At 35.6% G+C, this 1,153,433-nt stretch overlaps 1 protein-coding gene, 2 non-coding genes and 1 pseudogene across 14 annotated transcripts; 2 read left to right on the top strand and 2 right to left on the bottom strand.

The window, feature by feature from the left end:
- Nucleotides 1-45,729: 45,729 nt before the first annotated feature.
- LOC128568248 (U6 spliceosomal RNA) lies at nucleotides 45,730-45,834 on the bottom strand. The gene has a single exon (XR_008375068.1). It is a non-coding gene; the product is annotated as a U6 spliceosomal RNA (small nuclear RNA).
- A 348,592-nt stretch (nucleotides 45,835-394,426) lies between these two features.
- On the top strand, nucleotides 394,427-394,884 carry LOC128568042 (prefoldin subunit 5-like; annotated as a pseudogene).
- Nucleotides 394,885-451,180: 56,296 nt separating this feature from the next.
- Nucleotides 451,181-1,081,966, bottom strand: ROBO2 (roundabout guidance receptor 2). Of its 12 annotated transcripts, XM_053565141.1 has the most exons (31): nucleotides 1,081,059-1,081,966; nucleotides 1,017,074-1,017,400; nucleotides 654,811-654,968; nucleotides 651,994-652,114; nucleotides 635,852-635,990; nucleotides 599,255-599,382; nucleotides 594,545-594,556; nucleotides 569,294-569,418; nucleotides 564,756-564,927; nucleotides 557,083-557,288; nucleotides 552,630-552,711; nucleotides 552,028-552,190; nucleotides 550,311-550,477; nucleotides 549,870-549,920; nucleotides 547,238-547,359; nucleotides 537,271-537,502; nucleotides 534,116-534,240; nucleotides 531,109-531,280; nucleotides 519,698-519,880; nucleotides 502,046-502,088; nucleotides 500,502-500,629; nucleotides 497,657-497,938; nucleotides 497,143-497,268; nucleotides 492,454-492,610; nucleotides 479,469-479,729; nucleotides 474,754-474,959; nucleotides 465,350-465,532; nucleotides 462,952-463,125; nucleotides 456,073-456,345; nucleotides 454,151-454,342; nucleotides 451,181-452,649 (listed from the first exon to the last, which is right to left on the bottom strand). In XM_053565141.1, exons 1-31 carry the CDS (start codon nucleotides 1,081,117-1,081,119, stop codon nucleotides 452,645-452,647), a joined length of 4,776 nt encoding a protein of 1,591 aa, XP_053421116.1. In that variant the 5' UTR covers nucleotides 1,081,120-1,081,966; the 3' UTR covers nucleotides 451,181-452,644. The 12 variants fall into 12 exon arrangements, with proteins under 12 accessions (XP_053421116.1, XP_053421117.1, XP_053421121.1 ...); XM_053565142.1 differs by lacking the exons at nucleotides 465,350-465,532; nucleotides 549,870-549,920 and having other exon boundaries at nucleotides 454,142-454,342; nucleotides 1,081,059-1,081,965; XM_053565146.1 differs by lacking the exons at nucleotides 456,073-456,345; nucleotides 497,143-497,268; nucleotides 549,870-549,920 and having other exon boundaries at nucleotides 454,142-454,342.
- LOC128568231 (U6 spliceosomal RNA) lies at nucleotides 481,136-481,239 on the top strand. The gene has a single exon (XR_008375052.1). It is a non-coding gene; the product is annotated as a U6 spliceosomal RNA (small nuclear RNA).
- Nucleotides 1,081,967-1,153,433: the final 71,467 nt, after the last annotated feature.

Genomic DNA, 1,153,433 nt, shown 5'->3' with positions numbered 1-1,153,433 from the left:
CAACCAAACAAACACACACACACATTGAAACATTAGGATTTTTCTTTCTTTTAAGTTTATATTGGTCTTTGCATTCAACCATATGTTCTTTACGTTTTCAATTCAGTACAGGAAGTTTTTTCCCCTGTTCAAGAGTATCACAGAGACATAAATGACACTTCATCGTCAAGCAAGTTTGGCTGGCTAGTCCAGACTATAAATGGTGTGGGATACTGCTAACCCTGCTCTCTGGACCTGGGAAAATAGCTTCAATCTAGAAGCATCTGATGAATACAATTCTGAATCATTTTTGAGGTCAGAGTTCTAATCAGTTTCTGTTATTCCCTCATGAAAGTACATAGGATAGAGTGAAGTATGGATAACAGAAGAAAATATAGTTTTAACTTTAAATTATATTAGAAAGAGAATGCCTCCCATTTTTGTTTAGTGCTCACAAGCATTAGTTACATTATGAATGTAAGTATGTGTATACCCAAGATTTTAGTAAGCAATTTGACCCAGCCATTAGTTTTCACCTGAAATTTTCCTTCCTGGAAAACAATTGTTTCAAAGGGCTCTATTAATAAGTCATGTATTTTATGTAAAATTAGCATTGTGTTTCCTTATCTTCATTGATATTAGAATTTGAGAAATTATATAAAGTAGTTAAACAGATTGGATACTTTTGTAATTACTAGAAATGGGAGAAAAATGTACGTTAAAAACAAGGAATGATATTTGAGGTTTTTTTGTAAAAATTAATCTTTCAATACACTCACGGAAGGTAAAAGTTGGCATGACCAAGAATTAGGGTATAGAAAAGGATATATTTCTTGGAAATAAACCCTTTGCCTCACTGTAGAACAGTTTTACAGCACCAAATCATTTTCTGAAAGCAAATGAGTCATATTGAGTGATAGGCTTATACAACGATGCTCACATGGAGAGAAATCCTTCTCTGCAGAAGAACCGACTGAGGCACTAAAACCTTCAAATACTCTTAGTCTCAAAGATTTCCTTAGTATTCAGTTCCAAAGTGATTCTTTTTCTTTTCCTTTTTTTTTTTTTTTTTTTTTTTGAGGGAGAGTCTCACTATGTTGCCCTCAGAAGAGTGCCCTGGTGTCATAACCCACAGCAACCTCAAACTCCTGGGCTCAAGGGTTCCCCTTGTCTCAGCCTCCCAAGTATCTGGGACTACAGGTACCTGCCACAACTCCAAGCTATTTTTAGACATGGAGTCTTGCTCTTACTCAGATTGGTCAAAGTCATTCTTCAAATAAAAGGTGAATATTAAACCAGTTTATGTTTCACCTTACATTTCTGCTATCCTATACATGAATTTAGTCATTTCAGAATGTCAGATCTGCTTCAGGCATAGAAACTTTAATTGGGACTCTCTCAGTCGGTCTCCTTAAACTCTTACTATTGTATTTATTTATTTTTACTCTTCTACCTAAAGGATCTAGACTAGGGGAGAAAAAAAAAAAAGAAAAAATACCGGAGAAGTGAACATTGACCTTAAAATTTTAGTTAAAGAGCTTGTCTCATTCAGACTCATATATTTATAAAGAAAAAAGAAAATAATAAATCTGCTTTCCTTTTTGTAACATTAATAGGTGTTAACTCTCAAATACAGGAGATAAACAAAATGGCTTCAAATTTTGAATTTCTCTTGATAGATATACTGTGTTATGTGGACATTTGTTAATTTATCTGTAACGTATACCACATTGTCAATTTATGGTTGTTTGAAAGAAGGTCAATGAATGACTGGGAACACGGATTGTAATTAAGAAATCTTTTCTCTACTGTGTGTCTCTTCAAGCTGGAGAAGAGTTCTGAATGCTGATCAGACAACATCAATTACTAAGCCATCTGTCAGAGTTAGGTAATTAACTCAGAATGAAACAAACAACAAAATATCTTTACTAGAGGCAGAAGTCGATGGAAGATCAGGTAGCAATGAGCAGAACTGAGTGTCACAATTATGGTAAAGATTATCATGGGCCCAGTTCTTTATCGATCCAAGATTAAAAACAAAAACATTGTCTAAGAATAGATTGTTCTACATCTGACTAGTGTTAGTTCTCCATATGCATCAGGAACAACCATCTTTCTTTAGCCAGTGAACTGATGTGCTCATAAACGAATATTTTAAAGAAACAATTGCTTATCCATGAAAACTTTGGCATCAGTTATACTTTTTAAAGGCCAAATTTTTATATCCCCTGAAGATGAGTATGAACTGAGTGTTTGTAGAACATTTTGCAAATTGCTGTTCTACTTTAAGCTCTCTCCTGAGAAGAATGTATAACAGAATTAACACTGGACCTATTTTCCTTAACTCAGCATTTTAGCTATAATAAACAAGTTTATCTCCCCTCTGTATTTACATGTCACTCAATAATTTGAATCACTTCTGAACCTGCAATAGCTTTAAAAAAACTGTATAAAAATCAATGGAGTGCTTATTAAATATGCAAATGTGGTGTTTCTTTCACAGACCTACTGAATCTTTGATACAGGTCAAGGAAATCTTACTTTTTAACAAGCAGTGATTCGCTTACTCATAAACATTTAAAAAACACTGGCCTGTAGATTTTTAAGACTCTCAGAGCTTCTTGAGCTATTTGAGTCATGATGTTTATATGTGGAACTGAATGGAGTAAGATGGGTCTCTTATTTTTCTTTTCAGTAACAAACACTGAATAGTACCAAACAAAAGTCAGGTACTATTTTAAAATTTGCTATTCACTCTCCATTCAATAGGTCATTCATCAAACTATCTATCCAATGCATACACTGTGCTTCTAGTGATAGGGATAACACGGCCAAAAAATACAAAAGTATTTGTATACTTTTGTATACAAAAGTATTGCTGGAGCCTTGCTGGAGCCTTTATTTATGGTGGGGAAGATAGACAAGAAAGCAACTAAATAAATATACATAGTAGGACGTTAAAGTAGAGAAGAATTTGACCAGAAGAAGAGTATTAAAATATCAAATAGGATGACCAGAGAAAGATATAATTAAAAGTAAATTTTGAATGAAGATCTGGTGGAGGGAGAAAACTAGCCACGTAGGCATCTGGAGGACGCCATTCATCAGAGAAAAATGAATGTGATGGTCTAGAAACAATAAGAGAGTCTGGCATGTTCAAGGGAGGATACCAGGGCTGCTGGACTGAGATGAATGGGAAAAGCTGGGGAGTGAGGGCTGGGTGGTAGGGATGGACTAATGGACCATGTAGGGTTAGCAGATGATGTCAAAATTTGAGTTTTATACTAGGTACCTTGGGAAGTTAATCAGGTATTTTGAACAGGTTATCTTAAGACTATTTTGAAAGGGTTAAGAATAAGAAACAAAGAATTCATTTAGGGCTCTTTTGCTAATATTTGGGCAAAAAATGGTGTGTAGGGCCTCAGAAGTTAAAGACAGTGATGATGGGAAGGAAAGAAATAGCCATTCTCTGTCTAGAAGAGGAATAAAAGAAAGAGGAAACCCGAGCAGGACTCTACGTCTTCAAACCTGAACGCCTGAAAGAATAATGTTGCCATTAATTAAGGGAAAATTGAGGGAAGAGGAAGTGAAATGTCAAAGTTTATTCTAAACATATTCTATTTCAGATTCCTCTTGGATGTTCAAGTGGGGTGTCAAGTAGATTTTTTGACACATAAGGAAAAAGGGAAACATGTAGGGAAAAAGTGAACTGGAATTATCTGTATATGGATACTTTTTAAAATCATGTAATCCATGAGATAATTCAGGGAATTAGTGAAGATAGAGCACAAAGACCAAAAATGGAGCCCTGGAATCCTTCCCCATTTAAAGTCTGGTGACATGATAAAATGCCAGCAGTTAAGGCTAAGAGGGAATAACAGGGGAGGTGTAAGGAAAGCCAGGCTAGTGGGGTACAACGGAGGATGAATAGAATCAACACTTCAGGAAGAATGGAGTGGTCAGTTTTGTCAAATGGTGCTACTGCCCCCAAACTGAAACCAGCTCTTGCAGGTACTTAGATCAAGTTCAGTGAAATATTTAGTGGCGAAAGTCTTATTAGAGTAGATATAAGAAAGATCGAGAAGAGAGAAATGGTAGGTAGTGAATAAAAATAGTTATTCTGTTTAAAAAGAGAAATGGGTAGAATCTCAACTGGTGGAGTAGAAAGGAGGTTAAAAGAATGTTGCTTTATTTTGTTTTATTGTATTAAGAAAAAAATAAGTATATATCTAAATCGGCCTGGAAAGGATCTACTATAGAGAGGAAAAGACATAGCTGTGAGTACAGTAAAGAAAATTACCAAAGCAATATCTTCCAGAAGACAAGGGTAGATGAGATTTATTTTATAATTGCAATGGTATCCTTAGCTTGTAGCACACGTAACACACAAAAATGACAGGGTAAGACAGGTATTGAGGCACAGTGGGTGTGCATGGATGTCCCAGGGAAGTTTGTAAGTATTCTCTTCTGACTGCTTCTGTTTTCTCAGTAAAGAAGGAAAAAATGTTGTGAGGTTAAAAGTATGTGTCAATTTGACTGGGACGCATGGTGCTCAGACATTGTGTCTGCCTGTGTCTATGAGACAGTTTCCGGATGAGATTAACTTTCTGAATTGGTAGACTGAGTAAAGCAGATCGCCCTTCCCAGTGTGGGTCTGCATTGTTCATCTGCTGATGGCTCGAGGAGAATAAAATGCAGAGAAAGAAAGAAAGAAATCTCTCCCTCTGTTGGGAGAGTCTGTGCTGCAACATTAATATTTGTCTGCCCTTGAACTTGAACTTGAAATGGAACTTATACCATTGGTGGCCTCCTTGTTCTCAGACCTTTATATGAGTTGGAATTATATCCTTGCTTTTCCTGGGTCTCTCATTTGCCAACTACAGATGTTAGACTTCTCAGCCTCTATAATCATGTGAGTCAATTTATATATACCAGTATACCAATAATGTTTGTTATCTTGCATATTGTATCTTGTATCTCTTATAATTGCAGAAGTAAATATTACTTGGATATTATAATTTTAACATAGTTTTTTCCCTTCTTAAAACGTGTCTACATCTTCTTGGCACTGTGTGTGTGTGTGTGTGTAGGACTAATACAAAAGGTCAATAGCTGAAAGTGATAAAAGAGAATTATTGTAAGTTTGAATGAATAATCTCTAAAATAGCTGGCAGAGATGAGGGAACAGACTAGGAATATATCCTATGATTTACTGAAAGTATTAATGACAAGTAACTATATATTTAAACTAACACTATTTTTCAAGTATGACTTACGCATACTTTGATTTTTTTTTTATTTTTTGTTTGGCTTTGTTTAATTTTTTCTATTATGTTCACCAGCATAAGTTCAGGCATATAAGGTACGGCGTGTGGGATTTAACCATGGCTATGGTTAGCGCAACCACTAAGAAAAAGAGCAGAAGGAAAATGAAATTAAGAGTATAGTCAAAAGATATTTATGATTGGCAATCTGATTAAAGCTCTGGAAAGGAGATAAGATGGATATGAAGATAGTGAATAGTTGGTGGTAACCAAAGACTAGAGATCCTGGTACAATAAAAGAAACACCATGTATCATAGTTGGGGTATAGCACATGAAAGGCTTAGTTGAAATATTGAGTGTATTAGTATGGTGTTTGAGATTGAGATTATCAAGCAATTTCAGTTATTAAACATGACAGGTCCAAATTAATGACCCCCCCCCCCGCCCGATGATTGGCTAAGGCAGGGTGGAGAACATTTTAGGTGAAAAAAAATTAAAGAAGTGAGTGTTCAGGATATTGCACGAACCATTCCATCAATTTGAATTCAATAAGAATTATGAAAGGACAATGGAATGAGTGGCAGTGAGTCAAAGTTCCACAATTCAAAGAATAATTTCAGAGTCTGATTTGGTTGGTGAAGTAGATTATGTAACAAAGTAGCACACAGTTTAATGACATGAAATCAAAACCTGGGATTGTAAAGAGCAATGTGGGGGACACCTCTGCAAACTTTGTGTCCAATGCTGCAAAGGGCGTTGGAGAGAAACAGCTCCCACTTGGGAGGACAAGAAAATCAATGTCCTCAGTGGGCACAGATGTTTTCCCTAAAGCATGAAGGAAAAGAGACAGTTTAGAGGAGAGGGAGGGGAGAGGGGAGAATGGGTGGAGGGAGGGTGGTAGTCCGTGGGACCACACCTATGGTGCATGTCAGGAGGGTACATGTTAAATTTACTAAGTGTGGAATATAAACGTCTTAACACAGTAACTAAGAAAATGCCGTGAAGGCTATGTTAACCGGTTTGATGAAAATATTTCAAATGGTATTTAAAACCAGCACATTGTACCCCATGATTGCATTAATGTACACAGCTATGATTTAATTAAAAAAAAAAAGACAGTTTAGAGAAGAATTGAGATGATTTAGCTAAGATTTGATCTTGAGTTCCAGAAGGCATAGCAAATGGGTCTAAGTAACTGGAGAAGAGTAAGATGTTGAATCTGAATAGATGATAGAGTCGTATATGGGCTAAAATCTAGTGGATCAGGGCTGACTCAGTTGTCTGGGTACTTTCCCGGTGATTGTCATGAACAAGTGTGAGAGCTTAGTGAGATGAGTTGCGATGGCCTCTGGCATGAAATGATAGACAAGGTGTGGGTAAGAAAAGGGAGTTGTGCAGGCATGTCTCATCAGCAGTACACAAGGCCAGGGACTCCCACGGGTCTCCTGCTGATGGAAGAATGGCCTTTTGCCAAGAAATGGTTTTACTGCAAGACCTAAAGAAAGATGGGTTTATTCAATACAATAACTGTTCACTTCAGTGTGCCATTTATTGATATGTGAAAAATTAGCTTTATTATTGATGGTTATATAATATAGCACACATCAATTTGACAGTCTATGCTTTGAGCTAAAATTATGACTGACAAATTTAAAACACCATGAGTTGGGAGAACCAATACGAATTGAAACAACTTTTATTCTTTCTTTTATTGTTTCTTGCATTCGATAATTATTTAACGTCTTCCTTGTTCCGGGGGTCATCCTACACATTACAGACACAATCGTAGTTACAATTATGGTCTCTGTCCTAATGCATCTAGACAAGAAAAAAGAAGAACAAAGAAGAGCAGCGCCTGTGGCTCACTGAGTAGGGTGCTGGCCCCATACGCCGAGGGTGGCTGGTTTGAACCTGGCCGCTAAGCTAGAACAGCAGTGGCAACTTCAACAAAAAATAGCCAGGCATTGTGGGGGGCACCTGTAGTTCCGGCTACTCAGGAGGCTGAGGCAAGAGAATAGCTTAAGCCCAAGAATTGGAGGTTGCTGTGAGCTGTGACGCCACAGCACTCTACAGAGGGCAACAGAGTGAGACTCTGTCTCTCACAAACACACACACACACACACACACACACACACACACACACACAAAGAAGGGGCAACGCCTGTGGCTCAAAGGAGTAGGGTGCTGGCCCCATACGGCAGAGGTGGTGGGTTCAAACCCAGCCTTGGCCAAAATCTGCAAAAAAAAAAAAAGAAAGAAAGAAAAAGAAAAACAAAGAAGCAGTTACAATACTGAGTGGAATTATAGAGACAGTATAGGATCTGGCACCTAGAAAATTAGATTAATCCAAACTGAGCAGTATAGAAGACTTCATAAATGAATGGTCATTGAAGCTAAAATTTAGAGGGTAAAAGGGAATTACACTGACAAAACAGCAAGGAAATTCTTTCCAGCAGAGAATATCACTTTTATGATTATTTGACTGGAAGTGACAGAAAGGCACCTTAAATACATTTTGGGGGATAAAAATAATTTATTTCCTGATGGAATCCAGGAAAACTAACAGAAAGCAACTGAACTTCAGAAAGTGGAGGGATGTGGTTGAGACTAAGAAATGGGGACCCAGAGAGAACTAGCCCTTTTTCTTCTTTCTTCTCTGAATAATTTGGCTTCATTCTCTTTCACTGCAAATTGACTTTTATTTCAAATGGCAGTGAAAAGCCCACTTGACTTTGGCTCTATAAATTTAACGTTCTGAAATCTGGAGATAGATTAATTGGTTCAATCTGTATCTGGTTCCCTTCTCTAAATGAATGAACTGAGCCAAAGTGGAAGGATCACATAAAAATTTTCAAACTCCTCAGTGGAGAGGAGCTATAGTCCCTTTGGGAAATAGTTTTGGGGTGGCAATGCTATAAATGTTTATGATTTGCCATTTCAATTACTAGAAGCTTTCTGATAATACTTCAAATATTCTAATTGCTATTATATTTACTATTTCACTCCAGGCATTAATACGAATGATTAAATGGAATACTATTTTCTTATTTGATATGCAAAATCTCTATTCTAAAAACATACCTATCCTACTATACAAACACATATATCTGCACAGAAACACACACACATATATCGTGACAACATATATTTAAAAATATAAAGATAAATGCGTACATATAGTAAGACCTATTGTTCAGGTAAATTTAAAAGATAAGCTAATATTGTTTCATGATAAAAAATTAAATAACCAATAAAAATAGATAAGCTAAAACCATAGCAAGAGAGTTTTTTTAAATATTTCTTTTCTTCTTTTAAAATGTATTACTGTTTTTCAGACCACCATTCAGCAATAAAAAGAAAAAAAAAATCAGCATAGGCTCGGTGCCCCGTACCTCAGTGGTTAGGGGCGCCACACACACTGGGGCTGGTGGGTTCTAACCCGGCCCGGGCCTGCTAAACAACAATGACAACAACACCAAAAAAATAGCCGGGTATTGTGGTGGGCACCTGTAGTCCCAGCTACTTGGGAGACTGAGGCAAGAGAATCGCTTAAGCCCAAGAGTTTGAGGTTGCTGTGAGCTGTGATGCCTCAGCACTCTACTGAGGGTAACATAGTTAGAGTCTGTCTCAAAAAAAAATCAGCACATATATATGCCCACACATACACATACATGGCTGTCCAGAAAGTATCCAGCCATTGTCAATACAATTTTTCATATTACATGGTTGGATACTTTCTGATAGTCCTTGTAAACGTGCGTGTGTGTGTGTGTGTGACAGTCCTATGTAAACGTGCGTGTGCATGTGGCTGTGTTTTCCATCACCTCTTTTCTAATTGATTTCTATTTAACTGGATATGTCTTCATTATAGGAAGTCAGTATGCTCCAGAGCATACTACACTGAGTACCTGGATGGGGCCACTCCTCGGTACACATACCACTGGCTTTTTGCCCTCATTTTGCTTGGAGGTAGGTGTGAAATTAATTTGGATATAAACCAAATAAGCTAAGAAGTATAATGTTTTTCATGTTCCCTGGTTGATTATATTTTACTAGTCGGGGTCCAAAGTATCCTACTACATTAAAAAGACAGTCATACATAAAGTTAACCTAGAGTTCTACTACATTAAAAAAGGTAGTTATACAGAAAGTTGTTAGCTTTAAAGAGCTTTAATTCATAACTTCAGACTATTGGAATTCAGGTTTCAGGTTAATGGATTTTTTTTTTCAGAATGCCTCACCACATGTGTTCTAAGATTTTGGTATGAAGGTAATGAATAAGAGCTGTAAATTAAACCAGATGGTCACGTAGCTTCTGCCTTCTTTCAAGTGGCTATTTCCTTGGTTCTTTTATCATTGGACAATAAAATAAAATATTCAGACTGAATGTAGAAGAGAGTTTCTAAATGTAGAATTTAAGTAACCCAAATTAAAAACATACCACATGAAACTTTTTGCTTTCAACACACACAAAAGTGTTAAAAATGGAAATTTCAAGTTTTGATCCTCACACATTTTATTCCTATGTTTTGTTAATATTATTTCTTCAAGTCTCAGATGTTTCAAAGAGTTTCCCCATTCTGAGAAAAAAATATATATGTTAAAATATTAATAATAACATTTGTGTAGTATTACATATACATTATTTTATATAAACTGATGGATGAGTTTGAATTTAATATTAAGCCCATTTTTTCATTTTAAACCTTGTAGCCCTATGATCTGGAGCTAGATGTATATATAAGTGGGAAAATCATTTTTTTTTTTTTGTTTTATTTTTTATTTTTTATTTTTATTTTTTTTTTTAATTTTTTTATTAAATCATAACTGTATACAATGATATGATTATGGGGCATCATACACTCACTTCGTAAACCATTTGACACATTTTTATCACAGTGGTTAACATAGCCTTTCCGGCGTTATCTCAGTTACTGTGCCAAAACATTTACATTCTACATTTACCAAGTTTCACAAATACCCCTGTAATATGCACCACAGGTGTGATCCCACCGATTCCCCTCCCTCTACCCACCCCCCCCTTTCCCACTTCCCCCTATTGTTAAGTTGTAGCTGGGTTATAGCTTTCATGTGAGAGCCCCAAATTAGTTTCATAGTAGGGCTGTGTACATTGGGTATTTTTTCTTCCATTCTTGGGATACTTTACTAAGAAGAATATGTTCCAGCTCCATCCATGTAAACATGAAAGAGGTAAAGTCTCCATCTTTCTTTAAGGCTGCATAGTATTCCATGGTATACATATACCACAATTTATTAATCCATTTGTGGATCGATGGGCACTTGGGCTTTTTCCATGACTTAGCTATTATGAACTGGGCTGCAATAAACATTCTGGTACAAATATCTTTGTTATGTTGTGATTTTTGGTCTTCTGGGTATATGCCCAGCAGAGGAATTACAGGATTGAATGGCAGATCTATTTTTAGATCTCTGAGTGTTCTCCATATATCTTTCCAAAAGGAATGTATTAATTTGCATTCCCACCAGCAGTGCAGAAGTGTTCCCTTTTCTCCGCATCCACGCCAACATCTCTGGTCTTGAGATTTTGTGATATAGGCTAGTCTCATTGGAGTTAGATGATATCTCAAAGTAGTTTTGATTTGCATTTCTCTGATGATTAAAGATGATGAGCATTTTTTCATATGTCTGAAGGCCGTGCGCCTGTCTTCTTCAGAGAAGTTTCTCTTCAAATCCCTTGCCCAGCCTGCGATGGGATCCCTTGTTTTTTTCTTGCTGATGCGTTTGAGTTCTCTGTGGATTCTGGTTATTAAACCTTTGTCAGAGTTATACCCTGCAAATATCTTCTCCCATTCTGAGGGCTGTCTGCTTGCTCTGCTTACTGTGTTCTTAGCTGTGCAGAAGCTTTTTAGTTTGATCAAGTCCCAGTAGTGTATTTTTGAAGCTGCTTCAATTGCCCGGGGGGTTCTCCTCATGAAATGCTCACCCAGACCAATTTCTTCAAGGGTTTTCCCTGCATTCTCCTCTAGTATTTTTATAGTTTCATGTCTTAAGTTTAAATCTTTAATCCAATGAGAGTCTATCTTAGTTAATGGTGAAAGGTGTGGGTCCAATTTCAGTCTTCTGCAGGTTGCCAGCCACTAGGGACTCTACTACAAAACTCCTAGAAGTGATCAAGGAATACAGCAGTGTCTCAGGTTACAAAATCAACATCCATAAATCGGTAGCCTTTATATACACCAACAACAGTCAAATTGAAAAAACAGTTAAGGACTCTATCCCATTCACAGTAGTGCCAAAGAAGATGAAATATTTGGGAATTTACCTAACAAAAGACGTGAAAGATCTCTATAAAGAGAACTATGAAACTCTAAGAAAAGAAGTAGCTGAAAATGTTAACAAATGGAAAAACATACCATGCTCATGGCTAGGAAGAATCAACATTATCAAAATGTCCATACTACCCAAAGCAATATATAATTTCAACGCACTCCCTATTAAAGCTCCACTGTCATATTTTAAAGATCTTGAAAAAACATTACTTCGTTTTATATGGAATCAGAAAAAACCTCGAATAGCCAAGACATTACTCAGAAATAAAAACAAAACAGGAGGAATCACACTACCAGACCTCAGACTTTACTACAAATCGATAGTGATCAAAACAGCATGGTATTGGCACAAAAACAGAGAAGTAGATATCTGGAATAGAATAGAGAACCAAGAGATGAATCCAGCTACTTACCGCTATTTGATTTTTGACAAGCCAATTAAAAACATTCAGTGGGGAAAAGATTCCCTATTTAACAAATGGTGCTGGGTGAACTGGCTGGAAAATCATTTAAAATTTATTTGAAATTAGATAAGGCAAATCATCATCAAATATAGAAAACATACTTTTTTCAAGAAAAAAATTGGTACATTCTTCTGCCAAACTAATTTTATTTTGCAACTTGTGCTTTTATTTATGAAAAGGGTATTAAATGAATAAAAACTAAGTTGTATTTATATTTCCATTAAAATAACCATATTTATTGGAAAAACACAGGACACTTTAATAAAATCCAGAAGCATAGAACTGTCTCTAAACCCAGATGAATGCCAGGAATTCAAATATTCCTAGTACAAGTGGATTGTTTTGGTAGCAAAAATGGACTCAAATAAAACTAGGTGTTTATAACATTGTCAAGGGTGGGAGGACAAGTGGGAAAAAAAAACATGGAAAAAGAGAATAATTGCTATATTAATAGCCAAAGAAATAAGGCTCCAGTAAAGAAAATACTGATTTTTCCAGGAAAGCTGAGCCCTCCTACATTTAATTGCATATATCTGACAACCAACAAATGATGCTTAGTTGGCGATCATGATTCTCATGAGATTAAGAAATTAGTACTTCCTCATGAAGTTTTAAAATTTATCCTCATTCCTAACTCTGCTCCTTGCCATGCATTTTGGATACTAAAATGAAGCTATTGAACATTTATGGATATTCAGTACTGATCTAAAATATTACACCTCCTTCTGTTACTAAAATTATTCACACACAAAATGCTAACATGCCAAATCCTGACCATTTCTAGGGAAGGGACTTACAGAATTCACAGTGCCTTTAAGATAGGAAGTTATTCCTTGCAAGGAGCCTATAACTCAATGAGCCCAGATGCAAAATTTAATAAAAATGTACATAGTGGGATTATTTACCATAAGTTACTACTTTCTTCACTGTTCTGAGATTTCCAATACCACAAAAGTTGTATGGTATATTTTGTGGGGACAATGTAGACCTCTGAGTTTATATTTTTCCCACAATTCTTCCTCCTCCTCCTCCTTTGTTTTTTCTTTTTAAAGTCCTCAAAAATGATTGAGTACATAATTGTTATACACATTTATAGGACACAAATGTGATGTTTTGATATAGTCATCCAATGTGAATTAATTAAAATGGGGTAATTGGGGTTTTATCACCTAAGGCATTTATTATTTCTTTGTTTTAGGAACATTCAAATTGCACTCCTTCAGTTACTTTAAAATATACGCTAACTTTTGTTGATTATAGTCACTTTGCTGTGCTATCCAATATTATTTATTCATTCTGTCTGACTATGTAACTATATTTTTGCACCCATTAATCATCCCTACTTTATCCTTCTCTCCCCACTACCCTTCCCAGCCTCTGGTAACCATACTTTTAGTCTCTCTGCCTGAGAGCAGTTGTTCTTAATATTTAGCTCCCACATATGAATGAAAACATGTGAGATTTGTCTTTCTGTGCTTGGCTTATTTCACTTAACATAATGTTCTCCAGTTCTATCCTTGTGGATGCAAATTACAGGATTTTGTTCTTTTTATGGCTGTATAATATACCATTATGTATATTCACCACAATTTCTTTATCCGCTTATAAACTGATGGACACATAGGTTGATTCCAAATATTCACTATTATTAATAGTACTGTAATAAACATGTGAGTGTTGATATCTTTTTGATATATTGATTTCCCCTCCCTTGGATATATACCCAGCCATGAGATTGTTGAGTCATATGGAAGTTTTTGGTTCTCTCCTGTGACTTTCTTATATATCATAGAAAGGTAGCAGGATGCATGTGATTACATATATGGGATTACATGAAACGTAAGATTCTGCCATCTCTCTTGGAGAGTCACTCACTTCCTGCTTGTTTTGTAGAAGTAAGATGTTTTGTTGAGGGTTGACCATGAAGGGCTGCCATGTGACAAGGAACTGCAACATTCTAGAGGCAAAAACAGCCTCTAGCTGGTAGGCAGCAAGGAACTAAAACCTTTAGCCATAAAGCAACAAGGAACATCTGTGCCAACAAAAAGCACATTCTTTCCCAGTCGAGCCTCAGATAAGCAGCAGACCCAGCTGACATCTTAAATGCAGCCTTAGAGGAACTTATTAGAGAATTCAGCGAAGTCATATCCAGACTCCTGACCACAAAAACTATAATAATAAACATGTTTTCTTTTAAGCTCCATACCTATGGTAATTCATTACACAATAATTCATAACTAATACAGACTAATTCTTTAGTGTTGGATGGGGAGAATGAATTTAAAAAGAAGCTCTATCAAGCTTATTGGAATATGCTATGGTTATAGCACAAATTACTCTTCCACCTCCTCATCATCCTCAAAACATTGTCCTAAAAGTATCCAAAGTTGGACAGAAGGCTGGTTTGAGCAGGGAGGGTATTTCATAACGTGGCTGTAAAAGTGAGTCTCATAAATATTGGCTTGACAATAGAGAGACCGCAAGATAAGAATCTGAAAGGGATATATTGATGGTTAAAATTTGCCACACTAAATTTGTCCATACATTTTAAATCTGTGAGCCTATTGATGTGTTTCCTTCATAAGATAACATTAAGCAAAAATAGATATTTAATGGAATATTTAAAGGTAGAAAATGGAAAAAAAAACCCACAATGTCATGTTTGTGCCTCAGTGTGGTCAGACTGCACTGTGAACTAATGATTCTCTCTATGTTGCAAGGCTCATAGACTGTGAGCAAAAGACTACAGCTCTCACCCCTGTAATGTACAATAGTCATAACCCTGGTAAAGCTATTTAGCCAAATTGTGTTCTTCCTATACACCAGACATTAAGTGGGATACTTTACATCTGTTATACTATGCATTTCTTGTAATAACTCCATAAATTATTATTGTTGGCTTCATTTTATTTATATATTTAGTTCTGAATTTGAATGTTTATTTTTTAATTTTGAAAATTATTTCAAAATATTACAGGACTATAAATGTTTTGGTTATATAATTCGCTTTTGTTATGCTTCAGTCAGGGATGTAAGTGTACCCATAATCCATATATAATTGGTTCATTATAACCATTAACCTAATGGTTATAATGAACCATCCCTTTTTCCCTCTCTTCCCCCTACTTGATTTCTACTGAATTTTATCTCCCTTTGTGCACTCATGTGTCCATCCCTTCACCTTGAGTCTGTTTGCTCCTTCTGGTTTAGGTGGGTTTCCTGGAGACAGTAGACATTGAGGCTGTAATTTCTCATCCATTCATCCAGTCTATTTCTCGTGAGTAGGGCATTCAGACCATTCACTTTTTTTTTTTTTTTATAGAATTGATATGTGGTATGCTGATGCCCCCAGCTTTATTTTTATTACTAAGAAGTGCCTTAGCTATACAGGTTTTTTTCCGGTTCCATACAAAACGCAGAATCATTTTTTCCAAATCTTGAAAGTACGATGTTGGTATTTTGATAGGAATGGAATTGAATAGGTAGATTACTTTGGGAAGTATAGACATTTTAACAATGTTGATTCTTCCCATCCATGAGCATGGTATGTTTTTCCACTTGTTAATATCCTCTGCTATTTCCTTTCTGAGGATTTCATAGTTTTCTTTATAGAGGTCCTTCACCTCCTTCGTTAGGTATATTCCTAGGTATTTCATTTTCTTTGAAACTATGGTGAAGGGAGTTGTGTCCTTAATTAGCTTCTCATCTTGACTGTTATTGGTGTATACAAAGGCTACTGACTTGTGAACATTGATTTTATATCCTGAAACATTACTGTATTTTTTGATGACTTCTAGGAGTCTTGTGGTTGAGTCTTTGGGGTTCTCTAAGTATAAGATCATGTCGTCAGCAAAGAGGGAGAGTTTGACCTCCTCTGCTCCCATTTGGATTCCCTTTATTTCCTTGTCTTGCCTAATTGTATTGGCTAGAACTTCCAGCACTATGTTGAATAGTAAAGGTGACAGAGGACAACCTTGTCTGGTTCCAGTTCTAAGAGGAAAAGCTTTCAGTTTTATTCCATTCAGTAAAATATTGGCTGTGAGTTTGTCATAGATAGCTTCAATCAGTTTTAGAAATGTGCCACCTATGCCTATACTCTTCAGTGTTATAATTAGAAAAGGATGCTGGATTTTATCAAATGCTTTTTCTGCATCTATTGAGAGGATCATGTGATCTTTATTTTTGCCTCTGTTAATATGGTGGATAACGTTTATGGACTTGCGTATGTTAAACCAGCCTTGCATCCCTGGGATGAAGCCTACTTGATCATGATGAATGACTTTTTTGATGATAAGCTGTAATCTATTGGCTAGGATTTTGTTGAGAATTTTTGCATCTATATTCATGAGTGAGATTGGTCTGAAATTCTCCTTTTTGTTTGGGTCTTTTCCTGGTTTTGGTATCAGGTTGATGTTTGCTTCATAGAATGTGTTGGGGAAGATTCCTTCTTCCTCAATTTTTTGGAATAATTTCTGCAGTACAGGAATAAGCTCTTCCTCGAAGGTTTGATAGAATTCTGGAGTGAAGCCATCTGGACCAGGGCATTTTTTGGTTGGAAGATTTTTTATTGTTTCTTTGATCTCAGTGCTTGAAATTGGTCTGTTCAGGAGCTCTATTTCTTCCTGGCTGAGTCTAGGGAGAGGGTGGATTCCAAATATTGATCCATTTCCTTCACATTGTCAAATTTCTGGGCATAGAGTTTCTGGTAGTATTCAGAGATGATCTCTTGTATCTCTGTGGGATCAGTTGTTATTTCCCCTTTATCATTTCTGATTGAGGTTACTAGAGATTTTACTTTTCTATTCCTCATTAGTCTGGCCAATGGTTTATCTATTTTATTAATTTTTTCAAAAATCCAACTCCTTGTTTCATTAATTTTCTGAATGATTCTTCTGTTTTCAATTTCATTGATCTCTGATTTGATTTTGGATATTTCTTTTCTTCTACTGAGTTTAGGCTTAGATTGTTCATCTTTTTCCAATTCCATAAGATCTCTTGTGAGATTGTTGATGTGCTCTCTTTCTGTTTTTCGAATGTAAGCATCTAAAGCGATGAATTTTCCTCTCAAAACTGCTTTTGCAGTATCCCACAGGTTTTGGTAGCTTGTGTCTTCATTGTTATTATGCTCAAGGAAGTTAATGATTTCCTGTTTTATTTCTTCCTGCACCCATCTGTTATTCAACAGAAGATTGTTTAATTTCCATGCCTTTGGGTGGGGTCGAGCATTTTTGTTAGAGTTGAGTTCCACCTTTGGTGCCTTATAGTCTGAGAAGATACAAGGTAAAATTTCAATTCTTTTGATTCTGTTGATATTTGTTTAGTGTCCCAGGATATGATCAATTTTGGAGAATGTTCCATGGGGTGATGAGAAGAATGTATATTCTTTATCTTTGGGGTGGAGTGTTCTATATGCGTCTATAAAGCACAGTTGTTCTAGGGTCTCATAAAGCTGGGGGCATCAGCATACCAGATTTTAGTCTGTACTACAAAGCCATAGTGCTCAAGACAGCATGGTACTGGCACAAAAACAGAGACATAGACACTTGGAATCGAATTGAAAACCAAGAAATGAAACTAACATCTTACAACCACCTAATCTTCGATAAACCAAACAAGAACATACCTTGGGGGAAAGACTCCCTATTCAATAAATGGTGTTGGGAGAACTGGATGTCTACATGTAAAAAACTGAAACTGGACCCACACCTTTCCCCACTCACAAAAATTGATTCAAGATGGCTAAAGGACTTAAATTTAAGGCATGAAACAATAAAAACGCTCAAAGAAAGCATAGAAAAACACTGGAAGATATTGGCCTGGGGAAAGGCTTCATGAAGAAGACTGCCATGGCAATTGCAACAACAACAAAAATAAACAAATGGGACTTCATTAAACTGAAAGCTTCTGTACAGCTAAGGAGACAACAACCAAAGCAAAGAGACAACCTACACAGTGGGAAAGGATATTTGCATATTTTCAATCAGACAAAAGCTTGATAACTAAGATCTATAGAGAACTCAAATTAATCCACATGCAAAAAGCCAACAATCCCATATATCAATGGGCAAGAGACATGAATAGAACCTTCTCTAAAGATGACAGACGAATGGCTAACAAACACATGAAAAAATGTTCATCGTCTCTATATATTAGAGAAATGCAAATCAAAACAACCCTGAGATATCATCTAACCCCAGTGAGAATGGCCCACATCACAAAATCTCAAAACTGCAGATGCTGGCGTGGATGTGGAGAGAAGGGAACACTTTTACACTGCTGATGGGACTGCAAACTAGTACAACCTTTCTGGAAGGAAGTATGGAGAAACCTCAAAGCACTCAAGCTAGACCTCCCATTTGATCCTGAAATCCCATTACTGGGCATCTACCCAGAAGGAAAAAAAATCCTTTTATCATAAGGACACTTGTACTAGACTGTTTATTGCAGCTCAATTTACAATCGCCAAAATGTGGAAACAGCCTAAATGCCCACCAACCCAGGAATGGATTAACAAGCTGTGGTATGTGTATACCATGGAATACTATTCAGCCATTAACAAAAGATGGAGACTTTACATCCTTCCTATTAACCTGGATGGAAGTGGAAGACATTATTCTTAGTAAAGCATCACAAGAATGGAGAAGCATGAATCCTATGTACTCAATTTTGATATGAGGACAATTAATGACAATTAAGGTTATGGGGGGGAGGAAAAGCAGAAAGTGGGACAGAGGGAGGGGGGTGGAGCCTTGGTGTGTGTCACACTTTATGGGGGCAAGACGTGATTACAGAGGGACTTTACCTAACAATTGCAATAGTGTAACCTGGCTTATTGTACCCTCAATGAATCCCCAACAATAAAAAAAAAAAAAAAAGAAAAGAAAAGAAAAAGAAAAGTCAGTGGGAAAAAAAAAATAGAATTGGTATGTGGATGGTGTTCTGTTTATCCTGTTTGGTGTCTTATTGTCCCTTAGGTATCTTATTGCCCCCCCCCTTTTACCTCTTGTGTTTTTGTTTTATATATGCTTTGAGATTTAGCTTTTTGGTGGTTTTAAGTCTATTGTGCTGATATATGTATAATGTGGTTTTGAATATTTCCTGCAGGGAAGGTCTAGTCTTATCAAATTCCCTCAGTGTTAGTTTGTCTGGAAAAGTCTTTCCTTTTTTATATATGAACCTCAGTTTTCAGGACACAAAATTGTAGACTGGCAGTAGTTCTGTTTAAGAAGACTGAAGATAGGGCCCCATTTTTATTATTATTATTTTTGTCTTATAAAGTCTCAATTGAGCAGTTAAACTAATGAGTTTATATTTGTAAATTGCTTATGAGTTTGCCTCATGGCTTGCAGGAGTTTCCCCTTTGTGTTGACATTGGCCAGTCTGATGACTATTTGTCTAGGTGTTTGTTTGTTTGCAATGAATTTTCCAGGTGTTTGTTCAGCTTCCTATACATGGATGTCTAAATATCTAGAAAGAAAAAAATAAATGAATAAATATTTAGAAAGACCAGGGAATTTTTCCTCAATTATTCCCTCAGGAAGGTATTCCAGCTCATGTGTAATTTCTTCTTTACCCTCAGGGATGCCTATGATTCTTATATTTGACTTTTTTTTTATTATAGGCTTTGTTCAGTCCTTTTATTTCTCTGTTCTTTATTTTTGACTAATTGAGTTAATTTAAAAGGGTTGCCTTCAAACTCTGCCGTTCTTTCTTCTGCCTGGCCTACTCTATTCTTAAAACTTTTCACAGTGTTTTCTATATCCCTAAATTGATTTTTCACTTCCAGAATTTCATTTGTTTTTTCTTTTTAGTATTTTGATATATTTAGTGAATTTTTTATTCATTTCCTGCATGGTTTTTCTGACTTCCCTGACTTGGCTTTGATTTTCTCTTAGATTTCATTGAACACCCTCACAATCTACTTCTGGAATTCTTTATCTGCATTTTAATATTTTTATCTTGGTTGGTATCCATTGCTAGAGAGCTGGTCTTCTCATTTGGGGGTCTTTTTGTCTTAATTGTTCATACTTCTGAAGTTCTTTCACTGATTCCTTCTCATCTGGGGCAGCTGTCACTTCTTATTTATGGATTTTCTTTTGTTTCAATGTGGGTTTTCTTCTCCCCCTCACTCATACAGGTGTATTTGTAGCATATATTGAGTAATAAAATTTGTCTTTGCTTGTGGGTGCTCTGATAGTGATTTAGGTTCTGTATGAATGCCTTGATTATAGATACCCTTGGTGTGGTGGGTTTTCTCAGTTTCTAGTTGTTTGTAGGCTATAGTAGCAGGAGCTATGTGTGTGGGCAGATTCCCTATTTCTTTTTGATGAGGGAGAATAGAGCTCTTTGAAATCTTTTCTCTTTTTCCAGCCCTGTGGTGGCTTCTAACAGCGGAGATGGCATTGACATGGCCCAGGTTAGTCTCTGAAGAAAGTAGGTTGTGCTTGTGGGTAATAATCAACACACTTTATATGACTGAGTCAGTAAAAGCTGATAAGGGCTATGTAAATTGACCTTCCTGCCAGTAGGTGGCACTGGCCAGAAGGAATAAGTTTCAATGTTGTTTGGGAGACCTGTGACCAGCTCTAGCCCTTAATGAGAAGCGCTCAAATGTCCCAGGTGGTGTTTGGGGCCTTGGAAATTCCAGGTGAGTTCATATTCTCTGCTACAGCATAGAAGGGTAGAATGGTGAGGCTGGGCAGAGTTGGCTGGGTTGAGTCTGACCTCATTATTCACCATAGCTGGTCAAAGGTCTGCTCCAACCTTTTTGGGAAAGCCACCAGAGAGGGGTTTAGGTGGCCCCACTCAGTGAGAAAGTCTGTTTGCAAAGGCAGGGCTGTCTGAGATTTACAATCTGTCAGGAGCAAGCTTTGGTCTTCTTCCTCACCCGGCCCTGAACTCTCCCCCTGTTGTCTGCCAGCAAGTAGAACCTCAAACTAGCTGATCTCCCCCATGATTGCATTGTGGGCTAAGAGCTTCCCTGTCCAGGAATCCCACTCTGGGCTGAAAGCACAGCCTTCCCGTGAAGGGAGGGGTGCTTCATGAGTGTAGTGCAGCTGGAAGCCACTCCACACTGTACTGTACTTTTAGTTCTGACCACATGGGCTCCCTTGCCTCCCAATATTAGCTCACAAATCTCTCCTCTTTGCTCCCAAGCAACACAATTATGTCTTGAGGATACAGGCTCTGGCTGATGGGTCTATTCCTGTCTCCCCCCAAATCAATCTCTGATCATGCTAGGGAGAAGAGTGCTGGGCCTGAGTTGCCTATGGGATCCTCAACCAGGTTGGATGTCCCTCTGTTTTGCAGTGTGCCCTGATCCAGTGGGGCAATCTGACAAGCAACACTGGGGAGCAATAGTAATCAGGGTAGCTCAGAATCTGAACACTCATTAGTCCATAGCAGGTGTTTAAGAGGAAAGTTTGAGCCCAATTTTCTGTGGAAGGTTTATGCACCAACATGCATGAAGCTGCAGCTCTTAGGAGCCCCAGCAAAATTGTCTGTCTTGGCAGCTACAGGTAGTGGAGGGGAAGAGGAGGAAAGAGCCTGGATGGAGGAAAGCAACCCTCTGGTCATCTCTGTCCCTCTCTACAGAATGCAGCCAGCCCATCCAGAATGCCCAGGCTCTGGAGTCATGCAAATCTTTCAGGACCCACCAGTCCCCATGGAGCCCATAGTCTGGCCTGATTTAGGGAAGTTTGTGTGGGAATAAGCTAAATAAAAACACAGGTACTGAAGTCGCCTAGGGAGGGCAAAGGCTCACGGTGGGTAGAGAAGCAACATGTTGCCTGTCATCCTGGTTTTGTCTATTGTGATATGAAGTGCCCCAGCAGGGCTAGAAGCACAGTGCTTTGTCCTTAGGAAGCTACATTCCACTGGTGGTAGCAGCTGTTGAGCTACTAGGGTAGAAAGTTTCTCCAGCATCTCGGGAGCCTATTGATAGACAGAAATGTAAAGGAGGGAGAAACAATCCACTCCACCTCCACTCTTTGCTAGACTCTCAGCCTCTTAGGGTTGTCCTCTGCTGGGATCTCCTTCCTTCTTGTTCTGTTTTGCTACTTTTCCCCATGAAATCTCCTGTAGGTTCTGGCACTTTTTTCTTGGAATTACAACCAATCTCTGTTTGTTTTTTCTTTTTCATCTAAAGCCTTTCCTTCATTCTGAGATGATCTGGCAGCTGGTTTCTCTGGTCTGCCTTCTTGTCTCCAAATTTTGGCTTCATTGCGTAAGTGAGGAGAAACTTAAACCAGATGCCCATAGCCATTGAGCTAGGATTTGTGTTCACATTTGTCAGATGCCAAAATATCTATTATTTCAATTATTTTATACTACTACTTTAAGCTGCAGTACTTTTTCTTTTCAAAATGCAATAGTTACGAGTTTTGGGTAAAATACATGAGGAAACAGCTTTGCATATAATATGTACTCAGAAATTTACAGCTTGGTTATCATTGACATCCTATTCCCACCCATATTATAATGTGTCCAGTAAAATCAGGTTGCAGTGACTCTCAATGGCATTCTTCAATGTGAGAAGAAATCAGAAAATAATAGCATTTATCTTATTAAAGGCAGAATAATTAATCTGAATGTCTCTAAATCTTGGATATTTAAAACATTTTTTTTGTATTGACAAACTGCTTCTCTGTAAGCCTGTTAAATCACAGAGGATAGAGATAAAATGAGATTCCCAAAAAGGACATAGGGCAAATTATCTAAATCTCTAAATTTTACAGATATCTCAGGGATTTTCCTCCTTTAAGGTCTGTAGCTTTGATTATATAATAGGAGATCCCAGAAGCTTCATCCCTCCCTCCTTAAAAGAAAAATGTGACAGTATTCCATTTCAGGGATCAGAGAAATTAAAAAATAAGTTTGAAAACTGATAGATTTACTAAGCAAAGAACAATATCTATGATAGCGTATAAACTTATAACTTATAAAATCTACCATTTATTGTCACTATACTTCCCTAAAATAAAAAAATTAAATGTTTTAATTTTAAAAAGTAGGAGAAAACAGAATAAAGGAGAGTTTTTTAAAAATCAATAAATTTGGCTTTATAAAAAACACACCCTCTTTGTTTTTTTGGTACTTTTGGTCATCTAAAGCCAATTTGTGAAAACTTTGACATAAATGGGTATAAGTACTCAAACTGGCCTTTAGGGACCATAGACCAGAGGACTCCTAAGACCACCCTGGAGAGGACAGTGAGGTTGCTGCTTCTAGTGCCTGCACTGACTAAGCTGCATACTGTAATCCTTCTTGTTAGTCAGCTCCTGGCCAACCACACTGTGGTGAAAGGCTTCAAGTGGACACCATGTTGTGGTTTGCTGTTTTACAAACCCTGGAGTCCTGTGTGGTCCAAATTGACATTCTCCTGTGGCCCCCAAAGGCCTGAAAATCGCACAGTTCCAATGTTACATTATTTATTTATGGAGTTATCCATCATCCTCTCTGTGAGGTGTAGAACAGAGTGGCCACTGATACTGTTTGTGTAACACTCCATCCTTTGGGATCTGGGGGTTTGAAACAAATGAATACCAACTGTGGAGGCAAACCAAAGTCAGGAAGGGATCAGCTCTTGGTTTTCCACACTTCTCCCCTACCGTGCTTTTACCTTTCTGTTAGTTCCAGCTCCTTTACTTCTCATGGGTCTGAGACAGAACACTCTCAAGAACATCAGCATATGAAACAACATAGACTTCTGAGATTTCCTGGTCAACCCCATCAATATATACAATGAAGACACAAGTCACACTGCAGGTTAGTGGCAGAGACCACCATAAGACTGAGTAACAGTCCACTATTTCTATTGAGAAAGGAAATGCTTCTTTCCTTTCTTTAGTGGAAGTAAGGTATAGCATTGCCTTGGGGGGTGGGGGGGGAAGGAAGAAATGAGTTTGTAGAAAGCTCATATGTCATTTACCTTCCTGACATTGAAAGGCAACAGTGCTTGCTTAAAACAGTATGAAATTTGGAAATAGGGCTGAATTCCACCTTTGCCCTTTATAAATGATGAGATTCAGGGAAAATTAACAAATATGTTTATATTTCCATGTTATCAAATATAAAATGAGGATAAGAAAACCAATCTTCTAGGATTGTAGTAAGGCATGAAAAAAGCACAGTGTACATAAACCATTGGCCTAGCCCAAAATAGCACTATTGTGGAAGCATTATGATGAAAGATCATCGCTGCCCCCACTGTTTTTGCTAACATAATTAATGTACTCTGGCAGCTCAGCACTCCATGCCTAGGTCTTTCCTTTCCCTTCAAATTGCTTTAGAGATCCTTTAAAAGACTATTTTCAGTTTTAGGACATTTTTTTCACCTACTATGTTATTTTCCCTTTCCTGCTCTTTGTCTGCATCTTCTGGCTGGTTGGAGTTAAATCCTCCCTCATTGGCCCAATAGAGAAATGTACTCAATGACTAAGGTTTCACTCATGGAACAAGAAAAGTCCATGCTCTTCAAGTATCCAATAAAATATCATGGATATCGAATTTTTCTAACACTTGCTTATTCTTAAATATAACGTAAAAATACTATATTTTTAGAAGGTTGGACTGTAAGTAATGATGCAAAAATAAATCTATGGGTGTGTGCATGTATTTGGTAGGAGGGAAATGGTGTCCTTAGGAAATGGGAACTAAGCGACACTAAAGTTATCAATTATTGCCACCTTTGCCATGGAGAGAAGGGAAAGAATATATATATATATATTTTTTTGAGACAGAGTCTCACTATGTCACCCCTCATAGAGTGCAGTGGTGTCACAGCTCACAGCAACCTCAAACTCTTGGGCTTCAGTGATTCTCTTGCTTTAGACTCCCAAGTAGCTGGGACTAAAGGTGCCCACCACAAGGCCTAGCTAGTTTTTTGTTGCAGTTATCATTGCTGTTCAACAGGCCTGGGCCAGGTTTTGAACACACCATATGTGGCTAGTGCCCTAACCACTTAGCTTCGGGCACGGAGCCTATTTTTATGCTTGTAGAGAAAAACATATTAGCACACACCTAGATACTGAACATTGTCTTTGCTGAAAGAATTTTTATTTATTTATTTATTTTTATTGTTAAATCATAGCTGTGTACATTAGTGCAATCAAGGGGTACAATGTGCTGGTTTCATATACAATCAGAAATATTCTCATCAAACTGTTCAATGTAGCCTTCATGGCATTTTCTTAGTTATTGTATGTAAACATTTGTATTCTGCATTTAGTAGGTTTCACCTGTACCCATTCTAAGATGCACCGTAGGTGTGGCCCCACCGCTGAAAGAATTTTTATAGGCAAAAAATAATTATTTCTTTGTAAATTTCACTGGTTCCATATGTCTAAATATAAATAAGCAAAGATGCTTCCAAAAGTTCATTTTGTGATTTAGGTAAATCTCTGTCAGAATGTCTATACATAAATCTCCCTGAATGATCATTACCAATATCTTCTTGATGTTAATAACTTTCTTTTGAATCTCCTGTGAAACAAGGAGAGAAATTATGAAATATATCAGCTATAATAATTTAAACATTACTGAAATCTTCAGTTGGAACTGGTTGAAAAGGAGTGGAATACATGATTTGAAGTCTAATTACTAATAATTTTAATACAGAAAAGAAAAAGGAAACAAATGGAGACAGGTGTTATTGAAATCTCTTCTCTCTCGCAGCACTCCAGCATGACCTTCACAGCGTGGTTTCATTGTAATCATGTTTCCTTACTGACAATGTGGTTTCCAAAAATAATGAAGTGTGCATAGGAGAAACCATATACTACTAGTGAAAAGTGGCTGGTGATATTGACAGGCAAATCTCAAATAAGGAGAGATAAATTCTCATCCTTAATGATCTCTATTTATTTAATAATTAACTTGCAAACAAAATAAGGGGGTTGAAGACTTAATAGTATAAGTGCTAGGGCAGAAAATTTCAGGCATATACACGTAAATATTATCTTCGTGGAGTCCTAAGTAAAAGATTATTCCAGAAATGATGCAGAGAGGATAGATTTATCATTAAATATGGAGAAATGTTTTTCAGTAAAGGCTAGCTTTTTATTTCACAGGCCCTCTGCTTTCATTCTGGGTATATACGTAAAAGACAATTAGCTGTTTATGTAGGAGGAAAATGATGGTCATAGCTTCCATGAGGCCCCAAAAGGGGTAGTTTTAGGAAAAAGAAATTTGGCAGATGAATAAGAGAACTTGTGCATTTTAATGGAAAAAAGATTTGATCAATGACTAATTAATAAGAAAATATGATAAGGTATTTTAGAACTAAAGTATAGACAGGTAATATGAAGAATGTTGGATAGAGATAATTTTATGGAATTCCTGAGCTTGACGCCAGAGCCACAGACCATTGAGTGTAGTAAGAAAAATGGGCAAAGAAACCATTTAATTCATGAAGCAGGCCTTTCCTGAGTGCCTCCGCACTCAGCGCCTTCTCTCCGCAAGAGGACAGAAGTATACTTTATTCACTCTTTCAGAGGTATCTGTTCTTTTTTCAAGAAACATTTAAAATGAGTAATTTGGCCTTGCACGCAGAATCCCTTACCACAGAAGCCATTTCCCCAAATGCCAAGACTCAGTGGAAAACTGAAGAACAGAGTGAAGTTGTGATGCAGAAGTCCTGGCGCTGTCAAGCCACAACCGCAGCTAATGGAAGGAATAATTAGAAGCCTTTATTGGTAAAGAACCTTAGACAGCATCAGGCAACCACAACATACTCCAGTAGGGAAAAGCAGCAGCTATAGGTTGAAGTGAGTCCAGACCCCCAGTACCAAAGGTGGTGCCTGGGCCTGCAGAGGGGAATTGCCCTGAGGCCCACGTGAAAGTTTACTTGAAAATAGTGGCTCCTGGTGCCGAACGCTCATTAATATCACCTGGGGAGCTTTAAAACCAACCTGGCTCCCAAGGTTCCACCAGAGAGCAATTAAGCCCAGATTTTCTGAGGGCCCAAGCAGCAGTCTAGTTTAAAATGTCCCCAGATGCTTATAATGTGCTAGTAGCACTGAGACACATTGCCTTAAAACTGCTGACCTTGAAGACTTCTGGAAAATGCCAAGGAGAGAGATCACTGTTTAAAACCCTGGGCAGAGTTGCTGGTCTTGGGGGGCTCAAAAATCTTTGCCATCAAATTTTGACCAGAGGTAAAAATCTTATATTTTTAATTTGTACTTTAATCTCTTGTTCTCTCAATGTTTATTTGCTCATTTGCTGGATGATCAAGAATTTTTTTGAAAAGCTAATGTTTTTCTGTTGTTGGTATGATCTGGAGAAAACAGGTCTAACTAAAAGGAATTATAGGAAAGAGCCCTGGCTGGAGTGAGTTTGTGATGTCAGCCTCTGCCCGGTAGTTAGATTGCCTGAGTGACTGGATTTTATGCCAAAATGAGTTTTACGAAACTAAGTAGTGATTAGATAACTAGAAAAAACATACCAGGAAAACATTTCTTGTTCTGCTTTTCTTTGTATTTCTATATTTCTGTGACCTTTCACTACTCCTGAAGATACTAGCTACCATTTACTAAGCAGCTACTGTTATTAAATGGGCATTACCATATTTTAATTGATATAATCTCTAATATTCATAATGGTCCTGCTAAATAAACACTGCTATCCTTTTTATGATGTTAAAAAAATAAGGCTTAGTGAAATTAGGTAGCATTTTTTAAGTGTCAAACATGTATAAAACGTGAGCAAGAAGTTAAATTCAAACTTTTGTTTGAATTCAAAGCCATTTATCATTTCATTAAATTTGCTAAGCAACTTTTCCTGTGTAATGACTTTGCTAATGCTGAATTGGAAGGGCACTAACTATTGATTTGACTCTAGCAAATAATCTCTTGTATCTTTCACTTCTTTTGAGGAAGAGAGTGGTGAATGGAGAGCCAATTAGTAAGAGACAACCTAAAACAAATAGAAAGAATGTTTGGGACAGTTCTTTTTATTGCATTTTTGTTTATTTTGGGTTTTTCTAAAGCTTAAATATGGTATGGTATCTATCCTGCTTGGTGCTCTCTCATTATTTCTTCAAACATTGCTTCTGTTCCTCTCTTTTCTTCTCCTCTGCTATTCCCACTACGTGGACATCACACTTTAGTAGTTATCCCACAGGTTTGGATATTCTATTGTGGTTTTTCTCTTTGCCCCCCTGCCTCCCTTGGATTGTCATTTTTAGAACTTTTTAGGGACCTACCCTCAAGCTCAGAGATTCTTTCCTTAGCAATAATGAGCTCGTCAAGGGCATTTTTTATTTCTGTTACAGCTTTGTGTGTGTGTTTTTTTTTTTTGTGTGTGTGTGTGTATATTTTTAAATTTCTTGTATTTTTTTTTTTTTTTTTTTTTTTTTGTAGAGACAGAGTCTCACTGTACTGCCCTTGGGTAGAGTGCCGTGGCCTCACACAGCTCACAGCAACCTCTAACTCCTGGGCTTACGCGATTCTCTTGCCTCAGACTCCCGAGTAGCTGGGACTACAGGCGCCCGCCACAACGCCCGGCTATTTTTTTGTTGCAGTTTGGCCGGGGCTGGGTTTGAACCCGCCACCCTCGGCATATGGGGCCGGCGCCCTTCTTGTATTTTTAATTCTTTTTTAGAATTTTCGTCTCTCCGCTTACTTTATCCGTCTGTTCTGTTGTGTTGTTTACTTTTTCCACTAGAACTCTTAACGTGTTAATCATAGTTGTTTTAAGTTCACTGTCAGAATTCCAATATCCTTGCCATATCTGAGCCTTGTTCTAATGCTTGCTGCAGCTCTTAAAACTGTTTGCCTTTTAGTACGCCTTGTATTTTTTGTGGAAAGAAATGATATGCTGGTTGTTGAAGCAGTCTAGCATAGAAATGCAGTAAATGGGCCTTTCGTGATGTGGTGGTGAAGTGTGGGGAAGGGGAAATGTTGTACTAAGTCTTATGATTAGGTCTCAGTCCTCTAGTGAGTCTGAGCCCCTGGGCTGTGAACTTCACTATTGGCTTTCAGTTTTTTCTTTGCTCCTTCCTCTTAGGGTGAGACTGGATGGCCAGGAGCCTGGGTATTTCCTTTTGCCTCAGGATGTTAGGCTCTAGTTAAACCCCAATAGTTTAGGGTCTGGTTAGATATTTTTTCCCTGGGGCAGGCTTTGTTAGGAACAGAATGCTCTAGTGTATTTAAAAAAGGGTTACTTTTTCCCTTTAAATGCTGGAAATATAAGGGGATTTTTCTATGGCATGTGAGAACTTTGTAGAGCTTCTGGAGGTAAAACTCACCACAGTTTGTGTGTAGGCCCCTGAGGACTAGCTTCTCCTTCAGTTTTTAGCTCTCAGGCTTCTACACCGAGCCTCCAGCAACTGGTCAATTGCAGTTCAGATTTTCCTTGCCTAGAAGGGGTTCCTGCAAGGTTTCTCTTATGTAAATTGTGGTTATCTCTATATCTGCCTGTTTTCAAATTTGGGGTCCGCTGTTTGCCCTATGGCCTCAATTGTCTGACAGATTTAAGAAGAGTTGTTGATTTTTTGATTTGTTTAGTTTTTTAGCTGTTGTTAGGATGGAGAAGTGACTTCTAAGCTCCTTATAAACTAGACCAGAAAATGGACATCTCTTTAGTATATTCTTGTGTTAATTTCTTCATTTCAGCAAAAAAAATAATACATATATATGAACTAAAATATTAAATAATAGCTCAACTAAAAATATTAGGGAACAAGCTTCTTTAATTTCCTACCAAGTTTGGAAGAAGTCATGCCATCTCGCACCGTTTGTGCTGTCTGCACTTTCGTCCCATTCTTCTTGCTCCCTGGCATGATAAGTCCCAAAGCCTACAGGTCACAGGTGATCTCATTTCTCTTATGTCAGCCTCATATCCCAGCTTAGCTGCACTTCAGAATGAAATCTTGCTTTAAAGTCTATTGAATCACATTAGACCTGGGAATCTGTATTAAGCAGTTTGCCATGCACTGAACTTGCGAAGAGGTTCATCTCAGTAATAAAGGGCTTCATTGTATCAAAGTTTTACCTCTGGCTTGTCAATGTGCACATTTCTCCTAATTGATTAGTCTGTTAACTTTAACTGTTTGCTCTGCTCGTTGACACTTATGACTTGCAATTCTTAAGTATTCTATAATTAATGATTCATTACTTTCACTAACCTTGGATATTTTTATTGTCTCTTTAATTTTCTAAACTTGCTTATGTTCTGACATTTTATTGTGACAATTTATTGGATCTATTCTGGTTAAAACAGCAATAATCCTGTTTTTAACCATATCTGACTTAAGCTCCAAACACTAACATCCACGTTTATATAATTAATAATTCTAATTCCTTTTTCTGGCTCTGTCAATGGACAAGGTGCTGAGAAGTGTCCTATGTGATGAGACTGACAATTGGGCTGACTCCCTATGCCACCCTAGCTGATGTGCCTAAAACAAAGTCAGACCATTCTCCTTGTCAATGATTAATTCAAGGTGAATAGGCCTAGGTTATTTGAAATAAAGAGCTCATAAGTTATTGGCTGGAAAATTTGGAGAAAAGTTTCCCTACTCATAAGAGAATCATTGGAAGACAATGTTTGCTCATTTTTAAGTTGACTCCTAGGAAGCACGTATTCCGCATGGCTACTGGAAGCCCTGATAACAGTAATGGTAAGCCGAGATTGGGGAGGGAAAGCGCTCTCAGAGATGAAACGAACCTGTATCTTTGACACTGTTGAACCACAATATCATCCAAATCACGACCCCTTCATCTGTGTCTTTTTTTTGTGTATGAACTTCTTTTTCATTGCATAAGACTGTAAGAAATAGATAACACACATCCGAGTGAGATAATGTGGTAAGCAGAATAATAGTTCTCCAAAGATGTCCACATTCTAATGTGGACAGAACCTAGGGGTATTTGCCTTACATGACAATGAGGACTTTGAAGATATGTTTACTGTTGAGGATCTTGGTATGGGCAGATTATCCTGTATTATCTGAGGTGAGCTTGATGTCATCACAAATGTCCTTAAAGTGGAAAGAGTCAGAAGAGGGGATCTGACTGATGGATATGTGAAGGACTTGACTTGCCGTTACTGGCTCTGAAGATGGAGGAACGGAACCATGACACCAGAAATGCAGCTGACATCTAGAAGCTAGGAGAGGCTTTTCATTCATCAGTAATATCAAATATTCGTAGTTTTAAGAAAGTATGCAATACTCAAAAATAGAGATTTTTTTTTTTTTTTTTTTTTTTTTTTTTGGTAGAGACAGAGTCTCACATACCACCCTCAGGTAGAGTGCCGTGGAACCACACAGCTCACAGCAACCTCTAACTCTCGGGCTTACGCGATTCTCTTGCCTCAGCCTCCCGAGCAGCTGGGACTACAGGCGCCCGCCACAACGCCCGGCTATTTTTTGTTGCAGTTTGGCCGGGGCTGGGTTTGAACCCGCCACCCTCGGCATATGGGGCCGGCGCCTTACTCACTGAGCCACAGGCGCCGCCCAAAAATAGAGATTTTAATTCAGATATTTTACAGGGAAAAGATCAAGAATAGATAAATATTATGAATTAGTAATTTAATTCAGTAGTAATCAAAGACAAAGGTATGTGAGTGGTCAGAAGAAGTATTTTTATTATTTCTATTATGTAGAAACTCAGTACCTGATAAAAGAAAGATTGGAATTTAATCCACTTTACTGTTTTAAAATTCTCTAGACAAACCTATAAAACTCCTTTGTTCCTACACTGGGCAGACTGAACCCCTTGTTTCCTTCTCAGTATCTCATCGCAGTGTTACAGAGTAGAACTAAAGTAAGTGGACCAAGTTTGTAGAAGACTGGCTCCATTCAAGGACCACATCTCCATTCAAGGACCTGATCTACACTCATAGAGTTGCTTCTCCTTCCCTTTGGGCATTGTCTTCATCTGCAAAATGTCTTATATACATCATAGGTAGGAATGTAAAATGTAACTGCTTTGGAAGTTGCTTAGGCAATTTCTAATATAGTTAAACATACTTTTCCTATAGCCCAGCAATTCTAGGTATTTATTTGAGAAAAGTGAAAACATACATTTACCCAAAAAATTTAACAAGAATATTGAGAGCAGTTCTTTTCATTACAGCCATAAAGTAGAAATGACTCAAAATCCCTTCAATAGGAAAATGGATAAAAATATTGATACAAGGGAATACTACCTAACAATGAAAAATAATGATCTATTGCTACATGCAATAACATGATTGGAAAAGTGGGCTATGCATTTTACTACATGTAAACATACCTCAAAAAGTCAAAGCAAGATCACAGGCATATCACTGTTCTATTCTGTGTGTACTGTAGAATGCAGGCAAGACAGAGCAACTTATTTTCACTGATATTTAATTAAGAGAATGAAATTATGAAGTCACATTTAGCCAATATATGTTTATATATGTATAGACTCATAGACTCCTCTACAAACAATTCTTGCTAAAATAGAGGTAATTTCTTCTAAGAGAACAACAGAGGCTCATTTCATCCCAAATAATATCTGATGTGCTGATCGTAACATCTTACACTGATTTATTTTAAAAAAAATAAAAATGCCTCGGCTTGGCACCTGTGACTCAAGCAGCTAAAGCTCCAGCCACATACATCTGAGCTGGCGGGGTCGAATCCAGCCCGGTCCCACCAAACAACAATGGCAGCTGCAACCAAAAAATAGCCAGGTGTTGTGGTGTGTGCCTGTGGTCCCAGCTACTTGGGAAGCGGAGGCGGGAGAATCACTTGAGCCCAGGAGTTGGAGGTTGCTGTGAGCTGTGATGCCACAGCACTCTACCCAGGGCAATAGCTTGAGGCTCTGTCTCAAAAAACAAAAACAGGGGAGGTGGAGCAAGATGGTGGCTGAGTAACAGCTTCCTTGCATCTGGGCACTGTGAGTCTGGGGAGATAGGACTCTAGACATCTCTGGCCTGTGGGATCTGCCTGTCATCACCCCTGTGAGGATACAGGGAGTCAGCGAGAGACTTCTGGACCCCAAGAGGAGGACTAAAACAGTGGAAAAATGGCAAGTGGTCGCGTGTGTTCAATCCATCTAAACCCTCCCGCAACTGTAAGTTCAGTAGCAGCGAGACTGCAAACCAGAAAGGGCTTACCTGTGAACTGTTCTGGTGTCTTTGGACTGGGTACTCATTTGAACTGCCTTGGGGAGAGCCTGAGCGGGAGTGCGGAGAACTTTGGCCATTGTCTAGGGCCCCAGTCTGAGCCGCTGAGCCAGATGGAGCTAATAGTGTTTGGCTGTGGGTCACAGGGAGCCACTGTGAGCAATCTGCCCCAGCAAGCTCCGCCCTCAGGGTTGCAGAGCTAGAATTGGGTGGGAGCTGGTAACCTAGCGACCAAGTAGCCTAAGGGTGGGGTCTGAGCCACCTTGCAGCCCTAACCCTCAGGGGCAGAGTGAGACCAGTTTTGGCACCCTGGGTAAGTGGATAGCCACTTCAGCAGTGATTCCAGTGACAAGCACTTTCCTGGGAAAGCTTCTGCTCAGCAAGTTTATAAGTTCAAAGTGCGTTTTAAGTGTGCTGAAGAGAGATTTAGGGTGTCTACCTGCTGGGGTTTGAGAAATCAGCAGCCTCCAGTAGTATCAGAACTGTGATTAACATCTCATACCCCAGAAGACCACGGGTTGCCCAGACAATATTCAATAACATATACATACTGCTTTGTTTTTGGTTGTGTGTTTTTTGTTTTTTTTTTGGTTTGGTTGTTGTTTTTTTTGTTTATTTTGATGTTGTTGATGTTGTTTTGTTTTTTAATTTCAACCTTTTCCATACATATCCTTTTTCTTTCTCAATTTTTCTAGTTTAATTATAATTTCCGATTGCTGCCTTTTTCAATAACTAGAACTTCATTTTTGCTAGTGTTCCTACCGCTATTATTTGGTTTTTCACCCAATTTTATCCCATAAAGTTTTCTGTTTGCTTGTTTTGGTTTGATTTATAGCATTTTTGTCTTTCCTCTCTACTTGGTGGAGGTGGGGTACTGTGTCTGATCAGGTTAGCAAAGAGCTGCTGACCTCAAGGGAACCACCCAACTGGGCACCCCCAGAAGGTGGGTTTTTTTTTAAGGTTGTGTCAAAGTACCCTACTGTACACCTATATTGATCTGTCTCCCTCTTTCTGTGCCTCTCTTCTTTTTGTCAATATTCCTTTTACCCACCCCCTCTCCTTTCTCTATTTTTCTTTGTTTTTCTTATCACTTGGTCCTCCTTTCTTTCATCCCTTTTTTGCTCTTCATCCTTTCACCCTTCTGGTCCTGTAACCCTTAGTTCATAGGCATGAGAACTTAAAGAGCAAGAGGAAGTGAAAGGAAAATTAGTGCAAGGAAACAGATAAAACAAATCAATCATGAGGAAGGATCAGCAGAAAACTCCAGGCAACATGAAGAACCAGTCCAGAACAACCCCGCCAAGGGACCATGAAGTAGGTACTGCAGATGACTCCACCTATAAAGAAATGTTAGGAATGACAGAAAGGGAATTTAGAATACACATGTTGAAAACAATGAAAGAAATGATGAAAACAATGAAGGAAACTGCTAATAAAGTGGAAAATAACCAAAAGGACATCCCAAAACAGAATAAAATAAGAGATGAACAATATGAAGAATATAAAAAGGATATAGCAGAGCTGAAGGAACTGAAACAGTCAATTAGGGAACTTAAAGATGCAATGGAAAGTATCAGCAATAGGTTAGACCTTGCAGAAGAAAGAATTTCAGAGGTAGAAGACAAAGTTCTTGAGCTAACTCAGATAGTAAAAGAGGCAGAAAAGAAGAGAGAGAAAGCAGAAGGTTCACTGTCAGAATTATGGGACTTTATGAAGCGTTCCAACATACAAGTTATAGGAATTCCAGAAGGGGAAGAAGAATGCCCCAGAGGAATGGAAGCCATACTAGAGAATATTATAAAAGAAAATTTCCCAAATATCACCAAAGATTCTGACACACTGCTTTCAGAGGGATATCGGACCCCAGGTCGCCTCAACTCTAACCGAGCTTCTGCAAGACACATTGTGATGAACCTGTCCAAAGTCAAGACAAAAGAAAGGATTCTGCAAGCTGCCAGGAGTAAGCCCCAGTTGACCTACAGGGGCAAATCCATCAGAGTGACCGCAGACTTCTCTAATGAAACTTTCCAAGCAAGAAGACAATGGTCATCCACCTTTAGTCTACTTAAACAGAACAATTTCCAGCCCAGAATTCTGTACCCTGCTAAGCTAAGCTTCAAAATTGACGGAGAAATCAAATCATTTACGGATATACAAACATTGAGGAAATTCGCCACAACAAGACCAGCTCTACAGGAAATACTTCAACCTGTTCTGCACACTGACCACCACATGGATCAGCAGCAAAGTAAGAACTCAGAAAGTAAAGGACAGAACCTAACCTCCACACTGATGCAAAAGATAAAACAAAGCAATGGACTCTCACAAAATAAGATGAATAGAATACTACCACGCTTATCAATTATCTCAATAAATGTTAATGGCTTGAATTCCCCACTGAAGAGACATAGATTGGCTGACTGGATTAAAAAACACAAGCCATCCATTTGCTGTCTGCAAGAAACACACCTGGCTTCAAAAGACAAATTAAAGCTCCAAGTCAAGGGTTGGAAGACAATTTTTTTGGCAAATGGAATTCAGAAGAAAAGAGGAGTTGCAATCTTATTTTCAGATACATGTGGATTTAAAGCAACTAAAGTCAAAAAAGACTAAGATGGTCACTTTATATTGATCAAGGGAAAAATACAACAAGAAGACATTTCAATTCTAAATATTTATGCACCCAATTTAAATGCTCCCAGATTCTTGAAACAGACCTTACTCAGTCTGAGCAATATGATATCTGATAATACCATCATAACAGGGGACTTTAACACTCCTCTTACAGAGCTGGACAGATCCTCTAAACAGAAATTAAACAAAGATATAAGAGATTTAAATGAGACTCTAGAACAACTGTGCTTGATAGATGCATATAGAACACTCCATCCCAAAGATAAAGAATATACATTCTTCTCATCACCCCATGGAACATTCTCCAAAATTGATCATATCCTGGGACACAAAACAAATATCAACAGAATCAAAAGAATTGAAATTTTACCTTGTATCTTCTCAGACCATAAGGCACTAAAGGTGGAACTCAACTCTAACAAAAATGCTCGACCCCACCCAAAGGCATGGAAATTAAACAATCTTCTGTTGAATAACAGATGGGTGCAGGAAGAAATAAAACAGGAAATCGTTAACTTCCTTGAGCATAACAACAATGAAGACACAAACTACCAAAACCTGTGGGATACTGCAAAAGCAGTTTTGAGAGGAAAATTCCTCGCTTTCGAATGATGCCTACATTCGAAAAACAGAAAAACAGCGCATCAACAATCTCACAAGAGATCTTATGGAATTGGAAAAAGAAGAACAATCTAAGCCTAAACTCAGTAGAAGAAAACAAATATCCAAAATCAAATCAGAGATCAATGAAATTGAAAACAAAAGAATCATTCAGAAAATTAATGAAACAAGGAGTTGGTTTTTTGAAAAAATAAATAAGGGCGGCGCCTGTGGCTCAGTTGGTAAGGCGCCAGCCCCATATACCGAGGGTGGCAGGTTCAAACCCGGCCTTGGCTGAACTGCAAAACAAAAAGTAGCTGGGCGTTGTGGCAGGCGCCTGTAGTCCCAGCTCCTTGGGAGACTGAGGCAAGAAGAATTGCTTAAGCCCAGGAGTTGGAGGTTGCTGTGAGCTGTGTGATGCCATGGCATGCTACCGAGGGCCATAAAGTGAGACGCTGTCTCTACAAAAAAAAAAAAAAGAAAAAAGAAATAAAATAGATAAACCATTGGCCAGACTAATGAGGAGTAGAAAAGTAAAATCTCTAGTAACCTCAATCAGAAATGATAAAGGGGAAATAACAACTGATCCCACAGAGATACAAGAGATCATCTCTGAATACTACCAGAAACTCTATGCCCAGAAATTTGACAATGTGAAGGAAATGGATACATATTTGGAATCACACCCTCTCCCTAGACTCAGCCAGGAAGAAATAGAGCTCCTGAACAGACCAATTTCAAGCACTGACATCAATAAAAATTCTTCCAACCAAAAAATGCCCTGGTCCAGATGGCTTCACTCCCGAATTCTATCAAACCTTCGAGGAAGAGCTTATTCCTGTACTGCAGAAATTATTCCAAAAAATTGAGGAAGAAGGAATCTTCCCCAACACATTCTATGAAGGAAACATCAACCTGATACCAAAACCAGGAAAAGACCCAAACAAAAAGGAGAATTTCAGACCAATCTCACTCATGAATATAGATGCCAAAATTCTCAACAAAATCCTAGCCAATAGATTACAGCTTATCATCAAAAAAGTCATTCATCATGATCAAGTAGGCTTCATCCCAGGGATGCAAGGCTGGTTTAACATACACAAGTCCATAAACATTATCCACTATATTAACAGAGGCAAAAATAAAGATCACATGATCCTCTCAATAGATGCAGAAAAAGCATTTGATAAAATCCAGCATCTTTTTCTAATTAGAACACTGAAGAGTATAGGCATAGGTGGCACATTTCTAAAACTGATTGAAGCTATCTATGACAAACCCACAGCCAATATTTTACTGAATGGAGTAAAACTGAAAGATTGTCCTCTTAGAACTGGAACCAGACAAGGTTGTCCTCTGTCACCTTTACTATTCAACATAGTGCTGGAAGTTCCAGCCAATACAATTAGGCAAGACAAGGAAATCAAGGGAATCCAAATGGGAGCAGAGGAGGTCAAACTCTCCCTCTTTGCTGATAACGTGATCTCATACTTAGAGAACCCCAAAGACTCAACCACAAGACTCCTAGAAGTCATCAAAAAATACAGTAATGTTTCAGGATATAAAATCAATGTCCACAAGTCAGTAGCCCCTGTATACACCAATAACAGTCAAGATGAGAAGCTAATTAAGGACACAATTCCCTTCACCATAGTTTCAAAGAAAATGAAATACCTAGGAATATACCTAATGAAGGAGGTGAAGGACCTCTATAAAGAAAACTATGAAATCCTCAGAAAGGAAATAGCAGAGGATATTAACAAATGGAAGAACAAAGCATGCTCATGGATGGGAAGAGTCAACATTGTTAAAATGTCTATACTTCCGAAAGCAATCTACCTATTCAATGCCATTCCTATCAAAATACCAACATCATACTTTCAAGATTTGGAAAAAATAATTCTGCGTTTTGTATGGAACCCCATATAACTAAGGCACTTCTTAGTAATAAAAATAATGCTGGGGACATCAGCATACCAGATTTTAGTCTGTACTACAAAGCCATAGTGCTCAAGACAGCATGGTACTGGCACAAAAACAGAGCCATAGACACTTGAAATCAAAATGAAAACCAAGAAATGAAACTAACATCTTACAACCACCTAATCTTCAATAAACCAAACAAGAACATACCTTGGGGGATAGACTCCCTATTCAATAAATGGTGTTGGGAGAACTGGATGTCTACATGTAAAAGACTCAAACTGGACCCACACCTTTCCCCACTCACAAAAATTGATTCAAGATGGATAAAGGACTTAAATTTAAGGCATGAAACAATAAAAACCCTCAAAGAAAGTATAGGATAAACACTGGAAGATATTGGCCTGGGGAAAGACTTCATGAAGAAGACTGCCATGGCAATTGCAACAACAACAAAAATAAAGAAATGGGACTTCATTAAACTGAAAAGCTTCTGTACAGCTAAGGAGACAACAACCAAAGCAAAGAGACAACCTACACAATGGGAAAGGATATTTGCATATTTTCAATCAGACAAAAGCTTGATAATTAAGAACTATAGAGAACTCAAATTAATCCACATGAAGAAAGCCAACAATCCCATATATCAATGGGAGGAGACATGAATAGAACTTTCTCTAAAGATGACAGACGAATGGCTAACAAACACATGAAAAAAATGTTCATCATCTCTGTATATTAGAGAAATGCAAATCAAAACAACCCTGAGATATCATCTAACCTCAGTGAGAATGGCCCACATCACAAAATCTCAAAACTGCAGATGCTGGCGTGGATGTGGAGAGAAGGGAACACTTTTACACTGCTGGTGGGACTGCAAACTAGTACAACCTTTCTGGAAGGAAGTATGGAGAAACCTCAAAGCACTCAAGCTAGACCTCCCATTTGATCGTGCAATCCCATTACTGGGCATCTACCCAGAAGGAAAAAAATCCTTTTATCATAAGGACACTTGTACTAGACTGTTTATTGCAGCTCAATTTATAATCACCAAAATATGGAAACAGCCTAAATTCCCACCAACCCAGGAATGGATTAACAAGCTGTGGTATATGTATACCATGGAATACTATTCAGCCATTAAAACAAATGGAGACTTTACATCCTTCGTATTAACCTGGATGGAAGTGGAAGACATTATTCTTAGTAAAGCATCGCAAGAATGGAGAAACATGAATCCTATGTACTCAATTTTGATATGAGGACAATTAATGACAATTAAGGTTATGGAGGGGAGGAAAAGCAGAAAGAGGGATAGAGGGAGGGGGCTGGGGCCTTGGTGTGTGTCACACTTTATGGGGGCAAGACATGATTGCAAGAGGGACTTTACCTAATAATTGCAATCAGTGTAACCTGGCTTATTGTACCCTCAATGAATCCCCAACAATAAAACAAACAAACAAAAAAAAAAAACAGAAAAAAAAATAAATAAACATGCCTCATAATTTAACCCCTTACTCCCAGAGATATTATTATAATGTCTATTTAAACTTTAGCTCGTTCCGATAGCTTTAATTAGTATTGTTTTAATAGATAGATCTATTAATACCTTCTTTTATATCAGTGTTGGAATTTTGATATTTGCTACTTTTCCAAAGACTATGCACATAATACTTGCAGTGATTTTAATTTAAATATATTTTCTTTCCTATCTTGAAAGGAACTAAGTTTAATCTTTGAAATTGGCAAGCTAAGTAAGTATATGTAGGTGTAGATTTTCTTCTGCACAGTGGGGATTTCTTTTATAATCCCAGGCTCTACTGATTTCATAATATTTATAGAAAATATGAAGTAGGAAGAAAAACAGATTGTTTTGATAATTATGACTTTTATTTTTTTGCTTTCGATTTATTCTTCGAATAACCTCATTTTTATTTCACAGCAATGAATATTCATCCTGTGTTGCCTTTTGGGTTAGCTTATTGAAAGATTAGTCTCCTGGGAGTTCTCTACTTCCTTGCCTCCCGTCCATTCCCCAGTGCCCTGTAATCTGACTTCTGTTTCCATCCCTTTAAATAAACAATTCTCTTCAAGTTGCCTGGAGAAACCTTTTTAAATGAATCCAAAGCATGCTTTTTAGTAATCTTACTTAATTGAATTTGGCAGCATTTTACATTTTGGAGAAGGGAAAAAAACCAAGTCTTTTCAGCTTTTTTCCTTCCCTTCCTCCCGCCTATCAGAATGCTTCTGCAGATCCTTCCTTTGGCTCTCCCTTCACTCTTTAATTGTTGTGATTCTTCAAGTTGTTCTTCTTGGCTATAGCCTTCTCACATCACTCTCCATGCCCATGACTTTGTTTCTCGGCAGAACACTGTCAACCCCCACTTGCCATCCTTGACCTTTCCCAAGTTACCAACTCTGTACCTCCATCACCCAATATAGATGTTTCAAAGTACCCTAAGCTCATTTTAAAATTAAACATACATTCTTTATGAACTGATTTTCTTTATGTATATTATCCATGCTAATTATATTATTTTCCATTCCCTCAACTAGAAATATCATCCTTTATCTTATAATAATATCTAAAAACTGACTTTTTTTAGCTGCTCAGTGCTTTCATTGCCTTTATACTCTTAGAGGCCCTGTTCCTTTGTTTAGATTATTGCAGCAGGAGCCTAATTTATCTTTGTTTCTATCCTTCCCAATTCATCTCCCAAACTGTTAGTTATCTTCCTGAAACACAAATACAATTTATCACAATCTTGAAAGATACTAGTCAGAGATCATACATTTTTTCTTTAAACTATAAACATATAGCCATATCTATTTAAGATTTTTTTAAAGGAATGGGTCAAAATGATGACCCTCATGACATAAGATTCCCGTATCTGTGTTGCTGGTCACACTCCAGCCTCCTTCTTTCTGGCTGCCGACTGCATCATCAACCACGCAGACACTGACAGGCAATGTGCGCTTGACCCTGCGTCAGAGTGCTCTGCAGCCTGCCAGATAAGAGAAAAATACAGAGATCAGCAGCAAAACTTCTGAACTGTGTTTATTGGATTTATAAAGCATTCAACATCAGTAAACCTGTAACTCGTAAGTAAATGTTTCTTTCTGAAGAAGATAGCAAAACTCTGAGGTTAGGTCAGAGAGGAGCTGAGGCCAGCAAGAGCTGATGTGGTATCAAGTATTTTTCTTAACAATCATATTTCAGAACACCTAATCCAGTGACTGACGCATGGTGGGCTCTCAGGAAATACTTGTAGATCTGAATCTGCACAAGGAAGTGAAGAGTGGTGAACAGGAAATCTACTTCCATTTCATTTTGTGCAGCCATGTGTGGAAAGGATCTCTGTAACTCATTTCAGAAAAGAATTCCAGCTTTAGGAATTCCAGCTTGAGTCATTGGGTTATAATTGCATTTAGAAGCCTGTGAAGACGAGCCAGAAACCACTGCGTTCTGGTGAGTCACTTTTTTACCAGGCACTTAGGAAGATGTGTATGAAACTATGAACTAATGTGTAGGGTCAGCTAAATGCTATAAATGCAACATCGTCTGAGCATCAAGTATGAAAGAGCTCTAGGACAAGCAGCGTCACATGTAGAAAGCACATTTCACCAGGATAAAGAACTGTTTTTGCCTCCTGACTCTGATGCTTTCTAACCTTGTAACCATAGGCACATCAGGTGTGTTCACTGGCTCTCACTTTTCCCATCATGAAATGAGGATAGATGTAGAGTTGCTGTGACGATCAGATGACATGTTTTGTAAAGCTTCGAAATGAGTTAGTATGTTGCTATGAACAAGTCCCATCTTTGATAGTAAAGCTTACCTGTCTTCTAGGTAACTGGTAATGCAGAGATGGAAGTTGCTATGGCATTTTGCTCTTTAAACAGAAGACACTCTATGCTCAAGTAACAAAGAATTAAAATCCTAGCATTAGCACTTCCATCCGCAGGCAGGGAGGGAGAGGGCAGTCTTCACTAAACTAACAACAGGACCAAAGGAAAACCCAGAAAGCAAGGACTGTATTTTCAACCTATGTTGGTCCTTTGAAAGTGGCTGCTTGAAGTTTCATAAGTAGATAATTAATGTTTCCTTCAAATGTTATGTTACTACCTACAGTTACAATGACTTGAAATCCTAAAACACAGCTAGATCATGATGAGCAGAGAAGGGAAGACTGAAGTTCTCCAGGCAATATCTGCCACTGCATGTGTTTGGAGTCTTGACAGCAAGCTGAAGGGTGGAAGTGTGCTGAGGCCCAGGAGAACAGTCGCAGCACCAGAGGGCTGTGCAGTGTACAGATGAATCTCATGAGAGGCAGATGGCAATAAAACTCTTCAACAAGAAAGGCAGTGACTACGGGCATGCCCCCAACAACTAGCGAATTCACTGGAGATTTGAAATATACCCATTGTGCTCTGTTGGGTTCACGTAAGAGAAGAACCATTCTGTTTTTGCCTACACTATTAACAGCTATGTAATTTTTTATACAAAAATAGAATGGTCTTATTTTTGTTTTTTTCTTTTGTTTTACCACTTATGTCCCCACGTGGGTATCCCTTATCTATCATCAAACATAAATATCTTCTAATCTTACATATTGAAATGAGCGGGCAATCTTAAATCTCGCTCAACAGAGAATTGCGTCAGGGTCTGGTTAGTAATAAGAATCGAATTGAGATTTTGGCTGTATTAATGTTTTCTTCATGCAAATGAAATCTGAGAAAAATGCTGGAAAACCTAGCATTAAAATATATCTCATGAAGATATGTCACAGGATATGTCCAGATGGGTGTCTGAAAAATTTGGAACGTATACTGGAAACCTGTGCAAAGTTACGGATCAGTGGTTCTCTTTGAGACAAGAATTAACGTGGCTCCAAACTTTTGAACCACGTAAAAATGTATTAACAAAATACTAAGATTCTACCATTCATGGGTTTCAGATTGTGTCTAAACCTCACGTACCTCTAAGGTTCCTGTCATGATGTAAATAATATTTAAAAACTTTTTTCCCAGCTATTTAGTAGTGAATGTCCTGCGGGAGAAACAAAGCATTGTAAAAACCCTGGAATCCCTGTTATCCATACTTCTTAACTGATTTCAATTATTTTCAGCTTTCCTCTAAAGCAGGCCATTTCCTGCTCTGTAGATAGTTTACCATCCCACTCTGGAACTCTAGCCTCACCCTAAATTGTGTTATACTACTCTAAAATAAACTTTTCATGTCATGAGGCTTTTTATTAATAACACTTCAATTTAAATTGCATTTAAAACTAAGTGCTACAGCAATTTCCTGAGCAATAACCAGAATTTACTGCAGCTTTTTCTCATTCATTGACCTTTCATCAGGTGCAGTAGATAGATGGCAAATTTAGCCAATTAAAATTTAGACAATATCTTTTGCATTTTTTAATAACCAAAGTTTACTTTGCTTGAAGGAGGCTGGCTATCCTTAATTACTGTCATTGTTTACTTAGGACACAGTAGCAAGTCACATTTCAAAGGAGAAGAATATATTATAGTGAGAGTTTTGAGTTTTCCATTTGCACTAACACCTTCTATGTGCAGGTGGGACTACATATGGGGGTTCTTAAAGCAGACTGTATTTCCACAGCTGCTGGTCTTTCACACCTGTCAAATGGTTCTGGTATCACTAAAGTTTGTCCTTAAAGAATAAATAAATACAATGATCAAATATCACCTCTCACAGAAATCTTTTCATATTCATTCTCACTGTGGTGTTAATAAGTTAAAAATTCTTTTGGGGAGTTAATTCCCAAGCAGAAAATCTTGGGTGTGAGAATTATCTTCCTTGTTAAAAACACACTTAAAAATTTTTTTTTTTTTTTTGGTATTATCATCTTTTTGGTCAAAGTTAAAGAAATTTATAGAACCAGTTTGCCAGGTTATTCATATTTGTGTACTAGACAAGGCATATAAGGAAGTCCCCTAATTAAAAATTATCCCCTCCCCTATGTAAAAAAAATCAGAGTATATTGACATTTTTCAGAATGGAACATTTCTCATTCAAACTTGTCTTTTCAAAAATAATAAAAATGAATCCTGGTTAGAATGAGTGACACGGTCAGTTTCACACAGACAGAGCTTAGACGGAAACTTTGTCCTATATGCCAGCTGCTTCTCTAATGAGTGTAATTTAGGTTAATAATCTCCTTGTTTTAAAATAAAAATAATTATAGGGGCGGGTGAGCCTATCAACCAGTCATTCTTTAATATGAATGAATTTAAATTGTTTTCTTCTCAAATCATATCAGTTGCAGAAATTAGGGAACTAATAAGCATTTTTAGTGTAGAGAGAGGGTTGTTGGATTTTCAACAGAGAAAATACAGTGTCAAAAGTTGGAAGAAGGAGAAAATGAAGTTGTAGTTAAAAAAAATAATGCACCACACACACATATTTTTTGTTTGGTATCTAAAGATCCAAAAAAGAAGGGCAGGCACCAGACATCCAGTAATACAATCTATTTTGCAGTTTTGCTAAAGGCTCTTATGGCAAACTTATTTTCTATTGAAATATATATTCCAAGTAGCTTTAAGTACATGCTTGCCTTATAAAAATACTATAACACTAAAACAAAGCTTTTTCCTTCTTAGGAAAGGATTGGGGGAAAGAGGTGTGGAAAAAGGAAAAATAAGAGCTTATGGTGGCTTTGCCTTGACGGGTTGGGAAGATCGCCAATACCAGTGTAGGAGTAACATGTACATGTTGGGGCTTAGAACATGACACCCCAAATTTGGCACTTTGGCATACTGACTGCTTTTTGTTGTTGTTGTTAATTTCAATGTATTGTAGGGGTACAAATATTTTTGGTTCCTTGGATCAGTGTTATAATGCTTGAGTCAAGGTTGTAAGTGTGCCAGTCACCCAGATAGTACCTTTTAGGTAGGTTTTTGCCCCATACCCCATACCTACATCCTTGCCTCCCACTTGATTTGCGTGAAATTTTTATTTCTTTGTGCATGATGTCTGTTCCTCAGTTAATAGTGGGCACAAGCAGTGCTTGTTTTTCCATTCTTGTGATACTTCACTAAGGATAATGGCCTCCAGTTGCATCCAAATTGTTGCAGAAGGCAATAAGTCATCCTTCCCGGGTGAGTAGTAGTCATAGTTCATTACAGAAGTGTTGAGTCAGTCTGTGCTATGGCCCACTATTTCACTTCTAGCACACACAGTCAACAGTGTTTTGACTGTGTTTTCTGACTAACTGCAGGTTTCAACTTAGTCGGCTTGTCCGTGCTGTGGTGAGGGCTGCATTGGTTTCGGTCCATGTAGATTTTACCTATCTTGATTTTTCTGTATCTCAAAACTTTGGTAATGTCTCCTCTCTCTCTCTCTCTCTCTCTCTATATATATATATATGTATATATACACACCACATTTTGTTAATCTATTCATGCTCTGATGAGCACTTGGGGAAAATATGGAATGCTTCATGAATTTGTGTCTCATCATTACCCAGGGGCCGCGTGAATATTTTCTCTATCGTTCTAATTTTAGTATATGGCCTGCTGAGGCGAGCATGTGCTCAGTACTTTTTTTTTTTTTTTTTAATGTTGGGGATTCATCGAGGGTACAATAAGCCAGGTTACACTGATTGCAATTGTCAGGTAAAGTCCCTCTTGCAATCATGTCTTGCCCCCATAAAGTGTGACACACACCAAGGCCCCACCCCACCCTCCATCCCTCTTTCTGCTCCCCCCATAACCTTAATTGTCATTAATTGTCCTCATATCAAAATTGAGTACATAGGATTCATGCTTCTCCATTCTTGTGATGCTTTACTAAGAATAATGTCTTCCACTTCCATCCAGGTTAATACGAAGGATGTAAAGTCTCCATTTGTTTTTAATGACTGAATAGTATTCCATGGTATACATATACCACAGCTTGTTAATCCATTCCTGGGTTGGTGGGCATTTAGGCTGTTTCCACATTTTGGCGATTGTAAATTGAGCTACAATAAACAGTCTAGTACAAGTGTCCTTATGATAAAAGGATTTTTTTCCTTCAGGGTAGATGCCCAGTAATGGGATTGCAGGATCAAATGGGAGGTCTAGCTTGAGTGCTTTGAGGTTTCTCCATACTTCCTTCCAGAAAGGTTGTACTAGTTTGCAGTCCCACCAGCAGTGTAAAAGTGTTCCCTTCTCTCCACATCCACGCCAGCATCTGCAGTTTTGAGATTTTGTGATGTGGGCCATTCTCACTGGGGTTAGATGATATCTCAGGGTTGTTTTGATTTGCTTTTCTCTAATATATAGAGATGATGAACATTTTTTCATGTGTTTGTTAGCCATTCGTCTGTCATCTTTACAGAAGGTTCTATTCATGTCTCTTGCCCATTGATATATGGGATTGTTGGCTTTTTTCATGTGGATTAATTTGAGTTCTCTATAGATCTTAGTTATCAAGCTTTTGTCTGATTGAAAATATGCAAATATCCTTTCCCATTGTGTAGGTTGTCTCTTTTCTTTGGTTATTGTCTCCTCAGCTGTTCAGAAGCTTTTCAGTTTAATGAAGTCCCATTTGTTTATTTTTGTTGTTGTTGCAATTGTCATGGCAAAAACTTCATGAAGTCTTTCCCCAGGCCAATATCTTCCAGTGTTTTTCCTATGCTTTCTTGGAGGATTTTTATTGTTTCATGCCTTAAATTTAAGTCCTTTAGCCATCTTGAATCAGTTTTTGTGAGTGGGGAAAGGTGTGGGTCCAGTTTGAGTCTTTTACATGTAGACATCCAGTTCTCCCAACACCATTTATTGAATAGGGAGTCTATCCCCCAAGGTATGTTCTTGTTTGGTTTATCGAAGATTAGGTGGTTGTAAGATGTTAGTTTCATTTCTTGGTTTTCAATTCGATTCCAAGTGTCTATGTCTCTGTTTTTGTGCCAGTACCATGCTGTCTTGCGGACGATGGCTTTGTAGTACAGACTAAAATCTGGTATACTGATTTCCCCAGCTTTATTTTTGTTACAAAGAACTGCCTTAGCTATACGGGTTTTTTTCCAGTTCCATACAAAACGCAGAATTATTTTTTCCAAATCTTGAAAGTACGATGTTGCTATTTTGATAGGAATGGCATTGAATAGGTAGATTGCTTTGGGAAATATAGACATTTTAACACTGTTGATTCTTCCCGTCCATGAGCATGGTATGTTTTTCCATTTGTTAATATCCTCTGCTATTTCCTTTCTGAGGATTTCATAGTTTTCTTTATAGAGGTCCTTCACCTCCTTCGTTAGGTATATTCCTAGGTATTTCATTTTCTTTGAAACTATGGTGAAGGGAATTGTGTCCTTAATCAGCTTCTCATCTTGACTATTATTGGTGTATACAAAGGGTACTGACTTGTGGACATTGATTTTATATCCTGAAACATTACTGTATTTTTTGATGACTTCTAGGAGTCTTGTGGTTGAGTCTTTGGGGTTCTCTAAGTATGAGATCATGTTGTCAGCAAAGAGGGAGAGTTTGACCTCCTCTGCTCCCATTTGGATTCCCTTTATTTCCTTGTCTTGCCTAATTGTATTGGCTAGAACTTCCAGCACTATGTTGAATAGTAAAGGTGACAGAGGACAACCTTGTCTGGTTCCAGTTCTAAGAGGAAAAGCTTTGAGTTTTACTCCATTCAGTAAAATGTTGGCTGTGGGTTTGTCATAGATAGCTTCAATCAGTTTTAGAAATGTTCCACCTATGCCTATACTCTTCAGTGTTCCAATTAGAAAAGGATGCTGGATTTTATCAAATGCTTTTTCTGCATCTATTGAGAGGATCATGTGATCTTTATTTTTGCCTCTGTTAATATGGTGGATAACGTTTATGGACTTGCGTATGTTAAACCAGCCTTGCATCCCTGGATGAAGCCTACTTGATCATGGTGAATGACTTTTTTGATGATAAGCTGTAATCTGTTGGCTAGGATTTTGTTGAGAATTTTTGCATCTATATTCATGAGTGAGATTGGTCTGAAATTCTCCTTTTTGTTTGGGTCTTTTCCTGGTTTTGGTATTAGGTTGATGTTTGCTTCATAGAATGTGTTGGGGAAGATTCCTTCTTCCTCAATTTTTTGGAATAATTTCTGCAGTACAGGAATGAGCTCTTCCTTGAAGGTTTGATAGAATTCTGGAGTGATGCCATCTGGACCAGGGCATTTTTTGGTTGGAAGATTTTTTATTGTTTCTTGATCTCAGTGCTTGAAATTGGTCTGTTCAGGAGCTCTATTTCTTCCTGGCTGAGTCTAGGAAGAGGGTGTGATTCCAAATATTGATCCATTTCCTTCACATTGTCAAATTTCTGGGCATAGAGTTTCTGGTAGTATTCAGAGATGATCTCTTGTATCTCTGTGGGATCAGTTGTTATTTCCCCTTTATCATTTCTGATTGAGGTTACTAGAGATTTTACTTTTCTATTCCCCGTTAGTCTGGCCAATGGTTTATCTATTTTATTAATTTTTTCAAAAATCCAACTCCTTGTTTCATTAATTTTCTGAATGATTCTTTTGTTTTCAATTTCATTGATCTCTGATTTGATTTTGGATATTTCTTTTCTTCTACTGAGTTTAGGCTTAGATTGTTCTTCTTTTTCCAATTCCATAAGATCTCTTGTGAGATTATTGATGTGCTCTCTTTCTGTTTTTCGAATGTAGGTATCTAAAGCGATGAATTTTCCTCTCAAAACTGCTTTTGCAGTATCCCACAGGTTTTGGTAGCTTGTGTCTTCATTGTTGTTATGCTCAAGGAAGTTAATGATTTCCTGTTTTATTTCTTCCTATACCCATCTGTTATTCAACAGAAGATTGTTTAATTTCCATGCCTTTGGGTGGGGTCGAGCGTTTTGTTAGAGTTGAGTTCTTAGTGCCTTATGGTCTGAGAAGATACAAGGTAAAATTTCAATTCTTTTGATTCTGTTGATATTTGTTTTGTGTCCCAGGATATGATCAATTTTGGAGAATGTTCCATGGGGTGATGAGAAGAATGTATATTCTTTATCTTTGGGATGGAGTGTTCTTTATGCATCTATCAAGCATAGTTGTCTAGAGTCTCATTTAAATCTCTTATATCCTTGTTTAATTTCTGTTTAGAGGATCCGTCCAGCTCTTTAAGAGGAGTGTTAAAGTCCCCTGTTATGGTGGTATTATCAGATATCATATTGCTCAGTCTGAGGAAGGTCTGTTTCAAGAATCTGGGAGCATTTAAATTGGGTACATAAATATTTAGAATTGAAATGTCTTCTTGTTGTATTTTTCCCTTGACTAATATAAAGTGACCATCTTTGTCTTTTTTGACTTTAGTTGCTTTAAATCCACATGTATCTGAAAATAAGATTGCAACTCCTCTTTTCTTCTGAATTCCATTTGCCTGAAAAATTGTCTTCCAACTCTTGACTCGGAGCTTTTATTTGTCTTTTGAAGCCAGGTGTTTCTTGCAGACAGCAAATGGATGGCTTGTGTTTTTTAATCTAGTCAACCAATCTATGTTTCTTCAGTGGGGAATTCAAGCCATTAACATTTATTGAGATAATAGATAAGTGTGGTAGTATTCTATTCATCTTATTTTGTGAGAGTCCATTGCTTAGTTTTATCTTTTGCATCAGTGTGGAGGTTAGGTTCTGTCCTTTAATTTCTGAGTTCTTATTTTGCTGCTGATCCATTGTCGTGGTCAGTGTGCAGAACAGGTTGAAGTATTTCCTGTAGAGCTGGTCTTGTTGTGGCGAATTTCCTCAATGTTTGTATATCCGTAAATGATTTGATTTCTCTGTCAATTTTGAAGCTTAGCTTAGCAGGGTACAGAATTCTGGGCTGGAAATTGTTCTGTTTAAGTAGATGAAAGGTGGATGACCATTGTCTTCTTGCTTGGAAAGTTTCATTAGAGAAGTCTGCGGTCACTCTGATGGATTTGCCCCTGTAGGTCAACTGGCGCTTACTCCTGGCAGCTTGCAGAATCCTTTCTTTTGTCTTGACTTTGGACAGGTTCATCACAATGTGTCTTGCAGAAGCTCGGTTAGAGTTGAGGCGACCTGGGGTCCGATATCCCTCTGAAAGCAGTGTGTCAGAATCTTTGGTGATATTTGGGAAATATTCTTTTATAATATTCTCTAGTATGGCTTCCATTCCTCTGGGGCATTCTTCTTCCCCTTCTGGAATTCCTATAACTCGTATCTTGGAACGCCTCATAAAGTCCCATAATTCTGACAGTGAACTTTCTGCTTTCTCTCTCTTCTTTTCTGCCTCTTTTACTATCTGAGTTATCTCAAGAATTTTGTCTTCTACCTCTGATATTCTTTCTTCTGTATGGTTTAACCTGTTGCTGATACTTTCCATTGCATCTTTAAGTTCCCTAATTGACTGTTTCAGTTCCTTCAGCTCTGCTATATCCTTTTTATATTCTTCAAATCGTTCATCTCTTATTTGATTCTGTTTTTGGATTTCCTTTTGGTTATTTTCCACTTTATTAGCAGTTTCCTTCATTGTTTCCATCATTTCTTTCATTGTTTTCAACCTGTGTATTCTAAATTTCCTTTCTGTCATTCCTACCATTTCTTTATAGGTGGAATCATCTGCAGTAGCTACCTCATGGTCCCTTGGCGGGGTTGTTCTGGACTGGTTCTTCATGTTGCCTGGAGTTTTCTGCTGATTCTTCCTCATGAGTGATTTGTTTTATCTGTTTCCTTGCCCTAATTTTCCTCTCACTTCCTCTTGCTCTTTAAGTTCTCGTGCCTGTGGAAGTTGCGGGCAGGTTTAGATGGATTGAACACACGCGACCACTTGCCGGTTTTCCACTGTTTTCGTCCTCCTCTTGGGGTCCAGAAGTCTCTTGCTGACTCCCTGTATCCTCGCAGGGATGATGATAGGCAGATCCCACCAGCCAGAGATGCCTGGAGTCCTATCACCCCAGACTCACGGTGCCCCAATGCAAGGAAGCTGTTACTCGGCCACCATCTTGCTCAGGACCCTGCTCAGTACTTTGAACTGAAGGAGATTAGAAAGGCTCAGAGCAAGAAGTTCTCTGACTTTAGTCTATCCTCCTTTGTACTTCCTCCATTTCTCCAAGTAGGTCACAGAAACTAGAATTCCTTTTCCTCAAGGTGGATCATAGAAACTAGAACTTTTCCCTCTCCCCAAAAGCCATAAAACCTGGAAGTACAGGCCGCAAGACCCTCATGTCAGTAGAATGTTGCCCCATACCTGGAGGTGGGGTTAGGGGATTCAAGGCAGATAGGCAAAAACAAACAAACAAACAAACAAAGAAACAACAACAAAAAAAACTGAACAGACAGGTCTTGCTTAATCCCCCCAGTTTATTATTATTAGATTATGCCCTTTTTGTACAATCACATTTCTACAAGTTTCTTCATGGAACATAAACATAAAAATAGAGTTTTTCCTGGGTCTTTGGGAGTCTTCCTTGTGAAGACTCCTGTCATGTGCAAAACTTGTTAAGTAAATTTGTTACATTTTAACTTGCTAACTTGTCTTTTATTATAGGAATGTCCACCATGACCCTTGGAATGGGGAAAAGGGTGATATTTTTATTTCATACATACATAAGGTAGCAGACTCTAAATTTTATCAGGTGTATATCTCATAAAAATGTTTACTCAAAAAATAATTGAGCAGAGCAATTTTGAACAGTAATTTTCTTTACATGACTATATTGGTCAATTGGTACTAACCACTAGGCAGTTAGTAAGTAACACTGAATAAACTATAAAAGTTGAAAGAAAATTCATAAAATGGGTTTGGGTCAAACATTCCTGTAGTGGAGAAAATTTTTTTTGAGAACTCCAAATTTTTACAAGCCATGATGTGTTTGTTTGCTTTAACTTTCAAAACTTACTTAGAAAAAAAAAAAAAAAACTTATTTAGGCTCCAGTATTGATATAAACACAGATCAGAGTAATTTTAAATCGGAGCTTTGTTTATGATTACTTGTATTTATTTTGGTGTCTAAAGATGTATCTTTTCACCTATATCAGTAAACATATATTTGGCTATAAGCAGCAGAAAACAAGATGAATGGTAACTTATGTAATAAAAAACTTTTAACTTCTTCAAAATAAACGTTTAATTACTTTATGAATAAGAGCACGGTAGGCAGTGCCAAGAAGATGTCTTTATCCTTCTACTCTGCTATGCTTGTCATCTAGGCTTTTTGTGTTTGTGCCGCTCTGTCTCCTTATAGCTGAAAGACAGCCATGGTGGCTCCTGACATCAACACTTCATCTAAATGTGAACAGAAGGATACAAAACTCATGGAAATACCCCCCCCCCCAAAAAAAAGATATCCTCTTGATTATTGTTTGTCACAACTAGCCATATATCTGACTCTAGACCCATAATAGGCAAGAATAGGGCCACAGGCACAGTGGCTTTAGTCTTATTATTAATCATCCTCTGAAACTGGTAGGAGGTAGACTCTGCCTGCTTCAAGATTGGGCTGTTAATACAGAACACAGTCATAATATGACTATTTAGCAATGACAGTATCTGCCATATTACCACTAGAAACATAAAAGATAATGGTAGGAAGTCATGGAGGAAAGTGTACTATGCTGTACAACTGTTATTTGGAACAACACAATTAAAATACATTTATTAGTATATGCAGTTTAAATAATTATAGATGAAATAGCCATAAATATTAAGTCACCAACAGATTGGCTTTAACATATCTATGTCTAATTATTAGAATATATAAAAATAAAGTACTTTGAATGTTGACACTGCCTACATATTTAATACACCTTAAATATTTGGTTGGTTGGTTATAGCATTTTGTATGAATAATATTAATGTAAAATGCTTAACATTTACTAAGAATTACTTAGAAGACAGAGCCATGTGTTAGCTTTCTATAGCTGTTGTAATGAGTCACCTCAATGAAACTGGGGGAGGGAGAAAAAATTACTACAGACTTAGTAATTCAAACAACAGAAGTCTATTGTCTTCTGGTTTTGTAGGTCAGAAATCTCATACGGATCTCACTGGGTTAAAATCGAGATGCTGACAGGGTTGTGTTCCATTCTGGAGGTTCCAGGGGAAAATCTGTTTTCCTGCCTCCTTCAGCTTCTAGGGGTTGTGTTCTTGGTTGGTGTCCCTTTCCTCTACCTTCAAAGCCAGCTATGTATGGAAGGCTCAGTCATTTTCATATGAAAATGACTTTTTCAGACATTTCCACTACTCTTCTTTCATGCCCTCATCCATGTCTTTGGCCACAGCTTGGAATGGTTCTACAGTTTTAGAGACTGATGTGATGAGACTGGGTCCATGAAGCTAATCCTGCACAATCTTCCCTTTCTCATGATGTTTTAATTTCTTCTACAAAGTCCCCCCTATGTAAGTAAATATGTCCACAGATTCCAGGGATGAAGGCATGACTATATTAAGGAGTTTGGTGGGGTACTATTCTGTATACCACAGTCTTTTTTTCTAATCTCAATTGCATGATACTTTAAAAGTGCACTTTGTTAGTTTGTACTTTATTATAATACCTTATAAATGATACCATAAAAATGTACTTTATTATTGTGTCTTCAGAATCTAGGAATACTCACAATTAATTCATAAATAACTCTTATTAGATGCAAATGATTTTTTAAGAAAAACGATTCCTTGCAAATATACTGGTATTTTATTTGCATACACATAATATATATACACCACATAAACATACTCCACAGACACATCCTCTGCACACACACCCCACCTCCTGCTCACGTCTCCCCACATAAAATCTAATAGCGTTAATCAGCTTTATCTTTATTTCTAAAAGATTAAATATGTTTTATGTCTTGTAAGTATTCTGCATATTAAGTCTAAAATTCCATTGTTGCCCAAGTCAACAGGAGTGGCTATTCTAACAGAAGAAGGTGAGCAGGAGTGGGATCAAATAAAACATTAACCATAAATCACCTCTGCCTTGGCAGATCAGGCTGCTTGAAACTTTCCAGCAGATGATAACACGTCACGCCCCACTGTGTGAATTTACTTTGTCATTTGGACACACAGGAATTTCCTCACTTCTTTCCTCAGACAGTTTGTCTACCGAATTTGTTTCTTTGATAGATGCTAGCCTTGTTAACATCTTGAAGAAAAAAAGAAAACTTTTTTTTTTCAAATAATACAACATCAGAATAAGAAACATCATTGTGATTTTCACCATATTTATTTTTAGTAAGTTTTATTTTGAAAAGTAGAATATTATTGAAATAATGTTTCCATTAAGAATGTTTCAGAAATAAGACATGTTGATTATATTTTCACATGAGTGATGCTAATTGATTATACTCTGTAATTATTTGCTACATATAATTGTATAATTCATATAGGATCCAATATAGACGGAATTCAATATTTTCACTAGTAACTTCAAATAAATATTCTTCATGCTTACCAAATACAATAAGGTAATAAGTTTTTTTGCTTTTCCATGTTAGTCAAAAAACTACCTTTTTTCCCCCAGAGTAGTCACTTTTCAAAAAATGAGAAGTTGAGACAATGGCTAAAGTAAGTATCAGACTAACCTAGTGGCTCAGAAGATAGGATTTATTTCATGCTTGAGAGAAGAGGATTGGGGTAACTTTTACATAGCATTAAACAATTTATGTGAGGTTTACTAGGAGGGAAAGTTTGTTAAGCATCTAGTATGTTTTTTGCCTCTCTGATTTCAATATGCTTAGTTGTGCAGCCTTTGCCCTCTAGTGAGAGTTCCATGTTAGAAAGAGGCCCCACATGAGTGGTAGATTTTCTTCAAAAGTCAATGTCCAAAATTACAGCCCTCCCTACATAGCTATGCCTCTCTTTTCACTAAATGCTGGACAGTGCTTCCACTTGGCTAGAGTCTGGATTGGTCCTGGGACTTGCTTTCACCAATACAACTTGATGAAATTGGTTCTGTGCCAGTTTCTGAATCTAAGCTTTCAAGATGACTGCTGGCTTTGCTTTCATTGTGTTGAAGTCCAGGCATCATGCTGTGAAGGAAAGGCCTAGACTTTCCTAGGAGGGAGTGAGGTCACATGGAGGTCAACCAAGTGCCCAGCTGACAGCCAACACCAGCTGTCAGACCTGGGAATGAGGACTTCTCGGACACCCAGCCTTGCTGTGCTGGGTTATGCCCAGCTAAAGGCAGCCACAAGAATAATTCCAGCTAACACCACAGAGAGAAAAGCACTAGGCAGCTGGTCCTAGTCAACCACAAAATCACGAAGGAAAACAAAAGCAGAAAACATTGTTTTAGGGGACTATGGTTTTGAACTGGTTAGTTACAAAGTAGTATCAAACTGAAGTACATAGTGAAGCCAAACTCCATTCTCAGAACTAACCCCTCTACCAAAAGTAGATAAAAATATTTTAAAAAATCAAAAACTTATTGATAAGTTTGAGTTCTCTGTGGATTCTGGTTATCAAATCTTTGTCAGAACAAACTGTGTAAAAAAAATCAACACATTGTACCCAACATATGCATAAATGTATTCATGATCTATGTCTATATGACTTAATAAAAAAATAAAAATAAAAGAAATCAAAACCTTAAAGATTCCTAGGATGTATAGCCAAATTATCTAATAAGACCGAAAATAAGACCTACTTACAGGAAAGATAAGACGTCCCCTGAAAATAAGACCTAGCGCATCTTTGGGAGCATACCTTAAAATAAGACACTGTCTTATTTTCGGGGAAACAGGGTATGTTATTTTCTTCATCACTTTTTATACATATCAAACCCACTTCTTGTTTTCTAAAGATTAACAATGCTGGTAGATTAGTAAAATTGATTTTTGTTCTGTGAAGTGCTTATATTATTCAAAGACAGAATAAATTGAAATACTGAAGTCAGTTTTCTCTAAAACTGCATTTGCTACCTAGTAGCTGTGATAGGAGGCCTAAGAATTTGACAATAAAATGTTTCTGTGAGACTGAAACAGGAAAAAAGAAATCAAGCAATTTGTACTTATAAAAAGGGGATGGGGAAGCTGAAGTTAGCCCATTTCCTAAGACATGATTTATAAACGGGTTTATATAGGGGCCTGGGATATGCCTGTGCCTGATCAAGGTGACCAGGCTGTAGCCTCAAGTAGTCATGTCTGGAATGTGATTGATGTAAAAGAAAATTGCGGGCTGTTCAATCGTGTCGTACCTTGCTTGACTTGACATAATGGTGCTTGTGGCCACTCAAAAAGAAAAAGAATACTGCAAAGCTTGAATTTTCAGCGTTCATCCAACACTGTGCAGGGAAAGCAATGCTTTAATAACCAAAGTTATTTCGATAGAAAAATTCCTACAGTGGAAAAGGACAATCCATCAATTCACAGAACTTCATTCTCAGGCCTTGCAAGAACATCCAAGTTAGCCTGTTGAAATTTTAGTATCTCCAAGCAGTCTTATGGCTTACACTTTAGAGTTTGAATGGATTTTTCCACTAGGAAGAAGTTGATTGTGTACACAAGTGACCCCAACTCTTGGGAAAGAAAAATTTTTCACTTTTGAGAGCACTAAGCCATTAAATTATTGAATAGTATCATACCATATAATCCCCCTACAAAATGCATCACAATAGTGAGTGAAGAACACTAGAACCAATATTGAGGCATGGCCCTGGTGAGCATAGTCACTGGGATCACTGGCTAAATACAGGGTTTACTCTGATATTCAGATTATAAATAAAATCTGTGGCTCAGTAGTATCAACAAAGGGTATTTGTCATAGGTTGTTGGCATCTCAGACCAATTGCGTTAGTTTGTAGTCCCACCATCAGTGTATACATCTTCCTTTCTCTCAGCATCCACACTAGTATCTATTTGTGGACTTTTTAATAAAAGCCATTCTCACTGGCTGAGATAGTTAGGTGGTATTTCATTGCAGTTTTGATTTATATTTCTCTTATGATTAGTGATGTTGAGAATTCTATTTTGAAATATTTTTTGACACATAATATTTTATTTTTATTGTACATTAAAGAATCATTTTTCCTTGATTTAAAAAAAATAATTACGTAACATTTTATTATGCCCTTGCTTCAGTTTGAAGGTGAAACATGTTGAGGGTGTGGCAATGTTTCAGGTAAGAATATAAATTCTTCCTTTTTTTTTTTTTGAGACAGAGTCTTACTCTGCCACCCTGGGTAGAGTATCATGGCATCATAGCTCATAGCAATCTCACATTCTTAGGCTGAAGCTATTATCTTCCCTCAGCCCCCCAAGTGGCTGGGAATACAGGTGCCTGAAACAGCACCCAGCTAATTTTTCTATTTTTAGAAGACATGGTTCTCGCTCTTGCTCAGGCTGATCTCAAACTCCTGAGCTCAAGTAATCCACCTGCCTCAGTCTCCCAAAGTCCTAGAATTACAGGTATGAGCCATTATGCCCTGTAAGAATATGAATTCTAGAGCCTGGAACCTGAGTTCAAGGTTTGACTCTGCCGCCTCCTCCTAGGTCTGTCATGAATGATCCATTAACATTTGTGAAGGGTTTAGAAGAGTGCCTAGCGCAGAGCAGAACATGTATGGTGGTCCCCCCTTATCTCTGAGGGATATGTTCCACTACCCCCAGTGGATGCCTGAAACTGCAGATAGCACCAAATCTTACATACAGAGTGTCTTGAATGTGAACCCTTAAGTTGTTATACATAGGGAGAATAGCAAACTGGAGCTAAATAACTTCACTTACAAAATATTCATCACAAAGTTTTACAAATTATTTACAAAATACTACTTGGCCATTTAACATAATTTAAATTTTGTAATGTATATTTTATAAAGGTACATTTAGCTATAATTTCCCATTTTCCTTATGTGTGGTGAAATGTGCCTTTAGAGGCAACATTTGGGACACCCTGTCTACAGTCATGTGCTGCATAACAACGATTCAGTCATCGATGGACTTGATGGACCATACATACAATGACACATAGATTATAATAGAGCTAAAAATTGCTGTTGTGTAGTGACATTATTGTGCGATGCGTTCCTCATATGTTTGTGGTGATCCTGGTGTAAACACATCTACTGTGCTATGAGATGTATACAGCATATCACATACACTACGTATAAAATACAGCACATACAATTGTGTATAATACTAGATAATCACAATGACAATGCTACTGGTTTGTATATTTATGGTCCTTTTCATTGTTATTCTAGAGTGCAATAATTGCATTCAGTCACTACATCAGTTAACTACTTATAATAAAAAAATGTTAATTGTAAAATAGGCTCAGGCAAATTTTTCAAGGTAGTTCAGAGGAAGGCAGTTTTATTGTAGGAGACTATGGTTCCCTGCCTGTTACTGCCCCTGAAAACTTTGCAGTGGGACAAATTATGGAGATGGAAAACAGTGATACTCATTATGTTGATTCTGTACAGGTCTAAATTAACCTATGTACCTATGTGTCTTTTTAATAAAAATATTTCGAAAAATAAAGACCTTCAAAAATAGGAAGAACACTTATAGAATAGTAACACAAACAAAGAAAACATCTTACACAAGTGTACAATGTGTGTTTTAAGCTAATGGTTATTTTGAAAGAGTCAAAAAGTTAAAATGTAAAAAGTTTATAAAGTAAAAATGTTACAGTAAGCTAGTGTTAATTTATTATTGAAGAAAGAAATTTTTATATAAATTTACTGTAGCCTAAATGGACAGAGATTATAAAGTTTTATAGTAATGTACAGTAATGACCTAGTCCTTCACATTCACTCACCACCTACTTGCTGGCACACCCAGAGCAACTTCTAGTTCTGCAAATTCCATTCATGGTAAGTGCCCTATACAAGTGTACAGCTTTTAGTACTTATGAAGCATTTTACTGTACCTTTTCTATGTTTAGCTGTGTTTAGATTCATGAATACTTGCCATGGTATCACAATTGCCTACAGTATTCAGTCCAGTAACGTGTTCTACACCTTGTAACCTAGAAGGAATAGATGATACCATGTAGCCTAGATGTGTGGTGGGCTATATCATCCCAGTTTGTGTAAGTACTCTCCGTGCTGTTCAAGTAACTTCAAAATCACCTATCGATGCGTTTCTCATAATATATCCCTTTCATTAAGAAAGATTGTATTATTATTATTTTTTAAGTTGATAACCAAGCTGGTGACTAACTGACTGAGGGATAGGTAGTGTTGAGAGTGTGGATGCACTGGACAAAGGGGTGATTCATGCTCGGGCAAACAGAATAACACAGCTCTTGATTTCAGAAAGCTCTGCAATGTAAAATTGATGAATTGTTTATTTTTTTAAATTTTTTATTTAAAAATTTTTTAGACCATCATTGGCCACAGTCACTGAAACCACAAAAAGTAAAAACAACAAAAAGAAAAGGCTACTGTATGAGATATTCTTTGTTAAAAAATAAATAAAATAGCAACAGTTTCCCTCTGAACTAGCTGTGTGAGTGCTCCTAAATTAGTTTTCCCGTGCCATACATGATATGAGTTGAGTGGGTTAAGGGATACCCAGGGAGTTGGTAAAACACTATTTCTGACGGTGTCTGTGAGGGCACTTCTTGAAGATATTAGCATTTCAATCAGTAGACTGAGTCAAGAAGATCTACACTCACCAACCGGGGAGAGCGTCATGCCATTTATTGAGGTCCTGGATAGAACAAAAGCCAACAGAAAGGTAACTTCACTCTCTTTTCTTGAGCTGGGAGACCCACGTTCTTCTCCCCTCAGATGTTAGAGCTCCACGTCTTGCCCTTAAGACTCCACGACTTAAATGAGCACCTCCACCCCTTAGATTCTTAGTGCCCCAGACTGTGAGTTATACCATTGGCTCTTTTGGTTCTCAGGCTTTTGACTCAAGCTGAAGTTCACCATTGCTCGTCATAGTTCTCTAGTTTGCAGTCAATGAATTGTGGGACTTCTGGGCCTCCATAGTGAGCCAAGTCCATAGCAAATCTCTTCATATATCTATAAATATTGAATTATTTATGGAAAACCCTGACCAATTCTATATTTCATTTTTTATCTTAGCTTTGATAAAAACATTAGTTTCTGTATCACATATCTAACATAATATCAAAAAAGAATTAACTAAAAGTAAGTATTTTTCTTTCAACAGTTTTATTTTCTCAACTCTTTTTTTGTCTTTTTTTTTTTTTTAATCTTTGTTAATAGATAGTAGATGTGTCAGGAGTTCTATCATGGAAGATGCATCAGAACTAACTCTGATTCTATCAAGCACATACAAATTGAGTACAGCTGACTGTGCCTCGTTAGAGTTATAAGTGTATCTCAAGAAGACACATACAGACCCCTGAAATCTCTTCTTCCAGTAATCATGACAACACACAGGTAAAACCCTATCCTTGCATGGGATTAGCTATGCAGTCACACAGCGCCTGGTGCTTACAATGACCCCGAGTTTGGTTTAATGTTTTATGTTGCAGTCTATTTCCCACAAATTATTTCCTGCCTTACAATTCACCAACTGTGATTCAAATAATATTCCTTTATAGAATTATAAACATCCAGGTTATGTTAAAAAAAATTCCTACTAGAAAGAGGTATATGTGTTTAAAAAAAAAAACAGGTATAAATCTTTGACTTAACATACAAAAATGTTAACCTCAAATTTTCGGTTTCTAACTCTGAACATCGTCTGGGTGGTATATCACAATATTCCACAAATCCAATATGGCCGACTCTGGAGACATTTTGCTCCTTTTTAAGTATGATTTAGGTTTTAATTGTGCCATCTTCTTCCTACTCATTATAAATCCTCAGTCGTCTTTGACTCTCCCCTCTTTCTTACCTTCCACAGCCAATCACTTGCCAAGAACTATTGATTTTACTTCATAATAACTCTGTTTGATTCTTACCTTTAAACTCTTCCTTCCACTAGCACAGTGAAAGTCCTCATTACTTTTCTTCTAATTTACTTCAATTGCTTCCTTACTGTTTTCCTAATCTATTCTTGCACACTCTATCCAATTAATTTGACCTGTTTCTTTAATCTTTATTTTCTGAAAATACAGCTGATTATGTCTCTCCTTAGCTCAGAAACTTGAAGGCTTCCTGTTTCCACCAGAATTAAATCCACATTCTTTAGTGTGTCATTTATGCTGTGAATTAATCTTAATCAACTAGTCCAAGTTTATCTGCTCCTGCAAGGAGGTAGACTACAAGTAAACTCACTCCTCACAGGCTAGCAGATTTGCTATGTATACTTACAATTTCATTAATTGTATTAGGTATAATTAGTAAATAGATTTGGAAATTACTGAAAAAGAAGAACAGAGAATGGAAAAAAGATACTGAAGTTATAAGTGGTATCTTGATCTTGTTTCGCTTTGCAAGCAATGTAAAAGAATGTAGCTTTTATTCTGAACAACTGAAGAGTTTAAAAAAAGAACGAGATGGTTAGAATTTACTTGACCAAGTCAGCCTGGTTACCTGGCAGGGAACAGATTGAGGGGTATATAGTGTAGGGGAAGGAAAATAAGTTGTTCTCTACCCCTCCCAGGTTCATGGCCAAACTTTCTACAAGAAAAAAACAAAAACAGATTAATAATAAAAAAATATGCAAACATATTTAATACGAGTTTTATGTGACATGCGAATTTTCAGGAGGAAATGAAGACCCAGAGAAATAGTTAGGCCTGTGTATTTTTATGCTGGGATTGCTGGATGGCTAGTCATGGAGAAATATGATAGGACAAAAAAGGGTATAATCTAATGGTCATAAACTGAGAAACACTTAGCAAGGCCTGTTCATTCAGATTTTTCTCAGTAACTGTTTGTCTTCAGAAATAAGGATTTCTTTCTTCCGGGATAGGAAGGGTACATTTCACATGAAGGACTTATAAAAATCCTTCCTAAGTTATATAAACTGTCCTAGGGAAGACCCTGAGAGCAGTTCCTGCTTCTGTGGTTTTCTCAAATTCTTTCAATTTAACATACTCAATATGCTAAGAAACCATATTTTAGGGTAGCATGTCCTAAAACCCATCCCATGAGATGATAGGAAACTTACTTAGGACATTGTATCTGTAAATGGAGTAAAGCGGACAAATAGAAGAAATACTTGGGTGGTAGAATTAATAAGTCAGAAACTTTGATTGGACATGGAATCAAGGATGCTTCCATATTTGTTACTTTAATAACTCAGAGACTGACAAGTCTACTTACTAAAATAGGGAACATGGGAAATGCAGCAGGGGAGGTTATGGGTGAGCTGAGGGTTTGAGTGAGAAGAGGGAGGTAGACACTGACATCAGTTTTGGATGTATGAGTTATTTAAAGAATATATCCTGGAGGCAGCCAGGTGGGGGGCAGGAGACACTAAAAGAGACCCCAAGGACAGATGTCATTGATTTCACAACTACACGGAGCCAATTTTGACTAGTCGGATTTTAGCAAATTTTGGTCACATGTAAGATTTCAATAATAAAAGAAAACTACTATTTTTGAGGTGAATCAAGAATAGAGGTCAGAAATGAAACTTTTAAAGAAGATCTCATATTAAAATCATAGATTTATTTATGACTAGTTACTTGCATTTTTAATATTCCATCTTTTCATTCTTACCTTTTAAATTAATTCTTGCCTTTTTAAAGGGATCAAAAAATATCTACCAATCAAAGTATTTTATGGTTTTTGTTTGGCTGAGAAGAAGCTTGTGCTCACTAAGTATTCAAATCTACAATCTTTATAATTTAAAAAAATAATAACAATGAGGGAAAGTGAGAGGTCTTGGCAACTTAACAGAAAGATGTCAAAATCCTCCGAAGGCAATTTTCAGATTGAAATGATTGCCACATTTATGTTGATCAAAGATAATTCTGTCTAAGTTTCTGCCTGGTACTTAGCTCTTGGATAATGGTGAAAGATATTATACATCCTCCCACCTGGTATTACAGCACGCATAGCAATAATGAAGACAGATTAGTGCTATTTACCTACTGACACTGACAAGAGTAGCTTGTCTTTGTTCCTCTATTTTATCATTAAAGTCTTGTTTTTCAGCATTATATTGCCTGAAGACAGCATGCTGCAATCTTGAATACCAGAGGAGAGATGTTTAAATAGCGTTGTTAATGGCCTGGATCACCCCCATCTAAAAATCAAGAAAACTCAAACTTAATGCTTTCTCCTGTCCTTAATTTACACTGTTAGGGAAATATAAAGAGCTTGGAAAAAATCATTTTTTTCACCTACAGAGATAATATTACAATTCCTTATAATATTATTCTTTAAAGATATGGTTTATTTTATAAATTTCAAAATTTCAATTATTACCCAAATCTTTGTGTTTACATTAACATTTAGATGCTCTCTCACACATGCCAGATAGGAAGGGGATAACGTTTACAGAAAAGTTAAATTTGGGGGCTGCATTGAGAGGAATATTGAGAAAATTGTTCTAATATTACTTAAAATTTCTTTTGGAGTCTGATAATCTTTATTGGTTTCTGATTACTCTTTGTGATCAAGAAAATTGATCACTTTTCTTTGACAAGAGTATCAAACTTACCTCAAATACAAATCTTTGTTGCAGAATACAAAAATCTTTGATAAAATCCAAGGAGATTATTATCATTCTGTCTTATTCCTGTCAGCTGTCATTGTCATTTTCTCAAAGCAGTTAATCAGATTTGTTCAGCTTCACCTCTGCTTCAAAAACCCAGCTTGACCTGCAGAATTTTATAACACTTCAAGGATTCTTCTCCTGGCAAAGACAAAGTAGGCATTTGCCCATGGGGTCAGATTTGTAGTAGCAGTAATGTCAAGTCTCTTAACTATAATTTAACTAAAATTTAGTTGGAACTATCATCAAACATCATAGCTTGAGGCAGGGAATTGCACTGACATTATTAAAATTCCTCTCAACAACCTACTGTTACATACTTTGACACTATTACCCAATCTGTTTTCTGTTTTCATTAGTGATCACTAAACTGCCGTCTCCCCTTTACACCAATTTAAAGTTATGCAGTCTTGTTGCGTGTTTTTAGCTTTCAATCGCTTCTTGCATACTTTGAAGCAGAGACTATATTCTTTTCGTATATGAGTCTCAGTAATTTACCTGTAAAAGAGACTTCATTCTTTCAACAATGATTTTAAGTAAGAGTCTACATTTACCACACCAGTGAGTAAGCTATACTTCATAAATGAAGGGTGAGAGTGGGGAGGAGCAGATGGTCTCATGCTTGCTTCTTAATTTGAGCTAGTGTTGAAAGGATTAATAGTTTATCCAAAATTATATCATCCCATATCAGGAGTTGTTTGAGTTTCTTTCTGCATACTCGTGATAGAGGACAGGACAGTGTTTAAAATTTCATGGTTTAGATGAAAACTCTGGCTTTCAATCCAGTGTTTCATATTCTAGCTAGTTATGAGCAAGTTTTAACTAGCTTTGAGGCTATAATCTATAGCTATAATCTGTAGCCCATCATCTATAATTTGAGATAAAATATTATTACTTGAGGCCAGGCATGGTGGCTAATATTTGTAATCCCAGCATTTTGGGAGGCCAAGGAGGGAGGATTGCTCCAGGTCAGGAGTTCGAGGCCAGGAGTTCAAGACCAGTCTGGGCAACATAGGAAGACTGTGTCTTGACAAAAGTATAATGAAGTCAAACAAACAAACAAAAAAACTACAAGGATGCATTGTGGGTAAAATGAACATTACTTGGTAGAGCACATAGTGCATTCCACACACATAATAGTTATTGAATAATTGTTATTTGTTCACCAATTATTTGAGCATCACAAGTATTTTCCTTTTAAATATAAAACTATTGCTAGAGATAATACTAACAAAAACATAAAAAACTAGTGTACTCACAGTACTACAAACCAAATAGTCATCTTTTTAGACTTATTGCTGGACAGAAAAATAATGTTTCCTTTAACCTGCATTTCAATCACATGTACAGGACAGAAAGTGCATTGTGTGAGCTATTCCCCTGCCTTTAGCATAACCCATAACCTAACACTGCATACAACCTCATTCTCCACCTTACACATTTTCAGCAACTGAAAAGAGACAAGAAAAATATGACTTGCTCTGGTGCTCCTGTACACCATGGAATATTATGCAGCCTTAAAGAAAGATGGAGACTTTACCTCTTTCATGTTTACATGGATAGAGCTGGAACATATTGTTCTTAGCAAAATATCTCAGGAATGGAAGAAAAAGTATCCAATGCACTCAGCCCTACTATGAAACTAATTTATCCGTGGCACCTATGGCTCAGTGAGCAGGGCGCCGGCCCCATATACCGAGGATGGCGGGTTCAAACCCAGCCCCAGCCAAACTGCAACAAAAAAATAGCCGTTGTGGTGGGCGCCTGTAGTCCCAGCTACTCGGGAGGCTGAGGCAAGAGAATCGCCTAAGCCCAGGAGTTGGAGGTTGCTGTGAGCTGTGTGACGCCACAGCACTCTACCAAGGGCAATAAAGTGAAACTCTGTTTCTACAAAAAGAAAAAAAAAAAAAGAAACTAATTTATGGCTTTCATATGAAAGTTATAACCTAAGAATATGGGGAAGGGGGAAAGGAAGGGGAGGGAGGGGGGAGGATGGGCAGAGGGAGGGTGATTGGTGGGAATACACCTGTGGTGCATCTTACAAGGGTACATGTGAAACTTAGTAAATGTAGAATATAAATGTCTTAACACAATAACTAAGAAAACGCCAGCAGGAAGGCTATGTTAACCAGTGTGATGAAAATGTGTCAAATGGTCTATAAAACCAATGTATGGTGCCCCAATCGCATTAATGTACACAGCTATGATTTAATATTCATAAACAAAAATAATAAAATTAAAAAAAGAGAGACAAGAAAAATACACTTGCTCTGATTTTTTTTTCCTTAAAAGAATGGCAACAGGTGAACTGCATTTTTACAAAGGGCACAGAAGTGAAAGTTACGTGACTTGTCAGATGCTCAGTATTTGGAAGGTCACGTAATAGAGAAGGAAACATGGCTTAGGGCACAGATGGTTGGCATAAGATAGATTGAAGTTCAAAATTGTTTTTGATAAGGTAGACATTGAGAAACCTATGTAGCTTAGTTGCTCAACAGGAAGAAAAGAACTATTTCACTGAATTGCAGTGTACCAAGTACTTCAAGTTTCAAAGAGATGCCTGTAAAGAATTTCTTTTGAACTGAGTCATTCAGTGTGATATCCTTTTTACAGCAGACCATGCAGGAACACAGTTTTACAAGAATTACACTGTCTGTAACTGAATATTTGAAACAAAAAAAAGCCTCTGGCACTACAGAAACTTATGGGATAGGAATTTGTGTCTGCAGGGCTTCCTAGAAAGTCATGCAAATTGTAAACAAAGTAATAACATACCTATAAAGAAGGGAAAGGAAATAATATACCAAGTGTGAGAAAAGATCTTTATATATGGAAAAAGAATTTTCTAATTTAGCATGATGATAATGGTGTATTCATGAAATCTCCTTTTTAAAAGGGTTCAACTATTCAGATTCCTTTGAAAGTTAACATCTAATTAATCACTGTTCCTAGGTAATGTATACATTCCCTTTCCAAATTATGAGAATCTGCTGTGAAGGAGACACAGACTGGGTGGGCAAAAAGCTATACGTGTATTTTTCAACCAAATACCCATGCCATTGTTTCTGGTCTTTTTTGTGAAATATTTAATATTTAGTTTCTCGGTGTTATAAGATTTGTGAAATATTGTTCTTTTGTTCAGTTGGTGTTCAGTTGCTGGATTTGGAAGTGCTATGGTAGCCTTTAAATAAATTGTAAATAAGACTGCTTGTAGAAACACATGTTTTTGTAAGTTGCTCTCTTCCACCATTCTTTGGGAAAAATTTAAATCATAGAGAAATACTGATTATATTTCACAGCAGGATTGGTTGATTCAATCCCCTAATCCCTTCATAGAATATACTTTTTTTTTAGAATTCTGAATATTAATAATGGTTGATTCAATCCCCTAATCCCTTCATAGAATATATTTTTTTTTTAGAATTCTGAATATTAATAATGGAAGTAAATCACTGAAGCAAATTAGTCAGACAGATACACTTTGAAACAGCACATTGAGGGTGTCCTTCAAAGACACTGACACAAAATATTTCCCCTTTCTAAATTGTGGTTTTTTTAGCAAGACTATTTGCAATGGAACAATCTTAACCACAGCAGTGAGAAGCCAGATATGGGATCTTGCACCTTCAGGTCAGCAGTTCAAATCTGGCCTAGATCAACAATGATTGAAAATCGTTACCAGTGGATGGTTTCATAATGGTCTCAATAAGTGAGTCAGTGGACTTGGTTGCACTCTGTTTGCTAGTAGACCAGTGCTTAGGTGACAAATCACGTCACACCATGCATGACACCCCCTTGATCACAGGGGCACTAAATGACACCTTTGTTGGTTATTTCATTAAATCGTTTCATTATTTACCGAAGTGAAAACTGTATAGTTACTGTCCCTTCACAAATCATACCCATTAATGTAGAATCTGATTTTGTTTGAACTAACAATGTAAATACTTTATATTTTGCTGACTACATTTATAACTGTGAGCCTAAGTAGTCTAAATTAAATTTTATATTTCAATGGTATATTCAAGAAAGACTTTGGCACATTTCAGAAATATATGTGCGTGTGCATGTGGATGAGAAGAGGAACTCGATGACTGTTGTGGAGGTTATAAGACTCCAGATAGTAAGGACAACCTGCTGAGTGAATACACAATATGTCTTTACATATGTGTACAGATTGTCAAAACCTATAGATGCTATTGTCTGATAAATGGAATCCTATTTCAAAATTTTGGTGTGTAATAATTTATAATATGTATTTTTTTCTAGACCCTCTTAAATATACAGATACTATGTGGAAATTCACTTTTTTCTTTTGTAGTATAAGAGTGCCTCATGTGTTGAATGGTTGGGAACCTAGCACTATCCTTCAGTGCCTCCCCAAAGTCTCCGTATATTGCCTAACACCTGCAGTATCACAAAGAACTTCCCAAATTGGGAGCATGTCTCTGGAAACTGTTGCTTTTGTACCTCTATCGTCCTCCTCCTCCCAGTCTCTGCAACCCAGGTAGTAGGGAGCAGGGAACAAAGGAGCAGAGGGTCTTTCATGAAAAACCTTCCATGGAGGCAGTGATGGAGAAAAGGGATAAAAAACACTGCAGTTTCTGAAAGCAGTAGAATACTAGCACCTAGGAAACAGAAACACACAGTACAAACACTCTTACTGCCTTTTGATAAAACATTTGGGCTCTTGTATCTAGAGGGATGGAATAAAAGACTTTCTTCTATAATGGAAAAGACAAAAAGTGATGTTCAGAGCAGATGTAGAATTAAGAGATACGCAATTGTCAAATTAGAATGGTAAAATAATAATTTGCACGCTAGGGGGACACATCTTTGTTTAAAGGTGTAAATGAGGCATTGTTGCAGAGGCTAAAACATAAAACATATGTTCACAATTACTTGACAACCATGTGGATATAGAATCTGAACTGGATTTAAAGGTGGAAGGTGGACTTGCAAAATAAGAACGTTGGTTGGAAAGAGGAAGAAAAGATAAAATAATTTATTTGCTTGTGTTGCAAAATGAGCTATTTGTATTCAGAGCACATAAATGAAATGAACATGATTAAGGTTAAGATCTCTGGGAGTAAGGATTGGAAATTCAACCGGGAAAACACTAAGGGAATATAAAATATGAGTTTGTGGATAGAAATATGTTATTCTAAACAGTAATATTCCATTAAGTAAATAAATAACCATTAAATTTTGATGTATGTATAGTCTAGTTATCAAGAGATTTGAAAGTGTCCGTTAAAGAAATATGTTTAATTTTTTAACATATGAAATCACTGAAATTTTACATAAAAATATGCCTTTATTTTTTAACTAGAAATGTCAGATTTTTATGGGAGACAAATGGCAAACACAATGTTAAACTTAACTCTAACATTTGTTACTTTGTCAGCTTTCAGACCATACACTGGGAGAGAATGGCAGAGCTCCCAGGGTCAAAATGTGGTGACAGTTTGAAAAAAATGACATACACTGTTTGTGTGGCCCAAGGGGCTAGTCTGTACACAGGAACAGTAATAGTTATTTATAACATTGATCTGCAGGATTTCTTTAAAAAATAAACTTATGTTAGCAGAAAGTCAAGTATAATAATAAGAATGAGGGAAGTTTGTCATTATCATTGCACATCCTCAAAAAAAGAAAATTCTACTGGGCCTTGTAAACACTGTAGGGCTCAATAGCATATACTTATTGAGACGGACAGCACTGTTTTGCTACTAAGGTGGATTTTTTTTCATCTACTTGTGGTAACATGTTATGAGATAAAGGAAGAATTTTCATTTATTTTCGGAGATTTAATTTTATCCCCTCCAAAGTTTATGTGTTGAAGCCATAACCCCACCCCCCTCAAAGTAATTCTTGAGATAAGACCTTTACAGAAGTAATGAAGGTTAAATGAGTTCATAAGGGTGCGTTCCTAATCCAATATGACTGATGTCCTTATAAAAGAGAAAGAGTCTCTAGGGATGTGCATGCACAAAGAAAAGGCCACACAAGGACGCCGTGAGAAAGAGGCAGTATTTTTTTTTTTAGAGACAGTCTCACTTTATTGCCCTCTGTAGAGTACTGTGGCGTCACAGCTCACACCAACCTCCAGCTTGTGAGTTTACGCGATTCTCTTGCCTCAGCCTCCTGAGTAGCTGGAACTACAGGCGCCCGCCACAATGCCCAGCTATTTTTTTGTTGCAGTTTGGCTGGGCTGGGTTCGGCCCTGCCACTCTCCGTGTATGGTGCTGGCACCCTACCGACTAAGCCACAGGCGCCACTCTGAAAGAGGCAGTCTTCAAGACGAGGAGAGGACAGTCCTTAAGAGAAAGCAAACTTGCTGACACCTTGTTCTTAAGACTTCCAAGTTCCAGAATTGTGAGAAGGTAAATTTCAGTTGTGTAAGCCATCCAGTCTGTGACATTGTTTTACAGCAGCTTTAGCAACCAAACACAACTACACATACACGCACACACACATTGTATATATATTTGATATAATTTTCTTTTATCTTCAGACAAATAAATGTCTTGTTGTGTGTCACAGCATCTTTAATAAATATCACATTCTACTTTTGTACAAATGATTATATATCATTTGAGAACAGACACAAATGTCCAGTTTAAAAAATTTCCCTTGTACGTAGAAATATGCTAATAATGATGTGTGTTTATGTAACTGATGGGTTCTTTTAGTATTAGTTTGGTCCACTTTTGGAAATAAATATTTTCATTATAGAGCTTTCTGAAGCTGCTGACATAAGTAAGCTTATTTTGGCTTCTAAATATCAATTTTTTACACTTTTATTCATCCATTGGATAGTTTTGAACATGTGCCATTTGTCCTGGATTCTATTAGGTGAGGAGACAAGAGGCTGCTTATCTTTTGTTCTAAAATTGATGGAATTCAGAGACTAGAGTGGCAGATTGATGTAAGACAAAGTAAATTCTTAAGTAATGAATTAATGGTGCAGGGGAGATATTTTTCCTCCCACCCTTCCACTGTATTACCTCCCTCTGTAATACAAGATGAACTAATAAGAGAATGGAATACCAATTTATAAGGAATAAAGACCCAAAGAAACAGCTAAACATGGGTGTTTTTAGGTTAGGTTTGATGAAGAGTGGAGCGTTGTGGAGAAATGTAACAGGGAAAAAAGGAGTATGAGTTAAGGGTGATGAACTGGGAAACTTAGCAGGGCCTGTTTGCTCCGATTTCTGTTGGTGTCCGCTCCTTTCTTCTGGACAGGGAAGGCACCTCTAACATTAAGAGAATCTTATGACCTACCTCAGGGAAGAAGAACAGGGAAGGTCGGAGAATCTTCTTGCCATTTCTTCAGGTTAAAATAGTTGATATGCCACGTGCATACATTTAGGGGGGAACATATTCAGCAGCTCATCTGTAGCAATTGTGAAGGGCACCTTGGAATTATAAACAGGACATCCTGTTCTAACTAGAGGTGGAAGAGTGGATCAGAAAAGACCTCCTAAGCTTAAGTTTGAAGCTTGAAAGTAATTAAATAACTAGAGTTGGCAAATGCTTCTTCCGAGAAAACAAGGCAGCATTTTTCCCTCTTCGAGCAAGGGTTCCTGGTGCGCTGAAGGATCTTTCAGAGAAGCCAAAGTGACTGAAGTAAAAATCATGGAGAAGCAGCATGATAAAGAATTGGGCAACCTCCTATAGCAAGGAGAAGTCACTGAACATTGTGAAACAGGGAAAATAGATGATCATATTTGTGTTTGAAAATATCATTTTGGCCTCTTGTAGAAAAGGAAGAGAAGTGAGTTTGGAGGCAAGAGGACCAGTTAAGAGTTTACCAGATTAATTTATGTATGAGATGTTGGATATTTGAATCATAATGGTGGGATGAACTTGGTAAAAAACACCAGTACCCATAATTTTTTGAAAACAAATACAGACACAAAACAGGTAGCTAAGAAAATTCCCGAGGACACAGGTCTTAGTTAAATAAAGTTAGTAAAGGCAATGCCTGGGGAAGACAGTGAGAACATGTAAAAAACAATAGCTAACATTTACTGGTCTCTTAGTACATCTGACAAAAACTTAAGAAATTTATACTAGTGACGCCGTTTAATCATTCCAGCTACTTACATAGTGGATCTTTTGGTAAGATTCTGGGAAAATATCCTTCCTGGGTATCCTGAGATCCCTCTTCATCAACAGTTTTGTAAGAATAGTTCTCCCTTTGTTAATGGACTGTCACATGAATTAGATGAATTCTCTATCCTTACATTACAAGCAGCCAATTCAAGACTATAAAATAGCAGTTGACTTTAGGCCAAAGACTCTTTGAAATTTGAAAGTGTGATTAGTTTTTTAAAGCAAAGGAGCAATTTTTTTTTAAATTTCAAAATGTTAATTAGAGAACTACAAATGTTTTTATTATATGGATATTTGTATAATGCTTAAGTCAGGTCTTTAAGGGTATGCCCATCAGTAGAATACAGTTCATTGTACCCCATAGCTAAGTCTTCGTCCCACACCCACCCTACCTGTTTTTTTAAATATGTGGTTTAAAAGGATTCCCCATTGGCACTTTCAAGAAGAACTTGGCTTTCTCTTAGGACAACCCCTGGCAATAGAAGATAAACCCAGACCCAGACTTGCTGAGTCCTACCTGTGACATTCCCGTCCAGAGGAGTCAGGACCACAGGCTACCAGAGCAATGCTCCTTCAGACATCAGTAAGCAGCTTCCAGAGGTAAGTAGTGATAGTAATTTTTATAGTTGCGGATCTTACTATTTTCTATGCGTTGTGACAAGCCACGATGAAATGTGTCACCAGAGAGGATAATTGCATAAAAACTCATAGAGATACTTTTGTTCATATTTACATAAACTAGGGATGCTCTCCGGGTTAATAAATATTTACTTACTTGTATTAAGAAATTAGGGAAAAAAAGAAAGAAATTAGACTATAAAAATACTATTTATATTACATTGAGTTTATTTGTCCAGTGTTGGGTTCAAACCTATTATTAGATATCCAAAATAAATAATTCCATTAGAACTTACATTTCATGAAGACATGAATCATTTATATTTTGTTAATCAGTGATTTTTTTAAGTAAATGAATATATTCAATGGATATATTTGACTATTAAGGACATAAGGCTTTATAAGGTAAATATATGTTTAAACACCATGTCAGTCACTTTATCATTGTAAACTTTATTCTTGTAATCCAATATTGAAAAGGTAGAGAATTTATGAGATATAAATAAGATAATTTGTCTAAAGTATTCAGCATAGGGTGTATTACATGATGTACATAGAATAAATTATTACTATTAATGTTTAGTTATCTAAGATTTATCAATAAACTATTAACTGCTTTGTTTTCCACGGAAATCCTGTGGTCACTCCAATTTATTGTTTTCGATATATAATTAGCTTTATTACTATGAAAATACTTACAGTTAAAAAGCTCTATGATTTTCCACTTATACAATATGTTTTTATAACCTTCTCCCCAAAGAAACACCTCATCCTTTCTCCTATGACCCTGACTTCTAACAGCATAGATTGCCTTCATTAGTTTTTGGGCAATTTATAAATGGAATCATAAAGTACATAACCTTGTTCAACATTTTGTGAGTTTCATCTGTATTGTGTGTACTATGGTAGTTAATTTTCATCACTGCACTGTATTCCATTGTATAAATATACTTTAACTTACTCCGTTTTTCTTTTGGGTAGTTTTGAGGCTTTTGTTATTATAGAATATGTCTTAAAGTGAATATTTTAGAATATGTCTTTTATTGAATACATGTGACATTTCTAATGGAAATATTCCTAAGAGTGGAATTATGCAGTTGTAGGGTATTATGCATAGCTTCACCTTTAATAGATACTGGTAAGTAGTTTTCCAGAATGTTTGTTCCAGTTTATACCTAACACTATCAGTGCAGGAGAATTTTAGTTGCTTCATATCATCAGAGTTAGTTTTATGCTTGTATCTGATGTTTTCATTTTTGCCATGCTACCCCCTTTCCCCGAAAATAAGACATCCTCTGAAAATAAGACCTACTTACAGGAAAGATAAGATGTCCCCTGAAAATAAGACCTAGCGCATCTTTGGGAGCACACCTTAAAATAAGACACTGTCTTATTTTGGGGGAAACAGGATAGTATCACATTTTATTATTTTTGATGGCAATTTCATGATGTTTAATGAATTTTATTAATTTTTATATCTACCATAGAGATTTTGACCATGATATATTAATCATGAATTGTAATACTTGTAACAAATACAAGTTATGACAATTAAGTTTGTGAACTCATCCTAGAAAAATTACTACATATCTCACTGCTGAATATTACTATAGTCATCTTTGAAGTACCTCACTTGGGAAGATATGAACTGATGCCAGTGCCTAGTCCACCCTTCAAAGCAATTTTGAAGCTCTTTTTTGTTGGAATGACCATCACAGCTATCATTGTATATCAGCTTGATGTCACTTGATGTCCTGAATGTTATCAAAATGTCTTCCTTTCAATATTTCCTTTATCTTTGGGCAAAGGAAGAACTCATGTGGGTCAAATCAGATGAGTAGGGAGGGGGGTTCCAATACAATTATCCACTGACTGGCTAAAAACTTCCTCACAGATAGTGGCTTGTGTCCTGGTGCATTGTCATGATGCCAGAGCCATGAGTTTTTGGCAAAAAGTTCAGGTCATTTTTGTCTAACTTTTTCATGCAGCATTTTTAGCACTTCCAAATAGTAAACTTGATTAACTGTTTGTCTAGTTGGTATGAATTCATAAGGAATAATCCATCTGATACTAAAAAAGGTTAACAACATCATTTTGACTCTTGATTTAGGACTGATAAAACTTTTTTGGTTGTAAAGAATTGGCTGACTTCCATTTTGCACTTTGTTGCTTTGTTTCGTGGTCATATTGGTACATGCATGTTTCATCACCAGTGATAGCATTGCCCCAAACATCATCTTGCCTCTCTAAAGGTCTTGGCAAACTTTGATTTATCAATGATCTTCTTAGGAACCATTTTTGTAGACACCTTTGTCATGCAAGATTTTCCTATCTCCCTATCAATGTTTACTTGGTCTGCTCTGCTTCTCGCTGTCAGCTGATGATTCTGATGCACAATTTGACAAATTTCTGCAATGTTACTGTCAGTTTTGCTCATTTCTGACTGACCCAACCTCTCTTCTTTAGTGACACTCTCTCTCTTTTCTCAATAGCATTATCCCCATAAACTTGGATGAATATGTCCCTGTTTTCACTTCCGCACTTGCCAAGTTTAACAAGAAACTTAATGTTCATTCTTTGCTCTAATCCAAGCACCAATAGTCTTGCAACAGCACACAAAAATATGCAACAAGAATAATGAACTCTACTCAGCAAGACATTGCCATATGTTGACATGAACAGGGCTGTGAGACACTGATACTATACACAGAGATTATGAATCCTTACTGAGTTGTTAGTATGGTAAGGCCAGTCAGTGTAAGTGCAGAGTGGCAAGTTCTCAAACTTAATAGTCACACCCATATAGAATCACAAATAACAGTGTGCCTTCTGTCAGGGGACATTTTGTCTCTTGCTTGCTTTATTTTTTCATCTCTGTAGGAGAAGTTAAATCTAGAATAAATAAAAGTAAGTAACGATTGATGCAATAGATAATATAACTATAAAACTACAGGTGCTGTCGCTTTCTTCTCTACTTTTATGCCTGGTTTACTTCATACACTGACTGGTTGATTTTTATGACTTCACATTCTCCCCTTTATATTTCATTTGATGTAAAACAATCAGAACAATCATTATCAATCCTATATTATCTCTCTCTCTTTTTTTTTCTTTCAAAAGTATCCCTATGATGCTGAGTCTAAACTCACCTGGCTTCCACGTTCTGACCTCACACAAACCATATAATCTAGGTGTTTACTGCTCATATACACACTCTTTTCCAGTCCAAGAACTATGTGCTTAGTGAGCCTGGGACGTACCTACTCCTGCATAGGCACCAACACTTACCTTGTTCTTATCACCTGGGATGCTGCTCTGTCTCAGTGCTTCTTCATTCACTCTCAATTCAACATGCTTTATGAAGACCTTAAAGTGCAGATGCTCTTTGAATGTCATCTTGCTTAATTATTGCAATAAACCTGAAAGGTAATCAATACTCTGATTTTCCAAAAGAGAAAAAAGACAAAAGTCTATAAAACAAGGCTTAGAAAGGTAAGTGGCTGAACAGGAGTTCAAACCAGACCTATCTAGGTTCAAGTGTAAACTCTTGGCAATACCTTATGGCTAACTCTTTAATCTTCTCACTCAACTTCCTATTTAGAGGAAGAAGCAGGGATGCAAACAACTAATTTTTAACATGAGTGTCTTAGTCTATTTGTGTTTCTGAGACTGGATAATTTAGAAAGAAAAGTGGTTTATTTTTCCTATGGTTTCATAGGCTGTACATGAAACATGGTGCCAGCTTCTGTTTCTGGTGAGGCTTCAGGAAGCTTGTAATTGTGATGGAAAGGGAAGGAGAGTGCAGAGATCACATGGCAAGAGAGGAAGCAAGAGAGAGCGCAGGGACGTGCCAGGCTTTCTATAACTACCAGCTCTCAGAAACTAAGAGAGCAAGAACTTACTCATCCCCACAAGGACATCACCAAGCCATTCATGAGGAATCCACTGACATGACCCAAAACACCTCTCATTAGGTCCCGCCTCCTCCAACATTGAGGATCAAATTTTAGAGCTTTGGAGGATAAGCATTCATGCTATACTAACAACTATAACTAAACAAGCAGCAAGCTATTGATACATTATGAGAATATCAGTTTTTCTGACTAGAAAGAATAAAAATTGCCTCCATAGAAATTGTGATGTATAAGGTGGGTCTCGAAGTCTTTCAATAGAATAAGCAGAAATGGGGAAGTTTGCCTGCATCAGGGACCAATGTGACTACAGATGAGATAAAAAAAAAAAAAATTACGGGATGGAATAAATGGGATGATAATGGGATAAAAGGAACACGAGGTTGGGAGGGATATTGCAGTGTAGACCATAGAACTTCAAAGCCATAGCAGAGATTTATTTTCATGGTGCGAGAGAGCCGTTAAAGTAAAAACTGTGGAAGGAAGAAAAGGATATTATCTGACCTGAGAAGCAAGGAGATCTCTGAGAGGACTCTTCTAAAGTAGGGCAGTAAGTCACTGTGCGGAGAGAAAAGAAAAAAATATATATATTCCAAATTAAAATTGATAGGATTTGGTGCCTGTGTAGCAAGGAAGACAAAAATAACAAAAAATGAGAAAATATCATCAACATTTATTCATTTAAATCACAGTGTTACTGTACATGTTTTTCCCACTACAGATATCTGCAAAGTTGGAGGCATTAGGGTATGGAAATAGGGAAATATATCATAATAGCCACATTCAGGACAAAACACAAAGCCAACATGGAAGGAAAGTAGGCTTTCTGAATAACAGTGTGTGAACTGTTATTAAAGTTGTGACTTCCCTACATAGTGGGATTGACCTGTGTGGGCAAATGCTATTTATGAGTGTCATTTATTGGTTAATTAAGAGAGAAACCTTATTATTATGGAACAAGTATGCACTTTAACTTCCTGGTTTAATTTCATTCCATGACTCTCAAGTATATCTTTTATTTTAAATCCTTAATTTACTTAAAATTAACATGGAAAGTGAAAAATACAATCTACTTAACAGGTTGTTCATTGGTTTTTTTGGGTGAGGTGGATTTTTAAAATATTTAAGTGAGAAATTACAAAACACTAAGAATAATGATACTGTTCCTAGCCAACCCACTTGGGTTATCTATTTTAATAGTGATCGAAAAATGAATCTGAAACAATATGGCAAAGCTTTGAAGTTCTCTCAATGAAGAAAACAATCATGCTAGTGTCAGTGCTGGAATCATCTGTCCCTCCAGGCCAATTCAACAGTAGACGCAAGTTCTTGGGACCTGCCTTATCCAAATGGATATTTTGATATGGGGAAAGTACGTGGCTGCATACATGGCTCTCTTTCCTTTCCCACCAGTAATATTTTTTTTCAGATTTTTTTTTACTCTGCACACATGGCTCTCCTTCCCTTTCCACCTATTTTTAAAAAGAGGCAAAATGGTATTTACGTCAAAGTTTTTATTTACTTTATTGCTTTGGCTCTATGACGTGGCAGAAAGCCAGCCATCTCTCCAGCTAGGAACATATCAGCCTTTTCATACACATAAAGCTTCTTTAGATATCAAAGAAAAGATATACTTCAGGCCCTCGGATTTTCTCACACTGCAATTTTCTGAAAGAATAATAGGTGATCCAACCAAGAAGATATAAAAAGGTGATTTTTTTCTTTTCTTTTTTTCTTTCTTTTTTTTTTTTTTTTGTTCCTCCACCGATCTGCATGTCATGTGAGCTACAACTAACCACAATTTCCTAAAGCATACATCTCAAAATAATAGGAAGGCTTTTAAGTCCCAGAGGATAGAGGCAGTTAGGTATTTTGGATAAGTTTCCAGGAATATTCGTGTATTTACTGAACGTATGTATTTGCATTTGAGATAAGCTCAATTTTATGGCTGCAGGCAAGAAATTAGGTAGGCCATCATGAAGAGAAGACCTTTTGGAAGGGCAGGGAGTCAACAAGCGTAGTGAGATAAGGAAGTGACAACCAGATGTGCGGTACTGCTATTCCTACCCTCGCACATGACCCAAAATTCTCGGGACTCTTAGGACGTGATGACAGTCCACAGGTGTAATTGCTCTTACATATCTATTTATAGTTTAGGAAGTGTGGCCAGATTTATTATCTCATTATTATTGTAAATACTTTGTAATTTTTTTTTTTTTTTAACAATTTTACTTTGCCTTTTACATCAATCCCATGAGATAGGGGACAGAGATTGTTCTCTCCCTATGACGAAGAAAGAAACTGAGGCTCAGATATCAGTGACTTAGTTAAGGTCACTATGAGTTGGCAACAAAAGCAGAACAAGAACAGATTCTGCATTTCTTGGCTTGTAATTTTTTATTCAGAAAGCATTTTTTTTTTTTTTGGTTTTTTGGCCGGGGCTGGGTTTGAACCCACCACCTCCGGCATATGGGACCGGTGCCCTACTCCTTGAGCCACAGGCGCCGCCCCATTTTTTTTTTTTTTTTTTTAAAGAAGCAAAAAGGTGATTCCTGACCTCAATCTATGACCACATAAAAACTGCTCTGGAAAAACATTTTCTTTAGGCAGCCAAGCATGAACTGAGCTCCAAGAGAAAATGGAGGAGGGGGATGAGCAGCTACTTCTCTTTCTTCTCGTGAATATTCTTCATGTGCTCCCAGATGCCACCTGGGAGGATTTTTGGTCATGAGAAAAATTGTGAAAAAATATATAAAATACAAATTTTGTGGAAACAACTGTAGCAAAAATATTACTGTTATGTTACCCTGATAGCTCAGATGAAATCAATACATCTCTTAACTGTCAAGGGAAAAAGAGACATCCGCTTGGAATAATCAAAGCTGCTTAGAAAAGTACAGGAAGGAAAAGCCAAAAAGAAATGAACAGTAGCTATTATTGAAACCAAAGGAAATTATGAGTTTGTGGAGAGCAGGGAACGTAATTGGAAGGAGTGGAGCATAACTGGAAGTTCCCATAGGAAATCAAACCCCTGTTCTCTCTGCTGGCATTGGATTTCGGCCCTTGCTATAATTTTATGTCTCTTAAGGGCTTTGATGACCTAATGCCTCATGACCTTCCAACCAACAAAACAGTAGTGAAACAATTTCTGCCTCTATTGAGAAGAAAGCAAGAAGAGCTAGGCTGCTGGACTGTGTTCCACTTCATTTCTTTGAGTATGAGGGAGGAGTGACAGAATGGGCCATTCAGGGGCACATTGTCCCTCCCTCCTGAGAACACTAACAGTCTCCCCACTCTTTAAAAATGATAGCATCCATTGCAATGAGAAATGGGTTACCAAAACCCAAATTTCAGCTGCTTCTTGCCCCACATTAAACATGTTTATTTATTATTTCTCACAGAGACAAAGTCTAATTCTTTGGAGGCAATGCAACATCCAGGTACCAGAAAGTCTTAGAAGCAAACTGCTGCTACAGAGTCCCTGATAGTTTGTTCTGTAGGAGAGGGACAGTAACACCTTCAGGTCAACCCCCTGGCAGTTGATTTTAATAAAACTGCTGGCATAAGGAGTCCCCAAGATGTGGAATTTCCTGAGTCAAATCTCTGCAGTTTGCAGATTTACTCTAGAGACAAGAATTTGACATGCCTTAGTGGTGCCTGAGGACATTACAACTCAAAACGATAATGTTAATAAATGTTGCCCTGAATCATCAATGAAAAAATGCTGATCATATGATACAGCATTTTAAGAAGACAAGAATGTACATAATGTAATTTATTTAAAACTCACCTGAATTTTCAATTGATTCAATTCAATCAACAAACATTTGTCATTGCAGACATTGGATTTGCAAGAACAAACTGGAGTTTTTCTCTTGCCTCCATGTGTTATTATTTTAGGGACAAAGACAGCTATACATGAATAAATTTTGTATCAGACAAAGGTTAACATGTGCTGTGATTAACATTTAAACAATCTTATGACAGTATAGGAGAGAAGATGAATTTTGAATAGTAACATTTGTGACTGGTTTATAAGGCGGTGAGTTTTTTGTCTCATAAATAAATCATAAATGGGGATCATAAAAGGATCTACTATGTAATTGCATCTGAAAGAGAAAACTGGAATCAAAAACAATAAGAAAAACACATTGGCAAACATGAAGAATGGCAAATGGGGATCCCAGTGTGACTTGGGACTTAATGCGTGTAAGTATGTAGTTAGAGGGAGAATGCTGAAATATAGGTTGGGGTCATATAATGGGGAGCTTTAAATGCTAAGCTAAGTAATTGGCATTTATTCTAAGCAATAAGAAGTGGATGTTTTACAACAGGGGAATGGCAGTAACTCTGGCAGTAGTGTGTAGTATTGATTGGAAAGGAGACCAATGAGGTTACCATTATAGCATATAGAAGAGATGTTAAGAGGGTCAGGACTAAGTTAGCAGTAGGACTAGAAAGAAAGTGGTCTATGAAACAGATATTTTGAAAATAAAATTCAAATTTTGTGAGTACCTGAAATCTCCCATAGCCAAACAAATATAGGTATGTTCATGAGAATTCTTTTATGGTAATTTCAATACGCAGAACCAACAACGTTAGGAATGAAACCTCATTCAAAGAAAGAGAAATAGTCACCACTAAATAAGCAATTTTAAAAATTGCATTAGGTTATGTGTGTGTGGGTGTTTAGGGACAACAGGATATGTATGAAATAGAAAAAATTAAATTAGTTAATTATATATTATGATGCTTTGGGTGAATTTATCCATTTCTCTGAATGCCAGCATTCAAAAATTTAGAGTATTGGACAGAATAATTTCAATAGTTGTATTTACATATGTATATTTTTTGCATACAAGTAATAATTGTTTATTAAGCAGCCAGGTGGAATATTCTAAATTAAAATATTTTCTTTAAAAGTGTAGGGTTAAAGTTTATTTAATAGATAATTGTTCCTAATGGTGTTGGTATTTGAGAAGATGTGAATCTAATATATAAATTGTCCCCAGTGTCTGTAGCTCCAAATCACAAGGTTTGTATATGTTGCTAAAGGAATGATAAAACCAATCTGGGATTTCTTAGATTTTAACTTTTACTGCTAAATTTTATGACCAGATATATTTTATGAAAAGCATTGCTCTTTGAATCAATACTGTGTTTACAACATTAATCGAATAAATAATGTAAATAACCATTAAAGAAGGCAACCAGATTAAGCAATTTATAAATAACCATTTTATAGCTACAGCCAAGTGATGGATTGTGGCATAAACTTCTTTTTTGCTTTTAAAAAATGTTCTATGTCCCCTAACAGTGATTGCTGTTTTCATAAAATGGAAAATATATGTGTTTGTCAAAATATTTATTAGTCAAGAATTTCTGCAAAAATTTTAGGATGCAGATGATTAAATCATCCGGGAATTATTGACTTTTTCTGATATATAACCTATTTGAGGCTAATGTAGCATCAGGCCTTTTAGAGGAATTCAATTTAATACAAATGAAACAAGTAATTAGAAAATCTGTATATTTTGAGAAATTATTTTCCTGATTTTTACATCTAAAATAAGTAATCACAAGAACATGGATCTATAGAAATAGTTCTGACTTACAGGAAAAGCACGAACATCATATTTTTGCCTTTATAGGATGACTATATTGAAGTGAATATCATAGCCAAATTAAAAAGTGACCTAGCCATGAGGTAAAATGAACAATGGAAAGGAAAAATAAGTCAATATTGTTTGTGTCTTAGATTTCTTACAAATTACCTCATTTCTCCTGATAATTCTCGTTCCTTGGGAGGCAGCTTATATATTAACTTGTTTCAAAATAATATATACTATGCACTATGTAACTGGTATGCACAGTCCCCAAACAGTGCCCAGAATGGTAACAGATCCAGCCATTTTTATTGTATAAATAATACTAAATATCTGGAAACATTGGCGTGACTGACCAAATATTTCTCCCTCCATAGAGGTGCCTGGATATAGTAATTCTAGTTTTAAATGGATGTGTTTGAAGTTCATTAATATCTGTATGACTGAGTACAAGTATTGAGTTTCTAAAGACAAATAGTGTACATTTGATTCCAGGTACATATTTCTTCCCATAGCTTCCTTCTACCCTGTGACTGGTCCCTATGTGGCTCTTAGAGCTACCATTGCCATGGGGCTAAGGGATGAATAGTCAAGATAACAAAGGTGGAAAATTTCTACCCTTTAATGCTTAAATGACCCGAGTAAGCAGTAAACTATCAATGACAAGCCTGTCCCAATTCACTTCCCAGATGATACAAAATACCTTTGTCTGGAGCAGAAGAGAAGAAGCAGCTAGCTATGCTATGGGTTAGAGGCAGACATCTTATCTCCCCTGAACAACAACTGCTTTCACTCACATACTAAGTATGAAGGGGGGATCAAATTACATAGTATCCTCTTAAAACTTGAGGAAGTTATGGTGTCTGTGCCATGTAACCTAGATGGGGAGTATGGAGATGGCTAGTTTGATGGGAAACTCCCATCTGTTGTCATGGTGTGTCAGACAATTCCCTGAGTTTCTTACACAGCTTACGTGGCAAGAGAAGGCACTTCAATGTTCCTAGGTGCAACAGTCCCGCATTGGATCAGAAGAGGACGTGGCTCTTTGCAGCAATTTCACAGGAATTGGGATGTGATCTAATACCAAATTCCAAAAGGGACAAGTTATATCCAAACCAGGGGCTAAAATTACATCCAGGTATTTCAGGAGTTTGAGGTAGGCATTTCTCCCCTATGACTCAGTACTATTTTCACAAACCTCCTAACACCCCTACTCACAAGTTAACTGTTTAATATCAATCCAGGGGAAAATTTTGAGAAAGATGAAGTTTTACAGCCAATATTACATAGATACCTCTCAAATTTTCTGAATTTCCCTAGTAGAAGATAGATAAAGCATCAGTCAAAATGGGAGCTAAAGTTAGAACTTACATCTTTTAAGGAATAAGAGAAAATATTTATTAATTTTTTTTAATTTGTGCATCTGTTATCCTTACCATGAATTTCCTATCTTCTTTAAAGGAAGTAGAAATATTAAGCAGGGAACATATTCAGTATGAGATATAACCTTCATCTTTGCTTAATTAGATGACCACTTTCAGATGCATTTTTCTGCATCTGAAAAACAATCTACAGATTATTAAATAATATAGGGTATAGAGGTCACTGTTTTACACAGTACTCTGTGAGTTCCCCATATTGTCATTGGCAAAACTGTATGAATGTTTGGATAAGAACTTGTTCAAGTTACAAATCCAAAATGCATCATGTTACACAGGGAAGGAATCTAGAGGAACTTACCTGATTCCGCTGGAACAATGGAAAATAGGTCAATATTTACCAATATTTTTAATATAAAATACAAATTTTATCAATATTTACCTTGTATGGTGGCTGTCAAATTAAACAGTATGATGTAAATGTAAGTGCTTGATAACTGCTCTTTTTAAAAATTCTTCCTTATAACCTGCACTTTAAGGCATGAAGCAACTAGTACAGAGCTGCACAAATGAGTGGGTCTTCACAAATTGGAGCAATGAAGCTCTCTTTTGCCTAATGTAACTACTGCTTCTTATTCAATCCAGTTTTCTCACTTTCATTGTTACCCCCTTCCACAGGCTACTGTCGACTTTCAACTGTCCGGTCATTCCATGATAGAAATTTCTCTTTGTAGCTTTATTAAACATGCTGATGTTCCCCACCCCCCCACTCAAAGTATCCTCAAAAAAAACTAAAATATTAAAATGGGACATAAGTCCACCCACCTCAATTTATGCATCCTCTTTTATAACCCATATTCCATCCCCTTTTCTACTTTTACATACTCTTTTCCAGAAGTCTATTTATTGTGTATTTAGAAATAATAGAACATAATATAAAGAAAAATAAAATGTCTTATGTCATTCAAAATATTTCAGCTCCATGCCAAGATTTTTCATCCCATCTAAAGTTGACAAAATTTCCAAAAGTACATCATGTTTAACTTTGGATAATCAATATGATTATTTCATTGTTAATGAGACAAATAAGTAAAATCTACTTATATAAATAATGTTTCAGCTATCCAGTTAGAAAGAAATTATGACTTAAGGAGGGTGTGGTTTTGTTTTCTGTGTCAAAGTCATTCAAAATGTAAAGTCCTGTGTAAAATCAAAAGTGGGACTCAACAAATAATTATTGAAACCATTACTCCTAGGTTTATAACCAATGACAGTTGCTCATGCAATTCCGCTATCACCTTACAGTCTACTGGTATAATGCAATGAATGGCACCTGCTTGAATTATGACTTGACTTATTGCAAGTCTGCCTCAGCCTTTTGTCCCTATCAGTAGTTTGAACATGTAATACCTAACAACCTATTTAAGGGCAGAGAGCAAACACTTGTCCATACACTTGTTCTTTCTTCACATGGAATGACAACAAGTCATAGCACCTCTCCAGAGCATGAAGTACTTTTAAACATAACCAGCTGTAAAAGTGTAGATCCTATTTTCTGAAAATAGATGTATTTATTTATTTTTTTTAATTGTTAAATCATAGCTGTGTACATTAATGCGATCATGGGGCACCATACACTGGTTTTATAGACCGTTTGATACATTTTCATCACACTGGTTAACATAGCCTTCCTGGCATTTTCTTAGTTATTGTGTTAAGACATTTATATTCTACATTTAGTAAGTTTCACATGTACCCTTGTAAGGTGCACCACAGGTGTAATCCCACCAATCACCCTCCCTCCTCACACCTCCCACATCCCTCCCCTCCCTCTCCCCCTTCCCCATATTCTTAGGTTATAACTGGGTTATAGCTTTCATGTGAAAGCCATAAACTAGTTTCATAGTAGGACTGAGTACATTGGATACTTTTTCTTCCATTCTTGAGATACTTTACTAAGAAGAATATGTTCCAGCTCCATCCATGTAAACATGAAAGAGGTAAAGTCTCCATCCTTCTTTAAGGCTGCAAAATATTCCATGGTGTACATATACCACAATTTATTAATCCATTCGTGGATCGATGGGCACTTGGGCTTTTTCCATGACTTAGCAATTATGAATTGGGCTGCAATAAACATTCTGGTACAAATATCTTTGTTATGATGTGATTTTTGGTCTTCTGGGTATATGCCCAGCAGAGGAATTATAGGATTGAATGGCAGATCTATTTTTAGATCTCTAAGTGTTCTCCAAACGTCTTTCCAAAAGGAATGTATTAATTTGCATTCCCACCAGCAGTGTAGAAGTGTTCCCTTTTCTCCACATCCATGCCAACATCTCTAGTGTTGGGATTTTGTGATATGGGCTAATCTTACTGGAGTTAGATGATATCTCAAAGTAGTTTTGATTTGCATTTCTCTGATGATTAAAGATGATGAGCATTTTTTCATATGTCTGAAGGCCGTGCACCTGTCTTCTTCAGAGAAGTTTCTCTTCAAGTCCCTTGCCCAGCCTGTGATGGGATCACTTGTTCTTTTCTTGCTTATACGTTTGAGTTCTCTGTGGATTCTGGTTATTAAACCTTTGTCACAGACATAACCTGAAAATATCTTCCCTAATTTTTAGGGCTGTTTGCTTGCTTTACTTACTGTGTTCTTGTCTGTGCAGAAGCTTTTTAGTTTGATCAGGTCCCAGTAGTGTATTTTTGAAGCTGCTTTAATTGCCCGGGGGGTACTCTTCACAAAATACTCGCCCAGACCAATTTCTTCAAGGGTTTTCCCTGCACTCTCTTCTAGTATTTTTATAGTTTCATGTCTTAAGTTTAAATCATTAATCCAGTGAGAGTCTATCTTAGTTAATGGTGAAAGGTGTGGGTCCAGTTTCAGTCTTCTACAGGTTGCCAGCCAGTTCACCCAGCACCATTTGTGAAATAGGGAATCTTTTCCCCACTGAATGTTTTTAATCGGCTTGTCAAAGATCAAATAACAGTAAGTAGCTGGGTTCATCTCTTGGTTCTCTATTCTGTTCCAGACATCTACTTCTCTGTTTTTGTGCCAGTACCATGCTGTTTTGATCACTATTGATTTGTAGTATAGTCTGAGGTCTGGTAGTGTAATTCCTCCTGCTTTGTTTTTATTTCTGAGTAATGTCTTGGCTATTCGAGGTTTTTTCTGATTCCATATAAAATGAAGTATTATTTTTCCAAGATCTTTAAAGTATGACAGTGGAGCTTTAATAGGGATTGCTTTAAAATTGCATATTGTGTTGGGTAGTATGGACATTTTAACAATGTTGATTCTTCCCAGCCATGAGCATGGTATGTTTTTCCATTTGTTAACATTTTCAGCTATTTCTTTTCTTCGAGTTTCATAGTTCTCTTTATAGAGATCTTTCACGTCCTTTGTTAGATAAACTCCCAAATATTTCATCTTCTTTGGCACTACTGTGAATGGAATATGGTCCTCAACTGTTTTTTCAGCTTGACTATTGTTGGTATATATAAAGGCTACTGATTTATGAATGTTGATTTTGTAACCTGAGACGCTGCTGTATTCCTTGATCACTTCTAAGAGTTTTGTAGTAGAATTCCTGATGTTTTCCAGATATACAATCATATCATCTGCAAAGAGCAAAAGTTTGATCTCTCTGACCCTATGTGGATACCCTTGATCGCCTTTTCTTCCCTAATTGTGGTGGCTAAAACTTCCATTACAATGTTAAAGAGCAGTGGGGACAATGGGCAGCCTTGTCTGGTTCCTGATCTGAGTGGAAATAATTTCAATTTAACTCCATTCAATACGATATTGGTTGTGGGTTAGCTGTAGATGGCCTTTTTTTTTTTTTATCAGTTTAAGAAATGTCCCTTCTATACCAATTTTCTTAAGTGTTCTGATCATGAAGGGATGCTGGATATTATCAAAAGCTGTTTCTGGATCAATTGAGAGAATCATATGGTCTTTGTTTTTTAATTTGTTTATGTGCTGAATTATACTTATAGATTTACATATATTAAACCAGCCTGGAGACCCTGGGATAAAACCGACTTGGTCAGGATGTATAATGTGTTTGATGTGTTGTTGTATTCTGTTTGTTAGGATCTTGTTGAATATTTTTGCATCTGTATTCATTAGTGATATTGGTCTGTAATTTTCTTTTGTTGTTGGGTCTTTTCCTGGTTTGGGGATCAGGGTGATGTTTGCTTCATAGAACGTGTTGGGTAGTCTTCCTTCTTTTTCTACATTTTGGAACAGGTTGAGTAATATAGGTACTAGTTCTTCTTTAATGGTTCTGATGTGAACCCATCTGATCCCGGGATTTTCTTTTTAGAGAGATTTTGATGGTTGATGCTATTTCAGAACTTGATATGGGCCTGTTGAATATTTCCACTTCATTCTGGCTGCCTTGGAAGGTAACGTGCTTCCAAGTATCGGTCAATTTCTTTCAGATTTTCATATTTCTGAGAATAAAGTTTCTTATAATATTCATTAAGGATTTTTTGAATTTCTGAGGAGTCTATTGTTAGTTCATCTTTGTCGTTTCTGATTGATGAGATTAGAGATTTTACTCTTTTTTTCCTGGTTAGATTAGTCAAAAGTTTATCTATTTTATTGACCTTTTCAAAAAACCAACTTTTTGATTTATTGATCTGTTGTATAATTCTTTTGTTTTCAATTTCATTTAATTCTGCTCTACTTTTGGTTATTTCTTTTCTTCTACTGGGTTGGGGTTAGAATATTCTTCCTTTTCCAGTTGCTTCAGTTGTCCCATTAAGTTGTTAACTTCCTCTCTTTCTGTTCTCTTGAGGAAGGCTTGCAGTGATATAAATTTCCATCTTAGGACTGCCTTTGCGATATCTCAGAGCTTCTGATAATTTGTGTCTTCATTGTTGTTTTGTTCCAAATATTTGGCAATTTCCTTCTTAATCTCATCTCTGACCCAACTATCATTCAACATAAGGTTATTTAACTTCCATGTTTTTGTATGAGTATGCAGATTCCTGTTGTTACTGAGTTCAATTTTTATTCCATGGTAGTCTGAGAAGATGCAAGGAATAATTTCTATTCCTTTAAATTTACTGAGGTTAGACTTGTGACCTAAGATGTGATCGATTTTGGAGTATGTTCAGTGGGCTGATGAGAAGTCTGTGTATTCAGTTTTGTTGGGATGAAATGTTCTGTAGATGTCTGCTAAATCCAAATGTTGGATGGTTAGGTTTAAATCTAAAATTTTTTTGCTCAACTTCTTATTGGAGGATCTATCCAACACTGCCAAAGGAGTGTTGAAATCTCCCACTATTATGGAGCTGGAGGAAATCAAGTTGCTCATTTCTGTTAGAGGTTCTCCTATAAATTGAGGTGCATTCTGGTTGGGTACATAAATATTAATAATTGAAATCTCATCTTATTGAGTATTACTCTTAACAAATATGAAGTGACCATTCATATTCTTCCTTACTTTAGTTGTTTTAAAGCCTATTGTGTCTGCAAATAGAATTGCAACACCTGCTTTGTTCTGATTACCATTTGCCTGAAATATGAACGACCATCCTTTCACCCTGAGTCTATATTTATCTTTTAAGATAAGATGTGACTCTTGTATGCAGCAAATATCTGTCCTGAGTTTTTGTATCCAGTCAGCTAACCTGTGCCTCTTTAGAGGACAGTTTAAGTCATTCACATTAATGGAGAATATTGATAAGTCTGGTAAAATTTGGGGTATTGAGTTTTTTCAAAAGTCCAGTAGACATTTTTAATCCTTTTGCCACTGTGGAAGTTGGAGTTTGATGAAAAGTTTCTGAGTGAGTTTACTTTTGTGGTAGAGGATTGGGCTGGTCATTATGGAGAATAGGTCTGAGAATATCATGAAGAGCTGGTTTGGTTATGGCAAATTTCTTCAACATATGAATGTCATTAAAGTTTTTAATTTCTCCATCATAAATGAAACTCAGGTTAGCTGGATACAGGATCTGGGGTTGAAAGTTATTTTGGTTTAGGAGATTAAAATTCGATGACCACCCTCTTCTGGCTTGAAAAGTTTCATCAGCGAGACCTGCAATCATTCTAATATTCTTCCCTTTGTAGGTAATGGATTTCTTATGTCTGGCTGCTTTCAGAATTTTCTCCTTCATATTAACTTTAATGAAGTTAATTATGATATGCTTGGGAGATGTCTTATTTGGATTGGGTCATGCTGGAGTTCTGAAACTGTCTGCTATCTGAATTTCAGAATCTCTTGGCATGTCTTGAAAGTTCTCTTTCATAATTTCATGGAGAAGGACCTCTGTGCCTTGTGAGGTGTATATTGATCATGCTGATATAGAAAGCAAAGACAAGATATGAATTGTAATAAACCTCATTATTTATAATGCCAAAGAAAATCTGGATTGTGTAGCCTTCAATTATTCCTTTTCCTGGGAATAAAACAAATAACAAGAAACCCTTTGGAAATCTATAAATATTGTAGAGGGTTTGTTTTTAAATCTTTATTATCCTTTCATGTGTAAACCCCTTCTTTTCTTTAAGATCCTTGAAATAATGCTTTTTTTCACCTGTAATAAACCAGAGGAACACTTTGTTCATTTTCTTCTAGTCTTCAAAAAGTATCTCATCAAAGTCTTTGTGAGGAAATTGGGTACATGAGCATATAAACAATTCTATTTGAACAAGACCCTTAAAAATCACTCTCTTATTGGCCTTCTGAAATCCAAAAGAACTCTCCATGTGGCATGTTTGAGGACTCTTGGGGATGATTGCCTTTGCTATCTATGAATTTGGACTTTAAACCATGTTGCCATCCAACCAAAGTTCTATATAGCACTGTTGTGTGAGTTGTGAGTATTGGGGAAGGGAAGGTGTGTTTTAAGGAAGAGATTCCCGAGTGGCTATGTGGTGTGGGTATAGTGTCCTTTATAACTGATTCCCACAGGAATTCTGTGTGAGCAGATAAATGAGCTGTCAGTTTTGCTTCCTTTGGACAATCCTGCAAGCACACTTCCCTTTAGGTACATGGAGTGTAGTCTTTCACAATTTCATTTTTTTTTTTCTCTAACTATTGTATTTGAGGCCCTTGATGGGTCATACAACCCCAAATTGAATACACTTTATATTTTTGGTTGGATGATTTGAGCTATTCACATACAATTTTAATATTTTTAAAAATAGTTAAAAATAATCTGTTTTGTAATATTTTGAGGAGAATAATACATGGTAATATAACAAAAAAGTCTATTTTGTAATATTTTGAGGAGAATAATACATGGTAATAAGACAAACACCTTGCATGATTGCTCTGAAATCTGAAATAGCAATTATTATTTTTGTGTCGGTAGTGGTTACAGTGACTCATAGATATGTAGTATCATATTTTTCAATACTAATTTGCTTCTGAATTAATCACCTGGCAGTTGTAAACATTGGAGAAATACTGACTGTGGCCTTGAATGTACATGAGCTCTCTGTGTTATCTTCACTTCTCATCCTTGTACAGATAAGATCATGCTCTGGCTACAAGGCTCCCCAACTAATTATGAATGACTCATCCTTACCTGGTGGCAAAGAGAACTTCACGCTCATGGCTACAGTTATGGACCCAGAAATAGAAGCAGGCACATGAACAAGGTGGTCCCATGAAAATAGTAACAAGGGAGATACATATATATACATATATATATTTTTCTTTTTGGAGGCAGGGAAAAGTGATTATAATTGTGTGTAAATAATCAGGCATTGGACCCACTATCTATTGTGTATGTGAAAGGCCTATCAGCAGCAAGAGAGAATGAAGCTGTGTACAGAAAACATCAATGGGAATTATGAGACAAAGAGAAAGTAACAGACAGACACACACTCCTGATATTTAGCAATTCAGTGGTTCTAGGTATTTTTTTTATGCCAGCTTCATTCTACCTTTGTAAAGTGCATGAGCCTAGAGGTTTTATTTTTTTCCTCAAACTGCTTGCATCAACTTTTCAATTCTTGTAATTAAATGACTACTGCCTATGTTCATGAGGAATTAGATCAGATGAACAGAGCTATTGGGAAAAGTTAAGTGAACCTCATTATTTGAAAAGCAAAATGAGTCAGAAATTTTGTGATTATATTGGGCGTGAGGCAGGTCATACAAACAGCATTAACACACCTAGTAAAAACAGTGCTTATTGGTGATTCCTGTGGCTCAAGGAGTAGGGCGCCAGCCCCATATAACGAGGGGGTGGCATGTTCAAACTCAGCCCTGGCCAAAACTGCAAAAAACCAAAACAAAAACAAGGAGACAAAAAAACCCAATGCTTACTTTTCCAATTTAAATCTTTAAATTTTACCATATTTTCTTTTTGAAAATATTTTATTTTTAATTATTATGGAAAAATAATGATTATAAATATTTACGGGGTACATGTGATATTTAGATATACTGTGGAATGATCAGTAAGAGGAATTGGGGTACTCATTACCTCAAGAACTGATAATATCTTTGTGTTGAAAGCATTCTAATTCCACTCTTTGTTATTTTGAAAGGTACAATAAACTATTACTAACTATAGTTAACCATGTTGTGTTACTGAACACTAAATCTTATTCTGTTTAACTATATTTTCATATTCATTAACTGCCCTTTTCTTCTCTCTGCCTCCCTCCTTACGCTTCCCAGCCTCTGGTAATGACCATTCTAGTCTCTAGCTCCATGATTTCAGTTGTTTTCTTTTTTGTAAGCTCCCACATGTAAGTAAGGACATGTGATATTTGCTTCTCTGTGCCTGGCTTATTTAATTTAGCACAACGTCCTTCAGTTCCATCAACGTTTTTTCAAATGACAGGATTTTATTCTTTTCTATGGATGAATAATATTTCATTGTGTGTGTACTATATTTCCTTTATCCATCTCTATCAATGGACACTTATGTTGATTTCGTATCTTGACCATTATGAACATCATTTCAATAAGAGGGTGCAGATAGCTCCTTGATATACTGATTTTCATTCTTTTGGATGTATGCTCAGAAGTGGGATTGTGGGTTATATGATAGCTCCATTTTTAGTTTTTTTTTTTTTTTTTTTTTTGCAGCTTTTCACCAGGACTGGGTTTAAACCTACCACCTCTGGCATATGGGGCCAGCACCCTATTCTGTTGAGCCACAGACACTGCCCCATTTGTAGTTTTTTGGGGGAATCTCCATGCCGTTTTCCACAGTGGCTATACTGATTTACTTTCCCACCAACAATGTATGAGTGTTCCCCTTTGCCCATTTATAAATTAGATTTTTTTTTTTTTTGCCTATTGAGTTTTTTGAGTTCCTTATGCATTCTGATTATTAATTCTTTGTCAGATGAGTAGTTTCCAATATATTTTTTCACATTTCATTGGTTTTCTCTTCCCTGCTTTTTCTGTGCAGGAGCTTTTTAGCTTGATGTGATCCCATTCATCTATTTTTGCTTCAGTTGCCTATGTTATAGGGGTCACACTTCCTGGAATATTTGCCCACAGTTTTCTTCTAGTAGTTTCATAGTTTAAGGTATTTGTAAGTCTTTAATCAACTTCAATTTGATTTTTATACATGGTGGGATGTGGGGGGTTCAGTTCATTCTCCTACATAGGAGAATATTTCACATTTCCCCAACACCATTTATTGAAGACACTGTTCCTTCCCTAATGTAAATTCTTACCACATTTGTTGACGATGAGTTGATGGTAACTTCATAAATTTATAAATAGCTGAAACCACAACATGTAAGCCATTCATTTTCATTCGGCCAGTATGTCCAAAGCCTGCTTTATGTTATGAACAGCAACCTATAAGGGAAGTGTGGGCTTACCTACCATGCAAATCTGAAAAGTTATTCGTATTTTCCTGAAAACCTCATGCAGCAAGCTTGCAGCTTGACTTTGAAGATCAAAGTCAAACCCTGTCTTTTGATTCTAATCATTTATTTTCCCCATAAATCATAATTTTCAGAATTGAGAAATCATTTTAATTTTGAAACTTTTAAAATACTTTCTAAATTGTTTCATATAAATCAAAGTAAGCCCTTTTCTTACCAAATCGGATATTAACAAAGAATGGCTGACATAGCTATTAAAAATATAGTCTGTTTAGAAGAGAAGAGAACAAATATTAACTTCAAAAGTTTTCTATAGGAATTGAGTAAATAAAAATATAACATTTTTCATATTTTTTGATGTAGCTAATCATTTGTGAAGGGGAAAGATCTTACATTTATATGGCAGTGCTCTTTCAGAGATGCATGTGTGTTTATGTATATAAATATATTTTTGTGCATAGCCATGTGTCTAAATAATTATATCTATCATAACACAAAGGTCTATAAAATAAGTGAAATTTGTTTTCTTGATATTCCTAAAATAAATAATCATCACCTTAGCACTTAGTATAAACTTAGATGGACCACTGATATCAGATACTTCTAAAATGATTCAGTCTGACCTAGAAAGTTAACCAGTCTGGATACTGTATAGTCAATTAGCCATAAAAAGTCCAAAATTTCCTTTAAGATTGTTAGCATATAACCAGTTTTCCTAGTTGCCTCATGTTGAAACTTGGCTATGAAGTTTTACACTTCTCTCTCAATCTTCTTTTCTTTCTCCTCTTTTTAAACTCTTTTTTTCCCATCTCCATCTTCCATCTCATATTGTAGTCTCTTATCTCCTGTATGTTTTTCTTTCTTCTTCACTCCTTCCATTTTACATAGAACCGAATGTATTAACTTCTAACCAGCAGACCATATTCTAGAAGACTTTTGTGTTGATTATGGCACAAATCTTTCTGCACCATTTTTTTTGCTCTTCCCAGAATTTTCTTCCCATTTTTTTCTCTCCACATCTCTATTCCCAGGGATTTGCTTTCAGCTCTGCTCAACACCAGACTTTCTTTTACATTCCCCAGGGAGATCAAGAGCTTGGAGCAGAAATAACAGCTTCTCCTTACAAAAAGACAAGACAAACAATAATAAAGCATCAGGAGCTATTTAGCAAGATCCTGAATGTTCTCTGTGTTTTAATTGCTATGTGAAAAGCAAATGGCTTCTGCCTTAATCAGGCTATAAATGCATGGGAGTATATATAAGCTGGGGTTTCTGGTTTGATATGCAAAATACCAGTCATTACAACACATGTTTGATACAAATATGAGTACTGAAAAGTACATTTTGGGAAGTTCTTAATTGTTTTTTCCTCGTTGTGAGCATTAACAGTTTAATCTTTAGTAAGCAATGTGGGTAAGCAGGTGGAATTTCAATGTGTAGTAGATGTAAAAGGGAATCCAATTCCTATGCTAAATTAAAACATCATTAAAATGGAAACATGCCATTGTGCAGTACAAAGCCAAATACCACCTTATGGTTTAAGGAAATCAACATTTGGTCTGGTACTGTATTTATGAACATTTTAAGCTTTTGAAGATAGAAAAAAAATCGAACATTTTGAGGTTTTTATAATAATACATGTATATCTCTGCTTCAATAAAATTGCAAATGATAGTGCTGATTTAGATGTTAACACATTTTATGTTATCCTGTTTTCTGTTATATTTTAAAGAGAATATAAATATTGTTCTTAACTAGATTTTTAAAAAATTGATAGAAGTACTCCACTTTGAGGAGGCATTTCTCCAAACACAAATAAGAGGATTTGTGATACACAATTAAATTCTCATCTCAAATGGTAAATCTCTGAGTCATTTTAGATTATTTGTGCAAAGTTTCAGAGGAAGTCAGGATAGAATTAGTGAAAAAAAAGATGGGTTAGCAGATGGAATTTGGGTTAAATATATTTAACATAAAGAGTCAAATGCAGATGTAAACCCAGAACAAAGCAAAGCCAGAAGCAAAATATGAAGATGAAACTCGATGTAATTTGAGACAAAAGCAAAAACTAAATAATATTGCAAATTGTTTTCATATGGTCACTAGTTTCCTAAAATATTTTTAAAAGGATGTTTTATGATCAAATATATTGGTGTACACTGTATTCTTGTCTTTTTATTCCAGATTCACAATATAAAATATACATTTTAAGAGTATCAGGAAAGTAAAACTTTGTTCAATTCAGAGTTGTTAGTGATCTTAGAATTGTATAGAGAAATCTACTCAAATTCATTGAAGCAAAAAGAGACATTTAGAAGAAGACTATGAACATTATACGGGGAGGAAGAATAGTCAGGCCTCATAGGGATTCACATTTCCGTGTTTCAGTATCACATTTCCAGTTGTTTGGCGTGGTAGTCAGATGCACCCATGTTGGAGGAAGTTTCCATTACTTTTAAAATTAGCTGCAGTTGAATTTACATTATCTGATGCTCAATCTTATTTCATAAATTCAAAAATGTCTAGATAGTGCTACCTCATATTTTCATTATATTCTAATACTGTAACATCTCTCATCTCTAAAATAATTTCTCTAGTCCATATCCACCTCTGATTACTGCTGTATTTTTTTTGCAACCCTTCAAAAAAAATTCCTTAAATGATACTTTTCGTGCATTGCCCCACTGTTATAATTAGCAGTTCCTTTTTCAACTCCTTTGGACTGGCTCCCCTCCCTAAAGCTCTGCTAAAACACTTAGGTCGGCAATGATCTTCACCTATTGCTTCATCAAAGTCAACCTCTCATCAGTCGTTGACATAATTGATACCATCATGGTCTCTTCTTTCCATCTACCTTATTTTTTTCCTCAGCACCTCTCTTTTTTCTACAAGAGCTCTTTATTTAATATCCTGTCTTTCAGTGCCCAAATGGGCCATGTTTCTTTTCTCTAACTTCTTCTATAATCTCACTCCTCCCCATCACTTTACATCTATTTGTTATAACTGAAAAAATTCTCTGTAACACTTACCTCTCCCTAGTGAAGGGAATGTCACGTTACTTGGCATCCTCAACAGATATCTATTTACCATTTCAAATTTAGAATCTTTGAAAATGCGCTCTTGACTCTACCACCTCCTTCTATCAGCAAATGGCAGCAGCACCCACACAGCAGCACAAGCCAAAAGTCCCATGGTTTCCTCATCCCCTCACACAGATGTGTCGTCCTCTGTTTCCAGAGAACTATCAGAACTCTCCAATGCTCTCTTCTGCCACTTAGGAGAACGCATGAATAATGTCTTACTCTAACCCTAATTAGTCTCAAAGTAATCACCCCGCTGTTTTTTTCTTTCAGTTCTAGTGGATGATGCTACAGAGAATTTGGTCCTTTTGCTGCTATGACTTATTGAAGTCTACAAATAATACCCACTACATTTATACATTGTTATAAATCCATATGGTCTGGATCCTATTCAAATGCTGAGAATAGATTAACTCTCGCGATTTTGCTAGCTAACACAAACGTGAAGTTTCCTCTCCTGGGGAACATGCTTTTTTCTGAGTTATAGCAAATATCTGAGTTCATACATATTCACAAAGTGCAACACTTGGCATTCCTTCCAGTTGTTTCTAAAGGGTCTTCCTTTCCATTTTTCACCCACATGTCACCTATTCTTGACATGTTGTGCCTTCTCTTCTCTCATCTTCTTTGACATATTCTTTCTACTCCTTTTTACTTCTAAAACAACCTATGATCCTGAATCTTGCTCCTTTTTGCTTGCATAAAATAGTTCATATGGGGTGAAGCGTTAGCCTCAGGGCTAGTATACAGTAGAATCTCTGTCAGTTGACCACCCACAGCACTGTAAGAAACTGGTCAATATACAGAGGTGGTCAACATAAGGAATTAGGCCTGAGTCCATGCAGTGCATGTCTGGTTTATGAACATTAGGTCAATGTAAGAAGGTGGTCAGTGCAGGGAGGTGGTCAACTATGGAGGTTCTACTGTATTTCTACTGAGTCATCTTGAACATAGAGACAGATTCTCTAAAATTAGCATTAGCAGCTTTATGAGTAAAAAGCAATCCATTCACAAAGTTAACTCAATTTGAAGTTGGTAAGCAGGCAGTATTTATACATTTCCTCAGATTTGAAAGCAGGTATTGTTCCAGTCTGAAATACAGCAGGTGGGTGTAGGGAAGATAGAAAACAGAGCCAGGAGTATGTGAATCGGCAGGACCAAGTGCCCTATGGGAGCTTCTCAAACAGAACTGGCATGTTCCTCTTAACGGTATGAGACCCATAAGCCCTCGAATTCTGTGGCCTTTTATAAGAAGGTTTTTTATTTTTTATAAGCACAATGGAATACAACAGACACATATGATATTATCTAGAAAAGTAAATGTTTTTTAAAATTTGTCCAAATGCGTTAAATGACGGCCGTGGCTCAGAAATTCTGTGATTACTTCGCAAAACAATAATCGAAAAGATAAGTCAAGCAAACCACAGAGGAAAGGTTCTCTGCACACCACAGTCCATAGGTAATGTGGCTGAACCCTTTGTGCTCAATAAAAATTTACAGCTTACATCTCATTGTTCCAAAAACTTCCAGCAGAAATCATTTGAGCCCATAATAGGTGGTGGCAACCTTTTAAGTGAAAGCTTGATTGCCTTTAGATTCATGTGAACTTGTTAAGAACTTTCAAGAAAGAAATGATCAGTGATTGAGATGCTGAAATACTTTAGATAATTGACAGAGTAGGTGCTCTTCAAAGGAATTTTTCACTACATCTTTATGATGGTCTTAATAGTATTTACCACTAACCTTGTGATTGATTAATAAAATAACAGCATGATTATATATTAGTTGTTTTAGATAGGTTTTTACCCATTGGCAAAAACCAATGGTCTTGAGACTACACCTGAAAAATAAGAGTTACCTGTCAAGTAGTTACATGTTTGCCTGGCCTGACATCCAAGAAAGTCTTCAAAACCATTATAGCCACACATTGGCTTTATTTTTAGCTTGTTCGCATAGAATAATTGCTAAATTCTCAATGAAACGCACTGTTATTTTCTAAAGGAAGAGAGGAAACAATAAAAATGTAGATTTTAGACTTGCATTGTCAAGAAAACTATTGCAAACCTCCAGAGTTACACAATAGAAACCAATATAAAAAACTCATGAGTAATGGAATTGAAATGTTTCTCATGGTCGAAAAAATTTTGAAGGCCATGTCAGCTTATTTAAAGTGAAATGGATAAATAAGGCAGTTACAATTTTAAAAGAAAAGAAATCACTTGTTTCAATTATTGGAACTTTTTTTTAACATAACTTGTTCAAGTGTTTCCAGGGCTCTTTCCTATTTATCGCTGACTAAACTGAAACAATTTGCAGAGCTGCAGAGAATTTTTCTAGTGGGAATTAGGCTATTGTGTGGAGTTGGGGAAGGCAGGGTCTTAACCGAGGAACTTGTTCCACTTTTCACTTCACCTTCTTCTACACAGGTTTTATATACCACTTGATTTTGCCCTGTCTGTACTCAAGAAACACAGGTATCTATCCAATAATATATCTTTGTTTAAATCTTTATTCTAAAGGACAGAGAAACACACAATGTCTTTGCTCTTTGGGGGAAGACTCCAGGGTTCTAAGACAAGCCAACATTATTTACTCATCTCTGTGATCTTTGCTTACAGGGGAAAGTGAGTAAATTTTCTTGCAATAGTTTGTGATAGCTGAGAAGAGAATGCAGAAAGCACAAAGATAACTTCAGTTAAAGCACTTGACGTTTTTATTAGATTTCTAGATTTTTGATCAATATTATGTTGCAGGAGTGACCTTGAGGACGTATCATCTCTAAGATCAATGGTAAGATGCTCTATTCCATAGACCCACATATTATTGAATAGATGAGACTTTGTTTTAAATTGTTTTGTTTTTTTTTTGCTTGTTTATTATCTGCAGAAGGGATTGCAATGTACTTGAACTCTTATTCCTATAAAAAATATAGTAGAAAAGAAAAAAAGGTCATTAAGAATGTTAACATTGGAGAGCTGTAAGACCTGTAGTTGCTCTTTTGTGTCTTAAGTGTTCAGACATAGTGAAGTTCCAAGTCCTACTTTTAATATACTTCAATAAAAAATATACACATATATGGTATAGGGAGAGTGCTAAACATTGTTGATGTGGCTAAGCCTCCTTCACTGATGATGACAGATTGTTATCCAAGTACTCACCCGATGAGACAATTATATAGTATAGGACTGTTTTATCAGAGTCGATCTTCTACGTCACAAGGCTATTGAGAAGATCTGTGAACTCTTGAGAATTAACACCAGTGATGACAATTCTTGATCCTAAGGGAAAGGAGTGGCTTGTTGCTAAATTATGGACAACTATTAATGAATATTTACTGAGTCCAGTGCTCTGAGGGCCTTCTGCCTATAGAAAGAACTTTTGAATCATATCTTGTGTTTTAACCAGGAAAGGAAAATTTACTAATTCCCAAAAGTAGTTCTGCTCCATGGATGCCTATTCATGGTCCTGATCCTGTCAATGTTATGCTAGTGTTTTAATTTTACTAAAATCATATTGTATGTTAAATTATTTTTGAGGGTGGATGATGTTTACACCTTCAAATACTTGTAGATAATCATTATCCTGAAACTTGTTTGGTGCTTAGCTCTATTTTACATATTTATACCTTTAACCTTCCTTATAATTAGTCTTAATTTTTGTTTCAATGAGAATGTTGGTGGATGTGAATTATCGGTTTGAGAATTTTTAGAAAACAAATGTTATCTAAACGTGGGGCAAGGGAAATAGGTTCGATGTTGCAGAAAGAGGGGCCATCCAACTGGCTTCAAAGGTGGTTAAAGAATGTGTGATAGGTATATTCCTTGCTCATAGTTGGTGTCGACAAGTGATATATTCATATCTGAGACAGGTTTAGGGGCATGGGATACTAGGTATGAAATAATTTATTTAGTTGGCTAAGAGTTTAATTCAATTTAGTAGTTTTTATATGTTGCTGCATAAATATGCTCTCTCTCTAATAAAAAATGGGCTTAGTGATTACTCAAAAATTTTAGACTTTTATACCACACAAAAAAAACAAAAAAACAAAAACATCTGTTCTTAGAAAAGCATCAAAAAATATTATCAAATCTTGTCCAACTCTCTCAAAGAAAAAAAGATGGATTTCAAAGTCTGTACTTTGAAGAATCTAAACTTACTCCATAAAGGAGAAAGTATTTTCAAGTTTCCTTTTCGACTTTTCTTTCTATGAAAAGATGAAATTGATCATGTGAAATAAAATGAAATAAGACTATCAGTTACAGGAAGTAATACAAATATGGAATTATATCAATTAGTTAAAACTGTTTGGAACACTTTCCTTATTTTAAACCTCGCCAAAAAAATCTATGTCTATTATAAAATGATTGTTAAAATAGCATTGCTACTTCCTTATCTGCGGAAGGCTATTACAATAATTTCTAAAGTCTGAATGAGCTTCTTGTGAAAAAAAGTATATTAAATGAGGTTATGTGACACTCTAGAAGTTTAGCAGTATTTTTTGTTAATATTATTTTTTCTGGTACTATTATTAATGAAATGTTTCTTTTAGTCTTTATTCTGAAAACATTCAAATATTTCCTTCTATACAAAGGAATTTATATAATAATGTTTTCTCCCATTTTCTAACAACATTTCATGCAAGTTTCTTAAGAAACTTAAGCATTCCACTTAAAGTACTGAACTTGAAAATAAGAGTATGCCTCTTTCCTGTGTTAGCACAAAGTAATAGGAAAAAACAAGAACAAAAGGAACAAATACTTACACTACTTCTAACAGAAGTTAAAGATAAAAGAGAATTAATTTCTCAGAGAACTAGGTTTCTTTAAAAGGATGACAGTACTTCTTTAATATTTACATCATACAAGAAGACTAATTGTTGACATAATTGCCTTGAGCACATTTCTTATTGCCCTAGTTTTATTGTCCCTTCTCTTTCTAAGGTAATAAGGCATCCAGGATTATCATGCTGCTCTTGGTTATCATAGTATATGCTGTATTTGTGAAATTGTCTTTTGCATATATCTTTTTTCTTTCTTGTTAATATAAGATATAAGACCAGTCTTTATTTTGTTAATTACTATAATTAATGCATGGCAGTTTATCAACAGAAATACAGAAGGTGCCAAAAAAAGTGAATCCACATTTTAAAAAAGGAAAACACTGTACTGAAGTTGTAATCCTCAATATATACTGATAACAAAAGATGAATACAAGTCACATTGAGCACCTCTTGTAATTACAGAAGTCAAATGTGACTTTAATATTACAAATTTGATTGAGACTTTTCCTTTCTTAAAATGTGTACACACTTTTTGCCTCCCCATGTGTTGAAAAATAAACATTTGAACACTCTTTTTGTGTAATTGATTCAAATTCAAAGGTTTACTTCTTAGAGTTTCGTATTTCTTTTGTTTATTTGCTTCCACTTTTCTTGGGATGGAAAGAAACAATCTTGCCTAAAGGATGAAATCTTTTCAGGCAATACAATAGTTAATGTGGCACCTGAGGGGAGAAAATTTAGGCAAATAGTTTTTCATGGCATCCCTTAAATCTCACAACATAGGAATCAGAAATTATTATTGTTCCTGCATCAAATACTTACAATTGCCATCTCTGCTGCATGTGTACAAGCCTGCCCTGGAGTTCCATGATTTCCATTCAGATAGAAAGGAAAGAGGGAAGACATAAAAGTTGGCAGGTCCATCCACCTCTGAGAACCTGTTCATATTTAACTGTGTATGCCACTTGCCTAATTTTATCTCAACTGTTTAGGGAATTTTTAAGGAAATGTTTGCAGTCAGTTTTCCAAATGGCATCATTATAGCCATATTTTCCTATTCTTTTCTCTCAAATATTTAAACTAGCAATGATTGACCTGTATCATACATTCTGGAGTCTTCTTACTTCTGTCCCCAAACATCTAATGCTACAAAAGTTTTATGTATCTCATTGTATTTCCCAGGTTGTAGAACTATCAACAAACCTAGCAGTGGATAGCTTCTTTGCATCGCTAAGGAAAATTCTTGGAGATCTTTATATTGTGCTCTATATAAAATCAAAGCTGATTTACATCACCTACAAAACCTTGCATGGTCTAGCCAGCATCCACTTCTCTATTGAATGAATGAAAACAAACAAACACAAGGTCTTTTGACCACTAAGTCCATGTATTTAAAGACCTTTTTCAGCCTCAATAACTGATAATATGAAGTTAAATAAGGCATAGCAAACAAGCCCCAGAATTCACTAGGGAAGGAAAAGGGGAATCGGCTTTTATGGAACACTTAACGTACTCAATAAATGTCAGGCATGTTTGTTTATATGTCAACCCTGTGAGGTCAGCATTATCATTCTTATTTTTCAGTTGGGCCAGTTGGGAGACAAGAGTAATTGAGCGTTTTCTCAGGTTAAATAGGTGGTAAGTAGAAGAGCATGAATTCAAATCTAGGTGGGTCTGAAGAACCAAAGTCCGTAACATTGAAATGTACCATCCTAACGGTATAGACAATGGTTATGATATAGAGTGTTCGTTCCTTTATTCCTTCATTTATTTTCCAGCAAGCATTTATTGGGTGCCAATTATCTGCTGAATGTCCTGCAAGATGCAGGGAGTAGGGTAGGTAAGCAAAACCCAGAAGTGGTCCTTGCTGTGTAGGAGCTGATAGTAGCAGAGGATGCAAGACTTTCAGCAAACATTCATGGTACTGGCCATATGTAATAGGCATTTAGTGAATATCAAAAGAGTTCTGAATAAATGGAACACACAATTCTATAAAAGTGTATTAAAATTCTAAAAAAAGAACTGTGTTTAAGAAGTTGGGGAAGGCTTTCCTGAGGTAGTGATAATTAATATCTGAAGAATAAGTAAGAATTAAATACAAGAAAACAGGAAATTTAGGGTTTTTTTTTTCCCCCCCGGCAAGTGGAAATAGCTTCCTTTGCAAGGACTCTTTGGTACATTTCCAGCGGATGCAGAAGTCAGAGAATTGGGGGAAAATTATGTAAAAAGATGTAGAGAAGGGGAGAGTAAACATGGAACTAAACTTACAGCCCTTTGCAGGGTTAGCAAAAATGAAGCTATGTCCATGTAAAGGGAATTTTATCTTCTACTAATGGAACCTCTGTTAACTGGTGAAATGACCAGTTCAGATTATCTGTAGTGAACTGTGGTGTCTGCAATGGATCTCGGGTCAAGGCATCGTATCAGCACAATGTCACTGAACATACAGTGGAGTAACTAATAAGCCTCATTTTATTCATGTACTCATTTTTTAAAAATAAATTATACATAAGGGTGAATCATTCATTGATCCTCTTTCAAGAAGGTTATGATACAGTGAAGGAAAATAACTCATGTAGGTCTAAGTTAGAAAAGCAAAATCTGTAAATGCCATGGATGGAGGAAAGGAAAAGTTGCTAAATTCTGAGGAAGCTGGAGCTGCGATGGGGATGGCTAGGAAAAGGTTCCTGGAGGAAATGCTAACTGAGCTAGGTCTTAAACAGGAGTGTTCAGTCATTTTTTTTTTTTTCCTGCTGTACACTGAAAGAATCAGAGTTGTCTTGGGCCACACATTTAACACAAACACTAATGAAAGCTGATGAGCCCCCCAGAAGGTCCATACATACTTTTCATGATTTCTGACACCACTGATAAACCAAAAAGTCCTCAGAAAATCAGCATGTGGTGTGCAGGCTGCAAATTGGACAGCCTTGTCTTGAAGGATGAGTGGTTCTGCAGCAGTCAGAAGTGAGGAAGAATGACTTTCCGGTCTGCCATGTAGTGGGTCTCACAGGAAGGGTAACTTTTAAAGGGGGACTTCGTAAATATATAAAGATAACCCGGTGCCAAATTAGGGAGTTCCTTGGGAAATAGTAATAAGTGGGGATTACTCCTGGTAGATAGGGGCTTGTCACTAGCAGAAGATGTAGGAAATCATATCACCACAGTGGAGTTGGAGAAATGAGAGTCTACATAGAAGAAACATCTGAAATGAGTTGAATAAAACTCCCTTGTAGAAATAGGAGGCAGCTTTTATACAATCAAAATAGTCATGAAGCTTACTTTTTCCTCTGCGGGGTGTTTCCATCCTCGTGTTCCAACTGCTGTGGGGGAAGACGTGACTCACTATTTTGATCAGCCAGCCTTGGATACTCTTAGAAGAGACACAGTTTGCACAGTTCACAGTTCTCTCGCCTTCACGCGTCTACCACACCCTATCACGTTGTCCGCTCTGGGAGAGAAATGCCTGCGATTTTCTGACATGAACCACGACGGCAACTGCCCTTTGTTGCCTGTCTTGCTCTGAAGAAAACATCATTCAGTCATAGTGACAAAGGCTAGTGAGAAAAGGGAACTTGGAATCCGAGTGCTGTTTTAAACGTCTTTCACCCGTTAAGCACCACCCTCAGTTTTTATACTTTGCCTGTCTTACAGATTTGCTTCCTGTGGTTTTTGGAACCATCTTTTTATTTCTTTCTACTGATGGTATCATAAAAATTTAGCATTTGGTATGTTGATCACCCCCTTCCTGTTACAGTGGCCTGTATCGGGTTGTCCCCATTACTGTCATTTTTCTGTGCCACACTGACACAGACAGAAGGGGGTCAGAGATAAGACTCTTTTCCCCCTTCCAGAGCTTTTCAGTTTGGAGCAATAAAGCCTGTCTATTGCCCAAGGGAGAACTTTAGATGCAGTGTTTGTGTGTCTTTGCTTCATCCTTTGTTTCTCACTGTACGTCTGTCTCGTGTGTTTAATTTTTCATTGTCTCAACCGTTTTTGAAATATTTAGAATGTCTGGAACTTTTTCTAAGTGCCTGGTTCGTGGGCACTCAAACGTGTTGTCATGTGGTAACAAAAACGTGGAGAAAGACTTCCGAGTAGCAGTTCTGAGTGCATGCTCTCCATTCTTCGGTATTTTAGCTCACCAGACACCTACCCTCAACTTTTGTTTTTCTGATTTCACTGTAGCTTTGCCATGATACATTCCCCCCCCTGATTTTTAGCAAGATAAAGATTCCGGGAGGATTAAATATGTTTCCAAATAAAACAGGGGTCTTGCTCTCTTGGGAAGGAGAGACACTGTAAGAATGAGACAGATCCCTGTTGTTTGAAGTCAGTTGCTCTTCTGGGATCACTTACTGGTTCCATCTGCAATTACTTCGTGTCGCTAAATGCCTCACTATTCGATCAGAAACAGCCTGCTTTTGATACAATTGGAAAATGTGCATGCTTTTTGTGCTTAACTTTTCAGTTTTGTGGGTTTTTTTCCCCTTGTAGTCTCACATGGCGTTTTATTTATCCATTCATTCAACATTTAAGGAACATCCACAGGGGGCCTGGCACCATGCCAGGTTCTGGAAGCAAAGGGAAGACAGGGTCTTGTCAAACACCCAGAAGACACAGCCCTTATATTCAGTTGTTCCGAGGGATCTTTCTCTGACATATTGGATAATGAAGACTATTGAAAGGCAAGCTCTCTTTTACTTCAAAGGGTGTTTTGTGCATATATGCGGCTCCCCAAGGGGCCAGTCAAAGGGAAATGCAGCTAAAATTAGAGTGAGTGGGTGAAGCTTCATGTAAAAGACACCAAGTCTGATGTTAAAAATATCTCCACAGGAATAAACAAACAGCATCAGCTGTGTCTTATTACACTGTTGGTGATGACTACAGAGGGCAGGGTGGGAAAGAAGTGAAATAAACACTGATTAATATTCAGAAAGCACAAGGGATTCACAATCTAAGGAGAAACAAAGGAATTATCTCTATGGTTTGAGGACAAGCGAGAAATAGGAGAATAAGCTGTAACGGTCCACGGCATTGATGGAGCTTGGAGCCTTGGTAAAACCATTCCAAAAGTGGCAAAATGACTTTTGTAAATCAACAAAGTATGACATGACAATTTTGTTCTTATTTGCTTTATGAACCAGCTTTACAATTGCACCCAATTAGTACAAAGAGGCACTGCAATAGTCAATGAATAGTTTTAGAAATCGGTTCTGGGAGAATTTTATTTTATAAAATTAAAGTATTGTTGTCATGAAACACATGAAACACAAATAGGCATACAGTAGAACATAAAGTAAGTAATTTGCCTGAGAGGTAAATATGTTTTTATATCTATTGGAAAAATTGTGGAAATACATACTTGGAGAGTTTAAAATCAGTGGTAAGATATCTAACCAGGTAGGAAGTACCCCATTGTGAACACTTATACCTTGTACTTAGGTATTTTAGCCTTCATGAGGTTTTGTAACCTGTCATTTTAATATGAAAACTCATTTGCTTTCATATCTGAAAAAGACACTTTCTATGCTTTTAGCCTGGGTTCTAAAGGAAGAACTAAAAGAGTTTTGTAAAGTTATGCACATTCCTCATATTTTGCAAAGGATTTGGTTCTGATTTTATTGTAGCGACACCACTATATGTAAGTAAAGGGTATTAGATTTTGGTATTTTGAAGAAAAGTAAATTAGGAACTGATGCAGAAGCAAAGCAAGTATGTATAGAATATTATTCATTTATAAAAAGAGAAAAACAGAGAGGGGGGAACCAACCCAGTGAACAAACTCATAATTTAGGTGAGCCTCGATATTACCACAACTACTGACGTTTGACCCATGCAGTTTTACCTCCACCAACCTCAGCAGTTATAATGGATACATTTTAAACCATCCAAATTTGGAAGGCAGTCAACTACATACAAAAGGAGTATAATTTTGATATTCTCAACATTCTACCCTAAAGTTTATAATTTAACTCATTTCAATGAAGTGAAACAATTCTGCAAAAGTTCTTTCATAATGCAGCAGATATAGGTAGATAAAAGGCAAAACCATTTTTAAAATATCTTTGTTAATGTTCAATGTTTTAAAACATAGGGACATTTTTGTTTAGTCCACAAATTCTAAGAAGTATAAATTCTACATCAATTTAATGTGTTTTAGTTTTCTATAATAAACCATCACAAATTTAGTGGTATAAAGCAGCACATGTTTATTCTCTGACAGTTCTAGAGGTCAGAAGTCCAAAATCAGTATCACTTGGCAAAGAAATTGAGATGTCAGCAGACAGCATCCTTTTTGAGGCTCTGGGGAGAGGTCGTTCTTGACCTCTTCCAGCTTCAGATGGCTTGTGGTATTCCTTGGCTTGTGACCACAACACTCCAATTTTCAAGGCCAGCATCTTCTAATCCAATGGTCTCAGCCTTCCTAATGCTGCAAACCTTTAATATAGTTAAAAGGGCTTGTGACCCACAGGTTGAGAACGGCTATTGGATATATATATTGAGAGACTGGTTCTTAGCCTACCACAGATGTCAACAGAAGAGACAAGATTTACATAATAACCAAAAACCTTTCAAAAGATATTTAATTATTTCCCCCTGCGTGCAGATACCATCTTTGCACTGCCTCCCCTTTCAATAAACCTGGGCTGAAAAAAAGTTAAAATCTTATTTATCAGCAAATATCAGAAAGGATAACTACAAACGAGACAGGTATGGTTACTGTACTCACAGCACTCACCATGGGTGAGGACTGATGGCTTCCATTTTTTTTCACGAACTAGGTGGAGCGACATGGTAACAGACTAGGTGATAATTGATAGGGAGGAGGTTTGAAGAATAGCAAGGAGATCGGAAGACTGATCGGGTAGACTTCTTATCCTCCATGTAACTGTTTCTAGAAAATGAAGTTAAGTTTCTACGTGCTGCTTCTAGAAAGAATATTTAAATCATTTGTAAAAGTGCTCCTAACCCCTCTTCTCCTGTCACAACCGACACATGTTCCAAATAGTGGCTACCCGGTCATGCTATGTCTTGAGTTTGACATACAGGAGAACTCTCAGTTCACCTCCAGTGAACATGAAGTGTGCAGAAGAAATACATATTTGTTTATAGAGATTTCTGAAGTGTCACTGCATGCTAAACTTTCCTATCCTGTTTAATAAACCATGTATGGTTAGAGACAGGGATTTTTTTTTTACTGACATTCATTGGTCAAGTTGATGGATTTTCTTTGTCTATGTTCAGGGTAATGTAAAATAGAAAGTATGGATCTTGGGTTTTTGTCACTTGGGTTGAGGGGTGGAGGATTGTGGAGACACAGCTACAAAGTTTTTAGCTATAACATTTTGTGTTATTGATGAATCCAGTTGTTTTAATTAATAACAAGAATGACATCAACTTTAATCTGGCATTACACTTGACAGTTTAAAGACCATTATGTCTGCTGATGCTCATAATAACACTATGATCTAACTTTTTCTTCATTTTCATAGAAGAGATATTTGTGGTATAGTGACATAAAATAAATTTCCCAAAATTTACAAAGCACTTACTCTTGGTTACTGTGTTAAGTGCTAGGCATGTAACTAGGATGCACAGAAGAGTCAACAGCTAATGAGACCAGACTAGTTCAAGGGCTCATGATGCATATGGCCAAACTGTGACAAAAATTTTTCTGAATCCTTGACAAAAAAATAGTTTTTTAAAAAAATTCAGACCTCTTAATTATTAAAAACCTAATTCAAGTAGTAGAAAGGGGAAGTTTTAGAACGCTTATGAGACATTCCCAAAATAATACTATTAGATTTAATCCATCCTACATAGAATAGTCATAAAGCAATAATAGAAAGCCAACTTTTTATCAGTAGAAAGATACAAATTATATGTCTACAGGGAGACTAAACTGCATGTGTAGGAGATAGAAAAACCTGATATGTCTGCCTTTGTGCTGAATTCTGATACCGGAAGATTCTTGAAAACCACTAAATGTGCTTTTAAAGTCATTAAGCTAATTAAGGGTAGGCACTGTAAGTTCCTAGGTTATTAATTTTCTACAGTCTTTTTCTTATGAGTATTTCTTCTATTGTCTCTCAGAGAAACCAAATGTAGAGTAGGAAAAATATATTTTCCTTCCACTTTTTTAAGTTCATGGCTGGGGCCCCTATAACAAAAGACAAAGTAACAAGGGAAGCATAGATATATATTTAATATAAATAATACATGATATAAGAGCATTCAAAAAGAAACAAAGACCCAAAGAAACAGTTAAATTGAGTGTTTTCTTATGGTAGTTTTGAAGAGTGGATAATGTATAGAAATATGAAAGCACAAAAAGTATGAGCTAAATTTAACAAGGCCTGTTTGTCCAAATTCTTCTGTGTTACTTTGTATTTGAAGCTATGGATGTTACATTATGCTGGGTATACAGAGAGTGCCACTCACACCTGGGTCTCTTGGTATGCCTTGGGAAATTCAGTAAATCTTTCCTAGGTTTTAGGACCTGCTTCCAAGGAAAATGTCAGTGTCAGAGAGACCTTCCTGCTTATGCCATTTTCTCAAATTCCTCCAGCTTAAAATATTCAACATACCAAAGTGCCATATTTGGGGTAGTGTTTCCTGAACTCCATCACAAATACCATTTAATTATCTGAATTATGAAAATTAATTTCCTGGATCATGTTAAATTGGTGACATATTTCACCATGGAGAAGGAATGATATACTTCACCTGGGGTCTATGCAAACTAGCAAACTGCACCACCTGGCGGTAGCTGGATGAATTGCAAGCACAAGTGCGGAAGCAGAAACTTGGTAGTTGGCTGTGTAGGTCCTAGGGAAGCTGGAGCTCTTGGTTTGAAATCTGGATTTAGCAGTTGTGCATCTTTGGATACTAAAAACTTACAGTGACTGCTGTGATCTTTTAGAGAAATTGTATTGCTTAAAAAATATGAGAATCGAGGACACATGTCTGAGAAACACTAATAATTAAGAGCTAGTAGAAGAGGATATCTTACACAATATTTAGAAGGATCTATTTCAAAAATTAGGAAAACACTATTACTCAAAAAAAATAATAAAAACTGAGCACCTTTAGACTTTATTGTATCTCCCACACTTTGGACACAGAAAACAACATGTAAGCGTTGGAGACTTGTCCTGCCATGACCTTGTTTCAAATAGCCAAGCACATAGCTACAGTTAAGATCCTTTCCACACGCTGATGTGAGAAAACCATTGTTTGTTGACAATTTTTCTCTCGTGCTTTGCTAGCTCTTTTCTTACCTTTAAAATTCCACAATAAATATGTAATATTTAAAACCTATATTTTCAGAAAAAAAGTTACTTTGAAAGTTGCTGTTCAACACAGTCACAGAGGGACTTTACCTAACAACTGCAATCAGTGTAACATAATTCTTTGTACCCTCAATGAATCCCACCCCCACACACAAAAAAAGCCTTATTTTGTTTTCTGGGATTTCTGTTGTTGTTGTTTGTTCGTTTGTTTTTGTTTTTGCATAGGGCACTGTATAGGAAGAACTTGAATATATGGTTTGAGCTAGTCATGATTTTCTGAGAAGACAATTGTGTCAGGTCCAATAGATTAGCACATTTTATGAGCCTAGTATCTATATAACTGAATTAAAGAAAGTTATAGTGAGATTTTTGTAAGTAATATAATTCTTCGTGTTTTTTCTTTGTTTTTACATTAGTAGTGATCTCTTATTGTACTTGTATCTAGAATTTATATATATAGAATATATATAAGAATTATATATATAACAATATATATATAATTTTTATATTAATGCAATGCTCTAATAATTAAGAGCTAGTAGAAGAGAATATATATTATGTACTAATATATATAAGAATTAAAAGAATTATATATTTTAAATATATATAACTCTTGCTACTGAGTTCCTAAGAAAGAGAAAATGTTGAATTCAAACAGCTCTGTGGTGTGTTATTTCTGTATCCTAACGGTAAAGATGACTTCAATCTACCATTTATCATATCAACAAATTCCATTTTCCAACACATAGCACTAAAAGATTAATTATATATCATTATATTACCTGGTCTTTGGAAAAACTGTTGTGTATTTCTAATGTGCAGTTATTTAGAGAATACTTGAAACAATACAGCAATTAGCAAACTTGTATATTTACTGTTCTTTATCATTTCTTAATTTTTCTATTCATTAGCATCTCCAGGAAAATAAAAAACTAAAAAAAAACCTGAAAAAATGACTCTTACTACTATCTCCTCCCCTAAGTAAAAACAAAACAAAACAGGAAGATAATGCTAAGTGAAAAGATAATTTTAAAAGCAAATCTTGGTTTAAAAAAATAAAAAAGCTACGGATTTCATTATCTAGGTTTTTTGTGTTTTCCAGATCTCATCTAATGACTTCATGGCCACCTTGTCCTGCTGTCCAGCCTCACACCTTTGTCTTGCCTTTCTTCTGTCCTTCCATTTTGGTTAGCCTCCATATGCCCAACACCAGAGCTGCCTACACACGTTCTCTTGCTGAATGCTTTCAACCTCTCTGCCATACAGGAGGTTTGAAATAATATTTTGTTAACAGTATTAATCAATTTCTTTTTCTCCCTGCATTTTGCCCCATCCCTCCCCTCTATTCAAGCAAATGGATTGCTCTACACTTCTTACCCTGGATCAGGAATGTGGCAGGGTGAAATGTGGAAATCTATTTCTTTCATTTCAGTAGCTCTACCTCAGAGCTTCGAAGTATTGCTGAGCATCAAATACCAGCACTGTGGTCAGAAGCACATTGAAAAGAGAATTGTTTCTTCGTTTGAAATATGCTTTCAGTACCTGTGTATATTTGGATATTAAAATTTGCAATGATTTCTGTGATCTTTTAGAGAAAGGGTATTGTTTTCTTAGTTCACTGCTTTCTCCTTACTATAAACCTGAGCAAAGAGAGAAAAGTGCAGCCCATTGTCTTGCACGACTCCTAGAAGGGAGTGAAACCCAAGAGAAAAATACACATAGACCAGGATTTCTTAACCTGGGTGCTATTGACATTCTGGTGTGGACATTCTTTGTTTGGGGGGCTATCCTCCTGTACATTGAATGTTGTTTACCAGCCATCCTAGTTTTTACCTAGTAGATGTCAGTATGACCCTCTTCCCCCTTTATGACAAATAAAAATATATTCAGAGATTACAAAGTGTTCCTTGGTGGGGGTGTATGACAAAATTACCCTTACTTGAGAAGCACATATGACCAGGTAAATCAAACTATGAAGAACCCCAATAGAAACTTCTTTTGCCCATACTGCTGGAATTTTGCACTTGGTTGAGTGTCTCTTAAGAATTCTTGAAGGCCAATTTCAGTTTCTAACTTTCCAGGTAGGCAAGCTTTAAAAATAGGCCATCTCTCAATATGTCTTCAAGAGGTGCCTATTATGTTTATCCTGCTCAGGAAGTTACTAGCTTTCTTTTAAGACTTACCAACAAAGTATTTTTTTTCTTCTGATGAATGAGGACAGATTGCTGAAAACTAAGTACTTTATTTTTGCTAAATGAGAAAATTTACATGCATTCCACAAGCACTCTAGAAAGTTTAATACACATAATGTTAGCTAAGAGTTTTGAGAATATTGCCGCAGAATTGGATTTCCAATCCATTATTTCACTCAGTTTTGATTGTTCAAATTTAAGCAGTCTTTACCACCAAAGCATATATGAGGTGATTAGTAATAAAAAACACTATATAAAATAGACACATAAACATAATAATAAAAAGATATATGAGTTTATGTAGAAAAAAATAAGAAAAGTTCCCTGCTAAGATTTAGAATTGCCAAGCTGAGTTTCTTGGCAAAATTGAAAAAAGTAAAAGTGGATCATTAAAAAGTTATTAACTCATAATTGTATCAATCCTTTTTTTTTTTTTTCCCATGGCTAATGGGAGAAATGGATTTTGGCTGATAAAAATTTGGGGATCTTTATAATCACTATTCGAAATAATAAGTTTCTCCATGTAATCTCATCTTTGCTACTGTTTAAAAACAAATAAGAGTTAATTGTTTTCTGTTTTATTGACATTATATACATAAAATCTCTTTTCTGAAAGAAGCTTTTAAACCCACTGATTTAGTTAGTTCTATTTATTTACAATTAAATTTTATGGGCTTTATGAATAGAAAACATGTGCATGATAAAATGTTCAAAAGGCGTACTTGTGTAAAAAGTTAAAAATGAGTCAAGCTTCCCTTCCTAAACTCATTCCCAGTTTCCCTCCCGGGAGGCAATCATTGTTATCAGCTAGTCTCTTTCCACAGATGCGTTATGGATAAACAAATGTAGATGTATAATCTCTTTACACTCACAGCATTGTGCTATATATAAAATTCTAATGAATAAAGAAGCTGTGGGATTTTTAAAAGTAAAATTTACCTTTGATTTGTATGTCAGATTTTAAATATGACTCACATTTGACCATGTAACCCATGCTTTTGGGACATGTACAAATAAAGACACATTAGGAGTCATGACCGTTATTTTGTGGGATTTTGTCAGCCTGAATTTCTGTTATAGCAGCTCCCTTTAAGTCTTTTCCATTTATCTTTTGTTGTCCATCCACGGTGTCGCACTTGTGTGCACAGAAGTAAGGTCCTCTGTTGCCCCCAGGCGTAATTCTCACTGTTTTGCTGGAGCAGGGATGTGCATTGTGTGCTTGGCAGAAATAGATGCTGATTCTCTTGATGGTTCTTGCAGGCTCTCTTTGCTAACCATCCACCCTCCCTCTGGATTGAGCTGCCTGGCAACAGTACTTTAGAAGTTTCTTTTTCTAACAGGCATTACAAAATAGTCCTACGTATCTCAGACATTGTGGTTGGACATCACCTAGGCTTTTGTTTCTCTGTCCCATTTGGAGGAGGGCTGTCCAAGGAGGAATGCTGGCCCTTCCATAAACAAGTTCCTTATAGATCTACCTCACCATTCCATTAGATGTGTCTAGACTTCTTGGACACTTGAAATAAACACAACTTATCCTCAAAACTAAATTTCCTAGCTACTTATGCAATTGGCTCTTTGTGCTAACCTGTACCTCAGCCTCTTCCTATTCCCTCTCCCGTTGCCTTGGCGAGTACTATTTAAGATAGGAGAGGAGAACAAGAGACAGAAAAAGGTTTGGACCCTCCACTTCACCTCCCACCTTCAGTTAAATCTCCTGGCCTGCTAGGTTTGTTTACTTGTGGTGATAAGTGGACTATTTGGTCTAACTTTGATTTTCCTTTGCAATAGGTAGACACCTGAGGGCTGTACAGACACCCTCAGGATGTCTTTGCTTTCATAGAAATCTAAGGTGGCGCTTCTCAGATTTGTTTATGGAGCCCTTTCAAAACCCGACCATTTTAGCAGCATACTAGCTGAGATCGTGAGTTGTAATGACCGCATCTAGGAGTGCTGCTCTCAGCATAGACAGTTACAGTTGTAAAAAGTTTTCCACTAAAATAACAGGAGAGATTTTGCTGATTGTAGTATGATTCTTTTTTCATTTGTGGGGTAGTAAACCTGTATCTTCACTGCCCCTTAACGTATCCTGCTAGCTTTCCACCTTCAGAGTTTGTCTGTGATGTCTGTAGTCTCCGGAGTTGAGCATACGTCAATTCCTGAAAAGGTCAGTTTCCGGTTTTGTTTCACGGGGGACGTTTTTGAGTCATAGTAAAACAATAGTCTCACCTACGTACTACCCGTGTACATATCCAAACCGTAGTTAGTCCTTCTAACCCCCCTCCCCTGGCTATGCCTTAGACCTAGGGATAGCTTCGTTTTCTATGTTGCAAAAAAACACCATTTTAAGTCGTGACTTAAAATGCCCATATTTATCATCTCCTGGTGTATTTAGAATACTAGTCAAGGGCCAGTTTAGAGGAGGGTCTTAGAAGCCTGCAGTTAAGTGGCGTCAGCCTAGCAGCATCTGGAGACTTGAAGGGGGAAGCTTCCCTTCCAAGCTCTCTCAGTAGTTGGCAGGGGTCACCCCTCCGAGGGTGTAGGGATTCATTGCTTGCTTTCCACAAAGCAGCAAGGAGAGTGTGATTCTCATGAATCAGGTAGCAAGTCCTAATATAACCTAATATAACCATGAACGTGGCACACACCGTCCTTTGTTCAATGACATAATGTAGTTATGGCAGTGACATCCCATTGTCTTTGCATGTTATTTGGTCACGCTCAAGGGAAGAGTACTGAGGATTATACAAGGTGAAGACCGGGAGGCACCCATCATGTGGCCACTTTGAAATCTGTCTTCCCCCAGTGTGTACACAAGTGATGTGGACTGCCCTCAGAACAAAGGACCAGAAAAGGCTGTGTGTAGATTGGAAATGGTCCCAGGGACTGTGAGGGCAAGCGATTCTGAGATACAGTGTTCTTGGGCTATGTTTTTACAGGTGAGCACACCGGCTCCACATCTGTCAAGCCCTCTTCACTTGGTGGACTGCACACCTCATGGGAGAGGTGTAGTTACAATAAGGCTGGAGTGCAAACCTTTAAGGTGCAGAGAGAAACCAAAGCTGAAGCTGCCCTTCTTGGGTCTAATAATGGTGTCGGCCACAACTTTTGCACCTCACCCTTGTGCTGTGTGGCATATCACTGCCCTAGCAGTGGATGTAACCAGGAAGACAAGGGCCACCATCATGGGAGAGGACAAGAGTGACTCAAAGAACAGCAAAGGTAAGCACATGTGAACATGAGGCCCTCTCTTTCACCTCCTTACAGATGTAGTTCATTTTTCCATAGAGTGAGATGACATCTTAAGAAGGACATGATGGAAGGAAGGAGCAAAGTGAGAGAGTCAGCATTTACCTGCACTGGGCTACTTACAGTCTGCATGTACCAGAAAACATAGTGAGAAAACACATTGTAAGTTAAAGTTTTATCATTGCCTAAGAGCTTGAAAAGCATGAGAAAAACCACATTAGCTATGAAAAAATTAAAGGGTTTTTTTTTTTTTGGCATGACATGAATATTTTGTTCCCATTACATAAAACTTTAACCAAGTTTCCAATTTATCCTGTTGTCCATAAGTTCATCCTGGGCTATTTTGGGGTCTCCACGAACCTGGAATGAGCAGGGCTTTGGAGTGTCATGCAGGGCTTTGGTAAGTTATAATATTTGGAAGGTCTCTGCTGCTGCTGGGTATTTGAATACACTTGACCTGGCTTAGTTTCCTTCACTCATTTTCCATGTCTTAGCCTGTGTTTTCAAAGATGTCTATTATAATTCTTGCTGTTTGTAAGATTATTTATATTTCCACTTTGTGTTTTCTTTTTTCAGTTTACTTTTTATGTACTTTATTTATTTATTTTAATCTCTTTGTATTTTTATTTTATTTTTATCTTCTCTTTGATTTTAGAAGACCAAGTTTTTAAGTACTTTTGATCTCATTTACCTGTATATGAAATTTAAAAAGAATTCTCCTTCATTCTCATTATAGTAGATAAAACTCCATTTCCTCTCCATTTGTTGTGTTCTTTTACTCCTTTTATGCTATGGTATCTTTATCTAGTTTTCAGGAAAATGCCTTTCTGATTTTGGTTCATTTTTAGTTAGGGCCAAAAAGACCTGTTAGGATCGGTTCTTTGCTGACGAGTAAGATGAGAAGAAAAATATTTCTCTGGATAATTTCTTGCCCTGCTACTGAGCAGATGTGCACACCATCATTCACTCAGTGCTTTGAGCATTTGTGGTGAAACAGAAGCTTGTACTAAAGTCAGTCATTCTCCTGCAAGGTTTTCAGGTTTTTTTATTATCTTATATTTTGGTAAGTCTCTTCAGTGGTCCATGATCAGCCGTTGTGACCTGATCATCTCCTTAACTTCCTCACGCTTACAAACTTATTCTTGTGAGTATTTCTCCATTCTTTGTTTGGCTCGACTATCTTCTACCCCACAGTGTTGAGTGAGGCACAAATATTTTTCCATAACTCATTCAGATTGCTAAGCTCTTCATGTGAAATAGTGATGAGTCACCTATTGTTTAGGGTACATTTTAGATCTCTACCTTCAGGTTATGTGTATATTAACATATATAGATAACAGACATAAACAAAGATATAAATATATACAATAGAGCCTCCATCGTTGACTATCTCCCTACCTTGACCAGCTCATTAAATTGATCTAATTTTCATAGACAGGACATGTACCACATATACTCAATGTACAATAGGTCTACTTCCTTGCATTGACCACTTCTGCATGTTTATAAGTTTGTCACAGTCTTTTGGGTGGTCAACTTACAGAGGTTCTACTGAATATAGAGAGAGATCTACATGAAGCATCATAGCAGAAATTTGTCATAATATCACTATCTCTTACAGATTGAAGCTTGCAGTTGAGTTGATTTTTCATGTTTTTATTGAAGATTAAAAATCCTTTTTTTAAGACAGAGTCTCCCTCTGTTGCCCTGGGTAGAGTGCTGTAAGTCAAGGCTCACAGCAACCTCAAACTCCTGGGCTCAAGCGATCTTTCTTGCCTCAGCCTTCCTGGTAGCTGAGACTACAGGTGCTTGCCATGACACCTGGCTAGTTTTTCTATTTTCAGTAGAGACAGGGTCAACTCTTGCTCAGGCTGGTCTCAAACTCACGAGCTCAAGCCATCCATCTGTCTCGGTCTCCCAGAGTGCTAAGATTACAGGTGTGAGCCACTGCACCTGGCTGAAGATTAAAAATCCTTATTGGAACTTCATGTATTTTGTAGTTTTGATAGGTTTCAGGGAAGAAAATGATCTAGAAATGCCTTTATTCTGGCAGATGTAACCATAGGTCTCTTGTACAGTATTAAAAAATAAAAAGTAGGCTGGCAAAGAAGAAAAAAATCTTACCTACGATATCTTTTAAAAATTTTATGACACTCTTTATTGACATTATAAAGGAAAGTATTGCTCAGAAAATATTATTAAAAAGACAAAGTGGGATGTCTGGGAGGCCTTGGTTATCACAAACTGTCTGTAGTAAGTGATGGGTTTAACATTCCAAATGAGCCTACAATGCCAGAAACAGACTGACCCTGGATTTATTAACATTGAAGTCACTTTTACTTAGTTACTATTTTTAAGAAAATTCCATCTTTGACCATACACACCTATTCTTGGTGCTCTAAGAAACAGAATAAAAGGATCTCAGAGGTCTCTTTTGACTTTTCAGGCAAGAAAAATTGCATTTTGAATATGCTTACCTGGTCTTTTATCTCCAGTGAAAGGGTGATGAAATGTATAGGAAACTACGCTCTAGGGTGTATAGCAAGATCTAACCCAGGGCCAAGGGTTTAGTGAGCTCCATAAGAAAACTACTGATATTTCTATTTCAAGTAATTTCTTTTGAGATTGAATTGAAAGATATGAATATAAGAAATAAAGCTGCTATTTTAATTCAACATATTTGGTCCACTTACTGTTAACTCTGTATTTGTAGGGGATATTGACTTATATTCTCGATGTTACTGGTTTTAATACAATGAGTTACAGTTCTATGGTGTATTCTAGCGATATATTAGCAGAAGACAAATTTTACAATCATCAGTCTATGGTCCGATACATATTTATTATAATATGTAGTATGTCTAATGCATATTTTAATAATCGCTCTTCTTTCCTCAAATGAAGAAGCAATATTTATATAACCATTCCTATTCCCCTGTAGCGTTACCATTAATACTTTCATGTTTTTGAGGTAATAAATCCCATTTGTATTATCTTGCATGATCGTTGGGAAAAACACTTATGCTATAGTTTATGACTACCATTTCATAGATAAGAAAATTAAAGTTCAAAAGTATCAGATAACTCCCCTAAGATCACATTGCTAACAAGTGGCATCAGTAGGTTTCTCGATAAAGTGACCGTAGGCTATAGAACAAATTTTGAGAACTGTAGCCAGAAGGGTTATTGTAGGGAAATAAAGTTCAATTTTATAAATGTCTTATAGAAGACTTTAGAAACAAGGCTGAGAAGTAACTAGTTATCTCATTCTCCACTATTAATGGGTGATAGCTAGTTGCATTGAGAATGTATCTGAAACTTATACAAGAACTTACTGTTTAAGGGAATTGAATAGAAAGCAAGAATATTTCATTGTGTTATGGAAACCAAATCCTGATGAAAAAGTTATCTTTGTAATACTGCCATTGTACCTAACTAGAGGAAGACCCAGGCTTGGGTATGTTACTGATTTGTTTACTCAGTATTTCTATTAAACTTCCCATAAAACATATTCCACATGTAAGTTTAAAATAGAATATAGAAGAAAATTTTACCTGCCATACAATAAGTTATAGCTTCTTAAAGCAGATCTTCTTGTTCAATACGATTTAACTGTGAAACTAGTTGAATTTTAGCAGTTGGTGGATAAAAACAGGCAAAAAAGGAAAAGGGATGGCAAACAGGAAGCCTGCTTTCCACCCCTCAAACTCCTAATGAATTACACTTCTCTGAGTTTAATGAGTCTTGAAATTACAAAACATATTAACAGTGTAAAATAATAATGAATTTATACTCACTGTCACACCTTTATTACACAGCTGTATTTTATAAAATGGAAAGCTATAGCTTATATTCCAGCTATTGATAAGATCTCTTTCTGGCTGAATCATTTACTTGGCTTCATTGTTTTCAGAAGCCTACTTTTGTTGCTACATTTATAGCTGACCATTATCTCTTGCAAATGGCCTGAAAAGCCAGGACATTAAAGTAATAGGTGACCTACTTGAAAGTGTTCATTTACTTTTGTTTTGGCAGATATTTAAATATACTTATGGACTAAATGTGCTGTTTGTAAGTTATCTATCACTACATAAGATATTATCACAAAATTTAGCAGTTTAAAATAATGCACATTTATTATTTCACAGTTTCTGTGGGTATGGAATCCAGGTGTGGCTTAGCCGGGTCCTCTGGTTCTTGAAATCTCACAGGGCTGAGGTCATCTCAAGGCTTGTCTGAGAAGAATCCTAATCATTTCCAAGAACATATGTTTATACCATTCAAGAAAATAACTTTATTGGACGGCGCCTGTGGCTCAAAGGAGTAGGGTGTTAGCCCCATATACCGGAGGTGGTGGGTTCAAATCTGGCCTGGGCCAAAATCTGCAAAAAACAAAACAAAACAAAACAAAAACTTTATTTAATTGCTTATAATTTACATCTTTTCCCTCTTAATTTTAGACTATAAAACATGCTTATGACTTCAGTATCTATCAACGAAAAAGCAATAGTAAATATTTCTCTATTTTGAGCAAATAGCATGTTTTACTATACTGCAAATGAAAGGAATTGAGGGGGAAGGAAAGGTTTATTTTTCAGTCCTATGGCTCCCACAGAATGACAAGAGTCAAAAAGTTTATATTTAAGAATCACATATGCAATTTTATAAGCATTATGCTATATTCTGTTTTACCTTTTATGTTAATGGAGATTTGGGATTGATTTGGTTTAATACATCAAATATTAGAACACCAGGCCAATATTTAGCATATTATAAATAATAGCTAGGGCAAAAGTAGAGATAAATTATTGGTACTCATCTCATTCAAAGATTGAGTCTTTCACATAAAATTACAGTGGGGGGTGGTGCCTATGGCTCAAAGGAGTAGGGCTCTTGGCCTATGTACCAGAGGTGGTGGGTTCAAGCCTGGCCCCAGCCAAAAAAAAAAAAAAAATTTTTTTTTTTACAGTGGAATTCCTGACTCTGTAATTTTTGGGGAAGTTCTTACAATGCTATATATTATTTTCTTTGGACTTTTCATGGGAACAAGATTAAGGAAGTAAAGGTTTATGTGGATATTATTCTCTTTCTTGAAAGTTCTCCAATGTGATTTTTATTGATAGCATTCTACCTTCCAAATATTTTCAAAATTTTGACAGCTGCTAACCAGCTCTCTTGCTACTATGCTATTTTAAGAACCACCACCTCTCACATAGATTATGGCAATTTCATTCTCGCTTTTCTCCCTGATTCCACTAACAACCCTCTCCCCTTACAGCCTATGATCAATAGAGCAGCTAGAGCAATCTTCTTAAACTGTGAGTCAAATAATATCACTTCTCCATCAACGCCATTGGCGCCTTCTCATTTCACTCAAGGAAAAGCTGAAACCCTTTCGAAGGCCAGCAGGCCCAACAGTGGAGCCACCATTATCTCTCAGACTTCATTTGCTTATTATTTTGCCTCTTAATCACTATATTTGATACACAATTGCTTTATTGCCATTCCTTAAACACCCCAGGTGTGTTCCAGCCTTTGCATGGGATGTTCATTCAGCTTGGAATGCTCTTCTCCCAGACACTTGCTTGACTTGTTCAATCTCCTTTTTAAAATAGTACTTAAGTGTTTCATCTCATTACTGCTGTCTGATCTTATTTAAAAATTGAATGACCCATCTACCTGCATGCCTTTATCCACATTCCCTTTCTTTTTGTTTCCTTCTCATTTTAAACATCACTCAACTATTTGTTTAATTTTTCTGTTTCTCCTCTAACGATGAGCTCCAGGCAGGAAGAAGTTACCGTCCATTCTCTTAGCTTAGAAAGTACAATGCTGATGGTACATTCTATGGTTGGTGCTCAAGAAACTAGGAATAAAATCTCCTTTTTTCTCCCTTAGTCAAATGCATAATTGAACTCAATGCTTACCCTGTCTTACCTCTCACATGAGTAGAAAATTTGTATTGCTTTATTTATTTACAACACAGTCTTCTGATTCCTTTACTTTCTTGATATTGATTAAATGTACAGGAAGACCTGAGGTTTTTTAATCTAAAAACTGCATGAATTATACAACCAGTTTCCTTGGGATAGCTTATATTCAACACATAAGAAATAACCAACTCTGTGATAACTCAACATTTTGATTTTATGTTTCATAATTGTGCTGCTGAATTATAACTAAGCATTTATTATGAGAATCAGGATTTACTCTCTTACTAAGTTATATAATAATTAACACATGGTAAATTAAATTATAGTATCTCACACCATGTTTCCCTATTTTCTGCTATGTGTAGAAGCATATATATTTTCTCGTCTAAAGGCTGGGACTTTTTTTTTTTTCTCTTTTCATTTATTTTATTTTGTTCTCAGATTTTCTGTCAGTAAGCAAAATGGAGGTTCTTCAAAAGTTGCTTATTTTTTAAACACCTCCCAGGCTGCGCTGAATCTTGCGTTGGTGATCTGTTCTTAACAGGGCCTTGACCTGGTGCTTTGGTTGGGTTCCCTAAGATTAGGTTAAACCTAAGTAGATGAAATGTCTGAATACAAAACCCTACTTAAGTTCTATAAAATTGAAATCACATAATTGGACTGCAGTGATTTTGATTGACAAGAAATTTCAACACAAAGCAGCTTCTAAAATGAAGGTAAATTCTAAACTTAGATTACGTGCACTGTAATAAAATACACAGAGTATAAGAAATAATGATACAATTATGTTCTATTTTGCATGTAGCTGTATGATTTGTTGCTTTATACTGACAACCTATAGCAAATTGGTAAAGGAAAGTTTTACCTCTGAGAGGGTTGCTTGATAACCTGTGGTGTAAGTGAGGAAGGATTTGGAGCAAATAGAGGAAAGAAGATATAAAAACTGTTCTCAAGGGCTGTCCCAGGGAAGAGGATTTAGAAGTTTTATATTGTTGGAAAGGTACAAAAAATGGTTGAAAGTAAAATCATAGTTTTCATAAAAAGTTAGACCTTTTAACAATAAGAGGCTTTAGAAAGTGGAATGTGTTGCTCTGTGAGGAAATGAGACCCACATTGCAGGACATGTGTGAGCAGAACTCCAGATGTTCCAGCTTTAAATGGAGCCTGAGGTTGATGATTTTCAGTTTCTTTCCAATTCTGAACTTCTATGTTTCTTAAAAGAGAAAGAGAAAAGAAAGCTAGTGGATGAAGAACTGGAGTTGTGCTTAATATAGGTTTGGCATTTATTTATAATAATATGATAACATAAAACTTACTGAAACGTACATTCCTCTTAATGTCATAGGAGGAGCCATGTCAAAAAGCAAACAAAACTGAAAAACTAGATGAAAACCCACAGTGAAATATAGGCACCAGTGGTATTTTTAATATAGGGGAAGGCAGAAAAAATAATAAATCAAGGAGCTAAAGAAGTCAGGACTCAGATCTCCTAATAATAACCTCAAGCTGGGAGAAGTCCTGGCTTCTGTAATATCACAGAAGCGCATGAGAGAAGTTGTTGTTCACTGTGACCTTCATGCAATCTGGACAAAGAAAAGGCAAGAACAGCCTGTATCCTGGTATAAATCAACACTCAGTATGTTGTGCTGTCTAGAAAGGCGGAACTGAAGGAGGGAAGGCATTGAAGGAAAAAGTCATTACACTCATATGAGGAAAGTTCCAGCTGTGTATCTGTTAAGATGGTATCAATGGGCTGACTGTGAAATGTTTCCCACAATGGTGATATTTCAAGAGCACATATTCATTCACCTTGAAAGTTTTAATGAGAAAAGCAAGAGTGACTAAATCATCTCTTGGCATGACCAGGCTTTTCTAGAATCTTCTTTCCTAGTCATAGATATGGGCATACATCTTTCTTTGTTGTTTAAGGACACATTGTCACATGAATGTGTGACATTATTTCTCACTGGTTCCATTTACTTGATAAATAAAGGAAGAAATAAGATAGAAAAAAATAGAGCAAAATTGTTGTTTCTTCCATAGTATTTAATAATTGATTCTCCCCCCACCCCCTTTTTTTGGATTATAGCTTGTTAGGGAGGGCAAGGAAATCTACTTCATGATAAAAGCCAGAGATCTTTTCAGTGTCTGTTTAAGTATGTTACATGACTGGGAATGTTTAAAACAGAGACACTTATAATTGAGATAATTGAAACTGATTACCCAGTATAAAGTAGAGGGACTGTAAGTGCTGCCCACCTAGTTTTGTTAATAGTCCCTTATCTTTGCTCTATAGTCCTCAACAAAGTTATGTTTAATTATGAGATGATAGGGCCAAATAGTGATAATTTATTTTCCCTTTAGGCAAAGGAATATTTTCGTTCATTTTTTTCTTATTTCACATGTGAGACTTATATTATTCTGATATCTAACTCATGTACCAATATTGGACTTCATAAAAGAAAGGAATGAATGAAAGTGATAACCTTGTTTTCAAGAAAGCACCCAATTCATCTAAGATTTCTCCCTAAGAGAGAAGTTGTCTGTAGTCAATAATAAAGTAAAATGATCAGATGTGTTCACAGAGAAGAACATTGTACAATTTGGGCTAAAATGTGCATTGGCAAGCTTGATTCTCTTTGAATCTTTCTGGAAAATGAATTTCCTAGTTGCCATTCAATATGAACTATTGAGCTAAAGAGATAAGAAAAGGGAAAGTTGCTGTGGCAAATATGTTTTGAAGTGGCATACATCTTTGCACTGGGTAGCAGACATTATGGTATATTTATAAAGACAAGAGATGATGAGAGTGTGAGTGTTAACAATGGCAATGAAGTTGGAAGATTAAGAATAACCTTTTTTATATTGACATTCAGAATTTCTCCTATCCTACTCTTCATTCAAAAATAAGTTCCAGATTGCAAAGTGATGACATTGGGACTATTATTTTTCAATCGGAATAAAAATATGTACTGCTTTTAAAGCCCTTTAATTATGGAATTAAAAAGGATTTTTTAATATGTGGGAGATAATTTTTATTTCTTACTCAGTATTCATGAAAATAAAATAAATTGTGAAGTATTACCAAGCCTAGTTAAAAGTTTTCATATGGGAATTGGAAAGAGGGAAAGTTCGGTGAGTTAAAAATAGCAAAGAAGAATGGTAAAGGTGAGGAAAGTTTAGAGTATGTTCACGTAATTGGCTAGAATTATCACATTTATCTCCCTGGGTCTTGAACTGAAGAAAGAAATTCATTAAGGGAAGATTACAAACTTTGTTCCTCTTAACCTTTTCTAAGAACTTCCAATTATTTAAATGTGCTATTTAACTTTTTACCTTCCTCTTACATGAACAGCTAAGCTTTTCTTTATTTTCATTATAATAAGTCTCAAAATGAAAACAAAGGCCTGATACAGAATCTCTCAATCACAAAATCATGAGCAAATCATTCACTATGGTTGTGCTTTACAACAACCAATTTCATAAACTCTTTTTTTTTTTCGCTTGCAACCCAATTTACTATCATATCATAAATCTGAACAAAACCCCCAATCTAATTAAAATAGCAGTTTTAATCTCTTCTCCCTAGGTTCCTTATCACTAAGAAAACATTCAATAGCTGAGATCACAACTGAGCTGTCTTGGATTACTAAAATTTCATTACTGTCATAAAATTTGTCACACCACATTTACAGATAGATAATAAATTATCATCAAACACTACATATGTTTAAATCGATGATTTGGGCTTCTTTGAGGACTGAGAGGGTAACCTCCCTCATTATCCCTTTAATCCTAATTTTTCTGGGATTCTGAGATGGTGCTGACACATAAGGAGCTTCATGTCTGCGGAACAATGTTGTAGGAATAATATCAAGAGAGCAGGTGGAACACCCAGAAGCCAGTTGATTTTTAACCAAGAGGTAACTGCAGAGGTAACTGGACTTAGCAGAAGTATAATGATTGTCTTGTTCAGTAAGTTTATTTTTCCTAGATGTCTATTAAGGTTGATAACAGGCAAAATTGTGAATTATGAAAGATTACTGTTTTCATTTATGCATTTGATTTTTATGCTTTCAAATAACATGTATTAAGAACCCCTATACTAGGCATTGTATTAAGTGCTTGGGATGTAGGGGAACTGAATGGAAAGAAAACCATTCTCTTCCCTGTAGGGTTCCGTCTAATTAACTATTATTTCAGTGTAGCAAATAAATGTTGAGACATAGGTATTCAAACATGAAGTGGAAAAGAAAAGAAACTTCTAATTCAAATGAAGAGGTCTAGGAACATCTCAGAGGATGACACATTTCAGTTGATAACTGAAAGAAGAATACAAACTTGTCAGGAAGCTAGGTGGGATAGCTAGACCAAGAAGCAAGTGCGAAAGAACAGATGCAATGGAAACATAAAATATACTACAAAGTAATGCAGCATTGGGTGATGCTTGAATAGAAGCTAGGTCCCTAAATATAAAGAACTTTATACATTAAGTCAAGGCATTTGGACTTTATCCTGAAAGCTACTGGGAGTTGCCACAGCATTGAGTAGTAGTGTTTTCCCTTAGTAAAGTCAATGTCAGTCATGAGAGTAGAATTTGGAAGGGTATTAAAGTGGAAGCAAAGGACCAGTCTAAATTTGTTTTGGGAAGATCAAAGACTAAACTATGGTAGCAGTAAGAGAATCAAGGCAGATCCCAGGCAAAATTGTGACCAAAAAAGTGATAGTTAGGAAGAAGATGCATAGGATTTAATAACAAATTGTACGCCTAGATGGGGAATAATCTACTAGATAAATAATAGTTTCATTTTCAAAAATAGGCAAGATATGAAAACAACACTGATGATAAGTTTGTTTTAAACAACATTGTTTTGAGTTTTATGTAGAACATTCCAGAAAAGATATAGAGAAAGTATTTCAGAAGGTAGCAAAGCTTGGCAAAATGAAGAAAGCATGGCTGCATAAAGTTGAATTCTTGGTCTGACATTCACTCCCTTTAACATTACAGAAGTTATTGGCCTCTGAGTCTCAGTTTCTTAGTCTGCAGATGGAAATAATATCTCAGAAACATGCATGCATTATTCTCAACCAGCTCTAACAGAAGGACAAATATTTCCTTTGTTCAGGCATCAACCACTTACAAAGCTATCCCAAGGTTCCTAACTGATGGGCTCAGGGGAGCTATGTGCAGCTCATAGAGTAGCTATGTTTATTTAATAAACTATGTCTAATCAGTGAACTAAACTTTTCAAAGTTTTAGAATATAACGGGTTTTTTAGTTGCATGCTAATATTCTTTTCACTGTTCTATAATTGATTTCAGAATTTTCTTGGTAACTTGGTAGTTGATCAGAGAATATCATCTACCTTATAGCAAAAAATTAACATTATAATAAATGAGCATTTTAATGGTGGCTTTTAAAAAGGGTGCAAAGGGAGAATTTCATTACCTTTAGTGAGCTGAAGGTGAAAGAAGCTAATTTTACTAGATTAAAACACTTTTTAATGCTTCTCAAACTATCCTTTAATCATTCATTTAGTAGATATTTGCTCTCTTCTAGTTTAGGCACTAGTTACATAAAAGTATGTTTAGATAATGGACAGGTAAATATATAATGATTTGAAATAAGTGCAAGTTTCAAAACAAAATAATCTCAGATAGCCATAAACATGAAACAACTACAAGAAGGAAAACAGATTTCTTTTTTAAAAGCAGTAGGGAGGCTCACAGGTTACTTTGGGGACAGGACCATGTTCCTGAGGAAATCACAATTAAATATAGAGTCAAATGGTAAGTAAAATCCCAAACAGAGAGAATTAGAGATCAACTATTTTGAGCAGAAGTAGCAAAAGCAAGCCCAAGGCTGGGGCCATCTATTTTCAAGTAACAGAAAAAAGGCCTGTGTATCCAGAGCTTTGGTAATCCAGAAGTCCGGTGGGAGGTGAAATCAGGGAGGGAGCAGGAACAAAATATGTAAGATTACTTAGACTATGATAAGGAGTTGGATGTTAAAGAAAATGAACAAACCCTTAGAAAATCTAAAGCAAGGAAATGAAGGGAATGGAGATGCAATGCATATCTTTTTTTTTTTTTTTTTTTTTTGTAGAGACAGAGTCTCACTTTACGGCCCTCGGTAGAGTGCCGTGGCCTCACACAGCTGACAGCAACCTCCAGCTCCTGGGCTTACGCGATTCTCTTGCCTCAGCCTCTCGAGCAGCTGGGACTACAGGCGCCCGCCACAACGCCCGGCTATTTCTTGTTGCAGTTTGGCCGGGGCTGGGTTTGAACCCGCCACCCTCGGCATATGGGGCCGGCGCCCTACTCACTGAGCCACAGGCGCCGCCCATGCAATGCATATCTTAATAATGTCATTCTGGATTCTCTGTGGATACTGGGTTTGCTAGGGCAATGGTAAGCCTGACACCATCCGTCTAGTCCAAAAGACAACTTTCTACTAAGACGATCCCTTCAATGAGGCTGGCAGACCATGGGCAGGGGCTGGTTGGAAAATAGTGGCTAAATATTAATCAAAAACATAATTTAATGGAAAGAATTCTTATCTTGCTAGAAGCGATCATTAAATCATTCTTTAGAAAATCAGAAAAAAACCCATTAAGAATGTCATCTTTTTAATATTAAAATATTTATTTCTCCAGATTCAGCTTTACATCTGATCTTTTAAAGATCACATATTAAAAACATTATAGTAATAAATGTCTCTTTTTCCATCTTTCCCTGCATTCAATGCACAAAAATATAATGAACTATGACTTGTTCAAAGCATTGAACTCTTAAAAGCAAATTGTATTTCAAACATTTTAAAAGTTAGAATACTAAATAAAACCATATTTTACATTGAAGAATAAAAAGTATAAGGAATTTATTTAAATAAGATCAGCACTTTAAATCCAACCCATCTATTAATTTCAAGAAACAGATTAACTTCAAAATGGCTAGTGAGAGTTTATTGACTACAATTTCTGTAGGAAGAGGAGAGAGAATGAAAATATTTTGAGGGTGGTGCCTGTAGCTCAAAGGAGTAGGGTGCCGGCCCCATATACCGGAGGTGGCGGGTTCAAACCTGGCCCTGGCCAAAAACTGCAAAAAGAAAAAAATATATATATTTTGATGCCAAGAAATCTAAGAGAAAATATTTTTAATAAAAGGAGGTTGATTTTTCTGGTAGCATTTCATCTAAGATTAATCAGCCACTTAAATGCAAGAAAAATTTAACACATCCTACCAAAATTGGAAATGACATAAATATTCAATAAGAGGAGAATGTATAAATAAATTGTGGTACAGAAAGTTCCCAATTATACCAAGAAATTTGGAGGAGATATTTCAACAATTAATCTGAGGGTGGTGGGTTCAAACCCGGCCCCGGCCAAACTGCAACAAAAAACAGCTAGGCGTTGTGGTGGGCGCCTGTTGGTCCCAGCTACTGGGGAGGCTGAGGCAAAAGAATTGCCTAAGCCCAGGAGCTAGAGGTTGCTGTGAGCTGTGAGCTGTGAGGGCACAGCACTCTACCAAGGGCAATAAAGTGAGACTCTGTTCTACAAAAAAAAAAAAAAAAGAACAATCTGAATCTGTATAAATTGATACTAAAATGTCAAAAGACATTATTTCAAAAATATTGATTAGAATTTTCCTGAATAAAAAGAATTTTAAAAATAAATATATTTTATTATGTTTTATAACATTTAGATTATAAATGCAAAGATATGCAAGCTATGAAGTTAAGAAATGACTGAAGTTTAGCTTTTTTAGGTTTTGGCTTTTTAAATTTTTTAATTAAAGGACTGAATTGGTAAGTGTGGTGGAGTTCTAGTCATCTTATGAAGTCTGTTGTGCAGTTTTATCCTTCGTGCCATTGTGGAAGCTAGGTTTTGATCTTTAGCTTCTGGGTGTTTACTTTGCTGGTAGTCCATTGTGGTGGTCAGTGTCGAGAATAGGTCTGGTAGAGCTGGTCTTGTGGCAAATTTCCTCAGAGCTTGTATTTCTCCATCAATTTTAAAGTTTAGATTAGCAGGGTACAGAATTTTGGGCTGAAAATTGTTTTTGTTAATGTTGAATGTGATTGTTTTCTGAGTTTCAGTTGAAAATTCTCCTATCAATGGCTCTGCCTCTCTAGGTCAGTTGGAGCTTACTCCTGGCTGCTTGTAGAATTTTTTCTTTCATGTTGAATTTGGCTAGGTTCATTACAATGTATCTTGGCGATGCTCTGCTTGAGTTGAGATGACCCAGGGTTCGATATCCATCAGAAAGGAGTGTGTTGGAGTCTTTAGTAAAACTTGGGAAGTTTTCATTTATGATAGTCTCCAGTAAGGATTCCATTCCTTTGGGACAAAAATCTTCTTCCCTTCAAGGATCTCTATTACTTGTATGTCTGAACACTTCATGGAGTCTCGTAGTTCTCTAAGCACCTTCTCTGCTTTCTCTCTCTTCTTTTCTGCATTTTTATCTACCTGGGTTAACTGAAAAACTTTATCCTGTAACTCTGAGATTCTCTCTTCTCCATGGTCTAGCCTATTTTTGATACTTTCTACTGCATCTTTATATTCCTTGATTGCCTTCTTCATTACCTTAAGCTGTACCATACCCTTTCTACATTCTACAAATCTCTCATCTGACTTTTGGTTCTGTCTTTCCATTTTCTCATCCATTCCTTTTATTGTCTTTATCATACATATTTTAAATTCCCTTTCTGTCAAATCCATTTATAGATGGAATCTTCTTCAGTAGTTGCCTCATGATCCCTTGGGGGAATTGCTCTGTTTTGGTTTTTCATATTGCCAAAATTTTTCTGTTGCTTCCTCTTCATGTCTTTTTTCTTCTTGTTTACCTCCTTGTCCTCCTTTTTCTGTCTCACTGCTTCCATTGCTTCAAACAGAAGTCCTTGCTCTTGATGACATTATGTTGCAGTATGTCACTGGGACCACAAGTGGCACTGTGGGTTTTATATTTTTTTATTTTTAGGAGATGGAGAACACAGTCAGCAACCTCTATGGTCCTTATTCTAAACTTAGTTGCTTTCAGTAACTATGTGATTGTTTTCTAAGGTTTCGGACCCTGCTGTGCTTGGATCTTTAAGCTCAAAAGAATCCTTCAGGGACAGGTCTCACAGTGCCCTCTGACTCTAGTTCCTATGGTATGCAGGAGTCCCTCAGCCTATCCCAAGAGTGTAGGTCTGACCCCAGCAGGCAGAATTAAGACAGCTGTGCTTTAGGCCCCTACTAAGTAAGACCTTCTCATGACCTTCCTAAAATGGCAACCCCCTGGCTGCTGAGAACTTCCCAGTATGGCTGCCTCACTAGCCACCAAACCTAAGGCAAATGCACTCTAACTGGTGTTCAAATCTGGTGGCTATCTACTGTTCGAATTCACCCACTCTCCCAAGCTTTCCACTTAATGTACAGCTTCCCCCAACAACTGAGAACTACAGAAAGGCTTCCTCCCATCCCTATGGGGGTCCAGCCAATCCCAGCCAGTGTCAATCACTTGCCTAATTAATCAGATTTTCACCACTCTGGATCATACACTGTATCCAGCTCACCACCTCCTTGCTGTGCTTCCTGAGCTATGACTCCAAGTAAGGTCTCCAAGCCAGGTATGTCTGGGTTCTCTCTCTTTCTCCAGTTGTTATAGGAGAGCTCACTAGAATGATCCTTCTAGTCTGCCATCTTGCCTCACATCCAGGAGTAATTGTATTTAGGGAGAAAGATTATTTTTGCTGAATACGTATGAAGTATGCATGTTAAGTCATTTAAATCAAGGTTATATGTTGTCTTTAGACAATTATTCTCTTCTGTATTTTTCAAATGTAAAAATCCAATTGTAAGCAGTTTTATTTATTTATTTTTTTTGTAATTGTGCACTCCTTTGATGAAGGATAATGAATTATTTTACAAAGAAGTGCTAAAGGTTACGTCGTTGATTTTATAGTGTAATAGGAAGAAATAATTAACCAAACAATATAAAGAAGAAGGGAGGATGCTAGTGTAAATTTGAAATATATCAGCTCTTTTAAAGATTGATGCCTTCACTTCCAACTCTTCATAATCACATTAGTGCTACTTGCTAGCATCTGGGCACAATATTCACCCAGTATGAAAATTTAATTTTGACCTTCTCTATCCAATGAGACTAGTTTTTAGAACAGGGACAGGTGGTGCTATTTTTTTAAAAGCTATTTTGAGGTTGACATTAAATATGTAGAGGCTATAGAAGGTAAGAGAAAAGTTGATCTGATGATCTTGATCCCAAGAGGAAAGAATGAAGAGTCATAGCCAATGTCAGCACATCACATCATGGACAAGCTAGGGCACTCTCAGGAGAAGTGTGTTTTTGTAGGGCAGTGTACTTATGATATTTATAAGTGTGTTTTTGTAGGGCAGGGTACTTATGATAAAGTTCTCAGGGAAGTCACACTACCAGAAAGAATTCTGTTGATTTTTAATCTCAGATATATGTCTCAGATCAATTAGAATTTTGTGGGTTTTTTTTTTAAATAATTGAAAGAAAATATACTTTAAAAATCAATAACTTAATAATGACATTGTAATTGTTGTCACATTTTTTATTTTACCTTGGGTAACAAATGTTTTTGTATTAGCCAACAGAGCAATGAAGAAGGAATGATCACAAGTGTAACAATAAGACACACTCTTTGTCTCTAAGTTCTGCCAAGCAGCATTGATTGGATTTTAATTTTTCCTGTAGTTCCTCCCAATTTTTGGCAGGGATTTGAGTGACTTGTTGGTTTTACTTAGCAGCCTTTGATGCTTGCCTGCAGGCATCAGTTTTTTTCTGTTATGTTACTGCCAAGATCTGCTGCTTTGCAATAGCATCTCATTATGTGGCTCAAACTTGGGATATTTTTCCTCCAGAGTATAATCACCTCTTTTATAATTACTGACAGTAATCTGCTAACCTTCATCACTGGTTGTCTTTCTCTCACTAAAACAACACAACCTTTCTTTTCTACCTGTTAGAACCATATTTGGACTCCCATAATGGAAATAGTAATTCCTGATTGTTTGAAAGAATATTTCAAATGTTAGGGCATTTACATTTATCCATTTTTCCCAGTTTCCTATGGCTCTTGTTTTCGGTAAACCTGTGTCTAATTGCCTCAGACTTGAATAAAAGAATAAAACAAGTTTCAATTTATAATTATTCTTCTCATTCTAAAATCAACTCATGCCCAGTGAGGCTTTTCTGCTACAGATAATTCTTTTCCCATCTGAGACAATAAAGTAGTTTCTGTCCCCACCTCTTTTCATAATAGTCTAAACATAGTGTATCAAGACCTAAGTTATGTCTAGTCAAAATCAAATCTAAATTTCTTTCCGATTTTTCCTCCAGAAATTCTCCAGATTTCTTAGCAAATAAACCCTTCCACCCACAGATTTTCACAGTATGTATGACAGTTCTCTTCCCCCCGATCCCCAAATGCTAGGATATTTTAAAAGGATTTGTACTTTAATGTAGATATCATGTAAACTATTGTTTAAACTAACTATAATAATATGTATGATATAAATGTAAATAAGTTTTCATAATTTTAAAATTGTTCAGAAACCTTTAGTCTTTAAAATGGTATGTAGTAAAAATATGTGCAGGCATCCAATTTTTTATTGTGCTTAACTTTATTGTAGTTCATGGATAATTACAGTTTTTACAAATTGAAGTTTTGTGGCAACCCAGCCTCGAGCAAGTGTACCTGTGCCATAATTCCAATGATATGTGTTCACTTTTCTCTCTACCACACTTTGGTAATCTCACAATATTTAAAATTTTTTCTTTATTGTTGTATGTATGTTATAGTGATCTATAAGCAGCAGCCTTTGATATATTATAACTGTTTTGGGGTGCCATGAACCACCCACGTAAGATTGGAATTTTATAAAGTTGTGTGTGTTCTAACTATTCCATTGACCAACTCTTCTCCCTCATCTCTCCTTCTTCCCAAGTCTACCTATTTTCTGAGACACACAAATATTTAAATTAGTCTAATTAATAACTCTACAATGGCTTCTAAGTGTTCAACTTAGGAAACACATGTCTCACTTTAAATCATAAAGCTAGAAATGATTAACCTTAATGACATAAGCCGAATGCTAGACTTACTGTACCTAGCAGTAGCAAAGTAATGAATGCAAAGGAAAAGGCTTTGAAGGTACTTGAAAGAGCTACTACATTGAATACACACATACTGAACAAGTGAAACAACTTTATTGATGACACGGAGAATGTTTTAGTGGTCTGGATAGAAGATCAAACCAGCCACAACATTCCCTTAAGCCAAAGCCTAATTCACATCAAAGTCCTAAATCTCTCTGATTCTATGTTTGCTAAGAGAGGGGAGAAAGCTGCAGAAGAAGAGCTGGAAGTTAGTTTCAGAATATTTTATAAAGTTTAAGGAAAGAAGCCATCTCCATAAATACAGGTACAAAATAAAGCAGCAAGTGCTCACAAGGAAGCTTCATCAAGTTATCCAGAAGATATGGGTAAGAAAATTACACTAAACAAGAGACTATCACTGTAGATAAAACAGCCTTCTGTTAGAAGATGATGTCGTGTAGAACTTTCATAGCTAGAGAGGAGAAGTCTGTACCTGAATTGAAAACTTCAAAGGATGGGCTAACTCTCACCTTCGGGGCTCATGCAGCCGACTTATATTGAAGACAATTTCATTTGCTATTCTAAAAATTCTAGGATGTGAAACAATTATGTTCTATCTTCTTTGTGCTTTAGAAATAAAACAACAGAGCCTGAATGACAGCAAAACTGTTTACAGTGTGATTTCCTGAATATTTTAAGCCCACTGTTGAGAAATACTGCTCATAAAAAAATATTCTCTTCAAACTATTTCTGCTCATTGACAATATACACAGTGGCTCAAGAACTCTAATGGAAATGTACAGGAGATTCATGTTGTTTTAATGCCTTTACAGCAATCATTTTGCAGTCCCTGGATCAAGAAGCAAGTTTGACTTGCAAGTCTGACTATTAAAGAAATATATTTCATAAGGCTATAACTGCCATAGATAGTAATTTGTCTGATAGATCTAGGGAAAGTAAATTGAAAACTTTTTGGAGAGATTCACCATTCTAGAAAGTATTAATATTAAGAACATCTGTGATTCATGTGAAGAGGTCAATATCAACATTAGTAGGAATATGGAAAAAGCTAATTCAACCCTCATAGGTGATTTTGAGAAATTCGGGACTTAGTGGAGGAAGTGACTACAGATGTAGCAAGAAAGAAATATTTGGATTAGTACCCAATGTACTCACCCTTATTATGAAACTAATCTAGGACCTTCACATGAAAGCTATAAGCCAGTTACAACCTAAGAATAGGGAGAAGGGAGAAAGGGAGGGAAGGGAGGGGGGAGGTAGGTGGAGGGAAGGGGATTAATGGGATTACACCTGCGGTGCATTTTACAAGGGTATATGTGAATCCTAGTAAATGTGGAATGTAAAGGTCTTAGCAAAATAACTAAGAAAATGCCACGAAAGCTATGTTAACTAGTGTGACAAAAGTGTGTCAAACAGTCTATGAACCAAGTGTATGGTGCCCCATGATCATACTAATGTACACAGCTATGATTTAATAAAAATAAATAAATAAATAAATAAACAAATAGATTTGAAGTCTGAAGATTTTACTGAATTTGCATAATCTCATGGTAAAAATTTAATGGATGATGAGTTGCCTCTTAAGGATGAGCAAAGAAAGTGGTTTCTTGAGATAAAAACTACTCCTAGTAAAAATTCTGTCAATATTGTTGAAATGACAATGAAAGGCTTAGGATATTACTTCAGGTTATTTGGTAAATCAGGTGCAGAGTTTGTGAAGATTAATTTCCAATTTTGAGAAAATTACTACTGTAGGTAGAATACTATTAGAAAATATTGCCTATTGCAGAGAAATCTTTTGCAAAAGCAAGAGTCAATTGATATGGCAAACTTCATTGTTGTCTTATTCTTTTTTAGTTTTTTAACTTAATTTTTATTAAATCATATCTGTATACATTTATGGAGCACAATGTGATGATTTGATATACAGTGTAGAATGCTAAATCAAACTGATTAACATAACCATCACTTCACTTATTTTTTTGTGGTAAGACATTTATAATATACTCTTAGTTATTTTGAAATATACCCTTGCATTATGCACATTAGGTGATATCCCACCAAAAACCCTCCCTCCACTTGCCCTGTACCTCCTTGCCTCCTCTCCACTGCTTCTTTCTGGACTATATTTGTGTTTTACCATTCATACGAATGTATAAGTGATTATATATTGGTTTCATAATAGTATTGAGTACATTGGTTACTTTTTTCCCATTCTTGAGATTTTACTAGGAATAATACATTCCAGCTCCATCAAGGTAAACATAAAAGATGTAAAGTCTCCATATTTTTATGGCTACATAGTATTCCATGGTATACACATGCCACAATTTGTTAATCCTTTTATGGGTTGATGGGCATTTGGACTGCTTCCACGACTTAGCAATTATGGATTGGGCTGCAATAAACATTCTTGTGCAAATGTCTTTATTGTAAAATGATTTTTGTTCATTTGGGTAGATACCTAGTAATGGAATTGGAGGATCAAATGGTAGGTCAACTTTTAGTTCCTTGAGAATTCTCTATATTTCTTTCCAAAAAGGCTGTATTAGGTTGGAATCCCACTAGCAGTATAGATGTGTTCCCTTTTCTCCACATCTCTGCCAACATCTGCAGTTTTGCGATTTTGTGATGTGGGCCAATCTTAATGGAGTTAGGTGATATCTCAAAGTGGTTTTGATTTGCATTTCTCTGATGATTAAAGACGATGAGCATTTTTAAATGTGTTTATTGACCATTCACTTGTCATCTTCAGAAAAGTTTCTGTTCAAGTCTCTTGCTCACAAAGAAATGAGGTTGTTTATTCTTTTCTTAATGATTAATTTGAGTTCTCTGTAGATTCTAGTCATCAGACCTCTGTTGGAAACATAACCTGCAAGAATCTCCCATTCTGAAGGCTAGATGTTTGCTTTACTTGCAGTGCCTTTAGCTGTCCAGAAGCTTTTTACCTTGATCATATCTCAGTGATATATTTTTGGTGTTGCTTCAATTACCAGGGAGTCCTCTCCATAAAATATTTTCCCAGGCCAATAATTTCAAGCATTTTCCCTGTACTCTCTTCTAGTATTTTATAGTTTCATGTCTTAAGTTTGAATCTTTTATCCAGTGAGAATCAATTTTTTTAGTGGTGAAAGGTGAAGGTCAAGTTTCAGATTCTACAGGTTGTTAGCCATTTCTCCCAGCACCATTTGTTAAGTAGGGAATCTTTTCCCCAGTGTACGTTTTTGTTAGGTTTATCAAAGATCAAATGATGATAGATGGCTAGATTCACACTTAGATTCTCTATTCTGTTCCACATATCTACATGTCTATTTTTGTGCCAGTGTCACGCTGTTTTGATCACTATAGATTTGTAGTATAACCTGAAGTCTGATAACGTGATGCCTCCTGATTTGCTTTTATCTCTAAGTAATGTGTTGGCTATTTTTTTTTTTTCTGATTCCATAATAAAAGCGTGTGCTATTTTTAAGTTCTTTAAAGTATGACATTGGTGCTTTTATACAAATTGCATTAAATCTGTAGATTGCTCTGGGTAGTATGGACATTTTAACAATGTTGATTCTTCCCAACCACAAGCATGGTATATTTTTCCATTTGTTAAGATCTTCAGCTATTTCCTTTTTCAGAGTTTCATAATTCTCATTATAGAGATCTTTTACATCCTTTGTTAGATAATTACTAGTATTTTATCTTTTTTGGCACTACTGTAAAAGGAATAGAGTCCTTGACTATATTTTTGGCTTGACTATTGTTGATATACATAAAAGCTACCTATTTGTAAGTATTGATTTTGTATCCTGAGACACTGCTGTATTCCTTGATCACTTCTAAGAGCTTTGTAGTTGCATCCTTTGGGTTTTCCAGGTAAAAGATCCTGTCATCCACAAAGAGTGAGAGTTTGACATCCTCGGATGCCATTGGAATACACTTGATCCTCTTTTTTTGCCTGATTGTGATGGCTAGGACTTTATTACTGTGTTGAATAGCAGTGGTGACGGGCATCCTTGTCTAGTTCCAGATCTGAGTGAAAATGTTTTTCATTTTATTCCATTCAATATGCTATTGGGCTGTGGGTTTGCTGTAGTTGGCCTGTATCAGTTTAAGAAGTGTTCCTCATAAGCCTATTTTCTTAAGTGTTCTAATCATGAAAGAATGCTGGATATTAAAAACTTTTTCTGCATCAATTCAGAAAATCATATGGTCTTTGTTTTTTTATTTTATTTATGAGATGTATTATATTTATAGATTTACATATGTTGAACCAACCTTGTAACCCTGGGATAAAACCAACTTGATCGTGATGTATAATTTTTTTGAAGTGTCATTGAATTCTGTTTAGTAGGATCGTATTGAAAATTTTTTTATCAATATTCATTAATGATATTGGTCTATAGTTTTCTTTCTTCGTTGGATCTTTTCTTGGTTTGGGGATCAAGGTACTATATAATTCATAGAATGTGTTGAGGAGGATTTCTTCTTTTTCTATGTTTTGGAAAAGGTTATGTAATATAGGTAATAGTTCCTCTTAACAGGTTTCATAGAATTCTGATGTGAAGACATCGGGTCCCAGACTTCTCTTTTCTGAGAGATTTTGTATAGTTGATGCTATTTCAGTGCTTGATATAGGTGTATTCAAAATTTCTTTTTCTTTTTTTTTTTTTTTTGTAGAGACAGAGTCTCACTGTACTGCCCTTGGGTAGAGTCTTGTGGCGTCACACGGCTCACAGCAAACTCTAACTCTTGGGCTTATGTGATTCTCTTGCCTCAGCCTCCCAGGCAGCTGGGACTACAGGCGCCCGCCACAACGCCTGGCTATTTTTTTGTTGCAGTTTGGCCGGGGCTGGGTTTCAACCCGCCACCCTTGGCATATGGGGCCGGCGCCCTACTCACTGAGCCACAGGCGCCACCCCCAAAATTTCTAATTCTTTCTGGCTGAGTCTAGGAAGGTAGTGTGCTTTCAGGTATTGGTCCATTTCCTACAAATTCTCTTTCTGAGAATAGAGTTTTTTAGTAATCACTGAGGATTTTTTAATTTCTGTGGTATCTGTTATTTCTCCTTTATCATATGTGATTGATGTTATTAGAGATTTTACTTTACTGTTTCTGGTTAGGCTAGCCCAAAGTTTATCAATTTTATTAATCTTTTCAAAGAACCAACTTTTTATTTTATTGATCTTCTGAATGATTCTTTTGTTTTCAATCTCATTTAATTTTGCTCTAATTTTGGTTATTTCTTTTCTTCTGCTGGGTTTGGGATTGAATTGTTGTTTCTTATCCAGTTGCTTGATATGACCTATTAGATAATTTCTTTTTCTATTTTCTTGATGAAGGCTTCTAATGCTATAAATTTCATTCTTAGGACTGCCTTTACCATATCCCACAGGTTCCGATAATTTATATCTTCATTATTATTTCTTCCACAAATTCGGTGATTTCCTTCTTAATCTCATCTTTGACCCAGCTACCATTCTGCCTAAAGGTTTTATAGTTTCATGACTTTGTTTGTGTATGAAGATTTCTGTTGCTGTTGAGTTCAACTTTTATTCCATGAAGGTCCAAGAAGATACAAGGAATAATTTCTAATCTTTTAAATTTGTTGAGCTTACTCTTGTGTCCTAAGATATGATCAATTTGGAGGATGATATATGGGCTGATGAGAAGAAAGTGTATTCAGATTTATTAGGATAAAATGTTCTGTAGATGTCTATTAAGTCAATTTGTTCTTTGTACTTTTAAGTTTAAGTCCATTGTTTCCTTGTTTAGTTTCTTCTTGGAGGATCTATCCAGAACTGACAAAGAGGTGTTAAAATCTCCAAGCATTATAGTTCAGGAAGATATCAAATTGTTCATATCCATTAGGGTTTGCTTTAAAAATTGAGGAGCATTCAGATAGGGAATATAAATGTTCTTTATTGAAATCTCTTCTTGTTGACAATATCCCTGGACAAATATGTAGTGTCCATCCTTGATTTCCTTATCTTTGTGGGCTTAAATCCTATTGCAACTGCAAATAAAGTTGCAACCCCTGCTTTTTTCTAATTTCTATTTGCCTATAGTGCAGATATCCCTCCCTTCATGCTGAGTTTACCTTTATCCTCTGGGGTAAGATGTGTCTTTTGTAGGAAACAGATACTTGGCCTGGGTTTTTGTATCCAGTCAGCCTACTTGTGCCTCTTTAGAGGACAATTTAAGCCATTCAGATTAATTGAGAGAATTGGTAGGTATCAATTTGGCCATAATGTTTTTCAAAGGTTCAGTGCATATTTTTAATCTTTTTACCATTGTGGAAGTTAGATTTTGTTCGATAAATTCTGAGAGAATTTACTTTGGTTATAGACCATTGTGCTGGATTTGAGTTTTATCTATTGTAGATATGTGTATTTTAACAAATATATCTAACTTGTTTACAAGAATTTTGGCATCATAATTTACATTTTTCAAATTAACTGTGTTTCTACTTTTAATGTATTTTTGTCATCTTTTGCCTCCTAATCAGTGGTTCTCAACCTTCCTAATTGCCCATTAATTCTAATTGTTACAAATAGAGCAAAGGGGTAATGACCCACAGGTTGAGAACTGCTGTTTGACAATGATTTTTAAATTCATTTTTTGCTTTTCTATTATTTTAGAAGCCACATACATCATTTTCTATTATTATTGTGTTTACTGTCAGACCTATAACTTCCTTAACTTAACCTGTAGTTGCTAGAATTTATTCACAAATATCCTTATCACCCATCTTTCATGTTATTATTGCCTATTAATTTTATACTATTTTTTAAAACAAAAGTTACTGTTATCTTTAATATTTATATTATATCATAATTTATAATTTATGTCTACTCAAACCTAATAACACATTTTTACATCTCCTTCCTCACCTTTGCTTTATGTAATTACTTCTTACCTCTAGGTCCAGTTACCTTATTTCTTACTACTCTGCAGCAACTTTGTAGGTATATACAAGGTCTTTCACTAAGGATTATAGATGTTAAGTTCTTTCAACACATCTGAAGATGTTTTTATATGACTCTTAGTTAAACAATAGTTTAATTGGTTGCATACTTTGTGGCTGACAAGTATTTTCTCTCAATTCGGTAAAGATACTCCATTTGCTCCTGATGTCAATCTTGGTGATGTGAAGTCTTCAGTCAGTTTAATAGTTGTTCCTTGTTTGCATTTTGTCCTTATATTGCTTACTGCTTACAATATTACCTGTTTGTCTTTGACCTCCTTGAATTTCAGCATAATTTACAGTTTTGTGGAATTAATCTTATTTATCAGTGTGAATAGTAAAATTTTGAAAAAGCCCAACTGTTATCTCTTCAAATTTTGTCTTTTTCCTATATTTCCTCATTTCTTATTCCAAAGTATAGCCTTATTTTGAAACTTCTTATTCAGTCCTTGATATCTTTTATATATGTTCTTTCTTCTTTTTCATCTCATTATCTGTTTCCTCAGAGCTCCTTTCTTTTTCCTAGTTTGATCACTGTTAGGTGTATAAAAGATTTTTGTTTATTTCAATGATTATAGTTCTTTTCCTCTAAAAATCTACTTGGTTCATTTTTTTCTCTATTTCAAAACTGATTGTTATTTTTTCATACTGTCTTTTTCATTCTGTATGATTTCTGTTTATTATTTTCATTTATTTTTATAATATATGTTTAGTGTAGTTTAATATTGTTATTTTACTGGTACGAATTATTTGATACATTCACTAAAAATCTTGGTTAGTTATTTCTGTGTGTAATTTTTTTCATAGCAAATGGTTTGTTTGGGGGATATCTCTTCCCTGATTCCCTTAGAAAAAATATTTGTGGCAAAAGACAAAATGCTAATATGGAATACAGCGATGTTATTCTTAACAATGGAGATAAATTCTAGGAAATGCCTCATTAGGAGATTTTGTCATTGTGCAGACACTATAGAGTGCTTTTACATAAACTTAGGTGGCTACAGCCTATTATACACCTAGGCTAGAAATGGCATAGTCCATTACTCTTACTCTACAAACCAGTATAGCATGTTGCTCTACTGAATAATAGAGGGAATTTTAACACAACAGTTAAGTGCTTGTATATCTAAACATAGGATATACAGTATAAATATGGTATAAAACATTAAAAATGGTATACATGCATAAGGCACTAACTATACTTGCAGAACAGAAAGTTCCTCTGATTGAGTCCACGAGTGCCTGGTGAGTAAATGCAAAAGTCTAAGACATTACTGTACACTGGTGTAGACTTTTAAGTGCTGTATATTTAGACCACTGTAAAGTTATAAAAAATTTGTTTTCTTTATTCAATGATAAATTAACCTCAGATTACTGAACCTTTTTTCTTGATAAACTTGAATTTTTTTAATTCTGTGATTTTTTTGTAATAATACCTAACTTCAAGCATGCATTGTATAGTTGTACAAAAATAAATTTTTCTTTATTACTTTATTTTGTAAGCTTTTTTTCTGTTTACTTTTTAGAAATTTTTATTTCTTTTTAAAGTTTTTTTTTTGTTGTTGTTAAAAACCATGACATAAAAACACTCATAAGCCTCGGACTACACAGGATCAATGTCATCAATATTACCATCTTCTGCCTCCACCTCTTATCTTGTTTCTGGAGAGTCTTCACAGGCAATAACATGCATGGAGCTGTCATCTCCTATGACACCATTGCTTTCCTCTGTAACACCTCTGGAGGGACCTGCCTGAGGCTTTTACAGATACTTTAAAATACTTTATTTACTTTAAAATAATGGTAAAAATATAATATAATAAATGCATAAAGCAGTAACATAGTTTTCATTATCACTATTCACTATCATTTGCTGTACATAATTGTATAATTTATACTTTTCTCTTATGGGCAGCATAGTAGGTTTGTTTACAGTATCACCACAGACAAGTGAGTAATGCATTGCACTACAAACTTATAATGGCTATGATTGGCACTAAGCAATAGGAATTTTTCATCTCCATTATAATCTTATGAGACCAGCATTGTATATGCAGTCCATCATTGAACAAAATGTCATCACGTGCTCCATGGCTGTGTTATACAAAATGTCATCATGTGGTCCATGGCTATATTATGTTGGAGGGTAAACATCTGGGGAAGAATAGGTGAAAGAATAAAAAAGCGAGTAGAGAAGGAATAGAAGCAAATATTAGATAATGCACTACTGAGCTGTCCACTGCTTTGCAACAAAGCATAGGGGCCTCCATGAAGCATTGCATTTTGAAACAGTCCATTGGTAAAGAGAAAGTGAGAGAAATTTATCTTCTATTTTCTTGCTCTCTCCTTCTCTAACTGATCAAAGTCTACTGCCTGGGGAACATGTTGCCTTATACTTCAGGAAGCTGATTAGAAGAGCAGTATACCCACAGTCCATTCTGCCCGATGGTATAGTGATCTGTTCTTGATAATTTATGTTGCATACATGTCATTTTTGGTCTATATAAATGGGCTTGGCATCTGCAGCAAGAGGTAGGCCAGGGTTTTTGACTATGAGAACAGATGTGTCAACAGTTTGATAGTTCATCTAGGAATTGAGATGAGCAGCTGAGGCTCAGGTAGCAGGAAGACCAGACTGAATTTAGGATGCAAATATATATAAACCAAATCTGTACAAGGGACATGTTAATTTTATGGGAGTCTCATCAATTATACACCTTGAAAAATGGGGAAAGTCATCTCAGATGTTCATAGCCACAGGCATGCCTAAAGTATCAGATAAAAGAGGGTATGGCTTATTTGTGGCACTGAAATTCTTCATTCTGGCTAGATCTCAGAGGCTAGGGGTTTTGACTATGAGAACAGATGTGTTAACAGTTGGATAGTTCATATCAGTGGAGAAAATTTACCCTAAAGAGGAAAATAAAGCTGTATGTAAAAATGTTCATGTACCCCATTTTTTACACCTTATATACCATGTATATTTTTAAGAGTTTGGACTTTTCCACTGAGATGGGTGGGAAGCCATAGATCCCACAAGTGTCTCAAAAGGAGATTTTTGTGTGAACCTCTGTTGTGGCTGAAGTAATTATAAACCGGTTTCCATTTTAATTTCTTTGCTTGGGTTAGGATTATAGTACCATGATAAGAATGAAATAATTATGCATGGAAGAGGCTTGGGTTTTTATTTTTAATAGATGACATTTCCCCCTCCCCCCAGCTTCCTTAGGGTCTGGGAAGAAATCAGTTTTTCCATTACCTTTCCAATCTTTCCCTGGTTCTCTTTTCAGAATTGAGGCAGCTTTTGTAGCTTTAGTTTTTAGATAGAAAAATAAATTTTAGCCACACATATCTCCTGGCATCTATTCATGGGCATGAAAGACTAGTTACCAGCCCTTAAATCCTAAACTTGAGTAAAACAAATATCGTGGTAGCTGCCAAGTGTTAGTTTCACTCTGGGTTTAGTGTTTTCTTCTTTAGTGCTGAACCTAGGGATTTACCTGTCACTGTCCCCTGACTCCAGTTCCCATGGGGGTGCAGGAGTCCTTTAGCCTGTCCCAAGAATGGAGTTCTTTCTGATCCTGGAAGGTGGAATTAAGAGGGCCATGTTCTAGACCCCTGCTAAGCCCTCTCACAACCTCCCTACAATGGTAGCCTATTGGCCACTGAGAACTTCTCAGTAAAGCTGCTTTGCCAACCACCAAACCCACGGCAAATCCACTCCATCAATATTCAAATCTTTTTGATGTATAATATTCAAGTACGCCCAATCTTCCAAGCTTTCCACTTAATGTGCAGCTTTGCCCAACTACTGAAAACTCTGGAAATGCTTCTTCCCCAACTGGACCCCCACAGAGTGCCAGCCAATCCTAGTGGGTGGCAGTCACTTGCCTAATTCATCAGATTCCCACTGCTCTGGATCATATGCTGTATGGGTAAGGTCCTCGTGCCAGGTATGGCAGGGTGCTCTCTTTTTCCCCCAGTCGTTCTAGGAGAGCTCAGCTGAACAATCCTTCTGGTTCACCATCTTGCTCCACCTGGACAGTGAATAATTGTGAGTGAGTGAATAGTGAAATCCAGTTTTTATTTTTTCAATGTAACTCTCTTGAGTGTTGATTTAAGAGTTGTCAGATTTGATGAATGCATGAAACTGGTTAAAAGACCATTAAATGGCTGGTAATTGATCAAGCAGGGAAATAATTTAGCTTGAAATACTGACAAAGGAAAATACAATAATTATTTTATATTTTCAGCCAAATTGAATTTTAGCCACTACAATAATGACTGAGCAGCAACTTTTAACTACCTTACAATAATTGCTACATTTACTATGTTACTATTATGTAATTATTACATTACTACAGCCCCTAGTCTGGTCTTCCTGACTCCCACTTTACCTTTTGAAGGCAGGCTGTGCTGCTGAAGCCAGAAGATTGCTCTAAAGCACAAATTGGATCATGGCAATCCTGGTTTCAAAACTTCCCCTGGCTTGCTTCCCACAAATTTCAAGAGAAAATCCAAGAGATAATTTTAATGTGTACAAAGGTGTACAAAAATGTCACTTTGCATTTGGCTTTATTCTACATTTTAGATTAAATTCTCTCCAATTATATCAAACTCGGAGATTTAGCAAGAGTGAAGAATTTCAATCCCACAAACGAGCCATACCCTCTTTTATCTCTGATCACTTATATGGCTATGCTTGCAGCATCTCCAATACCTGCCCCTTCTTTTTGCTTCATTCCCATGATTCCTGGAATCATCATTTTAGTGGTTGCTAATTTTTTAGATCACAAGTTTTCCTCCGAGTAAGAATATTACTTTCTTGTTCTCAGTTGTATTCCCAGAGTCAAACACAGTTGGTGGTTGATAAATGACTGATTGAATTAATGAGAAAATGAATGACTAAATGTTTGAATAGATAAATGAATTTTGGTATTTTATCTACCCTCAACCATATGCAATCAAAACTATGTCAATTAGGAACTATATATTCATAAGTGACTTATTTAGCGGTACCTGATAAAGCAGGTGTGAGCTCTTATCTGTTTAATTTGTTTCCTAATGAAACCACAGAGGGAAAAAAAGATAATTTAAATCAAAGGTCGATATACAATATGTGTATCAAAAAGTTAGAAAAAATAGCAAGTGGAGGAATTTACTAGCTCCCTGCTATATCCTTGTTCTTTAGTTTCATGTCTTGGGATAAATATATTTAAGGTTTCTTCTACCTTGAACAACTTTGGGTCTGGATCAGTTTTCAGGGTACACTCATCTTCTTCTGAGACCTGTGGATAAAACCTAGGGATTATTGAGTTCAAGCATCTGATCCAGCTTGCTGCCTAATTCAACATCTTTGTCAGCATCTTGTTTCCTATATCTTGTGACATAATTCAGCTATGATATATTCTGTTCATTCTTGATATTGACATTGTTCTTTGCTTGTTTCAGAAACCCATAATGCCCTTTGGAATATCTAAAGAGGAATCTAATAGCTTATCAAGGGAACCTGACCAGACCCCGAGGTCAGACTGAGACATAATTAGGGAAAGATAGATTAGCCTTAATTATATGAATAGTTGAATGTTTCTTGCCCATTATTCTTATTCCATTGTCACTGATTACTTCAGCTTTATAGTCTTATGTTTATTCTATTAGCATATTTAGAAACTGCAGATATGTAACACTGCTTTCTAGCTTTGTTCCCTTAAAAATATACCTTATTTCTTGTCTCTCTCTATTTTTCTTTTTTGCTCATTTGTTTCTATAAGACTATTAATTTTGTGATATAGAGGACTAAAAAAAGGTATCTCATTTTTATTTATATTTACAAAACTCAATAATATATTTTCAATTCTGGGCCACATAATATGGTACCAAAAATGTATGGAGAAGAAAAACATTTGAAAATTTAATTGTAATGGAAAGGTGAGAGAGGGCTTTAATGAGATAAGTGTTTCAATATGACGTTATATGTAATAAAATTATATATTTCTTATATATCAAAACATTCTGAATTAATTTCTCAATTTATTTTAATTTATAGAAATTGTCCAAAATTGATGTGTTTGTAGAATTCAAAAAAGTGAATAAATTTTGAAGTGTTTTTTTATATAAAGCTGTACCTTCAGAGAGAATAACATTATTCATTAATTAATATAGATGTGATTTATGATAACTTCTATAGGAAATCATTCCTAATAGGAAAATACACAGTTTTCTTCTACATAAAAAATAATGTCCACATGGGAATGTTATTGGAAGGATTAGATTAATATAAGCACAAAACAGGGTTAAAATATTGTAGCTAATTTATATCCTTTGCTTTAGCAATTCATTATAAATTGTGTTTGTAATTAAACACTTATTAATTTGCTGAGTCTATATATTACTTTTATTTTAGAAAATGAAATATTTTATTGCCTTAAATTTCTATTAATAATATTTCATTTAAAAATATAAAAGATGTTACTACCTTAAAAAAGCTAAGTCGTTTTAAAATGAAACTCATCCTCCTGCTATTCTTTGATTTAGAACTTTAATCCTGGTAGTATATTTCCCTCCTACTTTTTCATATTTAACATAATTAATATTTACTTTCTAAAAAAATCCATTTTTATACTTTTTAGTGGGTGAACTTTTGAACCAATATTTTCCCACTGGGATTTTGATTAAGAAAGCATTTAATTCAAAAGTTAATTTGGAGAGAAATTATATCTTTACACTGTTGATTATTCTCTTCCCAGGACATGATATATATTTCCACTTTTTTCATCTTGTTTTTTTTTTAGGATCACATGTTAAGGGTGACAATTACTTTTTCTGTATTGACCTTAAAAATGTCTTCTTGTAAATTAAAAATATCTTTTGGTTTATTGCTATTGGGAGGTTAATCTTCCCATCCCACGAGCACACACACATTTTTAGGTTGATTCTTTGGTTTTTCTTATTGTTATTTTTGTATGTGCTAGTTTCCTAACTCGACTTCCTAGTTTGTCTTCATTTTTTTCAGTTGATAGAATAGGAAATCACATCATCTGAAAACAATAGTTTTATCTCAGTCTTTGCAAATATTAGAACTAATTTATTTTTCTTAAATTATTGATACAAATAATGATATTAGAAAATAATATTGAAAAGTAGAAGTGATATATCTTTGTTTTATTCTAAACTTCCATATATTAGAAATTAGAAGCTATAAAGAAATTTAAAAAATTTAAATTACAAAATATTGCTAATGTTTTTTATAGGTGTATTCATCATGTTAAAGGAATATTTTTTCTATTTGAAGCTTACTAAGATAACTTTTTATCCAGGAATGGACCTTGAATAGTTATGTAAAAACTAAACTTAATCATGTTGGAAAGATTGTACTTTTTCTCCCTTATTAATATTCATTAATATATATTTATGACTCTAGAAAATTCATGTTTTAAGATGCTAAGTGTTTCTTAAACTTCTAGATAAATCCATTGGTTATAATGTCTAATTTTTATAATATATGATTGGATTAAGTTTGTGAAATAGTTAAAATACTTTAGGCTGACCATATCTGCAAATTCAAGTTTATTCAAACAAAGAAAAAAATATATATATTAGCTCACAAAACAAAAAGTTCAAGTAGGATTTGCTAAGAAGTGGGTGAGTTAAGAGCTCAACAATATTATTAAGAACTCAGTTAATTTTCAGTATTATGCTCAGTGTTATTGTAAAAATCATTTTTAACAGCTAAATTCTGTTCTATACTATGAGTGATCTAAGTCATTTAAACATTGTTTTTATATTCTATATCTCGATTATTTCAAATAATTTAAACTTAAGACATTGAGAAAAACAAATTTGGATTGAGAAAAACAAATTTGGATTGATCTTTACATTGTATTTTTTTTTTCCTTTAAGCTCTATTCAGAGAAGAGGAAGTACAGTATCAAAAGTTATGAGTAATTTAAGGCTCTAATCTATAAACAATCTCATAACTTCAAAGAACCTTAGTATAAGAATTCCTTTTCCACTGGTTGCTCTGTCTGCCCTATCACCAGCATTGAGCATTGTCATTAAAAGAGTGTTCTAAGAATGTATGTATGTTTATGATAATTATATAACTCCCACCACTATGATATTTGCCCATTCTGCGTAATTTATTCTGTAGTACCTACAGTGGTTCAAAAATTCCATCTGTTTTTATTTTTTTTGGACAAATCTCTGTATTGAACAGAGGGTACTGAACTAATTTTTAGGTGACTCACATTCTCACAATCCAGTTCTCTCCTGATTTTCCTTTGTTTTTTTTTTGTGGTTTTTGGTCAGGGCTGGGTTTGAACCTGCCACCTCCGGCATATGGGACCGGCACCCTACTCCTTGAGCCACAGGTGCCGCCCGTGATTTTCCTTTGTTATGAGGACAAAAACATGAACATAAAAGTGTAAGCAGCCCTTCCCACCTTCTAAAAAGTGACCTTGAAGTTTCACACGTGAACCCCAAATAGGAAGGGAAAGAGCAAAAGTGCCACAAGCTGGTGGAAGGAGAAGAGTGCTCAATTCACCTGACTGGAGAGATAAAAGAATGGAAAGTACGTCAAGGCTGAGGATGGCCCAGAAAAATCAACAGAATAACAGAGGCGTTTCTAGGCATTATGATTCCTTCATGGTATTTGATAAATATAAGTAAGGGATTTGATATCTGTTGAAATTATTTTTGATTGCATGGATTATGTTTTATGGTCCACAGCACCTCTGTTAAGACTGAACCATGTCATTTTTGAAAAACCTTTTCATACATATTTTGATTATGCCTGGCATGGCCATTACTTGATAGCAAGTCATTTTTTTTTTTTTTTAGCAATTTAATATTTACTTTTCACTACTCAGTTCTTTCTCATTTCTTATCTATAATGAAAAAACTTCTTCAAATTCCCCGTCAGGTGGTACAATGAGGCAGCTATGGAGCACCAATCATGTGTGAATTATAGTGCTGGTGCTATGATGAGGGAATGTGAAAAATGTATTTAAGAGCATGTGGGAAAGACAGACCCACAGTTGTAGAAAGCATACTTATTTGCCTACTCTGAATCTATTCCTCACTTTCTCCTTCTTAATGGAATCTCAATTTATTAAGATGTTGATGACAAACTAATCAGCTCCTTTTATACCAGAGAAGCTGGGTAATTTATGTTTGCTTCAATCAACAAGCACATGCCGTTCTCCCGATTATTCAAATCTTGGCTGTTTAGACTCATGAAATGGTCCGGTTTCCCAGACTAGGGAGAGGTTTCCTTCTCCTGGCTGTGAATAAGAAACTATATTCTCTGTTGCTGCTGAGAGCCTTTCCATGATCCCAAGGGTAACCAGGTTTAAGATGACGCCAACAATGTGAACAGCAGACAGAGTGTAGGGATGGGGAGAACTTAAGTCCCTGATGACATCATTAAGCTTGTCAATCAACAATCCATGACATCTGCATTCTTCTGGATTTCCTTTTATGGAAGTTAATGATTTTTAAAACATTATTTTTGGATAAATCTCTAAATTGAACAGGGGGTGTTGAACTAATTTTTAGGTGACTCTCATTCTCATGATTCGATTCTCCTCTGATTTTCCTTTTGTTATAAGGACAAAAATATTAATATGAAAGTATAAGCAGCCCTTCCTACCTTGTAAAGAGTGACTTGAAATTTCACATGTGAAGTTTTTGAAGTTACATACTACAGCATTTTCACCTGAAAGCCTTTATTTATGGCTACATAGATATATACATTGTTACTTTTATTGCAAAGTAAACAATTAGTTTTCTTTCTAAACATACTTATGTTTTTTAGTTAACAGACTGTTTTTTTTTTTTTTTGCATATCTGTTGACATCTCCATCCCTTTTCCCATTCCTCTTCTTAAATATTATGGTCTGCAAATCAAATATAGCCTAAATGTTTATGTGAGCAGAATTGAAAGACCACTCTTGTTCATTTTTACTAAAACTGGAATATATTATTGACTTGATTAATTGAAATTCTCTACTATTCAAGGTATTAGTAAGTTTTTAATGGTAAATTGGATGGAAAATTTTATTTCAATGTATGTGTAACTGGTTTCTGTGTTTAGATTTATATAATCTAAAGGTTTAGTGGCCTTATTGTATTTTTAATTACTGTTAGTAGCATTATAATCAATGATTAAGTTGTTCTCACATTTCTATGTGACAATATCCCTTATTGTGAATTTTTACCTAATATCAAAATATAGAACTCTAGTGAGGAGAGCAACTTGATAAATCACCCACAAGGAATGACAGAATAGAGAATGTTTTCCATTTTGCAAAATAAAATATAAAGTTGAAAAAATGTCTTGGTCTCAAAAAAGATTAATTACGTTTATGCAGCAGATAAAGTGGGGAGAGCCAAATACAACCTTCAAACATGTAAAATCACATGTTAAGGTAGTACTTTACTTATCATTTGGTTCCACCCATGAGGTATTCGCAATGGTGCCCTGTGGTAGGAATTTGCATTCAGGAGTGAAGGCAAGTGGTACCGAGGAAAAGCGGGACTGTATATATGTATTAGGATGAGGATTATGTTCAGAGAGCAGGCACTTGATAATATTGACTGATAATAAACTTGGATTTTATTTAAGCAACCTTTAAGACTTATTTTTTGCTGTGCTAGAATGTGAAGGAGCCACAAATAGTGAAGAGATTGGTTTTATACAAAGGGCCAGCTGAAAGGAAAATGGAATAGTTATACATGACTTCATTTGCCAAACAAAACTTTATATATATTTCTATATTACAGTATAATAAACAGGAAACAATAATTCTGAATTATCTAGTGTGGGTGGTGATGGGCTAAGTTGTCATAGTGTTATCGGAGAGAAATAAATAAGCAGGTAGATATAGGAAAGATGATATTGTTTGTGGATTTCTTCAACATCCTCATGAAAATTATTTTGTATAATTTGTATATTGTGAAGGGAGGGGGATGTTTCAGGTAGAAAAGTCAGGTCTCATCTCTCACGTTCACTATCACATACCCAGTACCTAGAACAGTATATGAAACATAGTCAGTACTCCAACAGGAAAAAGTGTCATTTATGATGATCTGAAGTCTTTTTCTGCTGTATTGATGACATTTACAAGGGCAATGCCTTGCTCTACAATAACTTGTGAACATAGTAATCATAGCCCAGGGTTTTGGTACAGATAAAGGAAGCATCCAATACGTTTCAATATCTAATTGTCCTGGTAACCCTATTTTATTCAGTCAAAGTACATAACGCTTTATAAAAAGAAATTTACATTCACCTGACTTTATTTTAAAATAATTTGCATGCTTGATTACTAGTAGACATGATTTTTCTGCACATCTCAAGATTAATATCAGGATGTGGTTGCTGATATTTGTATTTGCATAATATGCACAACAGTGCAACCCAGTTTTACCTTCTCAAATGTGAGTTCTACATCCATAAATTGCATTTGAATGACGGAGATTCATGATTTTGTTTTAGTGCCTGACAATGACTTAGTTTAATAGTCTTTACCTAAAGAGCTGATGGTTCTCAAATTGTAATCCAAATGTTTTGACCTTGCTATCAACTGAAAAAATGTATGAAATGTAAGGAAAATTTAGTCCTCAATTTTATGATTCATTTACTCTTCAAACTATCTTATTAAAGCCACTTCATATTCAGGAAACTTCTTAGCAAATTATTTCCAGCTTATTTCAGAGTCCTAGGAAGTTGACACTTACTAACCTAACCTAAATCCCTGTGGATTCTCCTCATAGTATGATTCAGATCTCACACAGATCTTATGTTGCTACAATTAATGGAGAGTTTGGCCTTCAAATCTACCCTAAAGCATTTATTATAGCAACTGAAACTGAATTTTTAGCACCTATTCACTGTCTAGTTCCAATTTCTCCTACATTTAAGGAATAATTTTCATTGTTTTATTATTTTCTTTTTCTGTTGTTGATGAAGTTTCCTCTTTCAAGACAGTGTAGTTCTAGTATTTTTATCATTGTTTTCTTAAAAAGGAGAAATAATCAGGCGGCGCCTATGGCTCAAAGGAGTAGGGCACCAGCCTCATATGCTGGAGGTGGTGGGTTCGACCCAGTCCCGGCCAAAAACTGCAAAAAGAAATAATCTAGGGCTTGATTAGTCCAAAATAAATAAAATCATAATTTCAGTGAAACCAAGAAGAATGAAATAACTGTACACACAAAGGCATCTGCTTTAATGAGTGCCAGTGGGGAAAAAAAATAAAAGTCCTTGATAACATGTTAAATCCAAATTGAAAATCATATGATGAAAATAAATGGAAGGAAATAAAGGACATATTCTGGGTCATTGGACTAAGGTGACCTGGAAAGGGTTGGAGGTATACATGTGTACAGAGAACTGAAAGCATAATTTTATGAACTGGAAATCTATAGGATTTTTATGTAAATTTTTTAGGAAAGATGAGGAGAGGGATGAAATAAGACAACCACAATTTACTGGAGTGTTATCAGGGAGTGAGGTCATCGTTTTCTCCAAATCGATTGTAAGCTGACCATATAGGCTGTAGGCATGCACTGGCCAGCGGTGTTATGAAGTGCCATCAATAAAAGGAATAGAATATGCCGTCCTGAACTATTTGGGGTATATGATGATTTAAAAAGAAAGCAAGACAGGTATTTTAAAAGAAAGTAAGGCAGAAATTCAGATGTATTTGTGATTGTCAGAGTGATCTTATTTTTGATCCTCTGCCAGAGGTCATACCCCAGCATCTGAAGCAGGGGAAATTTCCACAGAGGCAGAAGCCTCCCGTTCATTTTGCCATATAACTGGGGTGGTAGGTTCTGTTCCTCTCTTTCTATTCACTTCTCAGTTCAGCCCGGGCCCACACTTTAATGACATATATTTACATAACAATAAATGCACTGATTTTAAATGTGCAGTTTTATGAGTTTAAATGTAAAATGTCTGATGTTTGAAAAATGACATTTGTATATTAAATCGGTATGCTAAAAATGCCCATTTATTCAACACTCCCTTCAAAAACAAGACATTTCTATCATTCCAGAATGATCTCATATATTCACTTCCTTGTCAGTCCCCTTCTCTGCTTCTACTACATGAACTTTCGGTTCTGAGTTTTATAGCTATTGATGTTTTTGCTTTTTTTCTGGACTGCATATTAATGGAAGTATGTAAAGTTACTGCCTCTTACTTCTTTTGCTCAGCGTGATGCTGTAAGATTCATTCCTCCTTGTCAGAGGTTTGCTTTTTACTGCTGAGCCGTTTTCTGTTACAGCAAGTCAGTTTATTCACTCTCTTTTTAATGGATATTGGGGTTGTTGCTGGTTAGTATTAACTGCTCTGAACACGAACATTCATGTATTACGCATATTTTTTTGAGTGCCCTCATCTTTTAAGATGAAAGAAAAATACACTTTGTAGTAGGTTAAATAATAGCCACACCAAGATACCTAATCCTAATCCCTGACATCTATAAATGTCACCTTATTTGGATTAGGATTTTCTTTCTTTTTTTTTTTTATTAAATCATAACTGTATACTTGTGGTGCATCTTACAGGGGTATTTGCGAAACTTGGTAAATGTAGAATGTAAATGTTTTGGCACAGTAACTGGATTTGGATTTTCAAACGAGGAAATTCTACAATCACTTACACTGTGTAAGTGAAAGATAAAGGGAGTTTGGAGAAACCCAGTAAAGAGAACGAAGCAACGCGTTTCTGGAGGCAGAGATGGAGCGACAGGGCCACCGCAGAGGAACACGTGGATCTACCCGCAGGTTGATGGCTTCTTGCTAGGGCCCCAGGAGGAGTGCAGCTTTGGTGGAGTCAAGATTTCTACCTGCTGACTGTCGGAACGCGAGACCAGGGGCTAGACGTGGCTTTCTTGGCCAGATCCCTGTTGGATACCGTGAGCGGTTCCAACTCCAAACCTGGCTAGGGCTTCTGGACTTCTGGGGCTTCCTTGCTGTGCAGCAGGGCCGGGGCAACCTCAGACACAAACGCGAGTGCCCCTGTATTTGTCGCCTGAGTACAGGAGCTGGCGACTCGGCCAAGTCGCTGAACCACTGAGGAGCCCGCCGCTGCCGCGGGGAGGCACAGCCTGTCATGACCCATCCTGTTTATTTTGAAGCTGATCTCAGATATCAGTTTATTTCTTCTCTAAATATTTCAGAATGTATCTCTCCAAGACAATGGCTCTTTAAAACAACCACAAAATTTATTACACTCCAAAGAAGTATCAATAATTTTGAAATATTAAATGTCTAATACATCTTCAAATTTAAAAAAAAAATTTTTCCCCTTTTTGGAACTGCGAAAGAATAAATTTCTATCATTTAAAAATATTGAGTTTGTGGCAATTTTTTACAGCAGATTAATGAAATGAAACACTCCCTTCCTGATCTTTCCTATCTTGGTGGTTTTGATTTGAAATTGGGGGTGGTATGGGGGACAGTCTTGTTTGGGAAAGAAGGCATGCCTTTTCATGCCCATTTTCAACTTACCCCTGGATAATTATTTAGCTAAACATTAATAACATATCGTTATTAGTTAACATATTTAACTAAATCTATTAACTAAACATTAATACTAATTGTATTTAGAAAAGCATGAGTTGGTACATAGTTTTATATGGATGCAAAATATTTTGGCATGGTGGTTTTTTTTTAATATTATGAATAAAATATGATTATCTCAAGAACTAGAGAAAAACATGCTGGGAACAAAACCTACCAGAACACACTAGGGTATAAGAAAAATGTTGGCAAGGACTTTTGTTCTTAGTAACTTGATGTGCATGTTTATCCACAACCCACACCATTTTACTTGATTATTTCTATTAGGTTAAAATGTGTCTATTATGTTTACTAGGAGAATCTGGGGTGTGTCCATACGTCTTTAGTTGTGTCATTAAAATTTAATTCAACCATCATTAAGCACATGGCTTCGTGTAACTCTATGTGTGTGTAAGTAGCCAAAGGGGTTTGGGTACAGATTGCAGAGACCCATTCTCTAACCTCAAACTGTTTCCATTCAATAATAAAATAGATTTGAGGGGGGCGGCGCCTGTGGCTCAGTCGGTAGCGCGCAGGCCCCATATACCAAGGGTGGCGGGTTCAAACCCGGCCCCGGCCAAACTGCAACCAAAAAATAGCCGGGCGTTGTGGCGGGCGCCTGTAGTCCCAGCTACTCTGGAGGCTGAGGCAAGAGAATCGCTTAAGCCCAGGAGTTGGAGGTTGCTATGAGCTGTGTGAGGCCAAAGCACTCTACCCAGGGCCATAAAGTGAGACTCTGTCTCTACAAAAAAAAAAAAAAAAAATAGATTTGAGTTACATATCTGTAACAACTAGGAATGTTTCAAATAACATTTTTACAAATGAAAAGACACCTCTGTATTAAATATTGTTAACAATAATAAAAATATTTTTGAATGCATCTTAGTATTTCTATTATGAGTCACATATGGGGATGGGGGAATCTTATTTTTCCTTTAACTGGAAAAACACATACATACACATACAAGCAAAACACGCAGACTCCCCTCCCGTCTCGTGCTATGGATGGCCCTTCATGGCTCAGCTCTTTGAATTTGTCATCTTGCAATGCCTTCATTTCCTCTCCTCCTACTCACAGAAGGAGGTTGAAATCAGCCTTCCCATTTCACCCTTCCAATGACACTTTCAGGCAGATGTCATCAATGACTGACTTGCCAAGTTAATTCAGTTTGTCTTTTAAAAGCCCTCTTTCAATGTTCCTCTGTTGTATTTGACACTGCCTAATTCTTTCAGCTTGAGAGATTCCTTTTTGTGTCTTCTATGAAATCATTGGGGTTAGAATGTTATACTAGATTATGATTTGCCCGTCATATAAATTTATTAAGTGTTTGTATAAAAGAATTAATAAGTTATTTTGCTAATCATAGTAGCTCATAATTTTGATACATAATCTGCACATTTTCAAATATAAAAGTTTAATAAAACTCATGCACAGAATAATACATAGAAAAGGCCAGTTCATTTTATAGTTTCAAGTTGTTTTATGTTATTTCTCCAATGTAAATTTTTTATAAGCCAATGGTATCTCAATTACTTACAACACACTTATTTTTTATATTTTCTCTTTAAGAATGAGATTTTACAGACAACATTTATTAAACTTACATTTTAAATTAAAGGCTTTTTGAGAGATTATCATTAATGATTATGAATAATAATAGTGGATAATTTCAAGATAAAGAAATTGACAACACTTCATATTTAACTCTATGTTATTTGTAAAGCTGTATTTTTTATTAGAATCATGCAGTTTTATTCCAACTGCAATTTCATGCTGTGCTTGATTACTTTTCATTTTATTGCATTAGCATGGCACAGCATTCATATTCTTGGAATTCAATTATGTTCTAAATGCTTTGCATATTCCAAATCATATTGCCTTAGTTTCCTTTGCTATTTATATCCCCAAACTAATGAAAATTACTTTTAAAATGGTATGTGTTTAGATCTTTGTAACCCAAAGATGAAAGGCATTTTTAATTTTTACCTTTATACTATTTCTTCTATCATTCTATATTTTGGTTTTTAAAAATCTTGAATAATTACTAAATTTGAAAATAATTTATTTTCTTTGACCTTCTATTTTTGAAAATTTTATGGTTTGAATATAGTATTTATGGAGCACCTGTGACATTTTGATACCAGCTACAATGTGTAATGATAAAATTAGAGTAATTGGGATATCCATCACCTCGAACATTTATCATTTTTTGCATTAGGAGAATTCCAATTCTATTGCTAGTTTTTGGAAAAACATATGACTTATTGTTAACTATATTCATCTTATCATTAGATCTTATTTCTTCTAACTGTATTTTTGTACCTAATACCCCCAACTACCCTTCCCACCTTAGTAACCATTATTCTACTCTCTATCTCATGAGATCATTTATTTATTTATTTATTTTAGCTTCTACATATGAGTGAGAACATGCAGCATATATTTTTATGTGGCTTATTTCACTTAATAAAATTTCCTCCAGTTTTAACTTATTTTGTTGTAAATGACAAGAATTCATTCCCTTTTAAGGCTGAATAATATTCCATTTGGTACGTGTACCACCTTTCTTTATCCATTCATCCACTGATGGAAGCTTAGATATGTATTTTGGGTATTGTGAATATGCTGCATAAACACAGGAGCGCAGGTATCTCTCTTCTTATAAATATCAGAATATTGCAGAGGCACACACATATTGGTTATGTAAATTGCTTTAATACATTTTAAGTCAAAGTTATAAGTGTTCCCTACACCCAGAATATATGCATTGAACCAGTAAATATGAATGTACCCTGCTCCTCACCCTGAGTTCTCTCTTTGATACACTGATTTCCTTTCTTTTGAATATACATGTAGCAGTAGGTTTGCTGAATTATCTGGTAGTTCTGTCTTTAGTTTTTAAGGAGCCTTCATGCTGTTTTCTACCCTGGCTGAGCTAATTTACATTTCCACCAGCATTATCCTTGCTCCTCCTCCGTGCTAGCTTCCTTTTTGTTCTCGTCTTTCTGATAAAAATCATTTTAACTGGACGTGATAATATCTTATTGTGGTATTTTTAAAGTAAATTACTTCATGCCAAGAATTTTTTAAAATGTAAGACTATCTTTCAAAAGTAGTCTGGGTAAATTTCTGAAAGAAATGGACTCTTAATACAGGGCTGGGCATTCAGGATCTTTTCTATCTCCTTGTTTCTGGAAAAAGCACAAATTATTCAAATCGCTGTATTTTGAATTTTCTAATATAAGCTAGATCAAATCCTCTGCCAATTTGTTTAAAAATTGTGAAATATATACTTTAAAAAGGTGAATTAAAAATATGCATATGTTTATAAAATTTAACAATAAATAATGAAAAGATCTTTAAATTCTTACCAATTAGAGTAGTAGAACCCTGCCAGAATGCTAACCTGCCACTCTATGCTCTTACATTGTGGCACCCGTTTTTCTAGACTCCAGAAAAACCTTTTGCAGAATTTGGGTTAAGGGTTCATTTGTATTTCCAACATGCTTCTATTGGATTTTCTCATGTGAGACAGAAATACATGAGACCCAGGCTAGAGATGAAGGGAGTTTCCAAGAACTTCAAGCATCAAAAAAACACTCATACTTCTTATCAAGACATCAATTGATCCAAATTGGACCAGAAGATTGGTGAAGGTTATCTCCAATTCACAACAACAAAAAATGGATAGATTTCTTGAGGGTGTATGTTGTGTTTCCAGCCAAATTCGATTTTAGTATAAGAGAGGAATCAGCTATCACAGCTTAATATGGACAACTATATAGAAAATAAGAGAAAATTGATGCATATTGGTAGTATAGATGGCCCATCGATATTTGAAGCAGAACTCTGAAAAAAGTCTCATTCCCATAGTTCATGAATGTGGTAATCAAATGTGACCAAAATGCAATGTGCCATACAAGAAATTCAGGCAAATAAAATCATGCTCAAATATAGTTCTAATCCATAAATATATAATAGCTTTAAAAAGGGAAGTACTGATTTTTATAGGATGTTCTTATTTTCTGAGAATAATATTATTAATAAAAATCAATTGTGCTTATTCTATACAATGTCTTTCTTTTGTGATATAAAATAAAAACTCAGTCTTATATAGTATACCATTTTAAAATATTATTTATTTGAAATACGGTCATATCAATTACAAGATAAGCAAGTGTATAATTTACAAAAATGATTTTTATTTTTTATATAAATCTTCATTTTAGTTGCTGGGTACAAGTTTTAATTATAGTTTCTGAGACGGCAATATTTAACACCCACTAATGTTTTTTGTTATCACAACATTTTCAATATGATTGCATTATAGGAAAGAAAATATCACCAGCCTTGTATGATAGGTTGTTAGTACTGCTAACTTTATCACTGACTTCACTCCTTTGTCTTTATTCTAAATTTAGTTAACTATCCCATCATATTTAAGTTTAATGAACTTTTATAATCAAAAGCAAAATCAATGTGATATTCAAATTTTTTATATATAGAAAATTTTGTCATTCCTACATCTCACATGATGTAATATACAAGTGAAAATTATTTGTAATAACATTTTCATTAAATAATATAATGCTTTATTTAGCCTATAATAATATTTATTATAATAAATAATATGTTATTTAATAAAACAGAAATAATATATATTATTAATGATATCATATTATTTATTAGAATTAGTATTAGAAACAATATATTTTCATCATAGTATTAATATATTAATTATATTATTAATTATATATTGTAGAATTACATAATTGTATACTTAAAGAATTATATAATTGTATAATTATATATAATAAATATATTAATTATATAATATAATTCATTAGAATAAATAATATATTATTAATTATAATATATTATGTTAATAATATATTATATAATTAATTATTATAAATATTATGATATTTATTATAATAAATAGTATGATATAATTAATAATATAGTATTTCTGCTGCATCAGATTATATTACTAATAACATTTTTATTAAATGCATCAGTCTCTACATCATTCACAGAGAAGATGTCCAGAGATGCATATCTAGTATCATTACTACTCAATAAACTACATAATACCACTATATTTGTATACATGTAGTTTACAGGCGAATGGATACTTTGTTATGCTCAGGGAAAAGGATAAGCTTGTTTAATTATTTTAGTAAATATTTGATCCTGGATATTAAAAAGACAATTTGCTACACTAAAGAGATAATTTAGTGGGTAAATAAGGCAGAATGCTTTAGTTAGCCTAAATAAAGGCCAATAATAATACAATAATAATCAGGGTGGCAACTGTGGCTCAAGGAGTAGGGCGCCGGTACCATATGCCAGAGGTGGTGGGTTCAAACCCAGCCCCGGCCAAAAAAAAAAAAAAAAAAATTCATAAAAAAAAAAATAATACAATAATAATCGACATTGATAGGCACTTATTACTTGCCAGGCACTGACATGCACTTTGCATGAATTATTCAATTTAATTTAGTTGATTATGGTCATGTCTACCCAACAACAATAGCAACATAATCTATTGCATTAAAAAAGTGACTCATGTATTTTCAGATGCTTGAAAAATGTATGTAATTATAATATATGACTTATTTAATTGATCGTACACATATAAATGGTTGTCTTTGTCTCCTTGGGTCTCCTAACATTTTTGATTGAAAAAAATCCCCCAGATGTAAAACACCCAGTTAATTGCAAAACCATTTGAAAATGCTTTTTCTCAAGACAGTATAGTAAATTCAAGCTACAACACAACTCTCTTTTGCAACGATAGAAAAAATGCAAAGAGAAAGTGAGAACCAAAATCAAAGAATGGAGACGAATAACTTAATATATCCATGGCCCCAGTTAAAGAACAGAAAATTGGCATGCATATTGTCAAGAGTAGAGAAAAAACCATTTTCATTAACCATGGCAATAACTGCCTATGACTGTGACATGCTAGCTCCACACTATCATCTCAGCTTTGCTATGGTGTATAAGTATTGGTGGAAACAAACAAAAAACAAAATGGGCAGCAAGGAAAACATTATAAGCATTTGTCATATTTTTCAAGTCATCCAGGGTATTCCATATAAAGATACGTAACTTTATATATAAATACTCATTAAGTTAAATATTTAAAAAATAAATTCCAGGACTAACATTCAGTGGATGCTTCCAAGGGAAAAAATATCAGAGAGAGCCAATATGGTAGGAGAGGGCTCTGGAAAATTCATTCAAATGTGAGACTCTGATGCTCTGATTTTTAACCAAGCTTCAAGAATTATATTCTCATTTCTTTCAATTGGACTGTAAATAAGCTTGGAAATAATGGTAGCAGGGCAGTATCAAAATGGATTTTTGGATATCTTAACTCACACAACGTTCGTGGTTTGCTAGAACCTCTCCTGGCTCTTATACTGAAGATCTCTGAAGGGCAGGTGATGTTGTCGGAAAGAGAAGAAAAGTCACATTGTGGATGTTGTATTAGGATGGACCATTTTGGTGATGAAAGAGCAGCCAAAATCAAGGTCCAACTTCTTGGAGTCTTTCCCTTTGAAATGACACAGAAATCCTGTCTGGCATACGTCTAAGGAGGAGCTTGGAGTAGACCCCTTTCTGGTAACAGAAGATCTAACTGTTCCAGGAATAAATTACAAACCATACTGAAATTATTTCTGACTTTTCACTGCCTGAGGTCAAATGAAAGGAAATGTCCATTCATTTAAGAGGATTGTGTATAGGAAGTATTTACTCGACATGTGTCTGTACTGACTATTCAAGCATCATGAGATCACTAAAGTTTGGTGCTTTTTAAATTTAGGTTAGCGGTTCTAACTTGTATATTATCTCTTGAAACACTGACTCATGAAGATGTGATTCTCTAATGCTTTGTAACAGGCCATATGAGGCATGTAAAACTAAAGATTTGTTACTCTTTCATCGCCCTTAAGCAAGATTAAATTTTGAATTATAATTATTTTTACATATACTATTAATAATATAACTCTAAACTCTACAAAATTAATAAATAGCCAACAGAGAGCCTTTCCTACCAGCTTCAATAGTGAACAAAAAGACTACATTAGCCTCTTGAGCACTGGGAATACATTTTGGTTGTTGTTTAAATAATAAATATAAAAGTAGCTTGATTACAGGCTCTGTAAACTTGAAGTGTATATTTTCTGGCTAGTTCAGTAAAATTTTGTTTTTTTATTGTTATTGACTTGGCCCAGTACTGATGTTTCTTTTGTCCTCTATATGACTGTGGCTAATTCATTTCAGTTGGACAAATTTGTTTTCAAGCGACGGAAATACCCGAGACTTCCTGGTTGGCTAACAATTGATGACTGGAAAAGAATACAGTTGAAATTTGTTCATATTCTCTCTCTCTCCATTTTGCTTTGTTCATTTTCTTCTGCTATGGGTGACTAGTCCATGCGAGAGGATAAATTTTAAAAAATTACCGTAACTTCTAATCCTCTCATCCCCATAACTTCACTAGCTCCAGTAAAAAAGTCACAGGGAAGATTGTGATTGTCCTAGCTATGTGTACCCCAAACTAATCTTTATAGTAGAGAATTGGGAGATCAGATTGGTCCATCTGGGTCATAAGTCCATTCCCATCAAGGGGCTAGGATGCCATCTTTGACAGCACACCTACCCTTACCAGGACCAAAGCATTAAGGATGCGGTGGTCCTCAAAGGAAAGTTTGCTGGACAAGCCACTCATGTCCACTGTGGCCAGATACCGAAAGACTTTTAAAAATATAGACAACTCTGAGGTGTTGGAGAGAGGGGAACTGCAAGAAGCAGCCACCACTCTAGGTCTAGATAAAGCCCCCTCTAAAGTAAAGAAGTTGGGACTATTAGAATCTACAAGAGCAACTATTAAAAAATTATTCAACATTATTAGTCATCAGGGACATGCAAATTAAAACCACAACCTAACATTCTTTCACCCTTGTTAGGCTTTTATCAAGAAGACAAAAGACAACAAATGTGGGTGAGGATATGGAGAAAAGGGAGCCCTTGTGCACTGTTGTTGGGAAGGTAAATTAGCATAGACATTACGAAAAATACTATAGAACTACTATGTTTTCTTGTAATCCCACTACAGATCATACATATTGAAACACCATGCAGTCTTTATGTCAAAGAGATATCTGCATTCCTATGTTCAGAGAGTATTATTCACAATATCTAAACTGTAGAAACAACCTAAAAGTCTGTCAGTGGAAGAATGAATAAAGAAAATGTGATGTATTATCAAGAAGGCTATCCAGAAAGTATCCAGCCATGTAATATGAAAAACAGAATAGAATACCATTTGGCCTTAAAAACGAAGGGGAATTCTCTCATTTATGACCCATGTATGAACCCAGAGGACTTTATTTTAAATGAACTAAGCTAAGTGTAGAAAGATAAAAGCTGCCTGATCTCATTTATATATGGGGTCTACGGAAGTTGAACTCACAGAAACAGAATAAAATGATGGTTACCAGAGACCTGGGTATTGGAATGATTGTAGAGATGTTGGTCAAAGGGCAAAAAAATACAGTTAAAAAGGAGGAATAAGTTCAGCTGATCTATTATATAGCATGATGACTGCAGTGAAAACAATATATTACATATTTGAAAATTGCTGAGAAAGTAGATTTTAAATACTTCAACCACACGTAATAAGTATGCAAGGTAATGGATATATTAAAAACCTTTATTAAACCATTTCAAATGAATGCGTATATCAAAACATTACGGTTATACTCATAAATGTATAAAAATTTCACTTGTCAATTAAAACCAATAATAATAAGTTACTTAAGAAAAGTAAGAACAGAATTTTAAAGAAAAAATTTTAAAGCCGGAAGATTGAAGCAGAGCTAGGCCCCAGATCACTGAAGAAGACGTGTTAACCCACCAATGCTGGTGGCAGTCAGGGCCTATAAGGAGGCTTATTGTCCAAATGTGGGAGAATGGACTAAAAACAGGCTTCAGATGCCACTCCTGGGGTGAACAACATTTACTGAGGTGATACTTAAAGGAAAAGAATGTACAACAAGGAGTCAATTCCTTTTTCCTCTTCAGCCTGCCAGTCTCCTTCAGTGCTGCCTGCTGGCAGAGCCTACCAAGGTTTCCTCCAGCAAGGCAGAAATACGGTTTATAGCTCAGCAGAGAATGGAAAGGTGGGACTCGAAGCTGAGAGGCAGCAGCCTGATCGTCAGCTCATTAATGTTGGAACAGCGATTCTGCATCAGCTGGAGCATGTTCTATACGGTGGCAGTGGTTTTTATGTGCATCTGTAGATACAACAATAATTAGAACATACACATCTAAGTGCGATTTCACCCCAGCTGTCTCTTCCACTTACTCCTACTTTACCCACTAGTTTATTTAAATATTGTAGTCTGACACCTAGTCCTTTCTATGAAGGTTGGAGATTTCTGGAATTATATTCCACTTAAATCTTGCAGCATGCATAGTATGCTTTTAGGAAGGGAGCTGGCTGAAGCTCTTCTTTGAATTATAAATTTGGAACGGTCAGAAGTTTCTTCTGAGACAACAGGTCCAACTGGGTTCATCATTTTCTTTAATATTATTTTTTCCCTCTGTCTCCATGGTTGGAGCTTAAAATGCAGCTATATTAGCATAATTTTTGCTTGTACTCTGGCCTGGCAAAAAACATGTAGAATCTGTTGTGAATTAGAAAGATCATCTCCTCTGTGGCTCTCTTTCCTGGGATTCCTCACCATAATCTCTCATGTATTGAGAATTTAATACAAATACCAGTCAGCTGAAGTTGTCTGAGAGCATTGCTTAAATATAGGTTATTTGCACAGAAACAATTTTTACAGAAGTGATTTTTTTCTATATTCATACTAAACGTTTTGTTTAAAAACTATGAATTTTTTTGCAGGTTTTTTTTGGCCGGGGCTGGATTTGAACCCACCACCTGTGGCATATGGGGCCAGCATCCTACTCCTTTGAGCCACAGGTACCGCCCTAAAATATGAATTTTTTTAATTGAAAATCATTGTTTTAGTTTAATTCTATTTGTTTTATTTCTTTCTTTTGTAAATTTTAAATATGTATAATACTTTTAGAGTGTTCCTAACATAGAGTGTTCGTAACATTGGTTCAGAAATCCCACATAAAGTTTTTGGGTGATATAATAGTCCACCTTAAAATAAGGATAGCTACAAGTAACATATAAATTAGAATTTTTTTATGATAAAGATATTATGAATTCTATCAGGAGCACTGTAGCAATCCTGATAAGACTGCATAAGTGATTTGTTTATGAAAATTTGCTAAATAGCAGTGGAAAAGTTTAATGTGGAATCTAACCACAGCTAATTATATGTATTAGCTATGTTGAGTAGTTTGCTAGCCCAGATAACCTTTAAACTTTGGCTGTAATGGTAATTTACTTAATGGAGAGGCTTAATAGAAATATTGTAACAAATGTACCTTCTTAGATTTACTGAGATTGGATTGGGAAGTTAGAAGACAGGAGTGTGCCGAGCACACACACTGACAGAAAACCATGTTATTTTAATGATTCATAATTTCTAATTAGCCATGATTATTCTGAGTGGTTGTGGATATACATTTTAATTGTATCACATACTGTAATTTCCAATTTCCGCAGAGACGCTGATGAAGTGAAAGTCATATTGCAAAGTCATCATTTAAATATTTGAGAAATGGAAGGCTTTAAGAAGGATAAATATCCACAGCTTAATTATAATTTTTATTGATCTCAGAAGTCAATTTTGCCCTAGTAATATGGATGGCTGCCTTTGTTCTCTTTCCTAGCTCAACGTCTTCCTGGGGTTTGGGAAATGTGATGCCTTGCTCTCTCTGGATACACAGCATGCAATACTTCCATTATGTATTCAGGTTTTTAAGGACAAAAAGTAGTTAGAGGAGCTGAGATAGGGTGAGTGGAGCAAATAAGACAAATGCCATTCTTGTATGATAGTATGATTTATCTTGTATGATAAATTTGGCTGGAATGGGGGCTGCAGGGTGAAGTACCTCACCTAGACACTTAGCCTGTACATGATTGTTTAATACAGGTAACTGAAGCCCAGTCAGCCAGATTCAGCATGTCTTTAGGATTTAAATTTGAAAGCAAAAGAATTGGTAGCTGTGCAAGGAAGAGACAATTGTCTGAGCAAGATGCCTCCCAGTAGCTTCTGATGTGAGAAGAGAAAGGAAAGCAGATTATCAGATACTTACCTTCATGGAAGTTAGAACTACATGAAGAAATTTGGTGGCCTTTTCTAGATCTCAGGACATTTGTTGAATCTTATTTGTCTTGTAATACATGGCAAACATGAGCTGAAATAAGTGTATTCATAGATAATCTTCTTGGAAGGGGTGCACAGCTTTGTTCATTCAAGTCCCAGAAACTCAGTACAATAATTAAGAAGAATCCATCCCATCCAAGATCCATTTGTAACAACACAAAGAGCAGTTTCTTGGTATTTCTTGATAATGATTAGGGGGCTGGCTATGAACTAATATTCTTGCATTTGGATTGAGACATGGATATAATTTATGATAGCCTTAACCAAAGCAAAAATTACTTATTTAAAGTATCAATGATATTCAGTGGGGTTTGGGGTGGTATTTCAGTTCCTCCTTCCCCAAAAATGATGATTATACTGAGCAAGATATGACCAAGAGAATAATAATTTCATCCTTACATTCTTCAGATTTCAATTTCTCTTCTTGTGTCCTGTTTGACTTGATTTAATCTTTCGTGTCTGTCGTGAGCAATAGCAATATAGTTTTATCGATTTCATAAATTGATCCCAATTAGTAATTTCAAAAAATAAGATTACTTGAAATTTACTTAAATGATTGTGATATAGCCCATGAAGATTGTTATATATCTTGTAAAATATACTGAGATTTGTTTATTCAGTTAACATATGCAAAAATTCATAAATCATGTACTGTTATACTTGCTTCAAATTGCCAAAAGGTTCTCATGTCATTGCAATGAAAAGAAATATAAGTGAGAATATAGTTAAGTGCTTGGAACATACTTAGAATTTTATTTATTATTATTATTAAAAAGTATGTATCCCCTAAGAATATATTTTATATAAGAAATGTAAACAGGGTATGGCACTGACATATCAATGTTATGTGTGATCTTTACCTTCTTTTTTTTTTTTTTTGAAACTTATGAATTAGCAGCAAAGCCACACAATTAAACAACAAAACTAATAAAAGTTAATAAATACCATAATAGGCCCATTAATGGGTATCTACTTCCTTTTGCATGGCTAAAACTCTTTTATGCACATAGTTTAAGTTCTCAGAAAATATTTTTAAAATAAAGGAATGGCTGAATCTAAGCTTTTCCATCCCATTTGCCATTTGTTTTCAATGTTCTCTGCATTGAGTATTTGGAACTATATTTTACTTTCCAATCTTTCCAAAGGAAAAGGGGTCTTTCATTTTGAGTCCAAGGTTAAAACTGATAACCCTTTGGGTAACATCATACGATTCTTGAAAGCTGTTTTTAAACATAATTATCTTATGTAGGTACAGCAACTTAAGAGATATAACTTTTTTTGCCATTTCACACCCATTGCTAAATAAATAAATTTCTTCTTATATATCATATCACTATTACTTCATATAGATCATGGGGTAGAGATAAAAGAGATAGATTAGTTTTAAGTTCCTGAGAAAAAGCAAGAATATCTATATTGATGGTTTATCACTAGAGACATGAATGATAAATGACCTACTTTCAAAAGAACTCAAAAGTTTTCAAAAAAGAATGGGTTTCCAAGTTGTAATCACAACTCCGAGAACATTCCCCAACTGCTCTGGAGCATTTAACTGTCAGGTCAAGGCCCTCACGGATTCCATTAATGGAGTTAGAGGGAGTGGGGGACTTGTTCGTAAATATTTCAGACAACTTTTGCCCTCTATGTCTGTCCATGCATCTTTCTGGAGAGAGAATCTATACTTTTTAATCTGTTTTTCAAATAAAGCCATGACTTTAAACTGGGAAGAAGCCCTGGCCTCCAGGATCAGGCAAGTCAATTATATCTCTAAGAGAGCACCAAACAACCTGAGAAGTAGCATCAAATAGCCTTTTCTATGAGGAACTAGATGGCTATCAGTGGCCCCTGCTCTAATTTTTATTCATAAAAACCCAATGAGATTAATGACAATGAGTCACTTTTCAGTATGAGCCAAGCACCATGAAGCTCCTATTATAAGAGCTTCCTTAAAGATGAGCTGGTTGATTTGTGACATGAAATGTCTTCCAGCATACAATTTTCTCAAAAGAAAGTTAATCAGGAAAGAGGAGAAAGGACAATATTTATGACATTCCATGCAGTCTGTGTTGTATACCTTTCATGCTGAATACATATGGAAAAATATTATACCTTTTATATCATATGTCATATGACCTGATATCCTAAGCATACTTTGCTTTTATAGAAATAAGGGCATTCAGTCCTAGTGGAGTATCATCTTTATTTATAGGTGAGGGTGTACCATTATCTTAATGTAGCACTGAATAATCTCGTAACAGACACACTTGTTTTTATCAAGCTCAAATTTGAAGCCAGTTTTCCTGGGTTTAATTTCTGGCCCTGTCACTTAGTGTTTTTCTGTTATTCTGAGCAACTTCCTTATTTCTCTCTGATCATTTGTAAAACAGAAATGGTGTTATAGTAAAGTTAAATTGTGCATGGCATTTTTTTAAGAATTACTTGGTACTATTTCTTAAGTAGTTACAACACTGTCTAGCAAAGAGTAAGCACTACTATTATTTTAAAACTAAAATTGAGTTCTAAAAGTTTATGTTAATAGAAATTCTTATCTACATTGTTGAGGTTTTTATTTTCTGTTTATTTAATTGTGTGTCATCAATCCTTTGCAATAAGTCTTTGAACCTCTCTCAGGCCTGCTGCAATAAAGTTTTGGATGAGATAAGAAGAAAAAGTGGCACCAAGTGCTAAAAAAACAGATGTGGTCCTGGCTGTAGCGGCCAGCTTGTATGTTTGTATGTATGTGTGTGACTCAGTGGGTTTAGAGGAGAGTTTGCAGTAAGGAGTAAGCAAGTGCTAGAAGAAAGGACACACTATCAGCAGATGATGATGGGAATATGGGCTTTGGGGAACTTATCGATGTGAATGATTTTCCTAAAATTTGATATAATACAAACAATTTTAGCTATTTCAAAACATGCACTGTTTTAAGGCTGTGTTGGGTTGGGTGCTACACAAGGGGGAATGCTATTATCTGAATCCAACTCAAGAGTCAGTCCAGAATGTGTTCTTTACCTTCAGAATAAGCATTTTACTCTTAAACCTTGAGATATATAGGTAAATAATTCCATGCTATTTATTTATTTATTTATTAAGTCATATACACATAGATCATGAATACATTTAAGCGTATGTGGGGTACAATGTGTTGATTTTTTTTAATACAATCTGACATGCTTACATCAAACTAATCAACATAACTTTCGCCTCATTTACTTGATTATTGTGTTAATACATTTATATTCTACACTTGATAGATTTGACTTGTACCCTTGCAATATGCTCTGTAGGTGTGGTCCCATTGTTTACCCTCCCTCTATCAAACTTCCCCCCACCCTTCCTGCCCCCTCCATTTCTCTCCTTCATCCTGGGCTATAGTTGTGATCTATCTTTCATAAGAAAGTATGAGTAAATGTAAGTTGGTTTCATAGAAGTACTGAGTACATTGGATACTTTTTCCTCCATTCTTGAGATACTTTACTCAGGAGAATATGTTCCAGGTCCCTCCATGTAAACATAAAAGAGGTAAAGTCTCCATATTTTTTTAAGACTGCATAGTATTCCATGGTATACATATACCACAATTTATTAATCCATTCATAGGTCTATGGGCACTTGGATTTCCATGACTTGGCTATTACGGATTGAGATGCAATGAATAATCTGGTGCAAATATCTTTTTTGCAAAGTGATTTTTGGTCTTTTAGATATACTCCTAGTAGAGGAATTGGAGGATCCAATGGCAGGTCAATTTTTAGATCCCTGAGTGTTCTCCAAACTTCTTTCCAAAAGGAATGTATTAGCTTGCATTCCCACCAGCAGTGCAGAAGTGTTCTCTTTACCCCACATCCACACCAACATCTGTAGTTTTGGGTAATCTTAAATTTCTTTATTTAAAAAAAAATCATTTCAAAATCTCTTAATGTAACATGAGCCAAAAGACACCAGGGCATTCTTTAGCAATACATTTTAATTAATCTCTTTAAATGTTGTCAAAAGTTTTTCTTCGTATTATCATGTAGTGCTGGTCTTTATACAGAGCTATTACAACTATGATTCACAGCTGGAGATTTCCAGTTACTAAAGATTTTCGATTAATTTGTTCCCAGTGGTTAGGAGAGTAATATCATAAGTTCCACTGGAACTCATTCTTAATCAGGTTTACCACTGAAGTAAATTTTTAAGATAAATCAAGTCCCTGAATACTGCTATTGATGAAGTAGATTCTGCAGACTGCATTTTAAAAAAGTAACCTTCTAATTTATTTTGTCTCTGTCTATGGGGTAAAGAGATATATGATGTGATGTTTCTTATATTTGGCTCACCCTAAGAATTATGTGGGAATTGAGCTATAGTGGACACTAAAATTTTTATTTTTAAATATATGTTCCAAGTGTTTTTCAAATCAAGGAAAATAACAATATCAAGTGAAATAAAAAGTGGTTGAAACTTCCTAGGATGTCTTGGGAGAGTGGACAGTTTTGGGGGACTTAGAGAAATATTCTCTTCTGCATTTTACAACCATTGCTTTTATAAATAAGAAAAAAAATGGAGGCAGGAAGCACACATAAAGTTAAAAGACTAAGGGATGCAAGCTTTACAAATAACTTCTTTTCAACAAAGCTAACACATTTTTACATAATGAAAAGAAAAACCTAATTGGAAAAATTATACCTTCAATTCAAATCTCAACACAATAATCATGTAGCTTTACTTAAAAATCTAAAAACTGTAACAGAATTGTGTGAAATTGAGGACATAAGAGAAAACTTGTGATTTGTTTAAATAGTAGAAACTCCCAGGAAGAACGGAGACCAACAGAGCTTCCATACTGGATAGGCTTCCTCTGTGACAGTCACACCGTTAAATCAGAAAAATCAATTCCTAGGATTAGGAAAGGGCAAAGGCTGAGACAAAGAATTTTTTTTTTCTTTTTTAACTTAAGTATAATAATGTAGACTATAAAAATATTTTAACTTCAAAAGAATTAAAAGCTCTTTACCCATAACAAAAATTAGTGAACCCATATGTCAAATTTCATCCAATGTGATTGCTCTAGAACCAGCATCCAAACTGACATTTCTGCCTTCTCAGATCAGTACACTTTTCTAAAGTTCTTTGACAGAGATTATTAATCTAGTTCATTTATCCAGGTCTCAAAGTGTTCTTGGACTGTAATTTTATTTCTTCAGCTATTTATCATATTAGGGTTTTCTAGAGAAACAGAATCCAGAAGAACTATGCATGTACGTGTACACACGCCACCGCCAGGTCTGAGGGACACTGTAAACAAGGCCATTACAGTGAACTGCCTGTCTTCATCTATTTGTGCTGCTATCACAAAACTCCACAGGCTGGGTCATTTATTAAAAACAGCAACTTAATTTCTCCCTGTTGTGGAGAGACTGAGAAGTCCAAAAACACAGCACAAGCAGGCACATGGTGGCGGCCTTGTTTCTGTGTTTTCACATGTTAGAATGCAGAAAGACAAAAAGAGATAAACCCTGTGTTCACACCACAGAAGAGAAATAGAGAGTGAACTTGCTCCTGCAGGCCGTGTTTATAGCCCTAATCCATTCATGGGAGAAAGTTAAATAATCTAATCTACATTATTATTATTATTATTTTTTTTTTTTGTAGAGACAGAGTCTCACTGTACCGCCCTCGGGTAGAGTGCCGTGGCCTCACACGGCTCACAGCAACCTCTAACTCTGGGGCTTACACGATTCTCCTGCCTCAGCCTCCGGAGCAGCTGGGACTACAGGCGCCCGCCACAACGCCCGGCTATTTTTTGTTGCACTTTGGCTGGGGCTGGGTTTGAACCCGCCACCCTCGGTATATGGGGCCGGCGCCCTACTCACTGAGCCACAGGCACCGCCCTAATCTACATTATTTAAAATAAGCACTATGGACAATAGTAATAGAAATGACATTATAATTCCTATGAAACTAAATCTATGTAATCTATTTTGTTGAGTGACAGAATTTTTAAAAGACAAAATAATCTATAGATTAATCTCTGAAATCTTTTAAAGTATAGGAGTCTTTAAGAATTACTAATATAATGTAATTTATAGTAATTACATTACTAATATAATGTAATTTATATTAATTACATTACTAATATAATGTAATTTGTATTAGAATACTTTATATTCTGACCAAAATTATTACCCATAAGCAAGTAATAGGAAGAAAAAGAAACATCATATGATGTGTGAAATACATCAAACACCTAAACAAAGCTTTTTGGATACACTGAGAATTAACTACATGCTTATAGTGATTTAAAATAAAATACTAGTCTGAATATTGTCTAAAAGGAATAGAAAGAAAATTAAAAGAATCATTATGCTCAGATTGTCCATGAAAATAAAAATAGAATTTTCATTATTAATGAAACTTGGATATCCAAGTCCCCATCCACTATTTCATAAATGTTTTTAGATATCAATTTGATGTAGTGTCAACTCAAACTGTAACTAATTCTAACTGCATTCAAATTTCCTGAAATGATATAAGATCGTATCTTCAATTATAACACAATTTCTAAAGCTGTTGGTATTTTTTGTGAGTCTAAATTTTCCCAAAGATGCCATGGTAAATTTGGAACAAATGAGTTCGTCTGTCTTTGTGTAATGTTCTTTGCCTAGTCTAGATAGAGGGCATCTGATTTTGCATTCATGATTTTAGGTGGAAACTTTTGTGTTATGGAATTATCTAGACTAATCCTTTCTTCTTCTTCTTTTTTTTTTTTCCCATTCCTGTTCCTCAGAACACTGAATTTTTTCTTTGGCCTTTCTAGGCCATTATATGCAGTTAAAGGATTTATTTTCCTTCCTGATCTTCTGTTCTTTCTCCAACTCAGGATCTAACCTGCCTCCAAAAATTGTTCCCTCCCTTCTGTTCACAGATTCCTGTCATTACTTGATAAACAATTGTCTATAGTGATATATATTTTTTCTTTTAAAACAGCATAAGTAAAAAGAGTTATGGAGAGGAGATATGTGGAGAATAGGAATATCCACGCTTGTCTGTACTTGACTTTGTTAATAAGTTGATTCTACATTTTGGATACTTTGTCAACAGGGAGACTATGATTCATTTCCTCAGCCCTGTTCCAAAGCAATTCTGGTTTCCCAAGAAGTGCATCCCTGCCAAACTAATTTACAAAAAACAAGTTCCAACCTACTTTCTTAATATGATTGTTAATATAATACCAAATTAGAGTTTTATCCATAACCCAATAAGGACATTTTTAAATGAATACAAACTGCTTTTGCACAAATTAGTGAACTTACACAATTTTTTTAAGATTGAAATTTATTACTTAGGCTCTGTCAATAGGTCCTCTTTTATGCAATTGAATACACACATCCCTCTATCACAAGCCTCTTACTCTATTGCTAAATGGACTTTTGTGTGTACATGAGACGAGGCAGAAGGAGCTATGGGTTTAGTCCAGATTTACAGAAGTGAAAATGCAACTTCTTTCCACTCCAAATTCTCCTTTATCAGATGGCTTTGTAGTGATCATTGGTCACAGACAGTTTTTGGTTTAGGCTAGAGAAACTGAATTGAGGACATATTTAATTTAGGTTATGTGGGATATATATATATATGTATGACTTGCAGCCATTTTTGTGAATAGTTAGGTAGATAGATAGAGTATCTACTGTCTAATAGATGGAAAGCGTAATGACTTTCAGAAATACTGATATGGACCAAAAAATACTTGATATGTCTAAGATGATGACACAAAAGTACAAATCCAATATGTCATCCAGTTAACTAAAAAACTTTGCTATTTTTCTGATTTGTATCATTTTCCCAGTATTTAATATTTTTAATTTTTGTAACCTAATGAAGGGAGTCATATCTCATCATCTTTGCCATGTTCTTTTGGTTAGGAACAAGTCATAAATTCTGCCAAATTAAAACATAGTTACACAAAAGTGTGAAAAACAGCAGGCAGGAAATCACAGGGGAATTTACTTTGGGAGTCTGTCTCCTACACGGATTTTGAATAGATCCAATTCCTATTTTTTTCCCACAGCTTGATTAATTAGAATACATTTGGTTAAAACTCAAATTGAATAAGCTTAAGCAAAAAGTGTGCGTCCTATGGCAAGAGATACAAAGAATCATTGAAAAAGGTCACTGGGAGACATAAATAATGCTAGACCATAGAGATAATAGGAATCTGGAAATCAGATGTCTCTAAGAACATGTTTTAGTTTTGCTTCCCTCTGCAGGATAACTTGGCTTCAATGGGTTGCTCATGGAAGGATTAACTGTGGCCAATGGATTAGGTGCTCTGATTGGCCTAGATTAGATAAAGTGTCCTTTATGGATTAATCAGCTGTGGTCAAGTGTACTCATTGAATAATTTATTAACTCCTAAGAATGTGGAAGAGGCAATTCTCAAAAAGTGATTGTTAACTCCCAACAATATTCATTTATCACTCCATATCCATGGGGGAAGCTGGTTCCAGGACCCCTGAGAATACTGAAATCCTTGGATGCTCAAGTCCCTTACATAAAATGACAGTGTTTACACACAAACCACACACATTCTCCTGTATTCTTTAAATTGACACTATATTATTTATAATACCTAATACCTACGTATTATTTCATCCACGTGGACTTGACATAGTACTCACAAAGCAAAAATGCAAGTTTTTCATTCTGGAACTTGGTAAAATTTTTTTTCATGAATATTTCAATGTGAAATTGATTGAATCCACAGATAAAAACCCCACAGATTATAGAAAATGAATCTTTAGTTGTATATTATGATAAATCTCTAAGAAATACTTACTTTTTTTTTGTCCCTGGAATAATCACAGGGTTTATTTGTAGTGATGCCATAATGCACTGCAATTTATCTGCTACTACTTGTATATCTATCAAAGCAAAAACTTCTTAGTCCTGCATATCCTATACAATTAAAATTCCAGAGTCTGTATGTGATAGTTGTGAAACACATTATGGCCAATAAAGCAATCTTTTATTGAAAAACTAAATCTATTGGGAAAAAAAGGATTTTAATATTTAATATCCCTCAATCTAAGCCTTTTTCCTCCCTCCCTTCCTTCTTTCCTTCCTTCCTTCTTTCCTTCCTTCCTTCCTGTCTCCCTCCCTTCCTCCTTTGCTTCCTTCCTTTCTTTTTTTTCCTTCTGATGGACTCTCACTCTGTCACAGAGGCTAGAGTGGTATGGCATCATACCGTTTTTTTTTTGCTATATTCTTTTGGTTAGGAACAAGTCATAAATTCAAAAAAGGCACTCAACCCTTTTTTTTTTTTAAAACTCCAGGAAAATTTTTAATAGCAAAGTCCTGAGGTCTAAAAAAAGAAAGAAAGGAAGAAAGAAAAGAAATGAAATCTCTGGGGGGTTACAAAGAGATTTTCTCCTTGGGTCACAGGGAATGGGAGATCACACGGGCTGCTTTAATAATATTATAAGTGGTTGGATGTTGCTTGTCACCTGGCTGGGCTGTAGGCACGGGCTATGGCAGGTTGCTTTGGTAATTGACTCTGAAGAGTGAGTCGAGATGGCTCAGCACTTCGTCACTCAACTGATACGCCATCCAAGTACTGCTTTAGAATCCCCGCAGCTTCTGGTTGATTTCCAACAGCTGGACTCGTCTGTGTTGGAGGCTCAATTGCTCCACTTTCACTTTGTTGTATCTTTTCCAGAAATTCTCCATCCCTTTCTAGTCCACCATCACCTTTGCAAGCTCCTCAGTAAGCTCTCCTAAGTCATTCTCAACATCCTCCTGCTCCTTAGGAGTCAATACTGATGAATAAAAAGGCAGCACGTGATCCTTTTGCCTCTGCTTCCCAAGCAATTGGGACTACAGGTGCCCAACACAAAGCCCAACTAATTTTTCTATTTGATTAGTAGAGACAGACTTTCACTCCTGCCTTGGCCTCCCTGAGTGCTGGGATTGCAGGCATGAGCCACATGCCCAGCCTTAATTGTTTCTTAATAGAGCTTATAAGGCAGTTTGGGAGAATGTGTGGTTTGCACTTGGTTGTTTCACAGTGGTTTTGTGTTTATCGCTTTCTCAAGCCAAGGCTAACACTGACAAGGGTCTTTCCCAGCGTACTACTTGTTTGCAAAGGCTGCCCGAGGTTAATGATAGTGCGGTGGTGTCAGCCACTTCAAATCCTTCGGCAGAGTTACCAAAATAAAGAGAAGAGGAGTAAAAGAGAGGTTTTTATTCATCTAGTGGTACTCTTTTCCCATGTTTTTTCCTTTCTTAATTACCAGAGAGGAGAGTAATCCTAATTTAGAAGAGAAGACATTTAAAGAAAAGACGTCTTTCTTATGCTGCCTAGTCATTTAATTTCTGGACAAGGTAGCTGGACAGGACTCTATGCATTTGGAGACAGGAAAATGGCCAAATTTGAAGAAATTATCTAATTTCCCACATGCTCTCCAGTGAAGAGAGTGAAGAATCAAACTCACTGGATTTTGTTGCTGGCAATACTAAGGTTTTGTTAAAATGGAAAAATATTGATTGACTTTTACCTTGATATTCACCTCAGCAAAAATCAATGTTCGTTTATCATAATCTTCTTTGTAAACCATCTGCATCTCTACCTAATAGCATATTTTTCTGATATCAATATTATTTTGAATTCTGAATAAAAACAAATCAAGTACTAATAAATTATAATTAATGCCTACATGAATATCAGAATTAACTCAGCTAGGTTTTATTTCAAACAGAGCAATGTGAAATTATTAAAAATTCAAGGAAATAAGCTCTTTTATATGTCCATGATTTCAACACTGTCCTTTTGCCCTTCCTCCTCTCATTACTATTTCTTGCCTTTGCCTGAATATATTTGCAATGTGGCATCAAGTTCTGGATCTATCAAATAGAGGTCATGCTTTTCCCCAAAGAGAACTATGAAACTTTGACTAACCACAAAACTCACTTCCAGCTTTTTCAACCCTACAATTGTGTCAATTTGCTAATTTTAACTGTTTTTTGTCATTTGCCCAGGGAATTCAGGAAGATCCTACATGTGAATACAAAAGCACTCTTTAAAAAATGGCACAATAATATATCAGGTGAGGTAATTTAAGGGATGATCCTTCTTAGGAGCTTCTGGAGAGCTATGACTGTGATTTCTGGCAGTCCAATAGCTTGACCCCCAAAATCCCTGCAGCTTCTGGCCTGGGTGTTTAACAAAATGAAGAGAAAGAGAAATAACATTTCTAGGCAATGCTTTTGTGTTATGCTGTTTGGGTGTGTTGAAGAGATAGGAGTCAGGAGGAGTGACAGGTGGATGTCAGGTGTGACAAGGTGGCCATTTCTAGTGTAAGGTCAGGCAGTAACGCATCAAGCATTGATCACACAATTGTTCACTTCTGGGAGGGAAGAGAAGCAGGTGGGCCTTCATGTGAAAACCCTAAATTAGTTTCATAATAGGGCTGAGTACATTGGGTACTTTTTCTTCCATTATTGAGATACTTTACTAAGAAGAATATGTTCCAGCTCCATCCATGTAAACATGAAAGAGATAAAGTCTCCATCTTTCTTTAAGGCTGCATAATATTCCATGGTGTACATATGCCACAATTTATTAATCCATTCGTGGATCGATGGGCACTTGGGCTTCTTCCATGACTTAGCAATTATGAATAGGGCTGCAATAAACATTCTGGTACAAATATCTTTGTTATGATGTGATTTTTGGTCTTCTGGGTATATGCCCAGTAGAGGGATTACAGGATTGATGGCAGATCTATTTTTAGATCTCTAAGTGTTCTCCATAGCTCTTTCCAAAAGGAATGTATTAATTTGCATTCCTACCAGCAGTGCAAAAGTGTTCCCTTTTCTCCACATCCGCACCAACATCTGTGGTCTTGGGATTTTGTAATATAGGCTAGTCTCACTGGAGTTAGATGATATCTCAAAGTAGTTTTGATTTGCATTTCTCTGATGATTAAAGATGATGAGCATTTTTTCATATGTCTGAAGGCCACGTGCCTGTCTTCTTCAGAGAAGTTTCTCTTCAAATCCCTTGCCCAGCCTGCGATGGGATCCCTTGTTCTTTTCTTGCTAATGCATTTGAGTTCTCTGTGGATTCTGGTTATTAAACCTTTGTTGGAGACATAACCTGCAAATATCTTCTTCCATTCTGAGGGCTGTTTGCTTGCTTTACTTACTATGTTCTTGGCTGTGCAGAAGCTTTTTAGTTTGATCAAGTCCCAGTAGTGTATTTTTGAAGCTACTTCAATTGCCCGGGGGGGTCCTCCTCATAAAATACTCGCCCAGACCAATTTCTGCAAGGGTTTTTCCCTGCACTCTCCTCTAGTATTTTTATTGTTTCATGTCTTAAGTTTCAATCTTTAATCCAGTGAGAGTCTATCTTAGTTAATGGTGACAGGTGTGGGTCCAGTTTCAGTCTTCTGCAGGTTGCCAGCCAGTTCACCCAGCACTATTTGTTAAATAGGGAATCTTTTCCCCACTGAATGTTTTTAATTGGCTTGTCAAAGATTAAATAATGGTAAGTAGCTGGAACCTAAGAATAGGGGGAAGGGGGAAAGGAAGGGGAGGGAGGGGGGAAGGGAGGGGAGGGAGGGGAGGGAGGAGGGAGGTGGGTAGAGGGAAGGAGATTGGTGGGATTACACCAGTGGTGCATCTTACAAGGGTATATGTGAAACTTGGTAAATGTGGAATGTAAGTGTCTTGGCACAGTAACTGAGAGAATGCCAGGAAGGCTATGTTAACCAGTGTGATGAAAGTGTGTCAAACGGTCTGTGAAGCTAGTGAATGATGCCCCATGATCATATCAATGTACACAGCTATGATTTAATAAAAAAAAATTAAAATAAAAATAAAAAGCAGAAATCACCATTAAAAAAAAAAAAAAGAAGCAGGTGGGCCAAATGACATGAATCAAATCATAGGGTGGCTTATTTTGAGGAGAAACATCATAAATCCAAAGAGGTAAACAAGCTAAGCAGTAGACAGAGGGCCTAAAAGTGGAAGTTATCTCCTTCTCACTAAGGAGAGCCTACCTTTTATGGCAAGCCTAGGGAACAAGCGTGATACAGGTTGAGCTTTCACATCCTCCAATATTAGCAGGCGTAGCTTCTTTCTGATATCAATTTAAAACTAAAATGGCAATTTAGTACTCTCCATTAATTTAATATTTCTATTATAATAAATAGTTACTAATAATCATTTGTCTAATCCTGAGCTATCTTTCTTAGCATTTTCCTATCTTAAAACATAATTCTACCTACGCTCCACAAAAGGTAACAACAAAGACACATGCTGATTTAAACACAAATGGATTTGCCTCTTTTTCGGCTCTATTTTTTTCTCTCTCTTATCAACTCGCAATACTTGATGCATCCGTTTTATCATAGCCACAGTTCCCTATATCTGCATGTAAAATATACCATATTTATCCTTTAGTTCTCAAAACATATTTCACTGCAATAGGCAAGTAATACTTCTAGAATGTTTTCCAACTTCCTCACTAGGTTGTCAATTTGCCTAGTCATTTTCAGATCCACTCTCGGAAGTTTTGTCCTGACTTTTATTAAAAATAAACTTCTTAATTTTTGTGAATAACCTCATGTGAAGCACCAATTAGTCAGATTCCTCCATTCATGGCGACTATCAGAAGTCTGTATGGAATGCCCTTTTATGTTATTTACTTAATTTATCACTTTCATCTCCATTTTTCTGCTCTCAAAATTCTCCTCTTGGCCTATAGTCAACTAACTTAAGCATGTTTGATATGTAACCTTAAATTTGTATGTATTTTTGACTTACTGCCTGGCATATATATATAATGTATGTGTATATACATGTTTAATTTATATAAATGTTATGCTAAAAATATTATATTATTCACTCTTTCACTCAGGATTTATTTTTAATATCTATTGTTTTTTGTGTAATTTTAGTGACTTGTTTTTAATTGCTGCCTAATATTTCAAGGAAACCTACCCAATATTTTACGTCTGTGAAGTTATCCTTGAGATGGAAACTATATTAACTAGATACTTGCTACCATAATATTGTATTATGTTTTTTGTTTGTTTTGAATTAATTTACAGATATTTTTGTTTCTCTGAGTATCTTAGTTAATTTGGGCTTCCTTAACAAATTACCATAGTCTGGAGTGGTTAATAAACTACAGAAATGCATTTCTCATAGTTCCATGAAATAGAAGATCACAGCGTCAGCGTGGCTGGGCTCTGGTGAGGGCTCTTTTCCAGGACTTCCAACTTGTTATCGTAGTCTTATTTGGCAGAAAACAGAGAGATGCAAGCTTCCTTGGGACTCTTATAAGGACACAATTCTCATATGAAGGCTCTACTCTCTTGACCTCATATAATTCTAATTATTTCCCAAATATACTACCCTTCCAAATTCTATCACATTGCAAAATAAAATTTTAACATATGAATTTTGAGGGTACACAAACATTCAATCCACATCACACATTATGTGAATACATGGGAAGAAGCTTATAATCTCTGAACATCTGTTGAAAAAATATGTCTGTATCTGATTAATGAGTGTGGGGCAAGGTTGCATATGTCACTTCTGTCCAGGACAATTTAATTGCTGAAGTGAAACACTCACGAGCTCATCTTTCCATGTGTCACAGTGACTGACAGCACTTGAGATGGGTTGCTACTACATCAGTCTGAGTGGATTCAACAAACTGAGCCCATCAACTTGGGATAAACTGGCACCCAGACCAATCCTATGTCGTTACAAATTTAGGGGGGTTGGAAGTTATCACAGCAGCACCTAATCTCTACTGAATGATGCAGTCATCACAGATGCCTCTTCCTTGTTCTATGGGAGAATGTTTTGGGGCTATATAACCAATAATAAAACTGGGTCATAGGGCACAAGCAGTTTTAATCTGTGTAACTGTTGCTAGAGTGCTCTTGAGTAAGATTAAGCTCGTCTGGGTTTTCCACATCCCCACTAATGATTACTAGTGTTCAATTTTCTTGTTTCTGCCAATCAGATGGTTGTAAAGTAGTAAATTATTTTACTTTAATTTGCATTTCTCTGATTACAAATGAGCCTGAAGATCTCTTCATATACTTGATAGCTATTTGTATTTTACGGTCTGTTTATCATCTGTTCATATCACTCACCATACTAGCTTCCTCTCACAGAATATATGTTTATTATGGTATAACAGCAGTTCTCAACCTGTGAGTCATGACCCCTTTGTAACAATGAAAATACATCCTGCATATCAGATATTTATATTGCGATTCATAACAGTAGCAAAATTACAGTTATGAAGTGGCAACAAAAAAAATTTTATGGTTGGGGATCACCACAACATGAGGAACACTATTAAAGGGTCACAGCATTAGGAGGCTTTGGGAAGGTTGAGAACCACTGGTATAGCATATTGATACATCCAATATAGCCAATATAATATGTATTATTTTTTTCACTAATAGGAAAAATAGATATTCATAGTTTCTTTCAAGGATCACTAATAACTATTTCTTATCAAATTCAAAGTTTTCTTATACACACTTATCCTTTATTTCACTGTAAAGTCTTCCATGATTACTTGGAATGTTTTCTTCCTTTGAGTCTTTTGACTACCACACTTTTTTCTATTCTATTCTTAGTATTTCATTTCAGTTCCTTCCCTTTTTCAAGGTTTTAATTCAGTCTTTTGGTCCTTTCTCATTCTCCTTCTTCAACACAAAGACTCATAGGTCAAATCTTTTGCCTTAACTTTGCTGCTGAGACTGAAAGGCTACATTATGACATCCCTATCTGATTGTCATCACATCAAACTTAGCCAGCTAAGATGGAAATAATAATACCATCTGAAAAAGTATGGTGCTTTTTTTTTTTTCACAAATCACAAACTATTTCTTTGTTTTTGTTTTTTTTTTTGTAGAGACAGAGTCTCACTTTATGGCCCTCGGTAGAGTGCCGTGGCCTCACACAGCTCACAGCAACATCCAACTCCTGGGCTTAAGCGATTCTCTTGCCTCAGCCTCCCGAGTAGCTGGGACTACAGGCGCCCGCCACAACGCCCAGCTATTTTTTTGGTTGCAGTTCAGCCGGGGCTGGGCTTGAACCTGCCACCCTCGGTATATGGGGCCGGCGCCTTACCAACTGAGCCACAGGCGCCGGCCACAAACTATTTCTTATATAAATCAGTTTTATCACTTGTAACCATCACTTCTGTCACGATGGAAACTCTGATGTAAACTTTGATGTTTAATTATCTTTTATCTGAGTGACAGATTTGAAAGTTTCTCCCTAGCAAATATGTTTTGGATTTGCCCCTTTTCTCTGACACCACTTTCCACTATCCATTGCTGCCTTCCTCCCAAGATGTTTCCCATTTCACACCCAGAGCAAAGCTGCTGTGATTATGGTTCATGTAGTTTTACATAGATGCCATATTTTTTTACATGGTTGCTGCTTTATGTATTTCCAGACATTTTTCTAATAAAACAAAATAATGCGCAGTGGTATCCTGTATTATTGGAAGAATTAAGCAATACAGAATTATTTGGAATAAAATATAACATTTCACCTTCATATTCACCTATCCCAAATTAGTCATCCTGTCTTTATTCTCCAGAAGCAATAACATAAACAATTTACATTTCCAAAAGCTTATAGAGTTCATATAATCATGTATATGAATGAAAAATACTGATTATTTTTCTGCATTACTTATAAATGGTAAGATGCTTTTTTATGTGTGTGTGTTTTCACTTCGCCCATGTAGGAGACATTTCTATGTCAGTAGACATCGTGAATCAGGTTTCAATTTTGCCTAGTGTGGATTGCAGGGTAAAAAGAGGGAACTAAACAAAGGCAGGAGACCCACAACAGATTTTCACATTAATCCATTTGAGGAATGATAAAAAGTTTTCCCTAAGTGAGTATCCACTAAAATAGAAGAACTGGGTGCCTGTAAAAATGAGTTAGGAGATGGAACTCTTGGGGAATCACATATTAATGTGGAGTTTGTAGTAGATGATAGATTTCTAGTGTGAGAGACCAGGGTATAAATGGCAATAAGACAGACAGAAAAGCAGACAGAGGAGACCAGGGTTCTTGACTTTTGGGAATATGAAGAGCAGGCACATTGATTTCTTTAGACTTTAACCAATTGTGAGGAATCATAATTTTAGAATTTGGGTTATGCACGGGAATTTGATAGTGGCAAGAGGACATTTGCATTCTAATTCAAAGTGCTTTCTTATCGCTGGCAATGTATTATTGAAATGTCTTCATTTATTTTATTATGGCATTATTGAAATAGTACCTTTAATTTCATTATTTATAAAAGCTGAAATAGTCTACACTAGATAAAATGGCTAGAAACATTTAGATGGAAAATAGTGGAAGGCTTGGATTTAAAGCTTTGATTGCAGAGTAGACTTAGAGTTAATTTTATTAGTACATAGTTTTGAGAAATGTTAGAACTGTAGGTGCAAAATCCATACTTTGTGCCAGTGATCCTAAGAGGAATCACAGTAGACCAGTTGTTTATATATGAGGAAGGTGAGCACAAGAGTGTTCATGTGTTGGTATTTTCTAAGAGGCTAGCCACAGCAGTATTTAAAAACAGGCTTATAGTTTAAGGCCAGAGGGTCAAGAAAATAAAAATGTTGAGAACAGCTGGGTGAGATATTTATTTCATATTTCCCTAATTTCCATTAGAAGAAGAAATTTATAGGTTTTCTCTATCTTGTGACCACTCTTGCCCTGGAAAGCAGGATTTATTAATTTAATTAGTGAGGTTATTGTAAAAAATGGGCATAAGGGGAAAGGGAGAGCAGAGAGAGCGAAGGAGGGAGGGGGTGGGGTCTCAGTGTGTGACATATCTTGTACCGTCAATGAATTTAAATGGGCATAAGGGGCTTACACACACTAGATTTCTTCCTTTTGGGAAAAATACCTATAGGAAATATGTCTCCTCTTCTGTGCCATTTGGTAAAAGGGGCCCACACCTGCATAGGGGGACGTATACTTGCCCAGTACTTATTTTGACGTAACAGATAAATCTCTCTAGAATGAGACTTATTTTTAAAAATTCTTCTAGTCCATAGATATAAGACTTATTCTTCAATATTACCTGTATTAAATGGAATACATTTTTAGAATATCATTTGCTTTCCAATTTTATTTCTCAGCCTGCTTAGAACATGAGTGAAGGGGAAAACAGTGATACTTACTGGGAAATACCTTAAACCACAACTAATTAAATACTTAAGTCTGCCATTGTAGCATAAGAACAGACATAGAAAATACATAAATAAAATAATTGTGGTTGTGTTTCAAAAAAACTTATTTATAGCCACTCGACTTTGAATTTTATACAATTTTTATATCACTAAATAGTTTTCTTTTTTTAGCCATTTAAAAATGTACAAATTAGTCTTAGCTTGAGTGGGCCAGATTAGGCTCAGAGATGATAGTATGTGGACTTAAAATTTCAAATATGATACTTTGGTTATTTTCTCTATTCTTCGAGAGGTTTCAAAGGCTTTGTTCTGCCTAAAATAAACAATATGTACTTACTGCTTGCTATGGTTTGAATCTGTCCTCCAAAAAGACTTTTGTAGTCTCGACGCCTCTAGCTCAAGCGGCTTAGGCGCAAGCTACATACACCTGAGCTGGCAGCTTCGAATCCAGCCCAGGCCCGCCAAACAACAATGATGGCTGCAACCAAAGAAATAGCCGGCTTTGTGGCGGGTGCCTATAGTCCCAGCTACTTGGGAGGCGGAGGCAGGAGAATCACTCCAGCCCAGGAGTTGGAGGTTGCTGTGAGCTGTGATGCCACAACACCTGTGATGCCAGGGTGACAGCTTGAGGCTCTGTCTCAAAAAAAAAACAAAAACAAAAAATAACATTTATATTTACACTACATTTCATGTGTTGAAAATGTTATCCTTTCTGCTATGATAAATGGATAAATAGATTGATGAGGACTCTGCTCTCATGAATGAATCCGTGTTGTTCTCACAGGAGTGGGTTTGGTAGGAAAGTGAGCTTTTTGTAGTGTTACTGCTCTCTTGCCATATATTTCCCTCTGCTGTATTATGATGCAACAAGTAAGTCCCCACCAGATGCTGGTACTTGGCTCTTAGATAGCCCAGATTCTGTAACCATGAGTTAAATTAGCTTCTTTTCTTTATATATTATCTATCTGTGGTATTCTATCATAAAACCAGGTAATGGACTAAGCCACTGCTCTCTGGGCAACCTGTCTCTTCAATCTGCTTCTTTATTTCTCATCCCCTAATTTAAATATTACCTCTTTTAAAACATCTTTATGGGCTCAGCCCTTGTAGCTTAGTGGTTAGGGTGCGGCCACATACACTGAGTCAGGTGGGTTTGAACCCCACCCGGGGCCTGCTAAACAACAATGACAACTGCAACAACAACAACAACAACAACAACAACAACAACAAAATGGCTGGGCGTTGTGGCAGGTGCCTGTAGTCCCAGCTACTCAGGAGGCTGAGGTGAGAGAGTCACTTGAGCATAAGATTTAGAGGTTGCCATGAGCTGTGACACCACAGCACTCTACCAAGGGCACCATAATGAGATTCTGCCTCAAAAACAAAACAAAACAAAAAAACTTCATGAATTACTTTAATTATTGAATATCCCTGATTTGTGCTGATAGAATTAAAAGTGATAATATTTGTTGGTTTCAATATTACTTTATGGTCTTGATAAGAGGATAAAGAAGGAATAAATACAACATAAATTCCAAATTCTGAAAATGTTTTTTTGATACTAACTTTAGTATGTTATTCTTTGTTAATTTTATGTTATTATTTTTAATGCAGGAAGATAATGAACAATGCATCGTTTTAGTATTTTTCTGTGGACAATACAGAAAAAGCATGGGCGATGCCATTTACTGGACTATTGTCTGGGTATAACTTTCCATCACCACAGTTTAGTCCCACTCTGGTTTGGGCCAAGAGAGAAAGTATTTCTGTTTATTCATTCATCACAATGGCTTTGTAGCAATAGTCCTTTATTTAAATCTCTGTTTTGTCTATAAAAGACAAAGTACGTTCTGTGAATACAAGTTTTCTAGAGTTTTTTAAAAGGAAAGATGCCTTGGAATAAAATAGAAAAATTTTGAAGAATGCTTATTTTTCTCTGCCTGTCTCCTGGGCAGCTATGAAGCTCAGTGATATTTTTAATACTCTGGATGAATCACCGCTGCAGTCATGCTTGTCATCTCAAAGGTAAAAATATTGTGTTGGGGAGAAAATGACTTTGTGGAAATATTTTCAGTAGTTTTCTTTTTTGCAAAGTGGGAAATGTTTAGTTTTAAACCATTAGATACCTACCACCAAATGAGTCTAAAAATGTACCAATTTTAACTCTCATCTAGCATGTATCGAATTAACATACAAAATTCTTTAAAAAGCATTTTAAATTCCCACTTTCAGATTGGTTAATCTCAGCTTATTCTCCATCAGTCCCTAACATTAAAATGAAGTGGAATGGCTATGTCCAAAATCAAATTAGTCCTATTTCCATTCTCATTTTTATTTCAAGTATAAGTTTGATGTTTCTGTATATATTTTTTATTTTTAGTATTTAATTAATTGCTCTTTCTTAAACCTAGAAAAATTATAAATAATCCATTTAAAAAATATGATAGTCTCAATTGTGTCTCCATTTCTTTGGTTCTACCTAGTATCATTGATTACATAAAACATTGTTCTTTAATATCACCTACATCCTCTGAAAATATTGATATATCTTTTCTATGGTCATAAAATACTTAACATCTTACGTTAATTTAATTTTACTAGTCACATTTCTTTTGGAATTTAACTCTTGTCTCCATCCATGTTCAAAGCTTTTCACACAATTCTGATGTTTTTTTCGGTATCATTATCTCAGTTAAAAAAAATGTACTTGACGGATTCTTTTAAAATAATTGGCTTTAATATATAATGGTTACATATTTTTTTAATATTTCAACATAAAAAAACTGAAGTGAAGAAGTGTCAAAAGAAATTCTTTTGCACTAAAATATATCACATGCTCTATACTTTCCATGTAACAACTTTGCTTCTGTCCTCACTCACTGGATTCATTTTCCCTTGTCAATAACACCTATAAACACAGCTGTGTGCTGTGTCTCGGAGCCAAGATGTTCTTGATTTGGTTAAGCTAGCACAAGAAGATTTGAAAGAGACAGATACTCCACAAGGAAATCAGCTACTACAAATTTGTTGGCAAAAATAGAGCATTTAGTGAAATTTTTTTTCAAAGAGATATTTCTGAGTCTAACTTAGTGGTGATGCTGAAGTCTTTCTACTGCTTACAAAGATAATACAAAAACAGTTTGCTTCAGACTCAAAAACAAAGATATCAGGTTTGCTCAAAACACGCATGATAAAGCTGCTTGATGAATGTATCTTTGCCATAGAATTTGGTCTGGTAGCACTGTACTACATTGCTTGCTATGTAGACAACAAAACTTAAGAAGACTGAAAAATAAAATTAACTATACTTTTACAATAGTTACATTAGTGACATTACAATAGCAATGTCAACACAGGCCTGGCTACGTATACATGTGTAGGAAATTGAAAGTTATATGATGTGCATGTAGTAGTCATTTTTGTTATTTCAGATTAACATGGCATGTAATTATCTTGCTGATGTTTCTTTTTTTATTAAATCATAAACACATTCTTGCTGATATTTTTAAACAGTCATGTGTAACTAATTTCTTCATGTGATTTGTGTTTTAGCATTTTCACATACTTACATATTTTAATCATAAATACCTAGTGTAAAATATTTTTTTTGAATTCTTGACTGTATAGAGATAAAAGAGAATAAAGATGTAGAGATTCAGAAACATGGACAAAGAAAGTACTATAAATTAAGGACCTTGCTACAGTAATATCTTATTTTATTGTGCTTTGCTTTGTTATGCCCTGCAGATATTGCATTTCACAGATAATTGAGTTTGCTACAAATTGAAGGTTTGTGGCAATCCTGTGTAGAGCAAGGCTATCACTCTATTTTTCTATTACCATGTTCTCACTTTGTGTTTCAGTCTTACAATTTGTTAATTCTCACAATATTTCAAAATTTTCTTTTTTTCAGATTTAAAAGATTTAGTGTAAGAAGAGCTTTCATTTTTCATTATTATTTTTAAATTTCTGATCATCACAGGGGCACATATGATTTGCTTACGTGGGCTGCTTTTGTGTGGATAAAGTCAGAGTTACAGGTGTGAAGATATGGTGCAATACGAAAGACTGATCATCAGAACGTACAAAGAACTCAAGCAAATCAACACAATTTCCGTCATTTTCTATTATGGTAATGCGTGACCACTGATCATTGATATTAGCAATTCTGATTGTTTTTGTGTGCCATAAACGGTGCCTGTATAAGGCACGCTTCATCCTGAACATGTGTGTTCTGATTGTCCCAGTGACCATCTGCTTCCTGTCTCTCTCCTGCTTCCCTATTCCCTGAGACACAGAGTATGGACATTAGACCATTTGATAATCCTACACTGACCTCTAACTGTTCAAGTGAAAGGAATCCCAAGTATACCTGTGCTTGTTTATTCTGCTTAAAATGCTGCTGCTCTGGCTCTGGTTGGCTTTTTCTTTTCCATCAGCCCAAATATTCTCTTATGCAGGTGTTCCTTGGCTACCCAACCTAAAGAAACTCCCATGCTGACTGTTTTTCACATTCTTCACCGTCATATACATTAGCATCTAAAACTGTCTTGTTGGTTTACTATTTATCTCTACATTATCTACAATCCCTAGTTAAATTTTATGAGAGCAAAGAGCGTATTCCCCCTTTCACAATGCACAGAACTTGCCTAACACAAAGTAGATGCTCCATAAATATTCTCTAATAAATGGGTGGCTGAAATAACTCATTAGGACTGTTCTTGATACCAACTTTTCTGTGTTTGTAGCCGTATATCAATTCAATGGTGCATTGCTCAGTTCTTCTAGTTTGGAGGTCTTTTAGGGCAAAATTTAATAGTATGAGAGGTTTACAAAAATAGATTTTTATTTTTAGAAGTAATGCTGTAATTTTTTCTCAATTTTTGCTCAGTTCTTTAAATCAGTTGGCAAAGGAATAAAATAGGAGTCTACTAACAGAAACCAGTTTCAAAGAATGAGCTTGGACTTTTCTCTGGGTGTTGGTGATTATGGCAAATATTGAAAACCACCATTCTTTAATGAAAGACGTATTCAGAAATTAGTATGAATGATAAGTTTAATTGGAAAAAAATAGAACTGTCAGAAACCTGCCATTCATTTCCAGGTAACTTATAGATTGTATGATTTAAAATGTTTTATATAAGAATTGAAGGAAAATACACATGATACTTGGAATAGATTAGTAAATGATTTATAGAACTCACTCTGGAATTAAAAAAAAATCTGTTTTGTACTTAACCCTGAGGGGAACTAAATTTTTTATGATTCTTGAGATTGTATTGAAATCAATAAAAAATTAGAATGTTTATGAAGAAGACAGTGGCATAGCTAGTGGGGAATTTAGCAGCAGAATAGGAATGAGATTTGTTTTATCGGTTCCAATTTGCAATGCTGTCTAAGAGCAAGTTATCATTGTCTTTTCAAATGTTCATATGATCGACACTAGTGCTGAGTAAATGGGCTTCCTAAGTACCTTGTTGTTCTACATAGAGAAAATATAATTCAGACAGACCTGCAGGAATAACACCTCATTTGCCAGGGCTGAGAAATTGTTCTTAAATATATGTCTCTCATACCAAATTTTTAATGGCAATGATTTATTGCATTGCATGCTCTTATAAAACTTTTACATTCATAAAGGTAGGATTCTTTACCATACTAGAGAAACCAGGTATGAATAAAAATGGGAGCCAGAGTATTCCTTTGTTCCTGTGTGTGCCCAAATTGTCAAAGCAAGCCTGTAGAGAACTCCTATGCATTAAGAGGAAAAATGATCATTTCTATAACCAAGGAAAGGCAAACATCAAGTTCTAGATGTACATTTTTGGATCTGAATTCCCATGATCTTGCAGGATATCTTAAAAAAAAAAATTCCCAGAGCTATTCAACTGAATTGTAAAACAAAAGAACTAATTTTGCATTATAAAGCTAGAAACCAATGAAATTATAGAAAAGATATGTGAAGGAATAGGATATAATAAATATGATGATTATGAAGAGGAGGGTGAAGGGGTTAGAATTACAGAAGATGAAGGAAAGTATTACAGCAGTTCTGAAAAACAAGGTAAAGGTACTATCATGTGGCAGAGATTTTGATAAATGCCTACAGACTGCATGCTAAAATAACAAGCACAGTAATATCAGGGTCTTCTCACACAATCATGAGTTAACCTATTAAGGAAAGAGCTTATGGACTACTGAATCTTCTCCTTTTCACTTTACACAGGCCCAGCTGCTATAGCAGGAATTTTGACAGAAATCCACATAATACCTTTCTTACCTGGGAGATCTTTTAGAGGGATGTCAATTAAAACATTTATTCATACACTCAAAAAATATATTTTAGTCTCTATGTATTAGAGGCAATGTGAGAACTGCTACAGAAAAAATTTTAAGCACAACAGATAAGGGCATTGCCTTACATAGGAGATGAGATGAGATAAACAGTAAACAAACACATGGAATAATTATAGATCACATACATTTTTAAAAAATATAAAAAGCTTGATGTAATAAAGTATAATTCTAGGTCAGGTGGGGTGGCTATTACCTGCAATCCTAGCACTCTGGGAGGCCTAGGCTGGTGGATCACTTCTGCTCAGAAGTTCAAGAGCAACCTGAGCAAGAGAAAGACACCATCTCTACTAAAAGTAGAAAAAAACTAGCCTGACATTGTGGCAGGCCCCCATCAGTCCTAGCTACTTGGGAGGCTAAGGCAAGAGGATCACCTGAGCCCAAGAGTTTCAGGTTCCTGTGAGCTATGATGCCACAGCACTCTACCCAGGGCTACAGAGTGAGATACTGTCTCAAAATAAATAAATAAATAAAAATAATAATAATTTTAGAGTGAGCCCTTCTGGAGATGTTTCTCTAATCAGGCCTTTCTGACGGGGCATTACAAGTTGTTTGAGCTGCGATACAAATAAAATAGCAAGCTCACCATGCAAAGTGCTAAAGAAAAAAAAAAAAGGAGTGGAAATAAATAAAGCTCATCATAACAAACAGTAAGATTAAAAGCTCAAGTAAAAGTGTCCTGTATCTTGGGGAGCAAAACAACAACAAAAGGCCTGAGGAGCTGAAGTCTGTCAACCAAGGGCAAGGATAGAAGACCACGCTGGACAGAAAGCAGATCAGAAAACTCACATTAGAGTTGTCTGAATTTTATTCTACCTTCTACCTGCCATGAGACCTTTAAATGTGCAAGTGGCATACTTTGATTTACTTATTTAAAGGAATGCTCTGACATCTATGTAAAGAATAGAAAAGCAAAGGGACCATACAGAAGAAAATGAAAGAGAACCAGAAAAAGATGGTATTGGCTTGGGTCAAGAAGACAGCTGTGGAGACAAAATGACAAACACATAAGAACGATGAAATATGAGTAGGAGTTTCTAATAAATTATAAGAGGTTAGAAAGAGGAAATAATCAAGGATGGATAATATGCTTGAGTGACAATACAAATTTCTGAGATAGAAAAGATTCAGATCATAACAATTTTCTTATTTTGAAATGTGTGTGGACAAATGATTAAAGTTTTCCACTTAGACACTTTACCATTTTAAGATTGCTAATTGCTATAGACTAAATGATTGTGTCTCACTGAAATTTATTTGTTGAAAGTTTCCCCCATGTGAGGGTGTCCCTTTAGGGGGTCAATGGGTTTAGATTAGGTCACGAGTGTATGGTCCTCATGATGGGATTAGTGTTCTTATGAGTACATAAAAGGACCAGAACTTTCTATATGGGATTACAGGACACAGCGTGAAGACCATCATACAGCCCTTACTGACAGTAATATATTCTGGGAAACGCATCGTAAGGAAATTTTATCATTGTAGGAATATCATAAGTACATGCTTATAAAAACATAGATGATAGAGCCCACTACACACCGAGACTAGATGGTATAGCTTGTTGTTCCTAAGCTACAAACCTGGACAGCATGTCACTGCACCAAATACTGTAGTTAATTATAAAACAAATGATATAGCAAAAGTACAGTAAAAATATTTATAACAAATAAAAATGATGCACTTCTATCAGGCATTTACCATAAATAGAACTTTGTCTTTAGTACAAAGACACATTTTCACTTTATTTTAAGGATCTTTTTATTTCTTCTATAATAAATTAACTTAGTTTACTGTAACATTTTTACTTAATTAACTTTTTAATTTTTTCAACTTTTGATGCTTTTGAAATAACTTAATTCCCCTTTTTTATTTCTGTTGAAGTTATTAGAGATCTTACTTTTCTGTTTCTGGTTAGTCTGGCCAAAGTTTTATCAATTTTGTTAATCTTTTCAAAGAACCAGCTTTCTGTTTAACTTGCCTTTCTTGTGTTCTTGATTTCATTTACTTCTTTTCTGTTATGGTTATTTCTTTTCTTCAGCTAGGTGTGGGTTAGCTTGTTCTTCTTTTCCAATTGCTTGAGATGGTCCACTAGGTTGTGAACTTTTCGTCTCTCTGTTTCTGGAGGAAGGCATTTAGTGCTGTAAATGTCCTTCTTAGAACCCTTAGCCTAAAACACAAGCGTATCACATGGCTGTATAAAAATATTTTCGTTCTTTATGTCCTTTTCTATGAGCTTTCTTTATTCTATTCTATTTTATTTTTTTACTTTTAAAACTTTCTTTTAAAGGACACACACACACATACATATAAGCTTCGGCCAACACAGGGTCAGGACCATTAATTTTACTGTTTTCCACCTCCATTTCTTGTCCCACAGGAAGGTCTTTAAGAGCAGGGAGCACACGGAGCTGCCATCACCTAGGAGAACAATGCCTTCTTCTGGGACAGCTCCTGAAGGACCTGCCTGAGCCTGTTTTACAGTTAACATTTTTTAACAAATTTAATAAGGAGTACATTTGAAAATAATAAAAATATAGTAAATACTATAATACTAAATACTAAAATAATAATAAAACTATAGTTAATAATCCAGTAAGATAGTCCCTTATGATCAATACCCAGTACATGATAGTATTAACGTAGTATTAACAGTGATGCTATGCTTTTATATAACTGTCAGCACTTCTAAATTAATAGAACCTTGTATTTTAACTATGTGTATGGCTACCTGGAAGAAAATTTACTTTTCCCAAAGTCACTAACGGATGTGATCATATGACTTAGAATGTAAAGATAAGTGAGCCAGTTCGACTTTGGGAACTATCTTTTTTTTTTTTTTTTTATTGTTGGGGACTCATTGAGGGTACAATAAGCCAGGTTACACTGATTGAAATTGTTAGGTAAAGTCCCTCTTGCAATCATGTCTTGCCCCCATAAAGTGTGACACACACCAAGGCCCCACACCCCTCCCTCCGTCCCTCTTTCTGCTTTCCCCCCCATAACCTTAATTGTCATTAATTGTCCTCATATCAAAATTGAGTACATAGGATTCATGCTTCTCCATTCTTGTGATGCTTTACTAAGAATAATGTCTTCCATTTCCATCCAGGTTAATACGAAGGATGTAAAGTCTCCATTTTTTTTAATGGCTGAATAGTATTCCATGGTATACATATACCACAGCTTGTTAATCCATTCCTGGGTTGGTGGGAATTTAGGCTGTTTCCATATTTTGGCGATTGTAAATTGAGCTGCAATAAACAGTCTAGTACAAGTGTCCTTATGAGAAAAGGATTTTTTTCCTTCTGGGTAGATGCCCAGTAATGGGATTGCAGGATCAAATGGGAGGTCTAGCTTGAGTGCTTTGAGGTTTCTCCATACTTCCTTCCAGAAAGGTTGTACTAGTTTGCAGTCCCACCAGCAGTGTAAAAGTGTTCCCTTCTCTCCACATCCACGCCAGCATCGGCAGTTTTGAGATTTTGTGATGTGGGCCATTCTCACTGGGGTTAGATGATATCTCAGGGTTGTTTTGATTTACATTTCTCTAATATATAGAGACGATGAATATTTTTTCATGTGTTTGTTAGCCATTCGTCTGTCGTCTTTAGAGAAAGTTTTATTCATGTCTCTTGCCCATTGATATATGGGATTGTTGGCTTTTTTCATGTGGATTAATTTGAGTTCTCTATAGATCCTAGTTATCAAGCTTTTGTCTGATTGAAAATATGCAAATATCCTTTCCCATTGTGTAGGTTGTCTCTTTGCTTTGGTTATTGTCTCCTTAGCTGTACAGAAGCTTTTCAGTTTAATGAAGTCCCATTTGTTTATTTTTGTTGTTGTTGCAATTGCCGTGGCAGTCTTCTTCATGAAGTCTTTCCCCAGGCCAATATCTTCCAGTGTTTTTCCTATGCTTTCTTTGAGGATTTTAATTGTTTCATGCCTTAAATTTAAGTCCTTTATCCATCTTGAATCAATTTTTGTGAGTGGGGAAAGGTGTGGGTCCAGTTTGAGTCTTTTACATGTAGACATCCAGTTCTCCCAACACCATTTGTTGAATAGGGAGTCTTTCCTCCAAGGTATGTTCTTGTTTGGTTTATCGAAGATTAGGTGGTTGTAAGATGTTAGTTTCATTTCTTGGTTTTCAATTCAATTCCAAGTGTCTATGTCTCTGTTTTTGTGCCAGTACCATGCTGTCTTGACCACTATGGCTTTGTAGTACAGACTAAAATCTGGTATGCTGATGCCCCCAGCTTTATTTTTATTACTAAGAACTGCCTTAGCTATACAGGTTTTTTTCCAGTTCCATACAAAACACAGAATTATTTTCTCCAAATCTTGAAAGTAGGATGTTGGTATTTTGATAGGAATGGCATTGAATAGGTAGATTGCTTTGGGAAGTATAGACATTTTAACAATGTTGATTCTTCCCATCCATGAGCATGGTATGTTCTTCCATTTGTTAATATCCTCTGCTATTTCCTTTCTGAGGATTTCATAGTTTTCTTTATAGAGGTCCTTCATCTCCTTTGTTAGGTATATTCCTAGGTATTTCATTTTCTTTGAGACTATGGTGAAGGGAATTGTGTCCTTAATTAGCTTCTCATCTTGACTTATTGGTGTATACTAAGGCTACTGACTTGTGGACATTGATTTTATATCCTGAAACATTACTGTATTTTTTGATGACTTCTAGGAGTCTTGTGGTTGAGTCTTTGGGGTTCTCTAAGTATAAGATCATGTCGTCAGCAAAGAGGGAGAGTTTGACCTCCTCTGCTCCCATTTGGATTCCCTTTATTTCCTTGTCTTGCCTAATTGTATTGGCTAGAACTTCCAGCACTATGTTGAATAGTAAAGGTGACAGAGGACAACCTTGTCTGATTCCAGTTCTAAGAGGAAAAGCTTTGAGTTTTACTCCATTCAGTAAAATGTTGGCTGTGGGTTTGTCATAGATAGCTTCAATCAGTTTTAGAAATGTGCCACCTATGCCTATACTCTTCAGTGTTCTAACTAGAAAAGGATGCTGGATTTTATCAAATGCTTTCCCTGCATCTATTGAGAGGATCATGTCATCTTTATTTTTGCCTCTATTAATATGGTGGATAATTTTTATGGACTTGCAAATGTTAAACCAGCCTTGCATCCCTGGGATGAAGCCTATTTGATCATGATGAATGACTTTTTTGATGATAAGCTGTAATCTATTGGCTAGGATTTTGTTGAGAATTTTTGCATCTATATTCATGAGTGAGAATGGTCTGAAATTCTCCTTTTTGTTTGGGTCTTTTCCTGGTTTTGGTATCAGGTTGATGTTTGCTTCATAGAATGTGTTGAGGAAGATTCCTTCTTCCTCCATTTTTTGGAATAATTTCTGCAGTACAGGAATTAGCTCTTCCTTGAAGGTTTGATAGAATTCTGGAGTGAAGCCATCTGGACCAGGGCATTTTTTGGTTGGAAGCTTTTTTATTGTTTCTTTGATCTCAGTGCTTGAAATTGGTCTGTTTAAGAGCTCTATTTCTTTCTGGCTGAGTCTAGGGAGAGGGTGTGATTCCAAATATTGATCCATTTCTTTCACATTGTCAAATTTCTGGGCATAGAGTTTTTGGTAGTATTCAGAGATGATCTCTTGTATCTCTGTGGGATCAGTTGTTATTTCCCCTTTATCATTTCTGATTGAGGTTACTAGAGATTTTACTTTTCTATTCCTTGTCTATTCCTGGCCAATGGTTTATCTATTTTATTTATTTTTTCAAAAAACCAACTCCTTGTTTCATTAATTTTCTGAATGATTTTGTTTTCAATGTCATTGATCTCTGATTTGATTTTGGATATTTCTTTTCTTCTACTGAGTTTAGGCTTAGATTGTTCTTCTTTTTCCAATTCCATAAGATCTCTTGTGAGATTGTTGATGTGCTCTCTTTCTGTTTTTCGAATGTAGGCATCTAAAGTGATGAATTTTCCTCTCAAAACTGCTTTTGCAGTATCCCACAGGTTTTGGTAGCTTGTTTCTTCATTGTTGTTATGCTCAAGGAAGTTAATGATTTCCTGTTTTATTTCTTCCTGCACCCCTCTGTTATTCAACAGAAGATTGTTTAATTTCCATGCCTTTGGGTGGGGTGGAGAGTTTTTGTTAGAGTTGAGTTCCACGTTTAGTGCCTTATGGTCTGAGAAGATATAAGGTAAAATTTCAGTTCTTTTGATTCTGTTGTATTTTTTTGTGTGTCCCAGGATATGATCAATTTTGGAGAATGTTCCATGGGGTGATGAGAAGAATGTATATTCTTTATCTTTGAGGTAGAGTATTCTATATGCGTCTATCAAGCACAGTTGTTCTAGGGTCTCATTTAAATCTCTTATATCTTTGTTTAATTTCTGTTTAGAGGATCTGTCCAGCTCTGTAAGAGGAGTGTTAAAGTCCCCTGTTATGATGGTATTATCCGATATCATATTGCTCAGACTGAGTAAGGTCTGTTTCAAGAATCTTGGAGCATTTAAATTGGGTGCATAAATACTTAGAATTGAAATGTCTTCTTGTTGTATTTTTCCCTTGACCAATATAAAGTGACCATCTTTGTCTTTTTTGACTTTTGTTGCTTTAAATCCACATGTATCTGAAAATAAGATTGCAACTCCTCTTTTCTTCTGAATTGCATTTGCCTGAAAAATTGTCTTCCAACCCTTGACTTGGAGCTTTAATTTGTCTTTTGAAGCCAGGTGTGTTTCTTGTAGACAGCAAATGGATGGCTTTTGTTTTTTAATCCAATCAGCCAATCTATGTCTCTTCAGTGGGGAATTCAAGCCATTAACATTTATTGAGATAATTGATAAGTGTGGTAGTATTCTATTTGTCTTATTTTGTGAGAGTCCATTGCTTAGTTTTATCTTTTGCATCAGTGTGGAGGTTAGGTTCTGTCCTTTAATTTCTGAGTTCTTACTTTGCTGCTGATCCATTGTGGTGGTCAGTGTGCAGAACAGGTTGAAGTATTTCCTGTAGAGCTGGTCTTGTTGTGGTGAATTTCCTCAATGTTTGTATATCCGTAAATGATTTGATTTCTCCGTCAATTTTGAAGCTTAGCTTAGCAGGGTACATAATTCTGTGCTGGAAATTGTTCTGTTTAAGTAGATTAAAGGTAGATGACCATTGTCTTCTTGCTTGGAAGGTTTCATTAGAGAAATCTGTGGTCACTCTGATGGATTTTCCCCTGTAGGTCAACTGGCGCTTACTCCTGGCAGCTTGCAGAATCTTTTCTTTTGTCTTGACTTTGGACAGGTTCATGACAATGTGTCTTGAAGAAGCTTGGTTAGAGTTGAGGCAACCTGGGGTCCGATATCCCTCTGAAAGCACTGTGTCAGAATCTTTGGTGATATTTGGGACATTTTCTTTTATAATATTCTCTAGTATGGCTTCCATTCCTCTGGGGCATTCTTCTTCCCCTTCTGGGATTCCTATAACTCGTATGTTGGAACGCTTCATAAAGTCCCATAATTCTGACAGTGAACGTTCTGCTTTCTCTCTCTTCTTTTCTGCCTTTTTTCCTATCTGAGTTATCTCAAGAACTTTGTCTTCTACCCCTGAAATTCTTTCTTCATGGTCTAACCTGTTGCTGATACTTTCCATTGCATCTTTAAGTTCCCTAATTGACTGTTTCAGTTCCTTCAGCTCTGCTACATCCTTTTTATATTCTTCATATCGTTCATCTCTTATTTGATTCTGTTTTTGGATTTCCTTTTGGTTATTTTCCACTTTATTAGCAGTTTCCTTCATTGTTTCCATCATTTCTCTCATTGTTTTCAACATGTGTATTCTAAATTCCCTTTCTGTCATTCCTAACATTTCTTTATAGGTGGAATCCTCTGCAGCAGCTACCTCATGGTCCCTTGGCGGGGTTGTTCTGGACTGGTTCTTCATGTTGCCTGGAGTTTTCTGCTGATTCTTCCTCATGTGTGATTTCTTTTATCTGTTTCCTTGCCCTAATTTTCCTTTCACTTCCTCTTGCTCTTTAAGTTCTCGTGCCTGTGGACTAAGGGTTACAGGACCGGAAGAGTGAGAAGGTTGAAGTGCAAAAAAAGATGAAAGAAAGGAGGACAGAGTAATAAGAAAAAAAAAAGAAAAATAGAGAAAGGAGAGGGGGTGGGTAAAAGAATATTGACAAAAAGAAGAGAGGCACAGAAAGAGGGAGACAGAGCAATATAGGTGTACAGTAGGGTACTTTGACACAACCTTAAAAATACCCCACCATCTGGGGGTGCCCAGTTGGGTGGTTCCCTTGAGGTCAGCAGGTCTTGCTAACCTGATCTGACACAATACCCCACCTCCACCAAGTAGACAGGAAAGACAAAAATGCTATAAATCAAACCAAAACAAGCAAATAGAAAACTTTACGGGATAAAATTCGTTAAAAAAAAAAAAAGAAAAAGGCAGCAATGGGAAATTATAATTAAACTAGAAAAATTGAGAAAGAAAAATGATCTGTATGGAAACGGTTGAAATTAAGAAACCCAACAACATCAACAACATCAAAATAAACAGAAAAACAACCAAACAAAAAAAAAAAACACAACCAAAAACAAAGCAGTATGTATATGTTATTGAATATTGTCTGGGCAACACGTGGTCTTCTGGGGTATGAGATGTTAATCACAGTTCTGATACGACTGGAGGCTGCTGATTTCTCAAACCCCAGCAGGTAGACACCCTAAATCTCTCTTCAGCCCACTTAAAAGGCACTTTGAACTTATAAACTTGCTGAGCAGAAGATTTCCCAGGAAAGTGCTTGTCACTGGAATCACTGCTAAAGTGGCTATCCACTTACCCAGTGTGCCAGAACCGGTCTCACTCTGCCCCTGAGGGTTAGGGCTGCAAGGCGGCTCAGACCCCACCCTTAGGCTACTTGGTCACTGGGTTACCAGCTCCCACCCGATTCTAGCTCTGTGACCCTGAGGGTGGAGCTTGCCAGGGCAGATCACTCACAATGGCTCCCTGTGACCCACAGCCAAACACTATTAGCTCTGTCTGGCTCAGCGGCTCAGAGTGGGGCCCCAGACAACGGCCAAAGTTCTCCGCACTCCTGCTCAGGTTCTCCCCAAGGCAGTTCAACTGAGTGCCAAGTCCAAAGACACCAAAACAGTTCACAGGTAAGGCCTTTCTGGTTTGCAGTCTCGCTGCTACTGAACTTATAGTTGCGGGCGGGTTTAGACAGATTGAACACACGCAACCACTTGCTGTTTTTCCACTGTTTTAGTCCTCCTCTTGGGGTCCAGAAGTCTCTCGCTGACTCCCTGTATCCTCATGGGGTCATGATAGCAGATCCCACCAGCCAGAGATGCCCGGAGTCCTATCTCCCCGGACTCACGGTGCCCAGATGCAAGGAAACTGTTACTCGGCCGCCATCATGCTCCGCCTGTTCTGCAGCAGTGATTTGACTTTGGGATCTATCTTAAGTAGAATGAATGTACTCTGCTTGTTACCTTATTCCTTTTCCAACTTGGGCCGTGTCAGATTAAAAATGTCAAATTCACTGACAGAGCCTCCATCAAGAAGAGGGGTTGATATCCCCTCCCTTTGTACCTGCTACATTTCTAGGAAACTCCTCAGTATTGCTGATTATTCTGGCTCCTTGTCCACACTTTAAGAAGAAGTAATTGTTAAAATTTTCATTATCCATGACCGTTGAAAGGGAACTTCTTGCAGAAAAAATGGTAGAGACACGTTAAAGGGCACCTCCAGCAACATGACCATGCTCCTGCTACTCAAGAATGAAACAAGACAATAAAGCAAGGAGGATATTAAATTGTAAATCATCATGGAAAAAATAGAAATGAATGAATCCATGCAAACTGACAATCAATCAATAAGTAAATAAACAAAAGAAAGAAGGCTGGAAAAGAAACAGTTCTTCTTTAAAGTAGAATGCCAAGTGATAAAGGTTGAAGAAGTCCTGGAGATAAAAAAAAATGCCAATTTTCAGTCATCGTAAAAAAACTTTTAGTCAAATATGAAGGTGAATTTTGATTAAAGAATAATTTTGCATAGTATGATAGGGTGTCTCCACAGATTGCTTGCAACATGCAAAAAGAAATATGGTAACTCTACAGTGGAGAAACTAGAAGTTCTTAATGTGTTCTTGCTCTAAAGTGACATCAACACAGACAAACCTCATCCAATTCTGTGACACCTTGAGGAACACAGAGTTTACCTCACATGGAAGTCAGACCTGGGATGATGATCTGAATCTGAATGTGAGTGAAGTTCTGACCCATCCTGTCGCTAAAAGGAAAAGGCTCCTATTCTTCAAATCTTCACTGTCATGAAAGACAAAGGCTGAGAAAATGTTTCCAATTAAAGAAAACTAAAGAAGCATGATAAAGAAAAGCAGTAGTTGATTTTGGACTGGATCCTTTGACTGGAGAAAGAAAAATGCTATGAAGAGCATTGCTGACAAGGTTGGGATATATACAGTAGATTACAGAAAGATTGTATGAATATTAAATCCCTAAGTTTGTCAGAATAAAAGAGTAAGAACAAAGTGTGTAGATATGTAGACATGTACAACAGTAAAGCAAAAGAGCCAAATGTTAACAATTGATAAATCTGGGAAAAGGGAATACAAAAATTCTTTGAACTGTCCTGCAACTTCCCTGTGAGGTTGAATATATTTCCAAGTAAACAGGAGCAACTGCAGTATGACTTTTTAGAAAGAGGGATTTTGATATATACCTGAGATATTTTAGAGTAAATACCCAAACACTGTGAAGTTATTGTATAAATACATTTCAAAAGTGCACATCGTGCCCTGCCCCAGTGGTAATGTTTTCTCCATAATGTATTTTCTTCGCATGCTCAAAATATCGGAGATTTAAATAAAAGAACAAGAAACTATATGTATTCATTTGGCTAAAATGCAGAACAGAAAATAGAAACAATGTTAATTATAGAAGAAAGCTATTTTTGAGGAGGTTACTAAAAATATATTACAAGTTAGGAAAGCATATATCAGAGTGACTGTGACATTTTCCAATGTCTCTCCAGCACACATGCCAGCTTCATGACTTCACTCTTCAGAAGCTGTCACTCACAGTCACTCTTGCCTTGACCCAAATATATCAAATTTACCAATAATAGCAGATTTTATACTAATTTCACAAAGCAGGAAATACGTTTTAAACTTCAAGGGCTATACATTTCTCCAGCTACGCCTATGTTAATGATAATGTGAAAGCATTGTAGCATTCTTATTGGAAACCAAATTCAATTTAGGAGTAGTTGAAAATCAACATCCCTTAAGAAGCAGAAATTATAAAATAGTAAACAGTCACTGACACATCATTATCATCCTATTGGTGTGGTTACCAATGTAAATGTATTTTGCAAAATTTTCTGTCTTCTTTGTATCTTCTTTCCTATACCCTGAAAATGAGTTCTGGCACATAATTTTCTTTCAAATGTGAATAAATATATATTTAGTTCCTTATATTTTTTAAACATACTTTATTGAAATTATTATTAATTATAAATTATAAACGAATGAGACACATTGATCTTCATCTGCTTATGATGTTATTTTTTGAGATCCTGTGCAATTTGTGAGTTACACAGTCAGCCTTTGGTAAACTATAGAAAACCAGTTTTTCTTTAATTAAGGTTTTGAGATGAATTTTGTGCTATTTGTCTGTAGCTTTGATGCTTTTATCTGAAATGGGAGGTCAGGGCAACAATTAGAGAGATCTTGCATATTATAAATGATGATATTTTTCTACCAGGTCATTTCATGCTATGTGTTCATGGAATCTTTAGGAACTTTAAAATTCAAAGAAGGAGAAAATGCCTACTTTAATTTTACACACCATCTCATTCTGTTAATTTAAAATATACGGTGTTGTCTAAGTTATAAAAGGTTAATCTTAAGGGTCTGGCTCACAAATCTGTGCAAACACAGGTGACTAATTTGGACAGTGGAGGAGAAAAACTGCATGTAAACAAATATATATCATTAAAGGAAGTTACATAAAATTTCTTGGAATATTATAGATACAAATATTTGACAAAATAAATTTACGTATACTATAAAATCCTAACCCAAAGCAGAGCATGCCAGACTGGTACTTATGACTCTGTGACATCCACTGAGGTTTCTGTGGGAGGTATGGGAACTAACATTTATTTATTGTTAGCGTAGTGTAAAAAAATAATATCCTTTCCTCATCCACCATAAGGTTCATGGCTTACGTCTCTATAACAAAAGAAAGATTTAACAAGAGAAAAACATAACAAATTTATTGAACCCAAATTTTCCACGACATGGAAGTTTTCAGAAATGAAAACCAAAAGACCCAGGGAAATTAGTGTTTATAGCTAAGTTTGATGAAAAATTGTAGTCATACAGAAGTATGATTGGACAAAAGAAATATATGTTCTAATAATGTACTGGGAAGGGACCTAGAAAAGCCAGATTCTTCTTGGCCCCCAGGTACAGGGCAGGACACCTGTCATATGAAGATTTTTATGCCCTCCTTTCAGCAGAGGTAGGTCAAGACCTTTCTTTATTGTCTTAGTTCTCACAGGGAAAGGTGAGACAAGATCAGAGAGTGACCTTTCTGCTTCTTTAAAATTCTAAGGTGCCACACTTTGGGGTGGTATGTCTGAGCCCCAGGAAAAGCACTTACTGTGTTCTGCAATAGTGACGACAATTTAGGTAGATGGGTTTCCTTGTTTGTTGCGACCAAACTATGAGCTATTTCTTCCTGTTTTATGAGAAATTTTATTTCAATGCTTGAATTAGTGTGAGTTCATACACTTCAGAATTGGCAAAAAAAGAATGTATGCTTTGTTCAATTGTTTTTAGAGTTCTCTGTGAACAAGATTTATCACTTCTGATAAACTGGCTTGTTTCCTGTGGTAGATGAGAGTCACAAACTTGCTGTAGTTTCACTTTGGGCCATGGGGTGTTGGGAAAACTGGAGCTCAGTTCTATGCAGGATTTTGCCTCTGTAACTGACTCCATAGAATTATGTGTCCCATGACCAGTGTTTGCAAAGTGAGAGTTTGAACTCTTTTCCTTCCTTCTTCAAGTTTCATGAACACTGAGCTGATAAATGTTTCATCCTAGAACAGGGATTAGCAGAGGCTTCCTTCTCTGGCTAAGCTGGTGGCTTGTGTGGGGATCCCCTTTCTGAAACACATTGTACTATAAGGAGTTCAGAAGTTCCAGCAGCCTGAGTCAGATGTGGAAACGTGGTAACATTTGTTCACAAACTGCTCCAGGATGAGATATCTGGAAGGAATTAACTTGTCAGCAGCTGAATTAATTACCTGATTTCCCATCTGATGAATCAACAACCTGATTAGCTAATGAGAGATAATTCAGGTACCAATACAGAAGCAGAGATCAGGTGTAAGGAAAAATGAAGAGGTGGAGAGTGGAGGGTAGCAAATCCAACATGAGAACAACTTGAGCTAAACAGCAGTCACGACGGCAATAAGAAGGGATGAAGTGGGAGAGGCCAAAACCTGATTTGTTGTAGACTATTTTTTTCTTTTTGCAGTGTTAACTGTTATTGCTACTTGTTGTAGGTTTAATCGTGCACTTAAAAAGTGTGTGTTTAGGTTCTGACCTCCAGTATCTATGAATGTGACCTTATTTGGAAATAGAGTCTTTGCACATGTAATCCAGGTAAGATTATACTAGGTGAGCGTGGAGAGCCCAGAAGTAAACTTTAACATGTATTGTAATTCCCTCTCATCCAAGGGGTATATGCGTCAAAACTCCCAGTTGACAGTACCAATGTAGTACCAACATAGTGTAGTCTATATGCTGTTTTTCCAATACGTGTATACCTATAATAGAGCTTAACCTATAAATATGGCACAGTAAAATATCAGACCAACAACAATAGTGCACACTAAGATAGAACAGTAACAATAATGTAGTACAATTTATGTGACTGTGTTCTCTTTCTTTCTCAAAACACATCACTGTGCTGTATTTACCTGTCAGATTGCAATTATCCACAGGTAACTTCCACACAATACAAAACAGTGTGTAAGGGGGCACTACGGTACAGTCAAGAAAGTTTTTTGACAGGGACACCAAAACCACATAGCAGGGGAGGGGATAGTCTCCTCAATAACTGGTGATGTGAAAACTGGATTTCGTACAAAAGAATTATATTGGATCCCACCACACCCAGAAAGCTGACTCAAAATGGGTTAAAAAATAGAAACTTTAGACATGAAAGGGTATAAGTCCTGGAAAAGAACATAGGGAAAAACCTCCTTGACACTGGACTTGGTAATGACTTTTTTGTTGTTGTTGTTGTTTGTATTACATCCAAATTAAGTCTACAAAGGCAAAAATATGTAAATAAAAAGGTTCTTAGCATAAAGGAAACAATCAACAGATTGAAAAGGCAATCTACAGAGTGAAAAAATTATTTGTGAACTGCTTATCTCATGGAGAGTTAATATCCACACTTTATAAGAAACCTGTAAAACTCAATAGCAGGAGAAACAAATAAAGTTAGTAAAAATGGGCAAGGAAAGGACTTGGACAGACATTTCTCCAAAAAAGTCATGCCAGCAGGCATGTGAAAGCTCCTCAATGTCACTCATCAGGGAAATGTTAACTCTTCACACCTGTTAGAATTATTACTATCAAAAAGATAAGAGATAAGGAGTATTAGAGAGGTTGTGAAGAAAACAGAATACCTACCCAAACACTGTTGGTAGGAATGTAGATTGGTGCAGCTATTATGACAATCAATATGGAAGGTCCTAAAGAAATTAGTAGTAGACATATTGTATGACTAGGTGGCACCTGTGGCTCAAAGGATTAGGGTGCCAGCCCCATATACCAGAGGTGGCGGGTTCAAACCCAGCCCTGACCAAAAACTTAAAAAAAAAAAAAATACCATATGACCCAGAAATCTTTCTTTTTAGTATATATATAATCAAAGCAGTGGAAATCAGTATATAGGAAAGTATCTGCACTCCCATGTTTATAACCTCCTTGTTCACAATAGCCAAAATAGGGAAACACCCTAAGTGTCCACTGGTAGACAAACAGATAAAGAAAATCTGATCCATGGGCGCAGCTGCACGCACACTGGAATGTATGATTCAGTCACAAAAAGGGGAGAGAGCCTATTATTTGCCACAAAATGGACGGACCTGACATATATTATGCTCTCACTTGTATGTAGAATCTTAAAATAACAGAAGTTAAATACACAGAGATGGAAAATAAAACTGTGTTAACAGGGCCAGGGACTTGGGGAGAGGACATGGGCAGATGTAATTGAGAGAAATCTGATTGGCAGGCAGGTACGATAATAAGCAAATCTAAAGATCTGATGTACAACCTAAGGACTATAGCTAATAAATTGTATTATAGTGAAAACTTTTATGAAATAAGTTGAGTTTAGCTGTTTTTGTCACAAAAATAACCACCTGTGATAACGGATGTGTTAATTTGATTTACTATAATAACCATGTTCCCACAGTCTATATATATCCCACAGCATATTGTTGTCAACCTCAAACATACATAGTAAAATTTATTTTTTTAAAAAAAAAGAAGTAGAGAATTTATAGTCATTGAAGTTTTTAGCTTATGAGATAACCAGAGTTAAAAATTCAGATGTTATTTGTAAGCGTCTGTAAATATCCCATACACCATAAATTTCTGCTCGTTCTGAAAAAGTACGGTTCTCCCACTAGTGGAGCTGGAAAGCAGAGCAAAAGTTGGACACACATGCCGAGGAGAATGCCCTGGGAAGGAGACGGATATTTGAAAGGTGTGTCTATAAACCAAGGGATGCCAGTGATGGACATCAGACATCAGGATCCAGGATCAGACAAGAAATAAGGGAGGATTTTTCCCTGGAGATTTTGGAGGGAGCCTAGCTCTGTGAACACTTGGATTTCAGACTTCTAGTCTCCAGAACTGGGGGACAATACATTTCTATTGTTTTAAGGCACCTGGTTTGTAATACTTTATTATGGCAGTCCCAGGGAATTAGCACAGCACTGTTATCATCTTGGCTGGCTGATACAACCCAGGAAACGAAAGAATAGCTTTCTTTCAATACTGAATGGGCACTGGGCTGAGTATCCTAAAGGAGTTCAACAGATCTTTGGTTTAGCAACATTCCCCCAAAGCCAGAATATGACTCCACTGTTTTCCAGATCCAGAACTACAAAGAGGAGTTCTTCAGAAGTCAGGAGAAACTTTGTAATTTGTTGGGTATCAGAGACTCTTACCAAAAAAATCTTAATTCATAATTCTGGTTATCTCTGTACTAAAATTACACTTCTTGACTGTATTTCCCCTATTCTCCTTTTTTATTTGTTTCCTTAACTATGAACCCCACTTTATCCAGTAAGAATTAAAGGTGAGATAGAGGGAATTTAACAAGTAGAGTTAAAAGCTGAATGAAAAAGTAAAGAAGAATGAGAATAAGATTACCAAATGAAGCCAGAGTTCTGGTTGGACCAAATATTTCCTCTTCACATGGGAATTTCTCTCAGGACTGTTATAAAGTACAAAATCATTGCCCCTACTCTATAATCGACTTAATGACAAGTTTCACAGGGCTATTTTTACAATTATCCTCCATATAGTCTGAGTGTTTCTCCCAAGTCTATGTCCAGTGAGGACAATTAATGCTGCGGACCAGTATAATTTTATCTTATTTTATTGTCAGTTTGACTTGATTCCCCTCAATTCTTCATATGTGTTTCCCTGTATGCTTCTCTGGTTATTTCTCTTTATTTGAGACTTAATTGGTGAAGGCAGCTACATTTAAATTCAAGAAATTTATCTTACTCCTATTTTTATTCCCCCAAATTTTGGCATGGCTCCTTACACAGCAACAGAGCTAAACGCCTATTCCCGTGTAACAGAAAATTCACAGGCCACATTAGTGTGTAGAATTACTTTGCTTCCTTAACTTCTTTTGCTCTGTAAAACTAAAGTTCTATCTCTAAGATGAATCTACAGAGTTCTTCATCATGCACGCTCCAGGGTGAATTCATTTGTAGTCAGTAGCCACCCCCTAAAAGGCGTATCACCTACAGAAAAATCCGCTGGAGTTGCTCTTGGGACATGATGTTGACTTTTGTGCCTTATCTGTCTCCACCCACCTTTATGCTCTGAAACAGCAATGTTAAAGTTGAGGAGATACAACTTTCTCAGCTTGAATTATAGCCTGTTGCCTGGGCACAACATTTTAGATCTTAACTGTCTACAGAAATATTAGTGACAAAACATCTTATGTAATTCAAATTTTATTATGGTATCTACTTTCAAGTCTCTGGAACTGTTCAGAAAGAGCTGGTGCTGGAGATGATCTAGGGCAAGCGAACATAGCAGAGAGCAGTATTTGATCTGTTGAGTTGGAAATTCATTTCTCATCATTATCCCAAGTGGTCAAGCATCCTATGGCTTTGGGTTCCTTCGCCAATTCACATGGCTTCCCCAACATTTCCTCTTTTCTTTCCCCCCCTTTTTCCTTCTGTTCTCCTGCCACTCTGCCTCCTGTAAGCCAAGCCCATTCATTCTCTCTGAGTTATTTGAATTGCCAGTGGTTATTCAAAGTTTAAGTCCTATTTTTTCCCTCTTTAATTTTTTTTATTAAGTCATTTGTACATAGATCATAAATACGATGTGTTGATTATTTGTACAAATTGGAGTGCTTACATACTAGTAATCAACATAGCTTTCGCCTCATTTACCCAATTACAGCATTAAGTCATTTGTGTTCTACACCTGATAGATCCAACTTGTACTTGCATTGTGCTCCACAGGTGTGGTCCTCCTACTATCCCTCCCTCTGTCAACCCACCCCCCTCCCCTCCCCTCTCTCTCCCCTTCCCTCCTTCATCCTAGGCTATAGTTGTGTTTCATTTTTCATATGCAAGTGTAAGTGATTCTAAATTGGTTTCACAGTAGTACTGAGTATGTAAGTCCTATTTTTGGAACTGTATCTACACTAAATAAAAGAATACCAAAGAAAATAAATAATATTTAACATGGAGGAGCTGCTCATGCTGCTACATTCATGTTGGGGCACTAGGGTGATGACAATTATATGGAGGTATGGATTAAGAGTCCTGAAATCAAAGAAAGCCTCCCAGGGGCCAGTGAAACAGAGATGAAACTGAGGGAACTAAGAGGATGGGAAGTAATTGGCTCTAATTTGAATTCTCTGTAGATTCTAATTAAAAAACAAGAAAAAAGCACCCCCCCCTTTATAAGTGGCCAGGAGATTTGAACAGAAACTTCTCCAAAGATGACAGATGAATGACCAACAAACACATGAAAAAATGCTATTGTCTTTAATCATCAGAGACAGGTAAATCAAACCCACTCTGAGATATCATCGAACTTCAGGAAGGTTAGCCCACATCACAGAGTCCCCAAACTGCACATGCTGGCGTGGATGTGGAGAGACAGGAACACTTCTACACTGCTCGTGGGACTGCAAACTGATCAACCTTTATGGAAAGAAGTATGGAATTCTTAATGAATTAAAAGTTGATCTTCCATTTGATCCCTCAATTCCATTACTAAGAATCTAGCCAGAAGAATAAAAATCATTTGACCATAAAGACATTTGCACAAGAATGTTTATTGCAGCTTAATTCATAATTGCTAAATCATGGAAGCAACCCAAAGCCCCATCAACCCACAAATGAATCAACAAATTGTGGTATATGTATCCATTGAATACTATTCAGCCATAAAAAGATAGGGACTTTATATCTTTTATGTTTACCTGGGTGGAGTTGAAACACATTGTTCTTAGTAAAGTTTCTCATAAATATCCAATGTTTAATACTAATATGAAACCAATATGTAAACAATTACATACTCATATGAACAATAAAACATAAATATAGTCTAGTACAGGAGCAGGGGAAAGTGGGAGATGAGAGGGGTGAAGGGGAGGACAGTTGGTAGAAGGAGGGAGGGCATGGGACCGGATCTCACCTAATGTGCATGTTGTAAGCATATGCAGCAACCCCTCTGAGTGAGGGGTTCTTTTACGCCTGGAACTTTACCTGGGAAATTAAAACAATGTAATCTAAATTTTGGACCCTAATATTCATTTTAAATTAAAAAATTAAAAATTATAAAAAGAAAGCTCCAAATTTTACTCCATTTTTAAGCCATTGGTGAAGATAATTTTCATGAAAAGGTTTAGGAATCCATGATTTAACTTATTACTTCTTTGTGAACCAGATATTCAGGTTTTAGTTTTGGCTCAAAGGCTACCCTTGTGAAAATTTAGCCAAGGCTGTGTGAGGCTTAACATAAACATCTATAAAATAGGAAATAACTTTCCATCTCAAAAAACTTGAGATCATAGATACAAAGATATGCAGACATTTGCTCTCCATCTATATTTATTTGTAAGGAAGAAGGGTCTTTCCTACCTTCCATCCTGAAAATGTAACACAGGAGAGAATTCAGAGAAGATAGAATGGTGACAATGTCCAAGGCGGCACTTTGAAGATAAGAACCACTTTCCCAATCTTTGCCTCAGTGATACCTAGAAATGTGAGTATAAAGGAATCTTCCTTAAATATGTAAAACACGTTCAGTACAGGCAAACACAGAAGGAAGTGTCTTTGACAAAAAGACTTTCTAATTTTTCTCCATGAGTTTTTGTCCTTTTCCCATTTCTCTCATTCTTACCCTCTATGCTGCCATTATAGATGATATTTTAGAGACATGATGTAGCAAGTTTCTTGACAAATATAAATGAAGCAATTATATATGACTATATAATGCATGTAAATATAAAATATTATCTATAGTTATATGATAAATATTAATAGAGCAACCATGTTGTTACTATTGCAGTAGATGAAGAACATAGGAATAACAAAAAATATCATTTTCCACAAAAAGAACAAAACATCTTCACTTATTGACAGTCCAAGGATAAGGAGGCCAAACTCTCTTCCAGCTGCTATAATCAAATAAACCACCTTACCCATGGTGCTCTGTTATTGTGAGTTCCTCACCACTAAAACTGATGAAGAGAGAACCATTGACTAGCTATATAAGTATAATTAGTTCAGAAGCTTATGTAGTCTGTTAAAAAAAATAAGATTCAAAATGAAGCTCTTTTCAAGTAGGTCACCTGCATATAAACATGAATATATATACCTGTGTATATAATTAAATGAACTTGAAATAATATGGGGCCTCTGGGAGAAATAGCAAGCTGTTAAAGGAATTCCAATTGTTTTCTAAAGAGAATTAAACTTCATAAAAATAGAAGGCTTTGTGAAATATGTATCACAAAGGATACCTTTTTTTCACATTTACCTATTTAGCTAATTATCATTTCCATATGCACAGATACGCACACTCATTCATACATATGCTGACCCAAAATTATTCCAGGAAAAGCATTTCCTAGGTATTTTTAATCTTAAACTGTATGTGAACCTAGATTTTTTTTTTAAAGGAAAGCAAATTTTAAGTGAAATAAAAATAAAGGGTGTTTATCATTTCGTGGTAGAAGAAAGCATGAATAAAATGTCACTAGATACTCATACCAAATTTATACTTTGCCTAGAGGTGGTGATGGCGTTGTTGCTTTTCATTTTTTGTTTCTGAGAGAAGGAGTGGGATACTTTTTGGCCCCTAACCAAAGATATTGTCAGACTCATACTATGGCCTCCATATCTACACTTATTTCCATATGCTTTTTATTCTTCACACCATTTCCTATTTCTATTTTTGTTTCCCATCTGTATTAGTCAGGATTCTTCAGAGAAACGGAACCAACAAGATGCATGTATGTATATATACAGAGAGTTATTTTAAGGAATTGGCTTATGCAAGTGTGGAGGCTTGGTAAATGCAAATTTTACTCAGTAGACTGGCAGGGTAGAGATTCAGACTGGAGCTGCAGTTAAGTCCAAGGGCAGACACAGCCCTAGCAGATTTCATTCTTGCTTCAGGGTGGTCAATCTTTGTTCTCTTAAAGTTTTGGGATGAGGCCCAAACATGAATGAAAGGTAATCTTCTTGAGTCAATTAATGACCACGGATTTAAGTATTAACCTCATCCAAAAATCACCTTCACAGAAACATCCAGAATGCCATTTGACCAAATATCTGGACTTGTGGCCTAGCCACGTTGATCCATACAATTTCTTATCACACCTTCTACTGAAAATAATTGTCCTTCCATTGTCATCTGTGATTCTTAAGAAAATGCTTTTAAAAATGCACAGTGGTGAATGTTTCTCTGTGATAAAACTATATCGGGTTGAGACTATGCCTCGTGATTAATTTAAATTCTAGATCTGCTGTTCTGTAGGTTTTTTACCTCAGTGAAATTACTTATTTGAGGCTTGATTTTCATCTGTAAAATGATCTTCCCACTAATTCACATTTTATTGATTTGTTACTATTTGACATATATAGACTGAATTAGTGGTTTTCTTTATTTTTTTTTTTTTTGTAGAGACACAGTCTCACGGTACTGCCCTCGGGTAGAGTGCCGTGGCGTCACACGGCTCACAGCAACCTCTAACTCTTGGGCTTACGCGATTCTCTTGCCTCAGCCTCCCGAGCAGCTGGGACCACAGGTGCCCGCCACATTATTTTTTTATTATTTATTTATTTATTTTTTGAGACAGAGCCTCAAGCTGTCACCCTGGGTAGAGTGCCATGGAATCACAGCTCACAGTAACCTCCAACTCCTGGGCTCAAGCGATTCTCCTGCCTCTGCCTCCCATGTAGCTGGGACTACAGGCATCTGCCACAATGCCCGGCTATTTTTTGGTTGCAGCCATCATTGTTGTTTGGCGGGCCTAGGCTGGACTCAAACCTGCCAGCTCAGGTGTATGTGGCTGGCGCCTTGGCCACTTGAGCCACAGGCACTGAGCCAAATTAGTGGTTTTCTAATACCTCTAAGATAAGAACATTCTCTTCAAGCTACTTTTTTGCTTGATAACTTTTAACAAAATTTAATGTATGATACCTAAAATTTTATTGTATTTTTTTCTTCCAATACAATTAGACTCATTCCAGATTTACTGAAGAGTCAAATCCATTTTCCTTTTTTTAATTTTCCTCACTATTTATATTTTTAAAAGAGAATATAAAAGAAAGATGAACACTAAGTAACATTACCATAATAGTCTTAATAGAACAAAGTTTAAACTGTAATGACAATTGGAGATTATCTTTCTCAAAAATTAAATTTCAACACTGACTGACTGAGGTCTATCATAGAAACAACTTCTTTTAAAGGGAATGAAGAGACGACAGAGTTTCTTGTGTTCTGCTTAAATTCCCATCTGATCCTTTGTGTCTTTTCTCTCCTTACTTTCTGAGGGTGACCAGTCCCCTTTAAGAAAGGTTACATAAACTAATGTTTTAGTTATAGTTTTTTGATTAATGAGCTTATCTTAAAAATTCAACACAGAGTTCAGATTCTTTGCTATTTAATTTTCCCCAAATGGTCTATTTTTTATTGTGACTACTCTTTTGGTGAGAAATACAATGAGATTTATATATATCATAGATTTGAAAAAAAAAAAAGTTGTGAATGATAATCATAATGCCACTATTGTCATTATTTTAAGGAGTTATCACTGGGAAAAAGCAAAAGTCGATTTTTGATTGGTTAATGAACAGAGAATTACTTTTCAAAGACATTTTCTTCCCATTCATTCTTCTAGTGGTACTAAACAAATGTATAGTCATAAGAGAAAGGTACATTTACTCAATATTTTTTATTAACTAAGAATGTGGGCATAATTTAAAATGACAGTCTGTAAAGTCTTTATCTGATATGTAATATAATCACAAGTTAGATGAATAAATATGAGTATAATTTAAGATAAAAAATAAAGAATTCTTCTTATTGTGTTCATATAAAACATTTATATATGTGATTAATCACATGTATACCAAACAGATATCATATTCCTCCCCACTGAACAATAATTTAATTTTATCTCTTGGTCAAAAATCATTACTCTCAGGTTTTTCAATCACAAAACTTGTACATGCAGAAAATAATCAACAGTTTTACTCCAGAGTGAGTGCAAATGTTTTTATACAGCTCAGTTATTAACAATAATAACCTCAGCACAATGCATTTCCAGGGGAGTTAATGACGGGGGTTAATGGCCCAAAGCAAAGTCAGCCAGTCATGAATCCCTAAGAAATGCCCTGTGCTTTGATCATTACTGCTTCATTACAACATAAAAATAATCAGAAGCAATTACAGTTGGAATTATGGGAACAGTTCAGCCTTGAAAATTAACTGTTTCTTGCTTGAAAGTTGCTGAAGATCCCATTGCTTCCAGTGGATTTAGTATAAACAATCCTGGAACTTAAAGAATTGAAACAAATGATACTAAGGCATGATGTGATCCTGAGTGGCCAATATTCCTGTTGAAATCAGAGACGTGGCTGGCTAAGCAAGGAAAGTGAAATGAGCCTGTGCAAATAAACTACCAAGCCAATCGACCAGAACTTGGAATTTTTAAAGAGTCATTTACTCACGCTCCCTTGGCCTTCTCTCTGCCGGATTTGTTAAAGTATAATTGACATAAAATTGTATATATTTACAGTATACAACTTGATGTTTTTGAATATGTATATATTGTGAAATGATTACCATCAAACTCATTAGCATATCCATTACCTCGGATAGTTACCATTTATGTGTACGGGTGTGTAGTGAGAATATTTATGTTCTACTCTTAGCAAATTTCAAGAATATACTAACTATTGTCATCATGCTACACATTAGATCCTCAGAATTTATTCATCCCGCAGAAATGAAGGTATGTATTCTTTAATCATCTCCTCATCTTTCATGTCCCCACACCAGTCACTGACATTCAACCAGTCTAACGCTCTACTTCTATACGTTTTTAGATTCCATGTATAAGCAAAATTGTGCAATATCTGCTTCTCTGTGCCTACTTATTTAACTTTGCATAATGTCTTCTACATTAATGTATGTTGACACAAATAACAGAATCTCCTTTTTTGGTGAAGATGAATAATGATTTCATTGTCTTATATACATCACATCTATGGAGAACACTTGGGTTGTTTCCATCTCTTTATTATCATGAATAATATTGCAATGGACATGGGAGTGCAGATATCGCTTCCAGATACTAATTTTATTTCCTTTGAACATGTACTTAGAAATGAGATAGCTGGATTAATTGGTAGTTCTCGTTTTAATTTTTTGAAAACCCTCCATATTTTTTCTATGATGGCTGTATAAATTTATATTTTCATGAATAGTGTAAGAGTTCCCTTTGCTCTCCATCCTTGCAAACTCCTGTAATCCTTTGTGGTTTCGATAATAGCCATTCTAACAGGTGTGAGGTGCTATCTCATTACGGGTTATTTTGTATTTCTCTGATGATTAGTGATGTTGAGCGTGTTTTCATATACTTATGAGCCATTTGTATGTTTTCTTTGGAGAAATATGTATCCAGGTTCTTTACCCATTTTTAAATCATGTAATTTTTTTCTTGCTACTGACTTCCTTATATATTTTGGCTATTAACCTCATCAGATTTATGGTTTTCAAATATTTTCTCCCATAAGTAGGCTTTCTTTTCACTCTGTTCATTGTTTCTTTGGCTGTGCAGAACTTTCTACTTTCATGAAATCCCATTTGTCTATTTTCACTTTTGTTGCCTATGATTTTAGGGTCATATCCAAAAAATTATTGTCCAGGCCAATGTTAAGAAGCTTTTTCTTCATTTTTTTTTTTTTTAGAGTTTTATAGTTTCACCTTTCAAGTTTCTCTTTAATCCATTTTGAGTTAATTTTTGCATAAGGTATGTGATAAACATCTAATTTCATTTTTTTGTGTGTGTGGGTATTTAACTTCTCTAACTCCATTTATTGAACAAACTGTCCTTTACCCACTGTGTGTTCTTGGCATCTTTCTCAAAGACTAGTTGACCATAAATATGTGGTCCATTAGACTGTAGCCCTGTTTATGCCACTACCATACTGTTTTGATACAGCTTTATAGTATATTGTGAAGGCAGGTAATGTGATGCTTTTCAGCCTGTTCTTGGTCAACACTGCTTTGGCTGTTTGGTAGTGCTTGTTCCTCATAGAGAGTGGCTTCTACTTGTGTCTTCAGGTGGTGAAAGAATAAACAAGCCCCTTTGATCCTCTTTTATAAGGGTACAAATTTCATTCATAAGGGTTCTGTCCTTGTGATTTAATAATGTCCCAAAGGTTTCACCTCAAAATGCCATCACTTTGGGAGTTAGCATTTCATCATATAAATTTGGTGGGGGGCACAAACATTTAGACTACAATAACTCCAAAACTTATTTTAGGGGGCCAAAATTACCCTGATTCTTAAGCCAGACCAGAGCATTACATGAAATCTGTGGACCAATGTCTGTGATTAATGTAGCTGCAAACTTCTCAATGAAATACTAACAAACTGAATTCATTAGCCATTAAAGTGATAGCATACCATATCAAGCAGAATTTGTCTCTTTAATGTGAGGATGGTTTGTCATATGCAAAACATTAACTGTGATAGATTAACAAAATGAAGGTTGTAAGTCATATGATCATATAAATACAGAAAAACACGAGAAAGTTTAACATCTTTTCAAGATAAAATCTATCAAAAAATAGGTATAGCAAAAACATATTTTAATACAATAAAGCAAACCCAAAGCTAATACCATGCTCAATAATAAAAAATCAAAAGCTTTTCATTTAGATCAGGGACAAAACATGATCCACTCTCACTACTTCATTCATTTGTAGTCTTTGATTTAATTCTATTTAACTCCACATTCAATGAGGCCAAGTACATTTGATTTCCAAATAATTCTAACAATTATTTGTCTCTTTTAATTTTGTATCCACATCTCTAGTTAATTTTTCATTCAGATTATTTTAAAAGACATTACCTAGTTTTTGTGTTTCTCAGTCTACCACAAATAACATATCTGTAAGATGGATTTTTTTTTTCTCTATTCTCTCTCCTCCTTCCAGTTAGATAGAAAAATCTAATGGAAACACTGGGCTTTGGAATGTCAGATATGGGTCTGAATCATGACTTTAGTGATTATATATGTGACAGTGTAGAAATTATTTAACTCTATTTTTTTATTTCAACAGATACAGGGAGTAGGAGTATTGCTTGTTACACGGATGAATTGTATAGTGCTAAATCAGGGATTTAGTGTACTCGTATCATTGGGTATTTAGTGTACTCGTATCATCAGAATAGTGTACATTTATTTATTTTTTTATTAAATCATAGCTGTGTACAATAATGCATTTATGGGGTACAATGTGCTGGTTTTACATACATTTTGAAATACAACAAACCGGTTAACATAGCCTTCACCACACTTTATTGTGTTAAGATGTTTATATTCTACCCTTAGTACATTTGACATGTACCCTTGTAAAATGCACCATAGATGTAGTCCAACCAATTACCCTCCCTCCACCTCCCTGCCCCCCCTCCCTTCCCCTCTTCTTTCCCCTCCATCTTGGGCTGTAGTTGGGTTATGGCATTCATATGGAAGTGTCGGTGCTTGTATATTGGTTTCATGTGTACATTTAATCCCTCCCTTCCTATCCCTTCTTCTTGGTTTCCAATGTCCATTGTATCTCTTTGTTATTATTAATATAAATACTTATGAGTGAGAACATGTGGTATTTGCTTTTCCATTCCTGAGACATTTCACTTAAGATAATGGTCTCTAGTTTCATTTAAGTTGCTGCAAAAGATATTTTGTTCCTTTTTACGGCTGAGTAGTGTGCGCTCGTGTGTGTACCACATTTCTCATTTTTTATTTATTTTTAATTTTTTTATTAAATCATAGCTGTATACATTAATGCATTTATGGGGTATAATGTGCTTATTTAATATACAATTTGGAATTCTTGCATCAAACTGGTTAACATAGCCTTCACCTCACTTTCTTAATTATTCTTAATTATTAAGACATTTATACTCTACACTTAATAGATTTGACACGTACTCTTGCAATATGCACCATAGGTGAGTTAACACTAATTATTTTCCCTCCATTGAAACTTCCCCCTCCCCATCCCTCCCCCTCCTCTTCCCAACTTCATCCTGGGCTATAGTTGTGTTTTATCTTTCATATGGAAGTGTGGGTGATTATATATTGGTTTCATAATAGTACTGAGTACATTGGATACTTTTTCTTACATTCTTGAGATACTTTACTAAGTATCCAAGCTCCATCCATGTACACATAAAAAAGTAAAGTCTCCGTCTTTTTAAGTCTGCATAATATCCTATGGCATACATATATCACATTTTATTAATCCATTCAGGGGTCAATGGGCACTTGGGCTTCTTCCATGACTTGGCAATTATGAATTGGGCTGCAATAAACATTCTGATGCAAATGTCTTTGTTGTGAAGTGATTTCTGGTCTTCTGGATATATACCTAGTACAGGAAATTGAGGGATTGAATGGCAAGTCTACTTTTAGATCCCTGTGTTCTCCAAATTTCTTTCCAAAAGGACTGTATTAGCTTGCATTCCCACCAGCAGGGCAGAAATGTTCCCTTTTCTCCACATCCATGCCAACATCTGTAGTTTTGGGATTTTTAACTCATCAGTTGATGGGCACTTAGGTTGATTCCATGTCTTTTCAGTTGTGAATTTTACTGCAATAAACATTTGGATGCAGGTGTCTTTTTAGTATAATGACTTCTTTTCCTATGGGTAGATACCCAGGTAAGGAATTTCTGGATCAAATAGTAAGCATACTTTTAATTCTTTCATGAATAACTATACTGTTATCACAGAGGCTGTACTAATTGACATTCCCACAGTGCATAATCATCCCCTTTTCACTGCATCATTGCCAAAATTTATTGCTTTTTTTTAACTTTTTAATAATGGACATTCTGACAGGATGAAGTGGTATTGCATTATGGTTTTTATTTGCATTTCCCTGGTGATTAGTGATGTTCCACGTTTTTTTGGCCATTTGTATATCTTATTTGAAAAAAAAAATCTGTTGTTATTTTTTGCCCACTTTTTGATGGGGTTGTATATCTCTTGCTAATTTGTTTGAGTTCTCTTCTGGATATTTGTCCTTTGTCAGATACATGTCTGTGAATATTTCCTCCCATTCTATAAGTTGTTTTACTTACTCTGTTGATTATTCCATTTGAATTGTGGAAATTTTTTAGTGTAAGTAAACACTAGTAAAATACACATTTATGGAATGTACTGGAAACATTTACCAAAATCTGTATACTAGAAGACATAAGCATATCTAAATTATTAAAAATACAGATATCACGTAAAGTCATTTTTCAGGACATAACTGACTCCACATTAATTTTATTTTTTTCCACATATATTTTGCTTAATTTTTCTAATATTTATGGAATAATCAATGAGGAAAAGACACAAGTTGCAAATGTATATATATACACACAATATGTACACTGTGCATCTATAGTGTGTATACATGTACATATAGTATATATATAAATATATTTTTTTCTAGGTGACATTCTTTTTTCTTTGGAAAGAGGTTAAGTGAGTTTTGCTTTCATCGTTTTACTTGTCCTATCCCCAGGATCTACCTTACAGTTTGACTTTGCTATTGGTAAGACTTTCGTTAGGTGGCTGGGGATTGAATGCACTTAGACCTTTCTTTTTTTTTTTTTTAATTTGGCCGGGGCTGGGTTTGAACCCACCACCTCCAGCATATGGGACTGGTGCCCTACCCGCTGAGCCACAGGCGCTGCCCCACTTAGACCTTTCCAATACATCATATTATAAAGGGGTCTCTACTGGCTTGATCTCTTTCAAGCACAACTCAGTTTTAGGTGTCCTATTGCAGAAAATGATATGAAATTCATTATGTAGCAATAATAGGGCATAAAACGAGTAAAAACATTGCATAGTTAGATAAGGCAATGGGTGTATGTTTTTCTCTGTGTGCCAAGTGGTGAGAATAGTGGCTGTGGTAGATGTTATTGTGGATTGTGGGTTTTCCTTTTTAGTGCCTTAAAGTTTGATTGTTCCTTGCAAGTTGCAAGTATGGAGAAATACAATTGCTGATTTAATATATCAATCTTGTACTTCAACTTTGCTAAACATTTAATTCTAGGACTTTTCTTGCAGACTTGTTTGGACTATATACCAGCATATTATCTGTGAGTACAGAAAGTTTTGATGGATTTCTGTTCTTTCCCTCAGTTCATGCCAAATTTTTGACGTTAGGTAAATCTGTCATATTGTGCCAAAAAATGACCTCCTTTCCTCAGCAATAGCAGTGAAATGTGTGTGTAACAGAACCCCATTAAGGTAGATGTGACGTACTTTGATTTCCCTCCGTAACACGAAGACCAAACAAAGCCCATGTTTGGTCATTTTTAGGCACAATATGACAGATTTACCTAATGTCAACACTTTGGCATGAACTGGGAATAGTAGTTTTTTGTTTGTTTGCTTGTTTACTGGTAGGTGTGCTCATTTACATTTTATGAAACATAAAACAATCTTTAGTGGTTTTATCTGTTCATAAAACCATCTACTTTAAAAGACATATTCTCTATATGTGATTTTTACTCTTTTTTTTTTTTTTTTTTCAGTTTCTGGCTGGGGCTGGGTTTGAACCCACCACCTTCAGCACATTGGGCCAGCGTCTTACTCCTTTGAGCCACAGGCGCCACCCCGAGGTTATGCATTAACTGTTCTCAAAATTACTATTATTGGAAAACATCTATTTTTGTTCACATTCAACAAGCACACACAAATCCATAATATATATTTAAATTATAAAAATAAAGAATGGATGAATTTCTTAAGCCATCAGGCAACAATTAAATTTTGAGCAAATACTTTGCACCTGTCATATCAAAAAATAAAAGAGAAATTCAGGTAGTAGTTCATGGGCTTCAGATAGTAGTTAAGTTCTTCAGACTTAATATCCAATTAGGAAGATATGTTTACTACATGTAAAGTACTAACAAAGTAAATATGTGTGTAATCTTTTATACTAACCAAGAAATCTATGCATCAATTTTTTTCAAGAGCTTCACATAGACATTGGGGGTGGGTGGGTAGGGGCAACTGGCAATAGACCAAGAACCAAAAATATCTACCAGAAAATGTATAGAATCCTGCACTCAAACAATCAGAGTAGAGTGGAAAGAAAGAGCAAGTTGATTTTTACAAAATTACTGATTTATCATGAGAAATTCTTTTTCAGTGAACATATCTTCAGAAGAGCAGGAAAAATTAGGTATACAGACCTTGTCTTTTAAAAGTATTAGTAATGGTTTAGAATGATGATTAAATTATAAATGCATTGATTTGCAACTTTGATTATAAGCCTTAATTTAGAGAAAATGGAATTTAAAAACCTAAACAGGTCTTTAAGATAGTTTAGATCCATTTCTATAGACATAGAAACCAAATCTTACAGGACATTTGTTCATGTTGTATAATTTGTGTGCAGTTAGGATGAGACTTTAGCAGTAGTGTGAGGCTTTAGCAAAGTCTCTCCAAAAGATGTACAGAACCTGGCTTGGCTAATGCAGCCGTGGAAATGCCTCGTGTAGCTGAGACTAAAAGAGTGTAAACATATTTGTGTAATGTTTCTAGACCCCCATGCAGCAGTACACTCGACTGTAAACATCATCCAGAAATCTGTAGCTCCTTTTAGTCACTCTACAAAGAGCTGCTGTGTCTTCGATTTCAGTGAACAAACAATTTGCTATGTGAACAGCTGAAGCAAGCTGTGTCAACAAGACAGGATTTGAATTATGACATGCTGCTGTGTCTATGAAAGCAGAAGAGGGGAGTACATGATTACGGCCTAGAGCATGTGGTTATGAAGAGAGTCATGGTAGCACTCCAGCATCAGTTGTTGATAGAAAACATCTGCTTCTTTCCCTGTCTCCTTGAAAAGATCTCTTGGAAAACAGGCCCCTAATGCTACTACTCTGAGCCAGGTCAGTTCCCCTGGGGCAATATTTGAATTTGTTGAGAAATCACTAAAAAAAAAATATATATATATATATATATATATATATATATGTGTGTGTGTGGGGGGGGTGTACACACACATATGAATAACATGTTCCATGGAATAAAAGGGAATGAGATGAGAAAATGTGAGAGCTCAGCGCATTCTCAGCCTTAAAATATCAGTTCGTGCTTTAGCTCCTAATTTTCACACTTCACAGCTGCTAATGGATCTCAGCAGAACTAAAGTAAGACTGTTGACAGAAAGATAGGTCTTTTTGTCATCTCTGTCAATTTCTTTCCTTATCCTCATAGGAGAAAGTTATTTACCTCTGAGTCCCCTGATACCAGCTAGTTTGCTTCTTGTTCCTTTTTCTAACTGGAGATTCACCTCTTCCTTTTAGAAAAAAAAAAAAAAAACAAAATAATGCCTTCTACAGCCACCAGATTGATGGGAATAATAAAGGATGATAGGTATCAACACCTCCCCAAGTCTGGATTGATTGCTGTGAAAGTCACTGGATACAAAACACAGTAGGCGATTTGGTGAGATGCCCTGATATCGTGAGTTTCAGGTAAAGGTTCCAGGTGTTGGAAGACAGGCCTTCAGTTCTGATATATTTCCAAACAAAGTAAACAGCATTCACACAGGCCTCTCAAGATCCTTAACCAAGGCAAGAAAAAGAAAATTCAAGCTGATTTACTAATAACGCAAGAGGCATGCAGTTAAAATGAATGTAAAACAGAATTCCTTCTCTGATGGCAATGCATAATGATATCAATCTTTCTAGGAAAAATACAGACATTTGAGGTTTCTGAGCCAGATGTAGTCTCTGCAGAAGCTCTAAATTCCTTTGTTCATCCATTGTGTTTCCCTTTAGCAATCTGAAGTTAAATGTTATTCAGGTATACTGACATAATCTGATTTGAAGGTTTCAGATCTAATAACTACACAGCCAAAATATTCTATTGCCATGGTTTATTTTTCGTATATATTTTTTCAGGAATATTTTTTAACTGATGCAGTTCAAATATTACTTCCCTGTCCCAGTTATTATTTTTTTCTTATATGATGTTTCAGTTGTTTTGCAAAGTTTTCTTGATTTTTTCTCTACTTTGAGGGTGAGACCGGATTTTACTTACAGAAAGTATAGTTGGGCTTGGCACTTATAGCACAGTGGTTATGGCGCCGGCCACATGCACAGAGGCTGGTGGGTTGGAACCCAGCCTGGGGCCAGCTAAACAACATGACAACTGCAACCAAAAAGTATCCGGGCATTGTGGTGGGTGTCTGTAGTCCAGCTATTTGGGAGGCTGAGGCAAGAGAATCTCTTAAGCCTGAAAGTTTGAGGTTGCTGTGAGCTGTGACACCGCAGCACTCTACCGAGGGCAAAAAAGTGAGACTGTCTCAAAAAAAAAAAAAAAAAAAAACCAAGAAAAGTGTGGTTGAAAGTTTTTTAAATGACTTCCTTTGACTTTATTCCTATTTGTTATTTGTGACATTAAATAATCAATGTTATTTTAATTAAATAATTAAAATAAATGGAACATAGTTCCTTTTAAACCACCTCATTAATAAATCTCAATAATTGAATCATCTCATCTAAAGAATACTAACAGATTTTCAAGATGTTCTAGTTTTATTATTTTGTTGCTTGACATTATAAGATCATATTTTTCCAGTACATATTGGTAGTGTACTATTATTAATTATTTATTTAATCTTATAGTTTTTAACAAATAATAAAAATCTGAACTTTGATGTTATACAGCTTCCCATGTTGCAATGTTACTTTTGGGCAAAACAGACCACACAAGAAAAGCTATTCACCATCAATAAAAAAATACCAGAAAAAAAGAAGATTCTTTTCAGAGCACAGGATGAAAGTCAACAGAATATTTATATATAAATACTTCACATCATATTAAACCAACTCACAATCTTTCCATTTAAAGCAATCACTTCACAAGTATTTGGAATCTTCCAGGTATAATGGAAGAATTATGAGCTTTGCAATCAAACATAGCTGATTTTGATTAGCTATAGGACCTTAGAGATTTAACCTGTCTGAACCTCAATTCTCATTTATTAAATGGATTTAATAACAACAACTTTACAGTGTGGTTGTGAGGATTAAGTGAATTTAGGATAGCATCTGGCACATAGCAAACGCTCGTGAATATGTAATATTTCAGGTGCTGTAAATGTGCAATTAAAATATAAGTCTCCTTCCCTTCTGTCAATAAATATTTTTATTTAATAAAACACCCAGCAGCAGGAATTTTATAATTCCATTGAAAAAAATGAACATAATATTTTTTCCCAAATACCCAGTGATGATGCAGAGTAAATGTTACCAGAGAAAGAAAAAATGAGACTGATATAACATCTGGGGAATAGTTATTTGGTGAATTAAGTTTGGCTATGAATAATACATAGGGTTAATAATAACGACGAGCCACTGAGATGAAGTAAATGCTGTTAAAGAAGGTGTGTTGACAGGAATCCTCATGCCATATAGGGGCAGTGAAATCTATGTGATGAAAGAGCACAGTGCATTGTATTAAAAATAAGATTAACACAGAAGTTTAATCCAATTAATGAATAACTTTGAAGAAGAGTTTGTATAGTGAATGAACAGGAATAGAGTTGAGTCACTGAGAAGAAAATAACTAGATTATAGTTTAATTTTAGGAGAGTTGGCAAAGAAAAATTAGCAAAACCAAGTGAGGTATCATTTGTTTACAGCAGACACCTTTAAGTTGTAGTTTCTATTGTCAAGGGAGATTTTAACGTGTGAGATGGAAAACCATAGTGAAGAAGATCCTTGGACATATATAGTAGCAATTATAAACAATTAAACTATAAACAGTTAAACTGCATTGTGGCCAAGCATAATGTATAATTTGGTCAACTTCTATTGTCATGGAGATCTATACATATTTCCTATTTATGTGTGTATATAGTCAGAAATATTATAGAAATCACCAGAAAACAAAATTCATTTATGTATATTTTATTATAAATCTTGACTTGATTTCCTTTGCATTTTAGATAAATTCTTCATTAAAAAATGTATTCTACTTATTTTTAGGAAGAGGTATTTGAACTAGGTAAGCCCAACTGCTATGGTAGCTATTATCCCCTTTAAATATAAGACAAGGTGAAAGAGAAGGAAGTGAAGAAAGTAGAGAGGAAAATAATCAGTAAAAAAAATATTTAAGAACAAGATGCAAGATAAAATATAACTAATGTAGGATCATAAAATTTACGTCAAAGATATAATTTTGAAATAGAAAGCAAGAGTATGCCATATCTTGGCAATTCAACTGGAAGAAAATGGAGGAAAAATACTGATTTTGGTGAATGGTCGTAGGTGGCCTTTCTGATAACTACTGGTGAGACTTCAGTGGTTAAGGGGCCAAGGACCAAAAATTTACAATTGAAGTAATATAAATGGTGGGTGCAGACTTGCATCTTAACTCATTAGAGATAACAGAGTGTTGCATCTTAACTCATTAGAGATAACAGAGATAACAATTGTTTCCGGTGCCATGGAAACAATTTTTGAGGAATAAAGGGGTATTTATTATTTGAAATAAGAGATTTAAATAACTTTCTAGAAGGAGGGAAAGAAGCTAATGCAAAAGGAATCAGAAACGCTGAGGGTGGTGTGGTAGGGAATTACTGATAAAACCTGCTCTTTTGGAGATGCCAGGAGATTAAAGGGATCAAACTTTGAAGTATTGTTCTAGATTACAGGAAAGCCTTTATTTTACTTAGAAAGAAAGGGTATAGGACAAGAGTTTGAAAAACTTTTTTAAAAAATTGGAGTAGCTGTTTGGAAGACAGACTAAGAACAAATTACAAAATTACTATAAGGACTACTGAGCTATAGATAAGGCTCTCTGAGTACAGTAATTATTGAATGTAATCAATTATGTGCATGGACTTCATGCATCAACTTTCTTTTTTTTTTTTTTTTTTGTTGCAGTTTGGCCGGGACTGGGTTTGAACCCGCCACCCTCCACATATGGGACCAGCGCCCTACTCACTGAGCCACAGGCGCCACCCCATGCATCAACTTTCAACAAAATGGGAGAGAGAACAGAAAACCACAGGTAGGCATGATTAAGTGTTCAGGAATGCAGTGCAGGCCAAGGAGATGAGAGCATCTAGAGTGCTACAAAGGGGACTTTGAGATGACAGATCACCCTGTTCAGCCAAACCACAGAGGTAAGTGAATTCAACTCCTTTAACAAACATTTATGGGCGGTCTCCAGTTTCAAGGCCTGGTGCTAGGTTCCAAGAAGTGCAGAGAGAAAAAGACCAGGGAAATGAGCAGGTGCTGAAGGATCAGAGGTCACAAAGAGAACAGAGGGAAAAAAAAAAAAAAACTTAGAGCAAATGCAAAAGTGGAAAGTGAGGAGAATTAAAATATGTAAGTCACAGAAAAAGAATTAAAGTTTCAACTATAGGCAAGGTTTGAGATGGGCTTTTGGCAGTTGGCGACTCTATAATTATAAATCATTGCAGTTGAAAAGATCAAGAAACTCTGGTGCCAGGATTCATATAGGTATTCAAAAGAATCAATTAAAAACTAAATAAAAAGACACAAAGTAGTCTGAAAAAGAACTTATTGGCGGAAATCACTTAAGTATGTCTATACAATAAGTAAAGGATAAACAGGAATTGGAGAAAAGGGTTAGGGAGTACATTCTGGACTTCAGAAGAGAAAATTGTGAGTAATAGCAGTGATTATAAAATGTATTGTAAACCAGCAAGGAAAAATAAGAGCTATACAGACTACCTCCCTTAGCTCAGTAACTCAGAAGGGTCATAGAGTGGATGTATGCTCAGCTTGATTAGAAATTACCACAAAGAATACCACAAATAATTTATGAGAATTTTGGTTGCTAATTGTCCTCATCAAAATTTGGTGCTTCCAATCTTGGATTTAACCATGCTAGTGGCTATGTAATGATATTTCATAGCATTTTAATTTGCTTTTGCTTAGCGATTTATGATTTTGAGCACTTTTTCATATGCTTATTGGCCATTTATATACCTTCTTATATGTAATATCTGCTTAAACAGTTTGCCTATTTATAATGAGTTACTTGACATTCCATTATTACATATCTTTTATGTAGGAATCCTTTAATTTTTGCAAATAATATTTTGTTATGTTTAGTATAAAGATATTATAATTCTTTTCTTAAAATTATTCTTAAAATTTTGGGTTTATTCGATGCTACCATAAATGTATTTTTTTTAATTTTTCAGCTTCATTTAAAATTTTTTACTGCAATTATATATAAACATAATTAACTTTATTATCACCCTTGCATTCTGTGACTTTGCTAAATTAATTTATTCTGGTTTTCATTTTGTAGATACCTTAATATCTATGTTTTAAAAATGTCATCCGTAAATGAAGGTGTATGCTACTTTCTTCTATAATTATTTACCTAGTACTTCTTTGCCTTGCTTTATTGTGTTGGGAAAGATGTTCAATGCAATGTTGAATAAAAGTGATGCAGGCAGAAACCCTTGCTACAAACTGATATAGAATATCGGCCTTATGGGAAAAGTGGTCCAGTTTTGATCTTTAAATATGTTAATGGTATTTTACACATTTCTTTCATAAACTTGAAGTTTTTTTCTTCTATTTTTATTTTCTGTGAGCTATTACATACATGAATATTGAATAGCTTTGAAGGATTTTTTTTCATCTACTGAATGGTAAAATAATTTTCCTCTTACTCTGTTAATATGGTAAATTACACTGACTTTTTCAAATGTTAAACACACTTTACATTCTTTGTATGATTCTTCACTTGGTCATCATGTTGACTGAACATATATTACTGAATTTGATTTGCTGATATTTTGTAGAGAATTTTTGCATCTGTGCTCACAAAGGGTATTGGTCTGTAGTTTTCTTTCCTTGTAATGACTTCGTCTGTTTTTGTCTTCAAGGAAATTACTGTTACATTAGACAAATTATAATTTTTTTCCTATCTAATATCCTTTAAAAGTTTGTGTAATATTTATATTGTTTTCCCTTAAATGTTTGTTAGAATTTACCAGTGAACCCATCTGGGGCTGTACGTTTCTTTGTGAGAAAGTTTTTGATAATTAACTTAATTTTATACATATAGTAAATTTTTCTTGTATAAATTTTGTATGTTTATTTTTCTTGTATAAATTTTAGCTTGTTTATTTTTCAATGACTTTGTTCATTTTATCTAAGATATTCTGCCATATTTTGTTGCATTTTTTAAGACTTCTATTTTATTTGTCTATTTGATTAAGTGAAACATCTTTGCACCATTTTCTAGTGATTACTCTAGGAATTTCAATATGTATATTTAACATTTCTAAGCTTACCCAGTGTTAAAAATATAACACTTCATGTACAATTTAAGAAATCCCATCAACATAAGCCTATTTACCTCATCCCCTCCATCCTCACTGCTACATTTGTCTGTGTTAAGAGTTATGTAAATCATGCAATACAAATTTAAACTTTTAAAATAAAATTACATATTTAAAAAATGCAGAGAAAAAAGGTATATATTACCTTTACCCTCATGTTTACTGTTCCTGATTTTTTTTTTCCCTCCTAAAGATGTAGGTTTCAATATGGTATAAAATTTACCTGTATCCTAAGAAACTTTCTCTATCCTTACTTGTAGTCCTGTTCTTCTAAGGATGAATAATCTTAATTTATGCTTATCAGTAAAAGCCTGTATCTCTTTGTTTGGATCTAACAGGACTTGCTTTATGAATCAGACAGCTCCTGCATTAGATGCATATATAATTAGAATTATCATGTCTTATTATTGAATTGCTTTCTGTACTCTTACATAATGAAAATCTTCAACTTTTATTGACCATTATTGATTTAAAGTCCATTTTTTATCTGATATGAGAATGACTACAGTTTCACTCTTTGGATCCTATTTGCAGTCATATTTGTTTTCATCCCTACACCTTGAGTCTGTGTGAGTCCTCATGTGTTAGATGTGTTTCCTGAACATAGCAGTACCAGAGTTGTGTTTTGTCATCCGTTCAGTCAGTCTATGTCTTTTAAGTGAGGCATTTAGATCGTTCACATTAAGTGTTAACATTGATATATGAGATTCTGTTCTGTTCCTAATGTTGGGTGATACCTTATTGTTTTGTTTTCCATTTTGTGCTATTGCTTTATTAGAGCACTGAGCTTTAACTTTTGATATTCTTATACTTGAGGGTATATCCTGTGCTATGCTATGTATGATGAAGTTCTGCATATTTCCTATAAGATAGGTCTATTAACATCAAATTTCCTAAGCATTTGCTTGTTTGGAAAAGCCTTCATTTCTCCATAATTTATGGAACTTAGTTTTGCAGAACACAAAATTCTTGATGAAAGTTGTTCTGTTTAGGAATATTAAAATGCTGCCCCAATCTCTTCTGGCTTATAAGGTCTTTTGATTAGCCAACATCATAATTGCTGGGGACTTTAACATCACACTGACAGAACTAGATTGATTATCAAAGCAGAAAAACAAAATCAATAAAGAAACACTGGAATTAAATGGGATTTCAGAACAAATGGACCTAGCAGATACCTACAGAATATTTTACCCTCAAACTATACTAAATACACATTCTTCTCATCAACGGATGAGACATTATCCACAATTGACAATACCTGTGCCCACAAAACATGTTATACCAAATTAAAAAAACAATTAAAATCATACCATGCACCTTCTCAGACCAGAGTCTTTCTGATAAAACTACAAATAATTTCCAAGAACAACTTAATATTATATCTCAAGGAACTAGAAAAGGGAGAGCAAAGGAAACCCAAAGCCAGCTAGAAAACAAGAAATAACAGTGCTCAGAGCAGAACAAAATTCAAACAAAACAACAACAACAACAAATAAAGGAACAATGAAACAAAAGTTAGTTCTTTGAAAAGATAAATAAAATCAACTTTTATTTATCTTTTAAACCTGTAGTTAAATTAACAAGAATTAGAAAAGAAAGGATCCAAATAAGCTCAATCAAAAATGAAGAAATATACTACAACTGATAGCACAGAAATATAAAACATCATCCATAAACACTCTGAAAATCTCTACTCACATGAACTAGAAAATGTAGAGGAAATGTATAAATTCCTTAAAACAAACAATATCCCAAGATTCAATGAGGAAAAAATAGAAATCTTGAACAGACCAATAATGATCAGCAAGACTCAAGCAGTAATAAAAATACCTCAAAAAAAAAAAAAATCCAAACTAGGTAGATTCTACTAGAATCTACTAGACCTACAAAGAATAACTGGTACCTATCTTACACAAATTATTCCCTTGCATCAAGAAAAAGTGAATCCTCCCTAACTTATTCTCTAAAGCTAGTATCACCTCAATAACAAAGCCAGGAAAGGACACAACACCACCAAAAAAAGAGAACTACAGACCAATTTCCCTTATGAATATAGAAGCAAAAATCCTGAACAACATGCTACAAAAACAAATTCAACAAAACTAACAAAAAAATTACCCATGATCAAGTGGGTTTCATCCAGGGATGAGAGGATGATTCAACATATGCAAATCAATGTGATTCACCACATCAACAGAAGCAAAAACAAAGACCACATGATCATCTCAATAGACACAGAACAAGCATTCAATAAAATTCAGCATTCTTTCATGACAAAAACCCTCAACAAGCTAAGCATAAAAAGAATATAGCTCAAAATTATAAAATCCATATACAACAAACTCACAACCAACATCATACTGAATGGAGAAAAGCAGAAAGCATTGCCCTTAAGAACTGTCAGAAAGGGGCCCACTGTGACCACTTCTATTGAATATATTATTGGAAGTCCTAGATAGAGAAATAGGCAAAAGAAAGAAATAAAGTATACTCAGATTAGGAAAGAAGAGGTCAAACTACCCCTTTGCAAAATGGTATGATTCTGTTTCTAGAAAATCCCAACTATTCATCAAAAGACTTTAGGAATTGATAAATTAATTGAGCAAACTATTGGGTTACAAACTAAATATATACAAATTAGTAGCATTTCTATGTGCTAATAACTGTCAAGCTCAGAGTCAAGTCAGTGATTCAATATCATCTTAATAACTAAAAGAAAATAAAATATCTAGGAATATACTTAACAAAAAAAGTCAAAGTTCTCTATGAGGAGAACTACAAAACACTGATGAGAGACAAGTGGAAAAACATCTCATGATCGTGGATTGGTAGACTCAGCATTGTTTGTAGAATGACCGTAGTGTCCAAAGTAATATACAAATTCACTACATTCTCAATCAAAATAATAAAGAGCCTAAATAGCCAAAGCAATCTTAAGCAAAAAGAACAAATCTGAGGACATCACATTACATGATTTCAAATTATACTATGAGGGTATAGTAAGCAAAACAGCATAGTGCTGGTATAAAAGTAGAGACATAGACCACTGGAACAGAATAGCGAATCCAAATATAAAACTATCTACCTACAGCCAACTGATCATTGACAAAGCATACAACAACATCTGCTGGTAAATAGCCCTATCCAATAGATGGTGCTGGGAAAACTGTATAGCTACATGCAAAAGAATGAAACAAGACTCCTATCTTTTGTAGTATGCAAAAAGTGATTCCAGGTGGAATTATTATTATTATTATTTTCAAAAGGAATAGATTTCTGGGTTAATAGCTTTTTCTCTCAGCACTTTGACCTGTCTCTCCATTATCTTATACCTTCCTTTATTTCTTAGAAGTCTGAAATAATTTGTATTTGAAATCCTGTTTTTAATATCTCGATTTTTTACTTTGGTTAATTTCAAATTTTCTCTTTATGCTTTGCTTTCAGTGTTTAGACTTTTACAAACTTTGAGAAATAGTCACCATTTTTCATAATTTTTCACTCTTTTTCATCTCTCCTTTTGGGACTCCAATTGCAGTAGATTAGCTTTACTATTTCTTGCAAGAGTAGACTCCCATCTACTTTCTGCTTACTTTTGTTGGCTTTTCTATGCTTTCAAGTAGTGTTTTTACTTTTCTCCCATGTTTAGAAGCTTTATAATATTTTGTCATATTTATTATATTTGAAAGTTTAAGTAAGTTAGTAACAATATATGTGTATTCTACGTGGGAAATTTTCCTTTTCAAATACTTAGGCTGAGCTATGAAATCAAGACTTGCCCTTAAAAAACAATTAGGTAAGTGAAAAAATTATACTAATTACCTCAGAAATTTCAGGGAGACTTCTCCAAGGATGCACATATGTATGATGGGAATAATAATATTACACCCCCAAAACTGTTATTAGAACAAAAATGGTAATGACTGTGCCTTCTCTATGTATTCATCAATATGGAAAAACATATATTATGACTATCATTATTATTTCTGAAAAAGTTATATTAATCTACTACTGAGCATGATTTTACAGATATAGTAATATTTCTTTGAAAATATTATAAAAGTCTTTCCCTTTAGTAATATTTGAACCATTCATCACTTATATCTCAAGGGAAACAAAATTCCTTCTTATAAGCAAGTTGTGTAGCAGTCTACCAGACAAAGAAGACTAGGGTAAATTCTTGGTGTGTTTTCTAGGAACAAGGATAAAAGCCAGGAGGCAAAAGCTGCTTTATTTTTCTTTTAATATCTGTGTTTTTTATGGTTGTAATATGACTCATGAAGAAACTATTCATGTAACAACCTTTCTGTCCTGTACAAATGTATGCATCACACACTTCAACCACTATGCAGACAACAGGAAGCAGCTAGAGTTTTATGTACAAGTGGGAAACTTTGATCAGAATGATGAGCTGGAGGAAGGTCATCAAACTTCATGATAGATTGCAAGCCAAGGACAAAGAAAAAAAGAATGTGCTTTACACAAAACTTTATCTTATTCAAGTAATCTGCCAGAAACAGCCACAGTAGACAGACCCATTAATTTCTTAGCTTAATAGTTTGAGGTGAATTGCTTTAAGGAATGTTCTCCTCAGAAGCAAAGCTATTGTGTGCCTTTGTAGGCAGCATAATTAAAGGTAGAGTGATTACCTCAGTGGTAATAACTGAAATTTGGATATAACAATGCAAAAAAAAAAAAAAACACTTTGTGGATTGCTATCATCACATGAAAACACATTTTAAGCAATAATTCTTTAAGCTAATGAGTTTATTAATGGAAAAAAGAACAAATGATCTGAAACTGAGTGGAGAGATTTAAAGGAATTAGTATTAAACTATCTAGCAGAGAAATAAAATGAATTTCAGTCCCCAACAGCCTTGGGTCAAGAACATTTTTATCATTTTGTAAGACTACAATGACTGTGACAATTCCCGTCATTAAATAAATACACAGTGAACAGAAGTAGGAATTCTTTAAAATTATTCCAAAATTAAAGTAAAAAATATTTACATAGATGCTCATAAAATGCACAAAAGCTTCTAAAATTAAGATGTCTTTTGTACATTTTGATAATACACAGCATTTATCATATTATTACATGTGTGATTTTTAAGGCCAATAAAAGTTATGATCATTTTATATTAGAAGCACTCCTTTTGATTCATAAATAAATATGGGGAAGTGTTACTAAATAGGAAATGTAAAGCAAATTTTACTAATTGTCCAAAAGCATATATAGTAAGAGAAGACCATGAAAATATCAGTCAGCATGTGCAGGATTCCAGTAAATAGGTGAAAAATATGTTTAAACAATTTCTTTGCAGCTATAGCTTTGACCATTAGCTTTGTGAATTCATGACAACTGAGATTGCTCTCACATTTATTTAGACTATTTTGTATAATTCTGGCAACTGATCAAGAATATAGTTTTAAAAAATAATAAATGTTTCCTTAAAAAAAAAAATCCCTCTGTCAGCAAGTGATACAAGAAGGCTTGTTAATAATAATAATAAAATATAATAAATACTAGTGATGAGTTGAACTATGACTGATAAAAAAATATTAGTCCAAATCATGGCTTAGAACAGATGTTCTGGGAGGCAAAAGTTTACCAAACAAGAAAAGTTTTCTAGTTCAAATACAACAGAGACTTTACAAATGCAAGCATTGTAGCCTAATCATTTGTACCCTCATATTAGTCTGAAATTAAAAAAAAAAGTTTTCAATGGTGATCTCTTCATTTTTGAATTTTGATAACACAGAGTTCTCAGCAGCCTATGCCCATAGACAAAGATAATTAAATAAAAATCAATTAAGAAAATTATTGTTTATGTTAATGCACAATTTACACATGCCAATACAATGGCTTGAATATTTATGCCCCTCTCAAGATTTCTGTATTGAAATACTAACACCAGTCTTCAGGTATTAAAAAGGTAGAGTTCTGGGGAGGTGATTAAATCCTAAGAGTACAGCTTTCGTGATTAATATTAGTACCTTTTTTGAAAGAAGCCTCAAATAGCTATTTACCACTTTCTTCCTGGGGATACATAGTGGAAGTTGTCTTAAAGCCAGAAAGTGGCCCTCACCAGACACTAAATTTGCTGGCACCTGGATCTTTGGTTTCACAATTTCTTACAAAATTGTGAGAAATACATTTCTCTGTAAGCCACCCAGTTCATGGTATTTTGTTATAGCAGCTCAAGTGGAACAAGGCAGCCAAAAAAAGAGCCTTACATAACTCAGAGAATGAGGCAATTATAAGTACATTCTTGTTCTGTTTATGAACTTATCCATTAAGAGTAATAAAATAATTATAACTTACTTGTATAAAATAGTTTCCATGTTTGTCCCGTCCTTTAAATGCTGCCATTCTAGGTTCCTAAACACATTGTCTCACATATTGAAAGCATTAGAATGAGAGACAGACTCCTTCCTTCAAATATCCAGGACAACCTTGTTTAATACCTCTAGAAAAACCAGGGAAGGTTCCTAAAAAGAGTTAAGCTGCTTAATGGCCAGTAAGGAGAAACAGGCATCATTTCAGAACAAGCCCTTATCTTAAGCAATAGAGATCCCTGTTCTGTTAAATAAACTTTTTAAAAAGAATGACCAAAGATATTCTAATAATAATCAGATGAAAAAGGTTTTGTTTTGTCTTTTCCAAGTAGGGTTCAAATATTTTTCTATTACTAATTTGAGAGTGTGTTAACAGAATTTAACAAAATTTAGGTTTGCAGTTTTGAAAGATGTATAAATTCGATTTCTCTAATAGTTCTCTTTTAGAAAATGACACATTTAACGTATAATTTGTCATCAATTTATTCTTTGTTTTCTTAGGATATAATGAATCTGATGCTGGATAATCCCATCAACATAAGAATATTCATACTAGACAATTTAGTATCAAATTATCTGGTTTTTGTTTTCCTTTTGGCCTCAATTAGGGGTTTTGAGAATGACTTTTTCTCAAGAAAAGACTTTAATTTTTCTTGTATGAATGTAAGTTTTGTCATTATTTCTTAGAAAAAACATCTTTTAGGACTCTTATGAAGTTGTACCAAAAATCATTCTTATTTTTGTACTTGTAATGGTCCATTACAGATATATTACAATAGAAACCCAAAAGCAGGGAGCAGTTGTTCAGTAATAATTTACAGATTTAAAGGTTTTATTATGCCTGACCCTGGGTTCATATCTTTTGCTCTCTATGTCTAGCTCAGGGCACCAACAGCAAACCAAACACAGGAATGAACAAAGAAACCTGGGAGGCTTCATCTTCTCATTTTCCCAAATATCTGATCATAGTGTAGGTTACTGGTATATTATAGCACAAAGGTGCTTATGCAGGTTAATTGATGATTAAACAAAACTATTAGAGTGTTTCTTAGTGAATTCCTGTCATTTTCAAAGTATTTTAGGCTAAGTGGACTCTTGCCAAGCCTTCAAGCTTATGAAACAACGATTCGTGGTTATTAAGAGCAAATGCCCTAGAGAGATTAATCTGCGCTATCCCAACAGGCTGACCTTTTCCCAAAGACATAGCAATTTAATTATCTACTTTGAAAAGCACAACTATAGTAAAATTCAAAACCTGATTTATAGACAGGTTTTATATTCTCATCTATAATGCATGTAAATAACTCTTTGAATTTCTTTTTCTAGGGCTATCATGCTGTATTTTGCAACTAATAAGTACTAAATAGTTTTTAATTTCTAAAACTACAGACTTTTTTGTATTAAATACTACTGATTGATAAAAAAGAAAATTGCAAATTTTGAGTGCTTTATGTCTTCATTCTGAATTTTGCATATCACTTACACTCTGGTAAACAAATATGTGTTTTTATAGTCTGGGAACCTGAGTAATTTGACTTGGGTAGAATTTCTACCTAAGCACAAGCTGAAGAAAATAACATCACCTTTAATTTTCTACTTAATGGTTCTATATTTTACTTAATAGAAGGATAAAATGGAAATAATAAGATCTTGAAATTTGGAACTATAATATGGACTTAAAATAACATAAATTGTGCTCATAGTCAGCTAATCAATGTCAAATATTTATTGGTGATTCATCTACTATCAGCATAATTTCCCCTCCTACCAAAGGGAGGTAAAATATTCGGAACACAGACACAAAAGCACACACACCCTCTAATGGACAAAGACCTCTGACGGCAGATTTTCCTATTTCTTTGTGTTCTGTGTAGTCATATTGCTTTCACCACAACACTCACAGGTCATTGCTAATCATGCACAATACCAATGGCCAAAGATAGTTTTGGAAAATTCTTTGTTTTTATGGCAGTTCACATTTCCCAATGAGGATGTCATAATGATAATCTTTGTAACTCTACCTGTTTATGTTAAAATATAAATATGAATTTTAGGATATTTTGCTTTAATTGAAACATCCTGTAGAAATGCTGATACTACAGTATTATTAAGAAAAAAGCTGGAGGCTGTCTTCAGTTTTAAAGAGGGGATAAGTCAAGAAGCTGGCTCATCTGATATCATATGACAGGCATATGTTCTCAAAATCCAAAAAGGTGTCTCAGGAAGTAAAAGAAAATGGAGAGGATGATGCTGTTGAAATCCATAAGAAGGAAATAGCTGGCTCAGCACCCGTAGCACAGTGATTACGGCGCCAGCCACATACACTGAGGGTGGCAAGTTTGAACTTGGCCCAGGCCAGCTAAACAACAATGACAACTGTAACAAAAAATATCAGGGCTTTTAATTAAAGAAAAAAAAAAGAAAGAAAGAATGAAAGAGCAGTTTTCAAATGATAGAGCTTGGTAGCTTACTGTCACCCTGGACTATACCATAGGATTAAAAAGTGAGCTGACACTGAAGGGTAACCCAAGAGTTTCCTTACCACATGTTGGCATTGATAATCACCAAATAGTTTCTCCTCTGATAGTCACCCAAAGTTAAATTATAAATTTGTTTAAACTAAACTCTGTAGGATAATTTAGAATTATGAACATAATAAGACATGTTCTTAGTACCATAGAAACTTATTATCTAGTAGTAAGTTATAAAGGCAAAATATAACATATACAGTTAAACATCAAGATTGAACAATGTTACCTGGAAAATACTCTCATCTCAGAGGTGTTAGCTTGAGGTTGTAAAAAGTTTTCACTTAAAAGTCCCTGAATATAGGAACCATATATTGAGAATCTGGAATCCAGAAAGAAAGACAGGTCTAAGGGTCAATTGTATCGAATCTTTACTGGATGATACGTCTAACAGTTTCCAAAAAAGTGAGAAAATTTATTCTGTTTCAGATAGTTCTAATTCATGATGTAGTGAAGTAAGAACTTTTCTACATAGGCATATATATCTCTTATGCTAATTCCTAATACTGTGTTTGAATACTGGAGGGAAAAGTTATGTAAAAATAAATAAAAGGACAATGTCTAAAATCAATTTAACTCGATCTATTTTCAAATGCTTGTTGAAGTATTGTAAATAACCCCCAAAGTAGTAATTGTATGTGTGTATAATTATATAGATGTGTGTGTGTGTGTGTATAAAGATAGGATAAGGTCACAGTAATTCTGAATCATCTGGATATGGAAAATGCAAAATACTTACATTCACTTAAAAAAATTGTAGTGGTAGTAGTATAGTTGTTAATAACATGGATTTATTAAAAATGAGATATGAAGCACACACCAGTATATTAAACATATATCCAGGAGATGAAGGATGGTAGGGCTATTAGGGGAATCATGAAATTGGAAATGTGGAAATAATTCAAGACAAATGAAGAGAATTTTCAGAGCTGAGGAAAGAAAGTTTCAGATCCTAAAAGCTTACCAGGGCTAAGCAGAATCAACTTTTAAATACTCAACCCCGACATAAGACTGTTAAATTTTAGAACACTAATGCTGAAAATGGGGTATTAAAAGCTTCTAGAGAACAAGGACAGCTTATCATCGAAGGAAGAGAACTTAGAACATAACGGACAACTGAGAAGTAACAAGGTATTTTACATGTCAGCAGAACACGGCTGTTGAAGATTTGAGAGAAGCAATTTTGAACCCAGAATTTTGCACTCCTGAAAGCCTTCATGATTTATGAAAGTAAATTAATCATAATTTTAGAAATACAAGAAGTTTAAAAGTTTATTTCATTTGACTCATTTCTTTAAAAACATTTCGAAGGCTATTGTCTGGAAAAAATTCAAAAAGAATAGCCAAAGAAGAAGGCATTGTATGCAAGGAATGGTAGATATAATTCTTGCAAAGGATACCCGGCATGGCAGCTATGCAGCAACAAAACAGTTAAAAATCAATAATTACTGCAACTTACAACCAAAAGGCTCAGAGGAGTGTGTCTTCAGGAAGGAAGTAAATTCTATTAAACAAACTTCTGTGATTAAAATCATAATAGCAACATGATGAAGAATTCATAGTGTATTTTTATCCACTAGAGAGAAAAGCTTTTATAAACTCCAGAAACATATCTGCACAAGAAATATAAAGAAAATTAAATAGATATTCAATAAGGTAGGACTCATCTTTCTGGGCTATGCTTTGTTTTATTTCTTTTTAAATAATACGATAAAAGTTTTAGAACATGAAAAAACAACAGTAATCAAGTCTACCTAGTTTCTAAGAAAACAAGGCTACATGAGTCAGGAAAGGCTAGTTTATGCCATTTTAAGAAACGAAAGTCTCATGACTTTTAACAATGAAAGTGATACCGGGATTTCAGGTTCTTGGTCTCGGTGATTTGAAGAATAAATCCACGGACCACAGATCAGTGGTAAGACAGAATTTATTTACAGAAAAGAATACGAAGACACTAAAGCTCCTGGAGAGAAAACCCAAGTCGGGGAGAAAATCTCTCTTCGTCTCTCTCATCTCTCTTTTCCTCCCTCTCGGTCTAGTGGTATATATAGGTGCACAGGTTCCTTGGCCAGGAAATGAATGGACAGAGTCTCTTCCGCTGGGGCGAGGTGAATGAATGTATTAATGAATGGACACAGTCCCTTCGCAGAATTGAGGCCTAGGAAACTTACATGAAATTGACCTAGACATAGGAAATGGGAGTTCTGTTTTCAGTCATAAGTGTAAAGGGAAGGAGACACGGAGGCGCCAGTGTCTCCCTACCAGTTGTTTGATCCCTTTGGCTATTGGAACCTCCGGTAGGGGTGGGAGGCCTTCCTCCTTGACTATGCACGAGCCCACTGGTTCCTCTGCCAGCTGCTGCTGCACCAAGACAGCCAAGGCAGAGGCGGCACCATGCCACCTGTCCTGTATCAAAAGTTTATTTATTAGGTTTATCCCAGCTACATGGTAGTCAAGTTGTTCTTCTCTGCTCTTTCTTGTAAATATTAAGTAACTGAGAGAACCAGGTTCCTTTTATTGTGTGGGTCTGCAATTTAGAACTCATGATTTCCAGATACATTGATAGGGAAAATAGAACTTGAAGGCTATTTTGCAGTCTGTCCTAGGAGTGGTATCCATCACTTCTGCCCACATTCCACTCAGTTCCATGGCCCATCAAACTGAAAAAGTGCATAGATATAGGGGAACATGAGCATTTCAGCCACGATGCCAAGCCACAAACACTGATATTAGCAGTATCATTTGACATCTTAAGTCTTAGGAGAAGTCACTAAGTGGAACAGCTCACTTAGTCTCAAAGGAACACAAAAAAGTTTGTCTTAAACCTGACACCGAGCTTTTTAAGGTCAACCAGTTAATCTGTTAAAACAACATTTATTCCAACCTATTTTATTATCCTCTAGAGTATTTTTTTTTTGCATATTAACCTTATATCCTATGATGTTTTTAAACTCTTTTTTTATTATTTTTTTATTAAATCATAGCTGTGTACATTGATATATTCATGGCACATCATTCACTAGCTTCACAGACCGTTTACCAAGTTTCACATATACCCTTGTAAGATGCACCGCTGGTGTAATCCCACCAATCCCCTTCCCTCTACCCACCTCCGCCACCCTCCCCTCCCTTTCCCCTTTTCCCCTATTCTTAGGTTGTAACTGGGTTATAGCTTTCATGTGAAAACCCTAAATTAGTTTCATAGTAGGGCTGAGTACATTGGATACTTTTTCTTCCATTCTTGAGATATTTTACTAAGAAGAATATGTTCCAGCTCCATCCATGTAAACATGAAAGAGGTAAAGTCTCCATCTTTCTTTAAGGCTGCATAATATTCCATGGTGTACATATACCACAATTTATTAATCCAATCGTGGATCGATGGGCACTTGGGCTTCTTCCATGACTTAGCAATTATGAATTAGGCTGCAATAAACATTCTGGTACAAATATCTTTGTTATGATGTGATTTTTGGTCTTCTGGGTATATGCCCAGTAGAGGGATTACAGGATTGAATGGCAGATCTATTTTTAGATCTCTAAGTGTTCTCCATATCTCTTTCCAAAAGAAATGTATTAATTTGCATTCCCACCAGCAGTGCAAAAGTGTTCCCTTTTCTCCACATCCACCACAACATCTCTGGTCTTGGGATTTTGTGATATAGGCTAGTCTCACTGGAGTTAGATGGTATCTCAAAGTAGTTTTGATTTGCATTTCTCTGATGATTAAAGATGATGAGCATTTTTTCATATGTCTGAAGTCTTCTTCAGAGAAGTTTCTCTTCAAATCCCTTGCCCAGCCTGCGATGGGATCCCTTGTTCTATTCTTGCTAATGCGTTTGAGTTCTCTGGATTCTGGTTATTAAACCTTTGTCGGAGACATAACCTGCAAATATCTTCTCCCATTCTGAGGGCTGTTTGCTTGCTTTACTTACTGTGTTCTTGGCTGTGCAGAAGGTTTTTAGTTTGATCAGGTCCCAGTAGTGTATTTTTGAAGCTGTTTCAATTGCCCGGGGTTTCCTCCTCATAAAATACTCACCCAGACCAATTTCTTCAAGAATTTTCCCTGCACTCTCCTCTAGTATCTTTATAGTTTCATGTCTTAAGTTTAAATCTTTGATCCAGTGAGAGTCTATCTTAGTTAATGTTGAAAGGTGTGGGTCCAGTTTCAGTCTTCTGCAGGTTGCCAGCCAGTTCATCCAGCACCATTTGTTAAATAGGGAATCTTTTCCCCACTGAATGTTTTTAATTGGCTTGTCAAAGTTTAAATAACGGTTAGTAGCTGGGTTCATCTCTTGGTTCTCTATTCTGTTCCAGACATCTACTTTTCAATTTTTATGCCAATACCATGCTGTTTTGATCACTATCGATTTGTAGTATAGTCTGAGGTCTGGTAGCGTAATTCCTCCTGCTTTGTTTTTATTTCTGAGTAATGTCTTGGCTATTCAAGGTTTTTTCTGATTCCATATAAAACGAAGTATTGTTTTTTCCAGATCTTTAAAGTATAATAGTGGAGCTTTAATAGGGATTGCATTGAAATTATATATTGCTTTGGGTAGTATGGACATTTTAACAATGTTGATTCTTCCCAGCCATGAGCATGGTATGTTTTTCCATTTGTTAATATTTTCAGCTATTTCTTTTCTTAGAGTTTCATAGTTCTCTTTTTAGAGATCTTTCACGTCCTTTGTTAGATAAATTCCCAAATATTTCATCTTCTTTAGCACTACTGTGAATGGGATAGAGTTCTTATTGTTTTTTCAACTTGACTATTGTTGGTATATATAAAGGCTACCGATTTATGAATGTTGATTTTGTAACCTGAGACGCTGCTGTATTCCTTGATCACTTCTAAGAGTTTTGTAGTAGAGTCCCTAGTTATTTCCAGATATACAATCATATCATCTGCAAAGAGTGAAAGTTTGATCTCTTCTGACCCTATATGGATACCCTTGATCGCCTTTTCTTCCCTAATTGCGGTGGCTAAAACTTCCATTACAATGTTAAAAAGCAATGGAGACAATGGGCAGCCTTGTCTGGTTCCTGATCTGAGTGGAATGATTCCAATTTAATTCCATTCAATATGATATTGCCTGTGGGTTTGCTGTAGATGGCCTCTATCAGTTTAAGAAATGTCCCTTCTCTACTGATTTTCTTAAGTGTTCTGATCATGAAAGATGCTGGATATTATCAAAAGCTTTTTCTGCATCAATTGAGAGAATCATATGGTCTTTGTTTTTTAATTTGTTTACGTGCTGGATAACATTTATAGATTTACGTATATTGAACCAGCCTTGAGACCCTGGGATAAAACCGACTTGGTCATGATGTATAATTTGTTTGATGTGTTGCTGGATTCTGTTTGTTAGGATCTTGTTGAATATTTTTGCATCTATATTCCTTAGTGATATTGGTCTATAATTTTCTTTTCTTGTTGGGTCTTTTGCTGGTTTGGGGATCAGAGTGATTTTTGCTTCATAGAACATGTTGGGTAGTCTTCCTTCTTTTTCTACCTTTTGGAACAGGTTTAGTAATATAGGTAGTAATTCCTCTTTAAAGGTTTGGTAGAATTCTGATGTAAAACTATCTGGTCCCGGGCTTTTCTTTTTGGGGAGATTTTGTATGGTTGATGTTATTTCCAAACTTGATATGGGCCTGTTCAAAATTTCCACTTGATTTTGGTTATGTCTTGGAAGGTGACGTGCTTCCAAGTAACGGTCAATTTCCTTCAGATTTTCGTATTTCTGAGAGTAAAGTTTCTTGTAATATTCATTAAGGATTTTTTGGATTTCTGAGGAGTCTGTTGTTATTTCATCTTTGTTGTTTCTGATTGATGAGATTAGAGATTTACTCTTTTTTTCTAATAGGTTGGCCAAAGGTTTATCTATTTTATTGACCTTATTGAAAAACCAGCTTTTTGATTTATTGATCTGTTGTATTATTCTTTTGTTTTCAATTTCATTTAATTCTGCTCTAATTTTGGTTATTTCTTTTCTTCTACTGGGTTTGGGGTTGGAATATTCTTCCTTTTCCAGTTGCTTGAGATGTCCCATTAAGTTGTTAACTTCCTCTCTTTCCGTTCTCTTGAGGAAGGCTTGCAGTGCTATAAATTTCCCTCTTAGAACTTCCTTTGCAGTGTCCCAGAGGTTCTGATAATTCGTGTCTTCATTGTTGTTTTGTTCCAAGAAGTTGGCAATTTCTTTCTTAATCTCATCTCTGACCCAGCTATCATTCAGCATAAGGTTATTTAACTTCCATGTTTTTGTATGAGTATGCAGATTCCTGTTGTTATTCAGCTCAAGTTTTATTCCATGGTGGTCCAAGAAGATGCATAGAATAATTTCTATTCCTTTAAATTTACTGAGGTTAGACTTGTGACCTAAGATGTGATCGATTTTGGAGTAACTTCCATGGGCTGATGAAAAGTATGTGTATTCAGTTTTGTTGGGATGAAATGTTCTGTAGATGTCTGCTAAGTCCAAATGTTGGATGGTTAGGTTTTAATCTAAGATTTCTTTGCTCAGCTTCTTCTGGAGGATCGATCCGACACTGCCAAGTCTCTATTATGGAGCTGGAGGAAATCAAGTTGCTCATGTCTGTTAGAGTTTCTCTTATAAATTGAGGTGCATTCTGGTTGGGTGCATAGATATTAATAATGAGATCTCATCATATTGAGTATTACCCTTAACAAATATGAAGTGACCATTCTTGTCCTTCCTTACTTTTGTTGGTTTAAAGCCTATTGTATCTGCAAATAAAATTGCAACACCTGCTTTTTTCTGATTACCATTTGCCTGAAATATGGATGACCATCCTTTCACCCTGAGTCTGTGTTTGTCTTTTAAGTTAAGATGTAATGTAACTCTTGTATGCAACAGATATCTGGCCTGAGTTTTTGTATCCAGTCAGCTAACCTATGCCTCTTTAGAGGACAGTTTAAGCCGTTCACATTAATGGAGAATATTGATAAGTCTGGTGAAGTTTTGGGTATTGAGTTTTTCAAAAGTCCAGTGGGCATTTTTAATCCTTTCACCAGTGTGGAAATTGAAGTTTGATCCGAAGTTTCTGAGTGAGTTTACTTTTGTGGTATAGGATTGGGTTGGTCATTATGGAGGATAGGTCTGAGAATATCCTGAAGAGCTGGTTTGGTTATGGCAAATTTCTTCAAAATATGAATGTCATTAAAGTATTTAATTTCTCCATCATAAATGAAACTCAGTTTAGCTGGGTACAAGATCCGGGGTTGAAAGTTATTTTACTTTAGGAGATTAAAAGTCGGTGACCACCCTCTTCTGGCTTGAAAAGTTTCAGCAGAGAGATCTGCAGTCATTCTAATATTCTTCCCTTTGAAGGTAATGGTTTTCTTTCTCATGGCAGCTTTGAGGATTTTCTCCTTCATATTAACTTTAGTGAAGTTAATTATGATATGCCTGGGGGATGTCTTATTGGGGTTGAGTCTTGCTGGGGTTCTGAAGCTGTCTGCTATCTGAATTTCAGAATCTAGGCATGTCTGGAAAATTCTCTTTCATAATTTCATGCATAGGGGCCTCTGTGCCCAGCGAGGCCACTTCATCTGTTTCTGGAACTCCTATGATTCGGAAATTTGCCTTCTCGAATTATCCCAGTGCTCTCTGAGAGAATGGTCCGTTTTTGCTCTCCATTTCTCTTCCTCTTTGAGAGTTTGGGAGTGTTCAAAGGCTTTATCTTTGATGTCAGAAATCCTTTCTTCTGCTTGCTCCATTCTGTTGCTGAGGGATTCTATTGTATTTTTCATATCTTTGAGGGCTGCAAATTCTTGCTTCAGTGTGTCTAAGTCTTTGGTCGTTTTGTCTTTAAATTCATTAAATTCTTGAGACAACTTTTGAATTTCTCCTCGAATTCCTATTTCCACTTTGTTAATCTTGTCCGCAATCCAAATTCTGAATTCGATTTCTGAAATCTCAGCCAGTTGTTTATGAATGGGATCTTTAATTGCATCTGCCATATCTTTCCTTGCGGGGGTTGATCTATTCTGGTTATTCATGTTACCATAGTTTTTCCACTGATTCACCCCATGGTTGTTTTACTCCCTCTGATTTTTTTCCCCTGGGGCTTTGTCGAGGGCCCGTACAGTGTTGCGGCCTGAGAAACTGGGGGCCTGTCTGGTGTGGTGGGGCTAAGTGGTTCTGTCTTGTTTTCAGCTAGTTTCTGTTCCCCCTAATGAAACAGATACTCTGGATTGAAGTCTCAGCTGTGGAGAAATATCAGCAATTAAGTCACCCCTCCCCCCACCAGCAAACAATTGGAAAAGAAAATCAAAACTTCCTACCACCGTGCACCCAGGGCACCACCTGATTTGTCCTCAGGCAATTGGTTCAGTTCAAAAATCTAAATCGATTGTCTCAGTCTGCGCCTGTCTCGGGTGAGAGAGTTTAAGAGGTCTCTGGGAACTGGATCACAGGGGTCTGGTGACTACTCTGGTGTGGCTTGCTCCAGTGCTGTGTGGAGTCAGGAGGAGCCACCCAGCCAATAGATCAGTCTGGGAAGGTTGATGCCTCCTTCCCCACCTTGCACCACTGTCACACCCAATCACTGATAGCCCTGCATTTGGCTGACCCAGTTGCCTGTAGTGAATCGGTACTCCAGGAGTTTGCACCTGCCTGAATCACAAGGTAGTCTGCCAGGCCGCTGCACTCTGCCTCTCTCTAGCAGGAGGAGGTGAGGCTTGACAACCTCGGGCACTTGATGAAGGTTGGGGGGTTTTCACTCAAGTCCAGTCTCACCCTTGATTAATGTTACTGACAGAACAGAACAGAACAACTCTGCGGTTCCCCTGCAGAAGAGAGGCTGAATTGAGTTCCAAATCAACTTGTCTTTGCTCTTTTATTGTCTATAGGCTGACGATATCCTGAGGGCCAGGTGTGTCTTAGGTTTAGTAAAGCGGACCTCTGGGTCAGCCCCGCCTTGGGAGTTTCCCTGGTTTGCAAGTTGGAGTAGCCTCAGGCAAATCCTATACTCAGAGTCTCTGGTTGCCCAGGGAGACAGGGGGTGTGGCTTCAGAATATTCAGTAGTAAGCCCTATTTCTAGCAAAAGAGGGCTGCCGTTCCATGGTGTAGCTCCCTTCCGGCCAACCGTCCTCTCTCCGCTCCCGTACCCCAGATTCCGCACCGAACAGCTGCAGCCCAGCACTGTCCACACCCCTCGAGCAATCGCCCAAGAGTCCGGACCCCTGGGGGACAGGCCTCCAGACCTTGGAGCGAGAGCAGAGGGGAGTGCGGGGAGCACTGGGAGCCTGGGGCTGCAGGCAGAGAACACACAGCTCTACACAGTTTCATGCCTGGCCGTATTGTCACCAAAAGACGGCTGTTGCACTGTGCCTCAGGGAACTGCCACTCGGGTGCAGTCCCCTCTCCGCCGACCAGGACCGGCCTCCAGACCTCAGTGTGAGTAAAGGGGAGTGCTGGGAGCTCAGAATTCCAGGTAGAGACTATATACAGTTTATACAGTTTTATGCCTGGCAGGAGGACGCCCTGGCACCATAGTAGGGGAGGTTATTCCAGTTTTTAGAGGGTCTCTCCCGTGGAGTATGGTGGGAGGACCTTTGAACTCTGCCCGATTGTTTGTGGGGCACTCTGAGCCATTCTCATGGGGGAGGGGACTCCTGTCCGCTTGGTGATGGATTGTGTACCTTTCGTTTGTATCCTTGTGGTCACAGCTCACCTCAGCGGGGTTGATGTGCGTTCTTCAACCTTCTCTCTTAGTGCAGCTCAAATCCACCAGGTTACTTGCTGAATTTTTGTCCTTTAACTCTCCTACTGGACAGAAGCCTCTGTGGAAAGCTGGCTTCAGTCAGACATCTTGTCTCTTCCCCTCCTCTAGAGTATTAATTATGAGTTATGATGACACCAAATAACAACTCTATGACCTCATATTATAACTTTGAATAGTTATCACTCTGCAGATCCTTCCCTCTTTATTCTTTAGTAGAACATTTAAAAAGAATACAAGCATAATATTTGGTAAGGGTAATATGTTCCACATGAATTCACATATTTTTATCCTCTTACCCCTCATTAAAAGTGCCTAATGTTTCTTCTGGAATGATAAAAACAGATCTGACTGTGGCTTATATAAAAAAGATGGTTTTCAGTTCCAATTTTAATTGCTTCCATGAGAAATAAAAATATTATTAATTATGGAGAGTGTCAGAGAACTTTAATCTCCCAAATAAGACAAGATTTTGAGCAACTGAAAGGACATAATACATCTTTCTGACCTTGAAACTTGCAACAATCTCCTTCAAATGGCACATAGGATAGAAAGCAAACTTTTATCTTCAAGTTGAATAAATTCTTTGAATTTATATATCATTCCTACTTAGTTGCAGGAATGATATATAAACACCAAAATGATATAGAGTTTATTGAATTTCAGTTTTTGGAAACCATAGGTGAAGCAGAGAAGAATTAATTACAGTAATAGAATAAAAAATAAATATTAACAAACTTTGATGGTGTAAATGTAAAAATAAGGGAAGTGAATGCATTTATTGAGGTGTAAAAGTGGAGAGCAAAGTGTGTTTAAAATTGATGGAAAAAAAGTAGGGATTAGAACCAGAACAAAAGGTAACAAGTAGAAGAAGTAAAATATAACATCTTATATGGAAGGTTGGTATCGGAAGATGGGTAATCATGGGTGAATCCATTATTTCTCTGGGCAGGAAAACAAGATACTATGCCTAAATGTAATAAAGAAAATATAGACATAGGTATATTATTCAGATTTTGGTTGTTAACTAGAAAACTGAAAAAAGCAATGGTTATGTCTAAGAATGAGGATATGAGACACAATATTTTTAATTAATGCTCTCTTTTTTTTTGCTTAGTTTTTTACTATGTATATATATATATATATATTTTATTATTGGGGATTCATATATATATGTATATATTTTATTATTGGGGATTCATTGAGGGTACAATAAGCCAGGTTACACTGATTGCATTTGTTGGGTAAAGTTCCTCTTGCAATCATGTCTTGCCCTCAGAAGGTGTGACATGCACCAAGGCCCTGCCCCCCTCCCTCCTTCCCTCTCTCAGTTAAAAAGTAACAGGTTGGGGCCAGCATGGTGACTCAAGTCTGTAATCCTAGCACTGTGAGACCCAGGTGTGTGAATTGCCTGTGCTTAGGAGTTGGAGATGGAGATCAGCCTGAGCTAAAGTGAGACTGCATCTCTAAAAAACAGCTGAGCACTGGGGCTGGTGCCTGTAGTCCCAACTACTTGGGAGGCTGAGGCAAGAGGATTTCTTGAGACCAAGAGTTGGAGGTTGCTGTGAGCTATGATGATGCCACAGCACTACTCAGGACTACCGCTTGAGACTGTCTCAAAAAAAAAAAGTAACCGTTTGGGGGCAGTGGCTCACGCTATAATCCTAGTGCTTTAGGAGGCTGAGGCAGGAGAATCATTTTAGCCCAGGACTTTGAGAACAGTTTGGGCAACACAGGAAGACCACATATTTATAAGAAAATTATAAAAACTGATGGGTATGGTTGGGGCCTATAGGTTGGGGCCTATAGTCCCAGCTATTCTGAGGTAGACTGGAATTGGACCAGCACACTCTAGTATGGGCAAAAGAACAAGACTCCATCTCAAAACAACAACAACAATAAAAAATAACAACCTTGTGATTATAATAATATTATTTAAAATATTATACTTTTCTAGGCACCCTTTCTTGCTATGTATTCAAATAAAGCCCGGAAATGATTGCATTTCAAATTTACACGAAATATTAAAGGCAACTTATTTAAGCTTTATTTAAAGCCATGCATTATTTCTACAAATACGTTTCTTACTCTTGTTACGTCTTTCATACAAGAGAGCCTGCTATATTTTGAAGTGTGGCATTCCACTTTGCTACATCTCTAGTTATTGTTAGGTTCTTCATTATGCATCAAAAATGGTCTGATCTGAACCTTGCCTATTTATTCTTGGGTCCATTACTCACAAAATAATATTTGAATTTGAAGGGATTAACATATTAGAAATTTGACTTACAGAAATATTTTCATCTCAATAGTGGCATAAAATACATTTATACAAATTATACCAGTTTGTTAACAATTCGCTAAATCCCATTTAACCACTATAAACGAGCATCCAGGGATACCTCAGTTCTGTCATCTGGAGGATTCACTCTCCCCTGTTACCAATAATAAGCATTGTTATTAAAGTGCACTATGATCCGTGAAAAACTGCCAAGAGCTTACTTTAATTCAATAGAAAATTATCTCTATTACTACTTTAAGGATAAACAAAACTAAGGAAGGGCTAATCTAAATCTAAATAGTGTTGAAAATACATGGTCATTTATGGAAGATTTATGCTACTGGGTATCTATTTTACAAAGTCTTCTTATAGTAGTATTAATCTTGGGTTTTCTCTGTTATTAATAATGAACTTCATTTCCTTTTAACTGTTTTCTATTTAACTGCTTGTTATCCCAAGGATAAGAGAATTTCAGTGACGTTTTTATTCTAATAATTTATCTTTACACATTATATATATTTATCTGTTATATGTTATACTCTATCTGCAAGGAGAAATTTAACATATTGTAATCCATAATTGATAGCTCAACAAGGTTCTTTTGTGTTCCAACATTTATATTTCTTCCAGGAGGAAAGGGAATAAGTAGATTCTAAAGTTTATGACGTCCCTCTTGAGTCAATGTGTAGGAGAGACTGTAGCCGCAGTGTGGGTGTGCCTACACCCAATGCATGTGGTCCAGCACAAGGCTGCTCTTAGTTGAAGCTATTGGCACCTGAGAAAATTGTCCTGAGGACTCAGACACAAGGTTCCACCTCCTAGGCCTGGCGGACCACTTAGCTGAAGCCTCTAACCTCTATTCTTTCAAAAACAATTAAATAGGACAGGTGCATAGGCCCACATGCACATGCACACATATTTATGATATAAAAGCTCTATAGACACAATCAAAACTTTCTTATCTGGGGGCCAAACTTTACCCCTATTCAAAATTCCTTAAAATAATCAAGATGATGTGTTCTTTTAAGCAAGAAAGAACATAAATCAAAAGAATTTGGCAGGACGCAGTGGCTCATGCCTATGATCCCAGCACCCTGGGAGGCTGAGGTGGGTAGATCACCTGAGCTTATGAGTTTGAAACCAACCTGAACCAGACCAAGACCTCTTCTCTAAAAATAGCTAGGAATTATGGTGGGTGCCTGTAGTCCCAGCTCTTTGGGAGGCTGAGGTAAGAAAATCACTTAAGCCCAAAAGTTTGAGTTTGTTGTGAGCTGTGATGCCATGGCCCTCTACCAAGGGTGACAAAGTAAGACTTTGTCTCAAAAAAAAAAAAAAAAATTTTTTTTTTCTGTGTTTTGAAAACAGACAGGGAGTTCTGGATGGATGCTAGCTATAGATAAGTAATTTTTGAATCCCCCTCAGTATTCCTTTAAAAATAAACAAATGTATAGATAAGTAATTTTTGAATCCCCCTCAGTATTCCTTTAAAAATAAACAAATGTATAGATAAGTAATTTTTGAATCCCCCTCAGTATTCCTTTAAAAATAAACAAATGTATAGTATCCACAACAAAAGCATATGGCCATTCGCACGAAGGAAAAAAATGAAAACAGCTAGAGCCAGGCTGCCAACCCAGGCAGTCCCGCTCCAAAGCCCGAGCTGTCATTGAGCATGCTGTGCTACTGAACAAGTGAAGTGCTTAAAATTCTGGGTTACTTGATCACTTTCCTATAAAAATGGTGGTACAATGAGACTAGAGAGGCAGGATCATTTCCTTTTCCGCGTGTTCTAGGCATGAAGATAAACACCCTCTTTAAAGGCAGCTTTCCCTTAGGAGTGCCACCCGCGTTTGTGTTTACTTGTTTGTGTTGTTCCCCCTCACCTCCTGCAGTGAGCACTGGACCAGGAGCTGTGATCATCCAGCAGGGATCGCTTAGGCAGAAGGCACAGTATAAAATATCATGAGAGAGTGTTCCTTATCAACAACTTCAAGGTAACAAGAAAATGGTCGAAAATGACTGAATCCAACAATTTAGAATGTGAATTCTCTATTATCCTGTACAGTGAATGCAAGGATAATTATATGCAAAACCCATAAAAGATGTACTATCACATTCCCATATAAGGCTAGGATGATGACCTTTTATTAGAAAAATAGTGGAAGACTTTAACTAATGTGAATAAAAGAATCTGTATCCAATTTTTCTTTGTTTCAGGACTCTATATTTTTGTTTGTTTGTTTTGTTTGTTTGCTTTTTGCGACAGAGTCTTACTCATTTTCCCATGCTAGAGTGCTATGGCCTTGGCTTTGTTCACAGCAACTTCAGACTCCCGGGCTCAAGCAATCCTCCTGCCTCAGCCTCTCGAGTAGCTGGGACTAGAGGTGCCGGCCATAATGCCTGGGTATTTTTTCTATTTATAGTACAGACCAGTATTCCTGAGGAATACTGAGGAATAAATATAGTACAGTACCAGCTCTTGCTCAAGCTGGTAACTGTTGAACTCAAAGAATCCTTTGGTTTCAGCCTCCCAGAGTTAGGATTACACAGATGAGCCACTTTGTCTGGTCCCGAGATTGTATTTTTATATTTTGTATTTGTATTTTTCTTGTTGCCTCCAAAATTCTATTCTTTTATTGGCAAGTCTTTATTAGTCTGCATTTTAAGACCATCGATCTCACATCAATGCATTTTAAGACCATGATCTCACATCATTTGTTCTTATAAATTTGCAAAAATGCCTGCTGCCTGCCTGCCTGCCTCCGTATTGCAGGAATGGCTTTCTCATTTTTAGATCTGATCTATTTGTGCATCTGTATTCTTAAAACCACAGCCTTCTCTCTGTTTCTGGAAATGATGGTGTTTTATTCTTGTTCATCTGGCAGAGTGAGACACTTACATTTTTACACCCAACCTCCACGTAGGTTCTTCCTTGGGATCTATCCGGTATTGCACCACTACTAGAAACAGTACCCCAGGAGCATTATTTTCTATTTTACTCACTTACAAAGTTATTAAAATGAAATGAAAACATTGCCATGAATCTTCAGTATATTCTTCCTTCTTACTGAATAATGAAGGTAGCCGTAGAGCTTCCTTAAGGAGTTGGCCAGTTACTAGACGTTCAAAATTTAGAATTAAGGAACATCGAACTATAGTGGTTTAATGTCATAGAGCACCAGACTGGAGACAGACAGATAATCAGATTTCATATTAATATCAGGTGCAAATCAAGAAAGGCAAATGATGGCTCCTTATTTGAAATCAAGCAAAAATAATACTGAAGACTTGATGGAGAATTTCCAAAGCTGAGAGTGGTAAGGAGGCAGCAGAACAGACAACACACACCCGTGGGGATTTTTACCTGGTTTTCATGTGTCTGTACCTGGGATATGTGGAAGTATTTAAAGGATGAGGAACAACGTAGACATGGGTTTAGTTTCATTTTTTTGTATTAACTTCTTAAACAAGGAAACTATTTTAATAGCAAGATATAGAGTAAGACCTATGCTATGAGAATTTAAATTATGAATTGGCAAGCCCATTGGAAACTATATTTCTGTAATATAAGTAGAGTCAGTATAAAAATATAATGATTTAGCATTTCACTCTTATTAGTTATTCTTGGTTAATATACGTGAGAATTCTGTAATCTTTCAGATGTTTGTTCTTCATTTCCAAAACAAATTTGAGTAGTGTTGACTGGAAGAATTTTTATATTCTTCCACGCATCATGGCTAATTTTTAAGTATATCTAATATATCATGAAAAGAAGGATTGTATATTATCATATCTGTATAAACACAAAAGAGAACATCATTATTACTTTTGCCTTTATATAGCAGGGTTAGTCTGTTTCTTGACTATCACATTAACACTCAAAAATTTCAGTCCTCCTCTGAGTTTTATATAATCTAGTTCCCTTCTATTTGTTTATATTTAAAATGTATCTCCTTTATGAAACATTTGTATTTGAATAATAAAATTTAGCTTTCCGAAGTTGAGTAAAAGAAAGAAGTCTTTGAAAGCATGTTTCTTCTGGACTAACAAGAAGAAAAAAAGCAACACAAGCATATTCTTTAAGCCTACCTTTCCAAGTGTTTACATAAGAATTTAACTGAAATTTCAATTTATTCCCAGATTTTATTTTATTTTATTTTAGAGGCAGAGGAAAACATTTCTAGTTAGTTCTGAATTAAATTCAGAGGCCCATTCTCCTCTGTAAGTTCTCATCAATTTGACCATAACCATCATGTGCCCCCACCCTGCTTTATACAGGAACGCAGAGAGCTACCAAGTCTACCAGATGGGGCTCCTTCTTTAATGGTTGGTTAAAGGATGGGAATCACTCCTCTCTCTCTCTAGGATCTGAGCAATCTGTTGCTCTAGGAGGCCTACTTTCTGACAGTTGAAGACGTGAGAAGCCAAAATCCGAATTATTTATCAAGTATAAATCGCATACCTGGCAAGATAGCACTAAAAATGCCTGCTGAGCTATTGAGTCTGTTGTCAGAAAATAGTGTTGTTGGAAACATGAGTGTTTGACTTTTAATCTCAGCTATCTGCACTGTTTTCAGCAGAAAAAAAGACCACATTAGAATCTTAGTCAGCTCTCCCCTCCTTACACCTCACAAAGGGACAAGAAGGCGTAAAGGGAAACTACAGAGCAACATCAGAGATTTTAAGCCTCGTTTGTAAGTTTACCAGGTAATAAGGCCACCAGAAGACAAAAGCATATTAGGGAATGCTTTTGTATTACTTCAGATGAAACAATGCCTGCAGGAATAACATGCAACAATAATAAAGTAAATAACGGGGCCTGACGATTACTCCACAGGATCATTGCAATCAAGCTCTCCCAAGGAGATGCACCCTTACTCTAAGAGTTAGGGAGAGATATTCACTCTTCTTGTCAAAGAAGTACATATGATGTTGCAAAATTGTATTTGAGCCATAAATTTGACCTTCCTGGACATTGGTTATAAATATAAAATATTTAAGCCTAATTAATAATTTCTATATTGAAGACCTAATTATTTCCTTTTAAAAACAGGTGCTAATTTACCCACTTTCTAACTTTATACACTTTTGTCATTGTAATCTATAACAAAAAACTAATTACTGACATTTCTAGAATGTTTCTGGATAAGAATACATAGCTGTACCACCCATGATGTTGTATCTTATCTAGTGATCATTTGGTTATTTGAGTAACTAAATCAAAGCAAGATTACATGTATTGCCTAAGAGACAGTGGATATAGTGAAGGACCCAGTGACGCCATTTTGGGCCTTTCATCATTTCAGGCTTTTGTCCTCCATTTTAAAGACAACCTGAAAATCCTTTGTCTCATTTCTTAGTAAACCACACCTTTCCTACTTCCTGAAGTGCACCCGCCTCCCTACCGTTGAGATTGGCGGGACCTATCAGTTTTGAATTCTAGTATTGGCATAAGAAATAACCAATCCAACGGCCAAGTTTTGTTTCCCACACCCCTCACCCCATATCCACTGCATTAAAACACTGCGAACGATGAGCATAGGGCTCTCAGCCCCAGTTGTGTCCGGGGGAATGCCGACAGCCCTGGCTCCAGCCTGAATAAATGCCCTCATGTGATTTGCATCGGTGTCTGGCTCTCTCATATGGTCATTGGGGATTCAGATTCTCAGGTGTAACAATAGTAGAAAGTGGTTAAGACTTTGAAATAAGTTAGAAATACCTGTGTTTAAATCTTTGCTCAACTATAAATTTATATAAAGCTTACTTCCTTCATCTTAAATGTAGGATTTTTTAATTTTTTGCCAAAATTTTTGAAAACTGAGATAATAGTCATTGGGCACCTAGCACCTCTCAGGCAGCCTATATATACTATATAGTATCCTTATTATCTTTTTGTTGTGATATGGAAGTAAAAGTAATGATATAAAGCTCAGCACCTGTAGCTCAGTGGCTAGAGTGCCAGCCACATACACAGCAGCTGGTGGGTTCTAATCCAGCCTGGGCCTGCCAAACAACAAAGATGACTGCAACCAAAAAATAGTTAGGCATTGTGACAGGTGCCTTGTAGTCCCAGCTACTAGGGAGGCTGAGGCAAGAGAATTGTTTAAGCCCAAGAGTTTGAGGTTGCTGTGAACTGTGACACCATGGTACTCTACCCAGGGTGACTCTGTCTCAAAAAAAGAAAAAAGTCATGATAAAAGAGTTACTAACTTTATATTGCTTCTATGACAATTTCACAAGCTTAAATGCCTAAAGCAACACAAGTTTATGATCTTGCAGTTTTAAATATGAGAAGTTCGAATAGATCTCACTGGCTAAGATCAAGGTAGTATCAGCAAGGTGTATTTCTGTCTGGAGGCTCTAGGGGAGAATCTATGTACTTGCCTTTTTCAGGTTATAGTTGTTGCCCACATTCCTTGGCTCGTGGGCCCCTTTCTTTACATCTAAATCCAGAAATGTCAGATCTGTCCTTCCAGCTTCCATCTCTCTGCTTCTCACCTTCACTTTCCTTTTCTGGTTTTAAGGATCCTTATGTTTATATTTGGCCCAGCCAGATAATACAGGATAATCTTGCTGTTAAAGATGAGTTGATTAGCAACCTGAATTACATCTGCACCCTTAAATCCTTTCTGTCATGTAACAACATATTCATGGCTTCTGAGGATTAGGACCTGAATGCCTCCAGGGGCCTCATTCTGGCTAGCACAGACCGCAACTGATAAAACAAGTGGCTAAATTGTGCAAATACAGACAAAGTCAGCTGTGAGATTTCAATAGTCATATTGATTGTTTATGTTGTGTGAATTATTGTTGAGAAAAACAGTGTGGTCTAGTTATGACCTGAAGACTTACAAAATTAAATTCGTGCTTTCTGCTTTTCAAGACTGAATCATGATTCCACTTTCTAGTGATGCCTCTGTATCTATCGCCCATCAGTAATGGGCCTATTATAAACGTATATACCCACCTAAAGTAGCTATCTCTTCTTAGTGCAAATCAATATTAATTTTATTTGGGGGCTTTCAGCAGATCAAAAAGAGAGGCAGTATATAGCTTTCTCCTCTCTCCGTGTGTCTCTCTTTGACCTTAGCTTAAGAAAGCTCCAGGGAAAAATAAATGTATTTGATTTATATATTTATGACACATGACACATAGTAAAGGATAAAATGAAAGTCAGTCCTTCTAAGCAGAATCAAAAAATTTAGTTTCTCTTCAAGATATATATGACCGCTTTTTTAATATACCAAATAATGCTCACCAGCACTGATATGATTCCAAATAATAACTGATAATAAGAAATGGATTTGTTACAAATTTTTAAAAATAATTTGCTTAAAGAACATTATGGAGATATTCAGTTATAGCTAGGAAATGTCTCCAAGCAATTTCTGTGTTTAGGCAAAGGGCAAATTCTTATTTATACACAGTATAAATAATACCTTTGGTCTCGGTGTCCATAACTTTTTGGCAGATGACTGAGCCCGACAGCAAAATGTCTTTCAGATAGCTTGACCAGATTCCTACTGAAAACCCCTAATGCGGAAATTAATCAAACTCCAAACACTGAAACTTGGAATTCCTTATAGTCTGAAGAACTCTGTACTTTGAGACAACCACTGCCATTTGGGGAAATAATCACTCAGAAATCGAAAGAAGTCCTTCAAATTTTCTCATTAGTTAGCCATTAGGAGCTGATAACGGTGGGTAAAATAGACTTGGACATTTTCTTATTCTCTTCTTGGATTAATGTGATAGTGAAACAAACAAGTGTACTTGTATATTTGCTTCCTCAATGGGGCCTAAGCAATTGCCCTAGGACTTTCACAGGATGCTTGGGAATAAAAAGCTTAAAGTCCTTAGGTCCATTCTTATCAAAAGTAAATGGGTATATGTATGACTTGGCCCTGCATCTTGTCGAGACGCTTACTCTGATTCACTAAGCGCAGGTGGTATCTGGGGCTCTGTATTTCTGATCAGCTCCAGGGAGAAGTCATAGCAGGGCTGCTAGTCACGTTCCCTGAGTCCAATTCTCTCTGGATTTGTCTGCTTGTCTTCCCATTAAACTTCCTTCAGACATGTTGCCTTCCTCACCTTTGTCTGCAGCCTCTGTGGTAATACAAGACATACTCAAATTTGCTGATGGATTTCTTGACATAATATGGGTCAAGTATTTACCAAATATGTGTTATATTTCACGTGAAGGAAATATGCATGGCATCTGTTCTTTTAAAGAGAGATTTTTTAAAAAAAAAATCTGTGTTCCAAGAATTCCTGGCTTCAATTTCTAAACTATTTTATTTTTTTCCCCATGTTTTATGACCTTAATTATTATAAGCCGTACATTTTCAAACAAGAACTATGCATTATGCATTTCTCTTGGTCCTAAGAGTAAGAGATGAATAAGACTATTTTCTTGCTTGTTTTTAATGATCGTTCTGCGAGACACAGAAGACAGCTGTAGTCCAGAGACTAGGTGTGCCGGGAGTGGGGTGCATGACACACAGTAAGTGATAGGTAAGCTGCGCTTCAAGGGTGTATGAAATTCTGCCACATGGCACTAAAAGTAATGCAACTGAATATAATAATCCATGTAATGAAAGTTAATGTTTTATTCAGGACCTAGTATGGGCTGAGATACAATGTTGTGTAGACACAGTATCAGAAAATACATTTTTAAACATAGATTTTTAAATATTCAACATGATATTTTTCCATATAAGTTAGCATTGGGGTAAAGTTGAAGAGGAAAGCTGTCTGAGTTTTGACACCTTAATTTCTAATATGGAAACATCCCTGTTTTCTATAAGTTTTCGGATCTCTCTGGAACATGAGAATTGGATCAGGGAACAGGGATATATAGAAAGCTTCTAGTATTGTTAAGTGTCAACCGTTTGGGATGTAAAGGAATTGAACAGAAAGTCTTAACAGTTTGTGTGAACACTGTCTTTGATTTCTGAGCCACAATGAAGACAGTCTGTCAACCCTGAGGTATTAATGCTGACAGGAAGGTTTGGAGCGGCCTCTGCAGTTGATGGTTCTCTGTTCTGACTTTGGGCCTTCCTGTGTAAGTGAAAAGGCCTTCAAGGACTGCAGTTCTTTGTCATTTGTGACACTCAGACTGAGGTTCCAGATGAGACAACCTCACTTTCCTACCCATGTTTTGGACCTACAAAATGCATGATCATGAAAAACACCCAAAAAAACCTTTTTACTTTACTTCATTAAATTTCAGGTGATTTGTTAAATGACTGAAAATAATTGGAAAAATGTAGCGATAATCCTTGCAAATTATTTAGAGAAGCTCCTGGCTTAAATAAGTGTTCAGCGTATGCTATTTCTCTTATTATTTTCAATAATACCCCAGTCCATTTCTACCTCTATTTCACTTTCACTTCACCCACATATTCTCCTATACTTTAAACCTTCAGAGTGGGATAGGATTATACCTGCCTAGTGGACTATGCCTCTTGGTTTCCTGTCTTAATAGGTCTAGATTTTGAAACAGCGTCTTTGTGCCATCATCATATGCTAGTCATTATAGTCTAAATCAGGGGTTCTCAAACTTCCTAATGCCACAGTGTATTTTCATGGTTACAAAGGGGTTGCATCCCACAGGTTGAGAACCGCTGGTCTAAATGAAGTAAGCTAGTGTTCAAGGGCAAATAATCTTCTACGGGACTGAGGTGATATGCTTCTTTCCTGGTCATTAATCTGCTATAATACAGAAATTAGTTGACACTATTTTTATAGCATTGCAAATTTCTTCTGAAGTTTAAGATTTTTATTTTCAAGTTGAAATTTTCAAAATCATTACAGATGTATTCTTGGCCCCTTCTAACACTGAACTTATTCCCACACAAGGTAGTATAAATCATGAAAAGAGTCTTAGTAAGGGGAGGCTTCTACTTCATTTGGGATGCATATTCTCCTTAGATAGTACCCTCCTGCTTCATCGCATCAGTTTAGAATCATAGACCTCTATATTGTAAACACAGCAAACCATTATGTCATGAAGTTTTATCTTTTCTGAGAGTTGTTGTAACAGTTGACTTATATTTTTAAACTAGACTCTCTGAAATCTAGAAATACTAAAAATATAGTTTGCTGGAAGAACCTTTCAGGTCCTTTCAGCAGAGCAGAGTTCCTTTCCCATCATCTCATCTCTGCTGTTGACAACTTCCATGCTTTCAGCTTGGCTGTAGATGTTCAAAGTGGGCTACTGCTCTGGATGGCCTTTGAGAAGGTGCATTCCTTATTCAGTGTGCAGGAATATAAGGGTAGGAAGTGTGAAGCAGGTTCATTTTGCATGCTATGAATTTGTCTGTCAGGTAAGACAGAACCCACTCACATGCAGTACATGAAGTGGATTTTAAACTTTCAGATTAGCAGTACAGAAATTATGAGTCAATCTCCAAGGCTCAGAAAGGTCTGAGACAGAATCTCCCGGAGATTCTCTGAAAGGGAGACAGAATCTCAACTGCTTGTATTCTACTTTCCCCACAGCTGAGGGATCCCAGAAAACAGGTTCCTCTGGCTTTTATACCTCAGGATGACGTGAATAACTGGGATAAAATGTTGGAGGATATTCTGTCTTTACAGGAAGACTGCAACAGAGCTAAGGCTGCTCCAGACAATCCCTCCCCATAGTGGAATATGACCTTCCCAGCACATTTCATAGTTATTCTTAAGAACTACAGTGAGAAGGGGAGAAGAACTGTCCTGGCCCCAAACTACTGAGAGAATTTTCCTGCTGGAAGATGGAAGGAAAGAAACCCTAGTGGTAACCATATGGGCCTGGAGCTGCACTACTGGGATTAACATCCTAGCTCTGCCACTTATTACTCACATTTTACGTGCAATTGGGGATAATTACAATGAAAGTTCCTATTGCACTGGATGCCTACAGTGCATATAAATGACTGGCAATCATGTTAGTTACTATTAAGGGCCCTGGTGTAATGGGAATTGTTCTTTTTTTAAAAAATCTACACATCACCTATTTCTTTAGTCCCCTTAACTGACTCACAAACATAGCTGTTTGTATTCAGTGAGCATAAGCACAGAGATTGGCATTTGAATGAACACTTCTATTTATATGTCCATGGATAGAGTTGGGTTTGGCTTGAAATATAGCCTGTTTGGTTACACTAGTTTCTTAAACCAATTATTTCTCTACAACCTGGCATGACCAATTGTGTTTTGGCCATGCTAGTATGCTCCCAGGTTTAGAGATAGTGTAAAAGCCACATCCTTCTTTCACTATTCTGACATTAATTGTTTCTGAACAAAGGTTAAGCTATAAATAGATTTATATTATGTGACAGATCAATCTTTTTTTTCTAAGAAATCACCATGTTTTTACAAGTTTGCTCAATTCTGTGCAGATTGCAAACAGAGCAAAGAACACCAGGGCTTAGGCATAACACTTGTTCTCTCCTGTTTAAGTAAGGGCAGACTTCAGCCTGACTCTGCTGGATTCATTTATCAGGTAGTAGGATATATTTCTCATAAGACACTGATCTCTGTAATTCCTATTCATATGCCACATTAATATCTTAGAAATCTGTTGGAAATTACCAAAGAAAACCATTCTAAAAATTGTTACTCACCATAGTTCTATGTGGAGATGTGTGATTAAAACGCAAATAAAATGCAAATTGCTTCTTGAAGTCCTTTTAGTAAAGTTAAAAATCACATCCAACTATTTTCTGAGGTAAAATGGAGAAACACAAAATAATAATATTAGTAAAAATAAATACCAAGTCTAGACATAAAACATTATCATATAGTTTTAAAATTATATAATTATATAATTATAAATTATAATTAAAATATATAATTATATAATTATAAATTATATAATTTTTATTTAAATGAAGCCATATCTTTCATGTCTCATTTTTCTCCTCTATATTTCAAGTGAATTTTCTTAACGTTAATTTACCTACAATAAAATTTACTCATTTTAAAATTATGGTTCTGGGAGCACTGGTGATTATAGAAAGCCAGGTAATCACAGCCTAGAACATTTCTGTCATCCACAAATATTGCCTTATGCTGTTTTTCTGTCAGTGCCTGATTCACATTTACTCCCAGCCAAAAATTAATCTTCCCAGGTCGCTAAAGAGCAGATTTATCTTTGCTAGAAGAATCATTATATCGTAGGTAATCTCTGTGTATAGCTTCTTTTGCTGAGAGTAATGCTTTTAAGATTCATCCACGTTATTATTTCATTCTTTTTTATTGTGGGGCAGTATTCCTTTAAATGAATATGATGCAATTTGTTTATTATTTTATAACATTTGTTGCTATTAGGCATAAAACTGTTATGAAAATCTAGTATGAGTATTTGTGTAATTATAGGTCCTCATTTTTCTTGAGGAAATACTAATACCTAATAGTGATATTACTGGGCCTTTTAATAAGTATATATTTAATTTTATAGAAGAAACTAAAAAGTATTTTCCAAAGTGCTGATATTAATTAAAAGCTAACTGGGAGGCTGATAAGGAAGGATGTCTTTACTGAAGGAGTTCCAGGCCAGCCTGGGCAACATAGACCTCATTTCTATAAAAAATAAAAAATGAATAACCATCAAGTTCTAAGAGTTAGTTCATTTTGCTCCACCTTCACCAGCACTTAGGGTTTTCTTTTTAATTTTAGCCATTCAAGTGAATATTTAATATCATCTAACTGTGGTTTAAATTTACATTTCCCTATTGACTCTTTTATTAAAATCTTTTGCCTGTTTTAAAAACAGATTTTATGTCCTATTCATTTTTAATTTTAAAGCTACCTATATATTATAAACACACATCATTTTTATACATTTGTACTGAAATAGTTGCTCCCAATCAGTTGTTTATTTTTTATTTCCTAAGGTATCTTTCCCAGAGCATAAGTTACACTTTATAATTTCCAGCTTATTTATTTCTTTTGTGATTACTGCTTTTAATTTTCTGTTAAAAGATTACTTTTTTTTTTTTTTTTTTACTTTGATAATTCCTTTCTCTCTGCTATTTCAATAAATGTAGGGAGGACAAATGGTCTTTTGTTACACGAGTGAACCGTATACTGGTCCAGTCAGGATTTTTAGTGTATCCATCACACAAATATTAAACATTGTACCTGACCGTTTTTGATGCCTCCCGCTAGCCCTTCCTTCTTTTACGTCACTCAACTTCATTCTACCACTCCGTATGACTATGTGTACTCATTGTTTAGTTCCCACTTACCAGTGAGTCCATGTACTATTTGTTTTTCCTTTCCTGAGATACTTGCCTTAATAATGGCTTCCAGTTCTATCTAAGTTGCTGAAAAAGACATTATTTCAGTATTGATTATGACTGAGTAGTTCTCCATGGTGTGTTTGTATATGTGTGTACCTCCCCAGTTTTCTTCTTTATCTTCTCATCAGTTGATAGGTGGGTATTGTTGTAATTGTGAATTGTGCTGTGACAAACATACGTGTCTTGTTTGATACAATTGCTTCTTTTCCGTTGCATATTTTCCCGTTAGTAGGATGGCTGGATAAATAGTAGTTCTAATTTTACTTCTTTGAGAAACTTTCATACTGTTCAGCATAAAGGCTATAACAATTTACATTCCCACTAAGAGTGTGTAAGTGTTCTGTTTTCACTGCATGTATGCCAACATATGCTGTTGTTTTGTATCTTAATAATGGGCATTCTCACAAGGGTGAAATGGCATTTCATCATGATTTTAATTTGCATTTTCCTGACAATTATGGATGTTCAACATGTTTTTCGTATGTTTATAGCCATTTGTAGATCTTCTTTTTCAGAATGTCTGTTCAATAGTTTTTCTCACTTTATAATATGTTTATTTGTTTGTTTCTTGCTGATTTGTTTGAGTTCTCTATAGACACTGCATATTAGGTCTTTTGGAGATTTATAAGTTGTGAATGTTTTCTCTCATTTGTCTGTTTACTCTTTTGATCATTTCTTTTGCTTTTTAGAAACATTTTAGTTTAAGTAAATTCCATTATTTCCCATTGTTTTTGTTGTAATTTATTTTGGGGTCTTATTCATAAATTCTTTGCCTAGATGAATTTCCAGAAGAGATTTTCCTAAGCTTTCATTTTGCATTTTTTATAGATTTCAAGCCTTATGCTGAAGTTCTTAATCTATCTTGACTTAAATTTTAAAAAATGTATTTATTTATTTATCTATTTATTTCTTTTTCTCAAATTAATATGAGGGTACTTATGATTAGGTGACATTGTTTGCATTTCTAGGGTAAAGTTCCAGGAGCAGTTGAGCCCTTCACCCAAGAGTGTGCTGTATACCCTTACAGTGTGCCTGTTAGGTGAGAGCTTACAACCCCCCACCTTTCTACCCTTTCCTGTTTTCTGTCCCACCCCTCACTTGAAAATAATTGTGTTTTTCTCTCGTGTAGGGATGTAGTTGTTGACCTATAGGTTTTACATTAGTATTGAGTACACTGTTTATGTATTTTTCCATTCTTGTGATACGTTATTAAGAAAAATGTATTTCAACTCCATCCAGGTAAATAGAAAAAATGTAAAGTCTCCATTTTTTTTTTTTTTTTTTATTAAATCATAGCTGTGTACGTTAATGCAATCATGGGGCACCATGCACTGGTTTTATAGAACATTTGACATATTTTCATCACACTGGTTAACATAGCCTTCCTGGCAATTTCTTAATTGTTGTGTTAAGACATTTATATTCTACATTTAGTAAGTTTCACATGTACCCTTGTAAGATGCACAGTAGGTGTGGTCCCACCAATTACCCTCCCTCCACCCATCCTCTCCCCTCCCCTCCCTTTCCTCTTTCCCCATATTCTTAGGCTATAATTGGGTTATAGCTTTCATATGAAAGCTATAAATTGGTTTCATAGTAGGGCTGAGTACATTGGATACTTTTTCTTTCATTCTTGAGATACTTTGCTAAGAAGAATATGTTCCAGCTCCATCCATGTGAACATCAAAGAGGTAAAGTCTCCATCTTTTTTTTTTTTATTTTATTATTTTTGTTTGTTTGTTTTTGGCCAGGGCTGGGTTTGAACTCGCCACCTCTGGCATATGGGACCGGCGCCCTACTCCTTGAGCCACAGGCGCCACCCCAGTCTCCATCTTTTTTTAAGGCTGCATAAGTGCCAATCGACCCATGAATGGATTAATAAATGTGGTATATGTACACCATGGAATAAAGTTTCCATTTTTTTATGGCTGAATAGTGTTCCATAGTATACAAATACCACAGTTTATTAATCCATTCATGAGTTGATGGGCCCTTGATTTGATTCCGCGTCTTGGTGATTCCAAATTTGGCTGCAATAAATATTTTAGTATAAATGTCTTTATGGTAATTTTTTTTCTTTTAATAGATACCTAGTATTGGGTTTGCAGGATCAAATAGAAGATCTACTTTCAGCTCTTTGAAGAGTCTCCATATTTATTTCCACAGAGGTTGTATTAGTTTGCTATCCCACCAGCAGTATAAAAGTGTTCCCTTCTCTTCACATGCACGACAGCATCTACAGCTTCTGGATTTTGTGATTCTTACTGGGGTGAGGTAATATCTCAGGATGGTTTTGATTTGTATTTCTCTGATGATTAGGGACAATTAGCATTTCTTCACGTGTTTATTGGCCATTCATCTGTCTTCTTCAGAGAAGTTTCTGTTCAAGCCTCTTATCCATGATAAATGGGACTGTTAGTTCTTTTCTTGCCTATTGGTTTGAGTTCTCTGTAGATTCTAGTCACCAGGCCTTTGTCAGATTCATAGCATGCAAATATCTTCTCTCATTCCTAGCACTTGGAGAGATCAAGGCAGGAGGATGACTTGAGCCCAGGAGTTTGAGACAAACCTGGGCAACACAGAAATACCTTGTCTCTAAAATAAACAATAAATAAATAAATAAATAGCTTATCTTTTTAAATATTTTAATTTTTTGAAGCTTGCTTAGAATTGTTTGTATAATTTTATGGTGTACAAGCATAATTTTATTACAAAGATGCATTGATTAATGGTAAAGTCAGGGCTTTTAGTGTATCTGTAATTACTGTTGCTATAATGAATACCACCTACTAATTTTTTTTATACCACCTACTAATTCTTTCAAAATTTTTTCCATTCTGATCTTATTTCAACTGAGCTATTATAACAAAGTACCATGGAATGGGTTGTAGGCAAACACACAACAGAAATTTATTTCCACAATTCTGGAGGCTGGGAAATCCTTATCAAAGTGCTGGCAGACTCCATGTGTGCTGAGAGCTGGATTCCTGATTGAGGAACATCTGCCTTCCCATGGTGTACTTACATACCATTAGGGGTAGGGGAGGTCTCTGGGATCTCATTATAAGGGCACTAATCCCATTCATGAGCTTGTGACCCAATCATTCCTCAAAACTCCACATTTAAATTCTATCACACTGAGATTAGGATTCAACATACGGATATTGGGGAAAAATAAACATCTGTCTATAGCAATACTCATATATTTTAATGAATAAATCTTTGCGATGCAGTTAAATCCTTAATGTACCCCATATGGACTCCATTCCCTTTCCTACATCCCTAAAGGTAAACACTCCTTTAATTTCACTATTTATAATTCCCAGGAATTATACCGAGATAATTTTTATACTGTACAAAGTACAAGAATCCAGAATAATATATGTATTATTTATTGCTTGTATTTAGTTTTCTATCAATATTACCATACTACTATTACTATTTACCACTTGCCTTTTTTCATTTTTCTAAAATATTTATTTATGATTTATGTAGTACCAGTTTTTTTTTAAATTTCAGATTAATGTGAGGATACATACAATTAGGTTACACAGTTGGATTTTGTAATATTAGAATCTGTGTTGCAGTTGTGTCTTTCACCCAGGAAGTGTGCCATACACCTGTGCAAGGTGTCCCCTGGGTGGAAACTTACTCAACCTTCCCCCTCCCGCCACTAGATGTTTAACCTCACTACATACTATTTCAATGATAGGAAAATACCACAACATATTTATGCATTCTCCTGTTGTTAGATATATAGATGGTTTCCAGTTTTTCTCCATCATAGAAGATGGTGAAGTGAACATTCTTGCATCATATCTGGAATACTCTAAGACTATAAATGAAAGTGCAATTGCTATCCCAATACTTCTAAATATAACTAAAGTGACTAAATATAACTAAAGTGATTGTACAAATGTCCATGACCACCAGCCAGAGTCAACAGAAAATTTTTATAGATCAATTTTAGTGGAAATTAAAAAAATAAATATTTTGCAAGTAATTTTTGTTATATATAGGAATTTAAATAATGTATTTATATATGTTTTAACTCTTAGGAGTATTTCAGAAAAACTTTGAAATTATTCTAGACACATACTGTTACTCTTGCTTATTAACAGTAAATAATTGGTCATTGCTCAAAATTCTCCTCAATTCAATAATCATTATTTAACCTTGCAAGTAAAGTATTAGAGCCCATTTCTCTAGGCTCTATCATGTTTAGTTCTTTTATAACAGTGTCAACAATAAACAGTTTTTCTCATGACTTCTATCTGCACTGTAAATACCCTCAGATCACTTTAATTTTTTAAGTTCTGAAAGAACTAAGTCAAATGCTACATTCTTCCTGCTGAACACAGCCTTCTGATTTCTCAACAGTGTGCTACATTTCCTTCATGCTGGACTTACCACTTGATTTGTGTTCCTTTTAATCCCAGGTTCTTCCTGTGTTGTCTTCGATCTCCTGAGATGGATGGCATCTTCTCTTTCTATATGACCTTCTCTGAGTGTGCTATAAAAGCAGCGTGATTAGAGGGACCTGAGGGCTTTATCCCTGATTATGATCTAATCATTTACTGCAGTGACAATTCATTTACCTATATTATCCAGTCCTCTGCAATTTGATTAATCAATCATTCCCAAACTTAGCTAACGAAGGCGATAAATATTTGAGAAGTATTTATTTAGCCCCAAACATCTTTTACATGTATTTTCTTGAGTTCATTGCTGTCTTACATTATAGTGCCTAGGAAATCGAATATACTATTTATATTATAATATTGCAATTTAATACTTCAGAGAAGTTTCTAGCTTCCTCAACAATCCAAGAAGGAACATTGAAACTTATAATACCAGTAATACACTTACTGGTATCATTGTCTCACACTTGTCAACGTCACGCACGTTAGTCCATAAAGAATTGCTTCATTGGACAAGATGACACGCATCTGTAGTCCCAGCTACTCAAGCATCAGAGGCAGGAGGATCAGTTGAGGGCAGGAGTTTGGGTTTTCAGTGAGCTATGATTGCACTCCACCCTGGGCAACATGGTGAGACACTTTCTCAAAAAACAAAAAGAAAACCAAACAAATAGAAGAATTTACGCAGTTAATTTTTCTAGCCCAATAGATTGTGACATTATCACACAATGATGTAGCAAATCATTATTAAAAATAACAATAATCTTACTGGAAAAAAGTGTAAAGAATTTTGGCAATACCTAACAAAACAACATATGATCCATTTTCACATCTAAGAATCTATCCTTAATATATGCTTCAAATAATACTAAAGTATATACATACACAACACATGGTTATTCATTTTAGCATTGTTTATAAAACCTAAGTACTCATATGTCCAAGAATGACTGGATAAGTGATGTTACATTCATAGAATGAAGTATTATACAGATGTATTTTGTAAATTGGTATAATTTACATGATAAACTGTAAAGTTAAATAAAGAATAATAATAGCATCCTATCCTTCTTGCAAGAAAAAAGGAAACATAAGAAAATATTTGTCTTTTCATTTACACAAAATAAATACAGGAAGTATCAATCAGAAACCCAAGAAATTGGTGATGTATGAGGATGGCTAAAAAACAAGGCGCAATGGGAATTTGGGAGCAGGGAAGCAGTGGACACCACACTTCTCCAAATATCCCTTTTTGTTTGCCTTTAACTTTCAGACTGTGCAATTTCTCATAGACTCAAATTTATAAATAATTGAAGTGAATAAGGTTTGAGTGGAGAGCAGGATGATGAACAATAAAAAATGGACCTATCTGCCCTAAAATGAATAACAAAATAATATCCCCACACTGAAGGGGATGTGGAAAAATAACCTGATCAACTTTGGAAAAAACACTCTGACTAGAAAACTGGCGTACTATAAGAAATATAAAGAATTATTAGACAGAACATACTGTACTTAAGTTAGCAAACTTTACGAGGATAAGGGTTAACAATTCTTTAACTGCTTGATGTGTATAGCATGTTTGAACAGGTAAGTTGATCTATTGTGGAAAATAAAAGCCAGTTTTCTTACTGTAGGATTGAAACCTGAGATATCAGTATAAAGTCTTGGTTTATTTTACACAAGCCCACATGCACCCCCCCGTGGGGGTGCACAAATAGATAAATACAAATAGATAAAAACAAAACAAAAACAAAAACAGAAACAAAACCAGACCTAAAGGTGTGCATGGGGTAGCATATACTGTATTTACTAACTCTGGTGAGAGAGGTTAGGAGGAAGTCTGTCACAAAAGCCTTGAGAACGCCTGGGCTTCCTCTGTCTTCACATTGCCTTCTCCTCGGTGTCTGTAAAAATCTCTCTCTGCCTCTCTTTCATAAGGATACATATAACATTTAAAACTCACCAATATCATCTGGGGTTATATCATCATCTCAAGGTCCTCACAGCAGCGATGATTTGGGGCAGGTAAGGTAATATCCATGTTCAGGGAGTGATAGTTAATTTTCTGTATCAATTTGTCTGGATTACAGGATGTTCAGAGAGCTGCTTAGACCTTCTTTTGGAGTTTGTGAGGGTGTTTCTGAAAAAGGTTAGTACTTAATTGGTGGACTGAGTAAGCAGATGGCCCTGGTCAGCAGGGGTTAAGTACCATATAGTCCATTGAGGGCCTAAATAGAAGACAAAGGTGAAGGAAGATTGAATTAATTCTGCTTAACTTGTTAAGAGACACTGCTTACCTCCTGCCCTTGGTGCTCCTGGTTCTAAGACAACAGTTCTCAACCTATGGGTCGTGACCCCGGGAGTCGAACAATCCTTTCACAGGGGTCGCCTAAATACATCCTCCATATCAAATGTTTACATTATGATTCATAATAGTAGCAAAATTACAGTTATGAAGTATCAACGAAAATAATTTTATGTTTGGGGTCACCACAACATGAAGAACTGCATTAAAGGGCCGTGGCATTAGGAAGGTTGAGAACCACTGTTCTAAGGCTTCACATGAGCCTCACTGTCACAAACCACAGATTGAGAACCACTGCATTGGACCATCAGCTTTCCTGGGTTTCTAACATGCAGAGGGCTTATCATGATAATTCTCAGTTTCCATAATCATATGATCTAATACCTATGACAAATTCTGCGAGCCAACAGGAAATTTTATGTTTATAAAGTGTATATTTTGTATATTATGTATATAAAGGTAATCTTCTATTGGTTCTGTATCTTGAATAACTCTTATTAAATACATAGGGATGAGGGCAGGAATACCCTTGGTGGATGCTTTTTGAGCATCCCATAATATTTTACAAGTCCATATCAATGCAAAAAATTAACATAAATAAAAATGGGAGTTGGGACAGCTCTTCATTAGAGATCAATGCAATTTTTTTTAATTGAAGAAATAATAAAATAAATCATCCTATTGCAAACAGTATAGTGATAACTGTTACAGGGGAAAAAAAATCCACACATAGAGGTCAACTCAAGGGACAAAAGTTTGTGGAGAAAACAAATACTTGCATAGTCTCAAAGTGTTTTAAAGTCTTTCTCAGAAGTATTATCCTTGAATTAATAAATTACAAAGTGAAAATTAAAACGTTATATGGAGAAACCCAGCAGACACCACCATAACCAAGGGGACAAAATTAGCAACACACGTGAACACAACTTAGCGTGCGATAGCTCCAATATAGGCACCAAATACACCAAGAAAGGCATAGCACTCCCCTGGTATTCCTGCCAAGATTGTATAACCTCAGTCTCACCATGAGTGAATATCAGATAAGTCCAAAATTGAGGAACATGGTGTGAAATAACCAGCCAGGACTGACCAACAGTGTCATGAAAGACAGGAAAGACCAAGGAACTGTCTCTGTTTGGAGCGGACTAAAGAGAGGCATAACTAAACGTAATGTGGATTCTAGACTGTTCTTCGGAAATATAAAAGAACAGTAGTAAAAAAAAAAAAAAAAAACACACAACTGGTGAAACTTAGATATGACCTGTAGTGTAACACTACTCCATCATTGTTAATTTCATAGTATTGATATCCGTACATACAAGGATTCTGCAAGTTTTTAGCACTAGGGGAAGACAAGGGAAGGATATATGTGAATGTTCTGGACTAGTTTCGTAACCTTTCTATAAGTCAAAAATTACTGTAATACAAAAAAAAAAAAGAAAAGAACTGTTAAGTTCTTATAAAATACAACTACTGGACAAAGACATACCCAAGGAAACACACCTTCTCGCCCATCAGCCGTTTGGATATAGCAATACCATGTCCACGCTTTGATGTGCTGCATTTTAACAGTCTCCATTTCACTCCTTAGACAGACAGACAGATAGATGATAGATAAATAATCAAGCAAACTGCTTTTGTGGCCAAGCAATATTTACAACAGACATCCTCACGTTTTTGCCGAGTCCATTTTATCCTGTATTGTTGATGAAATTACCAATTTTTTTAACAATGATTTGAGAAGATGCATAAAATGTCTTTAGATACAAATTAAGTTCTAATGAATTTATAATAATTATTTTATTATTTTATTTTTCAGAATAGCAAAGTAATGTCTATATACTTTAAAAATAAATTTTAGAAACAGAAATAAAGTGATAGAAATGGTCTGGTTTGTGTTGAGTACATGTGTCGCTAACCACAAACCATAATATTATTTTATTGAAATGTCCCTATCTCAAAATGTCATAACTATTTCAATGTTGTCTTTTCAGAGTATTCTTTTTTTATGTGTAAAGGCATTCTTGTTATTATAGTTTTTATTCAATGAATGTTACCAGCTCTGTGCTTTTGGTCTCTGTTGTGGACAGTAGATGCTATTTACCACAGACACGATACTTTTGCATGAATTTAATCATTTTGCTTTATTGCCACATGTTACTTTTAGTATCTAGCAATCAGCCACTGAATTTTACAACAGAAAAATTCAAAACTCCTCACATTTTTGTAGGGTCCATTTTATCCCGTATTGTTGATGATATTAAGGTCTGGAGATTGTAATACCATCTCTTGTACCATCCATCTGATTGTAATATCATCAACAATACGGGATAAAATTGTGGCAGGGCAAAGTGGAAGCAGTTTCCTGGTTAAACTGACCAGGACACTCCTAGGGTACTGTCTACAAGATGCCATGCCAATTTTCAAGCGCACGCATTTGGTTTGCTGCCACCTACCACCCATAACACATAAGCCATCAGGAAAAGAATAAGGACTTCTGGCACAGGGCAAATCTCATACCTTTGTCTCTGGATATCAATTCAGCAGGTGGTAAAGATTGGAGAACTTATTCTGGGCTTTTAACATGGGTGGGTGGTCTAAATTATAGGCTCAAGGCAGAGCAGTCCCAGGAAAAGACCCAAACCTTAATGCAAAAGAGCCATCAAAGAGTTGTCAGGTTTCCTTGGGGCCTGTGCCCCAAACACGGGTGAGAACTGCCTGTTCTCAGAAAGGGCCTGCTGCCAGACCAAAGGCTACAGAGAAAAATCTGATCACTGTCCTCTAATTTGAATGCTGTCTTTAGTAACTATTTTTTTTTTTTGTAGAGACAGAGTCTCACTGTACCGCCCTCAGGTAGAGTGCCGTGGCGTCACACGGCTCACAGCAACCTCTAACTCTTGGGCTTACCCGATTCTCTTGCCTCAGCCTCCCGAGCAGCTGGGACTACAGGCGCCCGCCACAACGCCCGGCTATTTTTTTTTGTTGTTGTTGCAGTTTGGCCGGGGCTGGGTTTGAACCCGCCACCCTCGGCATATGGGGCCGGCGCCCTACTCACTGAGCCACAGGCGCCGTTTAGTAACTATTTTTATCTACTTTGGTATTCAGAGTTCTCTGGCTGAAGTTCTTTACCAGGAGCAAACCTAACAGAGAATTATTACATCAGTTCAAAGAAACACTCTCTTGCAATCAATTAATTTAATAACACTTGAATATTAAATTTTTGTGATGCATAATTTACATCATAATTTCAAGCAGCTTGTTTTACAATCTCTAGACCTTAACGGAATGACCTCCTAAAAAGCATTGCAAGGACTAAGGACTTTTTTTTTTTGGTGCCAAGGACAAACTTGTCATGAAAGATATTTTTCAACACATACCTCAGTTATGCACTGTCTAAGCGCATAGTGGCTTCCTCTACTGCAGTGAAATATGAAATCAGTATATTGGAATACTTTTTAACCTTTTAAAGTTAATTATCTACCTGAACTACTCAAATGTGTATAAGAGGCTTTGTGTATGTTTGCGCGTTCAGTCTCTCAGTGAGACTCAATTACAGTTTCAGAGGTTAAGGATTTGCTCCAGGTTGTAGATTTGGTTAAAAGCAGAATCCAGGTCTTCTGCCACAAAAATCTTTACTTTTCCTACTGTTTCCCATCTTAACGGAAGCTGCAATCATTATGGTTGGTATATTTTTCAAGTGAAGAAATATAAAGAATAAAATGAAGGCAACTGAGATTATTTCCATGCAAACAGTATCCTGTGTTCTTCCTTCCTCGACTGGTGTCTACAACAAAGTAGAGCGATACTGCCCCATTCCAAAGTGTTGGTCATGTTGGATGGTCCTTATATCCCAATAACATTTAGATCTTCCAGAATCCAGAGGATTTTATGTGTGAGAAGAGTTCCTATTGAAATCTGAGCTACTCCGCTTGGTTTCAGCCTTGGCAATAGATCCAACATGCTCACAGGTGACCGAGACAAACTCATTTCTAAAGTACGTGCATTCCGAGCTAATGTTTTATACTACTAAAGGAGGCAAAAGTAAGAAACAAGTCCTTAACTCCATTGCATTCAACATACAGTAGCACTTCCCAGAATTTAGGAAAAGAAGGATTACCGAAGGTTACACAGTTTACCCAGAGCCATGTGATTCTGCTTTAGTTCAATGATATTCAGTGCTTTTCTTTTAAAATACACTGTGGCTAACTGCTTCTACCTTTTGATGGCTTTATAAGTTTCCTTTAAATACAGTGTGCAGGTGATACAATAAAAAGTTTGATGTTGTGGTAAATAATTATCTCCTCAGGCATAAGCTGTCCACGTCTTGGCAACAAATGCATACTTGCATGGAAAACTTAGTGAGTTTCTGGCGTCTGTGAGAGTTTAGTTCATTTAATATGGACATGCCACTTACTCTCATGGAAGAGTTTATGCACCATCTGATCAAGCCATTATTCTATTTCTTAAAATGAAATGAATACATGCCAGGTTTCGTGAAGGATCTTTCTATGTAAATGTAAATTATCAATATTTATTGGCCATTTCAAAGTATGGGGGAAAAACCAGTAGCTGTGACTGTAAGAGTAGAGGCATTTACATTAAAGAGGAGCTTATTTTGAATATGCAGGAACTGAATTACTGATTTAACATTTATCAGAACATGACAGGAGTCCTCATTAACCACTCTGAGCTATTTGTAGTAAATAAACTCGGGCAATTTTTGTCTATGTTATGCTCCATCACGTTGCTCTAATTCCTGGCAAATCCTCGTTGATTGTTTTGCTCTGCAAAGTGTTTTATTAATGTCCCTGTTAACATTTTCACATGCTAGCAGCAACCTAGACTTATTAAAAAGATTATATTTTCACTTTTAGCTTTTTACAGAAACTTACTATTTGTATACTAAGAATATGTCTTTGTCTAAATTTGCAACATTAACACTTTTATCTACTCCATGGAGAAAAAAAATCAATGATATTCTTCTTTACAGGAAAAAAGTATTATTAAATTCATGAGACCTCTGTGTTATAAGAAACTATATGTCACCTCTATATCTCTTGTGTATATATGCCATTTACAAGCAAACTGTAGGTAACTAACTGTGTACTCAGAAAATACTTGATGTCATTGCCTCAAATCACATGCAGTATTGTGGAAAGAGAATGGTATTAGCCTTAGGCTGTAGAATTGTTTTAAATCTCAACTTTACCACTAACACACCTGATAAAAATGGATTTAACTTATCTGTGTATTCATTTATTTTACCATTTTAAGCATTAGATTCTTTTCCTATAATAATGATTTTCAGGATTGTCTATGGATTCTAAAAGGGCAGGAAAAAGGTCTATTGGAGCTTAATAGAGATTAAATGAGCCTTATTTCTATTTTTCTTCCCTTTTTCCATTAATGTGTAGTTCACATGTTTTTCATTATAAATACTCAACAAATAAGTTTTTTACTTGGCTTACTAATCATTAAATACACACAAATTACCCAATTTACTTCAAGTAGCTTTAAAGATTATTATAACAAATAAATTTAGAAAAATATAATTTTAATTTTTAAAATTATCTCCTGAAATTTAGTTACTATTTACTATATACTGTTATAAATTGCATGAAATAAAAAGAGTATAGTACTTACATGAGAATTATTCAACTATCTAATATGATTTATTGCTATAAACTCATGTTTTATAAATTTAATAAGGTAGTTTTCCTAAAAATGAAAAATGAATGCTTAGTCCACTATTTTATTAGTAGTAAAAAATTAAGAATAATCCAAAAACACCTACACAAATGTATAGTCATACAGAAAAGTAAGAATGATTACTAAGAGGCGGGGAAGGTTTTCGTAGTATGAAGAGAATAAAATCCATTTATCGTTGCATTTTGTTGATAGTAAAATAAATAAAAACATAGATAATAAATATGTAGAAAAAAGAAAGTATGCTGAAAGCAGTTCTTGGAGTGGGGAAGTGATTATGAGGGCTTTTCTCTTTTTATAGGATATATTTCTTTCATGCTTAAACTTTTTATTGCGTTGTATATTGCAGTTATATATTACTACCAACCTATAAGAGAAGATATAAATTTCTTACCAAAAATAAATAAAATAATCTGAGAGCTGGTCTTGAAGGCAAATAACCAAGGTAATTTAACTTTGTCTCTCTGTTTTCCCATTTGATAAACCTCTGATCTACCTAGAATTGTGGAAATAACATGCCATAGTGCATGAGAACACCCTCTGCAATGTATAGCGCTATCTCACAATTTCAAAGCTGAAGATGGAGTTGCTTTGAACTGTTGATATGATTATCTTGTCCGCCTCCAATTCAAGGTGGAAGACTGCAGTAAAGGGCTCCTACACAATAAAACACCGCCTTCTGTAGCAACCAGTTTTAACTCCTTCAGAGACAGACTATTACGATTGTCATTACTGAGTATTGCAAAATAAATCTCAAATTTTCAAAAGGAAAATCTCATTTATCCCATTGCTGAAAACCCTAAAGAATTATCCCATGCAACATTACCCATCAGATTCTTTGTTTTTAATCAAATGTCTTATTTTTCACATTTAAGATACTTCTACATATTTATATTCATGTTCTACTGTACGGAAGCAAGACAGACTGAGCCTTATAATTATGTAGTTATCATAAAGTTATCCGGAAAAGTATAGGGCTAAATCGTGAAGGGCTGTGCAAAAGTAGGTTAGCTCATTTATAAAGAGGGTTGCTCTCTCCTGGATTCTTAGCAATTATAATGAAAAACTAAGACACTGCTTGCATCTTCTGTCCTTCCGCAGCAGCTTGTGGCAGATTGAGACAGTTTGGGGCTAACAAGTAAGTATCGCATTAGTTGTACTAATATTTGCTGCCCTTCACTCACAGAAATTTCCATAATTATTATCATGTATTTACATCACCAAATGAAGTTCACTATTTGCATTATGGTTTAAAATGCATACTGATTGTGATTTGATTAGTCATTAGCCTGCCAAATATAGAAAATCTGGGTCATGGAAAGGTTGAAAGCTCAATTTCACTGTATCTTTTTTAAAAAGTGTACTCATGGTGACCTCCAGTACAATTATTGATTATATTGCTACACTTTTAAGTATAGCACCATTACAATAGTTTCTAAAATAACAATACTAATAATAGTAATGAAAAATTTTCAAAATTCCTACTATGTGCTAGGCACCCTCCAAGACACTCTAAACACTGTTACCTTTAACCTGTCCACAAATAGCAAACTTAGATTGAAGCGTTATATATGTTAGTCCATGAAATAAATTGGTCCTTAAATATTGTTGAATGTGGAAACCTCATGAAATTATAACAAAACAAGCAATACAAGAAAATACATGATACATTCGGCAAAAGAATTTAAACAGGCTGTTTTATCTGTTTTGCTTATTGATTTATATCAAGTTCCCAGAATTGTATGTTGCAGATAATAGATGTTCAATATATTATCTGTGGAACTGAATTAAGTGTTAAGAAAATAAGTTTGCATTTGTTGGGTTTGGTGGTTAGGGTGGGAATTGGGAAAGGACTCAGTAAAAGCTACCTGACTGCAGTTTTTAAGCTAGCATCAGAACTGTCAGTAAGATTTATCTAGTCAAATTGACTATCCTCTGCAGCCTGTTCCATTGTAAGATGACCACTCAAGCCCTTTTCAACCACTCTTCATGTTAATGGTATCTCCAAAATTACTTTCTAATGGTAGTAATACTTAGAATGGTTAGATGCAGCGTAAGAACATGTCATATATGAGAAACTATAAAATTTCAGTGCTCATGAACTTGGAGGCTTTTATGGTTGTGCTTGTGGCTGGTAGAAATTAAATTACTGGAGTTGAGGTGGAGAAACTGTGAAGTGATTGAATTATACCATACAGCCATAAACTTCGCTGGAGACGAGGCAGAGAGGGAAAATGTCGACCAGGTGCTGGAATCACTGAGGGAAGAGGAAGACTGCTCATCAAGTGAAGAAGAGAGTGAAATAATTGGATTCTGGTTGCTTACAAGGAGAAAGGCATGCGTAGATGCATTTGTTGCAATGTATTCCTCCAGAGCTCAGCCGCCATATATAATCTGTTTTAGGAAAGGCAAAAAATGAAAATGGTTTCCAAAGGCTGGGTTTGGTGGCTCACTCCTGTAATCCTAGAACTCTGGGAGGCCGAAGTGGGTGGATTGCCCTGAGCTCAGAGGTTTGAGACCAGCCTGAGCCAGAGTGAGACCCTGTCTCTACAAAAAAAAAAAAAAAGCTGGGCATTGTGGTGGGCGCCTGTAGTCCCAGCTACTTGAGAGGCTAAGGCAAGAGAATTGCTTCAGCCCAAGAGTTTGAGGTTGCTGTGAGCTGTGATGCCACAGTACTCTACTGAAAGCCAAAAAACGAGATTCTGTCTCAATAAAATAAATAAATAAATAAGAAAAATTTAAAAAAGAAAGAAAATGGTTTCCAAGGAAAAGCCCAAGAATAAATTCTTTCAGCATGTACTTACTGCTTAATTACCTACACTATCCTAGTCTCTTTGTTAGGAAATATAAATGTAGAAATGTGTTTATTCTCAAATAAAACCAAGCATTCCAAGTAGAACAGATAAGATATAAATAAAGGGACATATACAAATCAGGTGATTTTGATGAAAGTAGGACTGAGATAGTTGTGACCAAATAGGAAGGGAATACTGTGGTAGGTCCAACCACCAAACGCAGGAAGAGAAAACAAGGAGTCTAGGAAGTATGAGGATGAACATATTGTGTTAGAAAAATGTAAAGGAAGTAGGATGAACATATTGTGTTAGAAAAAGTAAGTGTAGAATTTAAAGGAATATTATAAGAAACATTATCTTATGTAAAGTTTAGTCAGCCTAATTTTGATATTTGGTGATACTAAATATAATCATAAATTTGTTAGCTAACAATTTTTTTTTTTGAGACAAAGTTTCAAGCTGTGGCCCTGGGTAGGTAAAGTGCTGTGGCATCACAGCTCACAGCAACCTCAAAATTGTGGGCTTAAGCAATTCTCTTGCCTCAGACTCTCAAGTAGCTGGGACTATAGGCACTCCCCACGATGCCAAGCTATTTTTTTGTTGTTGTTGCAGTTGTCATTGTTGCTTTAACTGGTCTGGCCCGGTTCAAACCCACCAGCCTCAGTATATGTGGCTGGTTCTCTAACCACTGAGCGAGCTACAGATGCCACCCCAACTAGCAAATACGTTTAAAAAGCACACATATCCAACCATATCAATAAAATGTATGAAAGTTAATCACCTAAGAACAGTTTAATTTCTCTGAGTCAGTGATGAATGAGAAAAAGCAAAACATTACTAGATCTAGGGTTTATTGTAAGACCTCCAACACAGACTCACATACCATTTTTCAGCAAGAAATTTGGACTATTTTGTAAGGTCAATATATAACTGGTGGAAAGGTCATATCCATAAGTGGTGATCAATGATTATGTGGGTCATACATTGAAAGTTGTCCCACTGGAGTCATACATAAACTAGGGTCTGTGGGTCATACATAAACTAGGGTCATACATTGAAAGCTGTCCCACTGGAGTCAGTTCTGAAGTCCAGTATTGTCGTACACTTTATCAATGGTGAATGAAAGATAATATCATCCTCTAGTTGAATGAGAACACTATCTGTTCTAATCTTGAAGGCTGCCAACACCACAATGCACAGGAATAGAATTCAAGTATACTTGATTAATTGGGAACTGGTTCATACAAAAATGTGACTTAAACTATAGGGACAGACCTTCTATATTTAAGGGATAAACACTTGCATTGTATTTAAGGGCAATAACACCCTTGTATATCTCTAGACAATAAAGACAAGGGAAATACTTTGTGGGTCACAACCAATTACAATAGAAGTCCAGTTCCTTGAGAGTATCACAATGCTTCTGCCCCCCCCTTTAATTTATAAACACTAACACAAATAAAGACACCCAAATAATTTTAACTGATAGAATATTTAAAAAATTAGTATTTTTATTTTAAATAAACTTTCACATTTCTTTGCTCTATGTTTTGCAGATAGTATTTAAGCACTATTTGTTAAAAGAATTAAAAATGTGAAAAAACTTTGTGAGGTAACATATAAAAAGAAAAAATATATAAATTTATATCAATTTATTCATTTAAATGGTATCTATTGCGCTTTTACTGTTTGCCAGATATGTGTTAGGCACTGGGAATAGAGTAATAAATAAGTCACTGAATCTGCTCAGAGAAGGAAAATCATAGTTAAAAAAATAAAGAAAATTATTGAATGCTACGGAATGTGACAAATATAAGAAATACATCACAGGGCATTATAAATAAGAAGCAATGAAAGAATGTCTAAATTTGAATGAGAGAGTGATCTTACTAAGAGAAAGCTTGAATAATTATTGTTTGAAGTGAAGTTTCAAGGATAAGTTAATACTAACTATGATGCGTATATGTGTGTGTGTGTGTATTTCAGGAGAGAAGAGAAAATAGTTGACCTCCACAAAATCTGTGGTATTAGTCCTAGGATTTCCCTCAGATACCAAAATCTGCAGATACTCAAGTCCTTGATAAAAAATGGCATAGTATTGGCATATAATCTACACATATCCTTCTTCATATTTAAATCATCTATTACTTAAAATTCCTAATTTAATTCCTACACATCACTTCATTAGCATGGACTTAATATAGTACTTGGTACCTAGAAAAGTGAAGCTTTGCTTTTTGAAAATTTGATCTTAAATGAATTCAAACGAAATTAAAGTTAGGATTCTGTAATTTTTTTTTTTTTTTTTGTAGACACAGAGTCTCACTTTACTGCCTCGGTAGAGTGCCGTGACATCACACGGCTCACAGCAACCTCCAGCTCTTGGGCTTACGCGATTCTCTTGCCTCAGCTTCCCGAGCAGCTGGGAATACAGGCGCCCGCCACAACGCCCAGCTATTTTTTTGTTGCAGTTTGGCTGGGGCTGGGTGCGAACCCACCACCCTCGGTATATGAGTCCGGTGCCCTACTCACTGAGCCACAGGTGCCGCCCGGATTCTGTAAATTTTTTAACAGTAAAATGGAGTGTTCACATAATATTTATATTTACTCCTGGAGGTTATTAAAAACAAAATTTAAAAAAATTATTTTTGGACATTTTATGCAGGTAACAATGATTTAGGACCTAGAACTGATATCTCACATCTTCATTGGTTTTTGAATGAAATATATTGCTTAAATTAGGAATAAGAAAATATTTAGGGTGGCGCCTGTGGCTCAGTGAGTAGGGCGCCCGCCCCATATGCTGAGGGTGGTGGGTTCAAGTTCAAATCCAGCCCCGGCCAAACTGCAACAGAAAAATAGCCGGGCGTTGTGGCGGGCGCCTGTAATCCTAGCTGCTTGGGAGGCTGAGGCAAGAGAATCGCTTAAGCCCAAGAGTTAGAGGTTGCTGTGAGCTGTGTGACGTCACGGCACTCTACTGAGGACGGTACAGTGAGACTCTGTCTCTACAAAAAAAAAATAAATAAAAGAAAAAGAAAAAGAAAATATTTACTGAGTAATTATTGAAATAAATGTGTGTCATAAATAGTTATTTTTACAGCTAAGATACTTATTTTGGTCTTCAAATATTATTAGTGGCTTATCCCAAGAAATGTTATTTCTCTCTTAGATGACACATTGTCCCACATAGGTTATTAAAAGACTTTATTCACCATATCTTTACTCATTGTGTCTATTTTAAGATCCAAGGTGAAAGAAGCTTTCAACATTATCACTACAAAGACAACATGTTTGAAAAGACTCAACAAACTAGGTATAGAAGGAACATATCTCAAAATTATAAAAGCTGTATATGACAAACCCATAGCCAACAATACACTGAATGGGGATAAGTTGGAAGTATTCCCCCAAAGAACAGGAAAAAGACAAGTGGTGTCACCACTTCTATTCAGCATAGTGCTATAAGTCCTAGCCAAAGTAATCAGTCAAGAGAAAGAAATAAATGGTATCCAAATTGGGAAAGAAGAGATAAAACTATCACTTTTCACTGATGATATAATGCTGTATCTAGAAAACTCCAAAGCTTTATCAAGAGACTCCTGGAATTGATAAATAAATTCATCAAAGTCTCAGTTTACAAAATCAATATACACAAACCAGTAGCATTTTTATGCACCAATAACAATCAAGCTAAGAGAAAAATCAAAGACTTCATATCATTCACAATAAGAAAATAAAATGTCTAAGAATATACCTAACCAAAAACAGGAAAGAACTCTACAAACAGAACTATAAAATGCTGAGGAAAGAAATGATAGATGGCACAAATTAAAAAACATATCATGAGCATGGATTAACAGAATCAACATTGTTAAAATGTCCATACTACCTAAAGTGATTCACGGGTTCACTGCAGTCTTCACTGAAATGTCAAAGTCATATTTCACAGATCTAGAAAAAAATAACTTGATGCTTCATTTGGAACCAGAAAAGAACCAAAATAGCCAAAGCAAATGTAAGCAAAAAGAACAAATCTGTAGACATCACATTACCAGATTTGAAACTATACTACACAGCTATAATAACCAAAACAGCATGATATTGGCACAGAAATAGAGGCATAGATCAATGGTACAGAACAGAGAACCCAGATACAAAGCCACCACATCTAGTCAATGGATTTTTGACAGAGCAGACAACAATACACATTAATATACACTGGGGAAAAGAAGCCCCTTTTAATAAACGGTGCTGGGAAAATTGAATAGCCACACGTATAAAAATGAAACAGGATCCCTATCTCCTACCACTTAAACAAATTAATTCAAGATGGATAAAAGATTTAAAGATAAGGCTCAAACCCCTAAGATTTCAAGAAGAAAATAAAGTAAAAACTCCTTTAGATTTCAATGTATGCAAAGATTTTGTGACTAAGACCCCAGTGGTAATCACTGGAGCAAGAAAAGTAAATAATTGGGATTTGATTAAATTAAAAATCTTTTGTATAGCTAAGGGAATAATCCACAAAGCAAATAGGCAATCTATGGAATTGGAGAAAAGATTTGTAGTTTTTACATCTGATGAAGGACTAATAACCAGAATCTACAAAGAACTCAAGTACATCAGCAAGAAAAAGAACAAGCACCCCATTAAAGAGTGAGCCAAAGATAGGAACAGAAGATTTCCAAATGAAGATATAAAAATAGCCAATAAACATCTGAAAAAATATTTAATGTCACTAATCATCAAGAAAATGCAAATTAAAACCACAATGAGATGATATCACCCAACCTCAGAATGGATTTTATTAAAAAGTCCAAAAACAATAGGTGCTGATCTGGATACAGAGAGAAAGGAAGACTTTTACACCGTTGGAGAACTCCAAACTAATACAACCTCTGTGGAAACAATATGGAGAGTCCTCAGAGAACTAAAAGTAAACTTACCATTCGATTCAGCAATCCCACTACTAGGTATCTACCCAAAGGAAAAGAAAACATTTTATCAAAAAGACACTAGCACTTGAATGTTTATTCCAGCACAATTCAAAATTGCAAAGATGGGGAATCAACCCAAGTGCCCCTAAATTCATGGGTGTATTAACAAAATGTGGTATATGTATACCACAGAATACTACTCAGCCATAAAAAAGGATGAATTAATGCCTTTTGCAAAATTTGAATGGAACTGGAAACAATTATCCTAAGTGAAGTATTTAAAGACTGAATAAACAAACGTGTATTTGCTATTAAAACTAACCAATGAGCTCATCTGTGTTCAGAGGAAAGTCAAACTTAGTGGAAATCAAGCACAGGGGTAGGAGGAGAAAGGGATGGGTAAAAATCTACCTCATGAGTACGATGAACTCTATCTGGGTGGTGGGCACACTTATCAAAGTAACTCAAGCATTACAAAAGTGATCCATGTAGTCAAAAACATCGATAGCCCCTTAAGGTTTTGAAAGAAAAGAAGAAAAAAGGAGAAGACAACCTGGCTCACTGAGCCCTGGTGTGTCACACTTCACACGTTGCTGTTGCTCATGTTTAGAAGCAAGTTCCAAAGCCAAACTCATTGTTCTAAAAAGAAAGTATAATTCAACAAGAAGTGGTAAAGCTGGAGGACAAAATGAGAACTCAGGCTTCATTTAAGGAAAAACATAAAAATAATCTGGATCAACATTTTCCAATGTGAGGAAAAATATAAAGTCTAATGTAGCTTAAGATTCAAATATTTTCTTAACTGTCATTTTACATATTCTCTATTTTTTTCGGAAGTATGCACAATTATAAAACCACCCAATGTTTTCTAAATTCTAATCTCCATATTTTTGTCAGTGAAGATTACTTTACCAAAATGTAAGGTTTTCACCTGGCCAAGTAGACTAGTACAAATCATTAACTTGTATAAAGCAATACAATGTCACATAGGCTAATATTCATGGACTCTATAAGTCATGGATGATTCGTTGATCTAGACTGGCTATGAGTTGATTTCAGGATGATTTTTCCCAAACCTGAAAGAGAAGAAGATGAGAGAGAGAGAGAGAGATGGAGGAGTTGGCGGGGGAGAGAAAGGGAGAAAATGAGGTTTAACTGAGGACAAAGTCCAAGGAAATAAAATTTCGCATCCTAAACACACTTATGCAAGTGAAATTAGAATAAAGGACACTTCCTTTACTATCTTTGAATAGGAAAAGAAGAGCCACTGCGGAAGAGGTATGCCCCAACCCAAGTATACAAAGCAGGGGCCAGGAAGCAAGTACCATTAGAAGCAGCAGACTCTCTCTTGAATTGTGTGCCCTCTACGAGTGTGAGGTCTGATTCCTCCCTGGCTACAATGTCGATTCTTTGCACAGCTTCCATTGCTGCCTCTGTGGGCCTCAGAGGGTCACTGAAAGATTGAAGACAGGAAGACGAAAAAGAGACAAGAAGTGGGAAGAAAGCAGAGTATGAGAGGGGACTTCTGAGCAGGCTGCCTTTCTATTTTGATAATGTTCTCTTATTACTGAGACAGAATGAAACCGAGTGACATCTTTGGAGCTGAAGAACTGATGTAATTGTGTCCCTGGCTGGTGTTGCCATTGCTCTTCACACAGCCCCAGGCAGGTCATCTCAGCATACTGAACACTACCTCGGCGTAGCAACAGAAAAGTAGTTGTGATGGACCAAGTGAAAACTGAAAGGTTCTATCTGCTTAAATTATTAATAGATAAATAAATGAGTCAATATTTGTTTGGCAAATCACAGTTCGCAGTTAGCATATCGCATCTGTTCCTGCCTCTTAAAAACTTAGACTTCAAACATGCTAAAGATTTAGATGATAAGCTTGTTAGGAATTAAACCGAGCGAGTCATTGTTAGGAAACAGAGAGCAATTCTTGCCAACAATCTCATTTCTTTCTCTCTTCATTTGCTTAAGTCAGCCCAAGTAGCACTTAGCAGCAGCAGCAACAGCAGTGTTATTATTATTTTGTTAAATGCACCTAATCATAGAATAAAAATTTTAAAGTATAATTACTATGCACAATATGACAATTAGAAATAAGATTTATATATTTTTTATATTCTAATATGCAAATATATGGAAATGTCTGTTACATTAATTACATCAATCCATATTCATCTATGTATAAATATTCTTGGGAAAAATTATGTACATATATAAATTTTATAAACACATTAATATTTTTCTGAAGTTTTTCCAATAATTAAAGAAAACAGTATCCCGGGACCAATTTTCAAATTCTAGGCAGAATCATTTGACAACTATACTGCAGTGACTGTTCTGGTCCTAGACTATATAGCTTTATTTCTGATATCATACAATATTTTATGACATAGTAGCTGCTAAATAAAATTGTAACACAGTGTCAAAAAAATCACCAAGGCAATTCTTTCTCTCTACCACTCATATTCTCTTTACCTTATTTTACAGAAGGCTGTATTTTTTCTCCAAGATTGTTTTGATTTTACCCAAAGCAATTAGAATGTACTTGGGAGTTTGGAAAATGTCATTATTTCCCTGGTTTTAATTTTCTCCATTGAGAATAAACTTAACATTTAGATATAATGTGTGAGAAAGGTATTCTTAATATTATGGATTTATTCAATTGGAAAATCTCACTAAAGCATTTAATTTTTTAATAAATCACATATAGATATATCTGTAGTACACTATCTTTTTTAAAGGATATAATGATGTTAAATCAATATTGTTCTAGGAAATTTGAAACACACAAAAGCCACGTCTATGGTTGATCAGATGTTCCAGTTACAAAGAGACCATGAACAAGGTCATAGTGAACACGTCTCCACACAAGGAAGAAAGGTTTATATGTGAACTTTCTCTTTCACATACTTTACTTCCTATAACTTTAAAAAATGAACAAGCATACATTTGTGTATATGCATATATGTCCTCAGACTCTTGAAATGCTATTCTAGGAACTCAACGTAGTTTTTCATGATTATAACTATCTAATTGGTAAAATCACCCTGACAGAAAATCTTTCAACAATCATATCCATGGTGGTATCAAACAGGAAATGAAAATTCAAAGGGTTAAAGGTTAGAGTGGCCTTGAATCCTTCTTAGCGTCTAGAGTTAAGAATCATAAATTTTTGTCTACCACAAATTTTCCTTGTGACCTACACCAAATAGGTAAATTATTTTATGCCTCAGTTTCTTTGTTGGTGAAATGCGTAAGTTAATCACATGAGGCAGAGTTGCTATTAGGTTTACATGATGAAGTGTGATATATATGCTGAGTGAATCCTCATCATGTACATTATGGTCAAATTCTGCAAAAACTCTCTTCTTTGTAGACATTCACAGTTATCTGGCTTACATATATAAGTGAAGGTCAGAAACGTTTTCAATTTTTATTTTTGAGAATGGTTAAGCACTAAAATTACAGTACAGCTTGTATTTTCTGCAATTTCATGAGCATGCTGTACTTAGCCAATAATATGTTAATTTGATTGATTTATAATAAAATTGAAATAAATTCACCTAACCATGTCTGGAAAAGAAAGACAAATTGTATAAAAATTTAGGAAGACACGTGAAAGATAAAAGTAATTACTTGCTATAATTCAGAGAGAGATTGATATAATTTTATCTAAAATTTCCAGAAATACAATGACTATTATTGTTTAATAATATGGAGTAATTGAGAATGCCTGTTTGCAGATCAATAAAGTGTCTTCTGGTTGGCCATAGAAGCTCTGGCTGATCACTGCCTTGGAAGTACTCACCTACAGTGCATTCTACCAGGAGGTACCTGGTTCCTCATTCATTCAAACTTACTCATTAAATACCTTCGTTTGCTGGGATCTGTTGTTTCCTCTCTTTCTTGTTAGTTTATGTCATTGGGATCTCCATACTTATATGCACAGGTGGATTTTGTTGCTGCTGTTGTTTTAGATTTTAAATGCAATCAGAGACTCTTTCTGAGATCCATAAATGATAATCTTTACATCGTCCCACAGAAGAGCTTTAACATAAAAGATATTTGATAAAAAGAGTACTTTATGAATAGGTAAGATAAGGTTGATCCTTTGACTTTTTCATAACTTTCGGACAAATGTTTTGCACCCTCCCCTAGAATCAGACCCAGTTATTCTCAGGAACACACATGTGAACCAATGAAAATTAGGAAAAATAATGAAAATCAGAAACATGTTTTAAATGCAAATTTTTGTAAGCTTTAAAAAATGTTGCACTAATGTACACAGCTATGATTTAACAATAAAAAAAAGAAGAAGAAAAAAATGTTAAGGGTTACAAAAAATTAGAAGCATCACTAAAATAGAGCCTAATATATCTCTATTGATGCATTTTGCCATTATTAATTATATTAATAATATAATTCATTTTATTTTAATTAATATATTTATTTATAAACACTCTTTTGGAAAATTGTTTCATGTAGCTTGCAACCTCTGAGTATCCTGACAAGACAGCTTCCTAAGGAAATTCTAATCTTGAGAGTCGTTTGTCTCTCAATTTATTTGTGCTGTTGTATGAGTTGATAGTACTAATGATTCACCTCCTGAAGCTGCATTTTACAGCTGCCTTGAAGCCCAAGGTTATTATTGAGAGTGTTACAAGCAAGTCATTGCTATAGCTGTCAGAGTTCTCTGAGTAAAGAATCGAAATGCTTGAGGGACATAAGGAAGAAAAAGGACAAGGCTGGCAGAGCATGGGGAGAATACAGGAAAAAGAAGAGAGAAGAGAATACACACAGTGCTAAACTGGTATTCAGAATCATATAAACATCATTTGTATTCCCCTTTACCTGTGTCATCATTAGCTACCCTTAGTTTATAACAAATTGGAAGTTAGTGTTCTTAAAGATTCCTTCCCTACAGGGTAACTCCTAATCTTCTTGTACTTTTACAACTAAAAGCAAGAGGTGGTGAGTCTTAAAGATTATACTCCTGAAATGCTTCCTAGAATATTTAAGTATGCCTTTAATTACAATCATGGAATGATTATTAATGACTAAAATATTACTCAAAGAATATTTTATTTTTGTCATGTTTAAATGGAGGAAATCAGGTAGCATAATCAACATTTACTTTAGTGCCTGCAAAGAATTAGAATCAGGAAATGGTAAAAGAGATGAGTGTTTGTTAATAGTAGCTTTGGTGTACAGGTAAGGCTAGCGCTCGCGCGCGCGCTCTCTCTCTCTCTCTCTCTCTCTCTCACACACACACACACACACAGAAGTAAAAAGTTAGGTGGGCTAAGATTGTATTGATGAATTCAGAAAGGCATCAATCTGATGTAGTAGGTATCTGTACTAGAAAAAGTTAGCTCAGTGGTCCTGAGTTGCTCAAACCTTGCACATCTCCATTTTTTGTGTCTGGATTGGTCATTGGCCATTCTTGGGAACTGAGGTTTTTGAATGTCCTGACCAGTGAGTGTTTCACAAGCTTGGGGATGTTTAACAGCATTGTACCAGTTTTCCTAGTGCAAACTAAATAATTTATAGTAAACACATGCTTTTCCTTGGAGATTTGGAGGGACTGTATAAGTTCTATAGGCACTGAATACATACACAGCCAACTCCAAATGAACATTCTGGACTCATAGGTTCAGCAACAGGTGAATTTCTCTGGTACAAAACACTTGGCCCATGTTTCCTAGAGAAATTAAGTACATGGTGGGCAACTCCACTGGGAGAGAAATCTTTAAAACTTGAGATTGTTTTCTTGCAGACCTCCCCCCACACATCTTTTTCCTTGGCTGATTTTTCCCAGTATAATATTGTTGTAATAAACTAAATGATGAAAATAGGAAACACTGAGTCCTGTGAGTCCTTCTAGAAAATCTGAGAATCTTACAGTGGTTTGGAGACTCCCAACATACTATTATAATATTTGACCCAGCAGAAAGAAAAATGGAGAGGGCAAAAAACTTACCTTGAATCCTCACACAACATCTGTTTAAAGCTCAGTTTGCTATTATATTTATATTTTCATCTGGGCAGAATTCCCAGAGTTATGTTGGCAATCAACTGCCTTTTTTGCCCACCGGAACATCCATGTACACATTTTTTTTTCTCTCTAAATTTGGAGAAAACACACCTTCCCTTAAAGGAAACAATCCTAAAGTCTTTTAAAGTTTCTGCACAGAGTTCAAGGCCCAGGAACTCTTGAGTTATATACAGGGACAAACACATTATGTCTGGGTGTTGCACCTGGGACCTATAGATTAAAATACTTTAATAGGTGAATAAGAAACACACAGTGGTTAGATAATACCTTATAAAAATAACCTTAAGGCCTGACTCTGCCCATGAAATATGTTTCTTAATTAGCCAATCTGAGAGTCTCTCTGACGCATCTCTAGGATGGGTTTTCCTGTGTTCACTTTCCAGTGAGGCCTGGATTTTGCCCCTGGGAGAATTTTGCTCACTGAGTATCTTCTGGCCAAGTCTGGGGTAAGCCCTGAGCAGTGCACCTTTCTTGGGGGCTGTCCACCACACAGCTGACTTCCTACTGTTGCAATTTTAGAAGTCCAGATTTTCTTTTTTGTAAATTTAATACTTACACCTTTTTGAAACAAAGGTTTGAGATTTCTTCCAAAAAATGATTATCTAAAGCTTGGTAAGTTTCTTGTCTACTTGTTTTTAATCATTGTGATGAATAGCCACATGGATTGGTTATTGTTGTCAATACTATTGTATCCATCCATTATTTATGAAGCTAAAACATCAAAGAAAGTCTAAGTATTGTCCATCCCTTCCATTCAGGGGCTTATAATCTATGTGATAAGACAATACATCCAAAAAAAATGAAGTTTCAAAAAACAAAAAGTGGCCTATTTTTATATTGCAAGGTGTTATTGGATAATTCAGTAAATCTTGAGATTTGATCGATTGCCTGCTCTCGTAATCCTGAAAGTCTTTGTCAAGGAAATGAATCTTAAGAGGTTATGCTGTGCAGGACAGACATTTAAAATAGTTAAAGGAAAAAGGCAAAGGACTGCCAAAGAGATAGAACAACAGTAGCAGAAGAGAGGGTAGGGAATGAATGCAAGGTACTTTCCTAAGGATAAAGGAAGAATGGTGACATATGGGCCTATAGATTAAAATCAAATATGATAATATAAAATAGATAATTGTTAAAGTATACATTATCATTTAGGAACATTTGATTAACCCTGAACCTGTGTTCAAACAAGAGAGAAATCCTGGGGCACTGAAGGAAGATGACAGTGAGCTGGGTTAATGTGCCTGTACATTTGACACTACAGATAGTAATGGAGGATAGAAGTGGTCTTATTGGTATCTATGGGTGTTGTAGGATGGTATAATAGCATGCAATTACGAATTTAAAGACAACCTACTTTTACCAACAGCACAGTTAATGTGTGTTTGGAAAATTTCACTGACGTTTCTGGAACGGTTGCAATTACATTCACTGCCGAGTGCTTCCCCCAGCTCCCACCTTTTCTCTCACTGCCCTCCCCCCGCCTCATTCCACCTACTCTACTTTGCTTCTAGGCTCTGGTCTTCCTGTGCTCTACCCTTGTATTCCTAGGTTCCAATCTGGAATACTGTTTTTTATCTAAGTCTTGTTTTTAACCTAAATAAGTTCCTGTTTCATTGCTAGTCTCTGTGCTTCGCTTATCTTCCTCTAGCTAGTTCAAGTAGAAAGAAATATTTTGAGAGCCTTGGAGAACTAAAAGAATCTCGAAAAAGGCCTGCAGTGCAGAAGTTAGGAAAAAGCTCTATCATATTTAAGACCTGTCTAATGAAAGCCCCAATTCTATGTTTCATAGTACAAGGTGCTACTGATGCTAAGGGTCAGTACCTTCCACTAATGTTGAGCACGTGCGTCAACCCCCAGAGCCCCTGGTGCCATGCTTTAAAAAGGAGCAAACATTCCTCAATATACAAACATTCCTCCTCTCATCACTTACTTTCTTCTTCTGAGTTAATGTGGTTTTATCTGCTTAGAACAACCATAGATGTATAAAAATCCATCTGCAAGGGAATCTAAAAATGTTAATTATCTCTGTATACATGCATGTACAACTATCTATTAATTTGTTCATTGTTTTTAATTTATAAGCTTTTACATTATAGCCAATTTTATTTATTTTTAATTTAAGATTAATATGAGGGTACAAATATTTAGGTTGCATTGTTTTCATTTCTAAGTTAACGTTCAAGTTGTAGTTGAGCCCTTCACCTGGGGTGTGCTGCATACACTCACATTGTGCACGTTAGATGAGATTTTGCTGATCACCTTCCCTCCACTCCCACCCACTTTCCTTACTCTCCCTTCCCCTTGTCTATACTATACCAGTGTTTTTTCTTTCATGTGGGTGTGCAGTTGTTTGTATATTGCTTTCATAGCAGTATTGAGTACATTGGATCCTTTTGTTTTTTCCATTCTTAAGATATTTTACTAAGAAGAATGTGTTTCAACTCCATCCAGGTAACCACAAAAGATGCAAAGTCTCCATCTCTTCTTATTGCTGAATAAGAAATTTTATTTAAGGGCGGCACCTGTGGCTCAGTCGGTAAGGTGGCGGGTTCAAACCCGGCCCCGGCCAAACTGCAACCAAAAAATAGCCGGGCGTTGTGGCGGGTACCTGTAATCCCAGCTACTTGGGAGGCTGAGGCAAGAGAATCGCCTTAAGCCCAGGAGTTGGAGGTTGCTGTGAGCTGTGTGAGGCCACGGCACTCTACCAAGGGCCATAAAGTGAGACTCTGTCTCTACAAAAAAAAAAAAAAAGAAAGAAATTTTATTTAAAAGGGGTTGAAATGAATGTTGATGCAATTCATAATACTCTGGAAACATCTCATTTGTTTGAAATGATTATTTAATCTCAAGGAATATTTGAAAAAATGACATGAAGAAATATTAAAATTATTTTCATAGCAAAAGTAACCAAATAATTTGATGGATCATAATATTCATAAAATAATAATAAGCATCTAATGTTATATGCCCAGATGATATGCATTAGATATAGAGAACTTTATAAATATAATACATTTTGTTCAAATATAGCACTCGCTGGAATAATAGAGAATGAATTTCACTTGTCTTGATAATAATTACCAAAGTAAGGGACTAACGTTGGCTACAAGGGATGTTGAATCAGGGATGATGTTGGACCATCATCTTTTTTGGCAAAGTGTCCTGGAAGATACATATATTTCTCCTACAATTATGTTATATTTAAATTGTTCAAGGTGTTAAAGTTACCAAAGTCAGAAATAGCATTCCCAAAAGGCAAAAAAAAAAAAAAAACCCAAAACTACAAATGTGAAAAAGGTCAATGTCATTTTCTATAAGGTAGGATTAAAGATAATGAAGTGAACTAAAGTGATTTGGCCTGAAACTCAGAAAAATCAAATTTCGAAAAGTACATTACATGAGTTCTCAAGTAATTAATTTACATTTTTTCCATAATGTGCAAAATGTCTTGCAATTTCATTTTTTTGTTTGTTTGTTTGTTTTGAGACAGAGCCTCAAGCTATCACCCTGGGTAGAGTGCTGTGGCATCACAGCTCACAGCAACCTCCAACTCCTGGGCGCAAGCGATTCTCCTGCCTCCACCTCCCAAGTGGCTGGAACTACAGGTGCCTGCCACAACACCTGGCTATTTTTTGGTTGCAGCCATCATTGTTGTTTGGTGGGCCTGGGCTGGATTCGAACCCACCTGCTCAGGTGTATGTGGCTGGCGCCTTAGCCCATTGAGCCACAGGCACTGAGCCGCAATTTTGTTTTAATCAGTACTTTTCTTTCACTGCCCTCAGAGCACATGAGATGAAAATTAAGTAATTTAGAATTTCAAAGAACACATTCACCATGGTATTTGCTTTGTTTTTTTCCTGTCTAAACTCAAATGAAAATATTCCAGGTCATTTTATTTTCAGAATAAACCCCAAAACAGCATAGTTCTAACGAAAGATAGAAATAATTGCTCAATTATCAAAAAAGATGACAGTGGCAAGTTTTGACTAAAAAAATGAATATTCATAAATTTGATTTAAAAAAAAGTCTGCTACAGATGCCTATTTCACTCAAGAGTCCAGGTTTCCGATTCTAGATGAGGGATTATGCACCACGCTATATACCTGGCTATGGCCAAATGGAGTCACCAGGCTTGGGGTTTTGTCTTTTTCAGTCACTATTAAATACATGCTTTTTATTTCTTCCTGTCAGTCTGTTCTTTAATTCGTTATACCTAGTATTTTCTTTCATGACAGGTTAAATGTAACATAACATTTTTATTTTTTAATCTGGAGATTCGAAAACAATGGTAATTTTTGTTCTCAAAAATGAGTTATTTGTGCTTGCGTGCCTAACAGTTTAGATTTTTTAAAAAGCAAAAAAAAAAGAGAAGAAAGAGGAGAAGGAGAGACGGAGGACAGGAACAAGATCAAGGCCATAAAGGAAGAGGGGAAGGAACAGGAGAGAACAGCAGTAGCAGTGGTAGCAATAGCAGTAGTAATAACAGTGGTGGTAGCAATAGCAGTAGTAATAACAGTGGTGGTAGCAATAGCAGTGGTGAGCATAGTAGTAATGTGGTAGTAGTAACAGCAGTGGTGGTACTAGGAGTAGCCGTAGTAATAGCAGCAATAGCAGCAAAGGCAGCAGCAGTAATAGTAGTAGTAGTAAAGTAATAGTAATATATCAATAGTAGTAGCATCAGCAATAGTAGCAGTAATGGTAATAGCAACAGTAGTAGCTAGAAGGAAAAGGGGAACCTCAGAAGCAATAGTAGTAATAGCGGTAGTAGCCACAGTGGTGGTAGCAGTAGTAGAAAAAGTAGCATTAGTAGCACCAGTAACAATAGCACCAGCAAGAGCAACAGTAACAATAGCACCAGCAGCAGCAGCAGTAGTAACAATAGCACCAGCAGCAGCAGCAGCAGCAGCAGTAACAATAGCACCAGCAGCAGCAGTAACAGTAGCACCAGCAGCAGCAGTAGTAACAATAGCAGCAGCAACAGCAGCAGTAGTAACAATAGCACCAGCAGCAGCAGTAGTAACAATAGCACCAGCAGCAGAACAGTAACAATAGCACCAGCAGCAGCAGCAGCAGTAACAGTAGCACCAGCAGCAGCAGCAGTAACAATAGCACCAGCAGCAGCAGCAGTAGTAACAATAGCACCAGCAGCAGCAGCAGTAACAATAGCACCAGCAGCAGCAGCAGTAGTAACAATAGCAGCAGCAGCAGCAGGAGAGGTGGTAGCAGTAGCAGCAGCAGTTGCATTGGTAGTAACAGGAGTATTAGTAGTGCATCAGAAGGGAGGTCGTCTTTTCTCACTCCCTCCCTGTTCCAGTATCTACACTTAGCTGTGTTGTATTGATCTTTATTTTCCACCCTCTTTCATTTGCAGAGATATGCCACATCATTACCCAATCTAATGTTGGTGTGGGGGGGAGAAGATCTTTTCCCACCTCCTCCATTATCACGAGTCTTACTGCATGGATTATCCATTATCTCAACTGTGACTACTAATTTCCCACTCTGTAGTTTCTTTCCTGTCAAGCAGAAAACATCTCCACATTTTCCTCATCTCTTAAAAAATAAAAAATAAAGGTAAGCACCAAGCAATTTTTACTTCGCCTTGATACACCTGTGACCCACCACAGGTACCTGTTCGTTCTCCTTCATAACTAAAGTTCCACACAGGATTTTCTTCTTCCCATTTCCTCTTCTTATTAGCATTTTTTTCCAGCTCACTGTGGTATGGCTTCTGATTCAAATACTCAAGTGAAAGATGCTCTTAGAAAATTTCAAGTGCCCTCCAAGCTGCTAAATCTCAGGAGCACTTTGGAGTTAGGATCTTCTCCTGATGGCGTGCAGTACTGTTAGACTGCCTCACATTTTGGCACTTAACATGCATTCATCTCGGGTTCCCATGACACTAGCGTCTCATGAAACAAGTGTCTCACGATTTTCTCCACATTTCTGAACATTCTTTCTCAGTTGCTTTTCTGGGCTCTTCTTCCACATATCCTTGTACTTGGTATTGCTTAGCATTCTCTGCTTGGCTCAATTTTCTTCTGGCTCTCGAAGTTTTCCTTAAGTGATCTTACATATATTCACATGTTAATATCAACAAATATATATGTATACCCCAGACATTTCTTTCTTGGGGTTTAGGCCAGTGTATGTACATAAACACAAACACACATGTGCGTGCGTTTTAGCTCTAATTACATTTCTCACAGATAGCCCACCTTCAGGATATCCAAAACTGAATTTATTATCCCCTTTTATTGCCACTCTCAACAGTGTCTATTCTCCATATTAACGAGTGGCCCAACAATTCATTCAGCATTCCAACCATAGTAAACCATGCTATTTGTTTAGTCTCCTCTTGTCCTAGGCATGCAGTCAGTCTTACAGAATATCTCAAAGCTCCCTCTGTGCCCGCCCGCTACCATTCCCCTAGCTCAGACCCTCTTCTCATGTCCAAATTACCTCCGCAGCCATCGATCAGATATTTCTGCTTTTGGGCCACCAGTGTCGTGTTATTTCACTGCTCTTCTTAAAATCTTTTATTGACTCTAAATCAAGGTCTGAGCTGAAGCAAAACAGCCCATCTTAACATGTGCTTATAATGTGCCAGATATTGTAAAACTACGATCTCATTTTACTCCTTTCCATCGGCAAGACATTATAATTTTCCAAATTCTCCATATAAGGAAACTGAGGTATGAAGACATTAAGTTTCCTACCCAAGATCATACAACTAGTAAGTAGGGCCTGGAAATTTGAATCCAGGCCCCGGGCTCCTAGGACTACATGCAATCATTGAAATCACCACTTTTGATGTTCTTGGAGGAATATAAAACAACAAAAACTATAGTGTAACAAACTGCTTTGAAAGACCACTGTGTTAAAGTGGAAGGAGATGAATGTAGATGGGCCAGAATAAAAGTAATTAAATGAATCAAGGAGGGAAAATTTTCTGTAGAAAAAGGAGAAAGTATAGACAGTGTTCAGGATCCTAAAATGGTGAACTGAGACAAGTTTCTTCCAAAGCTTTCCTAATTTCTCTTAAATAATAATTAATGACATTTGGAAGTATAGGATTGCAGAGTGGGAGTTATTTTTAATAAAATGTGCATTACAGTATTTTAATATTTTATCACAGTTGATGATTTGCAAAAACAAAATAAAAGACTAATATTCCCCAAATTTTCAATTTGGCTCTTTCTAGTGATAATAAAATACTTTATTTGCTACTAAAATAGTATGAGTAAATAAAGAAAATAGAGAAATTGTATCATGTTATTTTAATAACTATTTCAATATGAGTAGAATAAAGCATAATAAAGAACACATGTTTGTTTGTTGCTAATGACATAATGTTTTGCAGTTTTATAGATAAAGCGAAACATGTAATTTGAACCAGATGCTGAAATAGTTTAGGATAAGTATCTAAGGAAAAATATTTCAGAAAATATGTGGAAAGGTAACCACACATTTGCTACCGGGAGTCCTTCATGCGTGTGTCTTTACATTGCACTTTACTTGGCTTCTCAAAATGAAATTGTGATCTGTTCTCCAGGCTTTATATTTTTGAAAAGAAATTCCACAGGAGAAGTTCAGCAAAGTGGTTAAGGTCTGAGGTTCTGAGCCACATTTTTGGCTTTATCATTTCCTCGCTGTGGGATCTTGGGAAATTTCTCTGAGCCTAAGATTCTTCGTTGGTGAAGTGAGAATGAGAACAGTTAAACCACTCTCATGGACCATTGTGCCATTTAAATTAAGATAACACCTGTGAAGTACTTTCACTGGAACATAATAAGCACTCACTAAAAAGCATGTAGGATTATTGCCACTGTTATTACTACTATTATTTTTCACTATTACTACTAATAACACTGTTTTCAAGGTGCTTTACTTTTAATTTGAGCTTTCCTTCAGTCTCACTCACTGCCAGTGTCACTGTTTGCGTCCTGAGAAGTGTGTCAGTTGTGCTCGTTCAAGTTTCATGGTGCAGAATCACATCCAATTCTTCAGGTTACTGGGACTTATTTTAAGAATACCCAGGAAAAATACAAAGTGATCTTAGAAGCCACTGGGATCTGAAATGTCATTTCTTTTAGTACCTCATGTAACCCCAGCTGTATTAATCTGGCTCTGCCTGTACTGAATCAGAGGCATATCTACTGGTCATTTCTGCTGAAACAGGAATTGCCTGCATTCTATGGAAACATTTCTGCCAGTTCAATACAAAGCTGCTACTACTGCATAGCCTGCTACACCTGTCAAGACTCTAACATCAGGCTGACCAAATTCAGTACAAACTCACCCAGAAAAGGACAGATTGATGGCTTGGCTGCCACAATCCAGCATCATGTGTCCCCAGTATGTGGGGTTCTCCCCTTGGTCACTTCATAGACTGTCAGGCTATAATCCCTTGTAAATCAGCTCTGTAGCTAGAGGAAAGGGAACAGAACTTGGCAAAATGAGTACAGATCTGGCTGTTATTTGGAGGCTCCTTGAAGGAATCAAGGTCACTGATAGACACAGGAAGCACAGTAGGTGGTACAACAAGATTCCTTTTTAACCCATTAGCTCTATATTAAGTCATTATGGAATTTCAAAGTAGGGTATGCATTCATCATGGATTCCTCCTGGGAAGTCATTTGGCTCAGTCTCTCCATACAAACCTTGTTGGGCTGCTTTTTCTGTCTCACCACAGGAGAACCATACTTATCTGGGCAGCTATTTTTTGCAACATAACCCTGTCCTCACATCAGGACTGGGCAAGCAGGGCTGTTAGATGATCACTTAGCATAAGCTAATCACAGTTCAAAGATGATCACTTAGCACAAGCTAATCACAGTTCAATTTTTAGAAATTTGAAATTGAGCTTGAAAAAGAAAATAATCTGCTCTAGAGAGTATTCAATATATCAGCTCAGCATAAATCAGCAGCCATGTTTTCTTCTTGTTGTTTTGCTGTGTGATCAAGAAAACTGGAACAAACTGATCTTTAAGAGAAAGAGAATTAAAACAAACAAAGAGAGGTATGAAACCAGTTCCTGTCTCGGGCATCCAGAGGACTAGAATTATGTCTGCCCTTCAGTTCTATGAAATATTCTAGCATCATTACAATAAATATCCCATATTGCTTAAGCTAGTGCCTGTGAATATATGTAATTTGAAACTAAGAGTTCAAATAACTGGAACAAAGATAAACTAAACTTTTTCTCCCAGGGATGTGAATTAAGCACTAAAATAGTACAGATTATATATCAAAATTCAAAAATAAATTTTAAAATCATTTTTCAGGCATAAAAAAGGCTAATAAAAATAAACTTCAATCATTAAGTTTTGGAAATAAGATGTTTTTTGTAAACATCTTATTTTGTAAACATCTTTTGTAAACAAGAATAATATAGTAGCTACCTTAGCTACCTTAGCTACTATATTATTCTTGAGGGTTTTTTTTGTTTGTTTCATAATTATTTTTATATTTTTAGTTATACTTTTTTGGCAACATATAGTAAAGAAAATAAATGTTTAATTATCTCAGGATCTTCAGTTTAAGTGAAGGATCTTCAGTTTAACTGATTCTCATCTTTGAAAATATAAATATGGACAATTCAAGAGATGGCACAAGGTTTTTACTAACTTCAGGATATATTTGTATATACACGAATATCTGAAGATGAGCATGAATTATTACTAAACTCAGACTCTGACATGAATTTCTTTTCTTGTCATTTGCCTTTTTCTCTAAAGTAGCATACACACACACACACACACACACACACACACACACGGGGTGCCAAAAAATGTATACACATTTTAAGAGATGTTATCTATGCATTACTTTTCAAAGTTGAATTGAAGGTATCATTACTGGTCAAGGGTACTTAGACATGATACTCACATCCATTTCATATTCATATACTTTTGGGGAATGATTGGTTTTGCTTCCAACAAGATCTTATAAAATGTGTATGCATTTTTTTGGCATCTTCTGTAGATCACACACACGGATATTCATACATACATACACAGCTATTTAAAAATTTCATATAATTAGAGTTTCATGCATATATTTTCTATTTGCATCATCCCAGGACATAGGGATAGAACTGACCACGTGGGAAATACTTGTGTCTAATTATTACAATTTGTCCTCAGTCATCCCCAAATCATATTTCTAAAGCCATTTCATATTTTTCACTAATAGCTGGTTTTGAATAGTAGGGGCTTAATTGAGAGAAATACAGTCTGGCCAATTAGATTCATGTGAGCCTTACAGAACTCTTAAAACAGATTTACATTTCTGAAAATGTTATTTCCCAAGAATTTTCTTTTTCCTTTGTATGATTCATCTGATAAATCATATATATTGGAGATAAGGAAAAACTTTCTTTGGTTTCCCTTTATTCACACTTTCTTTCTTTTTTTTTTTTTTTAACATACTAGTCATTATAGCTGTATAACAAATGCCTCTAATTATATTCACAAATCCAGTGAATCAGAGATTCAGAAAAGGCCTAGAAAAAAATTGACCAGTTTTGCTCCCTGATTTGGTGGCTCTTTCTCTTATTTGGTGAAATGACGGGCTGAAGTTGGCTTAGCTAGGATGGTCAACCGGGAAGCCATCACCGAGCCTTCCTAGGTATTTGGAGTTTGTTCCAGTATGGCAGCTAGATTCTGAGATATCCGAGAGGAAGCATCTGGACAATGAGTGCTCTAAGAGAACAATGCAAAATCCACATGGGAATTTTATGTCTCAGCCTTGGAAGTCATATACCATCAACTCTCCTTTTAGTTTATAGGGAATGGGATATAAACCCTACCTCTCAATGAAAGGAGGGTCAAGGCATTTGTAGCTATCTTAAGTCCAATCAATCAACTGAGAGCAGACAGAAAAAGCCAAATAGAATCTGAGTATATATTATTAACAGAACTCGACTGGAAACTATAGCAGGAATATGCTACTTCCTGCATTTAGTTGAATTTACCTATATAGTTGAAGATAAAATTCCAAGACAGCAACTTCTACTCCATCTCTTTACCCTACTGAAGAATTTATTGAGAATATTTACCACGTTGGAAGAGGAAAGAGAAGAATTCACTCTGCGCGAAGGCAGAGAAGAGTGCTGACTATGTAGACAATTAAGATACTCATTTTCCTCCTGTAGAGAGTAGTGAGGGAGGGAGCAGCAGAAGACTGGTAGAAGAAGTATCCTGCACATGATGTCCAAAAAAGTGTAAAGGGTGGTGCAAATATTCTTCTATCAGCAAAAGTAAAATATAAGGGAAGAGAAAAAAGAAAACTTCCTAACTCACTCCCTCATGATCCCTGACCAATATGTGCGTTTTTCAACCCTTAAGATGTAATAGCAGACAGCAGGTGATCCCAACCAGCATAAATACTTCAAATTTCTTCAAAATCATAAGAGACAGGAGGAAGTAGCTTGGCTCACTGGGCTTTCAAAATTAAATAGAAAAATAATCAAAGATTTTTTTCACAACTAAGATATTTTTATTTTGTTTTCTTAAATGTCAACTGTAAGCATTTGTCAAAATATATAATAGACATTATGTGTATTATTAAATATTCTGACTTGATTGTCCATATTAAAATGACCCAGGGTTGTAGTCCTAAGGTGCTTAACTATGTATGTGTTTTCTCTGTTATTTTTCCATGCAGAGGCTATTATGTAGTATTTCTTCTTCATAATGCTTTATACAGTTTTAATCAATGAGTTACATATCTAATTATTCATTGAGGTCTGAAATCCTTTCAGAAGTCATAGGTTATATTAATGGCCCCCAACACTTCACAGTGTCACTAACTAAAACTTTTGCCTTGTGATTTTGCATTTTTTTCCACAACAGATGACATTTCTCATCCCCTTGATTTGGGGTTTGTCCATGTAACTTTCTTGGGCTAATGGAATAAAGCAAAAGTCATGGTGAGATAGTTACAAGTCAGGAAACTAAGAGACCTTGTGTTTCTGTTAATCTGCATGATCTGATGCAGTTGTCTTGAGGATGACATAGTATAGTCCATTAGTCTGTAAAACAGAGTGAGAAACGCATGAAAAAGAACTTTCTCAGCTAAATTAACCAGTCAAATCCAACCTACAGCAGAGCCCAGATACATCTCTGTGTCTATGGGTTAGCTACTTACTTTTACATTTTAAATACCACCAGGGGCTTGCTTTGGGCTGGGCTTGGCTGGGGCAGCTTACTTGGTGCTATAGTCCTAATGAGTCCCTCAAGATTGATATGCTGAAGACATAATCTCCAACGCATGTGTTGGGAGGAGAGGCCTTTTGGGACATGTTTAGGTTATGATGGCTTTGTGTTCATGACAAAATTAATGTTATTATAAAAGGGCTTAATAAAGGGAGTTTGCCATTCTTTTTTTTTTTCCTACCAATCCTTCTAACCCTTCTATCTCTTTTGCTTTGTGAGAACACAGCATTCTTCTATTCTAATTCTTTATTCTATTCTTTATTGTGTTGCTGCAAAACAAGGCACCTTCCTGGAAGCAGAGACAGGCTATTACCACACACAGAACCCCCTGAACCTTGATCTTGGACTTGCAGCCTCCAGAACTGTGAGAAATAAATTTCAGTGTTTTTGTTTTTGTTTTTTAGACAGTCTCAGGCTGTCACCCCGGGTAAAGTGCTGTGGCATCATAGCCCACAGCAACTTCCAACTCGGGCTCAAGTGATCCCCTTGCCTCAGTTTTTCTATTTTAAGTAGAGATAGGGTCTTGCTTTTGCAGGCTGGTCTCGAACTCATGAGTTCAAGCAATCCACCCGCCTTGGCCTCACAGAGTGCTAAGATTACAGGTATAAGCCACTGTGCCCAGCTGTGTTTTTTTGTTTTGTTTCAGTAAATTACCTAGTCTCAGATGTTTTGTATTAGCAACCCAAACAAATTAAGACATTTGGTATATCTCTGTCTCTGGCCTATTTATTGGCCATTTGGGTGGCTGACACAGGCGTGTTCTTGTGATAGTTACAGAAATGCCAAAAATCCAATACAAATTCATGAAAGCCTGCCTAGTAAGTGTAGGCTTGGAAACTGACATGTCTTCATTTCCCTAACATTCCATTAACAAAAGCAAGTCACATAAGGAGATATAGTCTGTCTTTATGGGAGAAACTCTGAAGTCATGTAACAAAGAATATTATTAGAGGGATGGGTGAAGATTCAGGATTATTAATGAAAATTTCTTCCCTGACTTTCCCATACCCATCCAGACAGGAAAATAGAATATCACTAGCACCTTAGAAGCCCCTATTATGCCCTGAGTCCGTTATTATCTCTAACCTTCTTCCCCCAAATTAATTGCTATCCTTAGCTATTGTTTTGTTAACTTTTATGAAATGGAATCACACAGTCTATATTTTCTGTGTTACGATCCTTCATTGTAATAAAATTTCATAAGAGTCACACTTTTTTTTTTTTTTTATAGAGTACTTGTGAGTTCTTTTCCTTTGCTGGTTAGTGCTATACTTTAGAAGTATGCCAACGTTTTTTAACAACTGTTGGTTGATATTTGGGCTATTTTCAGTGTGGTGCTATTAAAATTAATGCTACTACAAACATTTGGTAAACACCTATACATCTTCTCTTTTGCTGTGTAATTTTCTACAGGTTATAAGACCCCCAATTGCTCCACCTTTTCTCTAACACTTAGTATTAGCAGTATTTTAGATTATAGTCATTTTAGTGGATATTCAGTATAGTCTTTTTATGTATAATTTTTTTATTTTTGTTTTTTTATTTTTTATTATTAAATCATAGCTGTGTACATTAATGCAATCATGGGGCACCATACACTGGTTTTATAGACCGTTTGACACATTTTCATCACACTGGTTAACATAGCCTTCCTGGCATTTTCTTAGTTATTGTGTTAAGACATTAATTTTTATGGTATGGCCTTTAAACATAATCTCATTAGAGTAGGAGACTAGGAGACACAGCTGAGACTGGACACCAGGGTTTAAAGGTTGGGTGCAGGTACCGAAACCAACAACTCTCAAGCAGAGAGGGGCTGATAATCCCAGGGAAGAACTGACTTCAACTGTCTTTACAGCCATCTCAGTCACCTTACATGAACTTTGACTATTTACAATATCACTTACATTATGGTTTTAAAATTTCCTCACCTTTGAAATTGCCATGAAAGTTCTGCAACAACCATATAAAGTATGGAAATGAGAGGAAACTCAATTATAGGAATTACTAACCAAATTCTAAGTAAAGGTCAAACTCTTAGCCTTAAATATTCCTTCTCTCAATCAGTAAAACTACAAAAGATCTAAAATCACTTCCTCCTGGGGCAGCTGCTCTTTTTAAGCCTGAGTGTGTACTTTCATTTTCAACAAAAGCTGTTGTTTGTTTAACATACATAGCACACGCTGAAATTCTCTTCTTCACTAATACCAAGTACTTGAAGAAACCTCCTCTCAGTAATAATTTCACTAGCTCACTATTGTATATAGATGTATAATTAATATTGATCTTGAATCCAATGACCTTGCCAAATGCACTTATTAATTTTACCTTCATATGTGGATTCATTTAGAGCTTTTACGTACACAATTGTGTCACTTATAAAACATGACAATTTGCCACTTCCCTTTCATTTTATATCTTTTGTTCTTTTTTTGCATGGGCTAAGACCTCTAATACAAGTTTGAATGCAATGTTCAGGAGAGATAATAGAGGATATTCTCACATCCAATCTCTTAGAGAAAAATGTTTTATTATTTTTCCAATAACTGATAATTAGAGTAGTTATTGGTAGCTGCCTTTTATTGCTTAATTCCACTTCTCCTCTTTAGCTTGTAAGCTACACATCCTTTAAATCTCTAATTATGTATTACCCTAGTGATTTCAATGTGTGTTCTGATCTATTAAGGACTAATATAAATTAATACTATTGCCACGTCTAAGAAAATATAAAGACTGTGTCACTTTAACTTCATTTATTCTCTCCCACTTTTTGTGGCATTGTTGTCATGTAACATTGCCACACAAAGCTTTCTTAGAAAATCATTGCCTTATACAATCAATATTCATTTGAGTTTACCTGTGTGTTTACATTGCAGTTGTTTCAGCTTTTCAACTGCTGCTTAAAAATCAGCAAACTGGAGGGGAAATGTAGTAGTAAACGTCTACAGATAGCTCCTTCTTGAGAACTTGATATTTTCTACTCTTTGGGATGTGGTCTCTAAAATTTCTCGATGTATATTTCTGTCTACCAATAACTGTAATTTTATGTATTATCATATTTTGCCTACTTTTTCTTTTTAATGAACTGTTTGTCCAAAAACCAGGTAATCTAATACTGCTAGAAGCACAAAAACCCAATATGTGTCTCACTTTTTAAGATTCTGAAAAGTAAGGAATTCTATTTCTAGCAGCATTGCCAATGCGGTACCACAAACTTGTGCTGAAATCAACAAATAATCTTTTGTGTATCTGTTTTTGTAAGTGTAAAAAATACGTATACCCAGTGTACTAACAAGATTCCTCTCTGACAAGGAATCCTCTAAGCCCCAACACTCAGTGAAAGAGGAATCTCAGAGACTTTAGTGTCATAGTGAATTAAGTCATTAATTGAGTTTATTTGCCAAATTAGATGAACTTGAACTTATACTCTCTTGGTTTTGTGGTTGAGACCCTAGAGCAGCGGTTCTCAACCTGTGGGTCGTGACCCACAGGAACTGTATTAAAGGGCCACGGCATTAGGAAGGTTGAGAACCATTGCCCTAGAGAGTGATCAATAATGTAATAAACATAGGATATATAACATATATAAGATATATATATATATAACTAATATAAAATAGGATAGATTGTAAACAAAATACTATAGAATAAAACCATGAGATTTCATTAAATGAGGATTATTTCTCATGTTTGTGAAACTTCATGTTTACTTGGACACCACGTAAGACAGATTTCTTTTTCTGTGTCATGGTCAAACACTATTGTTAACCACTCCCTTAGAAAAACACCTACATATAACCAGGAGAAAAGTATGAGAATGTTGAATAGCACTATTCACATTAGAAAGAAAAGAAAAAAGGACACAACTAAATATCTATAAACAGAAAAATGGCAAATAAATTGTGCTCTATATAAAATGGAATACTATGTAGCACAGAGAATCAGTGAGTAACAGCTAAGTGGAAAGTCATGGCTAAATCTCAGAAGCAATTAATTCAAAGGAATATTTCGAATTTTTCCAAGTTCTTTCTGTTTGTCACAGAAAAGGATTTCAGGACATACCACATAGGCCAAGCAAGCAAAAGTGTTATTGAAAATAAAAGTAAACCCTCAGAAAAGAGAGGAAGTAGGCTCAAAGGGAGCAGCGGCACGGACGGGAAGTGGTTTTACTAATTGAGGGGCCGGTGGATTGCTTTTAGTAAAACTTTGTGTAGTAATTCCTAGAATTGGGTTCTTTACCATTTTCATACTTTATAAGGTTGTTTCACAACTATCATAATAATTTCAAGGATGAAGAATTTTAAAACCATGGTGTAAATGATATCATAATTAACCACAGTTCATATAAGGTGACACAGAGAGTTGAGAAGCCAGTTGCCTATAGAAATCAGCCCTCAGCTGATTCTGTTTAAGAGTATTTATTTTAGGGCGGCGCCTGTGGCTCAGTCGGTAAGGCGCCGGCCCCATATACCGAGGGTGGCGGGTTCAAACCCGGCCCCTGTCAAACTGCAACCAAAAAATAGCCGGGCGTTGTGGCGGGCGCCTGTAGTCCCAGCTACTCGGGAGGCTGAGGCAAGAGAATCGCTTAAGCCCAGGAGTTGGAGGTTGCTGTGAGCTGTGTGAGGCCAAGGCACTCTACCTAGGGCGATAAAGTGAAACTCTGTCTCTACAAAAAAAAAAAAAAAAAAAGAGTATTTATTTTAAACCTGAACATTATCTTCAGACCTCTAAACTTGGTCTAACCCTGTCTCCTAGTCTCCTGCTGTAACAATAGTATCAGATTGTTTATGTGCATTCAAAACATGCAAAACTGAGCATCTTTATTAAGTATAAAGATATATGCAGTAACACTTTTAAAATTCAAGACAGTGATGAACACAATTTTTTCAAGGCTCAGAAGTTTACATTTTCTTGGGTCTTTTCAGCTGCCACTGTTTCATATGACCCTGAAAATCCAAAATGCCTCATAGCCTCACTTCCTGATGCCAAACGCTTAAGTTCATGAAAGATAGTTGCAATCTCTTTGCATTCTTTGCTATAGATGGGCCAATCTTTATCTATTTCTTAATGTCCTTGGCCAAAAAAATAGGTTTATTGAGTATATAAATCTCAACATATGAAAATATTTCTTTCCACTTAATTGAATGTAGCTGCTCTCGTAAACACCGGTCATAAAGGGGAAATCAAAATTAAGATTTTGTAAATGCAAAACAAATCCCACATCAAATAAGAGCCATATTGTACTCTGGGTGCCTAACTGTAAATCTGGAAAAAGGCAATAAGTTTGCTAATGTCATTTATTCATTGACAGAGGGATAGTAAATTTTAGTAATATTCTTCCTTACTAAATATTATAAAATCAGTGAACATGGGTATTACTGATGGAGAACATTATGCTAGCTTAGTTTAAGTTCACAGGTCATGAGCTCTGGGTCATAGCCCAGAACAACTAGGCTTTAGTAAAGGAGAAATTGAAAGTTTTCCTTTGCATCCACCCCACCCCCATCCCACATCCTGGAGATAGTCTCCTGCTCTTTGTTTTGGCAAATGTCTTGGCTTTGTGAACCAAATTTTGTCAAATAACTGTGACAATGCAATTGCTACCCAGTATAGCCAGATCATGAGCCCAGTCTGAACACATAAAATGCAAATAACAACATCACGAAGAAATAGATGTTTTCAGAAAATATTTCACTTGAAAGCTCACTCCTTCCTCATCTAATGAAAGAAATAGCACTGATTATGTTTCAAAGCACTTTGATGTTAAATGGATTTATTAGGCATAAAACATCATTTCAAAGGAAATTATTAAAATGATGAGTCAGCTTCAAAAATTTAGGTGTTTTGGTTCAATTGAGTGCAGTCATTTGATAATTCTTTATAAATGCCAGACTCAATATCTTATTTTTCTTCCAACTATTCAAATTTTATGTTCATCCAACAGCTGTATTCAAGGTACATTTGCCAAATGTGATTCATTTTCTGTGCTGCTGGGAACCAGTTGCTAGGAATGATGCTTTATTGTTTTTCTCTTCAATGGCATCATTAAAACTCTAGTCATTTAATCATCAAAGGAATTACACAAACAACTTTTCCCATTGCACCAAACATAACAAAGCTTGTCAAATTTATTTTTATACAAAATTTCCATGATAATAATGAAGCAAACACCAACGTCTGTCAGGCATCACAGTTTCTGCGTCAGTTTTATATTTATCCATCCCAAACTTGTCAAAATATCATGACCATCTCCATGCAAATTCATTTGCTTGAGATCTTTGTATATACTTTGCCAAATAAGATGCATGAACAATATGCATATCTATGAATGCACAAACCTCAATGATAAACTAAATGTAACAAGGAATGTAAGTGAGCAATTTGGGCTTCATGTTAAACCTTTTAAAAATATTTTCTCATGTGTTAAGACTTTAATATAGTCACATCAATCATCATCAATCATCCATTGCCAATTAGATTATAGGATAATTTTCTGATGCTGTACTTTAAGTGGATATTTAGAAGCATTCCTGTGATATAAGAAAAGGGGGAACAAGTTTAAGTAAATTTCTTGTACTCCCAGGATGTGATCAGCACCTGGGATCAGCATTAGATAGATCCAGATTAAAAGCAAAAGAAGAATATATAGAATAGGGATCGGAGGAGTGATGTGAAGCTCTTAGCTGAGACGCCATCTGAGCCCACATTCTGATTTTGTAACTAAGGTAAGAGTATTTGAATATATTAAGGCTCTTTCAATTAATTGTCCTACAGAAAAACAACATTAATTTGGTAAATCATAACCATTTCTCTACATTTATGCCCCAAAAGATGATTTCTAGATTTTTCATTACAATGTGAATTAACTATTCCAATGCAAAAATAGCCTGTTTTTAATAGCATGGTCAAGAGAGAATTTGTATTTTCTCATTACTGTTCTTCATCTAATGAAATGGATGATACTAATAGAGTTTAATACAAAGCATACTTCAGCATTTTCCTCTTATTCTCGGATTGTGTTAGAAGTTTTAAATGCTGAGCAAAACTCTTTTCTTGAAATAATACAATCATATTTTCAAATTCATAATAGTGAAAAGCTATTTCCTCCAAGTTATTCAGTTTAATATCAAATCTTGATATTAAAACTAATATAAATAATAAAAATAAATAAACAAAATAACAACAATGAAAGCAAAATTGAAAATATAATATCAGATATTCATGGCAGTATAGTTAGCTGTTTTGTCCTGTCTTAAAGTTTTTATAATAACTACCAGTGAAGGTCCTAAAGCTTTTAACAATTTGTGTTAAATTTGCCACTAGAAAATGCTCAATAAATATACAATGTTTAATAATAACCATATTATAAGTTTATAAGTTTATTTAATGCATAAACAATATTATATGCAAGTTATGAAGAGGAATAAAGAATAACGTTGAACCTAGCACCCAACCCCCAGACCAGACCATTTCCAATAACTTGCATCTACCTTTGTGCCATTCACCCACCCCACTCCCTTAGTGACTCCTTTAGAGACAAAAACTATCTTACATTCTGTGTTTATTGCTTCCTAAATTTTCTAGTTTATCACATGTCTAAAGAGTATGTTGTTGCATTTTTTGTGTTCTTCTTTAAGTCTTACAGTTAGATATAATATTGTGTGTGATCTTCCAGGAGTTGCTATTTTGCCCTGGTAAGTTTTCACAGGTTCATCCCTGAAGCCTTGTTAGCTGTGGTTCTCCTTTATTTACTACTGCAGTCATTCAGTTGTGTACTCCAGTTTATTCATTCATTTTGTCAACATGTTTTTGAATCATTTCCAACTTTGTGGGACATAGATCTGTTCTCTCTGTTTTGTTGTCTCCCTTCACACAAACATGGTGTCTAATTCTCTGGGATGAACAAACCATTCATTAACTGTGTCTGGGTACACGGAATATGTTTTGCAGATTTCCTTGGCATAGCACTATGACTGAATTCTAGCCCATGTAATACTATGTATGAAACAAAATCCAATACCTCAGGGTTATAGCTTTCAAGTTATATGTTTGCTCTGTCCATTTTCCATTTCCTCTTCCAGCAATTAATCACAGAAAATAAGAGGCTCAAAAGATGAGGGAAGAACAGTACATAAAGAATCATGGTCCCTGAATGTTCATGTTGAAAAAGCCTCTCATGGCAATTCCTAATATTTAAACTGTTATTTGAATGAGAAATAAAGTTTTAAATTATTAAGCCCATTCATACATTTTAAAATGTACTTGTTAAAACTATTAGTATTGCTCTAACTCAGTGGTTCAGTGAATAGAATTTTTCTAACCCATTGAGACCATTTCACAATATGTGTTAGGGCTGAGACCCCAGCAAGGTGCACTGCAACCTGAGAGGGCGTCCTCAGCACACTCTTAAAGTAGCCTTGATTTTGGCACATAGTAGCGAAAGAACAGGGATGGCTAAATAGCCTATAACAGAGACCCCTATAGCAAATAATTATCCAATATGAAAACATCAATAGTGTCAAAGCTGAGAAAATCTGACCTAATTAAGACAAGAAAATAACAAAAAACTTAATAAATGGCAGTTAATATAGCTTAAAGTCTACTCTTCAGGTTAAACTTCTGTGGGTAACTGATTTCATCCAAACGTTCAACAATGCAAATTTACAACAGCAAATAATAATTCTTTACCTACTAATTAGGCAAAGAAATTTTGTAAATGTGCAATTTTTAATTTTCACATTATACAAGGTATTATAAAGTATAAAATGCAAATGCATAGAAGAATATCATTCTATATTTAGGAATGTTTCATCAACTGATGGAGCAGATACTAAAATGTAAATACTTATCTGTGGTTATCTATAAAGTGTTTAATGTTACAAATATCTTGGGAACTAGTGGATTAGGAAAGTTAAAATGGGTGAGGTATGTCATAAAAGGTAAAAACAACCTATTTCTGAAGAGCTGCATGGGATCAGCGATCAGCACCCAAACCTCCATAAGAGCTGCGCACAATCAGCCATCCATGCACGCCTGGACCCCGGTAAGAGCTACACCTGCTGGGCCACCACACACCCTGACCAGGAACTCCGGGAGCCACTCAACTCCGCATCCTCCCTCCAGCACCCTCCCTGCCTCCACACCAGCATGCTTGTCTGGCCAGGGACTCTGGTAGCCGTGTGCCGTCCATAGCCCTCCCTGCCTCTGTGCAGAGCCCTTCTTCTGGCCAAAGACTGTTGGAGCCTTGGGCTCTGTGAGCCAAAGTCACTGGGTGCCAGGCACTCCCAGAACCATGTGCAACACCCCCCACTCTGTTGCTGGATCCAGGTGTGTCACACTCTGTAGCTGCTCCCACAGTCAGAACTCCCTGCCTGGGGCAGCCCCAGAGGAGCTACACAGGGTCACTCCCTACAAAGATCCAGCAACAATACAGTGATCCCACTGGGGTCTAATCTTGGAGAGACACCGCCCCACCTCTGAGTACAGCCAGAGGCAATGGTAAAAAACAATCATGAGGCAAAATCATGGGGAAAACTCTGGCAATATGAATAATCAGAGTAGATCAACTTCCCCAAGGATCAATGGGGTAGACACAGCACAAGATCCCATGCACACACAAATAGCTGAGATGTCAGAAATTGAATACAGTTTCTGGATAGCAAATAATATCTAACTAGAATTCCAAGCAGTAACACAAAAGATATCTGAAGAATTCAACAAATTCAAAGACCAAATGACAAAATATTTTGACACATTGAGACAAGAAGTTGCAGCCCTCAAAGATCTGAGAAACACAGTAGAATCCCTCAGTAACAGAATGGAGAAATCAGAAAAAAGGATTTAAGACATTGAAGATAAAGTTTTTGAACGCTCCCAAACTCTCAAAAAGGAAGAGAAATGGAGGGCAAAAACAGATCATTCTCTCAGAGAGCTCTGGGATAATTCGAAGAAAATCAATATTCATCTTATAGGGATCCCCGAAACTGATGAAGTGGCTTCACAAGGCACAGAGTCTCTTCTCCATGAGATATGAAAGAGAACTTTTCAGACATGCCAAGAGATTCTGAAATTCAGATTGCAGACAGTTTCAGAATTCCAGCATGACTCAACCCAAATAAGACATCCCCCAGAAACATCATAATCAATTTCACTAAAGTTAATATGAAGGAGAAAATTCTGAAAGCAGCCAGATGAAAGAAAACCATCATCTACAAGGGGAAGAATATTAGAATAACTGCAGATCTCTCTGCCGAAAACTTTCAAGCTAGAAGATGATGGTCATCGACTTTTAATCTCCTAAAACAAAATAACTTTCAACCCAGGATCCTGTACCCAGCTAAACTGAGTTTCATTTATGACGGAGAAATTAAATACTTTAATGACATTCACATGTTGAAGAAATTTGCCAAAACTAAACCAGCTCTCCAGGATATTCTCAGACCAATCCTCCATAAAGACCAGAATAATCCTCCACCACAAAAGTAAACCCACTCAGAAACTTTCAATCGAATTCCAACTTCCCCAATCACAAATAGATTAAAAATGTCCACCATTTTAAAGATTAAAAATGTCTACAAAATGATTAAAAATGTCCATCAAAAGGCTTATCAATATTATCAATTAATGTGAATGGTTTAAATTGTCCTCTAAAGAGGCACAGGCTGGCTGATTATACAAAAACTGAAGCCCAATATCTGCTGCATACAAGAATCTTATCTTACATTAAAAGACAAATATAGACTCAAGGTGAAGTGATGGTCATCTATACTCCAGGCAAATGGAAAGCAGAAAAAAGCAGGCATTGCAATCCTATTCACAGATGCAATAGGCTTTAAACCAACCAAAATAAGGAAGGATAAGGATGGACACTTCATATTTGTTAAAGGAATACTCAATATGATGAGATTTCAATTATTAATATTTATGCACCCAACCAGAATGCACCTTCAGTTATAAGAGAAACTCTGACATGAGCAACTTGATTTCCTTCAGTTCCATAGTAGTTGGAAATTTTAACACTCCTCTAGCAGTGCTGGATAGATCCTCCAAAAAGAAGCTAAGCAAACAAATTTTAGATTTAAACTTAACCATTCAACATCTGGACCTAACAGATATCTACAGAACATTTCATCCCAACAAAACGGAATACATATTCTTCTCATCAGCCCACGAAACATACTCCAAAATCGACAACATCCTGGGCCACAAATCTAACCTCAGCAAATTTTAAAAAATAGAAATTATTCCTTGCATCTTCTCAGACCATTATGGAATAAAAGTTGAACTCAATAACAACAGGAATCTGCATACCATACAAAAACATGGAAGCTAAATAACCTTATGCTGAAGGATAGATGGGTTATAGACAAGATTAAGAAGGAAATCACCAAATTTATGGAACAAAACAACAATGAAGACATGAATTATCACAACCTCTGGGATACTATAGAGGCAGTCCTAAGAGGGAAATTTATAGCACTGCAAGCCTTCCTCAAGAAAACGGAAAGAGAGGAAGTTAATAACTTAATGGGACATCTCAAGCAACTGGAAAAGGAAGAACATTCCAACCCCAAACCCAGCAGAAGAAAAGAAATATCTAAAATGAGAGCAGAATTAAATGAAATTGAAAACAAAAGAATTACACAACAGATCAATAAATCCAAAAGTCGGTTTTGTGAAAAGATCAATCAAATAGATAAACCTTTGGCCAACCTACCAGGAAAAAAAGAGTAAAATCTCTAATTTCATCAATCAGAAATTGTAACAATGAAATAACAACAGACCCCTCAGAAATTCAAAAAATCCTTAATGAATATTACAAGAAATTCTACTCTCAGAAATATCAAAACCCGAAAGAAATTGACCAATACTTGAAAGTATGCCACCTACCAAGACTTAGCCAGAATGAAGTGGAAATGTTGAACAGACCTATATCAAGTTCTGAAATAGCATCAACTATACAAAATCTCCCTAAAAAGAAAAGCCCCCGACCAGATGGCTTTACGTCAGAATTCTACCAAACCTTAAAGAAGAAATAGTACCCATATTACTAAACCTCTTCCAGAATATATAAAAAGAAGGAATACTACACAACACATTCTATGAAGCAAACATCACCTTGATCCCTAAGCCAGGGAAAGATGCAACAAGAAAAGAAAATTATAGACCAATATCACTAATGAATATTGATGCAAAAACCTAAATAAGATCCCAACAAACAGAATCCAATAACACATCAAAAAAATTATACACCATGACCAAGTGGGATTTATCCCAGGGTCTCAAGGCTGGTTCAACATACGTAAATCTATAAATGTAATTCAGAACATAAACAAACTGAAAAATAAAGACCATATGATTCTCTCAATTGATGCAGAAAAAACTTTTGATAATATTCAGCATCCCTTCATGATCAGAATACTTCAGAAAATTGGTATAGAAGGGAAATTTCTTAAACTAATAGAGGCCATCTACAGCAAACCCACAGCCGATATTGTATTGAATGGAGTTAAATTGAAATCATTCCCACTTAGATCAGGAACCAGGCAAGGTTGCCCATTATCTCCATTGCTCTTTACATTGTAATGGAAGTTTTAGCCATTGCAATTAGGGAAGAAAAGGCAATCAAGGGTCAGAAGAGATCAAACTTTCACTCTTCACAGATGATCTGATCGTATATCTGGAAAACACTAGAGATTCTAGTACAAAACTTTTAGAAATTATCAAGGAATACAGCAATGTCTCAGGCTACAAAATCAACACCCATAAATCTGTAGCCTTTATATATATCAACAATAACCAAGCCGAAAAAGCAATCAAGGACTATTCCTTTCACAGTAGTGCCAAAGAAGATGAAATATTTGGGAGTATATCTAACAAAGGACGTGAAAGTTCTCTGTAAAGAGAACTATGAAACTTTAAGAAAAGAAATAGCTGAAGATGAAAAACATACCATGCTCATGGCTGGGAAGAATCAACATTGTTAAAATGTCTATACTACCCAAAGCAATATATAATTTTAATGAAATTCCTATTAAAAACTCCATTGTCTTATTTTAAAACCTTGAAAAAATAATACTTCATTTTATATGGAATCAGAAAAAAACTCGAATAGCCAAAACAGTACTCAGCAATAAAAACAAAGCAGGAGGAATCATGCTACCAGACCTGAGATTGTACTATAAATCGATAGTGATCAAAAGAGCATGGTATTGGCACAAAAACAGAGAAGTAGATGTCTGGAACAGAATAGAGAACCAAGAGATGAATCCAGCTACTTACCGTTATTTGATCTTTGACAAGCCAATTAAGAACATTCAGTGGGGAAAAGATTCCCTATTTAACAAATGGTGCTGGGTGAACTGTCTGGCAACCTGTAGAAGATTGAAACTGGACCCACACCTTTCACCATTAACTAAGATAGACTCTCACTGGATACAAGATTTAAACTTAAGACATGAAACTATAAAAATACTTGAAGAAAGTGTAGGGAAAACTCTTGAAGGAATCGTCCTGGGTGAATATTTTAGGAGAAGGACTCCCCAGGCACCTGAAGCAGTATCAAAAATACATTACTGGGACCTGATCAAACTAAAAAGCTTCTGCACAGCCAAGAACATAGTAACTAAAGCAAGCAGACAGCCCTCAAAATGGGAGAAAATATTTGCAGGTTATACCTCTGATAAAGGTTTAATAACAAGAATCCATAGAGAACTCAAATGTTCTCTATGAAAAGAGAAAGAAAAGAAAAGAATAAGTGATCCCATCTCAGGGTGGGCAAAGGACTTGAAGAGAAACTTCTCTAATGAAGACAGACGCACGATCTACAAACACATGAAAAAAAGCTCATCATCCTTAATCATCAGAGAAATGCAAATCAAAACTACTTTGAGATATCCCCTAACCCCAGTAAGAGTAGCCCACATAACAAAATCCCAAAACCAGAGATGTTGGCATGGATGTGGAGAAAAGGGCACACTTCTACACTGTTGGTGGGAATGTACACTAATACGTTCCTTTTGGAAGGATGTTTGGAGAATACGTAGAGATCTAAAAATAGACCTGCCATTCGATCCTATAACTCCTTTATACCCAGAAGACCAAAAATCACAATATAACAAAGACATCTGTACCAGAATGTTCATTGCAGCCCAATTCATAATTGCTAAGTCATGGAAGAAGCCCAAGTGCCCATCGATCCACAAATGGACTAGCAAATTATGGTACATGTATACCATGGAATATTATGCAGCCTTAAAGAAAGATGGAGACTTTCCCTCTTTCATGTTTACATGGATGGAGCTGGAACATATTCTTAGCAAAGTATCTCAGGAATGGAAGAAAAAATATCCAATGTACTCAGCCCTACTATGAAACTAAATTATAGCTTTCACATGAAGCTATAACCCAACTGTAGCACAAGACTATGAGGAAAGGGGCAAGGAAGGGGAAGGGAGGGGGGAGGTTATGGTGGAGGGAGGGTTATGGGTGGGGCCACACCTATGGTGCATCTTGGAATGGGTACAGGCAGAACTTACTAAATGCAGAATACAAATGTCTACATACAGCTAAGAAAATGCCATGAAGGCCATGTTGAACAGTTCGATGAGATTATTTCAGATTGTATATGAAACCAGCACATTGTACCCCTTGATTGCACTAAGTACATAGCTATGATTTAACAATAAAAATAAAAATAATAATTAAAAAAAAAACACCTAATTCCATACTCTATCCAAATCTTGCCATGCACTTCCAACATATTATTCCGACATGAATTCAGGTCAGTTAAGCCTAAGGTTTGGTGTCTGCCCAAACAGTAATCCAATTTATTAATTTTTCTGGCTGGCCTAAATGTTTGGCTCAAAATCAAATTCTTTTCCTAGTGCTGCTGATCCATTGCTTCTCTGGCTGTGCCAGACTCCCCGTTGTATTTCTGATCTCCAGAGAATTCATGGGGCGGCATAACAGCAATGTGTTTAGGGGCAGGAACTCTGATTCAAATGCGATCTTTACCACTTGCTAAAATCAGTAAGATGGAAGCTTCTTGTGACTTATTTTCCCCAGGAGGATAATGAGATAATACAAGGGGCAAAAAGAGATAATATATGTAGGACATGGAAAGCATAGTAAACACTCAAAAATTTCAGCTTTCTATTACTAAGTAACTTATTGCCTGCTTTTCTCTCATGTTTTGGGGTTTTCCTCATTCTTATCTGTATACCTGCTTAATTGTATTTTACTGACTGTTTTGACTTTTACCCTCTGTTCTTTCTTCTTTGCCTTCATCTTCTGTATTCCTATCTGCTATTTTATTTTTGCTATTGATGTTCTTGCATTCTGTATATTATTGATATATATTTATTAAACAAATGTCTATTAGGTGCTGACTGTGTTCTACTCTGGTTATGGCAATGAACAAAACAAACAAAAATATCTACTCTCATAGAACTTAAGTATTATGAACTCAGAACTGCCTTCACAGAGGTTAAATTCTAGTGGTGGTACCGCTCATATCTTGACTCATGATAAGATTGCTGGGCACTTGATTTCTTCATGGTTTTCTTACCTGATATCTTACACTTAGTGTATTTTTTTTTATTAAATCATAGCTGTGTACATTAATGCGATCATGGGGCACCATACACTGGTTTTATAGACTGTTGGACACATTTTCATCACACTGGTTAACATAGACTTCCTGGCATTTTCTTAGTTCTTGTGTTAAGACATTTATATTCTGCATTTACTAAGTTTCACACGTACCCTTGTAAGACGCACCGCAGGTGTAATCCTACCAATCACCCTCCCCTTCCTCCCCTCCCTCTCCTCCTTCCCCATATTCTTAGGTTATAACTGGGTTATAGCTTTCATATGAAAGCCATAAATTAGTTTCATAGTAGGGCTGAGTACATTGGATACTTTTTCTTCCATTCTTGAGATACTTTACTAAGAAGAATATGTTCCAGCTCCATCCATGTAAACATGAAAGAGGTAAAGTCTCCATCTTTCTTTAAGTCTGCATAATATTCCATGGTGCACATATACCACAATTTATTAATCCATTCGCAGTGTATTGAATGGATGTCCTCGCTATGCCTTCTAGCTCAGGCTGGTACACATACATGAGATCAGCTGACCAAGTCTACACATGGTTTCCAGTTCTGCAAGTTGAAAATATCACTGCACAGAAATGAAAACCAAGGCTGTCTCCCAAGACCACTTGCTTCATTTCTTAGACAGGCTTGCTCAATGCCTCATTAGAGTTGGGGCAGATAGAGGGTCCTCGAGAAAAGAGATCATGTGAAAAGAAAAAGAAATATCCATGGGGAAGTTTAGCTTGGGATTCTAAGCGCTGTGAGTTACTGGGCTCAAAACGAGCGCTTGTTTTGCACATGGTGTATTACAGTGTATTTGGAAACTTTTTCATCCTTCACCGATGTCCTGAAGATACTCCTACAGTTATGACATTATATTTTCCATGTTATGAATTTGGAAACTTTTTAATCCTTCACTGATGTCCTGAAGATACTCCTACTGTTATGACATTATATTTTCCATGTTATGATTATCCAAGATCCCAGTGCAAATGTCATTCTGGTGAGTTTTCATGATTATATGTTTTGATGACTATATCAAATACAAAAATGGGCTCGACAGAGCATGTGTCTGATAAAATGCTTCAGTTCTTCCATAAGTTATGTAATATTGAGCATCATTTCAACCGATGGAAGAGATGGAAGTTATTTGCAACTAAACACCTATGTAAACGTTGATTTTATGGCTCAGTGCCATAGCACAATGTTTACGGTGCCAGGCACATACACTGAGGGTGATGGGTTCAAACCCAGCCCAGGTCAGCAAAATAACTGCAACCAAAAAATAGCCAGGCATTGTGATGGGTGCCTGTCATCCCAGCTACTTGGGAGGCTGAGGCAAGAGAATCACTTGAGCCCAAGAGTTTGAGGTTGTGGTGAGCTGTGATGCCACAGCACTCTACTGAGGGTGACACAGTGAGACTCTGTTTCCAAAAAATAAATAAATTTTAAAAAAAGTTGACTTTTTTTTTCTAGCTTATGTTTTATGTGTTTTAATTTTTCAATAAAAAAATCTTAGGTAAATTACACAACAGGCTTTAAAATTGAATAATCATTCATTTTTCGGTATCATGGAGGGAGGGCCTTAAAGTTGTCTTTGAAGAAAGCAGATCTTTAATTCACTGCTGCCTAATACCAGATGGCTTTTAAGTATACAAGGGAAAAATTAACAATATATAAAAAGATGTAAAGGGAGAAAGTCAGTCACGGGTGGTAAAAGGCACAGTTATGATTGCCTTCCAAAGAAGTGATAATTCCCATGTTCTTCAAATAGAAATGGGGGTTCTTGAGAATATAAAAATTGGATTTTGTAATAATTAATGCCTATTTTTGTGAAGACATTTTGAAGCAAGTTGATGGAAGAAGAGTCATGTATGATTCTGCCTTTTATATTAAATAGTTGTGTTACATTATAATAACACTAAGCACAAGAAACCTTCTAAACAAAACTTACAAATTTTGAGCAGAAAATAAAGTAGAGTCAGACAATGCTGAGGTTTTTTTTTTCTGCTTCTGATGTGACTACTACATGTACTTCCTCTCAAATTAACTTTTTAATTCGCTATTTTAGTTTAGATGTTGAAATCATTTTCTAAATGAATGATAAGGCTGAAAACTAGAAACATTCAAGATTACATTATCTGGTTAAGATAGAGTATTTTGTAATCCATACATGTGGAATTTTTGTACGCTAAGGATTAATTTGCCTCCCTAGTTACTAGTTCAACAGTAAATTTTATCAGTTCTTTATGCAGCAAATTAACGCACTACTGAAAGAGTTTAGTCATGTTAGAGTACTTGTCAGCCAAATGACTGTTTAAGATATGACCTATGAATCTCTTGCTCTGTCGATTACATAAATTGTTTTTAAATTATACTGTAGGCCTGGAAACTGTCTTACAAAAAACAGTAAAGACACTTCCTAAGCATCAGAGGCCACCAACTATGGATTATATGATTTAGCTTTTAGTAAAAGCAGACATAAGAAGGTGGTACATTGAAAGCTGTTTTTTGTCCCATACAGAAAGCCATATGAATTTAATCTGGTTTGGGATATTCATGTAAAATTTAAGTAACCTAGGTTACATACAAGCCTATAAATCTATCTTTGAAATAAGAATCACAATATTTCATTCCAAGGACATGTGAAATCCTAGAACCTTGGTCCATCCAGAGCCTGAATTTGGCTCATTGTAGAAATTTTAAAAGTATCTCTTCCAGACTATTCTTGGATGAACAGCCTTCTCCAATAATTGGATGCAACATTTAAGAGTGTTTCAGGAACTATTTGTATTTATTTAGTGCTCCTGTAATTCCTGTTTATTAACACTCCCATTTTTATGCTTTTAACTAAAAATATCCACTTTATTTTTACAAAGAGCAGCCCTTTTATTATTTACTAAGTGGGCAAGGCGGGGTGATGGAAGTGTTCTTCACAGTAGTGAACTCTCTGTTCCTTAGCAAAGGACTGGGCACAGGCAGTTGCCAATAAAGTATAAGAGATAGGTGTCATTAAAAAACAGCAGCTGAAGTGAATAAAGTAGTTTAAAGTAGAACAACACTATACTTCACTTTCATTGCCTTTGATTGGTCTCAAAAAAATTTGCATTTAAACACAGTAAGATTAGCTTGCTTTGCTATGCTTCAAATAAAAAACACTCTTTCCCCTGGACAATGGAAGTTTAAAATTTTAACAACACCCATTTCCATTATACTTTATTACTACTATGTCTGTTGGCATGTTGCATAAACATATGCAGGAAAAGCATGTGTATGGTCATCCCAAATAAAAGATAAATACTTGTCTCAAAAAATATATTTGTGTTAAATATTCATCTCTTCTACACAGCAGCCAGTGAAACCTAGGTTTATCCTCTTCCCAATATTCAGTATTTATTAGAATATTTTGTGAATATCTTACTGTCCAGAAAAAAATAATGCACCTTCCAGATTTAAAATATCAGTTCAGATTCTATTGACTAAGTTATTGACTTACGTGTGATAGAACTTTCCTATTTAAACCATATCAAAACAGTTATATTGAAAAGTCATCATATTGTTTATGTTCAAGAAAATCAGTCCTCAAAGTGAGGCTATTTAGCTTTCACTAATAAGGAAAACAATCACTTCTTAGATGTGGTATTAAAGAAGTAGTAAGTGTTCGTGTTCTTCTGCTGCAATATAGCCAATGTGTATTTAATAAATACAAACTAAATAAATAAAGATCAGTTCTGGTATGTTTTACAAGATCAAGGTGCATGATTTGTGTAATAACTAAAGGAAGAACAAATATTCAGTCCATTTGTTTTGCAGTAGAGTATTTCGATATTGTGATTTTATATTCAATTTCAATTTTTAAAGTAATAATGGAAAATTTACTTTTTCTTAAAATTACCTATCCACATTTTCTCATATTTTGAACATTAAGCTGATTCTAAATTCTCCAGGATAAGAAAAGACATATGTAAATTACATGATGCAAAATTATAAGTTTTGAAATCATTTACGAACTTAGAGTATATTTTTAGCTATTAATTGATGCTTACATTGCAGGAGAAAAGGAGGGATGAGAGAATTGGAAAGTAAGTTATCTAGTTTGGCTCTACGTGACTGAAATTCACTAAAGATAATTGACAACTTCTCCCTTACAGTGTCCAACGTGGATCTCAAATCAGTTAGTTTAAATCATCCCACATGGTGAAGTTTATCCATTTATAACACGCTTAAATCTGGGAAATCCACAGCTACATAACATTTACAGCATGTCAACAGAGAATCACATCTGAAATGCAGAATAAACAGAAAAAGACCAGTCAATCTTAGGCTCGTTAAGAGCATTTTTATTGATTGTACTTTCTTCCTTCAGCATGAATCCAAAGGGGAAAAACAACTGGTCCTGTGGCTTTTACTTTTTCATTATTCCAAACAAGAAAGAAAAAATGGTATGGAGAACAGGAACATAAAATAGCTGTTTCTGCAAAAATGATCACCTTCCTCATAGCTTCATAATTTACTCCCAGTCCATAAGGTCCTCAGTTCCTGTGATTGCAATGATGGATGACTCCACTTCAGCTACAACCGGCAGAGATGCTGCAATGTATCACTCTGCAGGACGTACAATAGAACCAACGGACCAGCAGGACTGGATGGCAAGCCGTGGTGCCAAGGGAATTCTCTGCAGTGGAAGAGCAGATAGTCATTCCCCAGAATTATGTAAAATGCAGCTTGTAAATACTGCTCCCATTGTGGACACGTGCACACGCAACTTGACAGAAAAGGGCAATGCTGGCATAGAAGAATGCAAAAATATTTTCCACTTCAGTGCCCATGTTTTTCACATGGCCAGATTATGCATTAAACAAAGCTCCAGCTCTGTGCTCAGTGAATTGTTGAGAATACACACACACACACACACATATTTGAGTACAGAGGGAGACTGTTTATGGTTTTATCAATGAGATTAGTTTACCCTGAAGTTTGTAATTCAATACTAAGGTAAAGCTAAATTATTTGGTAATGCTTACCTAAATCACATTTCTAGAATCGCCCCGCAACTTTTCCTAAGTCAATATGAAATGTGAACTGACTAAATTTGTATGTGAAACCATACACAGCAAATTTTATCTTTTCTATCCATCCCACCATCCCTTAACTTGAATTTCCAGACTACACAGAGTGATACAATCACTTCCCCCCACCCCTGTCCTGTGCAACTTGTACAGAAAAGAAACATTCTAACTAACCATACTTTCCCCATTTTCACACAATCTAACATAAATCTGGCTTAGACAGAATAAAATTAAAAACTTATGCCCTAATGGGACCTTAGTACTTACAGACTCACATGAGCAAGGAAAAAGGACCATCATTAGAAACTCTTCTGACTCATTAGCAACTAGCAAGAACAACTTCTCTGCCAGCTTTTTTGACCAATATACAGATATTTTGCCAAGTTCTTTATCTTTCTCATGTGAAAACTTTAATTATACAGTGTCCTACTTTGTTTGTTTTAACTTTCACTTAAGGAAACTGTTGTTCCTCTTCCATACTAACAAGGACGGAGACAGAAAAAAACTAAAATTCATAAAAAGTTGCTTAATGGAATTCCAAGTTCCCATACAGTCCAGGCGCTCTATGCAATCCTGCCCCATTTAATTTATACTGTATAGCCATAAACCAGACTATCAGAGAGGGGTGTGTGTGGGTGTGTGCGCGCGTGTTTGGGATGGGGGATAATCCATAGTCTTACTTGAAGCGATTAGCCCTCATGACAGACATAGTGACCTTTATAAGTGAATGAAATCAAGATGTGGGTTTCATCTTTTATATATGGAAGGGCTACATTTGATGTTCTTTTAAAACTTTTTAAAAGATATTTTGTGCGTTTTTAATTTTTGGCTCAGAAAAGGAAACTTGAAACTAAAGGAGAGAGGGTGATCACGAAATGATATTTTGTATATTTTTATTCTCTGGAAAGAGATTTGAAACCACACTCCACTTGAGAATGGATGAAAGAACTCGTCAGCTTCTCAGAGCACAAGTTATACATCAAAACAATGTTTGCCATTGTGTTTTATAAAATGCTAATATTTGAAAATGGGGTTCTGTAGTCAGATAAGTTTGGGAAACACATGAGCAACAAAGTTAGATTTCCTTACTGTGTAACTTCACAGAACTTTTCACGTGTTCATAAGCAATGTGAATATCAAGAAGGGATATTGTATGCAGTTTCTCTAAATACGCAAAACCTAAAATATCCTAATTTATGTTCTGCAAAGTATATTTAAAAAGACTTTGATCGATCTTATATTTGAAGCATTATTGTGTTTTCATACAATGCAATGCTCTATCCTGTGCACATTTCTCTGTTTATGTTTTCTATTGTCTTTTCCTTTGACTGTTTTATAGAATGGAACTTTTTCTGAGTTCTCTCTTTCTTTATCTAAAAAACTTCCAAAAAGGTTGATGACCATTAGAGACTAAAATGATAAATGTTGAAAAAATTCTATCTCCCTTACAACTAGGAGTGCATTGGCTGTGCTGTGTAAAGTAGAACTCTGCGTTGTTTCCTAACCACTTTCTAGAAATGCATCCCATTACAAATTGTAAAAGTGTATGCAGTTTTAAGCTTTAATTTAGACTGATAGTTAATAAAATACATTTTTTCCATTTGATATTTAGAGATTCAAAGTCAGTGAAGGAAATAACATTCGGCTGAGAATCAGGGAACCAGAGTTGAAACACTAGTAACAGCATAATCCCAGGCCAGTTACCTTCAGCTCCCAAGACTCTCATAGGAAGCACGTGTGATTCATATACTCTGAGTGTGGGATGGGAAATTAAAACTTAATAGGGATTAAATCATGGTGACTATTCCTTTCCTACATATACAAGCCATTTTCATCAAAAATGGAAATCATTTAACACAAAAATGATATTTCTATTTTTCTTAACTTTTAATTAAAAGACAGTAGAGGGGCGGCGCCTGTGGCTCAGTCGGTAAGGCGCCGGCCCCATATGCCGAGGGTGATGGGTTCAAGCCCGGCCCCGGCCAAACTGCAACCAAAAAATAGCCGGGCGTTGTGGCGGGCGCCTGTAGTCCCAGCTGCTCGGGAGGGTGAGGCAAGAGAATCACTTAAGCCCAGGAGTTGGAGGTTGCTGTGAGCTGTGTGAGGCCACGGCACTCTACCGAGGGCCATAAAGTGAGACTCTGTCTCTACAAAAAAAAAAAAATAAATAAAAAAGACAGTAGAACCTCCATAGTTTCCACCTCCTTAAGTTGACTGAAATTTCATAGGCCAGACATGCACCACATGTATGCATCAGTACAATAAGCCTACATCCTTACATTGACCACTTTGCTATGTTGACCAGTTTGCTACCACTTTCTCGGGTGGTCAACTTACAGAGGTTTATTGTATGTAAATAGAAATGGCACATAATATGAAAGATATGTTTGGTGACACCTAGTACAATTAAGGCAATGTATTCCCTTCCCTATTTTTGAAGTCAGATTATTATAGGTAAAAAAGTAGTACTGCTTATTATAAAATGGGCAAGAAGATCAAAGACTTTTGTTTTAACGTGTTAATTTGTAGGCTTTTCCCCCTCAAAAACAGCCATTAGTCTAATAGAGTCGGAATTGAGTTGCATATCTTTCAACACATCAATCTACCAACATAATGCTTTTTTAGTGCCTTTCTGTATAAAGAAGAATGTGTACCTACTTGTTAAAAATCTTGGCACCAACTCTTCTCTGTATGCAGAAGATATAATAGCTTGACGTTAAAAGTACTTAGCTTCAACAAAATATACCCATTATGTGTCACAGCTAAATTCCTTTTGGCAAAGAAAAATGGTATGAAAAAGAAAAAGTGTGAGTTCATGAGTAGAACTCAAATTAAGCCTTTTAAAATTCCTTTGGTTTAAGTACCTATGTCTTATCCATTGTTCCATAAAAGATGTTTATTACATTTTTTATGATTCATTGCTATAATTTTTGTTTTTATTTCAAATGTGTGTCAATTTTACCCTCTTAACGTACACATGAAATGCGTTATACCATTAAAATATTTTAAGGAAAAATAGGACTTGGATGTTTTTGAAGATGTTTTTCAAAATGTGTGCTAAAAAAGATTAAAATGTTTGCAACTTCTTATCAGAAGGTTTACAGCAAATCTTAACACAGAAATAAACATATTTCACCTTGAAAGGGTAGAAAATATTTATTTTACTTACTTTGTTTGGTAAAGACAAATATCTTTGAATTGGAAAATGGAGGAAATATTTGACTTCATTTGTTGGGCCACTGTATTGTAAATCTGTTCAGGTTCTTGTTTATCAATTCACTTTCACATCACTGAGGCCAGATTACCAGGTTAGAGGCAGCAGCGAGCTTGTTGAAGCTGATAGGTATTTAGTTATTGCTTTAGGGCATGCAGATGGACTCCCTAGAGCCCTGAGACACTAAGTCTTTTTCCACCTGCAGGCACCAAAGCAGGTGTGTATGGTTGATGGGGCTGTGCCTAATGGTACATAGCACAGGTGATGCTAATTAAGGAAGCTCAGGGACTATGAAGGAGCACACAGTTTGTTGCTGATGGTGGAGTGCCAAAGGTTAGTGAAAAGCAGGATTGTCTGCTGGCCTGGGGAAGATAAGAACACAAAGGGCACTGAAGTGGATTTGAATACAGCCACTTATCAGCGTGCCTTTTAAACTACACAATGCTGCATATATTGCTGTGCTTTTAGCAGTAAAATTGGGAGTCCTTTTTGAATGTACTAATTTATTAACATCAATTTGTGTCACCATTTAAGTAGTTACACTCTTTTTTTTTTTTTTTTTGTCTTGAAGAGGGAGCATCAAGAAAACATTCGGCCAACCTCAAATAAGCTATAATTAAAATAAAATCAGATGCATCATGCCGTCATAAATAGTTTTGTATAGTGCAACTTTACTCCTACATTAACAAAAAATTATTTTAATTTCAATAGAATATGAACTAAATAAATTTCCATCTTTCTCTGACTTACCAGTTATTTAAAAACTGTATTTATTAGTTTTTAAATACATTCCACAAAACATTTGTGTTGGCATTGTGATCAAATGCAAATTCTAAGAATTATAAACTAGAATTAATTTGGAGTAAGTTTACATAATTTAAAATGTTACATATGTTACTTCATAAATATTTCACTTTGAATTAATTATATTAACCAGCAAGAAAAATTATCCCAAAACAAGAAATGTTTAGAAGAAGGAAGGCATAGAGCCGTGATTCTCAACCTTCCTAATTGTTACAAAGGGGTCGCCACCCACAGGTTGAGAACTGCTGGCCTAGAGTGTGAGCATCGCAGATTTCAGTATAGGTTACCATCAAGCAGCTAATTGATAATAAGCCATGCATAGATCACCTAAAATAGGTGGGATATATTAAAATTTAATTGGTGTCAAGTTTGTTCTTGTTATCTATTTTTCCTTAACAAACTAAAACTTGGTGGCTTAAAACCAGAACCGTTTTGTATGCTCAAGATTGCCTCAGTGAGGAATTCAGGGGTGGGTGTGCTTAACTGGGTGTTTCCTCTGTCCTTGTGGTACTTCTTGGGGTTACACGTTTAACTGTATTCAGCCTCATTGCACTGAAAGTCATGCTCAGTTGTAATACTCAGTTAACTGGTTAATGGAATTCATTCACCTATATGATGTCTCCAGTTTAAATGGCAGAAACAGCTGGAATCTAGGTGGCACAGGTGGCTCTCCCTTCTCTCTCTCTCCCCACAAATCGGCTGTCAAGTAAGGGGTAGATGAAGACTCCAAGAGAAAGAAATCGGAAGTTGGGGAAGAGACTTGACCCCAAGGGTTACACAGTGTCATTTTTACCTCATTCTGTTGATTAAAGCCAGTCACCAGTAGGCCCATGTAAGAGGAGAGGTGGGGGTAATAGATTCCAAAACATGATGTGGGAGTGGAATTAGAGATATTATTGTGGCCATGATTAGAAATACGTTCTAAATCAATTAGCAAACTCATTTTTTTATTTGCTACTAGAAAATGCCATATATTTTGCAAAACTAACATTAAATATTATATTAGACCTTATATATATTATCACTTAAAAGAGAGGAAATCTTAAAAGAATCCATTGCTAAATAGATCAATGCGAAATAATCTGAAAAAATAGTTTAAAAAATCAGAATCCACAACCTTATTGCCCCAAGCAGTGCAGCAAGAGTTGTTCCAAGAAGAACCACGCACTCCCCATTATCAAGCCAAACCTCAGTGCACCTGGCCTCTTGAAGTCATCTAAACTGGAATGGATGATATATAAACTGCCATGACTGAGAACTTTCACCCACCACTTAGGAAAGGATCTTACTGAGAAAGGAACTACTGACATCTTGCCAAGCCATACTGTCACCTCACTTCCTGACACTTGAGAGCAGTCATTTTAGGGACTTTCCAAAAAGGGAGCACTGACATCATAGTGACACCAATTTCCTAAATGGCTTAAAAGAAGTAATTTCCGTCCTCAAGAGAGGAAACACATTTTTGTCTCAAGAAGAGATTTCTGCAAATGATAGAACTATGAACAATAATAAATAAAGACAAAGTTATTGTATAGGTCAGACAACTAAGTTCATGAACTCATCTTAGAAAAGTGCTGCATGCCTCATTGCTGAATATCACCATGGTCACCCTTGGGAAGCTATACACAAAGCCAGCACCTATTCCAACCTTCAAAGCAATTTTGGAAGTCATTTTCTGGAATGGCCATCAGTACTGTCATTGTAGTATGCTTAATGTACTAAATGTCACTGAAATGTCTTCTTTTCAATATTTCCTTTATCTTCAGGCAAAGGAAAAAGTCATTGGTGCCATAATGCAGTGATTAGGAGGGTGTTCCAATACAATTACTTGTTTACTGACTAACAACTCCCTCACAGACAGTACCGTGTGAGCTGGTGCATTGTTGTGATACAAGAGCCATGAGTTATTGGAAAAAAGTTCAGGTCACTTTTGTCTAACTTTTTCATGCAGCCTTTTCAGCCTTTCAAAATAGTAAATGTGGTTAAATGTTTATCCAGTAGTACAAATTCATAATGAATAATTCCTCTGATATCAAAAAAGTTTAGCATATTGTTTTGACTCTCGATATGGACTGATAGAAATTGGCTGATTTCCATTATACCTTTTGGTGCCTTGTTTCAGGGTCATATTGCTACAACAACATTTTATCACCAGTGATAACATGGCCCAAAATATCATCTTGCCTCTCCAAAATATCTTGGCAAACTTCAACTCTCCTTTTCTTCTGTTCATCATTGAGCTCCTTCAGGACCATTTTCAGACAAACGTATCTCATGCGAAAATTTTCAATTAAAATCTTGCTGTTTCTTTATCAATGTTTACTTGTTCTGCTGTGCTTCTAACAGCCTTTGATTTTTATGGCACAATTCAAAAATTTTTGCAATGTTTTTATCAGTTCTGCTCATTACTGGCTGTCCCGACCTTCCTTCATCAGTGACGCTTTCTCTCCCCTCAGAAAAACATTTAAGCCATTTGTACACTGCCATTTTCTTCATGGCATTATCTCCATAAACTTGGACGAACATGTCCGTGACTTCACTCTCACTTTTGCTAAGTTTAAGAAGAAATGTAATGTTTGTTCATTGCTGTAATTCAATACTCAACTTTCTCACTACAGCACACAAAAACACACAACAATAATGTCAGCAAGATAGCCCACACATCACCATGTACACAACTGTGAGACACTGATACACAAAGGTTGTGAAGCCCCCCAAGTTGTTGCAGTGCTGCCAGGGTAAGCACATGGTGGCAAGGTAACAAAAACTGCCAGACGTTTGTAAGTAGAGATATTGATGTTCATTCCTTTCCACATTCTCACTTCATTGATTAAAACAGTGAAACCCTGAGAGGGGGGAATCTTGCTCAGAATGAAAGCGCTAACAAGTTGTCGAGCAGATTGGATGCTTTCCACTTCCCACCGCCTGACCCACTTCACCTGTCCCTGTCTCTAGGTCAGGAATTGGAAAATTATGGCCTATTTGATAAAACTGAATCTAGAAATGTTTTCTTTTTTGCTTTTAAATAATTAAAAAAATGACGAGAAGAAAAATGTTTTCCTTGGGACACACAATATTCTTGGTTTTGTGACGTGTAAACCTTTTTGCCTTTAGGAATAGTTTTGTCAGATCACATCATTTTATTTATGAATTTTTTATGGTCCTTTTACACTATGAAGGCAGAGTAGAATAGTTTGTTAGAACTCCTTTTTGGTCCACAAAGTCTGAAATATTTACCTATGAGATGAAGCAGGGACTCCTCTTAGGGGCCTGCCTCCCTCCCCAAGCTTGGAAATGAAGGAAGAGTCTTGAATCCATTCCAGGAAAGTATCAGGCACTTAGCTAGTATTGAAAGGTAAATAAGCAATCTGATAATCAAGACGATAGTAATAATTTAAAACAGTATTTCCCCAAGAAAGCCAGAATCACAAGATATTTTGGTTCCCTATAGAAACTAAAAGGTAACATCTTAACATATGTTCTTGAGTTGTTTTTTAGAAACCTCTACCAGATGGAAAATGCTGACTGCCCTTTCTTATAGCTCAGATGGGGGTCGGGGAGGGATCTGAGGACTGGATTCTGATAGCCATTCTTTTTCTAAATTTATTCTTGAGGGGCCTGGAGTCACTTTCACAGGCCAAACTTTAACATTTCTTTCCAGTGAACCCATGTTTTTAGACAAAGATTTGCTTCTTTAACCAATTGATAATTAAGGAATATATCAATCTATCTATGACCTGTAAGCCCCCACTTCAAGAGATCTCACCTTTGGAGACCAAACACAATGTATAACTTCCTTGTTCTAATGAATTATTTTGCCTAGACCTTTGCTTCCCTGAAATGTACACCTGCCTTTGGAAAAGCCTGTTTGTAAAGCCAGCAAGGATTTCAGGTCTTAAGCATCCATTACCCATTTTCCTTTCTTGATGCTTTGCAATAAATTCCTTTTTCTCTCACTGCAAATCTCAGTAGCAGTATCTGGCTTTACTGTACTGGGCCAGTGAGACTCGCTGTGACTCTGTAACACCATCACATGTGGCCTTCGGAGGAAACATCTTCCTATCCTTGTCCTAGGTTTTACTTTCACTTTCCCTTTTCCTTTCTTTTTCTCTTTCCTTCCCTTTCCTCTCCTTGTTATGATCTGCTTGCTCTTCTCTTCTCTGTTCTTTCATTTCTTTCTTACACTATACCTCTTTCTCTCCTCCTTTCCCTTCATTTCTTTCTTCCATTCCTTTCAGATTTTCCCTTTTTAATGATACTTAGCCCCTCTCTAACTTTAACTTTTGTATATGTGTGTATCCTGTGTAGGAGTTTTCTCACATTTGTTCTACCCAAGTACTTTATCCAAGAGGTATTTTTTTGTTTGTTATTCAGCACCAGAAGCAAACATTTATTTCCTTGACACATATATGGAAAAAAATTCAATCAGCAGTCTCTCCAACATTAGAAAATGCATCTAAAGTGGAAACATTTTAAACCACACTATGCTAACAAAAACAGAGTGTTAACTGCACGGCAGCTCTAAGCTTATGTGTGGTGGAGTCCTTCTTCCCGGGTCTTTGCTGGAATGTCCACACACTTTTCAGCAATGTCTTTCCTTAAAGGACGAGACCATTTTCTTTCTCCTTCCCTGTTTTAGTTTTCTCTATTGAGCATATACCTGAAACATGTGACATACTTTGTTTATTTCCTCTCCCTTCAACTAGAAGGGGAGCTTCATAAGGTCAGAAGTTGGATCAGTTTTGCTGACTACTATTGCCTGGAACAAAGCAAGCACTCAATCAATATTTCTTGAAGTAATAAAGGAATTACTCTTAGGCTTGTGTGCACACGTAAAACAGTCTTAATAAAAGAACAAGTATTAATTATTTGACTCAAATTAAAACTAATTATTTTTAAATTTTAGCTAATTTCTCAAAATGAAAAACTAAATTATGGCCCACAGGGGCTACTGCTTGGGTCCCCTCTTCTCTGCAGCAGAGGCTTCCTTATCTATCTTATCTTTTAATCTATCAATAAAGTTTGTTCTTTTAATTTAAAAAAAAGGAAAACTATATTATAAATATTTGGCCTCAAGAAGTTCTACATATTTTAATTGAATTTTTATTTCCATTTCCTTGAATAAAATAAAATAATATTGGATTGCTTTATTAATAAACAATTTTTCTGATCCATGTTCCTAAAAAATGATTCATTTCAAATGATTCATTTCAATGTAAGACATTGCATTTAGTTGTCATGGCTTGCTTCTAGAATTTTTCCATTTTGTGTTTATTTCATACCTTGGTACAAAATAACTTACAGGCCAGTTATATTGTAGAACATCCCTCTCCTGGGTTTATCTAATATATTTTCCATTATGAGAAGGTATTTAGGATCTTTGGTGAGACTGTCTCTTCTCATTACACTGTGTCACATGTCACAAGATTTCAATTTGCCACCTTGTGGATGACAAACTTTGGTCACTAGTTTAAGGTGACACCTGCCAGTTTCTCCATTGTAAAGGTGCACACCATTTTTGTGTGTGATCAGCGAGAGTTTTATAAGAGTTGCACTATGAAGCTATGCAAATATCTATTATGTTGACATTCTTCACCAAAGTTTAGAATTATTTCATTTATTTAATCTATCAGTGTGGATTTGTGGTTTTAATGTAATCATTGTGCTAGAATCTATTACCATCACTTTCTGGTCTGATACTCAGTTTGTTGCCTATTTATATGTCCAGAGAGCATTTTTCAGGTTGGCTTCAGTAGAATTTTGATGTTTCTCAAACCCTTTGAATATGTCATTCCTTTTTGGCTTATTAGGGTAAGCCAGGCTCATCTTCCATGTTTCTTTTTCCTGCCCTGCTATCATTGTCGTAATCCATTGGATTATCACCATTTCTACATTTTCTCAGTGGATATAGCTAGGGAATATATGCACGTGGATACACACACACACACACAGATGTGTATATATATATATATAGATATATATATAGTTATTTATTTATTTATTTCAAATCCATGCTACCATGGCTTTTTTCCCTCCAAGTGAGCCTGTGCGTGCTCAACAAATGTATGTTACTCCATAATTGGGCAACAATTTGTTCCTTTAAAGCATTCACAAATGCAATTAGTCACTTGCTCTTTCAGTAAAAGAGGTGAGTGGCCAATTTTACCTGCAATTAACCAATTACTTAATGATTTCATTTGCCATGCTTGAGCCCATGTGTTTTGAAACATTATTTGTCCTGCATTCAAAACATCCAGAGGAAAGTCAGGAATCATTTTCTCAAATTCTGATTTAGTGATTTTAAAACAGCATATATATCTTCTTCTAGAAAAGGGACTGAACATTTAGAAATGAAAGTAGCATGATTATATCTTTCATTTTTTAGAAGGAAACACAGAATACACACAGGAAAGTGCAGAATTACACAATGGAGTATCAACATCAATGTCTATGAAGCTCACTCATTTTATACACCATTTATTGCAGCATCCCTAGTAAGGTCAGCAGACTTAAGGAATGAATAATAGTGCCCGTATGTTTTTTCTTACATGAAGGTAAGTATAGGCATGGATGAAAGAGATGGGTAGACAGATAGATAGATAGATAGATAATGATTGAAATGGATAGTTGCTAGGACATTTTAAAATATATTTTTTCTTTATGGATTTTAACTGTAAGTAAAATATTTTATTTTCAGTGAGAACCCCTTGTCAACAGTACAATTAAAACAACTTACTTTAAATTTAATATAGGAAGAGAGAATAATCCATCCTTGTGCCCCCATAATGTACATCCTGTCTCCAGCCTGTCTCAGTTATAAGATTCAGATTTTCCTAGTCTAATAGGCTGTGTAAGGAAAGTGAGGGAATGACTGTAAATGGTCAGTTATGTCTGGGAACTCTTGGTACTTGGTGTCTTACAGGTTAAAGAGCCACCTTGGCCATTGACCATGTGATGGAAAATGGAAATACAGAATTTGATCAACTCTTCTATAAAAGCATGTGACTGCATGGTTGGGGAGATTCCATTCCCCAGAGAGAATTTTGTAAACATTACAGCAAAGGAGAAAAGGAAGGCCTGAGATATTCTCCACAGTCTTCATGTTTAACTCCATTCTACAAGAATTAGGAAACATTAGATTTTGGCAAAAAAAAAAAAAAAAGACAAAAAATAGGGTGGTGCCTGTGGCTCAATGGAGTAGGGCACTGTCCCCATATGCTGGAGGTGGCAGGTTCAAACCCAGCCCCAGCCAAAAACTGCAAAAAAAAAAAAAAAGAAAAAGATTTTAACTAAAAGTATTCAAAATTATTAAATAATTTTTTCAAAAGCTTATTTTTACTTTGCATTTTTATAAAACACTAGCAATTCACTTTAGATGTCAATGTAAAATGTGAACTATTGCATTTCTAGAAGCTACTATGGGGGGGAATAGATGAACTTGAGTATGGTGATAATTTTTTAAATTTTTAATTATCATTTATATATAATAGTTAGCATACTTATGGGGTATATGTGATATTTTAATACAGGTGTTCAGTGTCTGATGATTAAGCCAAAGTATCTGGAGTATTCATTACCTCAAACATGTATCATTTCTCCGTGTTAGAAACATTGCAATTCTACTCTTTTAGTTATTTTAAAATATACAATAAAATACTGTTAACCATAGTCACCCTATTGTGCTACTGAATATGAGATTTTATTCATTCTACCAAATGCACTTGACTTTTTAACCAGAAGGGGCAGAGAATCTTCAGAATTTATCTGATGAAGTCAACTTTTTTTTTTTTTCTTAAGACTGTAGATGTGCTATTTCCAGCTGGTTCAGCTGCTAAAAGTGGCTATTGGCAAAGTGTCTCTAGTCATGTAGTCTGCTTGGAAAATCTCTACCTTTCCATTGATTTAACTGTACCTTCACCATGAAACATGGTTCCTAACCTCAGCAAATCCAAAGCATAATGGAAGAGGCAGACATTTACTCAATAATTTCACAAGTCAGATTATGATTAGTGTTAATTCAGTAAGTAAATATATATTACAAAATAAGAAAATAAGGGATAAAATAACCTGGTTTATGATGTTAAAAAAATAGGGCAGTGCCTGTGGCTCAGTGAGTAGGGCGCCGGCTGCATATACCGGAGATGGTGGGTTCAAACCCGCCCCGGCCAAAAACTGCAAAAAAAAAAAAAATAGAATTTTGACATGCATAGTTGGTAAAGAGGCATTCCTTGAGGATTAAGAGAGATACAAAGGCATCTTTTGCAGGAAGACTAGAGGTGAGGCACAATAACGTGAAGACTTCAAGAAGTATTTAAAGACAAAAAACATCATTCACTCAGTAATTTTTTGATTCACTAAGTAATTTTCAAGCACTCCTGTGACAATTAAAGAGGGCTTCAAAACTTTTGTACTTGTTTCTTTGAATCTAGGAGAGCTCTGTTTTGAATGATAGAGGATAGCAGAAATTATAATGTGTTAGTTTCTAGGGCTAAGACTCAAGAGTCTTGCAGATTCTACTACCTGTGTCTTGGGATACCTATTCCGGAAACCTAACTTCTGTGCAGTAAGGAAGCCCAAGTGGCAATGTGGAGGGAGGCTGTGGAGAAGAACCAAAGAACAACCCCATCTGAGCTCCACCACCCACTATACAGCCATGTGAGCAAGCCGTCTTGGGCGTGTGTCTCTCATCCCTAGTCAAACTGCACCAGCTCATGCCCCATAGAGAAAAGATGTGCCAGCCCCACAAATTTCTATCTGCTCAGGAATGCAGAGTAGTTCATAAATGCAGATTTTTGAGAAAAATAATATATTACTTTTGTTTTAAGCCACTAAGTTTTGGGGTAGTATGTTGCAAGATCAGTTGTCCACAGTCAACTGCTTACATACCAGAGTGCACCATGCCTACCATATTTTGGAAAGACAATGATAAATATTTAAAGCCCTATATTTATTGTGGTTATAAAATAGTGCAATGTGGCTAGAAATAAGACAGAGTTATAGAAAAGAATGAGGCAAAAAAAGGGTTGAGAAAAGTAAGTTTATTAATGATTGTATTGATAATGGGGATGGATAAAATACAATGTAAGAATTTATAAAATTTGTAAAGTTTAAAATTTTAAGTGGAAATTAATGCTTTAGGATACTGAAGGTGATGTAAAAATAGAAGAAACAAGCAGAGATGAAAATACAAGGAAATAGTGTGTTCATTTCAGAGTCTAATTAAAAATCCATTATAATTAACTTTTAGTGGACAATCAAGGGCATGTGTGGAAATACCTTGAATATTATTCAATGTGTGGAAATAATTGACAACATACATATTTTGTTTGTGGCAATGTTTGATGTGTTTTGCACCTGTAAATTTAAATTGATTTAAAACAGAAAGAAAAAAATTATTTCATCTGTTCTTTAGAAAAACATGTAGTAACGAATTGCCCAATGTAGCTTTGCATTTTATGATTGTTAATTAAAAATGTAACTTCCTTTTTTAAAATTACTTCTTTAAAAAATAACCGTTTGACAGAATTTAATGTCTTTATATATTTTTTAAAAGCACACACACACATACATTTGGTTTTTAGTTGCTACGAGGGAATCTTCACTGCATCTGGGAGCCAGATGCCAAAGATGTTCAGTTATTATCAATTTATCTCATAAAGGATTGAAAGTGATAGTTCATGCCATAATTCATCAAAATGTTCATTCCTTTGGAACATTGCTTTCCACAGATTGTAACCGGACTTGGAGCAAAATAAAACAACAATATTATATGCATTTTCAATTTCTGCATTTTTCCATTTCTGGAAATGGTCATAAGATCATTTTGTGACAGATTAATATCATCCATGATCCTAAATCGCTAAGAATAAAAGTGTTAGATTCCTTTGGTGAAGTTGCCATAAGGACCAAATTTATTTTTTTAACCAATTCCCAAGTGTATCAACTGATTTTTAGTTTTACAGCATATGCATCACATCTCCATCCACTTTGCCCCAATTCAAGTTCTTTTCATCCTTCACTAGTGAGGATGAGAAAACCTGGATGCATATGGATATGGTTGATTTGAAAACTACTTTTTAAACATTTGGAAGTTTTTCAAAACCCAAACCATATTTTCCAAGTGATCTTTTCCCCCAACATTTTAAATCCATATGCAACTTAAAAGAAACTTATACCATATGCTAGTTCAGAATCACTTACATTAAAATTATGAAAATTATGTTTAATAGCCTTTTGACACACAAGGAGCTTTTAAATTAAGTTTCTCTAAGTTTTATATTTTTTAAAGCCTACTCTGTTTCCTATCTACCCTGACCACCCCTCACTACTCTCCAAGAAAAGATCAGATCTAATTCAGAAGATGTAAATTAGATGCTATCAGTCCATCAGCAATGATTGTGTAATAAAGAAAAATGAATTCGATTTTTTTTCTAATTTATTTTTGTTAAGTATCTCCATGAAAGTTCTGAATAGTTTTACTTTTATCAGGATCAATAATCTGAAAAACAAAATAAATTTTTGTACTCGTGAGTTTATAATGCCTTTAAACATATTAAACACATGACTTATAAATAATATTTGAACATTGCATTAGCACAAAAAAAGTTATATAAAGAAAAAATAATCTCCATATCTTTTGTGTTCTGCCTCCTCCAACCACATTTGCACTGAGGTACTCTATGTTAAAGTTTTGGCTATCTCTCCATACCTCTGATAGGTGAAATTTATATAGTACAATTCTTCTTCGAGTACAGCTACACATAAGTAAAATTATGTGTGATTTAGAACTTAGGATCAGGATTTTTAACTAGTGCATGAATGGAAGGGAAAAGCCAAAGTTAAGGAGAGATAAACTAATGGCCTTATTGGGCATAGAAAGAAGTCTCCTGTCTATATGACATTTGGCCACTCAGCTACCCTATACATTTGTGAAATAACGAATAGACAAGTGCTTTGAAAATTGTAAGTGTTAAGGAAAGGTCACCAGTGATTGTTACTATTTTATCATTCCATTTCCTTGTCTTCCCAAAGATGTATAGATTAAACCTATAGGTTGTTCATCTTCCCTATAAAATAGCCACTAATTTATAAATTTGATAAAATTCTAATTTATTATAATGCCTTACAAATAATAGTTAGGACTATCTGTGGTGGTGACTGCTGTTGAAGTTGTTTTTGATGTTGAGTAACTTACTCTGTTATTTCATGACTGAACAGTGTGCATCTGACCTTTGTGAACATTGATTGTATGTGGTGGCTGGGAAGAAACTGGTGGAGGAGATTTATGTTGCATTGTGAAAGACAGTGTTCTAAGGAAGGACAGAAAAGGAATATACATAGAAGAAAAGAGTGGATCTCACACTACTGCTCAGTCAAAGGCACCCTCATATCTATTAACAAAATGTTCACTCTGTGTGACCAAAAAATATCAGTGTATATGAGTCAGCTTAGGGTTTTCACATGAAAGCTATAACCCAGTTACAACCTAAGAATAGGGGGAAGGAGGAAAGGGAGGGGAGGGTGGGGGGAGGTGAGTAGAGGGAGGGGGATTGGTGGGATGACACCAGCGGTGCATCTTCCAAGGGTATATGTGAAACTTGGTAAATGTGGAATGTAAGCGTCTTGGCACAGTAACTGAGAGAATGCCAGGAAGGCTATGTTAACCAGTGTGATGAAAGTGTGTCAAACGGTCTGTGAAGCTATTGAATGATGCCCCATGATCATATCAATGTACACAGCTATGATTTAATAAAAAAAAAAAGAGAGAGAGAAAAAAAACAAAAGAATTTATGGTCTGGAGAAATTCATATTTATAACAAAAATGAGTGTTCTTAACTACATAAATTTACATATATGTGTGTGTGTATGTAATCTACATTTGTGGCCATAAAAGAAGCATATATGTGTGTATATATATAAGCATATATATACATATATAAGCATATATGTGTGTATATATATAAGCATATATATACACACACACATATACATACACACACGTGTTTCTTTTATAGCCGTAAATGTAGATCCATAACATTGAAACACAATAAGCCTACTAAATGTTAGAGTACATTGAATTTTGTTTAAAAGTAATGGCTTCTCTTATTCTTACCAGGAACATTATCACTAGAATAACACTTCATGCAGACTTTTTTTTTTCTATATATTTTTTTACAGGTGACCAGTTCAAAATCTTTTCTTTGAATCTTATAGGAAAGCTGGAGTAGGATTATGGATATGAGTTTAATTCTGAAGACTTTTATTATCATGCAGACTCTTCTTCCTTCTATTACCCATGGTTATGAACGGCAAAGCAAAAAGCCGTACTCAAACAAGCATCAGTGTGCACGTAACAGCATTTATCCTAGAGTAGACTGCATACTGGATTTCTTAATTTATAATCTTTTTCCGATGCATAATTTGTAAGATATTTCTGTTGGAAACATGACTGAAAGGCTATTGATTCCCTTCCTAATCCCCTCCCCTCAAAGCAATTTTTTTAGGGAGCAGGCTCTTTGTGAGAACTGTAACCGTTCTTAAATTTTTGATGAGTTGAAATTAATTCACATTTTCATCTTTCAATCTGATAACAATGTCAACATTCTACCCTTTAAAACTCTTGTCTTGGTTCATTTTGTTACCTTTTTCTCTTACCTTTCCTCAAAGACAAATAGTTATAAAAAGTAATTCTGCCTGAACATTTATGGTACAAATCTGAGGACAGTAGAGAAGTTTAAGACTTGCTCATTCGTGTTAGATTTTGGGAATGCCTGGAACACATTTTCCTCAATGTACAATGTAAAGTATGTAAACTCATAAAGGCTCTATTAGGAAAAGGGATTTTCTGTATATTTTATCAGAATTTCAACTTTTCATTCCACAATAATTCCCAGCTGCGTGGAAATGGTAACAAAGACATTTACATTCCACATTTGCCAAGGCTCACATGTACCCTTGTAAGATGCACCACAGGTGTGATCCTTTCAATCCCCCTCCCTCTACGTAAATGTCTTGGCAAAGTAACTAAGAAAATGCCAGGAGGGCTATGTCAACCAATGAGATGAAAATGTGTCAAATATTCTATGAAACAAGTGTATGGTGCCCCATGATCATATTGATGTACACAGCTATGATTTAATAAAAAAAAAAATGCTTTGGGTTTATATGTAAATATACTTTAATAAATATTATTACTTTTGATCACATTAAAAAGGAACAATTAGATGTTATTTGTCAAAGTCAAGTAGGTGTTACTGACTCAATTAATTACAAAACTATTTACTGTAAAAACTGATTTCTAATAAATCTATATGTACTTAAAAAAAAGAAATGGTAAAAAAGAAGTTTGAAGATCAAAATAGTGTTATTATTTTCACTAAAAAGGAAGAATTTAGTCAAAATTATATTCAAACTAGCTGGAACAATACTCCCCCCCCATTTAGTTTTCACTGCTGGATATACAATGGTCTATTTTTTTTTTTTTTTAGATGAGTTAGGGCAAACTATACCTGAAGATGTGGTGAATAGTGGCTCTGTGAACAAAGATCATTCTAAAGCAACACAAACATTCTTTGAGTCATTCTGAACACTGTCAGGCTGCTTGCTCCCCAGCCTTCAAATTTAGTAATAATGGTAAAAAAAAAAAAAAAAGCCAAAATTTATTGAGAACGTACTATGTTCCAGTCTCTGCACTAAGAACATCATCTGCAACATTTAATCTAATACTCATCTCCAATATCTGAGAGCGGTATAATAGTTTGCTCACTTTTACATAAAAGAAACAAGGATAAGAGACCACATAGCTAATAAATTTGAAAACATCATCTTAAAATTGTGATCCTAAAACTTTGTTCAGGGTCTACCTTTTTCTGAGTGAAGTGGTCAAATTGAAGATATATACTATAAAAATTTTTCTCTTATCAAACTAGTTTCATGACATTTGGTTAAAACAAACAAAATCTGAGCAATGTATGGCTTTTAGTTAATATAATGCATCAGTATTTATTTATTAGTTCTGGCAAACGTACCCTGTCAGTACCTTTGAATTTACTGAGAGAGGTAACTGTGTGTGGAGAATATGGGAATGCTCTGGGCTATATTCTCAACTTCTGTAGAAATCTAAAAGTATTCTAAAATAAATTTTTTTTTCTTAAAAAAATGACTATACACTTACCAAGTCAACCATTTCAAACAATCCCTTCTACCACCAACAAATGTCTTCCATTTTATGATGGCTTTACAAAAGAGGGACATACTCAGAAGTCAAATGAATTGGTTTCATTAAATCCATTTTTCTTAGTGTCAGAAGCCCTTATTCGGTGTTTTCAAAATCCATGATACTGTAAGGATTGTGAAGAAATACAAAAGCAAATTAAAGTAGCCAAAGGGAAAGTGTTTACAAAAATGTTATTAAGGGAACAATCCAACAACAAAAATGTGAACATATTTTAATAACCTTGGATATGGCAGGAAGAATTATAATGTAGAAAAAGGTTTACATGTGTGAAAGCTGAGAGAAAATGTTTCAGCTTCAAGAATTAAGATCTTAGTTCATAAATCTGAAGAGAAACAGGTAGAAAATGAAGGCTTTAAAAGATATGGGAAAATGCAAAAGAGTTAAGTGTCTCTTTTGTGAATGTCTGTGAACAATATACAAGCTGCACAAAGCTGTTTACTATTTGAAGAATGAATGTGAGTTCAGGAGTATCAACATGGCATTTTCAAGTCAATGGAAAATAAATGCATATTGTTTACACAATAATTTATAGTATCCTGGTTGAATTAAAAGGAATTTTAGAACATAACTTTTCCTACAGAAACTTATCTTGCCGCTTTACAAATACAAGATGTTTCAAGAACAGAATCAGAAGATTAGCAAACACATATCAATAAATCACAAACACTTATTCTAATAATCAAATTAAAACCTGTTTTGACATAGCTTATTATAAAGTATTTGTTCTTTTGCTCTAAATGGTATGTGACTGATTTGAATTTAAGTGCTATTAATCTTAAGATGTGCTTTAGATGTAATTAAATTTAATATACCATATAAAGTTCTTATTTTCCTATTCAATTTAATAGAAAATCCAAAAGACCACTTTATTTTCAGAGAGGAACTTGTTGAAATAATTACCTACTGAGGAGTACAAATCCCAAAAGAGTAGGTGTGGGTATAGAGCTCTCAAGTTTCTAGGTCACAGAATGGAATCTGAAACCATCTCGGCAGTGACTGAAGTATCTTATCAGGAATTACTGGTAAGTGAACTTTATCAAATGGTCTCGGTGGAAAACAGGTGTCCACTGTTGATGACTAATTGGATTTAAAGAAAAAACATAAAAGTGTATGATTAAAAAATGATCTGTATAGATTTAGTTTAGAGTCCATGGCACAATGAGTTAACATAATCACCCCCCACCCCATTCTCCATACACACGACCTCATCCACCCACCCATCCACACATACACACATATTCTGTACAAGCTTCCTGAAAAGGCATTCGCTATGAAAATGATTCCAATAAATTGGGAATTATTATTATTCGAATAAACTGGGAATTATTGGTTTTGCCTTGGAAAAGAAAATATTTGGATAAATAGACCAGGGATGATGGCTCACACTTGTAATCCTAGCATTCTGGGAGGCTGAGGTGGGTGGATTGCATGAGTTCAGGAGTTTGAGATCAGCTTAAGCAAGAGCAAGACCTTCATCTCTACTAAAAATAGAAAAACCAACCAGGCATTGTGTCAGGCACCTGAAGTCCCAGCTACTTGGAAGCCTGAGGCAAGAGTTTGAGGTTGCTTTGAGTTATGATGATGCCACGGCACTCTACCCAGGGTGACACAGTGAGACTCTTATCTCAAAAAAAAAAAAAAAAAGATTTCTATAAATAAAAAGAAAAGGGGGATTTGTCAAAGATATACATCATTTATCAAAGCACATAAAATGCTTTAAAAAAAATTAAAGCTGCTGGCTCAGCGCCCCATAGCACAGTGGTTACCATGCCGGCCACATACACACACCAAGGCTGCCAGGTTCAAACCCAGCCCAGGCCAGCTAAACACAGAGAACTGCAATAAGAAAATAGCCGGGTGTTGTGGCAGGCGCCTGTAGTCCCAGATGCTTGGGAAACTGAGGGAAGAGAATTACTTAGGCCCAAGAGTTTGAGGTTTCTGTGAGCTGTGATGCCACAGCTCTACTGAGGGTGACATAGTGAGATGCTGTCTCAAAAAAAAAAAAAAAAAAATTAAAGCTGCTATACAAAGACTTGAGAGTGAGTTCTGGAAAGAGAGCCTGTGGTTGATGAAAAAGAAAATATATGTGTTAATTTCACAGTTTGAAACTCTAAAGTGCTAAGCTTATTGGGCGGTACCTGTGGCTGAAAGACATGGGGCACTGGCCCCATATGCCAGAGGTGGTGAGTTCAAACCCAGCCCTGGCCAAAAACTGAAAAAAAAAAAAAAAAAAAAAAGTTCTAAGCTTATTTTGAAATAACTTTTCAGTTTTAGATGTTGGTTTTCCTCTGCTCTGGGGAATTTGAGCCATTGTCATGATATGACCATACAAGTTTCGGTGCACAGGGAAGGTTGTGTAAAGGAGGGTTGGAGAGAGCTGGAAGAACAGCGGGCCAAGTGCAAAATGATGATGAAATAGAATCAGATACATTTCCCTTGTTACTGCAACAACTTGTTTTCATAATCAGGAAATCAAATCTTTATATTTACTACCAAGTACAAATATTTATAAAATTTATGTACCGATGCTGGGCAGTAGGGTGGTGATTACAGCCATCTTCACCCTCCACCATCTGACCAAGAGAAGAACAAATCCAAGGCACAGTCTCTGTTACTTTTTTGGGCCACATTCAGTATGGAGACTTGTGTCTGGTATTCAAATCATCTTTCTACGTAGAATACTAATTTTAGCTAAGCTCCTTCTTTGAAAAATGTGCTTTAAAAAAAATTAAAGCTGCTATACAAAGACTTGAGAATGTGCTGGGGAAAGACAGCCTGTGGTTGATGAAATGCAAATGAGACTTGGCTCAGACAGCTGGCTGCTTTGGGATGACATGGGTGATAAATGGTTCTTAAAACATGAGCAGGCATCAGACTCCTGATTCAGTGTCAGACTGGCAAAAACAGCAGCATTACTAGATGCTTCCTTTAATTAATGCAACACTACCGCACGAGTCCGGACACTGCCGATAAATGGGAAAGAACAGATATCGGAGGTAATATCAGAAATCTTTCAACCTTGAAGCTGGGATGTGTTAGCCAAAAGCTGCGGTATCGGAAGGGGTTTAATTGTATTTGTAATGTACCAGTGCACCATGACAAAAATGGGGAGATAGTGAAGTCAGGACGGAGAAAACCTGTGATGAATGAGAGAGAATGAGTGATTACACAGCCAGGAGGAGTGTGAAAACAGACAAAGGACAAGCAAATGGAGGGGGCAGCCAGCCGCCACTGTAATTGGAACAGTAAGAACTCAGAGGAGCTTCGAAGTGGAGGCACGCGGAGTGTTGATCTGGCCCTTCAGGGTTTGTTAGGCCGGGAAGATACACACAACAAACAAACAGCTCAGAGTGCTCCAGAATACGGTCCCACAGCATCTGCTCTGCAGTAGCGTGCACATTTCATCCTAGTTGCAAACAGATATTCTTGGGACAATGTCTGAGAAACACATATAAAAAATACATGTGAGATGTTCTGTATGTAGAAAATGTAGATGGGCTTGGCTAGCTTTCAAGAGTGTCTCATTTCTCTTGGCTTAAATTTCCACTTAGAAATCAAGTTAAACGTTCAGATGGCGCTAATCTTGTAAATAGGCTGCATCAAAATAAGGTCTTATTAAGGTAGATGAGCCACTAAATAATTGTATGCAATAAGTAAATGACAGAAGTATTGACTTCAAATCTCACAGTGGACCCCACTGAGAATTTCCTGAAGTCATGTTTTGTTCCCCATTTAAGTACAATCACTGTAAGTACAACCACAACCACACCTGTAAACTGTCCTCTCCAAACATGTTAGCTGTACTTTTTTACTTTGGTCTAACATCTTCTAGCCGTGCCGTCTGACAGCACTTTGGAGCAAAGGTCAGCAACATGTTTTAAAACGGGCTAGATATTAGCTATGCTAAGTTTTGGAGACCAGAGAGTTTCTGTTAACAGCTCAACTCTGTTACTGTGGAGTTAAAGATTGATGGAAAATAAGTAATAAATAGATAAGGTTGTGCTCAATAAAACTTTATAAAAATAGGCAGTGAGCTAGATTTGAGCCATGAGCTATAGTTGGCCAATCCCTGATGGAACATCTAAACTCTCTATGTTGACTAACTACAAAAGTCAGTGCTGCCTGACTCAGTGGCAGTGAGTGCTGCCTACTATTGTACTTTTTCCCAGCTGTCCTTATAGAGAGAATGTAGGAGTGACTTGGGAACAATTTCCCTTGATATATGTGCCCTGTGGAGTATAGTGGGGGATCTGACAGTACACCAAGGGAGAGGGCCTTTTCCTTTCTTTCTGATTCTCATCTTTTGACTGAAACTAATAGAGCTCAGATAGAAAATTAATAATCTACCTAAATAAATCCAGTCCTTTCTGCTTTGTAATATTAGTGTTGAACTTTCCTCACCCAAGTACAATGTAGACACTTCAATTCTTCTGTAAATTTTTCCTCTCAGGCATCAAGTTTCATTTCATCATCTGAAAAATGCAGGGGAAAGAGCTTACAATTTTATGTTGGTTGTCAATTTTAGCATGCAATTCAGCCCACTACTCAAAATAACAATCTTTTATCCTTTCAGCTTACAATCTATGAACACCGGAGACACAGCTCATCATCACTGAGTTTAAACAAAGTTGAACACCTGCAGTTTGCTGGTTGGAGAGTGTTCTGTTGTTTATCGGGATGCTTTGAGAAACTTACCTAGGAAGGCTCCTTTCCATCTTTCTTTTATATTCTTCTTGAAAATGGGAATTTGGCAGAGTCGTGTTCATCTCATGGTAGTGACAGAGGCCCAACAGTTCAAGTCCAACGTGAACATTAAATGCCAGCCTTTCTTTGTGTCATACCTGCTGAAATTCCATTGAACAAATCAAGCCCCCAGGGTAAATTCCAAAAAATAGTAGGAGGGAACTATGGAGGTGCAAAAATGTGAAGTCAGATCCAGCTACGTGACCTTGAGTTCAGTTTTTTCAGTTATAAAGCAGGCAAAGTAATGCCTACTGTGGATCATTTATGCAATTATGAAGATTAAGCGAGATAATGTGTGAAGTTTGTAACACAAAAGTTAATCAACAAATTCTTTATACTCTTCATAAAATGATGGGCTTGGGAACACATTATTAGTTAGTTTTTGAATATTCTAGCATAATGACATATTTTGGTGGGTCTATCAACATGTCTGAGTACAGAGTGAACTGGAATTTCATGCCTATTGATTTAGTCTGCAACAAGTTAGGAAGATCTGATCTTCTGTAGCATGCTTAGTTTAAGAGTTGACAATTTGAAAATTTACTCATTTGAAGTAATAACTATAGGAACTTGAATAACTTTTATTGAATCTATTAGCCTAGAAGGTAATTCTGTGGTCCTAACTGAAATAGTACAGCCAAAAATTAATTCTTTATCCAAAACTTCTAATTTTTAGTCTTGAGCTACAAAGTGCCTTCTCTGTGATCTGAAAGAAAAAATATTCGAATTCTCATATAGATTTTTATGCAATTTTGAAGTATTCAATAAGTCTCAGACAAATGGTGACTTATCTTTAATTCTTTGTCTTATAATGACCACAATTAATTAAAAATACAAAAAAGGCATTAACTCTCTTTCCATAGGCTTGCGACAAGCATATCTCTTGGATTTCAATCAATATCATTGACTTTAGACTTGAATGCATTATTCCTGGTGTAGAGTCATTAGTCTTTCTAACTTACAGATTTTCCACACAGCTCTAGCTGAGATCACACAGCCTTTGCTATTCCTTGAGAAGTTTTCCTATGCAACTTTAAAACTTATTCAAGAAGGTGAAGTAACAGAAAAACCAAGAATTTTTTTCCATTAAAAAGGCTTCTTGGGGAAGATGGATTGGACTAGGGTGGGTTATAATTCTTGTCTCTACAATGTTCATGACATGCACTAATGAAAATGTTCACCTTTATGTTCCTCTTGATTATAACCAAGAAATTTTTGATGCTACATAGGCATAAATTTCTGTTTCTTGATCTGAAAAGGACAGGCTGGTTGTGAGATCTAATTGCTAAATGATAAAATTTAAGAACTGGAGGTCATTCTGAAGTTATAATTCTTTCCCACATCCTGACAAATAACTAAAATTTCATTTTTTAAAAAATTTGAGGTTAAACTTTATTTTCTGAGGTCACCTAATGCACTAGCCCTTTTTAAAACACCTACGTGAATAGTGAACCCTAACAGAAAACTCATCTTCTAACATGATGCAAACATACTTGTGTAAGCTGGCCAAAGAACACCTCTATGAGGTATGCTGCCATAAAAAGCCAATCTCTTACCCCAACACACCAAAAAAAAAGAAAAAAAATCCAACAAGGATTTTACTCTTTCATTGTTGAAAATGATGTACTAATTAGCGGAAATCGTTAGAGAGTTGACTAGAGACTCAGAAATATTACCAATGTCTAATTTGTGTTTCTTGTCCAAAATGAAATGGATGACATTTATGTTCACATGGAGATCACACATGATTGCAATCTCAATAGAGTCAATTATAAAAGAAAAATATATTTTACCAATTTGTACTGTGGCAAAATATATATTCTTTGTGATATTAGAGGTTCTCCACACTTTTAATTACCTGAGCTTAAAATCCTTCAATGAATCTATCTATCTAGGTGTCTGTATAATGTATACAAAGTAAAATATTTTTTATATAAGACTTGATCAAAATATAATAAAGTTTTTTAAACATTCAACTTTCTGGGGCAGGTAACTTTGCAGGTAGCTGCTTCTCTGATCTACTAAAAAAGGGGACACAAATTCTTCCACCTTTATCATCTCACACACTTATTCTGAGTATCAACAAAATAATGAACTACAGCACACTAAGCTGTGAGAATTGAGATGCTCATGGAAAGCTAATCGTTTGTGTTTTTATTTTGACACTATAATGGAAAGACCATAGGCTCTGGAGTTAAATGTCATTAGTTCTTTTACCTATGAAATTGAGACAAAAGTAGAGATCTGGATTTGAAATAATTTTTAGAAAGCATTGGATAGCTTTTCTGGAATAAAATGCATGTTCAATAAGTAGTAATTATTATTACTCTTATCAAAATGAAGGAAGATCTATCTAAGTGAATAAATATAATAGCAGGCAAATTCTAGGTGCATGTGCTACTCAAAATTACACAGATTCACATAACAGTTATCAAAACTATCCCATTAGAAGCCAGACCAGGTGATAAGAAGACAGATCTAGCTTCTCAGTAGGAAGGGAAGTGGCAAGAGTTAGGGGATTCAGGGAAAGCCTCTTTCTATAAAAAAGAACCCAAAATACAAATCAGAAAACCAAGGCTTAACTTTTCCAGAGTGACTATGCAAATAAGACCAGAGTAGGAAGGAGTTGGAAAGGAGAGAATGTTGAGAAATCTGTAATCGTGTGTGTTTCTATAGCTCAGTCCAAGTTCATCAGTATTTTGTAAAGAAACAAATCTGCTGAATGACAATAACATACAATTTTATTTAATTATATGAATGTATATTGTGGACACACAGTGTGCATGATGTCAGAAAATTAAGTTTGTGAACTGATCTTAGAAAAAGTGCTACTTATCTCATTGCTGTATATCACCATAGTCACCTTCAAAGGACTCCCCTTGGGAAGTGGTGCACCTGACGCCAGCATTTTTTCTAGGATGAGTTCACTAAGGCCTTTCAAAAAAAAAAGAGTTCCAAAATTTCTTTGAAGGGTAGATTAGGCTCTAGGATGAGTTTGTGAACTTAATTGTCTGACATATCAATGTTCATAGCCCTACATATTTCAATCATTACCAGTACCCTTCATTAACTATTTTTTGCAAGATTCAGGCTAGCTACCTGCTGTCATCTACATTAATTCTTGCCATCCATTTGTGTTAAATACACCACTTTTTCTATCTGTTTATTCAATTGCTATTTTTTTTTTAGGCCTTAGAAAGCTACACACTAAACTCTTCCATGAAACTGTCTTTGAATTCTTCATCACACTCTAATCTCCTTTTTTCTCTCATCTTCCATTGAACTTAAGCTGTAACACTCGATTTAGCATATGCCCCATCTGTAATTTTGTCACATTATGTTAATGTTGTCATTCCATTAAGCTTGTAAACCCCTTGTGAGCACAGACTGTGGTGAAGACTGAGAGCCAGTTCTCAATCTCCATTCTACCTCCATTCAAGTTGAAGAAATTCGAAAGCTGAAAATACTCGTGACTTTCTTGCCACAAGGATTGCAGAAGAGAAGCAGGTTGCACTAATTAGATTTACTTGTGGAAGAAGTGGAGGATAGGAGTTAGGCAGAAGCCATTTTTTGCACCTCTTTGATTATGCTGATCACAACGTTGTAGCCATGTCCTGTTTTCTGCAGTGACGTTCTCACGTCCACACTCCATTTTATCAGGTGTTTAGACCCACATGCATCAAGACCCACTGATTCAGTGGCTATGACTGGATTTTAATGCCTTTGTCTTCATTCAGCAAAAGTTTGTAAACTCCTAATACCTGTGATGATCTTTAAATCAGTAGTCCCTAAAAGCCTGGTCTTGATCATGAACTTGAAGTTCTTCAGTTTCTATTTCCCTCTAAGAAAACCCTTCTAGTTAATAATTCTTACAGTGGTTTCTATTTTCCATATTAAGTCCTGACTAATGCAGAAGTCAAATATTATACTTTATTCTTAATTCCGACTATTCATTAGAAAAGGTAGCAGATCTAATAAGATCTTAATAAACACTTGGATAGTTATATTAGTTATTAATTGCTATGTAACAAATTACCTCAGCATGGTACATTAAAACAAGTAATCTTTATCACACATATCCCTAAGGAATCAGAGAATGGCTTAACTGGATGGTATTGGCTCATGGTGCCTCAGAAGGTTGCTGTCAAGGTGTAGAATAAAATATGCTAAAAGCTTTACTGGGAATGGAGGACCCGGTTCCAAGTGCACTTGTTACTGTTTTTTTTTTTGTTGTTGTTATTTGTTTTGTTTTGTTTTTTGTTGTTTGTTTGGCTTTTTCATTGTTTGGGTTTCACTGATGGTACAAAGAATTAGGTTACACTGACTGCATTTGTTAGATAAGGTCCCTGTTATAATTGTGCATCATCCTCAAGAGGTTTGCCATTCACCGTGACCCCTCATCCCCTTCCTTTCTCCTTTGCACTTGTTACTGTTGATGGCAGCCCTTAGTTTGTCCCTGGAGGTGGATCTGATGCCTCAGTTCCTTAGCACATGGGCCTCTCTGTCATGCTGCTCATGATATAATAGATAAATGTCCTCAGAATAAGTCATTTGAGGAAAATGGGGGGAGGAGAAAGACAGGGGAGAGCAGGACAGACAGAGAGATTGAGGATTCAAAGTTCCAAGGTGAAACTCACAGTATCATTTGTAATTTATCTCAGAAGTGAAATGCTGCTCACTTCTAATATATCCTCTTTCTCAGAGCATGGTATGGGAAGGGACTACCAATGAGTCTCAGTTCCAGGAGATGTGCATCATCAGAGATGTCTTGCAGGCTGGTTACTCCATCTGCTCTCTTTCTACCAGTCATTCATGTTTGTCCTACATGCAAAGTAGTCTCATCCCCTGCCAAGGCCTCCACAGCCTCATCCCATTACAGCTTCAGTATAATATCCAAGATCTCACCATCCAAATCAAGTCATGGTACAGGGGAATCTATGGTAATTTCTTAAGGAAAGCTCCTTAAGTCATCCATACCTGCTTGCTCTGAAGTCTTGTGAGTAGTGGATCCTGCATCCAACTTACACACACACACACACACACACACACACACACACCATACAGGGGATAAACAAGCTTGGGATAATCATTATTGTCCTCTTATTCATAAAGAGAGAAAATAGGAAGCACACCACTGGTGTCCATGGCAAATCTGAAATACTTCCACCCCTGCTTGCAAATGAATTGCCTTGATTCTGGGCTTCACCATCTTAAGATCTCAGTTCTGCCCCCAATTATCCTTTCTTTTTCATAAAAGGAAATACATGTTTGTAGCTTCATTTCTGCTGGCAGAAACTTGGAAGTCCCAAGTCTTTAATTTTGTACTCTGTCTTTTTGAGTCAAGCTGTCTATGCTTGTACAGATGGAATCGTCTTTACACAGTAGAACTTCCCTAGTTGACCACCTTCCTACATTGACCACCTGCTTAAGTTGACCTACTTTTCATAGGATGGACATGTACCACATGTAAGCTTAGTTCCTTATGTGGACCACCTCCATATGTTGACCAGTTTGTTACAGTCCTTTGAGTGTAACTAGCTTATAGAAGTTCTACTCTATTTTGATTTCCTCAAATTTTATTGAAGTTCACTCTATTAATCAAAAGCCACAGTCTCAGATTGCTTTGAGATAATTCCTTCTATACTTTATGTTCCTTTTATAATAACTAAGGAACAACTTAAACTTCTTAAAGGCCTTATTATTTGATTGAAGGTATCTGTGAGGACTACCCAAGAGTATGAATACCATTCAGGAGCTGAGATCATTGGGCTGTACCTTGAAGTCTGACAACCATAATGGTTGAAAGCTTCCCAAATAATGTGTATCTTTCCTGTTAACTAGTGTACCCAGAGTTTATTGAATGCCTATAGCACTATGAATTAAAAGTACACACATTTAACAGGTCACATATTTTATGAGTCATATATACTAGTCAGGGCTGTTCTGAGAAACAAAACCAATAGGATATGTGTGTGGTGGGAGGGGGAAGAGAGAGAGGGGATATTGGGGTAATTGGTTTAGCATTTATGGAGGTTCAGTAAGTCCAAGTATAGGCTGGTAGGATAGATGCAGTGTCTTAGTCTTAGTTCATGCTACTATTAAAAAAAAAAAAACATAGACTACATAATTCTCACAGTTCTGGAATAATCCAGAATCAAAGCAGAAACACTCTTTAGTGAAGGGGCTATTTTGTGGTTTATAGATGGTACTTTCTAGATGCATTCTTACATGCTGGAAGGACATCTATCTCTCTAGAGCGTCATTTATAAGGGTATCAATCCCATCCAGGAGGGCTCCACACTTATGACCCAATCACCTCCCGAAGGTTCATTCTCTCATAACACCATAATTTTGGGAGTTTGGATTTTAACATATGAATTAGAGGAAACAAATGCCCCCAGACCACACCACACAGAAAAGAGCCAGTGTTGTAGTTCAAGTCTGGATGCTGTCTGCTGAAAAATCCCCCATGCTGACAGGCAGGTCTGTTGTTCTGCTCAGACCTTCAACTGATCAGATGAGGCTCATCCAGAGTATGGAGGAAAATCTGTCTAACCCAAAGCACACCCATTTAATCTAAGTCTTACCCAGAAATACTTTCACAATTCAAAATAATTTTGGACTAAAAGTCTGGGCACTGTGCCTAGCTAGGCTAATGTATGAAATCAACCATCACATCATATACGTGCCATATTCATATTTCAGCAAGGTGCTGACATTGGGTATTTTGAGATGACGCGTTAAGAGCATTTTTCCCCTACAGATCTCTATCCGTATGCATAGGTTTGCCTTTCACCTGTGGCTCAGTTTCAGTTCAGAGGTGATAGGACGGTAATATTTAGCTAGAGTCATATCTACTATTTGGGTTCAGATAGTTATTTTGACTACCATGTTGGGGTGAGAAAATAGAAGCAAGATTTCAAGAAAGTCTAGAAGGAACCTCAGGAGAAAATTATCAAAAGAGAAATGAAAACCACACTGTCATATCTAACGTAAAAGACCTTGATATTTAGCAGGGAGTGGTAGAGTCATGTACAGTGAGGTGGAAGACACAGTAATCTATTGCATAAATGACCATCTGATAGTATATGTAGGTCCTGAGGAGAAAAAAATAAATACCTGGGAACGTGAACACAAAGAACTCTTCGTTCAGTACCCTAGAAACCCTACTATATGAATATCAAAAAATTCAGGTATGTTTTTCTTCTTCCCTGCAAACTACTATGCTGTGTTGGAATTGGAAGGGCAAATTAGAAGCCAGCAGCATTGGTACAGCTCTGAGAAAAATACAGTAGAGCAATTAAAGCCAGCAGTGATGCACAAAAGGCCAGTAAGAGAGGCTATGTCTGGCAGTTCATCTGAGTAGAAGCATGGACTGTTTCACGATCAAAGGGGAGAATATCAGCCATAGTTGTGGGGAACTGTGAGGATGAGGATTGGAATTCTTGCATAAACAAGTAAGCGTGGAAGTGAGTGAGATTGCAGAAGCAACACAAAGATGATCTAAATTGCATCTACAGGTTGGGGAGGGCTGGAAAAATTTTGCTCATTGAGAGTATGTATAGAATTTCCAAGTTTCCTATGTTATGGAACTAAGACGTATTTTTAGATAGGATTCTTCATCTTTTAAAAAAGCAACAGTCTATGCACATTGAACAGTCATCTTATGACTTCATTCAAAAGAAGAAATGCTATATATATATTATATGTGTATATATATATATAATTAAAAAGTGCACTGAAGATAAAAAGAAGTGAGGGCTCTAGTCCTCTATGTTATGTACTAAACAAATACTTTCACATACTTTCTCAGATTATTTGTTTCTTCTGCTGTAAAATGAAGTACTAATCTTATCATTGAGATATAAGCTCAAAGTACCATGTGAGATAAAATATGTGTAAGACTTGAGGAGAGACTCTATACAAACACAGTGGGGCAAGATTACTTAATTGAGTTGCTGTCCTCAGCGGTCACTAAAATCCTGCCCTTCAGTTTATACCCTTAAATAGAACAAAGTTAGAAAGCCCTGGTGGCTGAGTGCAAACATAAGATTACACGTTTAATTCCATTAGCACTTATTTTTAACCAGACGCTGGGATCATCTCTGCTTTTGGGGGAGTTACTTTTGTTACTGATGCTAACTAATTCTGTAACCCATATAATCATGTTTAATCAATGGGCTCTAGTCTCACATGACTCCTAGCCAGCTCTAATGAGGTATCCTTTCCAAGCAAAAAGGACAAAAAGGGCCAGATAGTAAATATTTTTTGTCTTTATAGAACATATGGTCTGTCTGCTGCAACGACCCGACTCTGCCATCGTATCAGGAAGACAGCCATAAACAATATGTTAGCAATGGCTGTTTTCCAATGTATGTTATTTTACATTACATGAAATTGGACAGAATTTGCAGAACCCCCCAATTGCCCACCCCTGATTTCAACAATTACCAGAAGTTATTTTGATGAATTGTATACAATCTAAAGAACTCTCCTTTTACTTGTTTTAAGATTTCCTTATTTTACATATAAAAATCCAAATAAATAGATTAGATAGGTAAATAATAGATAACTAACTCCATATTTTTTCACCTCACAATAAAGACTGGTTAGTATTTTATAATTTTATATATTATGTTTCTAGTCTTAAAAAAGAAGAAAACTATATATGTAAATCATAAATAAAATAAAGCCCCTTTTGTTTACTACCCAAAGTAATATTATCTTTACTCTCTCTTTCTTAAGGCCATCATTGTGATGATTTTGATGAACACATTTATGGATTTTAAAATATTTAAAATGCATATTTATAGGAATATGAATGCATCCAGATTATCTCTATTTCTATAGGTTTTATTTATATATGTGGGCATGGCCATATGCCATTTGTTTTTTAACAGTTTCAATATATGCCCTACTAGTAGTGTTTACATGTATTTCTTTCTGTACACCCTAGCCAACACTTGATATTCTCATACTTTTAATCTTTTCCAATTCAATGGATAAAATAAAATTCCATTTTTAATTCATGTCAATTCAATGATTTTAATTCAATCCCATCTCATTGTCCTAAACTACACTTCATACATTCATGATATAGTACACAGAGTAATGCTCCTACCCAAAGATATCCATGCTCTATTCCCTAGAATTTGTGATTATGTTACATATGTGGAAAAATTACTTTACATATGTGATTAAGGTTAAAACTTTGAGCAGGGGAGATTATCCTGGATTATCTGGGTTTCCAATCTAATTACATGAGCTCTCTAAAGCACAATAGATGTGCAAAAGAGATTTAATGTGCTAAAAACTTAGCATCCCTTAGGAGCTCCAGCAAGGGAGTCTGCTGGCAACCCATTCTTGGCAAGGGAGGATACCCCTAGAAAAAGGGAAAATTAAAAAGTAAGCTGAGAGAGTCGGAACAAAGAAAAGTCAGCTAATTTACCTTTAAGTTAGCCATTACTAAATTTCTTATCTAAACAAGTTTCTGACCTCTCCTGGGGATATAGTTTACACAAATACCCCTTCTGAGTCTGTGAACACTCTGAGGGAACACAATGGCCATAGAAGAGACTGTGGCAAGTCCTAGAAAAGATACATCATCTAGGTCCTTTCCTGTCCTTTAAACAGACAAAGCAGATACCCATTGTGGAGATTTGTATTTGGCTGGAGCAGAGACCAAGGGAACAGCTCAACCCCTGAGATCTGGGCAGGAGGGCTTATATCCCTTATTGCAGAGGAAAATCCTCTGTGGTGGTGATGGGAGGAAAATGCCTCTCTCTCACCAATTCCTCAGAGGAGATTAACACCAGTGGCATTTTACTCCACAGTGAACTAGCAGAGTAATACCTCTCTAGGAATCTATGTGTGTGACTCCAGATAGGGAGGCTGTCCCCCCCACCACCCAAGGCTCAAGTTTCAGATTTCTCAAAACTACTGAAATCCTTAAAGTTAATATTAATAACAATAGGAGTGGATATGCTCACTGAGAGAAACTGCTGGTGTCTTCATTCCCTCCCTCAGCTTACCACCTGGGCAAAGAGATTCGAATAAAAGCTGACTGGAACAGATGCTTGGGGCCACTCCCCAGAGCCCACAAATGGTCCCCTGAGCTCCCACCTTTGATAATTCTATTCTGTGTCTCATGTCTTTTTCTTTGTCATGGTTCCTAACTTTAGATTTCTTCAGTTGGTCACGCCAGTTCCACAGGTCTTAGCAGACCCTGCCCCAGGGGTGGGACCCCAACCGAGAACTATGGCCAAGTTCTGACCTCCACAATTGTAAGATAAGGAATTTGTGTTACTTAAGTCATTAAGTTTGTGGTAATTTGTTATGGCAACTATAGAGGTTAGATAGACATTAATATTAGCTTTTTGTGACTTATCTGTTCATATCATTTACTCATTTTTCTATATGGCTGTTGAATTCTGTTTATTAATTTGCAGAGGGTTTTTTTTGTAAATTTTGTTTAATATTCCCTTGTGTTACTATTTCCGTTATATGAGTTGTAAAAATCTTCTCCAGCTCTATCATTTTTCTCTTACCTTTGTTTATGGTTGTCTTGATGAAAAGAGATACCAAAGTATGTCCATTAAAGTCTATGCTTTTGCTTTTGTTGTCTTTTTTTTTTTTTGAGACAATCCTACTTTATCACCCTCAATAGAGTGCCATGGCATCACAGCTCGCAGCAACCACCAACTCCTGGGCTTAGCCGATTCTCTTGCCTCAGCATTCTGAGTAGCTGGGACTACAGGTGCCTGCCACAATGCCTGGCTATTTTTTGTTGCAGTTTGGCTGGGGTCAGGTTTGAACCCGCCACCCTCAGTATACGGGGTCAGTGCCCTACCCACTGAGCCACAGACATTGCCCATGCTTTTGTTGTCTTAAGAAAGCACTTTTTTTCTTTCATTATTGAATAACTAGACTATACTGAGTGATGAATAATAGGTGTCTTACACTACTTTTGCATTGCTATGAAGAAATATCTGAGTCTGGGTAATTTATAAAGCAGAGGAGCTTTATTTGGCTCACAGTTCTGTGGACTATACAAGAGGCGTAGCACCAGCATCTGCTTCTAGTGAGGTTTCAGGGTGCTTCCATTCAAGGCAGAGGAGAAAGAGAGCAGGTGTGACACATGATGAGAGAAGCAAGAGAAAGCAGAGGTGGCGGGCGTGCTTTAAACAGCCAGCTCTGCTCTATGAACTGACAAAGTGAAAAATCACTTATTACCATAGGGAAAGCACCAAGCCATACAGGGGGAACAGCCCCTGTAACCCAAACACCTCCTACTCAGCCTCACCTCCAACATTAGAGATCAAATTTCAACAGAATTTTACAAACATTCCACTATATTCAAGAGATTTCTGGGTTGTGTATTGATAATATGGGTTTTTTCTTATTTCAAAATATTGTAAGGGTGCAAATGGTTTTGGTTACATGAATTACTCTTGTAATGCTTGAATCAGGGCTATAAATGTGCCCACCACCCAAATAACATTCACTGTACTCATTAGGTAGGTTTGCACCCATCCCTTGCTTGTTTCTTCTCCCTGCTTGATTTCCGCTGAGTGTTACTTCCCTCTATGCAGGTGCGTGTTAGTTCCAGGTTATAGTGATAGTGAGTACATAGTACACATGGTGCTTGTTTTTCCATCCATTAGTTACTTAATTTAGGATAATTGTCTCTGGTACCATCAAAATTGTTTCAAAAGGCATTAATTTATCCTTTTTGATGGCTAAGTAGTATTCAGTGGTGTGTGTGCTTATGTGCTTGTGTGTGTACAGTATATAAATATCATATTTTTTTGTTAATCCACTTATGAGTTGATGGGCACTTGGGTTGATTCCATATTTTATAAATTGGTTCCTTTTAGTTTCATGTAGTAAGATTCAGAAAAAGAAAAGATGAACAAAAGATAAAATTTCATAGTAGTTCCCATTAGAACATTTGGTTTCCATTTTAATACATCAGTCCCCAAGTTACAAACATCTGACTGACAATTCACACTTATGAATGGGGGCTATTACAGTAAGTCCCTGTACATCTGACTGATATACGACTCACATTTATGAGCAGAGTCTATTACAGTTAGGAGACGAATGTACCTGTTCCAACTTATATACAAATTTAAGTTAAGAAGAAACCTACATAACCTATCTTATATGTAACCTAAGGACTCCCCGTATCTGAAACAATATAAAGCTGATATTTTGGGGCCAATAAATAGTAGAATATTGGCAATCTCTCATAATTCAATAAACATACGCTGTGCTAAGTTATTCAGATTCTTCGACGAAATCTTCTCAAGGTTTACAGTTTCCAAATGGGTTATGAAAAATGTTCACTTTACTCCCCTAATTAGAATTCCCACACTAGATTTTTAACTATTTCATATTTTATTAGAATAGTAATAAAAAGCAGTTTCAACATGACCATTAAAGGATGTAGAGAGATATGTGCACCATTGTCAAGGGAGATGTCTTTGATAGGTGTGTATGTAGACCATTGCCTTTAAGCTGCAGAGTCTTGTAACTAAATGTGGGCTTGCAGGAAGCCTGAATAACTTTTGGCATGGCCTAACTATCTCACTTAAAACATATTTATGTATTACTACTATTATGCAGTCTGGTAATTTTCCATAGAGAATGTACTCATGTTTCCAATTCATTTTTCAGCATATGCCCCTTTGGAGAGCTTTCTCTTTTTTGCTTTGTGCAGATATGAATGAGCACCAGAGCTAGCATTAGCATGGTATTCAGTCATAACATCTTTGCTTTCTTGCAGAGTTTGCAAACTGTCATAACTTGAAACCTGACTTCGAAACATTTTGTGTCATTGTTTGTGTTGTTGTTGTTTCTTTTTAATTGAAATCAGCCAAAGAAGGGAGTAGAATCCAAATACTAGCCCTTGACTACTGCTTGATAGAGTGTGTCTTCAAGTCTTTCTCACACAATATACTATAAAACTTTGTGGATCTGAAAATGTAAATATAATTTCTTGTCTAGTGCAAGCTTTTATATATTAAACCCATGGGAGGCAGAGGGCAGAGAAAGCTCTCTATATTTAATGAAGCTCTTCATTATCTAGGGATGTGATCCAGAAAACACCTAATGCACTTGCTTCAAAGTCCAAATTTTGTGTTGGCAGATGGGATTAGTCTAAGAATACCCAGAAGCCAACTTTCTTTCTGAAGAGAAAATAATGCTGGTGAACATTGTTATCACAATGATTTCTTTCATCAAGGCTTTAAGTATTTTATTAACCAGAGTTACAACTTGGTATAATTTTAAGGTAGAAATAGAGCTTTTTTTCCCCACTACTGATGAAAATTTCTGGGTTAAAATTAAAGTGTATATTAGCAATGAACTTCTTCCACAACTTGTACAAAAAGGGAAAATAATCAGAATATAGATAGAAACTAGTGCATAATTAATTTACTTGAGATTGTTTGACATTGACAGACCAGGTAAGTACCATTTGTTCCACTCATTAGTGAATATTAATACACAACAGAAATCTTGTGAACGATGCCTAAATTGAAGAATATTTATTTCAGTATTTTGAAGTGTGTTCTATAAAACCCTACTCCCTATGATGCTGTAAGAAGAAAAAAAATATTTCTGTAGTCAAATGCATTTGAAAACCAGTCTTTATATAGTACATGTTGTATACATAGTATACAAACTATATATGTATTCACAGTCCATATTAAATTGTTTTTCTCTTCTTTTTTTTTTTTTAAAGGGCTCACAGCAACCTTAAACTACTGGGTTCAGGTGATCTTTCTGCCTTACCCTCCCCCACTACACCAGGCTAATTTTTCTATTTTTAGTAGATTTAGGGTTTAGCTCTTGCTCAGGCTGTATGGTCATTTTCAAGGTTTTGAGAAGTACTGCAATAAACAAATCAGGCTGACTTGTTTAAACTAATTTTCTCCAAATTTATTTATTCACAGAGCTTTTGTCTTGAATAATACCTACTGATAGGTATTTAAAACTACATTTCCAGAGAAAATACATGATTTGTTTTCTAGTGAAACACCAATTTGCTCGCTGTTACAGACTTGTGTGATCAGGATCCTAAATATTTAAATTTTTTTGTTTTGTATTTTAAAAAATTGTTTTAGATGCTGGCCATGATGCACATAGAACAAGGACAATGTATGTCCAAGTATTTTTGCTTCATCCCTTTCTATTCTAAAAACAAACCAAAAAAAAAAAAAAAATGTCATCCCAAAAGATTAAATTGGCCACATCTGCTACATTGCTCTCTTCTACCTTAAGTTGGGGAAGAAAATGACCTTATTTTAAAAAGAAAATACAACAAAGCAGTGCATAATATTCTTTCACATCTGTTTACCAATTACACATAATGGTGAGTCTTTTTTTTTTTCCTGTGAATAACAGAATTGCTAATGCATAAACATAAAATATCTCTGCTTTTAATCAAGAATGTGAACTATGCCAGAATAGTTATTTTCAGATAACTATTTTTTATTGTTGTTATGGCCAAGCTTTCCAAAAGGGTTAGGCTATATATGTAAGCATCCAGCTATCTATGTTTTTCCTTTTTAATCAGGTTTGAAAATCTAGTTAGGAGATGCCAAATACTAAAAGAGACTGATTGTGTGCATGACGATCATAACCCATATGCAGAAACTTACCTCTCTGCAAATTAGAGAAAAGACGAGCCCAATTAGGCAGGAAATTATGACTTCAGTCTTTTTCAATGAATGAAGTCATATTTTTTAAAAAGTTCAAAACATTACACAAGAAGTTTAAATTTTTTTTTATTTATTCAAAAACTATTGAAGCATAGGCACAATTTTAAGGTGGGATAATTAACATGACTATATCATATCTATTACATACATGCTTATTAAATATTTCTCTTATCTACATAAACAAGGGCCAATTGTTAATCCAGTGCTTTTTTATTTTAGAAAAGTTATTTAGACGGTAAGTCATCCTCAACAGTGAGTTTGATGTGGATGAGTTTGTCTATATCAAGGAAATATGTTAAGAGGAAAAGGACTTAAGTAAGTCACGGCATCACTATGGAAGTGGTGGGGAAGTTAATTACCACAAACCAAGAAACTAGGCTGGCCTTTAGGTATAGGACTAGAGTTCAGAATAAGACTACCGAATAGAAGTTTCTGTCATTAATCAAGTAGGCGCATGAAAGGAAGAAGAAAAACCCGAAATTTACTAAATGAAAATACCATGCTGAGCATAATTTAAGTTTTTATTTATAATTAATGGCCTCTGAATCCTCAGTATGAGCATAAATTCTTATTGGTTTCACAAAGTAATAGTAATTTTATCATTTCAAGATGGTGAAATAAAAGGACATTTTGTCTGGGCATGGTGACCCAGACCTGTTATCCCAGCATTTGGGGAGGTCGAGTTGAGAGGATCACTTGAGGACAGCAGTTTGAGAACAGCCTGGGCAAAAACAGGAGACCTCATATACAAAAACTTACAAAAAATTAGCTGAGCATTGTGATGTACACCTGCAGTCTCAGGTACTCAGGAAGCTGATGCTGAAGGATCACCTGAGCCCAGGAGTTTGAGATTGCGAGATTGGGACATTCCAATGAGTTATGATGATAACACTGCACTCTAGCCCAGGCGACAGAACAAGACCTTGTCTCAAAGAAAGAGACAGAGAGAGGAAGAAAGGAAGGAAGGGAGGGAGGGAAGGAGGAAGGAAGGAAGGGCAATAAATTTCCATTCCTCACCACTTCTTCCCATCACATTTACAAATAATAAATAACTATATACAATAGAAAAACCAGAGATCTAAATACTTATAGATGAGAATACTGGTAGAACATAGGAGAAAGTATGTAACTGACTCAAACTTTTAATACATTTTTACATTCTAATATTAAAAGAAGAAAGGATGTTACTAAAACATAACATTTAAGCACAGTAATTTATGTGCAATGCGTATATATATGCTTATTTATTTATTCTCTTAAGGCACTAGAATACATGTAAGTTTGTTAAGATGTTGTGACACTACAGGAAAGAAAATACATCTTACATGGAGGATATTCCCCAAACATAATTAAATCTATGGCATGCTTCTAAATTAAAAACCTAATTTCACTTGACTCAAATTTAAGTGGCAAAATTTTAGGAACATTATGGGACTGTCTATATAATGCATGTGACAGTTTTTAATAGAAAAAATAAATAGTTCACCGAGTTCACCCAGAAAGAAAGTCAGCAAGGAGCTGCCATGGGAAACTGTTCTACAGATGATTCAAAACTGGAGCAAGTTCACAGATGTTTGGTCTCTGATAAGAAAGAAGTGCCAGTTATAATTTGCCTGTGGTGACCTTTTAAAATAATGTCAAGTCCCAAAGAACTACCTCCATCTGGATGGTTGTTGGCTCTAAGATATACTTCTAAATTAGGCATAAAAAAGTAAACCAAGATTATTTTAAACAGTGACAAACAGATCTTAATTTGTAATCGTCAGTCGTTGGCTCCATGGATTAGACACATGACCCTATGTGGCGTCCCAATTTCCGGAATAAGAATAAACATGGGCATTACAAGCCAACTTATCCAAAGTGCAAGAATGAGCCTCTGCACATTTCCTACTCCCAAATTCCTTCTAGAGGATAATTCATGTCTTGATTATAGGACAAATGATATAAGACAGGATGCCACATGAATAATTGTCTACACCTAAGTCTAGCAAAGTTACCAGGAGAAACAATGGGTACATACTGTATCTGGGAACTCTCAAGCATGAGGAACAAAAGAATAATTTTAAATATAATAAATTCCAATTCACAGCACAAAATTCTCCCCAAGTCATCTCTAGTCATTCAAAAAGGATACAACTAATTAGACAATATATGGCTCCATGATTAATTATAATTAACTTTATTTCTTTTTATTTTTCCTGATTATAATAATATTTTTCATAAGGCATTGGTACTGTTTCCAATAACTGGGATGGGTATAATGGCACTATACCCTGTACTGAAACGTTAACCCTCAATGGATAAACTCTGACTAACTCCACTGCTTCAGTCAAAAGAACAAAATAAGAAAAACAAGACATTCCATACTTCCCCTTGCTTTACCTCCTATTTTGTCTGTTTCTTTGCAAATTCTTGGAGACCTAAAGGCTTTTTATCTGGATGCATTGACAATCTGTTTTATCCTTGATAACGATTCAAAATAGATTTTCCTCTTCCTATAAATAATAAGGTAAATTGAACAGCATTTCTATTTTTTATTTCAAGTTATTATGAGGGAACACATTATTTTGTCTGCTTGGATCAGTATTATAATGCTTGAGTCATAGGTATAAGTGTGCATGCCCCCTGGATAATGTTCATTGGTGCCTTTTGATAGGTTTTCACCCATCCTCTCCTTCTTCCTACACCCTGCTTGATTTTGTGTTAAGTTTTACTTCCCTCTAAGCACATGCGTGTTCTTCACTTAGTTCCAATTTAATAGGGAGTAGACATGGTGTTTGTTTTTCCATTCTTTAGATACTTCACTTAGGACAATGGTCTCTAATTTCATCCGAATTGTTGCCAAAGGTATAAATCATCTTTCTTTGTGGCAAAATAGTATTCTATGGTATACCATAGAATATATATATAATATTTTACTAATCTGCTCATAAATGGATTGGCACTGGGTTGATTCCACATCTTTGCAATTGTGAATTGTGCTGCAATAAACATTCAAGTACAGGTGCCTTTTTAATAAAATTACTTCTTTTCTTTTGGGCAAATGCCCAGGAGTGGATTTGCAGGATCAAAAGTTAGGTCTACTTTTAATTCACAGGAAGTATCCCCATACTGTTTTCCCGTAGAGATTGTACTAATTTCCATTCCCATCAAAAGTGTTAAAGTGTTCCTTTCTCTCCACATTCAAGCAAGCATTTATTATTTTTGGACATTTTCAATAAAAGCCATTCTAAGAAGGGTGATGTGATACCTTATTGTGGTTTTAATTTGCCTTCCATGATGATTGCAAACACCAAGCATTTTTTCACGTTTTTCTTGGCCATTTTTTTAAATATTTTTATTTTATTTATTTATTATTTATTTTTATTTATTTATTTATTTTATTAAATCATAGATGTGTGCATTAGTATGATCATGGGGCACCATACACTTGGTTCATAGACCATTTGACACATTTTCATCGCACTAGTTAACATAGCTTTCATGGCATTTTCTTAGTTACTCTGCTAAGACCTTTACATTCCACATTTACTAGGATTCACATATACCCTTGTAAGATGCACCACATGTGTAATCCCATTAATCCCCCTCCCTCCACCTACCTCCCCCCTCCCTCCCCTCCCTTTCCCCCTTCTCCCTATTCTTAGGTTGTAACGGGGTTATAGCTTTCATGTGAAGGTCCTACATTAGTTTCATAATAAGGGTGAGTACATTGGGTACTTTTTCTTCCATTCTTGAGACACTTTACTAAGAAGAATATGTTCCAGCTCCATCCATGTAAACATGAAAGAGGTAAAGTCTCCATCTTTTTTTAAGGCTGCATAATATTCCATGGTGTACATATACCACAATTTATTAATCCATTCATGGATTGAGGGGCACTTGGGCTTTTTCCATGACTTAGCAATTATGAATAGGGCTGCAATAAATATTCTGATACAAATATCTTTCTTATGATGTGATTTTTGGTCTTCTGGGTATATGCCCAGTAGAGGGATTACAGGATTGAATGGCAGATCTATTTTTAGATCTCTAAGTGTTCTCCATATATCTCTCCAAAAGGAATGTATTAATTTGCATTCCCACCAGCAGTGCAAAAGTATTCCCTTTTCTCCACATCCTCACCAACATCTCTGGTCTTGGGATTTTGTGATATAGGCCAGTCTCACTGGAGTTAGATGATATCTCAAAGTAGTTTTGATTTGCATTTCTCTGATGATTAAAGATGATGAGCATTTTTTCATATGTCTGAAGGCCTCACGCCTGTCTTCTTCAGAGAAGTTTCTCTTCAAGTCCCTTGCCCAGCCTGCGATGGGATCCCTTGTTCTTTTCTTGCTAATGCGTTTGAGTTCTCTGTGGATTCTGGTTATTAAACCTTTGTCGGAGACATAACCTGCAAATATCTTCTCCCATTCTGAGGGCTGTTTGCTTGCTTTACTTACTGTGTTCTTGGCTGTGCAGAAGCTTTTTAGTTTGATAAGTCCTAATAGTGTATTTTTGAAGCAGCTTCAATTGCCCAGGGGATCCTTCTCATAAAAAACTCGCCCAACCCAATTTCTTCAAGGGTTTTCCCTGCACTCTCTTCTAGTATTTTTATAGTTTCATGTCTTAGGTTTAAATCTTTAATCCAGTGAGAGTCTATCTTGGTTAATGGTGAGAGGTGTGAGTCCAGTTTCACTCTTCTACAGGTTGCCAACCAGTTCACCCAGCACCATTTGTTAAATAGGGAATCTTTTCCCCATTGAATGTTTTTAATTGGCTTGTCAAAGATTAAATAACGGTAAGTAGCTGGATTCATCTCTTGGCTCTCTATTCTGTTCAAGACATCTACTTCTCTGTTTTTGTGCCAGTACCATGCCTTTTTGATCACTATCGATTTGTAGTATAGTCTGAGGTCTGGTACCGTGATTCCTCCTGTTTTGTCTTTATTTTTGAGTAATGTCTTGGCTATTCGAGGTTTTTTCTGATTCCATATAAAACGAAGTATTGTTTTTTCAAGATCTTTAAAAACAGTGGAGCTTTAATGGGGATTGCGTTGAAATTTTATATTGCTTTGGGTAGTATGGACATTGTAACAATGTTGATTCTTCCCAGCCATGAGCATGGTATATTTTTCCATTTGTTAACATTCTCGGCTATCTCTTTTTTTAGAGTTTCATAGTTCTCTTTATATAGATCTTTCACGTCCTTTGTTAGATAAACTACTAAGTATTTCATCTTCTTTGGCACTACTGTGAATGGGATAGAGTCCTTAATTGTTTTTTCAACTTGACTATTGTTGGTATATATAAAGGCTAACAATTTATGAATGTTGATTTTGTAACCTGAGACGCTGTTGTATTCCTTGATCACTTCTAAGAGTTTTGTAGTAGAGTCCCTAATATTTTCCAGATATACAATCATATCATCTGTGAAGAGCAAAAGTTTGATCTCTTCTGAGCCTATGTGGATACCCTTGATCACCTTTTCTTCCCTAATTGCGGTGGCTAAAACTTCCATTACAATGTTAAAGAGCAATGGAGACAATGGGCAGCCTTGTCAGGTTCCTGATCTGAGTGGAAATGATTCCAATTTAACTCCATTCGATATGACATTGGCTGTGGATTTGCTGTAGATGGCCTCTATCAGTTTAAGAAAAGTCCCTTCTAGACCAATTTTCTTAAGTGTGCTAATCATGAGGGATGTTATATGTTATCAAAAGGTTTTTCTGCATTGATTGAGAGAATTATATGGTCTTTGTTTTTTAATTTGTTTATGTGCTGAATTACATTCATAGATTTACGTATATTGAACCAGCCTTGAGACCCTGGGATAAAACCGACTTGATCATGATGTATGATTTGTTTTATATGTTGCTGGATTCTGTTTGTTATAATCTTGTTGAATATTTTTGCATCTATATTCATTAGTGATATTGGTCTATAATTTTCTTTTCTTGTTGGGTCTTTTCCTGGTTTGGGGATCAGGGTGATGTTTGCTTCATAGAATGTGTTGGGTAGTCTTCCTTTTTTTTCTACCTTTTGGAACAGGTTGAGTAATATAGGTACTAATTCCTCTTTAAAGGTTTGGTAGAATTCTGACATAAAACCATCTCGTCCCGGGCTTTTCTTTTTGGGGAGATTTTGTATGGTTGATGTTATTTCCAAACTTGATATGGGCCTGTTCAACATTTCCACTTGATTTTGGTTAAGTCTTGGAAGGTGACGTGCTTCCAAGTAATGGTCGATTTCCTTCAGATTTTCTTATTTCTGAGAGTAAAGTTTCTTGTAATATTCATTAAGGATTTTTTGGATTTCTGAGGAGTCCGTTGTTATTTTGTCTTTGTTATTTCTGATTGATGTGATTAGATGATTAGAGATTTACTCTTTTTTTCCTGATTAGGTTGGCCAAAGGTTTATCTATTTTGTTGACCTTTTCAAAAAACCAGCTTTTTGATTTATTGATCTGTTGTATTATTCTTTTGTTTTCAATTTCATTTAGTTCTGCTCTGATTTTGGTTATTTCTTTTCTTCTACTGGATTTGGGGTTGGAGTGTTCTTCCATTTCAAGTCTCTTGAGATGTCCCATTAAGTTGCTTAATTCCTCTCTTTCCGTTCTCCTGAGGAAGGCTTGTAGTGCTATAAATTTCCCTCTTAGAACTGCCTTTGCGGTGTCCCAGAGGTTCTGATAGTTCGTGTATTCATTGTTGTTTTGTTCCAAAAATTTGGCAATTTTCTTCTTGATCTCATCTCTGACCCAGCTAGCATTCAGCATAAGGTTATTTAATTTCCATGTTTTTGTATGAGTATGCAGATTCCTGTTGTTACTCATCTCAAGTTTTATTCCATGATGGTCCGAGAAGATGCATGGAATAATTTCTATTCCTTTGAATTTACTGAGATTAGACTTGTGACCTAAGATGTGATCGATTTTGGAGTAAGTTCCGTCAGCTGATGAGAAATATGTGTATTCAGTTTTGTTGGGATGAAATGTTCTGTAGATGTCTGCTAAATCTTAGTGCTGGATGGTTAGATTTAAATCTAGAATTTCTTTTCTCAGCTTTTTGTTGGAGGAACGATCCATCACTGCCAAAGGAGTGTTAAAATCTCCGACTATTATAGAGTTGGAGGAAATCAAGTTGCTCATGTCTGTTAGAGTTTCTCTTATAAATTGAGGTGCATTCTGGTTGGGTGCATAGATATTAATAATGAGATCTCATCATATTGAGTATTACCCTTAACAAATATGAAGTGACCATTCTTGTCCTTCCTTACTTTTGTTGGTTTAAAGCCTATTGTATCTGCAAATAAAATTGCAACACCTGCTTTTTTCTGGCTACCATTTGCCTGAAATATGGATGACCATCCTTTCACCCTGAATCTGTATTTGTCTTTTAAGTTAAGATGTGACTCTTGTATGCAACAAAGGTCTGGCCTGAGTTTTTGTATCCCATCACCTAACCTATGCCTCTTTAGAGGGCAGTTTAAGCCATTCACATTAATGGAGAGTATTGATAAGTTTGGTGAAATATTGGGTATTGAGTTTTTCAAAAGTCCAGTGGGCATTTTTAATCCTTTTGCCATTGTGGAAGTTGGAGTTTGATCAGAAGTTTCTAAGTGAGTTTACTTTTGTAGTAGAGGATTGGGTTGGTTATTATGGAGGATAGGTCTGAGAATATCCTGAAGAGCTGGTTTGGTTATTGCAAATTTCTTTAGCATATGAATTTCATTAAAGTATTTAGTTTCTCCATCATAAATGAAACTCAGTTTAGCTGGATACAAGATCTGGGGTTGAAAGTTATTTTGCTTGAGGAGATTAAACGTTGATGACCACTCTCTTCTGGCTTGAAAAGTTTCAGCAGAGAGATCTGCAGTCATTCTAATGTTCTTCCCTTTGAGGGTAATAGTTTTCTTTTGCCTGGCCGCTTTGAGAATTTTCTCCTTCATATTAACTTTAGTGAAGTTAATTATGATATGCCTGGGGGATGTCTTATTGGGGTTGAGTCGTGCTGGGATTCTGAAGCTATCTGCTATCTGAATTTCAGGTTCTCTAGGCATGTCTGGAAAATTCTCTTTCATAATTTCATGCAGAAGGGCCTCTGTGCCCAGTGAGGCCACTTCATCTGTTTCAGGAATTCCTATGAGTCGGAATTGCCTTCTTCGAGTTATCCCAGAGCTCTCCGAGAGAGTGATCCATTTTTGCTCTCCATTTCTCTTCCTCTTTGAGAGTTTGGGAGCGTTCAGAGGCTTTACCTTCAATGTCGGAGATCCTTTCTTCTGCTTGGTCCATTCTGTTGCTAAGGGATTCTACTGTATTTTTCATATCTTTGAGGGCTGCAAATTCTTGCTTCAGTGTGTCTAAGTTTTGGTGGTTTTGTCTTTAAATTCGTTAAATTCTTGAGACAGCTTTTGAATTTCTCCACCAATTCCTAGTTTCATTTTGTTAATCTTGTTTGCCATCCAAATTCTGAATTCGATTTCTGACATCTCAGCCAGTTGTTTGTGAATGGGATCTTCAATTACTTACATCTGCCGTATCTTTCCTTAGGTGGGGGTTGATCTATTCTGGTTATTCATGTTACCAGGGTTTTTCCGCTGATTCCGCCCCATGATTGTTTTACTCCCTTTGATTTCTCCCCTGGTGTTTTCTCGAGAACCCGTACAGTGCTGCGGCCTGAGAAACTGGGGCCCTGTTTGGTGTAGAGGGGCTAAGTGGTTCTGTCTTGTTTTCAGCTGGCTTCTATTTGACTCTAGTGAATCAGTTACTCTGGGTTGAAGTCTCAGCTCTGGAGAAAAACCAGCAATCAAGTCACCCCACCCACCACAAGCAACAAATGGAAAAGGAAAATCAAACCTTCCTACAACCACACACCCAGGGCACCACCTGGATAGTCTCCAGGTGAGTGGCTCAGTTCAAAAGGTCCAAATCAATTGTCTCAGTCAGCAGCTGCCTCGGGTGGGAGAGTTCAAGAGGTCCCTGGGAACTGGATCACAGGGGTCTGGTGCCTGCTCTAAAATGGCTTGCTCCAGTGCTGCGTGGAGTCAGGAAGAGCTACCCAGTAAATAGATCAGTCTAGGAAGATTGATGCCTCCTTCCCCACCTTGCAGCTCTGTCACACCCAGTCACTGCTAGCCCCACAGGGCTGTGACCCAGGCAGTTGTCTGCAGTAAGCAGATACTCCAGGGGTTTGCACCTGCCTAAGTCACAGGGTAGTCTATGTCTGCTCGTCTAGGCCACTACTCTCTGTCTTTATCCAGCAGGGGGTGGTGTGGCCTGTCAACCTCGGGCACTTGATGGAGGCTGGAGGTGTTCACTCAGTTCCAGCCCCACCCTTAGTTTATGTTACTGGGTGAATGGAACAACCCTGTGGGAGTTTGTTTCTGACCCTGCTAGATTCTTCTGCAGAGGAGAGGCTGATTTGAGTTCCCAGAACCTGTGCCTCAGGCCCTGTCTTTAGTCCTGTGGGTTTGTACTCGCAGCATGATCAGATGTCAGCTATAGCCTCTTGGCCTCCTTTGTCTATAGGCTGGTGATGCCCTGAGGGCCAGGTGCATCTTAGGCTCAGTAAAGCGGTACTCTGGATCAGCCCTACCCTGGGAGTTTCCTGGCTTTGCGGGTGTGTTTTCTAGTCCCTGTGTTCCACCCAGGTCAGTGCCGTCTCAGGCAAACCCTTTACTCATGGTGCCCGTGTTTCAGTCCCAGGTCTGTTCCATGGTGGTTGCCATCTGAGAAGATGCTCGGCCTCATCTGGTTGCCCAGGAAGACAGGAGGAGAGGCTATGGGATATCTGGGGGTGGGCCTTATTATTGCTATAGACGGCTGTTGCTCTGCACCTTGGGGCACCACCGCACCAGTGTAATTCCCTCTTAGCCGACCGTCATCTTCTCGCTCCTTTGCTACAGAGTCAGCACTGGCCAGCTGCAGTCCAGGTCCTGTCTGCACCTCTCAAGAGTTCACCCAGGAATCTGGACTCTTGGTGGGGTAGGTCTCCAGATCACGGAGTGAGAGTGCAGGGGAGTGTTAGGAGCTCAGAGTTGCAGGTCGTAACACCAAGCTCATTGAGACCAAATGAACAAATAAACAGATACAAAGGTTACCAAGCTCATTGAGACCAAATGAACAAATAAACAGATACAAAGGTTACCAGGCACACGGGCCCATAGATACAGAGACAGACAGAAACACATAGACATACAAGTAATAGCCACAACAACAGCAATATAAGAACAACTGCAATAAAAATAGTGATAGTCATAAAATAATTGAAAGAAAGGAAAAAAAGAGAGAGAAAAGTGGTGTTAGTAGGAATGTTAAATGAGGAGAAAGAAGAAATTAAAATTATAAGACATAGAAATAAAAAAAAATGTCCATATGAAAAGAAATAATAAAAAATTATCGAAATCTCCTCCAAGAAAATGGTGAGGAAAAAACAGACAAAAACAAAACAAACAAACAAAAAAACACAAAAACCAAAAAAAAAAAAAAAAAAACAAAAAACCAAAAAAAAAGGCACCAACTACAAAAATATTCTTGCATGTAGAAATATACCTATATATATCTATATGTCTGCTGTAGGGATCAACTTTCGTAGGAATATATTCATACTGCAATATACTTTCTGGACACCAGGTGGCGCTGTGAGTGGTTCTGAGACTTATACCTGATTTACAGTTTATACTGTTACCATGGTAACCACCTTCCATGGCCTATCACCATTTCGGAATTTCTGTAAAAGTTTGTTGCCTAAGAATTGTGTAACCTCAGCTGTTCTTTTCCAGACAGCACTTGCGACGGACCTTCCCACTCAGTGCAGGTGTCCACGGTTCTTTAGTCTTTCCACTCTGTTCCCAGTTTCTCCTGCAAACTGGCCACTGCAATCAGCTGTAGGGGGAGTGGTGCTGAGTTCGTGCGGTCGTTGGCGGGCTGCTGTAGCTGGCTCCTGGGGCTGAAGCCAAGTTCGTGGCATTAGCAGCTAAAGCCGAGTCCACGGCTTCAGTAGTTTCACAGCTTTAGCAGCCAAAGCCGGGTCCACGGCTTTAAGCCGGTTCCCGTGATTGGAACGTTCGGGGGACTTATTCTGGATTTTATGGTTCAGAGTTTCCCTTTTGGATCAGCACCCACCAGTTCGCCGCGCAGCCTGAACTGCCAGCCCCCTCCAACACCTGGGGGAAAAGTGCCCGCCCTTTTGGGTAGTTCAAAATGTCTGTTTCCCGGTCAGGATCCTTTCCCTTCAATTGTCCAACAGTTTGCCCAGCTCCCCGTGGTTTTGAGTGCCTCTCCTTTCGGATGCCTCCCTCAGTTCAGGAATAATTATTTGTCAATTGGGTTTTGTCAGCATTTACAAGCTGCTGACCTCCATAGGGGAGGGGCCTGCTGGCCGGCACGGCCGAGCAGGGAAGAATCTCTACAACAGAGTCCGTGATTTTAAATTACCCCTCATATATAGCAATCCGCCAGTTCTCTGGGCGTCTCCAGCTGTCTGTCCACTCCAATAATCCACACACAGGGAAGGTCCAGACCACCTTTCCTCTCACCTGATGGCTTGGGAGAGGTGGGCTACATGTCCGTCCTGTCTGCCATCATGCTCCTCCTATTTCTTGGCCATTTTTCTATCTTCTTTTAAAAATATATTATTCGCTTCTTTTGCCCACTTTTTGATGGGGTTGTTTGATTTTTTTTTCTTGCTGATTTACTTGGATTCTTTGTAGATTCTGGTTCTGAGCCCTTTATTAGATGCATAGAGTGCAAATATTTTTACCCATGTTGTATGTTGTCTATTTGTTCTGTTGATTATTTCTTTTGGTTGTATGAAAGCATTTTGATTTAATCAAGTCCCATTCATTCATTTTTGTTTTTGCTGTGATTGCCATTAGGTTTTAGTAATAAATACTTTGCCTAGATGAATATCTAGAACAGTTTTTCCTACATTTTCTTCTAGAATTCTTAAGGCCTTATTTTTAAGCCATTTATTTATCTTAAATTAATTTTAGTGAGTGGTAAGATAAGGATACTGTTTCATTCTTCTGCTTGTCCCTATCCAATTTTCCCAGCGCCACTTATTGAAGAGGAATTCTTTTCCCCAGTGTATGTTCTTGTCTGCTTTGTCAATGATCACTTGGCTGTATGTGGATGGTTATATATTTGAGTTTTCTATTCTGTTACATTGGTCTATGTCTCCATTTTTGTACCAATGCCATGCTGTTTTGCTTACTATAGCCTTGTAGTATAGTTTGAAGTCTAATAATGTGATGCCTCAGGATTTGTTCCTTTTGTGTATGATTGCCTTGAATATTCAAGCTCTTTTCTGGTTCCAATCAAAGCATATGATTATTTTTTCTAGATCTGTGAATATTATGCTGGCATTTTAGTGGGGATTACATTGAATCTGTAAATAACTTTGGATATCATGGACATTTTAAGAATGTTGTTGCTACCAATCCATGAGCATGATGTGTTTTCCATTTGTTTGTATCTTCCACAATTTATTTTCTTATTGTCTCATAGTTTTTTTGTAGAGAACTTTTATATCCTCGGTTAAGTATATTCCTAGGTATTTTATTTTCTTGGTAGCTATTGTAAATAGAGTCTTTAATTTCATTTGATGTTCAACTTGACTTCCTGGTGTAGAGGAATGCTACTGATTTAAGTACATTGATTTTGTACCCTGAGACTTTGATGAATTTAATCAATTCCAGGAATCTCTTGGTGGATTATTTGGGGTTTTCTAGGTATAAGATCATATCATCAGCAAAAAGCAGTAGTTTGACTTCTTATTTTCTGATTTGTATGCCCTTAGTTTCCTTCTCTTGCTTCATTTATCTTATTAGACTTCCAGCACTATGCTGAATAGAAGTGACACTAGGCATTCTTGTCTTCTTCCACTTCTTAGTGGGAATGTATTTCTGTGATATCAGTTGAATATCTCCTTTTTCATTTCTGATTGAATTTAGTAGGGTTCTTTTTCTTCTCTTTCCGGTTAATCTAGCAGGAGATCTATAGATTTTTATCTTTTCAGAGAATTAACTTTCTGTTTCATTGATATTCTGTATATTTTCCTGTTTTCAATTCACTAAAGAGATGGATATATTAAAGAAAAACCAAACAGAACTTCTGGAAATGACAAATTCATTTAAAAAAAAAAACAAAAAACACAGTGGAAAGTTTTAGCAATAGACTAGACTGGGCAGAAGAAAAAATATCAAAGCTTGAAGATGACCCTTTGGCATTAACTCAGTCAAAAGTAATGAACAGAGAATTAAGAGGAATGAGCAAAGTTTATAGTAATTTTAGGATTGTAATAAATGGCCAAATGCAGGAATCATAGTCACCTTTGAGGGCAAAGAAGAAAATGCAAAGGGGTGAAAAACATATTTGAGGGAATACTTGAGGAAAACTTCCTTGGTCGTGCTAGAGATTTAGACATCAAGATACAAGAAGCTTAGTTAACATGTAGGGGAGTCATCTCAAACAGGTAATCACCAAGAAACACAGTCATAAGACTGGCCAAAGCAAATATGAAAGAAGAGCATATGTGAGCCTTAGGAGAAAATACCAAGTAACTTGCAAAGGAAAACCCCATCAAGCTAATTGCAGACTTCTCAATGGAGATGTTTCATACCATAAGGTATGTAAGCCCATCTTCAGTCTTCTTAAAGAGAACAACTACCCATTCCGATATGTAGAAAGTAGGACAAAGTGGCTGCTGACTCAAGGGAATCATTCACTTTAGAAAAACAACTTTCCTCAGGATAGAGGTGAACCGTACAAGAAAAGGTGTCAGAAAAAAAAAAAAAAAGAAAAAAGAAAAGAAAAGGTATCTCAAAAAGCAAAGAGAATACAGGATAAAGATTTTGTATCCTTGTATTTTTAAATTGTTTGATTTTGTATTTCAAATAAAGTTAGCTCTAAAATATAGGTAATTCCTCTTTTCATCTTAATGCTTTTTATGCACAGACACACAACCGGCTAGAAAATATATTAATGTAAGTTTCTTATCTACTCCAAAATTGAATCACATTACCCCTTCCCCCACCCCAACCCCCAGCCAATGCAGTCACACATACCCTTATGTGTGGGAGGAAAGAGAGATTTAACTAAAAAGGGGAAGGTGATTTGACTATAGATGTAGAGATGGACGTAAGATGATTTCAGTGGACTCTAGAAGTTGGAAGAGTCAAGGAACAAGTTCTCTCCTGCAACTTCTGGAAGGAATGAGTCATGCTGACTTTTTGATATTAGCCTACAAAGACTCATTTTGGACTTCTGACTTCCAGGACTGTGAGGGAGTAAATTTACAGCGCTTTGAGCTTAAAAGACATTCGTTTCCTGAAAATTTGTCAAGGAAAGTTATCAACATTTTGTAGTAGATATTTTCTCTGGCAACAAAGTGGAAAAATTTGTAAATTAGTAGTGAGTCAATAAAAACATTCCATACTGTATGATATATTTTCATCTTTTTTGGAATAGTAATTAAAATAAATATTTAACTCAAATCTCACTATATTCTTTGAGGTCAGAAGCCTTTGGCAAGTTACTAGACTTCTCCGAGGCTCAAATTATTAATGCATGAAGGAAGCATAATAATAATATCTAATAATAATATCTAATTTTGATAAAACTCTAGAGCTCAAATAACATCATTTGTAAATTCTAAAATAGTAACAGTATTAATCATTTATTGTATACTAGGCAAAGTATTCCATTACTTCACTATTTATTTAAATCATTGTTGATGAGGAAGGAAAAAAGGAAAAAATGTTTATTACAAAATTTACTATTTATATAAAAGTAAAAAGTTGAAATATTTTTTGCATCATTCAAATTTGCTTCAAATTACAATAAATCAAATAAGTTAAAAGCTTGTTTTTTTATGTTTGCATGTGAAGTGTTAACAATGAAGGCTAGATTTTGAGACATTTAATATTTCAATAAAATCTAGTATGACATTCAGACTACATAAAAAATAAAGAATGATTATTTATTTGAGAAAGGAATCTCTCGAGAGCTTCTTTGAATAGTCATCAATAGGAAACTATTATACCTGTGATATAAAGTATCTAAAATATATTTTTACAAAGGTAGGCTGAGACTATGAGGCATTTCATGGAATGACATTGATTGTCATTCCATGTATATGCTTTTTTTTTAATTTGAAGGAAGTTCCATCATGAATACAAAGGCTATATTTAGTTCATAATGAATATTCATGATGATGTGTGTTATTAATAATCTTAGAGCTTTTTGTTTTATACTAAATTTATTCTGAATTTTCTTTCATAAAGTATTCAAAATTCAAGCACTCTTTTAATATATTTCCTATCTTGAATAAGGAAAAACGTGTTTTAAGGTAAAATTATGTTATCCATTTAGTTTCAATTAAAAAGAAATGTATCACATAAGATGACACATACAAAACACATTTACAAATCCCTAATTTACAGCAGACATTTAAAAAGTAAAAAGCATAGATAGTAAAACATTTAGAACTATATTATTTATCATTATTATTAATGTTATTAGTTCAGAAAGTACCAACATGTTCTATGCAGGCCTCTACAGAGATGAGAGTAAGACTGTCTATATAAACACACTTCATAAGAGTTTTTAATGTAAACACAAAGAGTCAAAATTTTAAAGGAACAACTTAATTCTTTCTTTCTTTTCTTTTTTTTTTTTTTTTTTGAGACAGAGCCTCAAGCTGTCACCCTGGGTAGAGTGCCATGGCATCACAGTTCACAGCAACCACCAACTCCTAGGCTTAAGCAATTCTCTTGCCTCAGCCTCCCAAGTAGCTGGGACTACAGGTGCCTGTCACAACACCCAGCTATTTTTTGGTTATGGTTGCCATTGTTGTTTGGAGGGCCTAGGCTAGATTCGAACCTGCCAGTTCTGGTATATGTGGCTGGCACCTTAGCTGCTTGAGCTATAGGCACTGAGTCACAACTTAATTATTTCAACATATTTAGTTTATTTCTGTAAACTAATTGCACATTTAATAAATGCATAGTACTAAGATGCTATAATATGTATAACAAAGTAGGAAAATGGCACTTATGTTTTCATTTCTTCTTCCCCTCCACTTCTTATTGTAAGTAATACACATATACATGTGTATGGATATATATATACAAAATCAACGTATAGCATCCATATGAGTATTGAATGTGAGATGGAACTGAGATTTAGCACTATCAGAATAACCCAGGAACAGAATCAGAAATCATTAGGAAAATACTATAAATCATATCTGCTAGACTTTATTCCTATAATGTCAATAGTTAAATATTAACAAGTTATTACATAATTTTGAAAAATAACTTAAAGCATTTAAATTTCTTTTTGTAAATTATAAAATTGGGAGTCTTTCTTGTCATCTTTATTAATTATATACACTTTCAACACTACTATATTTTAAGTAACATTAACATAATAAAATATCCTATAGTTAGTTTTATGATGTCCTCATTTTTATTCATGTTTATACTAGAACATCTGTTTGGTTGACATTTTTAAAGGTGCCTACACTGAAACAGGCTGACAAATGTTACTTGGTGCTTTACGTAACTAAAAGCAATGAGTCTAAAAATGTGTAACAATAAAACAAGATGATGTTTACATAGTTCAATAAAACTACACAAGTGACATAAACATAAGTTATTTGAAATGATCATTAAGTGAAAAGAAAATACTTTCTGCCTATCATGGAACTCAGACATAAAAATGATCCATTCTTAATGTACATAACAAAAAGTCATTCTAGAAAAAGTGCATATTATGGTATGTGATAAGAATCTGACCGAATAAATAAAGGGTTGTAATGTTTTTAAAACAAAAAAGAAATGGTTTTAATTCCAGCTTTCTATAAAGAGAAGCAACCTGAATACAATTACACGAAATTCCATTTACTTTTCCAATGTGTTTGCTGCACACACTTAGAGAATTGCTGAAATAACAGCATACATTTGTGTTGTGTTTTATGGTCCTCAATACATTTCACATTCATTTCATTTTAACCTCACAGCCATAGCCTAAGGTAGAGAGAATACATTTGACCCCATTTTATAGATAAACCAGAGTCAAGGAGATAGAGTTCCAAAGGTTACTCAGTGAAGTAAAGCAGAGGTTTGAAGTTGAATTTAAATTTTCTTGAGACAAATTCCTCAAGTTTTGATTTTGCGATAGTTCCTATTCAATATTACAATCCATGTACACATAACCATAAGAAAGAAGCAACACATTTCTATTTAGAATCAGCTTTCTGGAGTACTCTGAATGATAATAATGATGAATAATGCATGGCTCAAAGTTATGCCAAGTTAATATTCCCACTCCTCTCTGACAATGTGTGAAACAACAGAGACTTGTGATAGAAGATTCTATGGGTAGGGACCAAAATATCACCTTTATTGCTAATGAAATTGGAGAATGTGGCTTGGGCAACTGGCCACTAAGGACTTCCTACCATTGATCCCAGAATCCAGATGACACATCCTCCCAGTCTCACATAGTCCTAGACCACCTCATGCCTCTCCAGGAGCAGAGCCTCTGTGTTTAACTAGATCACATGACCAAGAATATCTGACTTCTGTACACAAGCAGATCTCAACTCAACAAGGAGAGAGGAAGAAGCCACGCTTCCCGGGCCCAATACTCACAGTTACATTAGTAAGAAGGTGGAGAAGGGCATCTAGTACAGTGGCCCTGCCACATGGAAGAAATTGTTACTGAAAGAAACATTCCTTCTTGCTAAAATAGAGTGTCTGATAATCATGGGGACAGGAAATATATAGGGATACTGTTTAGATTTTCAAAAATGCTTTCAAAGTGTCATAAAATGTCAATATTTGCTACAAAAGATTATAAAAAAACAATGATGGCAATGAAGAAATACCAAAGTCTTACATTCAAATAAGACATAGTGGACTTCCCTATTTACACTGGACTTGAGTCTTCATTGACATACTTAAAAATAATCTACAAAGGGGATACATACTTGATTTTTTTTACCACAACCTCGAGAGCTAATCTAAGGAAGGATATATAGACCCTACTAAAACAACATAAATGAGCTTTAACCTTATCTACCCACTGGATCTAGCTTTAGGTGGGTTGTGTTCTTCCCTTCTCTACCCTGGGAGGAGGAGAATTATATTCCTTATTATTTTTTTTTTTTTACTTTAGTCTCTAGTTTTAAATCTCTAATAAAAATAAAAATGAGTCTTATACCCTAGTCATTACCCATGAGTAGATTTTTTTAAAACTATAAATCAAATTCTTCATCCATTTTTTGGGATAGCACAAATTTTTAGCTCCTAGAACCAAGTTTGCTAGAGCTGTAATTGAAAATAGTTTAATTTCCTGGCCACCATTTGCATCATTTTGAATGAAGTGACAGCATCAGATAACCTTGTCTTTAAGTGATATCACTCCCCATTGGGTATCATCTCAGTGTTTCTTTGCCAATTTTATTCTATGTATGTACATCCCTTCAACAAGTTTTAGGATGTTTCAAGAAATATGTAACTAAATATATTTAAATATATTCAGTGAAAATTAAACTCTTCCAAATTTTATTAATGTCAAATTTACATAAATAAACTGCACTGAGATCCAGTGTGTTTATTTGCATAGAAAAACCAATAATTGGATGCCAATGTGAAAAAATAGAAGGCATACTTTTGGAGATATAGGAAAGGGAATAATAATCCACACTCTATTCAGAATTTTTCCTTGTGACACAGAGAAAGGCTCTGACAATTATTGTACTATTGAGCATATGGTCTACATACTAGCAGAACCACATAGAAACTTCCTAGAAATGCAGAATTTGGGGTCCCCATCAGACCTACCAAATTAGCATCTATATTTTAACAAGATCCCTAGGTAGTGCATAAGCACATTAAAATTGAAAAGCATTGCATTAATCCATGTATGCAATTGTTCAAAGAGCATTTGGAGCCCAAAGCATGCTGGGAGCAGAAAGAAAGCTTTCAGAAATAGAGAAATCATTGATTTTCCCTTCTTGTAAACAATCCACACATGGAAAATGAGGTACAATTCTTCTCAATCCTCCTCAAGAAATAAAATTCTGGCGAATAGCAAAGTTAAATTATTGAGAGAAGAGAAAGACTCCCCATGATTCAGTACGCAAACATGACAGATGAAGCAGGGTGATCAAAGTTTATAGAATCCTGAAAGGCACGGAAAGCATGTTCACTGATTCCAGTGTCAGGGAAGTGACTGTGCTGAAGAAATAGGTCCGTCCTCTATCCCAGCAAATGCAGATTGAGTGTCTGCTGCTCAGACAGCTAACCACCTGTTTGCAGTTTCTAAAGGCTTGCCTCCAAGCCAGGTTCAACCAGGACTGATTGTCAACTAAGTGAGAGGGATACAAAAGTGGTGAAGACCAAGGGAGTGAGCTGGCCCTGTGTCAAAATTCTCCTCTGCTTTACTTTCCATTTCCAGCCATCTTTCCTCTTCATTCTTCCAACAGGGCTTTCATCAATTACTTTTGCTGCCTGCCAGTAGTTTCAGATTATTTAGCTGAACACTGGACACTCTATTCCTGGGCTCATTGGTAGGGATGTTTTTGGATGTCTTTTGCTTATCTGATCTCTGGATGACAACTGCCTAGACTCTGCAGCTTATCATCTTCTGGTATTTTTTCAAGTCATCTCAGCTCTTACTGGTCTGTGAATCGGAGTTATTGGTTAGAGGGTGCTCCTTGGACCATAACACAGTGACTATAAAAAAAAAAAAGAAAGATTTTATATATAAGAGGGAAGCTATCCTGTAAATGAGAGACTACAAATAAATTCAAGAAGGTTTGATGTCTACTACACATTACAATTCATGTAAATACATAAGGGAAGAAAGAAGACTTAAATAGTCATCAATATGGTGGACAACCACCCTCGAAATATCCCTGTGTGGCCAAACATAGGGCCCTGAGGAGACAGAACATGTTCCTACCCCCCATGTGTCTTTTTACTCTCAATTATAAACTAATAACATTGTCTACTTCAAATTTCTCATTATGGTTGAGGAAATGGAGGGACAAAATAAAATCTCTCCCAATATTTAGTAATTTTTCCACAATTGCTTCTGAAAGGAAAGTATATAATTTTTAAGTTTCCATATACTCAATATTTTAACATTCTTTAATGATGTTTACTTCAACCCAATTCTCTCTTCTTTTCCATGATATGGGAAGCAGATGGATTGATAAAAATGTACAGGAATCTGCAATATGATTTATTTATAAAAGAGGACATTTATAGATTTGAATATGTGGTCTAGAAAGGAATAGAACTCAGAGAAGAATTTAAAGATAAAAGAAAAGGGAAAAATGGCAACGTTTTTGTACCATTAATGTAATGTTTACTGGGTACCTATTATGTGTCAGATAGTGTTCATGCTTTAAAATACACCCATAATAAGGTGTTTCTGATACTCTCAGAGATCCTAGCTAATACTTCTTTAAGGCCAGAAAAGAAAAATACATGCATCTATAATAGATCCCTCCTAGTTTTAAATTCACTGCTGTATTATTCACACAGGATTTGCATGACACTTGTTTTTGCCAGCATTAACCTATTAACTGTCTCCAGCCTCTGCACAAGGAATAGAAGAGTGACAAGAATGAAGGCAGTGTGGCTTCATCTGGAGACTGCTCGCTGTTCCTGCCCCCTTCCTTGGTCCAGGGACCTTCTCCTATCAAGCCAAGAGAAGACAACTTCATGAGGATTGCTGGAGAGCATGGCATGAATTCCCTTAAGTGATATAAAAAGAGCCAGGTCACCAATTCACGCATGAAAACTCTATAGAAGGAGATATCTATGACTTTTTCTGAGCATCAAGGTTTTCAGCCTGAGGTAGACCCAGGTGGTTGAGGGAAGAAATAGTAATTGGTAAAATTTGGTGTTTCAATATACCGTTGAGTGAGACTTTTAATGCTAAGAAAAGAGAACCACCATTTATTACCTATACTGTCTAGAAAAGCTTCTGACCTAAAGGAAACAACAAACCAGGGATTGTGGTTACTTTGTGTTATCTTACTGAGCCTATTACTTTACTGACTAGGTTACTTGGGATATCTTTCCAGGTAACATTAAAATTCTGTCCATCATTACAATGCCAGTAACATGTTTTTTCCTTGTACAAAGATTGCACTCTTTTCAATAAATGATATCGTAAATGGATTTGCTGCAAATCCATACAACCCTCTTTCTGCCTATTTCCTCACTTCACCCCCCACAATAAAACTCTAGTCAAATAATAGCTATCTAAATTCCCTTTCTGTCATTCCTAACATTTCTTTATAGGTGGAGTCATTTGCAGTAGCTACCTCATGGTCCCTTGGCGGGGTTGTTCTGGACTGGTTCTTCATGTTGCCTGGAATTTTCTGCTGATTCTTCCTCATGAGTGATTTCTTTTATCTGTTTCCTTGCACTAATTTTCCTTTCACTTCCTCTTGCTCTTTAAGTTCTCGTGCCTGTGGACTAAGGGTTACAGGACCAGAAGGGTGAGAAGGTTGAAAGCAAAAAAGGGATAAAAGAAAGGAGGACCGAGTGATAAGAAAAACAAAGAAAAATAGAGAAAGGAGAGGGGGTGGGTAAAAGGAATATTGACAAAAAGAAGAGAGGCACAGAAAGAGGGAGACAGAGCAATATAGGTGTACAGTAGGGTACTTTGACACAACCTTAAAAAAAACCCACCTTCTGGGGGTGCCCAGTTGGGTGGTTCCCTTGAGGTCAGCAGCTCTTTACTAACCTGATCAGACACAGTACCCCACCTCCACCAAGTAGAGAGGAAAGACAAAAATGCTATAAATCAAACCAAAACAAGCAAACAGAAAACTTTACGGGATAAAATTGGGTGAAAAACCAAATAATAGCAGTAGAAACACTAGCAAAAATGAAGTTCTAGTTATTGAAAAAGGCAGCAATGGGAAATTATAATTAAACTGGAAAAATTGAGAAAGAAAAAGGATCTGTATGGAAAAGGTTGAAATTAAAAAACAAAACAACATCAACAATATCAAAATAAACAAAAAAAACAACCAAACCAAAAAAACAAAACAAAACAAAAAAACACAACCAAAAACAAAGCAGTACGTATATGTTATTGAATATTGTCTGGGCAACACGTGGTCTTCTGGGGTATGAGATGTTAATCACAGTTCTGATACGACTGGAGGCTGCTGATTTCTCAAACCCCAGCAGGTAGACACCCTAAATCTCTCTTCAGCCCACTTAAAAGGCACTTTGAACTTGTAAACTTGCTGAGCAGAAGCTTTCTCAGGAAAGTGCTTGTCGCTGGATCACTGCTGAAGTGGCTATCCACTTACCCAGTGTGCCAAAACCGGTCTCACTCTGCCCCTGAGGGTTAGGGCTGCAAGGCAGCTCAGACCCCATCCTTAGGTTACTTGGTCACTGGGTTACCAGCTCCCAACCAATTCTAGATCTCCCACCTGGTGGGGCTTGCCAGGGCAGATCGCTCACAATGGCTCCCTGTGACCCACAGCCAAACACTATTAGCTCCGTCTGGCTCAGCAGCTCAGACTGGGGCCCTAGACAACGGCCAAACTTCTCCGCACTCCCACTCAGGCTCTCCCCAAGGCAGTTCAACTGAGTGCCAAGTCCAAAGACATCAAAACAGTTCACAGGTAAGGCCTTTCTGGTTTGCAGTAGCTCGCTGCTACTGAACTTACAGTTGCGGGCGGGTTTAGACGGATTGAACACATGCGACCACTTGCCATTTTTCCACTGTTTTAGTCCTCCTCTTGGGGTCCAGAAGTCTCTCGCTGACTCCCTGTATCCTCACAGGGGTGATGGTAGGGAGATCCCACCAGCCAGAGATGCCTGGAGTCCTATCTCCCCAGACTCACGGTGCCCAGATGCAAGGAAGCTGTTACTCGGCCACCATCTTGCTCCACCTCACTGGATGTCTACATGTAAAAGACTGACCCACACCTTTCCCCACTCACAGAAATTGATTCAAGATGGATAAAGGACTTAAATTTAAGGCATGAAACAATAAAAATCCTCAAAGAAAGCATAGGAAAAACACTGGAAGATATTGGTCTGGGGAAAGACTTCATGAAGAAGACTGCCATGGCAATTGCAACAACAAAAAAAATAAACAAATGGGACTTCATTAAACTGAAAAGCTTCTGTACAGCTAAGGAGACAATAACCAAAGCAAAGAGACAACCTACACAATGGGAAAGGATATTTGCATATTTTCAATCAGACAAAAGCTTGATAACTAGGATCTATAGAGAACTCAAATTAATCCACATGAAAAAAGCCAACAATCCCATATATCAATGGGCAAGAGACATGAATAGTACTTTCTCTAAAGACGACAGACGAATGGCTAACAAACACATGAAAAAATGTTCATCATCTCTATATATTAGAGAAATGCAAATCAAAACAACCCTGAGATATCATCTAACCCCAGTGAGAATGGCCCACATCACAAAATCTCAAAACTGCAGATGCTGGCGTGGATGTGGAGAGAAGGGAACACTTTTACACTGCTGGTGGGACTGCAAACTAGTACAACCTTTCTGGAAGGAAGTATGGAGAAACCTCAAAGCACTCAAGCTAGACCTCCCATTTGATCCTGCAATCCCATTGCTGGGCATCTACCCAGAAGGAAAAAAATCCTTTGATCATAAGGACACTTGTACTAGACTGTTTATTGCAGCTCAATTTACAATCGCCAAAATGTGGAAACAGCCTAAATGCCCACCAACCCAGGAATGGATTAACAAGCTGTGGTATATGTATACCATGGAATACTATTCAGCCATTAAAAAAAATGGAGACTTTACATCCTTCATATTAACCTGGATGGAAGTGGAAGACATTATTCTTAGTAAAACATCACAAGAATGGAGAAGCATGAATCCTATGTACTCAATTTTGATATGAGGACAATTAATGACAATTAAGGTTATGGGGGGGAAGCAGAAAGAGGGATGGAGGGAGGGGAGTGGGGTCTTGGTGTGTGTCACACTTTATGGGGGCAAGACATGATTGCAAGAGGGACTTTACCTAACAATTGCAATCAGTGTAACCTGGCTTATTGTACCCTCAGTGAATCCCCAACAGTAAAAAATAATAATAATAATAATAGCTATCACCATTTACCCACTTGATTTTATTTTACTTTTTATCTTTACTGTTAATTTGGGTTTCTATATTTTATATTTTAATTCTACCATATTTCCTAAATAATTAAATTATCTCAGCTGAATATGATCTCTGCTTTAAAGCAATTCAAATTTTTGAGGGAGTCAGTCACTGTGAAAGGGCTATGCGGTGAATGCTATACCACTAATCTTAAGAAGCTAAAGAGTCCAGTAGGAAAGACTTACATATGCACACATGCATGGTTTTCTTTTTTACAAAAATGCAAAGAAACATTTGATAACTGTGTAATAGATGCAAAGTAAGTTTTGGAAGGTGAGAGGAAAGTAGCATCACTGCTTCTTGACTAGAGCTTGCACTCTTAAAGGAATTGGTTCTGGGGATGGGGAACAAGAAAAGAAAACTTCCTTTTCTTCAAGAGACTACCTCTTGCTCCGTTGCTGTGCGTGGCCCAGTCTGGAGTGCAGCGATACGATCATAGCTCACTGCAACAACTGTGAACTCCTGGGCTCAAGTGACACTCCTGCCTTGGCCTCCCAAAGGGCTGGGACCACAGACATGAACCACCATGCCCAGCCCCCAAATACTATTTTTATATACCAAGCACAATATACATTTGGTACACAAACATACACACATCTCCCTGCAGTATTCAAAATTTATTGGTAGGACAATTAGGAAAAAAAGTCTCAAAAGGCTCTTGGGTGCTTGAGGTAAGTATAATAATGAAAATAATTCCAAGAAATAGAAACCTAGATTAAGTGCTGAGTACAGTCCATAGAATTATTTGAAGTCTTTATACTTGTAAAAATTTATGTAAAGAGCACAGAGAACATTTATGTATCTCTCACCTAATGTCTTCTAAAGCAATATCTTACATTATCATAGTATAATGATCAGAGCCAGGAAATTAAATTGATACAATACTATTAATTAAACTGAAGACCTTGTTTGAATTCCTTAAGTTTCCACAGACATCTTTTTTATAGGATCTTTCATTACATGAAATATTTTTCTTTAGTCTTCTTAACCTTGAGTGACTTCACTTTGTAGGAAAGAATGAGCAATGTCTGGAAACCTTTAGGTTATTACTGGAGAGGTACCATTGACATCTAGTGGGTACAGGCTGGGGATACTGTTGAAAGTTCTATAATGCAAAGGCAAGCCCCTCACAACAAAGAATGATTTAGCCTGTAATATTGATAAAGTAACAGTTAAGATACCCTAAATTGAGGAGACAGTAATTGCACAAACTTGAAGGTGTGAAAAGAGTGCAAAAAGAAGAACTAGTTGTCCAGGATAAGAATGCATAGCTGATATATTGGAAGAGGACGGCTCAGCAAGCAATTGATATTTTGGAAATGTAATTCAAAGTCAGCTTGGAAAAAAAAATTGAGAGCAATGCCAGTAAACTTCAGCCTTGTTCATGTAATTTAAATTTCTAGTAGTAGTAGTAATAGTTGTTGGTGTTTGCCCATTATTGGAGTGGCAGTCCAGTGTCCAACTTCCCTCCTGATTTGGGGCTCCCCACTGCATTGAGTACGTCTGTGACACAGCACATCTTCTCACACCACAGAAGCCAGAAAGATCCCTCCCTTGTCTAACGCTAATGGCACCCTGCAGCAGCAGTAGCAGCATCCTAGCCACACTATTCCTGCTCAAATACAGTTACTGTGTTTCCAGGAAAGCCCTCCCAGCTGACCTTTTCTGCCACACATTTTTCACGTCCAGTTCTCCAGACTCCCATTAAGTCTGTCATTACATCCAATGCTCGTTGCTAAAGAACTGGGCTTGGTTTCTGAGCTTGCAGTCGAGACCCTGACTGATGCAGTGAGTCACCACGCAAGCTTTTTCTAGAAGGGGATTAATGCTGTTGTATCTCTGCAGTACGATGTTCACTGTGCTAGTAGCCTGTTGTGCTGATTAAAAATAAAAAAAGGTAGGACTAGAGGTAGTAAGTAAACATGTTAGGGTAGCTTTGGCAAGACGTTATGAGGTATGAGTCTACACTAGAACAGGGGAGGTAAAGGAAGAAAACACAATGTGTTTTTGATGATATAATTGATAAATTGACATCACTTGGTGATTGCATGTGTGAGGGAAAAAGGAGAAAGGAAGGAGGAGGTTGTCAATGACTCTTGAGATAATAGCATGATAAGAGCAATGGTTCCACTACAGGAGAAATAATATTATGAGCCACGTGGAGGTACTTGGGTGGTGCTGCAATATGAAAAGTAAGAATTTAGAAATAGAAGAAGACCCTTTTTGGAAATGCTATATTTGAAGTAGCAATAAAATACTTCTTTATTTGCTTATCATTTATTTTATGTTGTTCCTTGTGTAATGTTGATTTCTGGCCCACTCATTCAATAAAAGTTTCAAAAAGTTAATATATAAAATATTATTTTTTACTAATTATAATATTGTAGCATTAAAAGTAATTGTATCAAGAGCTTTGACTACATATGGAGACAGTTCACTAAATGAAACAATTCTAAGCAGAGTTTCCATCCAGGTTACAATATTAGGAATATTTTCTAGTCACAAATAGAGGTCAGAACATATCTCAGTGTATTTCCAACATACTCATGAAATATAATGCAATGTATAGTTTATATAATTTTAAAAAGACATAATATAAGCAGGTGAACAACCTAGATAATTTTTATTATCTTTGATCCGGAGTTTAGTCCTTAAAAAAATTATAAACTATGCTTGCTCATAATGCAAACATAATTCATTCAAGCTAAACATTTTCTTTTCACTATGTTACCCTCTTATCTTCCCCCATTGATGAGGACATTAATGCATAGTGAAGTAACAGGGAATTAATTGAATAAAAATAAAAGATTTGCCAAAGTAAATGAAGACCCCACCATAGGAATGTTATCACCCTAGAGGTAAATCAAAAGAGATCGCCTAATTTAGTCAAAATCATTGTAATGAAAAATTATTTCATGGGAAATTCTGAGAAATTGTTTTGTAGTGCTTAGCTTGCCATTCCAGGAAGGAAGCAGTAGCTCCAAAATTTGCAGCCAAGAAAACTATCTATTTCTGAGGATATAAAATATTAACTGTATCTCAATACTTAATATTGTTTCCTTTCTAAAAAAATGAACCTATGTTGACTGATTTTTCCCCTGAAACTTTAGATTTTACCTTAGAAAATCTTAGTCAAAGATAACATCTGGGACCAAGTAATCCTCAGTCTTCCAAGAAATCTCCATTAATGCTTTTCTTCTCTAAGTTTATAGTCTTTCTTTCTCTCACCCCCTCCATAACATATAGAGATCTCTGTTCAGATTAACCTGAACCAATTGAAATAGGCATCAAACTCAAAGTCAAGTTGTCAGATTTCTCTTCCTCCACCTGCTTTTCTCTTAGCTGCTTTTTAATATAAAGCAACAGAAAGGGAGCTTCTGAAATGTATGACGACGTTGAAGAAGAGACCATACTCTTTTGGTCTAACAAAATATCTACTTGATGCCAGGAGCTTAATCTTAAAATACAAAATGACTGACCTAGAGAATCCAAAGTCAATTTGTACTGCAAAGATTAAGCTCTTTCTGGAACAGAGTAGATTTTTTGTTAGATTCTCTTAAAATCCATGATCATGTTTCTCCATTTCTTTCTATGTCTGACTCCACTGATAAGCAGATGTGAATGAAACAGAAAATTCTGATAATCCAAGCCAGAGGCCAATCACTAAGGAAAGCAGAAACACGGTAGGGAATATGAATAAAAGAGAAAAAATGATCAGGAAACAATGTTGGGAATGTACAATGAATAGAGTCCAAAAGGAACACTTTCTTTTGGGTATAGAGGTGTCTGCATGGCATCTTCTTTTGTATTTATTTATTTTAATTTAATTGTATTCTTTTTACTTATTCATATTCTCTCTCTCCTCTTTCTCAGAGGACACCATCTATAATGCAGATTCTCTTCTGGGAGACTAGGAGCAAGGCTTCGGTATCATCAGACTTCTCCCAGAAACAAACAGAACAGGCTATATCTTTGCAATGATTTGTGAAACTTGTTGTCTGAGTTAAAATATTTATTGTTTTTTGCTTGATGAGAAGTGACAATTAAATTTTCTACAATTTTTTGCTTATAACAAAACTATTTCTTATAGGCCCCATTGGCTGGGGTGGACCAATTTGTCTCTGCCTGACGTTATGTGACACAGTGTAGGGCTATTCTTTCATCAAATTATGACATAGAACTAAATCTGGTAGTACACTACTATGAAAATTAAGAATTAATACAAGTTACTAGTATTTATCGTGCATTTATTTAATAAATATTTATAAAGTGCTATTTGTCATAATACTCTCTCAGAGGAAAAATGACAGAGGAAATGAAACTTGGTTCCCAAACCATAGAAGGAGAGCTCTACTAGAAAGACAGAATTGTATGCTGTGTGAATTTACCATGATAGTTCTCAAGAGATCTCTCTTAGGAAATGCCAGGAGAAGGCAGGTTCTATAAAGGAGCATATCAAACCACATCTTTAACAGATTTTTGAAAGAAGGTTCATGACATTTACAAAGAGGGAATAAATCCATGGAGAGGACTGTAGGACAACTCACGCAGACATCAATTCACTGGTGAGATCATAGAGGCCTTTGCCTTTGGTGTCACTATAAGAAATTACCATAGATTCGGTGGCTTATACACAACAGAATTCATTTCTCACAGTTATGGAGGGTGGAAGGCCATCATGAGGGTACTGGCTTGGTCAGGTTTTAATGAGAATTCTTATCTGGCTTGCAGACTGCCAAATTGTATTGTTACATGGTGAAAAGAGAACACAGCAGCTCTCTGGGACACCTTGTATAAGAGAACTAACCCCATGTATGCAAGCTCCAACCTGTGACCTAATCACCTCCCAAAAGTCCCATTGCTAATACCATCACATGGAGTATTAAGGTTTCAACATATTAATTTTGGGTGGGGAGCCACGATAATGTGTAACAGGCCCTAGGCCAATCATCCAGGATCATAGTAGGTCAGGAAAAGCAGCCTACTTTGATGAAACTGTGTTCTAAATATCAGGATTATTGGAATTTCACTTAAATCTGATTTCAGGAAAAAAAAAACAAAGATATATGAAATTCCTTGCCCTTTAAGTTCAATAAGGGTGAAATCCTAGAACATTCCTCTCTATATATTGTTAGGGTTAAAGTGAGTATTTTTGAAGAGCCAAAATAAAGAAAGAAAATTTCAATTTCTTAACCACCCAGGAAATAATGGTTAACATTCTTCTTCTTTGTAGAAAAGAGAAGCACCGAGTAGGGCTTTTCTTAGACAATTTTTAAGTTATACGTGAGAAGTAATAATCTATTTCAAGGTATCTGATTTGTTTACAATTCACCTTTAGTTATCATTAACAATGGAGTTAATTTAGATGACAGAGATGAAAACCAAAGAAGTCCAGAGTTACAAAAAAACCTAAGTCACACAGCTTCATTTTATTTCTGAAGTAAGTTAGGCCACCATGTCTTAGACTACGTACTTTCTTAAGAAGTTATTTCTTAGTGCCGGGGAGTATTCACGAGTTTTGTGATCATTCATGAAAGAGACCACAGTCCCAAGCCGGAGCCAGCCAAGTCCCTTCCCACGAAATTTTGCAATTTCTGGCTGCTCCTCACTGAATAAATACCCAGAATGAGCTGGTTCAGGTCAAGTCAGTGAGAAGTTTGGCAATCCATATATAGCTTCCAAACATAGCCTACAATGATTACTGAAACCCTGTGGTATTTTTAGGTCTCTAAAATGAGTGTCACAGGATTTGTGATGAGGACAGCAATCACTCACATGCTTTCTACTCACCCCAAGTTGGCTATTATGAGCTTCACAGATTTCATAAAAATGCAGCAAAAACTGGCTATTGTTAAGAGGCCCTGGTTAGATACTGGCCTGGTCTATTTTCTGTTATTGACCATGCAGAAAGAACATTTCCTAGCCTCCTTTGGGTTATGAAACGTGGAGATCTACATGAGTAATTATGGCCAATGAAATGTGAATGAAAGTGATTTTTGCTTCTTTCTGTCTTCTATACTGAAGTCTCCCAGAGATATTCAACTAAAGCTCTCTTCCCCCTTCACCCTGAGGGTGAATGCAAAAGGCTCAGACTTTGCAGAGTCACAAAAGGTCTCTCTTGCTCTGTAGGGACACTCAAACTACATCATACTATGATATAAGCATGAAAAAAAAATGTGTGGTGTGTATGTTTATTAACCATTGAGATTCAGAGGTTATTTGCCATAGCAACTGGCATTAATTATTCAGACTAATACAAGCAACTTTTAAACCTGCTTCCCCAAGGCAGCCTAGCAACATCAGGAATCATGGCTCATCCTTGTTCAAAATCCTTCAGAACAGATAAAGGACGAGCATTTACATACACGACAGCTCCCAGTTGTTCTGTCTTTACAACTAAACAGCTTAAGCCTAGCAACATTCTCATCTCACCTGGCAGGCCACTTTAATAACCATGGTGTATCCCACTAAGCTTAGAAAGTCTTCTCTCATGAATGATGCAAATATTTTTTTCTCAGTTTATGAATTTCCAACTCCCTCTGAATTCTGAGAAAGGGAGAAATTTTTAGAGTTGTTTACTATGGAGAAGTGTTTCAAATAGCAAGAATAAAAACCTCAAGACTATTTCTTTATTCCCTCAGAGGACCAAAAATTAGAAAGATCTAATGGAATTCTATTAAAATATGCTAACCACTGTCCTCAAAGCAGAAAAGAGAGTAGAACTGGGATGAATGTTTCCTAACCCATGGGCCCAAAGCAACTAAAAATGACACCCCACTGGTCTCATTCTCTAAGTCTTGGGGTTACTGTCAGACCTTGATTCCCATTTAAGTGCCTATTAGACAGAGAAAAAATTAATCAGAACTGGACAGTTTGAACTAAATAAATTTTAAAATATGACTTTTAAATACCCATTGTATGGCATCTTAAACAGCTGGAATTTAGTTAACATTTGATACTTGTGCTGAATAACATTCATAATCAAAGAGCTATTTTTTTCCAACTGAGTGATAAAAAACAAAAACAGTAAGAATGTTTCATGAGCAAAATATATTAATCAAATAACTCAAAAATATTCATTCTTTAAATTCCAGATCCAAATTTCATCATAGTAATCCAGATGCCATACATAAAGCACTAGCTAAATAACAGGCACCTTGTGTATACGTAAGTGCCTAGCAAAAATTAAAGTATTGGTTTGTTTGAATATACGGTATTTTCATTTTAATTTTTAATAAGACAGCTTCTTCTTTGACTTACTTGACACAATGAATATCTAGAATATAATTACCTTTGCAACTAATCTTTCTCTACTTTGCAAAGGGTACCAGAAAGGGCCCTTTAGTTGTGTACATATGAGATAATTCCAACTTATGTTCAAGGAAAAACCTTCAAGTTGTCTAAATTGGAATGGAGATTCAGTGGGTTCTATGTAGTTTTGTAAATTAGAATTTATCTGTAGCCAACAATAGTGGTGTATTTTTTTTTAAATAAATAAGCAAATTGGAATGTTAATAACTTTTACCAAAGATTGTTTGGAATAATAATTTTTGGAAAATTCCCTTTGTGTTTTTGTTTTACCTTGTTTGTCGAATGAATGTCTCTGTGAACAGAGGGAACCCACACTACACATTGAAAACATATCGAAGGACCAGCAAAATATGTAGTTGATTTTCTATTTCCCCTGACCTTGCACCCTGAGGAGTGGTGATGGAGTGTAGAGAGAGAGAGACACGGTCAACAAACATTGCTCCAAAACACTCAAGTCTGCCCATGACAGGACAATAGGCTCCTGGGGCATTGACTCTTCAGACTAGAAAGACTTTTCAATGAGGGTACCAAGGATTGATTTGCTGAAAATTAACTGGGCTTTCAAGAATATCTCAGTAGAATAAGATTCCCTCAATTCATGGGATACATTTTCAAAGTCATAGTGATTTGATTTTAAAAAGCACATAATTTTATATTGAACCTAAAGTTGATAAAGTCAGACATACAGTTCCTCAAATACTTACGGAATATTGCAACAATTTATGATCATGACACTTTTCCTGATACTGATCACAGATTTTTTTGTGTCCCTTACTTAATCCTGCCTTGCCTGTGGCAGAGAGAAGGAAAGCAAACTCGAGAATTATCTTTTAAGGCTTAGTTGAATATGGTATTTTCCCCCTTCCAAATGTCATCCTAAGTATATTCTAACCTGGGAAGCCCCGACACTTAGGCAATCTCTTTGAAGTTCACCAGGCTTATTATAAAGGAATTCCGCTCTTTTATAAGGAGATATTTTTGTAGAGGGAGGCAGTATGGCCACTTAGCTTCTATGCTGACTTCCTTCCACTCCACTGGCTCTCAGAATATTGTAGCCTTTAGCAAAATAGATTTAGCAAGACATAAGGAAATGCAGCGAAGAGCAAAATCATCAAGGGCAATGAAAACAGTCTTGGAGCTATCATTTATTTTTCCCTCAGACTAAAACTATAAACTTTATCAGGTTGTTCTCACATAAGTTTCCACTCAGCTAGCTAATGGCATGAAAGCAACAGGCTGGAGCACATCCCTGTAAAATACTGTGATTTCTTATTTCACGTCTAAGTATTTTTCAGCTTCAGAGCTCAATACATAAAATGAACCAGTCGACAACCGAAGTCTTATTTGTTGTCCTAAGGGAAAATGGAGTGTGTTTTCTCTAGATCTTGTCACTTCATTAACTTGGAGCACACTATGGAAGCGATGCTTTACTGTTAAAAATAATGTCATTGCAGGATTGCAGCCTAAGCCTAAGCATTTCTTAGATGAACCGTAATAAAAAGAATTAGCACTATTTGTCAACTTTTGTTAAGCAGAAGGGATAAAACATTTGAAAGTAAGAGAAGGGAACAGGAAAAATCTTAGACTCAAACAGGCACATATTAGTCTTCCTTTCTATCCTATACATTGTTCCTGATTTATATATGTTGGGTTTCTCACATTTAAAAAAAAAAGATTACTTACTTCAAACATTCCATAAATTCATACAGAATTGACCAGTACTTCAGCCAACCAACGTACAAAGTAGAACCCGTATATAGCAAGTCACATGATACTGTCTTCTATTTAGTTTTATGTTGTCTGTCAACTCAGGCCCAACTAGCAGACTAGTATTTTTTTTTTTTTGAAAAAGCAATCATTATTGTTCAAAAGCACTTTTAAGGAAAAAAATCTACTTCAAGGAAGAAGAATTACCAAGAAGTACAGAAAATAAAACTTCCTGTTTTAGGCAGTTACATAATAAATTGCTTGCACACAGAAATGTGGAATATTTTACATCAACTGAAGAATCACAGTTATTAAAATGATCTGTCAATAGAAACAAAGCAAAGTTTCGGTGATGAATAGCTAACAGCTGTACCTTTACTGCACAGTTGGGAATTTAAAATGAGGTGCAGGTACTGTTTTTCTTTTCTTTTCCCTTTTTTCATAAACACAAGGGGGGGGATTTGAAAAATCTTTAAGATTAGACTTTGTAGCAAATTACATTTTAGGTTTAAAATGTTATAGACTATAAATGTTTCATAATAAAATTTTGAGGTAAAGGAGTGTATCTCTTCTGCTCATACTGACTTCATAACATCCCCGAACAGCACTTGGACGCCAAGCTAGGAAACTTAATACCAGACGTAAACACCCGTGGGTTAAGAACAGATTTTTTTTTTTTCTACAAATAATGATTATAAGAACTGAATTTTTTTTTAAGTTCAAAGTACAAAAACAAATTAAAAACCCATCAATATAGAAACATCTGAGATATTTTAAAATATATCACAAAATTGACTTTAAGATTAAATATTCAAAGAAATATAGTGTCTGATTCTTATAGGGTATTACCTCAAGATCATCTTAATCTCATGTCTCCATAATTGTTATATGAAAAACAATTCATTAGGAAACTATGGTTTAATTAATCTTTGTCTGTGTTATCGTCTTCAGTTCCTGACCACAGATTTTCTGAACATGTGTAGGTAGGGCCACTTAACTTCGTGAATTAACTCTTCTCAAGGTTCTGGACCAAAATTTGACCCTAGTCAGCTTTACCATATGCCACTTTCATAGCAGAAGCAAATCATATTGGTCCAACTGTGTTCCATCAAAGAACTGGCCTCTTCTTTGTTAAAGCCCATTGACCACAGATTACCAGGAACAGTACAAATGAGGGTGGAAGAGCTACCTTAGGGGCAATCTAGAAAAATAAATGGGGTGGGATCCTTTATAGGGTTTGTCTTGCACTGGCTGATTCCAAGAGGAACACAGAAGTGGGGGCCCACTTTTAGAGACAGTTACATTCAAGAAGTAGAACAGTTTCCCAACATGGCGCAGTGGATCACTGAGCTGAATCTGCCGCAACTAGAAATGCTTCAGAATCAGCTGGACCAGGAAGTGGAGTTCTTGTCCACGTCCATCGCCCAGCTCAAAGTGGTACAGACCAAGTATGTGGAAGCCAAGGATTGTCTGAACGTGCTGAACAAGAGCAACGAAGGGAAAGAATTACTCGTCCCACTGACAAGTTCTATATGTCCCTGGGAAGCTACATGATGTGGAACATGTGCTCATTGATGTGGGAACTGGCTACTACGTGGAGAAGACAGTTGAGGATGCCAAGGACTTCTGCAAGAGGAAGATAGACTTCCTTACTAAGCAGATGGAGAAAACCAGCCAGCTCTCCAGGAGAAACATGCCATGAAACAGGCTGTCATGGAAATGATGAGCCAGAAGATTCAGCAGCTCACAGCCTTGGGGGCAGCTCAGACGACTGCTAAAGCCTAAGAGTTTATTGCAGAAACCGGGCAGGGAGGATCCTGCTTCAGGGACCTGGGACTCTGTGGGCGCGGCTTCCTGGTGTAGGGTCTCCTAATGTCAATAAATATGCAAGTTGGACAGAAAAAAAAAAAAAAAGAAGTAGAACAGTTCTGCAGTTGGGTAGTTCAACAATCTTCATGTAAGAGGTAGGAGAAATGAACAGTGCTAGTTATGTCGTTAGTAAGAAAGCAGCAATCATTCTGAAGAAATAATTATTAGTAACTTGCGGCAGTGATAGGGCCTGGCGTCTGATTCTGTTAGAAAAGCAATTTCTCTCCCCTTCTTCCTGGTCCATTGGAAAACTGTTGATGTTTCTTTAGGAAGGTATCAGTCTTAGCAGCAGGATCGATTTCTTACTTCTCCATCTTGTTCCTGCTCCAAAGAGGTCCATACTACAGATTTTAGTGTCAGGGTTTATTCAGTGGATCCCAGTAGCTCGTTTTAATTTCCTATTCAAATGAGAGATTGTTCCATATCATTTCAAAGACCAAGCACAAACTTCTGAATACCATTTGGCTGAGGTTGCAGTAGTTTTGAAGGGATCTTCCTCCCAGTAACAGCTTTATGGAACTCTGCTGCTGAATCATGTCACCTACCAGGACATCTGCCTATTTTAACTGCAGAATATCTTAATTACTTAAACTTTGTCCATTGCCAGCTTTAGGAAACTTCCTTGATTTTCTGCTTTTTCTTATTTTTTTTTTTCCTCTATTGGTCTCTTTTTTCCAACCATTAATGGAGCCCAACAGAAAAGGAGAAAAACCCTGAAAAATATTGAAAATTTTGGTTTAAAAATAAATGTTTACAAATATTGTGGTGTTTGGCAATTGAGAATTCATGCCATGGGCAACACCAATGAATACTTTATAGTTATTATTATTTGTTTAAAATGTAAGAATGAAACACGTTGTATAAACCTGAAATAATCAGTGATAAAAAGAAAAGAATTTCCTCTTTGTTTTATAACTAAGCAGGAGAGCTTGGGCTTGAACCTTGCTATGCCATTAAGAATTTGATACTGGAAAAAAATTATTAAAACTCTTTATGCCTTGATTTAAATCCTCTGTACAAAAGAAATCCTCTGTACCTCTGTAAGGTAGTTGATATGTAAAGTGCAATTTAGAACTCATACTACTTTGAGCTCTAAATTTGGTTTCAAATAAAGGCAATTTCTGAGGATGATGTCATTAGAGGCAAAATAACTGAGACCAGCTGTAAAATTACTGTTAGTACTCTTTCCAGAAAACATAAAATAAAATTTTTAGCCTTTACAAAAAATGATTTTTTGGATTAATACTATAGAATAAGAATATATATGATGGCAAGGATTTTCGAATATGATGGCAAGGATAATTCAAATAATTCTGATATAATAAATCTAAGGTGGGCTGATATGACTAACAGTGATGTTGTAGTGCTAACAGGATCCTTAAGCGCCATTGTTAGTTATACCATTGTTTAAATCATTTAGGATTCTGCAATTTACATCAGCCTGGAGGCCTTAAAGGTAAGTGCATACTATAAATCAAAGGAATAAAAATAATGGCCTTAGACATCATCAACCAATAAAATATGACTATTAAATTATCCTATTAACTTTTAAACTAATACTTACATACAAGTTGTGTTATTATTTTGTGTCCCTGAAACATTTGTTTTAGCTCATCATTTTAAATGATTCACTTTTGCATTATATAAAATGCATTTGATAAAAAACATAGGAATATTTTGCCACCCCAATGGAGCAACAATTTAAATGAGACCATTTTTAGCTACCTTATTATTTTACTCCAAATATTGTACTGGGTACAAATGTAAAACATGACTCTCTTGGAAAGGTAACAGTGACATTTTTCAGAGCCTTGCTTATAGCAAGTCCTCAGCACAACTGAACTCCTTCATGGTTGCTTTAAATTTGTTTACACAGTTTTCTTATCAGCCAATGCAACATAGTCCCCAGCATGGGAACAGAAGCCTTGCATTGTACTTTTTACCTTTATCGAACTCCAGCAAGCACTCTCCACCTCAACATTCTTTGAAATTAACTTTAAATCTTTGCCTGAGGGGATTTTTCCGTCTTCCAATTTTCCACTTCTCTGGTCTGCTCTTTGCTTCCATGTATTTGGAAATGTGTGCAGCTGATAGGAACACATTTGGAAAGGCAGTGCCAAAGAGGGCCCTCGCCTCCTCTTTTCTAGGTGGCTGCCCTGGTTTCACGTGGTGTGTGGTCTGTCGTGCTGGTGTCTGCCTAATGAGGCAGCAGCAGTTAGCTAATGTTTTAGGTATCTCCAACACAGAGTCTCTCCTTTGTTTTTTAACACTGAGACAGATTGTCAGGGAAATGAAATTTAAATAACAGTCACAAAAACTCTCCAATGTAAATGACATAAAAGGCACTTACTAAAGTAAATCATATCTTGGCAACTTAATGTCTGGCAATAATGAGAAAATTTGAAGTCATTCCTGGGGACAATAGATCATACAGCTGTGTCCTTAACAGAAGCTTAAGATAAAATGGAAAAAAAAGATGCAATATCCATTAATAAAGGAAACGGCAATGAAAATAAAACATACATGAAGGTATACTCCATCACAGATCTGAACAGCTTAAAAATAGTGCTGGAAAAAATGGGAGGCAATTTTAGGCATAAACAAAATCCTTTTTAAAAATTACAATTCAGTCATCTTCAAACCTAGCTCCTTGCAAGCCAAAGCCAGCCCGCCGTGAGCACATGCGTGGTTTCTGAGACAGGTGAATCTGAACCTATAAAAAAATAGAACTTGAAAATTGCTGCTTTTTGTCATTTCCTTCTGCGAAATATAGGTGCTTTAGTTTATTCATCATCAATACATGTTTTTAGAAAATAGTTGATCATAACTAAAGAATAGATTTTATCCTTTCACAAATAGGAATTCAATTCAAAGACATTTATACATAACAGACTCAAAAGGGATGTAATATAAAAGTTGAATATCAATTTACTAATTCCATTCAAGCATGTGTGGGAGATAATAATTTTCTACTTATTGTTTTCCTCTATTGCCAATGTAAAAGTTGTTGATATGGGAAATCTAGAAAATACAGATAAACCAAAAATGGAATATAAAAATCAACCACAGTTGAGACCTATAAACAAGCATTGCTAGGTTTTTATGCACGCTTTGCAGCTTATTTGGGCACACTTTATATTATTTTATGTATTACATTTATGCTAGATATTATATAAACCTTACAGCATTACTTTTTAATTTCAAAATATTAAGGAGGTAATAATGGTTTTGTTATGGGGGTAGCTTGCATGATGCGTAAGTCGGGGCTTTTAGTGTGCCGCTGATCAGAATAATGTTCACTGTAACTGACAGGCAAGTTTTTATCCCTTATATCCTCTCCTAACCCCTTTCTTGGTTTCCAATGTTCTCAATAATAGCTAATAACTAATAGCTAAATTATGGGTACACGTGGGCACAAAGAAATGGAACAATATTATTTTAATAATAGAAAAAATAAAGCCCTATCACAAACACAATTTTATACTGTTTTATCAAACAATAAACTATAAATATTTTTCCTGTAATTAAATATACTTCTAGAACAAAATTTCACAGGCAACACATCTTAACAGCTCATCTCAGACTAGCTTGGGAACCTTAATTTTCAGAGATGGTGCCAAATCTTAAAATGAAAGGAAACTGAATACCATTTAGAAAAGATTTTATCACATTCAAGATTATTTTTCCTTTTGAGATAGGGCCTGTGTGTTGGTGGAAGGTTGTACCTAGGAATGTATGTGGGTTGTGGTTTGAAGTCCTTCCTTGGCTGACTCCCACTGTGAGTGTCCTTTTCCCTTAAGGCCCTGTTGCTGGCAGCATCCATTGTTGGCTACGTTTTCAACTTGGTGCTGGTGAGTGAACAACAGGTGTCTGTGTTCTAGATTCGATTTGATCTGATGTCCTTGATTTCTGATGTTCTAGATTGGATTTGATCTGATGCCCTTGATTTCTGATGGTTTTGGCAAGGATGTCAGTTTTCTGCAGCAGCTCCAATGACCTTCAGCCTCTTTCTCTGGATTCTCTCAGCATCAAGTGCTAAATCCCCGAGAGGTCCCCCTCATCACTTAGCTGAACACTTTAGGCACTAACTCTTCTCTCTCAGGTTCATGTGGTTGTATTCTTATACCCAGGTATCCAAGCACAATTCCTGGGGTGGAGGGGAGGACAGACGAGAGATTCTGAGTCTTCTAGATTCTCCTACCTACACACACACATATTTCCCCAAACTCAGTATACTAGGAAGTATACTTAGGAACGCTAGCCTTCAGAAATTTTAAAGTAATTAGCAAGAACAATTCTTTTTCTTTCTTTCTTTTTTTTTTAAGTCACCACACCGTTAATGGTTAATTTTCTGTGTCAATCAACTTGTCTTGGATACAGTGCCCAGATATTTGATCCAACATTATTCTGGATGTTTTAGTGAAAGTGTTTTCTGGGTGAAATTGACATTTAAATCACTGGACTTTGAGTAAAGCGGATTGCTCTCCATAATGTGAGTGGGCCTCATCTAAGCAGTTGAAGGCCTTAATACAACAAAAGGCTGAGCCCCTAAACAAAAGGCAATTCTGAAGCACATATTCTTTGGACTCACCGGTAACTTTTTCCTGGTTCTCTACTCCGACAATCTACTATATAGATTTAAAGTCCCGCCCCCACTATCCTGTAAGACTGCCAATTCCTTAAAAAAAAAAAAAAAGAAAGAAAGAAAAAGAAACTCTCTTTCCCTTAGTCTCTCTCTCCTTCTCTCTCTCCCCCTAAAACACACACACACACACACACACACACACACACACACACACACACCTATTTGTCCTGTTTCTCTGGAGAACCCTAATAGCTTGCCCTAAAAAATTGTAGTTTTTTTGCCCTCATCCCCACCTCCTACTGAAAGAATGACCCTGGGAATCTCCTGAAAGTATTAGGAGGTGGACCCTAATGGGAGGTGTTTAGGTCAGGAGGCCTCTGCCCTTATGAATGGATTAATGCTCATTATAAAAGTGCTTGAGGTTGCAAGTTCAACCTCTTACTCTCTCATTCACTCTCTTGCCCTTCTGCCTTCCATGAGATGATGTGGCTAAAAGGCTGCCATCAGATGTCAGAATGACCTTAATATTAGACATCCAGGTCTCCAAAACTGTGAGAAATAAATTAAAAAAAAAAAAATTCCCAGTCTTATGTATTCTATTATAGCAATACAAAATAGGCTAAAACATTAGCTATTAACTCCTTTGTTTAATCTGACAACATTGAATTCTTCAGATTCCAGAACAAACCTTGCTCCCGGTGTGATAGATGCTTTGTACACATTGTACACACTGACCCGGATCCTCTTCTCCCTGGAGTCTAACCTACTTGTTACATTTTAAAACTCTCAGCTCAAATGCTATAATCTCTGTAGCACTAAATTTGACACCCCTAGGCTTTAGGTGCTTCTTTTTCCTCTGCTGCACTTGACACACACATCATTAAAGCAATTGTCTTATTTAGTTACAACTGCTTACTTAAAGTGTTCCTCTGTGTGGGCTATGGTTCCTCAAGGGCAGAGGCAGTGTCTTATTCATTATGTAATGTCATTAGCACAAGAAGCCAGGAGTACAGTTCCTTACTGATCAAGTATACTGCCTCTGTCAACCAATGAATCAAGCACCCAGATTCAAACTGATGCACAAAGTTCTTACTTCTGGCCCAGGCTCCATATTGACTAGGGTTGGAAACAGCCTCATAAGCACTCCACAGCTTATCCTGCCAGCATTTTCCTGAATGTGGCAGAACTTTATTCTTTCTTATTCTCAACCAGTACACCCAAGTGTTTCTTCCTACTGTAACTACTTTTTATATTCATTCCTGCCCCACGTATTCTGAGTCCCTTAAAGAATTTTGTTCCTATGCAATCAGTGTAAACTAGCTTATTGTACCCTCAATGAATCCCCAACAATAAAAAAAAAAAAAAAAGAATTTTGTTCCTTAATTCCTGCCCTGGGTTCCTTCCTCTTTTTGGCAAATTTCATTTGAGGCTGCTAAACTTTTCCTTTGGCCGAATTTTTCTTCAAATGGAATAGAGAAATTTTATATCTCTGAAAATAAATAAAACATTGAAGGAAAGAAATATTGCTTCATCCTCCAGATCAAACAGTAATAAGACAATTAAGTTATTTACATTGTGGGGAACAATCTTTTCACAACATAACCCCTGGGTTCATACAGAGAGAGATGTTTTTCTTTCATGCAGTCCTTATTTAAAGCCTGTGTCTTTTATTTTACGTTGATGTACACCCAGAAAGGGGAGGGTAAATTTTATGTGCAAGAAGGTAGTTGTTACAGATTGGTGGGAAAAACCCTAAATTCTGCCAAAGTTGCATCCTCACTGTCTAGCACAGCGATGACACTTATTACAAACATGTAAGTGTCTTTCCAAATGACCTAAAACTTAACGAATGAGTTAAATAATGTTAGCTATATAATAAGGCCAGGAACCAATTGAAAGATGATTGTGAGACCTGGAAGTTGCTGAGAAAAATAAAGTTTAGGCCCCTTCTCAAAACTTTGCTCTAAAAAGTAAGAAAGGCAGGAAGAGAGAGAGGGAGGGAGGAAGGAAGGAAGGAAGGAAGTAGCATTTGGAAGGGGATGTGAAGTCAAAAGTTATTTACTTTCTTTTTTTGTTTTTTGAGACAGAAAAGACAGACACGTTAATGTACTAAAGAAAATGTCTTTGTGAAGAGAAGAAAGATCTGAGAAGAAAGGGCACAGAGTATGAAGCCGTGTTGCTAAAAAGGATGAAGGAAACATAATCCTGCACAAATGTGAAAGGATTCAGTTTACCTAACAGAGAGGCTTCTGTGTTCAGAATGAGGGTGGGACGAAAGTGAAAATGGACACAGAGGCAGTAAGTTTATAGCAGAGAATCAGTACTTACACATTTTATCTGAAATCTTTTCTCTATGTAGACTTTAATATGTGTATTTTTATCTGTTTGCCAAGACTTGTACAAACGTCCTCAATATTTTGTGGCACTCTTTCAAAAAAAATTTAATCTTTCTCTCTTGCTTTCTCTTTTAAAGTTATTTATTAATTTTATTCCTTGTTCCACTTTAGTTCACTTACTCCTACCGGCACTTGCCTAAGTATCTTTTATGTGTGATATGTATCTAACCAACAATGCATTATTTTTCACCCCTCCAAATAAAAAATGGCTGATGGAACAAAATCCCCTATCTTCAGGCCTTTCTCTCCTCTGCTCTTACCCCTTCCTATACAAATCAGTGGTCCAATATCTCCCTATCTTCCCCAGTTTTCCTCCCTGTCTTCCCTCCTCCAGGGATTTCTCCAGCTCCTACCGCTCCTCTATCTCCTAACCTGCCCCTGGAGTTCAAGGCCCTTCTTTCTCATCCACCCCACAGATCCCGGGACTTCTCAAGTCTTCCTCCCTGCACTCAACAACTGTGTGCCCCTCCCCTCAGTACAGACACAGAGTCAGGAGGCTGCAGAGCCAGTGGCTCCTGACTCCTGCACATTTGGCAGCTCCCCATAGCTCCTGCAGCAGAGGCATGGGAAGCCATCGGCTGCTTAGGCCACTACTATCACAAGCACCTGGCGCACAGGCTTGGGCAGGGCAGGAAGAGCTCACAGACCTAGCAGCTGCCTCATCCTCCCTCTTTCATGGCTTCTCTCTGCCCCAGCCACTGGCTCCTGCCCCTCCTGGGGCTTCCCTCTGCTCCCACGGTGGGCTTCCCTACCCAGGCCTCCTGCTCCAGATGGAGAGAGGATAGGGAAAAAGAGAAAAGAGGACTGACAGCAGCCAGAAAGCAGAAAAGGTTTCCAATAGTGACTGCCAATAGTAAAACTTCTCTGGAGATGGTTACTCAATAGGCCCAAGCAAGAAGACCACACTCTTTTACAGAACAGAATCCTGTCCCCCACTACAACTCTGAGTCCCTAAAATAAAATGCCCCAAAAGGCATCTTTCATTAGAACCCGGGAACCATGTCTTCTCTGAAGGAGAAAGGCACTAGATAGGAGAGAATAATCGCTTTAAAACAGGAGACTATATTCACCTTCTGGAACCAGTGGTCCCCTAAATCAACGTGGGAATGGCTTTCAATTTACCAGTGTGCATGACTAGAAAGTGGGCTCAACTTCATTATACCAGGATGGCCTTAAGTCACTTATTCTCTAAGTAATTAAATTAATTTAAATAATACCAAAGCCATATCATCTAGCCTTCCTTAATTTTAAAGACCTCTATTTCTCTCTCCTGTCTCCATCATTAAAATAAAAAAGTAAAATACAGCCTCTCTGTTATATATTCCACAGTTTCTCAGTTCTCTAGAAGATGAAATTATCTTGCTCATGCTTTTATTACTTTACAGTTGTCCCACCCCCAACCATCTTAGCAGCTTAGATATTATCATGACAGAGGAAAGGGGATGTTATGCTTTTTTACAGGGTTCCTGCTATTTCTACAGGAATAGGTCAGGTCTGGTCTGAGAGGGCATCATCTGCTCCAGAAACAAACTACCCACCTACACTCTCTAAATGAGGGATCCTGGTTCAACAGCCCATGAGACTCTGACTCTTAACCCTCTTGGGCCCCCTTACTGCACTCCTCCTGTTATTAAACCATTGCCTCTTGTGTCTATAATTCCTATACTCATTCATTTAAGAGAGAATAAAAAAGATGTCAAGCATAGCTGCTGCCCAGTTTCTACCACTCCTAAACCCTCTCCCAAGGTACCATAAACCCCACGGTCCTACCAACACCTAAGTCCTCCCACTGAGGACAACTATGACCCAATCTAGCCAGAAGAAATTTTGGAAGACAGACCATCATCCCCAGCACCCCCTTTAACAAGAGTCAGGAATGTTGAGGGGCCTAATGCAGCAGCCACACATACATAAACCTTTCCCCTCCCCCTCTCTTCCTAAGAAAAAGGCACAAAGAATCTGACTAGCTCTACCCACCGGAAGTTTGTGCCAAAGACCCCAGCTTTCCCTATAGCCCCATATAGAACGGTTCTCTAATTGTCCCTTGGGCACAGATGCCACTATTGCACTGCTTGGCAGGCCACCCTCCCCTTTCAATAAACCTGGACTGAACATCTGCACCGCGGCCTCCTCTCTGGGCTCCGTCGTTTACACCTTTCTCATTAAATTAGACCAGTGTTTTACTGTCTGATTACTAACAAATGCAGCAAGTGTGCCTTTGTGGTGGGGGTAGGAGAGCCAGTTTGACTCAACTCTTGGGCTGTTTTTCCCTTATACACGAATTAATAAGTAAAAGTAAAAATTATTGTAGATTGTGTTGTCATGTTGACTATTTCATCTTCAAAAATATGATGAAATATCATCCCAATAACTATATTAAATTCCCTCTCCTTTTCTTTCTCCTTATTAGAGCAAAAAATAAATTGAATCAGATAAATCTAACATTAAATCATTTTCACTTTTTTTGTTTTTAAAGTTGGGCCTTTGGCTGAAAATGTTCAAAGTGAATAACTTACTTTTTATCTTCGTATTATTTGATACACACAGAAACCATTAATAGGTCTGAATTTTAAGTACATCACACAGAAGTTATTTTCACATTTTGATATTTGCATATTATTCTAAAAATAAAATATGCCACATTAGAGCAGTTCATCCTTTGGGGATCTCCGTGTGCTTAATAGTCACGTGAGAGTGTTTTTAAAAGTTAAAAAAAAATACATACTAATTATTTAACTTCTCTATGTGCCACTTGCTCAGTTGCCCCGAGCACACGTTAGATGCAGGAGCTGTAGGCTGCTCTGTGTCTGAGCCTCCTGCCTCTCCTGGTGGCCACTCCCACTTGCCAATGTTGACATTCATTTGGAAATAAAATTTGGTCCAACCACTAAGTATGTCATAAATCTCCCATAGAATTGACTAGAGATAGGAACTAGATTATATTGATGGGGTTCAGGGCAGACTACCCCAAAATATTCTGCCTTAGCATTTGAGAAAACAGAAGGACACTCGCTTTGCTCTCATCTCTTCTCCTGAAGTCGGTCTGACGAACCTCATTCCTGGGGTGTCTTCCCTATTTCTAGAGGAAAAGGTCGTCCTTATCTCCTGGAGAAGAATAGGACAAACAGGCCTTGCTAAGTTCCCCCCACTTTATTACCATTAGATCATACGCCTTTGTCTGATCACACTTTTGCATAACTATTCTCACTTTATCATACTTCAGTATGAAAAGGTATTCATTTCTGCAGTTTCTTGTGTCATATAAAATTTATATCAAATAAATTTGCATTTTGTTTTTTTCTGGTGGACGGGTTGTGTTGTTTGTTTTGCTAAACTTTGTTATAGGGGCCTCAGTTGTGCACTTGGTGATTAGTGAGGGAAGAAAATTTTCTTCCCCTGGAATGTCCCTAGAGGCTGTAAACCCAGCAGGCGGTCCCCATTTTTCCAAAATTCTGGTAGCAAGTATGGTGGTCATAGGTAACTTCTAAGGTCTGAAATCATTCCAATCACTAGAGAATTGTTATATAGAATCCTTTACTAACAGAAGCATCCAACAGCTTAGAGACCCAAACTGAAGAGTTTGGCACAAGCCTAACATTCGTCCCTTCATTAATTTGACAGTGTCAGTGAGCTGGGGACAAGGGACAAGGACAAGGGACAAGGACAAAATGAGCATGAATTTGAGTTGGAGGAACTCACAATCTGCAGAAGACAGATGCATAATCAAGTACTTTATAATAATTAATAAATGTAACCCCTCATTTGTAGTTGAAGCGTCTGGAAGATCCACCTTATTGTTAATCACTTTTGAACAAAAACAGTCAAGGACATAATACAATACTTCATGTGGGGAGTCTTCTGTTCCTCTAGGGTCTTTTTCAAATGTCTATCAGGCATCTCTTCCCTTCCAGGTGTTTCCCTCACCCTCTTGGCCTGTCTTGCCCTGGGTGATTTCTACCTTTCTGTACCTTCTGGCAAGGTCCTGGCTCCTGCCGCGGAGGACAGCAATAGACCCTTACAGGCCTTCATACAGGGAAGCGAGAGCCCTTCGGACTCTCCAGAATGGAGTAGCAACCAGATAAACCTTTCTCTGTGAGCATAATGTCACACCAAAATTCCCCCAGAGTATCCCATAAGTATTTTTACATAATACTGTTCCAATATGAACAGGCAAAGTCCGGCAGTGTGGAAAAATGCTTCAGCTCGTGGCTTCTGGAGCCCGGATGCCTGGTTTGAAACACAGCTTTGTCAGCTTTCTCTTCCACATCCTATTATTTGGGTATAATATTAACATGTTTAACGAGCAGGGGGGAGGGAGTTGTTAGCCGAGTTAACCACAGAAAGTTTGAAGGAAACTGAAAACCTCACCTGGCCATAGGAAGACAAGTGGGCCACTGTGGAGACACAGAGGTACCAGGCACACGGCTTTCCTGTGAATCCTCTGCTCCAGCTCTCAGATCTCCTTTTATCTGGAAGACATTCCCACTGTTCTGGTCTCTGAAAGAAACCCCCCTTGCTGTGGCCCATCACTGGAAGTTGACTTCAGTGGGTTAATGCAGCCTTTTCCAAATTATACGAAGGCAGAGAAGTGACTCTCCCTCTCCTGCAGCTCAGTTTTTCTCACCAGGTAGGGAGTTCTCTTTCCATTATGGGGCCTGACTGGCTCCAAGAGCTCAGGTGCTCCTCTGACCTTTCATCTCTGAGTTGCCCTGGCATTCCTCACATCTTCCATTCCTTGGACACTTATATTTGGAGAATTTGCTGTTGATTGTACCACTTTACCAGCTGAAATTTCACCAACCATGTTCTATTTCAGCCCTGTGGTTCCCCAAGTTATAGCCCTATGTATGCAGCTCCCCGGTCTGAGGGTATGTAACTCACCCATCACTCTCCTTGGCCTTGAAAATCCAAGGTCAGCCTTACCGCTAGTGCACTGCTAGTGGTTCTGCCCCATCAGTGGGAATAATTTTCCAAACACCTGTTAAAGGAGGGTTGAAGAGAAGAGAAATGGGCTTCTGCCTTGCCTCCTCTGGCAGGGTGAATGTTTTGAAGATCAGAACCACATCCTCTCTCTCAACAACTATTTCTTTAATCTTTCTTAAGTTTTAGAGTCCTTATTCAATTATTGCTTCCATAAGGTGAGGGAATATTCATTCACAATATGACCCTTAGCTAAACGCCTTGGATCCTACAAAAGATTGCAAGTAGGTGCTTAAATAAAAAAAAACAAAAACTTATTATCTAGGGGAGCTATCACACACAAAAAAGAGTTTTTCCAATTGAGTAGCAATATCTGTGAGGTCACAAGGAGAGCAATAAAGAAAGTTTTATATCCAGAAAGAGTAGTCTTTGTAGACTTAGAAGCCAATATTTTAAAAAATTTATCCTTAAAGGCTTCTCGGATAGAAAACATTACAGGGGAACATAATTTAAAGAATTTAGTCTGAAATCAACAGAAATTAGTATAAAACCTCATTTACTAGCTGCTGGCCTTGAATTATTTACCATCTCCGCGTTTCGTTTCTTCTTCTATAAAATGAATATACTAATTCCTATTTCATATAATTTTAACATAATGAAATGAGAAAATATATAAAACATCTAATGGGGTCAGTGGAATTCTTGCCAGTTAAAAAAATCCAATCGATTTACCTTTAATAAATATTTAAATTTAGTTTTCTAAAGGAATCCAATGATTGAAGGATCTTACTTAAAGGAATTATATAATTTATTTAGCACCTACCTTCAAAATAATTACAAAAAAATATATATTATTCCTATAGGTGCATAGTGAGTATCCAGAGACACTATTTGTGCCACATGCACATCTACAATAAATGTTGTATTCTCTTAGTCACAGAAGACGCTACCTCCAAGAGGCTGTCTGTTTTTGCAGATCACGGAAGTGTGGCAGTTAGTAATTGTTATTATTAAATATGTTTACTGCTGATGCAGTGCCACAGCTGAAATGTGCTTGCTTTTCTATGCTGAAAATCGAGGGGATATTGAATCTGATTTTAATTCTACAGTGGATGTCAGCAAAACTTCAACATGTGAAGCGAAGAAAACAGGAACAGTTGATAAATGTCCTTTCTGAATCAGTCTCAGAAAATAAGAGAGAATCAAATATCTGCAGTAACATACGCTGCCGTCTCCGACAGAGTCTCTGCACTGAAACTCTGACTAGCTGGTTCACAGCAGCCCGGTGTTATCCACAGAAGGAGCCAAATCATCCTGGAGCCAGAGGAACTGGCCGGAAGGCTGACCTGAGGACCAGGGTCTGCTTGAGGTTTCATCCATGCTTGTGGTTCTCTTCCTAGAAGGCACGTGTTTTGTTTGTTCTGGAAAAGTGATATGTTTTTCACTACACTAGGTAAGTGTTAAAGATGGTCAGAAAAAAAAATGCAGGCATATTGAATACAGAAACATCTTTATAAAATGATTTCCAGTAAAATAAATTTTGTGTTGAAAATAAGGTAAAATGGATCTTTTTAAGTTTAGCATATGTGCCTAAGTGCACTACTTAGGCAAATATTTATGTATTGACATCAGATAGTGAATTCACTGTGGGTAAGCATAGGGGTTAATCTTTTCCCAAAGATTAGGCATGTTCAGTGCTTTTTATTTCATACTTTAAAGTTATAATTCTTTATGCACTTTAGGCTGTTTCTGAAGAGAACAAACATTTTCATCCATATTTATACTATCACTAATACTCTAGCAAATTAATGTACTTTCACATATCTCATCTCATTTAATTTTTATAACAACCAGGTGACCTACGTTCCATTGCATTTTAATCCCGATTTTATATATTAGGGCATGAAGCCTTAAAGAATGGAAATGATTTGTTTGGTGTCACATAGTTAATAATTATCTCAGTGATAGCTCTATTTCATCTATTTGGATTAAGCTGAGTGTTTGTTTTTGCTATATCTGAGGGCCTTATCTGCTTGCTCTATATCACTTACTGTCACAACTCAGAAAAAGAAAAGCTATCAATTCTTTGCCCTATTATTTTATTCACTGCATACAATTGACATCAATGGGTGTGCTCCTCCCTGAGTCAGGATCACAGAATTTTAGACCTGGAAGATTTTGGAGACCATGTACTTTAATTCTGGTACTAGATTGGCTAAATCCTTTTTAGGCATATACTTTCTATAATCTTGGCAGACCTTCCCCATTGTTCCTATTCCAAGATTATCAACATGCCAGTTTCTAACTTTACTTCTGAGGGATATGTTCTCTGGATCAGTTGCAAACCTTTCAGCTAAGATGTTGAACAAATCAACAGGGTAATTGAGGATTTCAAAGGTTTGGGCAGGGTTAAGAGAAAGCAGTAAGAGATGGCTCAGCACCTTGGAATCACTATCTCCCTTTGGCAGGAAAGGACCAGGGGAAGGAGCAGATACTGTAACCCAGAGAGCACAGCTAAGAGAAGGCTGCGGTGGAATTGCACAGATAAATCTGGCACTACAAGAATCCTAAACTCACTTTCCTCTGAACTGCCTGCATCCTTCCATACCTTCTATCACCCCAAATTAGAACCAGGTGGCGTCTTAACCCAAGCATATTTTAAAACAGAGCCTGTGTCATCACACTATTTGGGTGTACAGTCCCAGGAGAGCAAAGGAAGGAAGCAAAGGACGGAGCAAAAACACAGATGAAGAGTGGCACAACTGCACAGCAGCAGGTATCTTGGTTTCACAAAGCATTCCAGAGAAGTGGTGTGAAGTCATGCTGTCTTTCACGAGTCTTTCATTTTACCAGCTCCACTGGCTAGGGTCAACTCACTAATCCTATGGACTGTGTCGTGTGTGGGGACTGAGTAGCTTCATGATGTCTCCTTCTAGGAGCAACAGCGAAGCTGCGTGGTGCAAGGAAAGAAGTGTGGAGCATGAGCTCAGGCTCTGTGTAGATGTGACTGTCCCCAATCTGAAGGAAAGCAAGCAACCAAAATACGGGTCCTTCATGGCCTCAAGCAGCCGCAAAAATCTAACTGCATCATCTTCACCCCATAATGTCAGCTCTCGCTGGGACTGCATGAGAAGACAAGCAGGGCCATGATGCTGATCTGGGGCCACATAAAGTGGACCTGGCGCAGAGGGTGGGGACGTCTATAAAAATCGCCTTCACAGGACGCAACGGTAAGGCAGGAATTGAGGGATAAAGAGAGAGAAGTGGGTCCAGATAAGCAAAAAAAAAATATCCACCACGTGTGTAAAAGGTGGGGAAAAGCTTCTATAAACTCACTGCTAAATATTAAATGTTTGCATTCCCTCAAAATTTGTATATTGAAATTCTTTCTTGTAGGTGATAGAAGATGAGGCTTTTAGGAAATGACTGAGTAATGACAGTGGAATCTTCACGAATAGGAAAATACTGTTTAAACAAACAGACAAGACCCTAAAAAGATGCCTTACCATTTCTGCCATGTGAAAACACAGAAAGAAGCCTCTATCTAGGAATAAGGAAGGTGACCCTCTACGTGGAGTCTGGCAGTAACTTGATCTTGAGCTTCCTGGCTTCCAGACCTGAGAGCAAGCTACCCTGTCTGTAGTGATTTGGGGACAGCCTGTAGAGACTGAGACACTAGCCATGCATATATTACAACAACAATGTATATCAAAACCTTATTCTTTTCAGATTTCTCCAGCTAACGTCACGTTAGTAGTGTGATCTAAAGTCTTTGAATATATTCATAGAAAATTTCGTTCTATTTCCTGTAATGGCTTCCTTTCATCCAACCCCTGGTAAAGCTGCATAGCTACTGACAACCCATTTTTACCATCCTTTCTTCCCACTACCCTTCCCCTCTCCTCATGTCTGGTCTGAAGGTGACACTTTTGTATATGTGTGTGTGTGTTACTATTTAATTTTGAACACTGATTTAATTTAAAAGTATGTATTTTCAGGACTAAAAACCAAAATAAAAGCATGTGTTATTTAATTATACAGCAGCTCACCAGAGACTATATCTCATCTTCTTCAGAAAAAAAAAGTCAAGAAATGGTTTATTGACTTACTCATTCACTCAACAGATATTTATGGTGTTTCTAATTTGCATTATTCACTCGGGTGAATGGTGAAAATAAAGAAGGGAAATTGGTTAGTATTATAATCTCTCCCTGCCCTCAAACAGATATAGTCACACAAGATCTACTGACTTTTAGCCTCCAAAAAGGTACCATTCACACCAGAGAAACAAATGCCATATTCTGAGTCTTCTCATAGAATTTGCTTCTGGCTACCTCAGTCTGTCTCCTCCTCAACATGAAAGTCTTACCAGTGTTAAGTTGGAGATTTATCTATGCATTTTAGTATTTAATTCCTTCTTAGACACCATATCATCACTGATGGTTAAGATTACAATTTTTTCTCTCTCATAATTATAGTAAATCTGGTTAAAGATAATATCATTTCCTCTCTTTGGTACTGTAAAAACCAACAGGACCTAGAAGTGCATTTTCATTCATGTCATATATTGTCTAGTTACCCATAATTGTGATTGGAACTACATGGAAACAAACAAACAAAAAAACTTGCCTAACTCAGCTGCCCAAACTTAAGTAACAATTTTGCAGGTGTTCGGTAATTTACTTAGATGGTTGCTACCAAGGCACACCTTGATCTACCCTTGAGGCATGGCATTAGGCTTCCAAGTACATAACTCAGAAAGGAATCGTGCAGGTGCAAAGAGAATCCACAGATGAACCGTCAAATGCCTAGCTTTGTACTCCTCTGATTCTGAAGATAATGTCATTGGTCTGGTTCATATTAACTTTTGATAAAATCTAAATTAGAAATAAAGACTAGAACATATTATAGAACAAAGGAGATTGAAAAATCAATCAGAATTTAAAAATTCATAAATCATGCTGATGCTTATTCCTCCTTGACAAGTTGCATATATAAAGACGCTTTTGTAAACATGGTACATACAATTCCATCCATGTTATTAAGTGTCCTGCTATAGACAGGCATGGATAAGGTACACAAATAAGGTTTTGTTTTTTAATTTGAATGTTCTTTTAGTTTAAGTGGTAGGAGCATGTCGACAAATAGAGAAAATTCAAGAAGCATAATTCCTCCTTAAAATACAGTATGTATGATATTCATCTGACATTCATCAGACGATGACCATAATAGCTAAATACATAATATAATAATTTTGTGCAGTAAGGAAAAACAATAAAATAAGCTATAGACTCTAGAGTTACTATGGCTTTTGAATAGTTTAAAGAGTATAATTTCATAAAAGAAGTGTATTTTTTTGTAAATTTTTTTCTCTTTTGACATTTAAGTTTGAGGTTGGGAGTGAATGGTAGAAATTAGCAGGAACAAGTTCTAGACCTCAAGCATCATTACCAAATTCAAACTTTGTTTTCTTTCTTTGGCTCTACCATACTTTCTGGGGCCTGAGACAGATTGTTTTCTTCTGTTTATTTGTTTATTTCATTAATGTGAGAAACCACTTTTGGCCCCACACCACCTTGCTAATGTTGATGTATTTCAGATCTATGTAAATGAAAGTAGAATCCATTTTAAGGTATCTCTACTTTAGAATAGTAATGCATCAGTCAGCATCAAACAGCATTGCAGAGTGAACATTATTTCAATGAAAATTTCCTGTATACTATCTTAAGTCATAATATTTTAGCCCCTTTTTGTATTTACTAATAAAAATGCTAAGGCTTAGCATTTAATGGGGCAAGAGCATAATTAATAAACCAAGAAACTAAGAATGGAATCAAGGTAGTTTTCTTCTGAATCCTGCACATTTTTTCACTATTTCATGCTGATGGATTCTATGTAGATTGTAAACCAATGTTTTCATGATACAAAGTCTGGTCCAGCTCTATCACCTAGGTGTTCTTCACAATATAACTTCACTTCTACCTCTTCAGATTCTGTAGATAAGAGTTCCTAGCATCTGCATTTTTAACAACCAGTCCCCAAGGGATCTGATACTTACTATAGTTGGAGAATACTTCTAACAGTGTGATGTCTTTGGTCACTATATGGACGCTCAGTAAAGATTGGCCACCTGGTTCCCACATATTTGAATTGAATTGAACAAAATATCTCTGATTCAGATATTGGCACTGAGCCGCTGACAGAAAAAAAAAAAAAATCCTCATGTGAGACTAACCCGGGCTATTCTATTTAGTCAGGGAAGTGGTTAACTTATAAATTAGCTCTCTTCCTGTAAATCAGATGCACTGAGTCAAATTCATCTGTTGCCCCTTACTTTTCCAAGGAAGCAGGCAATGAGCTCAAACTGAATGGAGTAGACACCTATTTCTCCACAGCTAAAAGTTGTACTCAGGTGGAAACAGTTTCTCAAAGAATGTTTAGCTAGCAGCTTTTGATTATATCTAGCCCCAAATTCAGAACTGACAACATTCTGAAAAACGGATGGCAAATTCCATTTATAAACTTAGAAATGCAAACTTGAGCTTAGTATTTATATTATTAGTACCATCAGGAATGTATTAATATAATAATTTTTAATAAAAGTGATATAGTTTTCAACTGACAATGTTCAGCAAGAATCAAGATAGCGTATTTTAAATGTCAGATTTTATTTTACTTTGTTTTAAGGCGGTGGAGAGAAGAGAGGACTGAGGGACATTTATAGAAATCTGATTGAAAACAACCAAATGTGTGCGTCAGTCTACACAGCCTAAGTTTTCTCATTTCAAGCCTGAGTAATTTAGATCATCTGGCAGGCACGTGGGCTACAAGGCCACAGATTCAAGTCGGTGTCAGCTCCCTTTGTACAGAGACAATCAGGCAGCAAGGCACACTGTAATTTTTCTTTTATGTTTCAAAGGGTTCTTTAAGAAAGATTGTGTTCTTCCCTTACATTTTCTCCCCTTACATTTTCATTGCCACAGCTGGAGTCTCCCTCCTAAATGGCATATTAGGGCCCACAAGCACTTGACGTCTGTCTCCTCTCACTTGACTGACACAATGTGTGTCAAAATGTAAATAGTCTAATGCAGAACGCACATGAGTTCAAGGAGAAACTCTAAAACTGTTTCTGAAATGATTCTGATAGGTTGGCCTCTGAGAAATTTCAGCGTGTGACCTTCTAGCCTTCTGCAACTCTAAGCTGGTGGATTTATAAAGCTGTGCTAATGACTGCACTCCTCTACACCCACTGAAGAGACTGAGACACTCTCTTCCCTGACTTGAATACACAGTACTTTTGCAGTGATCTAAAGCAGGTTACTCACAGCTTGCTGTACAAGTCCTTACAGCTACATTAAATGCAGACCATTTCAGATTCTTTTACTGATTATTAAGGAATAGTGCATTTCATTTTTAGAACCTTACTTTAATGAGACTTCTGTGGTTAATGGAATCATTAAGCATCAATAATGCGGTCTGCATCTAAACAATACACAACTGGGTACAGTCTTGGAGTGCTAGAGATGGTATGAGCTTAGAGATTTAGACTATTTCGTTCAGCATTCCCTCACCTTATTTTTCAGATGCAGCATTCCTTTTAAGCTGATAGTAAGCAGCTACATGAGAACATAGTTCATTCTGTACCCACTCCTGGGATATAGCTTCAGAAGCTGCTTCTCTATGCCAGAAACATACCTGCCTGAAGGTTGAAGAATCTGTATCATGGTTGCAGTGGGAAGTCAGATTCTCAATTGACTTCAGCAGGTCAATTGCTGAATCAACCTTTTTCTTTACTTTTCTTACTTCCCATATTTACTAAGTGCCTGGCTTTCCAAGTACACTACTAAGAATAGAGAAATAGATATCAGTAAGAAAATCTTTACCTTCAATAAGCTAAATAATTAAATAATTATAATTGTGTGTTAGTAACATAAGGTATCAGTCCTCGACCATTTTGGCACCAGGAACCTGTTTTATGGAAGACTGGTTTTCCATGGAGTGGGGTGGGGGTGGGGGTGCAGAATGACTCAAGTGCCTCACATTTATTGTGAATATTATACAATTGAACATAATGCAGAGTTGGTGGAAGTTCTGAACTTCTAGACCAGTGATGTTCATGCCATGAGAAGATCTTAGCTGTGCCATGAAAAATTTTAAAGGTCACTAATTAAGTTATTTTGAAAGAAGTGCAAAACACAGTAAGTATATTCTTTTTTATACTATTTTTTATTAACATAATTTAAGCATGCCATGGAAGTTTAACTATAGGTTCAAGTGTGCCATGAGATAAAAAAAAGGGTGAAAAACACTGTTCTAGACTGTCCCAGGGCTACCATCACTGTCTCAGCTCAACCTCAGATCATCAGGCATTAGATTCTCATAAGGAAATTAGATCCCTGCCACATGCAGTTTCCAGCAAGGGTTCCTGCTGCTGCCCATCAGAGAGGAGGTGGAGCTCAGCTGGTGATGTGGGTGATGGGAGCGGCTGTAAATACAGATGAAGCTTCACTGACTCAGCTGCTGCTCATTGCCTGCTATGCAGTCTGGTTCTTAAAAAGCCAAGAACCCGACCTGTACCACTCTGTGGCCTGGGGTTCAGGGAACACAGACATAAGGTGAAGGGAAAGAAAAATAATTTTTTCTTCAACCCTTAAAATGTCTCAGTTGGAAAGAACCCTTATAACAAAATACAGATTAACAAGAAAAAAAAAGAAAGAAAGAAAAACAGAAGTTTATTAACATGTATGTATGCCTCATATATAATGAGAGATGTCCAGGAAATGAGTAATCCTTAAAGAGGTGGCTTTGCATTCTAGCTTATATAAAATATTAAATGAAGAACAATAAGTTTTTAGAGAAGTGACAAGACAACTTGTGGGAAGGCAAGTGAAAGACAAACAAAGATAGTTAATAAAGTTTGTTCATGTAGATTCTTCTGGTCCAACCTCCAGGCAGATCAAGGTTTAAAGTTATCTTTACGGGTTAGTCCTTTCTACTACCCTTTGTCTTTGTGAATCTATGTCCTGCTTTTAGGTGAATAGAGGGAGAGGAGAGAACTTTGTGGTATCTACTTCTTTTTAATTGCCTTCATATTTTTGGATGGCAAATAATAGTGTTCCAAAAAGTAAATCCTTTGTTAAGAGATACTTTCTTACAATGGAAGGATAAGATTTGCTTGTGGTGTGACAAAATGTCCCAGCCAGCTTCCGAAGGGCAAAATGTGGCTGCTTCCTTCTTTCCTGCATTGCTACAATACCTCGCAGCTGATATTCCAGGTGGGACTAGAATACATCTATCTTCCACACTTCCCATGATGCTTCACACCTCTCATCCCTTGCCTACTTTATTTTTCCAGAGACTATGTAATGGAAAAAATCACTTCTGCTAAACTTGATCCCTCTTTATTCACATATACAGACACACACACACACACACACACACAAAACACATCAGTCTCAAATGCTCTTTTTGAGATTGTTATATGTATGCTGTGATGATAACAACTACTTTTATTTACAGAAAATTAGATCACTATTTGATTCATGATTCACTGGGCTCATTCACTCCCAGCCCAAATCATAGGTCTGATCTGGTTTACCAAATCAAAGGACGGTCTTACTGCATTGTTATAAATTTTAGAGACATAGTTTTTAAATCTAAAGTCTTAGTTTTTAAATCACACATATATAACTTATTTCCTATTAAAATGTATTTATTTATGAACTTGTTTTATTTATATATTTGCATGTAATTGTGTCTTGTTTGTAATTAGATAGGATCACTTACATTACAGCTTCAGCAAATGAAAACGTGTCAATATATAGTTCCAATAAAATAGAGGACCATATCCTTATATCTCCAAAGTCAGTATTTATTATTTTTTCTAGCGTGGGGCAAAGCTACTGGTTAGACATTTTTAATCATTAGATCTCAATTTTACTTCATTTTACTATTAGAAAGAAATCATTTCATAGTTCTGTGGACCTATCGTTGACAAGGATGCAAATATGGAATATAGTGTTAGCATCCAATGTTAAGAAGTTGCCTCATCATTTCACAGTGAAATTTTTTCATTAATAGGTAGTGCATGAATTTCAATGTCAAGAAGGTGATAAAAATAAGGAGATTTTTAAGTATTAAAACAAATATCAATTTATTTTCTTCTCGCCACGCTAAGAGAAGATAAAATTAAGAGCAGATATAAAAAGTGTTAAGCAATATGATGAATGATTAGTTTTTCCCCTAGAGGCAGAAGTGAAAAGGCCTCTCTTATAAAACCATTCAATATGCCTCAAAGTGAGAATTCCTGGAATGGGAATTGGTTTGCTTTCTCGTGAAAATGAAGAAACAGCAGAATTCGGTGAGTGATATTGAGGTGATAATATTCAAAAATTCAATAGGCAAAGATATATTCATGTAAATGTGTAACACATAATTCAGGAGTGGGGGCTGTGTGTATGAGTGATGGAAATCCACAGATAATCAACAAATTTCTGTCCCTTGAAGGGTTTATTTATACCTTATCCCCAAGGAGGGTTTTGGACCTTATCCCTCCCTAGAAGGAAACACTGGCTGCTCTTTCTTCTTCTTCTGAGTTGCCTTCCCAGCTGGTGGCCACAAGGCTCCCCTCCAGGAGTTTCTGTAGCATCTCCACTGGAGGTCATCTTTTTTTCATCACCATCTGGAGGTCTTTTCCCTAACACTTTAGTTCCTCCTTCACCTGATTACAATATCCCACTGATCCTGTTTTGCACTTTCTGCTGCTTAACAGAATCTCTCTTTGGTGTCCCAACACTATAAAGAAGATAATAATGCATAATGAGCTTGGACATCAATCGCATGAGCTGTTGTGAACCAATAGGACTTGTCTTTCATGGCACCATGAAGACAGAGCCTGATCATAAGTTCACTGAATTCCCATGTTGTCAAGATGAACACATAGGCAAATGTTCTGTAGATAGCAACAGTTAAGTATCTGAGTATTGGCTTCAGCAAATGCACTTCTCTCCTTCATCCTATTCATCTGGAAAAATGATAGCTTTCCATATATCCTTGAAAAATCAGCAGCTAATAGTCTGGAAAAACTACCTTTGTCTTGTAAAATGCACAATATAATCTTTGCCATTTCCATATAAATCTGTCTTTTATTACCTTTAGTTTTGTGTTTTCTTAAAAAATGATGACCATGCTTAATCACACTTTTAAAAATATGTGAATTTTAAAAAATACAGGAAAGGTATGCTTCAGTATGTCAAAGCTTCTATGATCATGTTCTTTTTTCTTTCTTTTAGTTCATTAATAAGAAGGAAAGTGGTGTCAGCTCTATGAATTGATGACTTGGAAAAATAAAATACACACACACATGCATACGAGCTACTATGTGTTAAATGAATACATGAATAGACTGATCCTTTAAAACAAGTTGGGGACATAGACAAAACAATTTGATTTGGGGAGAGGACAAGAAGTAGGAGGCATTCTGGTATCAGTGTTTGTTCCAATGAGTATAATTATTGTGTAAATTGTGGCTCTTGACAAAAATCTTTGAGTCCTGTTGCGATGTTGTTAAAGTCCCAGGAAGAAGGCTGCGTTCTACAGTGTGATTGCTTACAAAGATGCTGCCGCCTTTTTCCTCCTTTTACCACAGGAGGTGGGCCATTTGCCAGTGTTTCATTTTCAAGTGCCATTGTTCACCTAGAGCTTTAGGAAAAGCTCTTGATTTTTTATTGTTAAGCCAAGCCTAAGTGATGATCTTTTAAAAAAAATTCCTGCAACATTTTATAACAAATGTGTTAGGCAAACAAAATTAGCCACTGTGGCTCAAATAGGTCTGTCACTTATTTTTTAACTTAAATAATTTAGTAATTTATGCAGCCTCTGTAATAGTTTATTGGTTTGTGAAATGTGTTTGCGTGAGAAATTCATGGGAAAAATTATGAATCTGGAGTTGTTTCTGTAATACCTTTCCAGCATCATTTCATTAGTTAGGATTCTGACAACGAAGCAACAAGGTAGTGTTTATTATCTGATCTAATCCTTTTAACATCACGCTTTGCATTGCTATGATGTCCATGACACTAAAAAATGAAGGTTTGATTGTCCTGCATTCTAAGGAAATAAGATACAGTTATTCATTAAATTAATTGAAGCATGGACTCAAGATGTTAGTGATCATTGAGCCTGAGCTCATGCTGGGACCTTATGTGAATTAGATTTGGCAGTCTGGGATTGATTTTTCATGTTTAACACACACGACACAGTCAAGAGGGAGGGTCATTTCCTAAGTTTTATCACGAAGGCTGAAGTATGGTCAAAATCGATGCCAGAATTTGAAATGGTTGTATGCAAAATGTAAAACAGACCATCTTTGTTTTATCACTCCTAATAGCCTTTTCAGATGGTTCTCATCGTACCTTCATACGTCATGTCTTGCTCACCTCCCAGCACTTCTGAGCTGTCACTTCTCCAAGGCCCCCATTGTGACAGCATCCTTATGCTCCCAACCTTTCCTATTTCCCTTCTTCTCAGTTCAAAAATTTCCTTCAAACTATATATTCCTTTTGAATCCTATCTAGTCTAGAGAGCAAGGACATTGATTTGTGTTTAACAGTTAATAGCTGGTAGTAGCTATTAATGTGACACCTTCCCAGATATAATTTGCATTTAAGCAGCTGCCTTTAACTGAAAGAACTGGAGAATGCTGAGGACTTCAGATACTTAGGCTGGGCAAATGAGAGTTATTTTTGGTTACCAAGCTGGTCTTAACACCCCTCAGGTGTTTAATCTGTGTAGCAGACATTAAGAGAGAGAAACAGAAATAAATAAGGCTTTTATTTGACTCCAAGCTCAAAATAACTAGCTTTGTGACCCTGAGCTAGTATTTTTAGTGTCTTCAACCATAAAATAGTGCTAATAAGGTTTTATGAGGCCTAATGAGTAAGATAGCTAAAACTCCTGAAAGGCCTATTATTAAAATGTCAGTTAGAAATCTCTTGGTTATAAATGACAGAAATTCTTCTCAAACCAGAAATTTGCATCCCACCTGCAATGTGCATTTTTTAGCAGGCAAAACGAGGAATTCTGATGTGGGTGGTAACTGGATCACACCCACTGTTCTAGGGGTCCAAGCAATATTGCATCAGGCTTATAAGAGGAAGGAGAAGTTAGAGAACATCATAGTCCAGATCTAAAATCATCCAAGATGAGGGTAGCTAGCAAGCTCAATGGGCCAAAGGGTTTGCATAAAAGATTAAGAGATGTCATGCTTAAACAGAACTGTCCGCTATACCTATAACTCTTCAAAGAAAATCTTTGAAATTGGAATGACTTCAGTTTAAGAGAAATAAAAAATATGACCTACAATCCAGGGAAATGGTTGAACCACTATTAGTAGTTACCAAACCAGAGTAAAATTGTAAATGCATCGTCATTTTATATCTTTAGAAGAGTAATGATTTTGCCCTTTTTGAAAAGTGTTTTTTCAACAGTGTTCCTTTTTATCACGTAAGATCCGATAACTTCTCTGTAAGCGCTTCAGATAATAAGAGTGAAAGAGGAAAATAATGTCTTCCTGTTTTTGTGAACACAGAGACCTTGCACACCTCAGAGACTTAAGGCCCCTCAGGTGAGGGGGCCATTGACCACACTGCAGCCACCTAACCTCAGTTCTCTTGACTCATCTAGGAGCATGTGTGAAGGAAAGTGGGTATGAATGTTATTTTTCTGGACAATGTTCCTGCTGGTAGATTCCTGTCATAGCTATTGCCCCCACATTGCACAGCCTCATATGTCCCAGACAATGTGGCACCTGGTTAGTTTAAAATAGCACATTGTGGTCCGAAGCACCTGAACATGATCAGAGTGGAAAGTTAAATAAGATACCACCCTTGGTCTTGGTCAAAACCTAATTGGATAGAAAAGTCATAAATTAGGAGTAAAGTTGCTTTACAGAGGCAGGTGGCTTCCACTGTGCCTCCTTGTTGGGGAAGCTTTAGTCTGCCTATCGTTAGAGTCTTTGCTTCGTGTGACGTGTTCAGTTTTTTGTGTGACATCTTTGAGAACCCACCGACCACTTTTGGCTTTTTTTTTTTTTCTATCACAGTTTTGTTTGTGTGGGTTTTTTTTTCTTTTTTTTTTAGATACTATGCCTTAGGTTGGTTCCTTAGGCAGTGAGAAGTATCCAGAACAAAGAACTATTACATCTTAAAGGATTGTCACTAAATATTTGGTGATCATAACATGAAAATAAATTTTGATTGACTATAAGAAAGACTTTTATAATGGAAATCTATCCAAAAAATAAATACAGCTTAGAATGAAAGAACATAATATGGGTAGAATTGTGCCTTATATTTACCATGATAAAGTTGTTTTTTTTTTTTTTCCAGAGAAGGAAACATGGACCATGCAAGGTCAAATAATTTGTATCTCTACTTTTGAATGGTCCAGCCCAAATGAGAAGAAAGAAAGCCTGAATGTGAATCATCTTCGTTTTTCACTCAAGTATTTCAATCAGGAAGTCTTGGATTTCCTACATCGAGGAGGGCGATTTCTTACTTGTCATGATGGCAGTATAAAATGTGGTATAAAGGAAGAAAAGGCTGGATAGGTTTTTTGACTAGATGATGTACCAGGACCTTTCCGTCATTGATATGTCATGATTCTATGACTTACAAAGGGCATGGATTTGTAGACCTATGCAAAATAACAGTCTTTCCTCTAGCATATTCTTATACTTCTATGTGGTCCCTGTCATAGTAATTCACATTTTTATGTTTTTGAATATACAATAATTCAGTTGCTAATTATCCCCCAAAGTTACTAAAGCTATTGCATAAATTTTAGTATCCACTGACTTGTTTTACTGATACTTGTAAAGAGTCTATACATATACTCCATATTAATGCTATTAATTTCAGCCCATCCAACCTATATACTTCCAAATGTACTTTTATCTTATTTAATTCTCATACTCATTGAATTTTCAGACAATTTTTAAATATTTGCAAAAGGTAATAATTATTTAACTAGTTGCATTAATTTATAGATTAATTAGGAAAAAATCAAAAGAAGTAGAATGAAAATATATTTTAATTGTAGAAAAATGTAGTAATTTTTGGCACAAAGCTACATTGGTATGTTAGAACTAAAATGCCATGAAGTGGAATAGTTGCTTTCTTTTTCCATCATTGTAACTAAAATTTTTGAGATGCCTAAGGAAAAAAAATCAAAGAAAAAGGCAAAAATTTTCCAGAAGGGAGAGCATTATAATGTTAAATGCTACTCCTATATACAAATTAGAGGAAAGCAGTCGGTGATAGGTGTTGACAGGGCAGATCTGTAGGCAGACTGTCTGGATTCATAGCTCAGTGAGTGACATGTCTCTATTTCCTTATGGTCTTACCTAGGGTGAGTAAAATAACCTCTTTTTATTTTCTTCATTTGTAAAATGTGGTGGTCACAATAGTACCATCTTCACATGGATATTGTGATGATTCCAGTGCTTAGTATTTATAACAGTACTTAAAGCTTTGCCACAGGTGTACATTTATAATTAAAACACGAACCATGAACATGTAGTAATACTCTGACTATTCCATTCAGTAAATAACATTAACTTAGTAAAAAGCTAAATTTTGTAAAATTACCTGGCATTTTCTTTGGAAATTGATGAATAAAAGACTTACGACCATTGTAATTTACCCATTTCTTTCTTTCTTTTTTAAAAATCCTGTAAACTTTTGAAACTAAGATGGTTTACTATCATGACCTAGCTGTTTAAATTTAATCTATACTGTTCATTTAATTTTAATCTAGCCAAATCCACTCTACACTTCAGGTTTTTTGCTTCTGAGATCTTGGGAAACCTTTATATTTACTCCAAGAGAAGGGTGACAAAATGCTCCTACATTTTTACTAGATTTATAGTATTACCTCTCACTCATCTTTAATCTACCTGAATTTAAATTTCTTTTGTGGTATAAAATAGGCATTTAGATTTCTTTTCATCCATATAATTAGCCAGTCTTCCTAATGTCATCTGTCAAGCTATTCATGTATAATTCTTTGTCATATACCAAGTGCCTGTGTGTGCATCATTCTCTGTCTGAACTCTTGAATGTGATCTGTTGGTCTATTTCTTTTGCTTCTGCTATGAATTTGTGGTTTTATAAATTTATAGAAATAGCTGCTCTTTGCTGAGCAATATGTATTAATTAATGATGGTAACTATCAAGCTATAAAGTATATTGACAAATGTTCTCTAAAACAAATGAAAATGTGAAAGAAATGCAGATATTGAGGGATAAAGTGAGGTGAGGAAAAAATGTAGATGAACCTAACAGCAGAAACAAGCAAACATTAGTCCTCAAATTAAAAGCTTGTTAATTCTCAAAGTGAAACTATTGTTAGAATTATGTGCCTAATCTCCACGAGATTGACCATATGTGACATGCAGACAGCTGGTTTAGCCCATTTCTAATCTACTTGAGATACCAGGTTAAATTACCAATGCAAAACCTGATCATTAGCAATAGACCCTGAAGAATTAGACATCATACCACAAATATCTTCAATGAGGCCGGGATGCTTTGGTGTCACACTGACAGGTGAAGTATGTAGAGCATGTCATCCGCACCTTCTCAGGCTTGGTTGTAGACCTGAGATAAGAAAGGGGTGAATGAAGACTTTGACAAAAGGAACTAAATCACGTTAAAAATGTAAATAACCCCAAATGCTACTTGGAATGTGGTGCCATATTTGTTAATGCACTGTTATCTCCAGACAACATTTTGAAAATGTATCCCTTTCTGTCTGCTGTTAATAGTGTAATCGTCTTTTATCCCAGATTTTCATAAGAATTCTGGAGGATTTGAGAAAGACCAATTAATCAATGCCAGAGTGGATAATGATTTATGACCAGAGTGAAAAGAGGAGTGCATACCTTTCAATGTGGTCCCTTCTCTCCATTGACCGGATTTTTGTTTTTTCTTTTTCTTGGAATGACTCCAAACATCTTGCTAGCAAAGAGGGTGGGTTTTGTTGGTGGTAGTGGTGGTTTTTTTTTTAAATAGGAAAGTTGTTTATTGAGCCACTGAGTTCACTCAGCATCCACAACTCCTGTAGTACAAGGAAAATAGGAAAGAAAAAGCTTAGTGTAAATCTTCAGATATGGAGTATTCCATTAGCTGGTTCAGCAAGTCACAGAACTAGCTTGGAATGTGAACACATTGTATGTGGAATGTGTGTTTATGTCTGTCTGTTTTAAAATATATGAGGTAATCTCTAGCTATCCAAGCATTTTTGTTATGTGCCACATTTATACCCAGGTATTTTGACAATATTGCTGGCATAGCATTTCTACCCCAAATAAAATATATATCTATATATTTTTGCCTTGCCTTCTACTTTTATTTTTTAAGATAACTAGTAGTTCAATCAGATTTTATCATGCTTTGTTTCTAAATCATAAAATGTTTAACAAATACCACATCACTGATGTGTATCATAGGAAAAGGTAATATCTTATTTCTTTCATGAGTGATTATGGGATACTACTTTTATACTGTTGAGATTTATGTTACACTTTTCAGCAAGAGCTACAGCAGGATGGTGAAATGAACAGCAATAAAGTTGGCGAACTGGATACTGCTGTGTGTGTCTAATGTCTGTAAAGGAGTCTGCTTTTATGCAAATACAAATTGGCTGTGAAGCCTGTAATTCTGGAATCCAAACATTCAGCATGTGTCCTCTGCATGACCCAATGTGATGTGAAAGACAAGTGAAGGCAATGTGTAGAGGAGGCAAGGATTGCAAAGGAAAATAGTAATGTAATTTATAGATATTTGTTAAAGGTCTTAGCCTGTTAAAGAGACTTAGAAATGAAACCATTGCAGAATTATAATCTTAGTAAGGAAAGAAGAGAGAAATCGTGTAATTATTTTTTTCTGTAGCAATAATAAAGGTTAATTAACATCTAACACTACCTTTGGTATGGAGTAAATAGATAATTTTATCGTATCGAGGGTTTTTGTGACTACCAAGAGGGCTCCTTTTGTGAGAAGGGATAGTAAGCAACAGCAGAAGTAGGCCCAGTAAATCTGACCTCCTTGAAGAGCCTGCTGCAATCTGGTATTTGGAACACACAGATCATTATTAATCATATGAACGAGAGAGATTACGGGGTCTCAAAGCAAACCCTGATGTAAAGGAGACTATTGCTTTATGTTCTTGTACTGAGTATCTATTGTTTGATCTGCCCAACTCTCCTTCTTCTAGAATTCCCCTTATTTATTCATAAGTTTCTCAACAGTGGCCATATTATCAAGAGTCTGTCATTGACCCAGGAGTGAGACGCTGACCAAAGCTTGAAAAAAATATAATTTCTTAATTATATTTTAATATAAAATATAAGTTATAATACAATTTAATATAATTATATTTTAAGAAATAAGTTAGAAATTCCTTAATTTCTGACTGATTTTCACTGCTCCCACTTGGGTACTTGGTCACACCAGACTAATTAGGATAAGTTCATCTCTAAGATTTTAAATCTTAAGATGAAAAACACAGAAGCCATTAAAAGCTATATTTTCTACCATGTACAGAAAATCTTTACAACTTTGTAAATTAAGAAAAATGGTATCAGTAGACTAACAGAATCTTAGTTAATACATAAGGAGAATTCTGCAGTCCATCGAGCCCTGTCTTTAGGAGTTCCTATGCCTCAGCTGTTCCCGGCCCTTCCAATTACATTGGAGGTTCCAAAAACATTGAGGTTCTAAATATATTGGAGGTTCTTCTAGTCCTTAAATGCATTGAGCTAAACTATTACCTGTTTTGTCTAATTAATACAACCTCTTGTTTTGTCACTTATAAACAGAAGTCCCACCTAACATACTTAGCAAGATCAAGGATTTTTAGACATCTGGAAAGAAGCATTGTGTTACACTAACCACGAGGTATGAAAAAACTTATGGTACCAGGTTTGGTACTCAAATTTAATTTTTTTCATAATAAAATCATTTATTTAAACCATATTTTAGAAGCCAAATAATCCTAAAGAGTGTTCATTGGTGAAGCATGACACAAATCAGCACAAACACAATCATATGTGATTAGGTCAACTAGAAGAAATTTAATCATTTTTCTTTGTATTCTAGTTCACCAAAATCTTTGGAGGTTTTCTTCATACAAATGAGTGAAAATGCAGCTGGATACATACTGATTTAAAAATCATCAAGAAAAATTAAAAATGGACAGATGTGAATCTCTCATCTCTCCCCAGGGCAAGTTCAAAGATCTTTTCATCTTCTTTTTTTTTTTTTTTTTTTTGTAGAGACAGAGTCTCACTTTACCGCCTTCAGTAGAGTGCCATGATGTCACAGGACTCACAGCAACCTCTAGCTCTTGGGCTTCAACAATTCTCCTGCCTCAGCCTCCCGAGCAGCTGGGACTACAGGCACCCACCACAACGCCTGGCTATTTTTTGGTTGCAGTTCAGCCAGGGCTGCATTTGAACCCACCACCCTCGGTATATGGGGCCGGCGCCCTACTCACTGAGCCACAGGTGCCGCCCTCTTTTCATCTTCTTTTGTTCACATATATTCCTATAGCAGCTTCCTTGTAGCAAGCATTGCACTTGAAGAAGGAGCCTGTTAAAGAAACTGTACAACAGTAGAAAAATATGGAAATCTTAATCTAATGGGATATAAGCCATAGTGAATCCAAATGGCATAAACTCAAGGCATAAATTGCCAGCATACTAGTTCCTGGTGTCATATAGCAGTTTTTTTCTGTTAGAACTTTCTGTAATGGTAGGGACTGTTCTATTCTGTCCAATACTGTATCCACTAGATATGACATGTGACTATTGAGTACTTGAATTGTGGCTAATACTATAGCACTGAAAATTCTATTCTAAATAATTTAAATTTAAATCGTCCCACAAATAGCTGATAGATACTGTATGGGGAGCACAGAATGGACATTACTACATTTGGAGTCCTAGTATGGCCTAGTCTTCTGTGTGTGGTATGTAATCAGCAAGTGTTGATTGTGGATTCTGTTGATTAGATTGCTGATGGTCATAGAAATAACTACAGGTCAACTATGATGAAGATAAGGAAAAAAATAGGAGGTTACTTCTCAAAGAGTAAGTATGAAATCAATATGAAACTGGAAAATTTTGCACAAATTGGAAATGGTACAAGAAGGAATAATCATTCTGCTACTATGTCAGATAAAGAAATGAGATAGAGGCATTCATTAAAGTGACACAAAAAATGTATTGAGTTTGGTGTATAATCCAAGATTTCAGGTGGTGCTTGGGAATGAATGCAGTAATAGTGGTGATAATTTTCTAAACGTGTGCTAAGCAGAAGTCAATCTATCTATTAGGATCTTTGGCTTTTATTTAGCAGTCCCCACTTTAAACTTTTTTCTTCATCTTCTCCATGTACCATAAACCTACCTAATTCATAGCTTCCCCCCCCTCAAATCAATTTTCCCAAGGACTAAAAGAGGCAGCATGGAGTGTATTTTGGCTTGAACTCAGAAGCTCTGATTCTTATGAGAAAGAGAGAGAGAAAGGGAGGGAGGGTTGGGGAGAAGAATGAAGAGGAACAGAGGAAAAAGAAGAAAAGGAAGAGAAAAAAAGAAAAAAGGGAAAGGAAAGCTAAGAGGAGGGGGAGGACAGTAGGGAAGAGAAAAGAAAAGAGAACCTACCTGAGTCATTTTGTGAAAATAAACATATTTAAATTCACAAAAGTGTCTTGGAAAAGAAAAGATGCTCAAAATATGGGAGGTGTCAGTGTAGTGTTCCACTACCTAAATCCCATTTTTCATATCTGTATGTGTTGATTGGAAATTTCATATAACCCCAATCCTTTTCTTTCCTATCTTCTTCAAGTCTATATGTGGATTCACTGGTCTCCTCTATATGTAGACTCAGCCTATACAACTTTCCTGAATTAATCATAATTGAGCCACATATTCCTAGCAGCCATACCAGCCTTTTTCTGAATTCCAGCCCACCCCAGTGGGGGCTTTGAATTGTTATGTCCTCATACCTATCATTAAGGGTCCTGGTATTATTTTTCCCAAGTGTCCTTTGCTGCTGATTTCTGTATTGCATATATAATTCTGTGTATCCCACGGGGCTGATATGAAGAATAACTTAAGGAATAAATGAAAAATAGTTAAATGACTTTAGAAACAAGTGCTCAATGCCTGACATATAATTGATGATTCCCTCATGGCTATTATTTATAGATGCTATCTTCCAGGGCCTAATGATCAGTGCCTCTGTACCATCTAAACCAGTGGTTCTCAACCTTCCTAATGCTGCAATGTATTTTCATTGTTAAAAAGGGATCGTGACCCACAGGTTGAGGACCGCTGGAATGTGCTGGTGTCACACCAGTTGTTAGGATTGATATTCTCCCTATATTTCCCCCACCTTACTTTCATTTTTAGTTCAGCAATTTATTCATTTATTTATAAAATCAATCATACTAATTTGAAATGTTTTCAGAAAGAGGCAGAAAACAAGGAAGCTTAGGTTAAGGATAAGAAACGAGACAATGGATATAATAAGAATGACTTAGCCAGTTCAGCCTTGGGAGAGGTGAAGGTAAACAAAATGTTCCGACATGATAATAAAGACATGAGCCTTTCTGCCTGAAATGGGGGTGAGAGGACAAAAGGAAAGAGGTCAGAGTATCTTGTCCAGTTATTGAAGCCATTCGATTATAATCCCAGCCTTCAAGAAGTATACAATAAAAGCGGAGAGACTAACACACAAACAGACAAAATACTAGAGAGTCCTAAATCCTATGTATGTATGAATAACTAGTATTTATGAACACACATATGTGAATCACTGTGCCAAATCCAGTGGTATGAAGTATACATGTAGAGTTAACTGGACAAAATCTTTTAAACTCTAATTTGAGTCACTTCATGACACAATGAATTAGGCCCCTTATTTTGTAACCCAAAAGTTCAGTTATAAACTGTTTAGCAGAATATTGCAGCCTAGATTATTTAAAAGTATCATTCTGTTTTCTTATTTACCATTTACTCTCATTACATAGATAGTATTATTATCTCCTTTATACAAGATAAGCTGTTTTAAAGGTTTTTGATTTACCCAAGTGAGTTAGTGATGCAGCCATATTTTGGATTCTAGTTTCTGAACTCTATTTAAAACACTGTGACTACACTTTCAGCTCTACCCCAGAAGGGCTGGGTATAGAGGTGGGGTCTTTCCTTAAGGAGTCTTCACCAAAGGGATATTGAATTTTAATTTGGCTTAAAATGGACCGGAATAATATATGAAAGTATCAGAAGGTGAATTTCCACTGGTTTAAGAAGCTTAAAATGACCATTTTAGAATGCTAGGCCTTTTAATTTTAAATTTTTAAGGACAAAAGGATAGTCTATATGAGTCACTGAGAATAATAGTGAAAAAGCCACTCCTGGCTTCCATCCCATCATGTCTGGATTCATATATCCTATCAAGAAAACAGGAAAACATGATCATTAGTTTCAGATATGTAACACATATGAAGACAATTCTTCAAATGAGCGAAATGTTACCTTCAGGTTGGAACATCAGCCCTGCCTCTGACTGGTCTTTGCAACATGGTATTAGGCCGGCAGGCTCTGGGTGATATTGTAAAGTAGGAACAGCCATTCCTTGGGGATACTCTCCATGTCACACACACTTTTCTGTAAAATGTGTCCTTTGGTCTGAAGAAATACTATCCAGAATAAAATGTCAGTAAACCAGACACCCTGTAAGTTCCTAAATACTAACCAAGGCATAAAAGTCACGGAAGGAAAACACATACCAGAATATCTGTAAATTATTGCCCATTCCAGAGTGGATGAGGGTTGGTGTCATCAACCTGCCACCAAGTGGCTTACTGGTTCTCCTGGGAGTTGTTAATATATCAAAGGTCCAGCAGCAATCTCTGTTTAGCAAAGATAATAGCAATATGAGACTTGTTAGAATGAGATCGTGCTTTTGGATAAAGGCATAAGCAGTATCTCTCCGACCATGGCTACTCCATCTCTGCATCTACTAGGTAAACTCCAGTGTGAATGAGTACTGAGGGTGGCTGCCATATGTTGGCTGACTTATCCTGCCCACTTATGTCTGTGGCACCCTGTCATTGTCACCGCACAAATAAAAACAGCCAGGACACAGATTAGAAGTACATGCTTGCAAGAGGTGGACTTCCCTTAGGTGAAGCGAGAGCCTCAAATAACCTCTGCCATGGACTTTTATTGACGCATTATACAACAGGTGTGGGGGGACCATGTACTAGGATCGCGTGCTTAAGGACTCTTTCTCTAAGGGCTCAACTCCCACCCTGTTGCACCACAAATGTCCAAGGTTCAATACCTGCTTGCTAAGGAGTGACCGATCTTATCTCATTAATGCCTGCAGTTGCTTGAGGGCTTTTCTCCAAGCTGCAAAATATCATTAAGCTAGCTCTGAGATTGTCCTGCTCCCAGCACCTCCCTCAAGAACGAGTGACTGGGTGGCGCCTGTGGCTCAAGGAGTAGGGCGCCAGTCCCATATGCCGGAGGTGGTGGGTTCAAACCTAACCCTGGCCAAAAACCACACACACACAAAAAAAAAAAGAACCAGTGACTGCTTCTACAAGCCTGGTGCTTGGTCTCCTACACACTTGCTTGTTTAGGGCCTCCTATGCAGTGCATTTTCTCTGGTTGGCAATGATACGGAATACGAAGGTCTGCATGGTTCATGACACTCCTGTGCATACATCCATATTCCTTTTCTCTAGATTCTGTCTTCATTCTTGCTCTTTCTAACTCACTGATAAACCAGCCAAGCCATTGACCACTTGGCACAGATCTGAATATGCTCTGGCCATAGGCCATTTCCTTCTCCATATAAGTTAGAAGACCAAATGCACTACACAAACCTTGCCACTGGGAGGATTTCTTATTGCCATTGTTACTATTGACCCTCTGTGTAGGACTGTGATTGGCAGGAATATCCAGATCATTAAGATCCACATGGACTATTTTGTGACATAGAACAGGAGAATTATAACAGCCCTCATCTTGACTGGAATGCTGCAAAATGTTGTTTGTACTGTAAGTATATTCATCCCAATTAGAAACTCAGGAGCTGGGAAATGACCACAGATGAGTCTATTTCCTCTAGTCTTGGAAAAGGACTCCATTTATACCTGGTATTTATCTATGATGGGTAAACACAAGGGGATTTTGGGTCCTTGGTATAAAAATAGCTTAAAGTCTATAACAAACAACCACCATAAATTTGGAGTATTCCCTTATTCCAAGGTACATAGATCTCTTGGGGGAAGGATTGATTGAATAGTTGCTGTTTATACCTACAGTAGCCATTGCCTGGACCTTCCTCAAATGCACTTGTATTTTCAATCAAGCTTTGGTCTGAAAACTAGGTGAAGGATAATGATTTTCTACTGGGTTCTTGAGCCTAGAAGTTTGAGAATGCAGTGAGCTATGATTGGACAACAGACCAAGACTTTGTTTCAAAAACAAAAAGAAAACAAAATTTTCCACCAGAGTTGTTAACCTAAGGTCATTTGACTTCAATTTTTTTGACTCTATATATTAAGGTACACCTTGTTGGTTGTCCATTTATCTGCTTCTTAAGAATACCATGGTGTATTAGCCACCACCTCTGATCTCTGAAGGTCAGAGCCAAGTCCCCTTATTTCCACTTTAAACTTACTTCCCATAATGATGAATACACTCACTCTGTGTCTGGTGGTTAAATAATGCCACCTTTTCTGCTATTTTGTAATTCTATCGTCCCTATAACAACAGAGGGTTACAGTTCTGTAGCAGCATTTCCTGTCATCAACATTGGCCTACAGTGATTAGCCATTACTCCATCACTGAGCTTCCCTATTGCTGATTGCCCCCATAAGTGCTTTTCTTAGCAAAGGAATGTCCTCAAGGCCCTTCCAGAGAACATAGCTATCTGGTGAGTAGTTTGGTCTAATGTAATACATTCATTCTTGCGTGTCTACCTCTGTGAGCATTTTGTTTTTTTCCACAACATTCTGCCAAAGGATTTCTGTCATCTCCTGTTAATTTATTGTGGACCATAATTATTTTTTCCCCTTCAGGAGCCATTCCAACAATGCATTAGGACCCAAGTCTTTGCCGAGTTGTTTAATTTGGATCATGAGACAATATATCATCCAACCCTTTAATCCAGCTTTATACACATATACTACTCACCTGATCCAGCATGCTCAAAGTATACTTCTAGACATGTTTTCTTGGTTCCAGCTGGTACATGCTAACTAGGTCCTATAGTTTATTTAATGAATAAACCTTAACCTGTTTAGTAGAGTCAGTGCTTTCTAGCTGGGCCATTCCAAAAGTTGATCCTATTGAGTTCTAGCTAGAAGAACTCCACAGGGAAGGTTTCAGCATAATCTTTAGACAAATGGATGCCTTTTTGTAATTTCAATGTTGTTACCCTCAAGCATGGTAAGTGGCCACTTCTGTGTCCTGGAAATGTAGACACAGACATTTCTAGGTTACCTCAGGTCTAATGTAGTCAAGCATATCTTCCCAAATATCTCCATCTGGGTCCTCAGAATCACACTCCTCCCCAACTTGCCAAGGATATGAATTCAGCATTCTTTGCAGCTCTGTTACACTCACCATTGACTTCTGGACCTGTTCCTTGGCATGGTCCACTCTTTAGCTCTGTTAGTGCTGCCAGGGAGGCCTTTTCACTTGCATATTATGCCTTGAGTTAGTCATTGAGTAACTGAGTTAGTCATTTCCTTTCTTTAGCACATTAATGACATCTAGCAATAATAATCAACTCTACAATTCTAAAAGTAACAATTTAGCTTAAAATACCTGAATGCCAGAGATATTACCTAAGTCAATACATCTTTTTTGATCTTTAAGCCATCCTGATTCACCACAGAAGAAGGTCTTGGCAACTACAAGGCAGTATTTTATTAGCAGCTACCATCTACCCAGTTTCTACCAACAATTGTACTTGTGTTACCATCTGGCTGGGCAGGAACCTCACCCAAGAATTCCATATCTGTTTTCTAGGACTACTGTTAACAAGTCATTTAGACTGGATTCTCCAGGATCAAATGCTGAGGTAAGTATTTGTATGAAATGCCTTTATTAGAAAGAATTTACTGAAAAAATAAGTGTATGCAATTGGAAAAATAAAACTTGGAAAGAATGAACATTGCTATGTTTTGACTGTGTCCCCTCCAAAATTTAGGTCTTACCAATTTGATGGTATTAAGAAGTAGCACCTTTAAGAGGTGACTAGGCCATAAGGTTCCTCCCTCATTAATAGTATTAAAGCTGTCCTTGAAGCAATCCCTGGATTGCTCTTCTGCCTTCCAAAATAGAAGAAACAGTGTTCCTTTCCTTTGAAGGACTTTTTTTTTTTTTTTAAAGACAGAGTCACACTTTGTCACCTTGGGTAGAGTATTGTAGTGTCATAGCTTATAGCACCCTCAAACTTTTGGGATCAAGTGACCCTCTTGCCTCAGCCTTCCAAGTAGCTGTATCTACAGGCACCTGCCACAATGCCCAGATAGGTTTTGCTATTTTTTAGTAAAGACAGAGTCTAGCTCTTGCTTAGGTTGATTTTGAACTCCTGAGTTTAAGAAATCCACCAGCCTTGGCTCCCAGAGTGCTAGGATTACAGGCATGAGCCCTGCTTAGTGTCTTAGGGTGCAGTACCAAGAAAAACCCCACAGGAGCCAAATTATTTTTCTATTACTGCATAAGAAACTACCGCATCTTAGTGACTTAAAATAACACCCACTTCCCAGCTTATAATTCTGTACATCAGGAATCCAGGCATCCCCAATTTTTTTGCTTAGGAGGTCAGAAATCTCAAATGAAACCATCAGCCAGGCTGAACTCTTATCTGGAGACTCTGAGGATGACTGTGTTCAAAAGTTCATTTAGAAAACAGTTTCTTATGATTATAGAACTAAAGTCCCTGTTTCCCTGTTGATTGTTACTACAGTTACTTACAACTCTTAAAGTATGCTCAGTAGCCTTTGAACAAGTCCCTTGTCCCTTTGAGTTCTTCATATGCTTCATCTCTGTCTGATTTTCCCTTCTCCTACCAGCTGGACAATTTCCTTTACCATTAAAAGGCTTACGCGATTAGGTTAGGCCCACCTGGACAATCTCCCTCTATTAAAGTCAATTGATTAAAAGGCTTAATTAAATCTGCAAAATCACTTTGTCACCTAACATAGCAGAGGTGGGGAAGTCATCTCTTAGAGCAGAGATCATGGAGACCATGTCAGAATTCTGTCCATCACAGTCTATTACAGTGTTGCCATGTAGTAAAATATTTAAGTCAACTAATTTGTTTGTTAAAAAATAATAATCATATGTCTATGAGATTATCATGAAGATTAAAGGACAAAATTCATGGAAACGTATTTAGCATACCGTTTGGCTGATAGTAAGTTATAATAATTCATTCAGCTACTGTGCTTAGAACATTCTGGTATCCATCCTCCAGAGATGAAACCCAAAGGACTAAGCCTTTCAACGTCCATGCCGTTGTGTAATTCTCTTCTCTTTAATCTAGGCTGACTCTGTGATTTACTTGTAACAAATAGTATGTGACACAACTAACACATGTGACTTCTCATGCAATGTCATAAGCATTCTTTTTTTTTTATTAAATCATAACTGTATACATTGATATGATCATGGGGCATCATACACTCGCTTCATAGACCATTTGACACATTTTTATCACAGTGGTTAACATTCATAAGCATTCTTGTTGTTCTACCCTGCTTTCCTGAATGTTTGCTCTAGAGAAAGCCAGCTTCCTGAGACTTCAGCCTCTCTGGAAGCCCCAACTTTCTGTGCAAAGAAGTAGCTTGGAAAGAAGGGTATTAAATTGTCCTAAATTGTTCCATCTGAGGCAGATGATAAAGACGTAATTGAAGAAGGTATCTTTTTATGTCCAGTCAGTTGAAATTTCAAAAGAGTCCAGATGCTGCCAACATTTGACTACAATCTTATATGAATCTCACAGAACCAGTAAAGGTAACAGTACACTGTTGCCTAACATCACCAGATTTGCTGTGGTTTGTTGTCCAACCACAAACAACTGGAACAGAGTACTAAGCAAGTTACTAAATTAAATTCTCATTGTAGCATATTCTCATGGTTCTAATTCAAGTTATATTCTTACCCAGGTTCTTAAATGATTTTAAGGCTGGATGGTAGAAAGGCATTCTGTGATACAGAGTTTTGGTCTCCCGTTTGGTCTTTAGAAGCCTTATTATTCACTGAAACACACTCCTCTCTTTGACCATCTGTGATGAATGTCTATGTCTGTGCACAGTCAAAACTCAAATTAAATCTGACACACACATTGAGCGGTGGGAGTTAATTTGTCCTCCCTTGGCTCCCCCTTATTATGGAAAGGCCTGCTCATTTAAGGGTTTTCAAGCCACACATTCCTGTAGTTGGAAGTTATTACATGTTGATCATTATCTTCGCTGACATTCACTAGCCTTGATATGCCAGGGAGTTCCATTGTAAATGGAACCTAGAAACAAAGGCAATGCAGTTATGCAGACACTGGAATGTGAAATAACACTCCAGTGACTTAAAGAAATGGGATCAGTGTAGCCCTAATAAAATATGAAGGCTTTCCAGTCCCAGATCCTATTATCTCCAGTGATACTCTAGTTGTCTGTCTTTTAAAAGTGCAGATGCAATCCAGTTAGAAAAATGTCACTCTCCTGCAACAACAGCATGCTCTGTACTCACAGTAATAAAGACTTCCTCCTTCAGTGAACACTGTTGTCTTTGGTCCCTAGCACTGAGACATTTCCCAAAAAATCTCAAAACCACTTTGCTTGACAAGTGGGCTGATCTCACTCACAACAGCAACAAATATCTTTTTCAACTTTAGTAACTTGACAAAATTAAATAAAGGAAGTAGTCTAAGAAAAGCAATCAACAACAGAGCTTGGGTGTTGACTGAGCAGCCAAGTGGCCTGACTTGTCCATCTCTGTCCAGCACAGTGCCTACATGGACTCTTGTCAAAGGCTTATTGATGATAAATGGCAGGGAGGTCATTATTTCCCTGAACTCAATTGGGAAATCTCCTCATTGTTATAAGCACAGTCATGCCTGAAAGACATTTAAATATATTTGTGACTGTCTGGGAACACGAAGGCTGAAGCTTCAAGCTTAATGATCAAAAACACCCTCTTATGGAAATAAGAGAATTACCCCAAAACTGAAAACTGCAAAAACTTTTGATAGTGGAAAAGGAGAGATTGAATTCTTAGAAATGCAGGACATAAATTTAAGGGGTGGGGAGGATGTATTATTTAATAGATTCCTTTATGGCAAAGTTGTTAGTAGCCAAACAGTAAATCTAAGTTAAGGATCCATTTATCTACTAATAAAGAAGAGTTTTTTTATTTTTGTTTTTTTGCCTTGATTTTACCTAACGTTAGATATAATTATATATGTTCTTTAAAAATACAGCCATAGTGTATGTGCATGGTTGGAGAAGCTGAGGGAAATAAATCAACAAATAATCAAGGACTAGAAGGGATTCTAGAACTTCACTTGTTCAATACTATTATTTTAGCTTATCCTCAATGACCTGACCCCAGAGAATGAGTTGTGTGAGGCCACACAGCTCATCTGTGACCATCAGGATTTGAACAAGATTTCCTGCCTCACGACTTTTGTTCATCTCTTTGTTCCTCCTTGATGCTGGATATATCACAGACGCAGTTTTCTTAAGTAGCAGCTTCTTTCTGTTATATTCATCTCTTTGGGGCCAAAGTCCTGGCACTGCACAGAGCAAGAGCGAGGAGGAAGGGTATATGTTTCACATTCATTGAGTTTCAGGGTAAGTAGGATAAACAGGAAGTTTATCACTGTGCTTAAAAATTGATAAAGTCCAAATAACAATATTCCAGAGAATGTTAAGTACTATTGACTAGGAATCTTACAGAATCTTAAGTTTATAGGGAATTAATTAGCCTATTCCTTTTTTCAAAGATCAAAAGATAAATATTTATAAATACAACTCAAAAGGGCCTTTCAAATCCGATCACACCTTTACTTTTGGGTTTTGTTTTGAAGATCCCACACCCATACTGTCCCACAAACTATAAATTCTAGCCAGATGCAATTTCTCTCTCTTCTATATTGTTTCATCCTTCCATTCATAACTGAATTCCATGTGGCTTTATCAATATAGCCATGCTCTCAGATAAATATTTGCTTTCACTATTTGCTCACAACTGACCTCCTGTTGTGGAGCTGGGGGAGGGTGAAGTGGGATGAGGGAGTGAGAAAGGTCGTGTGACACCATCAGGCTGAGATCTACTTGAAGCAGTGGAGAAGGTTCTGGCAAAGCCCTGTCTTTTTATGTTATTTATTTATTTTTAAAATTTCTGTAGATTCAGGAGGTAGAAGTGCAGATCTTTTTACTTGAACGCATGTCAGAGTGATGAAGTACAGGCTTGTAGTGTAGCTATCACTTAGATCATGTACATTGTACCCTGGAAGCAATTTCTCTATTTTTTTTTTTATTATTAAATCATAGCTGTGTACATTGATATATTCATGGGGCATCATTCACTAGCTTCACAGACCGTTTACCAAGTTTCACATATACCCTTGTAAGATGCACCACTGGTGTAATCCCACCAATCCCCTTCCCTCTACCCACCCTCCCCCCTCCCTCCCCTCCCTTTCCCCCTTCCCCCCTATTCTTAGGTTGTAACTGGGTTATAGCTTTCATGTGAAAACCCTAAATCAGTTTCATAGTAGGGCTGAGTACATTGGGTACTTTTTCTTCCATTCTTGAGATACTTTACTAAGAAGAATATGTTCCAGCTCCATCCATGTAAACATGAAAGAGGTAAAGTCTCCATCTTTCTTTAAGGCTGCATAATATTCCATGATGTACATATACCACAGTTTATTAATCCATTCATGGAAGCAATTTCTCTATCAATCCCTACCTGCTTTCCTGCCCATCCCAGTCTCCAGTGCCTCTTATTCCACTCTCTATCTGCATGCATGCACATTATTTAGCTTCCATTTATAAGGGAGAACGTGCAGCATTTGACTTTCCGTTTCAGCTCTGATCTTTATTATGTCGTTTCTTCTTTATTGATGACTAGACACTTTTCCCTCATGGATTTCATGATTTTTTTCCTTCTCATTGACCTTAGACAATCTAAGCTTAGGTCCTTCTTGTGCTATAGTTCCCTGACGTTTGTTGAGACTCTTGTATCTGAATGTTTAAATCCTTTGATATACTACAAAAGTGTACGTCAATTACTTCCTTCAGTTTCCACACTTTTTGCTTATTCTTTTCCTTAGGAACACCTGTGATTCATATATTTGCTCATTGTATATAATCCCTTATTTCTCAAAATCACAGTTCATGTTTTTTTAAACTTCAAAAATTTTATCTGACTCAATTAATTCAAAATACCTGCTTTCAAATTCTGAGTCTCTTTCTTTTGCTTGGTATAGAACATTGCTGAAAGTTTCGTTTGTATTTTATAGTTCTTTGAGTGAAATTTTTATTTCCAAAAATTGTTTGCTTTGTACAAAACCTTGTCTTGTTAGTAAGTTTCTTTTTCTTACCCTGGACTGATTATCTGATTTCCTTGCAGTAGATTTCACATTTCTCTTGGATCTCATTGAGTTTCTTTAAAAATCAATATTTTGAATTCTTTATCTAGCATTTCAAGACTTTAATTTTGGTTAGGATCCATTGCTACAGAGTAAGTGTGATTCTTTGGAGGTGTTGAAACACACTGTTGTTTCACACTTGCAGAATAATTACATGATTTATTCTCCTCTGAAGGAACTCTCACTTCCTATTTTTGAATTTCTTTTCTTTGGATGAGATTTTTCTTTTCTTTGAGGAAGTGACTATGATATATGGTGAGTAGGATCATTTGGCTTTGCTTTTGGGTGCTTTCATTGGCAAAGACTCTGTATAATTTCCTTGGTTATAGATATCCTCAATGTGTAGGTTTTCTCAAATGCGAGTTGTCTAGATAGTGTACTGGGCATTTGAACAGGTTAACAACCTTTGAGAAAGTATGGTAGTGGTGGTCATGAGGAGCTTATCTTGTTCCCTAGGGCAGATCACATGTGTCAGCAGATTTTGTTTTAGGCTACTCAAGTTGAACTTCAGGCTCATAAATAGCACTTGCAGGTGAGAGTTGGCTGTGGTTATAGCAGTAGGGTTTATTCTTTATTTTTTTCTTTTCTGTTTTTTACCAGTAGAGGCTCTCTAGTACCTCAGGCAATGGGCAGGGCTGTGGGATCACAATGACCTGGGGTCCATGCTCAGCCCCTGCAGTGAGAGGAGTTAAAGTTAGGTGAAGATGGACAAGGAAATGTTGCACCTGGTACTCCCAAGGGCAGGCTCTGATATGGATCCAGGGGGCAGTGCCAAACATCCCAAGATATGCCCAGATGGGAAAAATAGAAACCTCACTGCTCCAAGTTCTCTTACAGGAAGGTAGGGGCTGTCCAAGCTCCCAATCTCAATGAATAGGTGTGGGATCTACTTTTTATCACTTTTGAAACTAGTAGGACTCAGTCCCCCATATGACCAAGGCAGTGAGCTGAAGAACACAGTAAAGTCATCTGCAGACTGGCCCCAGGTGGCAAAGCCATTTCTTTTCTCAAATGTCACCACTCACACAAAGTTACAACTCTCGAAAATCTTTCTCCATTAAAGGAGAAAGCTCAACTCCAATGCTTATGCCTGGAGGGCCCTCTAGACTCACAACTCAGTCCTGGTTGTGGAGTCTCTTCCTTCGCTCCAGACTAACCATTCCACTCTCTGGCCCAAGAATCTAATACATCTTTTATTATCAGTATACATTACAATTTAATACAGTGTTTTTCTTTCTTAAATGTGCATACAGTTTTTTTCTCACCCTCTGTGTATTCATTATTCAGTAAGTGGAAATGGATTATTATGAAGGTCTCCATCTGGTACTTCATGTTGAGTATATTGAGGAGGAAGAGGAAGAGGCGGATTTGGTTGGTCTTGCTGTCTCAGGGGTGGCAGAAGTGGAAGAAAATCTATGTATAAGTAGACCTGTGCAGCTCAAAACTGTGTCATTCAAGGGTGACTTGTACTTCCAAAGAGAAGAAAACAAAGTACAAAATGGCCATGACCACCATCCTGTTTTATCTTTTGTATCCAAAAGGATTAACTGATATACAGGGAGTGGTTTAATGGTAATTTTAATTTATTTTTATTTTTATTTTTTTGAGACAGAGTTTCACTTTGTTACCCTTGGTAGAGTGCTGTGGTGTCACAGCTCACAGCAACCTCAAACTCGTGGGCTTAAGGGATTCTCTTGCCTCAGCCTCCCAAGTAGCTGGGACTCCAGGCGCCCACCACAGTAGCCAGCTATTTTTTGGTTGTAGTTGTCCTTGTTGTTTGGCAGACCAGGGGTGGATTTAACTTACCAGCTCCGGTGTATGTGGCTGGCACCCTAGCCACTGAGCGACAGGCTTTTGAATATGAACCTTAACAATTTGAATAAATAATTAGGGAAAGGATAGATGCTTATCCCGTTGTTACTGAGTACACAAGAAAACCAGAATTGAAGTGCTAATGAGAAAAGCCTGTTGCCTAGTTTTTCTGGATAATTGCTGTTGAGCAGTCATTGTGCTAAGAAAAACCCATGTGCATATTGCACATTCATCAACATCTAAATGGAGAATCTTGGATTCCCTCATTCAACTGACGAGTTGCTTTTTTTAGGGTATATTGGGTGACTCCTGGTGGACTCAACAGATTGAGTACATATTCCACAGCATTAGCTGAGTTGCCTTAGAGATAAGGTTTTTCATGGGAGCATATGCGGGAACCATTTTTAGCTTAAAGGCAATTTCTTTCATTAAGCAGAGCACTCAGGCATTTGCTAAATGCTTAAAATGTTCCGAATATCTTCTCCTAGGAAAATATTGACTGCGTTTCCTTCTAAGTGGATTGACCACTCCAGGTAAAAAAATATTGTTCTACCATTCATCCTTTAACATCACTAATAAAATTGCCTTAGATAAGGTAGTATTTACTATGACTTTAATCCTTGGCTTTTATAAAGGCTTTACATTTACAAAAATAATCTATTTGAAAAATAGCCCTTTGAATTTTGCAAAGCTGTGTTTGAAGATACTGCTACTGTGTTACCTAGCAATTGTACAAAGAATCTCCAGGTAAAATTTTACTTACTTGAAATTTCAGCAGAATAAATATTTGTCTCTTTAGAGGAATTTTGTATTTACCTAGACACAAGAGTGATGCTGTGTAATGTTTTGCTCTTACTAGGTAAACTTAAGCCCCAAACTCACTATTTAACAACTAGTAGCTTCCACAAATGTTTCTGATGCCCTCTGTTTTGTTTCCAACAATAAGCTTGTTCTGCAATATGTTTAAACTTTAAGCTCTTAGACAGAGTACGTAAATGGAACAGATGATTTATTTATTTTTTTTGCTGGGGGGTGGGTTTGAACCTGCCACCTCCGGTATATGGGGCCGGCACCCTACCCCTTTGAGCCACAGGCGCCACCCTAGAATGGATGATTTTACAAGTAGAGAGACAATGCCATTCTACTTAATATGGTAAAATAATTCATTGGGCACCAGTATATTCAAATTAATTCAACATGTGGGCAACCCCCCAAAGCAGTGTTGTGTTAGAAACTGGGCGTTACAAAAGGAGTCTAAGAGGTGTGTTTTAATGCTCAATGTTCTTAAATAATCCACCACCTTCACTTTAGAAACACTCTTTTGAAACTCAAATGGTTGGGAAAATAAATATACATGTCTTCAAGGGAAAAACATCACTTCTAATAGCACTAAATTTAAACATGAAAAACCTGAAATCCCTAATGACAAGATACAAGAGAGAAAGATATCAAATAAAGTGTTGCGCAGACAGAGTTTGTGCCTGGGGAGCTAATCTAGCAAATCCATGTTCAGGTGCATGTTGGATATTGCCCCTAAGTCTCATAACATGTTTATTTTGTCAACAAATAAACTTGCGTGCAGTTTGTATGTGTGTGCGCAAAAGTATGGATATTACAAAATTAAAGTTATTATGTATTTTACGGTCATCGAGTTATTTTAAAGAGACATTTGCAGAGACTGGATGATTAATTATATTTCGCCATTTCATAATTATTCATACTTACTCTTTTGCTCTAATTATTTTTCATATTTTTAAGTTGTCTGTTTTTGGCTTTTAATAAGAGATAATCAACAACTCATTAAGGTCCTGGGGGAAGCAGAGAGGGAGAGAGAAAACAGTGGGAAGACCAAGTTGTGCTTTTAATTCCCTTTCCTCCCTACTACAATGCACTGCCCATCATTATTTTTGTTTTCATTAATTTATTCTATTCAGCATGTTGCTTTATATGTGTTCCTTTTGTGATTGTTCTCAGGCAGATTATTATTCCAAGATTTGTCATCGTTGTGTGTATTCTTGATTTTCCCTAATGAAGTTCCTATATGAACCCTGGAGTCCGCTTTGGCCCTGCAGCATTAAATTGCACTTGTGTAGAAAGTCACACTAACCCATTTGGGAGTGTGCTCATGATAATTGGTTTCATTCTGCTTTCCTCTGGTATTTCCTGTGGTTGTTTACATAAAGCTGCATACTTTTGAAGTAGAAATATTTTACACTCTATTATAATTGTGGTATTTATTTAGTTTTCAGTCTTAGGCTTCCTTCTGTAGCACTCTTTATTTTGAACCCTCCCATGTGCATGGCAAATTTGAATGCATAGAATTGGGAAGTAAAATAGACTTTTCCCATTTCCAGCAGCACAAATACACTCTGAGGCTGGAATGCCATGATCTCCCTAGAATAGAAAAAGAAACATATGAAGTGGGAGAACTCGACTCTTATCTGTGTTCCTTCAGGCCATTGTGAAGTCTAGGAATTATTCATCTACCTCTTTTTAACTCGTTCACCTTTTTCTCCACTATACCTCCCCACTATTTCCATTGTTGTTTTCTAAAGGTTCTCATTTTGGGTTGTTTTATTCATTACCTATGCTGTGTTGTCTCACGGATCAGCCCTTTTGCACCCTTTTAACCCTCACTTAATTGACTCCTTTGTTTGGGAGAAATATGCACGTTTATTCACATGCTTCTTTCCCATGACTTTATACTAATTTTTTTAACGCTGTCTAAGGAATTAGTCAGTCTTGCGCTCCTGGCTTGACTCCTAGAATCTGAACTGGGTGCTTACTTCCCTTACCTTATGGTAACATGATGTTGTATATTTATCATATCTTGGATTTCACTGAGTTCACATGAATGGTTCCCTTATTAGACTACAGCTTCCTGTGGGCTACAGACTCTATTGTGTCTGATTCCTTCTTTCCAAGTTATCTTTCCATCAATTTTCCATTCAAGGCCAAGGTCAATTCCTTTTATCACTGAAGTGTCACCTCACCATAGCAACCCATAGTGTTCTCCCCTACCTGTTAACACTCAAAATTGATTTCTGCAATATTTCCTTTCTTATATGTTTGCTTCACTTCTTACTTTTAATAGAATCTTCACTGTATGTCTGATATTGCTCTAACGAGTTTATGATGAGATTATATTAAACATGATTGGATGACCCCGTGACATTGTCCTAAGCACAATACTATGTTCACAATGTTTGCCTATTCTTTTAAAAATGGCATTTGTTCATTCTAATAACAAATATCCATTCCCTCATGTAAATAAATGATATATGTGATCTATATGATAAGGTTGGCCCTCTGTGTTTGTGGGTTCTGAATCTGCAGGTTCAAGCAAATGCAGACCAAAAATATTTGAAAGAAAAAAAAGTAAAAATAACAGTATAATAATAAAAATAATGACAATTAAAAATACAGTATAACAACTTTTACATGGCATTTTCACTATACTAGATATTATAAATAACGGAAAGATGATTTAACACATGCAATAAGATGTGCTTGGGTTATGTGCAGATATTACATCATTGTGTTTAAGGGACTTCAGTGTCCATTGATTGTGGTATTCACAATGGGCCCTGGAACCAACCCTCAGTGCATACTGATGACCAACTGGATATGTAGTGTACTTGAACGTATGTGTGCAAATATATGAATATAAATGTGTACATATAATTTGCCTAGGAGAAATAGAGATTATTTGAAGTGTTATTCAGTCTGGGATGGTGATTTAATTTCCGTAATTTTTTATAGATTCTCCCCTTTTCATACCACATGAATATAGTTATTTTCCAATCTCCAGCCTATCTTTGACTCTAATGCTTGAAATTTATTAATATATATGTATACATAATTTGTATGCATGTATACATGTGTGAGATTTTTGTGGGTATCTCTGAATACTAGCTACTTAATACATTTTAAGTATTATAATTTTTTTATTTGGAATATTATTAGAAGAAATCTAAAATATCTTTCTATTTTAACTTCAGTGGTAATAGTTCTAATCATCGTCAAGGATTTTGACTTTTAAAATAACTAACTTTAATAGGAATTACTTGACATTGGAAATTTAATATACTTATTTTTTTAAATTTATATTTGGTTGTCATATGTATATGGGGGTTTCTGTTACACATTTCAAGTTTAATCATATACTTAAAATGTCAGGGAAATGCTACAAAAAATTTAGCATTGCCAACATTGATGAAAATAGGGTCTTAATTCTTTGTGGATAATTACTTGCACAAGAAATGCTTGCACATTTATTGAAAATGTTTTAATCTCTTAAGTCGAGTGCTGATCCTTCTTATGTCTCCGATTTGACTATTCGATCTTTTTTTATTAGAGTAATCATTACCCTACTGTAACTGTTCTCAAATCACTTCTGCTGGAGCATTTAAATTTATTGATTGCATCGATCTACCATCATTCAAAATTAATCAAGTAAATTCAAATTCTTACTTTCCACATTCCACTTTAATTTCCCTCATAACATTATCATCTTATTTTGTACTCTTAGCCAGTAAAACTTCATGTAACAGTTATTCTCCTTTGTACGTCTATATTTAGCCATTTCAGAGTATGTGAATTTTCATCACTACTCAATTAGCTGTATTTCAACTTCCATCAGTACTTGGCTTTATATTATTTTACTGATAAAGTTTAAACCCACTCTTCCTGTTATTTTTAGCAAAGTTCTGTTTGATGTTGAACCTTATAATAATCTGATAGTCATTCTAAAAAAAATGTTTATCCTTTTCTGGGTGTTGGGCACTAGGTTGGGGTAGATGGAGGGTGTATTTTCATGTTTTGGTTTAGCCTAATGATTTCAAGAGTTGACAATATTCAAAAGAATTGTGGGAAAGCTAATGAAGATGATGCAATCTTACCTGTTGCTAGTGTGTTAAGTACTGATCTCAACTGAGTTCTTGAAACATGGTCTCATTGCACGTTTTTTACATTATCTCCACAGAATACCTGGGATTCACATGATTCTTTCCCATGACTTTACACTGATTTTTTACAAACCACAGCAAGGCACCTCATGCAACCACTTTGGAGCCACTACTTTGAGGCTAGGAGCAGAATGTAGAGTTTCTAGGAGAGCATTTCTCAGACTACTTTTAGATAGTACTAGTTTCTTATGAAATCGGAGAATTTGTAAGATTAATTATGGTTACTTAGCTTAATGTTAACTATGTGACTGCATTAATGTACACAACTATGATTTAATTAAAAAATGGAAGTAGAAATGTTCAATATAATGCAATATTTGATTTATTTTAACAGATTAAACTTATTTTTCTTGAAATCAAATCATTGCTTTGTGTTTGAATTATAAATTTGCTGCACTTAATATTTGCTTAGATCTTTTTACTGCTGCCATTTTTATTGACATTTGATTATTGTAATGTCACTATGTTTTTATTCCTTTTATTTGCTTTAAGAATCAGTTAGATTTTTGTACATTACAAAAATCCAATATTATTTAAAGTTTGCCTTCATCCTTTTTCAGAAAAGGGCCAATGTTGAAAAAATTTGGATGGATATCATTTCTTTAGAAAAATTTAAGGATTACTGGGCCTTTTTTAAGGGTTTAAATGGTTGATAACACAACAATAACATAAAGATAAAATATGTAAAATTAGAAAGGAAGATTCCATAGACTAAAAGAGAAGAATTTTCCTAAGATGTGCATGTTATTCAATATTTAAAAATATTACCCCTTGGGCTTATATTTTTAAAGTTGGAAATCAGTAAAACATGAAAGGCAAATCCTGCCATAAACGTAGAGCTATATCTAAAGTCCTCAGACCTAACATTACGTTTTCTATGATAACCAGTGGTATGATTAAAGAGGTGAGTATAATATTACTTGTTAACTAATATTCTTGCTTCCTGCTCACACATTTTGCTGACAGCCTATTGTTAAAAAGTAGCCATGTATTGCATGTTTTTCTGAAATTTGCTTGTAATAAATGACTACCTATTTTTACAATTACAAAAACCAAAGGGTTTACATCATACATGATTTGAACAGATTTGTAAAGAAGTCAGGCAGTAAAGAAATAACTTCACGTATTCAACCATGGAGCTTTCACTCTTCTGTCTTCTTTATTTTTAAAATACCTATTAAAATTCTTAGACTATTTTGAGAAAACTAGGATATGGATATTACAATAAGTATGGAGAATATGAAGGAAGCTAATACAGAGTTTATTGTTTAGAAATGTATTTGAAAGCCTTGCTTCTTGGTTCTTTCCCCTTGGCTTCAAAATATTCATCCAAAAGATACTTTCCCAGAGTTTAGGGCAAGAATGAACAGAAGATACAATCTACTTTTGAAGGCAGGGGTATTGTTGTTTTAACTACTCTATAAATTCTTAATACAGTGCCTCAAACCTTGCTTGCAAAGTGAGTGAGTAAATATATGAAAAAACAAATTATTTAGAAGCGTTGTTTAGAAAAGCATTGCTCAAAAATGGTAAAAAAAAAAAAAAATATATATATATATATATATACATAGAGGCTGTATCCATCAAAGTATTTTATAGGCAAATGGTGACTTGGTGTAAGTAAGGGCACTGATAGTGGCTTGCAAATTCCTGTCACGGACATTGATCTGAACCCAAATTCCTTGTATTTCCTATATTTGAATCACAAATGTAGCTTTCCTTAATTAGTAATATATATACACATATATATATTTGAATATATCTTAGTAATATCTAATCAGATATCTTGGATATGTACATATATGTATATGTGTCTGTGTATATATTATAATTTTTTTTTATAGTTTGACTATTGCAAGGAGAACATGTGTTGACTAGGAGAAATTACAAATTTACTTTGTAATTTTTAATAAATTAAACATATAGCTGGGCGGCGCCTGTGGCTCAAGGAGTGGGGCGCCGGTCCCATATGCCGGAGGTGGCGGGTTCAAATCCAGCCCCGGCCAAAACAAAACAAAACAAAAAACATATAGCCACATGACTGTCTTGCATCTGGCTCTGGAATTCTTGACAACTTTGCAATATTCCCATGAACCAAATTCTTTCTTGGTGCCTATGAAGGTGAAGGCCAAAACTGAAAATGCATTAAATTCATCAAAGTAAGACAGTTTGTGAAAACTTTTGGAGACAACATATTATATTCCCCCTCTACCGAGCCTTTCCACTCTCCTTCTTTTTTCTGGATCCTTAAAACTTAGTTTTCTGTTACCGATGTTTTTATTTGACATCTCTGTTATGAAACGAAGTTTAGCATGAGCTCTCCTGCTCTGCTTTGTGGAAGAGACTAAAATGCTACATGCATTTTCAAAAATTGAGGACATTAAATATTATTTCTTCTTTAAATGTTTTAGGCAACACTGATATATCTTTTCTCTAGCTAATATATATGATAATCAAGGCAGCATAGTGTATTATTTTAATTGACCTTTCTGGTAATTTTGCACTTTTGCCATAATATAAATTCCATAAAACAGTGGTTGTTTTGTGATTGCTCCACCATTTATCATATCGGTAACTGATATGTTTTCTCTTTAACCACCTATATAATATATCTGCATTGCATTATATTAATGTGTCCATATTTGTAATTACTTGAATGCTATTCTACTCTCATCTTATTAGTATAAATTGAATGGGAGGACTCTATAATGTATTCTAAAATGGGACTGTAAAAACATTTCCCATATGTTTTAAAAAATAATTTTTAAATTAATGTTTCAAGATTTAACTTTTTTTTAAATTTCTTTTACCTTCCTCCTCTCACTGTGATTAATATTTCAAGGAACACAGAAACCTCCTTCTCTTTATTTTTGGAGAAAGTCTAATCCTATCGTGTTACTTGACAGTAAAAAAGAATGAAATACTTATGAAGCGCTATAAAACAGGAAATTTTTCTTTTCCTCTCAGCCCCTGAGATAATTTTGCAAATATAAAAACATCCAACATCAACATCCAGTATAAATTATAAATTTATAATTAGCTATTCTGAAATAATTGATCAATACCTCATTTCTTCTAATTCTCACATTTGCTTATTCTTTTAAAGGCAACATTAGATAATTGTGTAGATAAGATCCTTGTGTTTTAGCTATCTAAAGAGCTTTATCACGGCAGGGGCAGGTGACAACTCTGGAAAGCAGGGCTGATCGAGTGGGATCCATAATTTCAAATGCTCGTTATATTCTTCATTAGTGTCTTCTAGTCACTGGTAGAAGTTGACATTAATTTCTATTTATTACCGTTCATTGCATAGCTGAATTACAGTAAACTGTGGCAATAAAATATTAATGTAGAGTTCTAAAAGTGACAAGATGGTCTATTTTCGGTTCACCTACAAACAAGCTTGTTTTACATAAATGGCTTTTTTACAAATTTGAAATGTGAATATATTTTATTTTTTTTTCCCAGTGAGTACACAATACACAATTCTTTGACAATACTATTGACCAATTTTATGCCAATTTCTTTGCTGATCTAACAACATCAAATGAAACACATTAAGATTTTGGACGCTGTTTGGTGACTTAAACAAACTACAGTTTTAAAAAAAATCCATCTATAAAACAAAGTATAAAAAGTCTACCACGGCCACAAAAATCCCTTCTCTTGCAACACTTTCAAGTCACAATAAATGCTTTTTAAATTATGAGACTAAAAAAAAAAATTAGTAAGTTGAATGTTGTTTTAAAAAACGATGGTGTTTCATATGAAGTATATATTGAGAAGCAAAACAAAAGTAATTTCACCTCTAAGATATTGTGGAAAGACATGTTGCTTTACACCAATTCTTGTCATGTAATTCTATGATACAGAAGCCCATGAACAAATTAGTGAATGTTATAATTCTGCATATCTTTAATACTAGCGCACAATCACTTTCTGGGGTGAAGATAAACCCTCAGCTCTAAACAGTTTAGAGCTCGTTGGTCTAGTTACCATTATACTGTCAATAGACAATTCCATAAATTTATTGAATAGAAATTAGGAGGTGTTCTACCAAAGCGCATACAAACTTTCAACTCAAGTCCCATTGAAAATAATACCCAGAGTGTTAAACTATGACACAGAACATCATTAAGTCTGTTTTGTTACTCAAAACAGAAAACTTGTAATGGTTTTACTCCCCTTGATTATATATATGATACTTCACTTGTTAGTTTGTATATTCTTCCTTGAATTGGATTTGAATCCTGTGAAGGAATCCATTGTTTTCATGTCCATGTAATATCCTATGATACTTTAAAAATCACTTAGAAAATAGTTGGAGGAGGCATAGGGCATCTCCACCTGTATACACTGGCATACCTGAGTCAATTTTCCCAAAGACGACTTTGCTGTTATGAAGGAAGCTGTGCTTGTGTTGGACATTACTGCAAAGCAGTATTACCTATGAGTGCTGGATAAGATGATACTCTCTCCCAGCTAGATTGCTTTTTGATGGCTTATGTTTGGACCTGCAGAAAAGTGAGCTCCATGAGTTTTTAATCACATTCATTTAGTAAGTTACAAAAAGAAAAACTATGGTGGCTCTCATGCATGTTTGTATTCTTCTGATTTGGACTTATACCCATTAGTAGCTTTTTATATGTATCACGTGGATGGTTTTTTTTTATAGTTTCTGAAACAATTTGTACAGCTAAAGCATGTTATTTTACCCCCTATTCATTTGAGGGTGATATTTTGGGTGAATGATTTGACTAATTTATATTTAAAACAAGATTGAACAGGCAACATAAACTATTCTAAAAGAATATTCCAAGTGACCACAAGGTCTGCTTAGATATAATCTAACTGTAAAAGTTAATTTTTTTTAAAGTGAAAACAATCAGTCATATATAATGCTATGTCTCACATTATTCCAAAAGTCCTCTGCACACACATACTTCATTGTTAAAAGTCAGTTCCAGGGATCAAAGGCTATGTGTGATGTGTGTAATGAACCAAAGTTTTAGAATAAATTGAGTAAAGGAGCATACAGAGAGAACACAAATGAATAAAATCTCTTAGAAAAGTGTTTTGCCTTTAAATATAAAGAGGTGAAGTAGAGAACTGCATAATTAAAAGTGAAGTTTAAATCTTCACATCTGAAGAGGTGTGAGTAATTTATTCCTTCTTTGCAGAAACTTTTCACCTTCTCTAGTTTCTTTTTCCTGGAGAAATCAAACTGCATTAAAATTCAGGCACTGATGGTAGAAAGTTGATAAAGGGTTCACAAAGCATGTGTTGGAAAACTTGTTCTCTTCAGTGAGGAAACAAATGACATGGCACCAGCAAGTTTTTGGAGCCTGTGAAGAATACCACATTCTATGCTTGCCTGTGCTGACGCAGTTTCAGGAAATAAAATAGATGGAAACATTTAATTACGTCATCCCTTTGCTATAACAACATGACACACATGGATAACTGAGCCAATAATTCATGGATTGTGTCATTCAAAGGGGTCTCCTGTTTTAAGCTGATCCTGATTATGACATTGGATATTTTTGGAAGTGTCAACTATTGAATACATTATAGGAAAAGTATGAGAAAGCATAGACAGAAATAGAATTTAAGATTGTGGAGGGAGAACATGGGCATGTGTCATGAGGGATACTTTTCTACTCGAGTGACTATCCATGTACAGTAGCTAGTGTATATTTCAAAGTCACATTTCTTTTGAACGTACATGACTGATGTTCGAGAACTTCTTGTTCTCCAACTCGTGAAAACAAATGAGGCAGGACACTGTTATTAATGTCCACTTACAAGGTTTGGTTTTATTTAAAAAGTGTATAAACATGCATTTTTCTCCTTTTTAATTTTTTCTCTTCAATGTACTCATTCAAAATGGGTCAAACGTATTTTAGCTGGTAGCCAATTTCTGAAAATGTACCATAAAATATTTATTCCAATAAATCTACTTACTGTGAACGGAACATACTCTGAGCACTGCCTTTTAAGCACTTACAATTTGGCTGTACATTTGGTGGCATCGACTTTACTTCATAATCAAGTAAAATGCAAAATTGTATACATAGACTGCATTGTTTTCGAAAAGTAATGAATTTTCATGATGCAGCTCTATCCTCTAGTGTGTACTGTACATGTATTAGAAAGATGAAACCACGTTCTGCAAGAGAGTTTATATTTGGAATCAGCCAGAGTATGCCCTAATAAATGTTTTTTCCTTAACTATTTTCTAGATATTCCAGACTTCATTTTGACAGTTTCCTTGGGGAACTTCATATTATTTTCTGACTTAATGAATCAGAGAGATTAATTATGATAATTCAGAAACTGCTTCTTTAAAAATCATTATATAAATACAGCGCTTGTGAAACACTTTAGTTTCCTTTTGCTTCTTGTAATTCTCAAATGGGTCAATTACAATCTTAGGTGAAATTGATTCTAAATAAAACTTTAATTTCTTTTTTTTTAGTATTTTTAGTACATCTTTGCTACCTGTATATTTTAATGCATATTCAGAGTTAAGACTTAACCTTCCTTCTTTTGACCCCTGCTTTTGTCAATGGTAAAAGCCACCTTTCTGCTATTTATTTTTTTATTGACTCAGTCCCTGATGTTCCAAGAAGACTTTGCCAACACAATTGTTCCTTTGCATCTTCCTATTTCTACACCCCAACTGAAAACCATCTACCAAGATTGTTTACAACCAGCGTTATCCAACCCAGCTTACAGTACAGAAACTCCCTTCACATTCAGTCTTTTTTTCTTCATGTCATGAGGAGTAGAGATTTGTGCTTATCACCAAATAAAATTGCAGTGCAAAATTTAAACATAAAAGTTACACAATTAAAAGTTAATATATGGCACCACAGCCTATTAATTCACATATAGTACAACGGACCAATAAAAACAGACAATAATATGAACGGAGCTAAAAAGAGTGAGCTTGCATAGCAATGCAAAAGAAATTATATACAGAGGAAAATCCTTTTCTTCCTGGAGGGCGAGTTTTGTTTTCTTTCTTTTTTTATATTCTCCTGACAAGAAAGAGTTAAGGTGGGTGGTGTACTTAAGAGAAGAACACAATTAAAATATCTGTGGGATATGTGTGGCTGTATGTCTTTACATTGCATTTACAGTTCTTTTAATAGTACATAAATAAATTGTTCATTGCACTGTTTAGTGTCATCACTTCCATGAGTTCGGACCTGGTGGTCCTTCAGAGCAGCTTTGTATGTCTCCTCTCAGTTACTCTAAAAAGAAGATGAAAGAAAATCAGAAAGAGTGTTTACATATAAATTATTTAAAATTAATGTCCTTCTATCCTAACCAGCATAACAAAAAGCAAAGCAACTAGGTAATAAATGAAAATAAGGTCATCAGATAGATTTCGTGAGTTTGTGAATTTAAGTGATTTTACTCGAAGGAAATGAACAACAACAAAGGCACTAAAGCATTTGGAAATTTAAAATCCAAACAGAGAGCTCTTTTGCTCCCCTTGCTAGTCTTATCAACATTTCAAAATGAAAGTTAAAGAAAAATCTAGATAGCTGTGAATCAAATTAAAATCATAAACAAATATGCTTAATAATTGGATTGGCAATAGCCAACAAAGATGACAACTAAGATCAACAAAGGACTTCAAAGTTTTGAAATTATTCTCCTTTTTATCATTTCATGGAATCCTCCAAATAACATGTGATGTGAAAGTGGTGGGAATAGTACCTTTTAGGCAAGGAAAGGGAGAGATGAGTTAGGTAGTTTACTTCTTATGTCTCATAACCAGTTATGTGGTTGAGAATATTAGAATCTAGGGCTATTTTCTCAGCAATGCTTTTAAAAATAATTCAAAGAAGCTATTGAAAATATTCAGAGAGTATAATTTTAACAATGAAAACCTGAATTGGTGAACGCTCCTGATAAAATTAACATAAGGAGTGCAATGTTTTTTACTGTGATATATCATAGCATTCTTAACTTTTTCTATTGCTTAGTATTTAGAAAATAGACTGGTTGTACAAAAAACCTATGCCAGTTCTTTACTCATAAATAGATATTACTATAGGATGTTATTCTAATCAAAATATTTCAAATTACCTATCAATCAAAGATCAATTCTTCAAAATTAACTGTCCAGTTTTAAAAAGTAAATAAATGAAGAGTAACTAGAGAATAAGGAATTATTTAGGAGATTTTTAACAACTACAAAAAGGTGGATATGTTTGCCTTTTGCTATTGTGCTTTGTTTAAAAGTGACAGAAAACTGAAAAGTAGACAATATTTAATTTAACTTGGAAGTATTAAGACTAATGGCCTAAATTAAAATAATGTGCCTATAGGACAGTGGTTCTCAACCTTCTTAATGCCATGATCCTTTAACATAGCTCGTCATGTTGTGGTGACCCCCAACCATAAAATTAGTTTTGTTGCTACTTCATAACTGTAATTTTGCTACCGTTATGAATCGTAATGTAAATATCTGATATGCAGGAGACTCCCAAAGGGGTCGCGACCCACAGGGTGAGAACTGCTGTTATAGCATAAATAAAACATGAAATACAAGAAATGTCTGCTTCATGGATTGTTATAAATAAATGTTATGACCAAACTTGTTCAATATTATAATTGATTTTTTCATCCTAGTAGGCCAAATTTTCTATTATTCTGAAATTTAACATGGCAAGGTGATTAGCCCAATATTCTTTCTGAATTATAATAGCCTTTTAAATGACCTAAAGCACTTACATAATTCACCTGTAAACTGTCCTTGACTATTTGAGCCCATATATCCTATGTCAAGAAGGTCGCTGGCATTGCGCTGGTGGCCTCCCCTCAATACCTCAGCTTTCCTAGGTCCTGTGGATCCTTTAGAAGAAGCTGTTCCTGATGAGCTGTGGCCGCCTGGAGATGGGAAGCTGGGCTTGCTGTAGGGCACCAAGGCTTCCTCTGAAAAAGAAAAATAAGAAAGAAAAAGACTCAGTTAAACAGAAACATGGGGGCATAAAACACAAACTTAACTCATAACATATTAAGCTCAGAATGGGCTATTTGATTCTGTAGTAAAATTAAAAGTATGGGGTTTAATCAGGCCCGGATATTAAAGGAATTTCTATGAGCAAGCAACATTTCCTACAATAGGAACTGAAGCAGGATTAAATTAATAGAGATCTTGGGATAAGTATACAATATATTATTTGCAAAATTTAAATTCATTATAAAATAGAGCTGCATACAATGAACCATAGTTTGTTTAACAAAAGCATATCTGAGAATAATTTCTAAAGTTCAGTGAGGCTTCAATTCAATTTCCCCATTAAGACTGAAGGAACGTGATTTATGTTTTAGTTGAAAACTATGGCAACCTTTTCTCCACTGATTTAGATAAAGAGCTATATATTCGTTAATTAAATAAGCTTCTTAAATTTTTGTTGTTTTTTGGGATGGAAACACATTATTTGAAAGCATTTATATTTCCTTAAAAGAAAAAGAGAAACTCATACATTATAATAAATGTGTTTAATAAATAATAACAAATAATTCAAGATGTATATTATTAAATAAGTACTTAATATCTTGAAACGTTTCTCTTTCTATTTTTGTTCTCTATCTCCCTCTCTCGTTCTACGCCCCACCCTTCCATTTGTTCCTTTTTTTCCAGGTATGAATAATATTGACTAAATTTACTATTCCTCCCTATAGATGGTCTTTAATGATAAGGATCACAGAGTTTTTCTCTCAGACTGAATAGTGTAACTTTTCTAAACTTTTCACTACAAGTAGATATTAAAATCACCATATTTTGACCCTTGTACAAATTACATTTTCTAAAAATTTAAGCACCAAGTATTACAAAATGTAATATGAAAAATGCATGGGAAGAAGATGTATCTAGAGAAGACTAAGTCCAAATGAATAAAAGAATAAGGAAAGATTTTAAAAGTTGTATGTGTGTGTATGTTTTAATATTCAATGAATCCTGATATGAAAATAGATGTCCCAGAAAGTACATTTGTATACAGCCCCCCCCCGCAGAAAAAGAGAAAGTCCAACCACAAACCATGAAATTTATTTTGTAATGTTTCCAGGAAGATTGATCTGTATACAAGGGTATTTCCCATCAAAGTGTTAATGATCAACTAAACTTAATCAGTTGGGAACTTAAAAACCCATTTAAAGCTTATCTGATGTGAGGATTTTGTGATTACGTAATTGTTTATAACTTTGTGATTTCAATTAATTCACCTATTTGACTGATGTGAGTTCTCCTTTCAAATGACTGGTTACTTTAGTCAAATGAACAAACTAGTTGAAGGCAGATATTAAACTGACAGCAAAAATGAAATTTAGTGGTTTTCAAAGTACCCAATATAAACATTAGAAGGAAAAAAGTCGAATTAACTCTTGAGTACTGTCAATGAAGCTCGGAAGTCTCAAGGAAAGGCTCAAAGACCCCACAGAGAGATTAATTTGAGGGATAAGCCCCATTTAACTTAGCCTTAGAGCACGTGCTGGTGAGCTCTGCTGAGGAATTCTAGCTTCCTTACTGATCCAAGTTACTGATTGAAGGCAAATGTATTTCAGATGCCCTTAAACAACTGCCATTTCTAAGACACCTGGTTAAAAAAAAAAAAAAAAAGTTGACAGTCCACACTTTCTTGGAACTGCGCAGAACACACCTGGTCCGACACCTTGTTTGTGTGGGGCTTTCCGTATGTCTTCTTGGCGCTCTGTGGAGTTTATCCATTCCTGGGTCTGTCGCTGCCACTCTAGGGAGGTTCTAGCTGGACAATCCAAAGAGCTCTTTGTGTCTTCTAAGTTGGATGCGTGTTGTCTCTCTAGGGAGCTTCCTTTTCTCTCTGTTGAGTTTTCCACGTTACCAGCATGCTGGCTCGGGCCTATTTGCTGCCTTAAACCCTGACCTGGTGGGGGATCTGGTGGTGGTGGAAGATCTAAAAATTTTGAATAATATTTAGAATGGACTAATATTTAATGAAAAGTACAGGTTTTTAGTTCAAGTTGAAGAAAACCTTTGCTTTCATACAGGTATCACCTATGCAAAATAAATTTGGGGAAAATACAAGTCAATTATTTGTATCCAAAGCACATATTATGGAAATCCCTGGTATCTTTTGGCCACAGCATGACTGAAATGAAATTGACCGGTTTTCTTCAACTGTTAAACTTAGAAAGTGTTTCAATTGTACAATGAGGTTATCGTTCAAGGTGTAAAGGGTGGTTTATGGTTTATATTCAATCCATTGTACAACCCCCCCACCCCAAAGTAAAAATACCATGACACAAAATGCCATCACTAAAAATTTTAAAAGCTATGCTAACAAAAGGCCCCGTGAAGAGCAAAAACTCTCCAGCCATCTCCATAGGAAAAGTGACCCTCAGGAAAATAAGAACTATGTGCTGTATCATATGCAACATGTGACTGCCTTACTCATGTATGTGGCACATTTAGCAACAGTCAAAAGGTTAAGCTAACATTTATTAAATGCAATTAACATTCTTCCTGATTCTTCTGATTAACATTCTGGCTGTTCGTTTCATGAGTTAGCTAATGAGTTACAACTAATACATTATAATCTTCCGATGTATTAATTTTAATAAGCAATAACCAATGTTCAGAGCCCAGAGTGAATATGCTTTACAGTGCTAGCTTAGACAACATGTCATGGAAATTTGAGATGCAGAGGAATACATAATTTTTCAGAAATGCTTTTTATAAAATATCAGATATGAAAAAGACTAGAAATTCAAACATGAACTAATTTTTCACTTTTCTTTCACTCGCTCTTCAGATAATGATACATTTATATGTCTAATGTCTTCAATTGCAAAATTAAAGTCTAGTCCTTCATTGCAATGTTAAGTGTATACTAGTTCTGAAATAACTTTATTAAAAATTTTAAAATCTGTACATAAATTAGCATCATTTTCTTCTAATTTTTCTTGCCTGCTATTGCAAACCTTCCTGTTTATCCTTAGGGTATTGCTAATTTTATATATTATTTGTTCATTAAAAAATATTATATATAATATACATTTATTTTCTTAATAGGTGATATTATGCATAATACTGTGTATAGGCAATTATTTCCTATGCTGTTTTTATAAATGTGTTCTTTTGTTTGTAAAAGTACTCTGTAAAATTTGGAAAAGTATTCATATCTTGTGCACAAAGGATAGCTTCCTTAATGGAAGAGTAAGTACTCCTTTTAAAGATGTTCTTACAAAGCCCTCTACTGTCTTTCACAAGCATTGAATAGATAATGGTGGTCTCCTGAGTGTCTGCTCTGAGAGTTTCTAAGTTGGAACAACATTTTCATTTCTTACGTATGTCCTCATGAAAGGCTAGGGATTGCTAACTATAGAAGGGAACAAAGTCTCTGGGAGAATAAAGTTGCTTTTGGAACATTTCTTTCACCAAAAAAAAAAAAAAAATTAAGCGTTAATCTAATCTAGAGAAATCTGTTTGTTGGATAATCCAATGAGCTTGGTGTGTCCTTCATATTCAATAGTACGATTTCCTTCACTGTACATTATTATCAATGCAAATTAATTATTTCATTGAGTTACTGAACTCAGTCTGCCAGTGAAGAGAAATTATTTTATTTCCTTCCAAAATAATATGTCATTGATTTTTATTCTCTATCAGAGCAGCTTAATTTTTAAAATGGCCAAAATGGCATGTGCTATGCCAGCTAAAATTCTGATTAATATTTAGTTTAAACTAAATTTAAATAGCTTCATAATTAAGTAATATCCTTGAAGTTTATATATTCTAAGATATTGTATGCACTTTGAAATAAACAAATTGGAAAAATACATAAGATTAAGAATGGCTATAAAAAATAAAGTATATAAAGTACATTTACTTAAATTTATTGTTCATTTTTATGTTGATTCATTTCAACTAACTCAATTCACTAAAGAGTCTCTTACTGATGTACTGAGGATTAGTCATTACCAAGCACAGAACAGCCAAGTGATATAGCAGCCATTATTGTCTCTTCTTTTTAGGAAAGAAAATTGAGGCACAAAAATTTAAAAATCTCCAGTCTGGATCTGTCCTCTCATGAACTTCAGACTCACTGAACAGTTCCACCTGGACGGTCTTCTCAAATTTCACATATCAAAAGTGAGCTCTAGATTATCCTCTGTATAATATGCCACCTCTGTAATGTTCTTCTTCCTAATTAGTGGCAATTCTATTCTACAAGTTGGCCAAAACTTTGGAGTAATCTTTGATTTTCTTGCTGTACAACTTCTATTTAATTTAATCAACAAATGTTGTTCGCTCCAGCTTTATAATCCAACCTTTTTTATCATTTCCACTGATTCTACCTGGGTATGAATGACCATCTAGTCTGTTGCTTTCTCAACCTACTACAAGATCTTTGTGTTTACACTTTGCCCTATTTTGTATATCACAATGCAAATCAGAGTTACTTTCCTTTTTTATAAAAACGTAAGTAAAGGAATGTCCCTCTTCTTCCTTAAAGACACACCACACACACACACGCACACATACATACAAACACACACATACACACACCCAGAGGTTGCCTATTCAAAGTAAAAGCCAATGTCATAACACTAGCTTAAAAGTCTTACACCTACCTTGTACCTTGTTTGTTCGTCTGATGTCATATTTTATTGGTCTCTCTACTCTAGTCCTTTTCCTTTTTTATCAAATAAGCTTCAGGCTTTCCTTTGCTGCTCTCATTTCCTGGAATGACCTTTTTCAGATATCAGAATTGCTCTTTACCTTATATTTTTCCAAGTCTTTTCTCAAAGCTCACCTTCTAGATGAGGCCTTCCCCGAGGACCCTGCATATATCCTCCCTATACCTATACTTCTTAACTTCCTTCCCTTTACTTTTCCCCATAGCATTTATCATTATCTTAGTTATATTTTCATTTATGTATCTATGTTGGTCTTTATCTACCTTTCCCCACTAGAATGTAAGAAGGCGGGAATTCTGTTTCCTACTGTCTATCATATGATATATGTTTAAGAAATACTTGAATGAATAGATTACTGAATACATAAATTTGTTCAAAGGCCAAAGCTAGCATGTGCGGAGCTGGGGAAGAGCCCCTTCTGTACAGAGTATATTAAGAACTAAGGAATGGGAGGACAAGCTGAAAGAAAAGAATCTAGGGAAAAATGGGTCCTGGGTAAAGGTGCCCTTTTACTTCAGCAGTGGTCATTGCACTGGCTTCAGAAGGTCCTCTGAGACTTACTATGCAAGCAGAAGAGAAGATTTAAATTTAGCAATGCCTACATAGGAAAGAATTTAAATAAGGAGAAAGAGTACTGTGCAATATGTGTGTGTGTGTGTGTGTGTGTGTGTGTGTGTGTGTGTGTGTGTCTGCATAGACTTTGGATCAAACTAACATTTCTCACCATTCCCAACTTCTTTTACTGGATACAGGGAAGATTACTTTTCAACTCCAGTAGTTAGTCTGACACCATTCCACAAAGTTCTTGCCAATAAATTATGAGACATGATATGTGCCACTTGCCATTAGACCCTCCTAATGACCAATCATCGTAAAAACCCTGAAAGTCTAATTATGAAAATAATGGTATCCCAATATTGAAAAGCCCTACATTCTTATGTTATTGCTTATAAAAAAGAAAGAAAAACTATCATAATATCTATAATGCAAAAGGTTTAGTGTAAAAGGTCTAATACTAAATGCTGTGAAGCCACAACCTTCCCCAAAAGAACAAGTTGAGTTTTATATAAAAGTGTTATGAAAGTATTCCTGACATATGGATTCATACTATATAAATGCTATGTCATATTTATTTGCTGTAATCTAACAATGTTCCTAAGGATAATCTGTGGAGTGTCATCCAAAATAAATGTCTTCACACTGTATTAAAATGTCTTTGGATCAAACACATGGGAAAATGTAAGTTGAAATTTCCTTTGCAATATCACTACTTTCAAAATGTGTGATTTACACAACCCATAACTCCTTTTCCAAATGCTGGTAAATTTAAAAAATTTAGGATCCTATCTGTTTATGTTTCAAACTAGTAGGTAGCTTTAAGTGGACATTCTAAAAATTCTTGCAAGGAAAGTGTTCTAGAAATAAAAAGATGTCCTTTTTATATATATGTAATATCTTTCACATATTTGGGATATAATCTTCAAAAATTTCTGAAAAATCACACACAGAAAATTATAGACCACAATTTGCTTTTCTCATTTCATAATACTCAGAGTAGGGAAAATTATTAATTCTTAGTTAATTAATTCTTTAATAAAATTATTAATTCTTAATTAATTCTTTAATTCTGTAAATAACATATCAGTGAGAATACTCCTTTCTATTTAGACAAAATAAGATCAACTCTGCAAACTGCTTTTAAGTGCTCAATTAATTAATTAATTAACATCTGGGGCAGAAAGGCATTTTTGCTCACCAGGGGATATTCATATATAGAGAATCAAAATCTTGATTCTACCCTTTACCTTAATATTCTACAGAAGCACTTCCCAATGAAGGCAAAATTAGCAGGAAAGATATGTAAACCTGGAAGCTTTCAGAAAAAGTATGTTTGGCTTTTTAAGTTTTCTTGGCATTGTAAGAAGCCGAAAGAAAACACAAAGATGGCTGCCGGTAGGGCACTCCTTTCTAGTAAAGAACAAATACTTTTCCTCCTTTCCAACGAAGCTTCCTTCTGTCTTATAATAATTAATGTAAGTATTTCAAGGACTAGTTCATAGCTTCTCCAAGTTGGATGTACATTAAATTGATTTGTTGGGCTTCTAAAACACCCATAATTGGGTTTTACCTCGAACAATTAAATCAGTATCTTAGGGTATATTTTAAGAGCTCTCCATGTAGTTCTAATGCATGGTATACCTAAGTTCATTCTTTTGGTGTTTAGTAGCATTATTTTAGGATAAAGTTGTATGCTTGTGGAGGATAACACTGACGAGGGGGAATTACCTCTGAGTCTGATGTTATGCTAGGTACCTTGAATACATTATATTACATATTTTTAGAATAAAACCTAAGGACAAATATTTTTCTTCATACTTAAAATATAGAGAATTAAGCTGGAAATATAGGAACTAGACCATGCTCTGTAGAGCTCATGGAATACTCATAGTTGAACAGGGACATCTTCCAGTAATATTGTGTTTCCTGAAACTAGCAGCATTTAAGCAAATGGTCAAAGACTGGATGCTATATATAAACACAATGATTGAAATAGATCTGCACACTATGGCCTATGGCCAAATTCAGCCATCACCCATTTTGTCAATGTTTTATTGGAAATTGGTCACATTCATACTTTTACTTTTTCTGTAGCTAAACTCATGCAACAATGGCCATACTCAGCAACTGTTATAGAAACCTTTTGCCTCCAAAAGTCAAAAGTATTTACTATGAATCTTTGTGTAACCCCCAAATTTGTATGTTGAAATCCCAACACTGCATTACAATGGTACTGGCAGGTAAAGTTCTGGGGAGGCATTTAGGCCACTGTGGTAGAATCTTCATGAATGAGATTAGTGCCATTATAAAACACATCCAAGAGTGAAATCCTAGCCCTTTTCAGATTGTGATGACACAGTGACGAGGCACTATCTATGAACCAGAAAGTGGGCTCTCGCCAGACACCATATCTTCTGATGCCATGACCTTGGACTTTCCAAACTCCAGAACTGAGAAATAAATGACCTTTGTTTATAAGCTACCCAGGTTATAATATAGTCATGCATTACTTGACAAGGAGGATACATTCTGAGAAGGGTGATTTTGCCATTATTTAAATGTCACAAAGGGTAATTACACAAACCTAGATGATTTAGCCTATTATGCACCTAGGTTATGGCATAGACTATTGTTACAGCACTGAATACTGTAGGCAACTCTAACACAATAGTAACACATCTAAACATAGAAAAGGTGCATTAAAACCATATTGTAATCTGATGGCAACACCACTGTATATGCAGCCCACCACTGACTGAAATATTATGCAATGTGTAACTGTACTTTGTTATAGCAGTCCAACAGTCTTAAGACAGTCTTCAACTACATGACCTGTAGGATGCTCTTAGCTCTAAAAGTCTTAACACTAGAATATTACCAATTCATTTCAAGGTCTTTTCCTTTTTGAAATGTTACCACATAAAATATTGTAATTTAATACATAAAAGTTCAGGTAACATAAGCGTACATGCTTCTTATGTTTTCTTTCCTACTTTTAAAGTGGAATGTTCACTAATAAGCATTAATAAGAAAGGAGAGAATGGCAAAAAAAAAAAAATCAACAATGGCAAGTGATATGGCATATATTTCTTAGGGCTTCATAATATAGAGATAACTCCAGATTCTTTAAAAAAAAAAGGGGGGGGGGAGCGGTTTATTTAGATAAGACCAGATTGCCAGGTGTCTGTTTTCTTATGTAATGAGGCAAGGACTAATTTACCATAACTACTTTAATCTAAGTTAGCGATGGCATGGAACACATCTCTTCAGTGAGGAGACAAGAGTAAAGGAAAAGAACCTACCATCTGTCATTCCTTCCCTTCGATGAGGCAATGCTGGTTGTTGGTCCATTCGCCCTCCCTTGTGTTTTTTGGTGGGCCTAGGCCTCTGACTTTGACTCAGGGCTGCACTGGTGTTACTGTCGGTAGAAAATGGGCTGGTGGGTCGAGGTCTTTGAGAGGAGGTAAAGGCTTTTCCTAAAAAGAAAACAAAGGGAATGGGGTATAGAGAAGGTCATTGGTATACTGATTTTGTCTTGTATTTTTGCCCTTACTAAGTTAAGACCAACCTGTTAACCTACCTAGAGATGCCATTTGAAGATACCAAATAGTGGTGCATCTCTGTAGAAAATATATAAGAGCTGCATATATTCTGCCCAATTTTTAATGAACTAACAACATGCTATCCACTAAAAAAATTCAAACAATTAATAAACAAAAAACAATCAAAAACTTGATATTGGTTGATTTTATTTTTACTTAACCTTGACAATCTTAGGGATATTTTCATAGATATTTAAAAAATTAATGCAACTTTTACTTCTTAAAATTAAAGAAGCTATTTCTGAAATGAAGTGTGCACCATCTTATTTGTGTTATCAGATTTCACCCTTGGAACCTTACAAAATCTCTCTGAGTGCAGAAAAATGTCATATAGTAATTACATTTGAAATTTTACATGAAAGGTCTGCTCAGATACATATATTAAATCGACCTTACCACCTATGCACATACACGATGAATTCTATCTCTTTTGGCAGAAATTCAATAACATCAGTGTAGAGGATAGCAGGCTAAAATCACCTTGTATATCTAAAGTGCAATAGGTGTTTTCTGATGAATATTATTATATCTGAGAAGACTTCAAATTCTCATTTGAAAATGAAATGTGTTATGTCCTTTGTGGTTGAGAGTACATGTACAGGAAAATTTATTTTGGGAAAAGGTTAGCTGATAAATTTTCAACATCTTATGATTTTAATACCATGTTTATTATAGTAAGAGGGGCCTGGTTTATCTGTATGTATTTATTTTCCTACATATGTTTTCACTTCATATAAAATTATTGTATGTAATTATAGTTTCTTAAGTCAATGTGACATGATATTGCTTAATGCTTTATTAGCTATTAGCATACATGCAAGAAATGCACTTATGTCTTCTAATTTATTAGTTTCTTTGCACTTTCTTACTGCTCTGCTTACAGCTAATGCCACAAAAAGCACTTAGGCAACATAAAGTTTCTGACTTATGCCTTATAAAGCAAGAAAATTCAAATAACAGTTATATTGCAACATATTTTAGTTCAGATGCTATATGAAAAATAAACCTCTGCAATGCTTAGAAAATCCGTTTTATTTCTTTTGAAGATGCCTAATGCATGCTCATAAGAAATATTGATGGCATAATTCAGAGAACTTCCAAAACTCATTTTTATAACCTGAGAGTTTAACAAAGGGTCAAAATCATTTTTCTTTACTATTTGAGCACTATTAAGTTTTTTTAAATGCACTTACTGTTTCATTCGTTTTGTAAGATAGCTCTTACAAATGTTGGCTTCATATGTTAGAATCGTCTTATATATGCAGTTAAGAAGCACGCATAAAAATATAAGAGCGTGCATTATACTCAAGTTATTTTGTTTCAGTGAAACAAATGATTATAAATTACTGAACTATATTAGTCTTAATCCCAAGTTTCTTTTTTGTGGAATGAAGAATACATGAAAAATGACATAATTGGTCTTTTATACCATTACTTATCACTCTCAGAAATCAAAATTAAATTACTCTGAAGAGCAATACACATGATGTAGTCATCATTTCACTCATCTTGCAAATGCAGGGGGTGTATCTTTAATTAGCATCCTTTAAAACAAGAAATAAATCTTTGTATTAAAATCTTAACAGCCAAACAATTAATAAGATCATCAGCCATTTGAATTGTTAGACTGACAGCCTTCAACCCATTCACCCCATGCTAAGAAAGCCTTCCCAGAAAATGCATTTGTAGGAGATGGGGGGGAAAGTAATGGAAATAAAAGCTGGATAATTATAATCACTGGATACATTATTGATTGTGTGAGGATTTTGAGAAGTGTGAGTCATAGAAAAGTTAATTTCAATCTTAGTTGCTGCTTTGCCATCATATAAAAAAAGAAGCATATCCAATTCATCAGCAGAGCCGTGAAGAGAGAGCAAGGCACAAAAGATGGAAGATGGTGAGTAGGCGTCTGTTCCTGGCTCTGCAAAACTCGCATCAGAAGAGAGTTTTGGCAGTACAGTATCCAGACTCTGTTCATGCATGTTAAAGAAAACTGTGTGGTCAGAATCTCCAAGAAGAAAGAACAGGAGAGGAAGAGTTCAGTGTCCAAAGGACAACATTCTCTCATGCAAAGAGTGTTGACTTGGTGTCTACCAACCTGTTCTTGTAAGGCTGGTTCCATTCAGCCTAAAACCAGCTTTATCTGCTGCTGCCACCAGTGCTTGTGCAAAACTGCCGTTGGCAAAGATGGAGCCATCTGAGGAGCTAACTACACTAGATCTATGACTAGAAAAGTTACGATCCTCATCAGATGCAGAGCCCCATCCATTTACCATTGAACCTAAAAACAAATGTAGTTGTCCAGTGAGTTGTATGTACTGGGTAGCTTATCTGTTTGTACACTCTATGCTAATGAGCAAGTGGCTGCTCAATGCCTCGCTTCTCCCTTTAGTCAAGAGCATTACCCATGTTTTAAATATTCTTAGTGCAAAAGAATGAAGCCCACTTAAAACCTGTATTTGTCTGTAGCACGTGAAGAAAACATGCTCCATATGGTTGACTTCTTATAATGTTTAAATTATCACATGATCATTTTCCAACAGGGAATTGTTACCTATTATTTTAAGTTACCTATAATTCAAAAATAAACACTTTCATTGAAACAAATAATTATGCATTTAAACTTATCAAGGATTCAGTTGAAGAAATAGTGTGAATATATTCTGAATTTAATTCAGACTCCCTATGATGATCTGCATAGAAGCTATTTCTGTATACTGTAGAAGGGGTACAGATATATCAACATTTTAAAATAAATAAGCACTCATGAAATAATATCAAAAATTTATAAATAAAAATGAATAGTTACTGTCAAAGCAAATAAACTCAGAGCACAATAAAAATACATGTTACAAAAGTTCTGTTAATATGCCATTTCTCATTATGCTTTCTTTGCTTTTTTATCATTTTATGAACTCCAGTTTTTACAGTACTAATATTTATCTTAAAAATTCAATTTTATAAAGAATATCATCCATAGAAATATGTATTTTTCTGCAAAACACAACAAGGCAGTGGAGGAAAAGAATTACAGTTCTATGTGAAGAGAATTGTAAATTGTGAAGATACTGAAAAATAATCTCGATTCTTAATTTTTTACAAAGTAATTCACAATGTTATAGGTTCTTTTGGATAACAGCACATTTGGAATTTAACCTAATACTTCATAAAAATTAATATTACAGTATTAATTTAAGTTTGCATATCATTAATTCAGGACAATTGACCACTGAGCATTGCTTTTCCTAAATTTTGTTTTAAAAGGAGAAAAATGTTTTCATAAAAAGTGAATGCAATGGTACATTTCACGATTTTATAATCGTGATGGATGTGTTACTTAGTTCAATGTAAGCATTTCACATTGTATATCAAAGCAATACACTGGACCCCATAAATGCATCAATGGACAAAGTTATGTTTTCATAAAAATTAATAATTAAAAAGATTTCTAAAGAAAGTAAACGCATATTTACATGAAAGAGATGGTGAAAGTCAAATACTATAGCTATTTCTCCTTTTCTCCAATATTTAAGAAACAACAGTTAGATAGGGGTGTCGCCAGGAAGCAGTAATCGCAGTGAAGGTGCCAGGATGCAACAACCTGGATTCATGCGCTTTCAAGACAGAGAAAACAGAAACTGATGGGACCAGAAAGACTTGAGAAGTTAAAAGGGTGTGAAGTGTAACCAAGAAAGACAGAATTCTGATTCTATTTGCCAAAAGCACAGAGATACACTTTTTACTTTCCAAACAAATTCCCTTGACACAGGCCACTGCAAGGCCACAGAGATAACACCAGCAACTGAGCCTCCTTGGGGAGAATCACTTCTGGATTAATAATCACAAGTCAAGGACCAACAGCCCCAAATGAAAGAAGAAATGATGCAAGAGGCTTTGCAATATTAAGCTAGCAGATAAGAGAAAAAAAAAATCAAAGAATGTCAGTGAAGAGCCACCATAAGAATATGAAATTCTAAGACTGAAGTTACTTTTAAAAACATTTAAAAGGTCACTCCAAGTTCCAAGTGTTGTTTCTGGTATTTCTAAACATCTGCTCTCATCCTCCAGAAAAGAATCTCTTTATTCTTCATTTCCAGTTTTATTCCTAACCCCTTCCTGATTTCCTTCCGGTTCCTTCCATTTTTTTTTGCACTTTTACCTACATTATTTATCTGAAGAGCTTATCATACAATTTCGTTCCTGTGTTTAAAGCCTTCCCTAGTTCATCAATGCCACATCCAAACTCCTAATCAGGTATTTGCGACTCTTCAAAATCTAGCCCTGTCCGCCTTTGCAGCCCTGCTCACTCTGACAGCCTGTGCTGTCTCTCTCTGTATCTCACCTATATGACATCATTTCCCATTCTTTGGACATATCTCTGTATAGCTACCAATTCTTAACCATAGCCAAACTTTAAAATCTAAATCAAATACCATCTGTTTTCACCTTGATTCCTCCTATCCCAGGGAGACTCATCTCTTCGTCTCCTTTGTTTTCCCAATACTATGCATACAGTTAGTATATTAGTTTTCTCTCTATATTATAATTTGTTGCATATGTATATTTTCTCTTCTAGAATTTCTAAGATTCAAAATTGCTGGTAATTAGAAATGATCTTATAGATCATGATCTTATAGATTTCTAGTAGAAATTAAACAATGGCATTTTGAATTAAATTCATTCAACATTTTTATTATTCACTAATAATTTTATGTATAATTCTATTTGATATATAATTTCCTAGAAATATCCCTATTTTAGTTATAGCAAGAATGTCCTTATAAGAAGTCCTAGAAAATTTATTAAATGGGGAATATAATGCTAGTCAAATCTTGTTGGTTATTTGGACAGTGGGGAAAGTGATGTAATCCTCTGAAGTGAGACAGTAATTACACACACATGTACATATATACCTTGGTTATGCTTTGATGCACGTCGGTATTGATATTTAGTAATACCTTATTTAATTTGTGATAAAGAATTCACATTACGTGGAATTTAGTTTTTGTGTGCGTGTGTGAGACTTCTCTATCTATATTCAATGTTTTGTTGTTTTTTGAATTCTCTTTTCTCTTTTATAACCAGCTCCAAAGTAATTGCGTCTGTTTGGTTTTATGTCTAAATCTGCTTGCCATGTGGTTCCAGGCTGGAGATGTAGCATATTGACAAATTTAGGCTCTGAAGCTGTAAAACTTAGAAAAAAGTTCTACACCACAGCAGTGTCACTAAATAAATGTCATCCTCTGAGATCATCTAACAGAGAAATAGGTTAACTTTTCCATCCTGAAATGCCCTGTTTATCTCCCCGTGGTAATAAGTCCTTCACATGAGTTTTTAAACACTTATATTTGTTGTAACCCAAACAAATCAACTACTTTCCTGCCTTTGTGTCTTTGCTCTAAGTTTGTTCAACCTTTAATACTTCTTAGCATGTCCCTAGAAATCCTGTTTATTTGTAAAGTTTTCCTTATGCTTCCTCTCTCCCCTCCGGAACAGAGGGAAGAGGCAGACAGGGCTTCCAGTGGGTGTGGTCAATGTGGGGACATCAGCTAGTCTTTCTTTTGACCTCCCTATACTTGCAGAGAGGCTGAATACATGACTTCCTAGTTGAAGACACGTGCACCACAGACACAGAGGATGCCAATAAATTTACACACTTTTAGAAAGAAAAAATGTATTAAATTTGTAATACTCAAGTGACATTTGACTTCTGCAATTATAAGAAGTGCTCAATGTGACTTGTATTCATTTTTAGTTATTGGTATATATTGAGTATTAATAATTTTAATACAGCTTTTCATTTCTTACAATGTGTAGAGTTTTTGGCACCCTCTGTATTTGGCCACAACGGGCAGTGGGTCACTTGCTGATCCAAGCTAATCAGAGGGAAGTACCTCATGTTAGTGTAGATGTGTTTGCCTTTAAAATGGAGGGTAAGGAACATACCGAGAAAGAAATTTTATCTTTCCCTTTGTTTCTCTGCCCTCTTCTCAATTTGAGTAAGACGTACAGAATGGGTATATTTGTGGAGCAATTTTTAAAGATATTTTGTCACATTTCAAGAATAAAAAATAAACAACATAGATTAAAGTTCTTCCTGCAAAATTGCTAAAATTTATTTAACATTTACTCTTTTCTCTTTCAGTGACTACCGTTCTTCCTCCTTTTTAAGTTGAAACATGAAGAATGAGCTGCTCATTCAGGTAAACAATTACCAAAAAATTAAAAAAAAAAAGAAATAAGAAGATCAGATTTGGACGAAGAGAAAAACGTTAATTCATAAATTTAAAAGTAAGTCATTTCTGTGATGTTTTTCTGTTATAAATGTAAATAGAAACATAAAACTTAAAATGAATACCAGGTAAAAACCATTCAGCTAGAAAGTCTTTACAAATTACAAGCCATCCATACCAATCTGACATGTTATAACCCCAAAACATAATCAATACATACTTAAACATTTAATGAAAAATGAATTTGTGTCGCATAGCTAAATTTATTCATATTTACATTTTCCATCTTCCAAATTTCTCAGGTTCAAAATTGCTGAAAGACCAAAAAAAAAAAAAATCTCAAATTTATTCAAGCTGTTAAAGAAGAAATGCACATAGGACATTAAATTGTTGCTCAAATGTTACTGAGCAGTAAAATATCATGATAAAGTGGCATCTTGCTGCGTCTCTATTACAGCTTCAGCACTAAAATTAATTTATGATCAGTCATCAATTCATTTACATGTCATTTTATGCTAAGTCCTTCCTTGCTGATAAATGCTTATTCTTAGATCCATTAAGCTAGAGTAAAGACTGTGTTTTATAATATGACCCTGCTAATTGTTGCATTTCCATTTTTATGAGATACAAAAACTAGCTGTCCCCCATTTTTTCAGCCAATATTGAATCTAAGGAATCTTCCTATTAAGTGCTATTTGTCTAACTACCTGTTAAGTTAAATCTGCAGCTGCAAATGTCTTTAGACAAATCAATCCAAATATTGACCTCTCCCTAAAGATAGAAAAACATGTCTGATCTATAGAAGTTCTTTTTTCACTCAAATATACTGAATACGCTACAATTGCACTACATTCCTCAGCCAGAAAGCAATGTGTAATACAGTAGGAAAAGCAAAATAAGCTCTTGAAATATCTCATTCTTGGGACATATGATGTCTGTTAAATTGTTTTGCTCAGAAGAAAAAAAATTGCACATACAATATTCTGCTTTTTAGCTGTTAAATTTTGAAGTATTTATTTAATTTAATTTTAAAGACTTCAAAGCTGTTGAGGTAGTTTAACAAAATGATATAATTAATTTAGCTTTATCTCCCAAATTTTCCTTAATACTAAACTTATTTTCCTTAAGTTTTTGTAGCAAAAGCAAAGCTGCAGGTCGAAGTTTTTAGCAGTCAAGACTCTAAAAGCTGTGTGGTCAAGTCAGATGCTGAGAATGCCAGGTTTTATTCTTTTCATACTGATCTGGTGTGGGAGTTCCAGGAAAAGCCTCCAAAAACATAAAATAGAAACTATAGAGCCGTGATTTCCTTCCAGCCCTGGTGTTCCTGTGGGGTCCTGCAGGGAAGGAGGCCTGCCGTTGTTTCACTTAGCAGCGCGCTCGCCGTCTTCCATCTTGTGATCACTGAGGCAGTTAAAATCTTGGCTACATGTTCAGGACATTTTCCTCCTGCGCTCTCTCCTGTTGCCTTCTGTTTCTTTTCTCCTGGTGGTGTCATTAAATTCAGGAAACAATTACCCTTGACTCCCACCATGGAAGTTACAGAAAGAAGTATTAAAGGCTTCCCCCTCTCTGCTACCCCAAAATTTGGCATTTAGGAGGAAATATTAGAAGAGTGTTCTGGAAGACTGAAACAATCCTGTGCGTTTAATTTCTAGCCAAAAAAGGAGCATACCATGATTCATTGTAATAAAAATACTTTTGTATTTTATGACAATCATATAGGTGTATGTTATGAGCATAGGTTAAAGTGAAAATTATAAAGATGAGATTCCCTATAAAAAAATGCTCACAGAGTTGAATCTTGTCAGCATGGATCACTATAAGTAACCAGAGAACTAAAGATGACACAAATAAATAATAAAAGTTATCTAAAATTAATATTTTGATTTTGATTAACTGCACAATGAAGATTAATGTTTCTAGAGATAAAATTATATGTTGTATTTATTTAAATACATACTTATTCGCATGTAGTATGCATACACACAGATCTACATACTAAACATCAGGCTAGAAAATTAACTTCCTCCTAACTATGCTAATTCCATGGATTAGAAGAAAGCTGGGTGTGTCCAGTGCAAGAATCATGACAATATATCTTTACAGTAAGACTGATTGATTTTAAACATTGTTCTCCCACTTATCAAGTGACTGACCTTGAAAAAGACTTTGCATCCCTTTGTGACTCAATTTATTTTTCTATAAAATGAGAATAACAAGGTTGTGCAGATTAAATGAATTAGTACACATTAAAACTGTAGAATAGGGGTCAGAAAACTTTCCTGTAAAGTGACAGACACTAAATGTTTTAGGCTTTCCTGTCTCTGTCACACATTCTTCTTGGTTTTTGTCTCTTATGTTTTTACAAGACTAAAAAAATGCAAAAACCGTTCCAAGCTCACACAAAAAAACAGACCACAGTTTAGAAGGGTGCCTTGTACTTCCTAAGGGCTATACATGTGGTACTTACTATCATCATCATCATCATCATTATCATCATCATCATCATTCATTTCAAATTTCTAGACAAGTGATTGAAAGTAGCAGGCATTCAATAAGTGCTTGTTGTAGAAACAGATAAATAATACAACAGATCTGCAAATGTATATTTTCCATTACTGAGATCATGAAATGTGGAAATAAAGACATTATCCATCCGTTTTAGCTTTTTCCATTCACAAATTGTCACTACAAAATTTAAGCAGTCCCTCCAAAATTAGTCATTATAAAAAACATTTATAGTTCATGTGCCTGTGCTTATTTCTTTAATCAGATGGGCTCTGTCCCTTGTTAACTGCTGGTAATCTCTGATGTGGTACCTGTAAGGAGCAGTACATCCACGTAAAATCTTGCATAATTTTATATACAGGCTCATTAGCCCACCCTGGTATTATCACTGAGCTACCATTTTGATTTTCTTCAGAGTTTCTGAGACTGGAACCTAATAACTGTTATTTCTATTTAATAAAACGGTCATTAGTTTCATGACAATGAAAATAGCTATCAGGGAATTTTAGGTGAACATAATGACTAGTTTACTCACACCACAAACAAATTTGGAACTCGATGTAACTGGTAGTAAGATTTTCTCGATGGGCACTTATGATCTTAAAAACATAAAAGCCGAGGCAAATAGTGCCCATTTTATTGTCCACCTCATTTAGCACCATTACAATAGCCTTAAGTGTCTGAAGAAAATGTAAACATGTTAGAATAGGATTCATTAACCTGTTGATGTATCTAATGTGCAGGGTCCCTGTTTATCTCATTCCTGGCTATTCTCACTGAGCATGCATGCATGCATTTACAACCTGATTTGCACTCTCATACACGTGTATACGTACACATTCCCTGCACATGACTTACCCACACCTGTACTCTAACACACTCACGCCCTATACACATACATACTTATAGACACACATACCTATAGATGCACAAAGCAAATTAAATCTTTGATCACCTTCTTCACAAAGTTATTATGGAAAGGAAAGGGGAAAAAAAAAAAACAGGAGGAGAGGTTCTGTTTGGCTACTTTTGTGTAGAATGCAACATTTTTCACTAAAGGCATGTATTATCCGTAGGATAAACTCATCATGGAACACATACCTAACACCCTGAGCTTTGTATATAGGGCAGTAATCAAGCAGTGAATTCAAGTAGGAAAACAGACTTTGTTTTCTCAGCAATAAAAGCTTCATTTAGAATGAACATTATACCGGCTACAGGAGGAATGCAGTTTGCTTCAACTGCAGCTCCATTAAACAGCCTAACATGTCACAGGTGAACGTGTGAAGTGCAAGGTGGCATTCTGCTGATTTATAGATAATTTATCATCTTTGACATTATAATATTTAATAAAAAGAACTTTAGAGGCTATAGCTTTTTTTCATTATTATTGCAATTCTTTACTGCGTCCCTAACGGAAAAGAGTTCAGTATCATTAGTGAAATATGCAAAAATATGCAGAATTTTACCCTGAAGGAGATAATGCTGGAAATTCAGGCAAAGGGGCTTAACATAATAGTGCACTAATAAGTCAGCTCTCTGCATTCAAAGATGTTAACTTTTGCTCTGCAATATATCTGCAGTTCTTAAATCTTAATTAGCCTGGCAAGCGGACCAGCCCCTGGGTAGGAAGAAACACTGAAAAGTGGGCTCATGCATCACGCATTGTGCAATTCAGGAAGGGATGAAATGGAAGTCACAGGCACAGATGCTGCTTCATCATTGTCATAGCCCAGTTCCCATCACTGTTTGCAGAACTCTATAGAACAAAAGCTGTGGAAGCTGGAAAGCGGTTGGTGTAACAATGAATTAAGTGAGACCATGATAAAATACCTCCTAGGATGAAAGATGTCATCAAGGTAAATACAGATACGGGCATTTCCCAAGAAGACTAAATGAAATGCAAGGAATACACTCAAGTTTGTAGTAGCTATGACTTCATAGTCAGATAAGAGGTATATTTTGTATGTCAGAATGAATATCTAATTGAAAAGAAAGACTGAATTTTTACTTTTTTCCATCGTCATTGTGCAGATATTAGCATTTAAAATTTTCTAACAAAAATTGATAAATTTAAATCTTTGTGAATAGGTTATACATTAGTTCTGGGCTCATCATATGTGAGCACCAATCGAAGTCTTTCACTTAGTGAACAAGGCAAAAAGAAGCCAAAGAAATTAAAAGTAAAAGTAATTATAATGCCTGGGAAAATAGTATTTACTGGATTCGGTCATATGAAATACACAAACACATACTTTATCGCACTAACCATTTTCCCCACTCTAAAATTAATACCTTGTGCAAACTTAGGCTTATTCTGAGGACGTGCTTATTTTCATCAGTGAGTGATTTTACAGAGTGAATTATCAAGAAGGATTTTAAGATTACATTCACTTTCTATGTTGTTCCTGGTATACAAAATATATCACTTCTAAAAGTCAAGGTTTTTTTTTTGTTTTTTTTTTTAATGTAATAGACTTGGTTCCCTCATAGAGTGAACTTTTCATGAAAGCCCTGGATATAATTGAGTTTTCTTTCATGTCGTTAAAGCTTTTTAAAATTCATGAATTTTCTTATCATTTTTGCAGCAAAGCAAATGTATTTCCAAATCCTTTTTGAATTTTGTGTTTAATATTAACATATTTAAAATGTTATAGAAGTAGATGGAGTGGAATAAATCTTACATAAGGAAGTGTTTGATTTTTGATGCATTTTAATATTACAAGTAGGTCCGTTATTTCTGTTGAAGTGGATCCATTACCTGTCACAGAGCTGTCTAGATTGTCCATACTGGATCCAGGTGTCTGGTCCAGGGCTCTCAGGGGCCTGGGGATTTCTAAAGCTTCCTCTTCATCGTCAGCATCATCATCTGGAACATCTGTTTCCAAATCAGAAATCATGGCTCCGGACACGTAACCTAATGGTGGAACCGGGGGCTGTGGAGGTTGATTATTGCTTTGAATGTGCCTAGAATTTAAATGGCATTGTAAAAAAAAAAAAAAAAAAGCAATTCATTAACATTCAACAAAATTATAATTTGAATTAAATGGCATGCTATAACAATTAATATTGTGTTCTTTCTTTCCACTAGCTGATTCTGGAGCTGACAGTGCTTTCTCACACTTCAGCAGAGACGATGGGCTGCAGATACGTGACTCACCAAACGAGGATGATGACATAGGTCATTTAACACTTGGATTTGTATTGATAGGACAATACAGATCCAGCAATTTTATAAATAAGACATCCAGAGGAGAATAAGAATATTAGTCACAAATAACTATTTACAGTTGTTTTCTTTCTCCAATATAAACATTTTGTGCCTAGTTGAGTACCAAAATTCTTCTCTGTCTGTGTAGCTTGTGATGCCTGTGGGCCCTGATGAAGATAGTATACACAGGAGGGCCTACTCTCCAGCCATCCAACCTTGACCACATTCCCCACCCTGGGAGCCTTGCTTCCTGCATTAGGCTGGATGGTTGCGTCCACTTTAACCCAGGTTAGGGTAGGCACAACTAATTTATGTCCTAGTAACTATTTGCATGTCTCACCCGTCAAAGTCCTAACCTCCTCAAGGGTAGAAGAGCTGCAGTGCAGCATTCTCTGTGTTTAGAACATTAAATAAACTTTTACAATTAACAAATAATTCTAATGTCAATCTTATGAATTAAATAGAAATATATTATCAACCCTCTTTTAGAAATTATTAAAGTGACATGCTTCAGACCAGGTAGCTAACAAAATGTGAAGTTGGACTGGGGTCCAATTGATTTGCTTTGAATCTGCTTAAGAGTTTCTTCTAAATCATAAAGAGCTAAAGGAAAGCAACTCACTGCTATTTGTTATTGGACTGGCAAAAAGAGTGAATTTATTATGTATTTCAATATATAAAGTCTTTATATGCCTTCATACAAAGTATTTAAAAGACCCCTGCTATTTAAGGGAGCTATAAAATAATGCTATGTAATTTTACTGTTGGCTTTTGAAAGATGTGATTTTTTTTTTCTTTATCATTTCTCCCCTTTGCTGGAAGATTTCGTTCTTCCAGGCTTGTATAATATTCCTCTCCCAAGTGCCTTTTGTAATTTGTAACCAACTTCAATGTTAATAGGATTCTAGATGATTCAATGTTAAAAAATGGGCCAGGTGTTTTGGCTCACCCTGTAATCCTAGCACTCTGGGAGGCTGAGGTGAGAGAGGATTATTTGAGTTCAGGAGTTTGAGACCAGCCTGAGAAAGAACAAAACCTCATCTCTACAAAAAAATACAAAGGGTGGCACCTGTGGCTCAAAGGAGTAGGGTGCTAGCCCCATATACCAGAGGTGGTGGGTTCAAACCTGGCCCCGGCCAAAAACTGGAAAAATATATATATATATAGATATATACATATACATATACATATATGTATATATATAAATTAGCCAGGTATGGTAGTATGTACCCATAGCCCCATCTACTCAGGAGGCAGAGGCAGGAAGATTGCTGGAGCCTAGGAGTTTGAGGTTGCAGGGAGTGGGATATCACCACTGCACTCCAGCCTGGGTGACAGAGCAAGACCCCCTCTCAAAAAAAAAAAATATATTAGTTCCAAAAGCTACTTCAGTATCATCAGACTCACATATTTAATATAATAGATGAGAAATTTGAGGACCTAAGTTATTACTTGGCATTCGTTACAATTTATTAATTGAAAAGTCAGGAATGAAAAGGCAATTTTCCCAATGATGGTTACAGAAAATCTTGAGCACTGATGAGCACATGTGATATAAATGTTACCTCAAGAGTTCTGTTTCTGAATTCGGGCTGGAAACAGCCAAGTAATAAATGTGAGGATACAAGTCCATATTTGTATACATGATTCAGTCTCTTATAATGGTATAGACTTTGATCCTGGAAAGGATGAAAGAGACCAACACTCTAGTCCTCATCACTGATGGCACCTCCCGGTGGAACAAATACACATTATGGGATATTAAATGTCCTTCTTGACATTTATACGTGTCTTCTAGGGACAGACATTGTGCTGTGCACTTCATAAGATCATAGAACAACAGGATTCCTGGAGGTAGATCCTGGGGTCTTTCTTTTTTGAAGTCTTCCTGTGATGCTGATGTGTGACTCAGACGGGGAGGTGCTTCCAGACCTGAGGGGCAAGGTCCAGGCTGAGCTCACAGGGGCTCATTGTTCCCACGTGGGGAATCAGCTAAGGCATGCTAGGAGGTTGCTGGTTTGAGTAGAAATGTATCTAGAACTACAAATGGGGTCTGTCTTGTGGGAACTCAGAGAAGGTGGAGATGAACTAGTTTGCTCATCCATTTTGCAAATATCTATGAAATGCTCACTAAGTGGGGCACTCTGCTAAGTGTGGAAAGATAGCAGCAAACAACTCCAGGGAAAATCTAAGCCCCTTTGAATAATAAAAGCTAAGATATAGCAAGGTACTTTTCTAAATACTTTACATAAGCAAACTTATTTCTCACAAAACCTATGATATGTAATAAATTTAACCTTGATCCAGGAGAGGGTAGGCATTTTCCTTCCAATCCTAGGAGGTAATCTCTAAGCCCTCTGAATGTCCTGTTTGATAAAAGTGTCTTTGTTTACCTGGAAACCTTAGACTACTCTAGAAAGTAGAATGATGTAATTTATGGTAGGGCTTTGAGTGGCATGATATTAGCTCAACCTCTGGGAGGGATGGAGACTGAGTCAGCGTTGTTGGTATTCAACAGCATACATGGACACAGCCCAGATGAAGCCTCGGGAACACGGGGCTCATGTGCAGTATGCCCTGCATACGGTCATTGTCTTTGCTGAGACATCCGTGACTCCACTGAGAGAAAATAACTGGAAGCTCTGCCCTTGGAATTTTCCTGGCTTTATCCCATGGACCTCTTCTCTTACCTGAATTCAATCTGTACCTTTTCGCTGGGCAATCTGTAATTTTGCATGTAACAGCTTTCAGTGAGTTCTATGACTTATTCTAGAGAATTTTTTAAACCTCAGAGAGGTCTTGGAGACCCCTGAAGCTTGTGCTTGGCCTCAGAAGTGAGGGTGTCTTGGGGACTGCCTTCTAATTTCATACATGAGCTAAATATAACTCCCACTATCATTTAACATGTGGGGAAATGACAGCACCTAAACAATAAGCTAGTTGCCCAGAGTCATACAGCCAGTAAGACAAGTTCACCTCCATGGCTGTGGTCCCAATCCTGGCAACCCCTGTTCATATCCCAGGCTAACCAATCAGAATCTATCTAGTGGGTGGAACCTAAAGCATCAAAATATTTTAAGGTTACCTTGGTAATTCTAAAACACTAATCTGAGAACCCTTGAGCTAGAGTCTGTGCTTTAAAGAACTAAACTGCATGGCTTCATTCATTAACTTGAAGGAAATTTTATGGATTTTTAAACAATTGGCTTCAGTTATTTATAAAAAGCAGTTTGATGCAAAAAGTATACTGTTTAACAGTTCATTGCTTTTGACTTTAGAGGAAACACCTGATCATTGAGAAAAAAATTCTGAAACCTCTGGTCCCAAGAAAAGAGGCTGTTTGTAATAAGCTTCATGTGATTTCCTGGTTTTCTCATCTCTTCAGATGTACTGTGAGCTCTATCTTAAAAATAAATAGTCATTAACACTGAGAATAAGTGTTACCTCATTATCGATTTATCTCAATATAGTACAAATACTGTATCAAATAATTTACTCTGACTTTAATCATGGGGTATAAATCAACAGAAGATAATTGGAGGTATGTTACTGAGATTTCATTTTTAAGAGTCCAGACTTATATATCAATATTTGCAAGATGTAAGGTCCAATAAGAAAAAAATATATAAATAAACAACTATACAATTGTTGGAATTGGTCTCACTTGTATTTCTGCCATATTTTCACAGGATAACCTAAGTAAATTCCCATCAATAGTTTATGAAAGTTGTATTTGAAGTCTTTAATTTGTTCTTGGAGTTTTTTTTTTTTGATGCATTTACCATTAATAATATTGTTGTTTTTTTTCTGTGCCATTTAATTCCTCCTAAGGAGGGCCTTTCAGTAACTGACACTGACCATATGTGATTTGCAGAAGCTTAAATTTACATATTCACAACCACATACAGAATTAATCACAGACACTTTGAAGAATCTAAAAGGAGTCCTTTATTATGGCATTGGAAGGAAGTTCAAGGACAAACTAGTTGAAGCTAAACCATAAATTAGAAAAAAATTCTGGTGTAGTCAATGACCTTGTAGCCTAAAATTCTACAGATCTGAACTCTTCCCTCTCTAACTATGTGACTTTGATCACATTATTTAACATTTCTACAGTCATTTTGTCATCTAAATGATTAAGGAGTTATATGAAATTGCTTTTAACCCCAGCTGTGTAGTTCTATAAAAATCTCTTGAGAATTCATGTGAAAGAATATTTCCATGTGTTGAAAGCATGAGTCCCTCGATTTAATGAAGATATTTACCATGTTTGCTTTGCTATATCAAACTGATAGGCCCTTGTCAACTCATCCAGGTGAGCCTGTAGCATGGGTTGCATCTCTTCCCGGGGGGATGGAGTAAGGGTCGCAGTGGACTGCTGTCCAAAGGAGACGGCAGGAGAAGAAGCCACACCCCGGACGGGAGGGGTTGGGACTCTGTCATCATCTTCTTCCAGTTCATCTTCCATACCTTGGTGTAAGTATGTTTGCACTGGTAATGGTGGGCACCAGCTATCACTGTCATAACTGAAATTAAATGACAAAAATATGCAAATCGACACTCACAGGTATACACACAATTACACTGACGATAAAATAGCAACCACATGGTTTCTAAAACGTTCTCAGCTTATTTGCCCCTGATCAAGTTGTTGATGCTACCATAGTAAATCACCTGGCTATTATCTTAATTTCGGTTGTAATTACAATTGTTATCTCAATATCTCAATTTATTCTTAAAGATCTTATTAGCTAATTGTTACCCCACAGTTAGAAAAGGCAATAACTTCCTAACAAACTTACTCATGTGAAAAAACCGAATTGCTAATTAACAACAATTAATGAATTTAGTGCTTGTAGATTTTATTACTTCTTTCTCATTTTCACACTTGTGTACCAACAGAATATACCTATATATCCGATTGATCATCTAAGAAGTGCTGGAGAATTTTATTTATTCTTTCATCTCATATAACACGTCATTTATTAAGATTTTTGATATAAAAGATATTTAATTTAATTTTGATTCTCTTAATTTTCTCAGGGAAAACAATGCCCCCTTTACCGTGAAGTTAATTGAAAAACATAAAATAGAAGTTCAAAACTTTGACTTAAAAAGTATATTTTTAAAATAACAATATTTTTATTGTATTAAAAACATTTAACATGAGATCTATCAATAGATGTCAAGTGTAAAATACAATAATTATTTCAAAGCAATAATATTTAGGGGACTCTGGTCTAGGAATATAGAAAATGAATTCAAAAAGGGTTAATTGTGACACAAAATCAGTAGCATTTCTGTTATATATTCTCTCTGGTCCTATGATTTTTAGAAATCAAATCAGTCCTAACATATTCTTAAAAAGAGAACTGAGGATAAGGTAAACAATACTATTGGATATGTTTTTTATTACAAAATATTAAGGGAGTACAAATGTTTTTGTTACATGAATAGTGTTTATAATGGTTTAGCCAGGGCAGTCTGTGTGCCCATCATCCAAATAGTGACCACTGTATCTGTTAGTGGGGTTTTTACCTTCCCCTCTTCCCCATTCTCCTCTTCTTGATTTCCAATGATTTTTACTTCTTTCTTTTCCCATGCGTGACCATCCATTATATAGAGTCGTCTTAAAAATTCCCCCTCTTCAACATCTCATGAATCTTTCTCTCACCTGTGTGTCATTCCTATTTCACAGTCACAGAGGTGTCTCTTACCAGCTTTCCCAGTATCCGTCATCTCCCCTTCCGCTCTTTTTACCATAGAGGCAACACAATTATATTTCTGAAATCTTCATTCACATCCTATCTATGATTAAAATCGTTCAGTGATTATAACTAACATAAGAAAAATTACAAACTGATTAGCTGGACTTACACTTCCCTATCTGCCTATTTTTCTAGCTACATTTCCTCAAAACCAGCCTACTCTGGTGCTCACTTTGGCAGCATATATACTAAAATTGGAACGATACAGAGATTAGTGTGGCCCCTGCACAAGGATGACATGCAAATTAGTGAAGCATTCCGTACATTTGCCCCATATACCAAGAGTGGCAAGTTCAAACCCAACCGTGGCAAAAAAAAAAAAAAAACTACAAAAGAAAATCAGCCTACTCCGTGTCTTCCATAAACTCTTGGTCTGTATGTGACTGTTCATCATCTGTTTAAGAGCACATGCTCTTCCTTCAAGACTCACTGTAAGTGTCATCAGTTCTGGGATGCCTTGTCAGCCCCCTTCATAAGGAAATGCTTACAACATCATAATACTTATATTTTGATTTTTTTTATATTATATTAAGATTATTTGTTTATATGTCTCTTTTCTCTCACTATTCTGTGCGATCCTTAAACCCAATATCTCCTGTGTATCTGGTACATGGAGATATGCATTAAAGAAGTTGAAAATAGAATGCTAACTAGTTTTTAACTCGCTTACTAATTATCACTCATAAATGTTCAGATGATTCTTCAATATTTTCACTTGAACATGTGTTCATTTATTATCATGAAAACCTGAACATGGGTATTTATAACAGCTTTATTGATAATTGCCCAGATTTAGAAGCAAACAAAATGTCCCCAGAAGGCAGATGGATAAACACCCTGCGGTATATCTAGACAATGGAATAGTCTAGATATCACCAGAAAGAAATGAGCTGTTGAGCCGTGACAATACATGGAGGAAACTTAAGTGCATATTAGTAAGTGAGAGTAGCCAACCTGAAAAGGCTATATGATTCCCAATATTTGACATTCTGTAAAAAACTAAACTACGGAGACCGTTAAAAGATCAGTTGCTGCCAGAAGCTGGAGGGAGGAATTGATGAACAGGTGGAAGGCAGAGCAGTTTTAAGTCAGTGAAAATACTCTGATGATACAATAATTATGGATATATGTTCATTATAATATTTTCCAATTCATAGAAAGCATAACAGCACGAGAGACGTCTAATGTGAACTATGCACTTGAAATGGTAATGATGTGTCAATATAAGTACATAAATTGAAACAAAAGTACTGCTCTGGTGGGGATGTTGATAGTCGGAGCGGCTATACATGTATAGATGTCTGGGATAAATCTCTGTACCTTCTGCTTGATTTTGCCCTGAATCTAAAACTGATCTCAGAATAAACTTTGCCTTAAAATATACTCTGAATTTATCATTTTTATTTCTGAAAATTATGTTTGAGGGACCTGAACCTATTTCACAAAACATACACATATATTTCTTAGAGGCAGATTGATAGTTAACAAATAATCAACAATACAGAATATTATAAAAGGAGAGAGAAGAAGGCCTACACTAGTTTTGGAGCTGGGTTAAATTCATTTTCTCAAATCTTAAAACTTCTTCCTTCAAATTTAGTTTTACCTTTGACTCCTTTATTTTTATTTCCATGGCCATTTTCTTTTCTTACTGAGGGCTATGAAAATAGCCCTCTTCCTTAATGAATTACAAACTAAACACCCCGTTTCAAAAGCCCTGTAGAGAATGATAGAAATATCTCTTTCTGGGTCTCTTTGATAAAGTAGTAATAAACAACAGGCACACTTTAACATGTTACAAGTAAAAATCTTTATAAACTAGAAAATAAGATTAAGTTTGTATTCCCATTAAATGACTACACATATGAGTTCCAGTCTGAAGTAAAAAAAAATATTGCCCCCAATGGATTTCATTTTTGTCTGTATTATATATGTCTATCACAATTAGATTTCATTAAAATAAAAGATTCTCTCACTTACAAAGTTTGTAACTCACTATCCCAGTTAGATTTACTAATTTCAGTTGTTCCCATACCCTGGATGAGAAAAGAAACCCCTTAGGTTACTTTTGACATTCATTTGACTTTTAAAGGATACTATTAAGTTAAATCAGAAAGCTAATCAAAAAAGAACCGCCCATTTTTAGTAAGGAATGTGCTTGCTGTTATACTTGATCAATAGTTATAATTAAATTTACTCTGTAAAACTTGTTTTTGTGCAAAATAATAGGTGCACTTTCCTTGCATACATTGGCTTATTGCCAGGAATACTATACCCTTGAATAAAGAAAGACTATGCTTATACATCTTTCAAATGGTAAAAATCAAATATTTTCTAAAACTTCCCTATTCCATGAGAAATATAATATTCTTACTTTTAATAATCTAATGGAGGTGCACATATGAAACAATACACAGAGAACATAAAATAAAGAAGTATATGTTATATGTATCATGTGTTAAAGCAAAAGAAAAAATTGTAATCAACTATACTCAACTAATTTTTTAATTTTTTGAGACAAGATTTTGCTCTGTTTCCCTGGCTAAAGTGCAGTGGCATCATCATAGCTCATTGCAACCTCAAACTCCTAGGCACAAGCTATCCTCCTACGTCAGTCTCATGAGCAGCCAAGACTAAAAGAAAGCCACCATGTCTGGGTAATTTTTTCTTTCTTTTCTGTTCTCTTGTTTAAGGCTGGTCTTGAACTCCTGACCTCGAGCAATCCTCCTTCTCTAGTCTCCCAAAGTGCTAGGATTAGAGATGTGAGCCACCATGCCTAGCCTCAATTCATTTTTTTTTCTTATTCAAATAATATCAGGCAAAAGAGAGCCTAACCACATAAATACCATTTTAGACACTATGCAAATATTGTGTAATGTATTTATGACTAAACCATACCTCATTAGCTATTTCATTTAACTAGATGTATCTTATCACCAATTTTCCCATGTCTTTTCTGCAAAGTTAATCTAGAACAGTGGTTCTCAACCTTCCTAATGCCACGGCCCTTTAATACAGTTCCTATGGGTCACGACCCACAGGTTGAGAACCGCTGATCTAGAACAAGAGTGAACAAACACTGTACCCACCTTTCGGATAGGCAAAGCTGGGAAAAGTCCATGGATTCATGGACTTTATTTGTGCCAAAAAAATAAAAAAGGAAAGAATGAGAGAGAGAGAAAAGAAAAGACTAGGAGAACATGAAAGAATAAATGAAGGAAGCTGGGACACAGTGTCTATCATATGATGGAGCAGAGTCATGCCCACGGTACTCACATCTTAATCCATTCCAGAGCAACAAATACTTAGGTTTCTTGCAGTTACTTAAGAAAGATGAGAAAGTAACAGATGACTCTATAAATTTTATGAACTATCGCTGTTTTTATAGTTTCCTTCACATTTTAAAGATACACAACTTGTTTGAGTGACAGAATTTCAACTTTTTCTTGCAGGAACCGTAAAAAAGACTGTGAAAATGCTGCTACTGACAAACCAGTTTTCTGGCCAATCTTTCCTAGAGAAGCTTTTGTTCTTTGACTTATTGTCACTCATCAGCTCATGTAACATTCTTCAAGATTAGTCAGACCTTAAGCCATAAAATATGTCTCAACAAATTTTAAATAATTTCATATATCTTCTCAGACTACAGTGGAATAAAGGTAGAAATCAACTCCAGAAAAACATTCAATTCTACACAAACTCATAGAAATTAAACAACCAGTTGCTGAACAATTATTAGGTCAGTAATGAAAATAAAAGGGAAATCAAAACATTTCTCATACTGAATGTCACAAACAACTAAAATCTATGGAATTAAGTGAAAGCATTCATAAAGGAAAAATTCATAGCCTTCAATACCTATATCAAGAAGATAGAAAGATCGCAGACTAGTAATCTACTGACACATCTTAAGGAACTGAAAAAGGCAGGGCAGACCAAACACAAAGTCAGCAAAAGAAAAGAAATAACCAAGATCAGAGCAGAACTAAACAAAAGAGGAACAAACAAAAAAATACAAAGCAACAATAAAACAAAATGTTGGTTGGTTCTTTGAAAAGATAAACCAAATAGGATAGACCTCTTACTAGGAATAGGAGAGAAAGGATCCAAATAAACTTAATCAGCAATAAAACAGAGGTATTAAAACCAATAGCACAGAAATATAAAATACCACCTATAAATGCTATGAATACCTCTATGTACACAAACTTGAACATGTAGAGTAAATGGACAAGTTCTTGGAAACACACAATACCTCCAGGCTCAGTCAGGAAGAAATAGAACTCCTGAACAGATCAACAACAAGCAACAAAATTAAGCAGAATTTTTTTTCTGTTTAATAAAAAGCACTGGATATGATGGGTTCATAAGTGAATTTTACCAGACCTCCAAAAAAGAACTGATACTCACATGGAATAAATTTTGATTTTTTGTAACATAGAAAATGAGGGTATCTTCCCCAATTTGTTCTGCAGAGTGAATATCGCCTCAATACTAAAGGCAGGAAAGGACAAAAAACAAGAAAAACAAACAAAAAAGAAATCTACAGACCAATATCCCTTATAAATATGGATGTAAAAATCCTAAATAAGAAACAATAAAACCAAATTCAACATCACTTTAAAAACATCATGCACCATGGCCAAATGGGCTTCATTCCAGGGATACAAGTGTGGTTCAACATATGGAAATCAATAAAAGTGATGCCCCCAATACACAGAAACAAAGCCATCTCATTAGATGCAGAAAAAGTATTTGACCAAATTCAGCACCCTTTCATAATAAAATACCTCAACAGATTAGTCAAAGGAAGATAATACGTCAAAATTATAAAATCCATATACGACAAACCTAAAGCCAGTGTCACACTGAATGGGGGAAAGGTTGAAATCATTCTCACTAAGAACTGCCCACTGTCACTGCTTCAATTTAACATAGTGCTGGAAGTCCTAGCCAGAGCAACAGGCAAGAGAAAAAAATTCAGGTTATCCAAATCAGGAAAGAGAAGCTCAGACTATCCCTTTTGTTAACAGCGTGATCTTATATCTAGAAAACTCCAAAGTCTCCACCAAGAGGCTACTGGAATTGATAAATAAATTCAGCAAAGTCTCAGGTTATGAAATTAATGTATGAAAATCAGTAGCATTTTTATAGACTAATAACAGTTAAGCTGAGAGTCAAATCAAAATCTCAAAGTCATTCTAAATAGCTACAAAGAAACTGAAATACCAAGGAATAAACTTAACTGAGAAAATGAAAGGTCTCTACAATGAGTGCTTCCAAATACCAAGGAAAGAAATTACAAACGGAAAAACATGTCATGCTCATGGATTAGTAGAATTAACATTGATAAATGTTCATACTAGTCAAAGTGATCTGTGGATTTAGTAGAATCCCTATCAAAATACAAATGTCTATTACACAGATCTGGAAAAATAATTTTACACTTTGTTTGGAACCAAAAAAGAGCCCAAATAGACAAACCAAACCTAAGCAAAAGGAACAAATCTGGAGGCACCACATAACCAGACTTCATGGTTAACAAACCAGCATGGTATTAGAACAAAAATAGAGACATAGACCAATGGAATAGAACAGAGAACCCAGATATAAAACCATCCAAATGCATCCAGCTGATATTTGACAAAGCAAACAATATCCTCTGGGGAAAAGAAGTCCTATTCACTAAGTAGGACTCCTCTGGGGAAACTGGATATTCACACTCTGAAGAATAAAACTGGGTCCCAGTCCCTGATTGAGCCTTGGGGTATTGTGTGTTTCCAAGAACTTGTCTCCACATTTTCAAGTTTATGTACATAGAGACATTCATAGTATTGATAAGTGATATTTTATAATTCTGTGCTATCAGTTTTAATACCTCTGTTTCATTGCTGATTGAGTTTATTTGGGTCCTTTCTCTCCTATTCCTAGTAAGAGGTCTATACTATTTGGTTTATCTTTTCAAAGAACCAACCAACGTTTTGTTTTATTGTTCCTTTATATTTTTTGTTTGTTTCTTTTTTGTTTAGTTCTCTCACTATTAACAAAAAATAATTCAAGGTGGATAAAAGACTTAAAAGTAAGGCATAAAGCCATAAGAACTCTAGAAATAAATAAACGTAGGAAAAACTCTTCCAGGTGTTATCCTAGGCAAAGAATTTATGATGAATATCCAATGGCAATTATAGCAACAAAAAAAGTAAATAAATTGGACTTGATTGAATTAAAAAGTTTCAACATAGCCAAGGAAATAATTAACAGAGCAAACAGACAATCTACAGAATGGGAGAAAATATTTGGAAGTTACTACTGATAAAGGGCTAATAACTACACTCTACAAAGAATTCAAGAAAATCAGCAAGAAACAAACAAAAAACTCAAAAAAATGGGAAAATGACATGAACAGATGCTTTTCAAAAGAAAACAGACAAGTGGCCAATAAACATGAATAAATTCCTGACATTACTAATCATCAGGGAAAAGCAGATTAAAACTATAAGGAGATATCACTTTACTGCAATTAGAATGGCTTTTATTATAAAGTCTAAAAACTACCGATGCTAGCAAGGATGCAGAGAGGGCAGAACACTCATCCGCCGTCTGTAGGACGCAAAGCAGTACAACCCCTGTGGAAAAGCGTACAGAGATTCCTCAAAGAACTAAAGGAACCTACCTGTGGATTCAGCAATCCCACTACTGGGTATCTACCCAAAGGAAAAGACATTTTATCAAAAAGACACATGCACTTGAATGTTTTTTTGCAGCACAATTCACAACTGCAATGATGTGGAATCAACCCAAGAGCCCATAAATTCATGAATGGAGTAACAAAATGTGGCATATGTATACCATGTAGTACTACTCAGCCATAAAAAAGATAAATTAATGTCTTTTGGAATGATTTGGATTTTCAGGGCTCGGGACTGGCCAGGTCTCGGCTGGCTTAACTAAATTCTGGATGCGGATCGCTAAGCTACGTGCTCAGAAACAATTTCTCTTACGTGCCTGAGGGCTATCTACTTTAGCAGGAGAGAGAGAGTCTTAGAGTAAAGCAGTCTTCTTAGAATAGATAGATCTTAGTCTTTAGCAGAGCTTGGTAATCTTCAGCAGAGAGACTCCGTGCTGGCATTCTGCAGGCGGGAGAGGAGACAGAGTCAGAGTAAGCGCGTCCGTGATAGAATGCGCATGCTTCGACTGCCTGCTCCTCCAGCCTGATATAAGGCTGATCTCCTGCCTCTCAACACCACAGGTGTAGAGACTGCCGATTCACCACTGCTCTCATCTCGGAGCTCTCATGCTTATTAGGAGCGCTAAATCCCTCTCCATGCCATTTTCACCAAGGTGTTCCATCACTGAGCTATACAGGTATTTCTTAGAACTCTCACTCCTCCTAGCCATAGGCTGTACCATACTGGCTGCTACATTGGATGAATGCTTCACGTATTTAAGTGAAGAATTTAAAGAATTAATAAACAAACACCAAATGAACTCACTATTCAATTGGAACTAACCAATGAACACACGTGTGCACAGAGGGAAGTAAAACTCAGTGGAAATCAAGGAGGGGGTTGGGGGGTGGGAAGGATGGGCAAAAAGCTGCCTATGAGGTACATTGAATACTAACTGAGTTATGGGTACCCTTACGGCACTCACAGTACTCAAGCGTTACCAAACGGATCAATGTAACTAAAAACATTTGTACACCCATAATACAATGAAATTTAAAAAATTAGAAAATGATAAAATGCACTATATTTATAGTAGGAACTAATACATTTTGACTCATTTTGTCAAGCTGAGAGAGGGTATTGATGAGAGAAAACATTTGCTATCATTGCTAATTGTTGAATTAATAATTAAATATATTTTTTAATTTGGACAATGAGTTGAGAACTTTTGATATTTAGTATTAGGTTACAAGAAAAACTTAGAAAGGAAACTGGTGATATCTAAGCTCTTAGAAACAAGCTTAAACGTTAAAACAAACAAAAAATACAGACACCCTCTCTTGTGATCTCCTACTGCAGACAGGTTTCAAACTCAACAAGCCTTATACAGCAGGTAGAAATTGCTTATGGATGCAGAGCAGCAAAGTGCACTATGAGTGCTGCAATAGGGGGGTAAAGTTCAAGAATTGTGAAAAATAAAGGAAAAACAACTTCAACTAAAATAGTGTGGGGTTTCAAAAGGAAGACTAATGGGTCTATTTGTCAATCTCTATTTTATTTTTAATTTTTGTCTTTTGTCAGGGAAATTGTTCTCTGAGCAAATGGTGACAATAGTTATATTTTTTCGTAGTTGTTGGTTAACAATCTATTCTAATACATACATCAATGCAAGTTAAAGACGATTTCTTAGTAACGTTTGTCCTTTTTGGCTCAGTGCCTGGCCTTCAACAACCACTCAAATCTGGGTATTATTGTTTGTAAATAAACAATTCAATAGTTACCTCAAAACTCAACTTCTTTGAATTACAACTTAGTAAGAGAAAAAAGTTAAATACTAATAAAAATAAATAAAAATATAAATTCAACTTCTTACACATGTAAGCTTTTCTCGGGCTTATCCACCGGATGTGATTTTCCTTTCAGTAGGTAAGGTATGGTTTTGTCACATTGCTTAGTAGCTCTCACTTTTGTTCCTCATACAAAACTGTGTGTGTGTATGTGTGTCAAGAGGGAGGCGGGAGCTGGTGTCTGGTCCCTCTCTGCCTCTTTCGAAGCTCCCTGAGTCAGGAATCGAATCTCCCTTTTTGAGTAAGTATTTGTCTCATTAGTCTCTGCTTCTTCCCTTCCTAGAACTTTTTAAGTACTTGGAAAATACTTCAGTTGAATAAATTCTTTATTATCCTATGTTTAAAACAACAATAAAAACAGTATAGTACCCCAAACAATACAACTGCAGAATCTTTGATGATTAAAAATTTTAAAAACTATTAACAGCAAAAAATAAATTCTGAAGTTTTTAATTTTGTATATCAAGCAAATCTAATGTCTGAATTATGAAGTTTTCAAATTAAGGTATATACAAACTTTTTAGAAAAATTTTCTATAAAATACTTAATGTTAATATTGTGAACCATAGAGTATAATCTGTACTCGATCATCTCTCCTTTTTGGTATCTTCAGGTTTCCAAATTAGGAAACACAAAACTATAAAAAAAAGTCAAGAAATGGACATAATCACCCCAATCTATTTTTATTAGCTCCTGTCATATTGACTTTAAGTACTTTTTTTATTATGTACAGTTGAAATAATAATTTTCAAGTATCCGCCATTAGAAAACTGAGCTCAATGAATAAGAAAATTAAATATCATTGTATTACTGTTTAGTTAAGACCTAACCACTAATTTTGGTAAAAATGCTAATATTTTCAGCACATACTAGGCACATAAGGCAAATAGGTGCTCCATGGTAAATAAGAATTGAACTACATGCCACAAAGACCTTCAACAATAGACATATACACAAATATATATGTATATAGTAAAAATAAGTGTTTTTTACCTATCCAAAATATAAAATGAATTTTTTAGAAATTTTTTTTATAAAAGGATTTCTAATATCATGCATTTGGGCTGAATATTAAAATAGCAATTCTAAAATATGTAGAAATAATTTATGTTTTATATCTAATATTTGGAAAATACTTTAAGTCAAAAAATAAAGCTATGCACCAACATGTATTATTTCATTCAAGTGAAAATTACCAATTCAACTACTGAGCAACAAAATCAAGTGAGAAATTTAGTATTTATGTTGATTGAATTATTTTTATTAATATTTCAATGGGTAATAGGCATTATTACAGTCTATGTATTTTTTACAGTCTATGTATTTTTTAAGTAGACTCAATGGGAAAAGAAGAAAGAAAGGACTCCAAATTACCCCTGATTTTCATGTGATCTGAGTTCAATTCTTCATGCATATAAAGCTTTAACAGCATTACTTTTTCTTCCCATTTTACAAGTTCCGTTTCCCAGTTTTCTGACTGTGGGCTTTAAAACACAGATCTCTAAGCCTAGTAATAATCTTTTCTTGTGAGATGCACATCTGCAGTTTTTCTTTACTTAGGATTCATGTAATAGTGACACATTTATGTCATTCATATAAATTAAGATCATGTATGGCTTTTTTTTAAGTCCCATTGCTTAGCTACATGACAAAGACAGAGCATAAAATTAAGACAGAGCGTATGCATTTCTCATTTCAGATGTGTACATTTTCTTTTAAAAGTAAAATGATATGCATATGTATGAGCACTACAAGGAAAATGAAGTTCTTTGGAGGGAGAGAAAAAATATTGTGTATGTGTGTTGTGCATATAGACATGTATGTACATACACATACAGCACATGTATGTGTGCACATTTGTGTGTATATATTATATAACAAGAAGAAAAGACAAATGATGTCCTTGAAAAATAGCAAATGTTATGACCTGGAAACTTACAGTAAAAAAAATTAATCTGGAAAGCCCAAAGGCAGCAATTATTTAAAAAGAAATCTTGAAAAAATAGATAAGCATAGATATGACCTTTATTTCAAAAGACAGTAAATACGACTTTAATTGAAATAAGCGGACATGTTTTAATACCTAAATATTTCTAAGTAAAGAAAAACATGTGAAAAGAGAAACTGCCTTATTCTCCATTTTTAAGTTACGTAAAGACTCAGTGAAAATAAATAGGGGCCTGGGAATTATAAGGAAGGCAAGGCATTTGAATTATTAAAATAGAAAAAAGATTGAGCATGATTTTTTTTGACCTGCTTTTTTGTGGAATTAGGGAATAAAAAGTATCAGCGTTGTTATGTTTAAAGTCACTCAACGCTTAAATAGAGGAAAACAAACTAACTCTTGAGAGATGTTTAGGAAAGAATAAGGAAACTGGTCATATTTAATGGCCCTCAAAGGAAATTTTCTAACTTAAAAAGGTTTTGTAACAGAGCATGCATTGGCTTGAACCTCTTTTATTGTTCTGGCCCCTAAATTCCCATCAGAGCTGATGATTAAAGTTCTACCCACTGGCCAGGTCTCTACAATTATCCCATTGTGATGACGCTCTACAGTGGCGCCCTGCTATGGCCAGACATCAAGTCATTAGAGAAATGTGCAGGACGCTGCAGAAGGTTATTTAATTCCCTTTTCAGCCCCTCTCAGGAGTGGCTCTTTAGTTCACAGAGCTGTGGGTACTTGCTTTCAAACTAACAAGCAATATTATAAATGGAGGCTGCATTATCATGATTGCAGACAATCTAAGGCACTTGAAGGCCAAGGATTCTCAGTCCTCAATGTGTGCTGTTTGGTATTTATCAGCTAAAAATATATAGACAGTGCAAACAATAAAAGGGGGAAAATGCAATGAACAGAGTGGTAGGGGGCAGAGAAAACAATAAAAAAACACAAGATAATGATAGAAGTGAACAATAGAGAAGATAGCACAGCCCTAGTCATTTTGCTGGTATATAAAATACTTTTACCCATTTTCTTGCTGTTCCACTGCGTAGTGTTCCAGCTCTGTACCAGGAAGGGGCTGGACAGGGGGGGGAGGTAGAGGGACATTGGCCCAGGTCGATCCACTGTTTTTCTGTGGTTTAGAAGAGTTTTTATTTTTCTTCTTTTTTCCACCTTTCCCACCTGAAAATAATAATGCTTTTATCAAAAATGCTGGATATCAGAAGAAACACGATATATAAAATGAGAAGATGTGTTTACATTTCACAACATTAGAATCAATATTTTACAATTGTTAAAAGTTATAAACAATGAAAGGATACAATCAGAAAAACATTGTTATAAATCACTCAAAATAATATTGTTTCTTTCCAAATGCATTAACAAGAGAGCTGAATAAACCAAAAACATGGCTGCTATGTCAAAAGCACATTTATTGATTTATTCATGTCTGCTGCCTCTACATTTTCATTGTTAGAAGAAATAATGGCCCATAACAAATTCTTTTAAATGTCAGATTTTAGTGCGCTTATAATGTTCTTTTGCATAATCTCTCTCAGCGGAAAATGCAGTGTCTAAGGATACAGGCTAAACTTTTTCATTAGAATTTACTCAATTTAATTAATCCAGGAGAGTAACATTTTTCTCTCAAAAGTAACTGACAAAAAATCAATCAACTACAATCTGGAGAATATATGTAAATCTTTGCAAGGATATATTTCATAGATTTTCTAACTAATGAATGCTACAATTATTTTTGTATATAGCGAGAACAGTTCTCAGCTGCTTAACATAACATTTCATACGAGTACAAAAAGGGGGAAAGATTAATGGAAATACAGTAATTACTTTCAGTACTACTGTGATACAGATGAATTTATACGTGAAGCATAAGCTAAAAGTAAGTCTGAAACATATGAACCATGTCTGGGTAGCTTAATGGAAACCATACATGAAGCTTAATGAAATAAAAAAATTAAATCTATCATTTGTATAGTGCTTTACTTTTACTCTTTCAATATTAAATAGATAAGGCTTCTTCCTCAAAAATGGACCATACTTTGATGAAGAAATGAGTGATTCTTGAGCAGAATAATGAAGGATGTTTTAGGGGAACCTAAATTCTATCACTCCATCGAAGCTCGTAACTACATCTACAAAGAAGGTTATTGATCCCCTTGGACTTATCTTTCTGGAACTAAAAGTTGAGAGAATAAAACATTTGCTACAGAGCTATATATATATTCCGCCCATGTGAAACAGTTGCAAAGTTACTACTTCTTTCATTTATTTTGAGGGCTGCAAAAGATAATGCATATAAAGTGCTGAGAATGTATTTTTCCTAATTATATATGTATACAATTAGAAATCCACCCATATCCTTTTCTCTAAAAATTACTAACCTGTATCAGCCAACCAGGATATCATATACCTTATTAATAACAAATTTGAGTATCAAAAATTGATAAAACTGTTACACTAGACATATACACTATTACCAGTTATAAAAGTGTATATGATGTTGGTGTGGCACGTACACACACACATGTTTAAAAGTGCATCCTTGCAAACCAATTGCCTTCGCCATTCCTTTTACTTCTTACTTGATAGAAGGAAAGGTACTGAAAGGAAGGAGGCCAGATATTTTCTGCTTAAGAGAATAAGGGCTTGATTTCTGTGTTTGAATACTAGCTCCTCACAACTTGATAAGTTACTTAATAAATATAGCTTCTGTTGCCAGCCACGTAAAATAGTTGTAAAGTTACCACTTTTTTCAGTTATTTTGGGGGCTGCAAAAGATAATGCATATAAACTGCTGAGAATGTACAAAATGCTCCATGAAGGCCAGTCATTTTTGCTTTTTTTTTTTTTTTTTTTTGTAGAGACAGAGTCTCACTGTACCGCCCTGGGTAGAGTGCCATGACGTTACACGGCTCACAGCAACCTCCAACTCCTGGGCTTACGCGATTCTCTTGCCTCAGCCTCCCAAGTAGCTGGGACTACAGGCGCCCACCACAACGCCTGGCTATTTTTTTGTTGCGGTTTGGCCGGGGCTGGGTTTGAACCTGCCACCCTCAGCATATGGAGCCGGCGCCCTACTCACTGAGCCACAGGTGCTGCCCATTTTTGCTCTTTTCTAACTCCTCTACCTTAGATAAAACCCGGATCCATTATTTTGTAAGGTCTTCTCCCTCCCAATCTCCCCAGGTCCAATGAGTATCCCAGACACAGCCTGACTCTCAGAATAAGGATAATAAACTTGCATGAATTTAATTCAGTAATTTTTGTCTTTAATGTAGAAGAAACTATTCATTCATTACCTACCCTTCCAAACAACAGATTAAAAAATGTTTTGTTTTGGAAACAGCTTATTCATAGAGCGACTCTGTGAGAGATTTACATCCACCATGCATTTTCCCTTTTGGGGAGGAAATCTCTGAATTTTCCTTGTGGGCAGTCTGGGAAGGACTATTCATTAATTGACACACCCGCCTTCACCTGGCATTAAGCTAAGTTGGTATGCTCTTAACACGATGGTGAGTATATAACAGAACCTCAGGCACTTAAGATTCTCTCCCTAAGATCTGGGTCTTGAGCAAAGTGAACCAGTCTGTTGCTGTTACTTGCAGCTGAAGAACCTGTAGTAATTTTAAGGCAAGAATAGTCTGGACATGTGTTGAAAGGGAACATAATTTTGATGACTTGCAAGCATACTTGACCCTTATCACTTCAACTCCATCCAAATGTAAGTATTTTTAGATTTATGCCTAATGAATGACTTTTATGTAAAGAAAATTATGAAAATGACTAATTTAAAAATTAAAACTACACATTTTAAAAAATAGTGTATTAAAAGATTTAGTTATTGTTACTAATGTTGCTATACATACCACGTTTTAATCTGTAGCTAAGTATGACTGCAGTACTATTTTGAAACATCCGATTTTTCTTGTATATTTTTAATGGTTGGATTTGCAACAGAAATACTAATAACTTATGAGTGCATTCTAAAAGTATTTCAAAGAGAGTAATAAATTTACTTACATAATTTGGAAATGTCCGACTCGCATTGTGATTATTTTAAATTGGTTATATCATTGCGCACAAATTAAGAAAATCTTATAGTACTATATGATTAGCGATCTATAAGGCATATTAATATGAAATATGAATCTGAAGTATACACATCTAGGATTATAAGAATAAAATAAATCTCTGTAATGTTAAATTCAATTGGACTGAACTAAGAGGTGAATAATCACTTCACTTTCACCTACTAAAGAATGCTTTCTACCATCAATTTAAGTAATTTTGTATTCAAATGTAGATGAAGTAGGTAATAGGATTCATATATATATATATATACACACACGCACACATATATATGTCACTCAGGAGATTAATAGATTCAAAAAAGCAATAAGCACCATTGTGAATCATTTCCTAGTTACAATTACTCAAAAGATAACTTTTGAAATTTGGTGACAATCAACTATACAGAATATTTAATAAAAATTTATAAAAAGGTCTTATTTAATTAATGGCTCAGCGTATATAGATTTCTTTTTCTATATTTCATGTTTTACAGATCTTTACTGATGCAATAAATAGAAAGCCCTGAATAAATTACTTTTTAATTATTCAGGACAATTGTAGGTCATATTATAAATGAATGACAGTGTAAATGGCATATAAGGTCATTTTAAAAATTTCCCTATATTATTAAGTCAATTTAAATTCAAAACAGGTGTTTAAAATATTTTGGATTCTATAATGCATCTAATCCTACCAATAGGCAAGAAGAGCAAATGGCTCATTAGAGAGGGAAGGGAGAGCATTAACATTTTTAGACTGAGAGGGTTGTATCTCCTGAGGAAAAGTAATTTAGTAACTATTATCCTAAAGATGTAAAAAAATTAACTCTTTAGAGTCTTGATGCCTACTAGCCTATGACAGATCATGATAGACAATAATCCTTTAGTGGTAACCTGTAATTAAAAAAAAAAAAATCCATACAGATAGCATATAATTAATATGAACAAATTATGCAAGTAGGGTGATGGAATAAGTTAACAATGCAGATAAAATCATTGGCCATACACTATAAATATTATGTTTATAAATTAGAGTGTATCTTCTATAACCTCTCCGTTTTACTCACATTGTAGATCATTACATCTCAAATATATATTAAATTGATAATGTGAAGGAATTATCAATATCAAGATATTGTTAGAAATTATATAGTAATAATAATTTCTCATATTAGCTTTCTTATTTAGTGTAGTATATCATGATATTTTATGAAGACTATTAACAAATGGTAAACGAAATCATTTTCAATTTATTTGAATTCATCATTTGGTGTCTATGACATGGAAAGGACTTCCAATCTTTATATTATAAAGTTCTCTTTACTCTTAAATAGAGTCAAAGCAGATCAAACCTATCTGCTCTTTGATGAATAGTGTTTAATAACACAACAATTTTTCTTTAAATATATCCTTGTACAATTAGTACAAAAATGGCAACAATGATTTTTATACTCCCTCCCCACCATCAAAGCATGACTTCATTAGCATACACTGTTATTACCATCTGAAAGATAAATGCCTAACAGTGAGTCGTGATTCAGTATTTCTTCATGGTTGTTAGGAACACAGGTCATATGCTGGTGACAAACAAATATTTCTCCTTACTGTGATGAGACCAACCTGAGAGACTGCCACTCCTCTCTGAGCTGTTGTGAGAGCTGGTGGTGCTGAAATCCTGAGACTGGTTGTGTGGCATTCTATTAGACAATCCCTCAGCCAATCGGTAGTCAGGGATGTAAAGTAAGGCTAAGGGTTAAAGGGCAGAGGTCATAGTGGCATCATGTGATTAGTTCACAGCACAAGCCCATGCAGAACATGCAGTTAGCAACTCAGAAGCGGATGTCGTGGGAGAGTGGAGGAATGTTTTGTCTACCCTGTCCTAATGGAAGTAGAGATGGATTGCTGATCGTTATATTGAAAAAGAGTTAAAATGAAAGCGATCGTGTGGTGTGTGGTGGCGGTGGTGGTGGAGGTGGCGGTGAGGATTATCCAAGTTACTGATACATGCCAGTACATTTCTGAGTTGAGGCAGTAAACCTGGTAATGAATCACTACGTCAAACAACAAATACTAATTTCTATCTCATGCACATATGATATGAAAATAACTCTCAGGACACAAGAACCTGACTCACCATTGTTACCTTTGTTCTGATCAGGTAGAGAATAGCCAAATCCCATCAGATCTGTCTTTTGCTGAATTGAGCTTTTCCATTGAGGGTCTGGCAGATCGACAGCCAATTCATGGATGCTATTGGAATGCAAGATTTGTGTCGTGGCATACGGGGTGGCCTGTGTTATTTGGCTGGAACTGTTGTATGTGGTTTTGGTAGTGAAGTCAATGCTGCTGTAAATGGCTCCATCTGAGAGCATCGTTGCTGTTTTATCCCCTTGGCCTGGAACCGGTGGCAGCACATCTGTGGTGATCATAGGGAAATGAAACAATTTAACGGTGCTCCGCAAGCCCAAAACTATCAGGACTGAAGATGAAAAATCAGCATGTCACACTGCATGTTTGCATTTCAGCTGAGATGGGCTTCACGACGCAGTGAAGGGCAGATGATGTACAACCGTAGCCAAGCTGTCAGCCTAAGTGACAGGCAGGCCCACCGCTCGCCCTTCACGTCTCACTGCTTAACACATCCCCCCCACACACCATTGTCTTCCTCCAGGAATGAGAAGTTTGGGACATTTTTCTCCTGAGAATTGCTTTCAGTTGTTCACTCTGTTTTAGAATCAACGAAAGTGTTAGTACTTTACAGAAGCAATGAATTATAAGACTGAATCTACAAATTGTGGATGAAAACTTCTCTTTCTACTTTATCCCAAAAGATATGGAATACGACTGCTGAATAGATGTAAAAATTTCCAAATTATACTATCCTGACTATGAAGTATATTTGTCTGAAGTTTTAACTTGCCTGATTTAGATTTCATAACTCCAGAAATGGAGAATAATTGATGGTAGTAAATGTGTTCTTTTTTCTTGGATAACAAAGGAAAATTTTCATGAATAAGTCATTTTCACAATACAGCCAGATTTGACTATAGATAAAGCAGTCTCAGTGATTGGTAAGTTTAATTTATGCTATCAACTCTTAGAACTAGAGAATTATAGTTTCATGTTGTAACACAGCAAGAATAAAATTAAACTACAGGAACAACACTGAATATCAATCAGTCCATTTATCATTTTGCTGTGCTGAAATATCTTTGCACGATGCTTTATAATTCACAACTGCCACCTCCCTCTTAAACTCTTACTGTCCCTTTTCAGAAGACAAAAACTAAGTGAATCTAAAAATGGAAATCACTCAAAAATACCCTATTTACTAACAGAAAGTTAAAATGAATCTAATTGTAGTACATTCCTTAATAATGAATTTCCTGAAAGCATCAATTCAATAGGACTTGAGGTCTTCAAATCATTTGATTTCTTTATTAGAGCAAATTTTCCACTATCTTAAAACTTTTTTTTTTTTAAACTGTTATTCCATGTTCCACCCATGAGCACTTTGGACAACTTAAAATAGCACTTGTACCCTAGCATTGCCTTCTTTAAAACTCTATCAGTGACTTCTGACTAAGCTCTTTTTCTGCCTTTCTTCTGGCTCACTATAGTTAAGTCATTAGGAAATACATTCATTCCAAAATATGTTCATTACCCATTTTCAGACCTTAAAATATGATAATTTCTTTTCTATACAGATTTTTCATATATTTGATCAATTCCTATCCCTCCTTCAGGTACTAACTTACTATTCCTTTCATAGAACTTTCCAACTCCCAACAGACAGCCCTCCCACGTAGGAAGTAGTAAGTCAATTAATATCCATTCACCATCTGCACAATCTTCTACTATTGGCAAACTCTTATATACCTGCTAAGCCAAAAGATGCTCTTCTGCCATCTTTCCTTAAACCCAGCTCTCTCTCACAAACTGCATGAAAAGGTAAGTCAAGAAGAGGTGGTAGTTATGTACAGTAGGTCTGTTTTTTTAAAACATGTATGAAGAGGTCTTTGGCACCAAATAATAATAATCATAATAATAATTATTATTATTATCATTTTTGAGACAGAGTCTCATTCTATTGCTCAGGCTGGAGTGTCATGGCTTCACCCCAGCTCAGAGCAACTTCACATTCCTGCACTCAAGTAATCCTCTTTTCTTAGCCTCCTGAGTAGCTGGAATTACGATGTACAATGCCTGACTAATTTTTCTAGTTTTAGTAGAGACAGGGTCTTGCTCTTGCTCAGGCTGGTCTCAAACTCCTGAGCTCAAGTGATCCTCCCCCCCCTTGACCTCCCAAAATGCTAGGATTACAGGCATGCACCATTGCACCTAGCCTCTGGCACCAAATATTAGAGGCTTTTATGTGTTTGCCACTAAGCACCTTTTTGACTTTCATTTTGGAAACCAGTTATCAAGCTATAGATTCCATAGTTATGGAGCTACAGAAAAGTTCTCTCTCAATGGTTACCATATGAACTTGACTATGTGCTCTTTACATGATATATTATAGAAGGATAAGAACCATCTTTTTTTTATGCCAGTATCACATTCTTATTGTTTACCATAATGCCAAGTACACAGGAATTACTCAAAAAATACACATCAAATGAGATTTAGAGAAGTGAACACATCTATTTCAAAATCAAAAACCCTAGTTGGAAACATAACTTCTGATTTTAGTAAACTTTTATTAAAATTCCTGAAAACGAAATGTGTTATGTATCTTCATCTTCTAGGTTAGCAATGACATCCTTAAAATCTTGGTTTTACTAAAAGTAGGTAAACACATAGTTTTATATTAAAACATTTAGCAAATGTATAGCACTGTTAATACCTGCACTTTGCTTCATTAATTTTAATGATGAGAGAAAATACTCTGTAATACCTCTTTTAAAAAAATCTAGGAAATCCATTAAACACACACACACACACACATAAATGGCAGTAATTTAAAAAACACGACTTACCTCCACGGCCAAAATTTCCAATCTCATTCGGGCCACTATTGCTATTGTTTACTGGCAAGCTCGTAGCAGGCCACGAATCAGCAAGCCATGGATAACTCGGATCACCGGCATTTATAAGACCTGGACGGCTAAAAGAGAAAATGGATGGAAATCAGCACATGGGGCTCAACACAAAATTTTGACATCTGTCTCCTACATTACAAACTTAAGAAGAGTTGAATAGACTTCAAATTAAAATGTGTAGCCTCGCAAAAATAAAGAAACTTCAGTAGTTCATTAAGGATATATCTAGATCAGCCTCAATGATGGAAACAGAGAGTCCTTGCCTGGGATTCTGCTGACTTCCAAATGAATTCAGGTGCATGCCCTGAAAGTGGCGGGAATCAGTAACATTGTGGGATACCAAAACAGGGTTTGATGATAAATCAGCACCTCAAGGGAACAATGGCTCCAAGTGACTGCTCGCTGTTACCCATTGCCAAGACTCTCAGCTAGTCCTTCTTCAATTCCTTCCTATCCCATACGTATCTGTCCCTCCTAGGATGTAACTCTTGTTATGAGCCATTATGCTTGATTTAGAGGCAAGGAATTTGAAAGAAATTAATGATACTGTTCCAAAAATAGCCCATTTCCAAGTTCTCTAAGTTGTAAAATATTATGGGTATGTTTCTGTTTTAAGGTTATAAAAGTTAACTTGTGATCTGATCCAGCATGTGAGTATAGTCTAGGAAGAAAACTTCCTTCACATCACATTTAATAAAGAACTCCCTTCTTTAATATAAAAGATGGGATTCTGATTCCTTTCCAGATTACCAGCATATTTACAAAGAAACAGAACATCTATAATCATTGTACTTTTTTTGTTTGATAGACCCCTTCTGGCGCAATCCCTAAGAGAAGCATGTGTTTCTATGGAAACTGCAATAAGAAGCTCCAACTGCTTTCTTGCTACATCCACTAGGTCTCATTAAACTTAATCTCTTTTTGCTAAAATATTGATTAAATGGGAGATTGGAAGTTATTACCAGAGTCTAATTAAAATCTCCATATTGGCAAAGGGAAAATAGATAAGGATATATGAGTTTATCAGCTTTTATCAATTTCAATTGAGTATCCCAAGTTGCGGAATCCAGTCCTATCAATCTACAGCCTATTCATCATCCATGAATCATTTACTTTGTGATCGATTATGTGTAACTGTTCACTCACAGCAATTTAGTGAGAGCCAATAAGGAGTCTTAAACAACAGCAACTTCATTTGCTAATGTCTAATTAATGCAATAAACATCCTGCTAACAAATGAAAACATTCGTTGTGATATTTACTACTAATTTCTTCAGGGGCATCTGGGAGATATGAAACATCTGGACTTGATTCCTCTACAGTGCACAACAGATAGATCATTAAACTTTGTGGTAAGCCATTTAATTCCTCCTAGAATTCTAGACTTATAAGTGATTATTTATTACAATAATAGCCTCTTACTATAGAGTTTCCCCAGTCCTGATTAAAAAATCATAATAAAAAGAACATATTTAGCATACCTTCCATTACTCATTAGTCCTCCATCACCTCTTTGAAAAGTAACTGTAAAAAAAAGACATACATGCACTAGTAGTCAATATTAATTACAATTAATAACTACACATTGGCCCTTAGTTTAGAGTTGAAGCCTCTGGGAATTTTAACAAAATATAATTAACATAATTGTACAGAGAGTAACAAGCAGTGGTTTGGCCCAAGGCAAAGCCATCGTTTGCTACAATTTTAATAGTACATTTCAAAATTCTTCCATCCAAATGTATGGTTAAGTTAAAGCAGCAATTTATATTTACATGTCAAACATTGTTACAACTAGTATAAATAGTGATATTGGAATATCAGCACAGCATTAATATAGATTCACCAAATCAGGATTTTACTTGTAACATAAGGTATCCTAATTGGAAGGCAGAAGGCAAAAACACTCATAATAGAAATTGAAACAGTATAGTTTGAACAGGTTATAGCCTTTCATTGAAACAAAAGAAACAAGAACTTACTAACTAAGTATTTTTTCACCACGACAAATCCTTCTAGAGACCCTCATAAGCCACTAAGAGTTACACAGTTACAATTATACTAGACACAAACTATAATTAATAGAAAATAGCATGCTTCTCACAAAAAATGAAATTTTCAAATAATTGATACTGAATATATTTCAATTGGACTTAGTGAATTACAAAGCTCAAGTTTTCTATAAAACATAGAACTTATTGGGGATACCAACAAGCAAACAAGCATCAATTAAAGCTATTGCTGGTAAATCCCTTTCCTCAAATCTAAAGTTTCCTTGTCCTGGCTGGGCATAGTAGCTCACACCTGTAATCCTAGCACTCTGGAAGGCCAAGGTAGGTGCATTGCCTGAGCTTAGGAGTTCAAGACCAGCCTGAGCAAGAGTGAAACCCCCATCTCTACTAACAATAAAAAAATTAGCCAGGCATTGTGGCAGCCACTTATACTCCCAACTACTTGAGAGGCTGAGGTAAGATGATCTCTTGAGACCAAGAGTTTGAAGTTGCTGTGAGCTATGACACCACACATGTTAATGAGGGTGACAGAGTGAGACTCTGCCTCAAAAAAAAAAAAAAGTTTTCATTGTACAAATTCAACACAAAAGTGCTTTTCAAGGATAGGGAAAGGATGTGAATATCATTTAGGTCCATCATCCTTTATCCAAATCCTTTGTAGCAAAATGTATTCAGACTCCAAAATGATTCCACTCTGATAAAGGTAATATATTTCAAATACTACAAAGTCTGAAGGAGGAACTTGTATTCATAGTTACTTGATTTTTCTGCAGTGGAATATGAGTATCCATAATTAGTGGGATAAATAACATCTCTAAGTAGCTTCCCACTAGTTTGGATCAAATTTTGACAGTGAATTACCTAACTAGAAAATTAAGGAAAATAAATTTGGTGTTTAGAAGTGTATGTTTTTCCATTTGTTAACATTTTCAGCTATTTCTTTTCTTAGAGTTTCATAGTTCTCTTTATAGAGATCTTTCACATCCTTTGTTAGATAAATTCACAAATATTTCATCTTCTTTGGCACTACTGTGAATGGGATAGAGTCCTTAACTGTTTTTTAACTTGACTATTGTTGGTATATATAAAGGCTACCAATTTATGAATGTTAATTTTGTAACCTGAGACCCTGCTGTATTCCTTGATCACTTCTAGGAGTTTTGTAGTAGAGTCCCTAGTGTTTTCCAGATACACAATCATATCATCTGCAAAGAGTGAAAGTTTGATCTCTTCTGACCCTATATGGATACCCTTGATCGCCTTTTCTGCCCTAATTGCTGTGGCTAAAACTTCCATTACAATATTAAAAAGCAATGGAGACAATGGGCAGCCTTGTCTGGTTCCTGATCTGAGTGGAAATGATTTCAATTTAACTCCATTCAATATGATATTAGCTGTGGGTTTGCTGTAGACTGTCTCTATCAGTTTAAGAAATGTCCCTTCTATACCGATTTTCTTAAGTGTTCTGATCATGAAGGGATGCTGGATATTATTAAAAGCTTTTTCTGCATTGATTGAGAGAATCATACGGTCTTTGTTTTTTAATTTGTTTATGTGCTGGATTACATTTATAGATTTACGTATATTGAACCAGCCTTGAGACCCTGGGATAAAACCGACTTGGTCATGATGTATCATGCTCATGGCTGGGAAGAACAAACATTGTTAAAATGTCAATACTACCCAAAGCAATATATAATTTCAACGCAATCCCTATTAAAGCTCCACTGCCATACTTTAAAGATCTTGAAAAAACAATACTTCGTTTTATATGGAATCAGAAAAAACCTCGAATAGCCAAGACATTACTCAGAAATAAAAACAAAGCAGGAGGAATTACGCTACCAGACCTCAGACTATACTACAAATCGATAGTGATCAAAACTGCATGGTATTGGCACAAAACAGAGAAGTAGATATCTGGAACAGAATAGAGAACCAAGAGATGAATCCAGCTGCTTACTGTTATTTCATCTTTGACAAGCCAATTAAAAACATTCAGTGGGGAAAAGATTCCCTATTTAACAAATGGTGCTGGGTGAACTAGCTGGCAACCTGCAGAAGACTGAAACTGGACCCACACCTTTCACCATTAACTAAGATAGACTCTCACTGGATTAAAGATTTAAACTTAAGACATGAAACTATAAAAATACTAGAGGAGAGTGCAGGGAAAACCCTTGCAGAAATCGGTCTGGGTGAGTATTTTATGAGGAGGACTCCCCGGGCAATTGAAGCAGCTTCAAAAATACACTACTGGGACCTGATCAAACTAACAACCTTCTGCACAGCCAAGAACACAGTAAGTAAAGCAAGCAAACAGTCCTCAGAATGGGAGAAGATATTTGCAGGTTATGTCTCCGACAAAGGTTTAATAACCAGAATCCACAGAGAACTCAAACGCATTAGCAAGAAAAGAACAAGGGATCCCATCACAGGCTGGGCAAGGGATTTGAAGAGAAACTTCTCTGAAGAAGACAGGTGTGCAGCCTTCAGACATATGAAAAAATGCTCATCATCTTTAATCATCTGAGAAATGCAAATCAAAACTACTTTGAGATATCATCTATCTCCAGTGAGACTAGCCTATATCACAAAATCCCAAGACCAAAGATGTTGGCGTGAATGTGGAGAAAAGGGAACACTTTTGCACTGCTGGTGGGAATGCAAATTAATACATTCCTTTTGGAAAGAGATATGGAGAACACTTAGAGATCTAAAAATAGATCTGCCATTCAATCATGTAATCCCTCTACTGGGCATATACTCAGAAGAACAAAAATCACATCATAACAAAGATATTTGTACCAGAATGTTTACTGCAGCCCTATTCATAATTGCTAAGTCATGGAAAAAGGCCAAGTGCCCATCGATCCACGAATGGATTAATAAATTGTGGTATTTGTACACCATGGAATATTATGCAGTCTTAAAGAAAGATGGAGACTTTACCTCTTTCATGTTTACATGGATGGAGCTGGAACATATTCTTCTTAGTAAAGTATCTCAAGAATGGAAGAAAAAGTACCCAATGTACTCAGCCCTACTATGAGACTAATTTAGGGTTTTCACATGAAGGTTATAACCCAGTTACAACCTAAGAATACGGGGAAGGGGGAAAGGGTGGGCAGGGAGGGGGTAGGTGGGTAGAGGGAAGGGTATTGGTGGGATTACACCAGCGGTGCATCTTACAAGGGTATATGTGAAACTTGGTAAATGTGGAATGTAAGTGTCTTGGCACAGTAACTGAGAGAATGCCAGGAAGGCTATGTTAACCAGTGTGATGAAAGTGTGTCAAACGGTCTGTGAAGCTAGTGAATGATGCCCCATGATCATATCAATGTACACAGCTATGATTTAATAATAAAAGAAAAAGTAAAAATACAAACAAACAACCAAAAAAAAAAAAAAAAAGAAGTGTATGGATTGTAAAACTGCCATAAATTTGCAATTGTGACCAAATTTACAGGGATTAGCTCAATCACTGAAGAGGAAGGAAATAATACCTTTTCACACTTGTGAACCCAACATACCCTATCTTTGGAAGACAATTATTAAAGTTATTTTTTTTTACATGGTGAATACAGATGAAAATAAATACAAATTTTAATAAATTGATTTATATTTTAAGCAAATAGAATATTTTGTCACTTAAAGTATACAGACAGTGAATCTTTTTAATTTTAATAATTCTCCATAATTCATTTGTTTTTTGAGGTTAGGCTATTGAATATGATTACTCTTTAAATTTTGTAAATTTCCAAATGTAGTTCACCAGTCCTTTCTTTCAGGTCATCTATATTATCTCCTATGACACCATAATTAATCAGCATGATCATAATTACAAGGGCCTTCATGTGACAGTGAAGTATACCAAGGCTTTCAAAAAATTTTATTGGTATCTGAAATATATTACCTTACCAATTTTACACATAACATCTCAAATGGATTTTTTTTTTTATTATTGTTGGGGATTCATTGAGGGTACTATAAGCCAGGTTACACTGATTGCAATTGTTAGGTAAAGTCCCTCTTGCAATCATATCTTGCCCCCATAAAGTGTGACACAGTCAAATGGATTATAAAACAATCCTGATATAACCTTTGCATTTGCCCAGGACAGGCTTTAGACATGTGCTCAGAGGAGCTAGGTTCATTTAAATGTTGGGAATCGGGAATCAGAAGTGCCTCTGTACCACATCACATCCCTTAGATGTTTTTAACCAAAAAAGAATTAATCTGAAAAAACTAATGCAAAATATTTAGCACTGGAGATTTAAGCAAAGACCTGATTAGAGGACACACACATACAATGTGAAAATAGTACAGCTAATAATTTTTTTATCGGATGTGACTTTTTAGTGATGTGGTTTTCTAAAGGATGATCAAGAGATTGTTTTACTCTGTTAAAAGAGAGTTAAGATAATGCTGTGAGTATTACAGAGAATATGCAAAGAAGTAGGGCTCACAGTGTATACTTCTGAATGAGCTGGCTAGGAGTTATGTGAGAACTAAATAGCTCTACTTAATTTATACACTCATTTTTGTTTCCCATACAAATTTTATGTTACCAGTAAAGCAAGGAATAATATTAAAGAGAAGGAGGGCAACTGAAACAGAGGCACAAAAATTGAGTTCTACTGCACTTTTAAATATTAAGCAATGGCCAATTCTTCAAAACATGTTAAGTTCAAAGTATTATAATACTCAAAGCTTTATCAAAAATATCATTCATTACAGATTTGCAGATCTATTAGAATGTATGCCCTCTGACATGTAAGGTCCATATATGGCACTTGAGAACTACATGCTGTGAACAAAATGATTTAATTTTCAAAGTATTTCATATTCAGTATTCAGGACATAGCAATTTTCTTTTTGTGTTCCTATCATCTCTAAAATATGCTTTCAAATAGTACTAGACTGCTAATTGGGTGTCAAAACTTTTAGGAAGACATGTATCTCTGTGTCTAGCATACTAAGCATACAAAGAGAACAATTATGGTACATTATGTAAATATCTAACTTAAAGTGCTCCATACAAAATGCACTATACATGGGAATATTTCATTAGTTATGTTTCTGTCCGATTAAAAAAGAAAAAGAGTTTTCTCACAATAGTGTTGGTTAGTTGTGTTTTCAAATCAAGGGGGAAACGGGGAACCCTTTTTCAAGTGTTATTTTAGACCCCATGCTCCAAAACTTTGACATTTGTTTCATTATGAAAGCAGACCAACAGTAACTCAGCTGTAAGAGACCTTGAGAGGTACGGCAAACTACACATCGGCATGAACAATTAGAAGTCCTAAGATGGAAATTGTACCTGGTGCTTTGATAAGCATTGCGTTTGTGAATTTGTGTGTGAGCATGTAGTAAAAAGGAACATACACTGAAAATTTAGAGCTGTTTTGAGGTAAGTCTCATTTCAGTGAAAGTTTGCCTTGATGCTGAAAGAAATAGGAGTGGTGGTCAGACAATCTTGTTCTTGTCACATTTTTGATAATAACAGTTAGTAGCTTTGTGCTTATCAGAGATAAATTTGAAATAGCTATGCATCTTAATCAGGAGGCTCTCCTAGCATCTGAAATTAAGTACTTTCAAAAAATAACATACAGAAGTTTTTATTAATAGCTCAAACTATTTATTAATAGTTCTAACCTAGTACCAAGGTTTCCCAAAAGTTCCACTGATCCCACAGTCTAAAATGTTTTGAAATTATAGGAAATATTTGTAATTGATTGCAATTTTTATAAAAGACATAAGGTAGAGAGATTTTGAAGGTTATATATATCGTAGACAAAGTACATCTAATATTACCTGACAGGATAAATCCTAATCTCACGCCTGCCAGAATAAAGGAGAAAGGGGCAGAAAACATGACTCTGTGGTAAATTGACATTTTGAGGTGAGGAAGCTTTCAGAGTGCCTATCTCTGGTAGGTCACATTTTCCTACTCCAAATGGAAACTTTCATGTTTCAGCCAAGCCTCATTCCATTTCCTGATAAGCTATTTCTCAAATATGAATGTAGATTAATCCTCTTTTAATAACCATTAACTCAGCCCAGATAATCACAGTATAAAAATTCCATCAAATCTTTTAGCTGTCTTTGGATAGTTCTGTTCAATAATTTATATTGCACCGACAGTTTTAATACTTAAGTGTGAAGTGTTTAGCATTTTATAACTTGCTCACTCATATTAAACTGTTTATATTTACTGAGCTTCATAAAATCTGTTATCCTTAGAGGCAGCCATCCATCAATTAAGTATAAAAGTTTTGAAAGGGTCGGCTCTGACTTGGCCTTACTCCAAAATAGTTGAAGGGCATAGTACCTTCTGAGTTAGCAGTTCTGCAAGCAGATGGGTATCAATCACAGTGAGAAATGATAATAGGAAATGAACTATTCTTGGCAAGCTCAAAGACCAATAGATACTTTCAAATTAAGTATATAGATTTTTCAAAGAACTTCTATTAAACCATCTATCTAATGTAAGTTTACTAAAAGTGCAAACCTACTGAGAGATATCTTGTTTACAAGGAGTGAAGGAATGAGGAAGTATGGCAGATGGACAGGTAACATTCTAAATATGGATATATTAGAATTTTGCACTGAAGTGACTCGCATAGTTTATCTTTTATTGTTGTTGCTAAATTCAAGGGTTGCAAACAAAATAGTCCTTGAATTAAATCATTTCCTCCTAATGCTTTATATGATTTATATGAACATGTCACAGAGATGCAATATAACATGGTGATTGATTAAGAAAATGGTTTGATGAAGGAAAAAGACTAGAGTGCATAAGACAAAGGTACATTAAAGTATCATTGATGTTTAAGACTCTAACACTCAGCAGTTATTGCTGAGTACCCCTTTCTGGGAAGCATCCCTTGTTGGTGACGTGATGTAGCACTTAGAGGGCATAGAATAAAGGAGTAGGTTGCCAGGAATGAAAGATGAGACTAGTAGAACAAGGGCTATCCCCAGAAGGAAACCCTTTGTTGATGGATACGCTACCTTCTCAAACCCTGGAAACTCATTTTACCAAGGAATAATAAACATTATCTTCATAAGATAAAGATGTTATCCCCAACATTATAATCAAATGATGATATGTCTATAAATGCTGTCAAAGAGCAAGGAAGACAATCAAGTGGTTGTTTTCCTGGCGTTTTGTGCAAGACAGTCTCAGCAATTTAAAAGCCTACCTACAGCACAGAAGATTAATAAGCAATGTCAAAATCAGTTACTAAGACATTTATACTTCTTACCAAAGTTAATACTAGAAATTAAAGATGAAATAGAGTTTTAAATAGAATTTAAAAACTTTTAAAGCATTTGTAGGATAATGTTAAATTAAAATTATTCCTTAAAAACTCTATGAGGTAAAATATTATAAGAATTCATTTTTATTGCTATTGTTGTAGAAAATATTTTGAGATATCATCTGACTCCAGTGAGACTAGCCTATATCACAAAATCCCAAGACCAGAGATGTTGGCGTGGATGTGGAGAAAAGGGAACACTTTTGCATTGCTGGTGGGAATGCAAATTAATACATTCCTTTTGGAAAGAGATATGGAGAACACTTAAAGATCTAAAAATAGATCTGCCATTCAATCCTGTAATCCCCCTACTGGGCATATACCCAGAACACCAAAAATCACACCATAACAAAGATATCTGTATCAGAATATTTATTGCAGCCCTATTCATAATTGCTAAGTCATGGAAAAAGCCCAAGTGCCCATTGATCCACGAATGGATCAATAAATTGTGGTATATGTACACCATGGAATATTATGCAGCCTTAAAGAAAGATGGAGACTTTACCTCTTTCATGTTTACATGGATGGAGCTGGAACACATTCTTCTTAGTAAAGTGTCTCAAGAATGGAAGAAAAAGTACCCAATGTACTCACCCTTATTATGAAACTAATGTAGGACCTTCACATGAAAGCTATATCCCAGTTATAACCTAAGAATAGGGAGAAAGGGCAAAGGGAGGGGAGGGAGGGGGGAGGAAGGGGGAAGAAGGGGGATTAATGGGACTACACCTGCGGTGTATCTTACAAGGGTATATGTGAATCCTAGTAAATGTGGAATGTAAAGGTCTTAGCAAAATAACTAAGAAAATGCTACAAAAGCTATGTTAACTAATGTGATGAAAATGTGTCAAACGATATATGAACCAAGTGTATGGTGCCCCATGATCATACTAACGTACACAGCTATGGTATAATAAAAAAATTAAAAAAAAAAAAAAAGAAAAGAAAAGAGTGGAAAACCAAAAAAAAAAAAATAAAATAAAATAAAATTGGAATTGGTCCAGCCACTTTCCCCACTGACTGAAGTGGTGCTGTCCCCAACCGAGCTATGGAAGAGAGGGGGTGGAGACAAGATGGCTGATTGAAGCCAGCTTTCCACAGAGGCTCCCATCAAGAAGGAGAGATAAAGGACAGAAATTTAGCAAGTAACCTGGTGGATTAGAGCTACACCAAGAGAGAAGGTTGAAGAACTGAAGAACACACATCAACCCTGCTGAGGCAAGCTGTGACCCAAAGGATACAAACAAAAGGTACAAAATCCATCACCAAATTGTTCGGAGTCCCCTCACCAATGAGAATGGCTTGGAGTACCCCACAAACAAATGAGCAGAGTTCAAAAGTCCTCCCACTATACTCCACAGGAGAGACCCTCTAAAAACTGGACCTACCTCCCTACTAGGGTGCCATGGCGCTCTCCTGCCAGGCATAAAACTGTGTAAAACTGAATATATTCTCTACCTGCAATTCTGAGCTCCCAGCACTCCCCTCCACTCTTACTCTGAGGTCTGGAGGCCTGTCCCCCAGGACTCCAGATTCTTGGGTGATTTCTCAAGGGGTGTGGACAGGGCCTGGACTGCAGCTGGTCAGTGCGGATTCTGTGGCATTGGAGTGAGGAGATGACAGTTGGCTGAGAGGGAACCACATTGGAGCGGCATCGCCCTGAGGCACAGAGCAGTAGCCATTCTTGGCAACAATAGGGACCACCGCCAGATATTCCGAAGCCACAACCCCTGTTTTCCTGGGCAACCAGAGGAGGCTGGGCATCTTCTCAGATGGCAACCACCGCAGAACAGATCTGGGACTGAAACACAGGCCCCGCGAGTAAAGGTAGTGGTATTGGCCTGGGTGGAGCGCGGGGACTAGAAAACACACCTGCAGACCTGGGAAATTCCCAGCATGGGGCTGACCTAGAGGACCGCTTTATTGAGCCTAAGACGTACCCAGCCCTCAGGGGATCACCAGTCTATAGACAAAGGAAAGCAGGAGGCTACAACTGACCATGCTATGAATACAAACCTGCAGGAGTGAAGACAGGACCTGAGGTACAGGTTCTGGGAACTCAAAACAGTTTCTCTTCTGCAGAGGAATTTAGCAGGGACAGAAACAAACTCCCCAATGTTGTTTTGTTCTGTCAGTAACATCAATCGGGATGGGGCTGGAACTGAGTGAACACCCCCCAGCCTCCATCAAGCACCCGAGGTTGTCAGGCCTCACCACCCCCTGCTGGATAAAGGCAGAGTGCAGTGGCCAGGCTGAGCAGATACAGATTTCCTTGTGATTCAGTCAGGTACAAATCCCTGGAGTATTTGCTCACTGGAGGCAACTGAGTCACAGCCCTGCGGGGGCTATCAGTGACTAGGTATGACAGAGGTGCAAGGTGGGGAAAGAAGCATCAACCTTCCCAGGCTACTCTATTTGCTGGGCGGGTCGTCCTGACTTCACAGAGTACTGGAGCAAGTCATATTTGAGTTTTCACCATACCCCTGCCATCCAGTTCCCAGAGACCTTTGAAACTCTCTCACCTGAGACAGGTGCTCACTGAGACAATTGATTTGGAACTTTTGAACTGAGCCAATCGCCTGAGGACTAGTCAAGCGGTGCCATGGGTGTGTGGTTGTAGGAAGGTTTGATTTGCCTTTTCCAATTGTTGCCTTTGGGGGGCAGGGTGACTTAATTGCTGGTATTTCTCCATAGCTGAAGCTTCAACCCAGAGTAAATGTTTCACTAGGGTCAAACAGAGACCAGCTGAAAACAAGACAGAACCACTTAGCCCCACCACACCAAATACCCTGTTTCCCCTAAAATAAGGCATCCTCCAAAAATAAGACCTACTTACAGGAAAGATAAGACGTCCCCTGAAAATAAGACCTAGCACATCTTTGGGAGCACACCTTAAAATAACATACTGTCTTATTTTCGGGGAAACAGGGAAGGTCCCCAGTCTCTCAGGCCGTAGCATTGTACGGGTCCTCAACAAAGGTCCAGGGGAAAAGTCAAACGGTGTAAAATAATCATGGGGCAGAATCAGCAGAAAAACTCTGGTAGCATGAATAACCAGAATAGACCAACACCCCCAAGGAAAGATATGGCAGATGTAACTGAAGATCCCATTCATAAACAGCTTGCCGAGATGTCAGAAATAGAATTCAGAATTTGGATTGCAAACAAGATTAATAGCATGGAGGAAAATTTGGAATTAGAAATTCAAAGAGCAATTCAAAAGTCAGAATTAGAAATTCGAGGAGAAATTCAAAAGTTGTCTCAAGAAATTAATGAATTTAAAGACAAAACCACTAAAGATTTTGATGCACTGAAGCAAGAATTTGCAGCCCTCAAAGATCTGAAAAATACAGAAGAATCCCTCAGTAAAAGAGCGGAGCAAGCAGAAGAAAGGATTTCTGACATTAAAGACAAAGCTTTTGAATGCCCCCAAACTCTCAAAGAGGAAGAGAAATGGAGAGCAAAAACAGATCATTTCCTCAGAGAGCTTTGGGATAATTCAAAGAAGGCTAATATCTGCCTCATTGGAATCCCTGAAAGTGATGGAGTGGCCTCGCAAGGCACAGAGACCCTTCTCCATGAAATTATGAAAGAGAATTTTCCAGACATGACAAGTGATTCAGATATTTGGACAGCAGACTATTTCAGAACCACAGCACGACTCAATCCAAATAAGACATCCTCCAGGCATATTATAATTAACTTCAGTAGTGTAAATTCTGAAACTAGCCAGTCGTAAGAAATCCATTACCTACAAAGGGAAGAATACTGGAATGACTGCAGATCTCTCTGCTGAAACTTTTCAAACCAGAAGAGGATGGTCATCGACTTTTAATGTCCTAAAACAAAATAACTTTCAACACCAGATCCTGTATCCAGCTAAACTGAGTTTCATTTATGATGGAGAAATTAAATACTTTAATGACATTCATATGTTGAAGAAATTTGCCATAACCAAACCAGCTCTTCGGGATATTCTCACACCTATCCTCCAAAATGACCGGCCCAATCCTCTGCCACAAAAATAAACTCACTCAGAAACTTTTGATTAAACTCCAACTTCCACAGTGATGAAAGGATTAAAAATGTCCACTGGACTTTTGAAAAACTCGATACCCAAAATTTCACCAGACTTATCAATATTCTCCATTAATGTGAATGGCTTAAACTGCCCTCTAAAGAGGCACAGGTTAGCTGCCTGGATACAAAAACTTAGGCAAGATATTTGCTGCATATGAGAGTCACATCTCACCTTCAAAGATAAATATAGACTAGAGTGAACGGATGGTCATCCATATTTCAGGCAAATGGTAGCCAGAAAAAAGCAAGTGCTGCAATTCTATTTGCAGACACAATAGGCTTTAAACCAACAAACGTAAGGAATTACAAAAATGGTCACTTCATATTTGTTAAGGGTAATACTCAAAATGATGAGAGTTCACTTATAAATATTTATGCACCCAACCAGATTGCGCCTCAATTCATAAGAGAAACTCTAACAGACATTAGCAACTTGATTTCCTCCAGCTCCATAATAGTTGGAGATTTCAACACTCCTTTGGCAGTGTTGGATAGAAGGTGAGCAAAGAAATCTTAGATTTAAAACTAATGATCCAACATTTGGATTTAGCAGACATCTACAGAACATTTCATTCCAACAAAAGCGAATACACATACTTCTCATCAGCCCACAGAGCATACTCCAAAATTGATCACATCTTAGGTCACAAGTCTAACCTCAGTAAATTTAAAGGAATAGAAATTATTCCTTGCATCCTCTCAGACCACCATGGAATAAAAGTTGAACTCAGTAACAACAGGAACCTGCATTCTCATACAAAAACGTGGAAGTTAAATAACCTTAAGCTGAATGATAGCTGGGTCAGAGTTGAGATCAAGAATGAAATTGCCAAATTTTTGGAATAAAACAACAATGAAGACACGAATTATCAGAACCTCTGGGATACCGCAAAGGCAGTCCTAACAGGGAAATTTATAGCACTGTAAGCCTTCCTCAAGAGAATGGAAAGACAAGAAGTTAACAACTTAAGGGACATCTCAAGCAACTGGAAAAGGAAGAACATTCCAACCCCAAAGCAAGTAGAAGAAAAGAAATAACCAAAATTAGAGCAGAATTAAATGAAATTGAAAAAAAAAAAGAATTATACAACAGATCAATAAATCAAAAGGTTGGTTTTTTGAAGAGGTCAATAAAATAGATAAACCTTGGCTTGGCGCCTGTGGCTCACGCGGCTAAGAGCCAGCCACATACACCTGAGCTGGTGGGTTTGAAACCGGCCTGGGCCTGCCAAAAGACAATGACAGCTGCAACACCCCCCCCCCCCAAAAAAAATAGCCAGGCCTTGTGGCAGGCACCTGTAGTCCCAAATACTTGGGAGGGGGAGGCAGGAGAATTGCTTGAGCCCAGGAGTTGGAGTTGCTGTGAGCAGTGATACCATAGTACTATACCCACAGTGACAGCTTGAAGCTGTCTCAAAAAATAAATAAATAAATAAATAAAAATAGTTAAACCTTTAGCTAACCTGACCAGGAAAAAAAAAGAGTAAAATCTCTAATCTCATCAATCAGAAATGAGAAAGGCAAAATAACAACAGACTCCTCAGAAATTCAAAAAATCCTTAATGAATATTACAAGAAACTTTATTCTCAGAAATATGAAAATCCGAAGGAAATTGACCAATACTTGGAAGCACATCACCTTCCAAGACTTAGCCAGAATCAAGTGGAAATTTTGAACAGGCCAATATCAAGTTCTGAAATAGCATAAACCATATGAAATCTCGCTGAAAAGAAAAGCCCAGGACAAGACGGCTTCACTTCAGAATTCTACCAATCCTTTTAAGAGGAACTAGTACCTATATTACTCAACCTGTTCCAAAAGGTAGAAAAAGAAGGAAGACTACCCAACACGTTCTGTGAAGCAAACATCACCCTGATCCCCAAACCAGGAAAAGATATAACAAGGGAAGAAAATTATAGACCAATATCACTAATGAATATAGATGCAAAAATATTCAACAAGATCATAACAAACAGAATGCAGCAACACATCAAACAAATTATACATCATGACCAACTTGGTTTTATCCCAGGGTCTCAAGGCTGGTTCAATATACGTAAATCTATAAGTATAATTCAGCATATAAACAAATTAAAAAACAAAGACTATATGATTCTCTCAATTGATGCAGAAAAAGCTTTTGCTAATATCCAGCATCCCTTCATGATCAGACACTTAAGAAAATTGGTATAGAAGGGACATTTCCTAAACTGATAGAAGCCATCTAAAAAAAAACGACAGCCAATATCGTATTGAATGGAGTTAAATTGAAATCATTTCCACTCAGATCAGGAACCAGACTTGGCAGCCCACTGTCTCCACTGCTCTTTAACATTGTAATGAAAGTTTTAGCCACCGCAATTTGGGAAGAAAAGGCTATCGAGGGTATACATATAGGGTCAGAAGAGATTAAACTTTCTCTCTTCGCAGATGATATGATTGTATATCTGGAAAACACCAGGGATTCTACTACAAAACTCTTAGAAGTGATCAAGGAATACAGCAGCATCAAAAGTTACAAAATCAACATTCATAAATTGGTAGCCTTTATATATACCAACAATAGTCAAGTTGAAAAAACAGTTAAGGACTCTATTCCATTCACAGTAGTGCCAAAGAATGTAATATTTGGGAGTTTATTTAACAAAGGACATGAAAGATCTCTATAAGAGAACTACGAAACTCTAAGAAAAGAAATAGCTGAAAATGTTAACAAATGGAACAACATACCATGCTCATGGCTGGGAAGAATCAACATTGTTAAAATGTCTACACTACCCAAAGCAACATACAATTTTAACACAATCCCTATTAAAGCTCCACTATCATACTTTAAAGATCTTGAAAAAATAATACTTCATTTTATATGGAATCAGAAAAAACCTTGAATAGCCAAGACATTACTCAGAAATAAAAATAAAGCAGGAGGAATCAACGCTACCAGACCTCAGACTATACTATAAATCGATAATGATCAAAATAGCATGGTACTGTCACAAAAACAGAGAAGTAGATGTCTGGAACAGAATAGAGAACCAAGAGATGAACCCAGCTACTTACCGTTATTTCATCTTTGACAAGCCAATTAAAAACATTCAGTTTGGAAAGATTCCCTGTGTAACAAATGGTGCTGGGTGAACTGGCTGGCAACCTGCAGAAGACTGAAACTCGACCTACACCTTTCACCATTAACTAAGATAGACTCTCACTGAATTAAAGATTTAAACTTAAGACCTGAAAGTATAAAAGTACTAGAAGAGAGTGCAGGGAAAACTCTTGAAGAAATTGGTCTAGGCAAGCATTTTATGAGGAGGATCTCCCGGGCAATTGAAGCAGCTTCAAAAATACACTACTGGGACCTGATCAAACCAAAAGGCTTCTGCACAGCCAAGAACACAGTAAGTAAAGCAAGCAAACAGTCCTCAGAATGGGAGAAGATATTTGCAGGTTATGTCTCCGACAATAGTTTAATAACAAGAATCCACAGAGAACTAAAACGTATAAGCAAGAAAAGAACAAGTGATCCCATCGCAGGCTGGGCAAGGGACTTGAAGAGAAACTTCTCTGAAGAAGACAGGTGTTTGACCTACAAACATATGAAAAAATGCTCATCATCCTTAATCATTAGAGAAATGCAAATCAAAACTACTTTGAGATATCATCTAACTCCAGTAAGATTATCCCATATCACAAAATCCCAAGACCAAAGATGTTGGCGTGGATGTGGAGAAAAGGGAACATCTGTACACTGCTGGTGGGAATGCAAATTAATACATTCCATTTTGAAAGATGATTGGAGAACACAGCGTTCTAAAAATAGATCTGCCATTCAATCCCATAATTCCTCTAGTAGGTATATACCCTGGAGACCAAAAATCACATTATAACAAAGATATTTGTACCAGAATGTTTATTGCAGCCCAATTCATAATTGCTAAGTCATGGAAAAAGCCCAAGTGCCCATTGATCCACGAATGGATTAATAAATTGTGGTATATGTACACCAAGGAATATTATGCAGCCTTAAAGAAAGATGGAAACTTTACCTCTTTCATGTTTACATGGATGGAGCTGGAACATATTTTTCTTAGTAAAGTATCTCAAGAATGGAAGAATTGTATCCAATGTACTCATCCCTACTATGAAACTAATTTATGGCTTTCACATGAAAGCTACAACCCAATTATAACCCCAGAATATGGGGAAGGGGGAGAGGGAGTAGAGGGAGTGGGAAGGATGCGCGGAGGGAAGGTGATTGGTGGGATTACTCCTGCAGTGCATCTTACAAGGGTACATGTGAAACTTAGTAAATGTAGAATATAAGTGTCTTAACACAATAACTAAGAAAATGTCAGGAAGGCTATGTTAACCAGTGTGATGAAACTGTGTCAAATGGTCTATAAAACCAGTGTATAGTGCCCCATGATCGCATTAATGTACACAGCTACGATTTAATAATAAAATAATACTACTAATAATAACAAAGTGGAGCAATTTTTCAACTCATATTTGTGAGGTTATTGTAACGTTGGCAACAAAAGCATGTAAGGGCAGTAGTAGACAAGCTTATTTGTAGGCATGGATGCAGAAATTATAAATAAAATATTTATTTTAAATCCCCCCCAAAAATAATAAAATTGGAATTGAACATAGCTTCAGTACTGAGTTCAGTCTCTCACTGGTTAACTCCATCTGTCTATCTCCCCTTTTCCCTCTCTTACTCTCTCTATAGTTGTCTCCCCCTTTCTCTCTCCCTTAGGGATATTTTGAAGACTTCAGTTTCTAACCCCCTTGAAACTTTGCCTGAGATTCTTAGAAGAGAACATTTTTTCAAACATATTCAAACATGCAGACATGGAGGGCCATTTTTCCATCTTCTGCTTATCTTCCTTCTCCTTTTGCTTCCTTCTCCTTTTTTTGTCCTTGTAAAATGCTGCTTATTTTCATTTAGATTAAATATTTTGCTTTATCATTCTCATATATTCTGGTCAAATTTTTGTTTGCTTATATTTCCCATCTGAGATGTGTTCTACTGTAATTCACATCGTAATATACCAAGAATGTATTTCAAATCTCTCTCTCTCTCTCTTTCTTTCTCTTTTTCTTCTCTCCTTCGTCCCTCCCTCCCCCCTCCCTCCCTTCCTTTCTTCCTTCCTTTCTCACTTTTCTCCTCTCCCTCTCTTTCTCTCCTCTCCTTCTCTCCTCTTTCTCTGTCTTTCTTTCTCACTTTCCCTCTCTCCTTCTCTCTTTCTCTGTCTTTCTTATTAAATCTCATTCTGCATAGCTCACCACAACCTCCACCTCTGGCCTCAAGTAACACCCCTGGCTCAGGCTCCTGAGTAACTGGGAGTGCTCCATTATACCCAGCTAATCAAATGTTTCCTTTCATTCTGTACATTTTAGTCATACTCTTACTTAAATCCACTTCTCAAACAATGACTTCATGGCATGCAAAGTAAGTCTGGGAGGAGTGTATGTGTGTGGTTTTAAAGAATTAGTTAAGAAAAAATGTTAAGCATTTTATCAGTCAGTAGTCTTGTATTTCATTGGAGATACAAACAAAGATGTTTTCTAGTTATAAAGCAATATGGTCAGGAGCAATGCTTTGAAGCATGTTGTGTAAAATAGCATTTTATGGAAGAGGTTTTTAAAACAAGCCAAAATCACACATTCATTTTTCCATTCCATTCCTCTTAGCTGGAAACAATCTCTTACCAGCATAGTTACTGAGTCCCTTTCTCTTCTTTCTTCGCCAATACAACCAGATGCTAAAACCCATCAAAATTACCCAGCAGGCACCACCAATACCAGCTATAAAGGCTGGTTGCTTCACAACATCAGTGATTTGTTCAGTTATGCTGTTATTGTTTTCAGTAATGACAACTTCATTACGCCTCCCTAGGGAAGAAACAATAGTATTACTAAATAGTAAGACAAAAATAAACACAGGAATACATACACAATGTACTAAAGGCACCGAAAATTTCTCTGAAGACAACATTTTTTTGTTGTTGTTGTTCTGAACCTGGCACATTATTGATAAGCATATTTTATAATTTTGAAGAGAAGAGTCATCAATTAAGAACATCACTTTCCTGTATTTTCGTTTGCTGTGGACAGATTCAGAATCACTTCTTGAGTTAGTTTTATTATTAAAACAAAGTACTAGAAGTTGAAATAATGGCAACTTTTCTTGAGTAAGTTAAAGTGTTTCCTAATAGAGTTCTCATTTTTGAAAAAGAAATTAAATCTTTTTTCTTTTTTTTTTTGTAGAGACATAGTCTCACTTTATGGCCCTCGGTAGAGTGCCGTGGCATCACACAGCTCACAGCAACCTCCAACTCCTGGGCTTAAGCGATTCTCTTGCCTCAGCCTCCCGAGTAGCTGGGACTACAGGCGCCCGCCACAACGCCCGGCTAAAAAGAAATTAAATCTTTTAATACAGAACATTTTAAAATTTCCTTTTGGCTAAGCACTATTTATATTCAAATACAGTAGAATCTATGTAAGTTGACTACTGAAGGGAGCCTAACAGATTGGTCAACATGAGAAGGTGGTCAATATAAGGAACAAGGCCCACTGTACTGATACTTACATGTGGTGCATGTCTGGTCTCTGAAAATTAGGCCAATTTTAAGACCATAGTTATGATTCACAAGAACATGTAACTTCATATGGTCCTTTATATTCTTTTAATAACTTAATTTTGATCAAATATCGTTCAATTTCTGAAAACTACTATATAAAGCAATGAAAATTACATAAACAGCATTTCATAGAGATCAGCATGCATAATTAAAATATCATTAAAAGATAAAACTCACGTATTCCCTTGAAGTATTTGAAATTAATTTAAAAATACACTTCAAAGTTGAATGTAAAAGGCAACTTTAAAATTAATTTTAAGTTCTTGATAATTGAGATATACATTTATTTGGACTAAGATTGTTTTAGAAGTGTTCATGTTTTGAAAATTTAGAACTTAAAGATAATTTTTTTTAAATCTCAATCCATAGTATAAAAGGTTTCCCTTCACTTCACATCCACACCAGCATCAGTTGCTTTGAGACTTTGTGATGTGGGGTATTCTCACTGACATTAGGTGATAGCTCAGGGTGGTTTTGATTTGCATATCTCTGATGACCAGGAAGGATGAGCAGTTTCTCAAATTTTTGTTAGCCATTTGTCTGTCTTCACTAGAGATAGTTCTGCTTATATCTCTCGCCCAATGGTAGATGGGATTGATTTCTCTTTTTTTTATTAATTTGAGCTCTCTGTAGATTCTAGTTATCAACTCATTGTTAGATTCAAACCCTACAAATATCTTTTCTTATTCTGAAGGTTATCATTTGCTTTAATTGTTGTGTCCTTAGCTGTGTAGAAGCTTTTCAGCTTAATTAAGTCCCATTTGTTAACTTTTACACTGTTTGTGGAACTGCAAATTAATACAACCTTTTTGGAAGGAAGTATAGAAAATCCTCAAAGACACAAATTAGACCTCCCATTTGATGCTGCAATCCCATTACCCAGAAGAAAAAAAATCCTTTTGTCATAAGGACATTTGCACTAGACTGTTTATTGCAGTTTAATTTTTTTATTATTATTATATTATTATTTTTTTTGTAGAGACAGAGTTTCACTTTACTGCCCTCAGTAGAGTGCTGTGGCGTCACACGGCTCACAGCAACCTCCAACTTCTGGGCTTAGGCAATTCTCCTGCTTCAGCCTCCCGAGTAGCTGGGACTACAGGCACCCACCACAATGCCCAGCTAGCAGTTTAATTTACAATCACCAAAATGTGGAAACAAACTAAATGCCCCCCAACCCAGGAGTGGATTAACAAGCTGTGGTATATGTATACCATGGAATACTACTGAGCCATTAAAAAAGATAGGGACATTACATCTTTTGTATTAACCTGGATGGAGTTGGAACACATTCTTCTTAGTGAAGTATCACAAGAATGGAAAAGCAAGAATCCAATGTACTGAATTCTAATATGAAGTCAGTAGATGATCTAATACATACCCACATAAGAGAAAAATTCAAAGAATGCACGTTGAGGGAGGGGAATGAAGGAATGTGGAAAGTGGAGGAGAGAGAGGGAGATGGGGGTTATGGTACATAGCATACTTTTTGGGAGCCGGGATAAAATTATAAGGAGGGACTTTGCCTAACAAATGCAAATAGTGTAACTTAATTCTTTGTACCCTCAATGAACCTGAAACAGTTAAAAAAAATCTGAGTCATATTTTAAAAAGTCATATTTTATAGAATTGTTACCTGACCGAAGTATAAATATTTCCATGCTTATTTAGAAGATTAAGAAATTTAGACACTGGGAATTAAATGATTTCTAATGTCAGTATCATGCCTAGTTAGTGACTAATCAAGGATTTTTAAGAGGCAAATCTGCATATCACATCAGAGGAATGAGATTTTTCTTTCTTTTTTTTTATTAAATCATAACTGTATACAATGATATGATTATGGGGCATCATACACTGACTTCATAAACCATTTGACACATTTTTTATCACAGTGGTTAGCATAGCCTTTCCGGCGTTATCTCAGTTACTGTGCCAAAACATTTACATTCTACATTTACCAAGTTTCGCAAATACCCCTGTAATATGCACCACAGGTGTGATCCCACCGATTCCCCTCCCTCTACCCACCCCCCCTTTCTCACTTCCCCCTATTGTTAAGTTGTAGCTGGGTTATAGCTTTCATGTGAGAGTCCCAAATTAGTTTCATAGTAGGGCTGTGTACATTGGGTATTTTTTCTTCCATTCTTGGGATACTTTACTAAGAAGAATATGTTCCAGCTCCATCCATGTAAACATGAAAGAGGTAAAGTCTCCATCTTTCTTTAAGGCTGCATAGTATTCCATGGTATACTTATACCACAATTTATTAATCCATTCGTGGATCGATGGGCACTTGGGCTTTTTCCATGACTTAGCTATTATGAATTGGGCTGCAATAAACATTCTGGTACAAATATCTTTGTTATGTTGTGATTTTTGGTCTTCTGGGTATATGCCCAGCAGAGGAATTACAGGATTGAATGGCAGATCTATTTTTAGATCTCTGAGTGTTCTCCATATATCTTTCCAAAAGGAATGTATTAATTTGCATTCCCACCAGCAGTGCAGAAGTGTTCCCTTTTCTCCACATCCACGCCAACATCTCTGGTCTTGAGATTTTGTGATATATAGGCTAGTCTCATTGGAGTTAGATGATATCTCAAAGTAGTTTTGATTTGCATTTCTCAGATGATTAAAGATGATGAGCATTTTTTGATATGTCTGAAGGCCGTGCGCCTGTCTTCTTCAGAGAAGTTTCTCTTCAAATCCCTTGCCCAGCCTGCGATGGGATCCCTTGTTTTCTTCTTGCTGATGCGTTTGAGTTCTCTGTGGATTCTGGTTATTAAACCTTTGTCAGAGACATACCCTGCAAATATCTTCTCCCATTCTGAGGGCTGTCTGCTTGCTCTGCTTACTGTGTTCTTAGCTGTGCAGAAGCTTTTTAGTTTGATCAAGTCCCAGTAGTGTATTTTTGAAGCTGCTTCAATTGCCCGGGGGGTTCTCCTCATGAAATACTCACCCAGACCAATTTCTTCAAGGGTTTTCCCTGCATTCTCCTCTAGTATTTTTATAGTTTCATGTCTTAAGTTTAAATCTTTAATCCAATGAGAGTCTATCTTAGTTAATGGTGAAAGGTGTGGGTCCAATTTCAGTCTTCTGCAGGTTGCCAGCCAGTTCACCCAGCACCATTTGTTAAATAGGGAATCTTTTCCCCACTGAATGTTTTTAATTGGCTTGTCAAAAATCAAATAGCGGTAAGTAGCTGGATTCATCATATTATAGTACTACACTGTATTAGAAACAGCATGGCCTTTGATGTCTTAGATTTGGAAATCAACTCTGCTACTCACTAGCTAAGTAAGCAGTAAGCTTATGCAGGGCTCATAAGTTTCTGAGCTCGTGTTTCAGTTAGTTGGCAACAGTACTCTCTACTTCATCTATGTGTATGCTAGAAGGATTAGAGAGACGTTTAGAAAGAGCCTAATATGAACACATAGTTTTTGACTAAAAATTATGAACCGTGTAAGCCTATGGGTTACTTTTAAAAGCCTCCCAGTCAGACATCAGTGGTAAATGATTTAGATTGAGGCACCCACAACCTATAGGTAGGTTGTTTACCACAGTTTCTCCTATCTTCAAGGGCAGAAAATTAGCCTACAGTTCCCAGCCTCTTTTGCAGTTAAGTGCAGCAAAGTGAGTGAGTATTAGCCACTAGCAGTTAGGTACACATGATACACACTACCCTCTAGGCTTGACCATGCACACTATTGCTACAATATTTAATATCTCTCAGATGTTGGACAGAATCAGGGAATCTATTCAAAGATAGTGAGCCCTTAAGAAATGGTAGAGCTGTTGTTGAGAAGATTCCAACATCCCTGAATAACTATACGGGATAGGAACTCCGTTCCTCATTCTGCTGCCTTATATTACACTTGTCTATAAATAAGAAAGAAACTTAAAAATGTGTTTTTATTTTATTTTTTTTTAGTTTTTCAGTTTTATTTTATTTTATTTTTGTGATTTTTGGCAGGGGTTGGGTTTGAACCTGCCAACTCCGATATATGGGACCGGTGCCCTACTCCTTGAGCCACAGGCGCCACCCAGTTTTTCAATTTTAATAAAGACAGAGTCTCACTCTAAAGTCTACAGAATTAATGAGAGCTATGTAAAACTTAAAAATGTTTAATCCAATAACACAAGTTTGTTTGTTGTGACTATTAGCATTTCCTTATACATATTTATATTCCATTCCAGAAAGATCTTTTACATTATATTCAATATTTAAAAACTAGTGTCACTAAGGTAGTAAAACAGGTCCATTATCCCCAATATGTCTTCCCTTAATTATTTTATATGTAAACATGGTCAAAACTGTCTGTAAACTTGCTCGTATTTTCATTATGAGACAGACACCTCTCTGGTAATTTCTTAACCAGCAGGCATTACTAGAAAGAAAAGAAATCTTATAGAACAAAAAGGGAAAAAACAGTCCTTCATTTTTGTAAAGAGTCCATAAAAATACCTTATTTTGTAGGGTGTAGTATTTATGTTACCCAAGGTGTATTGCTAAATTTTATGCTGCTGGTATTTTGGAAACAATGTTGTCAGCTGGTCTAATTAAAGCATAGACAAGGGATGTGTGTGACCTGTAACGCTCCATTGTTCTTGCAGACAAAAAATATAATGAAATATAGCGTCTTCCTCCCATTGGAGAGCAATGAAGAACAAAACTAATTTGTTGGACTAAAAATTAATTAGACACATAAGATTCTTTTGTACCTATTACTGTGAAAGTTTACAGCTGTTCCACTTATCACTACCAACTATGTACTCTAAGCATAAAAAAGCCAAAGGATTAGAGAAACTATAGCTATATTATAAAGCAAATTTTAAGTCAATGTAAATTTGTTATAGGACATTCTGTTTGATCCCTATATAAATGAACATCTTTGTGTCTGTAAGTGCAATGACATATTTAGAATTACAGAGACTTTTATGTAAAAGTAATCTTATCATATGAAACTGCAGAGAAAAGACCACCACCAATTTTATGCCTATATAGGATGTATATTTTTAAAATATTTAAATTAATATTTAAATATTAATGGAACTTTCTAAAACAATGATGAATCTGAGAGGCAATAGATGAAACAACATGAACATGAGACATAGAACAAATCACATTATTAACCATAAATTACATCAAATGCCAATACGTGATTTAATTAAGCAAAAGGAAAATGTGGTAGAGCTCGATTCACTTCAGTGCCGTATCCAGTACTGAATAGAAAATAGGGAGAGAATAAATTGAAACAGAAAACAAGATTAACTATCGCTAAATCACTTCTCAAGTAAGGAATAACAGTTGTGCAGATAAGGTTATCAGACAAGATGTTAAGGTAGATATTCAGCAGTAATTAAAGAAACAATTAGAAAGCTTCTCAGTACAACAGTAGTTATTAAAAAGAAATAAATCTTCTGGAATAAATAGCCTTTCCTGGGTTGAATCGTGCTTATTGTTTATATGTGTGGGAGCTCATTTTAATTGCTATGACTCTATTTTTTTACATCTTGAGCATATTTTCATAAGAGATGGGAATATGATTTATTAGATTATTTTTATTTCATAGAAAATTTGCAGAAATGTTTGTATAATACTTTAATATAATAGTAAAGGTTACTTGATTCAGTGCTTTAAAAATAATGGGAGAGTTCAGTAAAGCTTTCTATTAAATTTACTATACTATTGTTCAGTGCATAACCATGATTATATGGCCTGAACTTGGTTATATTCTATGTATGCAATTTTTTATTTTCCTACAAGTTCCATAAATCACCTAAATATTGTGAAGCAAATAATCACTGTGAAAAGAAAGAAATAGAACAATTCTCTATTACATCTGGGAAAAAAAGTATTTATTATTTGTTTATCAAAGATGGTAGAACAAAATGAAAGAAAACATAGTTATTTAGTATTTTATTGTCTTCCAGACACAGTAAAAATATTCAGTCAATGAGTTTTATATAAATGCTAGAGAGATAGTAAAAAACATAGTTTCCTTACCTATCTGGGGTACTCATAAAAATTATACATTTGAATTACATTGCATATGTAATTTTAAGTAAAATATTAATGGCTTATTTCTAAATACAATAAATGAAATTATATATATATATTTATAAATTATATATATATTCAACTGACTAGTTGCACAGGTATGTGTAGGGGTGTGTGTCTTTGTATTGATATATATATTTAGTTAGTTGAATCCTTTTAGGTTTACCTGTATTTCTTTCTTATTCCAATTTATTTTAGAAAATCTCAGAAGGGCTGGATTGTAGGTTTCCCTCAGGTTAAGGAATTAATTCTGTCTGAATGACTAATTAAGAAAGAGAAGGCAATTTACAGAAAAGTTAATACTTTTAGTTTTTCTTGTCATGCTTTTAATATATTAAAAGAAAGAAAACTTGGAGAATCTAACAAATTTTAACATTATGACTGAATGGTAAACTGTCCATAAATAAATGAATAAATACTTTGTGATAGAAACAATTATCCAGAAACTGGTATAAAATAATGGGAATGGTTTAATTGGTATAAATAATCAGAAACTGGACAAATATTTTCAAAATATGTAAACTCTCAGAAGTATATATATATTTTTTTGTTTGTTTGTTTTTAAATAAAGTCACTACCAAACATATGCAAACAGGAAATATTTGTTTCTTGAATGAAGGGGGTTCTACCAGAAGAAATCAACAGTTATGAGCTTTATAAATTTGAGGTCGCCGCAACCCATGTAGTGCCAGGGAGTTAATACAAAAGCTAAAAATTTCAATTTTATTTTTATAATGTGTCGTATGATGGAGTTCAAAGCTGCCAATGTGACTAATAACCGGGGGGGAGACCTTGTGAAAAGATAGCAAGTGAAGAGGAATGTGTCCAATTCAGTACATTGTCTCCCCTTACCTTCTAGGGTGAACCCAGAATTATAAATTTAAAAAGAAGATTAAAAGATCTGTTGAAAAGCAAAAGCTAGATGGCTGAAAGGCTAGCCAGAGGTCAGTTCATGTTTACTGCAAAGATTGTGGTTAAGTTTGAATTTCATCAAGTTGGGGAACAACTTGATAAATATATTAAACTTTTCACTGAACTTCAAGGAGAGAGCCATGCCACAAAAGTAAAAATTGTAGTAAGATTTTGCTCTAAGAATAAGAACAAAACATAAAAAGTCCATAGTATCAAAATATAACAACCAAGACAATACAAGTTAAAGGTCATCACTCAGTAACGTAATTGCCTGCTAGAACATAAACACTCTTTATTTTTATTTTTATTTTTTTAGAAACAGAGTCTCACTTTATTGCCCTCAGTAAAGTGCTATGGGATCACAGCTCACAGCAACCTCCAACTCCTGGGCTTAGGTGATTCTCTTGTCTCAGCCTCCTGAGTAGCTGGGAGTACGGGTGCCTGCCACAATGCCTGGCTATTTTGTTGTTGTTGTTGCTGTTTGGCTGGGGCCGGGTTTGAACCTGTCACCCTCAGTATATGGGGCCGGCGCCCTACCCACTGTGCCACAGGCACTGCACCATGAACACTCTTTAGATGTTATCTGCAATGTGTAGAATACAGTAAAAGTTACCAGGCATATAAAAACAAGAAAAACAAACCAGAAAGTATGACCAGAGAAAATCAATCAATAGAAATAGACCTTGAGATGACATAGGGAGGTAAAAGAAGGAGAAAAGAACTTTCAAGTAACTATTACAATATGTTATTTGACTGAAAGTTAATGTAGTCGTAGTGAATGACCATATAGAAAATATTGGAGAGAAATGAAAAATTTGTAAAAGAAACCACATGGAAAATATAAAATATAAAACTATGATACATGAACTGAATAGTTCCCTGGATACTTTCACCTATGCCCTTGAAGAAATAATAGATATGGGACATGCACTCCCATCACAAACAAGTGGAAGACTAGGAAAAATATCTTAAATAAGGGTAGGATTGAAATACTTCATAGAAAGGATAAATAGGGATAGCCTTCCGATTTTCACAGCTTTCTACCTCGAGACAATTTTCAAATGTAATGCAGTGAAGTGTAACTCAGACGTTACTGAACAGCATTCCTGAGTTAAAGAGATTGAAGTACTCAGGGAGCCTAAGTGGACTGAATTGATGGAGCAAAATATCAGATAAATATGAGTAACATAAAATATTTTTCTTAGTTTTAACTTATTTGAAAGATAATTGATTTTTAAAGCCAAAAATAATCTTGTGCTATAATTTGTATATTCATGTTTATGACAGAGATAGAAGTAAAACATATAACAATAGTGATAAAGGATGAGGGGAAAGAAACTAGAATTGTACTGCTCTAAGATCCTGATATTATAGGCAAATCCTACAGTAAATGTTGCAATAAAAAGAACCCAGCAGCATTTAGTTAATAAAAAGGATACATAGTAATTCATTAATTGACATAAAATATAATAATAAAACTTCAGTTCATCCAAAAGAAAGCAGGGAATTAGGAGAATAAGAACAAAGTCAGGCAGAAAACAAATATGAAGATATTAATTTTAAGCTCAAGAACATCAATGACAGCAATGATTACACAATGATAATCCTGTAGTTAAAAGGCAAAGATTGTCAGATTTGATAAAAACATGGGATCAAAAAATATGCTACTTAAATAATAGAAATGTACATTAAATACAGAAAAACAGTGGTTAAAGTAAAAAACAAATGGAAAAATTACAAACCATGTAAGTATTTATAAAATGATGTGGCTATGCTAACAATGGACAAAGTAAATTTCAGGACAAAGAATCTAGCTAGGCAATAAGAAGCATTTCATAATGATAAAGGGTAAATTTATTAAGACAATGTAACAATCTTAAAACATATTCACTTTACAGCAGCAAATACATCAAAGAAAAATGTACAGAGAGAAAGGAAAAATGCACAAATCCATAATAGCAATAGAGTTTTAAAGACTTAAGTATAAGCTGCAGTAATCAAGATGATGTGTTTTGGCGTATGGGTAGACATATAAACAAATGGAACCATCCAGGGAATCTAGGAAGTGGTCCACATGTATATGGCTAACTGGGGACTGGAAATTCTTTACAGTAAATTGTGCCTATACAATTTGATATGCATATGGAAATAAAAAGCTTCAATCCTTGAATCAGATGCATTTACCTTAAGATTAATTATAGATCAAAGCATAAAAGCTAACATTATAAAGCTTCTAGAAGAAAATATTTTTAATCACTATAGATGTAGTCCACAAATTTAGAAAGCACTAATTATGAAACATAATGAATTGTACTTCATTAAAATGTAAAACTTATTTTATTAAATGACTATTTAAAAAATGAATAGGAAATCCATGGAACAGGACAAAATAGTTTCAATACATACGTGTAACAAAGAATTTGTATCCAGAATGTGTAAAAAGCTCCTATTGATATTATCAAAAAACAACCCAATTTTAAAAAGGCAAGTATGTGGTCAATTCATAAAAGAGATTACATCAATGGCCAATAAGCACATGTAAAGTTGCTCAACATTATCAGTTATGAAAGAAAATTCAAGGTAAAAATAATAAACAGCTACCCACTAGAATAGCTAAATTACTAAGACTGGAAACGTTAGGTGTAGGTGACAAGGTAGAGAAACGAGAAGTCATTTTCATGGATGGAAGTCTAAAATTACATAAGTTGAATATTGCGCAGCACTGTTTTACAATGTCAAACTATATCACCCTTTACCCAGAAATTTCACTTCTAGATATCTCTTCAAAAGAAATGAAAATGTGTTCTCAAAAAGATGTGCACAAGAATGTTAGTTCTCTTAAAAGTGGATAGACAAAACATGACATATTCATACAATTGAAGACTACTCAGAGATAAAATACATGAACTTCATCATACACACATGGGCGAATCTCCGAAACATTATCTTTCGTGATAAATACCAGATGCAAAACATGATATTCTGTATGATTCTATTTATAAAGATTGAGCAAATATAATCTGTGATGAGAGGGAACAATTTTAAGCAATGATGATAGTGGATGTAATGACTTTCTTCTTTGGGATAGTATATTTGGATGACAAAATTTATTTTGGTCTGTTTCTGATTAATTTTTGATATTTTTCTGGCAAAGAGGAAGCATATAAATTTGAAACATGATGTGTTTTTAATAACACTCTCATTTTCTGCTATATTTCAATGATACCAACATTGCTAATTAAGACTAATTTTCAAACCACTTTTCAGCATTTAAACTCTTAACGATTGTAATTTTTTAAAGATCATGTGACTCTTAAGAGCATTGAGCAAATGCACCAAGCATTTTTGTGAGAAACTGTAGTCAGTTGACCCACTTGCCCCTCCCCTGGGTGCTCTCTGTCACCCGAGGGCATATTCATTACCAAGATGGAGATATAAAAGCAATATCTGCCTTGTTGTCAGTCCACTGCTTGTTAAACAGAGATACATAGATTGATACTCACCAATTATTATTGGCTGTGGCTCACTTTTTACTCCAACCCCTGCACTGGTACTAGCTGCAACCTCAACCCGGTATTGAATACCTGGGTATAATCCACCAATTATTACAGATCGTATGGCCGCATCCACAGTTTTGTTGATATGGAATCGCGTTTCATTTCCCAGACACCAGATCTAAGAAAATAGAAAGCGAATAACAAATGGATATGAGAAATTACTATTGCCAGTAACTGGGTTGTTAGAATTGATTAAATACTTTTTAATACTGACCAATCTAATTTCTAGATGTCTAGAAGTATCTATAAGTGACATTTTCTAGAGCTCATCCTCTGCAGTTTAATTACCTATGTATAAGTGTGTGTGTGTGTGTGAGTGTGTATTTGTGTGTGTACAAGCACATGCACCTGTGTTAAAGGAAGAAAAGTAAGGGAAGCTAAAACTATTCCATGGTCATTTGTATCTTCCTCTCAGATCTGACTGCTCATAATGAGTAATTTAGAAGACAAAATGATTTTAACACCTCTGAAATGTGGTCATTGTTTGCAAATAGCATTTTGGCATATATTAAAACACATAATTTCCTCTGTTCCATTTATATATCAAAATATATTATGCAAATAATCTATTAAAATATGATGATTATGGATTACAATATCTAGGGTATATAGGTGCCCATGAAAGTAATTTACATTTTACTACAAAATGTATTATATAAAGAATTCCACTGTGTACCCCTGTTTGTATTCATACTACGTAATATTTCAAAATCAACATATATAGATATATTTATAGAAAAGCATATGGTTTATTTCTGAAACAGGTTACCTCCTGAAATTTTTTTTAGCAAAGTAATCCCTGTGATTTATATTATTTATATTTACATTTGGCATCTATGTTCCTAATGGAGGGATAGTTAGCCCTTACCTAAATATACGTTTTGATATCAAAATAGTAAAGATCTCCAATGAGTAAGAAATTTTACAATTTAAGAAAAAAATCATGCTGTAAAAAATCATATATATGTATCTAACTATATAAGAGTTCAGGATATTTAGCTCCTAATGGTACAAAAGTAAATTCCTAACCTTAGTAAAGCACACAGACGCCATAGTGGATAATTCTTAACTGCGAAAACCATGTCCTAACACTTGCAAAACTTTCAAATCTATGTAATTATGCAATTATAAAAGCATTTATTTTTGCCTTTATTAAGCATGTTTCTTTATAATGTGATTGGAATAATTTTAAAATAATTGCTTATTTAGTTAGTTCATTTGCTATCACAAGTTGACCTATCACTGAATAAAATTCTACTTTAAAAATATCACATTTTCTTAGAAATAAAATTCAATCTGCAAAGTTTTAGGTGAAATTACTCAACTGAATTTCAAATACTGACTGAATTTCTGAGGTGAGGTAGAGTATCTAGTTCCCTATTGTATTAGATGTAGCTAATTTGATATTTAACCATTCCAAAAATATTTATTAGTAAAAAACCATAGTTTTGCATTTTTCCAAGTTTAATGAGAAGTTTTACACTCACATGTGGTCTGTTCACATTACAAACAGAAACTTATTTTTAAAAATTAGACATGTTCTGTGTCTTACACATCAAATAATGGTGAAATAATAGTCTTATACTGTCTCTAAGTAGCAAAAATTTACAGTTGAAAAATGACACAAATTAATTTTTTATTAGTCAGGATTTTTCAAAATTTATTGTTTCGGTGGCTGTTTTAAAATTAATTTTTTATTAGTCAGGATTTTTCAAAATTTATTGTTTCGGTGGCTGTTTTAAAATTAATTTTTTATTAGTCAGGATTTTTCAAAATTTATTGTTTCGGTGGCTGTTTTACTCCCCTGGTAAAATATTTTACAAAACCTCAATAAATAGATACAAGCCACATTTAGAGTAAGAGTTGGTGCTGCCCCCCTCCTCACCCCACTGTACCCTACCCTATCTCACCTGTCTTTTCCTGAGAACACAGTTTAAAAACAGCTGCCCTAAAACCTCTTAGAGAGAATTCTGACAACAACGTTAAAGACACAGTTTCCGAGGGAAGGCTTCATTACCTAGTGTGTTCCCCATGTCTAAACTCCTGAGGTTCTAGAATCCCACAGTAAGCCACCCACTAGTGTGGTATAATTGTACCTGTGGAGAGACCTGTAGGACGACGACGGCCGCTGGCCTAAAATGGCAGAGGGATGGGAAAAACCTAACCTGTAGAGATAGCTGCTCCCCAGAAACAGATGAGGCGCTAACTGCTTGTACTACATTAGGCAACCTATAACGGAGCCCCTTCCCTAAGCCCGGGGCCCACTCCTCAGCCGGTGAGACTCAGTGCAGAGGCGTCCCTCCAGGAGGGTTTTAGACTCTGTAGGGAAGATGAGACAATTAGGCTTTCTCGCCTGAGGGCCACGAGGAGCCAGATTATTTTGAGTAAGGATGATTAGTCAGGCAGGTGTCCGTGCTTTCTTAAGTAATGGTCATTAGGCGTGATTCAGAGCCACTGTTGTTCTGGCCACTACTTAAGGCTTTCCACCCGGGGGGACGCTTGGGCGCTTGCTCACCTGTCCTCCGCAAGCTGCCTGCAGGGCGCCCCACGGGTCTGTCCGAATCCCGTGTGAACCTTCCTGACTTAAACCTTGGCAGTACAGATTCCATTACAGGAGAAAGAAGAGGAAGGAAGAGGAGAGCTTGCTTTTTTTTCCGAGCTGTATTATTTCTACAACAAAGTGCCCTTGATCCTTCCGTTGTTGTCCTCGTCCCTGCTGGTCAGCGGCCCTGCGACACCGACAGTACCCCCCAAGTTTGTATGACCTGTGACCCTGTACTTAGGTTCTATTAATCTGTGCATTTGTTTCCTTACATGTCACACAAAAATATAAATAAACATTTTACATTTCAACTGAGTAAGAGAACCATTAGAGCTGTGTCCCATTTACATGACACTGAGATTTCTCCAAGAACCTTTATATAAGAGCCTTCCTTCTTCATCCAGACCCTACCTTGTATTCCTGGATAATTCCATTCTGGTGATCGGGAGGAGGAGGATCCCAGGAAACACTGATACTTGTGCTGTTGTGGCTTCCAACTGTCAGCACAGTGACAGACTGTGGAGGAGCACTTGGTGCTGCAGAGGAAGTAATTAATATTAAAGCACACTCTAAGTCTCCGTAGGCATTATTATGACTTCCAGAATCTGAATAAACAGACATGGTGCTTGAGGCTCTGGCTTCTAGTAGTTATGAACCTACATCCAATACTCAACACTCACAGATTTTTTGAAAAATATCCTTTAAATATAGTGAATAGATTACAGTAATAATATGCACTCAAAAATAAATTTAAGAGCTAACATTCTGATGAGTGTTTTCTACATGCCTGGCGTTGAGCTAAGTGTCAGATTTAATTCTCACAATAACTTCAGGAAGTAGAAATGACTCTCATCTCTGTTTTACAGATGAGGAAACAGAAGGCTACTGTAAGATACTTCTGGAAGCCAAACAACAAGTCGGAATGTGAATCTGGATATGTCTGATTTTAGAAGATTGATTCTTTCAACTCAAATATGCTAAATTTCTAGAGAGAAAGAGAATAACCTGCTTCTAACCAAAATTATTTTGAGAGGACATATTCCAAAATTTTATCAGGTGTTATTTCTGAGTGGCAGCCTTGTAGGTATCCATTTTTGTAGGGTTTCCATTTGTTTACTAAATAAAAACAGAAACAGCTACACATTTGACCAATACTGAAGAAAAAAATCCTTTCTTTTCCTACTGGGAAAAATAATTGACTGCTATAAATTGACCCATAATTTAAGATTTAAAACTCATTTTATGTGGATGGGCAAGGGTCTCGGATGATAAAAATGAAAACAGTTCATGTAGGGTCAAATGTGAAATAGCCAGATTTTTATTTCCTCCAGTAATTCTCCTCTTTTATAGTTTCTCCTTTAACTAATTACAGCCATACTGAGAAAAGATGAGTGAAAAGCAATGCCTGATTTTAGACTGTGGCATCTCCCATCCAGGGCATCTTAGTGCTCAGAAATTCTAATTTATCAGAGAAAAACTTATCTATTCTCTGAGAGTCCTTCAATTAAAACCAAAGGCAGGAAAAGCAAAATCAGAGTACTGTGTAAAATCCAACTTGATAATTAAAAAAAAAAATTAAAGAATTTTGTGGTATTGAAGCCTTTTATATAAAATCATCAATAGGTCAATACAGTTTAGTTCTTTGAAAATATCCTAAGAGATATTTTAAAAGCCTGACAACAAATTGCTCATGCTTTGTAAATTTCTCATGACATGTCTTGCTGAAGTATGCTCATATTTGCATTGAGATATAGAACATATAGACACATGATAACACAAGGATGTTCTGTATTATTACTCTATGTGACAATATTCCTCCAAAATATGGCACAATGACATCAATCTGACCACTTATCTACAACCTTGCAACTATGAGGTAGACTGTACTGAAAAATAACACATTTGAAACTAGGTTTCTCATGTGCTTTGCTGCTGGCTTGGTGAGAACCCCCTGCTGGCTTCCTGACAGGCCAATGATCCAGGGCTAGGCTTCTTTCCACAGGTGTGAAAGAACCCACATTAGTGCTCACCATCCCCAGACACAGCTCAGCAGAGTTCCATTTGTTACCTTCACAAGGCCACAAAAATTGGAGAAGAATGTACGCTGAATGGGTGACAAATGTGAATTCCAGAGGAAAAGTCTAACAGAAGTGGAATCGATTTTTGGAGGTAGCTTCACATGTAGCATTCTGTATTAAAGTTATTCACTTCATTCATTACTACCATCAATTTGCAGCTTAGAGTAAAATTTAATGGTGGATACAAATATTATTACTAATTTTTAGTAATTTTCCCTTTATATATCATAAAAGTAGATTAATGGTGCCTTTAAAATTATGTACTTCTAAACGGTGCCAGAGTTTCACACTGCAAGACAATGGGAAAGTAGTATTTTTGCCCTGTTGCATAGTACAAGGAATGCATAACTTAAATCCTCTTTGCTGGGTGGCACCTGTGGCTCAAACGGGTAGGGCGCCAGCCCCATATGCCGGAGGTGGTGGGTTCCAACCCAGGCCCAACCAAAAACCACACACACACACACACACACAAAAAAAAAATCCTCTTTGCTCACACATGAACATCCATATGTTAGCATGTACAACCAATACACATTTTCTAATGACTGCTTTTATATTGTATGAAACATGTTTAGAAAAAGGCTTTTACAGGAGTTGTGATGGCAAAATCGTGTATTAAAGCAGAATAGGGGATTTTATTTGGCATCTAAATTATCTACTTTCATGGCAAAATTTATTAAAAGCCTCTATTTTAGTGAAGGAGACACGAGTAAGCGGACTGGTCGAAACCTACATTAATCTCATGTCTATCACAGATTGACTTTTAAAATATCTGTAGGGAAGAAATATTCCAAAGTGGGAGAGCGGAAGAGAATGGCAGTACAAAGAAAGTGGTTGGCAACAAATACCTACGTATAGTAACTAAGAAAATGCCATGAAGGCTACGCTGAACAGTTTGATGAGACTATTTCAGATTGTGTATGAAACCAGCACATTGTACCCCTTGATTGCACTAATGTACACAGCTATGATTTAACAATTAAAAAAAATAAATTAATTTAAAAAAAAAGAAATTATGAGAGTGAGGCTGGCAGTGGCCACAAGGTACAGAGGCTTATAAAAGAAAATGTCACACTTTACTATTCCAGAAAAAAATAATCGTAATGAACACACTATATTATTGAGTTTCCAATGTTCTATTTTTTATGGAAGCAAAATGAGCTAACTCCACATTAAAAAAAAAAATGAAACTATGTTATAATCAAATTTAGGCGAACTAAAAGACATAAGTTTTTTATGTTACTTCAGAAATGTTTACTTAAAAATGTGCAAATGTTTACTTGAGAAAAATTCAAATTGCATTAGTGTCATTTTTTCTAGTCAGATTCTATGGAATTCTCAGAGTAAAAGGAGAAAATGATACTTTCTGGATTCACTTTTAAATGATCTCTTTCTACTTTTCTAAGGAAGATAATAAACTAGAGCTGTAACAAGAATTGGTTTTATCATAATATAAGTTTAACTTATGTTAGAAATCTGAATACTGACCTTCTTCAGTAGTACGAACCGTTTTAGATTCACTGTCCATTCCTTGGAACTCATTAAAATATGGTCGAACTTTAATTTCATAAGTCACCCCCCTTTTCAGATTGATTAAGACAGCACTTCGCTCAGTGGGAACCTTGGCATCTAAATTCTGCCAAGAAGATGTAGCCTGCAGGCCTGAAGTCTGACGATACATCACTCTGTAGCCTTGAATGAACTGGGGCTGGCGGTCAACCTGGAAAACATCACAGGCATGTAACTCAAAGGGAAGACTGCAGACAATGGATCCACCCTCTGTTCTCTTATCTTTACTTCTGTCCTCATCGTGATCACCTGAGTAATGCTATCACTTTCTAGCTCATCCCTCTGGTACTCAAGTTCACATTGTTCCTAAAAGTATTTCCAAAATAAAACAAACAAACAAAGAAATAACTCACTCCCCTCTTTAAAATACCTCACAGTGCCTAACATACGTACATAACTCATTCATATTTTTCTGATTAGCCCAAAGATTTGTCAAGATCAAAACCTGCCATTTTTCTACCTTTATTTCTCATCTGCTTGCCTGTTTCCTGCATTCAACAATTCCAACTCACACAGCTTTGTATAAGATGCGCCATTTGTCAGGGATTCCCATTCTCTTGCCTACTCACTGATACCTTCACTCACTCAAAACATGTTTTTGGTTACTATTCATTTGGTTACTTAAAAATTGCTGAATTCTGGGGATAAAACAGATAATGAAGGTAAGTCAGTCCCTGCCTTCCTGGTAGTCCAGGGAGAAGGTGGATATTGTCTAATAATCACCGAACAATGAACAATTTATAATCAGAATAAATAAGCACAAAGAGATGTTATGAATGAGATGTATCGGGAGCTAGGAAAGCCTATTGTGAGGAGAAACATGACTGAGAAAGGGGAGACAAAGCTTCCCTGAAGAAGTCACGGGGCTAAGATCTATCAGAAGAGTGAGATTTATGCAGGGGAAGAGTTGTGAGGCTGCATGAATAAAATCCCTGTGTTTGGAGGAAGCACAGGCGAGAGATTGATGTTGTGTAGCTAGACAGAGCATCTGTTTCCAATGCATATTAAAGCTTCCACCATCTACCAAATATTAAATAAAAACTTAGTAATTTACCAACTTCTGACTCCTTCTATCATCTCAGTATTCAAACCATTTCACAACTTTCTTAATCCCTTCACTTAAAGTATGTAAATAGGTTTTTAATAACAATCTGAGACTGTTGTTAATAGCTATTTTTAATAACAATCAGACTTTTGAATCTGAAAACTCATATCATGTAGAACTTTTTAACAATGTTTCATCCACTCCTATGATAATTATATAAAAGTCAAATACATATAAATGGAAGTTTAAAAAAATAAAACATAGCTGGATGCAGTGGCTCATGCCTATAATCCTAATAGTCCAAGAGGCCAAGGCAGGTGATTGCCTAAGCTCAGAGTTGGAGACCAGCCTGAGCAAGAGTGAGACTCCATCTATAAAAATAGCCAGGCATTGTGGCGGGCACCCATAGTCCCAGCTATGTGGGAGGCTGAGACAAGAAGATAATAGCTTGAGCCCAAGAGTTTGCAGTTGCTGTGAGCTATGATGCCATTGTGTTCTACTAAAAGCAAGAAAATGACACTCTGTCTAAAAACAAAACAAAACAACATGTTCTTATCTTTAAACATTTATTAAACAGTCTTTACCAGGGTTTTGTGGTGGTTTCATTTTCAGGGAGAAAAGGGCTTGTGGTTTTTATTTTTTTTTTATTTTTAATGCCTTGCCATGTTTCTAGAAGTGTTGATATAAACATAAATTATAACAACGTATTCTCCAAATAATATTCCATATAATAGTTTAATAGCCATCTTCTAGAAGTTTTAAATTTAACTATTTCACTATTAAATAAAGATTAATGGTGGGTGGCACCTGTGGCTCAAAGGCGTAGGGCATCAGCCCCATATGCTGGAGGTGGTGGGTTCAAACCCAGCCCTGGCCAAAAACTGCATGCAAAAAAAAAAAAAAAAAAAAGTACTTTGAAAAAGATTAATTGTAAAAAAGGTAATAACCTCATTTTAGGAAGGATGTAGAGAACGTGAAAATATAAAAGTGTATTTGGAGATGGTCATTTATTTCACCTTCTACAAAAATCTCTTTATCCAATTGTCAGTATGTTATAAGCAAACGGTATTCTTTCATGTAATAACTTCTAAAATTTCTTCTTTAGTTACAGCATTGTTTTATTTATTGTTAAGTGAAGGCACCAAATCTACAGATATTAACTAAAAATACTGTCTCAGAAAAGTTAAAAATGGAAAATTTCAAACAGAGTACAGTGAAACAGAAAGATATTTATCCATGTTTAGAACGCCCGAACTTGAGAACTCCATGAAGTTGGTAGGCATGAGTAAGAGTGTGGTGTTTCTCAGTGTAGCTAACTCTGATTTCTCTGATAAATCTCAATGAGTGTGAATTCCTTCACCGCCTGACAGCTTTCTAACCTTCATAGCTTGTCTGGAGTTAGTGCTACTTGGGTGGGGGTACAAGAGAAAGTGAGCCAGGTCTGACATGAAGCCCCTAATCTTTGAGTTCTCATCCATGCTACCAATTTGTATTTGTACCAACTGACACATTTTTCCAAGCATCAGAAATGTTAAATTTCTGAGAGTTCAAGAGAGATGTCTTCTATCAGAACTGCCAAGGTTCAAAAAATTCCTTGCGGCATATGTTAAAACAACATTAAGCTTGCATTTTACAAACTTCTCTGCATTTGCTTTTAGTGAATTTATATACTGAAAGAAAGATATAACTCACAATAATAGCTTATTAATACTGAAAGAAGCAAGCTGTGTTTTTAAGAAGGACATTAAGCAGCTGTTTCCAGATGATGGGAGTCTGTAAATCAGGGCAAATTGGTTGATGTTTGGTTTTCATTAATTAAGTGTTTTAGGGACTTTACGAAGTTAATGTTTACCATACAACATTGCCTTGAACACTTGAATGTACACTGTCTTCAGCCAGTAGATAGTAATGGTCTACTTAATAACTAAACAGTTTAACCTGATTTTGTGCTGTTGAAATTCTTTTTTTTTTTTTTTAGAAGGAAATTTGTTGTTTCATGTGGAAAAAAAATAAAAATGTTTAACATCACCTTAAAAAAATAGGTGGGATTTTTACTGGATATATGTTCTACAACCACTAACTTTCAAGCTCATTTTGACAGGTGGTACTTTTCAAATTAAATCATATGCTTATGGCTAGTTTTATTAACATTATGATTATATTAGGAAGGTTTTCTTTTAGAGTTGATTGTAGTCAGAGTCTGGACACTAATACATGGCTTTATACAATTTTAAAAATGAGTGTATTCTGAAACATAAATAAAAAAGACTTGTCTAAAGGAAAAAGGGAAATGATAATAATTTCATGTTTCTAGACAGGTCTCAATGTAAATTAGAGCATAGCCTCTTAAAACTTCTGAGCCTCAGTTTACTTAATTTGCTCACGTATTTGCAAGCTTTGGAGATGCACAGTGGTGAAGCATCTTTGTTACAGAAAGGAGAGGCTAAATAAAAAGGCCCATATATGGCTCTCAAATTATCATTTTCACTAATCTATTTAAATGAGATGCTTAATATTTCTCTTTTCCATTTATAAAACCCAACTAAACAAAACTCCATCTAAAATGAAAATTCAAAGTGAATTTCTTTGGTAGGCTGAGCTACTAAGTGACTCATCTGGTTTTAGCAAACTTCTGAAATTCTTGTCAAAGTACTCTTTTTATCTTCAGTGTAGTGATGCTTATGAGGCAAAGAGTACATAATTCTTTCTGTGAACAACAACAAAAACAAATGAAAAAAAAAAAACTCAGAAGTAATGCTAGAATAATCATTTTTCAGTAAGTGACTTATGGGTATTTTATGCTATGGGATAGTAGTGTTTTTTTTTTATCATTTTTGCCTAAAAATTATTTTATCATTTTTTAATCATTTATGCCTCATTATAAGAATAGTCATATAGAAAGTAGATGTTGCTAACTATTGTAGCTTCAAGTTTGGCATGGGAGGGGAACAATGGATGTATGCACAAGAATCAAGCATTTGGTAATTAATCTTGCTGACCATTGGTAAACTACCTAAGTTTTATACACATAGGCTGGGGAATATATTTCTTCCCTCAAGCTACAAGACATCCCTAACTCAAGTTCTCACAATGTAATAATTTAAACAAGACACTACTGAAAATAAAGTTTGCAAACTTGCTAGCATTAACTTCCATTGGCAGCACTGTACAAACAAATTGTTAAAGGTTCACAACCTTGGTATATCAACATCTCACAGGGATGTTAGTGTTGATATGTGGAAGTGTCTTGCTGAGTGCTTGTCATTATTGTTGCTGTTGGGTTTTTCTGTGCTGTCACAAGAATATTGAGCTTTAATTATGGCAATGAACAAACATTAAATTTTTGTTAAGCTTGGCAAGAGTAGAAATTAATTCAGAGGTAGTCCAAGTTTACTAAGATAATGCCATGAAGAAAATGACAGTGTACAAATGAATTAATCATTTTTCTTTTCTCTCTTCCCTTTCTTTTTTCTTTTTTGAAAGCTGAGACTCACTCTGTTACCTGGGATAGAGTGGCATAGCATCAGTCTAGCTCACTACAACCTCAAACTCCTGGGTTCAAGCTACCCTTCTGCCTCAGCCACCCAAGTAGCTGGAATTACAGGTGCTCACCACAATGTCCAACTAATTTTTCTACTTTTAGTAGAGATGGGATCTCACTCTCACTCATGTTGGTCTTGAACTTGTGAGCTCAAGGGATACTCCAGCCTTGGTCTCCCAGAGTGCTTGGATTATAAGTATGTGCCATCATATCCAGCAAGATTAATCATTTTTCCAAGGAGAGAGGAAATGTCACTGATGAAGAAGGTCAAGGCCAGTAGAGAGAAGAACTAATGGAAATAATACAAAAATTGATTGAATTGTGTGTCAAAATTGTCAGCTGACTATGAGAATAATAGAAGACCAAATAAACATCCATAGAGAAACAATTTGGAAATATTAACAGATGATCTTGGCATGAAAAAGGTGTGTGCAGAAATGGTCCTAAAAGAGCTCACTGATGAACAAAAGCAAAGAAGAATCAAAGTTCTCCCTTTTAGAGAGGCAAGGCAATGTTTAGGGTCATTTTGTCACTGGTGATGAATCATAGGTGTCCCACTAAGATCCTGAAACAAGTGTAAAAGTGTACAATGGGGATCAGCCAATTTTGTACAATCAAAAAGTTCCACCACTCCAAATCAAGAGTCAAAATGATGTTGTTGACCTTTACTTGTATCAGAAGAATTGTTCATTTTGAATTTACAGCAATAGGGCAAACAGTTAACCATGTTTATTATTCGGAAGTGCTGAAAAGCCTGTGAGAAAAAAAAAATGATCTAAACTTGTTGCAAACAACTCATGGCTCTTGCACTAAAACAATGCACCAGGTCATGGGGCACTGTCTGTAAGGGAATTTTAGCCTGTAAACAAGCAACTGTATTGGAACACCCTCCCTATTCACCTGATATGGTCCCCAGTAACTTTTTTTCTTTACCCTAAGATAAAGGAAATATTGAAGGGAAGACATTTAATGTCATTTAAAATCATTAAAATGTCATTCAGGACATCAAGGATAATACAACAATGACTCTGATGGCCATTATTAAAATAGTTCCAAAATTTCTTTGAAGAGTGGATTAGGGACTGGCATCAGTGCATAGCTTCTCAAGGAAAGTATTTCAAAGGTGACTATAGTGATATTCAGAATGAGGTATGGAACATTTTTGTAGAATGAGTTCATGAACTGAATTGTCAAATGTCATATATATTTAGCGAGTTAAAAATATTACATGAAAATAAAATACAGTTTCTTTGGCAACTCCCAGTCTGACTTTAGCTCACTAAACATACTTCTCTCAAATACATAATAATGCTACATGTAATTATGAACACATGCAGAACAATATCCTGTTATATTAATTGAATCTCTTCTTTTTTCAAAACAATTAAAAATATATGAAAACAACTGATTTCATTATTCAACAGATAGTTATTGAAAGCATACTTCATAGTAGACTGTTCTCTAGAAAAACAGAAATGAAAATAAAACACGGATTCCAGATTCACAGAAGTTACAGCCTATGAGGGCACGAGATGTGCAAACTAGTAATGACAAGCTTCTTAGGATATAGAGATGAATGTGACAAGGTCCCTACCTTGGAAGAACTCCCAGTCTACTGTCATGTAATTTTGATCTAATTTGATTTACTCTTTTAAACTCAGTGACTTTTAAAGTGATTAACTTCATAAACATAAGACTTTGATTCTTACCCAAATGATTCCCACATTTAGAAGCAGCTTAAAAGAAGCCTCCTCAAAACTCCCAACAGAGCAGAAAAGACATTTTCAGTTTTGAATGAGTAAAATCATTCTATGAAAATTCAACTATTTTCTTGGCTTTGTTAGTTTTGTATCAAGTCAAAGCTACTGGATGATGGAAGAGGCATGGCAGATAATACCCCTCACTGTGCCTTTGGAAATATGATGAGGTAATTATGTTCCCTTCATGGAAATGGAAGAATAGAAACCATTATATGCAGAAAATAAAATAAGTCTACGTGAAGTTATATCAAAAATAGAATTGGAAATACTGGAATCCTAAATAATCCCAATTATTTTTAAAACATTATAAACTTATTTTTATTAAAGTATTACCCATTTTTGTACTCATAAGCCAAAACTTGGCCTGATCATGGGGGCTGGTTTATGAATCAATAAGATGTTCCACCTGGGATTTTATGTTAAAATCTTGCCATTAAATACTATTCCTTGCAGCTGAATATTTATCTATAGTTTTTTTTTCTTTTCTTTTGTTAAACAATAACAAAAAAACAGACATAAAGTCAGAAAATCCTAATCTTTTCCTTATTAATGAATAGACATGGCATTTGGGGAACATTTTCAACCTGTTTGCTTTTGGTTTCCTTTGATACAATTATAGAATTAGACTAAACAACTCTAAATGTTATTTAGTTTCTCCTCTTCTAAACTATAATGCCTTCATATTTTTCCCACATATGTATAGATAAGTGAGAATATATTTTTTGGTGCCTGAGTATAGAGTTAATTATTTCCCAGTGGTTGAAAATTCTGTGTATAGTATTATTCTTTTTATTTTTAGTTTATAAATCTTTAATAGGTGACAGTATCAATATCCCAACTGTATTTTTCACTTACTTGCTAGATCCATTGGGCAGATTATGTATTTTTTTCTTTTATTTTTTCTTTCTTTCTTTCTTTTTTTCTTTTTCTTTTTTTTTGAGACAGAGTCTCACTTTGTTGCCCTCGGTAGAGTCCTGTGGCATCACAGCTCACAGCAACCTCCAGCTCTTGGGCTTAGGTGATTCTTTTGCCTGGGCCTCCCAAGTAGCTGGGACTACAGGATCCTGCCACAATGCCCAGCTATTTTTTTGTTGTTGCAGTTTGGCCGGGGCCAGGTTTGAACCCACCACCCTCGGTATATGGGGCCGGGACCCTACTCACTGAACTACAGGCACTGCCTGTATGTTTTTTTTTCCCCCACATCTCCATTGCTTCATCTTTTTTTAAAAATTTCAAATTAATACGAGAGAACAAATTTTTAGGTTACATTGTTCTCCCTCCCAAGGTAAAGTTAAAAATGCAGGAGAGCCCTTGAGCCTGGGGAGGGGGCATGCTTTTTTAACCTCTTTTATTGAGGGAGTTGACTGGAATTTGTGAAATAGTTATTTCCCTAATGCAGTGCTTTTCAACTGCTGTGCCACCGCACACTGGTACGCCATGAAAGGATCTTAGGTGTGACACAGACATTTTTGACGATTTTTAGTGAAATTATTTTCAAAACAAGTTCAAAGCACAGTCAGTATATTCTTTATTTTACTCTTTTTTTGATCAACATTATTTCAGTGTATCATGGTGATTTAACTATAGGTTTAAGCTTGCTGTGAGATAGCAAAGGTTGAAAAACATTGCCCTAAAGTAACATGGACTTCAAGGGCAGAAAATTCAATTTTTTGATTTGTCGATATCCTTTCACTTACATAAAAGCAAAATAGAAATAATAATAGAGAAACCATTAAAAATATATTCTAAATAAACAATATTATAACTAAAATATTTTTTCTGTTATCCCTAATCATACGCTTATTACTTATACACGTTCTGCCATCTACACAGAAAACTTCAAGTACATGCACTCTTCCATAATCCCAATATATTTCCTTATGGATTTTTAGAAGCTATATCAGAGAGAGTTTGGGGATAAATGAGAAGTTAGCACCATCTGAAGTTAGCACAGAGAAGAGCATTATTTGATGCTTCTCAAAACATACACACATTCAAGTATTAGTAGTCTCTAACATGTTCATGTCACTATTTGTTGTTTTCCCTGCAGTGGGTACCATCTGATCAAAACAATTAGCATTTTGGAATAACTGTGGCATTCTGACACATTCAATAATACACAGCTTTGAATATTCTTAACATATATTAAAATATCAACTTATTTTTCACACCCCTATTGATTTATTTATTTATTTATTTATTATTAAATCATAGCTGTGTACATTCATGCGATCATGGGGCACCATACACTGGTTTTATAGACCGTTTGACACATTTTCATCACACTGGTTAACATAGCCTTCCTGGCATTTTCTTAGTTATTGTGTTAAGACATTTGTATTCTACATTTACTAACACCCCCTATTTTTTGACTTACATATGTCAAATAATTAAAATTACATACATGTCTGGGTAGTTCTGTATAAAGGTTAGCTTAAAAAAGGCCAGGTGCAGTGGCTCATGCCTGTAATCCTAGCACTTTGGGAGCCAAGTCGGGTGGATTGCTTGAGCTCATGAATTCAAGACCAGCCTGAGCCAGAGCGTGACTGCGTCTCTAAAAAAAAAAAAATCCAGGTATTGTGGTGGGTACCAGTAGTCTCAGCTGCTTGGGAGGCTGAGGCAAGAGAATCACTGAAACCCAAGAGTTTGAGGTTGCTGTGAGCTATAAGACTGTAGCACTGTACCACGGTGACAAAATGAGACTCTGTCTCAAAAAAAAAAATAAAAAAGTAAAGACATTTGAACATCAGAAGACAACTTCATGACAAACTATTGTCTTATGCTTTGAATAGTATAATCAAGAAAGTAAAAAATATCTGTGGAATAAGATAATATATTTGCAAATCATAAATCTGATAAGGGAGTTATATCAAAACAGACAGAAAAAACTTACAAATCTATAATAAAAGGTAAATAATCCAATTTTTAAGTAGACAAAGAATTTGAATAAAGATTTATCTAAGGAAGATACCCAAATGCCCAATAAACACATAATAAAGATGAACATCATTGGTCACTAAAGAAATGCAAAAAAAAAAAAAAAAAAGCAAAAGAAGCCAGACCTCAAAGACCATATACTGCATAATTCTGTGTTATGAAAAGACCCGAATAGGGAAGTCTGTACAGACCTAGAGTAGATTCTTGGTTACACAGGGCAAAGGAGAGAACTACTGGTAATAGGCACAGGGTTTATTTGGGGATGGTGAATGTTTTAAAATTAGATATTAGTGATGATTTCAAAGCTAAAAACCCTAGGTGAGGGCTTTAACTCTGGTTAATTATATCTTAGTCAAGCTGTTAAGAATTCAGAAGACAACATGTCATGTTTATATCACAGTCAATTTTTACTGTATTTACACTATTTACTTTTTTGGTAATTTATTGCATGCTTTCCTATGCTGTCATTGATTACACCTTGATTTTAAAAGGTGAAGGTTTTGAAAACTTTTTTGTTATTATTCATTTGCCTTTTCCTCTTCTGTTTTGTTTTTCTGAAAGGAATAGGAGAGATATTCATTGACAGAGCCTTAGAGAACTCACCGTCCATGTGACCTGAACAGTGGTGGGAGTCAATACAACTGGAGTGTGAAGACGGACGATGACATCTCCCAGTTCTTTCTGCACTTGTCTGTGGTCCACTCCTTGTGCTGGTGGGCTGATATCTGCAAGTTAGATATGAAAACTCCTTTGTTACAAAAAGCAGTTAAGCCTATGTCCATAGGGTGATACCATAATGGTAGGGCATAATGGGAGAGATGGTATGTATCTTCGTTAAAAATATATTCATGAATGAAAGTTGATAAGCCTTCATTAAAACAGAGACATTGCTATTTTCTTATTAAAGTACAAAGTATGTGCTCTAAGATTTCTCTAGCATGACCAGCAATACATAGATAGATGTAGGTGTAGTCATGGGTTTCTTGAAGTAGTAAACGGGGACCCAGCTGACAATGTCTATGTAGTAGTTTGTTGAACCCTCTTTCCCCAGGAGCAGGTTGCACTTCCCGACTTACTTCCATCTGGGAGCACAGAAGGGGAGGACTGGTGGGTTAGGAGGTGAACTATGTCATTAAAGATAAACAGAGTGAGGGGAGAGAAAGGAAGGAACTCCTCAAATTCACAAAAGTACTTTTGACAGAAAAATGTAGAATGCTTATAACATGCCCTGAAGTAATAAATTTTGAGCAGTACTCCAATATCCGACAAGAGGTCACGCAGCTGCTCGTTAGGAGTGGTGGGGGCGGGGAGGGAGGAAAGAACACGGGTGTTTGAAATGTTATACCTCCAGCCATGCGTTGTTATGCCTCTCTAAGCACAAGTCACCAACCACTACTCTATGGCCCACATACTCTGTGTCCGTTAAGAAAAAATTAGTTATAGACAGCTAAGCCCATCTAGTTGGTACAAGCACTGAAATTCCACACACACTCAAAAATCAGCTTCTTATGCTAGTGCCCCTCAATGTTAAGTCGAATTGCTTTCCTCCAACTACTTTATTTAAGGAAGGAAGTCCAATTTAAAATGATTTATTTTCCTAATATTGTTTTCTACTATTTTCTCAGGCCTCAATGCAGCACTTGGCAAAAGTATGTTTAAGTGCATATCTCAACTCTTACTTAAACAGGGTACACTAACTTTGAAAAAGAACATAAATAATTGGGAATTCTATCTCGGTGATTTTTTTTTCAGGTTCCATTTTTTTCATTCTTAACATAAATAGCAAGGTGAAGTCTTACTTGATTTGAAAAAAAAAGTCCCTTTATGTGAAAAATATTAACCTTGCCAATATATGTCATCTCTTTCGATGTTGATAGGGCAAGTATTTTAAACTTTAATGAAATAAAAGATGTCGAGATTCTGCGGACTTTCAGAACTTTGAACATAAGAGCTCACAAAGGGAAGTGCTCTTTGATAAAAAGGCAAAGCTGCTGAAAGTGGGGTATCAAAAACCAATCTTTACATTCAGACACAATACGTGAGTTTTTCTATTAAATATCTGTTAAAAGAACATGAGTCTTTGGGTCTACATAGTCTTTCAACAGAAACCAAGTCACAAACAAATTTCATTAATCTTTTTTGACCTTTTCACTGAGAGTTATTTTATGAGTCAACATTTAGTAACTGCCATGGTTTCATAGTTCCTGAAAAATCAAGAAAATCTCCTGGATTTGATCACACCAAAATTTTTCCCACTCTTTTTCTCTAGCTTGCACTGAAGCTACACACAAAATCCCTTTCTATCCACAAAGGCATAAACCATCTAAGTACTCTAATTTCTTTACTTAAAATTGTATTTCTCTTCTATTTTAAATTCAATAATTTAATTTGCTCATTAAATTCAGATACACTAAGAGCAACGGTATCTAGCAAGGTGAAATATAACTAGTTTCAGATCTTCAAATTCCTTGTTGTGCTTTTTATTTCTCCTGAGACAGCTTCTTTACCTATAGGCCCTTTATCATTGTGGAAAATTAATCACATTACTGCTTAGAGAACAATAGCAAAGTGGCATTCCCTCCTCCCTTGACTGTCATCGTGTCAGCAATGTTACAAAGTCACGTGGTGACTTTATTTCACTTGATTCCTTTAAGGCACCCTTCTCTGTTATAATAGCATGCTAGTTACTATCATTGAACTACATTGTAATTATAATAATATTTTATGGCTGTATGGTGCTTTTCACTGAATAAAAATAGTACTTTAAATTATATCTTGTTCAAAGCCTTTTACAAATAAGAAGTATTAACCCTTTCTGAATAACCCTGTGGGAAGTAGTTTATAACAAATAATAAAACTACCATTTCTATTTTATTCATTCCCTTCACCTGCTAGTAGGGGGAGACTACAATGTATCATTGTAGTTATTAAGAGGAAGGTTACCAAGAATGAAATGATGAAATCTCCCATTTTGAAATCATATTTTACCATTCTGGGATTTTATTAGTTAAATAATTGCATGCCTCAGGAAGAAACTTGATTTCCTGCTTTCTGAAATAACTGACTCTTTCTAATTTGATTTAATAAAATATATTTTAGTAGTGGTTATAAAACTCACACATCGGCATTACAAAGAGGTTTTGTTAAAACAGACTCTGGGCTCCAACTCCAGAGCTTTCGAGTTGAAACCTGAAATCTGTTTCCAACAGTCCCAGATGATGTGCATGCCACTTACCCGAGAGCCACACTTTGAGAACCGCCGGACTATAAAAAGAGGATTCATAAACTATAGGAAATAAATGTCGATATCCTTATCTGGGGATCTATTCATTAAAGACCACTTTTCTACTATTGTATAATGCATTTCAAGGAAGGAGAAACATCTTTCTTCTTTGTAATACAGTGAAGCCTTAATTTAATGGAGTCACTCTGACCATACAGATGTTCCCAATTGTTTTGTTCACTTGCAGCTAACTAGACCCTGAAAGCTCTAGCAGAAAGGACACCTCCCACCAAGGTGAGTAGCAAGCTTTCTTCTTTATTGGGTAAAGTCTAGGGAATCATTATAAAAAGTATCACAGACACATTTACTTTTCCTCAGGCAATCCCCTTGTTCTTCCATATCCGTGTGACATTTCCTTCTAGAACCAGTTAGGTTCATAGCTGTTGCAATTACCTTGTGTGCGCACCGGATCTGACATAGGGCTCGGGTCACTAAGACCTTGGGGGTTGATCGCTCTGACCATGAATAAGTAGATGGTATTGGGCCGCAGTCCTCTCACAGTGTAGAGGGTGGTCTTTATGTGGTTTGCCACCGTCTGCCAGCTATTGCTTACTGATTGGCTGAAACATGAACAGAAAGTTCATTTAAAGAGCAGGCAGAAGAGTACTGGAAATGGAATTGGGTTTCAATGACAAAAGTTAATGGCTGAAAATTAAACACACACACACAAACACTTGAAGTGTTCAGCCCAATAAATGAAACGTTTGGATGATTTCAGTTGATTCAACAACAAAGCTGAGCCCACCTAACAAAACTGCCATGCACAACAAAATTAAACTCAGCCCGGGAGATGGGACAGCCCTTTGCTAATGCACAGCAGCCCACTAAATGAATACCTGTAAAAGGAACAGAGGCCAAGATCACAACATCAAGTTTATACAATAAGTATGGTCCTCATAAATGTATATATATACCTTGAAAAGAATTAACCTGCAGAAAGAATAAATGGACTACAGAGTAAATTATGCCAATACATTTTCCTGTTACAAGGTGTGTTTTCTTTTGCATCATTTCCACATGCAATATTATAATAGAGCCTTCTAAAACTATATATCTGTAAAAGAAGAAAGGAAGCATGTAATGAATATTTTTTTCCCTTGGTCACATATTTAATAAAACTGTACATTACACAGTATGGTGATTTCTCATTTCAAAATGGTGAAATATCTCTGAATCTGCTGTGAGGACCCCTTGACAGCGAGCCACACATGGACGCTATTTTAGAACACCGTGTCTAAGGTCAGATGCTACTTTTGCTCCAAAGGAGCAGAAGATACCATTTTCACAGTGATCTGCTTATTTTTCACATAAGTACCAAAGCATAAAAATTATAGACGAATAGTATTTTGAAGTTTGAAAACTAAGTATCTGTCATTACTTTAAATATAGATTAGAGATACCTAAAGAGAAAAGTGATTGTCCTAATGTTTACAAAGATCGGTAGCTATCCCTTAAATTTTATAACATCAAATATAAGTACATTGATATGGAATATTAAAGTACATTTTCCCATTTGTACCAATATTTTATCACTTTCCCATATGACAATTTTATGATGACATTTATAGTCTATGTCTTTACATTGTTGACAGTTATTTCAAATAACGTGAAAACATCTTTTTCTTTTTGCAACTAGAAGCATATGGAGTAAATTTATTAACGGTGGTTCTTAATTTTCTCTCAGGAAGTTTAAAATAGATGTATTTTAAATTATTTGAAGTTCTTCTCTAATTATTAGGAATACAGATTACAGAGCCCCATATCTATATAACTTTAAAAGTGCCTATGCCTAATTAAATCACTTTCTCTGCTTAGTTCTGATGCCCAAATTCTTATCTTAAATCCCTAAAATGATCAAGGAAAAAAAAAAAAAAAGTTGTGTCATGAACTGGATTACTACAGAACTAGGCATGGATAAAGCATATTTAATCTTATCATGGCCTTATAAACAAAAATTGTAGTCTGTTCTTGAATACAGTAAGATAGAAAAGATCAATGAAAAGGCATTGGTTGAAAATGCCCTTAAAAGAAAATACCAGAATAGCTCAAGTGATATTTTAGAATATAAAACCTAAAAACAAAAATGGAGAAAAAAGGAACTGTCCCATACCTGAAAGCTTCAATGATATATGCACTTGCTGGAAGGGTTCCAGGGGTACCTGGTTGCCAAGACAAGGTGACACTGTTCTTAGTAACATCAGTGACCTGCGGTTTGGATGGTGGCCCTGGCAGGTCATTTAAATCATAATTTTTACTGATTGTTGCTCCAGACTCTATAGAGGAAAGACAGAAAAACTTCATTCCTGATTGCATAAGTTGACAATAATGCTTAAAAAAAGGAAACAGTATATTAAAGGTGTTAACCTAGACGGTAAGCAATTCATCTCCATGAATCAGACGTATGTCAGTATGACGTATGCTTCTCTTACATGTTCATAAGCAAAACCTTTATTTTTACACATAATCACTAGAATTCCTTGTGCTTTAGAGGAAACAAAATAACAAGATTATCAAGGACAAATGTACTGAATTTACAAATGTGATTCTTTTTGCAAACTCATGCATGTATTAAAAAGTGGCATTGAATGTAAAAACTTAAAATGACATTCATTGAATTGCAAACCTTAACCTCTCCTTAACTTATTTGATAATGAGCTATTACTAACACGTGCTCAAGATTTCTGCTATTAAGATAATTCACAAATAACTCACCTGTCACATCCAGCACTGCGCTCCAGGACGTCTCCCCACTTGAACTTGTAGCCACACAAGTATAGGTGCCAGTATCAGAAATCTAGCATACATAGAAGGGAGTAATAGAATAATTACTTAATGTCAATGAGAAAATATTTAATTTATTAAAATGTGGTCTATTTGGGGGGTCTAAATTATGTATTATAGTCAATCATATGGATACATAAAATATTAAAATAAACTCATTTTATTTATAATATTAAATCAAATTAGTTTTTTTTAATTCAACAACTAAATATTATTTGTCTGATAAACTCTACTTGCCCCCGGTAATACTCATTTCTTAACTCCATTTCATGGTAAGCTTTATTATATCAGAGTTAGATATGGACAACTTAGGACAAAATGTATTCAAATTCCTCTAAAATTTCAGAAAATGGGTAATGCAAAACTGCCCTTTCTGTCTCAAACAAAATACATGTCAGTGAATAAAATATACCAAAATTAAAAAAAACAAACAAACAATGAAGTAACAGGGGGCCATACTTTCTTTTGAAAAAATTCGGAAAAATCAAACAATTTTTTTAAAAGAGAACTGAATTTTTCCCTTTAAAAAGGTTAGTATCACGCACACATAAACTTTAGCCGTGAAGCAGTGAATAAAATGAAATATCCTTAAAAAATAAACTATGGCTAAGGAGTCACTACAATAGTAAACCAAAGAGACCATTAAAATGATACAGCCTATTTTTATTGAATTTTGAAATGTTTTCTTATTAATGGAAGAGTGGCAAAAGACTTTCAGAAAGAGTTGATAATATAATTAAGAGTTCTCTCTTACAAATGTAAAAGGCAGAAGATTCTGTGATTATACCTTAAAATGCACCCCATGATCAAAAAATAAGCAAATCTCTCTGTGATTGAGCCTTGTGGGCTTAGGTCATAAACAACATTCATTGGAATTACTTTAGGGGTGAAAGAAAAGTGATATTGAGAAGAGATACTGATGACTAAACAGAATAAGACAAAGCAAAAGGCATAAAATTAAAATTCTGTTATGAATGTGAGTCTAATTGTTGATGAAATATAGAAGCTGATAGAACACTGCATCTACTTGGTAAGTGTACGACTACTCAAGTTTTCATAATTGATTCTCAGGTAAATCATTAGTGCATGGATGTTGCTGCCATTTCACGATCTTAATTTTAAGTGTTATTATATATTTTAACTTAAGTTTCAAATTGCTCTGGCATGCCATTCTCTGCCAGATTCTCTCTCTACAATTGTCTTCTATTACGCAGAGGAATGATCTTGGTAGCCATTGTAGAGAAAAACATCCTTTCACATGTGGCTTTGCATGCATTATCGTCATTAGAAACCTTTGCATTTAAGAAGCATCACTCACAAACTAAATATAATGAGCCGAGGTTGGATCTTAATGGGATGTTCGTTTGAATATGCTCTGTGCAAGAGTAAAAGAATTTGCATTTTATTATGGCTGCTGAACTAAAATGTAGCACTTGTTATTACTTGCAAAGGCTGAGAGAAGTGTATGGAGGTAATGCCTCTTCATCCTATCTCCTTGTCAGTGTGTGGAGATACAGGCCTGACACTAGCTGTGGTAGGTATGTTTTAATGAGTGGTGGAATATCCTACTTCTTACAAGATACAGATTCTGTTACCAATTAGCTGGACTATGAGAACACACCATTCATCATGTTATTTTTTCCCCTGTTGCGTTAAGTACTAAAAAAGAAATGGTAAGACACAAAGGAATATGACCTACAGAAATCCTCTTGACCATACAGTGAAGTACTATAAAGCCTATTTTTACCTCTCTGTAAAGTCATCATACAGAAAAAGAACAATGTTTTCATTTTGGAGTTTATCAAAAATAATATCAAAAACCTACATATATCATTGATAAAACTCATTTCTGTACTATCACAATCACCACCTTCCTTTCTATTTCTTTAACTTTAAATAATGACTTCTCTAGTTGGTACTGCTTCACATCTTTTCCATACTTTTCCATTTATTCTTAGGTAATTGCTTTAAAAAGAGATTAATGTGCTAGCAAACTCTATCACCTACTCTCTTCTTGTACAGCTGGCTGCAGACAAGCTCCCAGGAGTTGGCATCTCAGAGAGACTATTCCGAAGCCTGTCAGAGGGCTCGAAGTTTGCCTGACATCAGCAAGCACCCACCTTTAATTGCTTCTTTCAAGCTCTGCTGGGAATCTTGACTACTCAAGCATACCCTTTAATTCAGAGATACAGTGAAAATGCATTAACCTCCATGGCCCAAATCTGCCTTTAGCTCAGAGATAGAGGTTAAAGTGTTTACACAAAGAGAGTTAGCATTAATTTTTTTTAATAACTCCCATTTTGTTTAAAGAAGCTTAACAATTTGTAATTCATAAAAGCAAGCTAAAAATATGTCTTTTTTTTTTTTAAGACAGAGTCTTACTATGTCACACTCGATAGAGTGTGGTGGTGTCACAGCTCACAGCAACCTCAAACTCTTGGGCTTACTCTCTTGCTTCAGCCTCCCAAGTAGCTGGGACTAAAGGCATCCACCACAATTCCCAGCTAATTTTGTTGCAGTTGTCATTGTTGTTCGGCTGGCCTGGGCCGGGTTCGAACCCACCACACACAGTGCATGTGGCCAGTGCTGTACCCACTGTGCTACGGGCGCCGAGCCTAAAAACATGTCTTAATTTACTTTTCTTTTAACCGAACTTGGTAGCATTTTTTCCTAGAGTGATAATTAATGCCTGTGTCTCAAAAATCAAGTTAATTATATATGTTAATTATATTAATAAATTAAAAATTTGTTCACGTATATGCTTTGTGCAAGCAATAAAAATACAGTAATTCTTTTTGTCATATAAATCTGTATGACATAATAATAATAAACAATTGGATAAACATATATTTGTAAACATATTCCCATTGTAAGAGAAGAATCCTCCAAATTGTAATCATTTTGAAATTTATGTAGTTAAAAACTTTTACCTTCCTTCCTGGCTTCAGCATGAAGAAATTCTACAACATTGCTTTGTTTTGTTTTTCTTCTCTATCTTGGCTTACAACTTATATCTAGACAACAGATTTTACTAAATAGTTCCTCTGCTGATTCATTTATAGTCAGTTTTTCTTTAGACACTATCACATCAGCTGTGTTAGTTCCGGTTCTCATTCCCAATCTTGTAATTACAATTACTACAATATACTCTCCAGCTTTAGCGTAGCATTTGCTATGTGGGGGATGAGGGAAGAGATTTACTCTACTCAGTTGAATCAGTTGACTATACTGGCCGAGGACAGGTAGCCTTCATGATAGCAACCCTCTGGTATTTACATTTGAGGTAATCCTTCACCTGGCATGTGGGTGGGAACTGTTGACTTGATTCTAGGGAATAGAATATCATACGAGTGTCAGGATGTCATATTTGTGATGACATAGGATTGTGTTGCCCATCTTGCCAGAGAGACTTTTTGGCTGACTTGGATGAAGCAAGTTGTCATACTGGGAAGATCCACATGGCCAAGGACTAAAGGCCATCAAACAGTCATCAAGAAGCCGAGGCTGTTAGCCCCGTAGCCACAAGGAACTGTACAGGACTAACAATCATACTGATTGGAACCAAATCCATTTTTAATCTTCAGATGAGACCACAGTGTAATTGATACTTGAATGCAGCCTTGGAAAACCCTCCCACAGTAGACCTAGCTAAGTGGTGTCCAGGCTCTAAACTCACAGAAACTCTGATACACAATGAAAGGGCATTGTTTTAAGCCTCCATAGTGTCACTAATATTGTTACACCGTAACAAACAGCTAATATCCATAACTTTGTGTTCTATTTTGAGTTACTCCTGGAGTAGGTCTCACTTGTTAAGTTGCTAGAAATGGTTGCTTCCTGTCATGTAAACTTCATTTTAAAAAACCACCAAAGGCTTGTTCTTATTCATGGGTTTAAATCTAAACTACACAACAACTTTAACCTAAAATCTAAGGTTTTCCACCAATAAGACAAACCGATTGCCCGTGTACTCAGCCTCATCTCTTTATTTTATTTTATTTTTTCACACAACTGTTTGGAGACGCCACTTCATCTATATTTCCCTGCAACCTTCCTTAACTAATAATAGTAAACATGACTTTCAAATTATTTTAAGTATTCTACCATTGGTAACTTTATGTGTTTCATATTCCTACCTTTATTGACTGCATACCTATGGGATGGGAGGCAGGAACAAAAGTTTCACCTTCTGTAATGCATTTATGAGTAACATCAACACTAAGACGTTCAGTTTATAATTTTTAAAATAAGAAATAACATAACCTATTTTACAATGTGTGGTACTAGGGCTCGGATGTAGGATTTTAAGTTCACCCCACAGTTTTTCACCAGAGCAGTGCTCCTATTGTGATGAAGTCTCACATACAAGGCAAATGTTACTTACCCTTAAATTCCTAATCTGCAGAGTTCCTTGCTCCTGTATAGTGGCTCTCGGATCTCTGCCCAGAAAAGTAAACCCCTCCTTTAACCAGCTAATTACAGGAAGAGGATCGCCAGTGGCTTTGCACTTCAGCAGTGCTGTCCCATCGACTGCTAGTGTCTGGTTGGCTGGTCCTTGTAGAATTATGGGTGGAGGTCTATCTGTCAACACTAAAAAATAAAGATTTTTTAGGGTATTTTAATGTCTATGAAATCCAGTAGTCTTGATATACTGATGTTGAAAGTAAGGTTAAAACTCCAAAGTTATACATATTATTTATAACTTACTATGGATATATTAAATCTATCCTATATCTGTCATCCTTACATACTATACATACTTCTCTACATACTATATACTAAGGGCATACTGTTGTTAATATCTCACTCTTCATTAATTATAATTAAAATGATGTTGGGATAAATTCTGATATTTTAGAATTTCGTTTTTAATTGTCTTGATAGGCTTATGGCAGTAATTCACAAAACATTCATTTATATCTCATGTTCATATTTAAGAAAACCTGTCAAGCATCAGATGAGTAGTTAATTTTTAATTTTGCATTATTATAAATATGTGTATAGTACATAATTTTACTGTTCATGACACCAGTTGTGTGCTGTAATTACATAGGCTTAATTTTCTCTTGATGCTGGAATATTAGATTATAAATAATTTACTTCAAAAATTGTGACACTGGGTCTTCAAATTACAGTCATATTATTTGTACAATTTGATTTAATTAGTACTTATAATTAAGCGAAAATAAAAAGCAGTTTAGCTAAACAATATGGTGTGATAAAGACAGTTTTCATACATGGTCCATGTTTATGCATCTGTCATAAGACCATTATTTAAATTGTTAAGGAAAATGGGGTTTAATTGGAGGTAAGATATCATCTAGAATTCATTATAAATTGTCTTATAATCGAACTAATGTACCCAGGTCCAATGAAGGCTTTCTTAAGAGAAAGTTCTATAAACTGTAGCAAAAACATTACAGACTTTGGTTAATGATCCAAAATGTACTTTTTATCATACATATATTTACATGTAACATATAAAGTATGTTATTGTAAATATATAAGAGCATTTATACGTAAATGTATGCATTTATATGTGTGTGTGTGTATATATATATATATATATATATGACTTCCACAGGGGGAACAAAAGAATGGTGGATGGTAGATTGTAATTATCGTTCAGCAATTCAGAAAACAACACCTATGGTGCATTTTACAAGGGTGCAAGTTAAATTTACTAAGTGTAGAGTATAAATGTCTGAACACAATAATAGAAAGAAAATGAGATGAAAGCTATGTTAACCAGTTTGATGAAAATATCTCAAATGGTATATAAAACCAGCACATTGTACTCCATGATTGCATTAATGTACACAGCTATGATTTAATAAAAAAAAAAGAAATAGCATCTTTTGTAAGAACAGTCCTCTTGTATTACATTGTACATAATAAAAAAAATTCGCTAAATGCTCACATCTCCTTTGCCCATCAGCTATTATAAATACCAGTTTATATTACTATTTATTTCCCAATTTATATGCATCTTCATTCCTATAGTTTACAGTTTTGAGGAAGAAAACATTACATTTAAGGAGGCTTTTCAGAGTCTACCATGAAAAAGCTAACCATTTTATTACACTTAAAATTTATGAAATGGTCCCCACATATCAAGATACTATAGATTTTAATCAACATAAACCTACTACATCAATGATAAAAACCTTAGAAAATAATAAAAAATTACTTATTGTTTACAAACAAAAATTAGAAGGATTGCACTGCTTTTCTTCATAAAATTCTTCATTTTAGAGATAAATAAAATAATCTTAAATAATGAGGAATTACAATATTATAACTATTACGACTCATTGGGTAATAATTGGGCAAACTGAAAGCTTCATGGAATTCATTTTCTTTATGGGTCAGGGGTCAAAAATAGGCCCAGATGGGTCTAAAATAGGCCAATGCACAAAATACTATGAATAAATTTTCAATTCAGTGACAAAGTGAGTTGCTATTACCAGAAGAGAACACAACTTATTAAATTTCAAATGATGTTATATGTTTGTTTCCAATTAAATACCTCTACCAAATTCAGGTAGCTTTCTTATAACCTGCTTTATTGTCATACCCCTGAAATCATTAGATGTAGCCAAAGATCATTTAATTGTTTTTGTTTTTGTTTTTACTACCCAAATGCCTCACCTTTTGAACGAATTTAATCAATAAAGTAATTGAAAATCTGACCAGAAGGAATTTTCAGTTTCAAAGATGTTATGAGTAAAAGATGACTATAGGTTTCCATGACACTAATGTCAAAGGTTAAACGGACATTTAGGGATTCCAGTGATCTGTGAATAACTCCCTGGTCTTGTCTATGCATTAAAAATCCTCAATAAACCATTTATATAAGATCATATTGTGGCATTTATTGTCAATATAAGATATAAATATATTTCATCCCTTCAGACTTTTCAGATTCGATTGGTCCTATCCACAACATTCTCAATACAATTTTCTAAGAGAAAATGGTAGAGCAGAAGAAAAGAAAATATTAAAAACAATGGCAGTGAAATAATGAGAAGGTCTTTTAAAGAAATGTTTTGAAACTTGTGTATTAGAACATCTTAGCTCAATCTATGTTCAGTAAAATAATTGTGCAATATATCATCTTTTATCACCATTAGAAATTTCATTTTATATGTATGCTTGAATTCAAAGTATTTCCAGAAAATTAGTCCAAGCACAATAGAAACATTGATAGAGTACCAGTATACATCGAAGGTACTCTAAGTTTAGTTCAAGACCACCCAAATAAAGCAAATATTACAAAAATTCCCAGTTCACATATAACTTATTTTTATACCAGGGTGTAGCCTATACATGTCTTAATTTAAAAATATTTCATTTTCATTGCTTAAAAATGCTAATACTCATGTAATAAAGACCTAATTTTTTTGCTGATGTTGGGTTGTGCCTTGATATTGATGACCTATCCGAGTGGTGGTTGCTGAAGATTGATGAGGCTGTGATAATTTCTTAAAACAAGACCACAGTAAAGCTCACCACATCAACTGATTTCTTTCACAAAAGATTCCTCTATAGCAAGCTGTGCTATTTGAGAGCATTTATCCACAGTAGTTTGGAGTCAGTCTTCTGAAGCCCCATTGCAGCTAATCAACCAAGTTTATGTAATATTCTGAAACCTTTGTTTCATTTCAACAATTCCCAGTTCACATATAACTTATTTTTACATTAGGGTGTAGTCTATACACGGCTTAATTAAAAAGCCTGTTGCCCGGGCTAGAGTTTCCTGGCATCAGCCTGCCTCATAAAAAACTCAGACTTCAGGATTCAAGTGATCCACCTGCCTCAGTCCACCAAGTAGTTGGGACTATAGGTGTACAACACCAGGCCCTGCTAACTGTTCTATCTTAGTAGAGACAGGATCTCACAGTTGCTTAGGCTGGTCTTGAACTCAGAGCTCAAGGGATCCTCTGACCTCAGGCTCCAAAAGTGCTAGGATTATAGGTATGAGCAACCCCTACAGCCTTATGAATATTTTAAAATAGTGCCTAGAATGGTGAATCCATTCCAGATAGTTTTTAATCTACCTTGCCCAAAACCATTAATGGAATCACTATCTGTGCTAGCTTTACCCTTACAAAACGTATTTCTTATATAATAAGACTTGAAAGTCAAAATTGCTCCTTGATTCATGTGCTACAGATGGATGTTGGGTTAACAAGTATGAAAATAAAATGAATTTCTTGGTATATCTCCATTAGAGCTCTTCAGTGATCAACCATATTATCAATGATCAACCATATTGTCAATCAACCATATTATCAATGATGTTTGAGAGAAATATTTTCATCTGAGCAGTAGGTCTCAAGAGTATACTTGAAATATTCAATAAACCATGCTGTGAATAGTTATGCAGTTAGGCATTGTTGTTCCATCTACAGAGCACAGTTAGAGTAGATTTAACATAACTGTTATTAGCCCTAGAATTCTTAGAACGACAAATGAGCACTGACTTCCACTTAAAGTTACCTCTACCAAGGTAGAGGCATTAGCCTTGTCTTCTGAATCTTGGAAGCCCAGCATTGACTTCTCTTTAGCTTTGAAAGGCCTTCAGGGATCCTCAAACTATGGCCTGCAGGCCACATGAGGCGGTGTGATTGTATTTGTTCCTGTTTTGTTTTTTTACTTCAAAATAAGACATGTGTAGTGTGCATAGGAATTTGTTCATAGTTTTGTTTTTTTTTTTTCTTTTAAATATAGTCCGGCCCTCCAGTGGTCTGAGGGACAGTGAACTGGCCCCTGTTTAAAAAGTTTGAGGACCCCTGAGGTTGGTTCATCTACATTGAAGATTTGTTGTTTAGTGCAGCCACTCTCCTAATGGTCTTACCTAGATCTTCTGGATAATTTGCTGCAGCTTCTACATCAGCCCTTGATGCCACTTTCATGTTCTAAAGGTGGCTTCATTCCTTAAACTTTATGAGCTACCTTTTGCAAGCTTCAAACACTTCTTCAGCTTCCTCACTGCTCTCAACTTTCATAGAATTGAAGAGAGTTGGGTCATATTCTAGATGAGGCTTTGACTTAAGGAAATGTTTTCACTAGTCAATCTCCTATCCAAGGCATTAAAACTTTCTCTGTATCAGCATTAAACATGTTTCACTCTCATATCGTTTATTTTTCACTTTATTATCACTTTAACTTTCTTCAAAAACCTTTCCTTTGCATTCAGAACTTGGCTAATTTCTTTGACCGAGGGGTCTAGCTTTTGGCCTGTCACAGCTTTCAGTATGCCTTCCCCACTAACCTTTCCCCATTAATCAATTCTAGCTTTTTATTTGAGTGCTGCACTTGAACACTTACAGGTCATCATAAGGTTATTAATTGGCCTAATTGAAATGTTGTTGTGTCTCATGGAATAGGGAGGCCCTGAGCAAGACAGGGAATCTGGGAACACACACAGTCATTGATAAAATTCACTGTCTTATTGGGGATGGCTTGGGGAACCGCCAAACAAATCCAAAAGTAACATGAAAAATGACTGATAGGAGATCATCATAACAAATATAATGAAACAGCTTAACATATTATGGTAGTGGTCAAAATGTAACATAGAGACCTGCAAAGAGCACATACTGTTGGACAAATGGCACTGATAAACTGCCTTGACTAAGATTTGCCTCAAACTTTCAAGTTTTTGCAAAATCAAAATGTCTGCAAAGAACAAAGTTAAATGCAATAAAACAAGATATGCCTGTAACCATGTGTTTCTCTGAACATACGTTTTCATTCTGCAATGGAATTTCAATTGGCTCTAAAATGTCCTGTATCAGACTATAATATATATGTTCAAAATGAAAATAATGTTTCACATATTAAGTCATTAACCGATTTCAAAAACTAAAAACTATGAAAAGAAGCTAATTCATCAAAGAATATCTGTCAACTTAATATTTAAGGATAAAGTTATTTACAATGTGTGTGTGTGTGTATTTAGTTCTTGTAGTTTGATTTCTTTACTTGGAAACCTAACTACTCTATAATCTCCATCCAATGTTTCTACAAAAGGATCTTGACTTTGTGAGTACATATTTAAGTAAAAATCAATGTAGGAATTCATAATCAAGCCAGTGGTAACAAAATGCTCAGAATCATCTCAGCTAAATATTTAAACTTGGTTATCACTTTTTAAACTTTGATCTCAGAAACAAAGCTAGAATAATGAGTCTTTTGTCAGATAATATCAACTAACCTATGTTTTCTGAAGTTTTCCTTTTTATTCTGTTGGATGTAATTCTGAATATCCACCTGTTTCATGGAGCATTTCAGTCATATCAACTGGCTGTTTTAATTTACCAATTTAGCATATTTTTTAAAATACCATTTGCCTTTATACAATAATTTCTTTACTTAGAAACATTTTAGAAATAGTGTTTTGCAAAATTCTACAAATATCTAAATTGCAGCAGGTATTTTAAGTTTGGAATGTTTTATAGTGATATAAAATAAGTCTAGACTTCAGCCAGAATATCTTATTTTTCAAGCATATATATCTAGACACTTTCACTGATAAAACATAAGGTGTTTAAAATAATAAATAATTATCAATTATTCTTTTAAAGAAATACGGAAGAATCAAAGATCTTGCCCACCTAAGGGAGAATTTCTCATCACAACTACCATTGAGCCTGACTTCTCCTTTCAGTCCCAAGGCAGTAAATCTCCACAGCATCAGCAGGTGTACCCTTAACAGCTCAGTGTTCCTGCAGCCAATGTTTGTGTATCCTATTTATTGCCATTCCTGGCATGTCACTGAATCAGGTCATACCACAGATAGATTTTTTAAAATAGTGCCTTTGTATCAATTTTAAGTGACCCTTTAATCTACATGTAAATTTGAATTGTATGGAAAAATATGGAATTTCACCAGCAGTGACAAAAGAGCATCAGAGAGGCCACAAACCATAGCTCTTGAATCTCAGAAGCCAGTGTTAGGGAGTGAAAAAGACAAGAAGACAAAAGCTAAATCCCTCAGAAACACAGAAGAGCAAGAAAGAATTTTTTAAATTTAAGATATCAAAAAGTAGGGATAAAATTATTGCTCAGAGGTTCACATAATAGCTGAAACTCCCTAGCTGTCAATTGGAGCACATAGCTGGGGGCAGGGGGATCAGATTATGCAGAGCACCACATCCTTTTCAACTTTCACTATCAATGTAGACATCTCAGTTTAGATTTAAAGTATAAGTGTGCATAGAAAATAACAATACTTTTAGCACATCAGTACTTTGGAAAGCACTTAATTAATTTAACCTGTGCATGTATAATTAAAGTCACAGGTATGCTTTTATGTGATAAGCTAACCAAACCTCATTTCTGTTTCATTGATAATATTAAAGGTGATAGGTCTTCCTCCTAGAGTAAAATATAATCATTAATGTTTATAAGAAGCAATTCTGTCAGTGTCAAATCAAATAAAAATGTACAGATTGCATTTCCATACAAATTGAGTGTGATGTCATTTTTTAAGAATAATACATCATTATGAATATTATTTTTTTGAGGCAGGGTCTTGTTCTGTTACCCCAGCTAGAATGCAGTGGCATAATTATAGCTTACTTTAACCTCAAACTCCTGGGCTCAAGTGATCCTCTTGCCTCATCCTCCTGAGTAGCTGGAACTACAGGTGCATGTCACCATGGCAGCTAATTTTTCTATTTTTTGTAGTATTGGGGTCTCACTATGTTGTCCAGGCTGATCTCAAACACCTAGTCCCAAGTGATCCTCCTGCTTTGGCCTCCCAAAGTGCTGGGATTATAGACATAAATCACTACTCCAGGCTCATCATTACATTTGTTAACAATTAAATAAATTGCTTCTGATTTCTTTCCTGGAAAAATAAGTGTTATTAAATTAGGGTGAATTATAAACTATTAAGAAATGTTCCTTTCACCTAAATTCATACTTAGAAGATAGGTGCTTATCTAAATAATTTAACAAATCAGAAAACTCTTCATGGGTAAAGTGTACCTTGAAATACAAATCAAATCATTATTTTCACAAGACAAATTTACAATAACAGCGCACCATCAGTAACTTCCAGTTGAGCTTTTGCTAAAATGCTTCCTGCCACTGTTAAGGCCTGGCAGATGTAGTAACCCGCATCCGAGCGCTGAATGTTGGTAATCGTGAGGTCTCCAGTTGGTGACACTGAGTATCTACTGTTAGGCTGCTGGGGTTGGTTTGGAAAAAGTAGGTTCTGTGGAAACAAATACAATCCCATCAAGATTATTTTCCCACTTGTAACAAAGATTATTTCAACAATAACTATTACACTTAGGACAATATGTTAAGAAAAAGAGTGTGTGTGTGTTTAATGTATTTAAAAATACATGATACAGAAATGTTTGAGTAGCACACAGTGGGTTTCACTGGGAAACATTTTTCAAAATGTGAAAATAACATGCTCTAAGAAGTCAGCATGCTCTAGTTGAAAGAGCAATCATCTACATTTTTCTTTTAGAGTCTGGATCTTTATCTGAACTATTTACTCTCTCCTTATTTTCTACTACTTACTAATATCTCTGAAACATGGTTTTCTCATTTGTAAAATGGGCAGAATAATGCACGTCCAATTCAACTCCTAAAACATTGTGAAGATCTGGCCTGTAATATTAACTGTATATGTGCTTTGTAAATTCTACAGTATAAAAGAATGCGAAACTAAAATCACTGCTGATCATTTTGAATATTTGATAAATCAACTGAATTTCTCCTAAAGGTGTTCAGGGGATGCAATCACTTCTGCCATAAGGTTTCCACAGGTACCAGCGGCTTTGATGGGGGCTACAAACAAATACTGCTCATGGAAAATAAAAGATAAGCAGATCATTGAAAATAACAAGGAAGTGGAATGTTTCTGAAAGTGTGCATGTTGCTTTAAAGAACTTCACAATATTATATTCTTCTTAAAATTTGTTTTTGCTTTTATCTCATAAAAAAATACATGTACCCTAATCACAAATTTCAAAAGTTCTTACATGAGAGCAGTAACATGAATTTGGATGACCTAGGTTGCTTTACTGTTGTTCAATTAAGAAAAACATTTGGGTATAATAAATCATATTGAGGTATGTTTCCAAGTCGGATTATAAATAAGGACATATCAATTTTTATGTTGTATTTACTTACAAAAAAAGAACATGATAACCCTCTGGGATCTGTGTCTTGATATAGTAATTAATTTTCCAAGTTTGTAATTAAACAGTTTCAATACGTTGCAATCAGGAGGTAATAACATTCAATTAAAGGCACAAGACACATTTTCACCTTAAAATGTTTTTACCCTTGAAGTAATACCAATGGAAGAGGATAAAATAGGGTATTAACACTTTTCAATTACACTAAATGACTTTAATCCAGCAAATGATGTCCTACTTTAATTAGAAGCTCTTCTCTTTATTGCAACATGATGGATGTCCACTTTATTAGATTCAAGTGTGACACTATAAGCCCACTTTACATAAACATTACCATGTTATTAAACTCCTTCTAAAAGGAGTGATGTTTGCTACCATGTCAAGAACATAATTTCAATATGCTATTGACCTCTTATAAAATTTGCACTACTAAATAAGGCTGGACATTTTCACACATATGAAACATAATTTGAGTACAAGTTGATTCTCCTGTAGAATCCAAATGTATTTGATGAAATAAACCATCTACGAGAAAAGGGTTTAAATTTTAAAGCCACTTGAAAATGATACAATAACTCAAAGTGTGCACTTTCCTACAATTAGCCATTAGAAAACTAATTTACATAGCACTAATGCATCAGATGGGCTTTATTCTCTCTGGGATCACTTCCTCTACAATGTAATATCGGTACACCTTCTAAATGAGTCTTTGACATGGAAAATGGCATTTGATGCAGGTTAACCCATCATCTTTATTCCCTGCTGGTAGGACATGGGCAAAGGAAAATGGGTTACAAGCAAAAACCAGGAACTCCACACACTTCTTGCCTTGAAGTGCCTGAATATCCTATTAGTGCTAATTGGCGTTATCAGCACATGTTGAAGAATATGAACCATTAGGTCCACGCTCTTCACTATTTCTACTGATGGAGAGTAGGATCACTGTAAAAATTGGTTACTGGCGACTGTAAAACCAATTTATTTTTCTTCATATTACAATTCATGATTTGAAAATTTATTATATGCTCAAGCACTTTTCTCTTGTTCTCATTCTATCTCTCTCCACATTCCCTTTTTGATGGGAGGGAGATAGGTGGAGGAGAAAAAGAGCCTATTCATAAGATTTTAATAAAATCAAGCACTTAACTGGAAATTGTGCATAACCCTTACCATTAATATCTCTGGAATTACATGCCACTTGCTCAAATAATAGAAAAAGGAATACTTATATGCTACTTAATCATTATTTGTTTCAAAACCATTAAAAACAAATAGCATATTCAAATACCATATGATTATGGACTATAGAGCTAATATACATTTTATGCAATACCTTGTATTTAATTTGGAGCTATATGAGGGGATGTGATTTGTATATAATATAGTCACCTATATAAAAACAAGACATTGTGATGGGATTTCATTCATTAGATGGATCTAAAGTATAAATTTGTAATAATCAACTTGTGTTACTCTATTACATTTACTATTAGTGAAATAACATCCTGTTTGACCTTCATCACGTATAAAGCACTTTTACATATAAACTAACTTATTCACTTAATTTAAAAACTAGTATGATGTAAAATATATTATTACCATAGTTTAGATTAAGAAAAAGAGCTTTGGTAAAGTTAAACAGCATTATAAAGATTGTGCAATTTATTAGAAGGAAATGGCTTTGAATCTTCTTTTTCAGTGTGTGTGTGTAAAGTGGGCACATATGGGTGTGTTCATGTCACTTTAGAGTTTGGTATAATTTCACAGGACAGCAATTTTTAAATGAAGAGTTGAGGAACTCAGTAAGTACAGTTACTGAATGACAAACAAGATTTGGGAATGATGGCCTGGACCAATTCTGATGTGACCACCCCTTATGTTCCCATTACTCCCTTCACATACCACATGTCACAAGGAAAATGTCTCCAATAAGGAGGGTTGAAGAAATGAAGAGAGACCATTGTTCACAGTGAGTTGTTAAAATTGCTAGTTTGGGGCTGGGACAGGAATGCATAAGAACCCACCCACAACAACTAGAGTTAACGGCTCAACAGAACTTCTAATGCCTTTCTAGCCAGAAAGACACATTTGAGTTATTCTCTTAATGTAGCTTAGAATATTTCTGATCTCAGGTAAAGCTTTTAGATTTCCTGAATTTTTTTAATAAAGATTTCTTTATTTACTTTTTCTTTTTTTTTGTAGAGACAGAGTTTCACTTTATGGCCCTCGGTAGAGTGCTGTGGCCTCACACAGCTCACAGCAACCTCCAACTCCTGGGCTTAAGTGATTCTCTTGCCTCAGCCTCCCGAGTAGCTGGGACTACAGGCACCTGCCACAGCACCCGGCTATTTTTTTGTTGCAGTTCGGTCGGGGCGGGTTTGAACCCGCCACCCTCGGTATATGGGGCCCGTGCCTTACCGACTGAGCCACAGGTGCCGCCCCAATAAAGATTTCTTTATTTACTTTAAAGGAATTTCTTCTGGAACTTTGAAAAATAACAGTAGGTGATGAGGAAGGCAGCTACTGGGTCTCTTCCTGAGAATTGTACACCTTGTTGTGGGTAGTTCTAGCCAAATTTTGAACAAAAATATCTCCGAGTCTCTTAGACATGGATAAATTCCTAGGCAACAAACACAATTTTTGATCTGGTTTAAGCCGGAAATATCACCCATGGTCTCTGAATCTAGAAGATAAGCTGTCATCAAAGTTTAGATCACGTTCTAAACAAATAGTAATATATTCAGCAGACTTTTTGCAGAGGCTCTGAATGATCATTCTACCCAGAGAGGGCCCTGGAAAGGCCAAACAAAGGCCAGTAAAGACAAGGCAGTTTTCCTTCTTGTATTATCATCTAGTATATCATGTGTTGTTTCCTATCTAACTCCACAATATATGAATTCAGAGGAACAGTGGGGGAAAATATTCATTCTGCTGCTCTTAAATGTAAACATATTTTAATTACTGATAAGAAAAGTCATTCATGCTCTCTCTCTAAAGGAAGGAGCCAACATTTAGATTCTAGGTCAATTAACACGAGAAATATTTTTTGCATGATTTCCATGTGACAGGGACTATTTTAAACGCCTTCTATGTACTAACTCATTTCATCATACTATGTAACTCAATACAAGAAAACAAACCACCAGAGATTTTAATTAACTATAGAAGGTTTGGTTGAAATTCTTAAGATAATCTTATTACACTGTTTTATATCCATTCTACATAAGATACAGAATTTTTAAAATCAACATTAGCAAATAGATGTCATACTAGAGTATCTGATTCCCATTTTAGAATTAATTGTGTTTCTTTAAGAAATAAATTAAATTCAACACTGATGTTGAAAAAGGCAAAGTACACTTTGAGGAGCACCAGAGATAGGGGAAGTTCAGAAATTTCAGAAAAGCAGTCAAGGTTCCTACTCACCTGGCTGCCTTCCTTCTGCCAAAAAACAGCTGGCTGTGGATTTCCTTTAGTTTCACAGGGGAATGTCACTGTTCGACCTTGAGCAACAATCTGATCTCTTGGCCTAACCACAAACTGTGGAGGAGCTATAAATAAAAAGGAAAGAAAGTGTATAAATATCAAGCATTGATTTAAGGAAAAAATAAGATATCGAGGAGAAAATGTGGTACCCTATGCCTGAGAAAGGCTACAGTTTTTAAATTATTTTTACACATTTATCAAAACAAAAAGAGAAAGACATTCTATCCTGTCAAATGTAAGAAAAAAGCAAAATTATTTGACATATTTTAAGTATTGTACATTATAATTTTGCCAAAAAAAATTTTTTTTTATAATCTTAACACTTTTAAAGAAAAATATGGTTTCCAAACTTGGTTCTAGTTTTTAAATAAAAGTAGAAAAGAATCACTCTCTTACTCAAGCATTTCCTTCCCCCAAATCAATCTATTGGCAAGAATTCATTGTTCATATACTAATTTTGAGATGTTGTATAAGGCACAGGGATACTAGAAGACATAAAATATTATTCCTGTTCTTAAAGAATTTATATTCTAGAATTCAAGAGCAGAAGCATTAAAAACACTCAAGAATTGAAGAGAAGGAAATTACAAAGGTAATAAACAATATAAATAAGTATGTTAAAAAATAGATTCTATTTAATTTATTTCATTTAGATAGATAAACATTAGTCAGGCAATTATGATGTTCCCCTACTGGTTATCAAAGATAAGGAGATGAAAACTTCTATCCTGTAGCCACCAAGGAGCTCATAGTCTAACTAAATTAAGATCACCACAACGAAGACAATAATGAAAACAAAATCAAATCAAATCAACACTACCAAAGACTGTGGTAAGAGCAAGAATGGAGGTAATTTTAGAGCATAGTAGGGGAGAAGTTACTATATACTAAATGTGATAGTATTTCAGGAGAGCAGAAGCCCCTTGTACTGTTATAGTTATTAAAGTTTTTGAAATGGACTTTGTGGGATCTTTGGGTAAAGAATAGCAGGTACAGTGGAAAAATGAGCACATTCCAGGCAGGAGGTTACTGGGAAAATTACAAGAAGCAAAACTACATCTATCATCCACTGAATAATCTGGTAGGGATGGAGAGTCCAGGTTAGAGAAACATCATTGACTACCTAAGAAGACTTAAGAAGCCAAACTAAGGATTTTATTTTGACTGTTTTCTAACTAGGAAGTGACAGGTACAAAATAGAACTTTTGGAAGCTCTAACCCTCTCATGAATATTGTACAGACTGTATGTGTATGTAGCAGGATGTTTAGTCAATAGAGTAGAGTCTGCTTGGGAGAATAGTAAAATGGTAAATAGGTGAGTCTATTAAGACCAAAACACCAGTAACTCCAAAAGATAAGAAAGAGATGGGGGGTAAAAATCCTAAGAAAGGTCCAAGTTAAATTGAGGGCTACTGATAAGGACAGAGAATGCAATGACAAAAGCTGTCACAAGGGCATCTTCCTTATACCACAACTAAGTGTTGTTGAAGAGAAAATACCATATTTATTCCATGAATGTTCTAATCCTCTATTTCCACATTAACTTGTTGCAAATGCTAAAAAGCTTATACCGATAAAGCATTTTAAAATCAACTCTAATATTTAGTACAAGGTGGAACCTGAAAGGATGCTATGATGAGAGTTACCTGGTAAAGGCTGTCAGGAATTCCTTAGTTCTTCATGAGAAATAAGTGCAGGAAAAAGAATGGAATAAATGTAGGGAAACCTCAAACATACACCCAATTACTCATCCTAAGAATGCCAGCACAGAAAAAGCAGAAGCATTATTTAAAAAAGAAAAAAAAAATTACCAGGATTTATCTGGACATTTTTCTTTTCTTTTTTTTTTTTTTTTTTTTTTTGCAGTTTAAGACCGGGGCCGTGTTTGAACCCACCACCTCTGGTATATGAGGCCAGCACCCTACTCCTTTGAGCCACAGGTGCCACCCTGGACTTATTTTTTGGTATTCTAATATATAGCCTCCTAATTCAACAGATTCAACACATACCCCAGAAAGAGAAAGGATAAATCCACTAAGTGAAATATTATCTATAATTATAGATAACAGAAGATTCATTGGAACAGAATAGAGAGCCCAGATTTATTAATCTATTTAAATATCCTGTGGTTTATATTGCCCTGCATTTTCAGGAAATTACTTGCTTCTTTCAATCTTCTTGTTATTTCTACTGAATCAGCAGATACATTGGTTTTGTTCCATGTTTTCCAGTAGGAATAATAGTTTAAATCAATGTCACTTTAGGAAAAATTCCTAAAACACCACAGTGCTATGCCCACTTTTTAGTAGAGATGTATAACCAAATTTATATATGCTATGAAGAAGTTAGGAATAATAAGTGTCTAGTTCTTTACCTCTTTGTAATTCTATATACAAAAGAAACAGTGCCAACATGGACACTTTCTAAGGAGAAATGTGGAGTAATTCATCATGTTTCTTATTACCAAAACTTTAAAATCTGATTCAGCCAAAATTGGTTATTTACCAGTCTTTAAGACATTCACATATTCAACTTATTAATTTGTATTGCTTTGGGTGAGAAAGAATTTAAATTAACTAACCTAACTAGTTAGTAAAACCTTCAACTCCTGTATATGCAATCTTTCTTTAATATAATTTTAAAAATATAATAGCCAAGAAAACATATGATTAAAATCACTTGAAATCATCAAATGGAATAGCAAATGAAACCAATAAAATAGAAACATATCGTATAGTTTGAGTCACATTATCTTATAGACTTATCTTCTATAAATTTAGGTTAAATTGCCATCTGCACTTTAGATATAACTACAGACTTCCATGAATTTGATTTTCAAACATTTGAAAACTGTTTATTTGTAGATGAGTAATTTTGCAAGATGCTTTTGGCATCCAGATTGTACAATTTCAAGACAGCTGCTAAAATACAGTTCCCCAAATAAGGACTGGCAAATGATCACATCTATGCATCTACTTTTCTGAAAAGATATGACTTATTCATTTATTCATTCAAAATATGTCGACTGCAAACAACGAGACATTCTGCTTGGTACAGGGGATGGGAAAACCAATTAAAAAAATAATTGTTGTTGCTTCATGGCAAAGACTTCCAAAGAAATTAATAAATAAATAAGTATATAAATAAATACAGCCAAATAAAATTTTTTGAGTAATAAAAGAAAACTGCAGAGGGCATTGGAAGAAAAAGAGTGGAACAGAATCAGATTAGCCCAGGTCCTGAGTAAAAGAAAGAAGATATGTCAAGAGAAGGCTACACTTGATCTGAGCCTTGAAGGACAAGTGAGACTTGACAAAACAACAAGAGTAAGTAAGGCACTTGGGACAGAGACAAGCAGCACAAAATTCAGGAGTCCCTGGATTTTTAGAAGAGTATAAAATATTTTGAGAATAAAATAAATCTAGGATACAGCGGTGATACTGGTAGGACCAATGTAAAAGTGTATATAATTTTGTTCTGAAAGCATGAAGACCTGTTCAAAAATGTTTTTCAAGAAAGACATAACCAGATTTGTATTTTGGAAAGAATGCTCTGGAAGCCCTGGAGATGATGACTGTAACAAAGGGCTGGAAAGCCTTGGCAAGCTGGGAGAGAAAATACAGTGAGAATTGCTGTGCATAGTAGCACCGAAAGAGAACATTTCATCAGAACTCTTGAAGGGCAAAGAAATCCTGCAAAATCACAACATAAAGTTTACCACTGATGCTATAATCTAAAAAGTCCAGGAAATAATATTTCTTGGACTTTTACTCAATACTGCCTTTCTTTAAGGACCACTAACAAAAAGCTAATAGCATCTGCATTACTCATCCTCTGAAATATTTTTCTTATGATGTTTATTTACATTGCACTTTCATTCTAACATAAATATGCTGCATTTCTAATGTATGCAATAGCTTATTGTCACAAGAAGTTAAGCCACATTGATCTGCTAGAACTGGAATCTTCTCATTTTTTCCCATCTCCTCCATATATAATTTTATTGGATATGCTTTTTCCAAGTATCCATCTTCATACTGTATACCTTTCAACTCAATTCAGTTGTAATATTACAAAAGTAAAATAAAACAACAAAAGGAATTGCCATGTAGCAGAAAGTCTGTAGAGTCAGACAGATCTCGGTTTTAGTTACCTTTCTGCTCCTTCACTGTGTGACTGTAGTCAGATCATATGGACTATCTGAGCCTCCGTAGGAATCTTCTCATTTTTAAATTAAATAAACAGAAACTAAAAATGTTGAAATGTTTAACAAAGCAAAAAATGTAAGGCATATTTGAGTTTCTGAATAAATCATTTCCTATTATCACCTGAAATTGGGCCAACAAAATGAGTTCCATCTATCACTCTTATTTCTGTAGACTCTCTTACTCTGCCCAAGATCTATTTCGCAATTTTCTGTGAAAAGATACCAAATGAAGGAATTTATTTTTGTGATTTTTAAATGAAAACTTGCATGGATAATTCTTCTAACACTCCATAGTTCCAATATTTCTACCCTATGACAGTGAAAATGGTTTCACAATACTACATGTGGCTGATGGCACCAATGGGAGGGAGCAGACAGAGGTGGTGTTTTATCAACACTGCAAAATAATACAAGTTATGCTATACATAAAATGTATTTTCTATAAGGCTCTAATTAAACATAAAAAAACACAATTAGGTCCTCAGATGACCATTCAAAACACACATTTAACCCTGATGTGAATTAAAGAGATTGAGTTATAAACTCCAGAAGAACATATTAGTTATAGAAATGGCAATTCTCCTTTATGTTTCTAAGAAGAAGACTATAAAACACAGATTTATTTTCTCTCTAAAAGCTGAAAACATCAGACAAATCTTTTGTAACTATGATGCAACTACTTACTTGCTTAATCAGTCAAGTGATTACACTGCATTGCCTCAGCCATAATAAGAGATGAGGTGAAGCAAACAGAGTGGCATGATCCAGGGTTTAATCAACACTTACAAGTTAAAAAAAAAACAATAGTTCTATGAGAAAAGTCTGTTGTGTGATTTCCAGAGAAGTAGGCCCAACTATAAGAAGGTCAATTAAGATTAGAGGTCCGGGACAGTTCACTTGAAACTGTGTTTTGAGAATTTAAATACAATGCACCATAAATTAGATTTGATTTCTGCTAAATTATGCTTTGATACTGCATTCAGCCCAAGCTGGCTTCAATCAAAGTCACGCACCGCTCTGTTATGCTAATGCTCTCTGGCAAGAGCGAGTGGATGATATGGAAATCAGATGACTGAACAGGAGCCGGAACCACAGGCCATGCACGGGGAAGGCGTTGAGATGAGGGGCTGGGGGGCCCGAAAGGTTAATCACATCATGTTCAGAGTTGTTGCAACAGAAAAATATGACTTTCTATGGCAGGCATTAACATGGAGATAGTCATGCAACAGTTAGGGACATGAGTATGTGATGCAGCATGGTTACAAGCACACTCAGCTGCTCTCTCTTTGAGTATAAATTTATGCTGGAATGAATGAATTTTTTATTCTGTCATAATAAATATTTTGAACTTTGTGACAAGTCAAAAATATTTTTTTCTATTTAAAACATATTTGTTAAAGACTAAGACAAGGTGTACATAAAGTTTGTGTGCCATTTAAAATAGCTGAGCGTAGTAAATTGCATACAAACCTTATGGACACCCTGCAGATTCCATAAGCATATTTCCCTTCCATCATTTGGTTGAGTTTAAGATTTACTTTAACTCACAAACTGTTTAATTCAACAATAATTAACATTAATCAATGGTTTATTAAGTGTCAGGGATTTTGTTAAACCAGTCACAGGCATTATCACATTTAATATTTAACAAGTCTTGTGTTTTAACAACTATCATTATGATGTAAAGACCAGCAAACATAATCTCATTAAGGGCTCGCAGGTTTCTTAAACTTAGAGTGTTAGACTGGGGGGCAGGTTTATTCCAATGCCATAGTTGTACTTATTAAATACCGAGTTGCTAAATTGGTTTAGTTTCCTTCAAAGCATTACCTGATTAACCGAAAATTTTTCCTTTCTAATACCAATGATAAGTTTGTGCCATAATATTTTTTATGATTTCTAATATCGGTAAGATTTAAAAAGATAACATGATGATTTCCATGAATAATTACTGTTGTTATTAAAGTAGCATCAAACCTATAGTCTTGCTTTTTCTGCAGCAAGTACACTTTGTTCAAGTCACTCTTTATTTAGAAATCTACAATGCTTCTCATCACCCGGCAATGAAACTTACAAGGTTTGCTTGCCATTTTAATGCTTGAGAATTATTCTCTTGGTAATGTTTTGGTTTCCATTAACTGGCCCATGATTTTCCCATTATGACATTTGTTTGTCTGCAAACTAGCTCCAGCATTTCAGTAGACCAGTCTACTTTCAATCACTGGCGTATGTATTTGCTTGTTCTTGTGGTTAACCCATCCTGATATCTATTACTCTTTGATCCCTCTTGTCTGCAGCCATTAACCTGAACCCTCTCTGACCTTGTATTGTCTTGCGTTCTTTCTCATTTAAGGCTCTTGCTCTCCCTTACATTGCCTTGACTCTCCATTGTCACCCCCCCTTCCTCTGTGTCTTGCTTCTGCAGCTTAGTCGTAAGCTTCGACTGGTATTAGGTTCTGTCTCATTCAGTATTAACATGGCATCTTTATTTGGCCTAGAAAACCCCCAAAGGTGAATATTGAACGAACACCCTGGAATATTAGTAAATTAAAAAAAATTCTTAATTGAAAGCAAATAATCAATTTTTATCTCATTGTATGTTATATGTTCCCACCACTGACAGTGACAGACTTCACATTCTACCCGCAGTAATTTGAATAAAGGAAAGTCAAAGAAAATACTATATTTGAAAAAAAAAAAACAACCAATTCTAGTATGCCCTCTGAAGATTGTGCTCTTACATCATGTCAAACATTTATGAACCGAAGACTATAAGTAGTCACCATCCCAAAGTAACAAAATTATTATAGACAAATATGGACATTGTATAAAACTCAGTCCTAGAGGTTTCTGCAAAAAAATAGTTAATGAGTTTACCTCCAGTAACATAAAACAGAGAATGAGAAGTCATTTCATTATAATGAAATATAGACCAGGAGGAGGAACTGAATGTTTACTCAGTTTATAATCAGATTAGGTTGGCTTCTAATTGATAAATGCTTGTTTCCTCAACTTATTTAATTTTTCCTATTTAACATTTCACTTGAATTCAAAAGGATTTCTGCTAATAATATTGGAAATGCATGTGTAATATCCTAAAATAATTGATTTGAAACTCATTAACACATAATTCATCTCAGAGGAAGCAGTGTATTTATAATGGGAAATATAAATTGGGGGTATAGAATTTAAAATAATCACTATTATAAAGACCATTTAATCACATTTTACTCATTTCTCACTATTTTCAAAGAATGTAAATTATAAAACTGCTAAATTACCTACCTTTCCAATTAACTGTTTTTCTTACTGAGGCTATGGCAATATATTTTGTAGATGAATGTTTTCTTTCCCAGACAGCAACTTACTTGTAGCTAATATAGTATTAAAAATACTTATTCCATAGTAAAATATATTTTCAAGTAAAAAAGAAAAAGTACTAAATGGTTTACTGCTTTCATAAATATGAAAAAGTAAATGGCTACAATGAATCAACCCTTAGATTCGTCATCTATTTAGACTTCACATTCTATCCACAAGAGGTCTCACATAACATACAAACTGCATTCATTCCTTATGAGTAAAGATAAAGACATGTTGTGTTTATGTAGCTGTTACTCTCTACTTTTTTTTTTTTTTTCCCTCCCCACAGTTTTTGGCCAGGGCTGGTTTTGAACCTGCCACCTCCTGCATATGGGGCCATTGCCCTAACCCTTTGAGCCACAGGTGCTGCCCTACTCTCTATATTTTTAAAACACTAATGGAATCTGTTCATTGTAGGAAGACTAATTTTAGAGGGTTCATATAATATCTGAAATTTCCAAAATAGCTATCAATTATTCACAATTTCAGGACACAGTTATAAGGACCTTGCCTAACAAATGCAGACACCGTAACCTAATTCTTTGTACCTCCAATTAACCTGAAAGCAATAAAAATAAATAAATAAATAAATAAATAAATAAAAGCCAAAAATATACTCAAAATTTTATGACTCAAATAAGCAAAGAAGTTGGCCAATTTTTACATAATGAGACTATAAAATAATAGAAGTATGCTTCTAAATTGCCATGCAGAGCAACTGGGAAAGCAATTCAAAGGGGTGTCATAGGCATAGTTTATTGTGTTCAAGTTGACACACATCCAAAAAAGTATGCATAATTTTTGTGATAGTGGTTTAAACCATTTTCATTCATGTATAGTCACACATAATATGCTCCTCCCTGAAATGGAACAATGTAAATATCAAGATGAACAATTCTATGATAATATAGTGGAAAGAATTCCTTTGAAAGAAAATGAATTTATTTGGTTCAAGATATCTTGCAGAAATCTCATAAGCAAGCGCATAAAAACAGTATAATAATAAACAAGTATAAGCACATAGCCATTTTATACCTGGGTCAGTGCCTTAACATTTTTTGTGTTTTTTTTTTCAAAGGCAACACATGACTGGAAAATACCATAATATTGAATCTGCGCTTGAAGTGAATTCAGATATTGCTTAAGTTTTTAATTAATAACACAATTCAATTAAAACAATAGTCATTTTGGTTTCCTTCAGGGTATGAGGTTACTGAGATCTCTTTCCTCTGGACTCACCTCCTCACAGAGGAGACCCACGTGGATATGAGCATGTGGCAGCAGGAGGAACACAACGAGTGTCATCGTAATAGGAGGGGGGCCAACCAAGAGCGACTTATTCAGCCAATGACACTGATAGAAACCAAAGAGAGAAGAAAGGAGAAGAGGAGGAGATGAAGAAGAAAGAAAAGGAAGAGGTGGAGAGAGGGAGAGAGGAGAAAAGTCAGGGAACGGAGAGGGAGAGGAGTGGAAGAGAAAAGAGAAAGAAAGGAAGGGGGAGAGAGGGCTGGGAGCGGGAGGCAGGGAATAAGTTTGATTTGTTCCTTGAGATTAAATTGGTAAGGAAGGAAGGGTGGGAGGTTGATCCTCACAGAGGGAAAAACACTCAGGCACATCAGAGACAGGGGTTTCTCAGCCTGATTCAAGGCACCATTACCCACACTGGGCTTCTTTGTTGCTTTTGGCAATCTAGGTGGGTCCGCTCCTCCAGTGGGTTTGTTAAACTGAGGGATTATGTGGGTAGAACCATGTCCTTTGTCATGCAAATGGATTTCTTGGTTTTATCAGGTCCACTGTAATTCTGTAAGGGTATTAAATATGCCTGCATTGCGATAAATATAAGACTTCTTTTATAATGCAACCAAGTCGGGCATGTTTACAATTTTAAACTTTATTAACATTTCAGATCACTAAAATAGATTTTCTTTCAATTATAAGTAAGTACAAGAAATTATGTAGCTAGAACAAATTATTCTGAGATTCCATGTGCAATTTTCCTAGAACTCTTGAATTAGGCAAAAAGTTGTAAAATGAGAGCTCCGTAGAAAAATCTTTCAGAATTTCAAATAAATTCTGAAATTCTAAATCTCATTTCCCTTATTATTCTGTCTCTTACCAGTACTTTTTTACTTTAGTCAAGACACTAAATTATTGGGAATAAAATATTAAGATTTTGTTTCCTTTAGGAGATGGCGAATTTGGAAAGGAGACACTCTTTACTTAAAAATAAGTCAATTACATATTATTAAATAAGGAAATAGTTACATATTCCTAAAGAAATGATCTCATTTTTGACCAGCAAAGGGAGAATAGTTTAAAGAGTGGCGAAAGTCTCCTTTCAAGGTCCTAAATCCCTAAATTGGGAGAACTATACTTTTCACATCTGGGGGAGAAGTGCTTGTAAGTGTGGGAGTGAGGAGAGGAAAACGAGAGCTTAAAAATGGCTCCTCAAGTGAATGGTGAGATGAGACATCCATTTTCACTCACTTAACCTGTCAACTTGCCAGAACTGTCACGTCAGCACTCCAGCTAAACCACAAAGGCTGATCACATCCCATTATCTCATTTTTTTAGAGAAAGATTGCATGAAGATGCCACTCAGAAAAGAAAAAGAGGGAGAAACTTGCAACCCAGGAACAAATGTACTGGTGCTGAAGGGTTGCTTAGTTAACGGAATTTAATATGCAACTGCAAAATTTCTTGATAACATTAATTACACGCTTAGTAAGTTGCTGTCCTAACTCATTAGTGCCTTCTTTTTGTTGTATTTTATCTCCTACTCACAGAATGAGGAATATGTGATTGGCCTGTTACCGTTCATGTTGCACAATCTTTGATAGCACTGTTTAAAGCTGCTTGCATAAACATTTTCTAGGCAAAGTGTTACCTATGTATGCATATGTGTGTATCAATAAATAGCACCAACATTTGTGTGCCCATAGCACATGTAAGTGTTATGCTAGAAGAAGAGGCAGGAAAAAAATAAATATAACAATGTATTTACTAACAAAGAGCTAATAGCTTTCTAGGGCAGGTGAAAATAATATCCACAATAAATATGGAAAGTAATAGTGCTATAAGGGAGATCTTAAAACACATTCAGATATATTTTAACTCAAGATTTAATTTAATTTTTTAATTTATACATTTTAATGAATCAAATTATATGCTATATCTGTGACATTGAATATGTTTAAGTAAGTAGTGTAGTAATTCAAATATCATGTTTATATTGAGATACAATGCATATCGTATATAATTCATAGCAGTCATATCATGACATTTCTGTCTACAATTGCTATAATGAGAATTTTCACTTTCTTAGAAGGAGTGGCTCAAATGTTAAGTGGTTTATCCTGATCATTGTCAGCAAAATATCTTTTTTTTTTTTTTTTTTTGAAGAGACAGTCTCACCCTATTGCCCTCGGTAGAGTGCTGTGGCATCACAGCTCACAGCAACTTCCAACTCCTGGTCTTAGGCGATTCTCTTGCCTAAGCCTCCCGAGTAGCTGGGACAACATGTACCTGCCAAAACACCCAGCTATTTTCTTGTTGTTGCAGTTTGGCTGGGCCAGGTTCAAACCCCCCACTCTCCGTATATGAGGCTGGCGCCATACCCACTGAACCACAGGCACCGCCCTGTCAGCAAAATATCTTAATATTAATCTCACACTGTTTGGGACCTACACAGGACAGAAATATTTACCTCATTCTGATACTTAATACTCACAGCACTTTAATTCTCTAAGTATTAAGTTAAAATACTTCATATATATTTTATTCATATTTAAATTGACTCTAAAATTAATGATATTCAAAGTTTTTGAAATGTAGTCAAGAAAATGAAGTAATGGCTTATTGTTTCATTTTCCTCCATTGACAACAACAACAAAAATGAATTATATAGAAGAAAAACTATCAAACTATGAACCACCAATTATGAAGTAGCCCTTCCACATATAGTCTTAATCTTCCATCAATACCGGTTTCATGAAAGTTACCCATCAGCATGGTGAGAGCCCATACTGTGATCTTTTTATGTCAAAACTGACACTTGGGAATTTCAAGACAGGACTTTGTAGAAAACCAGTTAAAATTCAGAAAGTAGAGAAAGAAGTAGCACTAAAAAAAAGGAAAAAAGACAAGCCTGCTTTGGTTGGCAGAATTCAGAGGTGGCTCCCATTACCTTCACTTCTGCTGATTTTGTTAGACTATAAAGGAGATTTTGAAGATATAGTTGAAATTACTAATCCACTTGAACTTGAGACAAAGAGATTGATCAGCTGGACCTGACTTAATCACGTAAGATCATTAAATGAGGAAATTTTCTCTACCTTATATCAGAAGGAGACCTCTGAGAGATCCAAAGAAAACATGTGAATGACCCAAGGGCATCATGGCTGGCTTTAAAGGTTGGGGTGGCCATGTGTGAAGTCTGGGGAGTAGCCTCTAAAACATGTGAGACATTACAGCTAGCAGCCAAGAAATGGGAACTTCGGTCCCATAGCCACAAGAACATAATTCCGCCAAACTCTTCAGAGAACTTGGAAGTAGATTCTTCTGGAGATTGTCCCCAAGAGCCTGGTCCATATCTTGAACTGGACCTGTAAAACCCTAAGCAGAAAACCCAGGTGAACCTGTCTGAATTATGACCTAAAAAAAGGCTCTTATTTTTAATTGCTCAATTTGTGATAATTTTTATATAGTCATAGAAAACTAAAACACCTAAAAACTATCTTCATTTTGAAGTAGGAAGAGTGAAGGAATATGAAGGGGGAGTTTCATACGGGAATAAAGATAGCTTATAACACAGTGTTGCTGCATATCACCAGGACCAGTAGCATAATGAGAAAATAACTTTTTGATAAAATGTTAAAGGCAACATACTAAGTAGGGGCTACTGAATAAGTCTTTTTTTTTATTGTTAAATCATAGCTGTGTACACTAATACGATCATGGGGCACCATACACTGGTTTTATAGACTGTTAGACACATTTTCATCACACTGGTTAACATAGCCTTCCTGGCATTTTCTTAGTTATTGTGTTAAGACAATTATATTCTGCATTTACTAAGTTTCACATGTACCCTTGTAAGATGCACTGCAGGTGTAGTCCCATCAATCACCCTCCCTCTGCCCATCCTCCCACCACCCTCCCCTCCCTCTCCCCCTCCCCCCATTCTTACATTATAACTGGGTTATAGCTTTCATGTGAAAGCCATGAATTCGTTTCATAGTAGGGCTGAGTACATTGGATACATTTCTTCCATTCTTGAGATACTTTACTAAGAAGAATATGTTCCAGCTCCATCCATGTAACCATGGAAGAGGTAAAGTCTCCATCTTTCTTTAAGGCTGCATAATATTCCATGGTGTACATATACCACAATTTATTAATCCATTCGTTCATCAATGGGCACTTGGGCTTTTCCCATGACTTAGCAATTATGAATTGGGCTGCAATAAACATTCTGGTACAAATACCTTTCTTATGATGTGATTTTTGGGCTTCTGGGTATATGCCTAGTAGAGGAGTTACAGGATTGAATAGCAGGTCAATTTTTAGATCTCTAAGTGTTCTCCAAACATATTTCCAAAAGGAATGTATTAATTTTCATTCCCACCAGCAGTGTAGAAGTGTTCCCTTTTCTCCACATACACGCCAACATCTCTTGTCTTGGGATTTTGTGATATAGGCTAATCTCACTGGAGTTAGATGATATCTCAAAGCAGTTTTGATTTGCATTTCTCTGATGATTAAAGATGAGAAGCATTTTTTCATGTCTGTAGGCCGTGTGCCTGTCTTCTTCAGAGAAGTTTCTCTTCAAGTCAATGCCCAGCCTGTGATGGGATCACTTGTTCTTTTCTTGCTAATGCGTTTGAGTTCTCTGTGGATTCTGGTTATTAAACCTTTGTCGGAGACATAACCTGCAAATATCTTCTCCCATTCTGAGGGCTGTTTGCTTGCTTTACTTACTGTTTTCTTGGCTGTGCAGAAGCTTTTTAGTTTGATCAGGTCCCAGTAGTGTATTTTTGAAGCTGCTTCAATTGCCCGGGGTCCTCCTCATAAAATACTCACCCAGACAGATGTCTTCAAGGGTTTTCCCTGCATTCTCCTGCAGTATTTTTATAGTTTTGTGTCTTAAGTTTAAATCTTTAATCCAGTGAGCGTCTATCTTAGTTAATGGTGAAAGGTGTGGGTCCAGTTTCAGTCTTCTGCAGGTTGCCAACCAGTTCACCCAGCACCATTTGTTAAATAGGGAATCTTTTCCCCACTAAATTTTTAATTAGCTTGTCAAAGATCAAATAATGGTAAGTAGCTGGATTTATCTCTTGGTTCTCTATGCTGTTCCAGACATCTACTTTTCTATTTTTGTGCCAATACCATGCTGTTTTGATCACTATGGATTTATAGTACAGTCTCAGGTCTGGTAGTGTGATTCCTCCTGCTTTGTTTTTATTTCTGAGTAATGTCTTGGCTATTCGAGGTTTTTTGTGATTCCATATAAAATGAAGTCTTATTTTTTCAAGATCTTTAAAGTATGACAGTGGAGCTTTAATAGGGATTGCATTAAAATTGTATATTGCTTTGGGTAGTATTGACATTTTAACAATGTTGATTCTTCCCAGCCATGAGCATGGTGTGTTTTTCCATTTGTTAACATTTTCAGCTATTTCTTCTCTTAGAGTTTCATAGTTCTCTTTATAGAGATATTTCACGTCCTTTGTTAGATAAATTCCCAAGTATTTCATCTTCTTTGGCACAACTGTGAATGGAATAGAGTCCTCAACTGTTTTTTCAGCTTGACTATTGTTGCTACATATAAAGGCTACCGATTTATGGCTGTTGATTTTGTAACCTGAGACGCTGCTGTATTCCTTGATCACTTGTATGAGTTTTGTAGTAGAATCCCTGGTGTTTTCCAGATATACAATCATATCATCTGCGAAGAGCTAAAGTTTGATCTCTTATTACCCTATATGGATACCCTTGATCACCTTTTCTTCCCTAATTGCGGTGGCTAAAATTTCCATTACAATGTTAAAGAGCAGTGGAGACAATGGAGAGCCTTGTCTGGTTCCTGATCTGAGTGGAAATGATTTCAATTTAACTCCATTCAATACGATATTGGCTGTGGGTTTGCTGTAGATAGCCTCTATCAGTTTAAGAAATGTCCCTTCTATACCAATTTTCTTAAGTGTTCAGATCATGAAGGGATGCTGGATATTATCAAAAGCTTTTTCTGCATCAATTGAGAGAATCATATAGTCTTTGTTTTTTAATTTGTTTGTGTGCTGAATTATAGATTTATGTATATTGAACCAGCCTTGAGACCCTGGGATAAAACCAACTTGGTCATTATATATAATTTGTTTGATGAGTTGCTGGATTCTGTTTGTTAGGATCTTGTTGCATATTTTTGCATCTATATTCATTAGTGATACTGGTCTATAATTTTCTTTTCTTGTTGGGTCTTTTCCTGGTTTGGGGATCAGGGTGATGTTTGCTTCATAGAATGTGTTGGGCAGTCTTCCTTCTTTTTCTACATTTTGGAACAGGTTGAGTAATATAGGTACTAGTTCCTCTTTAAAGGCTTGGTAGAATTCTGATGTAAAGCCATCTGGTCCCAGGCTTTTCTTTTTAGGGTGATTTCATATGGCTGATGCTATTTCAGAACTTGATATTAGCTTGTTCAACATCTCCACTTGATTCTGGCTAAGTCCTGGAAGGGGACGTGCTTCCAAGTATTAGTCAATTTCCTTCAGATTTTCATATTTCTGAGAATAAAGTTTCTTGTAATATTCATTAAGGATTTTTTGGATTTCTGAGGAGTCAGTTGTTATTTCGTCTTTGTCGTTTGTGATTGATGAGATTAGAGATTTTACTCTTTTTTTCTCGGTTAGGTTAGCCAAAAGTTTATCTATTTTATTGACCTTTTCAAAAAACCAAGTTTTTGATTTATTGATCTGTTGTATAATTCTTTTGTTTTCAATTCCATTTAATCCTGCTCTAATTTTGGTTATTTCTTTTCTTCTACTGGGTTTAGGGTTGGAGTGTTCTTCCTTTTCCAGTTGCTTGAGATGTCCCATTAATTTGTTAACTTCCTCTCTTTCCATTCTCTTGAGGAAGACTTGAAGTGCTATAAATTTCCCTCTTATGACTGCCTTTGCAGTATCTTAGAGGTTCAAAATTTTTGAATTTTGTTCCAAAAATTTGGCAATTTCGTTCTTGATCTCATCTCTGACCCAGCTATCATTCAGCATAAGGTTATTTAACTTCCATGTTTTTGTATGAGTATGCAGATTCCTGTTGTTACTGAGTTCAACTTTTATTCCATGGTGGTCTGAGAAGATGCAAGGAATAATTTCTGCTCCTTTAAATTTACTAAGGATAGACTTGTGACCTAAGATGTGATTGATTTTGGAGTATGTTCCGTGGGCTGATGAGAAGTATGTGTATTCAGTTTTGTTGGGATGAAATGTTCTGTAGATGACTGCTAAATCCTAATGTTGGATGATTAGGTTTAAATCTAAAATTTCTTTGCTCAGCTTATTTTTGGAGGATCTATCTAACACTGCCAAAGGAGTGTTGACATCTCCAACTATTATGGAGCTGGAGGAAATCAAGTTGCTCCTGTCTGTTAGAGTTTTTCTTATAAATTGAGGTGCATTCTGGTTGGGTGCATAATTATTAATAATTGAAATCTCATCATATTGAGTATTACCCTTTACACATATGAAGTGACCGTTCTTATTTTTCCTTACTTTTGCTGGTTATAGCCCATTGTGTCTGCAAATAGAATTGCAACACCTGCTTTTTTCTGATTACCATTTACCTGAAATATGGATGACCATCCTTTCACCCTGAGTCTATATTTATCTTTTAAGATAAGATGTGACTGTTATATGCAGCAAATATCTGGCCTGAGTTTTCATATTCAGTCATCTTACCTGTGTGTCTTGAGAGAACAGTTTAAGCCATTCATATTAATGGAGAATATTGATAAGTCTGGTAAAATTTTGAGTATCGAGTTTTTCAAAAGTCCAGAGGACATTTTTAATCCTTTTGCCACTGTGGAAGTTGGAGTTTGATCAAAAGTTTCTGAGTGAGTTTACTTTTGTGGTAGAGGATTGGGCTGGTCATTATGGAGAATAGGTCTGAGAATATCATGAAGAGCTGGTTTGGTTATGGCAAATTTCTTCAACATACAAATGTCATTAAAGTATTTAATTTCTCCATCATAAATGAAACTCAGTTTAGCTGGATATAGGATCTGGGGTTGAAAGTTATTTTGCTTTAGGAGATTAAAAGTCGATGACCACCCTCTTCTGGCTTGAAAAGTTTCAGCAAGAAAGATCTTCAGTCATTCTAATATTTGTCCCTTTGTAGGTAATGGATTTCTTACGTCTGGCTGCTTTCAGAATTTTCTCCTTCATATTAACACTAGTGAAGTTAATTATGGTAAGCCTTGGAGATGTTTTATTTGGATTGAGTTGTGCTGGGATTCTGAAACTGTCTGCTATCTGAATTTCAGACTCTCTTGGCATGTCTGGAAAATTCTCTTTCATAATTTCATGGAGAAGTGCCTTTGTGCCCTGAGAGGCCACTTCATCACTTTCAGGGATTCTAATGAGGTGAATTATCCCAGAGCTCTCTGAGAGAATGATCTGTTTTTGCTCACTATTTCTCTTTCTCTTTGAGATTTTTTGAGCATTCAAAAGCTTTGTCTTCAATGTCAGAAATCCTTTCTTCTGCTTGCTCCACTCTGTTGCTGAGGGATTCTACTGTATTTTTCAGATCTTTGAGGGCTGCAAATTCTTGCTTCAGTGCATCAAAATCTTTGGTGGTTTTGTCTTTAAATTCGTTAAATTCTTGAGACAACTTTTGAACTTCTCGTTGAATTTCTAATTCTGACATTTGAATTGCTCCTCGAATTTCTAATTCCAAATTTTCCTCCATTCTATTAATCTTGTTTGCAGTCCAAATTCTGAGTTTGATTTCTGACATCTCGGCCAGCTGTTTATGAATGGGATCTTCAGTTACATCTGACATATTTTTCCTTGGAGGGGTTAGTCTATTCTGGTTATTCATGTTACTAGAGTTTTTCTGCTGATTCTGCCCCATGATTGTTTTACAACGTTTGACTTTTCCCCTGGAGCTTTGTCTAGGACCCATACAGTGCTGAGAAACTGGGGACCTGTTTCATGTGGTGGGGTTAACTGGCTCTGTCTTATTTTCAGCTGGCCTCTGTCTGACCCTCGTGAAACAGTCTGGGTTAAAGTCTCAACTGTGGAGTAATTCCAGCAATTAAGTCACCCCGCCCTCCACAGGTAACAATTGGAAAAGAAAAATCAAACCTTCCTACAATCACACACCCATGGTACCACTTGGATAGTCCTCAGGTGATTGGCTCAGTTCAAAAGGTCCAAATCAATTGTCTCAGTCAGCACCTATCTCAGGTGGGAGAGTTTAAAAGGCCTCTGGCAACTGGATCACAGGAGTCTGGTGACAACTCAGATATGGCTTGCTCTGGTGCTGTGTGGAGTCAGAAGGACCCACCCAGCAAATAGATTAGTCTGGGAAGGTTGATGCCTTCTTCCCCACCTTGCACCTCTGTCACACTCAGTCACTGATTTTTTTTTTTTTTTTTTTTGTGGTTTTTGGCTGGGGCTGGGTTTGAACCCGCCACCTCCAGCATATGGGACCGGTGCCCTACTCCTTGAGCCACAGCCCAACACCTAGTCACTGATAGCCCCACAGGGCTGTGACCCAGTTGCCTCTAGTGAATAGATACCCCAGGTGTTTGCACCTGCCTGAATCACAAGGAAATCTATTTCTGCTCAGCCAGGCCACTGCACTCTGCCTCTATCCAGCAGGGGGAGGGGAGGCCTGACGACCTAGGGTGCTTGATGGAGGCTGGGGTGGTGTTCACTCAGTTCCAGCCCCTCCCTGATTGATGTTACTGACAGAACAGAACAGAACAACTTTGCAGGAATTTGTTTCTGACCCTGCTAAATTCCCCTGTGGAAGATAAGCTGTTTTGGGTTCCCAGGGCCTGCGCCTCTGGCCCTGTCTTTGCTCCTGTAGGTTTGTATTTGGTTAGCTATCAGTTCCAGCCTCCTGCCTTCCTTGTATATAGGTTGGTAATCTCCTGAGGGCCAGGTGCATCTTAGGCTTTTGTTTGTACCTTCTGTTTGTATTCTTGGGGTTGCAGCTCACCTCAGTGGGGTTGATGTGCGTTCTTCAACCTTCTCTCTTAGTGCAGCTCTAATCCACCAGGCTACTTGCTAAATTTCTGTCCTTTTAACTCTTCTTCTCCACGGGAGCCTCTGTGGAAAGCTGGCTCCAGTCAGCCATCTTGTCTCTACCTCCTCAACTGCCATTTTTTTGTCGGTTCTATGCCCGGATCCACGCCTGGGGACAAGGGAGGCTGCATCGGTTCCCCATTGTACCCCGGGTCTTGCTCGCCTGCTTTTCACTACCTCCGGGGGTCTGGCATCCTGCGCCCCTCCCCTGCTGGATTGGCAGGAGGGATGAATAAGTCTTATCGTTCACTTTCCCTTCTCCCTTTCCAATTCTAGTCATCACAGTGAAGTAGAGATGAATAACCAGATAGGGACTGAAATAAGATTCTTTGCAAAGCAAAATTATAAAATCTCTTTGTTAGGTGGTGCCTGTGGCTCAAAGTAGTAAGGTGCAGGCCCCATATATTGGAGATGGCAGGTTCAAACCTGGCCCCAACCAAAAACTGCAAACAAAAAAAAGAAAAAAGAAAAACAAAATCTCTTTATCAACTAATTGCTAATTTGAATCATGACAAAAAAGAAATAATCGTTTAATCAAAGAAAGATCAAAAACCTATATTTTCTTTCCTTTCTGTCTTTTTTTTTGCAATTTTTTGCTGGGGCCAAGTTTGAACTTGTCACCTCCAGTATATGGGGCTGGCACCCTACTCCTTTGAGCCATAGGCACCGCCCAAGAACCTATATTTTCTAAGAACACCCAAAACACTACAATGCTTTAAAATAAATAGTCGTTCATATTCTAAACAAAATTATATACAAAGGATCTCTCTTTAAAAAAACAAACTCACAAAGGAGAAAAGGACTAAAAAATAAGTGGAAATAAAAATTTTATATTAGATGGCGGCGCCTGTGGCTCAGTGAGTAGGGTGCTGGCCCCATATACTGAGGGTGGCAGGTTCAAACCCTGCCCCAGCCAAACTGCAACAAAAAAAATAGCGGGGCGTTGTGGCGGGCACCTGTAGTCCCAGCTACTCGGGAGGCTGAGGCAGGAGAATTGCCTAAGCCCAGGAGTTGGAGGTTGCTATGAGCTGTGTGACGCCATGGCACTCTACCGAGGGCAATAAAGTGAAACTCTGTCTCTAACAACAACAAAAAAAAAATATTTAGAACTTATCAAAGAAATCAACAAAACAGAAAAAATTAAAGAAATAAAATGTGTTTTGGAAACAAAAAATAAGTAATAGTTGTAACTTTAAAACTGTAAAGATGGTAAATTGGCATTGAGAAATCATACAATGTTAAATGATGACACATGAAATAATGCCTTGGAAATTATTCCAGAAAACTTGATAAATACAGAATTGAAGCAAAGGAAAGATAACCGAGTCTTTGAAGCAAAGAAGAAATGAAACAAATAAAAGTGCTCAAAGATAACACAGAAGAAAATGTTGAAATAAAGTAAATTAAAATACAAATCTGCAGATTAAATTGGATTATTCTATCCTCATAATATTAGATACAGAATTATCACTACCAAGATACAACCCAGCAAATTACTTGGAAGAAGAAACTACCTAGGTGTTCATATAGCAAAGACATCCCAGCCAAGAGGAAAAAATATTTTCTAAGATTCAGATTTCACTACAGTGCCATTTAATACCAAGATAGAAAACATTATACACAGCCTCTCCTATTGAGTCAAAGGAAAGATATTGTCTAGCAGGTAAGGCTAAAACCAGCTCAGCCTGGGAAGTAACCTGTACCTGTTTATCACCTTAAAAGTCAGCATTAGCTTGAAATATTATAAATGTTTCTCCTTATGGGAACTTTGTTGAAAGGTACTCAATAAAAAAGAATGCCTTTTCTTAACTTACTATTTAATCAAAACATATGAAACAATGGAAGACGTGATGCTTAATAATAATTAAGTGAGACTCTGCATAAAGTAGCTAATTAGTGCCAGGTGCAAGAAACATTAAGAGCTGGTGGGAGGGAGCTGATCACCTCGGGTCATGGGGCAACAGCTTGTTCAGAGAGAAAAGAGCGTAGGAACTGAAATCCTGGGTCTCCTTCCAAGAAACACTCAGGACATGTTTTGCAAAATATGCATGTCAACATGAAAAAGTTCATAAATTATACCGACATGTTTTCAGATGAATAGATAAAATGTGTTTTTTCTAACCTCATGTTAAATGATATATAGTACATTAAATTTTCCAAATTTCAAAGTGGGATGGGGAATAAGGGTATTGAGAATACCCTTCTCATTATTCTTTAAGTAAAGTCTGATTTATAATTTGCCCTCAATCAAGTTTTCAATCACAAACACGGTTTGGACTTTTTGGTGGCCTCAAAAATATAATGTATTAGAGCACGTGATGCCAAAATTCTACTTCCACTCACAAAATAGAACTTTCTAAAATGAGGATATATTTAATTTTTTGTGTTTAAGCAGTTAAAACATCAAAAAAAAAAAGTCCCTATACATTTTTGTTTAGAAGAGTGGCTGTTTTTTAAAATAATAACATTAAAATGTGAACTTTTGCCAAAAACATATATTTCTTCACACCAATAAATTCCTGGGTGGGCAATTATACTCTTCTATCAAAAGGAAACATACTTTTGAGTTAATAAATTAGAAAACACTTAGACGTTTCCACAAAGTTGTATATTGTCAGTTAGCTGTTGGTATTTTAAACAAGTTTCCCTTGAAATACTCAGCTCTGAGTTTCCATACCCAAGGCAATCAGCATTTAACATATGGTACGCAAAATACAAGATGGAGCGGGGCAGCTTCACAGGCAAGGCAGCTGGCAGATTTGACGGTTCTTTTCCAAATTACTCATCATGTTTTGAGTTGCTGCTAGGAAAAAATGTGTTGCCCATCTCCAAAATAGATGTTCTTTTTTATTTTTAAGCTTGGGAAAGGCTTCCAATAGAAAACTTAGACACATGCTATAGGAAGTAAGATATTTTTCCCTATTTAGACCAAAGTCTTCTGTCAGTTTCCTCATCGGGAGAATTTTCCAAATAAACAAATGAATATTTCAGTGTTCCTGGTAAACTACACTTTAGGATGTTCTTTTGCTTTATATAGAAAAAATGCCTTTGGAACAGTAAAAAGTCAAAACCACAGGAAGGGCTGGTGGATTTTTTAATTATCAAAGCAGCATTTGTCTAGATTTTGGGACACTCAGCAAACATGAGGATTGGATTAAAGAGTTCTTTTTCAGATGTTTGTGGCTTTGCAGATGAGTAAGTAAAATCTAGGAAATACAAGTATTTGGCAAAATGTAACTGTCGGCATTCAGTAATATTCCCCACACTGAGAGATCCTTAATAAAGTTTTCCTAGCATCTCAAAGTATATAGGTGTTTATTCCATCTATGAATGGTATAAGGTTGCAAATTCTTTAAACTCAAATGCAGCTCCTAAGAGTCCTCCATTTGGACAAAACTCTCCATTTGATGGTTTATAATAATGTCTAAATAAGGCGTCCACCCAGACCACCAAGAAGTTTAATCCAGTAGCTAAGACAGTGATTGCTTTCTGAATCTGAAGTATCAGGGAATCCGCACTGACTTCTAATTTTCTTTTAAAAGATTTAGACATGAACTACACTCTGAATTTACTCTAAATTTTATATTCATGTTATATATTTCACCTAAGTTATATTGGAATTAAAAATTGTTTTTCTCTTTTCTCTGTGGTCTCTATTTTGTACAATACCCCACATGTTATCATTAAAAGTTTCAAAGTTGTAAAACAAATGTAACTAATAATTCAGTTTTTCTATGATTAGAGTATTTTATTCATTATTTTATGTGACTTGTACTTTCTGCTTACACAACAGTTCAAATACCTATAATTCCTGAATTAAAATTGATATAAGAATTTGATTTAAAAAATGAGGCTAATTTCCTCATTACCAGTATCTTCTCTGGTAATCCAACAAAAACACATCCAACATTCAGTTTCCAAAATTAATAGTAGTTGTCAAGTTTAAAGTGTAGTTCTTTATATTTCTGAACATTGTCATAAGTCATTTGAGATAGATTTATGAAATGACAGACTTTCCCAGAATAAAATACAATGTGTCAAGAAGCTATTCTTTAGTTCTAGTCCAATGGGAATTTAAGAAATCATTTCAAACAAGAATAAAAAATAGAAATAACTTTTGAAATGCTTTGCATGTGACAGATACATCTCAATGTTCTGTGTACACCACATTTTTAAATCAATGTACTTATTTATATGTGTAAAGATTTTAAATTTATTGGACATTATTAATGTATTGGTCTATGTCCTGGACATTTGAGAAATATAAATTTAGCAGTCATGGCATATTGACAGAGGTTTCCATATATAAAGATCTATGCCTTAAATGTGATTTTTTTCTGTTCATTTGAAAAGTCATTATCTTATCATTGCAACTGACAATGCTAAAGCAGCTTGATTTTTTCAGGACCTCATTCCTTCCTTTCTACTGACAAATATTCTCATTCAATCTTCTGCTTTATATTTTTACACACCATGATACTTAATATTCTAAAGTAACTTCTAATTAAGGTTGCAAAGTTTTTGTATTGTTTGGTAATCAAGAATTCTAAAAAGCATGAGAATGTTCTAAATTTTTCAATTTATTACATTTTATTACATACTATGCATAATCAATTTTGCTACATATAACTTATATATATTTTTTCCTTACATTTTATGATGCATCATAATAACTGTTATGATTACTATTGTTATTCCTTCTTATTTGACACATAGATGAGTGACTCTTTGGATCTGAAATCTAGTTCACAGATGTTGAGAAAGGAGATCTGAAAGAGTGTTCATGTGGTCTACCAGTAGCTGTTTCTTTGCCTTTTTTCTGTTTTCTCTCATTCTTTCCCTTTCTTTTCTTAATTTTAAATGTCATTCAAAGACATGTAAAGTTAACATTACAGAAATTCTTACAAATACAAGAAAATGAGGTTTAAAAATTATAACATCAAATTCCTCAATCTTTAAACAACATCAATTATATAATGCAGTATTGATTTAATAATTGTTGCAGGGAAAAAAACTATCCCTGTATGTTTTAATTAATTGTGAGCCATAACCATATTTCAAAATTATAAAATGTAAAGTAATATGCCTCAGAAAATAGGCATATGTTAGCCAAAATTGGCCTATAAAACACTTTTCATGTATAGAATTTTAAATTCACCCTATTCTTGCAAAGGCTTTGTTAAGCCTGTATTATTCTTTCCATTTTTCAGAAGGAGCAAGGATCACGGACATTAAATTACTATTCAATAAAAGGGTACTGCTCAGAAAAGCCAGATCAGAAAGTTAGAGTGGGAAACCAAAGTTCTATCTACTGTATTGGCAAACCATGTAAGAACATACTATGTAACAATAAAGTTCATGAATGTTTCAACCAAAGAGGCAGAGTAAATATTGAGTTTGGACTAATATACATCAAGTATTAACAAGGTCAAGGTAGAATATTAAGAAAGTTCTTGAAATTAGTTGGACCATTTATAAAGCCTTCAAAGTTGAATAAAGTACAAGAGGCAGAGTTCTAAACTCATTCATTCATTCAGCCATCTATGTAACACAATCATCAAGAACATATTTGTCAGTAAATTAAACTAAAATTTAAAAGAGACATAGAAAGATTATTAACTCAAAGATTGGAAATGATTTTATCTGCCAGTGTTTACAAACAATTACCACTTAAGTTTTTACAAATGCAAACTCACTTCAATTTTGCAAAGCCAAATGAAGGATGAGATATTACAATAAGACCACAAGCACTAAGTTTTCATGCCAAAGAACATAGCTCAACCTTCCCTTCCCCACTTAGGATAAGCAGCTATTTACATTAACTTGAAGCATTCTACTTAAATTTAGCATAAATAGGCATGCAGACAATAAATATGCAGCAGTTAAAAATTGTCCTAAAGACTTGGGACTCCGAGTAGCTTAAAATAAAAGAATTGCATAAAGTAATAGAACATCATAGTGTAGTTTATAACCTTTTATGTCAACTAATATCAAATATAAATAGTAGTTAACTTACACATACCAGAAAAAGAGGAAAGTATTGTGTTTTTCTTCTATAAGTTAGCAGTTCATAGTATCAATCGTTCATATATTATTTTATGTGAAAATTATTAGGTACTCATTGGCTATGTAGCAAAAGTCATTACAAAATGTTTTACAGAAGTGAGGAAAAAATCGGGAGCACTTCACAGCAGTCTTACAAGCATTATTTAAACATGGGTGAATAAATTTCATTCTGTCAAATCTTGCTATGCATGAGTTATGAAGCACTGTGCAAAGCCATGCTAAGTGGATAGAAGGATGGCTACTTACCAACGGGGCGAGCTGTAGACATTACAATGGTGTGGTGAGAACATAAAAAAGAAATTAAAAGAAAAAGAAAATTATCAGAATGCATGATGTGTAATGTTACATTTAAGTATGGACAATAGAGTGATTTCTAGTCTCATAATTCAAGTATGAACAAGATGTCTGAGCTTGATAAAACTGAAAGTCATAATTCTAGGAAACAAGTATTTTGATCCTCAGGATTAAGTATAAGCAATTTGAGAGACATTTTAAGTAAAGTCTTATTATCATGGCTCACTCTGGTTATTTTAAAGATCTTGAGTGAACAGCCCTGTGTTACTCCGAAGTTGAGAACCTGATGAATATAGCTATTCAGGTCACAGACTAACACATGTCATGTCAATAAAAGAAGGCCTCGCTGTCTGATTTAAATAGCAATTGGATTTTAAGCATGGTTAGTCAGAACCATTACGAGGATGCCAGAGAAGCCCCTGATGCTGCTTTTCAGTCAGTAATAAGTTAAGATCACATCACTTTTCATCCATGGACAGGGTGGATGAAAATACAACAAATAGATTGGAACATCCTTAGATGTAGCTCCCTAACTACTGTTAAGTTTTTTTCTTCTTTTGGCAGAGGGCAGTAACAATGACTGACACGTTGATTCTTGTTCACCCTGAGAATGGCTTTCAAACTGCTGCTTCAACAACTTACCATGTTTTTTATTATACCATAACTTTCAATCACTAAAATCAGTGGCAATATTCTACTCCAGTTATTAATGCACAGAAATGGCAGGAGAGATTCATGGGCTTAATAATACTTTCTTTTAAAACAATAAAGCAAACCCAGCTTAGATAGTAAACAATGAAACAATTTGCATAAAAGCAAAAGCAATAGATGAATATTATAAAACATGTAGTCCTATTATCCAAGTGAAGAAGAAACATATTTAGTCATAGTTGAATGCTCATGAAATCTTACATTTGCAATATGAATTTTTTTCAAGAAAGTGCCTTACCCATGTCTCAGTGCACACAGCCCTAGTGCATACACGATGTGAGTCTGGAACATTTGCATAGTTTTGTGTTGATGATGACTGGGCATGGCAAAGTGGATATAGACATTGAAAACATATTCATCCATCCAACCAAGGCATCATAGTACTAGCATTATGCAATCCTAAAATAATACCATCCAGTTGCTTCTATATGAAAGTCATGGTCTTATAAGATTTTTCATAATTAAAAGGGGGGAGATTAAGATTAACAGAAGGAGAAAAAGCACTTATAGCAGCAGTATGAAAATTCTGGCTTCTGAACCCCTAGCGTGTCCCAAAGTATATGGTATGTTTACTTTAGAAAGAGGAAAAGGAAAGGTGCATGACTCAATGTACCACACTCTCTTTTTGTAGAGGAGGAGGGGACAAAAATATAAGAAACTGTCCCCCCAGAATGCAACAGACTACATCAAGTTGTGCCTTATTCTAAACTGATGAAATTTCTTTTCTTTTTTTTTTTTTTTTTGTATTTTTTGACCGAGGCTGGGTTTGAACCCGTCACCTCCAGCCTATGGGGCTGGCGCCTACTCCTCTGAGCCATAGGCGCCCCCCCCCAAGCTGATGAAATTTCTTAATTTTGCCAATGTCTGCAAGAAAAATAACTTTGTCTTTCATCTTTAAATTTGTATTTTTCAGCTTGCCACCTCAAGCTCAATTTCAAACATGTTTTTTAAAAAGAAAAAAGGCATTTTGAGTCTATGATATTAGAAGGACAAAAAAAGAAATAAATTATGGTGAAAAATCATGTTTTAAATACATAATATTTTTCAACAATAAATACACAATATATTTCAACTTCACTTTAGTCTATTATTTTAAGGCTTTCTTGCCCAAGCAACCACATATTGTCCATTGAGATCCTTATAGGGAAAACCAATTACACAATTGAAAAATGCGGGAAAAGGTGCTTACAAAATGCAGCTCGTGCTGTTTGTCATTTTTGATTCATTTTTAAAAGTTCAATTAGATAATAAATTATTTGATTAGAATGTAATTGCCAAGAGGTTCATTGTTCCCTAACAATATTTCTTTCTAATTTTACATTTTGCAAAGTCAGTAAAGGGACCCAGTTATGTGAAGCCTCACGTTACAGTCTTTCTTTCAACAATACTTTTAAAATAGAAAATAACTGAGTAGATTTGTTTCAGATTTTGGTAATAACCCCCACCACCACCACCACTACACCTTTTCCCCAATTGGCTAATGTTAATATTATTATAAAATTTTAGCAGAATCATCATAATAAAACTTCTTGTCCTGCTACACAGCTGCATTTCATCTTCAAAAACCCAGCAGGTGGATGTTTTCAAAATCAGCAAATTAAACTAAACTGTGTCCCTGCATTAAATGGATGAAAATGGACATGGCCTCTTGGGTCGGTTGACCCTGTTCTAATAAAACAATCCAAAGAAAGGCTGACTATTTCATTTGTGCATAGAAAAATGAGAACAGAAAAAAGAAATAAGTCAGAGAAAATAATGTGGGCTTTTTTTATTTCCTTTTCAATCTCTTAGAATGAGAAATTCCAGCTACTTTACCTATGGGTAAAAAAAACAAAAAAAATGTTTTTAAACAATGTTTTACTCCTCATTATATTATATTATGGAGTTTTTTAAAATTTAACCTAGGTTTTGAGGTTTCATTTTAGACAAGTGATAAATAGTCATCACACAGAATAGACACCACAGTCCTTCTACTGGGATATAGTTTACAAAAGAGACCATATAAGGTTTGCTGATTTAAAAAAAATAATAAGAAGAACACCTTATTAAGAACAAAAAATGCCTTCTACTAGTTTTGTAAGTTAGCTTCAAACATTTATGCCTGGGGAGCCTGCCTTGTTAAATGAAATGTTAATCTTGAAATTTTCAACAAATTATGAAAACAATTAGCTGGGAAAGATATTAAAGCAAACAGAACACTTCAATTCTCATCCATCCAAGCATTCAAGTATGAAAGGACCCTGCTGCTTCTACAAACAAACAACTTCTCACATTTTCTCAGCATTTGTTTAGTCAGCAAATATTTTTTGAATGGAACATTTCTTGGTTAGTTGTTTATTTTTTTTTTCTATTTACTTAAGAAAAAAATCCCACAAACTTTGGGGATAATTTGGTCAAGTGAATTGTTTCTGCAAAGGGCTGCTCCATTAAAAACAAACATATATAAAATCACCTACAGAGAGTGTAGGTTAAATTAAGTGTTCATTGGTTTATAAAGGTATCGGATTTGATTTTATGTAATTGGTATGTATATTTGATACATATACAATCATATCCCTTTGGGATCTGTTAACTAATGAGGAATAAAAATATTTTTAAGCAACTAGGTTGTCAATTTTCTCAAAATTTGTTTGTATCTAAGTTTCCACTAGAATGTCTGGAGCAGAAAAATCTAGATGAAGTTGAATGGGAATGGAGCAATTGAAAAGTATGGAAAGCACCAATATTTCTCCAGGTATCCAGGGTGCCTGTCTCCTAATAGCTACCCAGAGGAAAATGGGTTTTGTATTATTTAAAGGTCAAATCATAAACCTGGGAAAAATGATTTTTCTTACCAAATGGAAGACTAACCTGAGAACACTGGACACTTTTTTTTTTTTTTCTGCAAATTCAAATCTTTTCAAACCTTTTCTCTTAACCTTATCCAACCTTTCAGCAAAGCAGCACAAGGGTAAGAGATTATGAGGATACAGGGTGAGATCTAACTGAGACTTGGACTAAAGCATACAGCCCGTCTCTTTCTCATGAAGGATGAGGAGAGAAGAAATAGCTCATAGTGGAAGAAAGGATGTGTTTGCCGATATTCGTTTGAAGTTCTGTGAGTGTAGATGATGCTATGGGTAATGTGTATTTGGCAAGAATAAGTTAACTGTTTACATGGTACTACCTGGTACCTTGATCTGCATAATTTACCTCATGTGATCAACAAGTTCAACCAGAAAGACAGTTAATTCATTCTAGTGCGCTGTAGAGTGAAGTAATGCTTTCTTTCTCTTATAAGCAATTCTAGTAAATCTGTAAATGAACATTATTCCATGACTGAGAAAGTGCACAACACCTAGAAAGTGGAAGTTATGACAAGAGCAGCATTGACTGTTTCAAGTATTTAAGGCCAATGAACTTTGCAAATCCGTCTCTAAATCAGATTATCGCAATATTGGAACTCCTCTGGATTCCTTTTCGCCTTTGGAAAGATTGCCAGTTTTTGTTTGTTTGTTTGTTTTTTCAGATTTCTTTTTTGAATGCTGACATACAAAAAGAATTTTAAGCAGTACTCTGCTGGAATACAGTGATGAACTGGTGAACAGAAAACAGAGTATCTCTGAAACGGACAACAGTAAAAAGCAGTCAATACTGGAAAGCAATAGAAATGTAAAAGACTAGGGTGAATCTTTTCTGTTTTTAAATTTACTTTTAAGCCATATATACTCTCAGGTTTAAACCACATAAGCTATTGTTGACTAAATAAGAATTAATTCTTTTAAACTATCACCACTTGGGACACAAATTTAGAAGTAATTTTATTTTAATTAATAATGGAGATGACAAAATACCCAGGATTTTAACATAACAATAAAACAATTTAATCTGTTATTAGGATGATAAATTGCCTTAATGATTTAAACAAGTCATAGTTTCCTGATTCAGTGTTTGACAGCTCAGGTCTCTTACCTCGGACTGTGAGGGTCGCCGTGGCTTCCACCTTCCCGACGCGATTCTCGGCAATGCACATGTAGCTGCCTTCGTCTGTGCTCAGGGCCTTTTTAATCCTCAGTGTGTAATCATCTTTGATGTCATACCTACGTACAATATAAATGGCTTTCATTAAATAGAGTTGGTTATATGCATAAGAACACTAAGTATTCATTTTTATTTTTTTATACCATATTTTACCTAAACACACACACAATCAGCCAGAAAGTACAATTACTTAGATTAAAAGTATTGCTAATAAAATCATTAATTTCACATCTGATCCCTAACTGCTTATTATTTTTTCTATCTTTTTTATATGTATACATTTCTTGCAACTTCAAAACTATGACAGGCATTTATTAGCACTTACACCTTTCTTTGGTAGCTCTTAACTAATAAGGAAAATAGTATATATTTCTATTTCATTGAATTATAGTCCATCATCTTGGAAGTCACACTGTACTCAGCAATACAGTTGCTTAAGACATCTTAAATATAAAAGAGCTGAGATATATTTAAATTTATTTTACTTATTTTTATTGCAGATTAATACGAGGGTACAATTAGGCTACAACGTTTGCATTTGTTAGGCAAGGTCCCATTGTAGCTGTGTCCTGCACCCAGTGAAATGTTTAAAAAAGAAAATCATTCTATTATTTGTTGGGAAATTGGCAAAATAGACATTAGTTAAAAGAATTAAGAAGGGGTAACTTTTTTTTTTTTTTTTTTTGAGACAGAGTCTCATTATGTTACCCTTGGTAGTGCTGTGGCATCACAGCTCACAGCAACCTCAAACTTCTGGGCTTAAGTGATTCTCTTGCCTCAGCCTCTCAAGTAGCTGGGGCTATAGGCACCCATAACAATGCTGGCTACTTTTTTATTACAGTTGTCATTGCTGTTCAGCAGGCCCAGGCTGGGTTCAACTAGCCTCAGTGTATGTGGCTGGTGCCATATCCCCTGTGCTAGGGGCACTGAGCCCATTTTCGTTTTCTTTTTTTTTTAATTAAGAAAAATAACTCTTGAAACATCAACATGCATTTATCATCTCACCTCTACTTTGTTTATGAGTACACTAACAGATTGGCTCAGAAAAAGTTATAAAAATTATAAAATTTATAACATTATAAAAGTTAACATCTAGAAAGTTACAATTTTACACACACAGTAATGAAGATACTATTTTTTCACACTTTTCATGTCCGATTTTTGTCTCTTGATTTTCACCTATGTTTTTTATTTCAAACATGTAAGAGCTTCTGATTGGTTACCCTGTTTCTCTTTCTCATAAATACCATAGTTACATCTATGTTTCCAAATATTATCTTAATTGGTTCCATCTTATCAAAACTAGTTGTGACTTTCTATTGTTTTCAGGACAAAAATAAACTTTTTAGGCTTGAGTTTAAAATTGTTATATTTGGAAGTCTTTTATTTCTGGCTTTAGCTAAAAGAATAACACAACTTAAATTTATCGGAGGCTAAAACACAGACTAATACTAGTTCTAACTAGAATTGGTAGATTAGCTTGTCCAAAAGCAATGTCTTTGAACCTAGTAAACTATATTCTATCCCTTTAAAAGGAGAGCCATTTTGGTCTGCATGTTTTGCCTTAGAATTTTGTTTACTTACCACGTCCTAAGACTTATTTACTATTCACATTCAAAGCCATCCTACTATACTAGAAAACTTATCATACCAGAAAACTCTAATTATTCTCTCATTCAAACTTATTGCTACTCTAATAATTCTTCACTTACTTAAATTTTGTATTGTTCTCTATTTTTTTTCTTTTTCTTTGAGACAGAGTTCACTCTGTCGCCCTGGGTAGAGTGCCCTGGTAGTCTCTATTTTGATGACTGCAGAGATCCTGTCTGCTTTACTCACGGTGATATCCACATTCTTAACCATAGAGCTTATAATATCCAGTATTACCCTATCAAGTGGTTGAGAGCACAGACTTAAGAATAAAAAGTCAAGAGTTCTAATCTTGGATTTGGCTTCTTTCTATGCTTGTAAGGATGGGCAAGATGTTTAAATTCTCTTGGTCTCTGTTTCTTCATTAACAAAATAGTGCTAAAAATAACATCTATCTCATGACGTAGGTATGGACTTTAAAGGAGGCATTATATATAAACTACTTAAAATTGACACACAAAAAGTGAAATACATGTTAGTTGTTATTATTATACCTATGATGAGCCCAAGAAATACTGATGAATACCTTTTTTCTCCTGCTGATATAAAGACCAACCAAATATGAATGATCTCAAGACCGCAGATTTGCCATATTTACCTACTAAGGCTTTCTCACGGGCTATAGTTACAGGTTAGGAAAAGTTCTAGGCTAAGATGTATAAAAGACTAACAACACAGAGAAACATTCTCTACTTTACTTTTTCAATAAAATCATGATATGACAATTTTCACTATAGCTTCAGAAAAGTTACTGCATAAAAATGTAATTTAATGATTAATAAAAAGTCATCTTTCCCACAGTTAGCCTATGATCTGCATGACATGCTTAGCTCTAAAATATAAACATTGAATAAAAGCAACATATTTTGCAGATATTTTCAATTCATCTTAAAAAAAAAAAAAAGAATTATTTTGTTCATTCTTGTTGTTTGCCTTTTAGGGAGTCTCTTCATTTCTCTGTAATGGAGTTTTCCCCCAAAATCTAAAGAGGGGAGATGAAATTGATGGTTGATAAAGTCCTCTCTGAATCCATATTTATTTGAAACCATGATTCTAAGTTAATAAAGGATATCTATGGTGTATATTAATTCTCATTTGTCATTGAAGCACGAACTTGTACGTTACTTCTGTTAAAAAAAAAAGAAAATTGCATATACTGCTCATAGAATCCTTTAAAAAATATTCTGAATCAGGAACTATCATTCTATGGATATGGAAACAGTCAATCAAGTGAAATGACTGGAACTCGAGCCCTGTCAACATGTCATTTTTCTTACTCTGTGTGTCCATCATCCTTGTAGGAAAATAGTTTAATTTTTAAAAACTAACTTAGAATATGAGACACACAACTACATAATTTGGATAGAAATACAACTTTACATTCATTAAACATTTATTTCTATTGTTCAACAAAATTTTACTAATGTTAGAGAAATTCATTATGTAGGCAATAGCAGGGTGGATAATATAGGGCAAAAGTTATTTATATCTTGCTTAGTAAGAAAAATAATGTTTATTTAAAACTTACAGGATATATATCTGAACCCCAAATAATTATATAATTTTACTACCTGAGATTTTGTTATAAAGAGTGAAATCAAGAGTAGAAATGGAAAAACTATATTTATTATCTTTTCTTAATTTTTTTATTAAAGATACTCTGATCAGTAACATAAGTAATTCAAAACTCTATTTCATGACTGCAGTTTTTCCCCCCTAGGAAAAATTAAAAATGAAATTTTGCTTGGGAGGCATAAAACAAATTAAGTTTAGCAACTGAAAAAAAGAGAGAGAGAGAGTGAAAGAGACTATCTTTCAATTGAGTGTCAATATAAGCAAACAGCACAGCAGATTTGTTTCTAAGCACAGAACAAGTTTTCTGACATAGGTTATAAACTAGGGACAAGGGCAATGGTCTGGTGGTGTGGAGATTCTTGGTAGAGTACTTGTAACTTCAGAAAGTACATGCGTTCAGGTACGGAGCCCATTCCGAATGAGACAGGTATGCTTTGGAGAGGTTTGGGGTAGAATGTTTAATGGCCTTGCATGTTATAGTGCCTTGTATAGTTCATAGGAAGTAGTAGCATCTCTATCTTCTTTTAATTTCCCCTTGATGATCACTGACATTTGAGAAGATTACAATAGATTTCGTTATTTTATTTAAGAAATACTTAGTGCACGCATGTCAAGCCCTGCATTTAATTTTGGAGAAATGTACCTTTCTGGGATTAGAGCCTTGTGAAATGATTCTCAGCTGAAAGGGATAAGAGCCACCCCCATAAGGTAGTTCCACATCAGAACTACCTCTGAGGCTTTTCCCAGCTAACACACGTTGTCCAGAGTCTCACACTATGCTATCTTCCTCCTATTAAACATAAGTGTTACAATAAGTGTTCCCTCCCATGATACAGAGTTGTAATTCAAAAATAAACTAAACAGAGACCAAGCGTGATGGCGGACGGGACAGACGTGTAGCCCACCTCTCCCAAGTCATCAGGTGAGAGGAAGTGGGGTCTGGACCATTTCCCGGCAAGGATTATTGGTGTGGACAGACAGCTGGAGACGCACAGCGAATGGGCGGGTTGCTGTCTATGAGGTGTAATTTAAAACCACGGACTCTGTTGTAGAGATTTTTCCCACTTGGCCATGCTGGCCGGCAGGCCCCTCCCTCACAGAGGACAGCAGCTTGAAATTCCTGGCAAAACCAAATTGATGAAAATTTATTCCAGAGCAGAGTTTGACACCCGAAAGGGTAGCCACTCAGAATCACTAGGAACTAAGCAACCCAATGGAAAATTGAAAGGAAGGGATCCTGCCCCGGAAACAAACATTTTGAATTGTCCGAAATGGCAGGCACCTTCCCCCAGAACAACAGGAGTGATTAAACAGATCGGACCATTCCTGGTGGAGAATATTGGGGTGGTCTGGCAGTTCAGGCTGCGTGGTGAACTGGTGGGTGGCTGGACTCAAAATTCCAGATTCAAAAGTGAGACTCTGAGCCACAAAAACTGAGTATGAAGTTTCCATGCGCCGCAGCTGTGGTGGCAGTGAGACCCAGAGGCAGCCAGCACCCTCCCCTACAGCTGATTGCAGTTGCCAGTTTGCAAGAGAACATGGGAGCAGAGTGGAAAGATTTGTGAAGCGTGGGCTCCTGCACTGAGTTGGGAGGTCGGATAGGAGTGCTGTCTGGAACAGAGCAGCTGAGGTTGCACAACAATTAGGTAAAAAAACTTTTACAGAAACTCCAAAATGGCGATCGGCCAGGTAGGGTGGTTACCATGGTAACAGTATAAACTGTGAATCAGGTGTAAGACTTGGAACCACTAACAGCGCCACCTGGTGTCCAGAAAGTATATTGCATTATAAATATATTCCTACAAAAGTTGATCCCTACGTCATATGTATAGATGTATATTTCTACATATATACAAGAATAATATATTTGTGGTTGGTGCCTTTTTTTCTTATTATCTTGGAGGAACTATCGTTAATTTTTATTATTTTTTATTTTTTCTATTTTTAATTTTTTCTTTCTTCCTTTTTAACTTCTTTATGAACACTACTTTTTTTTTCTCCCTTCTCTCTTCATCTTCCCATCTTATTGTTTCTGAGAGTGCTAACATCAGATTTATAGAGGGTTTTTTGTTGTTTGTTCGATTTGTTTATATGTTTTTCATCCTTTTTTCTCAATTATTTTATGATTATCATTATTTTTATTGTAGTTGTTTTTGTTGTTGTTGTTGTCTATATGTCTATATGTTACTGATTGTGCATCTGTGGGCTTGTGTGTCTGGTAGCATTTTTATCTGTTTATTTGGTCATTTGGTATCGATGAGTTTGTTGTTTTGACCTGCAATTCTGAGATCTCAGTACTCCCCTCCACTCTCATTCTGAGGTCTGGAGGCCTGTCCCCCAGGATTCCAGATTCTTGGGTGATTTCTCGAGGGATGTGGACAGGGCCTGGACTGCAGCTGGTGAGGAGATGACAATTGGCTGAGGGGAAACCACACTGGAGCAGCAGTGCCCTGAGGTGCAGAGCAGCAGCCATTTTGGGCAACAATATGGCCCACCCCCGGATATTCTGAAGCCACAACCACTGTCTCCCAGGGCAACCAGAGGAGGTCAGGCATCTTCTCAGATGGCAACCACTGCAGAACAGATCTGGGAGTGAAACACAGGCCCCATGAGTAAAGGGATTGCCTGTGGCAGTACTGGCCTGGGTGGAGCACGGGGACTAAAAAATGCACACAGAGCCAGGAAATTCACAGGGTGGGGCTAACCCAGAGGACCGCTTTACTGAACCTCAGAGGAACTCGGCCCTCAGGGGATTATCAGCCTATAGACAAAGTAAGGCAGGAGGTTAGAGCTGACTGTGCTACAAATACAAAACTACAGGAGTAAAGACAGGGCCTGAGGCACAGGTTCTGGGAGCTCAAAACAGCTTCTCTTCTGCAGAGAAATTTAGCAGGGACAGAAACAAACTCCCACAAAGTTGTTTTATTCTGTCAATAACATCAATCAGGGGAGGGGCTGGAACTGAATGAACACCCCACAGCCTCCATCAAGCGCCTGAGGTTGTCAGTCCTCACCACACCCTGCTGGATAGAGGCAGAGAGCAGTGGCCTGGCTGAGGAGATACAGACTTTCTTGAGATTAAGGCAGGTGCAAACCCCTGGAGTATCTGTTCATGGGAGGCAACTGAGTCACAGCCCTGTGGGGCTATCAGTGACTGTGTGTGACAGAGGTGCAAGGTGGGGAAGAAGGCATCAACCTTCCCAGACTACTCTATTTGCTGGGGGGGGGGGATCCTCCTGACTTCACAGAGCACTGGGAGAAGTCATATTTGAGCTGTTACCAGACCCCTGCCATACAGTTCCCAGAGACTGTTGAAACTCTCTCACCTGAGACAGGTGCTGACTGAGACAATTGATTTGGACCTTTTGAACTGAGCCAATCACCTAAGGACTATTAATGTGGTGCCCTGGGTGTGTGGTTGTAGGAAGGTTTGATTTGCCTTTTCCAATTGCTTCGTATGGGGGGGTGGGTGACATAACTGCTCGTATTTCTCCACAGCTGAGAGTTCAACCCAGAGTAACTGTTTCACTAGGGTCGAACAGAGACCAGCTGAAAACAAGACAGAACCACTTAGCCCCACCACACCAAATAGGTTCACAGTTTCTCAGGCCATAGCACTGTACAGGTCCTCAATAGAGCTCCAGGGGAAAAGTCAAAATATGTAAAATAATCATGGGGTGGAACCAGCAGAAAAACTCTGGTAACATGAATAACCAGAATAGATCAACCCCCCCAAGGAAAGATATGGCAGATGTAACTGATAATTCCATTCATAAACAGCTGGCCGACATGTCAGAAATCGAATTCAGAATTTGGATTGCAAACAAGATTGATAGAATGGAGAAAAATTTGGAATTAGAAATTTGAAGAACAATTCAAATGTCAGAATTAGAAATTCAAGGAGAAATTCAAAAGTTGTCTCAAGAATTTAAGGAATTTAAAGACAAAACCACCAAAGATTTTGACACACTGAAGCCAGAATTTGCAGCCCTCAAAGATCTGAAAAATACAGTAGAATCCCTCAGTAACAGAGTGGAGTAAGCAGAAGAAAGGATTTCTGACATTGAAGACAAAGCTTTTGAACACTCCCAAACTCTCAAAGAGGAAGAGAAATGGAGAGCAAAAACAAATCGTTTTCACAGAGAGCTCGGATAATTTGAAGAAGGCTAATATTTGCCTCATTGGAATCCCTGAAAGTGATAAAGTGGCCTCGCAAGGCACAGAGGCCCTTCTCTATGAAATTATGAAACAGAATTTTTCAGACATGCCAAGAGATTCTGAAATTCAGATAGCAGACAGTTTCAGAACCCCAGCACGACTCAATTTGAATAAGACATACCTCAAGCATATCATAATTAACTTCACTAGTGTTAATATGGAAGAGAAAATTTTGAAAGCAGCCAGACGTAAGAAATTCATTACCTACAAAGGGAAGAATATTAGAATGACTGCAGATCTCTCTGCTGAAACTTTTAAAGCCAGAAAAGGATGGTCATCGACTTTTAATCTCCTAAAACAAAATAACTTTTAACCCCAGATCCTGTATCCAGCTAAACTGAGTTTCATTTATGATGGAGAAATTAAATACTTTAATGACATTCATATGTTGAAGAAATTTGCCATATCCAAACCAGCTTTTCAGGATATTTTCAGACCTATCCTCCATAATGACCAGCCCAATCCTCTACCACAGAAGTAAACTCAGTCAGAAATTTTTGATCAAACTCCAACTTCCACAGTGGTGAAAGCATTAAAAATTTACACTGGAGTTTCGAAAAACTCAATACCCAAAATTTTACCAGACTTATCAATATTCTCTATTAATGTGAACGGCTTAAACTGTCCTCTAAAGAGGCACAAGTTAGATGATTGGATACAAAAACTTAGGCCAGATATTTGCTGCATACAAGAGTCACATCTTACCTTAAAAGATAAATATAGACTCGGGGTGAAAGGATGGTCGTCCACATTTCAGGCAAATGGTAGCCAGAAAAATGCAGGCATTGCAATTCTATCTGCAGACACAATAGCCTTTAAACCAACAAAAGTAAGGAAGGACAAGAATGCTCACTTAATATTTGCTAAGGGTAATACTCAATATGATGAGATTTCAATTATTAATATTTATGTACCCAACCAGAATGCACCACAATTTATAAGAGAAATTCTAACAGATATGAGCATCTTGATTTCCTCTAGCTCCATAATAGTCAGAGATTTCAACACTCCTTTGGCAGTGTTGGATAGATCCTCCAAAAAGAAGCTGAGCAAAGAAATATTAGATTTAAATGTAACCATCCAACATTTGGATTTAGCAGTCATCTACAGAACATTTCATCCCAACAAAACTGAATACACATACTTCTCATCAGCCCACAGAACATACTCCAAAATCAATCATACCCTAGGTCTAACCTCAGTAAATTTAAAGGAATAGAAAGTATTCCTTGCATCCTCTCAAAACACCATGGAATAAAAGTTGAACTCAGTAACAACAGGAACCTGCATAGTCATACAAAAACATGGAAGTTAAATAACCTTATGCTGAATGATACCTGGGTCAGAGATGAGATAAAAAATGAAATTTCCAAATTTTTGGTACAAAATGACAATGAAGACACGAATTATAAGAACCTCTGGGATAGCGCAAAAGCAGTCCTAAGAGGGAAATTTATAGCACTGCTAGCCTTCCTCAAGAGAATGGAAGGAGAGGAAGTAAACAACTTAATGGGACATCTCAAGCAACTGGAAAAGGAAGAACATTCCAACCCAAAATTGGAGCAGAATTAAATGAAATTGAAAAGAAAAGAATTATACAACAGATCAATAAATAAAAAAGTTGGTTTCTTGAAAAGGTCAATAAAATAGATAAACCTTTGGCTAACCTAACCAGGAAGAAAAGACTAAAATCTCTAATCTTATCAATCAGAAACAACAAAAATGAAATAACAACAGACTCCTCAGGAATTCAAAAAATCCTTAATGAATACTGCAAGAAACTTTATTCCCAGAAATATTAAAATCTGAAGGAAATTGAGCAATACTTGGAAGCACGTTACTTTCCAAGACTTAGTCAGAATCAAGTGGAAATGTTGAACAGGCCCATATCAAGTTATGAAATAGCATCAACCATACAAAATCTCCCTAAAAAGAAAAGCCCAGGACCAGATGGCTTCACGTAAGAATTCTACCAAACCTTTAAAGAGGAACTAGTACCTATATTACTCAACCTGTTCCAAAATGTAGAAAAAAAAGGAAGACTACCCAACACATTCCATGAAGCAAACATCACCTTGATCCCCAAACCATGAAAAGACCCAACAAGGAAAGAAAATTATAGACCAATATCACTAATGAATATTGATGCTAAAATACTCAATAAGATCCTAACAAATAGAATCCAACAACACATCCAAGAAATTATACATTATGACCAAGTGGGATTTATCCCAGCGTCTAAAGGCTGGTTCAATATAGGCAAATCAATAAATGTAATTCAGCACATAAACAAAATAAAAAAAAAAGGACCATATGATTTTTTCAATTGATGCAGAAAAGCTTTTGATAATATCCAGCATCCTTCATGATCTGAACACTTAAGAAAATTGGAAAGCAGAAAGAGGGATGGAGGGAGGGGGGTGGGGCCTTGGTGTGTGTCACACTTTATGGGGGCAAGACATGATTGCAAGAGGGACTTTACCTAACAATTGCAATCAGTGTAACCTGGCTTATTGTACCCTCAATGAATCCCCAACAATTAAAAAAAAAAAAAAAGAAAATTGGTATAGAAGAGACATTTCTTAAACTAATAGAGGCCATCAACAGCAAACCCACAGCCAATATCGTATTGAATGGAGTTAAATTGAAATCATTTCCACTTAGATCAAGAACCAGGCAAGGTTGCCCATTGTCTCCATTGCTCTTTAACATTGTAATGGAAGTTTTAGCCATTGCAATTAGGGAAGAAAAGGCAATCAAGGGTATCCACATAGGGTCAGAAGAGATCAAACTTTCACTCTTTGCATATGATATGATCGTATATCTAGAAAACATTAGGGATTCTACTACAAAACTTTTAGAAGTGATCAAGGAATATAGCAATGTCTCAGGCTACAAAATCAACACCCATAAATCTGTAGCCTTTATATATACCAACAATAACCAAGCCAAAAAACAGTCAAGGACTCTATTCCTTTCACAGCAGTGCCAAAGTAGATGAAATATTTGGTAGTTTACCTAACAAAGGACGTGAAATATCTCTACAAAGAGAACTATGAAACTTTAAGAAAAGAAATAGCTGAAGATGTTAACAAATGGAAAAATATACCATGCTCATGGCTGGGAAGAATCAACATTGTTAAAATGTCTATACTACCCAAAGCAATATATAATTTTAATGCAATTCCTATTAAAGCTCCATTGTCATATTTTAAAGATCTTGAAAAAATAATACTTCATTTTACATGGAATCACAAAAAACCTCAAATAGCCAAAAATTTACTCAGCAATAAAAACAAAGCAGGAGGAATCATGCTACCAGACCTGAGACTGTACTATAAATCCATAGTGATCAAAACACCATGGTATTGGCACAAAAACAGAGAAGTACATGTCTGGAACATCATAGAGAACCAAGAGATAAATCCAGATACTTACCATTATTTGATCTTTGACAAGCCAACTAAAAACATTCAGTGGAGAAAAGATTCCCTATCTAACAAATGGTGCTGGATGAACTGGTTGGCAACCTGCAGAAGACTGAAACTGGACACACACCTTTCACCATTAACTAAGACAGACTCTCACTGTATTAAAGATTTAAACTTAAGACACAAAACTATAAAAATACTGGAAGAGAGTGCAGGGAAAATCCTTGAAGAAATCGGTCTGGGCGAGTATTTTATGAGGAGGACCCCCTGGGCAATTGAAGCAGCTTCAAAAATACACTATTGGGACCTGATCAAACTAAAAACCTTCTGCACAGCTAAGAACACAGTAAGTAAAGCAAGCAAACAGCCCTCAGAATGGGAAAAGATATTTGCAGGTTATGTCTCTGACAAAGGTTTAATAACCAGAATCCACAGAGAACTCAAACATATAAGCAAGGAAAGAACAAGTGATCCCATCACAGGCTGGGCAAGGGACTTGAAGAGAAACTTCTCTGAAGAAGACAGGCATGTGGCCTACAGACATATGAAAAAATACTCATCATCTGTAATCATCAGAGAAATACAAATCAAAACTACCTTGAGATACCATCTAACTCCAGTAAGATTAGCCCATATCACAAAATCCCAAGACCAGAGATGTTGGTGCAGATGTGGAGAAAAGGGAACACTTCTACACTGCTGGTGTGAATGCAAATTAATACATTCCTTTTGGAAAGATGTTTGGAGAACACTTAGAGATCTAAAAATAGATCTGCCATTCAATACTATAATTCCTCTACTGGGTATATACCCAAAAGACCAAAAATCACATTAGAACAAAGATATTTGTACCAGAATGTTTATTGCAGCCCAATTCACAATTGCTTAGTCATGGAAAAAGCCCAAGTGCCCATCGATCCATGAATGGATTAATAAATTGTGGTATATGTACACCATGGAATATTATGCAGCCTTAAAGAAAAATGGAGACATTACCTCTTTCATGTTTACATGGATGGAGCTGGAACATATTCTTCTTAGTAAAGTACCTCAAGAACGGAAGAAAAAGTATCCAATGTACTCAACCCTACTATGAAACAAATTTATGGGTTTCATATGAAAGCTATAACCCAGTTATAACCTAAGAATATGGGAAAGGGGGAATGGGAGAAGATGGAGGTGGGAGGATGGGTAGAGGGAGGGTGATTGGTGGGATTACACCTGCAGTGCATCCTACAAGGGTACATGTGAAACTTAGTAAATGTAGACTATAATTTTCTTAATACAATAACTAAGAAAATGCCAGGAAGGCTATGTTAACCAGTGTGATGAAAATGTGTCAAACTGTTTATAAAACCAGTGTATAGTGCCCCATGATCGCATTAATGTACACAGCTATGATTTAATAAAAAAACAAAAAACAGACACTAGCTTTAAAAAAAAATAAAATGGTATAGCTCCTCAAAAATATAAAAATAGAATTACCATATATTTAACAACTCTGCATCTGGCTATATATTTCAAGGAAGTAAAAACAGGGTCTCAGAGAAAAATAAATAAATAAACAAATAAACAAAACAAACAGACTTGTAAGAATGTCAGTTATTGGAATCCTCAATCTTTTAAATTGTCATTTCTCACTGTCTTTACCTGACAAAAGACTGCACTTTGCCTTCACTTTAGCAACTTGAAGGGGAAATGGGGCCCTCCTCCTTTTTCTTTTCTTATTTCATAAAAATTATTGGTATCATCAAGCAGAGATTGTTTTATTTATCTAATTTGTCTTAAAATATGGAACCTTTGATTTGTTATAAAATTAAACTACCCCGAGATAGCATGCTTTTGAAAAGAAAAAAAAAAGTCTGCAAATATTATTAGCAATTTATATTATAGATTGATACAAAATGCATTGAATATATCACATATAAATTGACTGACACTTTAGGTTAAAAGAAAGCTTTAAAATGTGACTTCTGCACGCAGGCATCAACACCTAAATCCTGCGTGCAATTTGCAACTAACCAGACTTCCTAACCCATTCCGATGATGAGTGGCCTATTCCACCTTTGAACATCTCTATTATATCTTTTACATGTGATAACAAAACATTTATACAAAAAGGTTTTACATAAGCATTAACAGCACTACTCTAGTGTCTCTTGCAAGATAGCTTTTTGAATTTTGGCTTTCATATGAATTATCTCATCTTCAAGCCAATCGTTCCTAGCAGTAGCAACCCATATGCTAATGTTTATACACTTGTCTCACCTTATCCACAGGGGATATGTTCCAAGCACCTCAGTGGATGCCTAAAACTGTGGATAGTAATGAACTTTATGTACACTACACAAGACAGTCAATCTGATCACTGAGATGGCTGCTAAGTGACTAATAGGCAGATAGCATCCAGGGTGTGGATATCTGCACCAAAGACATGTTTCACATACCAGGAGGGATGGAGTGGGATAGTGCAAGATTTTATCACACTACTCAAAATGGTGTGCAATTTAAAACTTATGAAATTTTTATTCCTAGAATTTTCCATTTAATGTTTTTGGACTGTGGTTGATCAAGAGTAACTGAAATCACAAAAAGCAACCACTGCCAATAAGAGGGGAAACATTAATAGCAATTATTTAATCTAAGGGTTTAATTATTTAAAATTAAGAGCATCAGAACCAATTCACTGATTGACAAACATACATGGGATTATGTCAATTCACTCTTTGAACTTGTCCAATGGCTTTTCATTCTTTCCCTCAGAATAAGTCCATTTCTTTATGGTCTTCAAAGATTTAGATGATAGATTTGGTCCTCTCCTACCTCTCAGACATGATGTTCACCCTGTTCCAACCACAAAGCTCTTCTTTTCCTTGCTCAACATAAGCAGCCACTCGCCACTGTGTCTTTGTACTATTCTTGCAGGTTCGTGGAAAGCTCTTCTCTTTCATTTCCACTGCTGACCCTTTTTGGTTTTTAGGACGTGCCCTCAAACATGTTTTCTCTGCCCAAACAACGTAACTTAACTCCCTATCCACAAATCTAGTTACTTTTAAAAATGACTTTCTTTTTATTTGCTTTCATGTTTTTCTCTTTTCTCTCTCCCCTCCCCTCCCCTCTATCCCCTCTCTCACTTCCTTCCTTCCTTCCTTCTTTTTCTTTCTTTCCTTCTAACATGGTCCTGTTCTATCACCTAGGCTAGAATACACTGGTGACATGATTATAGCTAATTACAATCTCAAATTCCTAAGCTCAAGCAATCCTCCTGCTTCAGCCTCCCAGTAGCCTGCAATACAGTCACTGAGCACCACAGATGTTAACTTTTCTATTTTTTGTAAGAAGAGGTCTCATTTTTGCTGAGGCTGGTCTTGAACGCTTGTCCTCATGTGATCCTCCAACCCTGGCTTCCCCAAAGTGTTAGGATTATAGGAGTGAGCCACTCTTCCTAGCTTTTCATGTTTCTTTTGTTACTTTTAATACATTTTATTTTCTTCAAAACATATATCTTCACACCAGTTTTGTTAGCTTGTTTGTTGTCTTCCTCCTTTCCAACAGCATCCATGCTCCAGGACAACAAGAACTGGTTCTCTCCTATTTCTGTACTGTATGCCCCAGCCTTACTAGACTGAATCTGAGATTTTGAAAGTGCTGAATGAATGCTTATAGAATCAATCATGATACACCAATAAATGCCTGGAATTTCTGCTTCATTTACAGCATGGTTACCAGTACAATTCCATGAAGAACTAAAAGGTTAACTAATTTGAAATATACTAATCTATTTATCGAGCAGCATTGTATGTTACATTTATACACCAGCAATTAGCTCTGAAATGCACATCAAATTGATAACATAATACTCAAATGGAAGAACTTAGAACATGTAATAGATAAATGCTACTAGGTACATGGAGATAAAGTTAAAATAAAGAAATTAGCAAATCTGGAGAAACAATCCACACATTTGGTTTACATATTATCATTAATAAATTTTCTTTTATAAATTAGCAATGTGAAACAATAAATACTCTCTTTCCCTCCACCAAAATAAATAAGATAATTCTAGCTTAATACCTAAAACAAATGTGAAGACTAAGGGAGAACACAGTAAGCTTTGTGTTTTGCTTCATGCTTTCAAATATTTTATATCTTTATTTTAGCAGTTAGGATGGTTTCCAGTCACATGTATTTTTTCTTTTTAAGTCATATGTCTCTTTAAAGTAAAATAATGATGATAAAAGTGTATCCGCATAGTGTTCTCAAATTAACTCCTTCCAATTAATGAAATAATTTTTGCAAATAAGGAGAGAAGTTACTGTTTCCCTCATTGAAAAAATTATAAATTTAAGGTGCATAAAATTCAACATGAAATCAAATGATATAGCTTATTATTATATTTTTATAAAATATGACATAGCAGAAATTGGGATATTAAATTCAATTGTGTTCTTTTTTAAGAAAGGAATTACAGACATAAAAATTGGAAAGGTGAAGTACACTAAAATCTTCATGTGTAAAACTAATAATTTTGAAGAACCTTATTTAAGTTTAGAAAACCATGAGGAATATGACTTGCGAACATTAACATAATCAGCAAATCCAAAAATATTAGTATTAAAAGAGGACATTTGAAGCTTAAGCAAAATACTTCCAGGAATAAAGCATATTTCATTATACAATAATAAGAAAATATATGATAGTTGGTTATTCTAACAAACTAAGAGATCATAAATTCTGAGACAGAATAGAATAGAAAAATTATCAAGCCTAGTCTAATGTCCTAATTTTAATGTTAGAAAATAGTTCCTTGTTATGCATGCACTGGGATTCCTCAGTAGCAAAGGTTTAGACCCTATTAGAATATAGGTCACCTGGCACAGTCTTCCTTAACCATATTACAAACTTTGCAGAGTTTTAGCCACAGATAATATAAAAATTCAGTTTTAAAAAACCATGACCTATAAATCAATAAAAGGAAATTAAAGCAAGCAGCTGATTTGCTGCCAAAATGGAGGCCACATTCCAGAATTTTTTTATTAGTTTCAAATAATAAAGTGTCAGGATCACGGGGAACCTTGAAATGATTGTGCTGTTATGAGAATTCAGGCTTCATGGTCTGGATACAGAAGTTTGCCTTTGCTACTATAAATGTGTAGATGCATGTTTTTGTGTGTGTGCGCACATGTGTGTCTTGGCCCAGTAGTATTTTTTAATAATTAGAATAATTGACATCATGTAATTTTTTTACATTTTTACATAGAAACTTGGATTTTCAAATCAAGGTGTATCTTACTCCAAAGTACAAGGTCTTTCTACTCCATCACACATCCTTCTCAACAAGCCTAATACAACTGTACACCACACAACTGGAGACAGTACGATTCCTGCGACACCCGGGAACCACTGTGCCCCTCTCTAGTCTCAACCCTGACAGTGCCCAGAACCCAGAAGACTCTGGCATATTATGGTAGCTTTATAAATATTCACAGTAAAATGTGTCTAAGGTCAGAGAAATGATAAGCCTATAATTGAGATCAGAGTAGCTCTTATCTGCCAAAGCTCAAGAAATACGAGGGCTGATTTTACATAAATTACATCTAACTTCAAAATTTACAAAGTAAATGTTTGAGTCATTACTAATTTCATATGTAGACAATCTGAAGCAAAACATGACAGGGTTCCTTCCCCAAGGTCACACACATAGGTAGTTATAGCTGGGGAAAAAAAATTCTCCTAAGTCTTTTCTACCATTCTGCTATCTCGAATGGGTCATGTTTTACCTGACACAATCACTTGCTTCCCCAAACTACATATTTGACCAGCAATTAGGTGACAGACATTTCTAAAAGTCCAATAAATATGGCCTTATTTCTACTTCTTTGTGGATAAATTGGGGCATATTTAATTGTAATACTGATGTTTTACACACCTACATTGAGATAATTGAGGAAATAACCATTTATGCTTGAAAACAAATATTAAAAGAGTGATACGAAAAGTTAGAAATAATAGTTCCTTACATTTAAAGAAATTTTTATGGTAGACTACAGGATTTAATATATGATTCTACACAATAAATAATTTAAAGAAAATGCCAGTTTCCAAAAGGATGCTGAGATTGCTGCCCCAGGTTCTACAAGAACTGGAACCTTTAGAAGTCCACTTATTTTTCTAATAAAGAGCAACACACCCACTTCATTTGCTCTGGGTGTTTAATGCTCTGGAGGTGTGTGCATTGGTCAAGGGTGTATTGATGTATCAATGACTTTGGTTCAGTTTTTAAAACTCCAGAACTTAACTTTATAGATACTTTTCTCAGTATTACTCTAAAATTAACTAACTCTAGGAAGCTCATCAATGTTGTTCCTATGTACGTACTTTACCATTATTCTCTTCTTAAACCATCAAAAGTACTTAAAATTTTCAAAATGCCTTCATCCTTCTTGAAATAGTCCAAAATAAGTTTTTATGTAACTAGAGCACATTTTGGCATAAAACAGCTACTAAATAATATGACATAATATTATATTATCAATATGTATGAGGTATTATCAATTTAAAACCAAGAAAAAAAGAAACACGAAAAATACTAGTGATGTGGAAATTCTAATAGCACTTGGGTGATACTCACTGTGAAATCGGCCAGTCTGAGATTTATATAAACACAGTCATTATTGCCAAGTTTGATTAATGACAGTTGTACAATCATGTGCCGACAGTCCTCACCATAGAGATACCTTATTTTTTCTGATATGAAACACTGCTGAAAAACTGCAACCCAATCAGATTTGGCCCCTGGACAAGATGTGCTATCATCACTGTACCGTGAATTGAGATTGATTGGTTACCAGCTGCGACAAAGTGGGAAAAGAAGCTCTGCGTTTTTACAGGGTTTTTTCCCAAGGAAAAAAATAAAAGGAAGCTGAATTGTGTCAAAACCATTACCATCTGTTCAGCCACATAATAAACAAAACAAAATAAATGTATTCTAATACTTAAAGCAACAGTTTGTATGAAAGATTCTATTTGTATGGGATCTTCTATGTTTTCCAATTGCTTCAAGATGAAAATATTATTAGTCATTTTTTCAGAAACAAAGTACTATATTCTAAAATAATTTTTAAATTTAAATAAAGGAATCTATTTTATATTTTTTTCCTAAACAAATGTACTCTCCTACCCAATGGAAAGGTTTCCCATAAACCTAAATTGACTTTGAAAATTTTAAACAAAACATGAAAACTGGCAAAATGTTATGACCACATTTCATTCATTATGCACACTTAGAATCTCTGGATGCACAGTAAGCCTTCAGGGTAGGAATTTCTCATGATGTTCTTGATGTTATGAATAAAATTCAGATAATTTAGGGACTTCTAAGACTCCCATGATGACCATAAAATTTGGGAGGAGAAAAACAATGAAGAAATATAAACTATAATTTTTATTACAAACTGGAATTTAACCACACTCATTTCAAGCCTGTGGATCTCATCACCTTGTCTGAATTACGTGAGGATTCTGTAAAACTTCCTGCAGGACCATTCTCTTCTCAAAAACACCTTTGTTTTTCATGGAAGGAAATGTATTTCCTCAACATTTTTGGTTTTTAAAATCACCTACTATTTCTTATCATAAGATTTCTGGCTCCAATTTTAGCACAAGTGTTTTGAATTAGCACTTATAATTTTACTATGCATTTGCTTTATTAATCATTAAGTTGGCCAATAGGAAAAGCTATGAAGTGAAGGAAATATTTAATGTCTACATGGCAAATGTTCTTTACTTTTAAGGAGACTTGAAATGTTTGTTTTCAATTATCAAAATATTTCCACTCAGTTCAAATACCTGAATATCAACCTACAACTTTTAGACTCTTTCAGAAAGTAAAGATCTGTAACAATAGGCATCCGTGTTCATAATTCAATAAGAGGGACAGAGGGAGGGGGGTGGGGCCTTGGTGTGTGTCACACTTTATGGGGGCAAGACATGATTGCAAGAGGGACTTTACCTAATAATTGCAATCAGTGTAACCTGGCTTATTGTACCCTCAATGAATCCCCAACAATAAAAAAAAAAAAATTCACTATGGAGCTTTATATAACAATGTCACAAAGTCTATGTCTGGCTTTCAGCACAAGGATTTTAATGATACAAATCACTTATTAATCTCATGGAATCATTTTTTTGATCACTAAGTTGCACACAACTATCAGTACCACGGTACCATGCCAAGGATATGGAGATACATTTGTTTATTAGAACGCAGTGACAATATTTATTTAATTACTAAAAAAGGGCATTTTAGTAACTCACAACTTTTAGTCAAGGTCTACTTCTATAAAATGTAAACTTTCCTGAAGAAAGTTAAATTTTTTGCATTTTTACTCTTGATAGCCAAAACTAAGGAAAAGTTACTCAATTTTGCTGAAATAATCTCTCCACTCCCACTTTTTCAAACAAAATCCTTCCACATGCAACACTTAAAACTGTTACCAAAACTCACATGAGTGCTCCTTGGCAGCCAAAATTCCACATTCTACTTTCTTAAGCTTATTATTTAAAGTGTATCCTAAATGCAAGCTCTGAAATCACATTTGAGGTCTGAGACCTCAGAATGAGCCCAATAAGCCATTATTTTCTGGAAAAAAAAGACTGAGTCATTTTCTACACACTATGGCCAAGTCTGGGTCACACTTCTCTTTTTATCTGCAATTATAATGCAGGCTAATGTTTACAGTTTTGGTGACGTGAACCTTTACTTCTTTACTCAGGGATCTGATTAGAAGTAATTTCTAAGCAAGGCATCTTAGAGAAGTATGAAAGACATATCATTTTTTAAAAAGTGAAAATTGTCATAATGTTCATTGTAAAGGAAAGGAAAACAAAAGTCCTAGGAGATTAGACATGAGGAGAAACAGTAAGAGGCAAGGTTTTCTGCTTCAAGTGAATATGGGTTTCTATCCTTCCAGGGATAGATAGCCTCTACAGAAACTCAAAATGAAACTTGATATATCATAGCATTCTTTATCCTGTCTTAACTAACCAAACAATATTTTCATTTCTCCTGGCTTTCTATCATTCAACCTTTGTAACTTTCACCCTTCAGTGACTCCTTCCTTGTCAGCCTGATACATGAATGCCTATGTTAGACCCCTAGGTTAGACTCCCTTTACTACAGCTTAGACAGCAAGGCATTTTCAAACTAAAAGGGTAGGCAACTAAAAAATAAATGAACAAAATGTCTTAAAAATACCACCAATAAGTAATAATAGTTGACTTAATGGGGTATAGATTTGTCTAGACCAAAAAAAAAAAAAAAAACCAGCCCAGGAACCGCTGCCATGGATACCAACCACCCTGGAACTAGACCCTCTCACTGGAGTGTGGGCATTTAAACCAGTCTGCAGGTGGGCCTTTCCCGAGAGGCTAATGTACCCTGTTCAGCCAAAGCCAGAACTGCCTCCAGATTTTAACAGTATAGGCACTAGTGGTCTTCTGAGTGGCCCTGTCTCTACCATCTTCCACACCTATGGCAGATACAGAGATCTCCAGGGATTAATTCTCTTAGCAAAGTTATGGCCAGTTCTAAAGTTCACAGCCTGGTATCCTCAGTCACAAGTTTCCACCTTCTCCTGTCATCTTACTCTCCTATTGTTCACCTTTACTGAAATAAGCTTCAACTCCTCTGTTACAATCACACACAAAATTTTTGTGACCATCTCCACACGATTTTTCACGATGCTTCCTAAACTACCCATTTCCTGATTTGTAAAACTTCTTTATCATCATTCTCAAAAATGTATCCTCCATGCCTTAATGGAAATCTGGTTCTTTCCTGAGAAGGGTAAGGGTGTAGGAAAAAGAAAAACAAAAAGCACCATCCTGGCCATTTCAAACAAGTCCTTGAGGTCTGACACATCAGAATGACATACTTATCCTCTCCCATGAAACAAAACAAAACAAAACACCCCTCTACCCCTGATTGTATCAAATCCATGTCATCTAGGTTTCGAATGGAATCTTGCCTTTCTTCCTCCTTAAGATGATGATTAAAAGGCCCCAGTTCGAGGGCTGTTGTAGGGACTAAATGAGTGACTACGCCAGAGTGATGAGAGGCACACCTGGAACACAGTAAATACCCAACCAATGTCACCTTGCATTTTCCATAACTGGCCCCTAGTTCACGCTGATGTCCTCCCTCCGGTAATACCATTATCTCTACCTCCATTTGGTCATTGTCTAATAGCAAGTCCCTGACCCTTGTATTCAAGTGGAAGAGCTCTACCTTTGAAATGTGAACTTCAAATCTCTAATCTTGTCAGACCCCAATTGGGTGTCACTCTCTTTATCAGTTCACAGGCTGAACCTCTTCCTCTACTTCTCTGTCAATGTTTTGCATCATCATTACTTTCTCTACCTTGCTTAGAGAATGAATGACCCATACATTGCTTGCCAATATTTTCCTATGTCTCGTCTCACTGCTTTAATGTTGTACTTGCCTGGCAAAATCCCAATTATGTATTAATGCAATAGTATATAATCTTGGTATACTTAGAGTGGACTAATAAATGCTTCATTTCATCTTTGATTGGCTCTGACTGAGTTCATAACAAAGTTCAGATTTCTGAGCTCAGTTTACATGTTTCTTCCTGTACCTACTGGTCTTTGGTGATCCGTGCAGTGCCATCTTGTAGCACGGATTATCTCACATTCACACCTTCAATTGTACCCCAGCATTCCCAGGCTCCTTTTTGCATCTAGCACATGCAGGGTCTTCACACGTGAACCAGTCTCCATACCTCTCAACTCTCCTTCCCTTTAGCCCAACTTCTTTTGCTTGTACTGACACAGAATTAATTTAGTATCTAGTTAAGTTTCTAAATTTCAAGCTCCATAAAGGGATGACCATATTACTTTTATTCATAGTTACATCCGCAGAGTTTAATACAGTGATTTGAACCTAGTGGGTAGCCATGAAAAATTTGCCAATGAGGAAAAATGAAGGCTGTACACTTGCAGGAAAAGGAAGGTTGCTTTCAGAAGCATCAAACATTGCTCCTGAAAAAATGACAAATCTGTACAATAGAGACATTGGAGATGCTGAGAAAAACAGTGCACATGTTAAGAATCATGTTCGATTATTTAAATTAATAATTACTTTAAATTAATAATAATTAATAATTATCTAAACTTTGCATTTGTTTAAGTTTTACCTTCTATTCGTCATTTTTCACTTCTAATATTTTCTCTGTATCAAATCCCTTCCCATCACAATTAACAAAATGAATACCCTTTTTCACAAGACCCAACACCACCCAACTCATAGAACGAAGTAGTTACAACTTAGAGAAAATATCTTCACTCACACCTGCCCTTGTTCTGTGTCTTCCTCTATAAACCACATGAAGGAAAGGAGGGTGTACCTCTCTGGTGTTTGAAAAATTGTTAAGCTGATGACAGCAAAGCTGCAGAGGAGCTCTCTGCCTTTCTCTCTGTAAAAGTAGGACTGGGATTTACAAAGACAAAAGGTCTTTCTACCCTCCTCCCCACATTTCCCTCTTAAGGACAGGATATAAATTCACCTTTACAACTTGTATCAGCTCAGAGATGGCTCCAGAAGAAACTAAGAGTAAACTTTAGTCCTACCCACTGTTTTCCCACCTTTGGAAGCCTAGGAATCATTTCTTGTTACTTCTCTAAAATTTATGTTCTTTGTTGAAGGCAGTACATAAGCCAGACTCCTAAACCTAAGTTACTTTGTTCTTATGTGTTGTGCATTACACACAGTAGTGAATGTGTTTTTTGTTTGTTTTCTGCTTGTTAACCTGACATTTGCTGCTGGATTGAGGGTTGAGAAAAATTATATTGTATTTTCTTCACACATGCATATCTGTTGCCTAGATAAGGAAGTTCAAGATTGAACTTCAGGAGTAATAAAAGACTCAGGCATAACAATTAAAAATAATTAAGATGAAAATTAATTTTAAGATGAACTGCATATAATAAAATTATGTATATATCTCATTACTAATAAATATCATATTAATATCATTACATTATTAATGCATTATTATCAACATCAAGGACTGGATATTATTATTTTATAATTAGATTTACCTTTTATCACTGACATGTTAGTCACTATTTCTTTTTTGACATTAGACTATAAATATTCGTAGAGTATATACTGACCTATCCCTGTTAATTACATTATCTTTCTGAAAAGAGAACTTAAATGTTACTTTATAGTCATTCTGGCTTTCACAAAATTGAAAGCCCTTAAAAATTTAAATATTTAAACATATTTATTTCATTAGTATATTTTTATCTTGTAAAATATTGCAAATATATGTATTTTTTAAATTGCAAAGCTTTAAATATATATTTATATTATATATTACTTTTAAAATATATATTATAAAATATCATGAAAGTATATCATATATATCACATTTATAAAACTTTTTGTAATATATTACAATAAATGTTCAAGGTTTTACTATACATATTTTATAATTGTATATTATAGACAATTATCTATGTGATAAAGTTTAGAGGTTTAAAAATAAAGTATTTTATAAGATTTTATGACACATATAGTCATCACTAAAATATCTTTACTACTTAATGTGATATACAGATTCAATGCATTTCTATCAAAATACCAATGTCATATTTAACAGACCAAGAAAAAAATATGCTATGTTTTATTTGGAACCAGAAAATATCATGGATATCCAAAGTAATCTTTAGCTAAAAGAACAAATCTGGAGGCATCACATTACCAGATTTCAAACTATACTACAAGGCTATAGCACCCAAAACAACATGGCATTGTTGTTGTTGGCAAAATAACAATGGCAAAAATAACATGGCAAAATAAAGACACAGACCAATAGAATAGAACAGAGAACCCAGACATAAAACATGCAACCAACTAATCTTTGACAAAGCATATAATAGTATATAGTAGGGAAAAGAAGTGCTATTCAATAAATGGTGCTAGAAAAATTGGATAGCCACATGCAGAAAAATGAAACAGGAACTCTCTCTCTCACCACTCACAATAATTAATTCAAAATGAATAAAACACTTAAATGTAAAGCATGTACTCATTACTTTTAAATTATATTTAAAATATTGAATATATTATTTCTAATACATTTTTTAATATAACTTGAAATTTTGCAAAAACAAAATGCAAATGTACTGTAATTAAGAATATGCTGGAACATGGGCAGCGCCTGTGGCTCAACGGAGTAGGGCGCCAGCCCCATATGCCAGAGGTGGCGGGTTCAAACCCAGCCTCGGCCAAAAACTGCACAGTCTGGTATTTCCCTAGAAATTAATTGCAACTTTAAGTTCATTTAAAAAATACTTTAGAGATTAAATCCACAAGAATACACAGCTTGCAGCTCAAACCCGAAGATTTTTAAGAAACAGAGTCTGTTCCCCTTGTAATCTTCTGAGCAGAGAAGGAACTCTGTGGAATAAAGGACAGTAGATTCAGGATAAAATATATATTTTTAAAATGCTGTCTACTTAGTGGCCTTGCTGTCTTTGCTGGACAAACTCCAAGATATCTCTTTCATCAGTGTTCAAACTGAGCACCAGCTGAGCTACCGGAGGCTTCTGCATTATTAGAGGCATGTTTAGTCTGAGCTATGATATGGAAGATTCAAAAGGCTGTCTCTCCTCTTTTCTCCTGCCAACAGAAACTTCCTCTTGAAACATGTTTATGGAATAATTTATAAATTCAACACAGCCACACGGGGCACTTCTGATCATTTATGTGTCATGTACCTTGTGGGTTGGTAGATTTATTTGAAAATGAACACTTCTCTAATTAAGGTACTCCTCACCAGTTCCATCAATTTAACAACTGTTTGATGAGGAAGGAGTATAAAGAATAATTTCCTATCTTATGTATTCCAGAAAATGTGCAAAATATACATTCTTCTCAAATAATTAATGAACTAGCAAGCTTTCTTCTTGTGTTAAACAATGATGTGTTTATGTCAACCCTATCATAGTATTATTTTTCCATCTTACTTGGTATAGCTGTCATATGTAAGGCAATAAGGAAAGATTATTATCTCTGAAATCTGTTTCCTTGAATTATATTCCATTATTTTTACCCTCTCATTAGGGCAACAAAAATTAAAATAATATAAAATAACATTTAACTGAGCAATGCCCAGACTCATCTTTTCTAATAAATCAGAGTTTTTGAACCTCAACACTGTGGACATTTGGGGCCAGATTATTCCTTAATTTGGGAATTGTCCTATACATAAAAGAACATTTTGCAGCATTCTTAGCCTATACCCACTAGATACCAACAACATTCAATCTCCCAAATGTGGCAAATCTATTTACTTGGCCAAACATCATTCTATCCCCATCATAGGGGAAGAAAAATGGTCCCTAAATGGGAGCCACTGTACCAAATGTGTAACTACCGAGCACTTTGTATCAGACATAGACCCATAGATATTTGGGATTAAAGATAAATATGGCAAAAGGTGATGGGGAGGTAGAGAAATAAATGTTTGCAATAATGATCAGCTGAGCACTATATTCTGTTAGAAAGTTATATATAGATTAAAGGTAGATGACCATTGTCTTCTTGCTTGAAAAGTTTCATTAGAGAAGTCTGCGGTCAATCTGATGGAGACAATAACCAAAGCAAAGAGACAACCTACACAATGGGAAAGGATATTTGTATATTTTCAATCAGACAAAAGCTTGATAACTAGGATCTATAGAGAACTCAAATTAATCCACATGAAAAAAGCCAACAATCCCTTATATCAATGGGCAAGAGACATGAATAGAACTTTCTCTAAAGACGACAGACAAATGGCTAACAAACACATGAAAAAATGTTCATCATCTCTATATATTAGAGAAATGCAAATCAAAACAACCCTGAGATATCATCTAACCCCAGTGAGAATGGCCCACATCACAAAATCTCAAAACTGCAGATGCTGGTGTGGATGTGGAGAGAAGGGAACACTTTTACACTGCTGGTGGGACTGCAAACTAGTACAACCTTTCTGGAAGGAAGTATGGAGAAACCTCAAAGCACTCAAGCTAGACCTCCCATTTGATCCTGCAATCCCATTACTGGGCATCTACCCAGAAGAAAAAAAATCCTTTTATCATAAGGACACTTGTACTAGACTGTTTATTGCAGCTCAATTTACAATCGCCAAAATGTGGAAACAGCCTAAATGCCCACCAACCCAGTAATGGATTAACAAGCTGTGGTATATGTATACCATGGAATACTATTTAGCCATTAAAAAAATGGAGACTTTACATCCTTCGTATTAACCTGGATGGATGTGGAAGACATTATTCTTAGTAAAGCATCACAAGAATGGAGAAGCATGAATCCTATGTACTCAATTTTGATATGAGGACAATTAATGACAATTATGGTTATGGGGGGGGGAACAGAAAGAGGGAAGGAGGGGGGTGGGTGGGGCCTTGGTGTGTGTCACACTTTATGGGGGCAAGACAAGATTGCAAGAGGGAGATTGCAAGAGGGACTTTACCTAACAATTGCAATCAGTGTAACCTGGCTTATTGTACCCTCAATGAATCCCCAACAATAAAAAAAATAAAAAAATAAAAAAAAAAGAAAGTGTAAAGACAAAAAGACAAAAACATTGACAGCCAATCGAGGGTATTCTGAATCAAAAATAAGAAATGAACAGAAGATTTAATTTTTTATTTATTTATTTTTAGGGTGACAAAGAGATTATTTTTAGGAAGAACAAAGAGAAAGTTTAGAGCACTTACAATGAGAGCTGGAAGCGGGTCTTTTTCATGAAGGAGAAAAGGTGAGAGAGAGACTGAACAGAAGCTTTAAATATCAGAGAGATCTGCAGTTTATATTTAGCTTTGCTACAATGGGTTCATTGACCGTGAGGATGCTTTTTATTGTCTCTTAGTTTCAGTTTTTTCCTCTGTTAAAGAAAGGATTCATAATTAAATGCTTTGGAATGAGTAATTATAAACTGTGTAACCACCAAGCAGAAAATCTGTGGGCCCTTGAAAAAAATCACAGCTTTTGTTATTATTTTTAATATAAGTTTCATTATAAATGAATTACCATACTAGTAGTTAAAAGAGTGAGCTTTGGTTTTGAAGTACGTGGATTCAAGTCTCTCTCTTCCACTTATTTTTGCCCCTCAGATCCTTCATTTGTAAAATAGGTATAACAGTATCTGTTTCATGAGAAAATTGTGAAGACTAAATGCGTTACTTCTATGTAAATTAATTGTAAACATTAGGTACTACTCCCATCGTTAATACATTTTAAGGTGCACATTTTTCATATTTTAACACCTCATCTTATCATAGATGGCATGCCGGAGTTGATTTGGTCATTTCTTCCCTCCTAAACTCAGAGAAAAATTACTGTTAGATTGCCCAATCAATTCTACTTTGGATTCAGTGACATGAAACACTATCATATGATTAAAACTGATTAGAATGGGCAACGCATCTTTTAAATTCTCTATTTACTAAGCACAATAGCTTTCAACTAGTATTTCAAGTCATAAACATCAGTTTTGCCTCTAATGCTTTTTGCTCAAGAACCCTGACATAGAATGATTCAATCAATTTCCAATTTAATTTTAAAAAAGGCATTAGTATCCCTGTTTGTATATTTAACATGGAAATAGGAAACGCCCAAAAGTATTCCCCTAATTACCTTTCAAACAACTTCCTACCAGGAATGCCTACTTGCAAACATTCTCTGCTGAAGTGACCCTATATATGAATATAAGAAACAATTTTCTAAAACTAGAAGGATATATTTCTATTCCATTTGCTTCAACGAATCCTCATTTCATAGTATGTTCTGTATAAACACTTCACGCAGACTAAAAGGCTTTTATAAGAGTCTCAGCTAACTTTTGTGGCCTTCAGGGCCACTCCTCTTTCCCCTACACGTTCCAAAGCTTTCTCCTGCTGCTCCCTCCCTCGGACGTAGCCTTTGCAGCTCCACTTACAGAGATTCTGATTTCCCTTTCCGTCTCATCTCTAGAGCCACATGGAAATAATCTTTCATGTTTTGAAACCCCAAAGTGTCTTGTCTATTAGTTTTTATATAGTTTGCCTTATTTAATAATATTACTTATATCTCACACTTCCCACTCAAATCCTTGAGGACAGACTTCTCTTTTTTATTTGCTGGAATATAAACACATACATCCATAGAAATGTTTCATGAATCTGTTTGATTATGTTTAAAATAAATTTTGAAATATATTATTAGTCTAAATGAAGATTTTTATGTTTCTTTTGATAAAGTTGACTATAATACAACTTACTATAGGGCGGCACCTGTGACTCAGTGGGTACGGCGCCGGCCCCATATACCGAGGGTGGCAGGTTCAAACCCAGCCCCGCCAAAGTGCAACAAAAAAAATAGCCGGGCATTGTGGTGGGTGCCTGTAGTCCCAGCTACTTGGGAGGCTGAAGCAAGAGAATCTTCTAAGCCCAGGAGTTGGAGGTTGCTGTGAGCTGTGACGCCATGGCATTCTACCGAGGGTGACAAAGTAAGACTCTATCTCAAACAAACAAACAAACAAACAAACAAATATAACTTTCTATAAATTATGTTCATATTCAGGATAAAAAAGTATTTTCTTTCTCTTTTTAAAATTTCTCAAATAAAGATAACAGGCTTGATTTACTGAATTTACTGTTATTTGTGGTGCTAAATATTTGGACAAACTATTAGGAAATTTGGGTTACTGCTTAGGGACTTTATGGAAAATTTTTGTGTAGAAAATCAGACAAAATATTTATTACATAGGAAATAGAGAGTCTAGAGCTCATCTTCCTGAATTTTTAGGTACGTGGTTAATTTAAATTTTCTATTGGACCATTCATCTCAGTTTTCTTGGTTTTTTTTTGGCGGGGAGGAGGGCTTTGTTTTATTTTTTCTAATACTGGAAAAAAGGAGTATTACCATGCTTCTCTAACTGTTTTGAGTTGTTGCCACAGAATCCACTGATGTGATATGGTATGACATGGTCACTAACTCCTGGAAAGTCTTTACCATTTCCTTACAGTTTGGCATAAGGTAAAACGCTCCTCTAGTCCCTACCTCAGCCTAAATAAATGCATTAACACGCCACACTGAGATGGAAGAAGCACACCTTCTGTGGCTCCTGTGGTGGACGTTATCCACATGCCAATGACAGGTGGCACTCAGACAGGTCTTTTCCTCTACAAACTGGCACCTGGTCTTGGCTCTGCCCACATACAAGAGCTGTTAGTCAATGGACAGCAGAGCATCTCTGACTTCAAGGCATTTCATATTCCAAGTGTGTCCCAGATTGTTAGTTGACCACTGGCCAGAACCCAAATCAGACACCAGTTCCAGCATTGTTCCCAGGATGCAATTCTCAACAGATGGGCCAGGGTGATCACAGGAGTAGGCAACTTGCACCTCCCACCATAGGTGGCAATTAGTTTTGTGTTAACAGCAACTATTAGCACCTATTTGATGAAAACACAGAAAAAGTACCATCTGAAAGTTGCTAATTAATTCTGTTTGTAAACAAAATTTATATATCAGTTTCCCAGAAAGTAAACCTTAAGCGTTCCAAGTTCAAATGTTCAAATGCCAAGGTATTTCATACACGGCTTATGAAACTAGTCTAAAAATTACCCCTACCTGTAATGCAGAATATTATGTCTGTTTAGTTATTCATAATACAGTATTGCTAACTGATAATCTAAATTTTCATCTGAAATATAAAATTGGTAGCTGGCTCAGGTCCATAAACAATTAATAATCACATAATTATTATTCCCATTAGTTTAAAATGTAGATTTCATGTTGGAAAGATTGTAAATAAAGTTTTGGTCCTAACATTTTTTTTTATTGTTGGGGATTCATTGAGGGTACAATAAGCCAGGTTACACTGATTGCAATTGTTAGGTAAAGTCCCTCTTGCAATCATGTCTTGCCCCCATAAAGTGGTCCTAACATTTTTAATGTGTAACCTAAAAATCCCACTTCTTGAAGCTTCTGTTTCCACGTCCCTCAAATGGGAGTAATAAAATATATGCTGCAACACTATTATTTAAAATAATTAAGTTAGTGTGTATAAAAAGCATTTATGGAGGACATGGTACATGGTAAGTTCTCCAAAAATATGTTGTTATTATTACATAACCTTCTTACAATAATGGCATTATTATTACCAGCAGACAAATAGTATAGCATACTGTTTGAAATGTGAAGTATCCAAGCCAGAAATCTGATTATACTCGGCCTAGGAAACAATACCTGAAGGATGTGCAATTTCCCAGAAATAGGAAAATGAGTGGCAAATTTTAGGCTTACACAGGGACTGGCAAAATTTATAAATGAGCCTATATAATTTAAAAGCATAACTGTTATCTACTGAATGAATAATAATAAATAAACACATTTATTATTTATTAATTATTCAAATATATTGAATATATAATGTATGTTTTTATCTGAAAATCATTTGGCTAAAGAAAGGGAAATGTGTAATTACTACATAAAAGTTTTATAGTTTATTTTACAACATTAATTATTCTTCTTTGTAGTTATCTGTATAACTAGTAAATGACACCCCTCAGGTGGATTTATACCACTGGAGCCGATTGTATGTGCATCCATTGTACAATATTTACAGTACTTTGAAATAGTTATATCCTTCTAATAACCCTTTGAGTTAGAATCTATGACATATTTGTTTAGCCTTTGCCTACGAGTCAAACCACAGGATAACCATTATTCTCACTACATTCCTAGTCCATATTTTTCGGATGTAAAACATAAAGAATTTAAATAAGTTATTCAACATCACACTCCTGATTAGTGGCAAAGAAATCCATTGGACATAATTTCAAGAAAAGAGGGGTGCAACTAAATATAAATGGCCAAACAGTGATAGAATAAACTTAAAGTTAAAATCTCTTGTAACAGCCTTTATGCTATGGTCATCTGTATTAGACAATCCCACAGTAGTTGCCCATGCACTTTCTAATATTTTTAGACAGATAAGGCTAAGACAATAAAAGCCCACAATTTTATTTACCCTTTTCTTTATATTTCTGACTTTCAGTCTATTTTTTCAGATGTCACAATATTTTGTGTACATTGTTTTTCTCCTGTTCTTATTTGTTTCTTCTTTTATTAAAATCATTTTAATTGCCCAAACTTTACCAGTCAACCTAGTCAGCATGGTTATTTATCAAGAGTCCCAATGACCACACGTCTTTGAAGCACACGGTATATGTAAAAAGGTCGATCTCCTCAGCAGGGTGGCCGAGCACCTGTTCAGGAACTCTGCATCCCAGAAGCACGTGATCTAAGCACTGGAGCTTCTAAACAATTAATATAAGAACATTTTTCAGAGCTAAGTGGGAAGATTCACTTGGTTTCAAAATGCCACCTTAAAAAAGGAATTATAAGTAATTCTATTCAGTTCTTCTTTACATGAATCTCATATTTCATGGAACTAAAAACTCTAAGAATTCTCTCTTCAAATAGATTTCAGTTTATGAAAAGGAATTTGTCAGTGGGTTCAGGAAAATTGATAGAATTTTGCTCTATATATCTTGAAACTCTTATTCTCTAGTCTATTCTCTTTTTATGAAATATTCATGAATTACATGCACTATGTACAAGCCATCAGCTGCACTTAGAATTTGCAGGCATACATAAGAATGTAAATGGCAAATTTTATCCCCTTTTCCTCTGACAAGCTATTATGAACATTCTTTTCTCTGTTGTAGATCCTTACAGAAGAAGTTAGTGTCACTTTTGAGTTGGTTTAAAAAATAAGAAAAAATGGGATAAAAAATATGGAGCTAACTAATGATGAAATGCTGAAAAAAATTGTATGGTCATTGAAAAATATTATATCTGCTGTTTCTAATTTTTTAAAGCTGTAAACAATTAACAGAAATATAAAGTCTTTTGACATGTCAAAAAAAGAAATCATGATTAAATTAATCACACTACCTTCTTATCCAAATTTTGAGAGTTTTTTTTTTAAATTCTCATAAATGTTAGATTGAACAGAATATTGACATGTTGATACATTTCAAGTTCATTTATTTGGTGGAAATGTATTATATTTTATTTCTTTATGTAAATATAAGATATTTTTCAAGGAGCTTCAGTGCATACATAATTGGGGTATAGCAAAAATATATAACATCCCTATGTTATGATGAAACCTGGTGTAAGAGGGAACATTGCATCATTTGTAAATTCTGGCAATTTCTACCACATAACAAATTTCATTATCACAAGAGTACTAATAAGCAAAACATTCTAGGTTTGACTGCAAAAGAACCATGAAGTACCCAAGGAGGAAACTAAAACTATTGCAATTTACTTTCTTTAATACAGTCAGTATTTAAATACTTGCCCACATTACCTAATCTTGTTAATATAAAATAAAAAATAAAGAATTGATAACTGCACATTTATCTTGCTAAAATGAGCATTGTAAATGCAGTAGGCACTTAAGAAATGTAGGTAAACCTTAAAGTATATCTTATTCAATTTAAATTATGCTTAAACAGTGATTGTTAAAACCATAATCAGTATAAACTGTTTAAAAGGCCTTATTCTTTTTTTGTTTCCACGACATACTTTATTTTCATACAGCTGTGTAAAATTCTATCACAAATAAATGAGTGAGTGTTGATTTATTTGAACACATATGTTTCGAGACCTCCTTGGGGGAAAAGAGTGAAACTTGGCACAGTATTAATGTGCTTCCTAAAAATATTCAGTTGTGAAATGGTAATATCTTCAGAAGTTTCTGCAAGGAATTAATGCTTTGGCAGTCACATGTATAATGCAGAAGCTTCTTCCCATTCGATCTCATGGTCACATGGAAAATGTCCACATGATTTTTCTCTTGTTGAACATAAGGGCTATTGTGAGACCTGCTATGTTTCTTACCTTACTGAAACATTCATCTCATCAGAAAACGTTTTAATCTAACTCACTGAGAGTATGTCGTAATTTCATTAAAGATTTTGACTGAGAAAGGTCAGGAGTTTAAGACTAAATAAAATACAGAGGCATACAAGTACTACTTAAAAAATATTTTCATGGCAAGGGAAAAAATCCTCCCTTAATTCACTTCTGGTTACTGAAAGCTTGGCACAGTTATCTTCTTCTGTGTTGAAGGTTTAAATAGCTCTCAGCAGCATTTCATAAATTTAAACTTGAATTGAAAAGCTTTTCTTGTCTCCAAAGAAAAATAGTCACATATTACTTACATGGTAATTACAGGCTATGCAGCTGCCCTACAAAGCTTTACTATAAATGTGTTAAGCATGAACCACTACACAAACCTTATTCAAATTTCATTAAATGTTAAGCCAAAGAAATGTCATCCCCCACGCCAATTGCTTATACAAGAACAATGGCCATCTCCCTAGTCTCAGACCTAAATAGTGAAATAGAATCCATGTTGTTGATTTAGCCTATGGTTGCCTAAAAGTCATTACTGTTATCTTTCACCAAGTCGCTTTCCCTCTCATTATGCAAAAGTGAAGCTTATGCTAATATGTAGAAATCTAGAGATGAATAAGCTTCTTTGAAATATCATTTAAAGATTGAAAATTCAAGAAAAAAAAGTATATGCTTTCTCTTATGATAAAAATACTGACCTCAATTTCTATGTTGCACTGAGCCTTGCGTTAAGCCTTTCTAACATAACCATTCAAAGCTTACACAGCACTTCCATTTGCCTAATACTTCAAAAATATTTAGCTGGTTACACAAAGTACTGCAGCAGTATCATGCCAGTAATAAGAGAATAAGGACTGAAGCTATAAAAATGGTTTAAAGGGAGTTAGGTAAGGTAAGATGTCTCAAAATTATAATCTTGTCTTTAAAGGCCTTAATAGCAGACACTCTGAAAATGTACTTTGAATACTGTCCTCTGATATGCATGCATTATTTGAACTTGGAAGCAAATGAATTTGACCAGATGTGAAGAATAGTCTAGCACCTAAAGTTGTCAGGTTCACAACTACACTAATCAACTGGGAAAAATCAAACTAGTCTTGGCCTTGATTAAGTCTTAGGTTACCTAAATTCAGAAACATAGACATGCTGAAATGTACCACACTCATATAACTTTCTATTTTTCAATTTGACCTTGTTTAATGTTTAAAAGTTGACAAGGTCACCAGTGCTGTTACGGGAATATCACGTATGTCATTACAAAAGTATGGAGATACACAAAAATTAGAAAAGGTAAAATCCATGTGGACAGACACAAATGAAGCCTCCCCAGCAACACCAATAAGCCACGACAGTTGAAACTTGCATGCGTGAATCAGAAAGGACGCTGCTGACTGTGTTTCTTGGAAGTAAAACCATGGACCACAACACAGTCTGTACCAAAACTTTTGATAAGTGACCCACCTACCACTGATATAATGCAATGAGATCTTGTCAGCTCTGTGACACTCTTTTGGAAAACCCGTATACTCAGTCTAATATGAGGAAACATTAGATTAATTCAAGTTTGGGGTGCATTCCATAGCACACCTATCCAGTCCTTCTCTTCATGATGATGAAACGCTAAACCCTAGAAACGCTAAAACCCTGTCTCACACCAGAGATTGGGATGACATGATAACAAAATGCAGAAGCCAATCACCTACGATTCCTAACTAAATAAATACCCCGGGTTGGATCCTGGAGCAGAAAGAAGACATTTATGAAAAACTAGTGAAATAAAAAAAAAAAAACCTTTAATTATTTAAACATCATTTAATTATTATGTATCAACATCTGTTCATTAAGCATGACAGATATTTCATTGTCTTGTAAAATGTTTGCAGTAAGGGAAAGTAGGTACGGGGTGTGCAGGATTTCTTTGTATTAACTTTATAATATTCCCATAAATTTCAAATTATTCCATAATTAAAGGTATTCTTTTAAATGGACACAGATACATACTCCCAGTAATTTGTACTCAACCATAATATACACTAGAATAAGTTTAAACACATAGTTTCCTAGTCTTCCATTAATATTTAAAAATTATCTACTCTATGCTCTTAAATTTGATGAAAGTTATTGACTATACATAAAGGATGGACACCAACAACTTAATTCTGTAAATTCTCCTTGATATTTAACCTGCTTCTCCACTGTCAAGGCACACAAGACCTCACATTTGCAAACCCAAATAGATGCCTGGCATTAAAATGATGAAGGAAGCACTATAAAGGCTGAAAAACTAACTGAATTACAATCTTCACTTGTTTCATTTCTATGGATTGTAAAGGCTCTCTCACTGACTATTTGAAACGTTGGGTCATCTGAAGTCAATGTTGTTGATGGCATAATTTTGGAGTGAAGGTAGAGTATCATCAAACTAGGGAAATATAAAACTGAGATTTTGAAATGAGTGTATAAATTCAGGAATGGAAGAGTACTGGTGAAGCACACAGGAGGTACATGCCCTCTGGGGAAGCATGCTTAATTTCACTCAGCTAAGTGAAACCTACTATTTATTTATTTTTGAACCAAAATTAGAAAAAAAAAAAAAGCAGGGGGTAGAATTTTATGTAGATAATGATTAGAGTAGGTGTGATGGCTGTTAAGATAATCAGGTAGGATGAGGAGGAAGGCAAAATAAAGATAAAATTGCTCATTGTATTTAGAAAAGGAAACACTGGGGCATCTGTAGCTCAGTGGTTAAGGCTCTGGCCACATGCTCCAGGCCTGGACCTGCTAAACAACAACAATCAAAACAAAATAGTCAGGCTTAGTGGCGGGCATCAGTAGTCCCAGCTACTAGGATGGCTGTGGCAAGAGAATTGCTTGAGCCCAAGAGTTTGAGGTTGCTGTGAGCTATGATGGCACACTACCCAGAGTGATGGAGTAAGACACTATCTCAATTTAAAAAAAGAAAAACACCAAAAATCACTTGCTTGATTTGTTAAATCTTAAAAGACAGGAAAATCTAAATAAAAAAATGATTAAATCATTTTTATACACAATGACAAGTATTTGGGATATGGTACAGAATTGAGAGATTGGGTTTGGTGATAAGAAGAATAGGAAAGAGATGGAAGTGAAGGTCTCCGTGAATAGCAAGGAAGAAAGTGAGAGGGGGTTCCTGAATGACAAATTCGACTTGTTGCCTTTTCAGTATGGGGCTCAATAATCTTTCCTTTCCTCTTCTAGATCCTAACGTCAGCTACACTCAGCAGCTTCTTTTTAGTGATGCTTTGAGTAATAAAGGCAGACAAATGGCACCCAGTTGGATAAAACATTGTGGGAATAGGGAAAGTGATCAAGTAGGACCATCCCACAAAGGGGTCAGAAGAAAGCAGCTCAGAAATCCAAGGTGTCTGTGGATAATGGTGGGGTGAGGAAGGCTGAGACATCAGTGTGAAGATTCATCGGACATCAAATGCCTGGGGAACTTCCACGCACACACAGCAGATATGTGGCTGGCTGTGTAAATATCATATGTATGAAAATAATAACCCAAGACACAGGAATATTTGGTAGTGGAATTTTGACTGTCTTTTTCTTAATTATTCATTGGTATCCAATGCTTCTCCATCTCTATGATGTTCTTACCTTCCTCTGGGCAAGTCCGCATCATCTTTTTTCCATCTCACAGTTGGTTGAGGATCTCCCTGGACCTGACAGCGAAATTCTACAGTTTCTTCCTCCAGCACCACCTGGTTAATTGGCCTCCTGAGAAACGTGGGTCGTTCTTGAGGGGGAGAAATAAAAAAACACCAATGTAAAATGAGAGGAACTGTTTTGCCTGTTTTCAGTAAATTATGGGCAAACAAAAGAAACCTGGTTTATCTGTGGCATATCGTACCTAAATCTGCATGTCAACTAGGTCTTGGTAAGGCCTTATCAATCCAAAATAATCCAATAAAATGACATTTTATTTATTTTAATCCCCCCCTCCCCTTTTTTTTGAGACAGAGTCTCACTCTGTCACCCTGGGTAGAGTTCCATGGCATCATCATAGCTCACAGCAATCTCAAACTTTTTGACTCAAGAGTTTCTCTTGCCTCTGCCTCCCAAGTAGCTGAGACTACAGGTGCCTGTCATAACACCTGGCTAGTTTTTATATTTTTAGTAGAGAGGAGGTCTTGCTTGTGCTCAGGCTGGTCTTGAACTCCTGAGCTCAAACAATCCATCTGCTTCAACTTCCTAGAGTGCTAGAATTACAGGCATGAGCCGCTGTGCTAGCCAAAATAAAATACTTTGGAACACAGGAATAGCTATGGTTTGTAAATAAGACCATACAGACTTGGATAAAAAATATTAAATTGATCTTTCCATGAATTCCTTAACTAAGTGGATAGGTCGATCCTAATCATAAAAAAATCAGAACACAATTCTATAGAAATAAGCAGATATGAAAAAGAGCATCTATTATAGTTGAGAGTGGGGAAATTAAAAGTTGAAACGAATGGAAAATATGACAAAAGGAAATATATTAATAATCCTCACGAATGCTAGCAATGCACAGTGGCTCACTCCTATAATCCTAGCTCTCTGGGAGGCCGAGGTGGGTAGATCACTTGAACTTATGAGTTTGAGACCAGCCTGACAAAGAGTGAGACCCACCTTTACATATTAGGTGGGTGCTGTAAGGTACCTGTAGTCCCAGCTACTCAGGAAGGTGAGACAAGAGGATTGCTTGAGCCTAGGAGTTTGAGGTTACTGAGTTTTGATGCCACAACATTCTACTGAGGGTGACAAAGTTAGACTCTGTCTCAAAAAAAGAAAAATGAATGCTAAAGGAAACCATACAGTGTGTGCTATTACACATGTTCTCTAAAGTTTCCCACTTTAGCTACTTTTTGACAATGACTCAGTGCTCTCATGAATATTTTCACCTCGTCTATGGAATGTCGCCTACCTGATATTTTTTTCTCAAGTACAAAGACTTCCATTATTAATGACTGTGAACTGTTTATAATCATAGGGAATGCTCTAAGGCTTCTTCAGTGGGTTCCTCCTAAGCGTATAGGACATTTACCCATTTTTACCTTACTTGACTTTTGTTTTTTACTTTTGTCAGTATTCTGTATTTAGTGTATCTTGCACTGTTAAATTGTATTCTAACATTCCTCTATATAAAAGTAGGAAGTAAATACGTATCAACAAAAATTTTACCATCTAAGAAAAAATACAAAACAAAAAGGAGTTTTATGTATCTCCAAATGGTTGCATTGTTGTACAGTTTCCTCCCTTTTTGGATAATGGTCTGATACTGGAAATATTATTATTTAAATTTTGTTAGCACATGTCTCCAAATCACAGGCAAGTTTAATATTACTCCTTATTGAGGTAGAAACAGGACTGACTCAGGAAGAGAAATATGAAACCCGCAGGAAGCTGACAGACTTTATCTGGCCATCTGGACATATTTCACCTCTCAGGACTTTAGTTTCAAACTTTTTAACTTAGAATTTGGAACAGAGTGGTGCAAAAACTAAAATGCATTTGGCAGGAAATTGTTAAAGAAAATAAATGACTTCAAATAACATATGCATAGTGAGTATATGATTTTAGTGACTAAATCAAGATCTAAATTTGTAGAACAAATGTGTAACTTGCACAAGAAATGTTTTCTTGTAATAAAACCAACTATTATGGGCATATAGAGGGAAAACAAGTGTGTCTCTCCAGAGAATGTGACAGTAGGGATAGAATTTTTTTTTTTTTTTTTCCAAGCACAGACCTGCACAGACCTACAAGCAATGAAAATAGGATTTTATCATGGAAAGTTGTTTTTCATGCAGAATTTATAAACAATTCATTCAAAACTTATGAAAAATATGATTCTAAAGATTTTAGGCAGCCAGAATTGATTAGCAGCCAAGTGTGTCGCCTAGACAACAGAACAGATCTGCACATTGGATGGGATGATTTAATGTTACTCTTTAGTGCTGTGGATGCTATTTGCCCTAAACAGGCATTTTAGGACTGGTGTAGTTGATACTGAGCTATCTTTTTGGTAGCAAATAGGCAATAGGATAAGTGTATTCTTATGAGTGTGCCACATGCTTGTAATTAAAATGGATCATTAGCATAGGAAGCAGAATTCACTTGTTCTATGCTATTGCACAGGGCTATTCATCCAATTCATCCAAAAACTGCATTAACTCAATGCTAAAGAGGCTTTAGCCACTATTGACATCACTCGAGTTTAAAAAATGTCAGGAGAAAACCCTTGCTGTTCCCTCTGATTTTGACAGGAGTATTGTAGTATAACCTAACATGGGGATGAACAAGCTAGAGAGATCTCCCTTTCATCCACTCATTCGTTCAGAACATGTTAACACAGCCTCTCCTGCAGGCCTGGCGCTCAGTGGCCAAGCTGATGAATAGCCAGCAGGATGGTTTCATTGAGGAAACTGATGGGAGACCAAGTGGGGCAGATAGTGAGTGGCAAGACCTAAGGCCTTGTCCTCCATGCCAGGCAATATGAACCCTGCCCAGAGAGTTACAGGGAGCTGTGAAAAGACTGAGCAAGAAAGCAACATTTTTAATAAGGTTATGAAAAAGATCCTTTTTTCAGTTCTGTGAAAGATAAACTAGAAGAGAAATATAGAGCAATGAATTAGGTCAGAGTACTGTTGCAAGAAATTACTTCAGCTTTAACTCATATACTGGCTCTAAAAATATAGAAAAGGAACAGATTTAAGAGGTATCAAAATTGGGACTTAAATGTGGAGGGAGAAAAAGAAAACTAGAAAGATTCTCAAATTTCCATTTAACAAATTGAAACAGAATGGAAGGTAAAACGTAAATATTATGTGTATATACATGTGTACATGTTTTTTTTTTTGTATGTGTACATCTGGGTGTAAGATCCTTTCATTGTAGAAAAAGTGGGTATGACTAAAATGAACTTTTTATGCTTAAGCCATTGTTAGATTTCTGTTACTTGAAGTTAAATTAATTCTAAATGACATAAGGGAAGCTACTCCTATAAAAGAAGGGAAAAGGAAATATATATATGATCATATCTGTATATACACATAACCTTTTGAGTAAAAAAAAAAAGTCTAAATAAAGAAAAAATCAAAAGAAACTTGTTAAACCTTCTGAGGATATTTTGTGAGAAATTAAACACCAAAATGCTTTTTAAAAGTAAAATACAAAAATCATTCCCATAAAATCAGAACAAGACAGTCATGCCAACATTAGCAATCAGTAATAGAAAGAAAGTGTAAGATTGGAAGAACCAAAATAACCATGAAATGCAGATAATCTGTAATACATAATGATACAGAATAATCACTTTGATAATTGATCATTTTCAAAGCAACAAAATAATAAATACATAGGATCATTACAGAAGTGTTGCCCAGGTTGGGAAATATGACATTTTAGGATAAATTGTCATAACTCATATATCAAAAATTAAGTTATTGGTATTTAAAACTGTTTACTTATCTAATATGGAAAGTTTTTGTGATGTTATTACTGGGTATAAAATAATTTTAAGACAGTATAAGACTAGCTCCTTTAAAATATGTATGTATATTCCAGGCAAAGTTTTGGTATGCTTTGCTCAATATGCTACTAGTCACAAAATTGTAACATATAATTGCTCTGAAAGGCACATATTCCATTAGACATGCTCCACAGCTCAGCTGTCTTTTACAGGGAATACTATAAGGATCCTTACAATTTTTTGGTTATCATACATGTTCTAAGCCCCATTTTTAGTAAGGAGACATGTGGAAGTACTTGGTTTAAAACTTGAAGCCGCAGCAAGATATACAATCCCCTGATGCTGTTCTAATGAACTAAACAGGGTTGCAGAACTTGACAATGAACTTTCCCTCTTGCCTTCTGCCCTCAAGCAGACTCTAGTTGCTTAGCAACTGATAACCACAAGAGAGTATGTGGTATACAATTTTTGGAAGCCTGACCTTGGTTTATCATATACAAAATATAATTCAATTGATAGAAAAGAAATGGATACAAATAATAACAGAAATGGAAGTCATAAGACATATCAAGATGAGTTTTATACTTGATTATCTGAGATTTTGCTGTCCAACTAAGTAACGTAGGAATGTACTGAGACATTGGAGTTTGGACACAAATTATAAAATATTAGTCTGAGAATTTCCATAGCATATTTTCCAGCAATTATCTCTAAATTGCCTAATTTATTATTCCAACTGCTTTCTGTTAATTATACTAAAATCACCTCCTGCTTTGTAATTTTGATAATTGCCTGCAGAAAACAATATGATAAAAACTGTAGATTAACCTAACATTTATTTAAATGGATGAATATTTTTGTAAAAAATGTTTTCAATTTCCTTAACCAAAATATATCTCCAGAAAAATCTGAGAATCAGAAACAGAAATACTTAATACTAAAGATGTTGAACAGGCCGAAAACACATTTTTAAATGCTTTCCATTAGTAGTGGCTACTGTTATCATAAGCCAAATACAAAGCTAAATTCCTTTCAGACCCTAATTACATAAATTACAAGGGAGTGTCTTGGTTCTCTTCTTTTGTCTCAAAATCATCTGCAAAAAAATGGAAATTTAAAAAGGTAGAGTATAAGTTGATAATAGAACCATCCAGTAAGTTGATAAGTGATTATACTCAATACCTATTTAAAGCCCAATGGACTTTATGCCCATGAAGCTCTGTATAGTTAAAATAAATATGTATGAAAATCTTGAAGTATTGAATAGCAAGCAAACTTAATTTTAAATCATGTCAAAATAAGGTCACTAATTTTTCCATCTTATAACCTTATGTCTGACCACATATTGAAAAACATGCGAAGAAATCTCGAGGGCTATTCTTTGCTGACTGCTTATCAATTAGATTAGAGTCTCTCTGAATGGGTTGATCTCTAATTATATATCTTTGAAATGATCAGAGGCAATGTCTTTGCCAATGCAATTAACATTTTTTTATATGAGATTAACTGGATTTGAATCACCTGCATAACTTGCTTACACGGTTAATCTCTCTTGAGACAGTAGTGTTATTTGCTAGTGTGTTACCCTGTAAAGTACAGCTCTCGAGTAGTCTTGTCAATTTTGTTCTAAATTGGCATTTTGAAAAATCAAACTTTATATATGGTTATAATAAAATTAAATGCTAAGTCTCATTGTAGTTACATCAAAAATATTCAGAAAACAAAATATTCAAGTTAACAAAAATACCATAAATCTGAAATGAGGTTGTGTAATATCTCTTATCTCTTAAGTTTCTTATAGGCATGCAGTAATTAAGGAGATTTAATGCCAGGTGATCAAATTTCTCTTTCTAACTGTATTCCTTTGTTGAAAGTAGCCATTGCCAATGGCTATACCACAGCATCTATTTCTAGGATGACCTTAACAATTTAAAATAAACTTGGCTTGACATTATAAATGTAATGTTGGAGCAGTAATTACATAAGTAGAGTCCATTAAGTCATGTAAGGCCATAACCAAGCAGTAAGAGTACACTGGAGCTAACCACTGCTTATAAACCTTATCTTGATTTCACCTGCCCCAGAAAGACCTGCCAAACAATGACAACTACAACCAAAAAATAGCCAGGTGTTGTGGCAGGCTCCTATAGTCCCAGCCACTTAGGAGGCTGAGGCCAGAGAATGGCGTAAGCCCAGGAGTTGTAGGTTGCTGTAAGCTGTGATGCCACAGCACTCTACCCAGGGTGAGAGCTTGAGGCTCTGTCTCAAAAAAAAAAAAAAAAAATGTAGTGTCTATTAAACTGGGAAGTCAGATGCCTCGACAAAGTAGGTCCCCATTTATTTAACTGTACATATGTGAGGTGAGGGTTGGATTGACAGTGATTCAATTTGAATTGTTTTGTCTCTCCATACAAAGTGATAATGATTGAACCATTTTAATATGATTAAACTCTGACTGCATTATTTTTTTGCCTAAAATTTTCTTGCCTGAGAGAAATTATCCTTTGAATCAAAGACAAACATAGGTAATGTTCCTAGAGGAAAATTAAGTGCCTTTCTTGCCACTCTTCAAAGGAAAAGTTTAATGTTATTGCCGATACAATGATATGAGAATCCTACCAAAATCAGGGGTCTTGTCTTTTAATTGCGCTATTAGGTAAGCACTTAAACAGGGATTGGAACATAACAGTAGATACTTAAGAAATAGACTCAAAAAATAACTATATTGCTAACAAAAATCTTGACTTTAATAATACCATATATTGTATTATTAAATAAATGCCACATATAATGAATAAAATATTGATATTCTTAAGGTTTGGTTTTGAGAATCTTTCCTCATAGCTTTATCTTAGTATTTCTGAAGTATCAGTCTGTCAATTACTATCTCTCATCCAATGACTGAAAATCAACATCATTAGCTCCAATCTCTGTATTCATCTACAATAAAATGTCTACTTCCTAATCTGAATATATGACAGTGGAAATCATCAGCTGGCACAGTTTCTAGTAGTCTTTTTTTGTAAACAGCAATGAAATATGGCTAATCTACAATAGCTCAGATGCCATTTGAAGAAAACTTCTAGATTACAATACAGAAAAGAGAGTGGAGGAAGAAAGTAGGAAATAACAAAGGCAGAGAAGCATCTGAAGAAAATTTTGATGTTTTGAAATCATGCTAAGTATCTTCTCAGACCACAGTGGAATAAAACTAGATATCAACTCTAAGAGAAAAACTCAATTTTACACAAAGTTATGGAAATTGAGAAAACATGCTGCTGAACACTTATTGGGTCAATAATAAAATTGAGATGGAAATCAAAAGATTCCTCCAACTGAATGACAAATGTAGTAAAAGGTACAGTAAGAGTAATGACAATGAAGTAAAAGGATTACAGGAAGACTAATCCTACGGGGATAAATCATTACCTAAAATGCCTACATTAAAAAGATAGAAATATCACAAATTAACAATCTAATGACACATCTCAAGGAGCTAAAAAAGGAATAGTAAACCAAACCCAAAGCCAACAGAAGAAAATAAATAACTAAGTTAAGAGCAGAACTAACTGAAATGGAAGACAAAGAACAACAACAAAACAAAGGATCGATGAAACAAATAGTTAGTTCTTTGAAAAAAATTAATAAAATTGATAGGCTTCTTGCTAGATTAACCAGGAACAGGAATAAAGGGGCCCTAATAAACTCAATTAGGAATAAAGAAGAAGATATTAAAACTGATGCCACAGAAATATTGAATACCATCTGTGAATACTTTGAAAATCTCTATGCACTTAAAATAAAAAATGTAGAGGAAACAAACAAATTTCGGGAAAAACACAACCTCTGAAGCCTCAATGAGGAAGAAATAGAACCCCAGAAAAATAATAGACTAAAAAATAATGAGCAATAAGGTTTAAGTTGAAAAAAAAATCCTACAAAAAAAGAAGCCCCAGTTAGATGAATTCACAGCATAATTTTATCAGACCTACAAAGAAGAGGTGGGACCCATACTGAAGAAATTATTTCATAACATTGATATAAAGAGAATACTCCTCAATTCATTTTACAAAGCCAGTGTTACCTTGATACCAAAGGCAGCAAAGAACACCACAAAAAAAAAAGAAAAAAAGAAAACTACAGACAAACATCCTTTATGAATATAGATTTAAAAATCCTCAATAAAATACTAGCAAGCTGAATTCATCCCAAAAATACAAATAGGCTTCATCCCAAGAATGCAAGGATGAGTCAATAATAAATATGATTCGCACATAAAAGAAGCAAAAACAAACACCATATGATCATTGCAATAGATACAGAAAATCATTTGACAAAATTCAGTACCCTTTCATGGTAAAAATTCTTGACAAATTAAGCATAGAAGAAGCATATCTTAAGATTATGAAAGTCATATATAACATGCACAGCCAACATCATACTGAATGGGGAAAAGTTAAAATCTTTCCAACTAAGAACTGGAACAAGACAAATGTGCCCATTGTTACCACCACTATTTAATATATAGTTGAATGTCCTAGCCAGAGTGATCAGGCAATAGAGAGAAATAAAGGATATCCAAATCAAGAAAGAGGAAAGCAAACTATCATTGTTTGCTGATTACATGATCTTATATTTAGAAAACCCTAAAAACTCCACCAAGAGACTCTTGAAATTGATAAATAAATTCAGCAAAATCTCTTTTTTTTTTTTACGAAATCACTGTACACAAGTCAGTGGCATTTCTACGCACCAATAATAGTCAAGCTGAGCGTTAAATCAAAGACTCAATACCAATAGCTACCAAGAAATTGAAATACCTAGGAATAAACTTAACCAAGGAGATGAAAGAGCTCTACAAATAGAATTACAAAACACTAAAAAAAGAAACTGTAGACAACACCAACAAATGGAAAATACATATGCTCATAGATGGGTAGAATCAATATTGTTATAGTGTCCATACTGCTCAAAGGGATTTACAGATTCAATGAAATGCCCATGCAAATATCAATGTCATATTTCATACAGAAAAATAACTCTACTTTTCGTTTAAAACCAGAAAAGAGCCTGGATCACCAAAGTAATCTTAAGCAAAAGAACAAATCTGGAGGCATCACATTATCAGATTTCAAACTATTCTTATAAGGCTGAAGTAATCAAAACAATATGATGTTAGTACAAAAATAGTGACATAGACCAATGAGACAGAATAGAAAACCCAGATATAAACCATACACATACAGACAACTAATATTTGACAAAGCAGATAATATACACTGAAGAAAAGAAGTGCTATTTAATAAATGGTGCTGGGAAAATTGGTAGCCACATGTAGAAGAATGAGACAGGATCCATATCATTCAGAAATCACAATATTAATTCAAGAAGAATAAAAGACTTGAATATAATTCATAAAACGGTAAGAATTCTAGAAGAAAATATAAAAACTCTTCTAGATATTGGCCTGGTCAAAGAATTTATGAAGTAGACATCAAAGGTAATAAATGAGGTTTGATAAATTAAATAGTTCCCAGAAAAGGGTTAATAACCAAAGTCTATAAAGAACTAAAGTAAATCAAAGGAAAAACAAACAACCCCATTAAAAAATGGGTGAGAGACATGAACAGAAGTTATTCCAAAGAAGATGGACAAATGGCCAAAAGGCCAATGAACATATGAAAAAGGGCAATGTCACTATCAAACCCACAATGAGATATCACCTTACCCCAGTTAGAATGGCTGTATTAAAAAGTCTAAAAACAGTAGTGGCTGGCATGAATGTGAAGAGAATGAGCACTATACACATCACAACTGCAAGTCAGCACCACTTCTATGGAAAATGGTGTGGAGATTCCTCAAGAACTAAAAGTAGACCTACCATTCGGTCCAGCAATCCCACAACTGAGCATTAAATCAAAGGAAATATATCATTTTATTTAAAAGATGCCTGCACTTGACTGTACATTGCAGCAAAACTCACAATTCAAAGATATTAAATCATCACAAGTGCCTGTTAATTCATGAGTGGATTAAAAAAATGTGGTCTATATAGAGTACTACTCAGCCATTAAGAAGGATAAATTAAGGCCTTTTGTGACAATTGGGATGGAATTGGGGAACATTAAGTGAAGTATCTAAAGAATGGGAAAAAATAGCCTATGTACTCACTATTAAATTGGAACTAAATAATGAACACACATGTGCACAGAGGGAAATGAAACTTATTTATTTTAATTTAGTGGGAATCAATCAGGAGAGAATGGGGATTAACCAAGGGGTTAACCAAGAAAAAAACAAGTATAAGATGTAGAAAATAGCAAAAAATTGGAGCAAAGGAAGACAAAATCAGTTTATGGAATAGACCTAAACAAGACCTGTCCCAGTGAGGGCAGGCAAGAGATCTGAAGCCTCTGGGATGGCTTTAGTGAGGAAAAATTTAATAGCTAAAATATAAAAATTGGGGGTTCATAATCTGGAGATTAAATCTGGTAGATATCTTGAGCCCAGCAATTCAAGGCTTCAATGAGCTATGTCTGGGCCACTAAACTTCCACTTGGGTGACAGATCAATACCCCTTCTCTATAACATTAAAATAAATAAATAAAAATATATTTTCAAAGATTTAAAAACTTCCGTTAGAGATCTCAAAGACTTACAAGCAGTGTAGACAAATAATTAAAATGGTAAAAATGAATTTATTATTAATTCAAAGAAGAACAGAAATAGTGCCAGAAAGGAAATGAAGTGCTAATAATATAACACTCAGGTCACAGTTGATAATATTGACATGGCTATACTAATTCAAAAGCTAAATATTAATATGACTAATATTTCTAAAGTTAGTATATTGAAATGAAAAAAAGAAGGGGACATAGGAGTAAGACGGTCAGAAGGTATAGAAAGGATGCAAGTGGGCCAAATTATTATCTTCAAAAGTAGGAAGTCCAACAATGTATAAAATTGATATATCAATAATTAGCAGAATAAGCACATATTCAGAAATGGCAAATAGACCGTACAAAAATAGTAACTGACGATTACTATTACGAGTATGATTACTATAACAAAGAGAAGTCCCAGAAGAAAAAGAGATAAACTTGGAGGAAAGTTCGAAGATGAGAAATTTGTGCACACACGTGACAGGTTAATGTGAGTGAGTGTGAATTAGGGAATGTGGGGGGGCAAGATACTTATTTCATTTTAAGTTCCATAACACTTAAATATTCCCCAGGCTTTGCATAAACTCTGTTTCCATGCATTACTTTGTAAAGATCATTTGAGAAAATCCGTATGTCTTTTTTTTAAGCAGTTAAATTTTGAATAGCAGTGGACTGAAATCTGCTCATTAGAAATTGAATCATGTATTTCAATTACATGTTTTCTGCCTTCAAGATCTTTACTACTTAACATATGTAAACTTGTACTTGTTCTTCATGGAAACATTTATACCGTGCCATAAATTGTAGGGCCATCTGAGACTATGACACCTATAGCTGATTTTTAGATACTGTCTATTTAAGTGGATATTTCATGGCCGAAAAATACTTCTAAGATCAAAGAGAATATATAATCCATAGAGCGTGACAAAGTAATGCTTTTTTTTTTTCCAAGTGCTGAAACATTTTTATTTTGGTTGTAGGACATTTAGTACAAAATTGGTCTCCAAATGATGTGCTGTGTAGATATTTTCTCAGAATTTAACTTTTTTTTTTTTCTATCTGAATTTCCCAATCTTACTTTTTTTTTTTATTGTTGGGGATTCATTGAGGGTACAATAAGCCAGGTTACACTGATTGCAATTGTTAGGTAAAGTCCCTCTTGCAATCATGTCTTGCCCCCATAAAGTGTGACACACACCAAGGCCCCACCCCCCTCCCTCCGTCCCTCTTTCTGCTTTTCCTCCCCTCCCCATAACCTTAATCGTCATTAATTGTCCTCATATCAAAATTGAGTACAAAGGATTCATGCTTCTCCATTCTTGTGATGCTTTATTAAGATTAATGTCTTCCACTTCCATCCAGGTTAATACAAAGGATGTAAAGTCTCCATTTTTTTTAATAGCTGAATAGTATCCCATGGTGTACATATACAACAGCTTGTTAATCCATTCCTGGGTTGGTGGACATTTAGGCTGTTTCCACATTTTGGCGATTGTAAATTGAGTTGCAATAAACAGTCTAGTACAAGTGTCCTTATGATAAAAGGATTTCTTTCCTTCTGGGTAGATGCCCAGTAATGGGATTGCAGGATCAAATGGGAGGTCTAGATTGAGTGCTTTGAGGTTTCTCCATACTTCCTTCCAGATAGGTTGTACTAGTTTGCAGTCCCACCAGCAGTGTAAAAGTGTTCCCTTCTCTCCACATCCACGCCAGCATCTGCAGTTTTGAGGTTTTGTGATGTGGGCCATTCTCACTGGGGTTAGATGATATCTCAGGGTTGTTTTGATTTGCATTTCTCTAATATATAGAGATGATGAACATTTTTTCATATGTTTGTTAGCCATTCGTCTGTCATCTTTAGAGAAGGTTCTATTCATGTCTCTTGCCCATTGATCTATGGGATTGTTGGCTTTTTTCATGTGGATTAATTTGAGTTCTCTATAGATCCTAGTTATCAAGCTTTTGTCTGATTGAAAATATACAAATATCCTTTCCCATTGTATAGGTTGTCTCTTTGCTTTGGTTATTGTCTCCTTAGCTGTACAGAAGCTTTTCAGTTTAATGAAGTCCCATTTGTTTATTTTTGTTGTTGTTGCAATTGCCATGGCAGTCTTCTTCATGAAGTCTTTCCCCAGGCCAATATCTTCCAGTGTTTTTCCTATGCTTTCTTGGAGGATTTTTATTGTTTCATGCCTTAAATTTAAGTCCTTTAGCCATCTTGAATCAATTTTTGTGAGTGGGGAAAGGTGTGGGTCCAGTTTCAATCTTTTACATGTAGACATCCAGTTCTCCCAACACCATTTATTGAATAGGGCGTCTTTCCCCCAAGGTATGTTCTTGTTTGGTTTATCGAAGATTAGGTGGTTGTAAGATGTTAGTTTCATTTCTTGGTTTTCAATTCGATTCCAAGTGTCTATGTCTCTGTTTTTGTGCCAGTACCATGCTGTCTTGACTACTATGGCTTTGTAGTACAGACTAAAATCTGGTATGCTGATGCCCCCAGCTTTATTCTTATTACTAAGAACTGCTTTAGCTATACGGGGGTTTTTCTGGTTCCATACAAAATGCAGAATCATTTTTTCCAAATCTTGAAAGTATGATGTTGGTATTTTGATAGGAATGGCATTGAATAGGTAGATTGCTTTGGGAAGTATAGACATTTTAACAATGTTGATTCTTCCCATCCATGAGCATGGTATGTTCTTCCATTTGTTAATGTCCTCTGCTATTTCCTTTCTAAGGATTTCATAATTTTCTTTATAGAGGTCCTTCACCTCCTTCGTTAGGTATATTCCCAGGTGTTTCATTTCTTTGAAACTATGGTGAAGGGAGTTGTGTCCTTAATTAGCTTCTCATCTTGACTGTTATTGGCGTATACAGAGGCTACTGACTTGTAGACATTGATTTTATATCCTGAAACATTACTGTATTTTTTGATGACTTGTAGGAGTCTTGTGGTTGAGTCTTTGGGGTTCTCTAAGTATAAGATCATGTCATCAGCAAAGAGGGAGAGTTTGACCTCCTGTGCTTAGTTTCCACTGATCATGTCTTTGTCAGAAGGGCCTTCTTTAAAATGTTAGTTGAATTTTGAAACTATAAAATTTCAAAGCCCAAACTTACTTAATAAAGAATCAAAATATTAGAAAAAGTGAGAAGATTTTCCTCCCCAGCCATGAGTCTCAGAAAGTAGATGCTTACTGTATTGGAAAAAAACATTTATTCCTTTCATTATTTTTCTTGCCATTTTATATAATATAAAATATTTATTTAACACAATTCATAAGTGAATTATATTTCGTGAACAATTAGATATCGTCAGTTACTATTTTTGTATGACATATCCTAAAGATTGAGTTGCAAAAGACATTTAGAAACCTTCTGTAGCTACAAAGTGGTTATGGTAGCCAGATTTAATGAAGTAGAATTGCTGCTCTGTGAAAATAAAATAAAGGGAAGTAGAAATGCAGTCAGTTTTACCTTTATAAACATTAGGCTGGAAATGATAATATCTGACAATGATGAAATATAAAGAAGTTCATTAGAAAGTATGTACTGGGTGTAACTGCACAAAAAATAAACTAAAAGAGCCCTCGCTATAAATGTGACACTGTTTATTTTATGTCCTCTCAGAAAAGAAAATCAAGGTATAGAAAGGCTCTCTCAGGCAATACTTGATTTGGGCCATCACTTCTATATTTCTTCTGGTTTTGGATGTTGGTTTCTTATCAATAATGGAATTTTCGTTTTTCCCTCAACTTAATATTGTACATATAACCTCTCGGGTCAGTTCTGACTCGTTTACACCATCGGATAAACGTTTCTCAGCTTCCTAAATCAATTCTTCCAGAGGAACTGCCTCTAGACAAATTCAATCTCTGTGGTTGATAGGTATTTTCAAAATAATTTAGAAGTTCTCCCATAACTCCTGACATGTTTAGGGATCCCCAGTAGTTCTCAACATGTCTTTAGGGAAAGCAGAGTAAATATTTCATAACACAGCCTCATTATTGGTAAGTCTAATTGCTTGGATAATGACTTTAAACTGTTTCAATTTCCTCCTGAAGGCAGTCTATACTGCAGTAATACTACATTTTTTTTATTTTGAAGCTTTTGGCAGTTATAGAAAAATAGCAACGAGTGTTTCTTTAAATAGAAGAGCTATACTTGTGAGCTTTCGATGCTAATGTTTAGTGACCACTAATTTCATATCTTACTAGGCAAAACTGTATTTGATTCACTAGAGAGTAGAGCACATTTTGAGACTCTTAAAGAAGATTGCATGAAATTTAAGGGCAAACTGACACTTGTCTGAGCTCTGCAGGATAGAAATTTACATGCATACTTTGAACACTTTTAGTTCTACTATTCAATTCCTTTAATGAATTATGAGACTTTTCCTGGATTTGTCATTTGGGACTTAAAGCTGCTTAGTATCCACAGGGAGCATTACCAGAGATTACTCGGTACTCAGTGTTATTGAAAAGAGGCAGCTTGCACTCTGGTATATGCATAAAGCACCATCTTAACTCTCAGAATGGAATGGAAATCATAATATGGCTCTTTCCATCCTGACAGTCCCTTTGCACAACAGGATGGCAGCTCTCAAACTGTGGAAGGGTTTTCTTGAGGAACCTATTGAAGACTTTGGTGCTACACTTGGGTGTGTCCTGAAATAGGGACATGACCAGAAATAGGGATCCGAACATGCATAGAAGTAGAGAATTATTTTTACTGGCATGGAAAAATAATTAAAAATCACAATGATTTCATGTACCTTAAAAATCAAATAATATATGCCATAGTGCAAACTTTTATTAAGACACATGTATATCTGTATATACATATACATACATATGCATGTATATATGTGACTGTGTCTGTATAGAAACTTGAATGAGACTTCAAGGTATTCTAAAGTAATATTTCATTTCAGGCATTTTTAAGATCAATTTTCCCCAATTTTCTGTCACTTATTTTTCTTGAATCTTATACAGTTGCCCAGTGGTAGCTTACTCACTTTTATTGATATGGTCATCTTCACTGTTCCCAATTTTCTCCTTCCTAATGCTTTCTTCACAATATCTGTGATATCATTCTAATCAGTTTTTAAACTAGTAACCAAATTCCCTAGCAAAACTGTCCTTTGGCTCTTAAAGTCAAAGAGATATGAATATTACAACAAAAGAGTTTATTTATGGGTCTTTCTTTAATTTTGATTTTATATGTGTGTGTATAGTCTTTTAACCAGAGCTAAGACTATACATATCTTACTTTGAAATTTTAAAAAGTGGAAAATAATTTTTTTTTTTTGCACAACGAGTGACAAACTTCAGACAGAAGTAATGTCTTAAATAGAGTTTGAGAACAAAGTGCTTTTTACATTTTGATGAAATCCAAAATCCTATAAATAGATGAATAAATTGCATAAATTAATTTTCGAACGTTTTTCTTCACATCAAAGATTTTATCAGAAAGACATAAAACAAGACAACTCTAATCTGTCCCTGCTCATCAGAAATTATGAGTAACCGTGTGTGGCCTGGCTTTTAGTGTTACTAACAATATTTGAAAGCCAAGGAAAAGTGTATATAAGTAACAGTGGATGATTGAAAAAAGTGTTTTACCAAAGACAGTCAGCTCTGCTGGGTCGCTGTCCCTTTCTCCCACCATGTTGGTGCCCACACAGGTATACATCCCTGCATCACTTTTTCTAGTGTTGGAGATCATCAGTTTTCCACCACGAATCTGTTAATAAAAATGAATAAATAAATAAATAAGAAAAAGAAACAGAAAAGATAAAGTCATTAATAAGTAATTTTGAATTATTAGGCACATTTTTGTTTCCATAAACCAACAGCTGAGTATCACCTAAAATCCTCCCATTAGTTTGGAATCTTCGCGTGTGCCTGCTTTTCTTGAATTCACCTTCAATATGTGTCTCCATATGATTGAGAGTTCCTAAAAAGATACTGAATGCAAAATTATTGGTTTCCTCCATTAATTTTTAACTTTATAGGCAAACACAACTTCTGTATGTTGGTTTCCACCAGAGAGTATTAAGTTTTAAAACTTGCCGTATTATAGAAAGGGACTTTCAACTTTTTTTTACATTGGAAGAGAAAAATACCAACCATTTTCAATTATGCCCAGCAGGGTATAATGATAGATTATAAACATGGCCATGGAGGTCACTTCTCCTTCTTTTGCAGCTGAAGTTGCCAATATGACTTCATTTGATGAATAAAATTAAAGCAAATATTTCTCTAGAAGAAAGGTGCTTGCACATTGGGTCTTATCTTTCTTTCTTCAGGTGGAACATGGAGTCCATCATGGGAGCCAGCCTGATCTAACCTGCTACAAAAATAAAAGGCCATGTGGAAGAAAACTAATATTGAACTGAGCACCAGGCAATTGCCAGACATGTGAATAAGGTCGCCCTAAGTACACCTTTAAATGGCTGTAGGAGGATGAGAAGTCTAACAAAGATCAGCCAAGTTGGCTCAGAACTGCCACTGTCACCTTTCCCAGAGAAACAGGGTCTAAATAAAATGGTTATTAGATGTTACTGTATGGGAGGGGCATGGCTTGATACAAAGCAAACACGAAAAGCCATAAACATGAACTAGAAACCCTTGAACATAGATTTTACTCCATCACCAGAAGCACATTTTCATAAATTTGGTGGCAAGGCACAGATCACGGGAACCACACTCTCTTTGGCAATGTAAATATCACTATGTTAACAGTCAATCCAGTGTTGGGGCTCAGAAACATGATAACCCAAACTGTGGTGCTTTGGTGTTCTAAGCACCTTGAATTAAAGAAAACTGGAAGGCGTTAGAAGCTACCCCAATGTCAATGTCTCTCTGCTATTCCTTTGTTTCTTCCCCCAAGTGCAGAGAGGGACTCGTTCCGAAGTTGTCTCATCTGACAGAAGGGCATTTTTCCAAAAGAAAAACAATTGCCTAAACTCCCCATCTGAAATCTCCTTAAGCAGGAAAGGTTAATTACAAAAGAAGAAAGTAAAGGTCAGTATCAGGCCTGCCGGACAGTCTTTTCATCAATTAGTGCAAGAGCTGTTATCTGAGAGGCTTTATCTACGGAGTGAGCCAACCTTTGTTCACAGAGCCGTTCTAGCCCTTCACTATCCCATAACTTGTCACTTCCTCTCTCAGAACCCAGAGGAACTTTGTCCCTGGCCATTGTGTGTCTCCTGGCCCATTAATCTACCCTGAAAATCATTTACTCTTCTTCTAAAATTGCCTGGTCTCCCATTTCGCTCTCTCCTATGAAGAGGGTAATTAAGCTTCAACCATCTGGCCCTTCTTTGAGTTTCATACTTTTTGTGACTCCCACGTGCTTGCACATTAATACATTTGTATGCTTTTTCTTCAATTAATGTGTCTATTATAAGTTTATTTCAGCAGACCTAAAGACTCGGATCTTCACAATGCAAAGGGCCAAATTCTCTTTGCTTCTACGCCAGAAATACGTTATGTCTTACACCAGCTATCTGGTTATGTTTCCTGTTATAATCACAGTATGTACATAAGAAAAATCTTCATTTATTTTATACATATATATGAAGATAATAGAAACCAAGATTATATAAACTTTCGATAGAAATGACACACTTATTTGTCAAATGAGATATTATCTTTAATAAAATAATTTATTCTCCGTTATTGAGCTGCTCATAAAAACTATACTACAAAATAACATCAGAATGTGGGGTATTATGTATTGTTTCAGAGGACTGCTTCTTTTAAAAACCTTCACATACCAAGGTTGCATGGATCCTCAGAAAAAGTAAAGTGATACCATTCCCCTGTTTCTTGGTGTTTCATTTCAAATCCTAACCCTCTAATGAAACTAATCACTACTTTTCTTTGAAAACAGAATATTTCTCTACATGATTAACATAAAGACTCAGTTATTTTTATTTGATTTCATCTCTATTAATCTTGCTAATAAATCAATGTATTCATACAAATTTCTGTTACAAATATTGTTTAATTAAAAAAACTGAAATATTATTTAAGATAGCCATCACCGTAAATTATTTCCTCTGATAATTTTGAAAATAGTGCAAAATTAAACATAGTGAACATGGTTTATGGCTATCATTTACACTTTACCACTCATGTACTAAATGATCAGTAGAAGATTTTGGAAACCTTAAAAAATACCTAGGATATTAATATTGGATTGCAAAGATAACACTCCCACATTCAGATTGGTACAATTATTAATATATCACATACATTTCATGTATATAATTTTTGTCTGTTTGCAGTCTAGGGTTTCTTTTTTTAGTGTTTTAAGACAGTATAAATTACAATAGCATTCTGATACAGTTTTATTAATGATAAAGAATAAATTACATACATTCGAAGACTAAAATTTTAGTCTCTGTAGGCCATAATTACAATTTAACTCACACTTATTCTTTCTTCCTTGTCATCAATTCGAACTTTGTCTTTTTTCCAGTAGATGGTTGGTTCTGGGTGTCCCCGGGGAGGCTGGCACTCCAGGATGGCAGGCTCTCCAGCTGCCACTACAACATCTGTGGGGTTTTGCCGGAAGTCATCTCGTAACACTGAAGAAAAATAATTACAGGCAAAGAAAATTCAATGATGGAAACTCCAGGTTTGTTTTTTTTTTTAAGTAAAGTTAATTTCAAGTCTTGCTTACTTTGTTCAAAAAAAAAAAAAAATTCCGGGATATTTGCTGAGAACATAGTCATATCCAATTTAAAATATTCTAGGGCCAATATAAATACCATCAGCAGGGAATAGGAATGGTTGACTAAATGATCTCATGTACTTTTGCTCAAAATGCTGGTTTAAAAAATGAGATAAGGCGAAGGCAAATAAGATGAGAAATATTCATCAAATAGTCTGAGACTTAATAAAAATGCAAAGTATAGAACCTTTTATGTCATATGATTCTCTGTTCTACAAAGAAAATCAAATGCACATGTGCACGTGGCTTGCGAGCACACTGCCTGGCAGTCAGGGAGGGCAGGAGGGTGAGAACTCTTTGAGGAGGCCCCTTCTCTCCACGTGAGCATGGACAAGATCCACACTGATTTCATTACAGTTCAGAAGACGGGCTCTTTGTTCACCCTTGTAACGCACAAGCACCCACAAACACAGAGCTACATCTTCATCCCCTCTGCATCTCCACCTGCCGAGCGACATCTGGGCAGCGTGACATTCAGGGCAGAGATATCCCTTATAGCAGTTTTGCCAGTCTGAATTTCCCTTCCTTTCATTAAAGAGAACAGCAGGTTGGACCTCCCTTATAACCACTGAAAATCTGGCACGCCTGGCTCTCCAAATGTCACCTATCTATCTGCCTGTGCTTCTCTGCTGCTGGCAAGATCAAAAGCCTGGAGAAGTCACAAGGCCCTATCAGACTGCAGAATGCTCATTTGATTTGGTAAATAAGGGATATGTCAACATTCAAAAAAGGAGTTGAGACCAGTGAATGTACCGGATACCGCGGCTGCCTCTGCTTTTCCTCGTTACCTTCACTTTTCTTATTCTTTTACATTCCAACACAGACAAGTTTGGTTCCAAACAACCTCCGGGTAAAACAAACCTAAACACACACACACATACACACAGCCCAAGCTGTTTGAAATCAACATTAGGCAGCCTGTGCTAGCCTGTTATGTAAATCATGTGCTGCAAATGGGGATTAGGTCAAGCCAACCGCCTTCCTTTCCTGAGCTGTCATGAGACCCACTTCAGCACTCTGCTTCTTTTGTTGTGCCAAGTCTGTAGGTTAATTGTCATTCTCCAAATAAATAAAAATCTCTGTCTTCCAAATAGCTCCAGAGAGACAACTGAGTGACTGTTAGGGCTTTTCCTTTCTTGTTTCTTCTTGTTTCTCTTGCAACCATCCTTTAACACAGTTTTCCATCTTAATGAAGTCATGGCCCTTTATGAGATTAGAGAACCTTGACTCTCACTGAAGGAGAGGTGAAAAAATTCAGCACAAATTGTTCACTCTCAGCTTAGAAACTGATGAATTTACTACTTTCACTGCTCAGAAAATGTGTTCCATTTTAGCACAGTGAACTGCACAGTTTTGGGTCTCCTTGTCTAACTAGCAGGAAAGGCGTGATTTATATGCATAAGGATTTGCTTCTGAGTGAGTCAGGGAAGTGTGCAGCTGAGTGTGACAGCCAGGCAAGCAATGAGATGAGAAGGAGTTAACACTGTGCTTCCCTCTTGCAGGTAAAACCTCCAGGGAGAGCAAGCTGGTGACTCATTTATATTCTAAATACAGAACAGCTGCCTATTTATGCAATGTTAAGAAGTGCAAAAATATGGTAACAGGGGGATGAGCACCCCCCAAATATCCGGTATTGGCAACAAATGGTGTTTTGGCAGGCCCTCGATCTGTTCCAAAATGGCACATCTGGCCAGTTGGAGGCCCTTCTCCAGAACTGGTCTTCTAGCAAATTACATGCCAAAAAGACCCTACACAAATGGTACTTAAGACCATTGCAAATCATTCACAAACACCATGTTACGCCGATTTGCAACAATCCAATTTTTTATTTTTCTTGAAGGCCCTTTGACATGAGAGACAAAAAAGAATAAAAATATCATAACAAACTATAAGGACTGCTACCCTTAAACAAGAAAGCATGTGTTTATGGCATTCACACACACAAAAAGAAAATGACTCCAATTTGCAAATGAAGCCAAGAAATTTAGCATCAACTGTAATTTTAGGCTTTCAGACTATTCACCCAGAGAGTAGGGTGAGATAATGGTATAATTGGTACCATACCCTCTTCAACTTGTAATACGCTCTTTGGGGTTTGTAGAGCAGGCAGTTAATCCATTTGTGCTCAGTGATATCACTTCTCTTATCCTAAGTCTGCAGGGTAATAAAGTGTTTCTTCTCTCTCTGTTTCTGCCTCTCCCTCTCTCAAATAAAACTTTCAAGAGAAAGACATGCCTTTCAGATTCTAGCATGGCAAAAACAGAACTTAATTTTAGGAGAAAGAATAAAGTCATTGTTATTCTTCTCAAAATTTAAAGGAGGGTATGTATGTTCTGACATTAAAATGTATATTACAGAGGTCAGTATATCCATTCATAAGTGTAAGCAAAATAAAATTAAATCATATTTATCAGTTCCCATTTTGTGGTAATTATTCATTTCTGTCTTGGATTGTGTCCTGTGCTTTATTGCAGCTGGGAGAGAATAAGAAGTGTTAGCCGTAGTGAAGGATTCCCACACGTTTGAGAACTAAGATGGTCTTGTAAATGCAGAAAGCAAAGCAAGTTCAAAGATGAAATTGAGTCTATGTTTGTGTCTCTATATATATTTCTCCTTAATCCCCTATACTAAAAAGAGCTGAGACTGTATTTTAAAGTGTGGCTTGACAAGGAAGCCGGAGGAAGAACAGCCATATGTGTGTTACCTAATTCCTCAAAACAGTCTTTAAATATCATGAAGATAAATAAACCCAATGAACTGAAAAGAAGACGGTTAAAATGACAAAAACCGAGAAGTTAGTAGTAAGTTATACTTTAAAAAAAAAGAATATGCTCTTTCCACAATGGTTGAATTAATTACATTCCCACTAAGTACAAAATGGGTTCTCTTTTCTCCACCCCCCACACAATACTTGTTATCTTTTATCTTTTTGATAGCAATGCCTCTAACAGGTGTCCAACGTATCCCATAAATATATAATATTAACATTACCTTTCAATTAAAAATAACATTGCATATTAAATTAAAAAGAAATGGGATATAAAGGTACACTTCATACAGTACTTGTTTGCAGATCTAAGTTTAGAATATAAGGTTTCCAACCTCCATTCTTGTGAAAAAAGCTATCTAAATGACTAGAACCCAAGTATTCATTTTCACGTATGAGATAAAAAATACAAAGAAGAGTTCACTCAGCTAGTCTTAATACGATCTGGTTGATGTTTTCATATTATTTTAACATTGGCATGCACCATGATTTAGGAAGTTATTCTGGACAATCAGTTGATTCTGAATTTACTAGAGTGTTTGATGCAGTATGGTAACCTATGACACAGATATTACTGACAATGAATTCAATTCTTCAAGTTCATATTAAACACAACAATGTGCTCAGCATTGTCGTATGGACTGGTTACTGTGTGACAGAGCTGAGGTCGCCACTAGTCACTGGCTCCTAACACTTACTCCCTGTGCGAGCCCCACCCCCTGAGAGTGAACCGGACCTAGTGACTTGCCTTTCGTGAATAGAATATTACAAAGTGATAGGATGTCACCTGCGATATTAGGTTATAAAACATAGTGACTTTCATGTTTTTGGCTTGCTGTCTCTACAGCTCCACTCAGGGCTCAGAAAAGGATGCCTCAAAATATGCCACTCTTGACTTCAAACTGAGCACCCCTAAGGAACGGCACCTGCAGAGAAGGGCTTTCTCTGACGTCCCCTAAAGGTCAGATCCTCCAGAAGATAGTTGTGAATTCCTTCTCTAGACATCTCATCAACTAAGGAAGATTGGTGTGTACTAAAGTTAACACCACACACAGCCCAGAGGAACCTTGTCCCAGGTTGTTGTCTATTCTTCAGGTCCATTCATCTCCTTTGAAAATAATGAATTCTTCCTCTACAATTTCCTGCATGTCCCACCTCCATCTCCCTTATGAAGAGGATATGTAAGCTTCCATCATCTGGCCCTTCTTTTGAGTCTCATATTCTGTGTGGTTCTGATGCACATGTGTGCGTCATAAATATGCATCCTTTCCCCTATTAATTATTGACTGTTTATTCAGCATATTCAGGTGAATTAAACCCTCAGAAGGAAAATTGGATTACTCTCTAGTGTCTACTCTGTTCTCATGCATTTTCTCCGATCACACAGACTGCACTGTTGCTCCTTGGAGAGGCCCACTTGGCAAGGATCTGGGGGTAGCTTACAGGCACCAGCCAGCAAGAAACTGAGGCCTCCACTCCAACAACCCCAGCGACCCAAGTTATTACTAAATTTTATGGTAATTTTTTGTAAAGCAATAGGTAAATTATACAGTACCCTGAAAAAGTTTTACATCCAGTGGTGATTTTAGAATTGAAAGCTTTAGCTTCTGCTTTCTCACAACTCCACATTCTTTCCCCTCTCAAGTGCTCTCTGTCCTAAATCATTAGTTCTCAGGCAGTTTTATTTTTAAGCTTTGTCTAGGCAAATTACTATACAGACGTTGCCATCTTAGTGTTTTAAAAACAAATTTGCAATGACAATGAGGTGACACTGCATAATTAAGCGACTTTTGAAAGATACAATTCTAAACTGCAATGTGCAAAGGCTTTCCAAGTAAACTTATTAGGAAAGGAAAACCTAAAAAGATTAGCGATAAAAATGTATGTGAATTTTTTTTTTCAAATGCCATTTTACACGAATTTAGAGAAATAAGGCAGGGATAAACTCATAAGTTACATCAACCATGTTTATTCAGGTATAGCTCAGATCAAATTAAATACATCTTTTGCTCATGAGTTAAAAAAACAATGTATGTGCACCTCATTGGATGATAAATCATCTAAGCAAACTACCCCCATAATGAGAAAGCCAGTGAAGGAATTAAAGTGAAAAGCAGGATGAACAGTGGTGGAAAACCCAGGCCACTCCAGCCACACTGGACACAGGCTTGCTGGCAGAGAGCTCCTGTCTCAGCCTGTGCACAGGAACCGATAGAGCTGTGTGGCCCAGTGATGCCCAGGCTTCTCCGTAGAAAACCCACCTCTCGTCTCAAGCAGTTGGTTATATGATATATACTTTAGTTCATGAATACAAAATTTCAGTAAACCACGATTTTTAGAAGGATACTCAAAAGCCTTTCTTCATATGTAGAAAATATAGTAAAATTATGTGCTGGTTTTCAATACAATTTTTTTTTTTTTTAATTTGCTTTTCTTGGATCTGTTAGCAGGCACACATAAGCACACTTTAAACTCTCCATTTTAAAAATGACCATTTGAGGATAATAGCTACAATTTAATGAGTACACACTATATGTCAAAGATGGCATCTTGGATGTAGAATAGGTCATCTGAACGTTGTCTATTGTGTTAGATAAGTACAGGGTTTGAACCCAGTGTGCCTGATGCCAGAATCTACACACAATCATTATGCTACACTGATTTGCGATACCATCTGCTTCTATTTATCCTTTCTCCACTGCCCCGCTTCAGAATGTCCTTATATCTTCCTGGAATTACTCTAAGAATATTCTATTTGACCTTTTTTTTTTTTTTCCTGATTTCTCTCTAAATGCTCCATTATAGCTATTATGAGTTAGCTAAAATGCAAATGTGATCATGTCGATTCCCCCTTTTAACAATTTTTAATGGCTTCTAAGATAAAATTCTCTTTTTAATATCATTTCCAATGTTTAGAATCTGGTCCCTGCTTATATTGTCGGGTTCACTGTTGACATTTCTACAACCCTCATGCCCTAAGTATGCAGAAGAACATATAATTACCATAGTACATTGGCATAGGGGGTGGTCATTTTGCCTGAAAATATATTTCAATTCTCCCTTTATTCCTTTACTTTTGCTTATTCCTTTCTCACATACTTTTCCTTCAATGTTCGTTTCAACTCACTCATCTCAAAAGTGTTTCCTTACATACTTATGCCAGACCAGGTAGCCCTCTAAAAGTCTCCTGTTTTATGAACACCAGAAGAGTAAAGTATTCTTGATTGGTTGATGCATTCCTCCTCAAGATGGGCATTGCAGTCTTTTCTTATATAAAATAGACCATAGTGTTATATTGGTAGTATAACATCATGAATAAAGAACAATTTAAGTTGGTTGAATTTAAGCATAGAGTATTTGACTTTCCCTGAACACCACATGTTCATGTATATCTACAATAAAAGCAAACAGTTCCAGAAGGTCAGAAATCACTCAAGGGAACAGCAGAATTATGTGTAACTGACAAAACTGGTAGCGGTATACTATAGGCAATAAAACAATAGACTAAAATTGCAGTATACTACAGGAAATATAAACAATAGACTAAAAATAAAAGTGATGGCCCATTGCTACAGATCATTTCCTTAACCCTAACCACACCACTAGCAGCGCCACGACCCATAAACATAGGGAATGAGTGATACAAAGTGTAGTCCCAACCAGTATGAAGCTCAGCACTTCTACTCTGCATAAGACGAAAGTACCCTGTATCTTTCTGGACTAAATGGACGTCGTTGTCAGCTATGCTGTGACCCCAGGGGGAGCTCCAGCCTCACGATGAAACTGAGGCTATGCATACTTAAGCATGAAAAATCAGGTTCTTGATGGCACGGCTGGACAATTCAGTTCTGAAGACCGCTAATTCTGGACTTACTCAATACGTTCCCTTTCATATTTAAGCCAGTTTCAATTAAGTTTCCCTTTTCAACTGAAAGTTCCCCACTGACACAACATAATTCCATATTTTTCTGAAGTTTTAATGACTAAAAGACGAAATAAATCTAAAAAGGAATCATCATTCGCAAGAAACTACTTTACTACATTTGGTACAATCAAACAAAACATGGCCAGAGTGGACAGACCAGCCACCAGCTAAATACACAATAAAATCTGATATTTTGGGGACAAGTCATAAGTGGTTTCTTTTGCACAGAGGGGAATGGGAAAGAAATAACTCAATGGGGAGACATCCTGCTACCGCTGTGCAAGCTGACACTCTGGCACCCCTGCAGCATGCTGACGATTCCAAAATGAGCCGCTCTCACTGCTCCCCCCACCTCTACTAAGACTCTTGTACAAGCAAATTCACTCAGCCAATGATCCAGATAAACCAGTGCTATGAATTGGAGCACGTTGATAAACAACAATGCCCTGTGACCTGTTCATTTTCAAGTCACAGTCTTTTGTGAAGCCTAGTATTCTGCAGGGAATAAAATACACAAACACATAATTCACACAAGAGGAAGGGCCAGCTCTGAGTCTCTTAGCCAAGCCTTTATTCTTGCATCTTTTTTTAGCTCTGTTCTGTCCTCACCCACAACATAATTTGAAGTCCTGTTAAGAGTGCCAAGTCTTTCTTAATGTTTTCCATTAATGTTTAAAACTTGCTGAAGGATTCTTAGAAATTGCATGGAAACATTGTGCTGTCTGTAATTTGTATCCATAACCTCTGTAATGCATATGTTCTCCTTGGGGACCAAGTGTTGAGATCATTCATAAACTCTTGGATCACATGTGGCACTGCAAACTGGTGACATCTGACCACAGCAGACTTCAGGCCTGTCTCTGGCAATCATTTCCTTTGGTTTGCAGTTAAGGAGCCAGCAGTTGGCATACCTTCAACACTTGGAAGTCCTATTTTTGGCAAAGTCTAGCATCTGAAATTTAACAGGGATCTGCACACCCTCTCCTTTAGCTTATGAGGAAGTTGTGAATTGAAGCTAATTAATGTTTAATCAATTCCTCTTTTTTCTCCCTTAAAAAGCCATTGCCCACAAAATTGTTTGCATACAATTGAGATCTCCAAAATCACAGACAACTCAAAGGAAAAAGATAAAGGTAAAGGCTATAAGGAAGATGGTGTCTAGAAGTGCCTATACTAACCTAACTGTGTTCAAGGTCATGCCTTCCTCTACCACAGAACAAAAGCCGTCTCACCATGCTCCTAATACATGCTCTGTTCCCCAAGCACCTTCTTCTTTACCCATTTCAGACAAATTCTAGTCTTGGTCAAAGCAATAATGGTGATTCTGGACATTAGGAGATACAAATGCATTAAAATTGAAATTTATAACTACATAGGCTAGTTTAATTTATAAAAACATTACATAGGCACACAGCTGTCTGAATGGAGTCAAGCTTATAACCTTGACTCAATTTGAGCAAAAAACAAAGAATGTGAACAAGACACCTGTACCCTCTAACATTCTGAAATTAAAAAAAAAAAAAAATTATATAGTGTTCCTTAAGATCTATCAAAGAGAAACCAGATTATTTCAAGCTTATAATATTGACTCTTCTTTATAACTGGGTTTGGGTGCTGCTAAAATAGATAGATATATAGATAAGTAAGCAAGCATACTCATTTTATAGGTTTTACATTTACAGGGAATGATTAAAAATAACCATCTGTCTGCTTCTAGCTGTTCAGGCTGCTTCACGTCCCAGGGGCCTCAAGCCAAAGCAGTGAGCTGCTAGGTACTGAGAAGGCTTGTTACAGGTGCTTTGTGGAATGCCTTGTTAGCCCACTGCTTCTCATTTTCCTCCAAGTTCCTCCCACCCCTTTCCATCCTCATTTAGCCTTCACTATTAGACTAAAGAAAACAAAACAATGAAAGGATCAAATGCTATCTATTTACATTTACACAAAATTCAATGTGTTTATTTAAATGTATGTTCAAATTAAAAGTATACCTGAGACTTTATTTAGGTTTAAACTTCAGAATTCATTACTGCTTTACAGTTACACCTGTCAGTTTGAATAAAGGAAATAAAGAATGCTATCAAGTACATATTAACATGCTGCTTTATTCTGGATCCCAATAGGTTACCACTTTCCTTCCCACCTTGTTAGTCCTCATCTGAAGACATTAGCTCTTACAGCATTTCAACACTGCACAGTTCACAGAGGTACACAGTTTTAGCAGCTTCTTTCTGTCATTCCAGCTTCTCTTGGTATCAAGGCATTATGACTCCAATATTTCTCTCCCATAGTGTATTCTGATGTGCATGATCAACATGAATTACAATGCCATGTAACTGCCAAATGTCATGAGTTATAAACTCAATAGTCTAAGGATTATTACACATTAGAGCACCCTACAGTGCAAGGGTGTCCTGGAATTTATGTGTTATTTATTACCTATTGGCAGGGTCTCAAAGTAATCTCACCCCTGCTGATGAAAGGAGTGTTGGAAGGAGAAGAAGGTCAAGGTCAGCCTTTCTTGTCAAGAATGCCAGTTACTTTGAAACTATTGATGCTTTATAATTTTTTTTTCCACTATCTGAAATTCAACGAAACTCTGAATAAAGGAGACATTCTAATTTCATCAATGGACTTTCAACCTGATTCTGCTAATTTTGCCTATTTTAACAACACAATTTATAACTATAATCTCTGGTGGTCCTCTACAAAGAGTCCACAAGAATGCTATCATAATGTATAAATTTTAAAAGGAGGTCCACTGAGGTGTGCTGTTTATTTCCTTTATTTATGTATTTATTTATTTTGCACAGGAACAAAAATAGAAGCCTAACTATATAGGACTATATTTAAATTTTGAAATTAAAATAAATTACAGCCAACATGCCTTTAGAATTTTTAGTCTTAGCTATCCAATATCAAAATTTGCATAAGTCCACATCACAAAATATGGGCATTACTCTACACCAGGCATTCTCAAACTTTTTAAACAGGGGGCCAATTCACTGTCCCTCGGACCATTGGAGGGCCGGACTATAATTTAAAAAAAAAAAACAAAAAAAACTATGAACAAATTCCTATGCACACTGCACATATCTTATTTTGAAGTAAAAAACAAAACGGGAACAAATACAATTCACACCACTTCATGTGGCCCACGGGCTGCAGTTTGAGGACGCCTGCTCTACACTGTCATGAATTTTGCAAAAATAGGTATAATTTGACATCTTATGTTCTTCAAGAAATGTTCTATTTTATGACTACATGACAAGAAGCTTGAAACGTTTCCTACTCCAGAATGTATCACATATACTTTTAAATTGACTGATTAAAAAAAAAAAAAAGTCTGTTACTTTTCTATTCTATCCCAAAGACCCAGTTCTTTTCTTTGCTACCAAATGAATTCTGAATGCAGTGGTTAACATTCAGCAATCTCATTACCTATCTACCATAAATCTTCAAAAGCATCACCATCTTTTGACAGTTAAGCAAGAGAAGAGGAAGCAAGAAGCATATCTAAGCACTTTTTATACATGTAAATATCCTATACACCAAATTTAAATTGACAGTGATTGGAAAACAACGTGCTTCACAATTCTTGTTTACCTATTAAAAGCACAATCTCTTATAGTCCTGATGTTAAGTCCACCCCCAAGCTTTTCCATATACTCTTTGCAAACAAACTACTATCAAATAACAAATACTGAATAAGTTTTAAGGTGTAATACTGAGTTCTTACAATAAAAATTAATTACATGTGCCCGGTGCGGTGGCTCACGCCTGTAATCCCAGCACTGTGGGAGGCTGAGGAGAGAGAATCGCTTGAACTCAGGAGTTCGAGACTCGCCTGAGTGACAGTGAGACCCCAACTCATGAAAAAAATGGAAAAATCCAGCCAGGCGCAGCAGCGAGTTTCCGGAGGCTGAGGCAACGGGGTGCCCGCAGCCCGAGTCTGAGGGTGTGGTGATCTACCACGCCCACTGCACTCTGCTCAGGGGCATAGGGTGGGACCCTGTCTCAACAACAAAAAAATAAAATTAATTACATGTTGTTTTATCAAAAGTACTTTAAAATTTAAAAACTCATGTTTTAAAACATATTTGTTTAAATATATGCTTCAAACTTTCATATCTTATGTGAAAATAAAAAGAAGTCTTCTTAAGTAAGAAGGTTTAGTAAAAGTCCTTCTTTGTTTGATATATAAGGAGATAAGGAGACAGCCTTAGCCATTCAGAGAATATACACATATGCTCAGCAAGAAGGGAATAAATAAAATTGCTGTCTGTCAGAAACTTTGGCTATGTTTTTACTCATTGGGTTACCCTGTTGTTCCTGGACTGCAGACTTACTACACTTATCTCAAAATATTTAGAGATAAATAAACAGACACAGCCACTTCCTTCTTGCATGGAGAGGAACCAACTCCTGACACTGGGATAACTACCTGTTTGCATGTGACTGTTTTAATTTCTTTATCTAGAATGGTACAAGTTCTTGATTAGTAAGATTTACTAGAAAGTCTACCAAATCTCCTTTATTTTGATCTCATCAAGGCAATTCATAAAGCCCTATTATTATGTTCACAAATAATCTTAATTCCTAATTAGGGCCATTTTCATGCACCAAATACTAACCATTTCACTTTACTCCTTCTATAAGCTGTCTACAAGTAGAACCTTGCCTTCTTGGTATTCTTGACAAAGTGTCAAATTACGATTGTTCTGAATGTGTGACAAATTGCCTAAGACTTGAAAAAAAAATCTGAAATTGGCAAATGGGATGATATTCAAAATAAATTAGATTTCCAAATAATTAAGTGTTACACTTATTGATTGAATGATGTCTAAAGCACAATTTTAATAATACCCTTGACGTTGTTTCTCTAACCTTTACTCAATAGAAAGACCTTTACTTTAGGGACCCTTTCTTAGAGATGACTTCAATATATCATTAGATAACCTGCCAGTTGATAAAAGTGCTGGTTATGAAGTTTAGAGCAAAAGACTTTTTATTTCCCTACAAATATCACCAATATCAACAGGGGAATTTTATTTTTTTTCTAAAATCAAAAATCTTTAACTCTACCTATACACATTGGATCAATATATATTTTATCTTCCCTATTAGCCACATTGAAAGCAAAAGGAAGTACTATTAGTAATTATGTCAGGACAGTTCTAGGATGTCCAGGCTCAGTGCTGACCTTTTTCACATTGTAACTTTATGTGGTACATCTAAAAACAGTCCCTACAGTCTCATCTTTGTACCCTCAATTATAAGACCCAGCTCACACTTTTTCAGGCCTTTCTTCAAGTCCTGAAACATGTTTTTTCTACCTCAGGGTTTCCAAATAGTTTGTTCTCTATTTCTGAAATGTACCCTAAATCCTCTCCACCATGTGTCAAGTTCATTTCAGGGCCCAGCAACACCCCTTAAACCCCTATTTATGGAGCTACTACTATTTAACAGGGAGACAACATAGTGTTGAAGGAAAGATAAAGGGCTGAGTCAGATGGCCTGGGTTTGAGTCTTAGTTCTGCTACTTTTATTATCTAGATCGAGATGATTTTTTACAAGCCCCTGAGTTATTTTGAGCCTCAGTATCTTCATCTATCTTCACCTGGAAAATGGGGATAATAAAGCCTATGTCTTTGGATTGTTATGAAGAATAAGAAAGTGATCCTTGCAAAATTACTGTCATTAGGAACCAGGAATATGTGGTAAACAGGAACAACCTTGAAATTCTGTTTCTGAATCTATTCCTTTGACTGTCTAATAGACAATACTCTTCAAGAACCCTATCCTTCATATAAAATATTTCAAATTTTAACCCACTGAGAATTAGTTAATTACTAATGGTGATAATTATTATATATAAGTATTAGTAGAATTGGAATTTATATGTACTAGTATAATTCTAAAATCAGTTATATTTAGAGGTACTACATTATATTGCAAAGTATTTACAGGTCAACAAAATATTTATAGTCTTCCCAAACAAAAAGTGTAAGTTTTGCCCAGTAAGTTTTACCAAGTTCATTTTTAGAAGGTGATTCTAATATGGCATTTAATTCTACTCTGTTTAATTGATACCAAATAACTTAGATATTTGTTTTTCACTATTCCTCCAGTTCTGGTTCTGACTTCTTGCATATGAACAGAGAGTTTCATTTTTCAATCGTTAACTATTTTTTTATTCAACCATTATATACGGTACATTTTGTCGGTTCCAGGTGTCGGTCGTATAACTCACTTTGGGATACAAGATATTTCAAGCAGATATTTTCTCCTCAGGGTGCCAAAGAGATTTAAGGAATTTACCACATCTAACTGAAAAACCACAATCTGAAAGATAAATATGGGAAGTATCAGGGGACAAGAATTCCGAACTTTCTAAAAGGTACAAAGGAGGGAAACATTATTTTTATAAGGGAGGCTTTTTAGAGGAGCAGGTTTCAAAGCAGGGTTTGAAATATGCATGGTATGCTTTAATTAATTACAAAAAGGAACGTATTGGAATGTGCTTGCATAGACATAAAACAATCTCTGGAAAGATGCACAAGAAACTAACAGCAAAAAATACCTTTGCAGGAAAAATAAAAGAACCCCTAAACTGGAAAGTGAAGAATGAGAAAGGAGACTTCCCTCCATCTGCTCTAAACTTCTTGACTTTCAAACCCTCTAAATGTATTAAATACTCATTAATAGGTATTTTTAACAATGTATTAGTTCAATACAGAGAAAGTATCACCAAAATGGAAAATCAAGTATCCAATGTACTCAAAACTAGTATGAGACTGATAGATAAACAACTATACAACCACATGAGAAAAACATTCACAGATGCAATTAAATTCAAGTGGGGGAAAGGGAGAAGGGAAAAAAAGTGTGGAGGATGAGAAAGAGGGATTGATAAGCTCTTACCTAAGGGGCACAAGCTAGGGGTACACAGCACAACCCCCGGGTGAAGGGCTCAACTGCAACTTGAACTTTGCTAACAAATGCAAAGAATGTAACCTAATCATTTGTATCCTCAAATTAATCTAAAATTAAAAAAAGAAGAAGCAATAACAAGTACATTGACTAAGAGTGTTTTCAAATTATATTATCTGTCCTAACTGGATTCAACATTAAGAGTCATGAAGAAAACATGAAAATGTAGTTTCTTCCAAGAGTCATACAATCATATAAACTTTAAATGTTATAAAACAATGGTGCTTAGAAATATAAATGTCATAAAATATTTGTAGGATGTTGCTGAGCCTAATTTCAAGACTTTTATCAAAATACATAACTTAATCAATCAGTTCTTTTTCTTTTTCAAGACACAATGTTCCTAAATTCACCATACCTAGGGAAAATGGGAAATTATAGCTAAACAAAATATTCATTATGAAATTTTAAAAAGTGGCCAACACACAGAGAATAATTTGTAAATATTTTGTAAATTTTTTTAAGGAATACTTTGTAAATAAAGGTAAATTTAGCTAAAATTTCCCATTTTCCCTGTGTATGGGGACTCAAGAGGGGACTCTAGGGGTACCCTTGGAATAAAAATTCAGAAACTTTAGTGTTGAGACAGTCTCTTCTTTCATTTAACATTAGCTGAAGGCCTACTGTGAGCTAGGCACGAGAGATATAAAGGTGGATAAGATCACACCTTTTTAATTTAGACTTATTTCTCAAATGTCTCAGAATAAAGGAGGCTCTGAAGGAAGAAGCAAGCATGCATTGGTAACCACTTTAGTTGGGACAGATTTATGGCTGTCAGCAGATACTCTATAAAACATAAATATCATTTGCTGATAAGAAGTTCTTTATCTCTCTCAAATTATAAGTTGCGAGTCTGTAATTCCACTTCAAATAAAGGAATCAAGAAAATTATAAATGATTTCTCCTTTCAAACATAGAAACATAGCCAAGTTTGAAGTTTCTTCTTCCCTGAGTTTTCTTTAGGGGGAATATAAACTTTTTTAATGGAATAAAAATTTGAATTTATTTTCTTTGATATGCTTTTGCATGGTGTGAATATATGAAAATAAAAACATCTCTATTTATTTTATTTTATTTTAAAAGTGAGGTAAATCCTGGCACTCAGGGAGGCCGAGGCGGGTGGATCTTTTGAGCACAGGAGTTCAAGACCAGCCCGAGCAAGAGGAAGATCCCATCTCTACTAAAAGTAGAAAACCCCCCTGGGTGTGTGGCTGGCACCTATAGTCCCAGATACTTGGGAGACTAGGACAAGAGCATAGCTGGAACTCATGAGTTTGAGGTTGCTGTGAGACATGACCCTGAGGCAGGGTGACGGAGTGATACATTGTCTCAAATAAATAAATAAATAAATAAAATAAAACATAAAAGTGAGGTAAAATGTACAAACATGTATATGTTAAGTATAATGTATTACTCAACCTATTAGGATAATTTTCCTATAAGATGATAGTTGATGATTTATCATAAAATGCATTACTTTCCATCTTAAACAATATAATTAACTCTTGGTGAACCTTCCCCAAAACCAGTAAATTCAATTTTGCCTAATCTTTGGGCTTATGATAATGTCAGTTCATTAAAGCGTTAGTTAAAACTCATTAAAATGCACACAGACAAGCAATAGCTTCATTACTGTAATACAACATAAAGAAAAAAGGAATGCTTTATTATCATTTAACTATTTTTAAAACTGAATCATTTGCATAACAAAAATGTTCACTGCATATATTTTCAATAGTTCTCCAAAAGTAAGCATTCCCAAAATTAAAAAAAAATTTTCTAAAAGTAATGTTGCTACCGAAGAATCCTAGATATTTTTTTCCCCTTCTCTTTTTCTATTAGAAATGTGGTCCACATCTGGTACCTGCAATCAATCCTCAACAATAAAGTTTTCAGAGAAAAAAAAAAAAAAAAGACATGCAGTCATATGAGAGAGAGGAATTATTAGAGGTAGAAAATCATTTTAAATGGTAGTAAAATATACTAACATAGTCAATTTCTCTTATAATATTTATAATGTTTTGGTAGAATAGGATTACCATACCACAGCGGATGGCTTAATCAAATATTATAATTATTTGCCTCTACTAGCTAACATGTCAAAACCTTGTAAGACTGAAGGGTCAGGTGGCAACGGATATTAAATTAGAAATTAGTGAGTATCTCCATTGCAAATGTAATTATTCTATGTTTCTCTCCCATACACCCTTGCGATAGTAAGTGCTTGATAAATATTTGCTGAGGGTTAATAGGCAGAAAATTCCTAGTTATTATTTTGTATTACCCTCCTAAATCCTACATGATGAAATCATAACTAGTGAAGGGTTGCATAAACTTTATGTAATTTACCCCTAATTTTCTTGCCACTAGCCACTACTCATCCTTCTATTTTGCAAAACCCTTCCTGTCCTGAAAAAATAGTTAGTACTCAAAGTAGAGTGGCCCAGTCACACACTCTTCTTTGTTAATCTCTACCAGTTTTGCCTCCATGATGATAGCCCCAAAACGTATGTCTCCAGGCCTGAGTCCACTAGTACTTAAATCGTACATTACAACTGCCACTTAATGTCTAAAAGTAACCTGAACTCAAAATTGACCTCTTGACTTTTGTCACACAAGCCTTTATTTCCTCAATATATCATTGGCTATGGTATTATCATATACAAATTGTTCAAGGAATTATTACTTTTCCTCTATTTCAGTCACACATAGACACACATACCATCTTGACTATTAAAAAGGATCAATGCCTTGAAACTGATCTAGAATTGGCTCAGTTTTCTTTACTTCACTCCTGTCACTTTGGCTGAGTCCCCAACTCAATAATCTTACTTTTCCTCTTGCCCTTCCTACCATCAATTCTTCCTGCAGAAGATAAAGTAACTTCTTTGAAATGACAAAACAGGTCTTCTCACTTTTCTATATAAAATTTTCCAAAGGATCCCATATCACATTTAGAAAAAAAATGAAAATCAAAATTCTTTCTCTGGCCTACATGGCATTTTGAGATCAGGCCTCTCATCTCATGATACTTACCCTTCCCACTCATTAGCCCCCCACCTTGGCCCTGCCTTTTCTCTATCAAGCTCAGTTACTTCTTTGGTTCCTCTTTTTATAATACATTATTGAGTCAGTCTATGGAATGTCCTTCCCCCAAGACATCCTATAGTTCTCTTGTCAGTGAAATCTTAGTTTTCATACCATTTCTCCAGCTTGCCTTCTTCTGATTACCCAATCTAAAGAAGCAGCAAGATCACATATATCACATTCCCGCCCCCCCACACACATATCACTGTGTGAAATTACTCATACATTTTTATTTGTGCATTATTTATCTGCCTTTAATGGAATGTAAGCTAGCTCCATGAAAGCACGGCCCAAGTCCATTTTGCTTACTGTTATATCCCTAGGGCCTAGCATAGTTAGTATCTTTGGCACACAGTAGGCATATAATAAATATTTATTAAATGAATAGATGAAGAATTTCACTTTTTGTCTTTATTAAACTAGATATAGTAAATAATTCCATGTGTGTCTTTAGGAGACAGTTCCTTATATTGGTCTAATACATGGTTTCACTTAATAAATGTATAGGAAGATCCTTATCCTTTATTTTAGTAAGAAATATAGTATTCTTTGAGTGGTATCATTGTGGAATGATCTGTCATAAAATGCTACTGGTTTCTCATTTTTTAAATTCAAAACTAACTCCTATATTTTATACTGTCCAAGTGGTCAAGAAAAAAGTCAGAAGCTTGTATCACTTCTTACCACATTCATTCACAACCTTTTAAAGATCATGTTGTCAATGGGAATTTTCAAATATTTCTGTAGTCTCATAGGGTGGGATGAGCAATGCGTATTAAAAGGTGAAGACTTCTTACCTGTTAGGTCAATGGAAATCTTACAAACACTCGATGAAGTAGGTAGGTTTATAAATGAAAGGACAGAAATTCCAGGACGGGTAAATTTATACATTATTGACTCCTGCAGTTAATAAGAGGAGTCAGGATTTTAAATAGATCATTTTTTGTTCTAGATGTTACACTTTAAAAACATTGTGATGTAAACATGTATCACAGCATAGTTCATAATTCCTTAATCTAATAATTAAAATATACTAAAAAGAATTTAACTTGGTAACTAAGGTCTTCATTATAATCAGTTATTATAACATGCTGTGAGATGGTGATTTTGAACATTAGGATAAATCTTTTTTTTAATTCAAAATTCATGATGAAACTTGCTTCTTTGAATAAATCCCGAATGTGAGCTTGATTCCATGCAATTGCCTTTTTCATAAAAAAAAAAAAAAAAATGGAGAACAGAAACTAATGGTGGAGTGAATTGCTGATGAGTATTACATGCTGTCTTTCTGTATAATGAACAATGACAGCCTCCAATAAAGCTATGTTCCAGTTCTCAGGATTGTAGCCATCACTTTTCTTTAAATTTAAACCAATCTTTTCCTTCAGAAAAAAGAAATATTTTAGCTAACTTCATTCTTTTCTCATTTGCTTTTAATATAACATTATAAAGTATATATCACCATCTTGGAGATGGTTTACTTCTCAGAAATATATGTATATGTTTATAAATTAATCATTATAGATTATATATAAATATATATTTAAATTAATCATTATATAAATATTAATACATATAATATATAAATTAATCATTATAGATTTTATTTTTTGAAATTAGAAGTACAAATAGAACCTTGAATCTTTAGCTACTCCTTCCCCTCTGGAGGTTTTGGTGCCCAATAGCTTTGTTTGAGTCCTAACATTGTTGCTTGATAAGTATAGGATTCAGTGAAAGCTATTTACCCTCTCTAGGGTAAATTACCCTCTCTCTTTGTTTCTTCATCTTTAAAATGGGAATAATGGCATCTATTGTCTAAGGTGGCAATGAAGTAAATATATTTATGCTGGGTGGCACCTGTGCCTCAAAGGAGTAGGATACCAGCCCCATATACTGGGGGTGGCGGGTTCAAACCCAGCCCCCACCAAAAACTGCAAAACAAAACAAAACAAAACAAAAACAAAAACAAAAAGAAATGTTTATGCTTTAGTGGCATAAGATTTATTCATTGTTATGGTTTTGAATAATCAAAGACATGTTTGAAGTTATATATCCTCACTTAAAAAGTATACATCTCCCCACAAGTGATAATTCTCCTCACTGAACACATAAATATATCATTTGTAGATCAAACACACTAAAATGAATGCCTATTACTGCATACATCTAATAATATAATATTTAAAACTAATATGTAACAATATTTTGAATGAGCAAAATAATACTGGATTTGAATGATCTGGTTTAGACCTTTTATTAATTAGGTTAGCTAAATGGTTGTGAAATTCGCTTTATACATCTTAATTTGAAAGAAATCTAGTCACTTAGGTTTGGGATAGTTTTTCTTAAGAAAAATACCTGGATCAGGATGGTTAAGATTTTTAGCAAAAGAAAAGGATCCCTGATATGTATTGAGTGCAAAGAATTACTTTAATATGATTCAATCACTTTTTATGTCTCATTTTTAATGGACATTTAACTTTTGTGTAAAAGTGGATATTTTAACACAAAATTAGTTCCTTCTCCGTCAATTTTTTTTACCATTATCAAATTTATAAGACTTTTTTCTCGCTTTATATTTTTCACTTTTTAAAAAGCATGTTTTCAACATGTACTATATTGAGCACCCGATCCTCAATATTACATGGCTGTTGCTGGCTAAAAACAACTAAAAGAGAATAATTTATTTCAAGATCACAGAAAGAAAAAATAAAACAAATGAGAAGACAATACAAAACAAATCAGGGTCCTCTTAGTTTTTAGTCAACCAAAAATCACCTGTTTCTGACAGTTCCGTCTTCCTCTCCGAATGCCTGTTAGTGGAAGAAAAGCAGTCTGGCTCACCCCCTGACACCTTTAATTGACTTCCTAGAGAGTGTTATCAAGAGCTACTCAAGCGGGGCTAATAGTGCCTGTAGATGGCTCACATATGGCAAAGCAGGGTATGCTGGACTTTAAAGGGCTGAGAGACGGGTGTATTCTCTATTCAGTATGGGAGCAAGTACCAAGGTTTATCTGAAAAGCAACAAATAATCCCGTAGCACTCTTTAGATAGAAAGAAGATATGCAATGGCGAGCCAGAGAATTGGTGCCCATACACAGCTCTCTAAATATTCCTCCCGTCTCCATGTCTAGATTGTGTTTGATGATGGGAACTACTACATGAAATGGGAAAATACTGGACACGCTAAGTCGACTTTTACAATCAATGTTCTTTCATCTGCGAGCACATTCTACCAGGAAGTGCCATACTATGTTGAGATGAATTCAAGCAAAACCAGCCATTTCAGTTAGATGCTGGCGTGGATGTGGAGAGAAGGGAACACTTTTACACTGCTGGTGGGACTGCAAACTAGTACAACCTTTCTGGAAGGAAGTATGGAGAAACCTCAAAGCACTCACGCTAGACCTCCCATTTGATCTGGCAATCCCATTACTGGGCATCTATCCAGAAGGAAAGAAATCCTTTTATTATAAGGACACTTGTACTAGACTGTTTATTGCAGCTCAATTTACAATCGCCAAAATGTGGAAACAGCCTAAATGCCCACCAACCCAGGGATGGATTAACAAGCTGTGGTATATGTATACCATGGAATACTATTCAGCCATTAAAAAAAATGGAGACTTTACATCCTTCGTATTAACCTGGATGGAAGTGGAAGACATTATTCTTAGTAAAGCATCACAAGAATGGAGAAGCATGAATCCTATGTATTCAATCTTGATATGAGGACAATTAATGACAATTAAGGTTATGGGGGGGGAAGCAGAAAGAGGGATGGAGGGAGAGGGGTGGGGCCTTAGTGTGTGTCACACTTTATGGGGGCAAGACATGATTGCAAGAGGGATTTTACCTAACAATTGCAATCAGTGTAACTGGCTTATTGTACCCTCAATGAATCCCCAACAATAAAAAATAAAATAAAATAAAATAAAATGCCATTCCCAAATGAAGGTCAGCACACATGGTACCCAAGACCTTCAAGTGCTCGGACAGCTGTCTTGCTCAGCACTTCAGAAGTTCGTTTGTTTTCTTTCCATTTAGTTTTGCCACAGAATTTCTCACTTCTGTACATTAGAACTTGATATTTAGTTGGAACAGAAGGAAAGTTTTGCACACTAAACCCAGAATATTGTATTAAAATGTACTAAGTGTATTTTGACATGAATGTTTCCCTCACTAATCTAGTTCCAAGATTATCCCCTACCTCTTTCCTAGCAAGCCAATATTCTTTCCTTTGAAGCAGGGCCAACCCTGGAGATTTCTTTATATTCCCAATAAAACATAAATAATTATAGGTAGCAACTCCACTTTCCTCTTATTTATGGATTTTCAGTGACCATATTATTTGCTTAATGTGTCAAACTATGAAAAAGCTCACTTTACAAGTAAAAAATGTGATATAGCTTTCGACATTGATTTTTACTACTTGATATCCAGTTGCATTCTGTTTATTTATGATTTTATTAGAATGGGCTAAACATTGCGTGTATTTTTACTCTAGGGTAATAGATAGGGTGCTCAGAATTCAAGGTGACATAGAAATACTGATAATTTCTGAATAATTCTTCGATCACTCTACGGCAAAAAGACACGTACATCCTTGATAATATTGTTTTTTAACACAACAGGAAAGGAAATAAAAATTTGCCTTTATTTCATATTCATTCCACATTTAGAATAGTTCATTGGCAAAGTTCCTTAGTTACTATCAATCCTCAAAGAACCTTTAATATGAAGAGAAATGTTACATGAAAATTGCTTTGAAAATGAGATTATACATATAATGACAGCAATGTCTATTTATTAATGAATGAATAAAAAAAGCATATTGGTTATTGCCCCAAACATTTTTTAAAAAGAAAGAAAAGAGTGATTTTAGTTCTTTATTAATTTCAGACTCATCTGTTTTGTCTTAATTAACTATATTCGCAATGTTAGCTCTTACAGAATAATTTCTAATGTCATCATTATTGAATATTTGTTTTATACATTTTTTGTTAGCATGATAAGAAACCTTTTCATTAATGATTATACCTACTCAAACATTTTTTTTCAAGTTTTCCTTAATAATTGAGTATTGCCTTCTCAAAGGTATGAAAAAAGATTCTGTTTCTAATCAAACCACATGCCAGCTTTGCTAATTACAACAGTAATTCTATTCATTGTGAAGGCATCAAATTTGTTATTTTGGGGTCAGTATTACAGTTTCATTTTTCTGTTTATTCTCCCACAATGGTTTGACCTCTTGAAATTGCATGCCAGTAAATAAAAGCATCTAATTACCATCAGCAGCAGTAAATTACTCATCCATTTTTTCTACCATCTCCTTGTTTTAAGCTACTTTTACATCCCCATGGGGTAGTAGAATTAATGACAGGAGGAGCTTGAATGTGGGAACGTATGTACTATAAAGAAAAGCGAACTTGTTCAAACTACAAGAAGTCATATGACCCTATAAAAATTGTCTTAGAAGGATGTCAACCTTTTCCATTTATAAGTAGATATAAACAAATAACAAATAATTAGGAAGGGAGAAAAAATATGAGACAAACAAAATTAGGTATAATGAAAACCAATCATTCTAGAAAGTTTTTAGATCGCATGCATGATGGCTTCTCATGAACTCGGGTATGAAAGAAATATTCAAAGAAAACACTGTTCAACATGTCCAACTGGGTAATATTATAGGTCATATGCAGTATGGATTAATACCAATTTTCTGTATAGATGACCCCAGTACAGAGTTAGAGTGCTGTAAACATCTAAAGGATTTGGGTGTAGAAGATGAATATAAACATTTTTAGCTTTCTGTCTCAAGTTATATTAGTATAAGAATAACCAAAAGAAAAAGGTTTGCAAATATAAAACATGGTGTGTAATCAAGAGAGTTTTGATCATGGAGGGGTGTACGGTTTAGCACAAGTTCATGACTTACATGATTGGAAATAGAAATTGATGAGGCCAACTAAAGAATCTGCTACATTTGGAGAGGTAGTACACCAGAAATGCAAAATCAGAAAAACTAAATGGAATATTTATCTTTTTCAAGCACATCATGTCTGTACTGGTAAACAACAGAGTAACAATTAAAATGAACATCAGTGTCCTGCATGAGGTTAATGAAATAAAAAGAAGAAATGTGCCAGCAACTATTTTTAACATAAAGGAACAAGCATTTCAAAGTATAATTTAAAGAAAGGTGTACAGTAAGATGAGATGATTTTGAGGGAGATGCCAGTCTCTAAGAAGATTATACACTTCTATTTTTGTTTTTTTAATTTCTAAAAAGGAATGGCACATGGTCAATCCAGGCCTAATCACTGATAAGAAATGAGGTTGATACATAGCTAACAAATATAAACAGTGTAACCTGATCATGTGTGCCCTCATATTAACCTGAAATAAACTAAAATAAGAGGTAAGTATTGAAAATGAATATACTGATTGAAAAGAGGGAACAATAGGAAGAGTAGATGTTTGACATAATTAAAATAAATCAAACATCTTCCAGTCTTTTAATGATATGTCTTCACTTATTTTTCCTGGAAGCTCACATTATAAAAAGTTCAATTTGACTTTGTTTGGGGCAGTTAATTGCTATACATTAATCAAATAATTGATAAATGACTACTCCATGACATTTACTCAGATGGAATCTAGCAAATAACAATTAATAAAGAAACAGTTTCAGTTCTCAAGAATCCAGGAGTCTAACAAAAACTATGGTTGAAAAGGCAAAACCAAAAACAATTTTACAAATTTTTTGAAGCAATCAGGAACACTGAGATTTGTACCTAATTTTTTACTTTAGCTGTTTTATTTTATCTGCTTGACGATGGAAAAAGTCTGAAATTGAAGCTCAGCATCTATAAGTTGAGAAGATTAAATTATCTCTACTTCCTTTAGTTCTCACATCCTGTAACGTAAATAAAACAATAATAGAAAGAAGCTGGTATGGTTGATGTATGTGAAATTATTATACAAGTTCCAGTTAGTGGTTATAACTAGAATTTTAGATTAAAATAAAAAGAAAAAAAAAGTTAGCCTTTAAAATGGTAACTCAGAATCAATGGAAGAGGTCAGTCCCTTGGGGAGACACCATGTTCCCTTCAACTCTGCACCCCCAAAGCCTAATTCAATGAGGAGAAAGTTGTTCAATAAATCCTTACTGGAAAAAGATGACATGGATCATTCACAGAGCAGATATGATATTTTTATTTCGTTCCCTAAGACTCTCTTCCAAAATTTTGAAGCAGTTTTATAGAAAAAGTAGCATAAACTTAGTTTTCCATGAATGAGAAAATAGAATAAGGTGTGTGTAAGACGTCCAAGCAGCAATATTGACTAGGTCCGCTTTACAGATCTGTGATAGCGAGGTCAAAGGCAGACCTTGGGGAAATTTCGACCCCCATAGAGTAACTGAAGATGAGGGATAAGTAGACATTATTCAAGGAGGTTGTGGAAGTCCTGAGGAGAACCCTGAGAAATACCAACTTTAAGAATCAAACAGAAGAAATGAACCGGGGAGAGATCACTACAATTTAATTTAAATCGGTTGATACATGTGCCTTGATATTCTAATCTATTTTAAAAATGGTGTTGCTTTTTATACTGATTTTTATAATTAAATTGTTTTTATAGCAATCATTTTGGTTCTCAGGCGCAAAAACCTCATTTATCAACTTAATCCTTTTGAAACTAATCTTGCCACCTGTAAATTGGATTTAGTGATAGTAACAGATAGCACGTATTGACCACTTAATGCTAGCTACTATTTTAAATACTTCGCAGGCATTGCTTTTTCTAATCTTTTTAAACATAACCCCAAAGTTATATATTGTTTGTTATATTGCCATTTTACAAACAAGGATATTCAGCCACTTAAATGCATACTTGGTCAATAATGGGCCTACCATTGCAGTGATAGTAAAGGGCAACTAAAGGAATGGAATTAATGTCTGCTTTATCCCAAAATATGTTCTCTGTAAACACCATACGATGCTGAAACATAAACACAGTTAGTGTTTCTGGATTTAACTACACATACTCAGAAGCAGAGAGAGGGAAAAAAAGACATATTCCCACCATTTAGTTGGTTCCAATCAGTATTCCTATGAAAGGAATTTTATTTTCCGCATGTACTGGGAGTATTTCACTATTTTGATGGAGATAAGTGAGAATGACATTTTGTGAATGATCTGAAGAATTTTCAGAGATTACATTATTTTGCCTCTGAAACAACTGCCAAAATTATTTTTTTAAATATAATTCAGTGTGGTGTTTATTGCTGTCTAGGAGGAAAGACGGGAGGGAGGAAGAAGGAAGGGAAGAAAGAGAAGAGTGTGAGTGAGAGGGGAGAGAGCAGATGGGAGAAGCGTTAAGGAGTAAATTAAATAGACTTTGCACATACTGGCTGATAAGGGAGGAATATTCAAATTTCAAAGATTGGTATCTTCTCATGTATTTATTTACTAAATATTAAATAAAGACTAACTTGGAGCAAGCACTGTGTCCTAGGGGAAACAATGCTGAATTCTGAGAACTTGCACTGAAATAGCATTACCCCCTTGTTGTGAGGACATAGAGCCAAAAGGGTGTGATGTGAACATCTGAGAAGTTCAACAAAAAGTGTTATGAGATCATAATAATTTAAGAAAAAGGCAAGAATGGAAGGAAGAATCTTATTTCTTTTAGGCTTGGAAGCTACTCTAGAATAAATCAACTCAAATTTTCGTTTTATATAGATAGAAAGGAACAATTTTGAAAATGTTAAAGAAATGGAAAGAATTGGAAATTATAAAAGCTGCTTAGTAAAACTTGATTATATTTAACTTAAATATATTAAAGGAAATTTTAATATAACTGAAAATTAAAAATGGGTAGAGATCCACTTACATGTCATTTGTTCTGATCCTCTTTGAAAACCAGGACCATTCCCAAATGCATATGGATTTTTGAAAAATTGTGTGTATGTAGCAAATATAGCTACAAACCTGATCAATTAATGTAATAAAATACTAAATAAAATGATGGGCTTTGGGACATGCCTTTTGACTTTGTATTATATAATAAAAATGTGCATTCAATATTTAAATAAGTTTCACTATACTCTGCATTTTAATTAGTAAATGTCAAAATTTAATTTTCTAATTATATAACTTAAATGCCATTAATTACCATAAAATATGATTTTTAATGTATAACATATAACAAAGACCCTTTCTTTCTACTAATTCACATTTACCTTGTCAAACCATAGAAATTTTACAAGGAAATCTTAAGTCTTTCTGAAGAAAAAAGCCTTTAGATTTGTTTTACAATTATGATAGTGACAAATCAAAAATCACATTTTAAGTATCCTCAAATAATATTTAAAACTTTTTCAAGTTAATTGATGGGATCCAAGGAAGAAAAAGAAATATTTGTTAAATATGTCTGTTCTAACAATAGTAATTAGCATTCTTGGGGCATCTATTATCCCTCAGGTATCATACTGGTCATATGATCTCCAAAATGTATGCTATTTTTTGAACGATAATTATCTCCAGTTCCAAGATGTGTATTTCTTTCATAAAGTGATTTTTCCAAAAGTTAGGAATCTTAGAGATGGAAACTCAAGGCTCTTTGTCTCTAAAATATGCACTCTTTTCACTTCCCTTACTAGAAAGGGCTTACATTATTTTGCATGGAATGATCAATAGTCCATGTAAGGAATGAAGTGCCATTTACCAGTAAAATGGGAAAAGTAGACTTTTCCATTTTAATGACTGGATTCTCAATTTTAAATAAAAAACAGCTGATTCTAATATGCGAATATTGGAAAATATGCCCAGAAAAAAGTGTCTGAAGGGTATCTAAAGATTAGCAACCAGCTATTTTCCTATCGTAAAACAAAAGCTTCTGGTTTTATAGTATAACCTTACAATTTTTTTTCTTTGTTTGCAGGAGACTTGTAGATATTTAACAGAGCTGAAGTAGAAAATTACTTTATGCAATAATGAGATTTATTATTTTTATTTGGGGGTTAGTTTAAAATAAAAAGCCAATTGTGCTTAACAAGAGGTTTGTTCCTTTTTTAACGTAGCAGGTCTCTCTTGGTAATAAAAGGCTAGCCCCATGGTCCCTTTTGAGGTCTGCCTTTGCTCACTCTGAGAGACAACATTTTTTTCACTTGAATAATTTTGTATAAATAAATTCAGATTTTGCTAGCTCAGCACGTGGAAGTTACATAAAGCACATCTAATCACACAGTTTAAGCATTGAAAATGCATCATATCACAAAAACTGCAGTGCTGTTGCTGTCAAAACCTGTCACCTGATGCATAAAATTGTTGGTTTCATGAGTCATTTTTCAGTGAACTCTAACAGAAACACGGCTAGATGGAGATTTAATGAAAGATGCAGATTTCTGTCTTCCCTTTTTTCACTGAAACTCAACCAAAAATATCCTCTCTGTGATTAAAATTAACACATTTTGTTAAATAGAGAAAATATCCTTTTTAATGTACTTTGAAAATTTAAGGACTTACAGAACATGCATTTATCCCTCCTCATGTCTAAAAACATATTTTCCAATCTAACTGCACATCTAATATCCTAAAATTCATCTACTTTTATATGTATATCTTAGAATTCAAAAATGAAAATTGAAAGTATGTATCTCTCCTTTCTTCTTATCACTATTTTGTTTTATAACTTTAAAGACAATTTTGTCTGTCACTAAAATAAATATTCATGCAATGAATTTCAAGCTCAAATTTTCTTCAGTAAAAGAAACTCTAATTAATATTGAGTTATGAAATAATAAATGCTAATTCCAAAGAAAAGTTAATCTAATTCAATGATTTATGATTTTTCATATACCTTCATGTGTAATCAATTGACATAGCTAAATAAATATTCAGTAGTCTTGGAAACATTTACTTTTCATTTAATGATTAGTAGTTCTATAAAACTTAGAGAGTTAAGATATTTATAAACAATTTATACATATCTATAAATTTATATAATATTGTACTTCAAATAAAGCCATACAATCTGGCCAGTTGCAGTGGCTAATGCCTATAATCCTAGCATTTGTGGAGGGTGAGACAGGTGGATTGCTTGAGCTCAAGGAGTTCAGAGACCAGCCTGAGCAAGAGCAAGAAGACCCTGTCTCTACCAAAAAAAAAAGAAGAACTAGCTGGGCATTGTGGCAGACACCTGTAATCTCAGCTACTTGGGAGGCTGAGGTAAGAGGATCTCCTGAGCCTAAAAGTTTGAGGTTTTGTGAGCTATGTTGACACCATGGCACTCTACCCAGGGCAATGGAGTAAGACTCTATAAGGCTCTGTCTCAAAACAACCAAACAATACAACGACATTAAATTAAATAGATAACTAATGTTATTCACATTTCCTCATAAATATTTTTCAATGTAAATTTGCATCTAAACTTTTATACCTTGACTCTTAAAGTGATTTTTTGAGGAAAAACCTTAATGTTGGTTTCAAGCCGAGAACTCAATGTGAGGAGAGAGGTGGCTTTTGTGGTCATTAGTTCAATAAGTTATATGGTTACTCCACTCATTTCCCCAGTGAAACTGTCTGTCTCTTGAAGGTAAGTTTTCTGCTTACTTCCTTAAATTTTTATTCAACATTTTTCCCTTCATATTTACTCTGCGCCAAGCAGTGAAAGGTACCTAGACATCACAAATACCAGTTATTTGCCTGAAAAGGTATAGGAATCAGTGTACTATACTGCCTCACCATCCCAAAGCTTATTGGCTTGAAAAACCCAGCTTGATGGCTTACGACTATTTCACTGGTTCACACTAACCTAGATGAGAGATAAGGGATGACTTAACGGAGCAGTTCTCCTGTTGATCTTGCTTGGGGACACTCATTTGTGTATAGTCATATAAAAGGCCTACTGGGTTAGATAGCGAAAAATGAACTCATCTACATTTCTAGATAGTTGGTGCAGTTATGATCATTAAGACAGTGGTATAGCTGTGCAGCTGAGCCCCTCTTCCCATGTAATCGCTCAACTTCAAAGGTTCTAAGTCAGACGACTACTACGTATTAATGTTCTAAGAACACCAATGTGGAATCAGAAAGAAGGCCCCCTGAAATGTAGGCTTAGCATGTCAATTCCACAGCATTCTATTGGTCAAAGCAAGTCACAAGGCCAGCCCAGATACAAGCAGGAGAGAAATGGACTCCTCCTTCTTGGAAAAAAAAATCACTTTGTAAAGAGTGTAGGTACAAACAAATGTGAAAGGAATCATTGTCATCATCTTTGCAAAGTACATACCATAGCTTATAAAATTTATTTATTTATTTATTTATTTATTTATTTATTTTTGAGATAGAGTCTCACTTTCTTGCCTCCAGTAGAGTACCATGGCTTCATAGCTCACAGCAAACAAAAACTCTTGGACTCAAGCAGTCCTCTTGACTCAGCCTCCCAAGTAGCTAGGACTACAGATGCCTGCCTGGTTATTTTATAGAGACAGGTCTCCCTTTTCCTCAGGCTAGTCTTGAACTAAGGAGCTCAAGTGATCCACTCGCCTTGGCCTCCCAGAGTTCTGGGATTACAGGTGTGAGCCACTGTGCCTGGCCCTTAAAAAATTATTGTGACACTTCATAGTCTTTATGTACAGTAAGAAAGAGTTGATGTACAATTGAGTATTCCTCACATATATGATCATAAGTAGCTTAATATCACATGTCTACTTCTCTACCTCTTATAATCTTTCAAGGATAAAAATACATAATTCAAAATAAGACCACTAAATTATGAAGGTAGAACATATAAGGGGTATCTCTATGTTTATTATGTTGTGTACTGAAACTTCTGAGTCAACTTTGACTGTCAAACCAGAAGATAAATTAGACTCTGAATTTAAATAAAAATGCTTGTTAGTCCAGAAGGATAATCTATGATGCCCTGCATAAATTGTATGAATATTAGAAATGAACTCCATCCTGAGCAGAGGCCAAGTTTTTTCTATAATTTAAATAGTCCACGTATTAAGCTCTTTCCAGAGACATTTTACGAGCACTTTTCATGGTGTCATATGGCAGAGAAACACTAATTAAAAGCCTTCAATAGTAAGCTTTAGTTTAGTGTTAAAAAACTTTCATTGTTGATGGTTTCTTTTAATTTAATGTTCTCAGAATTTAACAGGCAGTTCTAATCCAACAGCAATACTGAAGCAGAACCTCGTCAGTTTCAAAGGGCAGACCAAAGCCCGAGAGTGAATTATTCCAACACGTGGCATTCAGACACCATGTTTCTTAGTATAACAGGCACTGACCAATAATAACAGTGCCTTATTCCAGTGTACAGCAAACATATATATATGTACTATTTAGCAATAGTGCTAAGTAACTTGTTTGTTACCTTTGCTATAAAACTTGTAGTAACCTTTGCTACAAAAAGTTTCTGTAGGTATTGTCGATTTAAATGTCAGTATACTTGAGAGAACTTCCCTCAGATAACACGGGTTATAAGTAGGTTTTCCTTTATCAAACTCTGATGTCACTCTTCCTTGAGAAAACTTCTGGCTCTCCAGGAAATTAAATACCATCTGATTGGCTTGTTTACATTTTCTCATTTCCCAAAACCATTTTGCTTCATTTACTGCATTCTGTCACAGTGAAAGTGATTCGGGGATTTAAAATGGATTCATTCTGCTCAAACAGATGTCAAAGATGAGGAACATTGGTTTTAACAACTATTTAGGGGCCATGAGAGAAACAGCTTTTCCCATGTAAAAACCTATTGTGGGCACCCAGAGGATGTTTTTCCTATTATTTTCCACAGCTATTTTTCACTAAATTTAGTCAAATGTATTGAGCAATAGTTTTATGTATTAGTATAGAGAACTGCATGCCTCTCTAATTTAAACACTCTATTAATGAATTATAAAAGGTATAGCACTTGGAATTAGTTTCCTTTTTCTAGAAACCACATATAGACTTCAAGCAGTATAAAAAATATGCAATATTTACTTTTCAACATAACATGATTTTATAAGAAAAGCGGAAGTTATGCTTCCTATATCCTCAAAGAATATGCAATATAATAAGAAATTATGAATATATTCTTCTTTTTTTGTGATTTTGTGGTTGCAGACACAGCTATAAGGAAAAATTAATACTTGTCCAGCAAGTAAGTCAGCATGGCTAGAGTGGAATGATAATTATAATGTTAATTATGGGCTTCAAATTATGTAATATACATTGCAAAACATTACTATATGTGAAAAGGAAGAAAGAAAGAGAATGTCAGAAGCCTGCGTAATCATTTTTTTTTGTTGTTTATATGCAGGGGTAGAGGTGTGTGTGTGTGGGCTGGGGGCTTTGATGTCTACAATTTTGTCTTAGTAAGTGATTCTTTCACAGTTAGATACCGCTGAAAAGTATTTAGTGACCTACAGTATGATGCTATTAACATCAGCTATGGAGACAGAACAAAAACCAATACAAATTTTGCCCACAATTAGCAAATAATTCAATGATTTGTTGCTGTTTCTCTAGAGAGGAGAGTTGTGGAATCCTTGAATTCTCAGGAAGATACTCTAAATTTATTTCTACAGAAAAGCTTATCTTACAAACCTGATGAATAAAGGCATAAGTCTAAATGAGTCAATGCCTCAGGGTAATTGGAGTTATAGACCCAATTACTACATGTCATCCTCAGTAATTATTTTACCTAGACAGTATATTAGGCATTGTTTCAAAATGGCATTCCAATGGTTTCTATTTCCTCTCAAATCTATTCTTTTTATTGTAAAATTAGAAAAAATACTAATACTTTGAAATTATTAAAAAGCAAATGTTACCTTTATATGCTAGCACACTTAATTAGGCAAAAATATATACATCTTTCTTTTTATCAAGATACTACCATGAAAATCCTAGCTTCCAGAGTTGTCAAGTTAAATCTATGTCTGTATTTAAACTATATACATATTTTATTTACTTTTGGGGCAAACTCAAAATCCCTAATCTTGTTTTACAAAATAACTTATGATTTCAAGAGTCATCCTCTTTTCCTACGAGGGGTATTGATCAAAAGTCAGTATCACGTACCTCACATATGATAATTTTGTATGGATATTTAATGGTTAGAATATTACCTACAAAGAAGTATATATCATCGTTGGGGGAGGGGACTCTTTAGCAGGGAATTAAATACATTATACCAAATAAACTTCCTGTTTGTTTTACATTCCATTGACTTGGAAATGTGTGACAATTATTGAATGTTACATTTTTTCCACTGATTGGAAGCAATCCTGAAATAATCTCAATTTTCATTTCAAATTTTTCTTGCAGTTAAGAAAATTAATTTTTAGAAATGTATCTTCCCACTGGTAGCACAGTGTAGCTAACGACGCTGGGGGCAGGTGCCCATCTTTCCATTCTTATGTCAGTCGTCTTCCTCAGACACTGAATTATTTGGGTCCTTGAAAAGGCTATATATGCTGAAGGCACGTACTACGTCAGCAATACGGCAGTAGATGTCACCAAACTGGTGTGGCACATCACTCACTTGCTGATTTTTATTTGCCAAAAAAAAGGGCAATATGCTACTTCAAGAATGAGGACATCAAACCAGCTCAGGTTGTGGAAATAGAATGCACAGTAGACACATGTCCCATCCAGATTCAGTCACAGCAATTGGTAAGGATGTCCCATGACATTCCAAACACAGGTCACAATTCTGCAGGCCTGATGACAGCTCCTGGAACTGTAATCAGATACAAAATCTATGCATTTCTCCAACACATTAGATATCTATAATAAAGGTTGTTCTTCATTCCCAAAGCCTGGGATGAACAGACATTTCTTTCTTATACTTGCCGCCTTTTTCCCATAGAGGATTTTTCAATTGACTCCTTCAAACCCTTCACTATATAAGCAGCACTTGCTTTTTAGGGAAACATCAATGGTGCTACATCAAGAATTCCAATGAATACTTTACCCTCTTTTCACTCTTTAAAACTTCTCAAGTTGCAAAGCATTTTTTTTTTATTAACTGAACCTAGAAAACTGTGGTTTCTCTGTAAAAGGACAATCTACAACCCATTAACAATGACAAGATGTCAATGAACAGAGTTCTTGAGGATGTTTACATGGAGTCATAAGTTAATGTATTCAGAGACATAAGTTAATGTATAGAGAAGTTAATATGTTCATTACAACTTGAAAATTTTCTGTACACATATCTACCTAATTAGAGTAAGTATAATCATACTCCCAATTATACCAAGCCCCCAAAAAGGTTTATATTTCCTTAAAATCTCGTCTTCTGTATTTATTAGGAGACTGGCCTTCCTAATATAATGTACAAAGATAGAAAATTATATATTTAAGTAAAGATACATGTAGAAAGGGAAATCTTCATTTTAAAATTTTACTTAGTGATATTCTTGAATTTAATCTATATGGAATTTTAGAGAGAAATGCTGACTGTATAAAAAAATGAAGTCACAGAATCAAAAACAAAGGCATGGACAAAAATGAATGAGAAACAAATGCAGGGATAATTAGGAAGAAAGGAGGTGAGAATAGCTATGGACAGTATCTGCTCAGTTTGTGTGGCATGAAGCCTCAGATGCTATGTAGAGATTATTTCAGAAGATCGTGAAGTTAAAAGAGCAGCATACAAGTCAAGAAAAAATGAGATTGAATAAGATGGAGGGTCTCTTGAATTTGTCACTCATAGTAGTACCTTCATCCCTCTTTAGTCCAAGTTGGCTGTCTTCACATCTGCCTGCTAGGTATACAGCTATAATGCAAAGGGGAAAAATAGAAGAACTCCCCAGATAAAGTGAAAGGATCTAAATTTTATTATTAATAAGACAAATGATTAAGATGTTAAATTACAAATTATATTAATTTCTGATAAGGACATGGTGAAAATGCTAAAGAAAAAAAAAGAGAATTACAATATTTTATCTCAGATTTCTCTATTATTTTCTAAAATGCAATTTTAGTATAAATGTCCTGTCCCTGAAACAAAGACTCAAAAAACATATCCTTTTATTCTACAATGTTATTCTGACATGGTGTTTTATCGTCCTACTGGCAATTACTTAATAGTTACATCATTAAGTAGTACTGCCCTGCGCTGTTTAGGCAGTGAGTCAGATTAAGACCATTTTTTGCCCAATTATGTAACTGATGTCACCTCATGAGGACTTGAAAATCTAAAATCTCAAATCAGGAAAAGACCCACATAAAGTTGTACTTATTTTTCTTCTGTTTCCTCTTCTATAAAAGTAATATTAGTAAGAACTATCCTATCCTATAGTTCTCACAAGCATAAATGAAAGTTTATTGACCACAATGTGTGAAACAGTTCTATAAACTGTTCAGAGCTATAGAAATATTATTAGAAGGAATTATTATAAGCAAATTAATATAAGACCTTTGATTTTACATTGAATTTCCTCCATTTGCATCGAGTCAAATCCTAGCATTCCACTGAAATGTGTAAAGGTTGCAATACTATTTGATATGAATTTTATTCTCTATCTAGTTTGATAGATAGTCAAGCACTGCCTGTCTCATGTATAAGTGGAAGCTAAACAGCAGATGCACATGGACATACAGAGCAGAATAACAGACATCCGAGACTACAAAAGGTGGAAGGGCTGGCGGGAACGAGGGGTGAAAATCATGTGTTAATCAGGTGGAGGGTATGAAAAGCCCAGTGTTCACCACTAGGCAATGTATCCTTCTAACAAATCTGCACTTGCACCCCTAAATCTATGAAAATAATGTTTTAAAAGGCCAGAAACGAATAAATTTGGTTTTAAATTATCTTTAAATCTAACAAAAACTTGCAACACACTCAGATACATTATGTTCCAAGGCTACTATGTGAAACCACCAAATGCGCTGCCAATTTAACTGTCCTCATGCAGAGCTTAGATTCTCATTACTGCTAATATTTGCATCACACTCTAAGATTGGCAAAGTATTTTGGACACTTCATATCAGACAACCACACACACTCCCTCACCATGGATCTATCAGAAGGTTGTGATTTGGCTTTGGACTTCATGATATTTGCCCTTGATCATTTTTAAAACAGTACAAGTGAGAACGCTACACATATGAAGTCTGATAGGGCTGGTCAACATTTCAGAGCCATGCAATATGGCGTACACACGTGCCATAGCACTCACCACGGAACAAGATCAACTGATACAACATATCTCTTCACCATGGAATTGTACCAAGTGCTGTACACTATTCTGATGCACGTCAGTCTGGGATGCTTATCATCACACATTTACATTCTTGATATCTCTTTCATACTGTGTAGTTATATTTAATGTATGGGAGATCCGTCAATGATAAAAGTTTTTTGTTGGTTAAAGAAATATGGAAATTACAGAGTTATCTCCTGCACAGTAAGATAGACTCTATTCTAGAACTAGAAATAGAAGCATGCATGAACTTGTGGATGTAAATTGTGTATGATTCTTATGATTTTCTTAATACATAGAAAACAACTCTAAGGTCTGTTATGTCTAAATCTACAATAATCCCCTTCACTTAAAATGTTTCAAATCTTTCTTTGCCTCATAAACAAAATTTGAGAGGCATGAACAAAAAGTCATCATTGTAAGTTTGTGGGGGTTTTTTTGATTTGGTGAAGAGAAGAATAGCTCACAGAACCATTCTTCTATTGGCCTTAAGGGAATTCACAAAAATTGAATTTTAAAGTTTAAAAACTAGCAGTTTGTTCTCTACAAGAGACAAATAGTCACTTTGGAAATCTTAACTAAAGTCATTTATCTTTTAATTTTTAGTCTAGGAGATCATTTTTCTTCACAGATGTCCTCTAGAATACTGGTTCTTTACTGTACTGCATCTCATTTTATAAAGAAATCCTTTTCTTGTTGAAATTCAGACATGAAGATACATATTTGCTTAGTATTTCTTATTTTTAATTCTTCCAAAGTGCTTTTCATAGTACTGTTTTACAAAAATTTAAATAAAAAATCTTGGCATTTTTAACATAACAATTGTTATACTATTTTTCTTAAATGTTAAGTCTTGAATATTAATATATAAAATATATGCACACACTTATACAGCTGGACACTTCTATGTTCAATGAAACAAACGTACCTCAACCCATTCTAATCTAGTATCGGCACATACAAATTTTTATTACTCTTTTGAAAACACTGTATGGTTCATACAGCTAACTCCAAACATGTTTCTTGGGATAAATTAAAGAATCCATGCTAAACTTAAGAGAAAGAAAAGGAGCTTCTATGCTGTAAAACAAGTTGGACAACAAAGGCAAATTGGGTGAAACTCCAGAGTGACAGAGGCAATGTCCACAGGGAGGATCACATCTAAAACTGTATTCTCAGTCGTATCTCAATTCTCCTGTGACAGTGTCTTTCCCAAATCAAGGTGAAGTCTTTGCAAGAAAGAACAGCAAAGAATGTGGGAACTCTAAACTGTCTTGGAACAAGAAAATGGAAAGGGGAAAAGAGGGATGCCAAAGAGGAAAAGGCAGAGAAGTAGAACTTTTTTCTGGATCCTGGTGCTCCATGACTGACAGATCTCTCCCATAGACACCACCTGCACCACCCTCAAATACTTCTAGAAAGAGGATCTACAGAAACAAGTCTGTTAATACAGCGAAACAACCGAAATTGACCAACATCAGGGAAAGGCTGAGACTGTTTTTTTCTCAAAGTGAGAATCAATGAAGAGAAATAAATTTGAGCTTTCAAATAGGTCATGCGATTTAGGAGAATTACAAAACATCTTATTCAAGGAAAGAACATGAACACCTACCAAATGTTTCCTACAAATACAGTGAATTTATCCTTTTATTAATCATATTGCTTCTAAGCGTGTAATAACAAAGACTTCCATTTACCATATCATGACCCACACATATGGACTGAGATATTTAATTAATAGACACTGTAACTACTAAAACCATACGCACAGCTCCATATAAAAAGTTTTTTATTCTTATAAATGCAAAATTCTTACATTTATTTGAGTGATAGCCCATAGGTAATGCTGAGGATTTTACTTTTATTTAGATCAAAAGACTAAGACTCCTAAATTCACAATGAGTTTTTCATTCAATACTATAGAAAGATGTAAAATTGCATATGAAAGCAATTTCAGGGACAACGTTTGGATTCAATCAGTAGGTTATGGCAATCAAGATGGACAAGTAGGCTTTTTTATTAGCAAAAATGTTATAAAAATGTATCACACATGTTAGCAATGGTCATTTTTTGAACCATCTTTCATTCTATTTGAACACATAGTAGGCTGACATAACTTGAAGTCACTTCAGTGTTTAGTGACATTTAAATACTGCTTATCACATTGAACACATATCTAATAACTATCTTAAACTTTTAAAACTATATATTAAGTTAAAAAAATTCATTTCTATTTGTGTGTCCTTTTGCTACATCAATCTTTTAATTAAAGTTCCTAGCTGCCTCTCAGACCAGTACCAAACCAGTATACATTTAACTTGATTAAAAAGCTTACCCCTGTTAGAAGGACTTCCATTAAAAGCCTTTGAAAATAATCGATGTTGGCCTGGATGCAGAGAGAAAGGAATAGTTTATGCTGCTGGCGAGACAGCAAATTAGTAAAACCTCTAAGAAAAACAATATGGAGATGCTTCAAAGAACTAAAAGTAGACCTGCTATTAGATCCAGCAGTCTGACCACTGGGCATTTACCCAAGGGAAAAGAAGTCATTTTATAAAACAATGCTTGAGCACAAATGTTTATTGTTGCATGAGTCACAACTGCAAAGATGTGTTACCAACCTAAGTGTCCATCAATTCATGAGCAGATTAACAAAATGTAGCATACTCTGGAATACTACTCAGCCATGAAGAAGAATGAATTAAGCCCTTTTGCAATAATTTGGATGAAAATGGAGACCATTATTCTATGTAAAGCTTCTAAAGAATGGAAAAACACACACCACACGTACTCACTATTAAATTGGAACTAAGTGAAGAGCATGTGGGTGTGTAGAGGGAAGTAAAAATTAATGGGAATCAAAAGGGGAAGGGCAGAGGAGAGGAGGGGCAAAACCTATCTAACGGGTACAATGAACACTATTTAAGTGTTGGAGACACTTATAAGTATGCTTCAAGCATCATAAAAGTGATCTATGTAACCCAAAAAATTTGTACCCCTGTAATACTTGGAAATTAAAAAAACAAACAAAAAAAACAAAAAAACTCCTATACTTTTAATTCTCCAAGCACTAATGGCTGGTTTTTATAGTATATGCTCAATAAATGTTGGGAAATGGGGGAATATCATGACATATTGTTCTTTCTTCTCTCTATAGGGTCATCTAAAATAAAATTTACCTCCTAGTTACTTTAATGCACTCAATATTAATATGAAGCCAGCAGATGAACTAATACATGCCAACACAAGTGAGGAACTCAATTCCATTAAAGTTGAGGGAAGGAAAGGGGAAGAAGGAAGGAGGATTTGTGTGTTCCCAAAGAATGGATACAATGTAAGGGTGTATGGCATACCTCCTGGGCGAGAGGCACAACTACAACGGAGATTTACCTACCAAATGCCAACTCTGTCACCTAATCGTTTGTACCCTCAGATTGACCTTAAATGAAAAATAAATAAAAAAAAATTAAAAAGCCATTTCAGAGATGATGTACGATATGTTAAGGTGTCCGGATGAAAGCTAAAACATGGAGGAACATGAAATGTTAGATTTCTGTTAAAACTGTCAAGGAAAGAAGAGAAGGGGAAGAGAGGAAGAAAATGAGAGAAAAATAGGAGAGGCAAGGAAGGCACAGGAACTGTTGAAGGAAATGGAATTGCCGACGGTGAATGCCATCCTTGCATTGGAAGGTTGCCTGGTTTTCCTGCATGGTGGTGAGGAAGACACTGTGTTCTCTTGAATTATTTCAATGTAGGAACTCATCATGCTTATAAGAATTTTTTTGTGTGTGTGCATCTTCATCTATTTTATTCTGAACAACATAAGGATTTATTTCAGCATAAGCCAGAGAACAGGTAAACAAAAATACAGTCCACATTTTCCTGAGCCAATTTTGATATCAAATACACTAATTCATATGATTAAGAGGCCACAGAGCAACGTAGTTTGCTAAAATACTGACTCAATGAAATGGAAAAATCATCACTTTTTTATTTTATAAATAACACAGTTCTCATATTGTAATACATTTCCTTGATAATCATGTTCAAATCCTGAACAAGGCAGATAAAGTAGAGTGCTATTTTAATAAAGTGATGAGTTGGGATTCTGGAAATATTAAGATGTTAATTGCTTCTTAATGACTTACAAGATATTACTCATTTTTTGCTATTAATGTAATGGATAATATATAATGGTAAATAGAAGGTTCTATTCTATTTAATTAACATTCAGAAAATTAGCTGCCAAAGCTAATGGAATTGTAAGAATTTTACATATATGTATACATATAATTTCATGTTCTTTGGTATTTTGCATTTTTCTGCTTCCAAATTATAAGGGTTATAATTTTGACTTTTCCTTGAACTAGTGAGGTTTTTTTTTTAAATTATTTTTATGATATAGAACACTACAGGCAAAACTACCTCAAGAGCCATTTTATTTTTTCTTACAAAGCCAACATGAGTTATTCATTAGCTGTGACAGGTACATAGTCAAATATCCTCCACACGCACACACATACAAAATCTCTTCTTTTGTATGTACTAAAAAAAAGTAAAGTTTAGCACAGGGTCTGCAAACAACATCCCTCCAATCAAATCAGCTTGTTGCCTGTTTTTATACGACTGGTATTTACATTTTTAAATGGTTACAATTTAAATGATTAATAAGTACATAAATAATATCCTTGATTTATATATTCTACAGATAACTGTAACATATTACATACAATATCTGATATATATATATATCAGATATGTGTATGTGTGCGTATTCCCTTCCCTTTATACACTATTTTCTATTTTTTTTTAATTTTATTCAAATTGATTTGAGGGTACAATTTTTAGATTACATGGTTCTCACTTCCAGGGTACAGTTCCATTTGTAGAAGAGCCCCTTATCCAGGAGGCACCCATACACTATTTTTTAGATACATATTTTTCAGCCTAAACTGTCGAATGTTCTAGGAAATCTTCTGATACTCTCTCTCCTCAGATATACATTATACACAGATTTAAAACTCAGTTTCAGGTGTGAAATGTGCAGAAATCAGACTAGGTGAGTAGCAGTTCGGACAATCACTATTCCTTCTTGAACATATTGTTACTGTTGACACTTGCCCTGTCTCTACTCAAAGGCTCACCCTGTCTATCTGTCTATCTATTTACCTATCATCTATTTATCCATCCATCTATCTACTAGAGGGAGACAAACATGAGACAGAGACAAAGGAATAGAGAGAGATAGAGACAAAGGGAGAGACCAGGAAACCACACTTAGATTTTCTAGACTAATCAAAGCTGTGTAGGCTGAAAAGTCTATTTCTGAAAGTAAGTGTACAGCAAAGAGAAGTGGGTGTATTGAAGATACTGCTTGAAAATTATTTATGTTGCTCTAAGGTATAGATTTTTCTTAACCATACTGCTACATTTTATTTATTATCCTGCCTTTACATACTATAATGGCTGGACTGCCAATTTATATACATTCTGACATTCAAATATTAAAAGGAGGAATTGACTGGACAGAAGGCAGGATGTATTCACCAAAGTCTGTCATATTTTATCACAGACATTTTTCAAAGAAGGCTTGCTTTGATTCTCCAGGAGGAATTTTGAATGAGTAGGTAATCACCAATTCAAAAAACTTAGCCATTTTCTCTTCTAGAGTGCGAAAGCAATATGAAATTCTCTTACTTATCTGTAAGGTTGCATGAATAACATAATAAATAAAGAAGTTTTCTAGTTCTATTTCTCTTAGAAAGGTTAGACATGTTATAGTTTTATGCAAATATTTTGAAGGTAGGTATAGGAAACGAAGAAACAAACTAAAATTAGATGCTTCATAAGAAGTACTTTAAGTTAGCAAACTTAAAAGAATAATGTATTACGTGATCTTTCATATTATTTGTATATGATAACAATCACTACTTCCTTTTAAATGCAATGGTTTATCCCTTCAAATATTATTTACAGTCTTGAATGTATGACCTCAGTCACATTATAATTTTAGTTTTCGAGCATGGTTTTATAAGAAGAAAAAAAAATACAGCACAGTAACATTTTGAACTTATTTAAAATGGTACAGGAATAATAAATCCGCATATTATGAATGCCATTTTAGAAATTAATAATTTCACACATAGTCAAAGCATTTCAATGCTGATTTTCCCAGTAAACAGGGGGTTATGCTATTGCTGTATGTATTGCTATATCTACTTTATTGGCTAAAAACAAAAACTGTTATTGTGAATAACAGAAAATTTAGATTTTGCAAGGTATAGAGAGACACATTTCTTATCATGAATCTAATTTGCCATGTATTAATATTCCTTTAGGTCTGAGTGATAAGAAATGCAAAAGTAGAAAATAATGTATATACAATTGTCCAAAAAGTACTATTATGGAATATTCACACTTCTTAATAAGAAAATAAGTTTCATAAACAAAGGCCGACTATGTATAATGTTTCACTGCATAGCTACTGGCACTTTAGGGTTGACAGACATTTTCTCTGGATATTTGCCATCGTAATCTTTTTCCTTATTCCTTGGATTCTGAATACAAATAGATTTCAAAATGGTTTTAAAAACAAAAATAGCATGTAAATAAGATAACATTCAAAAATATTTGTACCAGAATGTTTATTGCAGCCCAATTATAATTTCTAAGTCATGGAAAAAAGCCCAAGTGCCCATCAATCCACGAATGGATTAATAAACTGTGTTATACGTACACCATGGAATATTATGCAGCCTTAAAGAAAGATGGAGACTTTACCTCTTTCATGTTTACATGGATGGAGCTGGAACATATTCTTCTTAGTAAAGTATCTTAAGAATGGAAGAAAAAGTATCCAATGTACTCAGCCCTGCTATGAAACTAATTTATGGCTTTCACATGAAAGCTATAACCCAGTTATAGGGGGAGAGGGAGGGGCGGGAGGGGGGAGGATGGGTGGATTATGGGTGATTGTTGGAATTACACCTGCAGTGCATCTTACAAGGGTACATGTGAAACTTAGTAAATGTAGAATATAATTGTCTTGACACAATAACTAAGAAAATGCCAGGAAGTCTATGTTAACCAGTGTGATGAGAATGTGTCAAACTATTTATAAAACCAGTGTATGGTGCCCCATGATCACATTAATGTACACAGCTATGATTTAATATTAATAAAAAATAAAAAATATACATCTGTTATTTGAAACCAATGTTCTGATTTTTAATAGAAGATTTGGAAGTATTATTATTTTATTCTGAAATCTAGCATTTCTAAATATTAATTAGTTTCTATGTTCTTTTGTTCTATCATCTTATAAGGTCACATTTGAACATATTAGAATCCTCAAAAATCCCCACAGACATACTAACTTTAATAATTCATAAATAGAGTATTTTTATTTTTAAAAAAGCAATGTTCATATAGGCTGACACCTATTTTTGCTTTCAAAATGTAACAAGTCTCTGAAAAAATAATAGAGGGATAAACATGAAAACTTGTGTCTGACTATTTTTTTCCATAGTTGTACTACATCACCATCACCTTTGGTTCTAGAATATAGTTTTGGAAATTTTTTAGCATATGCATATATTTCACTATAACATATTAAATTTTATTCCACAGAGAGGAAAGGTTGGCAATCTGATGAATTGCTACTTTGTGATTATGCCAGAAAATATTTCTTCCAACTCTCAACCTCTCATCAGCACAACATAATGTATTTGATCTTTTAAATCTGAAACTGTAAGAAATTTGCAGGTAATATATACAGCATGGCATACAGAACCCAGCAGCAATTGTGTAACATATCATACAACACATACAGAGCTCTCTAAGACCAAACATAATTCAAGGATTAATCTTACCTTGAGAATTAAACCTAAGTTCATAATACATGCATTAAGCTCAAAGGTATAAAGAAAATATATTTTAAAAGAATGAATCAGAATTCAAAAGCATAAACATCTTTTGAAAACTAATTAAATTATTGGCTCAATCACTGGGTCTGCTTGGGCAGGGGTCGACCTGATAGTACCAAATAAACATGAAAGGCATAGGAGATGTACTGAGTAATATGCCATTAGGTGTTGCACAATTAAACCTATTGTCAAGCTGAAAGAACAGATGCCTATTCTAATAAAAATCTGAAGATAACCAAAAGGTAAGCAAGCTCCTCGGTTCCTAATATACATTAACCCTTAGCTTCTAAAATACAGCCTAGAGGGAGGCGTCAGAGAATTTATAGACGTGGGGATATTTGAGTGTTGTAAGGGTTTGATACAGGATAGAAATAAGTTTTTAACGGTAAAGATTTCACATGTGATGAAGGGAGAGGAAGACCTACATTGTATCGTGTCATTCTTGATTAAGAAGTGAGTCCGAATTTCTTCAAAAGGGCTCCTATGATCAACATATGACATTTTAGTCATGAAATAGTTATGAATTTTTTGCACGGAAAATGTACAGATCTTTTAAACACCTATCAGATGAACTTGAAGTTGTGTTCATTTCATGGTTTCTGATAATCTTGGATATCCTGCTTCTTTCATGACCTTTATCCACCCTGTTTCATTCTTAACTGGTCTGTGTTGCATATACACATTGATTTGTAGACAAAATATTGTCAGATAGAATCAATATATCATTCCTTTGGTATTGAAACTGGCTCTTGCCTAGCTTACTTTCATTTTTTTTTTTTTTAGCAGATCAATGAGCTAAACTGATGCATTACAAATTGGGGGTACAATTAGTACCTGTCTTCAGGCTTGTTAACATGGGAATACAGCTTGATAGGTAGACTTTAGAAGAAAAATAGCTTGGGAACTGTTATATCTGTATTCAGAAATTGCCTCCTTTTATATTATATACTTTTATATATATAAATATTTTTAAACACTTTAATTATTTTCTAAAAACAATAGAAATTTCATATTTTTAGTCTTTACATGGTTTAAAAAGATGTTTTCTCAGTAGATTAGGTTCTTAATTTATTAACATTTCAGGAAAGGAGTTCTTTCTTAATCTGTAATTCTTGATATAGAAAGAAAATAAATAGAGTGGAGCATTAGAGTGTAATATTCTTGAAATAAAGTATTAATTTTAAATAAATTTTTGGAGAAAATTAGCTTATCCTGTTATCTACATCAACAAGTTTATACTTACTAATTTTTTTTTTTTTTGTAGAGACAGAGTTTCACTTTATCGCCTTCAGTAGAGTGCCGTGGCATCACACAGCTCACAGCAACCTCCACATCCTGGCCCTAGGCAATTCTCCTGCCTCAGCCTCCCAAGTAGCTGGGACTACAGGCGCCTGCCACAACGCCTGGCTATTTTTTTGTTGCAGTTTGGCCCGGGCCGGGTTTGAACCCACCACCCTCAGTATATGGGGCCGGCGCCCTGCTCACTGAGCCACAGGCGCCGCCCCTATACTTACTAATTTTTTTAAAGAAGAATGTTAAGAATGAGCTATTTACACTCATACAATTGCTTTAATGCCTTATTCTTATCTACTTCTTAGTTTGTACTGTAGGGATCATCTCACTGATGACAAAAGACCAGAGTCCATTTTCCTTCAAACTCATCAATATATTCATTAACAAGACTTTATTAATCGCAGTGCAGTAAGAAAATTTTAAATCTTATTTCAAGATTAAAGCATATTAAAATTGATTTCATTATTTGGGGATCAAGCATTGATTATTCAGTCATTTCTTCATTTTATATATGAGTGCGTTAAAAATAATAATATGCAGAACAGGTGTTTATCCAGTGAAGCCATTAGCCATGTAATGGTAATAAGGTACACAATTTATTCAATTTGATCCTTAACACAAAAATACTGTTACGTATTGATTTGTTCTTTACCTAGAATTCTGTAGCTGGACCTCATCAACTTTTCATTATGTGCGGTAATGAGGAGCCAGGAGAGAAAATAAACCCTAAACCTTGTTTGCAGTATACTGCAGAGCATGGTTCAAGGATCTGATGGTCTAGGGTTGAAACTTAGTTCTACTTAGTTACCATGAATGGTCATACCAATAAATATCTGATAATTTTATATGTGCATGTGTTAAACGAGCTCATTCATCCAAACACCAGCCAGCATATTAATTTTTTCTATTATTATAGAGTTATTATTTTAAGAGATGGAAACACAGCTGTAAAGATGAATAGATAGCCCTTGTCCTCCAAGACGTTACTTTGGAGTGAGACTGGCAGATTTTACACAATTACACACTAATTTACCTAACTACAATTGTGATTACAGCAACAAATGGGGAATTGGGGTTTCGTCACCTAATCGGATCATTCTCAAAAGATTCATGTTAAGGATATGATTCAATTTGTGTTAAGAAAGATATTCCGGAATTGTCTTGGCCAAGCATTAGGAAGCAGGGACAACATATGAACTAAGAAGGGGAAGAATGGAATGTTGGGGGAAGTGGAAAAAGCCAAGGAAAGAGCTGTAAAAAGATCACACAGGGCCTGATAGGATATTTTTTATCAAAAAAGCAAAATAAGGTTATGAAACAATGTCAAGTAGAAGATGAATATGATTAAGACGTAAGAGTGGTTTAGGTCGAAGACGTCATATGGTTTCATATTTCTAGAGAGAAATGCTGCTGCTTTCATTGGGATGGCTGCATTATGAATAGAAAAAAAGGACACATATTAGCAATATCTAAGAGAGGAAGTGTACTGGATTTGGTGATTAGATCCAGGAGACAAGGGAAATAGCAGAGATCAAATTGATATGTGTATAAGAATTATTGGACTGAAAATTTTCTGGATAGTCAATATACTTACTAAAGATAGGCTTGATAGAAGAGTACCATAAAAAATCCAATAGCAAGCCAAGAGGAAAGGTTTCAAGTAGATTGTTGGCTATCTAGACCTGAAGCTCAGAAATTAGGCCCAAGAGAGAGAGTTCTACGTTTGAGAGTTATCAGTTTATGGAAAGCACTGAAACCAGGAAGTCAGTGTGATTGTCTAGGGAGATAATACAGAACAAAAAATTAAGAGAACTTCCAAGTAAGTCTAGACCAGCAGTTTTCAACCTGGGGGTCGTAATCCCTTTGTAACAATGAAAATACATCGCAGCATTAGGAAGGTTGAGAACCACTGGTCTAAACAAATTCAATCATGGAAAGATTAGATGAAGGAGTTTTACATGTTTTTTAAAAAAAGGAGAAGTAGCCAGAGAAGAAGGGAAATTCGCAGAGTGCAAGGCATGGAGAATGCTGAACACTCTCCTTGCCCATGGTAAATGTAAGGTAAGTGTTATCTATCAATGATACCAACAGCATAACATACAGTAAGTATTGCAGCATAATACAGAATAGTGCAGGAAAGTTAGCACTTTTAAGGAAGAAAAGCAAAGGTCTTTATATAAAACTCCATTCCTTACAGTTCCTATAAAATTTTTAAATGACACTGCTCATGGTGAATATACTAATGACTTGTTTTAATCCTTTGTCCTTATTCTTACTATGCTTATCAATAAAGTAGAAGGGTCAAAACAAATTCCAAAGATTTTATTCCAAATTGTTAAAAATAACAACAACAAAAAAAGGCAGAGACATACGGTATGTCTGTTGCTGCTGCAGATGGAATTCCTCTCCCAGTTTTGCTAAATATTTATAGCTACATCAATATCCAACCCAAGTCAATTAATCCTTGGCAGGATTTGGAATTCAAGTGTGTCCCAATAAACAATGAATGCTGGAATTTTCAACCTGGAAATAGTGAAACATCAGTGTTAAACCCCGAACCAATTTTATTATTGAATCATTCCTGTATACTTCCTATGACTGATATACTTTCCTGGGGATTGCCAAGAACAAAGCATTGTTTTAATACTGGTCAACACTTTCTCTGGGCTTGGCCAGGATTGAAGTCAACAAGCTTGGCCCTTTTCATTACTGACTGTACTATCTCTTTTAGAGAGCCAATTATAGATTTGTTTGTCCTTAACTCATCCCACACTTATTGAACAGTATGAGCCAAACATTGAGCTAGATGCTGGGAACACAGGATGAAAATAAGACAGATTCACTTTGGGGAGGGCTCAGAGTCTAGTAAGGGTGCCATTTGAAGCAGAAAGTGCAAGTAGGGTCATCACTAAAAGCCAAAATGAGAGGCTTAATTTAATAGAAATCAATAATTATTTACATCTATTTTTGAACTCTAGGTGACTTTAACAATTATTTAGAAAACTATCCCATAGATTATACATGCATAAAATGTTTAGCTTTTACTCATTGTATTTGATCTTCCATAAATATTTGTTGAACGTATTCCTATAGCCTTTCTTCATTGTGGGTCATCACAATCCCTTTATCCAAATCTATGCCTTTAAAATCTTCTTTAACTTCATGGTAGTCCCATGTCCAGTCAAATCCCACTGATTAGTTTGCAGATTCTCCAACACACAATTTTCCTTTCCATTAACATTGTGGACATCATCGAGTCTTGCTCAGCAGGTGCTTGGTGGAGCCAGCTCATCTAGTGTCTTAAGAGCCAATTACAAAATTTCAAGTATTTTGTAAGTCTGTTATTAAATTATAAACATTTGAAAGTCACACAAAACCTGAAAAAGTTTTAAGTTTAGTGAATATAATTAATATGAGGATTAGGAATAAGGGAGATCTCATATCTAATTTAATGACAATAGTTTTATTGGGAAAGGAATACGCAGATTGGAATATAACTCCCTTCTGGAGACCATGGTTGCATTGCAAGCAAATTGGATACAGACACAGGAGTTTGTCAAAAATCAAGGACAGTATTTTAAGGTGACTAACTAGCTATATGAAATGCACAGTCAAGAGTCTGATTCCCTGTATGGGCTGCTATAACAAAATCCCTTAGACTGAGTAATTTACACGCAACAGAAAATCCATTTCTTACAGTTCTGGAGGATGGGAAATCCAAGATCAAGTGTCACCAAGAGGAGTCTGGTGTGGGCACACTTCCTCAGACATGGGGCCTTCTATCAGTGCCCTCATGTGGGGAAGGGGCAAGACAGCTCTCTGGGACCTGCTTTATAAGACCATTAACCCTATTCATGAGTGCAGTGCTCTGGTAACATAATAACTTCCTAAAATGCCCCATCTCCTAATCCAATATTATCACTTCGGGGTTAAGATTTTAACATATGAATTTAGGGGAAAATAGACATTCAGACTACAGCAATATATTTTATTTGTAAATGTGTTTCATATCCACTTTAATCAGTAAAATTTTTAATAAATTAGTATGTATAGCTGGGTTTGGTGGCTCATACCTGCAATCCCAGTACTTTGGGAGTCCGAGGTGGGTGGATTGCCTGAGCTCATGAGTTCCATACCAGCCTGAGCTAGACCGAGACCCCATGTCTAAAAAATAGCTGGGCGTTGTTGTGGGCACCTGTAGTCCCAGCTACTCGGGAGGCTGAGGCAAGAGAATCACTTGAGTCCTAGAGTTAGAGGTTGCTGTGAGCTATGAAGCCAGGGCACTCTACCAAGGGTGACAAAGAGAGATTCTGTCTCAAAAAAAAAAAAAATGTGTACACATTTTCATTTTGGTTAGCTGGTCATTAACGTTTACCACCATACCTATCAACAGTAGCCACACTCTGCTAAAATACATGCGATATACAAAAGCAATACTAACAACAAAAAATCAGAGAAGGCCTACATACAAGGTAAAAGGCTCATATCTACTACCCAAGGCTTTGCACACAGATTTCCTTTCTAAGCCTTCACAGCATTTCACATAGACCTTCACTCCCCTCACCCTTCTAGTTACCATTCATTGAAGCTTTCCCACAAGTCTCCATCGTTAGCCCTAGTCAGCCACAGTCTGGCTTTCCCGTATTCTTCAAGAACTGGCTCAAGTCTTCCCTTCTCCACAAAATTGGTGGAGTCCTGCTAATCAGCTCTGGCTTGGATGTCTAGCCATCATTCAGTGTCTGTGCCATGTTTCCAGAGGTAGGATTATACATAGCATAAGGCAGGCCCATAATTGTCCATTACACTAGCAGGCAAAACTGCTATAACCCTGCGGTCACAGCAGAACGCACAGGGAAGGCTCTCCTTACTGAGCCCTACCATGCTGATCCACATCTTCTCTGTCAAGATTCAGAAAACTCCTGGCTGCCACTAGTGAGTACTAGAGCTAAGAAGCCATGAAGTTGTGTCTTAAATGGGGCTGTTTCAAACCAAATGTAAGATATAAAGCAAAGGGCACTAACATGAGGAAAGAAAAGAATTCAGAAAGAATGCTGTGTTCTTTAGAAAAGGACACCACACCCTTTTTTTCAAATTTCTAAGGTCTGGTTCTCATGAACTTCCTTTTTTTGCTCCTTGAATACTATGAAATAATGGGAGCAATTTTGCAATAATCCTGCTTTTTACCGAGCAACTTTGAAATGTTTTCTATGACTTACAACCAAAAGTTCCATTGGAAGGACAAAACTGCAATGCTCCTGGCTTTCTGTACTTCCAGGGATCCCCCTCAGGGACCAGCAGAGTAGGATTTTATTGATTTGTTAGTTGCATAAAGGGAGAATTTTTCCATCAAGCTTGAGGAAAGACAGAAATAACATTTTGCTTGTCTTCATTTAGAATATGTGTTTGCTGACTAGTGAGGTATTAGTGGGGGCTATTGTAAGGCTTGAAAACTTGTGTCCCAGTCTGGTGAAACAAGCCAGGTGCCCTAGGGGATGGTAATAAAATGTACCTCTCAGACTACTTGCAGAATCGGTAAATGGATAAATAAAATGTGGCAGAAAAATTAGATTTGTAATCTTCCGTCATCCCACATTCAGGAATAGTCGGGAATGATTTTAAATTCATACTCTGCATATTAACAGCTGACTTGCTTCATAACAGGATACCACTCTAAAATTTCATTCTTTTTTTCAGATGTTCCTGATATTATCATGTCAGAGGAATAAAGCAGTTTCATGTATAATAATTACATAGCTGACACACCTTTAGAACAGCATTTATTATTCATTTATTTCTGATCAAAAATAAATCAAAATTCTATACGATGGTTCTGACTTTTTCTTCAGCAAACTTTTTAATGCAACTTAAATGCATTTTGGCACAAAAATGCATTTTTTTCTGGTCCTGGTGATCTGAAAATCACATTAGAACACTTGATGCCATATGCATATTCATTATTCAATATAATTTTAGTGTGCAAAAGATGCCTCAAAGGTACAAATATTTCTCGTTATACAACTTTTTCTATTAGCAAAAACTTACAAACACATTAAAAGTTATGAAAAATAAAAATATCTAAACAGATATTAACACTAAAATGTTATGATACCCAAACTTTGATGGAATGCCTCAAACACAAAATATTTCTATTTGTTATTACAGATCAGATAATTTTGATACTATACCTCCATTACATTTCAGTCACAAATAAAATCATATACTTCCCATAGTTTTCAAGAGAAAAGAGATTGATTTTCTAAATTAATAGAAAGAAGGAATATAGGTAGTCAGGTAAATTAAACATGATGAAAACCTCAATAATAAAATGCCATGTATTCAAGTCTCTACTTGCACTGATTTTTTTTTTTTTTTTTTTAAGGTAACATTTGTCTTGTTGTGCTGCTTTCTTGGTAAGTCACAATATTTTTCTGTTCCTGGAATGAGATATCACAGTAAGAATTCGATAAGATAAATGCTACATTTTTAATGAAAAACCAACTCAGCTCAACCCTGCAAAAAGAAGTGGCTAATGGTTGCCTGTAAGGTTAAAAATGGAATACAAAATTAATCTTTTTATGTCAAGGATCAATGCAAGCTGAATAGTCAAAATTATTTCTCCTTATTAACCACATTTTTAATGATTTATTGCATTCTTTATTGATAGTTTAAATTATCCTGGTAAGATAATTAGCAGTCTTTGCAAACACAATGAAGCTGACTGAACGATTCAGGTGAGATGAGTCAGCAATGTACCAGGTGCAGAAGCTGCAAGCTTTGCAGTTGGGAAAGTTATGTTTTATGAATTAACAACTTGCTGTTATTTTTCTTTTGATTCCCTTTTCATCAATATGAGCCAGCAGGCCATTCACTCCAGGAAATAGCTGGCCTTTCTTTCCTCTGGGATTGAAATCTCTCGTCCGCTTGCCTACTCACCCAATCAAAAAATAACAATTGCACTACATGGTTCATGTGCACAGGAGTTCAAATCCTAGTTTTACCACTGAGGAGCTTTGTGAACTTCAGCAAAAATACTAACTCACCTCAATTTATTTATAGAATAGAGATATTAATTGTATCCATTTTCGGGATATTGTGTTATATAATGTGCTAATATATCCAGGACTTATAACAACGCTGCTGGGCACATCACGAATAAAATATCTATTAGCTATTTTTATTATTACATTGGCCCTTTGTTTTTAGCAGCCGGCATTCTGTAGTCTGACAATATTTCTGTCAGGTACAACTTCAGAAGATGTGGCAGGGAGGTCAGCCATATCCCACACATTCCATATTCCCTCTCCAGGAAGCTGACACACCTTCCAGATAGCAATGGCACTTCTATAGGTTTTGTGTTAGTGTTACATTAAAATGTGAAATTAAATGTTAGCATATAATGAAACCATAATTCTTAGAATACAGACTTCAAATATGTTCAGAAGGTTTTCAACACAATCCTTACCCTATACGGACTTTAAATTCTAAGTTACTCTTATTCATATTTTTAATAAATTTCTTTTTACATCTATATACATGTTTGTTGGGAGAAAAATAAACTAATTTTGACTTTTAAAGTTGTTACAAATACGGTTATTTCCAGGCAAGCAAAATTTCCTCCCTTCTTTTCTTCCTGTACAAATGGTATTAATTACTTTTTACTCCCTAGCTTTTATACATATGTGTTTAGGTATTTATAGTTTGTGTGTATATATGAACCCATAGACTTATGAATATGTATTTGTTACATATATCACATTCAAATTTTATTTTGTGTTTTTCCTTATGATTAAGAATCTTATAACTTAAATTTCCTATACATTTATATTATTCAAATTCATGTCTGTCACCTAAATCTTACCCTTGGTTTCTGAATACTATGAAGAATCTCAACCTGAATGAAAATCAGGTACCTCCAATTCTGCATGCAAAGCCGAACCAACCTCCTTCCTCCCTCACACAAACCTGCTCACCCCAATGAGCCCCATCTCTGTCAATGACTCCTCTCTCCACCCAGTTGCTCAACTTGAAAATCCATAAGCTCTCCTCAATCAGTCTTTCCCTTAAATCACAAAGCTCTTCAAGTTCTTGCAGTTCTATCTCCCAGGCATTTCTAGAATATGTTCACTTTGCCTCATTTTCCCAGCTGTCACCCTAACACAATCAACTGTTATTTCTCATCTGGGTAACCAAATGACTTCCAATCTGACATTCCAACTTCTCTCTTCCTTCCAGCCAATCTATCTTTAATACAACAGTCACAGGGATCTTTGAAAAAGATGAATGAGCTCAGGCAATCCTCTGCACTAAACTCTTCCCTGGTTTCTAATAACACCACAAATAATGTCCAAAGTGTTAGCACGGCCAGCATGTCTTTTCATGACCTGACCACTCCTGACCACCTCTTCCTCCTCTAATCCAGTCCCCAAACTTGCTCTTTATGAGTTCTGCTTACTTGTCTACCAAGGATTCCATTAGTTCACAAAGTCTGCATCAGGACCACTGCGGATACAGTTGTACCACCTTGCTTAGCATCTTACCCCCGTCTTTTATATGGGCAACTCCAGTTTTAATCTCAGCTCTCAGTTTCCATACCTCTCCCCTAGAAAGGACATTTTTGACCACCTACTCCAAAATAGAACACCCTCCCAAACTACATTTTATCACATCAGCTCTTTGCTTTCCTCCAGATACTTTCAACACTTTGTAATGTACACATCTGTTTGTTCTTTAAGGGTTAACTGTCTACCCCGTCCCCACCTATTAATTGAAAGCTCCATAAGAACACATACCATGTCTGTCTTTTTTTTTTTTCCTTGTCATTGCATCCTTGACAGCTGTCATACTGGGGGCACATAGTAACTAGTCAGATGGTTGTTAACTGAATTAAAATGATTTAACAGAGAAAACACTTACAATTCTTCATTCACTAAAATATTAAGCATGAGTAAAATTTTAGATTACATTTTTGTGTGTATATACATATATATAATTTAACCAGATTGATATCTACATATATTGCCTGTATTTATATCCCTCGATATGACATCTATATATTTTTTTTCCAACTCAAAATAATCGGAAGGGGCTCTACCTGCGGTGTCTTTTCTTACATAAATATTAAAGCCAAGGCCAAATACAGGAAGAAAACTTGTGGCTGTTATGCTGTGGGAAGTTCGTAAGGTACACAGGAGGAGCTGAGAACCCTACATTACAGCATCAAGATGGTATTTCTTCCCACCCACAACCCATCAAGCCCCATCTTTGTGACTTCACAGACACAATACGCACGGTGTTCATAAAAAAGAGAACTGGTATAGAAGAAAATTTCTTCTAAACCCTGGTATAGAAGAAAATTCCTCAGTATTTTCCTAAGTTGATAGAAATAATTTGATGAAGACAAAAAAATAGAAAGATGCTTTACATTATCAGTTGTGGAAGGCAAAGTTGTTTCAAGAGACTATGCATTTATATATAAACCAAGTTTCAAAGTTTGAGAGTACAGCTAATTTCAATCCTAATTTGGAGTGTAGGATACTTTTATAAATTGTTATTCATTTTTAGATTTAGGTGGAATAGTCTCTAGAATTTCTCACTTATAGTCTATTATTATATCAAAATAAGAAGGCCAAATATAGACCATGACTAAAGCTATATACCTTTTGAAGGCACCAAAACAACAATTGACTTACCTAAGTATTTCTTCGCTCACTCTCCTCCAGACATTGTAGGTTTTCCTCCCTCAATGTTTGCCTCAGTCCAGCCCAATCGCCTCTCCCATTTCCTCTGCCTGTCTGAATTCTTTTCATCTTTTGAGATTCAATTTAAATAGCAGTCACACTGCAAAATCTCTGATCGTCTAGACCTATCCCAGAGTTATCGTTTCCTTGCTCAAATAAGTGCACCAATTATTACTCATATAATTTGAGATTATTTTTAATATTTTGTTTGTGCTATCTCAGCTCTACCTCAACTGTTAAAGAGCAAGATCAAGCTATTTTTTTGAGGCCTCAATTGTCTTGTTCATAACATGAAAGGGTAGAAGTAAAAAAAAAAAAAAAATCTCTAAGATCTTTTTCAGTTTAAAAACAAATGTTACTACTGGATCTTAACATATCCATATATTCATTCATTCAGCGCTTACTTAGCTCTTGTTATATGCCAGTCATGTTAATAAGCTCCACAGACACAAATATTTTATGACATCTATCCTCAAGGACACAAATACATTGTGACACTACCCAGGAGGAATTACTTTTCAGAAAGCACTCGAGTGAGGTTAGGAGTGTATAAAATCACAAGTTATAGGATGTTCACACACTAGATTATTATTTTTTTTTGTCTTTATGTGCCTGGTTTATTTCATTTTATACAATGTCTCACAGGTCCATACATGTTGTCACAAATTGTAGAATTTTCTTTTCTCTGAAGGCTCAACACTAGTCCATTATTTATATGCACATTTACTACATTTTCCTTATCCATTAATCTGTTGATGATGGACATTCAGCTTGATTCTATACATCTCGGTTATTGTGGGTGGGGTAGTGCACCAAGGAACTTAAAAGTACAGATAGATACGTCTTCAACATACTGATTTAATTTCCTTTGGATACATATACCCTGTAGTTGGATTTTTTCTTTTTTTTTTTTTTTTTACTTTAAACTTTTTTTTTTTATTATTAAATCATAGCTGTATACATTGATATGATCATGGGGCATCATTCACTAGCTTCACAGACCGTTTACCAAGTTTCACATATACCCTTGTAAGATGCACCGCTGGTGTAATCCCACCAATCCCCTTCCCTCGACCCACCTCCCTCCTCCCTCCCCTCCCTTTCCCCCTTCCCCCTATTCTTAGGTTGTAACTGGGTTATAGCTTTCATGTGAAAACCCTAAATTAGTTTCATAGTAGGGCTGAGTATATTGGGTACTTTTTCTTCCATTATTGAGATACTTTACTAAGAAGAATATGTTTCAGCTCCATCCATGTAAACATGAAAGAGGTAAAGTCTCCATCTTTCTTTAAGGCTACATAATGTTCCATAGTGTACATATACCACAATTTATTAATCCATTCATAGATCGATGGGCACTTGGGCTTCTTCCATGACTTAGCAATTATGAATTGGGCTGCAATAAACATTCTGGTACAAATATCTTTGTTATGCTGTGATTTTTGGTCTTCTGGGTATATGCCCAGTAGAGGGATTACAGAATTGAATGGCAGATCTATTTTTAGATCTCTAAGTGTAAGACAGGTGCGCGGCCTTCGGACATATGAAAAAATGCTCATAATCTTTAATCATCACAGAAATGCAAATCAAAACTACTTTGAGATACCATCTAACTCCAGTGAGACTAGCCTATATCACAAAATCCCAAGACCAGAGATGTTGGCGCGGATGTGGAGAAAAGGGAACACTTTTGCAGTGCTGGTGGGAATGCAAATTAATACATTCCTTTTGGAAAGAGATATGGATTTTTTGATCATAAGGTAGTTTCATTCTAATATTTTGAAGAGCCTACCTACCGTTTTTCATAGTGGGTGTGCTAATTTACATTCCTACCAATAGTCTGAAAGGGTTCTCTTTTCTCCACATCTCTGCCAGCATTTGTTTTCTTTTGTCTTTTTGATAATAGCCATTCTTACAATTGTGAGGTGATATCTTATTGTGGGTTTAATTTGCATTTCCACAATGGTTAGTAATATTGAGTATATTTTTCTTATACTTCTTGGCCATTTGTATGTCCTTTTCTGAGAAATATCTATTTAAGTTATTTGACCACATTTAAATTAGATTCTTTGTTTTTTGCTATTGAGTTGTTTGAGTTTCTTATACATATTTGATATTAATTAATTCTTCATGTGATGTACAGATTGCAAACATTTTCTCTCATCTGTAAATTATCTCTGTAGTCTGATTTTTTTTTTTCTTTTCTGGCAGAAGATTTTCATTTTGACATAATTTAAAGTTTTGTATGTTGTTGCCTGCACTTTGGGTGTCATATTCATTCTTTAGCCTCTCAATATGATTGAGGACATTAATTGATTTCAAGTGGTTGAATTAGCCTTCATACCTAGAATAAATCCTACTTAGGTATAATTGATGATTATTTAAAAGTATTTTTGGTTCATTTTGCTTTTTTTTAAAGATTATTATGAGGGTATACCAAAAATACATTACTGGGATCTGATCAAACTAAAAAGTTTGGGTGGGGTGGAGGTTAATTACTATTTTTTTAGCCATGATCTCTTTCCCCTTTTTTAAAATTATATAAATGGTTAAAAATTAAATAATTCAAGCCCTGCCTTCAAAATGAATTTTTTTTTAGTATTGTTTAGCAAAAACAATAAAACCCAATTTTTTTTAACCATCAAAAAAAAAAAGAACAAGCTATTGTACATTACTGGGATCTGATCGAACTAAAAAGTTTCCGTACAGCCAAGAATACAGTAAGTAAAGCAAGTAGACAGCCCTCAGAATGGGAGAGGATATTTGCAGGTTATGCTTCTGACAAAGGTTTGATAACTAGATTAGTTTAAATGTAAAATGTGTATCACCAGTAATGCAGTGCCTCAGTCTCCCTGTGTTTTCCTTCCTGAGGAAAAACACTAGTCCGTGCAGTGTTCTAGCTGAGATTGTACAGATGTAGAGTAAGTGTCCCTTTCAGAAAAAGTGAGGAAGAGAATTCTAGGCAGAAGGACCAATAAGGACAGAGGCTTACAGGTAAGGAAGAGTTAGATGTTGATTAAAATTATAATGCAATTGTTAAGTTATATTAGGTCAAAACAGCAAAAGGCAATTTCATATATTTCAACCTACTGTAAGCTTAAAATTACTTACTATAAATATTTATTTATAGAATATGTTCTTCTGTATTTCACATTTACGACTTGATTCTGCAATTATTTAAAAAGTTGATGGTAGCAAAGATCCATTACTTATGTAAGAATGTCATTGAATTGGACAGAGTAGCTACTCAACAAATCTGTAATTAATATAACACGGTAATTCATTGACACTTTTAAATAAATTCATCTGAATCGCATCTTAGAGAATAAATAGTGAGATTAAAGAAATGTTGCTTCATAAGCTATCTGGAAATGTAAGGTCCTCATTTGCATACTACCATATCATTTGAGAAAGCATCTGATCCCAGGAAATCTGTTTGGTTAATCATATAACTTCTGCATTGTACAACTCTGACTGCCATAGAGAAAATACACTATATATGGGGCAATGGGATTGGTAAATAATGAAAAATAGTGATTTACCTAAAAGACCAAATGATTGCTTTCCTATCATGTCTTTAAAAATAGGGACAGTGTTTTATTTAAAGGGTACTTGAGTATTCATAAGAGGAGAACACATCATTTTCTAAGCCTTCTATGCTTTTATAAAAGTCATGTAATTATCTAATCACAGGCTGACACATCCATGAAAAATAGGTGCAAATCACCGCGAGTGTCCGGGCCGTGCCGCATGTTGAGGCAATAAAGACAGAGCCACTCAACCAGGGAGGTCAAACAGATGTTAAGAAACACATTGGCTATTTTCAGGAAAATATTAAGATAATTATTTTTAAATCTGTGCTCGAAATGCGACTATATTTGAAGAATTCTGTGGTTCTGTACCATTGAGCTGACTCTAATTTATGAAACTAAAGTTTAGGAACAGATTGGTTCCAGAGTCATATTGATATCTCAGGAGGATATGGTAATGACATTTTTTTTAAATTGTGTGTTGAATTCCACCATATGCAACAATGTGTGCCGAGAGCAGTCTCAGATGCAAAAAAAAAAAAAGGAATAATGACCCAGCAGGGCAGAAAGGACATATTAGCTATAAACGCCTTCTTAGTCTTCATATCCATTTCTAGGGAAGATTCTCTTGATGTCAGATGATACAGTGGGTACAGGAGGAAAGTGAAAGGTGTAAAATGTCAAAGAACCCACTAATCTTGTATCTTCTTCTACACCAACTTAATTTTTCCTTCAGTTCCGTATAACTGAGTGAGCTGCCTGTGTAGTTAAACTAACACTGCAAATTAGGTAAGGGGCTCCTTGACTTTTGAGAGAATCTGTCCATGTTGGCATTTTCTGTGGTGCTGCCTCAGCATTCAATATTTCCAGAAGAGTATAAAGCAAAGTGCCCATTAAATGCAAGAATACAAATAGCACATGAATCTAATTTTTTATAATATTATTTCCAATTCATTTGAATGAATCCTGGTGAGCTCCCAATTAAGGGAGTCTAAATTAAGAACATAATAAGGTACAAAGCACATACCAGTTTTAAATAGGAGATCTTGTTTTTTAAAGTTAAAATTATTTCAGGTTTATGTGCTTTATGTATTCATTGCAATAAAATTTTTACCTAACCTAGTGAAAACAAGAGAATCAATGAACCATTGTTAAGCCTTATTTATTCACTTATTTTTTTCTATTTCTACCTATTTGTCATTTGCCTTTGTCTACTGCAATTGTAACTTATGTTTATGGAGTTTTTAACAATAGTTAATCACTGAAAGTGCCCACTAGATCAATGCTTTGGATGATTACAACCTTTGAGAGTCAGTGAAAAAGCACAGCACAAGTCTATGAAGCGAGTGTATGATGCCCCATGATCATATCAATGTATACAGTTATGATTTAATAAAAAAAAATTGTCCTGATATTATTAAACAAATTTTTGTGGATTTTTTTCTACTTATTCTTATGGCATAAAATAATTCTTGCAAAACATAATCCCACATGACTAGGAAAATATTCTTACCTACATAGTGATACCATTGTTGCATCACCCTCTGCTAACCACTACTGATGTTGAAGATGGCACAGGAAAAAAAATGTTATATACGGTCAGCTTGTGGTAAAACAAGAGAATACTTGAAACCTCTCTGGATTATTTGTCATGATGTACATATAAATGAAATGGATAATTAGATGAAACACATGTATCTCAAAATAACATTTAAAAATTAGATACTAAATATTTACATAGAAAACAAATGTGCCCAGTGACAACATTTTCAGATACATCTAATCTATAAGATTATTCTATTTCACAGATTACCAAACTAAAGGATTACCAGATGGATTAAAGAGAATGGCTGAAGGGCAGAAATGTGGTGGAGGCCAGTTTCCACTTTGCATGTGATTTTCCAAGGTGACTTTCCAATGTTATACAAAAGCCCACAATTTTATTTTTACCTTCCTATTATACTATCTTGTCTTGTAGATAATTTTAGAGGATTATAGAGAGACCGAGCTGCGAAAAGGGGGTAAGTTGAAAACTATTGTAAGAATTTGACAATAAATCATTCCCACTAAAAGCACGTGGGGAAAAACGTGCCTGTCTATTCATTTAAAGAGAGTAACGACACAGCGTACCTCAAGGCAAACATTCTAGAATGCCTAATTTTCCATATTTATCTCTCAACCATCTCTACACTTCATTTTAGAGGGCATCTCCAAATCTGTAGGATCTAGTAGCCCCAAAAGAATCTCAAGCACCATAGGAGTTCACTAATGGCTCACACTTTCTACATGTTTGACCAGTTTGATTTACTCTTTAAAACTGAATCAGAGTGACAGACAACACATTTGGTAAAGCTTCAGTCCTGTCTGTTTGGCTGAAATCATTAGAGGAGCAGGTGGCTTTCATTCTGTTGGATGCTTCCCAGTTGTACAGCTGCTAAATGGGAAGTAAAGAGAGCAGCCACTCCCAAACGGATGTGTGCCCAGGAAATTTGGCCCGATTGGTAGAACTAGTCTCATGAAATGCAAAGCCTTCTTTGTGAATCAGAAGACAGAGTTTCAAATCTACCTTTGATAAAATTGTATTTATTTTATAAGACAACTATATACCATGTGCATACATGGTTTATTTAAAACCATGTGCATACAAGGTTTATTTAAAAATTAAAAATAGATGATGGCTTTTCCAAACACATTTATTTAATTAACAAGAAATAGCCTATAACATTTATCTCAGATGTTTACTTAATACAACCCCTTTAAATTGTCTATTGACAGAACTTATGGAGACTAAGACCACTCTCATTTTATGACTATTTCTTCTATCTCTTTAAAGTCACTGAAAAAATAATGTGAAAAATTAAAGCATTTTTTTAATTTTGTGAAAATATGAATATCCGTAATAAAACTATATCAATTATTCTTAGACGTTTGCTATTAAAGAATTCTCCCAATACTAATCTGAAATGCAGATTGCCTTATTCTGTTTCCTGAGACATCCATTGTGAAGATATGATATTCTGTAGAGTTATCTCAATTTTTACTTATTCCTCCTACCTCTATTTCTAGTCAGATGATATGATGATCATACTGGAGAAATTCTAGCCTGACAAAACAGCTCAAAACTTCAGGCTCTTTGAGGATTAAAACAATGTATTTTTAGAGAAATTTGGTGGTTTGTTTCCTAATAGACAAATACCAATTTGTTTATTACAGCATTTCATATTAAATTATGTATTATCAGATAAAGCTTTCAATCCCCAAATGCCGAAATGCTATGTGTACTATAGCTTTTATTTTTATTACCATAGTAAATAGCCACATAATATTTTTATATTATTTAATAAGTTTCAAGGCGGAAAGCAGAGCAGAAGAATTAACATTAAGTTGCTTGTACTGCACAGAGTCCTGTTCCATTTCCTCTGTCACATGCTACATTATTTTAATATTTATGCTCATGTACTGTCTATTTCTTTTTTCAATTTCCATAGTAATCTATAGTCTCATATGTAGTTTATTTTACTATTACTTTGCTTATTGCATGTAATAAAGATATCATTACTTAACCTCTTTAAACCTCAGTTTTCTTATCTCTACCAAGAGCATGGTAGCATTACCATTAATGTGATGATTAAATGAGAGATATATGTGAAACACTTAACTATCCAAGACATGATAGTTATTGTTAATGATATTTGTCTTTATTTATTATACTGGTCGGCATATCTCTATAAGCTGGCAAAGTTTGATTTAAAGTTTCCATATTACTGAAACCATACATATGAATTTATGTTGCCTTGAAAGACCTTTACAGTACCGGTGATATTTCTGAAATAAAGGAAAACTATAAATAGTGAGACATTATTGTTTTGTTTTTGAAGAATAGGTCTGGGTCAGTTTTTCCTTCCAGATCTTTCAAAAGTGACTAAACTTTAGTTTCAGACTTCTGGCATCTTGAACAGAGAAGGAATCAATTTCTCTTTTAAAGTACCCAGTTTGTGCTAATTTTTAATGACAACTCTAGGAAACAAGTACACCCATTATTCATATCTTCCAACTGTCTTTCTTTGAAACTATAAATAGCTGTTCTTTCATTTATAGCATATGGAAGTGCCAACTTTTGTGAGGCTCTTTTGATTCCTCCATTTTTTTCTTAGTACTCCCACAGCTTATAGTTTTTAAAAATTCTACAATAGCAAATACTGTACTCTACCTTCTTCTTTGGTTTAAATGACTCCCCCATCATATTCCTAGTTCTTGAAAGAGGAGGTTGGGGCCTTTCCTTTCTACATCTCACAACTCCTGGAAAAATGGGCATTCGAACAAGTATGAATTGATATGAATGAATGAATCACAGTACCTTTATTCATGGCAATTAGAGAGAATATGGGCCAAACAAAATGGTGAAACTCCAAGAAAAAAATATCAATGAAAATAAGAAAATAAACTATCAGATTTCTTCTATTGTAATTTAAAATTCAGCAGAAATTAAGTATAGTTTAAGATATCTTGGGAAGTTGAGCCATGATTTATAAAAATTACCTTGTAATTAAAAGACTGATTCTTCAATAAAAAATGTACATTTGATTTGGGATATGGAAGTATCTGGTATGTTGCAAAGTGTGGTACCATAATAAGAGTATAGTCTGATAAAAAATAAGAACTTGATTTTTAAAAAAACCAACAAAATTCCTGCTCAACCATAGCACCTATCCTCGTTAGACACAGCTGGTAATATTTCAAAGAGACCAAAAAGGCTTCTGTAACTTTTTAATATATCTTTCTGTCGGTGAGAAAATTATATAAGGATATTCAATTAAGTGAGCAACTAGTATTTTTCAAAGTATTTGAAAAATTTCAAAGTAAGAGGAAAAAACAAACAAAAACACTTGAGGTAGCCACAGGATTGGTTAGTTTAGGTTGTATATTCAGTATTTCATGCTTCTGTAGTTTAAGCTTTCGAGGAGATTGTAATCAAATAATAAAGTCATTTAAAAAAATACTAAAACTACAAAGAAAAATTTAAAAACATGTAAAATATAAAACATAAATACATAAACACTAAAGGCAATTAATATATTTGCCATGATTGTGTAGTAAATTTAACTCTACGCTTCCAGAAAAATTTCATCAATGAAATCATTTCACCATAGAAATAATAATAATTAATTCATATAATAATCTTCCTGATTTTGGTAACATTTTCTGAGTAAGAGAATAACCATGATAGTGTAATGACAAAACTCATAGCATTTCATGCTGTTCTTTAGTTTGTTAAAGAAAGAATTTACTAGTTTTTGAGGTTTACAAAATATTGACTCCGTAGACTGGAGAGGCACAAATCAATAACTTCTTTGTGGATTGATCAAATGAGCATTCTAGTCTGTCATTAACTGCTCTTGGTGTATAAATAATGACTTAGACAATGTAACAGGGAGCTTGATACATTTGTTACATATACTCTATTGAGGTGCTTAAAAGCGCTAAAACTGTACTTAAAAACATTTTCCACGGGGCACACAACCCATAAAATAGAAGACGATCTTCAAGAAATTATTCCTTATTTTTACAGTATTTGACTTTATCATTTCCTCCTAACCATCTTCCTCAAGGTTTTCTTGTTTTATTGTTGTTGTTGGTGTGTGTGTGTGTGTGTGTGTGTGTTTAATTAAGGGATTGATTGAATGCAAATATATACCAAGGAAGACAATAAAATACTCCTTGAAAATCTTCCAACTTAGAAAAAAATTGCTTCCAACCAAAAACTGTGGTTACCCTGCACTTGAAATATTGGGACCTCTTGATTTTGCTAGATATATAATAAATTTCTCCTTTATCAATCAACATCTTTCACATCCAATATCATGTAATTATCACCAAATTTCATTTTTGCTATTGAGTTCAAATGATGAACTCAACATCCTTTAAAAGATGTTAAAGAAACGAATCCCAGACATTACAACTTCCTGAAATTACCCAGCATGCAGCCGGGCATAGTGAACTCACTATATTTGCTCACCTCCTACCAAAACTTTTCATCCTCTCCATTCTGTATCTTGACAAAATGACATCAAAATGTCATTTTACTCCAGACAGAAACCTAATAGTCACTGCCATATTTTCTCTTATTTTCTAAATAAATGTCAAACTCTCCTTTTTCCTCTTCTGAAAAAGAGTATCAGAATCTATATCCTTCTCTCAATATCTATTTCCCTGGTCACTTCCTGATTATATTTTTTGCCTGGATTATTGCAGAAGATGCCTAATGGTTTATAGCCTCCACCTTTGGCCAGACTCTGCTTCATCTATTTAACTTATTTATCTCTTTAAAATACAGATATAATTATGTTACCATCAATGTTTAAAAAACAGGAGTGTAGTCCAATAAAAAATTACCATACACCTTTGAATAACTTCATTCATTGTGACCCTAATGCACCTGCCTAGGCTTACCTCTTGCCTCTCTCTTTTACTAATTTTTATTTATTTTTATTCATTATCATTATTTTATTTTTTTTTCCAGCTTCATTTTATTATTTTTGGCTTGGGCTGGATTTGAACCCACCACCTCCCATATATGGGGCCTGCACCCTACTCTTTTAAGCCAAAGGCACCATCCATTTACTAATTTTTTTTTTTTTTTTTTGTAGAGACAGAGTCTCACTTTATGGCCCTCTGTAGAATGCCATGGCCTCACACAGCTCACAGCAACCTCCAACTCCTAGGCTTAAGCGATTCTCTTGCCTCAGCCTCCCGAGCAGCTGGGACTATAGGCGCCCGCCACAACGCCCAGATATTTTTTGGTTGCAGTTTGGCAGGGGCTGGGTTTGAACCCAACATCCTCGGTATATGGGGCCGGCGCCTTACCGACTGAGCTACAGGCGCCGCCCTAATTTTTAAAGCCTTAAATTTGCAGGCCCACACCTTCCAGGCAAAGTAGATCATTTGCTTTTCTGTTCTCCTATAAGGCTGTTTATTTCTCCAGTTCAGCACTTAAAAACATCTGACACTAGTTATAGTAATGAAGAACATATTCCCTGAATAATCCTGATGGTCCTAAAGTTAAATATTCTCTCCTGATATCGTTGTCAGGCCATGGGTGGGATGACTTGTCTTGATTTTTATTTAGAAAATATGGTCACCATACCGCAGGGCTTGTCCCCACAGATAGACATTTCCCTGAAGGGAGGGGTGGAGTCTTAAATAATCTGCAGAAGCACTCAATGCTTCATTGTTTACTTAAACAAAACTGAAAAAAGAGAATGTCTATTTATATAAACTGTTATAAAAGGAGCCATATGCAATAGATTATCTAAGACCTCAATACTGTCTAAAAGTCTGTTCTCTTTTCACATAATTCATTGTTTCTCTACCAGTAATCTTTTTTTTTTCCAAACACTAATGTGAAAAACTGAATGCAACATGAACTGCACACTCTGAGACCAAATATCTGCACTTTTCTACCTCCATCACTCGTGTGCCGCATCTGGGCCCATTTATCCTCCTTCTCTCGCAGCCATGGGTCTGTGTGCCCAGACTGGAGCAACTTCTGCACTGTGTCTCCCTCCTCATTTTTCTTGTCTATTCAAGCACACTGCATCAGTACTTTACCCTTTCTCTGTCGTACCATCGATTTTTCCACCTTAAGTAGACAATTTTCATATGTATATGTATATAAGCATACTTATACTACTCTGTTTTTAAAAGCAAAACCTATCTACTATGCCCACGTTACTCTCCAGATACTCCCATTCCCTCTCTTCCCTGTTCTACGGGACTCTAGCTATGGCATCAATTCCCTGCTATCTCTAATTTCTGTCATTCTTTCTCGAATCTCTTACAATCAAGATTTTCTCCCTACCATTTCCCCCAAAAATTGCTTTTCTAAAGGTGTCCATTGTGGACCATTGATGTCCACGTTGGTCTTTCCATTGGTCAGTTCTTGGTCATCTTCCATGACCTTACAGTAGCATCAGACACATCGAACATTCACTCTATCTTTCAATATTGGTCTCTCTTAACCTGCAGGCTAATACATACACATCCCATTTTCTGCCTACTAGCTAGGAATTTTTTCTTAGTTTACTTTGGCAGAGCCACTTCATCTTCTCAACCTTTAAAAAAGGAGCAACCCCAAGCTCATTTTTGGAATTTCTTCTGCCTCTGTGTACTCCATCTGTAGCCTTATCTCATCTTATGACTGAAATTATTGCATATATACAGAGGTTCAAGTGCATATATCCAAGCCAGACTTTTCCCTTGGACTCAAACATCCAACTGCCTACTTGACATCTCCATTATCAGATGTCCAATTGACACGTCTCATTGATGCCCACCCTTCTCTCCTAACCTCCCATACAGTGACTGAATTCTTCTGCTGGTCTTGATTTAAAAATATACCAGATGCTCACCACCTCCACTGCCTTCACCTGGTTAGCTCTCACCTGGATGACTGTAGCTGATTTCTCAAATTCAGATCTTGTTTCTATTGGAAAATTCTCAACTAAGTACCTACAACATTTTAGTAAGTCATGTTCTTTCTTTTCTTCAAAACTTTTCAATGGATTTCTGTCTCAGCTGAAAAGCCAAAGTTCCCACAGGGACTATAAGACCTGGCCCAGGCTCACCACTCTCACTTCACCTCATCCTCAATGGATTTACCCCACTCAGATTATTTCATTCACATTAAGCTTGCTCTTTCTAACCTTAGGCCTTTGTACCTGTTTTTGGGGGGTGGGGTGGGTGGGATATTCATTGAGGATACAAAGAATTAGGTTACACTGATTGCATTTATTAGGTAAAGTCCCTTTCCGAATCCTCTTTGTAGAACATTCTCTAGCCCTACTCTGCATTCGTATAATTCTAGTTTTATGAGATTTTTTTTCTTACTGCATCCCCCCATCATACACACTTAGGGCTTCACTCAAATTCACCTTCTCTGGAAGGCCACATTATCTAAAATTGCAATCTTCTAGCTTCACCACCTCACCACACACTTATACACACACACTTTTTCTCACATCATATACATGTTTTCCCTAAAACATTATATTTTATCATATTTTCTTTATTTGTCTTATTTATTTTCTATATCCACTTGTCTCTTTTGTTTCCTTCTGAATCCCCAATGCCCAGAAGTGTGCCGGGCTCAAAGTACTTATTAGATTTTTTTTTTTTAAATAAACAAACAGAGGTTAGAGAACCCCCATACTGACTCATTCCAAAATGCCAAAAGACATGAGCTAGGCTGGGAAAAGAACACTCCTCCCCAGGCCAGTGCTCAGGGCGGAGGCTGTCAGTAGAAAACAGTTTGTCTGGGCCTGGCTCCTAGTGAGCACAGAGCCCCCAGGAAAGGGATTAGAAAAGTATTTTTGGAATAAATCCTGAAAGGATGAGGCTCTAAAGCCCTTTGCAAAGATTTCTAGATCTTTGACTCAGAGAACACTGGGCTTGGCTGTTTAGAGATTGCCCAGGGCTTGGGTGTTACAGAAACAAATCCTTCCTTATAGAAATCACACCCTCACCAGTGACTGGGATGAAGGAAGGTAGCAGATCAAGGGAATTAGTCACCAATATCATTGCTCAAAATAGGGCTCTTTCCTGCAGTGGTCTGATTCAGTAGATCTTGAGGCAGGAGGGGGCTTGTTTGTTTTCAACAAATATCCCACGCTAAAGCATTATGTCACGTGCTCTGGGTCTTTTCCCAGATATAGTGGCTGAGTCAGAAGCTCCTCCTTTCTGTCCTTGGAGTTTTCCGACATGCCAGTTTTCAGGCAGCCCTCTGGGCAACCATCTCCAGGAACAGTTTTGGTCTGAGTGAAGGTGACAACTTTTTCCTTCTGTCAGGGATGTGTAAAGACCCTACAGATGTTTTTGGCTTGATGTTCTCGCTTTAATCAAATGATCACATTAGCACTACCTGGAAGTTCTTTCAGAGCTGCACAAATTAAAATGAGTGAAAGTTTATAACTATTCTGAATGGGCCACATGGCTGGGAGGTATGCAGTCATCGGTCAACTACACATTAAAATAAATTCAGGTTGGTTTTCTAATGGCCAACTAATACTGACAGCACTGAAGTGGAGATTTAAAAGAGGGGAAGAGGAGAAAGATAATTTGAACCCTGGAACTTTATGTCAGGTTGGGAAGGAAACAGTAAAGAATGAAAATATTTTTACTGATTTATGGTACAAAAACATATTTTGAAGATGCTAAAATATCTTACTTTAGCTATGTCCAGTTCCCCTCCCATATGTAGCCAATATTAATTTGTTGTATGTTCTTTCAGATATAGTCTACATATAAATGTGCTAATACGCACAGATATACATATGTATATATTTATTTCTCCACTTTTAAATACTAGTTTTAAATGGGAAAATTTATTTTACCACCTTTATTCCTTCTGCTTAATAAAAGATCTTGGTAATGTTGCTGTATCAATACATAAAGAACTTTCTCATTCTTTTATGATGGCTCAAAATAAGATGCATCGTAACCTATTTTGCAAATCTCCTATTACTTGATCCTTCGTAGGTTGGTGCCTGTCTTTCTCTATTTAAAACAGTGCTACATATTCTTAGGTAGGGAGGGGGGAGCTTGGAGGAGGGAGAGTGATTGTGGGATCACATCTGGGGTGCATCTTACAAGGGTCCATGTGAAACTTAGTAAATGTGGAATGTAAATGTCTTAACACAATAACTAAGAAAATGCCAGGAAGGCTATGTTAACCAGTGTGATGAAAATGTGTCAAACGGTCTATAAAACCAGTGTATGGTGCCCCATGATCGCATTAATGTACACAGCTGTGATTTAATAAAAAATAAAGATTAAAAAAAAAACAGTGCCATAGTGCAAAAATTTACACGTGTGATGCTATTTTGTAATGGGTAGATTTGTCTGAAGTATACATTCATAGAAAGGAGTAGAATTGTTGGGTCTAAGGCTAGAAGACTTTTTAATTTGGTAAATATTGCTAAATTATCCTCACAAGCATTTCATCTATTTATGCCATCACTAGCAATGAATGAAGGGCTACAGGATGACTTTAGATAAGCATGGAAATAGGAGGGGACTTCATTCCCATGGAGACATGAATGAATGGGCAACAGGAGTAAGGAGAACTTAAAAGTCGTATTCTTTTTATGTGTGCTTGTGCTTGTGAGAAATTACAAAGTATGAAAAACTATATTGTGTTTAATGTGGCATCTCTGCGATTTAGCTGCTCCCAGAACCAATACAAGCCAAGAAAATGAAAGATAAGCTTTTCTAACACCTCTAACTAAAATTTAAAAACTAATCTTATTTTTAGAAATGAAAGCCTTACACTAAAAGTCGGTAATGTAAATATTAACACAGAAAACAAATTCCACAACAGATCTGTTAAGTCATTTATCTGTCATGTTTCAAGAATTTCTTTTTGACGACTTTCTTCATTCGATATTACTCAAAACCAATTGTGGTATACTAGCAGGTACTTAAAATCATCAGGCAGCTATGATTTCCAAAAAGGAATATAAATTAGTTGTTGCATGCAATTTACTGATCACTCAGAAAATAGTTCAATGAAGGAAGTAAAGATTAGCAGATACAAATTTAATTAGATAAGGAGTAGTTTCTAGTTTTCTGATATTTTTGTTGCACTGTTAAATGTGAATATCTCCAGTGTTCGATATAAATATTTATACAAAAATGCAATGTGATCACAACTAGCGTGTATGTGTGTATATTTTGTGTGTGCTATTTCTGATTAACTCTGTTTCTTTCCTTGGCCTGATAACTGGAAATACTAGCTAGAGACATATTACTATTGGGTTCCATATCTTCATCAAAGTCAATTGAACTGCCAGAATATTTTTAATGCTACTTCAAACCATTAATGACAAAGAGTCATTCACTTACACAAGGACCAGTCCTTCTCCAGTGAAAATTACTGGTCATGAATCTGGTGAACATTTACAGGAATCTGCAAATGAAACAGCTAAATCCTTGATGACAGGGAGACTCATAAAGGCGGCTCATTTATCCTCTTGGGGCACTCATCCCCGCCACTGGGATCAATAGAAAATCTCATCTGATATATTTTTAAATGCCATGGTGCAAATGCTTTCTTTGCAATTTTGCAGGAGGCAAGCCTCACTTCCATTTTAAGGAATTGATATCAAATTCACTAAGTAAACACGAACAAGGCTACCCTGAGTTTCCTTTAGTATTAAAGCCTATAGAATAAAAATACGACTTTTCTCTCCATAAAAAAAAGTAAGAATAAGGTGTTTGGACATTTGGAAATTGCCTACTACTATGATTTGGCCACACAGCAACCAAGGTAAATACTAACTGCTACAAAGTATCAAACAGAAGATATGAATTAGCAACTTCATGCAGTACAATTATTCTGTAATATTTGCTTGTTTACTTCACAGCAGTGATTTTAATCTTAGTAAAAAATACTTTTTAACTTTTCCATATGTTAGCGCGATTCGTCTAAAATGGTATCTAAAAAGATGGAAAAGAACAAATCAGTTTAGGCTAAATAGAAGTTAACATTCTGATAGCATTAGGGAAAACAAATCCAAAAGAAAATCAAATTTATAATAATGGGATTTTTAGCCCTACACTTAATAGTATATTGCAAAATAGAAGAGATTTCCCTCATTTTATAAATTTTCTCCTTTATAAATGTCATGACTACGTAGTGACAATCTGCTGCTTAATTATTATAGGAGGGGACTCTCAATTCTAAAATTTTAACATCCGAATAAGATGCCTTTTGGTAACAGTAAAGATTCTATTATGATGGGTAAATTACGAAACTAGAGTTGGTAAAAGGAGTAAGTCATTTTCTTTCAACTTAGAGAAGCTTAGCAAGGGTAGTAAAAATTTTTAATTTTGTCTTTCTTTAAAAAGAAAAAAACACTCAATCATGTAAAACTTTTTATGAAACTAAACATCCTTATCACCCAAGGGTGTATTTATTTAAAGAGAGTAAGTCAGTTACTACTTAGCAGATCCATTTATTGCATTACAAAGGCCAGAATGTTCCTCAAAGATAAAACAACTGGATGCAGTTCAAGGAATTTTTGATCCCCTTTCCGGTTGCTATTATATACTTATAAATGCATAATTTATTGGCAAGTCTCTGTAAGAAATATAATTTTATTCTGAAAGGCATAACTTCCACATAATCACAGCTAAAGACTTATACTAATCTTGTTAGTAACAAGTAACACGAACAAATGCAACCAGGTGTGTATTAACATAAAAGTATTTTTCTTTTTAAATCAAAACTTAAAAAATAATCATTCATTATAGTTTTACAATGGACAGGATCTATTTAAAAAAATATATAACAACCATAAAAAATTAGTAATCATGTCTGAAATAAACATAAGCATCACTTAAAAAAAAATCTTTTATTTCTGAAACTGTCAATATTGTTTGGTTTAGGCAATGGCCTAGGAGGTGACAAGCCAGCAGGAGGCTAGAAGGATTAGCCCTAATTACCTCATGTTTCACCTTAATTAACTCTTGATACAAAAAGTAAACTCTGTAGGAATGATGGAGGGACCTCAGGCCAGTAGGCAAGATATCTAAGCCCTTTCTGTTTGCACATGATAATTTTTCTTTTGAAATTCCACGAATTCATGTAAACGATCAAATGATGGACACACATCGCACTGTTATTAGCTATGCTACCAAATAGAATGACATTGTTCGCATTTGTTTTTGGCATGAAACCACATTCCCAACCAAGACAACATGGCAGTGAATTTTGACAATACTTCTATTACATAATGTTTTTATAAGACCACATAAATATCAAAAGAAACTATTCTAACAGGCCAATGGCAAACTAACCTATACTTAATTTGTTTCAAAAAATATTTGGGAAATCTACTGATAACTTATTATTTTATCCACCAATCCCCATTTTCCAGGTGTCCCTGCACCGGATATTTCTTGACAGCGTGAGACAATGTGAAACACAGTGCATTCCCTTGTCACTGAAAATGGATATGAATCTATAAATATGAGCATAATTATGGTATAAGCATAAAACCCTTTCTCCTATCTTTGCTTATAAAAAAGTCATTAGTGAATACTTATCACATTGCAGCTTGAAATTCAAATCCAAGGTCAAATGTGTTAAGTTCAAAATGTAACTTTGAGAAAGTTAAGCATGGTACAATTTATCTAAGGTCCCAGGCTGCTAAAAAGAAGCATAAAATAGTACGAACAGCAAAAGGAGTTAAAAATGGTGCCTTGACTTTTAGAAATAGGAATGCTTGGTCTTGAACGTTTTTTTTCCTTTTTTTGAGACAGAGTCTCACTTTGTCACCCTCGGTAGAGTACTGGGGTGTCATAGCTCAGAGCAACCTCAAACTCCTGGGCTTAAGCGACTCTATCCCCTCAGCCTCCCTGAGTAGCTGGGACTACAGGTGCCCACCACAACACCCTGCTATTTTCAGAGACCCCATCCCTCTCTGGCTCAGGCTGGTCTCAGACCAGTGAGCTCAGGCAATCCACCAGCCACGGCCTCTCAAGTGCTGGGATGATAGGCATGAGCCAATGCACCCGGCCATGGTCTTGAACTTTAAAAATGTATAAAAACCACTAACTGAACTACTTGTAGTAATACTTTTGCTTTACAACTTTCACATAACTATATTCTAAAATCCTTGGGGAGGGGAGATAAAGTAAGACAGGACCTATGATAAGCATCCAATTAATAGGTGTTACTAATCATAATGGTGCTTTCTAGTTGCATCAAATATATAATAGTTATATAAAGCTGCATTATTAAAAATTTTCTATTTGTTATCTCAAACTTCTTTTATAGGAACCAAGGAAAATAACTTATCCTTTAATTTCTGAATCGGTCATTTTAATTCTAATTTTTCTTTGAAAAGTAAAATTCAGTACATAGGGCAAACATTGCGGAAGAATCACTACTTACTTAACACCTCTACTTTTTGCTAAAGTCAAAGTCAAATTTATCTTTTCAAGGCATACCAGGGTCAGCAAACTTTCTGTGTTACAGGTTACAGGCCAGATAGAAAATAGTTTCACCCCTGGGTGTGGCTAGATTTGGCCGGAGAGACCATTTTGCTGACCTCTGCACCATCAAATTGCTTTTCTTGCATTCCAACATAATTGTGGGTTTTTTCCCCCCTTCTTTTCCCCAAACTCTCAAACTACTAAAAATCTTTCATCTTTTGGTAAATTTTGAACAATTGAGATTTGGCTAAAGCTTATACTTTTTATGTGTATAACTAATACCTATATTAATTAGAGTTATATAGTTATATTTATAACTAATATTCTGCCTAATTACAATTCTAATTTCCAAACATTTTTAATCATTGCTGAAGTTTACTAGCAATTTTGTCTTATATTTAGGACAGAACACTGTCATATATTCATTTTAAAGACTTCACTGCTATTACGAGGAGAATATGAAGACATTTATGGTATCATGGTGATTTTAATTTTGTTGTGAATCAAACATCTTCAATATTGAAATAAATTATCAATGTTATTACTATGAACAACAATAATCTATAATTCTTTACTTATAAAAGGAATGTCTCCAATTGAAGTAAATAAATGTCTGTGCAACATTCATACATTACCATGCTCATTCATTCTTTTTAAATTTAATAATAAATTTTTTATTCATCACTTTGTATGTATTCTCAGCTCTGAGCTAGGAGCACTAAAATGAAATAGGAAGTTCTGATGTGTTGAAAATAACTGGAGATTTAAAGTCGTAAGAGATGAGACTGCTTTCCAGAAACTCATAGTTGTATGGAACCGATAGATAATGAACTCTATGACCTTTGCTCTCAGGGAAATATATATGTGGATGTATATGGACTTCAAAGAATTCAAGACATGGGAGAAACAAAATCGTTTGAGAGTTATTAAACGATTTAAAGCAGGAGAGGACAGCAGCCCTAAAGCTTTACTCAGCACACTTAAAATCTATTTAAGATCAGTTTGAAAACCTGAGGGTGCCTTTTTTGCCATTATTTGAATACAATTAATCTCCATTGACTGAAATTACTCTCATCTTCTTCTGAAAGTTTTGAAATTACACATAACAAATATAATTATATCAAGAAGAGCAAATGACTATTTCACATCCATTTTGCCAAATCTCTCATAATTGATTCCAGGTAAGTTCCCCCTTTCTCCTATTAAGTTCTAAGAACCTCCATATGTCCCCCTGTAAAATGTTACATTAATCACTTGCAGAGATTTTTCTTTCTTTCATATTTCATTTGAACATATGCAAAGAATGACATGCTTTGAACTGCAAACTCTGTAAACTGCATTTTTTCATGATAAAAGCCAGCATAGCAGTGCACGTGGAGGTGCCATATTGCTGACCTGTATGATCTCTTGTTATTTATGTGTTTATTTCTAGACTGATTACTAAGTTTAATTATGACATCTGTAGGCTTTTAAAATGTCGAAGCTTGTTGTCCAACAACTGTGAGAAGAAATACAGTAAGTGACACATAATAAGAAATGTAATCATGAAATTATTTATTTTATATAACACAACTAAAAGTAGGTTTTGCCTCCTTACATCTTATAATACACATATAGTTAATGTTTATATGGAGGAACTATGTACATAAAATTATGCTGAGATATTATATTTCATAAGGCTTTGCTCCATTTTAATAATTTTCCCATGTCCAATGCTTATTGAAAAATCCAGGACCCATGAGTAATAACACCCTTTACAAAGACGGTCACATAAACGTTGTAGCCACAGGTGCTGAGGAATCATTATCTCTCAATTACTTCTTCAGACTTATAATGGAGCTGTAATATTTGGGCACCTTTAACTGGGTGTACCCTTTTGCTAGTGATGTTTTATTGCAAAAATGCCAACTTGAAAAGCCAACCATTTTTAAGTATAGTGCCAATTTGGAAGGCTGACTTGCTCCAGGCAATCCAGGTCTGAGAATTAAATGCCAACTGAAAAAACCCTGCTCTATTGATACGAATCAAACTCCAACATACTCATTCGAATTTATTTCTCCATTGAAATGTACCATATGATCCAGCAATCCCACGCTGGATGTAGATATCCGAATGAAATGAAATCAGTATGTTAAAGAAATATCTGCACTCCCATGATTCTTGCGGTATCATTCACAATAGCCAAAATGGGAATCATTCTCTTCATCAATAGATAAATGAATAAAGAAAATACAATATATATCTATATCCTGTATACTATACATAGCATATACATATTCTACATATAAATTTTCAATATGCTATTCAATTTAAAATAATATATTATTCAATTTTAAATATATTAATTTAAAAAATAGTCTAAAAAAACAAAAGAAAATAAATAAGAAGTTTGGTCTATCCTTCCTCACTAATTTCACAGACTATATCACTGAGAACTTTCATTCCAATAGCTCAGTGCCCTCTGAGTGTTGTCAGGCCACCAAGTTTCCAGATTCATGTCACTTTTATATAGTCTATCCACTAGGTTTAATGCTGTGTCTCTCTGCTTAAAGAGATAAGACAGTCATCAAAATAAATAGCAATGTAAAATATAATTCCGAAAGCATTTGATAAAATTCAGAGTTGTATCTACCATATACTATACAAAGCAATATAAAAATGTATTAATCTTGCCCTGGAAAAGTTTAAAATTGAGCTGCAGAGACTCAGATGCATGAAAAGGTCTGTAACAAGGTCTGAGTTCTAGAAAGATAAACAAAATTCTTTTGCCTTCTAAGTGGTGGAATTTCCATTAATGATATAAAAAAAAAAAAGGATAATAAAAGAACATCTCTGGAGCACTACTTGACCAGCAGAAACAAAATAAATGTAAACTCAACAATCTACTCAAGGATGGCTTCTTCAATAAACTGCAGGGGATGATGAGGAAGTAAACTTAAAAAAAATGCATGAAATTTCTGTACAGATTTACTTCCTTCTACTATGTGTTTGAATTCTTCACGTCCATGGCTGCTGTGGAGGAATTAACCATGCACTGAGGAAATTATCTGAAACCCCCACACAGATCTATATTTTTATTCCTACGAAGCTCCTCCCAGGAAAGGTAAAGAAAAACACAGAAAGTCCAGTATGTTAAAGGTTACTTCAGAAACAATAAGGCATAGGGATTAAAAGCAGAAGTTGTGTAGTAAAAAAAATTGAATGTTAAGTAGAAATTTGCCACTCACAAGGTACAGAATGTGGAAAACACCGTTAACTGAGAGTTCTACCTCACGTTTTTTTATCTGTGAAGTGGAGCTCTGAATACCTATGTTATAAAGTTGTAAGAATTAACAAGCTGTGGTATATGTATACCATGGAATACAATACAGCTACTAAAAAAAATGGAGACTACATTCTTCGTATTAACCTGGATGGAAGTGGAAGACATTATTCTTAGTAAAGCATCACAAGAATGGAGAACCATGAATCCTATGTACTCAATTTTGATATGAGGACAATTAATGACAATTAAGGTTATGGGGGGGGGAAGGAAAAGCAGAGAGAGGGAAGGAGGAAGTGGGGCGGGGCCTTGGTGCATGCCAGACCTTCTGGGGGCAAGACATGATTGCAAGAGGGACTTTACCTAACAAATACAATCAGTATAACCTGGCTTATTGTACCCTCAATGAATCCCCAACAATAAAAAAAAAAAATTAATATCTGCATTTAGCATATTTCCAAAAGCGAAATTAGCCCTCTATCAGCCAATACAAAAGTGTTTCTGAAACATAAAAAAAAAAAAAAGTAAGTAAAGTTTATCAAAGAAATGTTCCCTAGAAGGAAACGTTAACATAGCATTTTTTTAACTTAAAACAGGTATGAAAATTTAATATTTTATAGCTATTATTTATAAAGTGATACAATTATGCACTGGAAAACTTTAAACATCTAGAGTGAATTTACTGGCTTCTTAGACTTATGTGCCTGATATCTGAATTACATAACAAGGTACCCCAAAAGATTCAAGCCAAACCCATGATTGATTTCACGTTATTAATTGTGGATAAAAGCTACAGAAAATAAACAATGTGCAGTTCAGAAATATTAATGGCCAGTAATTATTCAAGATGTCCTTAATGTTATTGAAACATTTTAACAGCTCTGCCTGACCGGTTAGAATTTACCCTGCCATGACTTGCAGCACCCATCCATTCCTCTTTGAGCCAAGCCTATCATTTTTTAAGGCCTAACTTTTAGGATACGTAATGACATCTTGAGCCCTTTTAAACAAATAGCCAAGCTACATGATGAGAGAGTAATAAAACTATGACAATTTTTTTTCTTTCTTTTTTTTTTTTTTCCAGTTTCTGGGGCTGGGTTTGAACTCGCCACCTCCAGCATATGGGACTGGCACCCTACTCCTTTTAGCCACAGGTGCCACCCAAAACTATGACAATTTTAAGAAGCTGAGTTCTAACATAACTTGCAATGCTTCTGTTCCTAGTTCTATCTTTTCTTTGCTGGCTCATCCCTTTCCCCTTGCCACCCACTCCCTCTCTATTTTCCTATCAAAGCCACACACAGCAAAATATCTCCCAACCCAGATTAACCTATACCATGGCAATGCACTGTGGACTTCAATCTACCCCCAGTGTCAGGCCGTGTCTCCCACAGCTGAGTGATTTAGGCCTGTTACTTAGGGATTCTGGGCCTCAGTTTTCTGGGGGGAAAAATATGAGTTTCTACTTTCGATAAATGTAAAACTTTTTAAAGGATAAAGATAGAAAAATACATAATAGATAAGAGAGATAGCTATAGATAGATATGCAGATATATACACACACACACACACACACACACCCCATGTATATTCTCATCATAAAGAGAATTGATGGACTCTAGTTTTGTACCATTCAGTACTATATAAGCATCTGTTATTATCATGACCACTTCAATCGATTTCCTTCTGGATATATGGACTAATTTTCATTAAGATATGGCTTCATCCTCAAAAAAGTTAGGAATATAAGGTCTGCTTGGATCAAGGCTTTAAAAGGCACACGTTGAAATTTGTGCCATAGAACATGGATTTCGGATGCCTGATTCAGTAACTGAAGATGTATTGAGTAGTGGGTTAAAAAGAAAACCATATTAAAATATTGCTTTATTAATCCAAGTATTGTTTTAAAAAAAATCACTAGGGAGCATGTCCTGAATAGCCAGAAGGAAAATACCTATTTTCATTGGGGAATATGGTCTTTAGGACATGCTGTCTGCTGAGCTATTATAGGGAACTCTATATATCAAGGGAATTCATGTATCAAAAATAAACTAAATCTCTCTGTCTTTCATTCAAAGTATTTGACCAGACAATTTAAGTAATAAACTGTCTTAAATGCCTTTCTCAAATCATTCACTCCAAATATTTTACTAAAATCTACATCTAATGAGAACTGGAAAAAGGGAAACAAAAAAAAAATCAAACTTGACAATTTAATTTGTCTTTTTAACTACTGAATGGTAATGCCCAGTATTTGCTAATTTCTGAAACATATAACTTGTAGAAGAGAAAAAAATAATTTCTGTTACCTCGAGGCTGTTTTTATTCAACTTTGCTTCAGAAATCAAAAAGGCCTCATAAAAATCTGTTATCTATTAATTTTGATCCAGAGAAAATCCTTTAACAAAGTAATTATTTTTTTTGAAATAGATAATTTTACATGTCATAAAATATAAAATGAACATTCTACTAGATTTAGTTTCCCCTTCTCTCTGATTCTCTCTCTTTCTCCTTCTCTTAAAATTTCAAGAACAGGAGAGAAAGAGGCGGAGCAAGATGGCAGCCGAGTAACAGCTTCCTTGCATCTGGGCACCGTGAGTCTGGGGAGATAGGACTCCAGGCATCTCTGGCTGGTGGGAACTGCCTATCATCACTCCTATGAAAATACAGGAGTCAGCGAGAGACTTCTGGACCCCAAGAGGAGGACTAAAACAGTGGAAAGCCGGCAAGTGGTCGCGTGTGTTCAATCCGTCTAAACCCGCCCACAACTGTAAGTTCAGTAGCAGCGAGACTGCAAACCAGAAAGGCCTTACCTGTGAACTGTTTTGATGTCCTTGGACTTGGCACTGAGTTGAACTGCCTTGGGGAAGGCCTGAGCGGGAGTGCGGAGAACTTTGGCCATTGTCTAGGGCCCCAGTCTGAGCCGCTGAGCCAGACGGAGCTGATAGTGTTTGGCGGTGGGTCACATGGATCCATTGTCAGTGATCTGCCCCGGCAAGCTCTGCCCTCAGGGTCACAGAGCTAGAAACGGGTGGGAGCTGGTAACCCAGCAACCAAGTAGCCTAAGGGTGGGGTCTGAGCCGCCTTGCAGCCCTAACCCTCAGGGGCAGAGTGAGATCGGTTTTGGCACACTGAGTAAGTGCATAGCCACTTCAGCAGCGATTCCAGCGAAAAAGCTGGGAAAGCTTCTGCTCAGCAAGTTTACAAGTTCAAAGTGCCTTTTAAGTAGGCTGAAGAGAGATTTAGGGTGTCTACCTGCTGGGGTTTGAGAAATCAGCAGCCTCCAGTCGTATCAGAACTGTGACTAACATCTCATACCCCAGAAGACCACGTGTTGCCCAGACAATATTCAATAACATATACAACTGCTTTGTTTTTGGTTGTGTATTTTTTTCTTCTTTTTTTTTTTTTTGGTTTGGTTGTTTTTTTTGTTTGTTTATTTTGACGTTGCTGATGTTCTTTTGTTTTTTTAATTTCAATCTTTTCCACACAGATCCCTTTTTCTTTCTCAATTTTCCTAGTTTAATTATAATTTCCCATTGCTGCCTTTTTTAATAACTTCAACTTCATTTTTGCTAGTGTTTCTACCGATATAATTTGGTTTTTCACCCAATTTTATCCCCGTAAAGATTTCTGTTTGCTTCTTTTGGTTTGATTTATACCATTTTTGTCTTTCCTCTCTACTTGGTGGAGGTGGGGTACTGTGTCTGATCAGGTTAGCAAAGAGCTGCTGACCTCAAGGGAACCACGCAACTGGGCACCCCCAGAAGGTGGGGTTTTTTAAGGTTGTGTCAAAGTACCCTACTGTACACCTATATTGCCCTGTCTCCCTCTTTCTGTGCCTCTCTTCTTTTTGTCAATATTCCTTATACCCACCCCCTCTCCTTTCTCTATCTTTCTTTTTTTCTTATCACTCGGTCCTCCTTTCTTTCATCCCCTTTTTTTGCTCTTCAACCTTCTCACCCTTCTGGTCCTATAACCCTTAGTCCACAGGCACAAGAACTTAAAGAGCAAGAGGAAGTGAAAGGAAAATTAGGGCAAGGAAACAGATAAAAGAAATCACTCATGAGGAAGAATCAGCAGAAAACTCCAGGCAACATGAAGAACCAGTCTAGAACAACCCCACCAAGGGACCATGAGGTAGCTACTGCAGATGATTCCACCAGTATAGAAATGTTAGGAATGACAGAAAGGGAATTTAGAATACACATGTTGAAAACAATGAAAGAAATGATGGAAACAATGAAGGAAATTGCTAATAAAGTGGAAAATAACCAAAAGGAAATCCAAAAACAGAATCAAATAAGAGATGAACGATATGAAGAATATAAAAAGGATATAGCAGACCTGAAGGAACTGCAACAGTCAATTAGGGAACTTAAAGATACAATGGAAAGTATCAGCAACAGGTTAGACCATGCAGAAGAAAGAATTTCAGAGGTAGAAGACAAAGTTCTTGAGATAACTCAGACAGTAAAAGAGGCAGAAAAGAAGAGAGAGAAAGCAGAACGTTCACTGTCAGAATTATGGGACTTTATGAAGCGTTCCAACATACGAGTTATAGGAATTCCAGAAGGGGAAGAAGAATGCCCCAGAGGAATGGAAGCCATACTAGAGAATATTATAAAAGAAAATTTCCCAAACATCACCAAAGAGTCTGACACACTGCTTTCAGAGGGCTATCGGACCCCGGGTCGCCTCAACTCTAACCGAGCTTCTCCAAGACACATTTTGATGAACCTGTCCAAAGTCAAGACAAAAGAAAAGATTCTGCAAGCTGCCAGGAGTAAGCGCCAGTTGACCTACAGGGGCAAATCCATCAGAGTGACCGCAGACTTCTCTAATGAAACTTTCCAAGCAAGAAGACAATGGTCATCTACCTTTAATCTACTTAAACAGAACAATTTTCAGCCCAGAATTCTGTACCCTGCTAAGCTAAGCTTCAGAATTGACGGAGAAATCAAATCATTTACGGATATACAAACATTGAGGAAATTCGCCACAACAAGACCAGCTCTACAGGAAATACTTCAACCTGTTCTGCACACTGACCACCACAATGGATCAGCAGCAAAGTAAGAACTCAGAAATCAAAGGACAAAACCTAACCTCCACACTGATGCAAAAGATAAAATTAAGCAATGGACTCTCACCAAATAAGACGAATAGAATACTACCACACTTATCAATTATCTCAATAAATGTTAATGGCCTGAATTCCCCACTGAAGAGACATAGATTGGCTGACTGGATTAAAAAACACAAGCCATCCATTTGCTGTCTGCAAGAAACACACCTGGCCTCAAAAGACAAATTAAAGCTCCGAGTCAAGGGTTGGAAGACAATTTTTCAGGCAAACGGAATTCAGAAGAAAAGAGGAGTTGCAATCTTATTTTCAGATACATGTGGATTTAAAGCAACTAAAGTCAAAAAAGACAAAGATGGTCACTTTATATTGGTCAAGGGAAAACTACAATAAGAAGACATTTCCATTCTAAATATTTATGCACCCAATTTAAATGCTCCCAGATTCTTGAAGCAGACCTTACTCAGTCTGAGCAATATGATATCTGATAATACCATCATAACAGGGGACTTTAACACACCTCTTACAGAGCTGGACAGATCCTCTAAACAGAAATTAAACAAAGATGTAAGAGATTTAAATGAGACCCTAGAACAACTATGCTTGATAGATGCATATAGAACACTCCACCCCAAAGATAAAGAATATACATTCTTCTCACCACCCCATGGAACATTCTCCAAAATTGATCATATCCTGGGACACAAAACAAATATCAACAGAATCAGAAGAATTGAAATTTTACCTTGTATCTTTTCAGACCATAAGGCACTAAAGGTGGAACTCAACTCTAACAAAAATGCTCAAGCCCACCCAAAGGCATGGAAATTAAACAATCTTCTGTTGAATAACAGATGGGTGAAGGAAGAAATAAAACAGGCAATCATTAACTTCCTTGAGCATAACAACAATGAAGACACAAGCTACCAAAACCTGTGGGATACTGCAAAAGCAGTTTTGAGAGGAAAATTCATCGCTTTAGATGCCTACATTCGAAAAACAGAAAGAGAGCACATCAACAATCTCACAAGAGATCTTATGGAATTGGAAAAAGAAGAACAATCTAAGCCTAAACTCAGTAGAAGAAAAGAAATATCCAAAATCAAATCAGAGATCAATGAAATTGAAAACAAAAGAATCATTCAGAAAATTAATGAAACAAGGAGTTGGTTTTTTGAAAAAATAAATAAAATAGATAAACCATTAGCCAGACTAACTAGAAATAGAAAAGTAAAATCTCTAATAACCTCAATCAGAAACGATAAAGGGGAAATAACAACTGATCCCACAGAGATACAAGAGATCATCTCTGAATACTACCAGAAACTCTATGCCCAGAAATTTGACAATGTGAAGGAAATGGATCAATATTTGGAAACACACCCTCTCCCTAGACTTAGCCAGGAAGAAATAGACCTCCTGAACAGACCAATTTCAAGCACTGAGATCAAAGAAACAATAAAAAATCTTCCAACCAAAAAATTCCCTGGTCCAGATGGCTTCACTCCAGAATTCTATCAAACCTTCAAGGAAGAGCTTATTCCTGTACTTCAGAAATTATTCTAAAAAATTGAGGAAGAAGGAATCTTCCCCAACATGTTATATGAAGCAAACATCACCCTGATACAAAAACCAGGAAAAGACCCAAACAAAAAGGAGAATTTCAGAATAATCTCACTTATGAACATAGACGCAAAAATTCTCAACAAAATCCTAGCCAATAGATTACAGCTTATCATCAAAAAAGTCATTCATCATGATCAAGTAGGCTTCATCCCAGGGATGCAAGGCTGGTTTAACATACGCAAGTCTATAAACGTTATCCACCATATTAACAGAGGCAAAAATAAAGATCACATGATCCTCTCAATAGATGCAGAAAAAGCATTTGATAAAATCCAGCATCCTTTTCTAATTAGAACTCTGAAGAGTATAGGCATAGGTGGCACATTTCTAAAACTGATTGAAGCTATCTATGACAAACCCACAGCCAATATTTTACTGAATGGAGTAAAACTGAAAGCTTTTCCTCTTAGAACTGGAACCAGACAAGGTTGTCCTCTGTCACCTTTACTATTCAACGTAGTGCTGGAAGTTCTAGCCAATACAATTAGGCAAGACAAGGAAATAAAGGGAATCCAAATGGGAGCAGAGGAGGTCAAACTCTCCCTCTTTGCTGACGACATGATCTTATACTTAGAGAACCCCAAAGACTCAACCACAAGACTCCTAGAAGTCATCAAAAAATACAGTAATGTTTCAGGATATAAAATCAATGTCCACAAGTCAGTAGCTTTTGTATACACCAATAACAGTCAAGATGAGAAGCTAATTAAGGACACAACTCCCTTCACCATAGTTTCAAAGAAAATGAAATACCTAGGAATATACCTAATGAAGGAGGTGAAGGACCTCTATAAAGAAAACTATGAAATCCTCAGAAAGGAAATAGCAGAGGATATTAACAAATGGAAGAACATACCATGCTCATGGATGGGAAGAATCAACATTGTTAAAATGTCTATACTTCCCAAAGCTATCTACCTATTCAATGCCATTCCTATCAAAGTATCTACATCGTACTTTCAAGATTTGGAAAAAATGATTCTGCGTTTTGTATGGAACCGGAAAAAACCCCGTATAGCTAAGGCAGTTCTTAGTAACAAAAATAAAGCTGGGGGCGTCAGCATACCAGATTTTAGTCTGTACTACAAAGCCATAGTGCTCAAGACAGCATGGTACTGGCACAAAAACAGAGACATAGACACTTGGAACCGAATTGAACACCAAGAAATGAAACTAACATCTTACAACCACCTAATCTTTGATAAACCAAACAAGAACTTACCTTGGGGGAAAGACTCCCTATTCAATAAATGGTGTTGGGAGAACTGGATGTCTACATGTAAAAGACTGAAACTGGACCCACACCTTTCCCCACTCACAAAAATTGATTCAAGATGGATAAAGGACTTAAATTTAAGGCATGAAACAATAAAAATCCTCAAAGAAAGCATAGGAAAAACACTGGAAGATATTGGCCTGGGGGAAGACTTCATGAAGAAGACTGCCATGGCAATTGCAACAACATCAAAAATAAACAAATGGGACTTCATTAAACTGAAAAGCTTCTGTACAGCTAAGGACACAATAACCAAAGCAAAGAGACAACCTACACAATGGGAAAGGATATTTGCATATTTTCAATCAGACAAAAGCTTGATAACCAGGATCTATAGAGAACTCAAATTAATCCACATGAAAAAAGTCAACAATCCCTTATATCAATGGGCAAGAGACATGAATAGAACTTTCTCTAAAGATGACAGACGAATGGCTAACAAACATATGAAAAAATGTTCATCATCTCTATATATTAGAGAAATGCAAATCAAAACAACCCTGAGATATCATCTAACCCCAGTGAGAATGGCCCACATCTCAAAATCTCAAAACTGCAGATGCTGGCGTGGATGTGGAGAGAAGGGAACACTTTTACACTGCTGGTGGGACTGCAAACTAGTACAACCTTTCTGGAAGGAAGTATGGAGAAACCTCAAAGCACTCAACCTAGACCTCCCATTCGATCCTGCAATCCCATTACTGGGCATCTACCCAGAAGGAAAAAAATCCTTTTATCATAAGGACACTTGTACTAGACTGTTTATGGCAGCTCAATTTACCATTGCCAAAATGTGGAAACAGCCTAAATGCCCACCAACCCAGGAATGGATTAACAAGCTGTGGTATATGTATACCATGGAATACTATTCAGCTATTAAAAAAAATGGAGACTTTACATCCTTCGTATTAACCTGGATGGAAGTGGAAGACATTATTCTTAGTAAAGCATCACAAGAATGGAGAAGCATGAATCCTATGTACTCAATCTTGATATGAGGACAATTAATGACAATTAAGTTTATGGGGGGGGGAAGCAGAAAGAGGGATGGAGGGAGGAGGGTGGGGCCTTAGTGTGTGTCACACTTTATGGGGGCAAGACATGATTGCAAGAGGGACTTTACCTAACAATTGCAATCAGTGTAACTGGCTTATTGTACCCTCAATGAATCCCCAAGAATAAAAAAAAAAAAAAAAATTTCAAGAACAGAACCATATCATTAGCAAAGTTAGTAAAATAAGGAATAAACTCTTCCACTTGACATTAGGACCTCCCATATCCTACCTTAATAGCCTAACTCTCATACTTGTCTGCAACACATTCCAAATTATACCTGCATCTTCCCTGAAAAATTCTGTATTTTGATTTCCCTAAGAAGATTGCAAGGAACTTAGATGTCTAAAGCTCAGTTAAATCAGAAGTTCAGAAGGTCATATAATTAGCTTCACAATAATTCTTGTTATCCTATTACTGAAGTAAATATTATAATATTCTATTTATATATAAAATATATTACAGATCCTAGAAAAGGATTGTGTATATTGTGTATATTTTGATTCCTTATGCTCAGAAAACTGTATACCTAAATGTTAAAGACATTTGCTTAAGTAATAGTATTAATAGTGGTTTTAAATTTATTTCTCTTTCTATTTCTCTCTGCATCTTCCTTTTGTTTGTTCATTCTAAGTTTTCCAAAAGTAGCATATATTTATATGTTATATTACTAAAATCAAGTACTTAGAAAGTTTTACATTGATTCAGAACTCAGTAGAAAGCTGGGAAAAACACTTCAGTTTTTTTTCACTCTCACACAACTTAGAACCCTAAAAATGAGGAGCTTGCAATAAGTTTTTAGAAAGTTAAAAAATACATTTGGTAAACCTTAATTTACTGCAATAAAAATTTTGTGAATGACCTTGAACATTCATAAGCATTTAGCACAAGTTAGTATCCACATGTGTATACAACTGCCCAAGGAAAGCGCATCTTTGTCAAATGGCATTGCTGCTAAATACCCAGGGGGCACCAGAGATTCTTACTGAGGACACTTTAGTTGAAGTAACCAATTGTACACATACCCATACATTCCATCTCCAACCTTGGGCCACCAAACAGATGGTGGACACAGCCTTGTAGGTAAGAGCAGGTGTTATGATGGAGCTATGGAGGATGGGATTGTTCTAACACACTGATTATTGCTTTCAGGTATAGCTGGTTTAAATACATCTTCATGAAGAAAGTTTCCACTGTGCGGATTTTCATGCAGCTTGAATTCACAGACTCTCTTCATTGGTGCAGAAGCTGAACAATCTGTGATCAATCTCCCTTACTAACCATTTAATCACCTGCAGTTCCCCCATATGATACATGGATTCCTTTTTGAGTAAGGGAACCTTTTGTTTTCCTCCTACTAACTTGTTTTTTTCCTACGGTAACATTGTAGGAAAACTTTTGAAAAACTGGATTAAAAAATGATATGTGTACTACTCACACTTTTATTTATATCTGTTCTGATATAGCACCTTTAGCACCTCAGATGTAGCACCTTTAAATATCCAAGTATTTGTGACTTGAAAAATTTCACATATATTTATATTTAATCTAAACATGAAGTAATTTTATCTCTTTTACCAAAGAATGAACTTTCTATTCCCTATACAAAGAAAAATTATTAATCATTACTCATAAGTTCACAGTATTATGGAATAAGTTAACCAGGTTAAATGTGTTCCTTTTCTTTGTTTACTTAATGATATAAAATGAAATTGACAAGATTAAGACAAATCACTTGACTTACTTTTGCTGACTGACTAATTGCAAGATTTAAACTATCCATCTCATTGGCAGTTGATAGACTTATGTAACAGACGCTCAATGACAGCAGTCTAACCATGGCAGAGTCTAATAGGCTGGCCATGTCTAGAAGACTTTTAACAGCGTGAGAACAAAAAAAAGTAATAGTTATCACCAGCTGCAAGTACACAAAAGTGTTTGAGTACAATAAATTAAAAATCAGTGATTCTGCATAATTGTTACCAGTGGAATAGTAACTGCCACAGTACCACTGGATAAATTCATACTAATTTTAAAGATCAAATGTTTCATGAATTTACTCTTTTGTTGCTATGCTGTGATTGTAAGGCTTTTAGTAATTGGATTATTTCCAAAGATGAAACAAGTCAAAGATAAAGCAAGGAAGAAATTTATTTGAAGTATATAATAACAGACTACACAGTTTTGGAAATTTGACTAATTTTTCTATAATTTTCTTATGAATTATCAATTTTGTTTGTTTGAATGATATTTGAAAAACAAAAGCTATCATCATAATGAGAGGATATAGAAATATAAATAGTAACCTAAAAAGTAGGTCCAAGTAACACATAAAACAACAATTTTTGAATTTTGACTCAGGGATGTATGGATGTAAATGAGAATGATTAAAAGGTTTCTTTAAGTTTCTCAAATGTAAGCTTTAAAAGTTATAGCTAAATGTGAAAATATACCATTCTTTTGATTATTCAGCTGTTGAAAAGATTAAATTTTTGTAGAATGATTTCCTTATAACTGAAATTTTCAGCATGCTTCTAAAATAATAGACATAAAAAAGAATTCCAAATACTGACAAAATTATAGAACTTTCAAAGCCATGGCTTATTTATACCTTAAAGAATCATAAAATAATCTATGGAAAATATAATCCAATAAAAATATAGTGAAAGGGGCTGAGTTATAAATCAAATTATCATATATCACATATTAAATTCCCTTAAAAGTTCTAGAAACAAACAATTGAGTAAAATGTTATTACCGGTTAAACCCTTATAGGAAAGAATTATATTGTTTCATACTACATTTAGATCCACAGAAGAAATTTACAAATATTATTTTATATGAATACTCTAGAAAAACTTGTTGAATTGGCTAATTATGAAAGCAATTACTTAGAATCATGCTGGACTGTGGGCATTTTATTAGTCCAAATACATCTAAAATACAATTCTAACAAAACAATAATAATAAAATATGAGCAAAAACTGAATTTAAAAGCTGAATTGGGCTATCTCATATTCTTACTCCTAATTTCACTGCTCTCTTGAAGCATAAATCGTTTTCCACTCCCTCCAAAATGCTCAATTTTTTTTTTTTTTTTTTTTTTTTGTAGAGACAGAGTCTCACTGTCCCGCCCTCGGGTAGAGTGCCGTGCCGTCACACGGCTCACAGCAACCTCCAACTCTTGGGCTTAGGCGATTCTCTTGCCTCAGCCTCCCGAGTAGCTGGGACTACAGGCGCCCGCCACAACGCCCGGCTATTTTTTTGTTGCAGTTTGGCCGGGGCCAGGTTTGAACCCGCCACCCTCGGCATATGGGGCTGGCGCCCTACTCACTGAGCCACAGGCGCCGCCCCAAAATGCTCAATTTTTAACAAAGTAACATCTGGTTTGGGGATGAGGCTATGCTACCTGCTGTTCCCCCACCCCTCCGGGAAAGTGGAAAAGTAAGCAGTTATTCAACATCATGTTTATTATCCTAGTAACAGCTGTGGTTTGTAAAGGGCGAAAGCAGGAGAAATTAAAAATTAGCGTTGATGTACACTACATCATAATTAACCTATTAGCCTATCCTAATAGAAAATTAGAGTCTGATAAATAAAATATTCTGGTAGTGAGGGGAAAGTAGAAGACAGCAAATGTTGGATTGTGTGGTAAACTCTTTATATGAGTTTATATAAATAAAATAACTCATATGAGTTAAACTTATATAAACTCATATGAGTTTATATAAATTTTAATTTATATGAATAAATTAAAATAGTAAAAAAAAACCAGTAAGTAAATTATTTTCCCTCACTGTTTGATATTATGCATGGAAGCATCCTGTTACCAGTAGAAATGGAGAAATACTGGCCATATCTAGGCAAGTAGAGCCTTAAATAAATTATACTTCTACTGTGCATCTACTATATGTCTACAATTAGTATATATTATTGAAGATTTGCATTGGATTTAAGAGACATTGTAATACGGTTAGAAACTTGTGGCTATGTCAATAACTGCACCATAAGAAACAGATAATTTGATGACTAAAGATTTATAACATACATAAGAGTATTAAAACTATAAAGGTGATTATTAAGATGTATAAGATACATAAGGCTGTTAAAACTATAAGGGTAATTATTAGAAACACAATCTAAGCATTTTTGGTGCCTGTGCTGTTACTTTTCAAGACCTTTATATGTATTTTTTAGTGTTATTCTAAGTGCAGAAATAAGTATTCAGGTAAAGGAATCGTGGTGAAATGAGCCACAGTGACACTTATTCTTTATATTCTTAAAACATTATCTCTGAAATTCTGTAAGAAAAAGAAATGGAGAAGCAAAACTCTTCCGGACACAAAACCGAAAGCTGTGATACTGGCTCTGCTTTCTTCTTAACAATCAGTATAGAAATATGTTTTCATTAGATTTTTTTAATAGTGGTTCAATACTTCACCCGTCTTTTAACCAGTGTTTCTTCTTCCCTTTATTATCCTTAATATATTCCACTGAGAGTTTTCTTTCACTTCAAGAATAGGGAGGCCACCAGCCAACAGCATCTCCCTCCCAGAAGCCACTGCCATGAAAACCTGCTCACTAATCAGAAGTGGGTCAAATGGTCTTCACATGAAAGCATCTAACAAGGTCCCCAAGGAAGGCCTTCTAAGTGGCAGCAGGAAAAAGCACGCTTGCTTTTTTATGGAAGATGGATGCTAGCTACCACTGGTCCATCTTAAAGTACAGATGCTTGCTGCTTTGAAGTTACTATAATCATGGCTGCTTTTGAAAGACTATTATGATGTTGGGAACAAATTCCCTGAGATTTGGGATTAAAAGCAGTTCTGAGGGTTTGCTGTACAGGGAAAAACTGCACACTTAAAGACTTTTTTTTTTTTTGGTCACTGGTCAAATAAACACTTGTAACCTTCCCTTTCTCTGCTTCCAATTGTAAATATTTAAATTAACTGTAAATTTAATAAAATCTAATAAAGATCATAATAAATCAGCATATATAAAATATTCTATAAGCTTCTTTTAGTAAAAGAACTCTAAATTTGGTGGTAAGAAACAATCAAATGGATAGAATTAAACACTAAATAGCTTGTACATGAATAGTAAATGATGACTTTTGAATAATAATATATGAAATAGGATTAGCCTTTCAGCTCTACAGAACGTAAGGACTATAATTCACTTTCTCCAAATACAAATGTCCTGACCTATGGAGAGATAATCTTGGCAAAAGATTTGCCATCATTAAACATCATTGTTTGAGAATTTTGCCATAAAATATAATGGGTAATTCATTAATAAATTCATTCACATATTTATGTGTATAAGTAGTATGCTACGTATAGCTCATTATGTAGTCCCGAAGTTATAGGAATTTTATCCTTGGGAAAAGAATATTAGTATATAGAATAAGATAAAGTGTTTATGATTATGCTTTGTCTTCTGGTAGTTATAGCTTCAGCTTTTTAGTTTCATGTCTTTACCAGCTTCTAAAAGTCGGAACTGTGTTTTTGCAAAGGAGACCAGGCAAACCAGACAAAACATACATTTCCATTGACAAGCAATCTTGTCGTCTTCCTTAATACACTTTTATAAGTAAAAGGAGATTAAGAAGGGAAATTGACATACCATTCATTTCTCTAGGTAAACAAAATAAAAATATGTTAACTGATATCTCAATGAACAAAGGAAAATAGATGAGATTTCATTAAGAAAATTTGCAATAAATCCAAATTTGTTATCGAACGTGGTTTGAAATATAACAAGAAACAAAAAAAAAAAAGCTTTTCCTAACACAGAGAAAGCCAGAACACCCTTCTAATAAATGATTATTCAATGTAAATTAAAAATGCTATTAAAATCTTCTGAAGCTTATTGTCTTATGAGCATCACAGTTAAAATTTCTAATATCACCACAAAATAATAAGAAAGGTCCAATTTTAGTGGCATCACGAACTTGTTTTGTCCAAGATTTGCTTTATATGTATAACACGAAACAGACCGAAGTTCATAATACATCTGCAAATGCAGAAGGAAAAAGACAAAGAAGTAGCCTCCTTTAGGAATAAAAAAAAAAAATAGTACTATGTTTAAATCCCACAAAATTAATGTTTAGCTCAAGGATTTGCTGTTCATCTCAGAACCCCTCAAGCCTGCGGCAGGATTAGGTCAGACTCATGTACGAACAACTGGAGGAAATCAATGGATTTCACTTTATTAATAATTAAAAGGCTAATGCAGACTGGCAAGTGATTAAAAATGTGTAGAATACATATTTATTACTGCAATTTCAAATATCTCCACAACATACAATTTTAAATTGGGCCACACAAGAAAGAAAGAGGTTATGTTAAACAAAAGCAAGTTCAAAGAGAGAAAGAAGGGGGAGATATTGCTATGTCCATTGTAGATTTAGCAAAGTTTCTGCCTGCAGCAAGAAAAGCAAAGCTCGTAACTAGTTTGGATCCATGACAGAAGGCAGGGTTTCTGTTGCCTCTCACTCTGTCACCCGTAACTAAATTAATCCCTGTTAGGATTTGTCTAGAGTGACAGAAGCAAAGTTTGCACAATGAAGAAGGTTGAATTTTAGCAATTAAAAACAAAATCTATTAAAGATACAAGGGAGACCATACCACCTCATTTCTACAATCTACAGTAACTTCATCACTGTAGCCACTAATAGTTTAAATATGATTGATAAAGTCATAGAACAGACGGACACAACGTCTAAACTAAAATGTCAATCTCTAATTTGACATCGAAACTGTTAAATATTTCTGTTTTGACAGTTCTTATTTCACACAGTTCTTCCATAGATGAAAATCTGTTATGCATGGCCTGGCTAAAACTAAAATTTTGAAAGATTGTCTCAAGGGAGTCAGAAAGGATCTGAAAGATGGATGTTAGCAAGCAAAAGAGATGGTCCGGCCTGTGTCTGGTACACACACTGTTCACCTTATGAAGAGGAATGCTTTTTTGTTTTGACATTTACAAGTCATATTGTAATGTAAATTCAAAGAATTGCAATAGAAACTTGAATATGAATACTGGAGGTTATAAACAATTTTCTAAGAAAGTATGTGTCGTCTTATTTTTCTTTCTTAGCTTCTAGTAATGTTACTTGATGAAGCAGGTCCAGTTGCCTGTCACTGTCAGCCAATATGCAGAGATGAGGTTAGGTCCACCCAACTTCATTTGTCAGAATGCCAAGATTCTGAAGAACAGTGAGAGCAGTCTCCCCGAGATTGTTCTGTCCTACCATTTCCAAAACTACAGCTGTATACATAAAAGTTCAAAGTGAAGACCACATCAACCCCTATTTGAAATAACTCAGTGACTTATTACAACATTAAAATTCAAAAGTTAATATTAATCCACCTTGACAAACAAGATCGGCATCTTTAGGGTGGGAGCTAAATTTACAAAACAGTAAGAAGAGAGACAGGTCAGGCAGGACCTAGACACACCAGAGCAGCCGCGTCTTGTCTGCCCTCGCCTGACAGACTCCATCTTTGTCTCACTATGTGTGCTTTCAGCAATATACCTGGCACAGTAAATAAACAAACAAATAAATAAAATATATTATATTGCAAAATAATATTCTTCTCTAAAAGCATAGACCCTTGTTGTCCAAAAGGGAAAAAGATTTTCTAAGTAAATTAATGCCTCTTACGGGAGACACAGCAGCTGCAAAACTGTGGGACTCAGAACTCAGGAGGGTTTCTAAAATAAAGGCAGACTTAAAATCCACACCGACTGGAACATGTTCATAAAGTGTAGGGGAGAGAGGAAAAACTGTGTTCACTTCTCTGCAAGCTGTCAGAAGGTCTCGTAAGAGAGGAAAATTGAAAAGTGCCCTGAATTGTTGGGCTGTTGGGGACTTGGCAGGGCAATGATTCCACTGAGGACTACTTTGAACACTGCATATTGAACGTGGTGCTTGAAGGAGTCATGGATAATCTGGATCACTAAATGTCTTTAAAATGTAAGTGGTTCATATGTAATTGAAAAGTATCATGTTTACTCTTTTCATACTCCATTTTGATTATAAAGGCCATAAGTCAAGAATACCAAAGTATTGGACTAGAACTTTTCTATATAGCAACTTTAGATTTTCCAAGAGGAGATTAACCCATTTCCAAATTACCTACAGTTCAGGTAAAATAGAAATGCGTGTGCACTCAAAGCTGCAAGGTCAATGTGGAAGAGGGAACTGAGAAACCGGTCTGAAGATGTAGAACTTTCCATCTTTATCCCTCCAGGTGGCCTAGGCTCAAGACTGATTTTCGGAAAAGCTTGCTTCTCCTTTTTTGTAATTATACACTTACAGGTAGAATCATAATTCTATAATCTTCTTTTTCCTTCTCATGAATATGTTTGATCTTATCAGGCAATAGTACATTTATCCCTAGACTACTGTCAAGGGACTTCACCAGATTAGCATCCATGGTAGCTGGGAGTAATAAAATACACACCTAATTGGATATAAAGTTGCTAAGCCAATGTTTATAATGTTGCTGATATAGTTAAAAAAAAATTAAAGTGAATGTCTTAAGTCAAAAGTGAATATATTCAAAGAGAGAAATTAAAAGAAAAGAAAGGAAAAATGGAGCAAGTTATGAAGGAAGAAAAAGAAAGAAAGGAGGAAGGGAGGAAAAAAGGAAAAGTAAGTCAATATATACTTCTTAAATATATAAATATACAATACTACAAACAAAGTTGATCTTTGAATGGCAAGAGCTTGAACTATGTAGGTCCTCTTTAACACAGATTTTCTTTCATTTCTGCTACCCAACCCCCAAGATAGCAAGACCAACCCCTATTCTTTCCCCTTCTTCTCAGCCTACTCATTGGCACAGGAGGATGAAGATCTTTATTATGATCCTTTCCTACTTAATGAAGAGTAAATATTCTTTTTGTATACATTTTCTTAATAATATTTTCTTTTCTCTATTTTAAGAATACAGTACATAATATACAAAACATGTGTTCGCCAACTGTGCCCTTTATTAGTAAGACTTCTAGTCAACAACAGTATTAGTAGTTACATTTTGGGGGAGTTAGAAGTTATTCACGGAATTTTTATTGCGTAACAGTTCAATGTCCCTACCCTGTATAAATATATGTCAATATATGGTACAGTTTGAATGTGTGCCCCCTCCAAAATTCTTGTTGAATCTTTATTGCCATGTTGGTGGGATTAAGAACTGAGCCTTTTTTGAAGTGATTAAGTCATAAAGGTGTCACTGTTATAGATTAGTGCCCTATGAAAGGGCTGGAGGAAACTAGCTTCAGGCCCTTTTGCCCTTTTGTCCCTCTTGTCATGAGAGGACACAGCATTAGCCCTCCCTGGAGGATGCAGCAACAAGCAGCATTGATCTTGAAAAGACAGACTAGATCCCTCACCAGGCAACAGCCGGCCTGTGTTTTGATTGTAGACTTCCCACCCTCTAGAACTGTGAGAAATAAAGTTTTGTTGTTTATAAATTACCCAGTCTACACTATTTTGTTACAGCACACAAACGGACTAAGGCCAACCATGTTCTAAATTTTAAGAATGATTCTGAAATATTCGGACTTTCTTGGTTGGCTATGAAACTCTGTTGGGCAGCAATCTCCAATAGAACTCTCTGTGGCAATGGAAATTCGTCTAAGAAAGTAGCCACCAGCCACTTGGGGCTATTGAGCAGTTAAAATGTGACTCATGCAAACATGAAACATTTCTTTTTTCTATTTTAAATAATTTAAATGTAAATAGGCACATGCACCTCGTAACTGCTAAATTGGCACCATATATCTGTAGAGGGAGAAGAGGGTAAAAAAAATACAAATTGAAAATAAAAACTCACCAGCAAGCCCTGCATTTGCTTTATACTTTGCTTAAAATGATAAATCACATCTTCATTTAAGAACTGCTTTAAAAGAACATGGTTCTTCAAGACAATTTTTTTTATACAGATTTTATTGTTGTAGTAAGGTTCCTTCCTAATTTACAGTCAATTTACTCCAGTTGTAAAAGTCCACAAATTGAAGAGCCCCGATAAGAAACTTGGGCACATCACTCCTTCTCAGTAAAAGCTAGAATTTGGCATTAATTTCCAGAGAAGGCAACAAAATATCATGCTGCACATTTTAACTTAGACAACAAAGAAAAGAAATTTAAATAACATAAGAAAAATACAATAACGTCTTATTTAACAAAATTGTAAGAGTAAGCAAAAAAAAATAAACTGAACAACAAAAGAAGAAAAGAAATATAATTGAGGAAGAGAAAGAAAAGGGAAGAGAAGGGAAGAGACGGAAAACCAATTTCATTGGCTCAACATAAACCGAGAACTCATTCTTTTACATTTTACAGGAAAATGTGTTTGTGTGCGAGGCTGTGGACGCGCATGAATATATGAGAACAGAGTTTGGACTGCTTACAGCTGTTAAGGGAATAGAACTGTTTGCTATAAATATCTAACCACTTGGCAGGGCGAAAAGGTGGGACAGACTGAATTCATTTTCATAAATAAAGTCTAAACTATGGCAAAATTTGACCTTTTTGTTTTCTCCATTCAATCAAGCAGAGATAATTTACAAAAAATAGTTATCTACTTGAAAAAATAACTCTTGAGTTTCAACAGTTAGGAAAGTATATTTTAATGAAAAATGATGTTATCCTCAAAAACGACTAAAATGTACCTGATATAATTCTACAAGAAATGCTGTTACAATAGATTAATAATTTAATTTTAGTCTGAATTATAAATAAATGTATTTTATTCTTTACTTAAAATAACTTTAAAAAATTCTCTTTGTGCTTTAGACAATTAAGCATTCCATTGGCATCTTTTTCCCCTCTTTTTTAAAGACACAGGCTGATCTGGAATTCCTAACCTCACATGATCCTCCTGCCTCAGCCTCCTCGGTTGCTGATATTACAGGCATGGGCCATTCTTTTTTATTTTTATGTATTTTTTTAAGTTGTAAACATTCACTATTGTTTACATTACTTCTGAAGATATTGTAAACAGGAACCATAGATGACGTGAACAAGCTCTGAAGTCAGAATCTGAAACAATTTCACTTAGGACAACTAATAGTAAAGTTACTTCATGTTTTAAGTCCTATTTTTATTATTTGTAATGTGGGCACATTACTAATACTCACTTCTGAGGGTTCCTATAAAGTTACAATAATAAAATGAAGTGAAATTCATAGCACAGTATGTAGTATTTGTTATTAGGAAGGACACAATACACATTAGCTATTATTAGATTAATAAAATATAAAGGCCATTACATATTCCCTCTACCGGATAGTATTTCATATTTTAGCTTCTATTTGTTCTTATTATTCCAGCTGTTAGATTTTACTTTTAGATTTAGGATTATAAATGACATGTAGGAAAAAAAAAATTCCTAGACTGAGTGCTAGATGTTCGTGTTCTAAGCTCTGTAACTTGCTCTTCTGAGTTTTTTGGATGAGTCATCTAAACTCTGCAACAAGTGTCTCCACCAATACATGAGGCAGGAGAACATACAAGGTCTTACTCTGAAGCCATCACTTCCTATAACTGATGGGATGCAGTAGAGGTGTTTCATTTTATTTGAAGGATTCATTACAAAGGCCTGACAGAATGGAAAACTAGTATACTTCAAACTAATATTTCCATAGGAGTAGGTACAAACGGTGTCTGGAGATAGGGGTCCCTCAGATACATTGTGGTGGATGATTAGGCTACTTTCTAGCTTTTATCAATGCTAAACTCTGCTCCAAAGTTATCTTCAAATGTATTTTCTAGATCCATGTACTACCACTAAAACTTCATGTGGATAACACTGCAGTGGGATATTACAATGATAGAGGGATCCACTTCCAACCCTCTTTAGAAGTGCTCTGAACTTTCTCTTTGTTTTTTTCTAAATAAAATCTCTCTTTGTAACTCTAAAAATGAAATTTTTTTTTTTTTTTTTTTTTGGCTGGGGCTGGGTTTGAACCCAACACCTCCGGCATATGGGACCGGAGCCCTACTCCTTGAGCCACAGGTGCCGCCCTAAAAATGAAAAGATTTAAATTGATAATAAACGTGAATGTTAAACAATGTAACTGCAAGTTACTGACTAAAATTAGTCATGGTCTGATACATTTAAAAAACAATAAACAAATAAATTTAATATTTGAAACCACAGAGACTGGATACTAACAAAACATGCTGAATATTTCTGTTTACTAGAGGATAGCTGCCTAGAAAATGTTTACAATTCAATTAGTAGTCACCCATTACTGAGATTATTTGCTATTGAAAAAGATTGTATTTTTTTTCTCTATACAGCCCTCCACCCATTACTTTGCCTGAACATAAGTAACACTCAACAAATGTTATTTTAATACACAAAATACTAAACGGATAAAAAAATACAGAGGGTGCCAAAAGTGTGTACACATTGTCAGAAATTAAAAAAAAAATCATTAATTTTATAAAAAGTCACATTTGACTTCTGCAATTACAAGAGGGGCTCAATGTGACTTACATTCATGGTATATGTTGAATATTATGATTTTAATACTGTTTTTCCTTTCTAAAATAAGTATACATTTTTGTACCTTCTGTATATACCTTGTCAAAGTCTACATCACATCTGCATGCTCCTTATAGAGTCATAAAGTATACATAAGATGCAATTAGAATTGTGTAATGAGAAAGGTAACAACTCTGAAACCGTGGACACATGTAGAGGTAGGGGTGCAGGGAAGAGGCTAACAGTGCTCACAAGTTTTCTACACCTCAATATTTCACATTCTCATAAGAAATTATAATTAGCAATTATGTATGGTATATTTCAAAAATAATAAACAATTAAATTGGAATATTCCTGATACAAAGAGATGATAAATACTTGAGGTGATAGGTACCCAATTACCCCAAATTGATCATTACATGTGCATGCCTGTATCAAAACATCACACGTACACTATAAATGTATAAAACTATAATGTGCCCATAATAATGCAATTTTTTAAAACTTGAACAGGGAATTTGCATTTCTAATGAATTCCCATGTCGTGTCAATGCTACTAGTCCAAGCACCACATGAGAGCAATGGGATTCGGGGAAGAATGGAAGCTGATGGTTTCAGATTCAACCAAGACTGGGTGTAAACTACAGTATTTGTCTAATCATTACTCCAGCCTTTTGAGTTAGGTAATTTTATCATCTCCATTTTACAGATGAGAAAATTTAGGTTGAGCAATGTGCCAAAGGAAACATCATTAGTTAAAAATTCTAAAATTTATTTTTTACTCTTACTTGTATACAATATAGTAATAAAATTATTTTCATTTAACTAACCAAAGATTATTAATGAAAGTTAATAAAATACATAATTCATCACTTTATTTGTTTTTTGTAGACAGAGTCTCACTTTGTCACCTCATGGTAGAATGCCATCACATCACAGCTCACAGCAACCTCAAATTCCTGGACATAAGTAATTCTCTCCATTCTCCTCTTTCTATATGAGACAGAAGAAAGATAACGGACTTGCCTTCCTGAGGTCAGTACACACAGGTCAACGTTGTCATACATCCAGTAGAACAGAGAACGAAGAAAGAGATCATTAGACATTCTAGTGTGTCTGTTCTTCCAAAGTAAAACCTGTATTAATTTGTATTTCTTGTAAAAGAAAAAAAAAAAGCAAGATACTCTGGGCTTGAAAGAAAGAAAAGAAAAATTCAAATCCAGATGACTCACTTTGGCATTTATTTTGATAAATGTTCCCACGTCATTCATTTAATATTAATAGACTCACTTCACTACCATACAGAGGTACCAAGTAAAAGGGCTAGAATAGAAAAAGAGTGTTTTACAAGGGACTATGAACAAAGCCCTTCCTGAGTGTTTTGGAGTGAGCCAAGTAACTTTGCTTCTCCCTAAGGATAAAAAGAAAGATACTCTGCCTGCATTCAGTGAGCTGAGCAGGGAGGGGTGAAAGCTTACAAATGAGTTAAACAGGATTGAGACCCTCTTGGGGGACCTGGAAAGGTGAGTGAAATCTGGAGCTTACTGCCATTTAGAGGTTGAGTTGGGAGCAAAAAGGTTAGGAAAGGGCTGATGCATGGACCAGGGAGAGATCCTGACAAAGAAAAGAACAGGCTCCAGAAAAAAGGAATTTCAGCATACCAGCATTTAGAGACATAATAGGATAGATTCATATATGGTGATGAGACAGAAAAAAAAGCCACTTAAGTTATTATTTCTTTAAGTTTTCACTCTAATCAGGAATGAAAAAAGCTATTGTACATTTTATTTTATCTAACAATATCATATTGCTTCTAGTTATATAACTCTAATTCATTATAGTTAAGTGCTTATTAAATTAGGCAAATAAAGGACAGAATAAGAGCGAATAAGAGCCATGAATTTTTTAAATTTATTATTGAGTGCCTCTCAGGGGCCAGGCAACATGCTATGCAATGTGTATACAAATATCAAGTCACCATACTTTATTTAAAGGTATCACAGATTAAAAGACAAGACATGCCTGTATAAAAATGTACATAACAGAGTGTTGAGAAGTACTTGCAACAAGTCATGTAAAAAGATAGAGGTAACACCAAGAAGAGATTGATTGATAACCTTGACTTGTGCGTGCTGGGTGGAGGAAGGTATGACAAGAGAAAGCTTCACAGCAGGTTTTAGAGATTTTTCAGTTATTTATGCAGAAGCAACGTCACAGTTAACTATGATGTGGAATTATAAATCGATGTAAGGAATCTAACGGTTCAATAAAGGCACAAGAGAAAACTTACCTCAATAATGCAAAGACTTTTTCAAATATTTTACCTATATTTACATATCTATACCTACATTTACCTATAGGTGTGTATATAGTGAGAACTATGTAGATTTTGGTGTCAGACTTGAGTTCCAACCCCAACTTTGCCACTTCACAGATTCATGGCTTTGAGCTTCTTGAACTAGTTTCACTCATCTGAGAGGCTGCAGAAATTCAGTGGTAAAAATAACCACTGAAGGGCCCAAATTTCCTTTTGTTGTTGTTGTTTGCTCTTTTTTTTTTTCCTTTCTGGCTTTACGGTATCCTAGTTCTGCTCTTTCCTTGAGCATGTTTTTATGTTCTCTGCTGGTCAGTTTTCTTGTTCTATAAAATGAGGATAATAACATTTCCCACTTCACAAGAGCTCTAAGAATGTATCTAGATAGGGCTCTTAAGATAGTACCTGGCAAACAGAAAATTCAGAATAAATATTGCCTACATCTTCAAATAGTGGAGAATAATACTTTACCTAATGAGTTGCAATAAGGCTATGATAAATTTCAAAAATATTACTTTCCTTTTAACTTCAAATAAAGAGGAACAGTTCCTATCTATACTATTTTCAAAAACATAGAAGATTTATTAATCTTTACAAAGTCCTGTTGTTAAAAACTAGATTTAGATGGCCACCATTTAAAGAATTCAACATATAAAGCTTTCACCCAGTAAATGTAGAGATGATTTAAATTGCTACAAAGAGAAAACTCCAGAGAGTCAAAGCAGAGAAAATCAAAGTTATCACTCATTTCTGGCATCTACCAGATTGTATCTTACTGATTAGTTCTGAACTGCTTTGTCTTACCGCTCAGCTAAAGAACTCCAGCCATTAGTCATTGATATTAAGTATTATTTATGTCCAACCTACTGGCAAAAGTGTTAGGGCAAGGTACAGAAAGAATGAAACACCAAAATGCCTAGGATTCCTCTCTGAAATGTCTATAGCCAACTAAATCAGATATCTGACTCCTGTTACACTAAGTCTACAACTTCACTTTAACAGCGTGGTATGAGGCCCACTCTTGCCACGGATCATGTTATCACAGCCTTTACATGTTCTTGGGAACTTTGACTTGTATGTTAAGTGCCTGCTAGATTTGGGTTTCACGATTGGAATGCAACGACGAAAGCATCAGCCTGTATGTAAAATATATATACAATACAATGCTTATTTATTTATAAAAATGAATGAGAATGTTTTCTAGCATGGTGAGAGAAAGATCACAGTAATATAATACATGAGGTGAAATTTTAAAGGACCCCCAAATTATGCATAGTACATTGACATTTGTTTTTAAAAAAAGAAAAAAAAAGAACCTAATGTATCTTTTATACAGTATAGGGATTTGATTGTATATTTTACAAAATCTTTTAGGAAGACTGTCTAAGGAGCTATAACATGGGCTATCACTGGAAAGAGAAATGGGATGGGTCAGAGGACATAAGGTAAATGTCATCATTTATTTTATTATACTCTTGAATTTTGAATCATGTAAATTTATTTTACATGTAAAATTAAACAAAAAAGAACTAACACTTAAAAATAATTTTCTAAAATAAACTAAAAAATTGCTTTTGTTCAAATTCCTATGTTACTACATAAATGATTTTAGTAAATAAAAACTTTTATCCTAATGCATTAGATTTACAATTAAATAAACCTGGCCTGGGAATTCTACTTAACCAGAATGAAGAAAGAGCTGGGTCTGATACTTTCTCATGGATCTATTATGATTATTTCCAGGAAGGGATGATGTTTAAATTAAAATATTCTTGCCAGGTAGAATCATACCAACTGAATGATAGAAATTGGAGGACTGGAAAGTAAGTTGTTGCTGAATATTGTAATATCAAAATCAATGTGTTTATTGAACTTAAATCTGGCACTATGCTAGTGTTAATATGTACCCTCAGGGACTTACTGTTTAATGAGGAAGGGGCTAGGAAGTACATAAAACATTCACATTATTAAAAACCATCAAGATCAAAGAAAGCTACCTGCTGAGTGCTATACTTTCTGAACATATATAGCAAGTCTATGCAAGCAACCTAGGGAGAAAAGAGAAAGGCTTTCTGGGCAAGTGACTTTCTGGGAGCCTCCAGGCCTGATACTTCGACATCGTCAATGAAGGCTTGAGATACTTTCACCTTACTGCAGAATCATGAGGAATTTTAGCTTGTGGCACATAAACTTTGCAAAAAAGAAGTTCAATACAATAAAACCTATGATAATAATGTTCATTTGCTTTTTAGACCGCAATAGTATAGATATCAGAATTGGCTATCAGTGGTTATTTCCTGGGCTGTGGCCAGCTCCCTCAAAATGGAAACCAAAACTCCTTAAGAAGATAAAGATAACCTACTTGAGAAACAGATCTCTTGGTCTGAATTGACTTTCCATGCCTCTGTTAGCTTTTTCTGGCTAAAATGTAGGATGGCAAACATAGTTGATTTTATTCTTAGCTACGACTAAGCACATCAATATTACTTCTCCTGTCTATGTGGAGGAGCACTTGTCAGAAAGGGATGAGGCTACGGTTTGCCAATAAATGCATGGAAATATCTCACACAGAAATGTGTGTCCCAGAAAGAAAGGAAAACTGCTGAGAACCTTCTGTTTTACATACAACTGATGCGTGTTTAATGAGTCTTCATTACAATTTTCTTATCTTGAACTGAAGTATGTTATCAGTTTAGACAGCTTCATAGTAAAGTCTGATGGAAGGGTTAATCCAAAAAATTACGAGTCACCCCAAGTGAAGTTATCATAGTAAAGAAAGAAATGTAAAGGAATTCAGTACCATGATCTGGAAAGTACTAAAGGTGAAGTTTTAATCACTTGAAAATTATAATCTTTCAGAGTTAAAAAAAAAAAAAGCGCATCCTTGTATTGTTATCCCCTTAGTTATTGAGATGTCCCCTTAGTTATGCCAGATGTTTGAATGACAGCAAAGAAACAAAAGTGAGAAAAGAAGGAAGACATCTAATTATCATTGGCAATGAAATGGAGGTTACGCAGATCTTCTACTCAGTGGCAAGAGGCCTCAAGAACACATTTTATATTTATGCATATACCTTACCACATACTGAAATCAGAAGCTGTTTCAAAGAAATTTTTGAAACATTCCTTTTATAATGTAATGCAAGGATTAAAACAAGAAGAGACTAGCCGGGCATTGTGGTGGGCACCTGTAGTCCCAGCTACTTGGGAGGCTGAGGCAAGAGAATCACCTAAACCCAAGAGTTGGAGGTTGCTGTGAGCTGTGACACCATAGCACTCTACTGAGGGTGACATAGGGAGACTCTGTCTTAAATGAATAAATATATAAATAAATAAACAAACAAACCAGGAAGACAAGAAGTTGCTATGTCAAATAATTGTGCTAATTATTTGGGGGCTAATAAAGGATTCTATAGTCAGGAAATGAGCAACAAGGTAATTCAGTCAGGACATAACAGCTACTGTATTAGTCAAGGGAGGGCAGCAAAGTGTCTTCTAAAGCCAACAGGGTGAAATTCAAAAGAGCAACAGAAAACAAAGGTCAGACCAAATTGAGAATCAGGCCACAGAGAAAACATCCCAAAACTAAACTCACAGAAACTTTAATGAAGCATAATCTGGAATTATACTAGAGACTAACAGCAATCTATTCAGAGGTTGAAATAATGCTAGTTTTTCCTTTAGCATAATTCTTTAAGGCTCCAAACACTTATTTAAAAATAAATAAATGGCTGATATTACATTCAGATATATTTTAATAGCTATTTACTTTTTTAAAACACAATACATTTCCTAAGAGATATTTCTCTTTACCGAATTTATTCTAATCACACCAAGCTATTTCATTCTTGTTTCAATCCCCAGATTTCTAGGCTTATTAGAAACACCAAAATAACTAATAGAAGGCATAACTGGCTTCATAATATTGAAGAAGGTATACAGATGTCACTCAGGTTTTTTTTTTTTCTTTATTCCAACTATTTTTGCTTGCTTTGGCATTAAGGCTACTAAATAATTACTCCTGTGGGAACTAATGAGAATGCCAAGTGCAGGTCCGGACAAGAGCGAGGCAGGGAAGATGACCCTTTCTCCTTCCTTTGGATAAACCCACACTGTGAATTTTCTCCCTGTAGAGCAGGCTGCTGGCGGCTATAATTTCTCTGATACACACAATCAAAATATATACTCTATTCAGCTCCCCTTTTCACCAGGAGGCAGCCGTTCTGGAGGGAAGCAATTCACTTGACATGATGCTCTTTATATGGACTTGCAATTTTGATAGTAACAATACTGTTTTTGAACAGTGTAATTCCTTTATAGTCTAGGTAATCCCTATAGCGGAAATATAATATTTATAAATGAAAAATAAAGACCAAAGCTTGTTTTATAGAAGTAAAACTAAGCAAATTTGATATAGCTAGATGATAGGTCGGTAATTATATAATTATAAATAGAATAATTTAAGTTAAACAAAGGCTACAATGAAATTCACATATAATACCCTTTATATCTAGCTGATTTATCATTATATATTTCAAAATTCATCAAGAGAGAATAACACTGGAAAATGCAGCTCGATTCTCTTTTGATATTTTCCCTTTCATACAGGTATATGCTTTGTTTTAAATATGACTTTATTACAATAAATTCATTTCTCCCCCACAGTGCTAACAGAAATGGTTGAGGAAGTGGAAAAAGTATATGCCATCTCCACTTCATCTAAACAGAGAACTTCAATAGCAAATACAGTAGCACATACATTTCTTGAACTGTCAGCTGTCAAAAACACCATTAATAAATAAGAAAGTAGGTATTATTCATGAAAAAGAAAAACTTGGCTTAGAACTCTTTGAGTAGCAAAGCCTTAATCCCTGCCAATCATTCTATCTTAACAGAAGGAATTGCATTTAATGCAAATCCAATGATAACAGTTTTCACCCAAGCTATAAGCAACCAGGAAGATTTTCCTCTAAGGCCCTACTGATTGCCCCCTACTGAGAAAGAATTTATGCTTCCATTCCAGGTAGAAAAAATTTTAACTTTATTTTACATGTTGCATAAGAATAGTATACTCTTCTTTGCAAAGTTAGAAGAAACAATTATTCTACAGTTTTGAGACTCTGAGTTGTATAAATTTACTAGTGATGGTTATGTTTTATACACAGTGACAAGTTTAATTGTCCACAAGATTAAATCTTTTCTTATGATTTAAGGCTTTAGAATGAGGCTTTAGTCTGAGGCCCTATCACATACTTCCTTCTCTTCTACAAACTATAAATGGCAAGGAATAGAGTTAAAAATATAATATTTGGGGAGGAATCTTATTATTAGTCTCATACGTGGAAAGAAACATATGGCTCCTTTCAACAGCTCTCCAAATAGAGGCAGTATTAGATTGTACACCTCTTTTCTGTTTAATATCTTCTTCCTCTTGTAGGAAATAACTATGCCTACGTCAGGCATAGTTTTTTCTCGCTTTCTCCCATACTCCCCACCTCCCTCTGTTCTTCTCTGTATGTATCCCTTCCGTCCTTTCTTCCTACCTCCTTTAACATAGCTTGGACTGTACACAGGAGAACAATACAGGGCCAGTGACATGATTAAGGTTGTGCTGATTACAAAGGTGGAGTGCTCTAATTCTCCACCCACAATGGCAACAGATGAGAAAGGATCACTCACCTGCAATGATGGGCAGGATAATGTTCTGTTACTTGTTATAAGGGATCCTTGAAATCATTTGGTGGTTTTGTATTAAACAACTAGTTTAGTTTAGTAGTTCGCTGGTAAGCAATGAATGGAAGCATCTGATGGTAGCTCATGTGCTCATGTGTTGGGCAAAGAGATTTTAGGTGTGTAAACTAGTTACCAGGTCACTCTTCAACTTCTATGTCAATGGAATGTTAGGTAGCTATAAAATAGAAATTGTATTTTGAGATTATTTTTCCCCTATTAAAGTAGCACTTTTGAATCACTTTCATCTTAGATAGTTTCATAAGAAGCCTCAAACTATAAAAACCAAGCTTTGCCCTTGTTTATCATTAATACATCTCAAAAGTCATCAAGAGAGAGTAACACTGGAAAAGGTATAATTAAATGCAGCTCGATAATCTTTTGATATTTTCCCTTTCATACAGGTATATGCCTTGTTTATACCTGTGCTTGTACTGAGTACTTCTTATTCTCCCATTTAAGGTTTCTTTCAAAACCCTAGAAGGAGGTACTATAAATGAGAATGGCATTGTTAAGAAACCTGCCTACTTTGTCACATAGAGTAGAATCTCTACAGTTGGCTGCCTCCCTACATTGACTGCCTACTTAAGTTGCCCTAACTCTCATAAACCAGACATGCACCACGTGTACACATCAGTACAGTAGGTATGTTGATGATCTCCATATTCTGACCAGTTTGTCACAGTCCCTTAGGTGGTCAACTTACAGAAGTTCTATTGTATATATAAGGCAAAGCCAGGAGTGCACTCCAAGATCATGTGATTCTAATGTCTATCTCTTAAATTCCCTGGTATATTACCTGTATCAGTTTAGAGAAAAAAATGTGAGGAGCAAAGGGAAGAGGAAGAACAGAAAAAAGAATGACAAAAGACAGATTTTAAATATGGATGTTATTCTATTTCATCTAAAAAAACAGCTCTAGAAAAGACGTACTCACAAAACAGTTAACCAATCATTTAGAAAAGTGCATGACTATGTTTGGGGATGAGTTTTGTGGATGGATTTGTGTGTTCTTAATAATTTTCTCATAAATGACATCATGTGGATGAAATCACCAAGCTTGACATCTGGAACATAAAACATGAAGAGCTGTTATATAAAGTTAAATTTAAAAGTTTAATTTGCAAGTTAACTTTACAATTATCAGTCTAGTCTTGAAAAAAAATCTCCTCCTTTATTCTCTTTACTTTTCTTCTAGTATCTGCTTTTCTTTGGATATGTACTGTCACCATACAACTTCAACCTCTTTGTGGCTCAACCACACTGCAACAGCAGATACTCCAGGGCTTTTCCAAAAACTATCAGCCCATTTCCCTAGACTATCTAAGGCAGAGATCTTGCAAAAGTCTAGGTAGTAAATATTTTAGGATTTGTGAGTAATACAGTCTCTTGCTATCAACTCTGTCTCTGTTTTCCTCCACTGTGGTAGCACAAAAGTCAGCAATAAGTTAGTGTATCTGTGTTCTGATAAAACTTTATTCGTGGGTGATGACACTTGATTTCCATCAAATTTTCATATGTCCCACAATTTTATTCTTTTAATTTTTATTTAACCATTCAAAACTGTAAAAACCATTCTCAGCTCACAGACCATACGAAAAATGGCAGTAGTCTGGACTTGACATGTGGCCATTGTTTACTGACCCCTGCTCTAAATCAGTCTTCCCTAAGAAATAAGTTGGAATGAGCTTAGTGGACAGCCCACCATACCCAACCTGCAAGGTATCAGATGCAGTGAGCTCACGGAGGAAGGAGGAAGCGAAAAGGAACCAAGACAAAAACAGAACAGAAAGGAGGGGAAGTAGGAGGGGGCTTCATCACCTTTGAAGATGGAAACTTCCTTTCTCACATTAACAGCAATCTTTTTCATCAATATGTGAGAAATGATCATCTTCATTCACACTAACAGACTCCAATAAGAGGTACCATAAATTTAAACTTAAGTTTTCAGCAATGGCCTTCTATATGCAAAGGTTAGCTAGAATTAAAGGCTAGACAACAAAGCAATTATCTACATCAAGAACCAAAACTACTGCCTGGATGTGTATTGACCTTTTTAAATATTGACTCTCCTTTTGGTGCCTTTTCTAGACCATAACACTTCTGTTATTACAACACACTTTTAATTCAGAAATAATACAAGACATTTGAGAGCATTACATCCAGTTCCTTTCTGGGAAATCGCCTGGCCTTCTTTATCTGAATTGCAACACTGTTGGTGTATCTGCAACAGATTTAAGCATGATGTTTTAGAAGGTTCTGAGCATGACTGAGTACATTCATTAAATATAAATTACTACTATGTATGAATGACCCTTCTCAAATATCACTCTTTCACCACTAAAGCCCAATATAATAACCACAGATGCCAACTTTCCACCCACATACATAAGTCAGTGAACAACTTGCAAGAATGTAACTCTTTGGATGAAGGCAACTACACTATTTGGCAAAGGGGGCACCTCATATTGTCTTTGGCTTCAGTCTGCCTATGGGAAGTGAAGTCAGCCTCTCCAATGGACAGTCCAATATCCTCTTGTAAAAAATCCACATCAAGATTCAAAAAAACATTAATTGGGAGCACAAATTATTATTATTTCCTTTTTTTCAACAGGTAAGCATGGATGTGTGAGATGCATTAGTTACAAACATGCAGCTTCTCTGTGAACTGACTCACTCATGGAAGCTATTCCTGAAGCCTGGTTTTCTGTTTTTGGCACCGTGGGCCATTTGGTGAATCCTCTTTTTTCTATCTATAAAGAATTATTAGCTATCCCTAGAAAGGTACCAAGAAATGGCCCACACTATTATGAAAGCATGCAACTCATCTTAGGAGTGCTCATTTATGGCCCACATCCACATATCTGCTAGAATCGTTTAAAGTACTACAAGGCTATTGTTTGGTTTCCAAGAGTCTCTCATTCATTTCTGATCCCCAACCTTTCTGGCACCAGGTACCAATCTCATGGAAAACAATTTTTCTATGGATTGCACCAGGGGGATTGGGATGGGGAGATGGGACAGGAAGTGGAACTCCAGCAATAACGCTGCTCAGATGGTGATGCAAGTGATGGTGAGTGGCTGTAAATACAGAGTGAGCTTCATTCACTCACCCGCTGCACTCTTCCTGCCATGAAGTCAGTCCCTAACAGGCCATGGATCAGAATGCCTTTGGCACCAGGGACTGGGGTTTCATGGAAGATGCTTTTTCATGGATAGGGGGACATTCAGAGGGAGTAGAGAGATGGCAGAGTCAGTAGAGCTCAGACAGTGATGCCAAGCATCCTGGTTCTGGTCTGTGGCCTGGGGGATGGGGACCACAGACTTACACTGCCTCTGACTGCAGCTCAGTGACACAGATGGGACACCACTGTACCTACTTTGTAAAACTTGCTATACTTCAGGGCCTAGACAATAGGACAGCAAATAATGTGCTTAGGGTGCAGAAATCAGAAGCACTTGCATGAGCCTGACAAGGAGGACTTCCTTGTACTTTGCACCTGGACACCTCACTCTTAACAGGGTGCTCACACTCAGGGTTGTCCAGGAAAAGGGTGGGCACTCAGGAGACTGAGAGTGTGAAAGGAATTTCTGGCATTTCATCCACCTGCCTCTAATTCTACACTTGTTTGGCCATACTCGAGGGGCCACTTAGGCAACCTTGCTCTAACTATTTTCCAGAGTGAGAAGGCTGTTATCTCTATCTCTTACATGTGAAATAGTAATATTATCAATGTTTAAGGGATTTTTAGCCAGAATCTGCAATCCCACTGCAAGATTAAGATTTGGTACTCTATAGGTATTAAATAAATAGTTTAAAATTAATAAGCTAAATAAGGTGATTTTATAAATGTTCACTAAAAAAAATTATCTTATACATGTACCATAAATAGGAGGACCTCCATAGTTGCCCACCTCCCTGCATTGACCACCTCCCATCTCCTTAAGTTGACCACATTTTCACAGACCACACATGTAGCACATCTACATATTAGGTCAGTAGGCCTAGTTCCTTATGTTCATCACCTCCATACATTCACCAGTTTATTACAGTCCTTACAGAGATTCTACTGTGTATGCGTTTTGTTGAATATAAGATAAAGATCCAACTTTGATACTCATAGTGAGCCCTGAAAACCACCTGTCTTATTAAGTGATCAATTTAGAAAGAAAAGAAGGATTTTAACATTTCAAATATAGGTTTCTAAAATATTTAAAATATTACAAAAGACATAGGACAGACAATAAATGTTTATACATAAACATAATGTTTATACAAGACATAAAAAATGTTTATACATAAACACGGATGTCTGCACAGGCACATATACCTTGTGCTTCTGCCTCAAATAGGCATATTATCTAATATTTTATTTCATTATGTTTTGAACATTAGCATATTAAGCTAAATGTAAGATAAAGTTCAGTAGATCTAGAGAAGTATCAGGTGATGAGCAATAAATTTAGTAATTTAGGGATTAGCTATTGATCACCAAAGCTGTTGACTTCATCACCTCTGGCTTTGGCTCCAGCCGGGCCCTGTTTCCCTTTTCCTCTTTCCCTCTTTGCCTTTCCTCCTTCCCCACCTCTTCCATTCACTCCTTCTTTTCTCCACCACCTCCCTTTCCTCACATTCTCAACCCCTTCCTCATCTCCCCATTGTCTCTCAATGCTGTTGGAGCTGAGCCCATTCAACATCATCGGAGGATCCCAAACTCCTAGTTCCTTAAAAATAGCCCAAATCTTCATCCTACCCCCAGCCCAGCCTGCATGTCCCTCATAAAGCAAGCTCAACCTTGGTGGAAAAGGTCTGGTGATCACCAAACATTTAATGCTTAAGGTTTTTTTCTTTTTGCCTTCATTTCATGTCACAAACTCACTTGAGAAAATCAAAGTTTACAAAGATAAGGACACATATTAAGTGTATTATACATACAAGTCCGCATGCAATTTAAAATAGTTTGAAATTTTTAATTGCACAAGCTCTTGGTAGATACCCTGAATATGTGCACGTGGGACTGAGTGTGCAGGTGACTGAGGAGTAACTTTTATGAGTGCTCTCAGATGGTCAGCCTTAGACTTTCTTTTTAATGACAAAGAACAAAATGTATTTGACTCCAAATATATTACAATAAGAAAAAAGGATGGAAATTTAGTATAGACCAAACATGAACCAAGGTGCATGAGAATTATATACTAATCATTTTGAAAAACTTAGAACTAGAATCTGCTTAATACACAAACACTTGTACGTATCACAAGTGTGCTCAGAAAATTTTTAAATGTGTACATAAAGAGACAATTCAGACAAGGCAGATGACACTAAAAATATCACATTATTCATAAAAGGCACCTTCCTTGTTTCCTTTAATTTCATAGGTTAATATTCTTAGAAGGAAGAAACATTAGGTTGCCTTAAATCTAAACTATCATCTAGAAACTCTTTCCATTTCCACTAGAGAATCTTAGGAGGTTCTGAAGCTACTATTCAAATATTCACATAAAGAACCACAAACGATGCACTGGCAATGTCAGGCACTGGTAAATCTTAGCATCCTAAGAGTTAACATGAGAACAGAACCCTTTTGAGAGGATAAACAGAATGAAGTTCTGGAAGCTAGAGGTAATATTTCAGCCATGGAGTTTATTACACAATTTTGTTGCTAAGCATAGCGAGTCCCACAGAACCACGGAAAATTACTATTACCTATTCTTTAAGGTTGGGATTCTTCATCTTCTGATAATTCTGTGGTAAAATGAAGAATATGTCTCTTGACATCTTCATAACACCTTTAATTTTTCATGTTGAATGTCTTTTTTATTGCTTATCTGAGAAAACTATCAAGAACTCAGTTATTATCCTTTCTGAGTTATCATTTTCAAAGTGGGAGATAATTCTTACAGCGTGTGCTAGAAACAAACCATTAAATATCAGGTGGGAGGTTAGGGGGAAGACAGGAGAGAGATGCTGCAATCCAAGAAGATTCACAAATAAAAGGAAAACTGCACAAAAACTGCACAAATAAAGGAATACACGAGTCATCTTTTAGAAAATGGACACTTGTGACTGATCACCTTTTCACTTGGTTAATCAACAATTCAATAAGAGTTATGCACAGTCTCTTGCTTGCACTTTTTTTTTTTTTTTTTTTTGTAGAGACAGAGTCTCACGGTACCGCCCTCGGGTAGAGTGCCGTGGTGTCACACGGCTCACAGCAACCTCTCACTCTTGGGCTTACGCGATTCTCCTGCCTCAGCCTCCCGAGCAGCTGGGACTACAGGTGCCCGCCACAACACCCGGCTATTTTTCTGTTGCAGTTTGGCCAGGGCTAGGGCTTGAACCCACCACCCTCGGCATATGGGGCCGGCGCCCTACTCACTGAGCCACAGGCGCCGCCCCATTGCTTGCACTTTTTTAACAGAAATATTCACATGGGAATATGATCGTGTGTGTGTGTGTGTGTGTGTGTGTGTGTGTGTGTGTGTGTGTGTGTACGCACGCAGAATTAATGGTGGGCAATGAAATTATGACAAGGAAAGAATACGTGTAGGGTTTCAAGGTGAGTGTTTTAGTCTTACCCTAAGGTTGCTATAACAAAATACAGTATACTGGGTAGTTTATTGCTATAGTTTGGAAATTTATCTTTTCTGAATCTCATATAGAAGTTTGATCTTCAGTGTTGGAGGTGGGGTCTAATGAAAGGTGTTAGGATCACGGGGGCAGACCCCATGAATAAATTAATTCCCTCCCTGGTGGAAGAGGGTGAGAATTTTCACTATGAGTTCTTACAAGAGCTTTTTGTTAAAAGGAGGTTAACACCTCCCTCTTCTCTTGCTTCTTCTTTCACTATGTCATCTCCGCACAAAGGATCCTCATCAGCTTTCGCCACAAGTGGAGACAGTCTGAAATTCTCATCACAAGTAGATTGACAACATGCTTACTCTACAGCCAGCGGAACCATAAGCCAAACCAACCTCTTTTGTTTATAAATTACCCAGACTGAGGGATGACTTTGTAGCAATCCAAGTGGAGTAGGACACTTATACACAACAGAAATTTATTTCTTATTATTCAGGAGGCTAGAAAATCCAAGATCAGTGCACAGGCAGATCTGGTGTCTGGTGAGGGCCTGATTCCTAACTCATAGATTATTGTCTTCTCACTGAGTCTTCATATGGCTAATGGCACAGAGATTCTCGGAGATCTGTTTTATTGGAGGATTAATCCCATTCATAAGCTCACCACCTTTATGACATATTCACTTCCTTAAAGCTCCACCTCCGAATACCATCACATTGGGTTTCAAATTATGGATTTTGAGTGGACACAAACAATTGTCCTCTAACAGTGAGCAGAAATCCCCATATCAGATGTATTACATTATCTAGAACTCTTACAAGATTTTATTCAAGCTATTTCAGTCTAAAAGTCTATTGAATTTGTGAAAATAAGTATATATATTATGGTCAATTCCTAGTATTCACTCTTTTATACAAAGTAAATTCACTTTGGTTATACTCTCATTTTAGTTTTTATAAAAATTGCAGAATATAATCATTTGAACAGATTCCTACAGTATATTTTATTCTGAAAAGTTCTTTAAAAATAAGTGAAGAAAATATTTTTCCTCACTCAAAAATATTTGCTTAGTCATTACAATAATCCTGAATTTCAGATAGTTAACATTTTGCTAATCAGTATTTTCTTTTCTCCCCAATTTAACACGCTGTCTAATATTTGGTTTGGGGTATCCAAACTGAAGCCTGAGTGTCACATGTCTATTATGTGAGGACTGTTTTGCTTATCTTTGGTGTTGGATGTCACACAAATTATGCAATGGATTTTTTTTGTTGTTGTTGTTCCTCAGCTTTTGTTAGTGTTTGAGTATTTATTGTGAGGCCCAAGACAACTTCTTCCAATGAGTAGCAGAGAAGAAAAATGTTTGGACACCCCTGGAGCTTCCATTTGTTTGGGTTGGCTAAGGTAATTCCCTGAAGGCATTTTTGTTGACTCTAAGCTATACCACGAGAGCATCCTCATAGCAGCACAAAGTGAAAGTGATTCCCAATTGACTATGAATTTTGTTACTGGCTATAGAAATGGTTTGCATGTCTGAAATACATTTCTATACCTAAGTCATATGCTGAACTTCATTGGTGTTATAAAAAGTGAATATTATACAAAGCAATGGATCTTTCTAAGAAGACAGGCCAGTCCTTTCTAGTCTAGCTATATAGGGATGAGACAACAAATTAGATTTTATAGTATTGCCAATGAAAGGGCGAACAGCACACCAGACCAGTATAAAGATTACTTTAAACCAGTGGTTCTCAACGTGTGGGTCGCAACCCACAGGAACTGTGTTACAGGGCCGTGTCATAGGAAGGCTGAGAACCACTGCTTTAAACTGACAACCTCTGAACAAACTGCAGCCATTGGGGGCAGGAAGGAGAACTTGTCGAAACTTACAGAGAGACTCCCGAGGATACAGCTACCACTAACCCCTCTCAGAGGGAGTTTCTGGCTTGGGAGAAGACTGACTCTTAAATTCAGCTGCAATAAACCACCTGTTAGTGGAGCTTCCAGCCAAGAAGAAAACTGCTTATGCTAATTGGGTGAAAAACAAAAGACCCTTCCTTACTTCCTCATGGTCCCCATTAAGGCTTCCTTTTGTTAAATGAGTATATCCCTTACCCCCACTATTCAGCAAATTGCCCCCTACTGTGTACTCTTCTCTGCACGTGAGCTAAAATTTTTCTCCTGTTAATCTGTCACCAGTTAATTTCCAGGCCCTCAATCACCGCAACCTAAATTGACACCAGAAAAGTTTTCCTCACAACATCATGGTAGGAATTAAAAGCATTATCTCATTATATACTCTCATAAAATGTATAATGAAGTTATTTTTAAATATCACGATTCTCTTTTAACAAATTAGCAATTTGAAGCCTTGAAAAAATTGTGACCCAAGGTCATAGCAGCTGGTATATGGTAGAACCAGTGTTCTGATCTTAAAGTTGTTTTCTTTCCAGTTTCTACTTTTTTTTTTTTTATCAAAAGAGCCTCTGATATGATTCTTATCAACTCTCTTCTTCATAGTTTACAGTGCTTTCCAAAGTTTCCCAAGTGAAGGCACAGGTAGAAAATAGTAATACACCCTTTGTCAAGAGAAATGAGAGGCTTGGCGCCTGTAGCTCAACAGCTAGACCGCCTGCCATGAATACTGAAGCTGGCTGGGTTCGAATCCGGCTCAGGCTTGCCAAACAACAGTGACAACTACAACCCCAAACTGGCCAGATGTTGTGGAAGGTGCCAGTGGTTCCAGCTGCTTGGGAGGCTGAAGTAGGAGAATCACTTAAGCCCAGGAGTTTGAGGTTGCTGTGGGCTGTGACGCCATGGCACTCTACCAAGAGTGACAGTTTGAGACTCTTGTCTCCAAAAAAAAGAGAGAGAGAAATGAAAGAGGCCACTTCTTGCTATGTGTGATGGCTGTGGCCAGCCCCCCAAACCACTGATCTGGTGTTCCAAAGTTAACACACACATGTGTGAGGTCATGCACACTATCTGGGAAGCACCAGACTACGTCATATTAAACATGATGGAGCACATTGTTCAATTAATGGTAGGTAATAAGAGCAGTGCTGAGAACCACAGCATGAAAAAAAAAAAAAAATCAGTAAATTACATATGTGTATACCTGAGTAGAAAAGTGAAGAGAATATAACATCTACTGAGAATGTAGAAATAATGGAAATTGACTTCAGCAATTAAACATTACAGAAAAGAATCTGCTCCCACAGACTTCAATTGCCTAACCTAACTTGGTCATTCTCAGTTTTTTAATTTGCTGAGGCTTAAAAAACAATACTGCAAGGTATGGCTCTTTGCCCCACTGAGTACTTTGAATTAAAAGAAATTAGAAGGACTCAGAGACGTCTCAGCGGCAAAGTCTCTCTGACCTCCTCCTGTTCACCTGTCTCTTTCTTATCTGCTTTCTCTCCCAAATTGAGTCATAGAACCAGTCCTCCTCCTCTCCAAGGTGAGGTATTAAAACCAGAATCCCTCTCCCCTAAACCAAACTGTAAAACCTTAAAAGTCACTGTCTATTTTCTCAAACACCTTATTCCACAGGGGTCATACCAAAAGGAAGAAACACTACACAGAGGTCCCAAGAAAAATATAAGCAAGCACGCCTTGCCAGGTCCCCTCCACCACTCCCATCTTTCATGAGTAGGTCATGTGCTTTTTTTTTTTTATCCAACTGTATCTCTGCATAACTATCTTTGCTACATTGAACCAGCAGAAGTGTCTGCGTGTGTGTGTGGGGGGAGGGGGGGGTTTGAAGGTGATTATGTCTTAAGGGTCATGCTCATGAATAGAATTAGTGTCCTTATATAGGAAGCCCAAAAAGCTTATCCCTCCCTTCCACAATGTGAGGAAGGTGCCTCCTTTGCAGCATAGAGCCTCACCAGACACTGGTTCTCCTGGCACCTTAACTTGTACTTAGTCTCCATAACTACCACAAATAAATTTGTGTTACACATTATCTATTTTGTTAGAGTAGCCTGAAAGAATTTTGATACATAATATTTTTTGAACAAATATACTTTCCATTACTTCTTTCCATCAAAGCACATTTGCTATTACAAAAATAACATAAGTAAAAAATGAAGAATGAAGAATGATTAGTTAAATGAATTTTAGATAAACAAAAAGTATGCTTTTGTGTAGGTATGTCCCATACCAAAAAAAAAAGTATATTCCAAGACAAATAAATAAATAAATAAATAACTCTTTGTAATTTAACTGAAATTTAATTTTTAACTGGGCCTCTTGCATTTAATATGGCAACTATAAAGAGATCTCTGATGAAAACTACATTTGATTTATTTATTGAGGCACCAACTAGTTGTTAGTATAAACATTTATAAAATAATAAGTGAATATGTCTGGTAGAAATGAAGGAATATAGCATTTTTAAACTAATGATGTTTGTCTATAAAATTAATAAAGTCATAATATTACAAATAAGAAAGTCACTAGAATTAAAGCAATTAATCCACTAACAAAAATCTAATTAGAAAAAGATCATTAAGCTAAGAAACAAGTAAATAAAAAGATTATAGAAACCAGCTCAGTTTCTAAAAACAAAACAAAAAAACCTTTGGATCCTCCCCAAAACATAAAATAAAAAATAAGATGAAAGTGCTATGAATTATGCTGATGGAAGGTGAAGGTGGGGCCCAATAACTTGGTTAAAAAAGAGGGAAAGGGGCATCTTAAAAGTTTGTGTGCATAGAAATCACGTTTATTCTTAAAACATGTTCAGTTTAAAATTAAAACTAACAGCAAATTGCAGGTCAAAGCTTTATATCTGTAACTTAAAAAACAAAAGCCAACTGGAAAAAAGAAAAAAAAACAAAAAGACTCCTTCCTTCCTCAGTACTTACAAGGCTTATACAAAATTCTCACAAAGAAATTGTTAAAAACACAATAGTTGTCATTATCTATACAAGCCCCACATGACATACATAGTTAACATTTAATGATAATAGATTCTGACAAAGTTCATTGACTTTAATTACCTAGAAGAATTTATTTTTACCTACTCTCCACCCTATCTCTCTGCTCTCTAACTCAAAAGGAAAATCAACATTTATGATCAATGAATTTTTGTTTTAAACCAAAGAATATTTTTCTGAAGTCTTGAGTTCATTGCTATTATGGGTAAAATAAATCTTTCCTGGGTTTCATAATTTAGTTGGCTTTTAATTGCGTTCTAACTCTTACTAATCAGTGCATTCGCTGATAGAATATTTAACCCTCATCCCCGCCACACAGGCTGCTCCCTGCATATGAGACTAACACTTGGTCTGGGCATTGGAGGCTAATGGAGATCATTTTAAGTGCTCAATAAACTTGAGAGAGTTCCTCCCTAGCAATGTTGGGAACACAGCAGAGATTCAGTACTTCAATTTCCATACTTAATACCTATGTATTTCTTTGATTAAAGGACTGAATTTTAAAGCTATATTTACAACCTTTCCTTTTCCTAAGCAGTCTATGGATGCCTTCTCTACACTGTCCACTCGGTTGTAGAAAGCAACCCATGACACTCTCACACTCGTAGGTGACGGCGCCCATTAGCAAGCCCTGAGTTTTAAAGCCTCACTGGACAATGATAATTGCAAGCATTGTGGAGGGGTCCATTTTGAAGTCACCAAATCAGCACAGATAAATTTTGTTTTTGTTCAAAGCAGATAGTTTTTGCCTGAAAAAGACAGACACTCACCCTCATCTGTTTTCTACATTTTATTTTTATACTATGTGGTTCTGAAATAATCTCTGCCTTTTGACTTTTGCTTGATTGCCCTCTGACCACAGTATAATGGCTCCCCGCCCTCCAAGCTGATGGAGAACTGCAGTCTCCACTACTGTTCCCTGCCTGCCTGCCTAGGCAGATTTTCCCTGGGGCTTTGGCTTTTGCAGTTCAATGGACATGTCCCTGAGAAGCTAATAAAATCCGGTTGTTTTCATGCTTCTTTCGCATCTTTTTCCAACAACATTTGATTCCTATTTAGATACTTCTGTGTTGCTTTATATTCAAGAGGGGGCAGGAAGTCAGGGTGAGAAGGAGCACTAATCGTTCCTCATGAGAAGAACAATTTTGTTTCTCTTAAGGATTTCAGCCAGAGGAGAAAATAGAACAGAACAATTAAATTAAAAAGAAAAAAAATACAACAAAACACCAAGCCTACTCACAACAGATTTTCCTACAATGATTATGCTTATCTTGTGGGCCTACCATAACAAATTGCTTTACCAAAAGGTCATTTATGTAATAACTTATTTAACTTTAACACGATAAGCTATTCTAAGAAGAAATGTGAGGACATGTAATCCCAGTTTTATTCTTCTTGTTTCTTTAGTAGGGTGATAGGCTTATTACTTATCACACTCATATAGGGTGAGATAGAAATATAACATAGTACATACACATATATGTGCATATATTTACAGTTATATTTTAACTTTTAAAAACGCTCCATGCTCAATATCTATCAAGTTCAAGAATGAAATCTAAAATTTATACCAATTGCCTTGTTTTGCTTTTCTGTTGTTTTGAGTTGAACTCTGTCCCACAAAAACATATATATTCTGAAGTCATTATCGTCAGTAGCTCAAAATGTGCCCTTATTTGGAAATAAGTCTGTTGCGGATATAATTAGTTATGATGATGTCATACTGGAGTAAAGTAGACTCAATCGAATTATGACCAGTCTCTTTATAAAAAAGGGATGTGAAGACACAAAGTAAGAAAGTCATGTGAAAAGGATGGAAGGGGTTGGAGGTTTATAGCCAAGGAATAGTGAGAACCGACAGCTACCACCCAAAGCTAGGAAAGGATGAGAAAAGATTGTACCCAGAGTCTCAGAGGGAGCATGGCCTCAATGACACTTTGATTTCAGACTTCTAGACTCCAGAATTGTGAGAGAATAAACCTTTGTTTTAAATCATCCAATTTGTGCTACTTGGTTATAACAACTCTTGAAAACTGATATACCTGTGTACCTTTCAACAATTCTAATGAGGAAAACATTGCAAGTAGAATCTTTCTGAGGATATACTGTTTCTTTCTTACGCTAGAAGTAGGCGTTCAAAGCAAAAAGACAAATATGTCACACCAATTCCTATGGCACTTTCGAAGTTTAATTCTTGGACTATTTTATTTTCATAGGGAAGGGTAGTTTTTAATCTGAAACTCTTTCCTACTATATGTTAAATCTTGCTTTCCATTTCCAGATCTCATTTTCTAATAACAGATATGATTTGAGGCTAGTGCCAGGCCTCTGCATGCTTCCTTCCTGATGGAAAAATGCTTTTGGTTACAGAACACAGAGGCTAATGGTTACAAGTTTGTTGGGAATTAGAAAGCTTCAGTTAAAATATTAGGTATATGACTTGATTTCTAGGTGATCGTAGATAAGGTTTTTTTTTTTGAGACAGAGTCTTACTTTGTCACCCTTGGTAGAGTGCCTTGGCATCATAGCTCATAGAAACCTCAAACTCCTAGTCCCTTAAGCTATTCTCTTGCCTCAGCCTCCCAAGTAGCTGGGACTACAGGCACCTGCCACAACACCTGGCTATTTTTAAAGACAAAGTCTCCCTCTGGCTCAGGCTGGTCTCAAACCTATGCACTCAGGCAATCCACCAGCCTTGGCCACCCAAGTGCTGGGATTATAGGTGTGAGCCACCGTGCCTGGCTGAAAGACAGAGACTCATCCAGGATTGAACCCGGGTCATCTTGCACCCTAAGCCAATGTGCCACTGTGTTTCTAAACACATTTGGTGTATTTTTTTTTTTACATCTGTGATACTACAACAGAATACCAGAGACTGGATAATGTATAAAGAATAGGGATTTACTTCTTATAGTTTTGAAATGTAGAAAGTCCAAGATCAAGGTGCCGTATCTGTTAAGAGCCTTCTTGATACCTCATAACCATGGCAAAAGTCATCACAGGGAGTGAATACCTGAGAGAGAGGGGGAAAGGGGCTGGACAAACTCATCCTTTTACCAGGAACCCACTCCTGGGAAATAAGGAACCTGCTCCTGGGAAATAAGGAACCCACTCTCACAACCACATTATCTATTCACAAGAGGAAAGCCCTTATGACTTAATTACCTACCAACTATCCTACCTCTCAATACTGTTGCATTGAGGATTATGTTCCTAACAAACACATGAACTTTGGAGGACACACTCAAACCACTGCACAGCCTTAGAGAGTGGTTGAAAGGATTAAATGATAAAATATTTATGAGAATGGCCAGGTGCAGTTGTTCATATCTATAATCCTGGTAATTTGAGATTACAAGGCAGGAGGATTATTTAAGGGCAGGAGTTTGAGGCCAGCCTGGGTAATGTAGCTGAGGCTATCTATAATATTAAGAATTAGCTGTGTATGGTGGTGCACACCTGTAGTCCCAACCCAGCTACTTGGGAAGTTAAGGCAGGAGGATTTCCTGAGCCCAGGAGTTAGAGCCTGAACTGAGCTATGATCATGCCACTGCACTCCAACCTGAGCTACAGACTAAGACCCTGTTTCAAAAATTCCCCAAAGATACATGTAAAGCATTTGCAAAGAAAGTGCTTTACACAGTAACTTTTCAATAAATGTGGTTTATTCTTTATATTTTGATAATTAAAAAAAAATCACAATGAGATTACCCTATTCCAAACCAAACACTTCTCTCTTCACCCCTGTTTTAAGCAGCAGCTATCACATTTCCTCGTCTACCCCCACAATTTCTTCCTTAATTCTTACAAATAAATAGGCCTTGTTAGCCTGATCAAGACAAAGATCCCATCTCTACAAACAATAGAAAAATTAGCTAATTCTCACTTTATCTCCAACACTTTTCCCTTGCAGTAATTTTGACTCAGCTATGCACGGCATTTTGTTTTCTCAGAACCATGCCAAGCTTTTTCCCTTTTGGGGGCGTTTACACCTGCCATTTTCTATGCCAGAAATGCCAGCTTTTAATTATACATATTGTTCTAAAAATACTTATGCTTAGATACTCTTCCCAGTGATTCCAATTCAAGCAACACCCCCACTTCTGCTACGGTGCCACACAAGGAGACTTCATAGTGATAAGGCCATTTCAATTGACAATCTCTCCCTGCGTTCTTATTCTATTTTTTTTTTTTTTTGCAGTTTTTGGCCGGAGCTGGGTTTGGACCCACCACCTCCAGCATATGGGAGGTGCCCTACTCCTTTGAGGCACAGGTGCCACCCTTTCCCTGACTTCTTGACATTAAGTCCAGGTCTTGACCTGCAGAGGTGTCTTGGTGTCATGTTATAAAGGCAAATATTTTAGATGCAGACCTATACTATAAAATCAAATAAAACTAGGTGATGAATTCTTCAAGGTGAAGGGCAATTAACATAGGACAGATAAGATAAAAATCTGAAGAGAAACCAGGACAAGGAAACTCTTGCAATACTCTATCCCAATCATAGAGCTATGCGGTAAATTGCTCTGCCTTTCCAGTCCTTAGTGTTAACTAGAAAACAACTATTTTTGTAACTCTCAGAGTCCATGAGATCAACAAACTCTTGCTCAGGAGAGAGAAGACTATTCCTGGAACTGCCCCTTGAGATATATTCACCCTGCGGGTTCTCACAGGGTGTCCAATGTACAATCAGAGAACACCACCCTCAACAAAATTCTTACAGTAAATAAAGTAATGAGTTTCTCTGGGCTGTTTCATCTAATGATTCTCAATGTGGCCCAAGGGCATAATTTCAAAGTGCAATTCAGTAAAAACAATTCAGAGCATGCAGTTGCAGGAGAGAGGGGTGATTTGAACAGGTAGTGAGTAATGTAATTCATTTATGTATTTTTTTTACACTTAGAGTTTATCCAAAAAGAAATTTTAAATTATCCAGAGCAACATTTCTTATTTTGTGTTCTGAGTAGTATTAATAGTTATTGAATTTTTTTTAAAGGTCCCAATGTTGAAAGAGCTATTTTGAGATATAATAAAGAATTTGATAGGAAGTGCTCTCTTTTGAATATTTTTTTTTTTTTTCAGAACTGCTTATCTTGGTTCATGTAAAATGGATGGGCGTGAGCAGAAGGATATGGTGCTCGTCCTGGCCCTCAAATCATGATCAGAAATATGCTATCTTCTCGCTTTACCTAAAAGAAGGAACTGCCATAAAGTCCCCTTTTCAGAAGTAGAAGTTATTGTTTGAATCTTTAACATCATTAATACAATCCCAAAAGTTAGGATGGACCATACAGTAAAACTACATTGTCATTTTCAGCATATAGCCAGAAGAATGCCTCAGAGACCACAAAGTCACAGGATGATTTTGAGTACAGGATGATTCATAAAAGAGGCTTATAAGAATGCCCTGTTTTTCTAAATAAAAATTAACATTGATTATGGCCTATGAAATAGTTTGAGCCACTAAGAATTTATTTCTTTATCACAGAATTTAAAGGGGTAATTCTGAAAGGAATGGTATTAATAAACTATAAACACCAAGATTCAATCAAACTTGGGCAAATCGTGACCCAGAAGAATTGTAGGTCTGTTGAGACAAACAAAAACCACCTTATTGACAAGGATTTTGTGACAACCATATGAAATGAGCTGTGTAAACCCAGAAATACTTGAGATCTGAATTTTCGCAAACTCCTGTTCCTGCTTCTTATCAAAGAGAAATAATTCCCCACAATATTCATCTGTAGGGAATTAACAGAAGATCGACTTAACAAAAAGACTTACTACATTTTGGCTGATGACTTTGATGGTACTGAACCCTCTAAACCAGGCGTCCTCAAACTTTTTAAAGAGGGGCCCAATTCACTGTCCCTCAGACTGTTGGGGGGCCGGACTATAGTTTAAAAAAAAAAAATCAAATTCCTATGCACACTGCACATATCTTATTTTGAAGTAAAAAAAAGAAAAAAGAAAAAAAAAAACAGGAACAAATACAATCACACTGCCTCATGTGGCCCACGGGCCACAGTTTGAGGACCCCTGCTCTAAACCATAAAAGAAGGAAAAATTCAATGATTTGTCTAAATTTTTTAAGGACAAAGTAGTGTTTTTAGCTTTTCTGAAACTTTTTAATCTGTATCGTGATTTTATTCTATAAAAAAAATCACGCCTCTTTTCTTTATGGCTTGTCAAGTGAGTGAGTGAGGAAAGCTCCATGGTCTTGCAACTTCTGCTCTCAAAATCACAGTGTCTTTGTAAAGGATGTGTCTTCTTTATGTGATGCTGCTGTGTGCAAACACATGGTGTCAGCCTGCTTGAGAGTATCTTCTGTGACACAGAATGGTGTACCATTGTAAAGAAGTCCTTATTATTTCACCAGGAGTCAAGAAGTTCTATAAGCCATGCTGTCTATATGTTCAAATCTCAGGCCTTCTTCATCACCCTTTTCAGGGGGAAATAAAGAGCCCAAATCTTTCATTATGATGTTCTGTAGAGCTTCAGACTGGGTTTAAAACACGCTCTTTTAGAACCTAATGTAAACTGCTAACACCTGCAGCTTCTATTGTTGGAGCTCTCAGAATTATCTCCTTCCCACTTACAGTGTTGACAAAACACTTCCTTCCTGATTCACTCTCCTCAGCTTTAGGCTGATGAGGAGACCTGGTTCATTATTAGAGTGATTTTCCTTTGTACTTGCAGAAAAGTGCAAGCTCCTTGCTGCCCACAGACGCTCCTCCTCTGTATTTTGACACAGATGACTCTGCCACTTTGTTGAGAGGAAATATGTATAAGGCACCTTAACATTCTCAAGCACAGAATCCTTTACCTTGGGTTGTCCCCTCATTTTTGCTAGTCACAGTTCCTCAGTCTGGGAATAACCTTCTTTGTCCTCATCATTAATTCCGTCATCTTTCATCATAACTTGTTTCATGCTCCCTCCGTAAAAGTCGTATCACCCTTTTCCTATTCACATCCTACGATGCATTTTTCGTCTGTGATAACTGAATCGTGCCTTGAATGTAAAAGAATAAGTTTTAGCTCTAGGATGAAACTTCAGATGTTCTCATGGCATCAGAACACCAGTATGTTTTCATATGTTTATGTTGCTCTTTTGATCTCTAAAAATAATTATGTAATCAATATCTGACCATGTTACAATAGAAATTTGGGATTGTCACAATAAACTTCTCTAGGATTTCTCTTCCTAGGTGAAATAAATTAAAAAGGCAAGTCAGGAGTAAAACAAATAAATAAGAGGAAAGAGGCTTTCTTGCTAGAAATAAAATTATTTCCCTGAGCCCTCTGTTAACTGTTATTCAACATTTTAAGAAAGATAAACCACCAAAGCATAACACTGGAACAGTTATAAATATATAAACACAAGCATTAAAACCGTTTGTGACCAACAGTGCTTGGTAAATCACAAAGTCAGTGAGTGTATATTTAGCTCTTGGGCTGGCTGACTTAGAACCATGATTTCTTTGTGTTGACTGAAAATTTTCTACAGGGCCTCTTTTATGTCCTGTTCTATATAGCTGTTTCTCTGTACTTCCCCTTGTAGGTGTCCTTACACACAAATGATGTTTCCCTAACCCTCTTGATAAACATCCAGATGTCCAAAAGAATGGTGGATAATCTGTAAGATAAATTTCTCCCTCCTTCTGAACCAGAATTATCCTTGACTATTACCTAAAATGCTAAATTTCCCCTGACATGTCCTACTACAGCCCTAAAACTAACTTTGTTCTATTTGACTAATTTAGGATCCTCCTTCAGAGCGTTCTCTTGCCCATTATTTCAAGTAGAAAAGGATGCCAAGGAAGCAGTGGTTAATTTTCTTTTACAACTGAAATGTGAAGAGCATTTCTAGACTTAAAATGGAAGCAGGTGAAGGTGCATAAGAGACTCACATCCAATTAATAAATTTAGGGAGACTGGTAAATAAAATCACAGTTCTTTTTTTAATCAAATAGATGAGATTATGTGTGTTAGTGGAATGAGTATGTATTTTCTTCCAAAAGTAAGCTTTACATAGATATAATATAATCAGAAGGTCAAGATATAATCAGAAGGTCAATTTATTAATTTTCAATAAGATATAGCTAACACCAAGACCAGATGCTGGAAGTATATAATTGCCAGAGATTTTTCCTTTGTAGGGAGGCAGAGAAGCATGGAAAATCAGTAATTAATCATAAAGTTGTTTGGTGATCATTTAATCAAAAAAAGAATGAGTGCGTGAGATGAATCAAAGTGTGATGTGTCCATAGATTCTGGAATTCTTATGGTTCACTGGTGGAAGCTCCTGCCCCTTGGACACATTTACCCAACTATTGCTTTGGAGTATTCTCTTGAAGTGCCTCTAAGTCTGCTTTTTCTTATTAAAATGTTCCTTCTTTAGAAATGTTAAACCATTTAATCAGTAATGGTCCCTTTGGTTTAAAAGCAATTCTAGTTCTTTAAAGTAACTGACTCATTATATGTCAATTTCATAGTGTAACTCTCAGAAGGCAATCTTATTTCTTTATTTCCAGGTTCTTGGGGGACATTGCACTCGGCTCCCAAGAACTGACAACACTATATTTTTAGCAGCTACTGTATAGTGGGACAAAAACCAGGTTAGGAGTGGAGAGAGTTGAGTTTTGGTTTAATCTCTGACACTTAACTAGTTTTTTGACCTTGGGCAAGACATATAATTACCTTCATTTGGAAAATAAAGATCATAATACCTGCACTGTCTACCTGAAGAGGTTGTAAGCTAGCAACAATTTCATGCCTTTATCCTTTATCCCCAACATTAAATATTTATTGACCCCCTACTATATTATTCCAGGCTCTGATCTAGCATTGAGGTGAGAAAAATACAGATACAAGTATTTGCCCACACAGAATTTAGAGGCTAAGTTGGTGATATGCAAGTGAGAAAAAGAAAAAAGATAGGAGAGGGGAATAGAACAAAGCAGGTGGGGATGGGGGGTTTGCAATTTAATGAATGGTGACAAAGAAAGGACCTCTCCAGAAGTTTTCCAGGGAAGAAATGAAGAAAGTGATAGCTGAACAAACCTGTTATCAAAGCTTATGAGGCAGACAATAGCTAAAACAAGGAAGATCATGAGGACTTGGTAAGGGGAGGCTAAGAGAAGAGAGGGTAGAGATGTATTGGGCACGGATGCTAATGTGAGAGTAAACCAAATAAAGGCCAGCACGGGATTAGTTAGGAGACTTGTTAAAAGGGTTTTGCCATAATTCAGAAGAATGATAGTGCTTACTGGACTTTAGGAGCTGGCAAAGGAAATGAATGCAACCTAGAAATATTCTGAAATTACAAGAAACAGGTTTTCACCATGGGAAAATATTAGAGAAAAAGATTGTATAAAGTCTAGGGCCTAAATGGCTAGAAAGATGTGAACGGAATGAGTTGTAGGAAGAAAAGCAGAAATTGTACAAGTTTGAAGCACATTAATTTTGAGATTTTGAAGGGACATTCACATGGATTACTGTGTCGATCGTTTTGGAAGTTCAGGGAAGTATAGATTTCAGATATAAATATAGTGATTAACAGCATATAAAGAGGGGAAGTAAAGCCATGAAAATTGATGAGATCCCCTAGGAAGTATTTTAAGATAGAAAACTAGGAGGTCTCAGGACCATGAGTTAGGACATTACAAAGGGTAATGCAGAGGGTTTGGCCAAGAAGGTGGAACCTGCAGATATATCACAGAAGGAATAGCCAGGTAGGAGACAAAAAATGCAAGAACAGTTATCCTGGAAGCCTCGTGAACAAAGTGTACCCAGGACAACAGAGTGATCATCTTTGTCAAACGTTGAGTATAGTTCTATTAAGATGAAGACTCTGATATAGCTATCATAGTCAATAATGTGAAAATCACAATGACTTATCCTATAGCAGTTTGAGTAGGATGATTACAAAAAAAGACTGAATTTTAGAGTGGGTTCAAGAAAAGAAAATGGAAAGAAATTATAGGTGGAAAGATAGGCATGGAGAAACAAGGAGAGAAATGACATATATAGGTTCATTATATTTCTTTTTCTTTTTTTTTTTCTTTATTACAAATCAATATGAGGGTACAAATTTTAGATCACATAGTTCTTACTTCCAGTGGTAAAAGAGTCCCTCACTCAGGAGGCTGTGTCATATGAACTTTATGCACCCCCTGTATATTACTATTACTTTGGCTTGTGTTGGTGTCTGTTTTTCTTTCCATACCTTATGATGACTCCTTATGCCATTATGACCCAATTTAAATGGAAGTTTTCATGAAAAGGCTCACTCAATGCATCTAATCAAGCAACAACCCTGGGAAAGGCAGAATTTCAAAAATATCCCTGGAAGATTCACTTTCTCTGGTTATTCGGTTAGGTACTATTGTAGAGGAACTTTTCAAATGAAATTATAGTTACTTAGGGACTAACCTTAAAATAGGGAGAGTGCCCTGCTTTTATAGCTGGGCCCAATCTAATAACAGAGACCTTTTCTTTTTATTTCAGGTTAATTTGGGGGTACAAAGAAATAGGTTACAATGTTTGCATTTGTTAGGTAAGGTCCTTCTTATAATTATGTCCCTCCCCCAAAAGGTATGCCATACACCCTAACATTGTGCCCATTAAGTGGGAGCACACCAATCCACCTCTCTCCTCCTTTTCTCCTTTTCTCATTCCACCTGCTCCCAAAATGGATTTCAGCTTTTGCTTATGTGGGCATGTATTAGATCATCTGCTGGCTTTGTGTTAGTATCAAATACATTGGATAGTTGCTGCTCTATTCTTGTGATACTTTACTAAAGAGAATGTCTTCCAACTCCATCCAGGTTAATATAAAATATGTAATTATTATACTTTTTTTTTTAATGTCTGAATAGTATTCTATAGTATACATATACCACAGCTTGTTAATCCATGCCTAGGTTGGTCGGTATTTAGGATGTTTTCACATTTTCATGGTTGTAAATTGAGCTACTATAACAATCTAGTGTACATGTCTTTATGATAAAATTATTATTTTTTTTTCTTCTGGGTAGATGCCTAATAATAGGATTGCAGGATCAGATGGGAGGCCTAATTTGAGTTCTGTGAGAATTTTCTATACTTCCTTCTAAAAACTTTATTAGTTTCCAATTCAACCAGCAATGTAAAAGTGTTCCCTTCTCTCCACATCCATGCCAGCATCTGCAGCTTTGAGACTTTGTGATGTGTGCTAGTCTCACTGGGGATAGGTGATATCTCAGGGTAGTTTTGATTAGCATTTCTCTGCTGATTAGGGACAATGAGAATTTTTTAAAATGTTTGTTAGCCATTCATCTCTCTTCCTCAGAGAGATGGCAAGAGACATGAATTTGTGTTGATTAATTTGAGGATTCTGTAGGTTCTGGTTATCAACCTCTTCTCACATCCACACCATGCAAATGTCTTTTCCCATTCTGAAGGTTGTCTTTTTGCTTTACTTGTTGCATCCTTACATGTGCAGAAGCTTTTCAGCTTAATTAAGTTTCATTTGTTCATTTTTGTTGTTGCAGTTGCCACTGAAGTCATTGTTATAAAATCTTTCCCAGTCCAACATCATCAAGAGTTTTTCTCACACTTTCTTCTGAGATTTTTATCACTTCACATATTAGATTTAAATCGTTTATCCATCTTAAGTCAATTTTTTTAAGTGATGAAAGGTGTGGGTCCAGTTTCAGTCTTTTATATGTGGTTATCTGATTCTCCCAGCACCATTTGTTAAATAGGGATTCTTTTTCCCCACTGTATGCATTTGTTTGGTTTATCAGAGATCAGATGGCAATAAGAGACTGGTTTTATCTCTTGGTTTCTCTTTTGTTCCATATGTCTACATCTTTATTTTTGTGCCAATGCCATACTGTATTGATCACTGTAGACTTGTAATAATATCTGAAGGATTATAGAATGATGCTTCCAGGTTTGTTTTTTTTTTTGCGGTTTTTGGCCGAGGCTGGGTTTGAACCCACCACCTCCGGCATATGGGGCCGGTGCCTTACTCCGTGGAGCCACAGGCACCGCCTCTTCCAGGTTTGTTTTTATTACTAAGAAGAGCCTTGGCTATATGGGGATTTTGGGGGGTTCCATACAAAACAAAGTACTATTTTTTCCAATTCTTCAAAGTATGATGTTGGTAACTTAATGGTGATTACATTGAATCTGTAGATTACTTTAGGTAGAATAGAAATTTTAATGATGTTGATTCTTCCCAGCTAAGAGCATGGTATGTTCTTAAATTTGTTAATGTCTTGTGCTATGTCTTTTCTCAGGGTTACATAATTTTCTTTTTAGAGATCTTCCACCTCTTTTGTTACAAATATTCCTAGGTATTTCATTTTCTTTGAAGCTGCTTTGAAGGGAATTGTGACCTTGATTTGCTTCTCAACTTCAGGGTTATTGGCATATAAAAGGGTTACTGATTTGTCAACATTTATTTTGTACCCTGGGACATTACTATATTTCTTAGTCACTTCCAGAAGTTTTGTGGTTGAAGCTCTTGGTTTTTCTAAGTATAAGATCATATCACCAGCAAAGAGCAAAAGTTTGATCTCCTCTGACCCCATTTGGATGCCCTGTATATACTTTTCTTGCCTGATTGAACTTCCAGCACTGTATTGAATAGTAGTGATGACAGTGGACATCCTCGTCTGGTTCCAGTTCTAAGTGGAAAAGCCTTTAATTTTATTGCATTCAGTATAACAACAGCTCTGGGTTTGTCATAGAATGCAACAATCAGTTTAAGAAATGTATCACCTATTCCTATTTTCTTAAGTGTTCTTGTTAGAAGAGGATGCTGAATTTTATCAAATGCTTTTTCTGCATCTATTAAGAATATCATATAGTCTTTGCTTTTGCTGTTATTGATATCCTGAATTACATTTATGGATTTATGGATGTTAAACAAACCTTGTATCTCTTCGATGAAGCCTATTTGATCATGATGTATATTTATTTTAATGTGTATCTGTAATCTATTGCCTAAGATTTTATTGAGTATTTTTACATAGTTATTCATTAGTGAAATTTGCCTGTAGTTCTTTTCAGTTGGGTCCTATCTTGGTTTTGGAATCAAAGTGATGTTTTCTTCATGAATGCTTTGGGAAAGGTTCCTTCCTTCTCAGTTGGGTATGAGGTTTCAGAATAGGTTCTACAATTTAGGTACAAACTTTTATTTAAAGTTTTGATAGAATTCTGGTGTGAAGTCATCTGGTCCAGTGCTCTTTTTGTTGAAAACTTTTTTATTGTTTCTTTAATCTCAGTGCTTGATATTGGTCTGTTCAAGTAATCTACTTCTTTCTGGTTAAGTTGAGGCAGATCATGTGATTCCAGGTTTTGGTCCATTTCCTCCACATTGTCAAATATCTGGGAATAGAGTTATTTGTAGTAGTCAGAAATAAGCTTTTGTACCATGGAGATATCAGTCATTATTTCCCCCTTTTCATTTCTGATTGAGGTTATTAAAAATTTTACTTTTCTGTTCCTAGTTAGTATGGCCAATGACTTATCACTTTTATTTATCTTTTTGAATAACCAACTATTTGTTTTATTAATTTTCTGAATGATTCTTTATATTCAATTTCTCTTATTTCTGATTTAATTTTGGTTATTTCTTTTCCTCTGCTAGGTTTGGGATTGTATTGCTCTTCCTTTTCCATTTATTTAAGATGATTCATTAGGTTTTTGATGTGCTCTCTTTATGTTTTTCAGATGTAGTCATCTAATGTGATAAATTTCCCTATTAGGATTGCTTTTGCAGTATCCCACTGATTTTGGTGGCTTGTGTCTTCACTGTTGTTATGTTCAAGAAAGTTAATGATTTCCTCCTTTATCTCTTCCTTGACCCAACTGTCATTAAGAATAATGTTAGTTAGTTTATATGCCTTTGTGTGGTGATGAATATTTTTGTTAGAATTGATTTCCACCTTTATTGCCTTGTAATCTGAAAAGATACAAGATGTAATTTCAATTCTTTTGATTTTATTGAGGTTTAATTTGTATCCTAGGATATGATCTACTTTGGAGAATATTCCATGGGCTGATGAGAAGACATATTTTCCTTAGCTTCCGTATAGTGTGTTCTATATATGACCATTAAGTACAGTTGTTCTGGGGTCGCATTTAAATCTCTTATGTTTTTGTTTAGTTTCTGTTTAGAGGATCTGTCCAGTTCTTTCAGAAGTGTGTTAAAGACTTCAGTTATTATGGTGTTATGGGATATCATATTGCTCAGACCAATTAAAGTCTGTTTCATAAATATGGGAACATTTAAGTTGGGTGTGCAAATATTTACAATTGAAATGTCTTCTTGTTGTATTGATCCCTTGACCAGTATGAAGTGATCATTTTTGTCTTTCTTAACTTTCATTACTTTGAATCCACTTGTATCCAAAAATAAGATGTGATCCCTTCTTTCTCCTGATTTCCATTTGCCTGAATATTGTTTTCCAGCAATTCACACTGAGTCTTGTTCTGTCCTTTGAGGCAACATGTTTCCTGGAGCTAGCATATAGATAGCTTATTCTTTTTTACCCAGTCACCCAGTCTGTGCTTCTTCAGTGGGGTAGTCAGGTCATTTACATTTACTGAGAGAACTGATAAGTGTGAGGAAGTTCTATTCATCTTATTTTGTGAAAGTCCATTGCTTTTATCCTTTGCATCATTGTGAAAGCTAGATTCTGTCCTTTAGTTTCTGGGTGTTTACTTTGATGGTGGTCCATTGTGATGGTCAGTATGGAGAACAGGTCTCCACACTGGAGAGTGGTCTTGTTGTGGCAAATTTCCTTAATTTGCATATCAGTAAAAGATTTGATTTCCCCATCAATTTTAAAACTTAGTTGAGCAGGATATAGAATTCTGGGCTGAAAAATGTTTTGTTTATGAAGGTTAAAGGTAAATGACCATTTGCTTCTGACTTGAAAAAGTTCAGCTGAGAAGTCTGCTGTGACACTGCTGGATCTGCCCCTTAATAACAGGGACCCTTAAGAAAACAGAAACTTTTCTGTCAGGAGGAAGAAAGGAAAAAGAAGAAGGAGATTAAGAGAGAGACTATGTTTAAAAAGGATTTGATCTTTCCTGCTGGCTTTACAAATGGAAGTGGGCTTTAAGACAAGGAATGTGGTAGGCAGCCTCTAGAAGGAGAATGAAGCTTGGTTAACAGCTACCAAGGAAAAGGGTATATCTGTTATACAACTATAAAGCATTAATGTAGCTAAAAATCTGAGTGAACTAAAAATCAAATTCATCCCTAGAACTTCCAGAAAGGTCAATGAACTCAGCTTTCAACCTTGTTAATCCAGAGAAGAAAAACAGATGATTCTAAACTTCTGACCAATAGCACTGTAAAATAATATATAGGTAACATTTTAATCCACTACATTTGTCATAATTGGTTATATAGCAATAGAAAACTTTAGAAAGACTATGTTTAAAATGCTGATTACTGGAGTCAAAAATAATCAATGTTATGAGAGCAAATGTGGATTAATGACTCTGGAACTTGGAAGTAAGCTGATACGCCATTCTATTATTAGTACAAATTGAGAAATCATAATCATATTGATGATAATCACAACACTCAGGAAGCTAGAATGTACATTTAACTCAAAACCACAACTTACATTTCTTGTAAAGTATATAAGACTTTGACCTACAAATATTTATAATGTCTTGAAAAATTCATTCTAAACATATCAAATGCAAGGTTAAGAATTAAAGAATGTTATCATATTACTTGTTTTGTCATGTAAAGTATTCCTAAGTTATAGAGCAAGAAGTGGCTGACGTTTGGTTAAAAGCAATATGTAATAAACAGTTATGTTTTAGTAACACAAAATATGATGTATTTCATACTAAAATTAGCACAATAATAATGAAGTATGTTAATACATGACAGTCAAAAAACCAATCAACAATGTATGCAATTTCTGAGTATACAATTTTAGCCACTATATAACAGCATAATTAACTTTTAACCTACATTAACAGGCAAATAATGTAGCTAACATTTTAACATAAAAGACCAAATTGACTGTTAATTGGTTGAAAAGATTATTCCAGTAATGAATTGAAGAGTACACCAGAAAATAATCACTATCAATTATTCTGGACAAGGTCTTGATAATTTATTCTAGGCATGTATTTTCACCTTTTGATTTACAAAGTTATTTAATGTCATTACTCCATTAAAAAAGCTAATTCAAATACCTGATCAGAAGAAAGACATCATTATATAAGTGTGTACTCTGCACACAAAACATGGAGATCAAAGTTCATATATAATTATTCCAGTTAACTGTTTAAAAATAGCAAATTGGGATTTATTTTAGAGGTATCAATTGTTTGCTTAAATATAAATATACCGTTTCCCTCTGTGGTAGTCAGGCTCTATGACGTCCACCAATTGCCTTCATCTTCTGGTATTAACATTCATGTAGTTCCCTTCCACAGGAAATAGGACTGACTTCCATGACCAGTACAATAATGCACAATAAAGGTGTGTGATTTCCAAGCCTGCCATAAATGATAACTGCTGTTTCTAACTGTTCTTAAATTGCTCCAAGAGATGTTAGACGACATATTGAGAATGCACACAAGTAGTCCTGTATAGAAAACCAATTGAGAGGAACTGAGGCCTCTTGCTAACAACCAGCATCAACTTGTCAGTTCTGGGAATCAAACACCTTGGATTCAAATTCTTTACCCATTCAAGGCGGTTTGGATAACTATAGGCCTGAGTGACATTTTCACTAAAATATCCTGAGAGTTTTTATGAGATTTTTTTTTGAGGAGGGTTCCAAGCCAGAATACTAAAATCTTTACCCACATAACCTATGAGAGATGATAAATATTTATTGTTGTTTTAAGCCTCTAAGCTTTGGGGTAATGAGTCATGCTTCAGCAAATAATGAATTCAACCCCCTCAAAAACAGTTCATTGTAATGCTTTTTATGTTAATTTAATAAATAAGGAATAATACCCATACTTCCCCAACCCTCCAAAAAATAAAACAATATGTTAATGGAAAAAGCATTTTTAAAAACATTTTTTTTTTTTTTTTTTTTTGGAGACAGGGTCTCGCTATGTTGCCCAGGCTGGAGTGCAGTGGCTATTCCCAGGCACCATCCTAATACTGATCAGCACAGGAGGTTTTGACCTGCTCCGTTTCCGATCTGGGCCGGTTCACCTCTTTTTAAGCAACCTGGTGGCCCCCCGATCCTGGGAGATCACCTTATTGATGCTGAACTTACTGCGGACACCAGATCGGCCTAGTGCACTACAGCCCAGAAGTCCTGGACTCAAGTGATTCTCCTGTCTCAGCCTTCTGAGTAGCTGGGACTACAGGCGCAAGCCTCCGCGTCAGGCATTTCAAATTTATATGAAATTACAGAATATCCTATAGTGGATTTCTAAGTACCTATCCTTGTCTTTAACAACTATCTAATTTCTTACTGATCTACCTTTGCCCCATCTCACTTATTAGTCTTATTTGTTTTTAATATCCTGTTTCAGTCCATTTGGGCTGCTATAAGAAAAATAACATATACTGGGTAGCTTATAAACAAAAACAATTTAATTCTCACAGTCCTGGAGGCTGGGAATTCCAAGTCAAGGTGCTGGCAGATTTGATGAACATTGGAGTCCATTGTATGGTGCATAGGTGGTGACTCTTCACTGTGTCCTTACCTGGTGGGATGGGACTGGTGACCTTTCCTGGCCTCTTGTAAGAGAATTAATGTAAGAGTTTTGCTCTCATGGCCTAATCACCTGCCAAAGGCTCCACATCCTAATATCATCAGGTTGGGGGTTAGGATTTCAAAATATAAATTTGGAGGGACACAAACATTCAATCCACCGCACCCTCCACTTTTTCTTATATATATTTTTATATTTTTGAGACAGAGTCTTACTCTGTCACCCTTGGTAGAGTGTGTTGGCATCATAGCCCAAAGCAACCTCAAACTTTTGGGCTTGAGAAATTCTCTTGCCTCAGCCCTCCATGTAACTGGGACTACAGGCACCCACGAAAACACCTGGCTAGTTTTCCTATTTTTAGTAAAGTGGGGTCTTACTCTTGCTCAGGTTGGTTTTGAACTCAAGGAACTCAAGCAATTCACCCTCCTCGGCCTCCCAAAGTGCTATGATGCAGGTGTGAATCACTATGCCCGGCCTTACATATATTTTAAATCAAGGTGCACATAATACATCATATTTTAAGAAAAAAACTAATTTTGATACACAAAGGAAGCTGTTTCATTCACCTGGATTTTTACATGCCTGACTCTTGCCATTCCAGTTTTAAATCAAACATTTCCTTCTCATTATCTTCTCAAGGGGACCTCTATGACCACATAGGAGGCTCATTATAGTCCATCTTATATATTATATACATTATAGTCCATCTTATATATTATATACATTATAGTCCTTTTTATATTATTCTTTGCATTTACAGACCTTGGTCACTTATTTACTTGATTATATATTAATGATTTCCTTGCCCTAGAAAATCAACTCAATAACAGAGAGCTTATTATTATTTACCTCTCTATGTAAACTCACATAACCTGCAAACACAACAAGAGCTCCTAAAAAGAACTTGTAAGAACACTTCATTCTTTTATTTTTGTCCAGTATAAATGATTTTCAGACTGTGGGGTAAAGCTCGTATTTACCCATGTGTTTGCTGTGACTTGTCATTCCCTTTGCCTGGTGTTTACTCCCCTTCTTTCTTCAACTGTCAAATTCAATCTCATGATCAGATGTTATCACCACTAAGAAGTCCTTAATTGACAAAAGATTGTGGGCACTGATTCACTTTTATTTCAAAAGCAAATTATGTTAAGCACTTGACATATTGCTCTGAAACTGTCCTTCTTGCCAACTAGGAGTTCATAAAGGGTAGAATGTTGTCAGGTGAGACCATTTGCCTCTCAGCCTCTCCCCCTCTGCATATGGCTGGGCACATTATCAATTTTAAATATATGAATAAGTGGATTCATGAATAATTGATGGAATCAATGTTCAATCTCTTGCATGTTTTTTAAGACGATATAAGAAGAGATCAGAACCAGAACATAGAACATCCTTTAACACTTGAAAAACATTTTGTAATTTACACTACATTTAATAGGAGCATAATAGGATGGAGATTAAGAAACCACTTCACTTTATAGATAAGACACAGGTGGCCTAAGCCTTCAATGAGCTCTTACAGCTTTATGCGAAGAGAAATATTTAGTCCTCTCTCTTGCTTATATAACTCAATTTGTGTCAAAGGTAACGGCTCTGGACTTAACTGTGTTCCCCCATAATTCACACATTAAAAGCCCTAATAGTCAAAGGGAGTGTATCTGCAAAGTGTATCTGTGAGAGATAATTAAGGTTAAATGATTCAAAAGGCTAGGGCCTTTACCCAATAGGACTATGGCCTTCCTGCAAGCCAGGAAGACAGCCTTCATCAGAACCTGGCCATGCTGATACCCTCATCCCTGAATCCAAGTCTCCAGAAACTGTGGGGAAATTAATATCTGATGCTTATTCTAGTCTGTCATTTTTTGTTATGGTAACCTGACATGACTAATACGGCTCTGAAAAGGCAGTCACTGTGTGAGAACCATACTGATGAGCCTGTGGACTACATAAAGGTATATGGTTAAATAGTCCCTAACGCAAACATGTTTATACAGAGGAAAACAATGATTACACCAGAAGAATATGATGTATCCGGGGGAGTCAACAAAAATGGTTCAACAGAAAGAGGCAAACGCAAAGCCAGAGAACAACGCTCATCAAGAATGCAACACCACAAGTGCCAGCAAAAGGAGAATCTGCTAGCCCAGAAGGCTCCCTGTGCCCCTTCAGGTGCAGGGACAAGATACACAAGTATAGTATTATAGAAACAAGTTCAAGTAGACACACTCATTCATGTCCATGTAAGTAACTGTCATGTTACAAAGAGATAAGTCTCTCTGCAACTATTATAAACTATTTTATGTTTTAAAATTGACTCTTCCAATTCCAACCAGAGCAGACGGTCTATTTTTGTTTTACAGTGACCTCACACTGTGCTTTCAATCCAGGTGTTGAGAGAACAGAGCTGACACACCCTACACTTTCGAGAGTTTAATGATGCCCAGAGCTTTCATTTTCTTTTACACACTGACAATGGAAAACATGGTCTCCTTATGTACAACATAAAACCTAATAAAGTATCCAGCTGTTCTTTCCCTGGCGATTCCTGCTGCTTCTATCTGAGGTACAGTAATGTCAAATTTTCATGAGAAGGGTTAGAAAACATACTGTATAATTGTAGCATACCAGACTATCCACCGTGCGTTTGCCTTTCTCTTTGTGCCTGTCATTATATATCAAGTACACACACAGAAGCTTTATTTCCCAGTGGCCTAAACCTAGAAGATAATGCATATTCTTAATATCCAGCGATTTCTGCATTGCTCTCTCCTGCAATATTCCAAGAATATGCTTTCTTTGTTCTCTTTTTTTTCTGTCTCCAAGTACAAAAATGTATGTTTCTGATAAATGCCAAAATGAAAAAAAAATATATATATATATAATCATGGTTAAGATTTTCTTAATCAAGGTATGCATATAACCACTTATGTTCCACATTGCCCTGACCACTTCTGCAAAATCTATTTGATAAAGCACAACCATGTTTGTGTATTAACCATCTGTAGTAACCATCAGACTGGTGTATGATGAATATTACACATTTCTAACATGGCCATATGCAGTTCTGAAGAGCGAGTATCTGTAGAATGTTAGGATTCTCCTAGGTGAAAAAGTACCTTGAGAATTATTTAAGTATAGGAATGACTTTTCATCATATGATGTGTTGCTACCTCACTAGCCATAAAATGTCACTTCCCCAGGTCCCATGAGTCACTGGACTTTGAATGAATGTGAGAAAGCTCAACGACCAGCTGGCAGTAAAGTAAATTAGACTTAATGGGTTGAATGTTGTAGGTCCTAAACTGTAGGAGAAATATAACTATGTAAAAGGCTATTTCAGGAAAATTTAAATCTATGGTCAAGATTTGCTCTTTCAAATTGCTCTTTCATTTGGTCTGATCTGGTCATTTTAGGTATGGTGGATTCCCTGTTGATTGAAGAAAAGGTCAGATATAGAATTATTTTACCTCCGTTCTTTTTTATTTCTATCCTCAAAGTGGGAGGTTTTGGGGATTAACCTCTTACATGCTGATGCTCAGGCAATGGGGGTCAGCAAATTTATTCTGTTATGGGACAGAATGCAAACACTGTAGGATTTGGGAGCCATATGGTCATAGTGTGAAAACACCCACACATGTGTGATGACATGTGTGGATGCCAATAAAACTTCATTTGGGGACACCAATATTTGGATTTTATATAGTTTTCATGTCACAAAATATTTTTCTTTTTTTAACCATTAAAAAACATAAAGAACATTTTCCCTCACAGTTGACCAAATTTGACCCAGAGACTATCGTTCACTGATGCCAGCTCTATAAGTGACAATACACAGAATCTAAAGCTGAGTTTTTTTCATCCTAGGTACCTTGGGGTGCAGGACGATTGTTAGCTACTGATAGTCTATCAAACTGCCGCCAGCTACTATAAGGAGTTCATTCTTCTATCTTAGTAAGTACTACAGTGCTGTGATTAGTAACCAGTCTGATATGACCTGGAACTTTCTGAGTAAGATCTGACAGAGAGGGTAAACACAAAAGCTCACCACTTAAGTGAATTTAAATATATGATTCCTGTGAATGAAACAACCCGAACTGAACATTCTCATTAGTTCATTTCTTATGCCAGCTGATGATAAAAACCTTAAACATATTTCTGAAAATGGAAATTTGTTTAATATCCAATTTTTACCTTATTTTGCCAGATAACTCAAGAGTGCAAGTTGGTAATGAATAAGGATTTTTTAAAATATAACCAACGAATTAGAATCACTTACCTAATTGAGAAACAGAGGCAAGTTATTTGGAATCAGTCATAATTTCCAAATCCATATTAGAAGACATGAAAAAAAAAAAAGGAAAAAAACAATTCATTAAGATTTGCCCTTCAGAAAAATGAGTTTACACAGTCCTACAACTAATTCTATTGCTAATAAAACACTAGTGTTTGGAAACCCAACTGCAGGCATTCTTTTATTATTCTTGTTACTATGTATTACAAAGAAATAATTTTAGAAATATCTGACAATATATTATCAGCAGCACTTGTGTTATAGCTAATATGAACCAAGAAATCTTAGCACTTATGATAGCAAAGAGCATAGGACAGTTTTGAAAATGACTTGAATGAAATCTTTATCTGAATATCAGCAGGCAAAGGGCCAAGGTGGAAATTATACAATGAGAAGGAAATTGAACAATTCGGATATGTTTATGGAAAGCTTGCAACTTGGGGCATCTCATTTGCCATCAAATAAAGCTGTTATTCGTGATGTGCAGCAACAATAAAAAGTATCTGTCTGGTATAAAAATTTTGCCAGCAGGGCAAATTCAGGGAAATAAGCAGTTTTCAAATAAATGCATTGAAGTGGAAAGAGAAAAAGAAAACCCTATAAAAGGTTTGCATGTTGTTTGCTAGCCTTTCCAATTCCTTTAACATACATTATGATGCCTAAAGCCAGTAATTCATGAGAAGGTCATCATTCCCTATAAATATATGTTTTAGTTCCATGAAAAGGCCATGATAATAATGGTTTCCACTTGCAAATATAAAAATGACACAGATATTAAAAGGCTACCCAAAATACAAGAAAACTGAAAAATGACTTTTCTTCATTACAATGGATTACTTTATAATGTTATGCTGACCAAGATCATCTCTTGCATTTGGAGGCACATTGATGTTGCCTGTGGATGCAAGTTTCCAAATTTCCTGTTCAGCACGTCAACACTGTTCCTAAGTTACATTTTTGAGAAGACTGAGGTTCACAAACTTGAAAATGTGTTTTCACATGAGGAAGGCAGTGAAAAATACCTGGAGTTTTCAAGCTCACCACATTTTTCTTTATCATCTCAGCACTTCAAGGTCTCTTTGGTTGAAATTATCTGTATATTCAAATTATCTAGATAATAGACCAATGCTTGAATTTTCTTTGCTCATGAGTAACAGTCAGCACTTACCAGGTTATCTGTGGATAATTTCTAACTGTAATCTAATCATGAATGTGGCCCCTTCAACCATATGAATCATACCCATTTTGTTTTTAAGTGTTAAGTTTTACCCTTGTTATGTAAAAGCCATAATTAAGCTATAACCCAGTTATAACCTAAGAATAGGGGGAAGGAGGAAAGGGAGGGGAGGGAGGGGGGAGGTGGGCAGAGGGAGGGTGATTGGTGGGATTATGCCTGCGGTATATCTTACAAGGGTACATGTGAAACTTAGTAAATGTAGAATGTAAATGTCTTAACACAATAACTAAGAAAATGCCAGGAAGGCTATGTTAACCAGTATGATGAAAATGTGTCAAACGGTCTATAAAACCAGTGTATGGTGCCCCATGATCGCATTAATGTACACAGCTATGATTTAATAATAAAAAACAAAAAACAAAAAAAAGTTTTACCCTTGTCATTTCCTCCAAAATAGAGAAAAGATGTCTCCATGTCCTCATCCTCTCCAGAATAAATACATCACTAATAATTAAGTATTTAAAAGGAAAATAATTTACATAAAATTTCCTTATCTGAAAGCACCTCTGTTATTTTTCTACTAGGATATTCTTATAATATAGAAAATTAAAGAAGCATTTTTGGATGAAAACAGGGACTCATCTCTAGAGCAGTTTATATTATTAGATACGTAATTCCATAGCAAGCCAACTGTGGTGGTACACAGGCTGTATTATTCTAGCATCACTTATAAGCAAAATAGGAAACCAAACAATTATATAAACAGCTTACTCAACAAAAATACCAGCAGTTCAGAAAAAGAAATGGCATTTCTTTGCTAGTATTAAATACCCAATTCTAGTCTGTTTTGACCTATTCCTAAATATAATAGTCTATAAAAACTATTGAATATTTGTAATTGTAGATATTCCGTGTTTGAAGCATGTTCAAATCAATATTTTAATGTACTAGCTACATTCTATGTTTCTTTAAAGATCTCATCTGCCTTTTTTCCTCTTTTCTTTTTATAAAGTAGAATCAATTATTTAAAACAATCCCCAAAAAACAGTTTCTCATTGTTCTGTATCCTCCACATTTATGCGTTTTGCTTTCTGCTTTTTATCTTTGGAGTCATTTGTCAGAAAAACATGGGCTGGGCCTAGTTTTCACGATGCTCATCTGTTCTTTTCCGACCACTCTCCTGAGGTCACGGTGATCCTGTCGGAGGAACAATCCATAACAACCAGATGTGGGGGTCTGACCGAAACAAGGGAGGACCAGATGTTACCTTAAAACCAAAGTGCACTTTCTAAACAAACACCCCGAACAATGAGAAATAGAAAAGACCCGATATGAAAACTTGGAAGTAAAATACCGTCTCCAAACAATGATTTTCCTTAATCCCTCTAACGAAAATAAAATATGAGCCTTATGTACTGAATGTTAAAAATAGATTTGTGGTACCCTTTTCCTAATGCTTTGGAATTAGAAAGAAATAACCATGTTTTCTGTTGTACTCAAGCATATTATTAAACAACTGATCTAGTTGTTTTTTGGAAGTATAAAAGTTCTATGGAATGTTTCAAGGATTAAACTTCAAGCAATACTTATAGCTTTATTATTTAGTATAACAAAGTTGATTGTGTTGGTTTGTGGAGCCAAGTTTGAAGGTTTTTCTATAAAGGAAGCAGAAAATTGACTCATGAAAAAATTTGGGGCAGAAGCCTTATACTGACTGTACATATAACATGCTTAAAAGACTTTAAAATTTAATACTGGAAAGTAATTACAATTTTTTCCCTTAATTTTGTCAGTGTGTTCCTAAAAGAAATGAATTTGCTACTAAAATTATTGAGTGCTTATATAATTCAAAACAATTAATTTTGTAGCATTCTTATTTAACGTTACATGGGCCTAAAGCAAATAGCTTATTTGGGCAGAATATGCATTTGTGAGTTATTTATTAGGTTCAAATAGAATAAACTAATAAGTAACAATATAGAAAACATACAATAAATGTTATGTAGTTGTTCCACTATTTTTTGGAAAATATTGTGAGCTCAAGTTCAGGTAATCAACATAAAAATGAATTTTGAAGGATCAAACTTGCAAATCTTTAAACTTGAGTAGCCTTTTGAAAACATAAACTTTCTGCTTTCTTTTTTGATCATAATCATGAGCAGAATTGGCTGCCTTATTCCTGGCTTAATATTCTTGGGACTAATCTTGGAGAAGTGATACCATTTTCTTTGGAGAAATGTTTTTTCCTTCCAAAGAAGACAGACATGTCTTCTTTCCTTTGGATGGAAAAGGCAAAATGCCCATGTTTCAAAGAAAAAAGAAAAAGCCATTTGAAGACTTCCAAATTTATTTTTATGCTAGGGTCTCTTGAAAAATTTTAGGTGACCTTTTCATAGCCAGAAATTGCTGATGTTCTTCCTGAAAGTGAACGACTGATTTCTTCATGACATAACCCCCTATACATTTCTATCCAACTTGTTACATAAGCTATCAAATCACTATTTTTTATGGCTAAGTAATACTCCATAGGAGCACATTGTCTGGGTGAGGGCACACTTATAACCTTGGCTTAATTTGTGCAAAAAACAAAGTACGTAAATAAGCCATGTACACCCCACAATGTTCTAAAATTAAAAAAAAAAATCATTTACGCTACCTGTCCCACACATAACTGTGATGAAACTTCATCATTTGGGAACTCTTCCCTCCTGCTTTCCCTTTTCTAGAATTTTTATTTCCATATTTGTTCAATGCAGAAACTACTCCATCCCCGGGATATACCGTGTTTAGCAAAACAAAAGTAGAACTTCTCTGTTCCTTTTTCCCTCCCACACATTTTCCACACTCTCTGCTCTTTGTCCTTGGTAAAAGGCATCACCACCTCATTTAGGATCACAAAATAGAGTCTATGCATTTATTCCTTTTTTTTTTTTTGCAAACCATACCCTTCACAGACTGCCTGTGTTATGGCACTGGTGTTTCACAACAGGCTAATGGAGGAAAAGCAGAGATCTTGTTTTTGCTGCCAATTCTTGTAGAGGAAATACCCACATTATTCTTTTATTGATATTTTCTTATGGAAATCCTTCATTAGTTCCCTCATGTAATGTTTCTAAAATTTCTACAAATCTATTCCATCCACCCCACCCTATTCTTCATTTAAAAACAAAAGAAGAAAAAATAACTAGGAAGAATAGAATAGAAAGAAGAAGAGGAGAAAAAAGGAAGAAATAAATAAAGTTTAGAAGGCAAAGAGAATGAGAGACAAAACTTGATAATAAATAAGTCCCTCTTCATCGGCTTTGCTCATGGGATAAATGTTATACTCTTTTGCTTGAAGATTTCCTTTCCCGCTCTGCCTTCCACAAAACTTCTAATCTCACCTCCCATAATGCCATGTGCTGTACCTGAAAGACGGGCTCTCTGTTTACCTACACAGCCTACTGGGACCCTTCCGAAACCTCTGCATTTGTGAAGTAGAACTCACTGGATGAGCATCTCTTTTTCTTCACCAGGTATAGCTGCTCATTGACTATCCCATCTCAAAACCCATCACTATCAGGCCATTCTCAACTTCAAAAATTGAGTCCCAGGAACCACCATGCTTTCTGTTTCCCCCTATGTTATCAAGCTATTATACAGCTTCACTTTGTGCTTACAGTACCTTACAGATACCCCAATGATGACAATTTCTACATTTTTAGTTGTTTTTTTTTTTTTTTTGCAGTTTTTGGCCTGGGGCTGGGTTTGAACCCACCACCTCTGGCATATGAGTCTGGCGTCCTACTCCTTTGAGCCACAGGCACTGCCCCTACATTTTTAGTTTTTAAGGTATTTTTCCCATTAGACTACAAAGGCATCATTAATGGAATATTTGTTAGCACTTGACAGTGCTGCTCTGTCTGTCTTTTCATTGAACCATCAGCTCCTTACAATAAGGATTGCCTTATCTAACATATAGCTAGGCTGAGTTGCCATGGAATAAATGATTCAAAATTATTTTCTTTGTTTCTTCCTTTGTCTTGAGGCAGAGAGTGATCTAGAACTTCAGATGCTTAATGTCTTATAATTACTCAGTAAGTGAGAACTCCTATGGTCGTATATAGACTCAAGTAGGAGGCAGGTCAGCTATGGATGGGGTTGGGTGTGTAGGAAAGAACCCAATATGAATGAATAGAGGGGAGAAATATTCTGGTGTAAAACTAAAGAACATCTTTTTTACATATAATTAAGTTAAAGAGCATACAGAGTTCTTTGACTTCTGTCTTTACATTTTTCACGTATAAAATCTGATATACTGAGTCAAAATCATAAACTAAGTAAATGTTAATAATATATGAACTTAAACAACCTTTGGAGAGAACACTAAACTGCCCCTGTAAGTTTTAACTCCTTTTGTCTGTGTGATCACTGCCTTTGGGACGTCCACCTTCCTCACACACTGTCATAGACTTGAAAATGTCAAATGTACTGATAGAGACAACTGCACAAAATAGATATGCCTCTTGCTCATAATGCCCTACAGGGAATTCTATTATGGGTTGTGAAGAGTTTTCAGGAGCACGGGTAAATCTCAGTTCTAAGACCTAACTCTCGTAATTGCTACCGAAGCAGCAGGCTTTGTCTCACTAAGACACACACAATCAGAAAACAATTCCTAAAAAAGAGCTTGGGTCAAATTGTTTTCTGTCACTTTTCCAAGCACACCAAAGAGCTATTTATTGCCTCTTTTTCTGCCAGGAAGTCTGTTATACGGTAAAAAATGTCCCGGAGCTTGAGAAGCGCCAGTATTTGTTCAGGAATGAGGAAGAGAGGGTCAGAGGGAAGCATATATGTGATGAATGAATGAAAGCACTGAATGATTCATCTTAACTTGGGCTAAAAAAAAAAAAAAAAAAATGTTCTCCTCTTCTTGCCTGAAAAACCATCGCAGACATTGAATGGATTGGCTTGGATGACAAAAGAAAATTAGTGCCCGAAGCCAAGCAGAAGCAATCAGGGACAGGTGTGCCAAAGATGTCATTGGGTGCTGTTCAGCTTCACGTGGGGCATTGGCGCCCAAGGCAGGATCACACAACTGAAGGGTTTCTCTGGCCTCTTCTCACTTTCTGTTTGGCTTCTGTTCTCTGGGGATTTCCCAATATCCTACTTTTCCCTTGGCTGCCAACAGCATGTCAGTGCAGAATAATAAAATTCTGAAATGATCCCATCCTACTTACTGAGCAAAAGGCTCATTCCTCCACGGTGGCTGAGTTGATCCAGCCGTTAGGAGAAAATCACTTGTAATTTTTGTTAAGGGTATTTACACTTAGGTATAGATGTGGACAGGACAATGGATATTAGATTCTGCATTTTTGTTTTAAGAGCTTGCTAAATCTGAACAAATTTATCAGTAGGACGCTCGAGACCTACACTCTAATCAGGGAAGCTTGCTGGCCCCTGTGCCTATGCTGGCTTAATGCTCTATCACATTTCAGGAGAAATTAGAACCAAAGTGCTCTTCTTATTCCTCAGACGTATCCTCTCCAACCCAAGCTTATGGATAATTACTCTAAAAACCACAATGTGGTGATTTTCATTACTGAAACAAGGAAATGAAACAAATTAGTCTTTATTTTACATAACACGTGTGATTGCAACTACTTATAACAATGTAGTGGACATACATTGCTAAAAATGTAGGCATATATAACTGTAGATCACAAACATGTAAGATAAAACTCAACTGCTAGATTTCTTTCCATGAGTCAGGTACGTAATGGCTTTTTACTGTTTATCATAATAACAAAAATATATTTATCTTTATAACCATATGCATTATTATTAAAACCAGTGCTTTATAAGAAAAACATGATAGTATAGATTTTGTTCTTGTAGATCATTTCATTTAAAAGCTTCCATACTTGCATTCTGCTCATAGTAATCAATCTAATGGAACTTAAATTTAGAATACTTTATTATTTTAATTACGTAGAAGCAGAAAACTTTCCCTCTAAGAGTAATGTTAGAAATATAGTACAAAAAGTGCCTAAGGAAATTTAGGAACATCCAGGTTTAATTAAGGTGTCTAGTGCACTGTCTTAAGAATGCACGATTGAATCAACAAATCCAAAGCTATAACCTTTCTATCGTTAATAAAATGGCTGGGGCTGGAAAACAAGCAAGCTTCAACAGAATCCATAATAAAGTCACTTAAGCCAGCATAATCATAATCACATGCATTGTATCCTGTCAACTAATTCTTCTTTGGGAAAGAGGTGTCTTCCCAGAGTCTGAAGAAGGTAAGCCAGGAACAAAAACTCAGAAGATTTCACTTGATGACAACCCGAAACTAGAAAAAGCAAGTCATCAAAGACACATTTCCTGCTTAGAGTGTGGAAGGGCATTCAAGTTTTCCATGACCTGGGTAAAACTTGCACTAGGACTCTGTTTTTACCTGAAACTCAGCAAACACTTTTCAGACGATGGTACTGTACAAGCACTGATGATAATAGCACCTAATATTGATTATTAGTTCTGTGGCATACATCGAAGCTAAGGTATTTACAAGTATTATTTCCTTTTATCACGATGATATCTCAAAAAAGTACAAATAGGCATTGCTCATTTTGCAGTTAAGACCTAGTGAGGTTATAAACTATGTCACAATGTTATGTAACTAAGTTACATAGCTGTTTATACAATTATTATGTTATTATGTTAAGTGTGTATGTTATGTTGTTATGTGTGTTATGCTATGTACATAACTTATGTTACATAACTATGTCACACTAATTTATGGAACCTAGTGAGGTTAACATAACATTAAACACTAAGAAATGAATGGAGTCAGATTCAAGTTCTCAGAGTTCATTTTCAGAACTTTTAATTACTCCCTCTGTAACACTGTATCTGGAAAAGGTACCCACAGAGCTAAGGGTCGGACCCAGTTGACACCTGAACAGACTCAGCTGGCTCATCTTTCACTATATTTGTGTGTAATATTCCTATAATTTTAATAAATACAAATGGGTCACGAAAGTTTCAAATGCAATCAAAAGCTGGGGAAAATACATCACCCACCTTTTTCATTTTAAAAGTATCAGTCAATAGTATAAAAATACATTATGTCTATTAACACAATATACAAGGTGAGAGTTACTATCTGAATAGGAATGACAATTTAATTTCTGTTGTGGGGCTGTAGCAAGCCATTTCAGATTTTTTAAGTCTAGATAATAAAAAATATCAACAGTAATCCCATTGCCATATCTAACCTGAAAAATAACTGCTTCAAACTTATTAAAACAGCATTAGTAGCCTTCAGTTGAAATAACTAGCCAATTTCAGGTGTCTTTGAATCTCTGAAAAAATCCATAAATTAAACTTGCAAATTTTTTTCCTTTACCTTAAAAAAGATGAAATTTAGTTGCTAAAAGGATTTTTTTGTTGCTATAAAGTAGAAATTTGATTACTGATAAAATTTGATACAACACTCTGGGGCACATAAACCACTTCCAAGAAAATACCCAGCCTTATTGTTTTTCAGTCTACCCAACTGCAAGTGTCCTCAAAATGTCATCAGCAATAAATTGTAAAAGGCTTCACATCTCCTCATTAAACACTCTCCCTAAGGCCCTAGGCTGTAAACAGAAATTGCCTATTTCCTAAGACGGCATTTATGAATCCAGACATAGATATTGGCCCTTTTACTAAACACAAACTTTATATTTTGAGTCCTGTGTAGGTAGCAATTCGTGCAGGGATGTAAAAGCAAGAAACATAGAAATTACAATATTAAGGCTCTACTGTTTTTTCTGTCATGCCATAAACATCTACGGAAGATTTTGATATGTGGATTGGAAAGTATGTATCCTTGATACCCTGGGGGTCTTTTTTTTTTTTTTTTGCCAGATTCAATAATGAACTCTCAAATCATGGAAGACAAAGTTAACTTTTTCACTCTGACACAGTCTACATCATATAGAATATCATGCAATTTACCTTTACTTTCAACATGGATGAATTAAGTCAAATATTGAGAAAATTTTCATCTGATTGTATATTTTACATTCTTGAACTTAGAATTGTTAACAAAACATACTAATGCTTCACCAAATAGCAAATATTACTGATTTTTGACAAGATGGTATGTAATAATATACCTCAATGATTAATATGCAAAGTGTGTGATATGCCATCAGGTCCAAGCCCACCTTTCTTTTTCTGCCTTTGAAGATCTTGCATGACCTCCTACCCAATTTTTCATTCCTTACCCCCCAACCTGAGTCCTCCCTCCAAACTGATCTTCTAAAAACCCTCTAAACACACATCAGAAATGCCTGTCTCTACTCATCTGTCTCCATAGGCTCCTTTACCACATCCCCTGAGCTCACTCATAACTCTGCCATTCCAGTATAAAAATCATCCTTTGCAATTATACTGAAGGATTATGAGAAATAACTGTGAAGTTCTAGGTCATTCACTGACACAGTGCAGACACCAAATCAAGGATAAGTGGTACCAACTAATTTATCCTTCCTGTATAAACCAAGCTTCAGCACTGTGAGAATTAAATGAATTAATACGTGTCAAGTACTACAAGCTTGCACAGGTATTACCTGCCATATCTTCTGTCATTATGCCTCCCCCATGTGATACCAAAAGCAGAGACAAGTTATAATTTGGTTAACACAATCAGCGCATTTCAACCAAATTTTGTGGTCTGTTAAAATCCTTAGAGTGACCGTACCAATTTCTTCTGGAGTTGCTTTTTACTCTACTTACTGACAAAAAGCAGCCCGCTAGGGTGTTTGTGTTTCCTAAATGGTACAGAATCCCTCTGAATGTAAAGGGATCCTGTGTAAACAAGAGTTACTGTGTTATTTCATTAGTCTGAAAAGGAGCACAAATGGCATGTGTTCCATTTTGCTGTGCAGGTAAGGAGCAACTTTTACAGTCCCAAGCAATACAAGGAGAATAAAAATAGAAACAGAAGTTCCAAGGGTTCTGCCAATTCTTGCCTCAGTAGAATTTTATCCACACGTATGAACTAGAAAACTTCGCATCTGGTATTGCCCATTCCACCATTTCTTTTTCTTAAAAGCTTTGCTTCTGATTTACTCCATGCTAAATTAGCTTCAGATTATTTACTTTTACCCTTTAAAGAAAGACTACGTCCATATCAACGTTGGAACATTAGTTAATTAGGAAAACCCAACTTCTATACTCTATTTAGGCACTAACGTGTGTGTTTTAGGGAGACTTGGACCAAGGCCTCAGAAGGCAACAGAGAACAAGGAACTGCAGCGGGTTTGACAAGAGACTGCCAGGGAAGCAGAAAGTAAAGAGCTGAGTTCCGGCATTGTTCCTGCTATGACTGCCAAACTATCGCAGATTTCAGCAGTTTATGAAAACAGTATTTTGTGTTTTCAAATATGCTCTTAAATTTTTCACAGGATGTATCAGATGGGATGCATTCTTGTCATTTTTGGAAAATGTGGGGAAAACAGGCACACCAAAGACCAAGAACAGCATGCGGGAATAACACTTTACAGGCTATTTTTATGCCACTTTCTTCTTTTTTCTTTTCCAGAGTATAAAGTGTTGTGAAACATTAACAGGAGCACTGTAATGTTGAAAAGGTTTTAAACTCTGTATCTATTTCTTTTATCGCATTGAGATAACGTGCTTCTTTTTTTTATTTTCATTTTTTTTGTAGAGACAGAGTCTCACTTTACGGCCCTTGGTAGAGTGCCATGATGTCACAGGACTCACAGCAACCTCCAGCTCTTGGGCTTCCGCGATTCTCCTGCCTCAGCCTCCCAAGCAGCTGGGACTACAGGCGCCCGCCACAACGCCAGGCTATTTTTTGGTTGCAGTTCAGCTGGGGCTGGGTTTGAACCCGCCACCCTCAGTATATGGGGCCAGCGCCCTACTCACTGAGCCACAGGCACCACCGAACATGCTTCATTTTTAACCTAGGTTGTTATTATTAATGCCAGCCCACCATCATTACTATAAATTCAATAGCAGATCAATCAGCACCTAATAGAATAGTGAAGAGCATATAGAAAAAGGATGATGGGCGACACCTGTGGCTCAGTCGGTAAGGCGCTGGCCCCATATACCGAGGGTGGCGGGTTCAAACCCGGCCCCTGCTGAACTGCAAACCAAAAAATAGCTGGGTGTTGTGGCGGGCTCCTGTAGTCCCAGCTACTCAGGAGGCTGAGGCAAAAGAATCGCTTAAGCCCAGGAGTTGGAGGTTGCTGTGAGCTGTGTGAGGCCACGGCACTCTACCGAGGGTGATAAAGTGAGACTCTGTCTCTACAAAAAAAAAAAAAAAAAGAAAAAAGATGAAATGCTGTCAGGTGATCCATACACGAAAGCTCGATTAAAACTTCTGTTTTGTTTAGATCCTGGAAATCAGTAAATTCCAGGATGCCAGTAACACCCTAAAGAATGTTAATTAGTATATTGTTGCCCCAGCTTGCAAAAATTTACATGGCAACCTGTGTGTCACGCCTTAAAATATCAATTCCCTTCCAAATGTGGCCTCCACATTAATAATGTCAGGGGAAGCATTTGCTTAATTACTCAGCTCAGTAGATACTCAGCCTGTTATGTGCTGTTTCTCACTGCATTGCTTACAGCAATTTTGGTGGAGAAGGGGGAGTATTAGAAGAGGAGTGTAGGGAAGAGAGGGAGGGGGAGAATGGGAAAGGTAGAAGAGAAACATTTCTAAACTTTCTTTAAACACACACACACACACACACACAACAATTAAGGAAAAGGGTTCAGCATAGTTTTAGGAAGGTCATTGGTCCATGTGTATCTAATACCCAGAATCACGGGTTCTGTGCGGTCTTTACCCTCAAGCCAGTTTGCCTCAAGTTTCCTTCCCCTTTCTTCTCCTTTCACATTTCAGTCCCGTATGTAATGTGCTCTCCTTTCTTAGTCGTGGTTCCCGAGGGCATGTTGTTACACTGTAAAATGAATTTAAAGTACTAGGACGGGAAGAGAGCAATGAAGATACTCCATTTTATAAAATTTATCTAGTTCTTTCTCTTATCTCCAACATCCTAGCCCCCGAAGATACAAATTTGTCTATTTCCCTAACCCGATGAATGACACACACTGTGAATGAAACGCATCTGAGGGCATTCTTAGGGAAAGAAGCTTCTTTTCTTCTCAATATTGAATCAGGAACATCGATGAGAAGGGTCCTCAGAGAAATGCTATTCTATAGAAAGGTTAGATTTTTATAGTGGTAGCCACAGTACATTCAGCTACAGTATAAGTTCAACAGGCTTTGGAGGGCTGACCAGGCACCTACTCCTCTTATGGGGCCATGTCTCCATGGTAAATTACATCCCAGGTTCCAAATTGTCTATGACTTATCCATGGGCTTTTATAATATCCGTGAATTCTAAAGAGAAAAGTCCCTGAGCTCTCTGTTCCTGTATGGTATGAAGCGTATTGCACTGTATCAGTTAACGCAAAAGACTAACAGTTGGCCTTTGGAAAATAAAATGAGTAAGCCATTCTTCAAAGTCGAATTCACGTTGAGGAGGAATTCAAATGAACCCAATACAGAGGAAAAACCGCAAATGAGGGGTACGTCTGCAGGACCACCAGGGAGATGTCGCAGGAATTAGCTCGTGTTGTGTTAGTCTTTATCCCTGAAGAAGCACAGCTAAGCTATCTGAAGCTGCTTTCTCAGAGGGATTATCTCCTCCAATCGGTTTTAATCACAACTAAGTGCTTTCAATTGCTATATACTGAGCAAGAATTACAGAATCACAATTCCCCCAGATCTCAGTGATTTGGTTGAAAAAAGGAAACACAACTCACATGCAAACACATAGTCTAGAAATTAAGTTGTGATTTGCCACATGTCATTAACCAAGACATCTAAAATAATTATTTTTAAATAACACAAAACAAGATCAATGCACATATAAAATATAAACGAAACCTCTCTAAGAGTTTGCAGGTGATTTTCAGAAGCAGACAAATATATTCCTTAGAAAATGGCTACATTTGAAGAGGATCACTACAGTTAAAAATAAGTGATCTGATAAATGGAATGGTAAACTGAGCTACCATTTATAAATTACATAATTACTTATTATTTATTTTGGAGACTTATGAGATTCTGAAATGATTTATTACTGATACGTTTTTTGTTAATCACAAAAGTTCTCCACATTTATTTACTCCTCCTTATATTCTCAGTGTTCTCAATGTATGCGTTAATCTAAGTATCGCAGTGAGAGAATTGGTGATCAACCTACTTCATTTATCGTTATACTCATTTCACTAGCTATATACTTAGTCCAGAAAAGCTACGAGGATGATTAAAAAATTCCAACTTTTATTCAACGAGTTCTTTGTCTGATAATACAAGATTCCAATTGCCATTTTTCTTCAATAAAATGAATCACTATTTTGTTAAATTAAAACTAAAGAAAAGAATCAATTGTAGCTCAATGAAAAAATTTCATCATCTGGCATCTCAACTCCATGGAAAGAACAGCATAAGTCCAGGTGAAGCATGGATTTTGGAACCAGATTGTCTGCATTTGAATTGTTCTATCACTTTCCTGGAGTGAAATCTCTGTACCATCAAATGAAAATCAAAATAATACTATTTGTTTTGTAAAATTGTTGTTAGGATTAGATGAGTCCATATCTTAATGAGAGCAACCACTATGTACCCAATAGATAGTCAGAACTCATATTTATGTGAATCAAATTACAAAGAAAGGATTACATAAGCAAAAAAATAAGTAAATTTTTATTCTGAATTATCTCCACCCTCAAGTCTAAGACTTTGATGGCTATTTTATAACATCAATAGATTCACATTTTGTCCAAGATGCCGAGCTATCAAATAATTTTATGCTGACATCAGTTGCCTTCTGACAGCTCTAAGATATGAAATAACAAGCAGTCAATGTCAGCATTCCTAAATCAAGTCCAGGGCCCCCATGGCACCAGACAGTAGCAGCTTGTTACTGTTAAAGAAATGTCAGTCCAGTCAATGTGTGGCAGAGTTGTCAAATCCACAGTTGCATCTGCTCTGGTCTAACTAACATACTATAAGGTAACACTCATAAAGAAACTGTTATAGTTGCCCTAAACCCTGAAACAGAATAGCTAAGGTATCTCTCAGGGTTCAAAGAGTTGTTTGACTTCCTCAATCAGCGGGATTTCTCACTCTAGAAGGCAGGTTCATTTTCTCTCCTCTATATAACATTCAGGACCGGAGTGTATTTTCTCCTTGAGAATGCTGTAAGTATTTGTATAGAGCCAGATGTCATCATAGATGTGACAACAGACGTTTGGTGTGTATTCACAAACAACGGATCATTTCTGAAGTGCTCTTATTTTAGAATATCTTCCCCCAGATCCTAACTACATTTCCGTTTCCTTCCACGGAGCAGTTATTCTCCTGTCTTGCTATCATTAATTCTCACCCTCAGAATCTTGGCTGTACCAATTATTACTAACTTCTTAAGAGGACATATTAATTTAATTGGAGGGTCTTATTAGATATTTACTATTTCCAATAATATTAAAAATCACTTCCAGGAGACATATACACTGGTTTAAAAGATTCACCCTTTTGGTCTCCCTGGAAAGTATGACAGCATTTTGACTTGCATTTTGACTTTCCAGATAATCAACTCATTTCTAAACTCTATGCCACACACACACAAAAAAAAAAAAAAAAAGAAAGAAAAGAAAAGAAAAAGGATATGTTGGTAGTTCGCAGGCCCATTTTGCCAGTATCATTGCTCATAGATCCAGATTTCCATTATAGTTGGTAAAGAACTCTAGTAGCCTTTAAAGGCTTCAATCCCACAGTGCCGCTCAATCAATTGGAGTTCCATCTTTTGAATCCATGCTAAGAACATAACATTCATCAACATAGTGCAGTACCTGGATCTCATCCGTTGCTGACACTTAAAGTTAGTCCCCTGTGCCTTTTGTCATGAAGAGTGCGTTAAGGTTGGAACTAGGTTAGAGTCTATGATCATTAATCTAAAGTCTCACTGTCCAGACTTCCCTGAGCAGCAAACTGAAGGGCTCTGTGCACCCTCTTGACACACCAGTGTCAAAGGAAATGCTTACATACGTGCTATAAATCAACTTGAATATACAGTAACAGAAACAAACACATAGGTTAAATTATCTTGGAGTTACCACATTGGCTATAAAAATTAACCTAAAATAGGGTGGCGCCTGTGGCTCAAGGGAGTAGGGCACCAGCCCCATATGCCAAAGGTAGTGGGTTCAAACCCAGCCCTGGCCAAAACTGCAAAAAAAAAAAAAAAAAATTAACCTAAAATAAAAGTACTTGAAAGAACATGTTTGGAATTTAATTGCACAAAAATAATATAAAATATGTCAAGCCTTTTTGGCAAATCTTAAAAATGCCAAGTGATTTCCAACTTTATACAAAACACATTTTGTCTAACATGTGATCCTTTTAAAGCATGAAAATTGTGTGCTTGTGTGTGTGAGACAGAGATGATGAAGCAATGGGTTTTGTGACCATTTTTAGGAGTTTCATTGATTAAAACAGACTAAAGAATAATATTGCTCAATTACCTGGGAAATCTGTTATCAAGATTGCAAGTACTTATCAAATACTAGTTTGGTTGAAAATATAAGTAGAGTTCAAATGTATCTACCTGGTGTGATTACGTGACACCAAATTTGTGTGATGCCCATTTTCTCAATCAAATGATGCATATACTACAGAAAATCTACTCCTTTCACTTAATTTTGGAAGAAAGCACAGGTCAAAATGCAAATGTATTATTCTATTAGCATGGATAGCTCTTTAAATTATATACTTGATCTCATCTTAGACTTGCTATCAGGGTCTTGAGAAAATAGTTGTAAGGTACAATTAAGTCTCAACTCGGGTGAACAAGTACAAAAGGTCAATAATATGATGGTAGTGCCAATGAAGGGTTAATGTGCTCAGGGCATGAAGGCCATAGACCTGAGTAGTTGGACATCCTTGGGTATGTGAAGGTGCGATTGAGAGTGGGTGATATTCCGAATATGGAATTTGTCTGTGGACCTGAAAATTAAAATGCCATTTGATTTCAAGTAGCTATATATACTTTTCTTTATAATTGTCTCTATATAAGTACCACATACATATTATATATTATACATATGTGTCTATAACACATTTTATATATATATATATATAGTGCCTTTGTATCTACAATTATGCTTGTCTCATAACGAAGATCTTTTTTTTGAGACAGAATCTCAAGCTGTCACCCTGGGTAGAGTGCTATGGCGTCACAGCTCAAGCAACCTCCAACTCTTAGGCCAAAGCGATTCTCTTGCCTCAGCCTCCCAAGTAGCTGAGACTACAGGCGCTCACCACAATGCCCATCTATTTTTCGGCCTGGGCTGGATTCGAACCCACCAGCTCCGGTGTATGTGGCTGTTGCCCTAGCTGCCAGAGCTACAGGCGCCAAGCCCATAATGAAGCTCTTAAAGACTCCATAATATTCAAGCTTAAAAATATCTAAAATGCGTGCATGAAATATAGCCCATTTAACCAATTATGGACATTATCTAATTAAGTGTCAAACTCTTCCTGACATCCTCATTCCTCACTTATGGTGGCCTAGATCTTGGTCAGCAATTTGCTACACTTGCCTCTTTTCTTCATTTTTGTTTAAATCATTGTACAATTTTGCAACTAAAAAGTTTCTTAAATACATTGGACAAACACTATTTCCTATTAGAACTAACAAGTTCCAATGGACATCAGAATGAAACCAGGGCTTTAGATGATGCTTAATTCTCCCATCACCATGACTTCTGTTGAAACAAATTTTCTCAGTAATACTATAAAATACACATATATACACATATAATATATATTTCAAGTCATATAAGTATAAGTATACTCCCCTAGATTTTATCCATATTTCTTCTAGCACTTTCCTCTTTGCTTCGTTACCTTTTCACATTCCTCTTGCATGTCTAGTGTGTCCTTGCATTTACTTCACATCGTCTGAAACACTGCAAATTCTTAGAATTGCTTACTTTCCTAGTGAATAAATGAATGTGAACAAATAAACTTAAATTGAAATTATAACACTCAGCTTACCTCTAGTGCCTTTTAAATTCTATATATTTGAACTTTGTATATCTAGTAATTCTACCATCTCTTTATATTTTTTTCAGTATCAATTTTTTTATAGAGAGAGAAGTATAGCACATATACCCACTATCCAACTTTAGGCTTATGCCTTTTAATTTCACAATCTTAGAAATGGTGAAGAAGATCTAGACCCATTTTATTAAATATCTTGTTAGTCAACTATTTAATATTTAATATTGTGTGTTGTGTCTGTGAGGTTTACTGAAGAATAAAATGCATGGTAAAACAATTTACCTAATATTTTATATCTAAAATTATTAGTTTAATTATTTAAAACATTTTTAAATGTTTTAAGGAGTTCAATTTTACATTTAAGCCACATTTATTAATATATCGATATCTAAGTTGTGCATGTCAGTAAATGTTTAAAAAGTTGAAAATGAAAGGAAGTTAAAAAAAAAATGTTTAGATTACAGCCTAAGGAAAGTACCATTTTTGGCCACTAGAGGGAAGCTACCTTCAAACTCAACAAAGGAAAAATTTTAATTAATTAATGAATTTTGCCTATAATTCAACAAGTCCCTGCCATTGTCTGTTCAGGTATTTGGTGTCAAAATTCTAATCAGTACCTTTCCTAGACATTAATATAAAGGCAATATGTGATACGGGCTCCTTTTTCCTAAGAGTTAGAAACATAGAAACAAAGAACCGTATAATTGGCAACTGCAATTTGCATCCCTCTAGAGGCAAAAGGAAATCTATAATTTGCCTTGAGAAAGTGGGAAGAGATCAAGAGGCAAAGACAGAAGCAATGGCAAAGTGCAATTTTATTCCTTTACCATCTGTCACAATCACTGTCACTCCCCAAAGGCCATGTTTAAAAATGAGACAAGAGAGAGCTCCTAAGAACTTGAAAATGGTCAGAGTTCTGAAACACACAGAAATATTACAACTCACCAACATGAGCCAGCAACTGCAAGAAATCAAGAATAAGCCCATGGTGGAGAGAGGAGTATCAGAACAGTCAGGGTAAAAGCAAGAAGACAATAAACCCAAAATAAACTTTTTAGAAATGATTATATCTCATACAGGTGGCTGTATGTCATGACGTTTATTTATTTAGTGTATTGAATTAAAATATACAGTACCACTCTCGAGAATTATTATGCCATGATGACTTCAACAGGTGAGTTCATGTTGCATGTAATAAATTTCAAATTGTTCAGCTGTTGCATATGCCAACCAAAGAAATCGATCAGATAGATGATTTGTAGCACGAAAACATGGATTGGCCACGTTGTGTTTTGGGGTTCTTAGACTGTCCACCACATTGGGGCAGACAGAGCAGCAATAGGAAAAGATGCGCAACAGGGTAAGCAACATTTCCAACATATTTTTTAAAAAGTATGAATGGGTGAAAAGAAGCCACTTAACTACCATTAAAATCTATTTCCGTATATGTCCTGAGAATGCAGACATTATGACACAGCCAGAGCATGATTGGAATCATTTCCCATAGAAATCTTACAGGAAAGAAAAGGCATGTTCAATACTGTCATTCACCTCCACTGTCTGCCTCAGGCATTATTGATAATGCAAAAAGATACAAGAAAGTCTTCTCTATTTTCCTATCCTCCTCAGAGGTTTCAATTAAAGCCGTCTTACCCATAGTACAGTCAGTTGTAGTATAAACTTCCCAGGAAATGGACCTCAAATGCATAAATCCCAATGACCAAACAAAGACCTGGACTGCTTAGATATTCAATGCTCCCGCGGTCAACCAGCACAGGCAATTAGGTTGTTTGCAGAAATTCTAGGCAGGCCCAGAGACAAATGCTACTCCTAACTTAGGAGATTTCTATAGGCATACCCGACCTCGACTGAAAGTCATTATAATAAAAATACTTCTATCCAGGCACAGAAGAAGTAGAAAATACAGAAAGCAAAAGAATAGTTATTTCTTTACCCATAATTGGAGTAATGTACCCATAAAATGTCCCCAAGGACAGTGGCTGCATCTTTGCTTCTTTAGATTAAAAGGATGAACTCTGAACACCTGGCACATGAGCAATTAAGCTCATAACAAATGTAGCCATTGCCATATTGTCAATATGATAAGAGCAGATTAAAATGAAAAATAGAAACATAATGACTTTGTAGGTATTATAATGCTGGATAAGGAGCACAGGCTAATCAAAATCACTGACGTGGTCATGTCTCTAGAAGATGGATCTGCCAGATTTAAATTGAGAAATACAGACTTTGAGAGAAGATGGATAGTAACCATTGTCATCTGAAAGAAGACCCTCAGAGGCGCTACAGCAATGCTGATTACCTAAAGCACAAAGACTTCATAAATTATATTACCTTGACATTGATTTAAATAAAACCTCAATCATCTTTCATTTCTTAATAATGAAATATAAAAAAGATCACTGACTAGCTGGTGGCAGCACATACAAGTTGCAGAGCAATTACTATATCTTCGCAAGGCATTGTGCTTAGGCATGGTACTCTGCATACATTATCTAATTTAGTACTTGACCTTGTAAGGTAGGTGCCACTCTTATTTTATAGGTGAGAGCACTAAGCTTAAAGATGTAAAGTAATGTGTGTAAATGGTGGGGCCCTCGTTTAAACCTAATTCAGCGTTACTTTTTAAATCTATGATTTTAATTTATATGTTCTTTTGGGAGGTGTCTGTGGCTCAAGAAGTAGGGTGCCAGCCCCATATACCGGGGGTGGCGGGTTCACACCCAGCCCCTGCCAAAACTGCAAAAAACAAAACAAAACAAAAATTGTATGTTCTTTGGCTAATAACAACTAGTTTTTCATATTTCAGTGTACACATAGTAGCAAGTATGGATACTCATCCATAAGGGTGCAATAGGCCCCTATGGCAGATGTTTCTTAGGTAATATCCATATTTTCCTTTTATCTTTTATGAATGGAACTTGAGATTTGGGGAGACACATAACATGGTCAGTCATAAACCTACATCATCTAGCCTTCCTTGTAATGTGGGGCTTGTGGTAAAATGATGGGCATTAAGTTATAAGCAAAAAATATTGGCTTTATTTTAAGACTGGACAGACTTATCAGTAGATTATGCTTTTGACTTTTGTCATTCTTGTTATTCTATAAATAAGATGCTGTGCAAACCATCTTGCAAACCATGTAGGCAATTATGAAGGAAAGGCCAAGAAACTTGCAAAAACACTGGATGCATAAGTTTATAATTTGTTTATGCCATTAACTTTTGGAAATCTTTTCTTAGCAGTTGAACAAAACCCCTAACTGATAACAGCCCAGTTTTTTTACATGGCATGAAATGAATTAAGTGAAAGGAATGGGGGATATAAACTAAAAGTGACTTCTAGCTCTTAAATTTTATGATTGCATTTGGTTAAGCATCTCAAAATAAGGAGATAGGAACAAATCAACTTCATAAGTATTTACTGCTTGGTCCAACAGTATAAAATCTGATTCACTAAACCTCAGAGTCGTTGGAATTCATCGCAGAATGCCATTCACCCTCATTCCTTATAAATCAAATTCATGAGAGCAGTTTGATCAGATAAAATCAACATTGTCTGAATAACAAAATTCACCTTCCATTTAAAACTGTGTGCTTGCTTATATATAGTTACATGTACCATGCTTCTATTTATATACTTATGCTAAGATTGTTCTGCAGGTAAGACCTTTGTATAGTTCCAAGTTCATAGGGTTAGTTTGTAACAGGTTGGTTTTATTTCCTGCATTGTAAAGAGAAAGAAATTGAGGCTCTGGAGATGTTTAGTGAACTTCAGAAATCACAGAAATGTAATCCATCACTCTTCTCCCTCCATTCTATTGCTATTATTATTTTTTTTTATTCAGAACATCCACAAACTTATACAATAATGATTTGGCTAATCAAATAAATATAAAACGTCCAAATAGATTTTTTTTTTTGTAAAACAGAAAATATCTACTGAAATTTAGCAACAAAGAAGGCCGCAAAATATGCTTATTGTTAATATGACAAATCTCAGCCACATTCCCTGTAGCATTGTTATGTGAGAGCCTACTTCTCCAATGAATTGACTAAAACAATTTCAGAAAGAATTATCTGTCTCCCTTTCTACCATAAGTGGCTTGACATACGATGCCTTGTATATGATCTGGTGAAAATATAATAAATAGATGATATATTTTAACAATTCCCTGTCAACCTTATGATGTTAGGATTCTATGATTTCCAGTCTATTTTTTTTTTTGGGGGGGGATATTTTTAGATGACATGCAAAACAAAGAAATTGTAAGTCTCGGAGAATCAGAACAACTTGATAGCAGAATCTCCTACATGAATGTTAATCCTTTTGAATCAATGTCATAATTAGTAGGCTTAGTTACTAATGACATATACACTTGTATTTATTTTGACTTAAGATAAAATACATTAAAATAAAAATACACTAAAAATCCATAGAAGAGAACCCTGCTGGAAGAAAAAGGAATCAAACACTAGATGCAGTTTTTTTAAAGTTTTTAAACGTACAGTAAGTATGTAATCAAATCAGAATGTAGCCTAAGTATGGTTGATAGCACTGGAGTCTATATTGGGGTTATATATTTGTTAAGACCTATATGATCAAGTCTCTGTTCACTAAATGATTGTGGTGGCTGTTTTTTTCCAGAAAAATAAATAGATTATCTTTTGAATCCTTTGTGGTTTTTGTGGCTGTGTGACTTGATACAGCCTAAGACTTTTGAGAGAATATAACACAAGTGCCTGTGGGCTGGGCCATTCATGCTGACATAGAAACATCCAGAATTATCTTTTCATTCTTCTACTGTTACCAGTGTGTCTGTATTCCCTCCCTCTGGCTCTTGAAGGAAAGTCCAAATTTATGCCAGAGAGAGACTACAGCCAACCTGCAGTAGGCAAGTAGCCCAAGAAGTGAGAGGCCTGTTTCTAAAAGCTTTTAAAACTATCGAAATTTGGGAACTGTTTGTTAATACAGAATCCCTAACTCATCCTGACTAAGAAAATAAAATTGGTACTTGAAGTCATGAATATGCACCTATGCTTTACCTTGTTCCTTCAACTTTATCTGGTGAAGAGTGGAGGAGGCTGCAGTATTTCCACGTAAGAGGAATTTTATGGAAAACAGCTGCTAGGTTCCAATTAGACTTTTTCTTTTTTTAAATGAAGATAAGCTTTGTACTGTCAGCTGTGAAATTAAGCATGACTCTAAAAGCCATCAGACAAGGCGAATAAAGGTCGCAGATTTATAGATTCGCTGATAATTAAGATTTCTGAATTTTAAAAGTGTGTAGGTGTTGATTCATTTCCATGGTAACTGCCATATTGAATTCTGACACGCAGGTTTCTCTTTCACTCTCATAGGGAGGGGAGGGCTGTTTCTTCTCATTGCTCATTAAGGACTAACCAATAACACAGCGTATACTTTTCACTCAAGACAGTTAAAGTTTAACCTGAGAAAATATGCACTCATTAAACTCTTTAGCTGGTGAGAAGACTCTATCTAATAATTTATGGCCTGAGGAAAAAAACCATGAATTACCTGACTTGTCTAATCACACTCACTCAAAAATCATACAAACAATATAGTTGCATATTTTCTACATAAGATATTACTTCTTCCATATTGGTTTATTTGTCAATTGATAGGTCAGAGAAAAACAAACAAACTCATTCACTTTCTCTTATGCCCTGGGTTAGAGAGAACAATATGTTTTCTAAGTTTTTCAAAGTCACTTATAAAACTGGCTTCATAAAATGCTTCCAGATTATATAAGTGTAGTTCATCATCTCCAAATAATGCATGAATGAAATCAAACCTGACTGTAAAGCGTACTTGAAACCAGTGACTCCTTATTTCGAAAATTGTCTAGGTAGATAATAAAGATATTCAGTAAGGGAAAAATATCTGCACCTGTTATTTTTTATTTATAAAGTATGAAATAGTAGTTATAGAAATAAATTTAAAAATCTGGAATTGAACTGGCTATCACATGTATGTATGCATAATTGCTAAAGGATAACACACATTTTGTAAGGTATAAAAGTTGTCTGAATCATTTGTTTTGAGTGATGAGGGAGAAAGGAAAAAACAGTTGTTTGTTAAAATAATTGATCATGAAAAAGAGATAAGTGATCTTGACTAAAACAAAATCCTATGAATAACTTAGAGCAAGAACACTTGTTTAAGTGACTCAGTTGAATCCTAGTTTCCTGCAGGTAATACTGATGGCCATGATGACTGCTGTGTGAGGGCTTTCATTAAATACTGACTTCTTTTTATTGTTAATCTCTGACCTAGTGGCTTCAAAACATGTTCAGCAATTATAGTCTTATTAAATGTTAGGACCATCTTAGCCTTAGGTTTTAGATGAATTAAAACAAGATAAGGCAATTAAATAGTCACGTATTTTTCTAATTGACTATATCTTGCAAAATCCAGTTTTGCAAAAATGTGTCCCATCTGTGGAATCTTGACAAATCAAGTCAAAGATATACCTGATCAGAGCTACTGAAAATACTGGAATATTTCTGGTGCACATAAAGTGATACGGCATTGTTGGAATCACTTGAGTTATGTAGTTGTGTGGTCTTTGACAAAAAAAACAGTAACAACACTGCAAAAACTGAGTATACAAATTATATAGCCCAATCAACTAATGAAGAAAACAAAGAAAGAAAAATGAATGAATATATTGGGGTAAAACTCTTTACAAAAATCAATTTTTTCATCTAAGATTTTGTTTTGATTAAATGAATTAAATGAGTCAGAAAATGAATTTAAATCTACCCACAAAAATTCATAATAAAACATATAGTGGATTACTTCTGCTATGACATTTCATTTCACTCACCAGAAGACATCTGATTACTCATGAGTGCTTACATTACATTAGCCTCTTCACTCATGAATAAAAGGCTGTATCAGACCTAATCCATTATTGGGCTTTTTCATTTTTCCACTTCAAGCTCATCACTACTATCCATATTGAATTCTAATAGTAAGTTCAAATAGTAAGACTTTGAGTTTGTAAATCTGGATCTGAATTATTTTCATCTGTCAAGATATTGGATAACTATTCTGAAAAACAGAGCTTGAATCTTAAGAGAAACAGAACTACACAAATTTTCACCATACCATTTATTTTTGAGACATCTCAATGGGTAAAATGCACAAACTTTTGAAATTTTACTAAAAGACACAAAAATGAATATCTTTCTTTTTCTCTGGAATATAACTTGAATTGAACTGTTAGACTATTAGACTCAAGATAATTATTTTTTCCTCATCTGTCCTCAATTGCAAGGGAGTTTTTTTTACTCCAAACAGAATTAGATCAATTGTCTTGTTCTCTTATCTGTTTTCAAGCTCTTGAGAGACAAAGTAGAAACACATCTCTTTTGCAGAGAATTTCCAAAAACGTCTCTCTCAACTTAATTGCTCATAGATGTTCATAGGCTTCCAAAACTACACAGAGGTGTAGAGATCTGCTTTAATATAAAACTTTTTTCAGAGGCTATCGGCTTTATGGTGACTCAGTTTTAGTAATGCAAGATATGGTTTCCTAAAATAGACAGTTAATTTTGTCACAAATAAGCTTTAGATTTAAGTTATGTCTACATAAAATTCACTAGGTGTCCCACTGAAAGAAATGTACAACCAGGGAAAATTGTCTTCTCTTGCTCACTGGAACCCCAGCAGAGGTCATCTTTTTCGGAATGAAGAATATTTGCATGGCCCTATTAGGATCCAGAAAATGAAGTCTTCCAACTTTTTAACAGAAGAAAGAATTAATGTCACATCATCACTTTTTTCATTTTCATATATTATAAATTATCTGTAGGAAGATTTAGCATTAAGGAATGAAGATAATTACTTTTGGCATTTACTTTTTCTCAGCCTTACTCTTGGTATTCTTCTAGTATCTGTGCTTAAAATTCAGACTTTTCTCCCTACGGACCCTTCAGCAGTCTCACTGACACAAATGTGGTGCTTGCTGATGTTATTGTTTGATTCTCCCTGGGTTTTCCAGAGAGACTTGTCAGCTGGGTCAATGTCTCTAAGAAAGAGAAGGATGACATTTTGTCTTTGACAGACACAGGAGTCGCCTTCACTCATCTAGGAAGCTCTTCCAAGTAGGGTTGCCAGTTAACAACATTTAACGCAAATGTTTTCTTTGTTCAACCTGGCAGTCATAATAATGAGCCCTGCTCTTTTAGGAGAATGTGAATAAAGACCTGTCCCCATAAGCTCGTAGGCACGTTATTCCATCTACAGAAGAACTTCTCAGTCCCTCTACATGAAAACACCAGCATCTGGGTAATTACAGAAAATGTAAAGCAAACTTCCAACATACTCAGTGCTGATATAAAACTAGTAGATGAACACCTACAAGCCCACATAAGATAAAAGAGACACACACACACAACTGTACACAAGTAGGGAGAAGAGAGGCAGAGAAGAGGGGAGGAGGGAAGGGCTTTGGTAAGCTCTCACCTAACAGGTGCAAGGTAGGGGTACGTAGCACACCTCCTGGATGAAGGGCTTAACTGCAACTAGAACTTTACCTGACAATCAAACAGTGTAATCTAATTGTTTGCACCCATATATTAACCTGAAATTAAAAAAAAGAATGAAAAAAAAAAACAGGATCTAGCAAAAATAAAAAATAAACCAACTACAAAAGACACATCCTTTTTACTTTTTCTTCTGATTTCATTCTGCCTTTTTCCTACATCTGTCTTGGGGATAGACAATTAAGCTCAAAAATTGTATTTCTGTGAATGATGTATTCTTGTGTTTATAATTGTGGGATATAAATGGGAGGGTTAATAGTTAATGTTCATTAGATTGTTGAAAATAAAATTAAAGGAAAATAATTACTCTTTTTTTCAGATTCTAAATAAGCATTTATCAATCCTAGCTATAAATTGGAATTATGTGGGATTAAAACAAAATGAAACAAATGAAAACAACTGATGGACTAATTTCAGCCCCATAATGTGGGTATACATGGCCCACACTAGTAGGGTCAGATTTAGGATACAGTGCTCATTTTCCTTCTTGATTCATGTTAGACAAGACACTGAATTAAAAGTCTGAAGACCTGGGATCCAAGATTAGCTATTTTCTATATGTGTGCCTATACGTTCATAATTGGAGAGAAACATGGCATAATGAAATTAGCTACTTTGAATAGGAAGAAGTGAGTAATGCATCACTATCAATATTGGCATTTTAGACATATAAAGTTATAGAATTCCCTGGTCCCACAAATTTCATCAAAGTTGACAGATGGTCATTATTTTTACTAGCATGTCATGGCTCCATAAAATTATGATACCCACAAGAATGGTCAGAAATGGTACTACTGAGATTCCTTAACTTAAACTCCAGCATCCATATCTAGTATCTAGCATCTACACTTCTTTTTTCTCTTCACAGGTTCTTTTCCACCATTCTATTTGGATGTGTTGTGTATCACTGACATAATTTTTAGAGTCCTAGGCCATTTTGAGATTATTTCTCCCATCTAGATTAGAGCTCAGTATTCCCTACACTCCTATGTCCTGGTGTTTACTTACACTCCTATGTCCTGGTGTTTACTCTTGTTACACTTTTGTTCATGTATCATTAGAAGATGGATGATCATACTGTAGATCAGAATGACAAGGAGGTGAGAGAATTTAAATAAGATACTCCTGCCTGTATAGAACATGGCTTAATATTTGGCTTAGACAAGTTATTGTATCGATCTATTAGGGAACTTACCTCTTGAAATAAGGTCACAGAGCATTTTTAAAATGTATGTTTTTTAATAGAAGCCAAGATTTCTCTACAGATGGAACATCTTTGTTGCATTTAAAAATTTACCGTGAGATATATTTTATCATATTAACAATCACACTTTGTAACTTTGGGCTTATAGGTTTACATTGCTTTACCCAAATAATTGAATGCTTTAAAAAAGTATATATGTATTTATGTTTATAAAGGGAATATATTTCATAAGGGCTAATGGTTTTCAATTAAAAGAAACCAGGTGAGAGATTTTTTAAAGGGACATTTTACCAAACTAGAAAAAAAAATATACTTTGAAATTTTAAAACTTAAATTGGATTTCACAACCCAATACTATAGTATGTCATAGACTACACTGAATATGTGAATAAAATATTGTAATAAATTTACTATGTGATCAAATTTTAAAACTAAAATAGCAAATATATTGTCCTTTAGCACTTTAATAATTTTTTTATTTCTCTTGTTAACTATGTAAAAGAGAGGAAAAAATGGGATGTTCTCATAATACCTTAAACCAAAAGTATGTCCTAATCGTGAAGATTTACTTTTATTTATATGACAATAAAGAAGTTACCAAAATAAATATATACCACATAAAATCTTCAAAATACAAAAGGCACAAACACACGCACACATTAATCTTTATGCAGATATTCAGTTTCACTTTTATTCTAAGATTTTTAAAACTAATTTCATACTCTATTTTATGAACTTTGGAAAAGCTTAATTTGTTTAGTATTATTTTCATAGGGAGACTCTGATAATTTTTCATAACTTAAAGAAAAACTTTCATTTTTCTATTTTTATAACTTACGCTTTGGTAAATGATAAAACAGGTGCTCAAGACAGAGCAAAAGAATTAGCCTTCAGGCTGAGAATGGTTCCTCTCGTAAACTTTAATTTAATTTTGACAATGCCCATGCACACATGGGTGAATTCCCATATTTTCAGTTCATGTTTCCGAGTTGAAGAGGGTTATACTGCCACAGCACAGACTACACTCTTCTGTCCTTTTTACATCCCACCTGAGAACACCATTCCCAACTGTGTCAGCTTCTAGTGCCGATGTATTGCTGTACCTGGCACATTCTGAGACTTGGATATGTAGGCAAACTTCATTTTTATACTCTCACTCCCAGAAATAGCAATCAGGGTGATTTGCTAGGAAATTGATTGACATTTGCTAGGGAAAGGACAGTTGAAATCTTTGTTTTACACTCCTTTACGAATACAAATGCAATGTTCAAAAATTCCATCTCCACAATGGGGTGTTTATTGTACTTTTTTAATACCTATGCTCGAAGATTATTTATTTTTCACATGTTGCAAAACACGAGGTAACATCTCCTTAAAATGAGAGAAAAACAGTCATTCGCTTTTATTGAGAAACTTTTCAAATGTACCTGTGGTTAAATTAACTCATTATTGAGGAAAACAAATAGACTTTATTGAGTAAATGAATATTCCCAAAGGGGTCAAAGAGGTGGAAAAGTAAATTCTTTTAAAGACGAGTTACATTAAAACGCAAACGGAAACCACGCAGCAGAGAGGACTGCATTTGCTCATTCTAGCATGAAATACCGCACACTCACAAAAGCATCTACCAATAACTACAGTTTACCTAAGTAGCCTTTCCCTAACTGACTCATCACACACAGATTCACTCCTCTGGCAGAAAAACCTTCTGAGCATAAGGCATAGATACAGACACTGTCTTTACCACACTGTTATTCCACCAGAGAAGATCAAATTTTCTATTACAAATAAAGTGGAAATGGTTCTTCTAATTTAAGGGCTATAAAAACCTTATTAAAATATAAGCAGGTTATTTTAGTAATATTGGATTTCACAAGATGCAGTATGTGACACAGAATGAAATAGAAAGTTTAGTGATGGAAAATCATCTTCCTTCCTTCTTTATAGTATAATAACCTTTTAAATCATGTCTGACCTTTGTAAGTTGAGGGAGCTGGCAGCCCTGTAGGTCTATGTGGTAATAGATGTGGTAAACCCTTTCTGGAGCAGTAATCTCATTGCTGTGTCTAACGGTTCTCAGTTCATGTGGCCCACAGGGCCCCAAGAGACTTATTTGACTCTGCCTTTCCCAAGCCACTGGTTGCTAATGTTCCTTATTACGAGGAAAGCAGAAATGTGCCTTCAGGCAATGGCCACTGGTACAACCACTAGCCAACCTTCTGCTGAGCTTTTTTGTTTCAAACTATTAAATATGCACATACGTTACCTACACAGGGGATTCTTTGTGCTTTAGGGGAAAGAAAAAAACAAAAAAACAATATGACAGTGATATTTACGCTGTTCCAATTCTAATCTGACAAGCTCCATCTGGTAAGCAGACCCTTTATCTTCTCATCACCCTAAATCTCTGAAGGAAAGTGGACACTAGTGGCATATGTCCATGGCTGGTCCTTATGCCTAATGAAGTAGAATATTTATAGGTTGAAACTTTAAGGACACCTTGGAGTCGTGTTACTCGATGTGGAGAAGGAAAGTCTGCTGCTGCTGAAGAGAACAACTCACCATCCCTTTTGGAAAGGAATCCCCCAGCATTACAACTTCTTACAAAGGCAAAGTTCAAATTTAATTCTTTTTTTTTTTTTTTTTTTTGGTAGAGACAGAGTCTCACTTTATGGCCCTCGGTAGAGTGCTGAGCCTCACACAGCTCACAGCAACCTCCAACTCCTGGGCTTAAGCGATTCTCTTGCTTCAGCCTCCCAAGTAGCTGGGACTACAGGCGCCTGCCACAACGCCCGGCTATTTTTTTGGTTGCAGTTTGGCCGGGGCTGGGTTTGAACCCGCCACCCTCAGTATATGGGGCCGGCGCCTTACCGACTGAGCCACAGGTGCCACCCCAAATTTAATTCTTGTCAAAATATTTAATGATCCTCAAATGCCACCTTCATTGTTCCCAGAAAAAGTTTTGTATAACCCCAGCAGTTGCCTATATATATAAAATATTTAATTAATCCAATAAAGATTGAATGTATTCAAGATGTATGATATGGTGATTTGATATATATGGGTGTACATGTATATATATGATTCTTATATAAACAGATGTTATGTAATTATTGGCACAATCAAACTAACACAACCATTGCCAACCATGCTGTCCGTGGTGTCCGTTCAAATTTCCAATTATAAGGACCCTATATTTTAACTGCCTTCTTATATACTTTTCTTCCTTACTAAAATAAACATTAAGAAGGGAAGACATACAGATTATTTCATAAATTCACACTATAAATGCTTTTTATTATTCATTATAATTAAACATATGCATTTTTCCTCTGTTATCAACAGAAAATATTTACAGTTCCCATAGAATAAATGTGACAGTATAACAATCCTATCTTATGCCAAAATCGTTGTATGTATGAATAATTTTTGCCTTCCACAGATTATAATAGAGCTTCATGTATCTCATTTTTTTCACTCATTCAGCAACTCAATTCAATGGGTGTCCACTCTGTGTAATCTATATTCAACATAAAAAATATTCAAGAAACTCAAATTTCTAAATGAATCTGATCTGCTGTGCACTCAATTTAATCCATAATGCTTTTCAGCAAGACAGAAAGAACATGGCACGGAGGCGCTATCGGATGTGCGCACCCAGAAACAAATACGTGCTTTTAGAGAATTTGCAAGATCTATTTTTGCTTTTGATAGCACATTAATTTCCATGAATTCCAGCTATGGAGAGATTATAATTAAAGGTGATTTCTGCATTTTTAGAAAAGAAATTATTAATGTGGTTTTCTATTAGAAACTGATGAAGAAAAAAATCTGAGCAGTAAAGATGAAACATTCCCTTACTCAATTTGTATTTTATATACAACCTAAAGACAAATTTATCCTATGGGGATTTAAAGGCATCTGAGGCTTTGGTTTATAATTGGGAAATAAATGATGAAATTTCCTCGGCCATTTTCTGGGTCACTTTCTCAATAAAAAGGTCATAGGCAGCTAGTGTTGCTGTCTTCCACATCTATATTTCAGCTATATTAATGTATCCTTCTATCTTTTTATCATTTAGAGGATATATAATGTATTTTCCAATAGAAACTTAAAATTGCAGTTGATTTTGAAGCTTCTCATGATAATCGAATGAGTTGGAACATGGTAGAGAAGAGATTTAGAAATTTGGCATTATCACCTAGATTTGGCATTCATATCAGCATAACTTTTATAAATTTCTAGTCCAATAATGTATATTAAATATGTAAAAACACACACAGGTGCAATTATTGGCTTATTAATTTTATTTGCTTAGTTGGGGGTTGGATCTGCAAATATTTAGAGTTGATTATGTAAGGTAAGGAAGTAGGCTTAATGCTTATAAATACATATAGGTCTAAGGTCTTAGTTGGAAGAAGAATATTTAAACTTATATTAAATGCTCACTACAAACAAAGCATTGCTCTAAGCAATTTGCATGTATTAGTTCAATCAATCTTTGCAACAACTCTATGAGGTAGGCACTGTTGTTATCATTTCCATGGATAGAACACTGAGACTCAGAGAGGTCATTAACTTGCCTCAGAACATATGGCAAGTACTTGGTATATGACGAAATTGGGTACTTTAGCTCCTGAGTCATGTACTTAAACACACATTGTGTATCTAGAAAGACAGCTATAATTGAAGCTTGGCTTCTAAACTAAAAGGAAGGTATCATTCTAACTATTATTAAGAGAATAATAAGGGCTCAAAAAAGGGATTTTTTCAGTTGAGAGTCTACATCTGTTTTGCACCTGAGTGGTATACAAAATTTATTTCTGTTATTGTTCATGTGTGAATTTAGCTACCTATGACTATATGTATGATTGAAACTCATCAGATAGTTTTTGAATAAAGGAATTGATAAATGAATAATAAATGGATTTTTGCATAAAACATATTTATATTATTCTCTCATTTTGGAGCAATATGCAATGAATATGTATGCAATTGCAGAAGAGTGATTGATAGCTGCATTTAAGTAGTTAGGAGCTGCAATTGAGTAATGTTTCATAAATTACATTTTGCAATGCAGTTAATTATAGTATCAACAAAGGTAGAAATTTGTTTTCACACTATTCTCTCCATTTCCACTAATTATTATTCAAATAATAATATTAGTAATAATAATGTTAAGAAATGAGACTCTTTAAAAATCTTATGAAAAGTATAAAATCATATTTAGAAAACTTTATCCTTTTAAACACATAATATATAATTTTAATTTAAAATATGCCTTTCTAATTTAAGTTTAAAATAAGTTGCCCAACTCCTCTGTTTTAGCCTGATTGCAACCCTTAAACCCCTCCTATAAAGAAATTCAGGAGATATCCATTATCAGAAATGGTGAGAATTTAATTATTTAACCAAGGCAGAGAGAAAGAATGAGAAAGTAAGAATTATAAATAGGTATGAGGATTACACAAAAATAAAGACTACTACAAATATAGGAGTATTCCACACTTTTCTCTTCCTCTTACCAACAGCTTTTTTTTTTTTTTTTTAATGTGAGTCTGTTGGTTGTCAGTGTTTTTTGTAGCATAGCAAAAGCGAAGTAAAAATTCGAAGACTTACATAAAAATAACCTCTTAAAAATAAGATAAATAAAAAGATTGGTTGGTCTACTACATTCATTCTTCTTCATTGAGGTAGAAGACACAACTGTCTCTTTGGGTTCCTGCCCAACTATCCTATAGAGCAGGGGTCCTCAAACTGCGGCCCGCAGGGCCACATGAGGCGGTACGATTGTATTTGTTCCCATTTTGTTTTTTTACTTCAAAATAAGATATGTGCAGTGTGCATAGGAATTTGCTCATAGTTTTTTTTTTTTTTTTAAACTATAGTCCGGCCCTCCAACGGTCTGAGGGACAGTGAATTGGCCCCCTGTTTAAAAAGTTTGAGGACATCTGCTAGAGTCTGAACTTGAGTTACTAGTGATTATCTTCAATGCTGAGCGCTGCTTTGTGAAGTAAGTTGAAGTAAGTTTACCCACCAAAGAAGTTAGAAGAAGTTTTGGAATACTAAAGGCAGCATAAAAAATGATAAAACTCCAGCCAGAGTCTACAGTTTGACTAAGAGCAATAATAAAAATTCTATTTCCTTACTGCATAATTTAATTCTGCATTTATTTCTCTTTTGCTCTAAACCTATGCTAACCTCCAAAAGTGATTACAGTTAAAGCATTTGCATTTGTCTGCATGTTGTACATATACAAAATATAATACGTATGACAGATTTGTATATCTTAGAGAGAAACAATGAGGTTTTTTTTTTCAAAATATGAGAATATGATGAATGTTATTGAAATATTTATATTCTACGCTTATTTTCCTGACTCTGCCTTCCTTCGTGTGACTCTGGCACAGAACCTTTGAAGCCAGCTTGGAGTCTCCATCTCTATGTCCATCTAGTTGGAGGACCGTGCCTGTCATTCCTCTGCTATATCATCCATCTGGATTATAACCTTCATTCTTAAAACTGTGGGTCTGAGCCCAGCTCTCTACTAGTGGGCATGAGAGTTTTCAGGCATGCCCTCAAAAAGTCCAGGACCTGGATTTTCAGTCTTCCTTCTCCTCAGATTACCTTTGGCTTGCTCCAAAGTGGCTTTTCCTAAAATACATCTTGCCACCACTCCTCCCTCTCTACCTATTCCGCTGCCTCTGACACATTTCAATGTCAATTTTACAAGAGTATATGTGAAACTTGGTAAACGGTCTGTGAAGCTAGTGAATGATGCCTCATGATTATATCAATGTACACAGCTATGATTTAATAAAAAAAAAATTAAAAAAATAAACATACAGAAGGTGCCAAAAATATATACTTAATATATACTGATAATAAAAAACAAATAAAAGTCACACTTGCCTTCTTCAATTATAAGAGGTGCTCAAAGTATATACATGATATAATATATAATACATAGATAACATCTCATAATGTATATACAAGGTTTTGACACGCCCAGTATTTAGCTCAGTATTTTAGGATATAATTCCAACTCACCTTCCCAACCTTATTTTCAAAAATATTTCTCATCCTCTTGGGAATGGGACACAATTATAAGAGGGATTTTACCTAATAAATGCAATCAGTGTAACTTAATTCTCTGTACCTTCGATGAACCCCCAAAACTAAAAAGAAAAATCATAAATATTGCTGATCTAGTCAAAAAGCAGTAATTTTGTTCATGCATGCATTTCTTTTCCTTCTTTCTAAAATGCTTTTTTCTCATTCCTCATCAGGCATACCATAGTTATTATTCAATATCTAGTTCAAACTCTCCTTTTTTTCCATGAAATGTCCTTGACTTCAACACTTCTATTGATCCTAACAGATAAAAGTAACCCTTCCATCTTCTTTAATGCCTGGCTACTGATCTGTTCTAGAACTTACAACTTGTTTGTCAGTCAAGGTTTTACTATAATTGTACACACATAGTTATATTTGGTGCTAGCTGTAAGCACCCTCAAGTAAAGTCTATGCACTATTCTGCAGTGCCAAGTACATGGCCACACACATAGGAGGCATGGATGAACAAAGGAATGAAAAATTAATTTGTCTATAATGGAGAACTTTTTAAACTCAAGTCTCTCCTGAATCCCAACCTAAATGTTTCGTACACTGCTCTCTTGATGTTAACTTGCTATCAGTCAACAGTGATTGTTTCAGTGGACCTATTTCAACACTATGCTTTTTCAGTATCAAATAACCCTCATTACAATTTCCTGTGACTAATAGAAACCTTTCCTCCATGGAACTCAGTCTCATGCTTGCCCTGGTCTGAAGGCAGCAGGACAGACTGAGAAGACAAAAGGCTTGTGAAAGATGCTGTCTGGATTCTAGGCCCACCTTTCAAAAATGTCTTATGTTGGCAGATTATTTAGTCTTAATTTTCTTATTCATTAGAAGAAGGGTTCAGACTGGATGAGTTGGGAATTCCTTCCCAGCTCTAAAATTTCATAGAAGTGGAAAATACAATCTGCTCGCTTTGACCTTTAGAAAATCATCTTCCGTACATGATCTCCTAAGAACTATTGTTAAATTTTCCTGTTGTTCCTGGAGCTAGTTGGTAGGGCTCTATACTCATTCAAAGATCTCACTTTCAGACTTTCTTTAAATTTTGTTCAATTCATGCTGAAGAATTTGCCTTTATCTGTGTCACAGCCTTCAGAATTTCCCTGGTATTCTTCACCCCAAAAGCTTTGCTTCCCTGTTACAGAATCCTTTGTTGGGACTAATGTCATTCACTTTAATGGAGGAGGTTTGCTGAATAACCCACAAGCTCAACGCCCTGCTTCCTTAGGTAGTCACCCATTGACAGAGGCATTCAGCTGCCCTTAGTGTTCAACCTTCTTGGCAGAAGTCCAGTGACTCTTCCTTTCTCTGACCCCCATCAGTATGCTGCCTCTTGTCAAGGAGCCTTCTATCCCAGTCACAGTTTGCTTTTCTCCTTTCTACCCACCTTCAAGGTCTGCTTCCTTTCCTTTCTATTCTGTAAAAGCTTCCTTTACTCCTTTTGTTTGCAGACTTCTTTGTCTTCCCTGAAATACACAGACTCTGGGTGCTCACTGAGCTCTAGGAAAACAGAAACATTGACAAATTGGGTGGAATTTATGCACGTGTGGGAAACTATTCAGAACCAAGTGATAGAAGTGCAAGTGTTTAAAATTAGTTACTCAATGGCAGACTATTAAAAATATAATGTGGGGAATGTGATGCAGTTGATAGCACAATGCCAGAGGAGGTCAGGATTCTGTCATTTCATCACCAAGCATTCTGAAGGCTGTTTCCTTTAACGGGATCTGCCTGGAAGAGACTCACCTCTATTGTGCAAAGAAAAACCATTTAAGCAAGTATCTCAAGGTATTCATTTTAACTTTCCCATTTTCAAAAACCAAGATATTCCAGTGCAATTCTAAGATTAATATACCCAAATTTAATTAATTCAAAGATATCAATCTGGTAGATCGGTGTTAAAACTAGTTATAGAACCTCAGAAATTATATTATGCTTAGGTATCCCTCCTAAATTGACCATTCTTGGGCTAGACAACAGTATTTGTAAAAATGTCCCTGGATGATGGTCACATGAGGCTGAAGTTGGAAGCTCAGTGCAGTAGAGCCAAGTTTAGGTCCACATTTGGTGGCTGGGAGACCAAACCAGTTGGAGGTTGAGCAACTCTTTCAGAATCATCCTGAACAGTTTTCAACATTTTCCAACTGAATAAAAAGGAAAGCTTTCAGTTTCTCCATTAACCACTTAATCTCAGAAAATTCTGCTCATTTAAAGGAACCTGAAGGTCAACAAATAAAAACCAAATAAGAAGAGCACAGTCAACACCTTTTATGTTTTTCATGGAAAAAAACAGAAGAGTTGGGGTACCATGTCTACCAAGAGCCTTGCCTACTATTTAGCAAAACGTGGAATCTGCCTTGCCCCCCACAAGGCTTCTTTCCTGGCCCTTCCATCTCATGTCGCCTGCTGTCTCCCACCACACCCCTCCCTGCTCTGCCACAGCAGCAACGGATTTTCAGCCTCACTAGGATTTGGCCATGCTTCCTCCTACCACAACAAAGACTCTTCTGTCTGCCTAGAATATGCTGATCAATTCTTCTCCAATTGTTATTGTACATAAAAATCACCTCAGGATATTCTAAAAGTCTCAATACCCAGGACATAACCTGAACAATTAAATCTAATATTCTAGACATGGGTCCCAGGTATTAGTAGAAAACAAAAACAAACAACAACAACTACAAAAAACTCCAAAAACAAAATTACCCAAAAAACCAAACCAAACCAAACCTACTGAGGCGATTCTAACCTGCATCTAAGTGTGTTATCTGGTGTTTCAAGCTCAGCTCATCTGTTTAACCTCCTATTTTACCTCAGGTTTCTGCTCAATTTTCACTTTCTAAAGAAAACTTTCCTTAATTTGCATTCTGGCCAAATATCTCTATTACAATCTGAAAGCATCAAGCATTGTCCTTCATATCATAAGGTCAATTTTATATTTATGTCTTAAGCCCATATTGTCTGTCCCAACACACTCCCAGGGATGTATAATCCATGTAGTCAGTGCTTGTGTTCTGATTTTTTTAATCATAGCATCCCAGTCCCATTCAAAACAAAAACAAACAGACAAAAACAAAATTCGCCAATGTTCAGACTCTAAAATTCATAGCATGTGCGGGTTTACTAAATTGTCCGATAACATAGAGGTCCACGATGGTGCTTGACAACATTGACAACATTGCTTTAACCTTTCAATGATAATTTTAAACATTCAGTGAAAAATTATATTCTCCATGACAATATAATACAGTGTTATTACACTTTTAAATTCCGGACCCAAGGTAAGATCATTTGTATGCATATGTTTGAACAGGCTCCAGTCTCTCTCTCTCTTTTTTTTTTTCCTTAGTACAAATGAATGCAATCCTCTAATTGTAGACTGGCTATAACACATTCTGTTAATGCAGTTGTTCAGGAAAAGTGTGATTACATTTTTGTTTGGGTGTATTTTGTAAAAATCTGCCATGTTGAAAATTTCCTCAGCTGTTGGTTCACAGAGGGTGTCAGACCTGTGGGCTGTCACATGGTCAAATAAGGAAAACAGCACAACAGGCATGTTAATTAGTATTGCATAAGCACAGCCATAATGAAGACTAATTGCTGTGCAGTGGCAGTTACCATAAGACACAAAACCCATACCAGTTTTCCTCCCAAGTGTATGTCCAGGAAAAAAAAAAATCAGAACAATGAGGACCTTTCCCCTCCCCCCAAAAAACTTGTATGCTTTTAATAGTACTAGTTTAACATGCAAAATACTCTACAGAGATGTGAGTGTCAGGTGAACGGTTTTGCCCCATACTAATGCTTCTCTACCTTTATTCTCTCCTATCCATTACCATCATCCTTTCCACACACATTTTTACTAACAACTGTTTCTCTGATTCTTGCCATCTAAACATGCTCCCACAATTTCTAAAAACAATTTCATGCTTGGTCAGTTTTGCAGTCTGTATTTGATCTTACTATAAAAAGAAAAGAACAAAAATTCATCACTAAGCACATAAAGTACCCTGTTCTTCAATAAACCCAACAACTAAATGGGAAACCCAAGAGTTTTTCATGAACCTAAATTACTGTACACTGAAATATCCACTTTTAATCAAATTTGGAGTGATTCAATGAAGAGCTAATAGCCAAATGTCAATTTTACACATAATATCGTCACTGGTCTTAGAGGGGAACAAAATAAAATCTGTATGTGGTTATTTTATCAGTTTCATTCATGCTATGTTAATTTAATTCAAACTTTTCGAGGAACAACGACTGCCAATTATATTAAATTATACTCTAGGGAGAGGCCTTCTGAACATGTAGATTACAATCTGCAGAAGAATAAATAAGACATCAAGGCCCTTCAGTGATCTGAATTAGAGTCTTTCTTCAGAATGGCATCCTAAGGAATTTTGTAAGCAGCGCAATCTACAAACAACTTCTCTCAAATTTCTAAAATCCTTTAAAAATTCATTTCTCATATATATAGATACTTGCTGAATCTTTCTTTAAATTTTATTCTCAGGGAATGGACCATTTGGATTCTGACCATCTAAAGATGTGAAAAAATATGTGCTTCAAGATTTAAAGAGGGAAAATAAATTCTGAAGTATCTGGGGGTGCTGTGTTTCAAAAATAATTCAGCTTTATGTTTTGTTCTTTTCAATCGAAAGGAAGTGTATCATAAAGCATTTTTTAGTTATAAAAAACAGGGGGTTAAAGCAAAGAGAGTAATTCCTGCAGCTGAATTCAGAAATCTTTTAAAAGATAAATTATGTTAAAACAATAAATGCCAATATGAAAAACATGTTGCAAACCCTCTGCATGAGTTTTTTTTTTTTTTTTGTGAGGGCACGCATCTCTACTGGGAGCAAGTGTGTTTAGGGTTGTGCGTGTGTATGAGTGAATGTGTCAGTAAGTGTGCATATAGCATCTTACTTAACAAAATCTCCTGGGTTTATTTCAAGAGTCGAATGGATTGTGTGATGGATCAATTCCATAAAACAATGGCTTATGAAGTCCAGATGTAACGCCTTTGCACTTTGTCTAGTAAGCAGAGGGATTTGTCAAAGAGAGCCTTCTTTTCTAAGAGAGCCCAAACAAATAGCTGCCTCTATTTCTAATCTGTTTAGAATTCCAAGTTGTCTTTCGCTTCTACAAAGGAATCAAGAGTGAAACCGTTTGTACTTACATCTTAGCGGCATATTGCTCAACATCTGGTAAAGTCCAAAGTTCTGAAATATAATTTATACAAACCTCTGGCCAGATTGCAACAAACAAATCAGAAAAAATATGAACGTTTCACATATTTTTCAGCATAGACTTCAAAAATAATAGACTAAATATTTGTTCAGTTTTCTTATGTGAAGGATAAGGGAAAGCTATATGAACAAAGTGGAAAAGTTTTCAGCACAGTTCACCACATACACATAGTTTGGGTTTTCTTTTAAACCCTCAAATTTACAAAAACTATTATCAGAATCGTATTATCATATTTGCGAAGTTGTGAGTTGTAATACTCAAGTCACATTTGCTTTCTGCAATCGATTACGAGAAGTGCTTAAAGGTAAGTACCTTATATTCATCTTTTGTCATCAGTACGTGTTAAGTTTTATAATTTTAATACAGTTTTTTCCTTTCTTAAAATGTGTATGCACTTTTAGGGCTTCCTCTGTATTTGAATGCTACTATGAGCGTAGCTCTCCATTAAACTCTTTGTTGCCCTGTCTTCATGGAACATGCATATGGTTTGAGAACAGAAAGAATATATGCATACATAAAATAAAATTTAAACAAAATGGTGGTAAATAGCACAGTATAAGTATGTAATATGGAGCGAATGTGATCTGTGAGAGCCATGAAAGTCATAATGCCTTATTAAACTAGTTAAGATTTCAGGTAAAAGTGAAGGTCATAAGATTTACCCAAAGAAAAAAATAAAAATTCACTTCTGTAAATCACCACCCTGTGGAGAGAAGGTTGGATAGAGTCCTATTTTGTTATATGGATGTGTGTCTGTGTGAGTGTCTGTGCACACCCACACATGCGCGAACGTGCATTGGTGGATTCTCTATGTAGACAAGTTTGACCCAAGTCCCATCTTATTACAGGGTTGTGTTTTTGTGCAAATGCCTTGGTGTATTGTACAGTGTTCTGGAAAAAAAAATGTAGGTATATTACTAGAATAAGGAGAATAGATAATGGCAGAAGATTTTTGAATTCTGAAAGCAGTGTAAGTAGTTGGATTTAATGATTTTATTATTTTCTTCCCTTCTCTTTTTTTTTCTTTCATTTTTCTTGTAAGTATTATTGAGCCCAAGTGTAAATAGACCTACAATGAAGTGCATACACGTTAGGAGTTCAGGTCAAAGAAATTGCACAAAAATTATACAAAGTGAACATTATTTGCTTAACCTACTCTTAGATTAAGATCTATAACAGTGTCTGCCTCTCAGAAGTCTTAATCATTAATATTCTACATTCCACCCTCACACACACCCTGAAGGCAAACAATATTCTTTGCTATCACCAAAGATTAATTACTCTAGTTGTGGAACTTTATATAAAGAGATCATACTGCATGTGCCCTTCTGTGTCTGGCTTCCTTCACTCATTGTGTCTGTAAGTTTCATCTTTGTTTCATCCATGAAAACACTTAACACAAAATGGTTAATCTTGAGCCTTCTTGGCTAAAAACAATTACACTTATTCATTTACACAAAGTGCAAGTTTAGAACTGAAAGGATATGGATTAGACCTTAAAATCCTTGGTTTGTATTGCACCTTACAATTTACTACACTTCATATTTATTTTAACTTATATAAACAAGCTATTAAATAATAATAATAATATTATTATATTTGTATTAATTTGTATACGTGTATTATAATTTGTAACAATTTGTATTGTATTTGTATTAATAATACAAATAAAAAAGAGAGTATTTGAGTGTTTACATTACTTACTGAAGTTCTTATTAAACAGGAAGTGAGAGGCTTCATAACCAAGGCTTCCATAGACAAACTACAATAGTATAGCTTAAAATCCTTTGCTCAGTCTCCATGGCCTTACATTATTCCATAGAAAATGATGAAGTTGATTATGATGTTGGGCAACATTTATTTTGCACCTATGATGGGTCAAGTCTTTTCTTAGAGCTTATACTATCTCATTTAATCATAAGTGTTTCAGTATCTCTATACCCCTAATAATGGTGGGTACTCACTATTATCCATATTTAAGTACATAGGGTGCGTACCATCATTATCCCTATTTTACAAATGAGGAAGCTAATGCCAGAGAGATTACAATAACTTGTTCGAGGTCACAAAGTATGCTCATATATTAGGATTAGTAAGCTCCTCCTATAAAGAAGCAGATAATATTTTTGGCTTTGTAAACCATGCTGTCTTTTGTGACTCTTAGTTCTATCACTATAGCACAAAAACAGTCATAGTCAGTAAGTGATTAAATAGATATTTACTATGGTCTTGTGTATTGGTCATATCAAAATAAAACTTTATTTTAAAGAAACTGGTCAGGGTACCAGGTCAGTTTCAGTCCTGTAGCTCTAGTTTGCTAACCTTTGGAATAGCAATGTTTACAAAATGCTTGAAAATAGCATCACGCAAATTCCACTTAAAACTTAAATTGTGCATGAAGCTATATAAACTACAAAATAGAAAAATCAAAATACACTGAAATAGTCAAATACAATACATCTGAACATAGACATATTTAAGTCAGTTCTATCCCACCTTAACTAGCTAGTCCACAATGTGTCTTATCCGTTGATAGTGAAACCCATCAATGCAAGGACAGAGCTCAATCAGAATCAAATGACAAGTGAAAATGAGTTTCCTCAAAAAAAAAAAAAAAAAGTTAACTTTATTGAAAACTTCTTACATATGGATCAAATTTTATTCAAGGGTTTGGATAATCAGAGAGTTTTAAACATTTATTATACTGGGCAAATGCTGGATTTCATTCATCCAGGAGTTGGTAAGGAAGCCGACAGATTTGAAAGCCCCAAAGAAATACAGCAGAATTAAAATCCATGAACATATTGTCATTTATAAATCTAAATATGTAACTTTAACATTTTTTTTAACTGTGACAAAAGGCTTGGGAATTTGTATTTAAATCACAGTTCTATGATTTACCACCTCTAAATCTTGGATATGTTTCTTGTCAGTGCCTCAACTTCTGATCTCTAAATACTTCCCTCAAAAAGTTGTAAAGATTCAATAATGTATGTAAAGCACCTTGCTTATAGATGAGACTTGAAAATTCTACTGGTTGTGATTATAACTCTTATCAGACAAAGAATACATTTTAAAGAGTAGTTGGTGTGTATATTTTCCTTTTAAAGATCAATATGTGCCTTTATTCATATTTTCAAAAAATGTTCTTGTAATAAAAGCACTGTCATCATTGTCAATTAAGTGCTTTGCTTGTCCTTGCCTTAGAATCAGTTTATTTTTAAAACAAACATTCTGAAAATCTTTGCTATTGCATTCAGCAATCCATCTGCTCCAATGTAAATTCACTCAAGTGCAGGTGGCCTGTAACATTGTGTGAGAGCAATTAATGAAGTTTTGAATCTCTATGGCTCTTTCACGCTCAGCTGAATGGTGAAAAGGGGTTATCATCTTTAATTCTCTAACTTAACTGTATATACAATTAGATATTTTCATGCATCTTCATTTCTCTTTTAAAATATATAGTACACATGTTTTTCTAGTTGTTCTAGATGCAGACCAAATAAACTCACCAATGATTAGCGGGATGGATGAAAATACTAAGATACAGTAGTTGTTGCATTAATAATGCTTTAAAAAAAACTACAAAAAGTTGTAAACAAAATATTTCAATTTGCCATAATTGCTATTTAAATTCTCCAGTTTAAAACAGCAACTGAAATTTTTAAAAAAGTGATTTTTATACTAATATCACTTGCATAATGGAAGCCCAAATACTTATTTATTCTGTTTTAAATATATAAAACTTCTTTGGATGTTAGTAAAGCATTCAGTTTAATTAAATAAGAATTTCACACCAGATTTTCAAATTAATTTATTAAGCCCCCGATTTTTCTGGTTACTCTGAGGCTAACAATAACTCAGATCATGTTTGTAATAAAATGTATTAGAGTTTGTTTAATCCATGCCTGTGCAGTTACATTTTTAGTGTTTTGATAAATGTATCACAAATTTGTTTATTTGATAGCAAACTTACATTTTATAAGGCAGAGGTGGTTGTGGATAATTTTGTGAGTGTCACTCTCATTTCTCTTAATCTTTCATAAAAAATTTATATTTCTGTTTTCAGGGAGAAACATGTTATTACATTAAGATCTGCTTTCTATGCACCTCATAATTATGGGAGCATGGAAAATATTGAAGACCGAAGAAAAGAATCTCTAAAATAAGTAGTCCTTGTAATAAATTTTGTTATTCTGTCCGCTTAGTAAAATTCAGCCTGTGATGCCAGTTAGCAATCATCCAACATTCCAGTCTATATATCCTTTTAAGTTCTAAAAATAACATATTTTCAGACATTAATTTAGTTATTTAATAAGTTCAGTTCTTAAAAGAGGACAAATGGACTAAAATGATAATAAACCTCCATAGTTGATTCTAAGAGCTTGCAAAATATTATTGGCCTTCCCTATCGTTGGATTCTACATCCATGCATTCAACCAACCACATCAGAAATACTTAGCAAAAAAAATGGGTACTAAACATGTACAGACTTTCTTTCCATATCATTATTCCCTAAACAATACAGTATAACAACCATTTACATTTGTATTGTGTTAAATATTATAAATAACCCAGAGATTATTTCAAATTTATGGGAGTCTGTATACAAGTTATATGCAAATATTATACCATATTGTATCAGAGACTTGAGTATTCTGAGATTCTGGCACCCATGGAGGGTCCTAGAACCAACCTCCCATAGATACTGAGGTGTGACTGTACAAATATATGCACTTTTAAGTATATTTCTGGTACTTCAAAAATTTTACTTATATTTAATGCAAAGTAAAATCTTCATATACAAACTTAGAAGAATCATTATCTAATAGAAAATTAGGTATTTTGAAATTAGAAAAACTATAAGAAAAGCTTTTGTTCTTTTGTTTTTGAGAAAAAAAATTTAAGTTAAAATCTAGGTGTAAGAAAAGAAAGAAAGATTAAAAATTATTCAGTAAATAAAACTAAACAGCAAATTTAATCTGGTCAACTAAAGCTTCAGAGTACAAGGAATTACTCACTGTTAACTGAGATCAAGTTTAGAAAGATACACAATTGTGTATCTTCAGGTAGCATTGATTACGCAACCAGTTAACAGTTGCTTTTCCTAGTAGGTTGGAAAGTGTAAGCAGGGCTCATGAGACCTTTCTGGTATCCAGTAATCCAGCCAGTTTCATATTTTATTTGATTTCTTCAGAAACATCACTATTTCATGCCTTGGCACATTCTAACCCCTATGTCTGGAATACTTCCCATCGACTATATTCCACTCTGTTTAAGCATCACTTGCCTAGTATTTGGAGCTAGTTTTAGGAACTCACTCATTTTGATTCTTAGTACTTGGCTTTTCTAACATAAAATTTGTTTGGCTTTGTGTCACCACTGCCCAAATGAGTACCTGGAAAAAGTGTAGATTGTCAACAAACTAAAAAGGAAGTCAAGAACACTGAAAGGAAGATGAAAAACACCAATTTTTAAAGTCACAATAGAACATCAGTCAGATATTATGAAAGAGTCACAATACACTTATATAGCTGAATGGAAAACCTAAAACACCAGGAATCATAGAGTTGTCAGGGGCATTAGGAGATCCTCAGTTACTTCATTATGTAGGATCAGGTCATGATCAAACTAGCATGGATAAAAAACAACTTCTTTTGTTTTGGGGGTCTATAGGTCTGACTATCCTTTTAGTAACAAAATGTGGCACAAATGAAGATTTCATTAGAAAGAGAATCACCCTCTCAGGAAGCCACACTAAGCCAAAATTTCTGTCCTTACCTTCCTAACAGGTTTTACGGGGTTGACCAAACCAATAGAAGACATGATTTAGTTTCTCCAGCCGGAAACACAAAGCATTCCCATATTTATCAACTCTAGGTTTAAATTAGCTATAACTTTCTACGTAACAATTTTGTAGGAACATTAATAAACCAGCGGTGAATACTGTAGGAATTTGGCAATGGAAAGTAGAATGTGGCCTATGTAAGCTGAGTTAGGTCTTATGGTGGAAGGGTTGTCCATCTAACCATGTGGGTGGTGCTAAGAAAAGTTTACTTATACATTTATGGAAATACTGAGAAATAGTACAGAGACCACATGAGAAGGAAATGTGAAGAGAAGTAAATGAGAGAGATATTTTGTACTGGAGAACAGCTCTCAAATGCTAAACTATAGATTTATGACATTATCTGATAAAGAATCAAGAATTAGTAGAGTTCCTCAAACCAAGGAGGGTCATGACCTATATAAAGAAATAGTTAAGAAAATATGCTTTACAAAGAAGCAAATATGTAAGACAGTATACAAAAGTAATCACAAGTTATTCTTTCCACTTACCATTAGTAATTTAATGTCTGTCTCCATTTGTGAGAGACACTAAAGCTAACCCCCTCCTAGTGATATAATTTAATGTAAATGTAAATTAAGCTCCAATTATCACATTCTAGTATATGGCAAATACGTGGTAGGAAAAGATGGGTACTGAGGTTGATTTTCTTAATGTTATTTTTATCCACATTAAAATAATAATAAAGTATTTGGTATTATGTTCTTAATACTTGAGAAGACTATACATGCAAGAGGAGACTCCACATGTTAGTATGTATATTAATGAAGCCCAACTTACAATTTTAGTGATTTAACTAAAAAGTGAAATAATAACAACAAAAATGAGCCAGAACTGGACCAGACTTCTAAGGTTTCAAATATTTGCATGTTAAAAGATGCATATGCATGAATTCTGAAATAATCGGTATGAACACACCCCACAAGTTAAGCAGAATTTTCTACTATGCATATTCAAAACGTCTTTTTCAAATGCTAATTTGTTAATTACAAACTTTTCCTCAAGCTTAACTAAACTCATAGACTTCATTGGAAGTCATTTGCATAATACGTTTCTGTGTAAGTAGGGCCATCATTAAGTTACTGAAAATTTTCAACAACAAAAAAAGAGTATATTTTATTAAAATCAAAAAAACTGAGCTTGTTGTTCTTTGCAATTATATTCAGGAAATAAATAATGTTCTCAAAACTTAAGCATTTTAGAAGTAAATGGCATAGTTTCCGTCATTTTATATTGTGATATTTACTTATACAAGACATTTTCAGTTTTCATAGAATATTATTTAATTAACCTAACACATCTCTCACCAACAAACAATCAAGATCATTACTAATAAAATGCTGGATTCCAAAGGCAAAAGAATATGATTAACATCTCTGATCCTTTGTCTCCTCTTCAGTAAAACAAAAGTGCTACTGAGAAGGTAACGATGATTTAGAAAGTCGTTAACTAAAGCCAGCTGTTATCATGATTATAATTAGGAGAGTTGTTCATTTCAAAATAGCCCATTTTAAAGTTCTGACTTTAAGTTATGTTTCTTATCTGTCTTTTTCAGTCCTGGCAGCTATTTGCTTTTTGTTCTTATTGCCAACATCTCTCCAGCTGGGGAGGTAGGAAGGTACTATAAAAAAGTAAAACACAATCAGTCATCCCTTACTTTTATAATTTCTCATTACAATTATCAATAAAACTAGCTATTAAAACAAGTACTTAAAATATAGCTTGTATATTATTTTATTTAACTATAAAATAGGGACAAGTTTCTACCCTATAGGTTTGTGAGGCAAACATTAGAAAATCTGTATAATGTTCACAACATTGTACTGGGATTCTAGTAAGCACTTAATATATATAATAATTCACAGTTTCTAATCATTCGTGTATCTATATCTTACATAAATTAGTCTATTTATAAAATTAGCAAATGTGGTTTTGTGTTACATTTATCTCCTAGTAAAACTATTTGTCAGTCTAGGACATAACCTGTGAACATACGGTATAGAGAGTGTGGAGAGATGTCAGGTGCAGCGATATCAGGAAGTCTAGGGCTAAAGTGAAATGTAGGATGTTCAGTATTTGTCATTAATATAGAGGAAGTCTTCATTAGATTTGGTAATAGCAGGCAATCTCAGTCCTTTAGCATGTCTTTTTCAGTAAATGTACATAATTTTTCAAATATTAACTCTAAGTATGCCAGTTATGAGAGCCAAAATTTAACTTCCCTGTTTAGGAAAAGGGCTAACGTACTCTCATCTCTCCCCATTTTACATGCTTTTTCTGAAAATGGACAAAGAAAGTTGCATTCCTTTGAAAAACATAATTATCAAAGTATTTTCAGGTGAAGGTCAACAGACAGCATACAGAATAGCAAAAAGATGTATATTATATATATATAAAATATATATATCCTATGTATCAGAGTGTGTCTTAACTACAGTTGACAACCTAATATTGCTACTTATGTGCATTCTCAGAAGACATGATATCAACCCCAAGGGCGAAAAATAGATCTGGGGAGTGGGAGACATAAATCAAGTTGTTTTGTGAATAAAAACACAGAACAGTACATAAACAAATATACAGTTTATCTGTAGTATTAAGATTTCGTGGGAGTAGCAATTAAGAAAAAATGTTGAAAACTTTAAGGAGCAGTAATGAGAAATGGTTCAGAAATGCTATGGTAAGGAACGAGACAGATTTCTTGGGTTTTTTGTTTTGTTTTGCTTTGTTTTTACAATCTATTGGCTATTAACATTTAACTCAGAAGAACATATCCAGAAAAGCACAGATACAATTAAAATGTAAAGAGCAGTAGAAGGAAGCATTTACAAATTTTATATAACATGGGTAGGTATTAGGCAGCTGTTCCATGGATTTTGAATTAAAGACAAGTTACATAATGCTTAAGTATTGCACACTAAGTTTGTGAAACTCATGAAAAATTGCCATAGCATTATATATTATGTATAAAGGGAAAAGAATTAGATATCATTTAGGAATTACAGGTCCAAGTTTGCTGTCACAACTTTATGTAGACAAATGTAAAAATTCCAAGAAACAAAGATTTAAACAACACTGGATCCTGTATCCAGCTAAACTGAGTTTCATTTATAATGGAGAAATTAAATACTTTAATGACATTCATATGTTGAAGAAATTTGCCATAACCAAACCAGCTTTTCATGATATTCTCAGACCTATCCTCCATAATGACCAGCCCAATCCTCTACCACAAAAGTAAACTCACACAGAATCTTTTGATCAAACTCCAACTTCCACAGTGGTGAAAGGATTAAAAATGTCCACTGGACATTTGAAAATCTCGATACCCAAAATTTTACCAGACTTATCAATATTCTCCATTAATGTGAATGGCCTAAACTGTCCTCTAAAGAGGCAGAGGTTAGCTGACTGGATACAAAAACTCAGGCCAGATATTTGCTGCATACAAGAGTCACATCTTACCTTAAAAGATAAATACAGACTCAAGGTGAAAGGATGGTCTTCCATATTTCAGGCAAATGGTAATCAGATAAAAGCAGGTGTGGCAATTCTATTTGCAGACACAATAGGCTTTAAACCAACAAAAGCAAGGAAGGATAAGAATGGTCACTTCATATTTGTTAAGGGTAATACTCATAATGATGAGATTTCAATTATTAATATTTATGCACCCAACCAGAATGCACTCAATTTATAAGAGAAACTCTAATAGACACGAGCAACTTGATTTCCTCCAGCTCCATAATAGTCGGAGATTTCAACACTCCTTTGGCAGTATTGGATACATCCTCCAATAAGAAGCTGAGCAAAGAAATTTTAGATTTAAATGTAACCATCCAACATTTGGATTTAGCAGACATCTACAGAACATTTCACACCAACAAAACTGAATACACATACTTCTCATCAGCCCACAGAACATACTCCAAAATCGATCATATCTTAGGTCACAAGTCAGTAAATTTAAAGGAATAGAAATTATCCCTTGCATCTTCTTGGACCACCATGGAATAAAAGTTGAACTCAGTAACAACAGGAATCTTCATACTCATACAAAAACATGGAAGTGAAATAACCTTATGCTGAATGATAGCTGGGTCAGAAATAAGATTAAGAAGGAAATTGCCAAATTTTTGGAACAAAACGACAATAAAGACACAAATTATCAGAACCTCTGGGATACTGCAAAGGCAGTACTAAGAGGGAAATTTATAGCACTGCAAGAATTCCTCAAGAGAACAGAAAAAGGAGAAATTAACAACTTAATGCCACATTTTAAGCAACTGGAAAAGGAAGAACATTCCAACCCCAAACCCAGTAGAAGGAAAGAAATAACCAAAATTACAGCAGAATTAAATGAAATTGAAAACAAAAGAATTATACAACAGATCAATAAATCAAAAAGTTGGGTTTTTTTGAAAATATCAATAAAATAGATAAACATTTGGCTAACCTAACCAGTAAAAAAAGAGTACAATCTCTAATCTCATCAATCAGAAACGACAAAGATGAAATAAAAACAGACTCCTCAGAAATTAAAAATATCCTTAAGAAATATTATAAGAAACTTTATTCTCAGAAATATGAAAATATGAAGGAAATTGACCAATACTTGGAAGGACATCACATTCCAAGACTTAGCCAGAATCAAGTGGAAATGTTGAACAGGCCTATATCAAGTTCTGAAATAGCATCAACCATACAAAATCTCCCTAAAAAGAAAAGCCCGGGACCAGATGGCTTCACGTCAGAATTCTACCAAACCTTTAAAGAGGAATTAGTACCTATATTACTCAATCTGTTCTAAAATGTAGAAAAAAGAAGGAAGACTAGCCAACACATTCTTTGAAGCCAACGTCACCCTGATCCCCAAACCAGAAAAAGACCCAACAAGAAAAGAAAATTATAGACCAATATCACTAAAGAATATAGATGCAAAAATATTCAACAAGATCCTAAAAAACAGAATCCAGCAACACATCAAACAAATTATACATCATGACCAAGTCGGTTTTATCCCAGGGTCTCAAGGCTGGTTCAATATCCGTAAATCTATAAGTATAATTCAGCACATAAACAAATTAAAAAGTAAAGACCATATGATTCTCTAAATTGATACAGAAAAAGCTTTTGACAATATACAGCATCCCTTCATGATGAGAAACTTAAGAAAATTGCTATAGAAGAGACCATCTACAGCAAACCCACAGTCAATATTGTATTGAGTTAAATTGAAACCATTTCCACTCAGATCAGGAACCAGACAAGGCTGCCCATTATCTCCACTGCTCTTTAATATTGTAATGGAAGTTTTAGCTTCCCACAGTTAGGGAAGAAAAGGCAATCAAGGGTATCCATATAGAGTCAGAAGAGATCAAACTTTCACTCTTCGCAGATGATATGATTGTATATCTGGAAAACACCAGGGATTCTACTACAAAACTCTTAGAAGTGATCAAGGAATACAGCAGCATCTCAAGTTACAAAATCAACATTCATAAATCGGTAACCTTTATATATACCAACAATAGTCAAGCTGAAAAAAACAGTTAAGGACTCTATTCCATTCACAGTAGTGCCAAAGAAGATGAAATATTTGGGAGTTTATCTAACAAAGGACGTGAAAGATCTCTATAAAGAGAACTATGAAATTCTAAGAAAAGAAATACCTGAAGATGTTAACAAATGGAAAAACATACCATGCTCATGGCTGGCAAGAATCAACATTGTTAAAATGTCCATACTACCCATAGTAATATACAATTTTAATGCAATCCCCATTAAAACTCCACTGTCATACTTTAAAGACCTTGAAAAAATAATACTTCATTTTATATGGAATCAGAAAAAACCTCGAATAGCCAAGACATTACTCAGAAATAAAAACAAAGCAGGAGGAATCACTCTACCAGACCTCAAACTATACTATAAATCGATAGTGATCAAAACAGCATGGTATTGGCACAAAAACAGAGAAGTAGATGTCTGGAAAAGAATAGAGAACCAAGAGATGAACCCAGCTACTTACCGTTATTTCATCTTTGACAAGCCAATTAAAAACATTCAGTGGGTAAAAGATTCCCTATTTAACAAATGGATCTGGGTATACTAGCTGACAACCTGTAGAAGACTGAGACTGGACAAATACCTTTCACCATTAACTAAGATAGACTCTCACTGGACAAAAGATTTAAACTTAAGACACGAAACTATAAAAATACTAGAGGAGAGTGCAGGGAAAACCCTTGAAGAAATCGGTCTGGGAGAGTATTTTATGAGGAGGACCAACTGGGCAATTGAAGCAGCTTCAAAAATACACTACTGGGACCTGATCAAACTAAAAGGCTTCTGCACAGCCAAGAACACAGTAAGTAAAGCAAGCAAACAGCCCTCAGAATGGGAGAAGATATTTGCAGATTATGTCTCCAACAAAGGTTTAATAACCAGAATCCACAGAAAACTCAAACGTATAAGCAAGGAAAGAACAAGTGATACCATCGCAGCCTGGGCAAGGGACTTGAAGAGAAAATTCTCTGAAGAAGACAGGTGCATGGCCTACAGACATATGAAAAAATGCTCATCATCTTTAATCATCAGAGAAATGCAAATCAAAACTACTTTGAGATCTCATCTAACTCCAGTAAGATTAGCCCATATCATAAAATCTCAAGACCAGAGATGTTGGCATGGATGTGGAGAAAAGGGAACATTTCTACACTGCTGGTGAGAATGCAAATTAATACATTCCTTTTGGAAAGATGTTTGGAGAACACTTAGAGATCTAAAAATAGATCTGCCATTCAATCCTATAATTCCTCTACTAGGTATATACCCAGAAGACCAAAAATCACATCATAAGAAAGATATTTGTACCAGAATGTTTATTGCAGCCCAATTAATAATTGTGAAGTCATGGAAAAAGCCCAAGTGCCCATCGATCCACAAATGGATTAATAAATTGTGGTGTATGTACACCATGGAATATTATGCAGCCTTAAAGAAAGATGGAGACTTTACCTCTTTCATGTTTACATGGATGGAGCTGGAACATATTCTTCTTATTAAAGTATCTCAAGAATGGAAGAAAAATTATCCAATGTACTCAGCCCTACTATGAAACTAATTTATGGCTTTCACATGAAAGCTATAACCCAGTTATAATCTAATAATAGGGGGAAAGCAGAGAGGGAGCGGAGGGAGTGGGGAGGATGGGTGGAGGGAGGGTGATTGGTGGGATTACACCTGCAGTGCATCTTATAAGGGTACGGGTGAAACTTAGTAAATGTAGAATATGAATGTCTTGACACAATAACTAAGAAAATGCCAGGAAGGCTGTGTTAACCAGTGGGATGAAAATGTGTTGAACAGTTTATAAAACCAGTGTATGGTGCCCCATGATCGCATTAATATACACAGCTATCACTTAATAATAATAAAATATATATATATATATATCAAGAGAAAATAATTATTAAAACATATTTGGTATCATACTATAAAATTCTAGTGCCAGTGTTTCCTTTGGAAATTTATACTACCAAACTTTACCTATTACTTTGACATACTGTTTAAGAACTATAATTTGATACTACAACTATGGGGAGAAAAATCTATTGTTTAATAAAATAGGAATAAACTAGGAAAAAGAAGAAATAGATGAAAAAAAACTCTGAGTTTTTTTTTTTCTAATGTACAGTTCATTTTTTTTCAAGCCCTATATTTCTTCACTTGTTGCACATGTTACAAGGATAAATTCCAGGAGCAGTACCGCCAGACTGGGGCGAGAAGTAGGAGAGAAATATCTTGCCACAAAGTAAATGGTGTAGGCAAATGACAGAAAGTTGAGTTTTGACTTCAGGTTTGTAAAATTCGTCTTATCACACAGTGTGTTTCAAAACTTTCTAAAAATGTTGCCTTCCAAAACAAACCAAGTTTTGTCAAACCAAGCAAAGTCAATTGCTTTGTCAGTTGCTATTTATGTTGTTTAGTATGTATGTATGGATGGATGTATCTAGTTATTTGCCAATCTACACCAATGTATTGCATTATGTGATATATCTCATGTTTCAAACATGAAATTCTATGTTTCAAAATGTTCTTCTTCAATCAATACTTGAATTATGTTGTTGAAAAAGATGTTTCTCAGCAAATGATTCAGTTACTTCTTTAGCGTCCACATGAATCAAAGCGATATATATCAGTGATTCATATAGTTAACAGAAAAAATCCATGTCTCTGTAATTTTTTATACATATAAAAGAATATCTTTTACTTCTTAAAATTCTTAGTACAAAATTCTAATGGATAAATATAGATAGCCACCATTTAGTTTTAAATTAGTTGTGCATGTGTGTGTGTGTAAGACAGTCTTAACTGTCACCCTGGATAGAGTACAGTGGCATCATAGCTCACAGCAACCTCAAACTCGTGGGCTTGAGCAATCCTTTCACCTCAGCCTCCTGAGACTATGGGCCCTCCCAGAACACCCAGCTAGTTTTTCTATTTTTGGTAGAGATGGGGTCTCACTCTTGCTCAGGATGGTCTCTAACTCCAGAGCTTAAACTTCCCAGAGTGCTAGGATTACAGGCATGAGCCACTGTGCCCAGCCTTAAATCAGTCTTTAACTCTGATCTAAAACAGAAGATTATGTTAATTGCCTAGTGTTCATGAACTATGCAATATCTTTTTGGCTCAGTTTATTAATTCCCAAAATGATGCTTGAAAAGTATCCATTCTAAGTACTGATTTTTAAAAAGTTTTCGGAGAGGGTAAAAGTATTTATTATGAAGTATACAGTAATGTTTTCCCAAAACAACTTGGAAAAGGTGCTACATCTTAAAGTTCATTCTCTCTAATGTAATACTACCTTTAGTCTCTGATCATTTTCTGCTTTCTCAAATGGAGAGCTTTTAAAAACATCATTAAAAAAACCTGAATCTCAGAATATTCATTAGGCAGCCATCCATGCTAGAACATATTTCAAAGTGGTTTTGAAGTGACAGGTCAGTTGTTAGTCAATCCCCTGACATGTTTTTTTGGTTTTAAATGCCAATTCTAAAAATTTTATTGACATGAATAAATATAAAATATTCTAACAATATATATGTGTATAGTTTTAATAAGTGGCTAGCACTCTCCATCTGCCAGACAATAAAGCCATTTGAAAAGAGTCAAACAAGAAGAATCATGCCAAGTTATTTGGTAGATAATTACAAAGTGGGGGAAAGACCATATGCTTTTTAATTTTCCTGCAACCATTTATATGCAAATTTTGAATATAAAATGAATGTGTTTTATATGTACTTATATGATAAATGTTTCTTAGGAACAAAAGTGTTCAGTTTTGTTAAAAAATTTTACTTCAATTTATCCTACTGAAATGCTCACACAGCACCTAGAGGTAAAATCAACTATTACATAACTAGGAATGGACTAGGGCTATGATGACTCCATGGACGACTTTATTAATAAACTCTAAGTATAGCTTTCATTTATGAAAAAATAAGAAGAAAATTGATGATTTATTAAGAATAAGCTTCACATCAGCATGAAATTAGTTTTTTAAATATTTTTTTGGTTGTAATTTTCAGACTGTAAAAGTCAGCACTTTTTAAAAGAATGAGGAGAGTTTTGAAATACATATAGAGTCAGGTATCCATAACAACGCTCATGATGTAACTGTGACATAGAACATTTCCATCACATCAAAATGGTCCCTCTGGCCTTTCCAGTTATTCCTCTCCCCATTCTCAAGTCCTGGAAACCACTGATTGGCTTTCCAACAATCCAGTTTTACATGCTAAAAAATTTATATAGGGTGGTGCCTATGGCTCAAAGGGGTGGGACGCTGGCCCCATATGCCGGAGGTGGCGGGTTCAAACCCAGCCCTGGCCAAAAACTGTAAAAAAAAAAAAAAAAAAAAAAAAAAAAATTACATAAATCAAACCATGAAGCATTTAGTTATTTGAGTTTGGCTTTTTTTTTTTTTTTTTTTTTTTGTAGAGACAGAGTCTTACTTTATGGCCCTCGGTAGAGTGCCGTGGCCTCACACAGCTCACAGCAACCTCCAACTCCTGGCTTAAGCGATTCTCTTGCCTCAGCCTCCCGAGTAGCTGGGACTACAGGCGAGTTTGGCTTCTTTTATTTAGTGCAATGTTGTTGAGTCATCCATGTTATTGTTTTTTATTTAGTGCAATGTTGTTGAGTCATCCATGTTATTGTTCTGTGTTGGCAATTAGAAAAGTCTGGGCAGAGATAATGTTATTAATTATGTAATACATTATCCACACTTTGGTAATAGCTTAATAAAATGCTAGATTTATTTTGTTTTATTTTTCTATACTGAACACTCAGATTCATAAATACTTTTCTGGTGTAGTTGAATAATATCCAGTCAAGATTCTGATACTTCAGCAAGAAACCTTGCTTGAGTTTGCCTGACAAAGACATTTAAAGGTACATTTTAACCTACAAGAAGAGATTCAGGCTTAAAAATACCCAAATAGAAAAACAGCAAACACTTTGTCTTAAATAACTGGTAAGGTTTCCCACAAAGGTAAGGCACAAATACAATAACAGAACTATGATAAGCTATTTTATAAAGATATGGTGCAACACACAGTCCCAGTGGACAATACTACCATGTTAACATTAATTTGAATCCTCCATTTATAAATGTTTCCCCATCACTAACAACTTCATTTTTTGATGATATAGAAAACTTGTCTCTCTCTTCAAAAAGTCTCATAAACTAGTTCATGATTTTGAAGTATCCATTTCTCTAATCCCCATCTGGTGGGTTTAAGACAGCCAAACAAGAAGGTGAAGTAGGAAGAGAAAAGAACATTTTTACTCACATGGCACAAAATTATGGCCACTTGTGCTGTGTTTTCAGTGTTACCAACAAAAATGAAAAGCTCAAAATGAAGCGCTTCCTTCTCCACTCTGCAGGGAAGTATATTCATAGAGCAGACCTCCCCAGCCACTCTCCACCACTCACAGAGGCAGGCCAAAAATAGCACCTGAATCCTCACGCTGTAAAAACTGAGGAGATGAAAGGGTTAACCATAAGGAAAAAAAAAAAAATCCTGCAATGGTAAAGCAAGAGGAAGTAGGTAAAATCAGGGCCTGTGGGGCATCTAATTTTGTTACAAGTCAGTTCTCTGTTAGTATATAATTAGGGCACCCAAACCTAATAGTGAAAGAACACCAGAGGACATCTGAGTAGTACTTGCGTTTTTTCACTCACAATTCTGTTTGTTTGTTTGTTTGTTTGTTTTGTAACTTTATTATCTTTTATACGTAGGGGCAATTAAAATGCCACCAAAAATCACTGATGTGATTTTGTCAGGAATGAACGGCTAAGAATAGCACTCCATGGAGGATCTAATCACGGACCATCCTGACGGCTTCACTCAGTGCTGATAGTTCCTTAATTCTACAGCTGTTACTTCTGAGCATTCTAGGTTAATGCTGACAAATTCACTTCTGTCAGAGGATGCTTCCATGTTTTAAAAATATATAAAACAAGCACAGTAACACAAATACTTGGCTGCCCAAAATACATAATATCTTTCTTTCATAATTTTACCAGTACATTTCCTTCTGTTTCTGGAGAGCCTCCAATTATAGAATTTTTAGGGACTGTTACAGAAACATTAAAAATATTCAGGTAAACATCGCTGTAGTTTACATTGCAAGTTTTTCAGGCAGAGGAAATGATTTTGTTTAATGTTATTATTTTAACACCTAGCACAGAGTAGCTATTCAACAAGTATTTTTGTAATTTATTGCATATTTTAAGTAGTACAGATAAAATAATTACCATAATCCATAGCATTTATACAGAGAATGTGAAATTTCTGAAGAATAAAACATATACAAATCTATCCTTGGCTCGGCATCCATAGCTCAGTGGTTATGGCGCCAGCCACATACACTGGCGCTGGTGGGTTTGAAACCAGCCCAGGCCTGCTAAACAGCAATGACAGCTACAAAAACAAAAAGTCTATCCTGCATGTGCATTGGTGAAGTGATATATTTTACATAAAAGAGTACATAATAAATCAGCTGGCCTGCTGGTGCACATCTATAGTCCCAGCTACCCGAGAGGCTGAGGCAGAAGGATCACTTGAGCCCACAAGTTCAAGGTTATATTGAGCTGTGATCGTGCCACTGCACTCTATCCTGGGTAACAAAGAGAGACCCTGACTCTAAAAATCATCATCATCATCATCATCACTTTCAACAATGACATAGCAAATTTATTTTTAAAGAGAAAACAAACTCTAATTTTCCCTTGATATTTGACATGTCATTTCAACAATACAGAATGGTTCTTACAAATTTTTTGACATGTTTGTATTGCAAATAAAAATAAATTTTGTCCTATTGGTAAAAAATAAATAAATAAATAACCAAGCAAGCAAACAGCAGTCTTTAAATGTGATGATTAAGATTTCTTGGTTTGTATCACTATAATATTTGGAGCATTGTGTTCAATACTGAGGCCATTTAATTAATATGTTCATTACTACAGGCTTAGCGTCCACAGCATAGTGGTTACAGGGCTGGCCACATACACCGAGGCTGCCGGGTGTTCAAACCCAGCCTGGGCCAGCTAAGCAACAATGACAACTGCAACAAAAAGATAGCTGGGCATTGTGGCAGGCGCCTGTAGTCCCAGCTACCTGGGAGGCTGAGGCAAGAGAATCGCTTAAGCCCAAGAGTTTGAGGTTGGTATGAGCTGTGATGCCACAGCACTTTACCAAGAGTGACATAGTGAGAGTTAGTCTCAAAAAAAAAAAAAAAAATATATATATATATAATATATACGTCAATGTAATAGCAGATAATCATCTGACTTTAAGAGGCAAACTGTAATTTCCAAATGTATGTATACAGAGAAGAATGTGCTCAGTTTTCTTATTGACTATTACAATATCAGAATGTGGCAGGATGTCACTCTGGTGATAGCAAGATGATTTGTCATTCTGTTGGGCCATCATAAAGAATAAGTCAAGAGCCACAGGTCTTTTCAATCTAAACCAAGAAAGTTTAATTTAGGATATGGTATGGATCTGAGCCTTTCAGAATGTTCTTATATAGAAGATTAGTCTGTTGGATGCTTCTAAGGAGTACAAACTTAAAGCTACATTTGCTAACTGAAGAACGGGGGGAAAGTAGAGGTAACTGTTTTCTTAATCTTTATTTGTACTAACTCGTGTTGACATACTCAACTTACACCATAATTTTCTATTTTGAAATGTTTCACATGTTATTTGCTGTTCAGTTTCTATTTTAATTAGAGAGCTTCTTTTAAAAACTAAAATTAATATAATTTCCCATGTAGCCTAGTTCATTTTTAAAAGAAACAACGAATTCTGGCTAATTATAAAGGAAGAGAAACCATATCAAACCACAGAAACATTCTTCTCAACACATTGTCTAAAGCTCAAGATTTTTTCAAATACATGGAAATCAGAGTATCAGCAATTTATCTTTGCTTGTTATCAACATCAGAAATACATATATTATAAACTACTATCCCTTGTGAATTCTACATGTAGGAAAGTTGGCAATTTATGCTTTAAAATGTCTCCTTTAATATTCCTCCCCTGCATCTTGGAAAACCCCTTGTTGTCCATGTTATCTTTGGAATTCCTTAATTATGGAATAGTAACCTCAAAGGGGATTTTTTATTAAAGGTTTCTGGAAACTCTATTTACTTGTGACTTACACATGAATTCTATATGAATACTAGGAATGCAGAAATTCAAAAGAAAAGCCCATGTGGAAAAAGATGTATCAAAGCCTCAAGGATTAATGCTTAAATTATTGAAATTCTATTGTGAATGCATGGTCTATTTATGCTAATTTACTTGTTGGCTTCATTGGATGCACTGAGTCTACTGGGTGTAGGACAGAAGGCAATGACTCCTTCTTTTCTGTATATTTTCATATTTTTTGGGGGGTTATTAAATCATAGCTGTGTACATTAATGAGATTATGGGGCACCATACACTGGTTTCATAGACGGTTCGACACATTTTCATCACACTGGTTAACATAGCCTTCCTGGCATTTTCTTAGTTATTGTGTTAAGACATTTATATTCTACATTTACTAAGTTTCACATGTACCCTTGTAAGATGCACCGGTATTTTTTACAACAGTTGTCCACATTGATAAGACTAGTGATTCAAAATTAACATTTTTTAATACAGTGTATAAGTGAAATTTCCTCTCCTTGCTATTTTAATTGGCTCACAGAGCTTTAGTGCAAGAAAGTATTCATTAATTAGAAGTTAGAAAAATGTATGAAACCCATTTTTACACCAATAAAGGAAATAAAATGAAATCTAGTAAAAATGAAACATTGTATACCTACATATGCATGATTCTCCAAGCCATTAAAGGAAACATATACATATGCCATAAATACTGTAGGAGCAAGCTTTCCAGAAGACAAATTGTTTTTTAGGAAGCCAATTATTACAAACATGCAATATAGCCAGACAGACAATCTCTTTCTACCATTTGTATAGATGGGCTATTCCCCTGGGAAGCCCACAGGTTCAGCCGAGTGTATGTGGCTCTTTACATTCTTCCTGCGTGCCTCAAAGCTCTCTCAATTCTCATCAAATCTTTCAAGAGCTGTGCCCAGAGAAGTAGAAAGTGAGTAAATAAGAAAATCAGTGCTATTTGAGGGTGTCTCCTTTAATATCCCTCCCCCGCATCTTGGAAAACCCCTTGTCGTCCATGTTATCTTTGGAATTCCTTAAATTATGGAATAGTAACCTCAAAGGGGATTGTATAAAGATCCTATCTGAGGGATCAGTCCCACTTACAAATAAACTGTTTTATTTATTCTTGTTCACTTCTGCCCCATATTGCGACCCATCTCTTCCACACTGTAATCTCCCATGATCAGGCCTACCCACTAATTAGGCTCTGGATTAGCAACAGAGATCTGCTTCTTGCTACAGTGATGTCGTCTCAGGAGACCACAGAAGACGCCTCCTCCTCCTGTATCCAGGTGAGTGGGGTCTAACCATGGGTCAACTGATCACCTTCCCTAATATTAGGCAAATTATTCTGATGTGGACATCACTGAACATTATAATTTCTTCAGTTTCATTTAAAAATGAAGTTAGTGTATCAGCTGGAACTTCTTCCTAGACTTATTGCCCAAGCTCTTTTTCAGGTGACATACAGGACTCAGAAAGCCTAGATTATAAGCCTATATTACCCATCGCTAGAGAGTGAATAATTTCATGGTGTGAAGACTTTCTGCTGGAATTGACTCATTTGAAAACCAGAGTGCAGTAGGTATTTAAAACACACACCATACTTTTCTTCTTTTATTCCACATAAATGCCCAAATACTTTTTTTTTTTAACAAACAAAACTTACTTCTACATGTGAATTAAAATATAAGCATTTTTCACTGAGAGTATGTTCCATATTTTATTAGAAAAAGAAGAAGCCCCAGACAAAAGAAGCTAATTAAAAAACACTAAATGTTTCTCTAGTGTGGTGTATTAACAGTATTTAAGAATTATGTTATAACAGTAAGCTGTAATTATTACATGGCAGAATAATAATGATATAATTCAGCGAGCTCACAGCAAACTCTGCTACATCCAAATACAGTGAATACCCAGCAGGGAATGGCATTTTACAACAATTTGCTTTCCTGTTCTAGACAGGTCATAGAATATTTATCTTTTATTTCACTGAGTGTGATCATGATACAAAATAACATGCTGTTGTGTAGAAAGGGTTAAGTTATGGCCTTTGTGAGCCATTAGGTGGAGATTTATTGGGGGAGTTAGTAAGTCTATAGTTCAATATGTGGTGATTGAACAAGGACCATAGGTGCAGAGACAGAGAGAGGAAGAGAGCTGAGGCAAATGACGCCCCTAGGGCTTTACAACATATGGCCCATCAGTCAAGGGTCAAGCCCCCTCACAAATTGCATGCACTTTACATAGCCATCTGCATCAATAAATTACTACTGTTCTGTAGCCAAGCACTAATGCATGCACAAGAGGGATCAGTCCCACTTACAAATAAACTGTTTTATTTATTCTTGTTCACTTCTGCCCCATACTGCGACCCATCTCTTCCACACTGTAATCTCCCATGATCAGGCCTACCCACTAATAAATATTCTAATTCTTTTAAAAATGTATTTGTCTTTTTCAGACTTTTGAAGTTTGTCCTACTTAGTAACAGAAGAGGGTAAGGAGGTCAGAATACCTATAAGAAACAGAACCTGGGAATATGAAACATTTCAACCCACCAACTCATTTTCTTCTGTTGAGTTTCCCCCTGTGATATGCAATAGCTGGGTTGCTAAGGAAAACAGAGGAACTATTGTACTTTGCATGATTAGATGTTATTCACTTATAAATGAAGACTTCCAGCACTAAAGTGACTAGCATTTTTTACTACCCCTTATATAGAGAACTTTTATCCTGGGCACATTGGGACCAGTATACAAACTAGATCTCAACTAAGATCCTGTTCATGTCAATTCAGTAGTTAGAATCATTGCATAATCTCTGAGCTTTTATTTTTCAGTACGTTTACACCAAAAAATTAATTTTTGTGAACCTGAGAATGTCTTTCATGCCGGAAAGATGAAAAAATACATGTAGCTCTTGATAGTACACAGAAGGAAATGTTTATAGAACAAATAAACATTGAAAAAGTTAATCTTATTTGTAGCTATATGATTGGCTGGTGGTATGCTTAAAAAAAACTCCTTTTTTTCACAAAAGCTGTGTATTCTGGGGGAAAATGGGAAATAAAAGTGAAGAGGGAATAAGCTACTCACGTGTTTGAATGCTTAGTTTGAGTTAGGCATTGTGGTCCTTATATGAATTGCTTCATTTTATTCTCACACCAATCTGATGTGGGTAATTATTCTCACTATTTTATAGATAAGAAAATCAGGATTAGATAAGACTAAGGGATTTACTGAAGTTCACACAGTGAGAAGTGATAGAACAGAAAAGGATTTAAACATAGTTCTGTCTAGTCCAAAGTTTGCCCCTACCCAAATTTTCAAGAAAAAAGAAAGAGAGATGGAGAGGAGAGTGCAGCTGTGATGCTGTGGAAGCCCAGCAGAGAGGCGGCCTTCTGCACCATCAGCTACTTTAACTTCATCTCTAACAAGAAGCCCTCACCAGCAGTAGGTCTTTCTGTCATAGGCAGATAAGGAGAGAAACAGTGGTATAGTTCAAGAAGAAAAATAGCACAGACAGAAAAGGGATGGGATAACTAGAGATCAGAATAATCCTGGAGCTTAGAGGTGGCCAGGAGCAGGCTCAAGGATTGTCCATATCAAGGCTAGATTTTGACTCATGTGCTGTCTAGACCACTGAGTATGGAAGGATTCTGAGAGATGCCCTAGAGTGCTGGCAAAAGAGGTAAAGATAGAAAGCTTAGAAACAAATACCTTGAAAAAAAAAGGAAATTTAAAGAAATTCCTGCACCTAACTGGACATTATTCAGCTTATCTGAAAATTGGTGGAAATCTCAATTTGTTCTTTCACTTTATAAGGCTAAGTTGGGTATCCTTTTGGAAAATGTCCTGATTTTACAGATCTTACCAAATGTGTAAAATAACTTTGTATGTACCCCCCAAATTAAGAGATACATACCCGTGAAGAAATATCTTTGTGGGCTATTATGTATTGAAAGGACAAACACAGATTCCCATAAACCCTATGCATTTCTTTAAATACTCCAAAGTAGTCTATCAATGTGAAACTTAATTAATTACCTTATCAATTGAGAGCAAATAGGCACAGGCATGATTTAGTCCGAGAAACAGATGTGTCTTTCGTGTCTGGGATTAGACTCTAGTTCATGAAACATATTAGAGTGGACACAAAACCAAATTCTTTTGATTTAGATGGAAAGTGTACAGTAAGATTTACATTGTAATGGATCCATTGACCCTTGGTCAAGATGAAATTGTCAATATAAGTGTCTGATGTATGATATGAATCATATCTAATGGTTCTATTAACATCATATTGAGATTGAAGTCTCAAGGAGCATGACTTAGAATAATGGAAACGGAAGAGGGCTTATTTATTATTTTCATTTCATTTCTGTAAGTGTATTTTTCCACTTTTATATCATCATAAAGAAAAGCAGGCAATGATGCACTTATTAAAATTATATCAAAAGACATAAACTTGTAAGAGGCATCCAATTTTGAAACAGATATTATTTGCCACACAAGATCAATTCCCTAATGGCTTACACCTTAGGAATTAAGGAGGCTGGGGACTAAAGGACGGAGGAGTAGATTAGCCATGAATGAATGTGGCATCTTTGACTTCTCCCGTCTCTGACCTACTGTGTAACCATGGACAAGTACTTCTATCTCCCGCTCTCAGATTCTTCAATTGGAAAATGGGGATAATGCAATGTCTTTTCCATCATAAGGATATAGGGATGAATCAGATCATACAAATGAGGCTTTTGTAGTACATTAAAAGAAATTGGTTTTTGACTTGCAGTAATTATATAATACTATATTCTGAGTCCATCAGTGTAAATGACCCAAACCAGTATTTAAATAGTCAAAAGACCAACTGGCAACCCAGATGATTATCTAATTGTTCAATGTATTTCTGAAGGAACCAGAATAAAGATATTTTTATACAGTGATATACCTGAAATAATAGTCTGCCTTATATGCTCTTTTAGTTTTTAAAATGTTAACAGGTACACGGGAAGACAGCTCTCTATTTAGACTTGTCAGAATGACTAATAAAATATCAAAGATCATAGAGCGTTAAAGGGACAAAGACAGAAAAGCTTTTGTCCTACTCTATGTGCAGCTATTTACTCAAACTAGTCACAGTATAAAGCATACCATAGATTTCCCTAGAAAGATCATGTTGAAAGACCAAAGGATATCCCTCCTCCCAGCAGACACAGGTCTTTTATAAAATGGGGAGGGGGAATACACACACACACACACACACACACATAGCTATAGTTATATAGATATATAGATATAGTTATATAGATATGTGTGTGTGTGTGATATATATGTAAAGTTAACATTACTCTAATTTCTGACTGTAAAGCTGAAGAAATCTGGATGGAAATTATAATCTTTCTCTAAAAGTAAACAAACAGCAAAGGTAAAAATCTGGGAGATCCTGTCGTGAAGAACCAGTTTGGTGTGAAATAAAGGAAGCTGAGGATGGATTTGATCAACAACGAACGTCAGAGATTGCTAGAAAGTAACACCAGTGAAGCTGAAAAGTGGAATTCTTCCTGGATCTTTTAACTTTCCACTTACATATAGATTAAGATCTATTTTAAAAATCTTATGTTTTATAACTACTTATGTTTTTTTAAATCCTTTAGAAGTAAGTCACGAGAATTCTTTCTGTTTGTGATAAGCATTGAATTTGAAACATCAGAAATTCTAATTTTAAAAACTGGCAAGTGAATGGCTTAAAATTTAGCTTTGCCTGTTGCGACCCATGTCTATTGAGAATGGAGCTTTTTTCTACCATCATAATTCAGGACTTCCTTACCTGATACGATGACCCTATAAATTATTTTGCAACTTGTTCCACTGGGCTGTATGATGTTCCACTACAAACAGAAAACAAAATCTTGCACTCTAGCCATTGTGTTTTGTTGTCCTCAGATATGAAATGAACTGTTATAAAGATTGCAAGAGGGACTTTACCTAACAATTGCAATCAGTGTAACTGGCTTATTGTATCCTCAATGAATCCCCAACAATAAAAAAATAAATAAATAAATAAATAAATAAGGTTAGCTAACGCCATCATCACCGCATCCGTCATATTCACCACCATCATCACCCTCAACCTTATCTGCTCTCTCAGAGTCACTGTAATCCCTAGAGAATGAGGGAGGGACGACCTGCCTGTTTTATTATATTCCAACCACAATATACGATACTAAATGACAATGATTAACGTATGCCTGAGTTTCCAAGTAGCTTTCAGGAATTTTACAAAAATATTTTTTTGTGGAAAGTTTTTTTTTAGGTATTATTGGATTGCATGTATGTGTGTGTACATGAGTGTGCAAGCGGGGTGCAAGAGGGGTATGGTGTGCTTATTCTCTGCTCTCAAGTTCCACTTGAACCCGGCCCCTTCAGGAGTACACTGAGGGATTTCTTTCCATAGCAATATATTACTTGCAAGGATGTACATAGCTAAGGTCTATCCAAAGACTTTTATGCAGAGAATGCTCTCGTGAATGCACAACTCCCAGTACACTCATCAGCACAAGTAGCCACTTGTTAATGCTTTGTGCATTAAAAATCTGGTTCCAACTGATGGTTTAACTCACTATGTTCTTCAAGCCTTGTAAGCCTCTAGCATCTTAAGCATCATATGTTGCCATTTTTCAATGTGTAAAACATAGATTTCAAAACAAGGACAAAATGGTAGCATTCTCTGCTCTGTTTTTCTATCCGCAGACATTATCTGCAACATATAACCTGTGGATTCATTGGAGATGTGGTTTTCTATCGCTGGACATTATTTACAACATAGAACCTATGGATTCTCCTGAGAATGTGTTTGACCTTCATCTTCAAAATATCCTCAAGCTACTACTGTATGAAATGATAGAGTCAGTGATACATTTATGTTCAACCATAGTAGTTTTGTGAAATATTTATTTTCTGACAAGAGAAGGATGTACAAATTTGAAGTGGCAAAAATTACTAGGTGAGCAGTTCTAAGCTACTATTTTTCAGAGAGTTTGAGAATACCTCAGTCAGATTAAGGATATTTCAGAGTGTTAAAAACTTTTCTCCTATCTCCTTCACATAAAAGGTAAAGTCAGAATGTTTTTTTTTTTTTGGCTGCAGAGCAACCAGAGATTTTGCCATAGTTGTATTGACTTTCTTCCAACTAATGAAAGGAACTCATTTATAAAAATGCACACCTGCCCCTGTATGCATATATGAATATATATGTCTGTGTATCTTAGTATTTCACTGTCAATATATGAACAGTGATATTCTCATGATTTTTTAAAATTTCAAATTAATATCATGGCACAAATTTTTAGGTTACATTGTTTTCAATCCTATGGGAATGGTCAAGTTGTAGTTGAGCCCTTCACCCAGGGGGCACGCTGAACACCCTCAGGTTGGGTGAGATCCCGCCAATTACCCTCCCTCTCCCTCCTCTTCTCCCCTCCCCCTTGCCAGACTATACTCGCGTTGTTTTATCATTTATGTGGGTGTGTGCTTGTTTACATATTGATTGTAGAAGCAAACCAAATGTCCATCAACCCATGAATGGATTAACTAACTCTGGCATTTGTATACCCCAGAGTACTATTCAGCTATAAGAAAAGATAGAGACTTTACATCTTTTATGTTTACCTGGATGGAGTTGAAACACATTCATCTGAATAAAGTATCTCAAGAATGTGGGAAAAAAATACTTTCATGGTTTTTGATTGAAATATATTCCTGAATGTAAAAACACAAATTCTTTAGAACAAAGTATTAAGCCCCAATGAAAACTTCCTTTTATGCCGTTTTCTCAGAGAACTGACAACACATTGTAACAATACATCTTGTTCTTTCTAAGACAAAATATCATTTATAAAGGTCTATCTTCAATCTAGACAAAAGCTTTAACAGCTCATTCCTATTTAAAGTGTCTTTGGAGAGAGCACCATCCTTCCCTTGGATCTAATTGTGTCTGTTTTGTTAAATGGGTACATAACCCATGGGGCTGCTTCTGGGAGCCTCCCGTGCACCCCACCAGTATACATATATTTGTCATTCCAGTACAGGCACGGATGACAGTCATATCTCTGTCTTCCTACTTGGCTTTATTTAAGACAAGGCACCTTATTTCTATTCCAGACATAGACTGTAGAGACAGGTATCCAAGGAAATTGCATTCCCATACAGTCTTTTTACCCTGAAATACCTCCACGGATATGTGACAGGCTGACTGGAAACCACGAGCCAGGGAGTACCTTATTTCATCACCAATTCAGGGCTGGCAACCTCAGAATGCCCAGCTACCAGGAAGAGGTTTCCCAAAGTTCAACAAGTACAATTTCCTTCATGTTCTTTATCAGACTGGAGTCCTGCTCCACATCATCTACCATCCCACCCCAGTTACTACCAAAAGGTTATCACCTTGGGCAGGGCAAGGGTTAGGGCGGTGAAGGTAAAAGTGACATTGCACAATTACTGGTTCATGAAATCATTTCAGGGACTCAATTATGAGGATTGACTCTCCTGTCATCAACTAATTGGACGATGTACATCTTCACTTTGACTCCGGATCTATTGCCTGTGTGACCTTGGATAAGTCATCTAAACTCTAAGGGCCAATCTCCATTCCTGGATGTAACACTCCAACTTGTCACTTGAGCTGAACCTTCTTTGTGCTGTGTTGTTTCATTTAAAATGATGGGTTTTGGGTAAATAGGCATTTTAACAATGTTGATTCTTCCCAGCCATGAGCATGGTATGTTTTTCCATTTGTTAACATCTTTGGCTATTTCTTTTCTCAGAGTTTCATAATTCTCTCTATAGAGATCTTTCACATCCTTTGTTAGGTAAATTCCCAAATATTTCATCTTCTTTGGCACAGCTGTAAAGGGAATAGAGTCCTTGATTGTTTTTTCGGCTTGACTCTTATTGGTATATATAAAAGCTACTGATTTGTGAGTATTAATTTTGTATTCCTTTGTGATGCTACTGTATTCCCTGATCACTTATAAGAGTTTTGTGGTTGAATCCTTAGGGTTTTCCAGGTATAAAATTATATCATCTACAAAGAGTGAAAGTTTGATCTCCTTTGACCCTATTTGTATATCCTTGATCACCTACTCTTGCCTGATTGTGATGGCTAAGGCTTGCATTACAATGTTTAAAAAGAAGTGGAGACAATGGGCAACCTTGCCTGGTTCCTGACCTGAGTGGAAATGTTTTCAATTTTACTCCATTCAATATGATATTGGCTGTGGGTTTGCTGTAGATGGCCTCAATCAGTCTAAGAAAAGTCCCTTCTATACCTATTTTCTTAAGTCTTCTGATCATGAAAGGATGCTGGATATTGTCAAAAGCTTTTTCTGCATCTACTGAGAGAATCATATGGTCTTTGTTTATTAGTTTGTTTATTTGACATATTATATTTATAAATTTATGTATATGAATCAACCTTGAGACACATATCCTTCTTAGTAAAGTATCTCAAGAATGGAAGAAAAAATATCCAACGTATTCAGCACTATTATGAAATCAATTTACAACCACTCACACTTTCATATGAAGAATAGATCATAACTATGGCCCAGGATGAAGGAGGAAGGAGGGGAGGTTGGGAAGGGAGAGAGAAGGTCAGATCAAGGGAGTGTGAATGGTGGAAAAAAAATAAAAATAAATAAAATGATGGGTTTATTGCAAATCAAAACAGTGAAGCAACTTCATTTACTATTGTGGAATTTCTTAAATCATGGTTATATGGATCACAAATAGTCATTTTATCCATTCTAAGATGCAAGTGAACCTTTAAACAACTAAACCCATTGCTTGCCGAGAATAAATCCTTTTTATTTTTTTCATTTTCACATGAATTAAAATGCTGTTTAATTGTACTATGGAGTAGTGTCACTCCAATTAGAGATTAATATTCTATTTAAATAAGTTGGATAAAGGGCAATAATAATGCATGTCTTTTATTTCAATAATAAAAGACAACATGAAATAATATGTTTAAGAAATTACAAGATTGTTCATATTTCCCCCCAAATCTACAAATGGACTACTGAGACTCCATGAATGAATTGAGTCACTAATTACTGCGAAAATAGTTCTTTTTTTCCTAGTCTCAATGACCCACCTTTTTATTACTTTTGTAAGACATTGCAGATATATAAAAAGGGAATAAGTTGATAACATGTGAGAGTCATTTAAAGGGAAATTCTAACTGGAATGACAAGAGGCTCTCATATACGGCCTGACTCTCAGTGTGTCCCACAGGTAGGGCCAGAGCCCAGCAAAGCTATTAGTGTAAACATTCAAGAGACAATAAAGAGGCTGCCCAGAGCTCCAGATGGTGCTGCCATAAAAATGCATTCCAAAGCTTGGCATCTGGATTTTGCAGCTGCCATGCATAGCCCATATGTAGCAATAAATACTGCTTCTGAGGTTGGAACAGCTAGAGGTTGGGGTCAAATGGAACCATCTGAACCATCACATGGAGCAAACAGACAAAGCACGGAAGTGATTGTAAAATGACATGCAATTTTTCATACCTCTTACTCTTTTTATTATTGTCAGCTGTTGAAATGCTTAGGTAAACTTTCCGATAATAAGGGTTTGCTTGTCAAAGAACAGCAGCTAGTTAGCCATCATCCTTTTTGGTCCTTTCCTTTATTTTACTCACTTCCAAATGTTTAATATTAAGTTCTACCTACTCTCATCTATCTTTTTGTCATCATTTCAATTTTCAGTAATTTCATTTAGCTAAAATTATCATGTATGAGACCACTTCTTAATAATCAAGTTTTACAAATGTTGATTATTAATCTATTAGTGTTAGATTATAGATTATAAATGTTAATCTATTTATTGGATAGATTCAAATACCCTATCCTGACATACTATTATTATAATTTTTTTAAAAAAATTGTTCTTTATCATTATACATTTATGCATTTATCCATTCATTCACTCAGCCCCTGAAGATTTCCTATGGGCTAGGTATTGTTTCAAGCACCAGAGATGTCAGATGGACAAAACAAAGTCTCAACTTCCATGGTGCCTACATTGTACTGATATTAATTCACATATGAATTCCCTAATATTTATCAAACACTACCCTGCCCCAAATGATTCTGTTGTCAAGGAGAAACTCTGTTCCAGGAAACAGACAAAAAAAACAAACAAAAAAACAAAAACAGGCAATACAGGCGTGTGTGCTGGCTAGACCAATAGAAGAATCTGAGAATATTTAGGAAAATTGAAAAATTTTCTCAGTTGTAGAGAAAATTTTCTGAGAATACAGAGAAGGGCCATTAAATTGGATATGAACATGAGGAGAGTAAAGGGGGGATTTCAAAAGGAAGTGAGATCCCAAGTGAGAACAGAAGGCTGTGAAGAAATTAGTCAAGGAAACAACAGGGAAAGAATAAGCCCAACCCCCAACTCTACCCTACTCCCCACCTTCCACCTCCACCTCACCCCGACCTCCTCAGCACCCCCCACCTCTTGCCCAATTGAATTGCATGTACAAAATTTAGCCAGTTATTTAGCAAAGCTTAAATGTAAAATGAGAGAATATGGGAAGGGAAGCGTAGGCAACACCAGCCAGTAACAAAGGCTCTATGTAAGGAAACTGCTCACAAAGTGCCCATGGATTAGAAGAAGTTTTGTCCTCATTGCAACCTAATTGGGGAGATTAAATAGTTACATAAATGCCTTTACACAAATAAAAGGGATAAATTCCCAAAGAATGATACTTCAGACATGGAGAGGAGAGATGCAGCTTATTTACAGCCAGGAGGTCACTGCGGAAGCATTTGTGCTGGACTTTGACAGCGGCGTTGGATTCTGAAGAGGATCCAGCAAAGGGAAGCACAGGCAGTCCTGAGTTACAAACATCTGCCTCATACAACCAGCACTTACGAACAGAGGCCATGACAGTAAGCCCCCAAGTTACAAACACCTGACCGATGTGTGACTTGTACTTAAGCAAGGAAACTATTACAGGTAACGCGCTCCAACTTACAGACAAATTCAACTTAAAAACAAACCTACAGAACCTGTCGTCTTCATAATCTGGGGACAGTGTGTATTGAAATACTCAGATGCTTACATAGAACATATGACGAGCTGAGACGTAACAAAAGACTTAAACCTCTATAACACACATTGCCCTTTCTCTATACTTAGTTTATATAGTTCCTAATGATAGTTGGTCATAACTTAAACCAGCAGTATTCCTGCTTCTAACTTCAGGGTTGACAAAAAATTTCCAGCCAGACTTTTACTTGAACTTCATATAAGTAAATATGAACTAAATGTTTAAATGCCATTATAACAGAACATTCTATTGATTGGGTAGATTCTAATACCCTATCCTGATGTACTATTATTTAAAGTATTAATATTAGCTAGTATTAGCTTAGTATTGGCACCTTTAATATTTCTAGGATGATAAAATAGAAATAATTTTTGATTTGTCTTTTCCTATCATGTAATGTCATCTGCTGTCACATTAATTTTATCTCTTAATCCCATTCCTGCTAGTGGAATTAACACAGGAGGACCATTGGCACCTGAAGGCAAACAAAATTCTGATCAACTGTTAACAATTAGGTGGCTTCATTTGGTTAATGAGTTTATAGACACCCGAACTATTACATACAGCAGTTCAATAATTGATCATTTTGGAATAAAAGACCAAAATGGGATGGTGATGTGATAATTTCACCTCATGTTTAAAGCTGACAACAAGTTTTTACAACCTGAAGTAACTACTCAACCTCCCGATAGAAACACCATTAAGTCAGGTTTACGAATGCAGCGAAGAGTAAAGTAATAACTGAAAGCCTTCCATTCTCAACACCTATAGCAAGTCATTTTGGCAAGATTTTTTTCTCATTGACTTATACAAAATAAATTAAAATCTATTATATAGATGATAATTGTATTAGATGTTCAGGATCCACTTAAAAATGGAATGTCTTCTTTCATTATGAACACAAAGGAATGTGAAATGAAATTTAATTCTTATATTTGCTCCTGGTTTTTATTCTGGGATGTCTGTACAATAGCTTTACTCTTCAAATCCATAGCTTATTGCTACAATAACAATTTGTATAATAACTCTGGACAAAAAAAAAAAAAAATCTCACATTCTCCAAGACTACTTGGCTCCTGAGTTCAGAAACTGAGAGTTTAACTACTACCAGGCACCTGTTATTGTACTTCTCAACACTTCAGAGGTTAATGTTCCTCACTGAACCTGTGTCTGAAATACACATACCACCACACGGTGGCAATAGAGATTTGTAGTCACATGGTTAAGAACTCCAAAGAATGGGGCTTAAATATATTCACTGTTGATATAAATCTTCTCACTAGTTGAATTGTTCTACTCACTAGTTGAATTATTTTTAAAACCTGAAACATTTTCCACAAGGCTCGCTTTATGAATTCCTACAAATGTTCAGATTACCAACTTTTACATTTACAGGTGCAAAAGAGAACGGCTTTGTTAGCATTTCAGACTCATGCGATGTAATTTGATTTGGAAAAAACCTCCGAAAAGATTTTTGTCCTCTAAATTCATATTCACTGGGAAATCTTACATTTTTATGTTTTTTTTTTTTAACCAAAAGAAATGCCAATCTCCCCAGTGTTAATCTAAACTTTACTTCTCTACATCTTTGAGATCTTAGAGAAAGGTTTCACCTTCTTTAGTTATCTAACAGTACATTTTAAACTTTACATTTCAAAATATTTTTTCACATAGGAACATGCTCCTATTACACACAAAATTGGAAATTGAAATTTAATGGAAAAGTCATTAGACCTTGGGTCAGGAGATCCCAGACCTTGTTCTTATTCTGACACTTTTTTTCTGGGTAACTTGGAGTAAGACACTTAACCCCTCTGACCCTCGGTTTCCTCTTCTGTCAAATGAAAAATGGTTCAATACAGAAAAAAGGTTTAAATAAAAGTAAGTGAAATATGATAAGTGCCTAGAACAGAGTGGGCCTTTAACAAACATTACATGAGAACGGCATTCATTTCACTTCGGGCAACAAACAAAAAGATTATTAAGAATTAAGCAATTTATAAGAAAACCTAAGTTTAAAAAGTGGAACTAGTTTCCTCTCCTTTCAAACAACTCTGAAGCTTATTCAATTTAAACATTGCAAAAGACCCTAAGTATTTTCATTTTTAGATGTTGAATTCCAAGCTTTCAGAAGGGGGACAAAATCATCATTCTCTCAAAAAGCCAACAAAGAAATGTTTTAATTACTTAAAACATTATAAAGTTTCTTCTAAGATTTAGTCCTCTATTTACTCTCCAGACAATATTTACTGTGTTACATAAATTAAGCTTTGTATAGATCCAATTAAAAAATGAATACATCAACTTAATGTAGAAATCACTATTCACTAGAAAGACAGAAAATTTTATCATTAAAGAAAAGGCAAAGCAATATTTTAATTACCTCCCCAAACACAATTAAAAGTATTTTGCCATGGTCTCCTTAAATATAGTGATCAAGCAATGTATTAAAACTGAAGCTCACAATAACATAGTCCAATATGTATTCTTTTTATTTATTATTTTGAAAAACATATTTCAAATGTTATAAATTGGGTTTTTAAAAAAATTATCCATTTATATTCTTGTTTCTAGGTGATTTCTTTGCAATACTTCTAGTGTATCATGTCTGATTTTGCGCTCAGAATCCACATCTATCTCTATGAAAACCATAAGTTTTTTGTGGAAATGCATCAAATATTAAGAATGGAAAATATGCCATTGCCTCACTGATAATACCACTCCTTCTCACTGGCAAAAAAGAAAGTAATTTTGATCTTCATCATTTTAAACCTGATAAACTCCAAGCTTATCACTAACTATGCATAATATTTACTGCCAAAATCAATTTAGAATCTTTCCACCTGGGGAAAATCTTGTTTTGTATTGAGACAGACATCACATAATAATACTAGTATATTTGAGAATGAGACAAAATTTTTTTTTTTTTTTTTTTTGTAGAGACAGAGTCTCACTATCTGGCCCTCGGTAGAGTGCCGTGGCCTCACACAGCTCACAGCAACCTCTAACTCCTGGGCTTAAGCGATTCTCTTGCCTCAGCCTCCCGAGTAGCTGGGACTACAGGCACCAGCCACAATGCCCAGCTATTTTTTGGTTGCAGTTTGGCCGGGGCCGGGTTTGAACCCGCCACCCTAGGTATATGGGGCTGGCGCCTTACTGACTGAGCCACAGGCGCCGCCCAAGAATGAGACAAAATTTAAGAGATATTTTTAAATAGAGCTATACAATAGGTATTACATTTATTTCTGTAGCAAATATCACATAGCTTTCTATGTGAATAACTTCTGGAGAAATCATTTTTCTCCAATTGATTTCATTTTAATACCCCTCCCACACAAGTGTACTTGAATACATAACTCAACTTGTAGAAATATTTCCTTGGCTTTTGTGAAATTTTACTATCAATTTCTTTTTTTTTTTTTTGGGCTGGGGCTGGGTTTGAACCCGCCACCTCCGGCATATGGGACCGGTGCCCTACTCCTTGAGCCACAGGCGCCGCCCCTTTTACTATCAATTTCTATAATCACCTTTTTAAAAAAGAAATGAAAGCTACGTTGAACAGTTGGATGAAAATATTTCAAATTGTATATGAAACCAGAACATTGTACCCCTTGATTGCACTATATACACAGCTATGATTTAACAATAAAAATAATAATGAAAAATAAAAATTAAAAAAAAAAAACCTCTGAGAGCTTCCATTTCATCCAGCAATCCCACTATTGGGTATCTAACCACAGGAAAAGATGTTATTTTATAAAAAAGACACCTGCACTAAGATGTTTACTGCAGCACAAATCACAAAAGCAAAGTTGGGGAATCGACCCAAATTCCCATCAGTTTGTAAATGGGACCATAATTATCTTTCTCATATTTTCATTAAAGTCAAAATTTTCGTGTTGAAACTGTATATTTCAGAGCAAATCCATGTTTTAGAGAAACAAATAGAAGCATCTGTTGACTATCTGGAGAAAAACAGAGATGCGCCAGCTGAGCACGCCTACTCTGTGCTCACTTCTAAGGAATTTGTCACATTTCTTACTTCTCTTTAACTTAGACCTTATAATGCGACACCCTCATCTATAATGCCAACATCAGTGCATCCAAGTCCAGTAGAACCTGTGTAAATTGATCACCCAAGGAACCATAACATACTGGTCAGTATACAGAGGTGGTCAGCATAAGAAGTAGTCCTACTGTCCTGATGGTACATGTACTTTACATTTTGTACAGCTTTAATTAGAGAATATCATATAAAAACAACCATAATCGAAACACAGTACAATCAAAGCACAGCATCATACAAAAACAATACATTTACTATTTTCTAATGCTTTAACCTTTCTTTCAGAAAAAAAAGAGTCAATCGTGGTTTGTTTCTTCTTATTATTACAAACCTCAGTGGAGAAAGCACTGTCAGTGCTGGTTACACACTCAGCATAGCTGGGCATTTTTGCACAGCAAATGACTCCATCTGCATCATCAGATGTCTGACATCCTCTTCTTTTGGAGCCTCTGTAATTTCTGCTCCATCCTCACTTGCTTCTTCCAATGCATCAGTTGCTTCATGCACTTTTAGGCTGGTCTGTGCTTCAGTCAATATCACTTGGAAAAATGACTTCTGAGTCAGGTTCATTACAGGTTAACGCCTCATCATCCATTGTAACAAAGTCATCAAAATCTACTCCTTTAAATTTAGCCATGGGAAATGGACTGTCTCATGGGGCCAAAACATCTTGCTCTTGGATGGTGGCAACTCCAACTTTCTTGAAACACTTTTGGATTGTTTCTGGCTGAGCTTTATTCCAAGCAGAACTGATCCAGAGGACAGCACCCAGAGCATTAACTGACGCAGCGGATGAAATTTCTTCCACAAGCAAACCACAGATTGGTGCTCTAGTAATGATCCACTGCAGGAACGGGCTTGGTAGTACATTTTAAATGGTTTGATGATGCCTTGTCAAAGAGGTTGGATTTTGAGGTCTCACTGGGAGGCAGAAATTTCAGGTCATGTCTGTGAGAGGACTCACTTGCAGGTGACCAGGACAGTTGTCTATTGTCAGTAGAAGAGACTGTTTCTTTTTCATCATTTTTCAGTCTATACCCCTTACCCACCCCGCAATTAAAGCACCAGTCATCCATGTGTGTTTGTTTTGTCTCAAGTGGTGGGGAGGTCTTCAGGCTTCAGGTAATTGAATAAGCATGGCTTTGCCAAATTACCAATCATCAAGGGTTATAGTTTCTCTCTGATTGAGTGCAAAGCAGAACTGTGAAACAGTCCTTGGAAAGTTTTCTTCTCTTACATTTTTCACCCTTCATGAAGAGGATACTTTTGAGCACTTCCTTGAAAATGAGTTCATACTTGCCTACCCTAAAGGGGTTAACCTTGATGCCTCTGGTGAAATTTGGGAACTCATCAATGAACTCTTTGACAACTTCTACTGTGAACTTCATTGGATTCACCACATAAGACTTTCTGGGAGACCTCATGCCACAGTATATATTTCTCACAATGTATATTGATGCTTGGAAATCTGCCACCCTAAATTCTTGTGTGAAATTTTTAGCAGCTTCTTGTAGCATGGGCCCAGAGATTCAGGCATTAACAACCCTCATTTTCTTGAACTAGCTTAATGTGGCTCATTGACTTCATCAAGGGAAGTTTTCCTCCTTTCCCAGTGTAGGTCTCCATTTTCCTTGTCATCTCTCTCCCAAGTTCTTACATTTATATTTTTGGATGTTGCTAACTGTGGTCTTGCTAAGATTCAAAATATTCTGCCATCTTTCTTCAGCTGCTGCTTTCTAGAAAATTTAGAAAATCAACCTTTTCCTGCAATGTCAGGTCTTGAATTATTTCCTTTGGGCCATCATGTTCTAATTAACTGTAATTTTTTTGTGTGTATGTGTGATTGTAGGATATATTGACAATTCAGACCAGTTCTTCACCTTGAAAAAATATCTGCAACATGTGATAAACAATAGTATGTTAGGCTTTATCCAACATGTGGTAATAATAAAATATGAGAAAAGAACTTACACAGGGTGGCCATAAAGTTTGTGTGCAATTTTAAATTGCGCCTCTTTTTAAAATTGCATACAAACTTTATGGCCACCCTATATAGAGGTCAGTCTTCCATTGAGTACATGTGGTGTGTGTCTGGTCTATGCAAATTGTGTCACCATAAGGAGGTAGTCAACTATGGAGGTTCTACTATATTTTGAAAAACAGCATAATTTGAAGATTAATACAATAATTAACTTAATGTTCTTTTGTCAAATAGAGTAATTCACCCTTTCTAAATGGGTAACCAGTTAGAATTCATTTAGTAAGTCTTTCCATTTATTCTAATTTAATAATACTAACAACAATAAATAAAATATTTCTTTCAAAAGAATCTAATGTAATTTAAAATGAATTGATTTATAAATAAGCCATGCACATATTTGTTATTCCGAGTCAGTTTTTTACTTTGGTTAGTTTGTTTTGTATGTTTGTTTTTTAAAGAAAAAAGTGGTCTATTTTCATAGATGTAGGCAAGAGACATAAGGATATCCTAAATTTTCCTATGGATTCCTTGCAGTCATGATCAGAATGCTAGTAGATGTATGGGTGGTAAAGGCCTTCCTGATGAGGTCAGATGGAAAAGAAGAATTGGAAATGGAGTAAAGGTCATCCTTGTCATACAGCTGCAAAACTTGGAAAAATTGTGTTCATGTCTTAAGATTTTGTAAAAGGCAGAACTTAACAGCAAGGAACTAGGACACCTGGTAGAAGAAATATCAGGTGAAGAAATATCTAAACAGCGAAGTGTTCAAAGTGCTACAGGTCCTATTTATTTCTGTTTGTATGTGTCATCTGCAATTTCTTTGCTCAGTGTTTTATAATTCACAATGAAGGAGGCAGAATGGAGGAGAGGGCATGGGTGAGAACTTACCTAATGGGCACCATGAACATTATCCGGGTGATGGGCACACTTATAACCCCGACTCAATCAGAACAAAACTGATGTTTGCTACCAAAATCGTGTATCCTCACAGTATTTTGAAAAAGTAATTAAAAAAAATAAAGTGAAAAAAATGCTATATGGCTTATTTTGGCATCTTCGAGTAAAATGAGATGAGAGAGAGACGATTTAAAAATAAAATATATAATTAAATGAAGAGCATACTGGAAAGATTTTGAAAATTTTCAGCCTAGCCATTTAAAGAAAAACAAAAACCTGTTTAAGAGAGAATCCTGAGTGTGGACAAGCAGCCCTTTTCTAAAGAGATTAATATGGGCAAAGGAAGTCAGGCTCTATTCCTTAGGACAACTGGAGAAAGACCACAAAGGCATTTCAGAGCTCTCCCAGGCAACGTAGGGCCTGCTGGGCAAGGTTTTAAGAGAAGGGCTTGAGGGACCTCAGCATTACTTGCCCTGTGCCACCTTGGAATTTTGCTCCCTGAATTCTAATGAAACACCCCTCAGCTTTCCCAGCTGCAGCTCAAGGGGTCCAGAGGCTGCTGCACCCATCCCTCCAGAAGCTATAAGCTATAAACCTTGGCAATGTCCACGTATTAATTCTACAATATATGAAATGAAAGAGCCATGGGGCCATGGCAGACTCCAACCACATTTCAAATGATGTACTGGATAGTCAGGAGGTCTATCCGTACCTGCCACAGAGGCAGAACCACCACAGAAAATTCCCACTAATGGATTACTGATGCCTAATGGAATCATAGGAGTGGGGCAGCCTCTAAGATCCCAAAGCTGTAGGGCTGCCAGCACACAACTCCTGCCTTTGATATTATATTAGTATATCAAAATTCCAAGGTGGCACAGGGCAAGTAATGCTGAGGTCCCTCAACCAACCTTTGCCCCTAAGCAACCTGAAAAGTTGCTGAATGAATTAGGTCCAGCAAAGCTGGAGTGACAGGGCAGGTTGAGGCCTTTGGATGCTTCCTTAAATGCAGGATTCCTCAAATCAACTTTGCATATGAAAATATCAGGAAAAAGCATTAAATCTTACATCATAGCCAGGTTGAGTTTTCTGTGTTTATGGATATAGGTCTTTGATATAATAATAAACATTGTAGTTATCCTCAAATTCTATTAGTAGAAGACAGATTTTTTTAAAAGAAACACACTAGCTAATTCCTAATATTGATAATTATTTATTTTATATTATGAATTATAAATGTGAATTCACAAATATAAAACTAGCTTTATGTTTCTTAAGTTTATGTCCTTCTGCAAGTACAGGTATAAAATTTTAAATTTAATAAACATTATATGACTTCTAGAATTTAGATTAATAAGATAATTTTAATGTGATAGATGAGAATATTCAGCTGAAACTACATATATCACTTGCAATGTGAAGATACAGCGACTGTTCCAGTCAAGGGCCTTTTTTTTTTTTTGAGACAAAGTCTCACTTCGTTGCCCTCGGTAGAGTGCTGTGGTGTCACAGCTCACAGCAACATCAAACTCTTGGGCTGAAGCGATTCTCTTACCTCAGCCTCCCAAGTAGCCTCCCCTACCACTGGGCTATGGGCACCACGCCTGTAAAGGGCCTTTTAAAGGTACTGTCCAGTCCTTATGAGGACCAACCACTTTTTTTATGCAGACTCCTATAAAAACTTTGTTCTACAGCATATGATAACATCTGGTAGTCTTTGAGATTTTATATTAATGCTTCATACATGTATGAATCTTTGAATCTTTCTTTATAAATGACAGATATTTAAGAAATATTATCAAAAATGAAAGCAATTTACAAAATGCACTTAGAAGTCATAATAGACTATTTCTTCATAAGGTGATTACCAGATAATGCTGTAAAGGTTCTTTATTCCCCCAGTTCTCATGGAGCTAAAAGTTTAAGTTAAAATAAAAATCTAATAAAAATTATTCATATTTATGAGGAAAAAATTGACTCATGTTTCAGAAGCATTTGGTAGAAGTACTCACAAGAACTTTCAAACACACTTTATTTGGTAAGTTTTCTTTGATAAAACATTCAAGAAAGTAATGTTAGTAATTGAACAACATACTTTTCCTTGCTTAGTAAGTGGCAAATCTGAGATTCAAACCCAGATGCTTGAAGAAGGCTGGATGCTTTAAGAATTTAAGGGGAATGGCCCACAAAATTAAACCCCAAGGGAAAAGGAACATACAGGTTTGCCAAGTTGGTAATATAGGGCCTTTCTGTTAAGAAAGATGTTTTTAGTACTCGAAATCTCTGGAGTAGGGGACTAGTCTGTAAGTAGAACACTTTTTCTTACTGAAGAAAAGAAGAGGGGTCACTCCATTTGTGAAAGAATAATTGAGGGATGGCAAATGGCCTCATAGTTCGGATGTGAGTACAGAATGACTCTCATTACTGTCAACAAACTTTATTGAGCCTCCTTGTGGAGAGCACATTCTGTTAAGCGCTCAGACTAATGTCTCTGCAAAACAGCCTAATTCTAAAATTTTACAGAAGAGAGACAGCATCTTCTCACTTAAAACATAAATAGAGTCTTCTGATTTCTCTACTAGCTCTATGACAACCCACTCTTTCCATCTCCCGGAATAAAGATTAGACTGAAAGCTACAGATCTATTCTGGGCTGCTCATGGGAATAGCATTACACAATTCCACAGCAACATCATTAGTGATACATGGAAGTTAAATAAAGCACTTCTAAGCCTGGAAAACTTAAACTACAGACAGGGACTCAAAGCTTCAATCTGTACAGAATGCTTCATATCCTGGAAGAAAACCACTAAAATAATAAATGCAATTGTGTACCAGAAGTGAAATTTTAAAAACTTAACTCCTCTTTTTTTCTTCAGTGGATTTTACCCTAAATCCTTCATTCAATTGAGTATAACTCATTCCACCCTTCTTCTACTTCCAGTACCAGTTGTCAATGACCAGTTAAATAATAAAGTGGTTTGGGAGCCCAATAATCACTTAGGTCCAACAGCCAATACATTTTCTTCTTTCTTTAACTGAAAAAATTACGACCCCCACGAGACAGCTTGTGTTAAGATGGAGTCCAGCACTAATGGAAGGGTACATTCTCTCCAAGAAACAACATTTAGTTAAGTTAAATTAATTGTCCACAAAAGTTATTAAATTGCTTATTTGATAGCTTTCAGAATATTTTAGAGGATTATTGCTTTGGAATTCCATAAGAAAGGAAAATAAGATGTTGAGTGTCGACACGTCAAAATGTGGTCAATTCCTCATGATTTGTGTTTCCTTGAGAATGCTAACACGGAGAGTCCCTCTGACGTGGGGAGAAGCTCATTTTGATATCTCATAATTCAAATTCATTTGTTACATAGTAGCTTAATACTTAATGATTGAGACTTGGTTCTACTACTAAATAAATTTCCATACAACCAAGGAAAGATCCAACTCATATGGGTGAGTTTTAAGAGAGTATAGACACACAATCTCAGGATTAAACTTTCCTAAAATGACCCCCTTCCTGCTTATTTACCAACACAACACACACATGTATATATGCTCAATAGTTTGAAAGCGAATTCAATTCTCAATTTTACCTGAAGGATCTTCCTCCGGGATACAGAGAAGAACTCAAGGATTTCTCTTTGTGCTCAAGAAGGTATGGCTCATTAAAAGATGGTTTAGATTTGCTATTCCTTTTCCATTTACCCAAGAGGTAGGAAATCCCATATAATGAAGGTAGTAAGAGCTTTCCAGCTATAAATTATTGACTTTATTTATTATTTAACATAACTACTAGTATTTACGTGTTTTAAGTTCATGTCACTTAAATAACTTCCTATTGGTCCTACTAAAAATAGTAAATCTTAATTTTCATTTAATTAGCAAAATATTTGAAATGCTTATCTCCGTTTTTGTAATAGCATGCCCATTGAATGGTCTATAAGTTATTTTTGTGCATCAGATAGATCCTTCTGCTAACTATAATTTCTAATTTGTGAATAACTCAAGATCATTCTGTGATCCTGACCCCCAGTCTTCCTAAACTTCTTTAACGTAGTTTGGTGTTTCCACTTAAATCCTAACCTATTACGGTTGTATCTAAAATAGTCACTTTGTAGTAACCCTCAGCTTAAAAGAAAGAAGCAGAACATGACAGACATTTTTCTTCACCTTGGGTAAGAATCAGAAACCACACTTGTGTGCCACAGTTTCTCTGAATCTCCATTGTATTCCCACAGCCTCATCCTATAGAGAATTAAGCTAAATGAGTCCGTATGTTAATTATGTGCTCTGGGAGCGTGAGAAGGTATAAAGAAGTTATTACCTTCCCAAGTTTTTCAGGTAATGAGCCCCACTTCTGGAGACATGTGGCACTGTACCAAAATCTATCATGATTATGAGCTTTGCAGTAAAATGCACAGAATTAATATTTTAATGAAAATCCTCCATTGTTTTTCTGAATCAAATCCACCTAACAAATGTCACTGGGCAATGTCATTACTAGTTAAGCAGCACAGACCTGTAGAATGGATGGCATAGTGATGCACTTTTCAGAAGTGAGGCTACCACCACCCCCTACATAAAAAACAAAATAAAATAAAATTGGCTCCACGTCACTCAAACATGACAGTACTTGGGATTTCTCTCCCATGAAGTTTTTTAGCCTTGAGGCAGATATGACAGGCGCCTTATTAAATTCCAAAAATAAATGTGGAACAAGAAGGCAGTGCATTCCAATGAGACATCCAACTTGTTAAAACGCAACATGCATGAAACCTGATACAATTTATTTTTAGCCATCATCCTCATCATTTTAAATGAAAACAGAAATACAATATTTGTTAGCCTAAACTAAGTAAAATTGGTTCAAAGATTGGTGCTCTCTTTTTTTGAAAAAAAAAAAAAATAGCTATTCATTTGTCCAAATGTTCTTAAGCTGAGATTTTCTAAAACATCTCCATCAATATCTGGACGTAAAGCTTTAAAAAAGAGGAATTGTGAGCTATTTCTCACTCTCTATCTTAGCATCCTCGATCCAACTACTGACAGCTCCTTAGACAAATGTAGTGATATATATGGAGCTCTGTCTTTGTGCACACGACACATTTTCCTGTCTGTGTTTTGCCTCTCAGCCTATTAAAATCCTGTGCAGGTCCAACAGTCTGACCTTCATCATCTTTTCAGAACAACCACCTTTTTCCTTCTTCCCATTGTAAATAATCCCTCTTCCTGATCTCTTAACAATATGTGCCTATTCATCTATTTAGTACTTCATTCATTTATTCAGCCTCATGTGTTAATTTCCTTCACTAGAAACAGGGCTCTTCTAGTAGGTTACCTTATTGAGGAAAGGAGTTCTTATTTACTTTTACATAACAGACAACATCTAGCTCAAGGCCTTGTACATATCAGGAACACAATAAATGTTAAAATCAAATGACATGACCAGTTATGTTTATTATAATGACACAGTCCCTGTTTCTTCACTGTCTTACTACTATGGCTCCAAGGAATTTGGATGTTGGTATCAAGAAGGGATCCAATTTTGATGTCCAAAAATTTGTACATTCAGTAGTATCAAATATACCACAGAGATTCAGAATCTGGTCCTGTTGTCATGGAGCTTTGAGGTGGAATGTAAGGGCCGAGTTTTGAGGAAAGTGCTGGGGAAATCTCTATGCTCCACACCTCATAACGATAAGAACTGACATTTGCCTTTGGATTAATAGTACCTAAAGTGCCTTTAATGCATTATTTAATATTAAACATTCCTTGTAAAGGGGCAATATTAGCCTGTGCTATATATAGATCAGAAAACAAAAAATTCAGAGAGTCTAAATAACTTGTAGAAGGTCACACATACCCAATAAGGGACAGTGCTGGGATTTCAAGCTCAAGGATTTTAATGACAGAAACCAAGACTCTGTGCCTTCCATGACTGCACAGCTTTCAAAGTGCCAGAGTGCCAGCTGGAGGAGCCTGGAGCAGCACAGCCATGACCATCACCAGATTTACCACATTTTGCACAAATGATGTTCTCTTATTGGCTAACATCAAGAAACAGAATCCCCCTCCACACCCAGTTTTGGAGAACTTTGGGAGAAGATTCTCCTTTCAGACCAGGGTGTTTAAATAGTTGCTCTTAAGACTTCCCAAGTCCTAAGAAAAATAATCATGTAGGTATTTAATTGGCATCATGGTGTAGATGGCTCCACATTCTAAATAATGTTTCTCACACAGAAGAAAATAAATAGTTGGCAATTTGGTCAAGTATAATCTGAGATGTGTCATGCAAACTATTATTTATAGTAAAAGAAGTCAGGTTAGCACAAAGCAAAAAGATGGAAGAGACTTTTTATAAATATAATTTTTTCAGCAAGTGACTGTCACATCATCTGAGAGCAGAGTGTTGACTAAGATAGGTTGGAGCAGGTATTAATGTTCTCATTCTTCCTTTTTCTCTCCTCTTGTCTGATGTTACCTTTGTTGTTTAATTCAAGTCAAACGAGGGTGGATCTTAAACTATTAAGGCACACTATGATAGGCCATATAAAATCCTTATGTGAAGACAGTGTGCAATTGTAAGATTCTTTATTAGGTATGAAAAATAAAGCAGTAGATTTGCTTGCTAACAAAAAAAAAAAAAAAGAAAAGAAAGGAAACATACAAAAACACCATCAACCGATCTCTTCCCTGCCTTAGACTTACACTATATGCTAAAGATTATCTCCTATTCTTCCTTGTACATTCATTTTTTAATTTTATTTTCAAGTTCTCTGAGAAACCTGTTTCGAAGAAGAACATTTGCTATTTGTACCCCCCTCCTGTAAACCAGTTGTGTTGCTATTGGTGTAGGCAATTCTCACACATTGGAGAAATTACTTCAGGAAACTGCAAAAGATAATGCATTTCAGGTAATAACTTCTAGGTTGTGTCTGCTTGTTTACTAAATACCTTCCACTAAGACTAGATTTAAATTACTTTATCCATACCATTACCTTTTTCTTCCAATTGAAGATTTTAAAGCAGAATTCATCCCACAAAATAAATAAATAAATATTTTTTTAAAAGGATTTTTTGTTTGTCAAAACTTTGGTTAAAAAACTAAGCTTTAGAAAAACAGAATAGAGAAGGATGGATTATCTCTCCAGCCAAATGCCATAATTCTGCCTTTTGGTTACAATGTAAGTTCTTAATTCTATTTTTTTTTTCCTGACACAAATATAAATGCATACAGTCTTAGCTGAGATGTGGGAATCTTTAACATTGACATTCCCTGCCAACTGCAATCCGTAAGGCAACACATATTTCGGCACATACATGAATGCTTTCTTAGCATTATAAAAATAAAAGAAAACCAGAATAATTTGCTAAAAGAAAGAGCTTATTTTCTACCTGTTAGCAGAATGTCTACCAAGTGTTTCACAATTTGGGCTTGGTAAATGCTTGTGGTTTTCATCAAATCTCTTGATAATAATAAAAGAAAGACTACTCAATAGTCATAAAAATGGCCACAGCTTCCCACTTTTGATTGCTCGTGTACCTGGTACTTTAAATTCCAACCACACGAAGAGAAGACTGATACAAATGAAGGATCTTTTCCTGATACTTAGTTTGCTTCCTGGTATTGATTAATCATATTGCAGTGGCAGAAAAGCCCCGAATTAGAGATCCGAAGATTGATGTTTTTATACTAGAATAGCCACTATTTATTTCCTCTGTGGGTCTGCCACCTGACTTAACTTGTCTGCACCTCAATTTTCTCCTCTGTTGATTGGCGCTCATAATTATTTACCTCTATTCTATGAAAGTAAACAGCAGTGCTTATTGATTTTTATTTATTTTTGACAGGTGAACTATAGAAAGGCACCTAAAGGGTAAAGTTTTGTTGAGAAGAATGTTATTAAAGAGCATAGACTGACGATGAATAAAACAAGAGAACTAAAACAGAATGCTTACCACAATTATGTTACTTTTTGATTTGTACATGTTATGATTTGAGTCAAAAATACAAATAGAGCATTAGTGATCATTCACAAAAGGTGTAATTATCACAACAATGTTTCTACTTTCATTAGACTAGAGGTTCTTGTATGGTTAGAACTTGATTTATAAGTATGTAGGACTATTTCAATAATTCCTCTCACCCACCCTTTCAGATTTTGCTGTTACTATCTTGGCAACCAGCAATAAGTTCAGTGAATGTATCTCTTTACGAAACATTATTTGATGCACAAAGGATCAAATATGTGAAAGCACAGAATTTCTGTATAAAAATCGAAGACCTATATTTACTTGCTCATCAGAACTGTTTATCAAGAGATGCTTACATGGAGGTTGTGACATATTTGTGTTTGAATTGTTATATCTGCCAATCATCTCTGGCCCCTTGGCTAATCATCAGACAAAAAAACAAAAAAAATCAAAGAAAAGTCATGAATAGAGTTGTAGCTGAAATTTAAAATTCTGATGTCTGTGTTTGTGTGTGTTTGCAATTTCACATGAGGCTTGGGCTGCATTATGAAATGAGATTGTATGGTTACCTAAACACATTCAGTCAGCTCTTGTTTTCTCTATTCTATCTGGGTAAAGATTAGCAGCCCGTATTCATTAGAAATGCCAACATTTCCTAAGGACAGTAAAGACATATAAAACACAGTGAATTAATTATATGGTCAGCTTTCTTTATTCTTGGATTCAACTAATTGCAGATCCAAAATTCACTATTTGCTGAATACAGAACCTGTGCCTATAGGGCTTTGATTTTTCCTTCCCATGTGCTGTACGGGGCCAAGTTGGAACATGAGTATCCAGAGTGCGGTAGCCCTGGGGAACCTAGAACCAAGGGAAGACTATATAGTTTAGGCTGCTAGGGAAGATAATGGAACTTCTCAGGATCAGCTACTTCTTTTATCTATAGCTACATATAAGAGAAAACAGTGTAAAGGTATAAGTCATTGTGATACCTTTGCCTCACTAATATACACTGGCAGGAAGTACCTGTTGATGGTCAAGGTCACCTGTTTGCATAAAAAGGGGCCAACGCTATACAAATTTTATTTAGAGAAAATTAAAAAAATATGACCATATTGAAAATAGAAAATCACCCTTATGCTACTAAATGTCCTTTAATAAGAAAGCTTGATAGAAAACATAGCTAAAGGTATAATTAAAACAAATATTTAGAAATGCTATAATTCTTCTCTAAGATATTTTTACATTAAAATCTATCTTAATTTTAATGGAAAATTATTAAAATATCTTTAAACAATAAGAATTCTCAATAAATTGGCAAAATGGAAAGTACTACTATGATAGTAATGTGGGTTTTGTTTTCAGGGACAAGTGGTGTGAAAAAGTCATGACATGCTAATACCAGATAACCTTTTGCACAAATTAACTCAAAAGGGATCACAGATGATATAAATATAAAGTATAGAACTACAAAACTAGAAGATGACGTAAGAGAAAATGACCTTGGGTTAGGAAGTGACTCTTTTAGATACAATATCAAAGGCATGATCCATCAAAGAAATAATTCATAAGATTGACTTCATTGAAAATAAAAATCGATGCTTTCTTTGTGAAAGGCATGGTCGAGTGAATGAAAAGACAAGCCACAGACTAAGAAAATATTGGGGCAAAAGACATACCTGATAAATGATTGCTTGTCCAAAGTATAGAAGTAACTCCAAAAATTTTACAATAATTAAACAGTCTGATAAAAAATGGAGTTAAAGACTTTAACAGACACCTCACCCAAGAAGATATGTAAATGGCAAATGAGCAAATGAAAATATGCTCCCCATAATGTATTGTCAGAAAAAAATGTGAATTAAAACAATGAGATACTAGCACATATCTGTTAGACTGGCCAAAATCCAGAAGACTGACAAGACCAACTGCTGAAGAGGATGTGAACTCCATTCATTTTTGGTGAGAATGCAAAATGGTATAGCAATTTTAAAGACAGATTAGCAGTTCCTAACAAAACTAAACATACTTTTATCACACAATGTGACAAATTTACTAGTTGGCAATTACATAAAGGAAACGAAAACTTATAACCATTTAAAAAAAAAAAAAAAACCTTCACATAGATGCGTATAGCAGCATCACTCAAAATGTTGCCAAAACTTGGAGGTGAATGGATAAATACATAAATAAACTGTGTTACATCTAGGTAATGTACCATTTTCAGCCCTGAAAAATAGAAGAGCTACCAAACCATGAAGAAATAGTGGTTGCCAAGGGCTAGGAGTAGGGGAAGAAATGGATGAATAGATGGAACACAGGGAATTTTTAGGGTAATGAAATTATTCTGGATGTTTACCAGGATAGTGGATACGTGTCATTATACATTTGTCCAAACCCACAGAAAATGCAACACCAGAAGGGTGAATTCTAATGTAAACCATGGACTTTGTGTGATAATGATGTGTCAAAGTCAGTTCATCAATTATAACACATACATCTATCGCTCTGGTGGGAGAAATTGATAACAGAATAATTCTGTCTTTTATAATTCAAAGACTTAGATTATAAAAATGTGTCAGTTTTTTTTTTTTATGACAATGAAAAATATACATATCCACAATGCTTCAACACGATGCAATCACCCAAACCGTTAGAATGAAAGTAACACCACTGCTTTCCCTGATCCTGGATTCATTGTGCATGTATAGTGGTTGGGGCTATCTTGGAAATATTTGTACCTTCTGCTCAATTTTTCTGTGAATCTGAAATTGCTCTAAATAAATAAAGCCTATTAAAAAAGAACGGTATAGTATGGTCAGACTAGCTTCTTCTAACAGAAAGTTTAGTTATTTAAATGGATGTTTTTGAATTACATTTTATTTTTGGTAGAACACATAATAGAAATACTTTTAAATAAATATTCTAAAACCTCTGTGATTTTCTCTTTAGTATATAATTACATTTATTATTTTGCCAATATGTAATATCACAATATGGGCATTTCATTAAAAAAGAATGTATAAAAGTGCAATTGGTTCACATTGATGTTTTACGTTCAGGTAAATTCTACTCATATCATTAAAATCTTTTTATCTCGGTATGGAATTCAGAAAGCTTTAGAGTTGGATGAGAATTTTCAGGTCATGTAACATTTCTTCAGTTTTATAGATCAAAAGAAACTAGTATTTAGGCTATTCTGCCTTTCATGGTTAGTCATCATGGTCTGTACATTTTTCTCCCAAACTTATTGATTATTTTAATAAATCTTATTAAATATTGTTTTTCATGACAAGATTATAAAACTTACCAAACTTTGGTAAAAGATTTTTTTATATGTCATATTTTGTAAGAAGGTACATTAATAGCCCTTAAATTTTGTCTGATTGAGCAATTCTGTCTTTTATAATTCAAATACTTCAATCATAAAAAACATGTCAGTTTTGTTAGTGACAATGATAAATACATATGTCCACAATGCTTCCACAGTTGCCCAGAGCCCTAGAATATAAGTAACACGGCTGCTTTCCCTGATCCTGGCATCATCCACCCAAGCTTCAACGAACCATTCCCAAAAGTCCCCAACCAATAACCAGGAAAGCCTTAACACTGAGCAGCTAAGCTCTAAACAGACACTATTTGAATTTTGTCATTGAATTTTTAATTCTGTTCCTTTTTCAATAAACATGTCCCGTCTGATGACTTGCCAAGGAAGAATGAATGCTACCTGAACAAAATCCTTAAATAGATCAACATGAAAATTACAAAAGGAAAAAACAAGAATTGCAACATTTAATTAAGCCATATTAATAAAAGCTAATCCTTTTAAGTAACAGTTCCCTTCTCTTTGTGGGGGATAAATGTCCCTTTCACACACCAGATAACCTTTAAATATATGCATCTTTTATTTCAAAGATTATTGCAAATAGCAGATTGTCTTTGTGATTCACCTAATTGTATTCTTTTCTGTAAATATTTGCATTGAACAATTGTTGTGTAATTCTTGAAGCCAGAAGTGTTCCATTGCCTGAAAGATAATAAAAGACATCTAGGAATGATTAGTGCTCAAATATTTGACTGCTCTCTCCTAGAACCCTAATCTCACTTCATTTTAACAGGAACAACAACCCTAGGGGTTCTTGAGATGGTAATGATGTCACAGTCCCAAGGGCAAACGTGAAAGAAGGCAGGAGAGAAGAATCAGATTTGATTTCAATAGACAATATGAGCTGTTGCTCTTCTATGAATCTTGACATTGCCCTGGAATGAAGGAAGGATCCTGTCCTAAGCCAGTTCAGACAAAGCAATATTAAATATTTAATTTCCAAAAGCAAAACCCAAGGTCCCAAAGCTCTAGGAAAACTAATGGTCTTCCTCCCACCCCCACACCACCCCCCGGTTAGGCTGCAAGGAGCAAATGCCAAACACAGAACTAATTTGACTATAAAATACAGGAGATTTCTTCAGGAATATTTATAAATTCCAAGGTAGTTTTTTTTTTTTTTTTTTTTTTTTTTTAACAGAAACACAAATACAGTATCTATATTTTTTAAGTGTGCAACTATGAACATATACATGTCCATGTATGGATGAGGACTCACTAACGGATACATTGCCTTTCATGTAGATGTTGAGGGCCAAATGAATTCTAGTTTCATTTAAGTGTTATTTACTTGAGAGAAAAGCAAATTTAAGTCAACAATAAGAGATGTGCTCCCATTTTCTTTTCTGAAACTGATATAAATACCAGGTTATTTATAATACCATAATACTAATTTAAAACATACAAAAATCAACATAAACATCTAAGGCAGGTTTAATTCTTAAGTTATTTAAAATAGTGAGGTGCACATACATGTATAGTTAACATGGAAGAGTGGTTCAAAAGTATTATACTAGTATTGTATTAAAATTGAGAATGCAGTTAAATCCCTTGTCACATGGGCATTCCATGCCCTGGATAACATAGTGATTTTGCATAGAGAGATGGACAGGCTTTCTCTCCTATAACTCAGAAAGCCAAGGTAGCAGGTGGTGTTCTGGTCCCTATCACCAGGGCCTAACAGTGTTCTCCAGTGATTCACACTGTCTTGACCAATGCAAACTGCTTCAGGGGCATCAGCTGTCAACAGTAGAACTGCTAAAAACCATAATAATAATAATCATTTTCTTTCACATCATTTAAATTACTTTCCAAAAATAAGCAAATAGGCTTCACTTCATTGATATTACTGAACTGTCCCAGGTATTATTGACTTGTAACTTTCAGGCATATTCATTGATGAGGCAGCAATCAATCAGATTAGCTCTGTAGAGAGCAAAATTGACCACGAAAATAGGTTAAAAACTATTCCGTGACCCTGTGGTAGATTTTTTCCCCTTAGTTTTTTCATATAAGTAAAGACAATATATTCTGCCTGTTTTGTATTGTGAGCACTAGCCTCACACGCAATCATTTCAATTGCAAAGGTGTTCAATATGTGTCGGTTGCAACTGGTGCTTGTAATTTGAAAGGCATTATTTAAATTAAAGGAAATAACATTTTATTTGAGAATGATCTAAACCCAGAAGCACTTTGAAGATGATAAGACAATTGAAATCCAAACATTTTGGCGCATTGTGCTAGGTGCCAGAACAGATTTGCACAGCTAGGACCAAAGAGAATAAGAAATAATTTAAGTGTATAATGTACTAGAAGTCTCGTGACTTATGTATAACTCACGGAAGTCAAACTAGAGTAACATTGTCACATTATCAACAAATGCAACCCTCAAAATAATTCCAAAATCTAAAAGGGCTAAATAAAAGTGATTGCTTAAAGAGGTTTTTTGATGAGAAAAGAAGTAGATGGTGGAAACAGAGATAATGAGACAGGTAAATGCATGACATATCTAGAGAAGAGGGAGGACTGTGCAGGATTAGACTCACAGGTGAGAGGGAGAAGTACAAAGATCAGGCTGAAAGGTTATGTAGAATGACACAGAGATAAATATCACAGCCTCTATCCTCACGGGACTAAAGGAGAAAAATATATGTAAATAATTACCTAAAATACAAGAAAGAAAATTAGGGGTGGCAAGATAATACACTGTAGGATTGAGAATGATGAAATCCTTTCAAGTAGGAGGGTTCAACATTTGGAAAAGAAGGATGAGAATGGTTAAGAAAGAATTGCTTGGGCAAAAGCTATGAAGTAGAAATGGTTGGAGAAGCTTACGTGGTAGCAGGGATTTGTATGGCAAGAACACAGAGGATCTTAATTGCCAGCCTACGAAGTTCCAGGGGTCCTCAAACTGTGGCCTGTGGGTCACATGAGGTGGAGTGATTGTATTTGTTCCTGTTTTTTTTTTTTTTTTTTTACTTCAAAATAAGATAAGTGCAGTGTGCATCGGAATTTGTTCATAGTTTTTTTTTGTTTGTTTGTTTGTTTTTTAACTATAGTCTGGCCCTCCAACACTCTGAGGGATAGTGAACTGGCCCCTGTTTAAAAAGTTTGAGGACACCTGGAAACTCAAGCCAACCAGAGGTTGGTGAATCCTTTGTATTAAAATATTTAGCATCAGTACATAATGGACACTTCTTCATTCAAATGAAGATGGAGCAAGGGGAACCATTTGTCCAGTGATCCAGGCCAGAAGAAATGAGGGCAGGAACAAGAAAAGTAGCACTAACAGGGAGAGGAGACACGGTAGAAAGAGGACTAGGGTTCTTGGCACAGAGCTGAGGAAGCCTCATGGCCACATTAGGCCCCCCGGATCCCCAAGTACCAAATCTGCACTTCACACAATAAATCATTTTATTACATGTTCCATAAATCCTAGTGCAATGTTCAAAAGTATCATGATTTGTTCCATTTGAATTTTGATTCAGTCAAAAGTGAAAACACTGTTTATATTTAGCAAATGAAGGGAACCTTGACTGACTGTGGAATGAAAGGAAATACCAAATATAGAGGTTAGATCATGAAGAAAAGGGAGATGGTGATACTACTGCTATGAAATGGGCTCTACCGAATAGAAAATGTGAGAAGGGAAGGCAGGAATGTGGTTGGACTAGGTCCCTCCAAATTTATGTGATGGGAATTTAATCCCCAATAGGACAGTGTTGGGAGGTGGGGACTAAGGGAACGTGTTCTGGTCCTGTGGGCTCCACTCACACGACTAGATTAACATCACTATGAAGAGGCTTTGTGGGGATGGGTTCGTTCTCCTGAGCTCAGGTCCTCTAGCCTTCTGTCATGGGGGGATGCAGTGTGCGAGGCACCGTCTGAAAGAAGAGGATGGCCCTGCTAGACTCCAAACCTGCCAGTTCCTTCACCCAGACTTCTTAGCCTCCAGAACTGTGAGCAAGTCAATTTTTGCTTATAATATACCAAGTCTATGGTATTCTGTTATAGCAGCACAAAACGTCCTAAGATACTAGCCTCCCAGAAAATCTAACTGGAAATGCTGAGTCAAACAGAGAGAAAAACAAAACAAACCAAAAAACCAACAGTGCTTATGCACTGGCTAGGACAAAGGAGTTAAACTATGAGGCTGTAGGAGATCGAAAAATGTGCAAATTGGAGAAATCAGAGAACCAATAGCACCTACATTACTGAAATTTACTCCCACAATTACCATCCCCGCCTGCATAAGCAATGTCCCTTTCAGTCCTGGGTAATTCTATGTAGCATACAAATGTGTCACGGTATCTTCTTTTTTTTTTTTTTTTTAAGTTTCCTATCTCGGGAGCCAACCTTTAAAAAACATACCCATCATCTTGCCTTTTCATTTCCCAAAGCACTTTCCCACACATCACAGAAACCACTCTTACCACATTCGCCACTCTTGTCCCTGGATCTTTCCTTTTCCAGGAGTCGTCCTACTCTGACCATTGTAGAACAGCCTCTTAAAGAGGCTGACGGGGTCTCCGTTTGAGCATCACCCATGTAGAACAGCCTCTTAAAGAGGCTGACAGGGTCTCCGTTTGAGCATCACCCATCACACATTCCTGACCATGCCGGCTGAACAGCTCTCCCCATTCCAGTTAAGTCTGTACACAATTGCCTTATTATATTTTTTCCATAGGATTTAACCATCATTTTAAACTCTTTTATTTATATTTTGTCTGATATATGTCCTTTTTCATCCTCCAGCATGCAGCTTTATAACAGCTGGGACATTTTCTTGCTTGGCCACTTGCTCTGAAAACACCTGACTTAAGGCAGGCCTGTAATAAATAGTGACTGAAAGAGATAGCAATGGATTTGGGGGAGAAGGAACGATGCAGCAAGGCTGACGATAAGAAGAGGAGCTAGCAAGTACAATATCCCTGAATTCAAGGAAAGAGAAATAATCTAGGATGATAGAACAATCAATAATTTTAAAGTAACAGAAAATGATGTCTGGGTAAAGCATTAAAAGACTTCGGAGAAATTGGTTTCAGTAGAGCCTCGAGGAGAGACTCCAAGAAGTTAAAGAGAAGACTGGGGTGATCTACTTCTTGCTGATGAGAGATAGTGAGTGAGTGGAAACAAAGAATCGGTGGAAAGAAAATAAATGGAGATATGAAAGAGAGTCGTTAGGGACAATATATACTCCAGGGAAGGATGACAGGATGAGAAATAAAAATGTCAATTCAGAATTTTAGACTGAAAAAAGAGTGGAGACAAGTGGAGATTTTAAGGAGGGAGAAAAAATTGAAGCTAACATTAGGAATTTATAGGTAAAAAAAACAGATAAAAGATTGTATCCTGGCCACTTCTATTTTCTTAGTAAGGTAGGATATGAGGTTTAAAAACTAAAATAATAGAGTATAGCATAAAAGCACCAAAAAAGTTTAAGAGATCCTGTTGAGGGGATCTAAGCATTGCTACTCTTGTTTTTTAAATAGTAGACTTTTACCTTACAGTTTTTAAAATAAAAAGAAAAATACTTATATGATCCTACTGAATAGGATAATTCTTAAGTAGTGAAAAAATTACTCAAGATTTTAAGTAAAGCAGTCTTTTTTTGTACCAACTTTACACGCCTCTGTTCAACCACACAAATTATTTTCTATTGTTAATTTGCAAGTTAGATAAATATTTTGGAAATATGCTTAAAATAAAACATTAAATCAAAATCTTTGCACATAAAAGGCTCACCTAGGTTAAAGAGTTTTATTAAAAAGGTATCAAAGAAATATTTTGCATTGAAAATTTCTAATTTTAGGAAACAAGAATCTTCTTGTTTGCACTATTCCATACAGTCAATTTTTGTTTTTCTTGATTTAAAAACTGGCCTGTATTTTAGAGCAACTTTAATTTCTGTATATTTTAGGGCAGCCAATCTTCCAGCCCTCCATTAAGAAAATTTGAAAAAGAAATGCGTTTTCAGATAAGTATTTTAGAATTTGCTTGAAGGATTCTAATAGAAAAATAAACTAATGTAAAATTATTGTACTCTATTTCTATTTGGTGAGCCATATATGCATATATTGATTTTAGTAATAATATATTTAAAAAGTTCTTTTTCCTATTGCCTTTGCTGCAGATATTATTGCATTCAATTTTTCCCTGTAAGAAATCTAGGTTAATACTATAATTGCAGAGTAATTTCTATTTATATCATTGTTATTGTTGTTATGGTGTTTTATTAAACTAACAAGCATGGAAAATTTAAGTAAGAACCCTAGAGATCTCTGACACAACCAAAAGACCTATTTCACGACACTAAAAAAATGTCTTAATAAAGCTGAAGCTTTTTATTCACCAGATAAAGCAATAATTTCATGTTTATATAAACTATCTTACACTTTTACCATTAAGCCTAAGACAATCGGGTTAAACAAGTTTTTATTATTTTACAATCCCTTTAAAATAAAAGTTAGTCTTTCTTCACAGAGATAATTCTCAATACAAATAGTTAGGAAAAAAATAACTTCCTGATTCCAACGAGCTGAATTAAGTATCACCTAAAAGGGACAAAGATTTACAGGGCTAAAAAAGGATGACAGCGAAGTGACTCTCCTGACTGTTCTCTCACTCATTGGCTTTTCCAACGTGGCCCATTTACTTAACTTTAAGACTTCATTTATTTATGTTCAATGTATGATTTTAGTAGTATTAATATTCTGTTCAAGAATATTATTTTAGTAGTATTAATATTACCAGTAGGATTAAAATACTCTGGGAGTAGAGTAATAGTAGTATTAATGATATTATTAATAAAGATGATAATGATAATATTCTTAATAACATTATTAATAATCATGATACCTTAGGGATATTTCTAAAGAGCAGATTAGATAATGTACATAAAACAATCTCAAAACTATTCATAGCTACATAATATATGTACAGATTAGTACTGAATCCAATCTCCCTCCCAGTAACCAAATAACCTATATTAATACCTGTCACTTATGAAAAAGGTTATAGAAAACATCGTGAAGGCTTAGAAGTTAAAATCAGCTCTTAAATGTGAAAAAACAGCATCTAAGGGATGAATTTTATTGGTTTAGAAGATAGAGACAAGACATGCCAGGTGAACCTTAGACTTATCTAATGTTGGGCCACGTAGGTAAATTTTAAGAGAACTAAAAATGAGAAGTTCAACTACAGAGTGTCTTGAAGGTCTCCCACAAAGTCGCCTAGGAGGCGGCCAACATGTAGCGAATATTTTGTTCAACTTGATGAGCTTAATCTGGACATGAATGTTTCAACAGAATAACTTAAGAGATCAGAAATGTCGTCTTATCGTTCACTTGGTTCAGTGTTTCTTATTAAGATTTTCTTTTTAATCTTGCAAGTACCTTTTTATTTTAAAAAGTAGGTGTATGTGTATCCGGGTGTGTGTGTGTGTGAGAGAGAGAGAAATATAAACTCTACTCTTCAAGCTATTTAATATAAAGCCACAGTAAAATTCTTAGAATTATTGCTACTTTATATTCAATAATACAGAGAAAATATCCCTGAATATTTCCATAAAAATCACCTTATTAAATTATTTACCAATTTTTTTTATGCCAGATAATAACTCACATTCTGGAAATATAGTGTTGGATTTAACTATTTAGTATGGCTTTTTTTTTTTTACATATATCCACACCCATAAACAGTTGCAGCTTTGTGTATAGTTTTCAACAGGTGGACTGAACTACTTTTATGTCTGTGTTTACAAGGGTGAGGCAACAGTGCTCAGAAAATAAATCTCCAGATACATGCAAACAAGTTTCACTATTTTGATGGACTTGACAGCCAAAGACAAAATAACACATTTGAAAGAACAATCAGGTTATTTGATTCACTTGAGCAGATAGCATAACCTGTTTCCTCCGCTTGTCTACCCCCAACTCCCAACCTCAACTTGATCCACCCTGCCAAGAAACTCATCACACAGATTTGTGCTTGTAGACATTGTCTCTGGCAGAAGTACTGAGCTACAGTCTAAAAGGGAAAAGATCAACTTCTCAAAAATTCAACTTTGTTTTATATCATTCTTGTTCTTTTCTTAGAAATGAGATGTACTTGGGTGTTTATTCAATAGCACTTGAAAGAAATAAAAATTTAATTCTTTCCCTAGAATCTTCTTTTGAAAAATCTAGTACTAACTCATTTATGTCAGAAAAAATCTATTTGAAAGTGTTTTTATTAACTGTCTTAAATGGAATCAGAGGTGTAAAGCAAACTGGTAGAGTTGTATAATGGTATGTCTGAATCTTATACGACTATTTTAAAGAATTTTTTAAACTGAGGGTTATGACCACCTTAAATGTCATTTTTAGCCAATGCCAATATTTCTTGATTTTATTTTTGTATTTATATATTGGTAGGTAGTTAAAACACTTTAAGTATTAAGAAATACTATCTTTGTGTATTACAAAAGAGAAATTCAGAGCCTATGTTTTCCAATGTTTAAAATTATAAGCTTTTAAGGAGCAACTTTTTTTTAAAATTATGTTAAAGTTCAAGACTTTGTTGAATAAAGTTACATTTACATTGACACCGCAATTCAAGTTGCTTAAGAAAGACCCAGTATTTGTAACTGAGTATAGTCACCAGCTTATGACTTTCTAACTTCACCATGGTACAGAAGTGATACACATACAGTTGAAACAAGTCCTCATGCAACCACTCTGTCACTTGTCACTACAGTATTCAATAAATTACACGAAGTATTCAACACTTTATTATGAAATAGGCTACACCGTGTTAGATGTGCCCAAGTGTAGACTAACATAAAGCGCTGTGAACATATTTAAGGTAAATGAGGCTAGGCTATGGTGTTTGGTAGATTAGATGTATTGAATGCATTTTTGGCATGTAATATTTTGAACTTAGGTTGGTTCTATTAAGATAAGGCTAGAAGCATCTGTAATCTTGTTCTTGTTAATCAAGGCAAAATAAGAAGTCAAAACACCACGTATGGTGGCAGGTTGACTGCACTTGATGGTTGCCACTTTCCTTCTGTGCACATTTTAGTGCAGGCGCCAGAACCTACAAGCAACTCTTGTTTGTGTAGGTGTGGTAAATAGCAGGTGAACAAAATGGATGAGGAAAAAATAGGGGGAGTGGTGAGGACGTGGGGAGTGAGGAAAAATCACCATCAAATGAATTCTAGCATTGTATTCTGAGGCTCATTAAAGAAAACATTTGAAACTGAAAATTTTAAAAATGGAAAAATATATGCCCACTAGCAGCAGTCCGAATAGGGCCACAGAAATTACTACAATAGTAATTTCTTACTGTTTGTTTGTTTTTTTAAGAAAAAAATTACTTTAGTCAAAATAATCTTCATTGAATTTGTCTCTCATTTAACTTAAATTGATTTCAAAGTTGTATGGGTATAACATTGCTGAAATAAAGAAAGATCCTCATTGTAGTATTTCTCACATGTAATTGGGGAGTAGTTAGTACTTTATCTCTAAATTTTCATTCTAGCCATAATTTGCCAGATGATAAGGACAATAGTGACATTATAATAACAGATGCTCAACTGAGTCTGATGATTCCATTCTTACTAAAATGTTTCTCCCAAAAATCTGAACTTCACAAGAAACACTGTCCCAAATTAACCATATTGAATATCTTTCTGTGATGAAATCTAATACAAATATTGACTTAAATGTATATGGCTTTAAACACTACTACGAGCTTACAAGTTCATTAAAATGTTCAATTTCATTAAAAAAGTTTTTTTTATACTTAGTGCCTTTTAACTTACTATTGTGTGCAATTGTTTCATGGTGAATATATGCATAATTGCTTTAAAGGCACGTAGTATTTTCCTCTCTGTATCTCTTTAGTAAATCATTTTATTTTAAATCAGGTCAATCAAAATGACTCCTACAGAGCTTCATTTAATTTGTTATAGAATTTTTAAAATTGGTTGCCTGGAATGCACGGCTACAAGTTACCAAAGAAATTGCACTTTGAAGAATAAAAGAAAAAAAAAACGCAAGACTTCACAAAACCCAGCGTATTGCTGAAAAAGAGTTTTTTCTACACATTACCATGCAAACGCTGTCAGAAGAGATATAAAAGGGCCTTCCCATCATTACATATTATGTAAAATTAGCTGTATTAGAATCTATTAATGAAGGAGAAAATACCCTTGGGGGGGAAAAAGCTATTTTTTTTACAATACGATGAAATAATATAAGCATAGTAGCTCAACTATTGTCAACCTTTCTTTTAAAAAATAAAATGCCTAAAAAAAAAAAATAAAAATAAAATGCCTAAAATAATTCTATTAATTTTATAAGGAGAGGTCCATGTATTCTGTGAGATCCCTACTGAGGTATCTAGTAGTGAAATGAAATGCTTTAATATATGTTAGAGTGATAGAAGAGAGATAGATTTTAAAAAGCTGTGGTGAAATATTACTTTTGATTAAATCTAGGTTATTGTTATACATTAATAAATTATAGTATTTCTTCTCATTTTGCATACATTTGAAAATTTTCATAATAAAAATTAATTGCAAAATACCCTAAAATGATAAATCAGACTGTTTATATTAAAATTTTAGTTAAAATTTAAACTTTTCTCTAAATTTGGCAGAAACTTGACCAACCAAATATTATTCATCAGTCTTATAGTCCTTCATCAACATTCTTCTCTAGGAAGAAATAAATGTCTACTAACATGAAATGTATCTTATCTATAACTCATATACTCAAATACTTCAAACCACCATGATTTCCCCCATTCTTTGACCATGATCCTTTCTTTTCTTTTAGGAAAAAGAAATCTACAGCCAGTAAGTACATTCATATGACACATGTAGATAAAAATAATAAACAAAAATATCCCCTGAATCAATCAAACAATAAAGCAAATTTTCAGCTATGCCCTACGATTAATACAGCTTTCACTCAATAACATAATAGACTGAAGGATCTTTAATCTCTCCAGTGATAACATTGAAGCATGACAAGGCCTTAAGTCCAAAGAATAATCACATGTTCTCTGTACTATATTTTGTCTAATACCATTTCCTATAGCCTTTAATCAGTCAGATATCTCTTCCTCAAGTAACCTATAAATACTGCATTTTACTTCATCACTCATACAGCTCTGATGTTCAAACATTTGTGGTTTATGAAAAATCATGTTCACTGCCTTTGATGGGGGATTGTATGGTAAATAAATTCAGAACTTTGTGTCAGGGGTTCAGAACTCTTTTTACTTTCTTCTTATGAAGGAGCTGCATTCTTGCAGGCATCATGGTCATTGAAAAAACATTAGTAGACAGTGTCAGAGACCATATTTATTGGTAACAAACACAGTGCTGCTTCTTTAAGAACATTGGTTAGAAATACTCTCATTAGAACACAGTATCTTAAAACATATTAATTGGAGAGACACAGTCTTATTTATCCAAATTTAGAAAGATACCTTGTAAATAGATTCAAATAACGAAAATGTCCATTTCCCTTCCTTTAAACATTTGAACAACTAGGATGCCAAACATGAATATGATTCATGATTCATCTATCCAAAATTAGAAAGATATACCTTGTAAATAAATTCTAGTAATGAAAATGTCCATTTTTCTTCCTGAAAACATGAACTGTTGTGGAAAACCCAGCTACTCATAGAACAATAACAAAATAAATAAGTAAAGTTCAGAGCTAATAAAACCAGATTGAAATAAATACATCAAAATAAACAAAACTAGAAGAAAAACAAAATGAGATTTTTTTTTCTCCAACGGGGCTTAATAAAATGTTGTATCGTTGTTTAATATAATCTGCATATAAACGGTCTAAGTCACACTTTTCCAAAGTAATTCTTTTTTTAATATACAAGGGTTTGCACAGACATATTTACAAAAACTTTGGCAGAAAGGACAATATGAAAATTTTGATCATGCTCAGGAGAAGGCAGGATTTGTAGCATTTGGCTATGTATGCCTTTTGCACGGGACAGAGTAAGTGGTATGGACGTTTGTAGTCTTTAGGACTCAGTTTTGAGGAATGCAGTGGTAAACCTCACAGAAGCAAACCGATGTGAAGTATGTATCACCGGAACAAAAAAATGGTTAATGTGCCTAGTTTAGTTTCTAGTTTAGTTGTTTTCTTCTCTTACAAAAATAAGTTAATGAAAGTTTCAATGTCTATTAAATACAAATATTTTATATACAGAATGGTGAAATAGCTCTTTAAAAAAAAAAACTGAGCTCTGGCCAGGAGGGTGGATTGCTTGTGCTCAGGAGTTCTGGAGACCAGCCTGAGGAAGAGCAAGACCCCGCCTCTAAAAATACAGCCAGGCATGCGGCAGGTGCCTGTACTTTCAACTACTTGGGAGGCTGAAGCAGGAGGATCACTTGAATCCGAGAGTTTGACGTTTCTGTGAGATATGATGCCACTGCACTCAACCCAGGGTGATAGATTAAGACTCTGCCTCAAAAACATAAAAAAAATAAAAATAAAAAAAATCTGAGCTCTACATGATATAAATATCAATGAAGGTGGAGAGATTCTGAAATTCCTTTCAAAGGCCTGTTTTTTTGAAAGTTTAAGTGCATTTAAGTTCAGTTACTTGAAGTTCATAAAGAGCCATTTTTTGTAAGTAAAACAGTGTAGCTATTAATAAGAAATATTCAGCTAAACTTTCAGCTTCTGTAATGGTAAGAGCTTTGATGGTGAATAAAACGGAAAGTGAAGGCTTCAGAATACTGTATACACCTCAATGATCTTGAAACTCATTTTCCCAGGGTAGAAGGGTAAGAGGTCACACATACATTCTATTTGATTCTATTTTGACAGGCTGAAGTGGATTACCAAAACAACAGTTCATACATATTTAAAGAAGAAAGAAAGCACTCCTTGGGAGCTACAGCTTTAAGTGCTTTGTACACCAGATGTCTGCTTTTTAATGTGTCTTCCTATTTAGGAAATGAAAATGAAATTAGGAGTAGACCACATTTTCCCATAGAACGAATATGCATATCAAATGAAACAAATGGACATATCCACATTCTGTCTCATCATCAGCTTAAAATAAAGTAAAAAAAAGTTTAAGTGAAAAACAAATGCTTTAAACATTTTAAAGTTTGATAGTAAATGTGTATATATAAAAATATAGTTTTCGAACAGAAGTTGTTTCCAAATGGCATGAAGAAAATTTGAAGAGAACATAAACCAATAAAGATGACATGAAGGGAAAACAGAATCTACTTTGCAAACGAATTCACTCTCCCTTGTAAGTTTTTACATTTCTTTTACATTTAAAAAATAAAACCTGAAAAAATCTCTCATCTTTTTATTACTCAGTGCTTCTCACTTCGAAACCCTCTGTGATATTAAAATTCTTTTGACAGGTTATTGGTAACATTTTACCCACTGGTGAAACACAGACATCAAATCAGTGATATTAAAGATCTTAAGCAGGTATGATTCTCTATATCTAATTCTTCATATTTACAATGAAATTTAGTGCTACAATGAAATTTAGTGCATTTCTATAACAACTTTGAATATGACCTATATTTGTATCAATTTTTTTTTTTTTTTGAGACAGAGTCTCACTTTGTTGCCCTCAGTAGAGTGCGATGGTTTTACAGCTCACAGCAACCTCAAACTCTTGAGCCTAAGAGATTTTCTTACCTCAGCCTTCCAAGTAGCTGGGTCTACAGGCACCCACCACAACTCAGGCCTGAGCTGGGTTTAAACCCTCCAGCTTAGCCGGGCGTTGTGGCGGGCGCCTGTAGTCCCAGCTACTTGGGAGGCTGAGGCAAGAGAATCACTTAAGCCCAGGAGTTGGAGGTTGCTGTGAGCTGTGTGAGGCTCAGCACTCTACCGAGGGCCATAAAGTGAGACTCTCTCTCTACAAAAAAAAAAAAAAAAAAAAACCCTCCAGCTACGGTATATGTGGCTGGTGCCCTAGCCCCTGAGCTACAGGTGCTGAGCCACTTGCATCGACATTTTTTTTTTTTTTTGTAGAGACAGAGTCTCACTGTACCGCCCTCGGGTAGAGAGCCGTGCCGTCACACGGCTCACAGCAACCTCTAACTCTTGGGCTTACGCGATTCTCTTGCCTCAGCCTCCCGAGTAGCTGGGACTACAGGCGCCCGCCACAACGCCCGGCTATTTTTTGGTTGCAGTTTGGCCGGGGCTGAGTTTGAACCCGCCACCCTCGGCATATGGGGCCGGCGCCCTACTCACTGAGGCACAGGCGCTGCCCCATTTGCATCGACATTTTTTAAATAAATAAAACTTTCCCTTTCCACTTACTGCTTTTGGACAGGAGGTTAAAGTTAGATAGCATATCACTATTTAACCGAGATATCAATTTTTTAAACCAATACATGTTTTTCATTTGTTGGACAACTATTGTCTGTCTGTCTTTCACTCTGTGAAAAAAAATGCAACCATGTTTTCTGTGTACACATTGAGAACATTTTCTATTGCCATCTATACTTCCTATTAAATATGTCATTGTTGCTAGATAAATAAAACACTTGGTCTTTAATTGATCCAAATCTAAAACTCTACCTTCTTTTGCTAATATTTTTAATGTTAGAAGTTGAAAAATAGATGAAGAAAGCAACAATGGTCACTGTACCTTAAAAGGAATTGATAAAACATCATTTCTACTAGTTCACAGGAAATCCTTTCCTTTGGAAATTCTTATTTTATATATCCTGCCTAAAAGACCAGGATTTTACATGTCCCAGTGGATTGGTGCTTGAATGAGTATTCAATCTAGACTGGTCAGTAAGTCCTTTTTATTTGGGGGACACCATGTAGAATGAATAATAAGATATATAAGAATATCAGGCTGGGAAGAGATGGAGGATGGGAAAGGAATACTGTTGGAGGGCAATAGATATGAGAAATTCTAAAGTATAGATGTAAGAGACGCAATAAAAGCCTGGATTGGATCTAGATCCCGATGTTAGGTTCAACTTAGTTCCCGAGCATTGGATCAGACTTTGTAACAAGTCCTTTTTTATCACTAGCGTAACCTGATTCAAGTTGTATTTCTGTTGTATTTACCAAAAGACTATGAAATAATACAATGTAATCCTATACAACTCATTTTAAAAGAGGGAAGAACACCTCTGTCTACCTTAACACTGCTCTAAGAGATGGGATTTCAGCTTACAGAGCCATACAGTGCTAGGCTGCAGAGCCCAGAGGCTCTCAAATAGCTCAGGAAGAGGGAGGGAGCCATGTCATCATGAACCAGACACCAGAAGTATGAACCACCAGAACCACAGGCTGGCCAAGTTGTGTGCCAGTCCTATTTGTGTTTGTAGTCTTCATATAATTGATGTTTTCCTTGCCAAAAATATTTAGATCATATAACCCAAGATGTATAGGAAAACTTTACCATCGCTTATACAGAGACCATCAAAAATTGTATTTAACAATCAGCGCTCACTTTGAATCCGTCATTCAGATTATACTTTCCTGAATCTAGTTCATCTATTTATTTTTGTAATAGGAGATGAGTGATTTCTACTATTACACAACATAGTAATACTTCGGAGGCAAGTTAAACAATAATTAATCTTTTTTTCCAAAAGATGAATGGGTAACTCCACAGTGCAAGACTGAAAGTTCATTAACGTCTAAATGATAAAAGAGATACTAATCTCTCTTCATTAGTCAGGTGAAGCTGGTTATACCTCTCATGAACGTTTATTCATAACTTAGATGATTTTAAGTATACATCATTGGAAGATTCAATGGTTCAACTGGAAGATTAGGAAAAATATCCATTTAATCATCTTGACAGAATAAGGCCTTTGTTTTTTTAAAGAATCATTCATGATTTCTATAAAGAATCTAATTAAACTGTAGTAAAACAGACCAATAATATTGCAATATTTTATGGTTATAGGAAAACAACAGAAATGAATATTTTTAAATGTATGTAAAGCATTGAGTCAAAATGATTGATTTTTAATTAAATAATAGCACACTTTTTAATAGTAAAATTTCTAGGAAAAGTGTATCTATGCTTTCATTTGAGACCAAAATATCAGTTTTGTGAATTGAGAGGTTGTTAATTTCTCTCTAAAAAATACGACCATGTTTTCTGAACACACATTCTGAACATTTCTATTGCCATCTCTACTTCTGATTAAATATGTCATTGTTTATAGATAAATAAAAGACTTTATCTTTAATTGATTCAAATCTAAAATTCTACCATCTTTCACAAATATTTTTAATGTTATAAGTTTCAAAATAGAAGAAAACAACAATGGTCACTGTACCTTAAAATATTAGAAATCTGAGAACTTCATTCATGAACAGTTAATGAAACACATTCAATATAATGTGTTCTGTGTTAGATTCCAGTTGTAGAGTGTCAAATAAAAATATATAGTTATCACTGCTATAGGTTTATAATACATATAGAAAATCCACATAATTAATCAATTACAAATGTATTGCTGCAAATTGCAAAAGGCTTACAAAGGAAAAAAATAGGGTGGTACGATAACTGAAAGAAATTGTTCTATGATGAAGTAGAATTTGAGCTGAGTTCTGAAGGAGCAAAATGTAACCTAATTATTTATACACTCATGTTAATCCGAAAAAATTAAAATTAAAAAAATGAAGTGCAAATTCTTTATTTTAGCATAGTCCCCTGTAAAATGGGGGCTGTAAATCTCTGAAATATTTTTTGTTATTTTTTTCTTTATCTTCTATGACCAACCATATCAGGTTTCTTTCTATTCATAAAAAGAAAATATTATTTTATTATATAAAAATTAAATTTTAGATTATATAGGTAATCCAGAGAATAATAAACCATTGGACCATAAGCTATATTCCACCTTCAAAAAAAGATGAGATAATCATTTATGGCCACGTGATAATAGTGTCTGCATATTAATTTTGTCTAGTCTCATGGGTCCGCAGGAACAAAGTTTTATCAGGTCATAAGTCAATAAAAACACATTGACAAATCTGACACTGTTTGCTATCAGCCATCAGCAGGCCGTTGAGCACACGGGCTTGAGTCACAATAGCGTGACATAAATGTAACACTGAGCAGGATCAACCTTAGCAATTGCAAAATCCTCCCCAAATGCTAGCTATTTTATTACCCAAAGCAAAACGCAGTTTTAGAGACTAAAAGCGAAATATATTCATAAAATTTAAATTCCTAGGGAGCTTTGAGTTCCAATGAAGGTACTTTTTTAAGAGCTACAAATGAGTAGACCAGTTCATGGGATAAATGAGGACAGTTTCTGATCAGTCTGAGCACACAAGGTAGAGACTTGTTAAATGGTTTAGGATCACAAAAGAGACTAGGGATGAAACTCAGCATCTCCTGGTTCTACTCTTCATAAGAGAGAGTTCATGATAAATTCTTTATCTGCGTCGATTCCTGCCTGCGGATACCCACAGACAATAATCCACAGTGGGAGTGAATCCATCATAAGCTCCTGTTGTGTATGAAATCAATTCTCAAGAGTAAGAAGAAATCTTTGAAAAGCAGCAAGGATCTTAAAATGCCCCCTGCTGGTGAGGCATATCATTACCAGACTTCACACCAACTAGTTAGAGGTTTAAACTCAGAGCCAATAAATCTGCAATGGCTTCACGTTAACCAAGAACACCCGAAGACTGTTGCACACTAAAAGCTTCTGACAGTCCTTTTGTGATCACTGGAACTTTACCTCCTCGTCTATTTTTGAAGCCACAAATTATCTCCACTAGACAATGGAAATAAATTTGAATTGTGTATAGGCACAATATACAAAAGAGCTAAATAGGAGTTACATTCTTATTTTGTAACCTTTCCTTTTTCTAAACATGATGTGACCAAACTCCTCTTTTCACATTTCTAAGCATATTTTAAACATAAAATTATGGCTTACGTGAGCCAAAGGAAGAAAAGTAAGCAAAAATCATAAATTAATGATGTATATTTTATGTAAATATCTAAATATAGAATTAAGATCAAAACTATAATTCTAACTTAGTTCATATAAAAGAGTTAGTTGAAATTGGTTCTTACTATAAAAAGTGTGTCTATCTAAAAGAATTTTTGCATCATTTTTTGTATCATATAAGGTTTGTACTATTTTAGAATTATTCTAATTGACTAAAATAGATAGAAAAAGTAATAAGTCCCATTAAATACTCTCATAACCCAGACTCTAAATATTAGACTGATGATAAAACAGGTTAGAAATGCAGGTAAGTGATAAAAACAAAACAGAGATAGAAATGTTCTGTATATACTTTATAACTATAGTTTTTAGTACAAATTAAATTAATGTAATGTCCACATTAAATAGAATTATTGAAACCATATTCTGTATTTATTGCTTTCAGGTATAAAACATCTGTCATGTAAAGGTTAGATTACCTCAAATCACCAATCCACTGAAGAAAGGAAAAAAAAATAATTTCTTAAAGCCAGAGATATATTTAATGTACATATATTTTGTGTGCACGAGCCAATAAATAGTTTATAGCTATGTAACAATTCAGATACATTGCCATGTACTTAGAATGTCCATGAAAAAATAAAAAAATTGCTAAATATTTTGTTATAAGATAGCATTGCTACCATACTTATTTTCATGCAAATTGCCAATTGTGGAATTATTTTATTCTAAAGAATTAACAACAAAATTACATATATATTCCACCTATAAATATTTATATTATGAATGGAATTATTTTCCTAATAAGATACGCTGCATTTCTAAACTCCACTACCTGTAAATGTGACCGTGTTTGGAATAGGATCTTTACAGATGTCATAAAGTTAAAATGAGGTCATACCAGAGTAGGGTGACATTTAATCTAATATGACTGGAATCTTTAAAAGAGGAGGAGAGAGAGACACACAGGAACGCTGTGAAGACTTTGACAGAGGTCAGACTGCTGTGGGAGGGCCAGTCTGAGACTGGAGTTCTGCAGCCAAATCAGAGAAGACCAGAGAGCAGCAGAAACTGGGAGAGTCAGAGGTGGATCCTCCCCTAGAGGATTCAGAGCGAGCATAGCCCTGAAACCCCTAGATTCAAAGTGCTAGTCTCCAACACTGTAAGGAAATAAATTTCTGTTGTGTTAAGACAGCTATTTTATAGTAAAGCATTATAGTAGCCCCAGAAAGCTAACACACCCTTATTCCCACAACCCAGATCTTATGTAGCTTTCACATCTGAGAAAAACTTTTCTATGTAATTTATTTCAATGTTTGCCTTTTCTTCAGTGAAAGTGAGGCTGTTATCTTTGAAATAAAATCAGGAGTAACCTAGCTGCCTGTACATTAAAGAAGTAAAGTAATTCCTCTAATAGCATAATTTATTGAGCTAGTTTCAGGCTGCACATGCTTGAACTGCTGGTATGAATCACAAGGCACTTCTACCTCTTTACCTAAATTCTGATTAATTAGACTGGCCAGCATTACATATTTCTTCAGGAGAAGAATCTTTGGGACTTTATACATAATCTTTCTGGACTTTATTTTGGTTTTCTTATTGCCCCATTTATAAATAAGGAGAAAAAATTAAATTATAAAAAATGCCATCAGGTGACCCATCGGATAGTCCATTAGGAAACGAAAAAAATAAAATTGCATATTCTAAAAAAATTATTAATTATTTTCTATGTTTATTGTAAAATGAAGGGAGGCATGGAAGTTATAAAAGGTTCAAAATACACATCTAAACATACCGATCTTTTTTTTATTTTTTTTAATTAGAAACTTGATGACAAAAAAACAAGGCACTTAAAGCTGGGAAAACGCTATTGACATAAATGCTTTCTAAAAATTATTTCTTGTATTTGTTGAGGAAGAAGTGTTGATCCTTAATGCTATATTATCTTACACTTTATCATCAAAAATGTATTTATGTAAAAATTATTAGAGTTTGGATAGTTTAAAGAAGCATATTTCTGCTTTAAAAAAGTGATATATTTGATTGCGTGCCTTGTATGCAATGTGAAGATCAGGGACTTATTATTGAATGGTTAGGAATCTAGTATAGATAGAGTTTTGGGTCTTACAGATCTAGCTGCTCCACCAGGATCCAGAGGAATGAACCCAGGTTTGGCTGGGAGCCCTGACTCAAAACAGGCTTCAATGTTTCTGACAAAACTAAGGTAGTGAATTGTTCTTATTTATTTTCTATTCTAAAGCAGATTCATCTATTTATATTTTTCTCACGAGGTTGAGTCCAGCCCCAGATTGTGGGCCATCTTTTATCCTGAGAGGGACAGTGGCCAAAAAAAAGAGAGACCTTTTATTTATTTTTTAATACAGAGGGCAGTTTGCATTATTGTGAAGAGCACAAGCTTAGGAACAGGTGTGGCCTTGAAGATACTATTGATTCATTCCTACTCTGGTTTTCTCATCTACAAAATAGGGATGATTGAAATTCTTATACAGTTGCAGTGAAGACTGGGTTAGAAAATATTGGTAAATGAAGTCCAGTAGTGGCAGTCTCAGCCCCCACTATCAACATAACCATCAAAGGAGCCTATAAAAAGAGGTCTCAAAGCCTCTTTCAATAAAAACATGAGACCGTAGAAGAGGAAAAAGTGAAATATATACGAACAATGAATTGGCACCTGGTTTCTTGAAAAATCAGGCAAGTTTGATTCAGTAACTTTTACACAGAAAGTATATTCAAACCCTTTGAAGCTGACATTTAAAATGGAATTGCCATCCTTGGCTTCCAATGCCTAAGTTACATATCAATCTTCTTTACTCTGGTTTTCCCTCCCAAGGAGATGTGTAAACCTGATTTAATTTTTTCATCGTAAGCAGTCTAAGAAAAAAATAGATTCGTAACCTAAGATTATTTGAGAACTCTCAAAATGCCATAAACAGTAAGTACCTCACCTCCCAGAACTGAGTGTGATCAATCATTCCCATGTCATATTTGCACCAATCATTACTTAATCTCGTTAATCAACACAATCAGAAAAGTGGGTAAGGTGACCTTCTAGCAGAAATATATTCAACAAATCGTATAAACCCTTCATACATATAGAGCAGCACCATTATGTGCAATGATTTTTTTTTTCTTTCAGCATACACAGAATTTGTTTCACTGATTCTTTCAACATAGTAGGACACTATATTGCACTCAACAAGGCCATGAAAGACAGGGATATCTTCCTCCAAATCCTAACTGATTTTACAGCATGACTTGGTCTTCAAAACTCTTTGTTCCTAACTAATCCAGCCACATTCTTTGAGTGGCTAAGAATATTGTCCTACATATTAAAAGGCACCATGGATGAAGACGGTTCTGTCGGGGAAGTTCTGGGCCAGAGCCCCAGTAGAAACCACCCTGCTGAGTATTTTCTGTCCCAAGGCCTTTTCCTTAAATTCAGCCATATGATCCCGAGGGGAAAAGTAATTTGTTGTCATGGAGCTGCTGCAATTGCTCAGGGAGGTAATTGCTAGACACTGAAATAAATATTTTATGAATGAAAGATGAAAGTAGAAAGAGAGTGAGAGAGAGAGATGAGAAAGAGAAAAAAGACAACGATGAAGGGGTGGCTAAAGGAGAGAAAGGAAGGAAGGGAGGGAGGAACTCAAGTAATAAGTTGAGAGCTTTCTTGGATAATGATTCCCTTACTCGTGCTAAGGAAAATCAAATTGTGTATGAAGAATAATTTTTAAAATAGGGATGGATTTATATGGATAGGAATATCATATTTCAGAACAACCCACATTATTTCCCTAAGTTTCAATGACAGGATTAAAGGCACGCACTAACAACATTAGTAATTATTACTACCTCATCCCTTTTGGAACATCACCAATATGTATTTATTTATTTATTTATTTATTTATTTTGAGACAGAGTCTTACTATGTTGCCCTCCGTAGAGTGCCGTGGGGTCACAGCTTATAGCAATCTCAAACTCTTGCACTTAAGTGAGTCTCTTGCCTCAGACTATCAAGTAGCTGGGACTACAAGTGCCTGCCACAACGCCTGGCTATTTTTTAATTGTAGTTGTCATTGTTGTTTGGAAGGCCTGGGCTGGGTTTGAGCCCTCCAGCTCTGGTATATGTGGCTGGCACCCTAGCCGCCGAGCTACAGGCGCCGAGCTGACCAATATGTCTTTCTTTAAAACAGTTAGCATTTCTTTATAACTCTAGAAGATAAATGTAATCAGGTAGAAAAAATTAGAATAAAGTATCTTGAAGTACAAGTGTGGTTTACTGAGAAAATGTGTCAACAGCATTTTGTACCATACGGTCAAAACTCTGACAAAAAGCCCAGTGACCAGTAATTTCACAGTTGGCTGGCTCCTCCTGATCTTTGATATTATGCTTTCTCTTTGATCTCTAAGATGTGCACACCTATCAGGGCAATAATTAAAGTCACTGCTTTAATTGAAAATGTGGATTAAGTGAAAATCACACACACTCTTCAATTAGCTCTGAATAACTCGTATATGCAATTTGTTTTATCCCAAGAATCTATGAGCAGTCTAAATATATAATTTTGAAGTTCATAAAATCCAATAGGCCATCAATAATTTGTTTTTCCCTTGAAGATCAAGATAGGATCTAAAGATTAACAACATTTAGGAAGTTGGTGTTGGCTGTTAAACCCTATTGTTTCTTACTGTAGAATTTAGTATACAATCCAGTTTTTTTTTTTTTTAAATAGGAATAACATCAGTGACCTTAAATACAAGATCCAGCAATTTTGTAAACTTTAGGCAACAAATGCATTGAATGTGCATGAGCTCAGTCCAGTAAGGACATGCTAAGATATAAGGAAATAAATAATCTGTTCTTATACCATGTACAGATGAAAAGAGTAAGACCAAAATACTTTTCAAGTGTGAGAAAATTTAGATTATAAGCTGAGTTGTAAAAAATATTAGTTTTTACAATGCTTTTATCCTGTTCCTCACTCTATTCAAAGTTCAGAGGCCTTACTATTAAATCAATTAAAAGGCACAATGAGTAGGCCAATAAATATATCTCAAGAAAAATTAAATTGTAATTGTCATCACATATTCAAGTTCCAACTTAAGCATGGGTGACCTCAACCATGCTGTTTTCTATAAAAATTTGCTGTTTTTTAATGGAAGTTTTCCCTTATATCATTCTATAACATTTACAAAACTCATCAGTGGTGAGATGGTCAGAGCCTCACCAAATAAAGGAGAGAATTAAGTTGTAAAAGAAGCACATCATCCGGAAAGATATGGATTCAATTTCAAGTTGTTCTTTTTTATGAGCAGTGTAACCTTAACTGACTTATCTAAAATATCTATAGCTTTGCTTTTCTATACTATGCATAATGAGGATGATACTATCTTACCCTATAAAGTTGTCATAATAATAATTAGGTACATACTCATCCTTAGACACATTACCCAGACAGAAATCAACAAAGAAACATTTGACTAGATCTATGCTATAGACCAAATGGTCCTAACAACATTTATAGAATGTTTCACCAAACAGTTGCAGAATACACTTCTCTCTGATTAACTCATGGATCATTCTCAAGAAGAAACCATATACTATGCAACAAAAGAAGTCTCAAAAAATTAAAACAACTGAAATTATATCAAGTATTTTCTCTGCTAGCAATGGAATAAAACTAGAAATCATTAACAAGAGAAACGTAGAAAACTATACAAACACATGGAAATTAAACAATATGCTACTGAATGACCAGTGACTCAATGAAGAAATATAGAAGGACATTTAAAAATTTCTCAAAATAAACTAAAATTAAAACACAATATATCAAAACCTGTGCTATGCAGAAAAAGCATACCAAATTACGTATCTTAAGAATGAGGAAACAAGAGCACGTCAAACCCAAAATGCTGAATACACCCAAAATTTGTAGAAGAAATAATAAATATAATAGCATAAAAAAGTAAAATTGAAATAAAAATACAAAAAGTTAGTTGTTTGAAAAGATAAACAAAATTGACACACGTTTATCCAGACTAACTTAAAAAAGGTAGACACAAACAAATTCAGAGACAAAAAAGGAGATATTACAACTGATACTGTAGAAATTTAAAGGATCATTAAAGACAACTATGAGCAACTACATTACAATAAATTGGAAAACCTAGAAGAACATGATAAATTCCTAGACAAATATAAACTACCCTGATTCAACCATGAGGAAATTAACACTGTGAATGAATTGAATAAACCAAGAACAAGAAACAAGGTAGAAGCAATAATAAAAAGCATCCCATCAAAGAAAATCCCAGGAGCTCACTGCTTCCCTATTGAATTCTACCAAGCATTTAAACAAAAACTAATACCATTGCTACTTAAACTATTCCAAAATAATAATAACAATAATAATCAAGGAGAAGAGAATATTCTCAAACTTCATTCTATGTGGTTTGTGTCACCCTGATACCAAAACCAGACAAAGACATAACAAAGAAATAAAACTATAAGCCAACATCTCTAATGACCATAGTTACAAAAATCCTCAAAAACATACTATCAAATATAATTCAACAATGAATTAAAGAGTATTCATCATGATCAACTGGGATTCATCCCAGGGATGCAAAGAAGGTTCAAGACATTGCATAGACCAATGTGATACATCATATCAACAAACCAAAGGACAAAAATATTATGATCATTTCAACCAATGCTGAAAAACCATTCGACAAATTTGAACATACTCATCATAAAAACTCTCGAAATACTATGTTTTTAAGAAACACAATAAAATCCATATATGAAAGAGCACTAGCTAGTCTCATACTAAATGGGGAAAATTGAAAGCCATTCTTCTAAGATCTGGAACAAGACAAGAATGCCTACTTTCACCACTGTTATTCTATAGTACTAGGAGTCCTAGCTTGAACAAGCAGAAAAGAGGAAGAAATAAAGGGCATTCAAACTTTAAAGAAAGAAGTCAAGTTATCCTTGTTTGGAGATATTATGATCTGATATCCAGAAAAACATGAAAATATCTATTCAAAAGAAACTATTAGAACTGATGAACAAATTCAGTGAAGTTACAGGATACAAAATCAGCACTCAAAAATAAGCAGCATTTCTTTATGCCAATCATAAACAAACTGAAAAAGAAATCAAGAAAATAATTCCTTTATAATAGCTGCAAATAAAATACCTAGTTATAAACTTAACCAAATAAGTAAAAAATCTCTACAATGAAAACTATAAAACATTGATGAAATAAATTGAGAATAACACAAAAATGGGAAGATACCCATGCTCATCCACTAGAAGAATCAAAAAACATTCATACTACCTAGAGCAATGTACAGATTCAATGCAATCTCCATTATAATACTGATAATATTCTTCACAGAAATAGCAAACATAATTCTAAAATTTATATAGAGCCACAAAAGACCCAGAAAAGCCAAAAGAACAAAACTGGAGGGTTCACATTATGTGACTTCAAATTATATTATAGTAGTAATCAAACAGCATGACATTACAAAAATAGATCAATGGTACATATTAAAGAAACCAGAAAAAGTTGACAAAGTTGCCAAGAACAGACAGTGGGAAAAGAACAGTCTCTTCAATAAATTGTTCTGAGAAAACTGAATATCTATATGCAAAATAATGAACCTAGACCCTTATCCCTCACCATATATAAAAATCAAATCAAAACGGATTAAAAATTTAAATCTAAGATCTGAAACTTTGAAACTACTACAGTACTCAGGAAACACGTTAGGACATTGGTCTGGGCAAGGACTTCTTGAGTAATACCCCGCAAAAAACAGGCAACCAAAGTAAGTTTGGATAAGTGAGATTTCATAAAGGTATAAAGCTTCTGGGCAGTAAAGGAAACAACCAACAAAGGGGAGAAGCAACACATAAAATAGGAAAATATATTTGCAAACTACACTTATGAGAAGGGATTAATCACTAGAACATGTAAGACGTTCCAACAACTCAACAGGAAAAAAATCAAATAATCCAACCAAACTGGGCAAAGGATCTGAGTAGACATTTCTCAAAAGAAGATGTATGAATGGCCAACCAGTATATGAAAACATGTTCAACATCCTCAGTCCTCAGAGAAATGCAAATCAAAACTAGAATGAGGTATCATCTCACTCCATTTAAAATGGCTTTTATCAAAAAGAAAAGGTTAAAAAATGCCAGTGAGGATACTGAGAAAGAGGGATTCTTGTACACTGTTGGTGGGAATGTAAATTAGTAAAACCACTATGATGAACAATATGAAAATTCCTCAATAAAATAAAAATAGAAGTACCTTATGGCCCAACACTTCTTTTGCTGTGTGCATATCTAATGGAATATGATATATATAAAGTATAGATATATACAATGGAATATACACACACATACACAATGGAATATTACATAGCCACAGAAAATTAAATAGTGCCATTTGCAATAACAAGGATGGAACTGGATAATATTATGTTAAGTGAAATAAGCCAACCACAAAAAACAAATTCTGCATATTCCAACTCACATGTGATAGCTAAATATTAAAAATAATTAATGTCATGGAGACAGAGAGTAGAATGATGGCTACCAGAACCTGGAGAGAGGAGCAGGGAAAAGGGTTTAAAGGGGGTACAGTAATGGGTACAAAAATATAATTAGAAAGAATAATATTTGATTGCATAACAAAGTGACTATAACAAACAGTAATTTAGGATATACATTAAAATGACTAACCGTGTAGAATTTGAATGTTCCTAACACAAATAAATGTTAATGCCTGAGGTGAGGGATACCTCAGTTACCCTGATTTGATTAATTCACAACATCACTGTGCCCTATAAACATAAGCAACTATCACATACCCTTAATAATTAGAAATAAATAAATAAAAATAATAATTAGGTAATATAGCTTACCTAATAAGTAATTTAAAATTAGGTAATTAATAATTGTGTGTACCTCATAGGTTCTTGGTAAATGATAACTAGAAAAAACACGAGCAAAGAGAAAGTTAGAATATTTAAAAATTGCACTCTGATTAACTAGAGCCATTTTAGTAGAGAGAGTCTTACTCTCTGTACAATTACCGATTGCCTGGAAGCTGTAACTGTGTTGGGTAAAAGCATATCCTGCCTGTGGTTCCCAGGGTAGTCCTTGCCTGCCCATTGGTATATTACTCAGAGACAATGGGCTTAACCACATATGCCATCCAGTCAGTGGTACGGATACCATACACTGGTATTGTATCTACCATGCCATACACTTTTGTAGAGAATAAAATGGCTTTCTGGTGCTTCTCTTTCTGAGAACATGCTGGTTGTGAGTGTTCTCTTTTCCATTGTTCAAGGTGAAGTGATAGCTAAATGAGGACCTGCTGTAGCTCTTGTGATAAAGCCTGAGAATTAGAGACACATCTGGCTAGCATGTAGACTAGGAGCATCATCTTCACTCAAGACAGACCTATTAACGGGACCATCAACTTGCCCATAGCATAATACCAATACTGTTTTTCAAAAACTTTGATATGACTGATGATGGGGGTAATCCTGACCTAATTTTTCAAAGTTTTATGTTGCCTTCATTGAGGTGTTCTTTGTGGCTATAAAATTGGTCTAATGACGACAGCTATGAAAGGTAACCATGTCTAGAGTCTTTGAAACATTTCCCACTTATGCCTTCAGTTTACAGTTATTAGATTATATACATCAAATTAGATGGGACACACACACATATACACACAAAATAAAATACGAACATATACAGTAGAACCTCTGTAAGTTGATCACTCCAGGGATTGTAACAAACAACATACGGAGGTGGTCAACATAAGGAATGAGGCCTACAGTACTGACATGTACATGTGTTCTGTGTCCAGTTTATGAAAATTAGGTCAACAGAAGGAGGTATTCAAAGTAGGGACCTGGTCAACTATGGAAGTTCTACTGTAATCCATTTTAAAAATCCCATTTTAAAAATCATAATAATACTGTTCAAACAAAAGCCACATATAATACCTTCTAAATGCAATCCCTTTTTAAGGCATTAATGACTTTGTGTATATCTAACCATTTTTCCAAATACTCACACATCTAAAAATGTAGACTTTTTATATTTATATAAATGAAATCATACATTTTTCCACCTACATCTTGCATTCAACAATATCTAATGAGAATATTTCCATGTCAGTCCATATATGTCTAAAAGCACACTATCTTTATGAAATGTAAGGAGTGACTAAGTCCATCAGAATAAAAGCCTGTTCATTGACTGTCTACTATGAATGGATGAATCATCCCAGGGACAAGAGTTCAACCATTTGGTTAAAGAATAACTGACTTTTTAACTTGTAATGAGAACAGCTATTTAGCTTTTGAGGCTGGTCCCCGGCCACCACCATTAGAGACAAGTGACAGAATGTGCTTATTTATGCTGTCTGCAAGGTCCTTTGACATCTCTCGTTCCCCAACTAGTGATCAACCACGTTCTCTACCCATATTTGCAAGTTAGATAGACAGTGATAATTCAAGCCTTGTTAGATAAAAACTCCAATGCATAACTAAATAAGAGGGAAAACAATTGCAAAAAAAAAAAAAAGGGGGTCAAGAAGTGGCTACTGCCAAAAAAAGATGAAAACTCAAGAAGAATCTTGTAAGAAATTATAAATACTTTTTAACAGAGGAGCTAGCAAGTCATTTCATCTGCCGGATATTATCCCGTTGGGAATCATTACTATTGATTATAATGCCATGTATATGTTATCACACTGTATTGTAATAATTTGTCATACAACTGTCTCCCTTGAGTCCTGGTTCTTTGAGAGTAGGGACCATTGAATGCCAACCTCTTGAACATAGAGCATATTTTTACAAAATGCTTGTGAAAAATGAAATGTTTTTCTAAGAATCATTTTGGGGCATGAACAAAAGAATCCATATTCAATCTGAACTCTTTACCTTCCTCCTCAAACGTCCCACAGTTGCATAGGGCCACAACAACCTTCCACCCTCCCATCAGGTAACTCTGGTGTTTATTCATTTTTTTTTTTTTTTGCAGTTTTTGGCCAGGTCTGGGTTTGAACCCTCCACCTCTGGCATATGGGGCCAGCGCCCTACTCCTTTGAGCCACAGGTGTTACCCATGTTTATTCACTTTTCTAGCCACCAAGTCTTTTTTCAGTCCCTTAAATCGGCCACCTGCTTTTCATCTCTGGAAGTTTAAGCAGGTGGTTCACGGTCTCTAAAATCTTCTTCCTCTGGGTCTTTATGAGGCTGATTCCTTCTCACCTTCAAGTTTCAACTTAAATGTTTCTCCCTCAGGGCTGACCACCCTGACCAAGCCTCTCTGCCTTTATTTTCAACCACTCATTGCTTTAAAGTATAATGAAGACATATTATTTCTAAATAAATAATGTAACTAGGAGGTCATAAAAGTTTCTTTTATGATTATGGGTTATCAGAATTTGAAACCTCATGTTTTGTACTATTGATTCAGTTGTTTATTACGTTACTCATTCAACCAAATATTTATTAAGCACTTGCTCCTATGTGTTAAGCACTGTAGTGGGTGTCAAGGATGCAATTGTGAACAGGACAAACTCCTGACCTCTGTAATGTGTGTGTATTATAGCTGGGGAGCAGGAAGATTAACAGACAGATTTAATTCTTGATTCCCTTCCTCTATCTCCAAAGACAGCAATGTTACACTCTCTGGCCTGTCTTCCACAGGGCCTGTCTCCCAGATCTCCACTCTTAATGACTCATGTGTCTAGATTGACCCCACCAAGGTTATCTGAGATAATTTCTCTATCTCACAGTCCAAACTTGATTGCATCTGTGAAATCCCTTTTGTTTCGTAAAATCACAATTCACTGTTTCTGGAGCTTAGAAATCTTTGCAGACCTTTATGCTGAATTAATTTCTTCTCATCTTTCTTTGCATTGGATGTTTGAATATTTGACTCACTCTCACACCTTTTCTCAGGACATAGACATAAAGGTCGGCTATGTTCAGTTCAATTCTCCTTTTTCCAGCCATTTTCTGACTAGCCTCTACTTGACTTCACGGGAGCCAAGAGGCCATAAACAGATTCCATAGCAAACCTGGTTTTTATAGAACATAATTATTTGACTAGTTTCTTTTCTTCTCCTACTTGATGCTTTCTAACCAGTTGCTTTTAGTCTGTGTCACCCAGTTAAGATGAATGTGAGATTATGACCATTCATAGCAAAGCAGATAAAGCCAGGTTGGCTGTTGCTCCTTAGTAAGTCTTTCTATGTCAGTTCAGCTAAGGCTAGAAGCAATTGATATCAATAGATACAGTCCTCATCCAAACCTGAAAACCTGAAAGGTGGGAAATTTCAGCTTTGGAACTTAGAGGAAATGAGATTTTAAAATGGGATTGATGACTTTCTTTCACAGAAATCATGAGGAAGCCTTCTTGTCCAGCAGAAATGTTGTTTTCATGATACCATAGATACTTTAGGAGACAGCCAATGGTTTTATGTGTGAGAACACTGGAACTGATTGAAGAATTAGAGGGTCTGCATTAATCATTTTACTTCATCTTTCTTCTCTCCTCCTCCCTCTCCCTAGCCTTCTTTGTCCAAGAGAATTTCATTAGGTCTCCTTTTTTCTTTTTTAATGAAGTCAAATCTTTCTAAAATTTTTATTTTTCTTTTTGATTCTATTATATACAGTTATTAGGCTCAGTATATAAGTGAAATTTTCCAATGATTACGTCTAATCCATTAACTACATTTCCTGGTTGCACCTGCTGTTGTATAACTTGGTGGAAGCAGAAAATTAAGAATTTGTTTTTCTGTGCTTGCCTAAGACAAACTAGTTTGCTGAGCCACCACCTTTTGAATCACTAGTTATGATTTACTAAGAGCCATTTTATCAACACAAATTATAATAATAAAGATTTACCTAAAATAAATATATGCACATTATGAATAATAAAATGTCAGTGTATGATATGCTATAAGCCCTCAAACTGTCACAATGTATTTAAGTATACTCTGACAAAGTACATATTAATTTATTACTTTTAATAAATAATTTACTTTTTATTAAAAAAGTATAAAAGAGCAAAATTTAACTGTTCATTAAATTCTCCAAGAGGGAAAAAAATGCCCTCTTTCCCACGGAATTTGCAAAATCAGTAAAATACATATAAAGCTTACTTCTTAAACCATCTATTATAAACTTATAAAAACATAAAAGTGATTCGGTGATCTCAAAGTGATTTGGGTTTGACAATTTTGTTCTTTGTAACAGAATTCCAGATAAAAGCTTGATCACTCCCAACTCCATTTTTAAGAAAATCCTCAAGTACTGTAGTCTTGGACTAATCGCCACACACATTTGTATTACAATGTGTAATAGTGGAACTACACAACAGGCTTCCAAATGGGTTTCCCACATTCCTATACAAAAGAAGCAGAGCTCTGCACTACCTGTCCTGGCTCCCCTGTTAGCTGTCTACTGCTGCTCTCCCAGCAAGTTGCCAGGGAAGGCTCTAAATACATTTGATTAGTTTCAAGCCTTCATTTTTAGCGAGTCATCACCCTCTTAACAGCAGATGATGCCCCCTAGTCCGAATCAATGTGAGTGGCCCTGGGTACAATGGCCTGGATTAATGATGAAAAATGTGTCGTCAGCCTAGAGGTCCTTGGACATTTATCACCCAATAGGTTTGCCAATTGGTGGGCTGCCCCTGGCTCATAAGCACAATACTTTCCCAGCCTTAAAGAGATAGTATTCTTTTCAGATTCGTATAATGAGGCCTGGTAGGTGGGGAGACGGACCCAGAAGACAGTTATCTTGACAGATTAGTTTCTATACATTTCAGCACTTACGTAACAAGTGTGTTTCTTTTTGTGATACGATTTTGCAATGCAAACACACACAATTATTATAAGCTATAACTGGAAGTCTAAAATGGTTTATATTTGATTCTAAAAGTTCCTTACAAAATAAGCCTAGAATGCTTCATTTGTACAGATAAGACAGATTGAAAACATTTGCTGTGAACTGTGTTTCCAGGAACTTTAAATTCCCAATTGTTACAATGAAGTAGATATAATCTATGAAATTATTTTACATTTTATGCTCCTTTTTCCTTGGTTTCATTTGTAACCATACTTTCAGCTTAGAAATGTTTCCTGTACCTCAATTATCAATGCAGTTATTTTTATTTCAAAGACAGAAAAAAAACACCATATGGAAGTAACTTAAATACGTTTTCAAAAATCATTCATTCTTTACTTTAAAATACTTAATATTTTATTGATAAACTTGCTGTATTTCTCCATCTCAACAAAGTAATAACCTCATAAAAATTAAAATAATACATTGTTTTATATTTTTGAAATAAGCCAAATATAATATAAAAAGCTATGATGATAAATTACTGGTTTTTGCAAATGTATGAGGGAAAAAAGAGACTGCATATGTAGCTTGTATTGTGTATTATTTATCTGAATCTAGTGAAGCTGAAGGGAAAATTATTTTAATTGTGATAAGGTAGGAAAGGAAAAAATACCACACTTACCTTACAGGTGTAGAGTTGGAGAAAACAAGATATTGATAGAGTTTAATGTCATTTCCCACATGGAAAATATAAATACAATTATCCCTATGTTCTGAAATTCCTTCTTCCCAGAGCCATTCACTGTTTGAGTTCTAAGAAATCATCATTATCAGTCATAAAAAATGGTGAAATAATAAATTTTATAACAACCTGGATGGAACTGGAGACCGTTGTTCTAAGTGAAGTTTCCCAAGAACGGAAAAATGAACACCACATGTACTCACTATTAAATTAGAACTAATTAATCAACACCCATGTGCACATTAGGTCGTAAAACTCATTGGAAAGCAAACAGGTAGAAAGGGACAGGACGGGGATAAATTCACCCTAATGGTACCAAACATCGCTATGTGGGTGAGGGATACACTTATAGCTTGGACTCAAACTGTACAAAAACAATTCACGTAACCAACATATTTTTATCCCTTTAATATTCTGAAGTAAAAAAATTAATAAAAAGTTATAAATTTAAAATTAAAAAAGAAGTTATTAACACTATGAAAGATGCCTTCCTGATAAAAATAAAATATCCTAAATCAAAATTTACACTATAATTACTCTTTCACCCAATGTTATATTTCTAACAACTGAATAATACAATTTAACCTTTTCTCTGTTGGCCTAGGAAGCAAACATTTATCATTTTATGGGAAATTTTAAAGAACACAGGTCAAAGGCATTATGGATTGGTGATTACAGTTAACCTAATAGTGATTCCAGAAAATGTGGATTTTTGCTCAGAGTAGTTAAAAAAAAGATTTGTAAATATTATCCAATAAATATTCACATGACACGTAATGAATTCTTGGTACATACTTGTTGAATTGAATAAATAAACTCAGTTTTCTGTAGTCAGTGAAAAAAATGTAAATGTATACCTATTGCATGATACCAGAAAAAAATGAATATATGAAGGAGTCTGGATTGATCTGGAAATATAAAAGATTAAGAAATATCCTGAGAAAGAAGTTGCTAAAGAAAACTAATAACCTTGTTAAATTTGGCATAAGTGAATTTACACGAAGAACAGCAGGTCCAGCGACAGAAAACAACTAATCATTAGCAGCAAATGGAGCCAATGAGCCTAAGAGATTTGACACGGGGAGTCCCTCAGAGAATGTGGAGCAAGGACGTCAACCGACTGACTGGATGAAGCGGCCATTGATCCTGCCATCAATTGCAACTATAAGAACTAGCCATAATATTTTCACATTTTTTCTGGGTTGAATAGTAAACAAAAAACACAAAATATTTGAATTGGTGTTCTACAAAAATTCGTGTTTATTATAAGCCATTGCCTCACACAACAAAAGTTAGTTTGGTTTTATTTGCTTTTTGTGTATGACAAAACAGAATATAAAACTCTTACCTGAAAATAGAGGTTCCTAATTTTCATATAAAAAAAACTAAATGCCTGTACATTGTTCAAAGAAATAATTCCAGCTTCTGCTATACTCAGTAAATAGAAATTCAAAAAGGAGGGGGAATGTGCTACATTCTTACTCTTGTATTTTCCAATTTTAAGTACCTGTATAAATTTTAAGACATATATGAAATATATGGGGTTCGTGAAAAAAAGAAATCCTTCAAAGAAGAATCTCTTGTGGCACAAAGCTTAGGCCTGGGTGATGGTGTAATTTTATTTCCCTTTGCTGACTGGGTCATGGCCTGCCCTCACCTTCTGCTGCTCCGAGGTCATGGCCCAATTAATAAAATGAAGGATATTTGTCTATAAAATTATTTGGTTAACTTAAGTACATGGAGGATTACGAAGGTCCTTTAGTTCATCAAAAGTTTTCTATTGGCCATCCTGGTAAGCCTTCATGCCGGAAAAATCCCTTCCATGTAATTTCCTCTCAGATTTAGGGAGGACTCTGACCTGGGACCTGCTTGCTGTTGTTGTCCGATTTTTTTCCTCACTGAAGTCAAAAAGTAAAGAGAATATCGCAATTTTGCTCTGAGAGCCAATTTTTACTCTCTCAAGCATTTATGTTGCTATCATCACTTTCAAAATTGAAAGTATATTTAAAAAGTAGGAATACCTTTTAATGTTGAGATACCATTCATAGACCAGAAACTTCTTTGAATATATTTGAAAAACATTCTAAATTGATCGAGTGAAGTATATGCGTTCTTTTATAAAGAAGGAGTGATTTTCCAAATTTAATGAGAAATAGCTGAGTTTAGACCATGACATTTGCCAACTACATGACCAGTAGAAAATACTGTAAAAAATTACTAGCTAAGAAAATTTACCCAGTAGTTCACAATAGTAGGCAGATAAATGAAAATGCTAATGATCCCAATGAGGACCAAACATGAATTGCTGCTGTCGAAATTTTAAGTTACACTTATTCAGCAAGAATTATTTCCAAGAAATGTAAATAGAAAACATGGCAAAGTAGAGAAATTTGTGTTATTATAATCCAATGAATTCAAAATTGCATTTTATATTCTTAGGAAAAGATACTTTCCCTTTAACAAATAGCCAATATATCAAAACATATAGGCAGAATGTTTTTTGTTAACTTACAAAACTGAATAACTACAGTTATACTGAAGATATATTGGCATTTAAATTTTGTTTTTGAACTTTCCTAAAATATATGAAATAAAATGGCACACCCAAATGAAACGTCTTTTCTGCTGGTCATCAAAAATTGTATACTAATGTTAAATGTCTTCTTACTTTTTAAATAAACAGTTTATCACTCTGCTTCAATATTACCACTCATTCCCACAATTCCTTCTCCAAATAGAATCGCATTCATTTTATGACCATACTGTGTACTACCTACAATCATCTTACATTTAAAGGGAAAATGTTATTTATAATGTTTATCATTCTTGCCAGTATACTTTTACAAGTCTTTGACATGTCAACATGAAAAATTTATAGATATGCAATAAAGCTTCATTGTAAGGATTTTCAAATAAACTAAGATGCATTCTGTGTTTGTCTAAAAAGGCTCGATAATGAAGCCCTGGGGACTTGTTTATGAGCAGTGTTTTCCCAGCAGGAGAACCAATATTGGTCAGTTCTCAGGTCCTCAGAGGCCTTTCTCACTAAATGGAACAGCATTAGCTTTGTTCTTGAAGTCTAATTAACAGCCAAATCATAAATTGTAGTCTTTGCCCAATTAGATGAAACTTTCAGTAATATTTGTGTTTTAGAAATTCCTAGTGCTTTGAATTAGGATAAAAAGAAAAGGGCCAAATGAGAAAAGTCAAAATCAAGATGGTGTACAAGTTTAATGCATTAGCCTCTCATCCCTAGAGAATCGTGGTTCCTATCCGTCTTAGGTCACAGTTTTAAAGAGTTGAATGATCTAGTGAAATCCCTCATGAGTATTTAGCCCTATCACTGAGTCCCTCAACAATTAAGGCTCTCTGCTCAATTTATGGCTCTCCACTGGACTCAACAGTGGTACAACAGGTCAAAAAAGTGAAGGTGCTCACATTAATTTGTTCTCATGGTAAACTTACAATATCTATTAGGGTTATTTCATGATTAAATTAAACAATATATTTAAAGCATAATGTCTGCTGCCCAGTATGTTATTAATATAAGTATCTAATATTACAGTTGTTTTTATTACATTTTTTACATTCTATTACTATTTACTGACCCATAAGAATATATGCAAATATCCCACACATGACTAATGTGTTTATTTAGCATTTAATCAGTCTTTATTGAAAAGACAAGGCTGTTAATTTGTTTTTATCTTCCTTAAATTCTGTGTTTGGATTGTTAGTTTATTTTCCCAGGAGCATGTATAAAAAAATGAACATGCATTTTTTTTTTCTGAGATCTGTATTTATGTTATCACCAACAGAGCTGTTCACCTTTAAGAGGGGATACCTTCAGATTTTTGCACACTGGTTTATAAATTACAGAAAGAACACAGATGTATTACCATCTCATGAGTTCCTTAAAGTTTCATCACTATAAGGGTTTTGTAGACAGACCTCTCATTCCTTTTAGTCCAAGAGTCTAATCGCTAAACAAAACTATTTTTTTTCCTTTTTTTCAAAGTCTAGTATGGAACAAATTCCTTTAAGGCATGCTCCCTTAAAAAAAAAGGCTTTAGCCAAGATAAAAGCCCAAGTATGTTCTGCCTAAACACTGTGATTCCTTGATAGACCTGCCTGCCAAGATCCTGTATGTTCTTCACAGATTAGAATACAAGCCTGCATTTTACTGTTTTCTCGGAAATGAAGTTACAGTACATAAGTTTTGTCTGAAAAGCAAATAGAGTTCATTTATATCTGATAAATTGGGAGGAATGCTAAAGGAGGCCTTCAGGTCAAGATTTGTTTATAGAGCCCTCAGAAACAGTATCTTTTATTTTGAGAAACATCTGGTGGAGCAATTAAGAGTAGAGGTCAGAATTCATGTTTACCATTTTGCAAACAGATAGTGCCACTCTGAAAAAGTTGCAGAAGACTATGAAACACGAAGTATGTTCTAGCACAACTAGAATTTTCCAGTTAGCATATTATTCAATCTTATTTGCACACTAGTTTTTCATAAAATGTTTAGAATATAATTAATGTTTAATGTAGATATAGATCTTTGCAAAAAGTTTATGCATTCCTTAGAACAAAAAGGTCAGTTTTTCCACAGAAAAACAGTTCATGACTACAGAAACACAGCTATGTCATTATAAATTAAATGCCAAATCAACTCAAAGTGCCCCCTCTTTTTCATGAAAATGTAAAGTGTATACTTTATGAAGGACCTGAACTAGGCTGCTAACACCAGTAACCTAAGATGATTTTCATATCAGAAAACTCAAATAACTTGCTAAATTCTATTTAAAATATAACTACGTCTAGGCAACCTTGAATTTATCACCTAATCCCTTTATGCTTTTGTTTTCTAATCTGCAAAATGGAAATAATATAGTGCCAGCCTGTGTTTGTTACAAGTTCTTAGAGCCTCTGACATGTAGAAAGCATTCAATAAATATTAGCAGTTTCAAAGAGAGATACAACTGCAGATATCACTGTCCTGTCGAAACAGTTTTTAATGTTAAGACATATTTTATGTTAAACTGTTAGATACTATACTCACACGCTTGCTGAAATGTCTTATAAAAATCTCACCAAAAATAAACATCATGTTTTAAAGACCACTCCTTTTGGGGATTCAATATTGAGAATAAACTCAGTAGTCAAGAAACAGAAATAGATTGAACAGGCACTGTTTTGACATGTTAAAGGTTTGCGATTTCTTTGTGTCACTGTGATTGAGTGCTTGTAAGCGATGCACTTTCCCATACCCCTGATAAAAGAGGGCACAGATATCTTCTTTAAAAAACAGTTATCATGACATATGAGGTAAATATCATTTATCACCATTCCAGGGTCACTTTTAAGAGAGTTTGTTACAAATCTTATCTTCAATGTTTGTCTCAGCAAACCTGTAACTTGTTTGGTTTCCATATAATTTTCAGTATGTTCCACATTTTAACCCTATTATATCCAGTGACAATTGTTCCTAATATCAACCCCCCCATTAGTAAACATTTACAAAATTTGTCACATCAGAAATATGAAATTCTCAGAAATTTCATTAGGAGGTCAAATGAATGTGAGAATTTGTGAGTAGTATTCTAAGTCAGCTAGAATAATCTTAATTTTCACAGGAACATTTCTGTATTTTGTATCTAAATGCTAAGTCTCTGTCTCTCTCACACACACACACACACACACAAAAGACTACACAAGTAATCTGACTTCAAGTTTTAAATACTTGTTCTTAAACAAGAAATATTATTTCCCACCATGAATCGTTAAATGTATATTCAAAAAATCAGTTTGAATATAGTTTGCCTGTAAGACTATAAGCCTCAAAATAGGCTTTCATAATTTCAGAACTAGTATTTCTGTTAAATTTTTAATGAATGTAAAATGAAAATAGAGAGATGAAATAGGCTAGGCAGATATATAGTAAAAACGTTTTCTTACAACATAATAAAACGCTTATGCCAGTTTTAGGCTAAAACCAGTGCATTTTGTTTTACCATGACATATTATACTTTACTGGTACTTTTCTGCCTTACACTGACAAGAGCTCATGGATGAGTATGGAAGTGGCACATAAAAACACATACGTTTGCAGACAAACCCAGTAAGCAATGCAATCCCATGCTCGCAAACCGATTTCTTCACCTTTGTTTCTAGGGCACTGACAAGGAGCAGGTGTCAGAGTTTTTTTTCCCATAATTCTGACAGGTCATTTTGCATATGAAATGTGTATCTAGACTTTAATAACTCTCTGGGGTAAAGGTAGCTCTGTTTTGACAAATTTTCGTCCTTCTCTTTCATATTATTTAATACTTTAGTTAGAAAAAATATCATATACACTAATATGTCTCATATGTTGTCTTACCCTTAAGAGTAAATCACATGTCAGTGAATAAACTTACTTCATTTCAAAAAAATCTTTCTCTCTTTTTTTTCCACTTTTCAAAGGAAGATGCACATAACTCCAAAGTTAACTGATGATAGCAAGACGTAATAAACCTTGATTGTCTGGATACATCATAAAAAGTATGCTCTTACTCATTTACCATATTTGAAAATGTTATTCTATTATTTTATGCTAATACCGAGTTTGGAAATAATTTTACTTATAGCATACATTTGATATAGTCAGTATTCTTGTATTGAGATTGGAGTAAATACATTTAAGGTTTTTTTTTATGATTTACTGACTTACCTTACTAGTTTTAAAATAGAAACAAAGCAATTCTTTGGCACTTACTTCAATGGCTGATGATGAAAAACAATACAAACATAAAACTATAAATTTACAAATTAATTTTGAACATAAAACAATTTACTTTTATTCTTGAAATTAGTGATATTTTTGGAATTTAAAAAATTACAGAGCTTCTTTTATTGTAATTTAATATAGAGATCCCAACTGTAGAAATAGAATTGAAAAGATTACCCAGGATCTTCAAAAAAAAAATACTGATATGTACACTTGTTCTGAGGACTCTAAAAGTGCAACAAGTCATTATACTCATCTGATTGTCAAAAAAATACCAAAAGCAAATTTAAAGATAAAAAACAATTATCATAAATGTAAGAAATTTATACTAATTCTTTTGAATTTTATTTTGCTAGTTTTAAATATTTTTATTGTAAGTTGTAATAATACCTCCTGGACTAATTTCAGTTTTAGATAAATGGGTCTTTTGGTACCAATCAGAACGTTCAGATGCCTAAGAATGCTGAAACCAACCCTATGCATGTTTCATTTTAAACTTAAATAATTAGTTTTCACTTTGCTGAATGACCATAGTTTCAAATTAATTTAGATACACAACTTATCTCACAAGATCAAATAATAATATTAGATCCACGCTAGATACTCCATAGAAGAAATGTTTTAATGTAGATGGTTTATGTCATCCTAATTATTGCTCTTTTTATTTTTATTTTTACAATAAAGGATCAGCCATATTGTGGTCTTAATTTTTATTTACTTCAATGAGAATTTTGTGAGAGAAACAATAGCTGTGATTACATTGGTGACAATGATTACAGAAAATTAATAGCATTTAACTTCTATCCTTTGAATAATAAGAATGCAAGTTTACAATCAGCTGTTGTTGCTATGGTTCATACTACGTTTCATACATGTAAAAGTAACAATTCTACGTGTCAGTCGAATCTTAAATAATACTGCCTAACCAAAAGAAAGTTTAAGTATTTGTTTAATTGTAAAATTAAGTTATCATCAACAAAATGCCTTTTAAAACAACATGGTAATAATAGAAAGGCTGCAGGCTTTGAAGCCAGATGGATCAGGAATAGAATTCTCCATGGAGAGATAGTAGATATAAATAGTTGCATGATTTGAATTATATTACTAAATCTCACAAAATCTCAGCTTCAATGTCTGTAAAATGAGATCACTAATATCTACCTTTAAGGATTGTTAACAGGTTTAAAGAGATGGCCATAAAGAGCAAATCTGTTATTACAGAAAAAAAAAGAATCTCCTTTTTTTTGTAAACTACTGAGATTCTCCTCTGTATTCTGTATAAGCTCATTTCATTGGACTTGGGTCCTGGTTTCACTAGTTCGCTTGATGATATCACTTCTATTCCACACTCTTACCTTAATCTTCTCCCTTGATTCTAAAGGACGCTTCTTCTCACCATACCAGTCCTTCAAGCTATCACCTCCCAATCTGTTAGTAATCACTCATCTATTCTTTATGCCCCTGCCAGTTAGAGTCAAAGCTATGAATCTATGGCATTTGTTTTCTATAATACCACCAGTGAAGTTTTTGGTCCTCAAAACTATGGGCCTTTCCCCCTTGACTTCATTTCAACCTCCCCATGGCATTAAATATATTTATGGCATCCCTGAACTCAAAAACGTGTCAATTTTTTTTCAAATATCTCTTCTATGCATTATACTCTAGGCATATTTCTATGGCCACTTAGTTACTTCAAGTTGTGATTATAATTAATTCATCAACAAGTTCCGAAAGATATTAAGTGCCAGACATTACGCTATAATCTGAGAATATAAGAATAAACATTATGTTATCTGTTTTTTCTGCTTAATTGTGGATTCTGAAATAGTCTTCAAGCCTTTTTCCCCTCCAATTTGTTACGTATTTAAAAGAAGAATATTTTCATGTGAAAATCACACTCAGAAATAGATGTATTTCTATGTTCGATAAGATAATTTTTAAGCTAATGTTGGAAGACCACCTGTTGTGAAGCAAATTTATTTTGATATTTTCTTTCAATCAAGACAAATGGAACATATATATTTTCTTAATTTTGCTTTCACTTACATTGTCCCACCAGCTTGAAATGCCCTCTTTAGGCCATATCCATGATGCACACACCGAGAAACCACCATTTTTTAGACACACTATAATCAATTGCTAACAATTGATTAATGGATTGCTAATAATCCATTTTGATTTCTATAGCCATGAGCAGTCATTAGAACTTTCCGTCTAAAGTACTTCTTGAACATATATTTTTCCACTCTATCAAAGTCCTTTTTCTCCATATAATATTTCTTTTATTAGTGGCAAAATCTGCATCCAATTCATCTTTCTATCTCCCACAGTGCCTCATACATAGTTGCTTTAAAACTTCTGGTAATTGAATTGTTGTATGTCTATTTTTGCATTTCTGGATGAAAGAACCAACATTTCCTCAGTCTCAGAATTTAAAAATAAAGGTGATGAAAGATTTATAAGGAGCAAACACATACACTTTGCAATTAGTGAAAATCTGCTCTGGAGATTCAGGTTATGTTGTCCAGCAGTAAGGAAATCTCCAGAGCCTTCATTCATTACAACAATCTTATAAACATGCCCCTAATCATTCAGAGAACATGTCTATAAACCATTCTTTTGTCCTAGAGGTTCAGTTTTTGATTTACAGGATCTAAAGATTCAAGGGCCATAAGGGAAAAGTACTAAGACTCAGATGCACCTTAATATGAAATATATGGTGATGGTTAAAGCTAGTGGAAAATCAACACAGTTCAAATGTGATAAACAGCATTGTACAAATCAACAATAATAGCAGAAGCAGCTTGTATGAATTGTGGCATATCATTCAAAAACAAGAGAAGATATTAATTGAGTGATTTGAGTATTTACACTGTAAACAGTGATTGGCTAACATTCAAGAGGTAACCAAGAAACTCCAGTTGGCACAAAATATCAACACATTTGACCTGACAAAATACAAAAGCAATACCTTGCCTCACTACTGTATTAGTTTGCAAGGGCTGCAAACAGAAATTTTGGTTGGCTGACAACAGAAATTCATTGTCTCACAATTCTGGAGGCTCAAGTTCAAGATCAAGGTGTCACCAGGGATGAATACTTCTAAGACTTCTCTCTGTCTCTGTTCTTTCTTTCTTTCTTTTTTTTTTTTTTGCAATTTTTGGCCCAGGGCTGGGTTTGAACCCACCACCTCCGGCATATGGGGCCGGCGCCCTACCCCTTTGAGCCACAAGCGCCACCCCAGACGTCTCTCTTTGATGGCTGTCTTCTCCCTGTGTCCTCATATGTTATTCCTTTTTTTGTGTTGTGATCTCTTATGTGGCACCAATCATAGTTAGTCTAAGGCCCACCCTAATCACTTCATTTTAGCTTAATTAACTCTTCAAAGACCCTATCTCCAAATATTGTTACATTCTGAAGTATGGGAGGTTAGCACTTTATCAGATGAATTTTGGGAGAAGACAATTGGGCGAATAAACCTTATATACTCTCCAAACATGTGTCCAGTAGAAGTGATCTCTAGGGCCACAGTGAAAAAGAAGGACTTCTAGTTCTGGAATTTTTTAAGTTTATAGAGAAGCAGATAAGGGGAAGAACATTCCAGCTTTGGAGTTTAGAATAAACACAGTTTCTTGTTTGTTTGCCTTTATTTTATTTTTGAGAAAGCTTAGCATATTAGTAAAAATAAAACAGGAGCTGGTGTTGGCATAATGCCGAATAAAGTTGCAGAGACAGTCTAAATTCTGACTGGGTAGATTATGATGATTTGAGACAGAGAACAATATCAAGTAAAGGTTTTTGTTTTTTTTCCAAGTTTCACTTGGCTTATTCATTTGATCTGCTAAGATATAGAACATTCAGAAATGCTTTCTTACCATTTTCATTCAAAGACAAATTTGGTGACTCGTAGTTTATAAAAAGTTCTTACATTCAGGAGGTCTTGGCTAGTGTCATTTATCACCTTGTGACCTGAATCTCTGTACATTCCTTACAAACACCATTTTAAAAGGTCTTCAGTTGTGGGACCCCCCCGACTCTATGAAGAGATTGCTCTGAGTGCCAACTCATTTCAGCAATAAAGGGACAAATGGCGCTGAGCCCTGCTTGTGTCAGCTCACTATTCATCTGGACCTGCTAGGTCTAAGTTCTGTCTTCTCATCCACTGGTCGATAGGTTGGCAGCTCTCTTTGGCTAAACTATTCAATGTAGGAAGATGGACTGTTCCCCTCTCATGTATTATTCAAAAGAAGGGGCTTGAATTCAATTCCACCCCTATCCCATCTCAGACAGAATTAATCAATCCTTCCTTCAGAATAACTGTTCAAGCTTGTACATGCCTCCATTACTGTGCTGATCACACTGTACGCTACCATGTTACAAACATTTCTTCACATGAATGAATGAATGAATTTTAAATTTTTTGACTTTTCCCATCACCGTAAATATAAATTCCTAGTACTTTATAGCAATATGAATTACCCACATATTTAGTCCTTACTGTTGGAAACTTCTAGATAAGACAGTACTTTAAGGGTGGCGCCTGTGGCTCAAAGGAGTAGGGCACCGGCCCCATAAGCCAGAGGTGGTAGGTTCAAGCCCAGCCCTGGCCAAAAACTGCAAAAAAAAAAAAAAGACAGTACTCTAATCTCAATCAGTCTTGTTAAGGATCATTACGAAAGCTGTCAAATATAATTAAATCTTGTCAAAGAAATAAAATAAACCCATATGCATGAAGTAATCATTTACAAAAAATCAAAAAGTGACTAGCAACTTTCATCTAGCAGATGCAGAGTGCTAAATCTGCATTGCTTTTTGAGCAACATGAAACACTCAAGGTTATTTCAACTAAAATCAATCATTGTATGAATAAGAGAGATGTTAATAGCTGTCCCTACTTAAGTAATGCCTGGTTTAATCAACTTTATTGGCCTTGTCACAAAAACATATTAAGCAACTTATATGTGACTTTGCATTTTAAAATATTTTCAGTATAATTCAATATTGGACAACTTACATACACTAATCAATTTATTAACAAATTCTGAATATCACAAGAAGCCACAATATTTAGCATTATCCTTCCTTTAGTTACAATCTCTAATAATGTATTTTGACTGAAATATATTCTATGTCATTTGGTAAAGTCATACTCCCTTTTCTCTTTAACTTGTACAAAAAACTTTAGAAAGTGGAATTCATTTTATACATCTTAGGGATCCTAGGAACTATAAGACATTATCAGCTCAATATTTCACTTATCAGTAGTTTTTCATTTCTCATGCTTAAAATTCTATACTGAAATAAAATTTTAATGTGGCACAGCAAGTCCTAAATTAATCCTAGGCCCCCTTTCTCTACCACTGCTGAATACATTTTCCTAGGGGTCCTCAAACTATGGCCCGCGGGCCACATGCGGCGGTGTGAACTGTATTTTTTCCCATTTTGCTTTTGTACTTCAAAATAAGATACATGCAGTGTGCATAGGAATTTGTTTATAGTTCTTTTTTTTTTTTTTTTAAACTATAGCCCGGCCCTCCAATGGTCTGAGGGACAGTGAATTGGCCCCCTGTTTAAAAAGTTTGAGGACGCCTGCCTGAGACAGACAGACAAACAGCTTTGGAAATATATGGAAATAAGGAAAGAATCTCCTTCCCTGGAAGCCCAGGCAATAATATCTCATCCTTGGCACAGTCATTATCTCCACAACATGTCCAGATAATCTCACTAGGTCAACTAATTGAGCCTAACAGGGATTTATTATGGATTCACTGGTAGAGCTAAAAACCATTGCAGTTTCCTGGCACGACTAGAAGATATTGGAGTGATTTTGGCTTTTCCCGGTCACAATAAGCAGAAAAGATTAAGCAATAGAAACCAAGTGAGATTTAAATGAGCTAGTATTTTTAAATGCTATCCTTATTTATTTTTTTATTTTATTAAATCATAACATTGTACATTGATGCATTTATGGGGTTCAGTGTACGGCTTTGATATACAATGTGAAATGCTTACATTGAACTATGTGAATTTGTAGTAATAAGTATGAGTACTTTATAATGCTATCTGTTGAGTTTTGACAGCAAGGTAGATGTAGCTCAGTAAAATATGGACCAAAAGTAACTCTTTCTCAATAATCATTCCTCTCGAGTCCTCTAATAGTCAAAGTCTAGGTGCTTGTGTATATTTTTATGGGTGGATATAATAAGCCAAAATATATACCAAAAAATATACCGAATTATATACTTTATAATGTATATAAAGTATATGTTAATATTTTATATAGAATGCATATATAGATACATATGTTTTTATGTAACAAATTTCAAAAACATCTGGGATGCATTTAAGAAGAATATATTTGCCTTTAAACGGAAGTATGAAATAGGATCTTTAAATATGGAACTCACAGTATTTCCATTTAAATTCATTTTCTTTCATTAAAGTGGATGGTATATAGGACATAGAAAGAATTCCAGAAGAAATTTTAGAAACATTTTCTCCTCTTTATCTCTTCTTCAAAATCAATTTATCAAATTTGTTCTAAAGCTAGTCTTTTGAATGTGTTCAACTTCTCCTTCTATGACTGGTTTGGTGATTCAGATAAAAATGTTTTTCCTGACTTGGGCTACAGCATGAAGTTCATAACAAATATGCTCCCCTGTTCTGTTTCCTCTTTGTGGTGCCACAAACCACTTACAAGTGTTTTCACTGGTAAACAGAAGATTAAATGTAAGCGTTAGATCTCATCAACACTAACCATGGGGGAAGAATGTCTGTGGCTCTTTTCCAGGCGGCAAATTAAAGCATTGCTGGCAGTGTTACTCCAAACAAGCCCTGATGCTTTTATCAACTCCCTCCCCATCTCAAACACAGCCCAGGGTTCACTCAATACCTGTCATTCCATGGGAGCCACTAACTCAACTGCTGCTGTCATTTGTCCTTATCTCATTACAAATGGGCTCCTGTTCATGCAACTATATCCTTCACGAAGTATACCCAGGAGTGCAACTTTTAAGAGACAATTTAACCCAACTCCAGCAGTTGTTTAAAATCTCTTCTTGCAGTTGCATTTGAGTTTTTAATAACAGCAATCTCTTACCTGCTTTGTTTGTTATGTTTGCTCATTTGTGTTGTGATGAAGAGAAACTAAATTTTTTGAGTGGATTTAATGCAATATGTTATGTATAAATTCAGAGAAAAACAGATATGGATGGCAAAAGGGTGTCAACTCATTCTTTTTAAAGGAATTTTTTAATCTAGATGATGCACAACTTTTTGTGTCTCTCGTTTTTTTTTTTGTTTGTTTGTTTTGTTTTGTTTTGTTTTGCTTCCTACATGATTAGAGGTGGGTGTTGGAAATCTTAGATCAATGCTTTTTAACATGAGTTAAAGATAAATACACTGGAAGGACACTTTTTCCTTCTATGAATCCAAATGAACCATCAGCAGCAGTAATGTCTCGGTGAAAAATATTTACACTTTCCCTTATCTACCACAGTAATTATTTTTTCAAAACACATATTTTGCTAAATACATATGTATCAGCACATTTTTGTAAGTTATATGAAAATGTTTATAAATGGAAAATTCAAATAACTTTAAGGTAACTTATTTTAGGTATAGTTGGCCAGCAGTCCTTTGCACCCTTACCAATAAGATTCAAAGTTCCTGGTCACTTGCTAATAACTATTCACTTCTGAGTGTGAAAGAGTAAAATATATTAGGATGGCAATGTTGAAAAAATTACTGGAAAACGACTTATATACGAGTCTTCTGTTTAACTTGTTCTTTTACAGATACACGACATCTGACAATTACATTTGTGAACTCACTGGAAAAAGTGTTACATACCTCATCACTGAATATCACTACTGTCACCTTCAAAGTATTCCCTTGGGAAGCTATGCACCAATGCCTGTGACTTGCCCACACTGAGAAGCAATTTTGGAATTCTTTTGCTGGAATGACTATAGGAAATGCCATCCCATAGGAGATCTGACAAACTTGCCACTGTGCACCTACATTGGCAGCATTGTTCAAACAACTTGGTAAGGTTTCATAACCTTGGTATGTCAATGTCACGGGTGTTCATGTCAACATGTGGTGGTATCTTGCTGAGTGAGGTTCATTATTAATGTTTTGAACTTTTGTGTACCATACAATGAGAGCTCTGGAGGTCATTTCAGAAAAGGAGTTCCAAAATTGCTTTGAAGGATGGACTGGGCAGTAGCATCAGTGCCTATCTTCCAAAGGGGAATGCTTCGAAGGTGACCATAGTGATATTCAGCAATGAGTTATGTAGCACTTTTTCTAGGATGAGTTTGTGACAGTAAGAAAACTAGCCCATAGCAATTCAATCTGCTGAGAAGTGAATGGTTATTAGCAAGTGACCAGGAATTTTGAAGCCTGTTGGTAAGGGTGCAAAGGACTGCTGGCCAACTATACCTAAAGACAGTTACATTAAAATTATTTGAATTTTCAATATATAAAAAGCTGTTTAAAAGAAACACATTTCATTTTTAGTGTTTCTAAGCGATATTTTATAATTAACAATAATGAGAATAATTTAAAAATAAAAGGAATATGTATATGAAGTAGCTACATGTTATAATATATTAGTATGTACCTCAGGTATATTAACTACATAACAATGAACTATTTTGGAACTGTTATGAGCTGATGATCAAATTATCTGCATTCGTATCAATGTTCAGCTGCCTTGAATCAGTGTGATATCTAAACAACAGTAGCAACAGAGAAAAGAACATTAAGTACTTCTGTTCCATCTCAAATTCAAACTCCATGCTTTGAAAAAAAATTAGTTTGCTCTCACTACATCAAGGCTTCTTATTTTCAAGTTATTTCTGAAAAGCACTAAAAAGAATAAAAGAAATAACTATGTACTGGGAAGGCTATTTAGAAAATACTTAACTATAATCATAAGCCAAACATCATATACTGTATAAATTAGGTTTAAAATATCTACATGGAAATATATAGTTATTGAGGAAGACATACAATTATTTCAAAGAACTAAATTGATACTTATCTAAAGTGCTATTATTAGGGCCCTAAATAAAATTTTCTCTTTTCTGGTTCTCTTGCATCTCAATTGTTTTCTTTTCTTGAGACAGAGTCTCACTTTGTGCCCTCAGTAGAGAGCCGTGGTGTCCCAGCTCAGAGCAACCTCCAACTTAAGCAATTCTCTTGCCTCAGCGTCCCAAGTAGCTGGGACTACAGGTGCCCACCACAACGCCCAACTATTTTTTTGTTGCAATTCTTATTGCTTTTTTAGCTGGCCAGGGCTGGATTCGAACCCACCACCCTTGGTATATAGGGCCGGCACCCTACCCACAGAGCCACAGACACCGCCCTTGTATCTCAGTTGTTAAGAAAAGAAGAATGTCTTTTAACTAAGTTGAAAACTGACATTTATTTATAGTGTATATATAATAGTAAGTGGGTTTTGGAGATCTTAGATCAATGCTTTTTAACATGAGTTGAGGATAAACACACTGAAAGGACACTTTTTCCTTCTAAGAATCAAAATCAACCATCATCAACATGTAGTTCCAAATGGAAAGGCTTTGAGGCGTTCTATTATTGTATCTTTATTTGTGCATTGGCAATTCAGGCTCTGCAAGACAAAACTATCAGCGGAGGAGAAAGATAAATATGAAGCATATCCTACTGAAAGCATATACAGCAGATTGCCCTTTCCCACTGCTGTTTCCATCAACCCTACCTATACAGTGCCCCCACCTCAATTTTTCTACCCTCTTATCTTCTTTTATGTTGTCTGTACTCTGATATTAAATTTTATGTTGTTTATAGGTTTCTCTCCTAGCTCTTTCACACGGAAGCTCTTTAAAGACAGGTCTTTGTCTCTATTTTATGCTTCTCTGTCTTCGAACCTCAAGACTTCCAGAAACATAGTTGAAATTCAAGGAATATCAGCTAGATACATGAATTAGAAGATATTTAAGCATCCAAAGAAAGAAGTTTGGGGCAGTAAGCACCTTTCTTTAGCACAAATACATATATATTTATGAATGGAAGAGAGACTTGTCTTGATTCCCTAGCAAGGGTGAAGGGGGAAAAGATACTTAACAATTCACTTAGGCTCTTTGTAGGGCATATGGTATTTCTCTTCTTTCTTATTAGCTAAAAAATCTCATTTTCAACTTGTGTATTTAATTAAAAATTAGAAAGCTAGACTTTAAACTACAGATGGCCTTCCTTACCTATGGACTCTGCATTATGGACTTAGCCAACTCTACATTGAAATATTAGGGAAAATATAAAAATAGGAATACAAAAATGAAAGGAAATACAAATAAAAATGCAGTATAACATCTACTTACCTCGAATTTATAATGTATTAGATATTCTAAGCAATCTAGAAATGACTTAAAGAACATGGGAGGGTATGCATAGCTTACATGCAACTATTTGAGTGTCCATGGACTTTGGCACCTGCCAGGGGTCCTGGAACCAATCCATGGGTACCGAGGGATGACTGTGCTACCAACTATAAAATAATAGGAAAGAATCATTTTATATGTTGAAATTCTAAATAATGAGAGATGCCCAGAATTGTGGTACAAAGTAGAGATTTAAAAATAACCAGAGGTTACAATTAAAACTTTAAATATCTCTTTGTTCTACTTTTGTGTATTTATCATATTTTTTAGCCAAAAACTTAACAAATTCACAAAAGAATTGCCTACAGATGCCTTAAAGAAAAACTTAAAAATATGCTTTGAATATAAATACTCTATCACTTATATTATTTTTGTTCTACACGTGAAGCATGTCAAATGTGTGCTTCGGTTTCTTGGCTTTGGTCACTCTTAGTCTCGAACATAAAAGTTCTATATAATAAAATTTAAAAAGATTTGATTAAAGTAAGAGGTTACATACTTTTAGACTAAAGTTCATTGTGTTCCATGGAGCAAACCAGGGACATAGTTTTAACATAATACAGTATATTCTGAAAAATATATATATAATTCTTTATTTTCACTAATCCAATCAAAAAGAATTTTCTTTTATGTTTAAGTATGTGAGGATCTACGAAGATTCTCATGTTTTGGCAGCAGAGATAAATGTGAATAAATTCATACTATGAAAAAAAGTGCATTGTGATCTTCCTATAGTTTAAAAGCATTATTTCTTACAAACCCTGCAGTTATAGGACAATCTGCCCAGGCAAACATCATATACATATTTTTTATGGGGCATTTTACTGCTTCATTCATATTTAGTACATTACTCAATTTTCATCATTGTTCGATGTTCTCAGTAATAATGACCAACAGAGAGTGTTCTTTAGAGATTTTGCATGAAGTAAATATCTTTTTCTCAATTAGCTCTGAAGTAAATAAATGTAGACAACTTCCTTTTCCTGGAGCTCTTTTTCTCAGTGTTTATGATTGTCTGTTATTCTGGTTCTCAATCAACCATTTGGAGTTCTCTTTTCCTAGTTCCTGCTACTTGTTTTTTAAAGGTAAGTGCTACAGCTGATTAATACCTCACACTTTCCTCAGTTAATTGCCTCTTTCTTTTCTCTACTTCATTCTTTAATAATTCCATCTACTAAAATGGCCTCAACCTCCTTTCACTAGATAATTCTAAAAATTATATTGTGTCTCTGACTTTTATTCCTACTTTCAGGATAACATTTTCAAAGTTTCATTTAGATTTTCCATTAATACATCAGATTCAACATGTAAAGGCAGATATTTCCCAAATTTAATATTCAGACTAATTTAACCCAATTTTCATAGTGACTCTTCTATCTTCTCAGACATGGACTTAAAATCATGCAGTTGCCTGTCTCCACCCTTGTGTTTGATCCTAAGACCACCACTCTCCCAGGTTGCCCATTCCTGTAATTTGACCTACACTATTCTTACAAATGCATCGCCTTCCCAGTCACCCTCCTGATTTTTGGCTTCCTGCTTTCCCACAAAGGCTGCTGCTGTATCTTCTAAATGATTATTCATTTTATCAGCATGGCCTGATTCAAATTATCCTATAGTCGCTAATATGTGGTTCTAATATCATTATTTCTTGTTCAAAACTTTTCATGTTTCCTCATTGTGCTCTGATTAAATTGAGTCACAATTCTTCAATCCAGAATTCAAGAACCTTTATTATATAATTGCAGTCTAAATTTCTGTTCTATCACATGCTATTTCTCTTTTGATGCTCTCTGGGCAAAAAATAGTAAATTCATAAAATGAATCTGTAAGACTCATGGAGCTAACAGCTTCATAGTTAATCATACGTGCAGGCACTATGTGGGGAAGCAGGGGGTATAATGGTCTGGCATGGACTCCAGAGGCAACTGCTTACAAACGATGGCTCTAACAATTATTACCAGATATAGTACCTCAGGCAAGTTATTTAATCTCTCTTTGACTCACTTTCTGCATCTGTAAAATGAGAAGTTATAGAATTTACCTCATAGTGTTGTTGTGAAATATATGAGTTATAAATTCAAATGGTTTCAAAGATTAAGTGGCTCATTGTAGCCTTAGCTATTAAATGTAAGTGATATTAAAAAAAAAAAAAAAACTACTCCATAATGACAATAAGCAGTATTTATGTTATGGACAGGCTTCAAAATATTAGTATTTAAGGGTACCTAAAATGCTACTGCTTTAATGAAGTCTTTTGAATTTTTAAATTAAATGTAATGCTTTTTTATTATGAAATCCTATAGAAATTTTTATTTCCTATGTTGTCCAGTTTCAGAATGGAGAGTATGATTCCATTTTGAAGAAGAGTTAATAAAGAATGAGACTAAAAGAGTAGATATTTGATAGTTACAGACTGGTTTTAGAAATAAAAAACTTAAGATAAGCTGTTAGGATAATTCATCTTAGACATGAATATTGGGACGGAATTGAAAAAAATGATACATAAAGATTTGAAGAAATCTTGAGGTTAAACAATGATTACGTGACATACTTATACTTGAAGATAATTATATTTTCTTCAAGAAATTCAAGTTAAAGTTATCTGCTAAGAATGAAAACAAAAACAGCATGAGGGTAGAAGATATTCACTAGAGATACATTTTAAAATGAAAAAAAAAGGAAAATGCTTCAAGTAGCATTAGCACCTACCAGCAATGTGTTGACTTGAATAGTTTTTATTTTAAGCCTATTTATAAAAGTCAATTTCTTTATAATTGCCTAAAGAAATCCTTTGTTGTGCAAGAGTAGTTTATATATTCTGAAATTTCAAAATATTCTGATTGTTCTCTGTAATTGAGGCAATATCAATGAACATTTAAAATTCCTGATTAGAAGGACTTTGCCAGTCAAGCAATGCAATGGGGATGGGACACTCATGATTCAGTTAATGTCTTGGTTAAAAAGTGTCATTACTTTACAAGATACTTTGCGTAGAAAAGCTAACGGGCAGATTGGATGTACTTATAGGAAGAAAGCGAGTGAGTGACAAATGAAGAGTTGGCAAAGCAATGTGGAAGATTATAGCTATTCTGTTTACTTCCATTTTTTTCTTGCACTTTGGGTAAATGAATGAATAATATGTTAATGGAAAGTCTGGGATATATCACAAATTTAACATTTAAGATGGTTGCAGCATTGTATGTCACAATGAGAAAATAGAAGATGCCAGATGGTAGGTATGTGGAGTCAAGAGCAATTTCCCTGATGGTCAATTCTGAGAAAACAAAGGTTGTAGTTTCTAACCTCCCGAGAATTAGAGGAGATAATATTACTTTTTATGTATATAGCCGCTGGGCCCTTTAATCCTTTTAGATATAATATCTTCAAAAACAAGATATTATATGCATTGCTCACTGATTAGGCACAGACCAAGGTATTTAACAATAACTAATCTTTTAACAATCTTTAAATATAAATAATGCTTTAGAATAAATTTATATAACATACATGTGCTTTTTATGTAAAAAATAATTAACGGTGCTAGGGTCTATTTTAAAATGAGGAAATTGAAGGTCATAAAAGGCTAAGTAACTTACCCAGCATCACATGACTTTTAAATAGCCAAACAAAGCTCAACACATGGGCCTCTCAGACAACAGATCTGAAAGTTGTTATAGCCTACGTGTGAAAGGGCAAACACAATCAGGAAAAGAAGAACATGAAAATATCAAGAGCATGTCTTGCTCTTTTAACAATTATTTGCCAAATTGTTAATTTGGAAAAAAAAACAAAACAAAACAAAAAGAATAATGACGTGGAAACTTTTCATGAACTACTAGAGCTCTCCAGTTATTGAAAAAATATATATATTTGAATATATAAATCTTTAAAAATAAATATCTAAGAATCTTCTTTATTTAAATAAAACTTTCAAATGATATATCATCAGATTGAAGCCTTAAATATATAAAAATTATCAATATGCTTTGTATTCTTAAAATCTACAAAATAGCTTTCTTCCCTTTACAAAATGTTCTTACCTTTCAAAGTCTTTAAATGTTAGAGCCAATGTTTTCTAAATCAAGGGTGGCTCTTCCTCGTGATTGATTCTGCCTTGTTGATTTACCTTGTCTATCTACCTGACATCTCCACTCCATTCAGAGTTCATCGAATGCAAGCATTCTTCTGATTAATGGCTAATTTATTATTTGCCTTGCAAATGTTTATCTGCTGGGAAATGGGATAAATACTTCAGTTCTGACAAGTAGGAGGGCCACTACTCAAGGCCTGATGGAATGGTCAGTTGATGGCATCCCAGAGGACCCAGGCCCTGCTTTGGGTTTCTGAGACAATCTTCAGAAAAGCAAAGTATTTATTTTTAATGAGTGCAATGGAAAATCAATTAGCCCATGGTTTATGGAAGGAAACCAATGATAACTTTTGTAGGGCATTGTATAAGCCCAACCAAAAACGAACTCCACATGTAACCATTGAAAGTATTGAAACTACTTACATAAAACGAAAGGACAGCAGCAAAATGATAGATTTGTCTATATATTTTTCTGACCAAAAAATAGCATTCCTGAAAAGACTTAAAAGAACATACAGACAAAAAGAACACTTAAAATCCCTTAAAACAAAAACCAAAATGGACAAATTTGAAAATGCTAACACTGCTCTTCTTTAAATGGTAGGATAATCTGTGGTTTTATAGCACTACTTTAATGTTTGACAATTTTTTAAATATATACATGTTCATTTTTAAATCATGTAAATGGCATTTAAAAAATACTTCTCACAAAGAAAAAATAGATCTGATGTAAGTCATATTTGGGATATAGGTGGGAGCTAATCAACCACCATATATTTAAAGACACCCATCTTTATCATGACCAATTCTGTGGAAAGCCAGCCGCCAGCCTCACCAGGCAGTTGAGTATAAACTTAGAAAGCATGTCCAGATGATATGTTTTGTAGAAATGCTAATGAAAATATTTGTCTCTGAGAATGCACAGAATCTTTCGCTTTGATGTTAAGAAAAAAAAAATCTGACTGTAAAGGGTTTCTAATTCCTACAAAACAAAAATATGTAAGTTTGACTATATAAAATTTACACAGTATGAACTTTTCCAAGTAGAAATTTCCAGCAGAACATAGTACTCTAAGAAGTGATTAAGCTCAATATAAGGAATTACATTACGTAAGTTACATTTATGAATTAGTAAAAAGAATAGCCTCTTTCTGAGAAAGAGCTATAACTACTTGACAATTCTTATGCTTCAGGCACTCTGACTAATTTAGGTATTAGTTTCTTTAAGTGTTAAGGTAGGCTTTGGAAATAAGGATCTTTTTAAAAAAATTATTTGAAATTATCAAGCAGAGAGATGGACTCTCTCTCCATTACAGAGAGAAATGGACAACATGACACTGACAGGAGAAATGTATAGAAAATATTTAGATGTGCACATGCACTATCCATCCTGCGTAGAACAAACTCCACACAAATGATGCTTTTCTGGCCAAATTATGGAATTTAGTTCCTCATTCTCAGACCAATGTAACCCAACTCATCAGTTGTGCACGGGAATTTTTGGCAGTGAGAGGGGCTCAGCAGGAAAGTCATAAAACTAAACTTAACTCATGTGGAAACATAATGTGACTATTTCTATCAAGCATAAACATACCTACTTTTAAGCCCATTTGAATGGTCCAAAGTTTATTTTCATTAGAAAAAAAGGAAAAGAAAGGAAAAGAATATGTTGTTGTTCTGCTATTAACTCTCAAGTAGAAGTGATGCCAACAATTATTGGTATACCCCCACCAATATTCTAAGGTTAATCTTCTAAGCAAGAGGAAGCAGGCTGCATGTTGCCTCCGTGGCAAAGGTGATGTGCCGTAGGCCTGTTATTCAGTCATCATATATGTAACCAGTCCTGACAACTGCTGATTATATCTTTTTTACAGGAGTGCTTTCCTCTCTTTTTGTTTGCCAGTTATATCCTCTAGTGTATATGCCAATGCAAGCGATGTCCCATCACTGTAATTGTCACTGGGCTGTCTGTCAGTGACGAGGAGAAAAGGGTGACAGCCTTGACATCCCACCAATCATCCCTCTGGAAAATTGATATTGTCCTTCCCAGTAAACAATAGCTCAAAGATCGACCAGTCTCACCGGCACATCCCTGAACAATCAACTTCCATTAAGGACAGAAGCCACACGGTTATCCCACCACAGCCCAATCAATAGGAAACTGACTTTTTCTGCCCCTTTTAAGCACCTTCTGCTTGTGTTTTGCACTTAATATCCACCAATTACAAACACCTTGTGGTCATCACTGGCTTAAATAGAATTCAAAATAGAATTTTAAACATTCATTAAAAGGAGTAGAGAAATTTTTAATATATGTTGATTATTTTAGGTTAATATCTTTAATCTCTAAACATTGAAGACTCTGCTCTTGTTAGATGAGTGACTTTTTTTCTGCTCTTGTTAGATGAGTGACTTTTTAAATTTTTATAAACCGTTTTTATTACCTTCTCTCTAAGAGATTTAAATAGAAATCAAAATTAAGACAAAATAAAACCAGATAACAGTGGGGTCGATTCACATATGTTTTTCCAATAAAATGGTATTTATACAACAGACACGGTTGTATACACACACACACACACACATATATATTTAATATTAAAAAATCACAAGTGCTGACTGACTTAATAGTCATGGTCTGATGATGTTCAAAGCACTTCCCTTAACTCACAGATTCTTAAAGATCCCTAAGAATTCTTATCATTTTAAATGTTCTAAGGTATTAGTTACAATATAAGCCCAATAATGCCATATTTTATCACAGAGTACAGATATGTATGTGTGTATATATGTGTATATAGATGTGTATGTATATATAGTCTGTTTTTGTTAACATATTTAAGTTTATTTAACGAGCTCAGGTACTTTTAAAAATTAAATGCATTTTTTATTATGTTCATTGTATACCCAATGACTATCCGGAAATTCCAAGATTTTTGTCATAAATGAAAACCTACTTAGTCCATATTGGCAATTATGATTGAATATAATTTAATAACATATGAACAGCCACCCAGACAATATCACCTAGATAGAATACGAGAATGGATAAGGAAAACACAGGATTTAACTCCAGTGACTCAGAGTGTACACTCTTTAAAAGGTGACAGGTGTCAGCTCTGGAGGGAAGGCAGTGGCCAAAGAATCATGCCAGAACACTCACTTGCTGATTTATGAAGCTTCCCTGGTGTCAGTCTCAGAGCATGATGTGCTGCTCTATTTATGGACCAGAGTTAGGTACAAAGAAAGGAAGCAGTCAAGGGAAGCCCATCACTGTCAGATCCCATCCCACCCCCTAGAGACCCTGGGAGCACCACCGTGGGAAGGCTCAGGCTGAACTCCTGCTCCCCTTATGGGGAACGGCGTCTCTTTCTATTGTAAGCTGCAACCTTTGGAACACTTTTAAGTCATGAACTAACTTCTTAGTGTGACCTTTATCTTTTGATTTAAAAAAAAGAAAGCAAAGTAAAAAAGGAGAAGAAAGGCAAACATCAAGGCAGTAATACCTAAAGCAGGTTTCTAGATCAACTACTCAATTATAGCTACAGAGAAAAGTTTTCACTGAAGTAGTAGAGGTAACTAGGTTTGATTTACAGGTAACCAAGTCATTTTCAGAAACAATATACAGAAAATGACTTGCATTGTGTTTCGCCTGTGAAGTTTTTATCAACAATAATTAAATATGCCCATTAGGGAGTTTAAATTCTTTTGGTAACCTGAGAAGAATGATTTACAAAATAACCTGGCAAGTCAGGAGACTGAACATCTCTTTTAAATTAATTTAGTTATTTTATTTTATAGGCATTGCTTGGTAGATAATGGTAAAAGTTTATTAAAACGTGACACATTTAGATACAAAAACTGATATAGAGGGCTATTTTAGTCATATGTAGGTATCTAAAATATCAGATTATAAACATTGAAAAAATACAATTTTCTAAGTGAAATTTTTAATAGAATGTTAAATAACCACTTTTCCTATAACACTCTAATGACTTGTTCATGAACTCAGAAAACAAGGACACAGACATGTATTTTATTTATTCACATGTCTTTGGAAGCTGGATCCAAATGTGTCCATTCACATATGTATAGACAGAATTAGAGGATTATCTAAATGGAGAGAAAAACATTCCTATTCTGTGCGTGTTCAAGTCTCCCTCCTTTGAACAGTGGAAATAAAACCACTGTTGCTCCCCCTGTCCTGTATTCACTTAAAGACAAAGATAACCATTGCACAGATAAAGCCATCTTAACCTGGGACAATACGGTCCCATAGATCAGCATTTCTGAACCTTTTTTATCTCACAGCACACTTGAAACTACAGTTCAGCTTCCACGACACATTTAAATTATGTTGATCAAAAAAAGGGTAACAAAAAAAGAGTATATTTACTATTCTTTGAACTTCTTTCAAAAATACTTTAATTAATGATCTTTAAAAAAATCTTCACAGCACACCTAAGATCCTCCATGGCACACCAGCGTGTGGCCACACACCAGATGGAAAATCACTGCCATAGATGAAAGAGGACAAAATTACCGCGTTTCCCCAGCCCAATAACACATGTGGTCCTTCTCAGAAGGCAACTTCGGTGTTCTTCAAGATGCCTTGGAGGGATGGACACATTGTAGAGGCAGAGAGAATCTTCCGCGAGGGTGAAGTTGGACCAATTTGTTTATTCAATCATTAGAACCTTCTGTGACCAAGCAGAGTTTTTGTTTTAATTTCCCCACCTAGAAGACATAAACTTACCAGGAGCGTGGGGGAAAAAGAAATTGAACCTGGACTGGTATTTGCTACAACTATGTAAAATTCAAGTTAGAGGACAAGCAAGTAAAAGCTAATTATAATATAATGAGATGTAAACACACAACCAGGAGAGTAGGAGGAAGGTAGCTTGCTTCATGGTCTGAGTCTCCGGGTTAAAGAAGTGAGAAAAGGAAGGCCAAGATTTCAAACCAGACTTGATAGTTCCCATTCTTCCTGCTAGTTTTTTCATTATTATTAAATCATAACTGTGCACATTAATGTATTTATGGAGTACAATGTGCTGATTTTATACAGAATTTGGAATGCTTACATCAAGCTGTTAACATAGCCTTCACCTCACTCACTCATTTGTTGTGTTAAGGTATTTATACTCCATTCTTAGTAGTCTTGACATGTACCCTTGCATTGTGCACAATAGGTGAGATCCCACTAAATACCCTCACTCCTCCCAGCCTCCCTCCGTCCCTGCTCCTTCCTGGTAGTTTTTAAGGCAATAACTTGACAAATAAAATTGAGTGGAAAAATTTTCCCTATTAGGGTCAGAAAACTCCATAAAAATGGAGATTACGGAATGACATTTCTTTAACTGTGTATATCTATCATTATTTTTTCATAACAGGATTTTGTAAGACCAAGGCTAACATCAAACTTAAGCGCCAGACTGGTTATACACACTCTCCTGACATTGACTTTGTCACGTATTTGGGAGCCACCGAGGTATGCTAAGTGAAGGGCACAAAAAGTCTATTGTTGTGTGTAATGATGGAAAGCCAGCCATGGGGAGGTCACTGCACCCTCAGCTACGCTACATGGACACGATCAATAGCTTAATGGGGATGTTTAGAATCAACTTTAAGAGAACCAAATTGGCATATTACAACTCCGTTTTTCAAGATATGCATTAAGTTCACTAATCTTCCTCATTTGAATTACAAATTTCATTTCTTGATCAAGATGAAGACAAGTCTCTTATTTATAAGCTCAAATTTTTGCCACGTTAAGTTTTACGGAAAATAATAAAGTTAATGCAGCAGAGAAACATCATGTCATCACTCTTGGGCGATAACTCAAAAGAAGGTCCTACTGTCTAAAACTGATAGAAGTGGCAGGGAACTTCCATAGAAATTTGACAAAATTATAAAGTCAGAAGTTTCAAGAGATAATTCAGCATATTAAAAAATATATGTAGTCTCCATTTCAACAGTGCTAAAATACTCCACACACACAAAAACGTGTTTTTAAATTTTTTCTAATGCTACCGTGTCTTCCTAAACCTAGACATCACACAGAAAATTCAGTGTTTTTGAAGAGAACACAAACACATTTTTACATTTGTGAAATAAAATGTATCTCAAAATAATACATACAGTATACAGGTTTAACTGTCACTCCAGTGGCCTCGCCTTTTCTTGGAAATAAAAGAAAAAGGAAAAGTTTCCAGGTAGGCTGCAAAGGATACAATGGAGTAAAAAGAGAGAGTGCATTTGCTAGTGACAGAGAGAAAGATAAAGAGATAAATTTTGAGAACAAATAACCAAGGCCAATGCAGGACCCTGAATTACATCATGGGACAAAAAAAATTATAATAGATACAACTGACATAATTGGAACAGTGGCGTATATTTGGACATGGACTTGTAATTTTATTTGGAAATGGATTTATAATTAAATAAAGTATAAATATTAAATTTCTGGAGTGTGAAAATTTTATTCTCATTATGTAGAAGAATGTTGTTTCTTAGGTGATACATGAGGAGTAAAGTGTCACTGCGTGAAAATCACACTCAGGTGGTGTGTACGTGTATACACTGAGGAAGGATAGACTTCAAGGTAACAAGCACTGCTTGCAGTAAAGGATAACGCTTGCTACTGCTTGTGCTACTCTTTGAACTTTTCTATATATCAAAATTTTTCAAAGTCAAAAGAGCGAAGATAAAAGTAGACTCCATCTGTGGAGTCAAGATTAAACAGGTTCTCTTAGGAGGAAAGGGTGAGGACGGGGTGAGAGAGGGCCGCCTCCGTGCTTTGCCTGTTCGATTTCATAATCTGGGGACTGCTGACACGTGTTCGATTAGTAAAAGTTCGTTAAGTGGGACACTTAAGATTTTTCGACACTTTTCTAGATGTACATTATACTTCAATCAAAATTTACAAAAATATGTGTCAGGAAGTATGGTAAACTTATAAATATTTCAAAAGATCATCACTACTTGTTTTTACTTTTCTCATCCTGGCACGATTCTTTAAATGTGAAAATTAAGGACATGCAATATCCCTAAGGCCAAATAAATAATAAAAAGGCTTGTTTCTTATTTCATTTTCTATAGCTGGATTAGTTCCTTTACAAATGTCACCTCCTTTTTATTTATTTATTTATTATTTTATTTTATTTTTATTTTTTTGCAGTTTGTGGCCAGGGCTGGGTTTGAACTCACCACCTCTGGTATATGGGGCCGGCACCCTACTCCTTTGAGCCACAGGTGCCACCCAATGTCACCCCCTTTTTAAATCTAACTTTTGATTTTGAGATTCATATGGAGTTATAAGAAACAATACAGAGAGATAACTATTGCACCCTTTACCTACTTTCCCTACCAATGGTTACTTCTTGCAAAACTATATCCCAACCAGGACACATATATCCATGTATCATTTTATCTATGTCTCTGTATTAGAGTAGATCTCTTAACAGACTCTATTCAGTGTGGAGTTGATGAAATATCTAGTTCAGGCTCCGCACCCGTAGCACAGTGGTTACTGTGTCAGCCAAATATATTGAGGCTGGCGGGTTCAAACCTAGCCCGGGCCTGCTAAACAACAATGACAACTGCAGCAACAACAACAACAACAAAAATAGCTGGGTGTGGTGATGGGTGCCTGTAGGCCCTGCTACTTGGGAGGCTGAGGCAAGAGAATGGCTTAAGCCCAAGAGTTTGAGGTTGCTGTGAGCTGTGAAGCTACGGCACTCTACCAAGGCTGACATAGTGAGACTCTGTCTCAAAAAAAAAGAAAAAAGAAATATCTAATTCATTCAAATATAGTACAATTGAAGAATAATACTCTGTGTGCCTATGAACATATCTATTCTATCTAGTGTATATCTGTCAAGCTATCCATCCATCCATTCTTCCAGAGATACCATTTTTTCTATGTCAAAAATAAGCTTAAAATATGGATACCTTTTTAAAGAGTAACCATAACATACTTAGTTAAATGAGTATAAATCGAGTGCATTCAAAATACTTGAGCTCTTTTTTTGAGACAGTCTCACTCTGTCATCCTGGGTAGAGTACCATGGTGCCAAAGCTCACAGCAACCTCAAACACTTGGGCTCAAGTGATCTTCTTGATTCAGCCTCCCAAGTAGCTGGGCCTATAGGCATCTGCCACAATGCCAGGCTAGTTTTTCTATTTTTAGTAGAGATAGGATATCGTTCTTGCTTAGGGTGGTCTTGAACTCCTGAGCTCAAGCGGTCCACTTGCCTCTGCCTCCCAGAGTACTAGGATTACAGGCGTGAGCCACCACACCTAACCTTGAGCTCTTATTATGTGTTCCAGACAATGATTATGTATGAAGTGCAAGGTGATGAACAAAATAGAGATGTCAATCAGGTTGAAAAAAGACATTTAAAAATGAATATGCAGATATAGTTTCAAATTATAATAAATACTGTAGTGTGAAATGACAGGGCATTATGAAAAAACATCTGAAGTACCCCAAAAAATGCCAGCACCTATAGTTGACCTGAGTGATTAAGGAGTTTAAAATTATATAACATTTCAAAACAAATGGCCTACAAAACAAAGTACGTCGTGGCATTATTAGAATCTCTGTAAGTAAACAGCTGAATGATTAGCAGGACCACTGTCAGAATCAAGTAGGCCTCCACCTGACATGAATGGTGAGATATTTGTAAATTATGTATGTAATGTAAAATAACCATTTGCAAAATCCATTTATGAGTCTTTTACTCTTAGACATGCTTATATGCAAAAAGAATATCTTATATACTTTTTAAAAAATTAGTAGACAACTTTGATATCAGGAACAATAAAAACATTACACAACATTCAAATGAAGCAAAACTTGTAACACCATATTTACTGAAGTCTCTGAAACAATACTCTTAAATGCTACCATACAGCATTTTGAGAGTCTCCCAACTTCAGTGCCAATCCCTCCAAAACAGAGGCCTGAATGTTTTAAACCCTCCATTGCCTTATTAGAGGAAAGAGGAAACAATGCTTTTATAAAGGATAAATTATTTAATTCCTATAGAAGGGAGGCTGTTGTCAACATCCTTTGCTACATCACTTATAATCAAGGAGCAAGTGACACAGAGGCAGGTGTATACTGTTTGCATTAGCAAAGTTTCAGGAATTCATTAAGGCACTGAACTTGGCATTCGTACGTGGTATTTCTTGGATCTTGCATATGGAAACAGTTGTTTATCATCTGGAAAGTTATTTTAATTAAACACAGAAACAATAGTATCTGTGTTCTTTGCACAATATTTTTTATTCATTCTCTGTCCAGAGGACATCTGGATGTGTACGGTCAATACTTATTAAGCCAAGTATTACGTTAGTATCTATTTTCCAATCAGAATTATATACTTACAGTGTCCAAGAATTTCAAAATGTAAAGGGTGAAAGTAAAACTACAGTACAAGGATTTACCATGTTTTTATTGCTGGTATGGACATAATATTCATTCCTAAGCTGTCTTTTTTTGTGTCTTTTTAGCTATCATGTTTTACAGAGCACGCTTTTCTCACATCTGTCCTGTTTATGTACCTGGAGAGCTATCACTTCAGGAGGTTTGCAAAAGTCCCAACTTAAAATACGGTAAATGAACTCTCAAATCTCTACAGATTTCATTTGTAAAGAGATGAATTATATCTACATCTTCTTTAGAAAAAGATTATATTCTTAACATGTTATTGGTATTGCTGAATTTGAACTAGAAAAATCTCATCCGTTCATTATTGTCACACTATGATTTCATATATAAGTTGAATGAAGTTGCTAATCTGAGAATGGAAATATTCTTGTTCAGAAAGGAAACTATATGTTTGGGTAATGCACCATGATAACAGAGAAATAGGTAAGAAAGAGGAATGAAGCAGGTATCAGAACAGAATAAGAAAATGAAATGACCGCTGCTTGCCTTGAGAAGCAACAAGAAGAAAATGCATTTTCAGAAATACCTAAGAGAGAATAAAAGCTACCTGATTGATATTTCACACTGAAATATGTATTTCCAAATACGATTTATTGGAAGAAAACAAAAGTAAAATATCTTTAAGCTATATTTCAGAAAATAAAAACAAATTGCTATGAATAACGATAGTTGCTCTATTTTACAGAGTATCCCATAAATCACCCCCAGAATCACCGTACATAGGCAAAACAGGAAATTGTAGCTCAATATACTTTTCTTTGTAAGATATTCATTACAAAATTTTATAAAATATTTACAAAATATTATGTCTGTGCTGGCCACTTCCTTGTGAAATTCTATAATGGATATTTTGTACATGAAGGTATATTCAGCTGCAGTCGCCCATCTTCCCTGTGTATGGTGACTTCGGGGTGGTTTGGGGGACACACTGTGCTTTCCTCCTCTTGTATAAAAGTATATGAAGGTGACACAATACTGAAAATGAGTTAAATCTTTAGCTTTATTTTGAATATAAACTAAAGAGAATGTACGCACATTTGTCCTTAAGGAAGAATCCAAACATTGCTTGAAGAGTTGTCACCACTGGCAACATATAATACTAAACTAAATTAACAAGGCTGGTAGCACAGTCAAATGAGGTCTATATCTGAATAGTCCCATACTACTTCGTGTGCAAATGAAGCATCATAAAAGTAGTGCTGAGATTGCTTTTTCTGCAAGATGGAACCTCGTGTTACAGAGGCAAAAATTCAATTCTAAATACATAATTATTATTACAGTCATAATGTGTTTTCCCCAACACTTAAACAAACAACTAAAACCCTCTGGGACCAAGATGCCCTAGCCTAGGCGGTCATGCTCCTCTGGTCCTCTCTCTCTGAGAAGCACTGGCCGTGAAGCTTACAGGGACAGGACGCTGGAATTAGCCGCTTCTTTCAACCCAATGCAGTGCTTCTTCTTTTACCTATCTGTGTAACCAGTCAACGATTCAGTCATAAAGAAGGCTTTACATATTCCAATTCAATTGGAAATTGGGGAAATTATCATAGTCATAAGGAGAATAATGCTCAATGCAAGCAGTTTAAGACAACATACAATTTCACACTCAAGTCCTACTTTTTCTTTCAAATTATAGTATCAGTATTTCTCAGGGTCAATATAATCTGTAACTCCTGTGTAATTACATGCCAAGACTCCAGTAATCATATGCTCAGTATCTGACATGAAGTAACAATACACAACTGTAGCTCAAATATGATTTCCGTGCCACATTGGCAACTGCTTACATCTACACTGCCTGGGCTGTCCTACAGATAAACAGTTTCATTACAATTACTGAACTTTCTTACATGTATCAGTTTATAAAATCAAACGATTCAGGTAAAGAAATAACTTGACTTCTTTTTTCATTATAACAACAGCTCCAGCTTATGAAAATACATTATTAATTTGGTAAATTTCACTAATTAAAAATGTATAATACATCCAATGAGTCAATCCATGAACATATCTCAAGAAAATATGAGCATCTTTCATAAATATCTTTACTCTATAAAAATATTTCCACCACTTGTAATAAAAAAAACATTTTTCTTGATGAGCTTTATAAAATATAATTATCAAGTTTTTCAATTTAGGTAAGTATTCAAAACTCCCAATTATGTTGGTCATCTTTGTATAAAATGCTAATCATCCGTGAACTACTTTTCTTATTCACTGGGATAGACCGTGTCCACTTTTTTAGGAAATAAATAAGTTTTTCCAGGTATAATTGAAAATTATACTTTGCATGGTTGTCCATCAAAACTTCTATTCGGAAAGCAATCGTCAGAGAAACATGTTCCGTGTTTGTGGTGAACAGGGGCACACATACCAATCCGTCATGTCTGGTAAATTTACATTTTTTTCTTTATATTATTTCTGCTTGCCCTTCATTATTTCTTACGTCCAACTTCAAAGCAAAGAACCTCTGTTTATTTTAAAATTTGATAAATCATTGACAATAAAATATCTACATATGTAACCTTACTGTTGAAGAAACTTAGAAAGGGTAGATTAAACATGGGGATTTGAAATGTACATCATCAATTATCTTAGTTTCAGCTGAGCCCAAGTAGAACTTCTTCATAGTTCTGAAACATTATTCATTTTATTTATCCACTCCTATAATTTCTATACATTTATATGAGCTACTCTGAATTTTACATTATTATTAAATAACCAAGTTTGGTCATATTCTACAGTATGCTTCTTTTGATGGAGTTTGTATTCTTTGATTCGTATATGTAGACATTACTCTTCTCATTTTCTAGGCAACATTAAATAAATCACCTGCACTATTTTCACAACTCACATTGGTGACTAAAGTGTATTGGATACAAGGTATTGTGCATATTGAAAAGTGCTGGACACGAGGTCTCGTAACCAGGTGTTGGCTTGAGTGGAAATCCTCTGTGGAAGAGCTGAGTAAAGACTGCTGCCAAGACTGCATTAGGTAAACCAGGGATCCTGCTAAAACACCCCCTGGTGCAATAGCTGGAAAATTCATTACTAAAATGTAGTAATCATCTTGCACGGCACCAGAAGATTGCACGCATTACCTCCTGCAGATTGAAGTGGGAATAACTAAAAGAAAAAGGGTAATGATGGTCGTGGGAAATTGAATTTTCATGGCCCTGATCTTCTGTGTCATTCTATTTGCATGAGAACAATGTTAGCTGCAGACATTACAGGACCCTAATGAGAACAGTAGCTTCTCCCAATGGGCAGGAGCCTGGATGGGTGTTGATGAAACCAATCTATCAATGAGATTTTAAAAGGTGCAACCGTCTCTGCCTTGCTCAGAGCCCGTATGGGTGGGCCTTCCGTCTGAGAGGAGAAGAAATTAAGAATGATGACTTGAGCGAGTTGAGAGCACGTCGCCGCTCTGTCACTGGCTCTTAATGATAACGTACTACTGCTTCCCTTAAAGAGCTTCATGTCTTATTCAGGGTAAATGGTGAAAATGTGGCATTTGAGAACCCATGATGTGTTTTTCTATTGATGCTGTCAGTGTGACCAGCCGCTAAAGGAAGAATTGTTTGTCAGTTTCCATTCTCTTCAGTGATTTATCAAACAGTGGCAGTTCATGCATGCAGTATCAGAAGTGGAATAAATAACTTAACAGCCCCACACTGAGCAGTCACATATTTTATTAAGCTGCCACCAACCCCGGGGCAATTTAGCATGTCAGAAGACTAACTCTTCTGGGGGAGCCTCTTAGCACGTACTTTTAGTTATAAGCTAATACCTACTACAAGTATGTATTATCTAAGGTAAGGAAAACATCTCTAGAGTTGCAAAAGCTAAAGAGATGCATTTACCTCTTGGCCCTAATCTTTAGGTCATGAGTAATCTTTAGGTCATGAGTAAACTAGTAATGATATTCATTTTGTATTCAATTTGTAAACCACTTTTTGTCCAAAGAATTCAGCTGTCTCTTGCAGTATCCCCAGTCACATATACTAACTTAACCTCATATGGTAAGCAATCTGTTTTTCACACATTGAGCTATGTTAGTAACGGAATGGGTAGTTGTGTAAATCATAGCTATTTAAGGGCAAGTAATAGTCTACAAACATCCATGGCAGGGACCATTCCCATAATGCCTGTATATGCCTCGAGAAAGGTTTTACTAACCAATTTCGATTATCAATGTGAACTACCCAATGTTGGCACAGACCTTACTGAGTCCTGGCTTTTGTCCATTGCTTGCATTACACATTGGCAACTTAAATGTCCTTCAAAGTTTTCCCCATTAACCTTTTTCACTACAGGTTCAGCCTATGAGAGAACAACTCTATGATAACTTCTAGTGACTCTATTTAGGGACTAGGCAACTAAAATAAGATTAATTTCTTTCTTCCTTTTTTTTCTTCTTCTTAAGACTGAGTGACTTTGTCACCCCCAGTAGAATGCCATGGCGTCACAGCTCACAGCAACCTCAAACTCTTGGGCTCAAGAGATCCTCTGGCCTCAGCCTCCTGAGATGCTGGGACTATAGGCACCTGCCACAACACCCATCTATTTTTTTCTTTAGAGACAGGTTTACATGAGCTCAGGCGATCCACCCGCCTCGTTCTCCCAGAGTGCTGGGATTGCAAGCATGAGAACCTGCACCTGGCCAAGATTAATTTCATCTCAGAATTCTAAGTTGTAGTTTTTAGGCTTCCCAACCCATTTTTTAAAATCAAACAACTGAACTACAAAGATGTAGTTTAAAGTAGGGACAATCAGGGATACTGATTGATTTCGAGATTGTCTCTGTATACTATTATTACTTATCTCCCACAACTTCTATGGGAATTTTAGTAAATTTGTATGTGCCAAAATTTAATATTTAAGAGCAACGTTTGCCCTGCAGGATCAAATATAAGTAATGTTTAATACATAAACAGTGTCCCCAAAGCTCATTTATACTTGGTTTTAATAATACAGAATGAATTTCCACATAAGCAATAGTTACCTTCAATTCACAGTGAAGTGAAGCTAAAATTTTAAAGTCAATTTATACTCAGCATGCCCCAAACAGGTAATGCACACCTTCTTTACATGTTACTAATTGCTAATAACACCCCACAGACTCCAACAGCCTTCAGGGTTACCTAGTCCTTTTCAATGGACACAGAGGAGATATGTAAATAATTGCTCCACACTCACACAGAAGGCAAAAGAATTCTTCAAGTATAAACTTGTTGTAGGTTTCTCTCCTTGGGAATTCAATGTGGGAATTAGATAATCATTAAATTGCCATAATTAAATAAAATATAACTTTTAGCAAAGGACACTAAAGTTTAATGTAGTTTGCAATGAGAAGATTCAATTAATTTTTAGATATTTTAACTTTTTAATATCAACTATCCTACATAAACTTGAGAATGCTGATTACTAAGTATGGAATCTCCTGGTTAGTCAGTGAGAATAAAACATTGAATTGTTCACTGATTGTGCTGTGGTGTCCAAAAATTAGTGAGGCAAAGAAAAATGATAAGAAAGATGCCAGGTGCATGTCACTCTGACACACAATACGTGGCGCAACGATATGGTTTTCAGTACTTAGTGTACATCAGAACCAGCTGGAGACTGTGACAGCACCTGTTCTTGGGCTCCATCCCTGAGTTTCTGGTAAAGTAGGTCTGGAACTGGGGGAGGAAGGAGCGATCTAAGAATTTGTATTTCTAAGAGGTTCACAAATGATATTGTTGCAGCCATTGTGGAGACCACGCTCTGAGAACAACTGATAGAAATCAGGAACAGTACCAACATTAGAGATATAAGAAGGCTATACAAATTCTAGGTTCTTTGCTTATGCATTAGCTTAATTCTTCTGAGTTATAATGATGTATAGGAAGAAATGCTGAATACTAGCATGCATTTAAGATTAAATGAATTGCTATTTACTCACTAAAGTAAAACGCCTGTGGTACATGTGTATTACATGAGCTTAACAATGTTAAAAATTTATTTCATGAACATCACTGAAATCTTTGAAAGAAACTGTGTTATATAGATAGAAAGAAATGTTCTTTACACTGAATTTCAAATAACCAATATGTGTGACCATGGGTCCAAGTAATAATGGTTTTCTAACAGGTCTATCAGCACGTTATCAATCAGGCTATAAATGCAGAAACAGTAGATAATTAGGGTTCTGGCATTAACATTAATTTAATAGCAGAAAGTGAAAAATGCTTGATATGCATAATTATACAACTTTATATTATTTACCATGAACTAAATAAATCAAATCAGAACAAATTCCCAAGACATTTTCTAGCCAACATCGGCCCTTCCTTGACTCATTTCTGACCAGAGCCAACCTACAACTTTTTAACCAATCCAGAAGGACACACAGTTATCTATATAATATACCCTATAAAAGGGACTAAGAAAGGATGGTGAGGGAGGTAGAAAGAAAGCATGAAGGTCCAGGAAGGCAAGGAGAACAAGTGCTTCAAGGAGATAAATGGGAACAGTAAACAATGTCACATGCTTCAGAAAGATCCAATAGAGATCAAAAAATGCACAAAGTGTAAGAACAGGGTGGTAACTGGTGACTTTCAAAAAAACTGTGTTAGTAGAATAATTAGACCTGAATTCTGATCTGAGTAGGTGTGTTAGTTTTCTATTAAACAACTAACATATGTGTTAGTTTCCTATTGCTGTTGTAACAAATTCCCAATGTATACTAGCTTAAATAATACAAATTGATTATTGTAGAAATGTGGACAGAAAAGGCCAAAATGGTGGGCTAAAAGCAGCCCGCACACAACTTTCAAGGAGGAGATCAAAATTTGCAAGTAGAATCCAACTTCCCAGTTGGCCTTCTTGGAGGGAAGATTGGACGTGGCATCCACACTTGGGAAAAGCAGAGAGAAACCTGGGGCTCCAGGCTCCACCCACAAACGCTGTGACTCAGGCTGTGAGGGAGCCCCACCCACGGGCCTCTGCACTGGTCAGTGAGCCGTTCTGAAGGGAGCTGTGGTAACACTGTGGTGTGATACTGCACTGAAGAGTGAACAGGAGAGACCCACTTGCTTCCATGCCAGGGTTGTTGAATCTGATGCCATTCTGTGCTCTTGGGTCTGGAGTGCCCAGTCTACACAGAAATCAGCTGCAACTGACTCTCCATCACCCCGGCAAGCCAGAAAGGGAGCAGAGAGAACAGACATTCCTGTACTATCCATGACTAGGAAACGAGCATCCCTGTGGATTTCAAGCAGAGCAGGCACCAGTACTATTCAGAAAGTCCCATAGTAACAGCCTAGGCAGGACTTGTGTGGGGAGAGAGTCCAGCTGTTCAGCAGCCAGGCCCCTACAACCCCAAAGGCCACCCAGTAGACCCACTCCAGGTGGTGCCATACCTGTGGTTCAGCACCCTGCCACGGACCTGCTAGGCATGAGCCACCCTCTGTTGTGTGCCCGGTTTGCACTAGGGCATGGATGGAGTGAACACCTAAATCCCTGACACCCAGAGCCATTGCCAAAATAGCCTCACCAAGCAAGAACTTCCACTGCAAGAGGGAGACCTGAGCAGAGCAACCTCCCACTATGTCTGCCTCTGTGGAGTGGGGCTCACCCACCTGTCCACCTAAGCTTCTGACAATGGCCTGGGGACCAATGAGGACCCCCTGGCTCCAACTTGAATTGTGACAATGACAGGCGAACAGAACAATGCAAAACAGTTACATGACAGGTCTCAGTGTATCCCCTCCTCTCTTGCTGGATCAGTCTTCCAGAGTAGGATGCAAACGTGCCATTCCGGGACTTCATCTTCTAAGTAGGAGTGTTCCCCGCAAAGGAGAACAAGCGGCTTGCAAACCTATTCACCCTGAGCCAAGCATAGATGTTTCAGATGGAAAGAAACCAACAAAAAGAAGGACTCTGGCTACGTGAACAAGCAAGCTAGTTTGACACACCCAAAGGATAACGCTAGATCCACCTCAACAGATCCTAACCAAGAGGATATTGCTGAAATGTCAGACATGGCAAGATGTATGAGATTGAAGAGAAAGTTAAAAATCAACACAAAGAGCCAAAAACTATTTCAGGACATGAATTAAGAAAAGTTGCTACATAGACGGTAACATAAGAAAATCCAACAGACTGAGCTTGGCAGCTCACTCCTGTAATTCCAGCACTCAGGGGGACTGAGACAGGTGGATGGTTTGAGCTCAGGAGTTTAAGACATGCCTGAGCAAGAATGAGAACCCATTTCTACTAAAAATGTAGAAAAACTAGCCAGGAGTTGTGGTAGGCACTTGTAGTCCCAGCTACCCAGGAGGCTGATACAAGGGAATCGCTTGATCCCAGGAGTTTGAGGTTGCTGTTAGCTATTTGCAAAAAGGCACTCTACTCAGGGCAGCACAGTGAGCCTCTGTCTCAAGAAAAGAAAAAAAAAAAAAAAAAGATACAACAGAACTTAAAAAAAAAAAAAATCATTTAGGTAATTTCAAAATACAGCAGAGCATGAACAAGAGTTTAGAGTAACCAGAAGAAAGAATTTTAGACCTTGAAGACAAGGCTTAAGTATTAACTTAAAAGAATTATTGAACTAAGTAAAATAAGCTAAAAAAAGAATTAGACATATCCCTGAGAGAGAAGAAAAATCAAAAAGCATGGAATATCTGAGGAAATTATTTAGGAAAACTTCCCTGAGATTGATTGCCAGGGACACAGTTATCCAGACATAAGACGGTCATTGAACACCAGGAAGATTCATATCAAGGAGGGGAGTCTCCAAGACCCTGGAGACTTACTTCAACATTCCACTGACAAAAATGGACAGATCCCAGAAAGAAAAAGTCAATATGATGCCCCATAATCATATCATTGTATACAGTTATGATTTAATAAAAAAAAAAAAACAAATAGTAAACAATGAATAATGACATATTGAACATTTAAGAATTGCTAAAAGAGTGCATTTTGAATGTTCTCACCAAAAAATGTTAAGTATTTGAGGTGATGGATATGTTAATTAGCTTGATTTAATGATTTCATATTGTATTCATAAATCATAATGTCACTTTGTATCCCATAAATATATACAACTATAATTGGTTGATTTATACTTAAAAATAAAAATTAAAAATAAACTACCAAAAAAAAAAAAAAAAAGAAAAAGTCAACAAGGAAACACTGAATTTATGTGGGACTCTAGAACAAATGGATCTAACAGACGATCATTTACAGAACACTCTACCTAAAAACTACAGAATATATATCCTTCTTATCAACATACAGATCATTTTTCAAGATCAATCTTATCTAAGGACCAAAACAAGTCTCGGCAAATTCAGAAAAATTAAAAACATACTGTATATTTTCTCAGATCATAATGGAATAAAATTGGAAACCAATGACAAGAAAAATTCTCAAATCCATGTAAAGTCATGGACAGTAAACAACCTGTTTCTAAACAAGCCTTGGGTGAATGATGAAATTAAGATAGAAATTAAGATTCTTCATGGGCGGCGCCTATGGCTCAGTCTGTAAGGCGCCAGCCCCGTATACCAAGGGTGGAAGGTTCAAACCCAGCCCCAGCCAAACTGCAACCAAAAAATAGCCGGGCGTTGTGGCGGGTGCCTGTAGTCCCAGCTACTCGGGAGGCTGAGGCAAGAGAATCGCTTAAGCCCAGGAGTTGGAGGTTGCTGTGAGCTGTGTGAGGCCACGGCACTCTACCAAGGGCCATAAAGTGAGACTCTGTCTCTACAAAAAAAAAAGATTCTTCAAACTGAATGACAAAGGAGACATAAGCATTCAAAATCCATGGAATATAGAAAAAGCAGTGCTAAGGGGGAAGTTCATAGCCTAAAATGCTTACATGAAAAAGACAGAAAAGTCACAAATTAATAACCTAACGTAACATCTCAAGCTACTAGAAAAAGAACAAACCAAACTCAAAGCCAGGAAAAGAAAAGAAATAACAAATCTTACAGCAGAACTAAATGAAATGAAAACCAAAATTAAAAAAAAAATACGAAAGATCAATTAAAAAATGATTCTTTAAAAAATTAAACAAAATTAATAAATTACCAGCTAGAGTAACTAGAAATAGAAGATTAAGGTCTCAAAAAACCTCAATCAGAAATGAAAAGGAGACATTATAACTTATACCACAGGAATACAAAATATCATCCATGCATGGATGAAAACCTCTATGCTTGTAAACCAGAAAACCTAGTGGAAATGGATAAATTCCCGGAAATATATAATGTTCGGCTCGGCACCTGTGGCTCACGTGGCTAGGGCGCCAGTCGCATACACCTGAGCTGGGGGGTTGGAATCCACCCAGCCCACCAAACAACAATGACGGCTGCAACCAAAAAATAGCCGGGCATTGTGGCGGGCACCTGTGGTCCCAGCTACTTGGGAGGCAGAGGCAGGAGAATCACTTGAGCCCAGGAGTTGGAGGTTGCTGTGAGGTGCGATGCCACAGCACTCTACCCAGGACGACAGCTTGAGGCTCTGTCTCAAAAAAAAAAAGAAAAGAAAGAAAGAAATACACAATGTTCCAAGACTGAATCAGGAATAAACAGAAATCCTGAACAGACTAATAATGAACAGAGAGATTGAGGCAGAAATTCAAATTTAAAAAAAAAACTGATGAAAGAAATCAGAGATAACAAAAACAAATAGAAAAATACTCAATGCTCCTGGATGGGTAGAATCAACATTGTTAAAATGTCCATAATGCCCAAAGTGATTTACAGATTCAGTACAATTCCCACCAAAATATCAACATCTAACTTCATTTGGAACTGGAAAAGGGCCCAAATAGCTAAAACAATCTTAGTCAAAAAGAACAAATCAGGAGGCCTAACTTTATGTGACTTCACATTACACTATAATGCTATAATAACCAAACATGGTACTGCTATGAAAGTGGAGACATAGACCAATGGAACAGAATAAAGAACCCAGAAAAAAACCCTGTACTTATGACAAACTGATCAACAAAGAAGACAAAAGCATACACTGGGGGGAAAGATCCCTATTCAATAAATGGAGCTGGGAAAATTATATAGCCACAGATAGGAGAATGAAACAGGGCCCCATCTCTCACCATATACAAAATTCGTTCACAGTGGGTTAAAGACTAAAAGCAAGGTATGAAACAACATGAATTCTGCCAAAAATGTAGGAAAAACTCTTCTAAACATAGGCCTAGACAAAGAATTTATGTCTAAGACCCTCAATAGCAAACAGAGTAATGAAAACTATCAATAAGAGGGACTTAATTATATTAAAAAGCATCTGAACAGGAAAGGAAATTATCAACAGAATAAACGGGGAACCTATAGAGTGTAAGAAAATATTTGCAAAGGCCCACAAAGGCCTAATAAAAAAGTGAAATGAATCAGCAAGAAACAACCACCCCTCAAAAAGAGGGCAAAAACGTTAATGGGATATTTTTCAAAAGAAGGTAGACGAGTGACCAACACACATATGAAAAAAATGTTCAGCATCACTAATCATCAGGGAAGTGCAAAATAAACACGGATACTACCTTATGCCATCAGAACGGCTACTAGTAAAAATTAAAAAAAGATACAGACTGGCATTAAAGCAGAGAAAAATAAATGCTTATACACTGTTGGTGGGATGCAAACTAATACAACACCTATGGAAAACAGTATGGAGATTCAGCCAAGTATTAACTGTAGATCTATTGTTCAACCTACTAATCTCATTACTGGGAATCTAAACAATGGAAAAGACATCATTTTATCCAAAATCTCCTGTACTTGAAAGTATGCTGCAGCACAATTCTTATTTCCCAAGATATGGGATCGACCTAGGTGACCATCAATTCACAAGTAGGTAAAGAAAATATAGATAAGTATATTTTTATATTTGTATATACATAAATACGTGCACACATACAGGGGGCCCATAAAGTTCATGTGCAATTTAAAGTAATTAACTATTGACTAGGGGCCCATAGTTCAGTGGTTCGGGCGCCGGCCAGATGCTCCAGGGCTGGTGGGTTCGAACCCAGCCCAAGCCTGCTAAACAAACAGAAAAAAAGAAAATAGCCAGGCATTTTGGCAGGCAACCTGTAGTCCTAGCTACTTGGGAGGCTGAGGCCAGAGAATAGCTTAAGCCAAGTGTTTGAGGTTGCTGTGAGCTATGATGCCACTGCACTCTACCGAGGATGACAAAGTGAGACTCTGTCTCAATAAAAAAAAAAGAAAGAAAAAGTTAACTATTGCACACGAACTTAATAGATACCGCGCATACACACACACACACACACACACACACCATGGAGTACTACTTATAAAAAGGAATAAAATAACGTCTGTCACTTGAATAGAACTAAACCATTATCCTGAGGGAGGTGTGTCGAGAATGGAAAAACAAATGCCACATGTTCTCACTAATAAGTGTGAGCTGAACAGAGGGTATAAACAGGGACAACAATAAGTAAAGTAAGTAAACAAAACATTAGATACTAAGAAGAAGGACGAACAGAAGCGGAGTGAGGGATAATAACTCTCCTATCTGGTACAGTGAACCACGTCCTGGAGACAGGCACAGGACAGCCCTGACTTCAGCAGTATACAATGTATCCTTGTAACAGAAACATCTGCAAGCCCCTTAATATTTTGAAACAAACAACAAAATTACAGAAATCTGCAGGGATCTCACTGATCTAAAATTGCGGCCTTTTCCAGTTTCGAAGAGCTACTTCTCTTCTCTGCTGGTGGCCACTTTCTCAAAGTGAGAAACAATGAGTTTCATCCTCAAAATGAGCAACACGGAGTCCAGTCCTTAGTCTCCTCCTCTTCTCTCTTTCAATTTTAAGGTTTTTCTGATTACGTTGAGCATACCTGGGCAATACAGGAAAATATTTCTATTTTAAAAGTCAGGTGAGTAGCAACTTTAATTCTATCTGCAAATTTAATTTTTCCTTACATATTCCCAGGTCCTTGGGCTTACGAATGGGTCATTTTCAAGGGCTATTATTCTGGCTTCTACACCGAAGACATCCCAAAATTACTGAGCATTGATCCTAAGCCAAACGTTTTCTTCACTGTATCAAAACAAGCTTTAAAAGGAGGATCTATGCCATATGCCGGAGGTGGCGGGTTCAAACCCAGCCCCGGCCAAAAAAAAAAAAAAAGGAGGATCTATGCTTTGGGATCCCTGGAAAGTATCCAACTGTGTAATATTAAAAATAAAGGAATACATGGCTGGATATTTTCCAGACGGCCCTCATATTGTTACAGGCACACCACATGATCTGCTTTTTCTCTGTACTTGTTTATTTTTTCTTGACTTTTTTTTTAACTTAATATTAAAATAAGGTCAAAATAGAAAAAAAAGGTTTAGAAATTGATAAGAGATACTTTATTGTATTAAGTGAAAATACATTAGAAAACTATTATTAGTGTAAATTATTCTGTTACAGATTTGTACTGACCCATTATAGTTCTGTTACCAATATACTTAGGAAGAAAATGCTTGGTAATTTCTGATATATGAAAAGCTGTCAAGTAGAAGATGAATTAAACTTGTTCTATATTCCTCATACTGATAGAACCAGAATCAAATGTGTATAGATTAGAAGACAGGATTTTTATTGAAATAAATATTGGATTTGTCTAATAATAGAAGAGATTGTTAGAGGTGATCATCTTATTCTTTTAAGTATTTAAGTAAAGTGAAGGGGTTCATTTCTTTATAAGATGGAAATCAGAAAGGATCATGTTAGATGGAAGGTTGGATTGAATCATTAAGTTTCTTTCACTACAGAGCATGTGATTTAACTTAGATGTGATCTACACCAGCAGTCCCCAACACTTTTGGTACCAGGGACCAGTTTCATGGAGGACAATTTTTCCATGGACTGAGGTGAGGGATGAAACCAACTGATATATTATGGTCTCTGTGGAGTCAAACCTCTCTGCTAATGATAATCTGTATTTACTGCTGATCCCCAGGGCTGGCATCACTGGCTCAGCTCTCCCTCAGATCAACAGGCATTTTTTAGATTCTCACACGTAGTGCTCAAACGAGATCTCTCCCATATATGTGCAATTTACATCAGAGTTTGTGCTTCTATGGGAATCTAATGCTGCCACCAATCTGACAGAGGGCAGAGCTCAGGCAGAGATGTGAGCCATGGGACATGGCTGTAAATGCAGATGAAGCTATGCTCACTCACTCACAGTTCACCCTCTGCAGGCAGCTTGGTTCCTAACATGGGCAGACTGGCACAGGTATGGGGAGGTCAGGACCTTAGATCTATACCATAAAAAAGGCAGATCTGACCTTTTGAGTGCTATTATATGTCACTATTTTTCTTTTGCTTGAATATTACTTATATTTATTATTTTACTACTGAGACCACCTTTTTAAAATCTGGCTTTCCCTGATGATTTAAATGTACTGGGTACATTATAGATGACGAAGAATTCAACTGTGGCCAAAGGGAAAAATCTTTCTCTAGTCTCTACTCCTTGAACATTTACGAAGCTGAATTAAGGTCAGAAATTAAAAACTTCTCAAGGAAATTTTGGTTGTAGTACTGTTACAATAACTGCAGAGAATGAACTTTGCAGCAAAATAAAGGAAAAGTGTTTGAACTTTCTCAATTTACTTAATGGCTACATTTCTTTCACAGAAATGTTTAATTCATGGAATACATTTTAGAAAGACAAAATCAAATGATCATGACTCAAGAAAAAATAAAAAATACAAATAGACACATAACAAGTAAAGACATTTAATTAATAACCAAAATAACATCCCACAAAGAAATTCCCAGGCCCAGAAGGCATCACTGAAGAATTCTTCCAATTTAAAGGAGACTTAACAACAATTTCTCACAAACTTCCAAAATCTAGAAGAGGAAGAACCATTTTCGAACTCATTTAGCAGGTTAATATTACTATGATATCAAAACAACAAGAAATCAAGACAACATGCATGTATTAATATCTCTTATGAATGTAGATTCAAAAATCCTCAAAAAGTTCTGGCAAACCGAATCTAGCAACATATATACCAATCTATATACACCATTACCAGGTGGGATTTATTCCAAATACATGAGTGTTGGCTGAACGTTAGAAAATCAATAATCTAATATGCCAATTAATAGAATAAAGAAACACATGAATAACAAATACATGACCATTCCAACAGATGCAGAAAAAAGTATTTGGCAAAATATAACACCTTTTCACGTGTAATAATAATAAAAAAAAGCTCTATGAAAAAGGAAGAAAAGAAATTTATTAACTGACAAATACATCTAGGAAAATTCTGCAGGTAATGTTATGCCTTCTAGTAAAAAAAGAAAAAAAAGAAAAAATGATTACTTTCTCCCTAAGATCAGGACCAAGAAAAGGATGCCTCATTACTTCTATTGAACATTGTATTAGAGATTCTAGGGCAAGGAAATGAAATAAAAAGCATACAGATTGGAAGAAAGAAGTAAAACTATATTCATAGATGAAATTATCCTGTATAAAAAAAAATCCTAAGAAACACACACACACAAGATTCACACACTTAATCTATTAGAGATAGTAAAAGTCTTTAGAGAAGTTGCAGGATAGAAGATAAAACTGAATAATCAAAAATAAAACTAAAATCAATCCCATTTACAATTATATCAAATAGAATCAAACATGTAGCAATAAATTTAATAAATAAGTGAAGATTTATACACTAAAACCCACAGAACATCACTAGAAGAAATGAAAGAAGGCCTAAATAAATGGAACTAAACCCCATATTCTTGGGTCAGAAGACAATACAGTAGGACCTCTGTAAGTTGACCACCCAACACACTATAAAAAACATGTCAACATACAGAAGTGTTCCACATAAGGAATTAGGCCTATTGTTCTGATACGCACATGTGGTGGCTCTTCAGTCTACACAAATTAGGTCAACTTAAAGAGGTGGCCAATGCGGAAGGTGATCAACCATGAAGATTCTATTGGATTTTTAAAATGAGAGTACACTCCAAATTGACTTGCAGAGTCAACACAATGCCTATGAAGTTCGTAACTACTTTTATTTTTTTTGAAAAAATTGACAAGGTGACTCTAAAATTCATATGAAAATATAATTGACCCATTACAGCCAAATCATCTTGAAAAAGGACAAAATTAAATAATTCATGCTTCTCAATTTCACTGTTTACTACCAGTCTACACTAATCAAGATGGGGTACTAGAGTAGTCCTGCCACAAAAATAGACATGTAGATCAATGGATTATTATTTAGATATGAATGCTTATTGGATAAAGGAAAATGGTACAAAGAAAACTCAATAAAGAAAATAATAGTCTTTTTAATACCTGGTGCAAGTGGAATTGAACATTAAGATATAGAAGAATGAAGATGGGCCCCCACCTCACCCCATATACAAAAATTAACTCAAAATGAATCACAAACTGTATTTAAAGAGCTTAAATTATAACTCTTAGAAAAAAACATAGGGCAAATCTTCCTGACCTTGGATTTGGCCATGGTTTCCTATCCCAAAAGCACAAGAGGATAGACAGACAGATGATAGATAGATAGATAGATAGGACTTTACATTAAAAACTTTTGTGTTTTGAACAATTTCATCAATATAGCTAAAATAATGGGAGAAAATATTTGTAGATTATATATCTGAGAAGGGATTTGTATCCAAAAAAATATAGAGGACTCTCACAAGTCAACAGTAAAGAGACAAATGACTCAAAAATTTCAAAGGATTTGAAAAGACATTTTTCCAAAAAGGTGTAATTCCAAAAGGTCAATAAGCATATGAAAAAAAATTGCTCATGATTAATAACTTAAAAATGCAAATAAAAATAATGAGAGATAGCATTTATATAGACTAGGAAAATAAATGGTATGTGTTGGCAAGGATATGGAAAAACTGCAACTCTCAGATATTGTTACTGGGTATGCAAAATGGTGTAGCTGCTTTGACAAACAATGTGGCAGTTCCTTGAAAAATAAAAAATAGAGTTAATAAATGACCCAATAGGGCAGCGCCTGTGGCTCAGTCGGTAAGGCGCCAGCCCCATATGCCGAGGGTGGCGGGTTCAAACCCGGCCCCGGCCAAACTGCAACCAAAAAATAGCCGGGCGTTGTGGCGGGCGCCTGTAGTCCCAGCTGCTCGGGAGGCTGAGGCAAGAGAATCGCTTAAGCCCAGGAGTTGGAGGTTGCTGTGAGCTGTGTGAGGCCACGGCACTCTACCGAGGGCCATAAAGTGAGACTCTGTCTCTACAAAAAAAAGAAAATAAATGACCCAGCAATTCCAGTCCTAAGTATTTATCCAATAGAATTGAAAATATATGTCCAAAGGAAGACCTACATGTGGATGTTCATAGAAGTATTACTCATAATAGTCCAAAGTTAAAAACATTTCAAATATCTATCAACTTATGAGCAGAAAAACAAAATGTGGTATATCCATGTAATGGAACATTCTTCGGCCATGAAAAAGAATGAAGTACTAACATAAAATATGCTGAAAGATGAATGAGCCATTAAAAAGGCCACATATTAATGATTTACATGAAATCCCCAGATAAGGTAGCTTAGTAGCTGGGAATAGAAAGGAATGATGAGTGAATGCTAATAGTACCAGGTTTTAATTCTGGGGTAGGGCGAATGTTGTCAAATTAGATAATGGTAAAGGTTGCACATTAATGAATTTCTAAAAATCACTGAATTATAAATTTTACAAGGATGAATTTTATGAAATATAAATTATGTCTCAATAAAGGCCTTTTATAAAATAATCTGTGGAATAGAGTGTAATTTTTTTGTGTTTTTTTTTAGAGTAATATTAATACCAATTTCTTACACATTGGGGAAACTAAAAATGTCCTATCAAGTTCTACAGCACTATTTGGTGATCCTTAATGTGTGCCCCTGGGAATCTTGTTAAAATGCAGTTTCATATCCAGTATGTCTAAGGTGTGGGCGAGATTTTACATATGTGTTCATATATGCTATGGATGCTATTTGTGTTTATAAGGAACCCTTTGAGTAAGTAGCAAGATCTTAGAATAGCACTGTTCCATATGGTAGCCAAAGCCAACAATGGCTATTGAGAAATGAAATGTGACTCGTTAGAATTAAATGTGTGCAAGTACAAAGTATGCACTAGATGTTAAAGACAGTAAGAAAACAAATAATTAAGATGGCTTATGAATAATAGTTTATACTGAGTCATGTTGATATAAATTTTTTGGATACTGGGTTAAATATAATATTAAATTAATTTTACCTGTTTACTTTTTAAATTCCCAGAAATTTTTAATTACTTATACATTTTACATTATATTTCTAAGAGTTGTTCTAAAGTACTTTATTTTTATTACTACTAGCAAACTGTGCGGCTATAAATCAGATGCTATCAATGTTAGGAAGATTCTGAATTTTCTATGGCTATGACCACGTGGTCCACAAGTATACTCTGCTGAATTAATACAATGGATAATTAACAGGAATATACCCCAAATATAGTTGTACAGAGATATTAAGAAGTGCTGTCAAAAGCAGAAGAGAAGGAGATTGTTGAAAACGCCTGTCTTCAAATAATGTGGCATAGCCAAGGCTCACAATAAAATCTAGTAGCAGAAAGTATATACTAAAAAATAGCAAAGGAATTGGACTGAAAAAAACTTAAATGATAGAAATTAAACAAGAACAAGTCCATGAAAACCAAGAACATATTCATATGGAAAGATAAATATATATATTTATTTATATATAATATGGAAAGGTAAAATTTATATTGCTTAATTACTCAAACTCATCTAAATATGTCATTTGCAAATGCAATATAAACGCAAGACATAGAAGAAAATACCATTGTACTGCGCTGAGCTAGGTGGGCATAGAAAGTAATGTAAATAAGTCTTTCTCTCTGATTTAAAAATGTGCTGTGAACTTGTATCAGTTAATGAGTATAAAAGAAATATTTAAGTGACATCACAAATTTAGTGAAAACTTGAACAGAAAACCAAAATTGTAGTCTGTCAAAATAGCCTATGTTAACAGATAGCTATCCACATAAAATTATGCTACAGATCAAAAGAGACTAGAAAGCATTCATTTTGGCAAATTAAATGAGAAAAATCTTGATAATCCTTAAAGAGAGAGACAAAGGCCAGAGATATAAAAGAAAATTTTACTTCTCCATATACCTTACCTAGAATAAAATTCATTTCTTTTAGGTGGACAATTCTTTTTTATCCCTAAAGACTCAGATAAATAATCACTTTATTTCTGGGGCATTTTCTTAATCTATTTAGCATCATTAAATATGTATGTATACAATTCTATTTTAGCCCATAAAATATTGTAAGAAATTTTTATGTTCTTATATAGCCTTATATGGATAATAGATTACTAAGGGAAACAACTACTACTAACTTCAAAACTAGATTTTTTTTTTTTTTTTATGAAATCATAGCTGTGTACAATAATGTAATCATGGGGTACAATGTGCTGGTTTTATATACAATTTGAAATATTTTCATCAAACTGGTTAACATAGCCTTCATGGCTTTTTCTTAGTTACTGTGTTAAGACATTTATATTCTACATTTAGTCTTGAATCGAAAACACGTCTTTGTCCATTCTTTTCATTTGATCAAAAGAGAAGAAATTCTAGGCTTTAAATTGAGAGTCCTTTTTAAGGGAGGATGTCACATCTAATAACAAAATTATGATAATGCAATTTGATTTTAATTTTAAAAATAAACTCTGTAATATAAAACTAATTATAGTTGTAGCTCTAACTGGTAACTACTATGTCTTGAAAGCATCTGTTCCTAAAGTTAATTAAACTTGACTTTCACATGGTCAAATCCTGCCAACCATAGTTTCCAAGGAATTTTCCTTTCCCATAACATTCTGCCATAGAATCGCATCTGTTTTTGTCTTGTTTGCATTGCTTTATAATAAACAATCAAACTATCTTGTTCTTGGGAAGTAGAAGAGTAGGGAGTCAATGTTCTCTCATGCTAAAAAAAACTTTTCATCCCAAGATTTATTCACATAGCCAAATCTGAGTTTTCAATGTATAAGGGTTTTTTAGCTCAGCCTTTGAAGTATGACTATCTATAGACAGGCCTCTGTTGTTCTTTGCAGGGATGAAAAAGGGTTACCTGGCATTCCAGGAAATAGACATTTTACTTAACATTTAATTTATGGTATATCGAGAAGAAAGAAAATTAGCTACTACTTGAGAAAAAAAAGAAAAAATGTTTCTCCTAACTTTCAGAGGCTTTTTTAAAGGTAACAAATTACCAAAAACTCTATCAAAGGTGAATGAATAAATGTTGAGCCTCGACTTACTTGTCTTTCTCCACATTTACCTATAACAAAGTTTTCCTTTGTTCTCAATGCTAATGGTCATTGGCTCATTTTCTCTTAGCCGGGACAGTTATGTCACATCTCTTGACTAATATGCATGCATTTGCCACTAAAAGACATTTTAACTGAGAGCTGTCACATCCGTCATCTCCACTCGGTCTGGTTAAAAATTTTATCTGCCTTCTTGAATTAATTTCAGCTTGTCTGAGCCCAGCAGGGGATTTCTGAGTGGTTTAGTTAAATTCTTCATTTAAAAAGAACATTAGGGCTTCTCCCATTTAGAGCTTTCCTACACATTTCCTTTTTGTTTTATATTACTGAAACACTGATATAATTACATACATACATATATATATTCTGAAAAAGAAAAAAAAAATCAGGAACAAATAAAATAATCACCAAAAGGTGATATTTTCCTGAAGAAGCATTTCTCTTTTGCTTTACACTTTCCAGCAATTTTCCTATTATTTCACAAATTAGCTGGAACTCCACCTAAACAGTACACAATTCAGAAGTATATATGCAGAATTTAGAGGGGAAAAAAGGAGATGAGAACCACAGCAATAATTGGCAGCAGAATCACAAAAGCGGGGAAAAAAATATCGATATGGACTAATCACCACAATATTTAGTAGAGGTCATATCTCAGATAAGACCAAACAGAACCAAGCTAATATGTACTCTTCTTAAAACTCTTGCTCAACAGTTTGCTTTTCAGGCAGCTAGCACAGCTATTGCAGGTGAGGAAGTTCAAGCTGTGAGTCAGGTGAGAGAGACATTAGAAGCTGACAAGGGCCAACAGCAGAAGCATCTGAAACTCCTATAAGCCACTACTGACCTACCGGGAATATACACACTTCCTTAACAAGTACCAAACACTTGACAGCTGGTCATGAGTTGAGTCTCCTTCTTGTTGTTTTTGTTGTTTAATTCCAGAATTTTACAGGGTACACAAGTTTTTGGTTACATAGTTTCCTTTTGTACATTTTCAGTAAAAGTATGCCCTTGACACAGGAAGTGTACATTGTACTAGATAAGTGTGAATTTACAAAGTTACGATTTAATAAAAAATAATTAAAAAAATAAAAGCCATTGAATTGTACAATTTATATGAGTGAATTATATTTCAATAAATCAGTTATATAAGAAAAAATAACAATTTACTCATCCCCAACTCCCTCCGCCCATCTATTTGATTTCTGCTGAGTTTTACTTCCACAAGTACACATAAGTGTCGGTCAACTCATTACAAGTTAGTATTGAGTGCATGTGGTGCTTGTCTTCCCATTATTGCAATACTTCATTGAGAGGAATGGTCTCCAGTTCCATCCAGATTTTTTCAAAAGATGCTGGATCAGTACTTTTTATGGCTGAGTAGTACTCCATGGTATACATATACCACATTTTGATAATTCAGTCATGTATTGATGGGACCTTGGGTTGTTTCCACATTTTCGCAATTATGATTTGTGCTGCCATAAACATTCAAGTCAAAGTGTGTTTTTTATAGAATGTCTTTTTTTTGTCCCCCTTTGGGTAAATATCTAGTAGTGGGGATTATGGGTTCAACTGGTGGGTCTACTTTTTTTTTCTTTTCTTTTTTTTCTCCATATTACTTTCCATAGAGGTTGGACTTGTTTTCAGCCCCACCAGCAGTATTCTTTTGTCTCTATATCCCTGCCAGCATCTGTTGTTTGGGTTTTTTTAATAAGAGCCATACCCATCAGCAGAGTTTCTACGCATGCCTACTAAGGAAGCTTAGTAAGGGTGAGCACCACTACTCACTCCCAAAGCCATGTTCCTTGCTCACATATGTGTCCAATATATTATTAAAATTCATTTTTTTCCAAGTTTTCAGTGAATGAACTTTGGTTATTACCGACCTTAACACCGTAAGTTAAAAGGAATTATCAGAATCATTGTTGTCCAATTAAAAATTTGACATCAAATTTTCTTAAACCTTCTATTAAAAATCTGAGGGAGAGGATTCAGTTCATGCTTCTACTATTACTTAATCAGGGTTAAGGAAATTGTACCTTTTAATTAAGCTAAATTGGTAATTTAAAATTCCCTATCCAATTGATTTTGTTAACTGTTAACTATATTATGAAATAGAGTCAATATTTTGCTTCATAATTAGTGGTATTTGCTTGACATGGTGGCATTTAATATTTATAAGCTCTCATCCAATATGAATTATTTTTGTCTCATCCAATATGAATTATTTTCTTTCTAGAAAAACAAAACTAAAAGCTTCACTCTTAATAATCTCTCCCTCTGCCCGACTTTATGGTTTTACTAAAGTGTTGTGTTTAGGTAAGAGAACATTAGAAATGAATGCACACTAGTTCTTGTTATATATTATTTTAACTTTGCATGAGAAGTGAGAACTCAAAAGCTAAGGAGGTAGCTTTCCTTTCCTGCTAAATGTTGGATGAGTAGGGATAGAAACTAATTTTCCCATGCAGAAATTATCAAAAAAAATGGGAACTGCCTAGTGAAAATCGGGTTCCCCCTTTCCCAACGTAAATAATGAGCAGTGAAACATAGTACTTCTTCTAAAGCAGGCACAGCAGTACCATGTTATTAAAATCACTTTAATCGATAGGAATGATAAAAATGGCTAAATCAAAAGTGGTAACTCAAATAGTTGATTGCAATGGCTCAGGGAATAGGAGAAAACATTAAAGGCAGAAGCACAGAAGTGTTTTAAACCTACATCCTTTAAAATTTACTAATTCAGCCATCTGGCAAGTTTACTGCTATTATTATAAATTCTTATTTAAATGATAATAAAATCACTTGCTGACAGGAAATTAGTCATGCAAGGCCCTGCAGATGCACCGCCTTCTGCCCAGGCCCTAGAACTCTGTGTGCAAAGTTCAAGGCTGCTCATTTGCTCAAACCGCATGGGGTAGCAAAAGGGTGACAGCTTGAAGTTCTTCAAGATACCTCCCCAATTCAACAGATCTTATGTAACTTTTAGGAATGACTGTATGTGTGTGTGTAGGGGGAGGAGTGTGTATGTTTATAAATGTCGGATCCTCTCCCCAAGTTCTTTCATCTTTCTCTGTCAGGCTAAGTGTTGAAAACCCAAAAGAGAAACACACACAATAGAGCTATCAGTCTGTGTAATTTTTGCCCAAATTCTTATGATAAAATTAGAAGGAATTATGATAGTAAATGATAATATTACATTAAAGGGCCCTTTTGATGTTCTAGAACTGTTTTATAAATTACATATGGTAGGAAAGTACAGTAGGAAACATGTTAACGTGTGAAAATATCCTTTACACAGACTGTATTTCTACAAAACTTTTAGTGCTATGATAATACTAAATAAAATTTGGTTTTGAAAGTGCTTTGTCCTTATAAAGAAAGGTCATTTAGTAATGAAACTTGGAAATATTTATCTTATGCAGACCATGTCTAATCTTTTAGCATATCAGTCTTAAGAGTAACAATGCCTCATGTTTAGATAACATGTTATAGTTTTTAAAAAGCGTGATTATTATGTCATTAAATTTATATCCCTTGGAGTCATTTCAAGTGGGCACCACCACTCCCCTTTTTTTGGATGAAGATATTGAGCCTCAGGCAGATTAAATAACTCACCCAAGGTCACGGAACTAATAAATAACAAAGACAGTCTCAGGTCTTCTGATTCAAAGCACAGAGGACCAGATGGAAGATGCCATAGCAAGGAAAAAATAGTTTAGTAGTAAACCTTAGTTTAGTACACAAGTATCCTAGTTAGATACATCATGTTCCTAACATAAACATATTGCATATACCCTGACATGAGTCCAGGCTATATAAATTTATTAAATATTGGCTCTTTTTCATCAGTTGCATGCCTGAATTTCACATTAATTACTTTTTGCAATAAAATCCTTTGAAGATTTTAGGGAAAAGTAACCTTAAGAAATGACCCAAGTAACAATGCATCATCTTCTATACCATTCTCTAGGGAACTGAAGATATCCTTTATTGATAGATATGATAATCAAAACAATTATTAATCTTGTTTTAACTGAACCCCTCTGCCATTCAATTCTGAAAGGGTTGTGTGTGGGAGGGGATTCAGTTAATGATCCCCACAGAGGAAGCTCATCTTTTACCATCCAATACGTGTGATCATGCCTTCCTGTTTCCCTACAAGCCGAGTTAGGCGCCTCTGCGTGCAGTAATGAACTGCTACAGACAGAGGCATCTCCCTTCCCCCCTTGCTCCACCCCTGTGCGTCTATTTAAATTCAAACGTGCGCAGCTCATGTATAATCAAACAGGTGCAGGGAGCAGGCGGGAGGTACATGTGTATCTCCCTGACTGTGGCGCACTACTGCTGAAGACAACAAGCACAGACAATAGGCAGGGTCAGAAGGTGGCCTTTTGATTTCTCTGACTCCCTGACATGTCAGTAGGCTAGGAGTTTGTGGCTTGGGGAAGAAATAACGTCCTCTATGCTGTAACTCTTAAATAGCTGGTATGATACATTCAGATGACTTGAGCAGCCCCAGTAACCCTGCCTCCCAATGCCTTCCAATCACCACCTTCAGCAGGTAAGGGCATGACAAATTCCCTCAGAAACTCAAGATCACAAGAGTCTCAAACTGTGGCCTTTTCTTCCTCGAGATCTTCATTGAACAAATAAACAAAAAACTCACATTGTACACAAATGGGTATGGATGCTATTCAATTTTTTAACTGGTTTCGATGATGAGAGATTATTAATTAGAAAATATAGTTTTCTTATGTAGTTTATTGTGAGAAAAAAATAAGTTATCTTTTCTATCAACGGGCAAACTGGCAGGTTTATGCCATATTTATTCCAAGTTTCTCTATTGATTGTCTCACTCAGTTGATGCACGGTGGGTGAATAAAAATGACATCCTTAAACCAAGGAACCTGCCACCTAAATGAGATCCATCACGGTTCCATAGTTTGGCTCATTTGAGAGTATATGGGAATATTTTGAAACACCTACATGTGTAAGCACCATTTTACTAACATTTAATGTCTCTATTAACTTTAGAAAGCTATTTAAAGCTTCATAAATAGCTGTTTCATGTTTAAGCAAACAATCAGACACAAAAACATATGACCTAAAACAAAAGTTTTCTTTCAGAAAATTATCTACATAATCATCACAGTAATATCCTTATAAATGTGAACCTACATTTACATACATTAATCATAACTGTTAGAACCAAAATGTTCAGTTTTCAAATGTGTTTCTCTGGAATCAGTCTTGTCTTTTTTTATTTTAACACTTTGTAAGAACTCATGGGTCACTTTTCCTTAGCACTTCCATGTCTGATCTCCCTAGCTCCTGGAGAAATGCTGTCTCCACATCACCCACGCAGCCCATGGACATCCAGTTCAGGTATACCAGTGACGCTTCAGATACCTACTGTGAAGACCCTAGACTGTAAACTTAAAAAGCCACTAAATTTTCTTTATTCATCTTTACTCTGACTCAAATTATCTTCCTTATATGTGTAGAATATTAATATTTAAGAGTAAATGGCAAACATTTCTGGGTCACTGACAACTTCTAATCCATATTTTCACATTTAGAGAGATTAAAATAAGATAAAACAAGGAATGAGGGAAGGAGCTACTGTCCATTTTTATCATTATGCTCCTCTGAGCAAGGCATTAATAATAAATAATTATTTCCCAAGGCTTGAAACTATCTCTGATACTTAAGGCCTGCTGGAGAACCAAATTACATCTAAGTTTATCACAAAAGCATCTATCTTGGACTGTAAAGGTCTTAGCAAAATAACTAAGAAAATGCCAGGAAAGCTATGTTAACTAGTGTGATGAAAATGTGTCAAACGGTCTATGAACCAAGTGTATGGTGCCCCATGATCATACTAATGTACACAGCTATGATTTAATAAAAAAAAAAGCATCTATCTTGAAATTGATTCCACTTACTTCTATTTTCTTCCTCCATTTAGCCGAGTATACCTCCTAAAAATGAGTGATTCACTTCATATTAGAACCTCAGTGCCATTATTTTGTCATATTTGTTTTTCTGTAGTCTTCTCAAATATCAGTTACTCTATTTCATTCAATATTTTATTTGAAGTTTATAAAATTTAAATAAATGATTGCAAATTGTTTTGCCTTTCCACACAAGGTTATGCAAATCAGCACATGCATATTTATATATAGTACTGTTTTAAGCAAAACATGCTGGGAAGTGGGTAGAAAGCTGCCAGGGAAAGATTCAGATATGAACATATTCTCAAGATATTGAAAATTTTTAGAGTCAAGATGTCCACTTCGATATGAAGTACGACTGAGGAAAAAAATATATAACTATTGATTATCAAGAATTAAATACGGGAGAACAATCGTGAGTTCTATAGGATTTCTAGGGAGGCGAGGGTCAATGTGAGGAGACCGTGTAGACCAATATGGCTTGGTAAAGGAAATAGTGTTTAATTCATCTTGAGTCATGCTTATGAGAAAAAGTAAAGGGAGGCTAACCAAATCAGAAAAGCCACAGAATCAGAAATAGACACTAACATAAGTAAGAGACTGAGAGGGCCTCCTGGGTACAGGTGGTATTTCCTGATAGGAATTATGAAAGGGAAGGTTGCATGAATCAGGTGAGGTCAGATCACAGAAAACACTGACAGCCAATCACTGAATGTTGGACGTTCTTCTTACCATATCCCGAAAAATAATGTGCTTTTTGAATACAAAGTCTGATGGAGAAAGTACATTTTTTGGATGACCAAATTGTTGGTAAGTTTACAGAGTGAAATGGAGTAACAAGAAATTGTTTAGTGCTTCTAGGAATAGTGGGAGGAAATCGGAACAGTAAAAATGAAAAAAAAAAATAGAATAGGAAATATGAATGTCAAAAAAAATTCTGAAAGGATATCAATATTTAGGTATTCAAAAATTTAGTAGAATTATTCACTATAGAATTCAGGAGGGAAAAATTCTCTTGACTCCTTATTTTCTCTGTTTAGGTTAAAAATAAATAGGTCTTCCGGGCAATGTGTTATACTGATTTTACGTAAGTATAAAATTTAAATGTATCAATCTAATAAACACCCACATAAGAGAAAAGCTCAAATTAATTCAAGATGTTGGCGGGGGGAAACCTGAGCTGGGAGAGAGGAGGTGGGAGGGATATGGTTGTGCACCCACTTAATGGGCACAATGTTAAGGTATATAGCACACCTTTTGGGGGCAGGACACAATTATGAGGGACTCTACCTAACAAATGCAAACAGTGTAACCTAATTCTTTGTACCCTCAAATTAACCTGAAACAATAATAAATAAATAAATAAATAAATGATAACTGGCACTTTTAATGAATGAATTGTATGGTATGTGAACTCCATCTCAATAAAGCTATTGTTTAAAAGAATGGTGTCTGGTAAGTAAATTGCAAAACTGTCATCAGGCAATACGGCTGAAAGTTTGATTTTGTTTGTTGGCTGGCTTGCTTGTGTTAAGACAGAGAGTCACGATTCAAATCCAGTTTCACCAGATTTCAATCAGCATAACCTTCAGTAAGTTACTTCATTGCTCCTGGCTTCACTCATTTTGTTTTCCGCTTACATAGTGGCTGCTGGGTGCCAGATCTCTCACTGAGGGGGTGTTAGGGAAATAATTCTCTGCTCACCTGTAAAAACAATACTAATGGCGACACTTTTCTGAGTAATGGTGAAGTTGGAACACAACTCTGCATGATTAAGCAGCTATCCTGGTGTCTAAGCTACCCCAGGCCCTCAGAAAAGATAGGTTCCTTCCCCTCCCACTGTGGCAAGTTCCAGAGGGGTCCCTTTAAAGGCAAATGCAGAATAAACTGGCCCTGTGCAATTTGAATGCACCTGTGTGTGAGAAGGGACAGAACTCCTTCTCAGATTATCTTTGTAGTGATACCCATGTATTGACTTGCATGCTGCTTGGACAAGTTATTTTGTGTTCCATGTGTATAAGCAACAGGCTCCAATAGCAAACAAGGCAGACACTATAAAAACATCTGGAAAAATTAGCACTCCTCAGGAGAATTTCTGAGGAAAAATTTCTGCTGGAAAAAAATTTTTTATTTTTCTCTGAAAGAGTGTGTGCGCCTACATAGGATAATGGGTGTTCTTAATCCTTTAAATAGACAATAAATGTACTTGTCTATACAAGTGTATTCCTATATATTCAAAATAAAAGGTTTATTAAGAAATTAAGGCTTAATCAAATACATGAGAATACTAATTAGAGTATATACAAGTGTCAGCATTATTGCCTAATGGTAGTTTTGCAATTAGGTGATACTACTGAAAGTTGTATATATTATAACAAATTTTTATAATAATTCTTTACCAGACACCATGTTTTAAAGAATAGCTTTATTGAGAAGTAATTCACATATCATATACTTCATCTATTTAAAGTGTCATATATCACATTGTATTTAATTTTATACTTACTTTAAAATCAGTATGACACATTGCCTAATCTCTCAGCAGTGTTTAATACTTATGGAGCAAAGGCCTTCATATTGTTAATCTAAATAAATCAATATTAATTATAGTATATTACAGTATGACATTCTTTTAGAATCCATCTCTAAACTTCTAAAATTGGCCAAAGATGTCATCAGAATCTGAGTGTGTATATACACATGTATATTTCTAGCAAACTTTTCATAGGAACATGAGAAAGGGAGGTAAGGAAGAAGAGAGAGAAAGAGAGAGAGGGAGAGAGAGTTTTTGTTTTTATTATTTATTTATTTACTTATTGATTTATTTTTGGCCAGGGCTGGGTTTGAACTGGCCACCTCCGGCATATGGGGCTGGTGCCCTACTCCTTTGAGCCACAGGCGCCGCCCTGAGAGAGAGTTTTTAAATGAATTTTGGTAACTCTCTTCCATTCACTAACTGTTTCAATTGGCGAGACTGTGAAAGTATACTAACTGGAGCCTGTACTTTTAATTCAACATGCAACCCTCTTCAATTTCTCTGAAGATTCATTAACTGAATAATTTGCTAGCTTCTGCAATCAGGAAACAGTCTAACACATGGATAGGGGAATATGGTCATATTAAGCACCATTCACACAATAGGTTTTCACCCAAGGATGTAGCAGAAATGAAAAATCATTCAGAGAGCATGTTTAGTCTGCCTCTAATTTATCACAGCTTACATCTCTTGCCTGCCAGCAGAGCCGAATTCATACGTTATTGTCCCAAACCTGTCACTTCGTGGGCTGCTTTTTAATCTTCCTTCCTGAATTACATCCAGAAAGGTCACTGCTATCCAATTAGAACCTTATCAAAGATGCACACGCAGTCCGGTTTCACGCTTATCAAGAATGGGTCATAAATCCAGAAACTGCACATCAAAAAGTGCCATTACCATAATGAATAATGGGGGGGAGGGGGGACTTTTTTAAAAGTGGCAAAACACCTGTGCATTTGCCAGCCTTTGACTCCATTCTTGTGGGTATCTTGGTCTGTGACCAACTGGAATGTAGATACCTCAGGACAACGGACAAGAACAGGGGACAAGCAAAGCAATGGTCTTCAGGAGTGTCACCGACAGCATATCATTGGCTCTGAAGACAAATAAGGACTGAACATAAAACAAGCATGTTCCTCATGAGCCTATTACAAGGTTTTTATATAGCCATCTTGTATATCAAGGAAAGAGCAAGGACTCCTTGGTTAGAATACAGAATTATGTACCCACACCTCATTACATTTCTATGCAGACTGTAATTTTTAAGAAACTTAAATATTACTAGCTATAAGGTCATGTTTGATTTGTTCATTTCAAGAAATATTTCATACGCTTTCTTTTTAATCCTAAATTACCAGCTTGGGTCACAACGTTTTTGGAAAGTAATGCTCCCTTTCATCCTGATACACTATAAATTTATCACAGCACACCTGTGTGTAACTCACTATCTGACACAGAAATGTAGTAAATAAAAATTTCGATTAAAACAAGTGAGACGTGAGGAAGTAATGATTTCCTGTATGAAAGGATTTATTATCATTCTAGGAAATAAAAAAAAAAAGTTACTCAAGGTTTCCTTCAAGCAAAAAGCAGGTATTTGTAAAAAAATAAATAATAACTCAAAGAATTTTGGTTTGGCACCATGGGCTAAATTTGAACCTCACACATCATATTCCCTGGGACTGGTAAAAGTATGAGTGGTTAAAATGTTTGCAAAGGGTCAGGAATTTGACTTACATGAGGACTAGTGGAGCACAAGCTTTCTATTACAGACAGCTTTGTGATTGGCTGGGTCTACGTTTCAAGGTCCAGTTACCAGCATATTCAATACTGCATATTTCTATGAATGCTAATTCTAGGGATACTGGCAAGTATTTTATAATTAAGTGTAAATCAATATCTGACACAATCGGACCAGTGTGAATATAAGATCAGATCTTTCAGTATAAGTAAAGTATCTCTCTCATTACTCTTCATTGTTTGGAGAGCTGTATTGAGTGTCCTGTCATGGTCATGACCAGGCTTTTCGTTCAGCCAGAACCTACTTACTATTTTAAAAGAGCATAATTTGTTTCTCTCCCAGCTCTAAAACATTTCATCTCTATCTGAAAAGACTAAGGTAGATTCAAGAAAAAAAAAAAAAAAAAATATATATATATATATATAATTAAACTAAGGGCTCTCCATCTAAGAAACTACAAGGTCATCCTGCTAACAGAAGCATTTGCAATTCAGTCAGGAGGCTCATAGTTCATGTTTAATAAGCGGAATGAAAGTGTTCATCACGGAGTTTAATTACAAAAATCTCCCTAGAAACTCTCTGTATATAGACTTTGACAAAGTGAGGGCCAACAGCCACCCTGACCTTATCTTTTTCTACCTCTTATTTTCAGGAGGGTTTTGACTTTCAGCTGGCCATGAAGAAGTAAAGATATACTCCCTGTTTTTTGATGTTGACAAGCATGTCATCTATAACATAGGCTCTGACATGTGGGGTTGTTAGGATTTTGCCTTGATGGGAAAATGATTGACCTTTGCTCATAATTACCAAAACAAGGGGAAGAAATGTGACTGGAGAGGCAGCTGCTATTGCGGCTGCTGTCCAACTTCAGAGAAAGTGGGGACAGGATGGAAGGGCTTTTGAAAGCCTGAGTGCAGAACATAGATACTGCATGAACATAGGACTATGCTGGAAATTGTGAAAAGGTAATAACAGCAACGTGTTCTGAAGACTGTTCTGCGCTGAGGATGTGTTGATCCGTATAGCTACGAACTGTTGACTTTTTGAACTGGTTTCATTATGTATCATGCTTCTAAATTAGTCAAGCAATACAGGATTCAAAAAACGTTAGGCAGTAAATCATATTTTCATTACTAGGCTCATAAAATGTTGGTACATGTGGCTGCAAGGCTTCTTAGTATGAATATACCCTAGGTAAATTATTGGTTTGATGTACCATTTCAAGTGTAGTGCATTACCAAATTAAAAATATAATAATTTAAAGCTGTGGATGGAATATATTCATGGAAAAAATAGGAGATTTTTAATTTTATCAAAATATTCAGAATTTTCCCTAATGCCACACTTCAACATGAGAAAATTATTTGTCTGAAATTAAAATTTTTCAATGTATTTTTTTTTTAAATCAGGGCAATGGGAAACACCTCCTCCGTATTCTATAGTCTTATGGATAATCAGATTAACTCTCAATAACCTATTAATGTAAATTTCTTTTAGGGTTTTTTTAATTGTTAAATCATAGCTGTGTACATTAGTGCAATCACAAGTTACAATGTTCTGGTTTCATATACAATCTGAAATATTATCATCAAACTGTTCAACGTAGCCTTCATGGTATTTTCTTAGTTATTGTATGTAGATATTTGTATTCTGCATTTAGTAGGTTTCGCCTGTAGCCATTCTAAGATGCACCGTAGGTGTGGCCCCACCCATTACCCTTCCTCCACTCTAACCTCCTCCCTCCCTTCCCCTCCCTTGGCCCTTTTCCCCATATTCTTGTGCTATAGTTGGGTTATAGTCTTCATGTGAAAGCTATACATTAGCTTCATAGTAGGGCTGAGTACATTGGATATTTTTAATTCCATTCCTGAGATACTTTGCTAGAATATGTTCCAGCTCCATCCATGTAAACATGAAAGAGGTAAAGTCTCCATCTTTCTTTAAGGCTGCATAATATTCCATGGTATACATGTACCACAGTTTGCTAGTCCATTCATGGGTCAATGGGCACTTGGGCTTCTTCCATGACTTAGCAATTATGAATTGGGCTGCAATAAACATTCTGGTACAGATGTCTTTGTTATATTGTGATTTGTGGTCTTCTGGGTATAAACCTAGTAAAGGAATTATAGGATCAAATGGCAGGTCTATTTTTAGATCTCTATTTCTCTTTTGTCTAATCTCTACTCAATCAAATTTTCCTATAGATTCAGAGATTAGAACTGCTTGTACTGACCCCATTTTCCCCTTAATAAAATATAATTTTATAATAAATTTCCTTATCACAAATACTTTTAAACACAGCTTAGTTGCTAATTTACTGTTTAGCATAAAAATTTTTGTGCTTTATAAAGATTTTTACAGAGTCAGACTTTTTATTTTCTTTTTTCACAGCTGGACACTTCCAATCTTATATTCATGAGATTCTGTTTTCTCTTTCCTAAGAGTGGAAGCCTCCAATTGGCCTAATCCTCTGTAAACTCTGCAATTGTTCCATTTATCCCATATTCTGCTTTCTTCTTTCTGGTCACTTTAAAGTGTAGCATAGAGCAGAACACAGAGACAATCACTGGAAGTCTTTTCATCTCTGTTATTAGCTACCCTGTTGATTGAGAATAAAAAAGGAAATTTAAACAAGAGATAAACGTGAACCAATTTTAAAAACTTACTCTATGTTCTTCACTTAAAAGCTTTTGATATATGTTACTTTTTATCTGTTTCTTCATGATTATCTCCCTGCTAAATGTAGCCCATGCTGACTCTCTCATATGAATACATATGAATATATAGTTGTGAATATTCTAGACTGGATACACAGGAGATTCTGTGACAGATGCATTTTTGATTTGGAAATCAAAGAACTTTTCCATTCATGATTGTCTCATCATCCTGAAAGTACCATGACAAACTATGATTGAAAAGCAACTGCATAAATGGTATTTAAGTAATTGGGTAAATTAAGAATATGATTTACTCTACTATCAAAGTTACGAGTAATTAATTATATTTTTATAAAATAGTAACACAGCATATATAGATTGTGGCAACTTAATAGATTGCCATGTATTTCAGTGCAAAAAGAACAAAAAGCAGGCTCGGAGCCATAGCATAGTGGTTACGGTACCAGCCACATACACCGAAGTGGCAGGTTTGAACCTGGCCAGGGCCTGCTAAATAACAATGACAACTGCAACCAAAAATAGCCAGGTGTTGTGGTGGGCTCATGTAGTCCCAGCTACTTGGGAGGCCGAGGAAAGAGAATCACTTAAGCCCAAGAGTTTGAGGTTGCTGTGAGCTGTGATGCTACAGCACTCTACCGAGGGCGACATAGTGAGACTCTGTCTCAAATTAAAAAAAGTGAAAAACAAATGAAAACTGGTGAGAAAGTAGATTTCTTATAGTTTTGTTCTGAAGAATTGGTTTATAATTAAAATAATTTACAATTATTATACAGGCTAAAGAAAGATGAATGCAAGGGAAATTCATGATGCAAGGGATGATAAGAAGTAAAGTTCCTGATAGTCACATTTAAAGGTGTGTCAGAGTCATCTCTGAGTTCCAAGTTTTCCATAGTGTCTTAAATATTGCTAAAAGAATCTTTTGTTAAATTCAACTGCTTTTATTTGGAAGGGCTGCACTAGCAACCTTCTCTGTCAAGACAGAATATAAACATAGGGTTGTTCCAGCTCTAAGAGAGAGATGATGATAGATGGATTTGGCTATATTTCAATTCATTTAATTTCCAAGTTGGGCAGATAGAACTGAGCAAAATACATCTTCTCCCCTACATTTCCTACTGGAAAATCAACGTTTGTGGACAGGCAGCCATTTGGAGAATTTCTCTCAAGCAGAGACTTGATTGGACTAACTGGACTGTACAATTAGAATCCTTTGTAAGAGGAGAATTTCTCTCAAAATTCATGGGGGTAGAGACAAAAATGTAACTACTTTCTATCACCATTGCATTTCTTATTTCTTAAGTGACAAAAAAAAATTAATTGCAAATGAAAGATGAATTACATTTGCTAAGGTAGTATACGTACGTATTCTGTGATGGATTTCTTTGCTCGAGAATAGCTAAGAAGTAACAGGACGCTAAAGTTACATTAAAGAACAATAGACCCTTCAATAATAGCAGTTACCTCTCCAATTCATCCTTAAAATTAGAAAAATGCATACTGTCTTGCCGCTTCTAATTCATAAAAGGAGAAAGTTATCAAGATATAAATTTAAAAGGTATCAAAATATAATTTTAAAAGGTAAATTTAGAATATGTTCTCCAATGGGACAAAACTTTAGTGCGAACTATAATAGAATATAGTATATTGGTACTTAAAGATGAAGCTAACCTACAAAAATCTTGACTCGGACCAAGAAAATACTTTAAAAGAAATGTAACCACAGCATCTGTGGCTCAAAGAGTAGGGTGCCAGCCCCCTATACCAGAGGTGGTGGGTTCAAACCCAGCCCCGGCCAAAAACTGCAAAAACATAAGTGAATAAATAAAAATAAAATAAATATAAGTATTATTACATAAAAAAATTATAAAGTCTGTTTTTAGTGTATCCTATAATTATCCTATATATATTACAGACTCCTTAGTTAAAAATAATATCCCACATCTTTCGGTAATTCATCACGCGGTAATATACACATTCTGTGTAGCTCTCTCCTAGAATCTGACAGTATTTACAAGGTAGATACAAATTTGTGTGCAATTTACTATGTTAAACTATTTTAAATTGCACACAAACTTTATGTCCACCCTGTATAAAGTCCCAAACCTCAATACTTAAAAAGAAGGAAAATACTGTCAAGTCCATTTCCATTATTGGTACTGTCTCTGATGTACTGTTACAGAAAATTCTTTTCAGACAGCAAGTACTTCAGACATTTTTTGCTATAGCAACAAACATACAACATAGAAAATTTAAATGAAAACTTTTGACAATTATAATAATTATTCTCTGACAGAATTTTTTCTTTCCACTTTTTTTAAACTGATGTCAAAACAGAATATCAAGAGCTATTAAAAATGATGTAAAGCAATGGACAATGACTCAAAATAAAACCCATCACTTTAGGATTGTTCATGGGAGTTAAAAGAAAGAGCAGAAAAATAGAGGGGTTGAAAGTTTTTACACCTAACATTATTAGGTTAATATTTTGCTTTCTCTGGAAATCCAGATTTGATTACAGGGGATGAAATAAGACATAGCATCATAGATTTCAAATAACTTTAAGATCAATTTAGAACCTGGGGAAAGTAGAAGTTTGCTATTTGGCTCCCACATCACACTTCATACCATAAAACTAGAGTTCCAACTCTACTCATTCCCACCAATCCTGTTTTGCATCTGTATTTCCGGTTAAAAATCACAGGCCAGGAGTTTTGCATGTTGAAGGCTGCCGGTAGTGTTGTCAGAGTTGTAATTGCTATCCCAGGCCCTCTGGATGGGCTTCCAAGCTGATCTATGGAACCATTCAATACCACAGCTGTCAAAGCACTGATACCCACTGCAGTTAATGACACGGAGTCATCTCTCTAGCTCGTTTACCTGCCGTCCTGCAAAAAAATGGACACTGGCAGTGAAGGAGGGGGGCAGACCACAGTGAACAGCAGATACCATATTTATCATAATCACCATGATCCATGGTAGAGGAAAATCAATTTTTCTTAATCGAGTAGAGTGACTTATTAAGGGTTATGAGTCCTGGCTGGATAACTGTACTGATCTGATTATGTTGGGAGGGAAATTAGCAGTGGCCTCCTACACAATCTTTTCCTTTGTCTTGTGGCTGGGGGTTTGTTATTAAATTATTATCTTATGAAAGCTTTAGTAAGCAGGTCATGCTTTGATCAAGCAGAGTCTGAGAAATAGGGTGCTGAAAGGATTTCAGAAGTGTTGACAGGTAAAGATGTGAAATTCACAATATCCTCACTTCAGAGCCGTTAGCTTATAATTGAAAAGGCGTAGGCGTAGCATACGCTTGTACCACCCTGGAAACTTACTGAATGAACCCTATCATAAGTTAACCTTTGTCCCTCAGTTTCTCCTTTCTGTTTTTGATGTCATAGTCCCAGGCACCTGGAAAGCAAGGTACCTCATTATGTGGCCTAAAAGGAATGTATCAGTAGATTAAAAGTCAAGCATATGTTTTTATACATCTTTGATCAAAACCAGTAGAAGAGAAATAAAAAGTCAAATGTGTGCTGTTTTATAACGCTCTAGGTTTTTCAAAGGCCACATATCATGCATAAAAGGTGCAAAAGTATCTGTGGAAATACCCTTTAAGCATTTTATCACAAGAATAAAGTATCCTTGCCTTTGTGTTTCTGTGACCCAACTTTTAGTAAAAAGAATGAAGTTCAGTTGTTTTCACTTCTCTTTGCCCGAATAGTTTAGCTTGCGATTTTTCAAATATTTGAGAACCATCCCTTTTATTTCCCTCTGAATAAAATAAAGAAATAAGAAAATTGTATTTCTCCCAACGTGCATGACAGCCAAGTAAGGCCTGTTGATAAAAATCACCACCCTTTATAAACGCCTATAGATGTAGTTTAGAAATTGCCATTATACACTAACAAATATGTCCATTTTTTTGTAATGGTATTTTAAAAGACCACACAAAAATATTGAGTGAATTTTTTTTTCAGAATATTACAGTGGTATACACATTTTGGTGTATTTTGCTTTGGTACATTTTGAGTCAACGTTGTGAGTGTGCCCTTCACCCAGAATATGTGAATAGTACCAGTTAGGAGAGAATTTAACCTACCCCCTCTTCCTCACACCTACTTGGTTTCTGTTGAGTGTCACTTTTCTACATGTACATATACTAAACTGAGTGACTTTTCTCTAGGAACAAATATAAAAATTAAAGTAATTTTAGGACAGACTGTGTTTTAGTAGAGCAGAGCACTGAACTACTTTTTCTTTGCTTTTGCAAAACACACAATTCATTAGCTGCACATAATTCCTTGATAATGATATATTTGTGTTTTATACACAGATTTCAAATATTTGATAAACACAATGCCAATATTTCTTTTGGCGGCTTCAAAGTTCTTAATAGAGTGATATGACTTCCCTATGAATGAAATCTTATTGGTAGCACAATGATTTTAACAAAGGAATAATACAACTCTTAGAAATAAGACAGTCCAGACTCCATAATCTTTCATTGCCTTAAAAACCATACATATATGCTCAATTTTCTCTTTCTTCAGTGACCTCATCACCATACCTTCAAAAATCTACCTGACACAGAATGAAAATATTCCATAGTCTTTATTTACTTTTCACTTCTCTTTTCAATGCATTTTTGCTCAAGAACCCAGAAAACTTTAAAATTGTACTTATAAAGTATAATTGCCACACAGATATCCCAATTATGTATTTTACCATATAACTAAGTAAGAATAGAGATGTATTGCAAGATTAGAAAGTAGGAAGTTAAAAATTATTTAGATGTTCCCATTTGTGGTGTTTTCATATGAAAAATTCTAGAAAGAATTTAAAAATATCTCCTATCCGCTCACCTTTTAACACGTATTCATATTTGTAACCCCTTAAATTAACATACGGCCTAACATGTAGAAGATGTTCATAACATATTTGTAGAATTAAACTCAATTATATTATAAACATAACATACATGGTTTACATGAATTATTTTTACTCTTTATAATTCTTATTTCTGTTAGTAATTTTCATTTTTCCAATGCATCCATTTATTGGAGACATATTCATACTCTAGAGAATAAAGATTCCTATACTTAATTCATTGATCAATAGGACATAGCGATTGAGTGGAAACATCTATTAATCAATTAGCAATATTTAGAAGTTTCGAATTCTGAGGATGCACACTACATTTAGTTCATCTAATGTTATAAACGTATTTTTGGTTGATCCAACAGTGATCAAGAGTGAATTCTTCATAAAGACTTTCCTAGTGGTTGAAACATTTTATATGTGTGTGATTATGATAGGTCCGTTAAAATAGCCCTTTCCATGAGCTGAGACCACTGTAGCTCGTTTTATGATAAATTTGAATCTGATAAAATTGGCACATCACACCTCAAATCCCATATTAATCAGACTGAGTTGAAGAAACATTTACCAGTGAGCTCTACGTAGGATTGTTTCTTTGCTTATCAGTCAATAATCACCAAAATGTATTCAATGATTCTACCTCCAGGCTCAGAGAAATTAAAACTACAATAAATCTTCTGACATATACAATAAATCTGTGCTATTACAGTATTATTAAACACTAATATTCGATACAAAGGTGTTGAATAAAAATCACAACCTTATAATAAATCATATGTGTTTTATAGGTAAAGATTATAATAAATGTATTTTAATTTACACAATTTCAGAGTAAGCCATGGAAATATATTAGTTTCATGTCTACAGAGAAAACATTCAAATTAGTCCAATTTGAATACATTTTAAATGACTGATTTCAAACAAATGCACTTACTAATGTAATAAAGTATTTTCTGTATATTTTATGACCAGATTTTAGAATATTGTTCTTTTAAAAAACACAGCCATATGTAAAAATACATAATAATGGTAGTTACTGTTTTCAAATTAATTTAATACTTCCTTTACTAAAATGCTAAATCTGATAAATGAAAGAATGTTTCCTAAATTCCCTGGTCTCACAAGCAAAGTATAAGATTATGGAAACTATGTTCATTCAATAAATTTTATTGAGCATTTACAGCTGTGCTAGACATTTTAATACATGTTAAAGATTTTTTTTTTTTTTTTTTTTGGCCGGGGCTGGGTTTGAACCCACCACCTCCGGCATATGGGACCGGCGCCCTACTCCTTGAGCCACAGGCACCACCCCATGTTAAAGATTTTAAAACATTAAAGAAACACATAGCTCCTTCCATCATTGAGCTGAGAGCTTATCAACAGCTCACTTTTCATATTTATGTACATTTCTACTTATGTCATTGGTAGGTTTACTATCTTTCAACGCACAAAACTGTAAATATCTCTTAACTATTGATTTTTTGAGTGTGTGTTCCACAGTCTTTAACCACTAACGCAGCAATCTTAAGCTTACATGATGACTGGATCCACCTGAGAAAGACAGACAAGTGTTGATAAATCGGGTTGGCAGGACACATGGAGATGTGTAAAGAGCAAGACCCACCTAAAAGCATTAAATGCCATTAGATCGCCAAAGGCGTATTCCATAGCTTGTTGAGAATTGAATATTTTCCCTTGCAAGAAGTGATAGAAGGCCTGGAAGAAGTGGTGGTCAGTTGGTGCAAGGGCTGATGATTACGGTGATGAGAGTGAGTTTCCCAGCCCAGCTTCTATAGTATGGGCAAGGTTCTTAGTGTAACACGTGGGCGAGTGTAGTTTTGAGAAAGGGTTCTTTGTCTCTATTGACCAATCTTGCCCGCTTAATCACAAGCATCCTCATCATTTTGTTCAACTGGCAGTGGCAGATGTCCAGTGTAAGTGTCTGACCAGGTTTTATAAAGCTGTGGTGGATAAGGCTACGTGCTAGTGCTAGACCACCAGAGAGATACCATGAGCTTTTGTGATGAATATTCACCGTTGTGCCAAAGATTTGTGATTGTTAAAAACAATCCATTTTTCATCACACGTAACAATACAGTATAGAAATGGTTTGCCTTTGCTTCATGACAGCAAAGAAAGGCAAGCTTTGAGATGATTTCTCTTCTGGTACTCATTTAATTCATGCAGAACCCATCTATCTAGCTTCTTTACCTTGCCAATTTATTTCAGTGGTCCGAATGGTCAGACCTTGCTGCTAATTCACAGATAGGTGGAGATGGATTTGCTTCCACTACAGGTTTCAACTTATTATTGTTGCCCACCATGGTCTCATGTGGCCCACATGGCTCAGTTTAAAATTTAAAATCACCGGAACAGAACTTCTCAAACCACTGGATATGCTGTGTGTTCATTAACCACATTCTTCCCAAACGCTTGGTTGATATGCTACCTGTCTGTGTTGTATTAGTTCCACGATTGAACTCATATTTGAAAATAATATGAAATTTTGAAATACCCATTGCTTCACAATAATTGTACTTAAAAACATTTTTGAATAATACTTACAAGACAAAAGGTATATCTGAAAAAATGGGGATATGCCTTTGCAATAAAAATAAAACAAGAAGGGTCAAAGTGAAATGTCTGGACATCAACTGTCAATCTTAGTATTTAATGAAATTGGACATTTCATGTTTAATAACCATAATTGCCTTAATTTAATCACTGCACAATGTATACATATATCAAAACATTACATTGTTCACCAGAAACACATATAACTTTATGTGACAATGAGACCTTAATAAACTGAAAAAAAGGATATACGCTTTTAAAGAGAAAGAATGAACAAAATAAAGATAGTTATAAAAAATTCAGAAAAGAAGACTCTGAAATTTAGGAAAAATATTTAAAACACATAAATAGGCAATTCAAAAAAAAGAGAAAATTAAGCAAATACCTAAGTTTTAGCCTCATGAGAGACTAAAAAATGTAAAATTATTATGAGAAGTTTTCATATATCTTATTAGTAAAGGAAAATGTCCAAAGAATGGGGATGAGTAAAGCCTGAACTTTTATATTTAGTTGACAGAAGTCTAAATTGAAACAACCTTTTAGAAGACTTTCAAAATTCCTAAAAACTGTCTACTCATTTAACTCAGGAATTCTACACGTATGAATATATTTGGAGGAAGTACTAAGGATATACACAAGAATGAACATCATAGTACATTCTTCATAGTTCATGTACTTATATATAATCCTGAAAAACTGAAAACAATCCAGATACCCAAAGAAAAAGAATTCAGAAAATTAGTATACAACATGGGATGAAATACGTTAAAAACCATTAAACACCTTGGTGAAAACAATATGAAAAAGTAATTATAAAACAGATACCAAAAAAAGAGCTACAATGGCAATCAAAAAATATCACAAAACATGTGCATACATACAAACATGCCAGAAACAAGGCATCCACAAATTGCTAACTGTGAAATTCTGAGTAATGTTCTTTTGAATACAACAGTCCCCCCTTATTTGGGGGGAACACATTTTAAGACCCCTAAGTAGATGCCCCAAACGTTTGGCTGACACCTGTACTGTACAGTTCATACTGTTTTTCAACCTGCTAACCAAGATAGCTACTAAATGGCAGGGAAGACCCACTGTGCAGATACTCTCCAGGGGTCCTCAAACTTTTTAAACAGGGGGCCAGTTCACTGACCCTCAGACCGTTGGAGAACCGGACTATAGTTTAAAAAAAAAAAAAACTATGAACAAATTCCTATGCACACTGCACATATCTTATTTTGAAGTGAAAAAACAAAACGGGAACAAATACAATCACACCGAGGGCTGTAGTTTGAGGACCCCTGCATCTAGACAAAGGGGTGTGTCACATCCTGGACAGAGGAGGGGGGGACAGAGAGGGCAGACATGTGATTTCATCCCATTTAGAATGGTGCAGACTTTAAAACTCACAAATCGCTTATTTCCGAGATTTTCTATTCAATATTTTCAGAACACTGTTGACTATGAATACCTGAAACCTAGAAGGCAATAAGGAGGAGTTGTTTAATTTACATTCGAATGCTTTTCAAGTTTCTGCACTGAGAATATACGCTCCAAGAGGCCACAGGGTTTTTTTTTTTAATTTTGTTTTATATTTTTTTTAAATATCAGGCTTATGTACTGATATATATGCCTCACACCTGGAACCAAATCTGGCAAGCAGTAAGCATTCTATAATCATTTGCTTAAATGAATGATAAGTATGTATAATTTTTCAAACATTTCTAATCTTAATGAATCATAAATGAATCAATCACATATAATTATAAAATACATGTATAAATATCACAACAAACTCATAAGGTTAGAGTCATCATCCAGCTTTCTAGGTGAAAAAACTAAAACTCAGATATAAATAATTCTCCTCAGCTAGTACATGCTCTTCAGTAAATGGTCTATAACTAGGATTAGAAGGGAAGTTCCTTGTTTCCGCTTCACCCTTTTGCCTCTCATCTCAACACACAACCTCTCAACGAATCTATATTAGATTTCAATTCATTTCCTTCGATAAGGAAAACTTCAGCCTAAACTGACAATACGACCTCAAAGGGAGCAGGATCCTAAACTTCCTTACTAAGAAGGGCAAAATATTGATTTCATGCAGAGACCCTCCCTTAGAAAGAACACCATGTTAAATTTTCTAGCAGGTAAGAGATAGCCAATCAGCATTGAATTAGTTTATCCATGCAAAGAAAATATTAAATGTACTTTTTAAAAAGTTAGGGCCAGCTTTAATCAAGTGTGTAATAGTCATCTTGTAAAGGGTATCTTTGTCTACAGAAGAGAATTTTACAGTTCATGATGAAAGGTAAACTCTAATGGCAGAAAGGGTGGTGACTGTGAGGAGTATAAGGACAAGTTCAGATTGAAGAAGAATAGAAGACAGTGTAAATGCTGAGATAGGAAAGAAAGCAAGGACAATTGTGCATGAGGCTGCACCGCAGACGGGAAGTGATGAAATGAAATGTCTCTTATGCACAAGACATAGCCCTGGATATGGCACTTGACTCAAAAAGGATGCCTGTGAGGACACTTCTGACTGTAAGAAATTTTACAGATACACGCAAAGATGACAGCGGGAAGACTGAGAAGGCAGAGCTTTCTGAGGCTAACATTTCTACATGATCATTAATTCATCACAAAAATAAGTTTCAAAATCAAATATACATAAAATATATTCCACAAAGACTTCAATATCCTTCAACAGAAAAAAAAAATAATTACATCCATCCATATTCCTTCTTTTTCTCAATTATATAACTTCAAAATGTTGACAGAATTCCCTGGAGTACTTGTGCTGAAAGCCTGACTTTAAACTACTAAAGAACATACAAACGAAGAATGCTGAATAATTTATAACAAACTGGGGATTGTGAACAAAAATGTCTCAAAGAAGCTAACGTAGATTTAATGATCAAGGAGAAAACGATTAAAATTATGAGCTAAAAATACCAAATCACATGGAATCATCTTTTTAATCTGTATTTGCCCACCACATTTCTCTTATATACATTGGGATCTGTAAATCTGATTTGTGAATTTTAAGTAGGCCAATTAGGGATCCAACAGATGATACTTCATGGCTTCTATCATACCACTCCTAGGTAACCAATTCAAACTTATATATAATAGCCATGTATTTTCTTTTAAACCATCTTCTGCGTACATTTTGGAAATGGACTGTGACAATGGTTTGAAGTTTATTCTTCTCTTCAGCTACAAGTCATCACAATTCTGACTATAATGAGGTTACTCTGCATCTGTCTGTCACAAATAACCTAGTAACAACTAAATGGATTGCCATCAATCTTTCAATTAGAATGTATAACTTTATTAGCACAATATTTTTTGAACTGATTATATTACTTTGAAAAAGGGCTTTCATTTACTTTGTCATTTGGGGTCAAATGTGTGCAATCGCTGGGAGCTGAATAAATAATAATAACCTGTTTTGAATTTGTAGGCTGCAGAATCTGCAAACATGTTTTCCTTTAATTATGCAAGTGAAACCACTCGAAGTGAAGTAAATATAGACTTTTTTTGGATAATTCCATACGTTTATTCCATGATGTGAATTACTAAAAATTGCACTCTGTAAAATCAGTTGTTGATCAATGTATACTTCAGGAAAACTTCATAAAAATTATTCTATAGCAGATAATAATGCATACATTGAAAAGTTATAGCGATAAAAACATTTTCTAAATTCAATTTTTTTTCATATTTTCTCATAATGACAATGTTTGATTCATTCGGATCACGCCTTTGGTCAAGCACACTGAAAGAAGCATCGGTGTACATTTGGTCACTGGTTATTCTCTTTCTCTGCTCAATCTTTTGATTGTTATCAGCAAAGCAAGTGATGGAGACCTGGTGCCTCCAGTTGAGAAGAATTGATATTAACATATTGTGACAATCGTACTATGTCTGTATGGTATGCCAAGTCATTAACAAAGCCTGCCCCAATACATGGCACAATTCCCTGGAAAGGAAAGTTAGTGATTTACACTTCAAAGGCAAATCTATCCCTTTCACGTAATCAACTGGATCTACCTACACAGCACACTTAGAGGTAGAAATGCAGAAATGCTCATGTGACATTGTGCAGACAAACACCGCTGTTTGAGTTAATATGGTTTTTTCACTAAACGTAGATATCTGGCCTAAATTTTATTACAGTTCCAGGTTTCATAGCAAATAAAGGTAGTATCAAAAAACCACCTGGAAAATGAGCAGAAGCAGGGCCCTGTCATTGTTTTAAATATCTGAAATTGCTTGGACTCTCCCCCTTTTTATGTTCTGTGTTTCTATGATCATGAAGATGGAATCATATCCATATGAGTTTAATATTTACAATCATTGAAATTCAGTACACTGTATACTGCATGTCAGAAAGAGACAGAAGGAAAGAGAAAGGGTGGGAAATACTAAAAAGAAAGAAAACATGTAGAGAAGAAAGGACAGAGAGAGGATCAGTCCTAGGAAACTGTAACAAATTACAACAGATAAATCATTTCCCACTTTTAATTGGAACTAAAATGTTTGCCCAAACAAGATGTATTTTGGAGTACATGGGGTATAAAATGTTTGATAAAACAAGATATATTTGGGGATATACTTGGTAGATGGCTAAAATTAAGGTAAGCGTGCTATTATTTTTGAAGTCAATAATCCTTTTACCAAAAGTGAATGCGGAAATAACAAAAGACACCTCCAATCTCTTCTACCTCTATTTTTACTTTGCAACATAACCCACATAACCTCACATTCATACATCATATTGTGCCATCATATCCCTCATTCAGCTCAGGCCTCCCTGATCCTATTAAAATGATTTTTAACCAATTGAACACTGATGTTTCCAGAAAGCAGGGAGTAGACAATCTCTTCCTTTATTCGATCTTGATTCTGGGTTCCCAATAAAGTTTTATTTCAAGAAAGCAGTCTTTCAACCCAAACATGGTGGCTCATGCTTACAACCCTAGCACTCTTGGGGGCCGAATGGGTAGATTGCTTGAGCTCAGAAGTTCAAAATCAGCCAAAGCAAGAGTGAGACGTCATCTCTAAAATGACTAGCTAGGCATTGTGGCAGGCAGCTGCAATCTCAGGTACTAGGGAAGCTGAGGCACCAGGATCTCCTGAGCCCAAGAAATCGAGGTTGTTGTGAGTTATTATGCCAGGTTACTCTACCCAGGAGAACAGAATGAGACTCTGTCTCGAAAGAAAGAAAGAAGGAAGGAAGGAGGGAAGGAAGGAAGGAAGGACTTACACATATGTATTTTATAAATGTGTGTATATACATTGAATGACGCTTACTATCCTATAATATTACTAATGTTTATCACTTTCTTGCCCACAATCTGGAATTGTTGACAGCTTCTTACATGTAATTCTAATCTTTCAAATTAGTACGCAAGTAGTCAAAAAGCAAAAACCTCACCTTTATACACCCTAAAAGAGGATAAATTCATAAAAACCTCTAGAAAAATATCTCAATCTCACTGAATAAATAAACACAATACTTGCACAGTGTTCTAATAATCAACTTCGATTGTTTTCTAAATCTTTTCACATGTCTTTGTGCAATAAAAGCGGTAGTCTGATAAATCATCTTGAATGATACAGCCAGAAAAACAAAAATTTCAATTTACTGAAAAAGTTGCAGAATAAAAAATCTGCTTGGGAGGTATTTAAAGTCTTAGTTCCATGCGTAACTTAGCATCTTCCTTAACGGAACCGCACAACATGGTGCAGAGCTAAAAATCAATTCACAGAACATTTTACATTTCTACCTGTACTTTTCTCAATGCTGTTGCTCCACACGTGTCTGACAATCAACTGGTTACCTTTATTGTGAAAATATTACATGATATATACCAGGTTAATATCTTTATTGGCAAACTGCTTTTCAGAGTTTATATCCTGAAGCTGCCTTTGTTTTTATTGCTGACTCTTTTCCATTCTTCTCCTCTAATAATGAAGTAATATGGTTTTGATCAAGTAATCCTTTGCAGCCCCTCACAAGCTGTTCCCAGACTTACTAGGGAAGACTATGTCGGAAGCAGTGAAATATCACATTGACTCAAAATCCATTAGGTGTGAGCTAGAAAAAAAGGCAGGCTATTCACTTTGAATTTTGCAGCTATCAGACATGGCTTGTCGACATCATGTCATTGGCCTGCCAGAATGAAAGAGCATAAGACAAAACTGTTTTAATTCTTCAGTGGTCACAGAATTACCGCAGCACCACATGGGGAACAGATCTGAGAGGGGAGTCTTGGGTGAGGCATCATAGGTTCATTTTTTATGTTGTCATCACCATAAATAAGACATTTGACTGGACTTCAGCTTTGGGAGTGGCTATTCTCTATGAGTTTGCGATTAGTGTAGTAATAATCTGATTTGATATTAGCTAACTTTGTGGATTTCTACATATTCTTTGAATATGAAAACTAGTGAAGAATTTACATATTAACTATTTCAATCTCTCTTCATTGAGAGCTAAATCAGAACTTCAACTCTGAGCAAACACTCCAGATATTGTTTTAAGTGGAAAGAAATACAGATCATTGAACATTCACATGAAAATTCAAAAATTCCCCTTGGCTAACAGTTTGGCTTTTCAGAGATTTTTTTTTTTTTAATCCATCCTGCCATTTAATTTTCTCATAAAAAATACTAATATCTTAAATATCAGTGACTAGAAGGAAAGATGAAATAATATATGAGAATTTTCCAGAACATAGTGTTCAACTTACGGGAGGAAACATTGAATTTTGCACAGTGGAATACCATAGTATATTTAAGATTCTCTACTATACAGCAAACTGATATTTAGAATTCTTACCTGATGAGTCTTTAATCATCAAGTAATCCCAACTAATGTATCACATAAAATTACATATTTTAAAAAGATTTTCAACAGAGCACAGTGGTGGTTTAAACAAAACAAATCAAGGAAGTCTGGCTTAACTGAGTTAAGTAGAAAATATCTAAATTAAAATGTCCCATTTCTCACTCAGTTTTAACTACGGAAGGACTTAAATGGATGGACGGTGAAATGGATATTAGGCAGATTATCCTGCTGACAGAATATCAAAGAATTTCAAGAGAATGCAAAAAGGGTACAAAAATCTAGGCTCAAATCAACATAATAATTCTAAATATCTGCATCATTTCCCTGTTAAATTGCCCAAATACTTTGGACTTCCTAAGTATATATCCTAAGGAGTATATCAAACAAACAGGCCACAGGTAGAATCAGTTTCAAAATGTTAATGCGTGTTTAAATTGTCTATTCAACTCAGGATAAGAATTACTCAATTGCCTCAATTGCTTTTGGTTAGTATTTTGTGTGGTTTTTAAAGTCTGCGTTCAAACTTAGCTGAAATATATGATACTCTGAATACAAAGGAGGCAATATGCTTAGGTGGGGAAGTTGATTTTTCTTCAAAGCCAGTTCCTATCGCTGCAGTTCCAGCTATGCCACTGAATTCTATCCGTGTAATTTTTAGAATTATCACAACTATGCCAGGCTAACCTTAATTTCACAAATACAGACAAATTCTCTCCTTCTATATTTTGTACAGGTACTCCACATTTAAAATCTTAATATCATTTCAATAATAACATTCTAACTTTTTAAAAGAAGTATTTATAGTATGAATCAATCCAGAGCAGGAGTAGAAGGTGATTTTATTTGAATCCCTTCAGCATAAATGTTAGAGGCTTCATGATTTGCCAGATTCCCTCAATGCCTTAATCATTTTCTTATTTATTTATTTATTTATTTATTTATTATTTTTTTTTTTTGTAGAGACAGAGTCTCACTTTATGGCCCTCGGTAGAGTGCCGTGGCGTCACACGGCTCACAGCAACCTCCAACTCCTGGGCTTAGGCGATTCTCCTGCCTCAGCCTCCCAAGTAGCTGGGACTACAGGCGCCCGCCACAACGCCCGGCTATTTTTTTTGTTGCAGTTTGGCCGGGGCTGGGTTTGAACCCGCCACCCTCGGCATATGGGGCCGGCGCCCTACTCACTGAGCCACAGGCTCAGTAAATTACCCACTTGTCACCATAAGTATTCATCATAATGTCTAAAAAATGAAATATAAATTCAGAAATCAAGGTTTAATACACTAATAATGTAAGAGAAATTAAAGACAATTATTGATTCTTAGGTTTATACAAAATAGTAAATCATAAAAGTAATTCAAATTTACTAATGCAAATTCTTTCATGAACACAATGTAGAAAAAAGTCAGCATTTTTGTTCTGTGCTTAAAAACAAAACAAAACAAAAAACGTATCTCATTTCAGAGAGAAGTAAATGGCATCAAAGTAAAAGGAAAGTTTGGTAATCAAAATACACTGTACAGAGGGAGCCTCTTCTATTTTAATGGGTACAGCGTAACATAGCTGAAGAAGAATTAAGTGCCAGGAATCACATGCAATAACTTAAAGCAAATATGTGTAATGCTCTGATAGTTAGAAGGGATGGTCTTTTAGGGAAAATGTTACAATGGCTTTCTTACAAATCTCAGAAGAATTTTCCACATCAAACTCATATCCTAATCTAACCTACTCTTTTCTCAACTGTATGTTATGTGAATATCCATAATAGTTCTTCTGACCCACATATCTAGATTTCAAAGAGAACCCTGTGAGTGGTATTCTTTCAAAAATTATTTCAACCCAATTCAGAGGTGACTAAGGAGAGATGAGTTAATTAAACACCACTACTGAAGGTTTCCACAGAATTATAGAAGAAATTTCACTTAATTTCAAGACAAATCAGGAAGTCATTGACAATAAATAATCACCCACAATAACCTGTCACATTGCCAAGCTATATCACACGGCAAGAACTGGACATTGTAAAGGGCCTGTCAATTTCATGGCAGATAGCGCCGACACAGATTTAGTGAATAAATGTAATGTCAAAGAGTTCAGTCTTCATTTTGTGAACAAAGGATAAGATTTCTGAGTTCTTATTGGTTGAGTGAGTCAAGAGAGTCTGTGAAAATATGCCCTTGGAAGATTAAGAATCACTTTTGGATTCACAAATATTTTTATGACAGCACACATAAATATTAAATGTAAACCGGAAAGGTCATTAGATAGATAGAAAGATAAGGAGATAATCACATGAAAGATTTACAAATGAGAATAAAGACAAAATAAAATCTAAAATGCATTATTTGGCATAATTTATTATCTTTCAACAAATAAGACTAAAAAACCATGAAAATATCTTAAACTAACCTGAATCATATTTTTTTAAAAAAATCTAATTGCAAGACTCTTCTTGAGCAGAATATACTGGAATACATTTTAGTCAAATGGACAGAGGAATACAATGTATTTCCATCTTAGATTAACATTTCCTATAAGGCTCTTATTCTCTATTATTAGAATTCACTAATGGTTAAAAAAAAACACTCAAGAGTAATGATAAATAGAAAAATAAAGGTTTTTACAAATCCTATTTGAAATCTTGTTTATTATTAAAAAGTAAAATAGTGGACATTTGAGTTGGGGTTTAAATTTTATAATTTTATCACTTCAGTTGACCAAAAATTTAAGACTATTACTTTAATTCATTAAAAAATGCCAAGAGCGTTTTTATACAAGTAATCTTTGCATGTAATATTGTTTTCCAAGTCTTTCCAAGTAACTAATCAAATCCAAAATGTGCTTGTTAAATAATTTATAAAAACACATCACCAAACTCAGCAAAGCACAACTAAAGGTCAAATCAATTCTCATCCCAGCCTTCGACAATGTAAAGCAATGGGTGCGTTTAGGTTTTCAAGTGTAGGTGCAGAACTCCTCTAACTTTTGCAATTCTTGTATCATTAAATCTGAACAAAATATGTCCAGTATTCAGCTGTGATCACACAGGTAGCTGAGCATGTTATTGTCTAAGCTAATGTGTTATGAATCCTCAGATGATGGACTACACCGAGGCCAGATGTCAGAGGTGCTGAAATTGATAATCCATCAGTAATTTTCTACTTGTCGCAATAGCTCTGAACCATTGAACTAAATAAATATGTTTAATCACTGACTGGTCAACTTATCAAATGGTGCCCTGGGCTGAAGGGAAGGACTGTCAAATGCAGAGCAAATAAAGCAAGAACCAGCCACAGTGAAAGGCAAGGAAATCCCTGGGTCTTTTATCTCCATCCCCTTCCATCTCACTGCAGGAATACAGATTTAAATGGAATATAGGGAAAGCAACTTTGAGGCTAACAAATTACAGACAAATGCTTCCATAAAGTTCTGTTACATTTCTTCTATTTTTTTTCAACATGCCCAAGTTCAGTGACAGGTAAACACATGAAGGCCAATAATGAGGAAGGAGTCACGGAAGAACTAACTGCACCGCACCTCTATCAGGACATGTGGCAAGGGTAGTTTGCAAATAACGCCACTCATTCCCAATGATAACGTTCTCCCCGGGAAGGAGAAATGCTCTTCACTCATCAAGGAAGCTAAGGGATTCACAACTGCTGAATATGAACAGTTACATGACAAGCTCATGCCGCACAAACATTAATCACAGTTAATGAGATAAAAGCTTTAGTAACATGTGACATTGGGGTAATAGATCAGCCATCCTTTCATTGAATGTGCCAACAGCTATGTGATTACAAGGCCCAACAACCATCACTGTCTAGGAACGGCACAAACAGGAGGTTAGATGCACCGCACCAGCCACAAACACTAGAAACTTCTCCAACAGGGTTCAGGGAGGTACACAAAGAGCCTTCTCAGGGTTAAGTTCTCTGCGTCTTACCTTGCCAGTGCCATGTGCTGGCAGCCATGACAGAAAACTCTTGAACTTGTTTATTCACACTTGTTTAATCCTGATTCTACACACTGACTCACAGACTGTGGGGTTAAGAAGATGGATGAGCGGAACCAGGGCCACAGAGGGGTCAGGGTCACAATGTCACTAAATCTCATTAACTACATCACTCAAGACACCAGCCACTCCAGAGGTCACTCTGATGGAGGACTCTGGAATAGGTAAAGGAAGATGCCTCAGAGGAAATAAAACCATCTTTTCTTAGAATTGACATTGCATCTAAAAACAAAACAATTCTAAACTTGCTCTCTAGTTTCACATACATCTATTTATTAAAATAGTTTTAAGAAATTCGGAATACACTATCTCTAAACTTCCAAGAAAAATAACAGACACTTTAAAAGGAGGCCATAAAAATCTAGGTAGTCCATGAATTACCAATTACTCTGGTCATTTCACCACATAAAATTTGAGGCCCATTGTATACAGTAGCTGGTTTATAAAGGTTAAACAGGGTTCGTATTCCAAAGATATCACATTAGAAAGATGAAAGATGATTTTGTTGCAGCATAAAGATTATTTAATTTATTTTAAAAGATGTTATAACAATATTTGTTACTAAACCATCACATGAAAACTTTCAAGTTTTGAATGAGGAAAGACTTACCAAACAAGTTTGTAATTTAAGATTACTCCAACTGTCTGAGTATATGTGCAAGGTACTTCTAAGTGTTCTTTGAAAAAAAAAAAAATTATGTTAGAATTTCTCCAATTTGAGTGAATTAGAGAGTAACGTATTCATATGCAAGTTATTTTTAACTTTTATTTTATTGAAGTATTCAGCAAAATTGAATCCACTTCATAGATTATCAGTTAAAACCATACTTCTGACAAAAATGAAATTAAAACTCAGTGGAATTTCTTTTATTTCTGGTAATTTTAAAAAATATGTTATATAGTTTTCAACATTTCTAAAAAAGGAATATATTTGGAAAAATAATATAAAAATCACATACAATATAAAGAAAATTCTAGAAATAAAACAAATAATAGCACTCACAGTGGAAAGGTCTGTATAGTAGTTCAGAAAATTTGACTCCACAGAGTCCAATAAATGCTTGCTGTTGTAAATTATGCTATTTGGATGAAATATGTTGGTAAATAGAAAGTATTTTACCTAATAAAAATTTTTTACACATGAACTTTAAGTCAAACGTATAAGTAAAAAAAATCAACTTCTTTACTTGTCTTTTTAAATTTTGGTTTTCTTTTTTTAGAGAAACAAACAGAATTTAGCTTTACATCATGAATTTATACTTACATATTTTAAACTAGAAGAGATCAGAAATTTTGGTCCAGGGTGTACATAAACTTTTAAAAAAAATATGCATTGGAACTAAATGGCTGATTGAAAAAGAAAAAATGACTTAATTACATGGTCACGAGGTGAACAAGGACTATGCAGATATGGATACACTATCAGTTAATTCCTCTAAATATAGAGAAGATTCAGGAAATGCCTCATGTTATCTGCAATATTATGAATTATCTGTTTACGGTATTACCAATTATTTGTTATCAAATACAGTTTGTCATCAACTATAATTCACATGAAGAAACAGTATAAAAATAAAAGAAGAGAATATTTAGGATAAGAAAAATATCTTAAGGGACAAGGGGAAGGAAGTCCAGTTAAAAAGTTCACTGCTGAATTGTCTTGATATACAAGGTTGTGCCTTTCAGGTTCTGGAGGCAAAGCCTAGAGGACATGTTAAAAGAAATCTTTCCTCTAATGAACTTAGTCCAATACTTGCATGCTGGCTCTCTATGCAAACTCACATAGATCTCCTGTTTTCTGGAGGACAAATGACATACTGTAGTAGTTGAACCTTAAATTTAGGAAAACAGACTTAAAGAGATTACATTTGGACAAAAAGTCACAGAAGTAGATAACAGCAGAAAAGGGCCAGAACCTTGCCTCCTTAAATACCCAGAATTATCTTTTCCTGACACTGTTGCCTGATGAAATGGGTTACCTCATTTGTCATCTATGTCTGTTTCTTATCACCTGGGGCTTTAAAGAAGTCACCTCATTTCTGGGGCCTCAGTCTCCATATCTGAACAAAAAGGGGACTACTGATCTCCAAACTTCCTCCAACCTGCCAACTCCCATACCCATGGTTTCATGATGACCTGATTCACCCAAAGGTCATTTTACTTTTTCTCGGATTTAATTCTATATTCATTTCTTATGAGAAAGCTTCTATTAATGCCCCTGTAATTAACATCAAACCCAATAGAATGGATGGGGGATTTTCTTAGGCGCAGGGTAAGGGCCCTTAAATAAGAATGAATAATAATATTTCCCAGAAGACAACTATGGCAGCCCTCAAGGATGATTAACTAGACCAATCCTTGTCTCTCTTTCTCCACAGAAATAGAACAGTTCATTTGCATGTCATTTGATATAAAGAGAGATTCTAGCATATAATGGGTTATTACCATTGGGTACTTCATTAGTAAAGCTTTTCTTTATGATGTGTCAAAAAAGAAAAAGACAAAGCAAACTGAGATTCTTACATCTCTATTAAAGACATACACATTTCACAATTAGACTCCATCAGCTTATCCATCAATCCCAAAGAACTAAATAAGTACTTAGGAATGATTTTGCAGGTTGACCCCTTTATAGGTAGTCCTATTTAACAATGGGCTTTTGAGAGAAGCTGCTTTTAAAGGAACACTCTATATGAATATTAAACACAGCATTTTCTTCCTTCTAAGAATATTCAAAACAGACTCAGGAAGAAAATAAAAGTAAATCAGCCTTTCTATCAAGCTGCTCTTGAATCTGGACATGAGGGTCCTGGGGAATTATATGTTATAAAGGAAGGGTTGGCCTACAAAATGCAATTAATTTAATGGCTTATAATCTCAACGGATTTTGAAATAAGATGTGTAAGATGTATGCACAAATGGGATTCTTCCAAGGACTTTTCATGTGGCATGATAATACTAAATTTAAGAAAATTATTTCTATTTTATGGAATTACTTGTGAATAGGAAAGTGATGACAATTATTTTGTAACTCAAAGGGCACCAGTCTTGTTATTTAGTTTCATTATCCTGGAGATTCAGTTTCCTTTGCTAGAACAACATCAGGCAAAGCTACATGAAAACACGCGGTTGTACGTAACTTTTTAGGTTTATTTCTGATTGTACGTAACTTTTTAGGTTTATTTCTGATTGCAATATTATATTGGCTTTGGTTTGCCTGTAATTCCTTAAGATCCTGGGAAAAACACATCTGCTATAATCGCAGTAAACCCGATGAGGCAAATCTGCAGTTTCTATCCATTGTTCCTTGTCTTTCCTCTCAGGTCAAACGGAACAGAGTTACTCTCCCTTTGGCATGACAGTTCTTGATGTGCTGGGCAATGGGACAGCTGTGACATCCACTGATGTCTTCCCTGCACTTAGATCAATAATACCAATTTTTTCTGCTTTTCCTGCTTATAATATAATCCTAAAGTTTTGATCCATCTATTTACTGGTATTAAAGTTGTAAAAGTTAATTTAAACTGAAACTCAGAACTATTAACAATAACCATGCATAGTTTTAACAGCAAAGCTTGAATTGCATTTATTAATCTGAACTATTGATGCAGTTTAGAGTAAGATACTTCTTGGCAGCTATATAATGCACCCTATTCATTAAGTCATGTACTGGGTACTCTCGCTTAATTCCCAACAACCACCATTCCCCTCTTCCCCTAAAAAAAATAATAATAAATAAATAATAAAAAATGAATAATAAAATCTGTCATCGACCTCAAAAAACTGTTAGGGAACAAAAATCATAAACAGGAAGATCAATTTGTGAACTGTATGTATATTATCACAAGATGGGCTTGGCGCCCATAGCACAGTGGTTACGGTGCCAGCCACATCCACCTAGGGAGCCAGGTTCAAACCCAGCCCAGGGCAGCTAAACAAAATGACAATTGCAACAAAAATAGCTCGGCGTTGTGGCGGGCATCTGTAGCCTCAGCTATCTGGAAGGCTGAGCCAAGAGAATCGCTTATGTCCATGAATTTGAGGTTGCTGTGAGCTGTGATGCCACAACACTCTATGAGTGAGACTATGTCTCAAAAGAAAAAAAAAAAAAACACAAGATGAATTTATGCATTTAAAGCAGTGAATTTTTGAATCCAAATAAGTGAATTTTAGATTTTATAAAAATATGAATTCATCAATGTTTTAGAAAAACACTTAAAAGTCCCTAGTAAGTCATTCTTATGTATATTGTTAAGGCCTACTTAAGATGTTCTGATAACTAATTTTTTAACGTTTTATTTTGAAATATTTATAGATTCATAGGAAGTAATAAAGATGGCATGAGATGTCACCCTTCACCCAGTTACCGCCTAATGGGTTCATCTTACACAATTATATAATAGCAAACCCAGGAATTTTATATTGTGTGTACTTGTATGCGATTTTTTTAATCTTTGTTTTTTTTTAAAGACAGAATCTCACTCTGTTGTCCTGGGTGGTGCTGTGGCGTCATAGCTCACAGCAACCTCAGACTCCTGTACTCAAGCCATCCTCTTGCTTCAGCATACCAAGTAACTGGGACTATGGGCATGTGCCACCACAGCCAGGTAGTATTTCTATTTTTAGTAGAGATGGAGTCTCACTCTTGTTCAGGCTGTTCTCAAACTCCTAAGCTCAAGCAATCCACCTGCCTTTACCTCCAGAATGCTAAGATTACAGGTGTGCGCCACTGCACCCAGACTTGTTGTATCCCATTTCATCACAAGTGGACATTTGCATAGCCACTATCACAATCCAGATACAGAACAGTTTCATCACCATGAAACCACCCTCTTGCTATCCCTTCATAGCACAACCACTCCTCTCTCCCACTGTGTCCCTAACTCTTCAGAACCACTAATTTATTTTTTATCACTGTCATTTTGTCATTTTGAGAATGCTATATGAATGGAATCATATAGTATGTGACCTATTGCAATGCCTTTTAAATTCCCCCTTTTTCTCAGCCTGTAAGATCCATCCAAGTCATCGAGCATATCAGTAACGGATTCCTTGTTCTTACTGAGTGGTGTTTCATGTACGGATACAGCACTGTTAGTTAACCACTTTACCTATTAAGGGTCATGTTAGTTGGCTCTGGCTTTGGCTTTCTGCTGCTACATAAAACTGTAGTTAAAAACTGTGTAAATTATGAAACCAAAATGTATGTACCCCTGAAATATTCTAAAGTTTAAAAAGTAAAGAAAAAAACTGTGTACAAGTTTTTGTGTACAGATATAAATTACCATTTCTCTGAGATAAGTGCCAAGGAATGTGTGGTAAGTGCACACTTAGTGCTCTAAGAAACTGTGAAACTATTTGACAGAGTAGCTGTACCGATTTTACATTCTCACCAGAAATCTGACAGATTTTTTTTTTGGAGGGGTGAGGGGGGCTGTTCAAGAAGGTATGGAGTGATTTCTCATGGTCTTAATTTGCAATTCCTTAAGACTAATAATGTGGAACATTTTTTAATGTGCTTATTTGCTATCCATGTATTCTTTCTGCAAAATATTCCTTCATGCCTCATTCTATTTTCTACTTTAATTGTGTTTTATTAAATGTTGAGTTTTGAGTTATCTTTATACATTCTAGATATGTCTTTTGTCAGATATGGAGCTTGCAAATATGTTCTCCAAGTATGTAGCATGTCTTTTTTTTTTCCTCTCACATGAATCTTTTGGAGGATAAAAATTTCTATGTTAATGAAATTAAGTATATTAATTATATCTTTTTGGTCTATGATTTTGGTATTGCATATAACAATTCTTCATCAAATCCTAGAAACCAATGATTTCTGCCAATATTATCAACTCAAAATGTTTATGGTTTTATGCTTTTCACGTAAGCTTATGCTCCATTTTCAATTAAGTTTTTATAATATGTATGGTTAAGTCAAGGTTTTCGCCCATTCCTATTCAACTGCTTTAGCATCAGGTGTTGAAAAGGCTATACTTCCCATTTTGCTTCATTTTTAAATTAAAGTCTAAAGTAAATATAGCAATTTAAAACCCAACTTGAGCAATGCTAATGAGACTATATATTGAACTTAGAAGTCATCCAAGTCAGTAAATGTCTAAAGGTACACAAAGAAATTGAATAATTCATATTAGTATGTAAATGAGTCAAAAAACTCTAGAAAGTATTATAAACTATCATTGCTATCATAATCCTCCTTTTCCTATAAAACTTAGCCTAGTTATCTTTAGATATTAAATGATAGATGACTTGTCTTATAAATTGGATTCTTAATCTCCAAGCTGCTTTGGCCTGCAAACATGTCAATAAGATCTGAAAGTGATGGATTTTACTGATACTGATATTTGACAACTAGGAACTGTACAAAGAAAATCAAATTACTCGAATAAACTAATGAGCTCTCAAATGTCAATATATAACTAAATAAAAAAATAGGAAAGATGACTTTGTTGTTTCTTTCCTCAATATTCCATGAATCTCAGATGTGTAATGCCAAAACAATGCTCTGGACCTCATCTAGTCCAGCAGCATCATTGTATACATATAAAATGAATAAGTGTTTCTGAGTAAAATATCTAAGACAAATGTTAATGATGCTTCAAGTGTCAAACGATTGTGTTTGTTTGTTCCAGTTGATCAATGAAGATGTTTGGCATAGTGTGGAGAAAGCAGGCTTGAGAGCCAGGCTGCCAGTGTTCGAATCCCAGCTCTTCCTTCTGTGTAAAAATGGTGAATTTAACTTTTGTACCTCAAGTATAATAAATAGAAAATAATAGTACCCAAATTTTACAGTTGTCTTGAGGATTGAATAAGCCATGAGTGTATAACTTAGGGGAAAAACTGGCCTTGGGGACCATTATTACTCACTTTTGCCTAGAGAAATCATTTCACTACCCCACAGTCTCCTTTTCCTTTGTATTCCCACAGCATGACAACTCTGCCCTGTCACTCTCATTTACCACATTGAACATTCTTTGATGGCATGAGCCATGCCTTTTTTTGCTTTGCTTTGTTGTTATTTTCGTTTTTTACTGGTGGTAAAAAAAAATAACATAAAATACAACCCCATGGCCATTTACATATAACACAATCACTACTGAGGCTCCTTTTGTACTCCTAATGATCAGGAAACACACTGAAAGACTCTAATTGGTTTAAGGAAAAACGCTGAACGTCTTCATTCAATATGAATAAGCAGACAAAGCAAGAAGGAGGAAAGGAAGGCAGGTGGATTTATATAAAATAGTTGATGTTAAGATAGGCCCTAAATTATAAAAAGAAATAATTACACTTATTTTTTTTATATATCCATATCTATAATGAGAGAAAGAAAAAAAGAGAGAAAAAAACTTTTCCCCAAAATATACAGACCTAGATAACCAAATAAAAAACCAAATGATGGCCTTTATAAATACTAAACAGTACTTACATAACTGAAAAGATGGCCTGATTCTCAGAAAGAAGTATATTCATTTCTCAGTGTCCAGTGGGATGGGGGAAAAGGTCCCCCAAACCCCACAAATACCAAAGTCCTCAGTTGTTCAAGTCCTGTTTGTAAAATGGCATCATATTTGCATAAACTGCATACATGTGCCTGTATACCATAAATCCGTCCTAGATTACTTGTAATACCTAATGCAAGATAAATGCCATGCAAATCATCGTTAGACTGTATGGTATGTATTATTTTTATTGTTAAATTATTAATGTTTTCAAATGCCTTTGATCTGTAGTTGGTTGAACTGTCCATTCAGAATTCACAGGTATGAAGGCCTTCTGTATAACAGAGGGCCCCTTCTCTTCATAGATGGTAATTTACGTTCAATTTCCAGGTGCTACTTGTGGTGCTACCCAACCAACAGCCCTACGGCAGCAGCAGGACTTGTCCTGGTGCTGACTTCCTTCCTTGTTTGCTTCCTTTTGAGGGCCAGTTGTACCACAGTCACTTAGCAGGGGATGAGTGGCTAAGGGCTACTTTGGGTCGTGAACTTTCTGCAAAAAAACATAAAGGAAAACACAAGAAACGCACCTCTTAACCAGTCGGGATTTACCAGGCTCTGGGTCTATCTGTCTATCTGTCACACCATCCAGGCACCTATCGCTTCTGCAGTCCTTTCTTGAATTCTTTACAAGGGCCACAGTTATGGTCTGCATGTTTGTGTTTGCCCCAAAATTCATATGTTGAAATCTTAACCCCCAGGGTGATGCTATTAGGAAGTGGGACCTCTGGGAGGTGAGTGGGTCATGAAGCAGAGCCCATCTGAATGAGGCTGTTGTCTTTCCGCCCTGGAGGAACGCAGTGAGAAGGAACCATCTACGAATCAGGAAGCAGGACCTCACCAAAACCTAGTCTTGCACTCTGATCGCAGACGGTCAGTCCCCAGAACTGTGAGAAATAAATTTGTTTTCATAAGTCAGCCAGTGTGTAGTATTTTATTATAGTAACTTGAATGGACTAAGACAGCCAGAAACACGAAACTATTGATTGATGCCTGAGCAGCCCCAGGAGGGAAATATTGGAAACCTCAGAGAATTTCACAAGCTACCCTGGGCAAGGACCCAATATTGCTTTCATGGACTAGTTCTTAAAAAACATCGACAAAAGAAAAAAAAATGCATGAAGATCTTATATTTGTCAACAATGTATAGATGTTTTCAAATAAGAAATGGGTGATTGGGAATGTTTTTGATTTTGAAAATCTCCGAAAAGTAAAAATCAATCTTAATGGCACATAGAGAAGAGAATCTGTGAATACCCTGAGTGAACCTCATTCTCTAGTAGTTAAGCCACAAATTATTCCAACTTCTATACAGAAAAAAAACTTTTCCAAGTTAAACAAAACATCACCCACTGCTTTTACTTCTGCATGGGTATTATAATTGTGAGAAATAAAATTAATCTAAAAAAGAAAAGCCGAAGATCCTCATTCCACTGAAACATAAATTTTGGGAGAAAAACTTATGAGTTGCTGCACAAAATTACATTTCTTAACTATATTATTAACACATATGCATTTTGAGTAAAACCAATTTACTCTACATACTAGTTGAAATGTATTAAAAAAAATTCTAGAGTAGGAATATTCTTCAAAACCCTGGGTATTTTTTTCCCTATATTTATCTAAAAACAGTTGCCAGATTTGAAACCAGAACAGAAAATGTTAAAACCCCAACGTGCTTTGTCTTTTTACCTGTTACTATCACTATGAATAATTTTCCCCGTCATCTGTGGATGCAGTGTATATGATTACGGAGCTCAGGATTATACTCAGAATAATCCTGTTTATGAGAATAAACTTTTTTAAAGTAAAAGACACCAAGATTTCACTTCATTTATGTGTTTTCCCTGGAGTCAGTTAAGTCAGGCTAATTGTAAGTGAATGGTAACTTTAGATGTATTCAGATAGTTTGAAGATAGTTGATTCAATCAACAGAAAGAAACCTGATATCAACATACAGCATTATACATATTTAAATAGATCAGAAGTTCAAACATGTTCACCAGCTGTAGTAATTTCACACCTTCATTTGTGAAGATCAAAGGAGAGAACTATATTGGAAAACATTTGATGCAGCATCACAAAACTAAAAGGCACACTCACAAAACAGCCCAGAAAACACAATTCACCTTGCTATGGAAAGTACCTTGAGCTATGAGTGTTCTTCAGTTGTTGGTTTGGTCTGCCCTACCCCTACCATCAGCACCAAAAAGATGAAATCTCCTCTGATATTCGTAGAAATGAAAATAGAAAAAACTAGAAAGAAGAAAAAACAGTTGCTCTCATTTTGGGGTCAAAATCTGTAAATATCAGTTTCCGGTCAACTCATTATGTCTTATGCATTTAGAGCATATGTTTGTTTGTATCTTTGTTTTGAGACAAACATGAAGTGGTATTAGCAGGTGTCTGTTTTCCCATTTCTAGACATACTTAACCAACTTCTATTATAATCACTCATTACTTCTTATTCTGAATTTTCCAAATAAAGAAAAAAAAATACCCTAAGATATTTAGATGGAAAATAACCTAGGCATAGAAAAGTAATGTCAATAGGCCGGGTGCTGGGGCTCACACCTATAATCCTAGAACTCTGGGAGGCCGAGGTAGGTGGATTGCCTGAGTTCACCTGTTTGAGACAAGCCTGAGCAAGAGCGAGACTTCATCTCTAAATATAGCCAGGCATTGTGGTGGGTACCTCTAGTCCCAGCTACTCAGGAGACTGAGGCAAGAGAATTCCTTGAGCCCAAGAGCTTGAGGTTCTTGTGACCTATGACACCTCAGCCCTGTACTGAGGGCAACAAAGTGAGACTCTGTCTCCAAAAAAAAAAGAAAGAAAGAAAGAAAAGTAATGTCAGTTATTTTGAGGAAAGATGTCAGCTTCTCAGAAGACACAAAATTGCCTGCTTTCAGGACAAATAATAAATAAAAACAGGGCAGAAAATGAAGTGAAAACTCAAATAGCAAGATTATTTAACTTAATTGGGGTCAAAGTTGAAATACTGTAGAATTTACTTAAGGATTTATTAGAAACTTCATGGTCATTCAACATTTTCATATAGTGAAATTTTTAATATTTTAAATTAACTGAATTTTAAATTATGGACACACGGCCCAGTAAATCTAACACAAACGTCATTTAAATACTTATCAAATACTAAAAATGTTTCATGGCTGTGCTTTATAATAAAGTGGGAAGTTGGATACAGTTAATTCAATGGCACTAATGAGTACAATTTAATCTACATTTAAAAATTACATATAAATTCTTCAAAAACTTGAACAGAATTATCATATGAATCAGCAATTCTACTCTTGGGCATGTACTCAGAAGAATATTCAAACAAGACCATTATGTCCACACAAAAACCTGTACAAAATTATTTCTAGCAGCATTACTTAAAATGGACAGAAAGTAGAAACTATCTAAGTATCTATCAAATAATGAATAAATGTTTTATATTGATATCATGGAATATTATTCAGAAAGAGGAGAATGTAGTCCTGACACATGCTACAATGAAAATGATACTTGGAAACATTAATAACAAGGGAAAGAATCTAGTCCCTAAAAATCATATGCTGTGTTTTTCGAGTATATGAAAATAGAACTGGCAAATGTATAGTTACAGAAAGTAGATTAGTATTTACTTGGGGCTGGGGTCGGTAGGTTCAGTAAGAACAGGAATTTATTGCTGATGGGTCCAAGGTTTCTCTCTGGAGTGATGAAAATTTTCTAATTAGATCGTGGTGTTGGTTGCAAAACACTGGGAATATACTAAAAAGCAGTGAATTGTAGATGATAGGCATGGGAGTTACATCTCCATTAAGCATTTTTTACAAAGCTCTCCACAGCTTAATTTATCTTTTCTGTTTATGGACTATAAAGGTATTTTTCCCAGATAAGTTTCATCGACAATCAAATATGTAATAAAATAATGTACATTGTTTTGACATGAAGATATCAAGGAAATTATGTCCTCCAGTTCATTTTTAATGACACCTGTGCTCTCTCACACTAAGACCAGTCTACTACAACCTCTCTTCCTTGTAGAGGTAAACTGTTAGGTTGGTCAGTTAGTCATGAGCAGATGAGGGGCAGATGGGTTAGGCTATTTTGGCTATTTTTGACTTGGCTTCGGGGTCAGACTGGCCTGCGCTGATATGGCAATGGAGCTAACCAAAACCTTGCAGGTGGGTTGTCTGGGGAAGCTAGTTGTTTGGGGGTACCGGTTAATATCCCTGGGGCTTTCTGACATGGACAGATATATATGAGTTGCTCTGGGAACAGAGTTGATCGAGAACCTAGAAAACTTCCACGAAGCAGCTGATATCCTCAAAGTTGTATATAAAATCCAGGATTGTGCTCTTCATGATGCCTACAGTCGCTGGGACGAGGCTCGCCTTGCTATCCAAGCTGTTAAATGAAACCTTCCTTTCCCTGCTAAAACTTTGCTTGCTCTTCCTCTCATCTATTATTTCAGTGATGACCTAGAGTGGTCGCCACACCACACTAACAAAAGCATCAGTTTAGTTTTGGATTTAAAGTAAACAGGATCATTATGCTTGCAGAATGTTTTATAGCTTTGCTATTTTAGCAATCTGTGACCTATAAATAATGCAAGACCTTCTTCTTCTCTAAATGACTTCCTTGCACCCTAAGTCTTGACAAAGAAAGAAAAAAGGAGGGAGGGAGGAAGGAAGGAGGAAAGGGCTGGAGGGGAGGAAGGAAGGAAGTCAGGGAAGACAGAGAGAAGGGAGGGGGCCAGGAAGGAAAGAAGAGAGAAGCAAACAATCCTGCAGGCCTGGAATTCAATCTATCTCCAGTTCCCCAGTTGAATTATGACTTACATCTGTTCTCACTTTTGTAGCTGTTCAAAAGGCAACTTTTGAACATTTGGTCATTTTATTTATCACAGCAAATGTAAATCATAGCTAATCGAAATGTTCCTGTATCTGTATTTTGCTAGAAATAAGGAAGTTGGGGGGGAAGGTCAGTTTCTATGTAACCCTAACCTTTCAACCACGACCTCCTCGCCGCTAAAGTGGCAGCGCCTCATTTCCTCTCCCTTCTCTGCACTGGCATAGTGCTGAGAAAAGGAAACAGAAAAAATAATCTGGGAACTTCATCAATTTTTCATGAATTTTCATTTAGGCCAGAACCCCCTCTTACCCTGGTCGATAGATCAAGCTGCTGTCATATATTTACCACCTGGGGCTACAGCTGCTCTCTCTAGAGGCTGCCACTGACTGACTGGCGGTGTCACAGGCAGCCACAGTCTCTGGGCTCCTCCTGTTCCCTATACGTGCACAAGTGTTCGGAACGGAAATCCTACTGCACCAGCTACACCGTGGCTCTCCCCAGGTCCCACTGGAAAATTAACATATTAACTTCTCAAGTGCTTGGTCCCTTGCTTATGTATTCCGCAATTCTGTTTTTTAAGTATAAAAAAATGACATTTTGGGCCTGAAGACTTTTCTTGAGTCCAAAGGACTTCAAAAGCACTTTTCCAGATTACTATTTTTCTTGCAAACCAAGAAAAAAAAATAAAGCAAATATGAAGTTGTGATTCAAACTCCCCTGAACTGATTAATTCTGGGTGTATTTTTGCTGTCTACTGTGTTGCTCCATCACACAAGGCTGAAGCGCACGTTAAAAGAAAGCAGAAAAAGGAAATGAACATGGTAAGATAACGAACTGGCTGACTTCCACCCAGCTGATCAAAACAGATAGCTGGTCAAAACAGACAGCTGTCAATAACATTTCACCTTTCATATTCTAGCACAATCCAAGATTTTTGATTATGAAAAACCAAGGTGAAGCAAAAATGGTCAAAAATTTTTCACGTTTTTAAATCAATAATCATTTCACAATAAAAGTTTTAACAAGTCTGTCTGATACTTAGCAATATACTCTTGACTACTTAGACGCACCTAGATCAATATTCCTCAACTTTGTCCCCTTGGGGGCATGTTTGATACCTGGAGACATTTTTGGTTGTCACACAGGGTTGGTGGGAATCCCACCGGCATCCTGTGGGCAAAGCTTCTAAACATTCTGCAATGCAGAGCACAAGCCCTCCCACAATAAACAATTATCTCATCCCAATGTCAGCAGTGTCCCCAAGGTGCCCTGCCCTAGTCCCTACACCCCATTCAGAGCAACAGACTGGAAGAAGTGGGCCACGTGTGCTAGTCCCACTTCCCCCGCAGCTCACTCTTCAGCGGCTGCGTTCTGTCCTCACCACTAGAGCCCACAGGTGGCTGTTTATTTGTCCACCATGTGGTATGTGTATTATTTCGATCCCTTCTTTATTTATAAAAATATTGATTGGCTTTTCTGGTTCTCTCACTGCTCATCTCCTCACTCTGATACCTCTCTTTATCCTAAAGGGCACTTCTTTCCTTGCCCATCATTAAATATTCCTGTCTCAAGAAATAGGAGTGGTCTCAGCCCTTATTAACCACCACCTGCATACAGCCTGCCTGGGCAATCATCTTTATTTCTATCTGCACCCGTGGCTTCAACTTCTATCTGAGAAAGACCTCTGTTCTCAATTCTAGAAGCTGTTTTTGTTTTTTAATGGAACGTGAGATATAAAGCTTGATATCTCTTCGGAATGTCAGACAATACAGCCAAAGCTTACCACATATTTCTTTTGGGTTTTTTTTTTTTTGTAGAGACAGAGTCTCACTTTATTGCCCTGGGTAGGGTGCCGTGGCATCACACAGCTCACAGCAACCTCCAACTCCTGGGCTGAAGCGATTCTCTTGCCTCAGCCTCCCGAGTAGCTGGGACTACAGGCGCCCGCCACAACGCCCAGCTATTTTTTTGGTTTGCAGTTCAGCCGGGGCCAGGTTTGAACCCGCCACCCTCGGTATATGGGGCCGGCGCCTTACTGACTGAGCCACAGGCACCGCCCCAAACACATATTTCTATTCTCACTGGGGTGACTTCTTCTGAACCTCCCAACTGTATGGATGGTAACGCTATGTACCCAGCCACTCAGCAAGGAACAGGAGGAGGAGGAGAAAATCTGTTAATTACTTTCTATCCCTTCAAATTTACTGTAAGGTAATATGGTTTATAATCCCTAAATGTGTTCCAAAGCATTCCCTCCTTTCAATCTTCACTACTATATTTAATTTAGAATCTAGCATCAACTCTTTCCTGAATTATTTGACAGCTACTTAACTCCTTTCTAACTCCAATCTTCACCCATTTAACACAATCTTTAATTCTCTTTCAAAGACTCTTCTTTCTCATAACAAAAAGTTCAAATTTTGCTTCAGCATATACCTATCTGTCTAACTGTATCCACCCCCAGCCTCATTTTGAGCTACCTAAGGTTCTCCAAATTCATAGCCTTCTTTCTGGCTTCCATTCTTTCTACCAGGAAGATCTTTTAGTTCAGTTTCCACCTAGGACATTATCACCTGACCTTCAAATAATGTATCTTTTTAGAATCCTTTCTCAAACTCATCTATCTAGGAAGAATGAAATATTTTCTGTCTGAATTCACATATTCACATAGTATCTTTCATATATTTCTGTAATAGCTTTAATGCTTGCATATTTAATTTTTATAACAATTATTTATTTATGTTTGTCATCCCAAGTAGACTGTGAACTCTTTAAGACTAGATTGCTATGTCAACTAATGTGATGAAAATGTGTCAAATGGTCTATGAACCAAGTGTATGGTGCCCCATGATCATATTGATGTACACAGCTATGATTTAATAAAAAAAATAATAAAATAAAATAAAAAGACTAGATTGGATTGTGTCTTTTTCATTAATATACCTTACCAAACTTTTCAGTGTATATATATATATATATATATATATATGCTTTCTGTCAATAGATGAGGACATAGGAAGACTGAAAATGTAAGTTGAATATTCTAAAATATGTAAGTCAAACATGTATATAAGCTCCAGCTTGGGCTTATGCAATTCTCCTGCCTCTCTGGAGGCTGAGGCAGGAGAATCACTGAAGCCCAAGAGCTGGAGCTTGCTGTGAATCCTGTGACGTGACGGCACTCTACTGAGGGCGGTAAAGTGAGACTCTGTCTCTAAAAAAAAAAAAAAAAATACTCCTCAATTATCAATAGGTGTTGAAAAATGACAATGTTTTCACTCAAAATTCACATTAACATGTTTTATGAAATATGTAAGGAAAAGGAGAAGATTGATAAGTTAATGGAAGAGAGAAGCAAGATATAAATGAATATTATTTGGCCTTGTGATACTTTAAATTGCACAATCTGTTGACATGGCATTAGAAGAAATAATTTTATTCTCTAAATAAACCCAATTTAGAAGCCTTCTTGTTTTTCTCTCTAGGCCATAAGTAATTCTAGCATTTCTTAAAGTTCATTTATTTCAAGATAAAAAATATGTTACTGTCACATTTCATAAAATTGTGGTTTAAAATTTACCTCCTAAAATGGCTTGATTCATAATTAATGATGCAATTAGGAAAGAAAGCAATCCCTTTAGATTAAATAAAAAAAAAGATGCTTATTTTCTGTGTGTAATTTTAACATAGCTAAAGGTTGGAATAAATAATAAGTTTATAAATTTCCAACAATATAATGACAAGCCAACTTAGATAAATTTTAATTTTGAGAAGTAAAATTTTATTAAGGATTTAAACTGTGAAAAATCATAAATTCTTAGTCTTCATTTATGTAAAATAGATGAGATTTCATTTAGTGTTTTTTCAAATATGGTGCAACGCCTTAAAACTAAAAACTAGAAGCTTCAGGATCTGATCTAGGATTTCCCATAAACTTACTGTCTGAATTTTGGTTATTTAACCTTCTAGGCTTCATTACTGTTATCTATAAAATGGGAGAATAATGCCTGTCATATTTACCTAAAGAAATTTGCTGAGGAAAAAAATCAACAAAATTTGGCATTGTAATATTTTAATGATTGTTGCTGGCACCTGTGGCTCAGTGAGTAGGGCGCTGGCCCCATATACTGAGGGTGACGGGTTCAAACCTGGCCCCGGCCAAACTGCAACAAAAAAATACCCGGTTGTTGTTGCAGGTGCCTGTAGTCCCAGCTACTCGGGAGGCTAAGGCAAGAGACTCACCTAAGCCCAAGAGCTGAAAGTTGCTGTGAGCTGTGATGCTACAGCACTCTATGGGAGGGTGACAAAGTGAGACTTGTCTCTAAAAAAATGTATATGTATATATGTATGTTTCAAGGTTTGAAAAATTACATAAATAATATATTTCAAGATAAAAGTGGAACAGTTAGGAATGTTAGCATTCTTGTAGTTTGTGTGTATATACCAAATCTCATTGAACTACATTTAATTGTAGTACTTGTTAACATGTTATTTTATAAAAGTAAAATTTCTTGGTATCCAGGGCAAAATGCCATTGCTAAATTTCTAATGCTCATATCTCAAGGTACTTCACAAACAAAAAATGCTCTTAAGCTTCCTCTACTCTTTTCTAATTAGGGTTATGCATTGAACATATTACAAGCATCAGTGGACTCTAGGTTTCTCAGTAGAAACTATAAAACAGAAAACTGTACACTAGAAAACAGAAGCTTTCACTAGGATGGGTACCTAAGAAATAATATGGCCTGGGCAGGATGGCTTGGGTTTATAATCCCAGAACCTGGGGAATCTAAGGTAGGAGGATTGCTTGAGGCCAAATGTTAGAGACAAGCTTGAGCAACATAACCAGGTCCTTTCTGTACAAAGAATAGAAAAAAAAAAAAAAAAAAGCTAGGCATAATATGTGTACCCACATTTCTAGCTACTCAGGAAGCTGAGGCAGGAAGATTACTTGAGCCCAGGAGTTAGATACAGTAATCTATGATCAACTACTCAAGCCACTGCACTCCGGCCTGGGCAACAGAGCAAGACCCTATCTCTAAATTAAAAAAAAAAAAAGAAAGACAGAAACCATATGATTGTTTACATGGGCCCATAAGGTATAATTTAGCACTTCCTGTACAGCTATAAAAATAAGACTCAAGCATTCTGAAATGTTTCAACTCTCTTATTCTCAAACATCTGCTTTATAACCAGAAAGTTGAAGAATACAAACATTTTTATTCACAATTATAAGAAAGTCCTCAAAATAGATAAGTTCATATCAAAATGTTACCCTTTTATTGGAATTACAAGCCAAATCCTCACCTATAAATCAGAAAGGAAAAATATCACGTTTTTTAACTTGTTCTAGGAAATGATCCATGATTTTATTCAGTCAATGTTCAAATACATGCAAAACATTGATATCTTGATTTGCTACCACTAATTGGACTATAGAATGAATAAATATGTAAAAGTGCCAAAGAAATCCTCCTATAGAATAACGTCATGTTCCCACAGAAAACAAATTTCTTCTTTGACGAGCTTCATCTAAGATTGTTGGTGTAGTCACCCGTCCATACCCAGGGTAATAATTCCTAACTTCAGCCTGGAAGTAAAACAGCTAATACAAGCAGAGAATGAGAGACTATTTTAAAGTTGCCTGATAAAAGTTAGATGCAGAAGCAACACAGTAGGACCTCTGTAAATCGACTACACAAGGGACTGTAACAAAGCGGTCAACATACGGAGTGGCCAACATAAGGAACTAGTCCTACCGCACATTAAGTGTGCATAGGGCATGTCCTGTCTGTGAAAATTAGGTCAACTGAAGGAGGCAGTCAGTGTAGGGAGGTCGTCAGCTATGGAAGTTCTACTGTATATAAATCACTTAGATACAAATAGATAACAGAAATGGTACAGTATTGAATTTACGCCTTGTGTCTGATGCCATGTTACACATAAACTTTTCATGTTCACATAACTACATTTAATAATTATCTCTTAATAATTCCAATTTTAAACATGAACAGCATGATTGAAACCTACTTTCACATAACATATAAATCATCACATTAATTTAATAGCAATAAATATATTGCAACACCCGGGGTTGTTGTTATTTTGGCTAGATCACTACACAGATGGCAAAGTAAAATTATGCAGCGTATTTTGGCATTTTTATTCTTTTGGTCTTTAGCATCTATGGAAAGAAAAAGTTTACTCAAAATAAATAAAAGCAAATGTGTGTGCTCATTACGTTCACTTACATGCCACTTCCAGAGACGCGTTTCGACTCACTGCTTCACCAAGATAGTTCCTTGCAACACAAACGTAGCTTCCTTCGTCAGGTTTACTTCTACGTCCATGGACAATGCGCAAGAAGAATAAGGATCCACTGGGCAGAAGCATCCTGTGGGAACGGGGATCATCCTTGTCCGTCTCCACCCGCTCGCCATCCTTGTACCATTCAATGGTGGGAGTTGGCCGGCCCTCCGCCTTGCAGTTCAGAGTGGTGGGCTCTCCCTTCGAGACAATGACATCCGAAGGGTGCTCCACAATCCGAGGAGGAAAGTCTTCTTGGCGAAGACGAGATCCTGAAAGCATGACAGAACGGAGACAAGCTTTACTCCTGCTTTATCTACATTTTCTATTTCACTTAGGTTCATGATGAGGATGTTAAACTGTCCAATTCTTCAATTGAATTACTGAATATGCTTATTTTATCTACATTTCACTTTTTTGTTTTTAAGGTGTCTTCTAAGTCAGCCCAACTCCTTTATGGAATGTGGCAATATAATCACAGCAATAAATTAATATGTTAATTCTAATGATTTAGGTGTAACATGTTCTTTGCATCATGATGAGCAAGAATAAAAGACAACAAGTGATTTTCTTGGGGACCAACATGTTGGAATGGGTACTAAGATGAACAATAACACTAATTCCCTGTTCCCAAAGTGCTGACCATAAACTGGGGGAGAAAGCCAAGTGGACAAGTGCCTAGAACACACACACCAGAGACCCGCAAGTTATGTACAAATATTAACACTATATATTGTGAGTACATGCTCCCTAAAGCAAATGAGGTGTTTACAGAATACAGAAGTAACCACCACTATTGAAAACCATAATAAAAAAGAAGATGCCAAAGTATTTAACTATGAGGGGCCCATTACAGTTTGAAACTCAGGAACATATTCTCAAATGTAGAAAGTCTGGACACACAGGCATAGACTCTGATCTTACAATATATCAATAGTTTTATGAACTTTTCATGTTACAGTCATGTGGTATGCTGCAGTCAGTCGGGTGTATGCCATACCTTCTGGGGACAAGACATGATTACAAGAGGGACTTTACCTAACAAATGCAATCAGTGTAACCTGGTTTCTTATACTCTCAATGAATCCCCAACTATAAAAAGAAAAAACAAAGAAAGAAAATCCTTGTATGTGGCATTGACAGGCTACATTCTCTTCACTGCAAAATTTTTTCGACTGTTAAAAGTCAGTCAATTGTCCATGCCACTAAATTGGTATTTATTACATTATATTAAATAGTTCCCTACCTTAGTAGGCCTTGGGTTTTGATAAGGCATGAACAGGACCTGAAATACACTAATACTTATTAAATGAAATAAAAATAATAGATTCATATAAGAAAAAAGAAGGGAAATATCAAGGCTAGCTAACAATATGATTTGGAATGAGCACTCAGAGAAACTCATTTATCATCATTATGTAAAATAAACTACGCGACATCAAGAGGTTAGTGTTGTCACATCAGGATATTCTTCCAATAACTTTACTCTCATTGCTATAAAAACTTCAAAAGAACACCCACAATATAAAAGTAAGAAGTAAAACTATAAAACAAATTTTTGTGGCCTTGCATTAGGCAAAATCTTCTTGGATATGAGATCAAAAGCACAAAGGACAAAAGAAGAAAGACTTTGCAAAATTTATCCAGGTTCGTACACATTGAAAAGTAAAAGACAATCCAAAGAATCAGAAAAAATGCTTTCAAATGATATATCAGATAAGGAATGTATGTAAAGAAGTCTTAAAAGTACACATAACCAAAATTTAAAATGGGCAAAGGATAAGAAGTTAAACAAATTTGAAAAGGAAGTTAGAAGTTAGACAAATCACCAGGCAGCACATGAAAAGATGCTGATGGTCACTGGCTGTTAGGGAAATGCAAATCAGAACCACAGTGAGCTTTATTCCACACCCCTGGGGACAGCCATAATAAAGAAAAAATGTAAAAATAGTAAGTGTCATGATACGAAAAAAGTAAAAGTCTCACACATTGCTGGTGGAAATATAAAATGGTACAGTCACCTTGTAAGAAAATCTGAATGTTTCGGAAAATGCCAAACATGTTTTCATACAAACCAATAATTCCATTCTGAAGTACATACCCCGGCATATGAATCTGCATATCCACGCAAAAACTGCTGCATGAATATTCACGGCAGTATTATTCACAATAGCCAAAAAGGTAAAAATAACTCATCTGTCCATCAACTGAATGGATGATGATTAATGAATAAATATCCAAGATAAAGAAATAAAATATGGTATATCTAGACAATGAAATATTATTCAGCGACCAAAAGGAATAAAGTATTAACATAGATGAACATCGAATACGTGAATGGAAGAAGCTAGTCCTAAAGGACTAAACAAATGTTCTTATCATTCCATGTGAAATATACAAAATAGACAAATTTGTAAAGATAAAAAAGTACAGGGTGCTGCCCCCTAAGTCACCTGTAATGTCGCCATACATAGGGAACATAGACAATTGTATCTAAAGGTACCTTTATTTACAAAATATTCATTACAAAATTTTATAAAGAGATGTCCAAAGGGGAGAGAATATTTAGGGCCTGGGGGAGAGGGGACAGAGAAGTTACTGCTAACAAGGTGACATTTGTTTCGGGGGGGATGAAAACCATGTAAAATTGATTATGGTGATGGCAGCACTGTTATGTGAATATAATTAAGAAACTATTGTACTGTACACATAAAATGGATGAATTTTTTGATATGAATTATGCATTATATCTCAAGAAGTTTTGAATTAAATAATGGGTAAAAAGGATACTGTGAACAAGTTTAATAGAGGGTATGTAATAATTTGTATACACTCCTAACCACAGCTGGGTCATTTTCTACTTCTTTTTTTTTTTTTATTAAGTCTTTTGTACATAGATCATAGATACATTATGCCATTATGGGATTTGATGTGTTGATTATTTGTACAAATTGGAGTGCTTACATTTTACTAATCAATATAGTAAATTTACCCAATTACAGCATTAGGACATTTATGTTCTACACCTGATAAATCCAATTTGTACTTGCAATGTGCTCCATAGGTGTGGTCCCCATACTATCCCTCCGTCTATCAACCCACCCACCTGCCCCTCCCCTCTCCCTCCCCTCTCCTCCTTCATCCTAGGCTAAAGTTGTGTTTCATTTTTCATATGCAAGTGTGAGTGATTATAAATTGGTTTCACAGAAATGTAATCATCAGGCCTACAATAGCTATCTAGAGCATAAAATAAAGTTAAAAGTTGTTACCACCCAGGTATATAGAGAGAGATACAGAGATGGATAGGTTAGAGACATAGAAAGACAAATGTAAATACATAAAAATATAGATATAATCTAAAGTTTAAGATGTCATTTAATTAATTAAATTATGATCTCCCATAAATTCACATATTACACAACTGTCCTTGAGATGGAGTCCATGGATAAGACTTAGGTAAGTCTATGAATTCTTTGAAATTGTGTTTAAAATTGAGTATTATTGTGCAGGGTGGGGTGGAGTAGCGGTAGTAGAGGCTGGCATAGTTTATATCAAATTTTCAAAGGCGTCTGAAAATACAAGCGGCTTGTTGTTTGCATAGTTTAAGTTAGAATGTAGAACTAAACTACAGGGTATTGTCTGTTATTAGCCAAAATAACTCTATTATTTGGTCAAGAACCAAAACTGATTTGTCAGCCTAACTCATTGGGTACACAGAACTGAATAGGAGAGGGGGCTGCTCATCACATGATGGGCCATGAGAGTTTAACCCTAAGAGTTTTGATCACGTGCACTCCCTCAATGAGAAACACAAAGATGGGATGAATGCTTCAGGTGATGAATACCCAATTGCTCTAAGTTGATATGATGTAAGATTACATCAACACATCACATGTAGCCCATAAATATAAACGACTATTAGGGAAAGTGGATTGCCTTGACTCAGGAGTTCGAGACCAGCCTGAGCATGAGTGAGACTCTTGTCTTCATCAAAAACAGGAAACAAAAATAACTAGCCAGCTTTGCGATACGGGTCTATAGTCCCAGCTACTCCGCGGGCTGAAGCAATAAGATATCTTGAGCTCAAGAGTTGAGGTTGCTGTGAGATAGGATACTACAGCACTCTACCCAGAGTAAGACTATCTCAATAAATAAATTACTTGATTAAATAACATTTTAAAAATATGTTCAAATAATTTAAAAATAAAGGAAAGGAAAGAAAGTGTGACCCCCAATGAGGAACACAGGCACCTTCAAAAAAACATATTAGAAATCTAGGATTTGGGGCCCCAGTGCAGACCTGTGAAATCCAAGTCTGCACTCTAACAAGATCCCCCAAGGATTGTGCGGGCACGCTAATGGTGGAGAAGCCCTGCTCCAATCAGTTTTTCTATGACCCTAAGCTAAGAATGATTTTATACTTTTAAAGTGTTGTTAAAATAATGACAGGAAAAAAGAGAAGAGGAGAAAGAAGAGGAGGAGGAAGAAGTGGAGGAGGGGGAGGAGGAGGAGGAAGGAAGGGGAGGGAAGGGGAGGGAAGGGGAGGGAAGGCATGTGAAGCTGGAGTATTGAAATTGTGTATAAACGTTTGCCAACCCAGTGCCAGAGTATCTCGTTTTCTATTACTATGTTTACTTTGACATTTATTTTATATAAGACCCCAAAACTCTTTTCCAGATTTCAGATGAAAAATTTACTTTGACAGCCCTGTTAATGTCCATATAATGAGAAATTGTCAGGATCCCCTGTCAGAAACAGGCTAAGCAAGTGTCAGCATAACTACCTGTGATTCTAACTTTGCTTGTGGCTGATGCCATGTTGAGCATCTTCTTATATCTCAATTGTTAATTGGGTAATCAGTCAAGGTTTAACTTAAGAAATGGTACTAACTCTCCTTAGCAATTATACATGAAAGATAATGGAAATTAGTCAGAAGATCCTATGGATGAACATCCAAATATTTACTTTTACAGTCCAAGAAAGTTAGCTATGACTTTTTCACAGCTAATTTGGATATATAATTTGTTCATACTTGAATGTCCAGTAGACCTAGAATTAGAACTCAATACCTAATCCAAAATGTGGCATTAAAAATTGATCAGAGGCACAAGTAAAGATTGCATATTGCATCTACTCTAGATTGATTCCAAAATCTTCTAAAGTTGATTTCAATAAAATGAATCACATGGATGCCACTAGTTATAATGTAACCAGAAAACATCTTCCTCCTTTCTCACAGTGTGATTCTCCCACGGCCTGCACCAGAATCATCTGTGACTTTTTCAAACACAAATTTGCCTGTCATCCTTGCGTAGCACCATGCTAATCTCCATCACCATATATATCCACCACCAAAACATGCACGGGGATAATTCCTAAAATGCAGAATCTTGGCCTCCATCAGAAGCATTAGAAATTACCAGTGAGTTTAAGAAGCTTAAAGCTTAAGAAGCTGCATTTTTAGCAGGCTTACCAGGAGAAGATCCCCTACTTTGACCTAGCTAGACATAAGCATTCCACAACAGCAGCAAATTAGCCAGATGCAGGCATCTTTGAATAGGTTTCTAAGCACCCAAATTTACATAATGGATTATTTCTGCTCCTCAGAGACTCTCAAAGTTTTTGTAATGATTTCTTTTGCAAAATATTTAATTTTTTTTTAACTTGAGTAATTTATTCTTCAAATTTTTGAAGGTAAAGTATAAATTACAATTCATGAATATAGTTAAAATTGTATTTAGTCAATAACAACTCATTGCTGTGAGTGCCATGGAACTTTTCTTTTCAGGAAATGATTTCAATTATATCATATAATGAAGGGGAACAAAAAACCCAGAATAACACTTGTTGATTTTGTTTCATGTTTTTCACAGTAAAATGTTCCTGCCTCATTATTCTGTTAGATTGCAGTATTTCCTTGAACTATGCCTTATTTTTCATCCACAAACTGAGTATCCCTGTTAATTATTGGTCCATCCACAAGTTAAGCAATGCAATTTAAAACTTCTGGAATTTTTTTGCTGGCAGAAGAAATTTTTGGCAAATTAGGAATAGAGTATGAAATACGATTCCTCCAGCAAATTTTTTATGCAGGGTCTGGTGAAGTCTTCCTTTATTAGAAATACACATAACAGTATGTCTTACTTTATAATAACTATGTTGTTTTAAATAAAACATTTTCCCCCAAAATTATATGAATAGAATTAATCCAGGAAGAATCTTAGGCTTATTCTAATTTTGAATGTGACCACAGACACCACCTGATTTGGAATGTACGGTACTACTTGAAAGGTGAAGGTCGCTTGACACATCACAATAAGAAAAAGGCAACAGTGTGGTAGAAATAATGGACATAGGTTATTATCCAGCTAATATTTATATCTTACTTGTACCAGTTATAAAGCAGAACATCAGAGTCTCGTGCATTTGTTAGGAGATTTAATGAAATCATATATATAGATCACCACGAAGGTAGTAGGCATTCGGTGTATCTGTTTTTTCCCTTCTGTAAACCACTACAAATATTCTTCCCAAAATTTAGCCTGTGGAACTCTAATCATATTAACAAGTGATTCTCTTTTCTAAGGGCTATTCTTGCATTAATAATTTAACGCTTGAAACATTTTAGCTAGGCTAGCCTGACAGCATTACGCTAGGTTTCAAAAGAAAGTAGTTACTGATTTCTTGTTTGTCAAAATAAATCTTAATCAAAATTTTTTGCCACTGAAAGAAGCATATCTCAGTGGCACTGCAAATGCTGTCCTCGTTGACTAGTGAGCTAAAGTAATTTGCAATGAAATGGGATTAACGGATCACTCCATCCTTCCATCATTCCATCAAGTTTGTCCTTACAACTTTTCCATCCTCAAAGTCTTCATGATGATTAAATTCCAGAGACCTTCCCTTAGCAGGGAGAAAGGAACAGCAAAGGGCATGAGATATTTTTTCTAGAGATCCTACAATGTGATAGGAGTGGCAAGAAGGTCAATTTTTACCCATTTTCAGGCTCACTAAAACTTCTGTAGGAGATTTTGTAACTTTCTGTTGACCTAAATAAAGTTATAAGATTCCTATTCCTTCTGGAAGTATGGCCATGTTATGTTAGTAAAAATAAGTTTAAATTAGAAATGTCATCAACACTGAGACCTAGATATACTACATATTATTATTATTTTTTTTTTGCAGAATTTCAACATGGCTTTTCAATGTCCTAAAACTAAAGGCTTATTGTGTTAAAGGGAATTGACAATGAGGTAAGAGGTTTCTTGCTAAACTTACAAGGCAGCCTTGATCCTTCAAGTTTCCCAGTTTAAAGTACAGAGTCCTGCAGTGTCCCTGTAACCTGATCCCCAGGTCCAAGAGGCAGGAGACTGACCTGTCAGAATCCTCTTGTCCCAAGTCTCCATTTTACAGAAGAGGTGGAGTGCCAAAGAACTGAAGTTCCTTTCCCAAACCTGAGACTAGAAGGTCATAGTTATTTTAGCTGTCAGTCCAAGCGCTATTTTCAAGATGACTTTTTCTTCTCTATACCCCTCCTTCTTACCTATATATTAGAAGTCTTAAACGGAAAGGCCCTTGCACCGTATTTCACTTATTTTTTTGTTTCATTTTATTTTGTTCTAGCTTTGTTTTTCTGAACCACCATATGTTTAGTTTTATGAAGTTAAAGTAATTTTAATCACTTTGAAAATGCTATTACATTTTCTGGCTGTCCACAGCCACATTCCTGAGCCATTGACTTTGCCGGAGCAGGTAGGCACCAGCAACAGAGCACCAGCATCCAGGGTGAATGCAGGACTGGGTTGTATAAGGTAGAATCAGTAGACCAAGGCAATCAATACAAAGGTGAAACTATGGGGAGATGCATGCAACACTGAAGAGAAATTTTAAAACCACTAACCTGGAAGGTTCCAGAACATGATTAGGGGTAATTTTCTTCCTGAGAAATAACAAATTAAGATCATAGATATTAGAGGCTGAGGAGAGTGGGTGGGCAATGAAGAGAGGTTGGTCAGTGAGTGCACAGCCAACATGAAGTGAAATAGAAAGTGTAAGCCCTGGTGTTGCATAGCAGAGTGCTGATAGCATACTATATATTTCAAAGGAGCTAGAAGAGAGGACTTGAATTGCTCCCAATACAGAAACAATAAATACTCTCAAAGGGATGGACACCACAAATAACCTGACTTGATTCTATGCATGCGCCTGTGGCTCAAAGGAGTAGGGCACCGGCCCCATATGCTGGAGGTGGTGGGTTCAAGCCCAGCCCCGGCTAAAAAAATAATAAATAAATAAAATATAATATATACTCTAAAAATATGTACAATATTACGTCAATTTAAAAAAAAAAGAAGCAGCAAAGAAATACATAACAGGTAAAGAAAGCTTCCATTGTGATACATGGTCTATTAGATGTATAGAATTTTAGCACTCGGCATACTCCCTAGGTGCGCTGAACAAATGGGTCTGAAAATTGTATTCACTGGGATTTAAGCAAATTTGATACTTAATAACTTTTGCATTCCTTGAAATTATTTTATTGAAATAGGTTATAACAACACTGATAATTTTACATTATGAAAATCTTGACACCACTGCATGATTTATATATAAGAAGCAACCATTTTTGATTACTTGCCATTAAAGTTTAGAAAGGATTTAGGGATATCAAACAAAATGTGTTGAGGGCACAATGTCTGAAATTGCCTTTTATCAGTAATTTTAAAGGGTGGTCAAAACAAAATATTTATCTCCTTTTTAATGCAACATATTTTCCTTGAAATCTCTAAGTTGCACCTACATAAGATTGTATATTCCCAAATTAAGGATAGACCTCTTATACTAAAAGGCCCAAATCAAAGAAAAAGATAGTAATCCCAAAGTTGAAAAGAAAGAATTTCTCTTGAATGTTGGCAATGGCCAAATTATTGTTGTCATCGATATTTTCACATTATACAATAACTTGCTGAAATTCTTTTCTGAAACTTGGATCTTGGGAGCAAAGGAGGTTGACAAAGGAGGCTGAAAACAACATGGACCTATCACTTTTTCTTTGGCTATGGCACCCAAAGTTGACCAATCAGAACAGAAGTAACAACATCACATCTCCGGGGAGGTAACTGCAGGATACATATCTAAATTCACTTTTACTTTATTAATGTGTATAATCAAAATATCTTAAACAAGACTTGTGATATGAAATAGGTCAAAGATAGGCCATGGCTCATCAGCTACAAATAGTTCTTAAGCTTGGAATAAAACGTTTTCAATTTTTAGAATCTTGCAGAAAATTTTTGCATTTGAATTTTTCCCTCACTTTATGCATTATATTAAAATAATATATAAATGTAAAATTAAGGTAACATTTTTCAGAAAAATATCTTTTCTAGTTTTATCCTGTAAACCATTACAATTTTGATATGACATCTATCGTAAAGTTATAGAACTGGTAGAGTGCATTCAGACTGCAAATTGGAGTTACTTTAGTACATGAGGAATATAGGTTACCTTAATTATCAGGATACTTTTCATTTAGGGATCTACTTTCTCTTCAATTTTTTTACCTAGTTACCATTATCTGTTGATGCCTTTTAAAAGTGAATGATTCAATGAAACTTTAAATTTCTTTTCAAAAGATATCTTCTGTTTCAGAGCAAAATGACCACCAGATAACATCACTGCTGCAACAGAAATATCGAGTGTACTTTTCAGTTAAAAGATTGTGTGTTCATAGAGTTAAAAAAAAGAGCTTATTTTTCCTTAATGGAGAAAAGCAGCAAATGGGAGTGCTATAAATGCTTTAAAATGATCTTTTTCTGCTTGAATTATGTTTCACTAAAATATTTGAGACTCGATTCCTTGGGTCTCTCAAAAAAACATCTGCAGTCTCTAAAAAAGTTATGAAAATGTTACTCTCCCCTCAGTCCATTTACTCTGAAGCCTTATCAGATGAAGGGTCAAATGAAACTGATTATCATCAGGTTTTCCCAGTCATTACCATGAGAAGGTGGTATTAATCTCCACCGAGGAGCCACTCGTCACAAAGTAAAAGGAGTGGAACACATGGGATTATTCTGGAGTATGCTGAAAGGAAAGAAAATGTTGACAGGCAAGGGAATAAAAATGTACACAATAATTAAGAAAATGCCATGAAGGCTATGTTAACCAGTTCGGTGAAAATATTTCAGACTGTATATGGAACCAGCACATTGTACCTCATGATTGCATTATTGTACACAGCTATGATTTAATAAAAAAAAAAAAAAAAGTACAAAGTTGTAGCATTTGTGAAAGACAAGAATAATGGTAATTTAGGATAGGGTGGTATTTTTTTAATTGTAGGAAGTTGCTTTTACCACCAAGTATTCAACACATCAAATCGGACCATTTGGGTTTATAAACAAGCAGACACTTAAAATCTGGAAGGAAAGCAAAGTGCACCAATTTTAAAAGAGTGCAGTGATATTTGTTTGATACTCCACATGGGTATCCTGCTTTCAAAGGAGGCAAGAATGACTAAGTTTGGGTTTTCAGAGACAGACAAACAGCTGTCGACATGTTAAAAAGAGAACATTATTCCTGGTTACTTTTGTTATAAATTTTCATCATAAATGGGAGAAACAAACAAACAAACAAAATAATCGTTGAGTTTTATGTAAACTATTGAACCAGAAGCTTGAATTGAATTCAGTAACATCTGAGTCTGCAGTCCCTGTCTCCTGTGTGTGCCTTAGCCCTCTGCTATTGACTTGGAGCCCTCCCCTAAGGAACTCATTCCCTCTCACTGAGTCAGGTTGGTCCCTATGAAAGCAACAACTAAATCTCTAGTTTAGTGTCTTCAGCTCAGGAAAGCTCTGGGCTTTGTTCAGGTGCTCACCAAATGCTCAGTTATCACCTCAAATTCTTCGAATCCCAAAATGGATCCCTCCCCTCTCTGCTCCTAAACTCCATTCCCTTCTGTCCTTCCTGACATCATCTCCATCTTTCTTCATGGCTCTAATGGCCAATATCCCAGTTTTGACACTTAACTATTCAATTTATTTCATATTCATTTTCATATCCATTTTTGATACATTTCTGTGTGTTCTTCCTTTATTCTCCAGGTTTGTATCTCCCTCCCAATCCCATAGTTGCCATCCCTCTCTAGACTCGCTTCCACGCTATTATCACTCCAAAATCTTTGTAGTTTCTCCCTTCCATGTATGTTCCTTTGTTTTCCTCATCATTCCATTTCAGGGGGAAAAAAAAAACTTAGGATTTTAGAACAGGTAGGTATAGCTTTTCTTTAAACAAACAAAGAAGTAGGTTGGCCAGGTAAACCTTCTCAAGCTTTCACCAAGTGTTCTAAGTTTTTCATATTCCCTTAGACAGTAGAAATCCATTTATTCAGCCAGCTGTGTTACTAATTGGACTTCTCTAAGTCCAGCCTAAGCAGCCAGGATTAAGCAAATTGCCTCATGAGTCTTATGATTAAGCAAAAACTCTAAGCCACCATGCCCTGGTTAGGCATTTATTTGGACAGCATTTGCTCAGGCTGCCACGAGGTCTTTGCGACACTGATTTATAGTCAAAGATGCCAGAACATCATTTACTATATCAAAACTTGGCTGTGTTTCTCATTTTCTGAGTTTGCTGCAAATTTGGAAAAATACATTCACTGCAGGGTGAAAAAATGAGATGCAGAACTTTCTGTTTCATTCACATAATTTGTGCCTGAGATATTTAGCTAAGCTTCCCATACTCAAATCCCGTTCTTGGACCAATTGCCTCAGACACAAATCTTGATATTGTAGGCATAGATGTAATCTGGTTGATTTTTATCCTTTAATTTATGACCACTTTTAAATAAAATTTAAAAATATTACCTATTAAATAGAGGCATTAATTTAACCTCTGAAAATTCCCTGTGAGATCATCAGTAAAAAATAAATAAATAAATAGCATAATGGCATCAATGTAGTTAATTCACATTTACTGAACTCAGTATATATTTGTCTAGTATGTGTAATTTAAACCCAAATTCATAAAAAAGCTAAAAAATCATTTCATAGCAAATATATATCAGTAGTCTGTAAAGTCCATCAACAATTAGGAAATGAGAGGGTTATATCCCTGTTGTCATTAGTTTACAACCAACTGATTTTTTTAATGAGCCTCGCTGGGGTTAACAAAAGTATTAAACACCCAATAATCAGTCATGGAAACAAAGGCACGAATAAGGGTTCAATGTCTGATTTCGCCAGGCTCAATAAGCACCACCTTGATGTACTGATGATTCCTAATGAAGACAACCACCACCAATTAGACCAGTGCAAATTAGGTTGAAAAATAAAGTGTTAAAACAGGAGCAAGGGACTGACCCTTGAATACTAGATTATTTTTAGGCACCATTTAATCACTCTCACAACAGCAAAAAATAAATTTTAGTGATTTTTCTTTATAACAATGAATAATTCTGTTTTATACTTTACATATTGCAGGCTTACATTTTTTTCCTTCTCCTTTTCCAAATTTTTCTGAAATCTAACTTCATACACTTTTAATTATGATCAACTTAGATCAATGAATATACAATTAGACAAATGAGCCATGTACTATATCTACATGTAGGGTCTATACAAATGGTCTCCATAACTTCTGGATTCAGAGAGACCTCCAGTTCAGTCCTCGCTCCTGGAGGGCAGATTATTTCTAAAGTAGAAGATATGAGGATTTTAAAAACATCATATTTTTTAGGAAATATTAAGAGTGATTACAAAAATTATCCACATATCCAAGTTTGGGAAGGATGCAGGAGAAGCCCCAGGTCAGCCTGGGTGTAGAGTGACCATGTTTGTCTATGTTTATATTTATATTTATACCTATGTTGTTCCTACATCAAGCACATTGTCTAAAGAGCTATTTGCTCACAGAATTTTCTTTGATACACGAGGAATTTTACAACACTTCATATACTTTTGCACAAGCCACTGCCTTCCTTCACATAACAAAAATAAAAATTCTTCCAGCTTGCATGCTGGCAGGCAGCCCACATTTGCCAGTACGACAATTATTTCTGAACGACTTGGCACAACCTTTAATGATATGCTTCTTGCATAGGATTCAATGTTCCATTTTTGCTCATCTCATCACTTTATTTCCAGAAGTTGTATTTGCCTGATTATTATACACAGGGGCATTCCTCCATGACTATCTGTAGAGTCTGTATCCTCAAGCTGACTTACAGGTGAGATCACCTATGGATCTCCACTGGCTTAGTGCCCTTGGATAGGATCCAAGACAGAACCACCTTCTGCTGAATTTCACAGCTACAGCCAACGGTACAATAATGAGGCTCCCTTGTCAATAGTCTTTGGAGTATAAAGGATCATATTGCCAAGATGTTGAAGAGTATGTGTATCTTTTAATTTTGTTCCGTATTAGTCTTTTCTTTAATAATCAAGGCCAAACAATATACACCAAAATATATGATAGTGTTGGTAATCTACAGTGTTTCATAAATTAATAAACTATTACATAGACATCAAACACAAATGCACACTCAGATGAGTATAACACATTAACATGGGAACAAACTTCTTCTCATTTTCCTCTGAAGGAGGAATCTGCCACTTAATATTAACATCAATATTCTGATGTATTCTACTCCAGTGAGTATCTTATAAAAAACAGAATGTACAGAGGCTGGGCATGGTGGCTCACACCTGTAATCCTAGCACTCTGGGAGGCCAAGGTGGGTAGATTGCCTGAGCTCAGGAGAGTTCCAGATCAGCCTGCATAAGAGTGAGACTCCATCTCTAAAAACAGCCGGGTGTTGTGGTGGGGGCCTGTAGTCACAGCTACTTGGGATGCTGAGGCAAGGGGATCACTTGAGCCCAAGAATCTGAGATTTCTGTGAGCTATGACACCAGGGCATTCTACCGAGGGCAACAAAGTAAGCCTCTGTCTCAAAAAACAGAATGTATAATACATATAATTATACTATCAGATTACTATATCTGCTCTTCTTTAGTAGAACTGTGCCCAGGCATCAACCCTAGCCTCAAAATAACTATATGTTTATGAAGTGAAATACATGAGCAAATATTCTCAAGCTTACTGCATTCACACCAAAGGCAGTTGAATATTCCCATAAGGGGAAAGACACAGGTCTACTGCTTGTAGTAAACTATAGCTAGCTCTGCTGAGGAGAGCTTTCCAATTCTTGGCAGAATAACAAATTCTTGAGCAGAGAGGGGATAGGGGTGAGATTTTTTTCTCCTGTAAGTAACTTAATGAATGAAGTACTAATTAACATTATGGCATTGATAAATGGACAGAGAGATTAGGGATGTACTCGATATTCAGACCTTCGCAGATGGACTGTCAAAGCCACATTAATTCCTATCTCATTGGAGCATCTGCTTCTCCCATAATCCACTGGCCCTTGATACAAACAACACAAACTGTTGTGACTCAATTCGATTTATATCAATCTAATTTCTTTTAATCCAATTTGTATTCCAATCTACTACCTTCTAATCACTTAAATCTTTAGCCTCCATCTGGTAAATTTTCTCTCAAAATTAACCAAGCAGATGCCTCCGCGATTGTCTTCCACAGTCAAGCTAATCAGACCCTCGCAGGGGCCCATAGAATCCACTGAATAGGTACGTGACTTACAGAGTTGCCTTTCCAGTTACAAACACAGGGAGGTAGGAAGACCATTTTATCTACCATTAATTGGTTCATTTGCATAACACTGCTTGGGAAGAAACAGGAGACACAAAAGCCAAGAGAAGAAAACTCCAGGAAGACAGCAAAATGTGCTCATTTGTCAAGTGAGCGTCTGGATTGAATCTCTCTTTTGTTTGGGTTAACAAACTGGGAGTGAGGATATTATTTATCTCTGTATAGTCTAAAAAAATATCTTCTGTACTCAATAAGATTATAGGAGTTTGTCTAATAATAGTCATATGGAAATTCAAATTTGGTCAACCAATATGTCCTTAAAATTAACTTCTGAATTTCAGAATTATGCACTAATTTATTTACTGAAGTGTACGTGACATAAAAAAAAAAAAAAAAAAGCCCCTGGCTAGAATTGACATTCACTGCCATGGAAGTTCCACTGTGGCCAATAATTAAGGTCACAGCTTAAGCATTCCCCTGTGAGCAGACTGGATAGCACTACCTGTGGAATAAATGACATTGTAGGGACACAGTAATTAGCGAAAGTAAATAAATAATAAGCAGCCCAGGACACATAAAGGCAAACACTATAGTAACCTACTTTTCACGAGACTCATAAAACTTATTTCATTAATTTTTAACCAGACTTCTTGCATAATACTTCTAGATAATACCTAAAAATGTTGCATTTTTTGCTTTGTTTTTCAAATTTCAAGGCACCATCAAATTGGAAAATTAAAGTATTCATGGTAGACAATATGAAGAAGACTTTAGCTGTTAGAAAAACCTGAAAGATAAAACAAGCAAAGTATTAAATCTAGGATATCGTTGATCTTGGAGTGAAGGCTGCATAAGTCAGTCTCATGTTTTGAAACAGAAAAGGTCAACCTTCTTTCATAAGGCACAGCATGAAGTATGTACAGTTGATTTGAAAGGTTGAATGTGTTAGGTAGATAGCTAGGACCTCCTGTTCTCCTGGGGGACAAAGGTTGGGTGCCTTGACTTGGTTCTGCTCCACCTTAATCCTATCCAAACAATTTCCAGACCTGGGGGAAGAAGTGTGCCCAGGCAGCCCAGAGGAGAGCTTTCCTTTGCTTTACTTTGGTGTGTTTGGTCATTCTTTAGCCATGAGAACACCAAGAACAAGACCAAGATTTCCAAACCCAACAAATGAAGAATCTATTTCTATAATTCTGGCTAGAGTGAAATACACAAAACAAGGCCTGCTGGTAGCTGCATCACTATGTATCCGAAATAACCAAAGAAATCCAGTTTGAGATATCAGAGGGCCCTGTTGAATCCGGGGAGGGCGAGTCGAGGACACCAATCCACCTCTAACTCAGTCCTGAGTCACCAGCCAGTGGCACACACCACTCAGTAAATAAAACAAACCACTCTGGGCCCAGCTCTACCTCACATTCATCTCCCCGAACCTTAGTTGTCCGTCAATGATGTGGACTGAACATTCTATTTGCTTCCCCACATACTGTATTCAGTCTGCAATGAGATCACATCTATAAACCACAGCTTTTGAAATCTAAATAGCCGTACTGATGTAAGACAATATAGCAAAGCCATTGCACAGGGTAAACTCTGACCTTCAATTTGAGATCCGGACCGAGGAGTCAGGTAACTGGGCAAATTACTAACTCACCTGCTACCTTGGTGTAAGGTGGTGATGATATGTACATAGCCTGCTTCGATGAGTGCCTGAGGCTAAGTGTTCCAGGGAAATCTAAGTGTCAGTTAAATGATAGGAGCAAAGAAAGTTGTTTTTGTCTCATAAGTTCACAAATATCTGGATGTTTATAAACAGTTCAGTAGCTAAAGAGCACTGCCTATTATCCCAATGACATTTTTCTTCTCAATAACAAAGGTATATTGAATTGTCAGAATATAACTATTCAGGTGCTGCAGTGAGGACTATCTAGATGAGTAGAAAGGAAATATAATTATCCATTCTTAATTGGTTTTCATATGAAAACAGTAACCTCAGTTATATTGATCGTGTTATTATTTGCTTAAATTTACTGTGTACCACATGCCAGATAGTATCCCAGGGCAAAGCAGTTCCAGTCTCATGGAGTTCAGAGGCTTGTGCCCTGAAACTTTGATTAAACACCTTTTCCTCTCTGGGCAGTGAAATATTTGAAGCAAGCATATCATGTGCTTTCTTGAATGCCTAGGAGGCTTATAAAACAGACTTAGAATTGTGAAAATATTGGTTTAAATTATACATTGATAACCTGGCCTCAAGAAGAGAGTGTAGATAGAAACTAGGAGAGTTTCTAGCATACCCTGAAATAATTCTATAAGCAGGTCAGGCATCAGTACACTCAAAGATCACCCTGTCTATGCTAAACAGCAGAGAGTGGCCCCTGATAGATAAGAATATATCATATATATATATCATATATATACACACACACACAAAAATAATATATATACATATAACATATATATGAATAACATATACATACATATATAATATATATATGAATAACCAAGAGGACCAGATGCTATTCCGAAAAACAAAACCTTTGAAAATTTAGACAAGACAGCAAGATTGGAAGGTCCAGTGATAACAGATCAAGTCTCAGCTGCCATATTACCACAGCCCCAGCTCATGACTTCTCTTTTAAAATGTTATCCCTCGGCACCAAACCCCACCCACTGAAGCCATAATTGACAAGTCTTGCTGGTAACTTGTGTACAATAGCGGAAGAAATAATTTATCAATTATCCTAGAATTTTAGTTATTTGTAAAGAGCTTATTCTTGTGCAAGATTTAACTTATTAATATTTCTGGTATACAGCACAATACCTTAGAACATGGAAAGGTTTAACTCACTTTCAAAATTACTATTCAGTAACAACAAAACAAAAATGATCAATTAAGTTACACTTTATTGAATTTTTTGGCATTGGATGCGATACTTGACCAAGATTATTTTCTTTCATTCTTGGTAAAACCTTTGTGTAATGATCACGGTTTCACAGATGAGGAATCCAAGAACTTAAATACCTTGCATTGATGATGCACAGGAAACTGTCAATATCCACAATACTCAAGGTTTTCAAAACATAATCAAAAATTCTTGTGCTCTATTTTCAAAAGGCAACCATATATATTTTATATGTGCTATGTCTTCACTGGGCTTCTTTTCTCCTGAAGATTTAGCCCAGGAGACAGCATGATTGTCAGGAAGGAGTATCAGTTTGTTGAAGTGAACTGTTATAGGATCATTTTTGAAGGTTCCCATTATCTAATCCCTTCCTTACAAGCTTCAGCTTTCCAGCTAAATAGCCTCTACAAAATTTGCACTGATCAGTAACAGATTGCTATAGTCTCTTAAGTTAAAACTGAAAGCCCATAATTTTGACTTTTCTTTGAAGAAACACCTGCAAAACTCAAAACTCTGTCATTCAAGCCTATAGTTTAGTTAAGGCAAATTATTAATGCTTCATATAAATTTATTGGTACATTATTATGAATTATTTTTTTATGAAAAGTGCTATGATTTTATATTAGAAATATAAATAATCTTTATTTAAATAGTTTTATTTAATTTTCAAGGCAATTATTTGTAAAAATTGTATATAGTTTCATTTTGAAATAATTTCTAGGTGGTTAGTGATGCATAGTTTGACATGAAAAGAAAATCTACTTGATCATATTTACATTTAAAAATCTTTATTATTTAAAAAGGCAAACTTAAAGCACAAAAAAGAAAAAACGTACATTGCTGTTAGATGTTTTACAAATGTTTTAGTACCATGTATGATGAAATATCTCCTTCCCCCAAACAAGTTTTAAACATCTAAATTAGCTACTATATTTAAGAGCAAATCTAACTGAATCTAAAAAATTAAAGAATGTTCCTAAAACAAAGCCAAAACCACAAAACAATACAATGAAATAAGAATAACCATTGAAGAAGAAAATATAGATTTTATATATTATATGACACAGTAGAAAAAATTCACTCAAATAAAATTAGAGACTGTGTGCCTATATCAAAACATCACATGTACCCTACAGATAAATATAACTGTTACATGCCCATGATAACTAAAAATAAAATATATACATTTATAATATAAAAGAAAAATTGCAAGAAACAAAATATGCCCAAACTTTTCAAGCTGTTTTCAATGTATTAACATTTCCTTTGCTTTTTCTTTTTCCTTTTTTTTTTTTAGAGACAGAGTCTCACTTTATTGCCCTCACAGCAACCTCCAACTTCTGGGCTTAGGCAATTCTCCTGCCTTAGCCTCCCAAGCAGCTGGGACCACAGGTGCCCGCCACAACACAGTACTATGTTTTTGTTGCACTTTGGCCTGGCCCGGATTTGGATCCGCCACCCTCAGTATATGGATCCGGTGCCCTACCCAACTAAGCTACAGGCGCCACCCCTTTTTCCTTTTTTTAAACATATTTTAAATCCAAGTAGGATAACTTAAGAAATAATAGTTTATAATTAAAGCATTCCTTCTCAAGAAATATATAGACCATATTTTGTTGTATATTATTAACAAATATAAAAGTTACTTTTTTCCATCAGATATCCTCACCTGGAGGTCATTGACTAAAGGAAACGGCATAAGGCCCAACTCTACCTCAGTGATTATCTTACGGCACCCCTCTCCCACCCACCTCCAAATCCTTGATATGAGGGCTGTCCAGAAATTGTCCAGCCATGTAAAATGAAAAATGGACATACACATGGCTGGATACTTTCTGGATAACCCCCATATACAAGGATAGGAATCCCAAATAATCTCAACAGATACTGTCCAGCCTCTGTGACAGAGGAAAACCATTGCTTTCAAATTTAAAATTTTTGGATATTTCCAATTTCTATATTACTAAAATTCATTAATATTTCCACCTAAAGTATTCCTATTTCTACATACTATTCTATGTTCTGTACCTTTAGATACAGACACAACAAAGAAAAAAGTACTGTCAAGTTCAATCACCAAGAAAGATATAATTTCAAATAAATCTGATAGATCATTCTACAATGAACAGCAAACACCATCTCATAAATTATAATGCTATTATTTAAAGAGATGCATTTTATGTATATGTGTATATATAGATCACTGGCCACAAGCAAAGTGGCTCTTCACCTCTGATATGTTATTTTCATTTTTATTTCACATTTTTAAAAATGCTTTATTTTTTTAGAAATAACCAATTTTTGTGGAGTTCTTTAAAATTGCAGAATATTAGGGGTAGCATGTGTTTTGTTTACATACTTCAGAGACTGAGTAAAAGTTATACACCTAAGTGTGCCCTTCACCCAAATAGTATGCACTGTCCCCAACAGCTTTGAATTTATCCATCCTCTGGGTCCCCTCCCTCAAGATTGACTTTTATTGAGATGTACTTCTATATGTGCACTTAAGTATTGATCAATTAGTTCCAATTTGGGATTGAGGACATGTGCTTGTTTCTCTATTCTTGTGACATTTCACTTAGAAGAAGGTTCCAGCTCTTTCCAGGTTGTCCAAGAAGGTGACTAGATCACTATATTTCTACTGAGTGGTACTTCATAATATGCATACATCAGATTTTATTGATCCATTCATGTATTAGAAGGGCATTTGAGTTGTTTCCATGTCTTTGCAATCGTGAATTTGGCTGCTGCAAATATCCTAATGCAGGTGTCTCCCTTTTGTAAAATGACCTTTTCTCCTTTGGGTATTTACTCAGCAATGAGATAGCTAGATCACACAGTAGGTCTACTTTCAGTTATTTGATGTATCCCCATATAATTGTCCATAAAGGTTGCACTTGTTTGCAGTCCTACCAACATCGTATAAGAGTTCCTTTCTCTGATGATTAAAGACAATAAGCATTTTTTTCATTTGTTTGTTGGTCATTTGTCTAAGAAAGCAATGTATAAACAATTACATGCCCAGATGAATGCAAATATTTTCTAGCAAAGGGAGGGGAGAGGTGGGAGAAGGGAAGGAGTTGGTTGGATCTCACCCAATGTGCACAGTGTGAGGGTCCTGGTGAAGGGCTCTTCTACAACTTGAACTTTACCTTGAAAGTAAGAACAATATAACCAAAAAAATTTTACCTTCATATTAATTTTAAATAAAAATAAAATGAGTTCTTTTCTCTCTGCATCCATGCCAGCATCTGTTGTTAGGGGACATTTTAATAGAAACCATTCTTTTTCAAGTTATATGATACCTCATGGTGGTTTTGATTTGCATTTCCCTAATGATTAGAGATGTTGAGCATTTTTTCATGTCTTTGAAAAGTTTCTGTTCGCGTCTTTTGCCTACTTTTTAATGGGATATTTTGATTGTTTCTTGATGATTTTTTGGAGTTATTTGTAGATTCTGGTTATCAGCCCTTTATCAGATGTCTATCATGCAAATATTGTTTCCCCATTCTGTGGGTTGTCTATTAGCTCTTTGGATTCTGTCTTTGGTTGTGCAGAAACTTTCGAATTCAGTAAGACCCCATTTACTTCTATGGCTCATTTTCTAGCTAGGTTTTAATGTATTCCACTTTTCAGCTATGAAATTCTAAGTGGTATAACAGAAACTTTAACTTGAAAACGGTGAAAATCCAAAATGTAACATTTTTAAGTCTTTCTTATGAAGACTGGATAAACATCCAACATACAGCACTTTAAGTTTTGGGGGAAAAAAAAAAGGTGGCTACACTGTCATCTCACCCTACTCGTAGGGACATTCATGCTGTGCTGAAGTAATATAACTTCTTCAAAGGATTGGATTAATTCATTCATTCATCATTTATTTACTTATAGGCAATATTCCAGTGACTAATAAACATCACAGAGGGGGAGAAAACATTAAAGATGATGTTTTATCCAGTGAGAATTACTCCAAAAATGAGAAAGAAATACAAACATCAGTTCATTCACCCAGGACACATTTTTTTTTTTTAATGCAACTAGCTATATTAGCTCTTCTCTCATACTAATGGAAACATCTGTCAGCCAACCAGCTGAACTAACAAACACCAAAATGTGTTAGAAAAGACTGTGCTTGATTCATTCAAAATATAATAGATAAATACAAAGACCCTCTCAGGAATGTAACTAATTGCGTTAGTGGGCATTTGCAAGGGAACAGACACATAAAAAATCATCTTTTCCTGACTACTTCTTTTATGTTCTAGAGTTATAGCTCAAGTGGAAGGGGCTTTATATTAAAACTGAACCTTAAGAAAAAAGCTGAGAGATCCTAAGGTAGCATAAGCCCGTGACACTTTAAAAGCAGCCCTCACAGGTATAGAGAACAAACAATGCAATTACTTCACCTACAGATATTTGTACAAACAATCAGAACATACTTGAATATTTATGCTAACTCTAAATTTAAATTTGCATTTATAATTCATAAATTTTCATGACGGTAGTGATAAAAATGAAATAGGAACGTCCTGCTTAAAGAGAACATGTTCATTTGCACACAGAGCATTTTAATTTGTAATGTAAATGTGGAATATTTTTATATTTGTATTAAACAAATGATATCCACGTGGTTATCAAAATAGCTAGTTTTAAATAAGTTCAAATGTATGATCTAGTTAACAAACCACATTTATCATTTACTCCTTTTCTTTTTGAATGACTTTAGATCATCATCACTCACTAGGCAGAAAGCTTCATGACTCCACATAATTTTGCATGTAGTGATGGGGAATTACATCAGGCCCATGCGACAATCCTATGTGCTCCTCTTCAATGTGAGGGTCAAGCTGTGAGGTCCCCAGAAAGTAACATCAAATGAGACAACTTAATAATGCACTAGGGAGGAAATCACTTAATATTCATGTTGACAGAAAAGAAGAGAAATGAATCACAGGGACTTTGTACTCTGAAGGAGGATTCAGGAAGGTCCTGGGTTGCAGTTCAGGAAAGTTGATTGCTTTAAAGTAGTTCACAGCAACCCTTTGATGAAATGCTAAGGTTTACTGCAAATTGGCACTGGGTGACAAATGAGAGACCTCCCTTACTTTAACTTCAAATTAATCATATTGCCCCATTGATCTCTGTTGTCCGTAATGTGCTTCTCACAATCTTTCCCTCTTTTTGGTAGGGAAAAGCAATCTTTTCAATGAATTTTAAGCGAAATTTGAAAAATAGAGAGTAAAAGACTATTTTCTCTCATATTTACTTCACCTTACAGGTGATTTCAGAAAGAGCATGCTTCCTTCTCTTAGCAAATGAAAACGTGGTCCTCTCACTCTGTTCATTTCTTATGACACAGTAAACATTAGAAAAATAATGGCCAATGTTTACCTGGGATTCAGAACACTGAATTAAATGCATTCAACCTGTTAAAGACTATTTTTAATGATAGTGATTAAATATAATTACAACCCTTTTCCCTTGAGCGATTTTTTAACCCCCTCTGGATTAAATACTTGTTTGCTGTAATTTTTAAAGGGCAATTGTTTTCAGATCTATTAAACATTTTCCTCAATACTTATCTGCAAAACCACTCAGAAGCTGCAGTGTTATGAACATAATAAAGGTTTAGCAGAGTTACTGCCTGTTCATGTTTTTAAAATGATTTCCTTTTCAACTTCTGCTAGTCATCACATTCGACTAAAGGATAATGGCCTTCACAGTTCTCCTGAAAAAAGAAATTAATTCTTGTAAATATATATATATGTATATACACATATATGTGTTTATATATAGTAAACAAACATAAACACAATTCTGAATGTAACACACACAGATTAATGCAGGGCACAGCCACAGAACACACAAACTTGAAGGCTAATTAAAGCATACAATCTCTGCCACATGTCACATATAAGATGCATTCATTCACAATTATATATGTTGCTGACTCACCACCTGATCATTGCTGAGTACACATTGGGAACAAAGCAGAGACTCATGGAGGTTACTATCTGGCTGTATAGGTGTAAAAGTATATAGCATGTAAATATGCATTTAAAAATTATAATAAATATAATGAAGGATAAGGTAATAAGAACTAATTTGGATTATTGGGCAAGAAAGTTTTCTGTAAGTTAATTGACTCTGAGGCAGAATCCTGAAAGATAAATGAAGTTAGCCAAAGTAAAAACTAGAAAAGAACATTTCTGGCAGAGTATCCAGGAAAGGCCTTGGTATGTTCTAGAGACTGAAATAACATCAGTGTGGCCAGTGTACAGAATAACAGAAATGGTCATGCAATACACTGTAAAAGTAGTTAGAGCCAAGAACATGTGGGAATTTATCAGGCGAGGTGGATAATTGCAATCATGTCATAAGTACAATAGAAACAATTGAGGTGTTTTGAGCAGCTCAGGGGGCAAACATGAATTGGTCCACATTTTTAAACACCACCCTAGTTACTCTAAGAAGATTCAGATAGAAGCATAGCCATCAACAAGGAGTCTCCTGCAGTAACCTAGGTAGGAGATGGCAGTAACTTGTGAGAATTGGGAGTGGTGGGTACATTTGGCTTTTATTTGGAAAGTAAACTCCATAGGAAATAGCTTGTCTTCACTGGTGTAAAGGAAACTTTGTTATGTTCAACCCTTCTGCCATAGGAAGCTGATGGTTTTCTAATCATGTTTTGTTTTTTTTTTTTGTAGAAACAGAGTCTCACTGTACCGCCCTCGGGTAGAGTGCCATGACATCACACAGCTCACAGCAACCTCTAACTCTTGGGCTTATACGATTCTCTTGCCTCAGTCTCCTGAGCAGCTGGGACTACAGGCGCCCGCCACAACGCCCGGCTATTTTTTTGTTGCAGTTTGGCCGGGGCTGGGTTTGAACCCGCCACCCTTGGCATATGGGGCCGGCGCCCTACTCACTGAGCCACAGGCGCCGTTTTAAATCACCCAGAAAGACTCTGAAAGAGTGCAAAGACAGCAGTGGGTCACAGAAGAGAGCATCTGCACACACTGCCAGCCTCCCCCTTCACCTCCAATGGACTCTATGAGCCTCAGGCAAATTGTGCAATGACAATGCTTTCCAAAAGCCCATCACTCACCTCAGCACAGTGAGAGGAGAAATGATGGATGACAGAATCCATCTCACCTTCCATTTTATGAGTTTTCCAAATGGGAGAGGAGGTGCTTTTCCTGTTTTTTCTTTTAGGCAAGAACCTTGGGCTATAAAGTTTTAGTTAATTTCACAAGTAGTCCTTATTCACCAGTCGTAAGGGACACATATAACACAACTTCCAGCTTCATTGTGTTTAAGTTAATGCTATTTTAGAGTTTACCGATATATCTTTACTACATCAACAGGTGATCCTTACATGTATGTTTTCCTGGCCTGGAAACTTGTCCATATTTTGGATTTTATAGAAGAATAGCTCTAATTTAGGAGGAGATATATGTCTTCTTACAAGGAAAAGTTTCTACACAGAATATCTCAAAGACGGAGACAGAGCTACAAGAGAGGCTTTCTTTTCAAAGCATTAACTTGCTATAGCTTCTGAAAGACACATCGTCTGCCATACTATGAGGTGAAACAGGTAGTCGGGTATGAGCAGAGTGGATGGTGGATGTAGTTAGGCTACTTTGGACCTGCTTAGGTCAGGCTGACCTGGGCTATTGTAGGAATGGGGCTCATGGCTAATCAAGACTTTGCAAGTAGACAACCTGGTAGGTGGGTTGTTTTGGGGAGCTGGTTGTTTTGTGAGGACTGATCAATGTCCCTGGGAGTTTTTGAAGTGGACAAGTAGATATGAATTGTTATGGGAACAGAGTTGATCAAGACCCTGGGAAATTTCCAAGCAGCCGCTCACACCCTATCAAAGTTGTGTATAAATCTATCTCGGAGCTCTCCCTGATGCCTGCAGTCAGTGGGATGGGGTTCTCTTCCAAACTACTAAAATAAACTTTTTGTTTCTTGCTAAAATTTTACTTGCTCTTATTCTCTTTGAATATTTGAGTGACTACCTTGAATTGTCACCATCCTAATGTTTTGGCGAGCCAGGCTGGAGAAAGCTCTTGTTTAAACTTTGGTGCGCTGCCAGCTTGCATTTGATGGCTCTGCCCGTTCCCTCCATTCCTCAGTGCCTGGAACCAAGAACCTGGGGGCACATGGACCTGACATCTGGTCCCACCCCTAACAGCATGAAAATAAATGAATAAACAAACAAAAATTAACAAAGAAACCAATCATGATTTCTCCCCAGTCTGGTACACACCACTCCTTCCATCCTGGTTTACACTCAGCCCAGCACCCAGCCTTCCACCCGGCTCCCTTCCCACCATTTACACTGAGCATCTCTCACACCTTCCAAGGACACAAAAGCATCCTCTTGTCTCCACTCTTTCCTCAGAACATCACACCCTCTAAACAATAGCCTGAAATACCTACTTAATATATAAATGAAATTGTGCTACTTCCCTGCTTCAAACCCACCAAGAATTTTTTTTATATATTTAAAATAAAATACAGACAGCTCACAAGGACTTCTAATACCCGATCCACCCCACCCCTTGCCTTCTTCTACCTTCATTTTTAATCACTCTTCACCCCTTTGCTGACAATTCTCTAGACATAACAGCTGCAGCAGGTGGAATAACGCCCCCCAAATTCATGTCCACCTAGAAAACCATGATATGACCTTATTTGACCTTACATCTTTTTACAGATGTAATTAAGGTAAAGATTGAGATGATATGATACTGGGGGACAGTGGGCTGTAAATTCAATGAGAATATCCTTCTATGAGATAGAAAAAGACACACAAAGACGCATGGGGGAAGTCCATGTGGAGAGGGAGGTGGAGATTGGACGTCCACTGTCACCAATCAAAAAACACCTGAGCACCAGAAAGAGGAAGATGCACAAAATATAGATTCAATTCCAAGGGTTATTTTAGCTTAAAATTTTGGCTTAAACAACAGTAATTTTTTGTTTCACTGTTCTGGAGGCTACAAGTACAAATCCAAGTTATTGACAAAGTTGGTTCCTGCCATGGGCTCTGAAGGAGAAGCTAGTCCATGTCTTTATCCTTGCTTTAGTCCGCTGGCTTTGCATGGCTTATAAATGCATAATTCTAATCCATGCCTCATCTTTATATGAATTCTCCTTGTGTCTCTGTGTCCAAATCCCCCCCTTTTATGAGGACACACGTCCTATTAAATTAGGACCAACCCCAGTGATCTTATTTTAATTTGCCTAACTCCATAAAGACACTATCACGTTCTGAGATATTAGGAGTTAGGATTTCAACAGTTGTGTTCCAGGGACACAATTCAACCCACCTCACAAGAATTCTTCCTTAGATTCTTCAGAGGGAGGGTGAAGGATTTTGCTTGGATTTTCTGTGTGTATACCGTCTCTCCCCGCCCCACTACCACCACCTGCAAGCTTCTAGCAAATCATTTCAAGAAGAGTAGAAACTCAGTCTGTACTGCTCACCACTACAGTGCTCAAAAGAGTCCTTCACACCAAGGACTCCAAATATACGTATTTAATTAACTAGAGAATGAGAAAACTATTTAGTCTAACCAACACCAGACATACCTGTCAAATGTTTAAATACTCTATGCATGAATTGATTGAAGTAACAGAAGTCACTGACCTTCCAGAAAAAAAAAGATGCCATCAAAGTATAATTTTACTACTATAATCTTTTCTTTTCTCTTCTTTTTTTTTTTTTTTTTTTAAGATAGAGTCTCATTTTGTTTGGCTTGTTACAGTGCCATGGTGTCATTGCTCAGAGCAGCCTCAAATGCTCCGGCTCAAGCAATCCTCTTACCTCAGCCTCCTGAGTAGCTTGGACTACAGTACCCGCCATAACAACCACTTATTGGTTTTAAAAATGGGGGGTCTCACTCTTTCTCTGACTAGTCTTGAACTTTTAAGCTCAGGCAATACACCCCCCTCAGCCTCCCAGAGTGCTAGGATTACAGGCATAAGCCACTGCACCCAGCCATAGTACTATAGTCTTTTTTTTTTTTTTTCATGGAATGAGCGTACTGCAGTAAAATTTTCACCTATTTCCCCTAACTCTAATTTTGCCCTTTTGTGATAAATATGTAATAAGTCTAATCATTCTGCCACAGAATTCAAGATATTTAAAGAGTATTATGAGCCCTATCAACTTTGTCACCTGGCAAAGCATCCTCATCCTTTCCACTGTCTTTCATATTATATTTTAATACCCATCTCAAGGCTGAGTGCAGTGGCTCATGCCTGGATTTGAGTACAAATCCTTCACTTCTGCCTCCTAGCACTCTGGGAGGCAGGAGTGAAAAGATTATATGAGGTCAGGACTGCCAACCAGCCTGAGCAAGAGCAAGACTCCATCTTTAACAAAAATATTAGCCAGTATAGAGACCCATGCCCGTAGTCTCTGCTACCCGGGAGGCTGATGCAGAATGATCATTTGCACCCAGGATTTTGTGGTTGTGGTGAGCTATGATAAGTCCACTGTATTCTAGCAGGCAACAGACCAAACAAATAAACAAACAAACAAAGAAAAAATCCCTCTTCCTCCTCCTCCTCATCCTCTCTTAAGTGACCTCTTCCACTTAATCCCAGTTTGTCTGACTCTATCTTAAAATTTAGCATTTCTGCCTATGATCTAACAGCAAACATAAAAGCATAAGCATTTAACAACTTAAATCAACACACTTTTTCTTAAAGGGTAAAAATATTTTAGGCTTTGTGAGCCATGCTGTGTTTGTCACAGCTACTCAACTTGGCCTTTGTAGCAAGAAGTTAGCCAGATGCTGTGCTTAAATGAATGAGTGCGGCTGTGTTCAACCAAAACTTCTTGAGAAGACAAGAAAATTATATTCAGTACAATTTTTAGAAGCAGTAGAATATTATTCTGCTCTTTGTTTATAGATAACTTTTTTAAAATGAAAAGGAATATTTTCTGAATATTCTGAGAATCACAGAAAAGATAGGCAGCAGGCTGAATTTGGCCCATGGGCCAGAGGTGTGCCCAAGTTTATTTCAGATAATGTGTTCTGTTAACAAAGTATAGGAACACAGTGCCCTGTGGAGGCAGGGTGGGCAGCATACTGTGGAATTCTGTTGAATTTAATGCTCACGGAAACACTAAAGCCTTTATTCACATATTCTCCTTCCAATTCTGCCTTCCCTCATGCTGTTCTGATGCCATTCATTCTTCCTTCAAAATGAATAATGTGCTTGAATTATACTTTCAAGATATCTTTCCCTTTGGAGTTAGTATTAAACTTGCCTGTTAAGTGGCTGTTTGGTAGGAGGTTTTGTAAATAGGCAATGGAAAGAAAATGGATATGTTTTATTCCATACAAAGTTCATCTAAACAAAGATTATTCTCACTAGGGTGTTTTGTTCATTCTCATCGAAAAGAATCAAAACAAAATGGTTTCTATCACTTCCTTTGAGAAATGATAACAGAAAGAAACATCTTTGCAAAAGCTGTCTTCATGTTACTCTTTGGAGCACATTAAGACTTACAGCTTTCTTTCATCACAAAAAAACGTCTGCTCATCTCACTTAAGGTTCACACCCTTGTTATAAATTATCCAGAAAGCCTCTGCTTTCCCTGTGGGGAGAGAGAATAAAAAATAAAAGACAGATTCTTCCCTGTAGTTTTTTTAGTTACAGCTTCCTCAAAACAAAACAAAACAAAAAAAGGCTGATGGTATCTTTTGGGGGAACATTTTGCAAATATATCTTTATACGTATTTTGAGAACTAAAAATGTGCCAAGAACAAAAATAGGAATGATAACACAGAAAGAAACACAAATAAAGCAAAAATTTAGACATGATTGTTTAGAACTGATGACCAAAGCAAAAAATTAAACAAAATTATTTATGGTTGATGATTATAATGTAAACCGGTATGCACTGTAAGAAACTAATAATTATGATTCTGAAAATCAGTACATAAAGTAGTCATCAGGAAAAGTAAAAAAAAAAAAAAAAGTTCTGAAGCATTCTGTGCATCCTTTTCACAAACTAGCATAACCTGGTAACTTCCAAAGAAAACATGAATGACGTAGGGCTCATTCCCAAGATGACCCTTCCCTACCAACTACAGCCGTGGTTTTCTCATCTACTTCCTGAAAGTCTGTGTCCTTTGAGGCTAAAGATCTGTCAGTAGAGAACAGACAACATTCATTAAAGAACTTACAAAAAAAGAAGGAAGTGCTCAGTTTAGCCTCAAATCTATTTCCAGCATGGTGCTAGATGCTGTCACATGTTATCTTGATTAATGGTATGCTCACAAAAATCCTGTGACAGTTTCCCCAATCTTTTTAGTCTTTTAGTCATATCCAAGTGAAAGCACCTTATTTTAGAAATGCATATATCAATTCTTTCTAATTTAGTATGTATGGATAAAATGCTTCCTTTTTTATACCCACAGTTGTCCATTGGCTTAACTTATGTTAAACATGGATGTTAACAAAAATATCATGGACAAAAAAAAAAAAAAAAATAGAGTTTCGGAATAAGCAAAACTGAGTGCTAAGTACACAATTCAACTGACAGGAGACTAGTGTCCACACGTTATAAATGACAGCATTGGTCACACCAATACTACAACTTGCGTAGTCACTAAAATTAAAGTAGAGAAAATTTTTGAAATCTTTGGGAAAAATTGCTGTGGTCTACTAACAAATGCAAGCTGTTTCACGTTTTCATTTGCTGTGTATGTGTATTGGGGCTGGGGAGTATGGGTGGCAGAAAGGAGGAGAGAGGGGAAGAGGACTTTTTAAAACGATATTTAAACCAAAATCAAATATGTAGTTAAAAAAATTATGACTCAAACATGGGTGTTAATTTAAAAAATAACTGCAAGGGGAATGGGAGAAGGGAAGGAGGGAGGGAGTTGGGGAAATGAGAGAGCAGAGAGAGGGAAGGAGGGAGGGGAGAGGGGGGTCACAGTGTGTGACTTACCTTTTGGGCATGGGACACAATTATAAGAGAGACTTTACCTAACAAATGCAATCATTGTGACCTGGTTCTTTGTACCCTCAATGAATCCCCAATAAGAAAAAAAGTAATAATAAGACTGTAAGGATAGCAAAGATTTGTTTCTTTTATTCTAAGAAAATAAAGGTATAATTGGGTGATAGTCACGTTTTATTATAATCTCTCCTTATATAACACTAAGCTACCTGTCCTTACAAATTCCTTAGAATCCCTGCCTGTACTGTCAAAAAGCATCTAGAAAAATAAAAATAACTTCTCCTAAGCAGCCGGGATTAACTGTCTGATTAAAATTAGTCTATCTTTAATATTGACAGAGACACCTCCCACATTCCCCAACCTCAGTCCTTTCATTTATTATACCCACATTCTTGTGTGATTACTGGCAACACAATATACAAACACCTTTTTCACATGGAGTTTCTGGCTAATGCATTTTTTAAGAAATTATATAATTAGACTATATGGGAATCAATGGAACAAAAAGTTGATTTTAAAACCAATTTTTTTACCTGCTGTTAATGTTATAATTATGAGTCTAATATTATAATTATACACTTATTATTTTAAAGTTTTTTTGAGACATGAATAACATTACATTTATGAGAATTTAAAAGACATCTTTGTCTTCCTCAAAACATTTGAATTAAGGTACTTATAAAACTACTAATAAGATCAAGGCAGTGGCCTCTTCAAAATTATTCCAGTTGTTTATCTTACCATTTCCCATAGGTGCACCCGTCTTAGTAAATGTATTAGATTGTTTCTGTGCTATTATCAATTACCACATCGATTTTGATGAGACATAATTCACTCTTGTCACAAGTGAACAGACATATTCTGGGCCATTTCATAGGTACTTTAAAAAAAAAATAAAAAATCCATGACCTAGAAAAAAAAATCTTTCTGAATATTAAGAAATATCTTCAGTGCTGCTGCCAAAAGGAGTCCTAGAAGAATGCCAATTATGCCAATTTTGCAGAAACAGATGTATGGTGATTTTGTGATATGGACTATTTTACACCAGGGACAAAGGCCAAACCATTCATCTCAATTTACTTAGGACTGAGGCTTAATTTGAACTCTGACCTTAGAGTGGAAAGGTCATATGTATATTTGATAGTAGTACAAGGCACTATTTTCAAAGAGAAACCTATATATTCACCTTTATATTTCATTAATTTTCCTTTTATTAATGATATTATTTTACTATTATAATTGCTCCTTAAAATTAACCAATTCTATGAAATGTTTAAATTTGGGCCATTAATAAGGTAACTAAATGTTTAATCAATAGTATGGATGATGGCCATTGATTTTGAAATTCCTCATTTAAGGTGTTCTCAATCTCGATCACCAATAGTCAAATGACATCTGACTAAAGATTGCTAAGAATCTTGTTACTTGCTGACTTTAATAGAATTTTGAAAACAGGTCATAGGAATGACAGGTAACTAAGTTTAGATCAAAATACAAAGGGAAACAATGAGCTATGTTTTACAATTAACTCTGAACAAAGTTATTGTTTGGTATTCATTTCTTTTAAGAAAAACAATAAATTTACTTCACTAAAACTGAGTTGCAACCTTGGTCCACTAACCTATATTTATTAAGAATATAACTGACTCTCCTACTTAAAACATCTCTTCCATACACGATTTATTGCTCTTTTCCTTCCTAGGGAGCTTCTGAGAATTAATGAGTCAATTGCCAAGTGCTTGAAGTTCCTAGGGGAAAGACTATGATGATATTACTAAACATTATTGTTATTATTATTATTGTATATGCAGTTCACTAGAATGTTTTTTTTAATGATTTAGTCAGTCCCCTTGACTAAGCCAGATGCTCCTTACATTAGAATCACTGAATAAAAATATTGTGTTAGCACCCCTCTCTTCCAAATCTGGAGAGTTCACACAGTTCTGGTCATTTTCAAAAACACATTTTTGCCTTCAGCTAAGCACTAATGCCATCGAAACCTCCACATTCCTCTTTAGTCAACTTCACGAGAAAATGGGACCAGAGAACATTACCGAATCATTATTGCAAGTATCTTACCATGCAAAATAATTCATACCCCCTTTTTCCTCAGAGAGAATCAAAATATTTGAGTGAGAAAGCACATATTACTATCATATAGATTGGCTTCTAATTCCAGTATTTATCTGCCACAAATTTGTAAGAAACTTTTGCACTGTATATTCTGGAATGAAATATCATAATTATTCAACTATTCCTTTTATTTAAATATTTATAATATAAAATTACAAAAAAAGTATATCACTAATGAATTTTTCTTTGCTTTAATTTTTTTACAAACTCATAAATTAATCATTATATTTTAGTTTCTTTTCTTTGAGAAGAATAAACTGAATAAAATTTAATATATTATTTTCTAAACTAATTTAAAAAATAAAGGCAATTATTGATGATAAAAGATAATAATTAAATGAAACAATGAACCCAGATACTTTCCTTTGATGACATTACAACATAGAAATCTTTCTTTTTTTTTTTTTTATTGTTAAGTCATAGCTGTGTACATTCGTGCAATCAAGGAGTACAATGTGCTGGTTTCATATACAATCTGAAACATTCTCATCAACCTGTTCAATGTAGTCTTCATGGCATTTTCTTAGTTATTGTATGCAGACATTTGTATTCTGTGTTTAGTAAGTTTTGCCTGTACCCATTCTAAGATGCACCAAAGGTGTGGCCCCACCCATTACCCTCCCTCCACCCTAACCTCTCCACTCCCATCCCCTTTCTTGACCCTTTCCCCATATTCTTGTGTGATAGTTGGTTTATAGCCTTCATGTGAAAGCTATAAATTAGCTTCATAGTAGGGCTGAGTGCATGGGATATGTTTTCTTCCATTTCTGAGATACTTTGCTAAGAAGAATATGTTCCAGCTCCATCCATGTAAACATGAAAGAGGTAAAGTCTCCATCTTTCTTTAAGGCTGCATAATATTCCATGGTATACATGTACCACAATTTGCTAGTCCATTTGTGGGTCGATGGGCACTTGGGCTTCCTCCATGACTTAGCAATTGTGAACTGGGCGGCAATAAACATTATGGTACAGATGTCTTTGTTATATTGTGATTTTTGGTCTTCTGGGCATAAACCTAGTAAAGGAATTATAGGATCAAATGGCAGGTCTATTTTTAGGTCTCTAACTATTCTCCAAACATCCTTCCAGAAGGAACGTATTAGTGTGCATTCCCACCAGCAGTGTAGAAGTGTGCCCTTTTCTCCACATTCACGCCAACATCTCTGGTTTTGGGATTTTGTTATGTGGGCTACTCTTACTGGGGGTAGGTGATATCTCAAAGTAGTTTTAATTTCAATTTCTCTGATGATTAAGGATGATGAGCTTTTTTTCATGTGTTTGTAGATAGTGCGTCTGTCTTCTTTAGAGAAGTTTCTCTTCAAGTCCCTTGCCCACCCTGAGATGGGATCACTTGTTCTTTTCTTGCTAATACGTTTGAGTTCTCTGTGGATTATGGTTATTAAACCTTTATCAGAGGTATAACCTGCAAATATTTTCTCCCATTCTGAGGGCTGTCTGCTTGCTTTACTTACCATGTTCTTGGCTGTGCAGAAGCTTTTTAGTTTGATCAGGTCCCAGTAATGTATTTTTGATACTGCTTCAATTGCCTGGGGAGTCCTCCTCATAAAATATTTACCCAGGCCTATTCCTTCAAGAGTTTTCCCTCAACTTTCTTCAAGTATTTTTATAGTTTCATGTCTTAAGTTTAAATCTTTTATCTAGTGAGAGTCTATCTTAGTTAATGGTGAAAGGTGTGGGTCCAGTTTCAGTCTTTTACAGATTGCCAGCCAGTTTACCCAGCACCATTTGTTAAATAGGAATCTTTTCCCCACTGAAAGTTTTTAATTGGCTTGTCAAAGATCAAATAACAGTAAGTAGCTGGATTCATCTCTTGGCTCTCTATTCTGTTCCACACATCTACTTCTCTGTTTTTGTGCCAGTACCATGCTGTTTTGATCACTATCGATTTATAGTATAGTCTCAGGTCTGGTAGCGTGATTCCTCCTGCTTTGTTTTTATTGCTGAGTAATGTTTTGGCTATTCGAGTTTTTTTCTGATTCCATATGAAACGAAGTATAATTTTTTCAAGATCTTTAAAATATGACAATGGAGCTTCAATAGGAATTAATTAAAATTATATATCACTTTGTGTAGTATAGACATTTTAACAATGTTGATTCTTCCCAGCCATGAGCATGGTATGTTTTTCCATTTGTTAACATCTTCAGCTATTTCTTTTCTTAAAGTTTCATAGTTCTCTTTGTAGAGATCTTTCATGTCCTTTGTTAGGTATACTCCCAAATATTTCATCTTCTTTGGCACTACTGTGAAAGGAATGGAGTCCTTGACTGTTTTTTCAGCTTGGTTATTGTTGGTATATATAAAGGCTACAGATTTATGGGTGTTGATTTTTGTAGCCTGAGACATTGCTGTATTCCTTGATCACTTCTAAAAGTTTTGTGATAGAATCTCTAGTGTTTCCAAGATATACGATCATATCATCTACAAAGAGTGAAAGTTTGATTTCTTCTGACCCTATGTGGATACCCTTGATCGACTTTTCTTCCCTAATTGAAATGGCTAAAACTTCCAATACAATGTTAAAGAGTAATGGAGACCATGAGCAACCTTGCCTGGTTCCTGATCTAAGTGGAAATGATGTCAATTTAACTCCATTCAATACGATATTGGCTGTGGGTTTGCTATAGATGGCCTCTATTAGTTTAAGAAATGTCCCTTCTATACCAATTTTCTTAAGTGTTCTGATCATGAAGGGAAGCTGGATATTATCAAAAGCTTTTTCTGCGTCAATTGAGAGAATCATATGGTCTTTATTTTTCAGTTTATTTATGTGCTGACTTACATTTATAGATTTACGTATATTGAACCAGTCTTGAGACCCTGGGATAAATCCCACTTGGTCATGTTGTATAATTTTTTTGATGTGTTGTTGGATTCGGTTTGTTAGTATCTTATTGAGTATTTTTTCATCAATATTCATTAGTGATACTGGTCTATAATTTTCTTTTCTTGTTGGGTCTTTCCCTGGTTTGGGAATCAAGGTGATGTTTGCTTTGTAGAACGTGTTGGGTAATATTCCTTCTTTTTCTATATTTTTGAAGAGGTTTAGTAATATAGGTACTAGTTATTCTTTAAAGGTTTGGTAGAATTCTGATGTAAAGCCATCTGGCCCTGGGCTTTTCTTTTTAGGGAGATTTTTGTATAGTTGATGCTATTTCAGAACTTGATATAGGCCTGTTCAACATTTCCACTCATTCTGGCTAAGTCTTGGTAGGTGGCGTACTTCCAGGTATTGGTCGATTTCTTGCAGATTTTCATATTTCTGAGAGTAGAGTTTCTTGTAGTATTCGTTAAGGATTTTTTGAATTTCTGAGGGTCTGTTGTTATTTCATTGTTACCATTTCTGATTGATGAAATTAGAGATTTTACTCTTTTTTTTCCTGGTTAGGTTGGCCAAAGGTTTATCTATTTTATTGATCTTTTCAAAAAACCAACTTTTGGATTTATTGATCTGTTGTATAATTCTTTTGTTTTCAATTTCATTTAATTCTGCTCTGATTTTGGTTATTTCTTTTCTTCTGCTAGGTTTGGGGTTGGAGTGTTCTTCCTTCTCTAGTTGCTTGAGATGTCCCATTAAGTTATTAACTTCCTCTCTTTCCGTTTTCTTGAGGAAGGCTTGTAGTGCTATAAATTTCCCTCTTAGGACTGCCTTTGCTGTATCACAGAGGTTCTGATAATTCATGTCTTCATTCTTGTTTTGTTCCAAAAATTTGGTAATTTCCTTCTTAATCTCATCTATAACCCATCTATCCTTCAGCATAAGGTTGTTTAGCTTACATGTTTTTGTATGGGTATGCAGATTCCTGTTGTTATTGAGTTCAACTTTTATTCCATGATGGTCTAAGAAGATGTAAGGAATAAATTCTACTTTTTTAAATTTGCTGATGTTAGATTTGTGGCCCAGGATGTGGTCAATTTTGGAGTATGGAGTATGTTCCATGGGGTGATGAGAAGAATGTGTATTCAGTTTTGTTGGGATGAAATGTTCTGTAGATGTCTGTTAAGTCCAGATGTTGAATGGTTAAGTTTAAATCTAAAATTTCTTTTCTTAGCTTCTTTTTGGAGGATCTATCCAGCACTGCTAAAGGGGTGTTAAAATCTCCAACTACTATGGAATGGAGGAAATCGAGTTGCTCATGTCTGTTAGAGTTTCTCTTATAAATGGAGGTGCATTCTGATTTGGTGCATAAATATTAATAGTCAAATCTCATCATATTGAGTATTACTTTTAACAAATATGAAGTGTCCATCCTTATTGTTCCTTATTTTAGTCGGTTTAAGTCCTATTGTGTCTGTGAATAGGATTGCAATGCCTGCTTTTTTCTGCTTTCCATTTGCCTGGAGTATAGATGACCATCCCTTCATCTTGAGTCTATATTTGTCTTTTAATGTAAGATGAGATTCTTGTATGCAGCAGATATCTGGCTTGAGTTTTTGTATCCAGTCAGCCAACCTTTGCTTCTTTAAAAAATAATTTAAATCATTCACATTAATTGAGAATATTGATAAGCCTTTCGAGAGACCAGTGGACATTTTTAATCCTTTTGTGACTGTGGAAGATGGATTTTGATGAAAATTTTCTGGGTGGTTTACTTTTGTGGTGGAGGATTACGCTGGTCTTCATGAAGGATAGGTCTGAGAATATCCTGGAGAGCTGGTTTAGTTACGGCAAATTTCTTCAACATGTGAATGTCATTAAAGTATTTAATTTCTACATCATAAATGAAACTCAGTTTAGCTGGGTACAGGATCCTTGTTTGAAAGTTATTTTGTTTTAGGAGATTAAATGTCAATTACCATCCTCTTCTAGCTTGAAAGGTTTCAGCAGAGAGATCTGCAGTTATTCTAGTATTCTTCCCTTTGTATGTTATGGTTTTCTTTCATCTGACTGCTTTCAGAATTTTCTCCTTCATATTAACTTTAGTGAAATTGATTATGATGTGTCTGGGGGATGTCATATTTGTGTTAAGTCATGCTGGAGTTCTGAAACTGTCTGCTATCTGAATTTCAGAATCTATTGGCGTGTCTCAAAATTTCTCCTTCATAATCTCATGGAGAAGAGACTTTGTGTCTTGTGAAGCCACTTTATCACTTTTGGGGATCCCTATAAGACCAATAATTGTTTTCTTCAAAATATTACAGAGCTCTCTGAGAGAGTGATCTGTTTTTGCCCTCCATTTGTCTTCCTCTTTGAGAGTTTGAGTGTGTTTGAAAGCTTTGTCTTCAATGTCAGAAATCCTTTCTTCTGCTTGCTCCATTCTGTTACTGAGGGATTCTACTATGTTTCTCAGATCTTTGAGGGCTGCAACTTCTTGTCTCAATGTGTCAAAATCTTTGGTTATTTGGTCTTTGAATTTGTTAAATTCTTGAAATATCTTTTGGGTTACTGCTTGGAATTCTAATTTGATCTTATTTGCTATCCAGGTTCTGAGTTCGATTTTTGACATCTCAGCTATTTGTTTGTGCATGGGATCTTGTGCTGTGTCTGCCCCATTGATCCTTGGGGGAGTTGATCTACTCTGGTTATTCATATTGCCAGAGATTTTGCTGTTGATTTCTCCTTGTGATTGTTTTTCACCATTGCCTCTGGCCATCCTCAGCGTTGGGGTGGTGTCTCTCCAAGATTAGACCCCAGCGGGATCACTCTATTGTTGCTGGATCTTTGTAGGGAGTGACCTTGTGTAGTTCCTCTGGGGCTGCGCCAGCCAGGGAGTTCTGGTTGTGGAAGCAGCTCTGGAGTGTGATACTCCTGATCCAGCAACAGGGCAAGGGTGGTGCACATGGTTCTGGGAGTGCCTGGCACCCAGTGACTTTGTCACAGAGAGCCCAAGTCTCCATCAGTCTTTGGCCAGGAGAAGGACTCCACGCAGTGGCAGGGAGGGCTCCAGAGGGCATGCGGCTACCAGAGTCCCTGGGCAGACAAGCGGGATGGGGTGGAGGCAGGAAGGTACAGGAGGGAGGGTGCCGGGTTTTGTGGCTCCTACGGTTCCTGTTCAGGGTGTGCAGAGGCTTGGTGGGCTCAGGTTGTGGGTCGGGGGTCACAGCGTAGCTCTTACGGAGGTCCGGGTGGGCATGATCGCGGTAGTGGCACAGCTCTTCGGTTGTTTAGTTTTTTGACAAATCTGCACACTGGGAGCAAGGTAGTGGTGTCCAGGATGCTGAGCTGGCACAGGCCAGAAGCCAGAGAACATGGGGGGCAGGGGAACCCAGGCCCAAGGTGCGTTCTAGCTCCAAGGGGCGGTCCGATCAGAACTTACATCATAGAAATTTTAACAATAGCAATATTAATATATATTCCTGTTTCTGAAGGCTTTAAAATTAAATGGAAGTAAATAAATGTTCTCTTTCCTCTAGGTAAGTAAATTGACAAATACAGTATAAAGGTTTATGAATGTTCTTAAAGAGAAGTGGTTTTTAAATATACAAGAATAGATAGGAAATGGTCGAATCAAAATTTAAAATACTTAAATTGGTACATATTCCAGAAATGAGGAATATAATAATTTTTAATTTGTACACACTATTGATGAAGTCACCAAAACCAAGGGAAATAATAACTCTTGCTGAGTGTAGAACAAGCAGGGACAAAGAAGAGCTGAAGTAAATGAGCCACCTTAATTTAATTTAAAACATTCATTGAATAGTTTTTTATACAGAGTTGCCTTGCTGTTTACTATAAGCAAAAGCAAGTAAGGAGGAAACAGCTCTTCACACACAGCAGCTTAATGTAAGTATGATTCATAAAGGATATATATATATATACATTACTACAGTTCAAGTAAACTGTAATTGAGGGCAAAGGGAGAAAAAGTTATGGGAGTTGATAAGTGAGGTGACCCTGTGGAACTTTCATCAGCAGCACCTATTTGAAACTAGGTTTTTCTTTTTTCTTTTTAGTCACACTTCTAAATATCTCTAAACTCATCCCCTCTTCACCCCCTTTGTCCCAGTGTATTGACCAATTTCCAATTCTGCTGCAAGCTTCATATTTTTTTCCTTACCATATTCTCAGTATCCACCCTATATATGCAGCAAGAATGACATGAGAAAATTTTTTTAAAAACACATAGCCACCTCTCCCAGGCATTTTATGTAATTGATCTAAAGTGGAAGCTGGGCATCAATCCTGGCTGAATCTTACTCTGAACTCAGGGCAAGGTGTTTCTCATTCTTTTTGAATGTTTTCAGTTCCCACCTAAAATGCTTTCAGAATTCTCTGAGGCCACCTCTAAGCTAACAACTGATCGTGTTCTCCCATTCAGATAGACAAGCAGGCCTTTTCTATTGCCTGTAAATTCTTTTAGAAAGAATAATGATCCTCCCATGTCTTTCTATTATTCTTGGGATGAAATTCAGAAACTCATGTTTAAAAACATTTCACTGGGAGGTCATTAGCCTGGAGTGGCTCTGACACTTAAAATTTCTACATGAACAAACCAATGACCAATGCAAACAGCAAACTTACGTTAAAAACTTCACCAATCAGAAACCACCATCTAACCACCAACTGGGAAATGTCCATGGCAATCCATCAATATTGTTTTGTTTTGCCTTATTTTGTTTGTCTTGCTTATAAAAAGTTCTCCCTCTTGCCACTTTGGGTGCAGTACTAAGTTTAGTGGTCTGGTGCTACCTCAATGCATGAATCACTGAATGCCTAAATAAACTTTTTAATATTTATACGCACTTAAGTTTAATAAAAGCTGGTGTCATAAGTGGGATCTGAAAGCCACTGCCCAGTGATGATCTCTGGGAGCAGTAAACAAACAGGCACAGGTGCCCAGCTGAGCCCCTTATGGGTTTGCTCCTTATGGCACATTTGGAGGACTTTGCTGGTAGTCACTTCCAGATACATGAGTTCTCCAATTTGTGTCAAGTTCTATGAATTTGCTTGAGCGTATTTTATCTGAACATGATTCAGAAGTCATGATAGAAGCTGAACTAGATGCTGTAGGGAAGTTTCATGTGTCTTACAGGGTTAGACAGAAACTGAATTGGGTTTAAAGACCTCCAGTAGGAAAGGTTCCAAGATGAGAGAAAATAGTAGGTTTATTTAAATACAGAGAATCTAGGACTCCATCTCAGAGTATGTGGCTTTCTAGGGAAACAGGTGAATCTTACCAAAAATAATTTAGAATTTTGGTGGCCACAATGGGGAAGTTTTAACTCAAACAATATTGCTCACATATGTGGCACACTAAAAGAAATATCACAAACACTTCAAAAACAGTGGCGTATATTTTGAACAGCATGCAGAGAATTCTAACTACTCTTTCCCTGTGTATTCTGAATCTGCTAACATTTGCACTTTCTACCTCAAGGTGGGGGTGGAGAACTAGATAAGAATTTGTAAACATTAAGCCCTCAGATCAATCTGGTTACATTTTTGTTTTTTAATTTTTTTAAGTTTATTCTTTATTTCAGATTAAGACGAGGGTACAAACCATTAGGTTATATCATGAAAGTTTAAAATCAGTGTGTAACTATACCCAGGGAGTGTGCCATATATTCATGAATTGTACCCATTGGGTGGGAAGCTATGGAACACCACACCCTTCCTAAATTCAATTGAGATTTTTCTCCCATGAGGGTCTGTAATTGTGAAACCCCTAGTTTCAGATTGGTATTGAGTACATGTGATGCTTGTTTTTCCAATCTTGTAACAGTTTACTTAGGACAATGTTCTCCAAATCCATCCAGGTTGTTACAAAGGATAGAAAAACTTCCATAATTTTTTAGGGCTTAATAGTATACTGTGGTATACATATACCAGTATAGTTTACACATCTTTGCAACTGTGAACTGAGCTGCTATAAACATTCATGTGCAATTGTCCCTACAGTAAAGTATCTTTTATTCTTTTGATTAAATGCCTAATTCAACCAGGTTTTAAACGCCTTTATGCATTGGCCAAAACCTTGGGTTCAGAGCCCTAATAAAAGATATCCCTGTCTTGTATACAAAATACTTTGTCTATCCTTATTTGTTAATGGGTTCCAACCTAAGCTTGGTAATCTAAGTAAACATATATTGATGGGACCTGGGGAAGCTTAAAAATGTATGAAAGAGGCCATATGGTATCACCCTGAGGACAACATTCATGGCCATAGCCACCTTTTTTTGTGTACATGTGGCCCAGAAAAAAGCTTTAAAAAATGAAAATAACCTTTTGGAAGCCATTTCTAAAGTGTTTCCCGCTCGTGCTACCTGGTCAATCAGCCAACCTTACAGATAAAGATGAATCTTTACTGACTTCAAAGCCTGTGTAGAGGGTTTGTTTTTCTTATGATATTCCAGTCAATACAGACAATGCTAGCTGCCTGCTTTGTAGAAAGTCAGACAGTCAGGCATTAGCCAATTTTCAAAAAGGAAAAGAAAGAAAAAATGCCAAATGATAGTGAGGAAGCTATAGAGCTATAGGTTTATATAAGTTAATTGAACATTTCCCAAAGACCTCAGAAGAAGAGAAGAAACAGAAGGTATTCACGTTAATGACCTTATAACTCCAGGGCAATGCACAACCTAGAATGGCCTTTGAACTTCTCCTAATAAGCAACTCTCAAATCAAGTTTACTGCTTCTGCCTGTATGTTTATGCATATCCTTGCATTAAAGTTATGTATGATATACGTGTGTGTGTGACAGACATATTTTCAGATGGTATTACTATCAATTTATAAAATCATTTAAAAGCATTTTATTCAAGTCTTCTGGGAAGTAAATTGAGTGCTTGTGTAAATTTTTCCTAAAACATCTCAGAAATTTAGAAAATAACCCAAATGTGATTTTCCCCAAAATTCCCTAAGCTAGTTTTTAAGTTTTGGGCAAAACAGAAATAGAAATATTTTCAGAATTGTCAGTTATTCCTAGGTTTTTCCAGGTCAAATGGTTTGATGATACCTCTGCTAGATATTTAAGACTATCAAACTATAAATCCTGCCGAGTATAAAATGTACAGTAACCATGAATTGCTTCATGAAAGTTAGCCCATGTTAGAACCATGATTAACTTTTTACTTCCTTTGCTTGTGTGATATTTTGATAATTTTCCTGCTTAGTCAATAAAAAATATAGCATAAGATGATGATGATGATGATGATGATGATGAAAGGGAGGAACTGAATTCCATTGGTGGATCTGTCTTTAGGCACAAAAGGGGAGTCTAGAGAGAGCTTCTCTCTGCATTCTCAGTCTTTCAAGTGCTTTAGCTCAAAACAACCAATATACCATAATGGAATACCTGGGGGTGACATTTCCTGAACTCCTTCAATGGCTACTTTATTTAACGTCTCATAAATTTTTTCATGAGCAATTCAAGCATAATTAAGAACAAGTAAATTAGGTAAATAAAAAAATAAAATAAATGTAGGCTTGTTCATTGTTTTTGAGTTTTATTTTCTACCTGTGAACTACATCCTGAATTCTTCTAAATTCCTCGAATCCAATTTTCCCCCAGTTGAAATCACTAAGAACAAGAACTGCTCTGTTACTGAAACACAACAAGCTGGAGATGAACAACTTGATGTAATTGCAAAGGACAACCCTCCCGTCTGATGTGGAGACCACACGGGAAGTCAACCAAAGCACCCAATGCTATAACCAGAGACATTCAAATAGCAAATGTGCTTCAAGCTCAACGTTTAAAATATTCTTGGCTAGACACAGAGGCTGAATTTATAGTTTGTTCTCATCGCTGGCCTTTGTTTTTTTCTTTTGTTTCCATAGAAATATTAGTTGCTTTGGTTTATGAGAACTTCAGTGAGTAGGTCTTTGGCTAAGGAACATATTCCAGTCTCTTAGTATTTTTCTCCAGATAGTCACCATTACAATCTCCCTGGTGCAATGTAAACTCTCAGGGGCCTTAAATGTGTGTTTTCAGTCATCAACAGTATGCCAGATGGTCTGCTGTAATGAGAGTCACAAAACTGAGATGAACAACAAAAAGAACCTTTATGCAGTGAGCCTAATGTCATGACTTACAAGTTCTGTGCTGAGACAAAGAAAACCAAGCCAGGATGGTGACAGAGAGTGGCACTTATGTTCAAGTTTTGGTCACTCTCTCAACAATGAGAGGCCTACCAAAAGAAGAAATTATTTTTAAAATATTCTAATTGTCAGTAATTTCACCAACAAGAAACCACTAAGTAACCTCTTAACTCGGGATATTGCTTTCTAACCAATTATAATGTTCCCTTGCCTTGTTTCTGCAAATACTCTGTTAACAGTTTCCCTTCTTGCCTTTCTCCACAGAGTGCTACCTTTGTACATGGGTGCTATCCCAATTCATGAATCTCTGAATGCTCAGTTAACTCTTTAGAATTTAAATGTGCTTAAGTTTTTCTTGTAACATTACCTACATAATCTGTGTCATCCAGCACAGCCTTCCTCCACCTTCCACAACATTCCCAGCTACTTTACTCCAGGTTCTCTCTTCCCTGCCCCATTCAGGACCTTCCTAAAAGCTGAAAGCTCTTCCCCGATCCCACTTTTCACATAGCCATCTCCAGTCCTATAGGCCTGGGCATAAATACACTTCCCCAAGAATGTTTCCAGGTCTAAAAGATTAAATTTTGTAGATTTTTAATTCTATGTATGACATCTTATGTTTTTCTATTCTAATACTTAAATTCAATTATAGGTACAAACATACTTAGTGTAATTATGTGTTGTCTGTCTTTCTCACTAAACTAAAAGCTTACCACAGTATTATAAGTATTCAGCACAACAGGAGGCTCAGTAAATATATTTTAATAAATAATACATAAATGTGATTGTGTGCTACTATCTCAACTAATAATAACAATCGTAAACTTGGCATAGCAAAAAAATATACAACTATAATTTAGTGCCATATTTTATAAATGTATTCTTTTCTGCTACTTTTTTAAGAGTACTGAAAGTACCATGTTACTAGAGATCTTTACTAACCTAAAGAGAATGGAAAGTCATTCACAGGGAAGCTGTGGGAGAGAGGTGCATGTCTTAGGGTTTACATTAGAAATATTAGGTAATACAGTTGAAACATGCAAATATATTTACATTATTGGTCCATATGCTTTATCACAAATTGCCCCCCAAAATTTATACCTTGTGTCTGAATTTTGAATTACTTTTATATTTAAAATCATGAAATTACAATGAATGTACTATTTTTTCCTAAATGCTGAGTTCCCAGTATTATCCTGTCTTCATTTTTTTTTTTTTGATTGCCAGATAATGTCAAGGAAATGAAAGGTTGTTAGGTTCTTACCATTCCATAGAAATATTATAGAGCACTTGGCCCTTCTTATGAGTAAAATATTGTGTGAATTTAAATATTAGTAACGGGTAGTAGAATCTTTCCTTTATAAATATGTATCTTTTTTATCTGTATTTCTTTTTGTTTCATCCTAGCGAATCTCATCAAACAAAATTAGGTCTGTATAAACTCTACCAAACTTATAATAAATTCTGCCTCCCTTAAAAAAAAAACAAAAAAAAAAGAAGGTGGGGGGCCAAGGGGACAAGTTCTTAAACAAATGGATAGAGAAAAGATGACTTCATTAAAGAAAGTCTTGGTTACTTTAGAGAGAAAAAACTGGGAAACACAGTCAGTGGTGGATCTTTGTAGCCACACTCCCTTCTTATTATTCTGAGGTCTTTATCTTGCTGGAACTTGTTTAGAATGAGTGCAGATTCACAAAGTGGCAACTCACATATTTCAAGCCTTCCAATGATCTAATGTTTTCCCACAGAAGGAATTTTTTTCTTTGTGTGAGATAAATACCTACAAAGCATGTCCCAAATCCTCTCTCAAAAGACACATTGCCAGTATTGTGCAGTCATTTGTAAGGACAGTACGATTTCTCTACCTTTTAAATTTAATCCATTTCACAACTACTTAAAATAGTGTATTTTATCACAATCACCATTTTTCCAAACAAATTGCTCTTTATAAACATGATTTTGGTTAATTTAACCCTACTTTTTAAACTTAAAAGGGGAAAAATAAGAAATGATGTGGTAGTTCTATAAATATATACAAACATACCGATCAGATTGGGTATAGTAAAGTAACTCATATTGGCTTTGATTAGCCCCTTAGGGTACAAAAATGTAGATTAGTACAGGGGAACCTCTCTAAGTTGACCATCCAAGGGACTGTTACACAGTGGTCAATATAGCAGAGGGGTCAACATAAGGAATTAGGCCTACTGTACTGGTAAGGACAGGTGGTACATGTCCAGTCTATGAAAAAAATTACATCAACTTAAGGAGGTCTTTTCTTTTAACATTTAACATCTTGGGGATTTAAACATGGGGAGTTTAAATTACATGGCAATTGAAAAAAATTGAAAATATAATAATACTGGGAACTTAAAATTTAAAAGAACATAGTATAGCCATTGTAAATTTCATAACTTTAGAAATAAAGGTAACTCAAAATGCAGACCCAAGACATACAATTTTTTTGCAATTGTATTAAAGCTTATAGATCCAATAATATATGAAGGTTCTACTGTAATTATATCACACAAGTTACAATTAGGTAAGTTTATATGTGAATATATTATACTTAAATGAGTCTTCCAAATCTACATTTTTTTCTCAAAGTCTTTATAACTTGCACATAGAATGGATATTAAAGTTTCTCAGAAATATTGTAATGAGATCACATGTTAAAGGATCATAAGGCAGAAAGAAAAAAGAGAATGAGTCTGCCATGTTCTCTTTTGTAGCATCTATATTTCTATTATAGATTCATTACGAGATTTGTTTAGTTCTATTCATGTATATATGCTTCTTCAGCAAAGTAGTCCCCATTGAGTTCACAGACTATTATGAAAATGAAAGCCCCTTCATCAATACATTATGCAATTTACTGGCCTAATCACAAAACCAGTACAATGAATTGTATGCAGAGACCCTTAATATCAGGACCGTTCTTTTAATATTTATATGTTCTTTGTAACAGAATAATCAATACCAGGTACAAAAGAATTTGATGTTAGTGGAAAGATGCAGTAGAAGTTGAATAAAAGAGAAAATTTAAAAGAAAACATACAAAGTAGTGTTTAAAAATCATAGTAGGTAGAGTTCCAGGTGCACATATTTTTTAGGTGGTATTTATAAAACAGTAATGAATTATTCTCTACTTAATAATGGACCATAACTCCAAAATTGGCATGTTGGGACTTCATTATTGATTTTGTTTTATTTTATTTCACTTTTTTCTTATTGTATTTCATTTGGGGGTGAGGGTCTCACATGGTAACACAGGTGGGGGTGCAATGACATGATCGTATCTCACTGGGGGCTTGAATTCCTGGGCTTAAGCAATCCTCCCACCTTAGCCTCCTCAGTAACTGGGGCTACCAACATGTGCCACTATGCATTGCTAACTTAAAATGTTTTGTAGAGACAGAATCTCACTGTGTTGCTCAAGCTGGTCTCCACTCTTGGCTTCAAATGATCCTCATGCCTTGGCTTCCCAAACTGCTGGGATAAGAGCCCTGAGCCACCGCACCTGGCCTCATTACTGATATACACTTTAACCAAGGTTTACATGTACACACAAACTGATAAGATTTTGTAGAGTTCAGGCTGTGCATCCCTGGTTATAGTGATATTATGTCAAAACCCCCATTTGCTTTCAAATGTTAGCTTTGATGTAGACCCACAGTATTGACAGTAATGTAAAATTGATAAAATAAAACCAATTAGAAACTCAAAAAATTGGCGTCCATTACTTTTCACTGCCCATCTTAACTTATTTTTACTGTGTATTACTGAGAGGCTGGCCTCATTCTCTTTCTATCAATCTCTTACATTAGGAACAAAAGATGTAGAAAATTCTATCTGAGGACGAGGGGAAAGGCCAACAGGTAATTGTGCAGTGGCAGAGAATCTCACTTGTACGACCTTCTCTTGGCTTTTATCCTGGGGCCTCGAACCTCTTGAACCCTCAAGTTGTTAAATGAGACATAAAAAGTTTGAAGAGCCATTGTCCAAGCTTCCCCTGTTCTGTGCAATACTTTCTTCTACTAAAATGTGGGGTCATGATTCAACAGGAAGTATTGCTCTTGGAAACATCTGGGGTCAGATGGCATAAATTGTATAAGTTTCTGCATAAAAACTGTCTATAAAGAATAAACCAAATTAATCCAACTTAGCTTAAGCCCTTCTGTGTGTAATGCAGCAGATATGAAATGGACTAATTTGCCTGTAATCCTAGCATTCTGGGAGGCCAAAGTGGGTGGATTGCCTGAGCTCACAGGTTCGAGACCAGCCTGAGCCAGAGCAAGACCCCATGTCTAAAAATAGCCTGTAGTCCCAGCTACTTGGGGGCTGAGGCAAGAGAATCGCTTAAGTCCAAGAGTTTGAGGTTGCTGTGAGTTGTGATACCATGGGGCTCTACTGAAGGTGACAAAGTAAGACTCTGTCTCAAAAAAGAAAAAAATAGTTATGGACTAAGACATAAACATGGGCCTTGCTGTACATTGACAGGAGATAGGAATTTCCCTTGGAAAGCTCTGTGAATTTGGTCTCGGTTTTGAAGATGCTATATTCTCTGTAAAATGGAACTATTTAAAATTTTCAACAGAAAATCTTTCTCTAGTTTTAAGTAGACTGGCATCTTCCTAAAGAATCTATCTTTGTCCTAACTTCCGTTTCTATTCTGCCAAAATCTCTCTCATGCTCCCGCAATGAATTGCAAAATGAAAGAAGTATTTCAATCGCACTTAAGCTACATTCATTGAAAGAGAATCTCCCGAGTTGGTGATGCAATACACCCTAAATGGGTGCTGTAATCTAGTGACCTTGAATGGGAATATAACACTCCTAATCTGAATCACAGTCTCTTCTCGCCCCTACTTCTGTGCTTTTCCCCTGGGCCTTTTCAGTGTTATTGCTTTGCTAGCTAGGCCCTCTAGTTAGATTCCTAGATTTCTGATTATATCCCTGCAGAATTAGTTTACATTTCTGTACCAAATAAAGCGTCCATTTTTACTCTGCTAATAATTTTTTCTGCCTTAATTTTTGTAAGTCATTCTATGTGGTATTGGGGGGGAAGGCTCCGGAAAGTTTCCGCTGGTGAGATATCTCATTTCTTTATTATTTGGCTTTTATATCACTAATAAAGATGTTAAATCAGACCTCACTTAAAGCTGATCTCTAGACATCACCCACCAAATCGTTACATTTTTATCTCTGATTGCCCTCGGGTATTACTGCCTCTTAACAAGATATTTCACTTCCACAGAGTGAAAACAGGTTAGAGGAAGCATCACACAAAGTCTTTAAAATGTTGTTTCCTCTCATATTCAGACTAAAGGCTTTTGAATGAACATGAGTATCACAGACTAGTCTAGATTCCTATGTAAAAAATCTGTTTAAAATGTAAATTGGAGAGTAGAATTAGAATAATAAAATAAAACACTAAGTCTTGGCTTAATTTATCATTTAAACATTAACAGCCTGTTTGATGTTTCAAACTGACTAAAAAGCAGCATGGAAAAGTGTAATCTCGTATTTCTGGTTACCACACACATCACCAAATCAGAGACTTTTCTATCTATGCACTTCAGATGACGGACAAGTTTCCTAGACCTTGAGCAATTTTATTTGAACTGTGCTTCTATATAATGTAACCAAAAGATACAATGAGAAACAATGGGAATTAAAATTATATTATCTATAATTCCTTATGCTAAACTAGCCTATCCAGGCAAGCATGTATGTGTGTAACTTCTTTGTAAATCACAGACTCTCCCTTACATTCAAGTGCTTATGGGAAACGAACACCTGCCACCCTTAACACTTTCTCATTAGATGCTTCTCTAAACTCTCAAGGGTATTATAATTAGTTTCTTTATCAAACAAACAAAAATGCTATTTGAATGTTGTGAAATAGAGCTGCTTAGACAATATTCTGAATGTGATCCCTAACAGCACAATTTTAGTTTGATGTCATCACAAACATTGCCCAGATACAAACCACTCACTGATTTTTTTAAGAGCTCCTTTGGGATATTTTTATCATTTCAGTTTTATTTGATGGTAGCCACAATTAACAGTTCATGAAACACTTTTTTTTTTTAAAGACTACTGCAGGTATTGAAAATTTGGCAACTTCTTTGTCAAAAGCTTTGACAATGTATAAGATCTAATTTGCAAAATAGCCAAAGTAGTATGAAGACCTCTCTTGTCTGCCTTTTCCCCCCATTAAAAGCAGAAGGTATTAATCACCCCGTCTCAAAGGCAGCTGACTGATGCTATTCACTGAGCAGGGCATTCTCTCTACTGTGGCCCCATGAATAACTCTCAAGGCTTTTATTAGCGCTCTGAGTGGACTCTTAGCAGCACAGTCTCCCTTTAGCTACCCTCATCCCCTCAGGCTCCAAAAGGATTACAGATAATGGCTCAAAGAAAGCATCATTGGTAAAAACAAAAGTTTTTAAAGGGAAGAAAAAATGGGAGCAAAGTGGACATATTGGAGACAAGTCATGATTCATGGCCTGTGCTGTGTTCTGCCTCTTTCTCTCACTCAATACACGTCTTAGTTTTACTGCTGGATAAGGAGGGCTAACCCAGTGCACTTCTCCTAGCAACCAATATCCATCAGCAAAGAAGGCATGTCATCTGCTCAAAGGGAAAACGGAAGAATTCGGGGTCACACAAAGCAGACACATGTTCTTTTGCATTTGATCCCAAATTGATTATCAAAAAGGATTCAGTCAATGCGAAATAATTCTGTTTTATGTGAATGTTAACAATCCAAAGAACTAAATATCAGCTTGTCCACTTGCTATATGGTTGCATGTCAAATGTTCAGCTTTTCCCATTTCCAGCATACCCTCTCACCCACTCCTCGGAGTTCTCAGAGATCTAAATGAGCTCTCCTCCCAGGTAAATCCTCGCACCTTTTGCACCATCCTCAAATGCAAAGATGAGCTAGAAACCCCTATAGCTCTCGGCATTTAGAAAGCTTAGAGTTGAATCCTGATGGACACAGACATCTCATTTGCATGCCATGTTTACCCGCTGCTTCAAAAGATAAAACTGCTTTCTGAAAAGCTAAAGAAACTTGGAATTTAAATTCAATATGATCAAGCACATTTACCGAGAGCCTCTAAAGGTACATGTGAGCCTTGGCAAATGTGGAATGTAAATGTCTTGACAAAGTAACTAGGATGATGCCAGGAGGGCTATGTCAACTAACGAGATGAAAATGTGTCAAATATTCTATGAAACAAGTGTATGATGCCCCATGATCATATTGATGTACACAGCTATGATTTAATAAAAAAATAAAATAAAATAAAATATATATAAAAAAAAAACAAAAAAACAAAATCTGGAAGAGTTTCCTAAGATTTGACTGATGAACATCACAGGCATTACAGTGTAACAGAAAAGTACTGTAAGAATTCACAGCCTTGGGTGGCGCCTGTGGCTCAAGGAGTAGGGCACCGGTCCCATATGCCGGAGGTGGTGGGTTCAAACCCAGCCCCGGCCAAAAAAAAAAAAAAGAAAGTAAAAAAAAAAAAAAAAAAGAATTCACAGCCTTGAAAGGGTCCGTCTGAAAAGTCGCCCGTTGGATTGTGAGGACAAGGTAAGCATCAAACAAGTCAGTGTATTTATATCTTATAGCCATGCATAGAAGGAGGGGAGATAAGAGCCATTTTTGACTGCAATCTATACCCGTATGTGGTACATAATTTCCTGAGTCGTTTTTCTTTCATTTTATATTAAAAATTGACATTATTCAGACTTTGAAATCACAAAGGGGGGATTGAATCACTTTAGAACACATTTAGCTACAAAATTACTTACATGTTTTCATGAGAGCCAGTGAGGAATACACCAGTCAAATCTGTTAGCACTTCTTTTATTAAACAGGATTGTCCAAGTTTAGGGCAGAAAAGGAGGCTGCAAACCTCAACTGAATGACAGCCTGAACGTTTGTGAGTGCAGAGCTCATGCACCCTTGGAATATTTTTTCCTCCTTGCTTTTTTTTTTTTTTTTCATTTTTGCCTGGGGCTGGGTTTGAACCCGCCACCTCTCTGGCATATGGAGCCAGCACCTTACTCCTTTGAGCCACAGGCACCGCCCTTTCCTTGTTGCTTTTTAACTCTTGAAATTAAGTGAAGAACATTACAGTGAAAAAAAAATTATTTTGAAACTCTTCATAGTCCCCTTTGCATGAAAGAAAAGAAAAACACTAAAGAATCCTGTATATGGCATTTTCTTCTTAAAAGATTGCACTCTTCAAACCGGTTATTTCAAATTGTATGTAAAACCAGCACATTGTACCCCCTAATTGTATTAATGTACACAGCTATGATTTAATAATAATAATAATAGATTGCACTCTTTATAAGCGGTTTCTTCTGCAATCCATGATAGAGATACAGCCAAGGGGTAACATAATGGCAATGGGGTAGTGGCTTGTTATTGTTGCCCTGACATTCAAAGGTATAAAATACTCAAGTTGTTAGATATTTACATTTAAGGACCAGGTGAAATTTCTTCTCTCATTTAATGGATCAACAATGAACTGGATTTGCAATAACTATATTGTTTTATTTAGCAATATCTTATTATTTAAAAATAGACATAGAAGCTGGGGACCCCGTAGCTCAGTGGTTAGGGCACCGGCCACATGCTCCAGGGCTGGTGGGTTCGAACCCAGCCCAGGACTGCTAAACAAAAACAAATAAACAAAACAAACAAAAAATAGCTGGGCATTGTGGCAGGAGCCTGTAGTCTCTTATGGGGGATAAAGGAATATATATACACACACACACTCACATATATACACACCACATATATATGAGAGTGTGTGTTTATGTGGTGTGTATATATGTGAGTGTGTGTATACACGAGAGGGAGGCCAAAGATGTATATTTTAAGAAAGGAAAAAATGTATTAAATTGCAATACCTTTTGCAGCTGCAAGAGTTGCTCAGACATGACTTGTGTTCATCTTTTGTCACTGGTATATATTGATTATATTGAGTATTTCAATTTTAATACAGTTTTTCCTTACTTAAATTGTGTATACATATTTTGGAACCTGTGTGCATGCATCCGTGCATGTGTGTAATATATATATATATATGCGTGTATATATATGTGTGTGTGTATACATATGTGTCTATATATATATATAAATGTATATAATATAAATATATGTGTATATGTATAAAACCTGGTATTTTATAAGCATTTATTATTAGTGGTACTTGTTATCTTTTTATTTTTTGCCTAATACACATATGAACAAGGAAATTAACTAGAAGGGGACTTTGGCTATCAGACTAATTAAGGACTATGTTTGGGGATTTTAGGATACTCTGAACATGATTTTTCAAACATGAATCTTCAGATGACTGATTAAGAATTTTTGATGCCTCTTGAGGGAACTAATCTGTGGCACACCTCTGCAACTAAGAAACGTGCTATGACAGGTGTGTTTCCATTGCATCAGATGCTGATTGCAGAAAAAATGGGATTCCCAAGTGATTGGTGTTACGAATGAAAGAAGTAAGCAAGAGAGCAATACTACCAATCGCAGTTTGTTAACAATTAGAACATTCTTTATCACCATAGCTTTTAGTACATGTTGACTGATTTGCATTTTATCAAGAATATTTTTTTACCTGGTGCTTTTGATATCAAGTACCATAAGAATAAAACTTATTTGAGAAAAAAATGACTAAATAAATACTCGTAGTACAGAAAATTGTTTTTAAAATTAACATTCAGCCTCTACTCACTAATTTTTTCTAGATAATCCACTTCTCTTTCTTATTTAATATAGACCTTAATGATAATAATTTGTTATAATTACCCATAAATCAGATTTGCATAGTGAGTCATTGTGTATATCAGAAGGATAGCCTAAATAGCATAGTATCCTTGTGACTGTGGAAGGGACGTATTGTTGGTGGCCAGTGGCTTTGGACTCCAGTGGGGGCTTTACAAGTAGATTATTAATCAGATGGCATTCTATCCTTACCAAGAAAGGATGAAATTTGGCTGGATAATCTTCAAGTGGTCTCCTTCCACCTTAAATTCTATTATTCTAAGTACTTCTGGTTGATATTCTGCTCCTTATTATTACCTTTGAAGAAGAAAATTTAGCCTGAAAAAAATTATCCACAACCATTAAACATCCATCTTTGAAAACAGTCACAGTCTCTTGTCTAATCTGCCTGGAGTACATCTCTGCATATTGGTGTGGTCTCAATGTTGTGACTGTAAATATAGATGACAGGCAAAATTCACTTATGATTCATATTTATTTCCATTTCTTAATGACAAGTGGTACTTATACTTTATGAATAAGTGGAATTTAAAAATGTAATGCTAAGAAAACAATAGTGTTAGATCAGTGCACTTAGGTTATGGCCACCGTAACTGGAATCATATGCAGGCTAGCAACTTTAGCACAGAAGAGGGGATTAACAGCCACTTTTTGATTTCTGTTGAAAGGATTGATGTGGGATCTCTTTGGTGTTTGATTCCAAGCCTTTTTGGAAATGTGCTGGAGATCATGGAATATAAGTCAACTATCCCATGACAAGGCTTTTCAAGTTTAAACAGGGAACACCCAGTTGAAACTAGACTACAATTTAAGAGATTTGCCCAAAACCTCTGCAACACTTATAAGCAATTAAAATGTTCCTAAGTGTGATCAAAAAAAGAAGTTTTGACTTTCCAAAGACATTAATTCAAGAGTTTTACTTTATAAGGAGAAGTTTATAAATCTTTATAAATCAGGATTAGAGCCACTCTAAAGTGTAAAACACTGAGGTTTACGATATACATTCCAAATACTGGCAAGCACTGGAATATGGTTAAACTCATTGGTTTAAATATATCTGATAAGTAGATAACTGAGTTTTCAGGGTTACATCAAATTAAGAGAAACACTATAGGATGAATCTAGCAATAGGCACTCTTAAGTTTTATATCTATTTTTTTTTAATTGAGACAGAGTCTCACTTTGTTCCCCTTGGTAGAGTGCTGTGACATCTCAGCTCACAGCAACCTCCAACTCTTGGCCTCAAGTGATTCTCTTGCCTCAGCCTCCCTTGTAGCCTGTAGAATTGCATGAGGTGGACATTATTATCATGTCTATTTTAAAGATAAGAACACTTAAGCATAGAAAGGTTAAATTACTGGTTTAAACTCACTCAGTAATATTGTTGACTAACCATCTTTCAGTTATTTTCTTACCCTTCTTTCCTACAGAAAAACTGTGTCGCAGTTAGTCTAAACTTCCTTTTTTCCTTAGCAGACCTTATTTCCTTTATTGAAATGTGATTTCCAATCTCTCTGCCTATCAAAACCCCACTGTTCCTCTAAGGCCCAGGTTAAGTGACCCATTTGGTGTTGACCCCTCCCAGATTGTACCAGCTGGAAATCACCTATTTCTTCTCTAAATTCCCAGACTGTGTTCTGTGTATCTTCAAACCCCCCATTTACCAGGCTTTATTATTTCCTTCCTTGAACTTGTACCACCTTCCCTACTAAGTAGTGATCACTTTGAACCTGGGAATAATGTAACAGGTCATTGTGTTCCTCATAGAGCCAAAAAAGTTGTCTTATCTATAAATAGGTTATCCATAAGCACTTGTGGAATCAAAAGAATCACTTCAACATATCTAACCTAATTATCTTACTGACATATTCAGAAACTAGCTGGTCACTTTCAGTGACAAGGGTCTGGAACTCCTTTTTTTTTTTTTTTTCTTTGCAGTGTTTGGCCGGGGCTGGGTTTAAACCTGCCACCTCTGGCATATGGGACTGGCGCCCTACCTCTTTGAGCCACAGGAGCCACCCAGGTCTGGAACTCTTGTTAGGAGTTCCAGGAGTAGGAAGTTAGCAATAGCGTGTCCCAGGAAGAAGCGTGGTATAGAAAGAAAGCACCCTAAATTCTAGTTTCAGCTCTACTGCTAAGCAGCAATGGGATCTGTGACAAGCCACTTGAAATCTCTGAGCTTCAATTCTCCAGGTGTCCAACCAATAAGAGAGTTATGTCACATAATTGTGACTATCAGCTCTGAGATGCTGTCGTTTTAGGATTTACATTTAGTATTGCTAAGGTCTCTGATGAAAGTGAGAAGTTCAATTGAATTACTGTATTTGGAAAACTTTAACAAGGCAATTAAGGAAGACTTAGAAAATGATGATGAATGAAGAGATTAGAAATTAGGACTTATGAAAATTTAAGGCATAATATGTATTATTATAAAATGATATTGTTTCATAAAATGAAATTGTTTCACCACAAAACATCATATATGAATTATAAAGGCCATTCACCACCTTCTTTTCGAGATGGATTAAAATAAAAATGTCGTCTCCTGTATTGCCAGTTAGAATTCACAATATTAACAGCTTTTTTGGAGAATAGTCCTACAGTTATTCAAAAGGTTAAACATAGAGTTAAAATGTGATTTAGCAATTAACCACTATAGATTAAATGAAAACATATGACCACATAAAAATTAGTATACAGATGCTCTAAGCAGAAATATTTACAATAGTCAAAAAGTGGAAACAACCTAAATATCCATTCTGATAAACCGAAGGATAAATGGAACAGAATATTATTTGGCAATTAATAGTAATGAAGCAGATATATGATACAACAAGATTACCCTTGAAAACACTATGCTAAGAAAAATATGCTAGACATAAAATATCATATATGATGTGATTCTATTGATAAGCAATGTACAGAATAAATTAATCTATGGCAATAAAAATTAGACTCATGGTTTACTATGGGTTGTAAAAGAGTATTCAAAACAGGGGATGGAATTTCTTTATGGGGTGATGAAAAATTCTAAAATTAGATTCTTATGATGGTTACACTACTCTCTGAATATTCTTAAAGCACTGAGTTGTATATTTCTAGGGGTTGAATTTTATGGAATATAAATTAGATCTCAATAAAGCTATTGGACAAAAAATTAAAATAGCAAAATTTAGAGAGTATCTATGTTGGCCTTGAGTATCTCAGTTTTGAAAATAAATTTTCCAGTTTTAACCTGTTAAATTTATTTTCTTACAGTAAATCTATAAAGAAGGTTCTACTTGACAAATTCCCGAGTACATCTCCCTTTAGTGTCAAGGATGGTAAACAGAGCCCTCCCTGGTCATGATAATCACAACAAATAGAGTTAAAAAATGCTCGTTATCAGGGATATGACGTTTAACCTTCTTTTTCAATTATTAGAGAGCTACATATTTAGGGACCAATTTTATAACTGATCAATTTGATTCTATTTCCAAACTAGAACAATCATTTTTACATGTTTCTAATAGTTAAGCAGAAAGTGAAAACTGGCTTAAATGTATAGAAAACTATCAATTTCTGTATTAGGTATCACCACATAAGTCAATGTTCCTCAGTACGAGAGTGAACTCAGGTGCTATGATGACATATCAGGATCTTTGGAAGGAGGGCTTTGTCAACATAGGCACAGCACTCCACACTATGCTAAAAAGCACAGCAATGTTTGTATGAGGATTTGAGAGAGAGACTGTGAAAATCACCATGACAGAGAATATTCTTATTAAAACTTTATTGTTTATTTATTTACTTATTTTTAGGGACACTGTCTCTGTTCTATTGCCTAGGTTTGACTTAAATTCCTAACCTCAAGCAAACTTCACACCTCAGCCTCTAGAAAATATTCTTCATGAGATGGAAAAGAGGCATATTAAAGAAAATGGTCAATTCTGTATGCCCTGCTAGGTGAAAGAGTATTAAATCACCAGAAATCAGGATGTCGTTTGAGTCAACACACATGTTTGATAACTCTCTGTTCCTGTCTCAGCTTTCCATTCTCTCTCTCCTCTCTCTTTCACAAACTAGTTCAAATGGTGAATGTTTCATGTTTTAGGCTAAGGCCTGAACAGTAACATCCGCAAAACAATCCATCAACACATTTTCATTTATTCAATGAAAACTTGAGTATCTACTATGTCATTCAGTATGCTAGGCACTGGAGGTACATTGGTAAACATGACAGACAAAGCCAAGTTCCTGCCCTGGGAGTCAGACAATAAACAAACCAAAGCCTACCCATCTATTACTGGGAAAATGTTCTCTCTGAGGCTCTCACGTCTCCGCACGTCTTACCAGCAGAGGACTAACTGCTTTTTTGATCCAAATATTCTTTTCAAGGATATTAATGTAGCAAACAGCCATAAAAGTATAAATTGTCTCCATGGAAAGCAGAAGGCACATTTATTTATTGTCCAATATAATAAAGATAATGTCTTGCTCCAGGACAAAGGTTAAGCAAGTTACCTAATTAACTATTATAAAATGTCCAGGTCCCACACTCAGTGTTCTTCAGGTGTGAGGTAAACTCATTATGATGTGTCATATACCTGGGCTCCACTACATCATCCCCAATGGACTTCAGAGGGTAAGTAAATCAAACAGACATGAGCCATGCTGCTGGTTGTGGGATGACTAGTGAAGTCTTTCGTTTCTGACCCAGGAATCTCATGTTTTCTGTGGGCATTCAGGTAGCTGTGTAACTTCTTAAACTATTACAACTACACACACACACACACACCTCTCCATGAGGTGATAAGTGTTATACAAAAAGAATATCAAAATGGATTGCAAAAGGTAGCCCAGTAGAGTTTCAGGGAAGCAATATTATTAGATTGGGTGGCCCATATTTCTGAACAGATGATATTGGAATAAGAACTTATTAAATCAATTGAAAGAATTATCCATGCAAAGATCAAAGGAAGAATACCTCTAGTAAAGGAGAGAATAAATGCCAAGTCCATGGCTTAGTATATCTAAGTAGAAGTTCTAAATCAAGGCTGTAGGTAGAGAGTGTGAGCAGAGGAGGTGAGAGAGGTAGAAGAAGTCTAAACTTGTAGCATCTTATAAACCACTGTGAAGAGTTCTGAGTGGAAATCATGAGTAAGGAGCTACTGGAAAACATATATCTTATTCATGTATTATTTAAAGGTCCTTCTGGCCACTGTGTGGAAAACTGAGATGGGGTAAAGTACAAGCATAAGAGGAATGGAAGCAGCATGGTAATGTATCATGATATCACAATAGTTCAGACTTTGACCAGAGTGATAGTAATTAAGTTAGTAAGAAATGTTTGGTGTCTAATTATCTGAAAATGCACCAGAACAATAAGGTGAATTAATGGATACACAGAGGGATGTATGAATGGTTAGACAGATGGTAATTGGGTATAATAAAATCATGGTAGAATCTGAGTGGGGATATATGAGTGCTTACTGTAAAATTCTTTCAGCTTTGCTGAATGTTTGGCAATGCTCATAATAAAATGTTGGAGGAATAAAACCTCAAACACACACCCAGACACCCAAAATAGTTGATCTCAGGATAGATTTCCAAGTGTCCACTAACAAGTTCAATATGGGGTATGTGAACAAATCAGGAATGATTGGTTACTGCAGGATCATGAAAAAGTGTGAGAATAGTGGAGCCATTTACTGAAATGGAAATGACAACAAAGAGGAGCAGATTGTATCATGGGCTTGAGTTTGAAATGTCCTCATTATATATGAAGCAAAGACGTCAAGTAGCTGGGAGATAAGTCACACACTGCTGCGGGCATTGGAGATACGACAGTATATTGAAAAGCCAAGTTGTGTCCTCATGAATCATATATTCCTCCACGTAAAGATCAGAAAAATTTGAGAAGCATCAGCATAGACACGTATTTAAAACTTGCAAAATTAGATGCAAGATCCTGATGATTAGTTGCAAATAGAAGAGAAACCACTAACGACTGAGGCCGGGTTACTCCAACTCTGTTCTGAGTTAGTGACAGGTATTTTGGATGAGTATGACTAGCGTCTTCAGATGCTGTATTACATCTCTATTATGATATAGCACACTGATAACACATTAAAAGAGTTCATCAGAATTTCTCCTTCAAAGACTATATGTAATCATTCATTTATCCTATATGTAATAATTTTTTAAAAAGAAAAAGCAAGTCAATATCTGTGTCGATGTATTAAGTTTGATAGATTTCCACCTAGAGACATTTTAAGAAACATAATAATACTTTTATTTAAAAATAAATCAATGAAATGACACTCTCTAAGCTTCCATTTTCTGCTTGAATTCAGATCTGAGTACTTCTGCTTGTCTAAACTAGAAAGAGAGAGAGGATCTAGGTAATACAACTTTGCATGAAGTTATACAAGCTATTATAAAAGAAAAGTGAGAAAGATGAAACTCCCATTCTATATACCTAAAAGTAAAATATTATTACTCTAAATATTATTAACATATCTCCCTTAAATGCACATTGTTTTCCTTTTTGTAAATTAAATGCACATTTTTAAACCTGCAAGAGACACTCTCACGTATCTTTTTCACTCCTCAAATGTTTCCTCATTTTCTCCACCAGTCCTCCCTTCCAAAAAAAAAAGAAGAGAATTAGAAGAAAAGGAAAGGAAAGAAAAAGAATGAGAAGAGAAGGAGAAGAGCAGGGAGAAAAAGGAGGAGGAAGAGAAGGAGAAATGCTACGTAGAATACAATCTTTTTTTCATAATACTCTTCAAAAACCAAATAGTGCATGGGAGTAAATGTATCTCCTATAGACTGCAGCAACTACTTGAGCAGGTGTTACAGGCTCACACACATCCCTCATGCATAAGCTCCCTTCATCACTATACATGCATCCACATTTATACAATGTGCTTACATTATCAATAGTTTTTGGTCAAAGATGCTGTTTTATGCAGGCTGTTCAGAGAAGAAATGGCCTGAACCATTTTTGTACATGTGTGACAATTTTTTTTTTCCTTTAGAATATTCGTGTTTCACATTCTAAAAATCCTTTCGGTTTATGGTCCATATGTTGCATAGCATCAAAGGTTATTCAAACAAAGCCAATTCAAATGTGGTATTACTGCATAGCTACGAGAACAAATTTCAGGTTACTATATGCAATTGAAGTTCTGAAATGGACTACATGTGGCTATAATAATAAGCCTGTTACTGAAAGAAGCACTTTAGCAACAAGTACAAACCTATGTAAGAGATTACATCTATACTCTACACACATTATCTTTATCTCCCCAAATACCACGTGTGCCATTTTCATTAGGAATAGTTAAGTAGTAAAGATGAGAAAACTGTTCTCACTTTTTTTTTTTTTGCAGTTTTTGGCCAGGGCTGGGTTTGAACCCACCACCTCTAGCATATGGGGCCGGCACCCTACACCATTGAGCCACATTTTAATACACCTTCCTGCAGGTATTCTAACATTATTGGGTTGACACCGTATAAAGGATATAGATGTAAGTAAAAAGTCTTTTTATTGATCATATTAGTTCCCCACAAATGAATGCAAACCGTATTTAAAAATAATGAAAAACTGGAAAATAAAGACTCTACTCAATGTATTTTCTCCTATATACTGGTAGAGAAAACCTTACTTAACCAATCTGTGTCAAATGAGAAAATCTTTAATTACATCCCAAATAAGAAAGTTTGCCTGTAGTTCTCAACCAGCTTAATATTTATTTTCTATAGCTTGCTACAGGGACAAGATCATAAATAATATTAGCATGTATCTCCCATGAAGAGGCAAAACACTTAACATTTTTCATGCAGTGTAAAAATGCACATATAAATAACCCACCAAGCAAATTTCAATGCAAATCTATGTATCATTTGTCACTGAATAAAATTAATTTCTCTGTCTAGCACAAGGTTAGTCGGTATATCTTTGAAATGATACAGCTTCCCTCGATTTGAAATTCATATGGAGAATAAGCACACACCTCTAAGGAGGATAATGAGTAAGTAGAAACCGTAGAATCCTGGAAGAGTAACAAAGCTTAGAGACCTACAAGCCAACCGCTTCAGTATACATGTGAGCACTGATCCCCAAGTGTTGAAACAGCCTAGAGGGCAGTGTTGTCCACAACCCAAATTTTAAACAATCCCCAAGGAGAAGCCGTCACCATTCAGAAGTATCCAAAGGCAACCCAATGTCAAACATATGATTTATATACCAATTTCATAAGAATGTCCATACTTTCTTTTGCTGTGATATAGCAGATGCTAAATGCAAAACTAGTTTCACACAGAAAATGTAACATTGTCTTTTAGGGCTCAACTCCTCAATCTCGGCATTTTTTCACTACATTACTATAAATTCAGTAGCATAATTGTGACCCAGACATAAACTTTCCCCTTGTCCCCCAATGTTAAGTCAGACCAAAGATTCTAGGTATGTCTTATGGCAGGACAGGGGCAGGAGTGGTGTGGAAGAGAAAGAATCTCTTCTCAGGGGGAGAGAATAAAAGGGAGGGAGATTGGAAAGGAAGAGAGAAGGAGGAGAGAAATGATGTCTTGCTAGTGCTGTTCCAGCAAGCTGGTTAATTGCATTTGTTTCATAGATCTCCAAACACCATGGTACGTTAATTACATTCTGTAACACCAAGCTTTTCTGATTTCCTATGTCACTTCCTGCAAGCAATTTAATTGTATTCTTCCTAACAACAAACTGGTTAAACACAAACAAACAAAATTTGGTTAAAATTCTGTGCTGAATATATACTTTATACAGCATTTCCGTTATTGAGATATGCAAATTTATGATTTCTTAGGACATGTTATTTCAAAACTTACACCAAAGTCTTCTTTTCATGATCAGCAAAACACAGACAAAAATAGGTAGGCCTTTTTGTTACGGTAATGGTAAATGTATTGAAGAAGAAAATGCATTCAGAATGACTACAAGATATTACAAATATTGCCATAGTATAATTCACAATAATTATTTTCTAAACGTCTACTACTTAGAAGGGGAAAAGAAAGAAGCAGTGTGCAAACACGCATCCCTCACCTACTATCACTGGGGGCAAAGGTACTCATGTAGACCAGGACTGAACACAGCCACTTGACAGTAAGTAAACTCATCTGTATTGCCTCATGTTTACAGAAAGTCTTCCTTTTTGAGGCTAATGTGTTGAGTTCTACACAGCAGCAGCTGCCAGGAACAAAGTTAGCTACCATAGATGGGCAGAAATAGGCAGTGTCCCAAATAATGAATTCGTCCACAATACCATTGCTGGAGAAAAGTTTATGTGGCAACAAGCCATGAAAGTGGCTCAAATATTTGCACCCATACAGAGCAGATTCCTTGCAAGTTCATTAAGTACTAAAAATCTCAAGTACTACAATCCACATATCTCAGAAAAAGAAACGCTCTAGCCCTCTGGTTATACCAATCTTTGTCATTGATATAAAAATTAAAGTCCCTGAGAAGATTAATTCCAAACGTTCTTTTGACTTTTGTCTCTTGAAAACTAAACAAAAAGCATGTTAAGAATTATGTCCACTCTTCACTCAAAAGAACTACAAAAAAAGGATTTTGTCATAGTCTTACAAGAAATTGACATCCTGTGCAAATATCCCAGGAAACAAAACCTGAACAAAAGGCAGGAGACTCTGCAGCAGAAGGCTCTCTGCTTTGCAGACTGACTCCACTGACAGTGAGTCACCTAGAGCACCTGTTTCAGGTTTCAGATCCCCATTGTGTTTGCCCACTGGGGACTGGGCTGGTGCAGGCGTGTCCGCTGCTGTAGCCAGCCCACAGCGATGCTGCCTGCTTCCTGGAGCCTCGCCCAGTCTTACTTTTGACAGTTTTCCTCCTATGATCTAAATTCTTCATTCTGATTTCATGCTAGGAGGGCATGTGTTGGCACACAGGTGATGCACATTGATTCCTGAGCTACCCCATCTCAAATTTCTGACCCATTGAACCTGTCTTGGAGCGTCTGTAACTATATTTCCTCACTTGAATTTTTAAGCCAAAGTTCAGACACAAGAGCAAACATCAAACAGAGATTAGGCATCCCAGTATCAGCTTCGTTGAGATTTACTCTAATATTTCCTTTTCTAACAACACTGGGAGTCCATCATCTGTTATCCAACTCCTTAATTAAGTACATTGCAACAACAACAACGATAGGTAACTTTTCTAACTAACATGTTCTACTTGCAGCAATTTACAAACAAAAGACTTAAAAACCTTTGCCCTTAAAGGCCTGTCCAAAATGGACTAACAAAAACATAATATCAATTGTATTTAACCACATCCATTCAGAAAGAAATTATCTTGGGGAGGGGTGGTGAGCGAAAAGCATAAAAAGCATTTTTAACTTACCATCCACCCGAACATATAAAAATCCACAGAGCAGTAGTTGTGTAAACATCAGCAGACTCATTTTGACATATTAAAAAGAATCCAGATTGTTTAAGAAACCAATCCCAGAGAGCAAACGTACAAAAATAAGGATCAAAAAAAGAGGTAGGTCCGAAGTTCAGCTTTCCTAGATACTAATTAAAGTCAAAAAGAGTAAATCGCAAGATCAGAAGGGGTTGTCGGAGAGGTCTGGAATGGGGCACATTTAGATTCATCCAAATTAACAGAGGGCACGTCAAGGGCTGCTGGGTTTCCACACTCGGGCTTCCCAAATTCCCACAAATTCTGCCCAGCCGGAGAAATTATTCAAGTGTGTCTAACCCTCTGTCCTTAGGCTCCATTACAATCCAAAGCCAAGTTCTTTCTTCAGAAGTCAAGGAGATGGAGGGGGAGGAAAAAGACCTAATTCCTAGAAAGTGTTCCACAAACTTGCCAGCGCGCTGCCGAAAAACCATTGGCCTGCCCACCGGTCTGCTTTCCCGTCTTCTCCTCGGCAGCAGCTCCACGGCCGGAGTTATTTATTTATTTATTTGTTTCACTTAACTTCCACAATAAGGATGTGTCAAAGCAACACTCTGCTAGCGGGCCTCTCCTTTGCAGCCTCGTTGCCTCCCCTCCACCTCTCGTTTCCAAAAGAGAGGAAAAGGGAAATCAGGACGACTCGGGTGGAGAATCCGAACTCCTACGTGGTGGGGCTGCAGAGAGGGAAGGAAGAAAGGAGGGAGGGAGGGACGGGGCTGAGGCCGTGGCCACCCCCGCGGTGCCGCCTCTGAGCGACTGTGCCCTGGGAGGCAGCGGGCGAGAGCGGAGAGGGGCGTGTGCGCCCAGGCGCGAGCGGGAGAGGGAAGGAGCGCGCGGTCCGGCAGCCAGGCGCGGTCCAGCCGCTCGCCCGGGGCCAGCGCCGGAGCCCCTGGTCCAGCCGCGGTCGCTGCCGCTGCTGCTCCGGCACCCCGACAGCAAAGCGTCCGCCTCCTCTGGCAGCTGCGGCGGTGGAAGGACTTAGAGGAGGGAAGGCGAGGAGGCGGGCGGGGAGGGGAGGAATGAAAGCTGCTTGGAGTCTGCCCCAGGGAGGGAGGCGGGGGGTGAGGGGGTGCGCTGAGCCCTCCACCTCCGACTCCGCCACCGGCCGGAGCAGCGGGCAATAGCCCGCTGGGGAGCTGGGGGCGGGGGTCTGGAGGGCGGACCCGTCCGACGGGGTTGGAAAATAACAAATTCGGAGCCCCAGCCCCGGCCCCCCGGCTGCCCAGGGCGGAGGACGCCGGTCAACTCCTTCCCGTCCTCGGCATCTCCTGGTCCCCCCTCCTTCCCGCCTCTGGAGGGGATAGGTGGGCTCTAGCCTCCGGCTCCTCGCAGAGTCCCATTTAATGGGCAGGTAATTTTCTCGGTGAGTGATTTCATCGAAGCCCTTCCTAATTATTCACCCCTCCGTCTGTCGGAGCTGCACGCGTTTTCTGGAAAAGGATCATCCTCCAGGACCCAAGGCGCAGCCTCATTACCCGTTAAAATCACACAAACACACACTCTTCACCTTTTAGCAAAATGAGAATTTGAGCGGGAGAAAGAAGAGGAAAAGATACGAAATTAACCAGCACTGTAGGACCGGAAAGGTTGTGTAGGGTGCTTGCTATGGTTAAAGAAGCACAAAAAGCTGGGGAGGGAGGAGGAAGGCGAGACGCGCAGAGATCTCCCACCTCTGCAGGCTCGTTTCAGCCAAGATCTATGGCCCCCTGCGGTGTCCCCGGGGGAGGAGTGGGGAACGGGTGGCATCACCTCTTAGGTTACTCGGTGGCTTGTGATCCCTCACACAGGAGTTCGATGGGGATCGTGGGATGGAAGGAGTTCAGCAGAAGACGCTTTAGATGAGGAACCGGGATCAAAGAGCTTGGGGGTGACGGATCCCCGAAGTCTTTACACTCCAGAGACTAGCACTTCTGAAAAGAAATTCGGAAAACATAGGCTCTGATCCAAGAAAGCTGAAAACGCAAGTGAGCTGAGAGAAAGAAGCACCCAAAGAGCCAAATTTCAGCCTAAAGATGACAAGACCTTCACAAATAAGGGCGACCGCTACCACGTGAATGTCATTCACGACTGGGACTGGTGAAGGGAGGCCAAGTTACATCCGAGGGACGCCAGTGTCTGCGGGGCCCTGGTGTGGCGGGTGTGGCCGGGCCCACGTGCGATCACAGCCTATCTGGTGGCTGTTTGATGCTTGTCGAGTTGCTGAGAAGGCGGCTTATAGGAACTCACGCGGGTCTTAGAGCTGAGCTAAATACTGGATAGTGAGTCTTTAGTTCCCCCTACTGGAAAATATTAGGAAAAGATTCTCTCCATTCGAGGCCGTTTACGGAATAGTCTTTTGTTTGGAGGATACATTTTGGGGTTGCCAGTTAATTTAGTTCTCCTTTGCCTGTTATGGTAGTAAGAGTGTATGTTTTAAAAAATGGTCAGCGACATTCAAGCAATTAGGAACGTTCTGGTGACATCTCAGCATGCTTGAAAATTACGGTAATGAAATAGTCTTGCAAGAGAATAAAACAAGCCACTTCTTGTGAAGCATTAAGAGTAATTTCAGCACACTTTTGATCTACAGTATTTAGTTGTAAAAAACGTGCATTAGTGAGCTGAAGTTACATTACTTGAATTCTCACAGTAACGACTCTGAATGTGGTATTGCCTTAGCATCCTATTTTTAAAAGGCTTAACTATAAAGAAACTAAGCTCCCATGGTAGCTTTTCGATATTCCCCTTGCAAAAGGCCAAGAAATCTGAACTGGACTACACGTGCACTGTGGTCTGGTAAAACACCCAAGATTCATTGGCTTGACATCTCTTTTATCTCTCGAAACCCTGGAAATTAATTGATAATTCTTTAAAACTTTTATTTTAAACATTTAGACTTGATTTAATGTCTGGGATTACAAAGTCTAGTCTGTTTCTCCAAATAATGCATACTTTGCTCTTTTATATCAGTCAAATTTCTTCACATGGGTGAATTTGTTGTTGTTGTTTTTTGTTGTTAAGACAGAGTCACACTTTGTTGCCTTTGGTGGAGTGCCATAATGTCATAACTCACAGCAACCTCAAAATCTTGGGCTCAAGTGATCCTCTTGCTTCAACCTCCAGAGTAGCTGGGACTACAGGCACCTGCCACAACAATGGCTCTTTTTTTTTTTTTTTGAGTCAGAGTCTCACTATGTCACCCTCATAGAGTGCTGTAACATCACAGCTCACAGCAACCTCAAACTCTTGCCTCAGCCTCCCAAGTAGCTGGGACTATAGGCGCCCACCACAAGGCCCAGATATTTTTGTCGTTGTTGTAGATGTCATTGTTGTTTGGCAGGTTCCAGCCAGGTTTGAATCTGCCAGCCCTAATGTATGTGGCCAGCACCCCAGCGACTGAGCTATCGGCACTGAGCCACAACAGCTATTTTTTTTTTAAAGACAGGGTCTCACTTTTGCTCAGGCTGGTCTGGAACTCAAGTAATCCACCTGCTTAGGCCTCCCCGAGTGCTAGGATTATAGGCATGAGCCACCATGCCTGGCCATGGGTGAAAATTTTTAGATGCTCTTCCTAGGAAAAATTGAATCTTCCTAGTAAAACAATATAGGAATTACAAATCATATACAATTGATCTTTGAACAACATGAGTTTGAATATATAGGTTCACTTGTAAACATTTTTTTTTTCAACCACTGGTGGATTGAAATTACAGTATTAATTAGATGAATGAAAATTCATGTAAACCCAGGGCTGACTTTAAGTATATCCAAGTTCCATAGGGTAGACCACAAGACTTGACTATCTGTACATTTTAGTATATTTGGGGGTCCTGAAATCAATCCCTTGAACATACGGAGGGACAACTATAGACTCATAAGATCTTTTATTTTAAGATAGGTCTTGGAAAGGAAAATATTAAAACATTTCACCTAGAAGAGTTTTCTCATGGCTAGTGATATTATCAGGCAAAAGATAGATTCTGTTTTATACCTGATAGACTCACCATCTGTAAATGCCTTTCCTTAAAAAACCTATGAAATACCCATAGGCATAAAGAGTGAGTGTGGGAAGCAGAAGGGATAGATTGGATGAGATTGACCTACCGCCACTTGCTGATGTCCTCTAAGGCAGAAAAACATTTCCTCATATCTCAACAGGAAGTTTTCCTTGTGTAGAGTATGACAAATGATCGGACACAGAAAAGAGGTCTATTGAAGGGAAATCTCTTTGGTTATGTTTAATTGGGATGTTTTCCCAAACATCATTATTTCACATTCATACTTAAGTTACCTACTAAAACTGACACAGTAACTCATTGATTTTAGACTGCTCTATCATCTTTTCTGCCACATACTACCTACCTTTTGACATAATGTCTGTAACAACAGAATTTTGGAAGCCATGTTTTCCTGAAGACAAGTTTAGAACTGATTTTTTTTTGCAGTTTTGGCCAATGCCAGGCTTGAACCCGCCACCCCAGTATATGGGGCCGATTGCCCTACTCTTTGAGCCACAGGCACCACCCAATATAACTGATTTTTTGAAAGACTGCTTCATCAGTATCTCATCTGATGTGAAATGTGACTAAGGAAATACCATATTATAAAAACCCCTCCTGGGTGGCGCCTGTGGCTCAAAGGAGTAGGGCGCTGGCCCCATATACCAGAGTGGTGGGTTCAAACCCAGCCCCGGCCAAAAACTGCAAATAAATAAATAATAAATAAAAAATAAAACAAGAATCCCTCCCAATGTGATAGTTTAGCATTCACACTAAATCATCAACAGTAGTGAGTTCTCAGTTAGGAATTTAGTATGGGCAAAGCTAAGACCAAGGTACAAAGATACCATCTTCTTGGTAAGATCTGTACTAGAGAAATGTGTGTATTTAATTAAATTTAATGCACTTTTTGTGAGCACTGTCTATGTTAGGGATAGAATTCTCATTCTAAATGTTTAATTATAAGATAACCTTTAAAACCTGAGCCTTCCAGTAGAAATTGAAAATTCAATTTTAATAGTGATTTAGCTTAAAAAAATAATAATACTTTTAAAAGATTTTCTTTAAATCATAAATCCAGAAATGGTTTAGCACCATGAAGCCCCATGGCCACCAAATGAGAGGGTCTAAGATACAGAAAATTGGGAATTTTTCTTCAGTATATTTCCAATATGAACTGTTTTTTCTTCTCTAAACAAAGAGGTGAATAATGTACATGGAAATGTAGGCTTCTTCTATATGGAACTTAAAAAGGTATTATGATATACCCAAAATGTGCTCACCAGATAAATATATATTTTGATACTTATAAGGATGGCTGTGTATAAAGGACTATCATTGACTCAATTTGGGTGAAGTGATGAAATGGTCTTGTCTTTGAAGTTCTCATTTGGCTTTTCTAGAGAACTATAAAATAACCATGTGAAGGAAATCTTCATAATATAGGAAATGAAATATTAATTTTTTTAGATTCTTCCAAGTTGTATAAATTGAAAAACCCCGTCCCCCATTTTTATTACTATTTCCAACATGCTTTTGTTATAATTTCAAGGAAATATGTATAGAAAAATCAAAGGTTTGGGTTTGGCCTATAGCACAGTGGTTACAGCACCAGCCACATAAACTGAGGCTGGTGGGTTTGAACCCAGCCGGGCCTGCTGAACAACAATGACAACTGCAACAAAAAAATAGCTGGGCATTGGGTGGGTACCTGCAGTCCCAGCTACTTTGGAGGCTGAGGCAAGAGAATCGCGTCAGCCCAAGAGTTTGAGGTTGCTGAGAGCTGTGACACCACAGCACTCTACGGAGGGCGACATAATGAGACTGTCTCAAAAAAAAAAAAAAATTAAAGTTTTGATCCATAATTTTAATGTATACTACCATGTGGTAAACTCTCATTATGGGTCAGAAATTGTGCCAGTTTAAAAAAATTCATTATATTGTCAAATTCTTAAAAGAGTATTAAGTGCTTTATATCATATTCTTATTGCATAGAAGAGAAAAACAAAGATTAACTATTCAACCCAAGTTAATAAAAAGCACAATATTCCTTTGAATCCAGATCTGACTACAAAATCTGTGTGCTTACATTTAGACTGTGTTTCTTCCTGTGATTGATTTCAAACATCTTCAGTGTCATAGAAACATTATAACACTACCATAAATTACTGTGATTGATCAATTTAAGAAAACTCTGTTGTACCAAATTATACAGAAGTACATGGTCAATATTTTGTGCTAAATTGAAGAAATTTTTAAAGCCATCGTTGAGCTTGAATTTTTCTATATAAGATTGTCTTACCATAGTACATAGAAACATCACATTTGAACAATGTACAGATTATTATCTACAAAAAGACACAGGACAATTAAAATAAGTGAAGTGTTACAAATTCTGATCATAGAAGGATGACTTATTTGTTCCTACATTATTTTTTTTTCTTTATTATACTCTATCTTGTTCCAAAAAGGTCTTGAGGAAGCAAGGTACAATAAATATTATTCTTGAAATATGTTCTAAATATCTGATTTGAATCAATTCATTTTGAAGTAGTCGCTCATACTTCTATAGGTAAGTAAGAATTCTATCTATATGTCTCTGTGTCAGGAATCGCATTAGTTATTAAAACCCCATTATATTGTCTAATAGTATTTTGGGTACATGATATAGAGTCATTAAAATATTTCAGCTGAAATCTAACATAAACTGAAATATAACATTATTTCATAAAAAGAAGTGTTCTCTGACCAATACCGTCACTTTTGTTGAAGAAAGAAGTTTTTTTAGAGTTAAAATCAATTTATAAAATTATTTTTTCTTTGAAGAGTTTAGCAATACTTCCAAAATTAGCATAACTTTTGCATAAATACAATATTACAATAAATGGTAATATAACATGGAGGCCTAATTTCTCCTGTCTAAACTTTAAAATTTGAACAAAATTTTGACAATACATAGAGATAGTTCATCCATGAGATTGTATTATGTATATCGTCCTAAAGTCAGTACAAGGTTGTTCACCACTCCGTTACACCCATCTGATTAAAATACAAATCCTAACACCCTGCTGAAAGTTAAAATGCAGTGCTTTGGTTGCAAAGATAATCAACTCTCATTTAAGTTAGGCTAATGTTTTTACAAAATAGGCAGAATTTTCAACCTCACAACTCATCAAAATGTGCAATTTCAATCATTAGTCATGACATGCTAGGCTTGTTATATATGAAAGGGTTTTCTCCTGCTTATCATTATCTCGTTTCTTTTTAAAAATCTCAAGCCCTTATTTTACTAGATAACCTAACTTCAATGACGTAAAATAATATGCCTTTTGCTATTTTCATACCACAATTTCATGAACATAAGAAAATCCCTTTGATTATTTGCCAAATTATTCCAAGTCCATCTGCTCCAATCTGGATTTTGTATAATTAAATTTAGCAACACATAACTGTAACACTAATAGGAAAATGTATTTTAAATCTGAAACAGAATTTTCATTGCTCTTCCAAGAAGCGTTTGTCAAAAAGTTGGAATAAAGGTCCTGATATTTATAGGCTTTATAGGCACACACAGAATTTTACACTTTCCTGTTTAATGAACGTCTTTCATACATGTTTCATAAAGCATTCTTCAAATTAGAAAAACAGTTGCTTCTGCTCCCTTAACATAATACCATGGAATTAATCCAAGGGTACATGTAATCCAATTGAATTGCCAATGGTTCTACCATGCAGAAGAACTAATCTGTTTGGGGGCAGGTTCTGATTTTCTTCCAGCATCCAGATTATTTTATTTCTGCCTGATAAAATAAACTCTGGCTGCCTGTGGAATGCCTGAAGTCCTTTTTACAAAGAACACTAGGTTTTAAGTTGTTAAGTACCAGCAGAAAATCTATAATTTTGCTTAAATTAGAGTTGTGAATACATATAAATGAAAGAGAATTTCATGGCTCAAGTTTGTAGACAAACTTCCAAATGAAGGAAAAAAATGTGACATGTATATAATAAACTTCATATCATAATATTTCAGTTTGAATGAAATGTTATTTCTCTCTTAGTTTCCACTAATTAATGTTTTACTTAGCAAAAAAAAAAAAAACAAAAAAAAGGAGTATAGTAGTAAGTGATTTTTGTTTTCTGATAAATTCCGGCTTTTCCATTTTACATAGGACTACAAATTTAAAGGGTCCAAGGGATCAAATACTTAAAATTGAAAATGCTAGTGCAGTTTTTAACACTTTGGATAAAAATTTTACATGTCTCCCTATTTCATTGTCTTATTTTTAGTTTTAATATATTGTTTAAAATATTTAATGACCACCTATACTTAAAAGGAATATAAAATTTAAATATATGTGCACTATATCTAAGATGATAAATATTTGCCATCCAGATTAATTTATGGTTAATTTAGCAATGCGAGAAATGTTTTACCAAATCTTACTCCTTAATTTCTCATTTTTCTAAGATGACTAATCTGTGGTCATTTTCTTTATCAATCTTGCAAATATTGGTCTCAGGTAGGATTGGTACAGGCTGGGCCAATGAGAATTATGTAGCATGATGAGCACTGAGGGGTTTTTTGCTTTGTTCTTGTGGACGTTGTTGTTTTTCCCAGTTTATCTTTACCACTGGCTTAAGTGCTGGTTGTTATTTATCTCTTATTTTGTTTCTCCCTTCTCTACTCCCTACCAAATACACACACTAAGAAAGACATTATATCACAAAGCTGGAGAAACCTTTACAGGGGGGTTGGCAGTCTGTTTTCCAGTCCTCATTCTGAATCCTTTCTCAACTATGAAAAAGATAAAAACCTATTTTAGTTTAAAGATTTCCAAAGGAGATTTTGCAATATTCTTAAGTAAACCATTTCCTGGTCATCAGGAAAATCTTAAACCTCTCTATCAGAATATTAAGGAAGCATTTCCACTCCCTTATCCCCGTAAAGAGAAGGGATAATGAATGGGTCCCTAATAGGGAGATGATTGAACACGCTGGTTGAGAGCTAGAGCTCTAGAATCTGATCAAAGGACAGATCTAGGTTCTAATATTGGTTCTACTATTTGATCTCAACGATTGACTCAATTATAAAAGATAATAATAGTACCTACTCATGGAGCATTTGGAAATGTCACGTAAAGAACTAAGTACAGTATGCATTTTAACTGGTTTCCGATACCTAGGGTCATAGAAGAGTACTAATGAATTTCTGGCAGACACAATGGTGTTTGTTAACCAAGAATCATTTCCTTTGCTTCTTTGAGGCATAATTTGACCAAATTTCCCAGCCTGCCTTGCAGTTAAATTGGAGCATGTAATTGAGTTCTGGCCAATAGAATGCAAGGGCTTCTAGATTTGGCCTCTCAGATGTCTTCTCTACCACCCTCCTGAGTGCTCTGACTGTTCCCTCATTTGTTGGATGGCCAAACCCTGTCGAAGACACTCAGCCATTGGTTGGAATAAATGAGTTTCAGAATTAGTATGTAAGCCGATTTAGATGATCTCCCTGTCACTTGAATGTTTTGAACTGTGAGTTGAGCAATAAATGTCTTGTAATATGTTAAACTGTTCAAGTTTTAGTATTCTTTGTTTTAGAACTTAATCTGTCTGCACAAATGTAATCAGCCACTTTTAACATTGCCTACTATTTAAATTTTCATTTAAACTTCATGTTGTAGTGATGTAATATACTTCTTCATAGGACAATGAACTATTCTTAATATTATAGCAATAAAGCATTATAATCCCTACATTTTAAAACTAATTACCTCATGGCAAGGGCTACATACACATTTATTATTATCTTATTTCATTCTCACAGCACATATGAGGGTGGGATTGATATTAGCTCCATAATCCAGAGTAATGAAAGCTCCAATAGATGATGAAATTTTTAAAGTGTTGTAGTTTGTAGCCAACACTCACATTCAGTCTCAGCAGAGCCTCTGGTAGCATTGGCTAGGTTAGTCTATGGCAGTGCTTCTCAACATGTTTTCATTGCCACACACCATTGCTATGGTCTGAATGTTTGTGCCTCACCTTTCAAAATTCGTATGTTGAAATTCCAACCACCAGCATGATGACATTAGAAAGTGGGATCTTTGGGAGGAAATTGGGTCATGAGGGTAGACTTCTCATGATTGGGATTAGTGCCATCATAAAAGAGACCTCAGAAAAATCGTTCCTACACAGTATGTGAGGACACAATGAGAAGGCACCACTTCTGACCCGGGAATCAAGCCCCCACCAGACACAGATTCTGCCAATGCCTTGGATTACGGATTTCTCTGGCCCTGGAACTGTGAAAAATAAATGTGTTGTTTATAATCCACTCAGTTTGTGGTGTTTTTTTATAGCTGCCTGAGTGAACTAGGACAGTAGCATTTTAAGTGTTTTCTTCCTAATCACCTCCCTATGGAATTTCAATACCACAGAAAACTGCATGTATAGATGTACTTTATACATAGAAGGAGCATTTTTTTTTTTGACCCCAAGAAACATTTCTTATTACCTCCATCGGGAATGGATATTCAATAAACACAAAAATTGCAAAATCTCAAGTAACCGAAGGTTATTTCTTGCTCTCTTGAGAATCAGCTGGGCCTCCTCCACATCATCCTCATTTCAGTTTCCAAACATTCCGAGTAGCAGAATATAGCTTTAAAATCTGGCACAAATAACACAAGTTCTTATATTTCATTGTCAAAGCAAGACATAAGCCTGCCTCCATGTGTGGCAGAAAATTGGAAATATTTGTTACCAGCTCTACCTATTATCATACATATATAACTCCTATAGACTTATTTGCTTTTGGAGGAAATAATATGAATTCATTATGGTCGTATGGGTTATTGTAGGCTACAGAGAAATGAGTGATCCTTATGTGTTTTTTTGGTTGAATAGTATCCCTCAAATTCATGTTCATCTATGATCTCATAATGTGATACCATTTGGAAATAGGGGTTTTGCAGATGTAATCCAGTGAAGATATGTTCTTAAGGAATTAGGATGGGCCCAAATAAAATGACTATGATCCTTCAAAAAAGAGGGAAATTTAGACACAGAAACATAGAAAATACAGAGAGAAGACAATTCTGTGAAGATTAAGGAAGAAATCGGAACTTTGCTGATGTAAGCCAAGGAATACTCTGGACCACCAGGTGCTAGAAGAAACAAAAAAGGATTCCTCCCCAGAGCCTCCCTAAAAAAGCATGACCTTCTAAATGCTTTGATTTTCTATGTCTACTCCCTATCTCTATGAGAGAAGCTTTCTCTTGTTTTTGTTTTTTTGTTTTTGTTTTTTTTGAGACAGAGTCTTACTATGTCACCCTCAGTAGAGCACTGTGGTGTCACAGCTCACAGCAACCTCACATTCCTGGGCTTAAGCGATTCTCTTGCGTCAGAGGAGTAGCAGGGACCACAGGCACCTGCCACAACACCCGGCTATTTTCGGTTGCAATTGTCATTGTTGTTTAACAGGCCCAGCTAGGCTTGAACCTGCCAGCTTCAGTGTATGTGGCTGGCACCCTACTCACTGAGCTACAAGCGCCAAGCCAAATTTTTCTTGTTTTAAGCCAGTAAATTTATGGTACTTTTTAATGGAAGCCCTACAAAGCAAATATAACCATTAGTTATTTCAATAAATTCAAAATGAGAATATAATTTTTGCTCACTTATAAGCCAAGTGAATGAATGAGAAATTAGTCTTAGAAAATAGTAATATCTATTCTAATTCTATCCAAAAAACAGTTTATCATATGTGTCTGTACACAAAAATAAACACATGTTTATCTAAATACAAGGAAAATTGAAATAGAAGAAAAATTAAAAATTAAAGTTTACTTTAAAAGGTACATTTTAGAGTTTCAGAACTGAGTGTTATCTTTAAGATAATCTATTTTAATCTTGTCATTATATAGCTCAAGGACAGAAAGCCAATTTAAATTAATTATGGACAACTTAATTACAAATTAGCCTTTAAAAATTTTTTATTAATTTAGCCATAACAACTTTAGTAAGTTAGATATTGTCTTTTGTTAATAGTTATTGTAATTGCTCATGATTTCTGATTGAAATTTGACTTTGTACCTTTTAGCACATTTTAAATTTTTTGTAGAATTAGGATCAGATCAAAATTTTAAAATGAAGTTCATGCCATGAAAATGGTAGGAGAAATTCTTAATAACTATAGTCTCTATGTGTAAATATTAAATAAAAATATTCAGTCCTGTTTTATTGATGTTTATTACAGAATGCCTCTTGCAAAATGTTGTAAAGTTTATCACAGAACCAGATTTATACAATTGCCTGCAGCAGGAAATAGTAGCCATAAGTCTTTTCTTCTGGTTGATTTACTCTCACAGAGGAAGAAGACTTACATCTCATGCTTTTATAGCTTTCCTCTTTTAAAATAAAGAAATGAATTAGCCATATGTCATATTGCTACAGTATACCATTATCCCCATCAGTTTTCTTCTATATTCAATTCAAGGAAAAAAAAAATTCTCTCCAAAATGAGAAGCTCCTCATATTACCTAACATGGACCTATGTTGGCAACTTTTCCATAGGTGCATGAGACCTCACAGAAGCCAGTCTATTCCCATAATCATTAACAAGTAATGACAAATACACACACACATTGTAACACATATATACAAAAAGGAGACGCTGGCCTCTTAAATCTAGATGAATGAACCTAGCCTCATCAGTCTATTACTTTCAATCTAAAGCAACATCCATAATAAAGATTAAAATGTGATCAGTAGTTATATTGACACAGAGAAAGTCCTACGAAATCCACACCACGTAACAGATACGCTGATCAATCATCTATGCACGGCTCTCTGTGCCACTGTTGCCCCCAAACCTTAGTGTGAATAAGAGATGTTATTAAAAAAAGTGGAATTATCATTTTTTTATAGTCACCCCAAGAAGTACAAAGAAGGTAGACGTTAGAAGATTTTTAAAAAGAAGAAAACATTCTACAAATACTCAGCTTTTTACTTGATGGCACGAACTCATGTAGGACCAGGAAAAAAGTAAACGAGATGCCACATGGTTTTGTGAGGTTTCTGAAGGACTTAAAACAGATCAGAGATGAAGTCAAAAACATTCCTTATGAATGTCAAAAATTGAGGCTCTGAGAAATTAAGTGACTTTAGCAGAAGAGTACAAAACCAAACAAGAACAATGTGACCTGATTCACTACAAAGTGCATTCTATTTCCACTTACACTGTGTTGAGTAATTTAAAGTTAATCATTGTTTTCTGGCTGTGGAGGTGGGGGCGCATTTGCAGAAGAGTTTGTTTTCTGAGATGGAATCTCACTCTGTTCCCCAGCCTGGAATGCAATGGTGTTATCAGAGTTCACTGCAACCTAAACTCCTGTACTCAAGTGATTCTCCCCACCCCTACCCCCAGGCTCCCCAGTAGCTGGCACTGTAGGCATGTGCCAACACACCCAGCTGATGTGTCTACTTTCTGTAGAGGCAGGGTCTCACTATCAGCTCAGGCTGGTCTTGAACTCCTGGCCTCCAGTGATCCTTCCACCTTGGATTCCCGAAGTGCTGGCATTATATCCGTGAGCCACTGTGGTCCTCCAACAACATTTTCAATGTGAGAAAGCATTGGCAATTGTTGAAGGAAGGCAGAATGGAACTTTGCCAGAATGAGTTATGGAGAAGGGCGAGGAAAGGAAATAGAAGAAAAGGAAAACGGGACAGGAGGACAGACAAGCAGGAGGGTGAGAAAGTGGAGGGGAGTATTCCCTAAGCTTGGGTTTCACTGGAACAAAGGCTAGAGAAAGCTGTGATTTAATAGCCATGGGCTTCTAATTTCACTTTGTAGCTCTATGGAACAGTCTTCTTTCTTTCTGGTCCACTTTTGCCTGTACAAAACAATGCAATGTGGCATCATTAGCTCGCGCTACAGAACTTTTGACGAGTTTGGCTGTAATTTCCCTCCACTTACTTGAATATGGTAAATGTGTCTGAGAATAGTGTGGGTACATGACTACACCCCTTACTGGAGTTCTGAGGTTGACCCTAGCCCTTTAGCCAGCTCTCAATACTTAAAAGGACTCTACTAATTGCTGTAGTTCAATAATGTACCATGCTGACATACATGGGACAGAGATTATTTTAACAGTTCCTATCATTTAATACTTAAATAATTTAATAAAGCAACTCAGCAACTGCTGTATAGCAATTTACAGTGCAGAATTTAGTTTTATATTCACTGTCCAATTTACTTTTGGTAGTGTCGGTGCTCTGAGAAGTCCAAAATGATAATGTTTGTATATGCTTTGCATGAACTTTGGAAGTGATAGTTTAGTAATCCAAACACCAGCCTCTCTCACACACAAAATACCAGGTCCGTGGAGATGTCACTTTATGAGTGTCTGGGCCATCAGAGGCCTAACTGTGTGAGGAGCTTCAGGTGGCCTCCCCGACTCGCTTTGCTCAGATAGAGATTACTTTTTGTAATATGATATTGTCATCGCTATTGTCATCAGAAAGACATCTGAGCAGATTATTAACATTCCTGTTTATCAGACTTCTATATTTATTTTGCTTGAAATAGTATTGCTTCAACTGAGGACTAGAATTATATTTTGCCTGGTTTGCAGAAATGCTTTTAAATTAGAATTGATGTTTGAACTACATGACTTTTCTCTGCTGATGTAATTTAGGTTTTTATCTGAATGCTTGATAAGTTGCAGTATGACTCTATTCTTCTAGTTACAAATCCATTAACTTCCTCTGGAAAAAAAAAAAACAAAGAATCACTGTTGCTTTCATAACAGCAGATTTTTGTACCATGGAAAAACACTGCACTATATTATCTTAGTCAAAATGCCTGCACCTATTTCTGGATGGGTCTCCTAGATAGGAGAAGTGATAGTGCTTGTGATATAGAAAACCAGGGGAGAGATGATTAATTTGTGCAATTCAGTCAACAAATGTGTATGAAATGCTGTTATATTCCAGTCTACAACATGTATACCATCTGGCTTATAAACACACCTTGCTGTACTGGAGTTTACTTCTTTCATCTGTAAAATGACAGAGTTGGACTAGTGATTTTAAAAACCTAGCCCCCAAGGACAAACACTTTATGACTTATTTTGCTCAAGTAGAGGACACTTCTCAAGATTTCACCTTTTGTATCAATAATTGGGTTTGAGCCTTTTTCAGAGGCTAAAGAATCATTGCTTCAGGTTTCAGATTCTATAAGAAAGGTTACTTTAAAGGCAGTGATATGAAGTGGTGTTTATTTTGATAGCCTTGCATTGACACAACTTGCCTAACCCACAATGCATGTATTTAAGTGAAGCTGTCTGAGTATTAGCAGGTGTTCTCTAGGCCATGTGTTGACTGGAAGGTTGTGGTCATTGTAGACAGCTAATTCATCTGGTATATTCCATAGAAAAAAATTATCTACCTTATTCTATAACTGCTATCTTCCATTTTAAAAAAAGAACATACTAGTGTCCTTGATACAATACAGTTTGTAATGATACCAATACAGATATCATAAAAGTCAAAAGTCATCCCTGGATATGAAGTGGTCTGTAAGGATTCCATGAAGATACGTTATTTAAAAAACTATAGAATTAAAGAAAACTACAGTACATTTGTGGGATTAAAATTGAAAAAACAGTTACTTAATTTTAAACATGTAAATATACATATATATGTGTGTGTTTATATGTCATTTGAGCATTTTTTACTATGAATACGTGTATTTCACTTCAATGGTTGGTTTGATGATAGCAGTGGCCATTATGGTGAAGACAGTTTTTTAAATAAAAATATAAATGGAAATATTGAGATGCTCATACCAGAACTGCGTCTGCCTCCAGATAATGTTGAGAATGTTTTCTTCTCAGGTACTTCTTAAGAAATAAAACTGTAAAATGTGGAGCTAAAAGCAGCAATAAGGAAAATGTAGAGATTTCTGTGAGCATCTTAGGAAGTGCTCCAGGGATTTCCACATATAAATCCCCAAATGCCAAGATGGTAAGACTTTCCATTAGCACCCTACCAGCCCATTCTAAGACCTCTCAGCACAAATGATACCACCCAGGAGAATTTCCCTGAGAGAGCTATAAAGATTCTTTTAGGTTGTTTGCATTTCAAAAGAAATACATTTAAATCACGAACCCATTGTCTAACCTTATGCCATACTCCTTTATGTGCAGTTGGGAGCAATTTGTCTATTCTTTCGAAAAGTTTTGTTAGTTATCATGTTAACTAAATTTCCAAGTCACTGCAGGACATTTCTTTGGTTTTGCCCTTAGCAATAAATTTATATTTGAATTTGTTACACCAAGGGAACTGGAAAGCTTCCACAAATTTAATTATTGATGCCACATGGGACATGTTCTATTATATTTTGTTTTCAAGGCTCAAAATGGTTAAAACCTAATAAAAAGAAAGAATTGTGGACGAGGCTTATGAGCTGATGGCAGGCTTAAGTACATTAGTAAAGACAAGTCCAAAATCACAACTGAGTTGTAATGCAAAGGAAATTAATTGACCTTAAATATCTAATCATAGAAATTGAAAGAAATAAATTTTTCATTATAGTTAAACATTTTGTGTTAGAAGTTAATGGCCACTTCCCTTAGACCTAATCACCACACATTCTAAAGCCCCCCACCCCCAACCTGGTCTCCAGCTGTCTTGCCTTTTTTAAGAAGGTGCACTAAATTAATTTACTACCAAGGGACAGAAATTTTCTTTTCAAAAAAGAAAAAAAGTGTAAGCAGGTGGGGAACAGAAAAGGTCAAGCTAGAGGTCACTTCACTAATGTTTCCATGTCTTCGCTTCATGGTATTCATATCTTCTAAAACAGGTCTTTTTTTCCCCCTCTCCAAAGTGATGTTAACTCACAAATTCAAAGAAAGACACAGATTTTTGGAACATTAGTTAACATATGAAAATGCTCCAAAAATACAATGATACTGAGACTTATGTTATAAAAGCAAATTCAAATTTCTTTTCTCTCTTCATTTGCTTCATTATTAGGCCAAATTGAATCCAGAACAACCCATGCCTACAGAGTCTTCAAATCTCCAGCCCTTAGTTATTTCTCTCTGTGCAGAATTCAGAGTCTCCAATACTTAGTGATTTCTCCAAGTACAGTTAGAGACTCCATATCCCTAACAATAGCTTTTACTCTAAGTACACCATTCTCTTTAAATACTGAATTATAGTTTTATATGTTTTTGTGCCTGGAATACACAATTCCTTTTATAGCTGAGATCAAGTTCTGTTTTCTAGATTCTTGTCTATCAGTGATTCAAACTTTCCGCTTTACTGTTTCTTCTATTTTATTTTTGTTTGTTGTTTATTCATTTGTTTTTATTTTTATTTTTTGAGACAGAAAAAAATTTCACCCTGGGTGCTATGGCATTATCATGGCTCACAGCAACCTCAAACTTTTAGGCTCACATGACCTCTTCCTCACTCTCTGATGTAGATGGGACTGCGGGCACATGCCACTATGCCCAGCTAGTTTCTTCTATTTTTATTAGAAATTGGGTCCTGCTCTTACTTAGGTTGGTCTCGAACTTCTGAGCTCACGCAATCCACCTGCCTCTGCCTCCCAGTGCACTAGGATTACAATGGTGAGCCACCTGTTTCCCTCCTTACTGTCTCATTTTTTGATACAGTTTAGCTTAGTAACAAACATGGTTTTACACTGAAACTAATATTCAGAACAGTAAGTATGTAACAACGAAGGTCTTTCTACCTCAGATCCCTGAAACTTCACTTACTCATCTTCTGTTTTCTTCCATCCAGTTCCCTTTGAAATGTTAACACAATTTTCTAACCTAAAATCAGAAGTTTAAATATGTCGAGGCATATTAAGCTAGTCTAGGAAGCTTCGCTTGGCGGCCATGCTAAGAACTTATGGCAGCTAAGTAAATTTATGTTGGTCTATGTGTTCCTTCTAGGTAAAACTGACCTTCTGTACACATACTTGGCAGGTACGTACATGATATAAAGAAAATCGGAATCATTAGACCTGAAGAAAATGGCGTATCAATGCCCCAAGACTTCATATTTCAAGGAGTTGAATGAAGGTTGCTATTTGTAACAATAAGGCCTACTACAGATATGCTTAATTTTTAAAACTATAGATATATGCCTCTTACTGTGCTAGTTTATATTTATTTTGTAATTTAAGTACAGTCACAACATTTCAAAAACTGCTTTGGCTGTAGATATGTAGACTAACCGATTCATTAAATTAAGAAGACTGCACTATGGCATGAGAATTTCCTTAGTATAAGAAGGTTTTAACTTTTTCTGTCTACTTTTATGTTTGAAAGAGGTGTTTTAAGGGTGGCACCTGTGGCTTAAAGGAGTAGGGCGCCGGCCCCATTCACCAGAGGTGACGGCTTCAAACTGCAAAAAAAAAAATTGAAAGAAGTGTTTTAAAAGAACTATGTGTTGATAAGTAAGCAATTAATTTTCTTTTCATACTTTTCACTACAGGATATATCCTTTCAGCAATGTGTTTAAATTTTTTGAACTCCAAAAATACTAAACTATTTGACATACAAAAGGTTGTTTAAATTATTTTACATCACTACACATCTAATCATAATATGTCTCAGCTATTTTTACAAACTTTTGAAGCTTGTTTGGCCTTTTACTCTTTTGTTTTCTTATGTGCTATTTGGCGTGATTTCGAGCATTTTCATAAAAAAATTATTCGCAGAAATATTCGTTTACAAGCCATTCACAGAAGGACTATAGAGTTCCACTACATGAGATTGCATGAGCAGTCAAAGTTATAGAGACTGGAAGGAATATGGTGGTTCCAGGGGACGAGGAGAAGGGATATTGAGAATTATTGTCAAATGGGTACAGAGTTTCTATTTTAGGAGGTGAAAAAGCTCCTGGAGATGGATGGCTGTAATGATTGCACAATAATTGGATGTACTTACTGCTACTGAAGTGCATGCCTAAAAAATGGTTAAAATGATCAGAGAAATGGTCAGAGAAACTAGAATTGAAAATAATTATTAATTTTCAAGTCATTTTAGGAATGAAAAACTAGGATATGTTTCCTCACCCATTATAAGACTCACTGCTGACACGCCTGTAACAAAAGACAGATGAAGAAGGGCATCGCATACGAAATTGGTTTAACCAAAGTTTTATGTGATATGGAAGCCTTTGGAAACCAAGACCTACAGACCCAGGAAAAGCTGCTCATTGTTATGTTAGGGTCAATAAAGAACAGGCAGCCAGACAGAAATGAAATTGGACTAAAAGTGTCTAATCTGATATTAATGGACTAAGGGGGAAAACCCAGTCTTACTACATTTTTTTTTTTAACAGGATATCACATATTGGGTCATTTATAAAGAAATTTGTTTCTCATGGTTCTGGAGGATATGGAGTCCAAGATCAAGGGATCACATCTGCTGAGGGCCTTCTTGCTAGATCACGTTCATGGTGAAAGGCAGAACAGAAAGCAAGTGCACAAGGCGGAGAGAGGAGGGGGCTGAGTCTGCTCTGCTCACCAGAACCCATTCTCATGATCTAACCCGCTCACACAATAGTGGCCTTGGTCTGTTCATGAGCATAGAGTCCTCATGACACAATCACGTCTTAAACATCCCACCTCTTAGTTCCATTACAATGGCAATTACATTTCAACATGTGTTTTGTGGAGACATTCAAATCATCGCACCCAGCTAGTCCTGTCTGTTTAAATTCTTCATAGCCATTTTATAGAGCAATACTTCCTCCGGGGTATAGGGCAAGGCCCCTCTGGAATGAGGGTCTTATGAACAACTATCTAAAAAGGTAGGTTAGAGAATGTTTTATGGCCAGCTCTTGCACAAAAGGACGAGTAGTATTTCCAGGTTTTATGACTGTCTTTGGAGGGAGATTCTATTTCTAGGATCAACCTTGAAGACGAGGGACTGTACTTTCTATGTCTTGTGCTGGGGGAGAAGGAGGAGCAGAAGACAGGGGGAATGGGAGGTCAGAGATTTTGTTTCCGAGGTCCTTGCAGTGTTCATCAGTTCAACATATGCAGCCTATTAAAGTACTATATTTTGAGGTGTCATTGTCTGAGCCCTGAAATTATCTTTTAAAAGTAGGTCTTCCCACTGTTTATTACAGAAAATGTTTAAGTATTAAAAAGTGTAAAATAAAAATTTTTATACAAGCCACTATCTTACTATTAATAAACACTTATTATTTTACTCTCTTTCCATCTTTCTCTGTATATTGCTTTACATTTGCAAGCTTACTCTGTTTATAATGCTGTATCCTACTTTTCTCCACTTAATGCTGAAAAAACCTTTTTTATGTCATTAAACTTGTAAATGCCATTGTATATGGTCTGTGGTATAAATAAATAAAATAAAATTATATAAATAAATAGTATAAATAAAACAAAACATTTTATTTACTAGTCCTTTATTTTTGAATAGTAAGTAATTTCTAGAATTATTTTTTTAATCTCCTTACATGAACACTGGTGTTAACATCTTTTTCCATGAGCCACTATTCAAAATTTTCATTGCTTCATTAGAATTAAGTATTTGCTTAAATAGATTTACTGACTCAAAGGACATGAACATTTTTAAGGTTTTTTAACATGCATTGCAAAAATGTTTCTGAGAAAAACAATAAATATTTACACTCTCAGCAGCTGTGAATAAGATCTTCTATTTCACTAATGCTTTTATATATATAAAGTTCTCTCCACCCAGATATTTGATAAATTATTCAGTGCTCAGTTTTTATTGCTTTGTTTGTAGCCTTATTTTATATTTAACTACAAAATTGAGATGTGTTTGCTATTTTAGTATAAGGTGGAGTGAATTTTAAATGAGTTTTCCAAAAACCTACTTATTTTTCATTTATTACAGAATTTTTCTTGTTCTTACCATTTAAAAGCAACAGTGTCCCTTTTACTCACTTTAAAAATATGTTGGAAATCATAATGACTAGCATCAATAATTGAGTTCTTTCTGCACCAAATTCCCATTATCATTAATCCCCATCACTAAGCAAACTAGCTGGAAGTGAGAGTCATAGTTCAAATTCTAATCTGGCAAGGAAAGGTGGTGGCTCTTGCCTATAATTCTAGCACTTTAGGGGGCCAACATGGGAAGATTGCTTAAGGCTGGGAGTTCAAGACCAGTCAGTACAAAAAAAATGGAAAAATGAACCCAACGTTGTAGTATGCCCCTGTAGTGTCAGCTACTTGACAGGCTGAGGCAAGAGAATTTCTTGAGCCCAAGAGTTTGTGCTTGTGCTACGATGATTCCAGTGGACTCCAAGTGTGGCAACAGTGAGGTCCTATCTCAAAAAAAAAAAAAAAAGTCAAATTTGTCAGAAACTAATCCAAGGTTTTACCTTAACAGGTAATGCACAAGCACGTGTTATAGAAACCAAGCCATCTCTTCAGGCTTCTTTTTAAATATATGGTTTCAAATTTCTAAGTTACAGATATTTACAGATGAAAGGTCCATTTAAAAAATTATTTCAAGTATAAGTGATGAAATCCTGAAAACCAAAGACCTGTTTGAAAATCCTGACTCTGGTTTCACCAGAGGGACATTTCCCCTCGTGGAATTCCCTCCTTACGCCTTCTGTTTACCTCCTTCCCAGGCCCTTCACAGCCCATCTGCTCATGAAGAATCTCTTCATGTTGTGAGGCCACAGAGAGCTCTCTCTCCTCTTTAATGCTTATTTCTGGGAGCCTGCAGACTATGATTTGAATTCTTGTGTCTCCTTCAAATTCACATACCTCAAGGTAATGGTGTCAGAGGTAGGGCCTTTGGGAGGTGATTAGGGGATGAATATGGCGTCCTCGTGACTGGGAGTAGGGACCTTATGAAAGAAGCCATAGATCTGCCTGGTCTCCTCTTCTATGGAGGACACAGCTAGAAGGCGCCATCTATGTACTGGAAAATGACCCTCACTAGGCCCTGAATATGCCTCTACTTTAAACTTCGACTTCATAGCCTTTTGTACTGTGAGAAATAAATTTGTGCTGTTTATAAGTGCCCAGTTTATGGTATTTCATGGTAGCAGCAAAATGAACTAAGACAAGTCATTTGGAATTGCTCTAATCTCTTTGATCATCTAGCAGAGGACATTGGTATGCCACACTGCATCCTCAACCAAAGAAAGGTGCTCTAGTTTGGAAGAATGTCTTCGTTGCTCTTATGCCAGGATCAGAGACTTGAGGAGTATCTGTTTCTTGGTAATCCAGAGCCGTGGAATTAATCTGGAATAGGTGAGAGGAGAAGCAGCCAGATTACCTTTTCTTCTCATTAATTTGTATTTTTAAAACTATATTGAGTATATACATGTTAGAAACAAGGTATATTTAAAATATTGGCTCTGAATTGATAAGAACTTATTAGTAAATAATTTTCCTTTTCCTTCCCATAATATCACATTCATTAAACTTTCCTATATGAAGACAATGTCATAGGATTTGGGAACAATTTTTAATATTCTATTAATATAAATAGGAAACAAAAACAAAATATTTGAAGATACAGCCTCATGTCCTAAGTATTTTTGATTGTCATTTAGTGTGCGGGTCAAGAAAGAAATGAAAAAATCATCTTATAAATTGTGTGAATTACAGCATTTATCTAAAAATAAAAATAAAAAAACAGTACACCAACGTGGGCATTAATTAGATCCTCTACTGGCGTCAGTTGGAGTTGGAGGGACGAGAGAAGCAGGAGGGAGAGGAGGGGGTATTTGGGGCGCTCCCACTGTATAACACAATTTTGGGGTGTGGGACCTAACTACAAGAGGGACTCTACCTAACAAATTCAAATCTTGTGATTTGGTTGTTTGTACTCTCACATTACCTGAAATTAAAAAAAAAAAAATCAAATGGCATAACCATATGTATTTCAAGACTTGTGTAGGAAATAATTGCATATGTTATACAGGGTGGCCATAAAGTTTGTGTACAATTTAAACCAGTTTAACATAGTGAATTGCACACGACCTTTATGTCCACCCTGTATGTGCTCATGCGTGATGAGAAATTTCTACAAGTTATATAAGCAGGTGACAACAATGGCTACTTATCCAGAGGAGGGGCAGAGGCAAGATATGGGGAGTGTGGCTTTTGGTTATCTTTTTCTAATAAAATTTTACTTCGAATATATGTTTTGTAAGTAAATGAATAAATACCTATGTGGTGGAAAAAATACAGTACATGCTATTTGAAAATATTCATGAGTTTCTGGTTCTAACTGATGTATCTTATTTTTAATTTTTCCCTTTTTTAAAAAAGTATATAAGAGGCCTAAATCTTTTGCTAGAGATCAGGCAAAATGTAACTTTTTCTAAAAAAAACTCTTATGTGTACCTCTTAAACTGATACTATGGAATGACTGTAGAAAAAAAAAATCTATGTCCAGTTTATTTAACATACATTTAATTTCCTGGGTCTTGATAGCCATTTGCGCTATCTCTGATGGCAGAAAATGATCCTTTTACAAATCAGTGTTACTTCCCCCATCTATTTACTTATCTTTCCTTCACAATAGAAAATAGAAAGTTTTTTGGTGTAGTTATTTTTTAATACGTTTCTTTTGAATAAAAGATGGAAGACACAAAGTCTGATCATTTTTCTACCCATGACAATATTCTTACATTCCAATAGACCTTTTGGTTGTTTTTTGGACCAATTTTTTTTGTTCAGTTCAAAATTCTAGAAAAAATAAAGTTCTTCGGTTTGATAAGAACACATGGTACGATTGTTGTGCATATGAGCGATAGTAAATTGAGATTGAGAGCTGATGTTGAAAGCTTTAGAGACAGCAATAATGCTAATAATGCTGATATCTGATCACAATTTTTGGTAAATATTATGGTACACAAAGCTTTCTTCATAAACAAAGTATTCTGAGATGCATGCTTACCACTTTCACACCCATATGGAACTAAGTTATGCTTTGATAAACATTGTTCTCTTTATATATTCAAATTGTCAGAGAATTTGGGGCAGTGTGGTTTGAGGGAAAAGGCATTGGATTTAGAGAAAGGTGTAGTTCCAAACCTCCACCCTATCACTCCTGCCAGGGTGGCCTTGGGCAAAGCTCTTCTTCAGGAAACACAGGTTACTCATCTATGGAATAGGGATAATAGTTGCATTACAGAACTATTGAAAGGATTAGAAACTGCATTAGGGTAAGCCCCATGAAACTGTTTTTGTATATTATAAATTTCAAATGTTGGTAATTTTGTATAATTCAATCAAATTTACCTGAATTGACTGGTGACTATTGGTATTAGCATTACTATTGCCAGAAGCTGTATTTACAAAGATAAATAAGGTGAGGAGCCTCATATGCATATGAAAAGTGTGATATTCACAATTAACAGCAGAAAATTCTTATTTTTTGAAAACCAAGAGACACAGGTTTATGTCTGGATTCAATTCACAGATGCACCATGATCTGACAAAGCCAATTAAAGTGTAAAGCTCTGAAACACTGACACAAAACAACATATTTGGACATGAATAGTGAGAAGGAAAAACGGAAAGATCATATTATTACTACCAGATATGGGTCAAGTTGTAGTTCAAGTGTGTAGATATTCTGTGCTAACTTAGACAAATCAACTGTTAGTTTACAGTTAAGTTAGGAAAGGACTATTCAGACTTTGCATATGGGCCTTGAGACTGTGTGTGGCAAACTGAAATACTAGAGAAATTCTAAAAGCCGAGCTTAATAGCCCCTTTCAGTCTTGACAGATGCATTTTAAAGCATCTGTATGTATTTGGATTCTTACAAGAAACATTCTGTTACAGATAGTTTGAAAATTACTGGTGTACATTGTTTAGCCCCTTCTAACTCTAATATCCATTGATTTTTGTGATTGTTTCCAATACCAACATTGTTAAATGTCACCCTAGAATCTAATTTGCATAGTGCTGCTTTAATTCTGGATGGTTATAGGTTAAATATTTCTTGATCCTTCAGTGACCTTTCAGGAGACATTCCAAGGAGACAGAGTAAAAATGGAGTGTTCTCTTAAAATATCAAAGGCAAGGAAAAGATGTAATCACTAATACCACATTAAATTTCTATGCCTCCCATAAATCCCTTACGTGTACACAAAGGCCCTTTCATTACAAATTGGTCACACTTTTTAGAAGTGACACTACTAATAACAACCCCTAAATGATATTAATCATGTTTAAAGAAAAGAGAGTTCACTTTAGTAAAACATTAGCTAACTCTTGTTAAATTGATTTTGGCCTTTTCGGTTAATTGATTTTAAACACTATTTCCTTAGAGCTTTTATGATGAGTTGCACTGGAGGGAAATGACAAGCTTTCTCCTGAAACATTGGCTACAAATGATATGTTTCCTTTTCTTTTTTTCCCTCTTGTTCTTAAATGTGTACTTTCTTTTTTTTTTTAAAAGAGACTTTTAAAAAGTTGAATTTCTAATATGTAGGAATAGTATTAGTTAGAAAGCAAAATCTATGAACTTAAGTTCATTATAATTGAAACTTCAAATCTATGAACTTAAGTTCATTATAATTCATTAGATAGTTATGATTATAACCTAATTTTTAAATAAGAGATCATGACAGATTTAACAATAAAAACATGAATGAATGAAAAAATCTTTATTTAACAAAAATCTAAATAGCAGGGACAGGTGTTGAACTAAGCTTGGCTTGTTCATTTAGTTGGGTTTTCTTTCTCTTTCTCTCTTTTTTAATGGCCACCATCAACTGGCTCTCCTTTGCGTCTCTGTGATAAAAAGTAAAACTTAGGTGGTCCTTTGCCCACCCCCAGTCTCCAGCTGCCCCTTGTATTCACTTCCTTAACAAAACCAGGTCTTTTTTGGCACAACACTTCGCATTTTGGTTCAAGAGACAGCTCAACAGTTTAAATAGAGATGCGGAAGACTGATGGTGGGGACTCCCAACCAATGACATGTTCTCTGAGGCTTCACCTCTTAGAAGTGAGTGTGAGAACTGCTGGGCTCTGTATCACAGGGTTATGGTCCCACTTGCAGGTGTTTGCACGTAGTCCTGCAATTTATCTTGTGAGTATCTTTGTCACATCTGTGTCGAGACTCAGGGCTAGCTGGGGACGTACTGAATTCCACTGTCTGCTGTTGTAATCTTAAATCAGAGTTTTACCAGGATCTTCCCAGTGGACAAGTTATCTAAGTTGGTTGGGAAAGGAATGTCAAAAGAAACAATAATTCATTAGGTGTGGTGTGGGGGAACACAGAATAAGAGGACCAATTTGCCAGCCATTCAAAAAACTTTGGTGCATAAAAGTTTAGAGTCTGTCAGACTAAATGTTTATACTCTCTAAAATTCAGGCTCAGAAATAATGAAAATGAAATTTCACACAACTGTATTTACACCAAAAGTATTTGAGCAGACCTCACAAAAAAAGAAAACTAACCTTGGAGAAACCAATATTTATCAAAATATTAAACATGGGTAACAGATCTTACAAAATAATCTGGGTTCCTGAAAGTACATAAAGTAAATTTACATTTAGAATCACCGTTTCTAACTGTACCTCCTCAATTCAAATAGTACTACACGACAATAGTACAATAAAATAGGCATCAGTAATAATTAGAGTTTGTTATAAGCTTAGGATCCTTCCAAAAAATACTTACTAGGGATGTAGAAATATTACATTTCCCCAGAAGAAAAGAAGCAACATTTTTTTTATCTAGCCTATTTTTCCCTATGTTAACCTCCTTCAATTACTGCTAGAGCCCTAAAGTCATAAGAATTGGGGTGAACTATTTTGGAAGCATTTAGTATCTTATCAACATCTATAATTTTTTCTTAAATACATGAATTTTAAAATAACTTGACATCAAAGCTACATTTGTCTCACGTTTCCCTCAAGATCACATTCCTCTTTGTATTTCACTCCTTGAAGCATGCCTTTTAATTATAAGCTCAAGTCAATGGGAAAATATAATTTAGTTAATAGAAATTACCTCAACAGCCAACCTCTCAGTAACAAAAAGATCTATCTTATAAATTAAGGTGCACCTATAATTTAATTTATTTTATCATTATTTTTCTACTTTCTTTCATAAATATTTCAATTCTTATTAAATTAAGGATGTGATGCTTAGGATTGCAAATTATATTAAGATACTAATATTGAATAATGCTTAAAGATAAAAGGATTTATAGAAATTTATATTTCTTTCTCTGAAATGAAAATATCTTGAGTCAACCATGTTGTCTAATTCTTACTTAGAAATCCTTCCTCCCCTCTCCAACAAATTAAGATCAATACTTCCTTCTCCCCCAAAAGTGGCACTATTAAAGAAACTGAAATCATATAGTGAAACAGAATTAGTAACAAATCTGGAAATGCAGAAATGGAATTAAAAATCTGCTTACATAGAGGCAAATGGAACTTAATTTAGTTAGATGCCACACAAGGTAATTCATAAAAACTGACCCCAGCTTGGATGAGAAAGGTGTCCAGGCTGCCTCCTAGGCATTTGAATTCAGTAGTTCTGGGTCTGGGCCTAACAACCTGAACTTTAAAACGTCTACTGTGTAATTCTAACAATTAGCCAAAGCTGGGGGAATCATTGATTTATAATCTTTAAGATTTCATTAGACAAATTATGAGGATATAAACTTTGCTCCTAGTGATTACCTTATTGTTCTATTTGTCCATGTAACTGAAATTCCCATTATCAGGGGACTCTTCAATTCACAGCAAAGCTTACAAACTATTTCCAGGATACTGAATTCATATGGTTCATTTAAATTGGTGTGATGTTTTCATTGAATCATCTAACTTTTGTTATTTATTAACATGAACTTTTTTTAAAACAAGAGAGCTAAACTTTATGCCAAGTTTCATAAAACTTGGCACAGAAAGCCAACAAAGAAGGGAAGACCCCAAAGATAAGCTCAAACACATCCATCGTTGGGTGTCTCTCTCTCTACCGTCAGATATATCAAAATGGACCCCAAGTAATTCCAGCGTAGGGAGTAGTAGACCCAGGGGACAGAAAACCACAGTATAAACTTCATGCACTTTCCTGAAGTATCAGATTTACTTATATACTTACATTACAATGAGCACAAATACTATTTTATGGCATAAAACATTTCATATGTTCCTTACCCTTCACATAGTCATATATTTACATACACACTCATTTTTAGAGGGAGAGAATACCTTTCAAAGAAATTTCAAGCCTACGTAAAGTTACTTTAAGTTAGATGCTCATATGGCTTTTGTTTTTATACCATGCTACTACATGATGAATCTACTCATTATTTTTGAAATATGAGTAAAAAATCATGTAATCTCAAAATAAGGGGCCTAGCAAGAAATAGATGGCACATTTTAACTGATATTTTGAAGAGTTTTGAAAAGGAGCTATTTACAGAAGCTTACACAAGTCTCATGGTAAACTATCTTGGGGCTAATCAGAGGAAGAACTTCTTAACCACCTATAGGCTTAAAAAAGGTAGCTGTAGAAAGATGTCCATCTGACATGACTCAGTCCTTCTTTTGAGGGTTAGAGGGATGTAACCAAATGGGGTCAATTTAGTTGGAAAAATTCCCCAGCTAACCCTCCTCTTTTCCTATAATCACTTGCATGTGCTAACCACTGGCCAAACTCAAGCAGAAGCAAAGTTGCTGGTCCTGTCCAAATGGGTCAGTTTCCCCAGGGCACCAAGCAGGATGAAGGGTCTGGAGCTGGATTCTGAAGAGCAAGCAGAAGATATTCATCAAAGAAAAAAGTCTTTCTGCTGTTACTACTACATATGTCTATGATGATTTGCATGTAAAAAACAGATATCCATTCATTTGATGAACAATTATTTACTGCCTTTTGTGGGCAAAACCCTTAACTGGGCACTAAAGATACAACATTGAACAAAACACACCATATTCTTACACACATAGGGCTTACACTGTGTACGTCAGATAAAGAAGTAAAGAAAGAATTTCAGGTTTTTAAGGTTAGCAGGACCTTAAAATAAAGTGGGACCAAGGCTAAAAAGTAGCTGTAGCATGGGTCCCAGTGATGGTGTTTTAGAGTTCAAGAAAAGTCTCTGGGAGAAATACAAGAACTGAGATGAGCCGGCCATGGGACAGTCTGAAGAAAAATATCTCAGGCAGAAGGAACAACAGGTGTCAAAGTTCTGAGACTGGGTTAGGATTGGGGTTCAAGGAAGAAAACAAAGGGCTGAGAAGGAGTCAGAAAGTGGGGAGAGTGAAGAGAGCTGGTGTTGAAATGACAAGACCTGCTCATGAGGAATTACAGATCATGTCTGAAGAGACACCCTCTTATTTTACAAGTAGGGATGCCTTCGGACAGCAGTGCTAAACATGAAAGTTAGGATGTAATTTCAACTAAGAGCATTGTGATCTAATTTCAATCAAAAAATTACTCTGACTACTCTCCCTTCAAGAGTGGAAGCAGAAAGCAATTTATAAAGGTATGGTAGCAATCCAGCCACACGTCAGGGTTGTGAGTACTGGCAGTAAGCAGAAAGAGTGAAAGGAATCGGATTTACCATATGGGTGGAAGGTCATTCCTATATGTGTATTTCAATTGTATTGAAATGAAACTGCAATGAATTTTGAATGGTCAATCACCCCACTGCTGAGATCAACCATGGTCAGTGAAAACAACATAAAACTATACCTAAAAATTTGGGCAGTGCCTGTGCCTCAGTGGGCAGGATGCCGGCCCCATATACTGAGTGTGGCAGGTTCAAACCTGGTCCAGGCCAAACTGTGACAAAAAAAATAGCCAGGCATTGTGGTGGGCGCCTGTAGTCCCAGCTACTTGGGAGGCTGAGGCAAGGGAATCACTTAAGCCCAGTAGTTGGAGGTTGCTGTGAGCTGTGTGACACCACGGCACTCTAAAAATTGAGTAAGTTTTGGATGGTGCTTGTATAATGTATGGCAATTAAGCTAATAGAATTCTGAACTTATATCAATCTAAATTAAAAGCTGAATATGTCTGTAAACTAAGATCAAACTTGGTTACAGGGGTGATTTTTTTATTAGCATATGGCTTGGTAAAAATGTATCATTTTAAAGTAAATCCTTTCATATAATTGTTTTCTACTGGGGCTTTTTTTTTAACTAAACAACACACAAAATTGTGAAGACCAGTTGCGATATGAAAATAGTACTTAGGGCAGCGCCTGTGGATAAGTCGGTAAGGCGCCGGCCCCATATACTGAGGGTGGCGGGTTCAAACCCGGCCCCAGCCAAACTGCAACCAAAAAATAGCCGGGCGTTGTGGCGGGCGCCTGTAGTCCCAGCTACTTGGGAGGCTGAGGCAAGAGAATTGCTTAAGCCCAGGAGTTGGAGGTTGCTGTGAGCTGTGTGAGGCCATGGCACTCTACCGAGGGCCATAAAGTGAGACTCTGTCTCTACAAAAAAAAAAAAAGAAAGAAAGAAAGAAAATAGTACTTAAACATTGTTTCCAAAATAGTTGGCATATTAAACAGTTCTTATGCAGAGGGGAAATGAGAATTATCATCAATATGAACAATGCTGCATTAGAATTTTTACTTTTTAATAGTTTTAGAGTTGATTGTATTTACTACTTCAAAATTTATCCTAAATTTATGCAAGTTAGTCTGGTTAACAATAATCTACTAAAAAGGAGACACCAACTCAAACATTTGATTTTTTTTCTCAGTATTTGAGTAGATTCTTGGCAAAATGGGACAAATACTCACAAATTGAACTGTTAGTCCCCAGCATAAATTAGTAATAATAGCAATCGCTACCATAAATTGTATTTTTCATGACTCACTCACTGGACCAGGTCCTTCAAACAGATTATCTCCTTTAATTCTTTCTGAAGCAAATGTCAATGTATCCTCATTGGACAGATGAGGAAATTGACCATGTAGCAAGTACCCTTCAGGGCTGGACTGATTTTATTATAATGTATTTTATCAAGACATTTTAATAGACTATTGAAACATATGCTTGGCAAATATTTATTGAGCTTCTACTTTGTGTCATATGTAATTTCAGATGCTATGGATAAAGCTGTGAACAAAACAAGAAAAAAGTTTCTACTTTTGTTTAGAGTTTTCCCCTTCAGATCCTTTAAATTTTCTATGTAGTGTTTATTCTGTGTTTCACTCCTGGATAATTCTGTGCATTCTGAAACAAAGCTATAATTTTCATATCTTCACAGATGTTTTTTCCATTCTCTGTCTCTGTCCAATTTGTGTTTCCAGATACCCTGTGTTATCTATATATCCGATGTGCCACTTTCTCAGAAACAAAGTGGCTAAAATTTCAAACATTCTTTTTCCTTTAAAAAAAAATGTATTTCAAACAATGAGATCTCCTTTCTCCCAATCATAAAGGAAAGAAAGGAGTTGATGATGACATACCAACTATGCACCTTTTAGCATTTTTACCTATAATCCCTTTGGAATATGTGAGTCCCGCATATATATGCAGCAGTGGGAGCAACAGTAATCATATGTGGATGCTACAAATGATTTTGCTGAGAAAGAAAACCAGATTTTATAAATGAATAGTTGTTCTCAAATGAAAAGATACTGCAGACTGCATTCTTTGTCCTACAGTATTTACAGGCTCTGTTGATTTTGTGTAACACCAATTATGCAAAGATCATATTTAATTTAATTTAGATTTGGGTTGATTTATTTTAGATTACAAGTTCACAAAACCAAACTTTTCTATTTTTTCCTGGGGGAAAGATTCATAGAGTGATAGTCTCAGAACATAAGGATGCCATAATTTTAATAAACTGTGGTTGAAGCACTAGGAATTTGGACTCTAACTTTCTGATGGTATCTAAAGTTTGATGGTGGGAAATAATGAGCTATAATATGAAAAATTTTTAAATATGTGACTTTAGCATAAACCATATACTCTGCTAATAATATACATAAGATTGAATTAAATCAGTCCTGTCAAAAGCCATTTAAAACAATAATGGTTTATATCATTCCTTAGTACACATTAACATGCTAATGTAAAAAAGTAAAACCCTCTGGGAGAGAATTTTAGTGCTCATAAATAAATAAATATTTATTTAAATATTTTAAATAAATATTTTTATAAATATTTTTTAATATTTAAAAATAAATATAAATATTTTTATAAATATTTATTTATTATTATTTATTTAAAATATTATTTTAAATAAATATTATTTTTTTAAATGTTTACATAGTAAGACCCAACAATTTCCCTTCTAGACATGTATATTGTAAAAATGTACAGAAAATCCTCAAAGAACTCAAATTAGACTTCCCATTTGATACTGCCATCCACCCCCCCCCAAAAAAATTCTTTTATCATAAGGACATTTGCACTAGAATATTTATCGCTGCTCAATTTACAATTGCGAAAATGTGGAAACAGCCTAAATGCCCACTGACCTAGGAATAGATTAACAAGCTGTGGTATATGTATACCATGGAATACTATTCAGCCACTAAAATAGATTTTATATCTTTTATATTAGCTTGGATGGAGGTGGAACACATTCTTCTTAGTAAAGCATTACAAGAATGGAGAAGCAAGAATCCAGTTACTCAATTTTAATATCAAGGCAGTAGATGAGCTAATACAAAGTTGGTTAAGGGAATGAGCAAGTGTGGAGAGGGAAGGAGGGAGGCAGTTGGGGGGGTCACAGTGTATGGCACACCTCTTTGGGTCAGGACACAATTACAAGAAGGAGTTTATCTAACAAATGCAATCAGTATAACCTAATTATTGGTACCCTTGATGAATCTTAAGCAACAATACATAAACAAACAAACAAACAATAAATAAATAAATAAAATTGTATCTCACAGCTAAGCTCCAAGACGCAAGTATAAAGATGCTTCAGGACTCTTTCCAATACAGAACATTAGATCAAACTTAAAATTCACAGGTATAGAAATGGGGAAATTATAACATACACGGATTAGAATACTAGGTAGCTACTTTAAAAAAATAAAGTCGATTTATAAACACTGCCGTGAAGATATTTTGAAGACACAAACTTCATGTAAGAAAAGCAAATTGTAAAATAGCAGCTATAATAAAAATCTCAATTTTCTTTAGTAAAATAAAGTGTGTAAATGTGTGTGTATGTGTGTGAGATGGTGTGTATCTAAGAAACTGCAGGGAACATGGACAGAAAGAGGACCTATCAAAATGCAGACAAAGGCAAACAGTCTCTAAGTAATGTGATTGGAATGGTGTATGGTAGGAGGATGGATGTTTGTACTTTTGATAACTTCTAATAATAAATGTTTGATCAAATAAATAGAAACAGTATATATACAATGCAAGTAAAACAAGAAAAAATGCATTTATGTATGTTGAAGTTTTTTATGAATTCATAATTACTATCACTTAAATTTAATAAATTTATAGAAACCGTAACATACTACCTAAAATATTAATAGTTACAAAGTCGTTTAGCAAAACATTTACGTTGGAGTATATTTCTTCATCCCAGACAAATCCCACTTTTGTCCACCTGACTCTCCTAGGCATCCTTTGTGTATTCTGTCCTCTCATAAAAGTTTTCTGCATGAATTAAAGAAAGTGTGGATTCTAATTCTTTTTGGATTTTGAATTAATTCATACTTACCTTGCTTATGACTTTTGCTTTAAAAATGTAATAGATTTAAGGAACAAATTCTCTTTAACCTTTTACTTAACCTCCATATATTTTTCTCATTGTTCCTAAGAAAGGTACATTATGCATTTAAATCTTGTATTAACTGTTAAATATCTTAGAGCAATTATTTACTGCACCATCTGATATGTTAATACTTCTGATTTTTATAATTTATTTTCCTGTTGTAACCCCTTACACCTTATCATTATATCAGTTTTATGACATTACTTTAAACTTCTTTATATCTCTTTTATATTTTTGTTCTTTTATACCTTAGATTTAGACCTCCAAAGTCATTTCTCTAAATTCCACTATCTCTCCCAGCATAAAGCAATGAGTTTGAATATTTCAAGAGTGTTTCATCATTTATAAAGTACATTCATAGACATCATTCTGTGGAATGTTTTTACCAGTCCTATCAAACATCTTTTATCATGTATAATGTGCAAAAATGGGGACTCAGAGAAATAGACTTGTACCTAATCACAGTCAGTAAAGGGGACACACAGATGATTTTCATCTAAATCATTTTCTCTGTATCTTTATTTTCCCATTACACAAGGTGGCCTTCTCCTAGTTCTTATTGTCACATTCACAGATTATTTTAAAAATTTTATTGTTGTTTTTAAGAGTCTCACTCTGGGACCTGACTAGAGTACTGTAGCATTATAGTTCATAGCAACCTCAAGTTCTTGAGCTCAAGTGACCGTCTTGCCTCTGTTTTTCTATTTTTAGTAGAGACGGGTTTTCACTCTTGCTTGGGCTGGTCTCGAACTCTTGAGCTCAAGTGATCCACCCTCCTAGGCCTCCTAAAGTGCTAGGATAATAGGCCCCAGCTACAGCACCCAGCTAAAAGAATTTTTTCAAGTGTTAATTTGATGTAGAATTTGTCTTACTTCCCTTATCTTCTCTTTAGTTTTTCCCAAATCTAGGTGCACATCAGAACTTCCCAAGATTTATAAATTAGACAACCTTATTAAAAACACATAAATATAAGCACAAACATTCTATATCAAATTCCTATTACCACTATTTGGCCAATATATATACCATATATGTCTGTCTTTGATTTCTATATTCCCATAGAAATCCAACACGATCCTGGTTGGCTAATTCTTACTCCTTAAAGGAACAGTGAATTTATAACCAACATAACAGTCAGGACAGACGTTTGACTTCTCATGTGTGGGTGACTATAAAGGTGGCCGTCCTTTACTCTTTTTGTGGTAAAGATTAACTGGTAATCAAAAGAATCCGAGAAAAATTTGCAAGTAAACATTTTTACAACCCAAGTAAAACTATTCTGATTTTTCTTATGTAATTTATTAAAAAATTCCAAAGATAATTTAGTCTAATCAATGACTCATTAAAAAATGAAAATTCAGAAACCTCATCAACTTTTTAAGAGACAAAAAGATAGAATATTTGTGAAGCGCATCAAGTTCGGGTTTACACACGATTCAGATTAGAACAGCAGTTCTCAACCTGTGGGTTGTGATGCCTTTGGGGGTCGAATGACCCTGTCACAGGGGTGGCCTAAATACATCCTGCCTATCAGATATTTACATTTCTATTCATAACAGTAAAAAAATTACCTTATGAAGTAGCAACAAAAATAATTTTATGGTTGGAGGTCACCACAATATGAGGAACTGTATTAAAGGGTCACAGCATTAGGAAGGTTGAGGACCACTGGGTTAGGAGATAAACCATAGCATCCTTCTTTATGCCGTCATCTTCTTTGTGACTCTGAGGCTAAGAGAGCTCCACAAACCACGTTCACATTCATGGTCAGGTTTCCTCACAATCACTTACACAGACTATGGTAGAGTCAAGGACATGGGTACAGTGGGCCCATCTGTCAGTTGCTAGTCTCCTTACAGCTTTCTGCTGTCATTTGTATCATTCTTATTTTGCTTCTTTTTCTCTATAAAGTACAATTTTTATTAGTTCTCACAGATTCACATGGACACCAAAGCCTTCAACACAGCCTTTTACTTTCTGCCTTGTTCACCACATTATCAAAATATGGCCCCCGTTTTGGGGTGGCGCCTGTGGCTCAAGGAGTAGGGCGCCGGCCCCACATGCTGGAGGTGTGGGTTCCAACCCAGCCTCAGCCAAAAATTGAAAAAAAAAAAAAAAACACACAAAAAAACAAAAAACAAAAAAAAAAATGGAAAATTTTTTTTGGGAGAAAGGAAAAGCAGAGAGAGGGAAGGAGGGAGGGGGATGGGGCCTTGGTGTGTGCCACACCTTCTGGGGGCAAGACATGATTGCAAGAGGGACTTTACCTAACAAATGCAATCAGTGTAACCTGGCTTATTGTATCCTCGATGAATCCCCAACAATAAAAAAGAAAAAGACCCCCATTTTGAAGCACAAATGAAATTGGATCATGATACCTGCCTTTACAGCATAAGCCCGTTTTACTTTAAAATATATTGGCCAAGATATATAAAAAGGTATATGCCAAAGAAATGTTACACTGTTGTTGCTTAGCAGGAAAATAGAGTCCAATCTCTTCCAAGGCCTGCCCTTGGGCTCTGCCCTTCCTCAGGCAACTCGAGGTGGGGCACAGGGGGCAGTCAGAGACAAACTATGTTGTCAAATGCTTGAAGCGCAGCACAGTGCTGGGGGGCCCAGAAGGAAGACACACAGCTGTGAGGTTAAGGGGAACTTTCCAGTTGTGCTGCATTTGAAGGACAAGTTGCACAAGATCTGGGGAGCAGGAAGGACAGACAAAGAGGAAAGCCTATTCCCAAGGCATGGTATTTCTGGGGTATTTCTGGGGAACACGGCATTTCTGAAAAGTGCAAGATGGGAACTGCCTGGGGAAAAGCCTGGTAAAGTTGCTAAGGTACATGAACTCTAACATCACAAAAGGAAGGATGCATGTCATCATTACGTCACTTTAGGTAACTGTCTACAAATTATTGGAGGAAACAAATAACAGCACCAAAACATTTTATTGAAAGCAAGTGTCTGTACTGTAAAGTGGGATTTTATTCTGACTCTGCAATAGATCTTTCAATTATCAGGCTGGTCCCAAAAGAGTGTGAATGGGGACTTGATGATAAGCAGCTTTAAACTGAATTTGGACGTTTAGTTTAGATTGATTTCCTGAATAAGTCAGAAATATCATGGACGTGGTGTAGCTCCAGGCAAGTGAGTGACCTAATGGGATCCTATTTTCAGAGGAAGTATAATGTGGGAGTAGGCAGAGCTTCATTTACTGCCTAGCTTTCTGCTTTCCACCCTGAATTGTTACTCAACTACTTGCTGGCAAGCAACAAAAAAGTAAAAGCTGAAACCTTTGTTGCCTATGGATTTTCTCTATAGCTTTTTCTTCTTTTCATCCCATTGGCAGAATGACAAGCCACCAACCTTGTTTCTATACATGAGAAATCAACCAAAGGAGTTATGAAGGTTTAATTACTGTCAATGGCAATTAAATTGTGAGGCTTCTAAAGCTTTGCATGGCAGCAAAATAGTTCTGTTGTTGAAGATTTCAGAGTTTATTATATGGACTTACAATTATCTCAAAATTAATCATCTTCAGTTCAGACAAGGGTTTGGATTTTCTAAGTTTCTTTTTGCTGCTTTATCAACCGGGGCAAAATTAAAGAAATGAGCATAAATTTCCATATCAAAACACATTTTTAAGTTTGGCTATGTTTTCTGAGGTGGCCAAGTTCATAAGAGGCTAGAGAACCAGCCAAGTAGGTAAATTTTAGGCTGAGAAAGAAAAGAAACATTTCACAACTTTTCTTTTTCTCCATCTCTGTTAAGAATCTCCATCTCTGAAAAAGCCTATTCCTGCAATCCCTCTAGCTGGGTAGAGAAATGGCTATGAACAAAGATTTGAAAAAAAAAAAAAATACAAATGACAATAATTTGTATTTCTGCCAAGCATTTACTATGAACAGCACACTTTCTGAATTGCTTAACACACATGACATTATTTGACCTCACAGGACTATGAGCTGGGTAGTAGGATTGAAGTGTTCCCCTAAAGGAAATATCTCATTGTTCCTTCTGGATTCCTCCTTGATAGTAATTCTCTTGCTCTCATGTTTTCTCCAGCAGTAGGAGGAGGGGGAACACTACGATTTTAGAATTACAGAGTCACTGTGCTGATGCTTATTTCATAGAGGTTATTTATTGCTTCTAAGGAAGGAGTGAGAGAACAAAGAACACTTTTTAGGCATCTGCCATGTTCACAGGTTTGTAGAGATAAATTAGAAATTTTCTGTTTGGAGATAAAAAGCAGTGAATAATATAGTCAATGTACACAAGAGACAGCTTGCTTTCTCCTTTAATTTTTCCTTGTAGTTACACTAGTAAAAAATTCTTGGGTATATTTCTGTTCATCTACCATAATTACAGTGTGTTTCTGGACATATGGTCAGTTGTCAGAATGCTTTGATGTTGCCATTATACATGAATGTTTGAGTAAGTATTTTCTTCCTTCTTTAATATGTATTCTGAACATGTACTAAGTAAATATTATTGTAGTATTTGTATGACTTTCATGGGTGTGCCAGATCAAAAAGAAAAACATAAAAAGGTAACAGAAACCTCAACTAAATTAATAATTATCTATGGGTTGGATTTAGAGTCTGAGACACAAAGATATCATTGACAACTAAAATCCAACTTGAAATCCTCTGCCAGTGTTTAGACAAGACTAGAAACTATAAAGCTTAAATGAATTCACATATTTGTGTATTAAATCTTCTTGGAAACGAAACATGTTCCTTTTTAATCCTATACTATAAGTAGAATCATAATTATCTTATTATTCTAATATTAATTGGACTTCTGAAACTTTTAAGCAACTTCAATAAAGCATTAGCTTTATGATAACTTCAAATGATGTATAATTATAAGATAGATAATACCAAAATATGATAAACATTATAATTTCCAAATAATATATTATCGATATAATTTACACTTTTAGCCAGAGTCCTTAATATTTAGATTTTTGAGGATGTAGAAGTTTTATGATAAGAAGTTCAGAGAAACATACATTCTATTTAGTTTATAAATACTAATCACATTAGTAAGTGTAGAATTAATTTGTCATCAAGTCCCACAATATGGAACATAAGCATGATTTCAAGAGCCCCAAGACTCTTACTTTACTTTACTTATCTACGGATAAGTAAAATAAAATATTAACTTGAACACTAAGAAATTTATTAACTATACATTTACAGCAACATGGATGGAACTGGAGGTCATTACCTTGAGGGAACTAAGCCAGGCACAGAACGCAAATGTTACATGTCCTCACTTATATGTGGGAGCTAAAAACACCGATCCCATGAAATAGAAAGTGGAAGGTTGGAGAACAAAAACAGGGAGAGTGAATTGGGAGCAAGGTGGAGGATGAAGACAGGTGGGTTCACGGGTTTGCAGCAAGATGGAATAAATTCAGAGTATGTTAGCAGAGGAAGAGGACCATATTTAACAAAAAAGTATTGTACTTAGTTGATGGACATTCTCAATACCCTGATTGATCACTACACATTATATGTATCTAACAAAATTTCACATGTACCTAATAAATTTGTATAAATAAAAAAAAGATGCAAAGTTAAAAAAAAAGGAAGAAATTCATTATCATGGTAATGTGGCTAAAAGGTAAAATGTATTTTAAAAGATAATGTATGACAATTCGTAACAGGATTCATAAATACTTTCACAAGTTTATTGCCATACCCCAATAACATAATAGATTTCATTTTTTTTTTTAATGAAACAACTCATGTTTATAAGAATGTTCATGAGAGTTCTATTATAAACTTCGTGGCTTTCAAGGACCATTTTATAAAAGACAAAAACTACAGAACACATTCTATTGCCTCAAAAAATAGTCTTGTTTTTATGCTGTAAATTGTATTGAACTTGAATTCAGGGATTTTCGAAGCAAACTATGGTGTTACACTAAGCAGATCACACTACTATTCAGTGGAGCACCCCGCCTTTTGCCACTTATGCCTGAACTGCAAGTGACCCAAGGTGACAGTGAGGGCACTGGACATTCTTTCCAAAAAAGAGGTTCAGCCACTCAAGGGTGTGTTTCTCTTTCACACCCCTGGGTCAGGCCTACCTAGTGGTTCAGAGGTCACCTTGAAATCTGAGTCTTACTGAGCATGCAGACCTCCCATGACCCTTTCTGAAAACCCATGGGGAGGGATGAACCATGTACTATAATTAGTCATAAGGCTGTTCCAGGTCACATTTATGACTCTCTTGTTCCTGTTGCGAGGCTGGAGAGTCTTCTATAGCCTTTTGCAGTTGGCAGTCTAAGTTCTGATTGGTAAATTGGTAGGGTGTTCCCTTCTTCCCCTGGGTGAGCAATCACTTGGGACAAAATTAAGGTGAGAGGCACCAAGATGGAGGCCTGGGGAGCCACCCTTGTCCTTCTTCCCAAGAGAACCATAATAGATTTTAAAATGCTTTCAGTCATTTAAAAATACTCATTAATATTCAGATGTCAGCTAGATACTGCACTTGATGTCTTGTGAGGATCAGTAAATAGATAGGAAACACAAGGAGAGGAGAGGGTCCCTGACGTTGATCAGCCACATTCTGAGCAGAATGATAGTGTGCAATGAATACTATTTAGGACAAGGAATTGTCAGAGCAAAAAGAAAGAACCAACTTTGTAGTTTTAAAATTGTGAGCTCTTTCAGAGTCACAAAGATGTTCATAGTAACATTACTATTTGAGTTTGATATTAAGGATAACCTTGTTCACACACAAAGAATCTTGGTCCCACTAGCCCAGCCCATACAGAATTCCGGTTTAAAAGAATCATAGATTTTTAACAGAACGGTGTTCATCATATTCTTATGAAATGGAGAAGTTGCAATTTTTAGCATTTAGAACACCTAAAAATATCCCCATTCAAAATTTCCTCTATCTCTCCCCTCAACCCCTGCGTGTGTTGGCAGAGTTGTCCATCACTGATCATATCTCAAAAGCCCTGTCGTTCCTTGACTAAGCACCATATTTCTACTGTGCTCTGAGACTTTTCCATTGTGATGCACACAACTATTTTTAATATTTATGGAATGGTGCTTCAGTCTGTTGTAAATTCAGAGCATATGTTTACCAGTGAGAAGAAGCAGAAGAATGCCATACATTTTATGAACTGTTACTAAGTCCATAAACTGATTGCTTTGCAGCCAAAAATGCTGATACTACTGGCATTAGCGGACATGCCAACTTGGAAAGATGACTCTGTTTGAAAGTAATAGCTCTATTCTTGCCCTACTTTTGCTCAAAGTACAGTAACAGACTTCATTTATGGTACATAATTTTAGGGAGAAAAAGAAGTAGGGTTGTATTGTTGCTTCCTTGTTCTTAGGCGAATCCAGCATTCCCTGTTTTAGAGTTGATGCTCATTTCTAGAAATTTAACAGGCACACAAACGATATCTGTTAGGTAAACTTGTCAAACCTTGTCATGGTGTTTAAATATATGATGCTAAATTGGATACATTAAGACGCATAGCCTGTCATATCATATTTTGGAAATAACCTCTGTATCTAAAGCATTCCAATATTCAGATTTTACAAACATCTATAACAAGAGAGATAGTATCTGTGACCACATTTTTAAACTAAAAAGCATTAAGATATAAATGATATTGTTTTAGTAATTTAGTTTCACTTTATATATGCAATTTTATCCCTATTCCACTTCCTTACATTGGAGTAAACTTTCCTCAACAGATAAATGTTATCCTTAAAAATGCTTACCGATTATCTGCTATATTCAAAATTCTGACTTAGGAACATTGTGTGTAAAGACATTTAAGACAATCCCTGCCATTGAGGGATTTTAAGACATTTGGAGAAGCCATATAAAATACCAGCTACATACAGTTAAGTTTCTAACAGATATTTGCAAACATAAATGTTGAAAGAGTTCAGAAGAAGGGATGACCGCTCTTCTTGGAATGAGTAGCAAATACTTAGCTTCCTTGGAACTTAACAGAAGACACAGGATCATGAATAAACAGAGAAATTGAGGGAAAGCTGCCCATCGCGAGGGGCTGGCACAGTGGGAACTATTAAGGCAGGGGTGTCTATGCTAGCTCCTCTGCAGGTAATATTTGCTGTTTTAATGATTCTTATAGCACCCAAAGACCCTTAGTGACCTACCAGGCATGTGTGCAGATATAAGCAAGCGACTCAGCTTTACAGAGTCCATTTATTTCTGATCACAAACTCATGTGTAAAATAACTTCCTCAGTGGTCTGTTTCTAATGGGAAGGTTTGTAAAGGTCTTGGGTGGTATTTTTGGCCAAAATCAAGAATTAATTCTTTTTCTCATGGGACATTATTTAGGCCATTTGCCCTCAGGGTGAATTGTAATATAAAGGAGAAATAAATCAAGTTTGGAAATGCTGAGAGTAATAGATAGCTAAAAATTAACAAAAATTATATCTTGAACACCTACTAAGTATCAGGTATAGTGTTAGTTGGAGTAGAAAATATAAAAGTGATAGAAAATTACCTGTATCTCAATTTAACCAATATTTATTTATTTATTCATTTATTTATTTTAGACAGAGTCTCCCTCTGTCTCCCTGGGTAGAGTGCCGTGGTATCATTCTTCACACCCTCAAACTCTTGGGCTCAAGAGATCCTCTTGTCTCAGCCTCCCTGAGTAGCTGGGACTATAGGCACCTGCCACAAAGTTCAGATAGTTTTTATTTTTTATTTTTAGTATAGAAAGGTTCTCACAGTTGCTTAGGCTGGTCTTGAACTCCTGAGCTCAAGCAATCCACCTGCCTTGGCCTCCCAGAGTGTTAAGATTACAGGCGTGAGCCATCATGCCCAGCCCTCTGAACCAATTTTTAAGAAAAACAACATATAAGAGAGAGAACATGGAGTGTGTATGTTTCAGTACTAAATGGGAAAGCACATAGTTACCCTGATGAAGATCAGGTATGTGCCATGAGGCTGCATCTGGAGCCTTCCATGACAGAAAGGATACAACTCTTTAAAATGTATTTTATACAAATCCCAAGGGCTCCTCGTGTAGGTTATCACTCCTGACACACATTTCTTGCTAAGATGTGGATCTTTTTTATATGTAGCCAAGAACTGAAATATCTGTAATTATTAGCAGGGCGAATACCATTAATTGGAACACAGTTTCTCTAGGGGACAGAACAAGATTGACATTTCTAAACTCTGTAATGTTATTTTAACAAGGAGTCAGGCTACAAAAGCATTCCACTCTGCTGAGTTGTAAAGACGTAGGTTGAAAAAAATGTGTAAATAACAGCAGGCATGTTGGACGTTTTTCACTTCAAGTTGAAGGAAACTGTTATCTGGAACAAGGGTCTTACAGGTGCCACCCAGTTATCTACAAGAGGGTCATTGTATTTGTTTGTGATAACCTTGAGTGCGCTCTCTTACTTTGGTCAGAGTCAGAGCCAAACTGGCTAGAGCTAGTGGTGCTGATTCTGAATCTGAGTAAAGACATGGGACTACGTTCCTTAACAAATAAATAATTGTTTGGGATCATTTCTCATTTTGAGGTTAAAAAAACTCCTTTTCCTCAGTAGATGCTTGAAATGTAAGCAACATCGTCACTCCAAGCAGTAAGCTGAATTATAAAACACAGAAAACCTTATGGATTGGACTGATTTGGGACAAGGCCAATAGGAACATTAATACAGTTACATTGATTTTGAATATAATATTAATTTGAGCTAGCAGCTAATTAAATACATATAAGTTGAAACCTTGCTGGGACTGCTTCAATAAATAGATATGGTTATTAAGGTCTATTGAAAACTGTTTTATTAAGCAAATAAAAATGTTTCCTATGATCACACTTACACCCTCAATATACTTGGCAGATCTTTCTGCAGTGTATGAGAGGTGCACTGAATTCAACCTTTCCAGAGAATTGCCAGCGCATTGGCTTCATTAATCACCACACTCCCCTTGGTGTGAAAATTAGTCATAGGCTAGTTGTATACTCACTTGAGAATATCAAGATGTGAAGGGTTTTTGTACTCAATTACTTGTGCAACTTTTTCCCTAAAAGGAAATACCATTATGTTTAAAGTAACTACTGCATATAGTATGTTATGAGCCTCAGTTTCCACACCTACAAATTGTGAGTAATAATATTTGCCTTAATGATTATTATATTACATATGTTTTTATCACATGTTTCGATACACATGGAACTTTCCAGAAACTCTATAAAGTACTGTATGTATGTGAAATATTACCTGAGACTAGAACTTTTGTCTTTAAAATTTCAGTTTCAGTGTAGATTTCCCCCAAATAGTTCTTGGTTTCTCCTCTCTCCCTCTCTATCTTGGGTTAAAATACTCTCATTTTCATTATCTATGATGATAGATGAATACAAGTACCAATCAGTTTGTCCACTTAAAACAAGCTCTATGAATGCTTCCTGCTATATTAGGCCAGTACAATAAATACTTACTGTGTCAGATTGTAAAACTGACCATAATTCTTTGTAGAATCTCCCATGAAGAGATGATGGGACCTCTTTACCCTTAAATTCTGAGCTGGTCTTCTGGTTTGCTTTGGCCAATAGAATATGGTAGAAGCTATACTGAACTTGTTTTGAGCTCAGAACCCAAAGGATTTACATTCTTTTGTTCTTCCTCCTGGAATCCTGCACCTAAACACAAGTAAGCCTTAGGTACCCTCCTGGATGACAAGAAACCACCTGAGCTGAGCTAAGCCTCCACCCAAGGCCATTTTAGACCATTTCCCAGCTGACACAACAGCTGCAACAAGTCCAGTCTAGATCAGAACAACCAAGTTGCCAATCCACAGAACTGTGAGCAAAAAATGGTTATTGTTCGAAGCCACTAAGTTTTATTGTTAATAGTTATGCAGCAAAAGCCAAGCAATATGCCCACTAATGACCCATTATGTAGAACTTACACATTAAAAGCTCAATTCACACAATCTTCTCATGTCATTCTTGATCAGGTATCTTTCCTTTGTTTTTATTCTATTGTTATTTCTTTTCACTTGTCCCACTATAGTTACATTGCTTTCATAAAACATTTCTCTAATCTTTGAAGACCATTTTGAAATCTCTTCAGGTGCTCTAAGACATTAGGAAACCCTTCTGATCTATGATCATCTAGAAGGATAATGTTCTGAATTATTGAGCAAAATAATTGATAAAAAACTTAAAAACATTCGACTCAACAATTGATCCCATGTATAACATTATTCAATAAGCACTAAAAATATAATGGGACAAATAAAAATTCATCATAAGACATAAATTATCAGTTCTGTTCTCAGATCTAATGCTTAAGATATTTTAAGGCATATTTATTCACATATTTTAAAAGCATCCACATACTAAGGTGAATAATACATATATATATAAAATACTGTAATTTTGATTCTCCATTCATATGGAGAATGGTAAAAATTGTTTCTATTTTATCCTACCAGACAAAACTCTCTGTAAAATATAGAGTACAATGTAAGCATTGAATATAGAAATGTTAAAATAGCTCAAAATAAGCAGAATTGAAGAATGTATGCAAAATAATTACCTTATACACACTAATTACATCGTCATGCATGTGTTTACTCATCTCATTAACTTATTCACAAAAAGACAATAAGCAGATCTGTAAGGCACTAGTAGACACATCTTAGACCGTGTATTAGTTCATAATGACAGCAGAAATTGTCAGTAACATCAGGCCAAGAAGCCACCAAAAGAGAGTAATTTTGCGTGATTAGCAGAACAAAACAAGCGAGGACTAGCTTGCTTTGTTAAACACTCTTTCAAAATCCACCCTAATTTAGAATGAAAATATTCAGAAAAAATTTACTCAACATCAAAAGGCCGTCAGTCTGAATTAATGATATCTGATTAAAAATTATTTTCAAAGAGATTATTTTCAAGCGCTTATAACAATCCAGATGGTGGTAAGATACAACTTACAGAACCTCCTTCAAAGATGGCTGTGAATGCATTACTATTTGACTTTTTATCTTGCTCATTTAACTTTTTATTTGTTCATTTATTTCTAGGATAAAAATGTTGCTGTCTCCAATATGTCATTTAGTTGTTGGCAAAATGCAGAGAATTCTAACACATTTTTGTGAATTTATGGGAGGGTGAGGACAAATTTTTAACATAGGTCTCTCCAGGAGAACACAGGATATAATTTCATAAGACTATATTCTCTAAGAAGAGTATCAAGTCAACCTAATTTTTAGTGCTGAGATGATAGAGCCTTATATGCTATCTGACACATAATTTACCCTTGATAAAGATTTGCTCAAAGAACAAATGAAGTATTTCTTACTGCTATCTTGATTCAGTCACTAATCATGCTTCCTATTAGGATTTCAGGGGAAATCAGAAGACTAATGTTTTATTGTTATTACACCATTATTATCCTGTTTACTCAATGCAATCATTTTAGAGTCAGTCATTTACACCTACGTAAGAAAAAGGGGCCTCAATAAAAGCAGTTTCCAACTTAGTCAATGCATTCAAAAAAGTTAGTTTGCTTGGAAACTTAGTTTGCTTTTCCATTTCCACAGAAACATTAATTAGGTTCTTAGGGTAGAGCACAAATTCCTATTTGACCATTAATGTAGCTAAAGTATATCACTACTGGAATAAGGCTCAATTCAAGTTCTCATATTTGATGTGCACACGGGACAGCAAGAGAAAAAAAGACATTTTATACAGTTGCCCAATGCATAACTCTGTGTGTGTGTGGCCATACATATACGGATATATAGAATCTCCTTGGGAGCTCATTTATCAGCTTTTTAGAAAAACTTTCTTTCATTTTTAGGACCCCCAAAGCCCCAGGAGCCCTACCCATCAAACTGTGGCCTTTCTTTTCTTATTCTGTTTAGAGACATTGAGATGGAAATATGCTAATTCAACCAATTCACACTGAGGTATAAATAACTGAATGCCTTTTAACAAGATTCAAGAAAGTTATCCACACTTTTTTTTTTTTTTTTTTTTTTTAAGGAGGTCATTAACTAAACCAAACTTCAGCTGGAAAAATTTCCAGCACTATGTCAAAGTTATGTTAAAAAAAACTTAGAGGGTTGGGTGGCACCGGTGGCTCAAAGGAGTAGGGCACCAGCCCTATATGCCAGAGGGTTCAAACCCAGCTCTGGCCAAAAATTACAAAAACAAAACAAAACACACATAAAAAACTTAGATAATATGAATGAAAATATTTTTTTGGATATTGATGTAGAGCAAGTAAAGGTTTATTTGGAATGATTTGTATGTGACTTTGGGAATTGTTGTCTCTGTGATATTTTTGAATTTCACAAACTTTTTTTATTCCTTCGTGATTCAAGCCAGAGTTGCTTAGGGCACCAAAATTCTAATTTTATTCTTTTGGAAAAATAATACTTGTTGAAATAATATTAATAGCTTTAGTTACAAGGCACGTAGAACAAAAACTGATCAACAGGAGACTGTCAGTTTTGAAATCTAGAAATGCTTTTGTTGCAGGAAGACGAGGCCCAGTGGGGAGAAAGAGCACCCAAACACCACGTTTATAAGAGGAAGGGCTTTATTCACCAGCCGGGAGCTTATGGCATAGAAGAATTCCAAACGGCCACAGTCCCTGACTGCCTTGGTCTTTCCCTTTTTATTGACAGTCAAAAAGTTCCACCCCGCAGCTACCCTTCTCATTGGCCAGTTTGAATCAAGTGGGAAATGTTATTCCAGTCCCTACAGAACGACAGGATTTCACAAAACTTGGAAATTTCCAAGATCCAGGAAGTTAAGTTTACAAATTCCTAAGAGGTGAGACACCATGGAGAGGACCCTGCAGCTTTATCCTTGTGGTCTCCTTGAGAAGACCTGTTCTAGACCTCACCCTTCTCGGGTATCCTCTCTCACTTTGTTTTTTTCAAAGCTTTTTCTTATCTAGCTAACAAACCTCTGAGTTCTTTTTAGATTGATCATGGAGGAGAATGGGTCTTTTTAAAAAGTGGGAGACTCCACTTGTAGACCGTATCATTTCTGGTGACTGAGATGCTATTCCTGGAGAGGGAACATAGATTTCTGTGCAGCAACAGGGACATCAGGCCTTGTATATAGAATTTTTTTCCTTATTTTAAGGAAAAAATTGATGTTATGCCAAGATTTCATATAGATCTCTCTCACAAAAAATTGGTCCAAGCATATCTTTTTTTTTTTTTTTCTCACCAAAATGTGGAGTGAGAACTCAGAATGTGTGATCTTCAATAACCCACTGCTATTTTTACCCGGATGTTATTAAATTTTCCTCAGTGATGTTTTCCTGCAATGGTAACTGACGTGTAACTGTCATTTAGAAGAGTAAAGCTTTAAATTTGCTTATAATATTTGTCAAATCAAGCTAAATTTTAAATATGTATATTTATTAATACATGGACATAGATAGATTCTTTAGAATGATTAACAGGTGATGTGAAGGGATTAGGGGAGTGAAACACATGCATTAAAACCAGGGAGCTCATGCCTTCCTTCTCCAGCCTATTCATCTTTTATTTCACTTAATTTTAGAATAGAATGAATAGCTCCATAGTAAGGTGAATCTGTTTCTAATAATGTGCTTTGCTTATGCGATCAATGATTTTTCTTGGAATAAGAACGTCTATTTTCTAGGTGACAAAAATTTTACACTCCTAACAAAAACAAGCATCAGGACTGAAGTTCTATTTGGTCCAGGAAATTTATAAGAGGCAACTCTTTTACACTGATTTTGTTTTACATATGTAAAACAGAGTGAATATCTGATTAAAAGCTTTTAAAATAACCGGCATCTGAGGATATATGTCTTTTAAACTGAGGTCAACAGCCTTCCTGGAAAGAAAAACAGGAATTCAGAGCTTTTGAACTCTGCCATACTCTGTTTTCTCTGATAGTTGAAGCCTTTCTACTCCCACTAATGATCTAGTCACTTGGTTTCTTATTGCAAATCAATAAATGTCAGGATATTCATGCTGTGCATATTAAAACACTAAAAGCATTGTATGCTAATTTAACATTAGGGCTTTATCTAGACTTTCTATGGTAAATACTTTTTTTCCCTTCTCCTTGGATTGCAATATATTATCTCTTAAAAGTCCTCAGAACTCAATGAATCCACAATAAAAAGCAAAGCAAAACAAAACAGCATCATGGAACCATGATTTACACAGTTTCCTTGAACAAATACGGTGTTCCTAACTGATGGTGGCTGTAAAAATATGAGCAACATTTCATTGGTAATTGGTTTTGATGACTTCAAACTGCACACAGAAAGGAAAAGTAGATAACAATGCATACTGCAGCACGATATTGCATCTGGACTAATCACTTATATAATCCGGAATGCTGTGATAAAGAATATTATGCAGTGGTCTGAGCTACCTCCTAGCCATCATCTCCCACACCAAAAATAGCTGTAGTTTTAATGGCTCTGACTTGATAATGTTACTTTAAGCGCTGACTTAGATGTTGAATAGCAAGCATGGCTTTCAAAAAATTATCAACATCTATCTAGGCAAATACAAAAGATGCAAAATATCATATCCACCCATAATAATCAACTTTAGATAAAGGTACCATTTATTAACTTTAATATGCTGATTTCCTAAACTGTTACTTCAATGAAGAAATTTGAACATTAACAAAGTTTGCTATTTTAAAAGTTCTCTATTTGTGTTATTAATTATTTTGCATATGTAACATAGTCCTGTGCCTATTTGTTCTAAATGGAAGTAGCAGGAGGGAAAGCTATCTGCTTAAGTTAAAGAAAGACTAACTAAGGATTTCAAAACCCCTAAAGTTCATAATAGATACTCTAAGATTCAGTATTAAAATTTTATGTTTTATTTTATTTTTAAATAAATAAGGGGAGAGTTAGGGAAATTAAAGCAAAAGTGATTTCTTAATAACTTTTATAATGTAAGTTGCTAGAGTTGAAAAGTTAAATAATAGTCTTAACATTCTGAGTTCTAGTCTATCTCAAAAAAATAAAAAAATACATACAAACCATTCATTAATTTACATCCACAGGTTTAATGCTAATAATAAGATTTATGAGGAATAAAGTGAATAACAAAATCTTCTAGTATAAAATAAACACAAGCATGCCTTTGTTCACACATACCAACATGGTCGTGTAACTTTGGACACATGTACACAAACATACACCCACAGACACACACAAGCTACCTACGGAAATTTGACTTCATCTCTCATTACAACTTGTTGAAATGCTCTCAAATATCTTTCCAGATTTCTCTACCATCTTACATTAGTTTTTTGTACTAAATGCCTATTTTTATTGAAATATTGAGGTTATATAAGGTGGAAAATCAGAGCCCTTGGAGAAAAATATAGGAGAAAATGTTCTCCAAAATATGATTTCAATTAAGTTTCTATAGCATAATAGTCATTTTCTCTGTTATCTTTATTCAAATACTATCTTAGTAATGTGAATGCTTGTTACAAACATTTCAGCTCAAAATTGCTTAAAAGGTGTTAAATTTAAAAACAATCATTTCCAAAATACTTATTAAGACTATAATGGGGATTAGAAATTCTATTTTTCCTTATTGCATATTGCTTATATTCACTAGTCCATAATAGAATAGTTACGAGCAGAATCATCAAGTACAGATTCAAAATCTGTTCATCAGTTCTATTTCGTTGGTCGGTTTATATAACTTTTCTGTGCCTTGGTTTTTTAATCCATAAAATGGGTATAAAAGATTTTGTGTAAAATGCTTAGAAAACAACAAATTTATATTAAGTTCTCAATATATATTACCTTTTATTACCAATTCTGTACAACTTATCTTTCTAATATTTTAGCAGTGTTATGTTAAATGACCCTTTTCCCCTCTTAAACTACCAATTCTTTCACTGGACAGTGAAAATAAGAATGCACAAGATCTGATTTTAGGGAGATATATACCGAGGGTGGCGGGTTCAAACCCGGCCCCGGCCAAACTGCAACCAAAAAATAGCCGGGCGTTGTGGCGGGCGCCTGTAGTCCCAGCTACTCGGGAGGCTGAGGCAAGAGAATCTCTTGAGCCCAGGAGTTGGAGGTTGCTGTGAGCTGTGTGAGGCCACGGCACTCTACCGAGGGCCATAAAGTGAGACTCTGTCTCTACAAAAAAAAAAAAAAGAGAAATAACATCTCTTTTACAAACCGAATTTTGACATAACATTTTATGTTCTATACATTAATTTTCCAAATAGCAAAGTGGGGAAAACTTCTGAAACTTCTCTTTGGAGGAGCTTATAAATGTGCAGCATCAGGCTCAGACTGGGTTAAACATTTCTTTTCTACACTAAATCTATTTAGATGTAGTGTGAAGCTTGGTTTGCTAATATATATTCACTTCTTGATCTTAACCTTCCTACCACAAATTGCAGTTCAGAAAGGAAGTTGTTTTAGGCTTTGTTGTAAGAACAAAGAACCCGAGGCATGTTTCGGTTCCACAGAAACAAAGAAAATTACTCCAATGGGAATAGGGCAGTATTGAAAGTCTACACCAGCAGAACGAAAAGAAAGGAAAAAAAGGGTAAGGAATGGAAAAGAGAAAGGAGGGAAAGGGAGGGAAGGAAGGAAGGAAGGTTGGTTCTCTCTTTTGGGTCTTAGACAGTGATAATAGCCAAAACACCCAAAACACAGCTTAGGTATATTATTGATAGAGCTCCCTGGAAAGTGCTTTTCAGCCAGACTCAATTGGCTGAATTCTCAATTTACTATTTCACTTTGTCGGTGGGGACCCCGCCAAGGAGGATTTTTGGCAAGCATCCATCCCCCCTACTGACCTCTTGCTAATCAGGTTAACCATAGTTGGAAAGATATGATTTAAAGTATATTTTTATTTCGTCCTTGGTGAGACAAAGAAATAAAAACATTAGGTAGAGAGCCCAACCTTTAGAAAGGAAACAAATGACTACTTTATACGATTATTTTGAAAATCTGCTTTTCTAACAGGAAGATGAACGCTGTAATAATCATCTCAGCAAATAGTTTGCGTAACATTCTAATTTGCCTAATAGCCACTTTTCAGCCAAGTAAAGTATAGCTTCTATACATGCGTTTCAAAAGTAAGAAATGTATAATTTTTAAAAATAAAAGCATACCTACTGACAGATGATCTTTATGGATTTTAATATCACTTTGTTTTTAATTCTGCATTTCTTGTATGTGACAGAGTTAAACTTTTAAACAGTAACACATATAGTTTTAGTTCATTAGGTATTTGCTATGCTACTCTCCCTCTCCCACCCAAAAAAATTCTTGTAAATGAGATGAAATGAAATGTGTTATTTGGGAACTTTAATTTAAACTATTCCCAAGGGAATACCTATTGTTTCACAAATTAACTCAGTAATCAGCAGTGGTACAAAGAATCTATTAGAAATGGTATATCATCATTTGACGAGGAGGTGTGGAAGAAAGAAATTTAGAATTATTGATTTGAACATATAATACAACTGGCTTTTAAAGAATGTGAAGGATCACGTTAATTTTTAAAAACTGTATGAATTCTTGATGGCATAAAACCCTTTGCAGTATCCCAGTAAAATATATTAGCACATAGGCTTTGCCTTGTCTTTTGTGACTGCTGTTCCCCAAAGAGAAATAGGGCCAAGTAAATAAAGCTAGAAGGCAAGGAATTCAGCTATAAACCCTGATGAAGATTTCAATCAAAGGGAAGTTACACATGGAGCCCTGAGAAAGAAAATAACCTTGTAGCCCAGGCCTTCCCTCCCCCACCGCATGGCAGGGTAGAACTGAAACAAAATGAACGGTGCAAATAGGTCTGTGAAAGCATGTTCTTTGTAAACGGTCAAGATCTCTAGAGGGCAGTGTATTAAATTGCAGATATTATCTAGCTAAACCCCAAATCATAAAAGCATGAAATTAGTGATTGAGTCAATTTGCCTCATTTATTAGTAGCGCAGACCTCTGCTTGCATTAATATTGCCCAATGGAATTTCAAGTAGTGGTGACATGGAGTATCATGGCAGAGATTAGCTCCTGCTTCTATTACTGTACTTCAAACATCCCGCATCCTCCAATTAGTTTAGCTCTAATCTAATATGCATGCTTTTGGCACTTTTATTGTCAATAAGATGTGACACCCGTTCTTTATAATGCTGTGTTCATATTAGGCAGTGTGGGATTCATTCTGCCCTTATTTGGCAGGGCCTTTGCAGTTGCTTATTGCATACTGTCTCAGCTAAGGGTTTACTTATATTCCCTATTAGTTTTAATAATATATATCAATAAATGATTAAAGTGTATTGTCTATCAATGCACAGTATAAAATCAGCTAATAACATACCAAGTTCCATTCTATAAGGCAAATTAATAACCAAGAATAATTATGTACTTCTCAATATCTGTATTTTTCTAGTGGTGATAATTGATATTTTCATACACATCTATATTAATTTTATAATATTTTTAAAAGCCTCTTTTTTTAGGGATTTCTAATACTAAGTATGTTTTAGTGATAACTAAAAAATAATACAACTTTTCCCACTGAAAATTAAGAAATTTAATTTAAAGTAGAACATCAATAATTTCATAGGCATTATGGCAATTAGTAACAGAAAATTAAGATACTGGTTTTTGTTACTAAATAACTAAAAATATTATTTTTTGGAAGAAATCATGTTGATAGAGTTCAAATAAATCTAGGTTCCAGAACTTCACTATGAATTTGACCTGCATTTTAAAAGCAGTAACATAAATCCTTAATGCAGTGGCAAGTCCTCAGAAGTTTAACCTATAGTAAACAGCCCTGAGGATAAATACTTTATATTCTATAAACTGGATTTTTATAAATTTCATCAATGGCCAATGCATACTATACAGCAAGCCGTTTTAATAGGTGCTTTGGCTTTATATTACTTGGAAGCATTTGATTAATTAGGATACAATGCATTTTCCTATTGTAATGCTATAAGCAAGAAAGCAATGCTAATGTACACATAACACACGAAATATCATAACTTGAGTCTGCTTCAAATGCTTGTTACAAAGCCATTGATATTTGTTCATAGTAAGAAAAGATCATCCTCAAAAATGAAAAGATTTCAAAAAAAATTCCTGCCCCAAATTGTATTAAGAGAGGGGAAGTAATGGTTACAAATGTCTTTGTAGGATATTTCCAGCAGAATTAATGACCACATGGAGTTAATGGCCCTGTGACCAGAGGCTCTTCCAGTTGATCATTAATCCTCAGGAAATACTGCCATCTTATATGTTATTGTTGAAACTATATCGTCTAAGAATTCCACTCTGTTCCATCACAGTTGCCTGAGTTATATCCCACCTGTTGAGTTAAAGCAGAATATGCACTGAAATAATTTCCGAAGAACATTAGCTATTATTAGCAAAAATTATCAAATTTATTATGCCCCCAGAAGGAGATAAACTGCTCAATTTCTATGCAAGAATAGATTCTCTTAATTTTACAATTTTCATAGCCAATATTTTTCTAAAATATGTATTTTAAAGTCATTCAGCATAACACATATTTTAGCTGATTTCCAATGTTTAACAAATTCAGCCTAATTATGAATGTTAATTATAAGTTTAAAATTGCTGAGATCAATATATTCAGTGTACTAGAACATGCAAAGGCATATTCAATTTCATTTTTCATTTGGGTTCAGGAACAAAAGAGAAAAAAATCAGAGTTATTGAAAGGATGCATGGCTAAGAAAAGTCATTGAGATTAAGCTCAGCCTACATCACGTACAGCAAAAATGAAAATCAAAAATCAGCCAAGAATGACCAAGGGAATAAGACAGCACTCTCATTGGAGAGTCTCATGCTTCATTTTTACTAAGCTTTATCACTTCTCATGAAACAAATTAACTGATACCTTGGAGTATACCAGATGTACATCCTTCTAGTATCATCTCCAAATACTGCAAAGTTTTACTTCCTTTGAAAAATCGGTAGACAATTCAGTAACAAGAAATTTTCCTTTGGGACGCCACATCAAGTTTGGAGCAGGAGGTTTTATTTTTTGTTGTTTTGTTTGTTTGTTTTGTTTTGTTTTTGTTTTACATGCCCATAATTGAGTCCTCTTATAGCCCTTGACCTTATGAAAGTTTCCAGACCTTGTTTTTAGGTATTTCCTCAACTTGCTACACAGTGAGTTTTCAATGGAAAAAAAAAAGAACATTATGGAGAGAATACAAAATGCATGAGGAAGTGAAAATGTTAAAGTGAGTGTGTCCATGTAAGAAAAGTAATTGTAGAGGCCAGCATGGTGGCTCATGTCTATATTGCTAGCTTTCCAGGAGGCCAAGGCAGGCTTATAGCTTGAGCTAAGGAGTTCAGAGACCAGCCTGAGCAATAGCAAGACCACCATATACATAAAACTTGAAAAACTAGCTAGGCATTGTGGTAGGCACCTGTTCTCCAAGCTACTTAGGAGGCTGAGGCAAGAAGATTGCTTGAGACCAAGAGAATGAGGTTGCTGTGAACTATGATGACACCAGGGCACTCCACCCAGAGCAAAGTAACGGGGCTATGTTTCAATTAAAAAAAAAAAAAAGTAATTGAAGGAAGGTACTCACCCCCCTAGCACAATAAAACAATGACAACTGAATAGAACCCTCATAATTCTGAAATATCCTTCTAAGGCTTTGTGTGGACAATTTTGTTTATAAATCATGTGTGCACATTTGTTGCATTTGGGTGACAACATAACTTTTTTCCATTGCTGAGTATAAGGCAGCAGTTTCTCCTCTCAAAACTGAGTCAAAGATCTGTTCTCAATTTTATTTTTCTGAAGTATAGACAGCTTAATTTTTCTGAACATAAAAAATATCCTCTATAATATTGCTTTTGTTTTTCAAGTCCAAGAAATATTGATTTCTGTGGTGATTCATTTTGATTCTGTGAGCAATATAGCTCTCATTTGGGAAACAGAGAGTGAACTGAGCTATTTAGAAGAGTCCATAGCATTTAGGAATTGTTAAAAGACAGTCAAACACATCCTTATAGACCCCAGGTCATTAAGAGCACTCTTGATATTTTTCTTCTGTTTGAAAAAGATCACAGTATTTATTTTGTTAGTAAAATACAGAGGGGAGTGCTTTATTTCAAATAAAATAAATACTTTCATTCTGAAATTAACTGTAATACTGATGCATATAATATTTTTAAAATTTGGCAATTAGTTGTTAGTATGAATGGGGTTATAATGTGAAATGTCAATATGTGTCAGGACTTTGAATAGCAGGTGCTCTCCCCACCTTGAACCAGTTTGTCACATTGTGGTTTGTATCTTCACTCACTTTACTGTCATCTTTGAGTTTTAACATAGTTCAGAAAGTTACCAAAGGGATTACCAAGAATAGTGTCAGGGATAGTTATAATTCAGATTTGCAAGTTCATACTCAAAAGAAAGAATGCTCAAGTTTAGAATCTTGGGCTTTGCCCGGATGCATAGAAATGTATACGTTTTAGAGCCTCAACATAGAATTTGTTTAGGTAACTTTGCAGTATAAACGAGTCTATATTAAACTTGTTCATTATTGCCCATACACTCATTCTCCCATGAGGCAATATTATTATCTGAAATTCGCAGATTATTTTTCAATCTTTACAAAGAAAGATGCCCAATTTGATCCTACTTTTGTTTGTTTAATATTTTACCTTCAAACAAGGTGTGGCAAAAATGACTTAGTTTTACTGCAGTGCTCAGCAATGCAGGGAATATCGTCAAGTCTTTGGCTGAAATATGGTCACCAGTATACCTTTTTTCTTATTAGAAGTTTAGTAATGAATTTGAAAAAAAATAATGAGGTTAGTTGCTTGACTCCTGAAGAGAACCAAAGTTTGCTTGCAGAGGGCACCTTCCATTTGCTAAGCACTTGTAAAGAGTACCCTAGAAGCCATTACAAAACTTTTTTTTACACCACCATTAAATTAATACAGCTTTACATAAACAAATTCTTTTTCTAATTTCCATCTACTTGTAGTAAAAAAAAATAGCCCAAATTTATTGATAACCTTTTAAAGACAAGTTTGAAAACACTGACAATCCACCCTCTCACAAAATCAATTGCAGTGCCGTTCCAATATGGTTTGAGAAAATTCTACATTTCCCATTACATGATTAAAATAAATAAAAATCATGTCGACGGCAACGAACATCCATGTGCTTATGTGAAAACATTATTCAGTCTGCAAAGGTTATTCAAAAGTATTTTGAAATAATAATGATTTACTTAACATTATGGTATGTGGGCATACAATCTCCGAAATAACATAGATAATCCTCTAGCTCAGTATAGTTCCAAGTTTGATTACCTGGAAAACAACATCAGTTCTGAAGTTATCTGTCATACTAATTGCAGTTTTTAAGTTTCTCTTTCTTTCTTTCAGATTCTGTGAAGGGAGCCTTCAGTTTGATCTTTAAGATATATTATTGCCAATCAATATCTCCTATGAACTTCTAACTAAAAGAAAGAAGAAAGTAGCAAATCTGACCAAGTTGAATTTCTTTTCAAAGGGGATAAATTCAGTGGCAGATAAGAACTCCTTATGCCCATTTATTATGTGCCTATTTCAGGAATATCTAATCCATAGACATTAATCTTGAACAGTTGAGATCTAGTTATATTTTTATTACAGTTAAATCATACCTCCTTAATTTACATAATCAACATGTGTAGACTTCACAGTATGTCTGTAAAAACAGTGTTGAGGGAACAAGGTTTAGAAATATCAAATTTCTTCCTAGAATGTTAGAAAACTGATAATTAAAAACTATACTTGGATTTCAAGAAAAATTGTGTTTTGACAATTAGATTTGGAAAACGACTGTGGTTGAAGTTAAATGGCAGAATTTAAAATTAATAGAATTCAGAAGACACTTTTTTCAGTCAAAGACTTACAGTTTCCATCAAAAGTAAATTAGGAAAAGAAAGCCTGGCAGAAGCAGCAGAAGCAACCTTACCATCACTGTCACTTGTAGGGAGTGTTGAATGGACACAAGATACTGAAAAGGGATTAAGGAACGGTTCCGAGACAGTCCCCACTAACAGGTGGTGTGAAGCTCTCTCCAGGAAGATCACTGAGAATTCGCAAAGATCCAAAAACACAAATGCACAATAAGCATGACTGTCCACTAGAGAATAATGTGTTTTTCATGTGCATGTCCTATATACATAGGACCATTGCTTTCAAATGTGTCTATACATTTTATGTAACATAAAATATAAATTCATATGAAAGCATTTTGCATTCCTAGTATCTTCTTGCTATTTCATATAAAGTATCACATTTATAAAGTATTACAAGAATGTATTTTTCATGCCTGGTATCTTCTCGCTATTTCGTATAAAATATTACCATTATAATATGGAAGTTTAATTTAATTTTTAAATGAAAAATATAATCTTCCTACAGAGTGAGGATGCACTATAATGGAAGATGGGGATATGAGGACGTGTCGTAGTAGCCTTTAAGCTGTGTACTACTTTTGCTTTTTTGAATGCTATTATTTAGCCAACAGAAATGTACCATTACCATCCCTCAAAGACCTCAAAATCTACCAGTAGCTGTGGAAGAGAGGCCAAAACCATTTCTAAGAATAGATGGTTCCAAAGACAAAGTAAAAAGGCACATTTCAAGCAATAAATTTTGGGGGATTTAGACAGTAAAGTCTACAATTAAGGTCATGGAAGGCAAACAATATCAGGGAGGTTCTTGACACACTGCAAGAGGCTGTGTTAGAGAAGAATAAATAGGTGTATAAATTATGAAGGCTTTGAAAAACATAAGCATAGCTTCTAGACTCCCTGGGCTGGCATCCTTTAGGCTTCTCTAATTGCTGGATAATTGACCTTAGGCAAGTTATTGTATTTCCCTGATCAGTAAACCCAGGTTAAAAAGAATAATAATGATATCTATTTTGTAAAGATCAAATTAATTTATGAAACCTTATGAGATTATGACAATTTCTGGCCAGGTATTGACCATTTTTCATTTGTCCAAATAATTGAATACAAAATTTAGGAAAAAGGAAAAGAAAAATTAAAAAAGGGAAAGGAGAATTGAGGGCTAATAGAATAGTTCCCAAATTCTTTGCCTCTAAATTTAATGTGTATCAAAAGAAGCTGTTCATTAGAATTTGCATGTCTCTAAGACTGCTATGAATTGTTCTTTCAAATGAAAAAGTTTGTTTTAGCTACATGGATATGAAAAGTTAACCTGTTGGTGAGAAATACTCTTTTAGAAATGTTTGTTCACAAAACTGTGAAACTTAAAAAGGGAAAATGTTATTTGATCAAGAGAAACTATTGCCGTCACTCACTGTAAGTTCATTCTTGGCATTCTCTTTCTCCTTAGGGTTATCACCCACCCCACTGGTGCCCTCATCTCCTCAGAGAGGCAGCTTATCAAACACAGTCAATGCTCCCTTACAAGATGATATCGTCTACTGTGTTCTGTACTGGACTGTGAGCCCTTTGGGATGGCACTGGGGTGGCAACAATGTCTAATTCATCCTTTATTATCTTTTTCTCTCCTAGCACAAAGTCTCATACATAGAGCTTAGGAAATGTTCATTATTACAGTGAAATTAGAAACCTAATGTTCAGAAAAAGGCAGGCCGTGTCTCTTGCGTATGTAGTTAATAGCTAAGGTGTTAATTATCTGCGACATGCTGAAATATGGTGTCCATCATACATGAAGACTATGCTATTATTGATAATAAAGTATGAGACATTGTTTTTTCATGTTACATTAATCATTATATCTAAAATAATATGAATATTATGATTAATTCTGTGGTATTATTAATGTAATGCTATATACACTGGTTTTAATTATATTATGTTTTTCTTTTTCAAAGCATTTTTCATACTCTTCTTCTCTCTCGGGGTATGAAATAAAAACAAATTTGATGTAACATAAACTGAAACAGGCAATAGGTAATGTGATAATTTTCAATTGACTATCGAAGCCTCTTATCCATTGAGTTTCCTGGACTTGGCCTAAAGGTTTGCCCCTAACACCAGGCAAAGTCTAGGTACAAATGGAAAAATAAATAAAGTAGGAAACGAAGCCAAAACTTTAAGAAGTTACACATTTTTGGCTTTGACACAGCTGAAATTGTTTCTCAGCTTATTTTCTTGTATGAAGAGGCAAATAAACTCTGCTTACAGAGGCCTCTCAGGTTCACAGGCCAAGGTTACTTTATCTGGATATTTGTGCTGTAACTTTTGAAACAAACAAAGCTTCTATGTTTAACAGGATCAAATCCTCTTAAGAAAACTTTAAGAATAAGAAAAAGTAAAAAGAAAAGAAAAAGGACTGTGTTTTTGTTAGCAGTTTGATAATTCTATTTTTCTAAGTGATTAATCCTTAATGTGAGAGAATATCGCATATTTAAGTACATAATATGTATACTTAAATGCACATATATTCATGAATGTGTACAAAGAGCCCCAGCCAGACCTCTTACTAGCAAAAAAATGTAATTGATCCCTTTCTATGCATGCAAAAAGACTTAAAAAAAAAAAAAAGTGAACAAAAACTAACAAACCAAAGTATTTCCCAGGTTACCAAGGAAACTTTTAAAGAAGTGTTTTAAACTAAAAACAAATTCCCACAAAGGAAATCAATCCAAATAATCCAAATAAAGATACCTCTTGAATAGCAGGGAGAAAATGCGGCTCATTACCTAACACAAAATGGCTTGCAGAAGTAGGGTCAACTAAACAGGTAAGATTTCTGTAGAGACTCTGGAAACTTATCAAGTTTTTGTTTTATAGCTCATTGGGTAAGAAAAGAGTTTCTCTAACTGCCTTTAAAAATTTGTTAAGCTATTAGCTATAATTCTCATGGTACTCCTGAACTAAAGACTAGAGGGAGAAAACTAGAATTTCTTATAAGGCTGTTTGGGAAACTTAAGTAACAGATGCTGAACAGCAACTTTGTCAGAGCTTAGATTGATCAAAATAAAGTTCAATAAGGTTGTTATTTGAACAGATTTATTATCCCTGCGATTTAGTTGCCAGGGTAGGTCCTGCTCACCTCTGCACCATCTGCAACAGGAGGTCCCTTTGTTGCACCCATCCTAGGTTGGCAAAGGGTCTACAATGTAACCATTTGTTGAGTTGAATCAGGTTACTAAATTCTTAACTAAATCTAGCACCTTTTAGTTTTGCTCAATACTTTGTCTCCAAGATAGCATTGTTTTGAATGATAAACCACATGCAAAAATGTAAATGTTGTATTTTTTCATTTGAGCTCTCTGAACCACTATGTGTCTATCAATGTGAAGCAAACAACACATACTTTATGAAACATTCTTTTGACAAATAAAGACAAATTGGCATGTTGACAATGTGTGGCCTTTTAATTTGTCTTATTTTTGGTAGAAGAATGGAGATATTTATTCCTGACAAAAGAATGTATATATCCTTCACGTTTACTGTACATTCCCACATATAAACTTTAACTTACATTAATCTAATTGTACCCAAAGTGATAGTAAAGCTAGGCATGTAAATTTAGGTTATACAGGTCAGTTGAGACCTTTAAAATTTCTATATATTCAAACAGAACAATCTGAAAAAATTAGTATAATTGTCTTCTACAGGAGGATTCTTAAACCTACTACAATTATCTCTGTTAATAGAATTAACATATATTAGTTATAGCTTGAGAGGATATCCAAGAGAAAATAGTGAGAAAATTATTCCAAAGCTGAATTTTATTGTTTCTAGGAAATCTGATGTCCTCAGATGTCTTCATACAAGTGAGCCTTGTATAATTATATATATATTAATTATATTAATTAATTATAGTGAATTCATTTGTAAATACAAAATGGCTTCTGTCATTATTTTATTTATTTATTTTGGAGGCAGTGTTTTGCTCCGTCAACCTGGCTAGCATACAGTGGCATCCTTATTATTCATTGCCACCTGAAGCTCCTGGGCTCAAGGGTTCCTCCTGCCTCAGCCTCCCAAGTCGTGGGGACTTCAGACGTGTCCCACTACACTTAACTCATTTTTCTGTCTTTCGAAGTATGGTCTTGAACTCCTGACTTGAAGCAGTCTGCCCTCCTCAGCTTTCCAGAGTGCTAGGATTACAGGTGTGAGCCGCCATACCTGCTCTGTCATTATTTTAAAGGGATAGTAAATATTCCTCAAAAATAAGTTTTCTTGACTAGTTTATTGCTAACGTAACCATATATAAGTGAGTGACTATACATTAATTTATTATGAATGTTTAAAGCAAAATGTCTTAGTGTACTAGGAAAAAGTGTGAGTGAAGAACAAGAAAGACATGAACTTGAATTCTGGAATATTCACTTAATAATTATATAACATTAATCAAAGTTGCTTAATTGTTTTCACTCATTTTTAAATAATATTTTAAAACAATAATTTATATTCCATAAATTTGCTATGAATAGTAATAACATGATATATGTGATATTATGTAGTTAATAGAAGGAATTCAACAAAAAACTAAATCAACATAAAAAATTAGCACATGGGTGCTAATATGTGATGTGTTTCTTCTTTAGAAATGATCTGCTCCTATATATTTTAGTGGAAAACCACTGGTTTATGAAACATTGCAACTGAGCCATTTACAATGAGAATACTGATTTCACTCCATTGATTGCTCAGGCATCATTCCTCATATATCCTAACCAGTTTTCTTTCCTGGAAAGACTCTCTGTCACTTTCCATTTCCTTCTTTTCCAGCTTGTAGATTTAAGCTAGTGAAAATGGAAGCCAACCAATGCTTGTCACCTAGCCAGCCCACAAGCTCACTTGTGTAAAGACATTCGTTTTTCATCATGTTTAGATCGGTACTTCTAGACCTGATTTGGCAATGAAGTGAGGTCATCTCTCAAATATGCATTAAATAACAAAATTCTGGCTAAAATTATCTCCTGGTCATTTTCTTTTTTTAAAATTATATGTTGCATTTCTTTTTACAGAATAAGCAGTGGTCATACAGTGGCATTTACTTAAAATCTCCTTTCCCAAAAGTAAAGGAAATGGTAGAGTTAGGTCCTTGAGAAATCCTTTGGCCACAGAGAAGCAAAATGACAACGTGGATAAATATGGTTGTCTTTTAACACAAGTTTCAAGTGACTGTGGCCAGTCACAGCAGAAATGGTAATGAGCAGTCTGTGGAGAAGAACCATTGCATTGGTGGGAACGGAAGAAAATGATAGTGATCCCAGAGGAATGTCCTTTCTTCCAAGCTCACACTTTGAAGCTTTGCATTCTGAACTTTTGAACCATGTTGGCTTTATATTTTTCCTTTGGACAAGGTACTCCTATGCCACTTGGTACAATTATATTCTTAAAAATGAATGATAGAATGATTTTCAAAGAAAATAGATCTGCTTTAAAAAATTCTACAGCTACCAAACACACACACGCATCCGCTCATGTAGCTTTTCTACTGTGATTGGTTTTATCACAGCATAAGAAAAACACTCCTCTTTGTTATACCTCCAAAGCACCAGCAATTTATCATAAAGCTTCTAAGTCATTATCAGAGCCTGGAATGCTCTTTTTATAACTAGGAAGAAGACATAAAGGGGAAGCTGAAAGGGTTGAAATCAAGAGAGGAAACCAGCATGTGGCCAACTGAGGATATACAATTGAGGCTGAATATATTCTTCAAAAGAATTATTTCTAACAAATCTCTTCTCAGTTTGATATATGATTCAGCAAATGTACTGTTTCTTGGGTTTTGTGGCTCTTTGGCACCTAGAGACAGAGTACATCAGATTCCCTAGAAATAATAAAATTCAGCTTTGGAACAATTTACTAGAACCTAAAGAGTCTCTTGCAACAAAGATCAGTCTCTCAAAGACTCTCTGTGCCTTGCAGTCCAGTTCAATTTCTGCTTTAGGATAATGAGAGAAGCCATAGCCACACAAAAGAGGCATGGTATTCAATTAGTCATTAAATTTTAAAGCTTCATTATTTTCCATAAGGAATCCTTTAACATTTTTCTGTATTAACACATTTAACATATTGATTCTAAAATCTGCATTAGCTCAGGTCAAATTTGCTAGCAGCTTTATTGAATTCTGTTCAATATTCTGTTCAATATTCTGTTCACTTATTTTCAAAGCTCATTGAACCAGTTGATAGCTCCAACTTACAAACAGTTAAGGAAATATATTTTTGTTTCTTCAACTGTTAATTTAAAAAATGCTTAAGCTTCCAAATGCTGTCCTATCAAGACACATATTACCTAGATGGAAACATAAATTAATGAAAAGGCATTCATGCTGGGAAGAATAAAACAAAGACTGATTATACAGTTATGCAGCTGTCCTTAAATTAACTTTTAAAAAATGATTTGATGGGAAATATTAATGTTTGAAAACTGTAAACAATGGAAGCAACCTCACCAAATATAAATCCTGTTGTAAAAAAGATAACATATGTGACAACAGAGAATATCAGATATTCAACTGAAAATATCCATCAATCATTAATGAAATTATAATATTTATGATGGTTTTCTGGGAAACAATGCAAACCTGATGAAAACATGCATATAAAAAACTTATCTTCAGATTTAAAATTTAAAATATTCAAGATTTAACCTTCATAGGAGTTAGTAGAAGAAGAAATAGCAAATTATAGGACACTTCTAGGAAATGTATGTAAAGTTTTAACTATTGCCTTAATCATTGACATTTAATTACAATAATAGTGATTTTGAAATCAGAATTTCATTCTTATATATGTATAGAGTTCACAAAAATATAAGAAACAGTACCTTAACTATTGACTATATGCATATCATGTTCATGTAAATTTCCTAAACAGAGCTGAGGTGCTTTGATTAGATTGATTAGATCATTGTGAGGACTCTGCATTCCCTATTAGCTTCCTACTATTGACACATTGATTAGATCATTGTGAGAACTGCACTGCTGTAATATATGTTACATACATTAACAATATATGTTATCAAGATATGTTAAGGTTAAATTCGAAAGTTGTAGATGGTTTCCAGGAGAAATAGTTATCTAAAATGATGTGAGAAATTTTATATTTTAAGTGATAGCTACAAAAGACCAAACTACAAAACAATATGCATCACATGTGTATCTTCTAGAGAGATGGACCTTAATTCAAATTCCAATTGATAGGTTCTCTCTTAATTATTATTGCGTTTATAAATATTTTAAAATATACACATGCTACTGAGCAAAATGATAAATTTAGATATTCAGGGTCTCTCATGCATCTTCTAATTCACTGCAAATATCAGAAAAGATATAAACAAAAACAAGCAAACAAAAGAACCAAAATGTAAGCCTTCCTCAGTGATCATTTGGAACAATTTTGACTATTTCCCTAACCTCACTAATCATGTGAGACTCTTGTGATCCATCTTCTGTGACTTAACTATTCTCGTCTAAATTGGAAAAAAGTGATTTTAACAAGAGATAAAAAAGTATTGTTTAAAATGTGCATTTTAAAGTTTAACAGACTTCAAAGTGTAGGTTTTGTCATTGTATTAAGTGTGTATGTGTGATTTTGGATGTGCTTCTTTACCTTTACATCCCTCAGTATCCCCATCTATAAAATGGGCACAATAGTAGCTGCCTCACAAGTTTGCTATGAGGATTAGAGGTACTATATGCAAAGTGTTCAGTAAATTGTATTGGCTAGGACAGATGCCTAATAAGTGGAAGATTTAATATTAAATATAACATTTTTACTTCTCTGGCAATATTAAAGAATGCTGGCTGATAATTTAGGGATCCTATACCTAAGGCAAAGCCTTATTACCAAGGTTCCTCAAGCGAAATTGTGATGTGTACATGAAATTTTTCCATTACACCTTAAATCTACTTCTTTTGGACCCATGATAGACATATTTTTTATAGAAGTGTTTGAATCATTATGGTATGCCATACATTTTGCTATTTTTCAGCCTAACAAGAATCCCAAGATGGAGGTCCTCTTCTTATGTCTTCATTTTATAGCTGAAGATAACAATGATTGAGGGGAGATGGATGGACTAGCTTAAGGTCATATGTTAGCAAGTGAAAAGTTAGGATATGAACATAGTTTAACAGCAGTGATTAAGCTTTTATCATCAAACCATAATCCTTGTTATCCTTTCATTCATCAGTCAAGCATTCACTCATATTCTCACTTCTCGGTAGGATTATTAAGACTCCCCGATTAGACGCAGTGAGAGGCATAACAGTAGAGAGATTTAGAGCACGTTTGGTCTCGAGTTCTGGCTTTGCCATTTACTGGTTTATGATCTTATAAACTGGGTTTGTAACAACAATTCCTATTAGATTAAAAGGTAAATCATTAAAAAACTCTTTTCAAACATCAGTAGCATAAATGGTATACTTGTTGAAGAAATTTTACTAAGACTCAATTACTTCTAATAAAAGGTGAAAAAATGAAATAATATAGATACAACTTTGAGCACAGAGCCCAGAATACAATAGGCACTCAGTAAATACTATATTTATATCATTTATAGATTTATGTGAATAAACCATGGGTTTCTGGATTAAGCCATCTTTATGAGTCAAATAAAAGATTCATCTAGTATAAAAAATATATGAAAGGCTTAAGCAAGCAGAGAAAACGTAGAGATATGGATGGTCTTTCACTAGTACCCCTCAAAAAGGAGTACTTATCATTATATCATCGTATAATATTTTCCTTTTGAATAATGCCAATGTGGAAGCTTCCTCACAAACATCTCCAAGACTTATAACAATTTAGCAAAATATTATTTTTTGCCTTCTATAGACGCGAAAGAGAAAAGTCAGACAAGTGAACTTACGTAACATTACAACGGCTATTATGTGTGAAAGCGAGGATTTCCATTCTATCTTTCTGCTCTAGTCTTTTTGCTGGCACACATAACTCCTCCTCAGTAGGGAATGAACTGATTCTGTCATTTAGTGAGGGGCAAGTTATGCTGTAATTAAAGAATAATTGTTGGAGCATTGCAGAACCAACTCAAATGCCATGACAGGAAGGATCATGGATCCGAAGTGTTAAGGCTAATTGAAAAGTGTGGCTTTACATATCTATATTCCTATTTCCATTCCAGAGGTCTGCTTGCACAAGTCATCTGCGTCCTGGCAGTAATAATCACGTTGTGACGTCAGGTTTACTTGGCCAGGAGTCTCAGGAGGACCTTCAGCTATCAGCTGGAAGAGGAGGGCCTTCAGTCTAAGAAGCAGGAGACGCTCCTTCCCATTTCTCTTCCAACATGCTCATCTAAGGGCACTGTCAGCCGGAGCCTTGTGTTGGCACACAGATGATGTCACCTTACACTGGTTTCTACTCACACACCCAGTACTTGAGCTGTGCATACAAGTAGGAGCTCTTTTAGAGATAGCAAAAGAAAGGAGATTAAAGTCCAGGTGGGAAAACAAAGATATTTGGCTAGGATGTTTTCATGATAATTAATGTCAAAATATCCCATAGAAATGTTTTCTAGTCATTAAAGTGGCAAGCTAGTAAGCAGTCAACATCTTTGGATGTTCCTCATAGACATTCAGCTCAAAAATTTAAGTGTACCAATTTCAAATTTAAATATCTATTAACAAATTTTTTTTTTTGGACTTTGGTAATTTAGGTCTTTCTGATTTACATGCTTTCCCTCTAGGAACTACTTTGATAAAAGAAGCAAAACAAATATAGATCAGAAGAAAGTTACTGAGGCACTTTTATTGTTGTGTATTATTATAAAGTCCACTGCTTTATTATTGGTAAAAGCTTAAGGAGTGCTAAGACTGGAATAGAGATTAAAAAGTGAAATGTTGAAATTTTCTAATTTTTTTAATGAAATATCTGAACAGACACATATCTAAAGAAATGTGTATTCCATAGAGCTTCACTTCTTTCCTTAGACTCCCTCTATGTGATCATGGAACTTGATCAATGCTCTGGTCCTTTCAGAGTAGTAAGTATAATTTTAAATTGCACAATTGAGGTTCTAGATGCCTTCTTAAATTTTCATTTAAAAATGTTTCTGCCTTTATTTTACATAAAATACTTTTAAATGACTAGCCAAAAATGTCAAAGTGATTAAACCAAAATATGATGATAAAATTAAAACAACTGATCCTAATAACCATGTTTACAGAATCACACTCTTTACATATTTTGTGGTCACTCGTTGAGAACAGACATTTTTGGGCTCATTCCAAATAATCTGTATTAAAGGGGCCTGAACATTTTGCTTTAACTCCAATATCCAGAGTTTTAAATATTTTTTCTTCTTTTATCTTTCTCCCTTTTCTGCACCCTGCTTCTTCTTCTGTATTTTTTTATTTTGTTTTACCTCGCTCCTTTCTTTCCTTCTTTTGACAAAGCTTTATTTAAAGGTATTCCCTGTCAGGCTCTATATTGGGAACTGAGTTTATAACAATAATTCCTACTTTATTAAAAGGTAAGTTCCTTAAAAACTCTTTTTAAATATGTGCGACACCTGTGGCTCAGTGGGTAGGGTGCTGGTCCTATATACCGGAGGTGGCGGGCATGAACCCAGCCCTGCCCAGCTAAAACAGCAATGACAACTGTAACAACAACATAAAAAGCTGGGCATTGTGACATGTGCCTATAGTCCCAGCAACTTGGGAGGCTGAGGCAAGAGAATCACTTAAGCCCAAGAGTTGGAGGTTGCTGTGAGCTGTGATGCCACTGTCACCCTCGGTAGAGTGCACCCGAGGGTGACAGTGGCATAGATGGCATATGTGCTGAGGAGTTTAAAGAATCAGGTAGAATGGTCACACTAAGCAGGAGTCAGGTACAGTGGGTAGGACTATGACTAGAGAACACTTTACTTTCTACTTTATATTTTCTTGAGAAGGAATTGACATGTCACAGCTAGAGAATTCAGACCAATGTAACATGATGTAAAGTTCACTAATGACCATACAATAATAAAAGATCTCCAGATTGAGCAAGATTAATTATCTATTTACTGATGGGCTGGCAAGGGCTGGGGAAACTTGAGTTGTGCACATTTTACATCTACCAGGAGGGAATCATTTTCTATTTTTCACATGGTAAACTGGATGCTCTGAAAGCGTAATTGCCAATCCACATAGCTGTAATAGAAAGTGGCAAAGCTTGGTTCAAACTCAGGTCTCTGAGATCAATAGCTCGTGTTCTTTCCACTATGTGTTAACCTCCAATTAACAACTCTGAAATGAACTAGGAACAATTATCATAATGACTTTCCAGATTCATGTGAGGGGAAACATACGAATGTTTTGTTAATTTGTAAGTTGATGGTTGACAGGCTTGTGGTTCTCAACCTTCCCAATGCCATGACCCTTTAATACAGTTCCTAATGTTATGGTGACCCCCAAGCATAAATTATTTTTGTTGCTACTTCATAACTGTAATGTTGCTGTTGTTATGAATCGTAATGTAAATATCTGATATGCAGGATGTGTTTAGGTGACTCCTGTGAAAGGGTCATTGGACCCCCAAAGGGGTCACGACCCACAGGTTGAGAACCACTGTCTTAGATTCATACAAGGCAGTAAGTGTATCAAAAATTTCTATGAAGCCTACCTGGAACAAAAAAAAAAAAAAAAAAAGAAAGCTTATGATATATATAACTTTTTAGCTAACATATGTGGATTTATCTAACTGTTTCCTTTGAGGTATAAGAAAACCTCAAGCTAGTGGTTTTCCTCTGTGGCACATTAGCCTATGAAATATGTATAAATGTTTAGAACTATCCATGAAAATTCCAATTCAGTAGAATCTGTGTCTTTTAAACAACCTCAGAACAGATTCTGATCATTTGCCAAGGTAAGAACACTATAGCCCTCAAAAAATTATCAGACTAAAAATGGGCCTCAACTTTTGCTGAATTTTACTGAATCTTCCCAGATTTGTTCATTGTGTTCACTGCCAATGGCAAAAAAGAATTCATATGCAAAATGCCATTGGGTGCTCCAATTTTAATCTTGGAGAAACCATTGTTTGTCTGACGGGTGTTTAACCTTCTAGCATGTAGAAGGAGTTTTAATGTCAATAATACAAAGGTCTGAACATGTCTGCAATATTTAGTTTTGTATTCTTAGTTATTTTCCCTTGCTCTCAAAATAATTCTGTATTTATAATACAATTAAATAGTGGTGCAGTGTATTTTTTTAGGCATCAGATTAATTATGATGAAAGTACTTTAAGTGAATTTTTTATATTTTGGAATTCTGTGACAATGTATAAACCAACAGAGCTTGCATCACGTTTACACCTTAGAGAGCTGTTCGTGCCTTCTTAATTCACAGGAACGCTATATAAAGTTGACTTCAGCTGAGTGTGAGGTCTCACCTCCGAGTATAAATTTAAATGTCTTTTTTTTTCTTTTTCTCACTTTACATAATCTTACCTTTCAGAACTAGAGATTTTAAAAATGATATATAATGTGGGCATTTTAAATACATTTTTAATTAAAGCAAATATTAAAGGTCATATTTTAAATGTACATGTTATGTATGCAAATATACACACATTTATAAGGGCTTGAGAGAAGAAAAAGTCAGTGTACTGTTGAAAGGCAAAGTCATTAGAAAATTACTAAAAATCCACAGTGACAACAAAAGTAAAAAAATATTTCTATTATGGGTCATTTAATTTTCTTTTGAATATTAAACCATCACCAATCTGTGGTTGCCAATTCTTGTTTTGCCTATGGAGAATGTATTTTTAAAAATAATTATATTATCTAGGCACAGTGGCTCACGCTTGTAATCCTAGCACTTGGGAGGCCAAGGCGGGTGGATTGCCTGAGTTCATGGGTTCGAGACTAGCCTGAGCCAGAGCGAGACCTCATCTTGAAAAAATAGCTGGGCATTGTGGCAGGTGCGTGTAGTCCCAGCTACTTGGGAGGCTGAGGCAAGAGAATCACTGTAGCTGAAGAGTTTGAGGTTGCTGTGAGCTATGACAACATAGTACTCTACAGAGGGTGACAAAGTGAGACTGTATATCAAATAAATACATAAATAAATAAATAAATAAATATAATTATAGGTAAAAATACATGAATCTTATTTGGGGTTTTGTGTAAAGATTTTGCATCTTAACCTCTAAGATTTTCTCATCAGGAATGCCAAACTGAGAAAACTCAAGAATAATTTTTGATTAATTTATATATATAAATGCATATATGCATATATGCATATTCTATATAATATATTTTATATACACATATATAGTTCTATAATTCATAATTTTGTTTCTATGAGATGCTGAGAAAATATGTCAAAACTCAGTTATGTCTAAGATTTACTAAAACAAAGTTGATAAAACAAACCATTAAGAAATTATTTTTAAAAGAAATATATAAAAGTGAAACAAAAAGATAGATAAATTATGATTTTATGTGAAGATGAATTTAGGCAATGAAGTATTTTAACTTCATAACTTTTGATTGATATATCCTAATATTTTCCTACATATGGTTATGAGTAAAGGGTCACTTTATACTTGTAAAGTAACAACTTTCTTTAGTCACCTTCAAATAAATTCAAATAAAAATTAAGTTTCAAGAAACAGAGGAAAATATTTTCCTTAGGGATTTTTAAAAATAATTTACAATCACTACTTATTTAAATTCAGGCTATGAATAACAAATGTACTCACAAAAAGCATGAGTTCATGTGACTGGCTGGGCAGGGTTTGTGCAATTAACCTCTGATAAGAGAAACACAGTACACATATCCTTGCATGCTTATATTTGTCAATTCCCCACAACAGAAAACCAGCTTTGAGCATCGTCTTTGAACACTATATTTGCTCTGATGCCTCTGCTACCCACACAAACAGCATCACTTCAGTACTCAATGAACCAGCCACTAAATTGGTCCTCTGTAATGGGTCTGAGATCAATAACTAATTTTGAAAACTGATTAGTTTGCACCAGAGTAGTAGACAGTTCCGAATTTTGCCAGAGGACATAATCAACCAGTAAATAGAGGTATTAGTGCACTAGTAATAGGTTGGTAATATGGCCCAAATCTCCCATAAGCTCGTTTCCACAAAGGGCAATTTGAGCCTTTATAAGCAACTTCACTTGTAAATTAAACTTTTTATTTTTTTTGATGTTGAAATAAAGCTTGGTTTTATCATGCTACGTAGCTGGTTAATAAGAATTGTTTGTAAATGAATTCTAATAAAGGAAGCAAGCTCAGCCTTGGGTGACTATTAAAGAGCCACAGACATTTTTATACGTCTTGGCTGGCTGTGAATTCCAGATGTTTCCAACATGAAAAATGTTATGTTATAACAGTTAATGTTGTATTGCTAGCCATTCAGAAGATGTATCTTCCTATTAGATATGAATGTGGCTAGGGAGATAACAGTAAAATCTGACAGAGTAGAAAAGGTGAGGAGAGAATCCTATTACAGGAAGGGAGGATATCAATTACTCCAATAATTGAAAAGGTAGCAAAAAGGTAAACATTTTATATACAGCTACTTAGGGTCAACAAAATACATGTATATATATTATGCACAAAAGGGTGTTGCTTTTGTCTCTTGCATTGGCTTTCTATTTCAACTTCATCAAATGACCA

The sequence above is a fragment of the Nycticebus coucang genome, chromosome 16 (genome assembly GCF_027406575.1).
Source record: "Nycticebus coucang isolate mNycCou1 chromosome 16, mNycCou1.pri, whole genome shotgun sequence".
NCBI lineage: Eukaryota > Metazoa > Chordata > Mammalia > Primates > Lorisidae > Nycticebus > Nycticebus coucang.
Note: the sequence above shows the minus strand (reverse complement) of the source record. Positions and strands in the feature narration are given on the sequence as shown.

Bases quoted from the DNA above. Each gene is read 5' to 3' on its own strand.
- ROBO2 (XM_053565141.1), bottom strand. From the start codon at position 1,081,119: ATGAGTCTGCTGATGTTTACACAACTACTGCTCTGTGGATTTTTATAT. The intron at 549,921-550,310 runs GTAATTGCAACA...TATTTCCTATAG, and splicing joins AGATCCGGTGCGCACACAAG to TTTATGAATCCTCTTTTTAT. The intron at 547,360-549,869 runs GTAAGTGGCATG...TCTAACTTGCAG, and splicing joins TCTCAAAGTGTGGCTCTCGG to ATATCAGCCCACCAGCACAA.